Source organism: Amphichorda felina (assembly GCF_050947745.1).
Source record: "Amphichorda felina strain 45539 chromosome Unknown scaffold_6, whole genome shotgun sequence".
Lineage (NCBI taxonomy): Eukaryota > Fungi > Ascomycota > Sordariomycetes > Hypocreales > Bionectriaceae > Amphichorda > Amphichorda felina.
The window spans coordinates 643,741-1,712,012 of record NW_028145044.1 but is presented as its reverse complement, the minus strand read 5'-3'; the positions used below and the strand labels follow the sequence as shown (position 1 = coordinate 1,712,012).

Below are 1,068,272 nucleotides of genomic sequence, written 5' to 3'. Positions count from 1 at the left end.
GTGTCCTCGTCAGGCCTCTCGGAGACAGTCTCGCCGTGTAGGCTGATGATCTCTCATGAACCACTTTTGGAGCGAGCATCCTCAAGCAGATGCAGGACTAATTCTGAGTACTCTCTTATCGCCTCACCATCTTCTCCTTCAGCTTTTCTTGCTCTGCGGAGGGCCGCTTTGCCCCGCGCAATACCTTTGTCGCGGTTCCAACCATTATTCTGAGGCGGGAGATCCTTCATCAGAGACTTGGGAATCCTGGATGTCGCGTCGGGCGGTGCCTGAGTGGCCGCGTGAATCTCGAGGAGCTGATCGGGGAGCCGGGGATATTTCCTGAACAGCCACTGTAATTGTTCCGAATGCTCCAGGGTGCGGAAAGGGTGCTTAAGCCGCCGCCCTCTGGGATTCTGGGGTTCCTCGGTGGGAGGATTGACAGGAGGTGGGGGCTCGACCGTCGATTTGGGCGCTGGCTCAGGGTCGGGGGGATGGTTTTCGCGATGGACCTTGTTGCAAGCAACTGAGCAGCTATGATGATGTTAATGAATGATACCCATGGGCGCAGAAGATATCGAGACGGTGGACGTACTAGGGCAGATAGCAACGGGGGCACTTGTATTTTGATTCAGTATTTTCGCAGATGCCACACAATGTGACCTTCTTGACAGGCTTCACACCCTGCTCGGAATCATTCCCAACCGCCGCGTTGACCTCGTTCTGCGGTCCCTGTTGACCAGTATCATTATGACCTAGGGCATCATCTATCTCGAGCTTCGACGAAGTCTCAGACCTAGCCATGGTGCTGACCACCGATGGAATATCTGAGCGAGTAGTAGACGAGGGAAAATGAGACTAGAGGTTGAACTGCATCGAGGGCTATGTGCGGTGACACAAAGCGGATGGTTGGAGGATAGAAGGGGGGAGAGATCGTTATCTCGCGTCGCGTGGTCAGGTTTGACGAAGCCGCGGAAATAAAATTTCTGGGCTGGCGGGACTGGTAACCGCGCGTTGCATCATAGCTCCCCAATTACTAATACACTACGTAGATACATTAAAAAGTCTCGGCACAACGCGGCGAAGAAAAGTCGCCAGAAACAACGACTGTTTGCCGGACAAAACGTTTTCCCTCAATCCTAACATCATCCTATCATCGCCTACGGCCCCTAATACCCATTGACACAGCCCAATATGGCCTCCGCAAAGACGCCGAGAGCAGCAGCCCGTCTGCTGGCGACCGCATCGCGGCCGGCCCTCGAGTGCCACCTCCGAGCCGCACCGAGGTGGTCTCGCACGCTCAGCACGCAGACCAGGCTCCCATTCATGGCCTCTGGATCGCGGCCGCTCGCCCGACGAGTGCCACGGACGATCCCCGGGGTAGGCGGCACGGCCGCGGGGGCAGTCCGCACTATCTTCATCCAGACCGAGTCGACACCGAACCCGGACGCCCTCAAGTTCCTGCCCGGCCATCGGGTCGTACCCGAGGACGTCAACACGCCCTTCATCGAGTACCTGAACCCGCGGTCGACCATCTCGCCTCCGTACCCGTCGCCGCTGGCCTCGAAGCTGATGAACATTGATGGCATTAAGTCCGTCTTCTACGGCGCCGACTTTATTACGGTGACCAAGGCCGCCGACGCAAACTGGGCTCACGTCCGGCCCGAGATCTTTGCACTCATCACAGAGGCCGTCACGTCCGGCGAGACGATTGTCAATGTGGCGGAGCGTAAGGAGGGCGAGACCACGGCACCCGAGGAGGAGGACAGCCTAGCGTACAACGAGGATGACAGCGAGGTGGTCGGCATGATTAAGGAGCTGCTTGAGACACGTATCAGGCCGGCCATCCAGGAGGATGGAGGCGATATCGAATTCCGGGGTTTCGAGGACGGCATCGTGTCGCTGAAGCTACGTGGTGCCTGCCGCACATGCGACTCCAGCACTGTGACGCTCAAGAATGGCATTGAGAGCATGCTGATGCACTATGTAAGTTTTTACCCCCACAGATGTGGCCGGGAGGACACAATGCTGACTACTGTTGCGCAGATCGAAGAGGTTCAGGGAGTCCACCAGGTACTGGACGAGGAGGAGGAGGTCTCGTTAAAGGAGTTTGAGAAGTTCGAGGAGAAGCTCAAGCAGCAGAAGGGGGCTGCCCCGGCCAGCTAGGAGCTAGGCTCTGTAGAATATAGAATCAATGATACCCATGCATCTAGGAACGTATGCGCCCAGGTAGGCTGATCTCGACCCGCCATATGTCCCGTGACCTTGACTCTAAAGAGAGTTAACTGCATTTCTGAGACGAGAGTCGAAACTGGGGGTCAAACACCAACACGTCGGCTGTACCTGATCCGGGCAATGCCAAAGCTAAGCGGCGTACGATGGCCCCTTTCCCAGGAGGTTTGCATTTGGTTCGGCATCGCGCTAACGAAGCCATGGACGCGATGCTTTGGTGCCAGTGGGCGGCCCCGGCCAGCGTTGGCAGTGGCACGGCCACTGACACCGAAGTTGCTCAGATTTAACAACAGTGAGCGGCATATTGGGAGACACAAGTACAACTCCAATGCCCTTGATGCAGTCTGGGCAGGGTCCTGGTACGACGGGGCAAAGCTCTGCAGCCTTCCACGCAGTCTTACGGAGCTAGATTCCGTGAACCGCAACAGTACACTAGGTACCGGGACAACTTACATATGGAGACAGTTCTGAAGGAAATCCAACAAGTGCCCGTCGCCGTATTTGTGCTGTGGCTTATTACCAGAACAGATGGGGAGCATCTGATAGGTGGAGATGAGGGCGTCAATTGAGGAGGGGTTGATGCCCGTTTCGATGCGTGCCATTGCCAAGTCACGGCCCATGGACGCCGGCGTGGCCTCTCCGAGCGCTCCCTGCATGAGGAGAAAATCCGGGGTAGAGCGGCAGATGCAATTGGAACATGCGAGGTGTGCGCGAGGTAAGCGGTGAGGATGCGACGCACTAGCCTATCACCGGCTTGTGAGCAGGTCGAACTGTTGCGCAATGAGGTACATACATGTACAGTACTACGTGTAAGCATGCCATGCACCAAGCTGCCATCAAATGGCTTGGGCACTGACTGTGCCACTCAGCGGTCACCCCAGGGAAGAAGTGCTATCGTTGTCGCGTGATGACGTGCAGCGCCCGCCCCCCCGTTTTGGGGTTGCAGTTCAGATTGGACTCCACTTGCTGTCGAGATTCCCCCTCCTCCACGGGCACGAGGATGTGGCGTCTTGCCTCGAAGCGATGGGGGCGCTAGGAGAAATGACACCAGTGGATGGTGAGGGGCCCGTTGGAGGCACGTCGGGGATGTGGCTTGGGGCCTCGATGGCACGACGGTGTACGTGGTAAAGCGTGGCAGATTGAGACACAGGAAGACATGTGAGCTCAAGTGAGATGACATCCATTGGCTGATTTGGTTCCAGTCTTCCAGGACGCACGCGATTGCGGGGTGACGATCCCCCAGAAAAAGGCGCCCTGCAGCAATCAGGGAGCCAAGGTATCCGTACCTCGGGGAACCTTAAAAGGATGGATGGAATGCACTGGGAGGCATTGGGGGCTGGTAGCCCTCGGGATTTTCAAGTGCAGACCGAATCACTGCCTCGCGTAATACGCGCTGGCAGGCAAGCGCGCAGGCGCATCGGAGCCTGGTCACCGGTCGAGACGCAGTCGAGACTTTCCACTCAGGGCGTTGAGTCGCACCGGAGCGGTTCGTCTTTCTCGCGTCGCAGGAGGGTGCAGCTCCACCGGTTCGAGATCGGCGATTCTCTTCGCTCTTTTGGGTAACCCCATCGAACCGTCTCTGCGACCTCTCTGAGGGGCGTTGAAAGATGCCAGAAACGGGGAAGGAAGATACGAGCAGATGATTTGGGCTAGGAGGAACCTTGAGCGGAGCCTATCTCAATTGTCGCTGTGGCAGGATCCGCCACCTCGCCCATGACGTGACTTCTGTCTCTGTGGCCAAGCCCGGAAGACTCCAATCTTGCTGCCCCTGTGCCCTCCTGCTGCAGCCCGGCGAGGCGCATTGGCCTTCGCACATAGTTTGTAACACGAGGCGTGCTCAGGATGGTACCAGGTGGGCATCCAAGCAATCTCTCTAACATTGGAAGTCCCGGAGCCATTGTATTGAACGGCGTGCAAAGGAAAACAAAGGGAAAGCGGGAAAGGTACCAAGCATGCTCCGCGGTAAGCAGGCACTTAAACGCTTGCAGTCTGACGCTTTGGACACGGTCGAAGATGGAGACAAATGAATACAATAATACTCCAAGTCTTCTTACTTTCGGAAACCCTCTTCCTGACCACCGTACCTATCAGACGCCGTAGAGAGCCGTATCTTGGGATGACTGGCGCCAAAAGTAGGTTGGTGGCGACAGATGCCTCCTGGCTTGGATGCCTCGGGATTCGGGTGCACTACTGCTGGCCTGGAGATTACCGGCGGAACGATTCCATGAAACCACCGGTAAGACGTGTCCCAAGTTTTAACCAATTTTTCTTGGGCCTTTTCTTTCCGGGTTGCTGGTAGGTGCCTACCAGGACTGTACATACAGAGGACATGCGTCGGAGATGGCCATTCCACGGACCACCTTAGATTACGCTATCCGTGGAGCTGGCAGGGGTCTCCAGTGCTTCCAAGAGTCCAAAGCCAAGCAAAATGGACCAATCGCCCCAGACTCGAAGATGAACTTGACGGGAACCAGTCTAGCGGCGGTACTTCGCAGAATGGTTCCTCCCCGCGCGTCCCGCCGGCGTCCCCGCTGCAGGGCTGTGGAGGCCTGGAACAGGGCTGGTTGGGTTTGGAGGCCAGAAACACAAGGACTCAGGAGCCCTCTGACAGCAGTTGACTTGAGATGGCTTGTCTGATTTAAATTTGTCCTGGTTTGCGCAGGTTGTGCTGGCGTCAACGGGCCAATCAAGTGGCCTATGAGTGTCTTTCTGGCGTGTGAGATTGGCCCAAGGGGAACGGACTCGAGTTTACCTTTGGCCTCCGCTCGCCTCTTTCGCCTCTTTCGCCCCTGTAGCAGCCATTCTGTCATTTCTTTTCAAGTGTCTCCCAATTCCATCGTCACACTGAGCAGAGCTTGCGGCTGTTGCCATCCACTACTATCCACCATTTGTCGTTTCTGACAGTGAAGCTCACCTCAACACCATCTCGTCCGCCGTCATTGTGCCGTGTCGCCCGCCTCACTGCACGACACCACCCTAAACTCATTGCCTGTGGTGGTGGTTCTGGTCGTGTTCCTCTTCTCCTGCTCCCCACCCTAGCCGGGACAAGAGGACGCACAGCAAAAGCATATCAGAACCCCGTCGCCCACCGGGCACACGACACCCAAACAGCCACCGCTTGCTCCCACAGCTTCCCAGCACACCACCTCCCAACGACCCCGGCCACCTCACCCGGATCGTCAAGCACTACCGATAGGCACCCCAGAGCAAACAGCACCTCCTCACCATCGATTTTCTCGATTTTCTCGAGGACAAGACCGTTCCAGGACAAACACCCCAAGATTCGTAACGAGTATATACAGCGAGAAACTGACCGTACGCCCTTTTTAGAGGCTGTCCTCACCTGAAATCTGGGTGCGCAAAGTACCCTGAAAGAAATAAGAGACAAGACAGAACTAGGAGGAACCAGCGGCAACGCATCCATCTCATCTTGCAACGCTTGGCCCCCAACCCCGGTACCCCATACTTTTCCATTTTTCCTCATCGGCTGCTGCAGTGCAACTGTGCTGCACGCACAGCTTCAGCAGGAAGATCTGCTTGCACCCAACAACCAGGCTGTCCGCCGCATTTGACAGCCCACTGCTGGTAGTACCTGCCACCTGACGGCCAGACAGCCAGGCAGCCAGCCCGTGGAAGCAGCCAGACACCTCCAGCAGCTGCAGTCGCTGGGGTGCATATTGCAGTTGCAGTCGACTTGCAGCTTGCCTCGCCAACTCGCGTCGCAACACGGCGTCCAGAATCCAGGCGACCTGTTGCTCACAGGTGACAGGCTCACAGGCTCATAGGCCCAGCTCCACGAGTCCACCCACGGTAGCCTTTCTCCCCCGCTTTCCCGCCCGGCCACCTCATCCAGTCTTCCCCTTTTTTTTCCCAGGTTCCCACCAAAAACCCTCCCCATTGATCCTCCTCGCTCGCATTCCACTCTCGCCCCGCCACTGGCTGCGCTGTTGGTACTTGGTAGCATTGACAGGCGCCGCACGCGGAACCTCGACTGCACCGGTCTTCTTCGCCCTCTCTTCCATCCTCGCGTCTTCACTTCCGTCCAACTTCCTCTGTGGCTGCCTTTGTGCGCCAGTCTGCCAGCGCCGGTTTCTTTTTGACAATGGGCCTCGAGGGCGACAAATAGCATCCTCTTCCTCCCCATTGAGAGAGCGCCGCCTTCGCCACCCGCCGCCCACTACTACGGTAGCCTCGATCTTCGACTCCTCCCCCAGACTCGTCCTCTCAGCACCCTCACCACCCTCAGCGCCTCACCGCAAGGGACCACGGGTGCTTCACCTCACCTCACCGCGTCTCACCTCCTCTCCCGCAATACCGCTCTCGACAGCCTGCACATGCGTGTGCGCCTACGCTCTTCCTCCCTCTCCTTCGAATCTTTTCCTTTGGGCTCTGGGTTAGACGCGCTGGTTTAGACATCTTTATACGGTTCACCACTTTGCAAATCTTGTCGTCCCTTTTAATCGGGCAAATCGCCACGCAATCGGCCCATCAGTCCGCCGCCACACTCAGCCTCTTCAGCTTCTTCAGCCCCCGTCAACTCTCACGAGTTGCTCGACGATCAAGACTCACGTTCGCAATCTGGATTCTTCCTTATTTCGCCTAGCAGCTGTCCTCATTTCCGATCCCAAGTTTTCGCGTTACGACTTAGAGCCTCATACCCGCTGCTTTGACCTCATAGAAACTCGGATCTTCTTGGCTTGGTGAGTCTCGACTCCAGCCCTCCCCCCCAGGCTCTCTCATTCAATGCGCAAGTGGAGCTGCTCCGGCGACGTTCCATCAAACGATGCTCACGGGGTCTCCTGCACCGTCCCAGCAAACTAGCCGCCCTGACCACGGCCTGTTTCGGGTCTCGTCCATACACGCATCACTGTCGCTGGAGCTTGTCACGCATTCAAGAGCAACCACCCCTGCGTTTCCTGAGGCTCGCAGCGCTAACCATTCACAAGCGTTTCCAAGGTTTGCATTGACTTTTTACTCACACCTCATCATTGCCTTCGCTCATTCGCCCTCTCATTCATTGGCAAAACCGTCATCACGTGCCACCAATCTCACCTGATCTGGAAGCCTTACTGCCATCACTACCTCGCGAAACTCTCAGCGACGGTTCACTTCGCCTCGTCATTGATTCAACCCTTAATCTCCGTCACGCGGTCACGATATTGAGACTCACACGGAGACGCGTTGTTAATAAGTCGGTCAAGTTCCAGGAACGTCATCCGAATCCACAATGAGTTCTAGCTCTCTAAAAGCTGGGCCCGCCTCCAAGACGGGCCAGAACTCTCACAACGGCGCGGCACCGGGCGGCACGAACCATCTCTTGGAGAAGGTCAACGCTCGCACGTCAACACCGGATTCAGAGGCACTGGCCAGCTCCGACGACGAAGGTGAGCAGCGTCACGAATCATCCCAGCCACCCGCACAGCCCCAGAAACCCGTCCGACGGTCGTCGTGGCTCAACGACACATCTTCCTCTACCTTCGCACGCCCCCGCAAAGGCTCCATCGCAAGTGGCTCCATGTCTCCTACTGCGTCGCATCCAAGCACCCCTTCGGGCGAGACAGGTCCAGGTTCCTGGGGATCACACCCAGCACCATCAGCCATGGGACGAGCCCCTGGCCAACCATCTGCCTTTCCTTGGGGACCTGCGATCTGGAACACTGAGCGCAAGAATCCACCTTCGCATCTCAACGAGGTCACGCCGTCGTCGCCCACTTCGACCGTTCCGCCAGGCGCGATGAGCAACTCCATGTTCGGCCCAGACAGTTCATTGACCCAAACTTCCCCGAACACTCGTGATGGCTCCAACTCGCAGATACCTTTTGCCATCCCGCTACACCCCACTCCAAAGACGTACCGGTCCCAGTCCTACTCGGTGGGTCAGATGGAACCTGAAGCAGTTCCTACTAGCGGAATGAGCTCCTCCGCTGTCCTAGGCCGTTCTCGCCACCCCGCGCTCCAGCACCGACCATCACGCCCCAGCATGCTGAGTGAAATGGCCAACGATGGGTCTATGCTCGGAAAGGTGAAGGAGGTGGAGGATGACGAGGAGGAGGAGAGTGCCTCGGAATCGATGCAGGGATCCTTTCATCAGAGCGCCGAGTCCAAGACCATTGAGATGCTTACGCGGGAGAATGCCATGCTCCGCCAACAGCAACAATACAATCGGATCCGACCCCGCGCCGCAACTGGAGCCTCATACTTTAACAACGGCTACTCACTTCAAGAGTCGGTCCCTGAAGAGTCCGACTTCGCCATTGATGAGCTTGATGAGGTCAATGATGGCGGCGAGTCTTTTGCAAGGCGGGCAGCGAATCGACGAATGAGCGAGTACGGCGGAGGGGCGGCATTTCGCGCTCCCTTCAGCTCGGATGGTCGTAACAAGGTGGACGCCAACCTCAAGAGGGCATTGTGGTCTACCTCAGGATTCCCTGGACCTGACGCTTCCCAGAGCCGGCGACACTCCTTCGCCAACATGCCCACACGCCAAGGTTCTATCAGCTCGATCGCCGATTCAGTGTCGACTCTGGATGCGACAACTCCAGACGGTCAGCAACTCCAGGACTTTGTATCGGGATACCAGGACAACGCTGGCTTTGGTACTGGCCCTAACAACAGTAAGCTCTTCCTCCTATCATATCTGACCCTGGGTCTCCAGTTAACGCGAAGTTAGCAACCTACGTCCCAACAGGCACTCACATGGGTGCCAACCTGCCGTCTGCGTTTAGCAACCCCTATCAATCGCAATTTGGTGTCCAACCTCCATTTCCCAACCGAGCTCCGTCCCCTCACCGCAGCCTTTACAGCATGGCTCAACCGCGCCATAATCAGCTTCTCCATATTGTGCTCTTCAAATGCGCCAGGGCGGACGTGTTCTATATCCAGGAAGGTACTGGGCTCACAGTCAAGCCAGGCGATCTGGTAATAGTGGAAGCGGACCGTGGAACCGATCTGGGCACTGTGGCGAAGGACAATGTAGACTGGCAAATTGCCAAGGAGCTCAAGGAGCATTACGCCGAGGAGCACTACAAATGGCTCATGATGTACTCTCAAGGTGCCGCTGCAGCCCAGGAGGGATCAGGCTCAGGGCTCTTGGCCTCATCCAATGGTCTCCAGGGCAGCGCTGTGGGCGGCATGGGGCCACCAACTCAACACCACATCCAGGAGCCAAACGCTGGCGAACTCCGGCCCAAGCTTATCAAGCGCCTCGCGCAAAGCCACGAGGTTCATTCCTTGCGGGATAAAGAAGGCCAGGAGGCCAAGGCGAAGAGAGTTTGCATGCAGAAGGTCAAGGAGCATGGCCTCAACATGGAAATTCTCGACGCTGAATTCCAAATGTAAGCGAGTCCCATATGCTTGTCCAATCCGCCAACTAACATGGTGAATAGGGATTGGAAAAAACTAACTTTCTACTACTTTGCGGATGCGTACATCAACTTCAACTCCCTCGTCACCGACCTGTTCAAAATCTACAAGACTCGGATCTGGATGTCTGCCATCAACCCGGCGTCGTTCGCCAGCCCTACCCTTGGCATCCAACCCCCTAGCGGTGTTGGCCCAGGAGCTGTGGGAGTAGGCCGCTCCTCCGGAAACAACGACAGGCGCCAGAATCAGCAACACCAAGAGCAACAGCCTCCAGGCTTTGCTCATAGTGCTCAGGCTGGACGAGGTTTCCGACCTGGACCAAACCAGCCCTTCACAGGAGACAGGAATGCCGGCCCAGGCCAAAACTACAACGGAGTCAACTATAGTTTCGGCCAGGGAGGCGCCTTTGGAAACGCTCGTGCAAACGCTCCATATGGTCAAGCTTTATCACCGAACGCAGAAGGATTCTCTGGAGCCGGGTTCCAACAGATGGGTGATTTCCAGTCTATGCGGCACCGGTTCCCCCCGCCCCAATCTGTCCCCAGCCCGACTTCCCATACACAGGGAATGTCCCCAATCGCTCAGCAGAATGATTGGAGCGCTGCATTTCAAGGCCTCTCGCTTAATTCGCATTAGCCACGGCATGCTTTGCACTCTCATTTCGATCACCGTCTCATTTGCCGACCTAATCAGGTTCTGGCTATCTGATGGAGTATTTTGGAGTATGGGACATGAGACGGCCGCGGCAAAGAAAAAAAAAATTCATATTCTAGAACAACCTCGGATGGTTTTTCAACATCCTGCTACCCCGATCGGTACGTATTTGGGCGTCTTGGCACCTCTGCCGCCCATCTCTCGTTTCAAGCCAACATCTTGGCTGGCTTCGCTTTCTGTGGGCACCCACATGACCTCGGGCCTTGTCGTCGCTTGGTTCAGTTTATATCCAGTCTTACAACACGGTTTTTCTTTGTGTGTCATGTTTACTTGGTTTTCACATCTTTCACTCTTAACGACTAAAGAGAAGAATGGGGCGGCGGCTGGGGCACGAACTTTGCTTTCGCTTTATTGGCAGAAATCATAGACAGAGAGACCTGACTTTACGCATTTACGGATGTATCTAATGTGCAAACCAAAAGGGGCTTGCTTGGTTAGGGAACCGAGGTTGTGTTTGGCAAGACCTACTTGTGTTTGTTTTCTTTTCGACCTTGCATTACTACGGTACGGACTTAGGGTGATTTTAGGCAGTTAAAGAGGGATATTGCTGGAAAATTGACGAAGAGCTTATGATACTTCACAAATTACATATGCCCGTTGGCCATGCTGCCCATCCTAAGAGACTCATCGGAGCTCAAGAGGGTTACGAGCTCGGGCGTAAGGACCTACCGGTGAGGAAAGTGCGCAGAAATCCCGTTCCTGTCACTCCTGCCAAGTGGCCCGTCTCATTCCTTCCATCCCAATATGTTCCTTCCGCCTTTAGTTTCAGGACGGTCAGAGCGTAGATTTTCATCCATGAGCAAACCCCCCCCCCCCTCTCTTCCACATCACAGTACCGTCCTCCGTTTCCACGTCCAGGCCCCATCGTGTAGAAAGACATATGAGCATTTGTGGGTTATAAACTTGCTGCCATCTTATCAATCACGGAAAACGGGATGGCACCGACAACAAGGAAACGGAAAGCTTCTGGCGGTACAGTTTCTCTTTAAAACATATTATGAAGCTAACATGCTAATCGGACACATGTAGAGACGAGCGATGCCGAGAAACCGGCGGCGGCTAAGACTGCCAAACCACCCGCGAAAAGACCAACAAGGGGGAAGGCAAAGAAAGATGACGAGGACGCGAGAGACGAAGGGCGCGCTAGCAGCAGGTTGGTATCTGCAGTGCATGTGGGAAGCCTGGAGTGGCCTTGTTAAGCTAACGGAAGCTGTCCCAGGGGCTTCTTTCAAGCGGCCAAGAGCTCAAAGAAGCGCAGAATCAACGTCAACGGCGCCAAGGGGGAGATCCAAGACGGCGTAGACGAGATTATGGGATTCATGGATGACGAACAGAAGAAGAAACAGTAAGCCGTCTCGCCACTTCGCCGTCACTCCATGGGGCACGAAGCTTACAGGCACCAGCCCCGTTGTCGACCTTGGAGATGCTCTACGTCAGCATGTTCCTCCAGAATGCGCCCCCGTCATGGCACCCGGGTACGCTGGCACCCCGAATAGCAGCGGTAGAGCCTTTCTCAACGAGAACTTCAAGAAGGCATCTCAAATCTTGGGACAACTAAAGGAAACGATAGAGCTCTACAAGGCACTCGCTTCATGTCGCGATAACGCTATCGCAAAACCAGACTGGATGCACTGGGAGCAGGACCAGAGAGACCTTAAAGACCTGAATCAATATGCCATGACGACTGCCGCCCGCACCATCAACCACCTCATCATCCCTAACCCAAAGTCTCCCGTGTCGGTGCTACCCAAGAGAGCAAGTACTGTGGAGAAGGTCGCCTGGGAGATTTTCGATAACGTCCGGCCGAAGAGAATGGACACTACTTGGGGCAGGATAGCGCAGGAACAGGTCAGGGCGTTCACTGGGATTCTGAGATCAATGCAGGAGGGCTGAATTCCTCATGTGATGAAAGCAGCGATCAGTGTCTCTGGGCGGTCGATATGCTACATCCGCGGCGTGCTATCCTGGGGGAAAATACTGGGAGTAATTAATCGATATGTTTGTTGCTGGCGAATGACACTCGAGGTCTTTCTTAAGCTTTACCATTGGCTTTTTGTGGAACTGATTCAAAGGGATTCGTTGAGGACGGTCGTTGGGCCAGCTACTCGGTCAACCAGCTTACTCATCATGGTCCCACCGCAGCATCGGGGAGGAGGGCTTGCTGGGAGGGGCAAGTCCTAGCGCGCTAGCCCTATTCAGCGTTAGTGCCACTGTCTTCCCACAAACTGCCATTTCGCCCGAGCAGTTTTGCAAATCCACCAAATTTTCGACCCTCGTACCTGTCCTTCGTCTTCAACCACCCACTCTCCCTACTAACCCAACACAAGGCAGGAATACCGTTCCCCAACCGGTTCGTCGCCCTCATTCCACCACTTCCTTTCCTCGCCAACGAAAGACTCAATTGATCTAACACGTCGTTGCCGATACAGCCAAGATGGGTGCCCTCAAGTACGTCGAGGAGCTTCAGAAGAAGAAGCAGTCAGATGTTATGCAGTTTTTGCTCCGTGTCCGCTGCTGGGAAGTACGTTGAACCGAACCAATACCTACGAATCCAATTGCAAACGTGTGGACGGGGCTGGGATCTCTCTCAGGGTTACTCCATGGGCTCTCTCAAGTATTCGCGGTGCCTCGACGATCCTTCGTCGTCGTCGGGCGTCTTTCGACACTTGGCACAGGCCCGAGGAGTGGACTAGGAGAAGACATCCCATCACGCCTTCGTTCTTGCTATACACTCGTTGAACATATGCTGAGAGTGCATGAATATAGCTCCGTCAACTGAACGTCATCCACCGCGCCTCGCGCCCTTCTCGCCCTGACAAGGCCCGCCGCCTCGGTTACAAGGCCAAGCAGGGCTATGTCGTCTACCGTGTGCGCGTCCGCCGCGGTGGCCGCAAGAAGCCCGTCCCCAAGGGTGCCACCTACGGTTCGTGCCTCCCTAAATAACCGCTCGCCAGAGGGGATTGCGAGAAGCGGAAGAATCGAGAGCAAAAACTGACAAAATTCTCTATCCACAGGCAAGCCCACCAACCAGGGTGTGAACCAGCTCAAGTACCAGCGCTCTCTCAAGGCCACCGCCGAGGAGCGTGTCGGCCGCCGCTGCGCCAACCTGCGCGTCCTCAACTCTTACTGGATCAACCAGGACTCGACCTACAAGTACTACGAGGTCATCCTCGTCGACCCCCAGCACAAGGCCATCCGCATCGACCCCCGCATCAACTGGATCGTCAACCCCGTCCACAAGCACCGCGAGGCTCGTGGCCTCACCGCCACCGGCAAGAAGTCCCGTGGTCTCAACAAGGGCCACCGTTACAACAACACCCGCGCTGGCCGCAGAAAGACCTGGAAGCGCCACAACACCACCTCCCTGTGGCGTTACCGATAAGCGGGTCGCTGGCGTGGCCGGCGAGCAAGCTGTCCCCCGTCACTCCGTCCTGGTGGGCGTGGGCATCGCTGGTTACGCTGCGTCTCTTGTGGTTCTTTTGCAAAAGGGAATGGCGGTCATGGCATTTGCGTGGCTTGGGCTCTGGGGAGCTGGACACTGCGTTACATAGCAGGGAAAATGGGAATGAAAAAATTTCAGTTCCGATATGAACAAGTTAATGACTCAATTTCTCTGGCCATGGAAATAATGATATGTGCTGTGATGCTCAATGTATGTCTTGGTGGTTCGTCTCCCTCCAACTTCAAAGTCACGTTGGTCCCGGGACATGTTGGTAAGCACCCAGTGCTGGGTACCCGTCGTTGTGATACGCCAAAGTCGTACTACTACTACTACTACTACTACTATTACCTTGTTGTTAGTAGTAGAAGACGATAGATAGTCATTTCACAACCTAGTTCTGCCAATTTTGCAATAGAAGAAAACCCCAGGACCATGTCGAGTGCCAGAGAACCCTTCAGTCAAAACAAATGCTGTACCAATCAGTCTCATTGGGTACCCACATTGAGCTCATTGGAACAGCTCATCTTTAATCTTCCAGCTGGGCCAGGTTTGAATCACGGCAGGGCATCACATATGCACAGGACACACAAGAATAACTCATCAAATCCCTAATTTGAAGAGGCATCTAACTACCTATCTAAATACAGGAAAATTGGCCGCTTCCACAAGATCCAGCATCATTGGGGACCAGACGAGGATCTGGAGTCGACCCTTCTCCAAGCCGAAGCCAATTAGCCAAGCCAAAGCCAATTAGCTAAGCCAAAGTTCTGAAATTCCGTCGAAAGTGAAGTGTAGATGGACCAAAGCACCAGAAACATCATACAACAGCAGCATGCATCGAAAAAGAGAAAGAAAATCTCGCGGTGAGCATACATCGCCTTCGGAATCAAGGTCTTGCTCCGACCGCCTGATAGTTCTGCATCCGTAATTCGTGACTGAAGAAACTCGAGGCATGATCGTCTTGTCGAAAGCGAGGCAAGTTCCTAGGAACTCGTGAATTAGGCCTTCCTATCGCCGCCCATGGAGGAGATACCCAGAAGGAATCTAGCGGCTCCTAAGCTGGCAAAAGAGAGAGCCGACCATGGAGAAGATCTACCACCTTCGCGCGTCGAAAACATTGTGACTGTCATGAGTCATGAGGGGTGAATTCGTGTAGCATCGAGGTTCCAAGATGACTGAGAAGTAGAAAAGGCCGCGGTCCGAAAAGTTCAATGAAGACAAAAAGAAGAGGCAAGGAAACGTCTAGAAAAGGTGCTGATCGTGAAGATCGAAGTACAGGTACACGTCGAAGTTGCCGTCGCTGATGCTCCTCTGCGGCTACCATTCCACTCCAATGGAAAGCCACCAGATGAGATCTTGTGCGGGGAACCCGGCTGTAGCAATTTGCTTTTTGAACTCCCTTCCTTGATAGTATACACCCCAGAGATGTCGAGCATCCTGTACGAGGGGATAGAGGAAACGGGGTCGAGCGAAAGGCCAGGAGCTTGGTTGAGGCTTCCCGGTTGCGTAGACGGTCTTGATTCAGACATACAGCAAAGAAAATTCGTCAGGGTCGTTGCGGTGTCGTTACCGTGGTACGTAAAATGGCGCCACCTAATGACAGATCGAAAGGAATCGAGGAGATAAAGTACAAGCAAGTCGTTTTGTAAAGTGAGAGAATGCTTGAGCTAGGTTACATCCACGGGGCTCCGTTACCCTGGGATGATGGGTTGCCGGATGGATGGGAACCGTTGAAGCCGTTGTTGTGGAGCCCCGGATTGAATGGCGGTGGCGGCTGTTGAATATTGCTACCGGGAACAGTTGCTCCAGGAGGGGGCATGCCTCCATTAGGCTGGAAGGGTGCCATATTCTGATCCATGTTCTGGTTGCCAGGGTTGCCACCGTTAGCCATGGGGTTACCATGCAACATAGGGCCACTTCCAGACATGCCGCGGGCATGACTGGCAGAGCGAAGAGGGATCTGGCCCTGGGTGTTGTCTGCAGGCGTTGCCTGGCCAGAGGACGACACGTTGCCACGTGTATCATAGGTAGAGACCTTGGCATGGATGCGTCGTCCGTAGGGGGTGTTTCGGATCGTCGGGAGTATAGGGCGGATAGCCTCGACGAGACGGTGCTTCTGATGCGGAGTGGCATACTCCAGGGCGGTCTGGACAACATAGTTGGCATAGGAGTCCCGGATGAGCCGCTCAATCTCCTGAGGAGCAAGCATCTCGCCGACAATCATATCCTTGGACGGAGCCTGCGAGCAGCGGAGACACTTCTCGATGACATTGGAGCTGAACTTGTGGCGGGAGAGCTGGCTGATGCAACCCTGGAACATGGCCACAATGGGCTCCGTGAAGGTCGGCTCGTTGAGATCAATAATATACTGGACAACATAGTTGCCAAAGGGGTCCTGGACGAGGATGCGAGATTGCTCCGTGATGCGCTGGATGAGCCAGAGCTTTTGGTCACCAGACGCATGGTCAATGCAGCGTTGGAGAACGCAGCAACCATGACGGTGCGTACCCACATCGACGCAGTTGCCGCCGACGGCATCAAAGATGAACTGCGCGTCGGCAGCTGTGAGCTTGTTAAGGCACTTCTGGATGACGTGGTTGCCATTAAGGTCCTGGATGAGCTCGACCACGCGGCCACGAAGAGCCTCAGTAATGAGGTGGACCTGCTGCGGAGTCCCGACGTATTCGATCATCTTCTGCAGGGCACGGGTGCCGTGGGTGTTTAATGCAATACGAACCATATCTTTGGACGCGTTCTGGATGAGAATGGTCCTGTCGTCGTCATTGCAGAACTCGAGAAGCTTCTGGCACAAATAATTACCAAAAGGGTCGGTCATGAGTTCGACGACGTGCTGGTTCGTCTCGAGCCAAATCATATGGACCTGATCCTCGTTGCGCTCCTCAAGCTTCTTCTGGAGGTAGCGGCAACCATGCTGATCTTTGCAAAGTTCATAAACTTGGCCGCGGAAAGACTCGAGCGGCATATTCTGGTAGCGTGACATGGCTAGGAGAGAATGTGTTAGCGAGTTGGCCCTTTTTGAAGTAGTTTGTGACATCTTACCCTCATTATCCATCTGTCGACGGTGCTGGATGACACGAGCTTGGCTATCGCGAGGCTGGGCGGCCTGGTTGTAAGGCACCTGGCCATAGCCAGCAAAGTTCTGTCCAGGGTACATGTTGTTGCCATTGACGCCCCCATTGACGTTCATCTGCTGCATACCGGTCGTAAGCATGTTCATGCCATAGTTGCCAGGGGCCCCATTGGCTCCATTGGGAACAAAGGGGGCAGCGGCACCGTAGTAGCTGCCATAAGGGTTCAGTGCAGTCGAACCGGGGGCCGCGGAGCCTGGAGCAGTGGCTATGGGCGCAGTAGCCTGGGTGCTTGGCCCGAAAGGAGCGGCACTTGGCTGCAGGGCGGACTGGATGGACTGGAAAGTGCTCGCCTGGTCCCGACCGGAAGTGGTGCTATTGTCATTGGAGAGCTCCCGGCTGTGGCCACGGTTGGGCATGACACCAGCAGGGATCCGACCCATGCTGGCGTTGTGATTGTGGAAGTGCTGCTGGGCATGGTTGTTAGCGTTCCCACTGCTGTTGGCCGCGTTGCTTCCCGACGCGTTGTTAACGGTGGGCACATCATTGGAGGAGAAAGAGCTTTGGAGCGTGGGAGGCGCTGCCATCATGTGGTTCCCTTGGCCGATGACGCCGTTGCCTGGAGCCTCAGGCGTGTTCTCCGAGATGTACTGGAGATCGAGGGACTGGCGAAGGGCCGCGGGCCGATGGCCAAGAGTGCCGACGTCGGTGTGAACGCTCGAAGAGGGGCCGTTGATAGCGGATAGGCTCTGCTGAGGTCGATGACGGTTAACGCGACTGCTCCAGTTGCTGCTGATAGAGGTTGCCTCGGGGATAGGTGACGAGGACAGGGCAAGATCGAGGGCAGCCGAGGATGCAGACAGCTGAAACACGGCGCACGATGTCAGAAAACAAAGGCCGACAACTGAACGATGAACAGGAGGTTTAACAAGGTGTGTGGAGGCTGGTTAGGGTCGTTGGGCAAGCTTGCAAGCCAAAAAGGGGGGGTTGCACAGTTTGCGGTCAAGATTTGCCTCCTCGTAACAAAAATAAGCAGAAAGGCAGGGAGAAGCAAACACAAAATGATAGGGTCAGGTAACCGAGCCCTAGAGGAGACGCATCACAGGTGAGGCAGGCACACCCGCACACCTGCCTGGCAGGTGCGAGGCGGACAAACCGTCAACAGCTGCCAGGTGGAGCTCGCTGCACAAGGCTCAACAGCGCACGCCACCTATTGCATCACAGACAAAACCAAAGGGGAAAACCAATGAGAATGCTCACTCACCATCTGGTCATCTCGCCGCACGAGAGTTGGGAACCTTTCGTCGCTAGTGTTGGGGTTGGAGTTGCCGTGAGATGCACCGCCCGAGTCCTCGTCATCAAAGAGGAATCGCGTGATGTTTGCTCCGTCAAGGCTTGTTTCGTACTGCCCGTTTCTCGGCCGAGCCGTAGGCATGGAATAGCGGTGTCTATTGTACAAGTCCATGATTAGTACGGATGATGAAATATTGCCGGCAAGATGGCAGTCGGCAGATGGTATGGCGAGTAGATCCTGAAGCGACCCAAGACGTGAAACGCAAGTCACCCGAGCAAGCACTGGCTTTGAAACCCCAAATATGTAACAATGAGTCCCAAAGATGAAAGACACCCGTGGAGTTGAAACTGGAAAAGGGTGGGAGGTTTGCGGAGGGTAGGTGGTGGTGGCGATGGGGAGGTTGGAAAGTTGAAAGGCGTGACGGTGTAGTGGGAAAAGTAGGGCATTTATAGGGAGCAGTGTAAGCGTAGAGGAATAAACAGGTCTCGCCGCCCCTTGCTATTGTTGCCAGGGATGCACAATACTCGGCTGTTATAAACCTTGTTGAGTGAGAGGCATAGAGTGCGTGTATCTCCGAATGGTGCCCTAGGCAACACAATAGGACTAATCCAGCCACCAACCTTGTGGAGCTTAACCCTCAGAGCACTTGACTCTTATGAGAGAGGATACGGATGCGAGGTATGGACATACGAGGAAGGCGTCTGAGGAGGATCTTCGAAGGCGAGTGGTCAGGCGGCATCAGATAGACGCCCAACCCCCAGGTACCAGGGTGATCAAGTTCCTCTCAACTCGAGAGGCCACTCAACAGCGATTTGGCCGTCAGGCCCCAAGAGAAGTTCCAGCCTCTCAAGTACTGGTCTCGAAACTTTGACCATATGCAGAGTATCTCACCCAAGGCGATACACTCGTTGCGGCCCCACCTGCAGCCTCAGCTGCATGCCCCCCTCGACGTATGGGGCAAACACACGAAGAAAAACACAGAAGCAAGGACTCTGAATCAACGAGTTGTCGACAACTTACCCGTGTGCAGACCGGTGGCTAGCGAGACTCTGACGGAAAGCGTCATCCTTCTCCTCATCATCGCTGTTGCGGCGAGTAGCAGGCGTAGAGCGGGAGGGCAGCGCATCGTCCCAGGCGTGACGACCCTGGCCTTGAATCATCCCCGACGGAGGAGAGATGAGCTGCGAGCCCGACCGCGCAGGTCGGTTGTGGAACCCGGGAGGGGAGGTAAGGTTCGACATAGAGTACCGGCTAGGCCGGGAAAAGATGGATGGGAAGCCCGAGTGATGCTCGGGAGGCGTCGTGGGCTCGGACTGGTGGCCGCCGAGGCGGACTTCCTCCTCCATCTGGGCCAGCTCGCGGGCCTCACGGCGGTATTCCTGATCGAGCCTCTGCATCTCGAGCTCGAAACGGCGCCTCTGCTCACGGATCCTCTCGTATTCCAATTTCTTCTTCTCAATCTGATTCGGATAATCAGTCACAGTTCTCCAATACCATGAAGCCTCTCCTGTGCTGGGTTCAAGGCTAAGTCCGAGGCTTTGGCCGCTGCTTTGGCCGTCGGTGTCGGGGGCCGGAATCGTTCGTGTGGGGGAATCTGTCGGGAAACGTACCAATTGTACCTTGTGATACGCCTGCTCCATCCGAATGTCAGCTAAGGTTACACAGAGGGTACGCCCCTAAGGGTTTTTCAAGGGACGAACGACGCGGCACAGAGATGGAGGCCTGCGCCATGCCGTCCCGAACGGGGAAATAGCAAGAGGCCAGCGAAACCCAGGGGAGGACTCACGTTGCCATAGTCCTGGGGAGGCTCGGGGCCACGCTGCGGAGGAGACGTCATGCCGACGGTGGACAAAGTCGGGATACGGCCGGAGTCGGTGGTGAAGCGCCGCGGCAGGTTGGATCGCGAGTCGGCGGCTGAGCCCTGGCTCTGGGGCATGCGAGAGCCATTGCGGGGAGGAGTGACCAGAGACATGGTCCCCGGGGCGTCGTCACGAGGCGAGCGCTGCGATCGGAAGCGCAGGTCGTCCATGACGACGAGACGACGGTCGGGTGGGTGAGTGGTTGTTGGATACAGAAGGTTCGAACACAGTATTGTGGCAGTCCAATCGAGACACGAACAACTCGTACAGGGCAAAATCGACAAAAAGAAGGCTGGGGTCGGCTCAGTCTGTTCCCAAGCGCATGGAGCAACTGCTAGGCCTCACAGGGCAGGGGTCAGCTGGCGCCCGGAGACAGGGGACGTCTGGACGTCTGAACGTCTGGACGTCTAGAGTCTGGCGGCGGGCAGTGAACGACGGCGGCGAGCGGCGGCGAGGAAAACTGGGCTCAAACAGCGACGGGACGCAGCAAAGGAGGAGAGAGGAGGTCAAGGAGGAGAGGGACCACGGCGTCGACGACAGCCACGACGACGATGAGGGTTCAAGGAGGCGGGGTGGGCTGGTCGTCTGCGTTGCGGCGGTCTGCTCCAAAGGAGTCGCGCTGGCAGGGCGCTGGTTCGCTGGTTCGCTGGGTCGCTGGGTCGCTGGGTCTCAGGCATCCAGACGCCCAATGTCGATTGGATGGTTTAGGGGGTTGCGGTGTGGTTGCCAGCTTGTGGTTGAGGGCCCTGAGGCCCCCGACCCCCTCAGCACAACCTAGAAGCTGTCAGCGCTGGCCTTCAGTGGCCTTCAGTGGCCCCTATGGGCGCCACCTCACCACTGGCGTCTCGCTGGATGGGGGGCCCTGGAAGCTGCCAATGGCCCCATCCCTGTTCGCACATCACCACCAACACCAGCAACCAGCAGAATTGCCGCAGCTATGCCATCATTCCGCGTAGGGCAGGGTTCAATGTACGTGTACGGATATGTATGTAAGTCTAGATGTGTGCATACATGTGTGGCCACTACCTAGGGCACAGCATGCAAGATGGTATCCATAGGAGGTACACATGGAAGGACCAGCAGTTGGCAGTAGTGTTCTGATAATTATTGAGACTGCTAGCATGTGGATGGATGTGGGCAGAACGAGATCCGATATGGAAATGGAAAATATTATGTGCCTCGCGATTGGGCCCAACTCCCATCACTTCAGAGAGCTGCGGCCAAGACCTTTCTGTGTGCCAAACCATTGACGGCAGATGGGATTGGATAATCCGACCGAACATGGGAGAGGAAGTGAGAGTACTAACAACGATGGGGAGTTGCGGCCGACCCAGCCACCCAGCACGGCGAATATAACACCATGCTGAAGCAATGACAGCCACGGATACTACCGTACCAATGTCCATCCTAGGCTCCAAGATATGGGCCACGTGCTTCGGAGTCGATGAGAAACTTGGAAAGTATATCCCCTCTGGCTGGTCAAGCTGGCCAAACAACCTAACTGATATCCGAGCCCGCTGGTTTACCAGATCCTCAATAACGCATCCGTATATTATTAATATTACTACATGCATGTCCATGACGATTGACCAGAGCCTCGCGGGTAGTACACAGTTGGCGACGCTGCAGGGATGCCCACCCACCCACCAGACGGGACGATTCTCCGACAATGGTCCCCGACAATGGTCTCCGCCGCCCTCCGAGCGTCGGCGGCGGGGAGTAATGAGCGAAGTGAAACTGTGAGACTGTGAAACACTGAAACACGAGTAATTCGGCCTAAACGGGAAATAAATTTTCAGGGCTAGGCTAGTCCCCAGATTGTCGCTCGCTTACGGCAGCGAAAGCCGCCTCAACAAATTGAACCTTTCGTGGTTCAGTGGTTCAAAAGGAGCGGTGAGACTCGCCCGCTCTGGCTGCCCACTCTGCCCCTCCAGCGAAAAGAGGGAAGGCGAGTCGGAGACGGCGCCAGAACTTCCCAGAAGCTCGCTGCTTGCCAGCAATCCGCCAAGCCTGCGATATGTCCCAGAAGGGCCCCACAACTTATGATGTGCATCACCCCTCCGCTTGGCAGATGCCTTCGTTTGGGGTCTTCATCGACAACGCGGGACGAAGAAGTCCCGCGGGGCACTGACGATCCGGAGGGGTTTCGAGCTTCCCTCGTTGGGCAACAGCTCCAGAATCGCCACTGAGGGAAATACCCGGTCAGTTGGTGCTGCTAGGTCGGTAATACTGGATGTGCCGTGCTGGCGCCGTGCTGGGACTGTGCTGTCTCACGGGTCACTGCTACCACGATATCGCCTAATCCACGAGGCCAAGACCCTCCTCCTCGGGTTCAGACCATTGCTTCTCTCAGCCCCTCATTACCCGTGGCGAGCACGTGCCAGTTTCCCCTCTCCTCGCCTTACTTCCACCGTCGTTCTCCCCAGTCAATTGATCGAAAATCAACATCGCAAATAGTGTAGTATGCATGTCAAGAAGAGGAGTCGCCGTTCTGGGACAACGTGATCACTGGAGAGCAAGATGAGACGAGTGGTGACACATCGTCGTCAAGTTCGGATTCTGGGACAAAGACGGGGCTGGATGTCTTGAGCAGGGCCCATTGTCAGCACTTGGGTCCATCATTCTTTATCCGCCTTAGATCGCCCCCCTCGTCGCCCTCGCCATTCATGGAGGGACAGGCGAGAAGAGCAAGGCATGAACAGGGGGGGAACCCAGAAGTTCGTGGGCAGAGAGGGGTTAGGTATCATGACGAGATCGCCCAGCCCTCTACAGGTTTCTAAGTTTGCTCCCACGAGGGATATTCTGCGCAACGTGTCACTCTTGGGTGCCAGTCATGACTTGCTCCATGTAAGTGATGCAGAGAACGCGAAGATACACACATTGCGATTGGATGGATGTAAACATTGGCGGTTGGGTCTCTCTTTACTACAGGTAGATATGCATAGAGTGATGGGGGACATGAGTCACTTCATCTGATCATAGTCACCAAGCTTATGGCTAGTGGTGGAATTTGCCTCTCCCCACCTTTCCCTGTATTATATTGCGTGGGTTGGAAAAGCTGCGGTTCCGCAGCAATGTTCAACACAAGATGATAACGAGATGATGGCCATATGGATTGTTAATCGCGTGGTGAAGTGCTACAGGGTAGCTAGCACCCGTGGCTTGGAACGAAAAGTGTGGCTCGTCCCCCACCTCGGAGCCTGACAGTCCTGGAGTGCAGCTGGCCCCACCAGCCGTCGCGGGGCATCAACTTTTTCCAACCATCGCTAATCGCAACTACACGCAAGGCTGTGTGTCCCGCGACTCCCGCCCTTGTGATCATCGAATCGACATATTCCATCCTCTGGTGCTCTACTCCATGAATCCTGCGCGGTGACATTCAACATGCCGTTGGTGGACGACGGCTTTGAGGCCCTTCTGGAGCCTTTCTATAACGGCAAGAAGCTTACCGATCCTATATCTACAAAGGAAGACAAGTTCCAACTGCTGCCGGCATTCCTTAAAGTCAAGGGTATGCGCGCTCTCTCCTTTCTCCCATTTCTCCCTGGCTCCCGCTGACTGAGCTCTTTGTAGGTCTAGTCAAACAGTACGTCAAACTCTCGGACGCCCGCGCATCTTCGTCGCCCTGGCATGCTGACCGTGAACTAGGCACATTGACTCTTACAACTTCTTCGTCGAGCGTGAGATCAAGGATATTGTGCGCGCCAACCGCACAATTAGGAGCGATGTCGACAGCAATTTCTGGCTAGAGTAAGAGCAATCCTTCTACATCCCACCTTGAAGCATCCGTGGTCCTGACGGTGGCTCGCCTTCTAGGTTTACCGACATCCGGGTCGGCCCTCCGCGGCGACAGGACTACAACGATGCGAAGACCCGGAGTGAGGTCAGTCCCATGGAGTGCCGCCTGAGAGATATGACGTACGCGGCCCCTATCCTTGTCGACATAGTCTATATCCGCGACAAACAAAAGATTATGAGGAGGAACGTGCCGCTCGGTCGCATGCCCGTCATGCTTCGAAGTTCCAAATGTCGCCTCAGCGGCGCTACAAACTACGAGATGGAGAAGATGAACGAATGCCCGCTGGACCCTGGTGGCTACTTCATCATCAATGGCACCGAAAAGGTCATCCTGATTCAGGAGCAGCTCAGCAAGAACCGTGTCATTGTCGAGGCGGACGAGAAGAACAATGTCATCTCTGCATCGGTGACTAGTTCTACTCACGAGCGAAAATCAAAGACCTACGTCACCCTTAAGAAGGACAAGATCCTCCTCACCCACAACGTCCTCGTCGAAGGAATCCCTATTGTCATTGTGCTCAAGGCATTGGGCGGCCTTTCCGACTACGAGATCATGCAGCTCGTCGCAGGCTCGGACGGTCGGTATCAGGATGAGTTTGTCATCAACTTTGATGAAGCGACGAAGCAGCAGGTGTTCACACAGCACCAAGCGCTCGAGTACATTGGCTCCAGGGTCAAGATGGGCTCGAAGAGGGGCCAATTTGGACCTCAGGTGCGCAGAAACAATGTGGAAGAAGGTCTCGATGCTCTTGCAAATCTTGTCATCGCCCACGTTCCAATCGAGGGTCTTGACTTTTATCCCAAGGCCATCTACGTTGCCATGATGACGAGGCGAGTCCTCATCGCTGCTCACGATCCCAAGTTGGTGGATGACAGGGACTTCGTGGGAAACAAGCGGCTTGAATTGGCCGGGCAGCTTCTCTCGCTACTCTTTGAGGATTTGTTCAAGCGCTTCACTGGAGAAGTTAAGATGTCCATCGACAAATTCCTCAAGAAGAACAATCGCGCAGTGCCCCTGGACGCTGTTCACATGATTAGCAATCATGCTAACAACATTGGCATGGGCATCAACCGCGCTATTCAGACGGGGAACTGGAACGTCAAGCGATTCAACATGAACCGAGCGGGCGTGACACATGTTCTGAGCCGTCTCAGTTACATCAGTGCCCTGGGCATGATGACCCGTATCAGCAGTCAGTTCGAGAAGACGAGAAAGGTCAGCGGACCCAGAGCCCTCCAACCATCCCAATGGGGCATGCTGTGTCCTTCAGATACACCTGAAGGCGAGGCTTGTGGTCTGGTCAAGAATTTGGCTTTAATGACACATATCACGACCAATGTGGATGAAGGTCCCGTCAAGAGGTGGATCTTCACCCTCGACCCTGGGGTTGAGCCCATCAGAAACTTCTCCGGTGCAGAGATGCATCGTGAGGGGAGTTTCATCATTCACGTCAACGGTACTCCTTTTGCCCTGACTCGATACCCCAAGAGATTTGCCAACAGGTTCCGGACGATGCGCCGCAGGGGCTGGATATCCCCCTTTGTGGGCATTAACATCAACACACACTTCAACGCCATCCACATTGCCACGGATGAAGGACGAATCTGCCGCCCGTACATTATTGTCAAGAACGGCCAGCAGAAGCTGAAGCCGGAGCACCTGCGCCTCCTGCAGATGGGGAAGGTGTCGTTTGATGATTTCTTGACGCACGGTATTGTCGAGTATCTCGACGTCAACGAGGAGAACGATGCCCTCATCACAATCTACGAAGATCAGGTGACACTCAGCACAACCCATCTTGAAATCGAGCCCTTCACTATTCTCGGAGCTGTTGCCGGCCTGATTCCCTTCCCCCACCACAACCAGTCTCCCCGAAACACGTACCAATGTGCTATGGGTAAGCAAGCCATTGGAGCAATTGCATACAATCAGTTCAATCGAATCGATACCTTACTCTACACGTTGGTTTACCCGCAGCGGCCAATGGTTATCAGCAAGACTATCCAGCTTATACACTATGACAAACTCCCCGCCGGGCAGAATGCCACGGTGGTTGTCATGTCATACTCGGGTTATGATATTGAGGATGCCCTCGTGCTCAACAAGGCATCTATTGACCGAGGATTTGGGCGATGCCAGGTCTTCCGAAAATACACCACCGAGATGCAGAAGTACCCTAATGGACGTAAGGAGCGTCTTGGCGCTCCGGGAGAGATGATAAACGGAGAGTTTGTGCGGCAGCCGAAGCATGAGGGTTTGGGGGATGATGGCTTGATTACGGTGGGATACCGAGTCAAGGCCGGCGATGCCATGGTCATGAAACAGACCCCAGTGGACCAGTCCACTACTGGTATTGGGATGGACCGCGGATCGAGCGAGTTCCGCGACACGAGCATATCCTACAAGATCCCCGACCCTGCCTACATTGACAAGGTCATGATCTCACACACAGAAAGGGATACGCAGGTGGTCAAGGTGCAGACCAGGCAGACTCGGCGACCGGAGCTGGGTGACAAGTTCTCATCTCGCCACGGCCAGAAGGGTGTGGTGGGAATCATCGTGGACCAAGAAGATATGCCGTTTGCTGACAATGGCCTCACACCCGACATCATCATGAACCCCCACGGTTTCCCGTCCCGAATGACGGTCGGCAAGCTGCTCGAGTGCCTGACGGGCAAAGCGTCGGTCCTGGACGGGCGCAAGGACTATGGCTTTGGTGACGCCTTCCGATCCCACCCGGTCGAGGAGGTCAGCAAGGTCCTGCTCAAACACGGCTTCTCCTGGGAGGGCAAGGACTACTTCACGTCGGGCCTGACGGGAGAGCCCCTGGAGGCGTACATCTTCAACGGCCCTATTTACTACCAGCGCCTCAAGCATATGGTTCAGGATAAGATGCATTCGCGAGCTCGGGGCCCTACGGCGACTCTCACACGCCAGCCGACCGAAGGTCGTTCCCGCCAGGGTGGTCTGCGGTTGGGAGAAATGGAGCGCGATTGTCTGATCGCGTACGGAGCCTCGCAGCTGCTGCTGGAGCGCCTGATGATCAGCTCCGACGGCACGCAGATCGACATCTGCCAGCAGTGCGGGCTGTTCGGGTACAGGGGCTACTGCCACACGTGCAAGAGCACGAGGGGCGTGGCCAAGATGGAGATGCCGTACGCGGCTAAGCTACTCGTGCAGGAGCTCATCAGTATGAACGTCGGCGTGCGTCTCCAGCTCGAGGACGAGTTCCCTCATCCGAGATAGAAGAGGGGGTTAACAGGACATAACGACATGATTGTACATGATGGCACTGTAAATTTTAACTATTTGCATTTTTTTCTCTCAATTTGTGATGTGTAGCGTTCATCCGTTGTCGCCTCGTGATACTTGCTTGTGGTCCTTTGGCTTCACAGCTTCCAGTCCACCCAGTGTTATCTCAAACTCGACGGCACCGTCCGTTCCCTGGCCTGAAGCCGGGGCATGCGGTGCAAACACAACCTTCATCCACCGCCGCCACGTCCTCAGCGTCGGGCCCGTCACATCCCCCTCGCCGTCGTAGTCGGCGTTGGCGTCGTTAGCCATGACGGGCGGCGCGGTGCGTCTCGGCTGTCCGTACACGGGCCGCTTGAAGAGGGCGATGCGGCAGGCGATCTGGCTGGACCACACGAGGCCCAGGCTGGGCGTCTTGAGGGAGTAGGACGAGTGCGGGTCGTCGCCCCAGCCGGTGAACCAGCGCTGCTGGTGGTCGAAGCCCAGGACGGGGGGCGCGGGGGGCTCGTCGGGCAGGGAGAAGGGGAGGGGCGATGGCGGCGTGCTGGGGAGCGAGGCCTGGTGCAGGGGCCTGCTGCGTGAGGCGAGGGGCGTCTCCTGCGTGGCTGGGAGGGGAGCTCCGGAGCTTGGTCGCGGGGGTTGTGAGCGCATTATGGAGGGCGACCAAGAGGAGGAAGATGAGGAGAAGCGGTCGGCGACCTGGTTGGCGACGACGACGGCGAGGTCATGGCGGCGGGCAAAGTCGCGAAGCAGGGCGCCGAGACGGACCAGGTCGTTGCTGCGGGCGGCCATGTTAGAGCCGCGGGAGGCGGGGCCCTGGCGCTCAAACTCGGCGCGGTAGTTGGCGGCGACGGAGTCGACGACGATGAGCCCTATGCGGTGGCGCTCGAGCAGGACGGGGACCTGGTACTGTAGGATGTGGTCCTGGGACTCGAGGTCGGGAAGGGCGGCGCTGAGTATGTTGTCGAGTGAAGGGCGATCGGCAACGTCGACGTCGTGGGTCAGGGTTGGGTTGGCGCGGAGCATCTGGGCGAGGCGCGAGGTGGACAGACCGGACTCGGTGGAGATATAAAGGGCCTGGCGGGCGAGGCCATGAGGTGGAGGAAGCTGGACGGCGAGGCAGAGCGAGAGGAGGAATTGCGTCTTGCCAGCGCCAGACTCGCCGGCGAATTCGGTGATGCGACCGGTGGGGATGCCTCCGCCGAGGGCGGCATCGAGATCAGGGTCGAGGGTGCTGATGAAGGAGGGCCATGGTGATGATGGCGATGAGCCAGACTCTGATGTCGATGGCGCTGGGTTGACGAGTGGGATGGTGTGCGGGGTGAGGCTGTCGGAGAGAGAAACCTGGATGGCGGCAATGAGACGCTTGAGGTCGAGCAGGGGCAGGTGAGTTTGCTTGGCAATGTCGGCGGGATGGAGGGTGAGGAGGTCTGTGGTGGTGAGGGATTGGTTCTCGATGGTGGGGAGGAGAGCGGCGAAGTTGGTGGCGGGGAAGGATGGCAGGATGCGGCGGAGGTCCGACATGGGTGTCAAGCTGGGGGTAGGACAAGGTGGACAGGGCGGAAGAGTGAAGCTATCGCCACCTCATGGCTCTCACGAGTCTGGGGGCGACCTGGAGGTTGATGTGATTTCCGCGATGGAAGAATAATTTCTCATATGGACCGAGAAGGAGATGGAAGCCCAGTTGGTATCAGACAAGTGACATGAGTACAATGGCCGGATTCCCTAGTCGGGTTAAGTTGTGAGAGACGCGTCGGTGAGATGCTCACTGAACACTCAGGTCGCAGGTGCCTTTCTGACGTGAAGTTGCTTGACCCCACAGTGCTCACGATTGGTCTGATCCCAGACACGCAACACTACTGGGGGTGTTGCAGCTGTTGCAGATAGAGCCACGTGCATTTTCGGATGGAAACACCTAATGCTTGGTATCAGCTTATGCAGCTGTACACATCTCTTAGATCTACCTGGCATTAGTAGCTGGGACTTGTCAGATGCGGTTTGAACTTGGTGATGATCAATGTTGGCACAGTGCGCAAGAAGCGGGAGTCTCCGCGGGAAGGAATTGATTCCGCAGTGTGGTTGTTGAGCGGGAAAGCACCTTCCGCGCTACATAGTACAACGCGGCATGGAAGGAGCAACTTCTGCAGATATGATTATTATTATCACGCAACTCCTTTCGATCGAACCAACCGAATCTCTATCATCTTCCTTGCTAGGACGCTCTGACCTGCTCTCGCATTTCGCCCGATGCTCAGAGCCACGGCCTGCCCTACGGGGCTGAAACTGATCCTTGTGGAAGTTGTGACCATTGGTGATCGCTGACTCCTTCGTATTATTCCGCCGAACACGGACCCAAGCCATCGATTTCTTGGCTTTGGCGCTTGGACAGCTGTAAAACCTGCAGGACCCTGGCATAGCAACATCACAGCACATCACAACCACCTGCAGCGAGTGCGCCATCTTCAGCTTCTCCCATGTCTGACATCGTCGGATATGCCGCTTGCGAGTGCTCCAAAGCCCTCTTCACATGGACCCAAATTTTGCAAGACAAATTGCGCAACGTCTTGTTTCATCACTTCGCGCTGTTCCACAGCTGTCTCGTGGAGAACCACGAGTACTCGTAGTATTATACTCCGAGGTGGCCTAATAATTCCCCGATCTTACATGGTTGCTACGCACCGTTCCAGGGCCCCGGACTGCTGTTGGAAGGGGGCAATCGACAGCCTGTTTAGGTACTAGAGCCTCATGTCCTCTCCTCACAGTCTGATTTGGTCCGGGTTTTTTTTGGTCTCTTAGGCCAGACCGCTAGACCGTGCAACATCTGACCTGCTAGGTAGAGGAAGTTCTTAGTCGCCCCGAATCCGCCTTATTCGCATCCGTGCTGCACAGTATCCCCGAAGCTGGTTGGGCTTGATCCTTCTCCCCAGGTTTAAGGAGCAATGGTCGCTCTCTTTCTCCTCTGATCGCAATTGTCATGAGGGATACTAGTATGCAATAGGCCTGCCGCTGGAGAATCGCGCTATTGCCAATATGCTGGGGTTGCTACCTCACGGCCCACGCTCATGGTGCAGATGTCCATTTCAGCTCCTGCACGCTGTCCAGCCACAAGCGATGGAGGGCCCATCTCAATGGCTCATCGCAACATGGGCTCCCCTCCGTCTCCGTGTAGCCAATCTCAGATGTTGAAACATGGATGGCGCCTACATGTTATGTAGCACTGGCGGAGCTTAAGGCTGACTGGGGCAACGTGCCTGAGCCGCCCGGGAGATGCTAGTGTTGACGATGGAGCTCCAGCTGTCCGCCTGATACCCGACTCCCGACTCATGGGCCAAGGCCCGACCGTTTCGTTGCCGTTCCGATCGAGGTGTGCTGGCGGTGCTTGGGTCACACAAATCCTGCCTCCCATCCATGTTCTTCCTGTCCCTCCCCTTTTCCTTTCGTGAGTCCCTTCTGCTGTGATTCCATTCCACCGGCTCGGCACAGCGAGATACCCTCGAGGATGAAGGGCTCCGGACTCACCGTTGCCTTTGTGGCGGCTCTTTTTGCACCCATCGAGGCTTCTCCGAGGCCGCAACAACCCAGGGCCACCCTCTCGGTTGACCTCGCCGCCGACGGATGGACCCCGAAGCCCACTCCTCCGCCCCGTGGTCTGATCAAGCTCCCCAAGCGCCAGGCCGACGACGACTGGGGAGAAAAGGATGGGGATACTAGTGAGGGTAACACTGAGGGTACGACTGTCCTTATCGCCCCCGACAACACATGTGGCTATATATCTGGCCGCCCTGGTGCTCACTTCACGTGCCCAACCGACTACTACTGTGCTCTCTTTCCGCCGGTATCAGTCAACACTGGCTATGTTGGCTGCTGCGACGATGTAGACTGCGGTGTCGCTCTTGATTGTATTGACTTTGAGGGCTACTACTCATCGAGCCTCTGCGATAATGGGTGCCTTGTCGACGCTTTTACGCAGAAATGGTATGCCTTATGCCCCTCACTGCCGAACATTGTTCTTGCAAATTCTCCGTCTACTAACATGCAAGCGCAGCATCGACACGGCGAGGCCTTACTGCAACACAGTCTCGTTTTCTGAGGATATCTACGACTATTGGTGCAACAGCCTCAACATTAGCACCATCCAGGCGGCGGCCACAGCTTATGCCGGCCAAGACCGGTCCTTCTCCCCCCTGGAACTCACAGACGAGGCTTCATCTTTCACCCTCACGGGAGGGATCACTGACGGACCCGGTGCCACCTCCAACCCTGAGCCCACAGCCACCGAGACAGACGGGGATGGCGGCAATGACGACAATGGTAATGACAGCGACGGTGACAAAGATGGAGACAAAGATGGGGGTGACGATGGTGGTACACCCATCGGTCCCATCGTCGGCGGTGTCGTCGGCGGCGTCGGTGCGATCGGTATCGGAGGTCTCGCTCTCTGGCTCTTCTTCCGCAACAAGAAGAAGAAGCAGGCTGCCGCCGCCTCAGCCCAGCCTTCTCCCCCCGTCGCCTACGCTCCCGTTCAGCAGCAGCCCTCTCCCCCGCCTCCTGGCCAGTCATACCAGCAACAACAGGGCTTTTACGACCCCAAATTCGTCGCCGCTGGCCAGCAGTACCACCAGCAACAACCCCAGCAGCAACAGCACCTGCAGCCAGGCGGCTTCTACACCATGGGTAACACTCCTCCGCCGCAGTCGAATACCTCGCCCGTCGTGTCCTACGTGGACCCTACCGGGGCTTCCAGTCCTAGCACGGGCTACCCGTCCGGCTTCACGACGCATTCCCCCACCTCACAGGGCGGTCCTCAGCAGCAGGGCGGTTTTATTGTTGAGGCGCCCTCGCGGCCCGAGGAGACTCACCGCGGAGGCGTACATGAGATGAGTTGAGATAGGATTGGGGCTTACAGGAAGAGATTAAGACGTGGGGCTGAATGAGCGTTGATTTGCATGGCTGCGGGAGTTTAGTGGGTTTAATGGTTCAATGATTCAATTCTCTGGGAATTAAAGTTCATCTTGGTTCCAAAACCCTGAGCTCTATTATGTGTAGGACAGGGCTTCCACTGCGGTTTAGATGGTATATGTGGTTTGTGTCTATACGCGACCAAAGACAATCCTCGATGTATCATGAAAAGTTCGTTAAATAATATCCAACATGGTTTGTTTCTCTATGTACAGTGATGTTACCTGGAGTGGCAAGACTCGACCTCAATATTCCAACGCTGAACATTCGTCTAAGCTAGCAAAACTTGACCAAAACTCCATCCCGGTATCAACACTCAACTAATACTCGCTCAGCCGCAGCTTCTTGCCCACATCCCGCCGTCTAGCTTGTACTGCAGCACGTTCTGATGCCTTAGTCTCCGAGGTGTCGTACTTATCACTCCGGGCCTTGAGAGCCTGAAGCAGCATTCCAGCGTCGAAAAAGCCATCTGCTCTGCCGTCAGTATTCGAAACAAGTGCAAATTTCTGGATCAATCAAAAAACTTACATCCTCCTATTTCGTCATCTTCCTCGCTCATCGTCATACTCTCCTCAGTTGGCGAGGTTGTCCCGGTGTACGCGCTCCTTGGTGGTCTGATTGAATCGGCCGTAATAAGCCTGCCTCTGGACTTGAGCCTACTGATTCCCATGCGTGACGATGTTGGGGGCTTCTTCTTGACGACATCCTCAGCCTCGCGGGCGCGCGTGGATCCCTTGGCCTGTCCGGCGGCCGAAGCCTTCCGGTTAGTGATGCGTAGGATCCGGCGCATTTCAAGAAGATATGATTCGAGGGTGTGAACGAAGCGGCGGGTCTGGCGGTGCTTGCTAGAGACACAAATAGAGATGGACTCGTCCTTGATGATGTATCCTATGCCGAAACCATCCCCAGAGGTAGGGCCAAAACCGAAGTGTCGTAGGGATGGATTGCCGCAGTTGGACGTTGACAGAACGGTAGTATTAAGCCGGTCCCAACCAGAGTCCGCAAAGAGGAGGGGAAGGGGGTGTATATTATCACGCAATCGCGAGTTGGTGCTGTCGCCGCGCTCGCGAGTGGGCTTGACCTCGACTCCGTCCACGGAGCCAACCGGCGATTCCTTTCCAGGGCTACCCACAGGGGAGTTGAAATCACGGTCTGAGAACCCATCCGAGGGGCTAGAGTAGCCTGTACTGCTTCGACTCCTCTCCATCTCCTCGTTGACGTATTTTTGCCAGACACAGAAGAGCGCATAGAGGTGCCTGTCACAGCCTTGTGCTTTGGCACACTCTCTTGTCGAATTAACATGTTTTTCGCAAGCCTTCTTCAGTGCCTCAACTTTGTCTTCGGCCGGATTGTCGGTCCAGAAGGTCTGTACAAAGTTGACCGACTCTTCCGTGACTGGGCGAACGGCCTCGGTGCGTCCATGAAGGTACACCTTTGTCATCGCTGGTTCGTACGTGCACTCAACTTTGCCATAGAGACCGTAGTACGCTGCCTGGAAGGCCATCTGAACAAATGCGTCTGGAGAAAATCCCATGGACGTGATGAAATTCTTGCCGAAAGAGCTGAAGTCCAGACACTCAAACTCGTTCTGCTCAATGAGATCGGCCAGTCTCGTCTCCGCAAAGCGGACGGCGATACTCAACTCTGGGACCATGTCCCACTCGAGTTTTCGCGGGGTAGTATTGACATCTCCGAAGCTGTCTGGATGACGTTTGGATGGGTCTGGGCTGGTGGAAGTCCACAGCGTCGGAGCTAGGCCATTGATGGACCGGGCGAATCTGAGAATCGTGTCCGTGTACACATCGCTGGCAAATCGGAGGACGGTGTGACCATCGACACCGGTGTGTTCAAAGTTGATGCCTGCACTTCCATTCTTGCAAACGATTATTTGCAACTTGTCGTACCAGCGGTTCGTGCATGTGCCAATCTGGACGCCCTTCTCAACGAGACTAGTGCCGCAGAGCATGTTCTGGCATAATGCCGCGGCGTTGGGTGGCTCTGTATAGTCGAGACACAGGATAAAAAGCGCCGAGTCGACAATGTTCAACGAGTCTGCATTGTTTGAGGCAGGTTCTCGTGTTAACACGTCCCGCAGCCCAGACCACACTTTCCGGTTCTCAGTGCTAAGAACACCAAGAGCACCTTTGGCGGCATCTTGAATAGGGGTCTGTTCGGCATCGTCGATGATAGTCTGGAGGTTCAGGGAAATATCCCTCTCCGTCATGATCACATCGGAGTTGTCGTCAAGAACATCGAACCAGTAAAACTGCCCATGGCACATCACAACCATGTGCTTGGAGTCGGGGTCTTGTTCGATCTGGCATCCAGCCTCAGTAGGCACTCGAGCTGTACCGAATAACCTCGAGAATTGGTACATGCACAGAGGCGTCCCCTTCACGGTGTCTGGGGGAAGCTCCTCTTTCCTCACCGCTCGGACGAACTCCAGAGAGGACGCAACTAGTGAAGCCGCTCTTGTAACTTGGTTGTTGCGGGCTGGGGTGGGATCATCTTCCAAGAGGAAGAAGGGGTTGAGGTTGAGTACGACAGGGTTGTCGAAGTTGAGGTATGAGTCGTACCCTGGGCCTATTAGACAGGGGTTTATCGTGGAGTTGAATAGTCACTTACAGAACTGTTCAATATAGCTGGTCTTGCTCTGGGCATAGCTTTTTAGCTTCTCCTGAAGCTCGGGCCCGTCGGCCTTGAGGAAATCATCGACGGCATGCTGCGTCTCGCCATGTTCCCTCGGTGTCTGAAGTGGCCTTAAGGCCTCGAGGTACTTTCTGGCGGTGCTGGAGAGGTCTGGAATGGGAAGCTTTGGTAGTTTGTCCTGGGCTGCAAAGGTAATGCCGCCAGGTTGCTTTTGGCCGTTGTAGGTCGCCATGGGAACCCTGTGATAGCTCGACTCCCGCTTCAAACACTCAGGTGCTCTGGACAGTTGGAGTTGCTGGGGTTCCTCGGGGATTGTTCGGGGAGTGTCTGCGCGAGTAGGCGACTCGGCCAGTCTCTGGCCTAACGGCTGCGGGAGAGCAAATGTTCGGACTTGAACGGTCATGGTGTCAGCTTTCCCTATTACGGGTTTTGTGGTATTCTAAGCGTAGAGGGGCGAAACGCTGGTGCTGATATTGAGGCCGCGGAGGGCGGTTCGGTAGAAGTAGTGGCAGTCTTGGAGATAGTAGGCCGGCATTACACTCGCGCTGCTACGGCTTCATTGGGGAGGGAGAGAGGGACATTAGTCCTTGATAGAACTGGAAGCGAAGATATAGAGGGACGGAGGATGGGGTAAAATATGTAGGAGAGGGTGTTGGGAGAGGGCAAGTGATATAATAGCAGCATGTGGCCGCGGTAGTAGTAAAGACGCGGGGGGTGTAAGTGGAATACCGCAACCCCTTGGGGGTTGAGGTTACCACACAGGCGGGAGGCCCCCACACTCGTAGGCACCCGTAACACGACCGTGTGGTAGACAACCGGTCTCCAACCGAGATGGTGCCCGTTGATCCGGGAGGCGCATCATGAGACTGTCGCACCGATAAGGTGGCCGAGTTGCGGACCAGTCCCGGGTCTGAGCCTGATCATAGGAGCCGAGAATGGGATGTGTGGGTATGTGGATTGATTAGTGACGACAAGAAACGAGGTAACGAAGTTGGAGGTGATGCGGCGGGAGTGTGTGTATCAAAACGGTGATGTGAGGATAATAGCCCACTCTCCGCATGCCCGAGTGACGCCCGTCCGAGATTATGTCCGTACCAGGAGCATTCATCTTGGCGGCAGAGGCATGTCGCAGTTCCCATGGCTTCGGGAGGGCCGGCGAGGCTCCGGCAATGGAGGGGGCCGCCATGGCGCATAATGATAGGCAAGGGCAGTGGGAGGCCGATGGAGTGGTTCGCGACAGCAGCTATCGTGGAGGGCCGGAAATGGAGTACGACTGTAAAATGCTCACTTACCAGCACTGGAATCCGGGCCACGTTGTTGGCTCGGCTAGGAATAGGTTGTCCGGGGAAATAGCCTCTAGGCTCTGGTTGCGCTTAGCTGGCCAGGTGCCTAGGCGTCCTTTGTGGTGGGTGTTGTCGCTCCGCGGAGGTATTCTGGCTCGTTCCCAGGCAGCCGAAGGGCTCTCACATGTGAGGCGCTGGAGACCTGGTTGGGCTTCTGGTTAAGTCCGTCAGCGGCAGCGCGTCCCTTGACTCGACCCTCGCTCCCTCGTTCCCTTGTCCCGCGCCTTCTGGGGCGCGTGTCGGGTTGAGGACGAAACGTGAAATGTTCTCGTACGTCACCGGAGCCCCGCCACCAAAGAGGCAGGCTGGGTGGAACCGTGGAACCGTCGACCGTGGGACCGCTGGCTTCGGACGACGGGAAGATGCCAATTACAAACCAACGTCCGCAAAGGGTGGCAGGCCGACGGGGCGCGATTAATCGCTAGTGGTACGTAGAGCAACGCAAGCCAGGAGAGGAAATCGAACCAAACGCCACGAGCATGCAAGCTAGATGGTAATAGTAGTAGAGCGCAGACACCGGGAGAGTCGCTCGACGAAGGGAGAAGAGAGATGGTGGTCGATGGCGATGGCTGTGTGTGCGTCACGATCATCAGTCAGGTGCGATGCGACAACTGGAACAACTGCGACAGCAGCCATGGAAGACATGCCCACGGCGCCTACCTTACCTTGTCAAACAACCGCTGCGCGCTTTCCCTTTTATCCCATCTCGGCTCATTTAATCGCGGAACAAGGCAATTGCACCAAGACTACTAACCTGGAAGGCAAGAGGCACCTGTAGTTTGCCTCTGCCTTATTTCCTATCAGGGTACATTCAGCCGTGCGATATTGAAGTTCATCTTGTCACCATTATCGAAAAAGGCAGCCTTCGGCCGAACGGACGGCTGGGCAAAATGCGACATGGCCAATGCCTAGCACCAGCATGTGCTATGACTGTCATGTGCATGTCATGGTCTCCAGCTTCCCCACACCACTGAAGCAAAGGCCTCGATTCCCCAGGCGAGCAGTGAGCCAGGGTCAAAACGCGGACCAAACCCTGGGGATCATCCTTTTACTCGTACGGCAGTTGCACCAGCATTCTTTACTCGCACCGTATTCCGCCCATCGTTGTTCCGGCACCGGGATGGCACCCCTAGTGCTCCGTGCCACCGCCGGCACCGCCGCGCCCGGCCATCTCCACTCTTTCCTCCTTTACGGAATCACAGCTTCGCCTCGGATTCATCAGGCTGGTTGCCGGTTGCCGCCCTTCGGTGACGTTCTGCCTTTCAAACCGCTGATGGCATTCGCATTTGTGCCCTCACCTTCCACTGCCAGACAAGACCCGGCATCGGTACTGCCAACATACTCGTAGCATCTCCTTATCTACTACTACTAGATGGAAAGGAAGTAACCTCTGTCCGTCCAAATGACCCCCATTTTCACAACAGGGGGAGCATATTGTTACCTCATTTTTGACAACGTCGATGTTCTTCCACTTTGGGTCCTCGATTCAAGAGGGATCGCAGTTGTCGTGGCTGAGCTTCGACAACTTGGCGCTATACCACTTTCGGAAATCCATTCGAGCTCCACTCCTTGTGGCACTGCTAATTACAGTCCATGCTCAAAGCCTCGAAACACTCACTTTTTCAGGACCCCAAGTTTTGAATATGATGCAGAGTAGATGTATCTCGGAATTTCCCCTCGTCTTTTGGAAGTACATTCGAGCCCCGCCAGATCTACTATGTATAGGCTGATTGAGCGCCACATCATGACTCCCAAGCTGAGCTTCGAATGGCTTACCTTGTCTTTTGGTTCAGGCATTAGAGCTCAAAGTCCTGACAGGACACGTCTATGAAATTCAAATATAGATAGCCCCCCCGAGATTCAAGATGGAAAACAAGGGCCCGAAGTTCATTATTTCTTTCTTGCGACTGCTGTGTAGATTGGCCGTCTAAACGACATCAGGGTGAACTGAAGAACGCCAACACAGCTGGGGACGACACCTTACACACACCATTTCTTCACTATCATGCTGATCTCCAAGATCCGATCGACCTTGGAGCCTAAGTCCAATGCCGTATCCAGGCCTTCCGTAGTGCCTTGTGGACACCGGGAGCCTTCTCTCGAGCCATGCTTGGACTGCAAGGCCGAGAAGGCCAGGATTCGGAAATACAGGTGGAAAATCATCCTCGGCCTGGTCTTCCCGTACGCATTGCAGGCACTGGATACCACAATGTACAACTACCACCATGCCCATTTTTTGCTAGCATTTATATGAAAAGGAAGCTGACATTTATCATAGTATCGCAAGTGCCCTCCCGTGGATCGCCGGTGATTTTGGCCAATTCTCGCAGCTCAACTGGATCGCCTCGGCCTTCAACCTCACCTCGGCCGCCTTCATCCCCTTCTGGGCCCAGATGGCCGACGTCTTTGGGCGATATTCCACCATCAACACCGCAATTATCCTCATGCTTGTCGGCAGTGCCCTCTGTACCGGGGCTCCCACCACAGCGTTCCCCGTCCTCCTCCTCGGTCGCGGCTTCCAGGGCGTCTCAGCTGCTGGACTGAACGTCCTTGTTCGGACAATCCTTGCCGACCGTGTATCTCTGGAGGAGAATGCCAAAAATTGGTCCATCTTTGCCTTTGTAGGCGGTGTCTCGTATGGCCTAGGGCCTGTCCTTGGTGGTGGGTTGATAAGTCTCCTTCCTGACATTTGTATAGAACTAACATTTAATGTCAAAGGCTACTTGACGAGTGCCGACTGGAGATGGTGCTTTGCCATCAACCTCCCCATCGGAGTCGTTGCTCTGGGCATCACCTACTTTGTCCTTCAGAAGGAACTCCTCGGACCGCAGCCGATCCCTGAACTCGACGAGACGACAGAAACTGGGCGGCGCACCAAGTTTGCCGCGCGACTCAAGACGGTTGATGTTGGCGGTCAGTTATTATTTATGATTGGTTTTGGCCTCATCATCTTGGCTGTCACTTGGGGCGGCGCCACCTACCCCTGGAACTCAGCTGCCGTTATCGTCTCGTTGGTTCTTGGTGTCGTTTTCACAGGGTGTTTCTTCTGCTGGGAGAATATGCTTGCTCCTGGTGGCGTCCTATTCCGGAAGCTACCTTGGCAGAGGGCGATGATCCCCTGGGACATCATTTCGAATCTGGACATCCTGATACTCTTCTATACTGAGTTGGCCTCGGGTATGGGTGCGTATGCTGTACGTGCTCCTCTTTGGCGCATACGTTCTGGTCCATCAAACTGAGTTGTCTAGGTCCTCTATTTTTGTAATATATATTTCATCTCAGTCAAAGACTATGAGCCAGATGAGGCTGGTGTTCAACTCCTCTATTATATTCCTGGAATTGCAGGTGAGAGATTCTTCCACTTACAAGAGATACGCTTTCGCTGACCATGGCTACTGGCTAGTCGGTGTCTACTTGTGCTCATTCTTCTGCAACCGCTGGCCTCGGATGACCTGGCCACCCATCTTCTTCGGCACCCTTGTCGAAGCCGTCGGGATCGGCATGCTGGCCTGGGCCATGTATAAGCAACACACTGCTACTATATTTGGCATGATGGCTCTGGTGGGCGTGGGTACCGGGCTGCGGTACATGGCTGCTCCGCTACATGGCGTGGGTCACTTCAGAAAGCACCGGGCCGCCGTCATTGGGCTGCTGGCTGTCGCTATCCCGCTGGGAGGGACCATTGGTCTGACCATCATGTCAACCGTCTTCAACAACACCTCAGGCCTAGACTATGACGACGACTTTTCACATATTCGGGACCAGGCGCCCGAGACGATGAAGGAATCGAAGCGAATGGCAAAGGTGAGAGCCATATTTCATAAGGAGATGACAAGAAGCTAACGATGAGGAAATAGATGGGTGTCGTCTGGGCATTTGTAGCTATCACTCCAATCCTGGCACTGGTGAGCGCATCAACCATCATACAACAATGATCCAGATTCGGAGACACTAACATGTGCCAGGCTTGGGTTGCCGCATTCTTCCTCGGGAACGTCAAGCTTGGAAGGGGAAGCGGCCCGGACGAAGAGGGATCCCAAAATATCGTCATCGAGGAACCCTATCTCCTGACCGTGATGAGAGGAGAGCGTGGGTCCGACGATGAGGTAAAGGACATCCGCCTAGAGAGTCCTGATGGGGAGACTAGCCTTGTGAATGGGTCGCCACATCTGGAAGATGGCCAACGTATTAACCGCGCATAAGTATGCTCTTTTATTATCTTCTATAGAAATATAGAGATTTCATATGTTGCTAGACAGTTCTTTGCTTCCTTGGAGAGCGACCCAAGAGATAGGCAGTGTTTTATTCGAATTTCACTGCCGTCGTGCCGAGGTAGCAGTGAAACGTCAATTCAGGTCTTCGATGCCCAATTCGTCGTATTTTCCTTTTTTTAGGCACGTATATTGATATGCTGGCGTCTAAGTACGTATCTAGGTCGGGATTCGGCCCCGATGTCACCAACTTACCAGTGGTCACAGGGGAACCTACATGTGAGTACTTACTAGGTACCGGCACGTACGTGGGTGAGATCTACACCCATTCACTTTACTACAACACGGATCAACAACTCCCTCATCTTCAACCCGACCACTGCGGCTAGGCCAAACCCTCCAAATGAATATTGCATAGAAGAAGGTCTCAAAGGAAGGGACTAGTGTCGCCTGCCGCAATGGCTGACGGGATTGAGCAAGATGAAAGTCCCAACCCCAAGTTCTGGCTCGAGTTCCGAACATCGGACGACGGCATGAAATCCCTCCCCCGCGACTCGACACTTAGACCTCCCTTCACCCTGTTCCCACACTTCTCCCAGCTGCCACCGGAGCTGCGTCTCAAGGTCTGGTCCTACCTCGTCCAGCCGCGCATCGTCGTGGCGTGCTGCATGTGCCGCGCCGACGACGATGACGATGACCTCGATGACCTCGATGATCACCAGGTCAAGCTCGCCTACCGTCGCCAGGAGCTCGACCGCCTCACCACGCGAGGAGCCGCTGTGCCCACCCTGCTGCACATAAACCGCGAGTCACGCGCCCTCGGCCTGCGGTACTACGAGCTGACCTTTGGGTGGCGCATCTCCAAGATGCTGTCCGACACGCCGACGTCGCGCCCGCCCCGCGTCTACTTCAACTTTGCGCAGGACGCGCTGCTGCTGACGGGCGAGCTCGAGGCCTTTGACAGCTACGGCTTCAACTCACCCATGGTCTACTTCCTGCGTCGCGAGGACACCTTCCGCGTCCGCCACGTCGCCTGCGCCTTCCGCGAGCTGGGCTACCCGGAGCAGGAGAGCGACCAGATCTTCGGCTGCCTGTGGCACGTCGTGGACCGGTTCCCCGCGGCCGAGAGGCTGCTGCTGACGGTGGGCGAGGGCGACGAGGAGAGGGCCGGGGGCGCGGCGGCCGCCGGGGGGATGCTGAGTCCGGACAACGTGGTGCAGAAGCTCTGGAATGGGTGGATGTGCGGGACGACAGCGACCAACCCCCGGGTGGCTAACAAGCAGATGCTGCTGGTGAGGGAGGAAGGCCTGATGGAGTTTGTGGCAAGCCAGTCGTAGAGGCTCTGGTGGGCGAGTTGACGAGTTGACGAGTCTCTTATGTTCATGAGTAATGCTTTATACAATACTAGTAGCCAAGTGTGTCGAGACTCGGTGTCTCTCTTATAATATTCCGTAGTTTATTGCTTATATTTCTAATGTAGAAATACTCGTGTATTGCGTAGGCTACTCCTTATGTATTTGATAGATTTTTTCTATGCATTGATAATAGCAGCATTTCCTAAGGCTGACGTCCCCTCCAATGATTTGGTTATCAAGGAGAGTCCGACTATTAGCGCCGATAATACATGTTTCCAAATCGTCTGCCGGACTCTCGTTTTTTCAGAGAAGCAGACAGGTCGCATAAGTACACGTTATACGCCTAGGCTTGACAGGCTGCTGGGAAGCTGGATTATGCGAGTTGTTCGTCCCATATATCATCACGGTCGATCTCACGATCTAGTAGTCCGGACGGAGGTTCCGGATATCGGCAGAGTGACACAGTTCGTTACACACCTCGGCTGGCCCGGGTTCACAGACCAGTTGGCATCAATTTAGAATGGCAGCTGCTATTATCAGACAAAACATCCGGACTTGCCTGCCTAAGCGAAACAAGCGTGCAATCCTGTAAGAGGTAAGACGCGGAATGTGATTCGATATCAGGCGATGAGCCAGACTGTAGGAAATGTCCGGCCCTAGAGATGACTTTCGGCCTCGGAGCACGTCAAGCTACCACGTATCGATCACGGGGATGAGCCAGCTCGAGGTGGATAGAGTGACGAAAAAGAGCTTCAGCATTTGCAAATGAGTTTTCGGGAAACACGGCCCAAACTCAATCCGACGCCGGGCCGGAGATCCTGACTCATGAAGCTCCATGGTGAAGCTCGAAGCTTCTGAAGCTCTTGCCCCGCCAGGCGCTTGATGCGAGCGATGACCCTAGCCTGATTGCTTGGAGCTGCAAGCGGATGCATCAGACCCTGCTAGACCCCGCTGGGGGCAGGGGGACTGCGGGAAACTATCACTGCTGGTGCAAAGAGGTCACCGTTGCCTGCTCAACCAACTTGCTGCCCAGTTTGCCTGTAGATTGCCTTGCCATGTCCCGCCTTGCCGGTTTGCCTGACCGTAACAATGAAAACCCACGGGTTCATTCTTCAGCAGCGCCTCCGAAGAATTGGGAGTCTGACGGTACAGGGTTTTGAAGAGCTTGACGACCGAGCTTAGCTCCAAGGCGGAAAGGCTAGATGGGGATCTCGGAGGAGGCTCCCCAGGGACTTGGACAACTTCGCCCCAGTAGCATCACCATGACGATGACGACCCAGGGAAAAAAAAATCTCAATGGAGGGGCACGGACAACTGTGGCTGTCCATGCGGTTGCTCAGGTTTCGCCGGGCCAAAACTCTTTTCTGCCAACGACGCCCAAAAAGAGGGGCGACTTGCAGGGGCCAGCTCTTGTGGTGGGGCATGTACTGGTACAGTTGTCTAGGTGACCGACTGGCGGTGACCCGAGGTACCACAACCCAGAGCTGCCCCGCGGTGGCCCTGGAAACTTCGGATCTGGCATGACATCAGGCAGCTCTGGAGCTAAGGTCTCGTAGAAGCTGTTGGGGCTGATGAGATCCAACAGGCAGGAACAGAGCACAAAATGAAGAGGGAAAAAAAAAGACGAAAAAGAGGTAATCAGGTAATTTCCAGGACCAGCTGCAGATGCCATCGAATTTTCAGGCAGCTTCTAGGTGATTGCGGCCGTGGCAACGTGCGTCGCGGATCTGCCAGACTCTTCTCGAACCCCCCTGCAAAATTCCGGTGTGGGCTCCAGCTTGGAACTGCACAGAAACACATCGAACCTCAGCTCCCACCTCTAGGTATTTAGGTCCTGTTCCATCTGCCCACCTCTCACCACCACTCTTTTTCTCTCTAAACTCTCATACCCTCCCCTCTGATACCCCTCATCCTCTCTCATTTTCCTTTTTCTCGAGTTTTCTCTTGCACACACGTTAAATCCAATCCAAGAACGAAGCAAGACCTCTCATAATCATCCACAATGGCTCCCGCCGTCGGTATCGATCTGGGTACGACGTACTCTTGCGTCGGTGTTTTCCGTGAGGACCGGTAAGCTCCCCTCTACAGCTCCAGCCAGTCACACCGAGCAATTGCTAACTTTTTACAAGATGCGATATTATCGCCAACGACCAGGGTAACCGCACCACCCCCTCGTTCGTTGCCTTCACCGACACCGAGCGTCTGATCGGTGATGCCGCCAAGAACCAGGTGGCCATGAACCCCACCAACACCGTCTTCGATGCCAAGCGTCTCATCGGCCGCAAGTTCAGCGATGCTGAGGTCCAGGCCGACATGAAGCACTTCCCCTTCACGGTTATCGACAAGGCCGGCAAGCCCGCCATCCAGATCGAGTTCAAGGGCGAGACCAAGGTCTTCACCCCTGAGGAGATCTCCTCCATGGTCCTGACCAAGATGAGGGAGACTGCCGAGGCCTATCTTGGTGACACCGTCAAGGATGCTGTCGTCACTGTCCCCGCCTACTTCAACGACTCTCAGCGTCAGGCTACCAAGGACGCCGGTCTCATTGCCGGCCTCAACGTCATGCGCATCATCAACGAGCCCACTGCCGCCGCCATTGCCTACGGCCTCGACAAGAGGACTGAGGGCGAGCGCAATGTCCTCATCTTTGATCTGGGTGGTGGTACCTTTGATGTGTCTCTCCTTACCATTGAGGAGGGTATCTTCGAGGTCAAGTCCACCGCTGGTGACACCCATCTTGGTGGTGAGGATTTCGACAACCGTCTCGTTAACCACTTCGTCAACGAGTTCAAGCGTAAGCACAAGAAGGTATGGAATCCAATTCCCTGCATAATCACTCTGTATTTCCTGTGTATTGGCTACGTATTGCCTGCGTATTGGCTACGTATTGCTGGTGTATTTTGTTGAGACACATTGCTAACTTACACGTGCAGGATCTGTCCACCAACGCCCGTGCTCTGCGTCGCCTCCGCACTGCTTGCGAGCGTGCCAAGCGTACCCTCTCTTCCTCTGCTCAGACCTCCATTGAGATCGACTCTCTCTTCGAGGGCATTGACTTCTACACCTCCATCACCCGGGCCCGTTTCGAGGAGCTCTGCCAGGACCTCTTCCGCTCTACTGTCCAGCCCGTCGACCGCGTCCTCACTGACGCCAAGATCGATAAGAGCCAGGTCCATGAGATCGTCCTCGTCGGTGGCTCTACCCGTATCCCCCGTATCCAGAAGCTTATCAGCGACTACTTCAACGGCAAGGAGCCCAACAAGTCCATCAACCCCGATGAGGCTGTTGCCTACGGTGCTGCCGTCCAGGCTGCCATCCTGTCTGGTGACACCAGCTCCAAGTCGACCAACGAGATCCTGCTGCTCGATGTCGCCGCCCTGTCCCTCGGTATCGAGACCGCTGGTGGCATGATGACCAAGCTCATCCCCCGCAACACCACTATCCCCACCAAGAAGTCCGAGGTCTTCTCCACTTTCTCCGACAACCAGCCTGGTGTCCTCATCCAGGTCTACGAGGGTGAGCGCCAGCGCACCAAGGACAACAACCTGCTCGGCAAGTTCGAGCTGACCGGTATCCCCCCTGCTCCTCGTGGTGTTCCTCAGATTGAGGTCACTTTCGATGTCGATGCCAACGGTATCATCAACATCTCCGCCGTTGAGAAGGGCACTGGCAAGTCCAACAAGATTGTCATCACCAACGACAAGGGTCGCCTGTCCAAGGAGGAGATCGAGCGCATGCTTGCTGATGCTGAGAAGTACAAGGAGGAGGATGAGAAGGAGGGTGCCCGTGTCGGTGCCAAGAACGGTCTTGAGTCCTACGCCTACTCTCTTCGCAACACCCTGGGTGACCCCAAGGTCGATGAGAAGATTGAGGCCGGTGACAAGGAGACCCTCAAGACCGAGATCGACAAGGTTGTCGAGTGGCTCGACGAGAACCAGCAGGCTGCCCGCGAGGAGTACGAGGACAAGCAGAAGGAGCTTGAGGGTATCGCCAACCCCATCATGATGAAGTTCTACGGAGCTGGTGGTGAGGGTGGTATGCCTGGCGGCATGCCCGGCGCTGCCCCTGGTGGCGCTCCTGATGAGCAGAGGAAGCAGGACCCCGATATCGAGGAGGTTGACTAAATTGCTTGATACCCTCATGGCTCATTAGGTCTTGAATTCGCGTTCGAAGCGTGTCTGCGACTGCGCAGAGACTTCGCGATTCAACGGATGAGGAATGACTAGACTTGTTTTTTGCGATGCATTTACGGTTTTATGAACAGGGAAAAAGCACGGGGGGTTTCTTGTACTTTAATGACTAAACAACAAATCAAGACTTGAACCATTTCAAAACACGGAAAACTCATTTTGTTGTGAAAGTGTTGTAGACCACTGCTCTACTCCCGACGTAGTCTTTGCAGCTCGACAGACCGAACATAGGAACGAGCCTTGTACAATGGTGTGTTTATGTCTACTTGATGTCACCTGGCGCAATTCCCAGCGTCGAGATCTCCATAGCTGGGAAGTACTGGGCTATTTATCCAGTTTTACGGTTTGGATGCGTAGACGTCTCTAGTACACGTGGAACTACTATGTACTAAACACGCGAGAAACAACTGATCAAATATAATTATTAATTAATCTTACGCTACCATGCTAAGAAGGCCTAGTCCATAACTGATCAAATATAGTATAAGAATTGTAATATTGGAGAATAGATTGTAAATGCGCTTCTTTATAAATCAGGTTTACTACATTGCTCATGTCGACGGAGCGTCGTCAAGACCTAGCCGCTCCCTAGCCTCCCTCCGCCGCTCATTCTCCTGCCGTCGCCATTCCTCATCGTTGACAGTCGGTAAATCAATGCTCTTGCTAAATGCTGCACCAGGCGGCAGCTTTTCCTCGCGTGGGCGCCAGACGTCCTCGGAGCTTGGCCGTCCTGGAGCGTAGTATTTGGTATACTCGCGGTTGCGGTAATGCTCACGAACCGCTTCGGCTTTCGTGGGACCGCTGTGGGACTTTGTGCGCATGCAGAACCAGAAGTCGTCCCACTGGTCAGAGCAGGAGCGCATTTCACCTTGGCGGTAGACGGCGTTCCACTGGCCGCCGAGAGAATTGCAGGACCAGGCAAGGTCGAATGCCTGGCGACAGGACATTTCTGTAGGAAGAAGGGACTCGGACAGTTTGTCGCGGGGCGGCGCGTTGAGGTCTATTTCGTCGGTGCGGGAGCGGGAGGCTTTGAGAGAAAGCCAGGATGATGATGATGAGGACGATTCCGAGTCTGGCTTTGAGATGGGAGAAGGGGCTGCAGGCGAAGCAGTAGTCTTGGACGGAGACTCTTTCTTAGAGCCAGCGTCGGAGGAGAAGAGGTCGATAAACTTCTGAATCTCGGGGTCGATGTTGGGTTCGTTGGGTGCCGTCTTGGTGGATGAGTTGGCGCCAGACTTATCCTCAGCCGGCGATGCCGGCTTGGGAGGCGACGAAGACGCCCAGAGCCAGCCCATTGTGACTATCAAATGTTCTTTCTTGTGCCTATAGGTGTGGCTCGTGTTGAAGCCGGAGTGATGTATCGGTTTAAGAGTGTTTGACCAGAGAAGAGTATGTCGAAGACGACTAAATGGGACGAGGACCAGACGCGGGGAAGCCTGCAACAGTCGCCTGATCTCGTGACTGGCGCAATGTTCGGATATGTAGGTGATAGAGGCCGAGACGGTTGTACGTATGCAGGAGGATGCAGGGTTGCCCAATGGGAGTAGGAGTGGTATTCACTTGGAGAGAATCGTGATGCCGTGAAAGGTGATTGGCTTCGGGGAAGCCTTCTTTCCACGATTGATCCATTTCTTGAAAGATTCCGCACCGGAACTATCGGATGAACTATTTTCCCGAATCGCCGACACGATCCCATCGTGCAGGAAGGTGGAACCTGGTCGGCGATGACCTCATTGGTTCCAGCACCCGAGCTCTCTTCAGCTCCCAACCCGGATTGGAATCGATGCAGTGAGCTCAACACCCTTCCTCGGCTTGTTTCTTCCACCGCGTCATGTGTACTCCAAGGTGAGCGCGTTGGAAGCGAGAAACATGTTTCGCCCACGAGGAGTTAGATCTCTGGCCGTCAGGCCAGGGCTATGGCCCACAGTACATACTGCTCGAGCCTGGGCTCCTGGCAGTGCGTTGCATCACCGCCTTAACCAGCGAGCTCAGGCCAGCCATCCCCGAAGTCGAGCGTGGGAGACCACAGCTGCATCTTCTGCGACCAACCAAGGAGATGTGGAGAAAGGGAAGGAGGATGGGCATATCGGTGTCAAGTCCAACGAGTCCGTCCTCTTTTTTGACAGTAAGCACATCAGAGCCCAACTCCATGAACCTACTAACGCGGGTGCCTCAGATCTCTTCCCCATCAGTCTCAGCAGTTTCTTGAACCGAGTATGGAATACGGATCGAGACATGGCTCAGCTTCTGGAACGCTTTGAATCCTCATCTTTAGGCCTCATGGACCCTATTCGCCTCGTTAAGGCGGCTTTTCCTGGCGATGTCTCAATGAAGGTTACAGAAATCCTCCCACGCCTCAAGGATGGTGGTGCTTTTGTGAAGTTTCGCCATGACGCTGCTTTGGATCCAGTGCAGGCTGAAGGTGAAGCTGCCCGCTCTATTATGAAATATCAATTTCCTGACATGCTTCCTAGAAACCCTCGTCGCAAAGCTGCAGGAAAACCCCTTGAAGCCATGGTTCAACCCATTTCGAGGGATCAAGGCCCGCCTTGTCCGTGGAACACCTTGGCTTGAGGATCTTCACCGGTATCCTACCAACCTCGTCAAGGTCGAGTTCGTCCCAACCGAGCCTGGAGCCACTCCCGAGGAGCTCTCAGAGGAGGTTCTCTACACTTTGTTCCGCAAGTATGGCAAGATTGCCGACATCACTCCTCAGTCGCAGGACGACAAGACATCGCCCCGGTACGCCTATCTTAGATTTCCATTGATAAGAGACGCCATCATGGCCCGCAACTGCATGCATGGATTTGTCGTCAGCAAAGCGCTGGGCGGCGGCAAGAACGGCACCCAACTCCGCATGTCTTACGAGAAGCTAGTGAAGCCGCACAGTATCTGGAATTGGCTCACAAGCCACCCACGCATTGTCGTTCCTGTCATTGCTGCTCTCATTGCAGGAATCTCGGTCATCATCTTTGACCCCATCAGGCAGTTCTTCATCAAGATGCACATCCAGCACTCCCTGCGATTCACCGAGTCACGAATATACAAATGGTTCAAGACGCAGACTGACAGCTTCCATATTACGGGCAGACGCGACCAGCACGACGATCTGAGTACCGTATGGAACCACCGGCGCGACCTCATTGAGCAGCTGCGTGGTTGGCTTGATGGCAATTCCGATACCTTCATTGTTGTGACGGGACCCAGAGGCTCGGGTAAGAATGAAATGGTAATGGAACAGGCGCTGGAAGGACGCAAAAACGTTCTCACCATTGATTGCCGCCCAATTGTGGAGGCCAGGGGCGAGTCTGGAACTATCAGCAGGTTGGCCACCGCCGTGGGATATCGACCCGTCTTTTCATGGGCCAATAGCATGAGCAGTATGATTGATCTTGCTGTTCAAAGCACCACTGGTGTCAAGCCCGGCTTCTCCGAAACGCTCGAGTCTCAGCTAAACAAGATTCTCTACACAACCACCTCGGCGCTTAAGGAAGTTTCCCTGGCCGGGCGTTCTAAGAAGGACAAAGATGCCAATTTGTCAGATGATTCCTACCTTGAGTCACATCCTGAACGCCGTCCGGTTGTGGTCATTGACAATTTCCTGCACAAAGCCGAAGATAAGGCCATCGTATATGAGAAGGTTGCCGAGTGGGCTGCTTCGATTGTGCAGAACAATATTGCTCACATCGTCTTCCTCACCAACGATTTGTCATATACTAAGCCCCTCACCAAAGCCCTTCCCGATAGAGTTTTTAAAACGATTTCTCTCGGTGACTTGGATCCGGATGTAGCCAAGAAGTTTGTCATCGGCCGTTTGGAAGAGGACCCCCGATCAGATGATAAGGAGGGCGAGAAGGCCCCTGAGACGTCTCGAAAGCCAGATCTTACTGGACTTGACGAAAGCATCAAGACTTTGGGGGGCAGGCTGACTGATCTGGAGTTTCTGAGCCGCCGAATCATGGCTGGCCAAACACCAAAGCAAGCGGTTGATGAGATTGTCCATGAGAATGCCACCGACATTGTCAAGATGTTCCTCCTCGGCAGGATAAACGACAACGAACGGAAATGGTCTACGCAGCAAGTCTGGCTCCTCGTCAAATCACTCGCCGAAAACCCCACGTTGCGGTACAACTCAGTTCTCCTCTCATCCACCTTCTCCTCATCCCTTACCCCAGCAGCTAAGGACGGCGAGCTCGCCCTTGAAAGCCTTGCAGATAGTGAGCTTATATCCGTCCAATTCCACCAAGGCCGCCCGCAGATTATCAAGGCTGGCAAGCCCCTGAACCAAGCTGCCTTTGCGGTCCTGCTTCAAGACAGCGTGTTGAAAGCCAAGATGGACCTCTCAGTGCTCAGGGAGCTAGTCAAAATCGAGACCAAGAACATAGAGACTGTCGAGAACGAGCTGGCCCTGCTTGGCGGCCTGCCCAAACAGACCAACGAGACAGCCAGCAGAGTGAGGTACCTGCTCAGCAAGATGGACAGCAGCCAAAGGAAGATATCGCAATTCGACGGGGAGATGGATGGACTAAAAAAGATTTTGGAAAAGGAGTACTGATACTGCCAGCTGCCAAGATCAAGAAAATCTGACCACGAAACTGAGCGTCTATGGATTCTTCTCCTGTATATGGGCTTGTCGGCCCACCGCTTCTGCCTCGCTATGCTTTCCCTGGCGCTGCAATACTGATATAAGTCGTCTAATGGCAGCAAGCGTATGTCGATGACCTTGGCCAAGAACTCTCTGCCTCCCCTCTAGAGCCCGTCGGCTCATGGCCTCGGCCTCGTCGTACTTTTCTTGGTCTTCGAGTACTGCTGCAAGATTTCCTACGCTGGTGAGCGTGTATGGATGCTCTTCGCCGAGGACCTTCTGTCTTGCCTCTAAAACTCGCCGGGTCATGACCTCTGCCTCTTCGTACTTTTTCCCATGTCGCAATCCTGAAGCAATATTGCTAAGCATAAGAAGCGTCCGCGGGTGCTCTGGGCCAAGTCTTCTCTCACTCGCGAGTAGGCCTCGTCGGTTCAAGGCCTCTGCTTCTTCATACTTTCCTTGGTGTCGAAGTGCTGCTGCAAGATTACCCATGGCCTCGATGGTGTCGTCGTGCTCATCTCCAAGAGTGCCCTCTCTCACCAACAGAACTCGCCGGTGCAATTCCTCTGCCTCGGCGTACCTTCCCCGGGCATGAAAACCTGCTGCCAGAGTGCTAAAGGCCGCCGCAGTAGATATATGTCCAGGGCCAAAGACCTTCACCATCCTCTCCAGGGCCCACTGGCACGTTGTTTCCGCTTCTTCTTTTCCCTGACGATACTGCGACACGGCGATGCTTCTGAGGCAATTGAGTGTGTCTGGGTGATCCGGGCCAAACATCCTCTCCCTCTCCTTCAGGACTTGGCGATGTATGACTTCGGCTTCTTCATATCTTCCCTGGTGGTGCAATATCGACGCAAGGAGGGAGAGACTTTTCAGCGTGTGCGGATGATCTAGACCGAGCCGCTCCTCTCTTGCCTGTAGAGCCCGTCGGATCACCACCCCCGACTCTTTATACATTCCGCTATGAAGACAGTACACGCCGACATTGTGGAGCAACTTGGCCAATCTAAGAAGGTCTGGTCCGTCAGCTGGCACGTCGTCCATAAGTTCACGAATGTGGGGTTCCAGTCTTCGACACATTTCCCAGGTATCATAACTCCATGTAGGATATTCGTTCGACATGATCCGCAAAAATTTTCGCTTCCACGACTCAAAAGTGCCGAACGACTGAAGCCATATACGCGAGCAGAACTGCACCAGGGCGTGCATTTCAAACGAGTCACCATCAGCCATCACATCCACTAAAGAGTATCCGAGGAGCGTCTCAAGGTCTTCAGCGAGGACATCGATATTGTCTCCCTTTGTGTCTTTCTGATTATTCACATAGGCTTGCAGTATGGGCTTGGGAATATCCTGAGGGCTGAAAAAGCTCATAAAGGATAGAAGGTTGGCGGCGGATGGGTGATCGCGAAGGACCTGTTCAAATGTGATCTGCCACGTTCTGAGAACAGAGTTGGTGGCACTCTCATCCCTACGGAGATCGCCAGTATCCCGACCAAGGAGGCCTGCCTTCTTCCCATCGTTTCCTCGAAGCTCGTCCAGGTAACTTGACAGGGATATGGGTGGCCTTTGTTTCTTGATGTAAGCTGCAGCCTGGGTGAGCGCAAGTGGCAAATAGCCGAGAGCCTCGATTAGCCCGGTCGTCGCTTCGTGGTCCTTGGTATATTTCTCTCCGAGCCTCTTCCGAAGAAGCTGCTCGGCCTCGCTCTCGAGCATGACGGGTAAATTCCATACGTTATCCGTGTCAACAACAAGCTTCTCTATGGCTTCGAGTCTCCGGGAAGTGATGATAATCGATCCGCGCCCAGTCTTTGGAAGAAAGGACGCGAGCGGCCGATCTCCCTCTGCGCTTTGGGAGCCAGGTTTGGGAAAGAACAAGTCCTCATCATCGGCATTATCGATAATCATCAGCCAAGGGCCATTGTCTTCATCACACATCCAGTCGTACACAAGCTGGAGGACGTTACGATCCGGGTCGTCTCGCCCGGGTAGCTGTAACCTGTCGGCAATAACCTGGTATGCCCCCTTGAATCGCTCCCGAGAGCTAGCATATACCCAGAAAACATAGGTTTCGCGTGAGTCCTTCCGGACTTGGTGTGCATGGTGGATTGCAATCTGCGATTTCCTAGAGCAGAGAACTCAGTCCCAGAAGGTCATCTACGCGGGGAATGGGAAGGATATATCGTACCCGACGCCACCGAGGCCAACTAGAGCAGCCCGACTGCCTTCTTCCGCTGTCCGGTCCTGTAACCACTCTGAAACCTCGGTCCTGTCGACGAAATTAGAGTCCTTGTTGAAGGGTACAGTCGAGAATGGCTTGGGGGCTCGGGGCGGGCCGTATCCAGGGGCGCCAGGAGGAGGGGCGTTGTGGTAGACGTTGAAGTAGGCTGCTGCACCCGGCTGGAGGTTCCAGCCGGGCATCGAGAATTCACTCGAGACTGGAGCCGAGAAGTTGTTTTGCACGCTCATAATGGCCCTGTGACGACATGTCTTGTCCTGGTGAATTTGGGTGGCAGGGAGGAGCAACCAGAGCGCTGGCTGGAGCCTGGCTACAATGGACTCATAAATGCAAGGTAACTGAACACACAGCAGCAACATCATCCGGACTGTCCGTACGATGGGCTGCAATCGAGGCAGGTCAGGCAGGCCGCATGTAGTCAGACCCGGTACGGCGCGTACAGCAGCAGGGCCGCTCCTCATTGGGCTGTTGGTCGGCTCTACGAACAGTTCCGCCCAACATGCATACAATGCTGCATGAAAATCCTAGCAGACTCAGCTGTTGAAGAAGACGAGGACTGACTTGAGGGGGTGGCGGGGAACCCGGGGAATGGCCTTGAAGAAATGGCCCGATTCTTCTTAACCCAAACCGTCTCAGACACCTGGTGAGAGATGCCCATCCAGCGACCTTCGAGCCGTGGCGAGTTCGCCGTCGCCATCATTTGCGCCCTGAGTCGAGAGTACGATGCTGTCCAGTACACCTTTGACGAGATCTGGGATGATCAAGGTGACCAATATGGCCGCGCCCCCGGTGACACCAACCAGTACACAACAGGCCGCATAGGCGGACACAATGCCGTCCTGACACTTCTGCCACGCATGGGCAAGACCAACGCCGCAAGCGCCGCTGCCCAGCTGCGCACGAGCTACAATGGGATCCTCGTGGCCCTCATTGTCGGTGTCTGTGGTGCCGTACCCTCCACTAAGGATGGCAAGCCCATCTTCCTGGGCGATGTCATTGTCAGCAACCGGGTTGTGCAGTACGACTTTGGCAGGCAGTATTCCGACGGGTTTGTTCCCAAGAAGGCGGCCGAAGATGTCCTTGGACGGCCAAACAAGGAGGTGACGGGATTGCTCAACATGCTAAAGACACACCGGGGCTATGACCGTGTGGAGGCGCGCACAGCCGCCGTTATAAAACAGATCCAAGGCGCAGTCTCGGACCATCCCGACCGCCGGGGGATGTATGACTACCCTGGGGTCGCGCACGACAGGCTGTACCTGACAGTGTATCGGCACAAACACCAAGAGCACCAAGAGCCCGGCTGCGTCTGCCGCGACTGCAGAAGCGCCTCGGACTCGCCATGCGAGCTGGCCCTCGTTAAATCGTGCCACGATGTTGGCTGCGAGGACTCGAAGCTGGTCAGGAGGGAGCATCTCCGGGTCCGGGACGGAGGCCGGCCCCACATTTATATCGGGGCCGTCGCATCGGGAGACGCCGTCAACAAGTCGCCTGTCCACCGGGACAAGCTGGCCGAGGAGGAGGACGTCCTGATGATGGAGATGGAGGGCGCCGGCGCCTGGGACGAGCTGCCCTGCATCGTGATCAAGGGCGTGTGCGACTACGCTGACAGCCACAAGAACAAGGACTGGCAGGACTTTGCTGCCGCGTCGGCGGCCGCGGTGGCCAAGGCCATGCTGCAGGGCTACACGAGGACCGACAGACCTCCAGCTGAGCGGGTGACAGTTCCTCAGACCCAGGGCCAGGGCCAGAGCCAGAACCAGAGCCAGAGCCAGAGCTTGAATAACATGACCAATAACTTCAACGGGCCCATATCTACGCCCTTCTTCATGCCGGGATGGAACCAGCAGGGACAGGTACATATTCATAACCATGGTTCAGGATAGGATGAAACAGTACCGTGTACGCAGTTTTTGCGATGGCAACGAGCATCATTCTCAGGACACAGTAATACATCGACGGTTCAACCATTGCCGGCCTCCCATCCCTGTCGTGACTGGAGCATTCCCTCCCCCCTCCACCGCTGCCTATCTCATACAAGTAAAAAATGCCTCCGTCTCCCAATTGCGCCGACATAGCAAGTCATGGTATCTAAATTCAACAACAGCCACGGGGCTCCCCAGCTCATGATTCAGGCGCTAGCAGCATCGAGTCGCCCCCGGCGCCTCCGCCCTCGAACGACTGGTGGGCCACCTCGCACGCCTGGGCAAAGAAGATACGAGCCGGTTTCTGGTAGTCGTTGCTTATGCTGTAGTAGTTGCCTGGTAGGTCATATAATGTTAGACGTCTGATGGCATATTGTAACGAGAACGGGCAGACTCACCTCTCGGCACAAACCACTGTCCTCCTGCCGATATACGAAAGTGGCCCTCGTTGACCGTGACAGCCACCTTGCCGTAGTGCACAAAGAAGACCATGTGCATCTTTCGCGAGTTCTTGGGCCGCTTCTCCGCCCCCGGGGGCAGGTCGACCACGCCGGCGCCCATGAAGGGCATCGTCAGCGTCTTGGCGAAGCGGAACGTGGCGTCGCGGATCTCCTTGGTCTCCACTGCATCCCCCGACACGGCGATCTGCTCCTCGCTGATGTGTACCTGGTCGTCGTCCCCCGGCGGGTGCGTCTCGTACTCGGGCTCCCACGCGATCACCTCGCTGACCACGGTGCCCTCGCCCGTCTCCCACTCCTCGGGCTCCTCGATCTCGTCTATGTCCTCCTCTTCGCGGGCGGCCGCACGGCGGTTGCCCTTGACAGGCCGCCCTCTGGGACGACCTCTTCCGCGCGCAGCGCGACGGGCGCGGACCTCCTCCTCGGGGATGCGTACAATCTCCTTCATCGAGCCCAGAACAAAGTCGCGGTCGTTGGTGAACATGTCGTTGCGCTCCTCGTCCTCGGTGATGACCTGCTCTCCGGCCCACCAGCTCAGCGGCTTGTACGAGTGGCGACCCGACCTCGTCTGCAGAATCTCATCTGGGTCGCGGCGCACAGAGACGAGCCCGCGGCGTTTCGGCATGGGTGGGCCCTTCTGCAGGGCCGCAAACGACGTCTCGCCCACGTCGTCGCCGCCGTCTTGTGTTGCGGCCTGCTGGGCCTTGGGTTTGCGTCCTGGCCTTCCCCTTGGCCGCGGCTTCGAGTCCGCCTTTGCCGCCGTCTGCCTCTTGGCGGGTTCCTTGGTCATCTTTGTCCGCTTGGGTTTCGGGGGCTGCTCGTCCTGGTCTTCGTGTTGCGTTTCGTCATCACTGGCGCCGGTCGAACTCCTGAGTGACCGCCGCTTTTTTGAATTTTGAGCTTCCTGGGGGGCCGAGGTCGAGGCCGCGGCTTGAGCTTGCTTGTCCTTCTTCGGAGGTCGACCTGGCCTCTTCTTCTGGGATGCTGATGGTGGCGGTGGCGGCGGTGATGCAATGTCCATTTCGTCTTCTTCTTCCTGTGAATCCCCCTCCCCCTCCTCCTCCCCCTCCCCCTCCTCCTCCTCCTCCTCCTCGTCGTCGTCGTTGTCGTCGTCCACCGGCGCGTCCGCCATCCCGGGGCTGTCCACCAAGTCCGCACCGTCGTCATGGTCAGTGTCGACACCCGCGTCCGAACCAGAATCTTCGTCCGCATCCACCGTCCCATTCATACGACTGGGTTGCTGTAGCCTCGCAGAGTTTGCCTGTCCTGAAAAGTCGAGCGTGCGTGTGACGTTGCGGATGGGCGACGACCCGACGGCCGGATTCCTACGCGGCGACGACATCAAGCTCGTCTTGATCGGCGATCTGCTCCTGGGCAGACGCGACTCGCGGTCACGCTGCTTCAGCACGGTCACGGGCCCAGGGCCGGAACCTGGCAAGGCGGAAACGCGTGTTAGCTGTGGCCCAGGGACGACCATCAGAAGCTAGCATTGGGGGATAGGACGCACTGGAGGGAATATCCATCGCCTGGCTTCCCGAGTCAGAATCCGAGGCATCGTCATCGTGGCGGTCGTCGCTGTCGTCACCCTCGGCGCCATTTGCAGACGCAGGGCCCTTTTGCGGCGAGGAAAAGATGCTGTCGAGGGGCTGGAAGCCGTGCTCGTCGACCTTGCCCGTGTTTGACAGCGTCACACCGGTTTTCCTGGATGGCGAGGGGTCAGCGGACAATGTCCTCTACCAAGCAAGCTCTACCGGGAGAGCGCGCGCGCGCGCGTGTGTGTGTGCGCGACTTACCGACCGACCTGGCCCAGCTTGGGGAGAGGCTGGGGATCGGAAGCATCTTTACGGCGACCGCGCGGAGCCATGGCTTCTCGTGTCGGTCCCGCGAGAGCTCGCGAATAGTGAGCACAGTGCGTTGGCTGCGGTGTAAAATAATCTGCGGAGCCTGGACGGCAGGAATTGGTCGTCGGCGTCGGCGAATCGTAAAAGGGAGGAGTTGGGCGATGTTGCGATGGGCGGGATCACAATGACAGAAGAGGCTCGCTTCAAAGTAAATAATACGTGGGTGGTAAGGTAATGATGCGACGGAGGTTCAAAGTTGGAGACGCGCCTCGACCACGCTGGGGAATCGACAAGCCCCAGTTAAGTCCAGTTAAGCAACCTGGAAGCCAGGCCCAGTGCAACGGTGTGGACGGTTCGACTGTTGACGTGTTGGCCGCCGGATATAGCGGGTTTGCAGGGGGCTGGCCTGTACTGGCCCACTGAAGCGGCCCCTCTGCGCCCCTGGCCGCCCACCACTCACAGCGCCGGCACAGCACCTACACGGCACCTACACAGCGATCTCAGCGGCCACAGCGCCAGTCACAGAGCTCCAGCGCCTGCGGGTGGACTCGAACTAGTTACATAGTATGTACCTTTCAGTCCTCGACCCTCCAATTCACCCCCGTGCCAGCGCGTCTCCCAGACGCGTCGAGGGGTTTCCAAGCTAGACGTCCATCACTACCAGCCTCAGACACACTGCCATGCTTCCCTGGCCATCATAACATCACAACCGCCGCCATGGACGACTCACAGCCCACAGCCGACTCGCAAGTCGCCATCAAAACACCATCATCATCCTCCTCCTCCTCCTCCTCCACCACCTTCATCCCCCCCTCAGTTGACAGGACCCCCCTCCTGACCGGCGCCTCCTCCACCTACTTCTCTCCGATCCCCTCCTCCCTCCAGCCCTCCGATCCCTCCGATCCATCCTCCGCGCCGCCATGCGCCCTAGGCGTTGACGAGGCCGGCCGCGGCCCCGTCCTGGGCCCCATGGTCTACGGCGTCTTCTTCCTGCCCCTCCCGCTCTCCGACCCCCTCCTCCGCGACACGCACCACTTCGACGACTCCAAGGTCCTCAAGCCCGACGTGCGCTCCTCCCTCATGCGCACCCTCTGCACGCCCGCCACCGACCTGCACGCCTCCTGCGGCTGGGCCACGGCCTCGCTGTCCGCGCGCTCCATCGGCGCCAACATGCTCCGGCCCGGCGCCGCCTACAACCTCAACGCCCAGGCCATGGACGCGACCGTCGAGCTGATCCGCGGCGTGTACGCCCGCGGGGTCAACGTCCAGGAGATCTACGTCGACACCATCGGCCAGCCGGCCGCGTACCAGGCCAAGCTGCAGCGCGTGTTCCCCACGGCGCGCATCACCGTCGCCAAGAAGGCCGACAGCCTGTACCCGTGCGTCAGCGCCGCGTCCGTGTGCGCCAAGGTGACGAGGGACGCGGCCCTCGAGGTGCTGTACGAGACCCGCCGGGCCGGTGGTGGCGGTGATGGTGATGGTGATGGTGATGGTGACGGTGGTGCCGCGGAGGACGAGGAGGGTATGGCCTGGGGGTCTGGGTACCCCTCCGATGCGCGCTGCGTGGGGTGGCTGCGAGGCAACATGCACCCCGTGTTTGGCTGGGGGCCAGAGTGCCGCTTCAGCTGGGGGACGGTGAAGGACATGCTCGAGGCCAAGGGGAAGGGCGTCAAGGTGGACTGGCCGGAGGAGGATGACGCGGAGACGAGCAGGATGACCGACTACTTCTCGGCCGGAGGGGCGGACAAGGAATCCAACGAGCTGGGCGGCTGGTTTGGGACATCGACAGGGTTGGAAGCATTCTAGGCGCACGGGTAGTTACGATGGGATTCATTCATGTGTGATGGCGTTAAGGCGTGGTCAGGCCCAAAGGTGCATAAGGGTCTTTGAACAACTCTGGAAAATAGAATGTTCGGGTTAAGGAATGCATTATATCCTGTTTCGCTTTACCGGGCCATCTAGATCAACAAGTCGTCGCGTCAAATCTCGTCCTCTTCCGTAGAGTTGCTCTTCTTCTTCCCCTGGCTGTCCAATGTGTCCATGCTAATGCTCTCGCCGTTCTTGGCCGATACCCCCATAGCTTGCCTCGCCGAGTCCGAGTTCATAATGTACTCCCTCAGCCTCTCCTTGCCAATGTCGATGCCCTGCGTTACGGCCGCATTCCCCATGTGCATCATCGGACCCAGCAGGTTCAGGGTGTAGGCAACGTACAAGCCACCCGCCGAGATGAGTATCAGCAGGAAGAGGAAGGGGTTCCTCAGTACTGCCACGTATGTTAGCATCGATACCAGGCCGGTGGCATCAGAGAGGAACTTACCAGCAACCAGTTCATTCCAGCCAAAGAACAGTAGCACAACATAAAAGTACCACGGGACTTGGGCAACCCCTCCGATAGCACTCCTCTTCGCCTCTACAAAGACACCGTCGGCAGTCTTCTTGAACCGTACAACGAGGTCTTGCCTCTTGCTCTCACTGAGCACTGTCGTCTCCTCTTCGAGGCTCTTCCCCTCATCTTCGTCGACACCTCCAATGGGGGACAGGTCCTCCTCGTCCCCGGGCTCTACTCCACTGGGCTGCGGCCCGATGAAGCTGATGAGGTCCGGAGGGGCATAGGTGGAAGCCAGCCTGAATCTCGACAGCAGTGGGATCAGCTTCAGGGTCGATTCCCTAGCCTTGGTGTAAATGCCCTCGATGTCGTCGGTAGGGCGCCATATCCGGGGGACACCGGCCTCGTCGTAGCGGAACTTGTCCTCAAAGTTCTCCCGGAGCTTCATCAGGATGTTGCCCTCCATGACCTCCTCGTCAATCTTTTCCCGCAGGGCAACCCAGCTCTTGCGTCGCAGCCGCCACGTTCCCACTTCGACTTCGTCATCGCTGGCGTCGAAGCTCTTTGCTCGGTCCACAAACCGACCCTCGGCCTCCTTGACGATGCCGGTGAAGACGGTCCAGATCCTGTCCCACAGATCCTTCTCTGTGATGGGCTTCTCGCCATCTTCCGGGGCGCCGGATCCTCCCCTACCAGATCCGAGCTTGTTGAACTCGATGCCAATGGCGTCGCCGAGTCGCGACTTGACCCACCGCTCCACGCGGGTGGCCAGCCGGCGCATCTCTTCTTTCCGCAGCTTGCTGCTGACCTCGTCAAGCTCCTGTTCAAAGAGCAGGTACTGCGACTTGAAGTTGGTCCACGGGACCCCTTGGATCGCCAGGCTCTTGGCCTCCACCTTGAAGATGTCGAGCGTCTTCTTCTTTTCGTTGGCAACAATTTCGGCAAACTCGTATCCGCCGCCAGCCTTCTGGCCAGCCTTGACCTTGTGGGAGACAGCCTCGCTGAACGCGATGACGCCGGCCTTGTGCGCGGCCGAAAGCTGGCCGTGGTACAGGGCCTTGAGGCGCGTGTCAATTTTGCTCTCCAGCTCGGTCTTCTTGCGCCCGTAAACCCCCTTGTGGTAGCGACTAGCTTGGGTCTCGAAGGCCTTGACACACTCCTGCCGCGCCTTGCTTCCAAGTCCACCCAGATCCGGCAGCACCATGGGTTTACCAAGCCGGGCCGCCTCGGCCTGCCTCTCCTCGAGTGGCAGGATGACAGAGTCAAAGGCAATAAGCACCTCCCTCGAGATCTCATCGCAACGGAACTGAGCCAGGAGCTCCTGCTGCGTTGGCAGATCCAAGTCCTTGTTGTTCACGATCTGGTCCCAGATACCCTCTGCGTAGATGGAGAAGCCATCGGCGGGAATTCGCCTGTGGTATTCGGGCAAGAACACTCCGCCCTCGAGCTCGTGCTCGTCGCGGCTCCCAGACTTGCTTCGGTGCCCGGTTGTGAATCTTGACCCGAGGACCTGGACTTCGCTCGAGAACTTGTCGGCCTGGAGGATCTTGTGGGGCAGAGCGGCGAAGCCAAAATCGAAGTAGTCCTCAATCTTGGAGTTCTCGAGCCCCTGGGGCTTGGATATCGAGGTCCAGATCTTGGTCAGGTCCTGGATCAGGGTGTCTCGGAGGTTGGCAAGGGGCGTGGTGCCGAGGTGATCGCGGATGACGAAGAAGAGGAGCGATCGAGGGGTGGACTTCTTGTCCTTGAGGAACAGCTGCAGGTTGACCTCGAAGACAGTCTTGAGCAGGCCCATGTTGGCGCCCTGGTACAGGCCGACCTGGTGTTCCCAGATGTTGACGAGCAGGACCTCGCTGGTGGCGAGGGCGAAAAGGGCGCTCTTGCGCTCAAAGTCCTGGTCCTCGCCGCGCTCGCGGCCGTCTGTGCCCTCAACGTCCATAACGAGGATGTTGTCGGCCATGCGGGTGCCATTGCTCTCGAGGCGCTTGTTCTTGGACATCCAGATGCCCTTGGTGGTCTGCTGGCGGGCCGTCTCGGACATGACGGAGAACTCGGTGCCGAAGAGGTGGTTGAGGAGGGTCGACTTGCCGGTGGACTGGGAGCCGAAGACGGAGATGAGGTGGTAGTTGAAGCCAGCCTCGGCGACATGTTCGAGCTGGAGGTATTCGTTGAGGTCGGAGCTGTGCCCATCATTATGTTAGCGCGACGAAGGGGATAAGGGGCGCAGGGGCAGGGGCGGAGGGACGAAGGGACGAAGGGATGGACAGAGAGGAAGAGGAACAGATTGGAAAGACGCACTTGAACTCCTTGTCGCCGTCAATGACTTGGACGCCATGCTCAAAGTTGCCTGGAGCCGGCTTGTCGCCGACACCAGCCATGTGGCCGTTCATGATTGCGAAGCTCGTTGTGGAAACAGGGGGCGCGAATGATGGTGTGTGTCCTAGGTATCTGTCCTGTCCTGTATGCGCAGTTCGAGCACCTGGGTTGGACAAGAGCCGCTGGTTGTTATGGTTGTCGCATGGGATTGTTGAAATGGGGGCAGTCTCCCGTGGGTATGTGGTTCGATTTGGCAGCAACCAGGTCTTCGGGATCAGCTGGAAATCAATGTGTCCATATATGGTGTGGGTGTCTCGTGGCAGGTGGTAGGTGGTAGGTGGCAGGTGGCAGGTGGCAGGTGGCAGGTGGCACTGGGTGGTGGCGGGTGACGGCAGGAGCAGGAGCAGTGTGGCGGGGGAGCTCCAGCTGTTGGTGGCTACTGCCTTCAATAGCTGTTCGTGCCTCGGAGCTTGCACTTTTTCCGCGACCCGGGTCTCGAGTCCAATTGAGTTGTGCACAACCACGTATCGATAGAGTTGTGCAGTGTCACTTGTGCACAAGCCAAGTCAAGTCTCACGGTTCACCCACCATGAGCATCCCCACCATGAGGGGTCACTCAAGCTTCAAGTGTTCACAGTTGACATCTGCGAATAATACGACATCTTCGCAGCGCCCCTTCCACCACCGTCATTCAATTTTCATTCTTCTGTGAATACAACAAGCACAATGTTGATCCAGGAGACCCACGCCGATGTGCAGGTCACTGCCAATGGCAAGGAGAGCACCATGCGTATGTACTTGTCGATACTCTGCCCCTCATGAAGCTCCACGAAGCTATGGCAACGACTGACTCCAAGACCCATCGCAGGCATATATCTCTTCCACCCAACAATTCCAGGATACCCCAAGGCGTATGTCATCTCGTTTCATCTCTAGTTACTTCTACCTGACATGAGGGTTCAGGAAATTCCCGGGAGTGGCTCTCTTTAGTGAGATCTACCAAGGTACGCATCACCACCACCATGGCGTATACAGGTCCTAGTCTCACCACAACTCAAAGTCACCGGACCTGTCGCCCGCTTCGCCCGTCAGATTGCTGGACACGGCTACATTGTCGCCGCCCCCTCCTCCTACCACGAGTTCACGGGCCCCGAGCCCCTGAAGTACGACGTCGCCGACACCGACCGGGGCAACCAGTACAAGTTCGAAAAGGTCTTCCTCCCTGCCATAGTTATCGCCCAGTCTTATAACTAACCTCGCAACCATACTCCCACCAACAGACCCTCGAGTCATATGATGCCGACTCCTACGCCACAGTCGACTACCTCCTCTCCCTGCCCACCTGCACCGGCCTGATCGGCGCCACGGGCATGTGCCTCGGCGGCCACCTCGCCCTCCGCGCCACGGTAATACCATGACCACCCCATCCCATCCCACATCGCCCTCGCACAGACAGAACCCCCCCCCCCCTGACAAGGCCCGCCACAGCTCGACCCCCGAATCACCGCCTGCGTCTCCTACTTCGCCACAGACGTCCACTCCCGCACCCTGGGCCCCCACCCCTCCGGGCCCAACACCTCCGCCGAGAGCCCCTCGCCCGACAGCAACCACACGCTGGACCTTCTCCCCCGCCTGCGCCAGGGCGGCGGCGGCTCCGAGGTCGCCATGATCTTCGGCATCAAGGACACGCACGTCCCCGACGCCGGCCGCGACCTCATCCGCGCCAAGCTGCGCGCCGCGGGCGCCACCTTCAGCTTCCACGAGTTCGCCCACGCCCAGCACGCCTTCATCCGCGACGAGCTCAGCAAGGGCCGCTACGACCCGGCCGTCACAAAGGTCTGCTTCGAGGTCCTCCTCGAGCTGTTCAACCGCGCCCTCAAGACCGACCTGGGGCCGCGCGACGGTGCCGTTGCGGAGCCCGAGCACATCTGCTAACGGCATGAACTAATGGTAGTGAATGGTAGTGAATGGTAATAAAATGGTATATTTCATAACGTCCAGCTACGGGACGTGGCCCATGTTCCAGTCCAAGGAGTGTTCAATATTCTATCATCATGAAGAGTCAAAGTGCAAAAGTTCATCCGCCTCCCGAGTCTCGACGTGCCGTGACACGGAGTATCCAAATCTATCAGCTTATATCGTGGAAGCCACCTCGACCGATTTCTCCATCCAACCGTACACCAAATGCCAAAATGCAAGAATCCGTAGAGTCGTGTGTACGTGCGCGTCCCCTTGATTTCTGCGCCACGCCAAACAAATAACACTTCAGGCTGTGCGCAACTCTTAATTGCTCACAAGACAGCAGACCGCTTAGCGCGGACCGGCGGGGGGAGGGCCCCGAATATTAGGTGGCTGCGGTCCAGTCACATTGGCCGTGCTCCCAGAAGATTGCTGCTGCTGAGTGCGGTCAATGGGCGAGAGGTTGCTGCCGGTCTGGGCTTCCTCGTCCCAGAGCTCCCGTCGGCTGTTGGTGGCTGTGATGGGCGACATCTGCGCCCCCTGCCCATTGTCGACATAGGAACCCAAGCCCTCGCCAGCCTTGCGTCGACCACCCGTGCTCGCGTGCTTCACAAGACCGCTGCGGCCGCTGCGGACGGTGTCGAAGCTGCTCCTCCCGCGCTGGGAGGCTTCCCGCGCCAGGTTGCCGCCCAGCATCTTGTCGTCCCATTGGCCGGCCGCGGCCATCTCGGGCACTGGCGGCCGAGACGTGATGCCAGAGATGGCAGCTTCCTCCTGGTCCTTGGCCGCATCATCGTCTTCCGTGTGCGGAACAAGGCGAGCCTCCTCCTTGCCCTTGGCAGAGTCGTCACGAGCCTTGCTCGCCCACTCGTCAGTCACAGCAACAGAGTACGATGGATTTGCCGGGCCACCAAGCGCATCACCGCCGCCACCGGGGCCGTAGATGGGAACCTTCTTCAGGGCAAGCGCCAGGGCACACATAAACTTGGACCGTCGGCTGGCGCGGACCATGCCATTGTGCCAGTTGGACTTGTGCAGGATGGAAATATCCAGGGTGAGCTTGTCCAGGCTGCCGACTCCCTTAATGCCAATCGAAAAGTCGGGCTTGAAGTCTCGCGAGTTGTCCGGGTCACGGACAAAGCGCTCCATCTCCAGGCGCAGGAGCTCAATATCCTCAAAAGTGGTATCAAAGGAGATGTCAATCTCAAAGCTCTCGTACATGGCCTTGCTGCGGGTAACGTTGTCGACCCAGTAGCTGTTAAGCACAATGTTAGGGATCTGTATTTCTCCGTTAGTTCACTCTGCGTGGCACAAGTCGGGGAAGAAATGTCCGTATCGTACCTGTGAAACCTGCTGCGTGTCGGTGCGGGTAAAGACACTGTACAGCAGGGAAATGCGTTCGACAAGCAGCTGAACATCGTTGATGACAACCCGATCGCCGACATCATAGGGATGCTTGACGAAGAGGAAGATGCAGGAACCAAGGAACTCCTGGCAAGTAACGGCAAAGACAAAGGACAGGGAGAGCAGTGCAGTTCCGGCGGAGGCGATAACGGTGACGAAGCTGCTCTGGAAAAAGGCCAGGAAAATGAAGATGACAATGAGCAGCACCACAAAAAGCAGGACCTTGTCAAATGCGCCCAGGGCCTGGCCAATGTCCTTCATACCCTCGCCGATTGCCTTTCTCTCCTTGCCCATCTCGATGACCTTACGGACCATCTCGTCAAGACTGATGTCGCCATTCTCGTCGTCATCGATGACGCCAAATGCTTCCTCGGCCTCCTTCTTATAAGCCGGACCAAGAACCTCGGCGAAGTCTTCGGGGTACAGAGAGTCCCTGCCCTCGACGACAAATGACATCCAGATTCTCCGAGCCAGGGCCTCTGAAGTCCGGAGCTTCTCGAGGGCCTCGAGAACGATGGAGTGCGCCGAGTTCGGGTTGAAGACATTCTTGCCGGTAATCTCCGAGGCAATGTTACCGAAGGCGGACGTGACCTTGCCGCCGATGCGGCCAACGTCGCCAATGATCCTCATCGGCGTGACCGTGCCAGACTTGGAGCGGGCGTGCTTTCCACCAAGCATCATTTCAATGCTATCGTTGATGATATAGTCCTCCTCGGCGAACTCGGGGCAGTACATAGGGAAAAGCGTCCTAGAAGCATCGTACAGCAGGCCAAGCAGATGAATCTGGCGCTTCGAGTCCTTGATGCGGTTCGCAAAGGAGCGCTGATGGTACGAGACGCCGATAAGTTGAACGATAGCTTTCTCAACGAGAAAGACGGCTGAAGAGACAAAGAGAGCGCCCAGAATAGTCTCTAGGGTCTTGGGCCACTGGAAGCCGTTCTTTCTGGCCTCCCCAAACACGTTCTTAAACGTGATCCAAACCGCCAGGGCCCAGAAGAAGAGGGAGAGCGGAATAGACAGGTTTACCAGAACCCTGGCATATTTTTTCGTACCCTGGCTCACGATGCCGCTGAAGAACATGAAAGCCTTGGGGATGAACCATGCCACGAGTTTGGCGGCCCACGCGGTGAGCCATGTGATCTCGATCCAGAGGAAGAGTTTAAAGAGTGAAGGACCTCCTATTCTCTTATTTTTGTCCTCTGGGTGCTCTGGGTTCGGCAAACTGCCAAGGTATATATCATCCTTCCGGCCAGTCGCAGAGAGGACAACAAGGGGAATGGCGAGCATGATGGCGATGGGGATGATGTAGACGAGATATCTGGAGACGATGGAGAAGCTGATAATTTTGTAGTAGAGGCGGCCCATGAAATTGAGGTGAGCCCGCTCATCCTCGCTACCGCCAGTGCCCTTGCGGCCAAGGGTCTCATCCTTCTTCTGGCGGCGGCCGCGGTGGCGGTGGAAAGGGTGGTGGTGGTGCTTCTCATTCTCATTCTGCTGAGTGTCCACGCTCGAGGACTGAGCCATGTCGCCGGGCCTGCGAGCGCCGGTCGAGGCGTGGCTCCGGACGGCGGTGAGCTGGATGCCTTCTTCGGCAGGCATGGTGTTCTGTCCGCCGGAAAGTTGGACAAAGCCCGAGTTGCGCGAGAGGGAAGGGTGTCTAGCGGGCATGGCCAGAAAATGCGCTGCCACCACTTCTTATTTCACCCAGCCCCGGAAATTGGAAGTTCGTGCCGGCGCTGGTGGAGCGTCCGGGGCGAATTCCGGTGGCCAACGACGCAGAGCGACCGGCGTCGTGCTTTAGCTGGACGCGGCCGGGATCCAACAAGGGTGAAGGGGAGTGTCGATCGATCAGAAGCTGGTGAGAAGGGGGCGGCAAGGAGATCCAGAACAAGCACTGGGCCGAGGGCGAATATCCCAGGTACGAGCACAAACACTACGACTTTGTACGGATACCAGTATCGTGTACTAAGTCGCGACTCTCGCGAGACTTGCACCAGGCAAGATTCTGGGGTCGGTCAATAGACGCGAATGCCCTGAACAGGGCTTGGGAATCTGATCGAAAAAGAGTGGAGGGGGGGGGGGGCGGTCCGTAAAAGGAACGAGGGTGGTATTCGTAGCCGAGGGAAAGAGAGTGAATGACCCAGATCAATTAGAGAAACAGAACAGGCGGAGCGACAGACTAAATGGACTTGGATCGAAGCAGTCGGCATAAGAAGGTCTGGGATTTCCTCGTATCACAAGTCTGGTTTTTTTTTTTTCCTGTTCCTTCCCTGCCAACACCAGAGCGTGTTCGGTGATGGCGAGAACTGTCGAGGCAGGTGCGAAACGGTGGGGTTCTGTGACATGGGTGTGGGTTTGAGTGGCTGCGCAATCTGAGGCCGTCGAGTCGTCGACCCGCTGTTGGTCGACCCTGTGAAGGCACTGAAGACCAGTTTTGGCCGGTTTTGGCCAGCTGAAGCACTGGAGCACTGGAAGGGGGGCCCCCAGTAGCCCAAGGGGCCAGTGGGGCGCTGGCGAGAGGGGCCCAGGGGCCCCATAGCCCTTTCAGGAGTCCCAGGCCCTGTGCGTTTGCCAATTGGACCGCTATGGCGGCCGCGATTGAAAGCCTGGCGCTGTGTTGTTTCATAATGACGCCCAGGGCATCGACCTTGGTCTCTTCTGGCAAAGACATGGCATGGGACTACGTACTACTACTATGTATGACGGGGGGGGAAAAGGAGGTTAAGGGAAGAAAGGGGGATGGCGGCGCCTCTTGATCGTTTCGTTTCATACTTCATCCTACCGGCAGAATCGGCGGTGATGGAAGAATGCCCAGTGGCGAGGGGTTAACATGGCGTAGTACTCCGTATAGTATTACTGAACAGGTACGAATACATTGTACTACGAGTACGAGTAATTTGGCCAGACAAGCTTGATTTAGCTCCGATCTGTTGCACCGTAAAATACTGGGGAGCGTTCTTCCCAAGATCGAGCCCTACGAGGACGCATACCACATGTCTCATCTTGTTTGTCGAAAGATTCGAAATCCTTTTGTACCAGCAGCAGGATTCATGGGTCTTATGTACCCATATACTACTATGTATTGGCACTCATTATTCCAGACTACCACCCAACTACCTACCCCGTATCCGTAATCTGGGCAGTCTTTGGATTACTGCATCCAAGGGTTTGGTCGTTGGCCAAAAGTGGATCAACCCATATTGCCACCAGCCTCGTAAAAGAAATTTCCAGCTGCAACCACTGCAACCACTACAAGCATCGTCCCGCTGAGTTCCACGTTGGTGTATGCATATACGTCGTATGCAACTCATCAGCAAGAACAGTGAGATCTGCAATGTCGAAGACTTCCCCTTCCCTTCCTGGCCCACTCACTAGTTAGAGATACTGTGTAGTACGGATACAGTGCCACCGAAGACAATTCTCATCAATTACCATATCCCCACATTTCCCTTTAACATTATCCAACTCCGAGTTCCCAGCTCTCATTTCAAGGCCTTATAAGAAGCTACAGCCCAATTACCTCGGTGTTTATAGTTATCTTCCGAGCAAAAAAGGTTCAGCGCTACCTAGCATGGCAGAAGGCCGTCCCAAGCCACCCAGCCAACCCCTGACAACCGCTGCCTATTTTGGAACATGTCTAATAGACTTTATTTGTAATAGATTCTTTCTCTATATGCATTACCGCCCTTACTGTATACAAAAGACTGGGTATCATGGCCGTATCTCTAGCCGCTCATATATCCGTGGTATCATGAAAAAGCTCCACAACATAAGTAATATCAACCGCTTCGCCATAAAAAAAAAAAGAGAATCAAAGAAGGAAAAGGAGAGGGAAGGAAAAAAGATCTCCCCATCAGTGTGCCCTGGCAGGTTCTGGCCTCGCCGTGCAGAACCCTGCCATCTCCTTCATCTCCACCCGCGACTTCTCGTTGTCGTGTGCGTCGTCGTTGTTCTCCGCTTCAATGGGCATTCCGCTGTCAAGCTGGTAGAGAGGCTCCAGGGTGGCATCCCTCCTCATAAGGACCCATCGCTTGTACCAGAAGGGCAGGGTCTTGGTGATCTGGTACTTCATGAAGACCCGGGTGGGGACGGCAAAGATATAATCGAGCTCTTCCAGGGTGCGCTGCTTGGTCTCGGGAAGGAAAAGGAAGATGATGACGAGGCCGACAATGTTGAACCCGGCGTAGAAGAACATGACCCCTCGGATGCCCAGTTTAGCGAGCATGAGGGGGAAGGTGATGGAGACGACCGCCGCCCAGCCAAGACACGTTGCCACAGACCAGGCCATGCCAACCTCACGATGCGATAGCGGGAACACCTCGGCTGAGTAGGTAAAGGGCACAGGCCCCTCGCCAGGCGAATAAAAGGCTGCAAACAGATAGACGAAGAAGGAAACGAGTGCAAGATGCAGTCCGCCCTCTCCTGGGATCAGGGTGCAGAAGCCCGCTGCAGCCAGACACCAGGCCATCTGAGGAAAGGTGAAGAGCAACAGGGACCGCCGTCCAAATGTGTCGATGGTCCAGATGGCAGGGAAGGCGAAGATGAAGTTGACGAGCCCAAACCCCCACGTGGCCAGCAGAGCTTCAAATTTAGAGGCGCCGGCGTTCTCGAACAGTGTCGTCGAGTAAAAGGCCATGACGTTGATGCCGCACATCTGCTGCGCAATCATGACAGTGAACGACGCCAGGGTGGCGCGACGGACGCGAGGGATTGTGAACAGCTCTATAAACTTGGCGATGTAGTTCCCCTTCTTGATGTACTGGCGCTCCAGGTCTAGTTGAACGTGAATATAGTATAGGTCGCGCCCAGCCTGAATGGGATTGTTCCGCAGGCGTAGGAGAGACTTCATGGCGTCGTGATAGCGGTTTTTCTTCATATACCAACGGGGTGACTCGGGGCAGAAGTAGATGAGGGTTGCCAAAGGAATGGCGGGGATGATGGCGGACCCAAGCTGGTATCTCCAGGGGTCAACGGGGATCTTGGATACAGCGAGGTTGGCGCAAGTCCCGAGGAATATGCCAAACGCCGTCCACAGCTGCCAACCCATGACGAGCGCACCGCGAATCGGCGCGGGCGAGTTCTCGGCTGCATAGATGGGGACTAGCATCCAGTCAGCAACTCCATGTGATCGGGGATACTAAGAAGGAGGTCCTTGTCTGGCGACTTACCTGTGGAGGCCTTGGTGCCCATGCCCATACCCAACAACAACCTGCATGCCAGGAGCTGCTGCCACGTGTTGCAAAAGGCGCTCCCAACGACGGGCCACAAGCAGAGGTTGGCAGAGAAGAAGATGGTGCCGCGGCGGCCGACCAGGTCGTTTATAGGATCCGACATCCAACAGCCAAAGAATGCTGTGCCGAGATACGGCGCAGCATTGACCAGTCCGACGAGCATCTTGTCGTGATAATTATCGCCGTCGATGCCAAAGACCTCGGGGAACTTGACGGTGGCACCGTTGGAGCCTGTCTGATCCCAGCCCTGGACACAGGCACCTATAGAACATGTGACGACTGTCAGGAGCAGAACGCCGGTGATGCGCCACTTGTGCAGAATCTCATTTCGCAGGACGTCAATTTCGGTCTGGTCCAGAGCCTCATCGCCGGTGATGTCTTCGTAGCCGGTGGGATCCCGAGCGACAAGGGCTCCTTTGCGAACAATGTGGCGGTGCTCTTCCAACCCCTTGTCGCGGCAGAATTCGTCGACGGCCAGCAGCAATACCCGCCGTGGGATTCCGGCAAGCGGATTCTCGATCCTGAAGCACAGGTCAGGGGATGGGAGCGGGTAGCATCGACTCGTGGGCCAACGTACCTAGCCTCGAAGTTGTCATTGAGGTTGACAGGTCTGTCTGTGCGGCGGTAGCCATTCTCAGACGAGGTCGATACGGGATCACGGGTCCTTCTATGGGAGAGAAGCAGATGGTTAGTTGCAATTTAGGCATGATTATTAGAACAACCTGTTAATAGGGGTGGATAGGTGAAAGGTGCAGGTATGCATGATCTGGGACACGAGGATCGAACAAGGTGAGGAGGGGCCGTAGCTGAGGAAGCCATACAGTTCATGGTCGGTCTCGATCTCATAAAGATCATCAATGGAGGATGAAGACATGGCTACCCATTGCCTTGCGACTGAAACAGACGGCCAAGGCCTGTGGTAAGCCGATTCCGGCCGTCGGGCGGGAGCGGCAGTAAGTGAAGCTATCCAGGATGGCACGCGGTTGGTGGAGCCGGCGCGGGATGGCGATTGTCCTTTGGGGATTCGGTATCTGGCGACGAAGTCACGCCAATGGTAGTGGTGAGAACCAAGGTATTGCGGAGTTGCGACGGTTCGGCGCAGCGGTAGATGAGATGGATGGCTTCAAAGCCAGAGCCGAAGAAGCGAAGAAGCGCGATCACCAACAGAATAGACGCGCGGGTAAATTAGCTATGAAACGTTGGCGGGTATAAACGTGGTCGAGAACGGGTGGAGCGAAGTCGGGCAAACGGACGACGAGTAGTAACTAGTAGTATCCGCAGTAGTATTACGTCGTACTTGTACTCCGTATATGAAGGCCCTATTGGGAGGGGCTGTGGGGGTGAATTCCGCGGGGAGCAGCATGCGGCAGTGATAGACGTTTGAATCAAGAAGAATGGTGCAGCTGCTACGAAGCATGTATGGCGAGAACGGGGGAATGAGAGAATGTGGTGAGAACGAGAAGGGGCAGATAAGTACCCAGATATCGGGTAGGTGTCGTCGCGAATACCAATGGGTCAGTCAGTGAGAGTGAGAGTGAGACCCAACGTTCAGCTTGCGCAGCCAAGACTCCAGCATATTATGGGGGCGATCCATGGCTGCAGGGGCAGGCAGGAGGAATCTGGAGGAGTTGGCGATCCATGCTCACTGCGCTGCCAGTGGTCAGCGGTGGGTGGCCAGTGCTGGTCACTGTGCTGGGTACAGTGGTCGGGTGGCCGCAGTTGGTGGTCAGCATTCAGCAGCTGGGCTGTACTGGCACAGTACGAGTACTGCAGTGCGTGGGCCATCCAGCACCTGGTGACCTGAGGCTCTGAGCACACTTCTCCACCTGACAGCACGAGTCCACGACCCCGGATGTTGGATCTAGCAAGACCAACTTGAGACTTGCATCAACCATCATCAACGTCACCAACAGCCCAACAGTCCAAGCTGCAACGCAGCGACAACCGTACACTCGCCCTCCGTCCCGCCCCCGGCTTGTCTTGGCCCCAATCTGGCAATCTCCAGACTCATAGCAGCTCTCGCCGGGGAGACCGGTTCGCCTGCGCTACAGCCACTGTGCAGCATGACGCCCCTGGCTACAGACTAATACATCTCGGGCTCGGGCTCTGCATCGATGCCGCCATACACGCATTCACGGACCATCTCGGCCGTATTCTGGTCCCGCCGTCGCGTTGACACGGCCCAAGAGCCTCGCCGCCAGCCTTCCTCGGGGGCCGTCACGCATGCCCCAACAAACCAGTCTGGGGGTGTCGCGGATTGTCGACCAACACGTTCAAACCCGCAGCAGCAGCAGCAGCAGCAGCAGCAGCAGCAGTAGTAGTAGTAGTAGCATTCGTACGCATTGCGAATAATGGTCCTCTGAAATCATCCGCTGCGGCATATGGCTCCAGAATTACCTGCGGAATCAGCAGCAAACAATCCAAAGATAGTAAATGGTATTACCCGCCGCCACCATAATGCCATCCCATCTCACCACACCATGGCTTGCATGGCCTGCCCTGCAGCCCTATCAATGCCTGGCTATGAGGAATATCGAATCCTGCCGCAGATCACTGTCGATTTCCGATTGACATCGGCTCGGTCATCATCCGTCAGCACAACCAACAACACTCGACCAACTAGGTATATCCCAGGGTGTGTCTCGAAGCAGTCGGAGCAACATCCGCGGGCCAACATAGATGAAAGATCCGAAGCTATTGCATATCTCCCTTTTTCAGAATGCTTCATTTGCGCTGCCCCAGACAGCTCTCAGCACATGTATCATGGTTAACAACAAGCTGAGAGCTGCCAACCATGTCCCAAGCCTGCGCTCCGGAGGCTCTATCGGAGGTCTATCTCGAGTCTACCCGTTTGCCTACCTTGTTTTCCCTGCCCTACTTGCCTCCATCATGGCGCTTATACGTTTGTGTCTCAACGCGACCAACAAGCCGACTCACAGTTGCCGCTAACAATCCGAGCCTCTCATGCGCTCGTAGTAGTTTTTATCGGGTCAACGGCCGAACAACAAGGACGCTCTTTGCCGGCCAACAAGCGTCTACCCACCTAGTTCATGTCAGCCATCACGCCCCCAGATCGATCATGCCGCGCCGTGACCCGTCCCAAGCAACCAGTTTGGGGCCACGGCATGCTCGCTCACAAGATCTCATGGCAGATGAACCGTAGGCAGTCTTATGTATCCGTACAATGTAACTACTACTACTCCACACTTCACACGTGGGGTCTAAGGGCGTGGCCTACTCCTACGAGCTAGGTGCCACTTTAGAGAGCCAACCGAGATGATTGAAGTTGAACTGGGCTTCGCAGCACCCGTCTTTATTGGTATCACTTTCAAAAATTCCACCCAAAAAATCCAAAATCCAAAACTACTACATACAAACCCCTGCACCGCTTAGCACACAGGTAGAACTTGGTATCATAATCATCCCCGGTCCTCTCTGAGTGTTGACATGACCTTCTCTCGCAAGTCTGACAGCTCCCGCCCCCTCTTCTCCATCTCTCCGAGCAGAGCCTGATACTTTTTCTTCCACTCCTCAGCAGACAGCGCCTCGCCCCCATCACCCACACACTCCACTCCATCCTCTGTCGCTGCAGGTCTCTTCCACATGCTCCACGGCACGCTCTGCGCCATGTGGGAATCGGCCCTGAGATGCCCGAAACGATACTCCCACACAAATCTATAGTTGTGGAAGCCGTCCCCGTCCGACAGGCGGTAGTATTTGGGACGCGAACCCATGAGCGCCTGGGCCCCCGCTAGCGCCCCGAGCTTGTTGAGGAAGTCCTGGGTGGACGTTGCCGTCCTGAGCATGTCCTGCAGGAGTGAGTTGACCACGGCGGCGGTCTCGTCCATGGAGGGCGGCTTGTCCGGGTTGCCATCGCAGTCGAACCACTCCCCGTCCTGGGCGGCGCGCATCAAGAAGCCCAAGACGGCGTCCACGTTGGTGCGGTCTTCTATCCTCTCAAAGCAGTAGCCTGGAACCTTGCTGTCCCCACAGCACCCATCACGGACAAGTTGGTGACTGGTCCCGAATGGGGCGGCCGCTTCCATCATGAACCCATACCACGCGTTTGCCGGGTCCCCTTCCGGCTGATTGCCCCCCTGCTGAGGCTCCTGTTGGCCGTTTATCATCAATGCCGGAGGTGGCGTGGCCAGTCGCACCGGTCCTCCTGTACGCTGGGGTACTTGGAGAGATATGCTTGGCCGCGCTGGTCGTTGGGCCTCTGATGCCCCCCGGCTCTGTTGCCCAGGTCCTAACACAGGAGCTGGGACTGCCTGGCCAGGATCGTCCGGAGGCTCCGCAACTTTGGTAGGTTGCGGGATGAAGATTTCCGCCATGTTTGATGAGTTGTCACCCTGGGGAGGTTGGCTCTGTGCCGGGTTCCAATGCTGGAATGAAAAGCTTGCCCCGTCCACCGGGGTGTGATTGATGCGAGGACGGCCTCTCTTCTTGGCGCTACTGTCAGAACCTCCAAGATTCCATGCAGAGGAGACGTTCTTGGGTCCACGACGGTGACGGCCCATCTTAGGCTGGGATGGCGTGATAGCAGATTGTGGCTCCCTGGCATCATCCCAGAAAGCCGTCTTGTTTGTGGGAGTGATGGCGGAGTTGGGATATCTGCCAAAGGGAGTCTGGGGACCGTCCCCGGCGGCGCCTGGGCCCGACCCCGGATACGCTGACCTAGGAACATCCAAGTGAGAAGAGAGGTGTGACTCGCCAAGGGAAGGCCAGGGAGCCAGTGGGATGTGGCTCTGATCTTCCATGGCCGAAGAAGGCGATCGACGAAGTCGCTGGGCGGAGAGGGGGGTTTCATCACCACATTCTGCTCTCTTACGGCCTCGTTTAGGACGAATATGAGGAAGGAGAGCTCTTAAAGCCATATCGTCTTCCACCAAGACACCGTCACGGGCGAGCTGGCCAATGGGCTCGGTGCCATCTGGGATCTTGGTCCAGTACTCGTTAGGTACGCGCATCAAATACTCAAAGAAAGATTTGATGTGTAGCGAGTTCAGCCATTTCTACAACCAGTCAGCAACCCCTCGTACATGTCGTTCAGATGGGCTACGCGGGTCAGTAATAGCAACGCCAAGCTCACCTTTAACCGGACACCATACTGGGCAACCTTCTGGCGGCTCTCATTGCTTCCGGGGTCCGGGGGCTCAACGCCAAGCTTCTTGGTCAATTCGGTCCAGGTCTTGATCTCATTGGCGTAGAGCTTCCTGACAAGGTCGTAGATAGCAAAGGTATCGAAGCTCTTGCTGGCGCTCTTGGGCGGGTTCCGGAAGGCCTCCCGGAGAGCCTGGGTGTCGCACTCGGGGGGCAGGGCCGGGTTGCAGTAAAAGATGAAGTTGACGTAGGCATCCTCTATGGTGGCAGCTGTGACGTTCCTGTCCGGCAGGGCGCCTCTGGTGCTTGCGCTGCTTGGCCGCGAGGGCATGGCTTAGATGGCTGCGAGTCCCAGGCCTCAGGTAGGCCTCGGGTAGGCCTCAGGTGAGACTGAGGCCTTGGGGTGGCCGCGGTAGCAGTAGAGACGCTGGTCGGCGCGTCGACACCATCACAGGCAGAGGCTAATGGTGAGGGATTGATGTCTGGTGTCTGAGGAGCCTGGAAGACAAGAGAAGTCCTCCGAGGACTACTCCAACGCGTCAGGGCAGGTGCGCCTTGTGAGGTAGGTACATGCTACGAAGGTAGGAGGTATAGACTGCGGTGAGGATTGGATAGGGCCACAACCACGGGCACTGTACATATACTTGTATGTAATTAGCCCGTTTCACAGTAGGCTAAATTTAGGTGTGCTTACTCGCACTGTCACCAACGGTCGAACACGCAGGAATGTGTGGGGTGTGTACAGTGTTTTAAGTGCGTACACCGTGTGAGTTGACCATATTCGCACTATTTACTACTTACCTATCTTGAGGCACTAAGCTGGGAGGAGCGCTTTGAGTCCCTCCGTCCCTCCAACCAGACCAAACAGTCCATAATACCTATTCGGACTCTCCGACCTACACCCACTCGGCCGATGCAGGTATTCATACTAATAAGTTTACTCATGTCCATTCACGTCGTTTGCTGACGAATCGCCCTCCACCCATTCATGATTAGTCAAAGTGAAGCCAATGACGGCAGTGTTGCGAGTGACATAATCCTCCGGCTGTTCTCCCCCGCAGTTATACGTACCCGCCCCGTCAACGCCGTTCCCCGCCACCGACGTCCTGGCTCCTCCGGGGCTCCGTCGCCAACTCCCGATGCCTTACTAATGAGCAATGACCGCACTGCTCTCCACACGATGGCGTGCTCGCCAACTGTGTGTGTCCTCCCACCGAGGTCCCAGATTGTGCCATTATCGGTAGTCGCTTCAGCTACACATAGACGAGGCTCTGATTTCAAAGCTGCGCCCTTCGACTTCCTTTGACTTGACGCCATCACCAATTCTCTGTCCTGGATATATAAGGAGAAACCCGCGCTCTCAGAACTACCGCCAACAGACCACAACTACGAATATCTTTCAATCAACTCAAGACGGCCCAGCCAACTCCAGGCTTCAATCACCACTGCCTCTCCTCACTCAAACCATGACCGTCACATCTACGATCCCCCGGGGCGACGTCACCGCCACCCTCAACTTCTTCCAACCCCCGGCTGACCCCAGTGCCACTCCCTACAACAACGTCGAGCCCGTCGCTGGCGAGCCCGACCGCAACTTCTCCGACGACACCCAGCAGGTCCTCATCCACGACGCCCGCGGCCGTGAATCCGACTTTACCCTCGACCGCGACGCCTTCCAGGTCCTGCGCGGCGTCCCCGCCTCGGCCGAGCGCGACTTCACCGACGACGCCTCCATCCAGAAGAAGTACTACCCAGAGGTCGAGCGCCTCCTCCTCGACGCCATCCCCGGCTCCAACCGCGTTCTCCTCTTCGACCACACCATCCGCCGCGCCGACCCCAGCGCGCCCCGCAACCCCGTCCTGCGCGTCCACATAGACCAGACCGCCCGCTCCGTCGAGAAGCGCGTGCGCCGGTACTACGAGCCCGCCGAGGCCGAGCGCCTGCTGCAGGGCCGGTACCGCATCGTCAACGTCTGGCGCCCGCTCGGCTCCGGGCCCGTCGAGTCGCTGCCCCTGGCCTTCGCGTCGTCGGCGTCGGTCGAGGACGCCGACGTGGTCCCCATCGAGCACCGCTACCCGGACGGGTACCGCGGCGAGACGGGCGCCATCCGCTTCAGCCCCCTGCAGGAGTGGCACTACCTCAGCGGCATGACCGGCGACGAGCGCATCCTGCTCGAGTGCTTCGACAGCGAGTCACTCAAGCCCGGGTCTGCCGTCCGCGGGAGGGTGCCGCACTCGGCCTTTGAGGACCCGCGTACGAGGCCGGATGCGCAACCCCGCGAGAGCATCGAAGTCCGCGCGCTGGTGTTTGGCCCGTGATGAGCTCGAGTAGGGGCTCGGGAGGGTGGGGTTTAATGAAGTGATGATGATGTATAGGATATATTTTACACTTTTGCATGAGCATCTAGATGGCATTCCTTCATCTGTCACGTTTCACCAGTTTTTGGGTACTTCAAGTTAATAAGATTGCAATATCAAAGAACATTCAAGGCTACTGAGGTAGTGAGATCGTGGGTCCATACTCATATGTTCCGACCCCAGTACGATATACAATGCTGTGCAGTCTATTACCCTCATGTCCTCGGTATGGGGTCTTCTCATCGCGAATCTCTGACCACCTATGCCGTGACTCCACCTTGTTTTGAACGAATGCCATAATAAATCAAACCCTTCTTGGATGCCCCAGTCGAAAGCGGTATCTAGCCTGCGGTTTGCACACCAGGTGGTATAAGCCCAGCCAGAATCCAGTACCCCCGACCGTGCAAAAGACTTGGTGGCTGTTTTGTCCCTCGGGACGGCCAAAATGCAACCGGAAATCACCTATGCGCCGCGCTCGTATATTGCCAAAGTGGGAAGCGTAACAAAAGGAACACGATGCAACCCGGCCGCTCAGGCCCTGCGGCCCCTGCCTCTAACACTGCCGCCTGTCCCCTGGCGGCTCATAGCCACGCCTCCAAGGCTGCTCTGGCGGCTCATCGGTGCGGCTCCGTGGGACCCTGTCGAGCCTTGCATGGGGCTGCCGCGCAAATCAGACAGCGGCAGGCCGAGGGTCTCGGCGATGGACTCGGTGTCCTCTCGCGGCGCGCTTGTCAAGGCAACGTAGCGGCTCTTCTGGTACGGAACAGACACCTGCTCAAGGATCCTGCGGAAGCCAACGGAGGAGTCAAGGTGGGCCCCTGGCTTGTGGGTGCTGTCGTAGTGCTTCAGGGTCGAAATGATGGCCAGGTCCGTCTGGATGTCGTCCTGCGGAAGAGGGGTGGGGTAGTTCTGATCCGCGCTCCTAGGGTACGGCTTAAGGTACTGCTGAGGGACAGGAGGCGGCATCTTGGGGGGCTCCTGGGCGTGCATCAAATCCAGATTGGCTGAGGCTTCAAAGTTGGCAATGCCCTCAATGCCCAGGATCCTATCATCGACGAAGTTCTGATTCGCATTTCCCCTTGTGCTTCGAGTGGCGTGTGACACCTGGCGCTCCATCATGGGAGCTGAGGGCATAGACTCATTGTCCTCGTCATCCCCCATGTCGCTATCATCGGGGGACGAGTGGCCGTTGAGGCGGTTACGGAGGATGTACTGGTGGGCAGAGACAGCGGCACTATTGTAGTGCAGCGACAACTCCTTGTCCGTAAAGAGCTTATCAATGGTGTAGAGGGGTCCATTCTGCTTGGCCGCGGCACGAGCCTTCTCAGACTGCCAGAGGGGAGTTGTGTTGCTTGGGTCTAGCGCCCGTCGCATAGGTCCAGGAGACCCGTCGTCGTCGCCAGCGTTGCGCTTTCGCTTCTTGTCCGAGTACATCTGGAGATCCTCGGCGTCCTTACGCAACCGGGTCGCTCGTTTGCCGTGGGCGCCGCCTGGGCTCGAAGGATTGGTGATGCTGAACTGATTGGGGTTCAAAAGGAGAGCATTGGAATCGTTAATTTCCAGCACCTCCTTCTCCCTGTTCAGTCGGTTCTTCTTCTGGGTAAGTGTGTTGATGAGGCGGTCTCGGAGGGTGCTAGTCAGGGCTCGGTGCTCCCGCTTCGCCGTCTCGACCTTGTAAGAATGAACGTTGTTATACTCTCGAACTTTGCGGTCGAATTCGTTCTGTTGTTGAACAGGCATGTCAGTTATCGCTGTCAAGAGAATGCGGAGGGGGTGCTGGCGCCATTGGTGAGCATACCTTGGATCGGGTGAGCTGGGTGTCCCGAATTTCAATTAGGTCCTCAATTTCTTCCAAGAAGGTGTGAAACTTGAGGCCAGCCATATCCAGGAGGCTGCGAGCGCCCTCGGCGTGGACAGGAGCACCGTGGATCTGGTCATGCTCCCTCTCCAAATCGGCGATGAGGTCGAGTGCCTTGGGGTTGTAAGGGTCGAAGCGCTGGACCAGGTTGATGTCCAGCTGGATCTTCTGGAGCTGGTCGCGGTACGTCATGTCCTTCTCGCGCTGGAATCGCTCGTTCATGGTGGCCAGACGATCCACCAGGAGCTGGCGTTTCCGATCCCTCTTGGATTGGGACGCGGGAGGAGGGGAGCGTCTGTCGCTTTTGCCGCCCATTGTCGGGGGGACGGCGGCGTCGGATGCAGCCATTGCGAGACGGGGGGGTGCAGCGCAGGACGATCCGGCGATGTGAAGAGTGCACGGAGGCAGTGGGAGAAAGTAAACAATAAATAGAGGAAAGCCCCGAGGCCCCAGCAGAAAGCCCAAGTTGTGGGAGACGGGGAGAAACCTTGCTGGGCTGCAGACGATGTGTGGTGCAGAGTGTGTAGGAGAGTCGGTCCTCGGGCAAGCAACAAGGCTTCTCGTGCTGGCCCTACTGGGCGGGATTCAGCGTGTGCTGCTGTATTGGGGAATAGCGGGAGTAGCAGTAGCCACTTATTCGTGCTAGCGGGCTTCTCGTCTGTCAGTCCCTTGCGCTCAATGACGGAGGGGGCTAGGGCGGCTCTCCAGGCACCGGAACAGCAGAAGAAGAAACGAAATTGTGGAAGAGGGCAGAGATGAGATTCAGGCTGCGACAAGAATGGTTGTCAATAGGCAGGTCTGGCAGATATTAGCCTTGCAGCCACGGATACACAAACAGAGCTGAGGGTTGGCTGTCTGATTGTCTGCCCGCCCGAATTGCCGGATGACCGCACACCCTCCTCACCGCCTGCCAAACAAGGCAAGCACGGGGACAAGGACAGTGGTCACCATCCGCAGCCGCCTGCTGCCATTGGCCCGTTCCCCGGCCTCGGGAAAGCCACCACCTTCTGTTGGAGAGTGGGCGTCTGATTCAAGAGAATTAGTATGGACTAGGACTCTTTCTAGGTTCGCCTTTTCAGGGTCTTGAGAGTTTGAGTTCTTTTTTTTTTTTTGGTAAGCTCATGTAAATCCTTTGCTAGATACTACTTTTTGGGGGGGGACATCTAAGACCATCATATCTAGTAGCCAATCCCGCCCCGGTACGGATACGTACTACTACTAGTAGGTAAGTACTTACTACTATCTGAGGTAGCAAGTAGTACGAGCATGTACATCATATCACCCCCATTAGAAGAGCGAGACGGCGTTGGGTATTTTTTAAGTTGCTTGAATTGTAATTCGCATTCGTATTTCATAATCCACTTCGTAGCCTCTGTAGTTGGGTCAGTAACCCAAACCCTCCCGGAAGAGCTCTCGTGTCCTCTGCAGCAGCCGCAGCGTCCCTCTCCCTCGACGACACACTGCTCTTCCGCGGCCTGGTCGCCCCTTCAGTCTTGCCCTCCCTCTTGGCCGACTGTTCCATTTCCTTCATAAGTTCCTTGTGCCTGTCCTCCACCATCTTGGCTAGGCTCTCGATGAACTTGTTCCGGCCCTTCTCCTCCGCGGTGCCCTTCCACACCGAAGTCAGCTCCTTAAGTTCCTCCACCCGCTGCGCCGCCGCAGCGATGCCGTCCACGGGGTCCGGCGACGACGTGAGGATCGTTGATATCTCCTCCCGCAGCTTCCTAAGCACCTCTTGCCCCTTGTCCTCCGAGCTCTGCTGCTGCGATCCCGGCTCCGGTGCTGAGACGGAGAGGAAGGACGAGCTCACCGAGAGCTCCGACGGCGGGAAGACAAACTCCATGGCATCGCCAAACGTCTTGATGACTGACTCGAGCCGTGCACGCACAAGGGTCAGCGTCTGCAGCTGCTTGACGTATGACGGCTCCAGGCCCTCATCGGCGGGTGATGCCGAGGCCTCAAGGCCCTCGGTGCCACCAGGTGCTGGCGTCTCCTTCCGCACCGCGCCCGGCTCAGCCTGCACGCCCTCTGGGACAAAAATCTTGATGTCGTCCTGCAGAGTCTCGTTTATCGTCTCCGTCAGACTCAGCGTCTCGCCCCGCAGCAGCTCCACCTCATACGCGAGCCTACTCCCGCTGCGCAGAATGTCATCTGTCAGCTGCGTCAACGTGTTGGAAAGCCTCGTCGTGTGGGCATTCAGCTGCGAGATGAGAGTCTGAGCCTGCGCCGACAGCTCGGCGGTGCCTGATGACGACGATGACGAGGTCGAGGCCGCGGTTCCATCCTGGGCGGTGGTGCCACGTTGCAGCGGCGGGAGGTTGGAGTTGAGGAAGGCTGCGGGATCAAATGATTGCGATAGGAAAGGCTTAAGGAAGTCGTCGGATGTGTGGCTGGACTTGGCCTGGACAATCTGTCTGGAGTAGCCGCGCGAGTGCCCGTTGCGGATGGACAGGGCGACGCTGTTTGTCCGCCTGCGAGTGTGCTTGTATTCTGAAGTCATGCCTGCCAATCACTCCCTGAGCGAATCAGCGGGCATCCATGTGAGCTTTTGTATTAATTTTGGCGGCGAGTTTGTGCAGTTGTCTCTGTGATACGTTGCGTCGCTGAATCGATGGATGAGTGAGGTTACCAACTTGCCTCCTTAGAAGGTGCCATGGACATTCCCGCCCGCCCAAGCCGATGATGAACCGGCCATCTTCTTCACTCATCCATCATCACCACTCACCTCACCAACCTCATAGGAAGCCAGTGCAAAACACTTACACAAACATCCCATTCATCCGATATGAGCGAGACACAGGAAGAAATGAAGATTGATCCGTCCCGGGCCCAGGCCCTCATCTCCCAGCTGGGCTCCGTGAAGGAGCGCATCGCCAGTGTTGCCAATGGCCGCAACGTCCGTGTAAACCGCTTTCCTCAAAAACCACACCCAGAAACTAACAAACCGATCTCTCAAAAGATCCGTCTCGTTGCCGTGTCTAAGCTGAAGCCGGCAAACGACATCCTCGCCCTCCACCAGGCGCCGGCCGCCCACAGCCACTTTGGCGAGAACTACGCCCAGGAACTGAGTCAGAAGGCCGAGCTGCTCCCGCGGACCATCCAGTGGCACTTTATCGGCGGCCTGCAATCCGGTAACACGGTCCCTCCGGCGGCATGAAGCTGTTACAATGTTTGCTCACATTACCATCCCTAAACAAAGGCCACTGCAAGACCCTCGCCAAGATCCCCAACCTCTTCTGCGTCTCCAGCGTCGATACGGCCAAGAAGGCCCACCTCCTCGACAGCACGCGTACCGCGCTCCTTGCCGCCGACCCCTCGCTGCCCAAGCTGTCCGTCCACGTGCAGGTCAACACGTCGGGCGAGGAAGCCAAGTCCGGCTGCAGCCCCGGCGCCGAGACGGTCGCCCTGTGCCGTGACATTGTCGAGTCGTGCCCCGGCCTGCACCTGCTGGGCCTCATGACCATTGGCGCCATCGCCCGCAGCAAGGCCACCACGCCCGAGACCGAGAACGAGGACTTCATGGCGCTGCGTGACCAGCGCGACCTGGTCACCAAGGAGCTGGGTCTCCCCGAGGACCGTCTGGAGCTGAGCATGGGCATGAGCGAGGACTTTGAGGGGGCTATCCGCCTGGGCAGCGGTGAGGTGAGGGTGGGGAGCACTATTTTTGGTGAGAGGCCGCTGAGGGCGGATGCAAAGATAAAAGAGTAGCTAGCTATTGGCATATAAACGTATATACAGACCCCCACCCCAAAGTGGTTTTCTACTACTATCACGGGGAGTTATTTCATCAAGGCCAGAAGTGAATGAGGAAAAAGGTTATCAGCCTGATTCGAGTCAACAGTATGCATCCAATTCTCTCATGCTTCAACCCTGAAAACGCCACTGTGCTTCCATGCGCATCGTAGGAAGCGCCAGCCATATACGGCCCAAATAAATATATGATATTCAGAAAGAGAGCACGCCGCAGTGGTTTACGTAACCATGACGTTGCCAAAAGCACCAGATATATCCGATTCCGAAGGGCTCCCAACATACCCCCGTGCCGCCGAGATCCCGGTGGACAGACGGTCTTGCATGAGCTTCAAGAGAATGGGAGAAACCGTATCTTCAGTTGCGCGGATGGTCAGCCGAATCATCTGTTGCACTGTTAGCAAAATTGATCATAAGCCCCAGGTCCGCGATAGCTCTTACCTGGCTAGCATAGTTGGGCTCCAATCTCAAGAGACAGCCAAACTTGCCTCCCTCCGACGTATGCAACACACTAGCACCAACAATATTCTTCGGGTTAGGGTCGACCATGTTCAAGACGCGCCACCTAAACCCTTCGACCGTCCTGGCAACAAATTCGGGCGTTATCTCTCTGTCCTTACCAACGGACAGCCCGAAGATGGCCTGGGCTTCACGGGGGGCGCCACCAATCTGCTTCCACCTCCTGAAGAAGTCTTCCGCAGACAGGTCCGCTGGATCCATGAATTTGTGGATCGTGACAGGGAGCTTCAGGGTCAGTGCCTGCAGGGCACCCGCCAGGTAGCTGACGCGCACTGTCGGGCTCTTGTCAAACACGTTCTTCGCCTCGAACATGATGACCTGCTGGGACTGTGAACCTTGGGCAATATGGCTGTCGGGCAACGTCTTGGTGTCCCAGGTCAACTTGCCCTTTTCACTCTCCTCCAGATCCAGCGTTGTCGTGAAGGAACCCAGTGCCGAGGGGCTCTTGTTCTTGAAGTACAGGATGAGGCATGCCATCTGGCCTCGGTACTCGGACCGTACACCTATCTGGATCTGCCCATCCTCATACAGGACACCTTCTCCCTTCAAGAGCAGCCGGTTATAGCCCCTCTCCCATCCTGGCGACAGATGGGCGGCGCTCGCGAGGTTTGGCACGTTGAGCATCTTCGGCTCCGACGGTCCAGGCGCGTTCATATCCAATCCCGCAAGATCCGAAGCTCCATTGGCGTGTCCGGCCGCTCCGCCGTTTGCGCCGCCATTGGCACCTACACCAGAGCTAAAAGTCCTCTTGAGAGCTGCAGGCGTCGTTCCCATGCTAAGCTCCGTCTTGTCGGTATTGGCATCTTTGCCGCCAACCACCCAGGTCGGCCGGTCGCTCGTAGCTCCCTGCTTTTGGTGTAGCCGGGACAGCAGCGCAGACTGTCGTTCAGGGAAGGGGGGCATCTCGTCGCAGACGGTGCGAAGGAGGTCGTCTGTGGGCATGGAAGCGAGTGCCAAGTACTCGCAGGCTCGCTGCTGCATCTCCGAGTCCAGCGTGTGGCTGTATGCTTCAAAGACACCCAGAAGCTGGGGCTTGATCTCCGGGAACAGATTGACAAACTTGATGAAGCAGGAGAGAATCATTGATCTTGTGCTGGGTGAACAGCCAGAGAACTTGCTCTGGAGCGCCAGGAACTGTTCGATGGGACTGCACTTGGGTTGGTCTGCAACGAGATGACCAAATTCGCCGAGGATATAGGCGCCAATCTTGACCAGTGTCTCGTGGCAATGATCGGTTTTGAGGTACTGGAGGGCATTTTGGGCGGCGTAAACCTGAAGCTCCTCATTGTTGGTCACAATCTGGATTACACGCTGCCAGACTTCATCGCTAACGTGATCGCCTGCCATGGCAATGAGCCGCAGAGAAATGTCGACATACCACTGCACGTCAGTGGCGTACTTCTCCGTCAAGATGGCGATCTTGAGGACCATTTCTTCCCGCATGGCAAAGTCGGCGTTCTGCAGGTAATGCAACAGTTCAGCCACGACGATCTGTGCATTGTCCGTATCGCACATGCTGTAAAGGAGGTCGAGGCCTTTTCTCCGCACACTGATGTCCCGGTCCTTGAGGGAGCCTAGGATAATCTCCTGGTGCTGCTTAATGGGTTCCAGAGTCTCGGCGCGCGCTGCAAGATGCGTCATGGCCTCTAGACCCAGATATCTCACGTTGGTTTCCCGGCTTTGGATGAAGCGGCCAAGGCGGGAAGAAATCTGCTTCATAAGCGTGTGTTCTGTATCCAGGTGAATGATCAGGTTAATGGCCTCAAATAGGACAGCATTCTGCGCATTGTTCTGCTGGACGTTCTTGCTCGACTCCATGGCCACATTAAGGATTTTCTGGAGAACCTCGCGGATCATGTCACGCACGTGAGTGTCCTCTGGTGAAATTAGTTAACATCCTGTCTGTCTGTCCATAGGGGAGTTAATATTGCAGCGTACCTGACGGGGGGAAGTATTGCAGAAGTCGGAGCAGCTTAACTTGCAGCCAGGGACACGGCACCTTGTAGTAAAGGTAGTCGGTAGTGTACTCGCCATCGATGATGATGCGCTTCAACCGTGCCGCTGCCTTTGCATACGCGCCCTTATATTGCTCCAAGTTATCCTGCGCCAGCGCCATGACGAGCGATGTCACGGACAGGCTAACGCCGAGGTCGACATCGTCCATGAGGTGAATAATGCGCTCAGCCCATTGAGGAGACACGATGCCCGGGTGCTTCCGGAAAAGGCGCAGAAGCGTCAGGGCAGACTTCTTCTTGACAAAGGATTTCGAGGTTCTAGAAAGTCAGTCAGCTATCCACCCAGGGCCAGCAGCGCAGGGATCGGGAGAACATACGGTGAGATGAGCAGTCGATGTACCTCGCCGCTCAGAGCCTCGCCCATTTCTCGGCCTCCCACATTGGCAATCGCGTGCAGAGCAAGGCAATTGTTAAGCTCATTGTGATCCAACAGGTCCTTTCGTATACTGTTGACAACCAGGTGCAGGAGCTCGTGTTTCTCGTGGAGGAACAGGGTCATGGCTAGGTACCCAATCTGCTTCTCGGAGTACTTTGTAGCCGAGATGAGGTTGACGGCCTCGAGGTGGCCGAAATCGACATTCCAGCCCAGAATGTAGATGTATAGGAGTTTGCAGACATATTTCTTCTTGTGGTAGCCGCTGAGGTTGCCATCCTTGAACTTCTGGCGGATGTTGGCCAGCTCCTTGTTGATCCTCTTCTCCTCTAGCTCGCGGGCGCGGGCGTTTCTGAGGTCGGCAATGAACTGAACCAGGCCGCGCATGTTGGCATTGCTGCTACTCGAGCGGCCGAGGAAGCCGCCGCCGGAGGCCGACATGTTGATGCGTCTTCTTCAGCGCCTCGGGCGACCGCTGCGTGGATAGCGGATTGGCGGATTGGCGGACGGTCCGAACAGGTGGCCTATGACGAGGAATATCGCATAGTCGGTCAGCAGCTCCGGTCTGGCTCACGAAGCCAGCATCGACGTCGTGCTCGGCGCCAGTGTCGGATGGGGTCAATCGAGGGGTTCGCTCAGCCGTTGGTCCCGTTGAAGATCGATGTAGGCAGAGCGGCGTTATCAAGGCGTCGCGGTCGTGGTGAATGCCACACTGTAGTAACCAAAAATTATGTGCAGCCTCGTGTGAGCCGGATGGCGCCGGTTCCAAGTGTGATTGTCGAAGCCTCAAAGGGAGCTGCTGAAGATGCTGTTGAATATGCTCCTGAAGATGGCGCTGGGGTGCTGGGGTGTCTGGTCTAGTAACATTGGACAAGCGGGCCCTCCCACTGGAACTTCTGGAAGTCCAGTCAGTCAGTCCAGTCAGTCAGTCCCTTGGTCTGTGCACCAATACCTACAATGGGACGCCAACTCCACTGCATTTTCGACGCCACGAGGACTTGGATGTCGTCAACTGCCTTCATCCCATTCCACCAAATCTCCTCGAGCGCATGATCAGTGAGGTCGCCTCAAGATCGACACATTAGCATGTAATGTCAGCATGCGCGCGACCCCTGTCCGCTGCGAGCAGAAGCCTGCCCAGCCTGCCCAGCCTGCCCAGCCTGCCCAGCCTGCCCAGCTTTCCCAGCCTGTCCATTAGCAGTCGTAGGACCTATGCCGTCCAAGCGAGCGGTGCGCCGCGATTCCAGGTCTTCAACCGCCGTTCGAAATGGCTCCAGAAAGAGCGCGCCGCCGCCAATCCCGAGCTGGGCCGTCAGGCCGACTACCTGAAGGATGAGGTCGCCGTACGAGTCACGGAACGGCTGCTGGTACGTTGACGAGATATCTACCTACTACCCACGCCAATTGCTCACCGTCCTCCAGGATATCAAACGGCACTTCCCTAAAGTCCTAGATCTAGGCGCAAATTCTTGCAACATTGCGCGAGCTCTGGTCCGGGAGAACCCAGACCCCGATCCTTCCAGCCCCCAGTCGCCGCCCTTGGCCACCCGAATATCCGAACTAGTCGCTGCCGACTCCTCCGAATCCCTTCTATACCGCGATGCGGATCTCGACTTCAACAAGCAGATCAATATCACCCGCCAGGTTCTCGAGGATGAGGAGACCCTCCCCTACGAGCCCGGGTCCTTCGACATGGTCCTGAGCTCTCTGAGCATGCACTGGATCAACGACCTCCCCGGCACCCTCACCCAGATCAATAACATCCTGAAGCCTGACTGCCCCTTCATTGGCGCCATGCTGGGTGGCGACACTCTGTTCGAGCTGCGGACATCTCTGCAGCTCGCTGAGCAGGAGAGGCGGGGTGGCCTGTCCCCTCGCGTCTCGCCCCTGGCAGACGTGAAAGATGTTGGGGGGCTGCTCCAGAAGGCCGGGTTCAAGATGCTCACCGTCGATGTCGACGACATCATCGTTGACTACCCCGACACTTTTGCCCTGATGCAGGATCTCCAGGCCATGGGCGAGTCCAATGCTATCTTGGGCAGGGAGATGGGCCCTATCCCGCGAGATCTACTACTCGCCAACGAGGCCATTTACCGGGAGCTTCATGGAAACCCGGATGGTTCGATCCCAGCCACGTTCAGGATTATCTACATGATTGGATGGCATGAGAGCGAGGGCCAGGCAAAGCCTCTCCCCAGAGGAAGCGGGCAGCTCAACCTCAAGGACGTTCTAGAGAAGAAGTAGGCTCCAGACCAGACCCAGTACTTGTACCATAGTCGTGGCCGCGCACACAGAATATAAGGCATGACCGCGGAGCTCTTCATGCTGTATTTCTAAAATGTCGTATCTTCATGCTGTCAACCTGACAGCCCCTTCATTGCTCCCCCCTCCGCCCCCCCTTGGCGGTGTATCCCCTCATGCCATTTTCTAAACCCTGCGCCAGTCCGTCATTGTCCGTCCGATGCATCCCAGTCCGGCAACCTCAACCACCTTCTCGTGCCAGCTCAGGAGCACACTCATGGCGGCGGCCGTCGGCTCAGTCGATCCGGGACGTCCGCCGACCTGGCTGAAGCCAGTCGACTGGGGCGTGACGTTGCTAGGCGATCGCGAGGCGGGTGAGCCAGCGCCCATTCCCTTGTAGCTGTCCCCCATCTATGTCAGCATGTGATCACACGGTACATCGTTCCCAGCCCCCCGCGCAGGTGACGTACATGTACTTCATGAGCACGTCGAGGGCTTCACTGCCACCCTCGGAGGCGTAGATGTTCTTGAGCAGCGGGCTCATCTCGCTCGCCTTGATCGACTGCAGGACCTCGACGATGGTCTGCAACTGCGCCTCCTGTCCCCGCCCGTCAGTCAAAAGCCACATCCGCGCACAGATCCTACCCTCGCATCTTCCAATTGGGGGGGGGGGGCTTTCCGTACCTTTGCAGTGTCCGCCCCGTTGTACACGGGCATGTCGAGACACCCCCTCAGCGCGCCCTCGGCGTCGCCGCCGCGGAGCAGCTGCCTCACCTGACCGGACAGCTGGCGGACCTCGGGCTCGGTGATCTCGGGCTGGGGGGGGTGGAGGGTGGAGGTGTCGAAGTTGACGCTTGAGTCCTCGGTGAGGGCATCGATGTTGATGGTGCGCCAGGCGTCGCTCAATGAGGCGCTGGTGTGTTGCTGGATGATGGACATGGCTGCGGTCGGATGCGTGCTAAGCCCCCCGCCTTTTTGTTCGGTGAGCGGTGGTGTCTTCGGGTGGTATCGTGGGCGTTCTGCGGGTGTCGGTTTGTCGGTGGGCGTGGGCGCCTTGCTGGAGCTCCGTGGTAAGGCGAGGTGCTGCTGCGTCAGACATCATCGAATGGCGGGGACGAGGCTGCGTTCGGGGGTGGGGAAGCTGTGGGAAATGGGGCTACCCTGGACCTACATTGTAGTCCTCGTACAGTAGTGCTCCCTTGGTCAGGTCTGATTCTTTTGTGTCTCACCATCCAGAATTAATTACTCGTACGAGTATCCGTACATTGCACACATTTGGAATTGCACAAGAGGCAATATACGTACTAGTTTGAAAATGGTGATATATACATGAGTGCATACTAAGACATACCGTACAAGTACAAGTATAAGGTACCTTATCCAAAAGGAAAAAGTGTACCTCCGTATCCGTATACCTCGTAGAGCACAGTTATCTCACACACAACCAATGTTGACAACATGGCTAAATGACTAGCAAACAGCTCTCTCAGGAAGAGTCCCTCCAGAAGGATCAGGGTCAGGGCCAATAGCTAAATTATCCGCAGGGGTTTGATTTTAACCGCTGTATATTCTGTACAGATTACGGATAGGCCATGTGCAGAATTGCCGACTGCGCCCATCACCAAATTGGCAAATTGGCCAACGGTTGCGGTCCGTCCCGTCAACCTGGGAGTACCAAGTAATAACCGAACCAGCCACATACAGCAAATACGGGGCCGTGTGCTATTACTGTGTACGTACGGGGATGTACATCTGCCCACCCCAACAGAGGGAGGGGCTGATGATAAATGTTCTTATCTCAAGAGGCAATATCACGGCAGGGTGCGGCTGCGGGCGTGAGAGATTTGGGACCAAGGCAGCTGGGACCAGCCTGGGAAATGATATCATCATCCAGCGAGACTCTAGAGGTTAGAAGTAGGAGGGTTAGAGCTGCCCAGTCCATCATCGGTGCCTGCGGCCGAATAATATGAGTTCGCCGACAGCCTGTCTCTGCCAGAGTGTGGTAGTGATCAGGTGTATGTTCTGGTTTTCTTTTACCACGTCCAAAGCTGGTGATCGTGCTGGTCACACGTCCAGATGGTGTCTGTCTGGGGAATGACGGGATGACCTTGAGGACCATTGCGACTGGAACATGAAGGGTTAGAAGGATAGCGGAGATCCTTAACGCCGTGCAACGGTGCAGCCGGCTTGTTGGGCTGCCGTGATTACAGTTTGTCCCAGATGCGAGGCCACTCCCTCGGTTCCTCACACGCTAAGGTAGCTCGCAGATCATCTTGCAGAAACCACTTACCCCATTGGGAACCCTTGCCACACGCACGGGGGCAAAGAAAGGGCATTGAAAAAAAGAGTAACACTCCTATGGACACGTTCTCTGAGTATTACGGCTTTCAAACGGGGGGTGTCGGAGAAAAACAGTCACGACAAATTTTTTTACTTTTTTATCAACAGCCTTTCATTGAATGGCGGCAGGCCCCCTAGTCTAGACTGCGCCAGGCCGTCGGAGCAACGAGCACGGAAGCATTCCCCGGCCCTGGTTGTCACCAACGAAACACTCAGGGCGCGTTTTGATTGCGGATGACGGCGGCTCGCATCCCCGGGGTCCCGGCCCTGCAAGATGGATTACCACTCCCTTGGATCCGGGGTTGGGCCCGTTGGTTTGTTGCCCGCTCAACAAGGGAACTAGAGTAATAGTAATGCTACATAAAGTAGGGGCACTACGAGTATTAGAGTCAAGTGTTTGCATCGTCACATTGTGTTCCTGTGCTGGCTCGCTTAGTAGTATTCCGAAAGCGAGCGGATCTCATTGCTTATCCGCCATGGTGTCGACAAATGTGGCTTCTGAGTTCTGACAGTGGATTCGTGCCAATGCGCTGCTAAATTTTGCCGATAACAAGGCTAGAGATCGGGTGCACATTATCACAAAGACTGGCTGACCTCCGGGGGCCTACTCGTACTCGTACTGCTATGTAGGAAGACAAGTTGCTTTAGGGCAGCGAGTCAGGACCTAGGAGTCCAGCCATGTCCGACAGAGCGTTGCGACGTTACCTGGGCAGAAATCTGGGGAGCCTTGCCAACCACGTTTTTGGACCCTGCAGCCGTATCCGACTGTCAACCTGAAAGTCGACAAGATGCTAATACAGTCTATAGGGAGTCGATGAAACTTAATACCCGAGGTACTAGTACCTACTAAGTATAGTGGTGCTCGTACTTGGGCTAGCTACTAAGGTAATGCCTGTACGAAGTAGAGGCGGTGCCCAAGTGTTTTTCGTCGCCCATCTCCATGGAAGGCACCGAAAGCGGCAAGGAACACGAATCACGAGGCCGAGAAAATCGCAAAGAGCCAAAGACAGGTAGAAAGAGTCCAGCTTGAAAGAGGTACAGGACATGGAACCTTCTGTTACGAGTAGAATTCGTTAATTGGGTATTAATACTAGCTGCCGCGAACGATTGCGCTGCAAATGGCTGAAACTAATGCAGGAACACCCCGATGAAGGTATCCAAGGCAAGTATCTTAAAAGTACACAAGCCCTGACAAGGCTTGTCTTGCCATATTGTTTCTGCGGGAGCGTGCTGCTTGCTACTTGATGGTACGCCTCAATTAAAGCAGGCAAGAGACCTCCTTGTTTTAAGGTTCAAGACTGCGACACCAAACTATTCGTACCGAGGAAGGTCCCTCCCTACCTGCCACAAAGAAGCGCCACTAGCTTGGGCCATTTGGAAAGAGCGGGCCGCAAGGCTACGATCGGTATTACGAGTTAGTAGTAGGTACGAGTACACTTTGTCCCCTGTACTTATAGAGTCCAAGCACTTCGTCACCGACTTAAAAAGTCTGGAAATATTATTCTCGGCTTTCTTTCTTTTTATTCGGTGTTAGTACAACTGCGATACCTACTTACTGTGTAAGATGAGACCAAGGGTAGGCTGGCTGCCTGTTGGGGACCACCCCCCAAGACCCTCAGGTAAGACGTCAAACGGCGCACACCCTCTTGACCCCTGGAGCTCGCACTGTTTCCAGGAACCCCCGGTCTCCTCTTTGATTGATGGACCTGGCGGCTTCCAGAAGGCTTCCAAGCCAGTACTTGGGCTAGCACTGTCCATAGCCTCGCACGTGGTACTTCATCTCACCGAACACCTTGGACCCTGGTCACCGGCCAGACAGGCCAGAGAAATTGGGGTTCGGCCCAAATTCTGCGGCCGAGCCCTTTGTTATTACTTACGGATTTGGCAACTCATCGAAGGCCCGAGACGGAAAATGTTGAGTCCAACGTGGCGACATCCTTGTTGCGAGACATATCAACTCTCAACTCTCAAACACCGTTTGCTCTGGCGACGACCGCGGGCCATAGCGACGACAGTGTTGATTGTCGGACACGAGCAATATGAAGCCAGGAAATCAACCATCGCAGATGCACATTTTGGTATGAATGGTACCTACCATGGATTATCCCACAGGTTTTCACCGACCCACCCCCAGTTCCCAGCCACCTGCCGAGGATGTTATGGAACTCCCCACGTGTTGAACATGTGCCAGCCTCGCTGCCCGACGCTGCATGATGATCGGAGAAATGGGAACGCGGTTGGCCCATTTAATGTGTTGCAAACTCCGTAGTCTTGCAAAAATGATGGCACTCATGCCGCATGCGAGCATTGGGCCATATCGAGGGCACCCGAGGCTATTCCTTCCCAGGCCGTACCACAGTTGCTAACTTTGGTGCATAGAGGTCCCACTGGATGCGACATAGTAGCTGTTTCCCGAGGTCCATATACTACATATCTATCAGCCGATACTGTTCTATCCGCAGAGAACCTGAAGGTGCTGCATCAGTTGCGTGCCTCTAGGCATATATTGTACTCGTACGAGACGCGGTCCTGCGGCTCGGCCGGATGTGAAACAGAACACCCGAGACAATCTCGGCTCAGGGCGACTTGAATAGCAATTCCGATTAGTATTCTTGCAACCACGAGCTGCTGGCTTGCGCAAGACGGAGGCGGATATTATCGTGTTAGAGGCGCAAGTTTTCACTGCCTCAAACGTACCCCGTGGCGCACCTTGGTGATCATGATTAGCGATTTTAACGTAGCCTCACCTCACCAATCCCAGGGGATTGGGTCAACGGTTTGAGCGCTGGGGTCTCTGATTACTATTATTACTGAAGCCCACGGGCCAAGCGGCCTACGGCGCGATCCAAAACAACTACTACTATTAGCAGCGCCTCCACCAAAGAGAAACAAAGGTCGATGCGCTACTCGGAGGGATGGGTTGACTCATGAACCCCCCGGAGCAGCCGTATGCTCGTCTCGCATTGTGGCGTTCTGCTGATAATGTTACTATGTGAATTCTTAACTTGTCATCCACCCACTATGATGGGTATAAGGCGCGAGGTGCAGTGCAACGCTGACGACCAGTCATCGGGGGACAAAACGACCGGGTGTGAGGCATTCTTCAGCAGGGCAGGTCCAGTAGCAGTTCCGAAAGCATGCGCACTGGATGGTCAATGAATCATACATGGTGTTGCGTGTTCGTAGCCACACTTCTTCACATGTTCGCATCACGAATTTGTGATGCCATGCGGCGCAGTAACACGGCTGGATTGGTCGCACCCGTCGAAGTTGCAGACAAATGATAGCCGTTGACCATGAGTTTGGTTGACTATTCGTCCATGTCTAGGTATGGCGATTCTATTTTGAGAAAGCGACACAGGCGGAATATCGGCGCTCGTATACGTACGCAGCATACGGGGATTTGACAATACTGCCTACGAAAGTCTGGAGAGGGCTATTTTGCGATGTTGTGAGCCTCAGCAGATGCTGGAAGCATGATTAATCCCTATTACTAGCTCGATAGAACTAAAGGAGGACATTTTGCCGGCCTCTACGGATAATACCAATAAATGGTAATCCTGAAACATGGGCCGTCGTGAAAAGAAAGAAGCCTTCCCGGCCGTCACACGAAATCGTTGGTGCTGCCGAGACGGGGAATAATATTGTGTTCTCCGTACTCCGTACCCCAGACATTGTACGACTACAGCTGTGAAACGAAAGAAAAAAAACGGCGGCGGCACCGCATTCTTCTCCCCGTGCGTCCGCAGCCAACACCATCATCGGCACAAAACAGCTCAGGCCAGCACCATCACCAACAAGAGTGTCCTGGGGTTCCAGGCCAACCTCTGGCCGCGCACAAGAGGTGGTGAGTAATGGGGTAGCATTCATGTTTGGGCAGGCGTCAGCTGGCCAGATTTGGCGAGCAGTCATGGCATTATGACGCGACCAGATGTGTCTAATGGCACGCCACGGGGCCTGGTGCCAAGTGCCTGCATGATCCCACGTTTTTTCTCTGCCAAAGAGGCTGGCGACCGACGGAGCCAACCGATCTGTCATTTACCTACGGACACTTCGTACCTCACGGCGCGCACCCGATGACATTCTTGTCTGGGAGCAGGAAGCCTCCGGGTTGCACGGAAAGAGTTTTTCATACGAGCTTTCGGGCAGGCAAGCAGGCAGACGGGGCTGTATGCGGTAATCATCCGTTGACGACGCATGGATGAGGACTGAAGAGAGACAAAAGAGAGGCCCAACGGGCCCCTGTTCCATCTTCCCACTGCCTGGACCTCGCCATCTCTCTCACGGCCCTGCCGTCACCAACAACTGGCTGTTTGCCAGCGGGCACGGTGTCGCTGTCTTCCGGTGGACTACTGACCCCTGACGCAAGTGATGAAGGTGTTCCAGGGGAGGGCGGATACAAGGCTCCATGCAGGGCACCGCGCCCAAGGCCAGGTACCCGCTGCCTTCCAGGCTCTCAGGTACAGTGCCACAGCACGGTATTCGTAGTACATCAACTACATCTGCACACGCCCCTGGACGCCCAGCGTTTGGGGCTGGGGCCGCTGGGCGGATCAGCGCTCATGAACCCCAGACCCTGGCCCTTTGCATCCGTCCGTACGGGCGTGGCATGGATGAGATGGGGCGGTTTTTTTAGTCTGCGGACGTGCCCTCCCTTGCCTGGACTCCTTTCATTCCCAGCGCGATGCTGCGAAGGCCATTTCCCAGCCCGGTTTAATTTGTTACTATTAGTCCTTTTTTTTGTCGCCTTCATTTTTCCCCCTTGATTATTCGTTGGGGCGTTCTTGCTTTTCCCTTCCGGAAGCTGTCAGCGCTCAGGCACGCCGGGGTCCCTGAGATCTGGTACGAGCAAGGTACCACCGTCACCGTGTCCTCCTTGCCCATCCCAAGGGGTACCCTCGTGGTAAATTACCGTAGAAGGTACCTTGCCGGAGCTGCTGAGAGTAACGGAGCCCCCCTTCCACTTTCCTTTTGGATCCTGTCGGCCTGCCTTATACAAAAGCTCCTGCCCTCGCTCCATCCCTTCCCGCCATTCTGCTTGAGTTGATTTTCCTGTCTTCAGTTGTTTACCATCTTCCATTTCCCACTTGGTCTCTATCCTTCCTCTAGACATCTATACATTCACACTAATCATAGCCTCGCGGCTTCACACATCTTTCACGACTACAGACTTTTCTGCACTGTCGCAACTTACAGTAATTGGAAGTCTCGCCGTCTCCTGAACATCGCCTCCATATCCCACAAGCATACAGAATTCGTACGCGACCTGTTGCGCAATTCGTGAGACAGCTTTAGCGACCAACATTTCCCACCGAGCTAGCAACTTTGTGCGCGCCTCACAGCCTTCATCTGCGACAGATCTTAATCGTGTCGCCCTCCACGCGCCGGTGCCGATACATCTCGCCTCGCTCTCTCGATCTGTTCTGCCTCAGCTGCCTCGAAGACTCCTCCCAATATTATTGGTGACGCTCGAAACAAGACCGGCCTACGGCTGTCTCCTCGAATTCACACACCTACCATCCCAAACGCACCTGTTTGATCCCGTTTTGCGAGCTCTTGAACCCCGTCGTACCACGACGATCAGCTGGTGAGTCAATCCTCGCTTCCCTACTCCCTTCTATCCGAGAGATTTTGGCCCCTGTGGTTTGATTTGGCTCGGTCTTCTCTATTGCTGGCTGTGACTGCTTGAACTAGCACCACCTGGGATATTTTTTGTAGTTTGAAGCGTATAAAGCTAACAGCTCCGTCTTTCAGAGCTACTTGTCTCGTTCTCTAATAATACAACCAACACCACCACAATGGTTGACCGGACATCATCAGATCTCTACAACATGGGCCGTGGAGCCTACGATACGACTGGAGTCCCCAAGCCCCCGCCGCGCCCGACACCTCGGTAACACGCTCAACTCTCCCTGGATATTGACGCTCCCGGATCACATGCCGCTGTGGCTACGCATCGGACCTTCGCTTCTACCCGCTCGAAATGCGCTGTTCTTGATTATCGAATTCTTCTAATACCGTGGGGTTGGCGTTGTCGAGTTACACGGTGTTTTGGATAACCGCCCTGGCTCGGTCTAATATTCGCCACTTTCTCGGCTGTCTCAACATCCGGAAACCATCCCTTGCTTCCCAGCAGCATCACAATGAGGGAGGCGCTGGCAACCACATCCAGTCGCCAGGGCTTGACGCACAAATTTGGTTTCCCCTCCTTTTCCCAGGCTGCTCTGTTTGCCAGAGCATTGATTCCTGATTTTCTTTTAATCTTGCTTTTTGGACAAAGAGCTCGTGCACGGCGTTCAACCATAGACAGAGGGTTTCGCAACATTTCCTTTTTTTGCTTTTTCTCTCAACGGGCAGAACCTCCCCCTTGGTCACATATCATTCCCAATTGGAGACATGACACCACTGGGGGACAGCGCCTACCTCGGAATGCAGATCGAGTCATCTGCGACACGTTTCGATATCTGCGGCAGGCAGACCAACAAGAGAGAAAGCAGTCCTCGCGGACACTGGTAATTTCATACATTCAGGGTTGTCAGAGGGTTCGAACACTTTTGGATTTTTGGGGAATGGGAAAAAGTTTGGTTTGCATATAGACTTGGGTTTCTTTTTTTGGTCGGATTTCGAGCCTTTGTTACTTTTAGTTTCTTTATCTTTTTTCCTTGGCTGTGACTTCCTCGCGGGAGTTGGCCATCTGGGGTATATCAGGAACAGATTCCTGGGATTTCTTTCTTGTCGGCATGGATGTACAATTATCTGGGAGAGCGGGAGGCGGCAGAGCTTGGCTCGGTCTCGATGCGGCACTGGGCTGGACTCAGAGGACGGATGGAAAGATACCCCATTTATCAGATGTTTAGACCGTTCCTACATAGTATTTTACCAAGAAGAACATCGGCTACAGAGCCCTGAATTATTACGTTTGAGCAATGGAATAAGAACTTTGTGAATTTGTCACGAGTGGCGTTGCCAAGTGGGCTTGTGCGGAGTGGCTGTCTCTTGTCTCGCTTGCCTCTGCGTCGCGGGTTTGTGCTTGTGCCATTGTGGGCGATGAAGATTGTCACGAGACGAGATGGGCGATCAGGACGCCCCCGTGCCTCTGCCAATCCTGTGCCAATTCTGGTTGACGGTTAGCTGGCGGAGACGAGCACGAATCGGTCGTTGGCGTCCAAGGACCAAGGCTCAAAGGTTTGGGGGAACAGCGCTAGATCTCCGCGTGGGGTTTAGGTATTATCTTAGAATTTGGAAATTTGAGACCGACAGTTGGGCTATAAATAATACATGATTATCAGTTGCGATGTATCCGAATTGACTCAACTGAGTCCTGACGGGTGGAACCGTGGGGAGACTCAAGCATAGGCCAGGGACCGACCGATACGCATGACGAAGTAATACTGTAAGCGAAGCAATGGGGGCCTCCATTTTTCATTTTTGTTTTATCTTATCCCCCCCCGCCCCCCATTCTTTGTTTTATTATCAAATGTCTTCCGGGGGCGCACCCGGGAGAAGAAGGGATTACTATTATCAAATGGAGTGCTTGCTTTTTGAGGAGGGAAAGAAGCACTTTTGGCCCTTTGGGCTAGCTGAGGCGCGACGTGGTCGTCTCTTCTCTCCCCCGCCATGGATGTATGTACTATGATGAGATGGGCCAAAGTCAAAACCTGCAAAGTGCCGGATGGATCACGGCGGCCGCATGATGGCCGCGGCAGGACGGGTAGAACCGTGCGCGACGTCGTCCTTGCAAGGCTTGCAGGCTTGCAGGCTTGCAGCAGGAGGGCGGCACGGGACCACGGGTTGGGGATGCAGCATGTAGTATGTATGTATGTGCTAGTCGTAGTGTGTATGTACGATGTATGTACGGTCGGTGCCTGCATGATGCATGAGCCTGTGAGGTACAGCGATGAGAAAGGGGGGGGGGGGGGGGATCCAGCCAGCATGTTATGGGTCGAGCTGCATGAAGGTCTATGCGGAGGCGGCGCGAGCGCTGCAAAAGGGCGAGAACAAACTAACCAGACCCAGGGCGCTGCATGTAGCCTATCGTACAGAACCTGTTTGCTCGCTGAATCAATAGCTGGGTTGGTGCCTTTTTTTGGTGGCGGGTTGTCAGTTGTCAACTTGTCACAGTGGGACTCCGGGAGTTGGAGTTTGCTATCCGCAAGATCATGCACAATGCAACCCGGGAGCCTGGGACCAGACTCCACTGATTGATTGAGTCCCCTGCGATGGTTTGTATTACCGTGTACCTTTTTCTTTCTTTCTTTCTGCCCTGTCGCAGAAGGGGGGTGCAGAGCAATATTGGTACGTACATGCCCTAGTATTTGAATTTCGTCATTATCTGAGACAGATGTGCCACTACGAGCATAATGTTATGGTACATCAGGAGTACGCTTGGAGGCCTGCTCGTACGAGTGTCACAACCGGACCTTGAGGGGGTGGTGTTTGCTTTGCTTCTTGAATGAGTCGTGCGAATTGCCTCAGCAGAGTAATATGAGTCTCGTCCCGGCAGGCAGGCAGGCAGGCAGCCTCAAAATAGTACATTTGCGGACATGGTAGCATCTGTACTTCATACTGTTAGCAGTACATACTATCTAGTACTGGCGAGAGGCAACTTGTCCTGAGAATGGAGTTGAGTGTTGATCATGCAATGCAGGTGGAGGTCGCCGACCGACTTCCTGCGTACTACTGGCACCAATGGGGCACAAGAACGATACTAAGAAATAAAAATACTACTATCCTTCTACGGCCATTATATAAATGTCATCAATATCACCGCAATTAATACTCCTACCCACGGATATAATGGAGCCCTCTGGAGGTCTGGTGACTTGTGGTCCGTCTCGGGGGAGCTGCCGGTGACATCCCCGGTGGGCACGCAATTTAGTACGGTATTAAAAAATGCGGTGGTGGACGCGTCACGCGTCCGTCCGGGACCCTGCACGGCCGGTTCTCAACAGTCACGATACCGGCCCGCCCGGTGCTCAGTGCAGTGGTGCACTGATCACCACAGTGTGAGCCTGTGAGGGCCCAAGTGGGAGAAGTGGGAGAAGTGGTCCACTGGGAGCAATTTGAGCCTTTGAGGGCGCGTGGCAGCATCCCTGCGAGCCGCCGGCTTGGTAGCCAGACGCAACGCTTGCCGATTCTGGGGGTTAGCGGCGTCGTGGCTGGGCGACCGGGAGTCCCGATGGAAGATGGAGACAGCAAGTCGGCGACCGACGGCCATCAGCCTGTCTTCCCGGGAGGTTGGTTGGATGGCAATGGGTTGCCTAGAACGTAGCCGACGATCCCGTACGGAATACGGATATTATTATTGTTGTTGTTAGGTTTGTTGGTGGAGAGACATAGAGAGAGCAGGTTCTTGTGGCGAGCATGTGGTCTGAGCATGGGCAGCTGTCGTACGATGCTTATTACCAGGCGCGGGTACTGAAAGCTCACCGAGGTGTCTGCCGGTGCGGCATCATGGTCACGATGCTCGAAAGAGTGCCTCTCGCATACCGCTGATACATGGGACATTGTAGCAGATTGGTGCCATTCAAAGCTCGGGATACACGTCCCTATCGTCAACAAGTCAGTTTCACGCACGTCGACACCAACGATCACAAAGGGGTGGGGTAAAACCCACGTCCTCCTCTGCAGAGGCATCTCTGTCCTCACCCTCGCCACCTCGTCCAAGTCGACCTCAACGAACCCAATCTCGCCCTCAGCGCCGTCCTCGGCCGTGCCCTCGGCGTCCCTCACGCCCTTCAAGCGCAGCACTACCCTCCCCCACGGGTCCACCACCATGCTCCGCCCGTAGCTCGCCCGCCGCGCGTTGTGCCGCCCGACCTGCGCCGCCGCCACCACCCAGCTCTGCGTTTCGACCGCCCGGGCCCGCAGCAGCGTCTCCCAGTGCGCCTCGCCCGTCCGCAGCGTGAAGGCGCTCGGGAACGTGATGACCTGTGCCGCACCGCCGCCGCCGGCCCGCCATGGGCTCCGGGGACCGGGCTGCGCCAGGGTCAGGCTCGCCTCCGGGAACCTCAAGTCGAAGCAGATGAGGCTGCCTATGCGGCCGACGGGCGAGTCAAAGGGGGGCGTGAGGCGCGTGCCGGGCTGCACCGTGGCGCTCTCGCGGAGCGAGCCGTAGTCGAAGACGTGCAGCTTGTCGTACGTGGCAGCGTCGTTGACGGTGCCGTCCGGGGTGATGTACAGGGCGCGGTTGAGCAGCTTCCTGGGGTTGCTGCCGTCGGCGATGTCGTGGATGCCAACATGGACGGCGACGGAGTGGGACTTGGCGGCCTCGCGGAGGCCTAGGACGAAGGGTGATGTGGCCTGCGGCACGGCGAGGTCCAGGGACTCCTGGGCGCTGGAAGCGATGTAGTCGGACGCTTCGGGGAGGAACAAGATCTACAGAGTACAGACTAGTGAGCCGAATTGAGTCGGTTGATGGGTGACGATGGCACGATAGTATATGCGCCGCACGCGCTTACCTTTGCCCCGCCGCTGGCGGCTCTCCCCACGAGTCTCACACACTGTTCCAAGTTGGCCTGTATTGAGGCCGTTGAGCAGATCTGCCCAATCGCCTGTGACACGGTCAGCTCCTATGTCTGCACATGTGCCCAATGGTCTGAGTCTGGGAATGAGACAAGGGCGTCCGTCTCCCTTGCATACCGCAATCGCCATGGCTTCGGATGGATGGTCTTTCGGTCCTGGCCCCCTGGGGTCTTGGGGTCTGGGGTTGGTGGCGATGTCTCAGGAGCGGGGAATGCCAGAGGGGCACAATGGATGAATGACGCCTCTTTATCGGCGAGCCCGGGTGGTTGTGGGATCGCGATGGCGTGCTGAGGGGTATATGCTCCTGTTAAGTAGGACGACGACTATGCAGAGTTGAGAATCTGATGTGGTAAGATATGCATTGTTCAACGCACAACTCATGATTGGCGACTGCCACCCAACGCCTCTCGTACTCGCTCATAGGTAGCAGTGAAGGCAGCCATGTCCTATTAAGCTCGTAAAGAACCAACCTCTACCTGGGGGGTTAATAATACTACCATCACCATCTTGCTGGTCTTCAGATCAAGAGCCCTGCCACGTGATCCACTGACCTGCTCATTTGAGCCGACTTCTAAACCCTCACCCTCACCGCCCAGCCCGAATTCGGCACACAGCACACAGCACATAGCACACAGCACATAGCTAGCACACAGCACGCAGAACTGATGGCTGGCATCTCAATCTTCCTCCACCCACTCACTGCTACTTGCCTATGCCGCTGTCCCCATAACTCGTTAACCCTTGCTTATTGTTTGCTTGTTCGATACACCGCGGCCACCCTAAAGCATGCCCTCGAAATCAGACCGACGCCAGGCTATTAACTCAATGACAAACAAAGCTCGGAACCTCGGAACCCTCAACCAATCAATACATGGCCACGACCCGGCGATTCTACCTGGGAGTCGATGCGTCCAAACGGATGTATGCTCGTTGCAGAGCGCGGCCTTCACGCCCGTCCCTCTCGAGCACTGTGATCCAATCTCGGAGCTGGATATTCTTACCCTTCTCCTTGTCTTCTCGCCACGTTCCCAGTCGGTTGCGTCCCTCCGTGGTCAGCGCCATCGTGCTAGGACCGCCACCTCCACCGGGACCCCCAGCTCCCCCCTTACCGAGACCTGGTGTGGCTCTCGACGGCGTGCTCGCGCCGCTTCCCCCGCGTCCCACGTTCATCCAGTCGTACGTTTTACCCGTCTTCTTCTTCCCAAAGAGGCCTCCCTTGCCTCCCAGACCGGCGAACATGCTGCTTGTCAGGTTCTGATTGGCATGGTTGTTGGCCTCGGCTGTCTTTGCAGCCTGGGCCTTCTTGCTTTCCTTCTTTGTCGGAGCCTTTTCTGTGTCCGGGGCCACGGAGCCCGGCGTGCCCGGCCCGATACTACCGGATCGGGACGGTGCCGCTCCCGTGTCCGCAATGCCGTCCTTGCGCTTCTGGCGCTTGCGCAGCCTTGCCTCTTCCCACTCGCGCTCCTGTTTCGCCAGGTCCCTCATCGTCGTTGTCATATACGAAGAAATCTTGGCGTGCTTCTTGGGCGGCGTCTCCTTGCCCGAGTTGACTGCGTCCGCAGGACCTGATCAGAGTTTAACAACAGAAAGCCCAAGATCGTCAAGCGACGATGACACTTACGTTTCAGCGGATTGGGGCCGGCGGCCGGGGTGCCATCAGGGGCTAGTCCATCGATGTCCATGGACTCGGGCGTCTCCATGTTCAACGGAGCAGCCGCTTGGCTCCACTCTTCCGGCACTTCGCCATGTGACGTCTTTTGCCTGTGACGGGCAACCGCGCCAGCGTCCTCGACAAGTTCCCGAAGCCTGGTCTTGGTCGCAATCGACATGAGCGCTAGCTGATCAACTAGATAGGCATCATGGGGGATGAAAGATCCCGTCGTCTGGACCATAGACTGGTCCGCCCCCATGGGTTTCATGTTGACTGTTACAGTTGGCTCGCTAAACTGGTGGGGGTTCTTCATCCTTCCCATGCTCTGTGTGCTGTTCTTCAGCTCCAGATTCAGGCCCAGGTGATGCTCGCGTGCAATCTTATCGGCACGTCGATGCAGCAGCGCGACCAGCAGGAAGGGATCGTTGACCTCCTGGGTCCTTTGCGCCGCCAAGCGCATGGATGACTCCGCCCAGGCCTTTTCTGCCGCTTGAGCAGCGTACCGCTCCTGGTCCTGCTCAGATATTGTCTGCGCCGACTGATTGGCTGGCCCTGCGCCATACATTGACGATTTGGTCCCAGGTGGGTGCTGTGGAAATCCTGTCCGCGCTTCCGAGTCGAAGGATGTAGAGTACATGTCGGCCATGTACTGTTCCTCCGCTCGCAAATCAATGCCAGTGCCTGCCAGTGAGTCCGTGACATCGTATTCGTAGTCCTTGGTAGGCCGCTCAGGGGGCCTCTGAGGTGGGCCCATCGTCCCGTGAGCCTGCGCCGGCGCCATGGGTATAATGGGAGCCATCGTCGCGTTTGTGTACTGAGCCAGCGGCATGGCGGGGCTCTGGGGAGTCTGGACGGGCGGCGTGGAGCTCGGTCGCGCCTCTGGGAGATTCAGCACCGGGGTTGCGACACCGTTGGTGTATGGTGTTTGCTGCCCTGGGAGCGCCGGGCTCTGCGCGTTGGCCGGCGACCCAGCGCTTCCCGGAGGCGTCGCACCTGGGACGGGGCTCATCGAATACGGCGAGTTTGCGTAGGGCGAATCGGGCTGTGACTGGGGGCCATCGGTTCGAACTCGTTTGTTAGGGGGAGGAGCGAACGCTGATTGAGATGCCGCGGGCGAAGGGCTGTGCTGCGGAGGAGGCGAGTACGCCGGCTGGGGAAACTGAGGCTGAGGCTGCGCCATGATTAAAGATGTTGCTGGTAGGACGTCTAGGTAGGAGCGAGGGCGAGGAAGCGCAAGGCCAGCTGTCGAGAAGCTGCACTCAACAGGCCGTGAAGCCCGTCACGGTTGCTAATGTTCCGCCCATCCGACGCGCACACAACCTTGGCGGTCGTCCCGATCGGCTTATTCGGTCGCTTGGGGCTAAATATTAACCTGCCGCGGGACAATATTCGGTGGCAGGGCGCCGGAGTGATTGTTTTTTCGGCCTTGAGGAGCTGCTTGCGTGAGTTGCTGGCCAGGTAATGAAGAAGGTTCCAGGTCGGGGGGAGGCGTCGCGTCTATTTTAAAGTCACGTGATGGAAGGACTCCTCATCTGTCTTAACCAATCGCTGTATCACCGAGCCTTAGCCGAGTGCCATAGCAGCTGTGGGGCGTCCTAACTGACGGCTGATCTTGACCGCCCGTGTTTCGTTGCTAGGCCTGGCATTGTTCTCCCTTGCATCGTTCGTTGAGGTCATCCAATTTGCGCCGAATAGCTAGTCTGTTTGCGCGTCGGATCACTCAGGGTCTTTGGCCTCGAGAATCCTCTTGGCAAACATCTATTTTGCTACTAATGTGAGCAGTTCGCGACGCGACGCGCCAGCGCAAACCATGGCGTCCAAACGCAAGGCTTCGGCCATGAACACGTCCGCAAACGAGGAGCCCGTGGATCCCTCAGACGAGCTTATGTTCCTTTGCCTAGGAGGCGGGAACGAGGTAGGACGATCATGCCACATTATTCAATACAAGGGCAAGACGGTCATGGTAAGCATGCAACGAGGTGCCCACGCTTTTGGTGTACAGCTCTAGCTTACAAACATCTTTGAAGCTCGATGCTGGTCAGCATCCTGCCTACTACGGTCTTGCCGCGCTCCCTTTCTACGACGACTTCGATCTCAGCACCGTGGATGTGCTTCTCATCAGCCAGTAAGCGCCACCTTCGCCCCCAACCCTATTGCTTCAGGCCTGGATATTGTAGAGGGACATGGCGTGCTATGGTGTTCTTACGATGGGACGGGATATATCGTCCCACGCTGCTTCTGTGATATCGCCTGTCTTCTCCCTACACTCTTTGTATGCAAGATCAATACAAATTCTTTCCGCTAGCCCTTCTCCGCTCCCTGACCCTCTATCTGTGACGCCGGCAGCTCCTGTCCCTCGAACATCACCAGCAAGCAAGACCCTTTGTACCCAGCCATTGGTTTATCATCAGGAGATCGCAGCACTGACAGGTGACAGTTTCCATGTTGATCATGCAGCGTCATTACCATACGTCCTCGCAAAGACCAATTTCAGGGGTCGCGTGTTCATGACACACCCTACCAAGGCCATCTACAAGTGGCTCATCCAGGACAGCGTCCGCGTGGGCAACACGTCCTCAAATCCCACCACACAGCCCGTATATACGGAGCAGGATCACCTGAACACATTTCCTCAGATTGAGGCTATCGACTACCACACTACACATACTATCTCATCCATCCGAATCACCCCCTATCCGGCTGGCCATGTTCTCGGAGCGGCCATGTTCCTCATCGAGATTGCCGGCCTCAAAATCTTCTTCACCGGCGACTACTCGCGCGAGCAGGATCGCCATCTCGTCTCGGCCGAGGTCCCCAAGGGCGTCAAGATTGACGTTCTCATTACCGAGTCCACCTACGGCATCGCCTCGCACGTGCCCCGTCTCGAGCGCGAACAGGCCCTCATGAAGACCATCACCGGCATTCTCAACCGTGGCGGCCGCGCTCTTCTGCCTGTCTTCGCACTCGGTCGTGCTCAGGAGCTGCTCCTGATCCTGGACGAGTACTGGGCCAAGCACCCCGAGTTCCAGCGGTTCCCAATCTACTACGCCAGCAACCTCGCGCGCAAATGTATGCTCGTCTACCAGACCTACGTTGGCGCCATGAACGACAACATTAAGCGCCTTTTCCGCGAGCGCATGGCTGAGGCAGAAGCTACGGGTGACGGCGCTGGGAAGGGTGGACCGTGGGATTTCAAGTTCATCCGCTCCCTCAAGAACCTCGACCGTTTTGACGATGTCGGCGGCTGCGTCATGCTTGCTAGCCCTGGTATGCTGCAAAATGGTGTCAGCCGGGAACTCCTCGAACGATGGGCCCCGAGCGAGAAGAACGGTGTCATCATAACAGGTTACAGCGTTGAAGGTACCATGGCGCGCCAGATCATGCAGGAACCAGACCAGATCCAAGCCGTCATGTCACGTAGCATGGCTGGCGCCCGTCGAGGTGTTGGAGGCGACGAGAAGGTCCTCATCCCGAGACGCTGCAGTGTCGCAGAGTACTCTTTTGCTGCCCACGTTGACGGCGTGGAGAATCGTGAATTCATCGAGGAGGTGGCTGCCCCAGTTGTGGTATGTTACGGCTTTCTGCTCTTGTCTAGTCCGTTATTTCTTTCATTAAACCGCTAACAAAAACACAGATCCTCGTCCACGGTGAGCAGCACAATATGATGCGCCTCAAGTCCAAGCTTCTTTCCCTCAACGCATCCAAGACGACCAAGGTCAAGATCTACTCACCACGTAACTGTGAGGAGTTACGCATTCCCTTCAAGGCAGACAAGACGGCCAAGGTTGTTGGCAAGCTCGCCTCCATCCCGCCCCCTATTCCAGAGCCTGTCGAGGATGGGGAGGATAACGCGGTCGCCAAGACGGAGGTCGAGCCCCCTCTCGTTTCTGGTGTCCTGGTCCAGAACGACTTCAAGCTCTCACTCATGGCGCCCGAGGACCTCCGGGAGTACGCTGGTCTGAGCACCACAACCATCACCTGCAAGCAGCGCCTCAGGCTCAGCGCCGCGGGCGTCGACCTCATCAAGTGGGCCCTGGAAGGTACCTTTGGCACCATCGACGAGCTCCCCGAGATGCGCCACGCCCCGGCGACCAACGGCAAGAGCGACGACCAAGACCCCAAAACGGAGGACTCAGACGATAGCCTCAAAGAAGAGGCTGCCGACGAGGAGGTCGAACGCGTCGTGGCCGCCTACCTCGTCATGGGCTGTGTGGCCGTGCGGTACCGCACCACCGGCGACGTCGAGCTTGAGTGGGAGGCTAACCTGCTCAACGACGGCATCGCCGACTCGGTCATGGCCGTGCTCTTCTCCGTCGAGAGCTCCCCCGCTGCCGTCAAGCAGTCCTCGTCCAAGCATACCCATACTCACGCTCACGACGACAAGGCCGTCAACCCTCACGCCAAACCCTCCCCGGCGGACCGTCTCGAGCGCCTACTCTGGTTCCTGGAGGCGCAGTTTGGCGCGGACAATGTCGCACCCATGGAGACACCCAAGCTGCCGCCTGCACCGGCTGCCACCAGCAAGAATGAAGGCGGGGAGGAGGGCCAGGATGGCGAGGCGATGGATACGAGCGAGGATGACGTGGGCCAGAAGGAGAAGGAAAGGCAGGCCAAGGAGATTGAGCGTCTGCACAAGATTGGCATTCCAGTTCCGGGAGTTTCCATCTCGGCGGACAAGATGAAGGCGACGGTATGGCTGGAGGATCTTGCGGTGGAGTCCAACAACAAAGTGTTCGCGGACAGAGTAAGGGCTGTGGTGGAGCGAGCGGTAGAGGTCACGGCGCCATTATGGGGTTGAATAAATATTGTACACACAGAGAAAATGCAAGTTTCGGATTTTACGATATGTGACATATGTAGATTTCTAGGACAAATACGGCACAAGAGATGTTGGCTCTAGGACGTGTGGTACTATCATACAAAGGGGCTAGGTTTACAGAAGTAACATGTCCCATTGTCCTCGACGAATGCAAGTTATGACAGGAGGAAATGATCAACACAGGTACTCCTTCAGCTCTTCCGACTCTTCTAGCAGGACCTGGAACGAGAACGGTTGGAAAGGCCAGCCGCCAAACTCTGCGAACTTGGAGAAGGACTCGACCCAGGCCAGACGCAGCGAGTGCAACATGGCACTAGTTCCCTCCATACACACCAGAATGGCAATGGCTAAACGGGTAATTAGCTACCGAGTCCTCACAGCCATTTTGGGAAAACTTACTCAGGAAGAACCAAGCAGTGAAGCAAACCACAATCATAATGACACCGAGCGGGCCGGTAGTGGTGAGTGCGGGCTCCATGGTCATGCTCCAAAGGACAATGCTGAGCTGCTGGTGGGCAAGCGACAGAGCCCAAAGGCGGAGGTAGGACGCAGTGTGGGAAACGCAGTTCAAACAGTACTCTACACAACTAGTCAGCAACGCTCTTTGGTAAATAATGAAAGTGTTTGAAACATACCAATGGTGTGGATAACCTGGTGGATCATCACTTCGCTAAACTCAAACTCCTCGTGTTCTTCGTCGATGTTCTGGGAGATCATAGCAACGCCCTCGCCATCGTCAAAGCTGTCACCGTGGCCATTGGCCCGGCCGTCCTCGTCTTCATCCAGGGCGCTAACCCGGGAGACTTCGCCGATTCCGCGGTAGCCCTTAGCACGAGCACGATTGTGCTCCCAGCGGAGGTAGTATGGCTTGAGGAAGAGCAGGATCGGGACCTGGGCAAAGGCAACCAGCAAGAGAATAACCTGCACAGTTTCCTGGCCAGCATACAGTCGCTCGCCCTCGGGCAGAGTGCCAGGTTGCAGGAACATATAGATGAGCATCTGAAAATGTTAGTGATAACTGATAGCCATGTGAAAGCATAGATGGGGAAATCTACGTTGAGCAACCCAGGCGGCGGAACACCCGCCTCTTCCCAGTTCACGCTCCACTTATACACGATGCAGACAACCAGGTAGCCGAAGATGGACTGGAAGAAAAGCATTCCCGGTACTAGAAAAGGGTTAGAATATCTGGTCTGACGGGACTGGGCGTAAAGGATGTCTTACCAAAGTTGCCCCAGATGTCAATGGGCCTCTTGAAGTGCTTGGCGTTGATGTAGGAGAAGCAGAGCGAGTAGGTCATATGGCACCATCTACGTGCACGTTAGCTAACGCCTATTAAAGCAACTCGGGAAACCTACCCAAGGATGATGGATAGCTTCATCTTATACGAGTTGGAGACTTTTATCATCGTTAGCAGTGGGTTCGGCTTGCTCATCACGTTTCACTTACACAAAAGAGCATTCTGGGTGCCCTCCCACGCATAGTCGAGGCCAAATGGGTAGCGGTAGCCCTCATCGTTGAGGGTGGCGACGACACCCATTCCCTGATGCCAGTTTTCAGGCTTCTTGAACTCCCAGGCACTGGAGAAGAGAGTCATTGGCTTGGAGAAGGCGTCGTTGTAGATGAGACCGGTGAACAGGGAGAACACGCCCATGGTGAGGGCAATGTACCTTCCATAGAACATCATGGCGAAAAGCTCAAACGTGACCTTCTTGAGAGGCTTCTCCCAGTAAATCATCGCCAGCGCAGCCGAGACCATGATGACGGCATGTCCAAAATCGCCGAACATGACAGCAAAGAGAAAGGCTAGAAGACAATGCATTAGCCATATATTCTAGAGGTCGGGGAGTTCGGGAGGAAGTTTGAAGCCTTACGGAATGTTATCACAACGGGCATGAGGGGGTTGACCTCCTGGTAGGTGGCAGTGCCGTAGGCGTTAACAATGGTCTGGAAACCTTCGGTGAACTTGTTGGTCTTGAGGTAGGTGGGGGGCGTCTTGTTGGTGCGAATCTCGTTGATGATGGACGGCACTGACAGACCAGCACGGTTGGTAACATCCTGTAGCGTGGAACGGATGAGAGCCAGATCGTTCGTGGGGCACCATCCCTCGGCAATGAGAGTGCGACGGGCACGGTCATAGGAGAAGTTATTGAGCGTGTGGTATACTGCCTTCTCCTTGGAGACGAGGACCATCCAGGCAGACAGCGACTGGGAGATCTGATTCAGCTCCGCCTCGAGGGTGGCCTGGGTGTTGCGGAGGACGTTCTGGACATCCTCGAGCCTGCTGTTGACCTCGTGGATCTGGTCGCGTCGCAGATCACTGTTCTCGTCGACGCTGTAGACATCGGCCCCCATAGACTCGGAGATCTTGCGGATCTTGGCAAGAATCTCCTTGCCGTGGGCAAAGATGACGAAGACGTTCTTGTTGATGGCCTCGTTGTTGGTGGGATCAATCAGGGGCTCGGGAATCTCCGACTGGTTCATGTACAGATTGCCGCGAAGGGTTCGCCAGAGGATACGCTCAAACGCGCCGATACGGTCCCTGTTTATGACACCAGCAACGAAGCCAATGTTCATGCCCGAGAAGGACCTGTCGACGTCCGTAGCAGAAGCATGCTGCTCAATGTCGGACAGCAGAGGGGCGTCGTCATTGTCGGTAGAGGCGCGGATCTCCTCGACATTGCCGTGAGCACGGTCAAAGAAGCTGCCAGCCTCACGGAGGACCCAGCGCCACTCGGTGAGATCGCCCTCGCGCTTCTTGAGGGTCTCATAGCTGTCGTTGAGGGCTGAGACACGCTGCTCGAGCTTCTGGCTTCGTTCGGCGAGCTCGTCGATTTCCGTCGTTGAGGGGGAGGCTAGTCTCTCGACATCAAGATCCAGCTTACGGTGCGGGATACCGGCCTTCTCCATCTGGGAATAGAAGTATCCTGCGTCAGGTTAGCAGGCAGGGCCCCTGGCGCTGTGGGGCTGGGGTCGGGAAAACGCACGCAGCTGCCTCTCAACATTGTCAAGGCGACGGATCTCCTGGGTGAAGGTACGTTGGAAGGCGCTGACGTTTTCGTTAAGCTGCGCGAGAGAATATGGATCAGCACGGGCGCGGCGCGGGCAGAGCCAAGGCGGACGTAGACAGCACTTACGTCTCGGAACTGGCAGAGACCAAGCTCGCCGAGGGCAGTGACGACTTCCCGACCGATCTCGTTGGAGACATAGAGCTGGACCATGCTCATTTCCGCCGAGCGAAACGGGGTGTCTTGTTTCGGAGCCATGGTGATGTGGCCGCGGGCACCAAGACTCGTGATTGAGGAGGTTGAGTGGCTTGAGTTGGAGCTTCGCCAAGGAGTGAGTGATGGCGACCTGGAAGGCGTTACGTCGCACACCTGGCATGACGCTCGGCTGCATGTTTTTCCGATCGGACCTGGCAGAAGGTCACGTGGAACCCGTCTCAATCCCCTGGCCCATATCCCGAATCATCACCGCCTCTGGTATGCATTCGAATTCACTGTACGGCAGTTTATTCTTCTAATGTGATTGTGGTATTCCTTTATTGACGAGAATTTGAGGGCAGATCATCGAATTTACGATGACAAGCCACAATACTCGTCCAATCAATCTCCTCTCTACAACAAGGGGCAACAGGTATCACGATGGGCACATTAAGAGTCTTACGGATAGTTTCATTGTGATTATCATTCATTGCCGTGGTATCTTGTCTTTGATAACTAACTTTCAAGACCGCGACCTGAACTCCCAACCTGGCAATAACCGCGATAACTAGCCTTGACAGTAAACGTAAAGGACTCGCCATGCTTTTTGGTATTTTCCATTTTTCAACCCAATAACGCCATGCTGTGAAATGAGTTGAGGGCTTATTCGTAACATGTGCAGACTGAAGCCTGCTCGCAAGCGCTGAGAAATCAAAGGCGTCGTCCAAACATGAAGGAGCCGTACATGCCGCCGACCTCTGCAACGGCGACGGGAACCTTGCGCATACCCCAGCTCTCGGCTCCCATCTTCCACCATCGACCTCCATTGTCATATGTCGTCCCATCCGCATTAAGCCGAACTAGCCAGTAGCGGCTGCCGAACTCCTTAGCCGTCCAACCAACTGACGCTAGGCTCTTCTTCATCTTGGCCACGCGCTCGTAGCTGCGTTCGCCAACCTCGATGACGTGCAGTGGGGCCGAGTTGGGTGCAAGCAGGTCGCTTGCGCTACCAAGTCTCGTCTCGATATCGGAGATATCTAGGTATCGAAGGTTGTGTGTCTTCCATTCCCTGTTGCTGTAAAATAGCTCCTGAATTTCGCCCAGATCAAGCCCGTCTCCTAGAGCCAGCTCCTCCAGAGTCTGCGTCAAAGGCTGAAGCAGCGAAATCTGAGAAGGGTTCATTCGGCTGCCCTTCAGGCTGAGAGAGCGCAGAGTTCGCGGCAGACGCGGCAGGATGACCTCAATATCGTCATTGCCAAGGAGTCGATGAGTACTAGCGTCGGTTGCGAGGCTGAGAAAAACAAGAGTGTCCTTCACCGCTGGGTGGGTGGTGACAAACTTGACGACCGCCTCAGACGACAGCTCCTGGCACTTGGCCAGATTCAGGTGCGTAATCCTCGCGGTAGTCGGGATAGACTCCAATGCCTTGTCGGTGACCCTGGTTCCGGCGACATCTAGATGGGTTACTTCGCCGAGGCGAGGAAGAATGGTCTCGAAGACGGCAGGTGGCAGGCTTAGGCACTTGTGGAAGGAGACGCGCGTAAGCTTGAGCGTTTCAGGCCATTGGTCCTCCAAGATAGTCTTAAAGGCGTTCCTGAACGCCGCTGAGGAGCAGCCGCAGAAGTCAATGGCTCGCAAACGAGCAAGGCCAAAGAACAGCTTGCGCAGAACTTCTGGGCCAAGATCATCGTCGATGTACTCCTGAGCAAGGAACTCTCGGAGGTAAGGGGTAAGCTCGAGGCAGCGGGCGAGGGTCTCGGTGGTCAGGTTGCGGGTCTGCGCTCTCTCGCTGGCGGTCGAGAAGATGGTGGACGGGTTGAAGTGGCTGAAGTCCAGACGGCGTACCATGGAGGCCAGCGTGGGGTACTCGGTAATGGTGTTGAGAAACTTTCGGAAGATTCGCGAGTGGGGGATGGTGATGTGGCGGTAGAGCGTGTTCAGGGTCGTCGCATGGAGGCTCCGTGAGACCAAGAGAAGAGACATGAGGTCGGCATTGCGAATGGTTAGGCCATTGGGCGGTAGCTCGACCACGAGCAGGTCAATGATCGAACCGAGGATCTCGGGAGGAAGAGTCTCAAAGGGCGACTGGCCCGTGGCATAGGTTGTCGCCTTCTTAGGTTTCACAGTCTTAGGAGTCGGCGGGGGAGGACTCCATGTCATGTGAAGGTGACGCAGGTTCTCAAAGCTGCGGCTCGCCTTCTTGCCGTTAAGAGTGATCTCCCTCCACCCCCGAAAGGTAGGCGCAGGAGCCCAGAAGCCATGAAGCCTGCTGTTAGGCTGGGTCAAGGGCGGCTGAAAGGTAGGCTGGGCAATCTCGTTGGAAGGGGACTCGTCGAAAACTTCGTCGGCGTCGTTAGTGTAGGACGAGATTTTAGAACGGGTAAACGTCTGGGCAAGGCCATCGTCGTTCTCTCGCACAGAGGAGAAGGACGACCGAGCTGTCTTGTCCGAGGGAGAGATGGCTCCGGTCAGGTTCGTCTTGGCAAGCATGATTGCGTGGTCGAAGTCGAGCACCGTGTGCCCGGCATCCTGACGACCGGCCATATAAGTAATAGAGGGCGGGTCTGGGCCTCTGGGGGGTGTGTGTGTTGGCGTCCGCGTTGGCGTCCCCGTTGAGACGGTGGCTGTCCGGGGATCGCAGGCGGTGACAGGTGGCCTAGAAGGAATTTTGAGGTGCCGGAAGGACGGATGAGCCCAGGAGTCGACAGGGCCGGCAAGCAAGGAGCACAAGGCCTTTCTATTTGTCAAACGATGCCAGATTTAGGTAATAGGTAGATGAGGCGATGCGGGGGAGGAGTTAGACAATTAAGGCACCCTCGTGTGCAGGAGTAGTGTGACTCGGCAGGGGACCGAGTGGATAAGCGGACGGCAGGTGGTGAACCGGTATAGAGGAATGTCTCGGTAGGATGCTGAGATGGGTAGGTAGTTTGAGAATGGAGGAACCAAAGAAGAGTGTGGCGGCTGGAATGGGGCATATGAAGGAGACCAGATGGTAGGCGCGAGAGCGAAACCCGTGCCTGCGACTCCGGAGGGCAATGGCGTTGAGGCCAAACCACAATGACAACAGCGCCACGCCACCGTGGGAGAAAAAAAAAAGCCCATAAAAAATGACGAGCCCAGAGCCCTGCCCAGCTACGAGTAGGTTAGTAGGTACAAGGTTGGCGGGCGAATAAAGTTGGCATCCATCAGGGCCCATGCCGGGGAAGAACGGACCCTGGCAAAGGCGCTATGATTAGCCCATGGAAGGGTGAGATTGGGTAATGGAAACAGAGGACTGGATGGTGTGGCTGTCAACCGGTCAGGTGAGCAAGCAAATGTTTTTCCCAGTCCTGGCCCAGCCGCGTCTTGTTGACTGCCGCATCAGCCTGGATCTGCTGGGCACTTAGTAAGGCAACTGGCAGGAGCCATTGGACACCATGCAACAACCATTGAGTAATGAGAACTGCGCCGCGTCGGACGGTGCGACCAGCGGCGCCTGTGACCCGTTCTTGCCGTTGGTTTCAGTTGATATAGTACTCGCAGATTGACGCAAATAAATTGACCCCAGGTGCCGGTCCGCTGCTGCGTGATTGCGTGTGCAATTGATCTACTTCCAATCCTCGATGCTCGTAGTTTATCCGTACCAAGCATTCATGCTGCGTTGCGCCGCTCAGGCACGGATGACGTTTTGTAGCGGAACCATGCCCAGTTCGGCCGCAGTTGGGAGCCGCACGCTGTTCTGAGTCGGCGAGGCCCTTGTCGGCTGGGAACTTCGGGATCAGACACTGCCTGGCGGTCTGCTGATGCTGCAGGCACCTGAGGGAGTGACCCTTTTATTCTCCGAAGTCGCAGGGCCGGATTTAGGAGTCGAAGAGCCGACCGGTTTTAGACAACGTACCTTAGTGCTCACGTGGTTGCGAAGAGATGCAATTTTAATTTTTTTTGCTAACGGCGGCTGGCTTCGGGCCACGGATGGCGAGCTCAGAGCTGGTTCTAGAATCCAGGGCCCCCTGGGCTGCGCTCCCAGCCTGGAAGTGCCAGAGAGTTCCAGGTGGGTGCAGTCACTGTAGTGCTCCAGTGCTGCCAGCCTGTGGGGAAGGCCGATGACGGCGGCTCCGGGAGCCCGGGGCGACCGCAAGCAGAGCCACAGGTGGTCCTGGTTCAAGGATCAGCGCAAGGGGCCACCTTATTAGTTCGTGGTGTCTCATCAATGCTTCCTCAACTCGTTGCAACCTGCCAGGTTGAAGTCCTGCTTGCCAGTTTTGCCGGCTGCTCATGTGCGTGCTGCAGGCAGAGCATGGCGTGTTGCCCAGCTTGCCATGGCCTGACACCGTGGCGTCATTCTCCGCGGACTATTATGGTACACGTTGCACGAATGACGTCCGGATGTTGCCAGACGGTCAGACCACAGTTTCATCGCATATTCGCCTCCGATGGATGGGCGAAGCCTGCGAGTGAGAGCTTGGATGCAGGTCACGAGGCGTTGGGCGGAGAGCGCTGGGGCGGTGATGAGGGGCGGAGCGCTGTACGAGTAGCGCCGATTTGCCGCCAAAAAAGTGCCCAAGGCCCAAAAAGTCCAGCGGGCTTTCTGGCAACTTCTCCGAATCCCCATCCCATTACGTTTCGTAACCCTCTGTAACACATTCGGATCATGCTGAGAGTAGAGTCCAACCTTGATCAGAACGGATAGTCGGCTATTCGACTCCGTATTAGGTTCTACAAGGACCTTGTCACTCTCAAGAGTCCCCGAAAAGGTGGGTAGCCTTCTTCAACTTAGTAGGCACCTACCTCAAAGGTACTAGGTAACCAGTTCGCTGTTGAACATTTGCTTGTCGGCATGTACCCGTACAATTGTCTTCCAGTGTACACGAAATGCTGGGCCAGCCATGCAAGTAGATATACATAGTAGTATAGGTAGTGGGCATATACGAAGAGGCTGTTGCCTCAAGGCGCAAGGAGCGCCTTGGGGAGGACAACTACTTATACAATAGTAGTAGTTCGTAGCACATAGTACTACTATTTAAGTAATACTATGCTGGTTTCCAAGTTAAAGCCTGTTACGTCGTACATAGCACGGATATTACTTGATAGCGACCGAACACTGTAGTATACGAGGTACGTACGAGTACCAACCAACACCACCTACGACTACTCCTCGACAGGGTCAAAGATCAACCCATGCCCCTGTAGTTTGCGGGGGACGCGCCGCTAGTATTAGTACATGCATATGCGTCTCGGCGGAGAGGCTTGCATATTTCCAAGAGCAACCTCCAGAGTCCAGAGTCGCTCTGTTTGCTACGGCCATGGAAATTTTCGATCCGACACGAGGCAAACCATGTACCGTGTGAAGAGATTTCTTTCCACTAGGCTCGTCTCCATCCCTGCCCTGTTAAACTCCCGACGAGATTCAAACTCCCCAACTAGTAGCAAATGCAACGTAGCTACTCGTACTAGGTACGGATTTCATCATCACGAACACGGCATCGCCGGCCATTAGGTGTACGGAGAGGTGTGCATTGTGCTATGTGCCTCTATCGTCCTACATGTCTTGTGTCTGTCTGTGTGCAGTGGCCTTATATCCTTCGGCTCCATTGCTCTTATCAAGTCGCACCAAATAGATGTCTCTCGAAGCCGTCATTCCCATACTCAGGATGCACATTCATCGAGACGACGCTCCCAATACCCGCCATCCACTTGTCCATGCCTCCGGGACCCCTTCTCCTAAAAACGCCATGGTGTGCGCACTCATGCTTAGTGCCATGCAAGAAAGGCAAGTGAGAAAGGAAAAAGAAGAAGAAAGAACCAAAATAAGAACGAAGAAAAAAGACCCAGCCTGTCAGGACGCCTGCGGGGGAAACAGACCCGGGGAAATGGTCGCCATACTCGGCCATAGTGATATACCATACAGGCATTCATCCAGCAATGTCTCTACCGGCCATTGCCTTTGTGATTTCCAATTTTGAGACGCCTTTTGCAGTCCTCGCAGTACCACGTGCCTAGTGGGGCGGTCAGTTAACGAGTCGACGACACAATTATGGTAGATCGGGACCAACAACTCACTATTCTCTGCGGGTGCCACTTTCAAGCCTACACAGGCCAAGTGGAACCATTCACGCTCACATTCGTCCGAGTCACAGGCAACCATCTCGCCATAGCTGACCCCATTGCAGTAGCAGTACGTCGGCTCGTCGGCGTCAATATCTCCCTCGCCGCTGGTCATATCGTCGTCAACCACGGGCGGAGCCAACGCCTGTGCGGCACCACCGGCCTTCTTCTGGCTCTTCTTGTTGTTATTGCCGTTGCCGTTGCCGTTGCCGTTGCCGTTGCTGTTGCCGTTGCCGTTATTGTTGTCTGCGTTGCGTGTTGACCGGGATCGCGCCGCCTCCTGAAAGGTAGCCAGGGCCGGCGTCGATGGCTTACTTGCCCGCCCACTCTTGGTGGTGACGGTGGGAGGGAGTGGGCCACCAGGAGGTATGGACTCGCTCTTGCGACGCTCATGACCCTCCACCTTGTTGGCCTCCTTTTTGGTAGTGCTATGCGTGGCCGCTGCTCCACTGTCGGCTTTTTCTGCTTCCTTCTTGGGCTCGCCCTTGATACTAGCAGGGACGCTGGATTCCTTGATCGACCGAGTATCGCTCCCCGTCTGCGGCGCAGATGTGACCAGCCCCGCCATCTCTCCAAGGCCCAACGGTGTCCCGTTCGTCTTGCCAGACGCCGCGGAAGACGGCCGGTTCTTCCCATTGTCGCCAATAGACTGTATGGAATTTCCTCGCGCCCGTGTGGTAGTCGGCCGAGATGTAACGTTCGGGGCTGGGGACGCGCGACCCAGTCCCTTGGGTTCCGGCAGAGGTGGTATGACTGGAGACGAGGTGACCGATCCGTTCCTGTGCAGAGACCTCGTCAGGGTTGTAAACACACAGCATGATAGGGGATAGAACATACTTCTTTTTAGATTGGCCACTGCCCAATGGTAGAGCTTTTCTCTTCTTGGTTGCTTCTGGTCCAGACGCATCGCTCGCGCCACCGGCCTTTGCCTTTGACGCGTTGGGACCAGAGACTGTACTTGTAGCGCGCTCCCCCTGTCCTCCACCACTAGCGGTGTTGTCGACCTTGCGCTTCTTCTGAGGCGGGTTGCCGTTGGCTGTTGTAGAGATGCCTAGGCCGACGCCGCTACCCTCAGTGGTCTTACGGACCTTTCCATGGGCGGATCTCTTACTTCCCCCATCCTTGTGAGCTCCATGGTCGTCAAACCCCGCTTCCTGGTTGTGGTTCTTGAGGTTCTTCTTAGCCTGGACGGCTTGCTTCCTAGCGTCGCTCCGGGCCGCTGCCTCCTCAGCCAGAGCCTGAGCTGCAGCAGAGATGGCCGCGGCGCCATCTCGACGAGCGCGCTCAGGGTGTGTGGGCTTCCCGGTGCGGTTCTCCGGGTACGCCCAGTGTGTTGTGCTCCCCCACTTGGCCTCTTCACTAAATTCGCCCTCCAGGTATGGCCAGACATCCTCAATTCGCGACATCTGGCGTTGGAGGGATTCATTGGCGGTCCCAATGACGTGGTTCTTCTCCTCCAATGCGACGAGCATCTCCTGTATCTTGACAGATATCTGTCGGAAGAGCTGGCGTCGGCGGAAAATCAGCTGATCGTTGGCTAAGCTAGCAGGGGAAGGCTCAACGGCCGTTGTGGCTGGCGGGTTGCCGGTGTTGAGCGGTGTCCCGATGGAGCTATTCTGCGCACTCATCGGCGCCGATGCCGGCGCGATGGTTCTCGTGGTGTTGTCGCCCGCTCGCGCCCCGGGCTTGAGAGTGTCGAGAGCGGCAGCGACGAGCTCGAAGAGCTGCTCCTCGGGGGCGCAGATTTTGGCATCGACCTCCCTGAGCAGTGTAAAGTGTCGGACAAGCTCCTTGGGGAGCGCGGTGACGGTGTCGGCGAAGAAGGTGATGGCCGGGAAGATGTCGATGGGCTGGTCGCCAGCGGGCTCCTCCCTCCCGCCCGTGGCGCGAGAGGCATTGGCGGAGCTGCGCGGAGGATTCGTGCGAGCCTGACGAACAGGCTGCGACCGCCGATGCGATGAGGGCTCCACGGACGGCGCCTTGGCCGACTTCATGACGACCGACTCGGGGGGCACGGGCGGTTGGTGCGATGAGGAGAAGTTGTGTTGGTCGGTTGCCGACGACGGCGACGTGGATAAACACAACCGAGGACGTTGGCGACGCGGGCGACAGGACAAACGGGTCAGGGGCCTCGCGGGTGAAGATGGGTGTGCGTCTTGGGTGGCAACAAGGCTAAATCATTTTATAACGGGAGAGAGCTCGACAAGCACGCGTGCTAAAGGGATTGAGGAGAAGCGAGGTGGTGGCCAGCCGGGCTGGGGAGACGGCAAAGATCGCCCACTCCGTTAAAGTGCCGCCCAGGCCTTATCGGTTATCGCCCATCTGACTTTTGGGCCGGGGGCGACCGCGCAATTGTGGAGCTCCGCCACAGAGCCCGGAGGTGGTCAGCGCTCGCGAGGTCACGACACTACCAGAAAAGGAGCAGAGGACGCAAAAATATTTTGTGATTAGCTCTGAAAAGATCCTCATCTATTTCCTATTCACTATTTCTCTTCGCTGCTTACTGATGTTGGTGGCCGCGATAAGCTGCCATAGAACGGCGGTTACTGAGGTTGCTATGTTGGGAGACGTCTTCCTACAGGTGTACTCTTGTAGCCGCCACATTTCTCATAGTAAGGCGCCGCAAACCAAGGCTTAAATGAAACCAAAGAAATGACGTAGCTTTTTCAAAACCGCTTATTCCGAAGTAAAAATAAAATAAGTACTAAATATGTAGTCTTGGAAGAATCCGATGCCCTCGCTCTCAACAAGCTGATCAAAGCGACTACAGGGGTATCAGTTATACAGTGCGTCTACCTTCCCACTATCCCACCTGATTACTCTACTCCCCCCTACTCTACCATACTCCTGGGTTTCCCGTGGCGTCTCCGTTCCGGAGCTTTCTCGCGCTCGCTCTGCTTCAGCCGCCATTGCCACTCGAGCAGCACCCAGACGAAGTGGTGCAGATCAAAGTCGGGCCAGAGGCAGTTGAGGAAGAAGATCTGCGTGTCCTGATGGCACTGCCAGAGCATAAAGTCACTGAGACGCTCGACGCCGCTGGTCCGCACAAAGAGATCCAGCGGCGGGTCGTCGGCCGTGTACATGTGCTTGTTGAGCGTGTCAACCGTGATGTTCTCCGGGTTGGGAAGCTGCGAGGACGCGTCCGAGCCGCCCCGGAAGTGGGAGGGAGGGGAGTCGGGCGGCAAGGTTGTGGACGAGGAGGCACCCTCGTCGACGTCGCCTTGGCTCTCGGAGTCGACTCCAGGTTCGGTGTTGGGTCGCTTCTCGGGGGAGCTGTCACGGATGGTAGGGAGGCGTTCGTGGCCGCTGAGTTGCCTGGAGAGAATGTTCTGCCGTATACGTGTCTGCGAAAAGGGGGTGTTCTTGGGAGGAGGCGGTGCAAGGTATTCGGCGACTGTAGACTTGATGGCGGTGGTCATCTCCGCCCTCGACGTGTAAGGGAAGCAAATGTTCAGAAAGGCCCTAGGTAGTGTAAGTATTGACCCAATCTGGCGCTTCCAGAAAAGAAATGAGGCCAACTGACTTCTGGTTGTTTCGCGTCCTCGCAACAGCCCTATCGACGACTTCCAGGACGTCGTCGCGTATCAACTCGCGCTGGCCGAGGACCCGAACAGCCGCCCCGTACCGGTCTAGCACGTCTCCGTAGGTGGTGAGCTGCTCGAGCTTCACTTTTGCCAGTTGCATGAGCCCCTCCACCTCGTACTTGGGGCGGTTGAAGTTCTCGATGCTGAACGCGTACACAGTCACAGTCTTGACGCCTGCCTTGTAGCAAATCTCCATTATCTGTTGGGCCCAGCATGTTAGGGGTCACGGAATTACCGAGCAGGAGGAGCAAGACTGACCCTTGCGAGAGCTTCAAAGCCGCGGTGATGGCCCTCTACCGTCTCCATGCGGTGGCTTCGCGCATACCGCCTGTTGCCGTCCATCTCAAAAGCCACATGTTGGGGTACGGGCCCCTGCTTCAGGGCACCGATGAGGAGCTCCCGGAGCTGCTTGATGGCCCATTCTCCCGGAGGAGATTCGAAGACGAACCGCCGGATTATAGAAACAACGTCGCTCATGTCGCAAGGTGGGTGGTGGTCGTCAATGCCAGATATATCAGATTACGCGGATGCGGTGGGAGGAATATGCGGCTGGGGGAGCTGAAAGGACGGATTAGGTACTAGGACGAGTAGTATAATATTATGGTGACGAAATGAGCGCAATGCTGGGCGAAAAGACAGCCTGAAAATATAATGGATAGAGTTCCTCGATACAGAGGCGATGCAGACGGGAAGGGCCACGAATTTGTAGTGGCGGAGTTGGAGAGAGAGAGAGAGGTAGTGATGACGACGAGCTCGTTGCTGAATTTGGCGGCCACCCTTTGGGCCACATGCCCACAAGTCGTATTAACGAGTCGATCAAGCTCAGCAGTGCGACTGTGAACAGGGGTCCTGCCAGGCGCCCAATCACCAGCCACGGGTTGGTCGTGTGGCAGCAGCGCCACGGGGCTGACAACGCTAGAAAGGCTACCGGAAAAGTCGAGATGAGGCGGCTTGTGTGGCTTGACATGGACTTTGACATCAGCGTGTAATCATCTGCAAACATCGTATGGATGGGGCGCCCTTTCTTAACGTGGGTTCCATCGTGCCTAAAAGGTCGTAGGCTAGTTTCAAGTCACCCACAATGAGTTTACTCAGACATGTTGGTTGCACTCAAGTTTGACTCGACCTAGAGATGTTTGTAGCAGCAGCTTGTCATTGACTCACGTTTCCGGGGCTTTGTTCGCTGGTGTGCCAAGGGGTGCTTACTTCTATACGACATAGCCAGAGTAAGGTATGACTTCGTAGTAGAAAAAAGAGCGCTCCCGTCCATTGCGGCTTGGCTTACAGCATTGACTAATGTATGGGGAGCAGTAGTTAAGGCTTAGGATATATAGGCGCAAGAAGGGCTAGAAGGATCCGTGGTGCCAGATCTCATGGTCACATCCTGGGTGATTGCGGCCCATCAACCACTCAACCTGCTGGGCTGAGATCGGCATGGCTACCTACCTGGACCCTGATGATCTAAACATACTGGAAGCAATGAGCAGCGCTACTTGATCATACCCTACTTACCAGTCCTCACACGCGAACATTTGAGAAAGGACTATTTCTGCTAACGAGGTGTCATTCTCGCTGATAAACTTTGCTTTTCCTTCGTTGAGCCTAGAGTCGAATCCATATGGCAGAAGTCAAGTCACTAGCTTGGACAGGATACGGATACTTGACGGCAGGTAGGCATTTGTTGCAGTGACGAGTCATTGCTTGATGGTTGCATCTATTATGTATGACGTCCGCTAATCCCATGCAGTATTTAATACCGGTGTGCTCGTAATCAAAGTCGCATTTACTTGTGACAACTGCTCCGAAAAGCCTCCCAGGAACACTGGGCTGTGGATTGGCCAAGACCTGTATCTCGACCGGGAACGACGTCATATGGCTGCACCTGGTGAGGATGAACCGCTCCGGGCTCTGCCCAGCGTGTGCGCGTTAGCTATTAGCTGTTTGACCCCTCGGCGCTCGGTGCAACCAACAAAATCCTGTCTTTCCGGACCCAAGGTGCAGCACCAGACTTGAACATTCTACGTCTTTTAGAATTTCCTGTTTTTCTGGCCTGTGCAATCCATGATCGATGCTTTGCTGTGACTTGTGTCAGTGCGATGAGACGGAGGCGGGAGACGGGTGATGGCGCGTTCAACATGGTGGGCAGGGTGGGGTACCTCAGTGCTGAGGCGGCCGTTGATCCCCCACCTTCATCGATTCCAGCATCAGACAGCTCAATCGTCGATGGCCGGCAGCTCGAAAAATCAAACCTTGTCGCCCTCATGGGATTTTTTGGCGCCAATAGCTCCAACCGCGGGATTTCGGACAGTAAATATCATAAGATCAATACATGGCCCTCTCCATGATACCGTCTCTTTATTCCCCCCTGACTTCCGTACATAAGTACATAGTTAGCAGCTTGGAACCTCTTGCCCCTCCATCCCGTCCCGTCTGGTGCCGCCAGCCTCGATAAGGCACCTCCTGCCTCGTCGTCATCTGAGCTCTTTTCCGACCTCCAACCTCCACCTTCCATCCCTGGAGCTTATTCTCTGTCTTACTTGCTGGAGGTAAACCATGGTTGTCTTTGACGGCCACGAATACCTCACCGTGGAGGAGAAGCGCCTCAAGGAGGATCGCAACCGCGAAAAGTACTGGAAGAAATGGGGCCCTTATGTCTCTGAGCGCCAGTGGGCTACTGGTACGACAAGCATGCAGACACGTGAAGAAGCTATACAACTGCTGACAATATCCCAGTGCGAGAAGACTACAGCCCCGACGGAGATGCTTGGAGCCGTATGTAAACACTCCTCTCGACCGCCTTGAGCGATCCTGATCATATCATAGACTTCACTCACGACCACGCCCGATCTCGAGCTTTCAGATGGGGAGAGGATGGCATTGCAGGCGTCTCAGATACACATGGCTACCAGAATATTGCCTTCAGTTTCTGGAACGAGGAAGAGTGCGTTTTGCAAAATCAAGCGCAGCCCCCACATAAACCCGTTGGACCGTGTATCTGACCTGGCGTAGTGACTTCCTTAAGGAGCGGCTCTTTGGTCTCTCCAATCCCCAAGGCAATCATGGCGAGAGCGTCAAGGAAGCACATTTCCACGTCGACAACACTCCTGTAAGTAATTCCGGTCCCTGCCAACGGCGTTGCAATGTAAGCTAACTGACAGTGCCAGACGGTGAGACCCCGAGAAGCCGAGATACGCATCCGATGGTGTGCTGACAGACCGTAGCACTCGTACATGAAGTTTCTATACAAGTACCCGCAGAAGAAATTTCCATATGAAGACCTCGTCAAAGAGAATGCTCGACGATCGCGAGAAGAAAAGGAGTACCAGATCAACGACACAGGGATATTCGACGAGGACCGGTACTGGGATATCTTCATCGAGACGGCGAAGGACGACGATGACCCCGACGAGCTTCTTTTTCGAGTCACGGCATGGAACAGGGGCCCGGACCCTGCTCCTCTGCACATCATTCCCCATGTGTGGTTCCGAAATACGTGGAGTTGGGGCCGGGAGCCGGAAGATAAGAAGCCTTCGATCGGTATTCACGACGAATCTATCGCCAAGTCCAAGCACTGGTATCTAGGTGACAGATATTTCGTCCTTTCCCCTTCTCCGGGTGTCGGTTCGAGCGGCGAGGATGTCTTACCTCGCATGATGTTCACCGAAAACGATACAAACTTCAAAGCGCTTTACGGCCAAAAGAATACCCAGCCCTACGTGAAGGACGCTTTCCACAGGTACGTCGTCGACGACGAAAAGGATGCCATCAACCCGGCCCAGGTTGGCACCAAGTGTGCTGCTTGGTTCAACTTCAATGAAGATGGGGGAGTCAACCCCGGCGAGTGTGCAGGTACGTATGAAAAGAATTTGTAGTATAGGGGAGAAGCAAGCTAATTTCTCTAGTCGTCCGATTCCGTTTATCAAAAAAGGAAGTAGGCTACCTTGATGAAGAGTTGTTTGATGAAACCATCGACCGCCGTAGGGATGAGGCCGATGAGTTTTACTACAGGATCAGCCCCTTACCAATGACGGATGATCTTCGCAACATTCAGAGACAAGCATTCTCCGGCATGATGTGGACAAAGCAACATTACCTGTTCATCTGGGATCAGTGGGCGAACGGGGACCCTTCGATGCCCCCACCACCAGACAGTCGCAAAAATGTCCGCAACTCGCAGTGGAAGCACATGCACTGCGATGATATTCTCTCCATGCCGGACTCATGGGAATACCCCTTCTTCGCGGCGTGGGATAGCGCATTCCACTGCATTCCTCTGGCTATGATAGATCCAGACTTTGCCAAGAAACAACTTGACCTATTCACCAGAGAGTGGTATTGCCATCCGAATGGCCAGCTCCCAGCGTAAGTTCATAACCGCATGCCCAGCCACAAAGTATGATTACTTACAGAGTTTGCAGATATGAGTGGAATTTCGGCGATGTGAATCCTCCCGTTCACGCCTGGGCTACCTTCCGTACCTTCAAGATTGAGCGCAAGTTGTATGGACGCCAGGACTTAGATTTCCTTGAGCGTGTGTTCCAGAAACTGCTTCTTAACTTTACCTGGTGGGTTAATCGCAAGGATGCGGACGGCAAGAACGTTTTCGAGGGCGGATTCCTTGGGCTCGACAACATTGGGCTTTTCAACCGATCGGAACCGCTGCCCACTGGAGGTGTGCTAGAGCAGGCCGACAGCACAGGATGGATGGCATTCTATTGTCTGTCTATGCTCAACATTGCCCTGGAGTTAGCGAAGCACCGCCGAATCTACGAGGACATTGCGTCCAAGTTCTTCGAGCATTTTATCTTCATCAGCGACGCCATGACTTTCCGAATGGGATCCAAGGATGAGCAGTCGCTATGGAATGAAGAGGATGGATTCTACTATGATGCCATATCATGGGGTGGCCCTTGGATACAGCAATTGCCTGTGCGATCTCTTGTGGGCCTAATTCCCCTCTATGCGACCACCACACTCGAGCCGGAGCTCATGAACAAGTTACCCTCTTTTAAGAAGAGAGTGGACTGGTTTGTGCACAACAGGTGCGATTTGGCCGAGAGAAATATGGCAAGCATCCGGAAAAGGGGCAAAGGTGACCGCATCCTGTTGTCGATCGTCAGCAAGGAGAGGCTGGAGAAAATCCTCAAGAGAATGCTTGACGAGGACGAATTCTTAAGCGAGCACGGCATTCGATCGCTGTCCAAGTATCACAAGGAAAACCCCTTTTCTATGGACGTCAATGGCCAGACATTCGCTGTCGGATACGTGCCGGGAGATTCCGACAGCGGGCTCTTTGGCGGTAACAGCAACTGGAGAGGCCCTGTCTGGCTCTGCGTCAACTTTCTCTTGGTGGAGTCTCTGCAGCGGTTCTTCTTGTTCTATGGGCACGAGTTCCAAGTTGAGTGTCCCACTGGCAGTGGCGACTATATGCATCTGGGCAAGGTCTCTGAAGAGATCCAGCATCGTCTACAGCATCTGTTTGTCCGGACGGATGATGGAAGGCGCAGCATCAATGCTGGTGATGATCGTCTCGACTTTGACGAACATTGGAAAGACTATCTTTGGTTCCACGAGTTCTTTGATGGCGACACTGGGCGCGGCCTCGGTGCCACCCATCAGTGTGGGTGGACTGGTTTGATCGCTCGGATGATCCACGACACTGGGTATGTCCTTCTCTACCACTTCTCTTCTCTGACTACTAGTACTAACAATGGTGCAGTGTTAATCTCAGGCTTCCCCATACCCCCCGGACGCCGAGTGTTGCCATGGCTCACTATTTTGACGACATGTTCCAGCGTAGCATCGAGACAGGCACTCCCCACTCTCCCAAAATGCGCCGCGTTCGACGTTCCTCGACAGCTCGATCTATCGGTGCTCGAAGTGACTTTGAAAGCTCTACCAACGGCGTTGACGATGACGTCCGCTCCCCGACAGATTCAGTCTTCTATCGTCAGGACCGAGACAAGTCACCAGAAGAGGAAGAAGCCGACTCTCATATGCACCGGTATATATCTGAGCAGCTCAGCCGGTACAAGAACGAGAACGGAGAAAACAGGCTCGAGAACGGAGATGAGTATGAAGCGAAGGCTTAAGCAGCTTCAGCCGGGCCGGGCATAGTCTTATTGGCAAGACGTGTATATGGCTTGGCGTTTCGAGATGGTAACAGCACATGGATCATGACATTGGGAGTGCTGGAGACGACGAATAAATGATATATTATATATAGATGGCTAGTTATTGTTATTGTTGTTGTTGGATTGAATCAGATTGATTGATTATGTTTATAACACCCTTGCGATCCGTCGGAACGGGGCTTGCAAAGTCACAATGGGTCGAGATGTGAAAGAGTATAATGAGTCTATTCTGACAAACAACCCCTATGAACAGGCTCTACACACCACATCGTCTCAAAAAGACAATGATGAGATCCCGTCTGCGGGACCCATGCGAGGTCGATAGCGACCGAGGTTAGAGATGACAAAGGGAAGGATTCAATTGGCTTTCCGTGGTGATTATGATAATAGTTTACAGGCTGTCCGTCAGAAGCTTGTTCATCTTGGCGATGCGAGCAGAGACGGAGAGATCGATGGTGCGGTCGCCAACCTCGACGATGAGTCCACCAACAATGTCAGGGTTAACCTAGGTCTAGAGTTAGCAACTTGTGCTACTGCAGATAGAAAAAAATCGTTGGAAGGGCCCGTACCTCGTTGGTGACCTTGAGCTTCTTGCCGGGGCCGACGTAGGCGGACTTGGCCACAGCAGACTCCAGCCTCGAGAGGGTCTTGTTGTCCAGGCTCTACAGTTCCCAATGTATTAGCTCACGCCATCCCATTCCCTTTGTCCCATTCTCCCCGTGACGTAGTAGGGGAAACCCACCTGAGCGCTGGTGACCTTCATCTCGACCTCGCCACGGGCGGCGGAGATGATGGTGCTGAACTTCTCGCAGACGCCGCCGAGGAGGCCGAGGCGGTTGTTCTCGGCGAGGGTGTCGAGGAAGTTCTTGACGGTGGCGTCCTGGGCGCCGGACTGCTTGGTGAGCTCGGCGACGATGGCGGCCTTGTCGGCGCTGCTGAGGGTCGGGGCGGAGAGGATCTCGTTCAGCTTGACGTCCTTCTGGAGGAGCGCGCCCAGTGCGGAGATGGCCTTGGCCGTGGGGTCGAGGGTCGACGACTTGGCGGCGGCAGTGTACTGTGGTAATTGACGCAAAAATGTTAGCCGGCGGCTCAATCCCTCAATTGCCTTCCCACGATCACGTCCTCCTCTCCCAATTGGACATGTCTCCCCCGCAGCACTAAGCTCGCCCAATTCGCCATGCAATGTCGTAAATATAAGGGGACGCGTATCTTAATTCGTGGACGGGGGGGGGAGTTGAGTCGTACCAGAGCAGTGGCGTAGGTGCCGTCAACGCCAAAGACAGCGACGGGGGGCTGCACCTCGGCGGCGGCGGCGAAGGACCGGACGGACGTGGTGCGCAGGGCCAGAACCCGCTGGGGGGCGGCGGCGCGGACGGAGCGGAGGGCCTGGCGCGAGAACATGGCGGTCGTGGCGAGGGGGGGTTGGAGGAATTGGTTTGGGGAGGTGTTTTCGAGGTGGTGATGTTCGGCTGGGTGGACGATGAGGTTGTTCCTCGTCGGCAATTTTGGATGTTCTTGCCTTACGGGCAGACCCGAAGTCAGGCACCCACTACTGATTACCTAAGTTTCTTCTGCTGATACAAAAAGTGGGGTCACCTAAACCGCGACTCTTGAAGCCTTAACAGACCAGCTCAACTAGTTAGTACGCAGACACAGAGCATCCTTGTGATACTATTTTATTCGTATGTCATCTCACTGCCGAACCGAAGAAGAAAAAAACACCAACTTGTCGCATGCAAACCTTCTATGAGTAAAGTCTCCCAAGCCAATACGTGGTCGCCGTCGCCTGCCTTTCGTCATGAAAACACATCATGCTCATTACCCGTCCGGATATCCTGAACGCCCAGTCCGAAATGACTTATACCATGCCTGCTCCCAATGACGTCTTGAACCCCTGTATCGTGCACAGAAGCGCTTCAGTCGCTCTTTAACATGCTGTCGACGAGATCACCTAGGGGACCCCAGTAGTCGCGTCCGCTGGCCAGGCCGTGCTCATCGATGAAGAGCACATACTGCTTGAAGCTGGTGTTAAGATGCGGCTCTAGACCCAGCTCCCGGATGACAGGGTAGTGGTGGCAGTAAATGTGCGCGTAGACTCGGTACATGCGCTTGAAAATCTGGCGGACCAGAGCCGGGAAGGACTTGGGGAAGGGAACACCTGGAGCCGGTCAGACGCTTGCGCCCTGGAAAGTCTAACATGCAGGACATACCAATCTTGCTAGGCAGGACCTGCTCGTTGTCAATGTTGGACTGAACCCAGGCCATCAGCTGCTCGATATAAGCCGGGGCGGGCATCTTTGTGGGCCTCTTGTAATTCTCGCTGTCCTGCCAGAGGTATTCGAACCTGTTTCGGTCAGCCACCTTTCCCGACGTTAATCATGCTAGTAATTGGCCATGTCATACTCGTCCGTTGCCTTCATCTCGGGGCACGACTGTGGGGAGCAAAACTCGGTAATAGCGCCATAGAGCAGGTTTATCTGGTTGTAGAAGTCGACCACTGCACACAGAGTCAGAGACTGGCTCGGTTCTCGCCTAGTTGGCTGGAGAAACTTACTATTGACGGCCAGCCATTCATTCTCATCTTCACCCTCTGGGAGCTTGACCACCTTCCTCAAGCTTCCTCCGCCTAGTGTGACTTCGGCATACTGTCGGAGCTGGTAGCTTGTCGCGCCGCCCTTGCCCAGGCGCGGACGGAACTGGTTCTTGGTCCGCTGGTTACTGTCCGGGGTAATCCTCAGGTTAGCAACAGAGATCAGGCCACCCGGGAGAGAGAATGTGGAAGGAGGTTCTGGGACGGATGGCGGCGGGGAGGGAGGGTCTGTGTAGACGGGGACAGTGGTAGTATTGTCGACAAGCACCATGGTCCCGAGAGACTTGGGGCTCAGATAACGGAACAGAAAGCTCATGGGAAGAGCAAGCGGGAGACAAGGAGGACGAACACGGTTGTGAGAAACTGGTGGGCCATGGCAGCGGTGTTGGAGGCGGCGGGATATATCGAGTCGGATGGTCGACGGGTTGGTCGACAGGCTGGTCGACGAGCTGCATTCCAGCGGTTAGCGGGGTGATGTGGGGGAAGATTGCTTGGGATCAAATGCGCACCGTCGACGGCGTCGGCAACAAATAATGGCGAGTGGGAGCTGGGAAGGCGATATTGTTCCTGAAGCTGGGGGGGTTCGTGTTCTATGGGCGATGCAGAGGTGGACGTTGGACGATGCGTTGATGCTGCTGGGGGACAAGAGTTGGGCTGTCGCAGAAGGTCCAGAGGGTGGTTGCGTGGTGTTTACTTAATTTCCCCTTTGGGCTGGTTGCTAGGCGCCTCTTTCAGCTGAAATGGAGTGCCTTACCCTGAACTAGTCCGACCTTAACATCTCACGACTGGATTGCATTACTCGTACAATCTGTAGCATCTAGCGAAATATATTAGCTTAAGTCCAAAGCGGCAGTTGGTTCTTATAGTGGTGGTGGGAAAGCTGTTGTGAAGTCAGGTGCTGGTGACTATAGCAGCAGCTAGACCTCGTCCTCAGCATCAAATACATGAGTAGGGACAACTCTCACTTCCAACCCATCCTAGTACTAGTTATGTCCCATAAACCACCGTTTTCCCAACATGGCCCAGTTAAACGATACATGACATATAAGCGAGGCCCTCCATATCACCATTGCCCTCGTCTGCCACCACCACGTCCTCCTCCTCGCCCACGGCCCCGGCCTCTGCCTCCACCGCCGCCTCTCCCGCCTCTATTCCGATTTCCACCACCGCGGAATCCTCCTCCCGTAGGCGGTGCCGGTCCTCTGGCTCTCCTCTCGGCCCTCTCCTCTGCGCTGGCATCCCAGAAATTCTCGATACCCATAAGCTCACAGAACGCGACTGTCTGCGGGTTGGTGTACTCCTCGGGCTGCTCCTCGACAATCTCGGGCGTCCCGGCAACATATGGTGGCGCTGTGATGGTAAAGTTGTCCGGAATATCCAATCCTCCCTTCTTGACGACATTCTCCTCCACCCACTGCCTCTCCGCTTCGATGAGCGGCACGTAGTGCTCCTCCCCCAAATCTGGGGACGTTTGTGCTGTGGCATCGCCGAATTGGAGCGATCCGTGGAAGACGCGAGTGATTGCTAGCCACTCCGGATCGTACTGCAGCCGGAATCGAGGGCCCTCTTCGCTGGGGGGATGCTGGGCAAGACTCTCGGGGTCGTGAGGCTTGATGTCGCAGAGCTGAAGAAAGTGACGCCCTGGAAGGCACTTGTCGAGTGCGAGAAACCTTACCTCCTTGTTAGGGATCGTCTTTGGTACGGGCTGTCCTGGTGTCTTCTTGGTTTTTGATTGCGGTCGTGCAAAGGACGCTGGTAGCTGTGCTCTCAAATCATCCGGCACCTCATTCGTCTCTTCATTTGTTTCTCCCCCATCACCCCCACGCTTTGCTGCTTCCCCCTCTCCCTCCTGATGCTTGCCGCTTTCGTCTGCCTTCGTGTCATCGTCGTCGTCCATGTCTAAATCAATCTCGTCAGGGTTAGCCTCCGTAGCCGTGGCCGTGACTGGGGCTGGCCCCTGAGGTTGTTTCTCGGCTTCCACGGCCTCTTCCGCGCCCTCATGCTTCTCATACTTCCTGAGGGCAGGGAATTTGACGTGCATGTGGGCGGAGAACCAGTACGGTGGCCGCAGCCTGTCCATAACATACTTGGCCGCCACGCTGCCTAGGGTGCCGTCAATAGACTCCTGGCGAAAGAAGTTCTTCTTCCTGAACAGCCCCTCAGCGTCCCCGTGGTACTCAATCGCGCGGGGCCAGTCATGGCTCAGGCCAACGTCAACCTGCGACCGGATGAGGAGCAGCTTGCGGACGTCCACCTCGCGCACGTGGTAAAACGAGCGCACCTCGTCCTGGCTGAAGGGGAGGCGCTCGTGGTGCGGCTTGCCGTAGTCGAAGCCCTTCCAAATGCCGGACAGACCCGCGATGCGGATGGGGCCCAGGCGGAGGACGTTAGCGGCGCCCATGTAGTAGATGTTGGGGGCCACCCAGCCGCCGTAGTACAGCTCCCAGAGGTGCGAGCTGGCCTCGTGGTTCCCGGCAATGAAGATGGTCAGGTAGGGCGCCTTGGCCTCCCCTGCGTAGTACTTGGGGAAGTCCCCCAGCTGGCGGTACTTGACGGGGCAGGACATGACGGTGAGGTCTGCAGCATTGCGGACGGACTGTGGCATACCCGTCAGCAAGCGAGCACCTAGCATCAAGGGCTTAAGGGAATTGGCGTACCTGGAAGTCGCCGCCTATGATGAGGAGGTCGACGCTATCCCATCCGCGGACCTCACACGACTTGGAGACGGACGCATAGATGGCGTCGAGGGTGCCGTGGCCCTGCAAACCGAGTGAGCAAACCGCAGCCCACTGAGAATTAATCAAGCGGTGGAAGTCGACATACACAGCCTTCAATGGCGACCCGGACGCCCTGGGCCTCGAAAGTGTTGGCGGCCATGTGTTTGCAAAGTCATGGGTTGATGTCGTTGGGAGGGCCTGGAGGTGCAGGATTCAGCTTTCATCACCAGTGCTACGAAATGTACGAAGTATGGATGTATCCTTCATACCGCCACCACGTTGACTTTCCGGGAAAAAGGCCATTGTCACGTCACGTCAAGGGCTTCGGTGCAGCGATTTCACTGGGAAATTATTTATTCGTTCATGTAACATTTTGCTATTCAATTCGCGCTATCACGTCCTGGGAAAAACATCACTGGCATGTGCCCCTGCAGAAAAAGCGAAAACTCAATGCGTCAAATGAGCCACGCAGAGTGAGAGGGTGCTGCAAAAAATGCATCAATCTTCCATCTCTAATAGACGTTCAACCCACGGAAGAGATATAGAGAAGAACGTATATGCTGAAATGGGGACCAGGTGCCGCGGAGCGGTGGTGTGTTCCGGGGCTTGACTTCGCACATCGCCTCATCGACGCACACCAACGTTGTATCAGAGAACATAGCTCAGCTAGAGCCGGGAGGGGGTTCATTATTCATGCCTGCCTGCCCTTGGTTGCCCAATGCCTCTTTGGAGAAACAAAGATGCCCGAAAATTGTCGACGCCAGACGCCCATGCGTAACCTATTTTATGTGGTTCATTATCATTATTTCGTGTTGATGTTTGCCCTGGACAATTTGTTAGAGTCGAACCTCAGTATGCCGGTAACATGTTACCGGAATCACATACTGGTCTAGTCCCAGATAGTCTGCAGCTGCAAGTAGCTCGAGGCAGATTTCTACCGGAATATCCATGTCAGGCACGTCATCGCTGTGGCGGTACCGATACCAATAATGAAAATACTCGACAACCTTGTCGAGAACCACGGCACTAACCGGCGGGCATTAGCATCGATTGCTTCCATGTCTCCATATAACCAGCAATGATCGCAAGGAATGAGCATGGTCAGGTCAAGTGTAGTGGGTAATCAATCGAAACGCGCAAATGTGTGTAAGGGTTTCGTCAAGAAGAACATGGCAAAATAATTTCTTCATCTTTCCATGCGTGAATGGATGGTGATGAGAACAAGAGGTAATGGACATAGATAAGCGGAGAGGACTCACCTAATCTCCTGAAAGACGCAACGAGCCGTCTTGGACTCGGCGAAGCTGCTCCTGGGGTCAAGCATACCCTTTATTATAGGGCTGACCATGGCGGCCTCACGCAGTACCACAAACTCGAAGCCGTCGCCCGAGACGAGGGTGATATACTTGCTCGGAGCTTTTGATTCCATCATGCAGGACGTATCTGCGAGGGTCTGCTTCCTTAGAGTCCGTGGAACACGCGCAGCGTGATATGGCGAGGACCGTGAAGAGCGACTAGGTCTGCGTCTGCACCAAGCGCTTGCTTGAGATGCTCGCAAACCCAGGTGGCAGTGTATCCGGCAGTTGGGAACCCGTCTAGGCCGAATGCATTGAAGATCCCGGTTTGGTGCGCCGGCTTCGAGTTGTGGTTCAGCTGATCAGGGTAGTGGAAGTGCAAAAAGTGTGAAGTTTCTTGGAAGTTGCATGATGAGTGGCTGTGGGTGGAAAATTTGGTGCGACCGATAACTCTAGGCTGCGCACGGGCCACCAGTGACCGCACTGCGGCTCAGGACGGGCAGCTCCTTCCTAGTAGGTGGTTGCCCCTCCAACGACCCCCTTTGTTGACTCAAGCCCAGTTCATGCGCTCCCGTCATCAGGTGCCCATGCCACTATGATTCGTGTGCTCTTGCCGCCCTTTGCTCTGGCCCTTCCCAACCCTCCGTCATCCACCATCTTTCCTTCCATTCCAAAGGTAAACTACCTGCCACCATTTACATCTCCCATTTCGCCTCTACACCAGCTCGCCTTTCATCAACGACACTTCCATTGTATCCTAGCTTGGACATCACACTGCGTCGTCGTCAAATTGCATCAGCACAATATACTACAGCCGATTAAGCGTCGACATAGCGCAACGGCTAGCAGATCCGCCCGCCGAAGCTACGGATACGGACCGAGGGTCACCCACATTCTTGAGCGAGATACGCTCCCGAGACACCCTCAAAGCCTTGCCACCCGACAATGTCGTCGTATCAGTATCGCAACTCCCATTACGCCCAGGCCAGCAGTAGCAGCCACGAGCAGTCTCGCCAACATCAGCGCGCACGATCCAGCGGAGGCACCTTTACCACCACCCCTCAGAGCTCATTAAGCGGTCGCGAGTCAGCGGCCACACAAGCCACGGAGCCCCCAACATACTCGAAGAAGATTGTTGTCGTCGGCGATGGCGGCTGTGGCAAGACCTGTCTGCTGATTAGCTACAGCCAGGGTTATTTCCCAGAGGTGAGAATTGCTGAGCACCGGCGCCCAAACCTTCCGCCCCGACGCCATCGCTAACAGGGGCATAGAAATACGTCCCGACCGTCTTTGAAAACTACATTACCTACCCAGTGCATCCACCCTCCGGTAAGACAGTGGAGCTGGCTCTATGGGACACTGCAGGTCAAGAAGAGTATGACCGTCTGCGACCACTCTCTTACCCCGAGACGGACCTTATCTTTGTTTGCTTCGCCATCGACTGCCCGAACTCGCTCGACAATGTACTGGACAAGGTACGTTCCTCCCTCCACCCGTCCCCTATAACCAGATAGATTAATTAATGCCTTCCTAGTGGTACCCCGAAGTGCTGCATTTCTGCCCATACACGCCCCTTATCCTCGTCGGCCTCAAGTCGGACCTCCGCCACAAGAAGACCTGCATCGAAATGCTCAGGACTCAGGGGCTCACCCCGGTGACCTCAGAGCAGGGTCTTGCCGTCGCTAAGAAGATGAACGCCCAGTACATGGAGTGCAGCAGCAAGGAGATGCGCGGTGTCGATGAAATCTTCGAGCGTGCTATCCTGACTGTTGTGGCTAATGACCGCAAGAACCTGGAGTCGTCAGCTGGTCCACCATCCAGGGCTAGCCAGGCACGGCCGTCAGTGTCGATGCCCGGCGTAGGGGTGCCTAAGAGGAAGAAGAGAAAGTGTCAATTTCTTTGAGAGGGCCCCTGGGGCAATCCCGAGCCCCACTGGGAATGGCGGCTGTGGCTCGCAGGATACACTTTGTAATGACCAACGCATGAATCTTTCGACTTTTCGTCACGACACATTTTGAAGACGCACACCGCAACGAGGCAATGTGCGAGATGCCGGCGCAGCAGACGTTGGAGAGGAGGGCTGAGGACCCTCAAACTGCAGATGCATCTCGACTGAACATGGCCAGAATGACAGGTATATACGGAGGGGAAGGCGCCATCTTTGAAAGGCTCTCGGCCGGGCCTTTGAATGATCCAAGCGGGTTGCAGGTGAAGCCTGAGCAAGAGGTTCAAGCTTGCCTTCACCGGCAGATGTTTTCAACATTTCTTTTGTAGCAGCATGATGACACTGTTTGGTTTGGGATGGGATAGCAAGTTAAAGATTATTTTCCGATATATTCGTCCGTGTAACTTGTGAATCGTGACTTCGTGATATAATGACTGGCCTTGATGTGATCGTCCTCTCCTCTACTCCTCGACGGGATATTCTCGCCGACTGCTTCTCCTAATCCACCGCCTTGGTATGGCCCTGAACTACCCATAATGGAGATATCTCAAGGAACTCGCTATTCTCACGACGCCTCATCCTTCTTCCCCCCCTCTTGTTGCTGGTCTCCCCCCTTGCCCTCCTCGTCCTTGGCCATGACGTTCTCGAACTGTGACCAGAGCGCCTCAACCGAGGAGAATTCGTTGCCCACGGCGATGACGGACTCGAGCGACCGGTTAAGCTTATTAATGTTGGCGAGGACGTGCTCGAAGCTCTGCGGTGTGTCGCACGGGGGCGGGTTAGCTTCGCTGGGGGAAGGCCCCTAGGGGAAAGGGGGAATGGGAGCCGTACCATGGCGATTTCGCCTATGAGGGCTTCGCGCTGCTCCTCGAAGTAGGTCTTTTCGCGCTCCATGCTGGCGGGTTGACGTGATTGTAGGTTCTTAAATGGGATGCTGGAGGCGCGTTTGGACGACGCGACGATGGGGTGGGTGGGTGGTGGGGTCGCTTATGTGTTTCGGTCTATACATGGTTGGCGGGGCATGATTAATGGACATTACTGGCGAACGCGATTTTGAGGAAACACGATATTGAGGACACGGCGTTTTAGAGGGATTGTAATAGGTGGATGGATGATTTTAAAAAGAGGAACAAATACAAATGTTTTTGCCTATATGATAGAGCTTCCTTGCCCAACTGGTTACCTTGCCATTGACGCCTCCCACGACCCTGCAAACTACTAGTACTCGTGCCATGTATATATACAAAAACAGAAATCGAAAACGAGTCATGCCTTATCGGCCAATCCAACCTGGAACATCCAGACTATCTCTGCTTAGCGTTGAAATCACCTCATCGTCCATAGTGATCCGGGTGCCGATCATACTGATGCTGCGGAGGCCGAAGACCACCGCCTACCATGTCTCGCGGATCTCTGGGGTCCCTGGGATCCCGGAGTTGCATGTCCCTGGGGTCAGCACCCGGATACCCAGGCCCGGGTGGCTGGGGAGGCCCACGCTGATCGTATCCAGCTGGGGTGTAGCTGCGACCTGGCATGTCTCTAGGATCCCGTGGCGGTGGATGCCCTGGCCCAGGCCCTGGCGTGGAGGCATATCGTGGGTAGGCCTGAGCTGGAGGAGGGACGGGTTCAGGGCCACGCGATACCGGCGGCGCATAGCGCCCTTGCATCTGATGAGGAGGCGGTGGTTGCTGCTGCTGTTGCTGCTGTTGCTGCTGCTGAGACCCGTACATTGGCGGGCCCCTGTCGTCTCGAAGGCTGGGGTGAGGCTGGTGCGGAGGCGGCGCTGTTGCCCATGCGCCTGTCGGAGTACTAGCCTTTTGTGGCCCGGAGCTATGCTGGCCTGCCCATGATTGGGATGGAGGAGGGGCCTGCGACGTCTTAGGAGGCTGAGGACCCCAGCTCCCTGGCTGCTGCATGCTAGACGGAGGCTGATGGTGGCCTTGAGGCGCCCAAGAGTCACGGCTGCTAAGAGAGGACTCTCTGGGCCTTGAGGCAGAGCCATGGAGCGAAAACTGAGGCGGCGGTGACGACGAGGCGGGGGGCGGTTGAGATACTGAGCCATAGGGAGTCGGGTATCCCGCCTGGGACTGATATTGCGCTTGACCGGGCTGCGCAGGGTACCGATGGGTTGTCTGGGGGGAGTCTGTAACACTGCTCTGGTGGGCCGGCGGCTGGTATGAATGCGGTCGGTAGTAGTCCCTTTCTGAGGATGGCGACTCAACAGGCATCCCCAGCGAGGATCGCGGGCCTGGCCCAGGTGACGCGTTGTACGTCGGTTTTAGTGAGGGCATAGCGGATGCGGCTGCAGAGTGCGGTCGTCCGTACGGCGAATACGGTTCTGACTCTCGACGTAGCTGCGAGGGTGGCTGTTGTACAGATTGAGGGCGTCCCGTTCCTGGCGGTGGGGGAGGCGGCGACGGTCCAGCAGGATTCGCCGACACGTCGCTGACGCGCTTTGGCTGTGGCGGAGGGTCGTCATTCAGCAACGACATGATGTTGGACTTCCTCGGTTCCGGTGCTGGTCTAGCGGGGGGTGCAGGTGTTGATGGCTGGGGGGTCGAAGTGCGGTAGACATCTGACGGAGGGCCAGACGGCCGGACTTGAGGGACGGCTGACATGGATCGAGACGTAGGTGGTGCCAGAGGCGGCGGTGATGATGCCGGAGGCATATCGCTCAGGAGACCTCTCAGGGGCTGCTGGGACGAGGTGTGTGGCTGGTACGGCTGAGGCGGTCCATGGCGAGGCGGTTCCTGTGGGTGTCGAGAAAGGGATAGCGGGTCGCTTCTTGACGGATCGCCTCGTGGAGCATAAGCCGGCTGGCGATGGCCTCCCAAAGGCTCGTAATGTCGCTGGGGAGCCAGCTCCGGCTCCGGTCTGGCCCTCATCGACTGTCGCTCCGCTTGGCGGGCGAGTTCCCGATCCCTCTCCATTCGTTCAAGCTCCCTCTCCCTGTCCCTCTCGCCATCACGTCGCTGCTGCTGCTGCTGCAAGATCTCTATTTTCTGACGCTCCATCGTGTTCTCTGGATGCGAAGGATGCAGGGGCTGAGCTGACGTTAGGTGGCGAGGAACATCGGCTTGCGAAGGGGTCGCCTTCTGTGGCAACGGAACGCGCTGGGCCGCCTGCTGTACCTGGTGCACCTGGTGCGCCTGATGTGCCTGGTGCGCCTGATGTGTCTGGTGAACCTGCTCTCGTTCGCGTTCAGGGAATCCAAAGGACTGCATAGGGGCACGCAGAGAGGGCGCCGCGGCTGGTGACATAGCCTGAGACACCGGCTGGACCGGGTGCTGGCCAGGTTGCATCGACAGCGGCTTCTGGCCGTTTCCTGGTGCTGGTGGCTGCTGAGGCGCCTGGGCGATGGGAACGGCGTAGCTGGGATATCCCTGAGCTCGTGCCTGCTGGCCAGGTGCCTCTACCTTAGGCTGGACTGGCTCTGGCGGCAGTTCCATGGTGCCGAGAGCTGCGGCCAGTGGCCTCGAGACACTGGCTGTCGAGGTATCGAATTTCTTGCCCCTACCACCAATAGACGGTTGCGGCGGGTCTGGCCTCTTCTCACCTCGGTCGCGTTTGGAGTCGGCTTCCCGGACGAAATCCTCCCACTCGGTCTTGCCTTGGTCTTTCTGTCGGACGTAATAGTTCTTGACCTGGAACGGCAATATCAGTATCACGAGAGAGCAGGAACGGAGGCGGAACATACCATGACGGCCGTCTTGGATCCCATGTGAGCCGCAATGGCAGTCCAGTCTGACCCAAAGGCCTTCAACAGGAGGGGGAAGTCGTTCGACTCAGAAACACTCCAGTAGCTCGATGCCTGTGTCGGGGCCTTGCGCTCGGGTTGCGGCTGCGTTTGGCCCAAGTTGAACGTGGTCATGGCTGGCTGAGGAGGTGGCGGGGGCGGCGGCTCTGGTCGGAGAGATGGAGGAGCCATCACATCTGCAATCGACGACGAGACCAGGGGCGGAGGACGGTCCATAGCCTGCACTGGTAGCTGGTGAGGCTGGTTGACCGAGAAGGGAGGCTGGATGCCGGCCGGCTGGTGCTGCTGCTGCTGCACTTGTTGTTGCTGCTGTTGCACTTGTTGCTGCTGCTGTTGTTGCTGCTGCTGTAGCTGCTGCAGCTGCAGTTGCTCGAAATGTGTCGGGAGACGATGAGCATCCCCAGACATGCCTGCATGGACCTCGAGATTCTGTGGCCCCTTATTCTCCGATCGGGAGCGCGACCTCCCAGCTGGGGCTGGAGCAGCAGCGAGCGTCTGGTTGGGTTTGGGAGTCTTGTCCTTGTCTTTGGCGGCACCTTTCTTTCGCCCTCGCCTGCCATCCACCTTCTCAGGCTGATCGCCCTTCGATGCGCCAGCAGCGCCACGACGACCAGGGGTGCCAACTGGAGTTCCACTCTCGCTCTCCGTAGCCTGCTCGAAGTTCCATGTAGGAGCGGCGGCGCGACGAGGGCGACGTCGGTTCTCGCCGTTCTCGCCATTGTCGTTGTTGCTGTTATTGTTATTGTCGTCGCCCTCGGTCTCTGCGTTTCCAAGCTCAGACACCAGTGCACTGGATCTCTGTTTTCCTCGCCCACCCCTCTTGCGTTTCTTAGGCTGCCGCTTGAGCTTCTCCTTGAGATTGAGCGTCTTCTTCATCAAATAGTAGTACTGGATGCAAGTGCCAAAGTCTCGGTTCGGTATAGCCTCTGCCACCTTGCCCCACTGCTTCGGCAGCTCCAGATACCGCTTCTCAAAGAGCTCGTGTTCCTCCTGCGTGAAATTATTGACCGGTGGAAGCACCTTCCAAGCAGACACCAGTTTGTTAACTGGCACATAGCCAGAAGTGTCGAGGAATTGCACTGCCGCCTTTTCCTCCTTGTTCCAGTACATGTTGGGAATCACAGCTTCCTTATCGCCGCGATACTTCTCCTTCTGCATCCGGAGCTCTCGTTCACGACGTTCATCCTCTTCTCGCATGGAGGCTTGCAGAACTCGCTCAAGATCCCGCTCAGATGCAAACCGTCGGGCGCTGCGCCCTCCTTCGGGCTTTGCTTCCGGTGTTGCCGGGCTGCCAGCGTCCGCCGCATGGCCCCGTGATTTATCCCTGCTCTTAGTAGCCACGGGGTCGTTCGACCGGGTGAATTCCAGATATCTGATGTAGCTCTCGGCGTAAATCTCCTGGTCGTGCTTCTGCTCCGTCGTCTTCTCTAGATGAACTTTCTGGAGGTGACTAAGGATATAATCATCCACCGAAGGGTCACTACCCAGAGACGACAGAAAATCTCTGTCCCTATCCCAAGGTTGCACATCCAATGTCGGGAGACTATCGATGGGTGGCGTGGCCATGTACTGGCGGACAGTCGAGGCGTCGATGAATGTTTCCTCCTCTGATTCGGTCTCGTCCTCGTCGCCCTCGTCCTCCACTTGAGAGGGCGGGCTAAGCGGTTTCGACCCATGTTCCGTCGTCTCCATGGGTGCGGCAAGATGGGTCGCGGGAAGTATTTGCTCGGCAGAAGGGAGTTGGCCAACCCGCTCGTCGGTCGATGTAAAGTGCGGTACTGCTGTCGTTGGCTCGTCTACTGTTGCCGAGTCATCGGTAGCCTCCAGCTCGATTTTCGGCGCCGCAGGAACTTCAGCGCTCGGTCCGTCGACCTCCATCTCCTCAGGTTTAAGCTCGAGTTTCGCGAGTCTTGATTCAGCCTCAGCTTCATCCTGGGCCTCCTTGGAAGTGGCTTCGTCAGCCCCACCCATGGCTATCTCAGGTATATCCACCGCTTCCGAAGCCGCATCGCGGACCGCTTCACCTTCAGCTCGGACGGGAGATTGTGATTTCTCCTTCCCACCCGGAATAGTAACGCCTTCTGGAATCTCGCCGAGCATCTCTTCGAGGCCCTCTTTCTCACTGAGAATCTTGACCATTGCTCCGTGAGACATGGATGCAAAGCGCGCTACAACTTCCAAGGGGAGTTTCGGTCTTTGCAACTTGTTCAACTCCGCCTCCGTCTTTTCGATTTGCATCTTGAAGTAGTCGGCCAAGTCCTCGTCGTCGTCAGACTCCGAGTCCCGGTCTGCTGCAACGAGTTGGGGTTTTGGCGGCACTGCAAATCTTACTGCCTTCACAATGGGGTGCTTTCGTTTACATCTTGAGGGTTCTTTCAGGGCTCGACGGGGTTCGGTCTCCAGGCGAGGAGCCACGGGGGCCACGGGGACCGCGATGGGTCTTCGGGGGCCATCTCTGGCTTCGCGGTCGCGGTCTAGCAGCTTCGTTCGTCTGTCGTTTGGTTCCATCTTTCCAGGGGTTTCATCCTCTGACCTGGACGTGATCTCACCGGGCTCTGCACTGTGGTGACTTCGTCGCCTGTTCCCTGTATCCATCGAGTCGAAGCCTGCCTTACCATCACTACTCCGAGGTCGCCTCTCGTCCATAAAGTGGTCCACCTGCGCGTTGTCGCGACGAGGAGCCCCTGGGCGTGGCTGTTGGAAGCTCTGACCTCTCATCATCTTGGGCGAGTCTGGAGCTTTCTTAAGATTCGGATTGATCCACTGCTTGCTGGACGGACGCTGGCCTTTTTGCTGCTGCGCGCGAGGCCCCACGGGTATCGAGGGCCCATCCGAGATAGTGGACTTCGAAAGTCCCATGGGCGCGTTCGGGAGCTCCTGGGCTTGAGCCTGGCGTTCGCCGAACGCTCTCGGAGCGGTAGGCGGTGCTTTCCCCGTCCCGCCCGCACCGGGAGGCCCGTCAGCACGATTTGGTACTGCCCCAAACGCAGGGGCGGATGGAGCGACAGGAGGAGGTGAGACCTCTTTAGTCTGTGATGCCGGTTCTTGTTGGACACTGGCTGTTCGAGCCTCCATCTTCGCCCGGAAGAGATCCCGGTCTCCGGCGCGGTCCCGATCATCCCGGGGATCACGCCTCAAGTCGGCCTCAGGGTACCGGTCCCCTCGATCTCGGTCATCCCGCTCACGTCCCCAGCGCCCTTCCTGAGAGCGACTCCGGGGGTAGCGGTCTCCTCTGTCGTCGTACGGCATCCTGCCACGGGTCCTGTCGGGGCCCCAGTCTCCCCTTCCTCCACGGCCTCGGCCTCGACCAAACCCGCCGCCGCGCAAAGGTGGACCGTTGAAAGGCGAGTCCGAAGACGGAGATCCTACCGAGGGAGGACCGCCATCTCTAGAATTGCGGCGCGACCTGTCCGCCTCCGGTCCTGGGGGTCCGTCTCGTTCTCGTTCTCGTTCTCGGTCGCGAAAATCACGTGGCGGTGATCTAACCCGTCCAGGGGGAGGCGATCGTCTCGACCTGTACGAATCGCGCCAGTCGCGATCCCTGTCTCGGTCACGCTCGCGTTCTCTACTCCGGTCATCGCGATAGCGGTCGCGAAAGTCGATGTCTCTGTCCCGGCCGCGGTCTCTGCTGTCGTCCCGAGCAGACCAACCTCGACCCCTTCCACGGCCGCGGCCTCTAAAGTCGCCGCCGAAACCACCTCGCGGCCCGCTGGGTGGATCGATAAGAGCCCTCGGCCCCCTAGGCGGCTCTCTTCGCGGACCATCACCGAAAACATCGCGGTTCGACTGGAAAGCCGACGAGTTAGGCCTCATGTCGGCTACCGGAGGCCGCCGCCTGTCGCCGTCAAAACGATCAGGGGAGCGGTCCCTTGGCGATCTGGACCGTCGGTCGGGGTCGTAGCGGTATCTCGAAGCCCTAGAGTGAAGTCGCGTCGTCAGCAACGGCAGAGCTGGAGGAAGTGCGATCTACATGGGCTCGCGGTGCACCCTGTGTGGCTGACAACGTGATGACATGGCATCCAACAGCTGGGTAATTGATCAAGTTGGGACGTACATTGTGAAATGGCAGCCTACGGCCACGGAACACCCGTCTTAGCGAGCACTATTCTCATCCAGAGATGAACTAGTGGTAGACGTTTGCTAGAATCCACACGGGCATCGATCAGGCGGGATCTCGCTGGCGGTCGTCTGGCCTGTCGACAGTGGTTCTCACTGGGTGGTGGAACCCAGCCGGGTGGCCAAGCCCCAAGGAAGTCTGTTTGCAGGCGGAATTGTACGTATCCTTTGGTCGCGGCTACGTTGGTGGCCGGTGCAGCGCGCAGTGCAAGGGAGGAGGACCGGCCCGCCAAAACGGGGGATGGATCACCAAGTCGTCGCGGCGGCCGCTGGGGAAATGCCAGAGAGATTGAGAGGTGATGAGAGGGCTTGTTTTGCAGAGTTGGACACCAGGTAGGATGGAGAGGGAAGGATTCAAGATCGAAGAACGGCCCCCGGCGCGGGTCAGCCCCATACCCAATCCACAATGCGTGAATGCCATTCGTGGACCATGAATCCTGAATCGTGGCGGCTGATTCAAGGTGTGGCTGATGCCCAACACTGTCAACGCCCGAGCGGGAATGTGCGCCAACGTGCTGTGCGCTAGGCCCAGGGTAGACAAGCGTGCCAAAGTGGTCGACGGTGGGGTCGACAGGAAAAAGGTACGTACTTCGGTGCTGCGAACTTCAAACGCCACCAAAAACGACTACACCCACTCACCAACGGTCCACGATCTCTTTGGTTCAGAGACATTTCGAATTTCGATTATATCTCATTGAGAAAGGATATTGCGTAAAAGTCCAGGAAGAAAATCACCGCTGGAACCATGGCCGACCAAAATGAGAACCTGCCTCCCTCAGAGGCCAAGAATGCCGTTCTCGTCAAGTCCGAGGAAATGCCTGAGGGCGCCCAGCAGGTCGAGGACTTTGACTTTAACAAGTTGAAAGGGCCCATCACAGCCGAAGACCTGCTGTCGGGTATGAGTCACATGGGCTTCCAGGCCTCATCAATAGGCGAGGCTGTCAGGATCATCAACGGCATGGTAAGTTGCGATGCCCTGCACCATTTTTAAGTGTGACTGTGCTCATATTTCACCGCAGCGAGAATGGCGCGATCCGGAGACAGGGGATAAGACAACAATTTTCCTGGGATATACATCCAACTTGATCTCATCCGGCCTTAGGGGAATCTTCAGATGGCTGGTAGAGCACAAGCACGTATCCGCCATTGTCACCACCGCAGGAGGCATCGAGGAGGACTTCATCAAGTGCCTCGGGGACACGTACCTCTCCTCTTTTAGTGCCGTGGGCTCCGACCTGCGCAAGAAGGGCCTCAACCGGATAGGCAACCTCGTCGTCCCCAACGCCAACTACTGCGCCTTCGAAGACTGGGTGGTGCCCATTCTCGACAAGATGCTTGAGGAGCAGGAGGCCAGCAAGGGCACCGACAGCGAGATCAACTGGACCCCATCCAAGGTCATCCACCGCCTGGGCAAGGAGATCAACGACGAGCGCTCCGTCTACTACTGGGCCTACAAGAACGACATCCCCGTCTTCTGCCCCGCCCTGACCGATGGCAGCCTCGGCGACATGCTCTACTTCCACACGTTCAAGTCGTCGCCGCAGCAGCTCAAGATTGACCTTGTCGAGGACATCCGCCGCATCAACACCATGTCCGTGCGCGCAAAGAGAGCCGGCATGATCATCCTCGGCGGCGGCGTCGTCAAGCACCACATTGCCAACGCATGCCTCATGCGCAATGGCGCCGAGTCGGCAGTCTACATCAACACGGGCCAGGAGTTTGACGGCAGCGATGCCGGCGCACGTCCAGATGAGGCCGTCTCGTGGGGCAAGATTAAGATGGATGCAGACAGTGTCAAGGTGAGTAGAGTTCTTGTTATTAAAAAAAAACGCGTGAGCTGAAGTGAGTCTGACATCTCTTTTAGGTATACGTTGAGGCTACAACTTGCTTCCCGCTGATAGTAGCCAACACGTTTGCAAGAAGCAACACGGATCCCAAATAGAAGAAACGCCTAAAAATCCAAAAGAATTCTACTCACTAGTTACGCAATGTATACCCTCCTCCAATTGTTCTTGTTGACAACGAAAAGCAACACCCCGTTTAAGCCCCTTTTCATCGAAAATCGATCATCTGGGCTAGTGACCCATGTGTCCTATTCAAACCCCCAACTAGCCTGACCCTTGGATGAAATTATTTTCAAGGATGCGAGCTGCCAGTATAAACAGTTGCTTGGCAATGCACATTGTTGTCGTCTGGTAATCTGCGAACCAGCAAAGCTGGGGGTTGCCCAGTATACCCCCAGCTTCCCACCCAGTTGAGGGCCCTGTGGTTTCCCGTCCCTTCCAATAGAAACCTCAGGAGGTACCTTGAGCATCATATGGTCTCCGCGTATTCGGCATAGTCAGCTGTGCTGTTGACTCCCAGAATCGACATAACGAGCCTTTGACGCACAACGAGCAGTATGCCGTGTGCATATATATAGGTGACTGCAGAGGACGTGCGCCACCATCTACTTGTCGGACTCTTTCGGTGTTATTTCGAAACTAGATTCCTTTGTTTCAGTATCGGGTTCCTTTTGCCTTTTCTGTTCAATTTCCTTTTCTGTAATCTCTTTGGCAAGGGCAAATGAAAATAGTCCGCTCTGACTCAACTGTTGCATGAACTTCATGGTGTTTTCCTGGAATTCACGGGATTCCAGATCTCCGGACCCAGTGGACTTGTCCTCAATAATAGTAGATAACTTGGGTGTCCTGGGAGATTTCTTCTTCTTCTTACTCACGCCGGCCCCCTCAATTTTGTGCTGGGAGGGGTCAGGGTCGTAGCGCTGAGGCTTCTCGGAGTTCCTGCGACTCATGGTGTATATGGTGAAAGAAGAGGGAGACTTAGTGTATGTGGTTTTTGGCAGAATTAATGGTCAGTATCGACGAGCAATATGAGCTACTGCAGTGAAACTATGTGAACGAACGTCCACGGTTGGGGGCGTGGATACGATTGAGCGCCCTTCTGACTTTGGAAATTGCAGTGCTTTTATACTGCGAAATTCAACGGTATTTTAAGCTTCAGCCCTCTTTTATCTCTAGCTTTAGGATTTGGTAGAAGGTGGCTTGAATCACATCATAAAGATCATTAAAACAGTACCTTGTTGAGCTGGACACTCTACATAAGGGCCCAAATTGTTAGACAAAGGGACAGCGAGGAATCTCCAAATTATTACATTTTAAACGAAGAAATGCACAAGACTATCAATTACACATTTAATCACGTCCTTTCCTATTCTAAAAAGTTTCGCTGGGCATTTCTGTGTCTGCCCATTCTGAATCGCAATGGAGTATGCCGAGCGTGCCCTCTCCCCCATGTGCCACAAGGAGTCGGGACTCTTGCAGGCTACCCAGGAGACGGGTCATTACCGAATTAAATACATTCTTAGTCTGCTAAATATTTCAATAGCACTATCAACCAAAAAAAAAATGACCAAAAAATGACCAAGTTTATAATTCACCAATTAATTCTTTGAAAGCGCTGAGCGCCATAGCCCACGAAGTCCCCTCTGTGTCGGCCCAGGCGCCCACTTTCTCGATGCCCTCGAGGTCGTCCCTCATATGCACCTCATTTGTAGTCCCATCCAGTACCGTAATGCCTTCTAGCCCCAGAACTAGTGAGTAGTAGGCGGCTGGGCCGGGAACTCCGGCCTCCTGGGCCACCCTGGAGACAGGAGGGCTCCTCAGCAGTGCCGGGTTAGCTGAGAGAGTCCAGAAGGACTGGAAAACAATGTCGTTCTCTCTGCAAAAGGCCCTCATATCAACCTCAAATTCCGTTTGATCATGGAACCGGTTCTGCACCACGGCAGGTTTTACGCTTGCTCGCTGCGTGATAACCTGCAGGACGGGAAGGGTCACGTTGGAGATGCCCAGGTTATGGATTGTGTGCGGTGTGTAGGTCTCTAGCGTTTTCCAGACCGTGAGTGTGTCCTGTAGGGTGTCAAGTGGCGAGTGCATGACTAGGCTATCGAGGTATGGCTCCTGGCCCTCGATCGTGAAGTTGCGTAGTGACGACTGCACTGACTGGTGGACCTTGTCTACGAGGGATGCATCAAGGTCGTAAGGGGTAATGTTGCTTTGCCCTCTTGGGGCCGTGAATTTTGTTTGGATCTATCCATATTAACTGTCAGAGCTTCCCCAAGGTAGGCGGTCAACGAGGAATGGCTCACAAAGAGGTCTTCTCTCTTGATGATGCCGTCGGTGATGGCTCGCCTGACACCTATGCCAACGCCTGCCTCATCATAGTGCTTGGGTTGGGCGGCCGTGTCGATCCCCCTGAAACCTGTTTTGAGCGCATTGTACACAAGATCGGCCGTCTGGTCCTTCTTCCAAGCGGTTCCATAGATGAGTTTGGGAATCGTACTTTTGGTTGCTGACGGCGAGCTGAGGGTGAGGTCCCTTGCCAGACGTGACGCTTGGGCTCCGATGTTCGGCGAAGCCATAGCGGCGTATAAAGTACCCGAATTCCGCTGCTGTTCTAGTGCTTCCACTAGTAGAAGAACCGCTGGTGATCGCTTTCGAGAAACAGTTTGATGTGTGTCGCGATACTCTGATGGTGCCGGGTGTTCAAAGGCGGGGTGTGGTTTCCCTCTCTCCCTTCGTCGGTGAGGTGGATTCAACAGTGGGAAGGATGAGTGCGTTGAATGTGATTCCAATACGGCGCATTCCACTGTCCCAACTTGATGGTTCAGCGACTCAACTTCCAGGATTGCTTCTTCGAGATTCTGAATAAGGTACCTGAAGCGGAGCGAATGACGTTGTAAGGTCGCACCTTCCTGGAGCTATCGCGCAAGTCAATTCCCCCACCTTTCACTAGAAGGCGGGGAAGAGCCGCCGTAGCAACGTGGGTTACTTCACCTTGGCTACGTTACTTCAAAACAGTCCCTAGGAAGGCACGATCCGCAGAAATACTGCAGTAGCTCCTCTTTTAGTGAGCTGAGGTCATCCAAGGACCAACTATTAGGCACAGCGTTCTATTTACCCGGCGTGGAGCTTTAAAAAAGACCCGAGACCCCTCCCTCCATTGCCCGGACACAGCTACAGAGCTTTCCCTCAGCTAGATCTTGACTATCTGACCTTCTCAAACAACCTGTACTCAAGATGGCGTCCAGCACTCCCTACACCCTAAAATGGGGTATCTTGGCTACTGGAGGCATCGCGAAGAGTGAGAACCCGCCAGCACTAGATCCATCATTCGAGCCTTCAATGGGATGCCTACTGACAAGCTCTGCTAAACAGCTTTCGCCAAGGACCTTCTCACTGACCCCGCCATCCGCGGAGTCAGCGACATCCGCCACGAGATTGTCGCCGTCGCCTCTTCTACTTCGGCGGAATCCGCGGCCAAGTTCATCCAGGCCATCGACGGTCCTAGCTCCGCCAAGACGTACGGGTCATACAGCGAGCTCGTCGCCGACCCCAACGTTGACATCATCTATGTGGCCACTCCTCACAGTCACCACTTCCAGAACGCGATGCTCTGTCTAGAGGCCGGCAAGAATGTTCTCTGCGAAAAGGCACTCACAGTCACGGCCGCGCAGGCCAAGAAGCTGGTCGCCACAGCCAAGGCTAAGAACTTGTTCCTCATGGAGGCTGTCTGGACGAGATATTTCCCTCTCAGCATCAAGGTCCGGGAGCTCATCACATCGGGTGCCATTGGCAAGGTCTACCGCACATTCGGTAGGTGCTCAGGGCTTATTACTCTCTGGTGAAGCCGGTACTGATTATATGACTACAGCCGACTTGAGTTTCGGTAACAGCAATCCTGACGGCACGCTCAGCTTTGACGACTCGAACAGGATGGTGAACATAGACCTGGCCGGAGGTGCGCTTCTGGACTTGGGTATCTACTCTCTCACTTGGATCTTCCAAACGCTCTACCACACGCAGCCAGAGAAGGACAAGGAAGCCCCCAAGGTTGTGTCGGCCATAAACAAGTACAGGACGGGTGCCGACGAGCAGACGAGCATCATCTGCCAATTCCCGGAGCATGGTCTGATGGGTGTGGCTACGACGAGTCTGCGCGTGGCGTCGGATCCAGATGGTACCGAGAGTGCGGGGCCGTCGATTCGCATCCAGGGCTCCGAGGGTGAGATCCAGGTCATGCCGCAAGCCTTCCGACCCCCGCAGTACAGAGTCATCAAGAAGGACAGCGCCGGCAAGGTCGAGGTGGTGGACTGCCCGATCCCCACGGACCCGAAACGCGGTGGCTGGGGCCATGGCATGTTCTGGGAGGCGGACGAGTGCGCGCGGTGCCTTCGTGACGGCAAGGTCGAAAGCGAGACGATGCCGTGGTCGGAGAGCATTGTCATCATGGAGACGATGGAGACGGTGCTCAAGCAGGGCGACGTGCAGTACCCAGAGCGCATCACGACGGATGTGTATGATCCCAAGAGCCCGCTAAACACCGGCGGGAGGTGAAGTTACCAGAACAGGCAATAATACCCCTGGTCGGCAAGGGTCTGTCGGGGTTAGGGTCACATAACAGGTCAATCTAGATTCGAACCACGTAGTATGAAGTACTTGGTACACCCATGAATCTAGCCCGGTCCATAACTCGCCAGACGCTCCAGAATCGAGGCCCGTGCCATCGCATGTTCCCGAACGAGATGATCCGTGTGAGGATGCATGTGAGCCGTGATCCGCGTTTGGGTTCTGAATAGCGTCGGGCAGCCCGAGCGGCTGGGTCCAGGGCAGTCCGGGGGAGATTCCGGAGCTGTAGCCTGTCCAGGGTTGCTCCGGCTACGGGAGCATGCCGTAACCCACGCGTCCCGGGCCGTCTCTTTGATGTCCCCCCTCGATGTGCCACGTTGTTCATACTGTACCCGCCCTGCCCGTCAGCGACTTCCCGAGTCATGGCTTTTGCGCAGACTCATCGAGTTGGTTTCACCAGTGTTGTTTCTGGTTCCAGAAACCCTCCAGGGACTAGTAGAAGGGTATTTTGGATATCACCCATGTTGAGCATGGTGAGTGTAGTGAGCGTGGTGAGCATTGACCTGACCATGACCTCAGACAGTGAGGACAGTAAGTGAGACATGCTAAATTCCTCGCCCCACCCATCTCGACCTTCACAACCTTCCAGTTCCAACCTTCTTTGAACGCCCGCTCTCGACTCAGCTCAACGCCCAATGCTCATCCCCTGACCCACGACGCTGAGAGCTCACAAGCCACGAGTCACGAGCACCAGGGCCTGAAACCATCCCGGGGGGATCGTCATCGCGCACAGTCCCCGCATCTGACGTCCTTCTCCAGACGGCGAACCTATCGACACACCCCTCTGCATCACCACCAGCTCACAAACCTTCACCATAACCATGTCGTCACAAGCAGACGAGCCCAGCTCGCCCTCGGAATCGCCAGACGCCTACGAGTCCACCCACGTCCACTCCGTCTACGAGGCCATCGCGCCTCACTTCTCCGCCACGCGTCACAAGCCCTGGCCCCTCGTCACCTCGTTCCTCCTGGCCCAGCCTCCTGGCGCTGTCGGTCTCGACGTCGGCTGTGGTAACGGCAAGTACCTCGACGTCAACCCGCGTGTCCACCTCCTGGGATCAGACCGCAGCGAGTCGCTCGTCCGCCTCGCCCGCTCCCGCCACTACGCCCCCAACTCCTCCAGCCCGGCCGAGGCCCTCGTAGCCGACGGCCTTCACCTTCCCTACCGCCCCTCCAGCGCCGACTTTGTCATCAGCATCGCCGTCGTCCACCACCTCTCCACGCGCCCGCGCCGCCGCGCCGCCGTCGCCGCCCTGCTTGCCTGCGCCCAGCCTCAGGCCCCCGTCCTCGTCTTCGCCTGGGCCCTCGAACAGTCCTCCAGTCGCCGCGGCTTCCACGACGGCTGCGACCAGGACACCCTCGTCCCCTGGGTCATGCGCGCCCCCAAGGGCAGCGACCGCCCCGACGCCACCTACCAGCGCTACTACCACCTGTTCCGCGAGGGCGAGCTCGAGGAGGACGTGGTCGCCGCGGGCGGGGTCGTCCTCGACAGCGGCTACGAGAGGGACAACTGGTGGGTCATTTGCAGTAGAGAGCGTCCAGAGCAGCAAAAGAACTATCGTTGACCCGAAAATGTGTGCGCCCCCTCCCCCTCCCCCTCCCACGTGGCTCGTAGGTAATACTAGTAGTTGGCATGCGATTTCACTCTTTAGCGGCCTGTGGAGGGAGGACAAGTGAACGCCACTCCCCAGAATGCTGCCCACCTCATGCATGTCCCACGTGCCACAGAATCGATCGGCCTACTTGTACTATGTATTGTATGCTTGCCTGCGTAGCGGCGGCAGATGCGCCACCGAGAGTTAGTACACTAGACCACGAAGAGACGTACGACACAATCAGGTAGTAGTACCAAGTTCACTACAGACGACACACCTTTCTAGAACCGGCCCCACCCCCTCCAGACAAAATGGTATAGGCACGTTTGGATATTGAAGACCCTCACACGACACACAAGTATGCTGCGTCAAACAAATGCTTCCTGTCGACGTCACCCCCTAGCGGTGGTATCTTGCGTTGTGATGATGCTGCTGTCTCTTCTAAAATGTAAGCTGCTGTGGTTATTGGATGCCCCTCTCGCTTTGTCTTTTCCCTTCTACCCCCCAAGTCCCTTGCGCCTCTAGCCATACAGATACAAAGGGAAAAGAAGAAAGAAAAAAAGGAAGAAGATGAAGGAGCTAAACACATATCAGTGAAGAGAATCATGCCATCCGAGCCCTTCCATGCCATACCCCTTGCCGATGCCATTATCAAATCCAGTCAATAAAGATGCACTCCACAGTTCGCCAAACAATATGCCTCCCTCCGCTCTTTTTTTGCACAATGTCGATCGCTCAGTCCTCGCTCGTCATGAAGGGGAAAAAACACAAATCCCAAATTTGCGAAATCGGGCATCCATAGTCCTAATGCAGCCGCAGTAACAGCGGCCTTCCATGTGAATAGCCTTGCCTAGTGTGGCAATGCCCCCGGTTTATATGCGGAAAAGGGGCCGTGAGAAAAGGAGAAGATCTTGGAAGAATATTCTGGCGGGTAGCCACGTCCAGACGCGGTTCAATGAGGCTCAGCCCATGCGCCGTCTATGGCTAGGTTCACCGTATACCTCCTCTGGACTCGCCGGCCGCTTTGTTGACGGACTGCCCATCGTCCGGTATCCCACACTGACTGGTACATATCCACCGTGGTATGGTCCCGAGCCAGCGCCATTCCCCGGCCCCGGTGTCTGCCCGCCGTACGGCGTTACGCCAGTCGTCAGCTCCGCGATGCTGGGCAAATAGTTTCCACCGGCAGGTTGCCCCGGTGTCTGTATAGGGGCCAGTGTCGGCATCGAAATGTAGGTCACCTCCCCTGGTTCCGGCATCCCTGGGTGTGAGGGGGGAGGCATCGTCGTCTCTCGTCGTGGGCCAGCCGTCTGAGACCCTGGTCTTCCTGATGATGGTTGTAGGTTTCGTCCATACAGGGCGCGGTGAGGCGGTGCGCTCATCTCTCGGGGCTCACGAGGCATACTTCCGTGTCGCTGGGGTTGCAGGTGCGAGTGCGAGTGTGACAGCTGGCTGCGAGATGGAGAGTTACGACGACTAGCTGCACTTGCTTCCGCATTGACAGCTGCGAGAGAAAACGGAACCACTCCTGCTCTTCTTGCCATGTCTTGTTCCCCAAGCTGCCAGTGCATCGCTTCGGCGGCTCGCCAGGGGACCGCAAGCTCTTCGGCGACTTTTGCCCACATATCAGCCTTGAACCTGTCGTGGAATTAGTCTTTGTTGACGGTCCTGCAAATCAACGTATTTGCCTACAGTCCCCAAGAGCATGACGATGAGACCTGCTTACCTTTCGTAGAGTTGTGCGAGCTTGTCTTTGCGCTCCTCGCTCCACTCGCTCCGTCTCTCCAAGTAGTTTTGGTAATGAAGGCGACAGCTGATAGCACTTCGGCCAGGAAGATGCTTGGAGATGTCCTCCCACTTCATCCCACTGCCCCGAAGCTCAATGATCAGTGCGTCCTCCTCCGGAGACCATTTGCTCTGTTTCTTGGCCGGCTGATCTGGCCCTGGGGGAGGCATGCTGCGCCTTCCACTGGGCCTAGACGCTGGTGCTATTGGGCGTGAACCATGTGCGGCCGTCGGTGGCTGCTGCTGCCGGCCTGGAGGCGGAGCCGGCGATGCGGTGCTCTGTTGGGGCACAGGCGTTGGTCTGAACGGGGTCGGAGGAGAGACGGGAGCCTCATTTGAGTCGGGGCCGCGAAGAATGTACGAGAGATCCACGTTGATACTGTTGCCCTTCAAATTGCCTGTGGAGGCCTGTCGGGCATGGGACCGAGGAACTCGCTGCAAGTCCAGATGGTTTCCACCAAGACCGCCCGACGACACTGACGACTCTGCCCGCAAGAGGCAGAGCGAGGACTGGCTCTTTAGTTGAGCCAGATCCGCAGCTGGGCGTTCAACCCGTTTATTCTTTTCTGGCTGCCTCTCGTGGGGGGGGGGGGGTTGGTGAGTCGGGTTAGATGGGCTGTTGGGTTCCCCAGACACTAATACCGCGTAGCGGACCACAGGCACGGGTGTGTTGCACGGCTGTGATGTCAGAACGGCCGATGGAAGCAGCAGAATCAAATGGTCCCGCTGGCCTTCCTGTGTAGGAAGAGCCCCAGAGGATTGGTTGTAATGATGCTAGGCGTTTGTGCTGACAAGACGGTCGAGGATGGCCCCGGACATCAACAATCGCGGCGTCCGGTGCCCTGAAAAGGAGAGGAGGGAGGTCGCAGAGATCACCAGTCCCCCAATTGTTCCTTGGTAGTATTAAAAGGCGTAGGTAGTCTTGTTTCCGAAGGATAATACCCTTGTGATTGGGCACGGCTGGTGTGGTGGTCAACCAATAAGGGATGTGAGAAAGGAGTCGAGGAAACAGCAGCACGCGGCGGCGGCAATAATAAAGAGTGTACGTCAAATGGCGGAGCAAACTTGACGCGATGAGATCGGGAGATCGAAGAAAGAGGTCTCAAGAGGAGTCAGAAAGAGAACCCAAGGTGTATATCCGAGGGTGGGCGACTCGTCAAGAAATGTCGGTAGGGGTCTGTGGCTTTGGGATCCGCGGCTAGGGAGACGACGTCGGCAAGCTGCGGCGCGGTGCAGTGCAGATGTGAGAAACTCCAGGGGTAGCAACAAAGACAATGGAGAAGAGAGCCGGAGGGGAGGGCCCAGGGCAGTGGTTCAAGGGCTTTGTTCAAGTGTTGATCAAGTCTGAGGGTACGATGGGGGTCCAGAACTCAGGTCAGATTGGGGTATGATTAACAACTTGGCCATGTCAACGGTGACGGGATGAGCACGCAGTACGGAGTACGGAGTACGGCGCATCATATATTTGGGCTGTCAGTCTTGAAAAATTTCAGCCAAAACCAGACGGGCGTACGTGCGTGGTCTCTTGCTTTACCTCGACCATAACAACGGCCAAACGCCTTGGGTGGAAATAGGAGGGGTGTACGGATACACAAGGGAGTGTACCAATGTACCATGTACAAGTCGCCAGGCTCGCAGCGGCGGTGTTGATTGATGCACAACCTGGACCTGGTTGAGAATCCCAACACCTGGCCGCCGATGTGGATACTACATAGTACCGCCTCGGCGGATGTTTTAGCTACAACGAGGCCAAGCCCCGTCATATTGCTCGTATGTACAACTGGTAGGTCGAGGATTCCCCAGGGTTGTGGCTGAGGGTGTTCGTAGTTTAGCGACTGCCAGAGTGGGTGCCATCGACAGCGATGCAAACGCTTGGATCGTGTTTGATTTCAGCCCAGTTCGGGGTCTCGTCAGCGTTGTTACTCAGAGAGCAAGGCGGAGACGAAGGGGCTAAGGACGCCGGTACAGGCTTCATTAGGTGCTGCCTAGGCAATCAGCCGCTGCCCCAAAGCACTGCTACGTACGTATACTAGACCATACCTATGATTGTCGAAATGCTGCCGTTTGTCTCCGGGGTTCCGACTTCTGCCACACACACAAAGGGTGTGTGTGTGTGTGTGTGTGTGTGTGTGTGTGTGTGCGCGGCAACCCGCGATGATGCTGGCCAGCGCATGGCCACGAAGCCATGCATAAAAGGATGGACGCAGTTCCAGGCGGTGTCGGGTCATGACGGTGCCCTGCCGTGGCTTGCCTCGCCGTCGCCCTGCCCTGGCCATCGAGTCCCAAACTCTTGCGTCGCAGGGCCATACTAACTAGTACGTAGTACTATTACCTAGCAGTCTGGCACCAGCCACGTATGGCGCGGCAGGGTCCAGGTGGGAATCTTTCTCTTGCCGGTTGCCATACTTGGTGTCGGATTCGCCGCAAGTCGTGGGCGCAACACGTCAGAAGGCAGTGCGGGTGCCTGGAAAATGGGCACCTGGCACGCAGTAGTCGTACGAATACGTACATATTATCCGTATCCGTACCAGTATTATGATGAGCAAGCATTGGTGACCGCGGGATCGAGTCGGGCGGGCAAGCCGGGGCGCAGTCGGCAATGTTCGCTCAAGCCTCATGGTGCATCAAGTGCTTGAATCGTGCCGAGTTTTGGATTCCAGGTTGGCAGGGGGCCCCAATCTGGAGAATGCTGGTACGGAGTACGTATGAGTACTGGTGCATCACATGATGGAAGAAGGAAAGACCGCTTGCCGCCCTACTAGTGCCATACATACATAGTACTTACAGTAGTAGTAGGCATTGATGGGAAAGAACGACGCCAGAACCAGCAAAAGCAGATTTCCATCCTGGGAGTCTCGACCTCGGGACTTGAAATTGGCAGGCACTAATACGCATTCGTCGCTCCTACTATTTTAGTACACTGTTGACATGAACCACAGCAGCTGTCGACTGTCAGCCGTCGCTTTTCTTCCCTGTTCACCTGGCACGTCGGTAATCAAACTTCGTCGCCAAGGTGCTTTCTTTTCCCCCATTTCTTTTCATAAAGGCATCTTCGTTTCCTGGCTCCCCCCGCTCGCGCTTTTTTCTTCTTCGACCTGCTTCAAAAACACACCAACCCCAGTGTTCTTGTTGCCACAGCAGATCAAAGCAGCTGTGAGCCTGTGGCGAAGCGCAAACGCCTTGGGTATCCAGGATAGCCCCGGCAAACCGTTTTCATGCGATGATACGACGGCAGGCATAGACGTGAGCCAAACGGGACAGCGCGACCACATCCCCGATGCGGCAAGCTTCCTTCCCCGAGGCTGTTGACATAGCCATGATAGGCAACGGCGGCTCGGGGAGGTCAGCATCCACCACCAGCGCGACGAATGATGCGCTGTGACTCGAGATTGTCAAATCCCAATCGGCTGGCTCTAGACGCACGATTGTGTGACGTGCTCCAAATCAACACAGTCGCTCACTGTAGGTGTTATATGATGGGTCGAGATGTGTGCCACGGCGTTTGAGGAACACCACAGGCGCGCCTCCTGAGAGTGACTGCTGGCACCTACTTTGGACTAGGCTACCGATGCCCCGTACAACCATGCTTGAACGCTCATGTCCGCATTCGTGTCTCAAGTTGCACATGGACATGGGCATCTCCAGCGATATACATAGTACGTACCAGGCGCCACCTTGGCGTCTGTGCCCTGCCGGGGTAATGCGAGACGGCGGCTGTCTACTATCCTGACGACCAACATCGAAATTGGCGCCAACGCCGGATTACCACCAGAGCGAGAGATGATCAAACGCTCGCAACACCAACACCGCCTCGAGACCCAGAAATCAAGCGAGGGCCGATCCGCATCGACACGTATGTTTTGACGACGTCAGCTCGTTCGGCCTCAGTCTGGGAACCCATTAGTGGCGGCCGATGAACTGGCGGTCAATGAGTCGTGTTCGACTCGGCCAAGTCCAGCAATGCATCACCACTCTATCCACTCCAGCCAGATCCGAGAAAATGGTGGTGTGAGATGTGCTGTCAGGCTGTCAGGGATCAGGGACACATCGTTCGTCCGCAGCCCACGAACCATGATCGCCCACCATCCACCTGTCTGCCCACCCACCATCTTGTCGTGTGCCTTGCCCACGTTGCTCGCTAAATAAGCCACCTTCCCAACTTACCCAAATATCACAACCGCGCAACTTGACAGCTCGTCAGGCTTGTCGCACTATAGAACATGACCCCTCATGTTTGTCTCTATAGTCCCGGATCGCCAACACTGGGCATCATGTTCCCGTTATGTGCTCGTGCTGTCCCGCGATTCGATGGTTAGCATGTATACTTGCTTCTTCGAGCAAGTACACCCCAGAACTCTTCTGATCGGTCTACAGCCCTGTTTTTAACACCCGTTAATCCTACCTCGTTATACTTTATCCTATGAATGGCGTTGACCGCACGAGTGAGGCGGCGGTCAACGACGGAGGAACCCCACGAAACGCTTGTTTGAAGATGAGAGCTGCAATTAGCCACGCCACTAGTCTCTTAGTAGTGAGGCTGGCCGGGGTGTGAGCAACGTGGGGTGGTGATCGACCCAACGACAACTTTGGCTGTTGCTGCCCGAGCAAAGCAACCCGGTGCATTCTTGTGATGCCCAACACATCGTGCTTTTCCGAACCCCCAGCTTCTTTCATATCGCAACGTAGCTGCTGCAATGGGATGCTGCCCCCACAAGGGGATCTCTGCTGTAGGGCTTGGGCTCTGGACGAACCAGTCGACTCTCGGGATTTCCCACACTAGATCAGGTCTCGTGAGCTGGATCATATGTAGGTATACCTCCCAGCCCACACGGATGTGGCCTATCTCTGACCAAAGCATGACCGTTTGTGAGGGTCTCAACTGTGGTTGGGGGGCAGAAGGACAGGGTGTGGCGCCCACATCGACCACTTACACGTCGACTAGCTCGGGATATCTCGAGGCTCCAGTCGGGTTGGTGAATGGATGCGCTTGCGCGCCTCGTGAACGGTGCTGTGCTGGTCCACCCCCAAATGTACGAATAGCCGACACTTGTCCCCGGGGCTATGCCTCGTCGAGTCGTGGACGCCGACTACGTATTCTCGAACACCAGATCAGACGGTCAGACGTCATAAAGCGGGAGGCATCGACACGTTCGCCGAGACGAAATGTGTGTGGAGAGGAGGAACCGGTGAGGAAGGGTCTTGCGCAATATTATTACAATCACCCCTCATATGAGTTCGCCAACCTTCCCGCAGGAGACTTGGGCCCTGTTCTCTCAAGGGTTTATGATCGCCTTTTTGCGGAATCAGATGTTCGCCTGCTCCTGCAAAAAGAGTCATCCATGTCACCGACATCGTCCCTATGAGTGGTATGTGGCGGTGAAGGGTCTGGATTAGGTACACCGACATGCAGAAGGAAGAATCCTGGGAACACAATCGGGCACCAACGTCCCATAACTGCTTTCGAGCATGGACTAGTCTTCTCCAGCGCCTTTTTTTTCGGTGTGACCGAAGAGCTGAAGTACATTTGACCTAAGTTGTTGCTACGCCAGGCTAGGGATTATCCCGCCAGGCTAGGTATTATCCCGCGCAGCATCGATCCCCGTCCAGGAATTCTACCCGGAGATCAATCAGAGCATAATAAGATGACGAAAGATTCTGATTTGGGTAAAGGAAAAAGGAGGAGAGAAGAGGACAGGGAGGGGGAAAAAGAAAGCGCCAGCGGCAGGAAATTGCGGATTTATCCTCTCCGTCGCAATGCAAATGAGGCATGTCATCGTGGACCTTTGCATGACCGGGAAGAAGGAAACATGGTGAGCCTCACCTCGGCGGTGGTTTGTGACGTGTCAGTCCCGAGAGCACGGGCATGGCGTTCTCCCTTGGCGAGGCGCAAACCTCAAACCGCTCGTTCAAGTTCCACTGAAGCAACCTCCATTCTCCAAGCCAAGGGACAGACTAGGAAGCTGCGTAACGTTGAAATCAGCCACTCCGAAGGTTGCTGAGAGCACATATTACATAGGCACTACCTATCACGGAGCTGAGACTGAGACAGCTCGATGAATTACGTACGCTGGAACGTCATTGTCGAGGCCGGCTCGGCTGTTGGATTGTGGCCACCATCAACGTACATACATGATAGTACGAGTAATACATATACTGTACATAGTAGGGCGGACATCCCGGGGTTGTGACCGGGCCTCATATGCACGCAATCTTGCTGGCGTCAAGCTGCATCGATTCGAGCCCCTCCCAGTTGGCTGGATCAGTTCCGACCAAGCATAATGGGCAAACAGGCCAATCATCCGCCGATGCGATAAAGCGTCGTTTGCTTCTTGCCGCTGACTAGACTGGCGCCTTGGGCCGCGAGAAAAACGGCCACGGGCACCGGTAACGGTAACGGGAGACGGGGAGAGTGAGACCTGATCAACAAGCGTGTCTCATCCTCGCTGGAGAAACGTGGACACGGGAGATGCAGATCTCCGTTCTGCACCAATGCCGGGTTTTTTGCATTGGTGCACCATCTTGTTTGTGGCTGGTAGGTCGGATTGTGGCACTGTGGCTTGGTAGGTCCCCAGGTACCATGTAGTGTATGTATCATGTACACAACAAAACGGCCACAACGGGGGCAGGGGCGGGCGGCGAGGGACCGACCTGTAGTTGCGGTGGCCAGGCACGTCAAAATGGGAACACCCCCACTATTGGTCGCGAAGCTTCCATATGTGAAGCGCCTCGACTCCTGAGTTGATGCCTCACGATAGACGACTCAACTTTCCCTAACAGCCTTCTCTCTTACACATCCCGCATCACTTCGCTATAGTTGACTGTGATATCAAGGCCCTTCCAATCACCACCATTCGCCTAGCGGACGCATCCTGCAGCTACTGAAACAGTCCCGTTTGTGAACAGCGAACAGCAGCCCAAGACACCCACAAGTGGCGGCACTCTCGAATCCTTCCAAGCTAATACTCCCACTCCCACTCCAAGGCCCGGCACTCAGGTCAGGCACCATGGCCGACGTTCCTCTGCAAGTCATTTCCGACAACGCCGCCGCAGAGCGTCGCATCACGCCCTCATGGACCATCGGACAGCTCAAGGCCAAGCTCGAGCCGATAACCGGTATTCCTCCTCTGTCACAGAAACTCAGCCTCAAGGCGTCAGGCGCGGGCAGTATCCCCATCGAGGCGGCAGATGAAGAGAACACCCGGTTGTCGAGCTTTCCGCTCTCTCCGTACGCGGAGCTTCATGTAAGTTCATCGGCGCCCATCCCTGTCAGCGTCAATCAGCGGGGAAAAGCCAAGCCCTCATCCCCCGGGTTTCACATGAGTTGTCTCACGAGACTTTGAATGTGTCTGTCACCCTTGGGTTGCGAAGCTGGGCATACGCCCATCGGGCTCTGGCTTTGTCGCCCTCGTCGTGAGTCACATCAATACCCCAAGCGCTGACGCCATGCCCAGGTTGTAGACACTCGCCCGCCAGGAGTGCGAGAGAACTACACGGACACGTCGGGCGTCGACAAGTACATCATGCCCGAGGAGGAGTATGAGAAGAAGAGCGACTCGGTCCTAGCGTGGAAGAAGGCCCAGAAACTTGGCCGCTTCGATCCCAGCGCGCCCGATCACGAGAAGGCAAAGATTGCTAGCCTAGAGCAGGAGCTGAGCCAGCGTGGCATCGAGGTTGGCAAGCGCTGCCGCGTTGGCGGCGACGATCTGAGGAGAGGCGTGGTCAAGTACGTGGGTGAGATCAAGGAGATCCCCAACGGCATCGGAGCCTGGGTGGGAGTGCATCTCGATGAGCCTGTGGGCAAGAACGACGGGAGCATCGCCGGGACAAGGTACTGGGGCCAAGAATCAGCGCTCAAGCACGGAGTCTTTGTACGCCCGGACCGCGTCGAGGTCGGCGACTATCCAGCCCTGGACGACCTTGAGGATATGGAGGAAATTTAGTTGTCCCCGGCAGGAACCGAGATGGCCAGAACCCGTGTTCGATACGGGAGCGTATAATGCAACTACGTGTCTATGAAACAGGGGCGCCTGTTCCTGCAGTGCAAGCTGTCAGGCACAATTGCCGCGTGAATCTTTGCCCCTATAAGTTGCACATTCCGTAGGTATTCGTACGAGTACTAATCGTTCCTCTTAATGTCCAAGTATAATGCGTCTCTATGGTACGGAGCCATGTCTTGCTAGGTACTCGTGTATACCCCATTCACGACTGGGACATGTATAGGGTAGGTACACCTAACAGCTTGCATCAGGCATTGAAACCCCCCCCCCCACCCTCTGTTTGTTCAAACTTTAACGTAAAAAAAAAATCAATCGATGCTATCGTGCACCTCCACATCGACCCGCTGTCTCGCAGTCTGGTGGTGGCCCAAAAAAATGCAAAAATAAGAACAACTGCCCAGACGCGGAATCGAACCGCGGATCTTATCATTACTAGTGATACGCTTTACCACTGAGCCACCCGGGCTTTTTGCTGTTTCTGTATGTCTGGTGACAGACCAAAGTTGCTCATAGGCTACCTACTCTGGAGTGAAGTTCCAATGGGATTCGAGATTGCTCTCAAGTACAGGTACATGGTGAGACACTAACACGCCAGGGCTCAAGAAGCTTTAAACTATTTACATCGCTCCCTTCTTAAGGGTATGTCTTGCGACCCTCAAGACAGCGGATTTGGAAGCTCAAGCTCAGCTGGTTCAGCCATAGAGCATCCCGCAGACATTTCGTGACTCCGACGACCGGGCGTCGGGGGGCGCACATCTCTCTCCCTGAGATAGAGCGGGGAGCGGTCGTCCCGTCGCCAAGAGGTCTCCTCACCGATGCGATGCCGAGCCATCAGCCAACAATGCCCAGACGACGCCGAGACTTTGCCCAGCCCACTTATGCGGCGGAGTTGTCAGCTTTTGACATTCGATTGTCGACTCATGCTGCTGAGAAAAGGGGCTCGTGGTCCGCATTCCAGTGGGTTGGAGTGCCTCCGTCCTTGACCCAAGCTCTGGGACCAAATGGGAATCATATGCACTTGAAGTTTTGGACTCCCGTTCCTCCGAAGTGCACTCGATAGGTATGCCAGACCAGATGCAAATCGGGCCCTTGTGATGCAGCGACTGTACTTGCCTAGGTAGGTAGGCAAGAGGGGGCTGCAGTGGCCGTCTTGCTTCTTTCAGTGGCTGACGGCGGGCTTGGAGGGGCCCACCCAACTGAATTCCGAGGGAAGGACCACCTGTTGCGTGTTACCCATGTTCCCCACGCCGAACCACCATCGTCTTGGCCTCAGAAACTCGGCATGCGACCTTTAATCTTTCCTCTCTCAACATCTCCTCTATGCATCATCGCCCTCTAACCGCCTCGCCCCGACCCCTCCGCCGTGAAGGTCGCCCCTCCCGCTCTTTATCGTCGTCCACCTTCGATTACGGCGCGCACTCTCGGCGCTCCCTATGCCGATGTCTCCTTTTGCGAACTGAGATCCGAGACTCTGGGCGCCCGCCCAGATCCCTTTGATCTACGACAATCCCGCCTACTGAGCCCTCTCGCTCCTCGACCTAGGCTCCTATCGGTCCCTCGAATTCCTGAGAATACCCGAGTACTCATTCTCCTCACCATCCTGGGGGATTGGGCACATCACCGAGATGCACGCCTCTTATAGTCTGCTAGGGTTGGGAGTTGTCCTTTCACTGGCTTCTCCTGTCGTTGCTGGCGGCGATGGGAAAATCTGGACAAAGGCCGAGAAGGAATTGCCAGATTGGGCCTTGAAAAATACCCTGCAGCTCAACTTGTCTGCGGATTCCACCAACTACGCCGTTTTCCCACTTACGGAGGAGCTGGTGCATGGAAACACCAACGAAGAGGAAGTAAGTCGAGAAACTGCCTGGAAAAACATAGACTTTGGTGTAATTGACATGTTAGCAAGTCTCTTGGAATTAAAGGGAATTTGAAAAATGTCCAAGACACCAACTACAACGACTTTCGCGGCGACGGGGATGTTGCGTACATGAGCTGCGACGAGCCCGAAGACGACACATACATTGACCCGAATATGATGCTCAACGAGCTGATAAAACAAACCCCCAAAGCAATCATTCTTTTCTCGACCAGCTGCCTCTGCTGCTCTATCCACTACGATGGGGAACTTCCTTACACCAACTTCCTCTCCATGACCGATCCTGCTGAGGCGATGACCATTCTCAACCATCTCACCGACATGGAAAAGGGCGAAGTTGTCAACGTTTATATCCATGGGAATACAACTAATCTTAGCCCCGGGAAAGGCTCGAAAGATGGTTCGGGGAAGAAGTCAGGGGTTGCTATGAGTGTCCTATATAGTATTACGGGGCTTATCACCCTCCTATTCCTTATCATCATCACCACTGGCGCGGTGAGGGCACACCGGTATCCTGAGCGATACGGCCCTCGCCGTGGGGCCGACGGCGGACCACGACAGAGCAGAGCCAAAGGCCTTGCCCGAGCGGTCTTGGAGACGCTGCCGATCGTCAAGTTTGGACATCGACAGCAACCAAAACCGGATCCTGATCTTGAGATGGAGACTGCCACCACAGAAGGCCAGTACCCCGCTGCCCAACGAGCTGTGCCACACGTGGAGGATACACGGTCGGCTCTCAGCTCGAGATTATCCATGTCCGGTTCAGAAGCCACCGGAACTTCCGTCGTGGGATCTGATCCACGAGACGAAGATTTGGGCTGCTCTATTTGTACCGAGGATTTCAAGGTCGGGGAGGATGTGAGAGTCCTCCCTTGTAACCACCAATACCACCCGAATTGCGTCGACCCCTGGCTGATCAATATCTCTGGGACTTGTCCTCTGTGGTAAGTCAGGGCTGTGTACAAGAGCAGAGCTGTATAATGCTGACCGTTTCTAGTCGACTCGATCTTCGCCCAGGACGTGGTGATTCCCAGGACAGCGTCGACGGCGAGACATCACTGCCGCCCCCACTAGGGTGGGAAATGGACGACAACGAGACGGTGCAGAACTCGTACCGAAACCGCCTATCCCGCTTGTTTGATATCAACAGGCTACGACAAGCGTCGGTGGAGGAGCAGATGCAGGCTTTGCGGCAGCTGCGGGAAGATGGGATTGGCCAGGAAACTCGGGAATCCGAGACGTCCATCCCTAGAGAGGACGAGGATCGTCACCAAGGGGCTCGTTTTGCAGACAAGCTAAAGGAGAGGTTCCGTATTCTGACGAAACCGCAATCAGCACAGCGGCAGACGAGCTAGGTGCAATGGTGGACTTTGACGTGACCTGGCACCGTCGGGAAAGACCTGTCTGATGGAGATATTATGCTATACTACGCAGTCCTCGACTGTTTGCAGAGCATGGGATGAAATTTTGGCGCTGGGCTTCACATTTTTCTGCTTGGCACATGGGAAAGCATTGCGCGGCGTTTTGGGTACTGGGACGAGAGCACATGTTTTTGCGGAGTGCACAGGCGAGCGTGGTTGTTTATAGCCGTGTGATTTCTGGGACGCATGGACATTGGACGAGAGACCTAGAATATACCTGGTCTTGTTATATCAGATATCGTTGGACGTTTCCCTAGAGATGGGCATCACGGCGGGCCCAAGTAGGAATACTACAATGGATTTGAAACTAATGTACACCAACAGGACCGTAGTAGTAGGGAGCTTCCTCGTCGATGTGAAGCCCCTCCTCCCCCATTTCTTCCACCGAGACCCAGTGGCCAAGCACTTGGCGCATTAACAACGGAAACAAGTATTTCCTCGTGATCAGGAGGCGGGGGCATCTACTGCCTTGGCATTGCGTGGCAACGGACTTCGTGCTGAGGGTCTCACGCGGGCCCTGTGGCTTGCTGCCATGGACCTCTTAGATTGTTGACACGTCGACGAGTCGGTGCTATCTTGCGGCTGGAGTAAGAAACAAGGATTGTTTGGTCTCATACTGGGTACGCGTAATGGGGCGATGTGCGAGTGGGCGCCGTGAAATACACCTTGCTTCAAATGATAGACGACCCCAAATGGTTAAGGTAACCTACCTATCAAGAGCTAACCCAAGTCGGGGTTCATGAAAAGGCAGGCCAATCGAGATTAGATCGATTTAGCACCTAAGCACCGTCGCATGGTTTGTCGTAGAGTATGTTAGGTTTATGCCTTCAAGGTCTTTCGCTCGCTGTAAATCGTGCTCTACAAAGGTGAGTTGAAGATTGCTGGTCCGGGCCTGGGGTTCGTGGGTTTCTTGCTGGATAAGGAAATCTGAAAGAGTTTGTAAAAGATCTTTAGTTGGATGTCTAGGATTCGAGATCATGGGAGTAGGATGCCCCACGAAATGGTAGAATATATACAGTAGAAAGTCCAAATATGCGGCGCCGTTTCCTTTCCTTTCCCCAAATTTTGACCAGTTTAACAATAATCAAAACCCGAAAGTGCTGTGGATATTCCCTAGCGAGTGTACAAGAAGTGAAATTGTTGACCGGGCTTCGAAGTCCCTTAGACGCTGGCATAGAGCTGACCATAGCCGCTGAGGGTCGATTCCGAGGACATGAGAGTGCCAGTAGCCACCATGAAGTATGAGTAAGCATGAAGGTACTCGAGGCTTTCTAGCTTAGGGATAACGGTCTTCATGAAGCCGGCAATCTCATCTTCAGTTCCATAGGGAGCAAACTCGGTGAGCCAGATAGGCTTGCCACCGCAAACCTTATGGGCCTCCTCAAGGTGGTCAAAGAGAGTATCGACATACTGGATTGGCGAGTACCAGTGGACGTTGCAGAAATCAACGGCGCAACCACCCTCCTGGGCGTCGCATGCATCCATAAACTGCTTCAGCCACTGAAGACCTTCATTAGGGCCACCGCCGTTTGTGACAGAGGGAGAACCGATATGGGCACGGCCCTGGTACTTGTTCAGGTACTTGGCATGGGCAACCGCAGCGGCGCCGGGCTGCAGGTTGGCCTGTCCACCATTGTCGGGTTCGTTGAAGCTGAAGATGGCCTTGGATCCTGACGAAAGGGCATCCTCACAGTTGGTGTCCCAGTAGCCAGTGAACTCAGCCTTGTCGCCCCAGAGCATGGGAACATACTCGAACTTCTCGTCTAGGCCCTGACGAGCGGAGCCCCAGTTGTAACCCCAGCCACACCCCTCGCAAGAGTTGCCAAAGACGTTGGCCAGGTTGCCATCGTTATAGGCAAGACCACGCTTGCCCGAGAAGGGTGAGCCGTCAGAGGGCGTTTCGACTGTGGTAGGCTTCGGAGCAGGTGCCTGCTTAGAGGTGGTGGGCTGGACTGGGTTCACAACAGGAGGGTCCTCCACCACAGGCTCAGGCTGAGCAGAAGGCTTGGGAGCAGGCTTGGCAGAGGTGGTGAGAGTCGTGTACACAGGTGCAGGTGCAGGTGCAGCTGCAGGAGGAGGCTGAGAGGTCTGGACAGCGACGGGGGCCTGGGTGGTCGGAGGGACGACAATGCTGGTGGTGGAGGTGGTCGTGGGCTCGGGAGCTGGACGGTTGTGCTTGACATGTCCCTTGTCACCATTGTCACCACCCTCGACGCTGAGGCCCTCGGTGGGAGCAGGGTCCTGGCCTGCAGTGACATAGACGGTCTCCCAGACTGTGACCCATTCAACATCGACGGCGCGCTTCTGGACCTCCTGATGGAGGTGACGGTGGACGTTGGCGGCGGCGGTCTGCTCGGCAAGAGCAGCCAGGACCGTGGCGGCAATGGCCTTGTTCACTAACATGATGGCGATGTTTGCTGAATCGTTTGCTCGGTTGGAGTATATGTGAACTTGGCTCAAATGAAGAGATATAAGACCAGTTCTTGTTATCCTTTGGCGACCAGTCGCTCAGATAAGCAAAAGTGAAGAAGGAGAGTGATTCAAGTTAGGACCTTTTAGACCTGTTGATGAGTGGGAGCTGAGAGCAAGGCTCATGCAAGCTCAGGGAAAGATGATGAATGGCACAGCCAAAAAGAGAGGAGCAGTCTATCAAAGACGCGTTGACAAGGAGTGCAAGCAGCGTAGCTGCGCGTGAAGGGAATGAATGACGGGGATTGTGAGATCTTGAAGGAATAAAAAGAGGGATGAAAGAAGCGGGAGGGACGCACAAGAGAAGTAATAGTAATAAGGTAAGGTAGGTGCGGTAAGCCCATAGTAAGGCAGGTACTCCCTCCCGTGCTCCCGCCTCGAGTGAAACCTGGAACAAAACGAAACAGGTGAAGCCGCATCTGCATCTGCATCCACCTCAGCAGTCTCACGTTGGGGTCCACCAACAGCGCCCAAGGGCCGAAAAGGCCAAAGCGCCCACAAAGCGTCTCCAAAGCGCCGACGGACCACCGCCCACTTCCCAGAGTCCAGACTCTCGGGCAGGGGTCTTGCCCTCGTAGGCGACGACATTTCTCGTCGAGGCGCTGCTGTCAGGGACCTCCACTCCAGCACTGTTGTAATACCTACTCGTAGTATGACCACGTCGGCCCATGGCATGCCTCTCCATACAACACCTGGCATGCCACGTTCAACGTGCTTCGTTGTCCGACCTTCATTCCCCTGCATTTCGCTCCAATCTTGCTGTTGGCTGGGCATCAATGCTCTTCTCAGCACCTCACACGCTCACGGCCGAACTGCCCCTCCGGCATCCGCACAGCCAACGGTAAAAGGGTAAAAGCTGTTCAAGCCTCGCATTGGCGCGGCCGCCGTCATCACGTAGTTCTCACCCGCGTGTCCTATTAGGCCAAAACTCTGGCGCCCTGGCGCTGAAGCGCCGCAGTGCACGATGCGCTACTTGGGAGCAGATGTTGGTCTACGGCGAGGCGCTCGACTGAAACCGCCAATCCCTCACCACCCGTTGGAACGTTTAGCACCCTAAGCCTGCCACCCCCCCTCCAGCCCCTCCACCGCCTCAGAGCCTTAGACCCCTTGCAGGCAAACCCCTGCAGGAACAGTGGCCCAGCCGCCCGGGCTCGCCTTCCCGAACACCTGGCCAACCAGAGCCAAGCTCTTGTGGTGCCTCAGGATCAAAATCAACCCTGTGTCTGGCGGGCGATACCTGAAACGCACAAAGAAATCCTAACTCCTAGCCTTGTACGGATACGGAGTACGGAGTACCCAAGCAACAAGACTCCATCCAGTCTTCATGAGCACCACTGCTCTGCAACCTTATTTGTAAAGAAGCATTCTCCAGTCTCCACGTTCTCGACTTTGTCCAGTCTCCGGGGATGGGTCCCTCTTCAGGTAAAAGCGCCCTCTGCTGGGGCTACTAATAGTATGTACGTTACGTAGAATCTGCTTTTTGATCAACGCTGACCTGCTAGCTTTGCATAGGTAGGTTCCTCGCTTGATTGCCCAGGTTTGCCTGGGTGCTCTGTACAGTTCCATTGGCAACATATGCACGCTCCCGCTGATCCTGGAATCAACTGCAAACAAGTCAAAAATCACCGCGTTGCACAGGCCCGGGGAGCGCGGGATCCCGCCGTGTGAATCTTGCAGCCCATCTCGTATCTTACCTACTCCAGCCATCAGCCAGCAACACACACGAGTCCACGACGCACGAATGAGAACTGTTGGTCAAGGGCTAGCTAAAGCAGGATCCATCCGCGTCGAGCTGCTCCCGAGTCAGTCTAGGTGAAAGTCGCTCACAGACCCCATCCATGGCGTCGTTCCCAGGCAATTGGGCGCGTGTCTGCAGTGCTGCACGCACTGGCGCAGTACTAGGTGGCTCCGGGTCCCAGCGGGCTGCCACGTTTGCTGTTGCCCTCTTTGTCACTTCATGCGCTAGCAGCTGACACTGTCACTGCGGCACCACGGCACATCAAGATGAAACAGCTGTCGGAATCCCAACCTAGCCAACCACGTTGTCCAAAGCCCTTCCTTCGCCCTCACTCCCCTGCGCCTGTCATCCCGCCGGGGGCCCGGGAGTGCAGCAAGAAGGAAAAGTTTACCGCTCGGCGCTCGCCCGCTCCTAGCGCACAATCGCCCGCCTGCAGGGCGCCACTGCACCAACTTAATCCGGGCTCCGGGCTCCGATCTTCAATGCTTGCTTCAATGATTAACCCCTGCCAAGCGGGCCCAATGCTGATCTCTTCTGTACGTCGTAGCTCCGACTGACCACTGTGGTGTGGTTTTCGAGGGAGCAAACACTTTCACCGATCAAGCCATCATGTCCAGCCACCGCCAAAGTGACGGCGACTGGCCGATTACGAATCAGGAAAACTACGGAGTAGTCGGCGTGTTGATGGTCTCCAGGATCCGAACGACAACAACACAGAACGCTCATGAGCTTCGGGTCCCCGAGCGCGTGACATGTTCGTGCCACCTCGCTATTGTTCAACCTTGATACTAGTAGTCTCACAAAGCCGCTTACGAACACAACGTCGCTCCAAGTCAGGGGGGAAGTCCCTATCAAACTGAGAAAAAAAGGGTATAAGTTGAAGAACAGGGAAATCAATTTTCTTGTATCACCGGTACTGCTACACTAGGACCCGCACAATCTCCCGACGAAGCTATTTGTTAGGTCGAATATTCAGCTATCACTTGCTTATCGCCAGCAGCTTTTGAAAGCAGTCCCCAACCCTTGCCGTAGGCAGACTAATATCTAATATGGAATCGACAGCTATTATTACTGGTAAGAGCTTACAGTCTCGCAGTTGGTTGAAGTTCTCCCCCCCCCTAATCATTGCAGCACCCTCCGTTTATGTTCACGCGAACTCGTGCAACGCTATATCTCTGGCCCAGTCGTCTAGGAAAATCCGTCTCCCGTGTTAGGCGAAAGTCCATTTAAGACGAACAACCGAACTCTTTTGCTTCCCGCGTCTAATAATCTGGGACACGTTGGTTGATGAACAAGTCGCATTCGGCGGTATTTCCGATGAGGTGGGTTGCATCACAATAAGACAAACTCGACATTGGACCACGAGTTTAGGGGGAGAGATTCCTCGGATACCCATCGGGGATGAACAGATGATCATAAACAGGTCATGAGAGATGTATTGCGCTAGGTGCAACGAGTTTTGGGGACAACAAACGGCCGCCATGAGCTCACCTCCTCCCAGGCACTCATAGGCGTCTTACCGCACAACTTAAGAAGCGTCTGTCATCCTTATCTCTTGCTTGGGCTAGAAGTCGGACGCCTGCGAGGCCCGCCAAGTGGTGCTACAGCTACTAGGTGTACAATATCCAGGAAGACCCGTAGCTCATTTCAACGCAGTGGGATGGAGACCAAGTTCGTCACGTCATCACTGTTGAACCACCGAAAGAAAGGACGTCCCATTCGACCAGTTGGTCCAATGGCGCATGTTGCTTACACGTTCAACCTGTTACCCTATAGTATACCTCTATGGCGTCGGGGTTGGAAGGTTCCACACAGCTCCAGCACGTTTGTCACTCTGTTTAATGGGGGGGGGGGGTTTAACTTGACCCTCCTTTCTTCATGACCTGAGCAAGTTTCGATGAACATACATTCACCCTGGACTTATCGAAACGGGGGAATTCTGTACTTGTCAACCGTGGGGCCAATCATTTAATATCTGATAGCCTCGGTTTTTTCTGTCTCTGAACACCTAGTCACTTGCCCGTGGATCACCTCACGCATATGATCCACCTCGCATATGTTGGTTATTGCGTCGCCTAGAGATAGTGCACTCGTCTGCTTTCGTCTCGGGGTTCAGTGATGGTCGGCTTTTGGGGCGGCTGGGCACGGCGTTGGCGTGCGTCGCCGGAGCCTCCGGCTGGGGGTCACGTGATACCCCTGATCCCCGGCTTTGGGGGTCGGAGCGGGGACGGTCGAGGCGGTGGAATGGAGCGGGAGCCCACAAGTTTGTTGGGTACGGGCGGCCGAAGGCAACGTAGCGCCCGGGTCGACGGCCGTTGGAGGTGGCTTAATTCATCGCCCACTCATGGCTCTCGTACATACTATGTAGTACATGCCTCGGCAGAGCGGGGTCCGAACTTCGGACAGACATCATGAAGGGCTCTCCTACCATGCCCATGCCCGGAGTAATACACAGTGATGCCAGAGTGACGACGGTCTTGGCTCGTGTTCGAGGCCCCTCATGTCGCTTGGAAGCCTGCCAAGTTGGCAGTCAGCCCAGGCTGCTGGGTCGCTGGTGGGTGAACATGGGGGATTTGCCGCCAGGCAGATGGATAATGGAGGGGAAGAGGCCAATCATGCAACGGTAGGCCCCATTCCTTTTAGAGGGAAAGGGCGTCCTTAGGGTGTCTTACAGGCGGGGTTCCTCCGACTTCATTTCCAGGTTCACTGTACATCACTGTACATGAATACTAATATTAATAATGCTTGAGCCCTGTCTGGGCAACGCGCAGAGAAATTGAGAATTAGATTTGGCGGGTGCAGTATCCGGCGCCGTTTGGGTCACACCTGATGATCGGATTGATAGCTGGCCAAGCCAGACCCCCACTGCCTCGAGGCCCTCGGCGAGTCACAGACTCACAGCCCAGGTCAAGGACAGGAATCATGTCGCGAGAGCCGGCCTATTAATGTCCCGGCTCACTGCCACGATTACTCCCAGTCAAGTTCCGGCTGGTCGGTGCCGCCGCGTGCTGCTCGCACAGGCTGCCAAAAGCTACACGTCTGTGGAGGAGAAGGACATGGGCCGTGACAGAGGGCTCGGTTACAAACTCGACGATCGGTACATCACTGCATCACTGCATTGCTACATCGCTGCATCACTAATACACCACTGCATCTGCATCCACTCAGAGCGAGCATCATTTCGCGTGGCAATTGACGACACCTGGAGCTGAGCCTCCATCGCCTGCGCATACCGAGCACTCGCACATGTACACGTGACGGGGGTCCTCTCACATCCTAATTTCGCGTCATTAGCTGGCCGCTGTTAGCTCCTCAACTCTTGATGACTCTCTCTCCAGACTCTCAGTGAGCCCATCACAATCCGTGTTTTCGTGCTTCTGGTTTCCTCAGGGTCTCTACTATTCCGTCTCACATACGCATGTGCGCCAAGCACAAACGGAACCCCAACTCGCCGCCGTCACCATGGACATCCAGCAGTTCAACTCATCGCTGTTGACGTACCCTGAGCCTGGCGACTTTGACTATAATGCGTTTCTCCAGCCTGGCGAGGAAGTCCCCTACCACCACCAACAGCAGCAGCATCCCCAGCAGCATCCCCAGCACCAGCACCAGCACCAGCACCAGCACCAACACCAGCAGCACCTCACACCCCAGCCCCATCCTCACCACCTCCCGTCCCATGGCTCACCCACCCAGCCGTCACCGGTTCACATCGGGGCTCCAGCCTTCTCAGACTCGTCCGTGGGACGGGCCACCCCGCCCGGCTCCGACAGCAGGGCAGAGAGCACTGAGCTGGTGCGCAAGGGCGCTGCGGGGAGGCAGAGGCTTGAGCGGAGGGGCCATACCAAGAGCCGTCGCGGATGCTACAACTGCAAGAGGAGGCGCATCAAGGTTAGTAACTGATCTGACGCGGCGAGTTGTGGTGGGCAGCAAGAGCTGACCCCAACAGTGTCAAGAGACGCACCCCGCATGTGGTCACTGTGTCAAGACGGGGCTCAAGTGCGAGTATCCGTCGCTTCCCCAGATCACCCATCAGGTTCGTTGCATAGCCGTCTTTCATCGCACCGCAATACGATGGATGGCAGGTTCCACGAGTCAGGGAATTTGCTGGGGACTAACATGGTCGGCAGCCTCATCACCAGATCCCACTCTTCAGTCTCCAGGACATGCGCTTCTTCCAGCACTTCCTGACCCACTGCTACCCTCACCATCCTCTTAAGCAGGAGCATGTCTGGACGCACGAGGTTCCCTGCATTGCACACAACGTACGTCTACCCCATAGTCCCATGGGCTGACGTACTGACGTGCTGATGTGCTGACGCATTGTGTAGCACGAGTTCCTCATGCACGCCATCCTCGGCTTCGCCGCCTCGGAGCTCATCTCCACCGACAGCAGCCTCGTCACGGCCGCCATGAACCACCGCGTCAAGGCCATCAAGTCCATCAAGAAGCGGCTCGCCGAGGCCGCCAAGTCGAGCACTACCCACGAGGAGGCCAACGCCCTGGTCGCCACCTGCTACGCCCTGACCTTCCAGTCCGTCAGCCTCGACGACGGCATGGCCGAGTACATGACCTTTATCCGCGGAATCGTCATTGTCGGCATGCAGATGATGTTCCGCGGAATCGAGCCCATCTTTGCCACCATGTTTGAGGAGCAGCAGGACGAGCTGCTGGCCCCGCTCATGGAGTCGCTGCCCCTAATCCAGCGCGGCTGGGCCGACTCAGCCCTCGACGCCATCACCAATCTACGCCAGCTGTGTGTCGAGCCCGTCGAGATTGAGTACCAGGAGAAGCTCATGGACATTGTCCAGAAGCTGTACACCAACTCGTGGGCGGGTATGTCTTCTTCACCCTTGTCCGGTGATTCTCCTGGGAATGGAATGATGCTAACACGTTCGCAGCCTACAAGGCGCACACACAGCAGTACGCCTGGTGGATGATGCTCCCGCACAATGTCTTCCAGGAGCTCATCAGCCCGGGCAATCAGGTCGTCATGCTGCTGCACGCGCACTGGATCTCCCTAGCCCAGATCATGGTCTTTGTCACGGCCCAGGAGTACGAGGTGAGCGAGAGGAGCACGCCCGACCCCGGCAAGCCCATCGACCCTGGCTTTGTCCGCTGGCTCAAGTACCTCAACGCGCGCGTCGACTACGAGCACCAGATATACAACCAGTGGCCCATGTGGGTGGAGCAGCAGCTCGAGAGGGACATAACCTTCTTTGGGAAGCAGCGGTAATAGCACGGAACGCGCGAGCTGGTCGACTGGATTCTTAGCGTGGCGTTTGTTTTAAGGGGGAGGAGGCAGGTGACGGGTGGATGTGCTGCTGGAGATGGGCAAGATGGATGGATATAATCAGAATACCTACCTGAGCAAGGTACTTACTTACCTTTGATATGACGGCGGCGAGGGGCTCGGTGTTCCACAACACGCATCGCTACTCTATTTAAATTATACCAATGAATATATTGTACTTTTGAAATACTAGTGTGGCGAACAACTTGGGGAGTACATATGCCTGGCTGGAGTACGTAGTACTATATAAGCTTTGTGCCAAAGATCCGATGGATACGTGAGCCCTGCGCCACGCTGGGCAGAAACGTGGCTCCCGGTCCAACGGCACATGGCGTTGGAGACCCTGACTTGAGAGAAGCCCAAAGGAAGAATGCGATGAATGCGTCTGCAAGATGTCAGATGAGTGGTGTTACATCCCGCGCACGAGGTGACGGGTACGTACCTTTTCACGGCTCGGGTTGAGCCTCCGCCTCTCGCATCCATCGTATCCTCTGCCGTGGAACCGCGAACTGGCAGACCGGCCCAATGGGCGAGGCCGTATGAAGACCCCTGTGGATCCGTTCGCCTGGCATATCTGGAGGCTGAAAGGGCGTAGTCCGAAGTGGGCAATGCGTTTGCCTTGTTTGGGGGCGGTGATCGACCGTATTTCGCATTCGATGATATCGACCATGTCTTGGCTCGACTTCATCTCTAGAGTCTAGAGTATATAGGAGTAATGGCATGTCCCAATGTCTCAAATGTCGGACTTGGAAATCGCTGACCACTCTCTCAAATACAACTATAACAGCTCTCTCATATCAAGACTTGGAACACATGATGAGTATCCAACTCGACAACATGGCGCTAGGCAAGGAGGCCCTGACCTCCAGACCACACTGCCTCCACCATACCAAGACGGCGATGACAATAACGGCCTCGACGCTCTCTCCAATGCCTCTTCCACCTCCTCCCTGCCCCAGTACGAAACTGTCGCCCCCGACCACTCCTCCGCCGCAGGCTTCCACCCGACACTCACCTACCAGGTCGAGAACAACGGCCAGCCTATTATCGCTCTACCCATGCCCCCGCGGCCCTGCCCCATCCCCATCCACGCCGTGACCCCCACCGGCGAGATAGCCGACAAGGTCTACGAGTCCGTCCGGCCAGCCCGCAACTCGGGCAACAGCATCCTCTACCACATCTCCGCCTCCACCGAGGCCCCCGTCTGTGCAACCACCTACCGCTTCGGCCCGGGCAGGCCGCCTCGGATCCGCCTGCTCGGCCCGGACGCAGACGTCGGCTGCAGCGACGAGGAGTTCGAGGTCGTCGGCCGCGGGCGCACGACGCGCGCCGTGTCCGTCCGCACGCACCTGGGCACCTTCCAGTGGCGGTACGCCAACAAGGCGGAGCGCAAGGCGGCCGGGGCCGACAGCCTGCTGGTACTGGAGCGGGTCACAACGGTGGCGCGGGCGGGCACCAGCAGCAGCATCAGCAGCAGCAAGACGGAGGAGCAGCGGAGGCGCGTGGCGCAGCTGGTGCGCAGCGACGAGTTCCGCACGGCGGGGACGGGGCGGTCGACGGCGGGCAACGGCGGGCGGCTGATGATGGACCTGCGGGAGTGGGCGGAGGGAGACTGCAAGGGCGAGGCGCGGCAGATGGAGGTGTTTGTGGTGGCGAGCTGCATCGTGATGCTCAAGAAAGAGGTGGACCGGCGGAGGCTGCACCAGGCCATTGTCATCGCTGGGGCTGTTAGCTAGCTAAGGGTCCGGATGTGTATGCGGTGGTTTTCTTGGGGAGTTAGAATGATGCCCTTTGTCTTTCATAAATAGCAAACATAGATAGTGTGATTTCTTTGACCCTGCTGTGTTTCATCCTGCAATTTTTTCACTCGCGACTCGGACTGCGCTGCGGGTGCCTTCAAGTGTGAATGTAATCTCAGATTGGATACCCGTCGCTTGACGGTAACTCGAGGAAGTCAACTGCCATTGAATTTCCAAGACAGGGCCTGGATGTCACTGAACACCCCCGATAGTATTCCTTGGTAGTATTGGAGACACAGATTTCAGAATCGAGTGTGGGTGGTTGAGTGATGCACAGTGGTGATGAGAGAGAGAGACGTGAGAGGTAAGATAGGTACATACTAGTAAGAAGTGAGTGGTGAGTGTCGGACATGACCGGGTCAATTGAGGGGCACGTGACTTTCGGCAATCTTGGTCGTTGTGGATGCCTGAGGCGGCAGCTTCTCGGCTGGACGCTCCATCCTGCAAAAGATTCAATTGGTTTCCCGACACAAGCATCACTCCCTACCAACCAACCTCAACACCGCCAACATGCCTGCTGCGTGGAAATCCGCCGGTCTTACGTACGTCAATTGACCCGCCAGCCCGTCGCTGCACTCACGAGATGGGAAACCCCGCTGGACGACTGGAACGTGGGCAAGCATGAGAAGCTAACGTGGACGTCTTGTCGATAGCTACAACCGCTACCTGGCCATCGCGGCCCGTACGATCCGCCGCAGTCTGAAGGAGGACAAGCGCATCATCGCTGAGCGCCGCGGCGAGACCGAGCTCCGCTTCGCCAAGTGGGAGGTGAGAAGTGCCCGCGAGAGAGAGAGAGAGACAGAGAGACGAGGGGGTTAGAGAAGCACGGGAGCTGACGATTAATACCTCAACAGAACGGCAAGGCCTCCGAGTCTAAGAACCTGAACGAGGCCAACATTGCTGGCATGGCTGAGCAGGCCTCCTAAGCGACGAATCCGTGGACGATGACCGAGAGGCGGGAGATGTCTTGATGGGGGGGGACGCGTTGAGCGGAAGCGATGGGGGAAGCATGGTGCTTATGGCGGCGTCGATTGGACGTTTGTCCGGCGCCATTGTAACATAGACGGTTGCGACTATATAATCAAGATACCGCTTTACTTTGTCGAATATCCGTTGCTGCCGTTGTAAAGGTTTGCGTCTTGGGCGGTGCGCTGGGTCGTCGTCTGGTGTCTCCAGGTTGCACCAAGTGATGGCCGCTTGCGGTCGTGTGGCCGCTGGGCTACTCAGTAATTGAATGGCTATAACTACATTCCCAGGCTTAAAGACTAGAGTCCAAGGCTGCCAGCCTTTTTTTAAGTTTTATGCGTGTTCTGTAGGTGATGGTTGTCGACGTAGGTGACTCAACGGTAAAGCAGCAAACGCAGACAAGTCACTCACTCAAACAAGACACACACACATCAGACCAGTAAGCCCATCATCATCCACGGTCCACCTCCAACCAACGACGTCGAGCCCACCAAACTGCAATTTTCTTTCTTATACGAAAAGAAATAGCAGCCACACACATGCCGACGCCAGGGCGAATACGTTTAACAAGTCATAATGGCCGCCAACGCTGGAGTTGGGGTTCCCGACGGTGGGTCTTCCGTCCCATGGAGTCATAACTTCGTGGCCCTCATGGAGCCATGATGGAGCCATGGAGCCTCCTCTGCAGAATTCCCCAACCTGACGCAAAGGACATGGCAGAGATCGCGAGGCTATCGCTGGGCGACGATTCTGAACCCCGGGCAGCCGGCGCCTCCGAGCTCAACAGCCAAGGCATCGTCACGGTCGACATTACCCAGCGCTTCTCGCAGGCCACCAAAGGTGAGTTTGACTGCTGCTCACGCCCATCACTTGGACAACTCATGCTGACACGAGGACAGCGCTGGCTCCCGGAGACATTGTCAAGGATGGCCTCTTCACACTTTTTGAATCCGTTGGGGCCCTGGAGGTACGTTGGCAGCAGCCTGCAGAAAACCGTCGCGTAGCGCACATAGCTAACTGGAGGGCGGATGGCCGGGGCAGATAATGGACCCTAAGATGGACAGCGGTTGCGTCAAGCCGGGCGATGAATTCGAGGAGCTGTACCATGTCTCAAGGCCTCTTCTGCCAGAGGAAGTACTTGGCATCATCGACCAGCTGCTCTGCCATGAGGTGAGGCAATTCCTCCACCAGCCTGCAGCTTGCTTCTTTACTCACAGCCATCGCCCCAGATGTCCTGGCACCTAGGGTACCCGCTCTCGCAGACAATATTTACCAGTGTCTACGTCGAGTCACTCTTGATGCCCAACCCGCACGGCATAGATCAGGCAAAGTTTGTCCGGCGCGATGATGATGAGGCCAACGAGCAGCCCATGTTGCAGGTGTTACGGGCATACTGCCTGGGCATGTTGAAGGCTTGCGGATATGTCAATGAGCGGGTGAGGTCGGAACATTCGTACGAGGTAGGTTCCATGGTGTAAAAATTCTGTTGAAAATGAAGCTTACCTGCATGCATTTCTAGGAGGAGGACTTTGTCACCAACACTTACAACCGCACTTTGCTTGGCAATGTGTCGACAGACAGCATACGATACGTCATCGCAGATGCTCTTGACCTCCTCAAGAGCAGCCAGGTATCCATGAGCGAGGAGCTGGTGGATGCTCTGTCCAGCCGCCTAAAGCTCAGGGACATCTTCCTATCAGCGGCGGAGTGCCCTCAGTATGTCGACAACCCAGATCTGGCCCGGAGGCCGTGGGATCAAGGTCTCGCACTTCTATCTACCATCCAATCAACACATGCACTAGGCAAGCCTGTAGAGGAAGCCTTCAGCGCCAAGCTTCAGAGGAAGCTGGCTAGTACCGTTCCTCCTCGGCCCATTGTACAGCTCAGCTTTGACGATGCCTTCGGCCACTTGACCCGGCTGTTCCAGGACGGCCAAGAGGTCATCAATGTTCTCCGCTTCACAAACTCTCAGTGCCTTCTAGTATGTAGCAACAACATGACCCCGTCGTTGATCCAGCCGCTGACGCAGACACAGAGTTTTGTCTTCTTCTTTCAGGCAAAGAAGCCCCAGCCGCTCGTCTACGTGCGGACATTGCTGCAGACGTTCCTCTTCGATGCCATGGAGATGCTGGGGACCATGAGTATCCGTCAGATCCTCGACGATGACCTCTCCATTGTCGCATTACCGGCGAGTCTCCCCCTGGACCGTGCCAACGACGAAATCGAGGCTCCCCAGGACCCCCGCTTCATCATTGCCCAGCAGATGGAGCTGTTCAGACAGAGAGCTGCGCAGCCGTACCTTGACATTCTCCGCACCTTTTGCCAGAACCGTTGTCGTGTGAGGAGGACGCTCTGTCACACCATAGGCGCCTGGGATAACCTCCAGGCTGACGCCGAGGAGATTGACCAAATCCTCTATCAAAAGAGGCAAGAACTGCTTGGCAGGGGCCAGCAAGATTTGTCCCCTTCCACGACCTCGGCGGATCTGAATATGTGGCCACTCTCGGCATGGACGTACTTTTACAAGCTGCGCCAGATGGAGTGGATCGTACAGCTCGGCTTCGAGCTCGAGGTCTACCAGCCCGACGAGTTTGCCGGCATGTACTGGTACCTCAACTACCTCTCCAAGCTGCGTCTCGAGTGCGCGCCGCGGATCAAGTCCTACATCGCCACCAGGGCCGACGAGCTCCGGGCCCAGCCGCGGGACAGCGCAGACCCGGCCGCCGAGAAGCAGCTCCAGCGCGCCCTGTCGTTTGTCCGCCTGTCTCTGCTCGACGCCGCCGTGACGTGGGAGCTCTCGGACGCGCTGTCGTGCGTCTACACGGTGCTCGGGCGCCTGGGGCTCGTGCGGCCTCCGCAGCGGCCGTACGGCAACGACGAGCTGCGCTACGAGCTGCGCATGAAGCCCTTTGCGCAGATCGGCATCCCCGAGCTGCCATCGCCCCGGACGTTGGCGGCGCAGGTCGCGCAGCCCGAGTCGAGCTCCGAGGACATACTGGCCGCGGCGTCGAGGGCGCTGGCGGGGACCAAGAGGGGCTTCGAGTCGCTGAGCAGGCTGTCGGCCGAGGAGTCCTTCACCGTCGAGTCGCACGGGTGGTGGCTGGCCTCGGTCAAGAGAGGGCTCAAGTCGTGCATCGCCATGGGCCTGGTTGTCACCACCCTGCAGCAGGCGGTCCGGAGGGTCAAGGACGGCGGCGAGGTCAAGCTCAAGGCCGAGGTGCCGACACCCGACGAGGCGTATCACGAGTGGTGGATTGTGCCAAAGCTGGTGCCCGTTGCGTGATTACAGAGAACCCACGTAGATTCATCTATGTAGCTACTCTATTCTGGAAGTCGTGTCGGAAAGGGGGTATTGAGTCGTGCCAAATTTCACACGAGGATTCCCCATCCTCGATAGACGATATTTCTAACATGACAACCACCGTTAAATATACATCATGTCCACCATTTTTCTCGTCTGCTAGTTTCACATGGTAGAAAAGCCAGGCCCGACTTTTTACCGATTGTTGTTTTTTAGAAGTTGTCTCTAGGAGAGACAGCCCATCGGGCAGGTTGTTGCGCGTGTCATGGATAAGTTTCCTTATACAGCCAGCCGTGGCTCAAATTGGCCGGCTTACTTGCGGGCGGGAGAGCGGAGCTTGACAGTCTGCGCATAGAGGACGTCCTTGAAGGCGAAGAGGAACGCCGCGGTCAGGACGCTCTGGGTCACCTTGGGGGCGATGCCTGTAGCGGGATGTTAGCTGGGTCAAAACTTGGCGCATGGGGGGGGAGAGGTGGGACTTGCCCTTGTAGAGACCGGCATAGCCCTCCTGGCGGACGACGCGGCGGAGAGCCTCGGTCATGCCCTCCTTCTTGTCGGCGTGGGAAGCGACATGCATCTGGCTCTTGACAGTGATGTAGGGGTAGGTGACGGAGGTGGCAAAGAGCTTGCCAAGGGCGCCGAGGAGGAAGGCAATGGTCGGGGTGACCTTGCGCCTCTTCTCGACGGCATTCTTCATCTGCTCAAACAGGGTGTACTGAAGAATGGGGTTGATGACGAGGACCAGCGCGGGGATGACGCCGGCGAACAGGGCCTGGGGGCCCTCGTTCTGGAGCAGGGACATGAGGGTCCCGATGGTGCTGGGGGCCTTGGAGGGCTTGGTGCCGGACTCGACGTCGCCCTCGTGGCTCTGCTTGCGCGTGGTGACGCGGGTGTTGATGACCCAGATGGGGTTGGTGATGATGACGGTGGCCGAGCCGGCGATGGCGCCAGCAATCATGGACTCGACCGTGGTGAGCTTCTTGCTGGCGCGGCCAGCCTTGTTGGCGGCGTTCTCGAAGAAGGTGCGAGTCCACTCGTACCAGTAGTAGTAGACGAAGTTGGTGACGCTGATGCCGAAGAGGGCAGAGTTGATGCCCGAGTACAGGCCAGAGACGCCCTCACGCGCAATGATCTTCTGGACGGCGTCGCTGAACTTGCTCTCGGCCTTCTTGGACTCGACCTGGGCGCGGGTCGAGAGGGTGATGAGAGGGTAGCTGGGCAGGTCTCGTCAGCGCCTCGAGGGTTCTTTCTGGTGGCACTCAGGCAAGTACGTACGTCAGGGCCATGGACAGGAGGCCACCGCCGGCGCCGGCGAGGGCGTGGGCGACATTGTCGTTCTGGGGGATGGGAGCCTTGGAGGCCATTGCAACAGTGGGATGTGGGGATGGTGGGATGGTGGTGGGATGGTGGTGGGATGGCGATGGGAGGGCGATGGGAGGGCGGTTTGGTTTGATGGTTACAACTGGCGAGGAGAGCACAAAAGGAGGGACATTCGAGGACAATTGCCGCGGGTTGGAGTGTGAGAGCGCCTTTGATCGGGGGATTTAAATCATCGCCGTCGAGGAAAAGGAGCGCTTCTTATTTGGGGGTTGAGTTGGGGACTTGGGGAGCATCGAGCCGAGGTCAATCTGGTGGGTTGATGCCGACAACTACGTCCAAGGGTTGCTTGTGTCCCACCTTGAGCCGGGCGCCGACACCAGAACTGGCAAGGACTTGACAGAGACTGGCAGAGACTGGCAGACGTCACTGCTTGCCAGGTTCCGTCCACACCCGTGACCCGCCCTCCCCCATTTCCCCCCAGTCCAGCCCATTGCCGTGCGCGTGTCTGTCTGCATGTGATGTCCCACAAGGCGAGGGGGCGGAATAAATTATCCCCGACAACAGGAATGTACGGAGTACATTGTACATACCCTCGGCTCGGCAAAACAGTACTCCCGGGGGACCCTGATCCACGCTAGGCCTGGATAGGCCGCCAGTAAACAAACGAGTGGCCTGCAGCCGCTGCGCTTGCGCCCCCAGACACTCAGACATTCCACCGCCACCCACGTCCCTGTCGCTACGCGCTCTCGCCGAGCTCCAGTATTGTTTGCTACAGTCTGTCCACGCCACCACGCGCCTTTGCTATGTGGCTGTCCAACGGCACATTCCATCTCCATGTCTAGAGCTTCACGTCACCCCGCCAATGTCAAAACGCCGAAAATCCGCCCCCGTCCCGTCCGCCGACGCAGGTTTCAACGTGCGCTGGCACGCCATCGCGAACCCGGCCACGCCCAGCGCGGACATCATGTCCTCCCCGGACCCCCTCAACGATGAGACCATCACTTTCGCGCCCCCGTCCGCCCAGCGCGCCCCCCTGAGCCACCGCTCCAACAGATATTCGTCGCGCGCGGGCTCCCCGAGGAAGCAGATGTTTGAGCTCGAGGTCGGCGACAACACATCACCACAGAGGCTGCTGGTCACGGTCGAGACGGAAGATGGAGCGCCTGGAGCCGGCGCGCGAAGGAGGCTGTTCCCGTCCTCGAGCCCCCACCCGGCCGGCAGACCGCGAATGAGTGCGACCACGACAACGGTGCCCTTGAAGGAATCCATCGAAGATGAGTATGGAGATGGCAGTCTATCAACCCCAAAGAAGAGGGGCAGGCCGCGCAAGACCAACGGAACTCCCATCCCGAGCGCAGCCAAGAAGAGAAGAGCAGCGACGCCAATCCGGCGCACACCGAAACGTCCGAACACTGCCCAGGACCCAGACCCATTGTCCGACCCGGTCTCTCGAGGATCGCCGACCCCGAGGAGGGGAAGACCTCGGGTGAGCGCGTCCGTGGAACCTCCGAGCGACATTCGGTTCGAGCCACACCTTGCGTCCGATCAGGCGTCGCAAACACTACCAACACCAACACCAAGAAGAAGAGGTCGGCCCCCGAAGACACAGTCCGTAGAGCCTCCGAGTGATGCTAGGTTAGAGCAGGATCTTGGGTCCGATCAACCTCCGCAAGCACTGCCAACACCAACGCCGAAGAGGAGAGGTCGACCACCAAAGGCGCGGTCCGTGGAGCCCTCCAGTGATATCTGGGCTGGCTCGACCATGAAACCAGGATCAATAACGAGAGGGCGGAGGAGGCGCCAAGCGCTTGCTCCAGTGGACCTGGAAGAAATGGTGGAAGAGCAGCCGGAGGCCATAATTGCACAAACAACGACGTCTGCTAGCGATGACGAGATGGAGCTGATTGGGGCGCCCGGTGCAGCGGAGCGAGAAGAAGCAGCCTTTACTACGCTGTCCCCTCCACCCGAAGATGCAGGCTCAGATATCTGGATGGCCAGCCTCTCGAATGAGGCGACCCCACGAGCCACCCACCCGACAAGATCGGCATCAGTGGCTTCACCGGCGCGAGACGTACAGCGCTCGCCTTCTGCCGCACTGGAGAGTGTAGCATCGGAGGCAGAAGGGTTTGGGGAAGCAGCGCCATCAGTTAGCGATGCTTCGTCCGTGGCTGACGCGCCCACCATGAACGTGACGCGGAGGAACGACACTGTGGCCCAGGAAGACTTCAGCATGATTTTTATGGACTCCATACAGTCCTTCCAAGACTTCAAGAGTTCCATCCCGGCCCCCGAACCTACACACAATGATTTTGGAGAGGAGACTAGCCAGATCATCAACCAGACTTTGGAATCTTTGAGGCAAAGCCGTAGAGAGTTCCTCGAAGATGTGCCTGAAGAGGAGCCGGAAGAGGTGCCGGAAGAGGTGCCGGAAGAGGTGCCGGAAGAGGTGCCGGAAGAGGTACCTGAAGAGGTACCTGAGGAGATGCCTGAGGAGATGCCTGAGGAGATGCCTGAGGAGATGCCCGAAGAGCAAACTCACACCGCAAACCAACAGCAAGAATACGAAGAAACACACGAAGCAGAATCAGAACTTGACCTGGTGCAGCACGATGCACCACAACTAGACCTAGACGAGGAATGGGACATTGAGCCTGAGGAGCACAATAACGAAGGGGTTGATGAACTTGGCGATATGGAGTTCGGAGAGCCCGAGAGAGGGCATGACAGGCAACAAACCTCAGGTCTAGGTCCGAGCGAGGACGATGTCTACATTGCAGAGGTAGTCGAGGCACAGGCCATGGAAAGACGACAGAAGCGAATACCTCAGCAGGTCCAACCGGTATCATCACCGGCTCAGGATGAGCCAGATGAATTGGCTTCGGAGAAGTCGAGTGCAGTCAAATCCTTTCCGACTTTTTCGCCTGGCCAGATGTTCTCTCCTCTAATGCTACGGTCACCCCGAAAGGCCAACATTTCACCCTTGAGGCGACGTGTTCTCGAATCGGCAACCAAACAAGCCGACGCTACTCCTCGAGGCCTGGAGAAGGACACGCCCAAAACAGCGGTTTCCGGCCGCTTCAACGAGGACGAATCGAACATGTATGAAGACTCGTTCTCCGAGATCCCACAAAACATTCTCGAAGCGGCTACTCCACGACGACCTGGAGCAGTCCCGGCCATTGAGTTGGGGGATGATGAGCTAGAACAGGCGGAATACACGGAGGAACCACAGCAACAAGAGGAACATCTCGTACAGGAGGTGTCCAGTCAGCCTCGCCAGTCTCCATACCGCACCACGTCAAGCCCAGCACAACAACCCGTTGCCTCCAATGCCAGCTCTACCGCTCAAACTGACAATGGCCGACTCCCCACTCCAGACGATACGCCGCCCAATATTGGAGCAGAGGGCGATGAGAGCCCTGAAAAATCGGTCCATTCGATACAGTCCTTACACCCATCATCGCCTGTTGAGCCCCATGATCAGCTCACAAGCGAGTACGACGCACGGTCGCCCTCGCCACAACGATTGGAACCGCCAAATCCAGCGAGGGTTTCCATGGAGAGGGGCTCCTCCGCTGTGGATGTCACTCCCTTGAACCAAATGTCGTCACCCGCTCAGGAGCCTCTCTCGGCAGCGGGAGACCTCGCGCAAGACAAGGCGCCACGACCAGCTCTCTCGGCTATCGTCCGTGCTGGAAGGGTGCTTCAAAGCGTTACGTCTGACCCGCCCTCGCCCGGGGACCGCCAGAACCAGCTCAGGAGTCCCTTCAGAAGCTCCGTGAGCAGGGAATCTTGGTCAGGGTCTCGAGACCCCCAGCCTGGACCTCAAGAAAGTACAAGCCCCAGTCAGCCGTCTGTGGGACACCAACGTCGATCCCCATCCATCGACCAACCCGACAATGATGACCCCTTTGGTTTGACGCCGAGAGCTACTCGCCAAAGTAGTTCCATGCAAGAGGTCGAAAAGACCTTTCAGGATTCGCCAAGCATGCTTCAGGAATCAAATGCGGGCTCAACGGCAAGCTCTATGCGCATCACTCCCCAAGATGATGAGATGAGCTGGGTTGCAAATGAAGGGCCTATCAGTCCTAACCTGAGGGGGGACAACTCTCTCGGCGAAGTAGCTAGATCGTCAACTGTGGGTGCAGCGAAAGGGTCCGTCTCCCAAGACCACGTTGATATATCCGTCGATGAGAGCGACGTCGATGAGGCCGAAGCTGTTCAAGCACCATCCCGGCGTGGAGATGACGAAACTGACATATGGGAAGTGGAGGCTCAGCGCTCGGAGCCTGGCTCTACACCCATGCATCAGTCGTTTCTCAGCGGGGCGTCTGCGCCACTCTTTCGACGTTCTGCACTCCCCAGCCCCTGGACGAAGAAGAACTCGGTGGGCCCCGGGGCAAGCAGCTTGCGAACTGGTCTTGGATCGTCAAACATGGCCAGCGGATTCAACAAGGGGCCGACCAGAACTGAGGCGGAGGCAGAAGAATATTCCATGTTGGAGCAGAGGCAAGAAGCACAAGAGGCCGAGGCAGCAAAGAAAGCAGGCTCTGCGGCCAAGGAGAACCGATTCGATCTCTCTTCCTTCTTCTCCTCGCCTGCCGCCATTCCGGGCAAATTGGTCGAGCGATTCTTTCCCTCCAAGCCTTCAACATCGGGGGTCGAGGGATCTTCAGTGTTGCCCATAGTGCCAACTACCTCCATGTTCCCGCAAGTCCCGCAGAAATCGTTTGAGCCTCGCGAAGACTCCCGCACCGATCTATTCTCGGGGTCCCCGGTACGGGCGCAAGAGCCTCGGAGGGAAGAGAGAGTCGATCACGCATCTGCGTCGCCCGAGACGCCTGGGAGACTCCGGGTGCCACTGTCTGCGCAGAAGAAGAACTTCACGCCTCGGCCAAGACAGACGAACCAGTCCTTCTTCCAGGGCGGTACGTCTGCTGCCTCGGGTGCTCCCACACCGCCGCGGATGCAGCTCTCACACGCGGATATTCAGCGATGGCAACAGGAAACTTCCAACGCCAGTGAGGGATCTAAGGAATCTCCACGGCGCTTCCTCCGGCCCCTGCCGCCGAGAAATGCTTCTCCAAGCAAGTCTAGCCTGCGATCTCCATTGAAGCCTCATACGCCTGGACGGGTAGTCGAGTTTACGAGCAGCGTGCTCTCTCCAGTCGAGCAGGCCAGGCAGCGTCAGCAGCGCCGCCTCTCCCATGCTGCGATGACAGCTGAAGCAGAACCCATTCCCCAACCTGAACCAGCCGAACCCTCGGGGGCTGTGGATGATAAAGAGAACCGCGATTCTGACGTATCCATGTCGGACGCATCGCCGCTCAAAGCAAAACCTGCGCGACCGGAGAGGCTCTCGCAGACTGTGTGGACTCGCCAGCACTGGCTATTCATGGACAAGCTTATCCAGCACCGGCGCAAGTCACCGTTTGGTATCCAAGTCGAGCCTCGATCAGCCAAGTACCTCGGTAAGCGGGTCAAGAGCCACGGCGAGTCCATGGTCCTGGAGCAGTGGCATCTGGAATGCGTTGATGCCTTCAATGCGGTTGTCGGCGGCTGGGACGAGGGCGTCCTGGCCAAGAGACTGTTTGCCCTTGTCATGGCGGAAGAGAAGAGACAGACGAGGAGCACTGAGAGGACCACGGCGGTCATGTTTCACTAGAATTATTGGATTTTACGGGCGACGGGGTGTGTATGTGTTGTTATCCGGTGTTTTTTTTTTTGGACTATCATGGCATTGCATGAACGGCGTTAGAGGACATTGGTTGTGCTTGAGATACCACCTCAGTTGGCATGTTTGTATAAGTTATTCTGAGCATGGATTTCTTGTACTATCGGCAAGGCAAGGGCATGGAAAGATCATTAGCCGGCGAAAGGGACGGGCACGAAGTCACGAAAATGAAAGCGAAATTTTGGATCCATGAACCAAGCCCATCATCCCCTTGACGAGCCCCCCTTCTTGAACGCCCCATCTACTGTGACATGCTTAGATACATTACAAGCAAACACACCGTGCGCTGTGCTTTCTCCTCCTTTCCAGCATTCCCCCCCCCCTTCCCCTGCCCCCGTCCATCATTTTTTTCCTACTCCAGCTGCGATGCCTGGTTGATGTACAGGGCGTCCACGACGCTGCTCAGCTTATCAATGGTCTGCAGGGCGGCATCGTAGGACTCGTCGCGGTGGGTCTCGTCAAAGATGATGAGGCAGCCGGCGCCCTGGTCGAGGACGCCGATGATGACCTTGTCGAGGATCATCTGGGAGAGCTTGCGCTCGACCTGCTGGGTATCGAGGCCGACCATCTTGGCAATATGGTCGATCTCGACGCGGGAGAAGGGCTCGATGACCTTGATGAGGTTCTGCTCGAGCATGGCGTCGTAGAGGCGGCGGAGGTGGTTGCGGATGAAGGCGTCGCTGCCGAGCTCGTAGCGGTAGGCGCCGAGGGCGCGCTCGTACTCCTCGAGGGAGCGGTTGCTGTGGGCGCGGGCAATGGCCTTCATGGCCTCGAGGTTCTGACCGGCGTACTTGAGGGCCTGCTTGGAGGTCATGAGCTGGTTGACGTCGTCGACGAGGTTGAGCATAATCTTGCAGAGCAGCATGTACTGCAGGGCGGCCTGGGCCTTGTGGCTCTCGTCGAGGGAGTGGTAGCCATCGAGGGCCTCGATGAAGTACGAGTAGGCCGTCTGGAAGTCCTTGTCCTCGGCATGGAGCATGCCACTCTGCATGTCGAGGTTGGCCTGCAGCATGGGCGGGGTGTAGACGCTGGCGGCAGAGGTGCGGGCGCTGGTGAGGGCAGCGCGCGACTTGGCGATGTTGCCGAGGGCATGGTAGACGCGGGACTCGAGGAGCTGGACCTCGACGAGGCGCAGCTTGTCGTCGAGGCGCTTGAGCTCGCGGAGGAGGCCGTTGATGAGGGTCAGGGCCTCGTACCAGGCCGACTTGGTCATGAGGAGGGTGACGAGGCGGACTTCGAGGTCCTGGCGCTGGAAGGCGCGGCGCTCAGCCGTGGCCCATTCTATGCAGTCCTTTGTGACGGAGATTTCGATGTCGGTGCTATTCGGGATCTCCCTGAACAGGTCGAGCAGTTGGCGGACTAGGGGGAGGGTGTTAGCTGGCCGTGCTTCCGCCGTGCTTTGTTCGTATACGTACCCAGCTTGGATGACTTGGCCTTTGCAAACGACGAAAACACCGCGCGACTCTCCTTTATCAGATTAACAAGCTCCTGCGTCTTCCTGTGTTGCCAGTCAGCCATGTCCATGCGGCATCGATGCGTGCCAGCCCAGGCCAGGGCGAGTTGCGGGTTGCGGGTGGTGGTGCCACTGACCTCTCGTCCCGGTACAGCTGCCCCAGGCTTATCAGAGCCGCCTCGTACTCGCGGGTGGCGGCGTCGGAGCCTGCACTGGGCACCTTGGCGGTGATCTCCTTGAAGGCAGCCTCAGCTTTCCTGGGGTCGGTCTTGACGAGCTTCTGCGCCGCCTGGACCCTCTCCGAGTCGCCGACCGCCATTGTGGTGTTTATGTGTGTGGAGCTCGACTCGGGAGACGCTGTCGGCGGGGGGGGGGGAGTGATGTCGGGGCGAGTAGGACGTTGGGCAGCGAGCCGGGCGGGCCGTAGATGGTGGTTTGGCGGTCGTGGTGGATGTGGTGGGATGTTGATGGCGGTTTGATGATGAACAATCTGAGCTCCCAGCTCCCGCAAGCCTCCCACCAAGTGCCACCACCACCACCAGCAGCGCCAGCACCAGCCTTGCCTCGCCTGCCTCCAGGTTGCCGCACAACGACGTACACGTCCAAGGAAGGGGACTGTGATTGGCTAGGACCATCATCCAGCCCCACCCTAAAGCTGGTACTGATGTGCCATGTACGGAGTACTCGTACCCGCGAATCACGGGCCGTTGTTGATCCGCACCGGCTCCGCTACCGGCTGCAGGACGGGCTGCGCGGGCTGCGCGGGCTGCGTCGGCAAGACATTGAGCTGCTGGGGGCGATCCCTAAAATTTCAGAACCTTCGAGTCAAAGCAGCTTGATTTGCACGCGACATTCTCCCGCATCAGCCTCATACAGCCTCTCTAATTCCTCACCACCCCTTCCACAAGATACATCCCCTCCCCGCCCTTGTCACAATGTTCCGAAACGCCATCTCTACCTCTTCCCGCGCTCTGCGCTCTGCCGCGCCCAAGATCTCGGCCAACCAGCCCCTGCTGCGGCCCCAATTCCGGACAGCAGCTCCCGCCTACACATCAAGAGCTGCCCAGCCTGCCGTCGCGCGATGGTACAGCGACGCCAAGGAGGCGGCCAAGGAGGAGGCCAAGGAGGAGTCCAAGGAGGGCAACGGCGAGGCTGACCCCGTCGCCGAGCTCAAGAAGTCTCTCGAGGCCAAGGAGGCCGAGGCCCGAGAGTGGAAGGTCAGTACAAGCCCCGATCTCACAACAACGCTATCCCGCAGGACGCTCACACTGTGCCTCTACAGGACAAGTGCATGCGCACCGTCGCGGACTTCCGCAACCTGCAGGACCGCACGCAGCGCGAGGTCAAGAGCGCGCGCGACTTCGCGATCCAGAAGTTCGCCAAGGACCTCATCGACAGCGTCGACAACCTCGACCGCGCCCTGTCCATGGTGCCCAGCGAGAAGCTCACAGACGGCACCAACAAGGAGCTGGCCACCCTCCACGAGGGCATCAAGATGACCGAGAACATCCTCATGCAGACCCTGCTCAAGCACGGCCTCGAGCGTCTCGACCCGGAGGGCGTCGCCTTCAACCCCAACGAGCACGAGGCCACCTTCATGGCGCCCCAGCCCGACAAGCAGGACGGCTCCGTCTTCCACGTCCAGCAGAAGGGCTTCAAGCTCAACGGCCGTGTTCTGCGCGCCGCCAAGGTCGGCGTCGTCAAGAACAAATAAAAACTCCAGCCGCTGGTCTGTTGGCTCCATCTTGCATTCAAAAAGTGGTGTGTCGGCTTCCAGCAAACAGGCAGCTCGGGGAAGCTGCCGGGCCGCACGTGTAAGACTAGAAAGGGGATGATATACTTGGGTGTTTGTTTTTTCTGGCGTTGGGTTTAGCTGTGTATAATGCTCCTCTCTCATGACGGTTGGTGTCTTGTACGTCCTTTTGTTGTTGCATGGCGGGTGGGCATCCTTGGACAAAGACGACGGCTGCTTACACAAAAAAAAAGTTGTTGACATGGTCTAAATGTCGGTTTTGGACGTGGGGACGGCTTTGTACATATACTAATAATGTACGGTGCGATGTAGTGTGGCATCTAGAATGGGAGCACGCTGTGGAGGCGAGTGGATGCTGCTCATGGACAATCCTGTACGATTTGCTGGTAGATGGCACATGTATTGATGAGGTGGTCCTGGCAGCTGTATAATAATACCATCCAGCTCGGTGTCTCCTACATGTCCTTCGCCCTGCATCCAACCAAGGCTTATGTATCAACCTCGCCTCGTTAGCAGACACTCTAGGAGAGAGCAACGCTAACTGAGCACAATACGTATATCGATTTGTGTCACCATCTCATTGCTAAACTGCCTAGGAATATCGTAGGTACTAGGTAGGTAATGATAGCTATGTATCATATAGTAGGGATACAGTCCTCCAACGCCTCTGGTGGTACAAAATCTCCTCGTCAAGATAGGATGCTCCAGGTTTCAATCATTTCTTCCCTCTACCCTTGGCACCCGTAGCCTTGGCCTTCGTGCGTCCCTTTTTCGAATTCTCATCATCCTCATCATCCTGGGCAGCTGTAGCTTTCTTCGTCTTCCTGGCAGGCTTCTTTTTGGGCTGCTTGATGTACTTATCCTTTTTGAAATCAATCTCATCGTTGTCATCGTCCACCTCAGGAATCTCGAGAACATCGGCATCGTCCTCTTCCTCGATAGCTTCCTCCAGATCCGGGGCTTCCTTGGCCTGCACCTTGGGAGCTATCACGTTACTCGCCTTCATGAACGGTACAGGGTGGTTCATGGAGTTGTATCTGGCAGTGGTTGTTAGTACGGTCAACCAAAGGATGGGTGGATGTAACCTACGTCCTCGTAAACGCAGCCTTCGTCTTGGTCTCGATCGACACCTTATCTTCACTCATGTAGCCAACACCAAGCTCCTGGATAGCGTCAAAATCATCGCGTGTGAGATAGTAGCTGTCCATGAGTTCAATAACATCGCTGACTGCTTCGTTGCCTTCTGTCTGAAGACGGTTGACAAGTTGGTTCCACAAAACAGGCATGTATTCCTGCCTAATCTCGTTGTGGTCGCCAGATGACTTGAGACGCATATGGGAATGAATCTCGCGAGAAAACCGCCCGAGCTTCCCGGTCTTGCTGTTATTCCCGAGCCAGCTAGTGAAGTTGGAGCCCATCAGCTGGCCTGAGATGAAGCTTGCCGGCCGAACAGTGCTGAAGATGGCATGGGTGGGCATAAGAGACCAGTGCTGTTGGGGCCCGTGGATCATCCTATCCACCAGGTCCCCATCGCTGATACTCTGCGCAGCCTCGTCAAACAGCTCCAGGGCCTTCAACTTCTCTTCCCGCCCCGTGTAGCCCTTGTTGTTCAGAAGCATGGGCTTTGTCCGGAGGTAGTTCTCCTGGATCATGAGGAAGCTGAATTCGTGGTCGTTGAAATACAGCTCAATCTTGTCGTTGAGGGTCGATTTGCTGGATGGAGCAAACAAGGCCCCACCCAGCATCTTCTGGCAGATATCCCACGGCTTGAGTACAACATGTTTCTCCCATGCCTTGGACATGGCCTTGGACTGGTCAAAGTCCATGCTCTTCTGGTCGAGCTTGGCCGTCGAGATCATGTTGATGATTTGGCGAATGTCCTTGTTGCTGCCTTCAATGAGCGCGTCAATGACAGGCACCGGGAGCTTCAGGCCCTCCCTCACACAGATGGTCATGATCCGAGACCTGACTTGGTCGACCGTCGGGCGGTTGAATCGAATGTCAAATGCAACATGGTCGAAAGGCTTCATCTTTGGCAGCTTGCGCTCGTTGCAAATCAGAATCAGGGGAACCTCAGTCTTCTTGCAAAACTTGGCCAAGGCTCCAACACCACCTCGGTCTCCCGCAGACATCCCGTCGACTTCATCCATGATAAGCACAATCTTCTTCTTCCCAGCGTCAACACTCTTGCCGTCACCAGCAAAGAAACCGAGGAGCGAGGTATTGTTCATGACATCGCTGACCCCTGCCTCGACAAGCTTCTTGCTCCTCGTGTCACTCGCGTTGCTCTCTAGAACGTCGTAACCCTCCAGCTTTGCTGCCAGATGAGCTGCCGTCGTCTTGCCAATACCCGGAGGACCAGACAGGATGATAGCACGCTCGCCACCCATGCCGTCCGCGCCCCGTTTCTGAAAGTTGTACTTCTTGGATTTTGTCCAATTTCGGAGCCAGTTCTGTATCTTCTCGACCTGGGCCTTGTTACCACAGATATGGCTGAGCTGGGTAGGGGCGTATTTTGATGTCAACAGCTGGGCATTTGCAGGTGTACTAGGCGGCCCAGGCCTGCCTGGCCCGCCACGAGCGGCAGCGGCCTTGGCTGCTTTTGCCTCCTCGGCCCTCTTAGCCTTCTCCTCAGCCTCCATCTCAGCTGCTTGCTTCAGAATCTTCTCCTGATCAGCCTTCTTCTTCTCTTGTGCTTTCTGAGCACCCTTTCCCGATCCGCCAAATGCAGGCAGCTTCCGGATAAGGTCGAAGAGGCCATGCTCGTCGATAGTCTTGATACCCAGGGACTTAATCTTGGCCAGCTTGCTGGGCCCGGCATCGTCGCCGAGGACCACGAAGCTGGTCTTGCTGCTTGGCTGGCCAGTGACTTTGCCGCCATACCTCTTGACCAAAGCCTGACCTTCCTCACGGCCAATTGTCTGGAGGACGCCAGTGAAGACAAATGTTAGGCCACTCAAGCACTCCTCCTCGCCCTCGGGGAGCTCGCCCGTTGATTGCGATGGTGGTGCAGCAGCATTGCCCCCGCCTGCAGCCTGCTTTCGCCAGTCAAACTTGGCATTTGAGTCTTTGGGTGGAGGCGTGGGGGCCCGGACCGTAGCAACGCTGTCGAGAATGTTTTGAATATCGGCGTCTTCGGTTTCAGCGGCTTTTTTGGCCCTCGGTGCGCGAGGTTTGCTGGCTGTCGTCTTCTTTCTAGGAGTCTCTTCTTCTTCTGATTCATCCGAGTCTGGTTCAGGGGACTTTCGCTTCTTGGCTGCCGGTGTCGCCTTTAATTTCACATCGTCCTGTGGTGCTTTTCTCCCCACCGAAGGTCGGCCTCGCGATGCAACCCGCTTCGGCTGAGGCAGCACTTCCTCGTCCGACTCGTCCTCCACGTATTGGTCGGTTTTGCGCTTGCTGCGACCCTTTATGTCCGCGGCAAATATGTCATCACCATCCTCATCGTCGTCATCCACGTAAGCCTCGTCGTCGTCGCCATCGTCGTGCTTCTGGTAGCTTGTCGTCGATCTCTTTTTGGTGGGGGTGCCGTTCTTGATAGGAGTGGCTGTCTTAGAGGGGGCTCGTTTTCGCGGGCTCGAGCGCACCGGAACTTCGGCCTTGACCTGCGCCTTGGCATCGTCGTTTTTGGCTGACTCGGGTTTTGTCCCTTTGGCTTTCTTGGACGAGGCGAAGTAGTCATCGGGGGTTATTTCCACCCCTTTCGGCTGGGTGTCACTAGGGTAGGTCCGGAGTCAGCTATATAAGCCAAGCAGATGGAGTCAGGTACAAGCATACACGGCCTTCTTTTTGGGAGCTGGCTTTGGTGCTGGCTTCTTCCTACATCGATAAGTTAGCACCTCCACCAGGTACTTCAAGCGCAACGCTCACATACTCGACTGGCTCATCATCGTCGCTGTCCTCAATAACCTTCCGGGCTTTTGCAAGAGAGTCAGCTCCAGCTTTCGAGTTCAAGATTTGTGAGCTAATAAGGCATACTTTTGCGCTTGGGCTTTGAGGACTCATCGGCCTGCTTGGGCGCAGGCTTGGGCGCCGGGGCACCACCCTTTGGCGTGAAGAAGGATCGAATATCAGGCATTGTGCTGTTGAGACTTATTGATTCGGGAGGGGACGAAATCAACAACCACGGCCTGGCATGCCCTCTTTAAAGCATGGGCGAAAGTTGCCTGGTGGGGTTGTTGTTGTCGAGAGTGTAGCCAGGCAGTCGAGGTTGGCAGCCTAGAAAAGTGAGGTGAGCTTCCTTGGGTGACGTGCATTGGGGATTCTGGACGCGCGAACATGACGCGACCTGCTTAATTGCTTACTGCTGGCAAGTGCCTACCTACCCTGTACCAGGCCTGTATCCGGGTACTTAGGTACTCGTACCCGTTTCCACTGTGGCGGCCTGACTCCTCAGGCTGCGCCCTGGGCTCCACCCGCGACCTCTACCTACAGAATTTCCAATGCTGGGCAACCAGCTCGTGTCGATAGGACGCCAACCATCATCAACAGCCGCAGCCGATGCAATGAAGCCCACCAATGCGTCGGCGCTGGTCAATGCCTTCCAAGGCTTGACCCTGGGGGGCGCCCCCTCGCTACGATACCTGCGAGCACCGCTCCAGCGCCAAACAAGGACGACCCTCGACGCCGCGCGCCGACTCCAGAATGCCCGGGCCTTCTCGACCACCACGCCCGCCTTCGGCTCATGGCTCGAGCCGAACCTCAATCGAAGGAAGAAGATGGCCAAGGGTCGCCCGCGTGTGGCTACCGGTGGCTCTGTGAAGGGCACCACCGTCATCTGGGGCGACTACGGCCTGCGCATGGTCGACCACCACCGCAGGATCAGCGCCAAGTCGCTCAAGATGGCTGAGGACACAATCAAGAACCGCCTGCGAGGAGAAAAGTACCGCTTGTACAAGCGCAAGAACTGCAACGTTGGTGTCTTTGTCAGCGGTAACGATGTGAGTAGTCGCGGCCGAGGCCCCCAGAGGGGAGGGAGAAGTCAGAGGGAGACGGGACGACAAGACAGGGGGCTGACAACTTTTTCCAGATGCGTATGGGTAAGGGAAAGGGTTCCTTCGATCACTGGGCGACGCGAATGGCTGTGAGCCAGATCCTTTTCGAGATTCGGGGCAAGATCCACGAGGCCATTGTGCGAGACGCTTTCCGGCTGGCCGGCAACAAGCTGCCCGGCCAGTGGGAGTTTGCCAAGAAGGGAGACCCCCCCGTCGTCGGTATAACCAAGCTGGATGGCGTGACGCTGGAGGAGCTGAAGCGCCCGAGGGTGCAGGTTGCGCCCCTCGAGATGCTCGAGACGTCGTCTCCGACCCCTGGCACGGAGGCTGGGAGCACCTCGGAGGCATCGCGTTCCCCGTGAATGGCGATGGGATCTATTAGCCAGGTTGGCAAGCCCAATATCTGGATATGTACATTATCAGGCCTGACCCTGTGTAATATGAACAAATGACACAATGTTGTGCAACATAAGTGTCGCGTGACACCTGGGTGCGTACCCATCACCACCGGCCAGTCATGACTACTTCCATAAGCTAGAGAGGGCGAATGCAGACATAATTGGACGTATTTTTCAACTACATTTCGCACATGACTAGGTGAGGGATGGATCTGCCTCGATACCCACAAACGGCTCTCCGGGCATTGCTACATAGTAGTTTTGAGCTGGGAAGCCGACTGTCAGCCTCGGCCCACCAGTAATCGTTTTTTGTGCGGCCAACTCCCGTATCTACAAGCCTTTGGAAACATGTACGAGGGAAAACCGTTTACTCACACTACTACCAAAGAAAATCCCGGGTAAAAGGCCCATCTGGTGCGAGATAAGACAGTTTCAGCCGGATGGGAAGAGTTCGCGGGCGTAGTATCCAAGTCGGCATCATCATCCAAGGAAGCTTCCTTCCCCTAGATCATCGCTAAGCGACTATTATCACACAATCACAGCAGGACTTGTGGGAAGTGAGGGTCCCTTAACGGAAGCATCGGGATACCAGCGCGTGTTCATCACTGCCTGTGCGGTTCGGAAGCTTTTAATAACCCAAAAAGGTCGCCTCGGCCTTGACCTGGCTGCCACATCAAAAGGCGACCTTGTGTGTGGTATACTTCTTGGCTCGCCGGTGCTAACGGTTCTTTCACCACGTACCACCTGCTCTGCCCACAACTCTGAACCCTCGACCAGCAGCTACGACGGCGTGTGTCCTCAGCCCTCATGGCGTTTCCTCGGAGACGCATACGTGCATCGCATGATGATTTATGACGGCCTGGAGTTCAGGGATGACGTGCTACGGGGTAACATTGCGCTGCGGGACTTCTGCCTCTGCAGTTGACGTTCATATAATCATGGATCTGACGGCCAGTTCAGCACCACCTTATCTACTTCTTGGTTAGGGTGCGTGAGTTCAGCGCACGGAGTACGTGGGTCTAGCCGGCGCCCCGTCGCTGTAGGCGAAGCCGTCCAGTCGCCCTTGATGAGTTAGTAGTAGTTAAAGACATCACTAGTTCCAATCATGGAACTCTGATTGCCATCTTTAGATCTTAACAATCTTCCACAAGTAGTACGTTTCCATTTAATCTAGTCTAGACATTTTTCCGCAGCCCTCTGCAACACCTCGACCGTTTCGGACTAGAACGCCTGCTGCAGCTTTACTATCTCGTCAGACCTTGAAGTCTTACCACTACGGACCAAATTCAACTTGTTGAAGAAGTGAGCATTTAGCCGCAATCACTGTGAGCAATTACCGTGAGCAAATCTATGATAAAATTTATTTGCCTATGAAGACGCGTCGTTCGGAGATACATGTATTATTTAGAGAAGTCAAGTAACCACTCCGTCTAGCATGGAGTTGCTTTAGGGTAGCTGAGTGTGAGACATCAGATCGATTAGATGGCCCGTGCGTCGTAGTGGGCCCACAGCAGCTTGCAGCGTGGAAGGTGCAGACCATGCACACGTTCGCAGGTACCACTTTACGCGACAGACGCGTCTCCAAGAAACTTGAGCTTTTGCAGACACGACGAATTCACGACACCCCAAGCCACAACCACGCCCAGCATGGCTCTGATAGTAGACAAGCACCGCCCGCGCTCCCTTGACGCATTGACATATCATCCCGAGCTTTCGGAGCGTCTTAGAGCCCTGGTACGACTTCAATACCATCTTCCCCCAGCTGATACCGTGATGCTGATACCCACCCTCAATTTAGGCCCAAAGCGGCGACTTCCCTCACCTCCTCGTCTACGGACCCTCTGGCGCGGGCAAGAAGACGAGAATAGTGGCGACTCTCAAAGAGCTCTACGGTCCTGGCGTGGAAAAGATCAAGATCGACGCCCGCGTCTTCCAGACCTCGAGTAACCGCAAGCTCGAGTTCAACATTGTCGCCTCCATCTACCACCTCGAGATCACTCCGTCCGACGTTGGAAACTATGACAGGGTAGTTGTACAGGACCTCCTGAAGGAGGTCGCCCAGACCCAGCAGGTCGACCAGTCGGCTAGGCAGCGATTCAAGGTGGTGGTCATCAACGAAGCCGACCATCTGACCAGGGACGCTCAGGCGGCGCTGCGCCGGACCATGGAGAAGTACTCCCCCAACCTGCGTCTGATTCTCCTGGCCAACTCGACTGCCAACATCATCGCGCCGATCCGCTCACGAACGCTGCTCGTCAGAGTCCCTGCACCTACGCACAATGAGATCTGCGACGTCCTAGCCCAATCTGCCAAGAAGCAGAACTGGCCCGTGGTCAAAGGCCTCCATCAGCGCATCGCAAAGGACAGTGGGAGGAACCTCCGAAGGGCGCTGCTCATGTACGAGGCCGTCCACGCACAAAAGTATGGGCCCCACCCTTCTCTCTTCCCCCAGAGGAAGATAAAAATCAAGTTGCTGATAATCGCGTCCAGTGAGAAAGTCACAGACAGCACACCCATCCCGCCAGCCGATTGGGAGGCCCTCATCGCACAGGTGGCCAAGGAGATCATGGAGGAGCATTCGCCCGCAAGGATATTACAGGTGCGGTCCAAGCTTTACGACCTGCTGACGCACTGTATCCCCCCGACAACGATTCTCCGGACGCTCACGTTCAAGTTGCTGCCCATGATTGACGATCCGCTCAAGGGCGAGGTGATCCAGTGGTCGGCCTTTTACGAGCACCGGATCAAGACGGGAACCAAGGTCATTTTCCACCTGGAGGCGTTTGTCGCCAAGTTTATGAGGGTCTACGAGATGTATTTGATGAGCATGGACATGTAAGGGTCTGCATGGGCAGGCAATCCGGCGTTTGGGTTGGCGTATAAATTGAAATCTGTTTTCAAATCATGGTTGTGAGGGGATCCTCCATGTATCTTGGGGGTTCGCTGTTGGTGTCGCTCTTATGGTACATTGTCCTTCGGCTCATACTCGTGCAGCAGAATCCAGGGATGAGCAATTCGTACGTGGACAAGGGCCTGTTGGGCGCGAAGCGCGGAGATAGTTCGGACTATGCTGTATACACGCCATGGCTGCTCGGTATAGCTACTACTTAAGGAACTCCCTCCCCACTGACAGACGAGCAGCCAGCGAACTCGGATCAATGGCCTACAAATTCCAACTCAGACACCAATTGGGGAAACTCAAACATGAGCGGTACTCTGTCCCCACGCACACAACCTGCGGGCTGGCATGGGGTATGACGGCTGTGCGCGCTGCGACCAGACGAAGCCCGTCTCCGGGTAATTCGGCACGGTCCATGCGCCAGGCAGGGAAGGCAATGGGATGGGGAGAACAAAAGAACGGGAAATAAGAGCGGTCTGAGTGGTTCCGAGACGGGAAAAGAAGGGTGGTAAGACGATGGAGAAGATGGATGGTAGGACAAAAAAAGAAGAAGGGTGGGAAGACATCTGTGGGATGATGCCCCGTGCTACTGTTGTGAAGAATAGCTGGTATTAACCCTTTCGTCGCATTTGAAATCCAGATGATCCTGGGCAGGCCGTCAAGAGAAACAAGATAGACATGGGCAAACGATAAGGTGCAACATACGGACAAATGGAGAGACCCGCAATCGCGATAGACTTGGAACGAATGTCGGTTGGTGACCTACGTCTGCCCGAGGTGATCAAGGCCTCTCTTGTACTTGTTTGCTCCGCAGCCGGGCACACCCTAGGCACCCAACCTCGGACATATAGGGTCAAGGTAGTAGTTCACTCCATGTACGTAAGAGGTCGGTTAAGCTCACATACAGGAGGCTTCTTTGGGAACACGCCCCCCGGTTGGTGCGGCGATCATAGTGGGACCAGAGAAACCGAGATGGCGAGAGGCTCCCCAAAGGACAGCCGAGTATCGAGTCGAGACTGGAGCAATGGGGATAGGTGCGCCGTGGGCTCCGTAACCGGGCAGTATTAGTTTTGAAACTACGTGGGCAGCCCACCTGCTGCCGTCAGAGTGGTGCCCCGGCCCCGGCAGATGAAGGAAGTCAAGGGATAAGCCAGCGGTTTGTTCAGTGGGGATTTGGGCTGGGCGTGGAAAGATGTCACTGGCACACCGATAACGTGCTTGTGTGGGATGGTGCCGATCCCGGAAGGAGGGCCTGACCCAAAGGCTTCTTGCCAGTATTAATAGGGGGGCCACCACCGCACCATGACTAGGTAGAGAGGGTGAGGACCTACAGGTGAGGAGCGACCTTCTGGGGAGAAAATGCGGGGAGAAGGGGAGGGGCGGGCTGGCAGGTGCGTCCGCTTGGTCCGGATGTTGCATCACAGCGCAGGTGCGGCAGTGCGGCACCGCATCTTGCCGCCGATCGTGATGTGATCATGTCGGAATGTCGGGCGTCTCACATCTGGGGATGGGGAGAAATCACACAGGTTGTCACTGTACATGTCACAGCGGCGGGGGTGCGCTGTGGAGTTGTATCATGTGGTGAAGTTCCCGATTGTCTGCACGCACGCAAGTTCGGGCGAGTTCAAAGTTGGGACGTGGTCTATGGGTTCATGCGGCCACTGGCGGAGAATGCCCTTGTCTGGGCTGCTGATTCCGGCTCCCGGGGTGCCTGCCTCGTGGTGGTTTTCCCGTTTCGGCAATTGGCGAACGCAAATTGGTCGTACTTACACACAACGGCTAGAGCACGAGGAGATGCCACAAGTTCATGTTCACACCATTGAGCAAGCAACACTTGATGCGGAGCACTGAGGGAGTTTCCTCGTTCTCGGTGGGCGAGCTTGAGGGATTAAACATAGATTTTTGTTGTTTTTTTCGGTTGGGAGATTTTGTTGATTCGTGACCGGGCACAGTGGGACTGGCCGGTACACGCGGGTGAGTATGTACCTTGCCTACCACCTAAAGTGAGGTAGGTACTTACCTACTAGTGGTACTGTGTAAGTGCGCCGTGCGGTAGTCGACCTCGACTAGCCTTCCACACGCCCGGACCTGGGGGCGCAGCCACGCAAGAGAGGCTTGACCGGGGAAATCAGGGGGTGGCAGACTTGAACCAAGCATGTATCCGTACATGCTAGTACTATACCGTTGGGCCGGGGCGCCAGTTCTGGGCAAGTTCTGCGCCGGCTCTCGTGGGCTCGGTTGGCAGGATCCAAGATTGGCGCAGCGGCGCCAGCGAGTCGTGTGCGGGAGGAGTGCGTGGGGAGGAGTCGTGTCGTGAGGGCGTGGCCGCGTGGGACTCGGGAGTGGGTGGCCCGGATCATGGATGGCAAAAACCCCGGCTATGTGCGCCAACATTAAAGGCGCGTTCTCGGGGGAAAGGATCCATCCAGTCTGGGAAGGAAAGCCAGCGCTCAAGCACCCAGCAACCCACCGGCCAGCAACCCACCAGCGAAGCCCGGCCAAGAACCGGCGCCCCGACATGGTGCGGCCCCGCGGTACAGGTACATTGGTGGCCGCATCGGAGCCTGGAGGGTCCTGGGCCACATCTGGTGTGTCCTGGTGCCATGGAGTCATGGCCTTTGTTGGTAACCACTAACCGCTCAGCAACCACTGCCAACCAGTGAACCACGGCCACTACTGGCACTAAAACACCAACTGACACTGCGGACCTGCGCGGACTGGATCTGCTTCATCCGGGCCGCCTTGACGCAATTAAAACCATAAAGCACCGAGGGGCCCCCCGTCCCGGCCTCCCATCCCCCCCTCCCTCGCCCCTCCGTCTCCTCTTCTACCGTCCCAATCAGCCATAATTCCTCCTCCTCCTCCTCCATCGACTCTTTAATTGTTGCGTGTCGTCTCTCTGGCAGCCATCGCATCTAGACAATCGTGGGAACAATAGGACAATCGCCCTGTAACAGCCCCTGTGCTACCCCGCATCGACCCCTCCAGCGCCGCCATCACCACCAAACCATCGCAAATTCCTGCCCCGCGACCCAGTTACAGAGCCTCAGCGACCACAATGGCGGACGCAGTGCAGGACAGGCCGACGCCCGTCGTCCACGAGGCGCACCTCGTTGACACATTCCGTGAGCTGATACCCACCCGAGACATGGTGATAAGTCACTGGAAGGCTAACAAGTTTTTTTTCTCTTTTCTCGCAGACCCTCCCGAGAAGATGCTCGCAAGTACGAACGAACCACCCGTCACCTTGTTTCCGCGGCTATTATCCCGCGCGACATTGCTGAGCCCTGCTGACTGAGTGTTCCTTTTTGCCGACAGAGCATCCCAGCAAGCCCCACCTTGCCAGTGAGTTCTTTCTCTCTTTCCCAGACACCAATGCGACGTGACAGCGCGGCTGACCAGTTTGCCCCCACCAAATAAAGGCCTCGACGAGTACCAGAAGCTCTACAAGGAGTCTATCACAGAGCCCGAAAAGTTCTGGGCCCGCCAAGCCCGCGAACTCCTGTCATGGACCCGCGACTTTCAGACCGTCAAGAGCGGCAGCCTCGAGACGGGCGACAATGCGTGGTTCCTCGAGGGCCAGCTTAACGCCTGCTACAACTGCGTCGATCGCCACGCCTTCAAGGACCCCAACCGCGTCGCCATCATTTACGAGGCCGACGAGCCTGCTGATGGGCGCAATGTCACCTACGGCGAGCTGCTCCGCCAGGTCTCCAAGACCGCCTGGGTCCTCAAGCAGATGGGCGTCCGCAAGGGCGATACCGTTGCCATCTACCTGCCCATGATTCCCGAGGCCCTCGTCGCCATCCTCGCCTGTATCCGTATTGGCGCCGTCCACTCCGTCGTCTTTGCCGGCTTCTCGGCTGACTCCCTGCGCGATCGCGTCATCGACGCCCAGTCCAAGGTCGTCATCACCACCGACGAGGGCAAGCGCGGCGGCAAGTTGATCGGCACCAAGAAGATCGTTGATGACGCTCTCAAGCAGTGCCCCGATGTCACCCACTGCCTCGTCTATAAGCGCACCGGCGCCGAGATCCCCTGGACCGAGGGCCGTGACTGGTGGTGGCACGAGGAGGTCGACAAGTGGCCCGCCTACTACCCCCCCGAGACCGTCAACTCCGAGGACCCCCTCTTCCTCCTCTACACCTCCGGGTCCACCGGTAAGCCCAAGGGCGTCATGCACACCACCGCCGGCTACCTCCTCGGCGCAGCCATGACGGGCAAGTACGTCTTCGACATCCACGATGGCGACCGCTACTTCTGCGGTGGTGATGTTGGCTGGATCACTGGCCACTCCTACGTTGTCTACGCCCCGCTGCTTCTCGGTGTCACCACCGTCGTCTTCGAGGGCACCCCCGCCTATCCCAACTTCTCCCGGTACTGGGACATCATTGAGAAGCACAAGGTCACACAATTCTACGTCGCCCCCACCGCCCTGCGTCTGCTGAAGCGCGCCGGCGACGAGCACGTCAAGGCCGACATGAAGCACCTGCGTGTTCTCGGCTCAGTCGGTGAGCCCATCGCCGCCGAGGTCTGGAAGTGGTACTTCGAGGTCGTCGGAAAGGAGGAGGCACAGATCGTTGATGTGAGTTCCGACATTAGCATGAAGTAGAAAGTGCTTGCTGCGAGGACATGCCAGCTGACAAAATTTGTAGACTTACTGGCAAACGGAGACGGGCTCCAACGTCATCTGCCCCCTGGCTGGTGTCACCCCGACCAAGCCCGGTAGCGCGTCGCTTCCCTTCTTCGGTATCGAGCCCGCCATCATCGACCCCATTAGCGGCGAGGAGATTCACGGCAATGACGTCGAGGGTGTCCTTGCCTTCAAGCAGTCCTGGCCTAGCATGGCGCGCACCGTCTACGGCGCGCACAAGCGGTACATGGACACGTACCTGAACGTGTACAAGGGCTACTACGTAAGAACCCCCTCCACCATTTTGAAGCGAGACGACACGTATATATTGACTTGAGGCTTTTAGTTCACCGGTGATGGCGCTGGACGTGACCACGAGGGCTTTTACTGGATCCGTGGACGTGTCGACGATGTCGTCAACGTCAGCGGCCACCGCCTCTCGACGGCCGAGATCGAGGCCGCTCTCATCGAGCACCACGCCGTTGCCGAGGCTGCTGTTGTCGGCGTCGCCGACGAGCTCACCGGCCAGGCCGTCAACGCCTTTGTGGCGCTCAAGAATGGCAACGAGCACAGTGATGCGCTCCGCAAGGAGTTCATCATGCAGGTGCGCAAGAGCATTGGCCCCTTCGCCGCGCCCAAGGCGGTGCACATCGTGCCCGACTTGCCCAAGACGCGAAGCGGCAAGATTATGCGCCGCATCCTGAGGAAGATCCTGGCTGGCGAGGAGGACCAGCTGGGCGATATCACAACGGTATGTTTTCCCTTGATCCCATTCGCGTGCTGTGCACGAGACGAGTATGACTAACGGGTTATGAATGCGCAGCTGTCCGATCCCTCGATTGTGGAGAAGATCATCGCGACCGTACACGCCGAGAAGAAGTCATCATAAAGCGGGAGTTATTATATATCCGGACGAGGTAGAACGTGTTTTTGAGAGCCGCTGTATATGTCTGCGCGACGGGAAAAGCGCTCGTCGATCAAAGATTGTGCTGCAAAGACGGATGGGTTTTGTTGGTAAGGGTCAGCGGGAGGTAGCGAGCTCTGGGACAAGATATGCGACATTTGTGGCCATGTCAGTATTGAAGCAATATTCCATACGAATACTACTACATCATTCATCCACATGAAAAGTTGACAACCCATCCGAGCCGAAGTCAATCATCAGCCACAATGTGCAACTTGGAAGCTTATCTTGCTAGCATGATCGAAAACGATAAGCTTGAATACCGGGGCGTTCTGCCAACAGCATTTTCACTGGTCTATGCTGGAGTTAGAACTTAGCACTGACAAACGTTCCTGGATGGACGGATCTTTTTTTCGGAGTTTGATCCACTCGGCCGAAATGCCGTCTCCCGTGATGTCTAATATGTCTCTGATCTCGCCTGTCAGACTGTCTCTCATCAATGTTGGGTTTTATTATGCGGAGAAAACTCCTGGACGGATGGATCCCTTGTCGTCAATTTTTTCTTCTTTTCTACCGGACGGTATACCGGACAGGGAGTTTGTTCGGTGAGCGTCGTCATCACAAGTGGAGGGCGCGCGGATGGCCAGCATGCCGTGCTTGGCTCTAATACCAGTACATGGGTACTACGTGCCAGTGCGGGGCGATTCTCACAGTCTTGTTGGTGATGGCGTCGGGTCGCTCGGAAGTTTGCCTCATGGGCCTGTTGTACCGTTTGTTCAGAGCAGGTGATATTGTTATTGCCTACCGTAGCGTTTATGTTGTTGGCTGCCTCAGAAGGTCAGAGCGCTAGCGATTGCCTGACGGGCATGCCCATTCTCCGAGAAAAACACATTTTGATTGGAGGTCCCGTCGTGAAATGGGTGCCATCCTCTGAGGGGAGTGCTGGCCCAGCGCCTCGAGGCTCGACCGGTTGGGTCAAACCAGATGCGTTTGAGGCGTAGCGGCTGAGACTCGGCCTTTGATTCCATTATGCCGGGTCTACCACGGTGATGTGGTGGGAGCTGCAGGTCAGATCCCGTGAAGCACTATGTATCCGACGAGCACCTAGCTATATAGACCTTTGATTCGGCGGGCTGGCATCGTGCAAGCGTAGTGGTAGGCACTATTAGTAGGCAGAAGTGATGCTGAGCCACGCATAGCACGGGACATGGAAGGCGGTGCAGAGGATCTGGGTATTTCCAGGTGCCCCGTAGTGCTGACGAGTCCCTGAAGCTCCAGGGCCAAGCCTCCCCACCACGGCGCCTCCCAGTGGCCAAGGGAAGGCCCAGCAGCCTGCAGTGAGCCACCAGAGTGGGGCCCCGTCGCTGGTACCCTTATAGAAATCAGCAACCAACGCAGCCAAGCCAGCCAAGCCAGCCCACCCCACGGTATTCGTAATCCCCATTCATCCATTCTTGGGTTCCTTCAACACGTTCCTTCCTCCAGCTTTGCAACTCTGCATCCTCACCTCTCGTTGCCTTAGCCACCGAATAATCTCCCTTCGTTGCTCCGTCCTGACTTGCTACCTTGTTGCGGTGCCTCGAGTTGACTTAACTAATAGCACCATATCGCATTATCCGAACAACCGCATGGCCTGGCTACGATAGGCGTCAGCATCTATCCTCCCAGCCCCTCCTGGGGACCGTCCCCCTTCCTCCCACTTCTCATTGCTCTCGGCGATGGTTGCGCTACGCTCGATAGCAACGGCCCTTGCCGGCACAGCGCTTTTTTTCCACTCCACAATAGGTACGTTGGCCAGAAGAAATCCCCATGTCCGAGCAACCCGAGCGGCCCCGGGCCGCAGAGGAGACGAATCATGCGACGGCTGCTGACGCCTCTCGCCACCTTCCAGCGCACTCGTTAAAGCGGAATCCCGTGAATTATGTCTCGCTCGTCGACGATCCCCTCATCAAGACTCCCTCCCATCGCGTCCACTCCCTCTCTAGCTTTGACCTTACATTCACCCTCGACGAGGGCCAGACGCCCGTCCGCCTCGTCCTCGAACCGAACCACGACATTCTCCATGACGAATTTGCCGTGACGTATCTAGGTCCCGGTGGCGAGGTTAAGGAGGTCGAGAAGGTGTCTAGAACTGCGAACCGGGTATTCAAGGGTCGCGCCTATGTCAAGAGGGCCGGGCGGACGGATTGGTCTCAGGCCGGATGGGCTAGGATCACTGTGTACCGGGATGGCGAGCGACCGCTCTTCGAGGGCGCCTTCAGGATCTTTGGCGATGCCCATCACATTCAGACTGGTGCGCATTACCGAAGAATAAAGCACGACGAGGATCCCTTGGTTGGCGAGCCCGACGACGGTGAGGAGATCATGGTGGTCTATCGCGACTCGGATATCCAGACTTCGTCTCCGTTCAACGCCGAGCTCAGGCGCCGATCTCTGGAAGACGCCAACTGCGACTCGGACTCTTTGGACTTCAACACTCGGTACGATATGGAGATGCGGAGCCTCAGTGAGCGATCCCTGGGAGTGGTCAGGGCATCGTCCCTCTTTGGCCGCCAGGCTACTGACGACGTGGGCGCTGATGCGGGTGCCAACTACATACCGACCATCGGCTCTGTCGATGGATGTCCTACTACTCGAAAGGTGGCCCTAGTCGGCATCGCGACAGACTGCAACTACTGGGACGAGTTTGACGGTGATCGCGAGGAGCTTCGCAGTAATGTCATTGACGTTGTAAACCGGGCGTCCGCCCTGTACGAGGATACCTTCAGCATTTCACTCGGCATTAGGAACCTTACTGTCATTGACAAGTCTTGCAACGCAGCAGAGTCTGACTCGGCACCTTGGAACCTGCCCTGCAGCGACAGCGTCACCCTCAACGACCGTCTGAACCTCTTCTCCTCCTGGCGAGGGAACAACCCAGACACCAACGCCTACTGGTCACTGTTGACGACCTGCAACACCAGGTCGGCCGTTGGCCTTGCGTGGAGAGGCCAACTGTGCCGCGAGGGCGCCTCCGATGCCCGGGATAAGAATGGCAAGAACGAGACTGTTGCGGCAACCAATGTCGTTGTTCGGACGGCTGCCGAGTGGCAGATCTTCGCCCACGAGACGGGGCACACGTTCGGGGCCGTCCACGACTGTACCGCTGATTTATGTCCCGTCAAGTCCGAGTCGCAGCCGTGCTGCCCCCTGAGCTCCAACAGCTGCGATGCCAATGGCAAGTTCATCATGAACCCATCCACAGGAGACGGCATAACAGATTTTTCCCCTTGCAGCATCGGCAACATATGCTCGGGGCTCTCGCGCAACGTCGACAACGAGTGTTTGACAAACAACAAGGACATTGGGACCATTGCTAATAGCCAGTGCGGCAACGGCATCGTCGAGGAGGGCGAGGACTGCGACTGCGGCGGCGCCGAGGACTGCCAGGAGAACACCTGCTGCGACGCCAAAACGTGCAAGTTCCGGGACGGCGCCCAGTGCGACCCAACAAACGAGGATTGCTGCACGGATAAGTGCCAGTTCAAGTCCTCAGGTACCGTCTGCCGTGAGAGCTCCAGCGAATGCGACCCTGAAGAGAAGTGCTCCGGTGACAGCGGTAGCTGCCCCAAGGACGAACATGAGAAGGACGGCCAGTCGTGCAGCGGTGGACTGTCTTGCGCCTCTGGCCAGTGTACCTCGCGAGACAACCAGTGCCAGGCCATGATCGGCAACGGGAGAGAGGACGTCAGCAGCATCATGTCCTGCGGTGGCGACGACACGTGCATGTTGACGTGCTCATATTCCAAGGGAGCCAATTGCACCGTGTACAACCAGAACTTCCTCGATGGTACGAGCTGTGGCGGGGGCGGCCGATGCAACAACGGAGACTGCGAAGGAGACTCGACCTGGGGCAGGATTCAGAAGTGGTTCCGCGATAACAAGAACATTGCCATCCCCGTCGGGTGCGCCATCGGCGCGCTCATCCTGCTCGCCATCAGCAGCTGCATCTTCAACAGCTGCCGCCGCCGGAGTCGCGCACGCGCCAACAAGCGCGCGCGTAAGCCTAGAGAGATGACGGGCGCCAACGGTGTCGCCGGGGCAAACGGATACTGGCAGGCCAGCGACGGGAACGGGAACGGGAATGGGAACGGCAATGTCGGGCAGACGCAGATGTGGGACCAGCCACCGCCCGACTACGACTACGACTACCGGCCCGTGCTTCACGAGCAAGACCAGGAACAGTGGCAGCGGGGTCGGCCTATGAGATATGCTTGAGTATTTGTGACTTTTTCGCGCGCTGCTGTGCATCATGTTTCTGGTGCTGCTTTATCATTTTGACCGGTCCATGGGTTGCATGCTACGGCGTTTTGTGGGATATAATTTGATATATGATCATATATCTACCTCTATATATATACACACCAACGTTGACAGACATCTTGCGCTGTGTAGTTGGGGTTCCCATTTGAATCGGGCCCATCTTCAACAAGGCTGTGCAACACATCCACCCATGTTATTGAATTTGTACATAGGCTGCTGATCAGCGGGCGAAAGGGAGGGGATGTCCCAGCCAGAAATGCCAAAGAACAGCCGATTCGTATACAATGATTCATGCTTGGGTCTCGTTAACTCGTAAGCTTGCTCTGGGCGCCGTTTCCCCAGACCGTGAGAACGCCAATATCAAATCCATGCCCGAGAAACACCGATCCCCCATACAACCAACCGTCCCATGACCATGACAACAGCAGGGCTGGCTGTCTCGGATCCACGAGGCTCCCTCCGGCGCTTCAATCCCTATTCTGCCGGCCCCCTCAACCCCTGCGGCCTAATAACCGCCCCTGCTGCTGCGCTGCGTACCCGTTGCCACACCGGCCATCTTATTGCCTGCCTCGGACTTCTCGTGCTCGACGGGGCACATCATACGTAGGAAGCGCAGTCTCTGCCCTGCAACGGACTGCAACGGGTAATAATCCAGTCAGAACACCGCCATATCCAATAGTAAACGCTTTGGGGGGAGGGGGATATGCGTACATCTCCTCGGGCCTGGGCGTGCATAAGCAACATATCGGGATTGTCCAGCACGGCCATGGCGAACTCCTTCTTCTCGCGCTCCTCGAACGTCTCGCTCGGCAGCCTATACACAACCACCCCCCCGGATGGGGGCACGTCAGCAGACGTTCCATTCTTGCCCCTGGCAGCACATGGAGACATACCCCTGGCCGACTCCTAGATGGGCCTGCATGACGTCGTCGTGGCCGGCGCGCGAGTGCGAATAGGGATCCTTGCCACGGGCCTGGCGATCGCGCATGGCGGGGGTGAAGGGCTCGCTGGGCGCTGCAGCTGATGGCCCGTAGTGCGGATGGTGCTGCTGGGTGCGGGTTGCCATGCTGGGCGGTCAAGATTTGACCACTTGATCGGGAGGGAAGGAAGAGCCGCCGTAGTTGACTTGGCTGGTGGTAGACGGGGAGGGGAGGGAAGGAACCGGTGGTCTTGTCAACGTGAGGAAATATTCGAGATATCGTAGACCTCTGCGTGGATGCCTCTATACTATATAACAGATTGATTGTTGGGTGATGAATGGATCGAACCGGTCCAAGTGTTGGACTCGAGGTTCAGGTTCGAGTCCACCGATGGCGGTTTGTGAGATGTGACTTGAGGTGACACAATGAAACCGGTGAGTGAGTGAGCGGGTGATGGGATGACTAAGATGACGACGAACTGCTGCGTTGGTAGCCCGACTTCTCAATGCTCGACTCCTCCATATCATGCAAGGTGGCGAGAAACAGTTGATAATACCTAGTATTGTACAGGCAGGTAGGCGAATTTATTTCTAGCAGCAGGCCTATCCATCCATCCCTGCACGTGCGTGCAATATATACTGTACAACACCGTGGGGACCCGCTGCCTATGTACGATGATTCCCTATCGCACATCCCAACCATCTCCCAGTCCATGCGTCCGATTGCTCCCGCTCGCCGGCATGATATCAGAAACAGAAATTCCAGCGCAAAGATTTCCTACTCCGTTTTCCCCTTCTATCCGTTGCGTTTCGTCAAGACAGGTAAAGTGGAGGAACACATAAGGCCACCACAAATGTCTCGTGTCGTTGGACAATATCCGTGTACCCAAAACATGACCGTTCCCCAGCACAGGTACCTTGATGAATGTATACAAAAGGAAAGTTTTGGCATAGGCTCTCAGGTGGCTAGCCACCTCTAGAGTCACTAACTAGAGCACGAGCGAACGTCATCTGCTCCAATTAATCACGGCCAGCTGAGGATCAAGTTAGCTCCCAGACTCCAGTATCTAGCCATATTCAAGGTAGACTTACTCGGCTATTCGCCCCATAGGCCAGCTTCTGGCCATTTGAATCCCAGCACAAACAGTGTTCTGCATAACCTTCTTCTTCCTCGTCCGAGTGAGGCTTCGGGCTAAGCCAGCCCGGGTGCTCGGTTCGCTTCCAAACAGCCCGAGGAGCTATGGGGTTGTCAACCTTCCATATCAGCACCTGGGTTGCTGTTGCTCCGGCTATAAAGGCACCATCCGGGGTGAAAGCTAGGCGCATTATGGGCGAGTCCATGGTCAAGAAACACCTTGCCTTAGCCTCGGGCACCCGTGCATTCCATATGAGAATGGCACAGTCTTCGCCGCCCGTCGCAATGAGTCGCTCATCGTCAACGTTGGGGTGCATGGGTGGTAAAGGTTGCCATTCCATAGTGGTAATCGCGCCTTGATGGGCAGATATCGACCTGCGCTGGCCGGTTTCATCCCATAACTAAATCAGGTTAGCTCAGATTGGCCAACAACACAAGGGACATTCGGATCCTTACATCTAGAGTTCCCTTTTCGCTCGATGTCGCAGCCAATTTTGATCGCCAGTCAAATAGTACGTTGCGGAAGCTGTCATCCGCCTTGGTCTCAAATTTGCGGACCTGCGCGATCGAAGTATCGGAGCAGTGCAAGCTCATTAATATGTCACCACCGCATACGAGAAACTCGGCATCGCTTGTCCAGCTCGCATCCAGCGGCGCGGCGTTGAGATCGTGTCCCGGAAACGAGTACGACAGCGATGTCCCTGAAGTGGCATTGTGGATGGCGACAACGGCGCTAGAATCATCGGTCGAGGGCGAGATGGTGAGCAGTGCCGTGTTGCTAGGGTTCCAGGAGAGTTTGATGACCTGCTCGACCGGCGACTCGAATGACTGTAGGAGCACGCCATCTGAAGCAAAGACATTGACGGTGGCGGCCTGTCCCTCGGTTTCGGCAACGACGGCAATCGTAGAACCGTCTGAAGCCCAAGCCAGTTGGGAAATGATGGTGTTCTGCGAGGTCTCGGCTGGAACTAGGGGGATAGCTTTGGATGCCACGTGATCCTGCGCGGGTTCCGTGTCGGAGGCGGGGACACGTGAGACTGACCAAACACGGGCTAGCGCGCCAGTCCCAGAAGCAGCCAGTGCGGAAGGGTCCTTGGGGCTCCACTGGCAATGCAATAGGGTTGGGGCGTTTGGCGCATCTGCGCTCGCATCAGGTCCGGGCGATGCGGGCGGCGGTACGTCGGTGGTGGTGGTGCGTTCATCGTCGGTGAGGCGGATGAAGGTGGTATGGGGAGTCAGCTCCTCCGTCTTTTCGGGTTGAGTGCCGCGCTCGGGCCCCTCAGTCTGGACAACAGGTGTCGCGGTCTCTTCGCCTTCAAGAGGCGAGGGATACGCATGGTTGTCCTGGTGCTGGTCCTGGGGATCAATGTCCATGGGGGTGGTGGTGGCGGTGGCTGGTGCATCGTGGCCGCTGTCGCAGCTATTGCTGAGTCGCGGGCGCTTAACTGGGGATCCATTGGGCAATTGCTGCTGAGACCGCTTTCGCGAATTGTCGGCATCGTCTGCCGGGGTCACCAGGGCTGGCAGCGATGTCGATGCTGCTGAGGCTGGGGCTGACGTTGTCGCTGTGGCCGTTTCGGTCACTGCAGCCCCATGATCCTCCACCTTGGCGGGTGGCTGCGCGGCGTTGAGAGGCCCAAAAATGCCGACCTGTAGCGCTTCAGTCTCTGCGGCCACATCCTCAGGCAGCTGACACGATCAAAAAGTTAGTGGCTGAGCCAAATGTCGCGCAGGTAGTGGGTGACGGAGTGAATGCATGCATTCATGCATGGGGGAATGTGAAATTTACCTGACTGCTCGCCCGTTGGCGCTCGAGTGCATGGTAGAGCAGGCCTCTGTTGATGATGGACACCAAGGCGTGGCTCTTGATGTGGGGCGCAAAGTCAAAGTGCTGATGAGGTGCCCTGACGTTCCACTCCTTTTGGAATTTGGCGGCGGTTTCACGGTAATCTGTGAGCGCAACGGCAATGCAGCGGTTAGAACTGGTCTCGACAGGTCCAGAGGGGGAGGACCCTGTCCCAAGGACGGCGGCTGTGGTGGTAACATACTGCCTTCGAGGAGATATCTAAAGTTTCAGTCAGCATACCGGGGTCGAATGTTGGCGCGGGACACAAGCCGCAATCTCGAGGAGACAAGTGCGTCGGAGCGACGGCCACACAACAGAGTACGTGGCAGGAGTCTCGCAGGGCAGAGGAGACGGGGGAGACGAACCTCCAGACGAGAAAATTGACTCTGTCGGAGTCGAGGAACTCCTTGACGAGCATGGTTGCAGCAGAAGGCACACAGCCAAGCCGCCTCAGGCTGAAAGATTCAAGATCAGGAAACCGGGCGCGCCGCTCGCGGCGCACTGTCGACGGCGGGCGATGCAAGGGGGGGGGAAGCAGCCGGGGCGAGTCGAGAGGCAAGCAGCTAGATGAGGTGGTCGATGAAGTCCTGGGTGCTGGCGCTGATGAGGGTCGTCGTCGTCGGGGTTGAGGCGTGGCGTTGAACCGAGTTTGGGGATGAAGATGGAAGAGAGGACGAAATCGAAACATGAGCCGAACGGATCTGAAGGTCCCAGTTTGGCGTCGGGGCGGCGGTAGGGAAGCACCAAGCCAGGAAAGGAACCTGGAACTCGAACGCAGTGGCCAGTGGGCCTGCAGCGAGCCAATGCGCGGGTGTGAGGGTTGGATGGGGGACCTAGCGTGGTGCGTGGGTGGGCTCCAACATGGCCGTGTCACCGTGTCACCGTGTCACTTTGGCTGCGACTCAAAACTCACTTCAGTTGCTGCAGTTGCCGCACCTCAGTCCTCTCCAGGGCTGTCTGCCCGTCTCCTGGCAGCCACTGGGCCAGCACCTCCACTGGCACCAGCCGCACCGCTGGGCCACCAGCCCACCACCCACTGGGCTACTGGCCGGGCCCACCCCATTGGCGGTAAGGCGCCGGTACATTCTACACAGGTACGTACTCGAACCCCTGCGTGGTGCGCCTCAGCCTTCACGTCCAAAGTTGGAGACGGGCGCCGTTTTGGGGGTGCCTTGCACTCATGCACCCACCGGGCCACCAGCGTCTGGTCCTGCGCGCGCGGGCTTCGGTGGTTCACTGGTTCGCTGGTTCTGCAATTCGTGACATCTTGTCGTTCAGGGCCCGCCCCGGGGCATATCGGGGCACATTGATGGGCTGGCGCTAGCGCACGCGAAGGGATATCATGGATTCATGGCCCCGGTCCCAGACTCCCAGTGGACGGTTTGGAGACCCCGGCTTGCAGGTTGCCATGAGCCCATGAGTCCAATGACTTGTTGACTGATTGAGAGACCTCCAGGCGGTTGAACAACTGGCAATTCACCCGGCCGGCACTGCAAAAGTGCTGACATGATGACATCTTAGTAGAGTTCCTACATACATAGTAGTAGTAGTACTAGGACCCTGGCATCGCGAGATCATCTGAGTCCCGTCGCCTAGTACTTTGTGTACCCTACTGTGTATTCGCCCCCAGGCTCGTCATTGGGCGAGGCCATCCCCCAAGACACGCTACTTACCTGTTGGGGCGTGACTTGCCCTGGAGAGCGGCACGAGGAGGAGAAGAACAAGAAGAAGGCCCAAAACATTGACCGCATTCCAGGCACATGCCACGGGTAAACAGACTTCCCCTCGAAGGCGACCAAGGCGATGAAGGGGACCAAGGCAACCAAGGCGACACCATCGTTTTGCAGGGCAACAGAGTCATTTGTGCTGCAGGACGGGCTGGGGCCCCCCATCACCCTAGCTGCCCGGGCCCCGCGGTAACCCCAAGCAGGCATCCCCTGTCTCCCTGTCTCCCAGCCTTGGCTCTTGGGGGCTTGGACAGGTACGTACTGCACCAAATCTGAGACTGGTGCAGATCTCACTTCCATTCCGAGGTTGGACGACCAAGTGTCGAGGACACCATGTGCCACAGACTAATTCATTGTACTACGTACTACGGATACGTACTTCGTACAGTGCCGCTCTGACGCCGCCCATTGCCCGCCCATCGCCCGCCCGGCACACATTCCGCCCATTCCCATTTCCCACACAATCATTGGCATCATTGGCACCGTCATAGCCCAGAGCTCCTCCTCACCAACGGGACTTGAATCTGCGAAAAAGGCTAAAATCTCCTCGGCCTGCCCCAAGGGCCCCAACAACGGGCTTTGCACGGGTATTACGCCTCCCAGTCGGCTCTTCGGGCGAGCGAGTCACGTTGGCTCGCGTGGGTTGCGACCCTCAGCGGAAGGGCGGCAGAGCCCCACTCGTCAAAATCATCCGCCAACCTCGAGTCCCTAATAAAAGTCCTTGACAACTGCGCCGCCGCTACGAAGGGTTCAACGCCAGACCGTTGCGCTTGTCTCTGTCGACCCCAACCCCCAACGAGGTGCACAGTGCACAGCGCACACTCGACCCTCTCGGCTCAAACTGCGTGAAGCCCATAATACGGACCTTGTTGCTCAGAAATTTGGTTTCCAGTGCTCTTGTGCCTTATGACGGTCTCTTCAACAGCTCCAAGCACCCTGCCTGCTTGTCTGCCCCATGATGAGGTGGGCCAGGCAAGAGAGATTCAAGTGGGTCTCGAACTCGGTGGTGATGTTGGTCGTTCATGCATGAACCCTCAACTGAATCCCCCCATTTACATGACTCACCGTCCTGTTTCCCATAGAAATCATGCCATTCCCATCCGTGAAGCAATGGTTCAAGTCTGCCACCAAGATCGCTTCCGAGTCTGATAATGAGAAGCCCCCTACCAGACCCCCGAGTCCCTTCGGCGACAGTCTGCCTCGCCGACAGGATCTGTCCAACGAATTGGCTTGGGCAGACAAGAAGCCCCGGCGGGCAGGCCCATTTTGTTATTCTTCACAGCTTGGGCCGGACGAGATTCGCCTAGTGATACTATACCCAGGAGACTATGCCGAGGACATAGCCCTGAGCACCGAGGTCCGCATGACAGACGATGTTGAAGATGACTACGCAGCTCTCTCCTACGTTTGGGGCAGTCCCGGCGATACACTCCCCATATATGTTGACGGTCACGAGTTTCCAGCCACCAAGAACCTCGTGTCGGCGCTTCGACACATTCGCGGCTTGTTAGAGCCCGATCGAACCCTTCCGCTCTGGATTGATGCCATATCCATCAATCAGAAGGACACGGTCGAGCGCAACGCCCAGGTCGCCGCGATGAGACGCATCTACGAAGAAGCTGCCCTGTTCGTTACATGGCTTGGGGTAGACTACTCCTCCGGGCTCGACTATCTGAAGGAGCTGGGAGAGTGGGCATTCGCGAGAGATGAAGATCCCGCGAGTGTGGAACCAAAGCGAGACCGTATTGAAGGGGTCCAGCACGTCAAAGGGCGCTTCAGAGAGATCAAGGCGGCAATGGGAATCGTCCTCAACGAGTATTGGGGCCGAGTCTGGACTGTCCAGGAATATTCTTCCCCGGCACTCGGCATCCTCGTCTGCGGGGACTCTTGGATGGACAGATCCCTTCTCTCCCCTGCCCTGAGACTTTATATACATTCGTTGGCGCTACAGGGAACTGTCCTGGAGAAACAAGGCATGAAAGTCGGCTTCGTTGAATCATCCATCACCAGTGTCGAGAACCTGCTCCAGAGGCAGAAGCTCAGCTACGCGAGGGCTGCCAGGCAGATGCCCAACAATCAGGTAGCTGACGAAGGGAGGGTAGACAGATTTCCCTTCCTTAGTATGCTGCTAAAATTCCGCGACCACAAGTCGACCGACCCGAGAGACAAGGTTTATGCCCCGTTGATGTTGTCATCGGCCAGCCGGGAACTCTCCGACGTGATCCCAGTCGATTACAACCTTTCGACGAGAGATCTGTTCATACGCGTTGCCCTGAATTGCCTGCACGACCCAGGCTGGCCGTTGAGCATTCTCGAGCTGTGCAGACTCGGCGCATCAAAAGACCTACCCTCTTGGGTGCCGGACTGGAGGACACTCCCGCGCAGGGTTCTCACCCGGGACACATCGACAGGAGAGCAAGTTCTCGATGCTGGCAAAAGCGTATTCGCTCCCTCTCCAGAACCGCGGTTCCGGCTTCTCGCAGGAGATCTCCTCCAGCTCGAGGGTATCCGCCTAGGTGTACTCACACAAGTCTGGCCACCGTACTTTGCTGAGGAGATGAGAGAGAAGTCAGAGCTATCGGTAACCGTGAACGATGCAGACAGCGCGTATATCGTGACGGGCGAGAAGATGCGCGACGTTTATCGCAACTGTGTAAATCCCTACGAGTCAAATGATGAGTCATCCGAGGTCACGGATGGAACCGTTGTGCTGGCAAAGCACGAGCAGTGGCGGCGGAATAGAAAGATAATGTCTAGGATAAACCGGCGCAGACTCGGGCGGACATCGAACGGCTTTGTCGGTCTCATCCCGGCAGAGTCCGAAATAGGCGACGATGTATGGCTCCTTCGCGGTGGAAATGTGTTCCATATACTGCGGCGGACGACGGACAACCAGGAGAAACGTGTCCTCGTCGGTGAGGCCTTGTTGCATGGGCTGCTCCATGGTGGACTTGAGAGTCTGACAGGGCTGTTCCCCCGAGGGCTTCCAGGTCCGCAAAATATCATACTTGAATAGGCTATGAGAGGGTTTCCGAGTGTTCTAATCGTCACACAAGAACCTGATCGTGAGTGAATATGTATACTCAACTGCCGGTTGGTGTTGGTATCCTTCTGCCTGAGGCAGTACTAAGCAAGGTAGGTCCCTGAAGTGGGGCGCTACAAGATGAGGCTGGCTGCGCTGTTGGCGGTGGCCGCAATCATCAGCATTCACAGCGCAAAAAAATCCCAGGGAGCCAGCCTCCTGAGCTTCCAACAGCATCCCCACGACCGAAACGACCTCGATCTCGTCCTCCTGCAGCTCCTCTCCCGTTGGCACCCCCCAGATCGAATGCCATGCCGACCCGAATAAACATCCCTCCCGTAACGCGGGCGGCCCTTATCGCCCTCCTCTTCCAGTCCCTCCTCAGCGCCGCCATCCGCTATCGCCAATGGAGCGAGCACTCCAAGATCGTCATTCCCTACCTCACACTCGTTCCCCAGTTGTCTGTCATCTACCCATGGACTTTCGTCACTACGACTCTTGTTGAGGGCAATGTCTTCACCTTGAGTATCGCTGGCGCGACTCTGTACTATGGCGGGCGGTACCTGGAGAGAGCTTGGTCATCTCGCGAGCTCGCCAAGTTTCTGGCCCTCGTGGCCCTGGTCCCGAATCTCTTGACCTTCCTGGTTTTGATAATATTCTTTACGCTTACGCGCAACGAGAGCTGGACGTACGTTTTGCCTGTGCTCCCCATCCTCTTTACCTTTCTAGGTCAGCTGACCACCTATCCGCAGACTCACCGTCATCTCTGGCACCATCGCCGTCCAGATTTCCTTCCTCGTCGCATTCAGCCAGCTCGTCCCCGCGCATACCGTGACCATCTTCCGCGGCATCTTCTCCCTTCGTGTCCCCCGCTTTCCGCTCCTCTACCTCGGTGTCGTCAGCGTACTGTCCCTCACGCCCCTCCTCTCGGGCGCATCCTTCTGGCTCGCCCTGTTCGGCTTCCTCACGAGCTGGACATACCTCCGGTTCTACAAGACCGTCTTCCCAGACCTTGACACCAGCCAGGCCTCCCCCCTGCGCGGCGACGCCAGCGAGACCTTTGCCTTTGCCGAGTTCTTCCCCGCGCCCGTCAAGCCCTTCGTCGCCGTCCTCGCCGACCAGGTCTTCGAGGCCATGGTGGCCATGCGCCTGTGCACGCCCTTCTCGCAGGCCGACGTCTCCGTCGCCCGCGGCGAGAACTTCCTCCAGCGGGGAGCCCCCGGCAGCGCTCGCGCCGAGGCCGAGAGGAGGAGGGCCATTGCTCTCCGCGCCCTCGACCAGCGGCTGAACGCCGCGGGCGCCAGCTCTGCGGGCCGCTCCCCGTCACAGCCGTCCGCGGGGCAGTCCCCCGACACACAGCAGCACCAGGCCAACACACAGACGGCCACGACGTCTCAGCCGGGTCAGATGCTCGGCGAGACCAAGTTTGAGCCGGACCACGACGAACACGGTGGCAAGAGCTGAGACATATGAGACGTGGATGAGCGGATAGTGGCCCAGCATTTTTGGGAGCATACCAGACTGGCACTGGCCAGTTACACGGAGTCTCGGGGGGTGGGGGGAGGGTTGCCGATCCCTCGGAGTTGGCGCGAGTACCAAAGCCTTCCGGCTACCTGCAAAGCCGGTGGGATGTATGAATGTAATACCAGCGATGATTTGATCAGGATTTCAATAGGCATATAAGCGGCTACGTTCCAGTTTATCTGGGCGGTTTCTGATAGTATTTCTTTTTGACCATCAGTCGCCATCATGGATTACACCGCCATCCTCCTCCCCTCCTTCACATGGGTGATGTGTCAACGCACGAGTCTCGTCATCATCGTTACAGCGCGGGATACGAGAACGTGCCCTCGAAGGTAACCAAGTGGCTTTTCATGAGTCACGGGACCCTGTGGAAGGCTTCCACATTTGGCTTGGGGCAACATGGCGTGCTAGATCTTGTAGTTTCTAGAGATCGTTCGATCGTATTAGCTTCAGGGAATAGTACTCCTTGACTTAGCGATTGACTGCGTAAAACATGGGTTTATATTAATATATGTTTAACCCGAACCCGAGAACGCTACGCTCACCCTTGGTGTAGCCCGGCACTTGAACACAATGTAACGTGGAATGTGTTCGCTATCGCCCACGAGACGATAGAGTTCCACCAAACGTCTAACAAAACGATTGGGGATAGCTTAACAGTATGTAGCACGTAGGGCAGAAGGGATGTGGCGTTGGGTATCCGTACCTCTATGTACGATCTGGGTGCGTACGAGGAGGTAATAAGTGGGTGTCTATATATAGTCCTGTTCACATGGGCGCAGAGCTTGGGACCACGCTGCGAGTATGTACAGGCAGCATCTGAGAATGCAGAGATGGGAAATGCATATGCACATGTTGCGGCACATGCTACGAAGAGCCGGCCTATGGCCCGAGGGTGGGATACTGGCGCCGACGAGGCTTCCGCGAGAGGGGGGAACAGACACAGATCAAGCTAATGTACGGGATGGATGCGTCGTCATATTGGTCCTGCAGCAATAATACTCCTGCAGAAGCCACGCCCAGAATCGGAGCGGAAGAGACCAGACATAGATTTGAGACACGGCGGGCGCTGAGTCTCAGCGCCGACCAGCCACACTGAGACAAATTCCCGTGGCACACCACCCAGAACACCCCCTAGGGCGCTTGGGGGGCGGCGGAGGGGGGTGTGCGGTCCATGTGTGCCTGTGTGGCGGGAGACCCGATCTAGGGTTGCTGCCTTGCATACGGTTCCCAGTGGGCGATGTCATTCGGGCGATGTGGTTCCAAGGGCCTGGCGCCAAACCGAAAGGGCATTTTTGTCTGATTTGTGGGACTGGATCGCCTGTCAGGGGATTGAGACCCGAAACCATTTCCGGAAGGGCAACGGATCCATTACCAGAGCTTGGGATTACGTAGTGACATGTGGTGTGTTTGAAGATGGCTTGGGGCCGATACGCTGAGATGTGATGGCTGGCGTTATTCGTACGTGGCTGATGACAACTCGCATGAATATGATGATTGATGACCGGGGGGCGGGGAGAGGCCAAGGCCAAGGGGAAGGAGCGACATGGACAATTCGGAGGGTGGGACTGGGAACCGTGGAGGGCAGTTGAACCAGCGTCGGGCATAGCAGGTGCAATCGATTTGTGGCACCCGTGGGGTACGTACCCAGCCGCCCTTCTCGGAGAGTGGCATGCAGCTGCGGCAGCTCACACGCAGTCACGCTGCCGCAGGTGCCCACACCCCCCTTTTCGTTCCTTCGTTCTTTGTTGGCATCTTGGCATCATGGCCTCCGCAGCGAGGCGTCTCACGCTCTCAGCTCCTGATGCTGACGATATTTCCAGCCAAGCTCAGCCCAGCCCAGGGCCAGATTTGCCATGTATCCGTACTACGAGTACGGAGTACGAGTATTATTATGGAGTACGTACCTATTCGGTGCTTCCAAGTGCCGCCAACGCCACAATGTGGGGCTGCAAGTGCCAAGTGGTTGTCTTCGTCCGACAATTGTGGTTGTTTTTCTGTTTCGTTTGTGATGCCTCATTGTTTACTTGCTTTGTTACTGCCGCTGCGAGTGCATCATACGTGCTTGCGGCTGCATTGCTTTTATCAACAGGCAGCCCAACGTTTACGCCATGGGTGAATGCTTAATCCGTCGAATCCTCAGGCTTCAGCCTTGAACAGTGACGTATTTCGTTGATCTTTGGGGAGTTTATTTTCGCAACAGATCTCAACGTAAAAACGAGGTTGCCTAACGGCCGCCAGTGGCTGTTTGCGGCGCGACGCAAAGCTTAAATAAACTCTAGGCGCATCATCCAGCTCCTCTCCTCATACGTCAAGGAACATTCTTCGCTGATACGTAGAAGACGAGCACGAGGACAATATGTCAAAATTGAGACAGACTCTTCTAGTTTATGATAGTCAGGGACTTACCAAGCATGTTGGGCGTGCGGCTCTGTTTACATATGTAAGAGCACCAGGCACTCCAGCGACTACAAGAAAAGAAGAAGAAAACTCGTTACAATTTTCCGGCTCCAGTCGAGGGTGGCTCGAGGAGAAAACTCAGGACTGACACGGAATGGTTTGGTAGAGCATGGGATTAGTGGTACGAAGTACGAAGTGCAGTGGGTGCTGATGAGGGGTTTGTGACACACGGTCGACCTTCATAGACGTTGACAAGGCCATGGCCCAAATGGGTCACAGAACCCATCACCAATTTCGACTACCAAGGGGCCGACAATAAAATCGCCGAAGCCAACGCCTCGCACCTTTACCTCTTTTTTTCTTCTTTTTTTCTTTTCTTTTCGGGGGTTTAAGTGCGTTGGGGTGAGGCGGTGGAGCTTCTGCGACCAAGAGTCAGCGTTCTAGTCAGCAATCACGGGGAAGTTCGTCACTCGTTAAAGGGCTGGCCTTCGATGTGGCTTGGCGGCGTTGCGGCGACACGCACCCTTGGGCCTTGGCACCCTTGAGCTTCGGCTGTCTGTTGGCGGCGGCGCAACCCAAACAGCCATGCAACCATGCAACCTTACCTGGGGCTGGTTGACCGGGGCTAATGTGGATGTGGAGACCCGGTGGGGCCGCCTGAGGACAGCCTCTTCACAGGTACGTACCTTTGTTCGTGGGTTAGGTGAGTTTCGAGACGGAGGCAACTGCCACGGGCCCTTCCTTCTGTCGCCCCTTCCCCCAAACCTGCAACTCTGGATCTCCTCTTCTCACGAGTCACAGTCCATCCCCGACGACGCCAATCCAGCCGAGCTGCCCTGGATCGCGCCCTTGCTTGCGATTCCGCGGCCCCGTATCTGCCTCCTCATCTATTTGCATCTTTTCGCTTCCAAGTTCGCTTTTCGACCTTTTAGTACTGTAGTCCTCCGGCAGTGCGGCTCAAATCGCGCCGTGCTAGGGGAAACCCCAACAGCCCAGTTGTAGCGGTATTCTACGCACGCGACCACATCAGCCATCGTCCCTGGCCCCTCAACAACACTCCGCTCCCTATTACCCGGCGATTGATCCCTCCTGAGGGGCTCCCGACCTTGGCCACCATGGCTTCCAACCACAACCCGTCGCCCATGATGCAACAGGGCATGCAGCATCCCCAGCAGGCACCTCCCCCCCCTGGACCCCCGGGCCATCAGCAAGCTGGCCACTACCCCTCTTCTCACCCTATAGCTCAAGTCAACGAGGCTGTATGGCTCCAAATCGGTACGTTATTTCACGTATGCTAAGATCTTGTCTGTCTTCTAACCCCCTCGTAGGAAGCTTCTCTGAGCTCTTGCGCGTACCCGAGGAGGCGATGCATGCCTACGAGCGCGCTCTACAGGCGAACCCCAACTCCACCGCGGCCATGAACGCCATAGGGATGCTACTTAAAGGACGGGAGGCATACGACAAGGCGTTAGAGTTCTTTCGCGCGATTGTGCAAATCGAGCCTGGGAACGGCGAAGCATGGGGAAATCTTGGTACGGAGCGCCGCGCCATGTTTAATTTAATGCCATGGTTGAAACTGACCTGCGATGTAGGACATTGCTATCTCATGTCGGAGATGTTGCAAAAGGCCTACGATGCGTACCAACAGGCGCTAGTGAATCTAAGGGATGCTAAGGTTTGTCTCCAGAGCGCCTCAGCTTACGGCGGCGACGATTCTAACGTACGGTAGGACCCTATGCTCTGGTACGGCATCGGTATCCTCTACGATCGTTATGGAAGTTATGAGTACGCAGAGGAGGCATTCTCCCAAGTCATGCAAATCCAGCCCGACTTCGACAAGGCTAATGAGATATACTTCCGCCTGGGTATTATATACAAGCAGCAGTCCAAGTATGCTAATAGTCTTGAGGTGAGCATACCATCGACATTGCAGAGATGACCCCGCGCTGACATCTGTATTAGTGCTTCAAGTACATTGTCAACTCACCGCCCGCGCCTTTGTCGCAAGATGATATCTGGTTCCAGATCGGCCACGTTCACGAGCAGCAGAAGGATGTGAGTTTTGACAGACTCCCCCATATCTCGCAGTTGCTAATACCGAAGTAGTTCGAGGCTGCTAAGAACGCGTACAACCGTGTCTTAGACAACACACCCAATCACGCCAAAGTTTTGCAGCAACTAGGATGGCTCCATCACCAACAGAGTAATGCTTATGAGGTACAGGAGCGTGCCATCCAGTATCTGGAGAAATCTGTTGGAGCAGGTATGGTGTTACTGAACCCCAAACGGTATTTAGGCGGCAGCTTACACCTTATTTGTACAGACCAAACGGATGCTCAGAGTTGGTATCTCCTGGGCCGATGTTACATGTCCCAGCAAAAATATCCTAAGGCCTACGAGGCATACCAACAAGCAGTGTATCGTGAGGGACGGAACCCCACGTTCTGGTGCTCGATCGGAGTGCTCTACTATCAGATCAACCAGTACAGAGATGCCTTGGATGCGTATTCACGCGCCATCAGATTAAACCCGTTCATTTCCGAGGTCTGGTACGACCTTGGAACTTTGGTATGTTGGATCTTGTTTCAACCCAGCCTACATACTAACCTACTCTCAGTATGAATCCTGCAATAACCAGATCACCGATGCATTGGACGCGTACCAGCGTGCCGCGGAGCTTGACCCCGGTAACCCTCATATCAAGGCCCGCCTTCAACTCCTGCGATCCGGTGCCAGCAATGGCGGACCGCCTCCAGCTGCTCCCCAGCCCGCCGATGTCCATCCCCAGGCCTATCAGGCTTCGGGTCCCGTCGGGCCGTCTGGCTGGGGAGGATCAGCCCAGCAGGCACCGGCCAACGGCCCTCCACACACCCCGCAAGGCTCTGCGGCAGCCGGCGACACCTGGGCCGGGAGACTGTCCAATGTCAACCCCCCACCGCAGCCCCCTAACCCTTTCAACGAACGTGGCGCCGAGTCTTACCGTTCCCAAGCTGGGCCGGGTCCTCAGCGTCAACCAACCCCCCAGCAGGATCAGCAGATGCGACAAGGTTACCCCGAGCCCGCGAGAGGTCCCCCGCCACCGCCGCCGCCACCACGCCGTGGGCAGTCACCGCCGCCTGCTAGCCATCAGTATGGGCAGCACCCGCCGCCTCCCCCATCTCAGGTTCCAGCCCATGCGCCACCGGCACCTGAGGGAAGAGTCGTCAACCCGAACTGGGCAGGCGCCACTCCTTCCGCTGCGGCACCACCGCCCTCAAGCCACGCCAATGGCGTTGGCCACCCAAATGGCGCCACTCCTTTCCGAGCGAACAATAGCCCTCGCACTGACGGACGACCGCCTCATGACAACCGGATGCCTTCACCAAAGTCGGCTTATCCTCAGCATCAGCCTATGTATTCTCACCACCCTGAGATCCCCCCGCAGGCTGCACCTGAAAGCGGGCCTCCGCCACCACCGTCAACGGCGACGGTGGAGAGCTCGGTGCAGCGAGCTGAAGAACGTCCTGGTTCTGCGGGCCCTAAGCGTATGCGTGAATGGGAGGAGGAGAGCTCGGCCAAGAAGCAGGCGAACGAGGAGAACCGAGCCCGTTTAGAGGACGTACGTCATCGGCGACCCTCAACGCCACCCCGTGACGCGTACCGTCGTAACTCGTCCGAGGTTAAGCGCGCCGAAGACCAACGGCGCTCTGATGATCAGAGGAGGCAGGAGGAGCCTCGAGTCGCCAATGATGGATACCACCCTTCAGAGGCTGCTCATCACCAGCAGAACCACGCCCCGGCGTCGCAAAGTCATGTGCCTCAAGGACCTGGGTCTGCAACTGGAACTCCCCATGAGAAGCCACATGCCGTGGTCACGCCTAAGGAGGAGCGAGCGGTTCCAGCCGAACAAGCTACTGCAACCCGACAGGCTGGCCCTCCCAGTGAGCCTGAGCGGGCAGCGAGGAAAATGGACGTTGACGAAGATTACGATGACAGCGGCGAGGATGAGAAGAAGGCGGTGCTGGCTAATGGATCAGCTCCGGAGTCAGCACCAGGGGACTCAAAAACTTCGCCTACCAGCACCGGGCCTAACGGCAGCGCTGCTGCTGCGGCAAAGGTTGAATAACTGGCGCACCATGATCAATGATGTTTTTCTTACTTGTATTTCCTTGCGTACGCCTGTATATCATCCGGAGGCTACTAGCTTTTCATTTCTATGTGATGGGATGGTTGATTCACGCGAGTGGGAGAGACTTGGGAGGTTTAACTTGGCTACGACGGGGCGCCACTACTGCGCATGGAGCCGTGCACATACTTTGTGTCTTAGTAACACGTTTTTACCAATACCTCAATGAATCGATGCATCCTTGGGTACGTACGAGTACTACTATCTCTTGTACTTTTGATCTTCGTGGGCCAATGTTGACGGGTCTAGCTGGACGATTTGACCCAAAGCTGGTACTAGTAATGCACGTGACCTAGAAGCCCTCATTGTGATGGGGAGCACCGAAGGCTGCAAAGGAACCGGAAGTGTGGGTGGGCCCTGGGCTTAGATGCACGGACCAACCACGAATTTTGGCAGTGCTGGCAAAATTTCGCCCACAAAAAATCAAAACCCTCTCTGTCTTTTTCCCACTGCGCGCAGCCTCTGTCAATCCCACTCCCATACTAACCCCCATCACCACACAGGCCGCCCAAGATGAGTGTAAGTTTCAGCCAAGGGCATCTCAATTGAGGCCTCTTAAAGCTAACAATGACCAGCACCGCAAGTACGAGGCTCCCCGCCACGGCTCCCTGGCCTACCTGCCGCGGAAGCGCGCTGCCCGCCATCGCGGAAAGGTCAAGTCGTAAGTGTTTGAAGCCACCAAGGTCCATATGCTGGACATGAGGCTGACTAGAGGTACTCGACTGCAGCTTCCCCAAGGATGACCCCAAGAAGCCCGTCCACCTGACGGCCACCATGGGCTACAAGGCCGGTATGACCACGATCGTCCGTGACCTCGACCGACCCGGTGCGAAGGCGAACAAGAAGGAGGTTGTGGAGGCCGTCACTGTCATCGATACGCCACCAGTACGAACAATGCAGCCCGCTTGGCTATGTGCCTATGGCTAACATCTTTTAGATGATCGTTGTTGGTCTTGTCGGCTACATCGAGACTCCCCGTGGTCTCCGCTCGCTCAGCACCGTCTGGGCCGAGCATCTGAGCGACGAGGTCAAGCGCCGCTTCTACAAGAACTGGTACAAGAGCAAGAAGAAGGCCTTCACCAAGTACGCCAAGAAGCACTCCGAGAACAGCGGTGCCTCCGTCACCCGCGAGCTCGAGCGCATCAAGAAGTACTGCACCGTCGTCCGTGTCCTCGCCCACACCCAGATCCGCAAGACCCCCCTCAAGCAGAAGAAGGCCCACCTTATGGAGGTCCAGATCAACGGTGGCTCCGTTGCCGACAAGGTCGACTTCGGCCGCGAGCTCTTCGAGAAGCCCGTCAGCGTCGACTCCATCTTCGAGCAGGACGAGATGATCGATGTCATCGCCGTCACCAAGGGTCACGGTTTCAACGGTGTCACTGCCCGTTGGGGTACCAAGAAGCTGCCGCGCAAGACGCACAAGGGTCTGCGTAAGGTCGCCTGTATCGGTGCCTGGCATCCTTCCCACGTCCAGTGGACTGTTGCCCGTGCCGGTCAGATGGGTTACCATCATCGTACCTCGGTCAACCACAAGGTTTACCGTATTGGCAAGGGTGACGCTGACGACAACGCGTCTACCGCCATTGACATCACCAAGAAGACCATCACTCCGTATGTGACACCATGACTTTTTTTTTTGTGAGAAAATTTTTACTGACTGGGGGAATAGTCTCGGTGGTTTCGTCCGCTACGGTGAGATCAAGAACGACTTCGTCATGGTCAAGGGCTCCGTTCCTGGTACCAAGAAGCGTGTCATGACTCTGCGCAAGACCATGTTCACTCAGACCTCGCGCAAGGCTCTGGAGAAGATCAACCTCAAGTGGATCGACACCTCGTCCGAGTTCGGACACGGTGCCTTCCAGACCCCCGCGGAGAAGAAGCAGTACCAGGGTACCCTCAAGAAGGATCTGGCCTCCGCCTAAATGCGGGTGCTCCCCTTCCTTTTGTATCTTGGTCATTGCATCGGTGTCGAGGGCTTTTGCTACTTTTGGGCTGGGTTGGGTTTCCATAAATGGGAATGAAAAATGAAAAAACTCCAGCTACAACGGGACTCATGAATCTCCAACGAAATTCCCCCCCGACTCGGTCGGTGTTCCCCAACCAACGCCCGCGGATGATGAAAAGTTAGATACCTCAGTGATCAATGCGAGCTCGCATGGAATGTGTAATTTACCTGCTTCCATTACCTAATTGCGTATCTTCTCGTTTGTTGGGGCAAGACTTGCATCCGTAGTAGATTTCCATTCCAAACCAAAACCTGTAGTATGAGGCTTGACGTCACCCCTCATTGGCCGCAGACATAACTACCCAAGCATCAGCTCCCGATGCAGAAGCTTCTCTCCTTCGTTCTACCATGACACACCTCTATCACCAATTTCGTCGAGCCAGAGACATCAAAATCAACATAAACCCTCTCGTAAGGCACTTGTCCGGGCATCACCAGCCAAGAGCTTCCGTCGCAACCCTCCACCCCCTCCCCAACGGGCTTCGAGCTCCTCCCCCGCGCCGCGATCTGCACACTTCGCAACACCTCACCATGGCGAGTGACGAGGACTACATGGCCTTCCTGAACAAGGCCAATGCGGACGTATCCGCTGGAGGCGGACGGGCGACGACACAGGCGGGCTCCGGGCCGTTCAAGGCGGTAGACGCCGGCAGCGAGGTCCCCAAGGAAATCCGGGAGGCGTGTAGGGATACGTTCTACGTGAGCGAGGCGGACGAGCCGTTTGAGGGCGTCTCGCTGCGCTGGACGGCCGAGAGTGGACTCCCAGACGAAGGTAGGTTGTCTCTTTCCCATTTCCGTTTCAAGGGTTGTTAAGAGCAGGTGGCTAACGTGGTCAACTCTGGTGCAGTCGAGTTCGCCAGGCTCATCAACCACCCGGAGCCGGCCAAGGCCAAGGTTGACATCATGGATCCGCTGGACTGGGACTCGAAGGGCCAGTATGTTAAGCTCCTCGAGGCCGTGAGGCAGGCGAGCCGGGGCAACGATGTTAGGGTGTATCGGGTGACCCGGGACGGGACCAGGGTCGAATACTGGATTGTGACCAATGCCGAGGGCCGGATCGTGGGAGCCAAGGCTTTATCCGTGGAAAGCTAGGTGTGGACATGCACAGACAGCAGTAATAATCAGACAGGATGGAAGAGCAGCATAGTGTTTCACGGTGGAGTGACAGGGTTGACCATCGGGGCGGTTGTGTAACGGCTTCTCCCTCCTCTTCCGAGTGTGACTTTGTGAGACGGTCGTATTCCCCTTGGCAGGATGTGAGTGGGTGGTCAGGTCTGCATAATCACGTCCTAGCTGGAGCAGCTACAGGCGGGTCCTCGACAGCTAGGGTGGGTTTGTCAGAGGGATGGGAGGATGGATAAGATATATTAGCGACCTTTTCAGCATGGCAACATTATAGGACGACCTGCTAGATACCTATGTGAGAGAACCAGAAGTTGACGCATCGTGCTGATAAGGAGACCCTTGCGCCGATAACGGCGGGGCAATTGGCGGGTGTAACTTTTGTAACACCAGTCACCACCACCAGCCAGTAACCAGGTACTAATTAACCACCAGTCCACCACCGCCGAATCGCTCTCCGGAGTCCAATCCTCCGCATCCTCCTCGCACCATCGACCAATTTGCCCCTCTACTCGCCATTGTGCGCCGTGGAACGAGGGCGCAAGACGCATCACCGCAGCCATGGCCACCAGCGTAAGTCCCAGCTTCCTCCCGGCGCTCCCAGCTCTGCCCCTCCTGCTGTCACCGACTGACTGACTCAACCGCAACAGCGTGACATTGTCCCGTCGCTGGACACGGTCAGGCAGATTGTCGACAAGGCCCACACCAGCAGCACCGGGAGGCAGCCTACCCTCGTCCCCGTCTACCGCCAGATCTCCTCCGACCTCATCACTCCCTCGGCCGCCTACCTCAAGGTCTCGAAACGAGCATCCTCTTCCGACCACGAGTACTCGTTCCTCTTCGAATCCGCCGCTTCCGAGAAGATTGGCCGCTACAGCTTCGTCGGCTCAGGGCCTCGCAAGATCCTCGCCACGGGACCCGGGTTTGGCCCTGCCATCGACCCGCTGGGCGCTCTCGAGAAGGAACTGGACCAGCATGTCGTCGCCCATGTCCCTGGGCTGGCGTTGCCCCCCCTGGCTGGCGGTGCTATCGGTTACGTGGGCTATGACTGCGTCCGCTACTTCGAGCCCAAGACGGCACGCCCCCTCAAGGACCACATCCAAATCCCCGAGTCGCTCTTCATGATGTACGACACCATTGTCGCCTTTGACCGCTTCTACGGCGTCATCAAGGTCATCTCCTACGTCGAGATACCCCAGGACGGCAGCAACGCCGCCAGCCTCGACGCCGCCTACTCCAAGGCCAGCGCCTCCATTGACGAGCTGGTCGACCTCCTCGAGACCCCAGAAGTGCCCCTCCCCGAGCAGGCCCCCATCGAGCTTGGCCAGGAGTACACGTCCAACATCGGCCGCGATGGCTACGAGGCCCACGTCACCCGCCTCAAGGAGCACATTGTCAAGGGCGACATCATCCAGGCCGTCCCCTCGCAGCGCTTCGCCCGCCCCACGAGCCTGCACCCCTTCAATATCTACCGACATCTGCGCACCGTTAACCCCTCTCCCTACCTCTTCTACGTCGACTGCAAGGACTTCCAGATTGTCGGCGCCTCCCCCGAGCTTCTCGTCAAGAGCGAGGAAGGCCGCATCATCACCCACCCCATTGCCGGTACCGTCCGCCGCGGCAAGACCCCGGAGGACGACCAGCGCCTCGCCGACGAGCTGCGCGCCTCGCTCAAGGACCGCGCCGAGCACGTCATGCTCGTCGATCTCGCCCGCAACGACGTCAACCGCGTCGCCGACCCCCTGACCGTCCGCGTCGACCGCCTCATGGTCGTCGAGAAGTTCAGCCACGTCCAGCACCTCGTCTCCCAGGTCTCGGGCGTCCTGCGCCCGGGCCAGACCCGCTTCGACGCCTTCCGCTCCATCTTCCCCGCCGGCACCGTCTCGGGCGCCCCCAAGGTCAAGGCCATGGAGCTCATCGCCGAGCTCGAGGGCGAGCGCCGCGGCGTCTACGCCGGTGCTGTGGGCTACTTTGGCTACGGCGGTGTCGACGACGAGGGCAACCCCGTGGAGGGCGCCATGGATACGTGTATCGCCCTGCGGACCATGACAGTCAAGGACGGAGTGGCCTATCTCCAAGCAGGTGAGTCACATCTGTGATATATATATATCCATCGTGTGGATAAACCTCCCCCAGAATGCTAACCATTTTGTACAGGCGGAGGCATCGTCTTCGACTCGGACGAGTACGACGAGTGGATGGAGACCATCAACAAGCTCGGCGCCAACATGCACTGCATTACATCGGCCGAGCAGTTGCACTACCAGGCTCAGCAGCAGGCGGCGGCCCGTAAGTCATGATGAAACAGGGCCTGATGGCGTTTCGAGAGACAAGACCAGCGGGGCAGATATCGGATTTACATAAAAGGCGTTGCTGTTTTCCTCTCCTTCGAAAGATGTGGGATGGTTGGTGTATTTGCAAGACGCTACGCTACCTAGATGCACCTGAATGCGTTCCCAGATGCTCCGATCACGTTTTCGCTATACTACCATGAAACGACCGAGAAAGAGAAAAATTAAAAAAAGTGAAATCAAATCATGTCTCATAAGTTCCAAGTCTTCGTGATCAAGAGAGATAAATACAGAGGTGACGACACAGCCAACGGCAGGATATCCGTCTCACTCGTCGCCAAGTGAGTATCCACCGTTGCTTTCAAGTCGTGCAGAAACCAGATGCTAGAAGTAATGCCTTCTGCTCCACTAATTCTCGCCTCCTCCTGCTGCTGCTGCTGCTGCTGCACGCCTCGCATAGCAGCTCCCATGCTTCTATAGGTATTCAGGTGGGACAGGTGTGTCCCGATTTTGTTGTGCCCGTTGCTCCGGGGGAACGGGTGTGTCTTCCCTAGTCTCTGCCGGCAGTTCCAGGACGCGGATGTCCTTCTTCTGGGATCCTGCCCGCTTGGGGGAGGTAGGTGTCTTGAGATCGACATCTGGCTCGCTAGGCGGCAGGCTCAAGCGATCCTCCGATGCGACGCTGCTCAAATCCGTCATCTCGACGTCCCTTGTCTCGCTCCACGCTGAGTCCGAGCTATCAAGACTGGGCGTCTGGGGCTCCATGTACGAGATCTCGGGAATCAGCGCCGCAGATGCTGGGGGGTTCTTCTTCTCCCCATGCTCGGCCTCCTTGGCCCTTTCGGCCTCCGCTCGTAGGGCGGCAACAGCACCGCCGACTTCCTCTTCCTCGTCGTCCCCATCTTCCTTCCCAATGGTCCAGACCCAGCGGCGCTTCTTCTCTCTCTTCTTGCGCTTGCGAACCCCGGCTGGGGAAGGAGGTGATCCTAACCCAACACCTGCCATCCTCCGCCGCGTCTCCTCAAATGGACCCGGGGTCTGACCGCCGTCCTGGATCTCATTGGGAGTGAATGACAACGCCTGATCCAGAACCTCCTCTGAGGTCGTTGGTACGGAAAAGGGTGAGCTAGGGGAAGCATCCTCGGTGAGTAGATCAATGTGAGACTTGGTGTATTTGTTGGTAACAATCTCCTGTTCGAGGGGACTGTCGTACCCAACCCGCCTGGCAGCCTTCTCCTGCAAGCGTACAGACTGCCTCCGTGGCGATGGTGGGGGTATGGCAGTTCTAGGGGGCAGAGGAGAATTCCGGAGGATGCTATGGAGGATCCGGGGCTGAGTGTACGGCAGTTGCATGGAGGTGTTATTTTTGGCAATGCGGTAAGCACCCATCTGGTGGCTGGGCCTTCGGGGGTCGGAAGGATTTGAGTGGAACCCCACCTGCTCCGGGGCGTCTCCAGGGGCGAAGGTGAAGACCTTGGATTCTGTCGAGTCTCTGGCTCCTGAGAGAGGTGGCGTCGCCGTCATTGTGCTCGGGTAGACAATTTCCATAGGGCGTGGCGACGATGGGTGAGCCGACAGAGGTGTCTCCGGGTAGTTAGCGACGTAAGGAGTGGTCACCCTGTGCTTCGAGTCCCGGTAGTCGGAGGGGGAGGCGAGACTAAAAGCTTGCAGCGTATTGATGGCCGTGACCGGCGTTGACCTCTCAATGGCGGATACATAGGCATTGGAGAGCGTGTTGAAGGCGGTAGGGTCCTTGGGGTCCACGGAGTGTGTCCTTTGTGGCCTTGTTGCTGGCTCACAGGATGTCTTGATCTGAAGAGACAGCCGGGGCTTCTTGGGGCCACTCTGTCGCGACGCCATGGCGAGGCTCTTTGACAACCAGCCGACCAAGTTGCTTGAGAAGGTGTCGAACTGAGGTAGGACGGGGAGTACTGTCTCCTGTCCCACGTTTCCAACCGCAGCCGTCTGTGGACCAGCAGACAACCAAGACAGTTTGATGCTTGGCAACGCAGGTTTCCCAAGAGCAAGGCACCACCAGGGTACCACGAGAGGCGAGCAACAGAAAGACTAACTTGCAGCGGCGGAAATAGAAGAGAGGAGACACCAGAACCAACAGCACACGACAGCTCCTCGGCGGCTATGGATATATTTAAAACCACGACTGTGGTGCGGGGTGCGGCTGGGATCTTCTAGCCGTTTCCAGGCCACGGTAAGCGCCATTGCAACAAGCCAATGCAGGCATCGACGAGCCGTCACAGGCTCAAAGCGCCAGTGATAGGCGACGACCCAGTCTAGACGCGGCAGGATTCGCAGGACTCGCAGGAGGAGATGTTGGATGTGCGGTTGTTGGACGAGCGGTGGAGGGTCCACTGCGGCTGTGGTTGGTGGAGAGCGGGCAGCGTAAGCGCCCAACGGAGCCCACCTACAGAACCTTGGCCTATGCCCTGTAGCTCGGGTTTAGGTAGGGGTTGGGGATTGGGCCGGCGCCTGGGGACAGGGGGTCAGGGGCAGGTGCTTAGCGGCTTACCCGAGGGCTGACATACAGTGCGTAGTCGGTGTTAGCAACTGTGTAATGTCGCCTAATAAGCGGCCGCTTAAAACGCCTCCAAGCATTGATAACCAACGCGACCGTGAGTTTACACTATGCTATATGCTTTAACAACTTCATACAATCTTCGCCATAGCTCAGCATCTACGGAGCAGTAGACACGCTAATAGGTAAATGATAAAGGCGGATTAGTCGGTAAGGGTGGTAACAAAGTGGAGGAGTCGATAAACCGACCCGACAAGAGCAACGATGAAACAGGTACTGCAGTGACTGCACCAATAACTAAGGTACCTAACTAAAAATCACAACCCTACCTGAGTAAGCAGTGCCTGACACCGACAAAACGATGCACCACGGGTAACCCAGACTTTTCTCTCTCTCTCGTAGGAGCTATAGCTTATGAATTTCAAAGTTATTATTTATGCATAGAAAAATAAAGCTCGGGAGCTTTGTATTTGTGGGTCTATCAGTGATTCCCCTATCATCCAGATCTGGCTATAAAGCCCCGTCGACCCGATTTTCCATTCACAAGCATTTAACGTTACGGATACTAGTAGCTTATTCAGAGACTCGCTACCTCAGGACATAGCGGATACTGATACGAACTTAACTGCGTAAAAGAGCTCGAAAAGGAAAGGATTTCCTACGCACTTGGCGGCCAGGGAAGCTATGAAACAAGTTCAACAACATAATGGCTATCAAATCGTCACGATGTCAGGGAACCTGTGCTCGGGGAACCCCATATTTCATAAATATCGTTGCTTACGATATAACAATCTCACTTCAGGTGTAAAAATAGACGACCCCTGCTTTTGGCCCATCCGGGTCGACTCAAGATCCAGTGCTGGAAATGCAGACACTACCACGAGAAGGACGAGCACGTGCAGACCTGCGAGCACTGGCGTTGCTTCCGATGCGGCTATTACTATCTGGCGTCAACGAAAACGAGCACAAGATCGAATGTGCCGAAGAACCACGGGGGCCACCAAGGCCAACAAGGCCAACAAGACTAACAATCCCAACGCGGACGACAACCCCAGCTTTAAATTAAAAAAAAAAAAAAAAAAAAAAAAAAAAAGAGAGAGAGAGAGAGAGACCACAACGGTCACAATACGGCGAGTCCATAGAGGAGTGGTTTTCATAGACACCAATTCCATCATACCATGCTTAGCTTAACTGTGCGCGACGTCAATAGTCTACACCCATAGGAGAAATAATATCGCAAGAGGAGAAAGAATAGGAAGTGTCTAGAGTTTGGCCAACATTGCTGTAGATAGAGAGGTTCCCTTGGACAAATCCCCACCGATTTCGCCTGTGTCTGCCATTGGCATTCATCACGCAATAGAAATTACTGTCTAAAGAATTTTCTTACGATTGACAAGTGTACTAGGGACGAAGCTGCAAAGAGGGAGCCGCGAAAGGGATAAAGCAGAGAGCCAGCTGGGCTCTACCTTTTTATATCCCCCTGCGATGCCTGTTGCGATGCCTGCTGCGATTCTATTCCTGTTGGCAGCAAGTTGGCGTGTTGACTGCCGATTCTCAAGAACGTAACTATTCATACGAAGATGCCTTCAAGACTAAACGTTTATTGATCGACGACTCCTCCTCGAGTTTCTTTAACGATATTGTGTCATTTTTACGACTTTTTAGTTCATTCAAGAGCGTTGCTCTTGAATTGTATGTTTTCCCATAGAATGAAGCGTGCCATTCGTCATGTCCGTCCTAGATTCCCTTGCTTCGGTCGCATCCTGCGCTAGGTTATCAAACCCCTAATCCAACATAGCCCTGACGACCTGGATCTGCTCCAGGACGCTTGATCGACTGGTGCCGCCTTTAGCCGTTTTCGCCTCGACACTCGTTTCATATTCGAATGCCTCCGCAATGTCTGCTGTGAACCGAGAATCAATGGCTTGCAGTTGCTCAAGGGTCAGCTGGTCCATCGGAACTTCCAGCTTCTCAGACAGTGCAACAACACGTCCAGAGATGTGGTGAGCCTCTCTGAACGGACATCCCTTCCTCACCAACCACTCTGCGACATCAGTGGCTAGCATCGTTTTGTCCAGAGCAGCCTCCATCCGCTCTGGCCGCACCTTCAAGGTGGAAATGACCCCATTGGCTATGCCTAGACTATCCGACACAGTCTGAACCGAATCCAGCATAGGCTCCCACCCTTCCTGGAGATCTTTATTATAGCAAGATGGCAAGCCTTTCAGAGTCTTCCAAACGAAGTTAGTAGCTACTCTCGATACACTCCTCAAAGCCAAGGCAACTGGCTGAGATGTTAATATGAGGACTCACCATCATTACACCAGCCATTTGACCGAAAGCACGCCCTGACTTGCCGCGCAGGAGCTCTAACGAGTCCCCGTTGAACTTGTTTGGCATCAAGCTGCTGCCTGTGCAATAGGCATCGGCCAGCCGCACGAAACTGAACTCAGATGTCGAATATATGATGAGATCCTCAGCCCACCTGCTAACGTGGTTGGTGAAAATCGAGTTCCAGACCAGGAAGTCAATTAGGAAATCGCGGTCGGCCGAAGTATTCATGGAGTTTAAGGTTATTCCGCTAAAACCAAGCTCCTCAGCTATTATGTCTCGATCGATTCGAAATGGATTGCCGGCCAAAGCGCCACAACCAAGGGGACTTAGATTGACCCTTTCGAAAACTTGGCGCAACCGCTCGAGATCCTGCTTGAACGCAGCGGCATATGACATCAGCCATTGAGAAAATCGAACTGGCTGAGCACGCTGGAGATGAGTGTATCCAGGCATGATGTAGTCGCTGGGGTTGTCAGTCAGCAGGGGCTCGCTTTTGGCCAGAGATGGGGCTAGGCTGACATTTCAGATTCGGCACGTGCGACAATGACCTTGAGGAATGCAACGAGTTGGCTGTCGATTTCGCGGATCCGATCGCGTAACCACATGCGCATATCACAGACAACTTGCTCGTTGCGGCTGCGGCCGGTGTGCAGCTTACCCGCGATATCCTTGCCGATGATCTCTCCTAGGCGACGTTCGTTTGCCGTATGGATCTGGTCCATTGTATTAGCCTCGAGAGGTTGAGTAGAATTGAGCGGCCTCTCACATCTTCGTCGTTCGGCATGATAGCGAAGGTTCCCTGCTTCCATTCTTCCATCACTTGGAGCAGACCACGCTCAATCGCCTGGAATTCGTCTTCGCTGATGATGCCAGCCTTTGAGTTGGCTCTGGCAAAAGCAATCGATCCAAGGAGATCTTCTTTGTAAAGAGCCTTGTCGTACCGGATGGAGGCATTGTACTTGTGCATGAGAGGATCAATCGCACCTTCGCACCGTGAGGTCAGTATACTACATCCGAAGCTTGTTTCCCGAGACATTCGAACCTGTGAACCTGCCCCCCCAGAGCATGCCGGCTGCCGGGGCGTCCGCCTTTTTCTCGGCCATGTTCGTGAGTGGCGTTCGTTGCGTTCGCTGCGTTTTCAACGCCGATGAAATCAATGGGATGGAGGAGACCAATGGGGCATATGGCGCGCAATTGTATCAACTGGCGTTCGAGATCAAGGGCGGGAGTTATCAAGGTCGAAAAGTTTGTTGAGGAATTTAAGTGGCCGATCAGTCGAGGGTACGGATACTACCAGTCATAGGAAAAGTTTGTGGGGCCGACACCGGCATCATGTGTTACCTACGTGAGGACCCCGCCTACTGTTTCTTAGGTACGTAGTAAGGTGGAACACCTTTACATTTCAGAAGAAGAATACAATACACACACGCAGTTTGCTTTATTTAAAGCTATATTAATAGTATATTTATTTACTTTACTTATAATGCTATAAGGGTGCCTGGAGCACCCATAGCATGACAATAAGACCGTCAGAACGACCCTCCCCACCAATGCAGAAAAAACATTATGATCATTCCTGGTTCAAGTACATACAGAGCTGTCTGACGAGTTTTCTCTTCCTTTAAGGTTTGTTGCGTTTCTTGAGTTTCGTGCAATAATGCACTTAGAGACAGCTTTGTGACCGCCTGCTCTCGGGGAAATTCTTGTTAAACTCCGCAGTTATCTTTGACCATCGAAGGTATTTCTGGACCTTTAAATCGATGAGAAATTAATTTTCATACAACGTGAAGCCACTAGAATGTGTAACCTTGTTTGCGTTGACGACTGTCACCTGGAACAGGGGCGTGGACCATGGGGGTGGCAGAGGTTAGAGCTGGGGACTCGGGAGAAACTGTGAAACAGGTTCAAATTCGCATTTTCTCCCATAATCGCCGATCATCGTGAATTGTGATGTGAGAGAAACATGGCTAAGGGGCGACGGTGCTCCTGGGACGGGCGTGATATGGTGAAGGAAGACGGTGTGAATAGGTACCTAGTACCAACAATCGCTGCTGGCAAGAGTGAATAACGTGAAGATGGCCACCAGTTAGTAGTCATGCACCTTCAGCTACCCTAGATCCCACACCACTACACCTGGGCATTCACAGGCATCATCAAGGCATCACTTGGCCAGATAAGTATTGCCCAGTACCATACCTCCCAAATAGTTATGGCCTGACTTGGGCCTCTGTCGCTTTGGAGTGGCTTACTGCGACCACCTCTAAATGTACCCCCTAATGAGCCAAGAAACTTATCGGCCAATCCCCGCCTTGTTATGACCTAGTCGTCGTGAGCCCGTACGGCTATTTGGGAGAAATACCGCCCAGATACCATGGATCCCCCGCCGCGAAAGGCACCAAGACGCAAAGATGACCGAGTCATTCTCCAATTTGTATGTACTCTCTCAGCCTGTAACCAACTAGCCTCCCAACGCTCACATGACACCTAGGACTACGACTGCTTCTACGCCCAAGTCGTCGAGAACAAAAACCCAGCACTCAAGTCTAAGCCCCTGGGCATCAAACAAAAGAACATTATCGCAACATGTAACTACAACGCTCGCGCGCGGGGCGTGGGTAAGCTCATGCTCATTACCGAGGCCAAGACGCTGTGCCCGGACCTCGTCCTGGTCGAGGGCGAGGACCTCAGCCCGTTCCGCGATGTCAGCAAGACGCTGTTCGGATTCTTCAAGTCGTACTCTTGGAACGGCAAAGTCGAGCGCTTGGGTCTCGACGAAGTCTTCATGGGTAGGTCAAGATTGGGCCTGGCTATGGTCTGGTAGTCGCTAATGTGCAACGATAGACGTCACCGACATTGTCGACTACAACCTGTTTTGCTTGAACCGTAGCTCCGTAGCCAACTCGTTCTTCCACTTGTCCCGAAAGGACCCCGAGAGTGGCTTCACGTGCAACCTCACAGCAATAGCAGGGTGTGTGGAAGGTGTGAATCGAGATTATGACTTGGACAGCCCCGGCTATGTTCGTCTCCTGCTTGGGTCCCACCTTGCTATGCATCTACGCACAAAGCTAGAGGAAGACTTTGGGTACACATCGACGTGCGGTATAGCCACAAGCAAACTCTTGAGCAAGCTTGTTGGCAGCAGAAACAAGCCTCGAAACCAGACGACCTTGCTTACTCTGGATGAACTGGATGCAACGACTTTCATGGACGGCCACAAGCTTCGGAGCATCCCAGGAATTGGGTTCAAGATGGCATCGCTGCTGGAATCTCACATGACCGGTGCTGAGATAGCGGGAGACCCCCATTCATTCGACTCTACGGTGACTGTCGGCCAGCTTCGGTCTTCACCTACCATATCCTCCGCGTCTTTGGAGACTCTTCTCGGGGGGCCTGGGGCCGAGAAGGGAGTTGGTGCAAGAGTATGGGCACATCTCCATGGAGTTGATCCCACAGAGGTGAAAGAGAAACGAGATGTCCCCATGCAGATTAGCATCGAAGACACATATGGGGGCCTCGGGGCAATGTCCCAGATCACAGAGGAGCTCCTCAAGCTCTCGTGCTCGCTGCTTCGCAGAATGAGATTGGATCTTGTTGCCAGTGACGAAAATGCAACATTGTCTGGCGAGAAAAAATGGCTTGCTCGGCCTAGGACGCTCCGACTTTCCATTAGGTCCTGGCACCAGATGCATAGTCAGAACTATAACCGCTTCTCTCGGTCAGGGACTCTACCGCCCTTTGTATTTGACCTCAATATGGATATCGAGCACATTGCAGAGAGGCTAGTGGTCGAAGCGCTCCTGCCTCTTCTGCAGCGTCTGCAGAGCGAAAAGGGCCCGAGGTGGAATCTGCAGCTCATAAATATTTGCGTCGCAAATATGGTTGCGGGCGCAGGGGAGGAGAAGTCTGCAGTCGGCAGAGATATTGCGAGTATGTTCAAGAACCAGGATGAAGCTCTGAGGCCCTGGAAGATCGTGGATTCCCCGGGAGAGCTTGAAAACACTCGAGAGGATCCAGACTCTGAAGGCGAAGACTCTGATCCCGATTGGGAGGCGGCAGGCTCATGTCCGCGATGCGACCGTTCAATTCCTTCCTTCGCCCTTTCGGCCCACTTGAGATATCATGACATGGGGGAATGAGCCCCTGTTTTATCGGGAACCTGCAGCTGGGGTGGACTTCCGATGTGCGTTTATATAGATCGCAACGTGGCAAACATGAGCGGGGACGTAGAACAAAGCTGAAACTGTCCCTTGGCATGGGAACGGGAGGACCTCCCCCACATAGATTAGTCGGAACATTGGGAGCATGTGCGAGTAGTGTCGGAAACGAATCAATAACGGGTTCCATGGATGAGAACATGGGAGCTTGTTGTGCATCTTCGTGATCTTTGGGTGCTGAGGGTTTCTTAAAAATGATACGCACAAGGCTAAGGGTCCATCTGCACCACGACGGATAGCACGTGGATAATTGACGAGGAGGGCTAAGGGCTCTGATGTTACACAACTACACAACGTGTGACACTCAAGAATCTTGGAACCCGAGTGGCTGGATGCCCCCGGGTGTGAAACACGGCACCCAAGTCTTAACCAATGCTGGCTCCTTCGGTAGGAAAGTGGATGGCTGGAAAAATTATCAGATGGTCGCCTCGTCGTGGAGAGACTATGTATAGAGTATAGAGACCTGGATGGACTTGACTGCCTTGATTTAAAGGACGAGCTTGAAGGTGTCCAAATAGAGCCTACCTGGTTGAATATGATGAAGGGTAAAGCCAGGATGAATGGCTTTATCATACCTACCTGGCAAGGAAATAAGTCTTCTGCGTTTGTCCCTCGGGAGGGTCGTGACGATGCCTCTGATTCACATCTACATACGCGTCGGCATCGAACGTTGAGTGACGGGTATTTTCGAGACCGGTCAGCTACAAGGAGGAGCACAAGGAAACCAGTGACAACTACCCACCCATGCTATCTAATGCGGTGAAACTCGAGTTGGATGTCACAGACGTGTGGGCGGTGAGAGACCACCTATCCTTGGCCCTTCGAGTGCTACAGCCCCAGCATGCCCGCCGTGTGGTGATGTGCCACGTCTTCGCATCCTTGGTGTGTGTGAATAGCGTGAGGTTGGATGCGCTTTGTGCGATAGACTCATCCAGGCAAACAGGGCAAACGGCATCGTTGTGGCACTCCACCTTAGGCTGCCCTCTGACCCCCTTTTTGCCTTCAAAGCTCCTTGGCGCCTTACGTTTTCCCAATGAGTAAGTAGGTAATCCCCTGGCCTGCGTCTCCTTCCTTTGGTCTAATAGAGCGAGGTAGGGATTTTCCTGGTCATAAAGTGGGAAGGATGGTGATTTATAGTGTGCCTTCCGCAAGCTGCTAGACTTACCTATAGGCAGGTAGTGGTATGGGCAACTGTTAACCCCTTTCCTGCCTAACCCCAAACTGTGCTCCGTACTCTCTCACCCCCAATGAAGAATAACCAAGCACGCAGCCTGGAGCTTGGAGTTGAAGACATGGGAGCCTCAATTTTGCAAGGTAGGGAACTTGAAGTGTGTGAGGTTACTAGGTGGTATGGTTGGACAACGGCTCTCGCTCTGCTCTGTCCCCCATCCAGTGTCTCTACACTGCGGCCCAGCGTTGGGCCTAAAAATGGGCTTGCTTCCACTTCAATTTTGATCTTCTCGAGATGCCTTGCATAGCTTTGGATCACGCCTAGCCTGCTCTTGCCACTTATACCTATGTGTCACGGGAAGGCGGTGGGCGACGGGTTCTGGCATGCCGCAACCGACAGCAAGCAAGGGATTTGAGGCAATCGCGTCCTTAGGATGCCTTGCTACCTTCCTTACTACCAAACTCTCTCAAAGTATCGTCGTTGAACAGGGAAAGAAGCTTGGAACCCCCTCCCCAAAACAGCCATTCACCTTTTCCCCTCAAGAACCCTTCACCACGACTTCACCTGGCGCTGTCAGTCCACTTTCCCCCTTTACTTAAATGCTGGTAGGCCCAACCAGTTTGAGGCAAGTTGCCTATTGCATCACTCACTAGGGCGTAACTTCCACTTCTACCTGCGCCTTCAAGATTCAGAATCCGCCTCAGTCAACTTCACCTTCGACCTCCCGTCATCGCTCCGATCCTGCTTCTGAGTCCTATCCCATCTTCTACCCTCGCCTCTACTCCTATTTGATTTCTGTCCCATCTCTCTTTAGGCTCCGCGGCTTTTAAACGAGCACAACCATCGCTCGATTTACAAGGTCAAAACCGCCCTGGCCTTCGGTGACGAGCCGCTGTCGCTGTTTGGAAGCCCAATATTGTCAAAACCACAGTAGACGGCATGGCTCGCGGAAGCCGAGGGGGTCACTCCCACCAAACTCGCCGACCCGTTGATCTTACTGGGTGTATCTCACAGGCCGAGAAGAATGATCTGACGACCCTCGTCAATGCCATCACCGAGAAGATGCATAACGATATCAGCATAATATTCGACTCACCACCAGTGTCCCCTGTGCCGACAGAGCAGGGACACCATCATTGGCTGTGGTTGCCGCTTCTTCATCGTGACGAAAATAAAGAGAATATACCAACATCCTCTCGCATGTTCCAGCGCGGCACTGGGAACCCCGTTCCGTACAAGAGGGCCCACAACATCATCAAAAAGGAGGAAAAGGAGGCCATGGCCCCCCAACTTGGGGAACTGAAAAAGGAGGCTCTCACCTTCTTTCGAAAGTGGCAGGCTGCCATTTTGCAGCGAATCCGTGACATCAATGTCAGTGATCCACAAGCTGCCCAGGGAAATTCCCGAGGTCGTGGACGTGGTCTGGTTCGAGGAGGGACCCGGGGACGGGGCGGGCGCGGCGGTAAGACCGGCCGTGGAGGGTTGACTTTGGCAACTGGTAAGGATATCTCAACACCTTTGTTCGTTGAAATACTAGTCTTCTGACTCGTTTCAAGGTCCTCCTCGAGTCCCCTCAAAACACACTGACTTGATTCTGGCTGATAGATATCCCCCAATACCCAACACTCTGTGGACGGTCCCGCAGGATAAGCGAAAGTTGTTCCTACATATGGTCTTCCTAGTCACGCTGTCACTGTCGGAGTATACGGCAAATTCACATGTACTCCTCGTGAACTTGACATCCTGCTTGAACCTACCCATTAAGCACTATTATTCCGAGGAAGCGAGACTCGCCAAGGCCTGGGCAAAGGCAGCTCTGGACGTGTCAGATGAAGACCTGCTGAATCAAAAGGCAGAAGAGGCAAAGGGGCCTCGCAAGTGGAAGGGGCAAAGCTTGGGTGGGAGTACTAATCTCGCCCCAGCTCTGGCTTCCGCAGGGATTGGAACACCACAGGGCAGCTTCGGGCTGACCAGTTGGGCGGCTGCTGGTCTCTTGGGACCTATGGCAGAGGGGGGTCGCGTGATATGCAACCTATTCGGGATGAACCCGATGAAGCCAACCAACAAGATGATGGAGATATTTTCCCGCGAAATTCAAGAATTCGGACTTCTGCCAATACATGGTCAGTCTCAAGACGAATACATAGACGCTCGCCAACGACCGGCGGGAGATCGCAGATTTCGTCTGGTGATTGCAATGGGTGGCTGGATGACCGAGGACGAGGATATAAGGAAGCCGTGGCTATGCTTGGGACGGCAGACAGAGGGATATGTCGTACGATGGGACCCGGTTGCTCTGTTGAATCTTGGGAACTCGCTCGAGACGGTCATCAAGAGTAGCGCTTGGAGCAGTGCCAAAAAGGAAATCAACGCAACAACCAGTAGGTCCTAACTACTCGGGAACGGCTTAGAAACTTTGCTGACAAATTACTAGTTTTTTCTAGTCTTATCGAATCCGTCTGGCCGGTGTCGCTCTTGAAGATCAGTAAAATCATGGACAACCCTTGGAGCGTCGGTATGGTGCGTGCGGAGAAGGCTGGTGCGGTCATGGCTGATGCCATTATGCGGCATAAGTTCCAAGGAGAGCGACCGGTATCACTGGTAGGATACGGCCTTGCTTCTCGAGCAATCTATGCCTGCCTCATGGTTCTCGCAGAGAGGCGCCACTTTGGACTTGTGGAATCGGTCGTCATGATGGGTGCCCCTGTCCCGTCAGAGAGTCGAGTGTGGTTGACCCTCAAGAGTGTTGTATCTGGTCGCCTCGTCAACGTGTATTCCGAGCATGACTATCTTCTTGGCTTTCTATACCGATTCTCTAATACGCAATTCGGCGTTGCCGGTTTGCAGGAGATTCAGGGCGCAGATGGTGTCGAGAGCTACCATGCGGGGGAGTTGCCAAGGGGCCATCTTGGTTACGCATCTGCGACGGCACGAATTCTCCAAGATATTGGCTGGGAGGATCTCGAGATGAATACTGTGAGGAGAGAGAGGCCGGTGAAGCAGCGGGATTCGGGCGTGAAATGGTAAGGTGGCTTGTTTTAATCCCGGTGTAGTTGGGACGATGTATTTGCTATGGCTGATTCAGTTGGTGAGGTGTTGCAAGACCGAGAATACACATGCAGCTACTCGTCATGTTATACGTACCGTTGGCAATGTAATAAACATGCTCTCTTAAGCTATCATGCACAGTTGCACATGCTTACTATGCAAACGGCTCGGTGCGTGGTCGCCTTTTGTTTGTTGATCTCTATCGTGGTGAACAACCGAGTCGCTACGAGGGAAAGTGCTTCATTACCGAAAGGATACCTGCATGGGCCTTATGCCTGGGCTTCACGAAACAACAAGCGACTAACCAAAGAGTGCTTCTAACTGCGCCTGCTCAAGACTTTCATTTCAAATCATTGCTGTCTGTATCAAAGATAGAAGAACCCACCCATTGTCATCATCATCATGCATGGGGTTGGGCAAACACATAGTCCAACAATGCCCTCCCAAGGTCTGCTCTAACACATGGTCTCCCTACCTTCGTGGCCAATGCCACTGCCATTGCACTCAGAAGACCTCTCTATCTTCCGTTTTATCTCGCTCGTCGTTCCATCTCTGTGTGGATTGGTGTTTTGGTGGATAGATTACACGATGATCGTACACCATTTACATGAGCTGTAAAGTTCGACATCCCTCTAGGTAGACGGGGTTCGCTATCACGTGGGAGGAGTTGTTCCCAGCATGCTGGGAACCTGCTTCCGTGCGAAACCCTTCCGGCCGCGCTGCTCGCGAGGAATGCCTTGGATTGCCCGGGGCTCACGCATGAGAGATCTGTCGAGGCGGGCAGGCGTCCTCGTAATTATGGTGCGATAGTTGTCAGGGAGTTGACTCCCCTTCGGCAGGGGTACGGAAGCCGTCCGCCAGATGTGTTCTGACGTGTCTCCAAGGTAATTGGGCATCTTGGACGCACGGGAGGGCGGCACAAAACTAGAAGCGTTGGCAGAAGCACCGTGAGACTGCCGGATCGTCGAGAGTCGAGACAAGCCAGCTGCCAGTCCCGGGCGTCCTCGCGCCTTCTTAGCCATAATGATCTCATCAAACAACCTAATCGAGGGTTCTGTAGCTGGTTTCATCTCACGATCGTGGATAAACTCGTTGAATCCTGGATAAGTGGTTAGCATGTACTTGCTGATGTAGCGTGAGGTCAGAGCGAACCTTGAGTTTCCCGCAGCATGGTTGCATATTCCTGCTGATCATACGGAAGACTTTTGATGAAACCATCCATGTCAAAGGCAAACAGCTGGTTCTTACCCTTTTGCTGCTTGGACGGGCGGCCCATGTGCTTGCGGTATGTGTACAGTAGGCTTGCCTGGCATCGTGCAAAGGCGGCCCGGACACGATCCCCATGGAAAGCTTCAGGGCAGACAATCGAGACAAAGCCCAGGCATCTGCTATGAGAAGTGACCTTGCACCCAGAACAGACATAGATTCCGTCCTCTTCGGACTTGTCCGCACAAATTGTGCATGAGGATGCATCTCTGGGGCACCAATTGAAGCAGTGTCCCTCGACCCAAACTGTACTTTCAGTGTTCTCAACCGGCTGGACTTGCATGTTGGGCATGATTGTCGAGGCAGCAATGGTTGACTGCGCATATGCAGACGGCGCGTAACCTCCTCCCACGAAAGACGACATCGACTCAGCCGATATGGATGAGATGGACATGTTAGACTGATGACCGTTCAGGAAAGGAAGACTGGGTTTGTGAGTCGGCGGAGGCGGCATTGGTGGATGGTCAAAGCCAAACGATGAACTACGCCGGCCCTTTTCATCCCTGAAATGACCGGATCTCTTCTCGCGTAACGTGGCTGCAAGAGCAAATCCGGAGTCGCTTCGCGAAAGAGGGGTGACCGGCATAGGCGGAAAGTGGGCGGAGACAGGTGACACGGATGACTTGGGACTGGTCCTGCTCGATTTGCTAGTCCCAGGTCGATCCAGTTTGCCACTATCTGTCGGGGCAATGGCGAAGGCGTTGAATACGGGCGGCTGGACCTCGCTCGGAGGATCGGGGACTCCAAACGTGGTTGAACTTTGCGAAGCCCATTTGCCTAAGGTGCTAGGGGCAGTCTTGGGGCTGAAGAGAGACCCATTCTCGGACGAGAATGCATCGTAGGGGAATGATTCCATAGCATACGGTGGAGGCCCAGTAGCAACGCCATACCGGAGTTTGTGGGGGGCAGCAACTTGCAACAGGGATTGGAGCTTTCTTCGAATTTGGCGTGGCAGGCGCACAGGCTGCGACGTGGCATCAATGGTATCCTTGTCTAGATCCACGAGGACATAGTCATCCTCTGGTAGCTCGATCTTCTCATAACGCCGCTCAATGCCGACGATGTAGGGACAAGGCGCTTCGAGCGCTGAGATGAGCCTGGCAGGGAGAACGGGGATGAATATGCTCGCCCATTTGAAGGGGTACAGCAAACTGGCCAGTGCATGGCAGGCAAGATGGAGCATGCTGGTATGCGAGGAGAGGAATATGATACGAGACTCAGCCATGGCATATTCAAACAGGGCCATAACGTTCTCGAGAGACAAGCATCTGAAAAGGGCATATAAATCGATCGTCCTTGTACCAGGGACCTCGTTATGCGCCTCCTTCCGTGCGTAGAGCCGCAACTCACGCACACTCAGCTCCACTTGAGTCTTAGACCCTAGCGGGCTAAAAGCCTCCGAGCAAAGGTTGACCACGTATCGTTCTAAGGGTTGCCACCGGCCGACCTTGGGAGACGTGGGTGGAATTCTCAAGACGCCGCCGTCAGTCATTGGAACGACGATGGCCTTGAGCCACTCTTTCCAGAAGCCCATGGTCGCAGGGTCTCTCCCCAGAATACCATATGCTCTCGGTGTCCATAGACCGCTCTCACCGGCGGTCAAGCCTTCAATCTTGGAAGCTGCTCCGTGTCGTAACGGTCGCAGCATGTCGGTCATGAGAGAGATCTTCTCTTCCACAGCACCGATTTCATCCTCCAGTCGGTCGCGGGCTGACGTACCAGAAGGAATAGTTGGCAGCTTGGCGAGCAGCTGGGACAAGTGTGTTCTTTCCCCAGCCAGCCTCTCTCCAAGGCTCGCAGCCAGCTCCCGCTCCTCGTTCGACATATGATTTTGACGCCATCGTTCGCACTTGTTCTCAATCTCCTCGGCGATCTGGGCGTTCACGGCGGTCCAAATAATAATAGTGATTCCGTAAAGCTTTGAGTTGTCATCCGAGGTCATCGTGAATCCGTGCCATGTCGTCCGTGGTCTGTCGTCGGAGGATACGATTTGGATGTCGTTGGGAAAGGCAAACATTGGAACGTAGTCGGGGAACCTTCCTCTCCGAGCGAGCTCATCTGTTGCATCCTTGGGGGGGTATCGGTCAAGCAGCACCGGTTCGAAGCGCCTCTTCAATGGGTGCATATCGGGGTCGGTGTTTAGCGGCTCTGGAGGGGGGATGACGGAGTTGTAGTTACTAAGTCGCCTCGTCATGCGGATCGAAGCTGAGATTGGTTAGCTGAGTTTCCCACAAGTTACTCGACAATAAGGACATACAAGCTCTGTTGGCTCCTCCTGGACGGGCAGGGGTTGGCCCCTTGCGTATGCTGTTCATTTCCCTGAAGCTGATCCTCCGTCTTATACTTCCCCTGAGACTCCTCAGAGGGCTCCTCCGGCCACTGGGCTCACCGTCATCGGCCTTGATGCGCTCGGCTCGTGGGTTGATCATGGGTGGCCTAGACTGGACCTTCGCTCCGGCAGAGAAGGTCAGATCCTCAAGAAAATCCTCCCTCTCGGCGGCGAACTTGAGCAGAGCTTTGTCAAAGTCAAAGCCCTCCAGGAAGCTGGCCCCGCTACCTCGGCTCGGGGTACCAAACTCCGGGACGGTAAGCCCGTTGGAACCGTTCCCAGCATTGTTCCCTGGGCGTATGGTGGCGCTACTCCTATTACTTGCAGTGTTGCCGCTATCGAGGTCCTCGATGGTGTTAATTGAGGTGCGCTTATCGCTTAGGGTGATCTTGGAAAAGCGGTTGCCCGAACTGTTGCGTGAATGCCGAGCGGTCACTTTGCTGGCCGAGCGGTTAGGCCCGGGGGCGGCGGTGTCGTCCTCCTCGGGTTCGCCATCTTCGGCGATGGTAGACTCGACTTGATGTTCCTTGGAATTGGTCTGGCCTAGTTGCGGGGTATCGTCATACGCGATGGACTCTACTCCGGCGATCCAGAAGTAGTCGGCCAGAGGGGTCGACGTGCCCTCCATGGCATGTCAATTGCCCGGCCGCAACCGAAGTTCGGCTCTGGGGGTGGTAACTCAAGAGAGATTCTTGGCGCTCGGTCGATGGGCCCGGTTGCTACCTTGGCCAGAGACTCGGGGGACTCTGGGGGGAGACGACAAGATATATTTTTTCGGGGTCTATCCGTAGAGGGGTCGGCTTCGCTCTGCGGCAACTGGTGGTGTTGGGTGGTGGCACTGGTGGGCGGCGCTTGGCAGGTCGAGACAGGGTTCTAGGATGCTGCTGGTCAGGAGCCAAGCACATTTGGAATTCAGGCACAGGACACAACAACGTGTCAGCAGCACGATGGCGCCAGGCACAGCGCAATTGCTGGTGGGATTGGATGTCGGTCGGGGTTGCCACCTGGACAATGGCCTCCAAACGCAAAGGGTAACACCAGGTACATTGGATAATGGGATGGAGGCGAGATGGGGAAGGAGGTGGAGGGAGACGGGAGAGAATGGGGCGTGGCTTACCGGCTCACCAGCTCGAATGTCTCCGGTCACGGTGAAGGCAATTACTACTAGTGCTAGTGGTACTAGGCAGTACTGTGGTAGTGGTAGGCGGGTGGTTCGTATTTTCGCGCTTGTTTGGCTCGCTCAGGATGTGGTTGCGACAATGATGGGGAGTGGGACAGCAGTCGGTCAGCGCCTGACTGGTAGGTAGGTGAGTTTTCCAAAGGCACCTGCGCCTGGAAACGACCGGGCTGGGAAAAGAAAACTGACGAGCAACGTGCAGGGACGAAGAGGGAGGAGGAGAGGGATAAGAGATGGAGGACCTGGCTCTCCTTTCACATGGGTGCTAGTGGGGTTGATGGTAACCTGGAAAGCACGAGGCAAGCAACAGTGGCCAACGATAAGGTAGCGACGACAAGAGGAACCTGGAACGTAGAATGGCAAGGCAAGAAGCACGGGAAGACAAAGAGGCGGCTCCAGAAGGAGCGAAAAAAAGGTAAGGAGGTCGGCAAAAATGGAAGAGAGAGCCCCTCTCTGTGATTGGAGTCAAGCTCGTCTCACTCTTGCTGCTTAACCACCGCCTCTTCTCCGTCAGATGTGTTCCTGGCAGCCTGTACGAAGTACGGAGGAACTATGCGGAGGGGGATCTGCCCTTCCTTTACCGTTCTTGGGTTGCGACTGAGGAGAAAGATGCACTAGGCAAGGCACAAGCACGACACCACCGGTTGGTTTAATACTAATTACCACGTATACTACGTACTTGGTTGGCCTCGCCCATCCATGGCCAGTCAGTCAGCCCTTGCAGCAACACCAGCAACATGTCGAGGGACGAGGCCCGACACGCCCAGGGGCACAATCCGATTGATCCCACGTACGCTTCAGCGGGCGACATGAGGCGAGGCTAGACCACAAGCGAGCACCGGCGATCGATCAGGCACGACCTCGGCCGAGGAATGAACGCCCAAAGTTCGAGTACCTACGTACGAAGTAGCCCCGATGGATTCGTACAACCACGAAACAGATGAACAGAACAGCGCAATCCAACGGTGCCACATCCGTGCATCTTGCCCACCCTCTGCCCGCCCCCCTGGATTCCTAGGCGGCTGGGCCTTCCCCCAGCACGAATAATACCTCCACTGCCTCCATTCATCTTCGTACGGACCCCCAGATCAGGGAATCTAGGGCCCTCTACGCTGGTGCTGTGTGCCGTCTGGACACCATCCCATGCCGTAGTGACCGCACTGTATGGCACCGCATGCACACCGCACGTCTAGGACACCTTTGCCCGGGGCATGGCGACCCTGCTGCAGGCTGCAAGCTGCAGGAGGGTTGGGAAAGTGTTGACTGTTGACTGTTGACTCCTTCTCTTTGCCCAAAGCTCGCCCCAAAGCTCGCCGCCTTGAGTGTCCTTCCACTGATGGTGTCGATCGGCGGACCCTTGCCAGGACCACGGATGGTGCTCTCTGCCTCCGGCGTCTCAGACTCTGGTGGGCCGCCGTCCCTCAGGGTCGTACAAAGGACGCTACTCTCGCCCACGCGGCCTAGAATCCTAGAATCCTATCTCGCCTTCGCATCTTCCCCATAACTCCTCGCCTTTTGGCCGACGTGGAACCACCTGGTATGCGGCGCGGCGGGGATGCTATGGAGATGGGTTCTGCCCTGTGCCAGTAGCCTCCATCTAAGCATTGCCATGACATCAATTAGTGCGTTGCGAGTTGCGCTTGACGATTATTAGGGTCTCTGTCTGCGACTGGGGCGCACATTTGGGGGGATGTCTTAGGCTAATATTCAAAGTCCCGAAATGCAATCATCAAAAGTGAAGAAGCTCCTGGAGCTGCTGGGTACCAGGATTACGACTAATATGATCCTCCGCCCATCACCTACTGTGTATGTACCTGTCTGCAGCTTCGAACATGGGCATGGATGTCCACTCGCCTCTCCAGGAAAGGGTCGGAGGTTGCGAAGCCAGCAGAAGCCAAGAAGCACGGGCTGGGCTCGAGCCGAATGCCCCAGTGCCCGCTCGCCGTATGTGGATACCTCGTACAATGGGGTTCTGGCTAACGTACGGCGGTTCCTAGCTCGTTTGAGGCTCCAGCCCCCCCGGCTTTGTTGCGAGGCCTGTCAAAGATGCAAAAAGACACATGCGGAATCTGACCACGCTGCAGGTCGATGCTGTCGGGCCATGCCAGGGCCCCGGGATCAAACTTATGAACTGTAAACCATCTCGACGGAACAGCGGCTCCTCAGCTCCGTGGCATATCTCGTACCCTTTCCCAGCGAAGAGCACTTTGCGTCCGTTCCTCGCATCAGCCACGTTGTCGTCAGTATTCCCGTCTCTTCGCTTTCCCAACCTTCATCTGGCAGCCTGCAGATGTGCGCGTATTTACTCAAGACCTGAAACACCAGATCTTGCATACATACATGTGCATATTTGCACAGCCACGATCATCTCGGCGTCCTCTTAGCGAACTGAAATGTCTCCCGTCGGGTTCTTGCTTGTAATAGGTATGAGACTCGCACGGTAACCGATCTCAACATTTATTGAACCGAGTTGGGGACTGTGCCGCGTCTGAGGACCCTGTAACCCCAAAAATGCTTTTTGATGCCCAATTATTCGGCAAGGTGGTTTGAGACCATCCCAGGCTCTGTGGGCTGGCTGGCGTCTCGACTTTTGAAGATGGCTCATGCGAACAATAAGTTGTTCGGGAGCAACTTGGGTGTAATAGTGTGCGTTCATTAGACTGCAACAACATAACAGCTTAGAACGCTCATGGTCAAATTGACTCTTGCCTACTTACAACGTACTGGTAGGACTTGTAATAAATGTTCCGGTCCGGTATGCGGCCGTGTCTGCTATCATAAATCATCAGTTTCTCAATGCCATCCCTCCCCCGTGTACCTGGCGAGTCCACAGCCAGCAGTAATATACATGGTATAGCATATAATAGATGGAGCTTCACAAACCTGCTCCCAGCTCTGGCATGCCTCCAACCCATCATCACGACCGCACCTTGGTCCCCAGCTTCCCAGTGGACAGGAAGCCCCTATTGCCCATCTCGCCCCTCCAGCCTATGCCCATCACGCCAAAGACGAGCCTCCCGTCCGGCATGGCCTTCATGGCGCCGCCCTCGTCCAGCGTCTCGACCACGAAGCACACCTGCTCCACCTCACCCGGGTGCAGCACGGGCTTCGCGCCCAGGCCCGCCTCCCAGTTGCACCCCCGGTACCGCAGGCCCTCCTCCACGTCCATGACGACCTTCTCCAGCTGCATCACGTCCTCGCTGCAGTTCTCCAGCTGCGCCTCCAGCACCCACCGCCGGCGGCCCGACGCACCCCGCGCCAGCGGGCTCATCTTGGTGCGCACCACCAGCGACGACTTGCAGATGAACTGGTACAGCTTGCGGAAGGTGCGCGTGCGGCCGCTCGTCTCCGACACCTCGTAGTAGCTCACCGTCACGGCCAGCACGTGGTTGCCCTCCTCCTTGAGGTCGAACGCTACGACGCCCTGCAGCGTCTGACCGGGGGCTAGGTCGGTGCCCTGGGGCCCCAGGGCGGCGCTGCCGCTGCGCAGCTCGAGCGCCTGCGAGCGCCCGGCGCCGGGGGTCTTCATCTCGGCCTCGATGCGCACATCGCGGATGATGCGGCCAGAGTCGGCGGGGAGGTCGTTGTTGGCGCAGAGGGTGCAGCTGAAGGCCTCGCCGACGTAGGCGGAGCCGAAGGACACGGGGAGGTTGACGACGGGGGAGAGGAGGAAGGGCGCGGGGTTGGTGTCGGTGTCGCCAGCTGGGGTATAGGCGAGAGAGGCGGGGAGAGGGGCGGGATTCGTGATCGATGGAGGTGATAGTGGAGGTTCAAGAGGGTGCTGGGTGACGAGGGATGGGCGAGATAAGCTGTCGTGTGCGGCATCTACGTTAGCCTGCGCTCTTGGAGGGCCCAATACGTTGGGAGATGGAGGAGATGGGGTAGCTTACCGGAGAACTTTGAGGGAGATAGAGTGTGGTTCCTTCACGGCATCGTGAGACGGGTACCGTTGGTGGCTCATCTTGGCTACCGCATCTCTGTGCTGCCTAGTGGTCAACAAGCCGTAGACTGGAGCGTTGGGGTTGATGTTGGATTCATGTCGTGCTTCAAGGTCAAGTGGGAGGTGAAGTGATGCCGTCTTATCGATAAGAGCTCGACCTACGGTACCTGTTCAGAACTTCCTCTTGGCTAGGGGATATGGATACGGGATGTAAATCAAGAAGCAAACTAGAGGTCTCTAGAGTAGTACATCTGGATTCTTCCTTCCAATCTCATAAAAAGGGAGGCCGACGCTCTGTTCTCGTACTACTGTCAGCACGATCCCACGTCTCCCGCGGTCAGCACATCATGCCACTGGGAGCCCAAGGTTATGCAGGACCAAATTCAAATTCGGATCCATGATTACGGCTACCTAAATGGATGGCAGGCCAATGGATTCCGCCGGCGCCTCGTTTCGTCCAACCATGCCTCTACGAGTCTTTTACTTCTTCCCAGTCCCTGCAATACCCAACACCCAGAGCTTTGAACAGAAAAGGAAAAAGTTAGTACGCTTTTACACCTTGGCCATGTTTAAAGGCCGGGAGGTGGAGGGACCTGTGAGATGTTAGCGGGCCCGTTTCAAGAGGCAATGCAAGATTCTACGCACAGCGCTGTAACCGCCCGTGCCCGGAGGAGATGCGGAAGGTGGAGGAGGAGGGGGAGCAGCGCTTGGCGGAGGCGGCGGAGGAGCTGCCTCGCTGGGAGGAGGGGGAGGAGAGGCCGACTGGCCGGGAGCTCCAGACGGGGCTTGCCCGGGAGCCTGTCCGGGAGCCTGCTGTGCCTGCGCACCATAGTACTGCTGGTAGAGGGCAACATAGCTGAAAAGAGTTAGCTAGGGTCCCAGATAGTTTGTGACCGCAGCAGCTTACTTGGCATAACCTCCATAGGCAGCATAAGGATCCTGCCCGCCATAGTACTGGGCATACTGAGCGGCATAGTCAGCGGTGGCAGGGGAATTGGTGACGCCAGGAGCCGGGCTATTCGAGGCACCTTCGGAGCCATATCGCCCAGAGTTGTAGGAGCCCCCATGGGAGGAACCGCGGTAGTGATCGCCGCCGCCATAGCCACCGCCATGGCTTCCGTAACCGCTGTGACCTCCATGTCCACCATGTCCACCGTGCCCACCGTGCCCACCGTGGTGACGGGGCGGGCGGGACTTGAACTCTTCGTACTGCTCCTTGACATTGGCAATCAGATCCTCACACAGCACCTTGGCACTGTCAATCATTTTGTCATCGGGGCCACTATGAACTTGGTCAGCAAGCATCCACAATAGAGATACGAGTACTAGTACGCACGTTACGTGAAGATACATGTCCTCATCACTTTCCTTGTTGGTTGCGGTTTCAAGGAACCCGGACCCGCGGCCCTTGATCTGCACGCGGCAGCCCGTCTCCTGCTGGATGTGCTTCACGTAGGCGCCGCCATGGCCAACAACCTGGGCACGCAGGTTGAAGCCTGGGACAGGCTCTAGGTCAATGGGCACCTTCTCTACTCGCCACTTGCGCTAGGAGGGGGTCAGCATATTGCGTCAACGAGAACAGAGTTGTCATACCCGTCCAAACTCATCACGTTCAACCTGGTCGTTCTGGTCGCGACGGCGCAGGCGACGGTCGTCAACAAGCTGTGGTAGGTCCTGTTTGATGAGTTCCTGGATCTTGGCAACGGCCTGCTCCAAGCCGACCTTGCTGGTGCTGGTGATGTGGAGGTAAAGGGGAGGGTTCTGCGACAATCAGTATCGTGTACGGCTATCAGGGATGACAATACTCACAACAGCAGTCGCCAGGCTCTTGTTGGGATAGTAGCTGCCCCGGGTGGTGACATCTTGCAAAGTCAACAGGATATCCTAAACGACAGGTGAGTTGGGAGCGAATGCGTACCAGCGCCGGTCTCTTCTTTGATCTATTTCAAGCGGGAGTCAGCAGGAGCAGACAAGGGGGTTTGCATGCGAGCTATCGTGCATGTAAGCATGATATCCTCGCCACAATGATGCTGCATATGGATGGACCCCCAGCCGGGGGGGGGCGGAGCTGGGAAGATCAGTGGGATGTCAAAAAGTATTTACCATTTTCTGGGTCGAGCCTTTGGTCAAGAGGTAGCGGTTGCGCAGATCGTTGACCTCGATGTCCTGGATGTAGTCGCCATCGGCCACATACATCTCGCCGTCGAGCGCGGGCGCGGGCGTCGAGCCGCTGTGGTTGGTGCCGGACGGGGTCGAAGGCTTCGCGGTAGGGGGACTCGCTGACGACTGGATCGGGGGCACGTCTACATGCTGAATGCCTTTGCGGGCCTGGAGCTGCGCATTGATTCGGGCGGCGGCCGCAGCTGCGAAGAAGAGGTTAGAGGAGGACCGAAGAAGAAACAAAGGGGAACGGTGTCTGTACCAGCTGCGGCGGCAGCATCCTCAACGGGCTTCTTGGCCTCGCCGCCGTCCTCCCTAGAGAGGGGGCTGCGGTCCCTGGTTTCTGAGCGGCGTGCGCGGGGAGAACGCGACCGTCGGTCGAAGCGCGACTTCTTAGGTTCAGGCTCTGTCTGATCGAAGCGCGAACGCTTGGTGGTGCGTCGCTCGGAGTCGTCCATACTGTGCTGTGTACGCCGTGTACGCGTAGAAGGCCAATGTTTCTTCGACTAGACGTGCAAAATGCGGCCGATGGTGTGGAGAAAGCTCGGGTCGGACCAACTTCCCTGGGGGGGTTATCGATTGGGAAGCGCACGACTCTGCGTGTGAAGCGAGGGTGAATCTGATGGCGTTGGTGGAAAAGTTGGAGATGCATGGATGGGCAGCCAGGGTCGCCCAAGTGGAGCCTTATTAGGCGGGCGTTAGTGCGTGGGACACCTGCTGGCTGAACCTGTGTCACTAACAGTTGGGGTGCGCCGGCAACTGAAGCTCTGAACAGGCCTAGCAGCCAGGAGGCTAAGGCTTGACAGGCCTGGACCACTCACCGACCCCAATTCCACGCCTGTATCGCTCCGATCTGTCGCCGACCTTGGCCCTTTTTTCCTTTCCCACCCGAGGACCCAGTCAGTCTCCCACTGCTCTATAAACAACAAAGCCCTCTCTGATCCAACTCTTCTGGGTCAATTCACTCTGAGTCTCATCTTGCCTGCTTCGGCTTCGAGCACAGTTGCCTCGTCCCCGTCGCTTTTCATCTGCAAGATGGCCTCTCTCCGGCCTGCCGCTGCCGCGCCCCTGCGCTGGGCTGCTGGCGCCAGGACCGCCCTTACCTCCAACTCTATGGGCGCCATGAGATACAACTCGTCTAGCAGCTCTTCCAGCAGCTCGACGTCGGCCCTCGCCTACAAGGCTCTCCGCCGCCGCTCTGCCCCTCTCCCCAAGACCAACAATCCTCCATCCTGGTCCGCCCAGTCCGCCGTCTCCAACATCCTCTACGAGACCCCGACACCGGAGGTCGCGCCCCCGAAGCGTCACATCCTCAACTGCCTCGTGCAGAACGAGCCCGGTGTCCTGTCCCGCCTGTCTGGCATCATTGCCGCCCGCGGCTTCAACATTGAGTCCCTCGTCGTGTGCAACACCGAGGTTGAGGACCTGTCCCGCATGACCATTGTCCTGACGGGCCACGACGGCGTCGTCGAGCAGGCCCGCCGCCAGCTCGAGGACCTCGTCCCCGTCTGGGCCGTCCTCGACTACACAAACGCCGCCCTTGTCCAGCGCGAGCTCCTCCTGGCCAAGATCAACATCCTCGGCCCCGAGTATTTTGAGGAGCTGCTCCACCACCACCGCGAGATCACCGCCGGCGGGTCCTCGGCTGAGGAGTACCAGCCCCATGAGGGCCAGGAGTATCAGACCCTCTCCGACACGGCCAACGACTTCCACCCCAGCAAGCTGGCCGCCAGCGAGGCTCTGCGCCACAAGCACGAGCACCTCAAGTCCATCACCTATTTTGCCCACCAGTTCGGCGGCAAGGTTCTCGATATTAGCAACACGAGCTGCATCGTCGAAATGTGAGTCACCTAACTACAAGGTTCCGACGTGACTACGGTTATGACTAACACGCTTGTAGTTCTGCAAAGCAATCTAGGATCGACTCCTTCCTCAAGCTTGTCGCGCCGTTCGGTATCCTCGAGTCGGCCCGCACCGGTCTTATGGCCCTCCCGAGATCGCCCCTCCAGGGCATGAATGAGGAGGTCATGGCCAAGGAGGCCGACGAGGCCGTCGATGTCAGCCAGCTGCCTCCTGGTTAAACGGAAGTTTGTTGGCGTACGGCGAGAGGCTGGATCTGGTTGACCTGTTTTATATCTTTCCATTGACAAAAATTAATGTCTACGTTCAAGTGCCAAAGAATTCCTGCATTATAGTGACACCTTCCCCCTTCGAATACGCCATGGTCTCTTCTTTTCAAATCTGACAAAATCTAAATATTACCCTTGTTCACCACAAATCCCTCTAGGGCAGCTACATCCGTGTCAGTCATACGTTCACCGCAAGTGGAAGGGCGGTCTGGGAACTTACAAACAGCAGCCCACAGCCGGTTCTCGGCCTCGGGGAAGACCAGCGACCTGGGGCTGTAGAAAACCTCATCGGCGACCTCCTCGGGGTGTCGGGGCAGGCAGTGCATGAACTTCCAACCCTCCTTGGCGCCGCCCCGCTTGGCCAGCTCGTCCGTGATCTGGAAGCCAGCGAAGGCCTCCATCTTCTTCTGCTTCTCGCTCTCCTGGCCCATCGAGACCCAGGTGTCGGTGACGAGAATGTCGGCGTCCTTGATGGCCTCCTCGGGGACGGTGGTCTCGAAGAGCTTGCCCGGCGACTCGACGCCCTCGGCCGACGAGTTGATGAGCTGGCGCATGTTCTCGGGGATGCCGTAGCCCGCGGGGGAGGCGACGGCGATGTCGACGCCCATCTTGACGCAGCCAATGGCGAGGTCGTAGAGGACGTTGTTGGAGTCGCCGACCCAGGCGACCTTGAGGCCATTGAGGCCGAGTCCATCGGCGGAGGTGGAGGATGAGGGGAAGGCCTCGTGGATGGTGAGGAAGTCGGCGATGATCTGGAGGGGGTGGAAGTCATCTGAGAGGGCGTTGATGACGGGGACGCTGGAGTGCTTGGCCAGGTCGGCGACGTCAGAGTGAGGCCCAACACGGGCGACCATGCACGAGGTCATGGAGGAAATGACAACGGAAGTGTCGTAAAGCGACTCATTGACCTGGACGGAGGTTAGCTCATGAGAGTGATGGAGGTGAACCCTAGCTGGTTTGAGAGCTGAGAGCTGAGAGCTGAGAGAACTAACGCCGAGCTGGATATCATCCTTTCCGAGGAACATGGGATGGCCACCCAGAAGAGTCACAGCCGCCTCGGTCGACACACGGGTTCGGGTACTGCGCTTGCTGAACATCATGGCAACGGTCTGGCTGGCGAGCGCCGTGGACAGAGAGCTGGAGATCCGGCCGGCCTTGACGGCCTTCTTGTGGGCGGCAGCATTGCGGACGAGAGAGGCGAACTCGGTGGGTGTAAGGTCGCTGATGGAGAGGAAATGCCTGGGGGCGGAGGAGGATTGCGAGTAGGCACGGGTCTGAAGGCCGTTGCAGGCGCCTCGAGCTGTGCGGATGGCTGCTTGCCTCATGATGGCGGTGAGTTGGCAGGGAGGGTTCAATTAGGGAGTACTATGACACCAACGGCGGAAAGTCGGGATAGAATGACGGGGGCTCAACCACAAAAATGTATTCGAAAATGGTCCAATTGCAAAGAATGGGAGAGGATCGAGAAAACGCTGTTATTTAGAGGAGTAAAAAAGTTGGCTTGGTTGCAGTCGTGCGCTGAGTGTGAAATGTTGAGTCCGCCCTGGGCTTGAGTCAAAATTTGGTGGAGCTCGAAGCCTTACGAATAACGGCACTGCGAATGGCGATTCCGGGGGCCGTGGGGCTGCATGCCTAGCAGTGAGCACAGGTACAAATAGTACTAGCAGCACTAATACTAGTAGCCCTGGGGCCTGTAGGGCCCTAGGTTGTCAAGCCCCGTGAGTCAGTGGCTCAGCGAACCTCCGTACCCGGTAAGGCTTCAAGGGCTTCGAGGGCTCCAAGTCAGGATGGAAAGGCGATGCAGGAACACGTCAAACTATACCCGGTACACGGTAAGCAACATCCCAACACACCTGTGTGCTCCATTGCAGAAACACCCCCTGGAAACTCATGCTATTACCACTCTACATGTGTACAACCAGTCCTTGGAGCGATGTGCTGTACAGTGTACCTGCTGACATAAAAATGCCGTAGGTTCCGTCCACGTCCCGCCCGCCCCACGTTGAGCTCTTTTTGTCGCCCACTCCAAGTTCACCACGATGACATAAAAATCACACTTGCCTCTTGCCGGACTAGCGCCAGCTCTGTGCCTGGCTCACGCTGGCTGCGGGAGGAGCCAGCCAATCACAGCCTCCTCTCCCACCCTGCCACAGTGCCACGCTGCCACGCTGCCACCTGCATGACCCTTGGATTTGGATTTCGTCCCCAACTTGGTGGCAGCCCGATCACTTAAGTCATCGACGACGCGCGCCTCCGTGACGAAACCTACTCGATAACATCATCCATCATCAACGATCCCCCCCCCAAACCCTTCTATTGCCACAGACCGAACCCGACATCGCTATCACCCCAGTCCTAACATTGCGTGCGATCAAACTCGCTGCTCTCGTCACTCCCGCTTCAACGCCCGATAGTACCCCTCTATAGACGCCTCCATGCCAGCTGCTGCGACTCTGCGATAGATCCAGTCGCCCAACTGCACGCCCTCCCCCGCCATGCCGGCCTCCGAGAGGTCGCCCCTTCTCTCCGGCGAGACCAATTATCAGGATTGCCCGGAATTCCCGGAGACTGCGTCACTGCTCGCCGGCGAGCAGGACCACAACAGCGAAGCCGATGATCATGATGGCCACCCACGGCAATCGTCACGGGCCTCGAGTCAGCGGGGGAAGCAGTCGGAACCCGGGTCCTACCGCGGCTGGCGCTGGCCAAGTATAGCTGCAGGGATATTCATGGTCATCCTTGTTGTTGCCGTGCTTCTCTGTGGCTTCCTCATGCCTGGCGCAATCAAGCAGTATGCCGAGAACGCCGCCGTTCTCGAACCGACAAGCCTCTCTGTTGAGTCCATCACAAGTGACGGTGTCAAGGCCCGTATCCAAGCCAACTTTCGACTAGATGGCTCGCGAGTCGACAATGTCAACGCCCGGCGCATTGGCAGATTCGCTACCTCCCTCATGAGGAAGCTCCAGACGGAGGAGACGCGCGTCAACGTCTACCTGCCTCATTATGATAACTCCCTCCTCGGCTCTGCTGTTGTGCCGCCCCTCACGATCGACATTGTCGATGGCCACAGCACCGACATGGATTTTGTGACTGATCTCAACCCTGGGGATGCCGAAATCATCCGTAAAATCGCCAACAACTGGCTAGAGGGAAAGCTCAACCAGCTCAAGGTGACGGGATCAACTTCTATTAGTCTCAAGTCTGGGATCATTCCTTTGGGATCTCATGATGTGGTGGAATCCATGGTTTTTGAAGGTCAATCTCTCTACCGCTCCTTTGCTACTCTGTACTTTGGGGAGAAGTTGATCCTACAGTGATAGAGGAGGTCTACATACTAGAACTCTGCTGATACCTTCGCAGCAAACAAGATACCCTCCGTTCCCGATTACAAGATCGAGCGCCTTGTTTTCATCGATGTTCCCCTGGGTCGCCATGGGCAGAAGGCCGTGGGTGCCAACGTGTCCTTGTCACTCCATAATGACTACCCAGTTTCCCTCGACGTACCGCCACTAGGCTTCGAGATTTTGATGGCCAACTGTGACTCTTCGGATCCCTACATCTCAGTCGCGGAGGCTGTCACCGAGTTTATCAAGGTACGGGCCGGTCAAGACGTCCACGCAGACGCCTTGGGTATCATGCGCAAGATCCCGAAATCCTTGACCCGGACTTGCCCGCAGAGCAATCTATCCCCACTCGATCACTTCATGGAGAGCTATCTTCATGGAAAGGATGCCGAGGTCTTTGTTCGCGGAAGCAAGATTGAGGATTCGGACACTCCAGAGTGGATTTCGTCCATTCTGCAGAGTATCACCATGCCTGTCGCATTCCCTGGCCGCTCATTTGGTGATGTGATTCGCAACTTCACAGCCAAGGACGTCGACTTCAAGCTGCCGAGCCCATTTTCTGACCCCACCGATCCTGATGGGGTCCCTCGAGTCTCTGGTACTATCGAGGTTCTGGCAGCGCTTCCCGAGGAGCTGAACCTTGACCTGGGAGTCCACAGCATCCGGTCCGATGCTGATCTCTTTTACAAGGGCGACAAACTGGGCGAGCTCAACATGCGGAATTGGGGGGATGCGAGCTCGACCAAGCTCACGGTTGATGACGAGACTCTGCTCAATATAACGTCCCACGTAGTCGACGTGCCCCTCGACGTCACCAATAACACAGTTTTTGCCGACGTCCTTCAAAAGATGCTATTCGGCGATGAAGATATCCTTCTCGACGTCAAGGCTGCCGTTGACGTCCGAGTGGGCACGGTGCTTGGGATCCTAGACCTCAAGGGGATCCCTGCCGATGGCACAATCCCAGTAAACCGTTCGTCCTCCTTTTGGTAGCTCGCGATAGCACTTGTAAGGACGATGTTGTGTTCATACTATTATGTATTTCTTATCATCGTCTCACAAGTCTGCGAGAGAATTTGGCTGATCAGCTCCCAGCGATGCCGGGGAATACCTTCGAGGCCTTGGAGCCACTTGTCGACCAATTACGCATCTTGAACACGTCCGAAACCGGCATACACATGCAGGCGAGGGTCAACTTTACCAACCCCCTACCTTACACGGGATTCATACCACACCTAAATGTTCACATTCTTGACCGCGGCGAAATGATTGGGGAGGCTGTCGTGACCGACGTCAACCTCCAGCTTGGGAACAACACGGATAACATTGTCGAGGCGACGTGGGATCCAGTCAAGTTCGGGGGCGAGAAGGCTCACAGGAACGCTAGACGTCTCTTGTCCGATTATATGTCAGGGAAGAACACGACCTTGGAACTAAGAACCCACCCTGGGAGTATACCGACCATGCCAGAGCTTGGCGAGGCCCTGTCAGTGCTCAACCTGACAATCCCTACACCACGGCTCAATCTTCCAGGAGAAGATGATGATGATCGTGGAGACAACGGCTTTATCCGAGACGCTACCTTCCATCTGTTCTCATCGACAGCAACCTTCATTCTGGCCTCCCCTCTTCAGCATAATACGGTGTACCTGGACTACGTCAACGCCACGGCATACTACAACCATACTGAGCCCGTCGGTCAGATCCTGACTGACCAATCTTTCCCTGCACCGCCGGGTCTTTCAAGAACGCCCAAACTTCCTGTGGTATGGTCCCCGGGATCCATCGGCTACGATAAATTGAAGGAGGCCCTTGGTGGGAGGCTGAAGCTGGATGCGGTCGCGGAAGTGACAGTTCGGATGGGCAATTGGATCGAGCAGGTGCACTACGTAGGCAGTGGTATCGGCGCCAAGGTTTCATTATAGATATATGACAGTACACGACTAGGGGGCAAGGCATGGCGTTATTGGGTTATCGGGCTTATTAGTTTGGCGTACACGGAACTTGACCTAAGCAAGCGACCTGGATATACATGGAATTTCTGTTATGACACACTGAGGCTACTTTTGAAGTGGTGATGGTTGTTCAAATTTATGTGATATCATTGGACGCAAAGGCAAACAAACTGCATGCTTTGTATTGCTCAACATGGTTTCCATATGCGAAACGGGTTTCATTGTGCTAGGGCAATCACTCTAATAGTGTTTGGGACGAACAAAAGGGGACCTGACGACTACAAATCACGAGTACCATCTCCTATTCCTCCCCCAGCTCAATAACTATTCCAGCTCCTGTCTCCGCGAGCTCGGAACAAGTTGCATTCACAACACAACCATGGCTCACCAAACCGCCTCGTCTCTTTCTACTAAGCGGCGCCCCGGGGGAGACTACTCGGCTGCATGGCGCGACCTGGCCTATCCCAAGGAGGAACCTGGGGAGGAGCCCGCTGCACCCTGGACGGCGGATAAGGAGACAGTGGAGGAGATGCTCGCAGACATGTACAGCCAGATTAACAAGTGTCAAGAGGATTTGTCGGAGGGCTGGAAGGATATGAGAGAGGGGAGCGAAGGTCGTGGGGGTAAGAGATAGGGTAAGGCTAAAAAAGAAGTTACTTCCTCCCGGTCAAGAGAGCCGATATCTTCCTTTCGTCTGTTTAATAGAAACAGCCAGGTCAAACAGTGATCTCATGGCTAGCTTTTGAACCAAGTTTCATCAAATGTTTCTTACTGGGTAAGCCATAGCTCGTTCATTGTGAGTGTCACATGGTCATCATGGGGTCGGGGGCCGTCTCCTGAGGGGTGTCTACGTGGGATGGCGGGAACATAACCTGATGCTTCCCAGCAAGGAAAACGAGCAAACAGTACGCGTATCCAACTCAAACGGGGGAGTTGATAGAGAAAGAAGACGAACCTTGTGGTCTGGAAAACTCATTATTCGTGTCAGCAGAATATAAAGTAATGTAGTATACGTGAAGGGTATTAGGTGGTGCACCTTTTGGTTGCCCTTTCTGATCCGTCCCTTGTCCTTCTCTTTTATCCGAGTCGCACACCTGCTTCCCTCCGTTTCTTAAGCTGCTGTGCTGTTGCGTTGCTCATACCGCCGTTCTGGGTAGCATCGAACATGCTCTGTGCCTCGCGTCGTTTCTCGTCTTCGATCTGCTTGAGGCGTTTCTCCGTCTTGCCCTTGCCGCTGCCCTTTCCGTGGAACTGATGGCTAAGGTGCTTAAAGGCTTCCTTCTGGTTTAACGATCGCCCATGATCATCGACATATTTCAGCTGGACGTTGGGCTTATAACCGCCTACGAAGAGCTCGGCCATCCTCCTCGATTGCTGCTGGTCGCGCCAAGTGTTCTGTTGCCGGGCGTACTCTTCCCGCTCGCGTGTAGACATCTTGTCCAACCTGCCGCTCCTCCTGTCACGTTCACGCTGCTGCCGAGTCTGCTCGTCAAGCTCTTCCTCCAGCAGCCGCTTCCTGGTCAAGAACTCCTCGCGGTTGCGAAGATTCTCGTATTCCTGGTCTCCACGGGACGCCTCCACAAGCCCGCGCTCACGGAGCAATGAGAGCGCAGCACCCATGCCCTCTCCGACCGTTTTTTCCTCCTCAATAACTTCCTCCTCGTTGGCTTCAGGCATGGGACTTTCATGTTTCACCCGGGCGTCCTCGCCATCGTGCGCATCCTCCATGTCTTGATCTTCTTGGGCCTCAGGTGGCTCAGGGCTCTTAGTGGTCAGCTTCCTCCGTCTCCGTGTGCGCTCCTCATCTTCATCTGGTTTGCTAAGACCAGAAACAAATTCCGAAATTTCGCCAATCACGAGCCCCCCTTCTTGGCCATTGCCATCTTCTTGCGCAGCCTCGTCGTCTTGTTCCTTCAGCAGTTTGGCGATATCTTCGGGGCGCGTCTTCTTCCGCTTCTTCAGCGCGTTTTTCCTCTGGATAGCCAGAGACGCCTGGAGATCTTCGTCGTCGACAAAGTCATCCTCGACGGCCTTCCTCTTTTTGCTAGGTGCGGGCTCCTTGGTGTCGACATCCATAGCCTGGTTGTCTGTGACTGCCGTGTCTGCGGGGAAGATGTCGTCCTCGTCAACCTGTTTCTTCCTCATACCCTTGTTCTTCTTCTTCTTGGGTTTCTTGATTTTGATTTCTGACGGCGCCAGGTAATCTGAGGATATGGGGGCATCACCTAGAGGTTGAATGGTTAGTTTATTGAGCTTGATTTGTCCGTCCATGATACACTTACCAACAATATCATCCAGGCTTACGTTCTGAGCCTTCGGGCCCTTACCCGCTGGTTGATCAAGAATATCCGCTAGCTCGGCGAATGAGCCTCCAGCATCTAGGGTAAACTTCTTGCTCTTCTTTCCGTGGATCTCATCGTCGTATTGGGCCAAGATACCCCCATCGGCGTCATCGTCGTTTGGATCATACCCCGGGCGCTTCTTCTTGAGATCTAAGCGGTCCACGAGCTTCTCTTGGTCTCGTAGGTTGATGTTCTCTAGCACGTCGCCCTCCTCCTCATTCTCGTCAATTGTGGTGTCTTTGAGCGTAAGGACCTGGTCGTCTCCATCTAGAAAAGCCGAGGTGTCGTGCGCGACGTTGATGCCAGCCAGATCCTTGGATGTATACTGAACGGCGGCAGCAGCAGCAGCCTCAGCGGCGGCAAGCTCTTCCTCAAGCTTCCGCGCCTTATCGATATTCTTTTGGCGCTTCTTCTGACCCATGAGCCACGCCTTCGCGTCAAGATCGCCGCTGTCTTTGGATTCGCCCAAGCCTTCGCCTTCAAGCTTCGCGAGGCGCTGCGCCTGGTCTCGAGCTTTTCGGATCGCGGCAACCTTTTCTTCACGTCTCTTGTTGGCGGCCCCAGCCTCCATGGCTTTTTGGTAGTTGGCGTAGGACTGGGCTTGGCGGGTCTCGACAGTGCTGGCAGGTTCCTCCTCACTATCGGATCCATTGGTCTCTGCGGGTTTGGGAGCCTCGCCGGGGACTGGCAGAGGCTTCATGCCCAGCGAGACCCGGATGCGGTTGGTCTCCTCAATCGTGGCGGCGTCCATGGTTGCTGGGTGCTGTTCGGGAACGCGCTGGATGCCGGAAAAGTTGATGAGTGCGATGCAGGCAACTCGCGACGTGACGTGAGGCAGTCTTGGAGTGGAAACCTTGGAACCCCTGCCAGTGTCAGAGGTGCTGAGGCGCACCTGAGGCAGGCATACCTATGCAGGTGAGCTAGTAAGTCACGTGGTTGCCCCACTCCCCAGTACTTTATCATCGCGGCGTCGAAATTTCTTTCCTTTCGTTTTTTCTTCTTCACCACGGATCTGTGCCAGCGGTCCTCTGCTTGAAAGAGTCAGGGTCGACTGCTGAGCAGCTCGATAACATATGGAGCCATCAACTTGCTATGGTGTCAATCTTCCTGTCGACAGGTCCAAGACAAATGGTTCATCCTGCCTGGCTAGTTCGCCGTCGCAAGACGGTTTGAGCCTGCCTAGGGGATGTTCCAAGGCGCTATATTCCACCCCTTTTTTCCGAGACCGTTGGTCTTTGAGGTTGAGGTAAACCATAGTGATGCCTACATTTCCTTTGGGTTGTTTACCCAATGTTTGTGGAGGTCAACTGGCTTGTGTTGTGTGTCCTCGTCATCCGCGCAGGCGCTCTTGGTCCCGATGTGGCCTCGGAATCAACAACGACCGGGTCGGGGCCGAGAGAGGTTGACCCCAAGTAAACATTTTGCTGTGCAAGCTTTATGTATCCTTCAAGACGTCAAAAAGTGCGTAGTCCATGAGCCCTAGTCCGCTGTGCTGCCACGTCGCCTAAGACGGAACGCTTGCCAGATGGCCAGTCAAATTCGGTCAGCGACGGAGTATCTCTGGTGTCTGTTAGAGCTTTCCTTCCCTAATACTACTGGTATCGCATGCCCATAATTTTTGATCGGGCTGGCGTCAGAACTTTGATTTTCCCCAGTATGGACCTGCATACATGTTGTTACTCTGTTGGCGGGACGGGCTCGAGTGAAGCTGCTTGTATTGCGTCACTTGCGTCTGTCCTGTCCAGTCGCAGCTTCCGCATGAGCTCAACGGCATCTTTGTCGATGGCACCTGGGCTGCATCCATCACAAGAAGCCCGTCTTCCCCTCACAACCGCGGTGCTATTGATGCTGGCACATCAGCTAGTATAACAAAATGGAATCACCGATCACTCCCCCGTTTGCCGTATCCAACGCCTCGTATGTAGCCGAGCCTGCCATGCACTTCTTCTCTTCCGCCCTGCTCCTAGGCTCGTATGCACTCCAGTCCGTCCTAGGCCGCCCAAAGGTTGAAAGCCACAGGGCTACGCTCCAGCGCTCGGTGGATGGCTTTATCGAGATCCAGACTCCTATTGCCTTGGAACGACTGCTGTGTAACATTGGAGCCGACGGATGTACCGCCTCTGGTGCTGCTCCAGGGGTCGCCATTGCCTCCCCGGACAGGGTCGAACCGTCCTGTATGTCTTTTTTGACAAGCGGGCATCCCGAAGCTGACGCCGCTTAGATTTCTATACTTGGACCAGAGATAGCGCTCTGGTATTCAAGAACGTCGTCGACAGACTAACGCACTCGTATGATGAGAGCCTGCAGCGTCACATCCAAGAGTACATTGGGGCACAGGCGGTGATCCAAGGCGTCTCCAATCCCTCGGGATCGCTCGCCGACGGCTCTAGTCTCGGGGAGCCTAAGTTTGAGGTCGACTTGAACGCTTTCACGGGCAATTAGGGTACTCTCACTGCATTCGTCTCTGTTTGACGTGCACTTACAGTTGACAAGGGCGTCCCCAACGAGATGGACCTCCGCTCCGGGCAATAGCCTTGATCAACTATGCCAAGTGGCTCATTGAAAACGACTATGAGTCAACAGCGTTGGATATTGTGTGGCCAATTGCCCGCAATGATCTTGAATATGTCGCTCAATACTGGTAGCCCCATTTCCAATGGTGTGCCATGATCCAGGCTAACGATGTCGGTCTAGGAACAGTACTGGCTTCGACCTGTGGGAGGAAGTCAGTGGAAGCTCATTCTTTACCATTGCGAGCCAACATCGAGGTGAGGGGGGGCAAGAAATCGCGGAGATATCGTAGTTTATGAAACTGACCATCAACTTCGCCAGCCTTGGTAGAAGGCGCCTCGTTGGCGGCAGAGCTGGGTCAACCAGGAGACAAGTACTCGGCAGTAGCTCCCCATATTCTCTGCTTCTTACAAGATTTCTGGGTCCCATCCGGAGCCTACATTGATTCCAATAGTGAGGACCCCTTTGGTGGAAATGAGGAAGCCTACACTAACTCCTTAAGTCAACACTGACCATGGACGGACGGGGAAAGATGCCAACTCGGTCCTAGCTTCGATACATACATTCGACTCTAGTCTAGGGTGCAATGCCGCCACTTTTCAACCATGCAGCGACAAAGCGCTTGCAAACCTCAAAGCCGTTGTGGACTCCTTCCGTTGGTATGAAGTCAATCGTGGGATACCACAAGGGACAGCCATCGCGGTCGGCAGGTATTCCGAAGACGTGTATTATGGGGGCAATCCATGGTATTTAAACACCCTGGCCGTGGCAGAGCAGCTCTATGACGCGCTATACACGTGGAAACAGGAAAACTCCATGAACATAACCGAGACCTCTCTGGCCTTTTTCCAAGACCTTGCCCCTGATGTCGGTATGGGGATTTATGACGCTGGCTCGCCCACGTACACGACGTTGTTCAACGCTATATCATCTTATGCCGATGGTTTTGTCAACTTAACTGCAAAATATATCGCCCAAGATGGTTCCATGTCGGAGCAATACTCCAAAGATACTGGGAGTCCCCTTGGAGCATCTGACTTGACCTGGTCATATGCCTCCTTTCTCACCATCGCGGCTCGCCGCGAAGGAATTGTACCACGTTCGTGGGCAAATGACACCACCATATCCATACCAAGAACATGCCAGAGGACTTCCGCGGTCGGATCCTACTCGAGTGTTACAAAAACATCTTTTCCTGACAACCAGACTCCCATAGACAAAGTACCAGCCCCGACAACGAGCTTACCCCCATGTGCCACTCCGACATCCGTGGATGTAACGTTCCAAGTTCGTGCCCGAACAAAGTTTGGGCAGACCATGAAGATTGTGGGCAACACCGGGGAACTCGGCAGTTGGGATAAGGACAAGGCCGTGGCCCTGAGTGCGTCACAGTACACGGATGCGGACCCCGTCTGGAAAGGTACTGTCAAGCTACCTGCGGGCCAGGCCATGGAGTACAAGTACATCGTGGTCAATACGGATGGCTCACTCACATGGGAGAGGGACCCAAATCGCGTCTATGTGGTCCCTCGAGCGTGTCGAACAGCAGTGTCCAGGTCGGACACGTGGAGGTCGTAAGTACTGATACTTATGCACGGGGGGAGTAATCTTGGGACCTTCGTCAATTCTGAGCCCCGACACCATCATATGCTCAGGTCTAATACTCAAACATGAGATGGTGATTCCATCACGGGCCCGTGTGCTCATTTGCTATACCTAAAAATGGTCTTTATGAACTCCGATAAAAAATGGTAATCATGGTTCGACGGAGCCGATATGTCTCCGATCCGTAAACAAGGCCGAAATGCATCTACTTGCTCATCCATCCAACTACCCGTGCAAGCTATACGCCACCACCCCCTGAACCCCTTTACGCAAACTCATCATCCGCTTCCTCGATCGAGTTCTTGACCCGCACCAGCATGGTCGTCTTCCACTTGTCCAGCTTGCTGATCTGGTCGTACTGGTAGAGCTTGTCGGTGAACTGCTCCTGGCTCTTGCCCTCGACGGCCTCGACCAGGTCCGTCAGGAGCATGTGCTCGCGCTGCGAGATGAAGCTTGGGTCGATTTCGCGGTAGCGCTCGAGGGCGCGCTGTGCGGCCACCAGGTCGCCGGTGGCGAGGTGGCAGATGCCCGCCTTGAGGAGGTAGTCCTTGACGCTGTACTTCATCAGGTTGTTGTTGATGGACTGCTGAGCCACCTTTTCGAAGATCTCGATGGACTTGTAATAGTTCTCCTCGAGGGCCGACATGTCGGCTACCTTGAGCCACAGCTTATTGGCCAGCCTGCATTATCCACGCGTCAGTCTCTTTTTTCTCTTCTCTTGTTCACATGAGAGCGGGGGCCTTACGCGGTCGCGTTGTCGCCCTCGTACCACTGAGCAGCCGCCTCGTACGCCTCGAGCGCGCCCTTGGAATCGCCCAGCTCCTGCTCGTACATCTCTCCCAGGTTCTCCTTGTGGCTGGCCGCGCGGCGGAAGTTGCCCTTCTGGCAGTAGCGGTCGATGGCGAAGTTGAGGCAGCGGACGGCGGCCTGTGGGTCGGGCTTGCGGTAGGCCTTGAAGGCGTCGACCATGGTGTTGGCAGCGTCGTCGGGCTCGCTGAGGTTCTTGTTCTGTATTTGTGCGGCCTGCTCAAAGGCCTGGCCGGCTTCGGCGCCTGAAAGAGAGTGGGAAACGGGTCAGTCTTGAGGGGGGAGAAGGCGACGATATCATGACTGGTCAGGTGGCGTACTCTGCTGCTGCATCTTGAAGGCGTTGGCCGCTTCGATGAACATGTCGGCGGCATTCTGGTACTTCTCCTCGCGGCCGCCGAAGAAGCTGAAGCCGCTGCCGGCGCCTTGAAGCGCCTTCTGGGCCTGCGACAGTGGAGTGTCAGTCGATGGGTTCGGCATGGATGGATGGCGGGGGAGGGGCAGACGGTACGCACCTTTTGCAGCAGGGCGCGGGGATCTTGTGCCATGTTGACTTTCTGTAGGTTCAAATGGGTGGGTTACGATGGGGATGGATCTCGAACGCGACAAGGCGTGGTCGGGATGGGTATCTAGACGTGAAGTTGAGGATGTCGGTTCGATGTTGAACAGCGCCGAAGCTGACCTGGGGCAGTGGAGGTTGCAGTGACAAATGACGCCAGCAAGGTGGGTTGCAGGCTTCCTGTTTGCGCCACGCTGTGGCGACAGGAAATGCAGAGCCACAACTTGACAACTGCCGGCCAGAATGCACGCCTAGCAACCATACTACCTATAGTCGTACTTCTTTAATATGACATGTCACTATTATATTCTTAAAATAAAAACCACTAACTTGGATTGATTATATCCAATTAGTGATAAGGTCTCGAACCATATATCACCAAGTCTATAATCGTTGCCAATCACTTCCCATCTCACTAGCCTGAAGCTTCCAATTCCACTCACCAACACATCATCTTTCCCAGCTCCAAGAGGATTACAATGCTCCTAGGGACAGCCGTCAGTATATTGTGATCACCATGACCAGATATTTGATAATCCTCCTGACTGTCAAAAGCACCATCAAGAGGTCCATTGCTCTCCTGAAGGGATAAACCCCCTCGCGTAAGCCTGAGGACCTGCGGACGTTATGTGTCTAGGGTAGGGGAATGAGGTTTCAGGGCCCAGTGGGGACCTACCTGGCCAGGATTGAAGGTGTTCAGCTGTGGGGGACCCTGGAATGGAAGGAAGGCAATGGGACGCCTTTTTTATACCATATATCCGTACTTCGAACGTGCGCACCTACCCAGACGTTGACAACCACAACCACTCTCGACACAGCCATCAAGACCACAATGCCGCTCTGCAACAATTGCCGCCTCGCTCTGCGCCAGGCTGTCCGTCACTCGCGGCCCCTGTCCACCAAAACCACCACCACCAGCCCTCAGGACATCCTCGCCAAGCCAACCTGGTCTGTCCGGTCCCTGCTATCCTCCTCCTCCACGACCGACGAGACAATCACACCCACCCAGCTCCATCACCTCCTCCGTCTCTCCGCGCTGCCCCTCCCGAAATCAAAGTCCGACGAGGACGCCATGATCGCCACGCTGAAGAGCCAGCTGCGCTTCGTGCGCGCCGTCCAGCGCGTCGACACCTCGGGCGTCGAACCCCTGCGCGCCATCCGCGACGAGACCGAGCAGGCCCTCCGGGAGGGCACCATCACGCTGGACAAGCTCAGACCACTCCTGGACGAGGAGACGCGCGTGGGGCACTACCAGCGGCCGAGGCGGGTCAAGACCAAGGTCAAGTCGGAGGCGGAGAACTGGGATCCGCTGGCGACGGCGTCGAGGAGGGCGGGGAGGTTCTTTGTCGTGCAGAGCAAGAAGAAGGGCCAGGACGAGGCATCAGGGTGATGGAATCATACCCCCGAGTTTCCATTTCTCTCTGTTGGTCGTTTATATGATACCCCAAAGGCGCAAAGATACACAAGATGTAGGATAGATTGAACAGGAAAAAGTCATTACCATTCCTCACATGAGGTGTCTCGTAAAAGTATACAACGCCGACAAGAAGAGGTCTATCTATCCTCTCGGTATTTACCATCCATGCTTTGGTTCTATCCCCACCCCATGAGCCCATCTCTACGACTTTGCTTCGCCACTCGGTTCTTTTGGCTTCGGCTTCGGCACCTTCTCGTAGGCGTTTGGACTCGGCGGCCGCTTCTGCTTCTTGCCATCCCGATTCTTCCTCCTGCTGCGCCCGCTCCCGTGGTCGTGCCCGCACGCATGCCCCTTGCCCTTCTTATCTGCGTCGTTGGGGTCGTCGGAGCCGGAATCGTTATCCGATGACGACGAGGAATCTGACGAGGACTCGTCGCTCGACTCGTCTACCGCCTTTGGCTTGTGGTATATGCAGCACACTGGAATTGACCTTGTCAGCCGGCTCTCCCACGGCAAGCATGCCCCAGAAGAGGGACGCGAGCGCGGGGGAGGTGGAGGGGGGAGGTTCTGTCCATACCTTTGGAGCTCTTGCGGCCGAGGCCCTCATTGTCGACAACGTCGTCGGCCCACTGGACCGAACGCTCAGTCGCGTTCCTCGTGCCGCGCAGGCGCAGGACCCGCGGCGCCTCCTCCCGTCCTTGTTGAGAGCGCTGCTGCGTCGTTGTCTGTGATGGCGTCCCCGCCGATGCGGGGCGCTGCTGTTGCTGTGCCATGGCTGGCGGGGGGAAGAACCTTGACTCAGTGCCTGTGTTGTGGATGTCGAGGAAGATGCAAGAGAAATTGAGCGAGCGTGAGGGAGGTTGATGTGTCCTGTAGGTTATGAAAGAGGAATGTAGAGTTGGGATTTAATGTCGATGTTGACGTTGATGAGAGGTTGGTCCAGTCTGCATCGAGTCAGATACGTAAGGTATTATTATCTAAGGTAAAACTACATTGGCGAAGACGTCGTATTTCCTTGTGAACAAACGCACCCAAGTACTTGATTGCTTATTCTAATACTGCAGACACTGGTAGTGCACATGCCAAAGATGGACTTGGTTCTCTTTATGGTGGTGTGATATTTTTTTTTTTTAAAACGCCCTCGGCTTGCACGATGCTGCCAAGTGCCGCCACCGATATATTACAGGAGATGCCCAACCATTCTACCGCGTTCCATGTCTAGAAAACGCCGTGAGATGCTATGATGCTGATGATGATACAAATAGTTTTACAGAAATGCTCACGCATTTTCATGACTCGCTGGCCGCCCTTTTCTCCCGCTTTTCTTTCTTCTTTTGGCCCTTCATGCTCTTTCTCGGGCGGCTCCTCTTGTGCTCTGGGCGAATCTTGGGCTTGTTGTTCATCCAGCCCTCGATGGGCCTGCGGGAATCGACAAAGCGTCCCTCGGGAGTAAAGACATCAATTTCCGGCCAGACTACTTCCATGCTCGGCTCTCGCTCTGGTGCCGGCTTCACCCTTCTGGGCGGAGTAGGAGTAGGGGTGGGAGTAGGAGCAGGGGCCTTGGTCTCCTTTGTGCCCCGTCTCTGAGTCATCATAACGGCAAACGGATCTTGAGAAACGGGCTCGGGCTCTGGTTCGGGGCCCTTCTCTTCGGGAGGGGGGATAGTGCGATCGGGGTATCCTGGCACACCCACCCGCTCTAGGTCCTTGGTCCTCATCTGTGCCACGACCTCGACGTAGCCTACGCCCTCGATGAGGATGTCGATCGACAAGACACGGAAGGGCAGACTCTCCACACTCAGCCCGACAGCGCTCTTCCTCGTCAGGGGCCCGGCTCTTCGCCTGGTGACGTCGTAGCGGAGTTTGAATGTGCCAGCATGTTGCATCTTCTCACCGAGCCCAGGCAGTGCGATGTTCTCAAGGCCAGAGGACGCGCGGGTTTGGTTCTGGAACTCGATCGCCTTCTGGGTGTTGGTCAGATGTTCGTCCAGCGGTGTGAAGTTGTACATGAGGAATGTCAGGTTTGGGGTTCGAGGGGTGATGCGAATCAACCCGCCGCCGAGGAGTAGAGAATCAGACGTCTTGAGCGAGACCTGCTCGGGGGTGACACGACTCTTCATAATCAGAGACTTCCTGTGCTCCGGCTTAACAAACAGCTCCAAGTCACTTCGAGCAAGTCCGGGCAGGTCAATGAGTTCCCCCTTCTTGTTCCCGAAGGGAATTCGGATCGGGGATGCCGTGGTGCCCGGCAGAGCCGACACCATGGGCATGTCGGGATATTGCCTCGCGGGCTGGAGGGGCGGCAGTAGCTCTCCAATATCAAAATCTTCCTCGGCGCCGTCTTCCCACTCCTCTTCTGGTTCCTCCGTTGCCGGCGACTCTTGTTCCTCTCTCGGGTACACGGAGACCACATGGTCACCCTTGGACGTCGGAGGTAGCATCCTCCCCTTGGGATACACGGCCTCGAACAGCTGGCTCTTGCCGACATTGACCTTGCCAACCATCCATCCCGCGCCGCCGCGTCTCCAGATTTCCTCTCTGACTTTCTGTGTCCACCACCCTCGCTTGGCGCTCACGCAGCGGATGTTGCCGAGGCGGATGCGGCCACCCACCCTACCGAGGGCATCGCGCAGTACCTGCTGCAGGTACGGCATCATGCGATCAACCACATCCTTGGTGGGCCCGAGAAGATCTCCCCGGGTGATGATGAAGCTCATCTCGATCTTGCGATCTCTGTGGAACTTGTGGGCGCGGGATCGGCGGTTGCGGGTGCGCATAGGGATGTCGCCTAGGAGAACGTGGAGGCGCGGTATCAGCGACATGGGGAAGTCGGCAGCGTCAATGACGTGGTAGATGTGGTTGTACTTGTGAGGCGACTCCTCGATGGTCTCGCGCAGCGTATCTACCGTGGGATGGAACATGGGGATGTCGGAGATCGTGCCGTGGTGGGCTAGGCTGTGGCATCGCTCACAGACGGGGGGCTTCTCGTGGTCTTGTTTGGCGGAAGGCGGTTTGTTCTGCGCATCCTCCTGCCCGGGGAGTTCACCGGAGAAGAGCATCGCAGGGTCCAGCCCCAGGGCCTCCAGCTGGCTGCTGTCGAGAGCCTTGAGAGCCTCATTGACAATTTGATCATCGGGTTTCGTTGAGGTGTCCACCTCATAGCTTTCGGCACTCATCCAGTTGCGCACACGCTTGCTCTCGACATTGTAGAAACCAAACTGTTTGGGGTCGTGGGTCTGGCTGAAGGCACCGCACCCTGTGCAGTTGACCGGCAATTTCCGAGCCGGCTCCGAGGGTAGTTCGGGGGAAAGAATCACCGCAGTGCTGGCATTGCTAACATCGGCTGTGTCAATTGCGTCGCTTGTATGGCTTGTGTTGTTTGCAGCAGATTCAGCGTGGAGACTGCGGCGTTGGGAGAAGGACGAGGTCGGTCGTCCCGCAAGCCGTCTCGATGCGAATGGCTGGGTGCCAACATGAGAAACTGCTGGGCACAAGTAAATCGGTACCGCCGCTGCAGACGGGGATTCGCCTATCCGCAGTGCCCTCGAGAGCCATCGTGCAGTGGGTGCGCGATGCATTGCTCTCGTTGTGTTGCGGTTCGGTCGAGTTGGTGTCGATGTCAATTCGCTGTCGCAAATGGGCGGGCAGCCAGGAAAAAAAAGTTCCTACGCGCCTGTCGCGTAAAAGGGTCCAGCAAAGGCCCCCACTATTATTGCATCGTCTGCTAGGTCTGCCTCAGGCGTCGGATGAACCTCGGCCCGGCGCCAGACGTACCGCTGTGCCAGGCCAGGCCAGGGTCACTCGTGGATTTTCGTAGAGACGCTTTTCGCGATTTCGAGGACGAGAACATCACCATCCTCCCAGGAATTGTAGCCAGTCGCTCAATTCGACACAATGAGGACGTTAGGTATCCGGTGGAATAAGCTCCGCAGAGTGAGTTCTCCAAATTTTCGATACCTATTTTCAATGACATCTTAAACTAACCAACTCTTCGCAGGCTGTACGTGCTCCTCCCACACCATCCCAGCAACCTCTTTGCCCGTATGGCCCTGCTCACGAGACCTTCCACAGCTTATCAACCTGAAATGCGGTCCCGGCGCCGCAGTCCTCCCCGCTGAGGTCACCCGCATACACATGGACTTTGCCATGTCCCTCCGAAACGGACACATGGGCCCTAGGTTAGTCTCCTGCCTCCGTCGTTCTGTTCCCCTGCGATCCATTCAGTGCTGATTCCTCCTCAGGAAATTCTGGAAAGAATGCCTTCCCCGGCTCAAGTACCACAACCCCGCCATCCCCATGATCGTCAACCGCCACCGCCAGAACGAGACTCCTCCCAAGATGACCATCTACCTCCGCAAAGACGACGGCCCATCCTCCTCCTCCGCACCCTCCGAGCCCGTCGCCCAGCCCCCCTCCTCCAACGTCGGACTCTCCAAGGCCCAGCCCCCGGCTCCCTTCGAGCGCGTCGTTGAGATCGATATGCAGAATAAGCACTCGTCACAGATCCTCGAGTACTTTATGGCCGAGACCCGCGCCGTGCCCCTCAAGCCCACAGAAGCCGAGATCGCCGAGATCCAGGACCTCGAGGCGCTGGGCAAGCAGTCCGAATACGACCGCAAGTACCTGCAGGGCGTCAGGGCCGAGAAGAAGAGGGAGGAGGATATGCTGAAGCGTGCCCGCGCTGCTGGTGGCATGCTGGAAGAGTAAAATACCACCAGAGCGAGGTTAAGAGACTAGGGAGAGCCATGTATCATAAGAAAAATGTATTAGTAGGCCGAAAAGACAGAAAAGTCCGGCCGTGTATTGAAGCATCAGAAGCTCTCACGATTCCCCTCGCTGGGTCATATGCAGATGGGTTGTTATGAAGCATATTCAAGCTTTCTGTATTATTCTCTACCAACCATGGCGCAACAACTCCAATCCAAATGCCCAACATTGCAAATCTCGGTATACATCCTGACCGGTATATTTCCGCCTTCAGAATATCCTGAAACATTTTCGTCCCGCATCTCAGATGGTACATGTTGTTGCCTTGGCATATGTTATGTGAATTAGTGGAGACCAAATCCCTTGCTCTCATGTACTGCTCTCCAAAGCATGGAGCGCAGCTTCTTTTTTGATCCGTACTTGTAAAGAGAGATCGTGTTAAAACATGTCCTGGCGACCGGGAACCTCGCGCAATCATCTCCCACGCAAGATATTTGGATCACCATCGAGGACGCTCCAAATGCTGGTAGTCGGTCGCTGCCGGTAATGAATGCGAGCAGCTTCCGCTGATCCTCCGAGGACCCCTCCTCAAAGACCTCCCAAAACCAGCCAACCTCAGGATCCTTCCCGTCAGGATGCCGGCTGCTCCAGTTGTTGTACCGGGCCACGCCCCTGAGCGTGGCAACATCGAGTCGTTCTCCCGACCCCCTAATCAGAAGCTCAACCTCCTCGGGTCGGAACAGACTGAAGGCGTTTCCTGAGCAGATGCTGTAAAACCCTCTCTTGAACGGATCGAATTGGCGAGATACAGCAGTGTCCAGAAGGTAACGTATATAAAGGTCGACATACTCTCGCCGGTTATCGTTGGTTACCGGCCTTGCCTCACCTCCTTCGCAAAGTGGGACCCGGACAGTAGTATCGTACTTTTGAACATCAACCACAAAATCCAGGCAGAATGTAGCTTCGACATCGCCTTCGTATTCCAGGAGTTGCTTCAGCCCCTTGGCTAGTTGGGGTCGGTACTGAGCCAAATCATCCAACCCGTACCTCATAGGCTGGCAGACTTGGCTCAAAGAACCTGGCTGAGCTCTTCCGGGCGCCGCTGAGAGAAGCTTGCGGAACACGAATGGAGGCAATGGGACATCAAGAATGGCCGTGTTGTATATCGCCAATCCCAGGACGGCGCCGATAAGAAAGAATTGATCGGTGCTCTCAAACGAGAAAGGGTTGAAGTAGCAATACTTGGAGTTCTCATCATATGTAAAGAGCCCTGCACATTAGTTAGTCATATTCCTATAGGTCGGGAAATTCCATTATTAAGGAACAAGCAACAAGCAACTCACCGATATCATGACTGAATACCTCTCTCACTAATAGAAGGAACCATTCCTTTCGCAGACCCCCCGAGTCAATTCCTTCCTCTCCTTCGAAACGAATCCTCAGTGCCTTCTTGGCATCGTTGGTTGTGCTGCCTATGCTCTCGCCGACAGCCTTCAGACTGTCCTCGACAAGACACTCGCGCCGAACATTGAGCAGTAGTTGTTGACTGGCATTCCTTTGATGAAGGATGTTATTTATGAAAGCTTCCCTTGCATAATCGTCCATTTGGCGTTTCACGTCGTGTTCGAGTATCTGCATCTTAGCCCAGATGCTCAACAGAAAGGGGTACTGGCAAAAGGAGAACCGTTTGAACTTTTGTTCCCACCCAGTGAAATCACCAATAAGGTCAACTTTATCAACGAGTGAATTGTAAAAGTCGCTCATGTTCAAAAACAGGCCATCGGTAACGGATGACCTCCAACTGGCCGCTCGAGCTGACCACTCCACTGGTTCATTCATACGGTTAGGAGAGTGGGGGTTGTTTGCGTCAAAGAGCAAAGACAGCACCCGTGACGCTGCCCTTATCTGCCAGTCATCGGGGTAGGAGTTTGGCTTTTGGATTTGTTTTTGTTTCTGAAGTTTTCGGGGTCGAATCTGGTCGCGCAGATCGGCGCCGGACCAACCGAGGGGCAGTTGCGGAACAAGACCACCCATAACATCCGGGGTATTTCCATTTGTCTTCTCCTCCTGACGCAACATGCGATAGTTGAGAAATCCTGATATCAGATCTTTGGTCTTGACAAATCTTTCGAGTTGGTGCCTTGACCACCAAGCGGTAAGTTGGTTCTGGAGCTCTGCAGGAAGGGTTGACACGAGTCCAATGATACGTTTGAGAATCCTGGAATGGCGTCCGGCCAAAGGCGCCGTAGCCGTTGTATCTTTTGGACTACCGGTGATATCCCCGTAGAGGTGGAGATCTTTGGCATCGTCCGAATCTTGTGGTTTGGGGTTTAGAAGTGGGTTCTCAAGAAGAATCAGAAAAAATCGAAGCTCTTCCGGCTCTGTGATCTTTCCACCGGGCCGCTTCAGGATATTCTCCGTGACTTTCATCAACGTCCTCTGCAGGCGAGCCTGCGCCTGGAGAACATCTTGGTCAACCATCCAGAGAGATCTCTCACTGGGATTTGCATAGTCCGGACGCTGCGAAATTTCGGCATAGACGAGGTGCCTGATTTCCGCAGGGTTTATGATCAGAGAGTACCACTCAGAGAGGTCATTCCAGTTTATCTGTGGTGAATTTTGATGTGGCCGCGGCGGGAGGGAGCCTTCAGCGTGGGTTTTCGGGAACGCAGCGCTGACATTTTCGAAAGATCGGAAACAAGCTACCAGGTAATCATGGACCGGTCTAAAAATGCTAGAGCGGTCGTCTTCTCGGCTAGCGGCCCCAACTCTAGGTGCCACGGTTTTCTGAATGGACGGGCTGTTGGTCGGTGATGTTGAGACCGCTTCTGAGGTCAAAGATGGGGTAAGAGGTTTCCGTCGAAGACTATGTTCCTCGCTGAAGACGTATCCGGGTTTATACTCCGAAGAACCCTTAGCTTCCCCCTCGGCTTTGGTGTAGGGCAAGTTGGAAGATGTGCCGCATTCCCGCAGGGGACGTTGATGAGAGACCTGGGCCTGGGGAATCTGGTTTCTTTCGCCTTTCTCCTCAGGTTTCTTGCAGAGTCTTTTGATCAGATAGTCGCGAAGACAGTCCTGGACAAGTTTCCTTGTATGACCCAGCGACAGAGGACGTGCTGTAATACAGGTTTAGAAGCCGACATCGACTTTGGTTTGAAATTTAAAAACATACCTGTATCTGTCTGGGGAGCCGTGTGGTCTCGAGTTCGCAGCGGAACCAAATCATTGATTGTCTCACAGATGGTGCATCTGAACTCTCCCACAGTTTTGGGCCATTTCATGAGTGACCCACAAGTCATGCAGTTCCCCGCGAGATAGTCCTGGCTCTGCGTGGATGACGCTCGCTGGTGATTTCGGTTTCCCATTTTGCCTTCATTGTTTGGTGATTGATGTCTTGATTCTGTCTGTGAAGAGCCCAGCATCCGGGGGAATCGGCTGCGAACGTTACGCCTCGGGCATCCACCGGCCGGGTCCAGGTCCGAGTCGGAAGCTGAGTCGAGCTCAGTAAAAATCAAGTCCTCCAGGAGTGTCGTAGGCGTCTCATTGTTAGCAAGATTTGTCTGGCAAAGCCTGCGGGCGAGGTCGGTGTTGGAGAGGTGTGGAGAGGTGTGAGTGTTGCAGGCCCCACGACGAATCGGGGAAGGTCCTTGTCCCGCCATGGTCGTTCTTGCTGTCCACGGGTATGACAACTTCGACCTTGGTTGTCTCTCGCCTTTCCGACCGCACCTGCTCGAATTTCTTCGCTAACACGAAATCGAAAGCTTCTGCGAGATTCGTTGTTTTAATCCGAAGTAGATCGCAAGCGAGTACTTATGGGTAACCCAAGTGCAGTTCGCGTATTCGTAAGTTGTCAGCTTAGATCAGTTTTCTCGTTGACATCAAAATCGTGCCATGGATAGGGGAGAAGTGATAGTGACGAAGACTGGCTCTGGGATTTTAGGAATCATACTTGAATACTACGAAAGAATCAACAAAATGGGGGAATCCATAACAAAACAATTACTACAAAGCCACAAAAACATGGCGCTGGAAAGCTTTCAAGCCACCGACCGCCGTGGATGCCATCCCACTCAACTTTTTGTGTCCGAGTATCTAGTAACATTCTATACAATGGCTTCTAAGTATTAATTTTATGTATCCGTACAAAAATCACTGTTGGGCCACAGTGTCTGGGCCGCTCCCAACATCCTTGACCGGGTGACCAAGGGGCGATATTTCAGCAACTAATCTCATGCCCCAAGCCTGATGGACTTGTTCTGCTGGTCAAGGGGTACAACTTAGCCTATCATAATCGGAAGGGGGTAGGGGCTGAATTTGAAATAGTACGTGTTAAAAAATTATTATGACAGTAAAGAAGTAATGCTCAACTCCCATAGTACTAAAACACCTTGTCGCCCCATGATCACAATGCTTATCGAGGTCCTCCAAACTGTAGTCTATCCCCCCCAGCCAGCAGCTGCTCCCTGTAATTAGGTTTTAGATGTACGGCCGTGTTGATGAGCTGGATGGCCTCGTTCCACCAGCAAATGTTGTCAAGCCCTCGGCCCTCCAGCCTCGCCTTCTGGCTCAGTACGGCACCATCCCTGAGTAACCCAGTCAAGATTGCCTCTGATCTCCGGCGCTGAATTGCGAGGTCACCTAACAAGTCCGCAATGACCTCGTCTTTGTCGTTTCGAAGCCCGTAAAAAGCCATTCCGTAAAGTATCTCCGCCGGTCCTGGATTGTGGACGTCGAACGTCAGCGTGACCCGTCTGGGGTCTGCGCGAGGGTCTGTATCCAGGGCCTGCTCGACCTTCCTTAGAACTAACTTGGGTCCAATCACACTCCGAATGCAAATGTCTAGTCGATAGTTGCAACGTCTCGCAAGGCCTAAGAAATTGACGTCACACCTCCCGTTCTCCAGCTGAAAGGAGGTCTCGAGATTGACAAGCAAACTGCGAATGAAACCGTAAAATGTGGCCACATCGGTGATGCTGACCTGGTGTGTACGGATGTTGACCCTGGTTCCATTCTTGCGCGTTCGGATTTCAGGAAACATGAGTTTAGCGAATGGACAGCCACCAAAAGCGATATCAACTTCCATAGGGCTTATGGTCCAGTTGATGGGGCCGGTTCCAGTGACGCGGGCCTCGAAGCTGAAAACACAGGAACTTTGCAGTCGTTAGCTAGTGCCCTTGCTGGACATGTTAACACCACATACTTATCTGAGTCTCTCTCGATTCGCAGGAGCGATACCTCCCACTTGGCACGATTTAGTAGGCGTTGAAAAATTGAGGCCATAGTGCTACGCCGTTTCGACATTCTTTCCGTCCTAGAGTTGGATTATTGTTTTGGAAATGTTGCTGCTCTGCTGCTAAGTCGGACAAGGGAGCAAATCTTTCAAATACCAGGTAAGAGGTAGGTACGTGTCTGATTTTGATACGAGCATTGTGGCGCTTGTTGCTCACCAACAAGTAAGTACTTAGCACTGTCTGATTAGTACTTTGCCCGATGAACTCTCCTTTTCCAGACAGGTACGTATATTAACAGGTTAGTTGTTGTATTTAACCAAGGCACTACCCATAAGTCAGTGGCTACTACTTGGTGGGTACGAAAAGGGGCCCAAGAGTAAGCCCAGTACTAAGGGGAGAAAGTGCAGCTGGGATAGTGCTTTGGGAAGGATATTTACCCAGAGGGAACAATCCTCATTCTTGAACCCCGGGATCGAAGTGGAAGAATTGGGGTGAGACGTAGTCCCAGGTTGTGAACACGGGGGACGCTGGGGCGCCTGTCAGCGGATGACCAGCAGAAATTACTATAATCCAGCCCCCTGGCCACCTGCGCACCTACCAAAGGACATGTATTACCATAGGTAAATATTTCGAAGCCAAACTGCTCCCATTCATCAGGCGCGAATGAGCAAGCTCAATACTCGAAAATGCTAATCATTCGGATGACCGCACAAAATCACGGCAGAGACGAGAATAGTGATGGAGCGTGCGGGTTTAGAATCATGGGGTTCGAATTGAGCCGTCAAGTCGTCACCATTATCACGCAGGCCTGGTCTGAGATGTATGTGGTCGAGAGCAAAAATTGACCCTGATGCAAATCATTTCCGAGGATCTAACCTCCAAACTCCCAACGGTGAACCCCACGTAGCCGATCATTCACACGAGCCGACCCGTTGTGACATTTTCCCTCCGTTTTTAAGAGTACATGCCGGTGCCTGTCGCTTTCGCCATGCATCTCAAGAGTGATGACCTATGGATATTCGGTTCCTTTAAGAAGGGGGGGCAGCGCCACGGCCTTCGCCACGGCCACGGCCGAAACCACGGCTGTACCAAAAATGTCAGCGATTTAACGTCCGCAATAATTTTGAAGATGAGGTGAGGCTCACAACTGAGGAGCGTACTCGCCCGGAGCACCACCCTCCTTGCCCTCGCCGGCATCCCGACGACGGTATCCACCCTCACGGTCACCACGGTCGCCACCACGTCCGCGGCCAAAGGGCCGCCTCTCGCGCTCGCCCTCGCCGAGCATGCCACGGGGAGGAGCGTGCGACCGCTGCTGCTTGATGTGGGTGGCCGGAACGATCTCAGCGGGGAGGTGAAGCCATTCGCGGAGGTAGTCGAGACCCTCGGGGGTCAGGGTGTAGTAGTACCATTGCCAAGAGAACTGGGTCTTGACATAGCCGCGGGAGGTGAGCGACTGGCACGCCTTGATGACGAACAGGTTCTTGGTGTCGATGTCGGGGTGCTTAGGAAGGTTGAAGTCCTTCGGGGCCACGAGGACACCCTCACGGAAGAGGTACTGGACCGGTCAATTAGCAAACCCGTCAAACGTCGCTGGCAGAGCATCGCGGATCTACCTCGTGGATCTTCTTGCGGTCGGCCTTGGGAATCAACATCGTGGCGGCTTGGTCGTTAAGTCGATGTTGCGAGAGGTGGATTTTCGGGACAACGAGAGATGCCTGCGCTCAAATTGGAATTTCTTGTGGGCGGAAACCCTACGTGAAATTCGAGCTAGCAGTGGGGTGGCTGTTGTGTGGGGCCGTGGCTGGAGATCACGTGCTGATAAGATCTCCCCTCCAGCGCGCATTATTGTGGCGCAGATCTTCCCATCTCAGCTATCCGCCACCCTCGCGGTGAATAGATCTCTCAACTATTAGCCATTATCCCTATTCCTAGCGTTACGACTGTTGCCACAGAGAGTTGTACATGATGGCGTCGCAAAATCTCAACGTGCTCATTACCAGTTTTGGAGGCCTCGGTCTCCCGCCAACTCTCTCACTCCCAGTTCCATCATCAACAACAGTATCAGACTTGCGACAGCAAATCGATCAGCGAGTACCCACAGCAAGCTCCAGGCTCATCCTGACGACGCTCTCAAACAAACAACTCCCGGAAACATCAGATGCTCCTCTTTCCGACTATCTCTCCACAACCGGGGATGACTTTCTGTCGCTACGCCTGGTGGTACCGCTTTGCGGTGGAAAGGGAGGCTTTGGCTCCCAGCTCCGTGCGGCGGGAGGTCGCATGTCATCAAAGAAGAAGAAGAACCAGGACGACCATGGGTCTAGCCGTAATCTTGACGGGCGAAGACTCCGGACTGTAAACGAAGCCAAAGCACTCGCTGAATACCTGTCGATCAAACCAGAGATGGACAAGAAGGAGAAGGAGAAACGTCGGCAAAGATGGGAGCAGGTGGTTGAAGCAGCCGACAGACGAGAAGCCGAAATCAAGTCCGGCAGCAAGGGCCGTCTGGACGGGAAGTGGGTTGAGGACAGGGAGGAGGCCAGCGAGAAGACGCGAGACGCCGTGCTTGCCGCCATGAAGGCTGGAAACTACACTGACAATCTCCTTGGAACTTCCGCGGAGTCTAGTTCATCAGCCCAGAGCCACAGGCTCTCAGGGTCTGAGGGAGAAGAGGAAGTCAGCTCCAAGGATTCCACGCCACCGGCAGAGCCCGCCAAGCAGGACAAGGGAAAAGGAAAGGCACCGGCGTTCTTCGGCTTCGATGAGGACGATGAATTTATGAGCTCGGATGAGGACGACGAAGATGGGAAGTAGGCTTGGAAGGCAACTCAAAATACCATCACAACCCAACGGATATGGCATCCGACACATCACCGACATTCTTTGTTGCATACCTATCAACACACTCGAGCCGGAAATTGTGAAAACGATTCTTCTGGAGTTATAGGCCGGTTAGCATTATGAGAACGGTGGTCGCTTTTTGCAGACCAAATCGATACCTATAGGCGGTCAGGGAAGCACGCAAGGAACCAAAAACCTTTTTCCAATACCCCCTACTGCATTGCTGGGTAACGAGGAACGACTGAGCAAGGATAAAGCACGGGGTCAATTCTTCTGATACTCCGTTCCAACCTTGACAAGCTCCACCGAGGCCAAGCACGGGATAAACTTAGGACTAGCTACCCACAGTTGGAAAATTGGGGGGCCAGAGCGCCTACACTAACCCATGCCTCTCTATCCATACCAGTTGCCAGAAGGAGGAAGCAAGATGAGGTCATGATGAAATAGATGGAAAGCACTAGTGCGGTCGCATATAGTCTAGGACAAATTGAAACCGTGTTTACGTCAGCAGAGTATGTAACTTCACAAAGCTATTTGAAAAGTTGCATTTCGTAGCCAGCCAGCTGTCTGACCGAGTTGACTGTCGAATTGCGCAGTGATACAGAGATCCCCCTCCACCTTCATCCCATCGTCTAGTAGTATGGCACAAGTTTAGGCATCCAGCTTCACGGGGAAGGTTCCGGCCTCTGTGTAACATGTTAGCAACCATTGGACCCGCTTCTGTAGTGTCGGAAAGACATACCTCGTTGCTCATCCCAGCGCTGGTACCATCCAGAGGGGCACAGCGAGCGGTAGGCGTACCAGAACTGCACCTGGATTAGTCGCGTGTCCACGTTTATGAGCTCTTGAATCAATGTTGTCGTACCTGGCGGCAAGGCTCAAAGTCCTCTCCCTTGGCAAGGATGCACTTGTGGTAGTCGACGTAGTTTTGCCAGCAGTGCTTGGTCTGGTTGACGTTGGGGAAGCGGGCGTCGGTGCCTGCGAAGCTACTCGTCAGCAATCCTCCACTTCTTCTGATGCCAATTGAGCTCGCCGTGATGCGCTCGCAGTCGTCGTTGAAGGGGTCGAGTTCGGCTCACCGGCTGCGCGACAATGTTAGCCTCGGAACATCACGTTGAAATTTCGGGAGCGGGATTATCCTCATACCAGTCACAAACTTGAAGGGCTTGGTCACAAGCTCCTGTCCATCTTCTTCGGCCATTGTGAATATCTCGAGGAATTGGTACGTCGCGGAATGCGTTTTGGGGGGTCGGTGACGGCGGGATCGAGTTGGAGAGGGTTCGAGTTGAGGTTGAATGCAACCGGGTGGTCTGACGGTACCAGCAGCTCTGTGTGTGCCTGAGGTATTACAGGCCAATGGAGTAAGGCATCCACCACCCTCCTCCCGACATGTGGGTCAAGGTCTCTCGAGAACGTCCGAACCGACTTGCTCCAATTACTACCCTCGACATCAGGCGACAAATTCCCACCGAGCCATCACCACGAAACGCTCTTCGATACTCTCCACTCCTTCACGATGCGTTCCACTGCTGCTCTCAGGATGTTCCGCGCGACGCCGCGCATGATGCGCCCGGTGCCGGTAAGTGTGCCCCCACGGCACAGCGGAAGTTGATCCAACTAATGTTTTGCGTCATACAGAAGGAGGATCAGGCTGGTACGTGACCACCTACGATCAATTGCCCCTGCAGAGCGCCTATAGCCCAGGACATGTTCTGCTGCAATGTTGAAGGACTCAAATTGACTGGATTAAGGCCACACCATCTCCCAGCGTCTCCGAAAGCTCAAGCAGATCCCTCTCGAGCTGGTCCCCCTCGGTAATTCCGCTGCACCCGTATCGAGACTCTAGATGATTCTAACTTCTGCTCTAGCCGTCGTCGTTGGCTTCGCCGTCGCTGCCGCCGGCTACTCCAGCGCCCGTAAATTCATGGTCGACAAGAACCTCCGGCTGAGCCGCCAGGGTGCTGCTGCCCGAGCTGAGGACCACTAGATTCGGAAGAACTGTTACATGGAAACCCCGGGAAAGTTCTTTTGTTATTGGAGTGGAACGTTGTATATGTCACAATAGGGGAGGCAGGGACGAGAACAAACTGCAATACTTATCCCACCGTTGATCAAATTTCATGAGTGATATGTCACAGCTGCGGAAGCAGCTGCTGTTCCTATACGCCGACGCTATGCATCACCAGAAGTCTCCTACCCAAATGAATCTCAACCTTTACGCTGGCTTGGGGCCAGCCACGTCCAACTCCTCAAGTCCTTGCATAGGGTCGGGTGCTGTCCCGTTCATGGAATGAGTCTGATCGCCAAACCCATTCTCCTCCTCAGCGGCATGCTTTGCCAGCCAGCCCTCCTTGGATTATGTTAGAACACTTTCGATAATTAGTGAGAGAGCAACAAACCTGTTCCCAGACGGCCGTCTTGCTACCCAGACCCTCCTCGGCGCTCTTGGGTGCCTTTGCTTGTGACACCTTGAGAATCTTTCCAAAGAATTCGGCCTGGTTCATATTGTCGATGGCCTCCTTTGCATCGGTGCTATCCTCAAACTCGACATAGGCAAATCCTCTGTGCGGGTCTGTAGCGTTGGGCGCGTCGTTCTTTGGTATTTGCACCTCGACGATTTCCCCGAACGGGATGAATGCATCGAGAACGTGGCTGGTAGTCGCCATAGGAGACAGACCACCAACATAGACGGTGGCTTTCCACCGAGCCGAGTCTGACATGTTTTTAAGTCTGCTACAATTCTCTGTCGTTGAAACGAGGTTCTGAGAATTCATTCACTGATGGGAGGGAAGCCCAAGCCTTGCGCCTGTTCAGAAGCTCGGTGAGACATCACGTGATGTCTTTTTTCTTACCTTCCATGTTGTGGCGTCAGTCATCTGGTGGGGCAGGAGCCGAGCTGGAACTGGAAGGGCCCCCCAGGTGCTTGTCGATTGGCCTTCTCCTGCTGCTGCCAGGTGGGCTGCAATCTGGCATCATACCTCGCCGTCCCTATCCCCTGGTTGACGCCTGCACGCCCAAGGCCAGCTTGATGTCCTTCAGCTGGCTGGAGAAAGGACACATTGATTACTTTTGATCCTTGTTCTTAACAAATCTGAACATCACGGTGCCCATTGAGCTCGAGTAACGCCCATTCCCTCGACCGCCCTCCCCCTCTCCCTGGTCCTGTGGTCGGAACGCCATGGTGCGCCTCAGAGAGCTTCCACGGACGGCGACCTTCGCCTGGTCGCCCGGCTCCGGGAAACCATTGCTGGTGACTGGCACCCGCGCTGGTGCCGTCGATGCCGACTTCTCCGACGAGAGCAAGCTGGAGCTTTGGGACCTAGGCCTTGACGACCAACAGCAGGGCCTTGAGCTCCAACCTATCGCCAGCATCCCCACCGACTCCAGGTATGTAAATATTTCCACGCGCACGACAAGATCTCTCTGACATATGATATAGGTTTTACGACATTGCTTGGGGCCCACCCGACTCGGACCACCCACGGGGCATCATCGCCGGCGCCCTCGAGAGCGGCTCCCTTGACATTTGGGACGCTGAGAAGCTCCTCTCTGGAGCCTCAGATGCTTTGATTTCTCAGACGGCCAAGCATACTGGCCCGATCAAGACTCTCCAGTTCAACCCTCTGAAGCCACAAATCCTTGCCACTGGCGGTGCGAAGGGAGAGCTGTTCATCTACGATGTGAATGACATCGCCAATCCCTTCCGACTAGGAAATGCAGCGGCTCGAGCCGACGATATCGAATGTCTCGCATGGAACCGCAAAGTATCCCACATTCTTGCTACCGGTGGCACCGGCGGGTTCGTGACTGTGTGGGATTTGAAGACAAAGAAGGCTTCACTCACCCTCAACAACAGCCGCAAGCCGGTTAGTGCCATTGCCTGGGACCCTAACAACTCCACGAAGCTCATCACAGGTACCCCGGACGACAACACCCCCGTCATTTTGCTGTGGGATTTGCGCAACTCAAACGCGCCCGAGCGAACACTTCAGGGGCATGAGCAAGGTGTTCTATCTCTATCTTGGTGCTCTCAAGACAATGACCTCCTCCTCTCTTCAGGAAAGGACAACCGAACAATTGTTTGGAACCCTCAAACTGGGGAGCGCCTTGGCGAGTTCCCCGAAGTCACTAATTGGACCTTCCAAACACGCTTCAACCCCCACAACCCCAATCTGTCAGCCACTGCCAGTTTCGATGGGAAAATCACGGTCCAGACACTGCAGAACACAAACCCAGATACATCTCAGACGGCCGCAGAGAAGAACTTGGACGACGAAGAGTTCTTCCGTGCTGCCCAAACACAGCCCCAAGGGGCTTCGTGGTCCCTGAACAAGGCGCCCAAGTGGTTCGAGCGACCAACCGGGGCTTCCTTCGGGTTCGGTGGGAAAGTTGTCATTTTCAAACTCAACCCTTCTCAACCTGGGCAGAAGCGTTCTTCCAAAATAATCATCTCCCCCTTTTCCGTGGACTCAGACATATCTTCTGCCACTGCGAAGTTCCAAACAGCTATCACTTCAGGTGATTTGACCGCCATCTGCGAGGACAAAATGGAACAAGCCAAGACAGACGAGGAAAAGGCCGACTGGAAGGTTATGGGAACTCTGGTTGGCGAAAACTCACGGGACAAGATTGTGGAGTACTTGGGCTTCAAGGAGGAGGATACGACTAATGGCGAAACCGTGTCCGGACACGAGACCAAGGAGGACACCGCAGCATCTAAAGATGATACTGAGACTGAGGAAAAGAAGAAGAAACGGCTGTCCAACTTCTTCGATGGGACTGACGGCGAAGGAGAAGAAGAGTTCCTTTCCAACTTGGCTGCTACCAAGGGAGGCAAGACGGACAACCCATTCCACCTCTTCAGCGATGCCGACACATCGGTCGAGAAGGATATCACTAAGGCGATTATGCTAGGCAACTTTGCCAAGGCAACAGACCTCTGCCTGAAAGAGGACCGCATGGCTGATGCATTCCTGATCGCCAACTACGGCGGCCAGGAGCTAGTGAACAAGGTCCGATCGGCATACCTATCTAGGAAGAGCGGCGTGCCTAGTTACATGCGCCTCCTTGGTTCTGTCACTACCAAGAACCTTTGGGATGTTGTGTACAATGCCGACCTCGCCGATTGGAAGGAAACTATGGCGATCATTTGTACCTTTTCTGACGCTGCCGAGTTCTCCGATCTGTGCGAGGCTCTTGGCGATCGGATCAATGATAATGGGTCCAGAAAAGATGCCTCCTTCTGTTACTTGGTTGGGTCCAAGCTCGAGAAGGTTGTCTCCATCTGGGCTACGGAACTTGAAGAAGCAGAGCAGGCCGGAATTACCCAAGCCTCAGAAGGCTCATCTTTCTCAGTCCACGCCAGATCTCTGCAGAACTTTATCGAAAAGGTGACTGTCTTCCGGGAAGTCAGCAAATTTACAGACCAGGAGAAGAGCCTTAGCTCTGGGTGGAAGCTGGCGGCACTGTACGACAAGTACACAGAGTACGCTGATATCCTGGCTGGCCATGGGCAGCTCGAGGTTGCTCAGAAGTACCTGGATCTTCTGCCTTCGACATACCCTGCTGCTGAGATCGCCAGAAACCGTGTACGGTTAGCAACTCAAAAGACTGCTCCCAAATCTGCTGCGCAGCGGCCGGCTTCGACGACGCGGACATCCTCGCGCGTGCAACCCACCATGGGATACCAGCCTCCTCAGCCTCCCGCCCCCGTCCCTTCGGCCAACCCCTATGGAGGCATTGCTCAGGCCCCGGCGCCATTGCCACAACCTCAAGCATATGCTCCTAAGAACCCATATGCACCACAGGGTGGCTACCAAGCTCCGGTACAGCCCGGGTACCATAACCCTATGGCGCCTCCTCCCATGACCGGACCACCAAGAAGCTCGACTCCCTCCGCACCGCCGCCATCCAAGGCAAAGAACATGGACAACTGGAACGATGTGCCCATGGTCGCCAGAGCGCCACCACCAAGGAGAGCTACGCCGACCATGGCGCCCATAACATCACCGTTCCCGGGAGCTCAGCAAAGTCCGACGGGGCCTCCTCCACCAGGCTCGTATGGCCAACGCACCGTTGCGAGCCCGCCTCCTCCCCCGCCCAAGGGGCCAGCTCCTCCTCGTATGCAATCGCCTCTAACTGGGCCTCCCCAGGCTACTCAAGGCCCTCCTCGGCCACCGTCCACTGCTGCAAGCCAGTATGCGCCGCCGCCCCCGCAGGCCGGCTCGGCCGCAATGCAGTCGCCCCCTGCAGTGCCGCCTAGCACATCCCCTTACAACGCCCCTCCTCCGGGGCCTCCTCCGTCCAACCGGTACGCGCCGTCTCCCAGTGTTCAACAGACAACACCACAACCACCAGCGGCATCTATGCCCCCTCCACCTGGCCCCGCGAGCCGACCGCCCCCACCAAACCCGTACGGGGCCCCCCCGCAGCAGTCGACTCCGAGTAACCAGTATGCGCCATCGCCGTACGCGGCCCCAGCCCCTCAACAGCCAGGACCCCCAGCCCCCCAAGGACCACCAACTGGCCCCCCCCCAGGAGGTCGGCCAGGGCCCCCGTCCGCTGCGGCCCCTCAGGCAACTCCTCCTCCCCCTCAGGCAGCTGCCCCCGCCAAAGATAGACATCCCGCTGGTGACAGATCCCACATCCCAGCCAATGCTCAGCAGCTGGTCGATATCCTGAGCAGCGACATGCAACGAATTGCTGCAAAGGCTCCGGAGACATTCGCTCCTCAAGTAAAGGATACTCAGAAACGACTGGGGCTCCTATTCGATCATCTAAACAATGAGGAACTAGTTCAGCCCCCGACGATCGATCAGCTAACGCAGCTTGCCCTAGCCATCCAAGGCAAGGACTACGCCACAGCGCAGAGGCTGCAGGTAGAAATCCAGAGAGACAAGACCGATGAATGTGGCAACTGGATGGTAAGAAAAGCCCCACGAGAAAGGTATCAGTACCACGTTTTGCTAATACATGTATTTCCCAGGTCGGAGTGAAGAGACTTATCAGCATGAGCCGGGCGACGCCATAGGGCCTGCGTAGCCCACGACGCGGACCACGCCGACCTTGATTGTCTGGTAACCCGATACTTGGAGCGTTATGAAGTATGATATAGTACAAAAGTGCATAACAAAACGTCGCATGCGTTGTCTTACTTGAGCCAATGGCCTTTGTGACCCAATATACTCATTTTAGTTGCAAATCGCGAGGTGTCTGAAAGACGCCATACAATATTGTCAAATTCAACCCAATTTTGCCAGCTTTCCCCTGACACTGCAAAGCTGTCAGGGCGTAAGGCTCTGGGCTCGGTTCGTAAAGTCGTGTTGTAGAGGGAGAGAGGCCTGGAGCACCATCACCCACCCTCCTTGACAGGTGGCTTCTCAACAAACGAGAACAAAACGTCATGATCATTCCGTCAGTCCCACAGCCCTAATGAATGGCATGCCACACTGTTCCGACTGTGATAGTTTAAGAAGGGGAAATCAGTCTTGTAGCCGTCATTATAGAGTTCATAGAGTCTAAACTCTGACGTCATGCTTTTCAGAGTCTATGCGGATATGGCTTCGACGGAGAAGGACTATTCTACAAAAGATGGTGTACAGTCGGTCTCAGCGGCCATAATGCCTCTTTCCTCCATGCCCAGTCTCGTGTTTCTCCCCTGGAGCTCCATTTGTTAGTCTTCCAATACCACTCTGAAAGGTGCAATTCCTACTCGTCATGAAGCAGCCCAACGTTCTCCTTTACGCCTCTCTCCTGGGCATCACGGCTGGGGCCTTGGTTCCCAGGGCCTTCAGAATACCCTCTGACAATGGATTCCCCCACCCCAATGATCAGCAAAAGCTGGCCATTGCTCGCCAGGCCGGTGGTAAACTTCCCAACTCGCCATCTCCAACCTCTCTTGGTGCCGGAACAACGACTGCCTTCCAGCTCATTACCTTCGGTGAGCTCCTTGAGACAGCATTCTTCGGCTCTCTAGTCAACAACATCACCAAGGGCGAGCCAGGTTACGAGGCTCCAGTCGGTGCTCTGAGTGCTCTTCAAGCCATCGTGGCTGTAAGTGCTCACTCATGCGTATTTATTACTGTCCTATCAGGTCACTTAGGCTAACCTTAGCATCGTATTTAGCAAGAGGAGCAGCACGCCTTGGGAGCCATGTCTATCCTGCAAGGCGCCGGTGCCTTTGTGCCCTTGCCGTGCGAGTACACGTTTCCCACGACCAACTTCCAAGAAGCCATCGGCATAGCCGAGACCTTCACGGCCGTGGTTCTCGGAGCTCTGCAGGATGCCAACGTGCTATTCACCAAGGACGGCGCCCAGGATTTCGTCCGCCTCCTGTCCTCAGTGATCGGACAAGAGGGAGAGCAGAACGGGTACTACCGGGCGGTGCTGGAGCGCATCCCGTCCGAGTCACCCTTCCTCACGACGGTGCCTGCGCCCTTTGCGTACTCGGCGCTTCAGGGGTTCGTGGTGCCCGGGTCGTGCCCGTTCCCACTAAGCAATATCAACCTACCCATCTTCCCACCCATCATGACCAACGGCGGGGCCGTGGCGCTCATCCAGCCTCGGGACCAGACGCTGTCCTTCGAGGCGGACCTCTCCAAGTCCGACACGGCGAGGCGGTACGTCGGCAACGGCGGCGGGGGGCTGTTCCTCACGTACACGACGGGCCAGCTGCTGCCCATCTCGGTGCCGCTGTCGGACGTCAAGTGGCGTGGCAGCGTCATCAGCTTCAAGGCCAACTTTCCCTATGAGGAGAACATCATGGCGGGGTTCAGCCACGCGGCGCTGACCACGAGCGAGGGCTTCGCGAGTGCGGGTGCTGTCGTGGAGAGTGCCCTGGCTGGGCCGGCCATCATCCAGGTGGACAATCGACTCTAAGTTGGGTTTTTTTCTCTTTCTCTCTCTCTACATGTTTAGTAAAGGGTTGTCTGAGATAAAGGGTCAATAGCTTCATGGTGGGGTGGTACTTCGTATTACTACTTGTAATCGGTAGCTATTGAATGTCTAATAGTGGTAAGAGAATCTAGACCTTTAGTGGCGCTATGGGATTAATTCCAATGTGGTGTATAAAGCACCTTGGCGAGCATACGAAAGCCTATCTACCTGGTTCTCGACTCATTATCTCACCAGGTGCTCATGCCAGGTTAGTGATGTCGAGCTATGATGAGAGGGAATGGTGGTGATAGTCCAGGGTGGTCCAGGGTATCGTGTAAGGTATTTAGCAAAATTCCCCGAATGGGATGCACAGGTAAGTGACGTGGGGGGGTTGAAAGGTCGAGGCAACTGCGGCCAATCCACACTGCTCCTGGCAACTTTGGCCCCCACCATCTCAAGCTGCCAGCACAACATCTCTCTGGCCGACTTGTCTACCTCTTCTTCTGCATCCACAGCCTGGATTGAAATCGGAAATGGCGGAGAACGCAGCAGTCTCCAACGATGCCGATGCCGCCTCCCGGCGAGCGGCCGAGCAAGCTCGTCTGCGAAAGGAGCGACGCGAAGCAAAGCTCAAGGCCGGGGGATCAGCCAGGCTGAACAAGATCACAGGCCTGAGTGGCCGCCCGCAAGCAGGCGAGTTAGCCCCAGCCCAGCACCAACCACGGACTCAAACAACTAACCAGAACCCCAGACTTCGAGCCTCCCGTTGCCACCGCCACAGATGCCCCCACGACGGCCTCAGCCGCACCCGCACCCGTGGCCTCCCAGGCCCCATCCGCCGACGCCGATCCCGAGGAGGTGGACATCTCACAGCACTTCTACGCTCCGAAGACGACGCACCGGGTGCCGGAAATGCCATCTGCAGGCGCAGAACCCGGCATATCAGACGACGCCCTCCGCCAGATGATGCTCGGCATGGATCCCGCCGCGGCCGGGTCCCAGGGCCAGCAGAACCCCTTCGCGGGGATGCCAGGTGCCGAGGATGACCCCATCATGAAGATGATGAGCCAGATGATGGGCGGCGGCGCAGGAGGACCCGGCGGTTCGCCCTTCCCCGGCATGGGGGGGATGCCTGGGATGCCCGGCATGCCCGGCATGATGCAGCAGCAGACCAAGGCGCTCGACCCCTACACGGCGCTCTGGCGCCTCCTCCACGCCATCGTCGCGCTGGGCCTGGGCCTGTACATTGTCATGCTGACGCCCTTCACGGGCACCAAGGTGGAGCGCGACCGCGCCGCCATCTCCGAGATCCACGAGAACGAGGAGCGCAAGCGCCTCTTCTTCTGGGTCTTTGCCACCGCCGAGGCCTGCCTCCTTACCACGCGCTTCTTCCTCGATAAGGGCCGCGAGCCACCCACGGGTATCGTCTGGCAGGTCACGGGGTTCCTGCCGGAGCCTCTCAAGGGATACGTGCAGAACGTGATGCGGTACGGGCAGATCTTTAGCACGGTGCGGGCGGATATTCTGGCGTGCATGTTTGTGCTTGGCGTATGCTCATGGTGGAGGGCTTAGATGGGAGTAATGCCGTTGATCAATAAAGCTACTAACTCTAGTGGTGCTTGGATGATGCAGTATAAGCTGTCCCTCCTTATTCACCCAATGTCTCCGTGTTAGGTGGACGTTCTAAGTGTGCTCTATTGACACAATGTTACATGTATAGACTTGCCCAAGATCTTTGGATAACCTCATGCTTAACCAACACGCTTGATTGCTAGATCAGCTTGTTACATTATAGGATACAGTCATGGGTGCCGGACGTTCATGTGGTCATGACCATGCTCAGCAGCCCTCCCAGCACGCCACGCACCCTCCGGGGATTCTCCAGAACGCACGTCATGACCACGGCTGAGCTCGCAGCAAACACCAGCGACTCCCGCCACTGGTTCTCGATGGGGTACTTTCGCGGAACGACGGTGCCCAGCGCTCGCGGTGCCACGAAGAGCGCCATGTCCTTGCGCCGGCTGGCCGACTCGATGAGCACGCTCCAGCCGCAGAGGAAGCAGCCCGTGCCGACACAGATACCGCCGTCGATGCGCTGCCGGCACGCCGTGTCCTTGCCCACGACGTGCGGGCCGATGCGGGTCCTGCCCAGGCAGACGCCGTAGTAGAAGAGCGTGATGAAGGTGGCTAAGAAGGCTGACGACCGCGAGGCCGAGAGGAAAGCCAGGACGAGATTCTTGCGGCTGGGTTTGCGCAGCTTGAAGGCCAGGGCGAGCGGAAGATATGTGTACATGGACCACTTCCAGGACCGGACGAAGCGGCTCAGAGCGTGGTACTCGCAGGAGGACCCGCAGCCCATGTGGACAATGTCGCAGGGAAAGGGGATGGTGTTCTCGGGATCGCCCCACTGCCGGGGCAGCTTCAGATCGGAGCACATGGAGCCCAGCAGTGGTGCCTGTCCCGTGTCCTCCCCGTAGCGCAACTCATTGAACTTGCAGCGCCGTAGGGCCTCGATGAGGCGGAGGTCGACGGAGGCGGCTGAGGTGATCCACTTGTTGTAGTTAGGCGGGAGTTTGGTCGGGTAGTAGAACCACGACCACATGATGAAGGCGCAGGAAATGACAAAGACGACTGGGTCAACCATGTCGGTAGCGAATTGCTCAACCTGATCAAGTCAGCTGGTTGAACTCCTGGGCTCACGATGTTAAGCTTTACCTTGGTCCATTTCTTGGCCCCTTTCCGGCGGGAGCTGTGCCGAGACCACAGCTCGCCGACAATGACATCCAGCGCCCGCGTAGCGGTGAAGAGAGTGAGGTCCAGCGTCCTACCTCCGACTTGGACGACACGCTGTTTCTCGCCTCCAGAGTTATTGTGCCCGTTGACTACTGTCTCTGTGAAAGCCGGAGTGTGCTTGGAGTGGAGGAGTTGTATACCCAACCAGGCTGATACAAAGGTTGCAAGCCATCTCGCCAACCTGTGTAAGTGAGGTCAGTTACAGATACGGCCCATATACAGCTTATCAGGGTCACTCACCTTAGCCTCGTGGACCGGTTGAGGCCTTTGGCTATGTAATTCAGGATGATCCTCAGAGGTCCCTAAGATGCGATCACAGTTGTGAGCCCACATGTCCACTGTGGTGGGGAGAGTTAACGATGATCTTACCAACAAGAGAGTGCTCCCTCCAACAAGCACAGCGCAAAACGTGGGGAAGCGTTGCACATCAAAACCCGTCCGAATAATATGAAGTGCCGAGGAGCGAAAGGACGCGCGGTCGGCGTCTCTGCCCTGGGATAGGCGCCTCCTCTTGCGCCTGGTTAGGCGCTGCAGGATGAGAGTCAGGAGGCGAGGGGCAACAGCCGACGCATATCCCAAGGCGTACGCCCGGGCTACGGGGCGCAGAATAGGAGGAATTGACGACAGCCGCAGAATTCCGCCGCCGGTTGTGCTCCTCCGACCAGCTTCAACTGCCATCTTGGTGATGTCGCTGGGCGACGGCCCCTGTATGGGCCGTACCGCTGTGGACATGACGGCAGTTGGGCAGCTGCAGTCGCATCCAACACCCACACTGTCCACACACCCTGTTCTTTAGCATGCAATCATGGGCGTTCCGGGGCAGGGGTTGAGGACCCTTTCGAAGCAACAGCAGCAGCCGGGTTCGTGAGGTTCTGGCGATTGATGGACTACAAGTTTCTGGCGAGAGAAGGCATCCGAGACCACGGTAACTACTACAACAGATAGGCGATGGGCTAAGGAGTCGTGCTTGCCGGGGAGGTCGGCTGAGTCATCAGCATGTGCCCCTAGTGACCTCGGCATGACGCGCATTGGGCTTGTGAAATTGGCGGCGGGAGATTGTACAAAAGACGTTGCATCCTAGCAGCCACTTGGGACTCGACGATGTGAATTGCGAATGAGCGAGACTGAGAGCGGACACGGGAGGTAGGACCCTGTTGGCTTGGTGTCTGAGCTAGTACGGAGTACTTGGTACTTCTCTGCACTACGAAGTAATGCTCCGCCGGCTCTCGTGCATCGATCTTTAAGTGGTCAATGGTCTGACCGTGCTGGCTTGTCCTGTGTGCCTGTCCGTCCGTCAGATGTGATGCGAATGTGTCAAAGCCGTCAACAAGTGCCTGTGAGCGACCATGTGAGCCAACGTCTCTGAGACATGCGTCACGGCGAGCTCCCACAGCTCTCTGCTTGCTGTCGCGAGCGAGTCACACCGAGCCGCATGATGTTCTGACTTCTGGGTGGGTGTCAAGGTTTGGACGGATCAGTCACACCGGAGGCAAGTCATCAGTGAGGGTTCCTGCCCTCTGTGCCCGCCCACGGCGCTCAACGGAGCTCCCTGGTTGGCTGGGGAGCCCTCTGGCGCCGGAGCTTGGGAGCATTGGAGCTGCCCCCTTGAGGCAATGCCAAAAAAGACGAGTCTTCGGTCAGAATGCGCGCTGAGCACTGAAAAAGCCGTGGCGGCTCTGGCGGGGTCGTCCGATAGCTGCCCCACCTGCTTCTCTGGTCCATCCTGGCAATCCTGGCAGTCCTGCAGCAGTGCGGGCATTGAATTTGCCTCGACATCGTCGACGACTTTTTTTCTCCCTCTGCACCGTGCGCAGATTTACAGTGGGTTCTAGGCGGTCTCCCTTGCAACTGGTTGGGTGGCTGATTTTTGGGTGCTGGCTGGCTCCTGGCTGTTTGGGCGCACAGTTCTCCCAATAGCCCACCATCGTAACACCGCCAGCCCACCACTGCTGGTCAATTTTGCCTTCCACCGTGCCCGTATATAGGTACCTATCCAATTCGTGAAAATTGCCCCAAACCTACACATGTCATCCGTAAAAGACGTCTTTGAAATAAAATAAGCGACCGTATCCAGTTTCTGTCTTGTGCCTTGCCCAACTGGTTTTTCGCTGAACTCGCGCCGACCAACCTGCGTTCACCGAGCTGTTCGCCGCCCTTTTGAGACCTGGAACGTCAACGCGGGGCCATAAAACTATAACCCCGCTTTCCTCTCTCGCATCCCACCTCACCACCAATTTTTTCCTCACACACCTACAGGCACTTGAGCCAGGTAACCAGACAATACCGCCAAGATGGTCAAGTAAGTCGCCTCTTCCTGCTCCGGAATCACCTTGCTTGACGGAGTGAGCTCTTGCGCTTCTCCTCATGCCCTTGAATCCCATCCGCGCTGCCTCTGGCCGTCGCGTGGCCTCTTCTTCCTCCCCATCCTCCTCTTCGTTTTGCCGCCCGGAGATAAGCACCTTCCCGCTGGGTCCATCTGGCTGACATACCGCTTCACCATGGCAGCTTCACGGTCGACGAGGTCCGTCAGTTGATGGACAAGCCCACCAATGTCCGAAACATGTCCGTCATTGCCCACGTCGACCACGGCAAGTCGACGCTGACCGACTCCCTCCTGTCCAAGGCCGGTATCATCTCCACCGCTAAGGCTGGTGATGCCCGTGCCACCGACACTCGTGCCGACGAGCAGGAGCGTGGTATCACCATCAAGTCCACCGCCATCACCCTGTACTCCCAGCTCGAGGATGAGAACGACATCAAGGACATTGTTGGCCAGAAGACCAATGGCACCGAGTTCTTGATCAACCTCATTGACTCGCCTGGTCACGTTGATTTCTCCTCCGAGGTCACTGCTGCCCTCCGTGTCACTGATGGTGCCCTCGTTGTCGTCGACACCGTCGAGGGTGTCTGCGTCCAGACCGAGACTGTGCTCCGTCAGGCTCTCGGTGAGCGTATCAAGCCCGTCGTCATCATCAACAAGGTCGATCGTGCCCTTCTCGAGCTCCAGGTCTCCAAGGAGGACCTGTACCAGTCCTTCTCTCGTACCATTGAGTCCGTTAACGTCATCATCTCCACCTACTTCGACAAGAGCCTGGGTGATGTCCAGGTCTACCCCGACAAGGGTACCGTCGCCTTCGGTTCCGGTCTGCACGGCTGGGCCTTCACTATCCGCCAGTTCGCCGTCAGGTACTCCAAGAAGTTTGGCGTTGACAAGGGCAAGATGATGGAGCGTCTCTGGGTAAGCTAAAAGACTTCATTCTCAAAGCCGTGTCCTACTGCCGCTAACCCCCGGTGCAGGGCGACAACTACTTCAACCCCAAGACCAAGAAGTGGACCAAGAACGGCACCTACGAGGGCAAGCCGCTCGAGCGTGCCTTCAACCAGTTCATCCTGGACCCCATCTTCAAGATCTTCTCTGCCGTCATGAACTCCAAGAAGGAGGAGATTAACACTCTCCTTGAGAAGCTTGACCTCAAGCTCTCCGCCGAGGACAAGCAGAAGGAGGGCAAGCAGCTGCTCAAGACTGTCATGCGCACCTTCATCCCTGCCGCCGATGCCCTGCTGGAGATGATGATCCTCCACCTGCCTTCCCCCGTCACCGCCCAGCGGTACCGTGTCGAGACTCTGTACGAGGGTCCCCTCGACGACCCGGCTGCCATTGGTATCCGCGACTGCGACCCCAACGGTCCCCTCATGCTCTACGTCTCCAAGATGGTTCCCACCTCTGACAAGGGCCGCTTCTACGCTTTCGGCCGTGTTTTCTCTGGTACCGTCAAGTCTGGTATCAAGGTCCGCATCCAGGGTCCCAACTACGTCCCCGGCAAGAAGGACGATCTCTTCATCAAGGCTATCCAGCGTACCGTCCTCATGATGGGTGGCAAGGTCGACCCCATTGACGACCTCCCCGCCGGTAACATTGTTGGTCTTGTCGGTATTGATCAGTTCCTGCTCAAGTCTGGTACTCTTACCACCCTGGACACTGCCCATAACCTGAAGGTCATGAAGTTCTCCGTCTCCCCCGTTGTCCAGCGCTCCGTCCAGGTCAAGAACGCCCAGGACCTGCCCAAGCTGGTTGAGGGTCTCAAGCGTCTGTCCAAGTCCGACCCTTGCGTCCTGACCTACACCTCCGACAGCGGTGAGCACGTTGTTGCTGGCGCTGGTGAGCTCCATCTCGAGATTTGCCTCAACGATCTCATGAACGACCACGCTGGTGTTCCCCTCATCATCTCCGACCCCGTCGTCCAGTACCGCGAGACTGTCAACGGAAAGTCCAGCATGACTGCTCTGTCCAAGTCCCCCAACAAGCACAACCGTCTGTACATGGTTGCCGAGCCCATGGAGGAGGACCTGTCCCTTGCCATTGAGGGCGGCAAGATCAGCGCCCGTGACGATTTCAAGCTCCGTGCCCGTGTCCTTGCCGACGACTTCGGCTGGGATGTCACCGACGCCCGCAAGATCTGGACCTTCGGTCCCGATGGTACCGGTGCCAACCTGCTGGTTGACCAGACCAAGGCCGTCCAGTACCTCAACGAAATCAAGGACTCTGTCGTCTCTGGTTTCCAGTGGGCCACCCGTGAGGGTCCCGTCGCCGAGGAGCCCATGCGCTCCATCCGCTTCAACATCCTCGATGTTACCCTGCACGCCGATGCCATCCACCGTGGTGGTGGCCAGATCATCCCCACTGCCCGCCGTGTCCTGTACGCCTCGACCCTGCTGGCCGAGCCCGCTCTGCTCGAGCCCGTCTACCTCGTCGAGATCCAGGTTCCCGAGCAGGCCATGGGTGGCGTGTACAGCGTCCTGACCCGCCGTCGTGGTCACGTCTTCAGCGAGGAGCAGCGCCCTGGTACTCCTCTGTTCAACATCAAGGCCTACCTGCCCGTCCTGGAGTCCTTCGGCTTCAACGGTGACCTGCGCCAGGCCACCTCTGGCCAGGCCTTCCCCCAGTCCGTCTTCGACCACTGGCAGGTGCTGCCCGGTGGCTCTCCCCTGGACCCCACCACCAAGACCGGCCAGATCGTGTGCGAGATGCGCAAGCGCAAGGGTATCAAGGTTGAGGTGCCCGGCTACGAGAACGTAAGTGCCGCCGTCGCACGCCCCAAACTCACAGATGACAGCATGCTAACATGGCTTCACAGTACTACGATAAGCTGTAAACGACTTCCTCATGTGCCGATAGAATCAGCGACTGTGTCAAGATGGACACACTACCTCAACAGGCTCCTTGCGAAGATGTGGAACACTTGCCTGGGCCCAATAGAGAAGCTCCCCATGATAACCAAAAGGGGGGTTTGTCGTCAAACGACAAGCCGACGAGACAAGAAAGGACGGAAAAAAGATTTGAGGGCTGAATTGAGGCCATAATCAACGGGAAGCTCCGCTTGGCTCTTTTTTCATGTAGTGACGTCGATAGTGGAATACGATCAGAATGATGATTACTGTAATATGTTCTATGATTTAAGTGGTTATCCTTTCGTAGAATCTATGTATCTGGTAGTGGTAGTGTTACGTGCAAGTTCGCTGGGGTTTCCAGCTCTCCATATCTACCTACCCGTGGGTAGATGAATACCACATCAGGTGCTGCCCAACGGTCTCTTCCCCCCCTTTGCTGTAATTCTCCTCTCCTTTTAATACGAAGGCTGTGCAGACCAAATGAAGAGCGATTGAAATGAATTTACAGGTTCAAGATGAATTAATCCCTACAATGCTGCGAGTATAGCGGTGCTTGGAGATTAATAGTGGCGCGTTACTAAGCTTTACGAGTTACTCGTACAATTTGGGGCGGACCTTAGGTGACCTTGAACCCAAAAAAAGTTCCCGAACAAGCTTTCCTATTGTATTTGGAGGCCACCCAACAACCACTACAGGCATTCAGCATTACGCGTGTGTAACGACTTTACAATTCAACACGGAGAACAACATACGTTTCTCGCGAATCCCCGAACCCCGACCGCCATACGAGTCCGTCCCCGTCGACAGCCGGTCAAAGCGAGAAGGCACTGGCCCATCCTCGATGGTCCCAGACACACGGCCGCCATGCTGTTCCCCGAAGAGGACGCGCCACTGCTGAAGGCGTGGATCGTGAGGCGCATAGAGGACACCTCCGACGCCGACGCCGAGGTACTGGCCGAATACATCATCGCGCTGCTGAAGCACGACGGCACTAAGGAGGACGTCCGCAAGCTGTGCGAGGCCGAGATCCCCGACTTCCTCACCGAGGACCCCAAGGCGTTCCTCGACGACGTGTTCCAGGCGATCGCGTACAAGTCGTACGTCCCGGGGGCTCCCCCGCCACCAAAGATCCCACCGCCTGGACTACCGGCGCAAGCCGCCCCTGCGTTTGCCCAGGATGTGGGTGGTGTGGGCGCCCCGGTGGCGGCGCAGGGCCCGAGGAAGAGAGGATATCACGATTTTGATGCGCCAGGAGGCCAGGAGGGATACATGAATGGCCAGCGTCCCATGAAGAATCCAAGGCGATACGGCCGAGGCCGGGAGAGGGGAGAGGAAGGGCTGCCCATGGGCATGCCGCCGTACGACCTCGAGAACCCTATGGCTGCCCTCATGAGCATGGGAATACCTTACCCCGGCATGCCTCAGTTCCCCAGCGTAGGCGGTCGTGGCGGCCGACAGCGCAAGCGAGGACGGTGCCGGGACTTCGACACCAAGGGATTCTGTGCTCGGGGGAGCAGCTGCAATTACGACCACGGCAATGGGAATGACGGCGGCGCCGGTTACATGCCCCATATAAGGCGGCCGGATGAAGGTACGATTCCTCCCTCTTATTGGGCTACCCCAAGCGATGTTCCGTGATGGGAACATTCGAATACGCGGAATCACTGTACGAGTCCTGCGGCCGTGATTCAAGCAAGTGATAGCTTCTGATGGCAACCGTCTCACCTGTCCGCTTGGGGTTTCTTTTGGAGGATCTTGCTGATTGATATATGCCTTTCTAGAATACGATCCGGACGATGCAATCATCACGTTAACCGCCCCGCAGAACCAAGCTGCCCTCTTTGGCTACGGGCATCGTGACGCGAACCGTGGCCGAGGGAACCGCAAAGGAGGCCGAGGGAGCAAGAAGCGCGGGGCTCGAGCATCATTTTCTGCCGAGGGCCCCGTCCACGATCGTTCGAAGAGCACCGTCGTGGTGGAGAATATCCCAGAGGAGCACTTCAGCGAGGAGGAAGTGCGAGGCTTCTTCTCTCAGTTTGGCAATATTGTAGAGATATCGATGCAGCCTTACAAGCACCTGGCCATTGTCAAGTACGACAAGTGGGGGTCAGCCAACGCGGCGTACCGGTCGCCAAAGGTCATATTCGACAACCGCTTCGTCAAGGTGTTCTGGTATCAGGACAGTAACGATTCCCTGCCCCCTTCCGTCGCAAACGGCCACAACTTCCACGGCCAAGAAAGCTCGGAACATATGGATGCCGAGCTGGATATGGATCCGGAAGAGTTCCAGCGGAGACAGGAGGAGGCGCAAAGACAGCACCTGGAGAGGGAGAACAAGCGTACGGAGCTAGAACGGCAACGCCAGGAGCTGGAGAAGAAGCAGCAGGAGCTGATGGAGAAGCACCGTGAGGAGACGCAGCGGCTGCAGAGAAAGCTGCAGGAAAAGAAAGGCGGCGACACCGAGGCCCACGCCGGGGGGACGGGGACGGATATGTTGCGGGCCAAGCTCGCTGCCCTGGAGCAAGAGGCTAAGATCCTGGGCATCGATCCCGATGCAGCCTCCGATGCAGGCTCGTACTCGTCTAGAGGCGGATGGCGGGGGCGAGGGGGCGGCGGGTTCCGGGGCGGGTTCCGTGGCAGGGCTCGTGGTGGTTGGAGGGGAGGACGAGGCAGCTTCGGGGGTGTCGAAGGGAGACATGCCGCTTATGCACAGTACTCTCTCGACAACCGTCCAAAGAGGCTATCTATTACGGGCGCAGACTTCAGCGTTCCCGAGAAGGACGAGAGTCTGCGCCACTTCCTGCTGATGGTAAGTCGGGCATACTACTTGCACTATGGCCCCCAGAGAACAGGAGGAGACTGACATGAGTTTGCAGAATCTTGGCGAGTTTGAGTCCATAGACCGTTCCGGCTCGACGGCATACGTCTCCTTCCGCGACCGCAAGACGGCAGAGAAGCTGTACTACTCCCTGCATGGCAAGGAGCTCCCCGGCGTGGAGGGCAAGCTTGACCTGGAGTGGGTGAGCAACCCGCCGGCTTCTGCCACCACCGCCTCGTCGTCCGCTGCTCCAACCCAGGGCGAGGGTGACGCCATGTTTGCGGACGCCGACGATGCGGAGCGGCTGCAGGATGCGCCGTTGGAGACGGAGTATGATGAGCAGCGGGTGGAGAACGAGGATGCCTACTAGGATGCCTGCTAGTACTAAGAACTCTACTATAACGGGTAATAGTAGCTACTGAGGGTACCGTCGTGGGCCTACATATTTAGGCTATCTGCGAGTATGCCAAGCTGAGCATGCACTGGCAAAAGCAGACCAGGACATTCAAAAGGGGGGAATAGCGAGAATTGTGCAATGGGTTTTTTAGAGTAACATGGGTAAATAATGACTTCTACATGCGAACGAGAATTGTTCTCGTCCATGTCACACGCGAAAGCGCCCTCGGAAACTTCGTGGCCATGGTAGATAGTGTCCATATGGCGCTCTATCAATTGTATTTCAGGACTACATCCGCCTCGTATCGAACTCCTCCCAAGTCCCCCAGCCAAACAAAGGGAGGGGGAACTTGCTGTCAAAAACGCTCCTCCACGAATTCAAATTCAGAAAATATCAATCAGAAGGCTTTTTTCCTTTTCCTTCTCCTCCTTAATTTCCACTGGTCCGCTCCGTTGGGCTTTGGGGGGTATCGTTGAGATGTTGTGTATGGTAAATGCAGAAGAAGAGAAGAATATTTGCCCGCGAGTCGTAGTCGGCTGCCGTCATGTTAAATAGTTATAAGACGAATGTTGGATGGCTTGTCGTAATGCCTTTGCGTTTGGCACATAAAGTTTTTTTGTCGTTTGTTTTTCGTTGGCGACATGTTGTCGTTAGATGGTATGGAAAAGAAACCCGGTTGTCGCGCTTTGGATGATGGTGGAAAGAAAAAACTCCCTGCCGTTAAACCCCTTTCATGAGAGAAATGCGCTCCAGATTGTGTCTTTTTGTTGAAAAAGACACATGTTGTCCGTGGTCGTAACGCCCGCCCAATGCCAGGATACAATACTAGGAAAGAAAGACATGATAAGAAAAGTAATAGATGGACTCTGAGCCCTAGCTGGCGGCAGCAGCAGCTTGAGCCGGCTCCTGGGGAGCACCATTCGTGGCGGGCTCAGAGGTATGGTTGCCGTTTACCTGAGGTTCGGCGAGGGTCTGCTTCTCCAGGACATCCCAGTCAACCTCGAGATCCTTGAAAACGTCAAAGATGGTGGTCTTATCGTGGAAGTCGTTGTTCACTGCCATCCAGTCAGTCAAAAGGCCCTCATTTGATCAGCACGAAGACAAGAACTTACCGATGTTGATCAAGCACCATTCCGTCATGATGTTCTCAATCACTTTCCGGCTGGAAGAGGAGGAGTCGAAGCAATGGGCCCAGTCCATGCCCAGCTGGAACGCCTCGTCCCTCCACGCAAGGAAGCTGACGCTCTCCACAATGGTGGGCTGAACGATCTCCTTGCCGGGGAACACACCCCATGTCACGGCGTTGGGTCCTTCGTGGCGGACGTTGGACTGGAGGTTGCCGGCCTTGGTGACGGCGTAGTAGGTAAGCTCCGGACGCTTATTCACCCGCTCGACTACCTTGGAGTAGAGATCCGGGTGCACGAGGACCTCAAGATACGATTTCTGGTAGACGTATCCGTTGGAGGGGCCCCAGCCGTACACGGGGTGCGAGGACTTGACACCGTCAACAGCAGGCTGCGAGTTGATGGTCAAAAGGCCACGCTTGTTCAGGTCAAAGAGCTCATCCTTGATAATCTCGGACTCGCTGGTCAGGGGGGATTCACTCCAGGGCAGCGAATCGAGCTCCTTGTTCAGGTAGCGGCAGAAGAGGTCAGCCACGTCACGAACAGACTTGGGCTCTCCCCACTTCTTCCGATTTGCCTCGTTTGATCCAGGTAGGCCAATACCGTATGCGTCAAGCTCTCCAAAGGCAGGAGACCGCGAATCACCCCAGCGACCATTGGGAAACTCGTCCCAGTCTTGGGTCCGCCTGACGTAGGCCTTGGCCCGGTTCCGCCAGAAAATGGGCCGCACATCCTCGTCGCGGCGACCGAGTCCCTTGGACGGCTTCCAAGGAAGGGCGGGCTTGAATGGCCGCTCGGCCGAGGGAGCCCAGTTGAGCTCCTCGAGGACCATGCGCGTAGCCTGGGCCAGGTTCATGGTGTAAAAGTGCAGGTGGAAGATGCCGTTGGCGAGCAGCTTGCGGCACATGTCGGCGACCAGAGTCTTGCCAATCTCCCTGACCGCGACGTCGTCGTTCTTGACGGGCTCGAGCTTGTCCAGCCACTCCTGGGGGATCTTGCACTGCATGTGGTTCGCTCTCCGCAGGAAGCTGGCGTATGTGGCAATGGGCATGATGCCGGGGAGGATGGGGACGTTGATGCCGCGCTCACGGACCTTTTTGACCCAGCGCACAAAGTTATCGGCGTCGTAGAACATCTGGGTGACGATGAAGGTGCCACCGCAGTCAACCTTCTCCTTCAGGTGATCGAGGAGCTGCTCCTCGTCCTTGTTGTCATCGCAGCCTTCGGGGTAGCCAGCGACGCCAATGTCAAAGTGATCGCCATACGTCTTCCGGATATGCTTGACAAGATCGCGGGCGTACGAGAAGCCGTCCTCGGTGGCAGTCCACTTCTCATTATCACGGGGAGGGTCACCACGGAGGGCTAGGATGTTGGTGCAGCCGGCCTTGTAGGCCTTCTCGAGGGCATCATTGACCTTATCGCGGCCCATATCGGTACACGTCAGGTGCATACACGTCTCAAGGCCGTAGACGGTCTGGGCCTGGAGGACCATCTCGCAGGTGAGCTCGGCAATGCGGCCGCCGGCGCCCCAGGTGATGTCGATGAACTTGGGGCCGAAGTTGTACATGCGGTCCATGCGCTCGTAGAGGTTCTGGACACCCTGGGCCGTCTTGGGGGGAAAGTACTCGAAGGAGAAGGAGGGCTGGCCGGTGGCCTCGGCCTCGTCGAGCATGGCCTTGATATGCATCTTGGCGGAGTCGGTGCAGCTGTCGGAGGAAGAGAGAAAGTGTTACCGAGATGGGAGAGGATTCGAGGTCGTGAAGCTGAGCATATACAGCAGGGGAAGGGGAGGCGGGTTCGTGTATGAGTAGAGAACCCCAAGAGACAAATAAAGGACTAGGAGAGAAAGTCAGTATGGCAATTGATAGATGTTGGTCTTTACTTTAGGACAGGCAGGCTTTCTCGGACGGAGGAAGGGCATAAAGCGATAATAATACACTGATGTATCGCCAGAGCCATGGCTGATCCACCTCTCGTCGTCGCTCCTATTCCATGGTGGGGGGGGGGGGGTCCCATGGGGATGGCGGGGAGGTTCTGAGGACTTTTTGACTCACGAGAACAGAAACAGAGTCCACGGGGAGAACTCGAAATACGTTTCCAAGGAAGCAGCCTCCGGACACTATTCCAAAGCAGAGACAGAAGCTCCCCGGGCAGCAGTAGAGAATTGCAGGGTGTTTGGGAATGGAAATGGCGGAAGAAGAGGAAAGAGTCTTGGGGACGAGGATGCTCCGAAGATGGGAGGGATGAGGTCGAGTTAGCGGGGCCTGGCGGGTGCGCGGAAGTGCTTGGATTTAGCGAGGTACTTTGGGGCCACGTCGAAAATTCTCCCCTCGCAGGCGCTGCCAGGCGCTGCCACTGCCGCACGGCTCCCCCTTGGGGGCTTGGGGTGGGCAGGCTGATTGGCTGGGGGTGACACCTCCATGTACATCATTAGCAGCCGTGGCGTAGCAGTTGGCAGCCCAGGGGCCGTTGCCGGCGATTGCTGGCCGGTGGCTGCTGGTGCCATGGTGCCATTGTGGGGATTTCACAATGACGCCCTCCATGAGATGAGTCCAACCTCCAACCGCGTCTCTCTCGACCATCTTGGGCTCTTGGCTGTCTTTGATCTCTTCACCTGACTCAGGCCTCGCGCTGCCGCCCCGCAACAATATCAACCTCAACCTCAACCTCAACCTCAATGCATCCCCAGATGCTCCCTCTGACTTTTATACCGCAGCACCGGCTGAGCCCCGTATTCCACCTGTATTTCACAATGGCCAGCCCAGCGAGTCCGAGGTGCCTTGCATCTGGTTGCATCTGGTTGCGCCTGGTTGCGCCTGGTTGCACCTGGTTGCACCTGGTAGTGCAGGTACTTCCCAACCCCCACAAGAACGCTGCACGCTGCACACCACCTTCCCACCACCTTCCCGCCTTCTGGGCCCCTCCATCTGGTCATGACGCACGCTGCCCCAGACACAGCAGAGTCCATCTGCATATTAGTCTTTCCTTGATTGCTTGGGTAAATGGCTCACCTCACACAGTCCTTCTGCACTTTGTCCATCCCTTTTTCTTACCCTCGCATCTTATTCCGCGTCGGGAATTCTTTGTGCTGTCATCATTCGTCCCGAGACAGTGTGTGCCTGCCGTGGAGGGTTGCATACACTCGACTCGAGTACGTGTGTAGTATTGATCAAGTTGGAGACACTAATGGCATCATGCGATCATGGGACTACATCTCACCTATTCAGCTCGGGAGCAGCTACATGAACCCTGAGAGAGACTCGTACTGACTACTACTACTACTGACTGTGGTTCGGCACGGCATCGTGCATCGCAGGCTGTGCCGTTCCTGCAAGTACCGCTGCCCGACGCTCATGTCATCTCCGTGTGCGTCACATGAGTTTGCGAGTCTCTTTCCCAACGTCCCACCGCATGACCTTGCGTCTTTGACCGGGAACAAGATGGCCTATTGCCGATTCCGTCGCATTGTCAACTACCAGTCGATGCTGCAGCGCGGCGTATCCCGAGCTACTACTATGTACTCTCCCAGCCAGCTGTAAGCCACACCCTCACCAACAGTGTCACTCCGCCTTCAACAACAGCGGCGCCGCCCCCCGGAGCTCCCGCCACCGGTTGCTCGTCTCGATGATGCTCCTGTCGAATAGGAACCACCACCGCTCGAACAGCACCTGCCCGACCTCCCAGCCCCCCGGGTCGCATGGGTCCGCGCCGTAGATGCGCACGCCCTCGGCGTTGTCCTCGAGGTCGTACACAAAGTTGACCAGCGCCAGGGGCCCCTGAGCGATGGGCGGCCGCGCCTCGTCTGGCAGCTCCAGGAACATGAGGATGCGGTCGCGCGTCGACGGCCATGGGAGGAAGTCGATGACCGGGTGGTGCGGCACTGACACCTGCGAGGGCGTCGGCCGCCACGCCTCCGGGAGCTGGTCCGCCGGCGTGCCTAGGCCCTGGTTGAACGGCGAGAGGCAGTCGAGCTTCCAGAGCGACTGCGCGTCGCACCCGATGCGCTGGGATATCCGTAGCATCGCCTTGAGGATCGTGAGCTCGTGCACGGGAAGGAGGTAGCTGTCCGGGAATTCTATGTCGGTCGACGACGGGGCCGATGAAGTGCCAAGGGACGGCGGCGAGCTGAACTGCGGCGAAAACGTCTCTGTAGTGCTGGGTACCGAGAGTGCCGGCAAGCAGAAGGTATCATCCGCGGTAGTCTGCCCGTCCAGGAAGTCAGGCAGGGGTACACTGGGCCCAGACAGAAGCGTTGATAGATCGTTGCCGTCGGTCACATCCCAGTTGGTGAGTTCGAGGTCCATGAGGGCGACTGCACCATCCATTGAGGGGTGGGGATGGGATGGTGACGGCCACGGGATGTCGCCTACGATTTCCATCTCTTCCACCGGCTCGGGACATGGCGGTGGCGCTGTCTCTGAATCCCGCGACGATTCCCGCCGGGACTCACTCTGTTTCTTCTTGTCTTTCGACTGTAAGCGATCTTGGCGCTTTCGCTCCCCTGTAGGCGTGTTAGTCCTTCCCCGGCTCACCATTGTCCAAAACCCCATCTTCCAGGGCAGCGAAACTCACGGTAGCGGCGCTGGGCTAAGACGTTGAGGACTCGTTTCCTCTCGGCTGCGTCCTGGTCAATGTCGGGAACCTCGAGGGGCGGCGGCGCCTTGTACACTCGCTGCCGAGTTCGTGGCTTCCCGCCTGTATCAGCTGCTGATGAGCAGATGGATCCTGGTGAATCTGACCCTCCGCTGGCCATGATGGTAATGCGCTCGAAACTAGGATACCACCGGTCCAGGTCCTAGATTCTGATGTGAGGCCCCGGGTGAGAATATTTCAGCAAAGTAAATTGGGAGGGGTTGCGTTGGAGAAAGTTTAGAGTCGTAAAGATAGCTGAGGAGAACAGGAAATCGTATCTCGGCTCGTCTAAGCTCGTCTAAGCGAGCATAACTCTTTGTGGACATGTTGCCAGCGAGCAGAGTGAATTCGCACTGTAGGAGCATAACGGATACTAGGCACCTTGCCGATGCGGGGGCACTGGCTGTGTTGGAAAGTATTTCCCATCGCGCTATGCTCCCCGGGGGTTCAGCTACACAGTGTGTAGATACTGTACAGCGTCAGGTCATGAGGTGTGGCAAAAGGCTCACGACGACGACAAGAACGCCACGCCGTCCCTAAGATACCCTGGAAGCTGGCGGAGCATAAATTTTGTGTAAGTCAGTTCTTCTAGAGGTATGAAAAAAAGTTGCCAAAAGAGGGACGGACCGAACTTCGCTCTTGCGGGTAGGGTTGCGGCGATCCTGAGGGCAATGCAAAGGGCACCGGTTTCTCTGGGCCGCATGTTGGTCCATTGGTAAATAAATATATGGGAGCATTTGGCCGAAGGGAAAGACTTTAATTGATGTGGAATGAGTATGAGCCTTAGGGGGGCAGTAGATGGCTTATATCCCATGTGGCTACACACTACGGAGTAGAGCAGTGGGAGAAACCATCACGACTAAGCATAACGCTGCGAAAGAAACGCGAAACTTGGCAACGGCTCTGTGTATACCCCATCTAATTGGGTAAATCAATTTCAGACCAAGATGTGTGGGTATCACTTGTCTTTCGTTGTTAGCAATGACAATGTCGAGTAATCAATCTTCACCAGCTTACATCCTACACAGACAGTACACATCCAAGCACCATCGACGCTCCCAGCAGCACTAGGCTTAATGAGAGACTGCCTGCCCCTGAGTCCCCAGTCTCGGTTACCGTAGGCGTTTCAGTATTGGTCGCGGAGTGTGTTCTCGATCCAAACAATTCCTCGCGCGCATTGCTCTTGGTCGACCACCCCCACATGTCCTCCCCCATGTCTGTTCCCATCGTCGTCCCCGTCGGCTCTGGATCCGACGACGTCTCCTTGCAATCAAGCGAGGCCAGATTCGCACTCCGCCCCGAGATTAACTTCTCCGGATCCGCCGAGGGCAGCGGGCCGTCGCCACCATCGTACAACTTGGTCACGCCCGCGGTGATGGACACGGGGACGGAGCGCGACTCGAGGAAGCAAGTGTTGATGCCTGATGACACGGCGGTCCTGAGGTCAACTTGCTCGTCTGCCGCGACCGTCGTGGCCTGGCAGTAGCCGGCATGGTCATCAGCGACCTTCTCTGGGCCCCCTATACCTAGGTCGCACGCCCAGACGGTGCGGCTGCCACCAGCAACGCGCTCGCCGGCCCAGGATGACCCTGAGGCATGGGTGATGGTCTGCGCGGGGAAGTTGTCGGAGCTGCAGGGGGCATCGCAGGTGACGAGGTAGGTCCTGTGGTCGTCGCCGGCAGAGATGACAGAGGCGACGAGCGTCGCGGGATGGTCGATGTCGTGGAGGAAGAAGTTGCGGACGGCCGTAGTAGGCCAGCTGGATGTATCCCTGGTCGACATGGGTGCGTCCATTGTGCCCACGGCTGTGTCTGCCTATGCCTATCCTGACCTGAGGCTAGACTTCGGCGACGATGCGGGACTGTGGGGAGCGATGGCGCGGGGAAACGGGGAAAGCCAGCTCTGCATTACGGGGATTATATTGTGTTGGCCGCTATCCATGGCTCACAGGATGGCACATGGGTCTCGCGGGCCTCGCGTGCCGGGAAGCGGTTACTAGCTATATTGCCAGATCTTGGGGGGAGCCCAGATTCTGGGCAGATGCAACCTCATGCAGGTTCCATGAATAAGTTGCATACAAGTAGTATTGCCATCTGACAGCCTGACTAGTGACTATCATTCGTTGACAAGCGCCGAGGAGGCATGGATTTCGGACCCTAGTTGCTTCACTCCATTTTTAGTTATCCGTAAAATGTCCGAAGAACTAAGGTCTGGGTATCCGTACATGGCTTAGCTATCGTCGTGTCAGCATTTGTGCAAGTCATGGTGGATGAGAGCAGCCCGAGGTAGTCTTAATCCTGCTTGGTCCTGGGACACACAGATATAGTCATCTGTTGGTAGCGTATATCCATCTCGAAAACATTTGGCAGCGAAGGCTGAGTATGTGAGCACGTAAAGAGGCTGACGCGTCGCGACTATCTTAACCTCACAAGCCACTCCTGGGTAGCCTGCGTCAACTACTAGGTAGGTACGGTCCCTGGCAGGCGCTACCTACTACCCCCACCGGTAGTAGAAAACATAAACCTCTTCTGGTATCTGAATGGGCAGCAGCAATCTTCACCATGAAGCAGGGCACTTTCCCTTTGCGCCATGCCACGTTGCCAATGTCTAGATGCCTCTTGAAGGGGGCTGGTGGCGTAAACAGACTCTCGACTCTTGCCCACAATTCAACAAGAAAATCGCTACCCTTCCTCCATCGTCTCGCCAGCCAGGAAGACCATAACTAGTACTCAGCATAGGATATTCTTCAGCCTTTCAAGTTCCCACTTTCCACCATAGAGCCTGGTCGAATCATGGATCTTTCTCTTAGGCCAACGCGGGGGCCATCTCCGTCTTCGACATTCTCTCGGGGAGCCCCTCAGCCCAGCCGGTCCCTATCTTCTTCCGCGGGAGAATCCGCAGGAACCACCAGTCCTCCGTGGCAGATGCGTCCCAGACCATTCTCCATGCAGTTGCCCAGCCTCAGAGAGCGCAGCCATGAGACCAGCGACGACGCTAACCACCAACATGACCCCACCGACGCCGTCAACTTGACTTCGAAGGGGCTGGATTACCTCCCCCATCTCTCTCGAGGAAATCCAACAATAAAGCCTGCAGTGGCGGACGAGGATGGAGCAGACGGCCTGTATAAGGGGCAGTGCCACAGCCCGGGCGTCGGCAACCTCACGCTTGACATGATCCCCGGTCCGGAGAACTCGACACACGAGCAGGCTGGGCCAGTGAGCAGCTGCTCCTCAAACTACAGCGCCACTCCCTCGCTCGAGGACGACAAGTCGGAAGCCCCTACCGTTGAGCCTTCGCCCTCGCCTTACGATATCAACAGCCTCCACTTGTCCGACTTGGAAAAGTACAGCCGTGCCAACAACTGCTTGTCCAACCTGCGATCAATCTCAGATTCAAGCGGCGGGGAAAGCGTACGTGACGCTGCTGAGGAGGCTTCTATGGAGGCTGAAGGGCGGCAGAGCGTTTTAAGATCGTCGAGGGGACGGCAAAGCGTCAGCGCGGCTCGATATCAGGAGTTCCGCCTGAACAGTGGCTTTAAAGATGATACTTCCACCTGTAACACGCAGTATGGAAAGTATGACAAGCCAAACTCTCCAGGGACTTTTCAAAGGCCCCAGTTGGCCAGACGCTGGTCCATGTCTCGAGTCTCGCCGCATCCAAATTCCAATACTCATGACCATCATCTTCCCGTAGTCTCTCAGTGCGACGGAACGTACGATTCCAACCAGCAAAATGACTCTGGAGTGACAAATACAACAGCGAAACGCAGGAATGCCTCGCTCGGAGACACCGAGCAGCACATCCCCAACGCAGCCACTAAGCGTAGGGCCTCTCACTTCTCGTTGCGAAGCCTGTCGAACTCCTTTGCAACCAAACGACGGAGGCTGAGCGTACGCAAGTTTGCAACCGCGATCCACCGGCAGTTCGTGGATATGAGTCGGAGGCTACGGCGGCGCACCACGGCCGACCGCCGTTGCTTCGAGGCCTAGAGGACCAAACACCACGGCGAGCGGCCTAAGGACACCGTTAGCCACAAGCCGGAGAACGGGTACGGTACCTTCAATTTTGAGCGCACCAGCCGCGAACATGAGGACTGGTGGGGCGTAGGGGTAAGCAAGTATGAGGCACCACCCTGGATGGATTTTGGCAATAGGTCGAACAAGGAGACCGCTTCATCGAGGGTGACGGCTCCATCGAAAGTGGCGAAGATCCGACAGTTTTGAGAAAAGGTCGAACATGGAACTCATAGGGGGGTTAGAGGTTCAAAACGGTGTTTGGCGGCGTTTCGTTACTTATTAATACAGCGTCTCTGGCTTGAACGGTTATACTAAGCAAGAAACGAAAAAAAAAGCCGTCATCGTACTACCAGGATGGGGTTATTCAGGGGTAGTGTGGAAGATAATAATAAATTGGGTATTAATCGGCCGTGTAAAGATCTGTATCCTCTATACCTTACCTTATAAATCGAAATATGGTGTACAAAATTGCGGTATCAGCGCCTTCTCGCTCGCTTACATATCAGTCACAGCATATACCGGAATGACTCGGCTGGTGTCTTCTTCCTCCCCGGTCCGACGAGGCCCTCCTCTTCGACGGCGGGGCCCTCGGCGGCCATGTCATGGTCCTCCCGGTCGAGCCTCCGGTTCCAGTACCGCAGGTAGACGCGAAGCACGGCGGCCAGCAGGGCCACGGCGAGCATGGCGAGCGCGCAGGCCCGCATGCCGGGGGTGTAGAAGGGCCCGTCGCGGTCTGGGTAGAGGCGGGTGCCGACGAGGGGCCCGCACTGGCCGACGAGCTGGAGGAGGGCGAAGCCGCCGCCCTGGCGGGAGGGGCCGGCCTGGTTGTTGATGGCCCAGGCGATGAGGAGGGTGACGACGTTGAAGAAGCCGGCGGCGGCCGGGTAGACGGCCAGGTAGCGGGCCCAGTGTGGGAGATGTAGGGACTCGGCGAGGGCGAAGACGGCGTACCCGGCAGCGGAGGCGAGGGCGTGGAGGATGAGGGGTAGGGTGCGGGCGCGGAGGCGGTCGGAGAGGCGGGCGGTGAGCAGGACGGTGATGAAGGCGATGAGGTAAGGGGGCGCGCTGAGGGCCTGGGCGGTGAGGTTGTCGTGGCCCATGTCGGCGAGGATCTTGGGGAGGAAGACGGGGAGGGAGGAGTAGGCCATGTTGGTGAGGAAGAACATGGAGGCGGGGATCCAGGCGGCGGGGTCGCGGAGGACGAGGAGGACGTCGCGGATGCTGAGGCCCGAGGAGGGCTTGGAGGCAGCGGTAGATGGCTGCTCGCTGCGGAGGCGCAGACGGGCGACCTTCTTCTCGCGCTTGGTGAGGTACGAGGCCGTCTGTGGGGAGTCGGGGATGACGTTCCAGGCGATGACGGAGACGACAACTGAGGGGAAGCCCTCGACAAGGAAGAGCAGCCGCCAGGGGGCGATGGGGCTGAAATCGGCACACTTGACAATGACCCAGGCAAGAGTGCTTGCGAAGCTGGTAGCAAGGGGGGCGGCTATTCATCCATGAAACGTTAGTCTTCCCTGTTGATTTGATTTCAAGGCAAGTCCACACGGCTCATACCTGATATGAAGATGGCCGTGCGGAACGCCAGCTCGTGCCGCTTGAAGAAGAAGCTCAGGTAAAAGGGGATCCCCGTGAAGCCCGCCTCGCCAATGCCCAGGATGAGCCGCAGCACAATGAGCACGGGGTACGACGTGGCGACGGACTGCAGCGACGCCGTAACCCCCCAGGTGAGGACCAGCATGGAGATGTAGATGTGCGCTGGGACGAGCTTCCACAGTAGGGACATCCACTCGAAGGCGATGTAGGAGATGTAGAAGGCCGTGAGTGCCCACTCGTACCAGTCGTTGCGGGGCGGGTCGGACTGCAGGTCCTCGTCCATGCCTGCTATACGGGCGTTGCCAATGTCTGTTTTAGGGTATCACCAAGGTCAGCTTCCATCATTGTACTCATAACCAGCGCTTTGAGATTGCAAAAGGGGTGGTGGTGGGGGGAACGAACTGGAGCGGTCGAGGAAGCTCAGCATGTACAGCAGCGCCACAAAGACGACGAGCTTGCGATCAAACTTGCTCCGCACGGCATCCTCCTCGTCGGGCGTGTACAGCTGGAAGCTGGCGGCGCTGCTTGAGCTGCCACTGCGACTGAAGCCCGGGTCGCCCACAGCGTCCCAGCGTCCGCGCGAAGGGCTGTGATCCCTCAACGCATCCATCTCGCGCATCTCGTAGGCGTCGGATGCGTCGCCGGCCCTGACCTCGGCATGCAGGTCCAGGTCGTCAATGTCGCTGTCGTCGAGGCTGAGCTCGGCGCCGGTCTGGGCGAAGGATGGCGACAGCTCTCCTGGCCCAGCAGGAGGTGTCAGATGGAGGCGGTCCCGACTCGGCGACGTCATTTTCGGAGAGCGAATTCGTCGTCAACTGGGGGAAAAAAGAGAGGCTGGCTACGAGGACCAGCGCCCTGAGTTGGTGGCCGAGCGGCTCATGCTCGATGTGTTGGGTAACTGGGTTGGCGAGGGGGGAAGATTAGGAGATGTGCAGGCCAACCCAGCTCCAAAATCCGGGGTCCATCCGCCGAGACCCTCACTCAAGTATTGCACCCTAGAGATCCACTTCATGGTCCTAAGCAGATGAAATGAAATTAGTATTGTATATGAATCCCCGCCGCACATTTCCTCTCAAGCAAGTTCTAGTAGATCGTAATCAATTGGGGATGCTGTCCACATGGTAGGAAAATAGCGTCTGTCGGTGGGATGCGCTTACAAGTACGGAGTGCGTATACACGACCAACATCTCTGACAGCCTCGCGTTGAAAAGGGTTAAAAGGTAGAAACTTGAGAGTCTAGAATGGCAACCATTGGCTGCTGCTAGTGTGAACTATCTTTGTATCGGTAACTCGATTCATCGTACTCGTCTCGTTCAATCATTAACTGATACCTGCATACCAGTACTCCGTACAGAGCTCTGCTGCAAACCGTCGCAGCGTCTATGCCTCAATTATCATGAGACTCGCCATTTGTGGGCAGAGGGGGTTCCTCAGCGCCTTTTCGGTGGAAGAGGCGCCGCAACCCCTCACCCTTTGATTTCTTGCGCGCCACAGATTTGCGCGGGGAGGACTGTGTCTTGCCCGTATCCTCCTCGAGCTCACCACTGCCATCGCCATCACCATCGCCATCGCCTATGCTGGCCATGTCTCCTTGGGACCTATTCTCCTCCCCGCAGACCACCACGTACCAGGTAATGGGCTCGTCCTTCTGTAGCTCATCCCTCAGCATCCCAAACCAGTTCGTGTCTTTCTGCATGAATATTGTCCTATACTTCGCCATCGCCTCGGCGAGATCGAGGTGCAGATCGACCCTGGCCACTGTGTGGGCCACAAAAACGTATGGTCGCGAAGGCTCCCGCATCTCCTCCGGGTCATACTCTTCTAAGAGCTTGACTGCAGACCAGTTATGCATCAGAACCTTGTCATTTGCGGGATGGACCCGCGGCGGAGGGAGAGTGATGGCATCTTTCCCGTTGGCGTGGCTTGGAGGGGTTAGAGGTGCTGGTGCTCCAAGTACGTCGTCGTCTGCTGGACCGGGCGGGATAAAGTCATACAGCCTGTAGAGCTGCTTGAGGATGACAGTAGATGTGGCCCGTCCAATGACCCAGTCCGGGGCGGCATCGTCGAGGTTGTTGAGGATGACGAAGGGACGGATGTTCTTGCGATGCCAGCGGAAGCCGTGGCAGAGGTATGTAGGCATGGCGGAATGGCGAATGCTGGTAATTCCGTGAATAGTCTTATTGCTGGGGCCCTCAAAGTCTGCCGAGTCAGTGTACTCTAGCCTAACGTGGTTTTCTCGCAGAAGTGATAATCATGGCCAGTTACGAACAACGGTGTTGGTGTTGTCAGAGTAGTTGTTGTTGTTGATGATTGGGATGCGTGATGTTGTTGGTGGGCAGTGGCGCGAAGTCACAACGGCCGATTTGACTTGTACAGGGCGCCAACGAGCTGAAGGGAAAGACCGAAGGGGTTCTTGCCCATCAGCGGCAATCATCCTGTGATGGAAATAGTTCTGGACACCTATGCAGTGAAAGGCCAAACTGCTTCCTTCCTGACTAAGGTGCAAAGGTAGGCGAGCAATACCCATTATGATTTACTGTATCATTAACATGGGCAGAAAAAATAAGGCAAGAACGGACTCAAGTTCTGGGGATCAATTTGGGAGGGTCGTCACAGCCTCCCGGGACAGGCGTGTAGCCGTGTACGAGTACAGACAGTACCTGAGTGCTACGCTGAGTAGGTACAGTACCCCTGGCGACAGGAGCCGAAATAGGGTGGGTCTTTCCCGTCTTTTAAGTTCCCGTCCAAGGGCCAAAGCGCCAGGTCCAACGTCGACCGCAACTTCCCACTCGTACGATACGGAGTACTACGTACAAGATACTTATTCCCACTTCCTGGGGATTTTTCATTCTTCATGATCTGCATCACTCCTGAAGGGCCACGCGGGTGACCTGATATTTGCCCCGCCACCGCTGGCCTTAACACCTGGTGATAAACCCACCATATGTACGGAGTACGGTGGTGTACTACAAAGTACGACCAGTAGTGATATGACGTAGTATTCTCAGAGGCAGATTGCGACAATGCCAAGAGTGCAAGTTTATATCCAAGTATACGGAAACATAGTGTTCCGTGGTTGTAATTAAACAAATCATAAACTCCGATCCGATCCCTGAACCTTTGTCTCGTTGCCGTGTATACAGAGAGGGTGTACGTACGTACTTCGTACTATCCATCCTTTTCATCGTTGATGCTTCCGCCCTTACACCACCTTCACCTCCCACTTTCCAGTCATAGGACCAAACACTAGGCCAGCTCATCCTCTTCCCCTCTTCAACCCCGGCTGACCCTCATCATCACCACGATTCCCGAATCGTATACAAGTCCTAGTCCTTGAACTCCGCCAAGCTCACCTCGCCATCATACTCTCCCATGGCCAGATCGAAGTCCATATCCTGCAGCATGTTTCCCAGCTCCTCGTCCGACAGCTGCACATCCAGGAACGACGGCCCCGCCGCTACATTCTCCTGCTGCTGCTTTTCGTTCTCCCCCGGCTTCTTGGTGTTGGCCATCTTCTCCATCATCCACCGCTGGAACTTGTCCATCAGCTCTGGGTCGTCCGCCGGCGTGGGTAACGCCGCACTGCTTCCCAGGATCTCCCTCGCGCGCGCACGCAGCGCCGTCGCCGATGGAAGGTACCCCGTCTCAGCGACGCTCTGCTCCGACATGCGCACCAGGCCATCCTCGAGCTCGCGAGAGCAAAAGATAGTCGCCGGGCGTGCATACCGTGAGCGCATATTCTCGACAAAGCTGCTGACCGCCAGGGGTCCTGTCGAGGGAAAGGATCTGCCGCTGGCACCGTTGGACGTATCGTGGAAGCCTGCCATGGCGTTACCGTGAGGGTTGGGCCAAGCGTAAGGCGGCTCAAATCCCATGCCGCCTTGATCGATAGACCAGCTGTTGCTGTTGGTGAGGCCAGGCCCTCCGTCGTTGAGCAAGCTGTTGGAGCGCTTGAATCGCTGCAGCCACTCGGCATTGTCCGCGGCGGTCTGGTTCCAGGGGTCGTCACTAAACAGAGAGAATGTTTAGCGTGGGTGCCGTGGTGCCGTGGCGCGGACTAGAGAGGGGAGAACTTACTCGTCGTAGAGAATCCAGCGTGCCTGGTGCTGCAGCTCCCCGTCGGTGGGAATGTGCTGGTTGGGGTTGTTAGGAGACATGGTCGCGGCTACCCACCGCCCGAGCTCCTTGGCCAAACGACGGTAGCAGTTGGCGTCGTTGATGAAGAAGGGCATCGCCACCTTGATTGTGTTTCCATTGGCATCGACATTCACAGAATTATTGCCTACTGGATAGTTTGGCGATTGGTTGCTCGTCGCCGCGGTGGTGAAGGGCGTGTCGGCTGTCACGGTTGATGGATTCGTCTTCTGCAGCGAGAAGGCCGGAGAGCTATCGGTAGGGGGTGACGCTCCATGCGCCGGGTGGCGGTTCTTGAAAGCGTCCAGCCACGTCATGTTGTCTGCTGCAGTCTGGTTCCATCCGTCATCGAACTCGTAGATAATGATACGAGCCTGCCGCTGAAGGTCGTCGTCAGTGGGCTCCTTGCCCGCCTGCCGCTGCAACTTCAAAAAGTCGGCCAGCTCACGCTCTAGCCTTGTATAGCTGTGAATCGTGGAGTCGATGCTCCTCGGGTCCTTTGACCGGAAGATCTCGTCCTGAACATCCTCAGACCGGGGAAGATGTGCCCTGCGGCGAAACGCTGCCATCCAGGGTGTCGATGAAGTAACCCTACGAAGCAGCCAGTTGGCCACAATATCAGACGGATGCGTCGAGACCTCCTCGACGCGGCCCACGATACGGCAGGCCTCCTCCTGGAGTTCATCGTCCATGGCCGTTAGGCCGAGCAGCCGCTTGGCTCTGACGAATTCATGCAGCTGGAACTCCATTGGGCACTGCTCGAATAGATTGTCCTTGCCGTTAATTTTCAGAGAGGCCAGCCTATTTTCTGTAGCGCCACGGAGGGGACCGAATCGAGCCTTGCGCATGAGGTCCTCGGAACCCATGATCAGATCACGAAGCCAGGACGGCTGCGTAGCAATTCCCTGTAGGGACAGGGTTTCGCTGGCGAAAATAATACGGCAACCTTCAACCATCATCTCCTCGTCGGTCGGGGGGCGGCGATGCTGCTCGCGGTAGTTGGCGTCGAAGTAGGCCAACTCCAGCTTGATGAGCTCGTAGGCATTCCTCGGGGACTCGGGCGATGGGTGGCTCGCTACGTATGGCAGAGGAGATGTTCGTTCATGGTGAATCATATCTGTATTCCTCAAAAGTCAGATGCTTTCAGCTTGTCTACGGGAAATTTCAGAGGTCTCATACACGGCGGGATCGAGTTCTCAACCATGTCGAGCACAGGCACCTCGAAACCCCAGTCTCCCTTCCAGTCAGCCATGGAGTAACCAGTCTTGAAATGCTCCGCCAGGTGGTCCACACGTATGGTCCAAGTGTCCATCACGATACCGCAAAATCCGCACCGGGACCTGATCTCGGGCGTCGCGACCTTCCACGACTTCATCGACCAGTCCATGAACTTGACATTGTGCACCAACCGTAGGTGCTGGTTGAGGTGATCTTTTCGGTAGAAGGTCCGCTCCTCCAGAGCTCTCTCCTGGCAGGTCGAGTGGTTGTGGGCTTCCATGTGCATATCGTCGGGGTCCTCAATCCCGCAGAAGACGCAGCTCAGCTGGCCCGTCTCCGGGTTCACAGCCCGTGACCCGTGCGGTGCGCAGACCCAACGCTCGAGCGACAAGTGCAGCGATTTCTCGTGCCGCTGCCAGTCATGTTTCGTCCGGAATGTCTCCGTGCAGAACGTACACTGGAATGTCTTGAGGGGTGCTTGCAGGTCGGTCTGACCGTCCTTCGTCTTCTGGGCACCGGCCCTCCGCCGCCGCCGCCGGTGGCTCCGGTTGCTGAACGCTGCTGAACCAAACGAACCCCAGGAGTTTCGAGAGCCATAGGAGTAGGCTGAGGAGCCATTGCTAGAATGCGATGTCCCCCAGCTGCTGGCGGAGATGGAACGGCTCGAGCCGTCGTCTGTGTAGTGGTGGCTAAATGGGCTGTTCAGCCCCGAGGAGGCACCCGACGAGGACGCCGTGACGGCCCGGGCAATGGCCGTCACCGAGGCCGGTTCGTGCTCGGGAGGGGAGTGCTCCCAACGCTGAAGAGGGTTCATGGTTTCGAGAGCAGGGGTTCCCCGCCGCTGCGGAATGTCGACAGATCCAACACGGCTAGAGAAGTTTCCTGGGTGAGGAGACGTCGATCGGGGGGGCTGGACCTTGCCCCGTCTCCGGGCATTGGCCAGCCAGTTGGTGATCTGGGTCTTGTTGAGGCCCGTCTTGCGCTGTAGCAGCTCCTTCTCCTCGTCACTGGGATAGGGGTGCCTGTTATGGGTGGTCAACCACGTCTTAAGCACCCGCACTGATTCCCGAGAGAAACGGGCCCCAATCTTGGGCGGAGGAGCCTCCGGTTTGGGGGCAAAAATGGTCACGTCCTCGCCACTGGCGAAGCCAGGCAGGTCGATGGACGATGACCTGTTTCTGGGAGGCTGGTTGGCCAGGTCCTCGTTGCTGGTCGCATTGGGGCGATCCCCTCCCACAGTTGCCGGCCAGGGGTTGAAGGGAGAGATGGTCGACTCGAAAGGGTTGAGGTTGTCGGGGATGATGCCACCGAGGCTGCACTCGACCTTGAAGGCCACGCAGCTGGTGCAGTAACCTTTATAGCGACCCTCTCGAATCTTTTTGCACGAGTAGCCACCCAGGGAGCAGTTGGAGCAGGGCACCTCGGGAGTCTCCCAGAAATCAGCGTGGTGTGTTATGCCTGTGGGCATCTCTGGCACGACAGCACTGGCCACATTGCCCGCATTAGCCCCCGAGAAGGCATTGTCGTCTGTAAAGTGCTGAAGGGCGCAGAAGCTAAAGTCATCCTCGTAAGCATTCTCAAAGGCCAGGTCGATGTTCTCAGGGGCGGGATCCATGGTCATTCCAGCAAAGGGAGGGTTCATGTCGAACGAAGGGGAGAAGAGGTCGTCGCGGCGGTTGTTGGAGCCGGAACCAGAGTCGGCCGTGGAGTCATCGGCGCCGAGGTTCCCCCAGTCGACAAACTCGTCGAGCTCGTCAATGGTGGTCATGTCGCCGGCAGCTGCTCACAAACTGCAGGAACCTGCTGTTCTGGGACACTCGGGGCGCCAAGGGGCGTGGATGCTGGGAATCAACACAAGGGCGCAGTGCTACTGCTGATGGAGGGCTCTCGGCCTAGAGGGTGACGATGGTGCTCAGCGCCGTCGCGGTGCCTTGTCCCACTTTTTATGTCGTCTCAACCGGCGAGCGCCCTGTGAGCCGCCGGAGTGACGGGAAGAAGAAGTTGGCGATACTTAAAGCAGCAGAGTCATTCAAGCATTCACCAAAGGGAAGGAGCACTCGACACTCTTTCCACAACACTTGACCAGGACCAATCCAGACAAGGAATCAGAATGAATAAGAATGGAAGAAGATGGAAGTGGGGAGAGAGAGAGAAAGAGCCAGATATGTTGGATACCACCGTGCACAGCGTTGCGATTGACTTGGCTAGCTACTACTATTAACTGGGGACTCGAGAGACTCATCAACACTGGTCATGGTTGATGGTTCTGCCCCTCTGCGCCTGTATCGGGTGCATCCATCTCACCTCCATCTGGGCCCATCCCAGGCTGACCAGTGACCGGTGACCTGTTCAAGCTGAATCTTGGGGTGCAGGGATTGCGTGCCCGCATGTACGCCCTTCGGTTGACAGCCCGCGTAGAACGACGGTGCGTGGGGCACTATGCGGGGGCTCCGTCAGCACACCAAGTTTTGCCCGCTGGTGATCTGTTAACACAGTGTAAAATGGCGCCAACGGTCCAACTCGGACTGTCGGTCTTGGTCGGCTCCACAAGTCGTTGTCCGGAAGGCGCAACAGACGATCCACACCGTTCCCACCGGGATCGCTTCTGCACCACCTCGTAAGTTCGTACTCGTATGGACATAGGGATGCTATTACGGAGTACCTACTGCCTACTTGGGAATGCTGAATAATAAAGTAAGGCGATGAATGACGCTGCCCTCAGTGTTCTCGACAAACTGCCCGACCATCGGCATAATAAATTCCCCACACGGCCCCGATGTCTTCAAGATACCTCACCCTATTCTCCCTCGTATGATCCGGGGGCTCTGATCTCGCCTCACAGCCACCCGGTCTGATTGAACCCTTATAGCACCTCGGAGGCTCAGACCCGAGTCCCCATCAACGTACGTTTTATAGTGACGCTTCTGGAAACTTCCGACCAAAAGATCCAGAAAGGACCGACCTTGCGCCGGTCTGACCAGCTGGTCTCCCTTAGTCTATTCCCCATTCTCGTTCATGACTAGCCTCACAAGCCTCACCAGCGAGATCCCCGATTTCGCTCCGGTCGTTTGGGTCAGTCATCCTGCTCGAGAAGAGCCGACTTTGATCCCCCGATGCGACTGATACTACCTGAAACTACTTCATATTAATAGTAGTATAAACTAAGGCAGTATATCCGCGTAGACTGCCCAATTATTATTGACACCTAACACGTGCATACGACTCAAGGAGTGCGGCCCGCAATCAATGCCCCGACTGTGCCAAGCTTATCCAGATATGTAGCATAGCGGAGAATCAGGACATCGAGAGCATCGGTGGAGATGAAGTTCGAGATCGCTCCTATTAATATTGCTATTATCATGCACATAGATCAAAAAGGACTATCCTATGAAGCAACTAGTTTAAGCTACCGTTGTAGAAGCATCCGATCAGGTCAACCCCACGAGCACAACTGAAATAAATTCGTCTCTTTTTGTATATCTGTGCTACGTATGTATGTAGTGGCCATATTCGGGGAATTCCATAAAACATGAATGACCCTTTCACACTGATTATAGTGGCCGTTGGCCGCCCAACCCAACCGTGATCTCCTAGAGCAACTTAACCCCAACAGCCAAAAGACGGCGAGTCCATGAGATTATGCCAAACTGTCACCATGAACTTTTTTTCAGCACCGATTGCGCCGGCATTTCGTAATCACCGTTAATCCCCATAAAGCAAAATCAATAACCCGGGACTCCTTGCTGGACCAGACCGAGGAAATTCGTAAGTCTCGTAGCGGACGTTGTCATCTTGTCCCGATATGTACCTCCATCCTAGTCATTCCCTAGCGCCAGAAGCTCCCGCTCCTTGGCTGCTAGCATTTCACGCATCCTTTCTGCCTCCCTCTGCAGAGCAGCCCGGCGATCCGCCTTCGCCATATCACTCTCGCCGTACGTATCGGAGAGGGCAGGTGTGGGGTCCCTCGTCGAGTACATTCCAGGGCTAGGGGCGGAAGCAATAGTTGTGCCTGGAGACCGAAGAGGGGGCAATGAGTAATCGTGTCGGTCGTCGCGCCTTAAGCCGTTCTGGGAGCTAGGGTTCAGGATCGACTTGATAGATGACAGCCGCTTCGGATTATCGCTCCCTCCGTCGTCGGAATAACGTGCCTCGTTCTCAGCGGACGAGAAGGATCGCTTTCGAGCTGGCGACAAGAAGGATGCCGGAGAAATTGACGATTGTCGGTCCACGCCGGCCCCAGATGCGGCCATCGAAGTGATGGGCGGAAGGCGATTGTCGTCGTTTAGAGAGTGCGGTACGTTGCGGGGGCGTAGCGATTGCTGATGGTATGCCGCCAAATCGGAAGAGGCTGAGAGAGGCGATGGTTGTCCGTGCGAATGTCCAGAGTGTCCGGAATGTGCGGGAGGTTGAGGCTCGATGGCCATCGGTTGGGGAGCGTTCCTTCGGAAGCCAAGATTGACAGACCCGTCAGCGTTGACGCTCCCCTTTTCGGGCGCCCTCCCATGTGCTTGCCCATCGCCAGCCTGGGACGAGGCATCCCCCTCCTCTTCCTCGCCCGCTGGGATCACTCGTTTGCGTCTCTTGATCGTGGCCTTCTTCATCGTCGTTGGCCTGTGGACGCCGTGAAGTTTGTAGTAAAGACCTAATCAGAGTTAACCCATGCAATGCGAAAGCGCATGACGACAAGAACGTACCACAGGCATTGCAGATTGTGTGACCGCTCTCGTCTCTCCTCCACAAAGGGGTGACTGTGGTGCCGCAATTTTGGCATGCAATAACTACAGTAGTGTCCGCATCCTGCGCGCGTGGCCGTGGATCGGTGTGGTCCGTTGCATGGTCTTCCATGCTCGCGGCCTTGGCGGCAGCACCTGAATGCGCAGTACCCGCCTGGCCATTGCACCTTTGACCCTTGACATTTAGATTGGCACTTTTAGACATGCGGTTGTTGAAGGCAGGGCATCCGTGACAGCCCTCAGCACCTCCTGTACCATTACACCGGCCGCCGCCGGGACAAGATCCCGTGGGAGTCTGTTCGGCGGAGACGTATGTTGCACCAGGCACGTTCGCCATTGGTTTCGGTGCGATCGACACGTGGTGTCCAGGGGGCCTCTCTTGAACGACGTTTGGCGCCTTTCCGAGACCAATGGGTCGAGCCGTATTCCTAGCCTTGAAGTACAAGCCGCAGGCGTTGCAGATAGTAGCGCCCTGTGGCGATCTTCTCCATAGTGGGGTACGTGTCGTTCCGCAGTTACTGTGACATGGTAAGAATATGTATGATCAAAGGCAATTCTCAGTGAACGGACCTGCAGACTTGGCCACCGGGCGTCTGACTACCCCCTGGGGGAGGGCTGAATTTCGAGGTCGATCGGGCGGCAGAAGATGCAGGGCTCGCGGCCTGCGGCGAGGGAGAGGCATCGGGCATGGGGCTATCAGCGGAGTTTGGCGAGATGCTCCTCGATTTACGCTGAGTGGCACCGGCATCTGGCCGCAGAGATGCCTCGATGGGTAACGGGGATCCGTCGTCACGAGGTCTTGACATTGGTCTCGAAGGAAGAGCGGTGCGGATCGTCGTAGAGTCTCGCGGCTGCCCCGCCAGCCCTCCCTGCGCAGCGTCCTCGTCCATTGCCATACATAAACAGAGGGGCAGCGAAGGAGTGTCGACAACGTTGGTGAAAGGGTTGCGGTGGGAGGAGAAGTGTGTGTATCTAGAAGCGACACTGTTTGGTCATGAAAACGCAGCGCCAGGTACTGAGTCAGGGTGCGTCGGCTCGGTGGATTTGTCGCAGGAGTCGATTGAAGAGCAGAAGAGCCTCAGGCCTAGATGAGGAAGAGTCGGTGCTTGGCCGGTGCGTCCTGGGAGGGGAGGCAAAAAGCAGGTCGGGTGTGTCGATGTTGATCTCGGCCGGCTGGGAAAGTTGTCAGCTGACACCGGAAAGTCGAAAGAGCAAGGCTCGAAACTGAACAGGATCCACGGCAAGCCTCGGTGGCCACAACAAAAGCCAGAACAAGACTTGGAGGCGGCTGTCCGAGACAGGAGATGGCGGTGCAAACTGCAATCCGTATCCGTACAGCGTGGGGGGAGGGACCTGGTGCAAGCGACACCCAACAAACGCACCTTTGGCAAGCGACTTCCAGACAGGGGTCTGAATATCAGGGACCACTGTTGGGTCAAATAGGGGGGGATCGACGGGCCGTAGATACCTCGTAGTGAGCCTTGATCGAGTTGACACCAGGTGCCTATGCTCCAATAGCGGCAAAAGACGGCGGCAATTCTCCTCGGGCTGGACTGTCAACTCGTCAACTCGCAACGGATTCAAGCATCTAGATTGATCATGAGCACGATGGAACCATTTAGTCAAGGGGCAATCGTCACTTCCAGAGACTTTGATGTTGAGGACCAATGGGCGGTCAGTATCAGGCCCCTCACCTGCTAATGATTACTTTCCCTTCACTCCGATTGGCCAGACACGCAGTCTCGACGCAGGGGTGCAAGGACTGGTGTCCCCGGGAGCCGCTAGTCCTTTTACAGCCAGACTGAAAATCGATAGTACGTACCTACGTATCAACTTTTCGACCCTCTTGCACAGGCGCGTCACACGCGCTTACCTTAAGCCAAGCTCCCACCGGCTCCCACCGAGCTCCCACCAAGACCCGTACCCGACGCCAACCGGTGGGCTTCAAGATGGCGACAGAGGCCGAATCCCCAAAGCGCGAACCAACTCCGACGGCGCCGCTCTCCTCAATACCCCAGAAACGCGCCCTCGACGAAGGTCACAGCCCTGCCGTCTCATCCCCACTCAATCCCGAGGGGAAGGCCCTCGACTCCCAAGGACTGGAGGAAGGACCACAGGCAAACCGCTCCAAGTCTGCGCGTGCCAAGAAGGAAACGTTTAAGAAGCGTGAGGCCAAGGGCGTGGACAGCGGACGGGCAACACCGGAGCCCAGGACACAGAAGGACCCCCAGCAATCAGAGTCTGGCCCGCTCCGTTACAAGCTTGCGCCGCCCAAGCTGTCCGACTTTGAACCAGCACGCGGGCCCGTCTTAACCTCGCATCACACGGCGACATCCCAGGATGGCGAGGAGACTGAGTTTTTTGAGGCGTCTGACCAGTAAGGCCGACTTGGGCCTGTTCCCAGCAAACCCTACCACGCATCTACTGACCAATGCCCAACAGCGTCTCCAACAAGAAGAACTTCCGCTACACACACTGCATAGCCGACCCTCTTTTCCCCTCAACGATTTACTACCGTCAGACAGAGTCAGAGCCGTTCGGACCGCGCATGAGCTACGAAGATGCAGCCGCCCACGTTTTCTTCAACTCGACAGCTCGACAAGTGACGACCAACAAGGGCTTCCGCATGGCGCGAGCGAATGTCGCGGTTCGAGAGGGCAGATGGTACTGGGAGTGCAAGATCACGCAGGGAATACGCAAGGCCAAGGACGGGGACTCGAAGGCCGAGGGCGGCAAGCATGTGCGCGTGGGCTGGGCTCGGCGCGAGGCTTCGCTAGACGCTCCCGTCGGTTTTGACGCATATAGCTATGGCATCCGCGATGTCACGGGCGAGAAGGTCTTCATGTCTCGACCCAAAGACTTCTTCCCGCCGGGGGAGCCAATACTGGAGGGAGATGTGATAGGTCTGGAGATCCAGCTACCATCGGAGAGGCTTCACCGAAATGTCATGACGGGGAATTACAACCCTGCCGTGGATCCCCACGAGGAGTGGCAGCCCCGCCAGACTCCCGAGGCGCCCAATATTGTCCGTGATCGAGTGCCCATCCGCTTCAAGGCTCACACCTACTTTGAGAAGATCGAATATCACCCCACAAAGGAGCTCGAAGATCTGATGAATCCGTCGCCGATGGGCTCTGGGTCTTCATCCGACACACCAAACCCTTTCCACCCAACCCCCGCTCTTCGCACCCTACCCAATTCCTACATCAAAATCTACAAGAATGGCAAGCTCATGGGCACGGCGTTTGAGGACCTACTAGGCTTCCTACCTCCCGCGTCCAAGCCCATGCCCCAGGTGGGTGCCAGAGAAGGCTTCGATGACGGTATGTTAGGCTACTACCCAGCCGTAAGCATTTTCCGCGGCGGTGCAGCAGAGGTGAACTTTGGGCCGGACTTTTGGTATCCTCCCCCGGGATACACACCGCCCAGCGAGGACGTTGACATGGAGTCGTCGGACGGGTCAAGGATACGCGCGATCTCTGAACGGTATCAGGATCAGATTGCGGAGGATGTGGTGTACGATATTGTTGACGAGGTCGACTTCTGGATGCAGGACGGGGGCGGCGCGACGGACCGGGCGGGCGTGGTGGAGAAGAGTGATGAGGTTGCGATGGCGCCTGGGCGAGAGGAGATTAAGGAGCTGGTCCAGGAGGACTAAGGCATGCGGCATAATGAAAGACAGAGCGGTTCGGTTCACAAGGACTTGCGCTCGCAATGATGAACAGATATGCCCAAAGATGCTATAGCATTCTCGTCGGGGCCTCTACACAGGTATACTCCAAGCATCTAATGACTCAACGCCCAACTATCCCAGTTCAAGCTCGTTAATGATCGTAAAAGACGGTAACAGCAAGGCTCTACTCGTGGTATCATCGTCGGCGAGATGAGCTCGACGGCCCATGACGGTCTGCAGGAAGCGCCGAAGTCTCTGCCGGAGCTGGGCGCGCATTTGTCCTCACAATGCTCGTCGTCTCTGGCCGAGGCTCCGGCAGAAGAGGGTCATCAGGAAGCTCCTCCACCCGGCTGCTCCCGTCGACCTCGCCTTCCGCGTCAGTCTTCTCCTTGTCGAGGCGGACCTCGCGGCCACGCTTATGGCAATACCAGAGAACAAACATCAGTACTAAAGGGGTCTGGTCAACGAAACGATCTCAAAAATGCATCATGGCACAAGGGACTTACAGAAGAGAGCAACGCTCCAGATGACGTTCAGGCCAATAAAGGCCGGCCAGCGCGTCTGCAAGGTCGACACAATCGCTCTGAGCATACCCACCAGGGCGCCCGGTTTGGTCAGCAGCTCGAGGAGGTTGTGCGGGAGGAATATCTTTTGCGCCGTCTCCTTGAGCCCACCCTCAGCGCTAGCGCTGATGCCCTGGCTCTTGGCGGCGGCCGCGAGGATCTCGGGCGCGAGGCTGGCCGTCAACTTGTCGGGCAGCTGGGTGACGAGCTTCTGCAGCGACGAGGGCAGCTTTTCAAAGCCACGGTTGATGGCGCCGTCGCGGTCGGTGATGAGGCGCACGAGGTCATCGTAGGCTGTGGGCACGCCGTTGGCCAGGTCCTTGAAGACCTGCGTGAACTTGCGGAGGAGCTCGGTCGACTCGTCGGACAGCGAGATGACCTTGTTGTTCTTGGCAGACAGGTTCAGGCGGTCGAGCACGCGGTTGATGTCGTTCTTCTCCCGCTCTATCTCATCCTCGGGGACGGTGGCATCTTCGGGCTTCAGGCTGTCTCCATGCTTCTTATGCTTGGAGAAGAGTTGCGACAGCCGGCTGCCCTTATGGTCATCCTTATGCTGCTTCTCCTTCCCTTTGCCCTTCTTGTCTTCCTTCTTAGCATCCTTCGATCCATCTTCATTCTCCCTACCATAAGATGAGGAGGCGTCGTCGGACGGCCATTCTAGCTCCGGCACCGTAACTCTATCAGGCAGGGGAGGCGCAGGGCCGTCGTCCGAGAGGATGCTCTCGAGAAATGATTCATCGGATCGGTCTAGGATGGGGCGCCCCGGGAGAGGTGGGGTCTCAGACCCGTCGGTTTTGGGAGCTTTGGCCACATCGTTCTTCTTCTTCTTCTCCTCCTCCTCCTTGGCCTGCTTGGCCGCTTTATGCTTCTTGATCTTCTTGTAGGTAAAATACTCGAGCATCTCCGCGTCTGTGTGAAAGGAAATGTAGGATGCGAAAAGGACGAGGAGGCGGAAGCACTTCGAGGTGACGACGCTTTAAAGGTGATGTTGGCGGCTACTTTGTCGTCAACGACGCGCCACAGCGAATCAACAAGCCATGGTGTGCCCCAGCTTCCCGCTTTGTGGTCAAGAGATCTGCACCGCCACAGGACCCTTGTTGATGATGTCATTAGCCACAGTCTCGAATCTCACCAATCTCAATCCAGGTGACTGGTTGAATAGCAGCTGAATTGTAATGGGTATCTCTTGGGTCACGCTCAAAATTCTAAGTGTCCTGGTATTTCAATCCTCCTCCTCCACATCCCCTTCCTCGTCCCCCTCCTGTTCTGCATGCTGTTGGAGTACCTCGTCGGCCAACGTGGTCCGCCGCTTAACGCCCCCTGTTGTGCGCCTCCGACCCCGTTGGAACGCCTCTGTCTGTGTGACTGCTCTCTCACCCACATAGTGATCCGCGTTCCATTCCCGTGAGCACTTGGGACATCTCTTATCGCCCCGGACTCGCCAGAATGCATCCTCGCACACGTCGTGCAGGCGGAAATTGCAGGCTGGGTCCGCGCACCGCAGACCATACGTAATCAGGTCCTTGCAGGCGGCGCATAGCTTGATGCGCTGCCACTCATCCGCCCCGGCGTCGGGGTCGTTGTACGTCTCCATAAGCCACGGCCGTAGCTCCAGCAGCCCTCGCGGGGTCAAGCTGTAGAACTGCTCGCGGCTCCGCTCGAGCCACCCGCCGTTGACAAGCTTGGCGAGAACGTCCTCCACCTCGCTGTGCTTTAGCCCTCTGTCTATAGCCGTCTGTGTCCCCTCGTCGACGTCGATCTGGCTTTGCCGTCGGTTCGGCCGGGCGAGCTTCATGGCCTGCATCTGCGTGACGGCCATGACCTCCATGCGCGGAGAATTAAATGTCTCGAACATGGCATCAAAAAGTCGCTTGATGAAGGAAAGTTCGTCGGGGCTATACGTGGTGGCCAGCTGCGTCTGCGGGTCCGACGTGGTGTTGACCAGGGCGTATATCCGTTGCTTGGTACTCTGGTGAACGGCACTGCGTATGTCGTAGTCGAAGAGCGAGGCGGCCTGGCGCGCAATGTCTATGTACTCGGCAAAATCTCGCTCAGTGACCTCATCGGGTTGATGCTCGGTCCCGTCCTGTTCCCCTGCGCTCCAGATAGCCGCAAGGACTGGGCGAGCCTCTTGGTAAGTCATGGCTCCTCGAGCCATTAGGGCCTGGAGGAATGCTCGATGGCTATGGCCATAGCTTGGGTCAAGTATCTCTTCCATAGCCGCCAGAATTAGAGGGCCATAAGATTGTAGGATCGTGGATCCAAGGTCGAAGTACTGTTCGGGTATGCGGATGGTGCGAGGGTCGTCTTGACGGTCTAATGGTGGTGATGGTGGAGGGGCGAAACGGAAACGCGTTTTTAACGCGTCGTAGCACCCAAAGTTCTTTGAGCCCCGCCATCAAATTGGATAATCTGATGACGTCCTTGGAGGCATCAGCAAGAGAAAATGAACCATATAGTATTCTCATTTATAGGCTCTCAAAAAATTCGATCGCGGGCCCCAATATTCAAAATAGGGTTCCATTCACTCGATTGGCAACCCAGATTTTCCTTCGTCTATCCCGTACCTACTACGACAGCTATCTGTCCAAGTACTCTTTACCACTTCTTCGAGACAAGGCGTGCAATTCTTTTAAAAGAGATTCGTTTTCACCTGATTGTCAAAATTACCACTTAGCTTTTGATAATATACTCTAAATTTCTAGGTACTAATAGGTAATAAGATCCATCAAGAGATTTACTTTTCGAAACAGCCGAGCCGTCGCGAATGTGAAGGGCGTTGGCTTATTGGTGGCTTGGTGCCTTCAAACATGGATTGGTGCTGACTCATCACTCCAAAGCTGCTTCACTTCATGCTTGGGCCACCTTGACGCCTTCCCTTCTCCCCAGTCACATTGTCTTCCTCTTTCACGTCAATCCGACCCAAGATACCCTTTTTCTTTCAAACCATTGAACCGTTGGGGACAACATATAGATCTCTTTTTATCGCTGGATCCTGTTCCTCGGCGTTTGTTGATTTCTTCACGTTTTTGATGACCGTGTCCGTCTGCGTTTTACGCACCCGCAAAAGAATACTCAGCAACTGTCGAGGACAGCCCTACTCAACAGAGATCCCGAGATCTTAGTTCCGTAGTACTCCAGCGCCCCCGGCTCCATTACCTGCGAGTGACGGCTGCCCGAGAACTTGTACCATTCATCGTGGGCCCAATTAGTACCTAGCAGCCTGCGCAAACCCGGCACGCCACAGTCGTCGTCGCCAAGGCCAGACTCGAAACACTATCAACATCAACACTACGCCTTATCTCCTGCCGAAAGCCTCCGTCCAACTCATCAGCTGTGGTCTGAGGGGGTGCCGTGGCCGAAATGGCCGACACCAAGGATTTCGATGTGGTTCGCATTTGTCGCAGCGACGGCGCAGACACGGGCCCCGGCTACTGGCCGGTGACCCCAGCTACCACCACGACCAAGAAGAATGCCACCGATAAGACACCTAGGGCAAAGCCTCAAATGACCAGGTTGTCCGAGGATGACCCCAGGTTCGTGGAATGGAGGGTCAAGTTGGGCATTCTGCTGAAACAGGAGCTGTCGCCCAACCCAGATGGTAAGAATAGAAATATTTTCACACTCTAGTGCCAGACTGACCATGTTCTAAGAGGGAAACCCTTGGTACGTTCAGTTTCCGAGAGGCTACTGGCTTTACGAAAGGTCCAAGCATCTCTGGGTCTCGGGATATCCCATCAAGGCAAAGCTGTTTAAGACCCCACAGGAGTTCGCCCTCCACCTGATATGGCTCCTTTCAGCCTCCAAGGACTACAAGGACTGCTGCTGCGTCCACTGCAATCTTCCTGTTCTGCCGAAGCAGTCTTCAGCTGGCGATGAAACGCCCACTCTAGCTACAATCGAGTCGCCCGTTAAGTCGGAAAAGGCCCCACCAAAGATCACTCCAGTCCCTCTGCCCCAGATCCCGGGCAAGTCTCAGTCAAAATCCCCCGCTCCAACACAGAGAGTTCCGGCGACACAGCGACCCATAGCATCCTCTGCCTCACCCGTACCTGTCCCGCCGTCAACAGCTACGAAGCAGACCCAACCCCTGGCCCCGTCACCAGCTCCCCAGGCCCAGGCCCAAGTGCAACGTCAACCCCAGCCTCAACCTCAGCCTCAATCTCAAGCACAGGCCCAACTCCAACCCCAGCAGACTGTCGCATGGTCTCTCAAGTCATCACTCCTCTTCCGCGTCGGAGAGCTAGTCTGGTACAAGAATGGTGCTACGTGGCGCCTCGGCGTGATCGCAGCATCCAACAACCAGAGTGGCCACGAACTCCTCCCCATCGGCCACGGCATGGTCCAGCAGCGCAACACCATGAAGATTACAGAAGACATGCGGCCTTTCCATGCCTTCAGCGTTCCGGCCGTGACCATACCCGACCTCAAAGACAAGATCTTTGATGAAGTCCCCTGGGAGGCCATGTTTCGCGGCACCGGCAGCGACCCAGGCAAGCGCGATCTTCTAGCCCTCGACGCCTCCAAGATGGCAGCCTGGAAAATTGACTCGTCCTACTCCCTCTGGTACCCAACGTCGGAAGATCCTTCAGGCAAGGTTGCCTACTACGGCTGCTTCTTCGGTGCAGAACGGATCGAGATTGGCGACTGTCTGCGTCCGCGGGCCCTGCCTAGGGAGCTGGGCCTATCCACCGACACATCCGTGCTCGGTCTGCGCAACATCTTTACCTCCAAGGATTATCCCGGCGCGGTCCTCTTCTGCGGCCACATCTACATGCTCGTCAACGGCGACGCCCCCAACGCCGTGCCCCCCGAAAATCTGCCCGTCGCCCTGCGCGACGAGACAAACTGGCGCAACTCGATCAGCGGCACGTCCCGCTGGCAGTGGGTCCTCGTCAAGGAGCACATCGTCCTGCAGGAGCAGTCCATCCGCGGGCGCTTCTACCCCACGCACCGCCTCATGCCCATCCTGGACCCCGTGCGGTTCCAACACGCGGCCCAGCAGGGCCAGGTGGACGACCAGTTTGCGCAGCTGAACAACCGCATGGACGGCATGGGGCGCTATATTGGCCGCAGGAGGAACAGGATGGACACGCTGGGCGTGTCCGTGGTGCATGGCGCGCGGCTCGCGCTGGAGCCGCATGTCAGGGAGGAAGGGAACGGGGGGCTTCCTCAGCAGTAAGGGGCCATGTCGAGTACGACGCGTTGTGGCACAGGAGTTTTGGCGGTATCATTTGATTCGATTTACATTGTAGGATAGTACCAACAAGGCAGAGCGGTGGCTTGAGTGCTGATGTTACAAACGGCATTTCAGAATGGAGAGGAGTCGATTTAGAGCTACACTACGGAGAAAGATCCGGCTAGTCAATAATCGAGGGACGTGTATATAGGCAGGTTCGTAATCTTCATCTCTTCGCTCGGAAACACCAAATAAAGACTAAGAAAATGCAAGAAGAAAAGGATAAAAAACATGGTCTGCGCCAATGGAAAATGACCCAAATTTCTCCATCTCTCCCTCCTATGGTCGTTCGTCATCCAGTCGCTATATGCCAGGGCGTAAGAATGGGTAAATAGGCCGTCCAGCGTTCTTCTCGTCGATGGTTTTGAGATGAATGTGTGGTGAGATTGATGGGTAAGTTGGGTTGCCGGGAGCAATAAAAGGCTCGCTTGCTTCATGTGAGCACATGTACCCGATGATGAGAAGCAGACCTCAGATGCGCCCAAGAACAAAAACGTCGCACGCTTTCCACGCCAAATGGTCTTCTCGTCCTGCCGTCCATGGTGTTTCCTTCTTCCTGGCTCACTTTGCCACGTTCAACGCCGCCATTTTTTCTTGCAAACTCTTCATTACCTCCGGGTCGGGTTCTGGTTCGACTTTGCGTGGCTGGGCGCGAGGCGAGTCGTCCGACTTGTCGATGCCACACTTCTTGCACTTGGTTCCGTTCTCTGCGCCTGTTGGGTAGAGGGTCCGGCACTTCTGGCACTCGAAGTGAGGCACGCTGCTGGGACCAAACGCATCGCCCGGATAGCCCAGGGGATACTTTCCCTTCTTGGGTCTGATCATTGGTGTCAGTACAAAAAGTCATAAACCGTGGGGGATGCGAGGGTGACTCACGGATCTCTGGGGCAGTCGGTGCAGCGCGTGTGGTTGCACTTCTCACACGTCTTGGAGCCAGACGCAAACATGGTCTGGCACTCGTGGCAGGTTCTCCTGACACGCTGGCGAGGTTTCTTATAAATCAGGTCTTGGCCACCCTTCCTGCTGGGTCGAGTGAGGACAATCTCCTTATTCTCAAAGCCGTAGTCGGGGATAATGGGCTCATTCTCCTTGTTGGCCTTGATGAGAGCGGCCCTCTTCTCGCGGCTGGCGATGAGCTCGGCCTCGGTGCGCTTCGGGGGGTAACGGGCGCACTTGGTGCAGCGGACGTGCTGGCAGTTGACGCACTCCTTGGAGGTGCCGAAGTTGGCATTGCACTTGTGGCAGGTTCGGCGGACGCGCATGCGGATGGGCTTGTCTATGCGCAGGACCGTGTCGTCGGGGGTCGCCGTCTGCCATTCGCCGGGCTTGATCTCCAGACCGAATCGCTCCCCGAGTTTCTTGGCTCTCTCCTCAAACAGCTCCGACTTGGAAAGCCTCGAGACGCCCTGCATAGCCTCATAGCGAGCTCTGGCCTCCTGGGCCTTGGTCGGGACCTGGGCTTGACTAGAGATGAGGTTCAGCATATCAGTGCATCAATCACGACGCAATTGAAAAAATAAGCTCACGGGGGGAAGAGAGAAAAGTATGGGGGCTCGGAGAGCGAGCGGTAGCGGTTGGGAGCAGTAACGAGTAAGGAATTGCTACTTACGAAGGCTTAGAAGTGTCGGAGGCAGTGACAGTCGAGCTACTTTCCTTACGTTTGGAGCCCTCACCCCTCTTGAGAACAGTTTTGGCGCGAGACAGGAATTGGGTGAAGCTCTTGCGCTGTTGCTTCTTGTCCTTGGGCGCTGAGGAGGCAGCCTGGTCGGATGGGGAGCTCATGGTGGTGGCTGAATAGGGTCGTCACCGAGGCGCTGGATACGGTGGTGAGACGTGGGGTAACGACGGGAGCGAGCCGTTGGGTGAGACGGTTCCAAGGCGGCGGGTGACAGGCCGTTGGTGACAAGAGGTCGGTAAGTATGAGGCGACCAACCGGCAAGGCGCAAGACGGCGGGCGAACGATGTGAATGTGACTCTGTTTAAAGAAATTGGCCGAGTGTCGAAGTCGGCGACTTGAGGAGATGTCGAGTCGGGCAGACTATTGTACTGGGATTGGCGGATTTGATGTCAAAGGACCGATGGATTTCGGCTCAGCGTGGAGACAGTTTATACGAGTAATAAAGGAGCACGGATGACAGATGTGGCGAGGTGATTTCGTGGTGATGCGTGGGTGCCGAGAGCGAGTTGCTAGCAGATCAAGAGCTGCTCATCTGCTCATGGCAAGACGTACAGGCGCGGAGGAATGACACAGGATTCCGAGCAATTGAGGTTTTGATGTCGGAGTGCGTGAGCGAGAGGAGAGCAAGGCGGGAGAGGAACACCAGGCCACTTCAGACAAATCTGGGCAGCTCGTCTGTCTGGGTCGGTTGCAAGGCGGTCGAGCCACTCTGGACTGGGTTGACTGGGTTGGTGGACTGGGACCAGGACGACGGCAAGCCGGAGGCCCTTCTACATTCTACGTAGTACATAGTACCTGCAAGGAGGAAGTACCTACCCAGGGCACCTACCCACGGAGGAGGTACGGCAACGGCCTAGTGGCAAACTGGCGAGGGAACGATGTGGATGACATGATGGAACCCACAGGGCCGCAGACACTGGAACAGACTAACAGTGGAACCGTGGAAGAGTGGAATACCGCTGGAAGGGCAAGACTGCAGCTCTGCATCAGTGCAGTCTGCAGTGCTGTAGTGCTGCACAACAACTGCAACACTGACTGCGAGAAGACGCCGGGGGCGCGAAGGGCAAATGGGCTGGGGTGGCTGGAGGCGGGTGCAAAGTAGGGGGACGCCAAGGGCATCCACTGGTGGAGCGCCCCTGGGGCCTGGTAACGGTGGACCGGATAGAGGGGTGATGCCTGAAGGGGGTGTGGAGTGGCGGTCCACGGCGCCGGTATAGAGTGCTGCGATTGGCCTGTTAACTGTCCAGGGCGCTGCTGGTGGAGGGATGGCCCGTCTGTCCGTTGACTTCATTCCTACCCTGTCCCTGTAGGTTCATGGGTCTAGGGGGGAAGGGGCGGGGGGGCCCAAGGCGCTGGGAGGGATGGAGGCAAGGAGGGGGACCTGCCGTCCGTCCAGACCAGATGCCTGGGAAGGTGCACTTCTGGTGCACTTCTGGTGCAGCTCCAGTGCAGCTCAGAGCATGCGGTGCGGCGCTGGGCCGCACACGGTGAGAACCACCACGCCGTCACCTTCGTCATCGCAACCATCGTAGCCACCCGGCGGGCGTCCACTCAACCCACCATCGCCGGATCCCATTGATGGTGTGCGGCGCGAAATATACTAGATACCCTCACGTAGTATTATATAGTATGCAGCAGACCACGAGGACGACCTTCCGGCGCCTCCACATGAACAGAGTGCAGAATGCAGGTGTGCCTCCCACAACGAGGGGTTGATGCTACATTTACCCAACAGTTACCAAGTACTACATGCTACTCGTAGTACTATGTAGTAATAGGAGCTACCCAGGTATCAGGTACTCAATTGCACTGGAATTAGTAAGCCCACCAGCATGGCAGCAACCTCCCGACCTGCGAGTTCGTGGAGGAAGTCGCTGGGTTACTGCTCGGTGAAACCCGGAGGGTCGCACTGGCCGGTGCAACGACACCAGCCAAGAAGGGGGATGCTATCCGGGCCAAGGCCCTCATCCCAGCTGCCTGGTCTGGCCTGTTGTGCACAAGCAGCACGACACAGGTGGTCACCTTATTCAGGTTCCACAGCAGGGTCTCGGATTCTTACTCGGTACTCCGTACGATGTGGTCAGTAACAGCCATTGGCCAGCGGGCGAGGGAAACGCCTGCCAGACTTGTTATCAATGATTAGTCGCTCCAAATAAATCGGGAGTCGATCACATCAATCAATCTACATTTCAAATACTGACACTTCAGGGCGGTCGCGGTTTGCGAGCTGCGACTGTTTCCCTCGCATTGGGCAATTGTTCCAACTGTCCCTGCTGGGCAAGACCAATATTAATATAATTATCGCACTGCCGAGCTGTCGACGACCGTGGGCCGAAAGGCCAAGCCTGATCCCCGGCCAAACATTCCGTCTTTTTTCGATGTGTCAACTCTGGTGGCCTGGTCGGTGGCTTTATCATTACGAGAGGACGAGAGGACTGGGAAGTTGGGATGCTGCGAAGACTGCGAGTCTGCAAGAATGAACCGGTGAACCCACTAGAAATTATCCCCCGCTACTCTCACCTGCCTCCACGCCCCTGTGCCTCCATCACCCATACTCCCCAGACACCCCGATATCGAAGACGAGTATTACTGCCTGGCAGCAACCAGTTCGTGTCGCCGACCATCTCCAACTCGCCACCATCCTTGACGAGACAAGAGGCCATCTCGAGTGCCAGGCCCTTCCAAACAGACTCCTTCGTGCATATTAGCCCATGTGCTGTCTATGCCGTCGCCATGTCCGTCGCCAAAGCCCTGTAGGCATGTCGGCCCAATATTATCAGTATTCAATCAGTCCATCTGAATCAATCAATCAATCAATTAATCAACCGCAGGTTTTGGAGAACTCCATGTGACACGGAGGATCCCGGTCTTCGCTCTCAAACGTAACCAGCCCCCCCCCCCCCCCCCGTCCCGAGGCTCTGGTTATTATCACTAGCACGGTTTCTTGCTCAGGCCTCCATACTGATGGATACAAACGCCGTGCATCGAGTCTCAGACATGCATGGCCACAGACTGACAGCAACAAATACGAAAGGAGAAGGGCCGAGAACTTTTCTTCCCAATTTTCCCTGCCACCATGCGCCACGGCCACCAAGTATTGCTACGTGGTACTCCGGAATTAGCATGATAACGAGAACAGTGTTTGCAGGACGCCGTCCGTGCGAGACACATTTCCGACAAGCTTTGCAGATGGCGCACCCAAGAAGAAGAAAAACACAGATCTCAAGAACGGTGGAGTGGTCATGGAGGGGCGTGGTACCGGCGGGTTGGCACCGCCCATCCTGCCGCCCGCTGTCGAAAATGACAAATTTCTTCTTCATTTCCAAGCTGATGTTGATGCACCTTTAAGTACGAGCCCCGTTCGGTGCTGCGCACAGCACGAGAAATTCTGCTATATTATTACCATGCGCATCCGTAACAATAAGTATGGACAGTTACCGACTTGTACGGCGAGAGCCCGGGTGCGAATGGCACCACTTCCCGAAGACTACCTACCTACTAATAAGGACCTCATCGCTCACCGACAAGGCTTCCCGGAGTCCCGATCTGTCGTCCTTCCGTCACTGACTGATATTCGTCTGGACTTCAGAACCCGCTTGGCCAATGGCCACCTCTGGAGACGGGTAGGCAGTATCGAAGCCACTTGAGCGGCTAATTTCCCGGGTAGCGTTAACTAATACTATAGTATGGAGTAGATAATCGGAGTCTAGCCTTGGATCCCCAGAAATTGATGAATAGGCAAGACGTGGATTTGGGCGGCAGCAAAAGGCTGTGGCGCCGCGACGGAACAGTGGCCTGAAGTGGAGGCCTAGAATGGAGACGGCGCCTAGATGCTTCATACGCAAGAACCCATCGTCGTCGTATGGCCTCCAGCCGTCCCGCCCGCACAAACAACACACACCACACATATTGGCGGTGAGTCGATCCTCGGCCAGCCAGCCAGTGGGCGCTACAACCTAGACGAATCCGTGTTGTTGGGACCATCTGGAGTGCTAGGTATCAATCTGCTTGTCGCATCCCATCTATTATGATTGAGTTCGCATCTCAGCCTTTGGGGTGACATCGCCCAGAAGATCTTGTCCTCTTCCGCGGGCGCAAAGCCTGCAGTAGAGACATGCACCTCGCGTCGCAGATGCAATGGATGAATGCCAGCTGCCTGCCACGTCGCCGTGTTGCTGCAGCCCGCATGCGCGGTTCCCATCCTCCCATCCTCTCATCCTCTCATCTTCTCGACAGTCGCACCCCCGCATCCGTCGGCGATGTCGCGGCTTCGCCCCGGTTACCGACGACCCAATTGACCGGTCGCCGTTGACGCACACCTACTGCACTCTACGCAAGCTGGTGTTTAAAATGCCGAGCCACCACTGTCACTAGTGTGCTGAAAATGAAACCCGTCGCCTCCATCGGTTCAGATCACAAGCGAGGGGTGATCGCCCTCACGTCGTGCCCACACGGGTAATAGATTATTATGGGACGCGCAAGCGCTGTCTAGCCAGTTTATCGGGATATTCTTGAGACTTTGGGGCCTACATACTCGTACTCGTACTGGCGTTTCTATCTGCAAGAATGAAGTCTGTGCAGCATCTGACCGCTACGAGTATTAGTACGAGTACTCGTAAATGGTACTCTGCAGTATTAAAAAATTCTCCTAGGGAACTAATAACCAATACTACCCTGGGCATGGAACCGCCGATGAACAGCGGGCGTACTACTACTACTATTGCCATGGTTGTGTGCCAAAATCATAATCGGCTTTCTGATAATCCAGTTTTTCGGCCCCTCCCATGAGTTCATCGTCTATGCATTAGTACCTGCCTACTCGCTCGTACAAGCACTTATATACCTCTAGGTATAGTACTAGTATGTATTGCACCTGCACGTAAAGTATTCGTAAAAGCAACCCCAGGCAGTGTGAGACAGCAGGCGGCGGCTCTGCATGGCCACGTAATGAGTCCCGGCAATTTGACGTGTATTCGTCCATACGTGCGTATATTACCAGTTTGTTGCAGGTTTCAACTGCAGGTTGCTACTTCCCCGGCCTGTCGGGGATAGAGAGACGTCCACCCCAGCTGCATATGTACCCCTCTCCCAACATGACATCCTTACGTTACTACATACAGATTACCTAGGTGTCATAGTGTCACGCATAATAGTCTAGCATCCTTTGTAGGAGACATAGTACTACTCGTACGAGGTAGTGGGCAGGTTGCTCTGGGCAGCTGGTTGACTAATTGTTAATCTCGACAATGATCCGTGCGTTTTGGTCATCCTCGAGGGGGGTTCCAAGCTTCCTCCAAGGATTTTGTGAGTGGTCTTATTATCCGTGCCTACCCATAATGCAGATTGCAAGTCTGAGTGATTTCCGAATCGGCCGACGGGTGATCCGAAACCTCCATCCTGGTCGTCCGATCCGCGCGCGAAGTTTGTTTCCCGACAATTAGAATTCGTATTGCTATATGACGTGGATATCTGGCTGGGGAATTCATCAATTTCTATTGTGCGGTGCTGTTCTAGACATTTCATGCCACAGCAAGAGCAAAATTCTCTCACACGTTCAACCTCGTGGCAGGACAACTTTGGAGTGAACAGGCAACCTTGACGGTACTTACGAGGGCGATCCCCGTTTTTGAAGGTGCTAGACAAGCTCTCGACAGAGCATAGATTCCTTTCCGAGTAGCCGAAATCTTTCAGGCGGTTGGAAAAGATCTCAATACCCTTTAGAGACCATGTCTATCCTTTTTAATCGTCTTCAAGACGGGATCGCCCGCGTAAGTAAAGTAGGCACCTACCTTGTACATCAAATGTAATTGGTAGGCCGACGTTGAGTTCATGGCATTGACGTAGGGTAGGAGCTTTTGGTGAGGAAGGACCAGTGGCGTAACTCGGCGTTTCATCGGCAAAGCCGCGATTTCGGGATGGCAGGACGCGCCTCGCAATTTCTCTCCGTGTCATCCACTGTCTCGTGTCTCGTGAATCATCCTCCACCACCTCTGTGCATGCCAACAGCTTCCACTGCCGCAACCTCCCGCTTCTGCAATCCGTGTCACTCTAACAAATCCTCAAGCCCGACTCGATACCGCCTTGGCTGTGCAAAGACCGCCTGCACAGTCGCCCTACTTCTGCCTAGTCACCCCCTTCGACTATATGCAACACGCGCCAACTGAGAGTTCAGAACAGCATCTTCAGCCCGGTAACCCTTCCGTCCTCTCCCAAACCTTCCAATATGGCTCCCATCAACACGACCCGAGCGGCCTCTCCCGCCCTCATCGCGCAGGCTCCTCCGGCAGTGCCTCGCCGTTCTTTGCCCCCGAGCCCCGTTGCGATTCGCTCGATGGCATCAATGCCCATCACCTCGACGAGAAGCTTCGCGGCCTGAACCTCGGACCCTGCACCGGAGGCCTTCCTCCTGCTCCCGGTCAGCGCATCTCCGAGTACGAGAATGCCTTGACTCCGCCTACTCCAAAGCAGGCGTTGGGTTTCAGGGTCATCAAGCGACCCGACTCGCAATATGATGGTCCGCAGATTCAAGACTTTCCCAATGGTCAGTACTCTATTTCCCGATACGAGTGGAATGGGTTCATCTGACACTTCATTATAGAGATATTGACCCATATCCTCTCCCATTTGCATCCCGACTCCCATGCTGCGGTGGCGCTTGTGTCCAAGCGCTTCTATGGGCTCATGACGACTCCTCACGCATGGCGAATGGCCTTTCTTCGCTACTTCCCAGCGCACACCGCCCTTGAGACCAAACGTGGTAAAGGCGCCGAGGGTATCTGGCTAGAATCGACGTCGGATGTCATTCGCTCCGAGACCCGCTACTTTGCGCGGCTGACGCCCCTTGCTACCTGGAGGAGCGAATACCTGTTCCGCACGCGCCTCATAAGGAGCCTTGAGCGAGGCAAGCCAAGCACGAGCTCTGGTGGCATCGGGTCGTCTGTCCGCGCTCGACAATCGAGCAAGAAGGCCAGCGCCGTTTTGACCTACAACTCCAAGCTCCCTTGGGTGGTTACCAATATCCATGCCGTCTTCTCCAATGGGAAGAAGCCACCACGGGCCATCCAGGGAGCCTCTGACCTGGGTGTTGCGACCATCAGTGACCCCACTAGCGGCAAGATTGAGAAATGGGGCCTGGAAGACCCCTTCTCCTTTGCCCAATTGGATGAAGTCATGCCCAACCTCGTGCCTTATGGGCTGGGAGAGGGACCGGCTGCTTTGCCCAACGTGATGGATGTCAGCCAGCCTTTCGGCATTCTCGGTGGCGAAGGCTTCCCTGGCGGTCGTGCCTTCTTCCGCGCCGTGAATGAGATACGTGGCCGCTATCTTGGCGCCGACACGGGTGTCGTGGACACTTATCCCGACATTCCGAAGATCCCAGAAATGTCAGAAGCCATCTCTAGTGTTTGGCTGGCCAAGTCGTCGGCTGTTCCTGCTACGACGCAGTCCATGGTGGGGATGCTCACTGGGTCTACTCTCGGTGTCGTCACTGCGTACTCCCTTGGCTCGGACCCGAGCGGACCCAATTACTCGAATGGGAGCATGACCGCTCGATGGGTTCTCAGCCCCGGCGTCCCAATCGTGTCGCTGAAGGTAGACGATAACTACAACGTGAAGCGCAAGGCGACTGGTCGCGTATGGGCTGTAGCCTTGAATGCATTGGGGGAAGTTTTCTATGCGACTGAGACGCTCACCAATGTCTCCAACAATGCAAAAGGTGATGATATCCTCAAGAACGCATGGCACGCTGGTCGCAAAATCTACTGGCACCTTATAGAAGAGACTCGCCGTGTGGCTCGCCTGGATGACTTGGACATGAATGCCATTCGTGGCACCTACTCGCCTCGTTCGCCCTCGGACTCTATGAACTTGTCCAAGGATCAAATGGCCGCTGAGGCGCGAGAGATTGAAAAGTTTCTGCGTTACAAGCCTGCACACTTCATCAAGATTTGCGAGGGATGGGACATGCAGCGGAAGTTAGAAGTGGATTTTGCCAGCGATGATGGCAAGGCCGCTGGAGAAAGCATATTTGTGATCGACTGTGGGCTGGCTGAGAACCACCCGACCTGCATCCAACGATACTCAAGATCGAAGATGCCTCACCAACAGCAGGCGCCGATGCAGGACGAGCCACTCGCCGCGCCTTCGCTGTTCGGGCCTGTCAACGGCGAGCCGGTTGTCTCCGACAAGACCCCTGAGTCGCAATCCCCGAAATCGCCTCCTCCAACGCCCTTGACGCCAGGTGTCGCCACTCCTACTTCTCAGCACGAATGGTCCTGCCATGTACTTCAGCTCAAGGGCCATGCCGGTGCTACCATTACTGCCAGTGCCCTGGACTGCTCTACCCACTCAGCGCTCACTTTGTGGGAGGATCCATTGCATGTGGCGGGTGAGTTGGTGAACGGGACAGTAGGCCAAGGTGGGGGGGAGATACCTGGCCGCAGGGCGCGATTCCTGGTCGTCGGAACGAAGAGTGGCGCTGTTCTTGTGTGGAATGCACGTGAGGATGCCAAGTCGTCAGGTATCCAGCCGGTCCGCATCATCCAGACAGATTCGCCCGAGATATCTTGTGTTGCTACGACAGCTCTATATCTGGTACACGGCGGAAGCGATGGTCTGGTTCAGGCTTGGGACCCCCTGGTCTCCACGACAGATGCCATCAGGACGCTCAATGCCCGGTCTAACGGCCGAGTACCTCGACACATGATGACGATGAACCCTGCCCTCCCCGCAGGTAACTACTCTGCGGTTGGTGCTATTTACCTTGACCCGGACCCTACCGTCCTTCGTGGCGTGGTGTCCTTTGGAGCTTTCATGCGATATTGGGCATACAGCTCGACTTCGAACTTGACGGGTCGCAAGCGTCGGCATAGGCACTCCGACATTCACGGCCGCATTGCCAGCCGCCGCCAGGGCGGCACGAGCTCCCGGTATATTGCTGCCGAAGAAGCTGAACTGCGTCGTGAGAACGAGCAGCGGGCCCGCGAGCAGTCACGCCTCCGTAAACGCTTCGGTGTGGGAGCCTTGGGCGATCTGACAGAGGAAGAGGCTCTTGAATATGCTCAGATGGTGTCTGAAGAGGCCTTCCTCCTGGAGGAACAGCGGCGGGCTAGCGACTCGGCTGCGGAGGCCAGCCTGGACACTGCGTCTTCTTTTAGCGAGACAACCACCGACACTGTGACTCCAGAGCCCAGCGTCACCGGACCGAGCCAGACCGCGCCGCCCATGACTGACGAAGAGTCTGATTACGAGCAGCAGATCCAGGCAGCTATCCGGTTGTCGCTGATGGAGGGCGTCAACGACAGTGGCCAGTCGCCACGGGGTAACAGCTCCGGGGAGTATGAGTTCTCTGTCAAATTCAAGCCCAAGGGTGGCAAGAGGGCCAAGAGCCCGGGTTCCGGATCACACTCGGGGTCACCTTCTACCAGGCATACGCCTATCCCACCCATGGCTGGTATGTCGAGCCAGCCGGGGACGACCGAGGATGAGGACCTAGCCCTGGCCCTCAGCCTGAGCATGCAGGATCAGGAGGACCAGAGTGGCTGGGTCAACGGACAAGGTGGTGTTGAGTACGAGGAATTCCCCACTCTGGAGACGGAGGGTGTTGGCAAGGGCAAGGGGGTACGTCGTTGGTAGAGAATTTCGTGTCTCGTGTGTTTTTCATTCTTCTGGTGGCTCAAGTCGGCTGTCCTCCCGTTAGATTTCTCTTCGAAGCGCATGGTTTCCTCAACCGGGTCGGGCCTGTAGAGAACTCAGCGTTCAACAGGCTAGCTCTTTTAACAATATGGATCACTTCTTTTGCAGTCTTATCCTGGAACACTTTCTTCCTCTGAAGGGGGGTTTGCCACATAATGTCATGTGATGCGAACTGTCTGGTTCATACAAGTAGTTGTAGTGTCTGGACATGCGAGGAGGACGCTTCTAAATGCTGGCCAGATTCCCATCCAGAACCCCAAGACTCTTGCTTTCGTATTCTCCTGCGCTGCCACCAGGTGTCTTGTGACTCGCAGGGGTTTGCGAGGTGACTCTGAGTGTGTTAGGTCTTTGTTTAAGATCTCTATGGGGTATGATTATGCTATTGTATATGCTCCAAGAAACACCAATCGTGCTAGTCCCACCGCCGAAACCATAAATACATACCAAGCCGGCTTGAGCCTTTTGCAAAGTTCAAACAGATAATTCCCTGCCCCCACTGTAAATCATAATTCATAAGTGGCAAGATCCAGCATTTAGATAAAGGCCCAGATGCCAAAGGCGACAGATAGGCCCGCGAAGAGCACACTGGGCCTCACTGAACCCGCCGCATCATCCTCGTCATCCTCGTTGCTATCCTCGTCGTCACTGCTGTTGCTGCTGCTGCCGCTGCTGCCGCTGCTGCCTGTCTCGACGGGGAGATCGCTGGTCCGCGTCCCTTCCGCTTCAAAAGTGGCAACGACGGAATCGTCGTCTAGGCCGTAGGTCATTTTGTTGAAGACGACACCCTGGGGCCCAATTGTGACCAGCCCGGCGGCGAAGGAGGTGGTGAAGGGGTCCGTGTCACTGCCAACGGTGTAGGTGTGGCCGTCGATGGCAATGATGGAGGAGCCGAGGCGGGTGATGGTGACGCCGCCAACCACTGCGTGGGTGATGTCAGAAGCGTCGGCAGACGGGTTGCCAAGGGTGGAACCGTGGACTATGATACCGCTAGGGGCAATGGTAATGATGTCGTCGTCAACGGTTGTGATGGATTTGTCGATGCCTGGCCCGTAGGTGATTGTGGTAGAGTGAAGGACGAGGATGGTAGGGCCAGTGGCAGTGAGGGTTTCGCCCCCAACGACGCGGACGCTGGTGGGGAGGACGGGGGCATCAGCCCAGGTGAAGGTTTTCGAGCCTGCGACTACGGCAGTCCCCCGACCCAGGGACACGTTCTCCCCATTGATGAGTGTGGTGGTACCCTTGGGTGGGATGGTGAGAGTGCGGCCGTCAATCTCTATAACGGATCCCGAGACGGAGATGGGAAGCCCTGCGAGATTGGTGCTCGTGGGGGAGGGTGCAAGGTCGGTGGTGGCCGGGGCGGCGGGCCTGGCGACTGTGACACCCTCGCCAATGACAGCCGTAGGGAAGATGGTGAAGGTGCCTCCTCCAGCGACGACCGTGCTGGTCTGGGTGGGTTTGATGCCGGAGAAGGTGGTGTCTCCGATGACGACATAGTCGGGACCTGCGGTGACGGTGAATGTTGGCTTGGGCGAACGATCAGGGGCGTCTGTGACAGGTTGATTGTCGTCTCCGTCTTTGGGTATGGCTGTGGTGTGGTGCCCCGGCCTATGGAGCCCAGGGTCGCCGGGGTCGGTGTACGCTGGGGGAGGTCCTCGGGAGAAGACAACGGAAGGGTTCTTGTCCGTGGTGACAAATGTGCTCGTGGGGAGAGGTCTTTGGTGGGACGGCCAGCCGGATTCCGCGGGGACTGAGGGATGGGGGAGTGAGGGCTTGGGCCAGGGGCAGTACGGCGTGGTGACGATGGGTGGATAAGGAGGCGTGTAGTCGGCTGGATCGCCGTAGAAGGTGGTGGTTGAGGTGTAGATGATCTCTATGGTGGACGACATCTGGCCGTTCGGGATCGAAATGCATGTCACCTCTGGGATGGGAATAATACTAATAGTTGGCATCCCACAAGTGGTGGCAGCAGCATCGCAAGAGGTCGGGGTTTGGGTGGTGGTATTAACACTTTCGCCGCTCGACGCCTCGGAGCTTGGGATGGCACGGCCATGATGGAGGATGCCTGGGAGAAGGTTAGTAGGGGATTCTTGACGGTGACCTTGTCTGTGTTGCTCAAGTGCTCATACCGCGAGGTGCCGCTGCCGAGGCTGGTCTTGCGCACAGCGCTGTTGCAAACAGCACCAAGGGGGCTCGGGGCCTCATGGTCGATATGATTTGGACTTGAAGAGAATGACTGTTTGCATCTGGGGGAGAAGGAAGAATGCGGTCAGAGGGACGGGGAACCCTGATATTGGCCGTGGAGCAGCGCAATCACGGACAACGGTGGGACTAGTTTTGGGACTTTTGGGCCCGTTGGGACTATCGACATGGGGAGTCGAGGATCGTGAGATTCATGACGTCCCGGTCGAATGACCGCAGAGACCTTGGAGACTCTAGACAACGAGCCCGAGATGTGAGAATGAGGGAGAGAGTGAAGCTGGAGGAGGGTTGAAGTCGTGGTATTACATACCAGTAATACATAGTACTAGTCCGGGTACGAGGACTCACTCCATGTGCCGGTCTCACTCACTGGGATGTGGCGGATGTCCAAGTCCCAGTCCCGTGTCCCCGGTCTGCTGCAACAGAGCGGCAAAGCTGGTGCAACTCACAAGCGCCAAGCCAACCTCAACGAGGGAACGAGGGGCAGCCCTGGGCCAGTCCTTGACAAGTTGACTCCTAGGGCCCTAATAGGCAGGGCCGATTCCAATTTCCAAGCCTGGTGTTGGGCCAGTCTACCGAGTATCCACCAGGACGTGGTAGTACGAGTATTACCCGTAGTTACATAGCACAAGGCTGACTACCTAGGTGCCTTAGGTAGGTATCCGTACTTGGTATTGCTTAGGGCTGTGGTTCGGTGGCACATCCACCATTACGTGCAGTGTTCAAGGTGGAGAGTAGGTTGAGGTGAACAGCCGGGGACTAGGCTATTGGAGTGGGAGGCACTGTTGGTGGCCAGGCAGTTAGGGGAGTACTCGGGCGACTTTGGTTCCAGGTTTGCAGCGTTCGGGGATTTACAGTGGGTGGCACTCGAAGTGGTATAATCGTATCCGTACCTGCCTGTGGCTGGCTGCTGTGCCTGCCTTCCAGGTTGTGCCTGCTGCGCCCAGCAGATTGCGGTGCAGATTGCGCCAGTCTCAAGTTTTGCTCAGCCCCTTGAGATCGCCCACGCCGCCAAGAACTCAGGGACGATGGTGCGAGTATCAAAAGGGCTGCGTGCATGGACCTGCCCGACTGGGGTAGGGGGGAAGTCGGTTTCGCAGGCCGTTTTGTCGACGCCACAAAGCGTCCACCGACAGCTAACAGCCAACAGAGCTGCTTAAACGCCAACGCGAAGTTCGCGAGAGCCGTCAATGGGAACTGCCGTATTATGCCAAGGCGGCATGGTCTACCGGTGCAAGGGACTGCGATGGGCCGACGGCTGTCAAGGTGATGGCCGAGGGCCGGTAGGAAGTCTTGCTCGTTTGCCAGGCTTCATGGGCATGAGTTGACGGCATGTAGTACAGTTGCAAAGTAGGTACCTACTACTATTTAGGTGATGGGACATCGGTAATAGTAGGCACAGAAACTCTATCTCGACACCTTGAAGATGGGCTGGAGACCGGTCAGGATCTCTTCCGACCTAATGCGATATATTGCCCGAATAAATTGGAGACGCTAATACGGGGTAATCCATCGTTCTTCAGACATCCCACATGAAGGATTTAAGACACGGGACCCGAGGCTGAGCAGGATTCAGGGTTTCAGGGACAGACGGCTTCCACGACGGCCTGCCGTGGGGTACCGTTCACATATCTGAGGACGCTGAGACCAGGCACGCTGACGTGGGACGCGCGCCCGTTACAGATTCGTCAGTCTCACCTCCAACGGTGTGTTGTGGGTTTGCTACGTACGTATAATACTGATGGCACTCCTCCTGCCCGCAGTCAGCCATGACCTCAGAGCTGACGGGCCACTGCGGCACAGCCCGGCAGTCGAGTCGATTCAACGGTAATAGAAGTTAGCTCCCGAGAAATGCCCTACGACCCGTGCGGCGAACTCGTGGCGAATTGGGAATCTGCACCTGCGCCCGTCGAGGTAATATCTGTGCCATTGCATAATGGAGCCAGATTGGCGGGATCGTTGGTCGATTACGATACCTGGTTGTATCTGCGTTAGTACTAGCGATAACTGGAGTTGTGAGTGCCGGTACGTACGTAGTACGGCGTGCGAACAGCTACGTCCTGATTCACGGTAACTGATACGAGGGCGCGTCAGCACATCAGCAGCAGATGCTCTTCCACATACGAGTCCTCGTAATTCGTGGCCCCCGTCCTCTTCTGAACGACCAAACAGCAAATGCAGATGGCAAGAGACGGAAAGATGGGGAGCATCAGGTCTGTGGCCTCGGAGAACTTTTGGGCCCAGCCGGGCCACGCGGCAACCAATCTTCACCGGCAGGGTCCTCGACTCCTTTCTTGCTCTGGCCTGTTTGGCGGAACAATTGACCCTGGACCCGGGACTACTCGAGCGACTTGCTAGATGGCACTGATCACTGGACGATTCCGATATGAGCACTGTAATTTATGCCCCGAAGCAGCATCCCGCAGGTGGAGGAGTACTACGGTAGGTACTCCGTACTGGTACGAGTAGAGTTTGTTGGCCGCGTCCTGCTGCCTTCTGACTTGATGCGGACGCATCCTGCGGCGTTTCGTTGGCGGCATGGATGGCACGCCGATCGCTCCTGATTCACCGGTGTCCATGTGGCATCCAAGATCTGCGTGGCGTGGAGGATGGGACGCCCAGCGACGTGGAACGGAGAGGAATTCCTTGCCTCCTTGCCTCCTTGTCTCCTTGCCTCCTTGTCCCCTTTAACTCCTTGGCTCCTTGCTCCCTTGCCTTGGATCACCGGCTGGCTGGTTTCTGATTTTCTGTCGAGGACGATTGAAATGTGCTTGTCGGCATCTTGGGCCGGACATTTGATTTGCTTGGGTCGAGGTGGGTTGCGACTGTGTTGTCCAAGCTCACCTGGTAACAGCTGAGAGTATTAATGCGGGGCAGTAATTTGCGGTCATCTCCAGTGCAGCAGCACCTCGGGCTAATACCTACTATGGACCATAACTATGTACGGAGTACGGACGATTGCGAGTATGTAGGCCAGTCGAGCATTTCCAGCCCTGGAGGTTGCAATGCCCACTGTCCACCTCGGTGTCCAGCGGTCGGCATTCCAGCGTTCCAGGGCTGCCCTCCATTGTACTAAATCCCTGCCTGCATCTCGCAAGCTGCCCGCCGCCTGCGGGAAAAGGGAAAAGCCAGGACTTGCGCCCAGGGCAGCGACTGACTGGGAAAGGCTCACCAGGGGCTACGAGTACCTACTACTAGCTAGCACTACTATGTAGTATTGCGTATTAGCCATCCGTACATAGTAGCAGTGATATGCACTCGTACGAGTACGGATACTCGTGGAGTCGTGGACTCGTGGTATCCGTACTGCTGCTGCGGATGGCTGCACCACCTCAGCCATGACCCAGCCACTGGCCAGTGGCCACCGACCACCGACCACCGCACCCATGGATTCCACCTTGACTGCGACACTGTCTTGGCTCCCCCCTGTCTGATCATGGATCCTATCCTGGGATCCCACGGCCCACCGGCCAAAGCAGGACTCGACACGGGCTGCCATGCTGCCATGCTGCCATGCTTTCTCTGCCATGCTCTGCTCTGCCATGCTGCCTGCCAGCTGCCCTGCCAGCTGCCGACTACACCCTGCTGTTGTCCTCGGTCGAAACTTGCTCACTTCAAACTCCAGGATCCTCCACCAGACGACGGCTTTTCCCTGAGCCCAGGGCCGACAGAGACGACAGTGGTCAAGTGATATTGAATTCGACGGCGTGAGACGCCTGCCGGCGCCCACATGCACCCGTCGACGGTGCTGTTTCCCTCCAACAAGCGGTCCCGCGTCTCGATTGTCCGTGCTCGCCTCACCCTCTCGCCAGCTGCTCCATCGTTCACCACATGGAGTCCACGATCCCTCGGTCGAGACATCCCGACTTGAGGTGACCTTTTGTTGCCTGCGCCATTGACCCGAGCTTCAACGCCTGGCTCATGGCTCCGACTGGGCGATCCCGACCAACTCGACCAACTCGACCAACACGACGACGACCCTCCGGCCCTAGTATCGACGTTGCCATGTCACCGTCCACGTCCCTTGTCACCGTCGCCCTCGCCCTCGCGGGATTCGCCGGTGTAGCCCAAGCCATGACGCCCTCCCCTTTTGCGTTGCCCGCCAACGGCTGGTAAGTCTAAAAGCCCCTCCAACGTCACTCGTGCCAAGCATGTTCGGTTGAATCCACTCTAATCGCGTATAGGGCTGGCATTGACGGGAACTGGTCTACCATTGAGTTCTCCTTGGGATCTGACTCGGACCCTGTCCATGTGCTCATTGGCACCGCCCTCTCCGAGTTCTGGACGGTTGGCACAGGCGGATGCTATCCAAGTATGCCCTGCCCCCCCTCCTTGTTCAATCGTCCCATACTGACCGTCATCTAGAGGAACCTCACTGCTCCGATGCCCGTGGCGGCCTCCACAGCCCCCAAGAATCGGATGACTGGCAATCTATGGGTACCTGGGAGCTCGGTCTCCAGCATCTAGGATACGGTGGAGCCGGAGACTATGGACTTGACCGCATCACATCTACCAGCACCATCCAGACTGGCGCCGAGTTTGCCATGGATGGTGTGCTGATGTCGGTTGTCAACACCACTGACTACTTCCTTGGCCAGTTCGGCGTCGGCATCACACAGGGTAACTTTGGCGACACTGTCGCCAAATCCCCCTTGACCAGCGCGGTCGAGACCTCTGGCCTCATCCCCAGCTACAGTTATGGCTATACTGCTGGGGCCCACTATCGTTTGTTTTATCCTCCGTCCTGTCCTGGCTCTCACCTGGCTAACCATGCACAGGAAATATGCCGGCGTCCGCTACGCTGGGGGGGTTCGACGCATCTAGATTCAAGACCCATGATACCGAGTTCACGGTTTCCAAGAAAGACTCTCTCCTTCGGACCCTTGTTCGCGGAATCCAAGTCAAGGCCGATGGGACCCAGGCGGCCCCCGAAGACTGGGGGACAGATGTCAACGTTCTTTCCGGCTGGAACGACTCCTTTACCGCTCTCATCGATACGTCAACCCCGTTTCTCTGGCTCCCGGATACCATCTGCGACAAGTTTGCCCAATCGCTGGGCCTGAGCTACGACCAAGAAATTGAACTCTACAAAATCTCCAACGACCAGTACAGAGATTACAGGCACCCCGAGTCGTACACATTCACATTCACCCTGTCAAGCACGGACAACAATGACGATTTGGGCGATCCCCTGAACACGCCGGGGGTGCTCAACATCACCCTTCCCATCCGGGCACTTGTCAGCACTGTCGAGTACCCCTTTCATAACGAGGCCATCGAATACGGAGCATCCGCAGTCCCTTACTTCTCCCTCAGAAAGTCTGGCGACAACTCGACATTTGTTATTGGGCGCTCTTTTCTCCAGGAGACATACCTCGTCGCCCAATATGACAAGGCGGTCTTCTCCATCCACCAGGCCCTGTTTCCCGACGACCCAGTGAGCAACGCGGATATTGTTGCCATCGACCAGCCTCCGAACAGCCCCTATCCTCCCCCGTCCTCCTCCAAGAAAGGAGGGCTCGGTAAACCCGAGATTGCCGGCATCGCTATTGGGGCGTCGGCGGCCGCGGTGCTACTCATTATGGGGTGCTGGTACTATCGTAGACGGAAGACTGCGCCGGTTAGGCGGTCCTCTAGGTTTTGGGCCGAGGGGGTGGATTTCGAAACGGCATCGGCCGCTGGTTCTCTCAAATCCGGAACTTCTGGGAGAACCTCTCCTTTTGGCCGTATTCTCACGAAAATGGTCCGATCGAAACGACCCGCAGCGCGCTCCCAGAGCCGCACAGAGCAACAGGGCGGCCAACCATTCGAGGCGCCTAACCACGAGATTTACGAACTGCCCGCGCCTCCCCAGTTGGTGGAGCTTAGCGGGGACAATGGCGATAATGGCGACAATGACGAGGATTCGGCAGACGAGAGGGCTATTATTGGGTTTGACAGGCAACAGATGAGCCCCTACGACCAGGCGCGGTTGAAGATCGACAGGCAGCTGGCTGGACCCCTCCCAGCGTACTCGCCACCTGCTGACGGGGTCGCTCCGCCGCCAGAGAAGGATGGGTATGTTTATGAACAGCCAAGGCCGGTGCCACCCGTCCGCGCTGAGTCTGTACCGCCATTGTCTCCCAGCTCGAATGATTACTCGGGCAACTCGGACTCGCTGCAGGGCTCGATGGGATCGGTGGTGTCCCCGATATCTCATACAACGAATGGAACTATGAGTTGGGGGGATGAACCATCACCGGTAGCTATGAATGCCCCTCAGCTTCCGATGCCGATGGGCCTGGGGGCTCGTTCCCTCTCCGATCCCCACCGACGTGCACCCGATCAGTCAGAGTCTGATCGGGCCCCCTCGCCGCCTGGTGACTCTCCACCCTCATCTTCGCTGGCCCAGAGAACGCCCATCGATCCATCAAGAGTGGTCTGCCTTGGCCCCCTCCCAGACAACTTTCAGCTTCTACACCAGGTGTCTCTCCCGGAGATCCGAGGATTCGTTCGTCAAGAGGCCAGACCGCCCATCGACCCATCAAGAGTGGTCTGCCTGGGGCCTCTCCCAGACAGCGTTCAGCTTCCACACCAGACATCTCTGCCTGAGATCCGCGGATTTGCTCGTCAAGAGACCAGTCCGCCCAGCAACCACTCGAACCCCACAACCTATGAGGACACGCTAGGAAGCAACTACACGGAAGAGGAGGACCGTTTGGCGGAATTGGTGACTATGGCCAGCCAGTACGGGCAGCAGCAGCAGCAAGGGACGACGAGGTGGCCCCTGGAGACACAGGGCTTGCAGCGAACCCAGTATTCACCATCCAACCCATCGCCCTACGCGGACACGCCGCAGAGCCATGGAAGGATCGACGGGATGGAATTCATCCATGTCCCGCAGCCGGCGGAGAGGAGATACAGCTGGGAAGAGGAACGTTAATGCCTCCCACTGCTGGCGGAACCGGTGCCTCGCCCGCTCGAGGCTTCCAGATTTTTTATTTTTATTTTATCGGCGGATATAATTCACATGTGGGATTCACGGGTTCACACAAGGAAGGTTGGTGCGACTTGTTACGGCGTCGGATTATGGGGCTTGGGTAAAATACGCAGGGAAGCGTGTTGGGATGGCCCTGGAGTACTGGATCTGAGCGCTATGTATATGGGAAGCGTTGTGCTTATAACATGGTCGAACACATCTACGTTCACTTCTTTTTCTTTTCATATCGCGTCCTTGAAGATAGAAATCAAGACCAAATTCAATATGCCTTGCGGTACCCAACAGCCTATGGATATGTGTACCCTTGTAGCGTTAGCTCTCCCCGATGCTGGTCTAATCTATCCCAAATGCTATTGAAGAATGTCAACATGGACGTGTGCCCTGTATATATACACTCCGAGCCATCACCAAATCTCCTGCCACCACGTCAGCGCTGCCAGCTCCTTCTCCCTCGCCTCCCTGTCCCCGTGCCCCTCCTTGTACGGCTCGAAGACGGCCTCCTTGCACGCATCGGCCATGCGGGTCGACCCGCCGCACACGGCAAAGATGGCATTCTGCGGGATGAGCTCCGCCACCAAGGCGGCCTCGCGCTTCACGAGGTGCTGCACATAGACCTTCTGGTCCTGGTCGCGCGAGAAGGCGGTAAAGACCCTGAGCCTGCCGTCGCGCGCGAGGGCCTCCCACTCGTCCTCGAAGAAGTAGTCGGCGTGGCGGTTGCGGTTGCCGAAGAAGAGGTACATGGGCGCCGGGTCCGGGTGGGAGAGGCGCTCGCGGACGAGGCAGCGCACGGGGGCGACGCCGGTGCCCGTGGCCATGGCGACGAGGGGCCGCCGGGCGTTGGACGGGCCGTGGATGGGGGACAGGGCGGGCTTGCGCGAGACGCGCAGAGTAGAGGGCGCGGGGAGGGCGGCAAGGTAGCGGGAGCAGAGGCCCTGGCGGGGTTTGCGGAGGATGGTGCGGTAGCGGACGAGGGCGACGAGGAGGTCGACCCTGGTGTGGGAGGAGGAGGAGGAGGAGGGGGAGGAAGGTGGTGGTGAGGAGCTGCTGGATGCGGGGCCACCGCCAGCCATGCTAAAGTCGCGGCCGCGAATCAGGGGGAAGACGTCGAGGAGGCGGTGGGCAGGCAGGCGGACCGAGTGGAATTCCTCGAGGACCTCGAGGATGCTGCGGCGACTGCGGGTGGCGTAGTCGAAGTACTCGTCAATGAATTCGAGCTGCGTGAACTCGAGGAGGCGCTCGCGCTGCTCCTTGTCCTCGGCGAAGTAGGAGAGACTGCGGAGGAACGACCGGCGAGGAATGGCAGTGATGTCGATATTCTCAAGGAGGATGTTACGGATGGTGCAGGGTTGTGGTGCAAAGAGCCCGCGTGGGAGGGATGGGCAGGCGGAGAGGTCTAGAGGTAGGTCGGCGACTGCTTGCCAGCCGAGGAGAGTGATGAGCTTGTCGACGTCCTCGGGGAAATTCTTGGGGTAGATGGTGAGGCAGTCGCCTGGATTACACTGAAGCTGGTCGCCTGATTCGCGGCTGGGGATGTCGAATGATACTAGGCGGACATCTTGCCAGTGGGTAGTTGGTGTCAGGCGCTTGTTCTCTACCAATGTGGCTGTCCAGCCATCTGGTACCGGGAGGAGCCTTGAGGGTGGAGGGCCGGTCTTCAAAGGCTCTGGATCGGGCTTCCCCTTGACGCCGTTGGTGACGTTTTGGATCCTGTCAAGTGCTGGGCTCAGTGACCATCGTGGCGGTAATATGGCATCGTCTGGTATAGGCTCGAGGCCATCCGGGTCGGGGTATTTCTCCAGAACGTGCTCAAACAGGCGGTTTGCCCAGCTGGAAAAGGCACCCTCGATGCTAGGTTGGTGTCAGTACGTGACGGCGGCGAGATTTGCGGGATACACTCACCCATCTGGGAACTGCTCATCTGCCTCGGAGTTCTCGAAGAAGGAACTGGCACCAAGCTGTTCCAACCGGCGGACGAGTTTCCGGGCCGCCCAGTTGAATCTACGCAGTGCATCTGGTGTCAGCAGGCTCACAGCACGAGGGAGCGAGTTCTACCCACTTGACATATGTGCTGTCCCCTAGGCCAAAGCAGGTGTAGTTCATCTCGCTCAGACACCCAGGGGGCAGCCTCTTGCGCAAGAGCTTTCTCCAGAAGAGCAGCGAGTTGTGCGGCATGTCGCCCTGGCCAGTGGTGGAGATGACAAACATAACGAGCTCATGCTGCAAGAGGGCGTTCTAGATAGGTCACTGGGGTCAGTCAAGATGCATATATTAAGTGATTTAGGACTTGTAAACCTCACCATGTCTACAGCGTCAAGCTCGTCAACCTGGACCTTGAAACGCAACCTCGTGCACAGCCGGCCCAGCTCCTCGGCCATGTCCTGGGCGTTGCCAGTCTCGGAGCCATATAGAACGAGGACGCTTCTGTCCATGGCGGCCATTTTGCCAGCCTTTGCGTCCGTCCTGATTTGCTAAGGTTGATTCTGATTCATCGGACGGCGAGGCGACCGGGTACAAGGGACTAGAGGATATCCAAGATTGCCCGCAGCGGTTTTTACGTCTTTTTAGTGTGTCTGGGGCAAGGTGTATGGATCCGCCGATGACGGGGGGCGGCTTTTACTAGCGTCACGATTGCGTGCAGATTTTGGTCTGGTAGATCTTATCAATCTCTTGCTCATATAAGTACAACGCCTCGACCTCCGATTATCGAGTCGATTCCGAACCCACAATTGGAGCTATACTTTGAACCGGCTGTCAAGTGGATTGGCGACCGAATACTCCTTAGACAGATTAACTTTTTGTTTACCCAGAATGCACATGGATTCGACACGTTGCAGGAGAGGGAGACATATCTCTAACTCCTACGGAGTAGTCGCTTTAAAATGACTTGGGAGTCTCGTTCAAATTCATGGATGCTCTAGTCCCTCAGTTGCGTTAACATTGTTCTGGTCCAAACCGTGCGAGGCACCCGAACGTCATGTCATGGACTTGGGCGGCTGGCCGCATCTTCATGTGTATCCTGCTGGGCGTACAGAATGCTTGTGAATCCCATCCATGAAAGAATACGAGCGCGATTGCACGTATCGCTCAAATGCGCACAAATGCGCCATGTTGTTGAGGGCCAACAAGCATTACCAGCACCTGGATTTTGCTGCCTGAGGCGGCATAATGAATGCGCATATTGGGGCACGGGCTGGCGAGTTGCGCCTGCGCGTGGTCCGGCGAGTGGTGCAGAAGGGGCCAACCTGGAAAACTGGCGTGACACTGGCACATGGTCCCCTCTTCCTTCCCTCAGTAGCTCAAAGTATTTACAGGTGGAAGCAGCGTTGTATTGGAGTCACATTGTTCCTGCTAGGATAAAAGAAGCTTCAATGGGCCCTCTCACCGCTCACCCAAACGCAAATTTCCACCGAGTTTGACACCTAACCTGGCATGACTTCACAGCGTAACACTATAAATTCATCTCCAGGATCGGAGCTTATCTCTTGCATCACCTCCGGCAACCTGTCTAGCGAAAGCAACAATTTTCATTACCCTCAGACAAAACAATCAGCCCGGTGAGTTCTATAAATGTGGCCGGTAGTAGGGGCAATTCTTTCCTGTTGTTATCGCAATCATCAAGCCTCTCATGCCCCAGTCGCGAATCGTGAATCACAGGGAAGGTTCGAGCGGATCGAGGTGGAAGCTTGGAGAAGTTGGAGCTGTCGAGACCCTCCCCAGAGCCCAGAAACAGTGGGACCCCCGTGCTGAGGGCACCCGGAGGCAGCTACGACCCCTGTTCGTCATTCGGCCACGCAACCACTCAAACAGTTGGACGGCACCTGCACTGCTGGCTGCACACCGCGCCAAAGCAGGTGCACACCTGCAAGCCTCTGGCTGCCCAGGGTCGAAAAAATATTTCAGATTTCGCGACTCCCAGCTCCCAATCTCCCCTTTTCTCCCCCAACACAACTCTTCAGTCAATTTGTGTCCCCGCGCAACGCTCGCCGTCTGTCTAATCTCATCCTGTGTCTAGGGCACCAAGCTACCCTGATCAACTTCCTCCCTCGATTGCTCACGAGTTCGATACCTCCCGAACTTCCCCCCACTCACCTTTCGAACCACCTAGGTGCCTCCACCTCCCGAGTTCGAACGTCATAACCTCAAGACAAGACCTTGGTCAAGTCCTCATCTCCCATCCACACTTTCAATCCCGTCATCATGTCTGCTGCCGCCCCTGTGGAGAAGGTCTCCGAGACCACCGTTAATGACGTTGCCAACACTCTGAGCAATACCACCCTCAATGACAAGGCCGCCGCCAACGAGGCCGCCTCGGCCAGCGCTGCCGAGGGTCGCCGCCTTTACATCGGCAACCTGGCCTATGCGACAACCGAGGGAGAGTTGAAGGACTTCTTCAAGAGCTATCTTGTGTGAGTTCATCCCAGTTCCCATCGCCATCCTCTCAAAACAACACTGTGTTCCCTTGTTGCATATCATCACACACCCTGCTGTCAAAGCTCGAATGCCCGCCGTACCAAGGGTGTCACATCACTGCTACGGTTGGATGGATAGTTCTGGCGCCACGTGAGCTTTATCTGATGCCACAAACTTTTCACCGATCTGGTATCCTGTCCTGGGATAGTCAGCCGTTGTTCTGCCCTCCTGGCGATGAGCTATGACGCACATCCGATACCTTCCCGACACATCCAGCTTTTACTCACAAATGCGTAAAATATGTGCTAACGATGCTATGAATTAGCGAGTCCGTCTCAATTCCTAAGAATCCCCGCACCGACCGACCTGTCGGCTACGCTTTTGTCGACCTCTCGACTCCCACTGAGGCCGAACGTGCTATCGAGGAGCTCTCCGGCAAGGAGATTCTGGAGCGCAAGGTCTCCGTTCAGCTTGCCCGCAAGCCCGAGCCTGCTGGAGAGAAGGCTGAGGGTGAGGGTGCCGGTGCTGAGGGTACCCGTCGCCGTGCTTCGGGCCGTGGCCGTGGCCGTGGCCGTGGCCGCAACGGCCGCGGCGCCCGTGCCGCCCGTGGTGTACGTCGAATCATCACCACCGAAACGCAGCAGCTACTAACATGTTTCTCTTGCAGGATGGTGCTGAGGAGAAGAAGGAGGGCGATACTGCCGAGGGTGCCAATGCTGGCACCGTCGACGCCGCTGCCACTGACGCGGCTGACGAGGTTCAACCTTTGACCGACATCACGAACAAGAAGGACACGACTAACGAATACTTCAAGACTGCCCATGCCCAGCAGCGCCAGCGCCGTGAGCGTGGCCCCCCTGCTGATGGCATCCCCTCCAAGACTAAGGTCATGGTTGCCAACCTGCCCTACGACCTGACCGAGGAGAAGGTTAGAACTCGGTGATTGCTTTTTCAACAATGTACCCCCGCTAACGCAAAGACAGCTTGTTGAGCTTTTCAAGGAGTACCAGCCTTCCTCCGCCAAGATCGCCCTTCGCCCTATTCCTCGCTTCATGATTAAGAAGCTGCAGGCTCGAGGTGAGGCTCGTAAGGGACGTGGCTTTGGTTTTGTTACCCTTGCCTCCGAGGAGCTGCAGAAGAAGGCTGTCGAGGAGATGAACGGCAAGGAAATCGAGGGACGTGAGATCGCAGTCAAGGTGGCTATCGACTCCCCCGACAAAACCGACGAGGAGGCCAATGCTCCTGCCGAGGAGGCCCCCCAGGGCCAGGAGAACGTTCCTGAGCCGGCCGCCCCCACCCCCGCCACTACTACTGCCACTACCACTGCCACTACCACTGCCACTGCCTAAGGTAACGGCACGCAGTTTCAAGAGGTCAATGACTCTCGACCTCGCAGCTGAGTACGCTTATGATATGGCATGCGATTTGGACGAATTTCTTTTACGGCAGATGGTCGCTGCACACGATTCGATGAGGGCTTTTCTTGGCCATAAATGAGATCAAAGAGACTTGCACAATAGTTTGAACTCTTAGATCTCGTGATTGGCGTTTCCTTGCCCTTTACCCTTTTTTGACAATTTTTAATCTGTCCACGGATTGGAACCAAGATTCAAAGAACGAAAAAAAAGTGCTCAAGCCCTCAAAAAGTTGTATCTGTATTTTCGTTTCTCCGATGCCCTTCAGCCTGGTTGTTCATTAGCTTGGGTTGGAGGTCGGCTGGGGAGAGGAATTTGGCGCAATCGTTAATCAAGGGCCATATTGACTGAAGAATTGCTCTCCTTTGCCATGTGACATATTCCGTCTAAGAAAACTACTACTAGTAGGTATTAGACCGTGGCCTCATAGGCGTTGGCTATGGGTGTGTGCTCATGAACTGATTTTTGATGTGCGCAACTTACTCTTTAGCAAGGCGCGAATTGATGTTTCGCCAGTGCATTTCACACTGGGGCCAACTTAATGTAGAAAGGGTTATAATACCGACTGCCGTACGAATATAAAACCGCCTGTTCGAACTTTGTCAATATCATCATACTACGAACAGACGTTGATCCAATTCACCACGAAGATTACTAGTGGGGCAAGGGAGGAGGATTCGACAAAGGCAGGCGACCATGCCAGGCTGGCAGGTGGCTTGATTTTTGCCCGTCGGCGTCCGGGGGGTTCCAGATTGGCCCCCTGGAGCCCGCTTCTCGAAACTCCAGCAGAACACACCTCAGTACCAACCAACGCCTATTGTCTACCCCTTCGCGGCCGCCCTTGATGCCCCCCAACCTTACCCCTTCTACCTGAGCCAGGCATATTTAGTCTTCTTCGCCTCCGAAAAGACCGCCCGCGATGGCTTCCAAGGCCATGTGGGAGGTTGACCCCGAGACGCGGTCCAAGGTGAGCCATGTGCCAGGCTGATGACGGGCTGATGGCTTGCTGCTGACACGGGACCTCTTCGCAGCTGTCGGCTCTCCAGAAGGAGTCGAGCAATAATGTCTGCTGCGATTGCAGCGCGCCGTCACCGCAGTGGGCGTCGCCCAAGTTCGGCATCTTCATCTGCCTGACGTGCGCCGGCAAGCACCGCGGCCTGGGTGTGCACATTTCGTTTGTGCGCAGCGTCTCCATGGATGCCTTCAAGGCGATTGAGATTGAGCGCATGCGACTCGGCGGTAACGACGGCTGGAGAAGATTTTACGAGCAGCATCCGAGCATCGACGCGACGGGGATCACATGGGACAACGGGACCGACCCCGACCGCTACACGGGCGAAGTTGGGGAGGAGTGGAAGGAAAGGCTGACTTGCAAGGTCGAGGGGAAGGAGTACGTCCCCAGCGAGAAGAAGTCTACGCCCGCGCCGGTCAAGAAGCCCGCGCCTACGAGGTCTACACCGCGCTCGGGGACGCCCCTAAGTGGCACGGCGAGCCGCAGCGAGAGCCCTGGTCAGGGAAGCGGCGGAGCTGGGGGCAAGGTCAAGGTTGATGACACCTACTTTGCCCGTCTCGGTGCGGATAACGCCACGCGCCCCGACAATGTCCCCCCCAGCCAGGGCGGCAAGTATGGTGGCTTCGGCAACACGCCGGGGCCCGCCTCGCAGTCCCAGGGCTCGATACCGACCTTTGACGACGTGCAGAAGGACCCCATGGCGGCTATAACCAAGGGCTTCGGGTGGTTCACCTCGACGGTAAGCAAGACGGCCAAGAATGTCAACGATGGATATCTGCAGCCCGCCTCAAAGCAGGTATGGCCAGGCCTATGTTGTTGGGTCTATACCTCGTCACATAAGGCTGACACTATTGACAGTTTGCCGAGAGCGACTTTGCCAGGCAGGCCCAGACTACGGCCGCGCAGTTGGCCAAGCAGGCACAGCAGGCGGGCAAGAATGCGCAGGAGGGGTTCAGCCGGTTTGTCGAGAGCGGCAATGAGGGCGGCGGGCCTGCGCGGCCGCGGGAGACGATGGATGAGAACCGCCGGAGCTTCTGGGACGACTTCTCGGGGCTGGCGGAGCAGAGACAACAGGGCAACAACGCCATCGGGACGAGCGCGATGGGGATGGGGAAGAGCAGGAGCGGGCCGGCTGCGCCGAAGCCTAAGAAGCAGAACGATGAGTGGGATGATTGGTGAGGGCGGACGCGCGGGATGTGTACGTAGAGGCTTGCATACGAGTTGCTTGGAGTATATGGGGCGTCATGATTGGGAGCTTGGGCGTTGGGATACAATTGATTCCGATTACATAGGTAGTCCAGGTTGTCCTTGTCTGCCCCTGTCTGTCTTTTGGTGCCTGTACGATGCAGGTATGCGTACTATGCGTACTAAGCGATAGCATTGCTATTTCTCGGCGTCTTGTCCGCTGGCGACGGGCCAGACCGTGGGACGTACAGCTTGAATCGGCTACCTGGGTTGGGGCGCCCCACCGAACTATCGTCTTCCGTGCCGGAGAACGGCGTTGGGCATGTTCGGTTGGGTGGTCGAGGACGTCACGTGGGGCTTGGCCCGAGGTAGGAGCCGGGCCTAGCCGGAATCGCCCATCGCCAACTCCCCCACGAACGATTCCCCATACCAACGACGCAGACTCCCTCCGCAATTCTTCTTCCTGGTGACGGATTGCTGCCGCTGAGCAACACATAATCGCCATGTCTGCGCTACGGATCCTCGTCCCCGTGAAGCGGGTTATTGACTATGCGGTAAAATCCACCCACTGCCAGGTCCGGGCCCCAGAGAACACACCCTGACGCAATGCACAGGTCAAGCCCCGTGTCAACAAGGCCATGACCGGCGTCGAGACCGCCGGGGTCAAGCACTCGATGAATCCATTCGACGAGCTCTCGATCGAGGAGTCGGTCCGCATCCGCGAGAAGAAGCGCGCCCCCGGCGGCGTCGAGGACATCTGCGCCATCTCGGCCGGCCCCGCCAAGGCCCAGGACATCCTGCGCACGGCCATGGCCATGGGCGCCGACCGCGGCATCCACGTGGAGCTCAAGGAGGGCGAGGAGATGGAGCCCCTGACGGTGGCCAAGATGCTCAAGGCGACGGTCGAGAAGCAGAACAGCAACCTGGTCATCCTGGGCAAGCAGAGCATCGACGACGACTCGGCGCAGACGGGCCAGATGCTGGCGGGCCTGCTGGGCTGGGCCCAGGCGACGCAGGCGAGCAAGGTCGAGTTCGGTGAGGGCGACACCGTCATGGTGACCAAGGAGGTGGACGGCGGCGTCGAGACGGTGCGGGCCAAGCTGCCCATGGTGGTGACGACGGACCTGCGCCTCAACGAGCCGCGGTACGCCAGCCTGCCCAACATCATGAAGGCCAAGAAGAAGAAGCTGGACAAGATGTCGCTGGGCGACTTTGGCCTGCAGAACGACAAGCGCCTCAAGGTGCTCAAGGTTACCGGTGAGTGGACTGGAGTTTTCTCCGGCCCTACATACTATAATACGACCATGATGGCTGACAAGTGCCGCAGAGCCCCCGACCAGGCAGGGCGGAGGCAAGGTGGAGGACGTGGATGGCCTGGTGGCCAAGCTCAAGGAGCTCGGTGCCCTGTAGAGGTTTCTTTCTCCAATGTAAAGAGCTGGGAGCAGCGATGCTGCACGTATATAGACATGGATACAAAACTATTGCTCTAAGCCGAGCGTCGTTTCTGCAGATGCAGCCATGATGCACAGGACAAGCTGGAACTGACAAACTGGCCGTATCACATTCCAGACGTTGGCAACTACAGACAGACAAAGCTAAGCCACCAACTACTGCTAGTACTAGTATAATAGTACCGGCATGTGTTACTGTACGCGTATAAGCAAGCATTGATGGTAATATGTAGGCACTAAGTGCTTATTACTACTACTACGTTCTTAACGATACCAGGATGTATCTACGAGTAGTAGAACTGTATATTTGTCGATTACAGAGTACGGGGGCCCCTCCACTTCCTTGGAACTTCCCCATGCAACTAGCTGGTATTAATGCCCAGTACTATATAAGCACTAGCCCCCATTTACACCCATTTACAGTACATGAAGATACATACTTGGCAGTACTGAGCACTGCGCGCGTCTTTGTAGCCGTCAGTCTAGATACTCGTACTATATCCGTAGTACCTATCCGTACAACTAGTACCATTGACAGGCCCACTAGGGTGCTATTGACAACCTTTGACCAGGAGGTTCAACGGCTTGTACGGAGTAAATTGGCGCCCTTCGCTAGCACCAGGTACCGATGGCAGTTGACCGCCAATTGGGCAATCCCATGACGAAGAGTCAGGGCCAAGATAGCACCGACGATATCGGCGGGTCGCGTTGCACCGTGCGCAGGACGGGCAGAGACAGACCTCCAGCGCGTGACACGGGGTGTCCCCAAGCGCCCCAACGCCTGGAAGCCACTGACCAGAGGAAGCGGTAGCGGACTTGCAGGCCCTCAACACGCCCTGCCAGCTGCACGGCGAAAAAAAAATTTGTGCACCCAGCCAATGAGTAAGAAGGTTTTGTCACCGCCACAGTGTGTCAATTGTGCGCCGAGCCGGTTCCGTTATCTCTCCGGCCCCAAGAAAATATCTTGGTCTTTCTCTTCCTCTCCTCCACCATCGTCAAAAGACACAACCCACGCCGACATCTCCGACAGCACCGCAGACTGCTACACTGATCCCACTGGATCTCGAGCCTATAAACTCCTCATATCGCCCAGTTCCTGCTGAATCCGCCCTTATGAACGGGCGCCCGTCAGTCTTCACTTCTCAGGTACGTTGGTGCACCTCCGACTCGCCCAAACTGAAAAGAAATGCCCGGCCCCCGACCCCCGACCCCACCACCGCCATCATGACCAGTGGTCATCACCACGACCTCAAGTCATACATGCCCTCTGGTTCTGGTTGGCAATGGAAGAACTGGTGCTTGAGTCGCGATGGCCCACTCCGCTTGTCCATTTTTCAATTGTCAATTGGCGTCGTGCTAATGCGCTACTCGCAGGATTATCTCTCAGGTTCGCAGAACCCTGGCCAAACTGACTCACCGCCACCAGGCCACCTGCCTCCGTGGCGGTCAAACACTAACTTTGCCGTGCTGACTATGGGAACCAAAACAGACCATCTGTGGAGGTCTCTATCTTCATAGGGGGACTTTACACGAAGCCGAATCTTTACCTTTACCTTAACCACTCTTCCAACACCAAACATTATGGCTGGTGCCGTGGCAACCATGGCCAAGCAGGGCCTCAGAAAGGCTGCTCCCACCTCGGGTCTCGCTGCCCTGTCCCTGGCTCGGTCCACGAGTGGCGCTGCCATCGCCCCAGGTGCTCTTCGCACCGCGGCGAGGCTATCTACTCTCCGAGTTCCCGCCCAGGCGCGATTTGCCTCCAGCCAGGCTGCGGCTGCCGGTAGCAAGGGCAGGGAGATGCCCTTCACGGCTCATGCGACTGCCCCTGTCGACTCCCTGCCTGCTACCCTCACCATTCGTGTAAGTTGTCAGACTCCAATCGACCACCCGGTCCCTGGAACGGGAGTGGAAATTTGAACGTATATGCTTACTCGTCTCAAGGACGGCCCCATCTTCCAAGGCAAAGCATTTGGTGCCAATGCAAACATCTCCGGCGAGGCCGTCTTCACCACGTCTCTCGTTGGATACCCCGAGTCCATGACCGATCCCTCGTACCGAGGCCAGATTCTCGTCTTCACCCAGCCCCTGATTGGCAACTACGGCGTGCCATCGAACGAGCGGGACCAGTGGAATCTCCTCAAGTACTTCGAGTCCCCGCACATCCAGTGCGCCGGTGTTGTGGTCTCCGACGTGGCCACCAACTACAGCCACTGGACCGCTGTGGAGAGCCTGGGAGAGTGGTGCGCCCGAGAGGGCGTCCCTGCCATCTCCGGCGTCGACACCCGTGCCATCGTCACCCATCTCCGAGAGCAGGGTTCTTCCCTTGCTAGGATCTCTATTGGCGACGAGTACGATGCGGATGAGGATGAGGGCTTCGTCGACCCTGGCCAGATCAACCTGGTCAAGCGTGTCAGCACCAAGGCTCCCTTCGTTGTCGAGTCACCCGGTGCTGCTTTCCACGTCGCTCTCCTCGACTGCGGTGTCAAGGAGAACATCCTTCGCAGCCTGGTCAGCCGTGGCGCCTCGGTGACCGTCTTCCCCTACGACTACCCCATCCACAAGGTGTCCCAGCATTTCGACGGTGTCTTCATCTCCAACGGCCCCGGCGACCCCACTCACTGCCAGTCGACCGTGTACAACCTCGCCCGCCTCATGGAGACCTCGTCGATCCCCATCATGGGCATCTGCCTTGGCCACCAGCTTCTCGCCCTGGCTGTCGGCGCCCGTACCATCAAGCTCAAGTACGGTAACCGGGCTCACAACATCCCCGCCCTCGACTTGACCACCGGACAGTGCCACATCACCAGCCAAAACCACGGTTACGCCGTCGACGCCAGCACTCTTCCCGATGATTTCAAGGAGTACTTTGTCAACCTCAACGATGGCAGCAACGAGGGCATGATGCACAAGACCCGCCCCATCTTCTCAACCCAGTTCCACCCCGAGGCCAAGGGCGGTCCCATGGACAGCTCCTACCTCTTCGAGAAGTACCTCCAGAATGTCCAGCTGGCCAAGGAGAGCCAGTCCGTCTACAAGGACAACCGCCCCAGCCAGCTCATGCTGGACATTCTCAACAGGGAGCGCGTTGGCGTTGAGCCCTCGCCGCTCGCCGCTAGCGGTTAAGAGAGAGTGACTGAGTCACAGGCGTCAAACTGGAGTGAAATGGGATTAATTTGACAGGTTCTAGGTTTCTGTGTGATTTGTTTATGACCCTTTATAGTTCTAACCAGACCAATGCGTAAATGGGATACAATTTTTTCTTTCTATTGATAAATTATCCTGGTGAATATTGTGGCCCGGAATGTATAATGCTGTAATAGTATACGTACTTCGTAGGAGTTCGTTTTAGTCAACCACGACATGAGCGACAATTGTACACGCCATGTTCAATTAGACTTGGGTATCAGGTACATTGCATAGTGGTACATACATGTTGGCAGGCAGTGCGGCCGCCTACGAAACAGTAGTCTCGGTTTTGATCTATTACCTCCTAGAACCCGATGCCCTCGGTCCTCCCAAATCTTGGACCTACTAAACGCAATGCAACGATTTGCCCCTGCCAAAGCCTATCCTCCCATTCCCCCTAACCCCCAACGCCGTGGAACAGAACATCGTGGAACCAGTAATGCCGCCCTCAAGAAAGCAGCGACGTTGGTCCCTAGTAGCGGTACTGGTCGCTCTCGTAGAACGGAAGCAATATACTTGACTCGCGTCAAAACAGCCCAACCTTGGGGGGAAAAGAACAAACACCCTCTCACAAGCGGTCGTCACGGCGAGGACCAGACGGAGGGGGCGAAGCCCTGTCCCTCCCGCCGGGCAGGTACCTATCGCTGCGCGGTCTGGGCCTCCGCGGCGGACGCCCGCCAAACGCACCGCGCCCGTCGCCTCCCCTGCCGTCGCCTCTCCTGCCGCCGCCCCTCATGCCGCCGCCCCTCATGCCACCGCCCCTCATGCCGCGTTCGCGGTGCGGCGGGCGGATGCCCTCAAAGATCTCCTTACCGCGGTCGACAAAGGAGTCGCCGTTCTCGAAGGAGTAGCGGTTGATCTCGCGGCCGTAGGGCCCGCGGCGGTCGGTGTAGAAGGAGTGCATGTTGGCGATGCGGCGGCGGGCGAGGTCCTCGGGGACGGTGCTATAATAGACCGGGGGGTAAGCCTGGGTGCGTTTGCCCGAGTCGCGAGGGGGAAATGGTCCCGGGCCGGAACGCTTGGCCCGGGGGCCTGTGGGTGGGGCCGGGCCATTGTTGGAGGAGGGACCGCCGCGGGGGCCAAGGGGGATGTTGTTGATGCTGTCAGCCGTGAGGCGTGGGCCCGTCGGGGCGGATGCTGGTGGCGGGCCCGCCGCCCTAGAGAGGGATCCCGTGGCAGACTCGAGGTGCGCTTCGACAGAGCCGTCAGGGGCGTCTGAGTAGATAACCTCCCAGCGTGTGCCGGATCTGCCGCCACCACCGGACTCGATGTCAATCCAGTCCTGGACCTTGTCCGGGGGGATGAAGTCCACGAAGAGCGGCTTGCGGTTGCTCTCGTTGGGCCAGACGCGATCGTGGAGGAGGGTGCGGACGCGTGAGGCGGCGGATGTGGAGGTGAAAACGACGAAGGCGTGGGTGCGGATCTGGTCGAGGTGGAACAGTTCGATGATGTCGTTGCTGAGAGGCAGACGGGGAGGGGTAGCGAGGTCGATGAGATGTGTCTGCATATCGACGGGGCGCAGAGGTCGCATCAGGTTGGCGATGTAGAGGGCTGCAGTCGCCGGGTGAATAGCCGGGGCGACGGCTGGCTGGGCGTCCATATCGTCGTCTGCCTCATCCCTGGGGGCGCCATTGTCCGCGGCAGTGTCCATTTTATCAGCCGCCCCCTCGACAGGATCCGTCTCAGGCTGGTCAACTATCCGCACTGCAGGTGCAATACCACCCCCCACCAGCGCTTCGGATGTGCGCGCGCGCTTTGCGACAGCCTCCTCATCGGGTGGCGGGGTGGCAGATCGCTTGCGCTTCTGGGCTTCACCAACGGCATCAATGGCCATGGCATCACTGCCATTGCTCTCCTCAGGTCTGAGCGACGGTGCCTTGTCCGCGTCATCATCCTCGCTCTTGGGTTTGGGTTCTGCCTCAGCAGGTGCTTCAACCTTGGGATCCTCTGGTTCTGATGTGTCGGGAGCCGCTGGTCCTCCACTGGTTGGGTTCTCGGGCTCTGATCCTGGCGCATCTTGAGCAGGTCCCTGGTCCATCTTCTCGTCCTCAGATTCGCCTGCAGGCGCTGGCTCATCACCGTTTGCAATAGCCTCGTCAGCGGGAGGCCCGTCCGCGGCGGGATTCTCGTCCTCATCGTCGCCAGCCTGATCCTCAGCGTCCTGGGCCTTCTCCTCGCCAGTCTCTGGCTCCTCGCCCGCCTGTGCCGACGCGCCCTCCTCGTCGGCTTCTGTGAGTCGTGTGACAAGCTCCGCCTTCAGGCCATGCTGGGGGAGGTCGCGCCTCTTGAGCTCAGCCTTGAGGTCGACGACCTTGAGCTTGGACCAGTCGGTCATCGTGGGGAGGCGATTGGCCTGTAGAGGGCCGCCAGATATCAGGTTTCGATCAGCAGCAGCGCGGGATGATTCTGGAAGTTGAATTCGTAGGGACGCTGTGGGTGAGGGTTCGTCGCAGGGTCAAAGGTGGGCGTGATCTGGGGCGCGTCGCGGGAGACGGACAGAACGGCATAGGTGAGGCGGAAAAATTCCCAGAGCAGTGGCTGCAGTGCTTGCAGTGCACAGGATGTAGCTCCGGGTTGGGAAGTGACGCGCTGTGACGCCACTGAAAGGAGCCTGTGGAGTGCATGAGGGTGAAGGAAAAACCAGACGTGAGGCAGGCTCCTCTGTGCTGCCAAACTGCCCATTATTTCTGTCCATATTGGTTGCGGTATGCCGGTACGGGCCTGATGGTGGCTCGAGCTCCCTGGTCCCTTTCTCGGCACTTGGCAGTGCTTCCAGTCATTGTACCCGAACTCGTACGAGCACTTCGTACTGATTCCAGCGAGTATGCAAAGCACTGCAAAGATCCAATGTGGCATCAATGAACCACCGGAGCTCTGAAAAGCAGCGAGATCGAGTTACTATTAGTAGCTGTCCCAGATCACAGCATGCTCCTCAGGGCCGGAAAATCATGGAAAGTGGGATTGGCATTACTCATTTTACGGATACATTCGTTGCTATAAAGAAACACATATCGGATCTACGTGGGAAATATTACCCCAGCACGTAGCCGTACACTGGCCCTCGGCCGGGCTTAGACGTCGAGACCATCCACGACGATGCCCTTGTTCCAGGTCCACTGCATGATCCTGGCCACCTCCAACGCGCACCCATCATCCACAAAGGCGCTGACGAGATACAAGGCTGCATCCACGCCAGCGCTGTTGCCCCCCGCCGTGATGACCCGAAGCCCCCCAAGACGCATCGCGGCGCGGCGGGCAATGGACTCGCGGCGGCTGTTGGAGCCCTTCCACGACATGCTTCCCTTTCTGTAAATTATCCATTAGCCATCGTTCTAATACGGAGTATCCCGGGGCGAGTTGACAGGTGACATACCGGGCGTTGGAGGGGCGTCGTCCAGAATCGGACTTGCGGCGGATATAGGGATTCTCGTCCTCGTCTCCGAGGTCGAAGCGGAGATTATTGACAACATAGCGAGCGTCCTCGACGACATCGGTACGCTCCTGGAGGTTTCGAGTGGCAGCCTCGCTGCACAGAATCTCAAACTTGGTCAGGTAGTCGGGGTGGGTGGTGGCGGAGAGACCGGACAGGATGCCCTCCTTTGCGAGGAAGAGGGATCCGGTGCAGACGGAGAGGATGGTGCGCTCCCTGCCGGGATCCTTCTTCTGGAGCTCTGAGAAATCGACAATGAGGCCGGCAGGCTCCTCCTCCGTCTCAAGAATCTTGGCAGAGTTGCCGCCAATGATGACGAGGACGTCGAAATCCTCGAGGCGGTCGTGGGCCTCCTTGAAGGAGATCTGGGAGCCGACTATGACGCCCTGCTCGGACAGCACCTTGGGCTCGGCACCGGCGAGGGTGATCTCAAAGGCTCTAGAAGCTGCAGAGAGGAGAGGGGGACACGGGTCAGTGGGGTTCACGAAGCGGGACGTGCTAAGGGCAGGCGAGGCTTGAGGGGAGGAGCACAGGGGCCAATGCAACAGCGAAGTGACTCACAGTCATCCTTGAAGTCGTGGAGGGCCGTGGTAAACACCTCGGCAGGGCCAGCGAAGTCGAGCAAGTCGAACTTTGGATGGAGCGCAAAGAGGACATCGATGGGCTCGTCGGCCACTGCCGAGGTCTTGCTTGCAGCCATCTTGACGACTATGTAGATATGTGGAAGAGATCAATGGGAGATGGAATTGGGTTTGAGGGATGGAATGATGATGATGGAAGAGGAAGAAGGAGGAGAGGGGAAGGAGGGGGGAGCAGGAGGGGGGAAGTAATTAGGAGGGGTAGGTAGACGAGGTAAGGTAGGAAAGGGCATCAATGGGAGGAGAGAGGAGAGGGGATCACGCGATGACGAGAGAACGGTGCCCATTGCTCGCTCGCCTGCAAGCAATTCACGGAGCGAAACACACTGAACGCCTAGAACCCCTCAATTGTACATGCCTACCTAGTACCGTAGTACGATGTACGGCCTGAGGAGGAACGAGACATGAGGCCACACCCAAACTCTGCGCCAGGCAAAGTCACGTCACCCTCGCCACGGCCTCGCGTGATGTACGGGATACGTCGTCAGGTAATACTCTTCGTACACGGGCAACGGATCCACGCTCCGCTGCAAAGGCTGGCTGCAGCGCTGCAGGGGTACCCGGAGATACCTTCAGCAAAGCTGTGCACTTTTCTGCCAAGAACTGTACGAACTGTGCTGTGGTGCGAATTTGGAGACTCGCACCAAGCTCTTAGCATTTTTCACTTGTACCTTTTCACCAACTATAGCAGAGGTAACGCTTGTAATTAGAGGCAACGCATATAATTCAAGGCTGCGCCTATAGAAGTAGCGCTTGTGATTAGAGGCAGCGCTCGGAGGTAGAATCAAAGCTATTTCATAATAATCAGATAGAGGTTATGTTAATGCTTACGTAAGAATTTCAACCAAGGTGATTGAGATTAACGCCAGCCTCCTCCCGTATTGGATTAGACACAGTCCATACAGTATCTGGTTGAAAAGATGCACAGTTACTGAAGGTACTATCTTGCAGACCCTAGTCACTAGAAGCTCCACTGAAAGCCGCTGATTTCGCGGGGTCATGCGGCCTGGATTGCGGGGTCCCGGGGGGACCTGGCCCTCTGGAACCCTTCTGCCACCCTCTGTGCAGCTTCCTAGCCCTTCGTTGGGGCTTCGCCGGCGGCGCCCGGTGGGCCGATCGATGGCCCTCGACCTGGGTGCGCAGACGATACCCGTGCCCGGTCCCCGTTTTTTGCAGCATGATGACGAGCACCAGGAAGGTTGGGTAGGGTAAGGGGCGACAGATTGAATGGAGCCATCTCGGGTTGCTTTGCAGCTTGTCATCCCTCGCCCACTGTGGTCGGGACGACGCAATACCCGGGCCACATTCACTCCCCCATTGGCTGTCCAAGCAAACCAACGTCTCCCGGATCATGGCCTGATGGTCTCCGGGGGCTCCGAGTCGGATTGACTATTTTATGGGCTGAGTTCACGATGAATTGAGGGAATTGAGCGCGGGAGGGAGCTCAACCACGTGAGGTTGGCTCAGGCTACCTCCAGTCAAGCCAGTGTGGCGCTATTTCTGGCAGCCCTGGGCCCCTCTGGACCCGCTGCGTCCTGAAGCTTGATCTGCACCTCGACTCTCGGTCATCGCCACCGCCTGCCGTTCCGCACCATGCATCGATAGACCCCAGGAGCTACTCGCGAGTTTTCGAGGCCGGCAGAGTGCTTCAACAGCTTCTTCCGATAATGCCGCCGATCCCAAAATGGCATCTCAGACGTAAGTTCCACCCAGGCTGAAAACTCTTCCCGCAGCCCTCCCCTTCTGCTCTCCCTTATCTGCCACGTTCTCGCTGACGGTCTACCCCCATTAGATCCTTGAAAGAGCTCTCCAAGGCTCTCACGGCCTTCATCCCCGAACCCACACTACCTCTACCCGACGACCTAGTCGAAACCATCGCCGCGTACCTTCGACGACACCCCAAATATGACGAGGCTGCTGCCGGTCGCCTTCAGGAGGACCTGGTGTCCATCTTCGAGAAGCATGTCAGAGGCAACATAGCCGCCTCGGGGGCCTGGATCGCCATTCTGAGGCACCTCCAGCCCATGATCCAGACCCCCGAGCGTGTAATCATGTGGCTTGACAACCTCCGGGGCGTCCTCACCCAGCGGACATCCAACGATAGAGCCATTGTCAATGAGACGGTTCGAGGCCTGATGGAACTTGTGACGATGGCCGACGAGTATCAGGATGTCCGCGAGGAAGAAGTCACTTTGAATCCTGTCATGCACCGCCTATTTGTTGCATGGATGGACAGGTTCTACCCGACTTTTGTTGAGGGCGTCCCAGACACAGAGTGCAACGAGCGTATGTTCCGCGACGCTCTGGTGCAGTTTGGGAAGAGACGACCATTGGTATAGTTTTTCTTGGATGATAATATTGTCTACGCCGGTCTTGACACTAACTGCTACCAGCAATTCTTTGCGTCTCTCGACTACTTTTTCGTCCAGGCCAAGTACCGGAAATCGGCGCTGCGCTTCCTCTGCGACTTCATCCAGAACCGACCGCCACACCTCCACCAGATCATGGAAAGCCCCCTATTTGGCCACTTGCTCACATGCTTGCAAGAAGATACCTCGACGGCGGTCATTTCGTCTGCCCTCACGGCCCTAGTAATGCTCCTGCCGCATATGCCAAGCTCACTGGTCCCGCACCTCCCCATCCTGTTCAACATCTACGCGAGAATTCTGTTCTGGAATGGGGAGCAGCTGTCAGGTTCTACAGAGCTATCCTCTTATGATTCTGACAAGGTCAACACGTGGGAAATATGCGCGAGCGTGCCGGGTGTGGATGACGGCGCCATCACCCACCTCGCAAACTACTACACGATTCTGTACGGCCTCTACCCTCTCAACTTCATGGATTATATCCGCAAGCCGCAGAGGTACCTGCGTCATGCCAATGTGCAAAACGCCGAGGAGCTCGAAGTCCAAGCAACCGAGTTGAGAGACCAGTCGGAGAGGTTCAGGAGATGCCACTTGCTTCACCCCAACTTTTACACACTGACGGTCGAATCCGAGAAGACAGATTTCGGGCGCTGGATCAAGAGCGAGGCCGCCGAGGTCGTGACAGAGTGCATGGCGCTCTGCCTGCCGTCGGATTTCGTTGGGGGCCCGCCTCTGGAAGTGGCCACCATGCCTGGAGCAAATATTCCGCCCGTGACGGTTGAGCCTGAAAATGAGGGTCCTGACGCAGCGCTGTTGAGCAGCTCCGTACCCGTAGAGTCTCAACTTGACGCCAGGTCCGCTAGGATCAACTCGATGTCGAGCCTCCATACAATGACGAGAGTGGAGTCGCACTCAAGTGCCACGTCCAACAAAGATCTCACAGAAGTCAGGAGCCGCGACTCAACGGCGGATAGCCCCGGTCTTGTGCAGTCGGCCTCGCATTCCCAACTTCAAGATCTGATTCAGTCAAACAAGGCCATCAAATCAGGTCTCCATCAACCTACGGCAAACGAGAGCGACACGTCTGCCGCGGCTAGCCATCGCAACTCGGCACATGAGCGCCCTGCAGAGGCCAGCGCACCCCAGACGGGCTTCTTTAACTCCCCCATGTCTCTAACAGATGTGAACTCCCAAGTGGCCCACCTACAGCGGCAGAACCTGATGCTCCAGAACGACTTGAGTTTTGAGAGATACCAGAAGCAGCAGCATATGGCGCATATTGCAGAGCTACGGAGGAAGCAGGTGGCAGAGGCAGCGACGGAAGCAGAGACACAGAACATCATCATCATGAACCGGAACCTCAAGAATCGCTACGAGGAGGCCAAGAAGGCAGAGATGCAGGTCCGCAAGGAGTCGGAGAAGAGCAGGGCACTGGCCAAGAAGTGGGAGGCTGACCTATCGGCCAAACTCAAAAACCTGCGCGACCAGTCCAAGGAGACTAACAGCGAGCTCCAGAGGGTGCGCAGGGAGCTGGAGGACGCCAAGGGCGAGTGCGACAAACTCCGCAAGCTCGTATGTGTCGGAGAGGTCAAGGAGCTCAGCTGGAAGCAGAACCTGCAGTCGGTAGAACTTCACGGCGTCGAGGTCGACCGCCTCAAGGCAGAGATCGAGAGGTTGACTGTGTCGGAGCTTGACAACCAGGCCAAGGAGCGGGAGCGCATGGCCGCCATGGAGGCTGCGGCAGCGGCGGAGAGCAGAGTAGAAGCCCTGCATGCCAAGCTCGCAGCGCACGAGGCCGAGCTCCAACGGGCGAAGAAGCTCTTTGAGTTCCAGGTGGGACAGCTACACGCGAAGCTGGCGGAGGCAATGGAGAAGGGAAAACACCCTGGAGCTGGCCACAGGTCGGAGCTGGAGAGCATCATGGCTGGCAGCCGGGCCAAGCAGGCTGAGATGCAGAAGCAGTACGATCTGCTGATGCGCAAGTATACGGCTCTCCAGTCGTCGCTGCTGGACATGCAGTCTGGGGCGACGCCCGAGCAGATCAAGATAGAGGCGTCGAGTCTACCGGTGCCCGGCGGGGAACACTTCCCCAAGAACACAGCAGCAGGCCATGCAAAGGCCAGACCGCGCCTGCGTGGGCTATCCAACCCGGAGGCGGCTGAAGCCACATCTTACAATGTAACGCCGCCGCTACGGGAGCAGGGGACTTCGTCAACGGGGCAGCGACCGACGACGCCTCCCGGGGTGGAAGTCACGCCGTCGTCGATAAGTCCCGACCAGAGATACTTTGGCAGAGGTGAGTGGTGATATCTCTCGTTCATTTGCCAAACATCATTTGTCCGTTCTATTAACTAACATACGTCGCAGGGGGCGTCCAGAACCGCTTCCGGAAAGAGGGCAAGGGCAAGCACAAGGACGAGGAGGGTACTACTGGTAATACCGGCGGTGGCAAAAAGGACAAGAAGTCGACGGGGCTGCGTGGCATCCGGTCAGGCGTTGGTGAGTTTGTGAGAGGCAAGACGGAGTAAGATGGTGGCATGGTGAGATGCCATGATTTGGACATACGCCCAAGTGTCGACACGCCTAACGACGCAAGAGATAGCAAAAATTATACCCAGGTCTTGTATACTATACCCACGCAAGCTTCTATGCGTGGCAGTTGCCTGTAAAGATATCCACCATTCACGGTTACCCAAGCCCATCACGATATATTTAGACCATGTCCGTACGTAGTATGGGTTCGAAAATCCGTACGAGACCTCAAAAGTGTGCGACGATACGCGGTATCAGCATGTTGACTATTAAAAATTGTATTCATCTTTGTCTTGGCGTCATCGTCCGCTTCTAAGTGACATACCCGTACATGGCTTTACTGCTAGATACTAGAAACAGTAAAGACCCAAATAGCAGCTCATTTTGCTTCACCCACGGTTAAATGACGTGGCAAATCGTCATCAGCTTTATCCTCTCGCTTCTATATCCCTCCATTCATCCTAACCGCCCCCCGGCCCGACTCGAGTCCCAAAATGTTTAGGCGCTGAACTCTTGGGCGTTGCTCTCCTCCCACTTGCCGGGGACGAGGGCCAGAGGCACAATGCCCGAGACGTGCATGTCAGGGCCAAAGACCTTGGCGCTGAGACCCATCTCCTGAGTGGCAGCCTTGATGTTCTTGAGACCCTCCTGGTAGTTGGGGCCAGCACGGCGAACCCAGATCTGCACGTTGTGCTCGATGAGCTGGGTGGAGAAGTCGCGCAGCGCGCGGATAACGCCCTTGAAGGTGCTGGCAACATTGGTGAAGTTGGCAATACCGCCACCAATGAAGAGGACCTTGCCCTTGTCGGACATGGGAGCGCGGAGCATGAGGTCCAGGACCGTGCGGGCGTAGTGGTAGGTCTGCGACTCGGTGGGCGCACCAGAGTACTCACCATAGTTGGCGAGCTCGTCGGCGAAGCCAGCAGAGGCAATGGCATCGGCGTAGACGACAGACGCACCACCACCAGCGACTAGCGTCCAGACGCGGCCGTTGGGGTTGAGCACGGTCAGCTTGAGTGACGCACCTGTCTTGGCATCGAGGTCGGCGATGTAGGCTTCCTCCTTGGTCAGCTCACGGCCGAAGGGGGCCGGGAACTCAATCGGGGGACCAGCATCAATGTTGACCTTGTCGCCGTTGGAGACGTTGGTCAGACCAAGAGCAGCGGGAGAGCGGGCGATAGCCCACTTGACACCGCACTCAAAGTCGGCCGTCTGGTCCAGCTTGGCAGCGAGATCCAGGAAGTGAACCTCAGCCGAGGACTTGTCCTCGTTGGGGATCACGACGAGAGGGTTGATCTCGAGGTAGGTGAACTGGCAGTCGACATACACAGCGTACAGACGCGTGATGAAGTCGACCAGGACATTGTGCAGGCTCTTGGGAATCTTCTTGAGGAGAGTAGCAGCAATCTCCTCGTTTGAAGGATATTCAGCGAGATCGACGGGGATCAGAATCTTCTCAGCCTTGGCGTCGACATCGCCAACATCAACACCACCCTCGTGGGTGAACAGAATCCAGTCGCCCTAAAAGAGTCTTGTTAGCTAACAACTATCTCACATGGGAAAGTGGTAGGGCTGGCTTGTATCGGGATGGCGCTGTGGCTGGAAATCTGCACGACTGCAGGGGTTGGCGTGGGCCCTCCCATCGTGACATCCGTTCGTCCGGAGGTGCACGGTTCTACACTACCGGTGCCACCCACACTTCAAAACGTTGCCTTTCCCACATATAAATGGGAACAAAAGCCCTCAGACTTGCTGCGTTGCTTTCTTACTCCTATTTGGACGGCTTCCCATGTTTTGAAAGGTCGTCCCCGGAGGCGGACAGCAGCAGATGACCAGCACGCAAGACCCACGACACAGGCCAGGCTCACCAACTCTCAACGGCGACGGGGGGTTTTTCAACTTACATCACGGACGGAGTTGATGTTGATGTAGTACTCGGTGTCTTGGGGATGAGGCACGAAAGGCTCGACGAGGAACTGGGTCAGGAGACCAGAGACGTGCTCGACCTGCTGCTCCTTGCGAGCGCGCTCCGCAATCCAAGCCTTGGCCTCGGGCCAGGTCTTGTTCAGAGCCAGCAGGCCGCTCTTGCCTCGACGCTTGATGAGCTGATCAGGCTTCGCGACGAACTTGGAGCCGCTCTGGAGCAGCCAGGGGTAGGTGACCTCGGCCTGGTTGAGAACGTCCTCGACGTTGGCGTCCTCGGGGAAGTGCAGAGAGGCCAACCGCGGGGGAGGGTTGTGCTTGGTCGGCTTGGGGAGAGGGCTCGGCTTGATGACGGGAGCACGAGTGAGGTGGTAGTTGAGGATGGCCTTGCCATCGGCCTCGAGGATCGACTTGGCGGACATTGTGGGCTAGAGGATGTGGGATGAGAAGCGCCGTCTGGTGAGTCGACTTTTGTCTCTTTTATTCTTTTCACTGATGGCGGAAAAGGTCAGCAGCTAGTCCGAGATCAAGTGATTTCAATTGCGCCAGTGCGCTGGAGAGAGAGGACGCCCAGAAGCTCCCAAGCGTCAGCTAAGGGCAAGCTGAGGGGGATTCGCAGGCGTGGCCTGAGGGGCAGAGAAGTGAAGATCTGTCACTCACCACTGCACGAGCTCAAGCGGGCAGGCTGCGACAATCAAAAAAAGATTAAAAGCTGCACGGGGAGAATTGCACAGAGTCCAAAGGGGAGGAGCAGGAATGGAGGAGAGGTCGAGCGATGATGATGCGGTTGGGGGTTGGATTGAGGGTCTGAGCAGGACGAGGAGCGCGAGTCGGCGGCAGAAAACAGCCTCCCAAAATTTTGGGTTGCTGAGGCAGCTCCAGCCGGGGGGGGGAAGCCCACTGGGGCGGTCTACCAGACAGCCAGAATAGTGGGGCTGACCCTCCTAAGCTTGCGTTTCGGGGCCCGTCGCAATGTTCCGGCGGGCGGACCTGGGCCGGGCGGTGAGCAGCTCAACCAGGGGCTCCAGTGTCAGGGGGTCGCAGTCGAAAAAAAAACCATTGGGGTAAGCTGGCCCTCGTGTCGTCACAGGTACTGGTACATCCCACACCTGTTGAGAAGGTCCAAGTGGACACGCCCCATCCACCCAAAGGTCACTCTCCTGCCAGTGGTATTACGGTCTGGCTGCGAAGCAACCTGAAAGGGAAAAAAACAAAACTCCGAAGACCCTCTGAACCTCGGCCGGACAAATTAGTGGGGTGACAGTCAAGTGCTCTCAGCCCGCCAGAGTCCAGTCTCGGCCCCACCTTGGAGGGGTGAGATCAATCCACCGAAGTCGGTCGAAAAGATGCAGCATCTGGGCGCATGGTGGTGGTGGTGTTGCTTACCTGGCTGACCTCATGTCGGATTACGATGGGATTATTCCCCCCGAACTTGTGGTTGAGTGACTCGAGTCCAATTGCCTGCTTAGCAGGGTAATCAAACACGGGCCCCTGCTGATCCATCATCGCGAATGCCGTTCAACGAGTGATCGGCATTGAGATTGGGCGACCAGAGCCAGTGGTTGGCGGTGCAGAATGGTACGATTTCTTCGCTGGCTCATTTCCACCGGGTACGGCCACCTTGGATCGACGCGTACCGATACATGAGGGAATGGTGGCCCCTAAACGATCCGAGTATCAGCACCGGGGCTCGTGTCGCCACCCCGAACAGGTTTGGTGTCATCGCCGCCCTAAATCGCCCAAGATGCTCACGAGCTCACGATCAAGAATCTGATTCAGGCCACTTCTCAATGACTTGCCAGCGAAGACTAGATATCAAAATCATATGGAACGACTATGTAGGTGAATATCCACGGGTACGGGAACATGGTGCGCCCGGAAACTCGTCCACCGACTCGGTTAAGCCTCGACAAGCCACCACCAACCAGTGGCCCACGACGAAGCAGGAAGTGGAAACAACAGCAAACGGAACAGCACATTTAATGAGCTAAGTCGGTGTAGATCCGCTGCAGATTTGGAGACTGGGAGAAAGACCTGGCTCGAGATTAAATTTGTTGCCGATGGAGAGGAGTTGTGGACCGTTGCCGCTGTCAAAGACGCGGAATGATGCAAATAAAGAACCCTTCAAGTTGAGCACGATTTGCATTATACGCCGAAACCCCAAGCGGCTCAGCGTCAAACACTCTCCTGTGGGTGATACGCCCTGTTCTCTTGCCATGCCTTTCTTGGGACCGCCAGAAAACCCATTGTTGGCCCAGACTTGATATCGGTCTCAGCCCCAGTAACGCCAGAAGTCAGGAGCTCTAGAGACGCGACCCCGATGCTCCGACTGATAATCTAATTTTGAGCACGCGGGGCCAATCATGAACAAGAGACAATGCCTAAATTTGGAAATGGAAGCGACAATGACGGCTCATTACCCCAGATTCCGAGTCGAGTACAGAGATCTCGGGACTACCCACATGGATTCTTATGGGTCGTCGATGTAAGTTTCTAGTGTCTACTTTGCAATGGCGTCCAACGGTCAAACTCGGGCCGTGGTAAGCTTGGATCACATCACGTTGGGACCTGAAGAAAACTAATTGTTGCTTTGGTCCGAGGCGGGCCGGGCGTGTGTTCTCGGTCCGGAGCCGCGGGAGATCTTGAGATCTCGAAATCGGCGCACACGGAGCAGCTCTGCCTTGCCCCCGGGAAGGTTCGGGCAACAATTAATTTGCACAGACCGACTGAATGATACCCCCCGTGCTCTCCGGTGCCAGAGGAACACCTCCGTAGCACATCCCCCTCACGGTCCTCACTGTCCTCACAGCTCACAACCACGGGTAGACGTTTGTACGAGCACTCCGTAGATCTGATGCTCAGCCCGGCAGTGCCTTGGCCCAAAAGCAGCGTCGCGTGGCACCCCACCGGCGATTTGCAGCGGGTGGAGCGCCGGGTGTGTGAGCGTGTGACGGCACTGACGGGTGCGCAACCGGGGGGTAACGCCATTCAACAACAGGTCAACGAAAAATCCGCCGACAAAATCCAGTCCCCAAAAAAGTTTCCCCCAACTGACGTGCTGTTCGCTGACCGACTACGGGCAACCTCCGACACGGATAATCAATCGATTACTCGCCTCCGACCGACACCACCTGACCAGAATTCGGCATTTTCATCTCCCTCCCGCATCTGTTGTTTGCAGCATTTCCTTTGATTTCCCTCCCCAAGTTCATCTCGCCCTCTGATAGCGTCTCGGAGGCTCGGATCTAATCAATGTGAGTGACCTGGTGGGATCCCACCCCCCCTCTCTTTTTTTGTCCATAACCTTCAGGGGTCGGTGGGTACTTGGTACTCCGTAGCGGGTGCGTAATCCTGCAGGGCAGCTAGACCGACCCGCTAAAATTTTGGCTTGGTGGGTGTGGTGGGCTGCTACTGGTGCTGCTTTCCCCCCCGGCAGCGGACGCAGCAGGGCAGGGACAGCGACAGACAGCCTCGTTCCATTTTGGCGGGCACCTCACCACGGTCCAGCAAGCTGGTCCAACTCTCCCATCCATCTCCTGAACCTTCTCCCACTCCTCCCCCCCCCTCTTCTTCCATTCTCCATTCTCCATTCCCCTCGGCCATCCCACTTCTCACCCCGAATCCTTAATCCTGCTCACACGAGCCTCCTCATTCACTCCCCGCCTGGGCTCAGCTTCATTTCTTCTCCCGGCGACTTCTCGTGCCCAGCTGCTCGCTGACACGCTTTGCGAATACACAGCTACTCAGACGAAACGAGCTCCAAATAATTCACAATGGCTTCCAACGCCGTCAATGGCACAAAGGGCCTGTCGGCCAACGACAATATCCAGCGCTTCGCTGCTCCCAGCCGCCCGCTGAGCCCCCTCCCCTCCCACGCCCTCTTCAACGACAAGACGCGATGCCTTGTCTACGGTCTGCAGCCCCGTGCTGTCCAGGGCATGCTCGACTTCGACTTCATCTGCAAGCGTAAGACCCCGTCTGTCGCCGGCATCATCTACACCTTTGGTGGCCAGTTCGTCAGCAAGATGTACTGGGGCACCAGCGAGACTCTCCTGCCCGTCTACCAGCAGGTCGAGAAGGCCGTGAGCAAGCACCCCGACGTTGACGTCGTTGTCAACTTTGCCTCCTCCCGCAGTGTCTACAGCTCCACCATGGAGCTGATGGAGTACCCCCAGATCAAGACCATCGCCATCATTGCTGAGGGTGTCCCCGAGCGCGTAAGTTCCCAAATGGCCCCACACAAGATCCAGACCCTCTTTGGTATAGGAGCCCTGGCTGAACCATCTACAGCGAGCTCGCGAGATCGCCCACGTTGCCCAGAAGAAGGGTGTCACCATCATTGGCCCCGCCACTGTCGGTGGCATCAAGCCCGGTAGCTTCAAGATCGGTAACACTGGTGGCATGATGGACAACATCGTCTCCTCCAAGCTCTACCGCAAGGGTTCCGTCGGCTATGTCTCCAAGTCTGGTGGCATGTCCAACGAGCTGAACAACATCATCTCTCAGAACACAGATGGTGTCTACGAGGGTATTGCTATTGGTGGCGATCGTTACCCTGGCACCACCTTCATCGACCACATGCTGAGGTACCAGGCCGACCCCGGATGCAAGATCCTCCTGCTCCTCGGTGAGGTCGGTGGTGTCGAGGAGTACAAGGTCATCGAGGCTGTCAAGCAGGGTATCATCACCAAGCCCATTGTGGCTTGGGCCATTGGTACCTGCGCCAGCATGTTCAAGACCGAGGTTCAGTTCGGTCACGCTGGCTCTTTCGCCAACTCGCAGCTCGAGACGGCCGCCACCAAGAACAAGACGATGCGCGAGGCCGGTTTCTACGTCCCCAACACCTTTGAGGACCTCCCCCAGGTCCTCGCCGAGGTCTACCAGAAGCTCGTCAAGGACGGCACCATTGTTCCCCAGCCCGAGCCTGCTGTTCCCAAGATCCCCATGGACTACTCTTGGGCTCAGGAGCTTGGTCTCATCCGCAAGCCTGCCGCCTTCATCTCCACCATTTCTGATGACCGTGGCCAGGAGCTTCTCTACGCTGGCATGCCCATCTCCGATGTCTTCAAGGAGGATATTGGCATCGGCGGTGTCATGTCCCTTCTGTGGTTCCGCCGCCGCCTGCCCAAGTACGCCTCCAAGTTCTTGGAGATGGTCCTCATGCTCACCGCTGACCACGGCCCTGCCGTGTCCGGTGCCATGAACACCATCATCACTACCCGTGCCGGCAAGGACCTCATCAGCGCCCTCGTTTCTGGTCTGCTGACCATTGGTTCCCGTTTCGGTGGCGCCCTGGACGGTGCTGCCGAGGAGTTCACCAAGGCCTTCGACAAGGGCCTGAGCCCCCGTGAGTTCGTCGACGGCATGCGCAAGGCCAACAAGCTCATCCCTGGTATTGGCCACCGCATCAAGTCGCGCAACAACCCTGATCTGCGTGTCGAGCTCGTCAAGGAGTACGTCATTGCCAACTTCCCCACCCACAAGCTGCTCGACTACGCCCTGGCGGTCGAGACCGTCACCACCTCCAAGAAGGACAACCTGATCCTCAACGTCGACGGCTGCATCGCCGTGTGCTTCGTCGACCTGCTCCGCAACTGCGGTGCCTTCTCCGCCGAGGAGGCCGAGGACTACCTCAAGATGGGTGTCCTCAACGGTCTGTTCGTCCTGGGTCGCAGCATCGGTCTCATTGCCCACTTCCTCGACCAGAAGCGCCTGCGCACTGGTCTCTACCGTCATCCTTGGGATGACATCACCTACCTGCTCCCCAGCCTGTCCCAGGGCCAGCCCGGCGCTGAGGGACGTGTGGAGGTCTCGGTGTAAGGGAAATGGTTTCACGAATGCTTTTTGCACGTTTAGCAGTGGCGGGTCTGGAAAAGGTAGAAGCGGAGGCATGTATTGAACCCTCAAATGAATGTAGTGCTAGGAAGCTGCAGACTAGCTATCCATATTACTCTTGGTCACTAGAATATAATGATATCTTTACACTATTGTCTTTTCGTGCCCGTGAATTCATTCTTGCACCATCATTCATCCTAGCGGTTACCATACGACCTCAAACGTTGGTCGAATAAGGAGCATATGGCGGTGTGCGGTGCTCGCCATCTACGAGATGGATTAATTCTCACCGCTGTCTCCTGTCCAGTCAATAAGTAGAAACCAAACCAGACTCATGCCCAACAACCTGACCGCTCTTTCTATCGTTTCGCCACTTCTTCCGTCGCATTGCAAGGTTTCCAGCGGGCGGTTTTCCAGGGTACCTAGGAATGGAGGAGCTCGACCAAAACCAGTCACGTGATCCCGCGACGGATCTGCGGCCTTGTCGCATCCAATGCTTGGCAACCTCGAATATTTCCCAACGACGACGACGACGACGGGACAAGCAAGCTTCGCGACAAGGAAGGACGACGCTGGTATCGTGCCTCACCACCGACGAACTACCAAATGAGGGCCTAATTGTATGCTCCCGGCCCTTTTGCCATCTCCATGCCACCCCATGGATGGATCTTTAACCAATCTACAGAAATCTATCCATCCATATCCCCACGAAACAAACCAATACAGCCCTTCGAACCGCGCCTTGTCCACTGGATCCAAAAACACAAACAAAGAACCATGTCTTTCTTCCGAATCACCCTCCACCGCTCCGCCATCGGCCTTCCCGAGCGCACGCGTGGCGTCCTCTCGGCGCTAGGCCTGCACCGCCGCACGCAGACCGTCTTCCACCCCGTCAGCCCGCAGGCGGCGGGTATGATCCTCAAGGTCAAGGAGCTGGTCCGGGTTGAGGAGGTGGCGGAGTCGATGACCAAGGCGCAGGTCAAGGCGTCGAGGACGCCGGACCCGGGTTTCTATGTCGAGAGCAAGGTGCAGAGGATGGAGCGGCCGTGAGGCCCTCTCTGCTGAGATGGGGTAGGAATGGGAGGGAATGGAAAAGAGGATGGCGCGCGCCCAGGTTAGAGGAAGATGAATGAGAGGGGAGGCGCTTTGTACCAATACTGTAACGACGCATGTATAGCATCATATTCACTCCAAAGGTGGGCAATGGGCACCGATGAGGTTCGGCATAGCATGAGACAATACACCTGACTACCTAATGATACACTATCCATTTCGTGACTGACTATTTTGCTGATTGCTGAACATCGGTCAGAATATGAATAGCCTCCCTACCCCCTCTCCTTGGTTTATCCTAACGTTCCCATCCCCTGATACCCACCGCGAACAACCTGATTGATTGCCAGATACAACCCATGGATCCGACCTCGCTGATATTGAGGGATAGGACCAGTCAACTCTTGACCACAAATGGATCGATTTACCCCTGCACGGCTGTGTCGACTTTTCTGGTAGCTTGGGCGGTACCCTCCAATGCCGTCAATGGCAACAAGACAACAAGGACACACTTGATCCTGGCTCGTGAAGAGCTATCAGAAGCTTCGGGCCTTGTCAATGTACTCCTGGGACGGCGTCTCGTACTCGCTGACAAAGTACGTCTCGCAGTTCTTGCCCAGCCACATAGTGAACTTTCCTATCTCTTCTCTAAGGCGAGACACTGACTGCTGGTCCATGTTGGTCTGAGCTAGAAGTTCGGGGAAGGAGACTGAGCAATGTGTTAGCTTATGAGTGCTAGTTAGGGCAGGGGTTGAACTGACCAATAAGGCGGGCCAGGTGCTCAGCACCATACACGTCGCATACGTTCTTGTACTGTGACTTTTCGTCGTTGTTGTCCCACAGCTTACGCATCTCCATGTACTGGTGGCGTTCAAAACTAAATTTATCGTTAGAGTATGTCTAAGCCAGCACGATTAGCTCAACTTACCGGTACAACAAAATCCTGCTAAGTGCTTTCTCGAAATACTCTCGGAAGCCTGCAATGACCTCTTCGAGAATATCTAGGCTGGCAGAGCCCTCTTGGCGGTTCGGGCGCTCATAGTTGAGATAGTCGTCTAGGATTTTCGTGACAGGTTTCTCGTGGGGGAGCGGGACAAGTTGGTTGTTTTTGGTGATATTCTCCCAGTCGTCAACCAGCATTGCCTGTATATGATCAGGGACGGGGAGGTTGATCATGGGCTTGTTGTGGAAAGAATCCTCCTGAATGACTTGTTAGCACCATGAAGCTATAGTGACAAAGAGTTGCGCCGATCATATATTGTTGCACTTGCTTCCCGCTTGGGACGTGGATGCGGGAGGGCCTCTCGCTTTTGATCTGGGGGTATATTACAGGTACGTGGACTGGTCCAAGATTGCGCGATAGGGAGCGAGTGGTCTTCAAGGAAGATTTGTTGTCGTTAAATCGGACTCGAGTGGCCCTCTTCTTGGGGCTGGGAGGGGAGGGCCGCCTGTAGGGGATTGAAGCCCCTTTTGCGGAAACATAGCGGTGACCCAGTTTGGGGAATTTGGTCAAGGGGTCATCTGGCTCCTTGAGCTGGGAGATGTTGACTCTTCGAATCCCGGTCGGCGGGGGAGGGGGGGTGAAGTAAGGGGTTTCAGTGCAGCCGCGAACATTGGACTCAGGAAATGTTCGTTCTCGGAAAGCCATGATGATTCTTGTTGGATCTAAGCAGTCCTATAATGAAGGGAGGCGCGAAAGGGATCGGATTCAAGCAAAATGTTGCGGTGGAAGTGTACTTTGGGGGAAGGAGGTAACAGCTGGAAGAAGGTAAGGTTGGAAGGGAAGAACGATGGTGAACTCTCGTAGTTGCAGCGAACGGCTAATAGCCCTGGATGCGAGTACAGGCACTGACTTGGTGCTCACGCAGTGGCATCGCTGAACGACAGGCGAGCGACAGCCAGGCGACGCACCAGGTTGCAGCTGGCAGCCTCCTAAAGCATCGGGTGGATGATTGTCATCTCATGTTGGCTGCACCGCCACATGGTCATTCTCATTCTCACCCTGCTAAGGACACATGGCCCGTGACGTGAAGGAAGTACATAACCAATATCAAGCAAGATTGGTCGAGGAGAATAAAGAAGAAGGAGAGGAGGAAGAATAAGAAGAAGAAAAGACCTCACCTGCTCAAGTTCCCAGTCTTTGCCTCTGCGGCCACCCCGTCCTCCCTGAACAGTCGACGATGCCCTCTCCTCGCTCCCACGTGCCGACTCGCTCGCACCGGGTCTCAGGTTCTTCTTAGGCTGCTTGACGTTCTTCTGCATGTTATGCCTTAGTTGCGCGTGAAGCTGAGCCGCGAGCTCTTTGTGTTCATCGTCCAGCGGCCGGATGCGGTCGACCAGGACCCAGTCGTCCCATGTGTTCTTCCAGCCCTTGTAGTGGACCTTGTAGCGGAACCCGTCACTGGGCTTGTCGCCGGCTGGCTGGACGTCCATGATCTTAGCCTCGTAAAGCATGTCCATGTGGAAGCAGAGGACTTTTTCATCCTTGCTGAATTGAGGCTGCTGCTGACGCGTTGGCGGCATGGCGGCGACGCGTCTTTAAGTGCGCTGATGGAGGAGTGAATAGTCTCAACTCGGTGCCTTGATGCTCGCTTGCTTAAGGCGCGATCCTAGTCTCCGACGTAGTATCTTTACAAGGCGCGGTTGATGATGTGTTTACTGGTCAGGATTAGGGTCGGTATGGTTTGTGACTGATTGCTGAATGATCCAACCCGCGACTTTCTGGAATTCCGACTTGATGGAAAGAAGAGATTTGTTGACTTTAAGGTTGGTGAGGAGGAATGACGGTGATGCTGTGCCTGAGAATGGGGGCGTGTGGTGCCGGATGGCTCTTGACGAAGGAAAGGAAGGGTCTGCTGGTGGCCGTGGTCCCTTCCCGACAATCATGATGTTGAGACCCTGCCAATCACGCGTCGCGATTCAATGGCCGGACGGCATCATGGGAGGTACCACCCGTACAGGGACGAGGTACTTGGGATGGCCTCATGTCGGGCACTCCCCTTCTTTACTTCTCTGGAGATGCTGATTGAGAACTCGCATGGCACTTTCTCCAGATGCTCTTGTGCCGGAAGACCTCACACCACCGAAATCACATGAGTTCTGTTGCCGCTGGGCCAGGGTGAGTGGGTTCCCTCACCGTTGCTGTCACCCCACGTACTAGATATCTGGTCGTGACGGGGGCCAGAACTTCTCATACAACGTTGTTAGCTCAAATCTCCAATCTCAAAAATACAATGAATATAATGCTCCTAAACCGTCTCACCATATCTTTCACAATGCGGTTGTGTTTATTGCATTTAGCTGCAAAGGCAGTATCAATAGAGAGGATGCACATTTGTACACAGTTGCCGCACTGTAAAGAGTCCGTAAAAAACGCAGGGATCGGAAGCTCTGCACCGTGTGAATTGGTCATGTGAAACCGCGACGGCGTGTCTGTCCCATGGACACCACTCAACGCGTCCACCACACCTCATCACCAACGTTTCTGTCCAACTTGACAATCCGACAGAGACTCCTGCGCAGGACACACAACATATATCGAGGGACCAAGAAGGAAAAAAGATAGATAGGGAAAATGGCACCCACCGAAGCCGAGGTCCTGACAAACTACCTCATCCGCCCGGCATCGCTCGACGCCATCCTCACCTTCGAGTCCTTTGCTGAGCGCTTCCCCGCCTCGCAGCGCGACGGCGCGCAGATACGCCTGCTGTGGCAGGACCTGGTCGCCCAGCGCGAGCGCGTCCTCGACGAGGTGCGCGCCAACATCGACATCGAGGCCAAGCGCGGGCAGGCGATGCGCCGCGAGGTGCTGCGGGCCAGGAGGGAGGCTGAGAGGGAGGAACCGGATGGGGAGGTGGAGATGGAGAGGGCGGTGCGTTCGACATCCTCATATTACCCCTCCCCTTTCGCCCCTCTTTTGGAATGGTCACGCTGACTGTTTGGGTGGGAATAGCTGTTTGGCGACCTGTCGGGTGCCAAGGCGGCAAAGCACAGTCTCCATAACATCATCCCCGAGCTTGATGGCGCGGCCGGTGTCCTCGAAGCTGAGATTGAGAAGCTCAGAGAGGAGGAGGAATCGCTCCTGGAATCGATAAGGCAGACGATTGGCGGACTGAGTGACCTCCGGTACGGCAAGTTCGCCAACGCGCAGATCAAGAACGAGGTCCTCGACGGCCTGACGACCCTCCAAGACACCTGCGACAGCAAGTGATGACGAACACGATGATACGATTACAACTTTGCATTACACCACGGATGTTTACATCAAGCATGAAGCGTGAAACTTAAGCCAACAAACATGCCAGCTTCCCAATGATCTCGCAGACGAGAAATTTCCAACGACCAAAGACCTCGCAATACTCAGGATCCCAGTACGTATACTATGTATATATGCCATGAAGGGCAAACAATGCCTATTATCCAGCCGGTTAGAGGAGCTACCGGGGCTTGATTACCGCTGGCCGTGGCCCTCCATGCGACGAGACCTAGGCGGGAACGGTTAGCTGCGTCAAGGGGTAAACGGGGTCTGCGTTTTGGGATCGTCACTCACATCATGGAGCGGCTGAAGAAAGAGACGACCAGCATGAAGGCCCAGCTGGGGAGCAGGTTGAAGCCCCAGAGCACGTAGGCGAGGGGCACAGAGATGCCAAGCTCGGCGGCCTTGCCGTTGAAGGGGTGAAAGAAGGAGTCGAGGAGGGCGAACTCCTCCTTGTGGCCCTTGAGGGCGACCATGTCGTCGCTGGTGACGGTGGTGAGGTTCAGGCGCTTCTTGTAGATGTTGATGGGGGCGGGCTCGGGGAGCATCTCAAAGTTCCAGATGGAGCCGACGCCGGCAGACCAGACGTTGCAGAGGATGGGCTGGTCGTCGCAGTTGAGCATGCCCATATGGGGCGCGTCAGGCAGGAGGGCGAACTTGGCGGCTGTCTGGTTAAAGGCCTCCTCAACCCTGTCACAGTGACCTAGATAGAAGACAGGAACGTATCAGCAAATCGGATCCTCTCCCCAAGTCCATCATTCCCAGCCGTGCGCGGGGTCAGCAGCAGGTGTGGTCCTTACCGAAGCAGGTCTTGTTGCGGCCGGTGGTCAAGATCCACCACTCCTCGGGGGTAGTGGCATCCGGGGCGACGGGCTCGTAGAGGGTGTCCTTCCAGTTCTGGAGAGTGAGGGTGTGCATCTTCATGTCGCCCGTCTTGGCCTCGAGGGCAGCGACGGGGTCGTGGCGGCCTGGGTTGGGGATGTAGGAGGCCATGTTGCCGAGGAAGTTCTGGAACTGAGCCTGGTACTGGCCAAAAGGGTTCTCCTGGGCGGCAGCGAGCGCGGGCAGAGCCGCGACGGCGGTGGAGAGGGTGAAGCGCATCTTGGTAGCGGAGAGTTCGATGAGTCGCGCGGGCGGAGGCGGGGGGGAGGAGAGGCTAAGGACACGTTCGTGTATTGTACAAGACGCGAAGGGCGAGGGGGTACAGATTAAGAGGCTGGACTGTAGCGGGCCTAGAGGAGAGACCGGGGGGAAGATGACGTGAGTGATGGGAGGATGGAAGACGGGAGAGGGAGAGAGAAGGATGGAAGGAGAGTGCTTGCTACTGGCAATATTATTACTACGATGGAAATTTGGCTGCGGCTGATCCCTGGATGTGCCGCTGGCTATTCTCCCGGGGCTCTTCGAGTCGTTCGAGAACCCATCAACAACCCAATTGCAGCCTTTGCAGGTCGTCCAGGGTCCCAGGCAGCCGTTGCAGTTGTTGGCGCAACGGCCCCCTAAAACTGCCTCAACAACAGCGAGTCAGCGTCGCAGCGACTCAGCGACCCCGGGTAAAACATCGCTCGGGGATCCAGCGGGGTGCAGCCCGACAGCGGATTTGTGGGGGCACTGGCTGGGAGCCTGGGACTGAGCTCCCAGCTGCCAGTCATTCATCACTAGGCTAGGAAAGGAAAAACATCAACAAAGCGTCCGGGGCCAGTTACTCACTCTGTCACCACCTGGATTTCTGAAGACTGCGGACGGCAAAAGCCAGAGAAGCCTCTCACCCTGTAGACTGCAGGTGAACGGCGCTGATTGGCGGCCGATGGAAGACTGATAAGCTGAAGCTGAGCCCCACGTTGACCACTGGTTCACTGGTGGTGGCCACCATCACTTGCAGACTTGCAGTCGCTGAAAGACGGGGGGACCTGGCGGAGGCTTGCCCGGTCATCCGCGTCGCGCAATTGGCGGGCCGCTCATCAACCCATCGCGACCGCGAATCCGCACAACTCCGGGTGCCCATTCCAACCCGGCATCGGCGACAATGGCAAGTGAAAATGATCAATCCAAAGATGGCACTCAGTTCTAGTTGCTGACCGACCAAGGCCCGCAAATCATCCTCCCCGAGGCGCATACGCGCCATCCAGGCCACCGCGTCCGACGCGTCGCAGCAGCAGCAGCAGCCCACCGAGGAGAACTCACCCAGGAAACGCGGGCGTCCGCGGAGGAGCCTCGATTCGAACGCCGACGCGCCGCCGGGAGATCCAAAGCCGAAAAGAAAACGCGGGCGACCATCACTAGGGCCGAGGAGGAGTCCTAATGCGACGCAGGGACAGGTCAAGAGGAAGCGCGGACGCCCCTCTCTGGGCACGACGGGGAGCCCCGTAGCAACAACGGAAGTGGCCAAGAAGAAGCGCGGGAGGCCGTCACTCGGCCAGAAGGAGGCTCAGGATGGAGCAATTCAGACACAGGAGGAAGAGACAGGAACACAACCTTCGAAACGCGGTCAGAAGAAGAAACCCCAAGAGTCTGTCCAGGAGGAACCTCAGGAGACCGAGGAGCAGCAACCGCCACCCAAACGAAAGCGAGGCCGCCCGTCATTAAAAGGACCCCATTATCCCGAACCAAACAACGAAGACGCCGAGGCAGAAGCTAGCCCAGCGCGGAGGCCCCGGGGCCGTCCACCGGGTAGTCGCAAATCCCCCGACGACGAAGAGACATCATCAACTCCGAGACGACACCAGGGCGCCGCAGACCACCAAGGAGAAGAAGGCGACGAGCATCCGCCCAGATCGCCGTCCACCCGCCGCCGCACCGGCCAAACCGCCCAGCTCGAGGCCGACGCGCCCCCCAAAGCGTACCCGCACGTCGCGCCTCGCGTCCGGGCCATCAAGCAGGCCACCATTGACGCCAAATGGCGCCCGCTCTCGGCGCCCTCCATCGCCGCCGCCACCGAGACCCTGGCCCTGGCGCACCGCCCCATCATGCAGCGCATCGCCAGCACCCAGCAGCGCCGCCAGCACGCGTCGGCCGCGCTGTCCGTGCTGCACCGGCGCATCGCCCGGAAGCTGCACCGCGGGATGCCCTTCCCGCCGCCCGCGATGCCCGCCGCGGGGGGCGTTCCCCGGAAGAGGGGTCGGCGCTCCAAAACCGACGGTGGCGGCAGTGGTGGTGGAGGTCACGAGGCGGAGCTGGACTTTGAGAGCGTGCTGGACGGGGCGCGGGCGCTGGAGAGGCGGCTAGATCCTGCGCTACACGCCGTGGAGCTGCTGCGCAAGGAGAAGGAGTGGATGGAGAGGGAGCTGGAGCAGGACTACAAGACGCTGAGGAACCTCGAGGCCGGGGCGCGGGGCCAGGCGAGGCAGCAAAGGGAGCAGCTGAAGAAGGCGCACGTGCTGGCGCCGGAGGCGGCGGCGGCGCCGCGGGACAAGACTGAGGAGGATGTGGAGATGGTGTTCGACCACAAGGGGTCTGTCCCGCCAGGGGCTGTGTTCAAGGTATGCTGGTGAGACTGAGATGATTCTGGTTCCACTTGCTAACAACTGCGGCAGGATCTCGAGGACGAAGAGCTCAAGGAACTGGCGCTACAACTTGGAGGGCACGTGGACAGCATCAAAATCAACCTTCAGCAGACAGAGGGGCTGGTACCCCAGATGGCGAGCAGCGGTGCTGCGCTGAGGAGTGTCCTGCTACGACACCTGAGTCAGGATCAGTACGACAAGGTGGTACTTGGGTAGGCAAATATTGGAATGATTTAAGGTTAATAGCATTGCTTGGCGTTGCGGATCGATTCTTGAAGTTTGGGCAATGACAGGCACACACACGAGGACGGATGATATTACATGGCGCTCTAATATGAATACATTGAAACCATCGTCCTCAACTTTTCTTTTGGGCCATGGAAAACTAACACCCAGTTACTAGACTAAATACATCCAAGAAAGGAAAATGAAGGGACACATGCTCCGCAGCGTGAGGAAAAGTATCTAGGACAAGAAGAAGCCCGCTCCCCCCCAATCACCTATCCAATGCCTCTTTGTAAACGCAAACCAAACTCATCAAACGAGGTAGGTCTTCAAGCATGGCCCGTCTATGGCAGCGAAGCAGGGATCCGACCTTTAACCCCCATGCTCCAGAAGGTTCTCCGTCAATGACGCGTTGGAAATTCTATATGCGTCGTTTCAGGAGAGAAGGCTATCAGCAACCGCTTAGTAGTAGCGACGCAGGCGGGTGAAGCCAGTCGGGGCAGGAGCACCAGTGGGGAAGGTGCCGTTGCCGATGGGGTAGGGAGGAGTGGTCGGCTTGGGCTCGGTAGGCTCGGGCTTGGTGGGAGCACCGGTGGGCTCGTCGTCACACTCCTCGTCATCGTCCTCATCATCGTCATCATCGACGGGGACCTCGACACAGTCCTCATCGTCGTCGTCGCACTCCTCCTCCTCATCATCGTCACAATCCTCATCGTCGCCGGTGGCGGGGGTGGTGGGAATGGAAGCCTCCTCGGTGGTGCTGGTAGGAACATCACCGCCGATGGTAACGTAGACGGTGGAGGCCGGGATGGTGACGGTGACAGCAGTAGGGCACTCGCAGGAGTCGCCGCCGGTGGGGGTGGGGTGGTCGCCGCCGTTGCCCAGAGCAGTGTCGGTGGTCTTGGGGATGACAGTGAGGGTGGTGGTGTCGGTGGACGTAGCCGTGGTGGTGGTGGTGGGCTCCTCGGTCTCGGGGGTGCCAGTGACGACGATGGTGGAGTGGATGGTCTTGTGGAGGGTGGTCGTCTTGATGACAGCGTCGGTGCCGGTTCCCTGAGTGTAGGTGAGGGTGGTATCGGAGACGATGTCGGTGGTGGTGGTGCTCAGGCTCACACCGTCAGAGGGCTGCTCGGGGGACTCGGAGGAGACCGCGACCGGGGAGGTGATGTTGGTGCCATAAGGAGCAGTGGGCTTGGGCATGGGGGGAGCAGTGATGCCGCTGGGGACGATGGCGCTGGGGGCGACTGTGCTGGCCTCAGAGAGGATGGAGGACGAGATGCTGGAGGCGTCGGCGACGGGGCACACGGTGGTGGTCAGGGCGACGGTGTTGGTGACGGTCATGGTGGTCTTCTCGGACTCGGGAAGAGTGGCAATATCGCTCTCATCGGCAGGGCAGTTGGTGACGATGGGGGCACAGCTGGTAATGGTGGACACCTCGGTGGTGATGACGGTCAGGGTTGTCTGCTGGGGCTCACCGGGGACGGTGATGTTGTCGCGCCTGAAGTGGAAGTGGTGAGGGTGGAAGGCGTCGGCGTTGGCCACGGCGGCCATGAAGCCGAGGGCAACAAGAGTGGCCTTCATCTTTGCAAAAGGAAAGTGGATGATCTTTCTTGTAGATGTGATTTTGTGGTCGGTTGACCTTAGTCTTGGACTTCTTTAGAAGAGTGTCGTGAGGACAGGTCTTCGTATCTCCGCTTCCCAACTCTCCAGGAATTGGTATTGCAAAAGAGCGAAAGTCGATTCCGCGCAAGGATAACAGACACAATTGGTAAATGAATGGACTGAGAAGCACAGGGTCAAAAGAGCGAACTGATGCTTCAAGGAGGAAGAGAGAAAGGACGTGTCTTGTTGCTTGTTGGCACAGCCAGGCGAGAAAAGAACAAGAGGAAAAAGAATGGCAGCAACGTCGAGCAAGGCTTTTGTTGAAGAATGAAAAAAAAACTGGAGAGACAAGAATCGGACGATGGTTTTGAAGGTGAGGAGAGAAGAAGGAAAAAAGAGGAGGAGGCTCGAACTTCCAAGTGGACATGTAAGTGGACTTCCAACCAGGTTGGGCCATTCGGGCCAAGGACGTGGGCCATCTGTCAAGCAACCCAGACCCCGGGTGCTTCAGATGGATGGGTAGATACCAGGCAGGCCGGGAAGGGAGGCGGCAGGCCTGGGAGGGCACAGCAGGAGACTAGGAGTGTGCTGATAGCAGGAGACCATATGGCGATGCTGGAGCTGCTCCCGCGCGCTCCGGGAAACACGGCGGTGAGGGGCCGGGCTCCACGGCGATTGGGTTGAGATTCGAGTCGAGGTTGAAACGCCGTGTTGACACCCATACTAATCGTACATGCTAGTGTACATGCGGCACGGAGTTTAGATAGACGCCTTCCAGGATGCCGCTTGGCAAGTTGGCCATGCCACGGGCATACCATGGCAGCCGTGGGCCGGAATGGATCCCGGCTGGGCCTGTAATCATCAGCACCAAGCAACAGCAGGGCAGCATTCCCACAGCCATGGAGGCATGATGGAGCCACTGTGGGCGAGCCCGAGTCGAGACCAGACTGGGGACCAGATTGCGGCGCCGCATTGTGAGCCGCTGCGGTGGTAACTGGGTTGCTGGAGAATTGTTCCATGAGGTGTGAACAAGGGCGGCCAGGGTCAGGGGAGCGACTTGAGGCGAGCTTATGCAGGAACAGTACCGACCTGAGACACCCCCCCCTGCCCAATCGCAGCCCGCTGCCCTGTGCCTTCCCTGCCTGCACCCTGCACCTTTCCTGCACGTACTTTGTAGGCTTCAATTGTCCGTAGCTCTTGCCCTTCCTCCTCAACTACCCCATCCCAGCGGCGATCTAATAGGCAAGTAGCGATCCAGTTGCAATCCCTTTGCTTCGCACGCATTCCATCACAACCTACTCCGTACCTAGGCATGCTCTGGCCCCAGTCTGATGCACTCCGGTAAGCGCCATCGCCTGCGAGGTTGTGACGACCAAGACGGTGCCAGCGTCGACTGAAACGAGCCGCTGACGGTGGTCCAACTTGCGTCTTCGTCGTGCAGGCTCCACGACCAACAACAGGACGGATTCTCAAATTTCAGGGAGCAATAGCAGCCTGCGAAACTACCCGTGGCTCCATGTCGTCTCCCGACGTCATTTGCCTCGCAGGCTAAAACGTTCCAAAACGCTCTCATCGTCCCGTCCGATTCTACTACGGAATCGAACCCGATCTTCCACTAGGTTTTTCGCATGACTCCAATTAGAGTCACCCCTACGGAGTACCTGGTCATACATATTAGTAGATCCCGCGTGCCAATAGTCGCCTGTCGTGGACCGTTGCATCACGTCGGTATCGGTGGACACGAGGCGCCCTCGCCGGGATCCTTCACCTCCCCAGGCTCACCTCCTTAATAATGTCTCTAATACGTACGGATACTGCTCTCGAGATGGTTCTCTGTCAGACTCCCAGGCCGTCATATTTTGAATCCACAGACTTATCAGCGACCCCTTACAACGTCATTTGATTCATTTCCGGCTCCAAGTCTCCGAGAGTGGCGGCCGTTTCAGACGCCAGAGCCCTGTGGCCATTGTGGTTGGTGGTTGGTGTTACAGACTCGATCCTCTTCTTGAGCCTCAACCGGGTCTACCACCAACCAACATTCGAGGAATCGAGCCCCTCTGGAATCTAACAAGGTTCCAAGGGCTCTCTTCTTTTTATACAAAATCTCTCACCCCCAGTCCCCAGGCTCCGGCCGCTGTCCAGGGACCCTGGTGTCAGTTGGTGACTATGCAATCGTAGGCAAGGACCACCTCCTCCTCTGCCCTGAATCTTGGGCCCCCCCGTTTCAGCCACATTTCAATGCAAACTCTCATTCCACCTCCTCAATCCTTGGTCGAGGCCGCCCAGAAACGTCCACCAGAATGCCATCTGGGTTGACCCTCAGTCCAGCCAGGCTTCCAAGCCCTGCTGGTGCGTCGGCATCTTCCGCTGGGAGAAGCTTCGACATCTGCCAACTCTCCAGGGCCTCAATCACATCACGTGCATGCTGCTGCACCAGTCCGTCATTGTCAGTCCTGGCAACGTATTGCAGCGTCCGCATGATATCCTCGCGGCTCGAGTCGGTGAGGCCGAACCCTAGGGATCGGCGGGACTCTCTCGCCTTGTCCAGTGCCCTGACGAAGCTGAGCACAGCCATGATGGCCGCTCTCCGTAGAATGCCCTTCTCCAACTCGGGCTCCAGCGTCAAGATATTGATGCAGAGGTCGACGCCCCCCGATGCAAGTGTCGGCCCGGTGCCCCCGATATTGGTCTCCAGGGCAGTCCCGAAGATGGACAGGGCTGATGCACGCATCCGAATGTCCTCTGCGCCTCTCTTACTGTCCCATCCCTGAACGATTTGAGCCAGGATATCGTTGGTAGCCTTTTCTTCCGCCGTCATATCCTCATCCTCGTCCACGTCCATGTCTTGGTCTTTATCTCCGCCCTCCTCTTTCTGCCTCTTGAGTTCACGTAGTTTCTCTTCCCGTGCCTGCTTCGCTTGCGTTTTGGGCCGGTATCCCCGCCGGCCAGCAATGGATAGCAGGGTCTCGCTCACCTTTTTTGCCGGCTCGCCGGTAAAGGCCTCGCCAAGGCGCTCGATGACCTGCATGAGGGCCTCGCCGAACCTGAGTCGTGTATCCGTAGACGCCTTCTCCTGTGGGTCCAGATAGTGGTCAAGCAGCTCGTTGATGGTGGAGCGTGGGTGTTTGTTAGCAAGCTGCGTAAACATCTTGACGACTCTCAAGTTGATGTAGTCCTCATTGTTGGTGAGTAGGTGGCACAAGAGGACATTGACAGCCGTGACATCCAAGACAGAACTCTCGGCCAGTATCAGCCCAGAGAGCAGGCTGAGTCCCTCAGATACCACGGGTGGCGGATTGTCTGTTCCTGTGATATAATTCATGGCGAGGTTGTAAGTTCGGCGATCTTCAATCTGGCGACTGCTAAGCGCCGGGGTTGCTTCCTCGTCCTGGTCCAAATCGCTGCGGTACCTCAGCAGTAATGCTAAATTTGAAGCCGTTTGCGACACTTCCGATCGGTCTTCCTTGCCGAGCCTATCCAGCGACGTCTCGATGACCTGCAATTCTTCCTTATTGATGCTTGATTTGTTAAAAGTCGGCGCTGTGATTACTAAATTTAGCAAGCTCAACACGACGCCGACTAGGTCATCAGCCAGTGCAGCCTGGCCATCAGCCTTCAGAACCTGGGCTATCAGCTCCAGGAGCTGATCAAAGCGACTGACAAGTTTCTCGGGTGCCTTTTCGAGCAGCTTCTGCAATAGCGTCACCTCAAATAGATCTTGAACCGGAGACCCTGGCTCTTCCTTCAGGGAGCTCGTCGGGAGGCTGATGTCAGATGAATCACCAACTGTCCTGATCCATCGACGGAGAAGGTCGAGAAATACTGATGATATGTCCTTCTCCGAGCATGCAGTGACTATCGTGTCTGACAAGATCACGGCCTTCTCTTCAATTTCACCCCAGTTGATGTCGACGTCTTGGACGGCTGATCCGGAGCGCTTGGCCACGATATCCACGGCTCCATTCGCCGCAAGGTGGTACTCCCATGCAGACTCAGCATCGGACAGTGAGCCTCTGCAAAGAACATGTTTGATCAGTACATCCACAGTTTCGCTATTTCCAAAGAGCTTTAAGTAAGTCTCGAGCAAAGCCCGCGCAGCGCTCCTGGGGAGATCTTTGCCTGTGGGGAGGCTTGATGATGATGCCAGAGCCCAGATCTGTGGAAGGATGGGCTTGAGGACTCTCCTACATAGCCCGGGAGATGGGTTGGACAGGATCAGAACCTTGAGGCGGCGTAATGAGCCCTGGAGCAACTCAGGCGTGACAAGAACCTGATCTCGGCTCAGGTCAATGACCTCTTCCTCGTTCTGTATCGAGCCAAAATTTGAACGCAGGGATGGGTTGACGTTCCCCAGAAGTGGTTGAACAAAGACTTCCCATCCAGGCGCTCCTGTGGTCATTCATCTTAGCATTAGCCTTGTGTCCGCGAGGTTTCCAACTCCCACGGGCACATACCAGGAGCCCCTAACTGTCGTTTTCCCAGGATTCCAAATCCTACAATCTGGGCGGCAGTGCGAGCTAGATCTGGGCCATCTTGGCCGTCCATCAGGTGGAACAATTGACCCGATATACCCTCAAACCAGGCTTGAGGTGTCATGGAGGCGGGGACTGAGGATAGTAGCCTTGTAGCCATAGCCACGGCTTCGTGGGTGATGCTTGCGCCTTGCTTCTGACGGGTTGTCGGGTCGGCAGCCTCGGAGGAGTTACTCGGGTGGACGGAGAAGACAAACTCCATGGTTCCGCGAACACCGCCGGGCCTCAGCGGCACCAGGGTAAGGGTGCGCATAAGAGGTTGCGACAGCCATGGTGGGAGCACGTTTGGCTTAACCAGAGCATTTAATGCTGGAAGCAGGACCCAGGTCTCGGTTCTGAACGGGCGTCAGACTTCCGAGGGCGCATCAGGCCGGGCCACCTACCTCTCGACGAGCTCATTGTACGCAGTGAGCCCAGCCTCACGAGAAGCCTCATCATGTGAGGGGTCAAAAGCCTTTTTCGCGGCTTCTACAAGTTCCTGGACAACCTTAGGCTGAGAATGCTGCGGGCCTGGATTCTCGGCCATTGTGGCTGGCTCAAGATGGAGTGATGGTATTTCAGCCAGGCTGTTGACATCTGACGAGGTGAAGTTGGAGCAATGGCATTAATGGCTTATGCTTGACATAAGGGTTGGTGGGGCGTGCACAAGGTTGACGCTAACCTTGAGGGTAGAAGTCTCTACTTGGTCACGTGTTCACGCGACGCGATGGCCCATGCGTCCTGCCAAGCTTAAAGTGGGACCCGCGTCCGTGTTGTTGACACTCTCATCAGTTGGTCTTCACAACACACTTCATGTCCATCCAACTCTTCTCACTCGCTGCTCGAGCCGACTGCCCTTCCTGTCAATCCAGACCCTTTCCAAGCTGCTCGAGTCAGGTTACCACCAAACTCCTTCGTTGCTCCTTGCGGGCAACGACCACAATGCGCGTCGCCTCCCCCACAGTCCTCCGACTCTCATTTTCCGCAAGGAATGTCTATCGCAGACCCCTCTTCCTGGCCGGTTGCCCACGGTGTGCCGCTCTCCAGCCTGTAACAGGACCTGTTAGCCGCAATTGGATTCACCTGGTCTTTTGCTGTCGGTTACTAGACGGCCCAGCCCAGTGGGGGGAAAGAGTTTCGGAACTTAACCCTAAGCATACACCTGGTTCTCAGTTTTGCGCTCCTTGTCGTCTAAACCGCCTTCTAAGTTGGTTAGGTGGTCTCAGGAAGCCGACCCCCGCTGAACAAGTGGGAAGGCTGAACGAGATCCCTCTACCGACGGACTGCCGGGGAGGACAGCCCAGTCACCTCACGGTGCGCAAGAGGGGAGATGCCATGAGCCGTAGCGGTAAGAGCCTCTGGCCTGAGGACGCTCGTCGGCTCTACCCGCTGGAACTAGCACAAAGGCCAAGAGTAGGCCGTCCAGGAGGTGCTGTCGGACTGAACATGCAGGAGCTGCTGGTATACCATGAGTTTGTCCTTCGGGCCCGAATCTTGTCGGCAAACGCGTTGGGAATCAAGCAGAAAGAGTTTGAGCACAGGGCCTGGCCACACACAATCAGCCGTGGCATTTCACCAACCTTTCCTAAGATACTGCCTTGCCGGAAAGCACAGTTGCACCCCAATTTGTGCTGTGAGGATCTAAGGATACACACAGAAATGCCCCGGCTGATCATTACTCTTGCCGCTCTGCAAAAGCTCTCGGTACTCTCAAGCTTGTTTGCAACCTAACGCTGCTGTCCATGGCAACCGTTGCATCCAACCCGCTCGTTCTCTCCCTGGCTCCCTGGACCGCACCACAGCAACCACTAACGGTGTGTGATGCCTATGCATCTGGCCTGGCCAAGCGCATTAACTTTCGGCCTTGGGCTCCGTCCCACAGCTGTGAAGGACGCCAGTCACCCGTCGCGATTCTATCGGATCAAGACAAATTCCTCGCGTTCGCACCCCTCGTCGACCCCGAGACGACAGCACGGTTTTTATGGGTGTCTTTTGGCCGTGCGACAATGCCCTCCTTGCCAACTCTGCAAAGAGTATGATGGAGAGGAATCAAAAACCAACCCTTGTTGGCAGCGCAATACAAACAGAAGGAGTTCCGGTCCCTATTCTCGGCTCTCGGTGGAGAACGGCGCGACACTACGGAGGTAGTGGTGGCGAAGACAGCTTCGAGATGTGATGAGACCTGGTCAGGGTGTATGCCTTGGTACGCGGGCGTGGGCCCCTCTAGCTTCTGGTTCCTTGTCACTCTTGGCTGCAGCACCAGGACCCATCCCGAGTTGGAGTCAAAGTTTCGTGCTTGTCTGGGGCTGCTAGTCTCATGATCCTGCGACCTGAAGCGGAGAGTCTGCAACTCGTCCAGGCTTTTTATATTGGAATCAAGGGGCAAGCCAGGGGAGCAGGCAGCCCCGGTTGCCCTCGTGCCAGAAATGGTGGGAGGGCAACCCCCCTGCGGTGAGGGGATAAGTCAACCCCTTTCTCAGCTTTACCGATATCGATACTAACTCGTCAATAGTACTAGTGAACTAGAGTTAGCTCGATACCCCCCCCCCCCCCCCCCCCCCCGGCCTTCCCTCTATCACATAAGAAATTCATGTTGAGACATTAGTCGACTAGAACCGTAAACTCCGCCAATGGAGTACGTCCAGGTTCTGATGCGAGTATTGCCGCCACGAGTTTCCGGATTGCGCTGTTTAAGCATGCTAGACGTTGAGAGTCGCGTAGATACGTAACATCCAGGATTAGCATAGAAGCCTCAAGACAGCTTAAACCAGGCTCCGAAATGGTGGTCTTGCTGTACGTACGGCAATAAAATTGGAGAATGAACGAAGCCATCTCTTGTCAACTGTGGTTTGCCAGGTGCCATTCCTTCCATTTGGCCCTTTAGTCCAAGGCCTCAGCGGTCTCATCCTGTGTGCTTCCTGACAAACCCCCATTTCAGAAAGAAGTAGCTCATAAATGATATGGAGCTACTCGGTCCACTTGAGGGAATCTTGTGGGTGTCTCCTTACCTAACTATGCTCGGAGGCAGGCCACAACACCGGAACTGCCGAAGTAGCTGGGTGTTATCTTTGGACGCGGTGGAACGCTTCCCGAGGCTCGTCTCCCACAACTTCTACATTTGCCGCCGTACAATGCAAATACCGCTAGCAACACAGGTTTTCTTGTGAATACCAATATGCGTCCATACTTATTGAACCTCTTTGTCGGCATAACCTATGCAGCTACGACACCTCAACTTGCAGCAGAACCGGCTAGGGTTGCACTAGCTGCCTTATCAGCAACACACTCTTCGCATAACTCAGATGCATCGAGCGAGGGTGCGCTTATGTCTGATGAAGCGAAGACACGGGACAGGGCAAATATCATCGAGCCAATGATCGGCCCGGGCATCCTCAACTACCGCGATGGCATTCCCGACGGGGAGACCCTGTTTGACCTCATACCGGCTCTTGGGAAGCTGCCGTCGAACCCGTCTAATCAGTGCATTCTCTTTCCGTAAGTGATCTCGGCATCAGACCCTGCCACACATTTGCTGAAGAATTGGGCCGTTAGGACGTATGCAAACTGGACAGGCCGGGGTTGGAATACCAGAATGCATGGGCATTACTACCGGGAGCTATATAGCCATGTTTCCCCAAAGTCGATCCGTTACCTTGCTAGTCTATTCAGCTACCCAGTCCCATTTGACGAACTCCCTGTCACGGAGCAGCATCACGCGATCAAGGCTATGGGACCCCTGCTCTCGGCTCGGCAAATCAACCCCTACGTGCGCATTGAGGCTGCCAAAGAAGTCACCTACTTTTCCCCTGGCTATACCCTAACCGGAGACCCTCCCAGGAATGGTGTTCAGACTATTGTAGGGGGCTGGAAGGGTAAGCGATGGGGAGATTTTGATTTCTTCTCCAGGGTGAGCAATATCACCCATAAAGTCCGGTACAATCTCGCAGGAAATGCCACTTCGAAGGTACAGACCCTCCACCTGCGTCCCTTCACACTGGGAACACATGGAGACAAATACCCCGGCCGGGGAAGCAGCAAAAGCAAGGGAAGCACTGTGGCCTACTTGATCCCCCCTCATGGCATGACAATTCTGTCGGATATTGACGATGTTTTGAGGGAGACAAGGATCTACGTCCCCCAACAAGCCATACTCAACACATTTGTGAGACCCTTCAAGGTCTGGATGAACATGCATCAGATCTTCTCACACTGGTCCTCTTCAATCCCAGACCTGCACTTTCATTACATGACGACGACGCCCGAACAGCTAGCCCAGTACTACTTATACTTCCTCTACCGGTATTACCCTCTGGGCTCCTTTGACACGCACCCGATGAGTCTGGCATCCTTCACTCGTATCCAGTCCAGCCGTCAATACTACTTGGAGAAGATTTTCGAGACCTTTCCCCAGCGGCAATTCGTCTTAATCGGGGACACGACCAACCCGGACATCATGAAGCAGTACCCAGTCATGTACAAGAAATTCCCTGAGCAGGTTCAGTGCATCTTCATTCGGAATACGACCGTCACAGATAAGGAGAACCCGTTTGGGTACGACACTTCTGGGTTCAAGGACGTCCCCGAGAGCGCGTACATGTTCTTCAACGTGCCTGATGACTTGTCAAAGCTCGACATTGCCAATGGAGAGTGCCGGAATTCGACACTGAAGTCGAATAATGTTGAGTATCGTATTCAGGGGGGCAACATTGCGTATCCGACGGACGAGGATGGGACCAATGCTGCTCACAGAGCACCAACTACAGGGGCTACTACTTCTATAATTACCATGCTTGTGCTGTTTCTGCACGGAGTTTATTCTTTAGGGTTGTAAAGGGGGGGCCGAAGCTATCCCATCAGTCTACTCAACACGGGTTGACGTTCTCGGGCACATTTGATAATAGTGTCTCCTAGGGTAGGTCAGTAATATATGATAAGATACCTTGCTCATGGCGATAGTAAGAGTATGGCAAAGCAAGTAGCCCAGTCCCCGGTCGATGAGGGGTCAATATTATGCATTGTAAGCGAATTTTAATACGAGTACGGAGTACGGGAGCAAACATGCACCATGGACATCTGAGACCCTGGCCCTGGCTGGGGCTGCACCATCTGCATAACCCGGCAGCAATCGAGAGTCAGCTGTTCAATGAAACATGACGACAGATGTGGATAGTGGGCAAAACAAGTGGGCGGTGGATTAGAGGAATGACCTAGGCGGTGATGAGCATTTGCTGGATCCAGCCAGAAGGCAGGAACCAAGAATCTTTTAAGTTCTATGCAGGGAAAGCACGCTCACGTCATCGACAGCAGGAACCATAGAGAGTGCTGCACTTTTGACTTCTTCCATCTTTCATACAAACAAACACCACTCAGTCCAACTAACTCAACCCCCTTTCTCCCCACACGTGAACAGAGAGCCTCGTCCCGGCCCAAATGCTACCAGAGACTCTATATTGTACTTCTTATCAGATCTGTCACGGAATACATGGCCACTAAAATAGCCTTCGGAGCGCGACTCCAACACGATTCGTCGCTCGGCCAAGGGTTGCGAATGCTCGAGACGAGTTCATAATTGGGGCACGCAAGGCGTCGCCGCCCGCAGCCACAATAACCACGTTTCATGAAACCCTGCAGGCCTGCTGCACCATCCGCGCCGCCAGACTGTCACTGTTCTGAGGCATTGTGGCATAATCCTTGACCCCTGGCGCTTCACATGAGGGCTGGTCACGGGTCGACGAGACGACCCGACAACGGCTGGACGTTTGACTCTGGGGCTCTGACGATACTTATTACTGGTAGTTTCCGACGTGTCATACGAGTACCAAGGTACGTAGTGAGCGCTAAAGGGTACACACGCACGTGTTACGCCGTCCCTCCCACCATGTGTGCCCGGTAGGGCCGATACCATCCTACCCTACCTGTCAAGCTACCAGCCCGGCACCACGGCGCCACCCGTTCGTCTGCCCCAGCTATTTGAATCCTTCAGAAATACAATGGAGGCATCTCGAATATTTCCGGCAAATGAGGTATATGCCAGACTTCGAGACTACCCTATTGAGACTTCCACTGATGGCGTTGACACACAGAATCATGATCCTTATTCTAATATACACCTCCTTATTCCAATATAGACTGACTACCCAAAGGCAATACATGGACGCCCCGACCTGAAGCTTGGTAACCCTTCAGAATTTCCATTTCCCCGTACCCTCTAGCCCGACCAAGGAATACGCCAACTTTGCCAAAAACCATGTACTTAGAAATTACTATGTACCTCGAGGCCCATTAGGCCCCAGCCCCGAACAGCACCAGACTTTGGTTCTGCTTTCGAATCACGCCATTTCCCACATCATTAGAGGCCCACCCAGCTTCAACTGCGTTCGCGAGACAGGTCGACCCATCCGCAGAGCCGCTGGCCGCCTAGAAAGGCTCTCCAGTAGTCCTAGGTATGTCGAAATTTCCGGCCGTAGTGCTAGTTGCTCTCGGCATGGCGCTGGTTACTGGCGGGCCTGGAGGAGGCTGCTGGACAACTTTATCTCGGAGCGTCCAGAGTTTTTCTCCTGGCACAGTCGGGGCAACAAGTTCCATCATGGTGTATTGGAGGATCCCATCCTTAACCCGAGGTACGACGATATCACGGGACATGGGCCAATGGTGCATGAGTGGCTGCTCATCGTCTCTTCCCTCCGCCTTTGATCTTATCAGCATCATTGTTTTTCCCCCTCAAGCTGCACGACTTACGAGGCATGTGGCGCAAGGAGCGTTGTTTATCCAAACCCAGTTCGGACAGTTGTAGGTGTAGAAGTACTTGCACCGGTACTTGTAAAAGCCGCCGCTTCCGCTCATCTTGAAAATAGCTTGAGAGTTGAGTGCTTTACTCTGGCGACAGAAATCGATATTGAAGAAGGTGAGGTAGACGCGTCGCTGATAGGAAGAACAGGTTGTGTGTGGAAGGTTGCCCTAAACGAAGTCTTCGAGGACAGGACAAGATTCTTATAATCGAAGGCCTGTTAGAAGCTCACCGAGGCAAGATACGCCAAAAGAAAAAAAAAAGAACAATGAACGGGCCTGGTTGATGTCTGGCTTGGAAATGCTAGTACGTATGCATGCAACTTTGGGCTGCAGGTTGGTACTGGCAAATCGGTAATCATGGTACTTGTTACTCGTACCTATCGACATGTTTGCCCAGGGTAGGAATGAGCTGATGCAACCGCATGGAACAGGCTAATGACCAGTGGCCACCAGAACCAGGAACCTGGAACTACTCGCAACCTGGAACCTGGAACCGTGGGGGCTCGACAGGGATAGATCCATGGCTACCAGCTTGCGAGTCTGCCCCCGAGTCCCACTAGACCGCCCCCCTAATGTTTTGATCTGAATACATAACATTCATAGGAATAGGTAAATGATGAGGGGCTCAAACTGTCAACTGGATAGTTTCCTCTTGCCACTGTGTCGGATCACTAAACGTTGTGCACCGCAGGTAAGATTTTGTCAGCATGGTAATACACCAACTAACCTATATCCAGACGAGTCTCTCTGTGGAGAAGCCTCCGGAACTGCTAGAAGCCGGACGACTTCACCGATTGACGGTGCGAGGTCTCAGGTTTGAGTCGTTTATTGTTTTCCCAGCTCACCGGCGGGAGAGTTTGGGGTTTAAAGGCCGATTGCAGAACAGGGTGATGCCCGGCCCCATCGTAGCCGAGACAGTGGGCGGCCAGATCGAGACACTCACCCCGGATCTCATCATTTTGCTAGGTCCTGGCAATCCGCGTTCTCGGGAATCCAGGGTCTGGAGTGTTTCCAAGATAAGCCGAAACAAGCACCGGGCAATGAGACAAAATTCAAGCCTTGAACCCCCAGACTGGGATCATATTGTGTATCAGCATCGGCTCCGACAGCTCTCGAAATCGGCTGCAGCCCGATTTCAGTACCGGCCAGACACAAGACGACACCCTTACACAGTAGTTCCCGAGCCACAGGATGACAGCGGTAATGTTTCCCACCGGCTGGGTACGTGGTCGGGATGTTCAACATCGTGGCGTTGCTATGATGTAGAACCGCGATGGGGGCCTCGATCTAGCAGGCGACAACCTGGAGGGCGATCCAGGCTGGGAGGTGGCCCGATTGACATCGGAGACGAACAGGGACTCAAGCTGCTGAGCGTCATAGCCAGCTCAACGGATCACTCGGACACATACCCCTGACAAATTGCTGTAGGGCTTTTAGCTCGATAACGCCTGATCTGTTTGTGGAAGTAACGCAGCTGGACCCCTCCTCACGATGAAGGGCGAGTTACGTCTAGGTTGGGCCAGAATCTGGCTCGCCAAGATGGTTGCTCTAGTCACCAATGATGGGAACTTGGGGGGGGGGGAAGGGCTCCGTCCGTTTGGGCAGAGGCTGCAGGGCTTGGCAACGTGGTGTTGAGATCTGAGGGCGCCTCGAAATCCCCGAAATATTACGGGGACCGGCCCAAGATCTCCGTACCCGCGGGTCTATACAGAGGCCGTTTCACAATAGTGCACATTTGCATGAGGCTTGCGTTATGAGAGGCCTTCGACTCTTGGTTCCTGAACTCCCCGGATCCTTGTTGGTCCCCAGCGTCGGCTCCTTCAGTCCGTGCACGGCGCCGCTTCACTTTCTTTGACCGCTGTGAAGTTGTGAACCAGTCTTCCCGAAACATCATACCACCAGATCGGTAACTGTTTATTCATCATCTCTGAGCATCTCGCAAACGGATTTGTCCTCAGACAATGTTCGGGGTGGACCGCAAGACCGGCCTTATATGCTATATTGGTAGGTTGCAGCCTTGTTCAACCATTGGACTGCTATGTACAAAATATGCGAGTACGTACTGCGTATTATTACCCTGCAGGCTTACCTAGTACTTACCTAGCTAAGCTTCGTCTATGGTAGGAAGATCGTCACAGCTGCGCGTCTTGCATGTACGAAGGTGCATTTAGCACCAGTCTTCTTCATGAACTGTATCCGTACATGCGCGTGCAATGCCGGCGCCCCGGGGAAGCCAGGCGATCTACAGGACGACAATGGGGATGGAGATGGGGACCTTGGCATCGCCCAGAACATTTTGGGTAATATTAATAGAGTCTAGATCTGTTCTGCTGCTGTACGGAGTACATGGGTGTAGAATGTCGATAGATCATGTCGCGGGTAGCACCGAGCCACCAGCTGCCTTCTCCTGTTTCTTCCTTTTTTGATAACCCTTCCAGCGAACTCCGCCATGCTACTCTGCGCTCTGGCAATCCGACAGCTAGGCTCAGGTGAGACAGCAAAGAGCGCCCTTGCGGGGTTTGTGGCTTGTGCTAAGGATCTTGGAGGTTGCATCCTCAACACCACCATAGCTGCGGGTAACTATCACCAAGGAATTTCTCATAAGAGGGTCGCCCTGCGGCTGGCTCGGTTTGGAAACGAAGACCCCTCGTCTTCAGCTGACAATTTCGCCGTTTTTTTTTATACCCCCTGCCTTCTATGGGTAACACGACTAAGTCATATGAACTGAGACCTCGGTGTACCGTCCTCTAAAGTCCTAAGCCTTGTTCACTCTTTTCCCCTCTGCAGAAAAAATAGATCGTGCCCTCTTGGAAAATCCATGATTAATCATAAAAAAAAAAGACAAAACAAAAAAACCAAACGCCATCAGTGAGGCTCTTGATGCGAGAATCGTGAGATTTTCGCCATGCTAGAACAGTCCAACCACAAATAGCGCCAGGACGGCATGATGAGACCCTGTTTTCTACATTTGGTTGGGAGGGCTAACGGCCCGTGAACATCATCGTGCCTCCTTACAACACTAGCCCCCTAACGGTAAAATTCTCGCCCCTCTGCTCAGCGAGCGGCCTTCATTGCTGCCTTGCGGCGCTTTTTCTCCGCTGCCCTCGTGAGGGACCGCTTCACTTCACCGTCGTCAAAGGTGTCGAGATCATAGTACACCGGAGCGATTTCCTGTTTGAGGAGAGAGAAACCGTTAGCGTGCCCGCCAAGAACGAGACGTCACAATTATACTCGCAAGGAGAGGGACAGGGCTTGTTTTGGGGAGGGGGGAGGGGGGAAGGAAACTTACCATGAGCCATTCGGGGCGGATGCCCGTGCAGGTGCGGATGTACTGCTTGGAGGTGAGAACGAACTCGTTGTAGAGGACCCAGTCGAACTCGGTGCGGAGGACAGTGGAAGGGTGGATGAGGACAGCCTGGTCGTCCTTGACGGTGCGGTAGACCTTCCCGGAGGACTCCTTCATGGCGACCTGCATGAAGAAGCCCGAGAGCAGGGCACGGCGGATGTTGGTGTAGTAGTTCTTGTCCTCGAAGGGGGTGGACATGAGCTCGAGGCCGTGTGTCTCCATGATGCGCTTCAGCTGGGCACGGACGTTGTCGGCGCTCGACAGGTGCCGGAAGGAGAGGAAGTGCTCGTGGCACCACTGCTTGAGGCTGGCCGGGTCTGAGGTCGACTGTCCCTTGAAGGCGTGGTAGGCGTTGAGGAGGGTGAGGTGGTCGCCGTCCGGGTGGGCAAAGTGCGCCTTCATCTCGTCGGCGCGCTTGCGGTTGGTAGCCGGGCGGACAAAGATCTGGGGCACCGAAAGGAGCGAAGTGATGGACAAGATCTCGTTGGAGCAGTAGAACTCGGGCGACGAGATGAGCATGACGGCCAGGGCGGGATCCAGCGGGAACTCGGACGCCATACCTCCGAGAGTCGTCAGCTCGCCGTCATCATCGAGGCAGGCCAGGTAGTTGAGCTCCTCCAGGGCGCGCATCATGGTCTCCGGGGCGGGCGGGTCCATGAGGTCGAAATGGACGAGATCCTGGACGCCGAGCTTCTTCAGCTCGAGGACCGTGTTGGCGAGGTTGGAGCGGAGAATCTCAGGGTAGGTCTGCTCGATAAGCTCCTTCTTGAAGGCCTTCTCCGTGTACAGCCTGAAGCACTTTCCGGGCTTTGTACGACCGGCACGACCAGCACGCTGCTGGGCCGACGCCTTGGAGATGGGTGACACGAGCAGCGACTCGACTCTGATGCGTGGGTTGTAGATCTTTTGCTTGCTGAAACCGGGGTCCACGACGTAGACGATGCCGTCGATGGTCAAACTGGTCTCGGCAATGTTTGTGGACACAATGCACTTGCGGCCGGGGCGCCCTCCCTTGCAGAGGGGTCCTGGGGCCTTGTCGAAGATGCGCTGCTGCTGTTGGGGTGGCAGCGTGCCGTAGAGGGGGTAGACGACCAGGGGCCCGGCGTCGATCTCGCGCTGCAGCTCCTCCGCCTCGAGGTTAATCTTTCGGCATGCGTCCTCAATCTCGTCCTCTCCCGTTAGGAATAGCAGTACGTCACCCTCGGGCTCGGAGGCGTGGATCTGCAGGACCGTGCGGATGGCGGCCTCGACGTAGTCCCGCTCGGGCTCGGGGGTGTAGAAGATCTCGACAGGGTGCGTGCGACCGGGGACGGCCAGCAGGGGCGCGTCGTTGAAGTAGCGCTGAAACTTCTGGGCATCGAGGGTGGCGGACATGATGATGATCTTGAGGTCGGAGCGGCGGCTGGCAATCTGCTTGAGTAGGGCCATGAGGATATCGGTGGCGAGGGTCCTCTCGTGGGCCTCATCAAGGATGATGCAGCTGTAGCGGGACATTTCGTGGTCGTGCATGGCCTCGCGCAGCAGCATACCGTCGGTCATGTACTTGAGCATGGTGCGGGGGCCGGTCATGTCCTCGAAACGGATGCTGTAACCGACCTCCTCGCCAAGCTTGACATCCATCTCGTCGGCGACACGCTGGGCGACAGACATAGCGGCGACTCGGCGGGGCTGGGTGCAAGCAACGAGCTTGCCCATCAGGTTGGGCAGCTCATCGTAGACGACGTACTGGGGGATCTGGGTGGTCTTGCCGGAACCCGTCTCACCGACGAAGACGAGGATCTGGGTGGAGTGGTACTTGTCGAGGAACTCCTGGCGCTGCTTGTGGACGGGGAGGTCGCGGCGGGTCTGGAGGATCTGGAAGTACTTCTGGGTGTGCTCCTTGCCGGTGAAGGCGTTGGTGGACAGGTCCTCGACCTTGGAAGCCTGGACGGCGGTAGTGCGACGACGCTTGAAGCTCGCAAAGGGCGAGTCTGGCGAGAGCTCGCCGTTGCCCGCGGTGGCATCCGCGTCCTGGTACATGTGTGCGAGGTAGGGGTTGTACTTTTCGCCGTCGCCGTCCTGGCCGTCCTCCTTCTTGGCCTTCTTGCGCGAGGGCTCCTCCGAATCGGCGCTGTTGCGTTTCCCTCCTCTCGCGAGGCTCGGGTCGGTCATGTTTCTGGGAGAGCGAGCGTGGCGCGTGGGAGCGAGTGACGGTGTGCGAGTGACGGTGTGAGAGTGACGGTGTGCGAATGACGGGGCGACAAGACGGGCAGCTGCAGTCGACTAAACAGAGTCTCCCTACAGAGTGCTGGCTGCCAGTATGGACTATGGAGTATGCCTGCTGCAAATCCGTTGGTTGGTGTTGGATACGTAAAATAAAAATTTGGCGGGACGAGATGCGACGCGTATCGATAAGGACCCTGATGTCTAACACAGTGCAGATAACTGCGGGTTTCGGCTGAATGTGTGGAGTATGCACTGTACCTCGACGCAGAGCAATAGAACCTTCCAAGGAGCAGCAAGTTCCAACAAACACAGGGCATCGCAATCTTACAATCTCAGCTGCTCGAAGTGTCTTTGGGGCCTCCTACTTTAAGCTCCCAGGCTTGGCTTGATGCGATTCTGGAGACATGACGTTCTTAGACACCTAGTTCAACACGCACTGTGCGCTACGATCTCACCGAGAAAGAAAGTCCAAAATACAATGCAGAATGGGACCCCAACGCTTCTCACCTGCACTTCTGACTTGCACTGCTCGCTTCCACCTTTTACTTCAAAAATTTGAAACATATATGGCTGAGGCTCTCGGCTATTTGTTATAGGTTGAATTTTGGCCATCGTTATCCACTGTTCACTGTCCACTGCTGCCCAGCAGCTCTCACGGCCCGTTGACCACATTTCGAGCCTGAAGACTTGGCCATGGCTGGCGATTCTGCTACCTTCTCGCCTCAGGGCTTTGCGCCGCAGAGGCCTAGTTTTCAGCTTGGCCAGCATGATTCAGAGAGGACGGCTCCTCTCACAGATCTGCAGTATGGCCACTTGCTCAACTATGGTGTAAGCCCAACAGCCCTGCTCCTCTCATCTTCCGCCCACACTGACCCATTCTAGTTCAATTTTGTGACTACTCCCATCACAAATGACCACTTCAGGTCGAGGGTGTTTGACCTCGTCAGGGAGCATCTGGCAGCCTTGAAGAATTCCTCCAGTGACAAGGCCAGCACCACAACCCCCTCTGTGGCAGACCCCATTCTCCCACCCTTGACGCCCGAGGACACCAGTCTCTTCCCGAGCCCAGCGGTCAACACCTATACCGGCTTCATCAGCCCTTGGATCGACCTCTGCTCCCCGGACCGCATCATTGCCAGCATATCCCGCCAGGTTCTCAATCTTGAAATCAACTACGCCAACTTTTGCGGCATCAAGAGCCTCGTCATTCCCGCCCCGGCAAGGGATGCGTCCAAGAATGGAGGCAACCAGGGACTAGCGCAGTATTCCCGTGCCGTCCAGGAGGCTCTCACTGTAGGAAGCCGCTTGAACTTCCTGATTCACATGCCCATGTATCGGGAGCCCGGCGCTGGCAAGCAGACCGAACTCCTGTCGTCCCTCGACCCGGAGGCTGCTGTCGACGAAGAGCCCAAGGAAGTTGACCTCTTCAGCGCCTGGGATTCTTGGAATCAGATTCGCTCCGTGTGCGAGTACGACATGAGACTACTGGTTGGTGAGTTTTATCGAACCCGATCCCAGCAAGGCTACCATCTAACTTGGCAGCCCTGCAACTACCCAAGGTCATGCCGGAAATGACGCTACAGAAGAGGTGGTTTGCCGAGCCTATGCATTACCTCACCCTGAGCCCTGGAATTTTCCAGTCGAACAAGGGTGGATATCCCACCCTGTCGAAACACCATCAACAACTGATCTTTAATTATATGGAGCTCAAGATGGCCCCATGGCTTCTCCTGTGCGACATGGGCCCTGATGTCTCGGGAGTTAGGAGGCCAAGCCAGTCACTTCCACAAGCTGGGGTCGACCCAAGCTCTCGCGACCAGTTCCCGAGCTTGTCGGAGTCTCAGTCCGTTGAATCAAAGAGCAGCAACTCAACGACTACTACCAACGCGTACCTGTCCTATATCCGCTGGCTAGAATCACAGCAGCCGCCCATCTCGGAGCTGGAGGCAAATACGCTGGCTAGTTTCCAGGACTGGCTGCAGTCGCCTCTGCAACCCTTGGCAGACAACCTCGAGTCAGCCACTTATGAGGTCTTTGAGGGGGATCCGGTCAAGTATGAACAATATGAGATGGCCTGCACGGAGGCGTTGAGGGAATGGAAGCAGCTAGGTAAGCCGACCTCCAAGGAGGGCGTTGTGGTCATTGCCGTCGCGGGTTCTGGCCGGGGCCCTCTGGTCACCCGTGCCCTACAGGCGGCAGAGACTGCTGGGGTTGCCGTTGAGGTTTGGGCTCTGGAGAAGAACCCCAACGCCTATGTCTACCTACTGCAGCGGAATGAGACCGTCTGGGGTGGCTGCGTCACGGTAGTCAAGACGGACATGCGAGCCTGGAAGGGGCCTCTCATCTCGGATTCGCCCGAGACGGGGCCGGTGTATGGAAAGGTCGACATCTTGATCTCGGAGCTCCTCGGGTCCTTTGGCGACAACGAGCTCTCCCCGGAGTGCCTTGATGGCATCCAGCATGTCATCGCCAAACCTCACGGAATATCCATTCCGAGCTCCTACACGGCCCACTTCAGCCCCATATCGACCCCCAAGCTGTACGCCGACATTCTCTCCAGAGTTCCGGTCGAGCCCACGGCGTTTGACACCCCCTGGGTCGTCAGGCTCTTTGCCCTGGACTTTGTGTCGCAGAAGGTGCCCGGCCACCCGCAGATTCAGCAGGCGTGGGAGTTTGTGCACCCCATCCCCGAAGATACGCTGAAGTCCATCGAGGCTAGGCGCTCGGGCGGTGTTGTCGGCGGCGGCGGAGGTAGCATGGCCGGCGCGGCCGGCGCCAATGACCACAACTCGCGGTTCTGCCGCGCGACGTTTGTGTGCCCCAACCGGGGTGTCATTCACGGCCTGGCTGGGTACTTCGAGTCGACGCTGTACGAGTCGCAGCTCGAGGAGCACGCGGGGGAGAAGGTCGAGATCAGCACGCACCCGGAACGCATCGACCAGAAGAGTAAGGACATGATATCGTGGTTCCCCATCTTCTTCCCGCTTAAGGTACGTGATTTTCGGCTTTTGTTTTACACTTCTTTCCATGGCGCATTGACAGTGCTGACATGTCACTCAGCAACCTCTCTACTTCCCCGGCGACACAGAGCTGGAGGTGAGCATGTGGCGGCAGACGGACGACACCAAGGTCTGGTACGAGTGGGTTGTCGAGGCATGGACGTGGGTTGGACCGTCGTCCCGGATCAAGGTGGGCAGCTCGGAGCTGTGCACCAGCCGCAAGGTCGGTTGCCTGATGTGATGTGATGGGGATTGGGTGGCAGTTGAGTTCCTGAGATGAGGTCTAGCAGAGGTCTGGCATTATAATAATCATTGACTTCTTGTCGTCTCGGCGCCAATTGTGAAGGCCGCAAGTCATTGTTCGGCGCGGGCGAACGGAGGACGGCGGGTGGCGGAGGTGTGGCACGTACCTACCTGCGACTGTGGCGCGTAATATTACTACTACTGCTAGTAGTACTCCGTACTCGTACCTAGACTGTGGGACGCCGATATCGTCGTCGTCGGGGGAAATGCCGATCCATAAAAAGCCCTGTCATCTGGAATGCTGGGGCGCTGGGTGGTCTCGGATAGCACCCGCCCCCTCGCATGAATTTGCACCTCTCACAAGACGCAAAGAGGCATCAGAACGGGCCAGCCGACGAGTATCCGAGGTACGCAACCGCAATATCGTCATATCGTTGCACGCCGCAGACACCCTCCTGTTAGCGCGTATGCGGCTCCCAATCCGAAGCGCGAAGAGAGCCATCTTCAGATCGGCACAGATGCCCCGCAAACTCTCCCTGGACAACCCCTCCATCTCCCCCATATCTTCCGTCTCCTCCACCTCCTCCATCTCCTCCATCTCGCCTTGCAATCGCATCTCCCTCGTGTCCCAGCACCTGAGCCCAGCGACGACCTCGAACTCTCCTACTGCCATCTCTCAGCTCCGATCCCTCGCAACCATGTCTTCGCAGCCCGAGCACCCCACCCTGCTCATCCCGGGCCCCATCGAATTCGACGATGCCGTTCTCCAGTCCATGAGCCATTATAGGTGTGTTTCCCCTATCATATGCAGGGCGATCGAGTGCTGAACCCTGTCCTCCTTAGTGAGAGCCATGTCGGTCCCGCCTTTGTCGCGACCTTTGGCGAGACCCTGTCCATGCTGCGCCAGCTGTTCCAGACGACCGACCCCGCCTCGCAACCTTTTATCATCTCGGGTTCCGGCACCCTCGGCTGGGATCTCGTCGCTGCCAACCTGATTGAGGCCGGTGAGAGCGCCCTCGTCCTCAGCACCGGATACTTCGGCGACAACTTCGCCGAATGCCTCACCACCTATGGCGCCGACGTCACCAAGCTCGACGGACCCATTGGCGGACGCCCCCAGCTCGCCGAGGTCGAGAAGGCCCTCTCTCAGAAGAAGTACAAGATACTCACCGTCACCCACGTCGACACGTCAACCGGCGTCCTCAGCGAGCTTAAGAACCTGGCCGCGACGGTCAAGAAGGTCTCCCCCGAGACCCTCGTCATTGTCGACGGTGTCTGCAGCGTCGCCTGCGAGGAGATTGACTTTGACGCCTGGGGTCTCGATGGTGTCGTTACCGCTAGCCAGAAGGCCATTGGATGCCCTGCCGGTCTGTCCATCTCCATGTTCAGTGGCAAGGCCATGGAGGCGTTCAAGAACAGGAAGACACCGCCCGCGTCCTACTTTGCCTCAATGAAGAACTGGACACCGAGTAAGTTTAACGATGGCAATCCCTTATTCTGCGGAACATGTCAACTGACGCAATCCCCAGTCATGCAAAACTACGAGGCCAAGAAGCCTTCCTACTTCGCCACCCCCTCCCCCCAGCTCGTCCACGCCCTCAACACGGCGCTGAAGCAGATCCTGGCCAAGCCCCTGGCCGAGCGCTTCCAGAGGCACACCGAGGTTTCCGACTACATCAAGAAGACGATCAAGGAGATCGGCCTAGAGATTGTGGCCACCAAGCCCGAGGACCAGGCTCACGCCATGACGGCCATCTACCTGCCCGAGAACGTCAAGATCCCCGATATCCTGCCCAAGCTTTTCAGCAAGGGCGTCATCTTTGCCGGTGGAATTCACAAGGAGATCGGCACCAAGTACATCCGCTTCGGACACATGGGTGTGAGCGTGACGGACCAGAACCGCAAGGACGTTGACAAGGCGCTGGATGCCCTGCGGACGGGCCTGGCTGAGTGCGGATACCAGAAGGCATAGACGGGGGAAGAGAAAATCGGTCCCAGGACCAACGCTATATATTATTAGATGCACAAAACTTGTCTATCCTGCCAACATAGATGTTTATACTACACATGGTGCAGATACACTGGAGCATCAGCAGCACCCTGTGGATCACTCAAATTTCGGTCGATAGGTTCTTGGTAACTGTGGTGACATGGGCCAAGTTCACAGTGATGTCAGTCCTTGGGAACACGGACTATCGGCATAGCTCGCGGTAGCTGGCAGATGCATTTTCCCCCTCTTGAGGGCGGGCTTGTTGACGATGATTCGCCCTATAGACGAAAAAAAAAAAGGTGTAGTTTCTGCAGCTCCTGTCAGTTTAAAATAGGCAACTGGTACAAAGTGAAGCAGGCTGAAAAGTGAAGTGCAATCACCGGTGACCAAGGTGAGGTGAATGCCAAAGGTGGGGTCGGCAGCCAAAAGCAGAGGCTGGCTCAGGCCACTGCCTGGCGGGGAAGTACCAGTACTAGAATGGCGGCGTCATGACAGCACCGTTGTCACCAGAGCGACCTGGAGTGACCGGGCTTGCAGCACTTTCCAGCGCCCCGATCTAGGTTCCTCTCGGCAGCCTCGCGACCCGCCAAATTCCTAAATCAGCCCCCCAAAGTACCGTTACCCACGAGCTGACAAAATCAGCTCCCCTCTGCCCCCGCCATTTGGGTCTGCAGTGCTGTGCTGGGCCCAGTTGTTGGTGCTGGTTGCTCGGCTGGTGCTATCTTTTGCTTCACGCACCTCACCTCACCTCAACCTCTCCTCCCCCTCCGAACCATTTCATCAGCCTTCTTTTGGAGTCCCGCTTCCCCCTCCTCTTCCCACCGCTGACGCAAACACAACAAGCTCCCAAAAGAGGCATCTGCCTTTCGACGTGCCGCATAGCTTCTCGTTGCGTGCGTTGCGTCGTCCCCCACCGGCCGAAGGAAACCCTCCAGTTTCCTCTCTCTTAACCCTTGCTCTTCCATCTCGTCCTTTCCCCCACCTCTCTGGCCATACGCGCCGCCCTGGTCCAGCAACCATGCCACCCACCATCGAGGAGCTCGACGCCACGGTGCGCAGCTTTTACGAAGGCCGCGGCGAACAGGTGCGCTTCCCTTCCCCTCTGCTATCTTAACTTCCTCGGTGGAAATGGTTGCTAACTCGACATGTTTCCGTGCAGCAAAAAGCCGCCCAAAATGCGCTGAACCAGGTTCGCTCCACCCCACTCCCCAGACCGAGCCGCCCGTCGACAACAAAAAAAATAGTACGACAACTCTCGAGCTTCGACTGACTTTTTCCGCAGTTCAAAGAGGATCCCGATGCCTGGTTGATGGTGGACAAGATTTTGTCGGATGCGCAGTACCCCCAGACAAAATGTGCGTCGATCCCGATCGAGATCCCCAGACTGGCTTTGACAGCGGGGCTAATGTGATGGCAGACTTGGGTCTTCAGGTTCTTGACAGTGTTATTATGACAAGATGGAAGGTCCTTCCACGGGAACAATGTCAAGGTTGGTATATTGATGCTCTTTCCATGTCTCCACTGACCATTCTATAGGCATCCGGAACTTCATCGTCCAGTTCATCATCCAGTGCTCGAGCACCGAAGAGTCGTTGCGAACACAAAAGACCCTCCTCAACAAGCTGAACCTGGTCCTCATTTCCGTTCTCAAGCAGGAGTGGCCTCACAACTGGCCGACGTTCATCAACGAGATCATCTCCTCCTGCCACTCGAACCTCTCCATTTGCGAGAACAACATGATAATCCTGCGCCTCCTGTCCGAAGAGGTCTTCGACTACTCAGCCGAGCAGATGACATCCACCAAGACCCGGAACCTCAAGCAGACCATGTGCGCCGAGTTCTCGCAAATCTTCCAGCTCTGCCAGGAGGTCCTTAATACGGCCACCCAGCCTAGCCTCATCAAGGCGACTCTCGAGACCCTGCTTCGATTCTGCAACTGGATCCCGCTGGGCTACATCTTCGAGACGCCCCTCATTGAGACTCTCCGCACACGCTTCCTGCCCACGCCCGAGTTTCGCAACGTTACGCTCCAGTGCCTGACAGAGATTGGTGGTCTGCAGACGGGTGGCCCCGGGCAGCCAAATTCCTACGACGAACAGCTGGTTAGGATGTTTACTGAAGTTCTTAGTACGATTGCGGATATTATCCCCGTGTCTCTTGATCTGAAGTCGACGTACCCCACCAGCAACTCCAAGGACCAGGAGTTTGTGCAGAACTTGGCCTTGTTTCTGTGCAATTTCTTTGGGATGCACCTAAATGTGAGCTTAACTTGGGTCCTTCGTAGGAGGCAATGCTAACTCTCTCAATAGCTCATCGAGAAACTCCCCAACAGAGACTACCTGCTCCACGGCCACTACTACCTGATCCGCATATCGCAAATCGAGGACCGCGAGATTTTCAAGATCTGCCTGGATTACTGGCTGAAGATGGTACAGGAGTTGTATGAGGAGATGCAGTCGCTCCCCATCACCGACTCCAACCCACTTCTTGCTGTCGGCAGTGGTCTCAGCGGCAGCGGAGCCCCGAACCCGAGTGTCCTGATGAACTATCCCCTGCGCAAGCACAAATACAACGAGATTCTGTCTAACCTTCGAGTTGTTATGATCGAGAAGATGGTTAGGCCAGAAGAAGTCCTCATTGTCGAGAACGACGAGGGCGAGATCGTCCGCGAGTTTGTCAAGGAGAGCGACACGGTTCAGCTTTATAAGACGATCCGGGAGTGTCTCGTCTACCTTACCCACCTGGACGTGGTCGACACGGAGCAGATCATGACCGAGAAGCTGGCTCGGCAAGTGGATGGCTCTGAGTGGTCGTGGCACAACTGCAACGTTCTTTGCTGGGCAATTGGTTCCATTTCTCTGGCAATGAACGAGGAGACAGAGAAACGTTTCCTTGTCACGGTCATCAAGGATCTGCTGGGTCTTACGGAGATGAAGCGTGGAAAAGACAATAAGGCTGTTGTTGCAAGCAACATCATGTACATTGTTGGGCAGTACCCGCGATTCCTCAAGGCGCACTGGAAGTTCCTTAAGACGGTAGTCAACAAGCTTTTCGAGTTCATGCACGAGTCTCATGAAGGTAAGTCGAGTTGAATTTGTACTAGCCGGCCTCTTGCTGACAATGGAACAGGTGTGCAGGACATGGCATGCGACACTTTCATCAAGATTGCCCGCCAATGCCGTCGACATTTCGTGGCGCTTCAGCCTAGTGAGCAGGAGCCGTTCATTGAGGAGATCGTGAGGAACATGGGCAAGATCACCTGCGACCTCACCCCTCAACAAGTCCATACCTTCTACGAGGCCTGTGGCTATATGGTTGCTGCACAGGGGAACCAGCATCAACAGGAGCGACTGCTGGCTGACCTTATGAACATCCCTAACACGGCTTGGGATGAAATCATCAAGCAGGCGACCTCCAACCCGTCGATTCTCCAGGACGCCGAGACGATCAAGGTTATTGGCAACATCATGAAGACCAACGTGTCCGCATGCTCCTCCATCGGCTCTTATTTCTACCCCCAGATTGGCCGGATATACCACGACATGCTCGAGATGTACCGTGCGACCAGCGGCCTGATCTCCGAGGCGGTGGCGAGGGACGGCGACCTGGCCCCGAAGATGCCTAAAGTCAGGGGACTGCGGACAATCAAGAAGGAGATTCTCAAGTTGATTGAGACATATGTGGACAAGGCCGAGGACCACCAGGCGGTCGCCAACCAGATGGTGCCGCCGCTGCTGGAATCTGTCCTGGTGGACTACAACCGCAACGTGCCCGGGGCCCGAGATGCTGAGGTGCTGAAGGCTATGTCGACTATCATCACGAAGCTTGGCGTAGGTAGCCGGCCACCCTTGTACATCTGCAGATTTGCTAACACTCATGCAGCCCTTGATGGAGGAGCAGGTCCCTATCATCATGCAGAACGTTTTCGAGTGCACGCTCGACATGATCAACAAGGACTTCTCCGAGTTCCCGGAGCACCGAGTCGAGTTCTTCAACCTCCTCCGCGCCATCAATCTGCACTGCTTCCCTGGTGAGTGGAAGTGTTTGTTTGGTTCCTTTGAACACTACTAACAATGAACCACAGCCCTGTTGAAGCTTGACAACCACCAGTTCAAATTTGTTATTGACTCGTGCTCGTGGGCCTTCAAGCACGATAACCGAGACGTCGAGGCGGCCGGACTGAACATGTGCCTGGAGCTGATTAACAACATTGCCGAGAAGACCGACATGGCCACGGCCAACACCTTCTTCCAGCGATTCTATGTCAATATCCTGCAGGATGTCTTCTTTGTGGTGACGGACCCCGACCACAAGGCTGGCTTCAAGACGCAGTCGATGGTTCTCATGAAGCTCTTCTACTTCGTGCACCCGGCGGACGGCACGGCCCCCAAGATCCAGGGCCCAATCTACACCCCCGATCAGGCGCCGAGCGGAACTAACAACAAGGAATTCTTGGCCAACTTTGTTGCGAGCCTGCTCCAGAACGCCTTCCCCAACCTGCAACCGTAAGCAGTAGTCCCAACGCTCCCCTATGTAGCCCAAGCTGACGAGAATAATTTTACAGTGCACAAGTTGCGAGCTTCGTGGAGGGACTGTTCACGCTGAACACGCAGTATGACAAGTTCCGCCTGAACCTACGCGACTTCCTCATCTCGCTCAAGGAGTTTGCCGGCGACAATGCGGAGCTATTCGTAGTGGAGAAGGAGCAGCAGGAGCGCGATACCAAGGCGGCCGACATGGAGAGGCGGCAGAAGGTTGGCGGTCTGCTGAAGCCGTCGGAGCTGGACGATGAGGAGCTTTGACTTGGCGAAGAGCTGCGAACAGAGTACGTACCGCACCACGGGCGGCGCCGGGAGGGGGCACAAGACGACGACGGCACAACCCAGGGAGGTGCTGGTGACGGATGGGAATTCTACGGACTATAGGGCGGGGTCTTCACCTATAGGTGAAGTGAGGACGGGACCTCCCAACATTTGCATAACTGTAGTGATACCAAGCCAGCGAACAGTCACATTGAGCAGTGCTCTACGGACTTTGTACTGGCTACCAGTTGGAGAGCAGGGATTCGCCGCACTTGGCCTCGGCCCTCCAATGTTTGTTTGTCTGCACCGAAGAAGATCCTGCCCGTTTCCAGACCCACGCAGCCAATACAGTGGGCAAACAGTCAAGGTCCGAAAATGATGGGTATGGATAAGATTTGTTATGCAGAAAAAAAAAGGGGCGATGAAAACTACCATGGCGGATCGGAGAGGCCTCACCGGGTCGGATGGTGGGGGGAGTCTTCCGGATGTCGGGTACTCGAGATAGACGACTACGGGCCAAAACAGGACATACGTGTGTGTCTGTGTGTACCACCTAGAGAATTGAACTAGTAGTGGCATTATACTACCCGTACGTACAAGGTACTATTGCGTAAAAGATGAAACTGGGTCCACCTGGAATGGTTCATGGCGGATGAGGAGCGACAGGTGAACTATGTATGGTGTTGGCAGCTGGTAGCAGGTACTCCTACTAATGTACGTAGTGGCGTCATGGGCTGGCACATGCACGAGATGGGATGGCCCGAGCGATAAAGGCGGTGACAGCCTACGAGTACAGGGTGATCTGGGATGCATGATCGTGGTAATAAGGGTTTAGCGGATGTCGTCGCCAGTGCCGTTGCAAATACCCGTGGCAGCGCAAAAGGCTGTCGTACGCGCGGTGGCTGAGGCTCGGGGGGAGGGCAGAGGTGCTCTATATACATAGTAGTATATAGTACTATCAGGCATGAGTCCGTAATCGTATCGGGGGAGCTGGGTCGTATTGCCGTATCAAGGCCCAAGCCTGGCGGGGTGAGCTGACGAGTCCTTTGAGGTCGAGAATAGCCAAGGGGACGCGGCAAAGTGGGCGAGGAACGGGCGTATGGGCTGTACGGGCGTGCTGACGAATACACGAGGAGCAAGTTGAACGAGATCCGCGGAGGCCGGCGAGAGTCTGGCCACGTTGGGTTTGGCCAGGAGAGGAAGTACAGGTGCCGGAGGTGCTTTGGTTACACGGTCCTAGCGACTCCCTAGGGCTCCTAGGCCTCCTAGCTCGCTCTCGACGCGGGAAGCATTGAGGCTGTGTAGAGCCCACGTACCCACATGCCTCCCACGTCGGCGAGTCGGGCGGCAGGCGGACCCTGACAGCTGGGCCGGTGGTCCCTGCCTTGCCTTGCACCTCGCAACTTGCTCAAAAGCCAAGTTAACCTTGGGCAGTTGCCATCCACCATTTTGTTTTTCATTACCACATCGCCTGCCTTCCTTCCCATTCACCACATTCACCATCCATGGAGCAAATTTGCCCTGTTCCTCTCGCGGCGTTGTTCGATTCCCCCCGAGCTGCTCTCACAGCTATGAATGAGCGCCCACTACATTACATGCAGCACGGCACGGCGCATCCACGTCTGGCACCACCATCACTACCACCACGCGTATCGTAACTAGACGCTGAAGAGCCGGCCACCGGAACTTCACAGCATGGCGCGTCACGCCGATTCCCGAGCCCAGGCAGCCGGCGGTGCTGGCGTCGCGAAGACGAGACGCTCGCATCGGAAGTCGCGGAATGGGTGTATCGAGTGCAAGCGGCGGCATATTCGCTGCGATGAGGGCCGCCCGACCTGCACAAACTGCACCATCGCCGAGCGTTTGTGCTCTTTCCCGACCCCCCCCTCGGCTGCCAGCCTGGGCGTTCCGTCGCCTCATCCGCAGTCCCATGCCCGCCACAGCCCGGCCAGGAGCAACAGCAGCGCCGGGTCCAGGTCTCTGGGGCCTGACGAGCACCCGAGGGCCACGCCTCCGTCGCTCCCGTCCTTCAACGAGTGCTTCGCCGCCGCCGCGGGGACAGCTCCCTCGGCCTCGGTTGCCTCGATTGGGGCCTCGTTCACGCCGCAGCATCTGATGCTGCTGCACCACGTCGAGACGGGCATGACGGACGACATCCTGGGCGTCGGCCAGACCCCCACCCTTGTCGACATGGCTGTCCGCCACGCCGCTGAGTTCCCCTACCTTATAGATCAGCTGCTCGCCTTCTCCGCCATGCATCTTGCCCACAAGATCCCGGAGCGCGCCGCTGTATACCGTCACCAGGCTACCGAGCTGCAGACTCGGGGCCTGGCTTACTTCACCAAGGAGACCGAGCTTCTCGGCACCGACGACGTCAACTCGGCCGGCCCCCGTTTCCTCTTTGCGACACTCCTGAGCTTGCACACTCTGGCCGAGACCATGACGTATCACCGCGCCGAGTTCGACTTCTTCCTTGACCGTTTCATTGAGTGTATGAAGCTACATCGTGGCATACTCTACATTGTTCGGCCGCAGCTCCAGATGCTCATGCAGTCGGAACTGGAGCCTATCCTCGCCCTCAGTCAGATCCAGCTGCCGCGCGACCCCCACCGCGGTACCGAGTGCGAACCGCTAATGGTACTCGTCGACTCCGCGCGCGATCTCCCCGCCGCGGCGGCCAGTGGCTGTCGTGAGGCTGCGCGTTTACTACAATGGGCATTTGACCTGAGCGGGAGGCTGCCCACCCCGGACCTCCCGCACGCCGTGTCTGGGTTCAGCGTCATGGTTCCGCCAGAGTACCTCGATGCCCTGCGCGGTCGGTGGCCCGAGGCGCTCGTCGTCCTAGCTTACTACGCTGTTCTGCTGCATAGAACAAGGCGGTACTGGATATGTGGCCGGAACGGAGCGTTCATGATTGCGGCGATTGCGCAGCATCTAGGGCCACAATGGCATGAGCAGATGCGGTGGCCGCTAGAGGTACTCGAGAGAGAGCACGACTGAGTTTGTGAGACATGAGCCCATAAGTGTCTTACGATCACGCATGCGAACCGTCGCTATTTTTGGGCGCACATACTAGTTGCCGAAAAAGTGGTGGCCGGGGACTGAAGCTTCTGCCAAACCTGTGCAGCCGGGGGGTCTCTTGCGGCATTACGCCTAGCCTTCAATGCATGAGTCGACCCCCTCCGGTGTCGGCAGTCACCTCAACGATGTCCCAGACCTCAGTTGCTCAGAGCACCGGTTACGACATGCCCCGTCTCATAGTGCAATTGCCGGGGAACTAATGGAGCCTGCCAACAATTACATCTCTGCCCAAGGTACCCTCTTTGCGGTTCATTTACTTCGCCCGAGAGATGGTCAAGGCTATCAGTTAGCGCCATCACAGGGGTCCCTGCACGCTTCCACCCGATATAAAAACCTCGACACCTTGGCATTGCGAATGGCTCGCACAGAAGGCGCTCAGCGGAGATACAGCATTATTTAAGCCTCGAGCTGGTTCTTTGACGTCTCCTATGGCCCTCATTCTGGTGCTAGGATGGTCCGCCAAGACTTGCGAGAAAGTTTGGCGGGATTGCGAATACGCGGAGATGAACGTCTGGCTGGACTATGCAGAGAAACCCTTCAGGAACTACAGATCGCTACCGCTGCTGCACACGATACTGCTACCAGCAGTGCGATTTCCAGCTGAGTTCCGCGTATAAATCCCTCTTGAAACGTGGCACGGGCCGCAGCAACCTAAAACGGGGAGCCAAATTCCAATAATAGAATAGCGGTCGGGAAAGAATAGTGAAAAGAGTGAAAAGAGAATATTTTGACATCTAAGCATTGAAACCTATTGCCTAGGTCTCTTTGATCTTCAGGCACTAGCCAAGACGATCTTTACCAATTAGTATGATGAACCAGTCACCCCACATTACATTATTCAAATAGCTCCTATCCTATAAATAAATAAAAATTAGAGAGATTTGCCTACCGCCATCATCACACTGGTAGTCTTCTTGGTGAGAATACCTGTCTCGTGGTCGCTCTGGTTTGCCTCCATGGACATGTCCGTGCTCGACGGGATGAGCATCGCCGACAACACAAATAACGTCGGGATTCTGCTCCATTTTTGTTCATTTCACATTCATAGGATGTTAACGTTTCGGGCCAGCGTTGGTACGGTCTTGCAATAAATATTATCTAGCTAGCTGGCCATCAAACTCTTGGGTACCATACAGAGCAACGTGCTTCCAAGCTCCGCCCACAACGTTCGCCCAAGCCTCACAGAACCTAGAGTAAGGCGTTTATCCAAAATTCAGGTGTTTAAACTTTGGCGTAGGTGTACTCCCAAGGTATACATTGATAAAAACAAAAGTGGAATGGCTGTGGACAGAGTCGGAGGCTCCTGGCCAGAACGGACCAGCTCCCGTAGACGGGGTGTTCCTCGCATTGCTTCACTGGGTGGCTTACGTGGTTGGCTCATTGTTAGTGTCTTTTTTTTTTTAAACCTATTCTCAAACCAAAACATATTTGAGGGTGTTGAGGACGCAATAATTGCAGGGTGGCAAAAAGGGGTAAACGCTTGATGGGTTTCGTAGGATTGGGTGGCCAGTCAAACGGTTTTTTTTTCTAAATACTGGCATCACCAAAGTTGTTTTCTTATATCTACAACCACTCCTTTGTACCTGTACTATCAAAGCTATAGGGAGTTGTTCCTGCCGTCCAGCAGAGTAGTTGTTCCCGTCACTTAGTTCAGGCAGGTGCTTCGGGCTAGCAAGTACTTACCTACCTAATAGTACATGCTCACATAAAGATGCTTCACACGGAAGGACTCAATAAATAGCTTGATTCCCTACCTACCTTAAATCAATAAAGTAATAACACCGCTTCCAACCATTCCAACCTCTTCCTGATGCTACCTCTATCACATATCATGACCCCAACCCCGTTTCGACCATATTTGGTCCCTTCCAACCGTGGTGCAATTATGGTTGTTGTGATTTGGCGTATACCACCGACAGCGACGATCTCCCATGATGGGCGTGGCACCACGAAGGGGCCCAATGAACCTGTCGCACGGCTGGTCCTCCTCCGGCCTCGGGGCCCCCTCGGTGGTTTCGTGAGCCCAGTCCGCGCTGTGCCACAGCGCCTTGACCACTCCGGGAGGATACCTGCGGCAGCGCGGCTCGTTGAAGAAGCTCCTCTCAGACATGGCGCGCCACTTCCACTCAAAGGGCGACTCGCACGGGCCCAGCTGGTGGTAGGCGCGAGTGTCCACGACCCATCCGCACATGGCGCCTCTCTTCGCCCACGTTATGCTCACCGTGTAGTCGGTCAGGCACCAGGGGCACGAGGCCGACACGCCCTTGCACGGCTGGTACTCGATGCCTGGGTTGCGGGTCAGTTCGTGCACCTCATTGAGGAACGGCGAGTCTTGCCTGCTGCGGGGCTTCATCGAGATGTGGTTGCACAGCTTGTTGCTCTCGAGGTGGTGCTGCACGCCGTAGGTGTCCCCCCGCGGGTGCCAGAACTCGCCCTCGGTGAGCAGGAACAGCTCATCATTGATGATGCGCGCGGTGCGCTTGAACTCGATCCTCACGCCCGACTCGGTCCGCTTCCTCACGGAGAGGTCCTGTTCCAGCTGGGTCGGCGGGAGGCCGTACTCGGGCCCTAGGTGGTGGCGCCGCATCACTAGCCGCGCATCCGAGTATCCAACGGGCTCGCAGCTTGCGATGCCGAGCATGGGGTTAGGGACCACAAAGTCGGCGCAGACTTCGGGCCACCGCTGGGCAAAGGAGGGCCGCTCGTGGTCCCAGGGGTGCAGCTGGACGCACCCGAAGCAGAAGTACCAGCCCGGCTTGTCGCGCTCCAGAAGCTGGAGGAATTCCTCGCGCAGCCCATTAGTCTGGGGGTGAGGAAATCTCGGACCGAGGAGCTCGTAGAAGGGCCGGCAGGTGATGGCAACGCAGACGTGGGATCCCGGGGGGAGGAAGTCGAGAATGTGGAGGATGAGTTCTGGGGGCAGCTTATGGAGCGACCCCCGGGGATCACAATCGCGGAGTTTTCGGTCACGCTGATGGGTGTGGTACCGGCTCCTGAGCAGGTTGCGGACCTTTATGATGGCTTGCATGGTCCCTTCTTTTCCTCTTTTTGGCTCTAGATCTTTTCGTTCTGTCTTGAGGCTCAGAAGGCCTTAGGAGCTATACCTGTCCGTGGTTCAAAAGAGGAGAGAGGTCATCTAGGTATGTAGATGGAGATGGGGTGGCGGTGGCCCCTTTTGTTGAGCCGATGACGCTCTGACTGGGCTCGAAGCATAAAAGACCGTTCGATCACGGGGTGGCTTGTATTCAAACTACACCACCTGAATCACCTCAGTCCGTCACTCAGCTCTGTCTGGCAATGAGTTGACGGATGGCCCCATCCCATCGCTCCTCCATGACCTCCTCGGCATCATACCCATACGCCCATGCCTGGGTCATGGGATCTGACCACTGGTTAGGGCTGCTGACGAAATGGCGGCCCTCGGTCTCTGGACACATTGCCTTGTCCCGGGCGCGCTGCTCAGGCCCGTCGGGGAAGTGCCACAGCATAGCGTTGACCATGCTCGCCTCCTGCATCATGCCCGTCCTCTGACTCCGCGCCTCCTCGAAGATACCAAGGACGAAGCCGAGCTCTGAGGTGGAAGCAATCTTGCTGACGGCCACAGCCAGGGCGGCGCCATCCTCAACCGCCATGGCTGCACCCTGGGACATGTAGGGCACCATGGCGTGGGCTGCGTCGCCCAGGACGACGAGACGCGACGAGGGAGAGACCCAGCGCTCGAGTGAGTTGTTGCCCATGAGCGGCCATTTGAGAGAATTGGTTATGAGGCTCATAATTTTGCAGAGTCTGTAATTCTGTCAGGTAAACAGTGTCCTATCAAGATGCGTGGCGTTCAAGGGGGACGGAGGGGACGGAGGGGACGGCTTACTGGGGATCCCAGCCTCCAAACTCGGCCCTCATGGCTTCTAGAGTCTCTTCCTGACTCGCGTTCTGCCACTGGGCCGGATCTGAGTTGTCAACGTGCGAAAGCACCATGTTGAAGGACTGCCCTGACGCAATGGTGTAAGTCATGACATGGCGGTCCTCCCCAATCCTGCGGCCAAGTTAGACATCTGGAACTGGGGCCAAAACTGACAACTGTTGGGGATGTCTGCTCACCAGAGATTTATGGCCGGTTTCTCGAGGATCCAATCCAGCTCCGGAATCTCACGCATCTTTCTTACGTCCACCGTGGCGCGATAGACGGCGAAGCCCGTGGGTTTGGGGACAGCTCTTGGACCAGCGGGGATATACTCTCGAGCGGCAGACTTGACGCCATCAGCTCCAACCACCAGATCTGCCCGGAATACAGTCCCATCAGCCAGCGAGACAGATGGAGCTGAGGGGTCGTAAGCGACCACCCTGCTGTCCAGGACAACCGACACTCCCAGTGCTTCCGCACGCCTGAACAGGGCCGTGTGCAGATGGGCGCGGTGCACGACATGGTACGGCGCCCCGTACGTAGAGGCGAACCCTGGGGACAGATCTGTGTACCCAATGCGCTCGCCGCTGCTCCAGCGCCGAAACGAAATGCCGTCTGGCTGCACAGCCTGGCCCGCCAGCTCGTCCATGACGCCCCAGCGGGCGAGCAGCTTGCCTGCGTTGGGCGGGATCTGGATCCCGGCGCCGACCTGTCACTGTTAGCAAGGGAATACAAATATTACAGCGCTTGTATGAGGTATCACCTCTGCAAGTTGTGTGGCCTGCTCCAGCACGGTGACCTTGTGCCCAGCCCGTGCGAGAGCGACGGCAGCGGCCAGGCCGCCCAGCCCGGCTCCAACGATCAGCACGTGGAGCTGCAGCCTTGGCTTTGTCAAAGCCGCATCTGGGGCTGGGATAGTCTCCCGCCTCAACTCCTTCAGGAATTGGAGGCATTTGGACGGGTATGTGGTTGTCGTGAAGTGCGGCCTAGCTCGCCCACCACGGCTGCTGCCATTGTTACTGGTCGATGCTGCTCCTGCGTTTGTCATTGTTTCGCACCTAATGGGCTGATGAGGTCGAGTCTCCAGGGCGGCGAACTATTAATCTTGCCATTCCATTCATCCGACCCCATATCTGCAAGCCATATATCCTGCTCCCTCGGAATGATTCCTGCAGGCGGCATGGTTCGGGGGTTGTTCGTGGCCCCGGAATGGATCCGTCTCCCGTCGCCGTCTCCAGGCTCCACTTCCCCGGATTGCCATGCCGGTCCTCGGGTGTCGGCATCCCGATTGGCTGCCCCAGATCACGTTGGATCAGACAAGTCACAAGTGCACATTGGTTCATTGACATGGACCATGTGTGTTATTACTCGTAGACTGTGTTAGACAGTGGCAGTGTGTCTGACTGTCCGCGGCCAAGGTAGCATCAAGGCCATACGTCATTGGACCATAAACAACCATCGAAATGCAGATAGTAACTATTAGTAGTAGTACTCCGTATACCGTATAATCTCATCGCGGAACAAGGAAATTACTGTGCAAGGCAACTGCTAGGTACTGTTTACACCAAGGTCCTCTTATTATCCGTACAATCAAGATTGTATTTGTTGTCTCATTTCTATTCAAATTGCATCTATATGTCTACCGTGTACTAGTAGTTCTCAGGCAAACTTAACCCCGTTCCGCAGCGTCCCAATACCGCTGATCTGGACCTCCATCTTTGTCCCTGGCACCAACCACTTTGGCGGCTTCATCCCAGCACCAACTCCTGCAGAAATACGCCCAGCAGTTAGCAAATGATACACCACCACGGAGGAAGGGCAGAGGTCAATCGATTGGCCGAGTACTCACCTCCTGGTGTGCCCGTCATGATGACCGACCCGCGCTGCAGAGTCGTCCCCGACGAGAGGTACGAGACGAGGTACGCGCAGTCAAAGATCAGGTCGCTCACGTACTCCTCCTGCCTCGTCTCCAAGTCCACGACCGTCTTCATGAGAAGCTTCTTGGGGTCGCCACCCACCACATCGGGACGGACAAGGCAAGGGCCCAGCGGCGCGAACGTGTCGAACCCCTTGGAGAACCCCCACTGCGGCACGTTGCCCGCCAGCGCCGGGTCGCGCTGGAGCTTCCTTGACGAGATGTCGTTGCCGCACGTGTAGGCCGCGACATAGTCCATGGCGTCCTCAACCGCCACGTCCTTGGCGTCCTTGCCGATGACGATGCAGAACTCGCCCTCGTAGTCGGCTTGCTCGTCCTGGCAGATCTTCGGGATCACGACATCGGCCCCGTGATCGTGCACCGTCGTGTTGGGTTTGAAGAAGATGGAGGGGAAGGGAGGCGGCTTGCGCCCTGCTTCCTTGACTGCATCACGGGAGGACCTCCTGTCAGTGAGGGCCGTCGGCACAATTCGGATCGGGTTATGCTGTGCTCACTATGCTTTGCGTAATTCAACCCGACACATCGGAGTATCGGCACATCGTCCTGGGCCAAGGGTCCTAGTAGCTTCTTGACCGTCACGACCTCGTCCGAGACCTTCGTGGCACCGGTCGTGTCGTAGATACCACCGCCCTTGATGACTTTGGCTTGCAGCCTCGTGTCTTCGCAAGTGTCGCCCAAGTCAAAGTCGGGCCTAGGAAGGATCGGTTCGCCGCGCAGGACCCTCCCGTCCTCCGCCACGAAGCGAATGAGTCTGGTCCACGCAACTCGCATATTGTTATTTCTGGAAGCCTCCGATACTCTTTTCAGGTTCAATGAGGGGTTAAGATGCTGTGTTTGGACTTTTGGACGATTTGAACTTAAGAACCTGTGCCGTCATGCCAGCTCCGGCTGTGTATGTTTGTGCTCCGGAACGGTTCCGGCCCCTTGTGGTGACCGGAGCAAGTGGGGCCTCCGCATAGTATGCAGCATGCTGGATTCTCGACATTACCTGGTCATTTTCAACTCATTCTTCTCCCGCTTATCAAGGGAAAAGAGGGTCCCGGTCGCGTGTCAAACCAAAGAACCCAAATTGTGTACACAAAGGACAAGCAACGAAATCGTCGCCCGACATCGGGAAAGGGCTGAGGCAATGCGGTCCACTTCCCCGGTTTACCCCACCCTCTCCCGGCAACCACACGCCGGAATCATCCCGACCCAAGTCATACTGCTCTATCGATCTCGGCTCCTCCAGCTCTTCCCGAGTCCTCCCATGTAAGCGAACAAGGGGGAGGGGGGGGTTGCTGGAATGATATATTACCCACGATTCAGTCCTGGTGGCTGAAATCGGGAATCATGAAGAGTCACTTGCCAGTCTAAGTTGACTTGTTATCAAAATGGCGGCAACTGCACGGCTTAGTGACGAGACGGCGCAGCTTCTCCAGAATGCGGAGCAGAATTATACAAAGCCCCTCTGGCTTCAGATGGCACGCCTAAACCCGCCTCTGCCAAACCCCAGGTGCACCCCTCACGTCTGGGAGTACGAGGCCATCCGCCCCAGTCTGATCCAGGCAGGAGAGGTCGTTACAGAGCATCAAGCTGAGAGACGTGTACTCATGCTTGTGAATCCATCACGAGGTAAGACTACTCAAATATCCGTAGCCGGCGCAGAAGGCTTTTTGGACATGCGCTGACACAAGTCTTGTGCTAAAGATGCCCCTTTCACCACCGACACCATCTATGCCGGGCTCCAGCTCGTCATGCCCAATGAGACGGCCAAAGCTCATCGCCACACGGCCTTTGCAATGAGATTCATTATTGAGGGCCAAGGGGGATTCACTGCGGTCCATGGCAAGCGCATCAAGATGCAGCGAGGAGATGTCATCCTCACGCCGACGTGGAACTGGCACGATCACGGCAAAGATGGTTCCGGCCCCATGATCTGGCTCGACGGTCTTGATCTGCCAAATTTTACACACTTTCCAGTTCACTTTGTCGAGCACTATGATGCTCCTCGGTATCCTGCTGTCGATGTCGACATTTCTGCGTCGCCCATTGTCTTCCCGTGGTCAAGGATGAAGAAGGCGCTCGACGAGGCCGAGGGCGAGTACGTGACCCGTCCCTATCTCCACGAGGATGGTTCTGAGGGTAAGTCCCACGTCCCAGCTGCGGCCCCCCTTTGGCAATCTAAGCTTCATCCAGCTGATAATACAACGACAGTGAGCAAGATTCTTGGGGGCTCTGCCGCACGCCTAGCATCAGGAGCCAAGTCAGGGCCTGTGCAGGAGACGGCGTCATCCGTGTACCACGTCATTGAGGGCTCGGGGCGAAGCCAAATCGGAGAGTCGACCTTCTCGTGGAAGAAGGGTGATACGTTTTGCATCCCGTCTTGGTATGCCTACGAGCACTTTGCTGACGAGGGGGAGGCTCCGGTGTATCTGTACCGCTTCGATGACAAGCCCATGTTGAGATCGCTGGGCTTTTATCGCACATCCACCATGGATGTCGAGAGTCTTGTGTCCACCTAGTGATCGAGGCCGGACGAGTAACATTGGATGGATGTCAAATAGGCGAGGGCTCTGAAATGAAGTAACCGACTTTCGCCCTTATCAATCAGCCGTTGGTTAGTATCACATTATCAATCAATTGCCGTCTTTGAGAAGGCAGAATTTTGGGGCAGCCTCTTGTAGATAATGCCTGTGAATGATGGATGATGGGACGCAGTGGGCCATAGGTGGGGGGGATCGAGATGGCCCACGCGCTTGATCAACTCATCCGAGGATTGAAGCTGATAGCTTTGACCCCGCAGAGCCGATGTCCACGTCATGAGGGAGGTGGTGTAGGAGATGCATGGGCGGCCGATACGATTGCTTCAGGATGGCAGAACAGGGAAGGGGGCCAAGATGGATGGTGGATAAGAAGGATAAGGGGTTGAGAACTTGAGGGGGCCAATGGCCCTGTGCACGCGAAGCGGAGACGACGACCCTGGCATGGGTTGCTCCTTCCCCGGTTTCCAAGCCACGGACCTGCCTCACGTTTCACTTCTTTTCCCCAACCTTCCTCGCCCTTTCTCCTTGTAGGAAAGGGTTCAGACCCTTCAAACCCTTTGTTGGTCAGGCCAGGCACCACCGCACCAGCCACTGCGAGGTTCGAGGCTAGCAGATTGCCAGATCCGCAGCGGAGGAAGACGAATTGACGACACCGTCAGAGATCCGAGGCTGTAAGCGATGCCTGTCCGCGTTAAGGCGAAGCCCCCCCAGCGGCGTGATTTCTCGCCCGTCGGAGGCAACGGCGGTGGCTTGGCCCCAGCCCAATTCTTTGAGTGGGAGCTCCCTCAGATCGGCCCTGAGGACGACTTTAAAGATCTTGTCGAGAAGCTCTCCATGTAAGTCTGGGGAAGCCCGTGCAACCGACTCGCTCTGTCTCGGACTGACATCTGCCCCGCAGCTTCTTTGGCGACGTAATCGACCTCCCCAGCTCCTTTGAGCAGCTTCGCACCACCGCTGCCGGCGACTGCTTGCGTATCCTCGTCGACCATCTGTGCAAGACCTGCACCAATCCCGCCATTGTTAATGCTCTCTTGTGCGTTTCCAACTACCCTCGTCCAATCAGCCGCTGACTCGGCATACAGAGCCCTCCGATGGCACTACTCGGCCGAGAACGAGCATCCCGACCTCAGCCAGGCCCGCGCCAATGGCTGTGAGATCGTCGCCTGGCGCTTCCTAGCCCGCCAGTCGGAGCGCGATGCCGTCGACTACTGCCTACATGAGATCTCTGGCAATGATGCCATTGACGTTAATCCCATGGTGCCCAGCCTGTTCGGCAACATTGACGAAGAGTGCCACGAGCGCTCACCACTCCTGCCAAACCCCATTGGGGTAGGCCTCGGCCTCCGGAGCGCCGCGAGGCGTGCCGAGATGAGGCATGTCATCCCCAAGCTCAAGTTGAGTTCTGCTGCCATCGGCGAGGACCCTCGGAAGGGGACCCACGGTCGCACCGGTGCTCTCAAGGACCTCAACGCCCTTGAGATTGCCGTCATCGCCAATGCCAAGCGCTTCCTCAGCCAGCACATTGTTCAGAAAATCATCACGAGCCTGTGGCATGGCGAGATTGTATTCTGGGATTCCGTCTCAGCCAACGCGACCAGGAAGCCCCGTTATTACAGCGTCCACACCACCGACCCCTTTTCGCGGCTCCGTGTTCCCAAGTACCTCAAGGCCTGGGAGGTGGCCTTCTTCATCATATTCCTGGCCCTCTACTACTCTGTCGTGCTTGAGAGGAGCCATGCGCATATACCGGTCATCGAGGTCGTCTTTTATGTCTGGCTGGTGGCGTTTCTCTGGGACGAAATCCAGGAATGGGGCGACGCTGGGATATTCTACATGGCCGATTTCTGGAATCTGTTTGACCTATCGATGCTTGGAATCGGCATCGTATTTGCCGCTCTGCGTAAGAACCATGCATGCTTCTACACGCCCGCCAGCCAGTTGTACTAACCTTCGAGATAGGAATCATTGGCATCTCAACTGACAATGCGGACATTACCGACACAGCGTTCGATATCCTGTCCCTCGAGGCTCTTGTCGTTATCCCGCGCATCTGCTCGTTCCTGAGCCTGAGCCCCTATTGGGGTACGCTAATCCCCTGCTTGAAGGAGATGTGCAAGGACTTCTTCAAGTTTATGATTCTCGTTGTCATCATCTACTGCGGCTTCCTGACGACATTCTCCCTGGTTGCGCGCGACAAGTTCAGCATCGGTGTCATCACCTGGGATATCACCAAGATCTTTTACGGCAACACCGGCATCGGCTTTGACATTATGAACAATATTGACCAGAATCTTGGCCCACCTCTCATGATTCTCTTTATCACGCTGAGCAATATCCTCCTGATGGGTTCCCTGACAGGTATGCTTTCCAACAGCTTCGGGCGCGTCATGGCACAGGCTCGAGAGGAGTATCTCTACTTCTACAGTGTCTATGTCCTCGAAGCATCAACTAGCTCACGGCTCACGCACTTTTACCCGCCTTTCAACCTCATCGCCCTCGTCTTCTTCCGGCCCTGGCAGGTCATCTTCTCCCGGGACGATCGCTTCCGCTACGGTCGCGTCATTGCCCTCAAGGTCACCCACCTCCCCATTGTCGGCGTCATATGCGCATATGAGTGGCTCGGACGCAAAGTCAACAACATCAAGGAGAAGTCGGAGTGGGAGGGTTTCTCTGGCGGCCGCGGGCGTAGCGCCTCCGAGGCCCCGAGGAGGGTTCTCAGCCGGGCGAGGGGAGGACGAGGCTCGGTGTCACATCGACGGCGACTATCAGACCAGCTCAGCCCCGATGCGCGGAATGGTGTAAGGCCACCATCGGCGACGGGGGCTTCTTGGAGTGTGGAAGAGGAGGGTCAAGAAGACAGTGGGCCAAGCAACACTGAGCTTCTGAGGAAGATTGACAGGCTCACGGAGCTTGTCATGACGATGGAAGCAGAGAGGCGGAGAACGTAATCTAGGCCATACCACCTTGGATGAGTATACGAGTATGAAGGGAATCGCGGTAGCATGGGGATCTCACCTCTCTCTTTTAATGGTCAGGACCGCCTTCATCACCTTGGACACGACTTATTGGAGTAAATTTTCACTAAGCTTGTTCTTTCTGATCAATTTCCAGCTGGCCTTCCAACAGACCCATTTTCAAAGTGGCTTACCATTATCTTACATGTTTCGCCAACCCCCCATCCAAAGCCGCCATTTAGAAACGATGGATCCGGTCCTTCTTATACCCTAGCTGCTCCAAAATCCCCGGGCTCCCCCGCTTTCCCACCAGCGCAGCCTCCATCGCCGGCGGCCCGCACACAAACACCCTGCCCCGGCCGGCCTCGGGCACCACCTCGTCGAGTAGCTCCCTCGTGACGCGGCCCTTGCGGTGGGGGCTGCCCTCGCCGGGGCTGGTGACCGCGTAGACGGCCCTGAAGCGGCCGGGGAAGCGCCTCTCGTAGTCGCGGAACTGGTCGCGCAGGAGCACGTCCGCGTCGGTGTTGACGCCGAAGACGAGCGTCATGGACGTGGTGGTGTCGGAGGGGTCGCGCAGGATCCCCTGCGCCAGCTGGTAGACGGGGGTGATGCCCGCGCCGCCCGCGATGAGCGTGATGTGCTCGGGGTTCGCGCTGGCCGCTGGGGGTTTCCACTGGGGCCCCTTGAGCGGCAAGGCAAAGAGGAGCGTCTCGCCCGGAGTGAGGGAGTGGAGGTGCGTGGACTGCTTGCCCGAGGGGTAGTGCTTGACCAGGAAGTCGATGTGCCCGGGCTCGTCTGTCTCCCCGTCAATGCAAGAACCGGATGACAGGTTAACAAATGGCTTTACGTACCTGATGGCGTGACGGGCGTGTAAGGGCGTGCGACGGGGGTCCAACTACCCTTGGGCCATGAGACGGTCAAGAGGGCGGCTACCGCAGTTAGATTGAGGCCATTTGCACACGACGGGGGGAAGGCTCACATGTCAGAGGCAGCCCGCTAACAGCATCCGGACTCGGAAGCTTGAAGCGCAGGCGCTTGGTGTTGTGGTTGACCCTCTCAGAGCTCTCGAGCGGCAGCGATACAAAGGCGGGCCCGCCGCTAAACACCTTGGTTGGAGCACCCGAGTCGGCGCGCATCGTGCTGTCTCCCATGACAAAACGTGAGACGGTGTAGATGCCCACGGCCAGACCCCCAGCCGCGAGGGCGGTTGAGGGTCGTAGACGGGGGAGGATGGCGCTCATGGTGTGTACCTAGGTATCAATTGGTATCACGGATATAGCCGAAATGCAAGATGCAAGGGGCGCAAGGCTTTTGGCCCTGTATTACGTATGGCAATATATATATATATAATATATATATAAACACACTTCGATGTTGGGATGGAATGTCCGTTCGGGACCGAGACAAACTCAATCCCAGATGGCGTCAGGCTGAATGTCAGCGCACCTTCGGACAAATGCCATATTTCCGGGTCCGAACCGGTCCACTGTAAAGCCGCATCGTATGTTCGAAATTCGGCGAATTGGGAATGCAGTCCGCGAAAGCCCGTACAGTCGAAAATGGAACGCGACGCTGAATAGATGCTCCAGTATTTATCAACATTTATGCAATGGCCCCCGGCTTTGACTGAATCAGGTACACCGTTGCCCATCCAGGGTATATCGATCAGCCCGCCTAGTCAAAGCCCTCAAACTCCTCCTCCTCAGCCGCCGCCTTGGCCTTGTTCTGCATGCGCACCTGCTGGATCAGATCGCTGAGGCGCGCCTGGTCCAGCTTCTCCTCGTCCGTCATCTTGGACACCTTCTCCGCGTCTCTGCGCTTGCGCCGCTTCTCCCGCCGCTCCACGCGCACCTCCTCCTTCTCGTGCTTGTCGCTCCACGCCTCGTTGTTGTTCTTCCTCTTTCGCTTGCTGTCGTCCACCTTGTCCCGGCCCTCACCTGACTTCTCCGCCTCCAGCGCCTCCAGCCTGGTCTGCTCGCGGGCCTTGTCCTTGTAGCTGTACGTGTCCCAGTCCACCTCGTTGCCCAGCGTTCTGTCGCCCTGCCACAGTTTGATCTCGGGCATCTTAGGCATCCGCAGCAGGCCCCATCCGTGGCCCAGGTCCGCCCAGTCGAGCGAGTTTGTCCGGAAGATAGCCGTGGCCTGGTGGCCTGAGTAGCTGCGCACCCAGCTGACAAACGCCTTCTGCGCCTTGTCGTGCAAGGCGCGATCCTCCCGGACCAGCCTCCGGATCTTGCTCGAGGCCATCTCCGCGTCCTCCTGCGCTGTGTTGGTCGCGGGCTTCACCAGCGGTGAGATGGGCGTCTTCCGTATCTCCAGGAATCGAACGTAGTCTTCCTCCGGCCCCGGGTGGAGCATCACCACGGCTAACCCCTTGCGTCCGGCGCGCCCCGCTCGGCCGCTCCGGTGGATAAACACCTTGGGGTCCGACGGGGCGTCCACCTGAACCACCAGGTCGACCTGGGGAATGTCCAGCCCGCGGGCCGCCAGGTCTGTCGTCAACAATACCGTGGGCGAGACGGAGGTGATGAACCGGTTGAAGTTCTTCTCCCGCACTTTGGCCGGGTGCTTCCCATGTAGGGGAACAAGCGTGAAGCCTGACGGGAGCAGTTCCGGGAGGATGTGCTGAAAGTAATCAACCGCGGCACATGTAGACAGGAACACGATGCTCCGCTGCGGTCGCACAGGCAGCCGGTCGAGAAGCTGCGCCAACGCAGGGAGCTTCTGGCTCGCCGGCTTCACCAGATAAGTCATCTGCAGACTGGCGGGCGTCCTCCTGTCCTCGAGAATGGCACCGTCCTTCATCTTGACCTTGACCTCGATCTTGACCGGGTTGCGCAGACCCACCCTGATAATCTCCCCGACGGCCTCGCTGACGCTCGCGCTGAAGAGTCCCGTGCGCCTCTGCTTTGGTAGGTGTCCGAGAATTTTCTGCAGGTCCTGCTTGAAGCCCAGGTCCAGCAGGCGATCAGCCTCGTCCAGGACAAGAGCCTCAAAGGAGGACTGCGGGCAGTGGACGTGCGGGGACGAGAGCAGTTCGACCAGACGGCCAGGGGAGCCGACGAGGATATTCGGGCTATGTCGCAGGAAGAAGCTGAGGTCCTGCGCGACCGTCGTGGTCCCTCCCACCAGGAGCTGGGGCACCACCACAGGCGTTGTCGCTGTGGGTCGCTTCTCCTCGTCTTTCAGGTGTGGCAGTAATTCGGCCGACGGCGGGTGGAACTCGAGGAGCGAGAGCAGCACCGAGTGAATCTGCACGGCGAGCTCTCGGGTCGGGGCGACGACGATGGCGCCGACGTGGTGACGCTTGGTGGGCTCTTCGATGCGCAGGAGTTTCTGGATGACGGGCAGGAGGAAGGCTAGGGTTTTGCCACTACCTGTGACAGCCTGGAAGTAATTGAGTCAATAGAAATGTTTAATGGTGGGCGCAGAGTACACCTACCTCGACGACAACATCCTTGTTCCCCATGAAGTGAGGCATGGTAGCGGCCTGCACCGGGGTCATCTGGCTGAAACCCATGGCAGAGACGGCCTCCAGAATCCATTCGGCCAGCGGAGGAGTCAGGGCGTCCCAGGCTCTGGGATTGCGCCTCACGGGCGCAACTTTTCCGGAAGCCATGAGTCGAAATATGCTGGTGGATGGCCCAGCTTAATTGTTGATGGAGGGGCTGGCGTTTCAATCCCCAATGCTCATGGTTCATTTCAAGATAATTTTTTGGTTCTTATCGATAGGGGTGGCTGATTGGCTTATCGATACGTATCCAGGTGTGCACGCGGGAAACCCCCAAACTGACAAAGCCCCCACTGGACGGATATGGCAAGGGTCCTGATCCATGGACACAAATTGGGTGGCACGCGAGTCGCGACATCCGAAGATGCCGGGTCACCGCTACAGTTCACGGTACAGTGATGGCTGGAGGAGAGGATAGAAAGAGAAAGGACGAGGAAGAAGAGAGTATAATAACAATAAGACAAAACGTATCAAGTGCAATGTTCTGTGCTCACCAAGAGACGGCTTAATATGCAGGACCGGCACCCAGCAGACAAGAAGCACCACGCACGCCAATGAAGTCACTGCTTACCACTGCTCGCTGGGGCAGTCACATGCCATCAGCTGCCGCCAACCCACGCATAGCGCCATTCAGCCCAACCCCGGACAGCCAACAGCGCTTTGAGCGGGTGGGAAAAATCTCGTGCTCGCAGCATGTCGGCCACCAGAACACAAGCACAATCAGCAGGCCCATCCCCCGACGCACCTCGCACCGCTCAATCTCCGTTGCCTCCGGTCTCCTTATCAAAACCTGACGAGCACGCATGTGCCTGCCCTCCCTCCCTGCCCGCCAACCTCAGCGTCCATCATGCGGCGGGGGACACAACCTCTGCTGCATCACCGAGCATCAACCTGGATCCGTTAGATTCTGCAGATCCTTCATCGCTACACCCCACGACAGCGCATAGCCTGCGCCTCCTCTCGCTCCTAGACTGCCCCGGAAATCCTCAGGCGCGCCCTTCGCGCCGCGACACTCATCTCCACTCTACGAATAACTACACCTTCTGGCCCTCGGGCTTCGATTCTCTCCGCCGAATCGTCGTCGGCGCCGTCACCTGTCCCGCCCTTCCACCCTTTCCCTTCGCCATGTCAACCCGTCGACGCAAGGCGGGCGTGCCCGCGAGCCCTAGAGTTATATCCCCGTCCCCCGATCCTTCAGAGAGCAGCCATGAAGCCTCGTACGAAAGGCGTATGACACGCTCGGCGGCTCGGAATCGCAAGTCTCAGTCTCAGCAGGCTCTAGAGGATGATGAGGTGGACGACGAGGCCCCGGGCCTCCGAAGGTCACGGACCCGAAGTCGCTCCCCCATTGATACCCACACCGTGCCGCGCATGACCGCGAAGAGAGCTAGCAAGCCGCCCAAAATCCCCGAGGAGGAACCGTCACCGCCACCCAACGGCAAGACCGCTACCTCCAACGGCCACCTGGCCCCCCCACAGCCCACGATAGGAGGTTGGTCCTGGCGCGACTTCAGCCGCAGCCCGAGCCCGCTGGGCCTCATCCCTATCCACCGCCACTGGCGGACCTTTGTCCACAAGCACGAGGTCCCGCGAAAGGCCCTCCACGTGTCGATCGGCTTCTTCGTCGTCTGGCTCTACGTCGGTGGGACCCAGACCAGCGCCGTGCCGCCGTACCTCATGGCCGGCCTCATACCCATCACCACGACGGACTGGCTGCGGCACCGGTACGCCTCGTTCAACCGCTTCTACGTCAGGATGCTCGGTGCGCTGATGCGCGAGAGTGAGTACTCCGGGTGGAACGGCGTCATCTTTTACCTTCTGGGCGCGTGGCTTGTCCTCTACTTCCTGCCCAAGGACGTCGGCGTCATGAGCGTCCTGTTGCTGAGCTGGTGCGACACGGCCGCCAGCACCTTTGGCCGCCTCTGGGGGATGTACACCCCTAGGCTGCGCAGCGGAAAGTCGCTCGCCGGCTCCCTGGCTGCATTCGTCGTCGGCGTGGCCACGTCGTACTTCTTCTGGGGGTGGCTGGCCCCAGCCATCGGCCCCATGCCCGGCGACGAGAACTTCATGTTCAAGGGCGTCCTCTCGCTTCCCAGCGCGGTGTCCAACGCCCTCAGCCTGTCGGAGAGCCAGGCGACCATCTCGGGTTCGCTGGCCCTGGGCGTGGTGAGCCTGTGGTCCGGCTTCGTGGCCTCGGCCAGCGAGGTCGTTGATCTGTTTGGGTGGGATGATAATCTAACGATACCGGTGCTCAGCGGCATCGGGATATGGGGATTCCTCAAGATCTTCGCCTAGGCGGAGGACGGGCCTGAGGGAATAGGAAGGTCTGGATAATTTATACCGCTCCGAATGGGGCGCGTCTGGGTGGGGTATTCAGTGGTAGACTGGAGCTCTTCCCGACTACATGTACGATAGACCCCACAGGAGGGCACGACCATCATCATAGTCTCGATAGAGAGCATTTTTCTTGGGAAATATTATAGTATTCATACGACTCTTGACAGCTGTGGCCGTGAGGCGGATCAGTCCTGTACTCCCAAAGCTGCCCGACGCCCAGCCCAATGCAGCTCACTGTAGGCCCGTTTATGTGGCCGCAGCATGATGATGTCGTGCAGCTACCGGAGTCCCGGACATCCAGAGGCAGCATCGACATGCACATGTTCGCACGTTCGCGCGCACACTCGCCAGAGAATGTGAGTGAGCCTGTTCACTTGACAGTTGACACTGACCATCATCAATCATTCCCCCTAAATCCCATGCAAAGCCACGCTCGCCCATGCACAGACGGTACCAGAAGGAGTAGAGGCCATGCCGACGGCGCCGCCCCCATGCGAACCGGCCAGCTGCATGACTTCCCTGGAGGGGTGGACAGCGCTCACGCGGCGTGCCCACACCTCCGCTGGCAACCTATGAGATTGTGCCCCATCATCAGTGCTTCCCACGCAAGGGCCTCCCCCGAACGCTGCACACGCCTGCTGGATCCATTCGAGGCCCTGTCAGCCTTGACCCTCCTCTGCCTCTCACTGAGATGTTTTTCTTCCCTTTCCCTTTCCCTTCTTGCTTGTTTTCATATTTTCCCCGTGTTTGAGGAGACAGTCCTGCTGAGTTGTCCCTGCTTCATGGAGGAGGCGTGTACATGCTGTCGATCCAAGTCTTGTCCCTGTTTGGCCTCGGAGGGGAAGGCGGGATATGGGAAATGTCATGGTGGGTCAGTTGTTCTTGGAGCTTCTGGAGCGTGTTTCTGGATCACATATCATTTAGTTCGGCGATCTAACACGATGGGAACAATGCGGGCCGAGAGCTTGACAGGAAGGATTCGGGCTGGGCTCAGACAGTTGCAGTACCGGCTTACTTCCCATCGCTGTCTGTTCCGGCTCGCTGTCCTTGCCATCCCAAGGGCCCGGCCCGGCTGAGGCTACCGGCCTCGGGTTTGTAAGGGAGGCGTTGATTGCTGCTGCTCTGTATTATTTGCAGCTGGCGCGTATCATGTGGCCATCTGTCATGGTACATGGAACTACTAGTAATTATAGGCGGCCCCATCGACCGGCCGTGGGCCGCGGCCCAGGGTCGTTCATCCTCGCCGTTCCGACACGATGCTGTTCGCCGGAAGGCGGACGGAACGAGGCCTTTGTCCATTTCTCAGCTGCGCTCTTCCGTATCCACTCTTTGTCAGCTATGTGGACTCGAGCAGTGGCGGGAACTCGCAGGTCATGTCCAGACAATGTCTCCCCAGCATGTCTCACAAGCAGGTATCAATTGGGCGCGGAACACCGAGGGACAAGATTAATCGCGAAGGGCATCGCGTACACCGCTCACCGCTCGTCGGCATGTTTCCCCGTGTCACCAAGGTGTTATGTCATTGCCCCGGATGAGAACCTGTCATCTGGCCCTCCCCCCGAGTTCCGTGACATTGATGGGTCACCACCACTACCACCACCGCGGCGCCACTCCGCACGCGAAAGGTTTTGCTGGCCGCTGGCGCCACGAATGCAAGGAGAGCTAAGGCGGAGCGACGGCATAGCGAACGGATACATGGAAGCGGACGGTTGGGCAGATGGGGGGAAATCTGGGGAGGAGGGGTGGCTTTGCTGGCTCCGTCGGTCGATCTATTGCGCTGTGCGGCGATTCTTGCGTGTTCTCATGCCTCCAAGACAATGGAAATGTGGTGACCCTACTGGGCGATGGGAAATTTGAGCAATACTCGTAGACAAAAGTCATACGTATATACAAGTACTAGTAGACAGCCTTGAGGTACATATCCTCGATGTCCCTCGAAGATAGAGTCCTAGGGAGGGGTGTTGAAGTGGGGGAGGGGCAAATCAACTCGGTCACAGAAAGGATCGCTCCACGTCAAGGTATTTGGGTATTTTCACCCAATAGATAACTCAAGAAGTCGTCCAGCCATGCTCTCCGAGTCTTCACACCCTATTTATGACCAATAAAGACAGTGAAAATTCCCAAGTGGAGGATGAGATGTTGCAACAGGGCCAAGGTCCCGTCGCAGTAGTGGAAAGTACATCCTATGCTTCACACGGCAGCGCAGATACCCGCTTTGAACCTGCCAAGGCGAAACTGGGTGTTAGCACCGCCTGGTACCGCCGATGGGGGAGCTCTGAAGACTCGGATGGAACATTGATCGAAGGCCATCCCACCCAAGCACCCAAGGCCGCGACAAGGCAAAGACCCGGATCCCTGTCAGGATTTTTCCCTTTCGGACGATTGTCTGGCGGATATCTTGACAACGCATCAGCACAACTCACAACGCAGGAGGAGGAGGAGCACCAGCAGCAGTAGCAGCAGCACCAGCATCCATAATATTTGCAGCCGGCTCTACCTGCCTCTGGGGCTGACTGCAGTCCTGCCCGATCAACCAACCCCCCCTGCCTGCCTTACCCGAATCTCCCTTCCCAATCCTCTTCCCTCGCAGGCTCGCAGGCTCACATTCTCGTCAACCTCCGAGCGACCCCACGCCCACATACAGCCCAAGGGCCATCGCCCTGCGTGTGCAGTGCTTTCTGTGGAACGACACCCCGGGCAGTGGGCACTTGGGAATCCAGCGCTGCTTTTTCCGTCAATCTGGGAACTCGATCGCTAGCGTCACCATCGCGCTTGTTCCAACCGACAACGACACTGATCGGCTGGCGCCCATCCACCCCATACGACGGTGGCGTGTCCTCATCCGGCTCCGTCCTGCCTGGACCTCCGTTCTCCGGGTTTCCTACGACGCCGTTTCTCGCTTTCCCCTTTGCCCCGGTCCATTCCCTATCCCCTGGAGCACTCGTCGTCACCCTCCGCGGCCGACCTGTCTTCTTGTTGGGCTCAGTTGCTAGTGCAGCCACCCTTTATCCACATCTTCTGCCTGGATGATGCCCAGATATGCTGGCCATGTCACTAGCCGATGATTTCAGTCTGTCACTCCTGCCTTGACCCAAGTCCTTTGAGTGTAACAGACCCCCTTGTGGCTTGGACCCGCCTCCGGGTCTTGCTTGACAGGCCTCCTGTTCATTGCCAATGCCTTCTCATGCCGTCCAGTGCTGCTCCACGTCTCCACCAATCCTAATTCATGATCCTTTTTTTTTTATTTGCCTCTCGGCGTCTGCGGAGGTTGTATCGCGGCTTTGGGACCCTCGTTGCTCAAGCCACACCCCCCGGGGCGGACTCGAGCCATGACACTCTGGGTTTCCTCTTTCACTAATGGCTCGTTGGCTAGCCCTACCTTTCATTTTGACTCCATCTCCAATTCTCTCTTACTGTTGGCTCCCGGCTAGTTGGTGCAGCCGAGATGGGTCCCTGCCATGCGCTCGGCGTATATTCGCCCACACCACACCGCGCATGTACACACACCGTCGGCCGTGACTATCCTCGTACAGCTTCTCGGCCATCGTGTCATCGTCCATCACAGCCCTTGTCTCTAGAGCGGGGTCTTTGGCCGTTGTGTCAACGAATAGAGTCATGATATCTTATCCTCTGGCTCAAGTAGTGTCAGCTTGGGTGGTTTCAGGGTGTCCCGAAAAACTATAAAAAGGGCCAACTTGATCGAGCTTGATCCAATGTCTCCTTCCTCCTTCCTTACCACTTCTTCACCAGCTCATTCATCGCCCTCTCTACTCTTCCCAGACTTGGTTGCTTTTCAAGCATCCTACCTTAGCCTCCTCACACACCCGAGTGTCTCATCACCTCACTGTCTTACAACAGCCTCTGTTGTGCTATCAAGCAAGCCTCAGCATACCCACACTTGAATTTCTGTGTCAGAGCATACCAGCAATTCATCATGTCGGCTCCTTACCAGACGTCCTACTCCATGCCAATGGGGGCCCCATCCCAGCACAACCAGTATCCTGCCTACAGCCAGTACTCCGCCTCCCCCATGGACTGTGACGAGACCATGAGCCAGGCCTCCGCGGTCCCCTCTGGGTACTCGGCCACCTCCGCTGGATACATGCGCAGCTCCACTGGCGACTATGAAAGCACTCACTCGGCCAGCGGAGTTGACTTTCAGGAGTACATGCAGGATCGCTTCTCCAACTCCTTCAATCCCATTCCTCTCGACCGCAGCATGGCCGTCCAAGCCCAGACGTGAGTTTTACCCTCTCTCAAATGTTTACAATACCGCGAGTGGCAACCAAGAAAAAAAGTTGCTATTCGCGGCCTGCGTTGCGTTACGTGAATCTCCAGGGGGCTAACACGGATGTCGTACAGATCTGGGAAGCTGAACGCCAAGCACCGCGAGCTCATGGAGCTGCAGCAGCAGGCGCAGGCGCGCCTCGCTAGAACCCGCGAGCGCTTCCAGGAGGGCATGCGCGATGCCCGCGAGGTGCGTAGTGATCTCGAGTGGACGCAGAAGAAAGTCACGTAAGTACTATTACGACTCCCAGGCACAAACCGCTAGTGGCCGTTCTTGGCCAGTTTCAGGGAATCGCAAGGCTGACATGGAACGGATAGGTCGCTCCAGAACAAGGCTTCCCGCAAGCATCCCAAGGAGTACGCCAAGGCTCGCGCCCGATTCCCTTCTCCTGAGTGCTAAGGGGCATCGATCGTTTTGAACCGCATCGCCATCTCCATTTTGCAAGCTTCAAAATTGTCATTTTATATGCGACGCACAAAAAGCACATCTGCTATTTTCATGCAGGAACGGTTTGTCAATTACGATACCACGGGGCCCTTGATGAGGCTCTGCTTGTTTTTCCATTTATGGCTAGGTGTTCCTCACACGCCTCCTCCACTACGGCACGATCCGGCGGGAGCGAGGAGGTCCCACAGACACGTGGGAGCCACGACGAGCGGCAATCTCGCAGCTGCGGGCCGCGGCGAGCGATCAGATCTCTTGCTGCTTTTACGAATCGCGGGTGTGGGGGGAACCAGGGGCGGCTGTTTGACGACTTTATGGCTCATGATTGGATGTTTCGGGACGATCTAAGGTTGGTTTCTAAGCGTACGCCTCCCTCCACGGCGGCTGCAGGATCAGGGACCCGCGGGGGACGACGCTGGCTGGGCGACTGCCCAAGCGCCAGGGGTCCAGGCGGGTCTTCCTGTGGCCGGAGGTGATGGACTTGCAGCTGTCACTTAGTTCGGCGGCATCTCTTAGGACGGTACCGAAAATGGCCATGGGCCGAGGGATGGGGAAGATGGGGCGGGTGTAATATAGCGCTTTTCTTGTTTGGGAGGAACATCTGCTCCTTTGGGTATCATGGTGTACAGGTCCGGAGGATAGCTCCTTCCTCTCTGTTCATAGGCGTACTAGGAGGTTTTCCCGATATCAGAGCATATGATCTCTTTGCTGACAAAATGTCACTCGTGCCCAGTCCGTAAGCGGGGCGAGAGGCCATCTTCGCACCGTGGAGTGTGATGACCGCCCACACCATGCATCCAGACCAGGGATAACATTCTCCGGACCGACCCAAGGCGTCTCTCATCATCCCCCGTCATGTGACTAGCTTCCAACGTTCGATGTGGACAAGCAGGAACCGTCGACGAGTTGGTGCAGGGGGGGAGGGTGGTCACGTGACGACCATCCCCCCTTTGGAATTCAGAGGTGCTGGCGAACTCCAAGCGTCAACTCAACCATGACGTAGATCGTAAGTGATCCAGAGAAACCAATAGCTGCATAGATTTCATACACAACTCGGAGTCTGTGCCCCCAAAAGACGCTTGTCCTATGCATGAGCTAGCCGGAGGCTTCCCTGAAACCTGCTCAGGTGAGGCCGGTCGTCTGGCCATCGTGGGAGATCCACGTCCCTCTTGGCTGCAGCCCCATAGCCTTCTCGAGCTTCTCCCATGGATTACGGTTGGATAGTGTGTCGTAGTATCCCTCGTACCACGGCTGCCCCTGGGCACGGTCGCTACCATGGTGTTGGGCCCGCGGTCCTCGCCTGTAGTCTTCTCCTCCACCGGGAAGCCCCGTGAACCCTACTCCTGCAGCCGGGCGCTGTGGAAGCCCGTGGGGTAGTGCTTGCGCGGGCTCACTTGTATTCCCTGAGGGAACGTGGTCCGGGTTCGTCCCGTGCTCGATAGGTGCACCTTGAGCCCCGGCATTGTCGTCATCGCCGTCGTCAAGATCGATCTCATCGGTGTTGGCTGCCCTCGTGGCTTCTTTAGGCGCCCTAGTTCCCATAGGGGTAGAGTTAGACCCCGTCGGGGTGGGCTGCACCGCCTGCTGGGTGGTGTGGACGGCGGCATCGGCCTCAGGGTTGTACTTGCGCTTCTTCTGGGGCCGGTCCTGTGCGCCGAAGGACGAGAAGCCCATCATCTGCGCCATGGCCTGCTCGTCTGCTTCCGGGTCCATCGTTGCGGTGTCTTTTTTTTTAACTCTAGTAGGTGAGGCGATGAGAGAGCGAAATGAGATGCCGTGTGACGTGATGAGAAAAAGTCGCGGAACAAGCTCGGTGAGGGTTTCGTCCCAGCGATAATGCCGCGATTAGCCGGATGCGCAAACGGCGGTTCGATGCCGCCTCTTTTATTCTCAACTTCCCTAGATATTGTCGCCTGAGTGGTATCGAGTCTGTAGGTAGAACCTGCCAACAATTGGGAGGTACTATTGAGGCAGTCGCTTAGTGAGTCTATGAGATGAGGTTGAAAGAAGGAACGACGAGGATGGCCCACACGGGGAGTAGTCATTGGTGGATCCGTGGAGCTTGGCCCTCGCCGCTGTTCATTCGCCGAACGGTCGCCCTTCTACTCGTAGTTCATCACATCCCCTTTTGAAGACTGATTATTCAAATTAGCCGCCTCGGGCGAGGTTCTTCCTCCTGGTTGGTCATCTTAATTGAACACTTATTTCATAACATTTCCGGTATGGTATCACTTCTAAAACTCGAGTTATGAAACCTGGGTGAGCCAAGGACCACCGGAAGCTCAAGGTTCCGAAGCTTTACGAGTACGAGTACAAGGGTGACAACATAATTGCTTCTCGCAGTACGGATACCTTGATATCTTTTCACCAAAATTATTATTGCATGGACATTTTTTTCATTTCCTCTCATAATACTACGAGTTCCCTGCTACCTTACGCGACTGCTTGAGCCCTTAGTCCATACACGAATACACCTTGAACCCCAAAGCTCCATTTGAGCTCTGGGCAATGGCGGAGCTCACGCCCATCACCATCAACCTCCCCTCCAAATATTCGTCCAACAAGTCCAGCCCTAGCGGCTCATCGCTCGCACCGTCCCTTGACCAGCTCGTGCGGACATGGACTGTTACACACTCCACGCTCGCCATGTGGCGCTCGGCCCGCAACGTACGCATCACCTACGCCAAGCTGGCGCCCAAAGACGGCGCTGATGGCCCCGTGCGCGTGGACGACCTCGTCGAGTACGAGCCCAGCAACAAGACTGGCGTGCTCAAGAAAGTCGAGGGCGTGGACACGGCCACTGCCAGCGGCGGGTGGGACTGGCGCGGCAAGGGCTGGCTGTTCTTTGTCGGTAGCCATTGGGAGGTGCTGGCGTGGGGGGAGGCAACGACCGACAATGGCAGCACTGAGCGCTGGGTGGTGACTTGGTTTGCACCGACCGTCTTCACCAAAGAGGGCGTCGATGTGTACTGCGACCGCAGGGAGGGCCTGAGCGACAAGACGTACTCGGCTGTCCTGGAGGCGTTGAAGAATGTCCAGGCTAAAGAACTAGCGAGTATGGTTGAGAGGGATATGCAGCCTGTCGAGATTAAGCTGCCGTGGACAGAGAAGAAATGATACCCTCATATGGGTGGAAACTCATATGGATGCGACTTGGAATATATAATATGTTGGATCTTGTTATTGGGTATCATATCATGTCTCATGCCTATAGCGATGCCGCCGATGCTCTGGTGAGCGTGACCTCCCCCGGTGCCGCCGGTCTTCATCCCCCGGCTCTCTGTGCTTCCTTCTCCTCTCCCTGTCATACTTCTCGTCATCATCGTGTCTCTCCCGGGGCCTGTGCCGCCGTCTCGCCGAGTCTCGCGGTGAGCGATCCCTTCGCGCACTCTTGTCGCGCCTGCTATGCCTCTCCTTGCGATCTTGCTCTTTCCGTAACCGTCTCAGCTCCTCATCCTTCTCTTCCTGGAAGTTCTTCCTTTCTTGTTTTAGCTCCCGCACCTTGGATGCGCCCTTCTTCATCATAGCCAACGGATCGTTGGATACCATGCGTTGCGTGTCCCGTTCCTTACGCTTGGGGTCTTCATTACCCCAAACGTCTTTCATCGTGCGATCCACCCCTGCTACACTAGAGTTCGAGTACCACGGCTTATCCAGACCACCCTTCCCAGTAGCATTGGAAAACCGCATGGTGTATTGGTCCTCGAACTCTCGCTGCTTCTTCTTCTTTTCTTTCTCTGCCTCCTCATTCTTTTCCGTATGCGCCCTAGCTTTTTCGTCCCCGAATAGATCAAAATGTCCCGCCCGGTCGGTTATCGGCGCTGAGCTTGTTGGCTTGCGTACCTCATCTGTGTGCGATGTCGCTGGCTCCAGCCTCTCGTTTGCCAGGCGGAGCTCAAACTCGGTGTCATCCTCGCCGGCCCTTTTACGCTTCTTGTGAGTGCCACCACCGGGGTACAAGATTCGCGCCTCTATAGAATCTCGCTTGTCTGCCGATGTTTTCGCGTCTTCTGCTGGCTCGAGGAGTGGCGGGGGCACTTCACCGCGCAGGATGGCCATCCGCCGTTGGGCGTCGATCTCTTGCATGCGCTGCTCCTCCGCCTCCTCTGCAGCTTTGGCGGCCGCCTCGTCGCGGCGGACGCGAGCAATGTTGTCCGCATTGTAAACGTTCCATGACTTCTTTCCGAGGAGATGGCTGCGGCAGAGTTAGCATCCATTTCGAAGCTACCTAGCATGAGATGGGGGCAGCAAACGTACAGAGGCATGGTGGCCGCAGTCGATACCGGGCTCAAGGGCCCCGAAAACTAACCACAGCCGGGGTTCAAAGATAGCAACGCTGCACCTTCAGGAATATCAGCCCATAGGCATCGTCCACTGGCATAAGGACAGGTAAGCATCCGTCTCGAAGTTTCGCTGCCTAATGAGTGTTCAACGGACTTGTTAAATTTAGCTTGGGGTTGACAAGCTCTCCAGAGTCCATTGGCCGGAAGGCGGGGCTGGGTGCCACCATGACATCGCAGCTAATCCTAAACAGGTAGCGTTCCAGGCGTCAGGGATGGAAGCTGCCACCGTGGGGTTCCTGCCAATGCCATGACGACTCAGCCATTGCCACTCCGTACGGCGTACCTATTTGTGGCCTCGTCCAACGTCGACGGCTTGTCTCCTACAACTACACGGCCATCAGATCCACCACGAAAAAGGGCATATGTTGTCATATCACATCTCATTGCAATAAGACAGCTCCTTGTACTTTCCCAGTCTCACCATGTCGAGAGCCCCCCCAGGTGGCTCGGGTATGTCGCCTTTCGGCATGCGAAGGGGCCCGCCTCCTCAAGGCCAACCGCCCCAAGGCTACGGCGCTCCCCAAGGATATGGTGCTTCCCAACCTCAAGGATATGGAAACCCCGGAATGGGCCAGCGTGCCCCGCCTCGATCCCCACGAATGGGCGAGAAGCCCCCTGCCCGTGGTGGAAGACAGGTACCTCTGCGCGTTGAGAAGGTCAGCGACAAGACCCTCCAGTCACGCTTAATTTACAGCAACTTGTACGTCTTATGATTCCTTTCGAAATAGAAACCCCGCAGTAACTGACTATCTGTTTTCCAGGTGCGCCGTCGCTCCCGAAGACTTCCCTCCTACCCCCGATGGCTCCGACCTGTATATCCTTCTCAGAACCGGCCAGTCCGGGGGCGAATACGTTGTCACTGCGAGGCCAATCCCCGGGTTCCCTCCCGGCCATATCAGCCTGTCCGACCCTCAGCGTACGTGGTGTGGTATCGCCATGACAGATACCTTTACCGGCGAGCTGTACGACCCGTTCGCGCAGGGTGGTAGAGCATACTTGGGATCCGCAGATCTAGAAATTGGATTTGCTTCGCGAAACAAGAGGACGGACACACCTTATGATGAAGAAGAGCTATCCAAGATCTTTACTCAAAACTTTCAAAACCAGGTCCTGGCTCCCGGCCAGCGCATCTTGATGGATGTCCGGAATATCCCCCTCTTGATCATCGTCAAGACGGTTGCCGTTGTTGACCTAGCTATGGTTTCGGATGGACAAGGCCCTGGTGGGTCAAAGGGGCAAGTCGCCAGAGAGCCGGATGCGAGGGGCATTTTGATCAACCAGACCCAAGTGGTCTTCCACCGAGACGGCAAGGGAGACTTCAACCTGAAGGCGTCGGTGAACAAGCCCAACTCAAACGCCCTTCTAGCACCCGACTTCAAATTCGAGGATATGGGAATCGGTGGACTCCGAAACGAATTCTCGACCATCTTTCGCCGAGCTTTTGCTTCACGTATCCTCTCACCTGGGTTTGTCGAGAAGCTGGGCATTCCCCACGTAAAGGGTATCCTTCTTTACGGACCTCCCGGAACAGGCAAAACCCTGATTGCGAGGCGGATTGGTCAAATGCTCAATGCTCGTCCACCCAAGGTCATCAATGGACCTGAAGTCCTTAACAAGTATGTCGGTCAGTCGGAGGAGAACATTCGGAAGCTCTTTGCAGATGCCGAGAAGGAATACAAGGAGAAGGGCGACGAGAGCAATCTCCACATCATCATCTTTGATGAGCTGGATGCCGTCTGCAAACAGCGTGGCTCGGGTTCTGGTGGCGGCACAGGCGTAGGAGACAGTGTGGTGAACCAGTTGCTATCCAAGCTCGATGGTGTTGACCAACTGAACAATATCCTTCTCATTGGAATGACCAACAGAAAGGATATGATCGATGATGCTCTTCTACGACCGGGGCGCTTGGAGGTTCACCTTGAAATCTCACTACCAGATGAGCCCGGCCGTCTAGAGATTTTCAACATCCACACCAGCAAGCAGAGGAAGAACGGGCTTCTGGCCCCGGATGTCAACTTGGAAGAACTTGCCCGCCTCACTAAGAACTTCTCGGGTGCAGAAATCAGCGGTCTCGTTGCTGCTGCTGCGTCGTTTGCCATATCCCGATATGTCAAGATTGGCCAGGAGGGCGTCGTCAAAGAAGAAGTAGGCAACATGCGTGTTACCCGTGACGACTTCATGAGTGCCTTGACTGAGGTTCGCCCTGCATATGGTGTGTCTGAGGCAGACCTTGAGGAAGCTGTCCGACACGGCATCACCCGATACAGCCCTCACATCGACGCCACCATCCAGGAGGTTATGCGTGTCGTCCGCATGGTCCGGGAAGGCCCCAACAAGTTCTCCACGTCGGTACTCTTCCACGGCCCCAAAGCAGCGGGCAAGACTGCAATGGCTGCCCACATTGCTATGCAATCTGATTTCCCCTTCGTCAAGATGGTCACACCGGCCGACCTTGTGGGTTACCGAGACGAGTTTGCCAAGAAAGACTATATCCACAAGGCATTCGCGGATGCGTACAAGTCGCCGGCTAGTATCGTCATCCTCGACGATTTTGAACGGTTGATTGGGTGGAATCCCATCGGCCCGCGCTTCTCCACCACTATTCTCGACGCCCTAACGACTCTAATCGTATCGAAACCACCCAAGGTATGATCCCCGACTTGCAAGGCTCGTTCATTTCTTTTTTACTGACATTTTTCTCCAGGGTCATCGTCTCCTTGTCTTCGTCACCACCTCTAAGGCTTCCGTCTTCAAGATGCTCGAGATTGACATGGACTTTGCCAAGAAGATCGCTGTGCCCGCCGTCACGAGCCTCCAGGAGCTTGGTGTTGTGCTCCAGGCATCTGGATTCGACCCTTCAGAGGTTAACACTGCCCTCGGGCATATTCAGCAGCGCACAGGGTCCGACAGGGTCGATGTCGGCATTAAGGCGGTGCTAGATTGTGTGTTCGAGGCTCGCGACGGCGGTGAGGAGGTCGTAGAGACCTTCTCGGAACTACTGGTAGATTTGATTCAAGACAGGCAATAGAGCGCTCATTGTTTTCAGTAGATAGAAGGTCAATTGGAAAAGAATTGATGCATCTTTTAAAATATTGCTAGCAGCCTCAGATGATGGCCGAGGGACGGAGTTATTGGGTACCATGGCTTGACCACCTCGTCTTCTCCATCCCAGTTTCACCGCGCCGGATGCTTCTATTGCACCCCTTAAATATTCAGTAACCTAGTTCTTCCGCAGTGATACCACTAATAATGGCAGCGGATGGCCAGGTGTCATCTCATTTCTGGCCGAGGTGGCTACCTACCCTAGATACGCATACCGATGTAAGTAAGTACCTAGGTCACACCAAAAAGAATCATGACGCCAGTCTACTTAGGTGTGCCAGCGCACCTAATAACCTGACATGGATGTCCCAGCGATCATCTGTGTAGTGCAGCACGCGGATGCTATATTATGTGGCGGAGATCTTACAGAGAGGTAGATGCGACGTCTGATGCGGTGTTGAGTGCGTACTCACTCAGGAAGCTGCGGTGCAACCGCCCTAGAGCCCTACGAAAATTAACTACCGGTGTGAAGGACAAGCTAATTAACACACGGCCTATCGTTGACTGCTCGGTCTTTGCAACTTGAAAAAGAGCGGTGACCTCTGTCTGCATCGGGTAGAAATTTAGCGAGTGGCTGTCTACTACGAGTGTGTAACGACGGCGGCTGAGGCACATCGACAAGAGCGGCCTGCCGTACCGCGGACCTGGGACTTGGAGATTGTGATTGCTTTTCTGTGGGTTGTGACGGCGACCGAGGTCGATCCCGTCTGGGTTGCATCCGCAATTCCCAGCTAGTACTCCGTAGTAGTAATAGTACTTACCTACGTACCTGCTCAGGGCTTAGCTCTAATAGTGTTGGCGATCCCACGTGCGGGAAAAACCCAGAGCCAAGTAGCGGGGGCCGAGCCAAGATGATCCCACGGACGGGCAATCCACTCAGGTACGGTTCCTGAATCACAATGCGCATCGATGGGACAGTCATAGGGCTCGCGTGCTAGTGCTACTTGGTTACTGGAAGTCTAACTGAGCTGTCCGTACCTAGCTGAGTGAGGCGCAAAGGCGGTCGATGTCATGCCGCAGCGCCGCAGTAGCGGTTTCGTCTGATACGTATTAGTATACTAGTAGTATGTGGTGGGAGAAGTCGAAACGTCCGTCCCATCAACGGCCACCATCCACAGAGTGCAGGGCTAGCGAGCTGCAATGCGACGCAACGACGCACCTGGCGGGCGCCGGACCCAATTGGGGATTCGGGGTCGGGTCCGGGAGGGGCCACCTGCAGCTGGGAATACGTATGCGTACAGCTCCGAGGAGTAGGGTAGTACTATGTAGTTGCTCTGTCGGCTGTCGCAAAGCTGGGCCCAGTCCGTAGCAGCGCGGCCTGTGTGTCAGTGTCTGACATGCCAGCATTCTTGGGGGGTACTATTCGTGACGACAATACGGCTCCTCAAGGAGGCGAGCGGGGAAAGCAGGCCTCCAAGCCTCCAACTCCTGGACCGGGAACTCGGACTCGTGGGAATTTGGGTCCTGGTGAGAGCGACGGGTGACAAGGATTCGCCAACCACTCGGGTGGGCGCCAATTGCACAGTGCGCACGCCTCCCAGAGTCCAGTGGTTGCGCCCGTCCCGTCCGGCCTTGGAGGCTGTGAGCTTGCGCAGAGCCCTGCAAATGACGAGATGGACGAGCCCTGGCCATGGTTGGGGCCCAGGCAACAGCCTGTTGGATCTTTGAATCATTCCTGGAATCCTGGAGTTCTGCCATGGATTCCAGGGCCACTGGAACCATGATCCTGCCCCCAAGTTTCAAAGCTCCTTGACGATATTATCATCCTTTGGCTTCCAACTTCTGACCTGTGTGGTCAGCAAGGGCTTCTCCCCTGCCCCGGGGAACAGCAGCCTAGGCCGCCTGGGAGCCAACCCGCACCCTCGGAACGCGAATCTCTGTTCTCGGACGAGGACGGAGGTGACTGAGAGAACAGCTCAGGTGTCCGGACGTTTGTGCGAATGTGATCCGCGCAGGGCCGATGAGGTAGGTGATGGGGTACGGATACCCGATGTCACCATCAACGGGAAACAAGCACAGCAACAGCAGTAATATCAACAGATGGCAAACAAAATTGCAGTAACCATCGCCGCGGGTCAGGCAACAGACTGCTTCACAGTAGTAAGCCCTACAGCTGCGATGCGCTCGCTGCGGGTGCATCACAGAAGCATCAGTGCAGGCGGGCCCATCCTGGCAGCTAGCACAGTGCGTCAGACTGTACAGCCTTGCAGTTGCCAGGCCTGGAAGGCTTGCACTTGCTCCTCCCCCAGTCCCGACTCCCCACTGTTGGCCACTGCTGGCCCTGCTCGGCCGACGGTCGAGATTCTCCGCTGCTTGTTCTTTGTTCTTGACGCGATAATGTGACCTGGAGAGCCTCGTTGCCTTCGTCCCATGCCCGCTAGAAAGTTTCTGCTCATGGACGACCTGTAGCGACAGCTACCGCCCCTATACGGCGCCTCGATGTATGTCCTCCCCACCACTCTAGGCCCCCCCCCCCACGACCGCACCTCACTCGCACAGACCCGACGTCGTCACTGGCTTGACTGGCTTGGGCGCTCTTCGCCCGGGCTCCTTGCCCCAGCCTTGACATGGAATTTGGATATTTGGGTTGATCTGCCATTGGACCCCTCGTACTGATGCAATGTCTTTCGCAGTCGCGATTCTCACCATCAACACGAGGACTGCCTAACATTTGGGCCGTTGGGGGCGGCCATGGAGGTCGCCGACACTCCGCCTTCGGCTCCGTCGCCAGCCAAGAGCTCAAAGTCGCCGCCTACCTCCCGAATAAGCCCTCGAAAGACCCCGATGTCTCCCAAGAGAAACCCCAGGGACCCCAAGCCCAGGCGAGTGTCTCCCAAATCGCCCACTGCTGCGGGGAAGGATGCCTCCTCCACCAGAACCGCGTCCAAGTCGTCGCGTAGCGCCAACCTTTCCACTCGGCCACTTGTTCCGGTGACGGAGCGCAGATCGCATGAGGCCAAGGGTAGCTCCAGGGGCAAGCGGGATGCCGAGGGAGAGAAGTGGGATGTTGCCCCAGATGGCGGATCTGCAGGCCGGGAGGGACGCCAATTCACAGTCGCAAACGTGGGGAATAATGGGAGGATATACTTGAGGTATGGTAATTTCCTTTCTAGGCTGACTATTAGGGGATGCCATCGCTTTGGGCGCTGGAGCTACGCATGGCCGTGGCAAGATGGGCTTGAGCAAAACGCTGACACATGCTCTAGGCCTACTGTGCGGCCGGCGCACCAGAGATATCCTCAACCTAAATTCTCTTTCCCTGCCAGTCCACAGGGTACTGGGAGCATTGATGCTCTCTCCCAGAAGACACCTGCCATGGAAGGTGACAGCGACCTTCACCAGAGCCAATGGACGCCAAGTCCTCGTCCCTCGCCCCTCGTTGGCCAGAAGACACCAGACCCAGCTGTGCTTCATTCTCTGAACACACCCTCACGACATCGTCGTGCCTTGTCCGACAGTACCGTCCCGGATGGCAGCATCGCCAACGACTCCGAGGCAGGCGCCTTTAGAATTGTCATATCTAAGCCAAACGAGGACCAAAGACAGCGCCCCAAGACCACGGAGGATTTAAATCCAACTGCCTTGCCCCATCTAGACATCAATATCCCATCCTGGCGAATCGGTGTTCCTCGATTCACGCAAACCGGGACCCCACTCATCCGAGGCTCCTCTTATGCGCCATCCTTTGCTCAGAGTGATGATATCCAGAGCGTCAACGGGTCCATGTTTGATCGGTCACAGAAAGATCTCAACGTCACGTTGCCACCCCTCGGGCCTCGGAGGCCGAGCGCTCTCAACGTCCCTCAGTTCCGCCTGTCACGCTCAGCTCAACGGCGCTCACCCGGCCTCATCTCACCAAAGGGGCCGCACCCTTTGCGATCAGCATTCATGCCGACGCGTACAGTCATCGACCCGCCGATGTACGACGACCTAACATTCAAGCCCGCCTGCGACGATCGGTCCATTGTTCGATATGCCCCTGCGACAGGAGCTGTGACCGCCGCAACACCCGCGCGCCTAGTGGCCGAGATCACCTCCCCGAGCTTTCTCGATTATGAGCTCATCTCGGACTTCTTCCTCACATTCAGAGCCTTCCTTGAGCCGCCCAACTTGCTCCACATGCTCATTGCCCGGCTCCGTTGGGCTGCGGCGCGAAATGATGAAGTCGGCATGATTGTCCATGTGAGGGCCTTCGTCGCGATGCGCCATTGGATATTGAACTACTTCATGGATGACTTTGTTGTTGATTACGATCTTCGTGTCGACTTCTGTGGGCTACTTAATGACCTCGTGGATGATTTTTCACGGGAGGGCCAGGCTCGAAAGGTGCAGCTGAAGATCCTCAACGAGCTGAAAAAATGTTGGCGGAGGGTTTGCGCTCAGTACTGGGACGGCCCTGACTTCGAAGATGTAGCGAATCCAGAGGCGTTGATCGCTCCCGGCGGAATTGCCGGCAACAGGGACCCAGATTTGAACCCGAGTTTCTGGGAAAGGGAAGATGCTGGAGCTATACAGCTAAACGGCCTGTTCTCCGTCCCCGAGACGTTGGCGGCTACGGGTCTCTATGCCGATGTGTCCCAAGACGGGCACGCCGGGAAATCGGCTGTTGTCGAACAGCGACCGAGGACCCCAGAGGATCAAGAGACGACCACCGATGATAGGGACCTCGGGCTCTGGTCACCGGGGAGCCTTGGTAGCATAGACATTGTATCTTGCTCGTTTCCGAGCAAGGAGATACGCAATATGCGACCTCACACCGGCCGCCCCTTGGGTGCCCATCCTGTTTCTTCCAGCTCCCTCTACAACCAAGCTGGGCCCATTGCAACCACGCCCAAGGCTCTTGTTGGGAAGCGTGTGCGGGCAAACCAACACCACCAGCGCAACAACAGCCTCCCCGAGCTACCGGAAGATAAGGAGCTGGACAAGGTGACATTCAAGGACCACGATTTTCTCATGGTTTCCCCACATGCGGGCAGTCTCGTTCGAGGAGATGTCCTACCCCCAGGGAAGCCTTTTGTTGAAGTTGCACCTTCTGGTGGTATACGGCAAACTACTATATTTGAAACCGAAGACGACGATATTCACAACCAGGAAGGTGGCGCGGATGCCATGTCCGGCCGCGGCATGAGGAGACTCATTGGCAGCGTTCGACGAGCTCTGAGCACTCGTGGACAAGGCACGATGCCGACCCACGGCCTCCTTATTAACAGTGTGGAGGTTGGAACTGCGAGGGCGACCACGACTCGACTGCCGGGGACCGCTGTCGTCCCTCAGCAACCCTTGAGCCGAGATGGTGCCCGCCCGCCAGTCAGGATAGACCTTCTGGGAGCCGAAGTCGCGGAAGATTTTAGGCGAGCTGTACGGGAGGATGCTGCAGCCGAATCTGCAAAGCATGGGATACCCAGCCAGGCACCACAGCAGCCACCAATTCACGAGACAGATGAGGAGTACTCGGCGGCCCACGTGGCTGCGACCACCTTCGATACTCTGCCTCGGCGCCAGGAGCCAGGTCCTCTGAGCGAGACGGGGCTCACTGGCGGCAGCCAGTCCATTGTCATTGTGGACGACACGGTGCCGGTGGAGGGATCAGTGCCACATACCCGCCTCCCTACTGCTACTCCATCCGTCGAGGCATTTGCGGACACATTTATGCCCAATGCAGTTAACCCTACACCTCCAAGAACGCCGCCAGCAAACCATGTGGAAATGGCGAGGCGCTCATCTCATCTTCTGAATGAGAACATACGAAACGCTATATCACCAGAGCCATCGCTACCGTTTGTCCACGACTTCGCAACTCTTGGAAGACGCTCCTCGGCCGCTCCATCGGAAGTCGATTACCGTTTCTCCCATTCAGGGACTTCCCGTAGCAATCGTCGTCCCCCGCCGAGTGGGGGCTTGGACAAGATGCACAGACGGAACAAGTCCAGTAGGACACGGCGATCTCTAAATTCCGTATTGCACGGTCGTAACGGCTCTTTCAGCAGCGCAATGGCGCCCCCGTCCATTATCCAGCGCCTTGATGCAACCACCTATACCCGGTACTCAGCAGACGAAGATGAAGATGAGGACGACGCCGACGGTCCCGTGCCCAAACCTCCCCGGGTCTTGCGCAGAAGGCCTGGTGGTGACCTGCGAGCTGCTACGAATGTGGAAGAGCTCGACCACCCTGTGTTGAGAAGGTCACATTCGCTGGGATCTCTGGCAGCTTATACGGAATCTCTACGGAGTTCTGGGATCTATAGTCATCGGCCAAATTCGGAAGAGCATTTGGACTCGCTTGTCAGTGGCCATTATCCTAGCCACTCTGGTGTATTCTCGGTGGGGCAGCTTGCCGACAACCCTCCCAAGCGAGAGTTGTCGTTGTGCAGTACACGATCTTCCAAGCCCGTTATGCGGCCATCGTTTGAGGCCGAGGCCAAGAAGCTCGCCCAGATACCAGATGATGAGGATGATGGCGGTGTGGAGTCCGCCCTGCTGAAACTCGAGGGGAAGTTTGACAAGCTAAAGCCCAAGCTGTCCATGGAGTTGAGGGACCGAGAATATCAAGACCTGAGCGAGGGATGCGATTCAGATATGACTAGCGTAGCTACCAGTGTTGTTGGTGGCGATCGTGCTAGTCGATGGAATACAGAGCAGCAACATTGGGGGATGACTGTCGACAATAATCATGACGATGATACCTATTCGACCGAGGCAGATTTTGACCAGGACCCCGCCGTCTCTGTGCCGATGAATCACCTAGACATACCGAGGACGTCAACCGCTGGGGAACAATCATTCCTGTCCGATGCGTCAAGAGAGTCCTATTCATCCATTCCTCTCCTAGATAGAGGCCTCACGGACGACGGCCAGAGCAAAGGGGGGGAAAGGAACTGGGCTGACCGATCTGTGCTTCAAGATGAAGACGATGTGTCCCCTGCGTTGGAAACGGGGGCCCCCAACGAACAACACATGTCTTTCGACTTCATTCACAAGACTGAGTCTATGGACAATATCAAAGCTGGCGAGACGGTGCGATCAAGCGTCGATGAGGAGCAGTCGTTCCTTGACAGCGATATATCTTCCGAGTTATCTGTCGATGATGCGCAGACAGATATGGATGGGCGGGAGCGCACATCGGTCCCCCGGGACGGGCTTCCTGCACACCCTCTTGGAGGAGCTGATGCATCTCCCTCGTCTGGCTTTCCCTCACCACCAAATTCCCACGGGCCACACTTGGATGCAACAGCCGGTGGGGGCAAACGCCAAAGACTCTCGGAAAAGGACAGGCTGACCTTGAAACCTCTCCCCCCAACACCAGAAGCTACCCCGGGGGCGAGCTTCGGCCCAAGGTCACCGTTCGACCTCATCGGGACGGCGCGGCCTCCCTTCGAGCCAGAGGATGAGGAGACGGATGCCTTCAGGATATACTCGGTGCATTTGCCCTTCATTTTGGCCTTCGACTCGGAGACTCTTGCTCAGCAATTCACACTCATTGAGAAGGATGCGCTCAATGAGATTGACTGGAAAGAACTCGTCGACATGGACTGGAAAAGTGCCACCAACAGCCACTCTCGCTCCTGGGTTGACTTTCTGCGCAATACTGATGCCCAAGGTGTGGAGGTGGTTATCGCCCGCTTCAACCTTGTTGTCAAGTGGGCAATTTCCGAGATTGTCCTTACCCAGCACATCGAGGAGCGAGCTCGTTGTCTTATCAAGTTCATTCACGTTGCAGCCCACTGCCGGTATTATCGCAACTTTGCCACTCTGGCTCAACTCACTATTGCTCTGTCCAGTAACGAGGTGTCTCGCCTGGCTAGGACGTGGGAGCTCGTACCACCCAAGGACATGAGGACGTTGAGGGAGCTGGAGACCCTTGTCACTCCAATGCGCAATTTCTTCAACCTTCGCGCCGAAATGGAGTCCGGTCCGGATACTGGCTGTATTCCCTTTGTTGGAATCTACACCCACGACCTTCTCTACAACGCCCAGCGGCCATCCGAGATCGCTAGCTCGCCTACAACAGCGCCCCTTGTCAACTTTGAGCGATGCCGCATTGGCGCTGGGGTTGTTAAGACACTTCTGCGTCTTTTAGAGGCGAGCTCACGGTACAACTTCCAGCCCAGGGAAGGCATCACGGAGCGTTGTCTCTGGATTGGTGCTCTTACCGATGACGAGATTCGACGACATTCCGGCAATTTGGAGTGAAGCCGTGCATCGATCACCGCGCATTCGCTTCTCTGTACACTACCATATTTGGCTGCCATTATTCTGGCCTCTTTCGTTATTTGACGTCTTCTTTGTCTTCCGATTCGATTCGATTTACACCAAAGCATTGGAGACTGGTATACATATTTACAACAGGGATGGCGACATCCCGACGGATTCACGACAGCTCCGACTTACGACTTGGCACGGCGTGCCATTCGACCTTCGCTACAGGTCCTTACCCGGGAAGCCACGGCGGCACCAATGTGCTCATTCTTGTAATATGGCACCTGTTGTTGTATATCCTCAGACAAGGATCTGCTAGTCGACCCAGAGAAACTTTCCGAAAGAGGGGGAAAGATCACTCGTTATTTCTCACACAAAACTTGTAGAGATTTTCGATCGTTTCGTCTTTTCCTTTTTGCCCTCGATGCGAGGAGATCATGGAGTTTTTGGAGGTTACATGGAACGGGAGGGGTTATACACTTGTCTACCATTGTGTTGTATGGTTTAAGCCCAGATGGGATGTGGGAGATGAAGGAGTGTTAGGTGTTATAGAGAAGACTACTGGCGCGCTTCGAATTAGATACCCCAATAGCCAGCATACGGGACCAGGGTGTCACTGATATTGCCAAATACGAAGACATTCTGAACATTCCCGTCACTGTAGCTTATGTGCACACATATTCACTTTTACGTAGAGCTTCACGACCGACGACGACGGACTAGAATCATGGTAAAATCATCAATCTTGTTCGTCCTTGGCCAGGTTACTGTAGCTGCTCGCATCAACGAATCCAAGAGACATGGTGGGATAACGGTCAAGTACATCCCATTGGGCCGCACAGGGCTTTCCCTCTCCTTCTCTAGTAAATCCTAATACAGGAAACGAGAAAAGGACGAGTATCTTTCCCTCATTAGTGCCGCCAACCGAAGACGTCCGGCCCATGTCCCCCAAAAAGGTTACAGGAAATCCGCAAAGCCTTGTAATCGAACGCCACACACTCTTCCCGGGTGACCAAATCGTCAAATGTGGTTTTCTGTTTTTCCATGATGCTTTTTGTATTTTTGAGCGCGGCCTTACCGCCGTGCGGCGAGAACGCCGGTTTTAACAATGTCGGCGGCAGCGCCCGCGCCTCCTTCCACAACCCTCTACCACTGAGACTCCTTGGCGGGCTCGTTGGCCCACTCGGTGGGAGCGGGGGCAGCAGCCTGGGCGGAAGCGGCCCAGTCCTCGCCAGCGCCGTCCCAGCTACCGCCGGCGGCGGGAGCACCAGCGAAGCCAGGGGCGGGGGCGTCCCAGTCACCAGCGGGCTGGGGGAGGCCGGTCTCGATGGCAGCGGCGCCCTCCTCCTCAACGCCAGGGAGCTTCTCCTCCTCGACCTTCTCCTCAGCCTCGGCCTCGGGGTCGCGGTCTGAAAGGTTGATTGTCAGCACTGCTGTTAGCTGCAAAGGGGGGTTGGGGGTTAGTCAGGACGTACAGAAGTACAGATCGGGCATGACGTCCCAGGGGGTCTCGCGGTTGTAGATGGTGCCACGGAGGCGGAGGACCTCGCGGGCGAGGAGCCACCAGATGGTACCGATGGCGTTGCGACCCTTGTTGTTGGTGGGAATGGCAACGTCGACGTACTCGGTGGGGGAGTCGGTGTCGCAGAGGGCGATGACGGGGATGTTGACGTAGCTGGCCTCCTTGATGGCCTGGGCGTCGGTGCGGGGGTCCGTCACGACAATGAGGCGGGGCTCCTTGAACGAGCGGGTGATGTAGTTGGTGAAGCTACCGGGGGTGAAGCGACCGGCAATGGGGGAGGCACCGGTGTGGGCGGCGAACTTGAGAGCGGCACGCTGACCGTAGGGACGGGCAGAGATGACGCAGACGTCGGCAGGGTTCTCGATGGCGACAATGATGCGGGCGGCGAGGACAATCTTCTCCCTGGGAGTCGGAGTCAGCACTGGGGAGCTCGCGAGATCGCTTCTGGAGCTGCTCGAGTCTTACCAGGTCTTGCCAACGTTGATCACATTGACACCGTCGGCACGGGTCTTCCAGAGGTAAGGCTCCATGTGAACCTGGAGGTTCTTGCTGCCCAGGTGGGCCTGGGAAGCCAGGAGCATCTCAATGTCATGGCTGGTGGCGTTGAGGACGGAGGGCAGGTTGGAGGGAGCCATCTTGACGAATTTACCTCGTGGGTTTTGAGGGAGTTGGCGTGATGGGAGGAAGGAGGTCGGTGGTGATCGTGCAAGTCGCAAAAAGTTCGCGAAAGGCAGCGCCCTTGAGGAATTTACCCAAAATGTGTGTGGGTGCTGAGCCCTGAGCGTACTAGTACAGAATGGGCCTAGTGGAGTTTGGCTCCGGAACGGACGGTCTAGGCACGTGATTAGAGCGCTAGCCCGTATTTGGCGACGCGTCCCGACTCCAGGTGCATGGACGGGATCGACTTTGCCCGTGGCTCTTGGTGGGAAATTTTAAGGTACCTGCTACGGAGGACATCAGCTCATCATCAACCGGTTGATGCATCCACCATGCCGCCTAGATTAGAGACGCTGCAGCGGCTAGGCACCGTGAGCCGTGAGTCACTTCCATGATGTCCTTTTCCAATTATCTGTAACGGCATCACTGACTTTCAATGCCCAGTATGCCTCCGGCCAGCTACACGACCTGCGACGCCGAACTTCCTCCCCATTGTCCAGACGGCCAACCTCTCGCAGCGCGAGAAGAGGCGCAAGGCCAAGCAGGACCCGTACGCCTGGGCCCAGGCGCAGCAGCGCAAGAATGCCAACATCAAGCGCAAGGAGGAGATTGCACAGGAGAAACGGGGCGAGGGATGGAATGACCCAGTCAATGGCCGCGTGACGCCCTTTATCGAGTCCCTTGACTCTGCCGGACAGGCGCGCTACAGCAAGGTCCGTGTTGGACCGGACGGGAACCCGCTCAGCGAGCCGCGCGAGCTGCCCCAGACCAAGGGCATGCGCAACTTCTTCCTGACGGAGGAGGAGTTCGATGACGTGACCAAGCAGGCCTACGAGCTGACCAGGCCCATTGTCGGCGTGGTGCAGTCGCAGGTGGAATCCATCTCTGAGGAGGACCAGCTCGAGATCCACGAAAAGAACCACGCCCGGGCGGTGGAGGCCATGAAGCGCATCACGGCCCTGGAAAACGGCAGCTCCAAGCATCGTTACCACGCCAACGTCCAGCGTATCATCGAGGAGTTTGGAAGGCATAAGACAGACAAGATTCTCAAGCCGAAGGCCCAATCCGTCTACGCCAGCACAGAGGCCCAGCCTACGCGCGGCGGCCCGGACACGGGAAGCTCCGAGGTGCAGATTGCCATCTTGACGGCCAAGATTCGGTCGCTGTCTCAAGCCCTTAAGATCAACCGAGGTTATAAGGACAAGCATAACACGAGGAACCTGGAACTTCTGGTCCATCGTCGACAGAAGCTCCTGAGGTACATGGAGAGAAGGGAAAGGGGAAGTGAACGTTGGACGCACATGCTGGAGAAGCTTGGCATTACCGAGGCGGCGTGGAAGGGACAGGTCACATCCCTCTCAAAGTGATCCCTGTAGAATACTTGTTCTTTTATGTACAATACAAAGCCATCCGGAAGGCGACTGGACTCTCTTCATTCAAAGTCTAGTGTCTCCGCCATTGCGCCAAAGTCTGGAACCCTCTCCCCGTGCGATTACGAGCTGACGATGCTATACTACTACAAAGGCATGCTAAAAAAAAGATAGAGATGGGGTATGGTTGTAACATCAGAACACGCTGATGAAGTTGCCGATGCGGTCCTTCTGGTTCTGGGCTATACACTCGGCAATCCAGGTGATATTGCGGATTTCCTGTCCGTGGTTAGTTGTGGTTGGGCCCGCCTAGGGTTACTCGCTTGACATACCTGTTCCCTCAGCTTCACCCAGGCATAGACAATCGCGTAGGTGAACTGCCTCGTAAAAGTATTCTTCGAAATTTCCATCTCTTTCTGGTAAAACAGGTCCTCCAGGGACTTGCCTTCGGTGGAACCACCTCCCATGTTGCTGGGACCCGAAGCACCGCCGCCTATGGATACGGCATCGAAAAAGGTCTTGTAGTCGTGAACGCCATCCACAGCCAGACGGACTCCCTCAGCATCATCCGCCCGCGAGAGCATGAGAGTACCCTCAGGGTAGAGCTTGCCGAAGTTGGGGTAGAGCTTCTTACGGTCTGCCTTGGAGAGCTCAGTGCCGAAGGAGTTGAGGGTGATATTGATGGCTCGACGGTCCGCCTCGAACTCGAGCATCTCACTCATGGCCTCGGAGGTTGGGGTTCCAGCCATTTCAGGGTGCGTGTTGACAAAGTGGTAAAAGTCCTCGAGGTAGTTCTTGTAAAGCGTGTTGCGCACAATCTCGATGTTGAGCTCGTCGAGGTCCTGATGGCTCAGACTACCTTTAAAATACTGGGCGAGAGGGGTCTCAATCAGCACACTGTTGTAGAGCTCCTCAATGTTGGTGGCAACGCAGAGCACGGGCATTGTCTCGAACCAGCCGAGGGGGTGGCATCGCTCAAGGAGCTCGCGGGTGTCGCGCTCGTGGAGGGTGCCAGTGATGAGAAGGGCGACATTGTCAATCATGTACCCGTACGTAACGTAGTCCATGAATTTAGCCAGTGATCCCACAGCATTGGCGCGAACATAGCGGAACTCGGAGACAAGCTTGTCGGTCGTCTTGGAGGCTAGGCTTGACGTCGATGGGTTGGGAGGAAGGGAAGCGAGGAAGTCGCCGTAAGCAGGTCCAAGCTGGAGCTTGAGGTCTAGGGATAGTCAGAGCGCTGCACTCGAATCTGGATCGCCAAAAGAACAAACCATCAATCGTCTCGCATTGCGTCAGGTTGTGATAGGCGGGGCTGGTGAGAAGGCCGTTGCGGTAACCTCGAACGATACCCTCAATGTAGCTGCCTTAGATTAGCACCGCTGGTGAAGGGGTTTGGGGGCGACAATGATGATGTACCCATTGTTGACGTTGAAAAAGAGACCCTCCATCTCGAACAGCGGATAGATTTGATGGCGCAACGAGCCAGGTGTCTAGGAATATGAGGGCCGGAGGGTTGGGGAGGATGGTTGATCAGGCGACGGGAGGTTGTCCAATGCCACTATCGAGACGTAACGCATCCACTCCGAGTCCCAGGCACTGACGACGGTGGTCGCAGGCAAGGCGGTGGTGGTGCCAAGTTCCACGTGAGTGGTTGGAGGCGTCTCGGGATATTAGTAGCGCCGGACGCCGGGTGCCATCCCACTTTATGTTGGGCCACTGGTGAGCGATGGCCTGGGGTGGAGACCCTGCAGGCAGAGCTCAAGCCATTGTCGAAAAAAAAAGTGAAAAATTTCCTACAATCGTCAATTGCTGCTGCACACCACGCACCCTTCGTCTGGCATTGTCTTTGCGATTCCCTAACACGGCAGTTGCGCCTCACGAAGAAGGTCCTCGCCTATCCAAAAATTGGAGTAGGAACGTTGCAGAGGAATTTATTGACTGCCCTCGATTCGAAAGTCGTCGGTCGCCATGTCTCTCTTCGTTCTTGCTGAGACGCCGGCAGGGTACGCATTTTCCACCCACACATCACAATCCATTGAAGCCGCGTTTGCTAACTGTCAATTCACAGCTATGGTCTGTTCAAGGCTGCCGACAAGAAGCTTCTCAAGAATGACGACCTCGCCGCCGAGCTGGGCCGCCCAGAGAAGCTGGTTGAGATGTGAGCATCGCCCACCGACGTATTTGTTGGCCAACATCCCGTCTAATCTCCTGTGTTCAGGCTCAAGCTCAAGAAGTTCGTCAAGTTCGACAGCGCCGCCACGGCCCTCGAGGAAGCCGCCTCGCTGAAGGAAGGCAAGGTTCCCGAGCTGCTCGCCTCGCTTCTCAACGACCTCAAGGCCGAGAAGAAGGCCTCTCTCGCCGTTGCCGACACCAAGCTCGGCACTTCCATCTCGAACCTTCCCGACACCAAGATCACCCCTGTTGCGGGCTCTAACACCATGGATCTCTTCCGTGGTATTCGTGAGCATCTTTCATCCCTCATCCCCGGCCTCGTCCCCGAGAACGTCGACCGTATGGCGCTTGGTCTCTCGCACTCCATGTCCCGCCACAAGCTCAAGTTCTCGTCCGACAAGGTCGACTCCATGATTATCCAGGCCATCAAGATGCTTGATGACATGGACAAGGATCTCAATGTCTACGCCATGCGCACCAAGGAGTGGTACGGATGGCACTTCCCCGAGCTCGCCAAGACTCTCAACGACAATGTTGCCTATGCCCGCATCGTCCTTGCTGCTGGTATGCGATCCAACATTGCCGACACTGACCTGTCTGAGATTCTCCCTGAGGAGCTGGAGTCTGCTGTCAAGGCTGCTGCTGAGGTCAGCATGGGAACCGACATCACCGACGCGGACCTGGCCAACATCAAGTCGCTTGCTGAGCAGGTCGTTCTCTACACTGGCTACCGCTCGGAGCTCTCATCCTACCTCGAGAGCCGCATGCGCGCCATTGCCCCTAACCTGACCGCCCTTGTCGGTACCCTCGTTGGCGCCAGGCTGATTGCCCACGCTGGCTCCCTCCTTAGCCTGGCCAAGTCTCCTGGTTCTACCATTCAGATTCTCGGTGCTGAGAAGGCCCTGTTCCGTGCTCTCAAGACTAAGCATGATACTCCCAAGTATGGTCTTATCTACCACTCTTCGCTTATTGGTCAGGCAACCGGCCGCAACAAGGGCAAGATTGCCCGTATGCTTGCTGCCAAGGCTGCACTTGGACTTCGTGTCGATGCCCTCGACGAGGACCAGGATGAGAAGGACGAGGAGGAGCGTGCAGCTCTCGGTCTTACGAGCCGCATCAAGTTGGAGAACCAGCTTCGCAAGCTGGAGGGCAAGGCCCCTCTGCCCCGTGGTACCAACGTGACCCCCTTGGGCGAGATTGTGAGCTCCGGCCAGTTCACTCTCAACGAGACGCGCCGGTACAACGTAGACGCCGATGGTGTGACCGAAGAGACCAACGGCGACAGCAAGAAGAGCAAGAAGGACAAGAAGGCCAAGATTGAGGTTGTTGAGGAGTCCGACGCCGAGATGCAGGATGCCGACGGTGCCGAAGATAGTGACGACGAGCCCGTTTCCACCCCTGCCAAGAAGGCGAAGAAGCTATCCGAGGCTGACTACGAGCGTCTGGCCGAGGCTGCTGGCCTGTCGGTCAAGAAGTTCAAGCGCAAGTACGAGCGTGGCGACGTGGCGGTTAACGACGACGGCACCCCCCGCGTCTACAGCAAGAAGGAGCTGAAGAAGCTGCGCAAGTCCGAGGACACACCGTCCAAGGCTGACAAGCCCGAGCCCACGCCGGAGGCCAAGAAGAAGCGCAAGCACGACGACGCTGATGACGATGCCGAGAAGAAGGAAAAGAAGCAGAAGAAGAAGAAGCGCCAATCTATCGATGCATAGAATGCTCGACGAAGGAATGTGCGACTTGTGCGAATAATGGCCTGAGCGTTGGCCCCGCACATGTCCGCTTCTTTGCATTGTAATCTAACTACGTGATGTTTGAAGGGATCATAAAAGGGATCTTCAAGTGCTTCTGGCTATCTGTTTCCGCCGTTTTTCTCGGCTGGCGTTTCAGGCTCAAGGGTTTTTGGGGAGGTATTTGGTACCGGCGCGGATGGGTTTTGATGCTTCCGTGTTTGATATGCATATTCGAAGTCGCAGTACTTGGAATCAATCAGTCAATTATCAGTGTGTCCGTCTCTGCAGCCAGTGAAGACGATGTGGGCTATATTTCGTGAAGTTCACCTTGGGTTGCAATCCACTCTCGAGCGCCCCCGACTAGCTCAGTAGGAGATGACGTCGAGTCATAGATGCTCTAAGGTCCTATTGATGATAACTCCATATTCTTGGCACAAATGGCAATACTATTGTTACAATTGTTAAAATTATCAATTCAAGCTATAAATACAGATTCACCTCATGACGCGATCATCTACGTATAGCCTCCACCTCTTTCCTCGCGGATTCGAAACGACGCCAGTTGATTAGGGGTATCATGCCACACAGTCGGTCAGAGCGAGGAAGGATCTCATTCTTTCCTCATCTCTTACAATCTCATTGCCTGGGTATCATCTCTTGCCGTTAAAAAAAAAAAAAGAAGTGTAACAAACCCCTTGTTCCGTTATCGATCCTTCAGGAAATATCCCACGATTACTACTCCCAGATTCCATCTTGCAACGAGATAGTTGCTTTTTTTTTGGTGTGTTTTTGTTTTCTTGCCGCCATTCATGTATCCCTGTACGGGGACGACGGGGTATACGTTTCGTAACCGATGCAAAATTGCAGAAAAGCAGGGTGTGTTGGTGAGTGCTGTGCTGTCGCTGAACATGGTGAGAATCGAAGGCCAGGTTCTCGAGGCTCCCGCGCAGAGGAGTAGACGAAGCGCTATTTGAAGACAATCAAGGGCAATTTGCAGGGCATGAAACTGCGCCATCGAAATCAAGTAGACCAAGCTAAACCCCCACACGAGAAGCCCCGAGAGTCAGCATGCCAGGACATCACAGCCGAGTTTCAGACAATAACTCGAACTTAAATGTTCTCCACAACGCGAGCGTTCATGGCGGACTGGAAACTAGGATCCTGCTGACCTCCAAAGTCCCCAAACTGGGGGTTCTGGGCACTGCTCTCGCCCGTCTCGTTGGCGGCCGCGCCGGCGATGGCGCTGCTCATGTTCATGGTCTGGTTGGCGGCGGGCAAGAAGATGACCTTGCTGTTGGCCGACTTGGCCATGGCCTGCATGGCCTCGAGGTAGCGGATCTGCATGGCGGGCGCGGAGCTCAGGATGTCGGCGGCCTGGCGCATCAACTTGGCGGATTCGACCTAGAAGGGAGCACATCATATTAGTATGGGGTGAATGGACAATTTGCTGAGAATGGATGTATCTTACCTCTGCCTTGGCGGCAATGACCTTGCTCTCACCGATACGCTTGCTCTGGGCAGCCATGGAGAGGGATTCCTGGAGCTCCTGGCTGAAGATGATGTCCTTGATGAGCATGCTCTCAACCTGGACACCCCACCCGGCGGCCACGTCCTCAATGATCTCGCCAATGGACTGGGCAACCTCCTCGCGGCGCTCGATAACGTCCTGGAGGATGCGCGCGCCAATGACGTGGCGCAGGGTGGTCTGGGTGCGCTCGACGAGGGCCTGGCGGACGTTGGTGATGCCGAAGGCGGCCTTGTGGGGGGAGACAATGTGGTAGTAGATGACCGAGGTGAGGCGTAGGGTGACGTTGTCCTTGGTCATGCAGACCTGCTCGGGAACCTCTGCAATCTGGATCTTGACATCAACCTTGGTGAGACGCTCGGAAAGGGGGTTGATCTTGATGAGACCAGGGTCAACGGCCTTGTAGAAGCGGCCAAATTTGGTGACGAGACCGACGTGGCCCTGGTCGACATGCTTGTACGGGTTGGGGCAGAGGATGCAGCAGGGGATGGCACCTATTGTGCCGATGCAAGCGCCAAAGGTATTGATCATGGAGCCATACCAGCCCTTGGGGTTTGCCTCGTTGCTAACAACAGTAGCATAGCTGCGCTGGAGATCCTCAGGCTTGGGGGGCTGGACGGTCATCTTATTGTGAGGCTGGAAGCCAATGGGGGTGTCTGCGTCGGGTGCCTTGGAGGACGAGCCCTCGGCTCCGTTGATTGCGGACATGATGGGCGGTGATTAATTAGCGGTGTGTGGTGCTGGTGATCTTGAATATTTGATAGAGAGGTCGGTTCAGTAATTAGGGGTCGACCGTTGGGTGGTTCTGGCGAAGTTTGGGACGAAGGGGTATCTCAAGAAGGGAGGAGGAGATGGGCGATGGGAGATGAGGGTGTGGTGCCCTTGTTATATAATGAGTACCTGATGGATGATGGGCTGACCTGAGTGAGAGATCCAGAAGGACTGGGAGCTGACGTCGCCTCGTCGGCAGTTTCCCAGTTGTATGACAGCACATAACTGGTACTTCAGATGTTAGGACCATCAGAACCAAGAGCCGGGTACCCAACTGGGGAAGCTCCCCTGGGATCCAGACCCCGGATCCTGCAGAGCGCGAGAGGACAGTAGTGGCCAATCAGGGGAACTCGCTGAAGGAAGGGTGGGTCCTCGCAGCGCCATGGCCAATGCGTCGTCTTGGCTGGGGCGGGGCAAAATCCCAAAGAAGGCTGTGTCGCTGCGAACCCAACCTCCCTCGCTGAAAGCCGTCTCTGTCACCACTGACCTCCCAAGATCACCCCTCTCACCGAGCGAACAACGCTACGGAGTACATGCGATCTATCCGAGACGGACAATACGGAAGCCTGCTCTAATCACCGTCCTATCGCCGCCAACCAAAGTTAAATGCACACACCCGTATTGGTACATAACTGTGCTTGTGCAGCGAGTGTCCAATGATGTCGATGCCAGTCCGTAACCACAATCACGGGGGCAATCAACGTGACCGGCACAGCCTCCGCATTCCGCGCCGCCCGGGCTTGGCTGACATGATGTCAAAGGTACCAACTTGCGCAATATCGCCCGATGGAGGTTGTTGGATGCCATTATCATTTAATCCGGGCGTTGGTGATGATGGATGAAGCGTTGATGAAAGGGTTGATCTGTCATCTTGCATACTACTATTGGCCCGATGCCGTCCCTCCTGGAGCCTTAATAGCAGCCACGCGGTCTACTGTTGACAGCTGGGCAGTCACCCACGACTTCTTGTTTTCAGTACCGTAGTGTACGAATAGCTTAGCGGTGGTGGTTTGCCGCTGCCTGTGATGAACGCCCTGCACTGCCTCAACACCGCAACGGAGGCGAACCTTTGCAGTTTCCCGGGGGTACGGTCACTTCGTAGATCCGTAGATCCGTCGATCCGTTCAAGGTTATGACCGAACTGCGTCTCCTAACTACGCCGTGCAGGGCTGATTGCTAGGCTGCATTAGCACCACGATGGATGGTATCATCAAGTGTTCCTTTGCATATCCTTAGTATGGTCTTATCAAGCTGCGTGGCCAATGTCAACACCAACTTTGGATTCCAATCGTTTCTCATTCATGTCGTGAAGCTCTATCCGACCCAGACCCTTCTAAACTCGCAATAGCCTTGTCAACGCCAGAACTACTATGCCATGTGTCGTCTCGGTCCGCAGATCCGCAGTGATCCATTGATGTAATCTTGCATCCAACTTCCAACCATAGTAGAAATCCCAACCTTTTCCAGCGCGGCTGCGCGAATCCGCCATAGCCTGTCGGAAACGCCACCATCCAAACAACTGGAAGAAAATGCAACAATGTCCAGTAGGTAGGGAACACTCTTCACCGGATTTCTGGATCCCGCATAAAGTCGGGAATCGTCAAGCCTGCGTCGCCCGTCTCTACCCTGGTCTCGGCCAGTCTCCTCGCCAGGCCGCTCAGCCTCACATCCCCCTCGCCCCTATCCTCGACCGGCGCGGCCGCGTTGGTATCCATCAGCTCGACCACGTCCTCGACGGGGTTGTTCTCCCTGCCCGGTGCCTGGCCAGACTCGACGTCGAAAGCGTAAATTTTAATGCCGCGGAGGTGTGTGTCCTTGCCGTTCTGGTGATTCTCGAGGATCTGCATCTGGAGCACGTACGACACGAGCGTGTTCCCGTCAGGACCGCCGCCCGTTCCGGCGAGCGACACCTGCTGCCAGCCCACGGGGGAGTCGAGCGTCAGGTGGGCGAACTCGATGAGGTTGTTCTCGCTGGTGCCAGACTTGAAGATGATGTTTGTCGGGGTGTATGACTCATCCTCGGTGTAGTTAACGTAGAAGCGCAGGTCTCTGATACCCACTCGTTTGACAAAGTATACTGTGAGTTTGTGTGGTTGAGGGCCATCCGACCTAAAACCCAACATGTCAGATCGCCAGGTTCCATCAGCACATGGGACAAGTTCAGGTTCACTCACTGCCAGTAGAGGTTGAGGTCATCGCTCCGTAGCTCCTCCACGCCATTGCCTTGTTTGTGGCTGCTTACGGTAAACCTTCCGAGGTTGGATATCTCCTTGAGTCCCAGCGCAGCGGGGTCCGCGAGCGTCTCCTGATACCCCTCGACAGCCTCCTCGTCCTCCTCGTCCCCCATTTCCTCGGCGACTTCGTCATCAACAAGGTCATCATCAATGCTGGTGTCCTCTGCCTCCAAGTGATCCTGCTCCTGCTCATGGACCTCGTACTGGGGACTCTCGATCCGTTGGGGCAGGTGGTCTTGCCTCCCCCTAGTCATCCCCAGCAGACTCAGATCCGGTTCGGAGCTTGAGTCGTCCGAGATCTCGGGCATGCTGAGGCGCGCGTGTGGCATGGCTGCGAGCCGGTTAGTCATCTGTCGTCGAAAGCGCGCTCTGGAGCGCCTCAGATCCCGCTCCGCTTGGGTGAGGTCGCGGCGGGCGCGAGTGATGTTTCTGGCGACGGCCTGGAGGTGAGAAATCAAGTGCCCCTGCCTGCTCTGCTGGGCAAAGTAGACGGCGTGCACATTCTCCTTGTCTAGGGAGGGAAGAGGGCGGAAGGTAGAAGGTCGACGACCGACGACAGTCCCAGAAGGTGAGATGGGCAGCTCCTGCAGAGGCACTCGCTCAGAGAGGGATGTTTGTGATTGAAGAGTTCGAGAAGAGTTAGACCGGTTATTGGCGGGTCGGGAGCCCAGAATTAAGGGAAATGGAAACATTTTCAAGAGAAAAAGGATTGATTCGTACGTATTCAAAAAAAAAAAAAAAAAAAAAAAAAAAGTGAGGTACGAATAGATAAGAGTGACTATGTGACATGCCAGGGAGGGAAAGCCAAAGAAAGGTAGGTTGTGGGAGGAAAGAATGGAAAGATTGAAAATTCTGGCTAGAAGGTCCAGATATATAGACTGAACTGCGCCAAAATGGCGATAGAATAAAGCAAAATGAACGTGAGCGAGGGCAAAGATGGCAGAGTGTGTGCAGAGGGAGATGTCACAGACGCGGGCCAGCAATGTGCAAGATTGAGGCGTCTCATTAGACCATGTCGGGGGAAAGTAAGTAAAGTAAACGGCAGAAAAATCTACTCACCTCGGTGCAGTCGAAATGGATTTGGAGGAGGCGCTGCGCCAGAGGAAGACGAGGCGTCGTTGACGTCGTTGGGCTGGTCTGGCGTGAGGTGCATCACCTGTCGACGGCGCTGGGGAGGGTGGTTGTGGTGGTGATGGCGATGGTGCTGGTGTTGGTCCTCGTCGCCCTCGCTGGCACCCTCCAGACCTGCATGGGCTGCGCTTGGGGGAGTCTCATTGTTGCGGTGGGCAGCTGCATGGCGAGCTCTTCTAGGTCCACGCGAAATGTTGTCCATGTTTCCCTTCCATGTTCAGGTGGTGAGTGCTGTGAGGTCGCGTCGAGGCTGTCCTCTCAATGTGGGTACCCGCGCGTGTATTGAAGTCTTGGCTTTAATTTTCAGACCCATAATAATATTACCCATTAGAGCACCCTCTGTGCCACCCGAGGTTATACCGGCATAACTAACTAGTAGTACTACATGTAAGTACTCACTTACATACCTAGGTACCTATATATAGACTCAACATGTTGTAATAGTCAGCAGGTAGATTTGCTTCTATTTTAGTCTATATATATATATTTCTTTAAGCAAAAAGAAACTAATTGATGTGTCATTTATTGGTTTAAAGCATCATTGAACTCGGTCCGCCACGTTATTCTAATTACCTAAATTTAAGTCTATATAGTAGACAATTCTTATTAGAATAATATAGCGGATCTATTTCACTACATGTCGAGTCAATAAATCACCAATCAATTAAGCTCTACCTCAAAGTGCAGTCAAACTAGACTGAATCTATACTTGGTGAGTTATTCTAATTATTAAGCCCATACCAGGCACGAGTATGTATCTGTGCAATACGGATATCAAACTGGCAAGACTCTGCTGGCAGTAAAGACTGGATCAATTTATATCAAACTAACAACTAAATAACACGTTCTGGTGACAAAAGAAAATAGACACATAACATCCACACGGCCGAGTAGCCAAAAAAAAATAAAAAAATAAAGGTACCCCTAATCCTTCTTGTAATTGAGAGCGCTGGAAAGACCTGCCAACTGCTCCTCATTCAGTCCGGTGTACTCGAGGCAGGACGATCCACAAGGACTAGGGCGCGCACCGTCGCCGTTGCAAGAGCCGACAAGGGCCGAAGCTAGGTTCATGCAAGCCGGCGGAACATTGTCAAACTGGGCCACTGGTAACAATTAGTTTAGGATTTCTATAATAGGAAACACCCCTTCCTTGGAGATTGGCGAGACTTACCGCCGTCTTCAGGGGTCGAGCTTGTGACTTGAACCGTCTGCGCATTGACTTGCTGGTGGCACTGGTCGAAGTTGTACATCGGTACGTTGCAAGGACCAACGTCGTCGCGTTCAATAATAGTTTCGGTGGTATCGAGAACGTCGCGCTTGGAGACACAGCCGTGTCCTGGGTTGTGGGAGCACCATCCGGCAATTGAGCCACCGATTGCACCTCCACCAAGCCCAACTAAGGTGAGGGTATCTGCAATCTCAGCGACTGGGATGGCGGCAAGGGCAATAGGCATATTGATGATTTGTGATGTGGATGTGTGAGCTGAGTCAAGTTGTGTTTCTTAGGGTTGGTTTGTGACTTGAGTGTAGATGTCTGGATGGCACGGCGTGTCAAGACGACGGGAACAGTGACCTCTTTATACTCTTTCCTACGCTTCCCCTCTGACCTCTTGTGACACCTTATTACAAGCGTCCGAGGAACAGCTAGAGTCTCTTCCCCTAGGAGAGAGAGGGGCATCAAACTTGAGGCATGAAAGAATCAGCCTTGTTGGTTGGATGCGGCTGGCGAAGCCACCCGTGATCAGCCAGTCATCAACCGATTCCTCATTTCCCCGTGCTGGATAAGTTTAGAAGACGCGGTATGATGTCAGGATCGTCCTGTAGAGGATTCATGTTTTTGGTAGGAGGGCGAATATCGGCATCTCAGTTCCGTTGTTTGGGGGCTTTGGAGGCTTTGGGGGGAGGGGCATTGGCACGAGGTTCCATACGACACACAACAGGAAGACATACATGCCATTTATGCTAAATGTTTAGAAAAAGAGTTAAGGTATTTAGCACTCCCCGAAACTCCCACTTGTGTTCTATCATGTCTCCGGTCGCTTTTTACCCGTTTATAGAGACACAGCGTTCCAAGGGCATGCCATCATTGCTTGTCCTTCGATATTGTCTCTGACCAGAATCGATTCAAACTTCACCAAGCATACATAATATAGCCCTGGAAAATCCTTCCGTGTCTCTGTAAGCTCACAGCCCCCAAGTGGAAGCGGCAGAACTGTCAGGCTGTCCGGCGGTCAGGGGGCACAGCAGTCGGATGTAATTGCCGGTCACAACCAACACGCTAAAAACGGAACCCGAAGGGTGTGAGCAACTCTAAAGAGCTAAGGTGTTTTTTAGGCATTGCCTCAGTAGGAGAGTCCCGATAGTTGACATAAATGTACTCTAGCCTGGAGGTTGAAAAAAAGGGGCCGAGCAACATTGGAGTAACACATAGAATGCAAGTTAAAAGCGCTGTCTATCTTGGATCCTTGGATTCTCATCCGCAGCAATTACAACACTTATACGAAATGAACACCATTGTTGCCCGCCATCCACTGTCCGGCTTTGCTGTGGCAACAGTATTTTTCCATCTTGCTGTCCAGAGGTGCCCAGGATATCAGCGACACATCTTGGGCGGGCTTCACATTTTCAGCGTTGCTCTTCCGGTCTACCTCCATGTCGTTGATGAAGGGGAGCGAATTTCTCATCAATGTATATGGATACCCTTTGTGCTCTACGGCACCCTGCATACAGCATCCCTTCTGTTTTTGGAGAGCAAGCAGGTTGAAACGAGCCGGATGTCTGCTCCTCAAGGACTGAGGGCTGTATATCGTTGTTGGAGCAATATACGGAGACTCAGTCTTTCTGAAACCGACCTGGCAAAATACAAGTCACGCAACCACCCTTCTTTTGCTGCGCAGAGAGCTATCCGTATCGTTATTCTATGGATAGCGAACAGTCTAGTCACCACACTCACCTCGAAGATATTCCAAATCCACGGCGTTTCCATGGCACAATTTGCGCCTCCGAAAAGGGGATTCCTACCTCCTATGACGCAGGCTGACCTGTGCCTGAGGGGAATCATGTCTGTCCAGTGGATCTGGTGCACGTACGCAATTCTTACGGGGGCGCACGACCTGCTGGCCCTCCTCTTTGTATCCCTCCTCGGATGGGACCAGCCGGAGGAATGGTCGGCACTGTACGGGCCCCTGACGGAGGCATACTCACTCCGGCGCTTTTGGGGCGTGTTCTGGCACCGGCTCCATGTGGCCCCATTTGAAGCTTACATGCCGCTGTTTCCCGCCCACGGGCGGCGCTCTGTATATCGACCGCCGTTGCATAAAGCCGCGCGGGCGTTGTGGATGTTCCTGGTATCTGCTACCTGCCATGCCACGATCAACTGGATCGTCTTGGGCAAGTCCAACGCGGGCGAGGAATTTCGGTTCTTTCTTTACAACTATGCTGTCTGCACAGTGGAGTCGATACTGGGAGTTGAAGTTGGCCGCAGGCTCCAGCTGAAAGACAGCCCAATAACCCGGTTGTTGGGTTATTTTTGGGTGTTGAGCGTCTTGTTCTGCCTCGTGCCGTCCTGGCAATACTCTCTGGTGTACATTGCACGGGATTACTGATGAGTCTGAGGTCACTGACGCCACACATCTGACTTTTGGTGGCAATGGGTACATGTATCTAGGTATTAATAAGGTACTACTAGTAGTATAGTGAAATCAAAAATAAGTAAATGCATTTATTTCCTGGGGTGAGTGACTGGTGGTGTCCAAATATATCCAGGATGCGCATCAACTCACGAGACCGTATTGAAGCAGATGCCACCCGCGGATCAAACTCCCAGTACAATTAGTTAGTAGTATATCTATTTGTAGAACACTCATACATGATACTATGGAGGTCATGGTGTGGAACCTTCGGAACAAACGGCACGACGTGTTGTCATCCTGTCTACACTCTACAGCCCGGTTCAACGGCACAACGTTGGGGGATCGTCACGGCCCGTAATCGATGATCATTAATTTGCACTTCAGCATTTTTGTATTTGGAAGGTGGCACAGAAGGCGAATTCACGACCAACCACCAGCTGTAGGAATATAATATGGCGCGGCCAACAACCAACAGCAACCCGGGGGAGGTCAGCAAATGAGCAGATATCTGCAAAGAATAAACAGATGAGTTGGAACGCCGCCGGAACAAACGGCACCGTCATGACGCAATGAGGCACCTGAATAAAGCGATCAACCAACATGTTGGGTGCATGTACTTATATTATATGTATTGAAGGCAGCACGAAGTACAGTGCACGGGTGATAACCCCACGCTTACAACAACCACTTGTAAGGATTCGGAATTTCGAACGACCTTTGATCCTTCCAAAAGAACCCACATGCAAAAACATTCATTATACCTGGGTTTATAACATCATAACGCTCCTTCCTCCAACTCCCTAGCCACCATCATTGGGCACAATCTCACCGCCCGCCCTCCTTCCTGCCTTCGATACTCTTCTACGCGCTTCTATACTTATACCGCTTCTACTACCACAACATCTCACCGATCCCTCAGAATGAGTGACAAGGAGAGCCAGAGTGTCCAAGAAGACATCAAGGATGACGATGCGCCACCACCATATGCTGAGCAAGCGGATGTCCAACCACCACCGGGGCATCAGATTCAGAGGATAGAGACGGCAACCTATCTCGCCCCGTCTTGCACCCCCCATCGTCCATTCCCGCCATCTCTCGTCGCAATATATTCCTGGGACCACTGGAAGGGCTTCTATCTCTGCGACCAAGCCAGCTCAAACGAAAAGCTATTCTACGCCCAGGTTCACACAGGCTACAGCGGCAAGCCGCCCCTGGGCCCCCGACCAGGCGTGCAGCTCCACGACGGGACGAGGCCCACGGACCCCGTCCTCGCCGCCTCGGGGGACGAGTCGCAGGCGTCCTCCAGGGTCTACGCCTTCAACAACCGGAGCGTTGTGCTGCTTCCCGCCCTCGAGCAGGGCCCAAACTCGGCCCGCATGGACACGGAGCGGATGCTCGGGCTCGCTTCTGACGAGCATGGGGCTGCGTGGCGCTTCTCCGTCGAGGTTGGCAAGAGGGAGCACCGCGAGAAGTTTGAGTGGAGGAAGATCAAGAAGGGGAGCGATGAGAATTTCCATCACTCTGCCTTTAAGCTCGTGCGGCTTTCTTCAAGGGTGACGCAGTATGGAACAAACAGTGGCGATGACGGAGTGGCCGGTCAGAGCTCTCCTGGTATTAGCAGCCAGGAGGGCGAGACGGTTGCCATGTTGGCAATGTGCGGGCCCTCGTTTACCAAGATGTTTACCGTGAATCTGCTGGGGAGTGCCAGGTCTGGAGAAGTTGGGCAGCGCGCCACACTCATGATTGTCGTTACGGCGCTGAGGCTGTGGGCAATGGGCGTGAAGGGCAAGACAACCAAAACATTCAACAGCACCGCGCAGAAGATCCGCAGCCAGTAGGGCAGTCATAGAGGCATTTATATTTAAGTTAGACCCTGTTTTCCGAACCACGTGGCCTCTGGCTGATCCGCGCCTAGATACTATGGAGAGTATGTACTGGAAAGTATGTACATGTATATACTTATTCGCTCACTCAGAGCCAAGGCTCAGCAAGTGGACGAGCACTTGCCATCCCAGACTTCTAGCGGGCAGCAACACCGGTGACCTTAGAGGCACTGCGAATAATACTCGCTGGCCTTGGTGCACTTGTAGGGCGCGACGCAGGCAGTCGGGCCGGTCCAGTTAACGCCGCCGCATCTACAGAGACACTCCCAGTTAGCAAAAAGCGCGGAGACAAGAGGACTATTTCATATGCTTACTGCTCCCACTGCTTGGCAAGGCCGGAGCCGTTGGTAGGCTGAGGCTCGGTGGGCTTGGTGGACGTGGGCTCAGGGTCGGTGGGATCGGTGGGCGTGCCAGAGCCTCCGGTCGAGCCAACGGGGCCAAACTTGAAGTTGCTGTAGGTGACCTTGGCGTCGCGGAACTTCTCGCGGACCTGGTCGGGCGACGAGCCGTCGATGGCGCACTCTCCGCGGGGAACGCCGGGCTCGGACGCGTCGCGGTCCAGGGGGTACTTGACACCGTCGAGCCACAGCATGTTGGAGTAGCCGTCGTCCCAAATGGACATGACGAGCACCATGGGGTCGGCCGTGGACTCGCTCAGCTGCGCCCAGCCGCCGACATCAAAGAACTTATCGCTGTCGTTAAAGGCCGCCTTGGAGGCGTCTGCCTCTGGGTCAGCAAATATACGTTGGTACACATGGTACAAGATGGCTTACCGCAGTATTCGGCGTCAATCTCGCTGCCGCCGTCAACATACTGTGACCCGGGCACGTCGAACCTCACACCATCCTGGACAAAGTACTGGCTGATGCTGTTCAGGGTGCTGCCGCCGTTGAACTGCGTCACGACAGTGAACTTGCGCTTGGTGTCGATGGTCTTGCCAGGCCCGTAGAAGTCGGTGTTGCCGTGACGGAAGGGGTTGAGATCGCAGCCATCGGGGTCGCAGTCACCAGCATAGCGGTCCTCCGAGTATGTGCCACCACAGTCGGTCGTCTCGCACACAAAGTACTCGTTGGTACGGCACGGGTGAGGCGTCAGCGCAAACGACATGCTGTTGGCCTCCCAGAGGTCCATCTCCGGGCAGCACGCGCCTCGGGCGCCGATTCCGCTGTTCTCGTCCGTCTCCGAGGGGTTCCAGCCCTCGACGTTGGCCTGGGGGTTCATACCATGTCAGCGAGGGGTCATCCAGGTCTGGTCATTGAACACACCTTGCCGCCAACCCACTTGAGGTCGCGGGCGCACTGCGAGTCGCAGTATCCAGTACCGTACTTGGCACCGGCCTTGTTGCTCGGGTACCGCTCCTTGCCGCCGTCAGCGTCCATGGTGACAAAGTACACAGCTCCGTTGAGGCCGCAGCCAATCTCGGCGTTCTCGACGTCAAACGAGATCTCGTTGCCGTTGGGCGTGAAGGTCTGGTACGTCTCGTCGTCGGCCATCAGGTACAGGCGGGAGCCGATGTTGGTTCCGTAGGCGTGGTCGTTGCGGAACTTCATGGTCACGGCGTTGCCAGAGGTGGTCACGCCGTAGGTCCCAGAGTAGTCGGCTCCCTCGACAGCGCACTTCTCAGTGCAGGTGTCGTCGTCCGGGCAGTGCTCGTCAATCCACGCGTTGCCGTCGTAGCAGTTCTCAGAGCCGCCCACGACGTGGGTCCATCGCCAGTTGGCGTCGACGACGACCTTGCCGCTGACATTCTGGCACTGGCCTGGTGCTGTGCACCGCTGCCAGGTAACGGGCGGGTGCGTCTCGGACTGCAGGGTGCCGATCTGCTGGGCGGCGCTTAGAGACCCGAGGGTCAAGGTCGCAAGCGAAGCGGTGAGTTTGGAGTAGGAATGCATCTTGGAAGAATTGCTTCGTGGCTGACTGGTTGCTGAGTTTCCTAATCCACGAAGACGAGGATCCCGTAGCCTTCTTATACTTGGCCGTCGTCGTCCCTCGACCCTCTTGGCTCACCACTTCGTCGTCAACGGCAACTGGGGGAACAACTCCGTCGGCTTGCCCATGTTCGTAAACAGCTTGGCACATGACAGAGTGGAAACCGCAGTCAACGACTCCAGGAACGTCGGCACCGGGCACCGCGCCGGTGGGTTCAGCACAGTCCCACTGCAGGTCCAGGCGAAGCCGGCCGCCAAGCATCACGAGAAGCGACATGCAAGCCCTCTCCCCTCTGCCAAGGCGCCCAATACGGAGGAATAGGTGCCTGACAGAGGGCAGGACCCCGCAACTTCCCCAAGCCCAAAAATTTCAATAGCCCATCCCAACCGCATAGATGCAGGTTCTTCGGGCCGCCTTGACGAGGAGCCTGTCGAATGGCCGTGGGAGGCCTGACTTGAGAGCTCTAAGGACTTTGGGCAGTATCTTCTATGAATATTTTGGCCCGGACTCTACTATGCACTCAGCCTGGGCAATGATACTTGAGAGTCTGTTTGCAGATCCTCATGTGGGACTACGTAGCACGGCAGCGTCCCGCTGCGCCGGGACGCCGCTTAGATCCGATCAGCTTAAGCGACGATCATCAGCGCAATGAATATATCTCTGATAGTATGCTGCGTATCGACGATGCGGCTCTCCTGGGTCTGCTGAGTTGAGAAAGGATTGTCGGTGGTGTAGTAGGGAATGGTGGTGCCCCCCATCCATTACCCCAGCATCCCCAGATCCTAGACCCCCAAACTGCCCCCGATACCCCGCACTGCTACCTATTAGGGTAAGTCTCCCCTACATCTCCTACACCTCCTAGTACATCCCATACATGCTACTTCAGGTAAGGGCCCCAATAAAAATCCTAGATCGGCCCTCGGACCCTGAATCTCCGCATCGGCGCAGAACGGATAAACGCCGACACGATCTAGAATACCTACTAGTATTCGTAGTGTTGCATCACACCCTTCATATCAACTCTAAGTCCACTTCGGCCTGCTCCACAGACTGATTCATCTGGATGCCGGTCCTGCCGTTCCGCCAACCAGACCGAGACAGTCCACCTGAGCACACTTGGGATAGATTCGACTGTCCTTTGCATCTCCCTGTGTCCTGGTGATGAGGACCCAGCGCAGGCCTAGGCCGGTCCAGGCTGGCCTATTCCAGAGTGGCCAACGCGCCGGGGGGGGGGAGGGTGGCCTCCCCCATCTATGGCAGCTACCGATCAACCCTGGCTTCTATTGGACGGGTGACATCCCGGCCCGAGTAAACTTTTAGCTACTTAACTCCTCGAGGCAACGGAGAACTCCCAGATCTCCGGGACTAAACTAGTAGGCCATGCCGCTGCTATTGCCGCATCCCATCTTTCGGCATCTCGTGTTGCCATCGGCTCGCCGGTGTAGCAGGGCCTCTACATGGTATTAACAGCCGCCGTCCGTGACCCCAACGTTCGGACCCGCCAGCTTGCCAAGCTATGTACTAACCCAGCGAGTCTTGAAACGTGGGATCGATAGCCCGGTCCAGCCGGCCCGTCGGTCTCCGTCATCCGCCAAAATCGGGAGTATCGTGAAGAGGATTACTAGAGTATTGACAAACGGAGGCATATTATCCAACTGCGGGCGTTCCTAGTCGCTCCTAGTCGCTCCTAGTCCGGCTCTACTAGGGAGGAGGAGCTATTGATTTGTCAGCTATATAAGCGTATAAAGCGGTCAGCTGGGCCCCATTTACAATTAGTACTGGGGATACGATGGGATGTATTCCGGATACAAGGTTCGTAATCTCCCCCGATGATCAATCCAGCTGTCAGAAGCGTGGCCCAGGTAGCGTCGAGGGTGCACTCGTGACTACCTACACATCGACTGGAAACAACGATGCCTTACTGCAGCCAGAGTTTGGAGCCCTATATATCAACAGGGTCACCCTAGGTACTTCTATTGCCCAGTGACCACGCTTCTATTAAAAATATAGTTGGGATTAGGGCGCCATTTATTTACTCTCTTCAATATCCTCCCCGGCTCCTGACACTAGCCTATCTATGTATTTCTAATCTAGTCATAATTAGTGGAGCAGGAAAGGCGCTTGTTCAATGTTTATAATCAATGCCATTGATATTCTACTAGTATATTTATTCACACACTGGGAACTGTAAAGATGTACTTTGCTCAGAAATAAAAACATTAAACTGTACTAGGAAATATAGAAATAGGTCGGAACTGACAGGTCTATGGTAGGGCTGCATGATAAGCAGACGCCCGAGAGAAATCACCGTCTATCCGTAGAAGAGACGCTAATAATTAAATGTCCTGTAGGGATTTCTCAGCTGACGCAGATCAGTAATGAGGGGCCCCCCAAGTACGGATAAGCCGGTTTCCTATTTGAGGTATCACACTAGTAGCACTCCGTACTATGTAGCCAACACTGCCAAAGCTGACAAAAGCGGATATTGCCATGCAGTTCTTTTGGATCTTGTCATCTACCCTAGTGCTCTGCGTAGTTTAGTACTTGCACGCTCTTCTGTCTATCCTTGTAGTTGGCCCGTTAGTCGAGGATTGAATATTCCTACTAGGGAGTTTTGCTCAATCCTATAATAAACGTGGGAACGGTGCTTCTTTAATAAATGTACCTAGGTTACACAGCATACCTACTTACGCGGCCAGCCTCCGTTTTTGGAGACGGCAGAAGGTGCTAGATGGGTTCTTGACAGTGTCTGATGCATATTGTAGTAAGCTAGGTACTTGCATATAATATTCCCCAGTTCCCACTATCAACTTTGATCCGACCCCCAGCTTAGCTAAGGCTTCTTGCCAATGCAAGTCTCGAGCGTGACGCCCTCCCTGCCCGAGGGGATGTAGCCGACGCCGCGGTCCTTGGCATATAGACCTTGGTGAAGAGTACATACCCCACATGTGCATCTTAAAGATGAAGAGATGCATCATGCAGCACCTTGGATGACGCTGGGTCGTTGGCTCACGGATGAAGCTGTCAAACCTGTCAAGCGGCCCATTGCATGTACGTACTAAAAGGATCAGGTCATCTGACAAGTCGTCTGTCCACCATGTCCAATACTATCCAACCGCCAGACTCCACAAGACGGCCAGACCACTGCCGGGTACGTATCACCTTTATCCCGGGAGTTCATTGCCGAATCACCAGCGTCATCATCGACCAGGGTTTCCCCTTGGGCCCAGCCTGACATATCCACTCCCCAGGCTAATGTACATAATGTACATATAAACTGACTGACCCTTGCTAATGTTGCAATATGGGTCGAAATAGCAAGCTCTAGCTGTCGGTTAGTGGTGTCCCTATAAGGCAGTATCAATGCCACATAGTTTAACTGCACAATTCCCATTCTAGTTTGTACAGAGCACATGGCACACTGGCAGATACCAGCCTACCACCTGTCATTACCCGGGCCTTTTCTCACCGCTCATCCCACCTACTTATATTTGTATACATTTATTTTATACCCACGCCATCCTATCCGTTCTTATTAAGTGGGTGAGGGGGGCAGATATGCCAAACATACTTCGTACTCACCTAGTTGATTTGCCATTATTCAGAGCCACGGACTTCTACATTGACTGCCCTGATGACCAACTGAATTGGCATACGGATTATAGTTTAATTATAACCATATACCGTTGATTCATATAGTATAGTATTCATACAGGTGACTCCTAGGTAGGTATGGTTTTGCGGCCATCACGTGAGCTCTCATATATATGTATCTACCCCAGGCCTCCTCTACTTCTCCATATTGACTATAGCTACTTCTGTATATTCCAGCACTTGCTCTTTTGCATTCATAATTCAAGGCTTCCAATGTATGGTGCTTTTGAAAACATTGAATCACTCCTCCCCAGCTGTTTCGATCGACTCTCGCGGGGGCTCCTGTAGTGCTCGGGACGAACCCCGTCTACCTCGCTCACCAGGCAACTTGTGTATCTCTGTCTCCTTGTCTCCGTCCCCCAATTTGACGTCCATGGGGAAACATCAAACAGCTTAGCAAAGTGTACAGAATGACAAACATCACAAAGCCCATCAGCCCCCCCAACAACACGCCCAGGAAGGCCAACCGCAGCGTGGTGGGTTTCTCATCGCCATCTTCTCCGCGCTGCTGTGCGTCGGCTATGCGGCGTAGGCCGCTTATGCCCGCGCTGAGAGGCTGCCCTTCTGCCATGATGCTGTGTAGCGGAGTGAGCTCCCTTTGCAAAAGAATCCGATGTTGGCACCAGTTTGTTCTTCGGCCAAGGATGCTTGTGCCTACAAGCTTCGGGCCAGTTGGAAGTCCTTGCGATCATCAGAACGGGAAATATGTATTCTATACAAGATGAGTGAATGGATGCCGCAGCTGATCAAAGGCATGCGCCAGTACCACCACATTCCGAGTCAACAGTGAATCCTGTGAAAGCGATACATGCTACTAGTCAACTGCAACTACATCACCTTTGGTCCATGCGTAAGTGAATAGATGCCCCATATCGAACCATACATTCTTAATTTATGAGTATCTACAGGGCCCATCTCTCGTTTCATTTCTCCGTACTATCTCAGGAGAACCCGTCGTTACGACATCATCAGTATCGTCTTCAGTCGGAGAAAATGCCATCTCTTAAATCCGCGGTCGCTTGAGGGCCGTCGTTGTGTCTGCGTCATCTTCAGTCCCACAAACCCCAAGGACCGCGATGCCTTCCACATCACCATCGAGGAGTACCTCCTCTCCCTCACCGACCTGATGCAGGACCTGTCATGCTTGGCCACCAACGCCATCACCCTCAGCATCAGCATTTTCGCTGCCCGGTAACGGTCTCGGGCTCACCTCTAGTAGTTGATGATGGGCATTGCAATACACCACCAAGTTCAAAAGCCGACCCAAATACTTGGACGCCCTTGCTCAAAGAGCCTCTATTCCCGCCGCGGCATAGTCAGGTCTAGAACTGCTATAATCCACTTGCGTCATGTCACCATCAAGCCCCAAGAGGGTGACAAGTCCGGGAGTCTTTCGTTTACCTAGAGCGCCACTTGGGCGGCGTAGATTCATGTCGCCCTGTCTGAACTTTAATACTTCGGCTTCTCGGGCCATCATCCAGCCACGCAAGCCCAGGACCACGTCCTTTAGGCAAGGAGGGTTTTTGGTTGAGACAATCCCATGCATGAGGCATAGAATACCCCAAGCTCGCAAGTCTCCTTCTTTTCACACGTTGAGGGCGACGCCGACCGCTGAAAACCACTATCATGGATGGCGCACAATCGGCATTCGTCCATATGCTCTCGGGCTCGGGCGCTTGTCTACGGCGGCCTATCGTGCTTCTCCTCGTCAGTACGGCCATATTTGGGATCATCCTCATTCCCTTGAGCCGATTGGGTCCTCTGTGCCCTGATGGGGGTTCCTGCCTCCAGCAATGGTCCAAACCGGAGTACTACTACTCTTTTGGCAGCAGACACCAGATGACCAACCTGCAGGTTCCCGGGCCCAACAGTCCGGAGTGCGCCTGGTTTCCCGATACGTCCCGCATCCTCCTAGTCATGAAGACGGGGGCGTCCGAGGCGTATGCCAAGATACCGACGCAGCTACTAACGAACCTGAGATGCCTCTCCGACTTTCTCATCTTCAGCGATATGGAGCAGACCGTTGCAGGCCACCAGATCCACGACAGCCTCAACACTGTCCTGCCGGAAGTGAGGTCCGAAAACCAGGACTTTGACCTCTACGAGCGCCAGAAGAAGTGCCGTGTCGATCAGGAGACCTGTAACTGGGGAAGCCGTGTCACCCCCAAGGGGTGGCCACTGGATAAGTATAAGAATATACACATAGCAGAGAAGGCATACGCCCTGCGGCCCTCCCATGACTGGTACCTATTTGTCGACGCCGACACGTATGTCGTGTGGCCAACGCTGGTGGAGTGGCTTGCTCGGCTCAATCCGCGCAACAAGCACTACTTGGGCAGCGTTGCGCAGCTCGCAGGCCATCTTTTTGCCCACGGCGGGAGCGGCTATCTAATGTCGCAGGGGATGATGCGGGCATTCCTTGGTGGCAAGTCGGGTATTGCCAACAAGTACGATATCGCAGCCAAGTCGACATGCTGCGGGGACGCCCTGCTCTCCAAGGCGCTCAAGGCGGAGACGGATGTTTCTGTGAAGAATGCGGTAAGTGGGAGAGGCCCCCTTTGACGAAAGGATAAGCTGGCTGAAACGGCTGACCACGCCGACAGTGGCCGACGGTCAATGGGGAGCAGCCTCACACCCTAGCATACGGGGAGAAGCAGTGGTGCCAACCAATCGTGACCATGCATCACATTGGTAGCCAGGGAGTGTCCGAGTTTGCCGCGTTCGAGAGGGAGCAGAACTTTTCGAGTCCCATGCGGATCAAGGACATATACCATCAATTCCTCGAGGACGAGCTGCCGAGGATACGAGACGACTGGGACAACATGAGTGACGACATTTATTACCTAAATTTAACTACCTCTATTCCCAAGGGATGGGACAGCCGAAAGATCAAGACGGAAGGGCTCTCAGAGCTTGAGCAAAAGGCACACTGGAGTTTCGACGACTGCCACAAAGCCTGCCGGAGTCTGTTGAACTGCCTCCAGTATCGCTATTACCGGGGTGTTTGTTCGACGAGTTCCAAGATCAAACACGGGCAGCCTAAACACACGGAGGGTGAGTCTGGTGCTGAGGAACACTGGATGAGCGGCTGGAATTTGGAGAAGATTGAAGCCTGGGTCCGAGATCACGATAAGTGTGGAAGAGTGGCCTGGCCGAAGCTGTGAAGTGTGCATCGGTTTCCAGAGCAGCGGTGACTTTGGGGACAGCAAAATATAATCATACATAGTAGTATATAAGCGACGGGAACTGGCATATCGACTAGGAGCATGTCATTGAGACAAACTAGGATGCTGGAAGGCTAGATGGCGGGGATTTCCAGGGTATCAATCTGGATGCCGTTGTGATGAGGCTCAGAGACAGAAGATGTGCTTGGAGGGGGTTGTCTGGGCCCCCCTCCTGTTGGGCACTGGAGTCCTGGTCTTCCGGACTACGAGTACTCCGTAGGCGAAGATCAGTTGGCCCACCACTCTGCAAATGAGCTGGTCAGCGGCCCACAGTAGAGAGCAGGCGCAATTTGCAAATCTCATGAGAATCGCGGCAGCGTTGCCACTGCACCAGTGACGGATCGTCGCTTCGGTGGTAAGGCGGGGGTCGTTGAAGTGTGAAATGAGAAATCGAGAAGGCGAGAGACGGCGAGATGAAAGCTGACATCATGGCAATCAACCAGGCACTGCCGAGGCCGGTGGGCAAATGAGATGCGGTCCCATGGTAATTTGCCTGGCGCCAGGTTCGTTATTATTTGCAGGCTTGCTCGCGACTGGCCAGGTCCGGCTTGGCGTGTCGTTTTGGGCCCTCCCCATCCTGATGGGGACCATGCAATGGTTAGCCATCTCCCGAATCAGATGATCGCCTGCATGAGACGAGTCTCTTATGGATGCTCGTCGCGTCTCCTGGCCACGCTCGCGGATGACTTTGGTCTCGAGGTCGAAAGAAGGTTTGCGTGGCCACGCCCTGCAGTGTCTGCACCCGCCTGGCGTATTCACACCTCGTGCGCTACTGTCCTTCTCTCCTTCTCTAGCCCCCAAAGAGCGAGCGGTCCAGGGAATTTTTGCGCAAATGGCCAAACCTTGAGGCTCGTAGCAACCAATGGATAAAATAGTAATACCCCCAATCTCTCGGGCTCCAAAACGCCCAATGGCGCTACGGTAGGCTAACCCCGGGCGGGTGGTCCCTGGACTGGTGCTCCAGTTGTTGGCCTGTCGCGCCGCGTCGTCAACACCGGTGGATTGTGGACTGTGGAATCGTGGATGCCCGATGATGATGATGATGATGATGATGGCGGCGTCACGGGCGATGCTTCATCTATGCCCACGGCCTCTCACATGGCTCCCTGCGCGAGGTCCGATGCCCAGGCAATATGAAGCATGAGGGTGCTGAGACGCCGCCGGCGCATGATCGAGACAGTGTTTCAGATGGTTTCGTCTCCGGCCCTCCTTTGCTCGTTCATGCTTTCGGCTCGCACCGCGTGCTGGACCTCGCAATGCAGGTGGACCGTGGGTGGATGAAGGAAGATGCGCGGGGAGGTTGCCCTCAATGCCCACAATGCCTATCCGTACCTAGGAGTGATGTGCCCGCCTGCCTGTGCCTTCCAATGATCCAATGAGCCCTTGCAGATGTTCCTTCCATGGTGATTCCCACCGCCCCAGCCCTGGCAGGCACGCCCCAGGTTGCCGGTTGCCCAACTTGCCTGCTGGTTCAGTGGTTCCCCCCTTCAACCCCTTCGACCCCTGTCTGGCAATTGCTTTGCCCGAACTCCGCTAAAGGGAGTGCCCTGGCCTCTCCTCCACTCGAGGCCAACTCCCGCATTCCATTGCCCATCCATCCATCTATCCTCCTCCTACCATCTTCAACCACTTCACAACGCCAGCTGTCCGCCGCGCTCAAGACGTGATCCTATTTGCAACTACCACTCCTCCCAATTACAACCACAATGTCTGACGAGGAGCTCGATCGTGACTGGAAGCCCAATGGCCGCCGACCGCAGTCGTAGGTCGCCCCTACCCCCTGTGTTTCGAGCAAACCCAATCTCGAGCTATGGCGGTGGTTGACATTGGCTAACACGTTCGCTCTCTGCTAGCACCATGGCCCGGTCCTTCTCCCAAGAGCTCATGGACATTTTTCGCATCGAAAACTCCATCTCCGACCTCGACCAGCAGGTCGACCAAAGGTCCGTTGACACTCGAAGCTTCCTATCACTGCCACTCCCGTCCCGCGTCCGGCCAGAACCAACACTGCTAGCACCAACCCCGCTACTATGACACCTTCCTCTTAACAGCTGACTACAGCTACTCCAAACTCACATCACACAATTCCATCTCACACAGGCTAATATTGAGTTACCCACAGGAAACAGAATGTCGGCAAGAGCAGCACCGAGCTTGCGTCCCTAGAAGCCCGTCTTAAGGAAATGGAAACGCGACTCAAGAGGAGCCAAGCAGCCCAGGCACGCATGTCCATCTCCCACCCCCCAGGCAGCTTCGCCCAGGCCAACAGAGCTCCCACCGGCCAGCAACAAGACGCTCCTCCCGCACCTCCCCCCAAGGACGATGCCGACGCCTCCAAGGCCCGTTCACGCCCCGGCACCGCGAGCGCCCCCCAGCAGGCTCCCAGCTCGGGCAACATGCCCCCTACCCCCGGGGCTAGTGAAGGTGAATATTATCTCGTCACCAAGGCTGATTTGGACGACGCCCCGCGCTGACCTCTCTCTGCCGGCTGAAGATGGTGACCGCGAATAAACAGTGGCCCCCTGATAAGTTTCGAAAGCATCGATTGTTTCATGCGAGAAGTGGAGAGAGCCCCTCTTCTTGGTATGGGTACACTCCCCCGAAGAAGCGTGGCGTAACATACGGTGTAACATACGGTCCGACTGGCCGTTCTTTTTGACATTGGAGTACACCGAAACACCTGGCAAGCCAGCGCAAGTTCCAACTGGCCAGGATAGGAGTTTTTTACATTTTGCATGGGACCAGCAGAGCGCCATGTCCCCGTCATTCGCTAGACCACGTTTACCCCGGCGTTCAGGCATCACGATACCTCCTTACCCTTCCCCCACCGACCTCTTTCTTGATCTGAACTTTTTTTTCGACATACCCCTTTTTTTCTTTTTTTTTTCTCCAACCCTCCGACGCGGCTGCCGAATTCATGAACCGACAAGGCCGCTAGCAAGGAAACGTCTATTTTCTCCTTTTTCGGGAAGCACGCATATGAATTTTGTAATAGGGTGGTCGCGCCGGGATGGGAAACGGATGAAATACTGGCACCGCTGCCACGGTTAGAGGAGGGAGGAGGACGGAAATGGGAATTGTAGTTGAGGGAGTATTGGGGCACTAAACTGAGTGAGTTGTATATACCGTCTTGTCTTTGTTTCCAGGACGATGGCATAATACACCGACACTTCCATGAAGATATCCGGAGATCGATCGTCCCACGTGGAAAAGCAATTAGGCCACATCGTCAAGCTCCTTGTTAGCGAACCCGACCTTGCCCTCCTCGAGGTCAAAAGCAACAAAGAGGGCCTTGAGCATGATGTCCCCAAAAATGGTAACCTCGAGGCCTTCGGCGCTCTGCATCCCGGCCCAGCAGTACCCCGGGTCGCTCTCCACCGGCCCATAGTTGAGGTACGGACCCGGTATGGTGAGGACGTGCTCGGTGCCAGGGAGCTTGAAGTACAGGTTGGGGAGGTTCTTGGCCAAGTCGCAGGGGAAGGTGTAGGCGTCGGAGAGGCGGGGGTCGACGCGGATGCCGGGGATGTTGAACCAGTACAGGTTGGCGAGCTCGTGGGGGAGGAACATGAGAGTGGTTCCCGTGTCGATGGTGGTCCGGAACTTGTGGTAGTACCAGGTCATATCGCGTCCGCCGTCCCAGGTGGTGAGGTCGAAGGTGACGTCCCAGTGGGGGCTGTCTAGGTCCGTAGCGAGCCAGGTGATGTTATCGGAGGCGAGGTCGTCGTCGACGTAACCAAAGTCGAAGCGTCCAGTGGCGTTGCGACGGAGGTCAGCGGTGAAGACGGGGCGGTCGAGCTGTGGGCGGAGGAGGTCGAGGAAGGAGTCGGTGGGGGGTTTGATGCTGTTGGGCAGACTTTTGGCGAGGCCCATGATGCCGCTAAGTCCAGCCTCCTGCTCAAAGCGCGTGGCGACGACCTGAGCAGATTGGATGGTGGCATTGTGGACTTGGAAATCGCCTAGACGGACTGTGTCGGTATATGCGATGCCGCTGGCGGCGGTGCCATCCACTACCAAAGTCAGAAGCGGCCATCTTTGGATAAAGGGGTAGTAGTATACATACTATACTCGACACCCCACGCCGCTTCCTCGATGACGTGAGAGGTCCTCGACTTGTTAGGATAGTATTGCGGTGCCCAGGGTCCCTCTTGGTTGACCCGGTACACGGTGTCGGTCGATTTCATCCACCTAGACATTCTAGTTAGGCTACTGGCCCCGGGTAACAAGGAAGCCATGGCTCAGTTCAGCACTTACATATCAGAAGAAGCAGTATCCAAGGCCATTTTCAGGACCTGAGGCGGATTCCCAATTTGGACATCAGCAATGTAAATATCGTCGCTGCCCAGGGGTTGAACATCAACACGGCCTTCTAGTAACATATCAGCATCTCAATCAAGTAGGTCCAATTGTAGAAAAGCTTACCGGTGTCAGCAAGTGATAACATGGGGTAAATTTCCTTAGAGATGCCTTTCCCCCATTTCTGGCGAGCGGCTGCCCAGTCGCGGACAAAGTCTCTTGTGTGTCCAGGCTTCTCGGCGACAGAGAGGGAGAAGGTCTTGCCACGCTCCAACGCTGCCACGCCTCGGACCGCGAGGCCAACAAGGATGGCGGTAAAAGAAAGGAGGCAGTGCATTGGTCGAGGCCTGGCCGGCGACTTTGATACCACCTCTTTGGAATTGTTCCGAAAGGTGATAGCCTGTGTGAGAAAGGCTGTTTGAAGGAAGGTGCAACTCTATCAAAATAGAAAGCAGCCAAAATTCTCACTCAAATTATGGTCATTTATAAAGGAAGAGATGGACACCGGTATCGGAAGGAAGATTCACTAAGATAGTACCTTGTGACGAATTTCTCCCGACTTGAAAACGGCCGCCGATAGTTGACTGAAGTCCTGCCAGCTGCGAACAGATGACAGGCGGATCCGAAGAAGGGATGGTACAAATCAGACCATTCCCTGTACTTCAAGGCAAAAAGAAAAAGACGCTACACAGATGGTAGGCACCCGGAGGCAAACGGGACGTCGCAGACACCTAGACAAGTCTCTTTGGTACCCACCTGCGCTCGCTGTTTAACCCATCTCAGCCTGCTTACGGTATAGGTACTGTGTTTCCCCTTATCCCAAGTACGGCAGATAGGTACATTTCTAACCAACACCTTTATTCAAGCCTTCGTCGACAACGTTGGTGCCGCGGGGTTCGGCGGTACGCTCCCGTCTGGCCTTGTTTGTCTTCGGCACCGTGCTCTACACACCTGGCATCCATCCAGCAGATAGATTTTCTTCAACGTCCAAAACGCTTGATCAGGAGACCCGGTCACCCCATCCCAGGTTGTAGCAATTTCGTTCGTTGTACATACCAAAGGCAAAATCTCACGACGAAACATGCAGTTGACTGGGGAAACAGATCACAAGCCCCGAGATGCGACAACCGCGATGGACTCGATCGAGTGCCTATTGAGTCGAGAGAAGTGGCTCGCCAGCTTCCCACATACACGTGCGGTAAGGCAGCATCATGACAGTCCGAATCTAATCCCATTGGTTAAAACCCCCGTATTCGGCTGTCTACGACGGGGAAGAAGGCATCTTAGGGCACATCGTCCTAGGGCACACGGCATCCGCTCCCCCCGTTTTCGAGGGCCGAGGCTCTGTACTACGTTGTCTATGTGAAACAATCGGCATGGAATCCTGGAAGGAAAACGAATTGTTCGGGACCAAAGGCCCATTGCAGAGTTGAGGCTTAGTAGTTTGGTAACTACTTAGTAGGTAGGGCTGTATCCCTATGTATGTGAACAATGCTACAAAATTTCTTGACGTCTGCATGCTTCTAAACCCGAGTCCGCAATTCCACAATCATAGCTCATCATGCGCAGGCTCTTGCTCCTGCTGACCCTTTTCCTTTTCCTTCTCCGCCTTCTCCCTGGTGATCTGCTCCTCCACTTGCTTCCAGTCTTCCTCTGTCATCTTGTTGATCATCTCCTCAATCTCGTCGGGGCTATAGTTCTTGTTCCCGAACTTGATCGTTTGCTGGGCGGGGTCCGCGCTCGCCGTCTTGCTGCCGCTGCTCTTCTTGTTGTCCTTGTCTGTCTTCTTCTTCTTCTTACCGTCAAAGTTCTTAACGCCCTTCAGCGCGAGGTCCTTGCCGACCATCTCAATCTTCTGCGCCTTCGCGTTGAGATCCTTAGCCAGAAGAACTGGGTCCGCAGTAGCAGACAGCGCTTCTTGCTTGGGCACAATACCCTCCAGCCATTCCTGTGTTGACTTGGCAATCTCCTCAAGCTCCTTCAAATCCTCGCGCTTGTACAGAGGTGGCACTGGCCCACGCTCTTCAAGAACATCCTCCATCGTCTTCTCAGCCGGTGTGTCATCCTCCAGGCCGTCATTTTCTGAGGCCGAAGCTTCGGGCGCCTGCTCAGAAGTACTAGAAGTGGCCTCTGAGGCAGAAGCAGAGGTATGCCACGCCTCATATTCGTCGATCTGCTTCTTTATACCCTCGACGAACGCAGATGTGGATTCCAGTGTCTTCTGGAGCTTAGACAGCAGCTCCGGCCGCTTTTCCGCCTCTTCCTTACGCTTCTGAATGGGAGAGACCATTTCTTGGAGCTCCTTAAGCTTGGCCTTAAGCTCATCCTTCGGAGCGTCCGCGCCATCGTCATAGAGCCACTCGCTAGCTTCACTGGCCTTCTCTGCCAGCTTCTGCCGCTCAGACTCAGTAGAGACGGACACAAAGCCTTCGTCCTCAACAAGGTCTCGGATTTTATAGGTGTAGGCCTCAAGTTGGTTGAGTGCCTCTTCTCTCTGAACTCGCGCCTTGTCAGAAGCAGCAAAGGCCTTGAGCCTGTCCTTGGACTTGGTCAGCTGCGCTTTAGAAAGCTGAGGAGTTCCCAGCTTGGACGTGGAGTAGTCAACGGGAATTGAAATGTGTTCCACCTTCTTAACATCCGCCTTCATTTCTTCCGTAGATCCTGTCTCGCCTTCCGCGGCATCAGCTGCGGCAGACTCAGAGGAGTCGGGGTTGGCAGATGTGGAAGAGGGATCAGCCTTCTCGCTCGAGGTCCCCTCGGGAGAGACAGTTTCTGTCTCAGCCGTTTCGCCCTCTCCCTGTAGAGGCTCCTGGTCCTTCTTCCCAAACCCAAACAGGTTCTTAACACCATCCATCAAACCCTCCTTAGCCTCGGCCTCGCACTCGACGGCGGCCTTGACAATTTGGACCCCTCCATTTTCGCCGTTAAGCTTCGCCGCAACGCGGAAGAAGATGCCGGATTCAACACAAGAGGGGTACTTCTCCTTGACAAACTCCACAGTTGAAGTGAGGTTCTTAGTAGTGAACGACTTGACGTCCTTGTACTCGTCGCCAATCTGCTGGTAGAATGTAGCGGTGAAGTCGCTTTCCTCGGTGAAGGTGTACTCCTTGGTAGGGCCTCCGAGAGGGGAAGTAGGCGTCCAGAGTCGCTGGGTCTGATCCTTGCCATTGCTCCCAGTCCACTTCATGCCAACCGGGTAGGCAGAGCCCTCCGAGATGCGGATCTCCTTGACGCGGAAACTTGGGCTCAGCTCAGCGGCGCGGAAGCCAGCGCCAAAAACCGCAGCTTCATCCGAGTTGACATTCGATCGGAGTTTGTCCGCAGAGCCAACAATCTTCTCCAATGACTTCTGCACAAAGGGTGTACGAGAAGCACCGCCGTGGAGGATGATGGAGTCGAGATCCTGTATCTCGAGCCCCGACATCTTCAGTGCATCCTTGATAGCAGCTCCGACGCGATCACCATGTGCCTCAGCCATAGTCTCGAACTCGGCCCGCGTAATCTTGTACTTGAAGTCGACGTCCTCGTAAAGGCCCTCAAAGCTAGTCTGCGTGTTCTGATTCGCGCTCAAGACGTGGCGAAGTCGCTCGGCCTCCTTCGTGAGCTTAGCCATGGCTCGTCCATGGGCCTTGACGCCCTCGGTGGTAGCAGAGACCTTCTTGGCACCCTTGGACTCGACGAACTGGGCGACCATATCATCGACAATGAGGTTGTTGAGGGTGTCGCCACCAAACGTCCTGTCCCACCCGCTGCCCAACAGCTGGACCTCCTGGATCGTCTTGTTGAACTTGCTGGTGTCCTTGACATTCCGGCTCTGGAATCTAATAACGGAGGCCTTGGTCGAGCCTGCTCCCATATCAAACACCATGTGGTACTCCGGCTTGGATCCCTCGTTGATGTTGGGGAACTGGCGACTGGTGGCGTAGTTCAGGCCAACGGCGAGACCGTCACTGATCATGCTAAGGACCTTGAGGCCGGCCAGCTCCGCGGCGGACTGAACAGCCCGCTTCTCCTCTGTAGTGTAGAAGGGCGGGACAGTCAGGACAATGTTCCGGACAGTCGAGCCGTCGCCAGCTGCCGCCTCAGCATTCTTTTGAACACTCTGGAGCTCCATCGCCAGAAGCTCCTCAACCATCCATGCATCCTCCTCAGCCGAGATTGTATTGCTCTTGAACGCCGCGGTGCCACGAGTGGAGTGGGCCTGGAGCTGCAGGGCAGGATGCCGGGCAGCGTACTCTTGCACCACATAGTCATCGACCGGGAGGCCCAAAAGAGGCTTGAGGTTCGGGTAGACTTCGCCGGGGAATCTTGCGGAGAGTGCAATGGCGTCGGATCCGTAGAGGCGCTCGGGGTACTGTCCATCCTGGACGCCGGCCCTCGAGGGCTTGAAGGCGACCGCTGATGTCTCTTTTCGTCGCGAGTCCTTGGTCAGGACAATATCGAGAGGGATGCCGGGCTTGACGAGCGCGGCTTTGATATATTCGGTTCCCAAGTCAACGCCAAGCACAGCGGATGCGGCGAAGACCTGTGAAGAAAGAAAGAAAATGGCAGCAAGGAGCATCACCAGCGGTGACGCCCTCGTGGAGCTCGACACCATGGGTGGTGGTGGGGTGCGCTCCGTAAAGCGCGGTCAACGACACAGACAGGCTATTAAGTGGTGGAAGAAGTTAGGCAAAGAAATTCAAGTTCAGGTATAACAGAACGTAGAGAGAGGGGGGGAGGGACGGGGAACTGTCATCAGAAAAGGTCCCTGACACCACGCAGAGGTTGATGTGGCCTCAATGGCATTGTGAAGTGTCGAGGGAGCACCAGGTGGGTAGCACCCATGAGCAGTGCTGCTTTTAGACGGGGCCCTGACTCAGACAGCCAACCGAACAGCCATGCAGGCAGGCACCTTACGTACTGATTACCTTAATAATAAGGTATAGATTGCCTCAAAGAATAGAACCCACTCCAAAAAGGCACCTTGTATAATTGTCTCTTCCATACAATAATTAATTACCTAGGTAGGTACCAGAAGACAGTGAACCACAGCATACGGTGGGCGCAGTAGGTATTGTATGTTGTTTCCTTCCCAATGCACCGCTGTTAGCTGCATGTTGAACCAAGCGCCAGTACAAATATATATACTAATATTGAGTAGATGGGAGAGACGCAAAGGAGGAGTCAGGGCTTGTCACAGTGGGTGAAGGTTTGGACAGCAATTCCCCTAGCTAGACACTGGGGCTAGTAGACAAAAGGGGCCCGAAGATGACTTGTATTAATCCTTTAAGGTTCAAAGCTGCCATTGCAAAGATGATGGCTTCATCCAGGTTGGCACCGAGCAAGAAAAGCGGCATGAACGCTATACCTTGTATGGCGGCGCCACACTTGGCGATCAGCTCCGATGGAAGAGGACAACTTGTAAAAATGAAGGGTAGGTCAGCGGGTGACAGAAATACTCGTGAGATATCACACACCCAAGTGGGCAGACTTCGAACTTCCAGATCACATTGAGGATAGGATGACACGTATGACATTCTCCATCAAGCTATGGATTCCTAGCTACTTGTCAAATTCCAAAACAATTTTCATCCCCGCCTCTGAACAACTAATTGGATGCATATTCGGCACTTGACTAACAAGATCGTCTTTTCTGTCACCACCCAGGGCCCCTTACATAAAATGCAAGGCTGAGGGCGATCAAGACACTGTGGCTGGTTGCTGCCACAGCCGCCACCGTACCTGAGTGAGGTAAGTATAAACTTAGTACGGTACCCTGTGCCCACTGGTCAAGCTGAAGTGAAGGAAATTTCACGAGCCCTGACCTATTAGCAATATTCGATATATGAAACGCTGAGTAGAATTTACAGAAGTGTTCCAGAATATATCCATCAGTTTTTGTTTCAAGCACTCGAGTCCTAGGTGTATAAAAACCCCAAGGTAGTGACCAACACTCTCAGTATGTGACACGCAGAGTACTACCTGTTTTCGTTGGGCTTAACTCACTTCTTCACAATTGCAACACGCAGTCAAATCAAGACAGCGGGCGGTTTCCAAGGACGATATTCACATTCTGCCTCGTGTTTACCAGTTGCCCTAGAGGCTGTATCCTTCTAGGACCGTTAGAAACAAGGAAAGAGTATCAAGAAGAATCCGTATCCCTAGACGATCCCTAGCCCTTGACAGAGTGATAAAATGCCCAATCCCAAAATCAGCAATGTGCCCCGCCATGCTATGCCACAGAGTCACCTTAACTCATTTCGCCGAGCCGATTTGTAGCTTGAAACGCCGTAATGACATGGTGTACAGTTCGCCTCAAGGCGATGCGTGAACAGACATACAGAGGGTATAGCCTGCTTGCGATTCGTCGTCAAGTACTCTACGACTCGTCGCTTCGCCGGGGTCCACGGCCAGAGCCTCCCGTGTTACGGTTTCCCCGGCCCCGACCGCGGCCGTCCCCCCTATGGCCACCACGGCCGCGCCAGTCGCCTCGACCACGACCCCGGTGGTTGGTACCCTCACGCTCGTTGCGGCCCCGGTTCCGCTGAACTTGATGGAAGCCATCGTTCGGGTCCGCAGGCGCAGCAGGGGCGGCAGTCTGACACATAGCAGAGTTAGCTACAGCAGGTTGCGAGGGGTGTAACGGGATATCTTTACCTCGGTGGCTTGTTCGGGGTGATCATCAGCCCACGACTGGGTGTTGGCAGCCACCGCCGGCGTGGCGTTCAGCCCGGTCTCGGTCTCCTTAGGATCTCTGGGGACCTGAACCCACTCCTGGGAGAGCGACGTGTCGTTTTGGGGACTGTCCCAGTGGCTCTGAGCCACAGCGTTGGCGGCGTTGTCTGCAACCTGGACATTTTCAATGCTGTCAGTGATAGACTCGACGGTGTGTCCGTTGATCGCGACGGCATCGCCAGTTTCAATCTCAGTCTTCGTAGCGTGGGCAACGGTCGGGTCGGTGGCAACCTCCTTGGGGGCTTCGGGCTCAGCAGCTGCCTCGGCATCATAGGGCGTCTTATATTCCTGGGCAATGGCCTTGACGTGCGAGTCTGTGGCACCTGTTAGTGGGCCTGTCTGAGAGTCTGGGATAGCCGAACATACAAGTCGTCTGTAGCTGCTCACCAGGCACGCTCAGGATCTGGTCAGAGGATCCCTCCACCAGCTTTAGCATGGCGTTGACGGCATTCTCGTCTCCAGTGTAGATGGCCAGCAGGACACCCTCGACCGCCTGACTCTCATCAGACTCGGGATCAGCAGCCTCTTCGCGGCGGTAGGCAGCCAGTCGCAGGAATTGAGAGAGGAGGAGCAGGTTTGCACGCTGGGACTTCTCAAAGCTTGCCTGGGCCTCGGAAACGGCATCTGCCTTGGCCTTCTCTAGGAACCTTTCCCATTCCGCCTTGTCTGCGGCCGCACGTGTTCGGTATTGCTCGTCGACCTTGAGGTACTGGGCGAGTTGCTCTTCAGTTTGAGCGAGCTGGGACTTGAGGGCGGGCTTCTTGAGGATTTGTGCCTTTTGGTCGTTGTTGAGAACCTTGTCGGCGACCAATTGGTCGAGGGACTTGTCGGGGTTTTGGGCAAGGAGGGGATCGGTTTTCGATGCATTGGCCTGGCAAATGTCAGTGCCTTGTGACGCATTGTGCAGCTCGTGTGCAAACGGTGGACTCACAATCTTCTTGTTCAGGTTTCGGATGTTCCTGGAGAAAAAGAAACGTCAGATTTAGTTAAAAAGCATATTCCGACCACCCGTGGCCCTACTTTTGAAGCTCCTTGATGTAGGGGCTCTCGAAGCCATGGTCCTCTCCATTCTTCTCCGGGCCACCAGAGACTGAGCTTGGGGAAGGAGATTCAGTTCGCTCAATGGCCTTGGCGGCCTTCTTCTTGGCGGACTTGGACTGGGGCTGGGTGGTTGAGGCCATGTCGAACGTCAAGAGGAGTGCGGGATGGGAGCTGGCGCTGAGGTCGATCGGTGGCGGTGCCTGAAGTGGCGATACGAGATTGGATGGCGAAGGCGGCGAAATAGGGACTAAAAAAAAATGGCCCAAGCGAGCGGATGAGACGGCGGGTTGAGATAGAATTACAAACGGCGGTGTGATTTGTAAATCTAGGATTGTGAGGATTTGTTTGTTTGCTACAAGGTCCGAATGTGGAGGAGGCGAGGTGAGTAGTGAGTGAGGTCAGGCGGCTCAGGCCGTAATTTTTCTACCAGGGTACGTGCAGGCGCTACAGCCGTCTGCCAGCCCGTCAGTGCCCGTCACACGGCCTTTGCGCTAATCGCTGCCTGAGGGGAAGCGTTGGGAGATTCTAGAATCGGAAAGAAGAAGTTGGATCGATCAGGGGATCAATTGGGTGCCTACGTAGCTACTATTATCATTTTATGCCCAGCTCCCAACTTGGTCTTTTTGCATTGGTTCTACTGTATGCACCTATGTATATATTTCCTGATTCACCGAGAGAGATGAATGCTTGATCAACAGCTTCAAAGGCTTAACTGCGCCACAACAGCGCAAGATGATACGCCAAGCTGGCGTCAGAGTTTCAGGCTCTTATCACCCGAACACGTTGTGACTAGACTCTGTCCAGCCCTATGTCTCAAATTGGTGCTGTTTTGCCAGATCTGGGGGGGCCACTATTCCCCTATAGTACCCGATTCCAACCGTCTCCTTGTGCTGGTTCCCACATCAGAGCGAGGTCTTGAAGTTTGGGACCCAGTGCACCCTGCGTCCAGCCTTGCCACTTGTGCTCAGTAGCCATTGTGGCATTAGCCTATCCGTACTCGCAGTTGAATTTCGGAGGACAAGCCTCACATTGCCGGGTGTCGTTTAGCAATTGGATAATTATGATTGTTGTGCATGCCATCAAGCCCGTCTTCATTCAGCCTTTGAACTTCGCCAAGGTATCCTGCACGCATAGGTCAGGGCCATGTTACTTACTATGTGGGAGTTCGAGACACTCCCAGTTGGTGCACTTACCCGGGTGACTTTCTTGACACTCCTCGCGGCCAGCCCCCTCTCACCGGACTGCTTGGAGTGAATGGCGGCTTCTTTTACTAGCCTGAGATGGCATAAGTATTAGTGAACGTGACATGGGTTCTAGGCAAAAAAAAAAAAACAATGAAAAAAAAACAACGTGATTGTGACGAACGTTTCCATGAAAAGAACATAGTTCAGATAAACCTGGGTATCTGTGAGCACTCGTCTGTTGTTTCTGGTAAGACGCGTCTCGACATACTGCGACGTCGGCATTCTTCTTGATGCTGAGATCAGAATGCGCCTTGATAATCTTCTTGACAGTTGCCTTGGGATAAGGTTTCTTGCCGACGAGCGCCATCTTGAAGTTGGAGGCGATGCTGGATTCTAGGTATTGATTCAGTGACGATGCTAGATGATGATGCCAGCGCGCGTCTTGCACTGTTGACTGAGAGATGGAAAGTGTGGGGGCCAATCGGCAGTCGCCAAGCATCACACCCTCACCAAAACACAGTGTGGTGGACTTCAGGACTGTATAAATACACGGTACCCCACCATACATAGATACCGTCCGTCCAAGCTTGCGAACGACGCATTCTAGCTTTGGTCCAGCTCTCGAACCAGGACGTTGCCACCGCTATTGCTCAACATGGCGGGACTCGTAGGCCGCCGTATGGTATGTAAATTCTGAACACTGGGAGACCCCCCACGCTGACTGACGGTGCGGTGTAGCTCTCGAAAGCGGAAGAGGAAGGCAGCGACGAGGTCGAGGTTCGCCGCGAGGACCAGGACAAGATCAACAAGTTTAGCCGCCTACACCAGCGCGAGCTTGCACTGCAGGAGCAGCTAGAAGTCAAGAGCGTGCGTTGGCCCGTGCCTTTTGTTCTCAAATGGAAATTGTTGCTGACGAGTGCGCGCAAACAGAAGGAAAAAGAGGAACTCGATGACCTGACGACCGAGCTCGAACTTGCCGACGAGGACGAGAAAATCCAGTATGATTTAAATGCTCTTTGCTTTTGAATACCTCCTCGGAATGACGCATATGATTGCTGACGAGATTTTTTTTTCTCTCTTTTCTTTTTCAGATACCGGGTTGGTGATTCGTTTTTCCATTTGCCCCTAGAGCAAGCGCAGCAGATGCTGGAGACCGCCACGACGAGGAGCGAGGAGGAATCTAGCGAGCTGGAGGAGAAGCTGGGGTCGGTTCGAGATGAGATGAAGCAGCTCAAGGTCGAGCTATATGCGAGATTCGGCAAGCAAATCAACCTAGAGACATGAATCTCTATCTATTTTGGCAAACCATAGCCTGCGCTCCTCGATGTGCAACGATGACCACTTTCGACCCAATTTTCAACTCTGGAACAGTCTACTGGCACGCACTGACCATGCTGGAGAAATCCTCACTCGATATCTTGGTGGAATGGTATTCGGAAGGTGGGTACTCCGTAAAGGGCAAGTTTCCTCTTGTCCTCGTCATAAACGGCAAACGCAAACCAGCATCGCAAAAATATCACATCACGTGTTTCAGAGCACCAGCCACCACGACAAAAGAAAGGCTTCCATTTTTGAACACACGAATGATTCGTTGGGAGGAGTCTGGATTCATCTGCCTGATTCATTAAGCCGCTTCACACATGGGGGCCACGGTGCCGGATTCGACATAAGCCAATGGGTTTGCCCAAATACCCGTCGTCTTCAACGGGTGGCCCCTGGAATCCCATCAACGCCACTCCCGAATTACTCATCACAACGTTGTATCCCGGCTGGCAGAGTATCTCGGCTGGCAAGCCATCTTGTGACTTGTACTCGTACTAACAAACGGAGGTATTTTTCACGGCTACGCGGAAATAGGACTCCATGGCGGCATACTCGTATCCAACAACAGGACGGCCCCGGCGGGCCACGGTCACTGTTTGCCTATATAGTGTACTTAGGAAGGACGTGTGGCCGCAATTATTTTCTGCCGCTTCACTCACTAGGTTTCTCTGCTCCAAGTCAAATTTATAGGCCAAAGTATTAGAAGACTTTGTTCAACTCTGTTACCCAACTCGGCCCTCCTCGGGCTCTCTTCGGCCACTGGCCTGGTGATTAGAACACAATGGCGTGGAGCGACACGACGAGTGATACTACGGTCGATGCAGTGGCTTATGACAAACGTACGTCCCAGTTTCGAGGATCAGGATACAGCATTGAGAAATGGCTAACAGTGTCCAAGGCGGTAGGAGCAGGAGCAAGTCGCTCCAAGAGAGTATATGTCCACCAGAGGACATTGATGTCCAATTGCCGGACGAGGAAGAGACGGAAGAGACGGCGGGTCGGGGCATAGGCGCCCTTCACCATATTCGCTCAAGGACCCGGAGCAGGACAGACGAAACTGTCATACGATGGGCTTACAATGACCCCGAGAATCCCTTCAACTGGTCCAATGTAAGTTCCTCTTGACGTTGGTCCTTCCTCTTGGCGGAGCTTCTGATCTGACAGCTTTCGCAGCCCAAGAAGGCCATGGTTGTCTTCACCTGTGGGATGCTCGTCCTTAATTCCACTATGGGGACATCTCTTCCCAGCATGATCGTTCCCCAGCTCACCAAGGACTGGGGTGTCACCTCTCAGGAGCAAAAGGTGCTCCCCATCTCTGTTTTTATGATCGGCTACGTAATCGGGCCCCTGATCTGGGGGCCCCTCAGTGAGCATGTTGGGCGGCGGATGATGCTCATAGTCACATTCGCCATCTTTACTCTCTTCACGATGGCTTGTGCCCTCGCCCCAAACTGGCCCTCCTTGTTGGTGTTTCGGCTGGTCTGTGGAGTTACTGGAAGTGCACCCGTTGCGGTGGTAGCTGGTATCTTGGCGGATGTATACGGCAACCCCAGAGAGAGAGGGAGGGCCTATGCCGTCTTTCAGGCAGTGAGTATATCTGAGCCCTGTTCCTCTGAAGGTGCGGGATACCTGACTGACTCTCCTCCCGCAGACCACGCTTTTTGGCCCCCTTTTTGCCCCCATCGTGTCTGGCTACTGCTCTGACACCCTTGGCTGGCGTTGGTCCTTCTGGATCGCCGTCATCTCGGCCGCCGCCGCCCTTTGGATGGTTCTCTTTATCCCCGAGACATACGGCCCCATCTTGCTCTACCGCCGAGCCAAGAAGATGCGCAAGCAGGATCCACCTTTGCGTGTTATCTCTCCCCGCGATCTCGAGACAACGGACCTCAACCAGCTCCTCACCGTTGTCCTCACCAGGCCCCTCCGCATGCTCTTCTCCGAGCTCATCGTCTCTACCACATGTGCCTACCTCGCCCTCTGCTACGCCATCTTCTACATGTTCTTCCAGGCCTACCCTATTATCTTCCAGCAGCTCTACTCCCTCCCCCCGGGCCTCACCGGCCTGTGTTATCTCCCTATCGGAGGGGGCACCCTTCTCTCCCTCCCTCTCTTCTGGTGCTGGGACGTGGTTCTGGCCCGTGCTACTGCTAGGGGCAGCCCTTGGACCAAGCGCGAGGAGTTCCGCCGCCTGCCCCTCGCCCTCCTCGGCGGCCCCTCCTTCGTCATCGCCCTCTTCTGGCTTGGATGGTCCGCCAAGAGCAGCGTCCCCTTTGTGGCCCCCATGCTCGCCGGTATCCCCTTCGGGTTTGGCTTCATGCTCATCTTCGTACCCCTCCTCAATTACCTCACTGATGCGTATGACATCTATGCCGCCTCTGCCGCCTCTGTCGCATCTATGGCCCGCTCCCTCCTCGCTGTCCTGCTGCCCCTGGCCACTAGCCACATGTTCCAGGACCTTGGCATATCGGGTGCTTGCTCTCTCCTTGGCGGCCTCACCGCCGGCATGTGTCTCATTCCATTCATCTTCATATGGAAGGGACCTAGCATAAGAGAGAGGTCTAAGCTTTGTATTACGCTGCGTGAAAGGAGAGAGGAACTGGCGCGGAGAACTGAGGAGGAGAGGCTTCGTATAGAGAGCCCAGGTCAAAATGAAAAGGAATCGGTCTAAGGGGAAAGCAAAAGCGGCTCTAAAATAGGTGGTCTGTTAATAACGTAATGTATGATGTCTTATTTTAGCAAATTGTCAACTTGGAGATGTAGTCATCCTATTGTGCTTCAGATGTCCCTAGCCTGGTTGGTTGCGTCTAACCACCATCCTAAGTCCTTCTTTATTTACTTTCAGCAACTTTCAACAACTCCTACGACAAACTCGTTTGGCATCGTTGAAAGTAGTGGACATCTTCCGAGCATACCCCAGCTCCTCTGCTAAAATATACTTACGCAAAGAGTCCCTATAGCAACTAAAGCTGTACGTCTTCAAGCCCTCAGCTCATTTTCGTGTAAAGGATGCTAGAGAAAGATACGACATCAGTGGTAAATCCAGGTTTGGCTAGAATTTGACCATCAGCGTTTGTCTCATGATTTGCAATTCTTCTGGCTCTAATAGCTCGAGATGCCAGGGAAGAACCAGTTCAGGTTAAGGACCTTGGCCGGTCTTTACCTTGGCCTATTCCAGGGCCACTTTGGTGAGGAGAAAGCACTTGTTCACTTGCAGCTGACAAGCGAAACTTCTGGGGTTTCCTCTCGTCCTTGTACTTAGAGTTGGGGTTGGTGTTGAGTGGAACTAGAGCTTCGGTAGTTGGCGTCAGATGGCTTTTCAGTCTTGGCATATGGCTTTGAGCCCTAGATCCCCATGAAGATTCTATTACAGCAGCTGTATAGTTGCGGTACTGTTTAGCTCTGGAACGGGGGTCGTGGGCAACCGAGTTGGAAGATGATTGATGCTTTTGGGCTATCTTCAATGAGGCCACAAAGCTCTGACGAGAAGAAAGTGCCTCAGATCTTCTATTTGAAATTTCTGCAATTTGTTCAGGCTCAAGAAGATGACCTATCCCAGGTGGGAGGACTCCTAACTCAGTATATTCGACGTCGCCCGCCAGTACCAAGTTTGGATGTTGTCGGCCGAAAATCTTTTCCTTGGCGTCATCAAAATTCCCCTTCACGGTAAATAGCTTGACCATTCCGACCTTGAAGGCTCGCCCTAGCCTTCCGGGTAATGAGGCTGATCGTGGACTAAGCCAGTGTGTGCCCATTGAGGCAGGCTTGTTGGTTACCCACTGGAACTGGCCGTCCGAGGACACAGATCGAATAGCAAAATCTTTCGAGATTACATTGTCATTAGCCGATGCTTGGGCGTTTCTTGATTCTCGAGTGTGAGCAGGATATCGGGCCCAAGATTTGGGGGGCATTGCGAGCTTTCTAGGTTGTTTTGGCAACCTCTGACTAAAACCTGTATCTTTACAGCAAGTTGGTGCGGCTAACGGTAAATAAGACAATCGGGGACCCTCTTGTGAGTAAGAGGATGTATCGTGGGACCTATGCGTTGATCCATTTGGGTTCAAGTGGATTTGTGTGTGCGAGGGAGTTGCTTGGCCGCTCGGCCGGGGCGAAAGCCTCGATCGATCTGAGCTCCGTGCCCCAGAGTGTAGAGAACTTCCTTTTCGTTGCTCAGCCTCGAGTCTTATTGCCCTTTGCCACAGTTCTGCGGCACTCTCCTGCTGTGCAGGTTGTTGGTAGACCCTTCCATGCGATGGGCGTAAGTTAGATCCGAGTTGGGCATCTGACGCCCATGTCGGAGTCTGGTCAGTGTCTCGACTTTTTTCCTCAGCTCGGAAGGAAGAAGACAAATCACCAACTCCGTCTTGAGATTCAGAGTGAATTTCTGAAGTGGCATTTGTTCTTCCAGGTAGTGTAACCAGAATCTTGGGTACCAATGGCTTCATCCTTTTCTCAACCTCACGTGAGTCACCAAATTCTTCCTTGAACCGGCTTTCTAATGGGGATGGTAGCTTTTGGCGAGACAGTATGTCCCGGAATCGGTTTTCTATGGTTGCCAGCTCTACCTCCCTCCGTCGGAAACTTGTGGTTTCGGATGGAGAATGAGAGAGGTCATCTTGACTGGGCTGAATATGCTCAGCATCTCCGACTGACCCGTCATCATGGGCAGTGGCATATGAGCTTTGACTCTCTGATCCATCTATTCCGCACAATATTGAGGAATTCGAAAGCCCTGAAGTTGTTAGTGCATCTTCAAAACATTTTGACCCTGAACCTACATGGAAAGGTGGACAATCGAAGACTATCAATGTCTTGATCTTCTAGTTGATGAATGTTTGACTGAGGGTGAGCCGGGCTTGGCAAAGCATGATTAAACGATTCACTGTCGACAGAATCAATAAACGCCATAGCAGCTGCGTAATTTCGCGCCAGCTGCTTTGAAGATGACTCCGAGACGACGCTTTCCTTATCCCACCCAGAACCAGGGTAATCTTGGGGCTGTTCCCATCGAATGGAGCTTGCTGATACCCGCGAAGAGAGATGTACCACGCTTTTTTGATGATTCCCAGAATATGGGTTTCGTTGAGTCGGCCCTACCGAACCACTAACCACGCCCAGCCGATTTGATTTGGATGTGTGTTCCGAAACGGCTGCGTTTTCCATGGTAGTTTTCCCTGGCCGAAGCTCCTCCCATGTTTGTACTCGCTGGGCCTCGAGCCAAATACCGAGTGTCGACTGGTTATCATCACATTGAGTTGCGAAGGAGGCTTGGCCTTGCGAAGCTGGTAGTTGCGGCGAGGTTGATAGGGGTAACGCCGATGCTTTAACATCCTTAAAGTGACGAGAAGTGTCTTCATTTTCAACGTTCTCTGACTGGGGTACAATAAATTCCACATGGTCACGGGGTCTGCCTCTAAGAAGGGACAGCTTTGTAGGAGCAGAGACTTGCCGGACAACTCCTAAGGGCTTACGAATAGCGTTGTCGGTACCGCAGTTGGCCCTCAACTCGTTCAATATCATCTTATGTCGAAGTCTCCTCATCTTGGCCCTCGGGTGAATGCTTTCTTGGCTGATCCCAATGGTGACGGAGGGTTGGTGCTTCGAGGCGCTCTGGCTAGATAAGTTTCGGGCCAATCCTATTCTTACCGCTGAGAGGGCTGTACTTGCTTGCCCCCCCAGGCGAGATTCGATGCCTGGGCCATTGGAATCGTTGACCACTAGCTCATTGGTCTCAAGAGGGTTGCCGCAAGGGATCTCCGGTGGTCTTGACCGGATATCGTCACACTCGCTGGTGAGCTGATTGGGAAAAGACGCCGACTTCCGATCACGATGAGAATTGCAGCAGCAGAAAACAGACATGGTTGTTTGGGGTTTGAAGGTTGAGAAATGAATCATTTCATGAGAAGAGGATCGGCTTCGGTATGAAACCCAAAGCCGCATCGTCTGGGTCGATGGCAGAGTTCAGACAAGAGGTGGGCGAAGAAGAAAGGGCATCTAAGCTTCCATGTTTTAAAAAAAAAGAGACGGCAATTCGGAGAGAAGAGGCCTTGGCCAGGAGATTCCTTCCTGCTCTCTGACATGGAAGCTGTCAACTTCCATGCTTCTTGTTCGCCCCATAGAACTGTGGAAGGCACGGGATTTAATAGCTACCTAAGTACTTTACCAATGCTTACCTCTGCTACTAGGACCTTCCATACATTGCCTGCCCGTGGAGGGAGAAGCGACGCTTTCAGGTACTAAAGAAGTAACTCGTAGTTGTCTGCATTGATAGTATTGTACGTACCTCAATGCACGCAGCTATGCAGGCGAAGGAAGACCGATCCCACCCCGCATTCAGGTCCGAATACGCATTTTCATCGGGAACAAAATACAAACTGAGGACGGTCTCCGCGATTAATCGCAAAAGGAAGACGGCTCGGGTACGGAGTACCTATCGTAGCATCATAAGGTAAAGACCCACCGCGCGGATAGCAATTCGCCGTTCAGCGCTGTGGTCGCCGAGCTGGTTGTAGGAAGGGGATTCGAACCCAAAGGAGCCCTCTTGGAAAGGAGCAAAAGACCATCGATGTCTTAGTTTCGCGATGCTGTTCGGGGGACCTGTGGACTCGAGAGCGGCTCGATTATTAATGAATTGGGCGATCTTGGTTGAGAACAGGTGTGATGCAAGTGTCTTGTTCCTGGCCACAGAACCCCCACAGGTGGCGGACCAACGACGCCGAGATAGGTACCTAGCTCCTTCTCGTACTCGTAATACACAGTAGCACCCCACTGCTCTAGCCTTGATTGTATCATCTGTATCTATGAGGATTGACAGTGTGGCACAGGGTCCGGGTCCACAGGAGAAGAGATGGCGCAATGCCGGCGATGATGGGCTGTTTCCCAACGTTAGCCGACGCCGACGCATCTCAAGACGCTAAAGCCACAGCAACGGACAGTGTTGATGTTACTAGTGTCGATACCATGCCGCGTGTTGCTAACCGCAAACTACCAAGGTACTAGCCATTGACCGAAGTCGGAGAAGCCCGGGGCAGCTACCAGACAGCCAGACAACAGTCAACCAGTCAACCAGCCGTCAGTGCTGAACCTGGTGTGACAACCAAGCCATTCCAAAACATTACAACTCGCAGCTGGTTCGCGGCTTGAGGCGCAAGAAACAGGATCTCCGCCGCATCGTACGCCAGTTAACTCTTTCGTACATAGACTGTAGCTACTAGTAGTGCACGTAGAGAAAGGGATGGACATCAATGGTTGAGCTCTTGCATTCAAGGTGGAGCGAGAGGCGAGAGTGTGGGCTGGTGGCACTGGTGCAAGTGAGTAAGTGAGGTGCTACCGTGCTTGTGAAAATTACCCCTCCCCCGCTTCCAGGGGCCCAGTGCGCCTTTTCTTGCACGGTTGCATGATTGTCATGGTTGCATGGTTGGGCGGCTGGGCGGCTGGGCGGCTGGCGGCCTGAACCAATGTTGCGCCGAGACCGTCCCTCACCTGCCCAGAGTATTTCACCCCGCTGCCATCACCACCCATCTCGTTCCTTTCCCTTCTCTCTTCTTTCTGTCAAAACTCTGCTACCCTTTGTCAATTGGGTACATTTTCTTCTTCTTCATCTTCTCCCAGGTTCCTGTGTGAAAACCATCAGGACCGTTTCTCCCAGTTCTCATGTGAGTCTACCCAGCTACCTACCTACCCTGATAGCTACCGACCTATCACCTGACTTCCCCGCATCACCCTAAAGTTTCAACGCCTCCTCAAGTCAAATCTCATGGCCACAAAATTCTAACCTCACTCAGCTTCCTCCACTGCTTTCCCCCCCAGAGCATCTGGAATACCCGGCAAGATGGTTCAGTCCGCCATTCTCGGTTTCCCTCGCATGGGAGTCAACCGTGACCTGAAGAAGGCTACGGAGGCTTGTGAGCAGCCCCCTCCGCATGACCCCCTGTCTGAGTCAGTCCACAAGCTAACACCAATGTCACAGACTGGGGCGGCAAGATCTCCCAGGCCGATCTCCTCGCCGAGGCCAAGCGTCTCCGCCTTGCCCATTGGAAGATCCAGAAGGATGCTGGTGTCGACAGCATCCCCAGCGGTGACTTCGCCCTGTACGACCACATCCTGAACCACATCCAGGACTTCGGCGTACGCTCTCCCGTACCCCCATGTTATCTTAAGATCTTGACTGACGTGGCAACTTTGACAGGCTGTTCCGGAGCGGTACACCAAGGATGGCCTTGACACCATCGACCAGTACTTCGCCATGGGCCGTGGCCACCAGAAGGACGGCATCGACGTCCCTAGTCTGGAGATGGTCAAGTGGTTTGACTCCAACTACCACTACGTCAAGCCTACCCTCCAGAACAACCAGACCTTCAAGCTGGCTGAGACCCCCAAGGTCGTCGCCGACTTCAACGAGGCCAAGGAGGCCGGCATCAAGACCCGCCCCGTCATTGTTGGCCCCGTGAGCTTCCTCCACCTCGGCAAGGCCGACCGTGACCAGACTGTCGACCCCATCGACCTTCTCGACAGCCTCCTGCCCATCTATGAGCAGCTGCTTGTCAAGCTCAAGGAGGCTGGCGCCGACACCGTCCAGATTGACGAGCCTATCCTGGTCTTTGACCTGCCCGCCAAGAGCAAGGCTGCCTTCAAGCCTGCTTACGAGAAGTTTGCCAGCCTTGGTGACAAGATTCCCAAGCTGGTCTTCAGCACCTACTTCGGTGACATCGTCCACAACCTCGAGGCCCTCCCTAAGAGTGTCCACGGTGTCCACATTGACCTCGTCCGCAACCCCGAGCAGCTGGACGCTGTTGCTGGTGCCCTTGGCCCCAACACCGTCCTCTCCGCCGGTGTCGTCGACGGCCGCAACATCTGGAAGACCAACTTCAAGCGTGCCATCGAGACCGTCGAGACCGCCGTCCAGAAGCTCGGCAAGGACCGTGTCATTGTTGCCACTTCCAGCTCCCTCCTCCACACCCCCCACACTCTGGCCAGCGAGAAGAAGCTGGACCCTGAGATCGCTGACTGGTTCTCTTTCGCCTCCGAGAAGGCCGTCGAGGTTGCCATCATCGCGAAGGCTGTGACCGAGGGCCCCGCCGCTGTCCGCGAGCAGCTCGAGGCCAATGCCAAGTCTATGCACGCCCGTGCCACCTCTAGCCGTACCAACGACCCCAAGGTTAAGGACCGCCAGTCCAAGGTCACCGAGCAGGATTACAAGCGCAAGTCCGAGTTCCCCACCCGCATTGCCCAGCAGCAGGCCAAGCTTAAGCTGCCTCTCTTCCCCACCACCACCATTGGTTCCTTCCCCCAGACCAAGGAGATCCGTCTCCAGCGCAACAAGCTCACCAAGGGCGAGATCACCACCGCCGACTACGACAGCTTCATTGAGAAGGAGATTGCTGAGAACGTCAAGATCCAGGAGGAGCTTGACCTGGATGTCTTCGTCCACGGCGAGCCCGAGCGTAACGACATGGTCCAGTTCTTCGGCGAGCGCCTGGATGGCTATGCCTTCACCACCCACGCCTGGGTCCAGAGCTACGGCTCCCGCTGCGTCCGGCCCCCTATCATTGTCGGTGACATCTCTCGTCCCGCTCCCATGACTGTCAAGGAGTCCAAGTACGCCGTGTCCGTCTCCAGCAGGCCCATGAAGGGTATGCTGACTGGCCCCGTCACCTGCCTGCGGTGGTCTTTCCCCCGTGACGATGTTCACCAGTCCGTCCAGGCTGAGCAGCTTGGTCTTGCTCTCCGTGACGAGGTCGTCGACCTTGAGGCTGCTGGCGTCAGTGTCATCCAGGTCGATGAGCCTGCTCTGCGTGAGGGTCTGCCCCTCCGCGCTGGCGAGGAGCGCACCAAGTACCTCGACTGGGCCGTCAAGGCTTTCCGTCTTAGCACGACTGGCGTCGAGGACTCCACCCAGATCCACTCTCACTTCTGCTACTCCGAGTTCCAGGACTTCTTCCACGCCATCGCTGCCCTCGATGCTGACGTCCTGTCCATTGAGAACAGCAAGTCTGATGCCAAGCTGCTGAAGGTCTTCGTCGATGAGGCCTACCCCCGCCAAATCGGCCCTGGTGTCTACGATATCCACTCCCCTCGTGTCCCCAGCGAGCAGGAGATGAAGGACCGCATTGCTGAGGAGCTCCAGTACCTCAAGCCTGACCAGCTTTGGATCGACCCTGACTGCGGTCTCAAGACCCGCGGCTGGAAGGAGACCAAGGAGGCTCTCACCAACATGGTCAACGCCGCCAAGTACTACCGTGCCCAGTACGCCAAATAAATGCACACAATCATGACAGGGGACGAATCAGAGAGCGAAGATTGTGACAATTAGTGTGCTATTTGACAAAGCTGCCATATAAGGCGGCTACGATTTCAACATCGGCGTTTTGGGCCAGGTAGGGGATCAAATATTTACTGCATGCCAAAAGTTTAGCCTGAAGGTCGGGGAATTGGGATACGGTGACGAATTGGGCTAGCATTCAACATAGATGAATAATGAACGAACACTTTGAAAGTTGAACATAATACAGTCGGTGACTAGTTCTGGTCTTCTAGTTGAGATTGCGTGACATGTACGGATAGACATGGAGTGTTGGTGGTGGTGTTTTCATTGCTCCAGTGAACTTCCAAGTTTTGGAAGATACGTACCAGGCTCCTGCCTACTGGTAGGTAGGTACTACGTACGTGGAGAAATAAAGAGGTCACGTGCTGCCGCGTTAGACATCCCTGCCCCACGTAGGACACCGCGTTTCAACTTGACCGGATCCCAATCAACCTCCCGGCATAGATTCACTGATGCGCCCTCAGGCGAGTCGGCGTTTTCATCATGGCGCGGGCCGTCATCGCCGACTCAGATGACGAGGAAGATCTCCGGTATTCACCGCCGTCTCAGAGCCCCACGAAGCCCAACGCCCTCGTTACGCGGTCCTCAGACCTTGCAAATCACTCCACGTCCACGGATCCCGCCTTCTTCCAATGTGTTTTTGATGAGCAGAGTGAGGCAGTGCGCCAGCAACAGACCGGAGAACTTCACCCGGAGTCTCAGTACCAGGATCGTGAATCTAGAGCTGGCTCGGCGCCGCCGCCAGCAGAGGCAGATGGATATGGGCCCTCCTCGCTTATGTCTACGGATCCCCTTCATGGAAGGGAAGTTGATGTAAATGGCCAAGTTCCAGCAACCAAAAGCAGGACTACACCCCCCAAACAAGCTCTGGCGACAGCAGATGATCCTTGGGAGATCCCTAGCAGTCTGGAAGAGGCGCGGGATACAGCTACATTGCAACGGAAATCACAAGAGAGAAAATGCGATGGTAAATCGAGATCGAAGCAGAGGAAATCTCGCTCGTCGCCGCATCGGGTTTTAGAAAGCCCGAGTGGCAATGACGGGCACGATCGTGGGAGTAGGAAGAGGAGGAGAATCAGCGCTGGGCAGTCTCCGACGCAAGAGGCTGAGGAGGATATTGACCTGATTAGGTTACCATCAACTCAGAGGATGGACAAGGACTTTCAAGCACCTACGCCTTCAACAATGCCCCCTCCCACACTACCAATCACCAGATCATCATTCGCTGTTGCCACAACAAAGGCCCCAGGCGGCAGCAAAAGACAAGAACACCAGGGTTTAATGATGGGATCGGATGAAGAGCCAAGCCAAGACCAGGGGCCCTCCCGACCGGCACCCGGTGCTGCTGCAATCACACGGTCAAGCGGATCCGCGACCAACATCAACACTCCGCGAAGCGATCTACCATCCTCCCGGAATCTAGATATGGATCTCGGGCAGCACTACCAGGATACTGCGGAAGGGCTAGAAAGCAAAAACCCCCCTAGACATTGGAATTCGTCCCCTGACGAAATAGCAGCAGTTGGACCAACAAAGTCCGATTTGGGAGCAGCGAAGCGGATGTCAAAGGACAGCCGTACGACTGTCCAGGTCACAGCCGAAGCGGCAAGCGAGCCAAAGACGAGACGCACTCCTGCAGATACACATAAAAGGGATGACGAAGGAGAGGACTCGGATTTTGTGGAGCGGCCCGTCAAACCCAAGAAGCAAAGGGGACGGCCGAGGAAGAGCGCCCGAGCCGCAGAAGCCTCGCGGGTCACAAGTCCAGCGCCTTCATCACAAGCTGCAGGTGGACGATCGACGGTAAAGCCCAAAAAGAAACGTGGGCGGCCGAGAAAGGAGGTTCAACAACCGGCGGCGGTTCGACAGAGTTCCGCCGGCCCGGACGGTGATACGCGCGATGCAGCAATCAGCGATCAAGCCATCAAGAAAGAAGGTGGTGCTGTTCAAGAGGAGAAGCATGCCACCCACAACCAGGATGAGCCGACAGATGCGGATGAGACACGTTTCGCGACAACACTGGGCGCCGACGAACATCCCATAGCCGACACACTGGCCAAGAACAGGAAGCAGGAAAAGGCTGGCCCGCCTGCCAAGCCCACATCTGATGAGATGGAGGTTTCGAAAAGTATATCGAAGACGGACACGTCTGAGGAGGGAAGAGAGGGGAAGGCCGCGGCAGCCAAGCTGGTTGGATCCCTGCCGGGGCTATCGACGGCCAGCAGACCTCTGTATCGGGTCGGGTTGAGCAAAAGATCGAGAATTGCCCCGCTGCTGAAGTCGGTGCGCAAATGAATGAAAGGGGATGCGATGGACTGCAGCAGTCGGTGAAGAGAACCCCTGTTGGTCCTCGCTACAGAGAATAAAGAATCTTTGGATATGACGCCAGAACGAATCCACCAGCAAGCGCTTCCACACGCCGCAAGGGAAAACAGCGACAGTCTGGCCTTGCCTGGTTTTTGCCTTGCATGACTCCTATGGCACTGCATCAACAAAGACATCAAGGCATCATGATACGTAGTATGTATGATCAGCTCTGCTCCTTCAGTAGATTTTTTTGGGAGGGGGCGAGTTTTGCTTGGACCGCTCTGGCATTGGCAACGGCACGACTACGATGTTGCCGCGCTCCCACAGGATGTCCCAAGAGGGCGAGGATGGGCTCGGAGCTTACTTGCCAAGCCCGGTGTGGTCTTGTCCTACATAAGGCTCATGCCGGGGCAAGGAAGGCAAAGAGGCATGGGCGGTTACAACGGGTGGCTCACGAGGGCATAGAAGGCGACAACAAGAGTGACAGCGGTGGTTGATCTCCCAGCTGGTGGACCCGAGATGGGAACTGGCCTTGCGGGATGGAACGATGGGTGGCCTTCTATTTGATAACAGACCATGGCGTCAACACATTCGCCCCGCCCCGTGACCTTAGCGAGGTCGTTAGTCGGCGGGCCGTGGTGGTCGCACAGAAGGCTGAGTCGCTGAGTCGCTGAGTCGCCGAGTCGCCGAGTCGCTGACAGGCAGGCAGTCGGTCGGGTGTTCGGGTAGTACTAATAGGGAGAGGTAATACGGAGTAGTCGGTGCGCGAACAACGAAGCCTGGCTGGCACGCCAAGATATCTCGAGATGTCCGGCCCCATGGGCCGTGGGATACTAGTATACTTACATGATGAATGACACGACATACAGAGCCCGTACATATGTCAGATGGCGCGGGTGTTGGATGCTGGGTGGCGCTGCGCGTATCGCCCTGGGGGCCTACTGGTATACAACCTAGTTACTACCACCACAGTGCCTGGCCCTGACGCGGGCCCTGACGCATGGACCTGGGAGGCCCTGACGACATGGCGTACCCGCCAGAGTGGCTGCTTGGCTGCTTGGCTGGCCGGGCAGACAGCGCCATGCAGCGGTGGTTGCTGCACGAAGCGAGGTGGTGGTGCACCTGGTATTATGGGTATTGACACATGGTACCTACAGTGGGTGGTGGTGCGGTTGCAGCAGTGCAGTTCCCGGGCCTCCTCCATTCAGTCGCAGTCGCAGCAGTCACCGTCCTGGTGGGCTGCAGGCAAAATGAAGAAACCCCGCACTAGGCGATTTCGGGAAGAGGGGCAGCGATGTTGACCGATGGTCGGCCATGACCGTGACGCCAAACCCACGAGGCCCATGACTCCATGACTCTCTCCACCACCCAGTGAAGCGACCAGCTCCCCCCGAAAAATCGCTCCCGCTGGCTGAGTGGCTGTTGACTGGCCCGTAGGCTCCATTGCCTCCCGAGCCCCATCGCCTCTCACTGCCTCTCATTGCCTGTCGTTGCCTCTCATCGCCTCTCATTGCCTTCCACTGCCTCCCATTGGTGTCTCGCGTCGACCTCCCTCTGTCGTAACTTGTCAACGTTGTCCCTCCCCGACTCTGACTTTGGCCACTGTGGCGGACACCGGACGACGCTCCTCGCATCGTGGTGGATTCCAGATTTATTTTTTCAAGGTTTCTTCCTCCGCTGCGGCTGGTGTACATGCTTTGCTAGTCCCCTCCGTGCCTACCTGCGTCCATAGGAGTAGTAGGACCTACTAGTAGTAGTCCACAGACGCCCGAGGTGCCAATTTTGGCGATCGAGTTGTTGCCCACCACCTCAGGTCAGTTGCCCCATCCCCATCGGCGCTCGCCTCTTTTCTCTACCTACCCACAGAGCCGCACGCTCTTCGCTGCCGCTCCTCAACTCCTCTTCTCTTGTCTCGTCCTGACTTGGTCTAGCAGACCGGCCAGTTTGGCGCTGATTCTCCCTTGTCTCCCTTGTTACGCTCGTTTCCATCCCGCCTACCTCGCTTGCACCTCCGTGTCTCCGAGACCGCACCCAGCGAACTAGACTTGAATTCACCATGGCGGCAAACGGCACAAACAGCAACGGGCCCTCGGGCACTCACACCCCGTCGCAGCGCTACCTAAGCACGCGCGGCGAAGACGAGGGCGTAAGTGATATCCTCTGATATCTTTCCCGCCCCCCTCCCTCCCTCTCTCTCTCTCTCTCTCTCTCTCTCTCTCTCTCGTCTCTCCCCTCCCCTGCTCGTCTCCCTCAGCCTGCTGACTGGACCGGACTACCAGTTCTCATTCGAGGAGGTCGTGCTCAAGGGCCTTGCCTCTGACGGCGGTCTCTACATCCCCGAGTCTATCCCCCAGCCAAAGTCGTGGGAATCCTGGAAGGACCTCAGCTTCCCCCAATTGGCCTACGAAATCCTGTCCCTCTTCATCTCTCCCTCTGAGATCCCCGCCGACGACCTCAAGGACATCATCAACCGCAGCTACTCGACCTTCCGATCCCCTGAGACCACGCCCCTCGTCCACCTCCACGACAACCTATACCTGCTCGAGCTGTTCCACGGGCCCACCTTTGCCTTCAAGGATGTCGCACTGCAGTTCCTGGGCAACCTGTTTGAGTACTTCCTGGTGCGCAAGAACAAGGGCAAGACTGGCAGAGGTATGCGACGCTTCCCCCGACACCTAGCGGCATCCGGCTGTAGAGCGTCACACTAGGCAATTAATGATATATGCTGACGCACTTCTCCAACAGACCGTCATCACCTCACCGTCGTTGGGGCGACCAGCGGCGACACGGGCTCTGCTGCCATTTACGGGCTGCGAGGCAAGAAGGATGTGTCCGTCTTCATCCTGCACCCCAAGGGCCGCGTGAGCCCCATCCAGGAGGCTCAGATGACGACGGTTCTGGACAAGAATGTCCACAACCTCGCCGTCTCGGGCACTTTCGATGATTGCCAGGTAATAACCCCTCGTAGAAGTTTAGTGACGGGCCGAGCGAGGGCTAACCAATCTTGTGCAGGACATTGTGAAGGCGCTCTTTGCCGACAAGGATGCCAACCAGTCATTGAACCTCGGAGCCGTCAACTCGATCAACTGGGCTAGAATCCTGGCGCAGATCGTCTACTACTTCTACTCTTACTTTTCGATGGCCAGGCAGTCGTCGACGTTCAAGATTGGCGACAAGGTCCGTTTTTCCGTCCCCACCGGCAACTTTGGCGACGTCCTTGCCGGTTACTTTGCTCTCCGTATGGGCCTGCCCATTGAGAAGCTAGTCATTGCCACCAACGAGAACGATATTCTGGACCGCTTCTGGAAGTCGGGCAAGTACGAGAAGAAGACCACCCACGGCACGGACGCGGTGGGAGGCCTGGCCGTCGATGGCGCCATGGCGCACCCCGAGGGCGTCAAGGAGACCCTGAGCCCGGCCATGGACATTCTCGTTTCCAGCAACTTCGAGCGCCTCCTCTGGTTCCTGGCGTACGAGTTCGCCGAGACCGCCGGCATGGATGACTACTGGAACAAGAAGCAGGCCGGTCAGGAGGTTACCAAGTGGCTCAAGGAGCTGAAGAATACCGGTGCGTTCGGGCCTGTCTACCAGGACGTCCTGAAGTCCGCGAAGCGCGATTTCGATAGCGAGCGTGTCACGGACGCCGAGACCATCGAGACTATCCAGGACTTGTACCACAAGATCGGTTACATCCTGGACCCCCACTCCTCGGTCGGTGTCACGGCTGCCACCCGATCCATGGCGGAGAAGCCGTCGAGTGTTCCCCACATCGCCCTTTCGACGGCTCACCCCGCCAAATTCTCCGGCGCCGTGGATATGGCTCTTCGGGGAGAGGAGGGCTTCGATTTCGAGAAGAATGTGCGGCCAACCGAGTTTCTGGGACTGGAGCAGCGTGAAAAGAGGGTGTCGGATGTGGAGAACGACTGGACCAAGGTGCGCGAACTGGTCAAGGCTCAGGTAGAGGAGGAACTCAAGGCGGAAAGCGGCTGAGTGATTGTTTGCCCAAGAACAGCAGTAAAGTGGTTTTTAGACGAAATACGGCGAGTCTGTATGGGATCGCTGCATCTTTTTCCCTGTACGTATTCGGTTTTACACTTGGGTGCCGGCCGCCACCTTGGTGGGTTGGCAGCTCTAGAGAGGAGGACATATAAATTGTAGAGAATGATCAAGTGGTAAGCCATAGGGGGAGGGGAAACCAGTGAAGAGAAAACAAAAGGGCGGGATGTTCTAGGAGGAGAGGCAACGCGGTTGGCATCATTATTTTGTTGGGACACATGTCTGGGGTAATGGCCTGGTCGGCCTTGGGACTTCCAATCTGGTTCATTCAGAGCTTGCTTCGCCGTTTATTTGTAGACGAGATCATGGCAATAATTTGAATCTGAGCATGTCATGCATGTCATTTCCAGATATAGGTTGCTTGTTGCAAAGCCAGGGCCTAAGGGGTCAGTGAAGCTACTATGCCCTTTTGCCTCGACTCGGAGGCCGTCTATTATGTGTCTACCAGCCGGCTTGTATTCAAACTAAATAATTCAGATTGAATATACTCTGCATGCCTATAATTACAGTTTACCTCTTCCCATAGGCCCGCCGGTACTTAATATCATTGGTATTGCCATCCCGCCTCGTCTAGATTGAGCGAGTGCTATCTGGTGACTGGTTCCATCTGATATTGAGGGACGTACGAGACCACTACGTGGAAAGGGGGAGTCCACTTATCACTATCAAAAGATTTATTGCCTCTATTTGCCTAGAATTCGCCGTTGTATCGATAAATCTATCCTCATGTATCGATGGCTGACGCTGGACCTGTAGTGTCGTCGGCCTGGCCGAGCCTTGGTGATGGTATTATGGGTGTGACATGGGGCGAGAGCACGCACTTAGTCAAATATTCTTTCCCTTGCCAAAACAAGGATACAATTGTACATGTAAAGTGTTGTGAAAAAGTATGCTCGGAGACAAGCGAGAAGTATAAAAAAGCCCCCTTAGCCAGCCCATACATAGAGTCCCGTCATCCCAACAGGAAATCTGACCCGTACAACCCAGCCTTACATTTACAAATTCCAAAATCTCTTCCAATCTTCCCAATGTATTTCGGCAGGATCCCCGAGGACAAGGGCAATGATCCCATGGAGGACGGTGTAGAGGGCAGTCAGTCCCAGCTCACCAAGGTAAGACGATACTCGCACCCGGTACAGCCCGCACTTTGTATCTCTTTCTCTCTGTCTTGTTTTTCACTAACACCGGGTGCTCTTCTTCCCTTGGGATAGGCAAAAAGAGGATCTGATATGACCCCTGAAGACTTCATGGCTAGACTCATGGACGCGTTGGATAAAGCGCATGCTGCTCAGCAGGATGGGCAACAGGCAAAGCGGCAGGAGGAGAAGCAGCAGCAGGAGAAGCAGCAGCAGGAGAAGCAGCAGCAGCGGGAGGGAGACAGTGTTAGCAAAACCTAGGGATTTTCCTAGGGAAACCGCCCCGGGGACATCTAAATACTAGTATTTGCTACTAATTTAGTAGTAAAAACTGGTGGGCTTCACTGGTACCTTGGGCATGGGCGCGACGTTCGTAGGTGTCGTGGCGGTAGTCTCCTTTCAGCCACCACCATCAGCATAGCACCTCGCCCTCTCTCAACATTGTGACTCGAAGAAATTTCAAATCTGGGCTGCTAACGCGGAAAAAATTGACTTGTTCATTTGAGTGTGCAGCCAAAGACTGCCGACGACAGAGAGTGAGCTACTGCCGGGTCTGAGATCTACTCCGATTCCACCGCGTGTCTTTGCCAGTCCTTCTGTGTTCGCCCGTTCCAAGGGGGGGGGGGAAAGGTATTCCGTCATGTAGCCTAGCTTTTGCTTCCGAGCAACCAGGTCAAAGAGAAGATAAAAAAAAAGATATCGAACCAAGTTAACGCCAACACGGTATGCATGCCGAGCCCCCGTTGCGATCCGTCCACGGAACCCATGCCATATTTCGACGGATGTAGTAAGTAAAAGAAAAAAAAAGTTAGAATCAAAAAGAAGGGGGTTGGGGGAAGAGCAGTCAGCTGGTATTACATTAGACCTTGAGCGCATTATCGTCCATCGTCTTAATGTGTTTCTTAATGAACTCGAATGAGGAGAAGAAGATGGCATTGACAACACAAGACCGGCTCATGGAAACTCCCAGACCGCGGTACATGTGGCCTTTGAAGAATTCAATCTTGGGAGCGGGTACCTTCTCCCCCTTAGAGTGTAGGAGTGCGTTCCTCTGGTAGATGCTCTTGGCAGAGTCAATGGGGTCTGTTTGGGAGTCAGCAAGAGTCTTTGAATGGACAAACGTCGGATAATGTCTCACAAATCATAGCCCATGATACCAGCCCGCACAGTCCACCTGCTGCCACAACAGCCAGCTTGTTATTTCCCGGTTTATCGCCTCCGAAGGTTGTGATGAGTTGTTTGCTGCTTTCGTACACCATGAAGTAGATAGACGTCCCCAATGTATCGCGCACTGCGAATCTGGTCAGAAAACAGGTGTCCCTCACCGGAACGACAAAATCACTACGAAACTTACAGAGATGTAGTCGCAAGCCAGTATAGAGCCCCCAAACGCCCCGGTGTTTGATAATGTTGCCCATCGTCCTCAATGTCCCCTTGTTCTGATAACTCGCCGCTACGGCGCGGCTCCGCTGGCAACTGCCCGCCCGCTCGGCGAGGAGCACAGAAACCTGGGCGCTGAGCTTGGTGAGCTCAAATGGGCAGGCCAGGAACGTGATAGCAGATCCTGCGGTAGCGCCAGCGGCGCCGAAGCAGCCTATCGAGTATATATTTGGGTACGTGCCGGGCTTGTTGACGTGGCGAAGGATATCGAAGTCAAGGTTCCTCTTGACCCAGGCCGAGTAGACGTGTTTGGCGCGCTGGTAGATGGAGAAGGATATGGTTCGAACGAGTGTGACACTGGCCATCGGAGCCGTCACGCCTGGTGCAGATTGTCAGCTCAAATCCACCTCCAACCCCCTCTCCTACCCGAATTTGCCATGAAACATACCTCGAAAGAAACCGGCCAGCTTCTCGGTGCGGTACGTATGCCGGACACAGTCCAGGAACCCGCCGTACTGGTAGGTCTGCATGCGGGTCTTGACACTGTCGAGGGGAAAGGCGGCGAGGGTGGAGAAGACGCTGGATGTACTGGCGGCGACTTCGGTGCGGTAGCGCTTGACGAGGGATGTGTTGGAGCTGCCGCTGGCGGGACTCCTCTGCTGGCGGCCATCGTTGGATCCGTGGCCCCCTCCGGCTCCGGAGTCGAGAGGTGGGCGCATGACGGCTGGGGCGACGAGGCCAGGAGGGACATGTTGGTGACCAGCGACCTTGCCCTCAGCGGTCATGCTGCAATTGGCGCCTGGCCGGCCGAGGAAGACGGTGATCCTCGTGTGGCGGACGAGCGCCTTAGACTGAGGCCTCCAGCGAGACCCGAGTCGCGGGCGCGGTCGCAGCACGGCCAGTCGCCAGGAGCCGAAGGTCCATCAAGAACCCTGGCCAAGCAAGGTCTTGATTTTCGGAGGGAGGAAATGAAGGAGGTCGGCAAGGGAGGGACAGGACGCCAGACGGTGACCACCCACGGTGACTGGCGATGAGGTCGGAGAAGAGGGAGAGATCGAGCCGACGGGGCGGGATGGAGGAGGAGCGTTTTATGACGTGAGTCGGGTCTGCAGTATGCTACTATTGCGGATGGTCTAGTCGGGCCTGGGGCTGGATAGATGGTGTGCCAATATGTGCGAGATCGAGAGTGTGCATGAGGGTAACATAGACCAGCTAACCAGCAGCTCAGACCATGAGGAGGGGTCCGTTGACTGTTCCTCCCGGCTTGGTGGATACTGGCCGAAGGCTATTGCAGAAGAGCCGATGGCAATGGGGATGGTTGGGCCCGTCTGTTGGAGTCGTCTCCATTCCTGGCGACGATCGAATGACCTGTGGTCCAGCGCCCAAGAGCTCCAGAGCTCCAGCAACCACTAACCAGCAGTTCCAGCACTGTCCAGAGGCCCAATTTCGATCCCTCTCACTGACCTCATTGGATGGCCCCGTTGGACTACCTACCCTGAGCCAATCATATGCTACCGTGGCACCCTCTTCCAACCGCCACCCGCTGATACCTCCAATCGCGGGGCCTCCCTCAGCACTCTGCAGCAGCAACAGCTCTCCTGTTAACTCCAACCACCACCACCACCACAGCACGGCACAACCGCAGCACGTAGTAACGCTGAGCTCCAACCGCCATCCATCACCACCCTCCGCATGGACGCAGCCCAGACACAGTATGTGGTTGTCTAAACATGACGAAAAATACGCACACTACTGTACATCCGGCGCCTTGCATGCTTTCCAAGACACGAATGGCCACGCAGACCATGACGGCACTGTAATCAACTTGAAGCACGAGTACCCCGCAACACGAGGCACTCAACATCCATCCCACAGGCCACTGTACAGTTTGCGTGATGGTTGAACTTGGACTTTCCAATCCGGTCAACGACAGCTATGAAGAGAATCTTTGGAGAGTCTTCAGTCCTAGCGTAGCAAAGTCACCAGATATCTTGCAGCCCAAGAGACTGCCATCAACTCTCGCGGGATCAACTCTCGCGGGATCAACTCTCGCGGGATCAACTCTCGTGGGATATCTTCTGGATGGTAACTTCTGGGTGGTGACAATCTGATAGTATAGTAGGGCCCATGTTCCGACCAAAGGCTCCAGCCTCATGATTTGAGAGGGATATAGACTTGTTCTATCTAGAGGAAAGTCGTTGCTCCTTCTTGTCATCAAGGTAAATGGGATCCGCAAAGGTAGGAACTAACCAGAGCCGCACATCTCGTGCTAATCTCTGGTAGTGCTCGGAATTGCCTCTGTGTTGCCTCGCCAGCTTCCACGGAAGCTGGCGCCGCTTTGTGTTTTGTAACTGGGAATATGTTTGCACTCATGCCGCCGATGCTTCTGCCGCAGCAGCCTCCTCGCCGTTCATCTTCACCAGCCGGTCCTCCTCCTTCTTTTGGCGCATAGCCTCCGTCTCCTTGCGCATCTTTTCGAGATTCCAGATGTCGTCGTCCTCATCCTCCGACTCGTCCTCGTCTTGCCACTTGCCACTCTCAAAGAGATCACGGCCAGTCGTCTCCTTAGCCTTGCGAGCCTGCTCCTCGGCCGCCTTCTTGTCCATACGCTCCTTCTTCCACTTGGCAAAGGTCTCCGGCGTAACGGGCGTCAGGGTTCCAGTCAGCTTGTGCCGCTCAGACTCGAGGAAGTCTTCCAGAGTAAGCGTCTTCATGGGCGACTTGTCCATCAGAGCTTTCTCCGCCGCGCGCTGCTCCTTAGTCTTCAGAACGAATCTGCAATTCCTGGTCAGAAACAAAGGTAAGTCAGAGGCTTGACAGTCAGGAACTTACCCAGGTGGCAGAGCATGTTTGTACATGCACTTATCTCCTCCATTCGGGCAGACCCAGAACCACCCGTACTTTCCATCTTCAATGGCCTGAATGAAGTACTTGCAGACCTTCTCCGTTGATGTCCTCTGGTTACCCTTCTTAGAGAGGACGACCTTGCGGAGCTGCTCCTCGTCCCAGTCGGCCGAGGTTTCCTGCTTCTTCTGTTCCTTCTCTGCTTCTTCCTCAGCACGGGTGTCGGTGTACAAGCTCTTCTTCTCGGTCTTGCGCTCGAGTGCCAGATCATGCGAGAACTTGCACTTCTTGCCCTTCTCGCAATTTCCCTTCTTAAAAAATATGCAGACGACAGTCTTTGGGTCGACGCCAAACGGCACCTTCTGGACCTGCTGTGGACGGTTCAGCAGGGCTTCGGTCTCCCTCTTGGCTTCTTCAGCGGCCTTCTTCTCCTTTTCCCTCTGAGCCCTCTCGGCAGCCTTGCGCTTCTCCTCAGGATTTCCGCCAGCGGCAAGATTCTTGGTCATCTGCTGGATCTGCTTCTGAGCTGCCGAACCCTTCTTGTTCTTCATACCAAACGTGCGGTCCTCGACCTGCTTGGTGGCGCTGGCCTTCTTGCCGCCGGCGGCTTTTTCGATCTTCTTGGGCGCCATGGTGGGCTGTGGCGGGGTGCTACGCTGAAGGCCCAATCGAGACGAGACAAAAGAAAGAAGGGGATGAAGCGACTATTTACGCTGTCTAGTCGTTGTGAACGAGTTCGGGGGCCTGTCGTCGGCGTGGTGTTCGTTAGAGGGGCTCGTGGGTCAAAGACAAAAGCCGTCACCGAATCTCTCGATGGTGGGCTGTCGGGCTTGAAGTCCATGGTGGGATGAGGTCACAGGATGTCACGTGCGCAGACTTTTCCACCTGGGATGTGGGTCTGGATCCCCGTTGTGTGTTGCGCGCTTGGCCCGTTTATGGCGTCCGGGGATGGTCCGCGAGCCTAGGAAGCACAGCTGTCCTGTTCCAGCATCATCAGCCTTGGAAGAGTCTCACCACAACTCAAGGCAAGCCATTCCTTCACCTGAGCGCAGCATACGGTACGGGTAACAACAAGGCATTCAAGTACAGGCTTGCATTGGCTAATAATTATTCTCCCAGTGGCTTTCGCACCCTCTACAATCAAACCCGGCAATCCTCGCGAACGATAGTCAACATGATATCCGACGGCGATTTGTACACCCTGGCTGTGTTCCTGGGCTCGGTGTCCATGGTTCTCATTGTCCTTTACCACTACTTTGAGGTGAACGCTTCCGACAAGGTCCAAGAGGCGCCGCAACAAGGAGCATCGGAAAAGAAGGCCACTGGTGGGAGTTGAGGCGGCCCTCAAACAGGGTATCTGCCCAGTGTAAAAATTACAGTCTTTCTTTCACAGAAGCGATTCCGAGACGTCTTCAGCAAGCGGCAATTATATGGGTGATTCAGATCGCGTGCACGACCCCGAGTGGAGCAAAGCTATCATGTCCCTGTGTAGGCAGGAGGGAGAAGATGCCGCCGACTGATGAATTGGGAAGATATACCGGCAACATCAACTGGATCTTCGGAGACAAAGCACGCGCAAAATTTGATTGCTCTCGAATGAAGCAGTGTTATTAAAAACGGGCTAGCAACGGCGCATCGGAAGAGTTCTTTGGTGTCTTCTGTGGTTCGCCTGCACCTCCGTGGCGATGGTTTAATCACCTCGACTATGGGTGAATAGCAGGAATGAGAGTTTTTTAGTTGCGTTTGAAAGTTGGGATGCTAATGTATGCTATTGAGAACCTTATTTGAATGCGCGGCCCTGATGAATCTTTCCCTTACCCGATAAGGATGCCTACCGTAGCAGATATTACCTTACCTCCAACGCGTCACGGAGCTGGGCTTCTTAAAGACAAAGGAGGATTTACGAGGCGTTTCATTCCCACCCCAGTACAGTACTACCTACAGTACGAGTGCTACTAGGCAAAATAGCATAACCAAATATAAAATATGCAATACGAGTACCAGTATATCCATCCCAACTATCTCATGACCGATACGTATTCGTAAAGGTCTTCCCAATAACGGGTATTACTATTAGTACTAGTCCTAAGGAGTAGTACCAGGTAGTCTAGAATTAATCGCCTTCGCAAATATGACCATACAACAAGAACAACCCTTCAGATTAGATTAACGAAAGTATTAGGGTGCATTTCCAAATACTATACTCCTTACCTAGCGTCCCTTTGTTGACGATTGAGCCTGGCGTGTTCCTTCCACGTGAGAGCCACGAAGTGAGGCTTGCGTGCCGGTGGCAGGTGCTATGATTGGCTGGCCCCCTCACCAGCCATGGTGGCGTGTCGTACTGACTCCCGCCTGAGGCACCACTACGCGCTATTGGAGCCTAAGTTTGGCAGCAAACACTGGCACCACCTGCACCGCCCCTCTCCCTTTTCTCCCCTGATCACTCTCACTCTGGCCTGTCTCTCGTCCCCCTCTGGCAATCAATCCATCTCCAACTCCACAAAGACCAACCTTCGAATCCTACCACGCGCTTTCAGACCACGCGCACCGTTATTTACTCCTCGAGACCGCGCCATCATCTACGCGACCTTGGCCCTTCCCTTCCTACTTGACCATACTTCAAACTTTGGGTGCAACCCTCTGCGATATCCTTGACCGCGATCGCCTCTTCTTCGCCATCCATCTCTGATCCAGCACCGCTTTCAAGGCTGATCAGCACTTGTCGTTCATCTACGACAGTTCTTAAAGACCACGCGTTCTCAACCGAACAACTCTCTCATCATGTCTGGCAAGCTCAACCAGTCTCTCGACGAGATCACCGCCTCCCAGCGCCGTGCTACTGCCGGTCGCCGCCGCTCTCAGCGACGCCCTGCCGCCCGCGCAACGGCTCCCGTCGCCCCCGCTGGTGGCATCAAGAAGGCAGTCAAGCCTGCCCGGAATGCCGCTGCCAAGGCTGGCCCATCCCACGCCGCTCCTGCTAGAGGTGACAGCAAGGTCATTGTGAGCAACCTGGTAAGAATCACCCCCGTTGCCCATCAACATCAAGACGTTTGGACTAACCAGAGCCCCAGCCCAAGGACGTATCGGAGCAGCAGATCAAGGTATGTTTCCGCTGAGGCTCTCTTTCGCCTGCGGACTTTATTCGACCTATCTTTGTTCGCGTGATCTTTCCGTATTCCCCGACGCCGCGCTCTTCAAGCGAGCCAATCACGCTACGCCTTCCGGCTCGAGTCTTTCAAGAAGCCACCAATCTCCTTCCCTGAAAAAAAAAAGCGCCTCCTGAAATATGGACGGTTGCTTGGGAAGTTGAGAACATCCTTGTCGCGCTTAGTGCCTGAGTTGAATGCCTGGTCAGTATTCTTTCGCTAGAGGCCAGCGACTGAAATACTCAAGGATGAGGCTGGCTGAGCGAGCTCGATCGTCCCCCGACGAGTAGCTATTCTCGCGTTACCGGATCATCTTTGCAATGCAATGATTACGAGCGAGCGAAACAGTGAGCACATGAAGAGGGTGTTGCTATTTACAAGCCCGAGGTTCATGGTTTGCCGTATCATATACAGACACAGTTGGAGATGGAACTTGCGTAATGAGGCTTGGAACAACCTCAAAGTCGCCACCTGGGGGCATGCCAGCTGCAGAGGGATTGGTCCCTCTCACAGAGCCGGAGTTGGTTGGCCTCCGGCTGACTCGGGAACATGAGCCTTATCCCTGGCTTTGAACGGCATATTACCAGCATCATCAGCCTTCTTCATGACTTACTGTTTTGCTCGCTCTCTACCTTTCCGTCGGGGGCTCGTGCTTCCCCAAGAACCCTGGCTCCTGGACCGGATCGATCGAGACACAAAGTCGGATTCGCCGTGGGCGTACAGCTCCATACTTTCGTTTCACTAACCCTTGTTCCTCGCAGGAATACTTTGTCCAATCCGTCGGCCCCATCAAGAGGGTTGAGCTTTCCTACGGCCCGAACTCTCAGAGCCGTGGCATCGCCAATGTCTCATTTCGTGAGGCAGATGGCGCCAGCAAGGCGTTCCAGAAGCTGAATGGTCTGCTAGTTGACGGCCGCCCTATCAAGGTATGGTTTTATATGCACAGCATGCTTGTGGACTGCATCTAACCAGAATCAGATTGAAATTGTCGTGGGTGCCGCACAAGCTGACAAGATCATTCCGGCTGCCAAGACGCTGGCCGAGCGTACCACGTAAGTTGAGTTTCCTGTTCGTTCACGGAGTATATTCTAATAAGCGTAACAGTCAGCCCAAGGCTCAGCCCAAGTCCCAGCCCAAGTCGGCTGCAGCGGACAAGAAGGGTGCGGCTGCCAAGGCCACTGGCAAGACCGGCAAGAAGGGACGCGGTCGTAGCGCCCGCCCTGCCCAGAAGACCGCCGCCGAACTCGACTCGGAGATGGCCGACTACTTTGAGTCTGCTCCCAACAACGAGAACGCCAATGCCAACGCCAACACCAATGCCAATGCTAGTGCCGGCGAGGCCATGGAGGAGATCATGGTACGTGAACAGCCCGCGATAGCAACACTAGACGAGTACCTAACATCTTTGTAGTAAACGTTTAGCGCATTGGGGATGGGTGACTTGATTCAAGAAGCTCGGCTTTAATACTTCACTTTCAGGCAATTGAGGGAATGATTCGGCGTTGCGGTCAACAAGGGGAATGAGAAACACCATACATAAATACTACCGTTTATTGAGAAGGACAAGAGTTCTTTTAGAAGTTGGAAGCGCCCGAAGAGCTGCGAGACTGTGGTTTGACTTCACTCCGTAATATCGGCCCCCAGATTGCACCCGGGCTTTACGGATGGCTTTTATACAACAAATTAAAGAATCCTTCGAAACCTCTATGATCATCTTAGGCAACTCGTGTGTCTCAAGCTCCCAATGCGTCATCATTTGTATGATATGACGGACGAGACTCGGATATGTTCAAGAGAAACTTTGGACAATAGTGCCGTGCGTTATCACACACATCTCTTACCAAGCGAGTCTGGCGAAGCTCAGTGCCCACCATGAGAACTGGTACCAAGGGCCACAGAGAATCCAAAGGTCACTCATTCCAGTGAGTTATATCATCCCTCTTCTATAGCTGTGATATGTATGTACTATAAACATCTAATAGACATAGTGAGGGCAGAGAGGCGCCGGTTTACCATAGACAAGACATACCTCCTCCCTTGAGATGTCAGCTAGGAGGAACGCAGTTCGCGAAGACACACAATCAGATGGCCCGCTTCTGTTTGCTTTCATTGTAGGACCAAACATCCAACAACAAACACCCAACGATGTATTGTCGCGGAGGATATGTTCCCAAAAATCAGATTACCAAGATTAATAGTTCCAATTAGGACAATCGATGTCTTTCCAGGGTGGCATTACACGTTCATCTTCTGAGCGTCTTCTCTCACATATCTTATCCACAACTACACCATGAGTACACAAGTACTAGTAATCAAAGAGCTTCCTTGTTTATTTTTGTTTTCTCTTCATAACCTGGGACCATATGCTACTCCGCCTGCGTAGTACCTTGAAAAGCAGACCTGTGACGGGGGAGAGTTATTGAGAGTAATTTCCCCTATCCGCGCTAGATCCTAGCATCCGCGGAAGCGTAGTGTCCGGCGCCGCCGTCAAGCCCATTACGCCTTCTTTTCCGCCGCGCCCTTATCCTCCTCCAGAGCGGGCATATCGTCGTCGTCATCATCGTCGCCCTCACCCATGGCCTCGGGGTTCATGCCACCGAGGGCGCTAAGGTCAGGCATGCCACCGGCGCCGCCGCCGAGTTTGGAGAAATCGATGCCGCCAAAGTCACCACCATCACCTCCCATGCCACCAGGCATGCCTCCTAGAAAATCCGTTAGCTCAGCTTCGCCTCACCTGGAGTAGGGCCGCGGGAATCCACGGTGACCACCAAAGCAGGGGAATCTACTCACCCATGCCACCAAACTGGGAGAAGTCCTCCTCGGGAGCCTCATCCTGCTCGTCCTCGTCGACCCACTTGTCGAAGTCGGTCTTGACGAAGTGGAACTTCTTGGCTCCCTTAAGCAGGCGCGGCCAGTACTCCTCCTTGAGCTCCTTCTTCTGCAGCTTCATCTCAATGTTCTTGGCGGTGTGGTTGATCTTGCTGTGCTCGGGGTCGATCTCGGCGTAGAACTCGAGCTCGACGTGGTACTTGCGGTGGAGGGTGCCCGAGGTTCCAGTGAAGGTCAGGCTCTGGGGCTTGAGGTCCAGCACGAGGCCGTCCTTGGGGACATCAGGGACGGAGATGGTGAGGTAGATGAAGTTCTTCTCGGGGTCCGAGTCGGAGGAGCGCTGGGCCCAGAGAACTAGACGCGGGGAAAACACAGAGGTCAGCGGGCGATGATTCAGACGCAATGGCGCCTGTGTATAGTTGCCGACGCGGATGGAGCAGCGCGTTGCAGCCTGCAGCGAAGAGCTGTGCGCGCAGAGGGGTTGCAAGTCGCCTTACCTTCGGGAGTCGAGGTCTCAGCCATGTTGATGGATTGCTAACGCTGCGGAGTGAGGATGTAAAGACGGTGTGAGGTAGAGAGAGCTATTGCCGAGCAGTAGCAAAGGGGAGGCGAATCGTTGGTAGGTAAGCGTAGAGGGTTGTGTCGTTGATGCAAGAGGAGAAAAAACAACGTTGTTTGTGAGCTCGAATGATTTAACGAGGCTAGCTCAGGGTACCAGGACGTGTTCGGCTGGAGGAGGGCATGGAAGATTTCAGAAACCAAAAGACGCCCGATCGGCATTAGTGAAGTACCCTAGAATATGCCAGAAATGGCGGCTGCAGTAGGTAACTTACTACTGTGAGTGGGGGACTAGAACGCCTGACGTAGAAGTACCCCACAGAGCTGTGCAGCTTGCCTTCGACAGCTGGCGGGGAGAGAGCAACAACAGCGGAGCCGCCGGGCTCTGGTCTCTACCCCCAGGACTGCTGGGTAGCTTCTAGTGACATCTACAGGCTTTCTCGGTACAATTAAGGAGTTTGTCTTCTCAGCCACGAGCCTTACCCACTCCAGGTGTGAATTGCTCCACGGGTGGGATCCCCAGGCAACCGATCACTATCCGTAACAGCTACCAAGGGACTGAGGCCCCTGTAAGTCGCTGCACCTCACTGGCCCAGTCTCAGTGGAGGCGCTCGGTCATCCGCAACGTCACAGCCTTCCAGGCCACAGCCTCACCACTACCAGCACTCCACAACATCGCCAGCTGTGCTCTCGCCATATCATCGCCATCCAACGCAGTGCACTCTTGGAGTGTTATAATCTTAGGAGCACATTAAAAGTCCCTCATTGATTGGCCAAGGACCCTGGGAGACGTCCCCAGGGCCTCGATCTTGCTCCCTCCAGCGATGGAGACGTTCAAATCCCTCTTTTCCAAGCCAGATCCCCAGCAACAGGTATGGCAACCACCAGGCCTTGGCCAACGTAATCATGGCTCTCGCTGACCTTTCCCCGACCAGTTTCGAAAATGTAACACACTCATACGTCAGAACATCCGCAAGCTCGACCGCGACATCCTCCAGGTGCGGCAAGTCGAGGCCAAGACCAAGAGCCTAATCCAGCAGGCGGACAAGCGTGCGCAGCGGGATCCGTCACGGGCGGCGCAGGCGCAGAAGGAGGCGCGCGACTTTGCGCGGGAGCTGATCCGGGCGCGGCGGACGAGTGCGCGACTCGTCACGTCCAAGGCGCAGCTGAGCAGCGTGCAAATGCAGGTTAACGAGGCGTTCGCAGTACGCAAGATTGAGGGGTCGATCCGCGCGAGCGTGGGCATCATGAAGGACGTCAATTCGCTGATCCGCCTGCCGGAGCTTTCGGGGACGATGCGCGAGCTGAGCACCGAGCTGATGAAGGCGGGCATCATCGAGGAGATGGTCGAGGACACGCTGCCCGAGGACGCGGACATGCTCATGGAGGGTGACGAGGCCGAGGGCGAGATCGACAAGGTGCTCGGCGAGATCCTCAAGGACAGGAGGGAGACGACCAAGCTGCCCGCGGCCCCCGTGCCGGAGCCACAGAAGCCGGTGCCGGCTCAGCAGCAGCAACAGCTCGAAGAGGAGGACGAGGAGGATGCAGATGCCCTGATGGACCAGATGCGCGACCGTCTGGAGGCACTACGAAGCTAGGCTGGTGGCCAGAGCAGAGCAAAACATCTCACACGAACGATGAGCGATATTGGAGTTGCGGCGTTCAGGGGCGGTTCCTCATGATTATCTGCAGCGAGTCGAACATGTGTGGCCTTCTGTCGGCATCAGAAGCACATGGATATACATCATATAAACGATTACAATACTTGGCGACCAGGGGTGTCCATGCGTGCAACTGAAGCGGGATATTCAGAGATGTCCCGAGATTATATTATTCCCAGTCTTTACCCTGGCGTATTGGTCACTAAAGAGCCCGTGGATATATGAATACGCTTCAAACAGGGTCCCAGGGAGGCTCCCTCTTACATTTCTGGGTTTGGCAAAGCGCCAGTAATCCCGCCTACTTGGACATGGCGTTCGTCTGATGACCCAGTGCTTAGAGTAGTGTTCGGGTTCGTCCCGAATCGATTATATGCTCATTGTTCAGGGGCCCTTTTGAATTGGCTCGAGGGCTCGCCCTATTACACCATGATTCATCCGTTGACACCAATGGATGTTACGATAGCTGTTGCAACAAACATACCTATTCCCATGCCGCGATCTTAATCACAGTATTTCGGCGCCGGAGAAGATAACCATAACTCAAATGACGCAAACGAGACACGATTATGCTGATATGGCGCATCACATGGCATTTTGCGGAAGAGACAACCCAAGATACCGGGCAAGTTCGGGCCTAGCCTAGGGTAGTCCTGTTGACCGGTCGGTCCCGGGAGGGTGGACACGGCAACTGACAACATACGGTAGTATTACTATCTACTTACGGATCTGATAAGCAAATGATTTAATATTGACCACTAACCGAATGTAGAAACTGATCTCCCGGGCTCTGATCGACCTCCTGTGAGGCGCAAACTGATATCGGAATGTGACGGGATGTGATTGTGTGATGAGCGGATGTGGGAGGATCGGGTCGCGCGAGGGGTTGGTCGGCGAGTTCGGGTTGCAAGGCGTGATGAGAAGCGCCCTCCCCTTACAGAAGGTCACCATGGACGGCACGCGGGGTGATATCGATATCGGCAGGAGAGATGGGGGAAGGCTATTGGGCGTCTGTGATGCGACCAGCCTCGGGCTGCGTTTCACGGGGGACAAGTGGTCAGTCACCTCCGACTTTTGAGGCTGATGTAGATGTGCTGGCAGTTGGATCACAGACCGAGAGGGCCTGATTTCGTGATATTGGGCATCACCTTAAGAGTGTGCGTCAAGAGAATCGGGGACTGGCTCTGCCAAGTCCCCCACGTCTCACTCCGACCACGAAGACACCCCCTCCCCCACGTTTCAACTTGTCAACAACCCCAGGTGCGAATCCCTCGACTAGGACGCTTGGGCATCCCTCGCCAGCAAGACATGATGCCTTCGAATAGCACAGGTGATTCCCGAAGGAGTAGGAATGATCCCATGCGAGGGTAGGACTCGAGGTCACCTGTTGGTAGAGGCGACCCTTCCAATAATGGTATTACGACGCAGCATCCTGTTTCAACTCCTGGTGCCATGGCAAATTGACGATGACGCACATGCACGCCCCTAGTTCCGTTCCGTCTGCCTGGGTGACTTACATGATTGATACATCTGGGACCAACTGACGCAGGGCAGGTGAAGACTTCCCGTTCTTCGTACGATGCGCTGATGCAGCTGCCAGATCGGCGCCGAACTCGGCACCTACCAACCCCTACCTAATGAAGAATCTGCAATTCACCATCAAAACCCACTCCCACGCCCACCCATTGCGAGATAGCCAGACTCTAGGTAAGTTAAGGTAGGTAGGGTGCGTAGGTTGCGCCAGCGATAGCCTGACGTGGGAGCATGACCCCCCTTGCCCCCTTCAACTGTCCCCCAAACTGCCCCCAAATCCAAGTTGTAAATCTCGACCAGCTCTGATCGCAATCACGTCCCACGGGGACGCAGATCGGAAAACCTAAGATTTCTCCCGCGCACGCCATCGGGTCTGCTGGGCCTGCCGGAGTTGACGACGCCACCCAGTCAGTAGCCTGGTACGAGTACTTCGTATACGACTCGTGGATTGGAGGTGGGCAAGTCATGAGCTGTCATAGGCTTAATTAAGACTTCCCCGGGATAACATGTCCGGGGTATAAGGTAAGCTCTGGCTATTACTACATAGTAATTAAACGCAGGCCAAAACTGGCTTCCGTTGTCTAAGACTAGCCGTGGCAGGCTGCCCGCCACCCGGGAGGCGACCACCAACTGGCATCCCTGGAGATGTGTAAGTTGATCCGATTTCATCTATTATTATTTTTTTTTCCTCGGGAGGGGACTCCTCCTCTTTCCAGAGGCTAAATAAATAATATTAACAACGTGCCGGGAAGCCTGCAAGGCTAATGCGCAACGGCGAAACTTGAAGCGGCGGTGACAGATCCTTAGGTGCCAGTTGCTGCCTGCCGAAACCGGGCAAAGCAAGCATGCAGGGTGCCTGGTGCTCTCTCTCTTTTTTTTTTTGTGTGTGTCCCTCTCTCATGTTTCTTTACCGGATGATATCGACTTACATACCTCGTACATATATCAGAAGGCGGTGATGGTTCCATGTCTGCATCTACATGCTCGACGTGGCAGATGGATGGCGACCTGGGTCGGTGAGGCGGTGACACGACAACACAACTTGACACGCGTCAAAGGATCCCAAGTTTCCCAAGTTTCCCCCGCCGGGCCATCAGTCCGGGGGACACACCTCGGGTACGTATGGGGGAGCGAATCTTATTGTTGCCAGCTACGTAGCTGGCGGGAAGAACGTTCACGTCGACGAGAAGCGGTTGCAAGAGTTTGCGTTGGGCTCCGTGCTAGGTGCTTTAGCGGGGGGAGAACAACGTGGTGCGGGAGCGGGAGCGGTGGGTGCGCTGCAGTGAATCCTGAAAGCGAGACACCCAACTGAAATGAAAATGGTGGTGCTGGTGGTGCTGGTGGTGCTGCTGGCGATGCCGACTTCTGACTCATGGGCCACGGCCATCTTGTTGGGCTGCCGCGAGACACGGCCCCGGGGGCCAGCCTGAACTGCCTGACAATATCATTTGCTCCCGAGACAGCTTGTAAAGCAGCAATCACAGTGATCGGACGGTTGGATGCACCGCAAACGCTTCAACAACCCGGTGCAAGTGCTGCGAGTGTTGCGAGTCCTGCAAGCACAGCAAACAGACGCAGCAAATGAGTCGCGCATGGTGACAACCCGAACAGACACACGCCCCCCCAACTCGGAGAAGCACCAGCCTGGCTGGCCTTCCGGCTCTAGTATTTGTTGGATGAGGAAATACCTAATGGGCTGTGTCCCATATTATTATGTCGCGGGGCAAAGCCAGCCTCAGCCGGTGATTTATCAGCCACGAGCCACCGGTCGCGTGTGCGTGTTTGCGTACGAGGCAGGCAATACGCTGCGTACGAAGTACGTCCGACGTTTGCCTGCCATAATCCGGCCACCAGCTGAACTGCGACTAGGCACACAGATGACAATGACGCCCCGAGCTGATGATGACTCGACTCGACAACGTCGTATTTGCGACGAGTATTACTGTAATACTGCCACAAAACCTGCTTATTAGGAAGGGGCGCGGGCAAACACAACATGTCATGTCAGATAATAATAATAACGAACAGATGACGGGACATCAATCCTGTCAGCTACCTAGTCCCTACAACGTTGTAACCTATTACTGAACAAGTGACGCGATTGTTCCTCCCGTGTTTGGGCTTGCAGGCTGATTGCCCAAGACAGCAAATCCAGACGAACACGGCGGCCTCGACGCGGGAGCAGGCATAAAAAAAACTTGGAAAAAGATGCCAAAAAGTAATTCAACGGATGCTCGCAGGCGGCAACAGCGAGGAAAGAGACGAGACAGGAAAGAAAGGGTGTCAGAATTCGCATGTTGGCATTGTTGCTTTGTCCCCGTTTGTTGCTTTTTGGGCGGTGAAGGGAGAGCGCCCGTGCAAGGCGCAAGGGGCGGTCAGAAGCAAATACTGTGTAATACGGGGGAGTGTGTGAGGCGTCCAGGCCTGTGATTGAGGCCAGCCCACCACCCACAGGGGCCACAGGCCCCCGGAGGGCTCCCTACCCGTCAGTACCAGCAGGCACCCGGGGCCAATCAACCCCGCCGGGGCCCCATCGTCCCGAGAGCACAGGCGGTCAGGGCACCTCCCAAGTTAGGTGCCCCAGCTGCCCCAGCTGCCCCAGGCTGCCCCAACACCGCTGTTTCGGCGTTCAGACCTGGAACTTCCGCCACTGTGCTGGCTTCGAACGGTTACGGGCTCCCTCCGCCGCTCGGCTGTTGGGCTGCCTGCTGCCCCCCACGGGAGCCCATTCGTGGTCCCGCGACTGCCCCAGATGATTCGCACACCTGCCCTGCCCGCCACCCCCATTCATCCCCCAATCCGCCATCCGCCATCCACCATCCGCCATCCTCCCTCTGGCATGTGTCCTCGATAGAATCCTATACTACAAAGATATCGCCTTGTCATGTTTTCCCTGTTTCCTCACCCCTTGCTTTTGTTATTTTCAGCCATCATCTTTTTTTTCTGCTCTGTTTTCTGCGCTCAGGCGCTTGCAGTCCTGCGCACTCAGAGTATTTAGGAAGCAGTCGTCCCAAGCATTCTCGACAATCACCTCAGTTTCAGTTGCTCAGCCAGATACAACGTCACCGCCGAGCCTGCTACAAATTGCCCACCACAGACTCACAGTTGCATTACTACAGTATTACTCGCGCCTCTCGGGAGCTCAGAGTCAGTCACCGCCTCACTCACTAATACGCACCGCCTACCCGAAGCGTACCCGATCCGACCACCCACGGGCCACGGACCACGACCCAACACCCGAGGAAATCCATCTATCCCCACGCCACACACCCCTCCCCCCCCATCCTTCCATCCCACCGAATCCACCCTGCCGACTCACTCTGCCTAATCCAAGATCCAGGGTGTAAGTCGCCCTGGAACCCAATCCGACCTCCGCTGTGGACATCTGCCTCGTCGGTTTATAAACATATACCTGCCCTCTGATCCACACGGACCCTGAAGATCTCTCCCTCAACTACTCATAAACACCTACCTACCCAGTGGCCCTTATTTGGACTCGACCACACTCAACAATCACAACACACACAGCCTACACCATCACCATGTACGGCTCATTTGGCTCATACGGGTCTTACAGCTCTTTGAGCTCGACCCTCTCTGCCCCCATGAACATTGCCTCTGGCACCCATCCCGAGCACGACGCGACCTGCGCCTTCCCCTCATGGCCGCGCCGCAGCTCTCTCGACAACGACGACTCTGAGCGCCCGACCGCGTTCCTCTCGGACGACGACCTCCTTGGCGACCCTTTCGAGGATGACGCCCACAGCGTCTCCAGCAGCGCCACCAGCAGCACCTCCTCATCGCCTCGCCAGCCTCCCATGGTCCAGCAGCCCACCGACGAGGAGCTCTTTGCTATGCAGCGTGAGCGCGTCGTCATAGAACGCGAGCTCGTCCGCCACATCATCACCGAGAAGGAGCGCCGCCGACAGGCCAAGAAGGCCGCTGCCGCCGCCGCGGGTCTCAACCAGCGCCGGAGTAGCCCCAAGAAGAGCAGTCCCAGGAACAAGCTCGCTAGTATGACGCCCATTGCTGAAGCTGGTGAGTGAGCTGGCTGCTCCTCAGCTATTACGACTTTTCCACAGATTTGAAAGAGTGAGTCCTACTCATCTGCCTCGGTGCGCGCACACACCGCTGACACGATGGGCAGGCGATTCTTTCACCTCAATAACGACACCCTCACATGATACCCCGGAACACCTTCCCCCTTCGATCTGGGTCCCCTTGAAGGCAAACCACAGTCTGGGAGCGCGACGGAGTGCACCACCACACTCCACAAAGCCAACAGCTACTTGCACCCAAGCGTCCAATCACGACCTCAGGATCACTATCCGAGACCAAAGCTTAATACCGGACGGAACACTCTTCTGGAAGGGCTGATCGAAGAAGCTTGTCGCCCTCCCCCGGGGAATCTTGACCGGCGACGACACTCAGACTCCAGGCTGAGGCCTGAGTCAGAACTCAGAACCCCTCCAAGCTCCCCCATCTGGCAACCAAAGTTCTGTGGAGAGCTGTGGGGCGGTAGTGGTCGGCGAAAGCTTTGCCTGGAGACGGACGGACGAACGGGCTGAATTTCCTGGTCGCCGGTCGTGGACACTCCACAGTCCACATGCTGGGCCACTCTCCCGAGGAGCCGGCGGGATTACCTCCCGGTTATTCTGCCGGGGGCTGCTCCTTTGCGCTGCGGGCCTGCGGCGCATCCACCACCGAGGGCTTGTTCCGAGGTATAATAATACCGAAAGAGGCGGCCTTGGCGACTTGCCACCACCACCTCAACCAGACCTCGGGACATGCTTGCCTCCGTCTCCGTCTTCTTCTTTCAATGTTCTTTTTTTCTTCCATCTTCCTTGATTTTCGGGATACCATTTGCATTACGTCATGGGCGGCGCTGGGATGGTAACAACCAAGCATCATTCATCATAGCAGGCTATGGGCGATGGTGTTGGATGGACATGGACATCATGGCATGGAATACATGGATACGCAAGACAGCTCACGGCTGCATCATCGACTTATGAGATCACGTCTTACTTAGATAGATACCCCCTTTAGTTACTGAGATACCCCCTGATTAATCACTATTCTCATTCATCACGATTGCATCTCATCACTATTGATTGACCATTGATTGATTGATTGATTCCCTTGTTTGCCCCAACACCTCATCTTGCATTCCTGTCTCACACAATCTCAGAATCTCATCATTGCTGATTGACGTAGTGGCCCCCAGGCAACCAGGCTTTACAAGCACCCCCTCTACACCATTACCACGGTCGCATTCTCGTCATCGCTATCCGTGAATCCCATCATTATTGGTTGCCCAGCCTATTGGCCTCAAGGGCACACCTCAAATTCTCATCGTTACGAGTACTCATATCCAATTTCACCATCATTGATCGACCTCGGCGTTTGATAAACAACACCCGCCCCCCGGGCTCTAGCCCTTCCGGGGAAGCAGGGTCCCTGTCGCCGCCTTGGCCGCTAGCCATCGCACCCGACTCCCAAACCTTGTGATCCTCCTCGTCACATATCCGGATCACAGTTTGTTGTTGGTTCGTGGCTGTCTACATTTGTCCCTCCCATCACTCGCATTTGATAATTTCCCCCGAAGGAGCAACCGTTGGCGTTGACGAGGCTGAAACCAACACACGAATTTTTCCATGTTCCTTCTAATTCTTTTCTTTGCCGGGCTCTTACTATGGTGAGTGATTGGATGATTGGTCCTATGTATAGTACTACTAATACTACTAATACTACATAAAAAGGCCGTCAGACTCGCAGGAGTGATGCGCACGGGCCGGGGAGAACAGCGGCCGACGTAACGGGGTTACTACGAGTACGTACGTACATATGCGAGACCTTGAGGTAGTATCGAATTATAGGTCTCTGCAATAAGTCGCGAGGCGGGATGTTGCCTTTTCTTAGATACGGAGGCCCGCACTACTTTACAAAGGGATGTATGTACGTACGTGCAACTGGGCATTTGTTGACGGCGAGGCGCAGAGGACATCCATGAATAGTCTGGCAAGGCCTCGAGCTCTTGGCAGGGGGCTCGTATCTGTTCTTGATCTGATACTATATCGAATCGAGCGTTGCCATCACTCAAGGGTGGCGAGGCCGACAGTGACATGTCATGATTCTCATCACCCCGACACCCTGGCCGGGACCGCATTCAACGGTCCAGCCTGCCCCGGACCAACAATGTGGAGGGTCAGACCATGTTCTTAGGATGCATGGAGTGTCTTTTGATCCTTTCCCGTGCCTGGATCATCATCCCGGGGTTGTTCGTCATGGTGTCTCTAAATCTGCTATGGCCTCGAGCTTGGCGCATCGGCCAACCACCCAACATGCGTTGCGCCAAACGCCATGGTTCTGCGGCGCGGTCCGTATTATCTACCTCTGCGTCGCATACATATGAATCCTAGTTATCAACTAGTGATGCGCAACGGGACGCTAATACATGGAGGGGGCGGATAAGCGGTATTAGAGAGGAGAGCCTCACCGCTAACAGCTTGGCTACCTCACCCACCGACAACGATTGACCCAAGGAGTATTAGGCGGTCAGCCAAGGATACAAACACATGGTCGGAAAAGCACATGGAAGTATCGTACAAGTTGAGTACGAGTCTGCCCACTGCAGTCCGTCAACTCGTGAGATGCACGTGGCGATGTTCTGTTCAGGTGTAACCAAGCACAAGGCCCGGTGGCACCATGAGGACGGCTAATTTACACCTCATCGTATGGCATCAGTCGTATATCCGCACTCGTAGGGCCCATCAAGACACGGGAAGTCCGATATGTAGTCTTAGAGCAAAAAGCTGCATATATGGGATCATGGCGGCCTTGCCCGTCTATTCCCACCCTACTTACGTCTTGTGAGCGGGGAAACGGGACGAGATGGCTAGTGCCATTGCTCCGCACGTATAAAGTATCTATGCTATTAGTAGATATCCTGATCCTTGAAGTTCCTCTCAAAAACGCTGGGACGATCCATGGTGGTTGGATGTCACCGAAGTGCCAAATGCAGGGCCTGTGGTCCATGTGTATGCGGCCAGAGCGCCACCGGGCAGGAGGTTGCAAGGCTGCATTGATCAGCACCACATCCGCGAAGCCTAACCGAGAATATGTACACATGGAAAAGCAGTCGCTATCACGGGACCTCGTGTGATGGCCAATGTGCTAAGTGCCGGATTCGGCAACCACTAGCTCGCTTGGACTTGGACCTGCAACGGTTAAGTCCACGAGGACGCGGCATAATTTCCGGAATGAGGTGAGGATTATTAGTGGCTTGTCCAAAGGGGGTAGATGGCAAAAGAAGCGGCACCGGCTGGAAACCCGAGTTGTTTGTTTCTTGGTTGGACGCCGTGTTGGCTGGCTGAGCCTCAATGTCCCTGCAGGTTTAGTTATTACTCGATTGTCCGGGTCGATATCCGGAACCCCCGGCTCAGAGGCGAGGATATCTTGTATGATACTCCTGGTAATAGGTTGTTAATAATAATAGTTGAAGGGATGTATCTTGGGAGTTGAATCATGATGTGCACCCAATGCCGTTGTAACACTAGGTAGATATTTCTGTCTACAACAAAAGCAAACCTGCATCTCATGGAGCTATTGTTAGATGGCTCTTGCATCAATGCACAAAGTCCACATGGTGATGGCGGTTGTTGGGTTGAGTGTTGGTCCGCACTGACGCACAGCCCAGATCCTCCAGGAGTACAGGAGTTCAGAGACGGGAAGACAGGGTTGGCTCGGCTGCCGCGAGGGCGTAGATATGCAGTCCCTCCTCGAAGCTCTAATAGCTGACGGGCGGCGCCGTGGAGGAGCGGATCCTCCACGGGTGACGGATGAGGAGAAGTGGAGACGGCGACTTGGGCCCCGGAGTCGGACGCTCGATCTTCAAGTTAGGATGAATGAGAGCGTGCAAGTTGTGGACTGCGAGTCGTGAGTTGCCAGGCCCTTGGGCCTTTGTCTGCCTTGCTCCGAAAATGGATACGCATGGATGAGCATGGATGTCGGCATGTTAGGCATGGGGCCTCAGCCCTCAGGTTGGTTGTTCCTGCCCGAGGACAGGGCTGTCATCACTGATGGCAGGCATTACCCAGAAAGAAGAGATAATAATCAGGGCTCTATGAGGGCCTAGAGGATACCTGAGGATGGGTCGTTGCGCACAATTCAGTGAAGACCAAGAGTTGTCGACCCGCCCTGGTTTACGTATTATGTTGTTGGCTGTCGGGCGGCGAGCCTGGTGGTCATTCTATTGTAGGAGCAATGGCGGTCGGTTATTACGATCAGTGGCCGTTAGCGGTGGCCGGTGGTCAGTGGTGGAGGAGGAGCGGCCGGGAGGAAAATAGGGGCCCGGGGCGGGGCGAGCGATGAGATCCACGGATCCCTGCCTAGCCAGCATCTGTAGGCGTGATGGGCGCTGTGATTGGTGTGTTCCTTCCATGCACTTGCAGGACCCACAGCCAATGAGCAGGCGCGACACACGTCGGCGCTTCGACAGCCGCTTCGATTGAACGTCGCCTCGTCTGTTGCCCCGCCTCCACTGTCCTCCAGAGCCCAACCACATGCCTCGATTCCCAGTTGGGAGTCCTCGACTCACTCGACAGGTCGACAAGCCGTCGCCTTGGACGCCGACTCCGGGCTTTCTCGGCGCTGCTTAGTTGCTGGTAGACACTAGGCACTAGAGCCTGGTGCTGCGACTTGGCCGCTGTCAGCGTCTCCCAGCGTCTGGCAACGTCTGGCGGCGTCTGCCAGGCACCACGTTGGCCTCGTTGGCCTCCGGGTGCCCCCTCGCATCCGCGCCCTGCCGTGCAACCGCATCCCCACAGGGTCATCCATCAATCGTACGTACAGCTGCGTCTATATGCGGTCGTCGCAGACTCATGGCATGCCGTGCTTGCGTGCATTCGAGAGCCGGGGCACCTCCTTGCGAGTCGAGAAAAAGAAAGAGATAACTTGAGAGCGACGACCGGACGTTCGCAAGTCACTCTGGCACACAATGGCATATTGGCGTTGGGGCTAATGAGATATTACATAGTACGAATACAGCGGTCTGTGATGAGCATTGCCAGTCCAGTTTCCAAGACTTCCTAGCCATCAGGTACGAATGTCAATCAGAAACAACATCCAACTCCAAAGACAAGAGATCCACCTGGCGCAGCGACGATCCAACCATCCTCCACCATGGAAGACCTGCGATAGATTGGATACCGGTCGAGTCCTTTTACGGAGGTGCGGAGAATGTACATACGACGGGTGATTCGTGAGGGGGGACCCTGGGTTATGCATCGCAGTGGCTTGGCCTCGTCAAGTCGTCGAGTCGCTGTCCGCAGACAGGGCTCTAATTTTATGCCCAGCAGCCCCGTCCACTGACAGGCCAGCCTCTGGCCGCCCAGGCGCTTCTCTGGCAATAACTGCGGTCCCTCTTCCATCCATGGATACAATGCCATCACACGCACACTCCGCCCACGCTGCCACCCACCCACGCCACTTGTTGGATGGCCTGGGCAGATATCCATTCGATGTCCCCAACCTTCCCATTATTCTCCTGTCTGCTGTCTCATTTTCATCCCAGCACATCACATTTTGCCTCAACGCTTGACGCCTTGACGCCTTGACGCCTCGACGCCTCGTCGCCCACGTTGTGGTTGCGCCGGTATCCCACACACACACACACACCAGATCGCCAGCCATCGCCCACACACAACGGCACAACGGCACCACGACAACAACCACACAACCACAACCGCACAGCTTGGTGCTAGATCCTTGCCGCGAGGAACTTACAAGCGCCCGACCCACCCCACTCCTTTCCCCATCGGGCAATCGCAGGCCCTTGTGTCGTCGACCCATCCGCAAAACCGCCACACATCCCGCATCTGGGCCACCTACACCTCCTCCCGCTACCTCCTTCTGCTCTCCTACTTCCTCTACCTACCCCTTCATTCCCTCGGTGTTGTCACTCCGATCGCCTCTCCGGGAAATTCCCTGTACATAGTCGGCCCTACGATTCCATCACGGCCAGCTTTCGCTCCTTCTCCAACGGCTTCGACGGCTTCAACAGCTCACACCGCCAGTGGGGATTCTCGACAACCGCCCGACCCGCGGGCGCTGCGGTATCACAAGTCCCGGTGGTCTGGTCGGTTGAAACGTGTGCTAGTGCGCGAGTGGAAGGGCGCTCGGGGCCGGGCAACATTGCGTTTCCATGTTGTGATGGTCGACGGTTGAACGGTTGAAGGAAGCGCAGGCTCCCGACAAGAGGAACAGAGTATCCCCGGGTCGGTAGACGCTCTCGTCCTCGTACCTACAGAGCGCTGTGCAACGCCTCGTGCACCGTCACACACCAACAACCCTGCCGCCGCCCTCGAGCACCGGTCAGTGGATGACGGCACCTACGAGCCACTTCCCGAGATCGTCATCTATTTGATCCTGTCCGACCAGTTATCAATTCCAGTAGACGAGCCGACGGCCCACGCGTCCACGACGATATCAAGGCCACAATGTCCGCCCCATCGAGGAGCCGTGCCGCCTCAATGAGCACAGGGAAGTCGCCCGGGGCGCGAAGGCTACCAGCGCAAGATTTCAGCGCCATGCCGTCTACCCAGGACCTCCGACTCTTCGATCCGTGCGCCGCTACGGGCTCCATGTTCCTATACGCCCAGGGCACGTCCATTGTCTGCTGTCACCACGATACCCTGACTATTGAGCGGAGGTTTTCGAATCATTCCGAAGAGGTCCAGCTCTTAGCCGTCGACAACCAGAGCGAGCACGGCGGCGGTCGATTCGTCGTTAGTTATGATGCGGGCCAGACGGCAATCGTGTGGGACCTGATGACGGGGGACGAAGTCACACGATTTGCTTCATACGATCATCTCACAGCCGTTGCGTTCATGCGCAACGGAAATGTCGCGTTCGGTATGACCACCGCTCCTTTCGCCTGAACTTGCAGGAACCGCGTCTTACTAACCGTCACAGGTAATGCTCAGGGGGCCATCGTGCTCTTTGAGCCCACGACATCCGAACACATCTCATCAAGGACCTTAGACCAGATACCCGTCACATCAATCGCACCTTCGGCCGACTGCAGAACTTTTGCCATCGGGTGAGTGTCCGCGAAACTAGCTTGCCCCGAACCATGAAATTGACCCAAACCAGCTATCAAAATGGGTCGCTACTCATCGCGACACTTCAACCTCGCTTCACGATCCTTCACAACCTTGGAACCTCGCGGACGCCTTCCCCTATCGTCACCCTATCCTGGCATGCGTCCTCGAGCCGTCAAAAGTCCGACATGCTAGCGACACAGACCCACAGTGGTGATCTTCGAGTCTGGAGCGTGGCAAAGTCCATTAATGCAGACGACCCGGCCAAGGTCGTCCGCATACTCAAGCGGGCTGAGAATATGTCGGAGGGTCCGAATTGGATGGGCTGGTCCAAGAACGGTCGCATAATTCAATTCTCCGAATCGTAAGTTAATAATCGCCACCCTCTCCTACGCGCGCGCTTAGCAGAGGGGGAAGGGGGGGAGGGGATTCCCAATCACTGGCTGACACTTCCATAGACAAACACTATCATGGGATGTGAGGACAAAGCATGTCACTTCGGATAGCATTCCGACACTGGAACACGTCAAGGGTATCGCCGTCTGGGGTCCCGGTGCCAGCCTGTTTACGCTGGGTCCCAACAACACGGTACAACAGTTTGACCTCAACTCGCCGTCCATTATGGTGGCCAATGTGCAGCACCCTGCCAATCTGCTGCCGCCATCCCCCCCTAACTCACTAGAGGAGAGCGGTAGCAAGTCGGCGCGCTCAGCAACGACTATCCAAACATCAGAGTCTTCTGATAACAGCTCTGTCCCGCTGGATATGAATATATCAGAAAGCGATGAAGATCACCTACCAGCAGTGGCACGCTTCCAGCGCCTCCCTCACCCGGACTCCGGAAACGAGGCGTCATACGAGTCGGCCAGTCCTCTTTCTAGCCGCAGCGGCTTGTCGTCGCAGTCAGTATCTTCTGCGGGGTCTCGGACTCCTGGACGGTACCCCGGCTCCATGAGGTCTCGTGGGATGAGTGACGGTACTTATATTTCTGCGGGATCTCTTACCCAGTCATCGACCATTGGGCGCAGGAGGGATGCAGACAACTACTCCATGGGGTACACCATGAGTTCAGCTAGTGTGCCTTCGTTGCCTTCAGCGTCTTCGGCGTCTCGCTCGAGGCGCAAGCCTTCCCGCCTCCGGCATGAGGTGCCCCGTAGCCCAGACGACACAAAAGTGCATGATCTCTTCAAGTTCACGCGCACTCGGCTCAGCGACCTGCCCTACAAACATCCTCCGCAGGCCGACAGCTCTCGCCTGACAAACGATGACCTCCGGAAGCAGATGCTGAGCACCATTTTTGGGTGGCACAATGATATCGAGGACTTGATTCAGGACGAGATGAGCAGGCACCCTTCAGGATCTCCCGGTCGAATCCTCTTGGCCAAGTGGTTGGGTGACATGGAGACAGAAATCTTGTCCGTCAGTGCCGAGAACATGACCTCATCCGACTGGATGCTGTTGGCACTGAATGGGATTGGCGGTCACGCTTCCCAGCACAAGCTCGGTCGCACCTACGTCCAGCGTCTGCTGGAATCGGGCGATGTCCATGTCGCCGTCACCATCATGCTCGGTATGGGCGACCACAACGATGCCATCGAAGTATACTCTTCCCATAAGCGATACATGGAGGCTTTAATCCTCGCCTGCCTAGCCTACCCCAGCGTATGGGAGCGCCAGGCAGCCATCATCCGGAAATGGGGAGAGTGGGCCGTCCAGCACGGACAGCAGCAACTTGCTATCCGGTGCTTCGCCTGCACAGACCAGGAGCCTACCGAGGTGTGGACGTCACCCTCAGCGGCGCAACTCAACTTCCAGAGTATCACCCCTAGCATCCCCGAGGTGCTGAGCCCGCCTCTCTCGCCCCCTGGTGTCCAGCGCGGTCCGCAGCGCAGCATCGCCAAGACCTCTGCCTTGAAGCTCATCACCTCCTTCGGCGACCACTCTCAGAAGTCCAAGTTCTACGCTGAGAGCGGAGACACGCAGACCCCCATTGCTGCTGGCGTCACCCCGATTGCCGAATCTGCCATATCCCCCGGCGGGTCTTATGAAGCTGCCACAGCCTTCCTGCGCCCCTCGAACAACAGCAGGTTCAACACGCCAGTGTCTGCTCGGGGGAGAGGGCGTCTCCCTTCCATTGGCGAGATCCCATCCGACCTGAACCGAGAAAAACTTAGGGACCTGGTGCCTCCCGCGCCTCCCCCTGCTCCTGCGCACCCTGGGGAACACGCCGTTTATGGACACGCACGTAGGGCCTCTTCTGGACAGGATAACTTTGCCGTAGGCAGCGCTCTGCAGCGTGCCGCTACGGCCAGTCCGATGATGGTGCGCGATCGCTCTCAGGGCGCTCAGCGTCCTCCCTCTCCCAACCAGAACTTCATGATGAAAGTTGAGGACATTCGCAGGAACCGGCGTAACGGATCCCGGGACCGGATTCCCCAGGGCATCAACCTGTCACTGCGGCCCGACCCAAAGCAGCAAATAGATATCGCCTCCCCTGAGCAGTCTGCGACCTCTTCGAACCGCTATCATTGGCCAACGCGCCGTCGTGGCACTGGCTCTGTTGCCAGTTCTGTGACATCAAATTCCAGCGCTGGACGCAGCATGCGGCACAACCTCAAGAATGACTACATCCATAGTCTGGACACGGCCCAGCACTACGCCAAGAAGAAGGGCAGCCGCCACAATAGCAGGGATAGGGAGAAGTCCCGGGGGCGCAACACGAGCCATAGCCGTGAGCGGAGGCCCAAGTCCCGTGAGCAATCCGAGGAACGTGGCCGGGCTTCCGCGCGCACTTGGAACAAGCCAAAGAGGTCCCCGACTTCACCCATCCCCATGTCACCCGAGGACCTAGCAAACCTCAGCACTCCGCGGTTCTCCGAATACGGTGATCCTGTCACAGTACGCAAGGCAAGCACGAGTTATAAGACTAGGGCCGGGAGTCGTGGTTCCAGTCGTGGTAGCCGCAGCCGCCGTCACAGCCCCGACAAGAGGCCCCGTCCTCCTGCCCTCGACACTCGCGGCCGAAGCAAGGGCCGGGAGGGCTCGAGCCAGCGGTCCCCGTCATCACCGGTGCCCCTATCTGCTAGTGCCGCAGCATTCTATGGAGGGTCTGAGGACGAGGAGGACTTCAAGTTGGCCGTCATGGCTCAGGAGGAATTCAGAGCTCGTCATCAGGCGAGTCGTGGCGCCAACTCGCCTACCGTGAGTCGCCGCGAGCAGTCGGACACCTTCTTCGGGGGTTCAGGGGAAGCTCGGGACGTGGCAGCTCCCGTGGCCAGCCATTCGCGGGGGCCCTCTACGGAGCATGCGGGTGACCTGCGCCGCATGAAGGAGGAGAGGCAGCGGAAGAGGGAGCAAGCCGCCAGGGAGCTCGAGGAGCGCCGGAAGTCTCTGGCTCAGCGCTCCCAGACCCCCTCGATCCCTCAACCTAGCCAGCTGCGGATCGGTGTCGAGACATCGGATCTAAACTCATCATTTGAGGACCTGCCACCCCGCAGCGCGACGGAGCCTCCGAGGAGCATGTATGCCAGGGACGGACCTCACATTGGCTTGCCTGCCACTCCGAAGGCGATGCGGCTCATCCTCGAACCCGAAAACAATGCCCAGGGTGGCGAGAATGGGTCTGAGCTGCCAGAAGTCCCACCCATCCCAGCTACCTTTGCGCAAAGGCATAGCCCTAAGAACTCACCCGTCACGTCTCCCGATAAGGACGAGAAGGAGAGTGAGGAGGCTCCTCTAACCCTTCTGCCATCAACGGTGTACCAGCCGCCACCCAGGCCGACAATTCCTCGGAGTATGTCGGCGCCTATCCCTGACGAGCCCAGCCCGGGCTTATACAGGCGAAAGGGTAGCATGGGAGAGCTCCGTGGCATTGAAGAGGTTGTCGGAACCTCGCGGGGATACTCTCGAGACGACATCCCTCCGATCCCTCCGCCTCCACCTCCCATGTTGAAGGAGCTTCAACATCTGGCCACTCCACCTCCACCGCCGCCAGCTCCGTTGCCTCATGTGAAGCGCACACAAGGATCGTCTGCCATGGCCTCAGGCATGATTGAAATCGTCATGGATGAGGACGAGTCTTCAGCCCCGGCTGCGGCACCGAACGACGGCATGGTCCCCGTGCTCGCTCCGCCTGCACCGCCTGGTTCCAAGGGCCACAGCAGGGGTCGAAGCGCGGGAGATAGCAACGCCAGCAAATCGGGTCGGTTTTCCAAGGCCACCGATCGCCTCCGTTCCGCCAGCCGTGGACGCAAGGACCACGCAGCGCGGGCGGCCAGATCTCCCCCAGTGGAAGCGCCCTACGAGAGCGTCCCGATGGCTCAGCACATGAAGGCTCCCTCTCTGCAGGCGGTCCACTACGATCCCGAGACTCTCTGCTCGCCCATCGAAGGCCCGAAGACGACAGGGCTACACAAGAGCGAACTGATCTAAGGCTTACTTTTGCGATGGATGTTTCGGATTCTCGCCTGTCTTTATGCCCTACGTGCCCCATCTCCGCATCTCCGCTCCTCATGATGTTTCTTGCGCATGATACCACGTTCTTGTCTCTTGACTTCTAAACCCCCTTGGAGCATCCAACATTCAACCAAGTTCTGAATTTTTGCAACTTTTTGTTTGAACCTATATACATTCGACGGAGGACGGTTTTAAGGCGAGGATGCATGATTGTTTACGATTCCTCGCCATTTAGGAGATGATGATGTGGGTTTTGATGATGGAGAATGACAGGGAAGGGTTCGCATTTCGCATTTCGCATTTCGCAATTCGCATTTCGCATTTCGCATACATATGCCACAATCACTCTGGCATTTTATTATCTGCTTCTAGTTTGATGAATGTCTTTTCTTCTTCTTCTTATATTATACTTCATGACTGATGATTAGGGGAAAAAAGAAGATGTTTGGATTCCAAGGCGGGTTGGGGAAAACAGGAGGATTCGGCAGGGGAGAGGAGCGTCACTGCAAGGGATGGATCGGATGGAAGGATTTTGATTCAACTTACAATGCTGCCTCACGGCAACTTGTTGAGCTTATTCTAGTAGGAGTCTTCCTTTTTTTTTTTCTGCAGACGGAGGATAGCGGTATTTGGGTAGCTAGTATAATGATCTCAACAGAGTTATTGCCGTGCCTGCGCGAACTGCTGTGACTTTCTTGGGTGGGTGGGTGTTGGTTGGTGGTGATGGCTTCACCAAACGGCGTAGGGCACATCGTGACTCGGGGGCGTTGGGGTTCAACCGTAGCTCCAGAGCTCCACATGCAATTTTCTATACTCCAAATAATTGATCCAGAGATGATCCTGCTCATGACGAGCATTGCGATCAATTTTTCAATAATGATAATAGATGTGAAGTGCAAAAAAAAAGAAGCAAAAAAGTGTTGACTTCTCCATCTCGACTCACCACCCCAAGCCCCTCGTGTTCGTAATCCAGCCCGCCACGCGACGGGGGTGATGCCTCTGCAGAGTGAGTCCTCTCTGAAGTATCATCACCAATTCTTAAGACCAAGCAACCACAATCGCTGGTTACCCAAGCGAGTGGGCGGTCACCGCGGCGTTCGGGCTGGGCGCCACGAAGGGGATCCTACGGGTTTGGGGTGGGCAAATTGAAATAATTGAGAGCCTTCACCATTAGACCATGACAGCCGATAATTTCCGGTATTCTTTTGAGCTATATACCTTTGACCACCGCCATCACTGCGCACCAACACCACAGTGGGGCCAGGGAGCTCCATCTTCAGCCAGCACCAGCTCCCTCCCCAAAGCCCCCCACGAGAACATGCATTCGTTCCCCAACTTCAACACCTCTGATGAACAGAAGGGTACGTTCTGTATCCCCAGCTGGCACAACGAGGAAGAATCAATTGGGCGCATAAGAAAATCCTTTGTTTTTCCCACCGCAGCTTGACGAGATCCGTGGCCATGGCAGACCGCCAGTAAAGGCACCCAACGCCGACCTCCAACATCCCACCCATCACGACACGACAACAGCACGACACGACACATAACCGACACCCACAATGCTCACCACGGCCCCCCGTCTGCGCATCCGGCGGCCGTCGCCCACCACAGCCGAGTTCACCGTCACCACGCTACCTCCCCCAACCCTCACCATGCGCATGCTCCGCGCCCTCCTCCTCGTCCTCCGCGCCGCCCTCACCCTCACCACCGCCCTCGCCCTCCACTCCCGCTGGGTCCAGTGCCCTCTCGCCACGCCCCTCACCGCATACGCCTCCCCGCCCGCCTCGTACCTCTCCCGGGACGCTGCCTGGTACGCCCTAGCGCGGCTGCACCTCTCCCAGCCGGGCCTCGCCCTCGCGCGCCTCGCCGCCCGCGTGCCCCTGGCCCTGCTGGTCCCCGCGTCCGTCCTCTTCGCCTACGCCCTCACCCTGCGCGTCCACTCGTCCGAGTCGCTGCTCGTCATGCGGGGGCTGGGCGTCCAGACCAGCGAGAGCCCCCGCATGTACCTCGCCGCCGCGGCCACGCGCTTCATCCCGACCGAGAAGATCCGGGACATCTTCGTCAACGAGGCGTTCCGCGGCTTCGAGGTCCGCTACTACCTCGTCGTCGTCGTCGACGGCGAGGAGGACGTCGTAGTCGTGTTCCCGGGCCTGCTCCCCAGGAGGCACATTGTCGAGACGGTGTGGAGGGGCGCGAGGGAGTGCCTGTACGAGGCTGGCAAGGGGGTGTCGGTGGGATTGGAGGACAGGGACAAGGCATAATAAGAGTTGGGATTGGGGGTTCTTTGGGCCGGCTTGATACCTATTTGTTACTACTACCAGCATACCAGCATGGCGTTTTTGGGCAACTTAGATTCGGCTGCTCTAACGATAGGAGTGGGCAGAAGACTACATGATATATTTTTATGGTTCTCCCTCTCTATACAAAGAATTAGATTGGCCTCTACTCATCGCCCGCCCCCTGAGCCATTTTCTCCTCGTATAGCGCCGCTCTGTGCTGCAGCATCTCCGCATGGTTGGCGAACCCCTTGCGCTGCGCGTACTTGTCGTTCTGCTCCTGGGGCGTGCCCATCTGCAGCATCTCCATGACGGGCTTGTAGGCGCCGATAGCACGGGGCCCGTTGCCGCCCTCGAACCGCTTCGTCGAGTACTCGCCCTTCTTCCTCGTCCTGCCGGCGGCAGCCCCCGTCGCCTCGGCCGCCGGCTTCCCCGCGGTGCCGCTGCCGCCGTCCCCCGCCGTGATGCGCAGCAGCCCGTTGGCGAGAATCTCGTCCATCTTGATCTCGCGCCACAGCCGCCACATGCCGTCGACGGCGCCAAACGTCGCGCTGGCCTTGCCCGAGTCGATGTCCGCGTCGGCGTGCAGCCACTCCATCTCCGGGAACGTGCAGTCCCACAGCACGAGGGGCACCTCGTCGGCCATGGTGTACGTCGGGCGCCGTGGGTTGGTCTCTGTGTCGAGCAGCTTGTCGACCAGGTCCGGCGACTCGAGGCCCTGCCCCACGTGGAACAGCACTGAGACCATGTGCCGGATCTGGTGCCACAGGAAGGCCGTGCCGCGGACGCGGAAGTAGTACACCTTGGGGTACTGGCCCGGCGGGAGGCCCACGGCGGCGGCGGCGGGTGCCAGGTGCGGCAGGCCCGAAGCCATGTCGTCGGCCTCGTATATGGCCGACTCCATGATGTGGCGCCTGTAGGTGCCGACGTTCTTTGCCGGGTCGACCTTGCAGAAGTTCTGGAAGTCCTGGTCGCCCTCGAAGCGGCGGGCGGCGTCGCGCATGGCGTCAATGTCGAGCCACCCGGCATGCGGCTGGCCGTCGGCGCCCGCGGGAGGGTTGAAGGCCGGCTGCGTAAAGAAGTAGCGGTACTCGCGCCCGCGGCAGGAGAAGCGCGCCGAGAAGTTGGGGGGCGGCGAGGGGCACCACGCCAGGATGCGGATGTCCCTGGGGAGGAGGCGGTTGAGGATCTTGCAGTAGGCGAGCTCGTCTTTGATGGGGTCGAACGGCCGCGGCTCTGGAGGGTCGGCGGCCGCGGCGGCGCCTTCTTCTTGCTCCGCCCCTGTCTGCCCGTCTCCCCCCTCTGTCTTCTTATCCTTCTTCTTCTTCTTCCTTTCCCTCCCTGGAACGGGCCTCGCGCTCTTGACCCGAAGGGCAATGACCTGGCCAAAGGCGCTCACGCCACGATCCGTCCGGCCACACTTGGAGTAGTCGAGCCCGGTAAAGTCGACGACGCGGTCATCCTTGGGAAAGATGAGGCAGGCCCTAGTCAGGGCCTTGAACAGCTCCTCCTCGACGGTGGGAAGGACGCCAGCGGAAGCATACTCGAAGCCACCATAGTTGCGCCCCAGGTAGGCCAGCTTGAAGGCGACGTAGCGGGTGTTGTAGTCACCAGGGTCCAGCCGGGGCTTCTCCTTGCGCTTCTTGGCCTCTGGCTGGGCGGGGTGGGGGACGGGGGACGGGCTCCTGGCGGGCCGCTTCTTGAGCTCAGACTCGACCTTGCGCAGACGCGCGATGAGGCTGTCCTTTGTCCATTTGTTGTAGTCGTCGGCAGGCTTGTCGCCCATCTTGGCCAGGTGTCTGATGGTGCGCAAGTGCGATGGTCCAGATGGGCAGCGGGCTCCAGATACTCCAATCCTGGTAAGGGGCTCGATGGAGGCACAGCGCTTCAGGCCTGCGCAGAGTGGCCGCATATATGGTCCGGGGGAAGATATGTGCGTCGGTGGGGATTTTCTTAGACTCATGCTCGGTACTCACTGAGACGAGACTCTCACACCGTCCAAGACGAAGAAATCAATCTTGAAATGTGGCTGAACTGTGGCGATGGTGTGGCGCCACACTTATTCCAGCCTACCCTAAATCTCTAATGACAACGAGTACTCATTCGAGGTTGCAGGGTACCATCGCTGTGGAGTTCCATGATTATTTATTTCCAGTAGTTACTGAGAGTTCATGTTTTCTAGTATTCTGCCCGTCATCCATGCAACATGCGTCGATCTGCCCACGTTTGTCGGAGGTAGTGAGACTCAGCTTCTTCTCCGTCATCACTCGAGATAGGCCTGACAGCATGATATTACACCAGAATTGTGGGGCATTTCCATCGCCGCTAGTTCTCAATCGCCTCTGGATTTCTTAAGAATACATACGACCGGCCTCTTCCCGCTGGCATCCCTTCTGCGAAGGGCACAACACACCACTATGGACTCCGAGGTCATCAAGATCCTCCTCGTGGGGGACGAAAAATGTGGCAAGACGACGTTTCTCTCGTTCGTAGCTACATGCTTCTCCGAACCACCCTGTAATATATAGGCGGTGCTAACATGATCGGAACAGGAGGCTTAGCGCCGGTGAACAAGTGAACCCAATCCCGCTCCTCCGTGACATGGATCAGCCCTTCATCTTCGAGATCAAGCTCTCGGACAAGGAGTACCGTTTCGAATTTTACGACACGTCGTCCCCCGAGAACTGGCGCCTGCTCGAGCCAGATGTCATCACCATATGCTACGACACCAGCCAGCGCCTGAGCCTCATCAACATGAAGCGATATGTAAGTAGTTCTTGCCACCCTCCTTCTGTCCACTCATCGGTACTCGGTGCTGACATGGAGGCGATAGTGGATCGACGAGGTCAAGAAGACCTTTCAGCGCGCCGACTCGGTGCCCATTGTTGTTATGGGCCTGAAGAGGGACCTGCGCTCCGAGGATGACCCCAATGGCGTCATCTATCCGCAGGAGGCGTACCAGATGGCGCAGACGCTGCGCGCGGACCGGTATGTCGAGTGCTCGGCGGTGACGGGGGAGCTCCTCAAGCCGGCGTTCGAGGACATATGCAGAACGGGCATCAAGACGGCCACTGAGAAGGGGGGACAGGGTGAGGGCGGTTGCGCGGTCCTGTAAGATCGGCGCCGGACTCTCGAGGGTTGGGGAGTGAGTTGGAGACCGCCCAACAAGCTCAGGATGCAGCAGTCTCGGGGGCGGCGGCAGCGGCGTCGTCGTCATTCATAGTAACGTCGGCCCCATCAGCATCGCCATTCTGCTGGTCGGCCTCGGCGGGCGGCTCAAAGTAGCCGAGGACTTCGGCGATGATGTTGACAACTCCCTCCAGCTGCTCCTCGGTGAAGCGCTCGGACATGTCCTCGATGATGGTGTTCAGGGCAGGCACAGTGTCTGGCCGGAGGTTGAGGATCATGATGACCTCGCCCTTGGATAGGTCAAAGGGGCGGAGGCGCTCGAGCAGGGTTGGGATAGACTCGGGCCTGTAAGTGATGGGTTTCTGGCTGAGGGGGCTAGGAGGAGCCTCGAGCCATGTTTTCAGCTGTAGCCGGCAGAGCAAATATTAGTTTTCAGTTCTCCCGAGTGACACGACTTGGGACATGGTGCCCCGACGCACCTCTCTGAGGACCGTCTCGTAGTTTCCGGGCCCACGATGGCGCGTCTTCTTATTGCGCTTCTTGAGGTCCACGACGTGTTGGTAGACCTCATAGTTGGAGAGCACGGCGCTCTGGGACTCGAGGATCTTCATTGTAGCATAGGCCGAAGGTGTGAATATATTTCTAGAGGAATGAGTAGTGCTCGCCTAGGGTGTCGACCAATAGTGTGTGTAGCGAGTTGTTCGTCTGGTGGGTGAGCACCTCATGACATTTTTTTTTTCTTCCTGAGCGAGGCTCCTGACCATGGCGACTCACCCCGCCAGACGCCATGTCCAATTAGGAGCTAGGGCGGTGTCGCGCTTATGTATGGCTGCCATGGCATCATGAAGCATATTTGGGAGGGCATGCTGCAGGCACAGTCCCCACTGAGCCTCTGAGAGCATGGCACCGAAGCCACTGTAGCACAGGCGGTGCGGTGCCTATAGGGGCCCTAGACATTGTGAGGCTCCAGAGCCTCTAGCGGCCTCTAGGTGCCTTAGTTAGGTCACCGCTGAGAATTGGGTTGCACATGCGTGGCATTTTAGTGGCTGCCCTACCTCTGGCCACTCACATTCGAGATGATTTTTTTTTCTTGCCGGTGCCGGTAGCCGCCTCCCAATGGCAGGAGCGCAATAGAAGCCACCAACTTTTTTCCCCATCGTGCCCGCCATCGCCCGCGTGGGAGGAATTGACTCAAGTCCTCAACATCCGTTGAACCTTCCTCGCCTTGAGGCTCGCCCCAAGCCGTCCTTGCTTGACCTCTTGACCTTGTTCAATCACTATGCACCTGCTGTAGCCCATTCTCTTCTGCTCCACCGCATCTGGTCGTCGTCGTTGCATCTGCATTTGCATTCTAGCCGTCCTACCCTACCCAGTGAGGCTCTTCCAGCGCTCTACGCCGGCATCGGTTTCGTCCCAAAAAAAAACCACCGCCAAATTCGTACATACGACTGCCTGACGTCGGCGGAAGATCATCTATCGCCCCCCCACCAACTCGGCCGAGCTCTTCTGCCTCTGCGCCCACAACCCATTGCCTGCGGCCTCGTCTCTAGACGAAGCAATCGACTTCGCTGCGCTACGGCTCGCTCCAGAGTTCCAGGTGGCCCCCCACTGTGAGAATCTGCCCTCGACACCGAAACCCACTTGAACAACGGATCCGGGGTGGGGTGTCCAGCAAAGAAAAAGAACCGGCGTTCCAGACCAGAACACTCCAGGTATCCGCCCACGAGATCGAACTCTTCTCTGCACTTTGCACTTCCTCCCCCACGGCACCGCCTGCTGTCCTCGACATCCTCTGCGCCTCTCTTCGGAGCACCGACTTCGCGGCCACCGCTCGGCTTGTCGTCCTCTCGTCAACCAGCGCCTTGTCCTCCTCGCCCCCCACCATCCTACTGCCCAACTTCCGCCACCAACGAGCCCGGCGCACACATCCTCCTTCACAATGGTCCGCAATATTGTCATACTGGGCGGCAACTCCCACCCGCAGCTCACTGAGAATGTCTGCAACATTCTCGGCATCCCGTCCTGCAATCGCATCCTGACCAAGTTCTCTGGTGGTGAGAGCCGCTGCGAGATCCAGGACTCGGTTCGCGGCAAGGATGTCTACATCATCCAGTCCGGCTCCGGCTCCGTCAACGACAACCTCATGGAGCTCTGCATCATGATCTCGGCCTGCAAGACCGGCTCGGCCAAGCGCGTCACCGCCGTCGTCCCCCTCTTCCCGTATTCCCGCCAACCAGACTTCCCCTACAACAAGTCCGGCGCCCCGCTGTCCAAGTCAGCCGAGGCTGCCCAGAAGAAGGACTACACCTTCGAGAGCGTGCCCGCCACCCCGAGGCCCGGCGGACCCCGCAGCAGCGGGCTTCCCAACGGCGTCAACGGCCTGGCTGAGAAGCTCTCCAAGACCGTCATCCCGGAGAAGCAGCAGTGCAATGGCGATTATTTCCCGCCTAAGAGGTCCGACACCGTGTCCAGCTTCAGCTCCAGCAACAGCCGCCATCCCCACGAGAACCACTCCTCCCAGCCGAGCTTCACCACCCACGACTACGAGAAGCCCGCCCACGGCGTCGCCTTCCAGGCCAAGCCCGGTTACAAGCAGTGGGTTGCCCTGGCCGGCACGCTTGTCGCCGATCTCCTGACCTGCGCCGGCGCCGACCACATCATCACCATGGACCTCCACGACCCCCAGTACCAGGGCTTCTTCGACATCCCCGTCGATAACCTCTACGGCAAGCCGCTGATTCAAAACTACATTCAGCAATATATCCCCGACTACCGCGACGCCGTTGTCGTCTCCCCCGATGCCGGCGGTGCCAAGCGCGCCTCGTTGATCCGCGACAGCCTCGATATTGACTTTGCCCTCATTCACAAGGTAGTTTAAGTATGCTCACAGTTCGCGGTCCATACTCACCATTCACTACAGGAACGCCGTCCTATCAAGTTCACCGAGCAGCGCAACGCCAGCATGATGCTCGTCGGCGACGTGGCCAACCGCGTCTGCATTCTCGTAGACGACCTGATCGACACGGCCAACACCATCACGCGCGCCGCCAAGCTGCTCAAGCGCGAGGGAGCCACAAAAGTCTACGCCCTTGTCACCCACGGTGTCTTCAGCGGCGACTCTATTCCTCGCATCAACGCCTCTGCCATTGACAAGATCATCGTCACCAACTCGGTCCCTCAGGAGGAGCACCGCCGCAAGTGCCCCAAGCTCGAGATTCTCGACATCTCCCCCGTCTTTGCCGAGGCCATCCGCCGTGTGCACCACGGAGAGTCCATCAGCGTACTTTTCCAGTACAACTGATTGCGCCATAGCTCGGCAGGTAAAAGAAAGATGAAGAAAAAAAAGACACTGATCAGCCAGGGTCGTTCTCTGGCTGATCATTTATGCTACACCTTTGTTCCACTGCATTCAACCCGACCCCAACGGGAGAACGACTCAGACGGCCGATTACTTTCCACAGGATCGAGGACCACGCACTATTCGGAGTTTCAGGATGTCTTGTTTGGTTTCGGGGTTTCATCGTTTTGTTTCTGCCAACAAGCCTTTAACCATACATGTTCCCGCGGCAGACTCCTGCTGTCGTGGAAGACAAATAAATTCCCTACATCCCCTTAACCCCCCTCCCCCGGGGCTTTAAAAAGAATACGTCGCGGCGATATATAGGATAACGGACAGTGGGAAACCCGGGGGATTTACTGTTTTCTTTCATGTTGATTTCTTTTTTTTTAACCCATCAGGGCTGTTTACCTCCTGTCCTATGTTTACTAAGGCCGGTTGGCCTGGGATGGGATGGGATAATAGCTCCTCCATGCTCGCTACGCAATTCTTGCTCTCTATGCCCCTTCAATGTGTGGCGCGGGTTTGGGAGCAAGCAAGCATCTCTGTGTTGTGCTGTGCTGTGCTGTGCCGCACAAGCAGATAACGGATATAGAAAGACGACATCAATTATCGTAGATTTTTATGTGGACGAATAGACCTGGGCTATGCGGTGCTGCTTTTTGCATTTGCATGTTTTGCATAAACTCATACAAGGGTTGCCGGGTGGTTACTCATGTAAGCATTTGGGGATTGGACCTTGTTCGTAGGAGGGAATTTAGAACACTAGGTAGCTACTTAGTTACCAGTAGAAAAATAAGAGTAGAATGATAAAGGAATCCTCGTGTTTTCATTAATTCGTGCCTTGGTCATGATCTAATTATACTCCCGATGATCACTTCATCATATCGCGTATCACCCCATCGAAATCCCCAGGTATTGACCAGCCATGAGCAGCTGCCGCCCGCTTGTACGCCTCCGCGGCCTCCAACACACCGTAGTCGGAGCTGGAAGAGGAGGAGACCAGGTCAAGCCTTGCCGGGCGCTCCGTGTCGCAGAGCCCCAGGCGCACTTGCAACAGGACCTTTTCGAGGCTGAGCGCGGGAGACCAGCCTGTGTTGGTAAGGAGCTCAGAGCAAATGGCACCGCCAGCCGTCACATGCCCACCACCGCCATGGGCAAATGAGAGGAAACGGGGACGAATGACGCGGGCAAAAGGCGGCGACATGGGGTAGCCCTGGCCGAAACGCAGCTCCAAGACGACGCTCTGGCAGCTCTTCTTCTTCATATCTTGCACCAGCGGGAGCTCCTGGTCAAAACTATGCAGCTCCACGATCCAGTGAAGGAGATTAGTCAGTTTGTCAAAGTCGATATACCAGCCCAACGATGTGAGGTCGCCGCTGTTTTGTATCTTGGTCATCTCCTTCGCCTCACGAGCGAGGGCGCGGAGAGCGGTGGACGAGGCTGAGGTAGGATCGGGCAGTCTGGGAAGCGTGTCCCAGTCAAGCGTCCCTGGTCGAAACCCCGAGGGACTATCACTAAGTCGCTGGCGCTTCAGATCATATTGAGGATCTTCACTCAATATCTTATCGATGTCGATCCCCTCGAATTCGCTCTCTTCCGACTCCTGTCCCATGAGTGTACTCGGTCGTCTTCTGTTACCATCGGTACCCTTTGTGAAATTACCCGTCGCCACCTGGGACCAACCCCCGGCAACTGCGGACCAAGGTATCTCGAGACGACGGCCCCGGGACCCAAAGAGGGCTCGTTGAGGATCCTGGGGAACATATCCTCCCCGTGGTCGCGGCGGTGGCTGGGGGAATGGCTCATCCAACGCGTCCATGGTCGGTGCGACGCGGATGAACAAGAGGCGACATTGTATCCAGTCAAGGTTGTCAACCACATAATGCGGGCTTGATGAAACAAATTTGTCCGGTTGGTTGACGATTTCACACATGCTGATGGCATTTGCGACTCGCAATTCGGAATGTGGCCAGATGATGGACTATCAGAGTCAATAAATTTTACCACCGCCAACGAGCGTTGACTCAAGCAAAGAAATGTAGAAAGGGGCCAGGGGAATTGGGGGAACTTACATTGTGCGCCATAGCGGCGTATCCGAGACTTGTCGATGCGTAGTTGCTGAAATACACGCCATTTCCACTGGCTCGCCCATTATCGACTCGGTCGAAGTTGAGCCCTGTGCTAACTATTCCATGCCAATTACCCAGCGAGCTGCCGTGCCAGGCAAAAATGGTAGGGAAAGCCTTTTGAGAGTCTCTTTCAGGGACAAGCTTGACGGCTTCGCTAAAACGACGTTCCTTCTCCGGAGATCCTTGCACAAAGCGGAACTGCATCCAGTCGTCCTCCATCCCAAGGACGTGATCTTGAACCGGGCTAGTTGCTTGGCCGTCTGCGGCACCAACCCCGTGGGAGCTCCGCTTGACAGGCCCATCCTGGACGATGAATGACCTGTTTGAAGCTACAATCCAAAAGAGAAGCCTGTAAGTATATTGGTCCAGGATTTGGCTTGACCGAGACAATCGAGATCCGACATTGTCCAACAGGTGCTTCCTCATTCGTAAAACGGAGGGTATACCGGACACTATGATCCGTAAAGCCTTGTTCCGATTGGCGGGCTCCAAGTCATCTAGGTCGCCGCTGTACCTGATCACCCGCATGTTCATCCAACCCTGGTTTATGTCAGTGGCGGTTGTGGAATTACCAGTAGGCTGTGGTCCGTTGGCATTTTGGAATATTTCTGGGGTTGTCAGAATTTCAAAGGTGAAGCCGTCGACGGTGGAAGAAACGACATAGCAAAGGAATTTATCAACAGAATCCCCTTGGGAACAGACATGTCAGCTCTTACTCACAGATCTTGCGGCAGATTTTGTGTCGGCTTACAGTGACTCCATAGAGACTCGCTCAGTATAGCATCCGAAAGGGCCCCCTTAACGAGAAGCAGTCGCTCGCCAACGCGCACAGGCCCTTCGGGTAGGAACATTGGTACATTTTGGCCCCAGACGGCTTTGCATTGGTAGAAGGAGATCTCGGCGTTCAAAGGTCTTGAAATGTCGAATTTGGGTGCCTTCAGACGCAGGCCTCTGGGGAAGTCACGCAGCTTGTGGCTAGAGACTGCTACGTAAAAGAAGCTGACTAGCAAGTCAACAACATACGGGTTATTTATCACCTCGTGCTCAATGCCAGGGCCTAAGTCTAGCGAGAAATAGTGCTCAAGGCATAAATCTCTAGAGCACACGTATGGTCGGATTGTTTGGAAACCCTCTTCCATTTGGTGATGACAATTGACACAATACGTGCCGCTCCGAACGAGGAGTTGGAGACTGCACTGCATAGCCACCAAGGGAATGCTCATGTCTTCGTCCGGGTCCAAGCCACCATCTTGGCGGAGAATCCAGGGTACGTTATGTACAGTCTTAGTTTTCGCTTTGTTGTGTCCATTGCCTTGACTCTGGTGATTTCCCGACGACCCTGACGGTGCACAAAGGTAATCTGCATTAGCCAGGTCGTAGAGTTTCTCCTGGGCGTCTATCCAAGAACCTCTTGTCTTTCTTCGAATTTTCAAGAGTTGAGGAAGGTCTTTTTCCAGTAGTTTAGGGATGAAGTTGAATAGATACAAGGGCAGGAATTGGCGAGACTGATCCTCTTTTTCTCCTTGACGGGTTTGGTCTTGAACGTCGCTGGACATGAATGCCTCACGACACGACTTGGCCGAAGGCTTTGGCTCTGCGCACTTCCCAAGCTGAAACTGGATCAGGGGCTGCTGGCCACTCCATGTGAAGTAATGATCGTGCGTAGGGTAACCTTCCGGGACCCGCATTAGGAGCACCAGATGGTCGGTGGGTTTGATATCCCAGGCTTCCAAGATGAAATCGGTTATCCCCAACCGCTTGACGGGGACCGACAGAGAGGAAATGGGTCCAAGCTGGGAGATGCTGGAATCAAATACCCCCACCGAAAACCCAGCTTTTTTTGCTGCAAGTAATTCTTTCCTCTGTCTCTCAACAGCTCCTGAGAAAATCATCTCGGGCAGACCAAACTGTCGAGGACCCTGCTGCCCAAGGCGTGTTTCGAAAAAAGGTTCCTCGTCGTCCGCGCCGGACCAATTAAAGTCTCCGCATACCGAGAAATCGTCAACCTCCGATCCGTCATCTGAAGGGGTATCTTGTTCATCTGGGGACATGGCTTCCTCTGCTGCCGCCATTGGGTCCAACCTCGCCGTTAGCCTTTTCGAGATGAAGGAAACAACATCTGCGACGGACTGGGTTGATCTGGCGTTGATGTACTGGGGTAGGCTCGATAGAAAATTGCAAATATCTCTGTCAACGCCATCTGAGGAGACGTAGAGAAAGTAGTCAGGCCTCTTGGGGTATGAGACCACGTCTAGCACTTGATTAGACTGGCCCTATTCATTTTGCGGTGGCGAAATAGATACTTACTCTGTACCAAGACCTGTATCTGTATGGGATTGGATGAATTGTCAGGCACATATGAAAAGGTGAGCTCCCCTTCGGCATCGCCCTTGTGAAGGCTCAAAACCTTGTCAAATGTTGCCGACTCGGCCTTGGCCAGATCGGTTTTGAATTCTTTGAGGCCCATATTCATAGCCAGCAAGACCTATACGGAAGCGAAGATGCTCCAAGTCAAAATAGTCTAAGAGGAGAAGACCGTCAGTAACCAAGAGTATCTAAAAGTGGTTGTAAAGAGCGTGAAAAGACGTACTCGGCTTACGAGACCGCAAAAAGTGTTGGGGTAGACCAAGGGCCAACTAGTTGACAGTCCCCAGACGAACTGGCAGATGGCAGAAACAGGAGCCGGTGGAAAAGCACAATGCAGTACAGAGTTCAGGGTCAAGAGTGAGGCTTTCGAACAAGTCGAGGTCGGGCAAGTATCGGCGGGCCCGTAGTGACGATTTACTGACCTGGTGCTTAGGCCTACTCTGCCACATGTAGCTGCTGGTCCGTCGAGGTTGATCGTAAAAAGGAAAAGAATAAAACTGAGTGAATGCTTTTGATTTTTGAACTTATTCAGCTAGAAGAGAAAAAGAGGTGAGAAGCGGGGAGAAGAGAAGAGGCCAGAATAGAGTGTTGTTTGGTTTGACTTCTGAAGCAGAACTGTAGCGTCTCAAAGTCGGGCTATTTAAGCGGCAAGGTTGACCACACAGGCGGGGACTTTGTCGAGCAAACCAATGCCACCAGACTAAATAGTAAGTGGTAGAATGACAGTGTGTTAGGGCTGTGGACAGGTCAGGCTCCTGACGGGCGGTGATGGTGGCTTTGAGGCGCTGGGAGCTGGCAACCGGTGATGTGTTGATACGTCCTGATGGACAAAGACGGGCAGCGAGACAGTCCACTGTTCTTCCTCAACGGAGGGAATTAGTGGACGGCAGATGATAAGTCTCGAGGTAATCTGGAAGATGAAGTCACAGGCTGCCCCAGGTGATTCTTGTGATGCTGCCCAAACCCGCACATTTAGGACCCAGGCTCACAGGTCTCACAAGCTCCGAGATTTACAAAATAAGCCTCTCAGCCACCGAAATACTGTACTTGGAGGGGTTCAGGTCCCGACTTATCGAAGTTGGAGTATCAATCGTGCTTGCCCATGGCGGAGGGCCCAATTTTGCATGGCGAGGTAGCGGCGACTGCCTTGTTTGTTCGCACTGCCTGCCTGCTGTGCCCCAGGAGGTACCTAGGACTATGGTAGGTATGACCCGGCAGGTATTCGTAAGGTAGGTAGGCAACAAGGCTCCCCACTTGTCGCAGCCTGGAAGCTTCCCGTCAGCGCCTGCCCCATGCACGAGGCAAGAGGTAACCCCATCCATGATTCCATGCTGCACATGTATGAAGATCGTAGATAGGTACTAATGGGCCATGGTTTGTGGTGGAGAGGCCATGCTCGTCCGGGAACAGTCGACGTCCATTGTGGAGTTATCCGAAGCCGATGGAGTGGATGGGACCTTGGCGGCAACCTTGGGGGAAATGAGCAAATTAACACCGGGCCACCAGCTCCTGCGATCCCTATATGGCTAGGTTTTGGTGAAAACTTACCCACCTGGCTAGGTTTTCACCTGGGACCTACTTCATAGACCACCTCACCTCACGCTCGGAGTCCTCCCAACAACCCCAAGGACCACTGCAACTGCGACGTTTCCTACGATTCCAGGGCACGATCGCCGCCGCTCGCTAGACTCCGTCAATTTCCCCACGCTCGCTCTTTCGGATTCAACACCTCCTTTCGCCGCCTCCGCCACGGCCATGACTTGAGAGATTCTACCTAGTCTGGGGAGCTCGACGTCGCAAGCGCTGTCCGCCGCTCCCGCGCCCCTCCTTAAAACCAACCAACCCCCCCGAGCCGATCCGTCCCGTCAACGGCGACGGCCAAGACCGGCGACGACGAGTCGACGACGCGGTCCTTCCAATATGCTCAAGTGCCGTTTGGCAGGGCCAATTCCGCGAATCAACACGCGCCGCCTAACGCTCTTTCTCGTCTTCCTCTCCTTCTCCGCCGTCGCCTTCATCATCTTCCTCTCCTCCGTCATCCCCCTGTCCCCAAGACTGTCCGACTACGACCAAAAGACAAAGACAACCCCCGCGCCCACGACTACGACCACATTGCGCATCACTGATGCTACTCTCACTGAAACCCTCAGCAACAGCCCGCTCAACCCCTTCACACACCAACCCTCCCGCGCTCCCGCGCGCCAGAAGCACGATGCATACGGGGGTTCCTCGTGGTGGGCGGACTGGGCATGGCGCTCCGTGCCCTACTCCAGCCCGCTCACCACTGATGATCGAGTTCTCCTACCCCCCCTCAAAGAGCGCACGCCCATATACTGCTATTACGATGCCACCATCGGCGAGACACAGGAAGAGAGGGATGCGGAGAGCGAGTTGCTTCTAACATGGAAGCGCGCCTGGTGGGCGCAAGGGTTCCGGCCTATGATTCTTAGCACGACCGAGGCCATGGAGAATCCGATCTATGACCAGGTGCAGAGGATGGAGGTGGACGGTGCTCTCCAGACAGATCTCATGCGGTGGCTGGCGTGGGACACAATGGGCGGCGGGCTGCTCTCTGAGTATACCGTGCTCCCTATGGGCCCTAAAGACGACCCGCTGCTTTTACATCTGCGCCGCGGACGGTACCCCGAGCTGACGAGCTGGAAAGGCTTAAGGAGCGGGCTCCTGGCCGGGTCAGGAGTTGCCATCACCTCGGCAGTCCGAGCCATTGTCGAGTCGCCGAAGGCGGCAGAAGCAAAAGGTGTACTGGCAGCTTTAAAAGCCGAAGGTGTCGTCCACACCGATGGCTATCCATTGTCGCTGGCGTACTACAGCCGCAAAGTCATCGGGAAGAAGTACGGCGCTGTCGCTGAGGCGGCAACCAGGAGCGCTGCTAGTGGCCTCCAAGCCCTCAACGAGCTTATGAACGCCCATCTCCATACTACCTGGCAGAACAGATTCTCGCAGGGCATTGAGGTGCTCAAACCACACCCCAACCACACGACCAAAATGGTCAGTGACGCTATAGGGCTTGCTGAGTCACTTCTGACTTGCCCCGAAACACCAATACCATCCAGCTGCCCGCCTAATACGCCAAAATGTATACCCTGTGGCTCGGGGTCTAAGGAAATGAAAGTGGTGACCATTCCACACTACCGGAACTCATCTAATGTGTTTGTCATCGGAGTCGTTCCTCACCCGTGGACGCTAGCGACACTGGATCTTCTCCGGGATACACTCGACGTTTCATGGATTCGGCGTGAAATGTTTCCCGACCCTTGGGTGACGGAGATTATGGAGGAGCTAGTGGATAGTAGTGCGACTGATACTGTTAGAGTGTGGTGGCTAAAGGAGGCCATCGCCAGCGATGATGGCGAGGTCCATACGCTCTGGGTTACTGCCGAGGATCTCCTACCCATAGACTTGGATTGGCATTTTGGCTTCACCATACCCAAACACCCCTGGCATGCGGCAGAGAAGGCGCTGGACCGAGACGACCCGTCCGAGGACCCTGCCTTGGAATGGATCCTCCTTGAGCGTGCCAAGCAGTTCGTCGAAACCAGGTTGACCGAAGACGGCGATATCCGTAGGTTCCTCGAGGGGACCAACCCCGCGGATACGGAGGCATGGAAATTCGCTCGAGCTTTCCAGGCCAGACGTGCCATGGAGCGTGCCGAATGGGAGCAGACCGAGACCAAGTACGGCCAAGGATCCGAGGGCGGCGGTGAGGGCGGCAGCCGCAACTCATGGAGCCGGTGGCAAGATGGCAAGGGTGAACAATAGTTCAACCCTGGTGCATGAATATAATACGGGTAACTAATTGTCTATATAAGAAGGGATCATATTGGTTGGATTTGATGGGGTTCATGGGCATCTCGCACGGAGTTACAGCGCTTGGGAACAGCGTACGGATATACCATAGGTGTTCGGTCGTGGAAACAAGACACGACTTGATCTTTCGTGTGTATATTTATTTTTTTACTATATGAGAAGTTTGAAGCATAAAAAGTTGAGGTTGTTGAATCCTCGTCCGTGGGAATGAAAATCAGTTCACATAATCATCACCTCTCCAGCCGTCTAAGCCAAGCTGTTGGAGCTCCATGCATAGAGTAGCCGGCCCCCATCCTCTTCCCCCCATCAAGCAGTGATGGTATCACCACCCATCTCCCCGCTCAACTCCCTTGACGTCGGTCCTCGCCTGCCGACCCCGTTACCCATCTTGGTAGCGCCATTGGTCGCCACAGGCAAGGATGCAGGGCCATGCACCCCGTCAAGGTACGTCCGGAGGGCCGAGCGGGCCGCATCGACGGCGAGCTCGGCGCGGCCCAGGACGCTCCGCAGGGCCTGGGCGGTGGGATCCGCGACGCTGGGGCCGTTCTCGGGAGCAGAAGCAGCGGCCTTCTGCTGCTGGTGGTGCTCCTCGAGGAGGTGGCGGATGTGGGCGTTGAGCCAGTAGCCCTCGAGCTGGGAGGGGCTCATGTGCTTGGCGCCGCTGATGGTGCCGCGGCAGGAGGAGGTGTTGCAGAGGCACTGGAAGGCTTGGGCCATTTCCCACTCGGTGGAGGGGTAGAAGAACTGCAATAGGAGTGGTTCTCGATGAGTATATACAAGACTACTGGGTAGGAGGATGGGTAGGACGGACTGAGAGTTCATCGCCGGGTTCGAGGCCCTTGGGGCCGACGAGGACATTGAGGCTGCCCGTGTCGAAGATCTAAGCATCCACTGGGTATCAGCCAAAGGGGGGGAACACATTAATTGGGAGACTCTGTTCGTTCACTGACGAGAGACGGGTCACACGAGTGATTTATGTACAGCAGGTCACTGTTGAGGTTGAGGTGGCTGTCGCGGCCCATCTGGACGGTGGCGTAGGTGGGCTCGGTAGCGACGGTGCAGGGAGGGAAGGCCATCTTTGCAAAGACGGAGAAGGGCGGCAGGGAGACCTTGGAGAGGCTCTTGGAGGTGTATTCGGCCTCGTTGACGATGACCTCCTGGACATCGGGGTGGGAGGGCTGGGCCCAGTGAGGCTTGATGGGAGCCATTTTTGGTGTAGGTGGGGAAGAGGGTGGAAGTTGAGGTTGGAACTGGTGGAATATGGTCCGGGTATCTGGGCAGCAAGGCTGAGGATGATTGACGTATGATCAAGACGAATTTGAGTTGGCTGGGCGGAGTGGAATAAAGTGCCTCTTGTCTGGGGGAGGTTATTATGTAGTGATACGGTACTGCCTACCTTGTCCCTACGTAGACTGCCCTTGTCTGGCCGAGGGTAACGGCATTGCGATGTCCCACTTCCCACTTCCCACTTCCCTTTTCCATCTCCCACTGGCCAATGCCGTCGTGTCCATTGCCGATTCTGGGCTGGGTGAGGTTCCAATGGCAACCGGCTGTCCGGACCTAGCCCCTCATTAATCTGTCCAGTTCTCCAGGCACATGTAACCCCCACTGCGTCCGAGGTCTGAGGTGCATAGTGCGCTGGTCACAGGTCACAGCCAGACAGCCTCTCACAGGTGGGCGTGGTGGGGTTCCTGACGGCGGGGAAGTCAATTCTCCCCTGGCCCAGCTCGCCCATTCCAAGAGACGCCGAATGTCCTTGATGACCCAGCGGCTAAGTTGTTAGTCGTCGCATTGGCACATGTTGTCGTCTTGGCGGCCTATTCTGGAGCGACCCCGTATGGGGCGTGTTTAGAGCCGAGCCACTGACGAGATGCCGGATGAGCGGATCATGGGAGGAGGCACCACGAGCGAGGGATAGAGGCATTCATTCCTATTGACCCTGGGTATTATACCCAATATCTGATCCAGGCTGCCTCCGCGTATCCCACTCAGTCTCGGTCCGTCAGCACCGCCATCAAGCCGGGTGCCCCACTCGACATCCGTGCCGCACGGTGTCTTGGCATGACTATAACCTCCGACTTCCCACAAGCGGATTCGCCGAGTCGGGCGACACCCCAACTTCGGTCCAGCTTGTATCATACGGGGCAGTTCGCCCCTTCATGCCGCTGGTTCCGTCTGGAGGCGTCAGACATCTCGTTTGCGGCTGCTCCCAACCTTGGCCCTCTTGTTACAAGTACTATGCCACTCCAGGAGTTCCTATGCCTTCCGGTGACATCTCAATCAGGGAAGGCGAGGTAAGTTTTGTTGCGTTCTCGCCATGCAGTCCGAGTGGGCGTAGCGAAGGCCTCAGTACCGCCAGTGGGAATCGCATATAAGCCCGCAATAACAAATCGACAGCGAGACTTTGACCATCCTGACAGGGACAGAGGTTGTACGACTCCGTAAGTGAAGTGTAGATGTGAGTGTGAGCTTGCTAGGAAAAGGGTGATCTGGTGCTGAAAAAGCGCTAAAAGTAAAAGGGGCATTTATCTTGCTGTCTTCTTTAAACGGTGCGCTATGTACCCTGTACCTTATGCACTGCCTGACTGCCTAGGATGGGACGAACTATGGGTTTATGGGATGTGGTGTAATCTGTATCCGTATAATAACACTAGTAGTAGCGCGCGCATGTGTCGCAGAATTTGGAGGGAATGCCATAGCATCATCCTCGATTTTGGATTTCACTCGACAAATGTCTCGACCAATACACGATGAGACAAACTCTCATGGACTGCCAACACACAACGCGCCACCAGTAAGTGCTGTATTACGGCCAAACGTCCCATGTGCCCCTCGCCGAATTTCAAGAGTGTTTGACAACTTGGGCGTGGATTTCCAAAAAGTTGTCCAAAATGGGTTCGGAGAAAGCTAGATCGGATGAGTCTGAGTCCATGAAATCGAACGAGGTACCTGCCTCGGTGTTAGTGCCAGCATTGGGAGGAGACGGGTTGGGTTGCTCACTCCCATGTTTGTCATTTGTGTGACAATTAACCTAGTGCCCGAGAGTGTCTCAATTAAAGAGACTCGATTAGAAGGCAAACCTGCTCTTATATTCCTCATAGGCTAATGGACTGCGCGAGTGCGATGCCCACAATGCTGCTGTTGATGGCCAAGGCGGAAGCTCCACGGTGGGTGAGGTCGGCATCAGGTGGACTATGGCGTGAGGATTGGATAGTCTCGGGATGCGGTCTTCCAAGATATTATAAATACGTATCTATGGCGATGCACATCCTCTGTTGGTGTTGTGCTCTTTTCTCTATGAGTGTGAGCTGCATGGGACGACCGACGGCAAGATCAGCCACTTAAGGATAAAGGGGCAGGCCTAGAATATGAACAGGCGGTGTTCTTGGCCTTTTGGCGAGGAATTAGCTCCGGGGCTCCAAGTTGAGGGCCATATTTTTCTGTGCGGGTCAGTCACCTGGTAACAAACTGTGTTCCTTTTTGGAAGGGGCTCACGATACCTACACGACACGCCTCCCCTCGTCACGTCTTCACCCTAACATCCATCATTAGTACCCACGCCATCGCTGCTGCCTCGCGTTCATCAAGCAGTGTCTCTGCTATTACATTAATTAGGTTGTTTACTTTCCCTCTTGGCCAATTTTATTGGCTCTACGGCTCTTGCTGGCCCTGCCGCGCACTTCTGGTGCGCTGTCGCCATCGTCCCCTCCTTCCACCCCATTTGTTGTTATCCATCTCTCTTACCATCTTCAACAATTCCAATCAGAGTACAAGTACCATCAACAGCATTCCTAAACTGAAAGATACATCTTCATCTGACGTTATCCATTACCAGGCAAGTCATTCCTGCCCGTTGGGGATCTTCTACAGTGAAAGGGGCATTGAGGCATTCACTGCCTGCGACTTCCCTTTCGTTGCTACACTCATTCACCTTCCTTGCTTCCAGGTTTCCGCGTTAGTCCTAGCTTCCATCTAACTCAGGTTTCAGGAATTGGACTTCTTCCTTCAGCTTTCAACAAACTGTTCATTGTGGGCTTCTCTCCTCGTCCCGACTCAATTTCCCATCTCTCACAGATCCATTTTCATCGACCTCCTTCACAGCCTCCTCTTCACGAATCAAATCGAGCTACCGAACCGTCGTCCCGCTCGTAAGCCCTCCCATTGTGTCTCTACTCAACGACAGATCGCTTGGAAGGCCGGCCTTGGCTATATATACCAGTTGCTGGTTGCTATTGTTGACTACTACTTGGGTAAGTCTACGAGCACAATAGCTGTATGTGGCTCAACCCCTTTTGCCGATCTCTCTGGACACATTTTCACCTTGAAGCGACCCATCGGCATTTAACATAGCAAATTGCTCCCTCCCATGGGCCTACTTTATCCCTTTCTCGGAGAGATCTCCAGCTTCTTGGCTACTACCTTGTCACTACGCTAGTTCCCGAGGGCTACTGCCTACTTTCTTCCCATGGATGTCATCCATTTCATTGACACAGAAGATGCGGGCTCCCCAGGTCGTCGGACACCTTTTCTCTCACAGCAGAAAGAAGGACAAGTCCTTGGCTTGTTCTGTCACATAGATTGCTCGATACAACCTGCTCCACTACGCTTCTATTACTCGCATGAATTTCAGATACTGATGATCTGCAACTTCATTGATTCCCATAACACTCCTTGCTTTTTTAAGTCATAATCAGAGGCGCAAAATATAACTGACGGGAGCAGTCTTTAGTTACAGATCCAGCCGGGTCTGACCTTCATCTCTCGAAACCTAACACGAATTTGCACGTCGCCCGCGTTTTCAACGCTTTCCGTTTTCCACTAGAGTGAGGGTCACCACTCATACATATCCTTCGGCCCTGACGAGGTAGTGGAGATGGGCCCCAGGTCTTATTCCTCTGGAGAACTTCTCCGCGTCCGGCAAGCCTCCTCTGTCGACGGGCTCACTCACCATATTCGTTCGCTCTTGAGAGAAAGTGGCGAGCTCAGTGGGTCTTTTCCATGCCCTAATCTTCTTCATCCCGGCTAACAGTATCTCAGACGATATCGCTCCAAAGCCGTTCGACAAGCAGACTGGGAGGAAGCTGGCACGGATCCCAGAGGAGACTCGGGAAAGATCTGCCCATTCAGATGTCCGCGTCCCGGTGAAGCGCGGCCCTGCGCGTCAGCTTGATGGCGCAGAGTCAGAATGGAAGTATCGCGGAAGAGCTGAGTCTGAGGATGCCGAGCCTCAGCCCCTTTCCGCTCCCACTGGCCTTGACGCTCAGAAGGATGAAGGATTCCAGCGCTTCTACAAAGCAGTTGTCTCCCCTACGCATGTTCGTGTCACTGCAGGGGGCCATATTGTGCGGAACAATCGTGCTCCTCCATCTCCTACGCCCAAGTGGTCGACAAACAAGACAGGGTTTGAAGGACCGTTTGCTCATCAACGAAGTCCGCCTGAGCAGAATCCATTCTCAGTGCCTCCAGGACCTTTCGGTGCATATGCCGCCATGTACCCTGGGTTCATTCCTGGCGTCAACCCTCCTATTCCGGCTGGTGCTCATCCGTACCCCATGATCCCGTGGCATTTGGGAATGAATCCTGGTGGAAACTTCGCCATCCCCATGGCCTCTGGAAGTCAAATACCGCCAAGCAACCCAGCTTTAAGCAAGGTAAAGGATAGTTCACGAAGCGAGAGGCAGAGCGAATCTGGTGTGCCCGATAAACCTAACCTTCAATATGGTGCAGCCTCAGAGCAATTCGACCATGGCCGACCTGCTTTCTACAATGGCCAGTGGATGATGCCCACAGCTGCACACCTTTACCCTTTCGCTTTTCCGCCACCTCACGGTTTCCCTGGCGCACCATTCCCCATGCCAATGATAGCTCCTCGCGGGATGGCAACAGACCCTCCCCCCCGAGGAGCGACGGCAATGCACAATCAGTCCGCCGAGAACGACAATCCGCATTCAGCGGGAAGGGTCAACTCGGAATATGCCCCGCCTTCTAACCCCCATGTCTCCTCAATTAGGCCAAGCGACATCACCAAGAGACAACTGGAAATACTACGAGTTCGTCTTAAGTACTTGGAAGATCAGCTCAGCTACAACAAGCACCAAATTGACGAGAGAACCGTCGAGAACGATGCTCAAATTACCCGTCAGCACATTGGACAGTTTGAGAAAAATCTCGAGATTCAGTTGTCGATAGAGGAGAGCCAGTATCCCAAGTCCGATCAGCAGAGTGACTTGGGTGAAGCCGCTCCCTCAAACGATGGCATGATTTTAAAACCATCGGCGTCAGGCGAAGTCAAGGCCAATTCCAGCAGCAATGACTCTTCTAACGGCGGTCAGCCACGCAGTCGCTCTAGAGCCCAAAATACTGGCAAGGACAAGACGAGTTCGCGCCTCAACGTCGGCATCAACTCAACAAAGTCGGCCTCGGCTTTTGCTGGCTGGAAGGCCCCTAGGAATTCACCGGCGGTCTCTGATCAGTTGAATGTAAAATCTGCGTTGCCAGTGGGCGCAGCCATGGCAGCTCCATTCCAACCTCGAACTGACGCTTCGGCTTTGGTGACTGGCCTCCATAGTGGCACCGTGGTTGACTCTATACCCACCACGAAAGAACACCTTGGGGGAGAAAAAGTTGACTGGCACGTTTCTGCAGCCTATGGAAATCAGGATACTCCGTATCTGGTAGGGTACATTCCCTTCGGCATCAGACCTCACCTTGCGAAAGACACGGACTACACTTACTCTCGCCCACTGACAGAGGATGAACTTCGTGCCCGTCACATGTATTGGGGCAAAACCCCTCGACATCTTCAGAAAGGTCTCCCCAAGTTCAATGGTAAGGATTTCTTTCCTCCGTCCCCTGACAAACACCGCTCGTCGGACGAAACATCGAGCGCCGCATTTTCCGTAGGCGAGATGCCGCTTGTCGGGGCTGGCACCGAATGCGGTGCGTCAGCGATGAACTCAGGCATCGACCCGTTTCAGGGCTTAGGACAGTCCGGGCAGATCCTGACTAGGGACGGGCCTGGTCACTCTACGCAGTCGGAGTCTCTCCCCAGACGAGGGCAGGACTCAACCGAGAATCTCACGGCAACAACTAGTCGCACAGCGCCTTACGGAATGCGCGTTGGCCGAAGTCTGGACGATCAAAATAGAGATTCCCAGGAGACAGCCCCCACCTCTTCAGCTAGTCTTAAGGACAAGTCATCTTCGGATGAAGCTGAAGACGACCGCGAGCTAATTTTCACGGGTCGCCGAACCATGGCAAAACCAGTGTATGTTCAGACACCCCTGACAATTAGATGTTGGTGTTCTGACTTCATTCAGGAAGGTTCGCAATGAGATTTGGTCAACAATGCTGAAGAAGGGCCCGACGAGTGCAAATGCTGTCCCAGGTGCGATTTCGTCCACCACAGCACAGGGTGTTCTCCCTCACTATGCAGGCCATGCTACGGCTTCTCTTGCCCCAACTATTGCCAACCAGGCAGTCTCGCCTCGCAGCCTCGTCTCCAAATCAAGCGATCAGGGCGAGAGAAAAGTTTCCGGGCCAGCTGCTGAAAAGAGTGATGAAAACAGCCCCCCTTGCGAGACAGCTATTGACGAGACTCTCTAAGGTCCTACTGGTTAACGACCAAGTACCACAAGACTCGGTCCCGTTTGAATCCGGAAATACTCCTACTGACAGTCTTCCCTGACGAAGCAGTTGATGAATTCACTGTTGCATTGTAGCTATCATGATTATGACTTACATCTGCCTCGACCATGCATCTTCTAACTTATTGGCACTCATTACCGCGGACAAGAGCCCACAGCTGTTCCAAAATCTGACAACACTGTTTGCCAAGGTGGGAATTGACTATGAAGTCTATGGCAACTTATCAGCATGGGTTCCTGTACTAGGAGGTATTGATATCATTTGTATGGCTTGGGGGACTCTGCCACGTCTCAGATAAAAAGCACGAAACGCAGTCCGTCTTTTGTGGCTATGTGAGCAGGAGCTCGAACGACTTGCGGAAATATATTCATATGGTTATTGGTACTACTAGGGCTTATCGTAATGTCTCATAATAACCACTTCCTTACCACGATATTAGACGAAGTAAAACAGGTCATGGTAGCCCAAGGGGTCGTGTGGGCAGCTAATTCTAGTTTACTTCGGATTACTATACATGTGCCTCGACATCAAACTTCTAACTTCATACGTTATTCCATAGAAGTCTTCGGACGAGAGTGGTTGAGTTGATAACAGTTACTCCCACTGGGGTTGCTCTTCGCCATTCGTTTACCGCGAAAACCATGGGATTGGTGGTTGACGCGGAGATAGTTAGGCGGTCGGATGTACGACTTACCTTGTCGAGCTGCATTAGCATACTCAACGAGCGATCATATCTTTTGGTTCCATTGTGAGTGGAGTTGCTCGTTGTCTACGCGAGTGGTGCTGGGTAGCAGCACGGAAACATTCACGCGAGTATAGTAAGATGGGCAAAGGTATGACTTCGGGAAACGCCTCCCATGGAGCATTTCACAAGGGGATCATTGTGAAATGGCCATTGAGAACGGTGAGATTCTCAATTCATCTACCCTGCCGCCGTCGGCAAAATGACTTGTAAACGCCGGAGTATCATGCCCATTTCCCGTTCCGCCCTTGAAAAGATTTTTGTGCTCGTCGAATTGATCATTTATTGGAAGTCGTCGCTCGCTTAGGCGGTGACCTTGTTCTGGGCCTTGAGGTCGCGGCCGATCTTGGAGCGGGCCAGGATGTCCTCACGGTCCTTGTCGAGCTTGAGCTTGGTGATGACGACGTTGGAGGGGTGGATGCCGAGGGGGACGGACTGGCCGGAGGCCTTGTCGCGGGTGACGCGCTCGACGTGGATGACGTATTTCAGGCGGTAGACGGAGGTGACCTTGCCCTCACGGCCCTTGTTGGAGCCGCGGACGATGGTGACCTCGTCCTCCTTGCGGATGGGGATGCTGCGGACCTGTTGGGCAAAACCCATGTCAGCGATGGGAGGGGGGACGGGCGTTCAGAAGAGGGGTGAACAAACGTTGTACTTCTCGCGCAGCTCCTTGCTGAGAGGGGCGCTCATGATAACACGGCGCTGGCTGGAGGGAGCCTTGAAGTGAGCGGCACGGCTCTTGCGGCGGGAGGAGGCGACCACTGCAGAACGCACATGTCAGCAATTCTGAATTTCCCACAGAAAAGGCCCAATTGAATAGCTCAAGAAGAGATTGCTCTGGAATACTCACTCTTGAAGTACTGGGGGGGTTGGGCGGTTAGTACGTGGTGGGTAGATGTTTGTTGGGCGGATGAGGGAGAGGGAAAATGGCGATGGGAATTTTTGGTGTTCGAGATGGTTGTGGGCGAAATTTGGTCAGGTCCCTTGCACGTGACTCGGGTACCCTACGATTCAGCAGGGATTGGCTGCTGAGTCATCATCATCCAAGCTGCTCATGTGGGGCTCGCTGGTGGGAGAGATGCTCCATCAAGAAGTCGGCCTGTGATTGCTGGGCAGGTGTTGGGGAATATGCACTCGGGAAGGCTAAAAATGTCTAGGGACTATTATTTCCAGAGTCGCTGTTCTGGAGTTTTGACTTGTTTTTATTGTGCCATATGCTTGTGTATGTACATGAGCTCCGCTTGTAGCTTGAGATGATTTCCGGGAGCAAAATTTCCAAAAACGTACGAGAATGGCTCTGAGATCGAACATGAACGCCGTTCCATCAGTCGTTCAATTATAATAATCTTGACAACATATTAATACAGGAGTAAGGTTACAGTAAAAGTGTTGTCCAGTAGCTCAATTACCCAGAAGCAGGGGCCTGGAATCTGCCGTTGTTGTCATATCTCGCTTCTACAGGTTGAACCATTAGATTATATCTCAAAGAAGCAAATGCAAGCGGAGGTGACTCACTAAAGAATGTGTAGTTGAGCGTCACAGTCTCGACTCCCTTCATGTTCAGGTCATTGAGCAGATCCGGGTCCAAGTAGAAGAAGACGGGCATGTCGACCGTCTCGCCGGCGTTAAGGCGCTGCTCCTCGAAGCAAAAGCACTGGATCTTGCTGAAGTAGGGTGCACACTGGGCAGGTGTAACGCTGTAGGTGGCGACGCCAATGATGTCCTTGTCGCCCATGTTGGTGGCCTTGTAAAAGGCCAGTGCCGTCTCGCCGGGCAGGACGCGCACCTCGCGCTGCTGGGGCACAAACTTCCAGGGCAGCGTGTCCGAAATGGAGGCGTTGAAGGTGACCTTGATGCGGTTGGCTGTGGTGACTGGGATGACACGGCTCGAGATGTCGGTGTTCTCGTCGGTACCGTTGCCGTGGGCGCGGATGGGCTGACCGCCCCAGCCCGTGGTCTGACAGATCTGGGTCGCCGTCAGCGGGAGCTCCCCTTCTCCTTAAGACAATTGCTGGGTATTGAGCTTACCATTTTGTACATAGGCACCGATCCGTAGGAGAAGGCCACGGTTCCCAGAATTAGGCTCAGCGTGTAGTATCTGTGCAAACAGCATGAGCTCGGTCCAAACTCCAAAGCGTGCCTAGCGGAGTTCCCTACAGAATAGTCTGATTCTTCATAGCGTAGTGCTGTCGCACCCGCTCCATCGAAGGGGAATAATCCTGTTGCCGCAGTCGCTGCGCCTGCGCCTGCTGTTGCTGCTGCGGCCGGGCTGTCGAGCTCGAGACGTTTCTGCGCAGCGTCGGGAAGCGCATCGTCCACTTGGGCTGCTGGGGCCGCGCGTGCTGGCAGAAGAAGCACGTCCATTGGGAAGGCCGCGTGGCGGTGGCCACGGTCCTTGGGAATCGCGGTGCTCCGCTCATGGTGGGCTGGGGGGTTCGGCGTGGTCGGGTTGTTGTAGGATTAGAGCTGGGAAGTCGAAGGTCGGGATCGGCGGCCTGGAGAATTGAATTCTGGGGTGATATTCGGAGGTCGGGCCGGCGACGTCCGACAACCCGAGTCCAGCTGCCCAGAAACACCCGCAGAGGACTAGCTAATTTCTATCTCCTTGCATTGTGAATGGAACTATAGATATTCCAGTTTGTTTGTAAAATATGAATTTCTGTTCTTAATGCTGTTGCCGCTGCATTGTGTCATATAATAGGACTAGTCATCAGAATACCCAACCCAAGACCTTGAACCATCCCCCCAACACCTAGATAAAAACATCCAAATAAACAATTAATGAAGCGCTCCTATGTATCCTTTCATAGAACTTTGCCATTCAATTTCTTCGTCGCTCCATTTAGTTTCCTCGTCGCGCCATTCAGACTCTTTGCCGCGCCGTTCATATGTAGCCTCCCCCTTGGCTCCCTCGCGCCGACCAACTTCTCCAGCGGGTGCACCACAAAGACCTGAATGACGAGAATGATGAGTCGCAGGAGGTGATCCGCCAGCCCAAGTCTCGGCTTCTTTCCTCTGCTGTATGTCGAGTCCTTGAACTCAAAGGGCAGCTTCGCACCCAAGTGCTCCTGAGCAACCTGCAGCCCGCTGCTGAACCCGTCCTCGTGGAATCCATAGTTGGTCCATGCTCCGGCGTAGCTGACGCCGCGCTTATTCTGGATGTTCCGCAAAAGCTTCTGCGCACGCACCGCCGAAGGTGTATATAGCGGATGTGTGTAGTAGTACCAGCCGTGTGTGAGCTCCTTGCGCGGTTTGTGGAGAGGATTCAAGGTGACGAGAACGTCCCCGAATGGATTTCGGGGTATATGTTGCAGGATGTTCATGTTGTATGTCAAAGACACCTTGTCGATGTTCGCCTTGCCGGAGGATGACGCAGTCAGATAGTTCCAACTTGACCATGCTTTCCGTCTCGTTGGCATGAGTGAAAGGTCTGAGTGGAGGGCAACCTCGTTGTGTGAGGTCTCGAAACAAGAGAGTATCGAGCGCTCCTGGTCCGTAACCGACGGCTGAATGATGGATAGCGCCTCATCACCATGCGTCGCGAGAACGACGTGGTCGTAGATTTCGGTCTTGCCGTTCTCCAGATGTAATCGTACCCGGCCGTCGTTTTCGTTGGATAGATGCCTCACTGGTGTGTTCAGGAAGACATGGTTCGGAGGGAAACCTTTCATGACAGCATCAATATACGACTTGGATCCTTCTGTCAAAGTCAACCACTGTGGTCTAGCCGAGACGGTCGACAACAGGTGATGGTTCCACCTGTGACATATTAGCGGCAAAACTAAGGGCTATGAGAGTGTGTGACCAGGCTTACAGGAAGCGGACAAGCGTAACGGCAGGGAATTCGAGAGAGCATTTGTCGGGGCTTGTGCTCCAGACTGCCGCCGTCATTGGGAGGAGATAATTGTCCTTGAAGGCGTCAGAGTAGCCTTCTCGTTGAAGGTACTCCCCGATGGTCTCGTCATTGTCCTCGATGTCATCGTCAGCCTGGATAAGTAGATCCAGAGCAAACTGGTTGAAGCGGATAATATCGAATAGCATCCTCCACATCCTCGGCGACAGAACGTTTCTCTTCTGGCAGAAGACTGCGCGTAAGCTCGTCCCTGCCCATTCGAACGCGCCCTGGTCTCGCGAGACGCCAAAGGCCATCTCCGTAGGCTCATACTTGACGCCTAACTTGTTCAGGAAGTTGATAAAGTTTGCTAAGGAATCAAATGGTGAGCAATCAACGAGCGAGGAGTGGGGATATGTCGACTCAACTCACGGTACGTCGCTGTGTTCATGACGATGAACCCGGTGTCTACCGCAGTCGAGAACTTGCCCCTGTTCCATTGAACAGTGTTGGTGTGCCCTCCCAGACGGTCCTCTGCCTCATAGAGATAGACATCATGGTATGTCCTATTAAGCGCCCAAAGGGCCGCAATACCAGCAGTGCCACTCCCAACAACGGCCACTTTCTTCCTGTAGACCCCGTCAGCCGGTAGACTCATGGTAAGCACTGATTTTGAGTTCACGCATGCCAAAACAAAATAAAAATCCAAGTGAGATGGACGTCTGCGAACAAGACTATAAGGGGAGTGATGAGGCGAAACATCGTGGCATCGTGGCATCGCCAGCGCATCCAGCTCAGCTTTGGGCACGGACAGCGTCTAATCCGCATTTGACAACGAAAACGAAACATGCAGGGGACAAGAGACTCACACATGATTTGGTGTCATGCTTGTGCGACGTCGGGCACAAAGTTGCTGTCAAAACAGGATCCTATCGTCTTGACAACAATGTCCAAGGGGCCGGCAGCGATGCATCACGAGACCAGCAATATATCCGGCGGCACCGAGGCGCGAGAATGGTTGAGATCCCATATTGAATGTTGGGGACGCTTGTCAAATGTCCATGTGGTCATGCACGATGACGGTGGAGACTCAAAGCCCGAGGTTGGGCCCACAAGCAATCCGTACGACTCACGGGTACGAGTAGGGCGACAGGGTCGCAGCAATAATATGCAGCGAATCGTGCCAGAAGTGGCTAGGGGCATGAGGCAGAGTGTGAGCCACAACTCCAAATCGCAGGGTGTGGTCCATCGCTGCCTCCCCGTTGGCAGATCCTCAGGGACAGAGTTCCAACTGGCAAAGGCTGACAGAAGCAGAGGGCACGCGACTGGCTACAGTGGCCATTTTAGATGGGCACGCAACATCTCAACGCATCATTCACGCGCAACTTCCATGGAGGACAGCGGCAACCAGCATAGTACTCAATGATCCCTCGATACCCAAGGGTAGAGAGATGATGGGCATGTCGGACACTCAACGGGATCGACAAACGTTTGAACGAGTCGCCAATTCTTAGAAGCGCCGCACAGGAGACCTGTGGTTATTATGCCCGGGCAATACAACTCTACGCCACCTAAGGCTGACAAAGTCAGGACGTAGAGCCTTTTTTCTTCGATTCCGGGGGATTCAACTTTCTATGAAGAAGAAAAGAAGAAAATTCCAAACCTTCGCTGGCTGACGAGCTTTTACTAAGGGTGGCCGGTGGGGGTTCGGTCACGTGCTCCAGGACACCTCAGCTCCGGACGGGACGGAGGTTCCTCGGGTTTAGCCGCCTGGAGTTGTAGCGCATGACATCTTACCAGCGCCGCCAGCCAGTGACGAACATCCATCAATCTAGGCACCCACGACTCTTGTCTTTCAGCGTATTCACTTCAAATCCTTAGAGAACCAAACACACGCCCGTAACAGGCGACTGTGAACAGCGTTTCCCCGTCCCTCTGCGCTCGACCCTGCGTAGCCAGCTCCTCCCGCTGTGAATCCATCATATCGTCATTCTCCCGCCAACCTCCCCAACCCATTCCAAGATGGCGAACCCCCTCGACACCGATGCCGGCTCCGAGCTCTTCGGCTCATATGAGGCCGAGCTCAAGATCGTCCAGGCCGACCTCGCGCAGAAGCTAGACCAGATCCTAGAGCTGTCTGGTGAGCCCCGGAAGTCCGCCATCAGCCAAGCGGAGCGGGCGCTCGAGGATGCCGATGAGATCGTAGGTCCCCGGACATCATCGGCTGCATCTACTTCCGCTAACCCAATCTACCTTCTAGATCGGCCAGATGCGCCTCGAGAAGCAAAATATTCCCACGTCGGCGCGCGCAAAGGTGAACCAGCGGTTCCGTAACTTCGAATCCGACATCGACGCCTCCAAGCGCAAACTCACAAACCTGTCGACCGACCGGTCCGCCCTGTTTGGCTCGCGCTATACGGATGACCCCGCCGGTTCCTCGGATGTCCACCTAGAGCAGCGCCAACAGCTACTGTCAGGGACAGACCGCCTGGAGCGGAGCAGTCAGCGACTCAAGTCGAGCATGGCCCTTGCCAACGAAACGGAGCAGATCGGCGCCGGTGTTCTTGGGGACCTGGGACGGCAACGCGAGGTCATCAACAACACGCACGACAGGTTACTAACCAGTGAGGGCTACGTGGATCGGAGTATTAAGACGCTGAGGGGGATGGCACGTAGGTACTGTGAACCCTCTGTCGACCGCAGGACCTACCCGACATGATCATGCTGACTAGGCTCTTAGAATGGCTACAAATCGGGTGATTACCATTGCCATTATCACGGTGCTTGTCCTTCTCATAATCGCCGTCATTTACAGCAAGTTCAGTTGAATGGGTTAATTGTTTGGCGTTTTGGTTTGATTGCCGATAATCATGCTCGGCCTGTCCGGGATTTGCGATGCACTCGTTTGAATGAGCCATGGGATAGTATTAGTACGCACATAAGCATCTTCTGTTAAGAGTAGATACAGGCAGCATTCGCTCCTGTATAATAGAATGCCATTTCACGAGGCCGAGATGTCTTGAGGTGTCGCCTCGACTTTGCTTGCCCGGTATAATACCGACTTGACGCTGTGCTGGATAGACCTTGGAAATCTCAAAGCCCGGAGTTTGGTTGAGATAGATTGACGGTACTCCGTGCTACGTACTGTACGAATACAGATGCAGCTAAGATATATGATGCAAGGTGTCACTGGCGATTGGGGAGCCATGCATATCCATACAGTACCACTAATATAGGTCGTCTGTTGAGAAATGGTTTCACTATGACCACGTTGATATCCAGTATGATTGGCCTCGCCCAAGATATTCGCATTGATACAGCCAAGCCTAGTTAAAATTTTGATCCAATCCGATAAATTTCGCAGTCCTCATATTCGTACGCTTACATATGCTTAGGTAGGTAGTAGGTTGCCGGTGAGGCTAACGAGATGGAAGCGCGAAATAGCCGATGATACTCCGTAGTAGCGCCGGACCTGAGCAAACACCCCATTTTCAGCCTCTTCTCGCCAGAACTCAAATCTTGGCTCACACAAATCCTGCCAACCTCCTTCAACCTGGCACCAAACAACGTCTTGGTGCCACCCCCAACAACTAACTGCACTCTCTGTCCTTTTTTTTCCCTTTTGCTCTTATTTACGACGGTGAATTCATTAATACCCGCGAGGCTTTCTTGCAGCTTGCTACGTGCTTAACGTAGCTTACTAGTGCCGAGATGTCTGAATTTCTAGGGTACGTACGCACAAGGGGGCCCACTGGGCCACGCTCAGCGCACCACAACATGGTACTGACAGCTATTTAGCTCTCGCATTTCGCTCATCTCCAAGAGCGATATTCGGTATGTGCCACCGGCAGCGCGGCATCAGCTCTCGCTGACTCTCTGACCAGCTACGTTGGCGTCCTGCACGAGATCAATTCCGACGAGTCGACCGTGTCGCTCGAAAATGTTCGTTCATTCGGAACAGAGGGGCGAAAAGGTCGCCCTGAAGAGGAGGTCGGCCCCTCTGATCAGGTCTACGAGTACATTGTCTTCCGAGGCAGCGACGTGAAGGATCTTCGCATTGAGGAACACCCTGGCATCAAGGAGAACAAGCCTCCCGTCATGCCCGATGACCCTGCCATTGTCGGCGTAAGTTCTCCCTCGAACCCACTGCACCACTACCTCCAAATGATGAAATATTTCGGATGTAAACTTTTGTCACTGCTGAATAGCGCAAAACCATGTTGATATTTCCGTTGCCTTCCTTCTGATTGGAGATTTTTTTCACACGCTTATTCCTCATGTAAATGTTGGACCAATTGCTAATTTGTGTGTTCAAAGGCGGCGCGAACTCGACCTGGCCCTCAAGGACCAAACCAGAACGCCCCTCCACCTGGGCCCTACGGACAACCTCCGTATGCTCCTAACAACTTTTATGGACCTCCCGGTGCTTGGGGTCGCGGAGGACCTCCGCCCCCTGGCCCGCAAGGCTTCGGCAACATGCCATATCCTCCTCCACCAGGATGGTTCCCACCTGGCCAAGCATTCCCTCCTGGCCCAGGCGGCCCTGCCCCGTGGGGCAACCAACCTTTCCCTCCTGGACCCGGTGTCCCCCCTGGCCCAGAGGGTGCCCAGAACCAGCGTGGACCGCCGGGTCCTGGTCCTCATGATGGGAGACCGCCACCTATCGGCCTTGGAGCGGAGGGACAGAAAGCTCCTACCCCGTCGTCACAAGCACCCCTTGCGGAACCCAAGCCCCTACCTCAGCAGGCGCGCCCACCGACCAACGCTCCGACACCTCCTGTCGAATCGAAGCCTTCCCCGCAAGAGGTTCAGACTGCTGCTGCAAACCTAGCCGCTGAAAAGACTCCTAGAGCTCCTGACACCCCGAAGGCGGCAGCTCCCACTGGCCCGCGAAACAACCGCGTCAACCCTGTTGTACCCCTCGGGTCTTTGACGAAACCCTTCCAACCTCCAATCGCCCAGGAGCAGGCAGGAAAGGCAAGTGTTCAAACTACAGTGACGGCAGCGCCGGGTAGCGTACAAGATGCGACCAGCGCTGCCCGGGCAGCCGTGGCTGTTGCCATGGCTCAGCTCGGAAACAGTGGCGGAAACGCTATGGACAACTTGACCAACAAGGTCAATGAGATGCGTGTCAATGCTGGCAGAGGTGGACCGTCGGCTCCACGTGGACGTGGACGAGGCGGCCGCCCACCAACCGCAAAGGTTGAGGTGCCTGATTCAGATTTTGATTTTGCCCAGTCTAACGCAAAGTTCAACAAAGAGGACATCGTCAAGGAAGCTATCGCGGGCTCCCCGCTGACAGAGACGCCCCATGGCCCTGTCGACGCCCCAGTAGAGCCTGCTGCACCTGAGGAGTTAGCTACAGCCTACAATAAGTCCCGATCCTTCTTTGACAACATCTCTAGCGAAGCAAAGGACCGCGCCGTGACCAACGGACCGAAGCCCGGAGGTCGCGAGTGGCGTGATGAAGAGCAGCGAAGAAACATGGAGACGTTTGGCCAGGGTAGTGTTGACGGAGGACACCGCAACTACCGTGGCCGTGGCCGTGGTCGGGGCCGTGGCAGAGGCCGCGGATTCAGCCGAGGCGGTCGTGGTGGCAGCAGGCCCCAGTACCAGGCTACTGTGGCTGACCAATAGTTGGGCAGCGTGATGCTTTCGCGTGATTTTGCTCTGCATGTCTGCTTTGCTTAATCATGGAATTTGCCAGTTGGTGAAGCTCCTACAGGACCGGAGCCAGAAATCTAACACACTTGATGTGGTGTACAGCGGGAGCGAGGGATACGAATTGCTTTTTTTTTTTTTGCTTTATGTTTGAATTGTACGACTATCAGATACCGAGGCTTTTCCATGACAGATGGTTGGGTTGCTTCGATGAGACGGGGAAATCATGACCACGGTCTTGGCTGGAGTTTCCCCAGACAGGGACTGGGTGATGTGATTTTTTTCGGCCGGTGGTTACCTAGCTCGGAGCATTTGGAGTCCTGATTATCATAACGGAGAAGGAGAAATTGATAGTTGTAGCAAAAGGGACGCGGTTTGGATTTGAGAGGCCTATTGGGGATGCCTTTTTGTATGGAGGGACGAAGCGATGACATTAACCTACGAGACGAGGGAGCACAAAAAGCATGCTTCGGAAAAGAGGAAAGGGGGGGCTTGATGCCAGACACAGATAGCTGCCAGTTGCTTAGGCCTGGATATCAGACTGCAGACAATACACTCATCAAGCCGTCCCGACGTCTGTGTCCTTTATGCAACTTGGCCACTCTTTTCACTGGAGAACGATAGTAGTCTTTGTTCAAGGAAGGCTGAACCTGCGTGTAAAGTGTGGAATAATTATCAAGAGCAGCTGTTCATCCACACACCATAACCTCAAGTTTTGCCGGAAGGAACCCCACTGTGCCTTGGTTAAGTATTAATGAGCCGTAGCCGATTATTGCAACCTTGGCAGAGGGTGAGAGAATACCAATTACTCGTAGGGGAGTAAGTGAAGTAATTTACTAGGTACCTAGGGAGCAGCTGGTGCTGTACTATGTAGCTTTGGGTGGTGGGTGAGGTGGGATCCTCTCTGGTGCTGGTGCCCCACCACACGTCACCACTGCTCGGCGTGACACAACAACAGAAGCAGGTGCAGGCCACTCCAAGTTTGGGAAAAACTTGAAGATCGAGACAGGTTTGGACCCTGGCGCTGGACCTTTTGCCTCTTTACCAACTCGGGGTTTTCCTTTGTACACATACCGACGAAGGCTTTTGACAGCACTCGCCATTTCCATCCCTCGTGAGCTTGTTTCCCATATCGAGAGGACCCCGCAGCGGCGCAAGGTCGCCACGAAAACCTGGGCGTGAGCATCCCCGGCATGTCGAGCAGACAGTTGCGCAAGCTGCAGAAGCAGCGGGAGCTTGAACTAGAAAAAGTTGCACCGGCTCAAGAGTCTGAGGACAGCGGCGAAGACGATGGCCCTGTGCCGGTGTCGAAGCCACGGGTGAGCCTATTTGCCGCTCTGGGGGGAGATGGAGGTGGCGATGAGGGCGAGGATGAGGGTGATGACCTGGACCAAGGGAACCCTCAAGAAGAAGTAGAGGAAGCCCCCCAACCACAACAACCTGCAAAGAAGAGCAAGAAGAAGAAGAAGAAGAAGAACAAGGCCAAGGCGGCAGCCGCAGCACCTGGCCCCATCGCTGAGCACGATGACCAAGGTGTCGAGGATGAGATTGATAGGGCTATCAAGGAGCTCAAGATCAGCCAGCAGCAGCGTGGTGGGCCAGATGCCTCGGAGGAATCAACCGGCACAGCTCGACGGATCAATCAGCTTCTCAGCATAAACACCTACCACCTCAAAGCCATCCATGAGATGAGGAACCTGTTTGGCCGGGATGTCATTGAGTCGGCAAATGCGGAGGAAGGGCAGGAGAACAGCCGGCCGAGACGAAGGCCCATGCAGCAGCAGGTCGATCTCGAGACCTTTCTACGCGGACCTCCGGGCGCAAAGAGGCTACCTGAGGTGTCGCTGCGGCGCAACGTCTTCATCCAGGGAAGAGAGCACTGGCCGCGCCAGACGGCCGGTGGACTCACGATGAAGCAGCTCCGCAAGGCCGAAGACGGGTCCTTCACTGAGTACGCCTACATCCATGACAAGGAGTACGACGCTGTTCAGACATTCTTCTTCTCCTGCGTGCAAATGGGTGATCCCATGAGGATAGTGTATCTGCTGCAGCAAGTCCGTAAGTCACCACCTCGAAGCTGTTTCTATCGGAGAACCCCCCCTGCTGATATTACCCCCTACAGCATATCACGTATCGACGCTGCTCCAAGTCAGTAATGTGGCCAAGCAAGACCAGAACATGGCATTGGCGGCCGAGCTCTGCGAAAGGGCCCTCTTCACCTTTGGCCGCGTGGCAACCTCGTCATTCCGCCAGGACCTTGAACAGGGAAGAGCGCGGCTTGACTTTCGACGGCCAGAGAATCGACAGTTCTGGCTGGCGGGGTATCACTATTTGAGGAGTCTCATCCGCAAAGGAACGTATCGGACTGCGCTGGAGTGGGCGAAATTGCTCTTCGCCCTCGACCACAAGGACCCGTACGCGATGAGGCATATGATACACTTTCTGGCTATCAGAACTCACGAAGCGCGCTGGCTGGTGGATTTCGTGGATGAGCTAGAAGCGCTGGGCGACAACAGGGACACTGTTTATCTTCGGCAGACCCTGGTCCTGGCAAAACTCCAGATGAACGATGTTGACGGTGCACGCGACGAGCTGCGGGCCGGTATGCAGCGTGTCCCTTGGCTGTACTGCGCTCTCTACCAGGAACTGGGCCTCGATGCGCCGCCTTCGATCTGGGGTATCAACGTTCAATCAGATTCCCGGTCATTCTGGGTCAAGCTGTACGTCTACCAGACAAAGGATCTCTGGAACAACACGGCAGCCACATCGCTACTCCAGGAGGTCGCAAAGGGGCTTGAGCGAGTCGACACATCGAACTTGCCTGCCGACGACGCTCCGCCTGATCTGGGTGCGACGAGATTGGTGTACCTGGAGGGCCAGACTTCGATCATGGGCGTAGCGCCGCGCGACCTCCTGGACAGCCAGCCAAACTACGAGTTCGATCCCCTTCCGCCACCCGAGGAGGAGAACATTTTCACAGGGGAAGGGTGCCGGATGCCATGGAAGGATCGGAATGCAGGATCGCGGGCGATGGAGCAGCAGATGGAGGCGCAGCTTCGGAATCTCATGGAGAGACGACAGGCTCAAGCGCAAGCACAAGGTGGCGGAGGGGCCGGGGCAGGATTTGGCGGGTTTGGGGTCGACGATGATGAGAATGCGGAGCTGGATGCGATCGACATGGATGACCCAGAGCTGCAACGGGATCTAGAGGAGCACGCGCGGAGAGCCAACCAGCCGGGGGTGTGGCAGGCGCTTCTGCGGGTGCTGCGGGGAGAGGAGGAGCCCGAAGCAGAAGCTGGGAGAGAGGAGGGCGTTGATGCGGAGGACCTGGTGGGATATGACAGCCCCGATGAAGGGGGTTTACCAGGAGCTTGGCCAGATGACAACGGGGCCCGCTGAGCGGAGCTCCGGGGGCTGCAATCAAAAGCACATTAAATTTTAAAGAAAGTATTGCCTAGAAGCGTAGAAGAAGGGCGCGTAGATATTCTACGGTGGACGTATTTGGTAATACCTGAATGGCCGTTGAATGCGGCTACAGGGTAGGTAGCACTAGAGGTAGGCACTAGGTAGGCACTAGGTACGGATAGGCACTACTACCTACTAATAGTACTAGTAGCACATTGCGAGGCCGGTGTTCGGAGGATTTGTGCTTTGCAGCATGGTCATGGCCCCCAACTGTCAACTGTCAACTGTCAATTGTCAACTGTCCATTCCCCCCCCCTCCTTCTTCCCAATCGAGCCAACGCATCAGAACTAGGCAACCATCTGGACTCCCCCAGGCTCCAAGTCCCAACAATCAACATGCCATGTTCCCACCGACCCCCACTCAAAACCCTGAGGACAGCGATGCCTTGGTAGCTTGGCAGCGTCGCCCAGGATCTTTGATTTCTTCCGCCTCTCTTGCTTCTTCTGCTCATACTACTACTACTACTCGTATGTATTTAGGGCAGTTTGTGGGACTGACTCGCAGCCCCTAGCGTTCCCACGTGCCGAATAGGGCCAGCCAGGGCCAGCCAGGGCCAGCCAGGGACACCTAGGGACCCCTAGGGTTGCTAGAGCCACCAGACGGCTGATGGTTCATGAATCACCATCGGCATTCTAATTTCGGGGTCCTAGCTTCTGGGGTGGCCTCGGCGGGTCTAGAACAGTGGAATTCTGGATTGGCCCATACGAGTACTATTACTACCGAGTACGAGTACTATTGCCACCTAATACTATTTGGCATCCGCAGCCTCGACTCTCCCGAGCCTCCCCGGACTAGGAGCTAAGACACGGATAGCTCTTGGATGTGACGCCAGCTTCCGTTGTACTTGGCACCCGGAGCAGGAACTCCAGGAACGGCACGAAGGGACTCGGGTCAACCCATAACTCATCACCCAGGTAGCATTGGGCTACGAGGCTGGCGACCAAAATAGTAGTATCTGGTAATAGTGTCGAGTACTAGGTGCGGAAGAGGTTGTCTTGGTACGTACATAGTACGTGCATAGTATCCGTACTCGTACTAGGCACTTTTTCGACCAGCAAGCTGCTTGCTCTGGCCCCGACACGACAACGACAAGGCTCTTGATACTACTCGCTCGTAGTATCTCCACGACTGCCAACCACTCTCGACAAACCTGCGTGGCTCGATTCTGCTCCACCATTCTACCCCAGTCGCCGTCATGCCTCGGGCGCCATCTACATAGTACTTGCCCGCCGATAAACTGAGAAGCCTAGGTCCTCGAGCTCCGAGGTGCTGCGTTTCAGCGACTGCTCCACGGTGGCCCCTTTTAACGACCACACCGAATCCACTGGGTGACTGGCTGTCATACGTCCAGTCACCACGGACCTGGACATCACCCCGGCCGCCTCCATGTCCTTCCCAACGCCATATGACGCAACCCACGCCCAGCAAGCCCGGAGCCAGCAGACACCGCCATCTCAAAGCCACACACCCCGTCTCTATCCGCCACCGCCTCCTCCTCCTCTGCCACCGCTGCACCAACGGCCACGTACTAATCCATACCACCAGCAGCAGCAGAGGCAGCAGCAGCAGCAGCAGCAGCACCCGTCCCACCAGTCCCGCAGTGTCAAGCGCCCCCGCCCCGTCAAGTCGTGCACTGAGTGCCGCAAGCGCAAGCTACGCTGCGACCGCCTGTGCCCCTGCTCGCAGTGCCAGCGGTCGGGCCGGCCGTGTAAGTATGCCGCCGACAGCGACCCGGGCAACCTGTCCGACGTCTCGGACGGCGAGGCTACCGACGCGGCGGGGCGTCCGGTCAAGCGGAGCTGTGCCTCCTCTGCTGTGGCTGCGGCGGGTGGGAGCGGCGGTGCTGATGCCGGCTGGGGTGGTGATGGGGACTCGGCGGTCCTCCCGCTGCTCGAGGAGTTGTCGGGAAGGATGGGGCGGCTGGAAAAGCATCTGATGGGAACGAGCAGCCCTGCTGAGACGGCGGATCCCGGGCACGGTGGCAGCGGCAGCGGCGGCTGGAGGAAAGGCATCGGTGTGTCGCCGAGGACGCTCAGGGACTTGTCTATTAAACAGGGCGGCATGCGGACGCGGCTATGGGGGCCGTCTAGTTCTCGTGTGCTGTTGAATCTTGTACGTGGCACGCTTCTTTCTGGTCTGTCGAGGGAGGTGGGCGGGACGTAATAGACACATGCTGACCCCTGATGCCAGTTCGACGAGGCTAAGGACTTCCTGCGCCATCAAAACAAGGATCCCGATACGAGAGAGATGTTTGTGAGCTTTAGGAAACTGCATATGCTTCTGAAAACTAAGTTGGAAAAGTCACTGACGCCTATCGCCGTCTTTGTCGACTCCATGATGCCCATCAACAAGTGCATGGCCGATGTTCTACCCAAGAGGCACGTGTGCGACCGGCTGCTCAGGGGCTATCTCGACAAGAATGAGGCATTGTACAGAGTCATCCACGTGCCTACTTTTACAAGGGAGTACGAAAGTTACTGGGATGGCACGCTGCTGTCGGAGGCTTTCCTGGCCAAGATTCTGGGCATCCTCTCGATAGCCTCCCGGTTCGAGACCAAGTCCAGAGGCCTCGGCCACGAGGGCTCCGAGGGCGTGCACTTGCCGACGGCGTCGGCTCTGATGAGGCTGTGGCTCAACAATCTGCGCGGGAGGCAGCTCGGTGAACTGGAGACACTACAAGTCGAGCTTCTGTGGCTGTTGTCGAAGCGGATGATCAGGGAGGACGACCGAGAGGGCTGGGCCCAGCTGGGCTCGATCGTGCGCATGGCCATGGGCATGGGCCTTCACAGGGATCCCTCCGAGTTTGGGCCACGCATCGCCCCGTTCAACGCCGAGATGAGGAGACGGCTGTGGGCGACGGTTGCCGACCTGGACTATTACGTGTCCAACGACTGCGACCTGCCGTCCCTGCTCCGCGAGGAGGACGCCACGACGGAACCGCCGCGGAACCTGGACGACGCCGAGCTCCACCCCGATATGAAGGAGCTGCCTCCGGGGCATCCCTTTGATCGGGTCACGGATAATCATGTCCAGGCCTATGCGGCCATGACATTCGGTCTGCGCAAGAAGGCGGCCGTGCTGGTGGCCCGCGTGGATACTATCCGGGGCTGGTCTGAGATACTCGAGGTTGGTACTAAACTGGAGAGACACCTCGATGAGATAGATTTCATCTTCCCGCGCCGCCAGCACGCAGGGGATGACTCCCGGGGGGCCCGCCTCCGGAGATGCCGCGGCCTGTTGGAATGCTATATCCGCCAGACCCTACTGCACCTGTATCGACCGTTCGTCCTAGGGGTGGCCAGCGTACCGCAACAGCTTGTGCGGGCGTACCTGAGGCACTCGGCCAGCATCGTCCAGTCCATTGAGGAGCTCGACCCTCCCATGCCCCACTCCGATGCTGTCGCGGACTTGTGCCGCGTTGGCCTCAGGGGTGATGCGGTGCAGGCCGCCCTGAGCATGTGCTACTACATCCGCGCGGCGACGCGGCCCAGCAAGGACCCGTCGCTCATGCGCGCCGACCAGGCCCTGAGTGCGGCCCCGGAGACGGATACTACCACGGCCACGACATGTCCGGCCGACGGTGTCCTGTGGTCGACGGCGCGGCTGATCCGCGCGGTCGAGACGGTCCGCGGGTTTCTCATCCAGAACATCAAGCGCGGCGATACCAGGGACGTCATCTGCCTGTCGGCGGTGCTGGAGAGCGTGCGGACCCCGGAGCCGCGCACGGAGGACATGGCGCGCGGGCTGCGCGCCGTCCTCGCCCAGTGTCTGCGTGCGGCCAACTGTAGCCCCGAGAGGCTGGCGGCGTTGTCGGCACAGTCGGAGACGGCTCAGGGGCAGGCCGAGGCGTACGGGTTCGCGGGACAGAATGGTGCCTACCAGCCTCACGGGGCACCCCTGAGCTCGCTCGCGGACGAGGACGGCTGGGTATTCTGGGACGGCTGGGACTGAGAGATGATACGGCTATGCTGTATTCCTTTTGTTTCTTTTTTTTTTATGATTTGGGTCGGATCAGATTAACGATGTGGCGCCTCTCCTTTTTTTTTTTCTTCTTTTTTTTTTTTTTTTTTTCCCCCTCTGTTCGGTTTCTCTTTGGCGAGGCGCACATATCATAGATAATCTTGGGCAGCACACGAAGGGCCATGTGGTGGGGTTTGAGAAGTCACGTCTGTACTAATATACATAGTAGGGATTGGTGTCAGCGATGGGCCTAGGTCGGCCGTACGAGTATATGACTACAGTTATGAGATCCTATTTTTAGATAGTGAGATATGACGATGAGCACAAATAGATCAATCGAATGATAGCTTGGCCGTTTGTTTCTGACAAATAGTACTGCTTGATGTATCTGGTGAAGCTCGTCTCGATGTGCTCTGGGTGGAGTGTTGGTGTTGAAGCGGGCCGAGCGCCGACCGGCGTGCGTGGTGAACTGGTGGAGGGAGGCATGTGAGAGGAGGGGGGAGCGTATCCGTACTGTCGTGCGTATTATCCACAGCCGGGGAGCAGTTGTCAGGTCCGATCGAGATGGATGATCGTACATTTATGCGTATCCGAGATGATTCAATGCAAGTGGCGAGTCTTATTATGTTATAGGCGACGGTCTGACCGATGACCCGCGTATCGTCGGGGTGTCGTCAGTGCCGTCGTCAGTGCCGTCGTCAGTGCCGTCGTCACAGCGCAGGAGGTGCGGGAAGGAGCTACGGATGAATCGGTCCTGCCCGAGGTCTCCCGCGCATCGTGCCCTGAACCCCGAAATTTGCTACGGGTGGTAATAGATGTCGACCCTCAGGTTGCGACCAAGTTGGACCAGCCCTAGCAGCCCCTCGATTCGTTACCTCGGAGCAAGACTTGTTGGAGACTTTGTCATATATTCTCGGGCTTGGAGGCTAGCGGACGATGGGAAGTTGGGGAGGGCGACGGCCTGTCATTTGGACATGCAGATTCTAGGTATGCTGGCACCTAGAGAAACAACCGCGGCAATCCGTCGCAGGCGCTATTCGTATTACTACATAGTACTCCGTAGTATTACCCAGCAACCAGAGGGACCAGGCCCCTGAGGCCTCGGCATTTCCCCAAACCCACCACCACCATCCCCGCACTCTTACGGTCACTCTCGCTGTGCCCCCCATCCATTCCCACCAAAAGCTGGGGATGATGCTGGCCCGGCTGGCCTCGACACGCCGTGATTGGCCCTGTCTGCCCTTTCGGTGGTGCTGCCGAAGTGGTTTCCTCTTCTTGTCGACCCTGAGCCGCAGCCGGGGGTAAACGCGCCCTTGGCCCTGACTTTTATTTATAATAGTATACCAGTTCCATCGGCCTGCTGCGTCTGTCTGTGTCTCCAGCATCCGGCACCTCGCGCCTCTGTTTCCTTGATACCCCGCGGACCACCATCCAACCACCCTCGCCTCACCTTGCCTCACCGTATCTCACCACACCACACCACACCACACCTCACCTCACCTCACCTCATCTTACTTCACCAAGCCAGACCAGGCCATCACACAGACCGCCACTATGCCTCCCAAGCAAAAGTCGCCCGCCTACATCCTGGGCGTGGGCATGACCAAGTTCATCAAGCCCCGTGGCAAGGTCGACTACACCGAGCTGGGCTTCGAGGCCGGTGTCAAGGCCATGCTCGATGCCCAGATCAGCTACGACGACGTCGAGCAGGGCGTTGCCTGCTACTGCTACGGTGACAGCACCTGCGGCCAGCGCGTCTTCTACCAGTTCGGCATGACCCAGATCCCCATCTACAACGTCAACAACAACTGCTCCACCGGGAGTACCGGTCTGGCCATGGCCCGCACCCTCGTCTCCAGCGGCGCTGCCGACTGCGTCATGGTCGTCGGCTTCGAGAAGATGATGCCCGGCAGCTTGCAGAGCTTCTTCAACGACCGCGAGAACCCCATGGGAACCACCCACCGCATGATGGCCGAGACTCGCGGCTTCACCAACGCCCCCGGTGCCGCCCAGATGTTTGGCAACGCCGGTGTCGAGTACATGGAGAAGTATGGAGTTCTCTTCCCCTTCCCCTTCCTCTTCCCCTCCCCGCCATACACACAAGGGCCATCTACTGACCAGCGCAGGTACGGCGCCAAGGCCGAGGACTTTGCCGAGATCGCCCGCGTCAACCACGCCCACTCGCCCAAGAACCCCTACTCGCAGTTCACCGACGTCTACACCCTCGAGCAGATCATGAAGGCCCCCATGATCTTCGAGCCCCTGACCAAGCTGCAGTGCTGCCCGACCTCGGACGGCGGCGCCGCTGCCATCATCGTCTCCCAGGCCTTCCTCGACGCCCGCCCCCATCTCAAGGAGCAGGCCATCGAGATTGCCGGCCAGTGCCTCGCCACCGACGCCCCCAGCCTCTTCTCCCGCAGCTCCATCGACCTCATGGGCTACGAGATGACCCAGCGCGCCATGCAGGTCGCCACAAAGGAGGCCGGCATCTCGCCCCGCGACTGCCAGGTCGTCGAGCTGCACGACTGCTTCAGCGCCAACGAGATGGTCGTCATCGACGCCCTCGGCCTCTGCGACAAGGGCAAGGCCCACGAGCTCGTCCGCAGGGGCGACATCACCTACGGCGGCAAGTACGTCATCAACCCGTCCGGCGGCCTCATCTCCAAGGGCCACCCCCTGGGCGCCACCGGCATCGCCCAGTGCGCCGAGCTGGTCTGGCACCTGCGCGGCTGGGCCAACAACCGCGCCGTCCCCGGCACCAAACACTGCCTGCAGCACAACCTGGGGCTCGGCGGCGCCGCCGTCGTCACCGTCTACCGCCGCGCAGACGGCAGGCCCGCGCCCTCGGTCGACTCGGCCACCGTCGGCCGCAGGAACAAGCTCGGCTACAACCCGGCCGTCGAGGCCCGCGGCTTCACCCAGGCGCAGGCGACGGCGGTGCGGAGCAAGGCCCAGTCGAGCGACTGGGCGCTGCAGGACACGGAGCAGAAGGTTGAGTCGCGCTTCTAAGCAGGGGGTGGGGGGGAAGAAGAAAAGGGAGGAGTAAGTTGGATCTGGATGTGGGAGTAGACTTTGTGTGATTGAAGCTCACGGCGTGTAAACAATTAGCCAGCACATGATGTGAAATGACGAGAAATGTTGATCTAATTATTTTTGGAACTATCCGTACTATCGCAAAACCACATTATAATTGGAAATTGTATCTAGTGGACTAGGATAGTGGTGGGCCTAGCAGTCAGCTCCTGTCACTGTTGGCGTTTGTGTGGATAATGGCGAGGCAAACACGCCTCGAAAGGGATATGAACACGTCCAATACTCGTGATAATCGTTGCCTTTTCCAATCTTTATATCATCAACACCCCGCCCCCCCCCCCCCCCCCCCCCCCCATCCCCTCCACCCATCAGCTCAAATCTTTTCTCTCATTCACATCAAAAGTTCACTTCTACACTTGTCAAGGGTCAGCATTTCACAAAGTCATTGGCAAACATGGCGACCAATTTCCCCCAGTTCCCGCGTCTCCCACACGAGATCCGGCGCATGATCTGGCTCGAGACCATGGAGCCGGAGGCCAGCATGCCCTTCCCCTACCATACCTTCCTGGGATCGGACTTGAACGCACCCAAGAAGTTCATACAGCTGGAGGTGCCGGGGACGGAGGAGCCCATCGAGCTGGAGGTGCCGCGGGCCGAGCAGCTCCTGCGGGTGCGGCTGCCGGCGCCCAAGGCGCTGCGCGTGACGCGCGAGTCGCGGGCGGCGGCGCACGAGTGGATGCGCCAGCGCGGCGCGGTGCTGCGGGCGAACCCCAGCGGGACGGAGACCCCGGGCCGGTACGCGGTGACGCGCCTCGTGGACTGGGCGTCAGGCGATGTGCTGTACGTGCCGCGCGAGGACAAGGACGAGGTGGAGGACCTGGCGCTGCAGATCCAGGACGGCGAGGTGAGGCCCGAGCGGGTGGCGCGCGGGCTGGGTGCCGTGCGGTTCCTGGCGCTGCCGGCCTTCACGGCCTACTACAGCCTGGAGTGGCTGGTGTTCGTGGTCGAGGCCATGCCCAAGCTGGAGAAGGTGTTTGTGGTGTGGGGGGACCTCCCGCTGGCGCCCGAGTCGGGGGAGCAGATGCCGTACTGCTGGCGGCTGGAGGAGATTCCGGAGGATGAGGAGGGTGAGGAGAAGAAGAGGGGGGAGGAGAGGGAGAAGGAGGAGGAGGGGGGTGATGATGATGAGGACGAGGACGAGGAGGACGAGGAAACGGGCCCCGTGGTCAGCATGTGCCACGTAGACGAGAGGAACGGGCGGGTCGATATGGAGCAGGGCCGGCTGGGGGGTTGGATGGACGACATCTATAACCAACTGGCGTTCACCGAGATGGGCGATAGCTTCTCCTCGAGGTTTGTGAGTGATGCAGGCGAGGTGACGCTGGACTTTGTGCCGGTGCAGATGGCCAAGTGGGATGGCGACGAGTGGCGCCTGGGACGTCGCTGATTGTTCTGGTGGTTGCTCTGGTGGTGTTCCGTATTTCTGTGTATCATCATTGTGTAGATATCGTGTGCTACCTGCTGCTACCTAGCGTGGAGGATATATCATGATAGGATCTTAGTCCTGCCAGTACTGCCTTTGGGAAGTTACGTTACTCAAGGCATATGTAAGCGTGTCTCCATGCCCAAAGCGGAAGACGGTGCAAGACAGCCGTGACGCAAGGACGGTGAGCATGTTTGAGCCGGTGGTCCCTGATCGCAAAAGGAAGTGAGCAAGTTTCATGACAGACAAATTCGACAACTTGACACCTTTGACAGGAAGCTTGGTGGGGCCGAGCGCGGTCCCTCGGAGCGGCTTTTGTGCGCCTCTAGAGGAGCAGCGCAGGTACTTAAATAGGTGGCGCAATCCGCACCAGGAGCACAGCACACCTCTCGGTCATCCCCAAGCTGCATCCACGATACCACGCGATATTACCGCAGCTCCGCATTATTAATCCCCTCTTTCGACCTCTACAAAAGCCATCGCATCGCACTTCGTTCATCATCGCCAAACTACCATCGGCTTGCTTTCTTCTGTCGACCACGAGCGACCCCCCCTCATTACCCCGCCAAACCAAACCCATCATCACCAGCCAGCAATCGCCATGTCGCACACGTACGAGTTCAACGTCAGCATGAGCTGCGGCGGCTGCTCTGGCGCCATCGACCGCGTCCTCAAGAAGCTCGAGGGTAACCTTACCTCTCCCCCCTCCCTCTCCCCCGCCCCTCTGCTGGGCAAGGGCTGACCAGACTCCAGGCGTCGACAGCTACGAGGTGTCCCTCGAGAACCAGACCGCCAGGGTCGTCACCAGCTTGCCCTACGACACGGTCCTTGCGAAGATTGCCAAGACGGGCAAGAAGGTCAACTCGGCCAAGGCCGACGGCGTCGACCAGTCGGTCGAGGTGCCCGCTGCGGCCTAAGGAGGGGGGAGGGACTCCTATATGTATTTAGGGGTTTGCGCGAGAAGGCGTTTTTGGTTTCGGGAGCGCAAACGGCATTATGGAATGATATCAAGCACAGAGCCTGCAATGAGATACTTTGACGACTACTTAAACAAGGACCCCCCACGCCGATGGTATATACTTCCCCCAGCATTGCCCCGAGTCGGCTCCGACAGAGCGCTGTGGGGTATGGGGTAGAATCGAGGCTGACTCCTGCATAATATCAAATTCAAGCGGGCCGAGAACGTTGACCAGGACGCGTGAGGGTGTCGGTTCGGCCCAGCGGGTCGGATGATGGAAGCTAAAGGGGTCACACGATGCCTGGAAGATGGGTCAGGACATGGTTATTACTCCATATAGTACACGGACAATCTGAAGATGAGACGATGTGCGGTCATCAGCCCCCCTCTCCTCCAGGGGAGCTCCGGGAACAAGCGGCATTGTTTCGCCGCGAGGCGCCCAAGTCGCATGCGGAATTTAAAGTTTGGGCGTACAGATAGGCGGCCGCTTTCGGCTACGCGCCAAACGACACCCAACAATTCACCAGAATCCCAGCAGACCAAAAAGGCCGTGCAGGGCGGGGGGATCAAGATTCCCTTCGAGCGAGGAAGGGACACGGACCCGACGGCGATGTGGGCTGATCGACCAGCGAGTGCGGGGCAGACAGACGGACGTCCGGAGGGGGAGACTGCGGCTGCCCGCCCGGCGCCACAGGCAGGCTGGCCGAACTAATACCTAGTACTACGCGAAACGATGGGGCAAAGGCTGGGCGCCATCATGGTTCGATGTCCAAACTAGGTCATTCGTACGTGTAATAGGGCAGCGCCTGCCATTCCCGAGTGTAGTCGAAACCAGAGTGGAAACCACGGTGGAAACGAGGAGAGTGCGACCGGCTGGGACGACATCGAGATCACGCCAGGTGTTGATGGAAAGTGCCACTGTGCCAGGCAGTAATCGGAGCAAACGCGGAAAGAAAGAGCACCCGTATTCGAAGATCACTCCGTGCCCCACCTCGCCATCAACTGCAGATCCAGCCTGACCTCGTCCAACTTCCCAGCCTTTGCAAGTTGACATATCACTCCACATCCGAGCAGCACCTATTCTATTCGCACATCTACACCCGTCTCGCTTTGTCGCTTCCGATGCCCCCGTCGCCCGAGGAAAGCCACTATCTGGAAATATGTACGCGGCCCATAGCGATTGCCTCTAAGCCACATTTTTGCTCCATCTGACCGTTGTCAATTTGGTCTTGAAGCAGGGTCTGGTCTGGCCCGGCTCTCCCGATGCAGGGCCAACATACGTACATACTTCGTACGCCAACACCTGCTGCAGCTCGTACAGCAAACCTGGACAACCAAAAGCTTCTCCTCCGGCGTCGCTGACTCGCTGGCATGGAGCTTCGCACAGCTCCATCGGGGTGGCGCCGCACAACTTGCCGGTGTGCTCCCCTCCCACGCCCATGCATACGCATCTTGCTCCCTCCATCCGTAGCCTCTCCAAACTTTGATGCTCTAGACTCTGGAAACGAGCCTATTGCATTGATCAATTGCAAATTTGCAACGCCGCTCGCCGTTCTCCATACCAGATGGCTCCCCCCTCCCCCATTGACTCTCGTGGCCACCTCAACTGATCCTAGTGTCCACGTATATAAGCTCCAACTAGCCCGTCCCAATGTTTGATCGGTGACCTCTTCTCTGCGTCACACAATCCCCAACCACTCCCTCCCCTCTTCCTTCCCGTTGATAATTGAATCTGCATCCTTCTCTTCTTCAAACCATATCACTTCACATCATATCCAAAAATAATACTCATAATCATGGCCGACTCTATCCCCACGGAGCAATGGGCTCAGGTCGTCGAGAAGACTGGCGGACGTAAGTACTAGCAAAGCCTATGTCCATTTGGTCGACATGTGTCTGACATATCCTAGCCGTCCACTACAAGAAGATCCCCGTCCAGAAGCCCGGCCCTGATGAGGTCCTCGTCAACGTCAAGTACTCTGGCGTCTGCCACACCGATCTGCACGCCATGAAGGGTGACTGGCCTCTGGCCACCAAGATGCCCCTCGTCGGCGGCCACGAGGGTGCCGGTATCGTTGTCGCCCGCGGCGATCTCGTCGATGACGACCTCCAGCTCGGCGACAAGGTCGGTATCAAGTGGATCAACGGCACCTGCCTTTCCTGCCCCTACTGCGAGCGCGCCGACGAGCCCCTCTGCCAAAAGGCCATCCTCTCCGGCTACACCGTAGACGGCTCCTTCCAGCAGTACGCCATCGCCAAGGCCGCCCATGTCGCCCGCATCCCCAAGGAATGTGACCTTGAGTCCATCGCCCCGGTCCTCTGCGCCGGTATCACCGTCTACAAGGGTCTCAAGGAGTCGGGCGCCCGTCCCGGCGAGACCATCGCCATCGTCGGCGCCGGCGGCGGCCTCGGCAGCTTGGCCGTCCAGTACGCGGCCGCCATGGGTCTCCACACCATCGCCATCGACGGCGGCCCCGAGAAGGGCGAGCTGGTCAAGAAGCTCGGCGCGCAGACGTACGTCGACTTCATGACGTCCAAGAACCTCGTGGCCGACGTCAAGGCCGCCTCGACGGACGGCCTGGGCCCCAGCGCCGCCCTGCTGCTCGCCGTCCAGGAGAAGCCCTTCCAGCAGGCCACGCAGTACGTGCGCTCGCGCGGCGTCGTCGTCTGCATCGGCCTGCCCGCACACGCCAAGATCTCCGCGCCCGTCTTCGACACCGTCGTCCGCATGATCAGCATCCGCGGCAGCTACGTCGGCAACCGTGCCGACACGGCCGAGGCCATCGACTTCTACCGCCGCGGGCTCATCAAGGTGCCCTTCAAGACGGTCGGCCTGAGCAAGCTGCAGGACGTGTACACGCTAATGGAGGAGGGCAAGATTGCTGGTCGCTATGTCGTCGACACCAGCAAATAAGTGGTAGTAGTGTAGTTGTAGGTGTCGGGTCATACTGGGGTTGTTTTGGAGTAGAACAGCGGCGTGTGTTGTGGGCGGCGGTTGCGACCACTGGTCTCCGGTGGCGGCTTTATTAGGTAGGCATTATGCCCAGGAAAGAGAGAGGGAAGAAGGGGAAAAAATAATGTCAAAAAGAATGTCGATAATGAGGCAATATCTTATCAGAGTTAAACTTGTCAATACCAAATGTGCTGTGGGCAGGATACTTGGAACCGAGACTTGATTCTGCTTCATGTAAAATTTATTGAACATCACGTCTAGCTTCCACTTTCAAGCGCTCAGCAACCCCCCATTCAGACATGTACTCCACTCACAAAGTAAATCGCGGCCAACTTTTAGTGTGTGACGCAGCCTCGCATGATGACGCTAGGTCTAAGGTTACAGACGTGCCGCTTCAAGAGCCACCCGGACCACCCAGGAGAGCAAACCTCCGCACAATGCTGGGGCCGTATTCTTGGTACTGCCGAGTTGATCAGTATATGCTTGCCTGCCTGGGGTGATCATGACCGTCGACATACCTCTGCCTTGGTGTGGCAGTAAGATCGGAACTCGGGCGTCTGGCCGAGAAGACTGCCGCCGAACCAGGGACCGTGACGCTGCCTCTTGTGGGTAATGACCTGTACATCCAGGCCGCCACTGCGCGCACCACCGCTGCGCACCTCACTCGCCCTGATCCGGTTATCCACCAGGTGCTTGATGTCTCGTTGTAACCGTCGGCCAAAGTCCTTGTAGAGCGTGCTGCCACCGGAGAGGACAATGTTCTTGTACAGTCCGCGACGAACATCAATTGGGGATTGCTGGATGACGCCGTCAACAACGGTGGGGAGAGGGGTGAGGAAGTCGGAGCTGTAGATCTCGGGGTTGAAGAAGATTTCGGGGGCGAGGAATCGCTCGTACCCGACGTCGACCGTCACCTCGCGGCCACCGGCCTGCTTGACGACGTGCTTGGCAAAACGGCTCCTGTCGCGGTCGTACTTGCCAAACTCCTTGACAATATCGGGGCAGACATAGCAGTAGTTTTCCTTGATTTCCTGGGCCGTCTTGAGCGAGGAGTCGGGCTCGTTGCGGTCACGGAGCAGCGACTGCACAAAGTAGGTAATGTCTCGGCCGGCAATGGGGATGGATTTGATGGAAGATCCAATGACGTAGCCCTCGGCGACAGGAATAACGTGGGTGACACCATCACCAGAGTCGATGACCGTTCCCGTCAGCGACCGATCGGTGACTTTTGACGATGTCCACGACGCCGCCAGGGCAAGGACTGCCTGGACGGCAATGTACATGCCGGCGCAGTTGAATGACTCGAAGAAGATCTCGGCCGTGTTCTCTCGGTTCTCGGGGGGGTTCAAGGGCTGTAGCAGGTCAGGCACAGCATATCAAACCTCGGATGGCGGGATTGCTCACGGGCTCGGTCAGGAGGAAGTAGTGGTCCTCGGGCTCAACACGGAGGTACTTAAAGATGGAGTTGGACCAGAACCGCTCCATGTGGTCCTGAAAACAGGTCAGTCAAAGTCACGCCAATCTCTCTCAGGGAACGCACCCAGTCCTCTATTTGACCATGGCGGATGGGATAATGAAGGCCATAACCTGTTCTCATCAGCGCAATTCCACCGCTTCCACCCGGGGCGCATTACCAGGTCCGCCTGCAGCACTAATCGCCTCGTCGCCGATAAAGAAGTCCAGATCTTCGGTTCCTCGCTTCGCGCTCAAGTGGCTCGAGGGTCCGGCGCCTCCGGTAAGAAAAGACGGCTTGTTTGCAACTCCAGGCCGTCCAGATCCGGAGCCGGCGTGGCTGCCAGCTCCGCCTTTCGTAGCGATAGCGGTCGGGAAGACGAACGAGGGCGAATCATTTCCGGCGAAACCTGGGGACCTGCATCAGCACACGAGGACCTCCACAGAGCCCTGCATCTTGAGGAGAGCCATACCGAGCTTGGAGAAGCCGGTGCCGCTGAGTTTCACGAGGTCAGCCACTACACTGCAAGTGCGGGGAGGAGGGAGCTCACTTGTCCATGACAACGGCAGGAGTCTGGTTCGCCATGGCGGGCAAAATACGCCTCGGGCGCAGTCACGACGTTGACGACGAGGTGGAGAGGACGCGAGTGCGAACCGGATCGCGTCGGATTGAGGGTGGCGCGGAGGACGGAGGAGGGGATGTCGTCGTGGTCGAGCGTCAAGCAGCCAAGTTGGCAGGTCTTACGTTGACGTGCCTCAGTGCCTGGCGAAGCTCCGGGTGGTGGGGACACTGACGGTGCAAAGCCCCGCCGTGGGCAGCCACCAGCACAGGCCAATGGCTCTCGGGGGAACAATTTTCCCCACCAACGTCATTAAAAGCGTCCGCCCAACGCTGTTGACAGTACGGATACCCGTACGGATACACACATGGACCTTGACCACTGTACCACTGTCACACACGATATCCACACGAGTTGGCAAACACCTGAAAGAATTCGAAAGCGACCCTGCTCTCTAAAAAATCCCAACTTTATCATGAAACTTTACAATTAGGCTAGCTCAATTTCGGATGTGGCTACAGAGAAGCTTCAGTTTTATAATGTACCCCTGATTCGTGCCTACTCGTACTCGTGGAAGTGGCACATCACTGAAGGAGCGACGATTTCACCAAACGGCAAGAAGCGACCGTCCAGAGGTCTTTCTAAATTGTTTTACCGCGACCAAAATTTCCTTCACACGGATATTGCTGGAAGCAACCCCAATGCGCTACCAGTTGTAGATTGACCACATACAGCCAGCTCGGCACCTGCATCCCTCGCTGAGCCGGCGTTCATAATTCGGACCGCTACTCACTCTGTTGCCTTTTTAACCACCATCCCTCCGTCTTTCTTCTGCAATCATACCCCATCCCACCATCGCTCAACCACCCCCGCGTGTCCCTACACTCTCATCTTTCCCTTCGTCTAAGAATTGTTAGACTGTATTTTTTTATGGTCTCGAGATCTTGTCTGCTGTATATAGCAGAGCATGAGCAACAGTCATCATGCTGAAGCCGCCTCGGTAATGGCAAAGAGTCCTCTAGGCACCGATGGTGCTCTCGACCGAATGTTGCGTCGAGACCATAAGCCAAAGCTTCTCCCGGCCATTTTCATCCATGCTGGTGCTGGTTTTCACAGTCGTAAGAACGAAAGGGTCCACCTTGAGGCTTGCGTTGCGTACGAATCTAGACTCCATCCCATCGTCCCGTCATCATGAACTAACCTGAGACACGTAGAGCGGCTGAGATGGGCATGAGATTTCTCAGAGCCGGTGCCAGCGCGACAGAGGCTGTCGAGGCATCTCTTCGGATTCTCGAAGACAAGGAGATCACCAATGCCGGTTACGGCTCCAACCTGTCCATCGATGGGACCGTCGAGTGCGATGCCACCATTGTTGATCATCTGGGCCGAAGCGGTGCTTGTGGTGCCGTTCCTGGTACACTCCTACTCTGCGGATTCATACTCTGACTGTTATTGACCTAAACTCACCATAGGTATTCGGAACCCGATCTCGCTAGCCAAGCTCATTCTGGACATGACCAGCAGGCCCCTAAGCCTACGTCGCGTCCCACCTAACACTCTAGTCGGGGAAGGGGCAAGGGTTTTTGCGGAGGAAAACGGTATGGTGACCTATCCCAACGAGCACCTGGTATCTAAGAATGCCCGTGACCGCTTTCTGCGTTGGCACTATGACCTCTTTCATACCGACGATAAAGTCAAAGATCCCAGGGCCCGATCTACTACGAGTCAAAACCTTGTTGAGGCTGGACCCTGTCAGAACCGTACGTGTTCGTCTGCCCAGATGGCCAACCATCGCTTTCCTCAAGATCAGACGGCGGCCATTATGGTCGGTACGTGGAACGAGGGCCAGCCTGACCCCCCTGACAGTCCACGTGTTGACAAAACTGGAACGCCGGGCCCCCAGACAGGTACACCATCTTTATCTAGACCTAACTCCCGCAAAGAAAAGATCTCCCTAGCAGCTCAGGCCGCATCGAGGAACAGCGCAGCATCTCGAGATGGCGGGAGCCAGACACGAAGAGACGAGTTAGCCTTAGAAGCACCCCAAAATTCAAGTCAAGGGGATGGTGTTCAAAAAGACCTTTATTCTTCCTCATGGAGCTCTCAGGACACTCGCGGTGTTAAACGACCGCGCAGCGAAGCGGACGAGGATGGAAACGCAGCCAAACCCTCGATGAAGTACGGTCACCCCTTTCAATCCCGTGTTGATGGCGAGGACATCATCACCGACACAATCGGCGCGATTGCGGTCGACGAGAAAGGTCACATTGCCGCGGGATCGTCCTCGGGCGGAATTGGTATGAAACATAGGGGACGGCTCGGGCCCGCGGCCCTAGTGGGCATCGGAACAGCCGTTGTCCCTTGTACCGAAGATGATGAGGAGGGAATTACGGTGGCTGCCGTCTCCAGTGGGACAGGCGAACACATGGCGACAACCATGGCCTCGCAGCGATGCGCTGATCGGATCTACCGCGGCACTCGTAAAGGGCCAAGGGGTGTGGATATTCAAGATGATAACGATGATGCCATCATAAACTCCTTCATCGCCCACGATTTCATCAACCACCCAGGGGTCAAGAACAGCCACTCTGCTGGGGCCATTGGTGTCATGGTCGTCAAGAGAGCGCCTTCAGGGTATTACTTGCATTTTGCCCACAATACCGACTCGTTCGCCCTGGCTTCTATGGGGGGGACTGACGAAGTTCCCGTCTGCACAATGTCGCGTCTTCCTAAGAAAACCAATATTATAGGCGGTGGGCGCAGGGTTCCTATAAACTGATGGACGCTTGAGGAGGGGGCCGGATTCTTCACCTGTGGCTGTTGCAAAAGCACCAGGCTACTTTTTGGTTTTGTATTCGGCTTGGATGATATTGTGTACCTATATGTAAATGCCACCGCCATCCCTATAAACGACTCTTGAAAAAACTAATAGACTCATGCAACGTCATTGGGCTTGATTTGTTCAATCGATATTCAGCCTAACGTAAGTGAGGACACATGGATTCATGGACTTCCGTCTGAACCTCTTTGATCCCGAATACATGTCACCGATGTCTTCCGTTCGTACGGTGACCACCAGTTTCTGGAGGCCTGTTCCCAAGGCGTGACTCTCTCTAGCGTCCGTATCCAACCTGAGCGCACTAAGCAACTACGCCCAGTTCGCTCCCCTCAGTTCATGAGTGCGGCTTTCCGGCCACTTGATCATGACTGGACACATGTGTCGTCGGGTCGCCCATTCTCCATAGAGCCCGGTAAAGAGTCGGGAGGAATCATGGCGTTACCCGCCTTGCTCCCCGCGCAATACCGCTCCACAAAACGTATGCGAACATAGCTGTTGATATAGGCCCTACCTAGATGCCATAGCTTCAAGGACGGGGTGTCCCTGTGGCGCTGCCCGTGTCCTCTCGCACGGAGCCGTTGACAATCTTCTTCTTTTTCTTCTTTCTCCTAGGCACAACAGCAGGTTTTGCGCCGTAGTTGCCAAGTGCCAGTTTGGTACCGCATGTCAGACAGGTGGCATCATCAGGGAGCTCGCAGAAGATGCTGAGGCAGATGGAACAGATAAAACCCGTGTCAACGACCCGGCCGTGGCAGAAGCACGCTGCCCTGAAGTCGACAGTATCGTGAGTGGGTGCTACCAGTGATTGACGCGCTTCGGTGTCCGCGACAAGGCCAAACATGAGGTATGTTAGGATACCTTGGGGATTTGGGGCGGCGAGGAATGTGCCGTTCGTATTGAAGCAGGCTTGCTGGAGGAAAGTCGGGTCGCCTGAGAGTGCGAGAGTGTCAATGGCCACCTGGGCGTGGGCGGCTGCAAAGACGGCGTTCATGGTCGGGATGTATTGGGCAGGCTCGGAGTCCGAAACGGAAATGACGACGATACGGCCCTTGAGGGTGGAAGGGGTGGTGGCATTTGGTTTGGTGGTATCGGTGACATTGCTAATCGAGGCGTTGAGGGACTGGGAGGCCTTGTTAATGTGGCAGAGAGCGAGTGTCAGCGCGCCTGAGAGCTGCGTTGTTGTCGCCTCGAGGTCGTCCTTTGTCGTTCCATCGACGAGCCTCCGCACCGAAGCGAGGACAGCTGCCTCAATCTGTGCGAATTGCGGATACTTGTTTGCGGATCCGGGCGTGGTCGGAGGCGCGGCAGCGTCCTCCATGTTCACATCGCCCGAGGCATCCTTGGTGGCGCCGGAGTTTTGTGGCGACGGGTACAGCCAAACAGCGCGGTTCACATGGGCGGCAATGAGGGCGACCTGGTTGGTATTGCTGAAGGCGAGGTGGGCGTTGACAAAGACGAGGATATTGGCAATGGCTCGGGACAGAGGTAGGACCTTGTTGAGGGCAGCCCACGCTCGGGGGTTGGTATCGAGCACGATCGCGAGGAGGGAGGGCGTGTCCTCGGCGGTGGTCACTTGATAGTGCTCCGAGGAGTCGACGGCGTCCATGGCGCGGAGCGTTGGGGTTCGTGAAGGAGGTAGATCATTTGTCGGAAACCCTGATGATGGAGGAAGGGGGGGTCAAAGGACAGGAGGCTGAGCCCATTTGGCCAGGGAGGCTCGTGCCACCTCTCACTGAAGCATCACAGATTCAGTGGAGCTTCCGCCGGCGTGGAACTCGGCGTAGATCCGGCGGTGGGTTCTGATGTTGAAGGTGAGGTCTCGGATTACACAAAAAAAAGATCAGCGATGATGCAGCGCCATGACGGGTCGCTAGCAAGCTCTGATGCCTGCAGACGCCACGGCCCAAACGCCAAAGCACGTGATGAGCTGACTTCTAGGTATTCGTAGGTGGTCTAGGCCCTGAACCACACCCAAAATGCGCCATTGAGGCAAAGTGAGAGGCAAGTGGGCAGGCAAGTGGGCAAGTGGGCAAGTGGGGGAGCGCGCCACTGCTCTGTGACGCAAGGTAGGCACGAGCGGGAGAGAGCTCCTTCCACCACCTTGGGCAGTCAGTTTCGGGGAAACAGAAGCTAACGTTGGGAAGAAATGAGGTATTCAGTTTATACCTCCTTCTTTCTTACACACACCTTCACTTCCATCCCAACATACCACCTATATTCAAAAGTGTGGACCGACTAGCCTACCCTCACGTTCTTTTCGACGTGTTGTAGAGGAGCTAGATACTAAAGATCTCACCATCCCATTTCTTCTCTCATGGCCCCATTACATCTTGCCTTAGAGTCGCAGAAGGGTCGCCTTTCCGACTCAGGTGCGAGCACCCCCCACCAACAGAACACAATGGCGTCGGCGGCGGCAGAGACACTTCAGCAAACGGGACCAGCGGCGTCTCTCGAGGATCAGACTCTCATCCTCTTTGCTCGCCTAATGGAAGGTGGCCGCGAGGATGATGAGACCTGCAGAGACTTGGACCAGCTCACCAGGTTGCTCAATGAGGACGCCGAAGCACAAGAGAAGGACAAGGCTCGCAAGAGCATTTGCAGTGTCATCGACAGCGACTGTGTTGATACGGTTCTTTGCTATCTTGACGTGAGGCAAGATGAGGTTGTTCGAGCCCACGCCATTCTCACCACCTCAGCTTATCTCAAAGCCGCTGGCGAGGATGGCTCCAAGAATATCAAAGCCTTCTTCTTCGACCGTGTCCAGAGGGGCACGTACGACGACTATATTGTCGCATTCTGCGTCGCTGCTCAAACATTCCCCATTGTCCCGGACCTTACGACCGAGCTCTTCCTCAGCGAAGGCTTCATCTCATCCCTTGGCCCTCTTATGAGGAGGAAATGGAAAAGCCGCAAAGTTGAGACTGCCTGCCTGGAGATGCTCAACGCGGCTTGTATGAACCAGCGCTGTCGGGAGGCAATTCAGAAGTACTGTGTGGAATGGCTTGAGGAGATAGTCGACCAGGAACCAACAGAAGTGGTCCGAAGCATGAACAACGACCCCAACCTTCAGAGTGAAGGCGGTTCTATATCTATGCGGAGGCACTCGGAGCAAGTACAAAACTTGGCGGCCGTCATTTTGGCCAAGTTGAGGGTAAGTCGAGCTTCTCATTTGAGAGACCGGCAGCCACATACATGACGTCGGCAGGTAACTGATCTGGTTTCAAGGTAATCCCTGTGAAACCGCCAACGGCTGGCGATGAATCGGGTAGAGTCGAGACTGCCGTTTCGACCATGGAAGATTTGTCCGGGCTATTCACCAAGATGATTTTAAATAACGAAGACCACTCTCGTCAGCACTCTATTGAAGGCCTTGCCTATGCTTCACTTCAGCCTCAGATCAAGGAGACCATTGTTGATAACCAAGACCTACTCAAACGACTCGTCAAAGTCCTCTCCGAGTCGAAACCTAGATCTTCAACGACGTACGGGGCACTCAGTATCTTTTCCAATCTTACAAGGTACCAACCTAGACTTTCCGAGGAACAAAAAAAGATGAACCAGCTCAAGGCGTACGCGAATGCCGCCGGCCAACTCTCCGGGCCAGACCCTCGAAACGACGATGAGCACGTTGCCCGTCGGTGCAAAATCGTCTTCGATGCCGACATCACACCCGTGCTTGTCACGCACAGCAAACATAGCTCTCCAGGGTCCCTGGGCCTTATTGTGTCTATTATTTACGCCCTCTCAGTCACGAAGGAATTCCGAGGCCAACTAGCACAGCAAGGCGTTGTAAACCTTCTCCTCTCAGCTTGGATGAGCCTGCCCGAAGCAGACGACGCCTCTAGGCGGATGGCGGCGCAGGCGCTGGCACGCATACTCATCAGCACGAACCCAGCTCTTGTTTTTGGTGGCAATAGGTCAAATGCCCTTCAAGCAGCTATTCGACCGCTCGTATCCATCCTCCCACCCGACCCAGCTGCTGAAGTTCGGGATCTCCTTCCAACATTTGAGAGCCTGATGGCATTGACGAATCTGGCTTCGCTCCCAGATTCCGACGCGGCCATTATCGGTGCGGCTTGGCCGCAGATAGAGGAGCAGCTCCTTTCACCAAACGCCCTCGTCTCCAAGGCTGCGGTCGAACTCGTCTGCAACCTTATGCAAAGCCCGGAAGGGATTGCTCTCTACCATGGTGACGGACCCCAGGCCAAAAACCGTTTGCACATCCTCCTTGCCCTCGCAGACGCCGAGGACGAGGGCACACGGAGCGCGGCCGGCGGCGCCCTTGCAAGCCTGACGCAGTTCGACTCGGTAGTCCGTTCCATCCTGCAGCGCGATCGGGGAATCAAAGTCATCCTCGGTATGTGCATTGACAAGAACGAGGACCTGCGTCATCGCGGTGTGTATAGTATCCTCAACATCGCGTCGGGAATGGGAGAGCTGAAAAAGGAAGCTCGTGAGAAAATCAAGGAAGAAGGTGGCGTCGATACTCTGAAGGAGTGCTTGAAACTGTGCCGACGGCCAGAGGTAGTGCAGATGACTGTTCAAGCGCTCAAGGCGGTATTGGGCGAAGAGTAAACAACGTTTTGGGAGTTTGCACAGTCAGGTGGGATTTTCCGTCTGTGTATAGACCATCATGGGCAAATATACATCGGGTCGGTATATTACATCTAGCACACTACGCAGCCTCGACACGATTGAGGATTGCAACGCCCTCAACGTGCCCTGTCTGGGGGAAGAAATCAAACCCTCGCAAACTCTCGATCTCATACCTCTTCCCTTGGCCCTCTCCCCTAACGAGAATTCCAACGTCCCTCGCCTGTGTGTGCACGTTGCAGCTAACGTACACGACACGCTTGGGCCCAAAATTGCGGAGCTGGGCAAGGAAATCAGCGTCGCAGCCCTTGCGAGGCGGGTCGAGCACAACCACGGTCTCGTCGGGGTTGTATGTGACGTTGCCAAAGAGCTGACCCGCATCCGCGGCGATGAAGCTGCAACGGTCGTTGCCAAGGCCGTTCAGCTCGGCGTTGCGGCGGGCGTAGGAGATGGAGTCGGCGGCGATGTCGATGCCGGTCGAGTGCTTGAAGACGCTTGACAGGGTGATGGTGAAGAGACCCGAGCCGGAGTAGGCGTCGATGAGGAACTTGATCGTGTCCGGGCTGGAGGGGGGCAGGATGTGCTCGCGGATGTAGGAGGTGAACTTGGGGAGGATAGAGTTGTTGTTTTGGAAGAAGGAGCCGGCGGGGTTGGTAAAGGTGTAGGAGTCGATGTACTCAGTGGTGGTGGCCTTGGAGTCGGTAATGCAGGACTTGATATCGATGAAGTCGTCCGTCTCCGTCTTGGCAGTGGATGGGGGCAGTTGGTCGTCCTTGGGGGCGTCAGGGCTATCTTTGCGATGGCGCTCCGTGTTCTCGCGCAGGAGGAGGGTTGCACCGCGCTTGTATGTGGAGAACTCCTTCTTCATCCTCTCCCTCTCGCGCGCCATGCCAAGGTTCACAGCCTCGGTGCCTATGGGGCACTCCTCGATATCCATGACGCGCCGCTTGCCCTTGAGCATGAAGCCAATGTCGGGGCACGACTCAAAGACAACACCCTTCTTGTTCTTCCCTGCGCCGGTGGGCCCATCAAAGTGCGGCGTCAGCTTGGTGCGATAGCCGTACTGCAGAGGGCTGCCAATGGTATCCTGTATGGCGGGGATGAGCTCGGCGGGGAGGTTAGAGAAGTTCTGGTAGGCCTTGTCTAGGACACGCTTCTTGAGCTTAAGCTGCTCGGGATAGTCGAGCATCTGGAACTGGCAGCCACCGCAGGAGGCAAAGTACTTGCAGCGGATGCGCGAGTCGTCGCGCAGGGGTGAGGGTTTGGTGATGGATACGTAGTCGGCGATGGTGTGCTTGTCCTGGAGGAGGTGGCGATAGACCTTGACGCGGGCTGTGTCGCCGGGGACGACGAAGGGGATCACGTAGACCTGGTCAGATCCAGGTCGCATGGCCAGACCCTCGCCTGTGGACGAGAGCTCGAGGACCTCGACGTCGACCTCGCTGCCCTGCGCGGGCAGATCGGGCTGGGCTGGTTCAGCTCCTTCATTCTCATTCTCACCCCCAGCCGACGTCTGTGCTGCATGGGACTTTAACAGGGCTTGAATGTCGAGTCGTAGGATATCTTCGGAGGAGCCCTGGGTGATGTTCTTCTCCCGCTTGGTCTTCTTGGGCTTCCATCTGCCGCCTCCTTGGGCGGGCCTCTTGGGCGGGCGGCTGGTGGCCTCTGGTTGTGTTGATGCCATGGTCGCGAGTGGTCGTGCAAAGATGGAAAGACGGGGCTTCAGTGAGAGGACAGAGAGGGCTCTCAGGGCCTTCATGGAAGAGTCTCAAACTCGCACAGAAGAAAAGAATATTTCCCTGCAAGAAAACCGAATCCAAACGCTGGTCGTGAGTCGAGTGTCAATCATGAGTTCCACTGGGACTTTAACAAATTCAGACAAAAATGATGGTCCAGTCTTGGAATTGTCTGAGCGCTTATTGGCCGTCGGCAGGGCATCCCATCCCCACCACGAACCATGCATAACTCGAGGTAGATGCATGTACCGAGGGTCCCTATCGGGCTATCGGCGTCTGACCTGGGGCGCCAAGCCACGGGACACCTTCACAGATGTCTCTGATAGCGCACGAGTACTACGTAATGTACTCCGTACGAAGTACAGAACGCCTCTTCTGACTCAGTTGCCGTTCGTTGTTTTGGCTTTGATTTATTACACTCTGGCAACCTGTTCTTTTTGCATCTGTCCTGCGTGTCGTCTGTCCTTGTTCGCTGGCTTTTCTTAACGTTATTCTGTCCACGCGGCGTAAAGCATAGAAGCCCTCCGACTTACCTCCGACGTCCTGCCCCTCTAGGGACCAGGAGAATGAGTGAGCCTAGATCCCCGAGACTTTCTCACCGTCGTTGAGCCGTTCTTACTAAAAACGATTCCCAGTGGTGCCTCGTACCGCCAGTCTTGCCCTAAATGTTCTGCTGGCAACGACAGTTCATTATGGCCTCACCGCAGCGCTTGCCCTCCCCGAAGTCATCTTCCAACCGGGGCCTAAGCAGGGCACCAAGGGAGGAGTGGCCAGCGAGAGCATCGAGTGCAGCCAAATAGGGCGGGACCTCCTTGCTCGCGGTGTAGGTCTCACTTAATCGAAGAACACGTGTGCAACAGTATCTTACCTCATCTCATCCAGGGAAACGCCGTCGACGCCGTTGTTGGCACCACCTTTTGCGTAGGCGTCATTGGCATGTATCACTCCGGCATTGGTGGCGGCGGTTTCATGGTGGTTCGTGATGCCAAGGGCAATTATGAGGCTATAGACTTTAGGGAGTCAGCCCCTGCCGCCGCATTCGAGGATATGTACCGTGATAATGTCGACGGGAGCAAGTTCGGAGGCCTGTCGGCTGGTGTTCCAAGCGAGGTTGCAGGGCTGGAATATGCCCATCGCAAATACGGTGTACGTCGCACATTCCCGTTGCATCTAAAGTCTCCCTCGGTGTAACTCATCTGTCTCTTAGGCTCTTCCCTGGAAAACTACCATGGCGGGCGCCATACATGTGGCCAGACACGGGTTCAAAGGTTTGTAATGCAACCTATTGGCACAAGACATGCAACTTCTGACACGAAGTGCAGTCTCGGAAGACCTTGTCAAATACGCAAGCATTGCCACGAAAGACCAGGATAATTTCTTGGTTAACGACCCAGTTTGGGCCGAGGATTTTGCACCTAACGGTCAGTTCTGTCGAACCCCTTGGGAGAAACGCTCCGTGTGCTGACTTGGGGTCCAGGAACATTGTTGGAAGTTGGCGATATCATAACTCGGCGACGCTATGCAGAGTGAGTTTGGACGATGCTCATCGCCTCTCACCCCATTCTGACTTTAGAAAAGCACACTTGAGAAGATTGCAGAGCGTGGTTCCGATGCTTTCTACACTGGAGAAATAGGTACCTCGCCCAACATCTCGCGGGCCCGTTTCACCAGAGCTGACACCGACCACAGCTGAGTCCATAATCAAAGTCATTCAGGAGACCAACGGCACCATGACCCTGGAAGACCTACAGAACTATAAAGTCATATCTCGTGAAGTCGCCAGTATCTCATACCGAGGTGCCGAGCTCCATGGCATCGGAGCGCCCGGCAGCGGCGCCGTGGCCCTCAACATCCTCAAGATTATGGAGCAGTACGATTTAGCTGACCGCAAGGACGTCAACCTCACCATGCACCGCTTCGACGAAGCTATGCGCTTTGCCTTCAGCGCCCGTATGGAGCTCGGCGATCCTGACTTTGTGGGACATATGGACGAGTTCGAAGATGAGTTGCTGAGCGACGAGAAAGCAAAGGAAGTCTTTGGGCGTATCTTAGATGACCGAACGATGCCTGTCGAGGAATACGATCCCAAGCACCTCTACACGACGGAAAGCCACGGGACCTCGCATATCTCTACCGCTGATGTGTCGGGCATGGCCGCCTCGCTCACCACCACAGTCAACCTCCTTTTCGGTGCGCAAATCATGGATCCCGTTTCGGGGGTCATCATGTAGGCAATTTTCCTTTACATCCGCCAAGATGCTTATTTGCTGACACCCCTCCAGAAACAATGAAATGAATGACTTCTCTATCCCCGGCGTGCCCAACGAATTCGGCTTCGCCCCCTCCGAGGCCAACTTCATCCGCCCCCACAAGCGCCCCCTCTCATCCATGACCCCCATCATCGCATCGCGCCCCGATGGCACCATCCTCGCCTCTGTCGGCGCCGCGGGTGGCTCTCGCATCGTCTCTTCGACTGCCCAGGTCCTCTGGCACGCCATCGAGCACGACATGACCATCACCGAAGCCCTCCGCCAGCCGCGTATACACGACCAGCTCATGCCCAACCACATCCTTGTCGAGAATGAATTTGACAAGTCGACGGTTGCGGGGCTAGTCGAGAGGGGTCACGACATCAAATGGACACCGCCGAGGGTGAGTGCCGCGCAGGGCGTGTGGAGGCATGAGAATGGGGTATTCGAGGCGGCTGGCGATCCCCGACAGAAGAATAGCGGTGGTTTGACCTTGTAAAGACATTTGTGAGAAGAATAAGCGAGCAAGTTATGCGGAATCAAATTCCTGTCTGAATTGCCTTCAACGAATGATATCATATTACAAAAAGGGGGTATCCGTTGGTCTATGGTATTGCAATGGCATGTGTCGACCACCTCGTTCCTATTCTATCTCGTGAGGGCCACGAGGCGGTCCATCTGGATCAGCCAGTCTCGGGCAAACTCCTCTTCTGTAAACCTCTCGGCTGATTTGCGAGCGCGCTTGCGCATGGATAGGGGGTCCTGGACTGAGAGGGCCTTTTCGTAACCCTCGGCGAACTCCTCGACCGTCGTAGCATGGAAGCCTATCTAATGTCAGTCCCACAATCGCTAGAAAGAAAGGTTTTCCTAAAACTTACCCGTTGGCTTGCCATCAATCTCAATGACAATATCCAGCTTGGGACCGCCACTATCGTGCACGACGGAAATCAGCCCGGCGGCCTGGTACTCGACCACGCCAATGCCAAAGTGCTCATTCCACATGCCGTTGACGCCGACGGACGCCTTGCGCAGCCACTCGAGGACCTCGGGCCACGGGGCGTCGAGGTGGAACTCGACCCGGTCCTTGATGTGCAGCTCGTTGACCAGGAGCCGCAGCTCGTACACCCTCTTAGAGTCCTGGTCGTCACGCACGCTGCCGATCAGGACCAGCTTGGCGCCCCTGGCTGCCTTGGTCTCCGACTTGATGAACTTGGCAAAGGACTCGACGATGAGCTTGTGGTTCTTCTCGGGCCGGAACTGGGCAATGTAGATCAGGGCTTTCTCGCGCTTCTTCTCGCTCGCCTCCGACACCTCCACCTCCTGCTCTAGCTCCTTGACGGCGCAGGGAGGATACACGGCAGCAATGGGGTGGTCCTTGTCCTTTTCGGCGCGCAGGGGCCCCCACAGCTTGCGAATGTGTGCCCGAGTCCACGTCGAGTTGGCCATGACCACATCCACCGTCGAGCCGACCCACGAGTACAGCCGCGCAAACGTCTGCCAGTATGCCTTCTTGACCAGGCCACGGGCCCCGGTCCCCTGTCCTGCGTTCACACCGAGAGAGCCCAGCTCGGAATCCGGATCGAGGGATTCGAGCATATCGGTGGAGATGGTGGGGTAGTGGACGTAGGCACCCGTGGGGACCTCTGGGAACAGGAGCTTGCAGAGGCCCAGGGAGAAGGCGTACCCCATGGTGTCGATGAAGATGTCAGGGACTAGGAGGGAGAAGGCATCCCAGGCCAGAATCATGGATCCGATGGACTGGCCGAGGAGCGTAAAATGAGGCCATGTGGAGCTTAGAACCCAGTGCCGCTTGGAAAGGTAAAGAAAGGTAACGGTTGGAGGGTGAAGGTTGATGTTGAATCGGCTCTGTGTAACTTGTCAGCAGATATTCTCCCACGCGGGGCATCCCAAGCTTCCTCGCCTTTACGCGAGCCAGGATCTGCTCCTTATTCACGTCATGGTCTCCGGTGTACACGACGCACTTGGCGTCTGGCCAGCGGTTCTGGGTGGCGCGGATAGCGGCCCAGAGAACTCGCTCACCGCCACCGCCTGCGTTGCTGCACGGCATTAGCCACAAGCTCGTGTTACTAAAGCACCCAGGAGGGGGGGTTTAACAAACCAGAAGGGATGAAAGAAGCCGACAATGCCGGCCCAGTCTTTGTTAGCCCTTTCCGCGCCTTCCAGGTCGAACTCCTGGACGTTTTGCCACTCTCCACTAGAGGTGCTCTTGGTCTCCAGATTGCTCTTTTCCGAGAACTTCTTGTTCTCGCCATCCATCAGGGACACGAGCAGCGCCCGCCTCCCATCTGTCTTCTGCTTCAGAGTCCAGCCTAGCCAGCGTCCCGCAGCCCGGACAATGCTAGGGCCGACAAAGACAAGCAGGAGAGGAGCAAAGGCCAGCACCAGGGTCGCTGTCAGCTTGAGGACCCAGGAGATGGTGCTCGGGGCCTGGTCCTCGGGCCCCGCGGCATGGGAGTCTGCCATGGCGGCGAGACTTTGTCAGGTGCTGCAATGTGTAGAAAAGGAGCAGCGTAGGATGTCGTGTCGTGTCGGGGTGATGGGAGAAGTTGCCCAAATTCAGGCCGGATACATTAGAGGAAAAGGAAACTCGCTTGCTGCGTGCCGAGTAGATCTGTGGCAGAGAGCATTTCCAGTTCGAGGTGAAGCGAGTGAGAGCGAGTGAGTGAGTGAGTGGCTAAGTGAGAGTGAAGAAGGTAATGAGATATCTGGCAGCTCCAGTGCTCCAGTGGAGGCTGACGCCTGCAGAGGTCCAGATGACCCCACCCCACCCCACCGTCATAGACGGGAGGCAAATCCGCCTGGGCGGTCAGTGACTCAGTGGTCGGAGACACGCCTAAGGTCACTGGGGGCGCCCCGGACCGTCCGCTCAGGCGGCAGAATCGCCCTGTAGCTCACTGTAGCTCTCTGTGGCTCACTGGCTCCATCAAGGTGCGAGAGAACGACACCTCACCACCTGCATCCAGTGGATGGATTTTGGCGGATGTCGACCCGTGACAAATTCCCCATAGTCCGGCAGACACCATCATCTGCACAACCTCGCCTGGCGCATCCAACCCCATCCGTCTCATCCGCTCCGCCTGGGCTCCCCCTCCCCCAGCTGCCACGGCCGCATCAGAGCCGAAGCCCACACCATGGCTCTCTTGCAGAAGTCAGCCCTTCGGCGCCTCCAAGCACGCCCAGGGGCGCCATCGTTGGCCCGCGCCAGCAGCCTTCCCTCGACGCGACGGCATTTTTCTCTGGGGGAGAACTTCGCTGCGCTCTCAACGTACACGGCCGAGGGCATTGCCCAGGTCCACCAGGCCGGCATGCCGTGGTACGTGACCATCCCTCTGATCGCCGCAGGCGTCAACTTCTCCTGTCGTCTGCCTCTGCAATGGTACCACCGGATACTGCAGATCAGGCGCCGCAAAGTCGCGCCCTTTGTCGATGCCTGGGCATCTAGACACAACCAGGAGGTGCTCCGCGACCCTGCCTTTACCGGCGAAACACTGAGCACCCGTGAGCAGCTCACCCGGCTCCGCAAATCCCGCGGGCGCATCTACAAGACCTTCCATTGCCAGTATTGGAAGAGCTTGGTTCCCTTTCTGGGCTCGATCCCCTTCATCACCGTCTCGGATGCCCTCAGGCGTCTCTCCGGGGTCACTCCGCCACATACCCTCCTCGATCCGTCCATCGCTGAGGGAGGCCTGGCCTGGTTCACTGACCTGACCCTCCGTGATCCCTACCTCCTGCTGCCGGCTGCCTGCTCCATCGCCTTGGGTGCCAGCATCTACCGGGGACTGGACCCGAAGACAATCTTCGGCTCTGTTACCAACACGAGCCGGCCAGCACGTTTAGAGAACAGGGTCTTCGACATGATACGCCGGGTCTCGTTATTCTTGCCTGCCTTTCCTCTTCTGATATTCTATAACCCAGCGGCAATGTTCTTGTACTGGCTCACCACATTCAGCCTCACCCACGTCAACTACTTCATCCTCGACCAATTCCTCCCTTTTCCCCAAAGGACGTTACAGCCGCCCGCCAAGGACCAAGTCAAGCTGGTGAAGCCTTGGCTGCATTCATCCGCCGGCGAAACACCCAAACCCGGCGGCACTGCATCCAAATCAGAGAGCGCATAATTATGGCTAAAGCTCGATTGTCATGTACAATATCTTCTGTATTATATCCCTAAAGAGCACGCTAAACGCCATGTAACGTAGTCGATGAACCTGCCACAGAGGCAAATAGACAAGAGTAGTAAAGAAAAACACCGACGGCTGGTCCTCCATATTAGCCTACCACAACCGCCAGTATCACAATCGTCAAGATAACCGCCATGATGAGAAGCAGGCAGCAGCCCTTGTTACGGGCCGCCTTCTGGTACCGCGCCGCCTGGCGGTTCTCGATATCCGCTTGCCGGGTGTCGTCGTGGACATTCTCGATGTTATCCGCAATCGACGTCAACTGCTCGCCTTGCTCGTCGACAATCTGCGCAACCTGGCGGAAAAGAACGTTGAGGTCGCCCACACCCTGCTCAATGTTGCGGATCTCCTCCTCGCGCTCAATGATGAGAGTCTCCTGGAAATCGACCTCGTCTTGCGACGCCATGGCCGGCATATGCTCCTGCCTCTGCAGCTGCTCCAGCGGCGCCCCCGAGGGGGACGATGCAGCCCCTGGCTCCGCATCATGGGCGGCGCGGGCAGCGCTGATGGATGCCTTCTCCTTCTCTAGGGCCCGCCGTTGGAGGCCCTGGAACTCTTGTAGGGCGGCTTGGAAGTCGCTCGAGACCTTGGTCTGCTCGTACTTTTGTTGTTTCTGACCAAATATTAGTTCCTTACCCTTCTTTCTCCTCGGGATGTAGCGCGCTTACCGAGAGGTCGTCCCACGTCTGTAGCTTCTTCACACCTTCGCCTATCGCCCTGCAGATGTCCCTCGTCTTCTCCATGGTGTTGTGCACCCGCTCCCGCAGGCGCGGGGTGTCCTTCTTGGACCCCAGCACGTTGACATCGTTGGCGAGTTTGCGGTTGCTGCTGAGGAGCGTCTGGAGCTGGCTCTTGAGGTCGTACTGCAAGTCGCGAAACGCAGGGTCGTCGGTGTAGCCGCCGCGGCGGCCGGACTCGAGGTTCGACAGCTGATCGTATGACATAGTGGCTGGCTAGCTAGCACGGCGCTGCGGTATGAGCGAGTGGACGGATAGATGCGCTGAGCGAAAGACGACAGGGAATGTCACGGCGGACTTGGGGTGTTGATGAAGGAAGGATGACCTTGACAGCCTTGAACCTCGGTGGCTGAGGCGCTGGGGAGGGCGGTCTCAAGAGTGACGGAACGACGTAACCACACCTTGGTTGGGGCCAATCATGGCAGCGGGGTTCAATGGGACCCTCTGCTGCCTCCAGCCATGCAACGCAATCCATTCTGCACGTGACCGATAGCCAGGTACCCTGCAGCCAGGCGCGTCGAGCTGCGTTGCTATCCGCAGCTGATTTTATTTACGTGCTTGCGAAATCCGGACTGCCCGTTGCTGCCCATCTTCGTCTCCCCGCGTCTCCCCCCAGACGATGCCCTGTGACAATGGCAGGCCTACCTGTGCGGAGGGCTCCTTATAAGGACTTTTTGCAGCCGGCGCTGCAAAGGCGATTTGCCTCGACCGCCACTGTTCTGTTGACCGTTTCCTACGTCGAAGCTGTGCTGCTGGGCACCTGGGACTCCTGTAAGCAGACCTTTCCGTCACACACCATGACTGCCTTCTTTGCTAACAATTTCCCCTCCAGTCCTCTGGTCATGGTTCCCCCTCGGCCCCGCGGGCTTTCGAACAGCGATTATCTTTACATGCGGCCTCGCCATCCTCGTCCTGCGCATTGCGCACTACCACGTCGGCCTACGAACGACCGGATCTGGCATCCAGACACTCGGTGCTAACCTGGCGAGCCTGTCAACATACGAGACGGTTTTCTGGTATTGCTTCTCGAGCTTCCTGTTTTGCCCGGTCTTCCTCTGGTCGGCGCCCGAGTCGGCGAACCTGAGATGGGTCACATACCTGAGCGGGAACCGTGCTATGGTCAACGAGCGTCCCATCTTCCTAGCCTGCTACCTTGTGTGCTGTGCACTCAAGCAGAGCATTGATCACTTTGTCGGCGACGCGGATCGCCTAGACCTAGGAATCACATCCAAGAAGGATGATAAGGACTCATCCGAATCGTCCGTATCCCTTAAAAAGGTCCTTCTTCGCCTGCCAGCCGTCTTTGCGCAGACGATCAATGAGTCTTTCTTTACGCTAGTCGCGGCTTCCGCAATCTACTTCCTCTTCATCAGGCCCTTTGCCTACGGTTGGACTTTGATGTTCCTACGACCCTTCTACAACCTACCCAGGACGAATCTCCTGCAGAAGTCATGGCCAGTGGACTTGTTCCTGGCCTGGCGGTGCCTCTTCGCTGGAACCTTTCTCTTCTTCATCTGGGCAGCGGGGAACACGGCATTCTCCATTTTCATGGTCAAGAAGCCCATCAAAAACGGGCAGCCCCTGACCTCCGAGTCCAAGGACCCGAACGGGAGCCTACTGAATGGTCTGAAGAGCAAAAAGCCGTCCATCCAGGTAAATATGGTGTTCCAGGTTCCATGTACGATTGCTGACTTGACTAGTGCTTCGCCATGTGGGAACTGTCCAACATTTCTCAGGCGTTCCCGGATCGCCGGAAAGCCATATATGCCGATATTGACCGTAAGGACGGACCCATGTGGGCACAGGTATATGGGGTATGCATGGAGCTGATCAAGAGCGTCGAGACGCGTGTGGATAACTATGGGAAGCCCGCCACTCCGCCGGCCCCACCACCGGAGGACGAGCCCAAGCTGCGAAGCGTGGCTCCGATCCGGCATGACAACATCCTCACGCCTGAGAAGCACCAGTCGGGCGCTGGCTCGAAGGCGAGGGAGGTTGTGAAGATAATCACCAGCGGCTCACACTCGTCTACCTCCCCGCTATCGGAGCTAAGCCCCCTTGCGAAGAAGACATGGAACCAAACCAAGGACCACGTCCTCACCAAGGAGCAGCAGGAGGCACTTTCCCCCGGCAATGTTCTGAGTCGGGTCGAGCAACTGGCTTTGGGACTCATGAACGTAAGTTGGATCCGAGCACTTGTCCAGCAGGCGTTCCGCACCGAGCTAGCCGGAGTTGTGTTGGGAACGCCCTATGCGGAGCCGGCCCTGTACATCAACGCCGCGAATACGCTCTGCCGGCTGGCAGTCCACAGCTTGGGCGAGGACCAGTTTGGGAACGTCCACCGGGACGTGCCGAGCATCATCCGGACGCTGACGTCTGTCATCCGGAAGGTGGAGGCCCTGAAGCAGCACTTCCCGGTCCATTGGACGGACGCCAGCAGCACCAGGGAGTGCCCCGAAGTTGACCAGCTGCTTGACGCGATGCGGGAAGGGCTGGGACAGGTGGTGGCCAGCTTCGAGCCGTTCCGTCACGACCTGAGACTGACGCGTGGCGATCTGCGCCTTGCACAAGAGGCTGCAGCTAAGCCAGAGGTAGAGAAGAAGGTAGGGGAGCCAAAGAAGAGCGAGCTGGATACGAAAGCACTTGCCAGGAGGCAGGCCAGCAGACCCGAGATGGAACAGGTCAAGAGCAGGAACGGCTACCGCAAGTAAGGCGGCCATTTAGACGGGTGAAAATGGGGCGTTGGACATGATACCACGAAAAGTGTTAGGCTGCGACAGCCTTTGTAAATCAGGGTGTAGACTACTAGTACTAAGTACCTATCCGTAGAAAAGCAATGGAAGAATTATGATCAAACCAAGGTCGCACAGGTCTAGTATTTTTATTTTTGAAGGGGTTGGGGGGATCCGAGTCGCTCTTCGTTCGACGCAAGAGAATGCTACTTGATATGTATAGTAGTTAGTAAGAAGGCTACTACTACCCTAGACTATAGTTGACATGCGTTCAAAAGTTTCGCAGGGTCTAAACCCAAATTTGTTTTACTTATCATACGTAGAGTATGTGTTTAGGGGGAGCAGCCTACCAGGGTTCAATCCTAGTTTGCGGGTAATTTGTACATGATCAGGTATATCTTGGCTTGTTCATCCTAAAGTTAGATGCCGCCATACGTGAATCAGCTGGGTAACAAAGTTCGAGGCCTACAAGGCAAATCAAACGCACCAACCAGCAGTTACAGATACTCCATTATACTGAGTTAAACTACTACCGAAGGGGAATTATATAGTCGATATTGGAAATGCATATTTCCCTCAACCTTTGGAGCAGAAGAGTTGGGGTCACTTACAGTGGAGGAGCACCGTCGAGCAAACTTAAACTGCTCCATATGAGTCAGAATACAACGTCTGCATACAACCAAATGTCTTGGTGGCTCAGTTGGTTAGAGCGTTGGTCTCATATTTCATATGATTCAACTACAAAGTTGGGCCATCCAAAGGTCGTGAGTTCGAGTCTCACTCAGGACAGGTTTCTTTTTTTGCTTTTTTGTCACTTTCCCCCCCTAGTCTCTTTTAGCGTCATTCATTATTACTGTCTGGCGAGCTTGTCCCTTTTTGTCTATTTGCACGCCGATCACCCATTGTCGTCGATCTTTTCAACGGCCCCTCAATTTAAATCGGATCAGTCACTCGCTTCTAGGCGATCTCACACTAGTTAATCCCTGGCAATAGATAATCACTTTCTATTAATATACACTGATTATTTGGACTACTAGTATACTCGCATCGTCTAGGTTATTACCCGAGCTTGAAGTATCCCTTCTGCAGCTTCTGCCACACCTGGGCGGGATCGTACTTGGCGCTGATCTTCTTGAGCTTGGCCAGGTTCTCCTCTCCGTAGCTGGCGAAGACGTCCTGCTGCAGGGCAGCATAGTTCTGGTACAGGAAGGGATGGTCCAGGCCGCGGGCCTTGGCGGCGGCGGTGGAACGGTCGACCATGCTCTGAGCACCTGCGAGGATCCTCTCGTCGTCGGCGGCGTCGGACCAAGAGATGGCGATGTTGAGGACTATTCAGCGTGGTGAGTAAATGGGGAGGCGCACTCGGGATTTGGAGATGGGGGAAAGTCATACTGTTCAGAGGAGCCTTGCCGTCGAGGCCAAGCGGGTTGCCGCCGTTCTTGGCAAAGTGCGAGGCCATCTCGGTGGTGATGATCTGGAAAACGGCCGAGGGGACGATACCAGGCGCATCCTTGATCTTCTCAACCTCATCCTTGTAGATTGCGACCATCTCGCCCATCAGGTCGGCATCATTGCCAACAGTCAGGGTCCAGTACGATTGACTACCACATGTCAGCTGGGTTGTTTCTCATCGTCTTGGAGGGGAACATCCTACCGGAAGCCGCCGGGGTTGGTGTTGTTGAACTCAATGGTCAGGTTGGGGAGGTCAACAATGCGCATGGTATCGGCAATGGCGCCGGGGATGGAGGTGAAGTTCTTCAGGATGGCAGGGTTGGGCTCCGGCTTCGAGTACTGGAGGTCGGAGGCGATGACGTAGAGATCCTGAGCCTGGGCGTAGGCGTAGGCAATGATGACCTGGGCGTAGGGATCTTCCGCAGAGTTGACGCCGAGGTGGTAGAAGGCGTCGTTGATGGCAGCTGAGGTCTCGTCCGAGTAGATGAAGGTCTGGGCACCGGCCCAGAGGTCCTCCAGGGGGTACGTGGCGAGGTCGAAGCGCGTCACGATGCCAAAGTTGTTACCGCCGCCGCGGAGCGCCCAGTACAGGTCCGAGTAGGACGAGGGAGTCACCTTGCGAACGGAGCCATCGGCAAACACGACCTACGTTGGAGTCAATAATTGACCCTGATAAGAGGGGGATATGGATATGGATATGGACTCACCTGGTAAGCATTGACATTGTCGCACGCCCAGCCATAGCGGTTGGAGAAGAAGGAGATACCTCCACCCAGGGTCAGGCCTCCGACACCAATGGCAGAGACACGGCCGCCAATTACGGTCAGGCCTTGAGGCTCGAGCTGGGTATAGACATCGTACCAGAGGTTTCCGGCGCCGAGGGACGTCTGGGTTTGGTCGCCCGAGACGGTGAGCTCGTTCAGGTTCTTGAGGTCAATGGTCAAGCCGCCGTCGGCGTTGGAGGCTCCGGCAAAGGCGGCATGGCCTCCACTCTTGACGGCAAACTCACACTTGGTGACCCGCGAAGTTAGGACGGCTAGCGACACATGGTCGGGAGACGCGGGGGCGAAACGGCACGCGGGCTCGGCTGAGGCTTGCTGCTGCGACCAGTATTGCGACTCCTGAAACTGGTACTCAGCGCTGTCGGGGTAGGACAGGTACTTTCTCAGAGTGAAGGAGAGGAAGCCACACTGAGACAGAAGGTTAGCAAAGGATTTCGCGTCGCGGTGGCAATGTGAGACCGAGAGAGTGGGAGAGTTCTTACAGCGAGCGCACAGCCCGAGGGGAGAGTGCGCGCAGCGATTCCAGCATCATCCTGACTCTGGGTCTGGTCGAGGTACGCGTCAATCTGAGATTCGACCTCGCTCAAGGTATAGATGGCAGCGGATGAGACATCGGCCGTGGTGTCAGCCGCTACGGCGAGGTGCAAAGGCAGCAGCGCGGTGAGCCCAAGGAGACGCATCGCGGGTGTTGGGGGTGATGGGGGTGATGGGGGTGATGGGGGTAATCGGGGTGTTTCGGGGTGTTTGAGGCGTACTGAGGTGCATGAGGATGCGTGCCTTCAGGATCGCGGTGGGCGGATTGGGCTGCAGGTCGATCAGCTTTGATATCCGTGGTGCCCGTTCATCGCCCGGCCTGGAGGCCCCTGGACCTTCTGGAAGTGATTATCCCAGGCACGCAGGGGGGCAACGACCTGGTTACGAATGGCAAGATTGGGACGCCAAACCGTCGGGTCACACCCCGAGTGGTGCATTGGTGTTTCAGCGCATGCATGGCGTGCAGCTATTGCAGAGTTGCCTGACTAGGTAGGTACTAGGTTGTCTAGGCTCTGCTTGGCAGACCCGAGGACGAGGTGACGGAGATGAATTATCGACAGTTAATATCAGAATTGGGGAGATAGCCAAGTGTTATGGAGTATTAGTGACTATTATGGGGCTTGCAATGGGGGGAGCTCGGGCGGTTCGGCGCTGGGCGGAGCGTGTTCCACCCTGTGGGAGTCAGTGGGAGCCAGTGAGAGCTCGCTGTAGGAGCCGGTGGCAGCTAGGTATCTACTACTGGACACTAGTGGGTTGGGGAGGGGGAAAACGGGGTGTGGCCCGCGCCGATGGGCCCTGGAAGCCCCCGCCTGGACGATAATACGAAATGCGAGGTTGTATTGCCTAGGGATAATGCACCAGAAGAGGGCTTGAATTCCTGAAATGATCTCCTTGTCTCACGGTCCCCTGATCCTGGATGGATGCTGCAGACTTGCCGTGACGTGCTCCGCAGGGCTCAACTATTATGTATGCCAAGGATCCCCAGCGCAGCCATCAGCACCTAGGTATCCGTAGTTAGGCACTTGAATCCAAGATAGACCAGATAGCACTAGCGACAACGGCAGTTCCCATGTGCTGGCCACCCCCACGGCCGCCGTGCCCGAATCATACATCTACCAAGCCTCCGAACCTAACCATCACTCCAGCCATGGCGCGCGATCCATTCTCTGTCATCTATCCGTCCCAAACCCTCGGGTTGCCGCCCGGACGATGGTCTCCCAAGAGATTTCCCCGACCGGCGACAGAGTACGAACAGCATCGAGCAGTTTCAACTAGGAGTGCCAATGCTAACCAAAATACGCGCAGGTTGCCCTCATAACATGCCTCTGTGTCGCCGTCGTCGCCGTCGCTATGCGCGCGGGCGCTCGCTGGTACAAGCGCCGCAAAGTGCCCCTCGACTCTGAGGATCTCTTCATATACCTCGCCCTCGCCTCCTTCGCCATCATGACCGCCCTCTACCTCGCCACCATCACGACCTTCTTCAACGTCAGCGCCGTCACGGCCGGCCTGATGGCCCCCTACCCGAGCCTTCAGGAGGACGTCGCCGTCATGCTCAAGGAGTTCTTCGTCGTCCAGTTCTTCTTCTGGCTGACCCTCTGGGCCGTCAAGTGGAGCCTGCTCTTCATGTTCCGCAGGCTCACCGAGGGCATCCAGCTCTACCGCTGGATCTGGTGGGGGATCCTCGTCTACTCCGTCCTGACCTTCATCGGCTGCTGCATCAGCAACTTCACCAGCTGCTCCTCCATGGACGCCTGGTTCAGCGGCAACTGCCTGACGGACCGGGACAACCACGCCAAGGCCATCAGTCTGTGGTTCAGTCTCGCCGCTGACTTGTCAACTGACCTTTTGAGTGAGTGTGATGTCGAGATTTTGGTTGGGTTTGGGGTGCCCTGGCTGACCGACTATTTTATGTAGTCATGGCGACTCCCCTACGCGTGCTCTGGAACCTCAAAATGTCACTCGTTGAAAAGATTAGCGTCGGCTTGGTCTTTGTCGTCGGTATCGTAACCATGATCACCGCCATCATACGAAGCGTCTCCCTGGATTCAAGCGCAAGTTCGGGCCAAGTCAGCACGACCTGGCTCATGTTGGTACGTACGGCCTGAAATAGGGGGCTGGACTTGAGTAGGGCTGACATCAAAATTTAGTGGGCTGGCGTAGAGGGCGCAGTTGGTACGTATATGGCACTCGAAAAAGAGAGCCCAGGAACAATCGTTGACGTGCTAACCACTCCCAGCCATCATCGTGGGATGCCTCCCCTCCTTTGCAATCTTCATCCGCGGCCGCGTCACGGCCTCCCGAGCCCGCTACGAGGGCAGCTCCAACATAATCAGCTCTGGCTGCTACAGTGGCAAGTCTCGCGGACCGGCCGGCAGCGTGCGCATCCCCGACGAGGCCCAGCCGTGGAAGACGGGCGACTCGGCAAGCGACACGGGGCTGGTCGAAGGAGGCGGCATCACCGTCACGCGGAGCTGGAGCCAGAACTGGCATGGCACGGCCGGCCAGAGGGCTTCCAGGCTGCGCGGAGAGGACCCGGGCCACGAGCTAGACACGATGAGGCGCATATAATAAATTTTGATAATAAAGGGCGCTTGCGCGCAAACGATACCATATGGATCTTTGGTTTCCCCAAGGGACATCCCCCCTCTATCCGCCAGTAACCGTGTCAGCGAGGCGTGCCGTAGGAGAGCTTGCTACCCGATGCGCTCAGCTTATTGGTAAGACATTACACCAGGGAAGGTTTGCTTTATCGACTTGGTGAACATGGTGCTGTTGGGTGCTGTTCTTTCAGGGGCTTCCGGCCCCGGGTTTTCTGCGATACTAAGCCCAGGATGCACATATAGGAGAACTTATACATCGGGATAAACGAGTGTCAGGATTGAGTGGGATGTCCCTATCTTCAAAGCTACCAAGCAGCAATGCCCTCAGGATACCCATCACCCTCAGCAATTTCCCCTTCTTGCCCAGCCTCGACTCTCGCCCCAACAGCCTCCGGGGCTTTATGCACACACATGGACCCCTAAAAGGGGCCACCCTCATGGTCGGCCTCCCTCCTGGAGAAGCCTTTGCCCGTGGTGGATGCCGCTCAAGCAGCGTTGATCTTCTCGGCGAGGAAGCGCGGGGCCGGGCCAGCGGCGTCGTCCATGTAGAGGAAGTGGGCGGGCAGGATGAAGAGGGAGCCGCTGCAGACGGCGTCGGTGGCGCCGCAGTAGATGGCGGTGCGGTCCTCCGGGTAGTCGGGGATGCGGCGCCTGTTCTGGAGGTTCTTGGTGTAGCCGAAGAGGGCGGCGCCGACGACCTGCTGCTTGATGGCGTCGTCGCTCTCAGTGAGGGCGTTGCCGACGACGGCGGTGCCTTGGCTGTGGTTGGGAAAGGGGGGCATCGGTCAGAAACACAACGTTTCTCGGGCTATTCTCGGGTGGGAATAGAGAGGCTCACCTGTATCCGGAGGCAACAACGGGGGTGTTGGGGCACTTGGTGTGAGCCATCTGGTAGAGACGCTTCGTCTCGTCGATGGACGCCTGGTTAGTGCCCTTGGGGAGGAAGTTGGGGGACAGCTCGGCCTTGTAAGGGCCACCAACACCCTGGACCCAGACGCTATCAAACTTGCGCTCGAGGGCACTGGCAAGGACGGGGCCAGCAGTCATGCCCTGGGATGGTGTCAGTCACGCCTCCTTGGTGTTCTGTCGGTCATTTAGGTCAAGAGTCTCACCATGTTGCCGGGCTCGGTGGAGCCACGGGCGAAGATCAGGATAGCCTGGGGGCAGTTGGACGAGGAGCCATTCTCGAGGTCGTTGCGGGTTGTCGAGCCCTGGCGGGCTTCAAGCTCCGCCGCCTGGTCAACAGGGAGGGCACTGCCCAGGGCGGCCACAAGGGCGAGAACAAGGCTGAAGGACTTCATGATGAATAGCAAGTTGCGCTGAGGAGGCGAAGAAGCAAAGAGTGGCGAAGGCTGAAGGGTTCCGAAAAGGCGAGACTGCTCCTGGCAGGATGAGGTATGCTGATCTGAGGGCTGTTGGTTCTCTCAAGACTACATTCTCACGGGGATCACCATTGGCTTTTATAGACATGTTGACCGTCCCGCCAACTTCTGGTGTTGTGTCTGTTCAAGGTTCCCCGGAGCTCACGAGAACACAATTTCTCGGCAGAGCGCGCATCTGGGGATCCAAAGCTACGGTAAAGTTGAGCCCAAGCCAATTCTGGACATGGACGCGAATGTCTTGGGGCCAAGAAAGGGCCTTGATATCTCCAATCGCATCTTGCCTGCTCTCTCCACTCAGCTTGGGGTGCAGACGGAGTCCCTGGGGCTAGAATTTCCCGGCACTCTCTGGCGCTCTTGCGGGGGTTTCATGTTCCTGCGCGGCTCCAAAGCTTTCCCCAAGAAGGCCAGCGTTCTCGCAAGGTTTTGCGAAATAGGACACGGTCCGAGGCAGGTTTGGTAAGGTGAACAGGGGTGGCAATGCAGATGCAGATACGCAGTGCGGAGTGCATATGCGGGGGATGACTATGCGGGGTGCAGACGGCTGAGTGCACGGCCTCGGCTCTTGCAAAAGGTAGAAGCCAAGAAGAAATATCGACATCTCATCTCTTGTGTGTAACGCCTGTAGGCGAGAAGGCGGACTTGCTCATCGATTGTTGGGCGTTGATCGTTGATCGCTCAGGGTGTCAAAACCTGGCCCATGCCTCGGCACCCAAGACTGCCCGGACTTGGGATAGATTGGATGGACACCATGATTATAAAATTGATGCATGGTGAGTTTAGCCTTGCTTGAAATCGATGGGCACGGCACTGCGGCTGATGCCGATGGCCCCCTGCTGGGGAGGGGACAGATCAGCCCACGTGTTCCCATGTGTTTCAGGCCGGCAACAGATAGTGGCCCCCAAAATGATGGAGTCCCGAAGGAATCTGACTAGGTGCTCGTTATTCCTCGAACACAATCCCGGCCACTACGGAAACTGCCGAGTCTGAAACCAGTGTTGGTCGCGAATCGGCATGACTAGACTCGGAACAGTCTGCCAGATGTGACAGCGGCCCGCCCTCTCAAGAGTTACCACTTTAGGCGGCAACGATATAATAGAGTGTAGTATTCGCTTCGGTAGTTCTTCACGTATAGTATCGTGGATCCAAGGTGTTGAAGTTTCACCAAAGCCGAGGCATTATGTATCTCTTGAACAACTTGAGTCCACAAACAGAAAAAAATTGCGGATGCTTGATCAGCAGGAGCAGGAGTTATTCGCATCTCTGAGCAGAAAAGAGAATCGATCGTCCGTGTGAGGAACATTAGAGTGGTTAGAGTCTGGCCTAAGTATATATATCTGCAGAAGGAAGGTCAACGATAATAGTTAACACAGCATCAACAAAATACAAAATTATCAGACTATCAAGAACAAACCCGAAAGTATGCGTCTTTTCATCGCCGCTGTTCCCTTCATCATCGGCCTTGCCAGGGCGCAGACATGTCCCGAACTCCCTGATACGGGCGTCGAGATGGGAGAGCCCGTGCCGATGCGCCCTGAAGACATCCCCGATGGTTGCTCAGCGTTTGAGATCCTCGTTGGTGAGCTTCCATGCCATCACATCTGAAATCCTCTTGGAAAGATCCCATTCTCACCTTGAAGGCAGCCCGTGGAACCAGCGAGCCTAACTACGAGGAGGGAGATGGCAAGTTTGGAGTGGTTGTAGGCGACCCCGTGGTCAGTAACGTGACTGCAATCCTGCCAGACGCCCGCGGCTACCCAGTCCAGGTATGTCCCTAAGCATAGCTCTCGAAGCACACGCCTCTCTGATGCAGGTGGATAGTATCCTGCCAGCAGCAACATCTTTGGTGCCATCCGCGGGGCTCGTGATGTCGTCTCGCGCCTCAAGAGCCAGTCTAAGCTCTGCCCCAACCAGACCTTTGCCCTCGTGGGCTACTCACAGGGTGCGAGCGTGATGCACCGCGCCGCCGACGACATCCCCAAGACGCTCCACAGTAAGATCAAGGCACTCGTCATGTTTGGCGATCCCTCGCAGCGGTTCGGCAATGGGAAATTCCCCGCGGGGCTTCAGGAAAAGGTCCTGCAGAACTGCGCTGATGGAGACCCGGTGAGTCCCATGCGCTCCCCCTTTTCTAGCGATGGCGAGAATCTGGCTGCTAACCGGAGATGCAAGGTGTGCGATTCGGGACTCTGCACATACTACCACCTGGTGTACATCCGGCCAGAATGGATCAATAAGACTGTTGAATTCATTGTGAATGCCTTCACGGGTGGGCGATATTACTAGCGGTCCTATCCACAAGTGTCTCAATGGGAACTCCGCCTCTGATACTGCGTATAGTATCGGGTCTTTATTGATTGGTGAAATGGGTTGGGGACGAGAGGCATCGGGGACGAGAGGCATCGGGGACGAGAGGCATCGGGGACGAGAGGCATCGAAGGGTGAGAAGTGCGGCCATGGCAACAGAATGACAAGTACGAACTACGAGGATTGCAAATAGCCGTGCACAAAAAAAAAATCAATGTCCAACTTGATGGTTAGTGAATTGTGAAGTAGTGTGGATGTCGCAGGTTGATGAAGTTGATGACGGGCAGGTTGCAGGGTGCAACAGGTACGTACCACCCCTGCCCAAGATCTACCAGTACTAGCTAGTACCTTACGTATAACTCCTGTCGAATCTCCCCCAGCTCCATCCTCCTTCATCTCTCCATCCCACGATTCCCGACATCGACATCACCAGCAACGCGCCATCCCATGAATCCGAAAACGCCTTAGCCATGCGACGCCTAGCTCCTCGAGAAGCCGACCCTATTCTATCGCCGCCGCCGCCTTCTTGACCCGATCCCCTCACCCGCAGGCACCATGGCGCGACCCAGGCGCATCTTCCGCGTTCTCTACACCTCCATCTACTTCTTCCTCTACGCCATCCTGCTCGGTCTGCTTCTCATTACCCCAGGTGATGCCATCAAGCGCTCCATCCGAAACCGCCAGACTTACAATATCTGGCTGCTCATCATTTGTTATGTCGCCACCATTGTCCTCTTATGCTTCATCTACGTTGTCCGACTCTACATCAACAAGAGAGTCCTCGCTGCTATCCCCAAGTCATGGCTCCCTATAGAAATTGGCGATGTCTCTAAGCCAGTCCACAAGATGATTGCCGCCGGCCTTGACCGGAGTGCCGCCGTTGCGTACGAGGCGAGGCCGAGGGTTGAGGAACCCGGCCAACAAAGAGTCACTCCTGCCGCTGCCGAAGGGCTAGGTATATCGGAGTCACTGCAGCACGCAATATGGGACGGCATTGAGCACAAGGGCTGGGCGTCGCCGAGTTCGCCCGACATGCCCAACCTGCAATACACGACCGTCCTGTCCGAGCTGCCAAACCTTATTGAGGCCAAGGCTATGACCCTTGCGCCTCCAGATCCGACCGCCCAGACAGAGCCTCCCAGCCTTGATACAGAGGCAGTGGCTCTGCTCCAGCGCCCTGCGAACCTCAGCCTGCGAGGCTACATGGAGCACCTGACCAGTCTGGGGGTGCTGGCTGGGGACGAGGTTACGACCGATTTCCTTCAACAATACGAGTACGCGCGGTTCTCGACGCGCCCCATCTCAAACGCGCAGTTCCGAGAACTGATGCATCTCTTCGCTGGGGTCCTCCGATCCATGGAGCCTCTGGACCTAGAAGCTCTGGATGAGGAGATGCTTCCTTCGGAGAGTGGTTTTGGCCATCATAGCGACGACGGAGATGATATCAATCCCTCAACGCCCCGAAGCCACCTCTCCCGCACCGCGACCACGAGCACACAAAACTCTGTCCGGCGACCGCAACCTCGAAGCTCCTCCTGGGGCAACTACCGCACCGCCCCCAGCACACCGCACAGCTGGCGCGCCCTCACGCCCAAGTCTAGCAGCAGCAACAGCTTCGCGCAGTCACGACACCCCTACCAGCCGGCATCGGGTTCGAGCTCGGCGTCAAGCCTGCGGTCTGGCGGATCGTCCTCTGTTATTCGCTTGGCGACGCATGAGGATGATGTAGAATTGCCGTATGTGCTTAACCTTAGAGGGACGGCCGATACCACTATTCTTGGGGGTTGAGACTTGCTGGTGCGTGGGAGGGCGTGTTTTTGGTAGATTTACGACTTAATGATGCATAGGATTGGAGCATGGGACTTTACTGTATTGTTTAATACTTAATTATGATACAACTGGATGCACTATATGTCAGAGGCTGTGGGTAACTCTATCCGTCTTAAAAAAAAGAGAACAGCAGCATGTAGCTGGAATGAACAGGAGTATCAACTTTCACATGCCAACACCCAGTTCGAGAAGCGTGGGGCCCAGAGGCACGGAGTTCTGTAACGGAGATTCACCGGCTAAACATGCTATCCCAGTCCCATGCCGTATGACGGGCTCCACCAAAAAGTTCAAGATCCAACTCCGATCTCCAAAGCGCCCGCCATCACCACCTACCCTCGCCGAACCAGTGACACAATTACCACAGCCCACGATGATACCCTGAACCTAAAAGACGACCGGCAGGGCTTATATAAAAAAACCCATTGTTTTCGCACTTTTAAAAAGCAGACTTCCACCACCGCCTCCTCACAATGGCACCCGAACCACTCCCCACGGCGTCCAACCGCGCCGCCCTCACCAACCGCCTCGCCCTCCTCGCCGCCAGCCAGTCGTCCCTGCTGGGTGGTATGAAGCTCACACCGTCGTCGGCCTCGCCCTCTGCCAGACGTACGCGTCGCCGGCCCGACCCGGAGGAAGAGGAGGACGATGACGGCAGCGGCGCCGGCGGGGGATACGATTCTGCAGGCGTGGGGTTCGTCCGGCAGGGCGCCAAGGACAAGGATGCCGGCGGGCGGGAGGACGACGCGCTGCGGGGGCGGATGCTGGGGAAGAGGGCGAAAGGGATGATGGAGAATGGTGCTGCTGGGCGGTGGGGGATGAAGAAGAAGAAGGAGGAGAGTAGTGAGGACGAGGAGGAAGGGAGGGGGTCGCTGGGCAAGAGGAAGAGACCCAGGAAGGCGAGGGACGAGGACGAAGTGGAGGCCGATGTGAAAGATGCAGAGGAAGCACAGCAAAAGGACAATGAGGTGGGGGGTTCAACGACAGGGAGCATGGGAAACACGACCGAGGATGCGACGGCCAGTCAAGCTCCGCATACTACTGCTGGCGAACCTACACGGAAAAAGAAGAAGAAGAAGAAGAATAAAAAGAAGAACACCGAGGTGGCTTGACCTCTGCTCCCACGCGGCCCCAAAGTTACACCCACACCTTTGAATCTATGCGACGCCGTAAATCGAGAACACTTGTCAAATTATGTACAGGCCTGGTGACAGTTTGATCCGTCTCAGCACCTGTCCCAGGCAATGCGATCCCCGGAGCAAGGTGGGGATACGTGTCAGAACGGAATAATATATACACACTGATCCTGCCTCCTGAACCCCTTCTCCCCCCCAGAAAACATGGCATTCAAATGCAATACCAAAACCGTACCGACGGAGATGATAAAAGATCCTAGTGATGGTGCCCTTTGGCGATAGCGGTGTAAATAAGCCCTAGGCAAAATAACTCCGCCCTGACTCCTGCCAGCTATGAACTGGTGACCTCCATAGACTGTCTGGCTTTGAGTGTAAAGCCATTGATAATAGGAACAGTATTCGCAGTGGCGAGCCCCTATTCAAGGCTGGTATATAGTGGTACAGTGGTATCAATATGAGATAGAATATTCCCGAATTTCCCAAATCGCCAGGTGCAGATAGCGTCCGACAGGCTGGTAGAAGCCGCCTGTCGTTGATTGCGTCGAGTCAACTAGCAACGCCCCATAGCCGCAGCGGGTCGTCCTCGAGGAAGGGAAGTCCCTCTGGATGCGCATTAACCAATAATGTCCAAGAGCCAGCCCATGACCTTCCCGTGACGTTTCATCGTACAGGGTCGAAAGCCGTAAAGTGCATAATTCATCATATCCGCCTCCGCTTCCTATCATCGTCGCCACGGGCAGCTTCGTCTTCATCTGGACGCTCGGCAGTGTCGCTTGGATTCAGGATGTGCGCCATGCTTCCCCTTCTAGTTGGCGGCGCGGATGAGTCCTTCAACCCACGGCTGACTGCCGAGTTCCAAGACCAGCCTCCAAACGTCTCTCCGCCATTGCTTCCACTATTGGCGAAGGGCGGAGGCGTCGTGGGTCGGGAGCTGGGTTGCTGCTGTGTTGAGGATTGTAATGAATATGTGGACAAAGACTCCCGGATACGCTGGTCTTCCTGGGGCACCCGGCTCGGCGAGGAGGGGTAGGCGGCTGGGGTGTTGCCAGAGAAGGGAGACATGCCCGGCTGCCAGCCGTGGGCACGGATGTCGGCTGAAGTATGCCTCCGCCCAAGATTACTCGGATGCGGTTCGACATTCGAGAGCGGATGAGGGCCAGGGGGTGCTGCGACCGGGTTCGCATTACGGGACGGTGAGGACTGTGTCGTACTCCCACCGCCAATCGAGCCGTAGGCCCGTCTCGAACCGACAGAGAGGTTGGAAGGAACGGGTGGGCGGTAAAAGTTCTGACGCTGAGGAACTGTGAGATTTCCCCGCCGGGAATCTTCCTGCGGCATCTGTCTCGGCGAAACGGGGGCATTTTCAAGGGCCCCAAAGTATTGCTGCCGACTTGAGAACGGAGGCTCCGGGCCGTCATCCATGTTCCGAAGAGCATCGACTTGCCTCTGCATCTCACCTTGAAGAGCGATCACTATTCCACTTAGTAAACCAGGTAACAGAGCTAACGATCCTAGCCACTTACCATCTCGATGAGCAAGGCTATCCGGGGGCGCGAGGGACAGCATGGCCCTTGCCAACTCTTGATTGAAGTGAAGCAGGCGGCTCATGGTGTCCATGACAGCCTGGTTCTTCGCGTGCATATACTGAGCGCTCTCCTCGCTTCTCTGAAGCCGCCCGCTCAAGTCATACAGCGCGTGTTCCAGGCCGGTCAGACGATCCGTGCCTTCGGCGTTCAGAGGGGCTGACTCTGCCGGCGTTCCTGGCTGTGAGGAAGCAGGTTTTGAGTAGTTGTTCTCTCGGTGGACCAGGGCGTGTCGACTAGCACGCCTCTTGATCTCACGTAGGCCTACGAGGTCGCCGCGTTTGAAATTGCCACCTCCGTGCTTGAATTCCCACAGCGTGCTTTCGGGATTGCCGGTGTGAAATACGTCACGCTCTGTATTCCGTTAAACTTAGACCTAAAAAGTTGGATACCCAGGGGTGTATACGGGAGCCCTACCTTTGTGAAAGCCGTACATGTTCAACTGGCGCACAAATGAAGAGATGTTGGTGTGCTTGAAGTATTGCCTGGCATGTTGTAAGCTACCAAGGTTCGCTGATGACATGTAGGCACTGAAAATACGTACGACAATACTTTTGAAAAGTCTGGTGTAGGCGCCATAACAAAGCTGTCGGCACTTGATGACCACGAGATCAAGTGCTGGATGTTCTGGTCCTCCAGCATGCTGATCTTCGGGTTAGCAATATGATTTCTAATGAGGTGTACCGGAGAGTAGCCTCACTTGTATAGCTTGTGAATGAAGGCGGTCTGGACAATTTTGGGTTGGTGCAAGGCTGCCGCAGCTGGAGGTGGCGCTGACACGTTTACGGAGATGGTGTTTGATGTAGAATTCCCTGGGTCTGGGGGCGACGCATTCTTGGATCGGTCGGCCGCCTTGCCGTCGACATCGTGATCGGGGCCTTGGCCAAGGGTATCGGTGGAGGAAGGAGAAGTCTTGTTGACATTGGTGGTGTCCGAATTCGGGGCGGCGATGTCCATGGGGTCGCCGGAAGCTGTTGGCGGAGCCATCTCGGGGTGTGACGGAGGGGCGATGGGAAAGAGAGAAGTGGAAATCGAGGATGGGACGACGAGGCGGGCTCCCATAGACCTGTCTTGGCCGTCGGATATCAGGATCGATGGCTGAGGGATCTCAGTTGCCGTTGCCATTTGCCCTGAAGCCACCGCGGTCAGCAGCGATCAACAACGGTCGTTTAAACAGCAGCCAGGCCAAGACGCGGGCGAGGATTAGAGAGGCTCGTCGCGACGGCGCGCGAAAGCGCAAGAGGGTTGGCGCCGCAAGCTTGGAGCCGCGAAACTCTATCCCCCCTCGCCCGGTCGACCGGCGTGCCTGTGACAGCGCGAGCAGCACCCAACGTACCTCATTTCCAGCTCGACGACAAGGACAATTGCCAATTCAGCTCAGCGGGACTCGTTATCGAGGACGTGGTGGTGGCGTCCGCAGCTCGATCGCGCCCGTGCCTGGTCAGTGCACACTGTACATGCGGCCCACAGACGAATGTTGGAGAGGTATTCGTACGAGTACTAGTAGTAGGTACTCTCGTGAGCTTGGGGGTGAGGCAAGGCGAGCTTCACGTGCGCGTCGCAGACAGGAGAAGCGAGCAAGATCAAATGCAAATGCGCCGGGTAGGAGGTGGTAGGTTAGGACTATCGGAGTATCCGTACTCGACGAGCTAAGTCTCGCCCACGCCGAGGTGGGTGAGGTGGGCGATGAGCTTAGTGTGGCATGGGAACTTGGGAAGTAGTTTCTAGAACGCTGGGGGAGCTCGTCGCGAACCTTGGCCAGCACCCCTCACGAAATCGCCTGGATTGCTCGGATTGGAGTGGGCGAGATCAGGGCCGACGGGATTGGCCAGTGGCTACACCCAGAATGGCCAGAATGGCGCTTGGCACGGCGCCACCTTGGGACAACGGTTGGAATGGGGCTGGCAATTGGGAGCCGCAGGGGATGCAGACGTAAGGCGTAAGGCGGCCGCTGGTGAGGCCGGAGGGCTTAGGAGGAGTCTTAGGAGGAGTCTAGGAGAAGCGGAGAGAGAGGAAATGATGGGGACGATGGCTCGAGCTGAAGGTTCCAGATGGCCAGTGGGAGAAATGCCATCGGCCATGCAGATGTCGCAGCCTGCAGGTGAAGAAGAAGCACTGGCCAACTGCCAGTTCTGCCACTCCAGTGGAGCGGGAGCTCCTAGCCTCCTGGTCTCCTGCTGCAGTGCTGCACTGTTGCACTGCAGTCTGCTCCTCCGGGGAGCCTTGGGCCCTTGGGCCTTGGCTGCTAGCCTGCTTGGAGTCGAGTCGAGGGACCCAAGACCTTGATCCATGGATGACAGTGCGGGATCCACTCGCAATGGACCACAGGCTCACTGTTCTACATCCAAGCACCACACAGTCAAGGCCCAAAAGATGGATTGGATGTCCACGTACACAGTGCGCCGGGTTCAGCACTTGGGTGATACGTAAGGGTCCCCCATCCGCTCTTGGGGGCTTGAGAATTGGGGCCTAGGTGGATATCCGTACGAGTACTTCGTACCTTCCTACCTTACTTAGTACTAGGCTAGGTAGGTACCTAAAGAGTCGTCCTCAAAACCGAGGCACCATCGCCGCGCTCTCGAATCTTCTCGTCCACCAATTCTCCTCGGCACGACCAAACTCTGTCGGAGGCTCCTTGCAAACACCCGGCACGCGACTTGGGAGCCCAAACCACCATCTCGGGAAGTCAACGTTGGAGCTCTGGATGTCACTCGTCGCTGAGTGGGGGCAGCCACCCGCCATCTCCTCGATGATACGATACGTCGTAATATGCCAGTGTGCCACAAGTCCCTCCGGACTACGTCGTAGATGGGCAGATCCATCCCAGCCCCAGCACGTCACCCGTCACCCGTCACCCGCCACCCGTCCCCGAACCTTAGCAGCTGCCCCCGAGTCCGTCCCCCGATCGCCTCCGTGGCTGCTGAGAATAACAATAGGTCCTTCGCAGTTGCTTTTACACGGATGGCTTTGGCCCACAGGATTTGTCGCCAGGGCCAAGAATTCTCGATGTGCCTGCATGTACGTATACGAATAGCCCAGCTGAAGCAGTCGGCCGGTCAGCCGGGAGTTGTTTGCACTGTCCGACCTGCATTTGCAAGGATTCGCAAGACAACTGACATTGGCATGTCTCACATCCCCTCCGTTCGGAATCCCAAATTTCTTCAACTTGGCATCCTCCGGGACCTTTTCCGAAGGCCGTTTTACGTCCCGGAAATCACCCGTACCCAAGCAAGTACGTACAAGTACGAGTACTAATAATCAAGTGTTTGCGCCACCGTACGGACATGTATTAGGGGCATGCAAGGAGTCAATCTCTCGAGAAGCTTTTCATCATAGGCACAGCATCGAACATTCAAGATGACTTCAGATATCATTGGTGACCAGCGTCGGCCTTCTAGGATTCTAGGCCAACTTCCATCGCCACAGAGCTCCCGCTGTCAAGGACTTCCAAGCACGTGCCTCTCAAAGCTGTGCAAGCTGTGTCGTCGCCTCTAGTTCAAGACAAATCCGCGAGTCGCGTGTAGCAATCATGTCACTAACCCAGGCGCCACTCCGTTAGTATTGACCGGCAACGGCCGTGGTCTCGTCTCGAACCTGCTCGATAACAAACCTGCCTCCCCTAATCTAGTCTCAACCTTGGGTTAAGGTCTTCTACCCCCTTCCCATGATATTACAATGAAAAAAGGGATGAAATACCAAAGTACACTTGATAGCTAATATTCACTTACTATCGCCGACCAAACTAAACCAGACCCTCGAGACTTATTGCTATCGGGATTGAGGTGTCGAACTCCGGAGGTAGTACGAGTATAATAAGTATGCATCTAGGATTGGCAGCATGACCCGTTCATCGAGGCCTTCCAGTGGTTGGGAGACCCTCCTACTTCTGCCGCCAGAGGTATGAGCAGCCACCAGCTTTGGAAGGAGATTGAGATAACTGTTGACCACTACTAGGTGTTCATTGATGGCTAGTGGTAGTCTACGGAGAGAGCAAGTTCAAGAAGTCTGAGATTACTAAATTGAACCTCCTTAGGAGGTGTGACTATGCATCATCGATCAGCACCAGCAGTCTGTCTAAAGCCTCACTCGCATCCGTCTTGGGGAAGACGGCTGCTGGCGACAAGCGGAAAGCAGCGGCGGGACAGTTCGACCTCGTCTTTGGTGCCTAAATGGTACTCATAGCTCATTTTTTGTCATGTACTTCTGGTCTCATAAATTAGCCTCGTTTTGATAGACTAGGTTCAATTTCGTAGGGCTACCTATATCCAGAACCCGCACTAATACACATGTTTACCGAATGTAACATGGCCAGGCTGGCTGTAGGTAGCCAAGTAACTGGAGATGGAAGACTCTACCTAGGCATATGCAGGTAAGAAAGCGAGTTCTATGTTGTATGCGTTTATATACGGGCTTCTATAATACACCATGGACTTGTTGTGAGCCTCTCGCAGGCCAGGCTGATGCGGATCTCGGAGCGCCTTGAGGATCAACACTGTCTCAATTTATAGACGCTGAACTTCTTTTCTTTTCCAAGGTATCCAGCATTTCCAAGAGATACGGGACAAACTCCTCAGTCTCAACCTCAAATCCTTGGTGATGCCCCGGTACCACGGCAAGGGGGCAGTCCAGTATCTTTGCCTGCTCCACCGGCGTCCTGGCAAAGATCGCGTCCTTGCAGCGTACGCCCCTCATGACGCCAATGCTGGTCTTGTTCTCCTTCAAACGCCACAGGTTGGGAGTATACCCCATTAGCATAACGAACTCATTATCCCAGAAGTTCCGAGGGTTCTCCGGCTCAGGCGACACCGTCTTGGGTATCCCCTCGTCATCGTGCCCTATCAGCATGACTCTAAACTCCTTGGCCGCCTGCTCCAGCCCCTGAGTCTGGTAGACCCCCATGAGATGGTAGAACCACTCATACACCTCCGTGGCGTCTGGGAGGAGGGAGAAGGAGGGTGCCTCGTGGGCGATCAAGCGGTCGACCATGTCGGGGAAGTCGTGGGCGAATTGGAACGAAAAGAGACCTCCGCTGCTGCTGCCAAAGATGATGGACTTGTCAAAGCCCAGGGCCGTGATGACGGCGCGGATGTCACGGGCCTGTTGGGGAGGGCTAAGTTTCTTGTTGACCTTGACCTGGCTGGCCGACATCTGGCGCCGGTCAAAGGTGGCGCAGGTAAAGTTGGCAGACAGAGCCGCCATGATGTTGTTGAACTGCCGCCCATGGCCGTTCCCGCCAGGGACGAAGGTGATGAGAGGTCCTGTGCCCTGGTACCAGTAATGCAAGTCGCAGCCTTCGTTGTGGACAATGGCTCTGGTGGGGTTAAACTCCATGGTGGGTGGTTGGGTGGTTCTTTGATAAGTTGGTAGGTAAATTGTGGTAGGTGTAAGTGTCTCGCAAAGGTGGTGATTGATGCGGGCCGCTATAGTAGGCCTATCTTGACATCCAGTTGACTATTTATGCCTTTCAAAGAGCGAACTGCATCAGCTATGAACATTTGGTAAGCGGAACTTTCGGAACCGAGAGAGACGATGCCTAATTATCCGGCTGGTAAGACGAGACTATTGATGCAGGGGTTCTTGCTGACGGAGTAGGGGACTCAAGACTGCCGCTGCTAGAGCACCGCTTGGCGAGTTGGAAATAATTGCCCGCAACTGGTGCTGATTAGTGTTGCTTGGGGGAGTTGACACGAGTATTCTGGAGAGTTGACTTTAGTAGACACACCTTAGGAATCAACTTGAATACAGGGGATTATACCAGTACTCTATATGCCCATGTCGTTATATGCAGGCAGTTGTAAGCTGACAGCGATTTTAGCCTAATCTATCCGTAGGCTCAATGGAATATAGTTAATTATACAAAGACTACATAGATAAGTGTAAAGAGATTATAACGCTGAATATAAGACATTACGAGGCTGAATATAACGATATTATAGGGCTGAATATAATAGATTAACAAATTACTCTATGATAGGTTACGTATAAGAACTTGCTAAAAAGTAACTAGTGTCTCACAACCTTAATTTACAATGTTAATATTGCCGTTGCGATAATTAGGGGCTATGTGTGATGCCACGGCAGCTCAGTAAAGAAACAGAAACTCAGCTTACAATAAAATCTCCTGGCATCGCCGCTTTTGTGTGGGCAGTGCCCTGGTAAGTACTGTTTCTGGCTACCTACTAGTACCTAGTTGCGGGTGCTGAGTTATCGCAATCTACACTTACTAGACCGTGTTGTTGGCGATGATGCGCCACCAAAGGGATAGGCAAAGCTGCGTGATTATATAGCCCAAATCATTAAACGTCACAGGCGTAAATAAATATAGTATAATGAAGCTATATCCGTAAGAGGCTTGCCTCTGATGCCTCTGGCTGCGAGGGTTGACTCTGACCGAGAGGTCTACCTCTGACTACGAGGGCTGCCTCTGATGCCGCTGACTGCTAGGACCTCTGACTGCGAGAGTTGAGATAGCTGTCTTTATTTACGAGCGCCAACTTTATTTATGGGGGCCCTCCGGGGGCACCTTGCCGGAGAGGCTACCCTCGCTCCGCTCGTCGTTCCACCACGGTAGCATCAATCCTTCCTATTTAAAAGCTCCCATATTAATTAACTCTCGCTAATCGTCGATCAGAATGCATCGAATGGACCAATCGCCGATCAGGTCAGGAAAAGTTGTTCTCTTTTAAATACCTACCTAGGCAAAGCTGGAAGCTATGCCTCGGCACTTTTCAAGTTGCCTCAACATGCTTTTTAGGAAGCAGCTTTGCCCAACAATTTCATGACAGTAATTCACAGCAGCAACATATGATAAAATGGGTTCACTCATGGCAAAAAGAAACATCAATTGTCTATCTCACAAATCCATCATCCTTGTATACACTATCAACCCCTGACAAAACCAAACTCCATGTTCGAATCCTGCTGCTGTAGCTGTTCCTCTTCCGTCACACCCTCCCACTCTACTTGTATCTCTGTCTGTGCGCCTTCGGTGCGAACACTCAGCTTCTCTTGGACACTCTTAAGGGAAGACAGCTTCCCTTAGACACTCTTACGGGGAGAAGTGTTCTCTTAGTTCCCCTTAGGAGGGTGGAAAGCTCCCCTCAAGCTTGGGCGCCTAGTGAGACCCCGCCCAATATCGCGTCCGAGAGACCGCATATCCTTGGTTGAAGGCATTCTATCCAAGAACCGACTCATTTTGCCCTTCACTCTTTTTGTTGCCAGCGAAGCAGACGAGTCACTCCGTCTCAGTATCTGTGCGGGGTCGGTCTGACGGGAACTGGCCAGTCCCAGGAACCCGAGCCTGGAGGTCAGGGAGGAGATTTCGGAGGGGGAATTCCTAATCTTCTGCGCTTCGTCTCTCTCCAGCATCGTCCAAATTACCCAGAGCACGCAATGCCGCAGGGTCCGGCAGGAAAGGGAACGGCGACTTTCTCTGGAGCTCATCCGGAGCTCCTGCGGCACCCGATATGGCCGCCATCTGTATAGCTAGCCACTGGGCTTCAATGAGTGTTTTGACCTCTTCTAGGTCTTCTGTTCTCACCCTAAATGTGAGGAGGCGCCCAGTTTCCACTAGGTGCCCGCAATTGTCCATCACAGTGACTTGGCTGGTGGGTGGGATGTTGTCCTCGTCCAAGGATTCCGCCAAAGCCTCCTTGAATGACTCAGTTGCTCCGGGCGAGTCAATGTCCACCAGACTTCTGGGAAGGTAATTTTCACCCTCTGGCTGGATAAGACGGTTGCGCTTGCCGACCGCCTCAGCGACAATCTGTGGGAGTACCCTCCATTCTACACGATAGCTCATGTATTCCGGCTGGTTTCTGGCTGCTCTCCGAGTCTCCATCATCCCTTCGGAGACGACGCCGGTCCATTTCAGCCCTATGAAGGCTTTTGTCCAAAGCGTGTGTATGTGGGCTGAGAAACAAAGGAGATTGAACTCCTTATCCGACGCGGCAAGCTCACCAGACTCGGGAGCAAAGATGTCCAGAAGTTCCAGCCTCTTATCGTCCGGAATCCAGTGGGAAAATTGGATGACATGCCTGATATTATTCCTATCCGCAACCTTGGCATTAATGGCAAACGGGAATATATGGCAGACATGCGGGAGTATACTCTTCGTAATAAGGCAGCGCCTACCGTCTCGCTCAAGAGCCTGTATCATGGATGATTAGTTATTTGCCGAAACCAGATATGTGGCCAGATATTCGATGAAATTTGAGTCCAAATACGAGTGCAAATTGCGTCCAACTATGCGTCCAAATGGATGCTCAAAGAGGACTGGATAACTTACACTCTCCCTCTCCCGACTAGATCGACTCCGTTGGTTAGGATTGAGACCTGGCCTGGATTCGTCGCCATCGTCGTCTTCGCCAACGTGGTCATCATCGTCCTCGCCAACGTGGTCATCATCGTCGCCCCTGTCCGGCTCCTTTCCTTTCTTGGACCTGATGCGCGGGGTGTAGTGGGCGACGGTGGGGGGCTTTGTATTGTCCTGCAGGTAGGCCGCGAGCCACGGCTCTAACCTACTGAGGCTGTTGAGCAAGCTGATAGATCCATTTAATCTCACAAACCTGCGTACTTCCGCCAGCTCTGCCACCAGGAACCATGAAAACTGTATGAGGTTCAAATTGAATGTTTTGAATGATGGGAGATCTTCCTTTTTGGCCAGTTCTGCTCTTCGGATTCTGGTCTGAACCATCCTAGCGAGATTCATTCTTTCTTCGAGCTGGTCAATGGGTAAAATTGTGGTTGTCTGGCTCATTGCTGGGCGAGCTCCAAGAAAGGCGCTGATGTGCGCCTTGGACTTGGCTGATCCATCCTTGAAAAAGCTGAGTAGATTGTCCAGGTCGTTGTGAAGGGCCTCGTTGGCATGGAGATCCTGAGAGCGAGACATGGTGCAAAAACTTTGGTCTCCGGTGAAAATGGGGATTGTTAATGGAAAAGAAGCAAAGATCAAAGGTGAGAGGCGAAAGACAAGAGATGGGAGATGAGAGATGGGTATATGATTGGTGATGCGTGGTAGACGGTAGGAGGTGGGGGATGGTAGATGGAGGGTCAAAGGCCGAAGCTCAAAGAAATGAGATTGGGATGTCTTCTGACGAAAGGCTGAAAGTGACGGGAGTAAACACTGGGGACCCTGGGATACCGGGGGCCTGGAAAGTATGAATACCTGTGGGCAGAAATTTATTCAGGGGCTTGTGTGTCAAGGGCTTGTGTGTGTAGGTTTTAAACTTCAAGTGTATGATGAAAACCCATGGACGGATCACTCGACTATCACTTTTGTTGATTTTCGATGCTGTTGGGCGCCGCTTCGCTTCTGTTGGATGTCGGTTGTATGTCTTTCGCTGTTATATGCCGCTTCTGTTGTATGCCGCTGCTGTTTACTGTCGCTGACCCTCCCCTCGCCTTTTATCTACTGTCTGTTACTTAGCATCTGTTGTTTGCCGTCTTCTTTGTTCTCTCGATTCACTTCTTCCCCCTACCCCCGATGTAAACATTTTGCTGCTGTATGCCGACGCTGCCGCTTGCCATCGCTATTATTTGTCTGCTGCTGTTGTTGACCCATGGCTGCTATTGGCCCTTGCATTGACTTGGGGCGGTACGAATATGATGGGCATGATGTTGACTGGCGCTGCTAAGGTGCTACTAGGTACCTAAGGTACCTTACCTACTACTACTGCCTAGTAAGTACTTAGTATCCAGTAGTACCTACTAGTACTTATTTATTTACCAGGTACCCCTATACTTGATTGTCACCACTGTCAACGTTGTCACCACTAGCATCACTACTCCGTAGCATCGCTACCACCATTGTCACCCATCGCTGCTAACACTGTTTACACTGCAACACTGTTACCAATCACTGCTGTTAAGTAGAAATAGGCGAAACCGTGGAGTGACGGCTAGCTGCCCGTGTATCCACCTTCCAAGCCACAACAACAGCAAGCCACAACAACAGCAAGCCTCCATATAAATTCCACCGCACCACACCCTCACCAAGGAGCAGTGACTGCCTTGAAGTGTTAAAACATCTCATGTAAATTATGATCTGGAGAAACAGCCGAACATCTGAGCTTTGAGCTCCTTTGATCACCTCTAATCCACCTCCAAGGCCTCCGTTCATCAATCATGGCGAGTACTAAGTTACAAAAGCTGTTCCCAGCGTCAAATACGACTGGATCAACGAATTAAGTTGAAAGTCACAACCGCCAGGCCGTAACTCAACAAGTACTGTCTAGTAAATAAAACGATATTAGTATATAAACATGCAGACCTAGCAGCAACATCTTTCTCTCTCTAGACCATCATCAATATCAGGCGTATCGATCAAACACAGACCTATATCCCAAGTCCTGCCTTTCTGTTCTCCTTAATAACAGACTCTACTCTTTGGGTTGAACAACTCAGTTTGATCAGCTTAATCAACATCATCCAACTAACCACGCCCCAAGTCTACGTCGTTATCGGAACTAGCTGATGAAAGGGTGGACTAGCCATGGCTCCAAAAAGATCCAGACAATCCAACAAGCCCACAAGCCCACAAGCTGGCGCTATGTGATGCGCACACAAGAGTCTAACCTGGTTTGTTGCCATCGACTAAACCCTCTGAAGCTTCCTGAAGTGCGTTATGCTTGACGACTAGAGGCTTCAAGACGTGAACATCGTGCGTAGTGATGTTGAAGAGGACGCACCGGTAGACACCGACCCTCGATTTCGCCAAAGTCTCCAAAGAAACACAAACTTGGGAACGGCCGTGGTATGTTTGAATCTGATCGTATCGGCTGAAAAAGTCAGCTAACACTAATCTTTAACCAGGGATAATATCTTATCCACGAACTAAGCCACTGTAGGGGACGAGCACGGCATAGAGTCTGGTCGTATACCAATGTTTGAGATCAAGGCTGGAGACATGGGAAAGGCCAAGACCTTGATTGAATTGTAGTGGCTCTGTATCTAGATGGCGGCTACATATCTCAGGTGCGGCCGAAGCGCCTGGCAAATTGAATAGGAAACCCCCGTTTCCCTTTATCCCCGACGTTGCGGCCGTCCATCGTCTGGGTGTTTTGAAAGACCGTACTGGATAGAGAGTTGAGAGGATTTAAATAGAAGGTACATGTATCCGTACTACGGAGTACTATGTTGTAGCTGGGATTACCTTGCATTCCAGGCTTCGCAGCCAACCAATCGTCGGCCATTTTTATTCCAAGACATGCCATTCTGGGACATGCCCATGAGCAAGCACATCAATCCATCACCAACTCCTCAAAATTTCATGACTGCCCAGTCCTCCCAGAGTGCCAGGGGACCAGATGGGGGCAGACCAGTCACCAGAGGTCGCCTCGATAGATGAAGGTGTCAAGCAACGATCCACCCTGCACTGCAGTGCATGCAGGGCCAAGAAACAGGGCCCTTGCCACAGAACCCTGCCACAGGACCCAGCCATGAAATGATGGAACCCTCCCTACCATCTTTTCGGATAGGAGCATAACAACCGCACCGAGGATGTGGGAAACAGTCGAGATGATTGAGGGGAAAGACTCCAAGGGTCTTCCCAGTAGGCAGTCGAAGGCCACAGTACCAACAGTATCAACGGTATCATCGGTATCACCATGGCTGAGCTCAGCGCCCAACATGTCGTCGCCGTCGCTGGCATCTGCTGGGTTGCCTTCAAGATCCTGCAGGCTCTGTACAACATCTCGCCTCTCCATCCGCTGAGCAAGGTGCCTGGACCCCGACTCGCAGCCGCCACATACTGGCCTGAGTTCTACCACGATGTCATCCTCACCGGCCGCTACACGCATGCCATCAAGAAGATGCATGACGAGTATGGTGAGTAGAATCTAGGTCCATCATCATCATGCTTCCAAGGCTTTTCTTTGGCTGATGCGCGAGTCGCAACAAGGCCCGATTGTCCGAATCAGCCCCAATGAAACCCACTGTGCCGACATGGCCTTTTCCGACGACATCTACGCTCTGGGGAATCGCAAGCGAGACAAGCCCGTCCACCAGATCAACGGCTCTGCCATTGGGGATGGCAATAGCTTTGGCACCGAGGACCATGACCTCCACCGCTCGCGCCGCGCACCCGTCGCCAAGTTCTTCTCGCGCGCCATGATCGCTCGCCTGGAGGGTGATATCCACGGCCTCGTCCAGACGCTCTGCGACAAGCTGCTTGCGGAGGGATCTGGGAGCAAGGACAGGAAGTCCTTTGACATCGCCCACGCCTACAGCTGCTTTACCGCCGACGCCATCTTCAGCTACAGCTTTGGCGAGTCCCTCGGCCTTCTGGAACGGGACAGTTGGAGGCCCAACTTTCGCGAGGCGACCCTGGCCGTCCTCAAGCCCGTCTTCTTCATGCGCTTCTTCCCCTTCCTCATCGCCACCGCAAAGATGGGCAAGCACCTGGTGCCCTACCTGCCCCCCGATGTCGCCCTCCTTATCCGCACACTGCAGATCGACATTCCCGCCAGCGTCAACAAGACCAAGGCCGATCTGGACGCCGGCATTGTCTACGACCAGCCAACCATCTTTGGCGACCTCCTGCAGTCGGACCTCCTCCACGAGAGCGAAAAGAAGCCCCAGCGCCTGGCAGAGGAGGCTATCGCCGTTGTCGGCGCTGGCACCGAGACGACGAGCTGGGCACTGGCCGTCATCACCTTCCATCTGCTCTCGCAGCCCGAGGCCCTCGCCAAGCTGCGCGCCGAGCTGTCCGAGGTCGTGGATGACCCTCGTCACCTCCCATCGTGGACCGTCCTGGAGAAGCTCCCGTATACTGGAGCCGTCATCAATGAGGGCCTGCGCCTCTCGTACGGCGTGTCGAGCCGCACTGCCCGCGTGCCGACGCAGGAGGATCTGGTCTACCGGGGCGAGTTCAACAAGAAACCCGTGACGCTTGTGCTGCCCAGGGGCTATGCCATTGGCATGTCCGCTGCCATCTCCCACCACGATGAGAGCATCTTCCCGGATTCGCATACCTTTATCCCCGAGCGCTGGCTGGACGAGGACAATGAGCCGAGAAAGGAAGTGCACAACGGCCTGATATCCTTTTCCAAGGGCAGCCGCGCGTGCCTTGGCAAGAAGTAAGCCGTCACACCCCCGGGTGTCCTCTGTTTGTGGAGCTGTCCATGTTTGCTGACGTTTATTACAGCCTCGCACTCTGTGAGCTACATTTGGGTCTTGCGGCCTTGGCCCTTCGAGTCATACCCTATATGCGACTCTGTGGTACGACTGCCGAAGACATCGAATACGATCACGACATGTTTGTGCCCATGGTTAAAGAAGGCAGCCGTGGTGTCAACGTCGTTATCGAGCAAGGTCATCTATAGGCTTAGTCTATGAATTCAACTGAATGGGACCTCTTATCGCCCACCCACCAGCGGTGTAGGGGGCACTCCGACATGGTCGACATGCTTTTTTAATATTGGGACAAGGATCAATAACATATATGCAGGCGACATCCTTCTACCCGATAGGTGATACTAAGAATGGCGAACCTGACTCTGAATAAACCCCGTTTGCACCTAGCCTTGAACGTCTGCGCGAGCGGAGAAACACAGACAGGCCCACTGTCCTTCGGGCGTTTGCCCTCTTTGAAGGTGACAATTCGTCTTTCACTCAGTGGGGACCTGGTCGCCAAGCATAAACTACCGGCTAGGGTCAAAATATTCAAGGATTTGAGTGGAGAGCATACAACGCTGGATACGGCCCTATTGGATCGGGGCCATTACCAACGGCACCCGTGGCGATATGCATATGTGACAGGGGCTTGTTAACTGGGGTCTAGATGCGGCCAAGATATTTTATGCGGCAGTAAGACTGAAGGAACCACTATCTTACATAGCAGTGAGCACTGGCATACGCATTTGCTGAAACGAACATGTGTCTCCCCTGAGGGGAGGGACACGTCCCATGCCTGGACAGATCTAAACACTAGAGTATATATACAGGGCGGTAGGTGGATCTGCGAGCGCAGATTCTCGACATGTCGCAAATGATGGAGCGATAGACAGAGATGAGCACCAGCAGGTGGAACGACGACATCGATCCCGGCGCCCGGCTCATCCCGCCTGCGGGACTGCCGTTGGGGATCATCGCCGTCTCGAGCATCCTGCTCTTCTTCTCGACTCTCTTCGCCGCGGTCCGAACATATGTGCGATATCAAGATCGAGTGCTGGGATGGGACGATGGCCTCATGGTGGGCGGAGCGGTAGGCCTCGCAATCATATTCATGGCCAAACAAGTGGCTTGTCTAACATTGTTCCTCCAGATCTCCCACATCGTCTCTGTGTCGATCGCCATCGCAGCACAGCTGACGGGAATCGGCACCCGCGACATCCACCTCAACCAGTGGCGGTTCGAGCAGTCGATGAAGTTCCACATCATCTGGCTGCTCGCCTACGCGCTCGCCATGACCCTCATCAAGGCCTCCATCTGCGTGACGCTGCGCCGCGTCGCCGCCGCCAAGCGCGTCTTCCGCATCGTCGTCTGGGTGCTCCTGGCAATCACCCTCGTCTCCTTCATCGCCGCCTTTGTCGGCACTGCCGTGCAGTGCATCCCCTTTGAGGCGCACTGGAGGCCGTACCTCGTCGAGCAGGGCGCCGCGTGGTGCGCCCCGACCGTCATCTTCATCGCCCTGGGGTACATCGCCACCGTGTGCACCATCGTCACGGACGCCGTCCTCGTCGTGGTCCCCGCGCTGCTGCTGTGGAGGACGCAGATGACGATGCAGGCCAAGCTGCAGGTCCTGGGCCTCATGTCGTTTGCCTCGCTGGCCTCCATCATTACGGTCGTGCGGATCCCATATGTGCAAAAGTACGGAGGCATCGAGGATAGGCACTGTGAGTATTGCTATTACCCAACCCCCCTTTTCTGCTCGGGTGAAATAACTGACAAGTGACACCTCCTAGACTGGTCCGCCATGATCGTCTTCTGCTCCCTGATCGAAAGCAGCATCGGCATCATGGCCTCGTCCCTCCCCTCCCTTCGACGCGTCGTCCGACGGATCAAGCACGCCGATGCCAGCGGCGATTCGGCCGAGTACAGGGCCAACACGGATGATATAATCACGTTTGGTGCTGGGGGCTCATCCAAGGAGGGCCGCGGCGCACGGGGCGGTTTCCGCAACCCGACCGACGCGGGCATCAGCCTGACCACGGTGCAGGGCCGCTCGTGCAGGGATAACTGGACGAGGCTGCATGATAGTGACTCGGATAGAAGCCAGGGGATAAAGGCCCAGTACACATATGCTGTGGAGGTTGAGGAGGATAGTGATGGTCGCACGAACACAGAGAGGAGGAGGCAGAGCAGGCATTAAAATAAAGAGTCAAGATACCCGTTCTGCGATAGATCCCTATCCGCGATATATTATTCTGATATTTTATGGATTTCGTGATAGTAAGCAGAGTGATATATCCCCATACTCAGCGAACCAATATAAGGGTGATACTATCATACCGAGTAGAGGAATCCACCTCATGATAATATAGTAGTAGAGAAATATTCCGACAATGAGTGTGTCATTTCGAGTTCCACCGCCGGAATGGAGATTGGTTACAGCGTATTTAGTTCCCGAGAAAAGCAATATGCCCTCGAACGATATACAAGATACCTGGGTTTGTGCACACAACCACGCCCAGTAGAAGACTAGTATCGCAGATGACTTTGACTATTGGGAGAGCGTCGGCTTGGTTTAGCTACTCCTTCTCACATAAGGTGTCAGACGCTCAACCCCTTAGGCTTTGTAGGGGCAGAATAACCAACAGAAATCTTTTCAAAAGGGCCTTCTGGCACTTGTTTCCCGTCTGCAAAACAACTTCCTCCATTCTGTTCACCTCTGCCGGAAGCCCACAGACTTACACACAGCGCGATGCTCTCTCTACGGCGCTATGTCGTTTACTGCATCATCGTATCCACTGTGGAAGGGGGCTACAATGAACTCATCTCAAACATCATCTTCCTCCTACTGGCTAACATTGACATCGCCATCGATTTCGGCTTGTGCCTGCTCAGTACAGTTTTCCATTGATGCAGGTCATATGAGTGAAAGGCAACAGGGCGTCCATGGCTGTTTATGAATTTTATGAAAACATGTACCCCAAACCACCTCCTTCTATGTGGATATAAGTAGCAGCTTTATATACATGCCGAATCAAAGGCTCGAGCAACAACCGACCCACCCAAGCCACTCTAGTTGCCACGGCGCCAGTCACGGACGCGCTTGTAGGGCAGGCTCCTGGCAACCTTGGCGCCGACGACGGTCTGGGTCTCCGGGTTGTAGCAGGCCTCGGTCTTGTCCTCGGTGCAGAACTCGTAGAGGGTCTTGGTGGCCATGTCGCAGAAGAGGCCCTCCTCGGTGTGGACAAAGTCGGGACCCATGGAGGACTCGGACTCGCACAGGCGCTGGGCAGAGTGAGACTCGGAGTCGCTGACCACGAGCTCCTCGGCGACCCAGGCGTTGCGCCGGCGGAGGGCAGAGGCGGCGGCGGCGGCAGCGCGCCTCTTGTGCTTCTCAGAGGTGGCCTCCTTGGTGGCGTAGGTGATGGTGTTAGGGTCGGGCTCATCACGCAGGCCAAAGTCGATGCCGTTGCAGAAGGCCTGGGGGTCGGTGTTGCTGTCGTCCCAGTCCTGGCCGGAGTAGGCAGGCCAGCGCACCTGGAAGCCCGTCTTGGGCTGGTCGCCGTTGCCGTCGATCCAGAAGCAGTCAGGCTGGTGGTCAGACTGGTCTGACGGATACATGCCGCTGGCGTACCAGGTGCCTCCGCACTCGCGCCCAAAGTCACCGCTCACGGCGTACTTGTTGCCGCCGCGCTCCTCGCTCCACGAGTTGGTGACCCAGGCGATGCAGATGGCGTCCGTGTTGGCCGAGAAGAGCGAGTACACGCCCTGGTTCTCGTGCTCGATGTGCACCTCGCCCAGGTTGCCGTCGGATACGGTACCTGGGTCGGTTGTCATGCCCACGTAGTCGACGTACTCGTTCCACACGCGGCTGATCTTGGTCAGGGATGCCCTGGAAATACGGGATGCTTCCATGTTTTCGTGGATGCTGAACACTCACATGTCTGGCAGATCGCCTCCGCCATTGTCCGTCCCCCCGTTGGCACCGTCGAGGGCCACGGCAACCTTGACAGTAGACCCGGGCAGAGGTTCATCCTTGAAGTTGGTCAGCCCAAACTGGATGATACCCAGCACACCGGCAATGACACCAATTGCTTCGGCCATGATGACTGGTAGAGACTTGGAAGAAGGGGGAGTGGTGGAGTAGTGGATAAGAGATCAGCTTGGGCTTTCTGGTCCTGAATGATGATCACTCCAAAACAGCAGAAACCCGCCGTTCTTATAGCCACAGCGTCATGACTCTTCAGGGTGAACGTCCAGACGCCAAGGCATGACTTTCCAGCTCTAGTTTCACAAACAACCAGTGTTGAAGAGATCTACAGATCCTACCCCGAGGCCATGCGTCTCTCTATTGGCAACAACGTGGATGCCTAGTTCTGCGAGCCGTAGTGATCAGCTTTGCATCTCAAGTTAAACCGCATCAAGAAGTTATTGCTTGTACCGCCAGCGTCGTCGGGCGGCCGAGCTATCAATGATCGTCATACCGCCATGGGGGGGGGTTGGGGGGGGGAGAATCCTACGGCCCCTTGATCCCACAACGCCCAGATAGAATCCTCCCATACTCCCGCTGCGTCCGCGTACAAAAGGCTCCACCCGACTATGATTTAGGATCCGGGTAGACGATCAGATCCCAATGTGCTCAGGCAGCCTTGGAATTGAGACGCGAAGGAATATCTGCGTCCACTTATAAAACCGCCTTGTTACCCCTTTTGGACATTTACCCCACAGATCGGCAGTTGAGGTAGCGCCACAGGAGTGCCGATTCCCGACTTCAATGCTACAATTTGCATAACCACCGCCCCTTTGTTATTCTACCTATTACTATTACTACATTACATACGGAGTACTCTGTAGTACATACTATCAGAGCAATGACTATTTAGGGAAGCATCTAGAAAATCCGCGCGCCATGCTGACTCCTAGGCGGTGGATACATGTAGCACTGCCTGAATCCTGCCAGCTGGCAAGCGATATTCATGGTGCTGGGCGCGAAGATATTAACCAACTTTTGCAGGCTTTTGAGCTCGCGGGTCTTGCGAAAATGTCGCTTTGGTAACCCAGCCTGACATCGCGAATCAATACCAATGACGAAGGACGGAACATCAACGTGTTAGTGCAATGCACGGCCGATGAAACCTAGCCTCAAAGGGGGAGAAACATAATGTCTTGATCCAGTTATAAGTAAAATCTTAAAATCCTACTCGTAGACGACGAATCCCAACCTAAACTACCCTACAGTTCAGGCTAGAGCGTCACCTACTTACGATGCATAGTATATATGTATATAGAAATATATATATCACAAAATACGCCCGAATATGGCCGGGCAAGAAAATTTGTATACGAATACGTGTATTATCACGATAGTGTCTTGTTCTTTTTTTTATTTTCTTTTCTTGACCACTTACCAAGTCAGCCTTCATCTTCTCACCCTGTATTTTATCTCAAGCGGGAGCCCCAACCATGCTGCCATAGCGCAGTGAATCAAGGGTAGCGCCGTACCGCTCCCTAGCAGGAGACAGCGTAACAATTACAGCCGAGATGCCCTTCTTATGGCCTGCAAAATACTCGCGCAGGACCATGGTGAGAGGCGACGAACGGAAGGGGATCCGCGGCATACCCTTAGACCACGCCCTCATCACCTCCTTCAGTGCCATGACATCCGAGTTGATCTGGAAACCCTCTTGGCGCTCGTGAATGGACGTGTCGCTGTTGTCTGCCTTGAAGTTGTGGTACTCGGCGCCAGCAAGGTCCACGAACACCAGCTTGGTGCCCAGGCACGGGGCACGGGCTCCTTTGGAGAGAGAGGCGATGGATTTCTCTGCGGCAGTGACTTTTGCCTGGAGCTTGGTTCTTAGCTTCCGGGCTCTAGCCAGGTCGTTCTCGACAGCTTCCTTCTTCAGATCAATGGCTCTCGGATCGACCTGATTAGTCCCAGACTCCCCGTCCCTGTCCCTCCTCTTGATTTCGCTCAGAAGGTAAAAAAGATCATCTACTTCCTTGCAAATGGGGACCGCCTTGGCCTTCTCCTCGACGACGGCAGCTCGTGCGTCAATCAACCGCTGGTTGATGATCTCAAACTCCAGGATGGCGTGAGATCGCGAGCTCTGATCGTGTACCGCAGATGATCCAACGGAACGCAAAGCCATCGCTCTGTTCAGATTCTTCTTGAGGTCCTCGAACGTCCAGCAGGCTTGCTTGACAATGAAGTTGACGCGCACCTCCCCGCTCTCGAGCATCTCCGGCTGGCCGCGAATATGGACTTTTCCATCGGGGCCCTCCCTGATATCACATTTGGTGCCATTGTTGAGGAGGTCGATTGCGTTCTTGCTGCGTAGCTCGAAGACGCTCAGGCCGATACCGAGAGGGTGGGATGGGTCGCTCTCATTCGCCGCATCAAGCAACTGGAACAGGTCGCGCGCAGCAGCGAGAGACAGACCTACAGTCTCCTCGCCCTCTTGGTCATACCCGACCATGGTGTGCGTCTTGCCGCTGCCAGAGTGTCCATACGCAAAGAAGCTGCAGTTTGCGCCAAGCATGAGCCTGGGAAGAGCGGGAGCGACAACAGTTTGGTAGACGGTGGTATTGTCGGTCTCAGGGTTGAAAACAGCACGGAAGGCCGGCGAGCTCTTCCAGGGGGGGATGGGGAAGGTTCCCCAGGGCCGGACCTTGACGGCGTTTGCTTCGGGGGAAGCGGTGATGGTCGTGAGTTTGGAGGGCGTTTCCAGTGTAGTGCGGGCAATCTCGCCAGTGGCTGCTTCAGACTCGGTCAAAGGTCGCCACCGTGCGAACACGTTCATGTCCTTGCTTGCTGCGGTAGACATGCTGAGTTGGCCGTCAAAATGATTGAGCTTTAGTTGCAAGGCCCGGAGATGTTGAGGAGGTTTTATTTTGATAATCGGGATGAGCACAGGACGAAACCTGACGAGAGGGGAACCAAAACCCCAGGTAACTTATAAATAAACGGTCGCCTGCCGAGTGTCAACGAAGTGTACTCTGTAACAAAGCCGAAAAAGCAAGTTTCTAAAGGGATCTAGATTTTGACATGTTTCTGCCTGGAATCCAGGCAGATGTTTCGGTGATGCATATACACACTCGAACCCCTGTTTGATTCAACTGCTGTCGCGGCCTAATCAAGTAACACGCTTAGCCTGGTCAGCTCCTGTTAGTACGCTGACAGCATTTTCCGTTGTTGGGTCAGCTACGTGGTACGAAGTGCTCTATGTTTGCTTTTCAACCTTGGCTTCTTCACTAAAATATCCCTAATCATAAAGTTATAAATCGTAGCGCTGAAATCTAATCTCGAGCCCTCATTCGCTCATCTCTGCTAGGAAGTCACAATAGTTGGATCAAACGGGGGTTCGAGTGTATCAGCCTTGGCTTCATGTTGTTTACTTACTAGGCAACAGAATTTCGTGATGGGTGCCACTTCTAAGCAGATCGAGCTCTAAACCAACATTGAAGGCACCACACTGTCACACAAACCCGAAATTCGGTGGCGGGGTCACAGCTCAGTTTTGGGATCACCATCAGCTGCACTGGCATATGATGACTATGTCTATTATTGTACTTCAGAACGTTAGGCGTTTCGTTAGTGTTCTGTTCACGGGGCGGGCAGCATCTTGGAATATAGTCTGAAGCTGTCCACAAACAAGCACATACGACCATACCCAGTGGAAAATACGGGATCCCGTCCGCTCTCCCAGAGTCAAGCCGCTGAGGGGCTGATTAGTAGTTGGGTCGGTGACGACCAGCGAATACCGGCTGTTGTATGTTTTTTTGGTGTTCTTTTTAATATGGGGCAGAGGGCATCTTAGGATATAAGGTGTTACCGGCCTGATATCCAGCACATACGACCATACCTAGTGGAAAATACGGGATCCCGTCCGCTCTCCCAGAGTCAAGCCGCTGAGGGGCTGATTAGTAGTTGGGTCGGTGACGACCAGCGAATACCGGCTGTTGTATGTTCTTTTTTTGGTGTTTACTTCGAAAACACCAATCTTGCTTTTTGGCGATACACATACGTACTTACGAGTAAATACAATACTTACCTATATACATAAGTATAATGTGCCATACCTACCTAAATAAAGGACGTATATCAAAGACTCACTGATGGAAAAACATGTGCTGGTCGAGACATTTGGCTGTGGCAGGGTTAGGGATACACTAACATCCTTCTTACCGCTTTTGTAGTACCAGCTTCTATTAATCCACACTGTTCTTACTGCCCACCATGCGAGCAATACAATCGGCCGTCCCGCGGGTTCTCAGGGCAACCATACGCCCGCTCATTTTCCTCAACCCTCATCTAGGCCATCAAGCATGCATGGCAAGGACACCGTCCGTACTCCGTACAGGTTCGAACCTTTCCCAATTAACCACGACGAACCCGCCTCGGTCGGCTTTGGTGTCACTCCTCGACCATGGTGGAAGTTTCAAGGTAGATAAACATTGTTGGCGGTCAAGGCAACTGGTATCGCTACGACGCCAATTCCCAACCAGTCCATCCAGGCGCGTGAGAGGCGTCTAGAGGGCAAGGACAAGGAGCTTCCCTTTGCATTCTCACGCAGGATTCTGCGCTGGTTCCCCGAGGAGAGGCCATCTGTGCAAGAACTTTTTGGAGATGGTTTTCTACCCCAGTATTGACTCGGACAAGAAGTAGCTGATGCGCAGGTTCTCAAGTTGTCCGTACGGCACACGCATGTTACCAATGACCCTCTATCAATCAGCGACTACCCAATATCAGGGTTCAGATATTCCCCACGGCTCTTAATAGTAATAACAATAATAATAACCATCATCACGTCTTGATCATTTAATACCCAACTCCATCACACAAAAGTTCCCAACCAAGTTATATGCCCGCCCGTAGGTCCCATCGTATTCCCCTAAATTCCAAGTCGGGGCCACAACAGGTTAATAGTCATCCTCGTCCATGCCGCCAACCCTCTTCTCCCCAACCTCGCGGATCTTGTCCCCCAGCAATGTCCGCCCGTACCGCTCGGCCACCTTGCCTGCGGCGTCGAACATACGGCCCGTGCGGTCGCGCATCAGCTGCACCATCTCCAGGGCGCGCATGCCGCGCTCCTCACCCTCACGGCATTCGACGGCCAGCAGCTGTAGCAGTGTCTTGTCTATCTCGAGCTCCAGGCGCGACAACAGCGAGCGCTGCGCGTGGCCGCCGGCTGTGGAGTCGACGAGGTCGCGCATCTGTGCGGCCTGCACGCCCTTGAGCAGGAAGGCTTGCTCAAGCTTCTTGGTCTCAGAGTCGCCGCTCTGCTCATCCTCTTCCTCATCATCGAGATCCTCCATGTCGTCATCTTCGCCGTCCTCGGTTTGTTTCTTTCTCTTCTTCTTCTTCTCCTCCTTCTCCTTGGGAGGCGAAGAGATGGGAATAGAGAAGTCAAACTCGGAGAGGAGCGGGCGGGGGAAGTAAGGGTATTGGTCGCCGCCCTTAAGGATGATGCAATGGAACTTGTTGTCGGCCACAGCGACAGGGTAGTACGTCTCGCTCTTGCGCCCCGAGGCGAGACGGGGCAGCAGCTTGGTGTCGAGGAGGGGCACCCAGCAGGCACGCGAGGGTTGACGCCAGTGGAGAAGTGTAAGCAGGGTGCCCGTTGAGTCGTATATACAGGGATCCTGTGGAACATGGTGAGCTTCCAAAAGCATAAGTAAGGGGTTTTGCGGGTACAGCACTTACGCCATTGTCTGAGAAGAATACGCTCTTGACTATGGCCCCCTCCGGCAGAGCCACAGTATCTTCGTTCTGGCAAATCTCGTCACGCTTGACATTCTCAATCGTGTACAAAAGCCGCGTGTTGCCATCGGGCCCGACGGGACCGTTGCCCATGGTAATCACATAGTCCCTGTAACTCGCACAGGTCACCATAGGGGTGCTCTTGGGGCGGTAGACACGGTACGGCATTCCAAAGAGTGTGAATACACGGACGTAGTTGGCGCTAGTGGTCACGGTGATGAAGGAGTCGCTGAGAGACATGGCTGTCACAGCCTCGCCTCTAGGCAGTTCGGTACGCCAGTCGGAGCGCTGCGTCCAGGTCTCGTGCGGGCGGTAGAAAATGGTAGCCGGCGCGTCGTCCTTCGGGGGGCAGGAGAATAGGGTCCCGTGCTCATTGAGGCAGGCCTTGTCGTAGAGGAAGGTGTCGGTAAAGTGAAAGTCACGCTGGAATTCATGGTCGTAGAACTCGACCGTCACCGTGTGATGCGAGTCCTGGTCAATGGTCCAGACGAAGCCTATGAGGTTGAGGCACAGGTATTTGCGGTTTCCCCTCCATGGCGTGGATCCAGACTGGAAGGCTTCATGGTATTGGGGTTCGAGATGCCTACGCTTTCTCGCATGCTCGTCCCCATCATCTCCTTCACGGTATCTCTTCTGGCCACCGACTGCGTATCCTGCACCGTCGTCGTCGACCACAAAGTCGTCACCATCCGGATCATCGCCACCCAAGAACGAGTCTAGGCTTCCTAGAGATTCCCTGCGGGGCCGCGAAGGGATATCGTTCTTCTTATGACCATTGACCGGCGCCGGTCTCCTGTTGGCAGAGATCTCTGAGAGCGGGTCGTGGATGAAAGGGGCGGGCTGGGTCGGCAGCTTCAGCAGAGGGGCGAACTGGTCGGAGAGAAAGTCGGGGTAGATGTAGACCTCGCCATCGGTGGTAGTGAAGGACATGATGTTCTTGGAAGGATGCCAGGCCAGGTCAATGACATTGTGATAGTCGTACCGCGCGACGACGCTCTGTGTCTTTGTCTCCCAGACGAGCACTTTGCCGTCCTTGCTCGCCGACGCCAGCATGGAGCCATTGGGCGACCACGCAATGGCCGTAATCTCTGACAGGTGGCCGTTGGCAAAGGATCGCTGCTTCTCCCAGTCATTCTTGGAGATGACCTGGATATCCTTTGTCGGCGTCGGCACGGCAAAGGCCCTGCCGTCCGGATGCCAGACGGCCTTAGTCGATGCATCTGAATCCCCATCGATGGCGCCAATCACTCCGTCGACCTTGCGGATCAGTTCCGGGTCGTCGGCCATGAGCGAGTAAACGTAGACGATGCCATCCGTACCCGAAAGGGTCACCAGGCGGCCCTGGGGGTCGAAGCTGACATGGCGCGTGGCTCGAGCGTGTTCGCGGAGGTACTTGACCTGGGAAATGTCGTTGGTGTTGACGACCTTGACGCTCAGCTCGTCACCGGCAACAGCGCACCACTTGTGATCGTGGGTCAGGGCGACATCGCGGAGAGGGAGGGTGGAACGCGCAAGGAAGCGCTCAAAGGCGGCGGAGGCGATGGAGTAGAGGCTGACAGTGCCATCCTCGGCGGCGACGACAAAGATATCCTGGCCAGCAGCTAGGGCGATGTTCTGCTCCTGGCAGTCGTCAATGTTGTCGGGCTCACCGTCAGAGCCCGTCTTGTACATCCGGATGAGGTTATTGGAGCCGACCGTGACGAGACGGGAGCCGTCGGCAGTGTAGACGCATCGCGTGGTGCCCTGGGTGTGGGCTGGGCGCGGTTGGGGTCGAGATCGGGGAGCTGTGGTCGAATCCATCGTTGCTGAGAGACGGAGGAGAAGCTGGGAGTCTCTCCGAGGTGGTGCTCAGCTTCGTTGGTGGCGGCGATGGTGAACAATGGCAGCTTTCGAGACCAAGGTGGAGGAGTCGCGAAACGACGCGTCCGAGTTTAGGGAGACGCGTTACTATTAATTACTGCCAGTACGATTACGAATAGCAGGGGTCCATCCACCATCCGTCTTGCCCCGCAGCCCCTCGTTTGTACCAAGCACCTATCTACCCTACACCCCAGTCTCATGTTCTTATTTCAAGACCAGCTAAAGTTAACTAGATATTTTAATCATGTCCGGCTGTGTACTAAAGAAAGACTAGCTACTGGTATATAACAGGAAGTTTGATACCAGAGGTTTCTCAGGGCGCATCGTCACAGCCCAAGTTCTTAGATGGTCCACGGCTTTCCACTGCCAGCCAGGGTGGGGGACACCGCCTCTGTTTCTTATGGTAAATCTCAGATGAATTGCTCATCGCCATCCCTTCATCTCACCATAATTTACACAACTAAGCTTCTACACGAGTAAACGCCGAAAGAAACATCCAGAAACGACTGATCTTTGAAAATATTACCTAGAGACACCCGGATAGACAGAGAGAGCCACAGACACACCACCGCAATGCAGTCGGCAAACCCCGACAACTTTTTCCAGAGCGAGTGAGCGAGCACCACCGGGCCACGCACCATCGCCAGCTGTCGCCGACTGACAAATAACACAGAGCCGCCCAGGCGCAGCAGGCCAGAAAGGCTGCCAAGTCCGGCAACAAGCATGGCGACCCCGTGTCCATGAAGTCCAAGATCCTCGCCGCCATTGCCGACCCCGCCTCGCCCTCCACGTCCCTCTATATCGCAGAGTCTGCTGGCTATGTGCGTCGCGTCAACTTCGAAGTGAGTAGCTGAATCATATTGGAACTTCTACGGCGAGGCACATATCTAACAGCCTCGTGCGCCAGACTTCAGAGACCACGGCAACGTACCGTGGGCCCAGAGCCCCGGTGACATGCCTTGCGATAGGCGGCCTAGGGGCGAAGACTCTCTTCGCTGGTTCCTGGGACAAGGACATTTGGACGTGGGACGTCGACTCGGCCGCCCAGGGGCGGAAGCTCAGCGGGCACACCGACTTTGTCAAGGCCGTCATCTGCACCAAGCTGTCAGGAAAGGACATACTCATCAGCGGCGGCGCCGATAAGAAGATCATGGTCTGGGACATCGGGACGGGACGCCGCCTCCACGTCCTACAGGATCCAGCGACGACCATGCTCGCCATCCAGCACCTGGCTGTCGACCCGGTCCTGAGCACGCCCGATACCGTCGTATTCGCCAGCGCCAGCAGTGACCGCCACATCCGCCGCTGGAGCATCACGCTGACCTCGGCGGAGCAGCTGCCCGAGTCCTTCCCCGACCGCCCGGGGGCCGAGCGCCTCACAATTGAGGAGCACGAGACGAGCGTGTACCGGCTGGTGTACGAAGGCGATGACGAGGACGTCAACCTGTGGACGGCGAGCGCGGACGGCACGGCTAAGTGCCTCTCACGGTCGCGTGGCTTCGTGGCCGACGACTCGTTCCAGCACGGCGACTACGTGCGTGCTGTGGCTGTGACGGATGACTGGGTCGTCACCGCGGGGCGCAACGAGGACGTGAAGGTGTGGGACCGCACGTCGGGGAAGCTGTACTGCACTCTGGAGGGCCACTTTGAGGAGGTGACGGACCTGGTGCTGGTGCCGGACCTGGCGACGGGGCGAGTGGCCAAGGTTGTCAGCGTGAGCATCGACGGGACGATCCGGACGTGGCCGCTGGCGAGGAAGGAGCTTGATGAGGTCGTCGAGAAGATCAAGGCGGCTGCAAAGCCGAAGGAAGATGATCAGGAAAAGGAGGGCGATGGACTGTTGACGGCAGAAGAGGAGGCTGAGTTGGCAGAGCTCATGGACGATTAACTACTAGCAGTCGGTAGGCAAGGTCTTGGTCTAAGTGTCTCTGGACCCGAGTACTTGATTTCCCCCTTGGTACATTGTTTGCAGCTCCCAGCTATGACGAAAGGCCCTGATCTATTCCGATCCCAGTGCACTTAGTAGTAGTATAATATTGGCCACGAAATACTATATATATATATATATTTATGTATGTATGCTCATGACGGGTAAACAATGAGACCGACATATGTGTCTCAGCCTCCCCCGTGGCTTCTCGATTCTTCACCACGCGTGGCCGTGCTCCCATGGCTCGGAAGATGCATGGAAAGATGCTGAGTGCTCCACCTCGCTCGTCTACCCGTACTAATCTTCCATACCGTACCGACGCCCTGGGAACTACTCGTCCTATCTCACACCCTTTATTGACTTTATCTCGAATGCATGGACATGACATCGGTCAGAAAGCCTAGGTGGTATCGCCGTACTCGGAGAGGTCCCCCAACCTCGCTGACCCATCTGGAGCAACATTGGCCACTTCTTTCTTTCCCTTACCTCTGGTTGAGAATAGTACTTGTACTTTTTAGTCATTGCGCGCCCCAACGAGGTATCCGTACTTGTACCTCAAATAACTGGGAGTCTGCTTTCCCCTTGCAGTGAATCATTGACTGGCCACATGCAGCATCTAAGGATCGATACCAGTGCAAAATCAACTCGTGGGATGTCATGGTCTACTTGCGCCCACATCTCAAATTCTGGGCATTTCCGACAAGTAGGTACTAATAATTGAGAGGGCTTTTTAGAAAGCTTAACGAGTATAACCGGGTCACCGTGACTGACAGGGGTTGCTTGGGGATTGCAGTTGAGCAACGGCTTTGTTACGCGAAGCAAGGGTTTAATTTTTGCTTTTTCCTCGGCCTAATTGTATTCGGGCGGTTATTAGTACGGACCCTAGCTAAGGTCTGGTCGAGCATCGAGGCATGGTTCTTTTTTCAGCGACATGCCCAAGACCAGGGAGTAAGCCCAGGGCATCCGGTCTAGGTTCCAAGGCGCGAGATGAAGGTCAAGTCTCGTTTACTTCTGTGGCCTTATTTTTGCCCCATGCCTCGTGAATGTTCTCGAACTTGTAGGAGGTTGTGGTATTTTATGTAGCTTGCCTTACTGCATGCCCAAGGTTCCACTGCAGAGATCAAACACCAGGCGGAAGGATGCATGTGCTCTGTGAATAATCGTACGAATATTGTACTTCGTATGTATACTGGCCTGAATGATCTTCGAAGGTCGAACTATTCCGGTCAGACTGAAGCTGGAACCCAGGGATTTGAGATGAGCGATCGGGGCCCCGCACCGGTCCAGAAACCCCGATCAATCATTTTGATCGTTTGATTCCTTTGTTGATCCCCGTCGCAACACAAAGCCTGAGTTTGAAGGTCTTTCTGTTTGCTCATTACTTTTGGCAACCCACTTGTAATGGATTCACGCCGGTGAACGAATTTGGAACCCACATGTCCAAGGCGCTGCCTACCCGTACATTGATTGTACTACGTGCTACTATCGCCAACTGTTGCTTGAATCGGGGAAAAATCGTGGTGACCCTCCTGTCAGACCAGCGCACGGCAGAGCCCAAAAGCCCGGGACACCCCTTACCCAAAAGGATCCTTGCACCGGTAGGCTGCCCCTGTCGTTCTCGCCTCAACGTCGCTGCTAACGAACCAATTTCGAGGCCAAACGGCGCGTAGCAGATGTCGGGGAGACTGTTGGGCGAGAGAGTGTGACCAACAGGTAATGTGCTGTCGGTGCCTGGACCCTGTCGCTGTGGCATTGGGCTCTTGGGGTAAGGAGCCCGAGAACATTGGTATTCTGAAGTCTTGAATGCGATGACCTCCCACGCTTAGTAACAGAGTGACACTGTAGGCTGCTGGCATCACGGAATCATTATTTCGTTTAATTATCTGTCAGTGACTTTTTCCTTCCCTTTATTGCCGGTAGCACGAGAGAAGAAGCGTTGACGTTTACCGTCCGAAGAATTTCGCGTCATCGCCTTCTAGGGTTTTTATTCGTCGTACGTATGTGCGCACGGATAACTGTGTACTGCTACAAGTAGTATGGGGAACCTGTTCTTTTTCTATCTTAGAGATTCACACACGGTATCCGCGTGGTCCTGAGACAATATGTTTCACAAGAGAGCGGCGGTACAGTGATTGGTCGTCGCCACGCGATAGGCAATGGCTGCGCCGCTGCAGTCATCCGTAAGATCCCAAACAATTGTGAGTGTGGCAACGGCTAATAATTTTGCCTGCTCTGCCTTCTGGTGATACGAATGACGTACGAACTCCCCCATGGACTGTCGTCCACTGATTGGTGTTCTTTCTTGACATGGAGCCACTGAACACTGACCGCACTGATGTTTCAGGAGTGTTGCACTCCGATGGTATGGCGGGTTGATTTGGGAATAAGAGTAGCAAGATAGGTAAGTACGAGTACGGACTACGGATACTAACTAGTACTCGTATGATCCCGAACACCGCTATAAGTACATATTAGAGACCACCCAAGATCAGCTCTGGGAATGTCGGATTGTGGATCTCTTCTAAGAACCCAAGCCTGTTCGTTAGACAAACTCTCTCTCTAAGAGGCTGTTGACATCGTTGTCATGTGGAATAATTAGTTGCGCTTCGGTGATGAATTATTCGCCAAGTTCATGGCTTGGGGGGAGGAGAAGAGGTCGAGCCTATAAAAAGTCGTCGTGGTATTGACACGCTTCCCTTTTCGCACAGTGGCTTGTGATGTGGTGTGTTAACTGAGCTTTGAGGTGACTCGATTGCATTCGTACATATCACACGCCGAATGCCCTAATCGATCCCCCCGGCTTTTTTTTTGCTGGTGTGATAAACATTTCATGCTGCAGGGAGGGGATACACCCGGGGATAAAAACGCCGTGTCCAGAGTTGCCGAGTTTTGTGCTTGCAACCAACGGAATGCGAGCCGCCTGGATGCATACTGGCCCTTGCACAAGCGCCAAACATGGGGGTGACGTTGTGAACAACAAGCGGACCAGGCACCCCTCGTAGAATCCGTGCAACGTGGACCAAATTATGGGCAACCAAATGATTCAAATCTACGGAGCACTAGGCCACCGGCGCCGTCGGCGTCGAGGTCCCCGCAGCCCATGTTTTTGGGCCCCCTGTTGCTCGATCTTGTTAGGTTTAACGACCGTCCATCCGGCTATTGCTGTGTTCCCAGCCTCAGTGGCTGAGCGGCGAGCCCTGGCTGGTTAGCCTGAGCCCTGGTCGGAACTAAGCGGTGTTGAGCTGTAAACAATGGCTCAAGGAAACTCTGCTGGCGGCAAATGGGACTTAAGAGGATGTGAAGCCAGGGCGCGGGAAGTGTTCATCCTCGCTCACCTTGCATCCTAATGGTGCTCGTGTGTCATGGCGACTGTGAGGGCGATTCGATGTCTGCGACGTGGCAGCGACTTGGAAAGAATCCAGATGATGTGCTGCAAGGGGCCAAGGGAGGGCGACAACTCACACATCGACAACCCCGGTCCTTGTCCGAGCCACGGCCCACAGCGTGGAATCGTGGGTGGTGGAGCGCGGGCCTTGTTTGCCATCGGAGTGACCAAGCTGACAAGGCTGGGTTGGAATTGAGAAATTGGGTTATCTCACCAACAGCAGCACCTGGGTCGGGGGTACCACACCTTGGTTTGCGTACCTCATGGCAACTACAATGCACATACGGATTAGTATAGACTGAGAGATGGAGACGAGAAGAGGAGACTGGCGGTCGGTACAAAGAGCCGCCGGGGGCATCCCCGCTGTTTCAATAGCTCTGGAGATGTTCAGCGAGTGAGGAAGAAGAGCAGGACCAGACGCGGAAGGAAGCCTGGAGATCGGACGGTTGGCGTACCTGCAGGGGTGCAGTTTAGTAAGTACCTGGTACCGTGCAGAGTGGCAGAGTGACGGGGACCAACACAAGCGCCTCTCCCGTCGGAGGCCATGGCGCGTTGGTGCTTCCCTGGTGTCTTTCTGGTCACTTCCTGACGTCTTCCTGGACTCTGATGATCCTTGAAGGGAAGGGCACATCCACCTCCGTCCTCCATCACCTGCTTCGGGTTTCTCTCCACTGCCCAGTATTCTTCTCTCCGGAACCTCACTCTGCTTTGTCTCATTTCTCTCCTCTTCCATTGCTTCAGCCCGTTTCCATTCTCCTCTCATGACGTCCACTTCACCCTATTTCTCTCGCATCGATTCAGGACTGCTCAGCGAAGCATTGTATTGTCACGTCGCACGCTTTCGCATTGCCTTGAATTCCCCGAGGCAGCCATTTCCTGTCGACATGGTCTGAGGACAAAACCACGACTAGTGAAGCTGTGGATGAAATTTGGTATCGCCCACTACGTTTATCTTCGCCCACTACGATCCCTACGAGAATACCCGAACCCGACTCGAATGGTATCAGGCCACGGCCCCTCCTTAGCGCAATGCCTGGTCTCATTTCACGCTTCTCTACCATGAGGAGCAATCCAACTTCTCCTCCAGCAGATACTCTCACACCAGTCAACACAAGTTCTCAGAAAGACTCCGAGGCGTCAGGCAGCATTGTCGCTTTCGAGGGTCACCCTGAGACCATTTCGACTCAGCTGCGTCTTCTCCCTACATCCCCTCAGATCCTCATTCTCCCTGGAGTCCATTGCTACCTACCGACCGACGATGGCCACCTGAATTACGAGGTGCATGACTATATTCGGAAGGCCCATGATGCTCTTATGACTCGCAATGAGACAGCACGCGCCTTCCTTCAGACTTCTACCCCATCTGACAAGCGGCTGGTCTTTATGAATGGCGGAACGCCCAGCGCTCAGGCGCTGTGCATTAAGCATATCATGAGGCACGAGACTCAGGGAGATGAGGTCGAAGCCGAGGTTATGTTTAACTTCTTGGTTAAGGAAGGCTTGGGAGGCCTGGAGTTGCAGGCCAAGAAATGGACCGGGAAAGATTCAGCTTTTGAGAACAAGGGTGACGGCACGGAGGCGGACTCGGGCTCCAGTCTATCACCCAGAGCCTCACCACAGGATCAAGAACGGGGGAGGAAGCAGAGATTACAACAACAGCAACAACTGCCAGGCGCATTGGACGAGGATCCCATAACGAGGGCCATGCGAGCCGCCGAGGCCCTTGACCGCCAGACCGCCAACCTTCAACCATGCAACGACCTCGACCTAACCCTAACTCCTCGTCCGCGTAGTGCGAGTTTGCCTATGTATGGCTATTCTGACAGCTTCGGGGATGCCGCGCCGTTTTTCGTTTTCGGATCTCGTCGTCAGGCGAACAGCGAAGCCACCACCGAACAAACCGTGGATGATGCGCTCAGTCCCCTCATTCCTCCAAGGTTTTCAATCACACACTATGACGAGCAGACTCTAGACCAATCTGTCTTGACTGTGTCTACGGACCCTGAACCATCTCCAAGCTGTGTCGGTGAAATCTACGGCCCAACGTTTTTGCACTCGCCAATCGTTGACTCATTGCCCACTTCAAAATCCGATGTGTTTGACGCCCGCTCTCCGGCGGACGTGGTTTTTGGCGAGGCATCGCTCATTGACATGAGATTACCAGCTAACAGGGGCCCTATCACGAGGGTTCGATCATTGGATAGAATCTGTTCCTCAGTTCCAAAGTATCGGGAACTATGTATTCCTCCTAGGGTTGTGGAAACCGATAGGGAGGGTCTTCGACGCCGGCACTCGTGCATCATTGTCCCCGACGAAACAGACCCGACTTCAAGTCGGTTGAATCTTATTGATGGACCTCGCACTGTTGTAGTGAGGCCAAAGCTATCGCGCGTTGTCAGTCTTTCTGCTGCACCGACGCAGAGGGATCGAAAACCCAATCGGTCGTCCTATGTCGACCGGGGAACTGATGCTGAGGTGGCTATCAAGAAGCCGGAGGCTTTTGTGTCCGTTCTTCCTGTTACCGAGGATCTTGTGATCTACTTCAAGGACGAGGTCTCGGACGCCATACTCGACACAATCATGAAGAGCTTCAGAGATGGCGGTTACCCAATTCTGGCCAACTCGCCAGATGGCTCAGAGGCGGACACTGTCAATGACCAGCTGCCAAGCACACCCACGTCGCAGTCAATCTACGAAGATAAGGAGGCACATAAGGAGACCTTTGTGGAAGCTGACGAGTATGATCCGTTTGCCTACGTTCAGAACACCTGGCCACCACTAAAGTCCGTTAAAAGCGTTCCTAGACCGATGAAGGTAGAGCGCCCACCAACGCCGGAAAAGAGTCCCGTCCCCTACGTCTCAAACAGGAAGGAAGAGAAGTTCTACGAGTTCAAATTTAGCAGCAACCAGACTGCCGTCGCTATTCAAAACTCGCTCCGATCAGTCCTCAGCATCTACTTCCCGCCCGGGACGTCAGGCTATCGCCAGTTCAATTTCTCCCTCTTACCAGAACTCGAGGGGCTCTGGAAACCAATTTTCCGTGAGGCTGAGCCGGGAAGCCCCAGAGCAAACAACCGGAGGATGGACCAGATTCTGGCTGTCGGCTCTCAGAAGGACGTCAGGAAGACATATTCTTCAGCTATTGTTGGTCTGCTCGATAAGCTTGGAACCAAGAAGAGTGGCATGCGTCGCAGTGGCAGGCTGGATTTTAGGTACGGAAATCCCGATGAAACACCAGACGGGCAAGACTAACATGAATCCAGGTACCTCTTGGCCAACGCCATGCAGACTTTTACAGCCCAACCCTTGACCAACCAAACCTCCGACAACCCGTTCAATAACCCCTATTTGCTTGCTACGCTCATCATCCCCCACCTGGAAACATATCTGGCCCTCCACCCAGAGGTTAGGTACCTCGTGTTGGAGTATCCGCCGGACCACCTCTCGACGATTCTTGCGCTGCAGAGACTTGTGGGGGTCGACCTGATGAAGGTTGCCCAGATCGTCGATTCTGAGAGTTCCGACATGGGCCACTTCACTCACATTCGCGGAGCGTCTATAAATGATGAGAAATCACAAAACCCTCTGGGAAAGCCCATTGGCCTGTCAGCTGGAAGTACGGAAGATTTCACCGTAACCAAGGGCAACTTCCTTCTCACGTTGAGTGCAAGCGACACAGAGATTGCTACGTTCATTGCCACTGTCAGGAAGATTCTGATGGACATATCTTCATTTTACACACCAGAAGACACCCATCAGGCCACAACTCTATCCGGGGAGGCCTCTGGCAAGGCCAAATCGCCTCTCCAACCTGGAAACGTATCCCATTTCCCCAAGTCTGATGCCACTCCGAACCCGACCAACACGACCGACTTCCATATTCTGGCGTCTCCGGCAATACCCACGAAAGCTGCGTCCATTGCCGAGACAATCCGGACGTACAGGACGACACGTATGGGCCGGGGCACCAAGAAGTCATCCAAGAAGCCCTCGCCCATGGCTGATGGCGAGTCCATCATGACTTTTGACCCAGCCGAAGATAGCGACTACGATATGGAGGAACGCAGACTTATGCCCATCTTTATGCAACAACCTCCAAAACTACAAAAACCTAACAGCCGAAAAGCTCTGAAGTTCCTGGGTCTTGCCTAAACCTTTCATTTACACCACTGGTCTTTACGGGCCCTGTGGCACGAGATATGACGCGCCGATCAACAGCACCTACCTTTCCGAATAACTTCGCTTAACATATATCGTTCCTTAGCTATCTAATAATGTCAATATTATACTTTTCTTAATTTCTGTTGGGCCTATCATTTGAAGGCTATTCTCGGGAAAGGATGTCTTTGTCGTTGGAAACGACCAAAAGTGCTAGCGAGTGCAGATGGGGTGGATGGGTGGATGGGAGGTTCAAAACTCTTAAAAGTGCTGCTGTCACTATTGTTTTGGCAGGTACTGGTTGTTGGCTTTATCTTCCGCACTATTTGGGCCCAGCCTTTTGAATAATAATCTGCCTATTCTAGAAACGTCCGAGACGTCTTGCGAATCTCTTAACCTTATATGAAGCTGAGTTGACGGCCTGGGTTATATTGTAGGTAGCGCTTCACACAAGCATCGATACTTCTAACTAGGGACTTTGGAGCTAGGCATGACTCAAGTCGAGAGCGCTGATAAAATGAGGGTGGGAATTTACAGATTAGGACAATCTAGAAGCGGACTTTGTTCATATTCTCAGGCACGCACGTATATGGCGAACGAGTCATGGATGGAATTCTAGTACGTATGCCGAAGTTACCCACTCCCTTCTCCGAATTAACCACCACCTATCCACCTGTGTGGCACCCTGAACATACCAGAGGCGCTCCCTATAGAGGCAGCGTCGAACCAGCGCGAGACCTTGGTTCAAGGGACTAGAGCATGGCGGACGACTGCGGAGAAAAGGACGACAAGAATCAGAAGAAACAAGATTGGAAAAGACACCATTAGCAAAGGAGCGCGCGCGAACAACTTCCCACCGTTTGCCCAAGAAAAGCTCGAATTTAGCGTGCGTGGAGCAGACAGAGAGGAAAGAAGAAAGAAATTACACGTAAGTTTGCGCGTACGCAAAGTCAAAGGAATCTTTGGCCCCCCCTTTGGGTTCAGTCTGCTCCCCTTTTCCTCCCCCCGGTCTCGTATATATCTCGAGTTCCCTCCGTGATCGTCTTGCTCTTCCCCAGCCAACCCGGAAATGCTCCAATGCGCAGGGGACAAAAGTCTGTCATGTCGTAGTAGCCGGAGAGCGGGAGAGATCCAAATGAACATGATTGGTTCTATGCGCGGCAAAAAAATAAAAATATAAGAGAGAGGGAAACCGAGAAAAGGGTGTCATAACAAGGCCTGGGCCGCTCGTCTCCGTGGCATCGTTGCTTGTCCCCTGCTCCGACCACACCGTCAACCTGCTCTGCCGTGAGATACCATTGCTTAGCAGCAGCTGTTGTTATTGGATGAGCCGACGCCCTGGCCTTGGCCGACCTGGACACTCGGCTTCGTGTTGTTTGCCGTCGTGGTGCCCATGCGCTCCTTGATCTGGCGGGCCATGGTCAGGAAAGCCTGCTCGACGTTGCTGGCATTCTTGGCAGAGGTCTCGAGGAAGGGGATACCCAGGCTGTCAGCGAACTCCTATTGCTAGCTGTCAGCCATTTGTGGTGTACACAATGCGGTAGCCTGGGGATATCGGGCACATGACGCAGACCCCGCGGCCATCTCAGGCTACCACGCAGCGGATGCTCTCACCTTGGCGACCGTGTACTCGACCACCTTCTTGTCCGACATATCGCTCTTGTTGCCAACAAGCAGCTTGTTGACGCCCTCGGTGGCGTAGCGGTCAATCTCTTGCAGCCACTGCTTGACGTTGTTGAACGAGTCCATGTCGGTCACATCGTAGACGACGCAGATGCCGTGAGCGCCACGGTAGTACGACGAGGTGATGGTTCGGAAACGCTCCTGGCCGGCAGTGTCCCACTGAATTCATAGCGTCATTAGTATTTTCGTAGTCGATAGGTGGCATGGCAAATTCTACGTACAATCTGCAGCTTCACCGTCTTGCCATCGAGCTCGATCGTTCGGATTTTCTATCAATAGTTCAGCGGGCGTGCGGGAGAAGCTAGACGTTTTGAGGTTTGGCATACGAAGTCGACACCGATCGTGGAGATGTAAGACTCTGTGTAGGTGTCGTCGGCGAAACGCAGCAGCAAGCAAGACTTTCCAACACCGGAGTCACCGATGAGGAGGAGCTTGAAGAGGTAGTCGTATCTGGCCAGCAGCAATTAGGACTCCGGGTAGGTAAGACACGAGGGCACGGGGACGGCGATCGGTCCACGAGGACAGTCTGCAGGGGCGACGCGAAGTGGAAACTCTGCAGACGTTGTGGTCAGCGCCAAGATGGCCTATCAGGGGTTTCGGGATCGCAAAAGGAGGCGGGAGGGCATACCACTCGGGATTCATGATGGCGGCGGTCGAAAGCTTCGGAAGTCAAGTCGTCAGAGGGAGAGAAAAGAGGTGGAGGACAGCGCTGCGCAGACGTGGCGGAGAAGACGATGGAGATGGAGGAGCGTAGTCGTCGTGATGATGGAAGAGGTCAAGTGAATGTTGGCGGCCGAGTGCCAGCTGTAGCACGAGTACGTCAGGCAGGACACACCTGCTGATCGATGGGCGGTGGGCGGGCACCTGACGGGTCACGTGAAACACAGCCTCCTGCCTGATCTCCCAACTCATTTGCTCACCAAAGGAGGCACCTCGGCCAGTGATTGTTCAGGACAAAGCTAAAAAGCAGCAACGGCAAGCAATCGAGTTATGAAGTTGAGAATCAGACCAGCGGCTATTCCTAGACCAAATAGTGATATTTACTACTTATTTACCATTGACTTCCTCCCTTACTCATAGGCACCCTGTCCTGGACACTGAATGGTTCAATCCTGCAGCTGCCACAGTGCCTGCCACTCAGGATTCAGGGTCGCGCTTGCCTCGCCCCCTTCGCATGCAGGCTTTGCTGGAGCTAAACTTCCATTGGATAGGCCACTCAGCTGTCAAATTGCTCCCAGTCTTGCTGACAGCTGGATAAATAGCTGGTTAGCATCCCATTTGACTACAGGCACCAGTTGATCAAAGGTCTGTGCCTTCGAGAGCTTATAACAAGAATCGCAAGAATTGAGCTACGTATTCTTATCAGTATCAGCTCCAAATCATGGCGCCATTCTTTACTGGGCTCGACGACATCACCAGCGTCACCGGTCTGGCTCAGGAACCAGAGCAGGAATTCTGAGTCTGGGCTCAGCTCTGCAGAAATGGACTTAATGCGCGGCATTGAAGCAATGGGCTGAGCACTCCGCTTTGATCCACTGAACGGGCTCAAATCCAGTCATCCTCCGGGGTAGACCTGTGTCATGAAGCTGTTCTCGGAATGGGGGTTAGTGGTTGAGGGGTCATCGCCCAGCCATTGACGCGATGCTCAGTCTAACAACGCTGGCGATCCCTAGGAAAGGAATGATTTCGGAGGAAGTGCTCAAGAAGCTACCCAAGTCGATTATAAATGAGCATTAGGGCCATGATGCTACCAAAGGATACCGTCCCGACGTGAGCAGTCTATCCGACGACTACTGGCTCGCCCTTGGAACCACCTCGGGATCATCAGCGAGATGCCGGACCCGTGGACTTCCTCACCATCGGCCTCGACGACAACTTTGTACCATCGACTAGTCAAAAGGATGATCTTGTGTATGAATGCGAAACTTGCCATAAGTGGTTCACCAGCATGCGTGAAGCATACAGCAAGCCTAGGTTCTGTATCAGAACAATTGAATATGAAGATCACCTGCGCTTCTACAGAGGAAGTAACATGGACTGACCCGACGATCTACCTCAGGATAGCCAGACTGTCTACAATGACAAGGAATCATGGGAAAAGGATGATAAAGGCAATGTCCTCTCCTCTCTCGGCCCCGGCAACTCACTGGGTGCGCAAGACAACAGAGACCCGGTTGGCGGGGTTGAAAACCTCAAAAGGCGATGGCGAGGAGTCATGGGAAATAGAAGAGGGGGGCAGTGGCCACTCTTAATCTCCCGCAAAAACGTCAAGCTCCTCCGGAGCCTGCAAGTATAGTCAGGCCATGGTTATATGCCTGGGACGCGATGAGGATTTGGAAATCTGCACTGCCAACAACAGGGTTCATGTGCGGATCCATGGCCTCACGTACAGTGATACTTTCCGCGTCCGGCCTTACTCTCCTGGTACAAAGCGGCCGTGAATCTTCTAATCTGGAGCCATGGAGGGCTGACGCTTAGACACGAGTATATAGAGGACCCAAGCGCAGCAAGTTTGAAGCCAGACGTTGATGGTGTCATTGCAGATTCATCGTGCGAAGAGAACTGGGACCGAGCTCGCGCGTGGCTCTCGGCATGCCAGCACGAACATGAGCCTTGCAGATACCGAGATACCCTTCATGGTGCGAGATAAGCTGGCGACGATCTAAGACGCCATCCATATGGCGCGGAAGCTTGGCTTTCGCCTCAGGATCGACAGCCTCTGTATCATCCAGAATGGTACCACCGACAAGAAATTAGAGATCGCCAAAATGGTCCAGATATACCAACACGCCACGTTACTTATCTTAGGTGTTACTTATCTCAGGTACGCGGGCCAACACGGCGTCCAAAGGCTTCTTCCGGATGGTCGACGCTGAGACACTTGAGCGGTACGAGTTAGACTACTCGTCCCCGTTGCAATATCGCAAGGACGGAGCTCAAGGCCATCTGATGCTGGAGAAGTTTATCTCGCGGCTGTACTAGACTGGGGGTTACATAGAGCTGATACATGAGCGAGCCGGGATCATGCAGGAACACCTGATTTCCAAGAGGAACTTGGCTTCGCAACTACGGGGACGAGATTAGATACAGTGATTGGCGTTGCGAATTGTCGGGGAGTCTTCTGGATGTTGGTGAATGGCAGCCAATCTGCTAGCACAACGTGACAACGTGTGATGAGTTCTTGATTCGATGCGAATGGACCAACAAAATCGTGTAAGGGACAGAGTGTTGGTAAACTTAAAAAGGGCCCTGAATCCATGAATATAAATTCTTAATATAGCCCACTGCTTAGTTCCTAGAACTCAGCGTCTTTCATACTGATGGGATCTGGACCCTGATCTTATTACTAGCAAAGACTAGCCCCACCTAGTGACGCAGTTGTGGCTCGACCACGACGCTTCGAGAAAAGATCCAACCGCATAGCTCCGACTCTGCTCTTCCGTTCCCGACTAACCCGCGCCTCGACTCTCCAATTCATGAGGCTTTCCTCTTGCAGCCCCCAACACTCATGGCTGCGCCGATGCGCAGTGCTCTGAAAGGCACTGGCCGCTCCTCCCCGCTCCATGCACTTTGTCGCCCAACCCTCTCGCGCCCGTCAGAAGCTCGAATCCAGCCAGCGACACAGGCCTTGGCAGTCGACAGCCTCCCTCCTGCAGACCTTCAGCTATTCCGTCCGGGGAAGCTGGCGAACCCGATACATCATGAACCTACGAACGCATCCAAGACCCTCTTCGACCCAACAGGCGCCCGCTGGTCTGGTGGCGGTGGCGACAATAGCCCGGATCCCAACAAGGCCAAGCTAGGGAAGAGTGAGTACCATTCAGCAATTGCGACTTCCCATGTATAGTTTGCCTGACCTCCTGTAGCTCTGAGGATATTACAAGAACGACTACCGACGCTCCTGCAATCGCCACTACCTCAAGAGATTCTAGCCCCTAATATTTCGCTCCACCTCTTCCCTTCGACACACCCCCATCTGCCCACCGTGTCCGGCCGGGTCGCATACAACGCCGCCCTGTGGACGTCACCGATAGCCTGGAACAGGGTGCCCATAATTGGCAACGTCAAGCTCGAGATCCTCGCAGAGCGCGTGACGACCGAGCCCATAACCTTCCTGCCCCGACGGACCGGCGCCCTGCCCGAGCAGCTCGTCGTGCGGTGGTGCGAGAAGCGCAAGCCGAACAAGGACGAGGCCGAGACCAAAAGCATACTCAAGTCGCTACGCCTGGACAGGGACAGTGTCGACGCTAACAAAGCCTTCACGGGCCTCTTCATCTTCGACTTTGACAGCGAGGGCCGCATCCTGAGCCACACCATCGAGACCGCCCAGAAGGGCGGAAACTGGGAGAATGGTATGGGGGCCAAGTTTGTGGGACTGACAGACTGGCTCCTGGGAGGCATCCGCGACCCCGGCGGCGCGCCCGCGCCCATGTTTGAGGGACTGGAGAAATGATCCTACGAATACTATTTGCGCAGACCTGGGTGGACCTTTCCTACTGTTACTAATCTCTTCTCACGGCGCAGGAAAAAGAAAGGCTGGGGCGTTCTGATTGCCTGTATGATTATATGGCCTCTGGGGTTGGCCTATGTATAACTGTGAGCCGCGCAAAGACTCCCCATTAATTGCTTGATACCAGAGTTTACCTCTTATGTAGTTTTATACAAAACATCTAATAGTGCCAATGTGTGCTGCATTCGACGCCTTGGGGTATAATCGCTCTACCTTAGAGGCCAGAGGCGCGACTTTAAGCTATTTACAACGAGGATACGGTGATCCTTTCGACACGAGAGCTTCATCAGCCTTTACCCACCAGGTAGGTAAGTTACTAGTTGTCAGCTGCGAGGCAGGTGCTGAACTAGCAGCAGGCAACCGAGCAGTACATATTCTTCTTCTTCCTCTCACTCCTTGGACAACCAAAACTTTTTTTTTCACATCACCCTCACAATACCACTATCCTCCAAAGGCTACCTCATACTCTTTGTCCTTGTCTCTGACGTCGAGCCGAATCCCCACCATGGAGCCGTGGATCAAACCTCCGCGCCTTGAACCTGTCGGCCTTGAGCCACTCAAGCTCTCATACGTCCACCGTTTCATCATCAAGGCCTCGGCCTACCCTTGGCCATCCAATTTGGATGAAGATATGCTGAGCTTGGATAGCTACGACAAGAACAAGGCGCCTTCGACTCTCTCGAAGCCTTTCCACTATCATTCGGGAGCTAAGCTTACCGTCCTGCATTAACTTCAACCAAGTCAACAGATATGCACGCCAAGTAGTCTGCAGTGTACCCGAATTCCGCACCGTCGCCACCCATGCGTCGAATTCTCTCTACTCTTGAGACGAATGGGACAGGGGGGTCGACTCTCAATTGCTGAAATAGACTGTCTGCTCAAACAACAAGGGTGCCGCGAGTGCGGCAAATTTACATCGTTCATCTACGCCCCCGGCACAGCATGGTGCTGTCTGAGGTTCATAGGTAATATTAGCAAATGGCCCTCCAACGACGTTGCCTCTCTCAGCCAGTTGGCGCGTGCCCTCCAAATCCCCCCTACGAGACTACGACACCTAGTCCTCGTCGTGCGCACCGATCGAGAGCCATACATACATCGTCGCACCAGACCAGTGAATTTGGTTTCTATACAGCGCGCAATCGACGTGCTCAGCTCGGATCCAGGGGACCTAGATCCCCATATCGTCAGTTGTGCTCGAAACGCCGCTTTAAAGGACCCATGGTAGCCTGGCATGTCAACGACCGCACTTCCGTGTCTTGATAAAAAGACCGGGAATATCCTGCCCGTGCTTTCTTGCGGAGGATTTCAAGAAGCCCGCAATATGGGAAACTTCAGTTCCGACATATACGACATTAGCCAGATGTTCTATCACAGCCCCCAAACCTTCCTCCAGCATTTTGCATCCTGCAGCCGCGCTAAAACACTTTTCGTTTACTACGGACCAGGAAGCAGTGTCATAAACTCTCGCATCTTGCAGAACATGAGCTTAGCAGACCAAAAAGACTTTATGGTAACCTAGAGGAGTTCAATTCCCAGGCGCCCAGTGTGATTGCGAACAGTCTAGAAGTGAAGGTGAGACAGAACATCAGGATACCATAAGTCAATCGGTGCGATATCTCATATTCACAATGCATACCAAGTTCTCACTGCGGAAAATACCTTCTTTGGGTCCCTAAAGCTGTGATGATCGCTGTAAACGCCCATCATGTATAACCCATATGCCGGCCTCCTCCAAAAAGAGGCCTACGCCTTGACAGCTGCCTATATTCCCAGAATCAGCCAGATGTTACTCCAAACCTAACTCTTACGCACGGTGCAGTTGTTTACCCAAGTATATTTCCCCACGCATACCACGACAGATCTAGGTATCAAAATTACCCATGGGCGACAGAATTGAAATCGTGGGCACTTGCGATTGCTATAGTCAGTAACAAAGCTAACTATCACGACGCAAGATCTCGAGGGACAGACTATGATTATAGATACCCAAGTTTGCTTGTCAAACCCGTCTAATCCTCCCGTGAAAGGGTAATTTGAAGTCTTCCCAAAGCACCTACGTAGGTATAATATTCTCCACTTCGGGTTAAATCAGCCCCTCGAGCAGTAAGTGAACTGAAAGACGGACATTCGGGAGCAAGAAAGCGCAAGAAGCTTGAATTCGTTCCATCTCCACCTCTCATATCTTCCTTGAGGGTCCAGCAAGCACCGCTGATAACGCTGCTCGCATCTAGAAACCGTGTCCAGTTTCCCGGCCACGAAGGCATTTCACAATATTCTGCCTCCTTGACCAACCCTCGCCGTAGCCTGTCGATTCATGCCTCCAAACTGGGAAGTTTCAAACCATCACGCTTAACCTTTGATACTGCTTCTCATGGGCCCCTCAAAGGACCATGTCCCCCAGATTCTCCCCCTCGAACCCTATCCTCGCCAGCTTCTTAAGCCGCGTCTTCTCCTTGGCCTTGTCGACCGTCTTCCTCTCCTCCGCCAGCCTCTTGACCATCTCCAGCTCGCCCCGCTCGTACCCGGGGGGCGGGTCGTCGTCCCGGTCGAGGTCAATCTCGCCCAGCAGCAGCACGTTCTCGCCGCGCACGAGGAAGATGCCGTGGGGCACGTCGGCGTAGTAACCCCGCGGCAGGGCGCCGTCGTTCTCGGCGTTGGGTCGCGGCGCGAAGATGCGCTCGACGGTGGACTGCAGGACTAGGTTTGCTGTTTGCCCCCTCTGGTTAGCTTTCCCCCCCGGTTCCGTGTTCTCTGGCATCTCCTGGGCTTCACCCACCGAACTGGTCCCAGCTTCGCAGGACGCCGATCAATTTCCGCCCGTCGCGAAGAGCAATCATGAGCTTTTCTGCAGAAGCCCTCCGTGTCAGCCATGTCTGCAGTTTCCAACAGCAACAAGTTCTCCTCCTCTCCCCGCCCACCCCACGGTGCGCGCGGCGAAAAGAAGGGCTCTAGCGGGTCGGCATACTGTCGGTGAGGTCCAGGAGCTGCGCAGCCGTCGTGAACATCTGGGGTGGCAGCTGGGTCGGCGGACCCGGGGGCGCTGGCTGCGCTGCTGCCCCCTGCGCAGGGGCGTCTGATATCGAGAGGTTCTCCATTATAGCATGGGCGCTGGACGAAGGCGGGGGGGGCTTCGTTGTGTTTTCAATAGAATGAGGAAGAAGGGGAAAAAATGTGCAGACTTCAAGTATCGGTGTAAAGGTCCATCAATGAGCTCGATGCTCTCGTCATTGGGTCATGGCTGTTGCGCGATGGGGAAGTTGCGAGGCAAAGTTGTCGTCCGTCTGCCGGAGCTTGATTCGCCCTTCGCAAACGTCGTCCGACGCCCCCAGGTTCTCGGTGTTGCAGCGAGCCATATCGATAAGAAACAGCACGTGACTTCCGACTTCACTCCAAGCAGGATCTATCTTACGTCAGAGGGGACCGTTCGAAAAAAGTACAAGTTAGCGTGGGGCAGGGGGGATAAGAGTTAAGGGCAAAAAAAGAAAGGCGCATGGAGGGGCATTTGATTTCCAGCGTTCCGCTACGATGAGGGGCAGAGGAGGCAGGAATTACCTGGGTTAAGCTACCTAGGTACCTTACGTAGATGGAGGCGCCTCGTCAGAATTGTTGAGGGCTGACAGCAAAGGCCAATGCCCCGTTCCGAAGACACAGTCTCACTCGTTGAGCAAATTTGGGGGATTCCGAGGAGGCCCTCATTCTACGCAGCGAAGTCGCATTTTGGTCTAAATACGCAACGTGGGCTCTGATACATTGGAGACTCTGTCTCGTGCATTGGCCCTCGGGGCAGCGTGTATTGCACCGCCGGCTCAGCAGAAGCGTATAACATCTGCATCTCTATCAAAGTCCCATCATGTCATGCCAGCGTCGGGAACAGGCAGAGTATCTCCCGTGCTCCATCGCCCGGTTCCACTGCTGCTGGCCAAATGTTGCCCATTGCCTCACAAGTTTACCAAGGCCTCTCTATCGTAGTTTGCCGCCCAGAAAACGCCCGACATGGAATCAAACAGATGTATATCCCCAGTAGTGTTAGCAAGCGGATGGGTGAAGCATCTAGAGGTGCATCTCTTGACCATCCTCGGATTCTGCTGCTTGATTCGCACTTTCCCATGTGACCACATGATCGATCTAGGAAACCGGTCCTCTCTAACCAAAGCCTTTTTGTTCTGTATCGCCAAGAGTATAAGGAAAGGGGTATAATGTTCAAGGTGCCCTGGGGTGTGGCATCAGGGCCCAGACCGCTACGAGCGGTTGATGGTCGACTTCTCCAGAGCCTCCTGTAGCTCTGGCCGCATCTCGAGGACTTTCAGGGCGTCCGTGTAGGTGAACCACTGACGCTCCCTCTTGTGCCGCTCGGGCCATTCCTCAAACTCCTCGAGCACGGTAGTCTGGTAAAAATAGTATACGGAGCGCTCCTTAGACGACTTAGGGGCTCGCTTCTCCTCAATGCTGGGGAGCGCGAAGTCGATCTGGACGCTGATGCCACCCTCCTCCCAAGCCTCGCGGGTGGCGGCCTCCTCACAAGTCTCGTCCGACTCCCAGCCGCCCTTGGGCAGGACCCAGCCCTTGCGACGGGTTGACTGAATCAGGAGTACGTAGTTCCGGTCCGGCGTGAGCGGAACGACACCAGCGACGAGTCGTTCACCGGCTGAGTTGTAGCCTGTAGAGCGGACAAGGAGACCATGTTAGTTCTTCACTCTCGTGAGCACGAGGCTGCAGCGTTGGCGTGGGTATATGCATAACGTGTGTGTGCAGCCAAAAGGCACCAATGGGGAGCGGAAGAGAAACAGGAAAAAAAAAAGAACCAAGCAAGTCAAGCGATGCACAACCAAAGCAGGCAAACTCGAGGACGGGAGCTCTCATAGCGCAAATAACTCACGTTGATTGCTTCTTCCGGTCCGGGAGTGCATCGAACGACTACTCGAGTCATTGTTGCCGTTGGAAGGCATATTAACGGGATCGAGCGGGATATGCGCCTTGGGTCCTGGGTCTCGTCCGTGATGGTACGCCGCGATACGCGACCTCGCCTGTCGGTCGGGATCTTCGGCGGTCCTTTGGGACAGTACAGAAGGCCTATTGCCGGCTGACTGCGTGCTAGCCGTGTTAGAGGACGCTGGAAAGAAAGCACGAAGTTTCGCGGAGTCGACCAAGATACGGCAGAAGTCGTGGTGACGAGCGAGAGAGTCTCCCCAAGTCGGAGGGCTGCGACACGGGGCGGTGGGCTGATCAAAGCGCCATCACGAGAGTTTGTTCAGTGAAAAGAGACTGGAGGGGAAGAAAGAAGGGAAAACGGGTAGGAGAAGACCAAAAAGATCTAAAGCCTCGAGCGGTCTTGATTTGTTCGCAACTTTCTTTCGCTGGGCGTTGCAGAAGCCCAGGCGCGCAGGGGCAGCCTGGGGAGAAAGGGAAAAGAGGAGGATGTTCTGCGAGCGGTTTGTACGCGGGAGCCGTGTGGTTTTGCCGGGCTGGTGGCGGGCCGCTGAGCTCCAGGGAGTTGCAGGGGGCCTAAAGACCGATAGCCAGGGAGTTTCGGGGTGGCACCAGCACAGTGGATGCGCTCCAGAGGGTGTACGAGTGCTGGATCAGCCTGGATGCTGGATCTGGCCGGATCTAGCTGGATCTTGGATGCTGGCTGGAAGCTGTCAAGCTGACGGTGGTGTCAGAGAGTACGAGCCAACTTTTGAGCCGGGGCAGGGCAGACTGAGATCGGGCAGGGAAGCGTCTGTCTGTGAGCCCACAGTGGGTGGGGACTAACGAGGAAATGCTCGCCTGCAGTTTAAAACTAAGAGGGACTCTTAATATTCGGGTATCGACTGCTAGTATCAAGTTGCGCGGTGCCGGGTCCAGCCCGTGGAGCTTTTGGGTTAAAGGCAAAACTCTGTTGGCGGGCCTGGAAACACCGCGTTCCTGAGTGGGAACTTGGGAAGCAGCGTGGCGCCTTTTTGGACTTGCCCGCTTGCGGTGCAACCCGCCCTCGATTCAAGGCTGTGGGAGCGCCTCAGGCCTGGAACGGCGAGCACCGAAAGACAAAGCGCAAGAAGGCGGTGACCGATGCACAGTCGCGAGGGCAGCTCAGGTTCCGGATGACTGATCGAGGTGATGAAGGCGGTGATGATGTCGCTGAGTCGCCGACAGGGCCTGAGGTAGTGACAGGGTCCCCCGCCAAGGGACGATACAAGACAATGACGAACAGTAACCAGTATATCTCAGGACAGAGTGACGGGAAAGCTACTTCGTGCCTACCTAGGTAAGTAGTACATCGGCACAGCAATTGGGGCAGAAGCAGACTGCTCTGCTGGCTACGAGGCCGTGGCATGTCTCGTGCCATATTCACAGAATGGCAGGAGCCGACACGGGACGAGCAAAAATAGTGGGTTTTTATACGCCGCGTCCGGTACAAGCGACTCCATCAGTTCATGGATCGTGACTCCATGCCGTGGACCCTGATATGGGTATCGTATAGGGCCACGGTGATCCTGTTATCGATGCGTACACAGTAGTAATATGTGAGCGACGCGGAGTTGTCAAGTCTCTTAGTAGGTACTTTGCTCTACCTACTCTGGGTACCTAGTACGTATACGAGTACGGATATGGAGGAGAGCCCCGAGTCGCCACTACCAATCTCGCAGGAGGTGCGTCACTAGGGCGGGAGAGGGGTGCTGCCAAAATAAAGAAAAACAAGCCAGCGAGCATAAAGGTGAGATTATATCGATAAAAAATAACGAAAAAGGATCTGAGTCCCCCCAAGTACTAGTAATATGCATGCACCTGCGTTCCTGCAAGTGGTCTCGGCCACGGGCGGTTCGTGGGCGTGTCCCAGATGGGGGGTCGCTGCACTCCAGAATGTCTTGGATGCTATGTTATAGCTTATGGCATCCGAAGTCTGGAACCCCTACCGCTGGACCTAGGTGGCCGCTGTTTCGGACGCCCTCGGGCGATGCCAACTGTACGAATAGAAATCACTATTTAGACGGTAGGCAGTGTATCCTCGTGCATATTCTTATGTCGTGGGAGAGTCAACCTAGCATCCGCACGTACCGCAGGTATACCTAATAGGTACGGATTAGAAAGGCAGCTCTGCCATCCATGCCAAGACCCAGCACTTCCAAACACACGGAACCACACCAACACATCTTACCCCACGTATTGATACACAATGTCCGGCTAGGCAGACTCTGGTAGGTAGGTAGCTGTTAATAGTTGTCCGGCTTGCCAGGGTCCGCTTCAAGGACCATGACACGTGTTGGACGATATACGCGCAGATCCATGCCCTCCAACAGGTGACCCAAGACGGGGGCCGAACTTGGACTTCTGAAGATGATCATGCCGCGTAATAGCTGCTCTTTTGGGGCTCTGCCAGTCGCAAGGCCAGGAAAGCCACAGAGACAGAGGTCTAGTGATGGCCCAGTTCTTTGAAGAGAAGACCGGGCATGGCAGCTCTCCATCTTCCATATTATGAGGGTTAAAATCAGAAAACTGAAGACATGGTAGGAAAAACAGTCGGCAATACATGGCACACGGAAAATTTGCCAACTCGGGTCGAGCATTTCACCTGTTCTAGCGGCCAGGGTACTTGTCATGCAAGAGATATTGTTTCGCGAAGGTTTTCCATGGTGCTTGCCTTGCGAGTATTACCTGGAACTGAAGCTGCCTGACCTCAAACACAACCCCACTTACCCCACCACCACCACCTTCACCTCAGTCAAAGGTCACTCAAGTCACCCTCCAGCCTCTGGCCAGTTTCGACCACGATATTGACCGCATCGCACTTCAAGCTCTTGCCCATCTGCCCAATTTCTCCGCTCGCCCACCCGGTCTTCAGTATCTCCCTCTCTCCGGCTCCAGCAGTGTGGCGTGGTCTATACGCTGTGCTCTGCCGTCTGTACGCCGTGGGCCTGGGGCTCTGAACTGTGAGCTGAGCCGTCAACTCCCATCTTCCAGAGACCACAGAGCACTGTCACGCTGTGTTTCGGCCCAACCATCGTCGGCTACATGCGCGGGGGGCTTTATTCTCATTCATCGGCCTCGTCAGGAGACAACCCCACCTCCTACTCCTCGCCACAGCCCACGCTGTACGGCTCCTCTGCCCCCTCATCAGTCCTTGTTCTATTCGACCCACCTCTCCCGTTGCTTCCAAGCCCCATGTCTTACAACCACACATAAGAACGCTCTTCAGTTCCATAAGTCCCCCAGCTCCTTTTTATGCGGCGGTCCTTACTTTCTCGTCATGGAATCGGATGGCACACGCCAAACCGACGTCGCCTTTGCCGACTATGAGTACATTTCCCCGATCGGTAAGTTGGCCATCCCCCCCACAGAATTGGATCCTTGGATGGCTCCCCCGTCTCCCCCATTATCTCCTACCCTCTTGATCACACACGTGGGCACAGGGCCAGATGTTGTTGGCCCCCCGCAGCTACCTATGGGTCATGGGGCGAAGTCTCCCCCGACTGCGTGCCTCACTATCTCACCCGTACTACCCGGCCTAGAAGTCCCGGGTTCCCCGGCCATCACCGACGGCATACACCACCATCCATCACTGTACGCCAACAGCTTCCATTCTTGCTGTAGAGTGAAACCCCCAAACGGCCCTGCCAACTGTCAAGTCCTTCATAGCCGAGCCCCCTCCTGGACCCCCTCCGGCTCGATGCCATTGCTTGCCTATCGCCCAGCAGCGTCTCTTCGCACCTCCCAGCGGCTTATTTCTGACTGTCACAACTACTACACCACAAATCTCACCAAACCCCCACGGCCTTCATCTCGTGAAGCAGCTGTAAGCAAATGACTCATCGGCGGAAGTAGCCTGGTTGCCGTCAGAGCCACTCGCCCACATGCACCAACCGTGGAATGGGGGCCCCCTTCTGGATTGACGTTGCACATGTTTCTCCTCATACTACCACTTCCACTCAAAGCTACTCGGATAAAAACGCTAACGCTAGTCCAAGGATACTCGAACTCGTCTAGATGTGGCTATTGTGGCACTGGAGGGAACAGTCAGTCCAAACGTACAACATCTTCACAACAACATGGGCACTGCCCGAATTCCTTCCCCAACCACATCCCTGACCCTGAGCCCAAGCACATCATAGAGTGCTCTCATGTAGTCTCGTTAGCTTGAGACCATGTGCCAGATACAAAACTCACAACGGCCATCTCTTCACATGGGCCTGGCAACTAGCACCCCGCACAACATGATGGAAGACTAACGACTCCATTACGGGGCTCAGGCTTTTCGTACTACGCAAGTGCTACATCGCTGAGCCCCAAGTTCTACCAGACAATCCTCGACCGATGCTGGAGACGTTCGGGAAAACTCCTTTATCGCCCAGACCAGCGGCATTCTTGTTGTCCACACTACACCATCCGACTTGACTCCTACGAGTTCAAACCTTCGAGGGCTCAGAGGCATACAGCTAATCGCTTCAATCATTTTGTCCTTGGCGACGACTACATCAAGGAGGCAGCACGTCTATACCCGAAGACTAAAGAGGAGGCCAAGCAACGAAACAATGAGTTCATCTTGACGGAACGCATTCACGAGGCCGAGTATGATCGAATCAAGACAACCCCTGAACCTGCCCATAAACTCGTCATCACGCTCGAGGAGGACAATTTTACCGAGGAGAAGTACCAGGTTTATGACAACTACCAGAAGAACGTCCACCATGACCCTCCCGAGGACAGGACGCGTCGGTCCTTCACCCGCTTCCTCTGCAGCTCTCCCCTGAGACGCCAGACAATGACGGGTCCTGATGGCAAGAAGCGACGGCTGGGCTCGTATCACATGTGCTACCGGCTTGATGGCAGGTTGGTTGCGATCGGGGTGCTCGATCTCCTTCCTGACGCCGTCAGCTCCGTCTATTTCCTCTACGATGAGAGCATTCACTTGTTTACACCTGGCAAGCTTGGCGCGCTTCACGAGATTGCCCTGGCCTACGAGGAAGGCTACCGCTGGTGGTATCCCGGATTCTACATCCACAGCTGCCCCAAGATGAGGTACAAGATCGATTATGCCCCGCAGTACATCCTGGACCCCCAGTCTCTTCAATGGAACTTGCTGGATAAGTCTGTCCTTAGTCTTCTGGATAAGAGGCCGTTTGTCAGCCTCTATCTAGAGAGGCAGAAGGGTGCTGAGAAATCCGATACTGAGGAGCCGCCCCCTAGCAAGGCACCCAAGCTCAACGGATCAAGTGAACAGGATAGTGCGGCTAAGACGAACGGCAAAGAGAAGGCTGAAGAAAAGAGTGAAGATGATGACGACGGCGACCACTCGCTTTTCCATTCCAAAATGCCAGGCATACTTTCCCTCTCCGACATGGAGAAGATGGATCTGGACCATATCGCACTTAAGGGTATGCGGACCGGTCCGCTTTACAAGACCTCCGACCTAATCGGCTGGGACTCAAGCACCATCTCGAAATGGCCAGGCGTTAGAGCTGGCGTCGCGGAGCTGGTGTCGGCATTGGGTGCTGATTCTGTGGACGTCCTTTGCATTGATCTCACTCGCTGAGGAATGGGATCTTATCTGCATCTATTCTGGGTTTAGATAACTAGTTCCTTCCTGTAAAGGGAGAGGGGATATGGGCTCAGAGGGAATCCGTTCGGATACACGGGGTTGCGTCGATACCAAATTGCATTCTGATTTCCATCTCTTGTTGGTGACTGAGTAATACCTACTAGTAGTCTTGCCGTGCAGTTGGGGTTTCAATGAGGTTGCATACTAACTTGTAGTGTGGTGAGTGAAAGTTGATGTTGTCGTGGCCTCACATTGGCATCTTAAAAATGAATCCTTAATGCATCTTACTTTAGCGGCCCTACTTACTTCTCATTTCTAACATGACTGCTCTCATAGATATCATTCATCACCACTCCGCTATTATGATTGGGTATGAGTTTGAAGTCATCATTGATCTATTCACAGTGTCTTGGTCGGTGAGAGCTCCCCACACTGAGCGCTAGACCCCACCATGCAGCCCTCACCGCGGTGAGCGCCTGAACTTCTTCAAGCAACATCAAAATTTCTTGACCACCTCAGTTCAGAACCACATTGTCCCAGCCACACACTCCTCCGACGATCAACAGCCCCTGAAAACCGGTCGCCTTCAGATCAGTGGCCATGGCGACACAGCAGGTCCTCCTCTCGCCGGCAGAGCTGGCTTACCTGCACAGCTCTCTCTCCCTCCGCCCACCCATCCGCTCCGACGGCCGCGCGCCGACCCAGTTCCGCCCGCTGACGGCCGAGACGGGGATTCTTCCGGGGACGAACGGCAGTGCGCGTGTATGCTTCTCCGACGGGACGGAGGCGATTGTGGGCGTCAAGGCCGAGATTGAGCGCACCAGGGCGGACAATGAGGACGAGGACGAGCGGGACCGCGACCCCAAGGCGCGCAGGCAGGCCCGCGGGGACTGGGTCGAGATGACGGTGGAGATACCCGGCCAGAGGGACGACGATGCGGGGACCGTGTTCCTGGCAGAGATGCTGAGGGAGGCCTTGCTTGGCGATGGCGAGTTTGCCCAGAAACTGTGGATTAACAGACGGTTCCACTGGCGGTTATACCTCGACGTGAGTCCACCTACATCTTTTCTGATTCCACAAACACTCGACCCTGTATGCTGATACAAGACCTACAGATTCTGCTCATCTCCCCCCCACACTCATACCCCCTCCCCCTCCTCTCCCTCACGACACATCTAGCCCTGCTAGCCACGAGGCTACCGCGCCTCAAGTCCGAAGGCGACGAGGACCCCATGTTTGACGACGACTGGGAGGCGTCGCAGTTCCTGTACCCGCGCGGGGAGCCTGGCGCGCGCCCGCCAATCACGCTGCTCGTCGTGGCCGTGGGCGACAACGTCATCTTCGACCCGTCCGGGGAGGAGCTCGCCGTGGCCGAGTCGGCGCTGGCCGTGTCGGTGGCCGAGGCGGCGGCGCGCGGGCAGAAGGCCGGTGGCGACATGGACGTCGACGGAGCGGGCAGGAAGCTACGGCTGCTGTCGGTGCGCATGGTTGACCCGCCCTCGAGGTTGACGCCGCCGGGTATGCCTGACGGGACGAACTCGGGGACGGGGAGCGCGCCGGCGTCGAAGGAGCAGCAAAAGCAGCAGCAGCAGCAGATCGCGGGGCAGCAGAACGTCGAAGGCGTATGGAAGGCCCCGCTGGGAGGGACCAAGTTCGCCGTCATTGATGGGATAATACAGGCGGTTCTGGAGAAGGGCGGTGTTGTAGATGAGGTACTGGATGGACTAGAAGGGGTGGAACTGGCATAACATTGACCATCTGCCCTACTTGTAGAAAATATAATGATGAGATTCATGAATTGGCTACGTCTCTCCTACATATGGTACACCAAATATTGTACATTTTGTATGATACATGGGGGCTCAGAAGATGCCAAACAGCTTCTTGCGCTCCTGGGGCTTCTCCTCCTCCTGGGGAGGCGGCGGGTCGCGGCCCATGGCCTCGGCCTCAATCTCCTCGACAGACTTGCCATCACTCTTGCCAAAGACGATAGTGATGGGGTCCTTGGCCTCGATGCCGTGCATCTTCATGTAGTACCTCCGCTTGGCGACATCGTTCTGATGAGCGATGCGGTGCTCGTAGGCCTTGATGGCCTTGTCCTTCTCGTGCATGGCAATGACGTTCTTCCAAGCCACTGCAAAGTCGATAGGGTGGCGCCACAGGTCCGAAATGGGCGGGACCTGGTCCTTAAAGGGCGAGTTCATGGCGTAGTTCATGAAGAAGGTGAAGATGCCAAGAGTGAAAAGGGTGCCCTGGGAAGAGAAGGTTAGTGGGTGGAAGACGTCGATGGGCCCGTGTATGAACGTACCATGGTGATGCAGACGTGCAGCATACGGCTGTGCCAGAAGAAGTGCGTCCAGGTGCCTTCCGGGGCCATCATGCCGGGGTAGCTCTTCTGCCTCTGGGCAGCGATCTCGTCGGCGGTCAGGGACGGGCCATAGTGCTTCGGCAGGGTGTTCTTCTTCCGGAGCCGAGAGCCATGGGACGGCGGGTTGAATTTGAGCGGCTTCTCGAGCACAATGGGTTTGCTGCTCCCGTCCTTGCCGGCTGCGTTCGACTTGTTGCTGCTGGTCGAGAAGCGGAGGAGGAGGTTCTGCGAGGGCTGGATGCGGGCTCCGCGCCAAAGGGGGCTCTGCAGCGGGAGCAAGAAGCGAGGGATGACGGTTCTCGACGCCATTGCTCCGTTGTTCGGCTTCTGCCCGTCCGACGTCGTTGGGTATTGAAGGCGTATCCGGGCCGCGAAAAAGATCTCGATGCCCTCTCGCGATGCACAACTTCTGCACACTCGAAGTGGGGAGGGTTACATAAGCAGCTGATCAAAGCTAAGGCATTCGCAGGCTCACGAGCTTTCCCTGAAGCGGAATTTCCGGAGCACCGACAACCCACAACGGCCCACCAGCCCACCAGTCCACGACACCCGAATTCACCCGGCAAGGCCGAAGATGAGGCATGGTTGTGTAATTCTGTACGCGTGATTGGCCAGCTGAGCTCCAGCCACTGTGGCGCCAGCGCGAAAGCAACCCACACGTACCCCGGTCACTGGGCAATCTCAATGCTGTCATGATAAACTTTTCTCGATTTTCTCTCCTGCCCTGATCTTCTTCCCTCCTTTTCCTCACATCCACGCTTCCACACCACTAGACGATCGATTTAGAATCCAAGACCCCGAGTTTTGGATCATTCAAGGATTCCCTTTACTTAGGATCTTTATTACATATTAATAACCTTCAAAATGGCTGGTGGTGAGTTTAACCCGTCGATGGCCGAGGTTAGGTCGGTCGATGTTTCGGATGCCATTGAAGCTGCACGACGCCCTGGACGATGAACACGAAGGCCGCGTTGGATCCGAGAGACGCTGCTGAGCTCAAGACTTGCGTATCGAGCACCCAAAATCGCGAGCGCGCCCCCGAGATATCACTCGGACCTGCGCCATTTTCGCTAGAGCTTACGCGCAGCCTCGGCTCTGCCCTCTCAGCTTCGCAATGCGCATGGCCTTCGTCACACCGTCCTTCGGCATTCCACTTCTCGCAATGGCCATCCAAGCATCTCCGACCGCACTCTGGCGCACCCAGCAGCAGCAGATGACTGATACGCAACCCAGGTGATATTAAGAAGGGTGCCAACCTCTTCAAGACGCGCTGCGCTCAGTGCCACACCGTCGAGGCCGGCGGCGGCAACAAGATCGGCCCTGCCCTGCACGGCCTCTTCGGCCGCAAGACCGGCTCCGTCGAGGGCTACGCCTACACCGATGCCAACAAGCAGAAGGGCATCACCTGGGACGACAAGACGCTCTTCGAGTACCTCGAGAACCCCAAGAAGTACATCCCTGGCACCAAGATGGCCTTCGGTGGCCTGAAGAAGGCTAAGGACAGAGATGACCTGATTGCGTACGTTTTCGCCCTCCAACCCCCTGCCCCCGGAACTTGTTGCTAATTGGGTTTTTGCAGCTTCCTCAAGGACTCCACCGCTTAAGCGGCTCGCACAACGCGTGTAATGATATCACATTGATAGACGGGGGGGACATGGCGATTGTATTATAGAAGCTCCACGCAATAGTCACGGCTCCCAGCGCTGGGCTTGTACTCATTTATTACACTCCTCTTTTCTCAGCGTTTCTCCTGCTTAGCCCATACATCATCAATTGTGACAGAGATTAGACTGGTCTCGCAAAATTTGTCGCGCGATTTCGTGCCTGGTGACATCTTATGACGAGTCAATGTCCGAGCTGCCTCGGTATTTGACTTGGTGCGAATTGGGCACGTCACCGGGGTGGATACGAATACTGGTTGGTTACTCAACGGGAATAATGAACCAAGAATTCTTCTTTTCCGGAGCAAACGCTCCGCAACTTCATGGTCTGCACGGAGGGGTATATTCTATGCTAGCCGTCTAGTATAGCTATCTACTTCTCCTTGCCCAGCTTGACGTCCAGCCTCCTGTACGACTCCGGGTTCAATACGCTTTTCACCGTCGTCGCCAGCGCCTGCTCCCAGTCCTCCTCGTCAATGTCCTTGACCGTCTTCTCCTTCCGGAGCCACCTCGCGAGGCCGCACTCGGCCGCCTTGATGTGCAGGCCGCCCAGATCCGCGCCGCTAAAATCTTCGCATCGGGGGTCGCGCGCCACGGGCTCGAGCCGGGCGAGCTCGGCGTCCGACGCCTGGGGATGAAGATTCCGGAAGATGGTACGGAGGATGTCGACGCGCTCGTCCTTGGTGGGGAGGTCGACGAATATGCGGACACTGAGGCGTCCGGGTCGGAGCATGGCGGCGTCGATCATGTCGGGGCGATTGGTGGTGCCGATTACGTAGATTCCCGATCGATCCTGGACACCGTCAAGCTCCGTAAGCAAGGCGTTGACAACCCGGACACCGGCGTCAGAGGATGCCCCGTCACGACGAGGCACAAGGGAATCCATCTCGTCAAAGAAGAGGATACAGGGTGTCGATGACCTCGCACGCTGAAATAGCTCTCGCACCGCACGCTCCGATTCTCCCACGTACTTGTTCAGCAGCTCCGGGCCGTTGATCAAGATGAAACTTGCCTGAGCCTCGTTGGCGACGGCCTGCGCAACCAGCGTCTTTCCGCACCCGGGGGGTCCCCAAAGGATGACACCCGCTGGTCGGCTCAGACCCCAGCTTTCGTATAAATCGGGAGTTTTGATGGGGCCAATAATGGACATGTGAAGCTGCTGTCGGACCCTGTCCAGGGCACCGACCTGGTCCCAACTCACATTGGGGATGACGGTGAAACCCTCCTTTCGTAGAGATGGTACAAAGTCCTTGATAGCGCGCCGAAGGTCTTCTGATGTCACGGTGTCATCGGCTCGGGGCTCCGCTAGGGGCACTGGTTGATCCCCATCCACCATGACTGTGTCCACCCGAGTTGCGACGGCTCTCCTCCTGCGTGTCATAGCTGATCGTTGGGCCATACTGACAATATTTCGAATATCCACGCCGACGAACCCGTGTGTGATCTTGGCAAGCTCGGCATAGTCGACGGCGTCAGATATCCCAGTGCCCTTCACAAGAACCTTGAATATGTCCTCGCGGGCGTCCACATCGGGGATTCGCATTTGAATAGTCTCCTCAAAAGAGCCACTGTGGATGACGTCTGGGTGGACGTCAGTGATACTGGAGGTGGTGCCGATGACGAGAACGTGTGTATCAGGTGAAAGCTCTTGCAGCATCCGGTGTCTCTGCCGCTCAAAAAAGTCGACCGTCCTCTCATGGTGTTCGCTGTGTGATGTACTCCCGGGTTTCGCCATGTACCTGTCGACCTTGTCGATAAATATGATGCTGGGCGCAAGCCGCATGGCCTCGTCAATAGCCTCTGTCACCGACTTCTCCATGCGCTCGGGATCGGCCAGGCAGGGGCTGATAGAGATCATCGGCAGTTCAAGCTTAGCGGCTAGAGATCGTACCAGAGACCTTTTGCCGACGCCCACGGGGCCGGACAGCAGAATTCCCGGAACGCGCCGCCAGCTCTCGCGTTGCCAACCCTCGCGCTCCTTCAGCACGGCATCCATCAGGTCGTGCAGCTCCGTCTCAATCTCCTTGACGCCTCCCAGACAGGCGGTCGCGGGCGGGTTCTCCACGTGGAATCGGTTCGGCCGGAGAGTTTTCTTTGGCACGGCAGCCTTGTCCGCCTTTTCTTTGCCGTTCTCCTTGGAGACGCCGTTGGTCTTGGGCGTTGTCGACGCGTCCTCGCCTCCGCTCTGGCGGGGTTTGTCGTCCGAATCGTCCTGTATACGTCGCTTCTTCCCCTGTGGGACGTCTGATCCCGGCGACTGGCCGGTGCTGGTGCCGGAGTGCCAGTGTTTCGTCATTTGGCGATTGAGGAGGAAGCGCTCGTCCTCGGTCTTCTTAGGTAGCTGCTGCGCCTCAGCCTCCTCAATTGCGGCGTCGGAGTCCTCCGAGTCCTGCAGCTCCTCCTTACGAAACTGGAGGACACGGTCGATAGCATCCTCGAGGGGCTTCTTCTTCTGACGGCTCAGGTGCGAGTTGGATCGTTTGATGGCGTCGTAAGCCTGGCCTACTGATTTGAAGCGTCCCTCGCCTTCGGCCTCCTCGAACTTCTTAATTACGGCGTAGACATCGCGGTCTAGCCCAAGTCTCAGGTTGGCGCGCGGCATTGTGGCGAATGCGCCGCGAAGGGTGAAGGCGACTGACGGGTTACGATATTCGGTGGGAAAGTTATTAGTGGTTTGGAAATTTTTGGATGGCGACTTGGGACAGGAGGGTGATAATAATAAGCACCCACCCTCACTCACTAATGTGCCTTGTTAGTGTGCGCCGCTTTGTGTCCACTGTAAGGTGGTTGATGCGGGTAAGGATGTTGTAGAATTTTACAGTGCGTAGGTGCCATTTTATCCCTGCCACCACAGTGTACCGCTCCCCCCAGCACTTCCCAATATTATACCCACGCGTCATCGAGAAGGAGCTTCCCAAGGCACGGACAGAATAAGAGAGGTGGCCTTGGGTGTGCGTGTTGTAGAACGTTAGATCGATACTCTCTTCTTCCTTTGCCTTTCTTCCATATATCCTTTGGAATTATTATTTCTGCTCGCAAGTTTAGTACTACTGATATGATAGTACGTACTCATACTCGTACACTACCTATCAGGTGGACCTCGACTGAGACGGGTCTCACGGTCCCTCTTTTTTGTCCCCCACCTGCCGCCCTGGTGCGCCCACCTCTGGTGACCCTGCACCGATGACGATTAGGGATCGATATCGGAGCATCTGCCACCACTGCACTCACCACCGCCCTCAACAACACATCGACACATCCGCCTGCCCTCGACGAGACCACGACATAGGCGCGAAACCGAAGAACGGCGGGAGGCACCCCCGCGCACGTCAGTCACCATGGGTGCCAACTCAAGCAAAGTCACCGCCCAGGACAAGTAAGCTGCCACCTCTTTCCTCCCCCCTTCTCGCGCGCTGCCCTACACTACGCGCGCACACAACGAACACTCTTTCTGACGAGACCCCCAACCCTCCCCCAACAGGGCGATCCTCGACATGAAGAACCAGCGCGACCGGCTGCACCAGTACCAGCGGCGCATCACGGTGCTGACGGACAAGGAGACGGAGATTGCGCGGCAGATGCTGGCCAAGGGCGACAAGCGACGCGCGCTGCTGGCCCTACGCCGCAAGAAGTTCCAGGAGACCCTGCTGGCCAAGACAGATGCGCAGCTCGAGCAGCTCGAGAAACTGACGTCCAACGTCGAGTTCGCCCTGATCCAGAAGGACGTCGTCTTCGGCCTGCAGCAGGGCACCAAGGTGCTCAAGGAGATCCACGCCGAGATGGGCGGCATCGAGCACGTGGAGAAGCTGATGGGCGAGACGGCCGACGCAGTGGCGTATCAGCAGGTAGGGAGCACTCCTTGTGTTTTCTATACTTTTATCTTTCTCGCCCCCTCGGCTAGGAATCCAAGCTGACAGTTACTACAGGAGGTTAGCGAGATGCTCGGCGGGCGCATATCAGCGCAGGACGAGGACGAGGTCGAAGACGAGCTCGAGGCGCTCGAAGCCGAGATATCGGGGCGTAACCAGGAGCTACCAGCGGTGCCGGACGCGAACCTCCCGGTGCCCGAGAGAGATCCCAGAGCCGAGCGGAGGAAGAAAGAGGAGCGGGAGGAGCAAGCCATGCTGGCAGCGTGACACGGGCTATATATATAATCATATTGGAACACGCTCCATAAGCTGTATATAGACGGGATGATGATATACTGTGATTGTGGGAAAGGCGTTGGGGCCCATTATTGGCTTAATTTATTGCTTTAATGACACTTCATAGCATACCAGAAGTCTTGTTTCTAGCGCCCATATTTCGAAATGAGCTTCTTCATAATGAACATGGCTCCACTGCGATAACCACGGCCAAAGATGGCAAGATGGTTGAGGTGATGATACCTGCTCCTGTTAGCTATAGGGCCACATGGATGAGTTGCTGTTAGGCCAGGCACTCACAGCTCATACAGCTGGATGCGGTCTTCCCACTCGTCCTCCGGCTCCGCCTTGGGCACCAGATCCTTGTAGTCGGTCCAGAATCTCTCACTGAACCCGCCAAACATTTTCATGATGCCCAGCTCGTACTCGGAGTGGCCGTACACGGACGACGGGTCGAAGACGAGTTCCTCGGCGCCGCCCCTACCCCCAATCTGGCCACGTGAGTGGTTCCCGCTCCAGAGGTCACCATGGACGACGACGGGCGTGATCCCCCTGACCCGGTCGTCTCCAATCAGGTGCGGGACGACCTTGCTGGCAGTCTCCTCCACGGCGTCAGCCACCTCCGCGTCGGGGCCGTGGTTGCGCACGGCGGCGCGCAGAACGGCGCGCAGGCGGTTGTTGGCGTAGAAGTCGGCCCACGACTCGCGCCACGAGTTGTCCTGGGGTGTGTCGCCGCAGCAAGTGGTTACGGGGAATCCAAACATGGGCCGGTCGAAGCCGTCCGGGATGGGCGCGGGAGTGGTGTGCAGCTTGGCGAGCTTAGTGGCGAAGCGCACGCCGGAGCCCGGGGGGAGGCGGGATGTGAGATCGAGGAAGTCAGTAGCGAGGAAGTACTTCCCAGGGGAGGACATGGGCCCATGGGCGTATGATTTGGGGCACAGGTTGGGGACGATGCTGTGAATGGCGTTGAGGGAGGCATGCTCGCCTGGGGAGCTAGTGAGCGATGGGGAGAGGAGAGATGGGAGAGGGGAGAGAGTCACCTCGGAACATGACTTCGTATTTTTCGCCGTTGCCCGTCTTTATAAAGTAATTCATAGGCTCGCCTGCCATGGTGGTGGATATCTTGAAGGATGAGGCGAAGCTGGAGCCGCCTAGGGCGGCGATGGTAGTGTCGTCGGCATCGAGGCCGAGCGCCTCGAGGATCGCAGGGTCGACAACGGGGGCCATCTGGATGAGGATATGTCTCGTGGATAATCGTGGGTGTTCTTATGGCTGTTTTGAATAAAATTGAAATTCTAGCCCTTTACTGTGGTCATCGCCTCTAGGAAGGTGCGACAGGTGAGCAGTTGCAAACCGTGCAATGGTGGAATGAAGGTGACGTCAACCGCCTGTCGCTCGATTATGGGCTCATCTACCCCACGTCACGGCGAGAGTACAAACGAAAAGGCACGTAGATAGTTAAAAGAAATCAATATAAGTGCACTCGCTGTTATTTTGTAGTGCCCGGCGTAAACAGTTCATGATTCGAAATCGCAACTCTACCCCCAAGCGCCCGACGTCCCAACTCCCGCGTCTGCCGGACCGAAAAGACCCACAACACCGGGAGGAGTCCGGCCCAGACCCTCCGGCCATTCGGGCCTCACCCGGCTGAGACAAGAAAAGAAACAATGTACCCAAAAGAGAGTAAAGAAGAACGCTCAACACGCCACGAAAACAATCACCCTGCGTAAAACATGGGGAAAATAAACCCCTCACTCTGATCCCTCTGCAAACCCCGCATGATCCCAAATTGCCCTGCATCCGGGGGCCCCTCACCCCCCATTCGTTAAGCTTAACCAATAACTCTGTCACGGGTGGTGTCGCGGCTGTCGCCCAGAGAAGACTGGGCGCATTCCGCGCACTCTTCCGCTCCGTCTAGGAGTTAGAAGTGGGCGCCAGGAGGAAGAGAAGGGGTGGGCGTGTGCAGCTGCGTCGGGCGCGCCCAGCCAATAACTCCACGGGGTAAAGAGCGTAACCATGCCTCCTCCATGTATGTAACCATGCGGGAGGGACCCTGAGGGCAAGCAACGTCTGATGATCTGATCCCTGGTTCCCTCCCCCCTGGCCGGGAACCCCAATTTTCCTTGGCTGAAATGGCGGCATGGAATTATTGTCGCCTAGACTCTGCCCCCCCGCGTGGCTCCCGCGGCCCCCCTCCTTTCTGCTGGACCTGACATGGCCTGATCCGGGGCCCCGGCTTTGATCACTGCGCGTGTTCGACGTGCGTGGTAGCGGTGTAGCTCCGCAGGGACGAGGCGTCCGTGTCCTGACGCAACAGTGAGGTCGTCGAGTCGGCGCCGTCACCAAGGTTGGGCTTCCTGATGGGTTGCTGTTGTTGCCTCTCCTGGTGGTGGCTGGAGGAGCTCTGGCTGCTGGGAGCGGCGGAGAAGCAGGACGCGCAGGGACAAGTTGATGCTCCCGTCTGGGGAGGCGGAGGAGCGCAGTGGCGGGCGAACCAGCTTGGGCGGTCTGAAGACATGATGATGGTGGTGGTGGTGGTGGTGGCTGTCGTGATGGTGATGCCTGAGCTGATATGGTATGGAACGACCCGGGTGTAACTGAGCGTTCTGAATATCTGTGGCCAATCTTGGAGCACGGGAGAATGGGGTGCCAGTCGAGGTCTGGTGGACGAGCCCCGAGTACTTATACTCGGCGCGTCTCGGGTAGAGTCGATATTACGAGTATTAACCTCATGGCTAACAGCAGACGGTTAATCAGCTAGTAACAATATTCTCAAAGAGGACGAGTGGATACCACGGGACCTACCTAATTCTCCTAGCTCCAGTCCAGGCGTGGCAATAAGTGACAGACTGGCACGCAGCTTCTTGGTGGTGTGTCTTCCCGAACGCTACCGAGGTAGTAACGTTGGTAAAAAAGGCAAACCCAAATCTTTACGTAGCATTGCTTTTACGCATATTTCCTCCTTCTGCTGTTTTATCTTCTGCTCGTCTTGCTAAAAAGGCATCAATTCTGCCCATGCCATGCTTCACGGCCAAGCATGTTTCCGGTGGTGCGCGGAAATTTTTCTGCTTGTATGGGATGGGATACCATCAGCCGGGGCGTGCCTTAGACGAGGCCGTCTTGGCAAATGGACCCTGGTTGTCGACAACCGAAACGAAGAGACCTGTCGGAGAGGCGCATTGCAGATCGCTCGGCCGCCACACTCGGAGCTCCATCGGCATTCGCAACGAGCCTGAAGGGAGTCATCCAGGATGCGACGCACTGTAGTCGACTTGCGAGCTTTCTCCGAGTACATATCCGGTTGCCCGGCATCATCAGATCATTGAATCATCCAACAGAAAATGAGCGGCGGCTCCGACCGACAACCTGTGGGCCATACAAGGAGCAGATGCGGCTCTGTTGTGGGTACGCAGGTCTCGACTCCAGTCTGCCGGCAGTTCATCGCCATCATCACATCGGCATGGCCCGGGTCAACGGCAATATTATCGCATCATGTGGACCTGTGGATACGGCTCCTCGTGAGTATGTAAAGCACGCGGTGCAAGCCAACTTTATCTAAAACTGAAGACGACTCTGTCGCGCGCTTCGGATGCTATGAGAACAGTTACGGAACCCATCCAATCGTGGACCCATGCCACACATTCATGCCAGCCCCCCGGAAATATTACACGGAACGCACCCAGCCAGTCTATAAACGTTTAAATACCCAGAGTGAACTCGACGCCGACGTCAATGTCGCGGGCTGCCAACAGGTTAGTCACGGAAGGACGGAAAGGGGGGAAATGATCATCCAAGGTTCATGACTTACCCAGCTTGACCATCTTCGACAGCTGGACGGCCTTCTCGGACGCGCTCTGCAGGTCGTCAATGGAGAAGATCTTCATGCCCGACTCGTTGATGATCTTGTGGGCCGCCTCGACGTTGGTGCCCTGCAGACGCGCAATGATGGGGATCTTGAGGTTGAGCGCCTCGACCGTCTTGATCAGGCCGGTGGCGATGTGGTCGCAGCGGACGATGCCGCCAAAGATGTTGACAAAGATGGCCGTCACCTTGGGGTCGCTGGTGATGAGCTCAAAGGCCTCCTTGATGGCGGCGGGGGTGGCACCACCACCAACGTCGAGGAAGTTGGCGGGCTGACCACCGTTGAGCTTGATGATGTCCATGGTGGCCATGGCCAGACCGGCACCGTTGACGAGGCAGCCAATGTCGCCGTCGAGCTTGATGAAGTTGAGGCCAGACTGGGCGGCGCGCACCTCGTCGGGGTCCTCCTGGGTGGTGTCGCGCCACTCAAAGACCTCCTTCTGGCGGAAGTCGGCATTGTCGTCGAAGCCGAACTTGGCGTCCATGCAGAGGACCTGGTGGTCCGAGGTCTCGGACAGGGGGTTGATCTCGATCTGGGTGGCATCCTTCTCGCGGAAGATCTTGTAGAGGCGCTGGATGGTGTCCTTGGCGTCCTCGATGCACTGCTCGCTAAAGCCCAGCTTGGTGGCGATGCCGCGGGCCATCTCGTCGGTGACACCCGTGTTGATATCGATGTAGGTGGTGATGATGGCATCGGGGCTCTCCTTGGCGACCGTCTCAATGTCAACGCCGCCCTGGGACGACGAGACGATGACGGGGGTCTGGGTGGCGCGGTCCATGAGGATGGCCAGGTAGAACTCGCGGCGGGCAAACTTGCGCTCGCAGATGTAGACGCTGCTGCACAGACGGCCGGCGGCGCCAGTCTGCTTGGTGACGAGCTTGTGGCCAATCATCTGCTGGGCAAACACCTCGGCCTCGTAGGGAGAGTAGATGACACGGACACCGCCCTTAAGGCCGTTATCAAAGGTACCCTTTCCACGACCACCGGCCAGGACCTGGGCCTTGATGACCATATCATCGGTGCCAATGCTCTCGGCGACCTTCTTGGCCTCGGTGGCATTCTTGGCCACGGAGCCCTTGGGGACACCGACGCCATACTGTTTCCATATCATCAGCCATCTGGAGCCCGTCGCCGATATCGCGGGTGCTGGTTACCTGTCTCAGGAGGTCGGCAGAGAGGTACTCGTGGATGCTGAGCGCACGCTTCTGCTGGGCGGCGCCAGGGAGCCGCACGGCGGGGGCGATCTGTTCCGGTTCATGTCAGTATGGTTTCCCGAGAGAGCTAGCAGCCTGCGATCCGATGTGATGCTGATCGAGGCGTCGCAAAAATCAAAAACTCGGAAGCCATAGGGGGGGGTCGCCGCATCATACCTTGGAGGCGTTGAACGCCGTCGCCAGGGAGCGGCTGCTGCCAAGCTTGAACATTGTGACTGGCGGCTGGCTCCTTCGGAGGTGCTGGGTAGGAGTGGAGAGGGGGGAAGAGAGAGAGCGTGTGAAGGAAAAGACGCGCAGGATGACGATGGTTAGAGACACGAAGCTATCAGCAGCTCACGAGGTCGTCGAATCAGGATGCAGCCCCCTTGTCGCACGCAAAAAGCTGCATCGGCCTCCGGGATTCGCCGGTCTGGGGTTGGAAAAATGGGGCGGAAAAAGTATTCGCCGCCCCTGAGTTGCCGACCAGCCGCTGGTTCCTGGGCGGCAGGTCTTAGCGGTACTCGGGTAAGACTTGCCTGGGCTGCACTGGAACTGCCCTGAACTTCACCGAACCTGCATCTTGACCGAGAACGCGAACCCTCAGCCTCTTCGAGGGCTACAGTCCTCGAGTGCCAACTTCTTGACAGCTATCACCTCCACCGCCAAGTGAGAGATCTCAGATGCCAATATCTGGGGTACGCATTAAAAACCTCATCCGGCCCGTCCCGCTTCTCCAACGCCACACAGGCCCTGGAAGTCCGGATTGCTGGGGATGTGAACGCGGACGCCAAACTTCCTAATATGTTGCGGCGCCTCCTCGGTGGAACGCCCATAGGGCCGGGCACTGAGATGTCGTACGAGTGCTGATTTTGTTTGAAAAACCCTTGACGCCACCTCTTGTATGACATGAACTACCAATACGGTTGCTGAGCTCGACTCTCACATACCCGAGGTCCATGTAAGTAGTATAAGAGACAAAGCTCAGCATACGTTAGCATTTCCACGACGAAAGACTGGACTTGCGCATCAGACAAGAGTATTCAAGGCACTATTAAATATTGACAAAGACATTAATACATTTTAAACGCCCTGAGCACCTCCATGAGGCCTTAGTACCAAACCTGTTCCCTCAGACCCAGCACTCGTACATCCTTCCTTTTCCCCGGCATCACGACCCAAACGCCCACGGCGTCCCCACCACCTTCCCCCCATCGTCGAATCTCACCCCTTCCCCCCTCAGTAGGCTTCTCTTCTCGTCCAGCGTGATGCCCTCCCCGTCCTTGGGCCAGGCGCCCTTGAACCCGCCCAGGCCGCGGCCCGTGGCGACGACGCGATGGCACGGCACGCCCGGGGCGAAGGGGTTGCGGCGCAGGGCGTTGCCCACGGCGCGCGGGGACGTGCCCAGGTGCCGCGAGAGGAGCGCGTAGGTGGTGAACCGCCCGCGGGGGATGGCGCAGAGGGCGGTCCAGACGCGCTTCTCGAAGGGCGTGCGCTGGGAGGCGGCGATGAGGGCGAGCTGGGGCTGCATGTCCTCGGGGGTGCTGAATTGTAGCTTGGGGTTGCGCATGGAGGCCTGGGGTGGCTTGTAGGAGCGGCTGGTGGTGGTAGCTTCTGGCCTGCGTCTCTTGGTGGTGGTGGTGGTGGTGGTCATCGTGATGGGGTGTGATGCTTGGCGTGATACTTGATGTGATGTTGGCTGTAAGTGAGGGTGGCTCGAGTTGTCAGTATATCCGGGGTGGTTATTAGAGTGCTGTGTTGAAGAGACGCAAAACTTTAATCGAGAAGATGGACAGCGTTCCAACGTGTTTATAGCTGAGGATGAAAAAGAATCGTGTTGCTTGGGATGTTGCGAATTCACGGTCTGGGTCTCTACCTAGTCATGCCCAGGGCGTGGCGCGATTCGCGATATCGAGAGCAACACGGAATACGTTCATACCGCGTGGTCATGTGATGCGCCAACGGATTGGCGATTTTCTCACGGCCAATTAAAGAGCAACATAGCTGCTTTCAAGAGCAACACAAACGATTCTTTTCTTCTCCTCAGTACCGGGTAACGAGGAGCCGGTATCTAAATGGTGTGGCAAAATGCATCATCATCACGGCCATATAATCAATCTGCACCAAGATGGGCCCAAAGATAGAGACACATTTTGTTTGGCATAAATTCATATTACAGAGAAGTGGCATGCTGATATGCCGCGGTCCTGCTTGGCCGCTCCGACCCAAAACGCCCAGTCATGTTGTACATGTTGTTCCTCCTGTCCTGGAAGCAATTCTGCCTGGCAGGATTCGAACCTGATATGAGGGCATCGTGGTATCCATTGCTCCTCCGGCTCCCAGATGTTCGTCTAGAGCGTGTCTATATGCATCGCTGTTTCTAGCTCCGAACCTGATAAAACTCGTGTGGTCCGTGTTCACCGCCACGGCCAATTTTTTTTCTTTTTCTGTCTGTAGATCATTCCTAGGTCTACACCATGAACGACTCGCCACATCCGCATTCCTCCTCTACAATGCCGTCAGCAATAGCCCTATTAGATAGAATACAGAAAAAAACTCACTGATATTCGGGTTTCGGAACACGAAGCGCTGGTTCAGCTTATCCTCGGCCCAGTCCATCTCGCTGCCGATGATGCTGAACAGGGCCTTGCTGTCGATGAGCACCTTGACGCCGTCCTGCTCGACGGCCTCGTCGAACGCGCCCGGCTTCTCGACGTACTCGAGGTTGTACGACAGGCCGCTGCACCCGCGGTTGCGCACGCCGATCTTGATGAGCTTGGGCTCGGGCTGGTCCAGCAGGGCGCGCAGGTGCTCGACGGCCGCGGGAGTGAGCGTCATGGCGGCCTTGCGCGGGCGCAACTTGGGCCGAGGGCGCTGCTGCCGGGGCTTGGGCTTCTGGGCCTCTGTCTCGGTCTCGGACGCGGGCGCCGCGGGGACCTTCTGTGATGGTTGCTGTTGTTGTGGTGGTGGTGTTGGTGATGGCGAGGGCGGTGACGGCGGTGTCTGTGTGCTGGGCGGGGGCCGCGTCTCGTGGACCTGGGGCAGCGGTTGGGTGGGCTGGGCGATGGAGGTCTCGGGGACGTCATCGTTGCGAGGGGGCGTCGAGGTCTGCGAGGGGAGGGAGTAGGAGTGGTAGGCGGAGCGGCAGACGGGAAGGAGGGTCTGAGGCGTGGCGAAGAGTCGGCAGGGGAGGCGCGCGGCGTGTCGCAGAGCCGCCCTGGCCACGAAGCGAGGGGCGATCATTGTGATATCATGCGAGGGACAAGGACGAGAGTGACGGGCTGCAGCTTGCGTTCATCTGAAGCTGGCAGCGAGGCGGTGGTGGATGTGATTGTTGGTGTTTTGGATGGAACGTTGGGGACGGAACGTAGCCGGGACGATTTCAAAGCCATTTTCTGAGCCGAAGCGCATCCGCAGGTGGTAATAGCGTCATCGGGTTGGGGCTTTCAGTGGGCTCTCAGTGGGTGGCCAGCGGGAAGCCAGTGGACGCACGGCCAGCGGAGGCCCGTTTTTTCCGACAGATGACAGCTGGAAATCCTCGTATGACCACATGGGCTAAGCCGAGCCAATCGGAGGGCTGGGATTACTCAGTGTGCCGTGACCGTTTGGGGTGCCTGTTTGTCGTGCGGCAACTTCGGGCAAGCTGTGCCTGGATGGTGCTCCGTTGCTCTGTCCCCCACCGTCATCCCCAACCTCCAACCTCCGTGCCTCCTCCGTCCAAGGTCCGGGTCTCCAATCAATTCAATTAGGGTTGCAAATGAGACACGTCCCTGGCGCTACCTTATACTAGGCCCAACGTGCACAGCGATGGGTAGATCAACCCGGGGCATGGCGTGATGGCCAGGAATAGCACATGCGGCCCTTCCAACTCTTCCAAGGTGTAAGGCGGATGTGGGTAAGTGGCATAGCAAGAGGCTGAGAATAGGGTCATTCAGGTCACTTGACGGGGAAGAAACGTACGATTGTGTCGTCGTTGTTGGGCTCTGGGGATGCTGGTGCTTGTCACTGCTTGACTGGATCCAGGGCGTCCCTGGGCCTCCCGAGCCAATAGGAGCGAGGTTCACCGTCAGCTTCCAACCCGGCCCCGCCCGGCCCCGTCGCCTCCCGGCCTGCGAGGAGTCATTCAATGGCTCGAGCCTCGATGCTCGTTCCAAGCGCTGGAAACTTCTACCACGTCGGTGATGGTCCTGGAATGTTGAATTCTGTGCAAATTAAGCTGGAATTCTGTAGTTGAGAGGAATCAATTCTAGTAGTCCTAGGTAATGGAATTCTGGATCCGCTGGGCTTCTTGATTGATATTTGAAGGGGCACAGCATTGGATTGGCGACATTGTATCAATTCACTTGAATCGTCGCACAGCATGATCTCATAGACAGAAAGAATAGCTTCTCAAAGTTTTGAGCCAAAAAAAAAATAGCCTGCATTCCATAGCTTCAATAGCCCTCGGCGCCTGCCGACGTGGCTACATAGTCAGGCGATGCGGCGGTGTCCGTATAAGTCGCAACCCCGAAATTCTGGGCCCTGGCGGATGCTGACTGCGCCAGTTCCCCCCTGGGGCATGGCTAGCTGTCAACATGAACCGAGACCAGGTCACCAGATCACGCCACGCCCGGAACAGACCTCAGGAGTAGGAAAACTACGGAATTAGACCATGGCCAGGGCAGGATAGGATGACTTTGGGGAAGAATATAAATTATGGCTGTGCGACTGAAGAGAGCTGGAGTGTTCAGATAGTATCACTGCATCTGGCAAGCAAGCAAGCAAGCAAGCAACAATCCCATCCGGGGTATCACTCGCCATTTATACCACTTACACCACTTACACCATCACACAACCTCACACCACTTACACCACACCACCCTACAACCTCACACCACCTTCATCATGGTCACTGCTACTGCCGCTCATCCAGTCAAGGCCCCTGCGGCCGCCTCCAAGATCCTCCCCGTCGCCGTTACCGTCGGCGCAGGTACGCTCTCCCCAGCTCCCAACCACTGAAATACAAAACATACTGACTCTCTCCCTCCCCCAGTGTCCCTCATCGCTGGATACGTCGCCTCGCAGCTGAAAAACTCGCGCAACATCATGGACAACCGGTTCGCCCAGTACAACAGCTCGCAGAGCGAGGAGAACCGCGCCAAGACGTTCGAGGGCAACAACAAGAGGCTGGACCCGCGGACGAGCATGTTCAACGTCCTGGGCCACTGATCTTGTTCTGTGGTGACGTGATGTGGCGAGCATATAGGGGCGTTTTCTCAAATTTTGGAGTTTTTTTACGGGGGAAAATCCTCCTCGGGGTTGATTTGTATACCATGGACGGCCGTCCCTTTTTTTTCCGTAATGATTTTTGTGTTGAGCGAGGATTCCTACGGGATGTTCTAGACTAGAATCCAATAGAGTCGTGAGGAGACATCTATACACACTTTGCACCGTCACCATCGTCGCGAGATGTGCACAATATGGCCTCGACCAAGGCTCCGTCAATACGTATGCGGACTCTTACCGAGCCGATTAAACGGTGCCTGATTATTCCCCTGGCCTGCATCTTATGGTTCGCCCAGCGGTCAGCTTGGTCAGCCTGGTGGTTCGCTCCACCTGCCGTCTGCATGGCAGTCACTCTGCGGTCTGCTGCTGGACATGCTGCTCTACAATAGGTAGAGTAGTAGTACTTACTCCTCACGAATTTTCACGTATGATGCCGCCCCGCTCTCCTTCTCCTATTGTATCGCCCGCAAAACAACATTGCGTAAGAGGAGACATAATTCCTGCGACCGCTGGGGCTTGTTAGGGCCATCCATGGGCGGTATCTGCTCCACAGCACAGGAGCTGATCTGCTGCATGCGTGCGGCTGCTCTCCGGTGATGTATTTCTGTATGCTTCTGTTTGCTTCTGTATGCTGCTGCAGGAAGCTGTAAGTTGCTGTGACGACAGGTAGGCGACGTCGCATCGGCCACTAAACTCTCAAGGAGATACGGTAGGTCCAGAGAGCGTATAGGGAGCGTGCTGAAGTCAGAGCCTGCCTACTATATATGCACAAATACGAATGGGTATTGCCCAATGTGCGAATGGTACTACCAGTTACCACTCCTCCAATAACAGCATCATCGGGGGCGCCGTGATGCATACCGGTGTGCGGCTGATATTCACGATGAGGCTGAAAATTATAGAAAGGCTTATTCTCTCAGAGGAATTATAATTTTATAAATATCATGTTCAAGCCCCTCATCCATATAGTCAGCAACTAAGTGTGTGTCCCCCCCCCCCAAAAAAAATCATGGCCGAGGTGGTAGGTCTGGCAGCCAGCATCATAACGCTTGCGCTCGTGTCGGAGACCATCATCAAGGTCTCAAAGAAGATCCGCAAGGCGTCCAAGGATGCATCGCTCGTCAAGGGAGACATGTCACAGAGGGCGGTGTTGTTTGAGGCGTCGGGCAGGGCCATCGAGGCCAGCTACTCGGTGCTATCCCGGCTGAGAATACACCATGGTGAGTCGGATCTTATTGGAGACTTGGAGCACAGGGGAGTCTTTTCGTCGTTAGAAAAGGGCATCAACATGGTTCTGGGCCGACTCAAAGACTTCTGGAGAGAGATACGGTCGGTGGAGAGCCGGTTTTCCCTGATCACAGCCTTCAAATGGCAGAGTTGCAAGGAGGGCGTGACGGGGCTGAGCGTTCAGATTGAGTGCGTCAAGACGACGATTCTTATGGTCATGGTGCTTGTCAATCTTGAGTGCAACATGCGCGACGCGGCGAGGACGAGGGATCGGGTGTATAGGGCGAGGCTGAAGCAGGAAAAGTGAGTACATGTACTTCACACAGAAACGACATCATTACTGATTGATGGCTGACTTTTGGGGCATAGTGGAGCACTCAGGGAGACACTGGAACAGCAGCAAAAAATGGCAACGGCGTTGGGGAAGGAGTGCCGTCGGATCCAAGACGCGGGTGGTCATGGGGTCGTTGCTGGATCAGTGATGGATCCCATGCCGATACTAGGGGTGATGGAGTCGTTTGCGTCTCGGTCCAAGAGAGAACTGCGTCGCGGCAACAGATGGACTGTCCTCCCAGGTCCAGGTCCAGGTCCAGGTCCAGGTCCAGCTCCAGCTCCAGCTCCAGCTCCAGCTCCAGCTCCAGCTCCAACGCCAACAGCACCAACCTCGGCTGCACCCGTGGACTTACCAGTGAACTCGCCAGTGGACCTACCCCGAGGACGAGATACCAAACCTAGCAGGAGACATAGAGAGTCTCTAGGACCGGAAATCTATCTTAGCAGTCATACTCGGCCAAGGGACAGCGCCAATATCGTCATGGCAGACCCCGGTGGAAACAGGAAACTCGTGACCGGGTACGTGGGATCACAGCCCCGAAGGTACGTCACGGCCGTCTCTGACCCATCCGCCACGGCCAATATAATGTCGAGGCGCAAGGCATTGGAGCTCAGCCTGATGCTGGTACCGATGCTGGACACGGATCCGAAGGGACTGAAGTTTGGGTTGGATGGGCCACTGCAGTTCTTCACGGGCAAGGTGACATGCCAGTGGGGACAGACCAGAAACGCGAGGCGGATTCCCTTGGATTTCTTCCTGGTGGAGGATATGGAGCTCGAGATCATACTGGGCACTGCATTTCCATACATATAGAAGACGGGGTGATGGAGGAGGTGGAAGTAGGAGTAGATGGTGGTAGCCCTCAAACCTACTTCTCGATGGAAGCCCAGGCATCCATCCTCTGGATGCAGCACCCAAATAGCTGGCTGGTCTTTTTGGATTGGATCTTTCAAGTTATAGAATGTTACCAAAATCACCGTCAAGGAAAATTCCCCATGGCTTCTTATACAAACATGATTCCGGTGGAGGCCATGGGTTACGTACTTGGCTAAACTGTGACACCCAGTTATCGGCGCTTCAATTTTACAAACTAAACTTGGTCATCAATGAGTCGCAGAAATTCCATAACAAGAGGCTCAACAATTTCCCTCAGTTTGTTTCTGGTCGACAGTGGAAGCTTGTTTTGGTTTCTCCATCAAATTGTTCCAGAAACCAATAGTCTGGTCAAGACGCTTAAGCGTGTGAGCTTCTCGAGATACAGGCACACTCTACGTACCGCAACGAACATCTTTGGAAGACTAGAACTAAGCTTGACAGCCCTCCAGATAGGCTACAATTCGAGCACAAAGCTCCCTCTCGCTCGCCTTTGCCGCTTCGTCATCGCTGCTATCAATCATGAGACAGCTGAGCACAACGTCCGCATAAATATCTCCACATGACCATCTTAAGCGATCAAGATACTCTCGACAAATCCATCGTCTTCGCTCATAATGATCCTCTTCGCCATTCTCATCCTCCGAGTCTGAGTCCTCGTAGTTCTTCAGTTTCTCCCATAGCCCAACTTCAAGCAGGAGAATACCGAGAGAGTATACATCATACGCATGACGGTACAGGCGCTTTGGATCTGCGTGCTTCGCAGGGTGCTGATAATAGTCAAGCGTGAAGCCACTGATGTTTGTCTCTTTCGTCTGCTCGGACACGGCTACCTCCCCTAGCATGCTGCGACCGTATATTCTGTCGACTCTAGGTGTTCCCGCTCTACGCTTCGACTTTGCTCTCACGTCCATCGGGTTATCCCATACCATGGTTCGGAAGGATCTCATATCCCTGCGGTGGTCTTCTGTTTGCGGTGCAGATGGCGGTGAAGATGGCGGTGAAGATGGCGGATTCATTCGGATGACGACATCATCTGGCCGTGAGAAGATGTAGCCCATCAGAATAGGCTTTGAGACATCGATCTTGATTTTGATCTCGTATCGGTCCTCCTGGAGTGCACTCACATGTTCGGGAAAGAACATGACCGACTCTGCGCGTATGTTCTTGTGCAGCCAGCCACTGGAGTGAAGTATGCAGACGGCACGCACAAGCTTTCTAGCCAGCTCGAAACGCGCACCGAGTGTAGATCGGATGTCTTGTTTCTGCTTGACTCCAAGGAGTGACTGTAGAGTCACAGGTGCGCGAAGCATCAGGTTCTCCGCTGGCCGCTCGCGACTCTGAGCGCCAATCGTGCCGGGGAGCTTGTAGAGAATGCTGCAACGACCCTTGTGCTCGCCCGCCGTGTGGTCAATCATACCGGCGATGTCCAAACCATAGACGCTTCCTCCCATGTTCACGCCTTGAAATGTGTTGAAGAAGTTCCTGATGAGAGCGCGGAGTTTGGGGTCGGCTGGCCTGACCATCTCGAATGCTTCGACATCCTCTTCGGACTCGTCGCTGCTCCTGTATTCGTACATCTCATCCAGGCGAGCTTTGCTGTAACGGCCCGACATCGAGGCATCCGTTGACAATGATTTCAAGAAGCGCACCCGGCTTCGAAGGCGCTTCATTTTCTGTTTCTCCTCTAGAGTAGGTTCTAGCGGCGGTCCGCGGTAGTCTCGCATTTCCACGTAAACGACTTGCTCTTCGAATAGGGCAAGACCCTTTCCTAAATACCTCATCTCGCGTTGATCTTCGTCGACGCTGGTGAGACTCCCGTCGTCTGCTTGCTCCTCGGCTCTGTTTTCATTGACCGATGCTTTCAAAGTGGCCGCCGAAGCCAGCAATTCGTAGCCTGCCTGCACCGACGACTTTCCATCGACTTCTACTTGCTGAGTTGCGAGTCTTGAGGTCCACTTGAGACCTTCTGGCGACTCCTGCTTGGCCAAGCATTCCAGAGTTAGATAGATGTTCATTGACTCGAATGCATTTTCGGGACAAAGACGATAGAGAGATTCGCTGTGAGTTCGCAAGTCGGCGATAAGTTTCTTGAAGTTGACCCTGTCCTTCAACGCCCATTTAAACTTATTGAGCACAGAGAGACGGTTCTTGACTTCACTGATCACCGGTTTGATATCCTCAATTGTAGTGTTCGGGATGGTCAACTGGACGTTGTTGGTCGACTGCGATTCATCTTGGATGGCCTGGGTTGGTTGGAGCTGGATGCCGTAGCGCTTCATGAGTCTCTCCTGGTCGGAAAGTGTATCGGCAAGAGCAGAAAGAGTGTTGAAGACGCCTTCGGCCTTGAATCGGTTGCTCAAGAGGTACTGGTGAAGTTTGGTCCGCTTTCGTCCAGTGTGATCGGGATGTTCCAGCTCCCTGCCGTCTTCATTTTGGATCTGCCAATGGAAGCCCCAGGCTTTGAGAATTGACTGCTGAATCTCCAGTTCGCGCAGGTGAGCTGAAGATTCCGCCTCCGCTGTTTTCACAGTGGTGAAAAAAGTGTAACAGTCCCGACATGTAGTGTAGAGGGCCGCGATACCGATTGTAAGACTAACAGCATCCATGATAGTGATGGAATAGGGACAGAATATGGACTGATATGCCGCGTGGTAAGACCAAATTGGATGAGGTCGAGGTCTTCGGCTGCAAATTTTGGCAGCAATAGTGCACCTTCATATAGCATATAAGAATCTACCTAAGAACACGCCGGCCATGAAAAAAACAGTCTGAGATGCATGAGTTTGTCTGATGGGCGCTGAGCCTGTGCTAGGAATAGCCAATGAATTGTAGAAACTTTACCGAGCCTACCTACAATGCATGAGTTGTCTGGATGGTGGCGAACCTGTGCCAGGAATGGCCAATGAAGAGTGTAGAACCCTTACCGAGCCTACCTACAATGCATGCGCTCCGCCTCACATCATCGTAAACTGCAAAGTAGGCAGACATACATGCGTGAGTTCTTGGCTTGAGGAGCGACGTCCAAGCCAGTGAGTGCGCCATGCTGCGCGCAGCCTTGCGGAAACGCTGAGAGGGCCTGTGGGGGTTTGGCCAAAATATGTTGCACGACGTGGATGTTATGGTATGGGCACTTTGGCATGAGAAGAATGAGAGAATAGAAGGTAAAGAAAGGCTTGGAGCGACCCATAGGTACTAATGTATAGACCACAATGTGTTGTCGGTGTGGGAGGGTACATGAACGTACTAGCAGTGGTGCTGGAGCGGCAGGTGGTGGCACACTCGGTTGAGGCAGGAAGGCGTGCGATGGAGTCAAATAGCAGGTCAGGGCTTCTGTTGACTTGGAAAGAACAGCATCCTTACATCAATTGAGATCAAATGATACCTTTTCCAGGTGTTGGTTGAGTCGTTGACGTGGCTGCTTCTGGCTGCCCGTGTTGGGGATATCCCACAGAATGACATATACAACGAGCTCAATTGACTTGGTCTATGATTGTGCATTATTATTATATCTTCCAAGTCCCGGCCAGGTAACCTATCGCCATTTTAAGTTAGCTAGTTATACGGGTGGGACTTTCCTCGACTCTATCTAGCACCCTATTCCTTCCCTTTTAGGCTCAATCGAGCCTTCTATTCTGAAAACTACGTTGGCTGACTAGGTACTTCCCTAAGCGGCCCCCCAAAGTACGTATACCGCGTGCTACTAATACCTAGTAGTAGGCACGGATAGATAAGGTATCAAGTACCTACTTAGTTAATAGTAGACGGCCAAATTGATGGGGCCGTGGCCGGTCCGGAGTCCGGAGTCCGGAGTCCGGGGCGCCAAGCCAAACCCGGCGCAGCCACATTCATTCCATTCCTCGTCATCCAACTTGCAGCCTGCAGCTTGCATATCACACACACACACACAACCCCCCCCCCCCCCCTTTTCGACTCAACTCAACCCAAATCAAATCGCCTCAACTCACTCGACCTGGTTCGACTTTCAGACACCATGGCATTCACCGGCAAGGCCTGGCAGTTCTCGGCCCTCCACGGCCACCTCGAGGACTCCCTCACGGCCACCGACGCAGCCCCCCTCCCCTCGGAGGCCTCGCCCCCGCGCCCAGGCCACGTCGTCGTCGAGGTCCTCTACGCCGCCCTCAATCCCGTCGACTACAAGCTGGTCGAGACGCCCCTGGTCGGCCGCCTGGCGATCCCCCGCCCGGCCACCCCGGGCCTGGACCTGTGCGGCCGCGTCGTCGCCTCCGGCTCGCCGGAATTTGCCGAGGGCCAGCTCGTCTTTGGGAGGGTCCCCTCGGCCGCGTCGTCCCGCGGCATGGGCACCCTGCGCCGGTACGCCGTTCTCCCCGCCAGCGGCCTCGCCCCTCTGCCCGGGGGCGTCGACCCGGAGCAGGCCGCCGCCGTGGGCACCGCCGGCACGTCCGCGTACCTCTCGCTCATGCCCGAGAAGCTGAGGCAGCAGTCCGGCGCCAAGGTGTTCATCAACGGCGGCAGCGGCGGCGTGGGCACCTGGGCGGTGCAGCTGGCCAAGGCGCTGGGCGCGTACGTCGTGACGACGTGCTCGACGCGCAACGTGGAGCTGTGCCGCGGCCTCGGGGCCGACGAGGTGGTCGACTACCGCGTCGTGGACGTGGTCGACGGGTACCTGAAGAAGCAGCCCGAGGGTGGGTTCGACCTCGTGATCGACAATGTGGGCAGCGAGACGGACAGGCTGTACGCGGCGAGCAGGCACGTGCTCAAGCCGGGGGCGACGTTTGTGCAGGTGGGCGTCGGGGCGGGTATGTCGCTGGGGACCATGGCGAGCATGACCAAGAGGATGGTGTGGCCGCCGTCGTTTCTGGGGGGCGGTGCGCCCAAGTTCTACTTTGTGAACATGGACAACAGCGCCAAGCTGCTGAAGCCCATTGGCGATCTGATGGCCGAGGGCAAGGTCAGGGCTGTCATTGACAAGACGTATGCCTGGGACGATGTGCCTGCGGCGTACAGGCACCTGCGCGAGGGGCACGCCCGGGGTAAGATTGTCGTCAAGGTGGGGGAGGAATGAATGAGTGAGTATTGTTGGGGGCTTGCGTCAACATGGTTGTCGTATTGTTCCAGAGCCGCTGGTGGGGAGGTTGGTGTTTACGTCAAGCTGTCATGTGTTGCCACATGTCTCACTGCGCCGAGGTAATGCAACTATCTTGAACTAATAACTTTCTTGATCAATATGAGCCTAGGCCCTGGTCCAGTACGTGCGGCATCGGCCGGGGCCGCAGCCTGCATCATCCATCCGCATCCGGCACGGGGGTGGGTCCTCTCCCGGCCCCCCGGCCCCACTCATTCTCCGGCCTCCGATAACACCAGTAGTACATACGAGCACATAATACCTAGTTGACCAGCCTGGGAATGGCATGGCGAAAAACGTTCCCCCCGTCGTACTTCTCCTTCAGCGCCATCAGCCTCCCGTACTGCGCCCCATACACCTTCTTCAAATCCGTATCCTCATCCGACCCCAGAGACACATACGACGTCTCCAGGACATTGTCCGGGTCCTCGGCCAGCAGCTCCTCCTTGACCCGGCCCGCCCACGCGATCCGCTCCTCGCGCAGGGCTTCGTCCTTGACCAGACCGATGATCTCGACCACGTGATGGGGCATCCGCGCCCCAAACACCGACGAGGCCTCCTCGTTCTTCTTCTGCGCCGACCGCATCGTGTGCACCGACAGGGCCAGTCCTCCCCCCGGGGCCGTGAGGCTGTTCCGCGCCAGCACCGCCGCCGTGGCCGCCGTCCAGCGCCTGATGCTGACGGTCGACAGCCTCCCGTGGAAGGGCCACGTGAGCATCCTGTCGCCCGCGGCCAGCAGCTCGCCCAGGGACGTCACCTCGGTCTTCTCCACGACGCACGGTGCTGCTCCCGCGATCCTGCTGATCCACCGCCGTCCCTCCTCCTCCTCATCCGGATCCGCCCAGTCCACCATGACGGCAAACACCATGCCCAGCCCGGGGAGCTCCAGCGTCAGGGGCTTGATCTGCAGCGCCGTGGGCAGCTCGCCGGCCTCGGCCAGCCCCTCGTAGAAGTCGGCGTAGGATTCCATGGCGGCGCCCAGGTCGCCCGACTCGTAGACGACCATGGAGTGCAGGATGCCTCCGCGCAGGGGGTAGACCCTGATGGTGAGCTCGACGATGACGCCCAGCGTGCCTCCTCCCCCGCGGATCCCCTCCAGCATGTCGTCGTCGGCGTCGACAACCTCCCCTGCGGCGTTGACCACCCGCGCGCCCACAATCTGGTCCACGCCCAGCCCGAACCGGTTGGTCAGAGCCCCGTAGCCGCCCAGCGTGCTCCAGCCCACGTAGCCCACCGACGAGAGAGAGCCGCTGTGGTCGTGAAACACATTCGACAATGTCAGCAAACAACATGAACTCCATCAATCCCGCATCGAGGCGTCCTCCACTCACCATGGCGTCGCCAGCCCCCTCTCCCCCAGCGCCCTCACCACCTCCCCACTCAACACCCCCCCTCCCACCCTCGCCGTGCCCTCCTCCCCATCCACCTCCACGCCCCCAACGTCCCTCATGTCCACCACCAGCGCGCCCTCAGCCCTCGTCCTCCCCGCGCAGTCGTGGCCCCCCGACCGCACCGAGAAGCCCACCCCTCGCTGCGAGCAGAACCTCACCACTTCCGCCGCGTCGGCCGCCGTCCTCGGCCGCGCCACGATGCCCAGCGTCCGCACCGGGTGCACCACGAAGCACCGCTCCAGGTCGGCGTAGCCCGGCGTGGAGGCCGTGTAGAGCTTGGTCTGCGTGTGCGCGAGGTGCTCCCTCAGCGCGGCGAGGGTTGCTGCGGCGTCGGTGGCGGCCATGATGATGATAGCAGTAATGGTTCTGGGTGTGCGAGGGAGAGAGGGTTGGGGTTTGTATCCGTTCGGGTTGCGTATTTCGAAGGAGCGATGTGTTTGCGGTTCGTAGAGCTGCCTCATCAGTCCCCGTAGGAAAGGACTAATGCCGAGTATGATATATAGCCAGCCATGGGCAGTGAGTTTCACTTTAGTAGCTCATGGCATGCAGTCGCTGCTGGGCCCTCCCTCTCGGGAATTGTGTCATGGCGGAACTGCCCATGTAAGAAACCAGCACCACTAGTACTGCTGCTATGGTGTACACGGCATAGCGGTAGCTCAGCTCCCTGCTTGGCGCTCGCCGCTCGGCACTCAAAACACAGCGAAGGACGAATGAATCCGAAATACACACTACTTCTCCGCTGTGCACGTCTCACCGGCCAACACTACCCTAGCAGGGCGTGTCAGCATCGTATATATCCGTACATGATTATAGGAAAATCGCCACTGCTGGCAGACGGCATGTGGCACGTAGCAGCGGCTCGGCACTGGCCGTGCTGCGCAGGGGCCAACAACTGCTGCAAACCGCCCTGCTGCTTGCTGTGCGCCTTGTCAGCCAATAATAATACTAGTACTCCACAGGGGCAGTGCGTATTCCATCGTACCTACAAACGTACCGAGTACACATGTACACATGTCGTATTACTCCGTACAGTGCAAGCCACTCATCACTCATCCCGCCTGTCCACTTGATGATTGATCATCCTCGTCCCAAGGCGCCACCATCATGGCACATGCTTCTTCGTCTCAGACAATCCTGAAAGTGGCGCGCGCAATTGGACAAGAGCTAGTCAAATTGAAAGCTGTACGTACATAGTAGATAGTAGTAGCAGTACTCGTAGTAGCAGCAGAGTAGGAAAGTAATGTTGCAGCATATTGCGCATTAAAAAGATATGCCCGTCCTAGGTATTGCTGGTATCATTCCCACGCAAGACAAGTTTAGTACATCGCCCGTCCACACCAACGGGCATCTCTCCCCCCCCCCCTCTCCCCCCCCCCCCTTTCACCTTTCTCTAGGTATTCTGCGCTCAGCAGTCACCCCCTTTGTCGAAGAAGAAAGAAAGCATCGCACTCAAGCCCGGTGCTCACCCTTGGCATCGCCTGCGCCAACCACGACATCCTCCACGGTCTTGTCGCTAAACTTGAGATCATCCTCCATCAAGACCGTGTCCGTGATGCGCAGGAAGACGACGGGGGCCCCAATCAGGAGGCTCACGCCCAGCAGAGACCAGGTAATCGTAAACATGGTGTCGTAGGACATGTGATCGGCATCCAGACCCCACCAGATGCAGGCTCCGGCACTCTGGAGCTGCACAGAGAGTTAATCTCGACAGAGCCATCATCGTCTGGATCAGACGCAGAAAAAGAAGAGACAGAAAACTTACACCCTTGTAGAAGCCAGCCATGTTGGCGGCCTTGCGACCATTGTTGGACAGAGAGCCCATGTACCAGTAGATGGTCGTCTGCCACACGGCATCGAAGAATCCGTAGAAGAAGTACAGGAACATGGGGCCGAGGAACAGCTTGTTTCCATCAGTCCAGTCGATCAGGTTCTCCTCCTGCCACTTGGGGTCCGAGGCAATCTCGCGGCTGACCTGCTGGCGCTGCCAGGCGTAGCCGCCACCCCAGATGCCCATGGTCAGAGCCGTCAGGACGCACCACGAGGCCTTGGCGCGGACGCTGCGGCGAGCGCCGGCAAAATCGAGGCCGTATCCGACGCAAAGGGCGCCGACAATCTGGGCGAGCCAGTACAGCAGGCCGTTGAGCGAGCGGGTGCGGATGTTGAAGAAGGTGCCGTTGAGGCCGTTGTTCTGGTACGTGTAGAAGATGTTGGAGACAAAGAACATGGGGAACAGGAGGATGATCCAGGGATCCTGGAAGAGCGTCTCCCAGAGACCAATCAACTCGGTCTTCCACGAGGGGTTCTTCATCAGGATGACCTTGGTGCCGTCCTCGCGAATCACCTTGTCGGCGTCGCACATGAAGAAGCCGAGGACCAGGCCGATGCACATGAGGACGATGAATCCGACGTAGGTGCCATCGCCGACGGAGCCAACCGTCTTGTGGATGTTCTGGCCGAGAGGGATCTGCAGGTAGCGTGTTAGAGAGACGGCTGGAAACGCCTGAGACGCCTGTTGGGTTGGGGTAGCATCGGGTAACCTACCAGAGAGCCAAGAACACCGCCGCAGTTGAAGATGATCCAGAACCACGAGATGTAGCGGCCCTTGCGGTTCTCCGGGGGGTAGGCCATCATGACAGCGCCCTGGGCGGTCCAGAGCAGACCGGCGCAGAGACCGAGAAAGGCACCGGCAAAGACGACAAAGCCCAGGTTCTTGGTGTGGTTGTAGCACAGGAACGAGGCGGCGTAGACGCAGTAGCCGAGGCCGCCGACGGCAAAGGTCAGGCGCAGACCGAGACGGTTGGCGACGGTACCGGCAAAGAAACCGACAACGGCGAAGACGCCGTAGAGGGTCAGGTTAGAGTAGCGCTGGGCCGTCAGGTCGAGCTGGCCACCACCTCCGAGACCGCCGAGGGCATTGAACATGCCCGGGCACATGAAGCAGACAAAGGAGACCATGAGCAGCTGGACCGTGGGCGAGGCGTACCAGATCTCCTTGCCGCCGAACTGGAAGCCCTTGTAGATCCATCCTGCGGGGCGGTCGACAAAGTCGGGCAGCGAGCGGGCATCGCTGTCGCGCTGGCCCTCGATGGCCGTCGAAACCTGGGTTTCCTTGAATTCGTCGGCCATTGTGGCAGTTATTGCTGGGAGCTGGTATAAGTGAGACAGGTCACCAGTCAGGGTGGGAGGCGCGTAGAGGACTGAGGACTTGGAGTGGAAGGAAGGACTAGTGACAGGACTGGCATACAAGAGCGAGGAGGTCGATATTTGAATCTAACTATCGATCGCATGGTATGACACAGACTTCCCAGACTCCTCCTAGACAAGGGGGGGTGTGGCAGCGAAACGAACGTGGGTGGTGGATGCGGAGATGGGGTAGCACTTGGCGGCAGCTAATGGGCTGGCTGGGCGATTCGTGCTCCGTACTTGGTGGTCCGTACCAGTAACCAGACTGTAAAACACGAGAGCCGATGGTCAATGGTAGCAACGGGCGTCTCCTCCCATCCGAAAGGTCAGGTAGTAGTGGCTTGTCCTTGGTGCCGTGCCGCAGAGGAGCTAAGCTACGTGACAGTCAAAACGCGAGGTACCGCTGATGGATGCTAGGATGCATAACAACCTGCACAGGGCCCAGGGCCTGTTAGTGCCAACGCGACCAGATTGGCTTAAGCCGACGGCTGAGAGGAGACGAGAAAACACCCAGAAGGCTCGTCGCCAAGACGCGACCCTGCGACCCTCGGGATCCCATGGTAGGGGTGTACCGGGTGCCAAAAATAAGAGGGACTCACCCATCCTCGCAGTGCGATTGATTATGTGAGCTATCAGCCTCTCACAGGCCATGACCACAAGATTGAGTGGCTGTTGGCCAACTTGGCCCCCTCTCGTGTATGCGTGCTCACTGCTCACTTCTCATTCAGTGGCGGAGTGATAATAACACGGGGAGCAGGGCAGAAAAGGGGAGGGAGGATTCTAGCGACAAGGTTTGAACCATTCCCCCTTCCTCATCACGAAACGGAGGGTGCGACCGATGGGAGACAATTGGACGATTCAGCAGTTAGACCCTGAGCATGGGCTTAAAGGACGAGGAGGATTCGTGCGAGGATTCACTGGGGAATCCACGGTGTCATTGGACATTTCCACCAGGCTGAGGAGTGAGCGTGAACAGAAAAGAGAGGTGCAGCTGTGAAACGGCAGATTGCCGGTGGCGCCTCCCAACATGGGGGTGCCAATTTGTTACCCCAGATCGATAAGTGCCAGGAAGGACCGACTATCTACCTGCCTATTGGCTACCCCCTCCTACCGATCTGCTAACCGCCTCACGACGCTTGCCTTTTTAGTCCAGGTCTGGTGATTCGATATTATTTTGTCACCCTCTGGTTCTCAGGGCCTCTAGGCCTCTGCCGGCCAAGCACCCTCAACTCTGCAAATCCCCCCAAAATCTCCCGGAATAGAAAACCAACACGAATCCCATCTGGTTTGTGCATTCCCATCGCTCCTCCCAGCATCGCCTCTCGCAATTGCTGTCTAGAAATAGCATCTAGGTCTCTACCAGGTGGCGCAGCTCACCACCGTTTCTCTCTCTCTCTCTCTCACTCTCTTTTTCTTTCTGTCTGTCTGGCTGGCTGCCTTCTCTACGAGAACGCCTTTGGCCCGTCCTTTGTGTAACTGCCAAGCGCTGTGTACATAAGAGTACGTACCTACCTGACACTTAGCACGAATAACGGCCCCGGGTTGTCCCCCGTCCAGTGGCATGCCGGCGTTCGACCGTCGACACACCTCGCTTGCAATGTAACGTTTCGCCTCCACTTCCACCTTGGCCATGCTGGCTTGGAACGCTTGGAACGCTTGGAACGCCTGGAACGCCTGGAATGATTGGAATGCTTCAGTGCGTCACCAGTCACCACCCTCGGCTTTCGCACAGTCCCAACTCCCAAAACGCTAGTATCGTGGGCTAATACGGATCTCTTGGCCTAGTAGTATCTTGGTATTATCATGGGGGCCCAACACTTCCAGCTGGTGCATGTTCTTATTATTACTACATCAAAGACGTCCCCCCTTTCCCCCGGAGCCTCACACGAGCTCGTCTGTGCTCTGTACGACGAGACCAATAATACCTCTACGTAATCTGTCTCGCCTTTCCCCATACCCTCTCACAAGGTTACATCGAGCCACCACCACACACGAGACCCTTTGACACGAATCTTGCCGTCGCCGCCACGAGTCCAGACCAGCACCATGGCTATCGAGAACCGGTTTGGCAGCTGTTAACGCACATGTATGTAAGTAGGCATGGCGTCTGCGGATAGGGGGATGTCGCCCGGGTGTACCAGAACCACGTGGAGATAGCCATGGGTCATGGATGTGATCAGCAACCGACCATCCGCCCGACGGCTTGAAACTTTTGGCAACGGATGATAATGTTGATGTAACCCCAAAAGATAGTACTATCTACTAGCTACCCCTCCAACTTCCACATCCCGCCGGCGCCAGCCCCCATCATCTCTCCTAGCATCAGCCTAACCAAGATACTTCAACAAGTCTTGTTGGTTCCATCTCGCAAGCGATTGGGGGCCAGCAGGTCGGAGCTCCATACAATATCCCGCCTTTCCCCTCCATATACGGAGTGCGCGCACACACGGAGAGAAACCCCAGACGTCAAAAAGAAGGCCGAGCTCGCCCCATCGCCATATGACACGTTAAACTCCGCTCCAGCCCCCCGGAGGCGCGCAGATCCCCACCGTTGGGCCCCTTCCTGCCCCCCGGTCGCCCGTTGGAACGTCGCCCTTCCCTTTGTCCTGCCCACGCGATGCGGGTGGCCCGAGCTGGGCCTGCGCCGTCTCCCCGGAGCGGATCCCAGCCCCGTTTTCAGTTCGTCGATCAGCCTTGCTACATGCTCGATCCAGCACCTCTGGATGCGCCCGATATGTAATCCATTAACCGATGTATAATCGCAGAGAGCCAGATTTGAGAGCCTGTGGCCAAAGGAGCCCCTCTCGTCCGTGGTATTAGTATGTCATATTACCCGTTATCTCCAAGGCAACCAGCCACGCCTGCATTTGTTCGACCAAGCATGTGCGGTTCATGAGCAGGTAGGTACTCATCTTCCCCTAGGTACCCAACAGATTCGCCATTCGCATCGGGGCGGACTCCCATTTCCAACAACGTGCCTTGGCTACTACCAGGTCCAACGCAGAGCAATACAACTCTTCAGTGTCGAGCTACACATCTCCCCAATGTTACACAGCAAGCTCTTCGCGAATCTATCTCGTGCCCATCTCGACACCCTTTTTCAATCACCGGCAGGCAGGCGCACTTCTCATTGACTTTTCTTGGTTCGTTCATCCTCGTCCAGTCTTCCCCCGAGCATCCATTATAGTTCACGATGCGGAATAGCATAGCGCATTGGTCCATGGCATTGATATCCACTGGTCATCTAGCCGCATCCCATCAGTCAGTCATCTTATGCGAATTATGTACAATCAGGCTCGCCACGACTCTCATCTCACCCTTCCAGGGTCCCTCCTTCTCCCATCCGAGAATCAAGCCGCCCGCCGTCCAATCCCTTTTCAAAGAATGCAGTGCTAGCCACCCAGTCCCCGTCGACTGGTGACATCCCACGACGCCGAGCGAGAAACAAAACAAAAAATATCAGCGATTTCGTACCCAGAAAAAAAACCCTCCCCCAAAAAATGCGTTGACGCCATACAAGTCAATCCCATCGATCCGATGATCCGCTTTTGTGTGAACCTCCCATCCCAAAAATATCCGTGCCTATGTAGTAGCTAGCAAGTCCCTCGCGGGCTCGTTGCGCGATTGGTATGACAATGTACTAGATGCTTGCGCATCCCATCAATTCTTCAGCTGTGTACGAAACTCAAGGCATAAACAAACAAGAAGAGAAAACATGGTGGTGTAGGTGTCTTGGTCCGATGAAAAGAAACCGTTGGTAAAGGTGAAAATTGGGTATCAAGGAAGAATGTCGTAACCAATGGGGAATATGTTGCAATAAAATGTGGCCGGCGCTTGTTATGTGTTTGCTCACAGCTGCGCCGCCGGTGTGCTCGTGTTGGACCGATCTCGCGACATCCACCCGAACAAGTCGCCACGCGACGGCACCATGGTGCTCGTGGGCGTTGGTTCAATAGGGGTCCGCGCCGCCGTCTGGCGCGGCTCGAGAAGCAAGCTCTTGCGATAGTATGTGACCTGCGCGTTGCTTTGGTCGCTCTCGCGGACTCTGCCGATCTGCACCGACAGCCATTCCTGGAGATCCCGCACCTCGGCCAGGCGGTAGGGGATCTGAAAACGCTGCAGCTCTCCAATAATCTTGGCCGTCCGTGCGTGCTTGTCAAAGTTGACAACAGTTAGGCCGCTCGCCCGTTGATCCTCGGTTTCGTTGCCGTGTGACATTTGCTTCGTCGCCGGATTACCAATGTCGACAAATGTCAGGTCGGTCAGGTACATGCCCAAGAATGGCAGGCACGGTGGAATGTGGTCGCTGAGGCGCGTCCGGAGTACCTTGTTGTTCTGTGAAGGCTCGACAATCTCCTGCAGGGTTCGGAGCGTCTCCTTGCGCTTGGGGGACACACTGTCCCAGGTCTTCCGAAGGCGACTAATGGTGCTGCTGTTGAGGCTGCAAATGATTGCCATAAGGCCGTCATAGTTGTGGAGTCCCAAGCACTGGTTGGCCACCTTGATCCATTGCTTGATGACGGCGGCACGCTTCTTTATCTCGGGGTACTGCAGGATAGTGTCGGCCACGAGGTTGGAGAGGTCGGTCGACAGCGACGACATGGCCTTGACATTAGGGGCATCTACGCCACCATTCTTCATCCACTGCGATGAGAGGAGCTCCTCAGGGAGGATGGAGCAAAAGATGTTCATCTGCTTCAGCGTGATCTGGCGGGCCAGTTCGACCGGTTCAAAGTCGAGGATTGTGGGCGAGCTGTTCCCACTCTTGAAAGAGTTGAGCATGTTTTGCTGGCCCTTGGAGATGATGGGCATCGGGATGGGTGTGTCTGCTGATACATGGTGCGCGACGGCAGTGTTGGTCTTGCCCATGGATGCCACCAGCCGAGGCACGAGTGATCCGTTTCCGGAAACCCGTCGAGCAAGCTCAAGGAGTCGACGCCCGGCGGCAGGCAAGACTTGGGTCAGCCTACCCTCGGCGAAGGTCATGATGAGCCTGAGCGCCTCGCGGTCGGTTTGGTCCCTCCAGTGCGTCTCAAGCCAGCCCTTGAAGGCATTGTACACGCGGAGACGCACCGGTCCAGCCATGCGAGGGCTCTCGCCAACGTACTCAAAGCGGTCAATCAAAGACTCGGCTAGTTTAGACGGCGGACAGAACAAACGGAAGGTCAGGTAGAAGGTCGAGACAAACATAGCATCAGGAGCAGCCTCGTGGGTCGTGAGCCGCTCAACCAGCGCAGGCAGGGACCCACCTGTCACTTGGCCTTCCCTGTTGAACATGAGCTCGTGGGCAAACGTCTTCTCCATGAGTCTGCTCTCGACATCATCCACCTCTTCTGTGTGTGTGGAGCTAGCAGCAGCGCTGAGCTCCGACATAGAAGGCTGCGCCCGTGGGCCCATGGTGTGGTCGGGAGTCGTGGCACGTGTCGAGCTCTGGGACACCATGCTTGTCTCCGAGTCGCGACTCAGGAAGGTGGCACTGCTTTCAGCGCTTGAGGCCACCATATTCTCAAAGCGCGAGGAGTTGTGGTAATCGTGGTCATGGCTCGAGCTGTCGGCGGGAGGCAGCAGCGTGGAGAGCTTGGGCAAGGCGAGTTCTGGGCGAGAGGGGGCCTTCGTGGCAACGTCCTCGCCTTGCTGAGACTCGGGGCGTGAAGGTGGTGGCGAAGGGTTCGACGGGAGGGTGTCCTTGGAAATGTCCATGGGTGGGATCTCTGGCAACGGCTTGTCAGTTGACGGAGCATTGACGAGTCCAGGCCCTGGGGTTGCAGGCCCTGAATCAGCAGTTTGGGTAGAGTCGGCGACACTAGCGGTATCTGACTGAGAGACCACAGATTGCTTCCTCTCTCGCTCACGGGTAGCCGCGTCGAGGATACCAAGGTCAATGCCCAGGCCATCGCCACCCACTTCAACCTCAAAGTCGCCGACTCGCTCAATCGCCGCCCTAGCTTTTGCGATGCATTCGCCCGCAGCTCGGACACAGCCAGTGGCCGAGTTCAGGAGAATGTTGCTTTCCTGGGGCATAATAAGATCCTCCTCCGCAGCGGCGTGGACGAGGGTGTCCCGTGCGGCAAACACAAGGTCGTGGATGCGCTCAAACATGGCGGCCCTCGCCTGGCTCAGTACGACTGAACTCGAGCTGCCGTGTGCGCAGACGGCATCGATCACGGCCAGCAGCTCACCACCTGTGGTCGCGCACTGCTTGATCGCCGAGGCCAGCTCAGGACATGATTGAGATTGGAAGTGTAGTCTTCCGATAAAAGAGCCAATCTGGGACAGGAATGCATCATGACTGCGATTAAGACGTTCAGAAACAAGAAAGTACGGCCTTGAGCAGGATGATGGTCCAGCCAGAGACACTCGATGTGACATGGTGGAGGACAGACGGTTGCCATGGCCCAAGCTACCATGGGAGAGACGCGAGGATAAGTGAGGAGAGGCGGTGCGAGTAGGGGGCGGAGCGAGGGACGAGACACGTTGGTTGTATGGTAGAGGGAAATCGTGCACTTGTTCAGAGACAGAGGGCGGCCGTGCTTCCTCGACGACAGGCAAGGCCACTGTATGGCCGATTTCTTGTTCCTGGCTCTGGGGTGGTGTGTGACCACCTGCAGGCAGCGGTGACAAAGGGGCATACGACTCTTCGGCAACAGTATCCATAACTGTAACTGATGGCGGGGCCCTAAGCCTTCTGTCGTCTTCCAGTGCATCGACGAAGCGCACCGCCTTAATGACGATGCGAAAAGCCTTGAGGACCATCTCGTCAACAATGTCGTTCACGTCCTCGGGGGAGTTCAGGGTCCCACGTTGACTCTCCTGCATCCGCTTGGCCGTCTTGACTAGAGATGAAAGTTCGGACATGAGAGACTTCCGACACCTCCGAATCAAGTCACTGCGCTGGACGGTGCTGGAATCCCTGTCCAAGCAGTTGGTTCGTTGTAGGAGGAACCGGACACCAGCAATGACGCCCTTCATAAATTCTTGGTTCCCGAAAAGTTCATTGTCGTTTACCGATGAACTCCGCAAAAGATCCCAAAAGTTCAATAGAGCCTTAAGCAGGCTCCGCATCTCCTCCGGCTCATAAGCCTCGCAGTAGTTGGTCGGCAGCCACCCTCTCGCACCAGTGACGAGCAACGTCCCGTCCGCCCATCCATTGGTGTGAATCGAGTGCACAAGAACAACATCTCCTTCGTTCAGAGGAAGCGTTACGCTGCAGTCGGCCATAGCGTGGGTGGGGTTGAAGGGATAAAAGGCGCGCAGGAAGTTGTGGAAGACTGGCGGCGCCTGGTGGTCGGCGCCCAGATCCTCCTGGGAGCCATTGGGCGTCGCAGGAGGAGTCATATCGGATTGCAGATAGGGGTGGTTATGGGCGTAGCTATCGTTTGGGCGGTGCTGGTGATGTTCGTGATAATGCGGCATGCGGTCGAGCGAGTCGTAAGGAGCCTCGCCAAGGGCCAATGGAGCCACATGAAATCGGGCTCCCGTTGACTGGCTACTCAGCATCGCGACAGGCGCAGGCCGAGGCGGTTCAAATCATTGGACGAGCGTCGAGTTAAATCTGAGACCTGCGGTAGGTCAATTGACAAAAGACCCGCCCCGTCTTGGTGCGTGGCAAGCCCGGTCGATGGTGCTCGATACAAAGTATTCGAGGAATGGCGTCGGTCTGCAAGGTAAGGTCGAGGTTCTGCGACTCATGTCAGAATGCGCAACATTGAAGCTTTTCGAGGCAGAAACGCGCTCGTAGACTCGCGTGTTGTGGGAGCTGATGTCGAGGGGGGCGGGGGCTGGAATGAAAGGAGGCGAGGGGCGAGGTGGGATGGACGAGGAATGACGTTCAAATCCAAGACAACTACGGCTGCTCCTTCTTCCCCAGTGCCAAACCAGCACACTAAAGGCAGGAGGCCAAAAGTAAATCCAAATACCTAATTGGTAGGAAAGAGCGACGTGCAGAGGGCCTCAATGGACTCGGGTCAGCTTACCTCGACCAGGCGAAGTTGAACACAGTTCAGATGAAGACACGTCCAATGTCGAAAAGCTCCAGGCAGGGAAAAAGAGGCTGCGTCAAGCAGGCAGGCAGGCAAGTGAGCACTGCTGGTTGCAGTCGCTTGGACTTGAACGTTGAAGCTACGACTCCAGACGTCTTACGCTCTATCCGAGATCAATCGGGTCGAGACGAAAGAGAGGCAAGCGGTCATGGGGGAGGAGTGAGAGTCGCCAGGTCGCAAGACAAGAACAAGATGATCATTGTGCAAGATCCGGGGATGTTGTGGTATTATTCTCCGCCTTGCCCCCAGGAAGACGACAGAGGGAGCTCCTTGTCGGGTGTGGACATGTGGACTGTGGTCTCTCGCTTTTCTCCCCCACCCACCATCACCACCGCCAGTCCACGACTGGCAACAACTGCGGACACGCCCCGGCCAACGACGTTGTGACGCCGTTGCGGATATCGTCCTCACTCCTCAGCACCCTGCTTGCTTGCTTGCTTGCTCGCCTGCACAGCGTGGCCTCCGCGCGGCACTGGCACGACTGGGTCGACGCCACAGGAAGAGGTTGGCTGAACCCCCGGCAGACCTGTTGGGCCCACCTGCGGCCTTTCCACTTATTGCAGGGGATGAGGTGCCTTAGCGGGTGCGCTACCGAAGCGTGGTTAGCCCCAGGGAAAAGCCGCTCTGGCCCCGGCTTAGCGGCAGGGCATGGGTGCGTTGGACCCTGGCCCATTGGCCGCATCAAAGTCTCACCCTGTCCATCCCCTTGGTCATGACGGATCCCGTCCAGTCTTCCGCGGCCTCCTTGGTCCTCGGAAAGCCTTAGGCAAACTTTCACAAATGATTGATCATGAATCCTACCGGGCTCCAATTGTCGGCGATCAGCGGGCAGCACCACGCAGGACCACTGACCACGCAGGACCACGCCGCGGGGACAGGCTGAGCTCATTGATGATTGACCATTGATCTCTCAACGGGTCCACAATCCCCGGCGACCACCGAGAAGTTGAGAACGGATGAGGGGTCTGGGACACGATCCGAGTCCCTTGTTGCTCAGAGACTGACTCGGCATCCTGAGACTTCAGACATGGTCCGGACGTTTTTGTTGATTGATTAGCCGGCCCGTCCCAAGTCCGGTTTGTCAAGGCAATCAAGAATTTGTACGTATATCTACTATCTTTCCAGTTTGGTCTTTCCCGGAGCGACATCTTCCCGACAACGGATGGGCCGTCTGGTGGCGTTGGCGTCACACCCGACACCACATCCACACAACGTCCACTCCACACTCCACAGCATGACAGCCGTCGAGGGGAGGAGAAGCAGGTTTGGAATCCGATAATCGCGCGACTATTTCGCGACGAGTCGATGCTCACACAGCCCAAAGCTGGTGCTTTCTTTTTTACGATGTCCTCTTGCATACCTATGCATCTGGAGCACTGCCCGTATGCCCAATACTACACACGAGGAGTAGTGCTCGGTAATACTCCGTCCACAGCAAAAAGAAAGGAAAGAAAATTGTGCGGTGAGGAATCAATGACTGATCGCCATGCGCGTACAAAGTACTGTACGAGCTTCGGATCTCTATTAATCCTCCATGGTTATTCCAGTACGTAGTACGAATACGGATGCAACTACTATTATTTCATGTGGCGATGTCAAAGGCTACACAATGTCGTGGAAATACATATAGGTAGTAGTAGTAGTATTGGTCTATTACTCTGTACGGCCGGGCAGATCCCGTCAACAATTACAACCCGAATCTCGTCTCCTTACATGTACGGTAACAAATATCAGTGCGCTGCTTCATAATATGTTACGGGCAGAGACCTATTCGCTAATCTGGGGCAGCCCTTTGGAACAACCCCATCTGCTTTCCTTTCCGAGACAACAATGGCGATGAATGGATGGATGAAAGTTGATGACCCAGTCTCCCATTTCTTGAGCCATCGAGAGCCCCACGAGACGAGCATCGGGCACGCGGGTACGGTTACTACTGGCTTGATGCGTTGATGCAGTGTGACGGGACGGACGCTACATCGCATCATGTGCTTTGGAATCGCGCTACTCGTACACAAAGATAACGGATGAGATCCGCATCATAGTCAGCTCGTAAAATCGGGTTTCTTGAAGGCGATCAATGGAATTGGGGGGAACATGACGAGACCTGCTCTCATTGGCGAATGAGGAGTCGGCGACCCTCGTTCCTGCATGCCCGCGCGCCTGCCATCACGTTTACCAGTGCTCTTGCCGCCGACAGGTGTGCCTGACTGCCCTACATGCAGTTGACGAGCGACTTCCCCAGCCACTCACGGTCAGTCGGGAAGGTGAGGCTTTGCAGCTCCCAGGGCCTCCACCGACGGAGTGCTCTCGTACATGATAGACCCCGAGAGGACTCCCAGCACACCCATCACGATTTACTCTCATCACTTCACATCGTCACATGCTGTGTGCCCTGCACCTCGCAAAGCCCCAACATTTGCAGACGCCACAGCGGGATAGTCTTCCTTCGCGCCATCTATCTAGCCCCACCATGCCTCGTCTCGTCCTCGAGGGGCCTTTCGAAGCCTTCCCCGAGAGTCCTTTGCTGGGATTGGACGAAGTACGACCCTCTACGAAGTAACACTACAGGCATCTCGATTGATTTCAAGGTCGACACATGGACCATCGAATTGCACTCGCACATCACATCCGTATTATCAATCTTCTCCCCGAACGAGGATGTCAACTCGGGGACATTATTACCAGATGCGGACACACAAGCAGGCGGCAAGGCCATTCCCAAGACACGGCATTCGGTGGATGCAGTACATATTAGTGCTCATGCAGGCACACCAACTGCCAGATTTGCCAAGCAAGCATCGGTGCCCAAGAAAACCTACTGGAGTTGATGCATCGCCAAAGGGTCTCAGTGAGTCAGAATCTTCAACACAACCAGGTGGCCAAGATGGTCTTGGACCCCGAATATTTGAGACCACCTCTCGAGTTCCCGGCTTTGCTCGAGTTTACCGGCATCTCACGCACGCATCACCCCTGTCCCACAATATTCCCACCCGTCCTCTCAATCAGTGACTCAATGGTTTCCTCTCCCAGAGAGATCACATACAACTCGTATCATCTCAACAGGGAATGTGCATCTCAGATACGAGCGCCCTAACGCCCAGAGTCTCCCGATGCATAACGGCCCAACTTCAGTAGAAGATTAACCAAGGAAAGACATCCGAGGAGGGATACTACTACGAATACGAGTACTCGTCTTCAACGCTGAGCCGTGGCGGCTCTGGGTGTAGTCTCGAGCCTCTCGGCAGGCTACATAGTAATGATGGCGCCACGACAAGTCTCTTTGACAAGCCCTTGCCACCCTTACCTGCGTTTAGTAGTCGGAACACTGACCAGCATTATCCGTATTCGTATGAATAACACCCTCATCCCAAAGGAGTTCGGTGAAACCTTGTCATGTGACGCGCTCTCAATGCGCCTCGGGGTCTCTTCGAGCCTCCAAGATAGATGACAAGCGGCAGATTCGACCTCCAACCAAACAAGCAATGGTCAACGTCTAGCAGCAAATGCGATCGTTCAGGGAGGACGGGCAGGCACGGTGCAGTGTTCTCTACAGCCCCACTATCCACTGTTTTCATAAGCCTTCAATCGCCAGACGGCTGGTTCTGTTAGTACTCGTAGGGTTTCTAGCAGTCCACCACAACTACCCATTCGCGGGTTACTCCGCGTCAGCATCCACGATACCAGGAGCCAGCAACCAACGTCCTTCGCGGCAAACAAACGACAATGCAACACTATAGGCGCCACCGTCAGTTTGATTATTCTACGAGTGCGTAGCACATAAGCGGACTAGCGATACGGAGCACACGCCGGCGTCTTCTCGGGCCACCTACCAGACTCTGTGTAAGTAGTACTCGGCGGTTGCCTATTTGCTACCCCTTGAATCAGCGCCGGGGAAGCGGGTAATAACATACGCTTTGACATAAACTTGCAGTTGTATTTGGTTGTGTCGAGGAAAGCCGCAGGGAGGTCTCATCACGTTACTCGCTTCTTTACACATACGCATTCATGCTGTCACCAACACCCAAACACACATGCAGCCATTGTACACTATACAACTGTCAGGTGCGCCACCCCCAAGGTCTTGGAAGTTCCAGGGCAGCCTGTTTGTGCCCCCCAGCTCACCGAGATGGTAGCATCGCGCAGTGCCTCGTTGGTTAATGGCCAAACTGCCCTCGTGTGGGCTGGCAACCCACATACTGTCGACGCTATCAGCCACACCGAATGAACAATGCATGCCTAGATCATAATTGACGACGCTCGCAGCCTCTTCCCATAGGTGTGTACTCGTACACGGCAATCTAGAGTTCCTGTTGATATTATCGCAAACCAACAGGATCGCGTTTTGCGGGGCCCCTGGTCAGAGTCGCTGAAGTGACTTCTAAGGGCCACTTGGTTTCACAAGCTCACTTTCCCCCCTCAGTGCCGCCCCGGCCCGCTGCTGGTGGGGGCATCCCTTGGCGCGATGCATGAAAAGACCTTTGACAGGAGGCAGCAGTGCTCGCGCTGATAATACTACTAACTCGAAGAACTGGGAGAGTGGGCCAAGAAACAAACAAACAAACTAACAAGCCAGCAGCAAGCTCTCCAAGCACTGTTGAGTCAAGCGAGATCCGCAGGGCTTCGTAACATCGTGCCGAGTCCTCTCGGCACACACTGACTTGGTCTTTTCTCGCTCCATAATATCACGAAATGACTGTTTCATGATAACGAGCTAAATGAGAGACAGCTACTCCGTAGTTCGTATCAAGCCCCACGATATTACGAGTACTCACTCGTACGTTCGACGAATTCTCAGAGACCATTAATCTGCGAATGAGTATTAAGAATCTGAGCCCGATGAGGTCGACCTAGGGTTTATTATTACATGCCGTGGTCATATCCGTTGCCTCTAACTAATGTCACAACGTGGCTATGAAACGATAGTTTACGATTGACAGGTCGCGCCGAGGCATTTTCCTGGCGTTGAGGCGTGCTCTGCTCGTGGCAAACAAGGGTTCTGCATCCACCCAGTGACCCAGTATCCAGAATAAGAAGGGCTTGCGTCACTCAGAACGACGGATCAGAAAACCAGGGATACGAAATCAGGAGTCGGAGATTGATCACGATGAGCGTCTGCAGCTTTCTTGACAAATCTGCTGCCCCTTCTCCCACCGCCGATAGGACGCAGGCTAAGAGGAATGGAGCTTAGATGATTGTCCTCTTGCAGACGGTGGAGGTGACCATCAACCAGGCGACCCCCGTGCCCAGCCTGGTTTCTGGAGGCCGCAGTCTGTCTACAAGTAAATAGGAGAGGCCCTAGCCCATCCGGTTCCGGTAGCGTGGTGCTCCCTGTCGAAGCTAATGCAGACGGAAGAAGAGCCTATTGGCCTTCCCAGCTGGCGGTACCTGGAAAACCGGAGATTCTTGGTCTTCGACTCGAAGTTGAGGGCTTGGTGCCAGAGAGAGTCCAGGCACCAAACACCCTGCTCGACTTGCCATTACTATCATGGATAGCCAAACGTTTGGAAATTGGAACTTCAGAAGACAGGGCATTCAACTACTATATGGTAGTGGGGCGGACTGGGTTGTTGATTACGAAATGACCGGACCGTCCCCTTGGGCCGGCGCCGTCGACGGGCTTTCCACCAAGTACGCACTAATACGGATACTAGCTATGTACTTCGTACGAGTATGTATCCGTACATATGTACTCGTACGAAGGATAACACACCCTTTGATGCGTGCTCTCAGGGTGTGGGGAACGGGAAACTGGAGGCGGCCCATGACTCGGAGCGATTCCGGCAGTTCGTGAGACGTTTGGCGGCCTGTGCCGGCTCTAACAAGCCTCCAACATTCCGTACTACGACCACTGAACGGCGAAGTCAGCGGTGATCACCACCCAGCTCCGCCGTGGTGCAGAAAATCTGACATTCTGTCGGAGGAAAAATATACTGCCGCAGTGCGGCATGTAGTATTGGCCAGGGTCAGCAGATGATGGACTAGGTCCGGTCATCCCGGTGAATGTCTTGGGATGTCTCAAGGCCCCAGATCCACAATAGCATTCTCACCGTCCTAATAGTTGACGATGTGGGTTACGTTGTGAGCAATCTCATCTCTGAGCCCTTACAAGTACATTTCTTTTGTCCAACCGGCGGTCGAGGCTCGACGGATGATTCCGAGTTCCCATGATGAGTGACGAGTGACGAGCTCGGTTGAGTCCATGGGTGCGGCCCGCCCAGGGGTCCACAGGGTCATGGTGGTCAGGTACGTATCCTACGAGTGCATATCCAGAGTGAATGGCTCGAAGAATCCTCCCGAGCAAGTCTCAGCAGCGCATGGCTGGTAAGGCTGCAAGGTGAAACATCTGCAGACTCAACAAGCACCACGAAGTAATGATCAATGCTTCTCCTGGGACAGTTTTCATGACACAGGGGCGGCTGACAGGTTGCAACTGCGAGATGGCCAAACTCCAGTTAGTACCAGGATCGTCGGCGCATTACGGATACACACAGTAGGTATCCGTAGTACTCGTACATAGTAGGGTATGATCCATCGCCAGTTCCCGAGGCCCCGGGTAATCTGTACGATACAGATCCTAAGATCTACGGTCCGCGAATCACTGGATACTCTTACTAGCGCTACATCTCCTACGAGTACGAAGTAGCAGTAGTACGAATATCAGATACTACCCATAATACCTACTCGTGCCCATCACGCATGAGTCATGGCCCTCACCGCTTGCCGACGAGACAGACGGTACGGTGTATTAATACTACGAATAGGCACTAATGCTACGAGTACTACTATGTAATATACGAGTATGGAGCACCTGCATCAAACGCAGTCCTGGGGCCCCGCATTGCATTGGTTTGCCTTGGCCATCTTTTGCCGAGCTCTTCCAGCCTTGCAGACGAAATCTGACCGCCATCCGCATCCCCATTTCGGCTGGCAATGGTTCTTGGGCAACGGCGTCTCGGGACGGCAGCATGTCTGAACCACCGGGCCGGCGGACGGAGTCCCCGCTTGCAAATAGCGGCAAAGAAACAATGTCTACAAGTAGGAGACTCGCAAAATCTCGGGCTCTCCTGCACCGAATTCGTAGTTTTATCCCCATGTTCGGGATAATAAAGCAGGTTTCATTCTCAGGGTTCACACGTTGTGTGAGCCCCTCGAGCAATGGAATTGACTCTCCTGCAAGACAAGTCCGCGAAGAAGCAGAAGTCGAGTGATGATATTTCTTTTGCCGCGCCCGTTCTTCTCGGCCCGACACTCGCCAACGTTGTCAGTTCTGTTTCAACGCCGAGCACTCCAAGCCTACGGATAGTCTTCCTGACCGAACCCAGAACGGCCAACTAGACGCACGCCTTGGTCGGAGCTTTCGCCAACCTTGAGTTCCTCTGATAGCCCTAAGATCCTCCGAGGGAGCAAGAATGCTGAACCGAATGTTATCCCGCCCAGGTAGTGCTGAGGCTTCACAGCAACAGCAAATCCGTCGTCGCCAGGCCATTCGAAGACCGGCCCTTTGCTCCACCAAGCCAGTGCAGCACTCGCCCGTGGGCCTAGCCTACCATGCCTCAGCAGTCAGCGGGCGGTTTGACAACACCAATGCTGGGTGCATCAGAGCGTCGCCCATCGATTCAGAGTCTGGGTTGAGAGACCATGCGAGAAGGTCGTTAGAAACACCCGGTACACTCGGCCGGTTAGGTGGGCGATGATGCAGCCATGGTGATTGTCATGATATTGGATGTGATTATTATTGACATAGAGGTATAGTCGGATATTGGCATCGCTAATTAGCGTCTGCATGGGTTAGAACCTCAGATTCTCTCTGCCTGAGCACCATGGGACAGCAACCAAGAGCCTCTACCTGTTGTGCCGCACTGTTGCGGCCGTTCCCTGGTCATAGACTCGAAGTCGCATGCAGACAGAATGCGTTTGATGCATCCGCTTGCCAGGTCCAGGTTTGCCGAATCGCCGGGCTGTCCCTTGCCCCTTGTCCCTTGTCCTAGTCTGGTCCTTGGTGCCCGCCAGGTCAACTGAAATTATCCAAGATTAGACACCCTCATGATCCATCCATCAAGGAGAATCCTCCAAGCGGCAATTCCCATTGAGATAGCACTATGTAAGTCAACCAATAGACTGGTGAAGGGAGCAATATATAGTACATGCTGATGCAATCATGCAGGGCCAAGTCAACGTTTGCCGAGCCCCAACGGCACCGCAGGATGACTAGTCGCTAGATGTGCGCAGGAGCGAGGATTGTCCCCTAGTAGGTATCAGTTTCGTACCAGCCTGGCGGTATAGCTGTGACAGCCTGACAGGCATCCAACCTCGTCATGGGGGGGGCGCAATGGTCGCGCCAACACTCCAACAGCGAGGCGCTGACCAGGTCCAGCCAGACCGACCTCAAATTTGGCATGGGCTTTGAGGTAGGCGTGGGTCGACTAGGACATCCCGGCCTCGGTGAGGACGGAGCTCGATTCCCACGTTTCGGATAGACTGGTGCGGCGGACATGTGGTGGTCTTCAAGCGAAGTCTTCGTCATTCGGCCAGCCCTGAATTAACTGATTTGTAGAGGATGGGGGTGCGAATAGAAGCGACTGGGATACGTAGCTACTACTGCAATAATAGTAATATCTTAGCCCTTGGTCTTCCTAGCCCTCCCGAGAGCCGCCGGGGAATGGGATGATCGATCCGGGTTGCTCTTTGTCGGCCTCGAAATGATGACATTGCTAGGTATGGAACCACAGGCTATATTAATGAGGCTCCCAGACCAACCTATATCGCTGCTTTGTAATTTTTTTGCCTAGATAATCTCGTCGGTGGGAATCTTAGGGGCCGACATGTTTAATATGGTCACTGTGCGTGTGCTTCCTGTGAGGCCATCACTCCAATGCGAACGGGTTAACTTCTGAGCCAGACATTGGCTAATATAAAATACTTGGTCTGCCAACTGTCTGTCACTGTCCAAAGAAAAGGAAGTCCTCCACGTAGTCACGAGTACTCTTTGGTCTATGCGGTCCATGTGCTAATATGTAATCTTGCATTGAGACAATCAAGTAACACCGTGCGACCTATCTTCAAGTTCCAAGGCTTCCAGCTTTATTTAATAGATTTATTCTTCTCACTTCAAAAGTCAAGAATACTTGAATATTTGAAATATAAATACAGGAAGAATCCTGGATTCCGAGGGCTCTGAAGCGGCTGTGGCCATGGGTGGTCGTCTACAAGCGGAGGTGTAGGGTAGGGGGAATGGCAGGTGGCCTAACCGCCATGGCACAAGCACTAAATGGTTGTCAACGAGGTGTCAATCTTGTGCCTGGCACGCCTCTTCGCCCCCATAACTCTCCTCTCCATGGAGGCGTCACCTCTCACCCGCCAGCCTCAGCCCGAGGTCTTCACCCCCAAGATCGTCCATCTCTACGACTCCCTCTTCAAGGTTTGCCTGCCCTCTCCGACCTGCTGCCCCTCCAGGCCTGCGATGCCCGACTTCTCCCCAACCAACCCGCTGACCGAGGACACCCCCCCGAGCAGGATGACGACGATGGCGAGAAACCCGAGGGTTTCTGGAAGGAGTTCTTCCTCCTGCGGCCCGAACGATCCGCTCTGCGCGCTACCCTGAACGAGATCCCCCCGACTGAAGTCCTGCAGCTCGAGCCCAGGACCAGAGAGCTCTTTGCGCGCGCCGTGGCGACCCTCAAGAGCGGCCATGCCAACGCCCCGCTCAACGCCCTGGATGTACGTGGCTTTTGTGCTTTCGCGAGCTAGCCCCAGTCCAGGCCGTTTTAAGAGGATTCGCGCTGACCTTTATTATGCGCAGACCCTGAGCGTTTTCCTGTCCTGCGTCCTGTCCAAGAAGTATCCGCACCCGAGTTCAGACGTCATCGCCGTCCTCGCGGGACTCGACTACATCGACACGATATTTACAGAGTTTGTCGGGACACTGGACGGAATCATTCGGAATGGGAAGACCTGTAAGGGGCTCAACGGAAAGCGTCCCAAGGAGGCGGCGAGGCTGACGCTGACGGACACAGTGGATATACAGCACAAGGCCATCGAGGTTCTCCTGGCCACTACGGCGGGCGCATACCAAACGACGCTCCTCACATACATGATACAGCGCGACCTGTTCCCCTCCATTATGAAGGTATGCTACCCCCCCCAGGGTTCCTCGACGAAGAACACAAGCTCACCCCTCCTAGTTTGTCCGCGATACCGAGAAGCCTGGCCCGATCCTCGAACCTTTTACCCTCATCGGCCTTCTCGCCAACTACAACAAGTTTGAATTTCAGAACCCATACCAGCTGCGGCTCAACGACTTCGTCAACGAGGCCACCATCCAGAAGATTATCCGCTGTGTTGGCTATACGTGTCAAGCGGTCCGAGCAGACTACATTGATGTCCAGGAGGACCTGCCAGAGGGCTGGACGCTCAGCAAGACCCTGAATCTGATTGGGCTGGGGTTCATGACTCCGGGCCCCAAGCTGGAGAAGAAGCCTGTCTACGACGCCGAGACGGCGAGGCAAATGTTTGCCAAGCTGTGAGATACATGAGACGCCCCTGCTCATACTATATTGCTAACTAACAGACCATAGGCCTGGCGAAAATGCCGCCCTTCTCCTGGCTACATACGACTTTGCGCACGCAAACAAGCTCTTCTGCATCAATCTTGTGAGCCTGTCGGGCGACAAGGGCGAGGAGCAGCCGATATCAAGCTACCTCTCCCTTACCTCCTACTTCCTACAACACGCCCACCTGTCTGCCAGAGCCACATCCTACGCCCACCTGAATCTCATGGTGTTCCGTTTACTGATTGAGGACCCCATCATCTGTAAGAGGATATGCAGCGATGAATCTAAGACGCCGGTCCGTCTCTGTCGCCATCGCCAGCCATTTCTACCCCTGGTCAAGGGGGACCGTATCCTCGCCACCTGCGTGCTTGATGCTATGGTGGACGGCATCAACCACAACCTGCGGAAGCGCCTGGACGTGGGTCTTTACACGCTGTGCGTGGGAATCATGCTGCGCATCATCTCATACCTCTCCCGCTCTCGCACGCGGCTAAAGTACCACTGGTCCGAGTTCTTCCGATCGCTCCTCTCCCTCATTCGCTTCCTCACACAGTACACGTCGGACCTAAAAGACCTGACGCACATCGAAACGCTGCTGGACCACGTCGTCAACCTGGTCGCGCTGTCCCTGTCCGCGGGCGAGGCCTTCCTGCCCACGCCGGCGGCATACGACGACCTCTTCTACAAGGTGGTCGAGTCGGGCGACGTGCTCACCAAGTTCAAGGAGAACTACCGCCTGGGGAACCGCCACAGCAACTCGATTGACACGCTCATCAACGTGAGCGCGCACTACAATCAGATGCTGGCCGAGGACGGCGGCAAGAGGAGGCCCAGCAACCTGACGACGGTCCAGGTCGCCGACGTCATCAAGCAGGGCTACGAGACGTTGAGCATCCAGGCCAGGGAGGGGCTGGACACGTGGGAGCGGTACCGCGAGGCGGACGAGAGGACGGTGCTGAAGAAGATGGCCAGGGCGGCGGTCGGCGATGCTCGGGCCATGGTAGAGCGGTAGACGACGAGCATCTCAATCGACTAGAGGTCCCATGTATATACGTCTCCTGCAGACTAGGATACCTACAAGCGAACGATGACAAGCTTCCCCCCACCACCCAACGCCACATCTCCAAGACTCCAACATCACATCCCCCCAACTTGGCCTCCATCGGCCACCCACCTGGCCAAACCATGCCCTCCCACATGCAGCCACTCATCCGCCACCCGCACAGATGGCCTTCTCCGCATCCGAGGCTGCCCACTTCTGCGCAGCCCCCATAATGCGTATACAGCATGCCAAAAATAAAGGCAGCAAGCGGTCTATCACCTTTGCATCGCCAAGCTTTCCTGTCCCGAGACTACATAAGAAGGGGTTTACCTCTGTTATGGAGATAATAATTACATCTTATAATTCCGTATCCGTACACTACGCATTCCAAAACCTCCGGCAATACCTGCGGAATAGTAACAAGGTTGATCGTTGACCTAGCGGACAACTTAAGCTCGCCATCATTTCAGGGGTCGGGGTTTGGGTCCACCGTCTTTCTCCCCCGTGGGGAACGGGGGACTGACGGGTAGTGCTACTACGGATACATGGCAAGGAACACCAATACCCAGGTAGCTATTGGGATTAGGTACCGCAAACATGCGTAAGCTACACCCAGTACGGAGTACTGGAGTACTGAAGTAGTACCTAGGTAGGCAACTGAGCTCTGTCGCATGTCCTTTCCGTGCATGAAAGGCGCAGATATGCAGGCTGTGCCATGCATCCGATACATCCGCGTGGAACCCTCCCCTTCGTGTCATCCAGCTTCAACCCCAAACCCTTGCCCCCCCACAAGCAAGCCTAAAACTACGTGATATCTTGTCTCCCGATTTCCTCGTGAAAAAAAGACAGTACTGCCATTATTTCCCCCCATTAGCGTAGAGGTGGCATGTTTGAAGGCTCTGAAGAACTGGTCGGAATGCCAAGGGCGCTATTTTCGACATGCATGACATGGAAGGGCGCGAGGCGGTTATTACAAATAGTGTCAGGGCCAGGGCGCTGTTGACAAGAGGGCCATTATATGAAACTGGACGCCTTCCAGCTGGCAGATTTGTAAACCTATCAAGGTACATTATCATAGTATTATGCCCTTGTAGGGTTCCAAGTTAAGCCTGAGCATACTAGGCACACATCTTTTTCTAAGACGCTCGTGGGTAAGAACCATGCAAGATGACATAAATGATCGAGTGGTATCTAGTACTGAAATGGTGTACAGGGAAAATACTACATCATCGCCACCCACGCGCACTTTATGTGCAGGGTATTTCACAACACATGTGTACATGAGTATGAGCCCATCACCAAAAATTCCACCCCATTGAGAAGTCCCGAGCGGTCTTGCAGCAGGGGATTTAGAAAATCTTGTGGAGGGCCCGCCTCCAAGTAGGCCACGAGGCAACCTCGGCACGGTAGGCGTTGATGGCGTCCCAGTCGAGCTCACGTCGGCCAGTGTCGACATCCATCTGGTGGGTGCGGAGCCAGCCAGTGCGCTTCCAGGCAAAGCCGATGATCCAGAAGACGATGACGACAGGGAGGGCAAGGCACTGAGCGAAGAAACCCTCGGCATCGTTGAAACCGGACTGGCCAGGAGGAGCAACGATGGCCGTGTAGATCTGGAGCGGGAGGGTTAGCGATACGTTCCCAACCTTTCATTCTAATTGCTTGAGAATGGAACTTACCTGAGCAGCGAGGACGATGACGTTGAGAGTGAGACCGCACCAGGAACCATAAACACCTCCGACGGCCTGGAACGGGATCTCATCGACAGAGTGGCCATGGTAAGCCCAGGCCTTGCGGAAGCGAATGTGAGCCAGGCAGATGGAGCCCCAGGTGAAGAGAGCGGCGAGGCCAGACAGGGCAATCAGCCAGTTGAAGACGGTGACACCGTTGGCATCGATGTTGATATAACCCAGAGCACCGCAGATGCAGATGGCAAGGACGGAAGGCAGGGGTCGGCCAGACTTGTCAATGTAAGTGAACCACTTGGGGGCGTAACCCTGCTGAGCCAGGGCAGTGAGGGTACGGGAGCCACCAAAGACACCGGAGACGCCGATGGATACGACCGAAACCAGGATGACGACGTTCATGAAGTGGTCGAAACCCTTCAGACCAGCATACTTGGCGACGAGGACAAAAGGAGAGGCCTTGGCATCGGAGTAGTCCGACTCAGAAATCAGGCCGGGGTCGGTGCTGTCGATGAGCAGACCGACGAAGAAGAGCCCAAGAATGTAGAAGAGGGTGATACGCCAGAAGACTTGCTTGATGGCACCGGGGAGCGACTTGACAGGATTTCTAGTCTCGGCCGCGGCAAGACCGACAAGCTCAGTACCGGAGAAAGAGAAGGCGGCCGTGACGAAGACGGAGCAGAAGCCCTTGAAGCCGTTCTTGAACGTGTTCTCGTCGTGCCAGTACCTGTCGCCCCAGTACTCGCTGTATATGCCATTCTTGGGACCACCACCGCAGACAAGGACGAGTGCAATGATCATGAAGATGATGGTGGCCGACATCTTGAACAAGGAGGACCAGAACTCCTCTTCGGCATAACCAATAGCTCCGAAAATGTTGACGATAACGATCACAAGGAGGAAGACAGTGATCCACACAACGACGGAGATGCTATCATCCCAGTATTGGACGGTAATACCGCACACAGTCAGTTCCAGAGGCAGCACAATGGCCCATTGAAAGACATAGTTCCATCCCATGGCGAAACCCCACGAAGGGTCGATGAATCGAGTCGAGTACGTATAGAAGCCACCGGAGACGGGATACATGATAGACAGTTCACCAAGGGCATAGACTAGAGGGTCGAGTCAGCGAGTCAGATTATTGGGACTTTGGTGGAGAGAGAAGTCGGCCAGGTGTGCGGTCTGTGGGGAGGCTGAGCTAACATACCCGTGTTGAACATCATGACGCCAATAATGAGGAAGTCGATGAGGACCCAGCCGGGACCCTGTCAGAAAGTATTGTTAGCTGACTGTGTCTCTTAGGAAAACACTACATGCGACGATTGATTGGACCATCCAAATATGCCACCAGATCAAATCGAGGGTACCGGAATGCAAGACTTACACCCTTGACGAAAGCGCCACCAGAACCGACGAAGAAACCAGCACCGATGGAGCCACCGATGGCAATCATGTGCAGATGGCGCGTCTTCATGGCGCGGTCAAGCTCGACGAAACCGTGGCCATAGTGCTTGCACTTGAAGGAGTTGAGGTTGAGACCATTACGGGTTAGGTAGGTCTCGTCGTCATACGAGTTGTAGATGTCCTGGTGTTGGGTGGTGCCAGCTTCGACGGGGGCCGTGGTGGCAACCCCCTTCTCGTTGCCATCAGCGGGGATGGAGTCCTTGGAGGACATGATGGGCGAAGTTGGTGGGATGCCTTTGTGATGGTTCCCGTGGTCCAAGGTTCTGCTTGACCTGTCCGTGTCCCGTTACCCTCGAGGAACGGAGAAGCGGAGGCGAGAGGCGGCTTGGGGAGAGAAGGGAAAGGAAAGGAGGGAAACGAAAGAGAGGGGAGGGGAGATGGGTCGATGGGGTGGGAAGGATCGACCCTTATTATAAAAGCAAGATATGGATGCTGCACCCTGAGAGGGAACAGGCTACGGGTAGGGAGGTAGGGAGGTAGGGAGGTACTGACTACGGCGTACAGACTGCATAGGACAGAGTCCCTCTGATCGGCCTGGGCTTCCTGGCTTGCTCTGCTGCCGGGGGGGGGGGGGGGAACTGGGGCTACGACCTGCAGCTATTCGAGCTGGGTGATCAGTGATGGTGGTGTTTGGTGACTGGTCGGTGGTGGGCAGAGTCCTTGGCCCGATCAAAAGGCCAAGAGCAGACAATATTGTCCATCCTCATCCATGCACATGCACTCTCCGAATCAGACCAGGATGCCGGGCGCACACGCGACAAATGGACTGGACTCCTTGGGAAGCTACCTTCTTTTGCTGCCTCTTAGGTGCTACTATGTACGATGTAGCAGACATGGCAGGGCCCCAGTCCTTGTTGGCTATTGGACGGGTGGCACTTCGGTTGGCTGCTTGGCTTTCTTTGGGGGTTACGCTTCGATGGGAAGGAGCGGAGAAGGGCCCTGCCTGCCTGGCCGAGGCGTCCTTGCCTCCCATTGCTTGTTTGTTCCCCCCTATCCACTATCAACTGCTCTTCCAGCTTCTTGCTCACTGCTGAGCGCACCTCGACATTGCGCGGGAAAGCAAATGGCATGACTGCCCTACCCTACCCATCAGTGTTGTGACTCTTTTTCACGCACGTTCAATTTGGCGGAAAGGACCACCGTTACACAGAAGTCAGAGATAAGACACCACACACAACCGTTCGGGTGTGTCACGGGTGGGTGATGGGGCCCTGGGGGGTATGACCGGGGAGGAGACGTTTGGATGGGAGTTTTGATAGGGGCTGGAAGTACCTCATAGTACTTTGAGGTACATGGCGAAGAGCCAAGACACCGTATCCTGTCCGCAAGCCGCTCCGCGGGCCACAACAGTTGGGCCCGACGGCAGTGGCTCCTGCCCACCAGGGGCAATGCCGGCCAGCCCGAGTACCCTTGGGTACCTGATAGTTCCTACCCTGTTCCCTGCGACGTTGCCGCGATTGGCTTGTCACGCGTGCTACCCTCCTGGAAAGCTTCGAGAACTTTTGGGATCCACACATTTTGACGCTTAGTGCAGCACCACTGGCGGGGATACCTTGGGAAGTTTATCTGTGTGGTGACAGAGGGGAACCAAAAAAAAACCGCCACATGGGATGAGCCCCAAGACCCGCGACCTGCGAGTCTGACGGGACGGCTCCAAAGTCGTGGGAAGGGCACCGACTGGCTTTCTGGGGCAACTGAGACTCATACCCGAGACAACATACTACTACTAGCGAAAAGGTTCGCGTCGGGCCGTTGGACTGCAGAAACTCCTTCCCAGACGGTTGGATACTGACCATCGTTAAAGCTTAGTCGCTGCAGGCCCGCCGCGCGCGCACCAGCTGTGTTGGGGGCGTTTACATGGTGCTACACCAACTAATGCAGATCTTGGCGCCACGGTGGATAGTCGTCGGTGTACGATAGATAGTACGGATACATTAGTACTCATCATAATATGGCGGCTTTCTCGACTTCCTCGCCCCCGGCTCCTGACGGAACCCCAATTGTCACCTTTCCTCACCCGCCTCCAACGAACAAATGCCCCCGCCTTGGGGGGGGGGGGGGGGGGGCTCGTGCACCATAATACGTTGCGGACGACGGAGCTGCCCGCGTCGAACGCTCAGCCTCTCTGGGGCATCAGGCCAGCTCTAGGCATTAGGCCCCATTTGAGCTTGCCTGATACTCGTACACGTAATAGTATGTACAGAAGTCGGCCGCCGCCAACACGAGGTCGCGTTGCGTTAGAGCCCGCGTCTGATCTCTGGTCATGGCACTGTGGCGGGTAATTGGCTGCCGCCGGCTCTCAGCTTATCTCACTGCTCCCGTGGGAGGGTTGCAGGTCGCGTGAGGGTGCAAGGTCTCGACGACCAGCAATTCGGGGTCTCAATCAGCAGACAGGCAGTCACAACCTTGTTTGGTCGTGGTCCAGGCAAAGCCAAGCCTGCGAGATTGGGGGGTTCTTTGCTGGTTTGGTGGTGGTGAGCGAACGAACCTGGGCGCCCTCATCAATATACCAGGTGCAACTCAAATGTTCCAACGGGCCTCCATCTTGCCACCTTCCCCTCTCGGTTGCCAGCTCCCCTCCTTGGTCTAAGTTTGTGGTGCGGCTTCATCTTGTGGCGCTCCTCCCGCCATCATGATTGATGCTTGGCAGCCGTCGTGCATTGACCAGAATGGTCGCCCAGCTGTCTGTGCGTCCTACACCGTACGTCTTGTCGGTTAGGGAAGCATCTTGTCCTTGTAATATTCAGCACCTATTCACTGATGGGAGACGGCACCACGACCGCTTCGCCCGTGACAAAGCCTAACCTTTAAGACATTCCAAGCCGGAATCTGTCGTGCTACCATTACACCATGGATTTTACGAATTGTTGGAAACTGGTCGAGGAATAAATAAGCTTCAGACGCCGATCAAAAAGTAGGCCAGCAAAACAAAAATGTGACCCCTAAGCGAGTCGAACGCTTGACCTTCAGGATATTCCGAACTGGAATCTGACGCGCTACCATTGCGCCAAGGAGTCCAACGACCTGACAAAATTGTCACGTCGTTTTACAAATCATGCTTGCTTTTTTTTCCGAGGCTGCAGCTCGTCGCCATCAAGATCACCATTCGACCAGAGCGGCATCCGATATCTCAAGCTCTCAAACACTTACGAGTACAGTGAACTCCTCTAGTATATAATATCCCTCCACACGCTGAGCCAGAACAGCATCAACAACGTCAACCGCGTCATTGAGGCTGTCAACAACGATACTGCCACCCTCTACAGAAACGGACTGGACCACCTTGTCGGGGTTATCTATCCTGGTTGGGATAGACAGGCACATCTGTCAATAGTTCTGACAAGGGCCTTAACAAGGGCCTTAAAAAATGGGCGATTCCAGACCATTGGTTCTATGGTGAATCTGGTCCGTGGGATAGGTGCGAATAATAAGGTTGTTTCGGAACTGTGATGCAACCAACCCGCAGCCAGGCGGTCGTCTCGGTCTGATCAGCATCACTGCTAACAAGACAAGGCAGCCTCAACAGAAATCTGAGTCGCTATCACGCTGGTAGGATGTTTATCTCGTCGCGCATGATGCTCACGTTAGGAATCATGACGATTGATGACCACTACGGTAGCATCTAACCTCTGGAGGCTTGAGCATCGTTGTGCATGTTCTTCGGGCCGTTGCTGAAGTTTGTTCTCTGTATAGTCGCTACAAGCTATCCGTAGGTATGAAGACAATATTCCGCCCCATCGTGATTTGGCGTGCCTCCCAGATCATTGTTATTGAAAATCGTTGGATCATGTGCGGATATTTACTTTTTATGAGACCATCTTAGGATGAGAAAGAACAACATGGGGTACCCTCCCGGTTTTCCTCAGCTGGCGAACGCCACAGTGAGAAAGCAAGGAGTCCTTCTGGAAGCCTAGTTGTGGATGTAAGCGAGGGATTGCCCTGGTCCGGAAGATGCATCCTCCATAGCCGGGGGAAAGCACCGGCTCGGCGCATTTGCTGGGCAAATAATCGGAGCTCGAAGCTTATTCATATACGGATAGAGCACGCCGGGACTCGGGGAGGGTTACGTGCAATACTAGTAGTACTAATACAACACTCGATGTTGACCAGGTCGATTGGGTACAAATATCTATCAAGGTACGCGATGCACTCACTGTTCGTGCGTAGTACCTGTGGTGAAGAATCACAGCAAGGTAACGAAACCATGCCGCGACTTGTAACAGGATACGATATGAACCGAGCGACGAGACCGGCCATCCAGGCAGCACGCGTTGCCTATCTACCGGGGCCTAAAGTCTTCAATCCTCATGGAGAGTGCCGGGTGCCTTGAGAAGCCGGATTATCCGTACCTAGTCGCGGATCGCCACATCCACAGCTAGTGGCTACGGATACTCCGTTGTCGTTTAAATATTGGAATGGTGCGAAAGGGATAGCTGGTGGTCCTTTTTTGTCACCCTTGGAGTCGCCTCCCCCAGGTTTTAGCGACATTGGTCAAACTTGGTTCCCCAGACCGTTGTACGTAATGGCTTCTGGAAAGAGCGGAATGAAGCTTTCTGTCACACGCGGCCATCCCCGCAACAGTTCTACCCTGCCCGCAACACTATCTCGAACATGGGAAGTCGAGGATGCCAGGAAAACAATCGAGACATACTACCGCGAGCATGGCTCAATGGGGCACATGGTTGCCATGCCGGAGACACTGCTGCAAACAGGGCGCCATCAACCCGTCTCGGTGGCGCCGAGTATGTACGAGTACTGGGCAGAAAGTCTAGCAAGAGTTCAGAAGCGCGCTCGAGATAGCATCGATGCTCTGACTGGCTGCGTGCTATCAGCCGCAGTACCCACTCGTCTCAGGGGCCAATCAGCGTCGCATCAATACACGAGATGTGATTACGCGGAGCAACAGGGGCAACCAGAAGAGCAGGAGCACCTGTCAGCAGGAGCTGATGGGAGTGCAGGGTTTCGGCTCCGAACCAACATCTTGAACTTGCCAAGGGCCCAAGATGCTTCCTTGGATGGTTTGGCGACAAGGAACAAGATTTGGGCTCGCGGTGCTGGTCGAGAATAAACGAAGTTGCCCAAGCGCCTTTGTCCCAAACGACTCGTTCTGGCTAGATCGCCGAGGCATTTTCGGGGCGCAGAAGCCACAGATCTGCCGGGGAGCTAGCTCTCGCCAGTGACGTGGGCAAAGCGGGAAATGAGCCCACGCATGGCTAGCGAGGCCACACAGACCACACAGACCACACTGGCACTGGTGCGCTCTTGCACCTTGGGGCCCGGGCTGTGGAGGGCCGTGGAGGGTCCAAGAAGTCCAAGACCTTGTCTCTAACTTAGTTCAGTCCCGCCGAGCTGGTGGCGTGCAGCAGAGCCATCGCTGTCCAATAATGGCCCTGGCAAATCGCGGTGTGGTGAACGTCTTTGGGTTAGAACTCCTGGCAACCTAGGGGTGAGTTGGGGGCTTCGGTGCATATTCCATGGAAGCTGGCCTGCTAGTACGAATACTACTACATACCATATCACTCTTCGTGTTCGCCGACGTCAAGGCCAAAGCCAATAACTGCACCTCGGCCCGTTTGCACGAGTCAACATCCATACTCGATACCGTGAGTACGAATATGTACGAGTAACATTCTCGTAGTATGTAATGATAAACGATCACCGCCATCTCACATGAGAATGGGTACTATCTGGCGGTGCTCGAACCACTATTGCCTTGGCACGCTGGCACGTCAACCGCGCACGGCCAGGGGAGAAGCCGCACCACAATGAGGTGACAATTGCCTTCACCACTCCCCATGACTCGGGTCTCCCGAGACACCGTTTGCCATTGCCAACCCACGACCGGTTCCCCGATTCACTGCAGGCTTGTGATGCCGAACTGGCCTGAGCGAGCTGCTAATATGTGCTGTACATAGTACTACCTACGTACGTAATGCCATCCTGTGGTGCTCCGAGGCCGAGGCGGACTTTCACCTTGGAGACTGTTTACATCGGCGACTAGCCAAGTGGTGCCGGGCATCATCTTCAAACAACGGCCTCCCAATATGCCCGGTTTGTGCGGGTCTGGAGGACCCCGGAAGCAGACAGACTATTACAACCATGTTTTGGTGTTATCCGCCGGCCATCTCGGGTTAGTGGAGATGAACGAGTGTATTATCCCTGATTGTGAACCTGCTGTGCTTATATGCGCCATCGTCGGCGGAGTTCATATGGGCGGAGTTAATGAAGAGCGGCGGAATTTGGTTGGACGGGAAGCTAACGACGGGTGGTGAGATGGTGAGATATCACGTTCATTCCACCGCGATTGTGATAACATCCTTGCCTCAGACCGGGACAACGAAGAGGAGCAGTGGCTGGAGAGGGTGATGGCATTGACTTCGCGGGCACATCGTGGTAGATTGAGCACATTGTGGTATTATATCACCATTATCGTTCTATATCGAGTACATTGATATCGAATACGTATGCCGTACGTGGGTATGTTAACGTAGGTATGTCAAGGGTATCTTAGTATGTTAGAACACCCTAATATACCAAGCACGCACCTCCTGATACATGAAAAACGTCCCAACCTTCGCTCGCATTCCTCATAAAGTTATGGAGCACGTACTAGACTCAGCAGATCAATGGTCACATACTGGCAATCATTCTCCATGCATTGTCCCGTGTCTCTTGGGAGGTAAACCGCTACTGCCACTGTCCCAACGGGTGCTATGACTTTGATATCTTTTCACCACCCGGTATCTCTCCCTACGACACGGCTTTGTACTAAGCTAGAGTTTCCCTATCGTACCTCTGGCGAACGAATATGATTATTGGCTAGGATTAAGTACTATATGTAACGAAACAGAGCTCCATGAATGAAAAGTTGGGAACACGAGGTTGTGACAAGCCGATGGGAGCCTCGAGTCTGATGCTTGCCACCGGGGGGATTTATACCTATCTGTGACAAAGATGCTGGAGTGAATAAAAAAAATTCTGATATTTTGCATAGAAGAGCCGCGGATGCTTTCCTAGGCAGGCTGTGAGTCTCCTCATCGTAGCTAGGAGGGAAGAGCTCAACATCATCTGATTCAAAGTCGACGATATTCTCGCGTCGAGGAGTATGTGATCTATGCTTTAATTTAGTAATGCTGATTAACAGGTCGTTTTGAAGTATCACTTTATCAAAACGAAAGCTAGGGTCAGTATCCGGTCAGGGTGGCCCTGACGGAGGTCGGTGACACTGGAACCTCCCATGATATCCCCTTCGCCCGCAATGTTTGACCTTATTTTGTTGCGTTGTGAAACTCAACCCAGGGTCTTCTTAGTCCTTGGAAGGTTGAGAAATAGCTATAAAATAGAGACTACATGCGGCTCCGACCTCCTCCCATATCCTAACCGATCTTGCAAAATGAGGATATTATTCATACGTCTCGCACGGTGTCTTAGAGTGGTACCAGAAGGAACAAGACTCTCTTATTCGTGAAACGAGACAGTCATCATATTCACTCAATCGTAACAGGCTGCTGCTGTTCACCCACCTGGCGCTAAATGAGTGGCTGGCTTCAGAGACGTACAAACAAGTAGACTTGAAGTTATTCATTTTTTCCGTGTTTGATGGTATATACACTACTAACCAGCTATAAAAATATACTGGCGGCCCCGACCGCAGGATGTCTCCGATTTGGTTGGGGCAACATAGGAAATGGCACTGAAAGCCAAACGTTGAATGAGTAGGGCGTGGAACCGTGCCCGTGCGGAGGATGGTGACCTCGATTCACCGTGGTCCTCCTCCTCCTCCAGAGCCCGAACCTCTCACACTGGAGAGGCGAGCCGCGCCCGTCGCGGGAAGCAGTCAACAATACTAGCCAGGCAGCCATACGTGGACAGTATCCCATGTCCACGGCCAAAGACACGCCAACTCCATAACGCAACCAAGGAAGTTGTTTGTCAGCCTACCCTGTGAAATAGGGCGAGAGAAGTGTCACGCTTTTTTGAGCCTCAAGTCGCCCGCGCCAGTCGTACATGCCACCAGGGCTGCTACGCCAGGTTTTTCAATCCTCGTTTGTAGTCGTAACAATTCATCGTTTTGTCCTCTTTTCTTCTTTACTCCCCGAGGGTGCTGTGTCTGGCACCCCCGGGCAGTAACCGTCACCCTGGCGTCAGGCCCCCCACTCTATCCGAAAAGGGCGGCGCCGCCGGACTCGACAGCCTCGATCTCAGCAATGTCGAGGGGTGCGCGGTGGAAGCGGGCGGGAAGCTCAGAGGTGTCAAAGTAGACGCCCTGGGGGGCGGCGACGGAGCCGAGCTCAGCACCGGCAGTGCCACCGATGCCTGCCGCGGGGCGGATGGACTTCTGGAGGGGGCCGTGCTGCTGGGCGTGGTCGCGGTAGGAGCTGAAGGAGGTGTGGCGGGAGGCGGCAGCAGCGCTGCTGGTGAAACCCTCGGGGAGCTTGCCAGAGGGGGAGGCGGGGTGAGGCTTAGGGCTGTGGTCGATGGAGGCTTCGCAAGGACGTTAGCAGTGTTGGGCTGACGGGTGCTGCGAACAGCGTGGCTCCATGGCGAAGGCAATTGGAGAGTGTTGAGGGGATAATATCGAGGGTGAGTGAGGCCTTACAGGGAATGGTCCGAGGGCCCAGGAACCTGATCATGGGGGTGCGCTCGGCGTGAGCCGCAGCCTGGCGGAGAGCGCGGGTAGCAAACATGGTGCTTGGTGGTGCAATTGAGTGTTTCGAAGCGTGGTGGTTGGAAGAAAATGATGGTGATGTCGTCAAGGTTGTCGTCGACGTTGGAAGGCTTTGGGTGACGCGCCGCCGGAGAGCACGGACACTTTATTTTTTCGTTGGTGGCGGGCGATTGCGGGAAACTGTGAGGTGAATGGGCGCTTGGCCAGATCCGGTGAGGTGGGGTTTGTGGTGGTGACGGGGGAGAGACAGACGACGGTGAGAGTGAGACAGGCGAGACGGGAAGGAAAAGAAGAAAACGGAGAGCTGGGGCAGGGTGAGGGAAGGTTATTATTGATATGGGGAAGTGTGGGAGGAGTGGTCACTGTGGTGGTCAGGATGGGTTCAAGGTTGTTTGTTGGTGGGTGGATGGTGGGCAGGTGCAGGACGGGCAGAATGCGCTGCGGAATTTGTGGTGAACCTAATGCAGCCTCCAGAGACAGACTGCAGGCGAGCGTGAGGAGTTGAGAGCAGTTGAGGCCGGCGTCGGATCTCCCCACGCCAACAAAGCATGTGCACTGACAGCACAAGTGACAAATGCGGTGCGCCCAGCGCATGGAGTGGGGGAGAGCCATTGAGCCAAACACACAAGGTTTGGCGCCCATTGGTGTCCATCACGCCATTTGGCACGCCATTCGGGTCTTTGGATGCTTCCTGTGGCATGGACTGATTCCCAATCCCTCCCCTCCCGATGCCACAGGTGAATTGACGCGTGTGTGTGACTGCGACCTCTGCTCCGGCTTCTCCCATATTAAACCCCAATCCTGTCTCATATGACGACGTCTGCCTACCTAGGTACCCTGGGTGCCGACGCCACCGAGGCATCTCTGCCACTTGCTTGTGCAGCACTGCAGCAGTGCAGATTATCAATCGTGGAGCATCCCACCATCTCCGCGCCTTTTACACTCAATCCATGCACGGCTCGCACGGCGCCTCCTCCTGGCAGGTGCATACTGCATAATGCATTTGGACCTCCGTGGTCGGCTTAAGCATCGCCAGGGTGTTGTGGCCCGTGGCCCGTTGGCCCCGTGTGTGCATGGGAGCGGCTGCACCGGCTGCACTGGTGCAGTCCAGCTCTCCCCTCGACCGCCCCCTCAACAACCTGGAACAGACAAGTCTCAGACTTCTCAACATGCACCTTTGTCCACCGATGTCATGCGATCTGGGGCGGCTGCGTCGTCCCGTCATCGTTTCCCCCGCCCTAGCCGCAGGACCCCCCCAGCCATGTGCCGACTTGAGTGACTGCACACTGAAGCACGACGTATTCGTACTCGTAGCATCCACGTACCTACTCCTTGCCTGTCGCCATTCACCTCCATTCATCTTCACGCACCTCTCAACACCGAGTGCATGGATTTTTGAAGAATGACAGCTAGCTCGTGTATGATCAGCCAGAGATTCGTCGGGCGAGGGTAATATCTCGGCATCAACTTTATGAGCCGAGGATGATTAATTTGGTTGTGAAGTTCGGTTGAAGCCTCTCATAAGTACCTTGCGTAGACTTACCCAGTACTACGAGTACTACTTGTACGTACCAAACCTTGTTCACCCTGGACCCCCACGCCTATTACTACCTAGTATCCGTACGTACGTAGGTGTATATCCCGAAGGAAATATTAGGCCAAGCAATGCCGGCGATGCTGTGACTTGGGGGGATCCTACTGGGGAATATTATCTTCTTGCCTTTACGCTCAAGCTACTATGTACACCAATTTTGAACCTTGCCCGCCCACGACGCACTGCTCATGATCTGATATGTTGGCGATTTTAGTCCTCGGGATGATGGAGATGGAGTGCGCAGGGCTTTGATCTAGCGCGGGAGCCACTGTACTCCCACTGGACGGACAACCAAAAAAAACACACTCCCCTTTCAATTTTCATACATGATCAATAATTCAACGAGGCCGGTGGTGATAATTGCGTTACGGCACTGTCAAGCCGACATAACTTTATCCTTATCCGTATACTCTATGTTATTACCCGTACACCGTACAGTGCCTGCAGGTCGACAACAGCCCACCAATGATATGCATGTTGGGAGCCAGAAGTTCATAACCTTGACCGCGTCCCACAGATGGTACTTTCCCCGTTGATCAGGTCTAGTGTGAGACGCATCTTGCTATCTTTTATCGAGCGTAACCAAAGGGTCTAGACATTTTGCATTCTTCATCACTGCTCCGGCTCTGGATTCCAAGCTGCCTGTTACGACCACTCCGTCTCTGCATCTGACCTTAGTTGCAGCTTCTGGACTTCCCATGTTGTCCCACCTCTCCCACCCTGCTACCGGATCTGAATCATCATGACCTCCAAACCGGAGAGCAGCATGGAGCAGCATGCTCTGGGTAAGCCGCTTCACGGGTAAGTCGATGCGTGGCAGGCCTCAATTGACACCGTGGAACACTACTAATAGGCTTCAAAAGGCGGCCTTGACTCCCTCATGGCCAAGTGTCTACTTCGACAGATCTTTCTTCAAGCAGGATATTCTCGGCAGCAAGTCCGGCGTCCCCAAACACTGCCAACAAGCGATGGGAGATGATGTTCAAGGAGTTGGGCTTTGAGGGTCTCCTGTAGAACTCGATGGTTGGTGTCTCTGACCGAGACTTTGTCGCCGAGACGCTGCAGTGGGGCAGCATGCTTGTGCAGCACATCTCCCGCTGGGCGGAGGATCTTATTATCTCCTCGATGGCTGAGTTTGGCTTCAACCGGCAGCTCGCTGATGCCCCAGTCTCGAGCTGCTCTGCAGCAAGAGTGGCCGTGCGTTCGACCATATTGTGGGCTTCATGATGACACAGAAGGGCTTGCCTAGCACCTACAACAAGAACCCCTAGGAGAGCATCGAGCCTGTGCTTGACCACGTCAAGACGATCTCGGACAGCATCGAGATTTCCAACGGTATCCTTTCGGCGCTTAAGATTGACCCGGCCAAGATTAAGGCTGCACTGGACCCCTTCATGCTGGCGACCGACCTGGTCAACTACCTGGTCCGCAAGGGGGTTCCGTCTCGCGAGACCCGCCACATCTCGGGCCGCTGCGTGGCCAAGTCTGAGGAGACCGGCATCCCAATTAACGAGCTCACGTTTGAGTAGATGAAGGCAACTGGCGAACGGGTTGAGGAGGACATTGCTGACGCCTTCGACTACGAGACAACTATGGAGAGGTGGTCGGCCAAGGGCAGCGCCAGCAAGTCGAGCGTCCTGGAGCAGATTGCGGTTCTTAAGGCCATGTTATGTTGAAGCAGGATTCAATGAGTGCGGGCAGGAGGTTCTTGAGGGTGGCATTTGGGAAGGCAAAACACAAAAAAAAGGGGGAGGAAACGACTACGTACCTGGGTAGCCTCTTCTGTAAGTGGATTGTCGTTCTCTTGAGGGATCAGATACTAGACTAGACGCCACGACAGGCAATGCTGAATTCGACGGGATACCTTGCACGTGCATTACCTACTTTGCCCTGCTGCTGTTTGTTTTCTTCCCGATTTTAACTTTGGTGTTGCTACTTACTTATGTTGACGCTTATGGTTTGTTTACTTGGGTATAACTTCCCCCCTATTCGCCTTCATCTCCTCGCACTTTCTCTCCTTCTCCCACCCACATCCATCACATCCATCACATCCACCACATCCACCTACTCGCTTCTCGTCAGAGACTCTGGACACCAGAATCACCGATCAGAACACATACATTCCCAACATCACTTCCTACAGGGACGCTAACCATGGCTCCCATCCCTTTCCCACACCCTGCTCTTGACCCGACTCAGCCGGTTCCTACCCAGCTCACATCCGTAAGGGTGTACGGGATCATCGCATGGGCCGCAATCATTGCAATCCTCCTGTTACTAGCTGTTGGCATCATCGGCATCAAACTCCCCAGCCGCATTGTCTACAGGGCTTGCACAAGGCTCTACTCTCGATGCGCAAACAACTGGAACGAATGGCAGAATAAAACCAACGTCAGGGACTCGAACATTCCTACCCAGCCTTATGTCCCACATGGCTACTCCGAGTATAGATATGAGGCCCACTTCGCTGGTAGCTACGAGCTTCCTTGGCCTTATATTTCCCTTCCTCCTGCCTACGCCGAGGAAGAGGACGTTGCAATCAATATGCAAGATGCCTGCCAGTTGAACGCTGGAGACAACACACAGAACTACCCGGGAATCCCTGAGTACTCCATAGGCTCGTCGAGTTCTCGAAAACGGGGTGGCAGGACCGACTTGGTCGTGCCTCACGAGCCTCTGGGACAAACCAGTGGAGCCATGCTTCTTCCACCACCAACCATGGGGCACGAACAGTCCCCAGCCCCTGGATACATCCAACACTCGGCTCCATACTTGGACAAACTAGGGTTCGACGGTACTTTGAACCCCTCGATGATGCTGAATGGTAGAATGCGTCGGCAGTCGATTGCTCCAAGGCCACGCTAGGTTCTTCTAGCATCTTGAAGTGAGAGAGAGAGGCTCTTCAACGGTTCCAACTCGCCTCGAACGATGACACGCACATACCGTCCGCCAATCTCTCTCTCACAACCACACACTCTTTGAGTCTTACTCTGAGATTCTCACCCCCTTCCCCCTCTATTTCCACACTCACACACTCTTTCAATCTCTCTGTCTAATGGCGGTGTCATACTGGGCTGAGAGCTTGTTGAAAAGATAATTGGGAGGACATGTTACATGATTCTGAAGCGCACTACCCACCGAACAGTATTTGTTTTCAGTCACTGATTGTCGGTCATTATGAGGTTCGGCCATTCTTCGCTGCTAGTCACAATGGTTTCTCAGTCATGACTTGTTGGTCATTTGGGGTTCAGTCATGGTTGGTCAGCGGTACTATGGGTGTTTCTTGTCACAAGCAGGCATGGCTATCCATCGCCACCTGTTGCTCCGGTCCGCGAAGACCACTTGGCCTCAGATGACACTCATGGCTGCGGGTCAAGAAGACTCCCCAAGTAGCGCTCAGGTGTGCCAGAATTCTTGTTTGTTTCAGTAGATAGACAAGATCCTAGAACTAGCGGTGGTGCTAACCTATATCCTCTCAGGGGACGCGGTTGGCATAATGATAAACGTTCTTGGACTCAACATATGCCTATGCCCATCTCTCTTGACTACAATGGGGTATCCTGTCAGAGGAGCATCGACATTCCCTGGTCTGTCACCGGTAACTCCACCTCCTCCATCGGCGGCCACCACTGAGACCACGCCCCCTGCTCGTCCACATTACTGCTCACCTCGGCCATCAGCTGGCTCAGAAGCGTGTTCGTGTCCAGCATCTGCCCATCGAACCCAACGGTATTATGGACCGACCCATCGGCCACCGGCTCTGCGGGGCCTGCCGGTGGCCGGTCCGCCCCAGCAATCTCCTGGCTCTGCTGCTCCGACCGGTCCACCACACGGAACTCGTAGACGGATTGGTGGAGATTGTCAAAGTCGGCGCAGGTCCTCCCGCGGTAGCGGCCCTCTGTGGCCGCCCTACCGTACAGGAGCGAGGCGTGCTGCAGCGTCTTGATCTAATAGTCCTCCTGGTCAGTCAAACGACTCATCTCGCCATGGCTGAAGAAGAAAAAAAGGGGGGGTTGGGGCTTACCCATCCGTCGGCAATCTTCCAGATGTGCCGGAACTCCTCCAGGTAGTCCAGGCACATGTTCATGCACTCTTTGGCGCGCGGACTCCGGCCGAGGTTCATGTTAGGGAAGCGGTAGATGTAGACGAGCAGGTATCCGGCCGAGAAGGCGCAGAAGCCCACAAACGGCGTCATGAGCGGCACGCCGCACTCGGACGCCTCGTGCAGGAGCCACGCGACGTTCTCGGCCGACTTGAAGAGCTCTGCCGCGCTGTCCTCCCACCAGCCGACCGGGGCGGGCGCCTCCAGGAGCGGCTTCTCTACGGGGCCCTGGGGGACCGACTCATGGGTTGGTAGGAAGGGCATGTACTCGCGGTGAAGCATGAGCGTGCTGGGCCAGGCGTCAGTACATGCATACATACATATGCACTGTGGTATTATATGCGGCTCGTTGCTGGTGCAGTGGGTAGGTAGGAAGACTTTACCTGACGTAGTACAGCAAGTTGAGATACGTAAACGTCTCTCCATAGCCGAGTGTCATGTGGACAGCCACTGATGTGCTCGGATAGTGCAGGTTGCGGTGCTGCCCTGCTCGCCAGGACTTGAGCTGACTCCACGACATGGACCACGGCGAGCTGGGCACCCAGGGGCAATTTTGCGGGGCGCACATGCCGGGGGCTCTCCTCCCGTCGTTGAAGATGAACTCCATGACCCTGGCCCAGATGTCGAACCCGCCGACCAGGATCTCGAAGCCCTGCGTGATGTCCAGCACGGGGCCGGTGGGGGATGATGACGGCGGCAGGGAAGAGGAGGAGGACACAAGGCTAGAGGGAGGAGGTTCGGGGCCAAAGGCAAACTCGACGGCGCTCAGGGGTCGAGCGATTCGGAGCTTGTGCATCTCGGACATGGGCAGCATGGGCGGATTGTAGGTGCCCGAGTTGACCATGCAGTCCATGATGAAGCAGGCCCAATACGTGCGGGCCTCGATGGCTACGGTGACGGCGTCACGGTGGTCGCGCTCGCAGGCCGGGTCCAGGGGGTAGGGGGAGACACGCTGGCTGTGGAGGGCCTGCATGATGCGGATGGCGATTCCTATATGAAAGCCTGTGAGTCTGGGGTACTGGGGGGCCCAAGGAAGAAGCAAGACGCACCGCAGTAGACCCATGCTTTGTGAAAGTCTCTAGTGCCCCATTCATGGAGCGTGATGATGAGCAGGGCCTGGACGACCTGGATCTTGGGTGGCTGCAGGATAAATTCGGCCAATCTCTGCCTGGCATAGGCTGCATACTCACTGCTCGAGAGTAGTGAGGCTGCCCATGAGAGCCCCAGGGCCGCCATCTGCGCCCTCGTTACGGCCAGCACGGCGCCTAACAGGGTCATGGTCTCGGGCGACAGCGAGGGGGACTCGAACTCGGCCATAAAGGTCGGCAGGTGGAGCATGCCTAGCTCGGGGAACTTGTTGGAGAAGACATTGAGCGTCTTGAGAATGACGCCGTTGGGCAGCGTAGCAATATGCCGGTCAACGGCCACTAGGTCCATTGGCCCTCCTCCTCCTCCTCCTCCTCCTCCTCCTCCTCTTCCTTCTCCCGCTCCATGCTGATGAGGCACCTGAGAGACGGGTCCAGATCCCGACCTGCTCCGTGTGTGCCGCTGCTCACGATCCTTATCCCCCCCAGCCGCCCGCCTATCTTCCTTACGCTGGGCCCTGACGCGCCTGGCCTTTGTGAGGTCAACCTGAGGCCTTGTCAGGATGCAGTCTTGAGCATTGGATCTCTGGCATCGCGAGCATGGAGGGGTCCCCGTGTGAAGGCACTTGACCTTAGCCTTGCTGCACACCGTCAGCCCGAGTCACATCCATTGAATGTAAGCTACTCACCGGCAGGCATCGCAGGACAAGCTGGAGCGCATCGTTCTCAGTAATACGGCGTGGGGTCTCACATTGGAGAAGCCTGTCGGGTTTCGGGTTTCATGTCGTCATCATTAGGGGGCCACGATTCTACCAATGTTCGGGAATGCTGAGCACAATTATAAAGCCGATGTCGGCTTCCACCGGCCCTCCTCTGACCGACTTCACTACAATCACAATCTTTCAACTTTCAAGAGTTAAGAAAAAAAAAGGCAAATGGAGCATAAATCGTCTATCTACCAGCTACAAGGGGTATAGGTCTATGAGGAGAAATGAATCAACAATGTTCCGCCGCACCCAAAATTCGCTGCATCCAGTCATATCAAATAATCGTCCACGCTATACCATGAAGTCGTTACAAGAGTTACTCAAGGATCGCTGGAGACGGTGTGCTCAATGATCCGCGCACACTCGTACGGATTTGAGAAGACGTGCCAGACGTGCCTGGGCACGCCCTGGAAAGCGTTCTCGAACCGGTCGGGATGGTTCTTGTCGTCGATACCGATGGCAGCCACGTCATCGACTCTGCGGATGAGGGCCAGTCTGATCCAGCCGGGAAATGTGCGACAACTGTAAAACTTGTCAGCCAAATAGCTCTAGATGCGCCTAAATGCTCATCTTCAACTTACATCTCCCCATACGCCTCCGGGTCAGACTGCGTCGAGTCGCCAATCACAATCATCTTGCGCTTCGGCAGCCACGAGTTAATCTTCTTCATGCGATCCGCCTTGTACTCCTCCGTCCCCATAGTCAGAGCTGAGAGCAGGCCGGCCACCGTCTTCCAGCTAAAATCGCGCAGGATGAGTGTCCCCGGCGGGAAATACTTCTCGCGGAACTCCCTGAGGAATGGGTACAGGTTGTACGGCGAGGCTGAGAGATAGAACCAGGGCGTGTCCTCGGGTAGGAAGCACTTTATTTGATGGTACAGCTCAGGCATGCCAGGGACGGGCCGCGGCTCATTGACAAATGTCTCCTGGAGAATGCCGACAGGGTCTCCAGTCATGGTGATCTTGATGGTGTCATCCACGTCTGAAGCCCGATGGTTAGTATGCTATTCCCACTGTCGGTGCTGGCTTTGGCCTTCTTATCCAAAACTTACCCGTAATGATACCCCAACCTTCCACCCCGGCGTAAAACGTCCGCGCCTCGAGGATCCCATTCGTGCCTGGGGGCACCTTGGCCAAGGACCTGACCAGCGCCCCCTTTTTAGCGCCAGGGATCTTGACAACCTCGGTCGAGATGCCATTAATATTGGTTGGGGTCATCCTGATCTCCTTGCCCTGCGTGGCCACCCTGACTATGCGCACCATGCGGATGTCCCAGAGAAATGGGAGGATCCTCTCCTCGATGATATCCCGCTCCCGGGCATCGTCCGCCAATCCCACGCTCTGCGCGATGGCCGAAACAATGTCGGCCACCTTGCAGCAGGGGTCGCGCTCAAAGACGGCGGCCACATACTCGACCTGCCACGAGCGCATGCGCGAGTTGCGGAAGGCCGTGTTGTCGAGAATCCAGACAGTGTCTTCGTGCGAGACATTCTTACCCAGCGGGTTGAGGTCGCCGATCTTCTTGACGAGGCTGCCGAAGCTGAAGCTGGGCGGGAGGAGGGGCGGCATCTTGAACGGCTCGGACTTGGGGTCGGGTAATGAGGCTTCGTACTCGTCAAACTTCATCTGCTTGCGGGCGCGTTGTTGCAACTCATCAGCAAGCGTGGCAGGGTTGTATTTGTTGGCCATCGTGAGAGTCTTTCCGCGCGAGGGGGCCGTCGGGCTCCTCTATTATGTCTAGGCGTAGAGAACGGGAGCAGTGCTCCAGAGACTGGACGAATCGGCAGGTGATAAAGTCAGGCACAATGTCGACGCTGGACGTCAAGGTCAAGCGACCTGGTTACAACGAGTTCTCGAGACAAGGGCCACGGTCAACAGAGAAGAGCAGAGCCAGAGGATAAAGGCGATACGGTCAGGCGGCGCCTTCCAAGCGCAGATAGGCGCAGAGGGCAGGCGAGGCTGGCATCTTTGTACCCTGGGCGGCGCTTGTGACCGGCATTCGAGGCAGGAGCCTGGCAGCAGGTACCAGGCAAGCAGGGCCTGCAAGAGGGGTACCAAGAGAGCTATTACCAAGAGGACCACCAAGAGGACTACCAAGAGGACCACCACCAAGAGGACCACCAAGAGGTCCAACAAGAGGCCCGGTAGAGGGTCAGCCAAGAGGGTCAGCAAGGGAAAGCCGACGAGGGTGCGGCGTGACGTGACCCCGACGCATCTACATTATGGATCATCCGCCCGAGATGGTGGGAATGGTGGGCGATGGTGGTTGGGGGCGGGCGCCTGCGGGGTGTTGCCTGCACCAACGCAAGCACCTAGTAGGGCTGGCACATGAACTGCACATGAACTAACTGCACCTGAACAGCTGCAGTCCCAAGCACTGACGTTGCTACTGAGCCTTTCACCCCAAGCACGTGGACTTAACTGAGTCAAACGCTGTGGATTCGTCCCATCTAAGACAACTCCCACCACGTGTGTAACGGCCTCTTAATCGTCTCTTCTCCTACTCGTAATACGAGTACGACATATACCAACTTATTGTACTACCGTATCCGCACTATTCTACACGTATGCACTATGCAAGTTACCAGGAACAAGTCGCTCGCAAGACCTCTGGTCGCAATGACGCCTTGGCTAAGACCCGATTGCCCTTTAGGCATAAGGTAAGTAATAGTACTCTGCTTACTATCCGAGCCACCAGCCACTAACATTATCGCACCCTCACCGCATGTACATGTATCTCGCACATGACACTGCATCGAGGCAGTGAAAGGGCGATCCCGCGCTCGCTTTAAAGCACACCGCGCAGCTGAGCAGGGGACAAACCCTGCCAGAGGAGGCGTCACACAGTTCTATTTACGTTTGAGTGGCGAGCTGGCCCAGAGGCGGCTGGACCTATAAGCTGACCTTTTGTCTTGGCCATGTCCCCCACCCCCTCCTGGACATAAGAATAAGCTTTGTGGGGACACGACGAGCCGGATCGAGATTCCCGCCGCGGTCCCCCTCAGGAAGTGCCTAGTAGGTATGAAGCACATAGTAAAGTACCATACTTATGGCATCGGTATTTCGCCACTTATCGGCAGTAAGTGATGCCCCCCGTCTCGTCTCTCCAGATGCGTGTGTACATGGACTCCATTCTTATGGCCAACAGTCATGTTTCAGCATTATAAGACTCTCAGTAGAAAGAAACGATGCCAGGAGATATCAAGGTAGTAATGGTGTCATTTTCTGGCCGACACGTCTTTCCCTACTTGCTTCATTTCGAGTTCGTTTGGAAACTCATCCATTGCCAGCAAATCAGATGAAGATTAACAAGAAAAGACAATAATATGTCATGTATATAGTACTCAAATAACGACCTAAACGCCTGCCACAAAGCACGCGTGCTGCTCGCAACGTTCTGATATCTAACCGTAGTCTGACCATGCCAAGTATAACCTCCTTGTATCCCTATATGCCGTCATAGATGCCCGAAATTCTATATCCCGATTGACCAATGCCAATATTGCAATCTACCCTAAAAGCCTCCCTCACAGAGGCATCTTTTGTAGCCCCGGGAGCAAGTGCTCCTGCACCCCTTGGGCTGTTTGTTTCGCGAGCTCGCTGATTGCTCGCTGTCCCAGCGTGAAGGCGTCATGAAAGAGATGGTTGTCAGGAGAATCACACTTGATGGTCTGTTCCGTTCCATCCTCAGCTTCCTCAGTCGAAACTGACACACAGGGCGTCCACACGTCCCGGAAGCGCATCGGCTCGCCGAGGGGAAGTGTACCTCGTCCCTTGCTATCTTTGGCGTTCGCTCTTTGCATCTCCTCCTCTGTCATTGCGTCCAGAATCTTTGATGCCGGGTCTGAACTGAACCCAAGCCTGCGGGGTAACGGGGCGTAGATTGTGCCCTCAGTCTCCGCGTTTGGCACTTCGATGGGCTTTGTTTTCACTTCCTCAGGCTCCACGCCCTCAGCACCCTCCGGTTTTGTGCTTCCCCTGTCGGACCAAGAGTCCATCTGTGAGCGAAGCTGCGTGTTCCACCGCTGGGTCAGCATGGCGCTGTTCCGTATTTGTTCCGCACCCGAGTGCGGGGACGGAGGGGCTGGCCTGGCCTGCCATCCAGGGGTTAGGGAAATATCAAATAGATCAGGAATGATGATGCGAAAGCTCTCCAGCTTGCGCTGGTCCACCTTGGCGGGGGCTTCCGGGTCGGCCAATTCATCCACGTCTGTCTGACTGGCATTCTTCCAGAAATCAGAGAAGGCAATAGACTTCTCGTTCAGTGACTCGGCGTACAAGATTTCAATCTGGCTGAAAACGTGTGCAGCGAGGGCGTCCACAACGCGCTCGCCCGATGCGATGGGCATGGCGGACAGTTTCCAAATATCCCATGTCCCAAATGTGAATATCCATAGAGTCTCGTGCGGCGGCACGTCGCTGGGCGCTAGGGACAGAAATTGCTGGACTTGCTGCTCGAGATCGGGGGTGTGTGCCGGGACAGCGTACTCCTCGGTCATGAAGAAATAGTCGGCAGCGGGATTCTCGGCGATGTTAGTCTGCTGCGCCCGCAGCTGTAAGGCTTGAAGCTCGTCTTCGTATATACCGTTCGAAGTCAATCCAGATTGAAAGTCGCTAGTGGGGACGAATGAGAGCAACGAGGAGCAGGCGAGCTACCATGTAATTAGTATATGTGGAGCAAGGTTGTTCAGGTCATTGCTTACCTCTTTGCAAAGCCTCTCAGGCCAAGTAACTCTGTTTGAGCTCGTGTCGATAGAACTGCCCACCAGATCCTGGGAGCCAAAAACGACAATTCTCAAATCGATAGCTTTGGCAGGCTCCTTGCTGGACCATCTCAGAACGTTGCGATAGTCGGCGAGATGTGTAGGTGCTAAGTGGATTAAAAGAACAAGGCCAAAGACGAGCCCCGACACTCGCAGCAGTAAGCCCAACCCGCCGCGGCGGATGCGATGAGAGAAGACATGGCCAAAGGCCCTTAGGCGCTCAAGAAACGATGCAGAACGGTCATTCAGCGACTGGTACTCGTGGGAGTCGAAAGCTTTGGAGAGGAGCCCGTCCATTATGCCGCAGAAAGGGACAGTCTCGGGACAATCGCACCCTCAGATAGTCTAGGCTCGCAACATCGGACGCGATCGTCGGGCGGTGGGGGTAAAGGAGACTAAAGGGAGCGCCGCGTGCTTCGTGCAGATCATGTGTCAACGGAGTGTCAACTGTCAACAGAAATGCCAGCCGGAGAAGATTCCAGACCAGATCAGGGATCGGACTCCACAGAGTATAGAACACCAAGATCAAATCCAAAGGAGTGACAAGAGGGGAACTTGGGAAGACGATGAGATGGGAGGGACAAGGAGGGCCGAAGGATGAATACGAGTAGACAAGGAGGAAAAATGTCTCCCATGGGGGCTGACAGGTGATTCCTGCGCCATGAAATGAGGCGACTAAGGGACAGACAGCGTGGACGGCACAGTGCAGGTCGTCGTCAGCCTATGTACAAGGGTGCCTCTAATTATTATTACTTCGTATCCATTCACCAGTTAGGACTAACCATTTATCAGGTGAAGAAATGCCATTGTTTGCGGCTCCTGGCGAGGGCGGGCGCCAAGAGGGGTCAGTCAGGGGGCTCAGTCGCCAGTCGGAGCGTCTTGGCCCCTTGGCCCTCTTGGGGTCTGTAGGGCGTAGGCCACCAAGTGGAGCCATCCATGGATGTCCCGTAACAGTCCCGCTCGCCGCGACGCCGATCTGGTCGAAAGTCTAAGCAATCTGGGGTCGATCAACGGTTGGAGTAGTAGTAGTATTGAGGGAGTCAACTGGCCTTGCAATGGATCTATGCCGCTCTGCTTCCTGGACGGCCTGTTGCAAACTGAAGAGGATGAATTGCCTGGAGTCTTGGAGACGGGACATGTCGAATCTGTCGAATCTGTCCTCCGGGCTGGCGAACTAAGTGGGCTCCAGGGGTTTCGCTCCTGGTGTCTAACGCTGAAAATAGAAGCCTAATGCCGCCATGTCGCGCCTCCCATCTCCAATTCTCCATGGAAATCAATTGCAGGACTCTCGGAGTGGGTGGTCGGCTTATGCGAGCTTTGGTCTAGATTGATTGTATCTGTGCCGCCGTCTTCAGATACTACTACGTTCTTGACACCGTTAAGGCCAACGTGAAAACGGCGAGCGGCTTCCTTCCTGGACGTGGAAAGTGACAGATGGCCCACGCGACCAGGGCCCACTTGCCTGTTGGGGTGAAGGGGGGGGGGCTCATCTTTGAACTTTCACCTCTGGACTCTTTCACTGCCTCTGTCCGCCGCCCCTGGCAACTGGAACCTCACGGAAGACGCCTGCCTAAGAATTACCTATTACCTACCTACCCCAAAGGGCATGTGTATTCCAGAGAAGCCATCTGTTGCAGGATAAACCTACCTAGAGTCGACTTATTGGGCTTCCAGGGACTGCAGATATTACGTCTGAGAAGGAAAAAACTTGTTCACGAGTTCGGATTTCGTGGTGGCTGGATAACGTTTTCGTGGAGGCCATATTAATATTGCTGTGCGTAATAGGGAGGACTACGATACCCAATATTGACAGTGATGTTTCATAAGGTACGTACGAAGTATTTAGCACAGGTAATATATTACACCAAGCTCAGCATCTCACCCTTTAATTATGTTTACCTTTTATTAAATGTGGTTGGCCAACTGAGCGTAAGCACTCAAGCATTATAGCTCTTCCTCCCCCTCTGCCTGAGGAGAAGTCCAAAGCCTCTCATAGTATATATACAGGCACCTTATATATCCGGGCTGAACATCCAAACTTGGAGAGCTTCAAGAATAGACACTTGCGATGGCTGGGGATGTTAATTTACCAACATGCGAAAGGCAAGACATTATTTCCAAATGCAGATGGGTACGAGATAATTGGTGCCCAAAATGTGTCAAACGTGGTTGCATGGGGTGAATGAATGTCTGAGGTCGGCTCGAGCTAGTGAGTGATTCTTCAGTGCAATCGTTGGCGTTCTCGCCGTCGCATTTGCAGAGGCTGTCGTACATGTGGTTCTTAGGTAAGTAAGTACTTAAGGAGTAATAATGAGCATATGCGTCCGATGGCCCGGCGATTGAGAGAGTCGATGCATGCCATTTTACAATCCATATCCGTATATACCAAAGTTGAAGTATTAATACTACCACCATTTTGAACGATTATGTTTGCAATACCATAACTCATCGCGAGTGTACGTGGATGGATGCATGCGGGAGTCTGTTCCAAAGTGGCCTGCTACCTTGTGTAGGGATCATCGTCGTCATCTGTTCTTTGGTCTCTGATCGTTCTGTATTCTTCTCCCACTCCACGCACAGACAAAAAGGCTTTCCCAGCAGCACCACCATCACCTACGACGGACCGAGATCCTAATAGCGGAGGCACACACTTGAACTGCGACGCTCACTGATGCGATGGATCCAACTTGAGCCGTGAACCTCGCAGTCGATCACGTCAACGGCCTGGAGCCAATTGCGCCTGGCTATCTTCACCCGGCTCTGGCCACCCAACCATGTCCTCGACGCTGTCCTCTCAGCTCGTATTACCCGCGATGGGGAGTATATGATCGCGTCTGAATCAACTCTACCGACAGCAACTAGTAACCCAGTCAGTGCAGCCACTTACCGACACTATCCTCCACTGGGCTGCCCCCTTCCGTATCATCGCTGGAGACGTTCTCGCGTCAAGCGAGAACCATCGGCGGCGCTTTAGCCCTGGCTGGTGTCCCAATCACCTTGGGATTTCCCAGGCACAACCACGCGCGGCGGGATGCTGTCGCATTTACGGTTTCACCGGCGGGGCGCTGGGTCGTCAACTCCTAGCTCCCCAGCTGAGGCTGGTGCGGGAGTTGCGTCTGACAACCACCAAATCCACGACCACCAGATCCATGACCAAGCCGACCATCAGCCCACCTCGCCCCTCAGCGCCACCACCCATCAGCCTCAACCTTCTCCATCCCAATTCGCCTTTCCTTCGCCGGGCGATGGACAGACTCCGTCTTCGGCCTTTTCCTCGCTTCCACCAACGCTACCACCGATAGCTCGAGTAGCTTCGCCCGAACCCCCCGACGACGTCCCCAGGCCCGAACCCGTACCAGAACTAGCTTCTTGCGATCCACCGCAGCAGCAGCAGCGCTATGCCGACGATATGTCGCCCCCCACCGACAGTCGATCCGCCCACCAAGCACAGCGTTCTCCCTATAACAATATGGACTCGGGTTTCATCGGCGGCGTAGCCCTACGGAATTATAAGCGCGATCTGCAAGCCCAAGTCTCCAGCAGGCGCGATAATGCCGACGCTTCTACGACGTTGGGCACGCAGAACCATAGTTCTGCCCGCCAACGACCAGTACCGGCACCCATCAACACAAGCACACCACCAGCAAGGCCTCCCCCCCAGGTCCTGCCACAGCCCTATAGCTACAAGTCCGGAAGCTCCTCCTTTGTTGCCCCGACCGAGTTGCAAAATGCCAGCTCGAACCCCACTGGCCGTCGCCCTGCTGGCACAAGGCTGACTACGGACCCCTCGACGCTCCCCTCGTCCTCGAACCACCTCGAGCCCCAGAAGGCTAAGAAGGGCCTACCGTTTCTTAAGAATCCCATGTCAACTTTGTTGATGCGAAGGAGGAACGGCCAGACTGCCCCGGACCTCCTGCCCCCTCCTATAGCGATCGAAACCGACGAACCCACGTATGATCCTCGTATCAGAGGCACCCGTGTCCACGACTTCAGCGCCCCGAGGCGCCAGGGCCACCCAACAGGGAGCGAGCCACCGCTGCGAAGCTCCGGGCAAGATCACGCCTCGCAAGAAGAACGGCGGCCGGGCGGCCCTCCCCAACCTCGGGGCGGTTCCGCACCAGTACACGGCAAGGAGCTGGGAGTTGGGCCCTCGGAAGTTACTCTCATCGAATCCTATGGCGCGTTTGCTCCCTCAACTGGTACAAATGCCGGTTCTGCATTGTCCCATAATGCATACCAGTCCACAAGTCCCGGGCGAGCCTTCTCCCAGGGGGGCCACTCGGCGCTGCAGAAAGACGGTTCCCGCTCTTCTGTGAAGTCACAACAGACGTCCTCATCACGCTACAGCGATGCCTCGACGGCGGCGCCTTCCCGTGAAGGTACCTCGAAGAGAATGGCTAGCTCGCGGAAAATTTCGCTGTCGTCCGATATGTCGACGATGTCGAGGCCTTCTCGGCTGCCGAAGCATATGAAGAGCACGTCTTCCCGGTTCAGCTTTGACATGATCGGGGTAGCTGAAGAGGAAAGGATTTTGGAAGAGCGACATCGGCAACGCGAGGCGGAGAAGAAGGTCACAGAGGAGTTCATCCCTCGCGACTCGCGATTTGATGACTTTGATGAGGATGCATTCGACTATGACGCTATGATGGATGATGATGGGTTGGAGGAGAGAATTCCCGGAGTTAATGCTGACTATGACGAGGAAGACGATTATTATCTCGAAGAGAATCTCGATGACCCCGATAATGACCAGGATAATTTTGCGGGCTTTGCGTTTCAGCGATCCAACGGAAACTCGCCCTTGCCAACCTCCCACTCCGGAGCGACAGGGACACCGCAGGATGCCGACGATAGGTTCCTTGCATTACCACCGCAAGCCTCACCACACCTCCAGGATTCGCCCATCCCTCCTGGCCCTGAACAAGTTCAAAGTCAGCAAGCTCCCGGCGCATTGCCCGCCGGCCTGGGAATTCAAGGTGCCGGGATCCAGGGATCAGGAGAACCCGCTGTGGACGCTAGAAAGAAACCCATGTATGACGAGGACTTGTATTTTGACGATGGCATGGCGGCAGAGTTTGCCGAGGACCTCGAAAGATCCCCTTCGATAGACGGCACACCGTTTGACGAGTCAATCTTTGATAACAACGACACTGACCAGTATGGAAGGCCAATTGCGGGAGCGTTTGCCCACGCACAGTCTGAACGGCAAGCCGCTCAAGGAGGATCTATCAAGAGAGAGTCCGACATGACATCGCGGTTTTCTGCCCAGTCAGAAGTCACACGCTCGACAGCACACACTTCAGTCAGCGTTGCTGCCCTCCCTCAGCAGAGGAATGAAGCAACAGCGGACAGCCAGAAAGGCCTGGATCCAGCTCCCAGCTCATTTGTAGCCGAGCAAGGCTCCATGGCAGCTTACCAGGCGGCCCTCGCTGCGGCGGCTCACAAAGCAGCGGCGTCGGGAAAGTTTCAGTGGAGCTCGTCAGGGGCCCCCGATGAGGATGTCGACGAGCCAACGGCTGATGGGCAGCTTTTTGGGAAGCTTAATTATGACGAAGGAGACGACCAGTATGACTTTAAATATGAGAATATGGACGACTTTGAGCTCGATGACGACGCCATCATAGCCGAGGCAAACGCCAGCGCCCTGGCTAACGATTTGGATGGATGGTATGGCCAAGAATTTGGGTTCTACTCCGCTCCCGTGAACCACTCCCATGGGTCGCGGGATTCTGGCTCGTCGGCTGGTGATGGATATCAGTTTGCGAATGGAGGATTTTTCGGCCCCAAGGGAGCTGATGGCGTCAACCGCACCAAGAGTGGCCGCGTGGTCTCACGAGAGCCCAATTTGACCCCAATCACGGAGCGATCCGAGTACTCGAATCGCAACTCAGTGATGAGCATGGCTATGCCTCCCCACGGATTTGGCACCCCGGTGCAAAGCCCTGGCCTGGCACAGTTGGCCATGATGGTCGATCAAAGCGATGAGATGTCGCTTTCTGCCCTACTACGGCTACGATCAAAGGCGTGGGGTGGCTCGCAGGCTAGCCAGGCTTCGAGCAAGGAAGGGTCCCCCAAGTCTGATAGGGGGGACAATCCTCAGTTGCCGTGGACTGCCAGCTGGGGCGGACACGCCAATGGGAACAGCATTCATGGGCGGAAGGGCTCGCTCGTATCCGGGGCCAGTTATGAATCGGACGCTGGAAGCGCAGCGGGTAGCCCAACAATCACGATGTCAATGTCGACCTCAGCGCCTGTTGGATCGGATCATGGTATAGCGATGGTTGGTGCCAATTTAGCACGGCTATCTGCCTCCTCGCAGCCGGAGAAGCTTCAAACTGGCAATCTGCCTAACACAGATTATGGTGGTGACTATGGCAGCAACCCGACCTCTGCCAACCCCATGACAAGCCAAGCAGAGAGACGACGAAGCCAAGAGGGAATAAGCCCCGCTGTGTCGCACCGGCGGTCAGGGTCGGCCCATCAGCATCGCAATTCGGCAGACAGCATCTCTTACACGCGAGAGGAAGAGAGCGGGGAGATGCGCTGGGTGATCGAGAGGCGGCGTATCGACGATTCGGGCCAGGTGGAGATGGAACGAGAGGTGGTCGAGGGGGGACGGATCTAGAACCTGGGGAACTGCTGCTGCAATATCTCAAGGCGGCTCTTCGGCGTGTACCTTGAATTCTCGAACCAATTCTGGGTTGCGTACGGGCGTACCTGCTAGTTGTACGATTCGGCAAATCAAACACGCCAGTTACGATTTATGTATTACTACTTAGGAAGCCTGTCAAGGCTGGTCTGGATGGAAACTACTAGTACGAAGCAAACCTCGAAAGCTAAAGGGTTCTTGGTTCTTGGTTTGAGGCATTGGCGTTTGGACACGTGGGCAAGGAGACACATGGGCGGAAGTGACACAAAAGCGACTTGGATATTAATATCGCCCAGCTGGCTTGCCCGGGGATAGAGAGCTATGACTTTAGCATGCACGACTTGATAGTTTGGGGGCCCTTGGGAGGCTTCTCTGGATACGGATAGAGCCTGTGAACTGGATACGTATAATACAACAAGACCTCATGAGCTATGAGAGGCTCCCATTCTGTCTCCAATGGCGCCACTCGGGTGTCATGTGCTACTGCCCAAGAATTCGACTCGTTGGGATCCAACATGCACACATAATAGTAGTAGTAATAATACTAGTACGGAGTAGTATCCGTCTGTATCAGCGCCTACTGAGATGAGCACCGACGTCGGCCATAAAACCCCCACAAACCCCAGTCCCCCACTGCCTCCACCGGCTCCCCGGTGAGCCACCGACGTCGTTGCGCATTGTGTTCTCGAATTTCCAAGGCTGTCTAGGTTCTGGCTGCGCCCTCTCTTTCCCAGCTGATCAGGCATTGTTTGGGCTGGACCTACGTACGCGGACTCGCCGTACTCGGCCAGCGCATTAATGCACTATCGGGACGGAACGAGACCCTGGAGTTCAACTTACATAGCAAATACTACTACGAATTCACTCACCTAACAAGGCAAGTTGCTGGAGGACGCTCAGGGCAGCAGGTCAGCTGTGCATCTCTAGCTCTCCACACGGAAGTGCCGCTTTGCCATTGAGCCTATCACTGTGCGCCGATTGCAGTACGAGGGAGGGGGATCGGGTCTTGGAGAACAGGTAGATGGGGTTCTCCACGGAATACTTCCTACGGATACGAAGTGTTATTACCTACTGCTCAATTCACTTACTGTGGCCCCAGTGTGCGTCGCATCGAATATTGGTCACGGGGTATTATTCTTGTCTTCTCTAAACGCGGATATGGCGTGTCTCACCAGGGCCCAAGAAGTTAAGAACAGACTCCAAGCGCCCAAGTAGAGCTAAGGTGAGCTTGCCAGGCTCCTTGGCCGCATTTGGTCTCATCCTCGTCCAATCCATTGCTCGGATGGCCTCCATGATCGCCAACAAAGGATCGGTCCGCGCGCGGTGTTTAAATGGGCCCTGTCGCCCAGTTTTGGCCTCTCGCCTCTGTGCTCTTGGGTTTCTTCTCTGGACTCGACATTTTCTTCAGTCGCCTCGCTCAATGCCAGCGTGAGACTCTGTGTTGGTTCTACCTGTGCTCGATTCAACCAGCCGGACACGTCTGTGTTGAACACCGCCTGCTGTTTGATGCCTTAGCGCTCTGTTTGCGGCCAATTCCCCCTAACGACTTGTCTCGATAAAGTACGGATTGGAACTGCCCCGCGCAGGTGCTCGGCCGTGCTCCGTCTAGTACCATGGCTGCTGCCTCGCCCGACACGTCCCCAGGGGACCCTGATAAGGAAGAGAAGAGGATTGGCGACCATGAGGTTGACGGCGGTGTCACTGGTGTGCTTGAGCCACAAGACTTGAGGAATGCCGACGGCTCATCTATCAATTCGGCCTCGGATGTCTTGGCCCTGCAGGACATGGACCCCGCCATGAACATGAAGATGCACTTGGTGAACAACGTGAGTAGCGGCTTCGGCGGGTCCTGGAGGTGTTTTCGCATCTTCTCCGTCTCCTGCCTGATGTCTCGAGTGCTAACCCGTGGCCGGTTGGGTATTAAAAGGCTATTGACGAGATTGGCTGGACACCCTACCATCTGAAGCTCTTCTTCCTCAACGGGTTCGGGTAAGGCTTTGCACATCTTTGAACCATTGGGTAACCCCATCCGTCACTGACACTCTGTGTGTCGTAGCTATGCTGTGGATTCTCTGATCCTCCTCTTTCAGTCCATCATTGCGGATCAGTCGTTCAAGGAATTCGGAGCTAAGAGCTATGTGAACGGCCTCACCATTGCCGCCTACGTGGGCATGCTGGCCGGTGCCATCTTCTGGGGCTTTAGTGCCGACATCATCGGCCGAAAGTACGCCTTCAACATCTCCCTCTTGATCTGCTCGGCGAGCTGCATCATCGCTGGCGCCATGCCCAACTGGCCTTCGCTTGGTCTCTTCATCGCCCTGCTCGGTTTTGGCGGCGGCGGCAATCTCGTCATGGACACCACCGTCTTTCTCGAGTTCCTCCCCAGTCAGAAGCAGTGGCTCTTGACCCTGCTTGCTGGCTGGTGGGGAGTTGGACAGGCCATCGCCGGCTTCATCGCCTGGGGCTTCATGGCCCCCGAGAAGTGGAACTGCCCCGACGCCGAGTCCTGCACCCGCGATAACAACTGGGGTTGGCGGTATGTCCTGTTCACCGGCGGTGCTCTTGTCTTCGTCCTGTCCATCCTGCGCGTCACCGTCGTCCGTCTGCGCGAGACGCCCAAGTATCTTCTTGGCCTGGGCAAGGATGCCGAGGTCATCGAGACGTTCGAGTTCCTGGCTAAAAAGTACAACCGGCCCTGCTCGCTGACCCTCGAGAAGCTCGAGGCCTGTGGGAGCATCCAGTCGGCGCACCGGGGAAATCGCGCTTCGGTGGGCGAGATGATGATTCATCTCCGCGGCCTCTTCGTCACCAAGAAGATGGCCATCTCGACGGCTATGATCTGGTTCTCCTGGACCTTAATTGGTCTGGCCTACCCGCTTTTCCAGGTGTTCCTCCCGTAAGTCTGCTGCTCCTCCCTCGATCTGGCTTCCAATACCTACTGGTGGTTGTAACTTTGTTGACCTGCCTACAGTCAGTACCTCGAGGCACGTGGCGCCGTCTTCAACCGATCCAAGCATGAGACGTGGCGCAACTACGCCCTCACCAACACGAGCAGCATCTTCGGCCCCATCGCCGCAGGTTTTCTGTGCAACTTGCGCGTCCTCGGCCGCAAGTACACCATGGTGGTCGGGGCGCTCATCACCTGCGCCTTCTTTTTCGGCTACACGGCCGTCAAGAAGGACTACGAGGACCTCGTCTTCACCTGCATGATAGCCTTCTGCCTCAACATCTACTACGGGTGTCTGTACGCGTACACGCCCGAGGTGATGCCCAGCGCGCACCGCGCCTCGGGCAACGGCATCTCGGTCGCGTGCAACCGCGTCATGGGCATCATCTCGGCGGTTGTCGCGTCCGAGGGCGACACGAGCACGAGCGTTCCCATCTATGTGTGCGCTGCGCTCTTCATCCTCGCGGCCATCACGGCGGCCTTGTTCCCCTTTGAGCCGTACGGGCGGAGGAGCTCATGAGCAGGGTGTGGGGTGAGTTGTGGGCCGACGATGAGGTATATGATGAATCATGGCGAGATGAACTTAAAGAGGAATAGAGATATCCAATAGAAGAATTACTAGGGATTTATTTCGAACTCGCCGTCTTGTAGCACCCCAATCGACGACCGAGTGATGGTTGATGTGATGGTAGGTAATGGAGAGTTATCGGACAAATTCTAGAAGGCACTCGCTGACTAAAAAAGTGTCCGAGGATCGCCACTCACCTCACTCCTCTCGAACTTTCTCATCTCGCATCATCAACGCCGACCGTCTTATCGGTACTCATCGTCATGTTTTTATCTCCTTTTTAATTTGTTCAAGAGTTTAGACAAGTCTCAATTTCCCCAGTTCATAATTTCCCTTATGGCCGCGCCTGCGACCATACCTCGGATCTGCAAATCATGTTTTCGGTCGATTCGACAACCGAAGGCACCAAGATGCGCATACTACAGCTCCAAGGCCGGTGAATCAAAATCGCCCAGCGAAGCCAACCCGTATCAAAATGCAGAACTGGAACCTAAACAACAGAAGCCGGCGGCCAAGACACCCCGGGAACCTGGGGCAATGAGCCGGCGACTGGAGCAGGCTACCGAGGATGCCCTTCTCACCGGTGGCAGTGCCGGCCGACGTGCCATCGAGGACGCTGGCTTCTCGGAGGAGCTGAAGGAGAAGCTTCTTGACAAGGTCAAAGACGCCAAGTTCAGGAGCCAGTTTGCGGGCGCCCTCGCTCAGGCTGACATGTCACCGGCCGCAGGGGCGGGCACGCGGGGCATTGCCAGCGCGCAGCCCTGGGCGGGAGAGGAGGCCACGGGGGACACTGTCCTGCGAATGCTCGACGACGCTCATAAGCCCCTCAAACCCGGGTCTAGGGGCAGGTTTGAGCCACCTCCCGTGGACATGCGCCTTAAGCGTGAGCCAGCCCCGAACTCCCGTCAGAGGATGGCGAGCGCGCGGGACAGAGCGCAGATGTACGCGGGCATGGGGATCAAGGAAAGCAAGGGGCTAAATGAAAGGGAAAAGGAGGATCTTAGGAAAGAGTTCCGTGAGAGGTTCTCGCCCGGCGCTAGATCCATGCCCAACTCCCTCGCGGGCCTCGCGGCGTTGGCCAATGAGAGAATTGAGGACGCAATTGCTAGAGGACAGTTCAAGAATATTCCCCGCGGAAAGGGTATCGAGAGGGACACACGAGCCGACAATCCCTTCATCGACACGACCGAGTACATCATGAACAAGATGATTCAGCGCCAGGAGATTGTTCCACCCTGGATAGAGAAGCAGCAAGACATCACCAAACAACTGCAGACCTTCCGCGCGCGGCTTCGGAATGACTGGAAGCGCCACGCTGCGAGGATGATTTCTTCCAAGGGAGGTTCTTTGCTGGAGCAGATGCACAAGGCTGAGCAGTACGCCAAGGCCGAGAAGGTGCACAATCCCAGGGTCAGGAACGTGGACCAGATTCCGGTGCCGGCGTATTCATCAGACGAACCGGTCATGTTCAAGGTGCGACAACAAATGCAGGAAACTGCCGAAGCCGCTGCCAAGGCGCCCGAAGCCGGACCGGGGGAGGCTCTACCACCCCCCTTCCGGGATCTAGAGTGGGAGACGGCCGAGAATGCATATATGACGCTGGCCATAGACAACCTCAACTCGATGACCCGAGCCTACAACCTGATGGCGCCCGACCTGGCCAAGAAACCATACTTTTCCCTGCAGCGCGAGCTGGCTTCGTGTTTCGCCGACGTCGCGCCGCAACTGGCCAAGGAGATCAAAGAGAGGGCTACACGGCCGAAGCAGACTGCGGGCTTTGGCGCGATGGAGAAGCCGGCTACCAGTATAATGGATCATTTCAGGGGAGGCGACAACCCGAAGGTCCACGTCGAAGCCGAGGAAAAAGCATATGGGTTCCGAGAGTGGTGGAGAGACGTGTGGGGGAGCAGATGATGAGACTGGGGTAGCCATCGATCACCCCACCTCTCGCTTTGCATTGACGATGCATCAGTTGGCATTGCCGGTGTCGTGTAATATTACATAGTATGTAACATATACTATCTATCGTGTTGGCAGATCATTTTGTAATATTATTAGCGAGGTTCTTTGTTTGAAATCTGGGAGTCCTCTGTGCATGTCTCGCTCTTGGAGTCTTTAAGAGTCAAGGGTGAGACCTGGGGTCGGGGAGCTCGGCCGGTTACCTTCCTCATACGGCATAGAGTTCTCATTTCTCATCCCTGAACACTTCTCCGTACGAGTACTTTGTAAGGAAATGGATTCGGGGCCGTGCTCATATCAATAAGGCGTTGGGCTGGGAGTGTCTGGGCTTGTCCGTGACCGAGAGAGTTCTGGTTTGGAGTTTAGATGCTGCTCTGGATGCCACATAGCATGTCGTTGGTTAAGGTTCACGTGGCGAAATGTTCTGGAATGTCGGTCCTCCCGCACTGCCGGGGGTCGCATCAAACTCTCATGCAAGCTTAATTGTAGAGGTCTCAGACCTTCCAATGCAGAAATAGAACGCATTGCGCAAGACGGCGAGGAAATACTATGTACCTAGCGAGTAGTAAGCAGCATATTGGCATTTGCAAAGAGTCCCGGGGAGAAGACCGCAACTGCCTCCAAGGCTCCAATCCACATGGAATGATGGCACCTGCCCAGTGCCAAGTGCCAAGTTCCATGCCAGCATCCCCGGGTCGTCCCTGCCCGACATTGGGCGGCGCCACCATCGAAAGCGGCAAGGCGCGGCTGCAGAAAGACCTCTCGGGCGCGACTCAGGCCCCTCCTTGAGCAATCCTCAGTCGTCCTCCACACAGTCCGCCGAATCCAGTGAATCCACTGGTGAGTCCACTCCCACGGGTCACGGGCAAGTCGGTGCGCCCGACGGGTCACAACCGTCAGATGGCCCAATGGGCAACCTTCACGAGCCTCCAATTGTGACTGCAAAAGGCAGGGTTTTCACCACTTGACCTCTCACCTCAGTAACCTCACCCTGGCCGATTTTGCGGGCAGCAAGGCGACTGGCTCAAACAAGCCACAGCAGCTCCGCGCCCAGACCAGGTCACCAGGAACCCCCTACTCCCTGGGTCCCTATTACCAGGCTAGCAGCAGATGAGACGATTGCGAGAATCGTTGACAGACCCCATATTAATTTCTGTCTGCCTTACACTACCACTAGTATCCGTACCACCAACTTGGACCCCTTCCATCTAACGTCTCCTCCGCAGCATTCTTCTCGTCCCTTGGGCACGCGACACTCATTGCTGCGTCGCCTTTTGCATCTCAGGTAATATCGCCAGTCGCAAGACTCACCTCGACAGCGCAATGGACGACAAGGTCGATGGGGCCAGCGTCAAGGCTGCCGACGCTCCCGAGGGACCCAGCCTGCACACCGATCCTGCCCCCGAGAAGACGCTGCAGAATGTCGTCGACTACGCCCGCGCCGCCACTGCCAAGGAGCAGAACATGTCGCTGCTCGAGGGCATCAGGCTGTACCCCAAGGCCATCATGTTCAGCGTCATCATCTCCACCTGCATTGTCATGGAGGGCTACGACATTTGTCTCATCAACAACTTCTATGCCTTTTCCCAGTTCAAACGCAAGTACGGTGTCCCGACCGCTGATGGTGGCTACGAGGTCACCGCGCCCTGGCAGGCTGGTCTGAGCAATGTGAGATCCCCTCACCCGACCCCGGGGGTTTAATTTTGCTTCTGCCCAGAGGGATTGTCTGACTCTGAATCTAGGGCGCCTACTGTGGTGAGATGATCGGTCTCTTCATCAATGGTTATGTTTCAGAGCGCTTCGGCTACCGCTGGACTCTTCTGGGTAGTCTCGTCTGGCTCACCGGCTTCATCGCCCTCTTCTTCACGGCCGATAACGTTCAGACTCTGCTCGCTGCCGAGATTCTCTGCGGCATCCCTTGGGGTATCTTCCAGGTATGGAACCTTTTATGAAACAAGCCCCCAAGCTGTCTTTTTACTCATGGTGTTACCCAGACCATCACCATCAGCTACGCATCGGAGGTCTGCCCTGTCGGTCTGCGTGGCTATCTCACCACCTACGTCAACGCCTGCTGGGGCATCGGGCAGCTCATCGGCATCGGCGTCATCTACTCGGTGCTGGACCGCACAGATCAGTGGGCCTACCGCCTGCCCTACGGCCTGCAGTGGATGTGGCCTCTGCCCCTGTTCATCGGCATCTACTTGGCACCGGAGTCGCCCTGGTGGCTAGTGCGAAAGGGCCGCATCGAGGATGCCAAGAAAGCCCTCCTGCGCCTCACCACTATCAGAGCCGACAGCGACTTTGATGCCGATGAGACCATTGGTATGATGGTCCACACCACCGCTCTCGAGGAGAAGATCACCGCTGGCGCCTCGTACTGGGATTGCTTCAAGGGTATCGACCTGCGTCGCACCGAGATTGTCTGCATGGTTTGGGCCATCCAGAACCTGAGCGGCAATTCCTTCTCCAATTACTCGACGTACTTCCTGAGCCAGGCGGGGCTCGATGAGCGCGACTCGTATAGGTTCGCTATGGGGCAGTACTCTATCAACATTGCTGGTGTCCTGGGAGCCTGGGGACTCATGACGCTGGGCGTCGGACGTCGCTCGCTGTATCTTTATGGGCTGTGCGGCCTCTGCGCCATGCTCTTCATCCTCGGGTTTCTGGGGTTGGTTCCCGATGAGAAGAAGAGCCAGCGTGGCATAGCCACGGGTAGCGTCATGATTCTCTGGGCTCTGGTCTACCAGCTGACTGTGGGTACCGTGGCGTACTCACTGGTGGGTGAGATCTCGTCGCGTCGTCTGCAGATGAAGACGATTGTGCTCGGCCGAAACCTCTAGTGAGTTCATGCTACCATTTGTGTGGCTTAAGGGATGAATGCTAATGCATGGGGTAGCCTCGTTGTCGCCATTATCACCGGTGTTGTCACGCCTTACATGCTAAATCCTACCGCCTGGAACTGGCAGAATTATGCAGGCTTCTTCTGGGTACGTTTGACTTATCTGTGAAATATACAGGCACGTGTATGGGAGCTGACAAGAACCTACAGGGAGGCATCTGCTTCTTCTGCATCATCTACACGTGGTTCCGCCTGCCGGAGCCCCGAGGACGCACCTATGCCGAGCTGGACGTCTTGTTCGAGAAGAAGATACCGGCGCGCAAGTTTGAGAAAACGGAGGTAAATGTGTTTGAAGAGAATGTCGAGGACCAGGTCATCGACCAGTTCAACCAGGTCTTCCACACGCACAGCGCGCAAGACGCGGGTGCTAACAAGGTCTAATTGAAGAGAGGCTGAGCGGGTTGCTGCAGTCTTGGGCTCTACTGATGGTGCAGTTCCGGAATTTGGCATGGCTCTATGCCATCAAGCATATATGTACTTCGTATACCCGTAATCATAATCCACATATTCAGCCAGCGTTAGCGGGCTTCCGTTCTCTGCGACAGCACCGAATTCATAATATGTCGGAGCGTCATGCGGGGATGGGATAGTTAGTATATATAATATCCTGGAGCATCACCTCGACTAGGTATACAATACAAATCCTTTCGGCATTCAAGGTCACAATAGCGAGTTTGGGCCGAATACGACGCTGACTACTCGTAGAAGCCCCTTATGTTCCATTATTCAGCTAGAGGAGAGCGGTCAAGAAGAATGCCGAAAGGCGAATCCCGTTTGTGCAGCCCGTATCCGTAGCTAGCGACCCAATGATGGGCGTTGATTGCCCATCACGCCACTACCTAACAGAAAATGCAGATGAAATGGCGTGTGTGTTGCTAGGTGTGTCACATGCAGCTATGGATCGGATTCCAAAGCTGTCCGGGACTGGCCACAAGTGGGAAGGGACAGACAGGGGTTGCCATTGCGCAAACTGTAATATTCGTTTTTTTTTCTCTCAATAGCGATGGGATCGGGTTGAGGACCAAGTCTTTGAAACAGGCTGCAGTGCAATTCCCTGTCCACCGCCATTTAGCCTCTTTGCATAAGGTAGCTCAGTACGGAGTAGTATTACTTTCGATTTCCCGAAAGGGCCCTGGACCTCTGAAGCGCACCACTCATGTGGTGAATTTACCTTATGTACCTCAGCAGCACCTAGGTACTACTACTACTACTGAGGACACTCAAGTACTCCGTAGATGCCACGAGGACAATGTATCCGTGCAAAGGTCTCATCTCCATCTTTTCGGTCTGACGTTACTCACAGGGGACGCCGGTGCACGGACTTCCACGCTGTCTGTCTGGCTCTCTGGGTGTCTGTCACCTGCTGCAAGTGCGCCGGAGTGTCTCGCCTCGGCGTTCCCCAGCAAGTCTCCAGCCTCCAGGTGGCCCGGTCTGTACCGTACCTTCCTGCATCTAGGCTAATACTCGTAGCGCCCTTTCCATCCCGTCCCCTTCCTCCAAAACATTCTTCCCACCACCCTTCTGTTGTGTTTCCTTCTCTCCTCCATCTCCCCCCTCCATCATAATAATCTGCCAGCCCATCATGCTGTCAACGACCTTCAAGACTGTTGGCGTTCGGCAGGCTGCCCTGCGCACCCGGTTCGCCCCCGTGGTTGCCTCGCGCGCCATTTCCATCTGGAGCAACGTGCCCCAGGGCCCTCCTGTGAGTAACGCTCCGATCATGCGCCGACCTGCGCCAACTTTGGCCAGCCCACCCATTGCACTGCTAACAAGGCCAATTGCAGGATGTGAGTTAGAAATATTGTTCTGCACCGTCTCCAGGTCATCTGGACCCTCTCCGGAACCTGTTGTAAATCATCTAGACACGTGGTTTTGCTGACTTAGCTTGCCTTGCCTTGATATAGGCCATTCTGGGTATGTCATACGATTAATGCTCCAGCCCATCAGTTGTCACGTTTTCGCTAATGCATCCCCTCAGGTATCAGCGAAGCCTTCAAGGCCGACTCGAACCCCAAGAAGATCAACCTCGGTGCGCCGCCCTTCTTCCCGTATACTGTCGCGCCCACCACCAATCCAGGAACGTCTGCTGACAGTGGGTCTGTTTAGGTGTTGGCGCGTACCGTGATGATGCTGGAAAGCCCTATGTCCTGCCCTCGGTCCGTGAGGCTGAGCAGCGTGTCATCGACGAGAAGATGAACAAGGAGTACGCTGGCATCACCGGTGTTCCCGAGTTCCCCAAGGCTGCTGCCAAGCTCGCCTATGGCGTCGACTCGCCCGTCCTCGACCGCATCGCCGTGACCCAGACCATCTCTGGTACTGGTGCCCTCCGTATTGGTGCCGAGTTCCTCAAGCGCTGGCACAATGGCGAGAAGAAGATCCGCATCCCCACGCCCTCGTGGGCCAACCACAAGGCCGTCTTCCAGGATGCCGGCCTCAAGGTTGAGCAGTACCGTTACTACAACAAGGATACCATTGGTCTCGACTTCGAGGGCTTGATCGAGGACCTCAAGGAGGCTCCCCGCGGCAGCATCTTCCTCTTCCATGCCTGCGCCCACAATCCTACTGGTGTCGACCCTACCCCTGCGCAGTGGGAGGAGATCTCCGCCGTCTGCTCGCAGCAGGGCCACCTGCCCTTCTTCGACATGGCCTATCAGGGATTCGCCAGCGGCGACTCTGACCGCGACGCCTTTGCCGTTCGCCGGTTCATCGAGGACGGCCACAATATCCTTCTTTGCCAGTCTTTCGCCAAGAACATGGTTAGTCAATGCTGCACGAATGGGGTGCCCATGTTTCCCAGTTTGCTGACATTGTGCTTCCTAGGGTCTCTACGGTGAGCGTGCTGGTGTCTTCTCTATTGTCGGCGAGAACGCCGAGGAGGTCAAGCGCCTCGACTCGCAGGTCAAGATCATCATCCGCCCCATGTACTCCAACCCCCCCATCCACGGCGCCCGTATTGCTGCCACTATCCTGAACGACCCCAAGCTGTACCAGCAGTGGCAGGGCGAAGTCAAGGGCATGGCCGACCGCATCATCACCATGCGCAAGCTGCTCCGTGGGAAGCTCGAGTCTCTCGGTTCCAAGCACGACTGGTCTCACATCACCGACCAGATCGGCATGTTCGCTTACACCGGCCTCAAGCCCGAGGAGGTAGAGAAGATCACCAAGAACCACTCCGTTTACCTGACCAAGGATGGACGTATCTCCGTCTCTGGTATCACTAGCGAGAACGTCACTCACCTCGCCGAGGCCATCTTCAAGGTCAAGGGTTAAAGGGGCATAATTAATGGGAGATAGCCACGGTGTGGGCTGCAAAATGAGCATTTCGGAGCGCACCTTTTCAGCACTAATTTTCGGCGTCGGCAATCTACCAAATAGGAAAAGTCACAATGATTCAGTCCATGCCTCTGGCCGGCATAGGTTGGTTCTGGTTGATATTCCATTTGTATTAGTAGTACTTTCGATAGATACTTGCCCCAATCTGCCATTCTCGTGGCTTCTACGAATGACCAATGTCAAAGCCTTCGTAACATCGTGCTATCATAAAATCGTTACCCCTTTTGCAGCCTCTCTAGATCCCCCCTAGCATCATCAATCTGACGCCCCATCTCGCGGTATACCCTCGCCATTTCTCGCATCGTCCTCTCCTTGCTCGCCCCTCCCTTCACACCAACACCATACTCGGCAAGATCGGCCTTCATGCCTTTGATACGCTCCCCGGTTCGTCCCCTGGCGTCTTGCAGATGCAACGAGTAGCTCTTGAGCACAGCGATCGCCTCGGGTGTGTAGATCTCGGCGCGAGTCGCATGCAGCGCCGTCTCGACATGTGCCTGGGCGTGCTGCGACTGCAGCGCCACCTCGGCCGCCCGGAGGTCGACGCTCCGGGCGGCAACGCCGTGCTTGGCCTCGAGGGCGCGGATAAGGCGCGCCAGGCTCGCGGCGTAGGTGTCGAGGAGGCCCGTCAGCGCGGCGAGGGTGCGCAGGCGGGCGGCGGCGAGGGCGTGGTGGGCGTCGGACTCGGCCTGGGCGAGGGCGGAGGCGGCCTGGGCGAGGGAGGGGATGTGGCGGTGGAGGTAGGAGGGGTTGGTGGTGGGGTTGGTGATGCGGGCGAGGTTGAGGGCCGAGGAGCGCAGGTGCGAGGACAGGAGGGCGGCGAGGTCCGGGAGGAGGGTGTCGAGGTCGGTGAGGGGCGGGCTGGAGAGGAGGAGGGCGGTTGAGTCTGGCGGTAGGGGAGGGGCGGAGGGGTCGAGGAGCAAAGGGAGGAGGAGCAGGAGATCTAGGAGAGGCTCGGGGAGGTTCGGTTGCTGCTTCTGTTGGACTCGAGGAGGGTGCTGGCCTATGCGACCGCTCGTTGTGGTCCGGGAGGGCTGATCTGGCGGTGAGACTGTGGCGATGGCGCGGGTCAGGAGGTGTTCCTTTGCTGCCTTTAGTCGGTGCTTGTCAAGTTCCTGGAAATATAAGTTAGTACTCGCTGGAGTCATTTGTACGAGAGGGCAATAACTGACCTCCTTCACCCTCTTCCGCTCCTTGGCCGCGGGGTCGTCCTTGGTTGACCCATCGGGGTTGAGTATGACGTTGGTGAGCTTGTTGTAGAGATTGGCAAAGTCGGGGTTATTTCGCAAGACAGAGTCGTCTACTGGAGGGAACATGGTATCAGATCACTGGGAGACCCCAGGGATCTAGACAATTCATGGGGGGAATTTAGTAATACTAGAGAGTAGTAATGGGTAGCTTCAAGTAGGTCGAAGCTTAGGAGGTCGCGAAAGCTACACGCAGTCACATGATTGGCACAGAAGTCGGCGCGGAACATGTCGCCGCCGACCAGATTTGGTACCAACCGCCAAAAATCTAGCGAACGTCCGTCACCAGCAGCTTCACCCCCCAGCGCCAGACGACCACTTCCCTGCGGTCAATTCAGGTGCCTGCGGATCGCCGCCTCGCCAATGCCTCGATTATAACCGAAATTCGACGATAAAACTCTGACGGCGACCAAAAGGCAGACCCACCATGCCGTCCTTCAACCCTCTAAGATCCGTCTCCCTGACGGCGACATCCAAATCGTCATGCTCGACGCCTAGAACCCTCTGCCAGCGCCTGACGCAGCAGCCACAACATCAGCCCTCTGCTCGAAGCTTCACCACGACCTCCCGCCTCCAGACCAAGACCATCCAGCCGTCACGCCTCCCCAAGAACATCATCCCGCCCTATCCCTACGGCGAGCGCCGCGTCTACAAGCAGTCCAACAAGGGCCTCTACGGCAACGCCCGCATCCGCTTCGGCAACAATGTCTCCGAGGCTCACAATGTTAAGACGCAGCGCTTCTGGCGGCCCAACGTCCACGTCAAGGTGTACTACTCCGAGGCGCTCGGCGCCAAGGTCAAGACCCGCCTGACGATGCGCGTCCTCAAGTCCATCAAGCGCGAGGGCGGGCTCGAGAACTACATCCTCAAGGACAAGCCGGCGCGCGTCAAGGAGCTGGGGCCCGGTGGGTGGAACCTGCGGTGGCTGCTGATGCAGTCGCGCGCCGTGCAGGAGCGGCTCAACGAGGAGCGCGTGAGGCTGGGGCTGGAGCCCAGGGAGGTTGAGGACAGGGATGACATTGTGCAGTATGCCCTCGACCACGCGACGCCCGGCAAGCTGAGCTTGAAGAGCCGCGAGACGCTAGCGGAGCTGCACCTGGCTGAGGCGTTCACGCTGGGCGACGAGGGGCTCGAAGATGTCGAGGGAGTGGAGGAGCTGACGCCTGAGATGGAGGCGGAGCTCCTCAAGCACTTTGAGGAGAACGAGGCCGAGTTCATCGAGAACCTAGAGGACACCAAGGAGGCCAAGGCCAAGACGGAAAAGGAGGGCGTTCAGGCATAGAGGGAAGCCCCGTGTATCATATCAATGTTGTATAACAGCAAAAGTGTACCCATGTGTCTATAATGAACATTTGTCTTTCCATTTATCGCTTTGGATTTTTTTTAACAAAATTGAGGCCATTTTACCTTGTGTACCATCACGCCATTTCTATATGCCCGAAAATCATCTAAAATCTCAAGTCCCATCCGATCTGCGGCCCAAGCTTGGGCAGCTCGTCGGCCACGCTCTGCACATCCTTGTCGCCTCTGCCGCTGACGCAGATGACAATATCCTCGCCCTTCTTCATCGTCTTGGCCAGCTCAATGGCGCCGTAGATACCGTGCGCAGTCTCCAGCGCGGGGATGATGCCCTCCAGCTGGCTCATCAGGCGAAATCCAAGGAAGGCCTGGGCGTCGGTAGCAGCGACAAACTTAGCACGCTCCTTGTCCTTCCAGCAGCTCAGCTCCGGGCCAACACCAGGGTAGTCAAGACCAGCGGAGACGGAATGAGTGTTCTGGATCTGGCCGTGCTCATCCTGAAGCACGTACGTCCGCACGCCGTGCAGGACACCCTTGGAACCACTGGACAGGGTTGCGCTGTGACGCTCCGTCTCGACACCGTCGCCTCCGGCCTCAACACCGAGGAGCTTGACGCTAGGGTCGTTGGAAAAGGGGTAGAACATGCCAACAGCATTGCTGCCGCCACCTACGCAAGCGACGACGGCATCGGGCAGCTTGCCACGCTTCTCCATGAGCTGCTTCTTCGTCTCCTCGCCAATAACGGACTGGAACGTCCGCACGATGGTGGGGAAGGGGTGAGGGCCAATGGCCGACCCAATGATGTAGTGAGTCGTATCGAGCTCGGTCACCCAGGCCCGGAGCGCTTCGTTGACGGCGTCCCGAAGAGTCTTGCTGCCAGCCTCGACGGCAACAACCTTGGCTCCGAGAAGTCGGATACGGAAGACATTGAGAGCTTGGCGGCGAACGTCCTCCTGATAAAGGGGTCAGCGAATGGGGTACTAGGATAGAGAGATGGCAGAGAACTTACAGCTCCCATGTAGATGGTGCACTCCATGCCAAACTTGGCGCAAACAGTGGCGGTGGCGACACCATGCTGACCAGCTCCTGTCTCGGCAATGATCTTGGTCTTGCCCAGTCTCCGGGCCAGCAGCAACTGTCCGAGGGCATTGTTGATCTTGTGACTACCGGTGTGGTTGAGGTCCTCACGCTTGAGCCAGATGTTGGCACCGCCGGCGTGCTCGGTCAGGCGCTCAGCGAGATGGAGTTTTCCAGGGCGTCCCATGTAGTCGTAGTACGACCGGTACTCCTCCCAGAAGGCCTGGTCGTCCTTGATCTTGTTGAATCCATCCTCTAGCTGAGACAGGCAGTCCATCAAGCTCTCGGGCACATACTGGCCACCATACTCGCCAAAGCGGTCGGGGATCTTGCCGTGGAGCGCAGCCAGCTGGGCAACAAGATCGCTGTCCTCCTCAGCACTAATTCGGTCCGCATCAGTGATGATCTTGTTGACAGTCACATTCTGCCCACTCGGCTCCCTGGCCGCGGCCAAGGTCTCAACAACGCCGACCTCGTGAGTGTTCGCGTTCACGGTCGCAGCGTCGCGGCCGCAGAGGTACGAGCAGAACTTCTCCACATCGTTGTATGCCTGACCCTCCTGGGCCTTCTGAACTGTCGACACAATCTGGCTACCGACGACGACACCGTCCGCAATCGATGCAACGCTCAGGAAGTGGTCGCGGGTGCTGACACCGAAACCAACGGCGGCGGGCTTGTTTCCGCTATACTTCTTAACTCGTTCGAGGAGCTCGGGCAGGTTGGCGTTGAGGGTTCCTAGGGCACCGGTGACACCCTGTCTCGAGACAACGTAGATGAAAGAATCGGCAAGCTGGCAGAGAATCTTCATGCGGGTATCGGATGTTGCGGGGGCGATCAAGGGGACATATGACAGCCTGTCATGGAGTGTTAGCTTTTACGTCATCTGTCACGCGATTACGGGAGACAGCTTACCCTCCCTTGGTGCACAGCTTGCGGAAAGAGATAGCCTCCTCAGGGGGGAGATCGACGACAATAAAGCCGTTGACGCCGGAGCTCTGGCAGTCCCGGAGCAGGCGCTCCTCGCCGTAGCTCAGGAGGGGGTTGTAGTAGCCCATGAGCATGACGGGGGCCTTGAGGCCGCGGCTCCTGGCCTCCTTGATCATGCCAAGGGTCGATTCAATGGTGACACCATTCTCTAGGGCGATGGTATTGGCCGTCTGAATGGTCGGCCCATCGGCAATGGGGTCGGTGAAGGGGGCGCCGAGCTCGATGATATCTGAGAGTTCTCGTCAACAAGGACGTCCGGCCACAACAAAAGGGTGCAGGTCCAAAACATACCAGCTCCTCCCCTCTCCATAGCCAGGAGGATCTCGGGGGTATCCTGGGGGCGAGGGAAGCCGGCCGTGACGTACGTCACCAGCGCACTCTGAAGGCCTGGTTGTCAGTCTCGGGCATGGCGGGGCATCGAGCCGGGTCGTGGTCGGCCAACTCACCCTGTTCTGCGCCTTGCAGCGCTGAAATGTTTGCTTGATGGCCTCCATGATGTCTCTGAAAGGTCAACCGTGTGTAGATGCTGTAGGATTGGACCAAGACGGGGTAGAGCGGCAGCTCAATTCTTTATAGAGATGGGACAGAGTTGGGGAGAATCGAGTCAGTCGGTGGAAATTTCGCCGCCTGTGTCCCGACTCCCGTCACAGCGCACCGCCACTAATAGGTGCTCAATCGTCCAGTGTCAGTCACTCAGTCACCACAGGCTCACGGTGGGCAGAGAACCCCGCGCCCCACCCGACGTCCAGCCTCTGAGGTGCTTACTCCGTAGGTGACAGCCAGTGTTAGACTATTATTGTTAGGTACGTAATAGTAGTAGTCCTTGTAAACCCGGTAAATCTCCGCAACCTCCGCGACCGGTGGGCGGCGGCGCTCAATGGGGCTTATGCACGACACCTGCAGCCCACAAACGGAATTGCCCAATGCGGATACCGGCCTCGAGCTACCACCAAAACGAGTCCATCCGCAGCACGGAGTCCACGGTACGCGTAAACTATTGAGTAACGTGCATACTATGTATTGCATCATGTAGGTGAGACGGAGAGAAGCTGCTCATACATCATACTGCTACTAGTACTGGAAAGATTTTCGAATGAAACAAAGACTCACAGTTTCAGTACAGAGTAACAACCCGAATAGAGTTGCCATTCTCTGACTCCTAAAGTATTATAAAGCAGCTCACTCAAGTCGTTTCGGAAGTCACCTAAATATCCTCGAGGGGATCATCACGACGACATCGAGGGGCGCCAGCTATAGCCAATTGCTTTATTCAGAGTATTCCAATATGGAGCTAGCGGGTAGACAACCTAGCCGCTCAAGACTACTAAACTCTTGCCAATTTGTGCAGTTTGTGACTCGGTCAGACTCGACTAAACTCTCATCGAGAATCCAAAACTAAAACCATATGGTATCTTGTCCCTACCCGGACCCCCTGAAACAACGCTCAAGTTTGACCAGAACAAATCAAAAAGAAAAAACGAAACCCCCCCCCCCGGGGGGGGGCCAGCTATCAAATAATCCCAACTCCTTCTATATTTCCGTAAGGCCATATCACATTTCATCCCTTAGCTCCGCAGCAAGAAAAGCTCTCGGCCCAGGTCCAGCCAGGCCGAACGATGTTGCGCAGAAAAAGAGGCGTTGTTTTTGGTGTTTTCCCTTTCCCCCCCTTTCACCGACCAAAAAGAAAAGGCCATTTCCTCGAACTAGCTGTATTCCGGGGGGTTCCTCTGGTGTGCACCTATCCCGCCCGACATCTTCTCGCCACTTGCGTAGGAGCCATTCTCAACATGCGCCTCACCGCCGTAGTTTGATAGTTTGCTATCTCCACCCCAGGCCTGAGGAGGTGAGCGAGCCTCACCTGTGAACCCCATGGGTCCGCCCTCCGCACGGGTCTTATCCGGGATGGCCATGGCGGCGAGGGTGCGTGTGACGCCCATAAGAACGACAATGACATACACGAGGAGAATCCCTGTGGATATGAGGGCCTCGAGGATGATATTGTTATGGAGCCAGTTGACGACCTTCTCGACGGCTCCGGACACTTCGTCAGTGGTTCCGGAAGACGGAGAGGCCAGGAATGTGTTAAGGCTCGAGTCGTCATCCAGGGAGTCCTTGGCCCCTAGACTAAACGTGTCGTTGGCAAAGAGTGGTAGGGTAACCTTGGCATGGTCATGGACCCACGTGAGACCCTTTTGCACGCTCTCGATCTTGATCCCAATGACACACCGGACCACCGCTTTGATGGGATCAATAAGGATTGTGTCTTTAAAGACAGTCTCGAGGCCATCATCCATGGTATCCATGAAAGTGGTGAGTGTATCATTGACCGAGTCTGTCGCGTTCCGGACGTAGGATAGAACATCCCCATTGATATCATCATTCAGGTTGGTAATGACCCCATTGGCGTCTAGTGCCCACTGTTCCGACACAGAATTGAGGCTGCCGACGACATCGTCGGCAAATTCTCCGACTTGCTCGGCCAGCGCGGGAACTTCATTCTGGACAGCTCGAAGGAGGATGACCTGGCAAAGGCAGGAGAAGAAACCCGCCAGAGCGAGAGACAGGACAAAGAGGGCGGCCGGTGACGTGGCGTAGGCGATGCACCAGCGGGTAAGGATCTGCCGCTTGCCAGCGAAACGGGAACTGAGCTTGATTCCCACGCTTGATGTCATGGGTCGTGAGGCGATGTAGACAACGTCCATCGAGTCGTAGTAGTTCCGCTCAATGAGGCGCGCGTGCTTTTGGTACCGCCGCCATCTCTTGATCTCAAACCAGGCCATAGGCGCCATGACTCCGACAGCTAAGAGCGAGAGGACAACGATGAAGATAATTCGAGCCTTTTCGATGAGTTCATAGAGACCCTCAAAGAAGTTGTTCAGCGTGTCATTCTCGGAGCAAAAGGTCATTGACTCCTTCTGGGCCAGGGGGAAGACATCGCGATCAAACTTGTAGTTGCCATAGCTTTCGTTGAGAGCCTTGCGGACAAAGTCGAAAGGAATCGAAATAGCCTCCTTGGTCAGGTCCTTTACCTCATCAAAATCGGGGATCTTGTCATTAAGTGCCCGAATGTCCTTGGCAAAGTCACCGGCGTCGATGTCAAAATCCTTGAGCTTGTCAATGGGGCCGGAGAAGTCGACATCCGGCCCGTCAGATCCGGGGCTGAAGAGGTCCTGAACCCCATCAATGGCGTCGTTGATTCCCTTCTGAAGATCACCAGAGATATCTGAGATCTCTTTGGTGGCTTCACCGATGAGTTTGTTGATGACCTTGCCGACATCCTCGGTGACGGAGGCGACGGCTTCCAAGCTACCCTTGACGAGAGCAGTGAGAAGACACACGTACGTCCCGATGAGGAAGTTGATGAAGAAGAAGATCATGCCCTCGACACCCTGGAGGATGAGGTCGATAGTGAAAACCATGGCACTGACAGCCTTCTCAATGCCTGTGGCCGCCATGTCATTGACACCAAGGGACAGGTAGTGAGGCATGGACGCCATGGCGCTTCCCACGTCCTCGACCTTGGTGCAAGCCGACAGTGCTTTGGACTTTGCGTCACCGACATTGTCGTTGAGCTGAGCTATGAGCAAGACTACTCGGACGAGAACGAGCAAGAGGAGGATGGTCCAGCGGTTGATCCATATCTGGGAGAGGCGGGATCGAAGGCCAAGATAGGGCGTGAGATACGGCGCTGCGTTTGCCCGCGCCTGTTGTATTTTGCGGATGTCCGACATCTCGATGGAGTCGGACCTGAGAGAGTCGGGGACATCGGGGTAGGTTGTGGCGCCGTCACGATTCCGTGAGGAAAACTTCTTGAATCTATCCATGTTGGTATCTCCTGCCTCGTAAAGTACGTAAAAAAAAAAAAAAAAATAGAGACGAGAAACGGGAAAAGAAAAGGTCTCGGCCGGCGGGACAAGGTCGATGGGGGAGGAACGGTATTAGTGAGGGGATCGAGGGTCATGCGAGAGAAGCTGAACAGACAGATGTGGGCAACAATAACAGCAAGGAAAAAAAAGAAAAAGAAACGACAAAGGAAAGCGTCTCTCTATCTGAAAACGGGGGCCGTATTATGGGTCCGTGGTGCTTTGAATAGGTGATCTTTTGTTGAAGGTGAACAATCAGAAGGGGGGTATGAATGGGGGTCGGCGGACAATGAGAGTCTATAAGGAAACACTGAAAGAGGCACGCAAAAGGCTCACCTGAGTCACTCTGCAGTGAATGAAACAGCTCTCCAACCACGGGACCCCTCTCCACTCTAGAGACGCCTGTCAAACGCTTTCCCTTGGTCGGCGCTTTTCGGTGGCTGGGGAGTGTTGCTAAGCGCTGAGCTCTGGCCGAGCGGCGACGCGACAGCCAGTCAACGACTCTGCACAAAGACAGCCCAGGGCCTCCTCGCGGCCGGCGTTAACAAAGCCAAGAGAGTGTTTTTGTTTCTATCAGTCGCCTGACCAGAGAGAGGGAGGTTGAGGCCCGTTTTGAAACGGGTATCGCGAGGTGGTTGTATTGTTGGGTGGAGAGCTGTCACTTGAAAAGAATCGCTCCTATTCTTGTTGACTTGCACAATAGTCAAAGCTAGTAGTCATCGACAATAGCTAACCGCCAAACGAATAGGGCAAATACTGGAGATAATCAGGCAATACCTGTCCACGAGAGATTTTTGCACCAGACTAGTATTGAGCCTGACTTCTAATTGTGCAAGGGGTACACCCTGGAGCAAGACTGTAGAAGGTGCCCATCTTTCCAGCTCTTCAGCGTCCGGAGGGCGACGACCAAGCTCGCCGTTTTATGGTGCTGAACAGTAGGGATGGTGACGTCCAATTTGGGCAATGTAGTCTGACGACATAGGCTTGCCGTGTACATAAGGACATGGACTGTGGCATGGTGATCGAGTTCCCTTTGGTGGTGAAGCCTGAACTGAGAAAGAAGCGCGCCAGTCCCAGAGGCTCTCTTTCGGCACCCGCCCCACCGGCACTAGTACTCTCTTAGCCGTAGCGCCGTTAAGAGCCACTGTAAACGACTTCGACTGGCTGCGAGGTACTCCGTACGAGTACTTATATTCGTACCTTATGCTCGCGAGTAAGGTATTAGTATATAATGTATTAATTTGCTTTATTTCATGGGGAAACTCTAGCGTTGAGATGCCGGGGTTGAGGGCCAAGGTAATTCCAGTATGTATAATCGATCAATGGCCAAAGCTTTGTCTTTGCTACGTGCCTTGTCGTAAGTATGGCGTTGAGACTAAGGTGGAGGCTCCGAACCGCGGCTTCTCTTTTTAATGGTACAAGTCACTTAAAGTTTCTATGACGGCGTTACTGCCGAGACAGTATTAGTCAGGGTGTTGATGGAGGACGATTCGGGTGCTCAAAAGATACTCGTACACCTGTCCCAGAGATCGTCGCCTAGACTGGCGGTGGGGTGCCCTGGGCGTTCGAATCAGAGGCCAATCAGAGGCCAAGGTAGTCAAAGCCAGTCAGGACCCTTTCGGCCTTGCCCCAAGCTCGTCCCCGCCAATAGCCGCCGACGGCACCTCATCAAACATTGAAGCAACTGGAAATCAGGGCAACAAACAGGTTTTCGTGCCTCTTTTATGACCAGAGATTTTCTCTACGAGCAGGCATTACCTTGGGTGTTTGCCAAGGCATTATCTTGTGGCTTTACTCGAGCCATCATTCATGTTCTCAGTCAAGCCAGGTGCCCGTCAACTTCGCTTTGGCGCGGCAGCTCTTACCGCCTTTGCTACACTCTGACGTCAGTTACTCCCGTCCAAACCCCACTACAGAGTGTACGATACACACATTAGAACCCGACAGCATCCCGACCGTACCTTACGTACTCGTAGTAGTAGTATCGCTTCTAATACTAACTTAAGAAAGAGACACGCAGGACGCGACAATAGAGTGCTACTAAACGGGAGACTAGGGTGCAAAGTTGTGGGCTTGCATCCTTAGTAGACGGGCTTGAGCATGGCTGTGTTTGAAAATGGTCTGTGAGACACGGATTCATTGGCTGTCAATCACTGCTGCCACAGCCGGCGCTCACAGAAACACGTTTTAGGAACCGTGAGCAAACAAAGCCTCATCAGGCGCTTAAGTAGACCCGTCTCTGTATACGAATACTCATCCTGGAATTGCTCATTCTGATCTCTGAACCAACTGGGAGCAAGTATTAGCTTGCTGAAATATTACTGAGACTCGGACGGACCAGCCAAGATGGATTCACAGATCACAGCCACCAGCTCCTACCACCAACCCCTCTAGTGTCATCATAAGAATACCTCAGGAATTATAGAGGCCTGTATGGCATGACTTAGCGTTCCATTTTTATCGAAGAAACTTCCTCAACAAATGCTCCCAATTTAGATGTGTATAGGGTATGGTTTGTCGGGGACACGCAACTGTCTCTCGTAAGTGATGGCAGAACAACCTTAAGAAACCCATGCAGACACATAAACACTTACCGGTTCACGATGGGAGCATGTCGCGATCCTAGATTTGAGATAAACGAATGTTCATACGGGTTCCAAGCAAGCACACCCGCCCAAGCCCAGCACATCTGCGACACAACTGGGGAACGGCATGGCAATACCCAGATCTACGTACTATTCTCAAATACTCGTAGCACTAGGAGCTACAGGGCTTAGGCACAACCTCTATGATTTACATTATTGGCATGGAAAAATGGTCATACCGTGTACCTCTGCTATCGACTCAAACGACCAAACCCTTCCCAATTCGTAAAGCATGAGTCGATAACAAACAGAGACTCGAGGACGACGTAGGCACCAGAGACACTAACGAGCATCATGATTACATGCCATTAACAACATGCACCACATCTCTCGCGAATGATCCAATCTCTTCAGGCTCACACACTTCGGTAGGAGAAGGAGCCGTCCTGCTCACATTAACTCGCCACTATATCACCATAGGCGGATCTGCAAGAAGGGGGCGAGGTATATTCCTTCCGAGTTGTTTCCCTAAATCCGCATCATAGTATCGCAAAGTCCAAGACCCTTCTGCAAGAAAAAAAAGAGTCACCCAAGCACGAACCAAACGCCGTCATCAATCTTGTCGGGTAGTCGCGAGGCGTAACATGCTCGCTTCGTCACTTAGGCGCTGCCGAAGGTATTCTCGCCGGAATAAGTGATGTAGAGGAATCTGGAGGGGGAGAAGTGTTAGTATCTAAAGGAACATGACACGAAATTGAGGTTCGCAACCCACCCATCCTCGTCCTTGTGCTCTTCATAAATGCTACTCATGAGAGCCGCTGTAGGAGGAAGGACCTCATCGACAAAGATGAAGATGGCCTTCTCGGGAGAGAGCTTGATCCTCTTGCGAATGACGTAGACAAACTGGCCGACGGTCAGGTCCGACGGCACAAGATACTTCTTCTTATCGATGGTCGCGATGTCGCTCTTCTCAACCTTCTCGCAGATGACCTACGTGTCCAAATTGTCAGCGACAAATCAACAGCGGGCGAAAACCGTGAGAGGGGTAGCGGGTAGCGTCCCGTCAGCTCCATCCGACAGAATGAAATAAATCACAGATGCAGAGGGCCGCCATCGATCTAGGTAAGGGTCAGGTGCAGGCATGCCATCGTCACTTACGGGAATGCGATCAGAGTACTTCTGGCGGATACGCTCGGCTTCAGCCTTGCGCTTCTCGAAGGGGTGCTCGTCCTTGAACTTGCTGCGCATGATGACGGATAGATGAGCGATCGATGGGTAGGATTCGATTCTGCGCGAAATGTGCGCCGAGACGGTTGTAGTGTGTTTGCTGATAAAACGGGTGCTGAGGTTGAAGGAGGAGAGTTGGGTGTTCGAGGCCTGTGGCGGAAGAGGTGCTGAGGTGTGTGACTGCGCGCCCTCGGGCAAATCGGCGGTGGGGAGAGGTAGGTTACCTAGGCACCTTGATGATGGGGGATGCACACGGTGACGGCAGGCAGCTGAGCTGGCTTGGGGCTCTCAGTCACTCGGGCAGGAGCACCTCCAGCAGGCAGTCACAGACTCACGGCCCATCATGTGTTGCGGCATGACGAGGCGGGGTTCTACCGCTAATCCGCTTTCGGATACCCACACTGTGCCAGAGGTGAATAAGTGTGGCGGGGTAAGTCCGAAGCCCATCGTCACACTGTCCCCTATCAGCAGGCAGACTGACGCCCAGATTGTCATCACGGGGTCGTTCATGTGGCGGAAGCAATCAACTCATCCATGATCCCTCCAGATTTTATCGCATTTGAAATGATAATGGTGACCTAGGTCCCTGCGTTTGCCGGGCCATCCGAAAAGAATGACTAGTTCTTAACGACCTAGCACCTTACATTAGCTCCCAACGACATGTCGGTGAAGCGCACCTCACAAATCAATTCGGTGCCCGACTTCTCAGACTCTTATTAACCTGGGGAAAGCGCCAAATTGATCCTAGGGTGAGGAAACCCCTTCAAAAATTATCCTCTGGTCAGAATGCGGCCGAACAACCGAGACTCGGCCGATCACCTGATGTTGTCCGTAACGGTGCTCAGGTTGCCCCAATACTGGTACGATGTTAAGTCCCCACCTCCGGCCGGCCTTTCGCCGACGCAGGCCATTCGTGACTCGAGCTCCAACACCGGGGCCTACCTCTGTAGCTAGATTCTCCGGTTCCCTCCGCTCATCGTAAGACTTGGCTACGTGTTATGGTCCAGATCAACCGTCTTCCCTTTTATAGGCAAGCAACCGCACGTCGATGATTGAGCCACTCTAGCAAACGCCATCATCTACTCAATCTTTGTCCTTGCCCCCTAGTTCTTCACAGCGTCTGCAATGGTTGCAAGACGACAAACCCAGCGCCTCGCGGCGCGACTCCGTCAGCTCTCGACTCAGTCGCCAGCCCGCCAATTGAATGCGGCCAGGTCCTTTGGGACAAGATCCGGTGTCGCCCAATCTTCCAATCGCTCATGGCAGCTCTCGCTGCTCAGCGCGGCGGTGGCCGTGGGCATTGCCGCCCCGTTCGCCTACTACACGGTATTGCTGTCTGTCATGGATCTGCCCAGGACCGAATGCTCACACCCTATCTAGGCCGTCGAAAACCCTGCGAAACTTGATGCCGCGACACTCGCCGAGAAAGACGCCCAGACGAAGCGCGAAGTAGCAATCAGCGACGACTCGCCCATGCGCCTTCGGATGGAAAAGTTCATCAAGGAGCAGCAGCAGATCATTGTCAAGGAGCTGGAGAGAATCGACGGCAAGAAGTTCCGCAAGGACGAGTGGGAGCGCAAGGATGGCGGCGGCGGTATCACCTGCGTTCTCCAGGAAGGAAACGTCTTCGAGAAGGCCGGCGTGGGCGTCAGCGTCGTCTACGGCTCGCTCCCGAAGCCAGCCATTGCCAAGATGCGTGCCAACCACAAGGGCCTGGACCCCGAAGTCGAATCCCTCGATTTCTTCGCCGCTGGTCTGAGCATGGTCCTGCACCCTTATAACCCCATGGCGCCCACCGTGCACTTAAATTACCGCTATTTCGAAACGGCCAACCCTGATGGCACGTCTCAGACTTGGTGGTTCGGCGGTGGTAGCGACCTGACGCCCTCGTACTTGTTTGACGAGGATGCCATCCACTTCCACAAGACGCTCAAGGAGTCTTGCGATGCCCACGACAAGGACTACTACCCGCGCTTCAAGAAGTGGTGTGACGAGTACTTCTACAACAAACACCGCGGTGAGTGCCGCGGAGTCGGCGGCATCTTCTTCGATGACCTCGACGAGTCCAGCCACGACCAGGAGAACACTTTTGCCTTCATCCAAGACTGCCTCAAGTCTTTCCTCCCCTCATACGTGCCCATCATTGAGCGCCGGAAGGACATGCCATTCAATGAGAAGGAGAAAATGTGGCAGCAGATTCGCCGTGGCAAGTACGTTGAGTTCAACCTTGTGCACGACCGCGGCACAGCCTTTGGCCTGAACACACCCGGGTCTCGTGTCGAGAGCATTCTCATGAGCCTCCCTCTGACTGCTTCGTGGAAATATATGTACGAGCCCGAGCCTAAGAGCAGGGAACAGCGTCTTGTGGATGTGCTCAAGGAGCCCAAGGAGTGGGTTTAGAGAGGGATGCGCTCGGTTGCGAGATTGTAAGAATAGTTGCTGTAAGATCAGGTATATCAGTATTTGAACTAAAATTTATGTGTGTTTTTGATGGCGTATATGTAACATCAATTCTACGGGACATGGTCTCTTATGCCTACGGCGGAGCTAGAGCTGCGAATTTCATTAGGCGGCGGCACCTAAGGTAGCCATCAACGAGGGGTATAGGATCCCTCGCCTTTCATCATTCGACAACATCAGTAAACTCCAGACATGGAGCCCGAATCAATATGCAGAGTCTCCCATCTCATCGCCAATTCCTCACATCTCTCATAGAAAGCCTCTCATCTGGACGACGATCGCCCGCAGAGGAAGAAGCCCACCTCATCCCTTTAGACCGGCGACAGCTCCTACTCACCCTTCACGTCCTCTTCCCAAGCCTACTTCTCCCAGCGCTCGACCTGCTGGACCGCCGACTCGTCACCGGCATCAAATCCTCTGATCCTAGACCCGTCGAGGAGACGGCACTACAACTCTACATCGTCAAGTCCTTGGGCACCACGTTTAGGCGCCGTAACCAGGACGTAGCGTCCAAATCGCGAAGCTATGTTGTACGTCCGAAAGCGTGGAACTGCTCTTGCTCAAGCTTCGCGCTTGACTCTTTTCCGGCGAAAAGATCGCCGGCGGAAGAGAAGAATGGGGTGAAAAAGGAGACAAACTCGTGGTTCGGCGGTATGAGTCTGGATGGTCTCGTGAGTGCAGGAGAAGACGTCCCATGCTGCAAGCATTTACTCGCATGTCTGTTAGTAGAACGGTGGCATAGTTTGATTGGGGGCTACGTTGAGAGTAAAGAACTATCGAAGGACGAGCTGGCAGGAATAGTGGCAGGGTTGTGACATGGGGCAGTTCGTTTACCTATCATTGGTATAATTCGCGCCTTATCCATGGCCAGTACCCTTCCTGTGGGCATGCATTATCGTCACCTCCAGTCTACCGTTATGTTGTCAGTGTACAAGAAGGGCCCATGGCCCAGAATGCCAACCACAATGTAGGACTCCCAAGGACGCCCAGAGCCACTTCGTGCTGTGCCTTGCCAGTCTAATTGTGCAGTCCGCGGTCTCCCCTCATTTCTTCTTCTCCTTGTTCTCTTTTTCCTTTTCCTTTTCCTTCTCACCGCGCTCCTTGCCCTCGCCGTTGACTCCGTTCGCACTGCCTTCCTTCTTGTCATCCTTGTTCGCTTCCTCCTTCTTAGCCTCTTTCTCCTCTTGTTGTTGCCTGTTCTGGATCTTGTTTTCGATGAGATCATGGAACGCCGTAATGGCACGTATCAGACTGCTCAGGTAGATGGCCATGAGCTGGTCGTTGGTCTTGACGCTGAGTGCGTTTGAGAGCTCGCCGCTGCCAGTCTTGCCCCCGGTCTCGGGAGTGAACAGGTTCGGCAGCAGGTTGAAAACATCCTGCAAGTTTCCGAGAATCGCGTGGTTGACAGGAAGGTCGCCGTTGAGGACTTTCTGAAGGTAGGCCCCGATGTCGCGTAGGCGCAGGTGCAGGCCCTGGAGCGACTGGAGCTGGTTGGTGACACGGGTAGACAGAGTACCGACGGCCACATCCCTGATGTCCCTTAATAGGTGCTCAACACCAATCTCCTCTGCTTCCTCGGCCTCGATAATCGAAGGTGTATGGACAAACGTCCTTGAGGTTGTGGTACCATCCTAGATAGGTCAGCCTTGAGGGAATCCAAACGAGTAAGAGCAGGGGTGGTGACAACGCACATCCTTGATCTCCTCAACAGCAAAGTAAGCATCTGTCGGGACGCCAGATTCCTTCGGCTGCACATCAATAATGACTAGGAGAGGATTCGGCGTGTAGCGCTTGAAGAGCTCGTTGATTTCCAAATCGGATGCTCGCAGCTTGGGACCAGTGTGGTACCATCCTATTAATTTCTCGCGGGCGTTGATCTTCTTGAACATATCGTTCATCGATTCGACGTAGTTGTGGTCTAGGAACCACACCGATGGGTCCTTCTCATCTTCCTCGAATGGCACTGGGGACAGTCAGCGCCCAACTATCAAACAGGACGTTAAACAGCAACAGTAGAGAGGTTTACGTACCAGCAAAGCTGTTAGATACCCTCACATTCTTTCCATCGTTCTGACCAAGCAGCACACCCACAACTCGCCGCGACTTTGCTTGGTTCTGGACGGTTCTGTTGTAGTGATCGACGGCACTCAGAAGGACGAGGGGTGCGACGGTGACGTTTCGGGTGACGAGGGAGAGAGTTTCTGCCGTGGTGGTAGGCATCGTGGTGTTTTTGAGGCCTTGGCCACAGCAAATTACAGGCAGTTGCGGGAAAAGTAGGAAGATGGATGGATTCTCGTGGGGTTGCGGATGTTAGAGGTCGCAGGCTGGCGCTCAGTCAAGTCGCCGTACGTACACTGGAGGCTGCCTTCACTGAATGGAGCTCAGCTCATGTGGCGGCGAGCCTCCTCCAAAAAGCTCAAGCCTCATTTATAATCACGTGACAGTAGCTTCAGCCGCACTAAGTCAGGAATCTCGTCCAGTGGCTTGGTCAGAGCGCACTGACATCATGCCTTTCGAGCCGCCAAGAATGAACTTCGTGAACAGTGAAACGTCCAAGTTGGGTCTCGTTTTGCCGTGGATGACGTGGGCGAGTTGCTAGTATATAGAAGAAAGGGGACGATCGTTAGTGCCGCTCGTACCAAGGTACGTCAATGATCCGGAGACCTTTTCGCAATCTGGACGAAGTATGCGCTACGAGGTTCGTCATTCAGCATTGTATTGAATGTAACCAAAAGCACGTAGGAAGCACACGGGATTTTGGTTCTCATGATGACTGGTGAGACGTTGGAATTCCCCTGGCAAAATGGGTCCCGAGAGCGCCATCTGCCTCGGCGCGTCGTGGGCGGAGTCGCGGACAGGCGGAAATGCATGCACCGGTGCCAGTTCGAGACCACTTCCTTCACATGAACAGTCCGAGCATTTCCTCGCAATTGGGCTTAATCCACGCCGTAGATAGGCATATGCCGTGACAGCGAAACGCGTTCTTTTTAACAAGCAATACTACACTACAGTAGATGCTAGGCCTATACTTAATACATCGAATCTCTGAATGACAAGGGTAAAGAATCGTCGTTGCCTTCATCTTTTTCTGCGTCAGAATTCCGTCTGTTTAAGAAACGCACCAGAAGCTCAACCAATTACGTCGCCCCATCCGGCAAGCTCCCACACACCCAGCCGTGGTCGGCGCCAGCGCACCAACATTTCCACGCCTTGCCTGTGCAGCCCTGTGGCTTCATTCTCGATCAAGCATCGCTTCCCACTAACCTTCCATTCTTCTTTGTCCTCTCTCCTCCTCTAGCTTCCCTCCTCCCCCTTCCTCTTCTGTCAGCGTCAAGAGAATCTATCCCCTCCCAATTGACCCCGTCAATACCGCCAATATGGGTATCGTTGAGGATGAGCTTAACCAGCTGAAGGGGGTCGTTGCCAATATCGAGTCGCGCATCAAGAGGCTCGAGGAGCGCGGCACCGGCTCGTCTCCGACCACCGAGGATCTTCGCATGATTCTCATCGGTCCTCCTGGAGCTGGTACGTCTCCGCTAGACCCCGTGTCAATTTTCCAGGCCGCTGACCTGTTTCTAGGCAAGGGAACTCAAGCACCCAAGTTGAAGGAGCGATTTTCCTGCTGCCACCTGGTGCGTCCACCACGAACCCGGTCAACCCCCCGACAATCTAACTCTCTGCTTTACAGGCTACGGGCGACATGCTGCGCAGCCAGGTCGCCAAGAAGACTCCCCTCGGTCGTGAAGCCAAGAAGATCATGGACCAGGGTGGCCTTGTCAGCGACGACATCATGATTGGCATGATCCGGGAGGAGCTCGACAACAACAAGGAGTGCCAGGGCGGGTATGGAGTCTACCCTTTGGTATCCCTTCGTTTTACACCACGCGCTGACGTAGCCTTTCTAGCTTCATCCTCGACGGCTTCCCTCGCACCGTTCCTCAGGCCGAGAGCCTCGACGCCATGCTTGCTGAGCGCAAGAAGAACCTCCAGCACGCCGTTGAGCTCCAGATTGACGACTCCCTCCTAGTCGAGCGGATTACTGGCCGCCTCGTCCACCCTGCCTCCGGCCGCAGCTACCACCGCACCTTCAACCCTCCTAAGGAGCACATGAAGGACGACGTCACTGGCGAGCCACTCATTCAGCGAAGCGACGACAACGCCGAGGCCCTCACGAAGCGTCTCGGTACCTACCACGCCCAGACCGCCCCAGTTGTCGGATACTACCAGAAGACCGGCATCTGGAAGGCCATTGACGCTAGCCAACAGCCCGGCCAAGTATGGAAGAACATGCTGGAGATTGTGGAGACTGGGTCTAACAACGGCCACGGCTCAAGCATTCTGAGCCGCATTGTTGGCAAGAACTAAATTAATCGTCCCTACCTAGTTGGATATACTGGGAACCCGGAGGAGCACAGTGAAGTTCTCAGAAGGCTGAAACAACCTAAGGAGCCTGTTCTCCTCTATCACTCAACGAATGCCATGTCTAAAACATCAAAAGTTTTTGCCTGGCATATGTATGTAACACTGTTCAAAATACAGACCACTGCACCACCTATGATTCCATCTAGATCACTCGTGTCGATTTAACGGACTGCGCATATTGGCTGTTATATCCTACCTCTTTCATGGGCCCTCTAGCTATATTCACCATCAGGAACGGGCAGGCCTTCTATAAAGAGCGTTATTAATTTTTAGGTACGAAATGGCCACACGATGTAAACTCTGACGTACTCGGATAGCCCTGATTTGAGTCAAAGATGCATTAGGTTACTACTGCATATTCCAAAAACTCAACGAAGATCTAACCTCCCTGATTATCCATTCCTAACTAGCCAAAGGTACACTACAATAGCCATGGGCCTAACCCATTAGCACTAAATCACACGCCATTAGGGGTATTTAGGGTAAAAGAAAGGAGTGTTCGGTCACCGCCTGTCTCGCGAACCCCCTCTGTTCTATATCATCGACCGGTGGAGGTGTAATAGACAAAGGAGACTAGAAAACGAATCGAAACACCTTGAGCTCCCTTACAATGCTATATATGAATGAAATTGACGCGTAAAAGCTGGCCAACGGCTGTCACGGGCCCGAAGCCCTGGGTATACGGGTGAAATGATATATACAGGTGATCTTAGGAGTTGTTGCAAGTGGTGTGAAGGTTTTAGGACCTCATCTCGTCGCCCAATGGGCAAGAGACTTGGAGCCATGGCCTCGGCCCGTGAGTCCTTATCTCCTCGGGGTAGCTGACAAAGTCAGTTTAGTAGAGGTAGAGCGAGTCGCGGCGGCGCAACTGACCATTGACCATCTGCCTCTGCCTGTTTACCCAACTCTTTGGGGCGTCATGCCGCCGCTGAAGCACAACGTGGTTGCTTTGCAGCCGGCCGGTAAGGTCGTACCAAGCCGTGGCCATTAAGTCGTTCTCCCTCCGGAGATTCTTGATCTTATGTTCCAATACCGCCTTAAACCGCACTTCGTTAGCTCATAACACACAGTGACATGGGGAAAAGAGACTAGATTGAGGACCAAAAAAGAGAAGAAAAAAAGACAAATTGTTACATAAGATCGATTGATGTCGCTGGCAGAACTATAATCATGAGACCACGGAGCACGTACCTTCTGCGCTGCCGCTGCTTCCCCACCAAGTGCAGCTTTGAGTTGGCGTTGTAGGTCGACCCGCTGCTGTTCCGACTTCTCGAGTTGCTGCAAGAACCAATATGTCAATACGAGAACCGTTACGAGAGGGTAAAAAGTTATGAAGAATGACTCAAGGACCACTTGGTTTCTCATCTGAAGGTTTTTGTCAACCTCTTCCAGGCTTTGCCCACGGTAGATTTCGGCCTTGCCGATTGATCTGATTCGGCCGACCGCCTGAATCCCAGTGTTGTCTTGGGACGCCTCGTAGACGAGGGCATCGCCTGATCGACGAACCGGGAATAAGCTGCAGGTGGTGGAATAGGTCCAAGTTCGATCGATTCAAACCCGCCTATAGTTTCCTGGTCGGGAAGAACAGAGGAAAGGGGGGAATAATTGGAAGGATGGGAAAGAGGGATTGGGATCGGGGGCGTCAAAGAGGGAGAAAGTAAAGGCCAAGGGACTCTTGGCCATAACTCTGGTGGCATCTCTTCATCCTCAGGAACAGACTGGGGTTCACTCACATCGTTCCTCTCTAAGAGACGAGCACGAAGCTTCTCGATTTTCTCGCCCTCCTTCTTAGCAGCCTCAGAAACGTCGGGATCCTTGGAAATTGCGTCTTGAAGGTCCTTGCCATCCTTGGCATATTTGCGGAGCTTGTCCTTGGCCAAAAGGGCTTCGATTAGCTGGGATTTTTGAGCATCTCGTTCCCTAATGAGGATATTATGCTTGTCTCGTAGACGGCCAAGCTCAGCTTGTAGGGACTCGGCGATCAGCCCGTCAGTCCTCTTCAGTTGGTCAAGTGCCTCGACGCTATCCTTCTCAACGGCGGACAGCTCAGTATTGAGAGCCAATAGTTCACGGGCCTGGTCGCTGTTTTGATTTTCAAGCTCCACAATACGCTTGCGGGCCTTCTCGAGCTCGTCCGTTTTCTGAATGTTCTCCGTCCGAAGGTTGGCAAAAGCTTGCGTCCTGAAATAATCAGCACTGAGCGGATGAACTGGGCCCAAATTCATTATTTGATCCAAGGCATTTACTAACCCTTCGCCAGTCATATTATCCATCAGCGCTTCTATCTGGCTTTGGGCCACGGCATTCTTCTCGAACATGTCATTGAAGTTGTCTTGGAGCCGCTCTCGGTGAGACTTTTCTTCCTCCAGCTCACGGCGCAGCAAGGCAGCGTCACCGGTTGAGCCCATCGTTCTCCGCAGCAAATCATTCTCAGCTTTTAGGCGTGAGAACTCTAAGGGCATATTGGTCTGGCTATCCTCGCTAGCATTGTTGAGCTCGTCCTCTAGATTAAGACCAGATCCAGGGACTGGTTCTCCGCCTTGAGGAGCGGTGCCAACTCCCTGCTGCAGCTGCTCCTGGAGATCCTGAATAAAGCTCTCGTCGTGGCTGCGTTGGTTTTCGAGACGCAAGAGCTCGTCTTGGAGTGCAGCCACGTCCCTGATGAGTTGGGACTTCTGGTTACGCTCGTCCCATAGGTGCTGTTCAGACTGCGTAATCATCTTAGTCAGTTCATCCTCAGCCTTCCTCGTCCGCGCATATCGCTCTTTGTCGTCCATGAGAGACCGCAGCTGCTCCTGGAGCTCTGCGCGCTCGTACTGAAGGTTCTGAACCTCCTTTACAAGATGCTGCTGCGACTCGAGCTTTTGTTTGTACCTTTCCGCAATGTTGGACTTCTTCTCGAGCTCTTCGGCCTTGTGCTTCCATTCCGTCGCTTGATCTCGAAGTTCATCCGCTTGGATACTCTTCAGGGTCAACCGCTGAACTTCCGCCTCGAGCTGAGACTTGACTTTGTCGTGGTTCCGAATGATTTCTTCATATCTAGCGATGATCTCCATCTGTTCATGAACCTGATTCTCCAGCATTTTGATGGCTTCGGCATTGCTGGCACCATCCTGCGTTGCTTTGCGCAGGACCTCGAGCTCCCGGTCATTCTTCTCCTTTTCGTACCGCAGCTCTTCGTGGCTAAGCTGCAGGTGCTCAAGGCGGGTGATATAGTCCGACAGATTCCTTTTGGTGACTTCTAGTTGCTGTCGTAAAGCCGCGTTCTGCTCCTCTACCAAAAGATCAACATCGCGGGCTTCCATGACAGCATCCATAGCCTCTTCCAAGTCATCGTCATCCTTGGACGCTGCGATGTCCTGTTGTACAATACGGAGGACCTGCATGATTTCGGCTTGGGTCTCGTGATCGAGACTGTTTTGTATTCTTGGTATATACTTTTGGTTGTCGGGTCCTAACGCGGCAGCGGACACCATAACGGCGAGCAACTGAAAGCAACTGTCAATCAAAGTCGACTGCAACTTGAATTCGTTGCTAGCTCGCCATAAACGAGGCCTTACCTGGCTCATGCCCTGGGGGTCAGGGCTATCGGCGATGGCATGGTAGTCATACTTCTTCGCTTGGCAGATCAGCTCCGGAATCTGCCTCCGAATAAACCGAAAAAGGCCCTTATAGACGGTCTGGAGATTGCGCTTGTTGGTGAGATACTTGGAGGTCGTGTTGCTGGTCTCCAGGTGCGAAGGGTCGAACTCGGAATCGAGCTCATGGAGAATATTGGCGAGTACCACACCGCTTGTGAGCCCATCGAGGGATTCGGCCGTGCGTCCCAGATCAAAGACGCGGTTAGCCTTTGCGCAGTAGGCAGTCAGCTCAGGATGTTGACAGGGTGATGCATCATTCAACGCAGGGGCTTCTGGAAAGAAGAGACGGACTGCTTTTAAGAGCGCGACCTGCGCGCTCTGGCTGAAGGATGGCGTGGGTTTTGTCGGCGGTGGAGCCATCTTGAGTGGTGTGTTCTTGTAGGTAAACGATTAAAGCTTGCTGTGTCGAAGCCGAGTGAGGCTCTATCATAGATTTGGGTACCGCGTCGCGATTTGTGATGTCGGCAGCAGCGTGGAGGTTGAGAGAGGAAACATGTCTGAATAGAGAAGGGTAAAAAAGAATTCAGAGACCTTTATATATTACAGAGCGAGTGAGGGCAGCTAAAGTGTTGGGTGCATTGCTCCTGGAACAGCAGATGTTGTTCGTTGAGGTTGGATGTTGCCTCGAGGAGTTCGGCGTTGTTCCCCTCCCCAAAGCTTCGTTGATCCACAGGGGTCTGGGACATGTTCCTGGGCGGGTCTCACCTGGAAATCTGCATGAATAGGCAAGGACATTAACTACACAGCCCATCAATAGATAGTGAACAGATTGACATAATGTACGAATATACTTTCCACATGGGGGAGGACGTTTTTCCTAGTTCGTTTCTTGTTTTCCTTTACTAGCACAAGGAGTGGCTCGATAGGGTTGCTGGTCGCGCCTCGTAATGCCCGAGAACAGTCACATGCATCATCATCTTCAGTGACGAGTCATCAGAGTTGCAATGAGACCGCACACCACGGCGTCAGTAATCAACCGTAATCGCAAGTTAAATTGCTACATAAACACATTGCTCATCATTCTGATACAAGACCATCTTCTAGGTGGCAGAATCTAAAGCCAGGCTCGCATCATTCCAAACGTAACGCCTGTCCTTAAATCATTGCACCGAAAGGAGCGTAGTCCCCGACAAACCGCCGGGTATCACCAGTTAAACTGCAACCTGCACTGTCCAACTGTGTCCGTTGCCCATATTTCTCACCCCATATGTATATCATCTACGCCTTGGGGTTCCCATATCGTCATCAATCATGCCACCGATGAAAGTCGTTTAGTTGTTGTCGAAAGAGACGACCTTGTCATCCTCAACCCGCATAGAATGCTCATTTCCCCAGGCTTGCACCGTTTGGAGAGCATCCTCAGGCGCATCGACGGCGAAACCCCTGCGTAGCGTTAGCTATGGACCTTCAAGAGTCTTTCGTGGTGGGGGGGCGGACTTGATGATGGTGTACACGTGGGTGATCTTTCCGCCCTTCGCGATGATGTCGTTCTTCGCTTTCTCGATAACAGAGTCGGGGGTGTTCTTGTCCTCAAAATAGACAATGGCCGACTTGGCCAGAACGCCAGGGACGACGGCGAGAGCGGTAACAAGGAATCCGAGAGGGCGCATTGTGGCGATAAGTCAGTCGATGTCAACAGCTACAGGTGACTCGTTCGTGCAGTCTCGATGTGATCGAGCGCCGGGCGTGACAAAAGCGGGTGATTTCTGAGTGTTGATTTTGTTCCTTTGTCGTGATGATGGGGACTGGACAGGGAGTCGCAAGTTGACGGCGCAGGGACCTGATATTTATGCACTTGCTCGTTGAGGTTGAGGAGGGTGGCCAGGGAGCCTTGGGTGTGCCACTGGTCTAGACTTGACGCATTAACAGATGACCTCAAGGTTGCGGGGGTGGTCTCCTACTTTCAGGCGGGTGCACGGTAGCTATGCTTACCCCAGGGTTTAGCCGATCGACCATGATACTGGCCGTAGCTTCCGCATTGGGCAGGAGACAAGGTCCCTCTTCGTGACACAATCGGCAGTCCAGCCATGATTCACAGGCTCGTCGATTCGATCGCGCCCCTCTGCACGTACGTACTGCCGAAGTCGACATGCCCTTTTGGGTTTTGAAGTTTGTCAGGTGTCATACCTTGCCAGGCTCCCATATCCCACGCAAAGAAACAAACACCTCTCCTCCCGTCCTAAATTTCGATGCCTGGGAGGCATCCAAGCACACAAAAGTCCCTCCATGCGACAAATGTTGGATGTGCCGCGCGGACAAGTCGCATCTCCAACAAAGCTCCATTAGATATCGTACGCATTGTGATCTGCTCAACTGTCGCTCCGCAACACGAAAATACCAATGCAATGACTTCGGTTCCTCCCCTCCCATTTGAGGCGAGCCCGATGCACCTCCCACGCACGCATCGAATAAAGCATTTTCGGGGTCCAAGTTCGCCCTTCTATGTGGGAACTATCAGTTGAGCCTATAGCATATGAAGATCTTGCTCCTCTCAGAGGTGCTAAATTCGTAGTTGGAAAATAATCATGTTTTCATCGTCAAAACTACAAAGTAACAACTGGAATATATACTGTGGAAGCGGCCCTAACCTAGGTGCTGGTAACTTGATGGGCACGACACCAATACTAATAATACATTTATTCGTAAAATTAGAGCTTTACATGCTATTATACCTACCTACTAGTTGGTAGGTAGTACTCAAGCCGTTCCTTAAGGATTCGGGTGAGATATTATTGCTAGGACCAGCAAAGAAACAAATCCACCGTTGGATTCTGAAATCGGCAGCAATTTGTGCTCCTAAATTCCGATATCAAAAAAAAATTGCAGCATACATGTACGAGTACGGAGTACTAATGATGCAGTTCGAGACACCTACGCTGCTCCAAAGGATAGTGTACCACCACACCAGCACTGTCCTGCCAGGGCAGTGTACTACTTCGTACGTAGGTGGTATGCAATCATGAGAGTGTTTCAAATGTTGTTCAACCCTGTTCAACAATGCGATCTTCTGCCCCGCCCGCAGTCCGAGACTCGCGCTGTACGAGTAATACCACCTACTGTGTACGTCCACCTCGGCCTGTACGAGTATAAGCGACCAGCATATAAGAGGATCCAGGCATCTTCAACATACTACTACTATGTATCCGTAGCCGTACACGCAGTTAGTGGCATTAGCCATCAGGCACCAGCATACGACTTAGCAAATAATAGGAATAACAAAATATGAATATGTTCAATGTGTAGAACCTTGTCAATCGAGAATCTCCAGAACCCTGTCTGACTGGAGTCGATTTCCAGGTACTTGCTGCCCACCAAACGCCTTGAAATGTCCGCCGACGCCAATAATGCTTATAATGGAGGAACATGCATCACATTATGACTGCAATCTCAAGCCTTTGCGCTTCCAGAGAGAGTCTCATTCTCGTTCCAAACATCCTTGCTTTCCAGCTCAACTGCCCGCATAGCCTTAGCAACCTCGTCGAGTTTAGCCACCACATCGATGACACCATTGTTGACGCGTTGGAAGTACTCGTCATTGGCCTCGCGGCGCCTCCTAGCCAGCAGAATGTCTGCTTCGGTCTCTTCCTCCAATTTGGCACCCAAGCGCTCAACTCCCGCAGCGTTGCTCTCCAGTTTAGCGCTGGAGGCTGCTGTAGTCTTCGCTGTGTCTGTAGCCTCCCCAGCACCGGGCTTTGCCGCATCGCTCGTGACACCTGTCATATTGCGCATCTCATCCCCAGCAGCCGAGGCAACACCTTCTCTATAGGCTGTCTCAATAGCATCATCGGCCTCGCTTCTTGCCCAAGCCTGAGCGAGAGCAATCTGGGCCGAACGTAGATCTCCCAGTTTACGATCATGATCCGGTCCAAAGACGTGGGTTCCACCAGAAGCTGAAAGCTCGACTTCTTCCAGGGTTGCTTGCATCTCAGCCCATAGAGCGTCCGTCCTATCGACACTACGTGTGCTTTCTGCCGACTTCAAAGCTCGCTGAGGGCGATGTGCGCTACCAACGGGTACGGCAGCGGCACTGGGGTCAAGGTTGGACCGTTCACGAGTCAGTGAACTGGGACCTGGAACTGAGGCACCCGGTGCCAGAATTCCGGGTAGAGAGACATGGGAGGCTGCCGGAGACGGGTGCAAGAATAGGGACGGAGGCGGATCGCGCTGCGACTTGCTTGGGATCCTTGATGGCAAAGCCATGGAGTCCTCGGTTGTATTATTCCTCAATTTGAAGCGAGGACGAGGAGGCCAGAGCAGGCCGCTCGCACGTCCACCGATTGGCGACATTATGATCGGGTCAACACTGACATGGATAATGCAGTGCAGGGGTCCATTTCTTGGCGATAGAGAGTCATGGTTTGATTGGGTAAGGTGGCCGACGGATAATAGCTTGTCCGCTGACATAAGTCGCGCGCCAGAGTTGGAGGACCAGCATATCACGTGCTGTGTTCGTGGAGCCCACAACAGACCATTTCCCCTCTAGGGTGCAAAAACCCTACCAAGGAATTCCGAAGGCTGAAGCCCAACTTTTCGCAGCACTCCGCCAATCGACCTCTTACCAACCATCGCCGCGATACCCTGTATAAAATCGGTGAGTCTTTGAGCGCCCGCCACAGCTCATACACTTTCTGAGCCCCTACGACTTGTCTCAATTGCTAACTCGACGAAGCAATCATGGCTGGAGGCAAACCCCGTGGTCTCAACGCTGCCCGCAAGCTGCGGACGAACCGCAAGGATCAGAAATGGGCTGATCTTCACTGGAAGCGCCGCGCGCTCGGCACTGCCTACAAGTCCTCTCCCTTCGGTGGCTCTTCCCACGCCAAGGGCATCGTCCTCGAGAAGGTCGGTGTCGAGGCCAAGCAGCCCAACTCCGCTATCCGAAAGTGTGTCCGTGTCCAGTTGATCAAGAACGGCAAGAAGGTTACGGCTTTCGGTATGTTCCAGGGTGGATTCTCGTGGGTTGGGTGATCGTATGCTGACTGCTCCGCTCTTTAGTCCCCAACGACGGTTGCCTGAACTTCGTGGACGAGAACGACGAGGTCCTGCTTGCTGGTTTCGGTCGCAAGGGCAAGGCCAAGGGTGATATTCCCGGTGTGCGCTTCAAGGTCGTCAAGGTTTCTGGTGTCGGTCTGCTTGCTCTGTGGAAGGAGAAGAAGGAGAAGCCCCGTACTTAAGAAGTTGTGTTTGTGGAATGGGGCGACGTCACTTTTGGGCATGAGGAGTCACAACGGCTTGCTTGCATCGGCATTACAGGTTAGGGTTTTCGACCAGGGGACACGGATCTGAAAGAATAGATCAAAAAAAAGTCTCTTCAAAAGCCACCACAAAGCTCCGCGCTCCCGAGATGAGTAGGCTATGTTCCCAGATGTTCTACACGATAATGTACAAGTTTTTAACGACGCCAACAATTATTCCTCCGGATCGTTAGAAGTAGCCTCAGGCTCTTTCTGGCGTTCCGAGTACCGAAGGGCATAGTCCGCTGCCAGGCCAAGGCTAATCGCACCGCCTGTAATCCAGCATCCGTTCACGAACCACCACCAGCAATCCTTGACGCTCTTCAAGTTGACACGCTTGATCATGAACCCCAAAGTCGCCAGTGCTCCTCCACAACTTCCTACGAAGAACAGAGGCCCAGCTCCCACAACATATCCGGCCCCGGCCAGTAGACCAACTTGAGCAACGGCCAGGCCGGAGAGAACTTTCTTGGTATCCGCGTCGTGCTTCAAAGCGATACTCTTAATTCCAGCTTTGGCGTCGTCTTTGATGTCCATGTGAGCATAGATCATGTCGTACAACACTGTCCAGGAAATGCATGATGCATAGAGCAGTGCAGCTGATGTCAGCGCTGGTATGTTTGACAGCAAGTCAAGGCCGAGGGCAGGGTACCCCATAATTGCCCCCCAGGAGAACGTCAACCCGAGGACGAACTGTGGATAATATGTCACCCTCTTGGCAAGTGGATAACTGGCAACGAAGAGCAAGCTGGGTATGCCGTAGAAGAGACACTGGAAAGGAAACTGAAGCAGTACCACCAGGCCTGCCAGAAGTTGAGATCCGGTAAACACGAGACCCTTGAACGGCGTGATAGCACCACGAGCAATAGGTCGTAATCTGGTACGAGTGACATGGGGATCGAGGTTCCTGTCCCAGAGATCGTTGATCGCGCATCCAGCACCACGCATGATTAGGGCACCTGTGAAGAACAGGAGCGAGTAGCCAGCGGCAACTGCCGGTGTTGTGATAGGGTCGGTCAAAGGAGCCGCCATGAGTGTCGAAAACAGGCATGGGAAAAAGAGATAGTACGTGCCCGTCGGTTTGTCGATTCGAAGTAGCTCGCCATATGGTACCCATGACGATGGCAAAACAGACAGAATACCGGTTTTTGGAGGCGTGTATTCTGGCGGCTGCAGTTGCGTTTGGTCTCCATGCTCTTGTGCAAGAGGGTACAGTTGCCTTTTGGCCTCATGGAAGGCTGTGATCTGATGACCTCCAAGTCGTACATGAACAGGCGTCCTAGATGGGCCTAGACCAGATATCCGGGATACTTTCAAGTTGGAAAGCCTCATGCAAGGCCCGAAGCCACCCCGAAGGGTGCTCCATACCGGAACCTTCGACAGCCCACTGAGCCTCATCGGTCACTTATTTTAGCAGTTAGTAGGTTACTATCGAGGCATGAATACCACACTTACCTCGCATACAATAGCCAACAAGCCTCTACCTTTGCATTTTAAGAATTCTTTTTATAAGGGGCTTTCTTGTGACTCTAATTTGTCGTACAACCACCTTTTTGTTTTTAAGAGGCGAGTGGAAGAGGCGGGCTTTCATCCCAAAAAGTAATTCGGGTGTTTTCGTCGGTTTCTGCTTATATAAGCATATGTGGAGCCAGACTTTCGCGACACGAATTTGGAGAACTCCCAGTCTCCTCCCACTCCGTCGCGTCGCTTCGGGAAAGCATCTGGCGCCGGAGCGCACCCCAATTTCACCTGGAACTCAAACTCAACCACCTTGCATCACTGCATCCTCCATCATGCTTTAATTACGCCCAACTGGAATCCCTGAAAAGGATTTCTTGCAGCAAGTCCGAGCTTTTGGCCAAACTCCATCGCGATAGGCGCAAGCCGCCGATCTGCATCCACGCCGTAGAAACCTCCAGCCCACTGTTGCAGATGCATTCGCGCATCTGTTGAAACCACCGCCGAAATGCCTACCGCGCTTCATCCGCAAGCAAAGTTCGATCCTATACCCCCTGACCTGGATCTTAACGCCTTGGTCGACCGTACACCGAACTTCAAATGGGTTCAACGAGTCTCCAGAAATCAGATACGGAATCTCGGGCAACAAGAGTTCGAGAAGGTCGTTTTGATGCATGTCATACTGGGCGGAAAGCCGTTAGTCATTGATGGATGGGAATCAGTTCTTCCCAAGTGGCTTTTCAGTGCAGAGTGGCTTGAGAAGATATATGACAAGAAACGTGGGATCATACGCTCCATCCCCCAACAGGCCGCCTCGTGCTAACGGGCTTATAGAGGAAAATGTTCGAGATGTCGGTTCCGCAAGCGATATGCCCATGACCACCGGGCACTACCTTCGATCTATGAAGACACTGACGAATCAATGGACCCCGAACAACTTCCGGGACGAACGACGACAACGCCTCTACCTAAAAGACATTGACTGTCCTATCGAGTGGCACGATGCCTTACAGAAGGTCATACATCCGAGTTTGTTTTACCTCAACGGAAATGTGAGCGGCGAAAGTCAGTCACATGATAATGACATCTTTCGAAGCGAGTCTTCGGCGGCGCCAGCTGGAGATCTCATGTCTAGCCTGCCTGAGGAGATGCGAGCGCAAAACTTGATGTGCTACATCGGCCATGAAGGCACCTACACACCTGCGCATCGGGAAATGTGCGCATCACTGGGGCAGAACATCATGGTCGAAGCGTCAGATGTAACGACACCAGACGAGAAGCGTGGAAGTTCCATCTGGTTCATGACCGAAAGCAAAGATCGAGAGGTTGTTCGCGAATACTTTTTGTCAATGCTCGGTCACGATATCGAGATTGAGAAACACTTTGCGCAAGTCAATGCCTGGAAAAAGGCGCCGTTCGACGTCTACGTCATCGAACAACGACCTGGTGACTTTATCCTCATTCCACCATTGGCAGCACATCAAGTATGGAATCGGGGAACACGAACCATGAAGGTGGCCTGGAACCGTACGACTCCCGAGACCCTTGACCTGGCGCTCCATGAGGCGCTTCCAAAAGCGCGACTGGTGTGCCGTGACGAACAATACAAAAACAAAGCCATCATCTACTTCACTCTTTCTAAGTACCACCGTCAGCTCCAAGACTTGGAGGAAAATGCCGAGTTGACGCAGATGAGTTTCATGGGATTCGGCCAAGACATTGTCAAAAACTCGCCACGCGCCAGGCAGCTGGCTGAGGACTTTAAAAAATTACTTGGACTTTTTACGGAAATTTTGGTCGACGAGATGTTCGCGTACAAAGAAAAAGGCGTTGAATTTCTCGCGTTTGACTCCTGTGTCACGTGCTCTTACTGCCGGTCGAACATTTTCAACCGCTTCCTCACATGCAAGCATTGCGTTCGGACTCTAATGAATGGGGACGAGGATGCATATGACATCTGCATGGAATGTTATGCAATGGGGCGCTCATGTGTCTGTCTCTCGGGGCTTCAGTGGTGCGAACAGTGGTCCTGGTCCGAACTCGTAGACAACTATGAGACCTGGCGGGCAATGGTTATCAAAAACGACGGCTTTGTGGATTTTGAAAATTCACCACAGCCGCTGGAAGTGGCTAGACAACGAACAGGGAAGAAATCTGTCGCTCAGATCTGCCAAGAAGCTCTTCGAAGACGTCCGTGGAAGGACATTACCAAACCAAATCGCGAGAAAACGCCAAGTGACTCTGAACCAGACGCCGGCGAGGAGAGGCCTAGAAAGAAGCGCAAGCGGAGAAAGAAGAAGGGCGAGGTACGCCGGTGCCATGTCTGCTGTCACAAGGACCATAGCTACCGGGTACACGAGTGCACGAATCCCGACTGTACCGAAGCCTACTGCTATGGAGTTCTTTACAGGGCCTTCGACATGATGCCTCAAAAAGTACTTGAGGATGAACACTGGCAGTGTCCGAAATGTCAAGGCATATGTAACTGCGGCGCCTGTCGCCGGTCCGGGCACACGAACCCCTACACACCGAAGAACACGTCCCTAGGTCACGACACGCGCCCGATCGCGGATGACCGCAGCGTTGAGGCTTTGGTCGACTTTCGGATTCACAATCTGTCTTGGTTGAAAGCCGCCGGGGAGGATAGTCGAAGCAGGGACAGCAAACGGATGCAGCGTCTGCGAGAGCAAGCTGATAACGCCAAGGCCCAGAGCGCCACAGAGCAAGAGGAAGCCGAAAAGTCCATGCACACTAATGGTGATGCTGGGGACTCCTACGACACTTCAACAAACGGCGCTACCATGGACGGCGCTGATATCAATGGCTATGGTGATCAAAGTTCTGTTCTCAATACCCAGGGACCTTCCATGCCAGCCTATCCGCGCCACGAGATGGAGCAGTCTCGCCCACCTGTCGTGAATGAGGGCGGGAATGATTTATCTCTTGTCGATGCTCCAGCTGAGGAGGACCACGACGCTTCGCTGTATCCTGATCCGTCGGCCCTTGCACGGCAGCGGATTGGCATGGGCTACTACGAACAAGATGACACGCCAGACAAAATTTTATTCGACCCCTACCAAGCCCCGTCTGAGGAGGCCATGCGGATGGAGATGACGGAATCTCCTGAATTCGTCAAGAAATCCATACGCGCGGCCAAGAGAAAAGCCCGGCGGGACAACGACGATCCAGATTTTGTGGTTGGTAAAACCCATCACAAGAAGCAACGCACGGCCAAAGAACCAGGATCACAGCCTGATCCTTTAGATAGCATGGATCCCGCATTATTCAACCAGGACTCTTCCGCGCCGGAAGTTGTCATGACTCAGCCAGCAGCCGAGCACGCGTCCGTTCAGACTGAAGAAGAACTATTGCGTGAGGCAGAAAATGAGAAATTGCAGCGTCTCGGCGCCACCAAGGGTCTCCCCGCTCCCAGATACTCTGCGAATGAACCAGAGCTTCGTCATGCAAAACCCCGCGTCTCGTACGCAGAAATTGACGACGCAGAAATTGAGGAGTATGACGAGGACGAAATCTTGGCGACGGCTCCTGAGGTACAAAAAGACACAGGGATATCGAACCCTCTCGACCTTGCTGCCGACGCTGTTCGCGCCATCTTCAGAAAAGCTACAGGATCCCAAATTAAAACTCCAGATGCTACTGGTGGCGAGAAAACTCCCAAGCGACGGGGCCGTCCTCCCAAACGGCTATCCATAGCCACACAAGGTGAAGGGACAGAAACTCCTACGAAGACAGCCAACTCCGCAGTCAAAGAGTCTACAGTCAAACAACCTGACCAAGGTAGCTTTGGTCGGACCAGGAGTGGCCGGTCTGTTAGATCCAGTCTAGCCAACTTTGTCGGCACCGATGGTAGAAGCGATGACGACGGTACCGACGACAAGTGGGCTCCAGGTACTCGAAACATAGCGAAGGATTCGAGCGAGCACGGTAACATTGGAGCCCGGAGACGTGGTCGCCCCCGCCGTTCTGGTGTGACTACTATTGCAGCTGCGACCAGGGATAGAGACGGCGAAGAAATCGACGAGATATCGAAATCTGGCGCCCATGAGTCTCAGCCAGAGCCAGTCCGTCGGCCCAGGGGTCGCCCCAGAGGTCGTCCTCGAAAATCAGAGACGGTTGAGAGGACCCCGGCTCCCCAGGAGGGTCCAGAGCCAGATTCTCAGTTTATGTCCATGGCTGAGCGCATGGCATTGAAGGGCAAAAAATTCAAGATCGGCAAGCGCAAGCCTAAGGGGCTTGAGTCGACTGAGGATGCTATCGTGTCCAGTCCCAAGGCACCCGAGGAAAGCTCTCTAGGCAAGGGGCGGCAGATGAAGCTTGGATCCCAGGCACGCCGATCATTGACCCCATCGGACAATGAGCAGAGCGATGAGTTTGTTCCCGCGTCGCTAAAGCACGAAAGCCGCTCATCTTCCCCAAAGTCGACTGTTAACTCAGCATCGCCGCCACTCACTGCTCCGTCCGGGCGCACAGTAGTTAGGCTCGCTGACCCCGAGGAGGAAGAGTTTGCCTCGACTGGGCCGTCAGGCTCTGATGATGCATCCAGTGATGACGAGGATATACCAACAAGGGGCCAAACCACTGTTCCGAGAGGTGGTAGAGGGCGAGGCGGTCGCGGGCGAGGCAGAGGACGGGGGAGGGGACGGGGGAGGGGACGGGGGAGAGGAAGACGCTGAGCAGCAATGATACCCAGATACCCTATGTGCCTAAGTGCACATGTAACCGTCTATGCCTTGAAATAACTGGAATCTGGTACACGAGTGAACGACGTGAGGCTTGCTACATAGTAGTAAGTTACGCCTACTCGGAGCTAGTTTTAGTCGTTACTTCCGGTGCAGATATATAATTTTGAGAAAGTACTCCATACACCCTGTTTGTGAATGTATGGGTATCGTGCTGCCAGCTGCAAAGTCGGGTCTCCCCGCGCCTAGTCCACCGGGACATGCATATATCCCCCACCTAGAAGTTAACCAGAATATACCTATTAAGCAAGCTCGCGCGCCCACGTGGGTGTTGTAGGATATATTTTGAGTTTGGGGCGCGGTGACGTTGCCCAGCGACGACAAGGCTACAACTAGTAGTAGCTAAAGATCGCCAGAAACCCGAGCCCCTCAGCCATAATCATCATCATTGAAGCCATCAGAATCCCAACACATCACCTATTGGGCTCCACAGTCAGCGACAGTCCAGGCAACCCCATTATAACTGACTGGATGGCCGCATTTAAACTCTGCGGTCAGAGTGCAACAATAAACAAACCTTCCCCCTCATCGCCTCTCCTCCTCGCCCTCACGATCTCCATCGTCGGCACAATGGCCCCGTGGCTATACTCGGCCGCCGCTGTAGGACTGGCATTGACGCGCCCTGTCATGAGCACCAAGGGCGACAACGGTGCTAAGTGGCACGCGCCTGCGCGGGAAGATGTGAATAATCTCACCAAGGCGCTACACAGCAACGGCGTATATAACTTCATCTTCGACTCGAGCCACACGCCGGATGACAAGTATGGCACGTATAATTACTGCAATATGCCCCACGTGAGGCAGCAAGAGTACATCAAACCGGACGACGAGTACGAGCTTCAGTATGTCGAACTAGTGAGTCTTGGCCCGCTCAAGTCTAAGCAAGAATATGATATTCACAGTTGTAAGATTCATCGACACCACAAGCGCACCCCTTACTCGGGGAACGGCTTCCCCGTGGAATCCTATCAATGGAATTGTGATGACCAGGGCCTGTACTACTACGGTCGGCCGTTTGAGGGCCATGACGCAGCCAAGGGCTACAGGAAGGGATTCATCTCCGAGGTGAATCCCTTCGTCCCATCTGGCTGGATCGGCAGCTGCCAGTTCCCACAGCTCACACCGGGCGGTTTGGATGACTCGTGGCAGCACGGCGCGGACCTGTACGGCGTCTACCATGGCCTCCTAGGTTTCCTGCCTGACCGTGACGACGACCACTACACGGATAAAGTCGAATACCGCGTCACTAACAATGTCATCACGAGCCAGGTTGCAGGCATGGTCATAAACGGCATGTGGGGTACCATCGGCGATTTCCCACTCCTCGTCCAAGTATGAACGCAGCTCTCTGACAGGGTACCTCAAGCATGAATTGCTAACCTCTCAATAGGCTGAAAACGTGGACAGCCTGGAGCCTCAGTACAGCTGCCCCGCTAGCGAGGAGCTCTTTGACTCGATCAAGTCCAGCGATAATCAAGAGTGGCAACGCCACCTCGATGAGGCAGAGCATCTCTTCCGCGAGCTGGATAACATCTCGGGCGTCGCTACAGATGACAGCGGATTCCATGCCTCCTTCGATCACTACTTTGACAACCTTTCGTCTCGCCAGTGTCATGCCAAGCCGCTCCCTTGCAAGCTTGTGGATGGTAGAAACAGTACCACCTGCATCACCCAGGAGATGGCAGATGCTGTATACCGGCTCGGTCATTGGGAATACAGCCAAATCTACCGTGACAACAAATCCTCCCTCTCCGCCAGTTCTTCCGGATACGGTGTTTGGGTCGCTGAACTAGCCGTTCATCTCCGCGAGGTCATTAACGGCAAGCGCCACACAATCTACTTTCATAACGTGGCACATGACGGTTCAGTGTCGCGTCTTCTATCTGTGTTGCAGCTAGACAAGATGGTCTGGCCGGGTATGGGCGCCGAGGTCGTGTTCGAGCTGTACAAGAAGCGACATGGAGGTTCTCGGGGAGAATCGTCCAACAAGAATAGGTACTATGTACGTGTGCTCTTCGGGGGGCAGGTCTTCAAGTCCTCCAGCCCGAAGCTAGGGACAATGGATATGATCCCTGCGGATACTTTGTTGGAGTACCTGGATGCTTTGGTCGGCAACAAAGCGAGTCTTGTCAAAGGCAAGTGCAGGAACGCTGCATCAGGGCGGAATTAGGAATACCCAGTATTAGAAGACAAGGTAGCAAACGCGTTTACATACCCCAAATACTGCTGTATTAACAAAGTTCGCAGCAGACTTTCCAAACTTCCGTAGCCTTGCAACTTTAAACCATGTTGAGATGGCTTTCTAAGTCGGTCCAGCGACCGCTCCGCTGGGGGTCTAGCTCTCTCAACTTGTGTAGCCAGGCAGTGAGATTGTTCGAAATTGCCGACTTCTCAACTGGTTCTCCGAGCCGAGACAGGGCGAGGGTATACTGGAATAGTGCCTCGTAAATCCATTTAATATTTTTATAGTCCTCCAATAGGTCATTGACTTCGTCAATTTCCTGCTGGACATAGAACTTGCGCTCATCATCGGTGAGGGCGGGGGCTATGGTCTGAGGCCCAGGTGTGTCCACAATGTTGTAGATGAGAAACTGGTGGTAGAACCAGAGTGACTGGTCCTCGGGGCCCACGTTCAACCCTTCGCGGATGAGCCCAAGTTCTGCGATTCTGGAATCAGCAACACGTGAGGAGCAGGTGTGAAGGTATGCCTACCGCTCTCTAGAAACTGCTTTCGGGAATCATCCGACGCCTCTCGCTCGCGCAGCATACGGGGAATCAGTCGGCTACGGTAGTGCCACGCCGAAAAGTTGGACAGATCCACGTGTATCATTTTAGTCGTGTACTCGAACTCCGGTTCGACAAGGCTCCTGCCTGAAAGCTCAGAGCTCTCAAGCCTGTCCACGACATAGCGCCGGTATCCCCAGGCGTGAAAGTTCCGGCGGTCTTTGTTTAGCATTTTGCCAACAAGGCCGAGTTCCTGTTCCCAGACCTTGCACGCAACCGGCACAACCAAGCGTTCAATAGCCAGGTTCAATGCCCAAAGACGGTAGTTCCATATCCAGTAGCATTTTGGAAAATCCATCAGGAGAGGCACCGTGAAGAGTAGCTCGGATTTGAGTACTTCGAGGTCGGCCTCCCAGGTAGACCTGGAAGTCTGCTTGCCCCGCCCTTCACCAGCGACATCAGCTGTCGTACCACTCTTCCCAGCTGTCGGGGAGTCTCGGGACTGCGGGGTCACGGCCGAGGACGACGGCAACGGCGCGTCGGAGGATGCTAGTGGAGTGGCGGTCGGTAACGAACTCGAGGACGCCTTCGAGGGCGGCGACCCATCCCATGGTCCGGACGAAAAGCCAGACGTTACGCATCGCCGGCGAATGTTCCATACCGTGTAGTATTCGGGGTTGAGGCGGAGAAGTTTCGATGTGAGCTGGAAGGTGCTCGGCCCGTAGTCCTTCTGCTTCGCCTGCGGGAGGGAAGGTCAGCCAAGCCCAAGCAATGGCACCATGGCTGGATGTTGCGTCGTGAGCGCGGGATGAGGGGTTGGGTTGGAGAGTTACGTTGAGAGAGGGGTAGAAGGGACCTTTTCGCGGACCTCGTCCTCGAGAGTTCGATAGTGGGCGATCTTGTCGAGGTCGATCTGGCGTTGCTCCTGCGTGCGCGGTCGCGTGGCTCGGGCTACGCCATGGCCGTGCTGGTGTGCACAGTGTCAGTCAGCATGTTACTCTGGCTGTGCCTTGGATGCTTTGAGGTCCAGAATGCATGCACAAAGCAACAGGTACTGACAACGGAGGGGCCAAGCTGAGGGGTGAAGGACGCACACTGGTCATGTTCAGAATGTTTCTCAGAGCGAGTGCTACAGCCTTCCATGCAAGAAGCTAGACGCTCCGGGTAAATGGGTGGACGACCAAGTATTGATCTGGTTTGATGTTTGCTGAGATCGAGGTTTCCTGACCTAGATGACGTGACGTTACTGCTAATACGGCAGTGGTGTCGTCGAGGTCCTTTTTTGCTCAGTTGTAGCCTACCCTATATTGGCATGCCCACCTTACCTCATGCACATTGTTGTTTCACCCCGTCTTGGGTGTATCCCTGCTGGTTATCCCTTTAATGGGTTGCTTTACTGGTTACTCGCATTTCCATCGGCGCATCCCTTTTTATGTGTGGGTACTTAGTGTTGTCATGTTGGAGATCGACTACTACTAGTACTTGGTTATAATGACGCCCCGATCAACCGCACCGGAGGATGAGGGAGAAAACCAGGCACACTTCGTTCGCAAAATAAGCACTACCTAGCATATAATTCACTATTAGCACTTGACATCAATTATTATCAGGTAGTAGCTATTAGGAGTACTACTAGCAGCACTAGTGGTACCTACTGTATTCCCTGATTCTCCCGAAGGCTAGGTACGGCACAAGGGCGCCACTTATCAATCAAGTGTTACGAGTACGTAGTTCCCTCCCTGTTAGGTTGGCCAGATGGCTATTGCAGGGGGTATTTTTGCTTCACGTACGGATACTGATAAGAGTGCTAACTAGTTAGTACGTATGTACAAAGTACTACACATAGTTAGTTGACAAGGGTCTGGACTGCCAATAGACAGCGAGTATCCGTAGATGCTTTGACCAAGACACGGTAGTTGCGAGTACTCGTATGCATAAGGTAGGTACTAACTCATTATAACACTCAGGCATCCTCCACGCCCAGCATGCTAAGCCTTGACTATACATGCAGCTTGCAACAGCTGCAAGGCATGGAGCATTGGCCATGTTCATATCTTGCACTCAAGGCCGGGCTGCCCGACACTACTTCTTCTGCCTGGCTACCTCAGGGACTAAGCTAACCTTGATGGAGGCACAGGGGTCAAGCTCCAATTCCCTCGCCCCGCACACCGGGCTCTAGCCAGATCGAAGATTCAAAACCCGATATTGAAAATCTCAAGTCACCCCAACTGCTGAACCTCGAACCTCTGATATATTGGGTTCACACCTTACACCTCGCCATATTGCACCTTCACAAATTCATAGAGTCGCATTGCCCTCGCAGGCATACTCCGCCTGTCCTCGGCTCGAACGCGCCTCTGCACCCCAGGCACAGCGCGTAAATTGACAGAATCCTTCTGCGCAACGTTGCAGGGTCTCACTACTTGCGTCACTAAACAATGGCGGCAAGAGGTTTGATGCGACGATCCCCAAAGTGGTAGTTACAGCGTGAAGCCCCCCCTTCGCCTCGAACTCCCGTGCCTGGCCTTCCGACGTCCAGCCCTCGCAGCACCATCACCAGTGCCCGAGGAGGAGGCACGAGGCATCGGCGTGGCACTGACATAGCTCGTGGACATGGCAGATTTGCAGATCTTCTCGAAGGTCTCGATGACTCGCTCCAAGCCACCACGATAGTGCGCACATGCCAAGTCTGTCCCTGTTTCCAGTGTCAGGGGACTTGAGCCCTCTGTCGCCCAAACGACACATGTCTCGTTGTCTCGCATCGGGCCCCATACCACACGATTCACATGCTGACGTTCTGTTCGCTGCTACGTATCGACTCGTTTTCCTGATTCGTTATTCAATCATTGTCCGTGGACCCTGAGACATCCGCCGGCCCCAGCTCCCATCCCATGGGATTCAAAGTTGCTATTTGAATAGGCAGGACACGTTGTGCCTGACACCACCTTCTCCGTACCTGTGTTTGGTCTTGGAACACTGCAAGAACCCGCGAAATGGGTATCCTTGGCACCCCACATTCAAGGTCTGTTATCCCACTACATTATCCGTACATATGTAATTATCAATGTGAGAGGGCGTTAGAACGGCCGCATCGAACAGACTATCGGAGCACAGAGCCGTGATTTTGGTCTAACGGCCACCTTGGCAACATGAAGATGGCCGGCTTTGATTGCATATATGGCGCGTGCCAAGCATGGACATTTCGTGGATTCTCACGGCAGTCTCTAACGGCCGTTGGGCGTCCAACTTGTTGACACCTGCATACTATCGGCAAATGAACAAGCCAAGTCGTGTTTTGATAGGGTTGTTGGTGCGCCGCCCATCCAACCCCTGCGGCGGCCAAGTCTATTTGGTTCCAAGTTTCGTCCCAGGGCCTCTTTTTGCTAAGGATCGACGTCACGCCCGTCGGTCGTGGGGTGGGATTCTTTTGCATCCAGGTAAACTCGTTTGGGAATCGCCGCCTTGCATCCTGATCCTGTCTTCTGCTGGCCCAAGGCGTCAACTGAAACGGTGGCTCCTGAACGTGTTCTATAGCCGCATGGAATTTGTCTAGCTCTCCGATACTACTATTGACAACTACTTCCCCACGGCCTGGGTATTCGCTCAGGCCGTGGCCTGCTGACATCCGGAACGCATCTCACATGAATCTGTCCAGACCAGCACTGTCTAATGCTGTTAATACTGGGTTGATTCATACTGTAGGTAGATGTCGCTCCGGCTTCAAGTCATACCACTCCCCGACCCTCCTTCCTTTCTGGGCGATATCACTTGGCCCGGCTAGATCCCACGAGATCATAGTACTATGTACAGGACATCCGGTCCCCCAGGGGCCAGAGCCCCTGTAAAGCTACTATGTAAAGAGATGACCGGATCGCAGGAACTGCTTTGACTGGCCAATGTGCACACGGGGCTCGCTGATGAGACTCGGCCCACAGCTATGGGCCCAACGAGTATGCATCGTGATGTGCTACGTTGCCCGCCCGTTGGATGGTCTTCGCTTTGCCTTCACTCCACCACGAAGCCCGTATAGTGAAGTTCGATACGGTAGTGCAACTATGTTTGTATTAGCATCAACTATCATCCCGGCCTACAGCGGCAGATCTATGACGGGGCCAGCCTGGCCAGACCAGACTGGGATAGCTTTCCCTAGCTCCGCTTCCTCATCTTGTTGGCTGACACCAGGCTCGTGGCTCTCTAGGAGGCCCTCGAGGAGTAACATGGCCCTCTGGAATGTACCGGCACGTTGCCACGAGGCAAAACGGTGGGATCGGCGTAGGAATTGGATGGGGTCGGCTAGAATCCGCCGCAGCGTGGCATGGGATTGCCCACTTGACTGGTCTTGGGAAGTAAGTGTGCGCGGTCGAGGAGCCTGTATAAGTATTGTCGCCGCCCCGTCCCTCTTGTCCACGTTCCCCTAAGACATCACCAACAAGAGAGTTCACTCCTTTCCTCTCCTTTCATTCCTTACTTTGCTGCGAACAGCCTGGTGCTGCAACTAACACTTGTTGATCCCTTATACAACAACAAAAACAACAACAACAACAACAATAAGGAAATAGCAGCCTGACCAAGATGTTGTCTCTGCTGTCCAAGTCACTGGCGTTTCTCGCCGCTGTCCAGTCCGCCGCCGGGTTGGCCGTCCCCCGCGCCGAACACAAGGCTGTCCAAGTCTCCAAGCGCGGTAATGGCCCCGTCAATGCCGTCTACTTCGTCAACTGGTTGGTCAGCACTAGCCTCTGTTTTCTTGCATGTTCCTAACATGGCTTCAGGGGTGTCTACGACCGCAACTACCATCCCGCTGACCTCCCGGCTTCCGAGATCACTCATCTTCTCTACTCGTTCATGAACGTTCGCCCTGATGGCGAGGTGTAAGTCCGGTTGCCCCATTTCCCAATTGTTCTCAATCTCACAATTTCTAGCTATTCCGGAGACACCTATGCCGATCTTGAGCGCCTCTACCCCGATGATAGTAAGTTTGCACCCAGGAGATGTGACGCTAAAGTATTGTTGCTGACCAAGCGTGAAATAGCCACGGAGGAGGGAACCAATGCCTATGGTTGCGTCAAGCAGTTATACAAGCTCAAGAAGGATAACCGCGCCCTCAAGGTTATCCTTTCTATTGGTGGCTGGACCTGGTCCGAGAACTTCCCTGCTGCCGCCTCTACGGAGGAGACGCGCGCCAAGTTCGCCCAGAGTGCGGTTACCATCATGAAGGACTGGGGTTTCGACGGCGTTGACATTGACTGGGAGTACCCTGAGAACGATGAGGAGGCTGCCAACATGGTTCTTCTGCTCGAGCGCGTCCGCGAGGAGCTCGACTCCTATTCTGAGGAGTACGCCTCCGGTCACCACTTTGAGCTCTCTATCGCTGCGCCTGCCGGTCCCTCGAACTTCAACAAGCTCAAGCTTGCTGAGCTTGGGAATGTACTTGACTATGTCAACCTGATGGCCTACGACTATGCCGGTTCCTTCAGCAACGTCACCGGACATCAGGCCAACCTCTACCCAAGCAAGGACGTACCCCAGTCTACTCCCTTCAGCACCAAGGTCGCCATCGATGGGTATATTGAGGGCGGTGTCCCCGCTGAGAAGCTTATTCTGGGTATGCCTATCTACGGTCGCGCTTTTGAGGGCACTGACGGCCCCGGAAAGGCGTTCACCGGTGTTGGAGAGGGAAGCTGGGAGAAGGGCATCTATGACTACAAGGATCTGCCTCTGAACGGCGCCACGGTTGAGTACAGCGAGGAGATTGGCGCTACCTGGTCCTACGATGCTGCCACCAAATCTCTGGTCTCCTTTGACACCCCTGACATGATCCGCCAGAAGGTCGCCTACGGCAAGGATATGGGGCTCGGTGGCAGCATGTTTTGGGAGGCGTCTGCCGATAAGACGGGCGAGGAGTCGCTCATCAGCACTGCCGTCGACGCCATGGGTGGCCTTGACTCGACCGAGAACTGCCTCGATTACCCTAACTCCATCTATAACAACATTAAGAACGGTCTGAGTGCCTAAGCTTTCCGGTTACCACTGGAGCGGAAGCCTGATTTCAGGAAAATTGACAGAGTTTCGCGCACAACTTTTGGCCGAGCCAATACCCCTCGCTTATGACAAGAATGGGTAAGTTCTCGGAAGTGGTGTAGCGGAGCAAGAGGAGGAATGTGGAGGGATATTCTAGGGCACGGCCGAGTGGGAGTGCCCGTGTATATAAGATCTCAGGATCGTGGAGGCACAGCATACTTCGATTGCTTGGAGTTCTTCGCACATAAGTTCTTGTATATATTGGACTAGTACATGATCAAGGTATTTAAGACCACAGAAGAGTGCCTGGTGATTTGCAATTACCTCTTACCTGTGGTAGTAGCAGCTCAACCACCTCCTGCTTGCTTCTTGGAAGATGACTGTGCCTTTGCGTCTTATTTTTAAGGCTTGAGGTACTAGTAGCACCTACCTGTAGTGCCTGGTACTTACCTTACGTACGTACCTGTACGTATTACTGGAAGCTGCTAGACGACTTCTAACTTCTTCGGCAAGAGATGATTTTTGCTCTGGCAGTGAAAAGTACTACCTTCCTCCCCGTCGGGCGTTGACGATTGGCTGACCACTTCCAGAACTGGTACAAAGCTACTACTATTAGCAGTAATGCAATCCCCCCAACAGTGCCATCTGCGCCGACTGCAATGAGCATCTCATTCTTTCAATTTGCTCGTCGGTTATTCTGGACACAAAACATCGTTGCCAAATATATCTTTCCGTGTCCTTCATTTGCCTAGGCCTCCTGATAGAGACTCCGAGGCTAGGCTATGCTTGACAGTTTCACCGATGTCTATTCTGCTAGACTGGATTCGGCACTCACAACTTTGAAGATATACAATGCACGACATCCTAGCGTTTTTTGGACGGCTCTACGATCATCGAGGTTGCCGCCGAAGTCGACAGGTCTCCATGAAGAATGACATCCCAGATAGTCCGGTTGACTTGGGATACGGTTCTCTGGACGAGTCTCCCGAGACCTCCCCTGCTCGAACCCCACCAGCTTTATACTTCGTCAATGCCTCGGTACCAATAGATGGCTCCGAGGCGGATTCCGAACAGACGAGAACGAGTCTTGACAGCGACGAGATCCCTATATTTCGCAAAAAGATTAGAGCTGCCACCAATCCGCACCCCCGAGCCTTGGGTTCAAAGGAAAATAGGCTGTCACGTTCCCTCTCCTATGGGAAACACGAAATCGGTATTTTCCGGCCGAAGCGCCCAATTATCCTTCGCCCTCATGCGCTCGACCGATTTGTGCCTCTCCGTGACCAGGCGTCCACTACAACTGAGAAGTACCGAACTACTAGACAAGTCCACACTCTATCTATATCGGAGAGGCTCCTTAGACACAACGTCGCCTCCCCAGACCCCTTCATGAGGTATAGACGTTTGCTAGAGTAGAATGAAAGCGAAACAACAACGGGGGATGCTCTCCAAACTGACGGGCCACGGCCTCAAGGTCGGTTGGACACCCAAGCGTTCGAGATTTATCACTAATACGCGTGAACAGGTACGGTTATTGGTAGTCGGGCACATGGGCACGTCAATGACAGGCAAGCAAGTCGTGGTACCGTATGGACAGTTGGTGGCCTCGCCTCTATGGGGAATCTTGTGGATAATGGCCGCGGTCACTTTGTCCGTAGTGGCACGCATGCACAGGTCTTCACAACACCCTATTCCGGGACTGAGACGGATATTCGAAACGATTTGGAAAAATACCAGGGCTGCATTGCTTTGGCACTTTCTATTGACCCCGTGCGAAGAGTTCTTGACTTTGACCGACGTGCAACACTACATAGTGGTGCTCAGCGTCGTAGAGGGTGCCGCCAAGATGCACTACTGAAGACCTCGTGGAATGGATCGGAGTGGGTAAATGACAAAGAGGAAAATGGTCTGGTCCAATACACTTCCGCAATTAAGTTCTGAAACTAACAACTCGCAGAATCTAGTCATGCTAAGCCTTCCGGCCAAAGGTCGTTACCAGTATCTCCTTTCAAGTATATCGCTATCCGTCAACATTGGCTGATAGGGGGTTAATTTGTGATTAGGATCCTCGACGCACCGAATATAAAAAACGACTTTTATTGCTCTGTCCTTGCATACTCTGACACTTGTCAAACCCTTGCTATGGGCCTGGGCAATGATGTATTCATGTGGACGGAGACGTTCGGGGCTCACCGTGCGCACAGAGCTCCAGACGACGGTGGATGGATCACTTCAATGTCGTTCTCCTCTGAAAAAGGCCGGCGAAGTATTCTAGCTGTAGGCAGAGTAGATGGGTCTCTTGTTCTGCAGTCGACGTACGATGCACTGCCTCGATTTGAGTTGCAGCAGCCATACGGGGTCTCGTGCGTCAGTTGGCGTCCAGCATGCACGCCACGGTCTTCGAAGAACCCGTTGAATCCCGGTGTAAGGGTTCAGACGGAAGAACTCATCGTTGGTGACGAAAGGGGAACCATGTATTACTATGTGGTTGAGTGGCCTCTTGGATAGGAAGTGACAAGAGATACCTGGCCAGGAACCATGGCCCTCGTCGCAAAGATCTCGATACATACTCAACAAATTTGCGGGCTGGCCTGGTCGCCAGGTGGAGACTTCTTCGCCTCTGGAGGGAACGATGACTTGTGCTTCCTCTTTGCTGTAGACGATGTCCTCGTCAATAAGATGGCGGGTGAGCCTCCTATTAGATGGCCCCGTAGAAATAGCCTTGACTAGTTGTCTCCGAGACGCCCAACGGAAAGGGTTGAGAATAACGGCGACCTCAATACCTGGGCTTGGGCAAACGCGGATGGCCACAACCTTGGACTCGCCCGCGAGGGCACCTCGACAACGGATGGTACCGAAATCCGGGCGGTCCGCACGACTGCTGGAAGTCTGCGCACCCTCGGCCGCGGAGATGAGAGGCATCGTTAGGTTCACGGAGCCGCTGTCAAAGCCATAGCGTTTTGTCCATGGAGTTCAGGTTTGGTCGCCACAGGAGGTGGTTTAAGGGACAAATGCATCCACTTCTTCCATACAGGGTCTGGCGCGGCACTGGCGACCATCGCTGTTTCGGCTCAAGTGACGTCTTTGACTTGGTCGACAACTCGGCGCGAAATAGCAGCCACATTCGGCTATGCAATACCAGAGCATCCATTTCGGATAGCCATCTTCAGCTGGCCGGATTGCACGCAGATCGCCGCCATCCCATGGAATCAAGGGGTGCGGGCACTCTACGCCATACCGGTTCCAGTGTGTCCTGTCGACGGGAGAGTCGCAGGGACGAACTGCATAATGCAGGAAGGATGTCTTGTGGTAGCCGCAAGTGACAATTCCGTCAAATTCCACGAAGTTTGGTCACCGGAGAGGAAGTCAATGGTCGGCGGCCCCGGGACGCTTGCTAGGAGCGATATTCTAGAGTGTTTGGAAGGCATTGATAAAGAGGGAGACATCATCCGCTGAGGGACAACCAAACGTTCGTCTATGCATGTATCGGGTGTAGTGGTCTAGTAAAACAGCGTCAATAGAGCAAGCCAAAATTGCAGCCAAATCAGATCCCCCTACATAGTAGCTCATCGGGGAGATGATTTCCAAAGACTAGATTAGGATGGTTATTGGGGGAAATGAATTGGAGTGGTAACTCGATCCAGCGTAGATCCCTCCAGGCGCAACTCTAAACGATGATTCGATATATCGTCTTCCCTCGCTAGCCAAGCGAAAAATAACAAGACGAGACCACGGTTTTATATACAATAAAGTGTTCCCGGCCAGCTGATGATTAATAAGTAAACGCCAGTCCCATGCTCAGAGCGCCTTGCACCCAACCCCAAGAACACACGATGTCAAACAGTAGAGACACAACCGCTATTTAGACAAGGACGAGTCTATTTGAGGATTGCAATGAGGAGAACAAGAATGATAATAAGGACCACAATGGACGTGATCTGCTTGTTCTCGCCGGCGCTCCTCGCCACCTTGTTGAGAGCCTTGCTGGCTCGGTCGAGCCGTGACTGATGTCGGTCGGTAGCGCTTTCCACCTCGTCGAGCATGGCGACGTGGGAATCGAGCTCGTCACCAATCTGCATGCTGAGCTCACGCTGGCGACCAATCGACTCGCCCAGACGGTCGAGCTGCTCGTCCTGCTGCTCGAGGATCTCCGAATGATACTGGTGCAGCTGCTGGTTGTCCATCTGGCCGGCCTGGTCGCGGTACCCCATGCTGTCATCTGGGTTGTCGCGGTATTGACCGAAGAGCTCCTCCGACGGCGAGGCGGGGGTGTCGCTGAACCGGACCGTCTTGCTAGGCTTGCGGCCGGAGGTGCCGGGGCTAAGCGCCTTGGTGGAGGCGGCGTGGGAGAATTCATCGGCGAGGGAGGAGTCGTTGGGGCTGGTGAGGGTCGCGTTGGTGGCGGGGTTGGAGAAGCCGTGGAATTGCGAGGTTAGATCGTCAAGCTGCTTCTGGAGTGAGGGGAGCGAGTCGGCGATGGATGAGGCGGCACTGAAGATAGGTCATGTCAGCATCTGCACCTCTCGAGGTAGAGCTCCCCAATCCCCAGCACCGTGGAACGAGAGAGAATATGCAAGGTGGCATACGTAGAGTCTCCTTCCTGCTCGAGACGTGTCTTCTCCTGCTCTAGGGAAGCGACCCCATCACGGAACTGGTCGAGCGAGCGAGAAATGTGGCCGTCGTGCGAGTTGTTACCGTCATCGTCGAGGTGCAAGGTCTGGGCCCGCTGACGCTCCAGCAGCGACAGCTTGATGTGGTCAGCGAGGAGAAACAGCTGGTTTGGATTCGACATGGCGGGCAGATGGTTCTGTTGTCTCTGCCCAGTTGTGCTGTCCTGGGGTGGCTGGTGCGGGATGATGGGGATGACGATTATTAGGGGTGGGAGGGTCGAAGTCAAGTTGCGACTGCGTGTGCTGTGCCTCGCTTTTGAAGGCGCGCGTTACACTCGCCCGCCTTAGGACAGACTCGACGGAGGTTGCCTTCAGCGGACCTGCTGAAGCTCAGCACCTTGTGGCCCCCCATAACACGGCGGTTTTCTTCTTGTGCTTATCTTTGTACCCCGTAAGTAGTTAGCAAATCATTCGGATACATCTTCTACGCAAGGTCGTAAGTATCCGTAGTAGCAGTACCTAGGTGCTCCGTACCTATATGTTTCAATCTCTAAGTTGCATTTCATAGCCAATGGGAGCTCCAGCCTGTTGTCGCATTCCCATCGAATTTCTCCCCACCCTAACCCCCAGTCTGCGTACTCGTTACTGTTTAGAATCTCGCTTCAATTACATGGACGCGTAAGCGTTTTCTGGACGGTGGTCTTCTCCTACAATATAATACTCTGTAGTGTCAATCCCTTCATGTGCACGATAATCTGTAATCGATTGCGCTTGGGTAATATCGGGACAGTCAAAGTCTTGCGCTTGAATGGAAAGTCACTGCTGGTCGTGCATAAATCAATTTCTTCTTAATTGGTATTATACATGGCGATTCAAGATTATATCCTTCTTGTCGCCGCCCAAGTCAAACTCCGATGTCCCAAAGCCGACCCATTCCCATCTCACCAGCCAGACCATCGGCACAGCAAGTATAACGCCACCAAATAGCACCCATATGAGCGAATCTTTCGCAGCTCTTCTCGCAAAATGAGAAAGGAACCAGATGTCTAATCCATATTCATCTCGGCGTCGACGGCATGCATCTTGGGTTGCGAGGCCACAGGCGAGGGAGAGTCGGATGCCGAGAGGGTGTCAGCGCCGTCGAAAGTAGGCGGCGATGTCTGAAGATTGCGAAGCACACCCTCCACACTGGTGCTGACTAGTCGTCCTTGGCGGAGGTTCTCTGCGAACAGAAAGAAACCTTCGGACGCTTCGACTAGGTACGATTGGAGACTTTTGCTCTCAAGGCGAATGTGGACATTGGTAACCGGGTAATGATTCTCAATGTACCGCGCCCATCCTCGGGCGGCGGCTTGAATGCCCTCATCGCCGCTGAGTTTCCTCCACCCGATGCCAAGGTAAAGGGTGAAGTCGTCAATGACGGGGACGCTGTTGATGGGGGACAGCTTGCTCGTAGTTGCGCCGGACGATGCTGATTTCATCGTCATGGAGGTTGCAGTATCGATGCTAACACCGCTATCCAATCGTTGTGACTTATGGCTCCGAAGGGGTAGAAAATCTCTCTCTTGCTTTGCGTGACTCTCCTCATCCGTAGCCTTCTTTTCTTCGAGCCAAGTGCCAGATTGGCTGCTCGCATCGGCGACATAACCATTGTTGGATTTGACGAGGACCATTCCAGGGCCATAAATCCAGTCCTTTTCAGATTCTCGAGGCCTGAGGGGAGAAAGTTCCGGGTCTAGATTGATAGCTGCTTCATCGCGAGAGCGCTTCCTTCCCGAGCGAGCCGGAGCTTGAAACGGCGGCTTTGCTGAAGATGCCGGTGGTGCCGCGGAACCGAAGGATGACTTTGGTGGGAATTGCTGGGGCGCAAAGCCTGCTGCGCCGAACGGCGCTTGGTGGGGGGGTTGAGGTGACATTGCGAGCACCGGTGAGGTGATTGAGAAGTGGCGGCCGAATGACGACATGGTCGATGAAGTGAGATAGCGAAGAGCGTCGTTATGATAATATATATGGGGGAAACTGTAGGCGTTCAGAGGTTAGTTGTCACTACTGGCACAAACCACAAGTAGATCCGGTTGCTTGTTGAGTGTCGTAGGCGTGCGGTTGGAAGAAAGACTATGAGGGTTTGCTGTGGCGTAAAGGTTGGCCCAGGATGGGCAGGGTTTGGTCGTAACGTGAGTGGGCAATTGATGGATTGGCGGGGGTTGAGGTGAGTCGCGTAGCCGTAAAGAAGTGAGGCTGGAGACGAGGCGCTTGATGAAGTGAGAAGAGGATCCAGTTGAGGGCCGTGGGAAGTAAGGTCACTAGATAGCGGTAGAGGATATGTGTAATAAAGAGAATGGTGGGATATAAAGATGGTTGTGTGGATGAAGAGTCCCTGGTGTGGTAGACTTGCTAATAAGGAAGAAGAAGAGGAAGAAGGAGAGAGGAATGAGAAGGGAACAGAGACAAGAAGAAGCCAGAAGAGGGCAAACGCTGGTCTGCAACTGGCTGATCATCTGAAGGTCGGATAGGTTGTGTCGTGCACTGTCAACCCGGGGTAAAGAACCTTTCGCACTGTAAGCTGATCTACAAAGGATGCTCGAAATCAGGAGGCTAGGGACTTTACAACTGTTAAAACTATCCATAGAATTTCAGGTTTCTTCTAACAGAAGAACAGTCCCGCGTGACCAACAGGGCTACGGGTGGGTACAGTGTGACATCCCACGCCTCATTCGCTGCAAGTCACCGTGGTGTCTTATCCTATCAGCCGCAGGCTTCCGCGTAGGAGCAGGGATCAGCGCTGCTTGCCTCACGCCCTCTTCGGACATTCCGCACATGCCGTGCGCCGTAGTAGTACAAGGCCCGAAGTTTAGCCCTGTCCCCACCACGCACTTCAGGGAGATTCCAGTCAAGATCTCCCATCTAATTGGTCCTCGTACGAGTACTCTTCTGAAGCGGCATTTCACGAAGCACGAATGAGGAGGCCATCGATGGGGCCCGGGTAACCATGGAATTCTTACAAAATAATCGGCCTGTGTGTCATGAATATGCTCTGTTGCGCACAATGAGCTACTAAAAATGATGACAACTCTCTGGCACGTCATTGCGAGCACACTCGTCCGGGATCGGCCACCTAACTAGGTAGTGGAGAGACTCGTCATCCGTGTTTTCAATGCCTCCAAGCAACCCTTCAAACCATTCCACGCATCCCCTGCGGACTCTGTGATCGGCGACTTCTCCGAATAAACAAAGGATTGGTGGGATCTGATCTCCTTCGGGGCTCGGGCGCTGTCTGGGTTCCCTCCAGCCTGCTGCGATGCCGGGATTCGGGAAGCTCTCCGGACGTTTGAGGTTGCATCGAAAGCTGCATTAAACCATCATATATGGACACGAGTGTTGCACGCGGCGAGGCCGGCCGTTGAGATAATTCGCCTGTCCATAACCCACTGGTCTCATTCGGTAATGGTGTCGGGTGTAGGTGGGGTTCACGGGCCGGGACCGACTGTAGGGAATATGCGGATTAGTTCTGTCCAAACCCCGTCTGCCGGCTTCCTTCTGTCCTTTGGCCTGAATGCAGGAATAAGCAGAACATAGGACCGCCATGTCCCATTTCTCCCACAGACCGCACTACCGGAGTAGTTCGACGGTGTCGGCCCGGTGATTTGGGCAATTCCGTCTAGCACATGTAGGCCAGGATGAAATCGTATACTCACATTTATTGCTTGCAAAGAAGTTGGGAATAGCGGAGCCAACACAGGCGGTATAAAAGCCGCCATAGGTAATCTTTGCCGGAGCCCATGGTCGAGACGTGGTTGCCAGCTACTAGTGTTGTTTCCCGCATTCATCTCTGCAACGGCAGCTGAAGCTTCGCGAATTGCTCGATGGTAGTCAGTTTTATCGTTGTACTAGGTAGCAATCGTTGGGGCGCGAGCTCAATACCTGAACGACTTGCAGACTCTAGCAGAGATGCGTCCATGTAGGATATATCAATAGGATCGTGTGGTCGAGATACTTCCCCCGTAGCTGGAGAGGGAACTCCTTGGCTGCCACCCGTTATGGTGTTGCGTGACTCGTGTTTAAGCCCATTTTGACTGTGATCTGTTCCATCACTTTCCGGATCATCTTCACAAATGTTTATGTTTTCATACTCTCTTCCCAGAAAGTATCTGAAGCGGCGCCTATCCTTGGCATCGATGAGCTCGGCAGGTACCAAGGTAAGAGTTGTCGGTGGAAGCCTAAACATGTTGGCAGATGACCTGACGCCCTCTTTGGGTTATTTCGAAGCTGGAGACGGGAAACAGATGAAGGGTACAATATAGCAGAAAGACCATGGAGTACCTAGCTGGGGTGAGTCGGGTCAAATACTAATAGAGGCGACGGGGGCTAGATTCTCAAGAAGGCGGCAGGTGCCCTAGAGCTCCTCCTCTGTCCGAATACAGTATACAGGGTGGTAGTTCTTGTCAACGTAAACTGGGCCAAAACACCCCACGGGTGGCCGTGGCTCTTTGCGTGGTAAGTTGGTATCATTTGCCCACTACTAGTATTCCGCATTACCCGAGGAGTCCTCACTGGCTAAACCTCCACGATGGTGCTGCTTGGCAAAGCCAAACTAGATCTCTGTGGCAGTGTCAGGGCTGTCCTAGGCAAGTAGTACGAGTACATAGTAAATACGTGTGGGAGTCTTGGCTTGCAGATGCTTCCTGGTCGAGAACGATGCAAAGTGGACTTATCTGGGCAAAATGCCCCTCGTATGACAATGATAGGAAGTCATCTGCAGGGAAACTACAGCTATTATTAGGACGCGCGCGGGCTGTGAATGCGGAGTGAGTGGGCAGAGTTCGTATGATCGTGGCACGGAACCTGGAAGTTGCGCATTACGTGCTTGTTCTGCCCTGGTGGTACGGTGGAATTGTTCCGCAAGTAACACTCCGTATCAAGGCCTGACTTGGCCTAATCTAACTAACTGGAACGCGGATCTAGGCCCTTGTCCTAAATTCACAATGTTCGTAATAAACTCGCTCACAGATAGAGTCTTTGCGGATACTTGAAGTAATATATGGGTACTACTACTACTAGTAGCACTCGTAGTTACCTTGGGCATGGAAATGTGAGGTCCATGTGAGGTGCTTATCTGGGCATGTTGGCTTATTCCCAGCGCGGGGCTGCCAACTTCATTACCTATATCCGTACCTAGGTACCTTACTGAACCCCCAGCTAAAAGGCGCCGCCATTTCCTGGATGGACCCGACTCTGGCCCTCCCATTTAGCTGTCGATCGCCCAATTTCACGACCATCATACATCATCATTGGGTTAATTACTACCGCAAATTTGCCAACCGCGCAACCGCTCCGACACTTGGTTGATGGATGGATGATGTTTCGTCTGAGCGTGGATCTCTCAGAACCAATGCACCTCATGTGACCGACTCTTTATCCTCCTCCGCATCTCCCCGTCGTCGTCGGACTCGGCTGTCAGCCCATCGCCCGACAGGAGTTCCCCCGAGCTCCGCTTCACCAGCAACATTATGAATGGGGACCTAAGCCTCTCGCAGGCTCTGGGTGGTCTGCGAATAGCTAATCTTGACGATGCCGCCCAACCGTCGTCGACTGCTTCCAACCCCGATACCACGAACCCGGCCACGGCCACATCGACCGCACCAGTTGCATCAGCAAGCGACAGCGAGGTTTTCTCGAAACCACACCCTGACGAGCAACAGTCTTCTGGTCCCCAACATCAGCCCATGAATCGTTCTCAGCCTGAATTATCGAGATTCCCTCATGACCCGCCCAGCAGGACTGAATCCTCTGCCTCGCCCTATCCTTCACGCCACCCCAGCCAAAAAGACTCTCCCCATGCATATGCCTCATCCCGACAAGCTCCTGTAGCAACGGGCGGTGCCGCTCTTCCATCTCGAGGAAGCTCTAGGGGTATGGGTGGAGGGTATAACTCTAAATCAGCCGGATCTCACGTCCCATATGCCGGCGATGCCCCTGTCCCCACCACCAGTGCAGAGTGGCAAGATCGCGGTGCTGCGGTTGGTGTCCGGCGAGAGGTTGATGCGAGTGGCCGTACTGTGGTCCGACAAGTCAAGAAAGGTGTTCGCGACTTCTCGTTCGGCCGTGTGTTAGGCGAGGGTTCCTATAGCTCTGTCTATCTGGCCACTGATCGCCAGACCCTGAAGGAATATGCCATCAAGGTCCTCGAAAAGCGACACATCATCAAGGAGAAGAAGATCAAATACGTCAACATCGAGAAGAACACCCTGAACCGATTGACGGAACATCCCGGCGTCGTTCGACTTTACTACACCTTCCAGGACGAGACATCTCTATACTACGTTTTGGATCTTTGCAACGGAGGCGAGCTTCTTGGCGTTTTAAAAAAGACTGGGACGTTTGATGTCGAGTGCACACGATTTTATGGTGCCCAGATCCTAGACGCGATAGACTACATGCACTCGCGCGGTGTCATACATCGAGACCTCAAGCCCGAGAACGTTCTTCTCGACGACCAAATGCACGTCAAGATTACAGACTTTGGCACCGCGAAGCTTCTGAAAGATCCACGAGATATCAAGTCCCAGGACTCTACTGATAGGGGTGTGCCCGATCCTGGGAGACACGAGGTAGAGGATGATGGTCGTGCTGCGTCGTTTGTGGGGACCGCCGAGTACGTGAGCCCGGAGCTCCTTACAAACAAAAGCGCGTGCAAAGCTAGTGACTTGTGGGCTTTTGGATGCATAATCTATCAACTGCTGGCGGGGCGACCGCCCTTTAAGGCAGGAAGCGAATACCTGACGTTCCAGAAGATTGTGAATCTGGAATATGAATATCCTCCTGGATTCCCTGCAGCAGCTCGGGATCTTGTGGAGCGACTGCTAGTTCTCGACCCTGCGCGACGGCTTACGATTGAGCATATCAAAAATCACGAATTCTTTGACGGCCAGGCCTTTGGAAAGGGACTATGGCGGACCAAGGCGCCTCGGCTTCGCCCCTACGTCCCGCCCGCCCAGGAGCCTACGGTGATACAACTGAATGGCTATTCTAGTGTCCCTCAACCCATTTCCCACTCACGACATACCGGATCGTCACAACCGTCAAATGGCGGCAGCCGTCCAGCGCGAATCATCACTGAGTTACCTCCTCCAACACAACTTGATATTGAGTGGTCACCTGTTCTGAGAAGGAACAATGAGCGAATACTACGACTCGGAGATCTGATGGTGGTTTCAACACCGTTGCCGAATGGCCCACACGGAAAGGGTTCTGAAGACGGGCACAAAAAGCTGGCAAGGTTTTTTGGTGGCAGCACAACCAAGAAGCGGCAGAGGCTTGTTCTGGTCACCTCCAGTGGCCGTATTGTGCTGGCCCCTGCTGGTGGGGAGGACAAACGCAGCAAGCAAGAGCTGTCTCTGATGGCTCCTGACTGTACTTGGAGAACGCAGCAAGACGCGAAAGGCCAACTCGTTTGGTGCGTTGACACGGTAAGCTTGCCCCCCCCTGTTCTACAATTCTATTGAGAATGTACCCTAATGGTCTGGCAGGGTGGTTATCATTACACATTCGAGGACACGAAGAACTCAACCAGCTCGGACGATAAGCGTGCTTCTGCCGAGGAATGGATTGAGTGTGTTGAGAGAGCGCGAGATTATGCCATGTCTCAGAATATGACCGCTTCATATAATAGCGATAATGGGTTTGGGGAAATGTCCTCAGCCATGTCGAGCCCTTCCAGCACCCTTGGTGGGCGAGGCAACGGCAATCACGACGGTTTCGGCGCGAGCGATCGGTCTGGCCGAAGCCACCTGAGTAAAAGTCAGGCGAGTCTCGAAGATTCAAGTCCAGCGCCTAGACGAAACCGTTTCAGCAAAAGGCAATCCCGAAACGGGTTGGACTCGAATTTCTGAAGTCGACGACTGGGTTATTGTTAAGAGCAACTTATGAGCAACTTTTTTTTTTCAAGGTGTGGCCGCAAGTCTGGTTCCCCTGACTGCTGATCGTTTCCGGGCGACCTCGGTCTCTTCGACTAGACGTCGAGACCGAGATGTTAAGGTCGTGCCCAGTGCGATGATGGGCATTAGTAGCGAGGCGCACATTTGGGACTTTCGATTCTTGCATCACGGGGCGGGCTTTTTTTTCTTGTTGCATCTTGATTTCCTCTCAGCATGGGACGATGGCGTTGTGCACTAGCGATGGCCGAGGGTTGGACCTCGATTGCCACTCACTTCTTAAGGATGACTGCAGCAACCAGATCATCGACTCCTATGCTTTCCCACGCCGTTCCATCTTATTTCATGTCTGTGCTGGGCTTTAATTGCCTAGAGATGCAGAGCTTTCTGCAACCTGAACAGAGTCCGGGTCGGATAGTTTGTTCGAAGATTCATTTTTTGTAGAGTAGTTGGGTCATTCGAGCATTACAGCCTTCGAACATCAAGAAAAAGAACAGAGAAGTTCAAGACAGAGAATTCAGGCAGACTATCACTGTTTAAGATATATATCGGTGCTCTGTAAGCTAGATGGAGCCAATGGTTCTGTTGATATACCGGCTAAGACAGGCCAAGGTGTTTGCTCATCGCGACCAAAGCGAGGCAAGCAAATTGAAGGATTTGCCTACCTAGTTATTCAAACACATTTGACATTTTTTTTTCCCACTACACGGTATGGATAGTTGCGAGTAATTGAGCATGAACAATGGGCTTCAATCCAATCACAAATAGTAGCAACCCAATGCTAAAATCATTTTTGGAGTTGTCAATATCTCCTCTGTTCAGGAATGCCATGTTGGTGTTGCCGATGTTAGGTGGAGAATCACGTGATCGAATCCCTTTGGTTCCAGGATCTCAACTTGCGACGCGACACGCCCAAGTTCTTTATCGTACAATCGTATGTGCCCACGCCAGCGCCTCGCCATTATCACCACAAGACTGCTTGTCTCTCACAAAAGCTTGGAGTAAGATGCAGCCTCAGTACCGCGCGTACGCGCAGCAGCAAATGCCGCAGCGGTCACCGCATGCGCCAAACCAGCGACGGGGTGGTATCGGTGAGTAATCCTCCATACCATCCGCATCTTCCCGAATATATAACAAGTGGTTGTCTAACTTTGAATCGAATTCTAGGGCCGATGATGTCGTCAGGGCCGCACCCTCAAGTACCGCTCACGCAAGCACAGATTGCGCAGCAGCAGCAGGCGCAAGCCCAGGCCAGTGAACTGGCAAAACGACGGAGCCGGAAGCCCACCGATAAAACCCTTCCTGATGGCGTCGAAGACTGCATTGTCGACCCTGAAGCCGTTCAGCGATACAAGGATCTCCGGGATGCCGAGCGACGAATCGACGCAACCATGACGCGGAAACGCCTGGACATCATGGAGAGCGTGAATCGCAACGCCAAGACGTACAAGACACTCCGGATCTGGATCAACAATACAGTCGAGGACCAGGTTTGGCAAGGGAATGGCCTTAATGTGGACGCGTTTGACTTCGCCCCAAACCTGGAGGCCTCTTACCGCGTCAAAATCCAAGGTCGCCTTCTCGACGGTGACGATGATAGCGATGCGGAAGACGGAGACGACGCGATTGCACAGAAGCAGAATGTGTCCCATGAAGAGGATCGGAAGAAGATTGACGAGGATGTATCTAGTGCCCAGAAAGACAGAGGCGCTACGGGAAAGCCGCTGAAGCTGCGGTTCTCCAGCTTCTTCAAGTCGATGACGGTTGACTTTGACGCCTCGAAATTCCGCAACGGCACCGAACAAACCGTAGAGTGGAAAAAGCCCGATACCAGCTCGCGAACCCAGGGCACAACAGCTTTGCCTGCTGCAGCCGACTTCGACGAGCTCACATTCAAGAGAAACGGGGACGAGAACATGAATATCACAATCAATCTGCATCGTCACGAAACGCCGGAACGCTACAAGCTTAGTCCTGACTTGGCAGAAGTTGTGGACATGATGGAGGCGACTCAGCAGGAGGCAGTAATGGGGCTTTGGGAGTATATCAGGTTGGCAGGGCTGCAGGAGGACGAGGAGAAGCGCAACTTCCGTTGCGATGAACTCCTGAAGAAGGTTGGGACACCCTGATTTACGATCTATCTGGACGACAACGAAGCTGACTGAAGTAGGTTGTGAGACGCGGCGACATTGGTCATATCCCCTTGTTGAGCGAGTATGTGTCGCAGCATTTAAGCCCTCTTCCCCCTGTGAGTTTGTCATACACGATCCGGGTTGATGAGGAGTTCCACAAAGACCCTCAGCCCACCGTTTATGACGTTCAAGTCGCAGTGGAAGATCCCTTACGGGCAACACTTCAACCTCTGTTGAGCAATCCCCAGTACGCCACGATGCTGAAGGAGGTGACGTCCCTAGACGATCAGCTAGCCAGGATTGTGCAGGCTATTGCTGTTTCAAACGCTAAGCACTCCTTCTTCACATCCCTACACCAAGACCCGGCCAATTTTGTCCGAAACTGGCTGAGCTCGCAAAAGCGTGATCTTGACATCATCATGGGAGAGTCTACCAGGGGGGGTAATGATAGTATCAGCGGGGATGAGTGGCGACGAGGTGGTAGCAACAGCGTCTGGGCCACCCAGAATGCCCGGGAGAGTGTCAACGTCTTATTGTCGAAGCAGCCACGGTAAACCCTAGAATCAGGATAGCGATTGCCATGGACAGATATTTATGACAGCAGAGTTGCTGCAGGCGTAAAATTTAGATAAGCTCTGGGAAGGGACGGAACGGATAGGCGTTGGGGGTTTAGGCTTACATACACGATACCACTGCTTGGTGTGGCTGCACAGCTACATTCTCGCATGTACTAACTTGAGAGAGGGTATGCTATTTGATCAAATCGACTACCATCTCCAAGGGCACCGTAAGTCGACTTTGCTGTACCATACCCGCTCCTGGTTCCCATTGACGCCTCGTCTGAAAAAGCAACGCCTGCCAAGATGATGCAGTAAAAGCAGAGTAAAATAATTCTAGCACGAGGCAGCTAAATCTGCAAAAGGCTCTCCTGCTCCAACCCACACTACCGCTGTGGTGGAACAGGAGTAGGCGGCAAGCTACGTATTTGTTTGATGAGAAACTCGCGCTCGTCGATAAATTGCTCATCATCCGTGCGGTCTTCAAGGAAGTGCGCAAGAAAATTGAGGAGCTTCTCGCGGTTCATGATGAGGATCTTCTGTACGGCTAGGGACTTGTGGGGATTGGCAACAAAGACCTTGAAGACGTGAAAGCCCTCGTACTGAACCATTTTTCTGTCGTCGCGGAGAAGATTCATGCAAATCTTCAGGTGTTCGCCGCGGTCGACGTAGGCTATCATGACGCTATAATTGGAGCGATCCAGGAGAATCTCTCCGAGCAACTTTATGGACTGGCGCTTCGTAACATAGCTGTTTGACTGAACCAGAATATTGTTGTACTTTTCGAAGAAAAGATCAAAGTTGACAGAGAGGTACCTCGGTACGAGCTCCTTGTGACGGGTGAGGAGTTCCTATTTGAGACGAAGGTTGTTAGCACAGTTACCGGTCATTGCGCCCTGGCCCACACCGTGATTACCTACTCGGAACGTCGTGAATGCATCAGCTGCTACTTCAAAAGAGCTCTTGTCGACCCAATCGAAGAATCTCCAGAATACACCTCTGCCACTTTGCGGTCTGTCGCGGTCGATAGCGTTCAAGCCCTTGGAACTAGAGCCTGGCGCGTCGCCATCGTCGTACAAGATAATAGCCGCTGCGGCCTCGTTTTTCAATAACTCCCGCAGTACAGATCCCGCCGGTGTGGCGCTCTCCTTGTGATCATACGCTCGGCATAGTTCAACGAGGACTTGGGGTTTGTTGCAGACGACGTATGACAACGCGATAGGGTCGCTTTTAGGGGCCGCAGCCGCCGGTCGGAAGCGGAATACGTAGGAGAATATCACCTGGGTGTCTTTGCGTGCTTCGAAAGGGAGACGATAGAGGTTGATTGCCAGAAGGTGGAGAAGATCTTCGTCGATGAGCCCGGTCACGAGTTGGTAGATTTGCTCGGGAGAAACATCAGCTTCTGGGCAGACTTGTCAGCCAAGAAAGCACTAGATCTGCGTGATCGACAAACCTTGTGTGCCTTGTAGGAGGACCTTCATCTGGCTGAGTACTCGCGCGAGCTCTTCTGCCTATGGTAACCATTACGGCGTCAGCCACGTGGGGAGGGCACCGCATGTTATCTTGACCGCACCTTTGACGCGCCATTGGGCCCATCGAGCCTAGAAATATGATCGCGAGCTTGCTTGGGAAGGTCGGCGGTTGTACGAGACTTTGCTCTGCCAAATAAGAAGGACATTTCTGAACCCGGCGACGCGGAGATTGGTGGTGGCTTGCAATCGGGGGAAGGGTTGCTGATGCCCAAGCGCTCAAGTACGCTGGATAGGCGAAAGTCCTGAGGAGCAACACCTCATGCAACGGCAGACGAGCTAAATTATAGTAGCTCAGGGTAGCCAAGAGTGTAGTCTCCCAGGTACGAAGAAATGGCCGCAAGTGATACTCGACGTGGTGATTAGTGATGCGATGATAGCACCCCCTGGCTCACTTCTTCGATGTTTTGGTGCCCGTTCTGGGCAACTGGGTTGCCGGGGTGTTGGAGGGGCCAAAAGCAGCCCCCAGTCCTCGAAATGCGGGTGGGGATCGCAAGAGAAGTAAGTATATATTCATATTTTTAATATATCGAGTGACTTCCCCCCCCCGGGGGGGAGAAGGGGGGTTTCAAGGTACCTTACCTAGTACTTAGGTACCTACCTACCAGGTACTTCCGAAACCCCCTCTTGTACAAGAGGACCGTGTAGAGATATCAACTAAACAATCCAGTACCTCGGTAGTGGGCTAATGATTTAGCGAAAGATTCCAAACCACGGGTTTAACATTAGGGTAGGTAATTGTCTGGAGCATGGTTCCTTTGTTGCTGCGACCCAATTGGGTTTGAAGCGTTGTATTCTGCCGCGAAGAGCACGCATCGGGGGACAGCTCGGCCCCAAGCACGGGTTGACATTGACTCACCCCACCTTGACTCAGGCTTCAAAAAAAAGGACCCCTCCAAGACCTTCCCATCCCACTTCTAAAGGCGCGCGGTAATCCGAAAACGAACGTCAGAGCTGGATACCTTGCGGTTTTAGAGTGGCTAACTGCTCTTCGATCTTCCCAAACAGTCACTCGTGAACTGGGGAGTTAAACAAGGCTCGAGGTCTTAACGCACCTCTCTCCCTGTGCTCATTTCCCCTTCGATTTATCCGAGTTCGGTCGCCAAACAGTCACAACTATGTCGATCGATTTTCCCAAGGAAGAGGAGGCCATCATCCAGAAATGGCGCGAGATTGACGCCTTCCGCCGCCAGGTTTGTTCTTCTACAAGTTTGGATACTATGTCCCAAAGATACTAATGGGGACGGCTTCAACAGGTGGAATTGTCAAACGGCCGACCGCGCTACACATTCTACGATGGTCCTCCGTTCGCAACCGGCCTTCCCCACTATGGCCATCTTTTGGCCTCGACTATCAAGGACATCATCCCTCGATACTGGTCTATGAAGGGTTTCCATGTCGAGCGCCGCTTTGGCTGGGATACCCATGGCTTGCCCATCGAACACGAGATCGACAAGAAACTGGGCATCTCGGGAAAAGAGGCTGTCATGAAACTTGGAATCGACAAGTACAACGCCGAGTGCCGCGCTATTGTAATGCGCTATGCCAGTGAGTGGCGACACACTATTGAGCGTCTTGGCCGTTGGATCGACTTCGACAATGACTACAAGGTGAGTGAGGGGTGAGCATCGCCTGTCTCTGCGGCAGCGTAATATTGACATACAGATATAGACAATGGATCCTACATTTATGGAGTCCGAGTGGTGGGTATTCAAGCAACTCTTTGATAAGGGCCAGGTTTACCAGGGCTATCGTGTGATGCCCTATTCCACCGTGCTAACCACGGCACTGAGCAACTTCGAGGCCAATCAGAACTATCAGGACGTCACCGACCCTGCGGTTGTGGTGTCTTTTCCCCTACTGGATGACCCGGAGACACACCTCCTGGCCTGGACTACCACACCCTGGACCTTGCCTTCCCATCTTGGGCTGGCTGTCCATCCTGATTTCGAGTACCTCAAGATCAAGGATGAGAAATCCGGAAAGACTTATATCATTCTTGAAAACCTCCTGAGTACTCTGTATAAGGATCCGAAAAAGGCCAAGTACTCAGTTCTTAGCAAGATTCGCGGGAAAGAGATGTTGGGCTGGAGGTATCAACCGCTGTTTGACTACTTCTATGAAGACTTCAAGGACGTGGCTTTCAAGGTGCTCAACGCTACATATGTAACGGCCGACAGCGGTACCGGCATCGTTCACCAGGCGCCTGCTTTTGGTGAGGACGATTACAACGTTGCGTTGGCAGCAGGTATCATCACCGAGAATCGCCCTCCTCCTGACCCTGTGACCGATAATGGCCACTTCACCGCGCGCGTTAGCGACTTTGAAGGGATGCACGTCAAGGAGGCCGACAAGCACATCATCAAGTACCTTAAGGGTACAGGCCGCCTGGTTGTGGACTCACAACTTAAGCACTCGTACCCTATGTGTCCACGATCTGACACCCCTCTGATTTACAGGGCGGTGCCATCTTGGTTCATCCGCATCCCTGATACCATTCCCGACATGCTTAAAAACATTGAGGGAACACACTGGGTCCCTAACTTTGTGAAGGAGCGACGTTTCGCCAGTTGGATCGCCAACGCTCGCGACTGGAACGTGGGCAGAAATCGATACTGGGGTACACCTATCCCTCTGTGGTGCAGCGATGATATGGAAGAGCGCGTCTGCGTTGGTAGCGTGGAAGAGCTTCGCCAGCTTAGCGGATACGAGGGCGAACTCACTGATCTTCACCGGGACAAGGTTGACCACATCACCATTCCCAGCAAGCAAGGAAAGGGAGTCCTGCGACGAGTGGAAGAAGTCTTTGACTGCTGGTTTGAATCCGGAAGTATGCCCTATGCGAGCCAGCACTACCCTTTCGAGAATGTCGATAAGTTCAACGAAAGCTTTCCTGGAGACTTCATTGCCGAGGGTCTTGACCAAACTCGCGGCTGGTTTTACACGCTCCTTGTTCTCGGCACGCATCTTTTTGGCAAGTCTCCATTCAAGAACTGCGTTGTCAACGGAATTGTGCTGGCGGAGGATGGCAAGAAAATGTCCAAGCGACTCAAGAACTACCCTGACCCGAGTCTGGTGATGCAGAAGTATGGCTCTGATGCCTTGCGTTTGTACTTGATCAACTCACCGGTCGTTCGAGCTGAGCCTCTAAGATTCAAGGAAACCGGAGTGAAGGAGGTTGTTCAGAAGGTCCTCTTGCCGCTCTGGAACAGCTACAAATTTTTTGACGGCCAGGTTGCGTTGCTGAAGAAGATGGAAGGCGTTGACTACATGTGGGATCCTGATATGGAGTCCAGCAACACCAACGTTATGGATCGTTGGGTTTTAGCAAGCTGCCAGAGTCTGCTTGAATTTGTCAACAATGAAATGAAGTGTAAGTCCTCCCCATATCATGACGAGTGAGTGTGCATTGCTAATACTGCAGCTCTAGTCTATCGGCTTTACACCGTGGTTCCAAGGTTGTTGGAGCTTATTGACAACACGACCAATTGGTACATTCGATTCAACCGACGACGACTGAAGGGAGAGAATGGGCTCCAGGATACACTGCACGCCCTCAACGCCCTCTTCGAAGTCATCTTCACCCTTTGCCGTGGTCTAGCTCCCTTCACACCTTTCCTCACGGACAACATCTACCAAAGACTGTTGCCTCATATCCCAGAGAAGCTCCGCGGTGAGGACTCACGGAGCGTGCACTTCCTGCCATTCCCCGAAGTTCGTAAGGAGCTCTTCGATGCTGCTATTGAGCGCCGAGTGGGAAGGATGCAGAAGGTCATTGAACTTGCTCGAGTCTCCCGTGAGCGCCGGACCGTTGGGCTCAAGACGCCTCTCAAGACGCTGGTGGTCATTCACCCCGACCCTCAATATTTGGAGGATGTCGCGTCGCTGGAGAACTACATCGTGGAGGAACTAAATGTACGGGACCTGGTGCTTTCGTCTGACGAAGCCAAGTACAATGTTTTGTACAGTGTCACGGCGGACTGGCCGGTGTTAGGCAAGAAGCTGAGGAAAGACATGGCGCGTGTCAAGAAGGCACTGCCTGGATTGACAAGCGAACAGGTGCAAGGATATGTCCAGAACAAGCATATTCTTGTCGATGGTATCCGGTTGGAGGAGGGAGATTTGGTTGTTCGCCGAGTAGTCAAGGAAGATGAGTCTTCTAAGAACCTCGAGACCAACACGGACAGCGATGTCTTGACCATCTTGGACACTGAGATTCATCCCGAGCTAGCCCAGGAGGGCCTGGCTAGGGAGATCATCAACCGCGTGCAGCGGCTCCGGAAGAAGGCTGGCCTGCAACCGACTGACGACATCAAGATGGAGTATCGGGTGCTGTCGGACCCGGAAAAGGTGGGCTTAGAGGAAATTTTTTCCACACAGACTCCTGCATTCGAGAAGGCACTGCGGCGGCCTATTGACAAGCAAGAAGGGGAGGCCACTGGAGAAGAGAGCCTCATTGCGGAGGAGAACCAGGAGGTGCAGCAGGCGAAATTCTTGCTGCGACTGCTCAAGCTTTGACACGAGTCAAAAAAGTAAGAAGAGCATATGCAATTGAAGTGCCAAAAACAAAGTGCTCCATAGACTAGAGAGAAACCAACTCAAATCGCAGAGACGTTTTTTTCTATTACTTCTTTGAAGCTGCCTAGAGCATAGAGTTAGTAGCTAGGCTGGTGCTTGAATTCCCAAGTGTGACGACCTACTATATAACAATTCTTAAGCCTCATAAACTCCCTGACGCACTTGTCCTTGTAGACGGCATTGTAATCAGCTACAATACATTGGCCGTACGCCGCCGCCTTGGTAGGAATGAGTTCACGTCGTGTGATCAAAGTTATGGCGGATGGAAACTCACCTCGGTTGAGCACTTGGACGTGGCCACGGCAAACTTCTGGATCGGACGGGTGGCAGCGGTGCGCGTCATGACGGCATATGTTTATTTGAGTAGCTTAGCATTTGACTCGAGATGCAAATAGTCAATTGAAGGGAGGCCGTGGACAAAAGATATCTGGCCTTGTTCAAGTTGGACATGAAGTTGGTGACCCACGAAATTCGCGGCGCCCAATAGGCCCACGCCTAGGGCGCGCCCCTAATCTACACGCGTAGGCGTGTGGATTATGTAAGCCTGACCCTCATCTATACCGAATAACATTTTTAACAGATATTAGCTACTGCTGCCTTTGCCGATGAAATATAGCTATTATGGCTCAACGAGTATTTCTAGATGATATGCTCCCGCCAGAGGGTATATATAGCTCAAGAGCTGCTATAACCACAGCGATCAATGCATGGGCGGCAACTAGGGGGCATGCCTTCGTCATAGGGAGATCTTCACGTTCAACGAGCGGAAGGCAGGTTATTACATATGCCTGCGATAGATAGACCTAGCCCCCTAGCGCCTCGAGAGATCGGCAACGTAAGACGACTACACGAGGCACTGGTTACCCATTTTCAATCATTGCCAAGGAATCCCTTGACTAGGCATCTTGGTCCTTACGGCATCGGCCAGATCGACGATTCGCCATACTTAACCACGAGCCGAGCTACCACTAATCTACCTATCCAGTACATCGGAAACTCTCTGCTATAGATAAATCGACAATCAGTAACCTTACGAAGGCCGGGGTAGCACCAAAGGATATTCAAACCTATCTTCGCCAGAACTCAACGATAATAGTAACCCAGCAAGATATCTATAATCAGATTATAGAGAGTAAGCGGGATCTCCTTGAAGGTCAGAGCATAATCCACGCCTTTGCCAACCAGCTAGACGAAGAGGGGTTCTGGAACCGGATACAATTTGATCTGAAGGGCCGAGTCACGGCTATCTTATTTGCTCATCCTGACTCGTTGGTATACCTTTAAGCTTACCCCGATCTACTCTTCTTAGATTGTACGTATAAGACGAACAAATACGGTATGCCACTCCTTGATTAGTTGTAAGGCATTGAACCATTCAATAGCTCGATCGAGAAGGCGGTGGGTGGCGGCAGAACCTGCTTATATAATCCCAGAACCTGCTTATATAATCCACACGCCTACGCGTGTGGATTAGGGGCGCGCCCTAGGCGTGGGCCTATTGGGCCCCGAAATTCGCCGAGTACTTACATAAGCAGTAGTATGCACCTAAAAGAATGGACCCTCCCGATTACTCCCCTAGTATCCGTATCCGTACCTAGCCACCCACTTTACGCGCTTCGTCGCGACCAACTTCGCAGCTCAGTTGTGGGTCAGTTTTAGTCTCAACGCGCGACACCCCCAACTTGATCGACTGAAATCTTGTTGTCGCTGTCACTTTTCGATATTCACGAACCTTCCAACCGAACTGCGCGATCCGAGTAATTTCACAATACACCAATCTATACATACCTCTACATCAATCTGAGGGAGCTACTGCCCAGCTAGTCTAACTAGAGCTCTGGGTCGGGGCCACCCAGGCCTTTCGCACCTTGTCGCAACCCGCAAGCTCCGCCCTGTGTTGACTATGGATCAATAATAGAGTCCAATTGCCGCCTCGAGTAGGGCTACCGAGGGCCAAATGACTGTTTAGCCATGTATTGACACTCCATTAGTGGCATATCCGTATAACCTTGCCCGAACTGGCACCCCTGTTCCTTCCGACGATGCCCGCTCGAGCGTGGTGAGCTGGGCTCGCTTAAACCAGGATCCATATTACTCCAACGAAGGTGATATATCCCACTTCGCTGTTGTATAGCGCATGCTGATATCTTATTCTCAGAAATCGCGATTCTTCATGCTGTGGTAACGGCCGCCCAGGACCAAATCGATAGTGCCAGGGAACCGAAACCACTGCCTGTCGCGGCGTTGTTCAAGGCCTACGATGAAGTTCTCCCCCAGCATGGCGTCGATCCAGACTCAGACCAGCATCTTTCGGCCTTCGTTTTTCGAGTAGGGGGTGAGCGCGGGGATGGCACCCTCCTTGAGAAATTCCAAGCCATTCTAGGTCGCATGGGGATCGTATTGGAATTCGGCGAAAATACCACTCTCTCTGCCAGAACCTCATCATCCCCAGCGCCAACCGATTCTCCCTCAACCCGTCCGGTAACGTCCGCTCCGGGGCTTCAGGACCATGGGCTTCCCCGCCAGTCCCTTTGGGCACGACCTTTCCCCCCCGCGAGACCAGTTATCCACGAGAAGAGGGAAGACAGAGGTCTTTCATCTGAAGGCAACGATGTGGAACTTCACCCAGACTTCGAATCGGGACATGTCCTACAATCTGCACAACGAGCAGCGCTGTCGTCTGCCTTGAACCGTTGGCGCAGTGCCGCCACTCAAGGAAATCGAGAACTTCACCCCAGTAACGATCTGAAGCCGAACCCTACCCTCTTTAGGGAGAGATCAAACATCACCTATCATCATGCTGATCACGATAATCATGATATCGGGGCCAAACAGCGTGGTGACAGTGATGTCAGCGCGGATGGGCCTGTTTACCGTCCTTCTTTATTGTCGGCTGTGGACCGCTGGCGCACCACTGTTGCGCAGCGTCATGCTCTAGAGGCGCACCGTAACTCTCAACTACCTTCCACCCAGAGCGCACCACAAGCCGTCGACCATCGATCTTCTATCACTCGAGGCGGGGGAAAGGCGGTTTCTATGGAAGGCAAGGATCAGAGTGCTCAAGCAGCACAAGCCTCAGTTGCCCGTCTCCGAATTGAGGCAGTGACCATGAGTGATCAGAAGCCAACCACACAAGAATTTGCGCCTCTGGGAAATGTCACGCCGCCAAGCCGAAAACAAAGAAGTCTCTTGGGGTCTTCTCAACCTGGTGAGGAGCAGACTGCTATTCAGGCTTCGGAACAACGTCTCATGGTCCGAGCTGCGCGGGCCCGGGAGATCTATCTCGCAAGTAAGGTTTTCAATCATTGGGCTGATCGAACTGCTCGTCGGTTAGAGCGAGAGGCTGTCGCTAGACGACACATGATTCGATTTCGCTGTTTCCGAGGCTGGAGTCAAGTTCCAACCTCCAGAGCTCCCGCTGCGGATCACCTCAGGGCAGCAACTGCTGCACAGAAGTTGCAGCGCGCAGTCGCAGACCATGAAGAACAACTCCGGTTGACAGCTGCTGCAGCTTCCCAGGCCTACCGTTTGAGCAATGTTGAGCGCGCGCTTAACAGCTGGCTATGCCATGTCTCGGAACATGCAGCTCGACAGAGGGCTGCAGCTCGAGAGCGAATGAAGTCTCTGGCCAAGTGGATCTTTCACGCCGGCGATAACGCGGCCCTTGGTGAGGCGGTTGTAGCCCATAGAATTCAAGCGAACGAGGTCAATGCTTTGATTCGATGGAACGGGCAGGCTGAGAGAGGTGCCACGAGGCAAACAGCCGCCTCGCGAATCGGAGGGTTCCATCTGTCCTTTGGATACCTCAGGAGCTGGTGGGACCAATCTGAGGTACATCGGAGAGCACAGACATGTCAGCAATATCGGTTACTGACAAGGGCGACACATATTTTTGACTTATGGAACCTTCAGGCAAGAGCTCAAGCCTTCGTATGGAGAAACGAATACATTTCGGTCACACACACATTTGATTTGTGGGCCCGGCGATCACAAGCCCATGCGCAAAGGGAGAATGAAGCGATGCTGTTCTATGAAAGAACTGCCAGGGCTCGATCATGGGGCCAGCTGAGGCATAGACATCGGAAATGCTTAGATCTAGAGCGCCTAGAGAACCGCACGCGCTTCTATATCGGGGCTGTCCGCATTCTTGACATCTTTGGTGCAGCCGTAGCACAGCATAGGGTTCGAGAAAAGGAAGCAGTCAAGCGTCACCTCATGATGAGATACCAGCAAGTTTCAAGGGAGAGAAAGAGGCGCAACTTCTTCGCGGCCTTGGATCGGTGGAGGTCGCTTACAGCTCGAGACCTACACCAGGCTTCAACGGCAAAGATGTTCACGACAAGACAAGGCTCCCGGCAGCAACTTGGGGTAATGGAAAGGTGGAGCCGTGAAGCGCTTGAGGATCAGCAGCGATGGTATCGGGCGCAGCTTCGACATGGACAACCATGGCTACGTTTATGGGCCGACGCATCTATGGGTCACAAACACCAACATCTACAAGCTCAGTCCCTATGGGCAGCCGGCAAGCAGTGGCAGTACCAGAAAGTATGGTCCATGTCCACCTTGCAGCAGCGTGGCCAAGCGCATACTGCGACAGTTCTCGAACAAAGACACGATCGTGAGAGATGTAGCCGGGCTTTCCGGCTGTGGAAGCAGAGATTCAACAAGGGAAAGAGCGTAGCTTTTGGGGAGGAACCTAATGCGTCGCAAAACTTCGGATCTTCCGGCATTTTCCGAAACAGATTGATGACCTTTTCCGCAAAGAGGTCACAGCTCAGTCGCGAAGGGGACAATATACATTATCCAGGACTCCCCGACACCCCTACCCGACGAACGGGGCGGTTCTTTCCTATGGGAAATCTTCCATCGACAACTCCAATGCCGGCAGTGAGGGAATTGAACGAGAGCGCAAGTTCCTCGAGCATCGGGGATGAGGCCGTAGCATTATCCTTAGATCGAGCCCCTAGCATCAGGGTTCCAACAGGTCTGCCTTCGACAACCCCCAGAGCCCCCGTCCCAGCTTATTTAGAGCGAGAATTTCGATTTCGATCTTCACAGCCTCAACAGCTCAGCAAGGATCAATTAGCCTCGAGTCACAACCAGCCACCAGCTCGGCCAGGGACCTCTCAGCCAAGCCAGGGCAGACCTATGTTCAGATTACCCACCGTTGAGCAAGGTCCCGTAGGTCGGAGCACACCCAGAACCCTCAGCCGACCTATAGCGGCTAGATCTGTCACGGCAGATGGTCGTGGGCTGAACCAAATACGCTCCGATGCATCACTCCCATCCGCTCTGAGGGCCCGATCACTCGGGGCACGCCCTCAGCAGCAGTATGTGATATCACATCGGCCAGTTCCCGGGAGCATTGAAGATGGGGGTGCGAGTGCGAGTAGGCACACGTCGACTCGGCAGACTTCTGCTGAGATGGGTGTTCCCTTCAAGCAATTCGGGGGCGCTTCACTAATGCGCCCAAGAAAGCCAAGTATGTGAGGCCGTTCGGTTCAGAATTCATTTATTTGGCGATTCGCACGGCTAGAGATTGTTGCGCAGATCGGAAGAGAGTTGGGGGTTGAAACCTCTTGAATAGCATCAGTGCGTGAGCAGTAGCATGTGGGCACGGATAGTTTTGTTTGGATACCCTTTGCTACTTGGACAGGAGTAGATGGCGTTGGTCAAAATTTTGCTTGAAATATATGAATGAAAGCCGATGTGAATTCGTGCCTAATAGTACATTATTTATCCATTTATTTTATATCCGCAGGCGCCGGCTTTGGTTATTGATGGGTTATGATGAAGCAGAATATGACGGAGCGATACCAAGTACGGAGTATAGAGGGGAGTACGAATACGAAGTACCTTCCAGAGGAGAGCAATAATACGAGTATTACTAAGTACCTAAGTACCTTGACACTCGTCGACCTACGCGTAGTATACAGAGTATCCGTACTACCTAGTTAGTACCTACTTTGACCAAGTCGCCGAACAAACGCCGCTGCCCCAGTTTACGAGCACTCCAAGTTCAGGACACCCATGTGCGTCACGTCGCATCACATCGCATCACGCCTCCCTGCACCAGATGCATATGCACCCTCCTCCAAGGCGACCCGCCCGCATAGCCATTCGCGAAGCTCCAAAACTGCACTGATCCCGCGCTGCTACACCCCGTAACCTGTTGGGACCAATGCTGGCAATGCGATCACTATCACCCCTCAGAGTCCGGTAGTATGAGCGCCGTCCTGCCGGGCAAGCCACAATCGAGGCTCCAGGGTCTGGCGACAGGCTCCTGGGACTCCAGGCATATCAATGTGAGCGTCCCGACCCGGCCAGGTGCCTAGGCCCTGCTAACCAAGTGCATCCAGGTATACATAACCGGAAATGCATTCACAATCCTAAGTGACCCCCGAACTATTGTCCAGACCATCTACGACGGCGACGAACAACCTCTCGAAGCCATCGCCTTCAACGAAAGTTCCGGGAAGATCGCATGCTGCACCTCCTCGCAAGTTCGCGTCTACAAGCCATTAGGCTTACGAGAAAATGCGCTCAAGGTTCGAACTGCAACATCTATAATGCGCAGACCACGTACGACCAGCGCTAACAATCCGACAACAGTGGGCGCTCGAATTGGCCTTTGACATCCCACACCCAAGGCCGGATACACCATGTACATTATCTTGGGGAGCCTCAGACGAGATTCTTCTCGGTACGAGTTGGCTATCCCTCTACACAACTAGGGGCGAGTTAGCATGCTTATGGGAGCGAGAGCTCCCGAGCCCTGTCAAGTCGGCCTCGTTATCCTACGATTCGGCATACATTGTCTCCCTCGGCTACTATGACCGACTTCCCAAAGTTTGGCGGCGCCTTACATATGGCGCAGACGAGGTTCGCTTTGACATGAGCTATCTATCGCACCCTAGCATCGTCAGCTCTGCCCGATGGCGTAAACCATTCCATGTTGAGCAGACAGCCGAGAACGTATTGTATACGTTTTGTACAGACGCTGTCGTTCGTGTCTGGACCCCTACTGATACGTTTGATGGGAAACACTGGCAGCTTTGGGGCCGAGTTGATGTGGGAGCCTCGATACACGACGGACCGCTTGCCGCTCACGATGTCCAGCTAGCATTTATCATCGACTCACGCGACTTCACCCCATCCGTCGAGAGAGCTGTTCAGGATCGCATGACAAACGACTCAGTCGTCGACGATATTGCACTTGAGCATCTCGTGGCTGTTGCTAGAAAGAGCCCTGAGATTTGTATTGCCATCGATAGTTACGGGCTCCTCTCAGCTTGGGCATTTGAGAATGTCAATAGCAATACTGCCGATTCTCCAGGCATATTCAACATTGCCCAGATCCGCTCGCGCCAGCTGGAGTTTCTCAGTGGCTTCCTTTCTCTCAGGAATCTGCCTCATGTTGAAGTTCAGACGTATTGCGACAGGTCCACTGGCAAACTCCAAATTCTCCTGCATTCATTCGATGGCAGGATAGGGGTTTTCACAACCAATATTGCAGATCTACTGGACCCAACCACAAATGACCGTCGTCTCGCTCTAGAGACCATCTGGTCCGGTCACTCAGGCTCTATCCAGAAAATGGTACGCAACTACAGTGGGAAAGCCGTTGTTTCGCGGACCCGCGATGGCGAGAGCATCGTCTGGAATCATACCCAGTCAAGGTCGTCAAACAACCCTAGTCCGAGCTTGTCTCGCAGGTGCGTGATTCCTGAGAGAGGCCACATTCATCGCATCTCTGTTCTGCGAAAGGGTCGCTTTGTGGTATTTTTGCAGGAAAGGACCCTAACTCTGTGGGATTGCCGATCTGAAAAGGCTGTACCATTGGGACAGTGTTCATATGAGATCTCCGGCAAGCCTCTCTGTCTTATAATCCTACCCCGTCCACAAGTTCGGGACTACAGTACCGCCCATATCGCTACCGTCACGTCAGAGGGCCGTGGCATTGTATGGGAGATAAGTTTACCTCGCTATTTCGACGACCCAATGTCGATCGCCGGGGCAAATGTCCAGGAGTTCTGCCGGCTGGAACTCGAAGATGTCGAGGGGCTAGCATATGTTCTTCCTGTCGATCCTGCGGGTTCGTCCCCGGTTGCCCACGGATTTCTCGATATCTTTGCCCGAGACGTGGCTATTTCATATACACGGACTGGCCGGGTTGACTTTTGGACAGCCCGTGTTGATCTTGAGCGACGCCAAGTGGATTGGCTATCGACATCTTCTACTGAGACTCGCATATCCGACCCGTCATTGATCAGTGGAAGTATGCTGAAGAAAGCTGCGCTAGTTAATTCTTCGAGGTCAATGGTTACGATTTGGGATATCGGAGGCGCTCGTCTTGAGTTTGACGAAGATTACGAGACACACAATGCAATCCAAGACCTTGATTGGACATCGACACCGGACTCCCAGTCCATATTGGCAGTTGGGTTTCAGTACAAGGTCATACTACTCTCTCAGATGCGCTTTGACTATCTGAACAAGGGCCCTGCGTGGGCGCGCGTACGAGAGATTGTCATTCGTGAGCTTACACCGCACCCGATCGGGGACTCTACATGGCTCAGCGACGGTCATCTGGTCATTGGAGCCGGAAACCAAATGTTTGTTCACGGTCGCAATGTCAGTAGCTCCGACCAGTTGATTGCCGGGTCGAGGTTGCCTCATCGCAAAAATGGGACATGGGATCTATTCGACGCTATCCAGAGATTTAACGGCCCACTTCCGGTTTTCCATCCTCAGTTCCTCAGCCAATGTATCTTGTCGGGGAAAAGTGACCTTGTCCGTCGAATCTTGTTCGCGCTACACAAGAGTTTGAAGTTTTATATCCCGGGCGAGAGCCTGGATGACTACCTTGGGCTGGACATCAGAGAATTCTACGCCGAAACGGTGAGATGCTTGTTACGATGGCGGGCATGGGGGTCAAACAACTAACATTCTTCCCCGTAGGCTCATCCAGGGCGCTTTTCTGACAGAGTCAACGGGACTTACCTTAACGGTAACCACGGGGATGAGGAGGACGAAACATTTACGGAGAACACAGCAGCTGCAATAAACGAGAAGCTTACCAAGGTTCACATCCCGCAACTTACAGGCCACGAACAGATTCAGCTTGCCGACATCATCGAATGCGCAGCGTTCGTGGAGCGTCACAGGCGGTCTATGGACGAGAACGGAGCGCGGTTCATGCTCTTCTTTCGCCAACATGCGCTCCGGAAGGGACGCGCCACCCAAATGCACCTTTCATGGAGGGAGATCAACTGGGCATTTCACTCCAACAGTCAGGATATTCTTGTGGATTCTGTGTCTCGCCAGAACCACGGGAGGGTGCTGTGGGAACATGCGCGCGAGAGTGGTATCTTCATGTGGCTATCCGATATCAACGCAGTGGTAAGTGTGTGACCAACGTGGCCAAAGATTCAGAGTCTGACGGGCAACAGAAAGCACAATTTGAAATCGTGGCTCGAAACGAGTACACAAAGGGAGAGGAAAAGAACCCGGTCGATTGCAGCCTGTTCTATCTAGCTCTGCGGAAGAAGACTGTCCTCCAGGGCTTGTGGCGCATGGCTGCCTGGAACAAGGAACAAGCAGCGACGCAGAAACTGTTGGCTAACAATTTCTCCGACCCCAAGTGGAAGAAGACGGCACTGAAAAACGCTTACGCGTTGCTCAGCAGGCGACGTTTTTGTGAGACAACCCTGAGATCCATACATCATGGGAAGATAACATCGAGTAATGGCTAATCTGAAACAGCATACGCGGCGGCATTCTTCCTTCTAGGCGATAACCTTGAGGGAGCAATTGAAATCTGCTTGCACCAATTAAAAGACCTGCAGCTCGCCATTGCCATTGCACGAGTATACGAGGGTGACGATGGTCCCGTATTGCGGAGGATTCTCCAAGAAGAGGTACTCTCGCTGGCAGCTCAGGAAGGCAACCGATGGCTCTCATCATGGGCTTTTTGGATGCTAGGCCGCAGGGACATGGCAGTGAGGGCATTGGTCGTAAGGGCTCCCCTCCCCCTTCCAGTATGCCCGATGATCGATAAGGCTGACAAGAAGGCCCAGACTCCAGTCTATGCCCTCATCGAGACCCCACATTCTCCAGACATCAAGTCGCGCCTGTTTCTCACGGACGATCCAGCTCTAGTCGTTCTTTATTCGCAGTTGCGGCAACAGACACTGTCGACCTTGCGCGGTGCGTCTAAGGTCACGCCCAAGGCTGAATGGGACTTTGTTCTCCATAGCGCGAAGCTCTACGATCGGATGGGCTGCGACCTCTTGGGTCTCGACTTAGGTATGTTGTAATTAGATGTACGCACTCGGGAAAGGCTATCTCTGACTATCGTCCTAGTTCGAAACTGGGAGTTCCAGCAGTCAGCAAGGCCAGGCCTGGGTGGAGAGGTCAATCCGCTCAAGCTACTGAGGCGGCGGAGCTCTCTCGTCGTGGACGACCGGCCACTGATCAGCTTGCAGAAGGGCATGCGTTTAGATGGGGTGCCGAAAAAGCCTACAGCCCCAGCGACGACGTTCGAAGAGCCAGATGCATCATCATTATTGGATAGTTTTGGTTTTTAACGTCACTGTGCCGGTAACGCCTGGTTCCAGGCCTGTTGTACTCGCTATTGTGATGCGTAGAGGCGTTTGGTGAGATGGTAAATGAGGCTATATAGTGGTAATAAATACGAGGGTGTCGGGGACGACGTCTTTCACCCCCTAAGCGCGCTTGCACGACGGATACACTGTGCTCGGTCGTCCTAGACTGTATAGGCAACATGCCTTGTGGTAGCACATAACATTCGAGGCTTAGGGTAGGGGTAATGAGGGTTGATGAAAGTGCCCCTTAGCAATAGACAAAACCACCGAGACGCTGTAAAATGCCACGCTTAACACACGGGAAAATAACTAATCAACTATATAAGGACTGAGTAGCAACTATAATTAACTTGCGGAGGATCATAACAGTACACGAAGCATATCGAGTCCTCCTTTGATTTTTTTGCCACCCTTTGTTTGTCCACCAGATGCCGCCGTCATCGTCTCCCGCCGAAACACGGAGCTTAGTCACTGGTGGTCCACCGATACGGCGACGCCAACGCCCATAGTCTTACCAATCACCCCGACCTGGCACACACATAGATCGCTGCACTCTACGGAGTAGTAGCAGGTGTCAATACTTAGATGCTCTAACATCGGTGGCGACAACAAGATCGAAGCATCGTCGCCGACCACCCCGACGCCATGGCTCCTCCGACACCCCCCGGGCGCAGCTTCACGATCCGAGGCGTGGCGGCTGGGTTGGCTGTGGGCACCGTCATCTGTGCCGCCAATGTCTACTTTGGCCTGCAGACGGGATGGGTGTCCATCATGTCCATGCCTGCTAGTCTGATGGGCTATGGCATCTTCAAGCTCCTGTCCCCTCACCTGAGCTTCCCCTTCACCCCGGTGGAGAATGTGCTAGTCCAGAGCGTCGCCTGCGGCATGGCCATCATGCCTCTGGGCTGCGGTCTAGTTGGAGTTGTGAGTCTTCCATTTCGCACGAGGCTCATCTTGTCACCACCGCTAATTCCAGGGCGCTTCTTTAGATACCGGCCATGACTGACCTCCTCACACCTGAGGAGAGGGGCCCCATTAACCTGAACATCTGGCAGCTCATCATCTGGTCCGTGGGGCTCTGCTACTTTGGGGTTGTCTTTGCTGTCCCTCTGTAAGCTCTGCAAGGAACACTTTGTCGATACAAATATCTGCATATACTAACAACCACGGAAAAGACGCCGTCAGGTCATCATAAGGGAGCGTCTGCGCTTTCCGAGTGGCTTCAGCACTGCCGTCCTCATATCTGTTTTACACAGTCAGGGCCACCAGTCTCAGAAGGCGCTAGATGCTGCCGCAGAGGGCAGCTTTGCAAGCCTGGTCCCTCGGGATGAGCCGCTGCTCCCGGCAGAGGTTGCTACCGTTGATCCTCCGGACGAGAACCCGGAGGAGGATGCCCAGGGTAAGAGTACCGACTGGGCATCCAACATGCGGCTTTTGCTCCTGTGTTTCCTTGCCTCCGGATTCTACACTGTGTGTACCTACTTCTTCCCTATTCTGCGCAACCTCCCCATATTTGGCCCGGTCGCTGCCAATACGTGGCTATGGACGCTCAACCCCAGCTTCGCCTACATTGGCCAAGGTATCATAATGGGTGCCGAGACGACTCTTCACATGACTCTAGGAGCCGTGTTGGGCTGGGCCATACTCAGTCCCCTGGCGAAGTCTAAGGGCTGGGCTCCTGGACCCGTCGATGACTGGGAGCTTGGCAGCAAAGGCTGGATCGTCTGGGTATCTCTAGCAATCATGCTTGTCGATGCCGTAGTGAGCCTGGCTTACATTGCCCTGCACCCCATCATTGGGAAGCAGACCACGGCCTTGGTTACTCGAATTGGCCAGGGTGTCAGGAGCTCGAGGCTGGGGAGCTTGTTTCGGCTCGACCCTCACAATTACGCACCCATCCCCAACGACGATGGTGACCTCGCCTCGCCTCGAAACTCGTCAGACGAAATGACATATGAATCTCGTCCAAAGGGCGACGACCCGGAGGGCGATGCTCCGCCAGAGCAGAGAGTGACGAAAAAGGTGGTCTCAGTTGGTCTAGTGCTGTCCATACTTATTTGTGTCCTGACGATTCACATTGTTTTTGGAAATCTCGTCCCACTATACGCCACTGTCATTGCCGTCCTGATGGCTTTGGTTCTGAGCATCATGGGGGTTCGGGCACTCGGAGAAACCGATTTGAATCCTGTCTCGGGTATCAGCAAGCTTGCACAGCTCTTCTTTGCGCTGATTATACCGCAATCTCACAAATCCAGCGTTCTCATCAACCTCATTGCAGGTGCTGTAGTAAGTGTCTAATGATATACTTACTCTCCTCCCTACAGATGACTGCAGCTAACAATTTCTACGTAGTCCGAAGCTGTAAGTTAAGTTGAAAGCGATCTAAGTAGGCTGTGAAAACTAACTAACCACCCCTAGGGTGCTCTCCAAGCGGGTGATTTGATGCAGGATCTCAAGACTGGTCATCTCCTGGGTGCGGCGCCCAAAGCTCAGTTTTGGGGCCAGGTTATTGGGGCCACTGTTGGTGCCGTCCTAAGTGCCCTCATTTATCGTCTGTACACGATGTAAGTGCCGATGGACACTATACCCTGCGATTCATCAGGCTAATACTTCGAAAAAGGGTATATGAGATTCCTGGAGAGCTTTTCCAGGTACCAACTGCCTATGTATGGATATTCACCGCAAGGCTAGTCACAGGCAAGGGACTCCCTGACATGGCGAAGGAGTGGGCAATGGGGGCGGGTGGCCTCTTCGCGATGACTACATTGGTTCGGACCTTCTCCGTGGGGAAGCCATGGCGATCTTGGATCCCTGGCGGGATTGCAGTGGCTGTCGGTACGTTGACTTGTGCTGGGAACCTTGTGCTTAGACTAACGAAGCCCAGGCATGTACAACGTTCCGTCGTTCACGTTGGCGCGTGCTATCGGGGGCATCTTTGGCTGGCACTGGGTGCATGTCATGAAGCGATCCAATACCCCCTTGATTATTCTTGCATCAGTAGGTGATGATACATGGCCGTGTTTGGGCACTCGCTTACGGGCTTCTAGGGCTTTATCTTGGGAGAGGGGTTCTTGAGCATCGTAAATCTCATCCTCCAGGGGTTCAAGGTTCCGCATTTCTAGACGTTGGATCAAGTAACAACAGGATGGACAACAATAGCATAAGCGCAATAGATTAAATTCTTGGCTATGGAAACGCCTGTAGCCCTACTTCATTTTCCAAGACCGGCTCTTCGGCTCCTTCCCATCCACGGACCACTTTGTGCTTACTGACAATGCGCGGGCGTTTTCCTCAAGAACCGAATAGGTCACCTCGCCAGATAATTTTGTGGAACTTGGGAGATCCTTGTGAGAATCTTCTGGGGGCAAGAGAAGAAATCCCTGCTTCCAGTGTGTAGGGGTTGTGAATGGGCCGGTGGAAAGGGCCACATTTCCCTGCTTCTTCTCAGTCCACTCCTCGACTGTGGTCTCTGGCTCTGGCACAGGCTCATCCGCTTCTGTGGCAAAGTGGTTGTCAAACCAGATAAGGAAACCATCAAGCATGTCGATTGAGTGCTCGAGGGGCGACTCCCATTTTGCTGTGAATGATAGCTCTTCCTTCTTGACAGTACGCAGATCGAGGACTTTGAAGGGGTAGGGCTTTCCGCAGACAGAGGTCTTGGGCATCACATCAATGCGCGCCTCGTCGTAGATACCCTCTTGCATGGCCTTCATGTCGAACCCGTACACATCTCGCCAGTACGAGATGTGGTCGGAGACGAACTCTGGGTCTGCAACCGGGGCAATCCACATGGTTGCTGAGCTAGGAGCCATGATGCCATCCGGTTTGAGATACTTGTCCCGTGCGTACAGGACACTGGGAAGCATGGCTTCGTAGAGGAGGAAATATCCCATCCACTCGCTGACAATGACGTCGACCTTGTCGACAGGAAGAACTACGTCCTCAATTGCGCCCTTGACGCAGGTGATTGTGTTGGAGAGGCCGTTGTTGAAGATATTCTCCATGGCCTTGGTCATTATGTCGGACTTGTCGACAGCAATAACCTGCTTCGCTCCAGCTTTGGCACAGAACATACTTAGAATTCCTGGTGCGAGTAGCATTAGAAATGAAAAATTGCCTTCAAGGTATTCCCGAGCGAAAAGTAAAAATACTCAAATACTCACCAGTGCCACATCCAATATCCAGGACGATCTTGTCTTTGAACAGGTGCTTGTTGCCATAGATGAAGTCACGGTACGCATCTGTCCGGACCGCATCTTTGAGCATGGTTTCATGGATCTCTTAGGGACCAGTCAGCTGTGTCTCATAATAGTGTGTTGAGAGAATTTAGAGCGGCAATACCGTGAGCTGCGTATGATTCAAAGTAATAGTCCGAAGTGTCCTTCTTGGGAGCATTCGTCGAAGTTCTGGGCTCTGTATCGTCGCCCCAACGACGATCTAAGGTCTGTTCCACAGCCAGGCGGTAGTTGGAATACTGGTCTCGAAGTGCTTCAAGTTCCGCCTCCAGGGCCTTGTTGCGAGCCAGCAGCTCCTTGGCTGAGCCATCAACTGAGCTGGGGTCAGATTGGCTCTCTTCTTGGTCACCCTCGAGGACTTCGTCAAGGGTGAATAGGAGGGCGTCGTTCTCGAGCGTGGGCTTCAGGTACTGTTCATTCTCGATGTGTTCGGGAGAGATCTGATCTGGGAGCGGTTGCCCTTGCTGGGCGCGGTCCCTCACAAAATTGACCAACTTGATAGCGCCGTAGAAGTCAAGATGTAACCGCCGTACGGTTGCCAGGAAGTCGAATTGGTGCTTCTCTTTGCAGTGAGCAAGCATTTCCGATGGGTTAGAGAAGGTCTGGGCGTCAAAGAATGACACTATTGTCGACGGCTCCTCATCGGGCTCGACATCAAGCCAGTCACTCTCACCGGAGCTATCCGAGGCATTGCTGCCAGACAAAACCTCTGGCTGTTCATGCATTTTTTTTGGCTGTTTTGCTGTTGACAGTTGACAGTTGCCAGTGACACTACTACTGTGTCCGCTGGGTGAGTGGACATTGATCCACATCAAGTCAACTTTGTGCGTCGCTGAGCTAGAATGCAATTGGGCGAGGGTTGTTTCACCCAAATATCGCTGTACAGGGTGGGTGGCACCCATTAAAATACTAGTAGGCAGCTAGCTCAAATCAACGAACATCATGTAGAAATGTTCGAGAACACACCTTATATGCCTTGATACGTTACGACCAGGGGTGAATGACAGGTGCCTTGGAATGCCCTCGCCATGTGCCGGCAGTGTAATTTTGGCGTATCAACCTCTCTCTAAAGTTTTACTCTCAATCAACGTCGTCCTCATCCCCGCTGCTTTCGCCGTCGTCGCCGTCATCGTCATCATCGTCTCCGTCCGAGACTTGTTCTCCTAGCTCACGAAGCCGAGTCTGGTAATCTAAGCGTTAATACGTGCTTAGGGAGCCAGCAGTGAGCCCGAGAGTTGACGTACCTTATACTTGGCGACCTTCTCCTCCAAGTCACTAAATACCATAAGAAGGTCGTCAAGCTCCGATTGGGCGGTTTCTCTGGCCTCGTTGGCTTCGGCCTTCTCTGCTTCTGCCTACAGTTTGGTTAGACAAGTCCTGGTTTCCAGGTCATAGTTATTGTGCGAACCTTTTTGGCCTTCACGCCCATCTCGTCCGTAGCTTTGTGGGCGTCTTCAAGTTCTGTCTCGAGCTCGTGATTCCTATCTTCGGCTTCCTTTGCGCGCTTGGTCTGCTCTGCCGTAGACTTCTCATGCTGTTCACGAAGGGACTGTCTATCCTGCGTCTTGCTCTTGTTTGCCTGGATAGTAGATCATTAGCGGGGACTCGGGAATACTACGAGATGGACTCTTAAACGAGAGGGGGAACCCAAAAAGAACTCACCTTTAACAAGTCGACCTCCAACCGACTGATTGTAGCTTTGAAATCTGCTACCTCCGCCTCCGTCCGTCGTTGAAGGCGCTCGGCTTCCGTCTCGGCAGTTTTACGAACTTGGGCCAGCTTCTGCTCATGCTCGGTTTCTTTGGCGTCTAATTGTTTTCGCAGCTGGGCAGCTTGCTTCTCAAGCTCGGCATCTTTCGCAGCCATCTGTTTCTGGAGATCGGCATCCTTGGTCTTGAGTTCGCCCCGTAGCTGCTCAGCTTGCTTCTCAAATGCAGAGTTCTTGGTAGCCAGCTGCTTCTGGAGCTCAGTTTCCTTCGCAGTGATTTGTCTCCGTAGTTGTTCTGTTTGTTTCTCAAAAGCAGCGTCCTTTGCGGCCTGTTGCGTCTGGAGCTTGCTGTAGGATAGTTAGCCAAAACTTGTCTGGTCTTTTGGGGAGTCACTGACCGGATTTCGGCTTGATGCGCTTTTTCTCGAGCTTCGAGCGCTTCTCTTGCCTTCGCTAATTCCAATGCAGTACCGTCTTTCGAGCGATGATGGTCAGCTTTTTCTTGAGAAAGCTGCCTCTCAAGGGAAGCCATGTCAACCTTGGTCTCCTCTAGGGCATGATCCTTCTCTTCCAACTGGGTGCGTAGCGAATCTACGAGCTCTCGTGAGATTCCTTTCTGGACCCCATTGGCAATCACGGATATCTCCAATCCCGGCTCCCTGTCAATGGCGCGTGCTATGCGGCTATAGTTGTCTTTCAAGAAATCGACAAAAACGGCGTCAAAGAAGACTTCAGGAAGCATTCCCTTTGCCGAAGAATCGGCTTTCTGGGGCGTGACCTCGAAATCTCGCACAAGGGGATGACTGCGAAGCTTCCCTAGCCGGTCAAGGTACCTATCGCGGTCTAGCCGTGATAACAAGATCGAATGCAGTGTAGCACGGGGTATGGGGGAGTCCTTGGTGGAGAACTCATACGCGACGCCGAGAAGCATGGTGCATAGGCCTTGGACGAGCTCGCCGCCAGGGACCACAGGCTGTAGTACGGCCTGGACAAGACTTTGTACGTTGCTACCCTCGCTAAGAAAGTCATTGACGGCGTCAATATCCTCAAAAAGCCAACCAAGGAGCACCATTAGGTATCCCACGATGATTCTCGGGTCGTCATCTCTCCGAAGGCCCGCAATGAGGTGTGCCGTCACAGTTTGGATGCAGGTCACAACTTCTTCACCATTATCCGAGTCACCTTCTGTTAATCCAGAAGCCTTTGACTTGGCTGCAGGATTCTCGAAAAGTAGGTGGAAAGCAATGACAGAAGCAAACCATGATCGGTATGGGTCACTGGCAGAGACAACGGCGCTAGGGTTTAGTAGAACAGTGAGGACGTTGGTGTTCTCATCCCTCCCCGACTGGTAGCCATCAATGGCCCTTGCTAGGAAATGAGCTCTAACTTCCGTATGGTTCGAGAAATAAGCCTTGAGACATTCGCATGCGGCAAAGCGGACATCGAACGCTCCCAGATCCTGAACACTCAGCGTCAAATCGAGTAAGCCGTCAATCACGTAGACTTTCGCATGCCCATTGGGTTTTGGGGTCCCCGCAGTGTTTTCCAGCGGCGATGGCACCATTAGCTGGGCAAAGCTTTCCTGGAGACTAGCATTATTTCGTATCAAGTCGCCGCTTGTGGAGAGAGCCTAGTCTGTTTAGTGTCATGATACACTTGAGGGAAGAACAGCAGAACCATCGCACCTCGGCTTTAATTTGCGTGTGAGTTCCGTGACTAAATGCCAGCTGAAGGACGCTGTAGGCTACACCGTGTTTCCAAAAGGCTGACTGGTTCTGTGCGGTTCCAACAGATCCCGTCGCAAGAAAGAGACGTATCACAGCAAGAAACGCGTAGACGTTGCGATTTCGCTGTGCGAGAGCCCAGTCTGCAACCTCGGCCTCCTGGCTCTGGGTTCGTAACAAACGTCCCAGAAGATCTGCTAGTCGGTTGATACACCCGGACTCGCGGAATAAGGATTGATTGGTCCCATTTCGGCGCAAAAGATTGGCGAGCAGTATAAAACAATCTTCAACGGATCGCCCTCCCTCGGCAAGAGATCCGTCAGCATCCACTATATTGAATATTCTGTCAAAGGCACTCTCGAATCCGACGAGCTTCTGAATATCGATCGAGGTCGCAGTTAGATAAGTTAGTAAAGTTACCGCCTCATTGCGAACCGCCTCTCTTTGGTCCTCCAGAACAGCAACGATGCGAGAAATTCCTAGCGGGGCGGTGAAGATGCATTCTTCAGTACGGTCCGCACGTGAAGAGAGGATTGCCGTAAGCAATTGAAGCGAGTAGAGCCGCCCGTAGAAGTCGCTAGAGTTAAGGAAGCCAAGAAGCAAGGTAATGTTCTCCTGCCGCTGGGTAAACTCGTCTGCTAGCCACAAAGCGATCTCGTCCGAGGCCTCAGGGCTGTCCTCGTTGGGACTGAAGAGCATCAAGAGAGTCTCAAGGACGACTTTGACCGTGTCGACATCCTCTCCATCTTTGTCCAAGCTCCCAATTAGACTCCGTAACGCCCCAGACGAAACAGAAGCAGGGTAATCCTTTGCGAAGCTTCGAAGGCCAAGTATAGCGGCTCGACGATCTTCAAGCAGAGTCGCAGAGCTGAGTCGGCCGCTCAAAGTCGTGATGGTATCGCTTACAGACTGCTTCGCTGGCGCAGTCGATATGGACGAAAACATGTTGGCTTTGGTTCGGTGCCATTGGGCGACGGCTCAGCCCCGTTTTATGCGGTCCTCGATTTCGAAGTAGCCGGTCGTTTTGGTGGGAACGACTGTTAAATGCGCACGTTGACGCGCAGAACGAGTCGTTCTTGATCGTCTAGCTCAACTACCATACAGCTGGGTTATCTGCAAGCGTAAGGTTGATTAGTATCCTGGGACAACACGAGTTTTGGCTACCTGAGACAGAATTTACACGGAACATTTTGTCTTCCGCCCCAAAGAAACATGAAACGAGTTAGGCATGACTTACAATTGCGTAATGTGCGTAGAACGGCAATCCTTACGGATAGCTTATGGACAGCTTGCTCAACTGGACCGGAGGACCATGGGCTACTGGAGGCCCCGTTTCATGCCTTTTCTAATTGGATGCTTTTTGGTAGCAATTTCAGCCACACCTCATTCGCCCCATGAGCCACAGACGGTTCGAATACGCGACAGCCTAAGTAAGGTAAGCAAGGCTGGCATTTCTTTGTCCGATCGACGTAAAATATCATCCTCTGTCTATCTTCCCAGGAACTCCGACGTCCCTTTCTCTGAAACAGCCACATCGCGAAAATTTTTTGGACGGCAATCTCCTGCAACTGTTTATCGGGCGGTTGCGAAGCGTTTGGCTTGCTCCCAACTATTAACACGGTTGTGCCTCCGAATCCAGCGCGCGACGTTCGTCCGGAGCGACAGTTCAAGAAACACCCTCCTATCGCTATCGGTTTGCCCCATGCAAAGGGTCGATCCTTTTGATAGGAATTTCGTAGGGCCTCGTCGCCTCCGCCCTTATCCGCGGCTTCTGTCGACTTTGAAATTATAGGTTCCCTGCATCCCAACAACATAGCCCATCATGGGTATCCCCGCTGCCTTCCGATGGCTCTCGAGCAGATACCCCAAGATCATTTCCCCGGTGATTGAGGACCAACCGGTTACTATGCCAGATGGAACCATTATACCCGTCGATACTACTAGGCCGAATCCCAATGGCGAAGAGTTTGACAATCTCTACCTCGACATGAACGGCATTGTACATCCTTGCTCTCATCCGGAAGACAAGCCGGCTCCCAAGGACGAAGAAGAGATGATGCTTGAGGTTTTCAAGTATACAGATCGCGTGGTCAACATGGTCCGGCCGCGGAAGATCCTCATGATCGCAGTCGGTAAGAGAAACCCCTCACCTTCCCACCTCTTTTATTTGCTGAAACGCTGCACAGACGGCGTTGCTCCTCGAGCCAAGATGAATCAGCAGAGATCAAGACGATTCCGTTCAGCCCAGGAAGCGCAAGAAAAAGAAGTTGAAAAGCAAGAGTTTTTGCAGCTCCTCAAGCAGCAAAATGGTGGCAGTTTACCGGCGGAGAACGAGGAGACCCTGGCTAAGAAAGCCTTCGACTCGAATTCCATCACCCCCGGAACACCATTCATGGACATTCTTGCCACGAGCCTTCGGTATTGGTGCCAGTACAAGCTCAACACAGACCCCGGCTGGGCCAAACTCAAAGTCATTATTTCAGACGCCACTGTGCCAGGTGAAGGTGAGCACAAGATCATGTCATTTGTTCGGTCACAGCGGGCCTCTCCAGACCACGATCCCAACACTCGGCATGTCATTTACGGTCTCGATGCCGATCTCATCATGTTGGGACTTGCCACACACGAACCTCATTTTCGTGTTCTGCGCGAAGACGTATTTTTCCAGGATAGCAAGACGAGGACATGCAAACTATGTGGCCAAAAGGGCCACGAAGCTCGAAACTGTAAGGGTGAGGCCAAGGAGAAGGAAGGCGACTTTGATGAGAAAGACAATGCTGTCGCACTGAAGCCCTTTATTTGGCTTCATGTGTCCATCCTCAGAGAATATCTTGCGATCGAGCTAAGTGTCCCCGGGCTTCCCTTCCGGTTCGATCTAGAGCGCGCAGTCGATGACTGGATATTCATGTGCTGTTTTGTCGGCAACGACTTTCTGCCCCATTTGCCGGCACTGGAAATTCGCGAAGACGGCATTGACACCTTGACGGCCATTTGGAGAGACAATTTGCCATCGATGGGAGGATATGTCACCAAGGATGGCCACATCGACATGGCGAGAGCCCAGTGTATTTTGGACGGCCTTGCAAAGCAAGAAGATGCCATTTTCAAGAGGAGAAAAGAGCAAGAGGATCGTCGCGAAGCGAATGCAAAGCGGAGGAAGCTGCAGAATGACAGTACCGCCAGGAATGGCGCTCCGGGAGGCAAGAGAAATACTCATCAAGACCACACCGCCGGACAAAAACTCTTTCCCATCGGTTCATTCCCCCAGAAACCACCTCAAGCCATCACGCACGATATGGTGGTCAATCGCAATGCGATACAGGACGCCAATGTTGCCAACAAGAGTGCAGCAAGCGTGCTCAAAAACCAACTTCGAGGTGGCAAGATAGCATCCGATGCCAGCACCGAGGCTGGCCCTGAGACACCCCCGTCGACGCTGGGCAAACGCAAAGCATCGGATCTCGGGGGAGCAGAAACAGCCGATACACCAGGCAGCTCCACTCCGACGGCGGCTGCAGACGAGAAACCCGCTGATGATGTTCGGCTATGGGAGGACGGGTACCAGGATCGGTACTACCAGCAGAAGTTCCACAGAGATCCCCGGGACATTGATTTTCGCCGGCAAGTGGCACACGCCTACGCCGAAGGCTTGGCTTGGGTTCTACTATACTATTTTCAAGGATGCCCGTCATGGGAGTGGTACTACCCCTATCACTATGCCCCGTTTGCGGCTGATTTCAAAGACCTCGACAAGATGGAAATATCTTTTGAAAAAGGTCGCATCTCCCGCCCATTTGAACAGCTAATGAGTGTGCTGCCCGCCGCCTCACGGCATGCACTCCCCAATGTCTTCCATACCCTGATGACCGACAAGGATAGCGAGATCATCGACTTTTATCCGGAGGACTTCGAAGTGGATTTAAACGGTAAGAAATTCGCGTGGCAAGGGGTGGCCTTGTTGCCGTTCATTGAAATGCCACGGCTCCTTTCCGCCGTACAGGCAAAATACCCCCTCCTGAGCGAGGCAGATGCGGCTCGGAATGGCGTCGGCAAGGATGTTCTCTTGCTTTCTGATGCCCATGAGGGCATATACGACGAAATTCTCACCAACTTCTATTCTAAGAAACAAGGAGCTCCGCACTTTAAGCTCAACCCCAAGACCAGCGCCGGTTTGTCGGGCAAGGTAGCAAAGCAGGACGAGTACGTCCCTCACGGCATGCTACAATATCCGCTGGAGCGAAAGACTATGCCCGACCTTGAGTACGATCGTTCTGTGAGGTGAGCTTACTGGACGAATCACCAGTCTTCTTAGCTGGCGAAATTTCTTTCCGAGGTGTTGTTGCTGACTGTCGACATTTAGCGTAAACTACGAAATGCCCCCATCATCACATACTCATAAGTCGATGCTCCTAAGAGGCGCCAAACTCCCGCCAGTGGCTCTTACACGAAGCGACATTGAAATCATGAAGGGAAAAGCCAGGCGAGGGGGTCGGAGTTACGGTGGAGCCCCTCTTGGAAGATTTGATCCATCCAGCGGGCGGCAAGCGCCCATCCACTATGGGCCAAATGGTCAGACCCAACGTGGAGGGCACCGAGGAGGCCATCGGGGTGGAGGCTACGGTCGCGGTGGCCACGGCCAAACGTTTCCGCCTTACCCTAGCTCCCAGCCACCATCATGGCAACCACCTCCCCCTGGCGCTCCAGGTTTTGGGATGGGTGTTCCCCCTCCACCCCCACCAACGCATCATGGCAGCGGGAGAGGCGGTGGTTACAGCCAAGGGGGATGGGCCGGTCCTCCTCCTGGGCCACCTGGAACTCATCCGGGCTACCCTGGTCCCCCGCCACCGCAGCAGTACCACAGGCCTAACGATCAATATCGAGACTCCCGGCGGTACAGATGATCCAGGGTTTGAATAGCTATGATGAGAGGGTCAGCGTATTTTCTACTGCGACTTGTATAGATATGAGAATTGCAAACCTAGTGGTCAAGGCTTTGGGTATGTAGGGGAAAATAGGCGTCAAGGTGTTTAGGGCACTGTGGACATGGGGCATCTATCGAACAAAAATCAATGTTCAACTACGTATAGCTGAAGGATTTCGATGTCGTTCCTAACCATGGCATTGCCCTTGCTCACACATATTAGTAGTATCATAGTGACACCGTGAACTTAAAGGTGCCAAATATAGTTGTAGATGGTCGAGCGACTTGATACCTGACACTGCCCTCCAAGACTGGCCAGGCTGCTCAGCCAATAACTCAACATATGGCAATTACCGGCCGTAGCAAACGTGGGGTTCAGTGTCGTCGACTGGTGTGGAGGAGCTTCAGGGATCAGGAAACCAGGGGGTTCGAGATTGCGTTGTTGCACTGCCAATACATCGCACTCGAAGCCGCCAACCACAACCCTCACTGGACAAAAAGATTTAGTCCAGATAACCATCGAAGGAGGGACCAGACCAGTTTGTCGCGACGTCCACAAGCTCCAGGCGCTCTCAATTGCTGGATTACGTGGTTGGAACTCTCTCCTCCAGGTAGCCTGGCCCTGCGCTCCCCCCACCTCTCCGACAGCTCCGCACCCGACTGCGACGGCGGCGTCGACCGAATTCCAGTGCCCAACGCACCACCTTCCCTAGTCCGTCGCGGCCGTTCTCGATGCTGTAGACATGGACGCAGACGCTAGCCTCGTCGGCTCACTCGTCGACAGGCTGGCCACCAGGGTAAGAAACCACCAACGGCTAGCAGAAACGAGCAATGCTACAGCGTAGCTAGCTCCGCCAACCCAACAGCTTGCCCGGACCCCCTACTCTCACAAGATACTGCCACCCATCTAGTAGCAACAGCGCCGCTGACCACCGCAGCTGCCACATCGCACAGGTACCAATGGCCATGCCCTGCCCGAGGATGACATTCTCCACATCACCAGAGCCACGCTCGTCGATCTCAGCAAGTCCGCCATCGGGACAGTCCTCAGAGCCCTCCTCAGCCTCCTCGAGAATCTCGCGCGCCCTTACGAGAACGTGGCTTCCCATCCGAACCATGTTCTATTGTCAGAGCTCCACGTCTTAGCCTTGGCTGCCGACTGCTGCTCGGCCAATTGGTCCTCCCTGGCGACTCGCCGTCCCGAGAGCGAGGGCGATAACGGCGACGGAACCAATAACGGGGAGAGGAATGACAGCCATGACGACGTCCCCTCCCCGCCGCCACTCAACGATGCTCTAGTGCGCCGTATATTAGACGTGCTCAAGACCCTACTAGAGCCAATCCCCGAGGACTATGTGCTGCCCGCGCATACCCTCCTCGACCAAGTATCCAAGCGCAATGTCACGATCCCCCGACTTCGCCGTTCTAGCTCCCAGCCCGCGGCCTCCGGACTACTTGACGCCCATCTAGCTGAATTGGATACACATGTCAAGGTGGTCGTAGAATATGTCACCGCCTCCAGCTGGTCTTCGTCCTTCGACTATTTCAGAGACGCCGTATACAGCATTCGAAGCACAATGGCCACAGGCAGCGTCATCGAGAATCCCAAACCTTCGCCTGATGCCGAAACAACTGCCTTGGTTGTGGTTCGCCTCCTTTCGTTCTTCTGGGCTGATGCCTCCAAATTGCGTCTGGTCATACAGGAAATCTGCTCAAGCTATCTCCATTTCCGGCGGCCCTATCAAGATGCCGTTGCGGTTGTCATCCCCTTACTCATCACTCGGTGGATAGATCGCTTTCCGCGAGAGTTCGTGGAGCTTCACGGCCGTCGTAAGAGACTCGATGTCTCCGCGGACACTCTGTTTGACATGGCCCAAAGAGTTTCCGATAACACAAAACGCAGAGGGCTCCTGTTCCCACTACAGACCACATTGCTCTTCCTGTTACCGGATGTGTTCGAGGTTGCTAGCAATCTAAAGGAGGCGAAAAGCGCCGGAATAGTTAAAAAGGTGTCGTTCTTAGATGGTCTGAGAAAATCTCTGCGAAACGGCCACGAACCAGCCGCATATTGTTTGGTTTCTCTGCTCCGAGCTGCACGTCATTTCGACGCAGAAAGCGACTCTGCTCTGGTAAGCTATGCCATGGATGTTCAGGACGAAGTGCGCGATGCTGTTTTCCACCGCTCTTCGGCCTCTTCAGCATCCCCATCCCCAACACCGACCGTCGAGCCCCCCGTCTTCGATCAGGATACCATGACAGCTGCCTTTGTGAGCCTAGCTCACTTGAATCTAGATGGGCCCGTTAATACTTTGGTGGGAAGCTGTATATCACGGTCCGCCCCGGATAGTTTCAAGATTGCCGCTATTCAGGGCTGCTGCTACTTTGCGAAACAGCCCTATGCTTTGGAGTACCATGAGCTCTTCGATCAGCTCCTCCCGTTCATGCAGTCTCAGTTGGAGGTGGGTTCTCAAGTTCTTGAAATATGAAATGCTGTCTTTCCGAGTTCAAACTAATACATTTTAGGTTGAGATGGGGCAGACTCTTGATCTGCGCAAACGTTCCATCTCCAGCAAAGATGGTACAGACATGATATGCAGTATTCTAGAGTTCCTCGACGCTTCCCCAGGGCGTCTTTTAGACGACCTATCGAGCTCAAACCCAGTGAACTGCTTTTTCAAACCCTTCCTATTCTGCGTTCTTTCGCCAGACCAGCCTGTTCGCCAGCTCGCCACGAGTGTCGCCGAACGGCTGTTCACGGGCCACGGGGAAGCTTTCCGGTCTTTTGCTAAGGACCGTCAGCTGGGTACTCACGAGCTACGGAAAGAATTATGGAGCCGAAGGTGAGAGGTATTCTGAAACAACCAGCTGCTGCCCGCTAAAAACCACCCAGCTCCAAGGTTTTCCTAGGTCTTTGTGAGCGAATTGCCTCTCAAACTAGCGATACCGCTCTGGCAACTCTTCATGGGTGCTTAGAAGCCCGTCTACTGCTGCTGAAGAACATACCGGTTTGTAGACAACAGCTTTCTACTACCCTTGTGACAAACTAACCAGATATAGGAACTATCGGAAATTCCAAACGATGTACCGGATGTAGTCACGGCATCTTCAAAGCTTGAAACGATTCTTCTCGTTTCACTTTGCTCTGCTGATGCAGAAACTTGTCAATTGGTGACCTCCTGTATTGGAATCTTTCTTCAGGAATGCTCCATTGTTGATGAAACCGCCGAGTCAGCCAAAGCCTCGGCTTCGGTTCTTCGCAATGGCGATGTCTTTCGGGAGATTGCATCCCGAGAGTTTCGCTTCACTGGGCTAGTTGCCTTTCAAAAGCGAATCCGGGGTCTTTTGCGACGCATGCAGTTTCCCACCACTGCCATTCTCAATGCCTGGGAAACCGCTTTCGACCGGTGGCTTCATCTAGCAAAGGACGTGTCCATGTCAACCTTTGAAGCAGTTGACGACAAAGCGCTTTCAGAATGGCGGAACTTCTCGGGTTTCTTGGCATCGCTGGGCGGCATCTGCATCGCCGACCAGGCCATCATACTGGAAGAGCCGGCGCTGGGAGGGCTGAGATGGATTGATAGACTTTCTTCGGAATATTACGAAGAGACTCTGCTCACGAGGTATCTCCGCCTAAGCATCCAGCTCCTGGCGTGTGCCAACATTCGAGTGCGGGAGGCAATGAGAGAGGTCTTGTCGAGTGAAGTATCTCCCGCCCTCTACCAGCCATTATTCCGCGCGTTGGAGTCGGGGCTCGAGGTCCTCTTCACGGGAGCTCTTGCGACATCTGACAAAGCTCAAGACAGCGAAATCATCTTTGCAGAGCAGGGTGCGTCGCTGCTACGTGCACTAGTAGAGAGGCTTGAGAGCCCTTCAGATCTGGGGGCGGCGTCATCAATCCATCTCGGAGCTTTGACGCTAAACTTTGCCAAGTTCTTGGATGGCGTCTCCGACACGTCAGACACCCTTAGAGTCAAGATCCGGGTCTGTCACTTATGCGAAGCCGTGACCAAAAGAAAGGAGCACCTGAACCTTCGTGATGATGTTCGAATCAGGAACCAACTTCTAGAATACATCTTTGGCTGGATTGCCCGGCCGCGGTCTCCACACACAGAACAGAACAGCAATGCCGCGCGACAAGACGGTGTTTCCCGCCTTCAAAGAGATCTTGACAAGGCTTGTTTGAGATCTCTGGCCGACCTCACCTTCAGACTACCCCTACAGCCGTCCGACAGTCAAAATGATGCGGGTATGAGCGAGATGAAGTCTCAGATGTTCCATACATACTTTAACCGCTTTCTGTCTCTGCTGAATCATGAAACTCCAGAATCGGCCCGGACTGATGTGGTGTCTGGAGTAGCGAACCGAGAAGAGACCATTCCCAACTCAGATCTGGCCATCACGATCTTGTCCAATCTTCTCAGCGCAAACATTGACGTTGGTCTAAAGCACTCTTTAAGCATCGGCTACCACGACAACGTTGAGATTCGCACTGCCTTCGTCCGTGTGCTCTACAATATCCTCATCCAGGGCACGGAGTTTAGTAATTTGACAGACTCTGCTGTCAGTGAGAAATACGAGGAGCTTTTAGAGGTCAGTTCTTGAGGAGGCCTGCAATCTAGCTTCCGCTAACAACTACACAGCTGCTGACGAAGGATCTCTCACTCTCCGTATCCATGAGCGCAATTTGTCCCAGCACCGAAGTGGATGAGGTCGCAATTTGCTTGCTCACCGTTTTTGAACAGCGGGGTCTCGTTTTTGAGCTCTTTGAGGCACTCATCAAACAGGAGGTGGAAGAGACTGGTAAGACTACCCCTATTCCAGCCAGCGTCGCAAGACTGATCTTCTCCAGAGAATGAGTCAGAGCTGCTTCGTCGTACCTCCGTACCAACCAAAATGCTCTCTGTATATGCCAAATGGAAAGGAGCCCAGTATTTGAAGGATACGCTACAAAAGGTTCTCGAGAGGCTCATGCTTACATCTCAAGACCTGGATCTTGAACTTGACCCCGCCCGTGTTGGCTCGCAGGAAGAATCCCAGAAGAACGCACTTCAACTTCGGATAGTGGCTAAGGTGTTCATCGACGATATATGCGCTTCGGCGTCAAATATCCCAATATCTTTCCGGAAGCTTTGCAATATAGTGAGTCGATGCCACCCTATAATACTCTCCGACAGCGGCGCTGACAGATTCGCAGATCGTGAATGCAGTAGAGCCTAGATTCCCCGAGGCCAAGTACACAGCTGTTGGCGCCTTCATATTTCTGCGCTTCTTCTGCCCAGCCATCGTGGCTCCTGATGTGGAAGGCTTGGTATCCACCGCGCCAACAAAGGAGATGCGCCGGGGACTGCTACTCATTGCCAAGGTGATACAGAATCTCGCCAACAATGTGCTCTTCGGTGTCAAGGAACCCTACATGTTTCAACTGAACGATTTTCTTGTGCACGAGGTGTGGGAGATCACAGGATTTCTACGTGAGATATCTGTAAGGACGTCCGGATTTTTGCATCCTTGCACTCTCCAGCTGACCAACTTGAAGGCCCCATCCCGCGAGCAAGTGGAGAGTCCTCCAAGTACCGAGTTGTTCGACTTTGGCTCATGCGTCGCTTTACATCGGTTTCTGTACGATCACTGGGACCATGTACGCCAAACCCTCGTGTCCAGAGAAAGGAGGGAGTATGTTCGTTCTCCGGGCGAGCTGTCACGCGGTCGGTCCCCGACTCTTGAGCCCCTGCGCAATCTCATCGCAAATCTAGGTCCTCCACCTCTAGCCGTGTCGTGGAACCGCCCGCAGGTCTCAATCAACAGCCCGCCGGTGTACTCCCGCTTCCAGAATTTCATGCTCCGCAACGCCTTTAAGAGCACTGAATCTTTCCTGACTGCTCGAGCCGTGTACGATGGCGGCGAAAGCAAAGTGAGTTGTCTAAATCCTTGGACACGGGTCGAATATTGCTAACAAATGAGTAGGATGGCCTTTCGATTATATGCGTAGTTCTGAGGCATATTGAGACGGAGGGTATCGACCACGACACCCTGATATATTGCTACCTCAAGGTACTGAAGCCCCCTTAAATTCGTTCGTCAGGCTGACTTGTGTGTTAGATAGCAAGTCGGCTCTGGCATGAACCCTTTGGTCTTCTTATTGACGCCACTTGCTACAATGGGCGGAATGAACCCCAAGACGAGTTGTTCCGTATGCTCGAGCTCCTCACTCCAACCGAGCTGGCTCGTAGCCTGTCGCGCATCTATGTCTACAACATGAACAATGCTTTCAAGTAAGTCACGTTGGCCAACCCCTTCTCCTCTAGATATTTGAGAGATCAACAGCAGCTCACTCACGTCGAAGGCGATGGTTTAGGCGGCTTCTTCGCGTGTGCATGAGGAACGAAGCCAGCGTCTTCCACCCAAAAAATGTCGACTATCATCTCATTGGGAACTTTGAAGATCTTCAGGCGCATTTCCATCTCACCCAACTCCATCTCCCGAAAGAGACTATAAGTGTAGTCACAGATACCAGATACATGTTCAAGCCAGTGACCCGACTCTCCAAGTCCAAGGGGAAGATTGATGTTGTCATCAAAGTCGGCAGCCAGTTTGTTCAGGTAACAACTGCCAAGAAGCAGGAGATATTTGCAGGCTTCAGGATGAGTACTACTGTCAACGACATCTTTCGACTCGGGGATATCGATGAAGCCGCCACATCAATACAAACCGAGGACGATTCCGCTTTTGGGCTGAGAGCTGACAGTGGGAAGATTGTCATGTACTTCACAAGTCCCAACAAAGTCGACATCCTGCAAAGTATCAGAGGGACCAGGGCGAAGCACGGGAAGGACAACCGGGGACACAAACCACTCGAAAGACTAATCCGCCCTCAAGATGTACCCGGGACACTCCTCAATCTTGCCCTCACGAACCTTTCAAGTACAGATCATGTTCTCCGGTTATCCTCGTATAACCTTCTGGGAGCTCTCTGCAAAGCCTTCAAATTCGGCTCTGCTACAAGGCTCGTCTGCACCAAAGGTCTGTCTCCGCTTTTCTTATCACCCCCTCCTGCCCCCAACCAAATCAACCAACCGACCAACCTCTCCTCGCCCCTCGCAAGTCTCGCCTTGCCCAGATACCTAACATCTCTCAGACGTTTCCGTCCCACTGGATGCCAGCCAGTTCATTGTCAATATCAGCAAAGAGCTCGCCCGGACGGAGCCTCACTTAACATCTGACTTTCTTACCGAGTTCTTCATGGGATGGGAGAGTTTTTCTGAAGAACAGAAGCCACTCAGCTTGGCCTACATGGCTCCTTGGCTCTCTGGACTTCGGACGAATATCCTGACAAGCGAGGCCGATGCTGAAAAGGGCAGAGAGAAGGTGGCAGTTCTATCCCGCAAGCTCATCGACCTTGCTATAGTTGACCACTCACTCGCGTACACGCTTGAACAGGTAGTGTGGCCAGTCATTGCCCAGGACGAAATTCTCCTCGAAATGTTCCTTGACGAGCTATCAAAAACAGCCATGAGCTATGGGACCCACGAGGAAGCCCTTGACATTATTTCGTCAATTGTTGTCGGCATAGGCAGTGTCACGATCCGGGGGAAGATACTATCGCGGCTCCGCAAAGCCCTGAATCGCTCGTCCCTGCGACCCACGAAGTATCTGCCCGATAACGCTGTATGGGCGGAGATATGCATACTGCTTCACTTCTGCCTAGCCCTGTCTTTCGACAGCGGCGTTCAGGCACAACTCTTCCTGCCTGAAGTGTTCCACATTGTGACGATGTTGTCAAATACTGGCAGTCAGTCCGTTCGAATGCTGGTATACAAGCTTCTCATCAACTCAGTACATGCTGCGTGCACGTCGTTCACCCTAGACGACGTCAAATCCAGCAAGCTAAGAGCCAGCCTAGACACCCTCTGCGAGCCAAAGGGGGACATATTTCCTGTGCATCCAACCTTTGTCCGTGAGGGGGCATCTATCTCCACCACTCAGGACTCGGGTGTGACGCTGGCGGCTACAGAGCAACTTGCAGCAGTCCTCTTCGACATCTGCTCGACCGCTGCCCCTTCAGTCGATCTGTCTAACGCTTGGCGTTCACGCTGGATGAGCCTCGTGGCTAGTACCGCTTTTCAGAACAACCCCGCCATCCAACCTCGAGCATTCACTGTCATGGGCTATCTTGCACGAGAGGAGGTGGATGACGACCTACTCTACCAGGTCCTGGTAGCTCTCCGGAACAGCGTGGGTCGTTTTGAAGAAGAAAGCAGCACGGAAATGCTAGTCTCAATCACTACGTCCCTGTCGAAGATGATGGCAAAGCTGCCTTCGGCGTCAAGATATGGTCTGCAGCTGTTCTGGCTGGCCATCTCACTTGTGAGGCTTGTTCCCTCGACCTTGTTTAATTGCGCAGCCCAGTTCCTCGAAGCCGTCCTGACAAACATTGGCACCGTGGGGGATGTGCGTGGCGAAAACATGGTCGCCCTGCTGTTGCAAGGACGAGCGCAGCTAGATGAAGCTGCACTGCCTCTTGATGAGGCGTACGAAATTCACTTCAACAACGACAGCTTCCATTTCGCTGTGTGTGCATGCCTAGCCCGGGGACTTACAGATACTACCACCAGGCCCACTGCCATGCGTGTCCTGTCTTCATTTCTAGAGATGACAACCTGGACACCGGATTCAGAGACGACTGACAGCGCTCGTGCCATCCCCCCCTCTCCCTACCTTGCATTGATTCGCGCCCGTGCCGTTGGGCAGGATGAGCTGAAAGACAGTCTGTGGCTGGCTGGTATCGATCCAGAAGAACCGAGCAATATGTTCAGCCGCAGGGGCAGGCGCGACGTCGATACTTTCGAGGACGACGAGCTTCTCCTAATCACAGCCATGGAAATGGTGGATTTCCAATACCTGGAGGATACTGTACAGGCACGCAGCCTCAACTGGCTGACAGAGCTTGCCGAGGCCCGCCCATCGGTCATGTTACACCTGTGAGTATAGCCAATCTATTGAAGGCTGGCCGATAGATTATTGACGAACAACAGGTGCAGTGCCATGCGGACGATCCTAGACGATGTGCTGCTGCACGGTCAAAACTCAGTGACTCTGGAGGCAGCACACACACTACTACGCACCCTATCGGCAGATCGAAGTTACGCCAGAGCTATGGACTCTGGTAACTCTATGAACGACATACTGGAGGATAAAGGGTTCGGTGGTCTCTGGCGCGCTTGCTCCTCAATGGGTCCGATGGAAGATATCCAACGAGACTGCTTTACCTTAACAGAAAAGCTTATCGAGGTAAGTTATCTTATATGCTGACCCCAATATTAAAAAAATAAGATAATATATATACTTATATTAACCTACGATTTTAGCTTATTATTATTTAATAATATATTTATAAGCTAGTTCTTAGATAAGTTAATATAATATATATTACTAACTATAAGGATAAATAAAGCTAAGTATAATTTTTTTTCTATAATAAGATTATATAACGTAGTGACCCGGAAGGCTACGCGGACCCTATTTCTACGCAGGTTTCCTACTAAAATCAATATATTTCAAACCCTTATAAAGGAGCCTATATAAAAGCTATATACCTACTTTTCTATTTTTAGGTATTTTAAGTAACGAATAATATATAAAACTTAAAGCTCTAAATAATCCAATACTTAATTAAAATAATATATAAAGATAATATATCTAAATAGTTAGTATTTCTTAGCGATTCTCTAAATACTAATATTAAAAAAACGTTAATAACTTTTATTATATAAGACTTATATTAATAAGATATCTATATTATAATATTATATAATTATATAAATATTATATTTTAATTTTATTAGCTTATTATTAGATAGTCTTATAATTTTCTTAGAATAATATTATATTTTATTATTTAAAGTAAATATAATTTAAAATTAATAGTTTTTACTATATAATATATATTATATATTATATAGCTTATATTAAGATAAAGAAAATCTATATAATCTTTATATTTATTATATAATAATAGATTTTTTAATATTAGTATTTCTTAAAGGAATCGCTAATAAATATTAATTATTTTTAGTACTTAACTTTAAACCTTATTCTTTTAAGTAAATAATAGGAGATTTAAGATAATTTATATAATTATATATATAATAAGATAGTATAAAATAGAAAAGTAGGTCTATAGCTTTTATATAGGTTATTTTATAAAGATTTAAGATATATTAAGTTTAATAAGAAGCCTATATAGAAATAAGGTATATAGCCTTTTAGGTTATTATATTATATCTTATATTAAACGCTTATAAATCCTTTCTATATAGATATCTAAGTTAAGATTATAGTCTAATATAATAATAATATTATTATTATTATAAAAAAAGACTTATAGTATTTAATATATAAATTTAAATTTTATATAAAAGATTTAATATTTAAATAAAATATTAATATTAAACTTTTAATAATTTAATAATTAAATAATTATAATTTATATATATTTAGAATAACTTTTTTAATATTTTAATTATATCTAATAATATAAATAAATATATAGATTAAAAAAATATTATAATTTTTATATTATATAATTTAAAAAATTAAATTCTTATAAAAATAAGTAAAAGATTTATATAATTTATATATAATAATATTAAAATATAATTCTTATTTATTTATTAAAAACGTATATATAAATTATAAAACTTATTAATAAATAAAAGGATAATAAAAAATATCTAAAGATTAAAATAAAATATATAAGGAGTATTAATTTAATTAAATATTTAATTAATTAAAAATACTTTATAAATATAAATAATTAAGAATTAAAAGATATTAATAAAAATCTAATATTATAAATATTATTTAATAAAAAGATTATTTATAGCTAAATAAACTTCTTAATATATATTACCTTTAATATTAATTTCTATTTAATTATTTAGCTTATACTTATATATATTATATATAAAATAAACCTATATATATATTATTCTAAAAAAAAGCTTTAATCTTATAATATAATAAATTTATTATTCTTATTATATCTTATTAATCTATATAAATTTTTTTTATAATTTATTATAAATACTAGGTAATATTATAATAAAGAATTATTTAAAGGAATATATATAAATAATATAATAATATAAAATATTTAAAATAATAGAAAGATATATTTTTTAAAAATTTATATAATAAGTATATATTATACCTTTTTTATTCTAAAAGGTATAAAATATTTTAATAATTAAAAAATAAAATATATACCTTATAAATAATATTATTATAAGCTTTTTATAAGATAATAAATAGAAAGAAAATATTAACCTTAAATTAAATAATATATTTTATAATAATAAATTATATTAATTAACTTTAAGATATAATAATTAATATTTTTATATAATATTTATTAAAATACTAATTTTCTTATATAAAATTAAAAATAAATTATAAATATTATTTTATTTATAAAATAAAAAATTATTATATAAATTATTTTAATTAGTATCTTATATATATTATCTATTATAGAAGAATTTAAATCTTAAATATTTAATTAAAAGATAAAAAAATAAATTATAAGTAAGAATTTTAAAAATTATATTATTATTATATTATAAAATTATATTATTATTATATTATAAAATTATATTATTATTATATTATAAAATTATATTATTATTATATTATAAAATTATATTATTATTATATTATAAAATTATATTATTATTATATTATAAAATTATATTATTATTATATTATAAAATTATATTATTATTATATTATAAAATTATATTATTATTATATTATAAAATTATATTATTATTAATAATATTATAAAAAGAAAATCTTAATTTATTTTATAAAAAAGCTATAATATAATTTATTTATTTACTTAGTTAAAAAATATATTAAATCTTTAAATAATAATAAATTATTTTATTTTTATAAAATAAATTAGGATTTTCTTTTAATAATATTATTAGAAATTAAAATTAATATAACTTTAAAGATATATATAGGTTAAATAAATATTAATTTTAAATAATTAAAAATATAGTTATTTTATTAAATATTAATATATAATTTTTATTAAATATTATAATATTAAATATAATAAATATATATAAAAGCTTATATTATAATTTTTTATTATTAAATTCTTTATATAAAATTTAATATATATTTAAGTATTTAAAATTAATATTTATTTAATAAATATAGATTTTAATTTATATATAATTATAAATATAATATTATTTATTTAATTAATTAAATTATAAGTTTATAAATCTTTAATCTATTAATAAAAAAAGTTTTTTTATTATATTAATATTATTTTAAATCTTATTAATAATACTTATAATAATTTAAAGTATAATAAGATATATTTTAATTAAAGAAATTATTATATATTAGTATCTAAATATAATATATAAAAGGTATATAATAAATTATATAAGTTATAGATCTTATATATCTTAGTTTAAGTATATATTATATTAGATACTATAGGTAATATCTATAATATAATTAAAATATAATAAACTAAGATATAATATTTAAGAATATTTAAGAATAAAATAATCTAAATATAAGTATACTAAGATAATATTATATAGAATTAATATATTATTATATATTATATATTAGTAGGTCTAATATTAATAGGGTTCTTATTTAAATATATATAATATTATTAATATTCTATATAAGCTAGAGTTTATTTATATTATATAATTTAATATTTTTATATTTTATTAGTAGTCTTATAATTTAGTAATTTATATATTATATCTTATAAGGGCTATATATTAGATTTTAAATAAATTATAAGAATCTTATAGTTAGATATATAACTAATAATCTTTTAAATTCTTATAGAGTATATATATATATATATTATTATTATTAATATTTAGTATTATATTTAGAACTTTCTATCAAATATTAGTAGTATTAAATTAATAACGCTTAATATATTATTTTATATATTTATAACTATAACTAGTATATATATATATATATATTAGTTATTATATAGGTTAAGTTATAATAGTAAGTATATCTTAGTATTACTATTAGTTTTATAAGTATACTTAAATATTATGACTTTTTAGTACTATATAGAATAAAGTATAATATATAATAAATATATAAACTATACTATAATAAAAATATATCTAGATTAATAGATTATATATATTTAGCTAAGCTATTATATAGTTATATATTAATAAAAATAGAAGTAAACTCTTTATACCGATATAATATAATTAATAATATTTAAATATTTTTATATTATATAATTTAATTTTTAAAAGATATATTATATTAATATAGTTATTATATAAGATTTATTATTATATCAGTATTAATTATAGTTTTATATTAAGATATTATTATTAAATTTTAATTAAATATTAGATAAATAAGATTAATTTAATATAAGATTATAAAAGTATTTATAATATTATTAAATAAAAATATTAGATTATAGGCTATTATTAACTATTACTTAGAATTAAATATATATAATATAATAAATAAACTAAATTAATATTATTTAATAATTTAAGATATAAATAATATAAAATTTATAGTAAAAAGCTTAATATATATATAAAAGTAATTTTAATAAATATCAGATATTAGGAAGATGAATACGTATTATATAATATCTATAAGTACTTTAACGATTCTAACACTCCCTTCTTAATACTATTATATTAAGGTTATATATATTTTTATAGTTTAAGTAGCTAATAAGGTATAATTATATCATATATAATAACCTCATATATCTACCCGATATAACTATAATAAATAACGTCTTATAATATAATGCTAAAGCGTATTATATATATATAAACCTTGAAGGCTATATACTCTTAAGTATTAGGCATAATAAATATAGCTTAATTATATGCATATATATATGTAGGCCCTTATTAAACTTATATAAATCTACTTTAATAAAGTTCTTCTTATAATAAAGCTCTCCTAATTTTTATTTAAGGTATATTTAAGTATTAACTTAATTACCTAATTTATAAGATAGGTTTAACCCTTTAATATCTATATTTTATTAATCATATTTAAGTATATTAATTATTTAATACCTATATGGATTATTTCTTATGTTTCATTTATCTAATATTATATTATTATAAGGTTATATTTATATATAATACTAGTTTATTATTATCAATAATATTGTATATAACCTTATATAGTATATTACTACTTATATCTTCTATACTAATTAACATAATAAAGCACTATTATATTCTATGTACAAAAAACTTATATATTATATTAATACCTTATCATATTATATCTTTTAATCTTTATAATTATTATTAAATATTTTTTACCCTTGATAATAATAAAATAAAACTAAAATATAAAATCAATAACTATTTTAGAAATTTATTATAATAAAATAGTATTAATATTTTATAACTTTATTTATAGAAAGATACCCTTTAAATAATAATAGTAAAATACCCTTTATATTGCTATCGTTACTATTCTAAGTATTTAAATAAAGCTTATGATACTATCTTACTTCTATCTATAATTATAAGCATATAAAGCGGGTTTATTAGTATACTTATAACCCTTTCTTATAAAGGCCTTAGTATCTCTTATCTCTTTAACTTTATAATAATATATAACTAAATCATTATATTTACAATAGTTATAATAATATACTAATAGAGACAAAATATTAAATATAAATGATTTAATTAAATAATATATAATAAAAATAATAATACCTTAATTATTAAATATGTTAATTAATCAATTTAGCCTTTATATTACTAAGATACGTTTAATAAAAGATAAAAAGGATATATAAAGTATAGATATAAGAAGATAAGATAAATAATAATATTAATAGGAAATATATATATTAAGGGGAGTTAATAAGAGAATTAGAATTATAGGTAATATCTTACTAATAAGAATATAATATAATAAGAAATATCTTATAGTCATCTAATAAGACCTTACTACCTAAATATAGCTATATATAAAAGGGGGATGCTTATTATAAACAAGTATTAGAGGCTATATATAGCTTTAGTTAACTTATTTATAATATAACTAAAATACTTTTAAAATCTTAAAAAGGTATTAAGTAGCTTTAATAATATAACTTAATACCTAAAATATAAATATTTAATAAATATTATATTATATTATATTTTTAATATTAATATAATATATTAATAATATAAGACTTTAATTTTAAATTAGGCTTTTATTATTTAAAATAAAATATATATAAAGAGAAAAGCTATCGTATATTATTAATTAATAATATCTACCTTTATATAATTATTAAAATTTATTTTTATATTAAAATACTATAATCTCTAAATTGATCTTTAAATATAAAGTTATAAAATATATTTATTAATATTAAGGTATTTATTTTAATTACTTAAAGTATCTAAGTAGGTTTTAGATATATATATATATATATAAATTAATTTAAATTCTAATTATTTATACCTTTTAAATTTTTTATATTATATAAATATATAATAAGATAGGCTAAATTATATATAGTTTTAATATAAATATATTTTATTCCTATAAATTAATTCTAATAATAAAATTAAAAGATAATATATTTTAAATTATATAAAATTTTTAAATAATATAGAAAATATTTTTAAGTTACTAAATAAAGTTAATTATTTAAATATTTAAAATAAATATTATATTAATAGAATTTATATAAACTATTCTAAGCTATATAATATATAGTATTTATTTTATAAAAGATTTTTTTAAAAAACCCTTTAATTTAAAAAAGGCTTTCTAATATTTAAATTTAATTAATTTTTCTAAAGATAATAGATAATTTATATAATAAAAGCATTTACTTTAAATAATTTAATATTATTTTATATATATAAATTATAATATATTTAAATAAATCTATAAATATAAAATAAAGTTTAAATATTAATATTAGTAAATATAGATTATTTTATATATTTATTATAAGATAACTACTTATTTAATTATTTAAATTAAATATAATAAGATTTATATAAGGGTCTATTCTAGGTTTATTATATAGCTTTATTATAAGATAAAGTAAAATAAATAATATATTTAAATATAAATCTATCTAATATTATTCTACTTTACCTTTTATATATATTCTAACCCTAAATAAAATTAAATTTATTCTAGGCTTTAATAAAATAATATTAAAATATATATATATATCTTTAATTAAACTCTAAATAATTATTTCTAATATATTTTAACCTTAAGCTTTCTATTATAAATACTATATAGCTTATTTTATTATAATATAATAATATTTATATCTATATAAGCTTATTTTACTAATTTATATTTTTTATATAATAATACTATAAATCTATAATATTTTTACTTAAAAATATCTTAAAATATATTAAATATGATTTTATTTTAAATTTCTTAAATAATAATTATACCTTTATATAAAATATAATATAATAAATACTTAAAGACCTTATAATAATTATTTAAATCTACTAAACTTTAAAATCTATATAATTAATTTAGATAATATTATATTAAGATATAAATATTATACTAGAAGTTAGGTAATTCATAAAGCTAACCCTTTTAAGATTAATATATATTTTAATATAATATTATATAAAAACCTTATAAACTTATAAAATAAGTATTTTAGGTAATATACTTTAATACTTAAACTAGTAAAATTATATAATTCTTATAAGATAATAAACCGATAAACTTTATTTTAATTATTTAATTTAAATATAATAAAAGTTTTTATTTTTTTATTTTAGTAATTAAATCTATATAAATATAAGAAAATTTAAAGCTATTTATTTTTATATATTATTAAAACCTTTATTAAATATCTTATTTTATACTTAGATTCCTAAACTCTTAATTATTCTAACTATAATATAATAAATAATATTTATTTAAACTTTAAATAAAAATAAAATAAGAATTAGAAATAATATATAACTTTTTATTTATATTATTTATAATTACTTATAATATTTAAATAAAGGGATAGGTTTATAATAATATAGTTTATAAATAAAAATATCCTAAGGTTAATTAAAATAAAATCTTTAGTTTTAAAGATATTATTTATTAGCTTTATTATTTTATATTTATTTAATTATAAGCTAATTTATCATATAATCTATTATTAATATTTATATTAAAACTATATAAAGTAATAATAACTTAAGGTTATTATATTAATAATATTTATTAGTTTTAGAATAAAACTTTCTATATAATAAAATAGTTAATATATTAATCTATATAGTTTTAAGAAAACTTATAATAAATAAGATCTAATATTTCTTAATACTATAATATATTATTTTTAAATAATTATTAGTAGACTTTATATTATATCTTATAAGAGAAGGTTAAGAATAAATTATTTAATAAGAATTTATTATTATACTTTAATCTAATAATATTTATATTTATTATAATTTAAATTATATAAAAGATTAAACTTAAGATAATTTAATAAAAAATCATTTTATATAATAATATTTCTCTTATAATTATATAAGAAAATACCTATATATTATATAATATATAGTAATATATAAAGTTAGGTTAGATAACTAAATAAGATACTAATAAGAATTAATCTATTATAATTATATTAAATAATTAGAGGTTATTTAATAAGCCGTATAAGCCTATATATATGCTTATAAATATAATATATAGGTATTAAATATATAATTAATTTAATATAATTTTATCTCTAATATTAGGTATCTTTCTAAATTATATTATTTAGTATAAATTTGTATTACTAATCTATAATAAGTATATTATATAAATGGGGTTATTATAGTTATAATATTAATAATATATAGGGAATAATATACGTTATAATATACTAAAAATAAAGTATATATAACTCTATGATCTTCTATTAAGTAATAAGAGTATTAATTCTATAATTATTATATTGTAATTACTTTATGTTTTATATATTTATGTAAAATAATTTTAATAATATATAAATAATATATTTAAGGTTAAATTATAAGGAAGTTACCTTATAAATTAATTTAATATCTTAGAATATATTTAAAATTATATATTAGTATATTAATAAATAATTTATATTAGATACTATTATATAAATCTAAAGTATAAATATTTTACCTTTTAAAATGTAATTAGAAAAGTTCATATTAATGTTTATAATTGTAAAATATATAGCGATTTATTAATATTAATATATAATATATTTAAGATTAAATTTAAGTTAAAAATATTATATAATATTATATATATTAAATATTAATAGTTTATATTATATATTTTAATAAAATCTTCCTACTTAAGATAGACTAATGATATATCTTATCAGCTATATTAGATAATAGCTTACGTATGATATGTATATATATATATTATTATATTGTATTAAATATACTTAGAAATAAGTAATATATATATATATATATATATATATTGTTAATATAACTATTATAAGATAATTTCTTAATAACTTATAAGCTTATTTATTTAATAAAAAAATTATTATTAAATCTAATAAAAATATAAGTATTTAAGTCTTTTTATTATATACTACTAAAAAACTCTTTATAAATCGATAATAGTTATATTAGTAAATAGTAAGAATGTAATAATATACTATTATATAGAAAAATTCGGTTTATTCCTAATATTAGGTCTTATATCTCTATTTATTATAATAATATCCTATAAATATAATATAATTATTTTATTTAGATTTAATTATAAAGGGATTTAAATATTAAGATGATTTGTTATATTATATTTTATTAAGTTAATAGAAAATATACTAGTATTATATAGGCTTTAATCACTGTATAAATATATATAAATAATATTAAATTTATAAAATATATTATATTATATTATAGGTATTTAAATCCTAATAAAGCCTTAAATATTTAAGTTTAATTATTATATATATATTTATTTTTTTAAATATAAAGATTAATATATAATATAACTTTTATAATAAAACTAGTTTATTAAACAAATAAGATATATTATTATTAAACTATTTTTTAAAAATTAGATATATAAGTTATATAGTATAATCACTAACGGGTATTTCTAAATAATTATAGTATATTTTATTAAGCTATTGATAATACTTAAATAAATATAGATATATATTTAAAGCTATATTAGATATTATATTAATAATTAATTATAAAAGAAATATTATATTAGTTAATTAATAATATACTATTATAATCCTATTCATAAGAGATTATCATTTATAGTATTATTAATATTTAATATTAAAATATAAAATAAAGCTAAAAGAACTAGCTTATTTATTACTTAGGTTGCGCTATATTCCCCATCGATATTGTCTGAAATGGACAAGTTCCTGTCTCCTGGTTTATACCAGTTGACGGCGATTCTTTGCCGATCTCAGCTCCGTCGATCTTATCCTCCTCGCCCAATATACTCCTACCATGCAGAAAGCCCTCGTTCTCGATCATCACTTCCTTATCGGGATCTTTAAACTCATCTCCGTCATGAATATGCCATTTGGCCATCAGATCATTTTGTATCCATATGACTTTGCTGATGGCCTTTACGAGTGCCAGTTTCCGGGGCATGGGAAGCCGTGGGTGAGAGAGGATGGCTTCCATCAAAATATCTTGTATGAAGGCTAGACAGGCCCCGAGATGTATGTACTCGACATGGAGCGGGTGTGCCCGGCCAAGGCCAACGTGCATCATCCTATTGGTAGGCTCAAGTTAGATGCGAAAAATCCCCCGACCGCGTAGTTTATACGACCCCACTTACCCGACTTTATCTAGGTATTCCCAGAACTCCATCTTGCTAGGGTCTGAGCACAGCTTGGCTAGGTATGCGCGGAGGAACATCTTGCGGTGCAGGATCTGGGGACTATCCTCTTTGGGACTTTCATCCATGGGACCCTCGAAGCTTGTTGAACGAGTGGTGAAGGCGCGAGCTGTTATGTCATACTGCAACAGCTTTTTGTAGACGATGTTCACAACGGCGGGGATGAGAGCTTTAATATATTTGGCACCAGTGACGAGGGCTTCTATATCTCCTATCTGTATTGTGAGCCGTCCATTTGGTGTCTAGGTAGTTTAAAAGGGGGAGAAAAAAAAGGGGGGGGGAGGGTACGAACTGCTGCTGAAGTCTAGAAAGCTGTGGAGGTAGCGAATGCGAGCCTCGAGATCCGTATAGAGGTCCTTGCGGTCCACCCGGATGAAGAGCCGTGAGTCTGCCATGTCGCAACGCGGCTAGGTATGTTCGGTGGATGGACTCAAGTTTGGCTGTGGTTGGTTCGAGACGGTTTTAATAAAGATATTGTGGTGAAGGCCCAAATGGGGGACATCACTGGTATTTAAGAATCTGGGGAGGTGGGAATCAGTCCATCGCAGAGAGCAGGAACGGCCATGCTGAGCGTGCATATTGGCAATGCCATCATGTCGCCTGATGGGTGGTCTGATGTTTGGTCATTTCCAGGATCCCTTGCGGATCGGGCCGGAGGGCCCATTATAACAACGGCGTGTTGCGGCTCTGGCCTCCGGGCGCTCCCGGGACTCCTCGCATCCACTCGGAGTCAGCTGCCAGGTAGCCTGGTGGTCTGGGCAAGGGCGGGTCCCCAAGGTGGAGAGAACAGTGGTAACTCTAGCATGGCTAGGTTGCTGGTCTGGGGTAGGCTGGGCAAGTTTCATGAACCAACTCGGAGTTCCTAGCATGCAGAAAACACGATCCGACTCGTGAATACCGTCATCTAACGCGAGTGGCCGTCTCTGTGTGGCCTGCTTCACATTAGAAGGGATTAGAACGGGCCGCGATGGTCTGTCTACTACAAGAGGCCCGAATGTTCCCCTGGTTTGCCTCCCCACACCAGCCGATGCCGGCGTAGCAACCAATGACCACAGTCCCTTAATAATCTCAACTATACGACTATAGCTCATCAAGTGTAGCTCCACGGAATCACCTAGCCCATTGTTTTCGAGCTCCCTCACACAACGTACAGACCTGCGATATACGGTGTTCCTGAAAAGTGACGCAACTGTCGCTCTGAAACATTAGATCAGGAACGGACAGGACAATAAGATGGCACCTCGAGTCGTGCTCATCAGGCACGCCCAAGCGCTCCACAATGTCAACAATAAGTACCCATCACAGTACGGTCCCAGACAAATGCTGACCATTTCCCCACAAGACTATACAATCCAAGACCCGTTCTTGTCGGACCTTGGTGTCGAGCAGTGCAAGGCTCTTGAGCAGAGCTTGCGGGATCGTTTCGATGACTTATCACTGAAACCGACTGAAATCGCAATCATTGCCAGTCCCATGCGCCGCACACTACAGACAGCCCAGCTTGCCACCAGCTGGCTGACAAAAAAGGGGGTCAAGGTTGTCGCAGATGCCAACTGGCAAGGTTCGTCACTCCGCCTTGCCTCCAGATCTCCCCGGTGTGCTCGGCCCCACTGAAACGAGTTCCGATAGAGAACTCTGACAAGCCATGTGACACGGGCAGCCCTGTTGCTGGCCTGAAGCTTGAGTTTCCAAGGATTGACTTAGACGCTGTCGACCCAGTGTGGCCGGACAAGACGACATCGGCAGGGAAGCACTACGCTTACACACGCCCAGCCATTCTTGCTAGGGGTAAGCGTTGCATTGAGGAGCTGAGTCGCCGGCCTGAGAAGCTCGTGCTGGTTGTCTCTCACGCGGGATTTCTGCGACTTGGTGTTGCGGGATATTGGTGGACTAACGCTGACTACCGTATCTTCGACTTTAAAGAAACGGCAGGGGATGGGTCTAGTTTAGAACAGGACGAAAGCACGCTGCCGGGTGGCCTGGGACTATCCTGGACCGATTCTGTTGAGTTGGGATCTGATCTGCCTGAGGAGGAACCAGATGCTATCCGTCCTGGGCAACCATAGAGGGTCGATACCTAGAAGATAGATATATGGTAATATGGAGATCTATACACCACTTCTCTAAATGTTCCTGGTCCGCTCTGGCATGGCGACGTGGCCTTGCTCATAATGTTACATTGGTTCCATAGACCTTTATGCCGCCCCTGACGCCTAGCAAAACCAATCGAATAAAAGCATGCTACTTGGTCAAAAACTTCTGGAAGGCAGCCTGGTCGATTACGACGTTGCCAACAGATCTCAGCCTCTTCCTGCCCTCCTTCTGCTTCTCCAATAGCTTGCGGCGTCTCGTTATATCAGCTGCGTGTAGTTTGGCAAGCACGTCTTTCCGGAACGCCTTGATGGTTTCTCGGGCGACAATGCGATTTCCCGTGGCAGCCTGGATGATAATCTCTGACTGCACGTGAGTGTTTGCCTTGGACGGGCCATGTTGGCGCGGTGTGACCGCGTAATGCGGTCAGCGGGGAGAACTTACCAAACATCTGCCGCTCAACATGTTCCTTGAACTTGCTCACCCATTGGCGTCCCAGTCGGTCGACCTGAGATGCGTGCACCACACGGCAGATAGCGTCTACAGGTTGCTTGTTCACCAGGAGTTGAAGCTTGACAAGCTTGCTTTGGCGCCATCCTCCCTCCTCGTAATCAAGAGTTGCATAACCTTTGCTATTGGGCGCCTTGTTAGCTTCGTCCCGCTCTGTAGGGTCTGCCAACATTCGCTAAGCGGTCATTGGGTAAACCTACGTAGCGCCTTTGAGTTTCCCGAAGAAGTCATCGACCAACTGCGCCGCTGGTAGGTCATAAACTAGGATTACCTGCGTAGTGTGGAAGAAGTCTAGACTTATTTGCTCTCCCCGGTTGGCTTCACACAACTCCATGACCCGGCCGAGGTATTCACCGGGCATTGTTATAGTTGCCCTGACGAACCTATTTAGAAACATTAGAGAGATGGGTTGATAATGACAGGAAAGGCAGCCTACGGTTCGAATATCTGAGCGGAACGAATACGCTGATCAGTTGCGTCTGGAAATTGTGCTGGGTTCTGCACAATTTCCTCGGAGCCATCCGCCCAGATAATCTTGGTAGGGACGGTAGGCTCGGTGATGATAACGTCGCCGCCGTGCTCCTGCTTGAGGCGGTCCTGAAAGACGGAGCAGTGGAGGCTTCCCAAGAATCCTAGCCTCCAACCGGAACCAAGAGCCTCGGAGAAGGCTTGCTGAAGGGTCACGCTGCGATCGTTGAGGACGAGTTGGCCGATGCTGTCTGCAACCTTGGTGTAGTCGCTCTGATCCGTGGGGAAGGCGGCCACAAAGACCATGGGTTTTGGCTCTTCAAAGCCAGGGTAGGGCTCGACCGCGCCCTCATTTTGAATAGTGGTAAAGGTATCGCCCAGCTTGGCATCTTGAATCTTCTTCATGCCTGGGTTGAAGAAGACGTAGCCGACTTGGCCAGCGCGCAAGACGCTCTGTGGAGTTGCGTCGGGATACTGGATACCGACCTGGCCAACCGTGTACTTCATTCCCGTTCCCAGCGAGATGACATTGTCTCCCGCCCTAATGGTGCCATCGAACACTCTCACAAGCAAGACCACCCCACGGAAATTGTCATACCATGAGTCCACCAGAAGCATTTTGAGAGGCTTCTTCTCATTTCCTACGGGATGCGGTATGTGCTCGATAACAGCCGGCAGGATGTTGTCAACGCCCTTGCCCGTCTTGGCGCTGACGAGGACGGCATCGTCGGGGTGGAGCTCGAAGGTTGTCTGCATCTGCTCCAAAACGCGAGGGACATCCGCTGAGGCCATATCAATTTTGTTAATGACGGGGACGAGGGCAAGGTCCTGGGCAAATGCTAGGTGGAAGTTCGAGACTGTCTGGGCCTGTATTCCCTGGCTGGCGTCCACCAGGAGCAACGCACCGCCGCAGCTGGCGTAGGAGCGAGTTACTTCTGCGCGAAAATCGACATGGCCCGGAGTGTCGACAAGGTGGATGAGATAGTCGTCGCCATGATAGTTGTATAGCATTGTACACGTCTGAGCCTTGACGGTAATGCCACGCTCGCGCTCGACGTCGAGCTTGTCCTGCTGCGGCCTCAGCCCTGTCCCCCGTAATGCCTGGAGACGTCCACGCGACCTACAAGAATCTGCTTGTTGGCATCGCTGGCCGAGATGGTCCCCGTGCGCTCTAGGAGCCTGTCACTTAGTGTGCTCTTGCCGTGGTCGATGTGGGCTACGATGCAGAAGTTGCGGTATCGCTCGATTGGGATCGCGGCGATGCGGGACTCGAGCTCAGCGGGCGTCGGTTTCGAAGCGAAGGCACATCGAAATGGAGGAGAGGAGAAGACTAGGAAGGGGACCAAGGGCAACCAGCGTTCGCGGGTAATGGTTCTCGGTGGCGCGGCCCATCTTGATCGAGTCCACGCTCGTCCGACGCTCTGGGCCAGGCTCATCGAGGTGTCGGAGAGTTGGGCATTGGCGACTCAAACGCGAACGATGAACATGAGCAATGAATGAAGCCCTGGGCGCAAGCAGCGGAGGATCGTGGTATACCGGCTTCGGTTTGTTGTTGGATGGCTTTATCGATTGTTCCAGATCATTTTTTTCCTCCGGAGGATCATTTGATGCCGGGGACGCGACTCCTTGTTCGGTCCGGCCCGAGACCCACCTAGAACCCGAACTGCGAAATACCGACAAAATCCCCGGCGCGCTGGTTTCCCTGTACTCGTACTCTACGTATGCATATCGTACAATTGGCACATCGTCCGGCCAACATTACATGCCTGCGCATCAACGTTAGTGGGGCCGTTAATAACCAACATCTTTTCTCAGGGGCTCCATAGCTACTTACCTTGGCCACCTTCGAATGGCTACCTAGGTATCATTGCAATTCGTCCTTGACTCCATATGACTACTAGTAGTATGAATATAACATCTTTATAGCGCAAGGGTATCTATTGAAACAATATGCGCGGAGTTGCCACGCGCCGTCAACGCTCTAGTTTCCTTTCCCGGGTCTTCCCCCGTCCCTAAGCGGGGGACTATGATTCTGCCCGTCCCGTTCCTGTTTCCCGTGCTCTTACCACAAGCCATATTCCATCCATATTGAGTGCCCCGAGCTGCATTTGCCGGCGACACATCACACTTCTCTTCCGACCCTCGTCCTCAAACCAAAGCCCACTCGCTCCCTCGCTTGATAAATTTGTCCATGAGCATACCTAGATCCGTGAGAACGAAGCGGCATATGTAGAACCCAAAAAATTCGGCCGCGTGCCGCGTGCATAGTTCAAGCCCCACCTGGGTTTTATCTGCGTGCCGCAATCCAGGATCTTCGACTTGTCGAGCAATTTGGTCTGTCGCTCCTCATTAGCTCATGGTCGTCCCAATGTGCTGCCAACTCCGAGTTAAACTGCTTACCGATTACCTGGGCCGCATCGAACAATCGAGCAAGGGAGCCCATATAGTTCGCATTAGGCCCCGTGAATTGAACTTGGCTAATGTCGCGCTTAGCAGGCTTGCTTGTTGGCTGGGTCGTCATGGGAAGCGTTGTGAGGCCCTGTGTGTCTTTCGTTGGATCAGTGGCGCCCCCGCGGCCTTGAGGGGCCAAAGTAGCGGCCGAGTTCTTGGACCGCAGGCGTCGCCAGGAGAAGCTAGCCTTGTTCGATACACTGGCTGTCCGGGGCAACGAAGAGGATGTGTCCCCGTCGGTCCCAGCGGAGGCATCCTTAAAGAGGTTGCTGGTACTCTGGACCCCGACTTCGTTCCCAAGCTTCCGACTGAGGGATATCTGTGTCTGTTCTAGGACGCCTTCCATTGACTGCATCTCCTCGAGCATTGCGTCGGCGTCGCATGTATCTACTCGAGACAATTTGAGCAGCGCCGCTGTGAGAAAGTCGCAATTTGCAATCTTGTCTTCCACGTTCTTCAGCTTAACTCCCTTGACCCGCCAGGCATCCCGTGGCACAAATAACTTTGGACTAAGATAGCCACCGCGGGGATGGACGAGGGTCTGATACAGACAACGCATGAACCAAAAGGGCCGCAGCATGAAGTCCGTTGGGCATGGCTCTAGTGGGACGGGGGCGTTAGGGAAGGACTGGTCCGGTTCACCAGGGGTGCTTGCTGAGTGAAAGGCATCGTCTAACAAGTGCATACCCCCTATGGATGTCTCCACTTTGTCTCGTAGGTTAGCGGCGACCGCCGTGGGCATCGCAGGAACCGCAGGTGCCCGTGAACTGCCCCATTGCGAACTTGACGGTGTCCCAGGCGACATGTCCTCACCCTCTTCAAGATGCGAGATCGACATGTTTCGGCTTTTGAGACTTCTCAAGCTCGAAGAAGAGAAATTCTTCTTTAGTTTGCTCATCGAAGGCGAGGCGGAGCGCCCCCCAGTATTATCCTCACCTTCAGGTGGTGGTCGATGCCCGAATGGTGAACTGAGAGGTCTTGTATCAACTGGGCTGGCATCGGGTGCGGGAGAACTTGGTGGAGGATGGGCCACGGAATCCTTGATCTGGTCTTGGACTGGCGCCATGTCATCTTCTTCGACTAATGGTCTCGACTCAGGCCGGGGAAGGTCACCTCCCTCTGCTGGCAGTGGAGGGCTAAGCTTTGTGGTCTCTATCTTCAGCTGCTTGTGTTTTTGCCCCGATAGGCGTCGACTGCGTACGGTTTTTGCTGAAGAAGGTGGGGGTGGTGGTGGTATGTCTGGAAGTGCTTGGGACGGGGGGGGCGCTGCTGGAGGGGGCACTAGAGGCATACTGGGAACAGTGGCGGACTCCGTGACAGTAGAGAGAGATGTTGTACCAGTCCCCGGGGGATTCGAGCCGATCGAACTTTGCCAAGTGCGCGATGTGAACCCGCTCGAATCAGATTCTCGTGGTACGGAGGACTGATTCTGCTGTTCCCTCCGACCTTGAAAGTCGTGCACAGCGTAGTCGCGGGTCATTTGCTCCAGCATTCGTTCTTCTTCCTCAGAGGAGTTGTCGTCAAAGAAATCCTCCGTGTTGAGCGACATGTTCTGCTGCTTTGCATAATTACGCTGTGGCTGCAGTTGGAAGCGTTCTCTTTCCTGTTCAGTTGCCATCTCATATGCCTCTCTCTCAGCCTGTCTTACCCGCTGCCGAGCCAGCTCGACTTTGCGCAACGCGTTCGCCACAATTTCCTCACCGGAATCTACTTGTCTGAGATCTTCCGCCTCCACAGGCTCGTATCCATCATCATAAGCGGCTTCAATAGCAGCATCCAGGGCAGTGTCAAATTCTGCCTCAGTGTCGCCACTCCGTGATCGAATATGACGTCTTCGGTAACCCATAGATGATGTTCTTGAATGTACTGAGGAGGCGGTCGAACCACCAGACTCATCTATGGGATCTAACCAAGAATTCTGGCTCTCCTCCCTCAGGTGAAGGACCTCCGGGGAATCATCATGATAATCAGCTGAGGCGTAAAAGTCGGCTGGAGTGGGACCGTCTGGATTGTCTCCATGATAGGTCGTAGATGGTGGGTGCTGTGCGGTCAAGGAGACATGGGCAAGGGTACGATCTGAGTCCTCAGGAGTCTGCAGTGGGCTCTCGGGAAATCGCGAGCGAACAGGTGACCGGGAAAATGATGACTGCAAGAAACCAGGTTCGGGGGGTTGTAAGGGTAGAGAAGGCTGTGAATGATCCTGGAGGTTTCCCCTCTGGACTCGATGGTCATGGCGCCATGACTGTGGGCTGGTATCGGTGGCTGAGGGTTGGGGGCGGTGGTTATTTTCACCGATTACCGTGTGCGCCGTCGTGGTCTCTATATTTGAGGAATAATCTTCCTTCTCGTACTCATGGCGGTAGACAGTTTCTCGACGGTAGTCCTCTTCGTCAGGAAAGGCCGGCAGAGCCTTGGATTCCCCAACCCGCCATGACAACATCTGGTCTAGTTCTTCAATGCGGCTGGTATATGTGCGTTGCTGATGCTGTTAGCTCTGGGCTCGGCTCACTGGTTTCCGGCGCTCCCAATCCCCATATAGCGGGGATGAAGCTGGGAGGTAGAATGCTTACAATAGCCTCAAGTTTCCGCTTATCCTCCTGGTCGGAAGTCCTTTGGAGAACCTGCTGGAGGAGGTCGCATGCCTCTCCATAAGCCTGTCGAGCTCCGGCAATGTCTTGATGGTTATCGAGTTGAACAGCCGTGTTGGCTTTCTGTAGTGCTCTAGAAAGCGTTGCCTTTTGGGATGGCTTGTGGGGCCGACTCTTGGCTGAATCGGAACTGCCCTTGCCTGGCCGGTTTCTAGCATGTCCCGGGGAACCGTAGGTCTCCTGTCCTTGCTCATCGTAGGGCATCATATCCGAAATGGCAGTTCCCAAAGGACACTGCGGTGATTCAGTCGTATCTGTGTCGGCGAGGCTTTGAGACAAAGAATGGGACGACTTCTGGGCGGCCTGCTGATGGTCGAGTGCTATAGAATAGTCTTGCGCTAGAGACGAAAGGGTGCCGAAGGTAGGAAGTGCAAGGACCGGTCGAGGATCTACTCTGGGTGCTAACGGCGAGCTATTGGTTGTAGTATATGATGCTAGGTCAGAATAATCGCTCGGCCGACGGCTCTTTTGAAGTTTCCGTGACCGTCTCTTCGAGGAGGGAGGCGAGGTGGTTAAGAGAAAAGTTGTGTCGATGCTGCTGGTTCGGCGATTTAAGCGCGGAGCAGCTGTCCGCGGTATCGAGTTGCTACGGCTTGACCCAGTAGACGTAGACCAACGATTCACCACCGAAGTATTGGTCGTCACTGGGGTTGGGGGTGATTCAGCGGGGTCAATCGTTGAACCGATGTTGTCGATTTGATTGGGAAGTGCGCTGGCAGAGGGGCCACTTTGAAGCGATGGCGCCAACGTCTGATTCGGAGGAGACACGAAACGCGGCGGTGGCAGTAACGACGAGGTTCGCGGTAAACGAGACCGAGTGGCTTTGGGCTCAGGTGCCGGGAATTGCGATGGCGAGGGCGTCGGACCCGGCCTGGGCGAGTTGCCAATGGCTTTGTGTGTGAAGTATGAACGGTCGACAGGGTCGTTGAAGGGCGTCCCGGACGCCTGCATTATAAGGATGATGTTATGTGTGCCGTCATTGATGGCTGCGTTCTGGCGTCGTCAAATCAATTTCGGGAAGCTTAAACTCTTGGACAGTATCAACTTCTGGATACCGCAGGTACCGCCCCTATTTTCCCCGCGAGAGCGCGAGGTTTGTGGTGAGCGAGATGCGGGTGCAAGGGATGTCCATGGATCCGTATGCCACTAGGGGTATTATCGCGGACGACCACGGCGAAGAGAGAAATATGGAGGAAATGTAGGTGCGTTGGGCAGATAACTAGCCGTGTCGAAGACCTTGAGAGTGTATCTAAGTCTAGAAGCGAACTGAAGCGCGTAGACGGTCAAACCGCCCTCGAGCAGCTGGAAGCGCAATTCGCATGGTCATTGGTATCAAGACTCTCAGGAGGCGGGAGGAGGAGGAGCGGGTCGTTGTAGCCAACTGGGTTGTCTTTCCATTGGTGGATGCCCAGGGGTTGGTGCCTGGCGGACAGGGCAGCGTCGACGAGTGCCGGGATACCTGATGGGCTCATCTAGTCCGTGCCTATTTCGCAATTGTACCTGTAGAAGCTGTAGAGATACGGAGCTGACAAAAATGATTCCAACCGTCTCAGCTTGACCCTTACTTGCAATCACTGGTGCCTTTTATCTGAATGTCTGGAATGTTTTGATACCCCAAGACCCAGAAGCTTTCATTGTACCTTATCCGCTGGGGCTCACATGGTCTGTGCACACTGGTGGGTGGTGCACGACGTCAACCTGGAAGTTAAGTACCTAATACCTAGGTAGAGAGCTTCCATTGGATGTGGGCGTGACGGACATTGCCAACTCTGCGAGTCTCTGGCCTGGGGCTTTCGTGCAATCTTCTGCCTTGTCGACCAGATCACTTTGTTCATTTGCCGCAGTACATTTAATTCACCAATTGTTATTCTTGTCCAAAAACTATGGCAAGTGTCGACGAAATCTTCAAGGTAAGTTATTATTATACTTCAACACATGGGTTATTTATCTGCTGATCTTCAATGAAGAAATCTGGTATCCCAAGCAAACGGAAGCTCAACGCAGTCAAAGATCCAAGTTCGTGATAAATGCTACAATTGTTTTTTTTTGGGGGGGGGGGGGGGGCATTCGACTGACCGTTCGTATCTCTCTAGACGAGATCTACAAGTCGGCGAAACTGACTGGGAAAGGCGCAACTCGTCATGCGCGTGTTGACGACGACGATAATATCGAGGCTGGGCCGGCACCCCCACCAGAAGATGGCGACGACCAAGACTTTGGGCCCGAGATGCCACCCGACGATGGGGATGACGAAGAGGGGCGTTTTTTTGGAGGCGGAATAAGTAAGCAGGAGTCAGAGATTCTTGACTTCGTGGAAGGAGCCGATGGCAGCAAGGTTGAGGACAAGCTGGACGTCACCTGGTTGCGCAAAACCGCGCTCAACTTCGAGAAGCGCATCACGAAGAACGCCGAATTACGTGCCAAGTTTGAGTCTGAACCACAAAAGTTCATTGGAAGCGAAGCCGACCTCGACTCAGATATCAAAGCATTGTCTGTCTTGTCCGAACACCCCGAGCTGTACGAAGAATTTGTACGACTGGGGTGTGCAGTCAGCTTGGTAGGGCTGCTGGCGCACGAGAATACGGACATCGCAATCGATGCCATAGAGATCATTGGCGAGCTGACGGACGAGGATGTAGATGCCGAGGATGCCCAGTGGAACGCGCTTGTCGACGCGCTTATTGATGCGGATCTACTCGGCCTCCTCATCTCTAATTTCTCGCGTCTCGACGAACGCGATGAGTCGGACAGAAACGGGGTATACTATGCACTTGGTGTTGTAGAGAACCTCTGCTCTCGCACCACTGCGGCCGCACGTATCAATCAAAGTCCAGGCCTACTCCGGTGGCTGCTTGATCGCATACAACAGAGCGAGCCTACCGTCACGCAGAATAAACAGTATGCTGCGGAAATTCTTGCCATCCTAGCGCAATCTTCCCCAGAGGCCCGCCGAGGTGTCATTGATATGGGCGGCATTGATACGATGCTGCAGCTCGTCTCACCATATCGGAGGCGGGATCCTGACAAAAGTGGTGAGGAAGAGGAGTACATGCAAAACCTCTTTGAAGCCTTGACCTGTCTGGTTGATGAAATGGAAGGCAAGGCCAAATTCGTCGAAGCGGAAGGTGTAGAGCTATGCTTGCTCATGCTTAAAGAGGGCAAAATGAGCAAGGGACCTGCCCTCCGCCTCCTGGATCATGCCACGGCTGGCCAAACAGCTGGGGATGTGTGTCAAAAGGTTGTCGAGGCGGGTGGTCTCAAAACAACTTTCACATTATTTGCCAAGACGCAAGACCACCGTTTATTGAGCCATCTAATAGCCATATTTGCCTCGATGCTGCGAGTCTTACCCGCCAACTCGGCAGAAAGAATCCGCACACTCGCCAAGTTTGTCGAGAAGGACTACAGCAAGGTCACGAAGCTGATGAAGCTCCGCCGCGACTACGGTGCTCAGGTAAAGCGGGCTGAGCAAGAGAACGAAGGAGAGCGACGAGAAGCTTCCCAAGACGACGCAGAGGTATTAGAGATGAGATGGCTATCAAGACGGCTCGACGCAGGACTCTTCACGCTCCAAACCATTGACGTCATCTTAGCATGGCTCGTAGCGGAGGATGGAGGCTCAAGGCGCAAGATAAAGCAACTTCTTGCAGAGCGCGACGAGACCCTTTCGGTTATCAAGGCGACACTGTTGGACCAGATGGAGGGGATTGATACCAGTGAGGAGGACGGTCGGGATACAAAGGATATGTTAGGTACTCTGGTAGAGTTTCTGCAATAAAGAAAAGTGTTGGCCTGCAAGCCCGAAGGAGGGGGCCCTTGCAACAGTATTATCATCTGATGTTTTGGCCATCGAGCATCATCACCAACTCGAACAAGCAAACTCCCGCAAATACTGGTAATCTAGCTTCTCCTCTTTAGAAGTTCTCTGGCTTGGGCGTGGGCTCAAGAACGGCCGTCAGAAGGTTCTTCACAATACCAGCCTGACTCTTCTTGCCTGCCTCCTTAATGACCTGAGTTTGCTTCTCGGCCTCCTTGCTGGCCTCATCCTCCGCCTGCTGGTTTCCCTTGCTGTGCTGCGACCCAGCCAGATTAGCGCTAGCGAAATTTAGGTTGACAATGTCGACTATACCTCAGCCTCGAACTTCTTGTACTCCTCCTCCTTCTTGGCCCTGTAGTCGGCTATTTCCTTCTTTGCTTCATCGCGAGCTTCCTTCACGCGCTTGGTCCGAACTGCACATACGTTGGCAAGGAAAATTCTAGAGACGGCCGGAATCGGGAAAATCGGGACGTGTGCTCACATTCTCGGGCTACAGATTGTCAAATGTTAGCCGTGGCAAGCGCAAGGGCCGTAGAGTAATAATAATACCTTTCTGAACAATCTTGGACGCTTCCCGCTCGGCCTGGCGTGAAGGTATTAGCAACGAGATAAAGAATCGAGGCGTGAATAATACAAACGTCGAGAAGGGTCTGGATGCCCGCTGAGTTCTGAGCAGACTAATATCCTCTTGTCAGTATTGGCTCCCATTCGGGGGGAGGCGGCGCTGCTAGGTACCATCGCGGAACTGGGGCTGTGCGACCGGCGAAAAAGCCTCCAATCCTCAGATAAGGTGTAGAAAAGTGGTGGTGGTTGGGGTAGTCGTGAGTGGGCGGAGGGATCGAGGAAGTGAAGAAAGATGTTATTCGGTACTAATGAGTGAGGTTGGTTGGAGGTTGCCGTGCATCGTCAGCTTGCTGGCTAGGCGCAAGTCCGTGTGGAACCTCTCCAACTGGGGTCAGCCAAGCAAGCTGTTAACAAAGGTACGTCGTTGGCTGTCGCCTGACGTCGAGGGATGGACACCGTCAGGTACCTCCCCACTTCGGCCACTGCCCCAGTTTTCCATGCACAACTTGCCTACCTACCTATGCACAAGGTTAGAGTGCCTTAACATCAACCTCTCGACGAAACGGAGAAATTGGGTGCTCAGAGCTTCGCAAACTGAGCCCACAAACCGTGTTTAATGTTGGCATAGCCCATTGCCTCCCATTCCCTCGAACCCTTTTGGCCCGCAGTCTGCCACTATCCTAGCACCATGTCCCGCGCCTCGAAGCTCACGTTGGGAACGACTTCGCTCTTCGCCGTTACCACGATCGTTTTTGTCCACTTTCAGCAGAAGGCAGAGCAAGCAGTACGTTGAGACTATGGCTTGACAAATAAATCCCATATTCTCGGCGCAGTATTTCTAACCGCATTGCCGTCTTTCAGGCCATGCATCAAGGTGTTGTACGAGATGTGGAACAGCAACGCATCAAGCGCGAACGGCAACTCGACTTCGACATGCAACGAGCTCTGGAGGAGGAGTATAAGCGCGAGCAAAGTGTACACAGCTCGATCGACACACCCGAAAAATCACATCCACAAGCACCGAGATAACCAGGTCGTGCATTGCAAACCCCCAGCTCAACTCATCTATTCCAATTAAAACTACGGGATTGAATCTCTCTGTATCGACAAGTGCGGCAAACCCATAATAGACGGCGATACACTGTTTTGTTTGAATCATATTGTTTTCATTTCAAGATGCCAGGCGTTTCGCAATGCCGCGTTTCCTGGATATCTAAATTATCTTCGAGAGCCTGCCTCCTTACGCCTGTATGCCCAAACAACCATTACAATATGTCCCACGAAGACTCCCCAATGCCAAAGCTTGTCTCCCCCAGCTCCAAGTTTTGTGCTTGTTCTATTATCGAATTGAAACACCGGATCGACTTGTGAACATTCTTGCGGCAATATTCATGGCCTGAAGTTCCTGGAAGAGAAGCTTGGCCGCATACGGTATGTGTATTTGTGCAATCTTTGTCTTGTTTTTGCACGGGCGGCACTCAAAGGATTGCTTGGAGAGGTTCCTACCATGTACATTAGCACTTGGATGATAAGGGATGGAAGGCCAGACTAAAATAGACGGCTGGACGCAATAGAAACTTACGCGATGGGAGTCATGAGACCACATATCTCGCAGACGTGAACTCGGAACGCGTCAGATACCTCGAACAGGCGCTCTTTGAGGAAAGCCGCCGCGCCATGGGCAATCATGCAATCACGCTCCATTTCTCCAAAACGGAGACCGCCATCCCTGGCACGACCCTCCACTGGCTGGCGCGTCATGATCTGCACAGGTCCTCGGGCTCGGGCATGAATCTTGTCATCCACCATGTGGCGAAGTCGCTGGTAGTACGTAGGGCCGAAGAAGACTTGTGATCGCAGCTTGCGTCCCGTGTGCCCGTTGTACATGACCTCAAAGCCGCGCGACTGATACCCGTGCTTCCGTAAGAGGTCGGAGACCTGATCGACAGTGACGTCTGTAAAGGGAGTTGCATCTCCTTCCATACCCTCGAGAGTTGATACTTTGCTGAGTAAGCATTCAATCAAATGGGCAATGGTCATTCGTGACGGGATAGCGTGCGGGTTGATGATAATATCCGGAGTGATACCCTCTCTTGTAAAAGGCATATCTTCCTGACGGTACGTCACACCAACAGTTCCCTTCTGACCATGACGAGACGCAAATTTGTCGCCAATCTGGGGGACCTTGGTCGTACGCACACGGACCTTGACGTATTTGACGTTGTCCGCGTTGACTGTCAAGACAACGGAATCAACAATGCCACTCTCAGTGCTGCGAAGCGGTGTTGAGATGTCTCGCTTCTGATGAGCGGCAGTCCTAGTACCGAGGTCCTGGTTCTCTGGATCAATAGGTGCTGTCTTGCCAATGATGATGTCCTCTCCGGACACCCGGACACCCGGCGCCACGATTCCGTCCTCGTCAAGTTTGTCGTACGTCCCGTGCTTCATGCGCAGTGTGCTTGGCTGGAACGGTTTCTCAAAGGTTTCTGTGTAGTTCAAACCCACCTTCTTCTCCTGGTCCGAGTACGATCTAAAGAACAGACTGCGGAACAGGCCTCGATCGACGCTGCTCTGGTTCATAATGACAGAATCCTCCTGGTTGTAGCCAGAGTAGCAGGCAATCGCCACAATGGCATTCTGCCCCGCCGGAAGCTCACGGAACTTGAGGAATTCCATCGACCGCGTGGTCGCCAGAGGTTTCTGGGGATAGTAGAGAATGTTGGACATGGTGTCCATCCGGCGAGAATAGTTGGTAAGGAAGAACCCCATAGCCTGCTTGCCCATTGCAGACTGGTATGTGTTACGAGGAGACTGAGGTCTGTGTCAGTTGACTACATCGATCCCGATTTGGATGGGAAGGTCATACCTGGTTGTGATCAGGGAAGGGAATGATGCTGGCGCAGATGCCGAGAATCATGCTGGGGTGAATCTCGCAGTGGGTATACATATGCGTAGTTGGGTTAGCTTTCGTCTTGAGTCGCTTGTTGGGCTCCAGCTCCTCGCCTGCGTCGGGCGCCTGGTAGCCCAATTTCTGGACTCGATAGGATTCGAGATCTTCCGGAGTCATACATATCATTGCCGTCTCCTCCTCCTCGGCGTCTAAGTACTCGACGGCGCCTTCTCCAACAAGGAAATCCCATGCCGTCTTAGTAGCGCCGGACGCAGGGTCAATGTGAGGCTCATAAGTGGCAGCCGTGTTGACCATTTCCTTAGATAGAACAAGAGAGCCTTTAGGCGGGTCTCCGATCTCGCCGTCTTCTTGTCGAACAGTAAAGACGGGTCTCAAGACGCGACCTGCGTCAGAGACAATTTTGAATTCTCGATCTCGAATATCGCGAACGAGGGACACCTCAGAAGGTAAATGCTTACTCCGCCGTAGCGTAAGCACGCTGCTGGCAAGATGCTTCGGGTCTTGGTGAATGCCCACCCAGCTTCCGTTGAGGAAGACCTTGGTAGCGTGGGGTGACCTGATTGGATCGTACTCCTCGACAACTTCCATGCCTCTGTTGATCAAGAATTCGATGAGAGGTTCGGCAGGAGATCCAACAGAGACGAAGCACATCAGAGACAAATTCTTGACCAGACCGCAAGCCTGGCCCTCAGGAGTTTCAGCAGGGCAGACCAGACCCCAGTGCGTGTTGTGGAGTTGTCGCGGCTTGGCCAACTTGCCATCCCTACCAATAGGTGTATTGGTACGCCTCAGATGGGACAGGGTGGAGGCAAAGGTGTATCGGTTCAGCACCTGAGAGACACCAGCGGTTGAACTCATTGCTTTCTTTTGATCGCCCCAATTACCGGTTGCCAAGGAGTATTTCAACCCATTGGACAACGTCCCAGGCTTGATACCGACTGCCAAATTGAAGTGCCTGTTGCCTTCAACGCAACGTCTCAGGTAGGTTGACAGTTCAGTGTTGATTCTCCGCATGATTCCACGAAACAGCTTTGCCAGCAAAGGGCCTGCGAGATCCAGTCGCTTTTTGCCAAAGTGATCGCGATCATCAGGCTCACGTCTACCAAGCGCGCATTGCAGTAGCTTATGCACCATGTAGCCCAAAAAGAAAGCCTTCTTCGTCTCGTCACCCTCCTTCTGAGAAATGTGTGGAAGAGTTTCCTTCTGCAAAATATCCCGCGCCACACGCACACGTTTGTCGCGCCCAAGCCCCGCCTGGTCTCTGTTGCCTCGCTTTCCGATAAAATCAAGCGCCACCTCTCTGTCCTGGACGCAGAAGGCCTCCTCGATACAAGGACGAAGCATCTCAAGCATCTGGGTGTCGTTCCGGTCGTAGCAAATATGGTTCAGAATATCTTCGTCCGAAACGATACCGAGAGCTCGAAAGACGATGGCGACTGGAAGATCAGACTTGACAAAAGGAAGAGTGGTGTGGATCGTCTGCCCAAACCCTCCTCGGGCTGAATCGCCTTTTCCATAGAGTTTTATCATAAGGCTGGAAATGAGGCGTGAACCTTTTTCGAGAGCACTCCTGATTTCAGCCGTGTACGTGTAGGGGCTGGGCTGTGCCTTCTTGAAAACCTGCACAATGTTTGCCGCCGACCGCTCTTGTGCAATGAGCACCTTCTCACTTCCGTTGATGATGAAGTACCCGCCTTGGTCGTAGGGGCATTCATTTACCAAGAAAAGACTCTCGTCGGGCTCGTTGTGAAGGTGGCAGATCTTTGATTTGACCATGATGGGAAGTTTGCCGACAAAGACAGAATCCTTGAAGTCATCCGTTTTGTTGACGTCAGCCTCGGATCCTGCTTCTTCCACCTCCCATACCAGCCTGGTCGGATGCTGGCCCGTCTCCGCAAGTTCTTGCTGTTGGCTGTCATCCAGCTCGTGTAGTGGAATCTCCTTCTCGACCGCAACCGACACCTTCTTGGAAATCTTGATGTACATGGGGCTTGCATAGGTCAGGTTGCGGTCACGGCATTCGTATGGCAGTAGTGACGTTGCGGTTCCATCGGTCTCGCTGATTGTCGGACGGGAAACCATGACTGAGCCGAACTTGATTTCATATCGGCGGATAGCTATTTGCCTGTCACCTGTCGAGGGTGGATTCGGTTGGTCAAGGGTAATCGAGCTGTACTCATTGACTAGGTCTTGGATAGTCCTTTCTGTAAACTCGTCGAAAGAGGTGATCTGTTGGGAGACAAGGCCCTTCGACTCGAAGAACGTAGAGATGACAGTCCAACAGTCCTCGGGCGTGATGCCGGCATCGTCATCGCCATAGTTTTCGTATTCGAAGTCCTCCTCGTAGTCCGCCATGTTGTTTGGCTAGGAAAAACACAAGCTCGAGATCCCTAGATACACAAGTGGTTACGAGATTGTATGCGGCCGAAATTCGTCGAGTGGCGCAGGTGGCGATGAGATCTCAGCCCGGGTCAGAGATAGACCTAACGGCTCGAGCACCGCATGCGCATCGGGTAGTAGTTCTCCTAAGATAATAACAATCACTGCCTACGGCAGACGATATTTAGAGCTGCGTGTCGAGGGTCGTCGGCAACAGAAGAGGATCTTGTTTGGACGTAGTAGATGCCGACGATGATGAAGCTGCATAGGAGAAACGCGGTGCGCCGAAAGAACTGGGACGGACTGATCTTTGACCGTGCAGTTTCCAATCACTGCAAGGGAGATGTAGGACTATTCCTCTTTAGGGTTGGCGGGCATTGTATTTGTACATTGCTGAATAAGCCTTCATGGGCGTGGTCCCCCAACCTCAACTGTGTCGACTCGACAATTTATTAGGTCCACCTACTACGTTGAGTCGTCCCGCCCCCTTCCTCTCTCTCCCGCTCTCTACCATAGATTTCCTTCCGGTAAAGTTACTCCCCTCAATGCAACCACAACTAATATAGATGATCCGTTGGACGCTTAATACGTCGAGAGAATATGCAGCTTACTGCGTTTCCTATAAAATGGCTGTTTTTTTGGGAGGGGTTCCAATGCAATTGCCATTAATACCTGATTTATCAGTATAGGTACTACCTAGGGATATAAATCTACCTGTGTGTGACCATGCTTGGTACCAGTCAACCCCATTCCTTGACTGTCACGTTTGAGGTGACCCCGTCGATGATCAATACATCAAGCCAACATGCAGTTAGGTCGTATCTAAAAGCCTGCTCCGCGTCACACACGTCGCTACCACTAAAATTCAATAACAGACCTCAACTCTTCGACACACAACAGAAGGAACTCAAAGAAGGCCACATACCGTGGCAGTAATCAACCCAAAAGACTCTCTAATATTGGCAAATGCCTCCGACTTCATCGCCCATAGTCCAAGAGCCTGCCAGTCCCTTAACCTCGACATTCTCGGTTTCCACCGGCGCGCCGTCGTCGTGCTTGCCTTTGAAGAAATCACCCTCACCCTCTGTCCTGACCTGCCTCTTCATGAACCGCCTTGTCCAGTCTTCGATCGCCGGTTCACCCGTCTCGTCTCTTGCCTGCTTCAAGAAGGGAATGAGCGCGGTGCCACCAGTCCCCTTTTGGCCCTGAGCTTGATTCTTCCGTGAAGCAACGGCGATATTGTTGCGCTGCCTCGTTATTACAGGGCTGCGGGAGCGGCTGCGAGCTCGTACCTCGCGGGAAGGGGTGATGATGTAGCGTGCGACAATGGCAATGTGCTTATCCCGAAAGGCGCTCAACATGGCCAGGCAAGCATCGTAGGCGAGAGACAGCTGTTGGTCCCGTCTTTCCTCGACAAAGGCTCGAATGTTCGCCACCCGAGATACATCATCAAGGAACCTCGCGTGAGGTCCAGGCATGTATTGCCTCATTTCCTGGATGAAGTTGTGTCGCTGGGATGGCTCAGGGGGCGAGGCAGTGCCGTCACGGCGCTTCTCCCCAGTCGCGCGATGCTCAATTCCCAAGACGATATCGAAAAACTGAATTAAGCTGCTCTGCGCATTGCTACCTCCACTGTACTGGTGGAACTTCTCAACCCCGCTGCCATCCTCGTAGAGAACGCCATGAGGTAGGCCAGCCTCAGCCATGTTCTTGCTGCCTGCAAGGAAGGGACGGATACGATGGTAGAAGACGGTCGGATCACAGCTCTCGTGCATCCTTTGCAAAAGAGTTATCAAATCTGCCAGGCGCTCTGCAAAAACGCAGAGACATTTTGTGACTGTTGTTGAGTCGCCTTGTCGGGCGGCATCCATTGCGGTGAGCATGAGAGGAATGATGGGAGCCCCGCGAGCCTCGATGGCAACGGATACAAGATAAAACCACGACTCATCCATGGACCCAGTAAAGGTATTGAGCGTGGCTAGGTTCTCAAGGTTGTCGATGTCTTCATCCAGGAACAGAGGCTTGAAGTTCCACAGGCACAGAGCCGCGTAAGTGGCGACAGGGGGGAGTTCAAGGCGGCGGGACACCTCAAGCAAAGGTACGGCTAGAGGCTCCGGAATCCTTTCGGCAGGAGAATCACCACCCCAAATATAGGCGTGGAGCATGAAGCATAGAAGCGAGTAGGCACGGCGCCATTCGGACTCATGCTCAAGACCCACAGTTGACAGGACTGGCAGTTTCTCAATGATTCCGCGAAGACGTCGGCTCAGGACTAGAGCCTGGAGATTGGCAACAATAGCTTCCCATTTGTTGTAGTATGGGTCGGGTAGGCGGGTTAGCGGCAGTATCTCTGGCAGGAAGCCATGGTCGACCGAAACACCATAGTCTCGAAGATCGGGGATCGGGGGAAGCATAACTTTGTCTTCAGGGGAAGTCGAATCCCAGCAATAGTGAGAAGTAATGAATTCCTAGCAAGGTTGTTGCTTCAGAAAATGGGGTATGAATAAAGTTAGACGGGAAAATAGCGCTGCGAGAAGTGATCTGGATAGAAGATGGGGCAATTTAGGGAAGGTGGCGAAGTAGTGAGGGTGAATAGCGTTTGAGAATTCAAGGCGCTAAAGTACTATACTTAAAATTCAAATCTTCTTAGGTGAGTGACTAATGAATAATTTGCCATGAGATCGGATGATTCGGGAAACCTAGGAACCAAGCGGGAAATAGAAGGCGACAGAGGGCCCTTGAAGAATTGGCTCGAGGCTTATAGGTGGCATACCATGTGCCACTGCCTTCGGGTACTAGAACGGACGGGAACCCGAGACTACTTAACTTAGGTGCTAAAGTACCAGATAACGCCATGGCTCTTGGTTTTGCCCTCGATGGTAGTGAGCCAGGTGTTCGCAGTTATCAACTGGGAACAACTTTTATTTCAGCCCTTCTGCAGGTCCGACGGAACGTGGACGGTTGAGATATATCTGACGCCTTGGCCAGTTTATCCCCTCGGTTCTCAGCAAAGTTTAGGGGAGGGGTTGCGAGTGACTCTTTGGAACAAACATCATCCCGGGCGCGCTAGACGGAGCATTGGCAACTGTTATGACTCTGGCGGGATTCTACCGACAATAGCCTTTGCTAATAGCCGCAACACTCGAGTAACTGAGAAGCAACCAAGCCATGCCGCATGCCTTGCATCTGGAAATGTGACTGTCCACGATTCAATCTAGTATACCCGTACCTAGGTTCTAGAAAAAGAGTCTTAGTTGGTCAAGGGCACGGATAGGTAGGTATTCATTATTAGTCCAGGCTCCCGATGAATAGCCTAGTCCACGTGATACCTTTTTTAATGCCCGTGAACCGTACCTTACGTGAATGGTGGCACGAGCCTTCAGGTCCCGTACGAATCCATAGAATTCGCGCTGCGCCCCGCATCATTGTGTTCAAGGTCAGGTACTACCTCTAGGTACTACTAGTACGTGGCCAAGACAAGCGATCCATTTTATACCTGCCCCACTAACAGCGACATACTAAGGTACTAAGGTACATACCTATGATATATATCGGAAGCACGATTTTCGCCAGATGGATGGATGTGCTGTAAAAGGTACTTAAGTGTTTCGTACTAGGTAGGTTGGGTATCTTTCCTGGTACAAATGCTTGTTGTCCTATTATAACTACTAGGTAGGTCGGTAGGTACGTACGTACTTACGCGGGCGACCCCATTTTTGGAGACGATTAAAAAGAATAGATATGGTCTCTAAAGGGTATTGAGATCTTTCTAACCGCCTGAAAGATTTCGGCTATTCAGGAAAGAATCTATGCCCTATCGAGAGCCTGTCTGGCACCTTCCGTTATCTCCAAAACGGGGGTCGCCCTCGTAAGTACGTACGGATACCTAGAAGTACTTCGTACCTTACTGTGTGGGCCGAGTGCAACCAGGACCCAACCTCGAGCCAAGTGAAGGCAGGTCATACATAGCAGGCCTCATCCAGACCGCGTCCGAATACGACTCAGCGCTCGACATAACGCAAGAAGCTGCAGCAACGAAAGGAAGAGTGGCTCGCATAAGATTCGTGGTCCCCGCCAGTGGGCCATCGCAGGTTCAACCTATATCAAAGCTCGCCATCGCCACCATCCGCCGTGGAGGACCATGCCTGTCCAACAACATGTGCTTAATTGGCTATACAGCGTCCTGACCAGTGTTTGTCTGCCCACTTCAACGCCCCCTTGGGCTCCCTTGCTCTATATACTACGTTGCTAAGACAAAAATGGCTACCACAGGAATACCATGATGTGAATCGCACCTACAACGACGTCGCGCACGCCCTAAACCGGTATCCCTCTCTTGCTCCACGAACAGATGTTCACAGTACGACGTCATAGCCCTCAATACACGGGACTCTCGAGAACAAAACGTTGACCACCTCTTCAGCATTTCCCAATGGAACCAGTGCGCTGCTGCTACATCTATCGGGCACGATTCCCGTCAGCTTCCGCGGCAACAACTACAGATTTCCCTTATCGATATGGGTACCCCATGCCTACCCACGAGAGCCTCCTTTAATCTATGTCACGCCGACAGAGAGCATGATGATACGCCCGGGGCAACATGTTGATCCCCAAGGCCAGATCTATCATCCTTACCTAGTCGGGTGGGCCGAGTTTTGGGATGTTGGTTCACTTTTGTCTCTCCTCCCCCACAGTATTTTTCTGACTCTGCTTTCTTATAGAAATCAACACTCCACGACTTTCTCACCATACTCTCCGATGTGTTTGCTAAGGAACCCCCTGTTATCTCTCGCCAGCAGTTGAAGCAGGCCCATGCCCCCCGACCAGTATTGGTCCCGCCACCAGTCCCCCCCCTACCTCCGGAAGTGGCCAGTCATGAGCAACGCCGACCTCCCCCTCCACCACCAAAGATGGCTCCTCAAGAAGCCCAAAAGGCCTCAAATCTGCCATTTGACCGAGATAACAAACCTCCGCCCCCTTCCAAATCGCCACCAAGGGCACAAACTTCACGATACGACTCAGCACCGCCGCTTCCACCAGAGGCTCAAATACGAAGCCCTGGTGAATCATCTACCCATGGACTTAGTCACGGACAGTATCAGTCAAGCCCACCGCAATACCCGCCATACACGCATGCAACACCTATACTGCCGGCAGGCACGCTATCTCAAACTCATGCGTCACCTCCACATGCACCTCCTTTCCATACATGCCCGTCGCCTCCGAACAATCCCCTTAGACAATGGCATGCTACCGAGCATCAACACCCACCACCCATTCTCTCGCCACAACCATGGAGCGAACCAGCCCGCCCCGCTCCAGTTCAACCTGCACTTCCTCCCCCTGACCTTCTGGATGAGCCCCTGACCTTGGAGCTCCCTGAACAGTCAACCATGGCACCACCACCTATACCCCCTAACCCTGAGAAGGATGCATTGCTCAGACAGCTGGCCCAAACACTTGCGTCGCTCAGGCAACGAAGTCGCCAGCAGAACGAGTCTAGCATGGCGGGCCTGCAGGCTCAGAGGAGCGCAATTTTCTCAGTTATGCCCGCCTTACAGTCGGAGATGGCCCAATTGACCCAGCTATCTAATGTTCTAACTAGCAACACTTCCATACTTCACGATGCGCTTCGCAAGGCGGACGGGGTGATTGAGGGGTCGAGAAGTCATCCGCCTCCAGACATTGATGACCTGCTGGTAGCCCCAACAGTCGTGGCGAATCAACTGTATATGCTGGTGGCAGAGGAGAGGGCACTTGGCGATGCTATCTTCATGCTGGGTCGTGCGGTAGAGCGGGGCCGCATCTCGCCGGCCGTTTTCGCGAAGATGACGCGGTCCCTTGCTCGTGAGTGGTATTTGAAGAAGGCTCTGGTGCGTAAAATTGGGTTGGGGATGGGTCTGGTCTCATAGCACAGCATCCAAGGCATCGAGAGCTACCTGGAGGGACTGTATATCAAGGAGGGAAAGATATGACGCCAAGTTAAGCATGGAACATATTGTGACCTCTCACAGGTGGGTGGCAGGACCATTGATGTTGCCCCCGAGTGGTACTAAGTGCCAACCCAATCGAGACGCAGCGGCTGCAGCTCGAAATCCGGGCCACGCAGCGGGAAGACCAACAAATCGAGACGCCGGGCACGACACAATTGCGGAGACTCTCAGTGATGTCTGAAGATGCTACGAGCCATCCGACAACGAACAAAGGCCAGTCCTAGACGAGATTTATGAGAGGCCGAGCAAGGGGTATTAGGTCAAAACGCAATCGTCGGATCGCCACTTAGAATCAAGAGACCGTTTTTGATTGTTCGCATAGGCCGCCATTGTGTCCAAGCACACAGCCAATTACACATAGTTACGCAGAGCCCCCCGATTGCACAACAATACTAAGCCCAACCGCCGCCGTCCTCACGAACAATACCAACCCGCAACCCTAAACTTCAACCATGTCCGCAATCGCTAGCATTCTTCTTCCCCGATGGGGGATTTGTTTTCTTTTTATCTGAATTGGTATGCTGGTAGGCGGCCCCATCTCACCTGAAGTTTACCATTTTGTATCAGGCATGGTATACGTCGCTAAATAGGCTATCTTAAATATAAAATGCCATCTGCACTGGGAAACAATGTACCGCCATCATCCCGCCTGTCCCAACTTTACGAACGCACGGACATATATATCACTTACATGCCATGCGAGGATCCGGGATTAGGCAAGGTGAGGGGAGCTCGTTTCGTTTCATTGCCCGTGCCACCTCGATCTCAACGACAGTTCCTCTTCCATCATACTCTATCCTCTACCGCGACATACGGATCTTGCGCAATCCTCGCCGTTGGGGCTCTCTCCTCGTCTTCTTGTCCCCGTGGCTCCATTAGGCTTGAACAGGGAGTGCTGGCCACCCCCATCACCTGCCACGTTCCCTTCGGGCACCCCTACTCCTACAACGAACAGTATCTCTTCGGCAGGACCCGAGCTATCTCCAAAATACTCGTAACGGAAAACATGGCGGGCTTTGATCCCTACTTGCAACCAGTGCGATTTCTGGCCTCAGATGGCAAGACTCCCATCGCGATCCCGATCTCCGATATCGATAGATTTAACGAGGAGTCAGTAAGCATCTGCCTCAACTATGGTGCTCAATTTGGGGCCTGCATTGTCATGCTTCTGGTTTTTCTCGTCTCGACTCCCTCGAGCAAATTCCGGGGGCCCTCGACGATCCTCTATATCATCGCCTTGGTCATATGTGTCATCCGCATGGCTCTGTTGGGCGCCTTCTTTCCGTCACCACTCAATGAATTTTACAATTACTGGGCCGTGGACTACTCAGCTGTCCCGATTCACCACTTCCGGGTCAGCGTTGCCGGCAACGTTTCCTCTCTCTTACTTGTCGTGGCCATCGAAGCCGCTCTCGTCAACCAAGCCTGGGTAATGCTCAGTCTGTGGCCCAGTGTTGCCAAATATATATTCTCTTCCATATCCTTTTCTGTCACCCTTCTGACCATTGGCTGGCGCATGGTTTATACCATTCTTCTCAGCAAAGCGGTCTTCTCCGCGGAGTCTGCTAGGCCAATACGCTGGGTCAGCAAGTGGGCAATCATCACCAACACTGTTTCCATATGCTGGTTCTGTGCTCTCTTTAACGTCAAGTTGGTGGTTCATCTCATCGCACACCGCGGCGTGCTTCCACCCTGCCGAACCCTTACGCCCATAGAGGTCCTTATCATGACCAATGGCATTTTAATGGTTGTCCCAGGTTGGTTCCCCCGTTTGGATCTCTTTCGCCCCCACTCTCTCTCTCTCTCCGGGGTCCAGATTCAGGGGCGCTGACGATACATGTCTAGTCATATTTACTGGGCTTGAGTGGGGTCACTGGGCCAACTTCGAGGCGGCCTCGCTAACGCTGACATCGGTTGCGCTCATGCTCCCCTTGGGCACTCTTGCTGCCCAGCGTCTTTCTCAGTCTTACGGCCTTGAATACCACAACTCGGGCTATCGAAGCGATAGTAATTTCCCGGGCAGTACAAACGATTCTAAACGGCCGCTCAAGGTGGTGTCGAGCACCACCACTAGTCGCACAGGGACAACTCCGCAAGTCTCCGTTTTGACTGGGTGCGAGGCTGGCACACTTCAGTACGTCCTTGATCGTGAGGGCTTGGAGCTTTCATGTCTCGACGATTGCAGCATCTATAATGGAAAGGCCCGAGTCAACCAAGCGTTCGAACCGCGCGATGATCGCCTTTGATACACATTGCTGGATTGCCTTGATTAGCAGTCACGCATCAAGGTCACTTCCTTCTTTAGCTCTGGCTTGTGTCTATAATTTGAACGTGAAAGGCTCAGGCGAAGTTGGTTAAGGAGCGTGGCGCAACCTAGTAACCCTATGACTTGGGGTCTTGCTTTCTGCTCCTCCTGCAACCCTATTTCTGGGCCTTGTCGTATAGTTTTTTTCTTTCTGCATGGGAGGGTAAAAATTAGTTGCTCATCGTTTTTCTCGACAATGTTCTCCGTTGGTGGCCATTTGGACTGTCACTGTATATTTGTGACACCCGAGGGAGGCACCCTGGTCTGGCGCAAGCTGCCCACGCAGTTTGGGCAGTAAGAACGACTCTGATCACCGCTGCCCCAGATATAAAATGCATAATATATAAGCAATGCGTCAGAGATATCGTATATCTTTTGTGACATGGGTAATAGGTCCATTGTGGGGTTTTTCGACTATCCGCTACCCTGGACCATCGGGCCGCCGTGGAATATTCCTAACATTCTGATAGACTAGCCTAGAGTGCTCCCACCTGTGGTCAACCCCGGGGACTACATGTATAGGCTCGTCTCTGTGGACTATCTGGAACACTCTCCTGCTTATTTTATAATGCCTGGTATATACCCCCAGACGGAATGTGAGAGGCACAGGGAATGGGATTTTGTTACGCACAACCCGACTCCTAAACCGCAAACCAACGTGCCCAAATGAATAACCCATACATCTGCATACCTTGTATAGTTTATATTTTTGGGTTGTTTCGCGGACATATATGTTCACTATGTGGGTTATGTTGCCCTGGAGATGGAGATATAGACTGCAGAATTTGCTTCACAGATATGAAACTATATCTCTGACGACAATCTTCATCAGGTAACCGAGGGGAACGTGGTATTGTTTTATTTACTCTGAGAACTGCTCCTACTTATTAGGTTGACTCTCTTTGTCAATCAAACAAGCAGATTGTGCCTTCAGAAGCTATTAGGATGATGACCGGTGTCTCAAGTACAACTTGCTGAAATAAATTCAATTGCCAGTTTCAAACAACCTTTATCTTTTCGCAACGAATGTCCCGCCTATACGAGCTGCCGAGGACTCGACGAGATATATGCCCCTTTCATAGTCAGGCCCCTCCTGGCCGCCACAGGGTGCTCTCGGGTTTCTGAGGTGGGGTGGGGGATTATGGGGGGTTGCAACGGCCATACTTGATGAAATTGTGTTCGTGGGACGCGAATCATTCCCATATCGGGGTGGTTGACCAACGGTGAAAGGACTAGAATTGTCTTCCTGCGGGGGGTTTGTTTCCTGGTGCAATGGTAGAGGTCTTGGATTGCATTTTCGAGGCGATCGTGGATTGAGCGCCAAGCTCTTCAGAGATCAATTCATCGAGCTGCGTTGCCTGGGGCGGAGATAGGATGGCGGGGGACGCTGGTTCAGATACGTCTCGCGAATCAGCAATTTGGGACTCATTGTGTACTTTCCGAGACTTAGCCTGGGATGGACAGAGGGTTGCGAAATCCATGACGAGGAACACGAGACACCCTATAGTAAGGTAATATAGACGGTGGACTGTCGCAAAAGATACTAGCATTGTAAGGGGGTCCAGTTGAAGTTTAGAGAAATATCTGTTGTGGGTTGACCATAGATGGCCATAGGAAAGTGCTCCTTTCTTTGTTAGGGAAATCCTAGGAGAAAGGGTTAGAAGACAGCAATTGGGAGCATGTGAGTACTGTACCTTTGTCAACGATCTGGTCGCATCGCAACTGCTGATACCACTAAAATTTATGAGTAGCTCCGGTAGCCTTAGGAATGCTATTATCTCTACTCACTATTAATGGTGCAGGATCCGGGGCAAGGTGGTGGGAGAAGAACTGCTCTGCTACTACTACAGCACTTGGTGGAGCAAGGCTTCGTGACAGCACATGGGGCTGATTTGGGACATTTCGTCAGGTAACGAGACTCCTTATTCTTATTCCCGCTAGCCAGCTGGGTCTGAGATCATAGAATGGTAAATTCTTGCCTCTCGGCTGTATATCTGTGTTCATATTATGCACCTAAGTATTCGTACACTACTGCGCCGACATATAGTACAAGTAATAACCGATCGATTCGTAAGGCTAATGTGTCTTCACCATGTTTATAGTTCCATTTCTTAATCATCATCATCTATTGCCTGCATTGTCTCGATTAGCATGTGTTGGTCGAAGCCTTAAGGGATGGGAAGGATGCATACGGCGGAAGCAGAAGTTCTCCCCACGAGCTAGAGAGGAAAGTCACAGCGGCCTGTCGGACAGTCAGAATCAAAACGTTGGAGAGAACCAATTGCTTCGCGGAACTCACGCCAAAGAGACCGATGCTGCGGACAACCGCCGCGTTCTCGGACGAGGTCAACATGTGGTAGGTGGAGCCGAAGAAGCCTTTCGGGGAGCCGCGGGGACCGGAGCGCTCGACAACGATTCGCTTGGAAGGCATCTTGAAAAGTCGAGTATATTTGTGGAGGACGGCGGAGTTGTGGTAGCGGTAGAGTTGGTTGCGTGGCTGTCAAATGTGTCCAACGGATAAAAATTTGGGATCAACGGTTGGATGATGCGGCTCCTGGGAAGCTTTGGCAGCCACCCCCAGGAAGCGCTGGTGGGGTCACATGATTCTCGGCGCTTAGACGGGTTAGGTGGGTAAAAAGTATCCGCACCTAACAATGATAGGCAAGTACTTTCGTAGACGAACAACTACCCGCGCGTAGGATGACCAGCTACCTCCTCTTGTCCATTTGACGAAAGCGACGCGCGCGCTTCGAGCTCTACTCTCGATATGCCTTGCTAGGAATAGATGACCCCACCAGAATGGTAGATTCGCGTCAAGAGCCAGGCGGCTTTATCCCGCAAGGCGGGCTTCCGTCACCGGCGCCCTCAACGACTAGTAGACCATCGTCCAGCCTGCCGCATCCCCGCGCAAACTCTCTGCAGCCAGGGTCAAACAAAGAGGACTTGGTGAGGAGATATGTGGAGGAGAGGCTTCTTTACGTATCTCGTCGCTACGTCAAGAAGTTCGGAGATCCCGAGGTTGGTACTGATGTGGTTGGCTACAAGAGCTTTAGCGAGGTATGCCGAGATCTTGACGTGATTGTCAACGTGCTCTGGCTCTCAGGAACCCGTAAGTAAAATGGTTTTGAATATTGCTGAGCTATGGCCAAGAGGCTGACTAGTCATTTCTGTCTTTCTCTTTTTTTTGGTTAGCTGGCCTACAAATCCCCTTTCTGCTTAAGCTGGCCAGCGATTTCACGCAGTATGTGAGATCCTTCCCGCCTGCTCCGAAAGCAACATTTGAAATCTTGGGCAAACTCGACCACTGCTTTTCTAGCCTTTTGGCTGGACGTGATGTAAGCTCGGACGAGTCTCTTCCTGGATTCGAGAACGGGTTACGGGCGGGCATGACCGTCACAGACATGGTCCGGTGCCGGAGCTTGGTGGAGCAAACGAGAGTTCTGATGGTCGAAGTTCTCAGTGGAGTTCCAGAGGACGAGGAAGACGATGAGGAGTCAGAAGAATTGGTCGACACAGAATCCGAAGACCCCGAACCGTCCGGTAATGCAGTATCGGGGACGTGGGATATTGATGATGACCGACTGCATCTCGATGCTGCTAGAATCTACGAAAATACTATCGTACAGCTGGGCGAGCGACTGGGCGACTCTCTTGGGGCTGTGAACATCACGGCGGATTGAATGGACTGCTGGAGAGATACCACATGAGGTGGGCAAGAAAGCCGTTCGTGGTGGGAGATGTCGGCTAAGCGCAGCATGTCCTAGTTCAAAATCCAGCTATTAGTCTGGATTATTGGTTGGGTTGGATAAGCGGGAAGATTGTTTGATGCACGTGGCCACCGGGTTGTATTTTGTTCTCCCGTGTTAGGACCATCATGGAGACCAGATTCATGTGCGCCGACCCGAGCGGCAATAAGTTCGCCAGTGGGAACATACGACTACGAGTACGTACTACAATGGTCAACGCCATGCCGGCTTCGCATTGGATGGCGGTGTGCCTACTGCAACAAACGGTTACCGGAAGTCAATTCCTCTCCTGGCCCCAAAAGAAGTTGAGCTGCCCCATCCTGCCTATTTGCCACTGTGTAATGGCATACTAGTACTACTGATTGCCATCAAAGATGGCCTGGCACTGCTTCGTTCAGGGGAGGGAAACGTTAAGCTCGTTTTGCCGTCTTTTGGGGCTTGCCGTCCCCTGTGGCATGGAAGCCGGCCCACTATATTCTGTCTGCCTCGTCTGCAGAGAACCTGGAAGGGCATGATGATCGCAAGACTGACCTGCTCCGGAATCCGATCAACCGAACTGCGACAGTGCGACCCCCATCAGTTTTGTATTACTATAGCAAGAAGGTGGGCTCGGTGGATCGACAACGGCTAGCGTTTCTCAGTCCAAGTGCCGAAGGTTGGGCGTTTTGGCCCTCTTGGGCCGGCGGCCTCACAGCGAACTCGAATCTGCCACCGACGGCCGTGGAGCCATCCCTGGATACTTGTGCGTTTCATCGAGCGGGAAAATGCGACTATTCATTCTCAAGCCTCGCCAAAATTACCATGGACTTGCATGCAGCAACAGCATGATACCGACCCTGTTCATTTCAACTGATGGCCAGTGCCCGCTGGGGTAGCCAAAGCGCCAGCCCGCCATCGTTGCCCACCATTGCCCACCGTGGCCCGTTTGACCTCATGATTCAAAACGTCGGCTCTTGAAAGAGGAGCCGTACTCGAACTCGGTGGATTTCAGACCTTAGAACAATGAGGGAGACGGCATGACCAGGGCCTTGCTGTTGTCCATAGCATTCGTACGTAAGCGTAGTATGAATGCATCTGGTTTCCCCCTACTGACATGAAACGATGCATTACTATGTAGATATCAGAACACGATCTTTTTACGGGATCGGGCCACTCCTGGCTCCTGCTGTTCTCCGTTCCTGAACCGCCCAAGTCCCGATCAGGGCGCCTTGTGGCTGACTGGCTGTTGGGCCGTTCTCATGGACCCCTTGCAGGACCTGAAAGCCAATCGATCTCCCACACGATGACAAGCCAGTGAAACCAAGTCATATCAGCGACCCCTGGGGCGTTTCAACCGAGACCCTCCATCCTTTTTGGCCTCGATTGGCCCAATCGTTGCCCACCACGCCCGACAGTGACGGGCTGGGAAGCTTGAGCAGTTAACTACCGCCGCCTTTGGTAGGACTCGCCGAGCGCAGCTAGTACATCGCTACCTACCTACCTAGTAATGCCCTTGGTCCTGGGAGTCCCGGCAAGTCTGGGAAGCCTGGTTTGGCTCTTGGCGGGCCTCCCCCCCAACCCACTTCGGGGATCTTTCTAGTCTCCCAACATGTGGCAGCCATATTAAGACCACAATGCGGCTCCCTCCCGCCTTCATTCACATTCCGCATTCCCCTTGATATCTTGCCTCTCTTTTCTCTTTTCGGGTCTTCTCGATCTTCCCTTCTCTTCTCCCATTTTACAGTCTTTTCTTCATTGCTGCCCTGGTGGCCTGGCTGTTTTCCTTTCACTTCAAAACCTCTTTCTTGAACTCAAGCAGACCGGCTCATCCCTGATTCCTTGCTTGGACATTGCTATCTTTTCTAACGCTTTGTGGGCGTGCATTCACTCAATATGAAAACCTCTCTCTTTTGCAGCGCCCTTGTTGGCGCCCCCTTGGCCCTTTGCGTCAAGCCCCCTTCTATTCAGGGCATGAAGCTCACCTGGCACGATCCCTTCGAGGGGTGCGCTGGATGTGATCCCAATCTTGACGAGTGGGAATACCGTCTCAACAGTACCACAAACAATGAGCGTCAAATGTACACCGACTCGAACAAGAACGCCCAACTCTCTGGCGGGGACACACTGCAGCTTGTTCCCTGGAAGGACGAGAACGGTGATTGGACTTCCGGCCGGGTAGAGACTCTTGACTCCTGGGCCCCTGAGCCTGGAAAGCGCCTTCGCTGGCAGGCCGGCATTCGCATGGGCGAAGAGGCCAACCGGCAAGGGATGTGGCCCGCTTTTTGGATGCTGGGAGACGCTGTTCGACATGGCACCGAGTGGCCGATGTGTGGCGAGTTGGACATTTTCGAGCAGGTCAACGGTGTTATGACAGGTTATGGCACGGTTCACTGTGCCCAGGAGCAGGGTGGTCCCTGCAACGAGCCTCAGGGCCGCGGATTGTCCATTCCTATTCCTAGCAATGACTTCCATCAATGGTCGCTGGAGGTTGACCGCACTTCTATGCACTGGGAGACGGAGACTATCCGCTGGTCCATGGATGGGATTCCGTTCCACATATTATCTGGTGCCGAAATCGGCGACGAGGGAGTTTGGTCTACCCTTGCCCACTCTCCATTCTTCATGATCCTCAATGTTGCCGTTGGGGGCTTTTGGCCGGTAAGTGATTTGAACTCTAAGCTGCTTAGTCGTCTTTGAAGGGAATGGTGCTAACTCTGTACAGGGCGACCCTGACGAGGCCACCGAGGATGGCTATGGTAACATGATGGAGGTCCAGTATGTCGCTGTCTATGAATCCCTGTGAGGAGGTCAGGAGGTTAGGGCCTACCTTAGGTCCTTGCTTTCTGCATACGGGGGGATGTCGATCGACTTGAAGTGTGTTGTGTTGTCGAACAAGAGTCAACAGGGGGACGTATATGAGAAAGCAGAGATACCCGAGAATAGACTTGTTTTTATGTTGTTGGTACATACGGATACGCATGATGAACTGGTGCAGACTTCTCGCCCGCGTTGGAATCCCAGCTCCTGCGTCTCTTTGTTGTACTACCTATAACTATGCCTCCTGCCTTCTATTATGAATTGTAGGTTATATGGACTCACGGGTCTCGGCGTATTGGGATTTGGCTCCCTTTGCGCTCTGGACCCTGGGGGTCAGCCGCCGTTCAATCAGAACTGAAATACGTCGTAGGTAACATTTGGAGCCACTAGAGCGTCACTATGTACGAAGTTTTCCCTCAAGTGCACAAATGTAATACTCGTGCCCTAATGAGGAATTGGAGCAGACCGAGAGTTACCGAGGCGCAAGGGGTTCCTTGCATGGTGGTGATAGCACCCATTGGTGAATTTCCCTTAACGATCAAGTGAGGATATGTAAGTTTGAACCTCGCACAAGAATAGACCACCGCTCAGTGTGTAGGGATGGGTTTTCGCTATATCGAAAGGTATCTTGTCCATCTCCAGCCACCTCAAAAGCATTGTGAAGGAAAACACAGGAGAAAAGAAGAATGCAAGGGGCATTTGATAAAACATCAACTCTTTTTCTGCCACCAGTCGAAAGGTGTGAATGACAACACTTATCATCTCTCGCCCTCAAACAGCCCGATCGCCTCATGACCGTGATATAGATCCACATTTAACGCCGTGATCAATGATGCCAAATTAAGGGGGGTCCCAATGGGACGCGGAAAACAAAATAGCGAATAGAAACCACAAAGACCAAGGCTATCTTTCCCAATTCAACTCCTAGTCGGCGCCAATCTCATTCCCCTCCATGGTGAAAGCGCCGTTGAAATCGAAGGGCTGATTTTCGCCATCATCGTCATGGAGGAATGAATCGAAATCAAAGACGTTCAGGACGTCACCGGTCTGAAGAGGGTTGTCAATATCGACAAAATCCTATCAGAATACGTATCAGTAAGACTGCCAAGAGCTAGAGCATTATGGAACTCACAATGCCCAAATTGTCAATATTCATGTTCTGGTTGGGGTCAACCTGTCCTTGAGGCGGCCCCGCAGGTGCGGCTTGCGGCGCGGGAACGGGAGCAGGCGGAGCGGCCGCGGTGGTGGCAGCTGTCGGTTGGGCACCAGGAGCGTTATTCTGGCCGTTTTTATTGAACCCTTGGTTGGCCGAGGTGATGGGGGTCGCTGGAGCTGGAGCTTCCGACTCCGCGTTGTTCTCAGCTGCAGGAGTAGCGCTTGCGTTGTTGGCGTTCTGGTTCGCCTTCTTCTGGTTGGCGGCACGCTGGGATAGTGTAAGCGAGTGAACTTCTTAACGAATGATGAGTGTCCGTATCTCACCTTTTCTTTCGCTGCCTTAGTTTCCTTCTTTTTCTGAGCGGGCTTGTTCGGCGGATTCGGCGTCGGCGGGGCGGCAGCAACCTGCTGAGGCGATGCTGTAGTGCGATTGGCGCTGCCAGCAGCTGCCGGCACAGAAGGAGGGGGCATGGGGCGTTGCTGAGGAGTGCCCTGAAGTTGCTGGCCCTGTTGCATGCCTTGCGGAACCATCTGGCCGTTTGGTCCTTGCTGCCACTGTTGTGGGTTGTTTTGTCCGCCCTGCTGTTGCCGAGCAGCCACCATTTGTGGCGTCATTTGACCATTAAAATGCCCAGGATGGGAGCTTGGTGGCCGCATGCCATTCATTTGAGCCTGGGCAGCAGTCATGTTGCCATCGGGGCCCTTGAAGAAGTGCTGGGTCATGCTGGGATCCGCGTTGCCCATGAAGTTCATGGCAGGGTTAGGAGAGCCGCGAGACTGTTGGCCGCCCTCGGGAACAGGCGACGGGATGCCCGAGTTGTTCATCTGAGGAGTACCACGCTTCATCTGCTCCGCAGGATTGGGGGAGGTCCCACTTCGCATCCCTTGGGGAGACGCTTCAGGGAACGGCTGGCCGTTGGGGCCGGTAGGAACACCTGGGCCTCCAGGGCCAGGCGGCTGGCCTTCTCGGGGCATCCCGCCGATGTTGTCCTGTTCCTGACGAGCCATCATTAGTCTCTTCTTGTTCTGTTGTTCGAGTAGCATCAATTGCATCTGATAATCCTGCAACGCGTGGTTGCCTGAGCCAGCGGCTTGTGCCCCTGGACCAGCTCGGAGCCCATTGGGACCGCCCATTTCACCACTTGGAGGGTTGTAATAGTTGTTGAGGGTGGCGCTATCTGGGCCTTGCATCAGGGGTGAGCCTTGGCCCTGGGGACCGCCGGCATTTGGCATCTGCTTGTTGCTTATCTGGTTGGCGGGGTGGTGCTGGACACACTGAGAGTGAGTTGCAACGAACATCTGATCAGTGAACATGGGGGTATTTACATAGTTTTGGAACTGTTGCAGCTGCCCGGGGGTGATCCCATTAGCGAGCATCTGCTGAGCAGTGGCAGCGTTGGGCCCACCGGGCATTTGTTGCGGCGCCATGCCTGGGCCTGGACGACCATTGGGCATCATTGCCCCCGGTTGGTTCGGGTTGAACTGGGGATTATCGATGCGCTGTCGCTTCGAAGGAGAGGGCGCGTTTTCGCCGGACGCGGGGGACGTTTGCCGATCACGGTTACCTTCCATAGATGAAGGGTCGCGTTGCATCTGATTTTGCTTTGCTTGCTGCAACATCATTTGTGGGCTAGAGTGGGTGGAGGCAATCCATCAGTGTTATGTTCGATAGTGAAAGCAGCGATGGGGATATGTGATTGGGGACGTGGCGTACTTTTGGTTATTGGCCATGGCTGCACGGGCGAGGTTGCCTTGCTTTATTCCCATACCCATAGCGCCGTTCTGCATCCGCATCATATTGTGGTACTGTTGGTGAGCCATCTCGGGTCGCATTTGACGAAGAAACTCCTGCTGCTGACTTTGCTTTAGGCGTGTTTGCTGCTATTGATAGGGAGAGTGTTTTAGTCAACCTGAACCATGGGGTTTGAGACAGGTGACAATTACTTACCTGCGTGTGCGAAACATATTGATTAACATGAGGGTTACTGCTCTTTGCGCGCTGGGCATTGTATATATCCCAGAAGAGGCAGAACCATTCGTAGAGAAAGGATGTGTCCGAGGTGGGTATTGGTAGCTTAGGAGGTGGCAAGTCGTCGGGTAGTTTCGAATCTAGGTCATCCTTAGAGTCCGTGTCCATAGGGTCATCACCGATGCCGTTGACTCCATTCCCTCCCTTTGTGCCGTCTTTATGAACGCTGACTGGTTGACCGCTGGAGAGCAGAGACCGCGCGCAGTCGTACATGTTGTAACGAAGAAAATACTCATAGATGTACGTGTTGAGAACGCCGCGCTGGATGTCATTGACCTGCTGCTGCTGCTGCTGCTGCCTAGGAGCGCTAGCACCGGCGGCACCTTGGGGGTTAATCGCGCCGTTATTCATCATCGGGACGGGGGCGCCAGCGACAGGACCACCCATGGGGTTCATGTTGGCCATGTTGGGATTCATGGCTAAGGTTTGAAGCGGGGCCAGTCGAGTAAAAGATATTTGATATGACACACGACGTGGTGATATGACGAGGTCAAAAGGATTGCCTCACTGTCCACCAGGTCGATTTGTGCCACCGCGAGCAAGACGTATAAGAGCTTCTCGGAAGGTTGGTGGAGCAGCAAAGACGCAACGCTGGCCGATAGGCGCAGCTGGGTATTGTTAGCAGCGTGCTGTGAAGGCTCTGCTGCGACTCGATGTGTGGGTAGTGTATGGAAAACGGGCACCGCGTAGACAATGCCTTGGAGGATTCGGTTGCGACCACGAGCGGCGTGGTGTCGCCCAGCCTTGTCGATGATGCACCGCAGTTGCTGAATGATGGGAGTAGAGGTAAAAAATGTGGCGCAGAAAACAACGGATAGCAAAGACCCTTGGAGGTGGTTGAGTTAAAGTTAGGTGTCGACTCGCGATTAGGTACGCACTCGTTGATACCCGTTGTAGTCGCAGTGGGAAGGTGCCTGTTTGGACTGAACAGGTGAACGGGCACGGGTCGGCAAGCGCTCAGACGAGTCGAACAGTCCGAGATGTAGAGTGTAATTTCGTGTGCCGATATGATCGCTGTGGTCGCGTAGCAACCCTCGTGAACTCCACGGTTGAGCAGCGGTCCCGTCAAGTAGCGGTCGTCCCGTAACACGTCCTGCGTCGGTCGTCCCTCGCGGCCACTTGTCGTCTAGACTGGCAGTCGCAGAACCGTGTTAGCATTGGCCTGACAATCTGTGTGTCGCCGTGAGGATGGGACGCAGCTCAGATCGTCGCGATAGATGGGAGATGGCGGACCAGCTGGAGGGAGGTTGACGAAGTGCGGCGAGATGGAAGGGGATTGCAAATCGAAGAACGGGGTGGGAATCCCGATGAACTGATGGGCGTGGCAGGGAACCTGACAGCCGGTCCCTACTGGGGGACCTTGAGTGCCAGTGGAATCTGATGCAGCACCTGTGGACAGTGCAGCCTTCGCCATGAGCCAAATATGCACTGTTTTGAACCTACTTGTATGGCTAGTAATACAGTGTGAGAACAGGCTAATTTGGCGACTGTGGCGAAAAAAAAAGTGGCCGGCCCCGATTGTACGTACGAGTAGTATTAGAACATCATTCTTAGACCTCACCAACCGATACTTCTCCAGCACCCGGCCCAATGATTTCCCACTAATATCTGCCTCTTTTAGTCTTGATTCATATTTGAAGGTCGTGATCTTTCTCTTTTTTCTACCCTTAAAGAATGCCCGCCAGGGTGTGTTGAGGCATCGCTTTATCGATGCTGCAACCGGTTGCGATACGGTGACTGTAGAGAATCGCGTATTCTCCAGAACAGCTACGTATTTCTGGGCCCGCACCACTATAGAATTCATGCCTAAGGCAGAAATGACAGCATCCTTTGCACAATTTGACCAATCTCCCGACTAACCACATCATCCAATGGACTGAGCGCTTTGGCATGGTACGCTCGGTTAATAATCCGCAAGTCCACAATGGCAGGTATTAAGTACTAAAGTAACTACATAGTACTTATTAGTTGCTTGAGTACGTAGTAGTACTCGCTCCCATGTAGGATGCCACTCACCGTATGGTGACGTGTTGAGGCTTGACATATCGATGACTTCAAAGTATGAATAACCTAGGTTGAGAGCTTGGCTTGAATTATAGTGCTAGAAAAGAGTTTCAAGATCCGTGAAATGTGGGTATCTGGATGCTTCGCGCATCTTGTCGCTACTGGTACTAGTATGTACTGCTGGCCGTCGAGCTGTTGGAGATGCAGTTTCTGGTTACTTGATACTCATAGGGAGGAGAGAACATCGGCCGCATTAAACATCGCCCGAACTTCTATGCAAGCTTGACAACCATAGCCCTTCATGGCATAAAGCTTTGACCTGGTGATACCGCTTTAGCTAATGTATGCTGACCCCACAATAGTTGTAGGGCCATCCAAACGAGAGCTATTGAGGGGATTTGCCCTTGCGCGAATAGCGTCTGGCCATGGGCTAGATCATTTTCTAGCAGCAGGAGAAATGATCACCTCCATCTTGGTGATCCGATGGTCTGGATGGGGCCCCTCTTAATCATCCTCGGGGGGCAACTCGTCATCGATGTACCTTATGAGAGATACCCTCATCTCTGTAGTATCGTTTCCTCGCAAGATGTCGCTGATGAAGTGCGCCTCGACCTGCATCTGAACCATCTCTAGCGCGCCTCTCAGCACGCCGCACAGTATATTGGAGTACCAAAGCTCGTCTTGCGCTCGGCCGTCGTCTGGAAGCTCCACGAAATCTGCGAAGGGGTTTTCATCAAATACCAGGGAGAACTGGTTGTTTTCGCTTGTCCAATTCGTGACTTGTGGTGTGATGTTTAGGAATATCCTGAACCCGACCTAATGCTGCAGATCAGCTTTCATGGCCACGAAGCAACAACTTGGGTTTCTTACTCTTGCGATCATGTCAGCCGTCTCTCGAAAGCTCGTGCATCGTTTCATCGTATTCGATTTGGCCAGGTAGTCTTCAATTAGGCGCAGACCGATATTATAGCCCATCTTATCCAGCTGCTTGTTGACTTCGGCGTAGTCATTATCGTAATCTTTGCATAGTTGTACCACGATCGTTCCATACGTCAGCGTCACGAGCTCCGTGTTGACTTTATCGATGCGAGTTCTGGGCCTCCTGATCAGTGGTGATACAGCGCATTCCACGGAGTGGAGGCTTACTTCCATATCCTGAGGACAGTTTAGCGAACGACTGGTGCCCGAGGGCAGGCGAGTAACTTACTCCTCTCCTATTCGAGAGGCCTTGCTGGCCGCCATGATGTTATGATAGGGTGGAGCCTTTGGAAGTTGATCCCACGTGTGCACAAGCGCTGATATTGTTATCTCTAGCAGAAAAGTTCCTTGGTGGAAACGGGGTTGAGAAGAATGCCGCCCGTTGGGAATCGAAGAAGTCGTCGTATTGGCACAGATATTACCAGGCAAGTGCTCCTTGCCTCTAGAACCACATGCGACCAACAAATAATCCTAGGTTGAAGGTTGGCCCCCAGTGGAAGCATGCGGGTGGGTCCCCCGCCGATTCAGGAACAATCAAGGCCCGAGGACCAATGAACAAGCCGCATTTCTGCTCTTCTCTCCCCCAGGCTGGCTGGGTAGAATCTGAGGGCCGACTGAGCTTGGATCGCCCAAGTTTCTAAAACCTGGCGCCAGGTCTGTAGCCGAGCCGCTGACACAACAAACCACCCATCGCCAATTCTTAGGATAAAGAACATCACGGCGAAGCCCACGAACTATTACGGACAATCTGCGTCGCTACAATGTCGGCCGAAAAGCGCCCCGCAGACGACGATCCCGGCGCGTCCCAGTCGCTCGTGAAGAGGCAAAATGTCAGGTCGTCAGAGGGTGCGTTGGCACGGCTCAACGCGTCCAGTAACGCTCTTGTTCAAAGTGTAAGGCACACATTCTTTTGCAATTGCTGAGTGAATGCCTATGCGCTGACACTTGCTTCTCAGACGCCTAGGACCAGTGGACTCCAAGCGCCGGTTATGGAGTTGTCCGGACACTCTGGGGAGATTTTCACGGCCAAGTTTGATGTTACGGGTAACCTGATAGCTTCTGGGTCAATGGATAGGAGTATTAGTAAGATGAGTACCTTCACACGATGGAGGGATGTCACTAACGTTTAGTAGTGCTGTGGAGGACCTATGGGGACTGTGAAAACTACGGGATCTTGAACGGACACAAGGGTGCGATACTTGACCTCCAATGGTCTCGAGACTCGGAGATATTGTTCTCTGCATCGGCCGATATGCACCTTGCGAGCTGGGACCTCACATCGGGCACCCGCATTCGGCGATATGTCGGACACGAAGAAATCATCAACGCTATGGATATTAGTAGGAGGGGCGAGGAGCTCTTGATCAGCGGCAGCGACGACTCTACAATCGGAATTTGGGATCCGCGAACGAAAAATGCTGTTGGCTATCTGCAGACCGACTTCCCTATCACAGCCGTGGCGATTTCGCAAGCTGGGAATGAGATATACTCTGGTGGCATAGATAATGATATCCGGGTTTGGGATTTGAGGAAGAAGTCGACTGTCTACTCAATGTTGGGACACTCGGATACCGTAACATCGTTGCGGGTATCCCCTGACTCCCAATCTCTCTTGTCATATTCCATGGACTCCACAGTCAGAACTTGGGACATTCGACCATTTGCCCCAACTGAAAGACACATTAGAACATTCGACGGCGCATCAGTGGGCTTGGAGAAGAACCTGATGGGTGCTAGCTGGGACTCGGAGGGTAAGAAAATAGCCGCGGCCTCTGGGGATGGCACTGTCATGGTTTGGTCAAGCGAGACGGGCAAGCTCATGTACAAGCTCCCTGGACACAAGGGGACGGTGAACTGTGCAGAGTTCTCTCCCGGAAAGGAACCTATTCGTGAGTTCAACGCTTGTTCTTTCCTTCTCACAGGTCACATCTGACATTCACTCTCAGTACTCTCGGCATCATCTGATAGGACTATGCTGCTTGGTGAGCTTCGGTGAACCGTGAACCCAGGAAAATCAAATGCGAAAGAAACGTTTGCGGCTCTGTGGATCATGCGTATCTATAAACCACGGCCACATGAGAACAACCTCTACCACGCATGAGTCCCTCCCCGAGGCTATCCAGGAAATGTCTGAACCTAGCTCTCTATCTGCTGGGGGAACTAGCGAGACAGTATCCATAGGCAGAGGCAATGTGCAATGGCCCGCTCTTCTCTCCGCGGGAATAGATGGGTTGGTCAGTGCTGGCCACAGGAAGATAGATCGGCGCTGGATGATATTAGGGACTGGTGTCTGTCAACTCCTGTCATCAAGGTACCTCCATGGCGCAATCTAGTTCTGCGTCAAACCTCGCGACCTTGAGGCATCTCGCTTACCTACCGACTTTAATAAAGCGCAAATGGGATGCCACTATTCATCTGAGGACTGCCCTCCGCGACAGATGTATCAAATTAGGGATCTATTACTCGTATGCTACTTCTTGCCTGATACATGCGCAGAGTTGTTTTGCAGTGATCCTGGGTCAATTTTGAAGAGCTCTGCCTGCATTACTGGTGTCATCGACAGCCGTGGGCCACTGATACGTTCCCACACCCACCAACATGAAACCCCAGATCCCAGCTCCCAAGCTTCACTTTCGTACATGAGACGCACCGAAAGCACCTTCAACTCCCTCGTTGGACCTCCAGTAGCGATAGTGAAGAGTGACCCTGAACTACGATAACCCCTGCAGGCCTGCGACTCCGGCCACTGTCACGATACGCGCAACGACGACCAAAAGATGGTGCGCCCCCCCCGGAACTACAATCATCTCTTCCTACATTATCCGACTTGACTGGCTGGCTAGGTCTGCGGATTTGCCGATGATAAATATTTGCATCAAGGATCACGACGCGGCACAACGTGTTGGTATAGCACTAGGCGAGCTACAGTATCCCTTTGTTGACGGTTGCGGCAGGATGGTGTCCTTTGCCTAGAAGTTTGGAGATCATTTATCATCACTTCATTGTCCTCGTCAGTTGCATCCTATGCAAGGTTTCGTTCTTTTGAATTTTGTGCGCACACTATTTATATACCCCCCCTCCCTTCTGTCCGCAGCATTGTCTGTCGGTGTGATCTCAATTTGCAACTCTGAACATCATCCTCCGAGACACCGAGATTCTTACAACCTGGGGACCTCATTGGGCGCCACAGTTCCTATGGGGAGGACTATCCTAGAGAACTAAATATCTGCAACAGACATTTCTTTACAAAGCAATAGCGGTCGCGTCGCCTGACTTCTTCTGATTGTCGACCTGGGCCTAGCAGCTACGCTACGTTAGCATTGCCGGTCATGATGCCGAACGCCAACGCGATGGAGAGATTGCGCGCGGACCTCATTCGACGGGCTCGACTAGAGAGACACGGGGATTTAGAACAGGGCTTACCTCATGGCCAGCCCGAGGTGGAGGGGCATGAACGCAGCCAAAACCGTTCGGGCGGCTTAGCGGGACCAAGTCGTCCTCCTATTCCAAGATTCTTTGGGCGCAGAGATGAAAACACATCGAGCCGAGGAGTTGTTCGACAACCCGAAGAGGTGTTGGAAAGCCCCAAGTCGGCAGAATTTAGCGTGCGGGCTGGACACTCGTCGCAGAACCGGTTCACTCTACCAAACATGTCCCAAATATGGTCTGGGCGATTCCTGAGGAGAAATTCTCAGACAGAGCCGGATCCGGTAGATGCAACTCGTCCCGTCTCGCCAAATACGGGAAATTCGGAGATGCCGCTGCCACCAGCACCTGTAACACATGCGAGGTCGACGGTACGAGCCGCATCCAGCTACTACTCGACGACCGCAGAGAGAACTGGCTCTTCCGGAATAGACGCATCTTCGCAACGGAAAGAAGATCGACGACAAAGGCGACGAAGGCAACGACATCGACATGAAACCAAGAGGCATGGGCGAAGAAAGCGACGCGCAAAACGGCCAACCCGGTTCCTCTTCTGCTTCCCTTGGGCCAAGTCCCGGCGGATGCGAACTTATATCCTTTGGTGTTTTGTCTCCGGCCTGTTCCTCGTCGCACTTCTTACAATTTGTGAGTTTCTTGACCTTTCTGTACTCTTTCTGGATTTAGGACAAGGAAGCTGACCACTGTACAAGACCTGGGGCTATCCATGAGCAACAATATCAACATGGGAGAGTTTATCATTGTCCTCATTCTCATCGTCGTCCTGGTCGCGGTCTTCTTCTGCTATGGTCTCATCAAGATGTGCCTGCTGGTTTATGAGAAGGATCGCGCTAAAAGACATCAGGCGCAGGATGTGGAAAATGCGCCTGGTGACGACTACGCCATTCCTAACGAGCCGATTCGAGTTGTTCTTGCGCGGGATGAGGAGGCAGCGGGCATCGCCAGCGAAACATCCAAGGTGACACCGCCAGCCTATGGTCTCTGGAGGGAGAGTGTGGTGAGTTGAGACATCCCAATGAGACACGATGGTGTTTACCCTCTAACCAACGCTGGCTACCTTAGCGAGTCGACCCCGACCGCCTGTTCTGGCAGCGCAACGACAGTTCTGTCGAAGAGGAAGGCGAGCGACCACAGACAAGTACAAGCCGCCGGCCCCCGTCCTACCTGTCTGATGATGGGGTATCGTACGTGGTTGATGCCGTGCCTCGGTCCGTGGCTCCGTCTTCACCCTCGCTAGCGCCGCACCCGTCAGACGTTGGGGGAGTGACCGGGGCTCGTCCACCTTGGTAGATGGGGTCTCGGGAGCGATTTGCGACTGAGAGTTTCATGCCAACTGGTATTAGTCGGCGAGTTAGCCTTGGCCTTGCAGCCTACTATTATACTGACACCATCTCTGGCGGGATGAGAGGGGCTAGGCGCCCTGGAGAGGGCTTGGCGGCAGCCATTGTAGCAGCATCCTGGGAAGACGCCGGACGGTCGACGACCTATGGCTAGGTCCCTGTGACAGATCGTCTGGGAGGAGGGGGGTCAAGGGGCCCAGAATCAAGAAGTCATTCCGCGAATAACTCATCTTTCGACGGTTCGGTGGTCAACACGAAGCCTGGAGAACAAGGGGTGAGGGGTTAGAAGTTCAGCTGGGCTGGCTTAAAGCGCCCAACCGGTAGCGCGGAACTTGACAGAGGGGAGGATGGTGCATTGAGGTACGCGGATATTAATAAGACGCGCAGGAGTTGGATGCTTATTGTACCTGCAGCTCGAGATTGGACTCTACACGCTGGGCGCAGAGCCACTCGAGTTGTCTTGGGGATTTGGGATACTCTGTACTGAGTACTAAGGATATAACTACCTGATGTACATGTATTTATAGGTACTACTGGTACTTGTGGTAGGGGGGCAATCAATGTTATCGGCGGGGAGTACTGTGAAGCGGCGCATTGAAGGATATGTATTTATACATGTTGACCTTGGACCACCGTGAGCCACTGCGCGATTCGAGCACGGGTGTGGCCCAGAGAGAATCAAGACGGGAGTGATGGTGCGCACATTAAGGTACGGGGCGGAGGGACTCATCGACTCGCCAGGGAGAGGAAGGCCTGGGCCGAGTTGGGGAGTTGCTGAATGATGAATGTGGCCTCCCCTCCCTGGGCGAGCGGGCAACAAGCGGGCAGGTGGACACCCACCACCCTCCAGCGTTGCACCGATCTGTCCCCCTCCGCTCCTCTCCACTCCACCCAGGAGCGTCACCTGTGTGGTGGCCGTCCCGGCTCCCTCGAAATATTCCTCACGAAAATTTTTCCCCTTCCCATCCTTCTCCTCATCACCTCACGAACCGGATTGCCTTGTTGGTGGACGCTCGACGTTGTCGGTATCAAAGTCGCTGGAAGCTGTTGGAGGACCGTTGAACCTCTCTGCGCAACAAACTCAAATATCAGGTGCGTCTCAAACCGTTCGAGGCTGCGTCTCGTGGCCTCCCGGTTCCTCAATTCCACCCGTTGCGCCTTGCACAACCCCCCCCTCTGGCCCTGCGCGCATTGTCAACACCGGTCTCTGCCTACCGCAAATCTCGATGTGCTTGCGATTCCGCGCGATTATTTTTCTTCGACTATGACCCGACATTCTTTTGGACGCCGTTATCGCTCTTCACGCGCCGAGACTCTCATCCTCGGCTTCAGGTGGTCCTCAACCGCGTGCGACCCGATGAAGTTTTGTGCGACACCGATCCAACAATGCACTACTTGGTGCATATGCGCTAGCCACTCCCGCCACGATGCCACCTTCGAATCTATACCCTGCGCCTGGCTAGTTCGCGACCAAAGCCACGAGTGACACGAGAACATGCGATTCCAGGATCCCATCCACACCGAACTACTGCAATTCGCGCAATTGACGCCCCCGCTATACTTGGCTCGCCTCTCTACCTGACATACCAAGGGTAACTTATGGGATATGTGGCCGTACGAGACAGTATTTGGACCGCTTCCGCAACACCACGACCATGCGCCAAAGTTCTAAATACCCCATTGGGATGCGCTTGTGCTCTTCGCGCATCGTGCTTTGGAGTAGTGCTTGATCCATGGGTTCTCGCGTAACAGCGCATGCATCCTTTTTACCTCCGGCTGGTTAGGATCTTTACCAACATGGTCTTTACCAGTTACGCCATCGACATCGCTAGGGGAACTGTTCAATCGTTATCGCAGGGCATCGAGGCTGGACATGCTACTTTGACCGGATTACATGGTGTCGTGACCACTTCGATTTAACATGGCTAACTTCTGAACTGCTTATAGACATACAACCGTCTTTTATCACACAACCTTCACCATGTCTTCTCTCTCTCGCCGAGCTTGCTACAAGTGTGGCAACGTCGGCCACTATGCTGAAGTTTGCTCCTCTGCTGAACGTCTTTGCTACAACTGTATGTCCCCAGCATTCGGTCTTAACGAGTATCATGCTAATTAATGTATAGGCAAGCAGCCTGGTATGCTAAATTCTCCGATGCCTAGTTACAATGACGCTCCAGTACTAATCACACTGATACAGGCCACGAGTCAAATGGCTGCCCTCTCCCTCGCACCACTGAGGCTAAGCAGTGCTACCACTGTCAGGGCCTCGGCCATGTTCAGGCCGACTGCCCCACGCTGCGCTTGAGTGGAACTGGCACTAGCGGACGCTGCTACAACTGCGGTCAGCCCGGTCACTTGGCTGTACGTTGCGATTTACCCCCTGATGTGCTTTTCGTTATCTGACCAGACTCATGCAGCGCTCTTGCCCTAACCCTGTCGGTCCTATGGGCCGTGGAGCTCCTATGGGCCGTGGTGGCTATCCCGGTGGCTATGGACGCGGCGGCTTTGGTGGCCCCCGTCCGGCTACCTGCTACAAGTGCGGTGGCCCCAACCATTTTGCCCGAGACTGCCAGGCCCAGGCCATGAAGTGCTACGCTTGTGGCAAGCTGGGCCACATCTCGCGCGACTGCACTGCTCCTAACGGTGGCCCCCTGAACACGGCCGGCAAGACTTGCTACCAGTGTGGTGAAGCTGGCCACATCTCTCGGGACTGCCCCCAGAAGAACGCCAACGGAGAGATTAAGACCGATGTCGATATCAACAGCGTCCCCGCCCCCCCTGTCGCTCCTATTGCACCCGTCGCATAAACAACAACCGGGGACTGAGCGTTTGCCCTCACGGCTCACCACAGGCATGACCACGAGGGTGAACACAAGGCGTGATGAGACGCATCGCCAATGGCGAGGTCCTCGTCGCGGGTTACAATGCCTGTTCTTCTATTATGTTTCAACCTTCACCCTTTGATTTTACGTTATCGAACGAATCCCCGACGCATACACCTCTACGACATGATTTTCTTTATCTGGTTTTATTCTACAAAACCCCTCTTACTCTACTCCCGTCATTACGGCCCGGCAAGTTACTCCTGATGGTTCTGGATTCTTCCACCGGCGTATTCGGTCTGTCCAAAAACACATCTTACACCTCTTTTTTTTTCACTTCCACCATTCCCACCTCTTGGAGAACTAGGGGTGACGGCAAGGGAAACTTCTTACCAGCGGCTTGATCTCCTCCGCATGGCACGTTTATATCGAAATGGCTTTGGATCACGCCTGGCACGGCCTTTTATGGGAACGGACGACAGTTACATGTCACATGTCTCTTCTTGACGACCTGAAGACTTTTTAAGGCACTGGCGATGGATATACCCCGCGAGACTTTTTTTTTCTTGGTTGTGTTGTTGTGTGGTGAGATTTGAAAAGATGCTGCTCAATGCAGTCTCACATGGATATTGCCATCCACCTGGAGACGGGATGGGACGCAGTTCCCATTATGGCCTAGGCATCTCTCGGGTTGGACAGGCGGCGACGATAGGCACAAGGACATTCTGCAAGACATGGAAAAGGGCCCGTGGATGTTGAGAATGGGAGTCGCAAGGTTCGATGTTCACGAGGCGCGGAGAAGACTCCCACCACAACGGAACGAAAGGGAGATGGCCAAAGAAGGTTGCAAGGGACATGGTGCGTAGGTCCCTTGGTACGAGAGGGTGTGACTACCTTAGCTAGGGAAGCTACTCGATCGGAGGAGGAAGTGTGGTGCGCAAGGCGAGGCGGATGCGGATGGTGCATTTGGCACGCTGTAAATGATGAGTGCAAGCGGCCCAGAATCAGTCATGAGTTTGTTTACCTTGGCAACTGCCATCCCTTCACCTTGTGAGGTCATTAGTATTCGTACTTGCTGCCAGGTCACGTAGGGCAATTCTGGCAACTCTTGCTTGCAAAGAGAAGCGTATCCGTATTTCTCTGTACCATCGACGTGAAATCATAGTCTAGTATTAATATGGGATCTCAAGGCTGGGGACTCATTGAACGGGAGGCAGGCGGTTAGAATAGCAAAGGGCCATCATCATCGTAATTCGTATATCTGTGTATGTATTCGCGCGTATGTTATGATATACTTGAATATATTCCTATACACCTCGAGGTATATATATGTATAATATATGACTATTAAATTATGTGTGCATTCTCTCTATACACGTACTAAGCATTATACTATGCCTGTGCGAGTACGTAGTTGTTGTTAGGTATATCGATAGTACTTGTAACTGCTTGGGAGGAAACTTGAAAAGTGATTTAGCCAAGAGAGAGATTGGATACTAGTATTAGTAGTGTGTCTCACTGGATGTACTAGTTAGTACCAGTACCTAGAGGCGGGAAGGGTGAGACTGTGGGGGATATAGAATGGGGAAAAGGGGGTCATCCTTCTAGTACTTTCTCATCAAAAGACCTAAAGCTGGAAACTCACAGCTGTGCATGAAGTATTAGGGCAGAAACTTCCATCTCTCTTACCTTAGGTCTAGCTAAGCTATAAAAAACAATGTCTGTCGTGACCTCGAATTTGTTAGAGTAGGGAGGAAAGCGGTCATGATGTATATGAGGAGTAGACAATCATACTTTGGCCACGTTCGGTGATTTCTTGCCGGGCTTTTTACCCAAGTTGTGCCCATTGCACTGCTAATAGGTACTGGTACGTACGTACGTACGATAATACCAAGTGACAGTGAACGTTCAGATCCGTGAGGCCTGCAGGCTTCCCATATGCTTAGCATCCTAGCCACAACACAACGCATTGCTTCTTTTGATTCCGTAGTCCGTTTCCCGAGTTTGCCATCCAATAGCCATTGTTTCCATTCATTGCGGCCCAGAAAAATTATAACCCAAGTAGGCAGTTATGTACGTATGCCGCTCACGCAAATACTCCTCTCATCCTTTGTTTCCCAAATATCCCAACACCGTGCTGAAAACAATTAATCCGCGGAGATCAACTACTGGGTTGATTATATCCAAGTCTTTCCCGAGCTTAGTCTTTGATAGCTTGACCTCTTTACCGGATCATGCTGTCTTGCCGTGCTGACAGCCTCGTCCGTATACCTTCCCTTCCATGGCGCCCCTCTGGCTTCCTCAAAGAAATAGTGGTTGGCGCTCGGTGCATACGCCACACGCCACGGAACAACGAGATCGCGCTTGACGGGGCCAGCACCACAGCTCCCCTTGAGCTGAACGCTAGGCGGGCTGTTGATCGCAAGCGCAAACAAATTTTGCGGCTCAGTGAAGTCGGTAACGAGACCAGATCGCAAGATCAAGTAGATCAGACAGAAAAGATTAATGGCAAAGACCAGCACGAGGATGATGTAGAAGATGCTTTGCCAGTCGTTGACATGCCCGGACGTGTACTGCTGAGTGCGGATTGATGCGTTGAAGGCTTGCAGGGGCCCAGGGGCATCTATCATTGTCTCGTTCCATTCCCAATAGTGGCGAAAGGGGGAGTTGATGGAGCCGAGGACGATTGTGGAACTTGCGTAGACGGCGAGAGCTTCTGCCATGGAGGGTAGGGACGTGGGTAATTCGGGACTATTGAGGGCGAGTTGGCTAAGGAGACGGGCGTTGGAGGCGTTGTTATTGTACACGCCACCGTTGATATCCATTGAGAGGCGCCATGCATCGGCGAGCCACTGCTCATGGTTAGGGGTTGAATCATACTGTGAAGGGGAATGTGGCTAGCTCACCTTCCAGTCCATGACTGGAGTTCCCCAATCCTGGCCTTTAGAAAACGAGCGAAGATAGCTATCCTTGTCTTCTGTATCCTCGCAGATCACTGCCATTTTGGCGCCTGTCTTTCCGGATACATCAAAATGCGTTGAGCAGTTAGGGGATAACCATGACTTGAGCTCGCAGAGTGTATAGTTGCCAGTGCCGAGAATTTTACCCATAATGTATATGGAGTCAGACTCCTGCACGGTCGAATTTGTAATTAAGTTGTAGTCAGCGGGATACTAGGAAGATTTAGCAATGCTGGGCTGTAAAGATAATAATAGGTGGCCTACTAGTTGGAAGACTGGGGGCCGGCGGCCATGTTTTGGCCCCCATTTGAAGATGTCATCTACCGCCGTGCGGTTCAGGAAATTCTCGCCCCCATCATCGTTTTCAGGTTTTGGCACTTCGTCGTCCCATCCCTGTTGCCCGATAGTCTGGGCCCCCACACCCGTGTCGTCCGTCTTGGCGTATGGCCACTCTGTATACACTAGGGGCTCAAGCTCGCCTTTATCCATGTTGACACACATGGCATTGATGGTAGGAGAAACGACTCCGGCTCTAATGGAATATTCGCCCACTCCCGCCAAGTCATCGGGCTGCAGGATGCCATTGGTCATGTCCGTGGCTGCGCCGTAGACGCCTGGGTGAGGCATGGCTAGAGTAACGTTGTTGATGATGCGGCTGTATTCCTTAAAGCTGGCGGCGACGTTGCTGGATTGTGTCTCAATCCATGTGCCCGTCATTGTCGTGTTATCAAAGAGAAGCGTCGAACCGGGCGGACGACGCTCCAAGGTATCCATGGAACTGGAGCCGTTGTTGTTGATAGTTGTCCATACCTCCATAAAGCTCTGCAGGTTGCGGTACGACTGGCCAGAGAATTGAATGTTCAAGCAAGATTCTGCGGCGTACTGCTCATCCTCATCCTGGAGAAGCGAGGGACACACCGCCTTGACCCATTGGGCATTGGCGTATGAAGCGCGGATATGCCCAGACAGTTCCTTCTGTTCCCAATTTCCATATTTGAGTTTGGGAGCCACCATGGCATCAGATGCTGTGGTATAGAAGGTCGCAGCCACAGTGGCAGTTAGAGCAAGGGCACCGAGGATGGTCATGCCGGCATGGGGTATGGTCTCGGCGTGAGTAATGAGAGACCCGGGCTGGATGACCCAGTTTCTCATTGTCATCTCGCCGAGAGTCATGCCACTGGTATTTCTGACGATCGCGCGGCGAGTGAGCATCTGGCCGAGGCAGGCGACGAAAACGGTCACAAATGCCATTTCAATGGTCTTGGAGATGAGAGCAGAGACGGTGGTGGCTGTGGGCGGGTTGAGGCCGTATCGGGAAGAGATGCCACGGCCCCAGCGGGGTTGGAGTATGGCCACGACGAGCCAGATGCCGCTCATAATGGTGGCGTATATAGACAGGATAAAGATGGTGATGGAGAGCCAGCTTGTCCTTTTGGCGTGGATGTCGCCCTTGGAGACGCAGTAACTAGGCGGCTGACCTGGGGACAGTTAGCTCCCTTCCTCCTCCTCAGTTTCCACACTGAGGGTCTCTAGGCATCAACTCACCAAAGCCTTTGTAGAAGACTTCGTCGTCAAACTCATCCTCCAAGAATTCACCCCGAGGATCTAGTTGCCCCGGCGTACCCTGGGTCGATGCTGTTGTGGCTGGCGTACCAACGTATGACCTGAGGGTATTCGACTCCTGAGCGCCAGCAAAGCTCGATTGCGGATCCCACGAGCCCCGGTTCCTTGAGTGCGGAGAGCTCAACAAGGAAGGCCCCCTTAAGAAGCCACTGAGAACTGGTGTCGAAGCGGCAGTGCTGGCGGCTAGACTCAGAAGGCCGTGGTGTGAAAGAGAAGCGCCTGGCGGACTGGCCCCGGATCCGACAGGTTTTCGACGGAGAGAATTGCGATTGTTGCTAGGGCTGCCATTGATGCTAAGTCCTGCAGGCAAATCCTTTGTAGGAAGCCCTGAGATTCCCAAGCCCCCTGCGCCTATTTCAGAGGACGTCTCGTCTTGGGGAAGGTGTTGTGTAGGGGGTGACGATGAGGATGAAGGCCCAGCTGTGAAGTGGTGGTCGCTGGTGCCAAAGTGAACCATTTCCTGGCCGTCGTCGGGCATCATCTGGTAGCCACTCCGTCCGAAGAAAGCTGAGGGTGAGAAGTCCTTGATGGGGGAGACTGGGATGCGTCGTGATGAACTGGGTGAGACAGCTGAGACGTGATCCTCGCTCACATCCTCAGGCACGGGGTGCAGCGCCCGTAGAGGCTCTGCCATGCCGAGGGCGGGCGACCTTTGGCAGCGCTGTCTAGCTATAGACAGATGTGCAGCGCCTTGGGGGGTAGCATATGCTAGTCGGCCTAGATTGGGAGCATAGATGGGATCTCCGTCTGGTTTGGAGAATGGTTGTCTGGATGTGGGCTGAGACGTTGGAAAAGGGGCGGGCGAACTCAGATGCCCAATCGACGCATGGAAGAACGCACAGGGAGAAGAAAAGGGAGGGAAGGAAGAGCAGGATTGAGAAGCAGAAAGAGGATGAAAATGAGAGTTGCAATGATGCCAAACTTGAAGCCCCGGCCGAGGTGGGAACAGCAGGGCAGAGCAGCAAACGGGGAAAAAGTATTATGCTGCAGGGCAGGACCAACAACCCGACAACCTATGCGAGCGAGTCTGGGACAACGCACAGTACAAACCAGCTTCTAGATGCAGCCCGAACACCACAGCCTGCTTCTCGTACGGGGCACACAATCTGGAGACGATGTGTGGAGGCAACGCGGACCGGCTGTGGTCGGGTTGGGATTCCCACATACTACGGATACCTACTGTGTTGTGTATATACGTATTAGGACGTGAGATTCATGTAATTTACGGATACATGGGGGCGCCAGGTATCATACCCTGGTCCCAGGGGACAAAAACAGAAATAGACGGGCCCGACGCTGGGACCAGACCAGGCTCAGAAGAACAAGAGAGCCTCCGTGCGTCTCCAATCGCCAGAGAACAAGAAATCCAACGGCCAGACAGCCATGGTGCCACGGGCCGGATGCTGGCCAGTTACACCGATGCTTCTCCGTCCCCTCCTCTCTTTGTCTTGTCATGCACCTCGCTTACCCTTGCGTCAAGCTCGACAAGGCTGAGGCGGGGCTCGGTCTACCGACCCCAGTAGAAAAACAGCCAAAAACACATGCTGGTGAACAGTGCTAATGCTGACTGAGAAAAGACGACGACCTGGGTTCAGTCGGCCAGTCCGGAAGGTCGACATCGGGCCAACTGGAGAGGGGAACGTGGGGAGACGCAGGCTGACGAATGTCCCGTCCCAATCTTCAATTGGGCATAGTACGGATATTACAAGGGTTTGTGTGTGATGTTGGTTGATGTCTTGATGAGAACATCGATCAAGCTGACTGGTCCTATTTATAGGTACTATCTCAGGACGGGGTAGCTGTCCGTTTCTAACCATTGCATTTCAACGTCTTGCGCTGGCATTTGCACGTTCCATTTTCGCCCTCCCCCTCTTTACAATGCTTTCCTTGGACAGAGAATGTGCCCGATCTCTTTTTCCAAAAACACCATTATCCCCTTGCACCAGAACCTTGTGTCGCGCAGGTGGTGGCTGACATCTCTCTCAGAGCCTCAAGTTCCCAACTACGGACAAGGAGGCTCAACCCCGACGTCACAGTCAAACTTCCTAGTACTTTGCAATAGTCATCGTCTATTTCTGCATCATCAATACCCTATCCCAACCCTATCCTGTCCCGTACCGTACGTGAAATACATGAAAATCATTCCTATGGTATCTGTTTCGAAAAGATTCTGCAGTCTACGCCATCACTGCCGCTGGCCTCCTCTGGTTGTTGCCGCTCCCCTTGTTCTGCCCTGGACGTGCTAGCGTGTACTTGGCAAATGCCCTTGCTAGGGCCTTCTTGCAGCTCACCTTTTGGCTACCCACAAAGCTGTCCACCGTCACTGCAATCGCCCGGTCAATGTCCTGCGCTGAGCAGTACTCTGACAGCCGCATCCGGCAGAAGGCCTCGCTGATACGGATGATGGCTTCCAAGTGACGCACCTAGTACCAGCCATGTTAGTCGACCCGAGCATCGTTCGCAAACTTGTGTAGAACACTTACCGTAATGGGGTACGCTCCCGTAGCAAGAGACTCCCTCCTCATGTCGGCAAATAGTCGCGCAATCTTGTCCTCGTCTAGGTGGTATAGCTTGGGGCTGCACCGTTCGCGCGCGTACAGGATGTACTTTCGAAGCAGCGCCTGGGGGACTTCTCCATTCTTCTGACCCGACGGGGTTGCCGTCCCCTGAGTCTCTGCCTGCTCCGAATCTTGCTCGACCTCCATGGAGTCCTGGTTGGCCTGCGATTGCGGGTGGCTGCGGCTGTGCGATCCGACAATGAAACGTGCCAGACGCTCGTCCTCTGCGGGTTCGACCGTATCGCGGACGACGCAAAGCACATCAAAACGAGACAAGATGGGCTCCGTCAGCTCAACGTTTGCCGAGAAGGGGATTGTCGAGTTGTATCGCCCGCCTATCGGGTTGGCAGCGGCAATGATTCCGCAGCGTGCCTGGAGCGTCGTTACGATACCCGCCTTGGAGATGGAGATTGTCTGCTGCTCCATGGCCTCATGGATCGACGTCCGGTCTTGGTCGTTCATCTTGTCAAACTCGTCGATCAAGCACGTTCCGCGGTCTGCCAGTACGAGAGCACCGCCCTCGAGCGTCCACTCGCTCGTTAAGGGATCTCGGCGAACACTGGCCGTGAGACCGACAGCGCTGGCTCCCTGGCCCGTCGCAAAGACAGCTCTGTGGGCTGTCTTCTCTACGTACTTGAGAACCTGCGACTTGGCCGTACCGGGGTCACCGAGAAGCAGGACATTGATGTCACCGCGGACATGGTGGGATCCCCTGGTTGTCTTGGCGACGCCGCCGAATAGGGACAAGGCGACAGCAGTCTTGATGTCCGTATGCCCGTAGATGCTCGGGGCCATCGAGTTGATAATCTTGTCCACAACGTTGGGGTCCCGTGAGAGTTTACGGATCTCCTGCTCGTCCTCCTCGGTTAGGCGGAAACCAGCCAGCTGGTCGTGGGACTTGACCACATTATTCGCCTCTAGGATGGTCGCAAAGACGGGGAAGCCGTTGCGGTTGTTGAGCTGAGCGTCATAGTTGTTTCGGTAGATGCCGGTGACTTCAATCTCCTCTCCGGGTTTGGCCTTGTCAATGAGATCCCACAGGAGGATCACCTCCCGCTGGCGCGGAAGACGACCAGCGGGGACCGTTCCGGGGGACTCTTGCAGGGTCAGCTTCTGGTAGTTGCGGTAGACAGTCTTCTCCGAGTTGAGGGTGAACGGTCCACGAGACTGGCAGCTCTGGCAGAAAGTGACCTTGACCTCGACATTCGACTCTTGTTGGAAGGGGCCCAGAGTCGACCCGCACTTGGTACAGTCAAACTTGACATATTTGAGCTGCGGGAAGACGCCTGTCCGGCGAGTGACGACACCGCTCACCCGCACCAAGCAGTTGAGATGCGACTGACGGAGCTGTCGTAGGGTGTAGTGTACAGGGAGGTCGAAGATGCGAACGTGAATCTCTGAATGGATTCGCTCATAGTCTGGATAATGAAGCAAAACAACATCCATGGCTACCTCGTCAAAGAGTTTGAGAATCTCGGCCGGGGCGTTGGCTAAGAAATACGCGAGGATAGCCTTACTCTCTGACAGGTGCTCGTACGAGACTTCGAGCGACTCGGCATTGACCTCACCAAGAGTTCGAATGCGGTTTCCGTAGACAGAGGACACCGAAGCATCAGTGTATGAGGTAAGGAAGGCTCTGAACTCGCGCTTGATGGTTCGCTGGACGGCGGCCTGAGATATCCACTCGGTCAGGTTGGATGCCTTCACATCGCCAAGAGCTTCTAGAGACAGTTCCTCTTCCATGATGTCGGCATCCATGTCATCTTCGGGATCCTCATCGTAATGATGCCGGCGGCGTCGTGGTTGAGCAGTCAAGTCAATGTCTCCATCCTCATCGTCTCCTGGCAGGAAGGCAGCTGGGATCCTCTGGCGACGCGCGACTTCTCTGTCGCGCCGGTTTAGCTGTGCTTCAAGTTGTCGCCTGGCGGCGAGGTCCATGTCACCGTATTCCTCATCGTCAATGTCTACGCCCTCGTAGCCATCGCCCTCCTTGTCCCTGTAGTCGGCCTCAAAACCTTCACGGAACAGATCCACATCGTCGTCGGCCATCTCGTCGATATCATCAAGATCATCTTGAATCTCGGGCTCATCTTCGATATCGTCGTCGTCATCCCCTCCATGAGCAATGTTGAAACCTGTGGGAGGTGATGAGGGCATGGGACTGGAGCCTAGGCCGACTGATGAGCCGCCATCGCCGTCGGCAGTGCGTGAGCGCTTGCGGTTTGACCGAGGGGGTACTCCTCGGTTCGCCGACGAGGGGTTATCTCGAAGGGGGGAGCTGCGAATTTGTTAGAGACAGTTGGGTGGAAGTCCAAGGCGAGGGTGGAGCCGAGGACGACGGTTTCTTCAAGATGCATACCTCATGGTGGTGGCTCTCGGTAGTTGTGGTTGAGTCAAGAGTGAATGGTCGTATGTGTCTTTGGACTCGGTGAGCGTGGTGCTGTTAGAAGGGACAATGATGGTGAAGACGATTGACGAAGGAAGAGTGGGATGGTAATGCGGCGGCAGGAGTTCGAGTGGAGGAGGGATGAATGGATCCATCTTGTTGGCGCGTGCCGACGCGTTTAGACGCGTTAAGTAGTCGACGCTAAACCGATTCTGCAGAGGACGCGTAAAGTGGTTTTTTTTAACGCTGGGGGGCTAAAGAACAAAATTAGTCGCGCACCATAACAGCCAGAACATGGTTAGTTATTTTGTCTAGACTCCACGCGATTGGGGTGTGACGTGAGTCGAGCCCTCCGCCTGGAGCTCGCACGCTTCATTGTGACGAACTGTCTTGTGGCTTCCATCTCATCGCATCGTCGTCGATCCCTCATTTATCGTTGTTTGACGCAGATTTCTCTATATAGGTCGCTTTTTTCTTAAATTGTCGGCAATGTCAACTGATCCCCCTTCCGCACCGGCTGGTGACGTTGTCGGCGCTGGGGCGCAAATCGAGCCTACCACTACCGCGCGCAGAAACAGCTTCTCGGCACAGTCGCAAAAGTCCGGCGACTCTCAGACCGCTGCCGAGTTAGTCATTTTCATACAGAGCTCCTTTAAATAAGGCTCACTGACACATGCTGTTTAGGTTTATTCGCGATCAAGAAGCTCTCGAAGCCGATGCCCGCGAGGCCCTGCCATACGTTTGTCTAACTAATAGTCCCCGAGATCAACCTCACTTTTAACTGACCCGGCGCTATCTTAGAGCATCGATACCTGCACTAAGATTCTTGGTCCTCTACGTCAAAATGTCTTCGCGTGCTTGACATGCAATCCGCCTCCCGCATCTCCAGCACAGCAGTGGACGCCAGCTGGCGTCTGCTACGCCTGCTCCGTCCAGTGCCACGGCGAACACACCCTCGTCGAGATCTTCCAGAAGCGAAATTTTACATGCGACTGTGGCACCACACGTATTCCGTCGACGAGCCCGTGCAATCTGCGCACCAACAGCGAGACGAACACACGCGGCGGCGTTCACTCAGAGGAACCCGATCCGAACAACAAGTACAACCACAATTTCCGCAACCGCTTCTGTGGATGTGAGTGCGACTACGATCCTTTTGAGCAGAAGGGAACCATGTTCCAATGCATTGGCTTGGGGACGACAGAGACAGGAGGTTGTGGCGAGGACTGGTACCACCCAGGGTGCCTAGTGGGGATGGGTCCTCGGTGGTTCGAGAAGATGAAAGTCGAGAACCCCAAGCCTTTGAAAACCGCTGGTGACGGCGCACTGGCGGCAATCTCGGAGGCCAACGACACGGTGCAGGGCGGGGAGCCCAATGCTGCGGTCCAACAAACTGCGACTGACGACGACGATGAGCCACCCATGCCCCCTGGTTTCCCGGAGGAGGACGATTTTGAGGGCTTTGTCTGCTACAAGTGCGTCGAATCAAACTATTGGATTAAGCGTTATGCTGGCACCTCGGGCTTCCTACCAGCTGTAAAGCTCAATCATAATGAGGAGTTAGAGCCACAGCAGGAAGAATCCAACTCAGGGAAACGCAAGGCAGAAGACGATGCAGAGAACCAGGGAGAAGCTAAACGAATCAAGCACGAGGAAGAACCAAATAAGGAGACCAAGGAAATGGATGAAGACGGTAAAGAACTAGTGGACCGCCCCCAGGATGTCGCCTCGGACTGTAAGCTACCCAACCTCCCGCCGCCGCCTAAGGAGCGGGTTTCCCTCTTTTTCAAGGAGGATTTCAGAGAAAAGTTCTGCCGTTGCAGCTCCTGCTACAAGCACCTCAACGCCCACCCGCAGCTGCTTGAGGAGGAAGAGACCTACGAGCCACCGTTATCCGATGATGGGGCCTCCCAACATGGGGGCTCAACACATGGTAGTGGTAGCCTGTTAGAGCGCGGCGAGAGCGCGCTCCGCAACGTTGACCGTGTGCGTGCCATCGAGGGTGTGATGGCGTACAACCACCTGAAAGAGCAGCTCAAGCCTTTCTTCCAGCAGTTTGCGGAGAGTGGACAGGCGATTGGGGCTGAAGACATCAAGGCATATTTCGCCAAGCTGAGGGGTGACGAAGACGACATCAAGCAGGCTGGCGAAGCGGCGGCTTCGTCCAAGGACGGCGGCAGTGGTGATAGCGGTAACCGCCAGGAGCGGAGTGGGTACTAATAATGTTTGATTCAAGTTAGCAGGCGCAGGAAATGTACGAGTAGGATATCTGTCACGGTTATTTTTTACTGCGAGAATTTGAAGAGTACAAGAGTAGCCAAAACGGAGTGCACTCAAATTCCTACTGTTCCATGTCCCTAACACCGTCCCATATACCACAAGCTAAAAAAATGCCAATCATACATCTGGGTATCCTCTATCGCTTTTCTCTCGATCCAACATAATTTCATGATGGACCTGTTGATCCCGTACTGGACGCAGCGCTGAGTGGCCGTGGAGGGGGTGTCGGGATCCCCTGGTGACTCGTGTCCTCTCTTTGCATTGCAACACCACCCATGACACCCATGTGGTGGAAGGGAGACGGCTGTGGCTGGCCACCGCCGTCGCTGTCCTCGGCTTGGCTGTCGGTCATCATCTGCTCCTGCGCGGCCCGTTGCTCCAGCTCCCGCAGCCTCTCCTTCTCGGCCGGATCGATGATGTCGTCGTCGCCGCTCCAGTACGTGTCATCGTCCTCGAGCTCCGGCATGGCGACGCGCTTCCAGAAGCGCAGCTCCTGGCGTGCGGCAACGGCCTCGACACGGCGGTCCCAGCGGCGTTCGTCCTCATCGTAGCGGCGGCGGAAGGCGCGAAGGCTCTCGTTGGCGCGCGAGGCGTGGGCCTGCATCTCCCACATCTGCTCGCGCAGGCGGCAGTTCTCGCGGCGGGCCTCGTCGAGCTGCGACCGGTAGGACCGATGCCACGCGGCCACGTCAGCCACGTGCTTGGCCTTGTACTCGTGGAACTGCTTGAGCAGCATGGCGAAGACGTTGGCGTACTGGGACAGGAGGCTGGCGTTGGCGTCGCGGCTGGTCTTGGCCTTTTCGAGGGATTCGGAGAGAAGGGATATGAGGGCGTCGAGGTTCTCTTCCTGGGCTAGGGGGTGTTCTGTCAGTACCTGGTCCGAGTTTTTGAAGGAGGCAGAAACGAGCCAGGCGTCTAGACGTACCGTTGATTTCTTCGGCGGCAGAATCTATGACCTCGCCGTTGCTCATTCCATGCGTGCGCGCCCGCGACCTCACCCTACCCAGCCCATTGACTATATCCTCTGTGACTCTCCGATTGTCTGCCAGCTGTCTGCTTAGCTCCTCCACCATGCCGTAGATATAGTTAAGCTCGGCTTGATGACCAGCAGGCGTGGGCATGGGCATGCCACCTGCAACGGGCATGTTGGCGCCGTTCATACCGTTCATGGCGAACTGGCCCTGCTGCTGCTGCTGCTGTTGCTGCTGTTGCTGCTGTTGCTGCTGTTGCTGCTGTTGCTGCTGTTGCTGCTGTTGCTGGTGGAGTTGGGCAAGGTGCTGGGGCAGATGGAAGGGTAGCTGGGCGCCGGGAGCGGTGGGAGGCTGGCGGACCTGTGGCTGGCGGTTTTGCTGGTGGTTGAGATCGTGAGCCTGAGGCGCGTTCAAGCTCATAATAGAGTCTGGTACTGTGGGGTCTGCCGTATCGCGGGCTATCGTGGAAATGGTGTGGCCACGAGGGTCTGGGTCTGGTGCAGGGGCAGATGCGTTCCAGGCACGACCTGATGTCTGGGGACGGGGTTGCGATAAGGATCAATTGTGGGTCACTTCAACTTCGAGTTCCTCACCAACTACACCAGGTTCACCAACCCACTTTATTGCACATGCAGTTTTGATACTACGAAGCAGTGAATATTGGTGATTAAGTTGTTTTGTGGATAGAAGTATTTTGTATATTGATAGGTGAGCGTGAAACATGATTGCAGATATATCAAGGTAATGCACCTTCTTTGGCCTCTCCACTTGCGTCGATCCAAACGAGAATCAACATTCGCTCGTCATGCCCTTACAAGTTTCCACTGGAGATCCCTGGCTCCCATCAAAACATCTCCTGCAGCTGCTTGAACCGCCTATCTTGTTTCCGGCCCCGATCCCTGGCCTTCTGGGCTCCGTTGTGGTCAATTTTCTGGACCCGGCATTGGCCGAGTTTTGTAGCGTCATAATCATCCGTGTGGTGTTTCTTGGGCTTCTCGCGCTCACCAGTCGCGGGACCCCGTGTCGCCCGAACATCTTTACGTTGGCGGCCGCTTGTAGGGTGGACACGGTTGCCTGTCTCTGTGGTCTCGGCTTCAAGCCTGGTGTTAGTGATGACGGTTCTTTTTGACGAAGTGGTATTTGCCAAATGAGTTTTGGTACCTGTACGAGTAGGGCGGGGAGGCCTGGGTGGCCCTTGAAGGCGGACCCTTTTACCGCCTTCTGTATCTGCGGTGGAATCCTCGGGCTTGGGGACTTTGGCTGTTGAAGTGAGGTTCTCGGAGATCTTGGTACCTGGAGCAAGGGTGGGAGTCCGGGTAGATTTATGTTTTCTGGAGACCATTTTGGCCTTTTTGCCGTTCTTGAGGGTCTTCATGATTCGTTTGAGGAGGTTTGGCGTGTTTGAGTTGGTGGTTGTGCTTTGAACTTGAGTGAATAGGTTATGTGGGCGGGTTGTGTATGCTGTTGGAGGGAAGTGATAAAGAAGGGAATCCGGAATACTCAGGGCATTATATACCTGCCATCATTATTGTTGACAGAAATTAAAGCATGGTTTGGCCACCGTGTCCAGGTAGTTGCTATGATAATTTAAGGAGGCGTCGTTGTACATCTATTTTATGGTTTGCCATGAAACTTTCGAATAGTTCTGAGGTGTAATTTGAGATGGGTATAGTTCCCTAGTAAGTAGAGGCATGCGCATCATAGCTTTAGGCTGTAGTAAACAAACAAAGAACTAGTCAATAAAACACTTGTGATTCAACCCAAGGTTTGTGTGTGTCTCAACAGGCTACCCAAGAATTGTTGAGAATATTGAATATTCAATCATCGGATGACTACGATCTCTGGACTAGCTTGACAAGCCTTTCGGCCATAGGCCCAACATCCCCGGGGAACCGAGCGCTGATATAGTTGAAGCTATCATCCTCAACTACGAAACTAAACCACACATAGTTAGCCGTCGGATTTTGCCAGTTCAGAGTATCTGCCCAAAAACTTACGGGGTCGGCAACAAGCTGCATTTGAAATGGGAAGGATCTGCGAGCTGTTTGCGCACCTAGGAAACAAGACATGTAAATAAAGGGGAGTCTGAACATATAGGCCGTATGGGTGGGACAGATAAACATACGGAAACTTCAACGTCCTCGCTCCCCGCACCATAGGTCTTGTAGTAATCGCCTAAGAAAGCTCTCGTTCCCCAGTAGGCGAGCTGCTCGAACCTCGCGGGTAGCGCCGTCGTCACGCACCCGTGGAGCACACTCTTGCCATTGTCGGTCTTGGCATTAGAGAGCACCATGACTCCATGGCACACGGCGCCAATGGCCTTGTGGCTTGGCTTCCTGGTCTTGGGGTAGAAGTCGACCAGAAGCTTGTGCACGGCGCCGGAATCGATGATCTGGCTGACGGCCTTGTCGTGCCCTCCGGGAAGGAATACTAGATCAAAGCTATCGAGGGTGAGGTCGGGCGCAGTCCAGGCCATCGGATGCTTCCACTCGTCGGATGCCGTCATGGCGTCATACTGCTGCACAACTTTGCTATTGGCGCCCTGTCTGGGTGTTAGACGCGGTCCAATGGGCAGTGTGTTATGCTAGTATGAATCATGAGGTACCAGGAGAGTCTGAGTGACGCCTCGGAGCATCTTTACATCGCATTCTGGGGACTTTCCTGCCTCGGTCGCAAAATTGACGTCAAGACCAGCCTTCTTGAAAGTTGTGTAGGGAACGGCCGTCTCTGGTAAGCGGCGTCAGCTCGATACTGACAGTGGCATTGGTGAGTGTATGTGTGGCCGCACGCACCGGTGGGATCATGGCCATAGTCGGCCATCATTATAAGAACCTTGACCATTCTGGCGAGGTGCTTGACTGTAGATAAGCTCTTGTGGGTGACTAGGTTTGGATATTTGCTGGTAGCGAGAAGGTGAGAAGGATGAAGTACTGAAGCTATAAATTCAAGTTGTGGCGATACATCAGATGCGCCCGAGGTCCTGCCCCCGTCACATCCATCGAGGGATCGGGATTCGGCTATACCACACGTGACATCCGATCGCGAATGCTGGTCCAGAATCAGCACTTCATTATTCCGCCCGGATTGAGTTGGTAATATTAAGAATTTCGAGTTGAAGCTATGTGTATATCTCAGACGATGATTGTTTCTGTCCTTCCTCCTGCGAATACTTGGTATACTTGGTATAGGCGGTGGTGGCATTCGTAATTTAACGCCTGCCTCGACTTCCACATACACAATTCCCAATTATGTGTATTTACCTATTCACCATGCGGACATGCTTAATGCCGGCTGGAGCCGTTGAATGAGCGACTTGCTCAGAATTACGCTCCTATGGTACATGTATTTAGTTCACGCTGTAAAAACAGCTAATGCTACTCTGATGGAACCAGATGAACCTTGCACACATGGAATTATGTGAGCCCGAATTATTGGTGTACCCTTTTTGTATGCATGTTTATGCTACCTCTCCTTGGCTATTGATGTGATTTGCGCGCCTGTTCGGGATGACACGCTGCGACGTCCCAAGATGGCAAATACCTTCGCAAGACGGAACCCGCTTCCCCGGGTCATCTTGACTCTGATCGAAGGTATGTATGGATCTCCCCGCTTTCTTTGAGCCGAGGAGGCCTGGATTATTTAAAGGGGAGTACTTTCGTTGTTTAGACTTTGTTCCCACAGGTCCACGGTCTGCACGCCCCGAGAACCTGTGCACATCAAGTCGTACCTTCACAAGATGGTCCTAGTTACTCAAGGCAAAATTATGACCCTACTCGCAGCAGTAGGGTGTCAAGCTTCATTGCAGGTCATGTCGGGAGCAACATGGACGGCGGTATGAATGTCCCGACAGACTGACATGCCCACGCTAATAATGTCCACATGCAGATCAACACCGGACACCACATCCAAGCCCATGGGGCAGGGATTATCGAAGAGTCCGGAACTTTCTACATGATTGGCGAAGACAAGACCGAGGGTTCGGCCTTCCAGAACATCAACTGTTACTCGTCCACCAATCTTGTCGAGTGGACGTTCGAGAAGGCCCTCCTGACCCGGCAGGCCGACGGAGACTTGGGTCCCGGAAGGGTGGTCGAGAGACCCAAAGTCATCTACAATGAAGATACCTCCACCTATGTCATGTATTTGCACATTGATGACAGCAGCTATGGCGAGGCAGCAGTTGGTGTAGCGACGTCGAACACTGTCTGCGGCGAGTACACTTACCTCGGCAGCGCCCGGCCTTTGGGATTCGAATCACGAGATATTGGCCTGTTCAAAGACGACGATGGGTCTGCGTACCTGCTTACAGAGGATGTAAGTATAATGACCTAGGATGAAAGAAACCCACCACTGACCACTCTTACCAGCGACCCAATGGTCTTCGCATCGATGCACTAAGCGACGACTATCTGAACGTCACCGAGAGCGTGTATCTCTGGGACGAAAACATCGAGTCGCCCGCTATCTGGAAGACAAACGGGTATTACTTCATGTTCGGGTCCCGGCTAACAGGCTGGGATCCTAACGACAACGTGCATAACCCCTTCATCCTGTAATTGACTATGTAGATTGACTGACGCGGATGGGAGAGCAGATCTACAGCTACGCCTCGTCTTTGAAAGGACCCTGGTCTGCATGGACAGAATTCGCCGACGACGGGTCCAACACGTACCACTCGCAGACGAACTTCATCCTGCCGTGGGGCGACAACTCGGCGATATACATGGGAGACCGCTGGCAGCCGTCTAACTTGATGCGGAGCACGTACGTGTGGCTACCCCTGGAGGTTTCCGACGAGACGGGTATCTGGTTGACGAACCGGGCTGGATGGGTACCGGACGCGGTGTCGCGGACATGGAGCGCGGGGCCGGCTGAGGGCGCGTACGAGGGTGAGGAGGCAACGCTCAGCAACGGGTCAAGGGCGGTCAACTGCTCTGGGTGCAGCGGAGGCCAGGCGGCTGGGTACGTGGGCGGAGAGGATGGCGGGAGCATCGAGTTGGCTGGAGTGGCCAGTGATGAGGCGACAAGAACGACGTTGCGTCTGCGGTACGCCAATGGCAATAGTGGTGAGCGGTACGGGGTGGTGACGGTCAACGGCGTTTCCCACACAGTTGCCTTTCTCCCAACAGAGGACGGGCAGACGCCGGGCAGCAGCACGGTGCACTGTGATCTCGAGATGGGGGATGCCAACTCAATTATCATCGAAGGCTTGGAAGGGGGGTATGCGGCCGATATTGATCAGGTAATTGTCCCCGTCAGTTAAGGTTATAAGATCAAGGTGTTTAGTTACCTAGCTGTCTAGCTGCAAACATCGAATGGTATCTTATAGGGGGCTAGTCTATCCAACTTGCTTGCCCATTGTCAACTTTCATCTCTACAACCTCCTTGCATCCCAAAATTGCTGGCGGAATCATTGTTTGAAACAAGTGTTGTGGGACCCGATCTTCACACTCTGTGGTAAAGTCATCGAGACTGCCAGCATACCACCACAGGCCCCGCTGCTTTAACTGCAGGCCATATATACCGTCCGGTAAGTTAGATTGTAGATTGCTCACCTCAATAATCCTCACTAGCGGTTCTCCAGGCTTGAATGTCACGAGATTCTCCAGCCTCGGACGTGGGTCGTGCTTCATGGTGTCATATAATCGAAGACGGGAGACCTAGTCTTCTTACGCACGATGGTATCTTTGGCGATGTCCCGAACCTGAATGTTGGATGCCGGCGATGGTGTCTTAGCATCAATTATGCGAGGACGGGAATCTTCAATATCTCCTTCTGATCCCAGTGGCTCAGGTCCAAAGGGGCCTCTTGGAATAAGAAAATGTTGGCGGCCGCTTATTTGAACAGTGACAGCCTCGGTGCCGGTGTTCACAGTTGTGAGTTTAAGGTGTGTTGCGCCGTTCTCCCCCTCACTGTTGTGATGTTGCATTCGAGTTTCAATCTTGGGTGGCCAGGGCAGAGACGGTACCACCGTGAACGATGCACGTCCGTCTGCTTTGCTGCTAAGCAGCTTGAGAGGTCGACATAATGGGGAATCGTTTCCTAATTCTTTTAGGTGTTCTCCTTCATCTGCGTATTCGTGGCCGTGCCCACCCAGATTACCGCCAGCTCTGCCGCGGATGGCATATCTCCCTCCTGGTTCGAAAATCAATCCAAGGTCACTGTTCGGGTCGATATTGTAGTGATAGACTGTTAAATCCTTCTTCCAGTTCTGAGTTCTGCCAACTGGCGAAGAAAGAATCACGTAGGGCCTCTGAGACCCCTTCTTTATGTCACTTTGACTTAGTTGCCCTAGGTCAATATCCGTTCCTCTTCCGCTTTCGACATCTTGAGCAGAGATTGTGAGAAGACCCTGAGAAAGCGCGTAGGGAACGTCCAGTATCGACTCTGCTGCATTGAAGAATAGGGCACGGGGATCCGTATCTTCTGGCGAGCGGCGAACAAGACCAAAGACAATGCTGAAAGGTAATTTGCCCGACTGGTCAAAGACCTGATGTGTGCTATTGATGATTGTGCGAATTTTCAGCTCTTGCATGGCTGCGGGGGAAGATGGTGTGGCGGTTGAACTTGAAGGAAGACACAAGTCTGCTGTAAATGATGTGTTCTTATCGACCTTTAGTATTGCATCCGTGGTACTTGATGCCTATTAACATATCTGAAATAACACGTACATGTAGGCAGCTAGGTAGGCTTCAATACGACTAGATATGACGAGTTTACAGATGACTCTATCAGGCTTGAATGACCCAACTCACTTATGACGTAACATTGATGCATTGACTCAGCTATTGGAGGATGATCCTGCTGCAAAGAACAGAATGAGTCAAACCTAGGACGGGGTTGGCCCATTCAAGACACCTAACCAAGTGACCAAGCCGCATTATGCGGAAGCAAATGACGCGAGAACCGTCCCAGAAGCCTCCTAAAAGCTATCAAATCTTATAGCTAGACGACTTTTACAAGACAACCAAATAGCTGAGATGGGTTCCATCACCACCACTGTCTCCTCTGTTCCAATGGGCGACAATAGCTATCCTAGACGCCCCAAGTTTAAAGAAGGCGGCACGTTTGACTGGACAACATGTGTAGAGTGTTTTGAAAATATCATTCGAAGGGACGATCTCAGCAAGAGTGTTGATGGAGGGCCGTTCCCGCTGTCACGGACCCCAGGATATTGAATCGGTTGGTGGCTAACACCAAAGCAGAAGGCATGTCGACCAAGATCCGAAACCTTATATCTGCCTGTCTGAGAACCACTCGAAGACTGGGACACCATTTGGCACATTCAGCGCTTATAGTAGCCATATCAAAGAGAAATATTCACTAGTTGGATCCCAGACGTCCATCCGTAGGTCCAATGGAAGTACGACATGAAAACACAACATTCAATGTCTTGGTTCTCTTACCGCGCATGGGCAAGGGCAAACGTGAGCAGCCAGCCAATAGAGTTTATCTAAGCTAAAGCAACTTGAAACTGGCCCTATTAGTGAGAATATGTAGCGCAATACCTCAATATGGAGACCAGAAAATCTTCCTAGGCGACGTTGTCATCGGCCAGACAATCGTCCAATACGACTTTGGGAAGGGATACCACGACGGATTTTACCACAGAAATATGATGCAGGCCAGCCTCTTTCAGGAAAACAAGGAAATCCCCAGCCCCATTGCCAAATAACAAACTCCTCGCACCCAAGGCCTCCTCATAGAACGAACTTGCAAGATACTGCGGCAGATAAAGGCTAAGGTTGTGAAGACAGAAATAGCCCAATGGTACACATTTGTACCGTTGAGCCTGAGGATACGGCGATGAAGTAGAGAACTGAGAGGGGTAGGATTACCAAGGAGTTCAATGTCATAGAATTTGAGATGGAGGGCGCTGGGGCTTGGGAAGAGCTCCCATGTCTCTTGATGAAAGGCGTGTGCGACTATGCGGAACACAAGGACAAGGATTAGCAAAGGTTCGCAGCAGCAGCCAGTGAACCAGCTTCCAAGCCCATTATGGAGCGATATATTCAAACTGAGGGGCTGTCAAAGCTTCTTCGAGAGCCTGGATTGAACTGAGCTGGGCTTAGGTAACGATGATGCTTGTGCCGAGGAGGTTCTGCGTTACTTGTGGAAAACACATTGACTATAGAATGCAAGGTCTCAATGAATAGTTAAATTAGAAGACACCTAAGATGAACACCTAGAAAACGTGTACGAAAAAAGTAAGTTTTATATTAGTCTTATTAAAAAAAAGTCCTATCTAGTTTCGACGCCCCATTCTCCAGCATGAGCCGTGAAGATGGTGCAATACTTGTTGCATATAGACTTGTGCGTTCGCTGACATAAAGGAATTTCAGCTTCAGGGTTTTACGCCCAATTATATCAGCCGTAATGTTTGGATATAGAATTGTACCTCACCTAATTCCAAGACTACTCAAGTAGGCGCTCCATGCTTCCCTCGCCAAGACATGTGGAGCAACAAAAACTTGGTTTGATAAAAAAATGCGAGACTGGCTATGGATGGATCCGAAATGATGGTGAGCTGTATTTCACAAACAGGCCCGTCTTCTTCCCAACCTAGATGCCTAGTGCCTATCGTCTCGTCGCGGCCCGACCTGCGGGATGACCTCGTGCTTGATGCCAGAGAGAAGGGTCTAGTTCGTAGAGACATGCGCTTCGTCCTGATTCCGGAAGTTTACATGCTCCAGCCGGCCTTCCAGCTGGCATTCTCAAAAGGCCAACCGTCAAGGTGAACGTTAAGAAACCCACTGAATGCAATTTCCTTGGCTCGTGCTTTGAGTTCGTCCACATCCCAGTTTGCCCACAGATATTTCCCCTTGAGGAAACTCGCTTCAGGGCTCGAAAGCCAGAGAATGAAGCTTGCTGGCAGAGACACTGATGGCCAAGTCAGCGTTATGTACATATATATCACACATCAAACCCCAGAGCGACCTACCGTGATCTTCAAAGCCGACGGCCTTGACACCCCCCGCTTCCCTGTTCATATCAGTGTCAACCACGCCAGGTTGAACGTGGAAGACGCTTAGATTCGGGTTCGCAAAGGCCACAGAATCCCAAAGTCGGAACACAGCCATCTTGGCGACGCTGTAGGAGGCAAATCCGGGACCAAAGTTCAGGTGTGCAGCGGAGGAAGAAATCTCGACGGCAACTGCATTCTCAGCTGCGTGGCGAAGGAAAGCCTTTGCGACGAATAGCGCCCCCTTGAGGTTCGTATCTACACCGTACATGAACTTGTCACCATCGACATCCAGGACGGAATCGGTGGGTCCAGTTATGGCGGCGGCGCTGACCAAGACGTGAAGCTTCCCGTCTCCTAGGAACTTTGAGAAGGCATCGTCTACCTGGCTCTTGTTGGTGACGTCGGTGGGGGCCACAAACACCTCAACGCCGGGGAACTTGCTCTCGATGGAGGCCTTGGTGTCGAGAAGGGGCTGTTCTCTGCGACCTAGCAGGGCGATTCGAGAGGCACCTGCCTCGGCAAAGTGGCGGGCAGTCTCTGCCCCGATACCGGTGCCACCTCCAGTAACCACGACAGTCTTACCCTTGGCGGAAAGCTCGGGGCGGGTGGGGGACAGGGAATCGTATGTGTTATCGTGCCACTTTGCAGTTGGGGATGGGAACGGGGCCGCCATAGTTACTGTAATATGGGTGAGGTGATTGGAATGGATGAGTTGACTTTGACTGCTGGATGGGAATTTCATAGCCTGATGTGCTCTTTGGGTGAGCAATGTCCATCTATAAGTACCTTGCGGAAGTACCTTGCGGTCCGGTTTATGGTCTCAGTTTGTGAGTGACCGAAACTCAGAGTTGTGTACATGTATTCTGTGGAGCATGGCGTGATGAACATGTTTGCACAATGCGAAGTGGCCGGCTCTGTTGTTGCAAAAGCAAGAGAGTCTCGGGCTCTCGGAAGATGCCTTGGCATTGGCAGGAGGGCTCGGCCATCGGCCCACGGTGAAGTGGGTGACGGGGTGGGTTCCTCTGTTTTCAAAATGTTCCGGCCGGCGGTAAGGACAGGGGTGGGGGTGCACCGGAGTGACCAGACTCCGGAGGTGGCCCCACAGCAATACGGACGGGGACGATTAATTGCATGTTGCAGGGATGCATGTCGGGGCTTCGCTAACAGGGTGGGCGGATGCATTTGTGCACATCCGGTGCGGATGATTTGCGCTGACAAATGCTTGGCCCCGTGTGTGGTATTGATTACACGTCTTGTGGCCAACTGTAATACTCCGTATATCCGTAGACATTCACTTCAACAAATTATTGACACCAGCTGTGGGTTGATTTGACATGCACGAGGGCGAAATCCACTCCGTTCAATCCGTGATGCGGTGCGGCCTGTGCAACAAGCCGTTCGACAAGCGTGAGTTCGGCCCCTAGATCATGTTGCCACTTCTGACTCGCGTCTCAGAGTCCACGCTCAAGAGACATGGATACTACTGTCGGTCTCGGGCACATGGCACCCCTTCACGGGCTCGGTCTTGTCGTTCTTGTGCGAGACAGAAGGCCCGCTGCGATAACAGGCGGCCTGCATGCTCGAGGTGCATAGCCAGGTCCACCGAATGCGATTACCGGGCAAACACACCCAACGGTGCAGGCTCCGGACCGAGGAATCCAAGAATCCAGCATGGCGGAGATTCGCCGCCTAGTCGGCGGACTGCCACCCCTTTATTGGTCGTGGATTCTCCTAGTGTTGAGCATGGCCTAGCAGAGAGCAACCATAGTTCGCTGCTCGACACTGCGGTTGCCATCGCGGATCCAGAGTTGGTGGATCTTGGAGACGCATATCTTGGATGGGGTGATCTGGCCACCGGCTTCACCGACTTCATGAGCCCCCTGGCAAACGAAAAGACCATCCGGTACCCCCTAGCGGCGTCGTCTACTTTAGTTGGCCTCTCAGCACCTTCGATCGAACAAGAAATCAAGGCGCAGCAAGCAAACTCCTCTCTCCTAGTATCGACACCGACACAGCCGACTTTTACCATTCGGTCACTGATCCAGCGACCGAAAATGACGATAGGGATGCAGAGAACGGCCAATCTCATACACCATATCCTAAGGTCTTATCCCCAGATGATGATGCGCCAAAATACACTCCCCCCTTTTATTCACTCCCGTGTGATATTTTCCAATGTCGACAAGGACAACATGGAGCCGCTAAACAACTGCGTCAGTTTGCTGCACATGCTCATCAACCAGATCCAGGGAAGTCGAAAGTTGTTTTGGAGAAATGTACGGATGGAGTGTGAACGCTTCTGTGCAGAGGTACGTTGATCCAGAGACGGACTGGCGAGAAGCTAATGGCGTTTCTTTCTCAGTACCGTCAGTTGAATAGATGGGAACTGCTTGCGGCTATGCAGGCCCTCTCCATTTACATCATCGTAAGGTTGGATGAAGGCGAGACAGACCACAATAACTTCGATCCTCTGTTGATCGGAACAGTCAAGGTCGGTCTAGCCCCACCGCCTTCACATCCTCTTGACACTGACGACGAGAAAAATACAGACAATAGCCAAGCAACTCGCCTCCGTGGACGCCACGGGTAGCTCAGATCTCGAAATGAGCTGGAAGGATTGGATATTTGAGGAGTCAAGACGAAGGTTGGAACTGATTGCCCTGCCCACAGTGGTCAACGAAGGATTGAATATAAATCGTGCTGACCGTATCAAGATTATGCGTGGTGTATCGAGTCGTGGACATGCTGGTCTACTTCGAGCCAGCGGCAATGTGCCACTTGAACCACACGGGCCTTCTCATAGCGCCACTGCCGGCCAGGAAACAGCTATGGGAAGCCGGTAATGCGTCCACGTGGAAGGCGGAAAACGACATGGAATTCGAGACCCCAACTACCTTTGCGTTGGCCGCAAACGGTGAGCTGCTCAGACTAAACCAAGACCAACCGCATGAATGCGGCGCCGTGCAGGTCCTGGAGTCCCCAGATGACAGGGGTATTTCAAGGAGCACTGCAAATTGGGACGAGTGGTGCTCGGGAATGGATGAGTTTGGTGGTCTTGTTATGCTCGCTGCTTCCCTGACAGAGTAGGTCGATGCATTGTTTCTTATTTTAACGCTGCGAAATCATCTGTGGTAGATAAATAAGCCATTGGAGTCTGTTTTGCCTTGGCTATTTCAACGACTGCGGTGTGCCACGAGGCGAGACCTCGCGCAGTGATCCTTGACATGCCTGCTATGTTCGTGGCTCCGGATCTTGGTGGTGTCAAGGCTGTTGCGGCCAACGAGACATGCAACGCGGGTGGGAAAGTCAAAAACATACGATAATCAAGACCAAATTGACGTTGTTGTTAGATTGAGGTTATCTACGGGCCGACACTCGGCTTGTGCTATCTTTGCCTCTTGGGAGTATAGTACGTGTCTTCCTCCATCCTCTGCTCGCTTATCGAAAATGTATAGGTTGTGCCCAATCCAGCGTATGGCCTACCGCTCAATTATGCTTTCACATCGCCCACCTGTATTCATGTTAATACGAACTGAGAAATATCATGATTTCCGAGGAATTAGATTACCAGGAATATTTCCAGGGAAACCGCTGCACCGTCATCTCCAGTCGACACTTTGGCACGGGTGATTGGGACTACCGTGTTGAGCCAGGCGTACTTCTCGGATCCCGTCTCAAAGCTACCTGAGCCGTATACGTAGTCGCCCAGCTGATGACCCTTATCCCGGAACAATATGTTGGCGCCGTCGCTCGTCTGGAATAGCGATATGCCGTCCGGGCCAAATGCGCCGTTTGTCGCCACCAGGCTGAAGTCGGCCCCGACGTCGGCTAACGTGCCGTTGAGCAACGGGCCCTCGAATGTTCCGCCGACAATAGGGTACACGATGCGAGTTCCTCCCGCCACGCTGCCCACGTTGATGGGTTCTGTAGCAGTGACATTGGCCGTCAATAGGAAGGTCAGGGGAGGGGGCGCGGGATCGGCATTTGCTCTGGCAAAGCCTGTCGATGCTAGAGCGAGGAATGGTGCCACGTAGATCTTCATTTTTGTTCTTAAAGGCGCTTCGTGTAAACAATTTGGTGTTTGAAGCAGTCCGGATGACGATCCCCTGGGCCGCTTATATAAAGGTACCTTATGTACCTATCCACGTGGGCATCCGGGGTTTTGTTCGTCGACTTATGATGTAATAAATCATGTATTGGGTGCTGGAGCCAATTGAAAGGGCCCCACCCGGCGCCAGCTGTTCGGCGCCGGGAAGTAGCTGTGTGTGTTGATATATGTCCGGACCGCCGACGAGCTGAGACACCGACTCTCGAGAAGGATTACGGATAGAGCAAAATCAAATATCTCCCCGCGCCCCATCTCTCATTTTTCTTTTCTTCTTCCGTAGGGCTTTTTCTACACCGCAATCCCAGATTCAACTGCTGAATACATAATATCAGCATCATCGCCTGGGTTTCGAGGCTTGGCCATAGATAATAGGGGGACAACCGCATAAGTGGGCAACCGCATAAGTGGATAACCGCATAAGTGGACAGCCGTATAAGTGGCCGAGACCGGTATCCTCGGCGTTCCTCGCCGTTGTGAGGTCTGTCACCGTCTTCAATGGATATTTTTTTTTGACACTGGCGTCTGCTGCTGGCAATATCATTTTGTTCTCACGCGTATTGAGTGAACAGATTTGGCGCAGCTCATTAACTTACGTACATCACCACGTGGCGGATACCAAACGCCCTCGCCAAGTCTTTACAAATTCCCTCTACTTTTATCTCAATGGCAAGCAGAAAGTTTTAGTTGCCTCCAGTGCCATAGTCGATGTGGGTGAGCGAATGAGTACGGCCTGAATGTGGCAATACCGTAAACCCGACGTGGACAAGTTGACAGTGGGTATTGGCATCCAAATGTATTCTGTTCTGCAGTGTAACTAGTACGTTGTGCCTTTTCTTTCCGTCCCTTTAAATATTTCAGGAATCATGGATCGCAATGGAACGCGTCCGACTTCAGAAAGTGCGGTGGTCTTCCAACTTGTTCGTAAAGGCGATGAAGCAAATCAGTTCGTCTCGTGGCACCGAGTCAACAGCCGCCAGCCACCCTCCCTCACGAGAACGAACTTGTTGGCCTCGGCCCCAGGCCGCTCTTCTCGTAGGCCATATCGACCATCCTCATCTGGTTAACAGAGTCCTCCCCACTGATCCAGTACTGCGTCTCGCGGCCCTTTACCCGATTCACAAACTCCTCGAGCTGGTAGCGGTACGACATCCACCAGTCCTCACCTGGCAGGTCTGCAAACTTTCCACCGGCATCAGCATAGGTGTAGGCCTTGTGCGAGCTCGACTCAACCCACTCCCTAACCGGCCGGTTATCCGCCTTGTTGCGGATGACGTACGAGTCCCTGACGTCGATGCGATGCCAGAGGATGGCGTGCATGTAGCCGTGTAGCGTCACCTGCCGCGTGCGAACTTTCTCCTGAAAGTCTGGCAGAGACTCGTCGGGCACCACAACTGCCTTGTGTGTCACCCTTGCTTCAGACGGCTTCCACAGGATGGGGCCCCTTATCGTAGCCGTAGCCTCGGCGAGACCACCGTTGGGAAAGCGGAAATGAGCCCTGAAGTCATAGTCGCACAGGTCGCGAATCCCATCCTTCCAGACACTGGCGTCGCAGCTCAGGCACTCCTCGGGCTCGTCCTCGAAGATCATGCGAAGGATGGCAAAGTTGTATGTACCCAGGGCCATGATGCTGCCGCCGCCAAGATTGTAGTTGAACTCGATTCTGTCCTTGCCGATGAACAACCACGGGACCATGACGTCGGTGTAGACATGCTCCACGTCGGCGGGGCTGACGAAACTCAGGAACTTGTGGACAGCAGGGTGGAAGCGGCTGTGGCAGGCCTCCAGGATGACGGGTGGGTTAGGCTGGGACAGCTCCGGTGCGTTGAAAAGCTTCCTGGCCTCGGCCTCGTTGTCGACGCACGGTTTCTCAACCAGGACATGTTTGCCGGCGCGGATGGAGCGAAGTGCCCATTCGTAATGTAGGGCATTGGGCAGGGGAATGAAGATGGCGTCGATGTCCGGGTCGTCGAGGATCTCTACCGCCCACGCAGTCAGTCTCAATTGAATAGATCATGAAATTGAGTAGCAAACGACCAGACTTACCCTGATAGGTGTCCCTGACGTCGGGTATGCCGTGCTTCTTGGCGAATTCCTCCGCTCGAGCACGGTCCCTGGCAGAGACGGCCTGGACAACGACCTCAGGGTGTGACTTGGCTGGAGTGATCAGCGCCATGGGCCTACTTAGCGTCAGCTAGGGAACATGAATACATGGCGCCCTTGATGACAGAACAGGGCCCTATTCTTTCGTGACTAAGCTCCAGTCATTCCGGAGGGCACGTATACTCACGCAATGGTGGCAGCTCCCAAAACACCAAACTTGAGAACATGGCTCTTCTTCTCGGCCACGGGCGGGCCGAAAGACGTGTAGACTCTGTTCAGCAGCGACAACATCTTGCAACTGGTTCCACGTCACCTAGCAGATGGGTGATTGTGGTGGGGAGCCCCTCGCGATTAGTATCTAGATTATAATTGTCGTAGCTCCTACCGTTAACGCCGTTGACCATGTCATTGGGGGGACATCACACATGGCGTGCCCGCGGGGCCGACCTGATCCTTGCCCCCAGGGCCTCTCGAAGCCCCTGCGGCGAGCCGAGATGGACTCGATGGGTGGTGGTCCAATTGGCGCGCAGCGAAACCGCCGAACTGCAATCCATTCCTCCGCACAGATATGGTGTCGCCGCGTCACGCGTGCCGGATCCCGGACAGTAAGGGACGGAGGCCACGGAGGCGTGGACACTGGACAGGACTCCTAGCTGCTTACTTGGCCCGTGGCATGTAAAGGGCCTGCTATCATGCTATAGCCTATGTATGTAGCTACTGGGGTCTCCACACAGACATCGATGGCGTCACGCGTGCCGGATCCCGAAGAGCAGGGGACGGAGGCATGACAACCCTAGCTGCATACTAAGTCTTCAGCAGCCATGTACGGATAAAGAGCCTAGCTAGTGGGGTCTCTATATCAACCACCATTTCACGACGCGCCATGCAACCTGCATCGCCACTGAGATGACCTGGCACCTTCCCTTTCTTCCGTCCAGACGCAAGGCTGACCCTACACACGTGCAGACAGGATTCTTCGTACCTACACTACTACCTGTAAGTAGGTAGGGACCAGGAGCGCTGTGCACACATGCACCTTTGGGCGTTGCGGGCTTGCAGGCCGTATAGTTCGTGTGCGGACTTCCCCACGACGCCCGGGATATGCAATGCGCGAGGAAGGATTCATAGTACTTCCAGGGCCGTTATAAATACTCCAGCAGAACTCATTGCTCAACCCCATAGTGATGAGTACATATTTTGTAGGGTTCCCGCGATGGTACGCTATTACGCTATCCTGCAACCTCAGACAGGCATTCCGTCCACGTTGCTGGAACGAACTGGCCATCCATCATCGGCGCTGCCTGTACCTGTACCGCGCACGACCAACCGAGCAACCCCACAGGAGCGTTGCAACTACCTATTCTGCCGCTCTGCAATCTTCTGCCCCAGTGGCACTGCATGATCGGACGGGATGGGACCAACACCGAATGAGACCACTCCACCACCCAGACGACAATCATGCGACAGCTGTCACAGCCAGAAGGTACGGTGTACTCGGCCAGACAACCGCAAGACGGGCGCATGCGACAGATGCCTCCGCAAGGGCGCTCAATGTACCTATAGCTCATGTCTGCCCAAGGGCCGCCCGGCCCTGTACCGTCTCAATGACGCGTCCAAGGGATCGCGAGGGGCTCCCAAGTCCCTCAGCACGTCGTCGACATCTCCCGGCTCCAGGAGCACCGCGCCGCTCACCCCAGTGCTGCCGGATCAGCAACAGCTGGGAGACATGGCGCCAGGCTCTCCCGCCGAGGTCGACGCCGACCAGCATAACAGCGTCGATGACATGGACATGAATGACGATGCATTTGCCTTGCCCGCTTCCCTGGACAGCCTGCCAAATTTCTGCGCCTCGTGGTGGCCGGCAGAGCACATGGAGCATGGGAACAGTATGCCATCCACCATTCCGTGGTCGACCTTTGATCTGGATCCCGCACTGGAGGCGCATTCTCTTAGTCGCTTGGAATTCTCCGGGCACTTTGCAAATAGTTGCGAAGGATTTTCCAAGATGAATAGAAATGGTGCCCGGCACGGGCAAGTCCATACTCGCCACAGCAGTCTCGGGCTTGACACCGACCTGGATGAGAGTGGCAGCATGAACAGCAGCGGTCGTGGTGCCCGCGACAGCTGTGATAGCCGTGGCGCCTTCGGCGCTCTCAGTACCAGCAAAGACGGCTTCGAGCCCAGCATAGCACATCTATCACAGCTCAGCACCCATCTCTCACAACTTCTCGGCTCCTCGAGGGGCTTCTTGGCCGAGATCACCAGCCCATCGGGTCCATCAAAGAACCATGACCCTGAACTGCGGGTCCAGATTGGCATCAGGGCTGCCTTCAAGTCACTAAACGCCTGGCTGGTGCATGAGCCCGCCGACGCCAGTACGACGTCGAGTCTCAATCTGGGGTCGGCAAACTCTTTTGACCTGCTGCATTACGTTTTCTCTGCATCAAACCACCTCCTAGAAATGCTACACCACCCATACGGCAACACGGGTGCCCGCACACGGACATCGTCTACTTCGAACTCGACCTGCCCCTCTCTCACAGCCTCCAGCCTCAGCAGCGGCTCACACCTGGAGAGAACACCCCCGAGACCCGGAAGTGATGGGGCTTACCAGCCCAACTCAGTCACGCACCACCTGGTGCTCGTCTGCATGACGCTCCTCCTGAACATGTACATAACCATCCTCATCGCGCTGCAGCGCAGTGCCGATGTGCTGAATTCATCTGCTCGCCGGCGTCGCGGCAATTCCCTAGAGCCATATGATGACATGGAAGCAGCCTCACGGGTCCACCTCCAGCTTGTCTCTCTGGTGCAATTGTGTTCCTGCTTCATCAAGCGCCTGAACCAGGCCTGGGACGCCACCATGTCGGGAGGCCAGGGTATCTTGCACCCAAATTTGCCACGAGGACATGACCATCGACAGTCGAGCTCTTCTGACTGCTTGGTTGAATTGGGTGCTGAGGTGGAGCAGCGACTGAGGCGGCTCCAAGAGAGCCTGTGCATAATCCCTTAACTTACGACATTACGAAGAAAAATAGACACAGAATCAGCTCAATGAAAATAAACGAGACGTCCATGATTGCTTTACATTGGCATACATGTAGTGACCTACAGTGTGACAAGCTAAGCGTTTTTGCTGGTCCTACGAGTATACCATGATTCAACGCGATAGCTGCCACGGACTGGTTATTAATAGAAATGTAAGCAAAGCCGATGGGGCAAATCACAAATGCGTGACCCACGATCATCTTCAGGTACTAGTAAGACGGCAATGATCGATGTCAGCTTTGCAGCTATTAGTGTGTTTTACATGCCGGACTGGCAGTTGGGGCCTGGCAGTTCCCTGGCCGATATCGTCTATCGATCCAGCGGCTTTCCCCATCAATTGATGATCCCAAGGGGCCAAGCCATGCGGCTGTCCGGCACAATCCGCATGCCAACGACAACGGCCGCTGATATTAGCTCACCATCGCCGATGTGCATCGGGGAGCACGGAACAGTTACCACTTTTTCCCTGAGTCCCCGAGTCCCGAGTCCCTGCCATGGGCCCATGGCGGAATTCCACGGCTCTCTTACTTGCATAAGTTCGAATCCATACAGTGTACTACTAGTCTCCTGCCAAGGCCGAGCTTTCTCGGAAACGTGGCTTCCATGTCTGCAGGAGTAATATTTTCAGTCTTCACACCCCCCTCCCCCTGGCCTCTTCCCTTCCCTCCTTCTCCACAGTCCACATCAGTGTGCGAGACTACGGGTCTGTGGGGGATCTCCGTTCTCGATACTATCACAATATGCTGTGTGGCTGTGGGCGTTCCGGATACAGCAACCGGCCACCCATGCGACGGCCACAGCGGCCGCAATGGCGAACATGCGCAATATACAACATGATTACAACCCCGATTCGCTTAGCGCGAGTCTCAGACCCTCGATCGCGCCATGTCCGAAATGGCCCCCCCTAACGTTCATCCTAGTCAATCTTTCCGTATCGGGATAATGATACATGTTTTGCCAAGCATCTCCAACGGCTGACATCTTGAGGTTTAGTGCGGGGGTTTCTCTGCAACGGATGATCCTGTCGATTGCTGTCGGGGGTTAAGCAGCTCGCATGAAAATAACCGACTCCGAAGCCGACACAATGTTCCTCAATGGGAACGGCTTTAAGAGCGCCTCTGAGCTCGGGTAAACCACTGCCCCGACCGATCAAGGTTGAGAGAGGACGTGATAATCCCAGCAACTGAGGGTATCAAATATACACTGCAGTTCACAGGAATGTCCTGCACCTTTTTCTTGACTTTCAGCCCTAGCCCGGTCGAGACCATCTTCGCAGGAAATTACCGTACTAGGATTGCAGCGCCATGGCATCACTATCCCCTAGTACAGCCGCCATTGCCGAGGCAGAACAGCTGGTTCTGGATCTAAAGAGCCATACAGGCTCGCAGGCCGACCAGGTAAAGGCGGTGCGGCAGCTGGACAAACTACGATGCCTTCTTCACAAGGGCCCGGACGCCCTGATGTTCCAGGCCTACCCGGTATGCCGTGCGCGCCACGTAACAGAGGGCGCTTGACCAAGAGGCTCGGTCTTATCTGATGCTGGACAGTTCCAAATTCTCCCCGCCCTGAACACGCTGTCCAACTTTGGTGTGTTCGACGCCGTGCCCCTCGGGGAAAGCCTCTCCACCGAGGAGATCGCCACAGCTGTCAAGCTCGATGCTGCTATTCTGGGTGAGAGCAGGCCCCAGGTTGCCAAAGCTCGAGGCCATGTCGGATCGCTTATACGTGTACCCCAGGTCGCTTCCTCCGCATCGCGCTCACGCAAGGAATCTTCCACGAGAGATCCCCCGGAATCTACGAGCATACGGCTGCATCTGAGATCTTCCGCACAGACCAAGCCGCTAGCTTCTATCGCCTAGGGTGAGCCAAGCCCCAAATGCCAAGGAACGAACACGGGCCCCCGGATACGGGATGTGGGGGGATACTGACATCAAATTCCCAGCACGATGCAGTTCCCGCAGTGGTGGAAGGTCTCCGACTACCTCAAGACCCACTCGGCCGAGGACGCGAAAGAGGCTACCAAGGTGCCGTTTGTCTGGGCCATGGGCAAGGAGGGTATGACCTATTACGAAGCCATCGAGGAGGATCCGGTGGTGTCCGACACGTGGCACAAGGGCATGATTATGATCGAGACGACGCAGCCCATTTCCGGCATGTTCCCGTTTACCTCAATGAAGGATGCCGTGGAGGCTGAGCCGCAGCGCGCCTTTGTTGTGGATGTCGGGGGTGGCAGGGGCAATGCGCTGGTATCCATTATGAAGGACTGTGGTGGCAGCTACGGCGCCAAGATGGTACTGCAAGACATGGCCGAGGTCCTTGAGGGACAGGACCCCGTGAAGGTGGACGGGGTCGAGAACATGCCACACAACTTTTACAACGTCCAACCTGTGGAGAGTAAGTTACCCGGCAGCCCGTTGCCCTTCGTTTCTGCCTATGCCGATGAGTCATTTGGCTAACGTTACATTTAGATGCACACATATACTACCTGCGCAATGTCCTGCATAATCACTACGACGAGCGAGGCCGGGTCATCCTGAGGCGGATTGTGGATGCCATGGGGCCGACGTCACGCGTTCTGATCGGCGAGATGATTCTTCCCGCCACTGCCACCGCGGGATCCGACCCGTTCCCGTATTTCATGGATCTGAACATGTTCATGGAGGGGGGAATCGAACGGAGCGAGGAGCACTGGGAGAGGCTGCTCGGGGAGGTCGGCCTCAAGATTGAGAAGATTTGGAGACTGCCCGATAACCCCGTCCAGAGCACAATCGAGGCCAGGTTGAAGAATTGATGACCTAACTTGTTCCTATTAGAGGTCAGCCAATAGTACAGCCGAATGTTGGCGTGAATATATGTTACGCTTGTCAACTCATGGTCGTCGATGCTGCCACCGGCAACGAATCATATAAACTAAGAATGGCGAATACATTCATGTTAATAGGAGCAGAGGGGCTAAAGCCGTGAGCCTACATCGTGGGCAAGCGGGCCCCGTTATAGGCTTGCCGTTACAGTATGATCCTAACTCTGATTTATGTGGGTGATGTTCGCACGTTACACGCAGTGTCCAACATTGATGGTTCCTGGGCCCCAAGCCGGCTGGCATATATTAATGCCGTATTATCCATTGTCAGAATCTTATTATTACCAGGGACTCGGGCCTCGAAACTGCCGACGATCCCTGCTGGACATGAAACACCCGCACCACCATTAGCACTTAAACGCGAGCGCACTGGTGGCACAAAGTTGCATCGATGGTGCGGGGTTGGAAATAGTTACATGTAACCTGACTTATATGAACGTCACCATCAACAAAGCCAGTGCCCTTTGATTGTTCTATTACAACTCTCAACACACAATTGCAGCAGTAAATATCTAAGTTACTTGTAGCTGGTCCCTCTACATTAGTCCTATCAAATAGTAAACCCCTGAAGCTATAACGGCGTGGTGACGCTGAGCCATGCGCTTGAACTAAGCAAGAACAGCCGGCGCATCTGCGTCATTCTCTGTGTCCTTTGCGGCCGGTACATGAGTCGGCAACCTACTCCAAGGAATGATCAGGGTGGTCAAGAACGCAAGGCCGCAGAAGCCAATGGAGACGGCAAAGGCGGCCTTGAGGCCGTGCATATACGCCACGATGATTCCGGGGAGCTCCTCCGGCGAGAACACTTTGCGTAGCTCCGAGGCACCGGTCGCGATCAGCTTCCCTGCGTCAACGCCCGGAGCGGACTCGGGTAGCTTCGCGAGCATCTGGTTGACAAAGGCGGCCTGGGCCGAGGAGACGGTGAAGGCCCCGCCAACCGTCTGGAAGACTGCATGCACACGCTATTAGCTTCCCCACTCAAATCAAATTCACAGATAATGGGAGAGGGATGCATACAGTAGAGATTGGCCGTGACGGCTGGAAGATCTTCGGCGGCTACGCTGGCCTGGGCAATGTTTAGACCGTTCTGGACCGCAAAGGCGATGGCGGACCCGGTGAGGATCTGGTAGCCGATCCACTTCCCAGATGGGGTGTCTATATCGAGAGTATAAAGCAAGCCACATCCAATCGTGCCGATAGCCGCTCCGGCGAACATGGTTGGCGTTGGGTGACCCGTCTTGGAGACAAAGACACCGCCGACAACGGCGAATACGGCCACTGCGGCAACAATGGGCAGGTTATCAACGCCAGACCCGATGGCGCTCGCGCCCTTGATGGACTGGAAGTAGATGGGGAGGTAGTAGAGAAGGAGGATGAGGTTGCCGAGGAAGAAGAACTGATAAGGGCACACGCTCCAGAGCGCCCGCTTCTTGAACAGCCGGGGGATCAGCATGGCATACTCGTCAAGCCAGATGGACCATGCGACCAGGGCAATGCAGAGGGCGAAAAAGCCAACCAGCAGACCGACTACCTGACTGCTGTTCCAAGGGTGGGTGGTTCCTGCGTACTGGAGGCCGAGGATGAAGCAGATGATGGCTGCCATGGTCAGGCATACGCCGACGGGGTCCAGGTGCAGCAGCTTCGTCTTGAGAGTCGTCGGGGGCGGCTTCGCGGCCGCGGGGAGGGAGAAGAAGAAGAGCACAATGCCGGCGGCGATCCCCCCAACGGGCAGGTTGATATAGAAGCACCAGCGCCAGGTCACGCGGTCGGTGAAGGCGCCGCCGATGAGGGGGCCCAGGACAGAAGCCAGGCCATACGTCAGGCCTATGAAGCCCATCAAGACCGGGCGTGTCTTTGGGGGTGTGCTGAAGGCGACGATGCTCGTGCCGCCTACCGAGATGCCAGCAGCGCCTATTCCGGCAATGGCCCGGCCGACGATAAGAGACTTGGAGTCCGGCGCGACGCCACAGACCAGACTGCCGATTTCGAAGATGGCCAGTGAGAGGAGAAAGGTCCACTTGATGTCAAAATACTTGAAGGCCTTGCCCCAGGTGGCCTCGAGGCCGCCAAAGGTCATAAAGTACGCCGCGCTATACCAGGAGACATCCTTCAGGCCGCCAAACTCGGAGGTGATCTTGGGGATGGCTGTGCCGACAATGGTCTACCCCAATGTTAGTGGTAATGGGCTCGCAGAGACTGCAATCTGCTGGCCATAGTTGGGCGGCCTTACCTGATCCAGAGAAATCAAAAAGACGCCCATGATGGAGGCTCCAGCAAGGAGGACCAGGCGCACGCCGGTCGGATACTCATTACTGCTGGAGCCTTCGCTGAGGCCCTTTGTTGAATTACTAGGCTTCTCGCTGTCGGAAGGGGTGGTGTCGTTCATTCTGTCGCTGTTGCTGGATGACTGGAACGCGGTGGTGTCAGACGTATCCGTCGCATTTTTCCCGTCGTCGTGTGCCACGCCCATCTTGCGCGGGGCCTAGGGGCTGTACAGGGTCACGGGTGAGAGCGCTGAGTGTGGTTGACAATATGTCGGTGGTTTGAGAGCCAGGGGTTGAGAATGGGCTACTAAGTTGGGCTGTATCTTGATGCCAGCCAAGTTGAGGCGGCTACATACATGTATGTGCCCGTAGCATGAAGCTAGAGGTGGTGCTAGGTGGTTAGTGGTTAGTGGTTTCAACATGGTAAATGCCGATGCTTAGAAATTACGTCCCTGAACTCCCGTTGCCATTAGTAGTCCAGAGAGGGCAGGGCGGTACCTTGTGCGGGACTGCAGACTCTAGAGTGGGCAGAGCCTACCTGGTCGGTATATGCCCCACAATGGCCGGAGGGTACACCCGTCAGCCGTCACCGGTGAGGGCCGTGAGGGCCGTGATCCACCCCGATAGAAGAATAGCACAGATCAATATGCAGGCATAAGGCGGACGCTTCCCCGGGGTGGTAGCTCATGCAAATTGTCATCCAGCGAATCTGCACCATGTGATTCGTAATTGATCCTTCATGTCAAGAACGAGTATTGCTAAGCGACCTTGGCTCAATTGAGCGATGGAAAATCATGCCGGGTGAAGAGGCAGGCCCGCCCCCTGACTCCTGGTCCCCAACTCCTGAGTAATATCGGGAATCGACAATCTGCTCTGTTCACGGAGTCCCGTGAAATGTGGACACAAGTGCCGCGCAGCAGCACGCATGACAGTGCATGAAGCCGGACGGTGCAGGACGGTGCAGGCCATGATTGGCCAGGCTGCAGTACTCTGCAGTACTTTGGGATACTAGCGCATTGCATCCCATCTAAAGTATCCTTCGTGTACTACCATCCCACCCAACCCCGGCTTTTCAGCCCCTTCAGCCCCGTTGCCAAGATCGGGGCTTAGATCGGCCGATCAGGACATGGCCAACCGCGGTCCGTGGTCCATCTACGTGAGGCACTGGAAGGATCTGTTTGCGCGGGATAATATGCCATATGAGCAGCACTTTTCAAGGCCTTGGTACGGAACCCCGAGGTCCCCGACTGTCGGTCGTTTTCTCTACCTTGTCAAGGGTCGTGGACTCGTGGTTGTCGGCGATATATCTCTTGGCCTCAGCTCAGTTTGGCCTCGATGCGGACACCCTGGATTTGAGTCGACCAAGACCCTTGGTAGCCTCGCAAGCACACCCGCCCGGTGTAGATCACGCCGTAAGCACCGAATGCACGTAGATCTCAAGGGTCCTCCATCGGTGCTGTCCCCGGCTCCCCCCTACCCGGGGGGTGTTCGTTGCCGCCGCAGAGACATCTTACGGTGCCCGTGGAGAACTAGTGGCTGCATTCCGCATGGCCATTATCCGTCTATATGAGCTTGCCGTGAACAGTCCGTAGTCCTCCAATGCACGTCAACAGATTAGGAAAAATTCAACTCATCGTCATCCAACGTCCAACATCTCTCCTTGGTTAGGATGATGGGCCCATCCATGTTACCATATCTGGTAGCTCTCTTCGCTGCTACGGCTTCCGCTGCTGCTGTAGGCGGTGGGGCCGCGCAGAAATGCCGATACATCCCTGGGGACGTAGGATGGCCTAGTAGGAGGGAATGGGAGCATCTTAACACCACTGTTGGCGGACGACTGATTGCAACGGTCCCCGTAGCGAGCGTCTGTCACGAGGCTGGGCCGTTTGCCGCCTACAATGAGACTGCATGCGAGGATCTGGGGAGGGCGTTCCAGAATGACGGCGCCGCAACCCTGTTGGTGTTACCTTGAATTGCCTTATTGGTAGATTGATGTTAGCCGTGTACTGACGTTACCAATCTAGGTGCCCGGAACCCCATGAGATCTTCAACCCATATTGGCAAAACGAGACTTGCTCACCGTTCACGCCTCCTTCGGTGCCTTGCGAGCTTGGTAACCGCGCCGTGTATTCCATCGATGTGTCCGGGCCCGAGGATGTGCAGGCCGGTCTCAAATTTGCCACCAAAAAGAACATACGTCTGGTCGTCAGGAACACCGGCATTGAGTGAGTCTAGCCCCTGGCCACCCCCTGTTACTCTATAACCCGATAAGCAAGAGCCTGCCATAGCTGACCCCTGAAAAAGCTATCTCGGCCAGTCTTCCGGACAAGGCTCCCTTGCCCTGTGGACGTACAACCTCAAGACTACGGAGGTTTTTGATAACTACAGGAGCCCGACCTATTCCGGACCTGCCGTGAAGCTTGGAGCTGGTGTAATTGCGGGCGAGGCCTACGAAGCTGTGCGTAGGGCAGGGTACCGCATTGTGGCCCCTGAGTGCGGGCTTGTGGGCGTTGCGGGTGGTTATGTCCAAGGAGGTGGTCAATCGCAACTCGTCACTGCCTATGGGCTGGCTGCTGACCAAGTCCTTGAATGGGAGGTTGTCACGCCCCAGGGTCACTACTTGACCGCCACACCCGAGACCAATGCCGACCTGTACTGGGCTTTGGCTGGTGGTGGTGGAGGCACATACGGCGTGGTGCTCAGTGTAACCCTCAGGGCCTATGCCGAAGGGCCTGTGGCTGGTGGGCAGATGGTTGTCCAGAGCACCAACAAGTCAGCGCTGTGGGAAGCCATTGGAATCTGGTACCATCAGGCGCCATCCTTTGTGAACAGCTCCCGCAACAACATCCAGTTCTTCGTTACGAACGAGACGCTGACAATACTTTGCTTTGTCATGCCGGACCAGAACTCCTCCTCCATTCACACCCTCCTATCCACCTTTGTCCCCGAGCTGGACCGTCTCAACCTCGACTACAACCTCACCACCACAGATCACCCGACGTACATAGACAGCTACATTGCCTCGTACGGCGATCTGCCCTACGGCGACCTCTGCCCCAACTTCCCCATCATCTCCAGCCGTCTCATCCCGCGATCCACTGTGCTCAACCCGGAGACCAACCAGAATCTTATGAATGTGTTCCGCAACATCACCGACGACGGCTCTTGGTGGGTCGGCTGCTCCCTTCTCAATGTCGACGACTCCCCCGGATCGGCCCGCCCACCCCACCCACCCAACTCGGTCCAGCCCGCTTGGCGTGACGCCATCGCCTACTGCAACCCCCAGACGCACGAGCCGTACGACTGGGAGGACCCCCAGGCCAACGCGAGGCTCAGGCGGAAGCTCGTCGACGACATATTCCCCGCCATAGAGGCGGCCACGCCGGGCTCGGGTGTGCTCAACGAAATCGATCCGACGTACAAGGGGGACTGGAAGGAGACCATGTATGGGGCCAATTACGATCGCTTGCTTGGGATTAAACACGCCCATGATCCTAATCACATCATGTACGGCCTGTTTGCGGTGGGCTCGGACGAGTTTACTCTGGATGCCCAAGGGAGGCTATGTAGAGCCTGATGGAATGTATTTAAGTAGGTAGTTACTTGTATCCAGGAACAGATACAAGCTACATGAACGTGGTCTAGGATAGGGATCTTGTAGCTTGTGTAGCTCATAAGTACGCCATTGTACTTGAAGAGTGTATGATTAGGGGAAAGGGCGGGCCTCTCGGCTTGTCTTGCCTTGCCCTGCTAAGAAAAGGCCCATAGTCTACATGTATCCTGTGATGAGGTACGGGATGATAAGTGTGGAGCGAATGGGTGTGGATAGATAGATGTTTGTGCAGGCGTGTGAGGCAGGACCTGCATCCTACCCACATAGGCTTCATGTATCTAGTGTGTGTGATGGTAACACAGGGCTGCAGGCTGCAGGCTGCAGATGCCTGCCTTGTAAGTTACAGCGCCTCCTTGCAGCATATCCTATCTCCTGAATACATGTAGTGGTCTTCATCGAATCAGTCAACCCAACGATCCCTCCCTCTTAACCAAGCGTAACGAAGCATGCGCTTTAGGCGTCCAGCTAGACTTGTCGACGTTATAGTTGTCGCCACCCTGGTGTCCATCAATGATATCGACTTCATATTGCTCAAACAGGTGGACCACCAGGGATTTGACAATATGGCCTGCAACATACTGGCCCATACACTTCCGGCTTCCAATGCCGAACGAGTGGAGGTTGTATCGAAGCTGGCAGACACGTTAGAATTCAGAGCAAGAATAGGTACAGCAGCCGCCGAAGGCTTGGCGGAAGTGAGTGGATGTTAGGACAGCGTGCACATACATCTGATGGCTTGATGTTCTTGAGTCTCGATGGATCAAAAGATTCGCTGTTGGCGCCCCAGAATGGGTTGCGCACGTTGATGGCAAGGACATCGACAAGAATTTGAGTCTAAAGGTGTTGTGTTGTCATCAGCAAGTCGTTGGTCAATACTCTGAGATGAAGTTGCTGCCACTCACGTTAGGCTTCACCAGAACCCCTTGGAAGTTTTTGACGGCAGACGAGGATTCCCCAATCGTGAACACTGAGTATAGTCAGCCTCTGTATCCACGCCATCTCCCGACTCTGGCCGAATCTGATGGACGGGCTAGACGTGAAACAGAACAGCTTACCTGCGAAGGGGCGAATGCGCATAGATTCAACGAAGCACCGATGTAGGTGTGTGTCGGTCTTGGAGAGATATTCATGTAGGTTGTTTTTGTTAGTGGCCACCTCGTCACGCAGCTCTCGTTTGACATGTTCATGGTCCGCGACGAGTGTGATGAACCATGTGATGACATGGGTGATCACGTCGAGGTTAAGCATGAGCAGCTCGTCCAGAGTATGCAAGAGCTAAAGAGGCCCAATCCGGCATCAGCGCTGCTCTCGTATCCAGAGTAGCTGTAAGCGAATGAAGAGACTCACCTCAGTCATGGACATGTTCCCATTTTCACATTCCTCCCAGTACGTGATGATAGGCGCCTTCTCCCCTCGCCCACGTCTAACCTGGACCATGCGCTCATTGTAATCGCGCCACTCCTTGTTAAACTCCCTGAGGCGTTTAACGGCACCGCCATCAAATAATTTGGCACCTATCTCAAACCGGTAGGGACCTCCGCCAATCCAATACTGATTTAGTGAAATCCGCTTTTCCGTCACATCCCACAGGTCGCGTTCTTCTGCCTCTGTCATGGGGCCATATATAGCGCTGGCGGTGAGGAAATACGGGAACTTGGTAAAGGTCCCCAACACGGGGAGAGTGAATGACTTGGTCTCTTTTTCGCCGGGGCTTGCTATACCCGTGCCAGCCAAGCGAGACAGTCCCTCCACGTACTTGCTGGCGGCTTGGTCGACCACGTCGATACGTGCGACGGCAGCGCTATGCGTGAATGCCGGGTCGAAGATTTTTCGAAGACGCCTCCAGTCTTGGCCATAGAGAAGACCCATGGCCTGGCCGAGCAGCTCGCCGACAAACCACCCCAGATTCACGTTGGGGGTCTTGGGGTGGTTGTTGGCGTCGGAGCTGAAGTGCCTGAGATCTTCTGGGGTGGTTATGACACTGTAGGGGCCTTTTGTCAGAGAGGAATAGATACATCGGACGAGGAGAGAACAATTTACATTTCAGGGTGCGGGCCAGACCACACACGGTACACCGGACCATACTCTCGCCATTTTTCCGAATTAGCTCGCCCATTGACGAACCGCTCGATAACTGTGCCGTTGGGCGACTGCCATTTTGGACCCGATATCTGCTTGCCGTTGCGCAAGACCCCGGGATTGAAGGTCTCAAGGACTAGGGAAGTAATGGTCTAGTATGTATCCAATGCTATCAGTCATTTATCCTGGACAGCAGTCTCACGTTGCCAGGGATCAGGATATTGATAAATTTCTGCTGCACAAACCTCGAAGGCCCATAAACCGCGAATGCGAATCGCCAACAACAAGGCGGCGACGAAAAGCGCGACGAGGGCCCAGTCGAATTGGCCCATGTTGACTTGGTTCTCTCACCGATGTCAATGCGTAAGAAATGAAACCACAAAACTCTTTGTAGTTCCTTTAATATACGACAACGTACGAGTGGAATGATTTTGATGGAATCCACTCGTAGCTAGCAAACAATAGTGAAATCGTTTGGGTGTAGACACGTCATACTTTCATGATATTGATGACGAACCACGGTGCTCGAGAAACCTGCACCAAGTCGGTGATTTACCATTGCTGGCGCCTTATTAATGCGCCGTTTATTAGCCCATAGTCAGTGTCAAGTTCTCCTATGGTCCCTGGCAATCGGTGCTTATTCAGTCATCGCCGACAACATTGAGCGATCCGAGTCCGGCCACGCGGAAATGGGAATGGTGGGGTCATCGATCCCTGATGCTGCAGGCCGGCCAGACAAGGGCGAGGACGAGCGTTTATCTAAGACTACGGACATGAAGGCATCGGGATCACTTCGTTCACCAGGTTTGCCTGTGTGCCCCTAACCCAAGCTCTGATCATGAGGTTCTTAGGACTTGCGAGTGTCCTATCCCTGGCGGTAGCCACGGCAGCGACCAAGGGCAAGATCTGCAAATGCGCTCCCGACGATCCGTGCTGGCCATCGGAAAAAGCATGGGGCAAATTTAACACCACCGTGGGCGGCCATCTGATTAAAACGGTACCGCTGGCATCGCCGTGCCACGACCCCTACTACGATGAGGCCCGGTGCGAGGAGCTCACATCTCAGTGGCACCTCTCACCACTGCAGTGAGTGAAGACTAGAAAGAATGTACCTGGGGGTTGGAGAAGCACAGATTCGCTGACGGTTGTTTCGCAGCGTCAATTCGTCCTCGTCCGTCCAAGCCCCCATATTTGCCAACGCCAGCTGTGACCCCTTCACGCCCCGGAGCTCGGCCTGTGAGCTAGGCAATTACGTCCGGTATGCCGTGAACGTGACGGGGCCCGAGGACATTGCAGCTACTATCCGATTTGCCGATGAACATAACATCCGGCTTGTGATTCGCAACACTGGCCACGACTACATGGGGAGATCCACTGCCGCAGACGCGCTTTCCATCTGGACGCACTACCTGAAAGGTGTAGAGGTCAAGGATTGGTCTGATTCAGAGTACACCGGCAAGGCACTCAAGATTGCTGCTGGGACAGAGGGCCATGAGGCTTTGGAAGCTGCCGCCGCTGCCGGCCTGGTCGTCGTGACTGGAGAGTGCCCCACGGTTGGGGTGGCTGGTGGTTACACCCAGAATGGAGGCCACTCGCCTCTCGCTACGGCGTTTGGCCTCGGTGCCGACCAGACGCTCGAGTTCGAGGTAGTGACGCCAGACGGCAAGCTTGTCACCGCCAGCCCGTCCTCAGCCGAGCATTCCGACCTCTTCTGGGCGCTGAGCGGCTCCGGAGCCGGCAACTATGGCGTCGTGGTGTCTGTAACTGTCAAGGGACACCCCGACACCATCACAAGTGGTGCTGGGTTCACTATTGACAACCCCAGCCTTGACTACTCGGCCATCTTGAACGCCTGGCACGATGCGCTACCTGGTATTCTGGACTCCGGTACCATGGTGACATACCTAGTCTTGAAGGACAGCATGACCGTCTTCTCCGTCACCGGCTACAACCGCACAAAGTCTGACGTCCAAGGTGCGCTGGCGCCCTTTATTAGCTCCCTGGCTGATATGGACATCACTCTACAGCCAAATTACACCCAGTTTGACTCGTACCATAACCACTACTCCCACTACTACGGTCCGTTGCCTGCCGGCCTATTTGGTGTCGTTGGCGATAAGCTCATTGGCGGTCGGTTACTCCTGCGTGATGCTCTCCCAAATGTCGGTCCCACCCTCAACGAGACGCTTCAGATGGGAGCAGGGTTTATTGGCCAGTCGCTCAATGTATCGCGGTTCGAGAGCCCGACCCGGGCTGTCTTGCCGCAATGGAGAGACGCGGCTGTCATGTCCGCGTACTTCTTGCCCTACGACTTCACAGTGCCGTTCTCGGAAATGGAGGCGCAGCAGAATATCATTACCGAGTCCATCATGCCACGGATCGAGGCGGTGACCCCAGACGCCGGGGCGTATATCAATGAGGCGGATTTCCAACAGCCAGATTGGCAGAACGTCTTCTTTGGGACTAATTATGAGAGGCTTTTGGAGGTCAAGAAGAAGTATGATGCCAAGGGTTTGTTTTACAATTCAATTGCAGTGGGCAGTGAGAGGTGGGAGGTTCTCAAGGACGGGAGGATGTGTGAGAAATGAGAATAATGAGCATGTGACAACCTACAAGGAGTAAAGCAGTCAAGTAGCGTACTCGATATATCTCAATACACGGCTAGAATACACATGAAGGTAACAGTAAATAAGCGTCCAAGTTCATGACCTTGTCGTATTCGTTTAGACATCGCTTGAGATTAGCTACTGTCTCAAAGAAAGGTAATAAGAACGTATAAGACATAAGGATAGGTTATGTCGGGATCATGATCACTAATATGATTCCTGTCTTGTTAGAAAGAAGCTGTGGCAAGACGCCCGGTATCTCATTTTTATTCGAATAGAAGGTCATGATATGAATTGATGGTATGGAGGAACTTGTTTAGTTGTCCATGGAATCACGCATCAACGTAGAAAGTGGTTCACTAGCTGATAAAACACGTTACATGTACGAAGTATATACATGTAGCTTTGCCGGCCCTGAATCCCTCTATCATCAGGCTGCACCAACTCCGGCGAGGAATTCCTTAGTAAAAGAGTACTGGTTGCGAAAACGCTTCGCCAGCAGCTGGCCGACTGTCTCCTTGTTGGGGTCATCTGGCCTCAGAGGATTCGTAGCATATACGTCCCCATGCCAAAAGGTAGCGCACGACATCCGCTCGCCTTTGGCCTTGTTGATAACCCTGTGCCTTGCACTCTTGTACTCGCCGCCCGACCACCTCTGAACCATGTCACCGCAATTGATCACGTAAAGATCCTCCAGAGCCGGGACCTCTATCCACTCCTCTTGGCCCTCATGCCACACCTCCAAACCGTCCTTGCCAGGTTGCTGGAACAAGATGGTGATGCCACCAAAGTCGGTATGAGCCCCGATACCGAACTGGCCAGCCTGAGCTTGGCTCTGAGGGGGGTAACGGATCATCTTCATTGGGACGAATGGCCGCTTGGCGAACTGGTCAACCATGGTCGGTGGCTGGCCGAGACCTTCGAGTAGGATGGACCAGATGGTCTTTCCCAACTCATTAGTTCTTTGATAATATGACCAGACGGGTCCGCGGAAGTCCTCTTCTGGGAGGTCAGGCCAGATGTTCGGACCGTAGACACCGGAAAGCTCCACGACGGGATCCTCGCGGCCCACGAAGAAGCACTTGAAGAAGTGAGCATGCAGTGGCTAGCAAAGGGAGATGGCGTCTATGGGAGGATTATGCCAACTTGTACACACCTCTTTCGCATCGGGCAGAGCGTCTCCCTCCCGATGAGACATGCCCGCCGCTTCGTATCCTCGGCGGCAAGGGTTATCAAGGAATGACATCTTGAGCTTCTCCTCTCTGGGCAAGTTGAAAACATTACCCATGCAGCGGACCAAGTCTTCCTGGAGGCTTAGGGGCACACCGTGGCCTTTGGCCTGGAAGAAGCCATATTGATGGGCCGCATCACGCACCTGCGCGATAACTCGCTCCCTATCCCCCGGGGACTTGGGATTGATGTAACCACTCAGGTCAATGATTGGCAGCGCCACATCGCTCGACGACATGTTTGTTCGAGGGTTTTGTTGTTCGGCGAAGAAGTTTGATAGTCTCTACAGACAGGATGCCAGGACGTTTCGACGCGATAATGGGACTAAAGGGCACTGTTTTGAACATCACGGAGGCATCCGGGTATTAGAATCCATGGATATATTATTGGAAATCCCCACCGGGCCTTGATGACACTCTTTGTCGTAGTACATGACCCGGCCGTGGAACCACTTGCCATCGGATTAGCCCGAATCATCCCAACATGTGCAACCATCTGTTAGCGCGATGCCAGTGTGTGGCTCAAGCTGTCATGATTCATGGCGGATGAGATCCTGAAACCAGCCCATTCTAGATACATGCGTGCAGACATCGGTGTACAGGCTCGGAACTTAAACGTCGGGACGTCGGCGACTTTCGCGCATGTTTACCATCATCAGTGTCCGTCTTCAGCCGCAACATCCGGCACCTTTTGACGTAGCCACTCACGGGAAAAAAAAGCTTTACTTCTTTGCAAGTAGCCATCATTCAAACTGAGGGCCTTCATCGGTGCTGCATTGTTCGGCGCTGACGTTTACCGGCGCTATCCATTGTCTTCGCCGGGGCCGCCATGATTCTGGCCCGCCTCGCTGCTGGCGGGATACTAGGGCGAATCCAACTGTACATAGCATTTCATTATCGTCATTGTTTGCCCAGGTAGGTGCATCAAGTTTGTGGCTTTGCAATCGTCAAGCTATCCTCTCCTTCTGACTTGTCCATTCAACCAACGCAATCGCAAATCTAGGCATCGTTACTATGCACGTATTGATTGCTGGAGCTGGTGTAGGCGGCCTTAGCCTGGCCCAGGCCTTGCGAAAGCAGAATATTTCATTCGAAATATTCGAACGCGATGCTGATGCCGACTCCCGCTTTCAGGGATGGGCAATTGCCATGCACTCGTACGAGTCTCCATATACCTCTCGGGCCTAGGATAGGCCGCGGGCTGTTCTGACATGGGAGAAACACTTAGCATTGTTGGCGATCTCGTGGAGGCATTCCCGTCCGACATGCCTGATCTGAGAGACTCGACGAACCACTTAGCACCCCTGGGGCTCCCTGCCCAACTTAGCATGTATATACCCAACAGAGATGACCGTTGGGGTTTTCAGGTGAGAGAAGCTTCAACAATTGCTGCATTTTATCATGTTACCGGGGAAGGCCTTCTTGTCCTCTCCCGTACCTTAGTCGTTGCTAAGTTGTGTTATTCTTGTGGTCTAGGATTCAGCCGACTTCCCGTTTATTCGCTCAGAGCGCCGGCGTCTTCGGAACTGGCTTACGACCAACATCCCCGTCCAATGGGGCAGGCGTGTGAAGAACATCCAGCATGGCGATGAGGGTGTCACAGTCTACTTTGAGGACGGTGGAAGTGCCAAGGGAGATATCCTTGTCGGCGCGGATGGTATCAACAGCGTGGGTAAGTTGCTCTTTCACAGCCATGAGTTGTTATGTCAGGGCTAAACTGCACCAGTTCGCCAGCACCTGCTCAACCGCCCTGCTTCCGAACTCCTCAACGTGGTCCCCCTCGCTACCATTGTTGGCCAGTTGGAGTTGTCGGGGGAAGCCTTGAAGCGCCAGCTGGCTCTTGGCCACAGCGGTTACATGATGATCCGTCCGGACCTGGGCTTCATCGGCTTTGCGGGCTTGCATTACATGCACCCCGACGGCCTCTCGGCCCGCTACTACTGGAACTTCATGCAAACCGACCACGATGTTGCCAACCCCGACCACTGGCTCCAGAAGACGAGCCAAAAGGAAAAGCTTGATCACGTCCTCAAGTCCATTGAGAGGCTGGCGCCCAAATTCCGCGAGATCTTTGAAACCACCCGCCCTGAGCACATCAAGCAGGAGACGCACGTCTGGCGCGATCTCGAGCTCGAGAATTTGGGCCTGCCGGCCGGCCGGGTCATCCTGATGGGAGATGCAGCGCACGCCATGACACCGTTCAGGGGCGAGGGCGGGTACCATACGCTCGTCGACACCCTCGTCCTGAGCAAGATGCTAGGTGAGCTGGCCACCGGCGACAAGTTCAAGGATATTTCTGCAGTCAAGCAGACAGTCAACAGGTACAATACTGCAATGCTTAAGAGGAGCGGGCAGGCAGTGCGGGATTCGAGAAATCTGCATGCAGATGCGCAGCGGTTCGGGCCTGACGGAAAGCCACTGGTTCTTAAGATAGTACCGTTGCCCGATGTGGAGATTGTGCTTGGGGCGGGGAATGAGACTTCATGAAACCCTGGGCTTCAGGACCTCAGAAGATATGATAATCGGCGAGCCTAGCCTCAGATGCTGCCATTGCCCAAATTATTTACTGTTGTTGCACGCCAGGTGCTTATTTATGATGCTCCTCTATTCTCAAGCTGTAACATTCGTGGCTCTAGCAAATGAAGCTCATACATATAATTTGTGAGCGTGGGAAAAGTCTTAAATATGAAAATCAAAAGTAGTGATACATAAAACTCGAATTGAATTCCAGAGGACGATAATCTAGAACTTTATAAATTGCGAATATATGAATATCCTGAGTATATGACCGAAAACTACATACTGATACTAAACATCCTTTTCCCATGAAATAGACCGCTGCCATGTCCAGCCTTGGGCGAATAAATGAACTCAAACAATTCTACATAACACTTCAGATGTATGAAATGGCTCCTATCTTCGCGACTTGAGCTCGGCATCTCCCTGGCCGCTCCTGACCGTGGCATCCTGCGATGCTAGGATATAGGCGAAACCAAGTGCCTTGATCCGACCCATCCATTTGAGGATGGGTAGCCGCTCGAAGCGACTCTTTCCTCTTCGCTCTTCGGCAAACCTCTTGAGCTCATCAACCTCAACAGTGACGGGGCTCCTGTAATGAGAGAATAAGGTGGTGGCTGCGCCGGTGTCAGAGATCGGTGATACGGATTGGATGATAGACTCGAACAGCCACGTCGCCAGCTTCTCAGCAGGAATCAGGTGCATGCGGCCTTCCCAGCCCGTGGTGTCAGGTATAGCACCTGCAAGGTCGATGCAACGCAAAAATTCATCTAGAACCTGCTGCATTTGATGCTCTGGCTGCGACTGCGTTTGGGTCGACGAAGGGAGGAGGCGGTAGATGTACGACGGTACTGCAGGTGGGCTCGACGCAGACCTCTCTAGAAGCCGCTCACTGGCCCATTTAGATGCTACATAACCATCGGAGCCATCAACTGGTGGTTCAGTGGTGGTGGCTGAAGAAGCGGACCCTTCAGACCGGAGCTGACCCTCAGAGAGAACGCCCGAGGTTGAGATGAAGTGTATAGGGACTTGGCGCGCGGCTGCCAGCTTGACCAGCTCTCTCGTCGAGTGGACATTGGTGGAGCGGAGCATGTGGTAGTTGTCCCAGAACGAACGAACAGCACCCAGGTGCAAGACCACATCCGTTTGGTCAGCCAGGTCACGGAACTCGTCAACGCCCAGGCCCACCAGTGGAAGCGAAAGGTCACCAGAATGGTAGACCACCTTGGGATCATCGAAGAGGCCACCCTGGCGGGGCTTGTCTCTCACGATGCAGTGTATCTTGCCCACACGTGGATCTGCCGTCAGCAGCGGGAATAGGTGTTTTGAAATGTTGCCAGTTGCACCAGTGACCAAAATAGTCTTGGCCTCCGTCTCTTCCTTAGCACCAAGACTCTTGAGGTAACTGAGAATCGCCGGTGGAGAAGTCTCTAGTTCCCAATCAACAGCATTGACGCTGGGGCTTTCTTCGATCTTGCGCGCCATCTGTCCGAGTGTGTTGGCACTGAGGAGGTCAACAAGCCGAACAGCGACGTTGAAGACATCTCGGATGCGTGACTGAAGTCGAACAACTAACAGGGAGTTGCCACCCACAAGGAAGAAATTAGTCGAACGGGTTATGGCAAGCCCAAGTTTCTCCGCGTTGGGAAGAACCTGGCGCCACAATCGTCTTAGCTGGACCATGGTCTCAGTAACTTCCGCTTTGTCATCCTGGGCATCATCGGCCACTATGGAACCCTTCGGAAGGGGCAGCGCCTTGATAACCTTCCGATCCACCTTGGAGTGATTGTTCAGGGGTACCTGATCGAGTGGGACCGCTAGCACGGGTACCATATATTGGGGAATCGGAAGACGCCCAAGGAGCTGCTCTAGGAATGCACTTCTGTCGCTGACATTGTGCTCCGGAGAAAATACGACATGCGCGACGAGATATTCGGGATCACCCTGGCGCAGTGTAACAATGGCTTCTTGCAGAACGCCTCCTGCAGTCGAAATGATGTTGTTCTCAACGTCTTGTAGGTCGATACGAAGGCCTCGCAGCTTAACTTGGGTGTCCCCTGCAACACGGTTCCGGAAAATTAGGGATCCATCCTCTTGAAGATGTCCTATATCCCCCGTGCGATGCATCATGGTCCATCCGTTGGTGATATACTTGGGGGTTGCGTAGGGATTCGGCACAAAGACACGATCAGTGAGTGTGTTATTGGCTAGGTAGCCGAACGACACGCCGGCGCCGCCAATGACCACTTCTCCTGGCATTCCAACAGGGAGTGGCTTCAGATTTTCGTCCAGAATATAGGTTGCATAGTTGGGTAGAGAAAACCCACATGGCACAGGTCCTTCTTCCTCGGGCGGTCCATCTTTGCTCTGCTGGGTGTAGTCGATCAACCCTTTGTGGGACGCAATGGAAATCTCGGCTGGTCCGTAGGAGTTATGCAAATGTAGCTGCCCAAGACCAAGATCGGCAAACTGGCGCAAGAGAGTCTTGGTTAACGGCTCGCCACCTCCAAAGGCGAAACGCCAACTAGATGCTTGGCGAAGGTTGTCGCCTCCATACTGAATCCACATCGAGTATTCTGAAGGCGTCACCTTGGTGTATGTAATTGACTGGTCTCTCATGATTTCGGTGATGGAGAGCGGGTCACCTCGTTTGCTCCATGGAACCACGTACAGCATGCCACCATTGACAAGGCCTGTAAAGATTTGGTCCACAGAGAAGTCAAAGGTGAAAGCGCTTTGCTGCAGGACACGTTCGGCACCAAGCTTATATGTCTTTGTGTATCCCTCCATCTCATTCCGAATGCCCGAGTGTCTGATCATGATGCCTTTGGGGGTGCCCGTAGAGCCGCTGGTGTATAGTATGGCGGCAGGGGAATCTGGAGACGCAGAATTGGTGATAGCATTCGAGGCTGAGGGTGAGGACGCAACGTGAGCCACATCAACCACGATGGGGACGTTGAGCTTTGGTGCGTCACTAACGGTGGTGCTATCAACCACTACCGCACCTGGCTGACAGTGTTCTGCCTGGGCCACCAGGCGTGATATGGGGTTGCGGAGGTCCAGCGGCACGTAGACACCGCCGATGCGCATAATTGCAAGCATGGAACACACCCAGTCGGCCGAGGCTTGCTGGAAAACAAGCACATGGGAGCCAGAACAAACCCCGCCGCTTAGCAATGCCTCAGCAATAGCCTCAACTCTCTTGATCATAGCCGTATATGTAAGGCTGCTCCCAAGGCCGTCTACTAGAGCAGTCTTGTCTGGATTCTCTAGGGCAACCTGGTCAATTCGATGGGGAAGCGTGGCCGGCCAGTCCGAAACCAGGTCCGGGCCTCGCCCAACTTGTACAGCGCGGGCAAGTTGCTCCTCGCTAAACAGAGGCATTTGATCAAGAGAAACCGACAGATCTTGCGAGAGTGAATGAACGAAGTGTGCGTACGTCTCCAATAAGAGATTAGCCGCCGTTAAGTCGTATATGCCTTTCTGTACTCGAAGCGTGATATGGACATCTGATCCGAGATCAGCGACATCTAGCGAGATGTCGTACCCAGTTCTCCCTGGATGCATTTGGTCGACCTCAAACTGGCAATTCAACCAAGTCTCCCTTTCACTAGCCTGCTGCCGGTAGTCGAAGAATGCCTGGAAGAGGGGGCTGTATGAAGACGAACGCGATACGTTGAGTTCTTTCAGGAGCACGTCAAACGGCAGACGGGAGTTACCAAGTGCAGCGTAGGCCGTGTTTCGGGCCTCCACAATAGCATCCGAAAATGTTTGTGACGGTTGACGACGGAATCGCAAAGTCAGCAGGTTCAGGAAGAAGCCAATGCTACCCATCACATCACTATCGTGCCGGTTCGCATCAGCAATGCCAATGGTCAGATCCTGGTCGTCGATGAACGAAAACAACATCGTCTTGAATGCAGCCAAGTAGAAGTGGAATGGAGTCGACCTCTGTGCCCTAGACACCGATTTGATCCGGACGGCTAAGGCTGGCTCGAGTCGGATACCAACCTGGTGAACCGCGTAATTGGTCATGGCCAGTCTGGAGCTTGATCGAGCCATAGGCAGTAGGGGCAAGATTGGCGGTTGTTGGCCGGCCGGGAACACACCTTGCCAGTACTTCAGCTCATCGTCCAATTCCCCCATGTTAAGAGCCTGCCGTTGAGCCACAGAGAAATCCGGATACTGTTTGGGCGACGGCCCAAGAGGCTGGCCGTTGTAGACTTTCTCCAATTCCGAGGTGAGGATCTGGAAGCTGGCCATATCCATAATGATGTGGTCGTAGTTGACCAGGAGGTAATGAGAGGTTGGCGACAGTGTCAAGAGAATCAGTCGCAGTAACTGACCGCTCGATAGGTCGAATTCATGCGCTCGCAGCTTCTTGTACTCGGCCTCAACCTCATCTATCGAGCTGACCATCTTGCGTTCCAGCTTGACCGGGGAGGTGGCCATGATCTTTTGATATGCCTGGTCCGCCTCGTGCTCATGCCCAATGAAGGCTGTCCGAAGCGCCTCGTGCCTAGCGGTCACAGCACGAAGAGCTCGCTCCAGCTCACCGACACGAACGCTTCCCGTCATGCGGAAGCTCAAGGTCACATTGAACGTTGTCGGGTCTTCAACCAGCAGCCTAAGAAACCAGAACCGAGATTGGCCCACCGAAATGGGTTCGCTCCTAGTGAATGCCGTAGATGGAGCATGCGACTTGGTTACAACCCTCGACTCGGCTAGGTCTGTTGTGGAATCCTTGTGCGGAAATCGCAATGCAAAGGACGATCGAGTTATGGTAGAGGCTGGTGTATCCACAGATGGCGGGGTTGGTAAGCCTGGGGTAGAATTCTCGGACGGAGAACTTGACCTCGCCGTATGTGTGGATGGAGGCTTTGAGTTCTCCGTGGGCTGCGGCGGTTGTTTCTGGGGCGGTGATGGGACGGGTTTCTGGGACGCTTCGGCGGTATTATTGGTTCCAACCTGCGCAACAAGATCCTCGGGTAGTTTCTTCATTGCAAGTTCGCATATGTCATCGAGAGAAGAACCACCAAGTAACTTCAGCACCGGAATGTCAACCTTGAGTGCCTTGATGAACCAAGATCGCACTTCAACAGCGACGAGCGAGTCGATACCAAGCTCCACCAACGGGGCATCGGAGGGGATTTCTTGGTCGGCGCTTTGTAGAACGATACGCAATTTTGAGGAGAAGCATTCTAGATAGTTTAAGTTAGTGCACCGAGTTTAAAGGGACTCCTTGGATTTTACCTTTGAGCACTTGTAGGGCTTCCTCCTTTGTTACTGCCCTTGCAATCTGTTCTTTGACGGGAAGAGCGGCGGCTTTGCTTTTGGACTGGTCCCCTCCATCATCTGCGCCCTTGGTGTCGATGACCAGATGCGAGAAGATGGGGTTGTTGTACCATACCATATCTGTCTCCTCAGTAGTGATACTACGGAGGCCACTCGTCATCACCGCAGTGGGGACGGCCCTGGGGTCACTCTCCTCCGCTGGGTTCGCATAGCCGGCTTGAATACTTTCGGCAAAGGCCTGCCATAGGTCAGGCTCAGAGAGGGGCGTGATGCCGTACTTCTGCAACGAGTCAACGACATGTTGACCCGCATTCACAGCTAAGCCAATGCCAAGGATAAGACCGATGTCGAAGGCAGATGCGGCCAAGCCGCGCCTCCGCCTTTGCTTAGCAAGGCCATTCATATACCCATTTGCTGCCACATAGTTGGATTGACCCGAGGTTCCAATGACGCAGGAGATAGACGAGAAAAGGACAAAGAAATCAAGGTCTTCGTTGTAGAAGGCTTGGTCCAGGTTGTACGACCCGTCGATCTTGGGCCTAAATGTACGGATCATCGAATCAGTAGACATGCTACTGAACGGCGCGTCACTGAGGACGTTCGCTCCGTTGACGATACCTGCGATTGGCGGACAAGATGCCCTGATAGTCTTGAGAACGCCTTCAAGACTTCCCATATCGGTAATATCGGCTGCCAGGACCTTGACGAGTGCTTTCGTGCCTTGGAAAGACTCGAGCCACCTTTTGTCGACGTTGGGGCGACGACTCGTCAAGCACACACAACCTGCTCCATTCGATACCATCCATTCGCAAAGAGACTGTCCTACTTGACCGCTGAGACCAAAGAGAACATATGTTTTGTTTTGAGAAAAGAGGCTCCGGCCATCTATGGGCCGCACTTCTACATCAATCTGTCCATCCGCTGGCCAGTGGATGACAGAAGTGGCGTGGTATGGCACAGATCCGGAATGAACCTGGTCAAGCCGAAGGACGGTATCTCGGACACGCTCTTCTTGGGTGCTAGACTCCACTAACACGGACTGTTTGACCGCAGCAATGGCATCTTCTAGCCGGCACACAATATCTTCTCGATCAAAAGATCCAGGGAGAGAGGCCTGGAATTGGCAGAGCATAGACGGGTCTATCCGCCTGCAGCCTGATGGGAGAGCCTCCGTAATGCTCAGTGCAAAGTCTCCGGTATCATTTATCCCCGAGTTGGCATAAGCTGTCAAATCGAGGAAGTGCGTGGGCTTCACAGGCAGCAGCCTTCTCCGAACAACATGCCTGGGTGTGCGAGCACTTAGCTTGATCCACGATGAATCCTGATCTTGGGCATCGTTACCGCCGGCTTCACCGGCTGCGCACGAGAAGGTGACGCGGACATCTTTGACAGCAGCTCGTCGGGAAATAGCTGCAGCAAAGGAACGATCCTTGTTTGAACAATTGACCAGTATACTGCTTCCCGGAGCCAAGCTTTCGATCAAAGATGCTGCCAAAAGCTCGCTTGAGATGGCGATAAGCAGGCGGTCAACGTCGATTGTGTGAAGATCTGCCGCTGGCAATGATGCAACTGGAACAGTCTTGTGGGAATTCGTCGTCGACAGAGCCACAACAGGGTCAGCTGCCACACCCATAGTGCCGATGGAGAGAAATAGAAAGGCTTCGCCAGCGATGCAAAGCGCCATCAGGCTTGAAGCGGCAACCTTCGTAAGTGATGCCTGACTGTCTCTTATGGTCCTTGGTGACCTCACGTCCTCCACCAGGCGAGGTGGCGAAGCCGTGCTCTCTGAAACTACAGAGAAATTTGACGTCGAGACTGGAACTGACTTGGAGATGGTCCGCCTGGAAGCATTCAACCTGGCGTTTTGGTGGCGATTGGGTATAATCCGCGGGAGGAGTAGCTTCCCCTGATGGAGGAATGTCTCAGGCTCCTTGGACCACAAGAGCAGCTTTTGGTCCCACTCATCAAGAGCACATTGTCGTAGAAGTTGCTCTGCAATGACCTTGGGGACGTTGTCGTCCATGCTAGAAATGTCAAGAGTGTTGACGCTGATATGTGTCGCCTCGTTGCTAAGCGAGCGGCAGAATGCGAGACTTGCGGCGTGGTACGGCTCTTCGCCCTGCTGAGCCCCTCGGGTAAGCCACAGGATACCCTTTGCCAGTTCAAAAATTCGCTTAAGGCCTTCCATCTTTTCGTTTGTCATGGCTTTGAAAATGGGAGAATCAAGATCGACAAGGTTGACGAAGGTACTCATAGGATCCAAAGTCGTCGCCTCGACGTCGGTAGGCAGGCCGTTAAAAACGTTAATGCTTCCACAGAAGCGTCTGAGACTATCCGCAACCTCTTCGGCGATACGAGAACTCTCAATCGTTCCGGTGCCAAGGATCACCAGGCTATCGATGAAGACAGGGGCCGAAGATGACGAAAGCGGCCGTCGCAAGAAAAGCACTTGCTCATCTATAGCCTGAGCAGCCATAACGGAGAATGGCCAAGCAAAGTCGGGGCCGCCAGCCCTATGTGTAATGGTATCGATGCCCCCGAATCCAGCCTTGCGCAACGCCGAATGCCACTGCACGGGGGTCAGAGTTGGTGCATACCTGCGGGTGTCATGCACACCAATCCACCAGCTGGGAAGTCCCCCCATAACGGTGGCGAAACGAATTGGATCGTTGTCCGTGACCTCTAGGAGAATGAGATATCCTCCAGGCTTCAGAAGCTGCCGGGTGTTCTCTAATGCCTTCTGGACAGACGCCGTAGCATGCAGAGCATTGGAGGCAACAACAACGTCATATGAATGCGGCTCATACCCTTGACCTGCAAGTTCCTGCTCGATATCCAAGACCTTGAAATTTATCTTGTCGCCATACGTATTGAAGACTTGCGCGGCCTTCTTGATAGCATCTGATGATGCATTACTGTAGGTGTAAGAGGCCTTGGCACCGCCAAAACTTTCAATGGCTTCTAGGATAGGCTTCGTAGCCCCGTCTAGTCCAGCTCCTGAAAAAGGTTAGTTCTGTTTGAACGTTGTAACTGACAGCCCTGAAAATCGCTACTAGACGACATGTCTTACCTATTTCGAGCATTTTGGCATGCGGGTATCGTCGCGTTATCTGCATCGCTATCCTTGCTAAGATCGAGCGAGATCTATCAGCCCCATGACGTCTGCTGTAGTAGTCTTCGAGATGGCCATTGGACTCCAAGTGTTCCAAAATGTTACACTGGCCTCGAATCACAGCTGGCATCTTCTCCCCGACGTCCAAGATGATTCTGGTGGTGATGTCGCCCAATTGCTTAGAGATCAGCACCTCAATATCTTCGACACTGTCATTTGCCCATTCCTTTCTCAGGGTGGGATGCTGTCCGCTAGACGCGCGGGACAGAGTGTAGTTGACAAAATCCAAAAGATGCTGATGGTGCGGTAGGCTAGAGTTTGCCCATTCGTCGTCGGTGATTTCCGACTTCCATTTGCGCATGTAGTAGTACGAGATTCTCTCGCAAGCTGTTGCGACTTCAACCTCATCCACAGGTGTATGGCTTGACGTTGAGTTCACAAAAGAAGATACATCTGGGAATGCAACATCCAAAGTAGTTGATGAATACATCCAGCGATCCTCTGCCTCTGTGGCGGGTGCAAAAGGATTCAGTACCAGGTCCTCCACTTGGATCATCCCTTGCTGGCCATCTTCGCCGAACATGTCGATACTGGCAGAGAACAAATCTGAGTTGTCATCAAGTGTAGTGGAGATTGGAACCCTGGACCCGGAAGTTGGGAGTGAATTGCAAACCTCTGGGTTGACTCGAATTGTACGGATGTTTGTCGGAACATGGAGAGACCAGAGGCGTTCGTCTCCCGGAGATGAGTACGCGAGCATCGATGACTGAATGGCAACATCGAGCATGCTCGGGTGAACCAGATAAAATGTAGACTCATCGTCCGAGTAAGCATACGTGTCAACCAGAGCAGTAGCCAGGTTGAGCCTCCGTTTGATCGACGACAGTCCTCTGAATGAGCCAGTATAACCGTATCCCAGCTCGGAGAACATGGCGTAGACGCGGTCAGGATCAACTTCGGACATGTTGTAGTCCTCTACTGTAGAGATGCAAGGTAGTGTTGCCAGGTCCGGCTTGCCGAGCAAAATCTTGACTGTTGCGCTCGCCACAAGCTCCAGATCGTGGTCCGATCCTGTGCTGACGTTGGGCGCGGAGTAGATTGAGAAATCAGCTGTGATGGTCTGGTCCGCATGGCGCTCGATTGCCGTCAAGGTGGTAAGGGTCTCAACACCTGATGCATCTCCCTCTTCGAATGTAACAGCCCTTGGGATGGATAGGTCATGTACTTCAAAGAGCTCCACCGTCTTATTTCCAGCAAGGCTCCGGCACGCTTCAATGGCCATGGAGATGTACCCTGCTGCAGGGAAGACGACTAGACCCTGCAGCTGATGGCCCTCCATCCACGAAATTTCGGAAACCTTGAGCACATTCAGCCAGCGCATATCGTGGCTGTTGGATTCTGGAGATAGAACACCGAGCAGCTCGTGAGGGGCCTCTTTTCGGCCACGGATCTTCTTTGATCTGCGCGACTCACTCCAGTGAACTCTTCCATGATCCCACTGGTAAGATGGTAGATCTACCACCAACTTCTGGGGGCGTGGTTGTCTGGTCACAGCCTTATCAAACGACTGCAAGTCAACCGCCTTGGAACCCAGATGCGTCCACAAGAAGCCCAGAGCATCGGAGAAGGCCTCAACGTCATCGTTTCCACGACTCAGGACGCCGGAATACGGAATTGGATTTGCCCGTACGTTAGAAATGCTCTGCATGGCCGGGCCCTTCAGTGCGGGATGAGGCCCAATCTCAAGAACGAGGTTGATCTGCTCATCACTCGAGATGGCATTATTAACAGCATCGGCAAACAACACCGTGTTGGCCATGTTTTCCTTCCAATAGATATCTTGCAGCTCTTGTAGGGGTTCCATACCCTTAGCGCTGGGAGCTACACTCGAAAACCAAGTGCATGTGTTGTTCCGGTCCCCATTCACTTGAATTCCACAAGTGCGCAGCGCATCAACATAAATGTCGCAGCATGGGAGCATATGGTGAGAGTGATACGCAGTATCGACCTTTAGAAGCCTGGCGAACTTCTTTTGCTCATCGAGTAATTTCTTCACGTGAACAATAGCGTCGGCGTCTCCTGACAAGGTCACGCTGGAAGAGGAGTTGTGCGCCGCGACGGCTACCCGGCCCTTGAAAGCCTGCAAATTGACAAGCTCTTGCGCTTCTTCCAAGGATGTTCCAATGGCAAGCATGGCGCCTTTCTGCCCGTTATTTGTGTTGCCAGCCAGCCGGGCATACAGCCCTCGGTAGTAAGCGATGCGAACAGCGTCGTGAGCCGAGACGAAACCTGCCGCGTATGCCGCACCAATTTCGCCAGAAGAATGGCCCACGACGGAGGCAAAAGATATCCCAGCCGTCTGTAGGAGATCCACGAGCACAACCTGTATGGCAGTGCATAGAGGCTGCGAGAGCGCTGCGTCGGCAATGCGTGAGGTGTCGGCACCAGCAAGCATCTCCTCCCGGAGGCTCCATGCCGGGCGGTCAGCAGGCGGAAGGGTAGCTAGAGACTCTTCGAGATCTTGAATCCTCTGACGTACGAAGTCCGAGGATTGGATCAACCGCGCGCCCATCGCTGGCCACTGTGCTCCCTGCCCTGTGAAGACACCCAGGATACGAGGCGTCGCATTCTTGCCACTGGTTCGAGTGCCGATAGTGGTACCAGCATTCTTCTTAGCTGCTGCAAGCTTGTTGTCGATTTTGGCGCTGAGCTGTTGAATGGTCCCTGCAGAAAATGAGACTCTTGTTGGAAGTTGGCTCTTTCGTGTGTGTAGTGTCCAAGCCAAGTCAGAGGCATTGATTCCATGAGGACGAGTCTTGAGGATTTCAGAATATTTTTCCAGAAGAACAACCAGAGATGTTTCAGTGAGAGCTGAGAACACGAAGGGACTGAAAGAGGTAGATGACTTTTCATCTTCCGGGGAACTGGAACTCGTAGGCAGTCCGTACTCTTCCAATATGGCATGAGCATTGGCGCCTCCAAAACCTACATCAGAGAACAAACAAGTGGTTAGTATAGTTTGACAGGAGCCATCATGGAGACATTATACGAAAGACTCACCGAAACTGTTGACGCTCGCGCGTCGAGGAACCCCGGCTGGGAGTGACGGCCATGCGGTCAAACTCGTTGGCACATGCAACCCCTTATAAAACGGCTCAATCTTGGGATTCAGACGGCTGAAGGAAAGATTCGGAGGGACCATCCCCGCTTGGAGACTTCTGGAAGCTTTGAGCAAGCCTGCCAGACCGGCAGCGCCCTCAAGATGGCCTATGACGGTCTTAATGGACCCTACATAGAGAGGAGTGCTGTTGGTAGCGTGGAAGGAGCGACCAAAGGATTCATAGATGGCAGCGGCCTCTCTTGGGTCCCCAGCTTGGGTGCCAGTCCCATGAGCCTCAAAATATTGTGGTCGGTCGTGGGGGTTGTTTTCAGGGTCCAGGCCGGCTTTGAGGTATGTCTGACGGATAAGGGAGACCTGTGCCTCCGTGCTGGGAACCGTAAGGCCGTTCGAGAAACCATCCTGGTTGGCGCCAGTCTCGCGAATGATACATTCGATATGATCGCCATCGGCAATGGCGTCGCTTAATCGTTTCATCACAACGGCAGCCACTCCCTCTCCGCGGGCGTAGCCGTCGGCATCGGCGTCCCACATCCGCGACCGTCCGTTGGGAGAGAGCATTTTCAGATTGCTCTCCCCAATATACATGTCGTATCCTAGTAGCACCTGAGTGCCGCATGCCACAGACACCTGTGATTCGCCATTGCGTAAGGATTGTACGCCCTGGTGGACGGCGATCAGGCTCGATGAACACGCCGTGTCAATAGTCATACTCGGTCCATGCCAGTCAAAAAAGTACGAGACTCGATTTGAGATAATCGCCCTGTTTATTCCAGTTGCAAAGTACTTTGGGATGGTGTTGTGGTCTCGCAGGAGGGTGTCATGGTAATCAACAGCTAAGGAGGAGTTAGCTTTGACAAGGTCATGGTCAAATCCCTGCCAGTCTCATCCCCACCCTTTGCGCTTACAAAAGGGTTGTGGCTATGAACATAACAGGGCTTTAGATGTTTTGTATGTGTTTACTTACTCATTGTGCCCACGTAAACTGAAGTGTCAGATCCTCGGAGCCGCTCAAGGGGATGACCGCCAGCCTCAAGGGCTTCATACACCGTCTCCAAGAGTAGGCGCTGCTGCGGATCTATTGCTTCGGCTTCATTGGGGCTAATGTTGAAAAATGGAGCGTCAAAAACGCGGATATCCTCATCCAGCAAGTATGAGTGACGGACGTTGGTCGTTCCGTGTCTGGCGCCGTCATGGTGATAGAGACCCGTTGTGCTAAACCGGTCAGGTGTGATTTCTTGACGCAAATCTCGAGGATTCTGAAGTAACTTCCACAAGGAAGAAGGTGAACTGGCGCCCCCTGGAAATCGGCAGCCGCTACCAACGATAGCGATGGGCTCTGATCGCGACGAAGCCGATTGGGTCATCTTGTTGAATGGGTAATCCCCCCGGTTCACTAGGAAGGATAGGGAATATACAGTGTATAGTGTTGAACAAAAGCGTATGGACCTCAGTTCGTCTCGTGCCTCACAGTTTTGGGGTACTCAGGGGTAAAGAGATATCAGGTTCATGCCGAGCTTAAGGAGTGTACAAGGGGTTACAACACACTCAAAAGTTACCAATAACTCTAGGAGTCTTGTTTTCCTGTTATCGGCCTCCATTGACACAGCTCAACTACCTCTTGCCTTTCTTGTGACGGCGCCGAGTTACTATGAACGGCGAGTTCCGAATCTCTATCCCAGAGCCGATATGCTGCTACTGCATGATACGTGGTACAGGTAGTTTCAGCCTCGCTCTTGGTACCTACCATGTAGGCGACAAATAATCTCCGTCCCCTATGTATAGTGCAGAGCCGAGGTGCGCCGACACGACACACACGCAACGATCTAGAAGGGTGACTTTACAGCTCCGAACCGAGAATTATATGGCTTACCGCCGAAGGAAACGGCCGACTGAGTAACTGTGGGTCTACACGGCAGTGGTGATGAATCTATTTGAGATCCGGACACTGCCGGGCCTTGTATGTTGTCGGGCCTTTATGACGTATAAAGCCCCGTGCCAGTAAGAAGTCCGGCCCACGGTCAGCAATTGCTCCAATACTTGCTTAGTCGACTTTTCTGAAGATTTGAGCAATTAATAAAATTACTAGAAGACAATCCGCATAAAAATATCATGTGACTTGTCGGCTTACTGCCTTCGGAGTGATATGTGTGCACGGCGGATAGTACTCTCACCCAAGTGGCACCGCGACTCCACGAGTTCCTCCAAACCGCCGCAGGTTCCTGCGATAGAATTCGGGCCTGTAGTAGATGATTTCAGTCCAGGGGAAGGCCCCACTTCGACTCGAGCCCAAAAAGCGGCCGGAAAAGGAACTTCATAAACAATGCTAACTACACATAAGTGGGTATGTAAAGAACACAATAATTTTACTAAGCGGCATATGTAGAGAAACAATTAAACTCATGCTAGCTACCTGCTCACCTCTTTTGTTCTTCTCTTCAAGCTGGCGAACCCTATGGTTCTTACAGTCCATCAGTCATTATTTCGGGCATATACTGACTACCTGTACTTTCTTTCTTGATTAGCAAATACGAGATTAGAGAGTAAATTTCCGATTCCTCGCTACCTTCAAAATACTCCGCGATATACGCTGAGAATGTATAGCCGTAGATACGTTCGATCATACGTTGCGATAGCTTTAACTGCATGTGCCAGCAGAAGCACGCTAACCACATGTCCAAAGTACACTGGTCTCGAGATTTACTATAACGCAATTATTACAATATCCACATCTAGTTTATAGTCAAACTACATGTACCCTTCTGTCTAGCCGCCCACGGTAATTTCAGAGCGCCATCCAGCCTCTCTCCAGTTACGCGACATAAGCGCAACCTTTTTACCCTATGAGTTAAAGAGATAATAGCTTTAGATATAAGCACAAAAACATGACATAATTTGGCAATACAGTTATATATATTTACGCTGAGCCTCAATATACGCGTGCTAGTAGACACTGTCATCCAATCAAACAGTTTACTGAGATAATTTTCCCGATTTCGTTATTACAAAGTCAGTTAACAAGTTTAAGACACTTCATCTAAAGCTTCATCTCAAAGCATAGTGTCAGAGATTTCCAATTCATAGTAGTATATCAAAATCTCTAAGCAATTGTCCAGCACCCCTCGCCTTCCCCCCCCCCCCCCCCAACAAGCCGACTGTCAGACCCGTCAAGCGCGACACAACGGGCCATCAGGTCTGTCAATAAAGGCCTCCGATCCGACACAAGTAGGGCAGTAGAACAAAGCATGTGGATCATACTTGTTCTTGGCAGCCAGGTGGCTCTTGTAGTTTGCTCCGTAGAATGTGTCAATGAAATCGGGATCGTTCCGATCACCCTCGTTCATATAGCCGCCCGTCCCAGGCGCAAGCTTCTTTCCCGCCCCGCCCTTTACGAAAGTAATATCGTCGTTGATTTCCTGACGCTCGGAATTGGTAATATTCTTGCCAGGGTTTCTCCAAGTCACAATGACGAATGGTGACTCTCGCCACGCAGGGTGGAGGCCAGAGGTAGTGTCCTTTGCGTCCTCAAACACCTGCCCACCCGACACGATTAAGACTGCGTTAGACGCGTACTCTTCTGGCCTCCCACTGATGATCTCGACCGTGTCTCGGACATTTTTATAATCTTTGACGGATTCGGGGTTGAACATTCGCGATGTCATTGCCCAAGTGTCGCCAGCGGGATCATACTGTCCAGACTCATTGTAGTAGAAGGGCCAGTAGTCGTTGTAAGTAACGTAAGTCTCATTGATGAACAGTCGGTCTTCGAACTTGGAGAGAGCCTTGCGGACGGGAGCAAACGCAGCCTCGGCCTCCTCCTTTGACTTGCCAATGGCCCATATAGCATGCGAGTATCCGGACGTGGCGTTGTTGACAAAGACGGTGCGAAAGTTGCGGTGCCAGTAGGCGTACCCAGCATATCCAGCATGGTTGAGGCTAGGGTAGGCCTGGACCAAGACAGCAATGGCGTCTAGAAGGTCTTTGTTCTCTTCTGTCTTGTGATATGGTGCTATCTCAAGTTTGTGGGTAGTGATGATGTCGACATTTGGATGCGCCTTGATTGTCGTTCCGAGAACAACACCGTATCCAGGCCCACCGCCACGCAGAGCTCGGAACAGATCAGCGTGTTGGCAGTGATTGGCAGTCACAACACGGCCATCAGCAAGCATCACCTCGGCCTCGAGAATCTGATCGGCGCCGAGTCCGTAGTTACGAGAAGCCGGGCCATGTCCACCTCCAGAAGGCCAGCCTCCAGTGGCTCCAGGAGAGATGGAGCCACCTGAGACGACGATGACATTGTTCTTTATGGCTACCTCGTGGACGTCACGCCACTGCCACGCGCCATCGACACGAATTGCACTTCCATCCCAGTGAGACTCGGAGGTGCAACCCGTGACTGAACTGTACTTGTCCTGGAAGTCGATGCTGTTTCTGAAGTATCGAAGCCATATCTCAAGACTCCCGTAACCGTCCGAGCGGCCGAGCATATCGTGGCCGGTGCTGGCCACAGAGACGCGGATATTGTTGTGTTTCGCAAACTTCAGCGCCTCCGCAATATGTTGGCGCGAAGTCACATTGACAGCATATGCCGGACTAGGGCCCAGGACACAGGTCGTGGGAAGGTCGCCTGCAGCATAGTCGACTGGCGCGCAAGTTATATTGTATGGCAGCGGTCTGCCGATAGGGTTCTCCGTCTGAAAGTCCTGATCGGACCACATCTTTGCCACGTAGTCACATTTCTTCAGATCTTGGTCTGGGCCATCGTAGCATGCTTCTGCGATGGGCTCAGTCTTGATTAGCCGACCACCAAGAAGGTCATCGAAGTCCTTCCACTTTTGACTCGAGGGCCAACACTCCTCCCCGGGTGCCTGTACAACCGCAAGTCAGCTCTGAGACACCAACGCTCTGAATTTATTAAGGAACTTACACATCTGCACCTTGAAGAATTGAAGGCGTCCCCATTCTCCAACTCGTGGCCTTGGACGCCAGCCACCAAGACGACCAAGGTCGATAGCAACGTCTTTGTGAGCAACATTATAAAGACTGTGATAGAAAGAGCTTAAAACTCAAAACTCCTGCCTTTATCTTCCTTGAAATGATACAGTAGACGGTTTGGCGTATACGACTCTTTTATATGCGTAGCATGCTCGGGATACCCGGGATACTCGGCATACTCAGCATAATTAGCATAATCAGCTGAATATAAGCCCTGGTCTTGTCGGGTAAGCCTTGCCCATATTCTCCCGTGCTGCTTAGGTCCGAGGCGCTGTGTTGATTACAATACGCCGAGCATAAAGCGCCGACCCTGTCATCAACGGCACCTGGCAGCCGTGTCGCATATTTTGCGGTGTTGGGGCAGCCTTTACCATCACTCTGTTTGCAATCATTGCAGAGATTCCAAAGAACAGGACCTAGTACTAAATCACCAGCTCTACATGGCCCCGCGCATCTAGCAGACTCGCCAATGGACAGATCTTACCGGAAGTAGTATATGCTTTAAGGAGGTGCCGTAGGTACCTGCAGCCTGCAGATCCACTACCACACACACCAAATCCCTAAAAACAAACGCCGATCCATCCAAGAGATCATGACTTTGGTTCCAGTGGGGCATGCCGCCAAAAACTGCAGCCATTAAATCTTTGAGAGGAGCTTAACGGGATCCCGAATTTTCCACTAGGCATAGTCGTATGGTAGATTAGATCAGGTAGGCTAATATTGGTTCGCTCTACTAAAGCTCGAAAAAAAAAAGATAGACACAAAACATTAAATGCAGCGCTCTTCTACAACAAGGAGACCAATGTCAATATGTTGAGCACGTGATTGGCAGATGCGCGAAGAGTGACAACTGTGTGGTCGCGCATGAGAAAAGACTAGATTTTGTTGATTTTGGGGCTTCTTCTCCTGCACTATACGCCGCCTATTTCTGCTTTGGTCAGCGAAACAAAACCCCTCCTCGGCGCCATATAAAGCATTCAATCTTCGGGTTTTACTTCAAGACGTCAAAGGAATGGCTAGGTGACGGCTGGATATCCTCGTCTGGATTCACGCCTGAGCCAGGCAATCGTCTCCACCAACAGGTCCAAGCCGTGATGACCACGACCAACTTCCAGAAGCTGGAGCAAGAGGCGCTCGCAGCCCGCAGGAGGCGTGAGAGCCCCCTAGATTTGGGGGTCTTATGCGTCATTGACACCTCGCGGTTCACCTTTGGATTCAACAATGCTGTACTGAAGGTCTCATTCTCAGACAACGTCGACTGGATCCTAAGAATTCAAAACTCCGTTGAGATGCCGTCCGATACCGATAGCAGCACTATTGACTTGCTAAGCGAGATTGCAACTATGGAGATAATCAGCTCCAAAACCACCATTCCAGTACCTAAAGTATTTGCTTACGACGTCTCGTCCTCTAATGGAATTGGGTACCCGTATATCCTCATGGAGCATATCGACGGACGCATCTTGGATGGATCAATTGCTTGTGAAGTCCCCTCGGAGTATATCCTGAAGGTTGCAAACCAGATGGCACGGGTGTTGTTCGAGTTAGGCAGCTTGACCTTTGACCGCCCCGGTCGTATCTGGAAAGGAAGAGACGGGAAGCGCCCTCTGGAGATGGTTCCATCTGATGTGTGCAAGACGACGTCCCAAGAACCTGATATCTACACGTCTCGTGAGTGGTTGTATCGGCACCGGCAAGAGAATAACCGGCAGGCTTTGGATTCACACGGCCATGATCCACAGTGGAGGACCGCGTGCTAGGTTCTGAAGGAAGCTGTGTCACATATCTTGATTGAAGATCGAGTGTATGGCCCGTTTCCACTCTGTCATGTTGATCTACACCGGGGAAACATCCTGTTTGACGATGAGTATAACATAAAAGCAATCATTGACTGGAGCCAGGCACAGGCAGTCCCTGTAGAGCGCCTGGTCATCAGTCCAGAGTTCGTTACCTTCCCAGCCGGCGCAAAGGAGAGGAATGAAAAGATTCTCAAATTCAAACATCTCGTGCAGAAGGAGCTAGCGTACCTAGAGGATAACGATCAATCTCATGGAATGTGGAAGAACCACACCTTGTCGAAGGCCTTTGGGACGAAGAGAGCTGAGATTACCTACCGATGCACCTATAGCCTGCCGCATCGGGCAATATATGACGGGCGAATGGTGGCAGGGCTGATTTACGGCAGCGATGTCACCTGGGAACAGCTGGTTAGTGAGTATGGAGGTACGCCTATCTCCTCTCTCGTAAACTACAACCAACCTAGCTAGTGTCGGAAGGCAATATCTGCACATGATGAGCTCCCTCAGGCCGTCTAAATGCGTCGCTATCGAATATATTCATATCAACAGAAGGAGACTCATGAAAGACTTCTCTTTCCGCGTCCCGGTGCAAATAGTCATTAAGACTTCGCTCTCTTCTCCTTACAGGTTGAATACGATGATTTCAAGTGATGGCGCCTCGTGATATATCACTTGTCTCATGTGTGGGCTCTTGAGACTGGAATAAACTTCACTGCCCGACTGTATATTTGTTATATCTATTATTTTTGCTCGGAAAGAAAAAAGGAGACAAGAAAAAACGAAAACTCGCTCTAGACTAATTTCCCTCTTTGAAAAAAAAAACGTTGCGATTAAACACTACCAAGACCCTGAGCTGCCGCAATGGTCATTTCCCAGATCCTCAAGTAGGTTATCGCCGTGGCAATCTCAAAAGTCTCGCTAAGGGACTGGATGAAGAAGAGATCGCCGCCCTCGTTGTACTTTTTCAAATTTGCCTGGTAGGTGCCGATGGCCAGGATCTCAGCGCCGTCGCTCGCGTACCAGAGGGGCCGCTCCTTGCGCTTGCCACCATACGCAGCGTCCTTGGTTGCCATGCGGACGAGCTTGTGGCCGCCGGTGTGGTTTGAGCCGGTCAACTCCTTGATCTCGTTGCCGTGGGTCGTGCGCCATTCAAACTGCTCCTTGCGATGGCCAATCGTGAGCTCAAAGGGCTGTGCGCTCTCCAGGGATTTCTCCAGGTAAAACTGGAAGGTATCCTTAATCTCGCCGCCAGGGTGGGCGTAGATCCTGATGGCCGACTCCTTGTTTGTGCGCTTCTCGCTCGATGCCAGATCAGGGCTGTCCTTGTCGGGACCGTCCTTGAGGACATTAGGACCCTTCCACTTGGCCGGCACCATGGCGAAGAGCAGGTCCTCCTTTGAAGTGCCCAGCCAGTATGTGCTGGTCCACATCTTGAAAAATATGGAGCACCTCTTGGGGAACTTGACCGTCTCGGTGCTGCCGACGCCGAGGGGGAGGCCGGCACTGGACTCTGACGGTCCGGCGTTGTCGGAGGCCAGAGGCAGTGGAGCGTACACATGCATGGGCTCGTAGGCAGGGGGCGGCCCATCGTCTGTTGGTGGTGGCGCTACCCAGGTGCCGTTGCCATACTCGTAGGCCTCCCCCTCTTTCTCAGGGCTGCCCATTTTGAGATGGTGGTGTATTTCGGTCAGCGTTTCTTCCAGGCCAATTGATGTTTATATTCAGAGCGAAGAAGAGTGAGGAGAGTAAGCAATGCGGGAGAATTCAGGATTCCAGGTATTAAGCAATTGATGTTCGTTGGGCAGGTACTTACTTATACTAATAGCTGCAGTCATACGACTGGAGTCTGGAGTTACGTATCCCGTTGGCCAGCCCGCCCTTTTTTTACACCCCGGGTTCTCAATCGTCACCCACCTACTCCGTACCCTGCGCCCTTCAGCTCACAGACTAGGCCGATCACGGTCGCTTCGATATGGGTGAGGTTGGGCGTGTCGTAGATGGCGTGTTAAAATTAAGCAGGCTTTGTAGTTTGGCAACATGAACGAGGACTATTGTGCAAACTCATCCAAAGGATGGAGGCCCTTGAATGTGAGATTAAACACGCTCACTGATTGGGGTGTGGAACTCACGCGGATGGACCGCCGGTATATTGATAGGGCACGGTGACATGTGGCGATAGGCGAGATCCGTGTTGGGTTACAGGTGGCATCGATATCGTATGACTGCAGCGCACCATTTCTCCAGTCTCCTCGAGGCAACGCGCAGCGCCATTCCAACTTCCAAGATCATAAGCACATGCACATATGTAATATTGATGTGAAGAGGATGGGAAGGACACCGCCCCAGCCCCAGCAAGTGTGGCGTCCCCACAGTTGCCGGATTAGTGCGGGCAGCGCTCTATAGTTCCCAATTAGGCAATATGCAGCGCTCTGCCAAGACCACATACTCGGGACATGGCGAGATCCTACTGCCGGCGAACCAGGCATACCTTGCCTAGTCCAGGCATTTATGCATCACTGAGACTAATATTTAACGTTTAGCCCAATCATTAATCCAATCTCCACGTTTCTGAGCTGACCTGCAGCTACATTGTAAGCGAGTCTCCTCGCAGGTATTGCCACAATGCTCTTGTAGACTCGGTTAGTGACTAACTGACCATGCCTAAGTAGCCACTGATATAGGTATTGTAGATTTATATTTTCCACTCTCTTATTTGCATATCCTTCCATCTCACGTCAGACTCTAATCTATTTCTACTACACCCCATCTGGCCGCAACATTCATGATCCAAGTTTGCGGCCTGTACTTGGGTGGATCCATGAAGCTGAAGCTGATTGAACCTTCAGTCTTCAAATATGAACAGGAAGTATATAAATGGTGCAAATTCCCTGAAATCCCTTTTCCGGCCTTGCTCTTCCCTGCCCCCTCCTTCTCTCTTGGTTAGATTTATGTAGTTCATTCTTCTACATTTATTTATATATTGTTATTTGTTTCTGTTCATCCGAGACGCCACCCCTCCAACCGTCATGTTGAGCCTTCATAGCATTGCCACGGCCGGGCTCCTCGCCGCTGCCCTAGCGTCCGCCCAGAACAGCACCGAGTGCGTCAAAGGCCTCAAGGTGTTTGTTGCCCGCGGAACCAACGAGACACTGAATGATGCCCAGAGTGCGTTCCCCAACCTCGGTGACCTAATTGGCCTTGGCGAGACCATGGGCCTCGGCATGACGGGAACAATGCTCAAGCCTATCTTCGACCAGATTGACGACTCAGGCTATTCTTCCATCCTGTATCCTGCGACCGATAACGACCCAGTCTACTTCCAATCCGTTGCCAATGGTACCCTTCTTGTCAGGGAGGCCATGACCCAATATGCCAAGGCTTGCCCAGACTCCAAGATGGCATGGTTGGGATACTCACAGGTAAGGCTTCTTTCTCTCCTCTCTTCTTCTTTGTCATGTTTTTCATCTTCTTTTTACTACCTATTCAGAGCCCGATGCTGACTGTGTTATAGGGCGCTCAAATTATCAGCAATAATCTCTGTGGGATGGGGGCAATCTGGGCGTATTATGCCGGGGACGAAGCGACCATAACGGAGCTTTTGACGCCCGTGCCCACAGAAGTCTCCAAGAACAGTCAGTAATCACCACTCCATTCAATCCATCTCGCCCTCTGTCTTGTTGACTCCTTTATAGTTGTGGCCGTCGTTCTTATGGGTGACCCCTCGTACTCGAATGGCACCGACTACAACCACGGCACCTTCAACCAAACTGGCAGCGGCGTATTCTACCGCCACGATTTCAGCGCATGCAACGCACTTGGCAAGCGAATCCGGTCCTACTGCGACGCCGGGGACCCGTTCTGCGACGTGGGCGACTTTTTCCAGACGGGCATCCACACGCAGTATGTCCAGAACCATGGCGAGGAGATTATCTCGTTTGTCGTGGAGCAGTTCAATAATGGCGGAGACTCTGGGGGTGCGGATCCAGCTCCGTCTGATGGCGAGAGGCCCGTCTCCGGAGCTTCTGCAGTCGGAGCGGCGTCCAGCTTTGCTATCCTTGCCTCTGCCCTGTTCTTTTCTCTCTCATAATTTGCGTCAGGGAATGGGTCCCTGAGCTGTGAGAGTGGCCCGTCAGGTTAGGCATCATTGATTCATGGGACGTGGGTTTCACGCTGGGGTTGGTTGTAGGGGACAGAGGATGGAATCGTTTTGAGGAGGATAGAAGGGAATCCGGGAATTGTACAATAGACTTTGATTCCACAACATCCTTATCGGTGATATATTCTATCTCTTTGCCATGTCCAAATAGTATATTGAATGGTACTGCCAATGTGAACTAAACAACTAGAAAACTAAAAGCAGGGCCATGAACTTGCCTTATTTACAACAACCATACTAGTAATATAAGTCGGCCCTAGACTATAATTCGTAGCATTTTGAAGTTTTTTTTTTTTTTTGGAGACGAAGGAAGGTAACGGAGAGGCTAGTAGATTTGGGGTGAAAGCTTTTGTATGAAAGGTAGAAGTATACGAGAACAAGTCGTGGGGACGGCAGGGATAACCGGGGCTTATAGGGCCGGTCGCCGGGGAAGCCTAATGACAATATCAGGACACAGCTTCTTGGTAATAGACTACTCATGTCTACCTACCTAGGGGTGCTTTCGGCAGAGTGGTATGTCGATCGGTAGAGTGCTATTTCTCTACGCAGATCTATCGAGATAGTCTCGATTACTCCTGACTTGGACGCCGACAGATGACAACGTGGCTATACGCACGGATTCTTGGTTGGACATGGTATCAGCTGTGGCGCTGGGAGAGCAAATTACGGAAGAGTAAATCCGCAAGGAGAGGCTGTCTGCTATGTTCCCACAGGATGAAACATGTACGTGCGTGCTTAGACGTGTTCTATAGCGCCAAGACCTAGGCCGATGGCTACGAGTTGCGTCTCAACTTCATTATGTGTGCCATATAAGCACTATTTTGATGGAGGATCCTCCAAGGCTTGTATAATTTTGCTGCTACCCAGAGAATACAGGACAAGTTGTGTGCAGGAACTGTGGACAATCTCACCGAGGTAATTTCCGATGAACTCCGAGGACAGAAGGTGCAGATAATTACTCTGATGTGTATATTGCTTCGCATGGTGATACTTTAGACAAGACAACATAGGTCACGCGTATATTAGTATTTTCCGCAGCTGTGGCTGAATGGCTGAAACAGGGCAACGACTCCTCGACAGCGTGATGATGATAGAAGGTTTACTATGGTATGTTTGTTGTAAGCGCACGGGACCAATCAGGAGTGGCACCAGAGCACAGGGTTGGGTGGTCACTTGGTGTCTGTCACGTTGGTCACATTAATTACTGCTTCCTACAACTCACCCAACGCTTGTTGTGGCTTTTCCTCTCTGTACATAACCACTACTCAAAATGCCAATTCCACATCCTGGTTTCAGGCCCATAGTGTTTGTCCCAGCAAGGGAAGAAGCAGATATCCGTGGTATGCCAGTGCAGCACATCTCGGCTATAGCTCACCACCTCATTGATGACGGGCAAGGAGGAAACCACTAGTGCTTCTATCTATCGACCAAACCGGGCCATTCCGTGCGCATAGACCCTGCGCCTAGCGGTATTCAAGGGCCAAGCATTCCCAGGGGCTCCAAGGCCAACTTCGTCGTCTCAGCCCTTCCGTGCGACACGCCACCGGAGGCCCAATATGTCGATGCCCTCTCGGCTGCCCCTGGCCTTACCGTGGGGCGCTTCCTTGATGCAATCACGGATGCTGGGCGGGACAAGTTCGAATCCGAGACTAGTGGAAGAAGATGTAGGTCATGGGCCACGGATCAGATTGGGTTGTTTCTTTCCCTCGGCCTCATCATAAACGCCAAGGAAGCTGAGGAAACGAAGAAACACTTGGTCACCGAGTTCGTCGACGGAAGACGCACCGGCAGGGAGGTCCCACTGAATAAGGGGGCGTATTATGCATGATGCAGTGTGTTGTACATACATTGATGCGAGAAAGGTGTTTCGCAGGGTCCATCCGAAGCTAGGATACAGACTTGTTGACTACAGTCGAGCGCGAGCTTCGCTCTTCGCTCTTCGATTGTCCCTCCGCACTCTGGCGGTTGCCCCATCGTAGATCTGAGATGGCGGGGTTCTAGTGGGACAGGACACTGGGACAGGCCACTGGGCAGTAGGGAACAACATGTGGGTAGCAGTATTAATAATGTGTGACGGGCAACCCTGCCTTCCCCGCATCGCGTTGCTTCCCGAATTTTGTCAGGGTCCAACAACTTCCAAGTCTCCCAACACTCAAATTACAGTCCATGTCACCAGCCCAGTCGGTCTGTGATCAGCTCGGGCCAAGACAGGCTGGCAGTCCGCTCACCAGGGTCCCGTCACCGTCGGCCCGATGAGACACGTCGTTACTACGCTGCCCCTCTCTATGCATGGGTTGCGGATGCGAATCATGCGATTCCGCACCGCATTCGTGTGCATTCTGAGTGGTGACTGAACTGACTTGGAGTCTGGACTGACAGGACTCTGTGAGACAGATGCAGTAGCCTCCTCGATTGAGTCGTTCTCCCCCGCGCACCCCAGATTCCCTAGTCAATAATGCCGGCTGTTGGCGTGCATGGGCATGGGTAATTGGTGTTAGGTACGGATACTCCGTACTGGAGACGCGCAGCTCCGCCGTTATTTCTCGGTTAATTCTGCGCGATTCGTCGATGCTGTCAATGGGATTCCTCACGGGCGTTGAAAGTTGAATATTCATTGATTCATGCGCACATGAGCAGGTGAGCACCGTATCTGAGAGTTTTATCCAGCGCTATCGAGTGCCGCATTGTCGGGCTCGTGATCGACATGTCTTAACGTTTTGGCGAGCCGGCATCATGGAGTCGCACACAGGAACAGGGGGCGCAGGCATGCTTGGCGCCACGAACTCGGGGGTCCAGGGTCTGTCTCTACTATGTAGGTAAGGAGGAACTATTACTCAGAGGACGGTTCAACATCATCCGCAGAGCAGGAACCATCCTTGTGGGAAAGACAGGATGGACCCGAGCTTAAGCAGCTGCCAGGCAGGATTCAGCTGCGCGATCTGCACATGGGCCGCTCGTTGCAACACAACATGGCCAACATCCCAACCACCCCCTGCCATACGTCCAAGTACAAATACGGTTGGCCATCCGGCGTCTTCCTACCTTTCTCTCCCCAACAGCATTTACCTGACCCCAAAATCATCATGAGATATTGGAAAGGTCTCGCCTTTTTCTCGGCATTGGCCTCGGCCACTGCTGTCACGCACAAAGTCGATCCCGAGCTCAAATACCCAGACTACCATCTGCTGCGCCACTGCCCTGGATATAGAGTCCATCATGTTAGAGAGACTCAGAATGGGGTACAGGCTTTGCTCCGACTCGATGGCAAGCCCTGCAATGCCTATGGAAAAGACGTGAAAGAGCTGACCCTCGAGGTCACCTATGAGACCGGTGAGTTTATATGTGCCTACGCGCCCAATTGAGTTGAGAGTACCCCGAGACTAATTCATATCAGAGGAGCGTATCCACGTCAAGATACAGGACAAAGCCAACTCTATGTTCCAGGTCCCCGAGTCTGTCTTCCCTCGCCCAGAGTCCAAGCAGAGACACCACAAGAAACATGCCCTCAAGTTCGACTACACTGAGGAACCCTTCTCCTTCAAGATCACCCGCCGCTCCAACAAAGAGGTACTCTTCGACACCTCAGCTGCCTCTCTCATCTTCGAGTCCCAGTACCTACGTCTGCGCACCAGCCTCCCCGAGGACCCCTACCTGTATGGTCTGGGTGAGCACTCGGACCCCTTCCGCCTCAAGTACAAGGACTACATCCGCACTCTGTGGACTCAGGACAGCTATGCCATCCCCGAGAATTCTAACCTCTACGGCGCCCAACCCTTTTACCTCGAGCAGCGTGATTCGGGATCTCACGGCGTCTTCCTGCTCAACGCCAATGGCATGGATGTCATGATCCGCAGCGATAAGAATGGCCAGTACCTCGAGTACAACACTCTCGGCGGTGTCTTCGACTTTTACTTCTTTTCTGGGCCAAGCCCCATCGAGGTCACTAAGCAGTACGCCGAAGTTGCGGGCCTGCCCGCCTTCCAGCCCTACTGGAGTCTTGGCTTCCACCAATGCCGATACGGCTACCAGGACGCATTCGATGTTGCCGAGGTTGTCTACAACTACAGCCAGGCCGGTATCCCTCTCGAGACCATGTGGACCGACATTGACTACATGGACCGCCGCCTCATCTTCACCACGGACCCGGAGCGCTACCCCATTGAGAAGGTCCGCTCCCTCGTCTCTCACCTCCATGAGAACAACCAGCACTATATTGTCATGGTAGACCCCGCCGCCGGCTACCAGGACAACTATCCGCCCTTGGAGCGTGGAATCGAGGATGATATTTGGCTCGTCCGCCAGAATGGTTCCGTGTTCCTTGGCGTCGTGTGGCCCGGCGTGTCCGTCTTCCCCGACTGGTTCGCCGATAACATTGCCGACTACTGGAACAACGAGTTCGAAATGTTCTTCAATGCCGAGACAGGTGTCGACATTGATGGGCTCTGGATCGACATGAATGAGCCATCCTCCTTTGGTTGCACATTCCCCTGTGTGAGTGCCTTACCTAAACACTAACCCGTTCCAGGGTCTCTGCCACTAATATATCTCGTTCTAGGACGACCCATATAAACAGGCCGTGGGCATGCCTCCCGCGCCCCCACCAGTTAGGGAGAACCCTCGCTCACTGCCCGGCTGGCCTTGCGAGTTTCAACTGCCAGAGGACGGCGGGTGCGACAAGCCTTGTGACAAGCGTGACCTCTCTTCGCTCCCTGGGCCGGTTCGTCATGAAGTCACCCCCTACAGTCTATCCCATCATAAGCCCAAGGGTGGCGACCAGAAGGGGCCCCCCGGCCGCGATCTGCTCTACCCCGAGTATTCGATCCACAACCGCGCCGCCTACAGGGCTGACTGGAACGCCGACAAGGGTGGCATCTCCAACAAGACCGTCCTTACCAATATTATCCATCAGAATGGCGTTTCTCATTACGACGCCCATAATTTGTATGGAGCCATGATGAGCACTGCCTCGTACGATGCCATGCTCAACCGTCGACCCGACAAGCGCCCCCTGATCATCACGCGAAGCACCTTTGCTGGCACCGGACGCAAGGTAGGACACTGGCTCGGCGACAACGTGTCCGACTGGGACAACTACCGCAAATCCATACGGACAGCCCTGGCCTACACCGCGCTCTTCCAGTTCCCCATGACGGGCTCCGACGTCTGTGGCTTTGTCGGCGACACCACCGAGGAGCTCTGCGCTCGCTGGGCAGCCCTGGGCGCGTTCAATCCCTTCTATCGCAACCACAACGAGCTATCCGGCGCCCCACAAGAGTTCTACCGTTGGGAGACTGTCTCCAAGAGCGCCCGCAAGGCCATCGACATCCGCTACCGCCTCCTAGACTACATGTATACGGCCTTCGCCAAGGCTTCTGAAAACGGCGAGCCCTGCAATTACCCCCTATTCTACCTGTACCCCGAGGACAAGGCCACATGGGATCTTGAACTGCAATTCTTCTACGGACCTGGTCTGCTCGTCGCCCCAGTCACCGACGAGGGCGCCACAAGCGTCGACGTCTACCTCCCCAAGGACATCTTCTACGACTGGTACACCCACGAGCCCATCTGCGGCAAGGGTAAGATCCACACCTTCGACGATGTTGATGTCACCCACATCCCGCTCCTCATCCGCTCCGGCGTCATTCTGCCCCTGCGCGAGTCCTCGGCCAACACGACCACCGAGCTCCGCCAGAAGAACTTTGAGATCCTGGTCCCACTGGACAGCAAGGGCGAGGCCAAGGGTGAGCTCTACTTTGACGATGGCGAATCTGTCGACCCGGAACTCAACGGCGGCGTCACCAAGATTTCCCTCTCGTATAAGAAGGGCAAGCTCTTCCTCGATGGAGAATTCGGCTACAGCCAGACGGTTGGCATCTCCAAGATCACGGTCCTCCATAGTCATGGGTGCAAGCGCACAAGGAATGATGAGGGCAAGTTCAGCATCGCCAAGAAGGTTGATATATCGCTCAACAAGCCCAGCAGGATCCATATCGAGGGATAGGACAGTAGCTACTAGGTTGAGGGCGAGTAACAACCGAAGGGCGCAGCACATGCGCACGTGTATCAATAATTAGCACCATTCAAGTGACAAACCACATTCAGATGGATATTCGAGTCTTTTGATTTGTAGGTACGGCGCGGCTATAACGAGCGTTGGCTTGTCGTATTTTCAGTCAGTCAGTTTAGATCCCAGTCAATTTGGATCCCAGTCAGGTTCGCCCATCCATGTATAATAATAGATGCCACACAATATACTCCAGTAAAGGACTCCTCCTCCCCCAGCCTCATGGGACGCGTGGCAGGCTCGACATTTGAACTCACCGACTCTTCCCTGGAAAAGTCTGCACGCTGGACGCTCAGAACACCTTGTCTGAAAACAGTAAACAACCACACCGCGCAGTGAAACACACAATAGAATGCAGAACAAAAACCGTACTGCAAAAATTGGCTCCGGTTTTGCCCGCCGGGCCGGTTGCAAACAGCCGCGAGGCATGGATGGGAAAATAAACATAATGTCTGTCGTTCTCATATACGTCGTATAATCGTTGAATGGGCATGAGGTGAAACCGCCGTAAAAGTATAGGAACAGGGGAGAGGGAGAGAGAGAGAGATAATGATGGCGATGCAAATATTCCCATGTAGACTAGACCTGGAGGTTGTTGGGAGAATATGCCATGTGGGCTGCAGTGGCTAGGCTTAAGCTTGAGTCACAAGGTCGCATGCCTCGCATACCCGTCGCGGCGGACCACGGGCGAAGTATGCTGGCGGAGTAGTTGGCGGATGCTTGGTATCCCTCGGGTACCCCTCCGTTATGATGGCTTGCAGCTGGCGTAGATGCTACTCCGTAGGCCGCTTGTCAACATCCATTGCAACATCTAGGGGTGCAGCCTTCGTAGGGGACGGGTCAGGTTGAGATGACACCACCTGGGACCGGGGGATGGGTTCCTTAACCACAATAGATCCCCCATCGACCCCACTGCTTCCGTTACCTGTATTATTATAGCACAGGTGATACCCCCCACCGGGCTTGCGGTCGATGATGCTCTCCTTCAGGGCCCAGTCGATGAGGCACTGGTCCACTCCCAAGTTTTCAGCCTCGCCCTTTTCCATATGCCGCCCAACATGCTCAGTCCATTCGTCCCAAGCTGCTGGTCCCTCAAAAACATTTTGACAACCTGGGTTGGGGCAAGCAGACTTCTGTGGAGGGTGTCGCCGGTTGACGAGGCAAGACTCTTGCAGGGATTTGACTTGCTGCTCCCACTCTGCCTGTATCTCGCTGTCTCCTTTGGAGACAGGTCTCTTGATCTGGAACGGAGCGTGCATTCGACGCAGGTGCTGCGTGAACAGGTCTTTTCGATTGAACTCGTTCGCCTTCCCCTCAACTGGGCTCTGGGGGCATTCCGAGCACCGGTAATACTGCAAGCATAAATGTTGCGACGTGATGTGCCTCTTCCATTCATTCTTGGATCCAAAAGTACTATTGCAGCCTGCAAAGGAGAAAGCGCACGGGAATGGCCGAGTGTGGGCGGCCGCAATGTGCTTACGTAGTGAAGATGAGTCGCGGAAAGGAGCGTGGCTGCAGTGGTTGCAACGGGTCTCGTGCTTGGGAAGTGCATGTCGAGGGACCTTGACACGGTTCGTAGGTGACCTTGGCTTTCCGGGAGACAAGGCGTCCTCTAACCCCTGTTCGTGAGCACCGGCGGGAACACTGTCGCTGTGAAGAATGCCGTTTGGGAGGCTCGTTCGTGGCCGCCCCACAGCATGTGGTCCTTCGTCGCTTCGATGGCGCATGTGACTCAGCGCCTTGAGTTGCTCTGCCGCCTCACGCATCTCTGCTGTCCCCTCGTGTTCATCCTTAGGTTTGACTGGCGCTGCGCTGGGATTGATTGGGACGTAGGAGCTTCGCGTTGAACTTTTGGGTGGTTGATGGCTGTGTCGGCTACTTGCCGGTGGCCCCTCTCGTGACGTTGGGGTCAGGTGAGAGGTTTCTCGTGGATCTCGCTCGCGGCCTAAGTGTGCAGGGGGGACTGCAGCCATCTCCCTCGCTTCGAGAAGAATCTTTCCATCCTCAACCTCCCTTGCTGATGGCTTTGGGCCGGCAGGCCCGACTAGTCGTTGGTAAAGATGGAGCATATTGTGAGAGGTGATGTATCCGAGAAAACAGCACACTTTATCGTGCTGGACCACGTTCCAGATAGAGTGGGGCATCGATATCAACAGCATTGTCGGTGGACCGAGAAACATCCCCTCGACGGCAATTTTAGCTCCCATTGATGGGGTGTTCTGCAGCCACTGATGGAAGAAGGACATGTCGGGGCTCGCATCGCCAACAAAGGTTGTGCATACCAGGATACGAGCCTCATCAAGCTTGATATCGGCCACAGCTTCAGGATCTATGGGCTGCTCCTCGCGCCCAGTTTCACTTTGGCGGTCCGGGGAGCCGCCGTTATTTGGAGCAGCGGTTACGGAAGGCCTCCTCCTGGATATCGGTACCAGGGACAACTCATGACCTTTGCCAGGGGTAACTGTGAAGAAAACTGGGGCTTGAGGGCCGACATGTACCCCATTGGTAATTGGTTGAGGCTGGATTTGCCTGAGCTGTTGTTGGTATAAAGAGAGGACTTCATCATAAAGCCTATGCGCACTGAGCGACCGAACATTGCTGAGTTTGTGAAGCGCCTCGACAAGATTCGCGGTGAATGAACGGGCAACACCTCCGCGCACTTCATGCCCCGGTGTAAAGGCTGCAATGGCTTGCTTAGTCCCGTGGCTGCCAGACGGGGCCGGATCAGGAGCAGCGCAGGAATCAAGAAGGAGGAGCATATCCGACTGGGCATCCTCGAACAGACATCGGACGCCATCCCATTTGACTTTGACCGAATCCTCGTGACCATTTCTACGAAGATGGGCAGTCAGACAACTGAACAGCAGAAGAAGCAAAGGCAGAGGACGGGAGCTGGACACCCTTGGTCCTCCTCATCAACACAACAACTCACCTAGCCCAATACAGCTGTCCATCAGAGCCAACATATCCGTGGCCAGTATAGTATATAATCAGGAGGTGGTCAGGTCTGGGGTTTTCGAGAAACGAGGCTATTTGGACGCCAAGCTTGATGCTAGGGTTGGGGCAAGAAGGGATCTGCCACCGTTGTGTGCGAAAATGATATGTCGTTTGAAAGATCTTCTCGAGGGCGTTGAGGTCTTCTTCCGGAGATTCGTCGCCTTCCCACCTCAGCATGAGAACGGACACATCGGTATATTGAGGCCGTTCGGTCTGGCGCTGGATAAGCATAGCCGCATCCTGGAGATGGCGGGCGAAGGACTCGAAATCATGGCGTTCGGGGGGAGGCTCAGGCACCGGATAATGTGGCTATATTTGAGCCATTGGTGTCAGCAGATGTGTCAATCGACAGAATACGTGCGTGCTTGAGCCATCTAAGGGTTCCAAAATGCGCAGGGGCTAGGACAGGAAGGCTCACCGTGTCGTGGGGGTGCTGGGCGGGTTGAGGTTTGGCCTCGGTGGAAGAGTTGACCTTGGGGGCCAGTTTTCGTCTCTTAGTGGCCGGTTCCATCGACAGGTGGGTTGCGGTACTCGAAGCAAAAGTAAAGGACGAGGGCAAGAGAAAACAGAGTACGAACGAAGCTGGCTCGAGATGCAAAAGCAGGGGACTGAGAGGCTGGCTGATTGGGAGGCAGAGACTGGGCGAAGAGAAGTTGCAGAGAGAGGGATAAAACCAAGGAGAGTTGGCAAGAGACGGTCAGGTTGGGCTAGACGAGGTAAGGCTGGAGATGCCGTTGGGGGTGCTGGGCGGTATCCAGGTACCCGCCAGGTTGGGCGGGCAGGCGCCACCAGACCACCAGCGAGGCTGTCTCCCACTATCGGGCTCTAAGGCAGGCAGCTGTGGTAGGCCCGGGCCGCTGATTGGCTGCAGGCAGAGGGGAAGTTAGCAGGTGCCTCGCTGGCGGTAGCCCCGTTCGAGCCCCTCCAAGCCCCGTCCTCTCCCAGCGGGCGGGGCCTCGTTACCAACCACTCACAACCGCCCACAACCTTGAATCACGGTGCACCAGCGCAGCACAAGTCAACAAACCCGGCAGAGGTGGTGAGGTGACCGAGCCCACCACTGGCATCCCATCCTCCCGCCGGCCCGTCCTCGTTTGTCGCTTGGATCTTGACTTGTCATTAGGCAGCTCGGGCAAACCGGACAGACAACAGAGCCTGGCAACTGGCCTACTTGGCTGCACCAGTCACCGGAGGGGGAATTCCTGGCACGTCGTGCATTCCGGGCCGTACTTCGTACGTACAACAATCTCACCCGAGGCTGAGGCTGCATGACTTCCACACCGGCTCCATCCAGGACATTTGGACAGTTGGAACAGTTGGCAAAGGCCCCGCCAGCCACGCTCTTCCATGCGGATGAATGCAGTTCCCGTCAACAGCGGCAGGCTGTCTGTCCCCCGAATGGCTGGACAGCCTTGAGCCCCGGTCGACAGGCTAAAAGCCTGGCCTAACCAGCTTTCCGAGGATTCGGTTTCTCACGAGCCCATCTTGCCCCTAGACGCGCAATCCGTTCGAGGTCAACCCATGGGGCATGCCCAACCCCCGAACAAGAGGCCGAGAAACCCTTATCGTGAGGGAAGCCCAACAAGTTTCATGCTGGGAAGACCTGCAGGCTGGAGTGACCGGATTGACTGGATCATCACACCACCACGACTTACACAACCTCAACTGCAGCATCACCCCGCACGCTATAATACTGACCGCTGCTCCATATGTGCACACAACTGGTGCCACATCATCCTTCGTCAACACCATTCCTCACTTGGCCCAGGTAATTATTAGTGTGAAAACACCATCTGCCTGTTCTGTCAACTGCACGAGAAGGCTACCGAGGCCCACTGTCCGCCGGAAGCCAATCAATTCATGTGCCACGACGAACCCTAAAAGCTTGCGCACGGCAACTGGTGGCCGTGGGCTCGCACGAAGAGTTCATACCAACTAGTAAGGTGGTAGTACTTGTATTCGTACTTGTACTTGTACTCATGTTTGCACCGAGTGCACAGGTGGCGGGGGCATTTTCGCAGTCTCGTCTGCTGCATCTTTTGAGCAAGGAGCCTCTCGCTGTGGGCTTTATGTAAGCTGTTGACTTCTGAATGACGAGATGGAGTTCCGGGTTAAGATCTACGAGTAGCCTCGTCGCCTTTTCAGCCTTGAAGATATCCACCGTGACCATATCGAGGGGCCAACAGAGCGGCGGAGTCGGCGCGGAGTGCATCGATGAGGAGACGGGTTCCGCCCAATCTCCCCATGGTCCGCCAACACCCTAACGTAACCTGAGCCGTCCGCTCCGAGAAAGCATGTTTCAGCCGTGCTTTCCGTCCCGTGCGTCTTCAGGGCGCTCACTCGCATTGCATTTCTGCGTGATGCTACCTTCGCCACCCCAATCGGCAGGACATGAATGAAGCTGATCCCGGGAGGAAATGGCCCTCTCTGAAGGACCCCCAATGTCTACGTACCATGTAGGTGCTGAGCATCGTCGAAAGATGTGGCAAAAATAGCAAATCAGAGAGGAACTCTGTGATCCTATGTTTGTTTCTATCCCTCCGACTGTCGATGGTGACGATAGCCGGCTTCCACCGTACCTGCAGGGGTTGTATGTGGCGGTGCACGCCACACCGTTCCAAGTTGACAGGGTGCCATATGATTTCCGGTGCCCAACGAAACTTCGATACCGATTCTTAGAATTTCTTTTGGAAGCGGGACGACTGCCCCCTGTCCCTGCACTAAAACAGTATCCGGCAATTGATCATTCACAATCACAACTGCTAAAAAGTAATAAAAAAATCCACTCTCCCGCTAGATTGCGTCACGGCCGGAGACGGCTCCGGCTCTCATAGACCGAACCTTACGATTGGAATTCGGGACGCCGTTAGGGACATTCATGATTGGTCGCGATGAACAATGTCGCTACTACTAAGTGCTATCCTAACGCTTGTCTTTGACGGTCCCAATCATATTCCACCATGAGACCAGTATGAAGGACAATAAACCGAACATTCGCTGATCGCTCCTCTTCCATGGCTTAGATGACCTTCTCTCTCATATTGTACTGATCTCCATGAGTTTCTCCGGTTATAATGGTGCACAGCTTTACCTAACAAAGGTCGCGTTTAATAGAGTGTGGAATTTATATATTACAAATCCCGCAGGACACAATAAAGGGTTGCCTTATAATTCGGGGCATTGTTTAGAGGACCGCAGCAGGACCGCAGCGGCAACGGCAAGTCCTGGTGCCCAACTTGAATCCAATACACGCACACGAGTAGATTCCAGGAATCATGTACGAATCTCCAATGAAGCTCCTCCTAGGCCTCGAGGTGGGCCTGTTGTACAGGAAGTCCGACCCTCTCTGCTTGTTTCCTTCAGCTGACCTACATGGTGCCTGATATAGCAATCTCATACAACTGTACGCGTGCGTAATCTGGGCACCATGGAATTAATGGGTGCCATAAAGTCCTCCTCTTCCAGATTAAAGAACTTTTCCAGGTGTTGGAATCTTGCTTCACTCAAACCCTTTCTTCTCTTTCCCCCAAGGTTCTCGATATCTCATGGCCGACATTACCCAAGAAAAAGGTCACATCTGAAGAGATAATAAATAGGGCATTGACGGTAAGATCTCTGAAATTCTGTAGAAAGAGCCCAAGTCGGTGCAGGGAACAGGCAATCGCCCATCAAACTTACCATGGAACCGGCTCAAATACCCAGACTAGGCCGACGCTTGCCTATTTTTTGTATGAAATGCAGTGGTTCCACACATGCCTAGATCATCCTACCATACCGGGATTCGTCCATCGCTTCTAATAGAGCTCGCTACTCGGCAACTAAGATCTAGGTCATAGTGCAAACGAAATATTCGGATGGGCATTTACCGGCCGAATAGGGCAGATGTTACATACACCCCATATTACTGGTCGTCCGCCGGAGGCCACGTCTTCGGGAGGCGGAAGGTCAGGGTGGCGCGAATCACAAATCAATATGGACAATGTGCCCCCAAAGGCTTCGATGGGAGTTCTACGAAGTATACTTACCTTTATTCTAAGGAGTATCTTTCAAATAAGGGGCCATCGGTGGTGGCTACGCTGTCGACTAGGACCGCTCTTACCGTGAAGCGATAGAGTGCGTGGTCGTGGATCAGGCAAGCCTAGTGACAGTACCGTCCTCTTCCCAGTCTTGGTCCAGACACTTAGTCTCAACCTTCAAAACATCTAAGGATGTTTATGCCGTCACTCGTCAACCAGGGTCTTTATCATGATGGGCACTTTCAGGTATGTTGACACATCGGTGTTCATTTCTCATTGTGTTGTATTACCCTGTGCCTATTAGTAAAACAAACTGGGCGCAGTATTGCCCATTATTGAGACATGATATGTACACACGGCGAAGGACCAAAAAAAAACCTCTAGGCGCTGAGGAACATAAAAGGAAAGATATCTTACCCGCCCCGTAACAAGAGCCCAGACTGTCGTGAGAAGGGTGATGCTGATACTAGTAGTACCTGAGGTGCAGACTGCTGCCCCTCACTTGCTGTTTAAATTAGCTCACCGTGCCTGGAATTGGTAGCCCTAGCAGTCTAGCCTCACGCATGGTACCCTGACTAACCCACACCACAGGTAGTCCGTCTCACATGGCCAGGTGTATTCAGAGCAGACTTCCAATAGATGGGTACCAACTAGGTAGTATGTTGTCGATAATGCTGGGCTTTTTCTTCCCCCTCCCGACGGGTCAGCAATAATAACGCCTAGAGCAGACAAAGCGCCGCGATTGGGTCCAAGTGCGAGGACATCACGAGTACGAGAAGCCAAGCAAAGACCCAGTTGCACAGCCACATTTCCCACAGCTGACCGGCGACAAAGACTGGAGGAGGAGCTCCGTGAGCACGTCCCAGGTTACGTATGGACCAGTGGCGGTCCTGCGCCGTTCGGGACCCCCGGTCACGGTCGCAGCCGCAGCTGATCGTTGCGTCACTTATCACTGAACTGCGCTGACAAGGTACTTGTAGGTGGGGTGGACCCTTTGTTCCTAGCCCAAGGCAAAAGGCAGGCACTCTCGATCTCGCGACTGCGACAAAGGATTCGTAACCCTCCCGACCTAACATCACTGACCTCTCCGCCAAACTTTATTTCGACAACCCTGGGTAGTCTCATCGTCACTGCTTGTCCTACGAAGCTTGAGCAGTCTGACTCGCATCCGCGTGAATTCCCCTGACCCTGATTGCAACCAACTTGGACTCGAGTTTGCTCCCTTTCGCCGCTCACGCCGTCGCCACCATGGCGGACTCGTCCGGCGTCAAAAGGAGGGACACCACCAAGGGACCGCCTCTGCGCGTTCTCTCTCTCGGTAGGAGATTTTACCCCACTAGTGCCTTTCGAAACCCAGACTTTCGCTAACTACTGAGACGTCGCAGACGGAGGAGGTGTCCGCGGCTACTCCATGCTCATCATTGTCCAGGAACTGATGCACCGAACCTTTGTCGAGACCGAGGGACGCGCGCCCCGACGCCATGAAATTCCCAAGCCTTGCGACCACTTCGACCTCATCGTCGGCACTGGAACTGGTGGCCTCATTGCCCTGATGCTCGGCCGCCTCCGACTAGACCTGGAAACATGCAAAGAGCTCTACGTCCGGATGACCCGCATGGTCTTCGAGACCGATAAGACCATTGCCGGAATCCCATACCGTTCGACCTTGTTCAAGGCTAGCAAGCTCGAAGATGCGATCCGATCGTGCGTCCGTGAACACACCGTCTACGAGAAGGAGGGCAATGACGGAGCCGAGCCCGAGCTTGTCAACCCTTTGAACGCGGCGGCCTATTCGAGCGCAGCGGGAGGCCCGAGGCGGCATATAAGCAACGCCAGCACTGTGAGTTTCAGCGCCCGCAGCCCGGCAGCGCAAATGGCCCCTCCAGTATGGCGGAATTCGAGGTATGGGGATCCTAATGCTAGGCTATACGACTCTCGCGACAACAGGACAAAGACGTGAGTACCACCCGTGCCTAGAAGTTAACCTTAGACCGTTTACTAACTTGATTGGTAGGGTCGTGACGGCAGTATATAAGGGCTCCCCGCGCGGCGCGCCTCCCGTTATGCTCCGGTCGTATGATTCGCGCAAGGAGCCACCCCCCGAGTTTGACTGCAAGATCTGGCAGGCTGGACGGGCCACATGCGCTATAGGGCTCGCATTTAAGCCTATTAGGATTGGTCAGTCAGTATTCCACGATGACGGCGTCGGTACTTTCAACCCAGCCCCCGAGGCCCTGGACGAGGCTGTGGTGAATGAGTGGCCCGGGCGCGAAATTGGATGCTTTGTTTCTGTGGGGACTGGCAGGAGACCCAAGGGCAGCGGTGCGAACCAAGAGCAGTGGTATGAGGGTTTCTTGGGCGAGTTCGCCGAGGCACGGCGGCGACTGATTTCCAAAATCGAGGGCTGTGAGAAGATTCACGAATACATGCTCAGGGAGCATCTGGCCAAGCGGAACGTCAACATCGAAAACTATTATCGATTGAATGTTGAGATTGGTGTTGGAGAGTTTGGAATGAACGAGTGGCACCGCTTGGGAGAGATCAGCACCGGAACCCGGCGATACATGGCAAGGACAGAGGAGCAGAGGATGGTCCAGGGCATCAGCACCAAGCTTGCCAAAATTCTCAAGGCCAAGATCCGGTGGGAGCGTGCTCTTCGAGATGTCCCCGACATTGTTCACCCGCCAACTACATCCTTCGAGTCACCCCTAGCAGTAGAGCTGCCGGGGGACACTCCGACTTACCCACCGCTACCTCCACGCAGCCCCGTGAGCCGCCAATCCTTTGATTCCGGGTCGGATAGCATCCATATGGCTTCTCCCCATTTGCGCTCTCCTCGTGTCTCTCACGATTTTGCCGACTCCCACAGCTCCCACAAGTCTGGGCAGTCACCTCCGCCGACCGCTCACCGCCCCCCGTTTCCTCCCACGAATGACCGGACCTCCGGTTCCCGTCCCGATGACTCCGACAAACTTGTCGTGACAGCACCTACGCCATCACAGTACCTCACCGCATCCGGCTCAGACAAGATTGCCATTATGAGCCCTGACGAGCACCCCAAGCCCCCGCCTCAGTTTCAAAGCGCCCCTCCTCCTCAGCGGCTAGAGCCCCCGCCTCTACCGCCCAAGACTCCGCTTCCTGATCACCAGCAAGGTGGGAGGCGCCCGCCATCGAACCCGGCCCCGCCATATCCTCTAGACGACGAAGCACCGCCGCCTGTCAACATGGCGCGGAAACCTGAGTACCGGCGATGAGCCATTCGTTGATACCCTCACTGATCTCATATCTCCGCCTAGATTTCCAGTTTTCTAGCTGGATAGTGTAATGGCCCTGAGATGATGTTGGAAAAATTGTCTTGGCGTTGTGGTTTTTGGCTAGCGATCTACGAATGTTTTTCGTCCATTGATACCACGGGAATTTTGTTATATTTCGGTGTCTTGCGTTGATGATTTTATGTGTAGAGAAGCAAGTGTGATCAAGAAGGTGGCTGGGTAGGCATGGCGCCTCTGTAGTCACTAATAGTACGTACTGCTATGTAGTAATCTGATGGCATGAGTTCACGGTTATTTCTATTGTTGCTTTTCGGGGGTTTCTCAACCACCTTGACCGAAGCGACCTCATATATGTCCTTTGGTGAACCATGTGATGATCTAAGTAAGTATTGATAAAAACAAGGTAATCCGGCGCACTATTCAAGCTCGGTTCGCATCAGGACACAGCAAGCACAAATTCGACCGGGGGCAGCAAAGCACACATGGAAACGATATCAACTCTCCACTTCTGGCGGATTACGAATATCAAGTAGAACAAGAACGGCTACTTGGGCGTGACGGGTATGTCGGCCACCGATATGGACCTCAAGGAAGGAGTTTTAGTGAATCATTGACGTGCTCAGTCATTTAGCCTAAGCGATTACTCGCCTACTGTCCTGACTAGCCCTGGTAGGGCAGTTCGAGGATAACATCTACTCCTCCTCATGGAGACTACATGTACGGTCTGGGCCAATCCCCTTCTCGCCCGCAAAATCTCACGAACGGCCGGGGGATCCAAAATCGATGTCCAACTCTGACTCTCTCTATTTAGGTCATCCCCCTCATACTGGGGATACGCGGCCCAATAGTCTCCGTGGGGATATTCAGGCTAAAAGAGAGACCCCAGGAAATCCCCAGATAATTCCACGAACCTTGGGGCAATTTCGTCGCCGGTGACGGAGGAGGGGACACATTGTGGGCCTTGGTCGTTACTGTATGTTTGCCTCCACCATGCCATGACGAGATGTTTATGAGGGGCATCTGCCGAACATTGATCACAATATATGTAAATGTTGTATATAAAGCCCAGATATTCCCAGCTGCCGTAGCTGAGATGATCATCAACTCAACTCAAAATGGGTTCTCTCAGGCAATTGGGGACCTACGGGCTCCTGTCACTAAGTTCGCTGCTGTCCCACACAGCGAACGCGCTCACCATTGACAGCCAATCGGGGGCTTCCGCCGGCCGAGAGCGGATCAGCATCAACTCGGACTGGACATTCTGGAGGTCGGAGAAGAACCCCGACGGGATCATATACGACCAGCGCAAGGACTTGGAGAACCTCACCGACGTTGAGACGCTGAAGCCATGGATCCTCCCGTCCGCAAACGACTTCATCAATGACCCGGCGGGCCACCACAAGACTCCTGGACAACAGCCTAGCACGGATGTTGCCTATGTCCATGAGAGCTTTGACGATAGCGAGTGGGAAGCAGTCACGCTCCCTCACGATTGGGCTATTGATGGTCCTTTCTACACAGAAGAGGACCCCATCATTGGTGGCGGCATGGGTCGGCTGCCGGTCCACGGCGTGGGCTGGTACCGGCGCACACTCGAGGTTACTGCCAAGGACGAAGGAAAGCAGATTTACCTCGACGTGGACGGCGCCATGTCCTATGCCATGGTCTGGCTCAACGGGGAGCTCGTCGGCGGTTGGCCGTATCCTTACAACTCCTTCCGACTGGACCTAACCCCCTATATCAAGTTTGGCGAGGCTAACCAGTTGGCAATCCGGCTTGACAACCCGCCTGACTCGGCGAGGTGGTATCCTGGTGGAGGTCTATATAGGAGTGTCTGGCTGACCAAGGTCCCTACCACTCATGTAGGTCAATGGGGCACATTTGTCACATCCAAGGACGTCACTCACAAGTCGGCCACACTGGACCTGGTCGTCGAAGTGCAAAACAAGGGTGACAAAGACATCAAGGTCAAGGTGGCTACGATAGTGCACCCGGTTGATGCAAAGACCGGTCAATTTGGCAAGGCGGTGGCCAGATTCCCAACGAAGACCGTCAAGATTGGCGCGGGAGGGAAGAACGCGATCAAGGAATCCACCAAGGTGAAGAGGCCTAACCTCTGGGGTCCGCCTCCAACGCAGACCCCCAATCTCTATGTCGCTGTCACAAAGCTGTACAGCAGCAGCGGCAAGGAGATCGATAGCTACGAGACACAGTTTGGGATCAGGAGTATTGAGTTCACGCCCTCGGATGGCATCCGCGTCAACGGCGAACGGGTCCAGATTCAGGGTGTCAACCAGCACCATGATCTGGGAGCCATTGGCGCGGCATTCAATGTCAGAGCTGCCGAGCGCCAGCTCGAAATCCTCCGGGAGCTGGGCACCAACGCCATTCGCATGTCGCACAACCCTCCCGCCGCGGAGCTGCTGGACCTGACAGACCGCATGGGGTTCCTGGTCATGGACGAGATCTTTGATAGCTGGGAACGCAGTAAGACAGACTGCGACTTCCACCTCATCTTCACCGACTGGCACGAGGCCGACCTCCGGGCGTTTATCCGCCGCGATCGTAACCACGCTTCCGTCATTGCCTGGAGCTTCGGAAACGAGGTCGGCGAGCAGCAGCACGGCGACGAGGGCGCCATGATCGGGCATAGGCTGCACAGAATGATCCGCGAGGAGGATGCCACGCGCCCGACAACGGCATCGATGAACTACGCCCAGCCGGACAATGACGGTGCGCCGTTCCCGGACACCATGGATATCCTCAGCCTGAACTACCAGGGGGCGGGCATCCGCGACACGCCCAATTACTCGAACCTCACAGGTATCCGCACTGATCCCGCGTACCCCGAATTCCACAAGGCGTACCCGCAAAAGCTGATTCTGTCGAGCGAGTCGGCCTCGACGGTCAGCACGCGGGGCACGTACATATTCCCTGTAGCGGTGGACACGGGCGCGCCTGTCAACGAGACGTCCGGGGGCAGCGAGGCGCTCGCGCAGGTCAGCGCCTACGAGCTGTACACCGCCAACTTTGGGTCGTCGCCGGACAAGGTGTTTGCATCGCAGGACCGCAACCCGTACGTGGCGGGCGAATTTGTGTGGACCGGGTGGGACTACATCGGCGAGCCCACGCCGTACTACCAGGCGCGGAGCTCGTACTCGGGCATCATCGACCTGGCGGGCTTCAAGAAGAGCCGCTTCTGGCTGTACCAGGCGCGCTGGCGGCCAGATCTCCCCATGGCGCACATTCTGCCGCACTGGAACTGGCCGGACAGGGAGGGCGAGGTGACTCCGGTGCACGTCTTCACATCTGGAGACGAGGCGGAGCTGTTCCTGAACGGGGAGTCGCTCGGGAGGAAGAAGATGGAGGAGTTCTCCTACCGCCTCAGATGGGATGACGTCGAGTACACGCCGGGGGAGCTGCACGTCGTGACCTACAAGGACGGCAAGGAGTGGGCTGAGGATACCGTCCGGACGACGGGTAAGCCCGCGGCGCTGCGTCTCACAGCGGATCGCACTGAAATCAATGCTGACGGATATGACCTGTCCTTCATCACGGCCGAGGTGGTCGACAGCAACGGCGATGTGGTGCCCGAGGCGTCAAATGCCATCAGCTTCTCGCTTGACAGCGGTGCAGGGAGGATTGTGGCGACGGATAATGGCGATCCGTATGATCTCGTGGCGTTCCCTTCGACGGAGCGCAAAGCATACAGCGGGCTGGCATTGGCGATTGTGAGGTCCCAGGAGGGGAAGGTGGGAGAGATGAGGGTCGTGTGTGAAGCAGAGGGGTTGAAGGGTGCCGAGGTAATATTGAAGGCGCAATAACTTTGCTCTGTAGTCAAACGAACACGTGGGGCGATACTCATGAACCAGATGGTGGAATGTTGCCAAGTTTGACTGTTGTGTCGAAGCTGAAATGGAAGATGAGGAAGAGTTCGCCGTGTTTGCTCCCCCTTGGTTTCCATACATACTGTGCTAGGCCCTGTACTCGTAGATGTGGGTGGGAAACCGCTACTTCCCTGTGGTTGAGGAATTTGGGCACAGCGCATGCTCTCAGATGCTTGCCACTACCTAAATTTAAAATAATAATCATAATAATGAGATAGTACTTAAAGTTAAAATGAGAGAAAGAAATTTGTCCTTCCATCAACGTTGAATAGACAAGTAAGTATCCAAGGAATTAAAGAGTAGAAGCTGAGGCGCCACACGGCAGGTGCACCGTGCGAAATGTGTCTCGCACGTAGCTTGGCATAGCAAGCCCAGGGCATGGAAGAGCTCAGAATCTCGATCTAACGCAACTTGAACTTCAAGCCACCAAGAAACCATCACACGATCGGTCTTGGCAATTGCCGCGTATACCGATCAATTCAAAGCATATACTGTCTATTATCCATCTATCTATCTGGAGCTGCCATGCTTCCATTCTTTTAGTCTCACAAGATTTCGGCTTCACTCCTCTGCACCCTGCACGTCACAGAGAAATTGAACGATCGCACCAATGGCGGCGGATGCAAGAAACCAGATAACAGAACCGGGCAAGCCGGGGCTCGAACCTGCATTGCCCGCACTGCTTCGGCTCAGCAATTGGCAACCTTGACCTGGTTGGCCGGTGGCCCTTCTTGCTATGTTTCCTAGCCCTATCTCACTCAATTGGAGCTCACCGTCCATCTGAAAGTGCGTTCTCCTCTGTTCGTATCGTCGTCTCGACATCGCCGACCCACACGCATTGCATAGCAGACGAAAATACGCGTGTTTCGTGGTCAGGAATACTGGAACGGACACGGAGGGGATCCGTGATTCCAGATGCTGCAGGAGAGAATACCACCCCAGTCGCAGAGAGGGTCACAGGCACGTGAGCCAAGTCGCTGAGTGGAACGCCGGGAGAGGAGGGGAAAGGAGGAGAGAAGAGAAGGAGGAAAACCGAGGCCGAGCTCTTCAATTGGGAACAATCAAAACAACTCCAAGGGCTCGTTCACGGAGCTCCGTGACCATCCACCTCGGCATCCAAAACGGCCTCGGGGACCCATCATCGGCCAGCTGAGTCCCGATCTCAGCCCGTCTTACGGCCGTCTCGTCCTGTTTGCCTCCACGTCACGAGACCATGTCCGACAGCTTGCAGCACTTGCAGGGGTTACCATCACGCCCACAACACCAGCGGCGCCCAGACAGACAAGCGTCTTCGTGCACCGAGTGTCGGAGACGCAAACAAAAGGTGTGTTTTGGTACCATTACTTCTTGTGCCAGAAAGATTGGTCCCCGTTAGAGCCGCACCGCAGGATAGCTTTGGCTGACAGGGCTGGTTGCAGTGTTCCCAAGGCCAACCTTGCACCAACTGTGCCCGCCGGTTCCCTCAGCCCATATGCGAGTACGGCACTCGGAAAAAGAGGTTAGACATGAACACCTGTTGGCCAATGTATTATGGCACTAATTCCGCGCCAGCAAGCCAATAGGGTCGCGAATTTCTGACGGACCTGCCGCCCAGGCCGTCTCAAAAGAAGGGCCTTATCCTCACCTCAATCTCGCTGGTATCCAAGATGCCATTCTCCAGCTGGAGTCTGCAACTAATTCTCCGGGGCCTGGGTTGTTAAAAGAGAAGGATGAGTTCGCTCCTATCGTAGCCGACCCCTCTGGTGCTGTGGCCGACAATTTCACTGGTCACCTTCGAAACTGGCTGCCCTTCCGGCTGACAGTCCAGAACAAGTACGGAAATGCCAACCGCCAATCCATCTTAGCCGCCCTGAGAGCCATACTAGAGCGTCAACACGATCACGGGGCGAAGCTGACTGTCGAGGATGAGTGGATGATTGATGCGGCCCAGCTAATCTGGGCTGCGCAAGGGTCTCAGCAGCCAACATCGTCGCTGCAAGCAATGGACCAAGAGCTCAGCCATCTGCCCATGGTGCCAACCAAACTCAACAAGGAGCTCGTACGCACACGTAGGATCCACCCACCCTAGTCTGGAACCGCAAGCCATAAAACTAACATCTTGGCCTGCAGACCTGAGACTATTATCACGATTCAAAGCATCGATAGGCGGTATCCCCAACCCTGACAACCCTTTTATGAAACACTGGGTTCCTTCCATGATCCAAGATCCCCTTCTTATCAACACTATTCTCTTCACTTCTGCCTGCTTCCTCAACGAAACAGGCCATCTACCCAAGTCAGTGGTGGTTGCGCTGAGAGGAATTGTCTACCAATCACTCAATGATCATCTCCGCTCCCCAGCTTCGCAGACGAGCGACGCTGCCATCTTAGCCGTTACCGAGATGCTACAGGACGAGTGGTACTGGGGAAGGACACAGGACCTCCATGCTCACATGAGTGGACTAAGGACCATGATCAAGTTGAGAGGGGGACTTCAGGATTTGGGGTTGCACGGTTACATGAGCAAACTGATTCTTATGTGAGTCATTCGCCATCGATATGTGACTGCCCAGTGTCAACATCGCTGACTTTCATATCCACTAGCCACGACCTTTGCATGGGTCTTGCACATGAGACACAGCCAGAAATGTATGGTCACCCGGGTTTCGAGTTTGAAGACCCCGTCATGGTTCCGTTCCAGCTACCGCTAAACTCGCCCCTAACAACGGGCTGGCCCAGCTTTGGGAGCTGTGCTACTTCATTGCACCTTCACCCGTGCACAGCTATAATTCTGGATCACGTGCGGACAATGATGGAAACAGTTCTTGCGCTCCCCCCTGACCCGACACCGGAACAGCTACAGCACGTTTCGGCGGTCGCGTCGTGGGTTCACGGTGAAATCGGAGAGCTTCCCGATAATGTACCTCTGTACCAGCCGCATCAAACGAGGGCTCCTAATGCATACACATCTTCAGATACGCCATCACCGCCTAGCACCAGCGAGAGCACCAAGTCGTCTAAAGGGAGGTCGCCAAAAACCACGAGCTCAGCAAGCACCGCCGCTTCGGTGAGAAGCTCTGGTGCAAGTAAGGGTGGCGAATCAAGCCCTTCAAAGACAGAATCGATTGACCGGGCTTCACCACCTGTGGATATCCCAGACACGTTTTACCGCATGGTGCGAATGACTGCAATCATCTACACTCGTGCCGTTGTGAGTCGGGTACCTACTAGTTTGGTCTGCAGTGATGGTGAGTTGCTCCAGATCTGGGGCCTGCTGTGGCGCATCCCACTGGCTTCGAGAACGACCATACTTGGAATATTTCTCTGGACGCTACTCGCCATCGCGCCAAGTTGCCACGCCTTGCCTCCTGGACGCTTCATCAGGAGCTTTTTCGTCTGTGGATTCCTGACCGCCGCTGTCGAGAACTGGCACGTAGCAATAGCTATGGCCGACGCGGCGCTCAAACTCCAAAGATGGCTCAAGGGGTCGGCCTCGGCAAAGGGGCTCGTCTTTGGTGGAGAAACTCTGATCGAGAAACACGGATTCGCTATGAAGGAGGCGTTGCAGAACATTTCCACCGTCCACAAGGGCGATAATGACCGGGAGGGCGAGGACGACGACGATGGGGATTATGATGTGGGCATGTGAACCTTTGGACGGAATGGGCCGAATACAACCCTCTATTGACGAATCACATGGTTGAGCTAGGACGACGTGTATGAAACTCGTGTCGGCTGACGCCGGCGAAGCTAATCTAACCATATACAATGCATGGTGTACAGAAGTGTTGTATCATCGTCTTCATAGATCAACTGCGTGTCATGGCAGACGAAAAGCGATGGTTGCCATTGGCCCCCACGATGGACACGGTAGGATTTCCTGTGTTGCCACCAGGGCTGAGGTAGCAACCTACGCAAAGTAGAGGAAAGCTCCCCTCTTCGGCCCGCACCAGCAGCAACACGTAAGATCTCTACGCGCCTGACCATGTCATGCATAAGGACCCCGTCAATCGTGCTCACCAAGCGGGCCTCCCCGCCTCCTCAAACATACATTCCTTCCTACCATAGAGACAACTACCGTTGGCCATCTTCAGTCTATATGCCAAAGACCCTGCAGGGCCGACCCTAGCAAACTCGCGAATATGGGAGAATTCACTCAGCTCCGAGCGGCGATCGCACAAGGCGGTATCCTCGTTCCTGGTGACGATGGGTATGAGGACAGCATCAAGCGATGGAGCTCGGCAGCCGAAAAGAGAGCTGTATGTTTTGCAAATTTCCGATCGTCGGGCCACGCGCTTTTTTTTCCAGAGCTCATAGCCGACAGGCAGTCATAGTCAAGCCTACAAACGCAGAAGAGGTTTCAGCGGCCATCAAGTTTGCCGTCACCAACAAGATCCCCCTGACCGCCAGCGGCGGACGCCATTCGTCCAGTGGAGCATCCTCCAGCGAGGGCATGGTAATTGATCTTTCGAAGATGCGCTCCGTATCCGTGGACCAGGACGCCATGACTGTGTCGTTTGATGGCGGCTGCTTGTGGGAGGATATCGAGAAGATTCTCGATCCCTTGGGGCTGGCGACGGTGGGAGGTGTTGTCAACCACACGGGTGTTGGCGGGCTGGTTCTCGGAGGCGGTCATGGATATCTCAGTCCAAAGCATGGCCTTAGCATTGATAATCTCATCTCTGCGCAGGTTGTGACCGCCGACGGCTCGGTGCTCGAGGCATCCGAAGGGGAGAATCAGGACCTGTTCTGGGCCATTCGTGGTGCCGGTGCGCAGTTCGGCATCGTGACGCGGTTCACTATGAGTGTTCACAAGCAAGGGCAGGTGTGGAGCGGTTTGTTCGCCTACACGGCTGACAAGTTACCCGACCTCGTGGCCGCTGCCAATGACTTCCACGACAGGGACAACCGTGATGGACACTGCATGACCATTGCCATCGGCTACGGCCCAGACGGCTCCAGTCACTTGCTTATGGTAAACCCCTTCTACGATGGACCTGAGGAGGACGGTCGGAAGTTCTTCTCCAAACTCCTGGAAGCCGGACCCGTGGTCGAGAAGACGAAAATGATGAGCGTGGGAGAAGTCACTCAGCTGTTGAATCCCTTGCTGTACCACGGGATCCGGCGCCTGATGGGCTCGGCCAACATTGTCATGCCGATAGACGCGGCCGCCCTGCAACAGACGGCCGACAAGTTTTGGGCATTCTGCGATGCCAACCCCGACGCAGCTGGCCGCTCTGCCTTAGCCATCGAGCTCTTCCCGATGCACAAGGTCTGCGAGGTTGGCCAGGACGCCACGGCATACAGCAACCGCGGCAACTACTACGATGTCATCACCCTGTTTGGCTGGACGGATCCGGCGCTGGACGGCGAGATGCGGTCCTTTAACCGAGCCATGCTGGCGCACACCCGCGACAATATGGGCTACAAGTACGATCAGAGCAAGGGTGGAGGGGGGGCGGCGCCGGTTGGACGGTACATCAACCTGGAGGCGGATCCCGTCAAGCCGGAGGATGCGTACGGGGCCAATCTGGATAGACTGCGGGAGCTCAAGAACAGGTATGATCCGGGCAATGTGTTCCACAAGTGGCACGGGGTGAACCTGGAGGTCGAGTAAGCTGCGCCTTCTCGCCATGCTTGGCCAGCGGTACATATGTTCTGAGATGGATCTCGATTGTAGAAGTCTCTGATCCGGACAGCTGGTTCATACGCGTTTGATATTATCACCACGTCACCAATGGCATTGCGTCTGTGTTCCACACACTTTGTGCCAGTCGGCGACCTCGCGAGCTGGCGATCCAATGGCCTCTTGCCAGCTCGCGCGGCCATCCATCTTCGCATCGTCCCGTCGATCAATCAATCGAGGAGCCGTCGGGGACTCCAGAACCCCCCAGACCATTGAGTTCGCAGGCTGCATTTGTGCTCTACAGCAGTTGCAAGAATGGCAGTCGGGGGCGGGAGGAGGGGGAGGCTAGCATGCATTGCCACGTCGTCAGGCGTTAGGTTGGCCCAATGGCGTGCAGTGCGGACACGCAGTAGCGGCGGAGGAGGAGCGGATTAATTTGTATGTATTATATAATGAGGATGGTCGTTCCCGTTTCGGATATCTCGAGGTTTGTTAGCGATTGACTAGAAGAGTCTATTTGGCGATATTGGCCATTTGGCAGACTTGCTCTAGAGTCGAGATACCCGGGCACCCCCTCTGTTTTAACACAGGGCACTCATCAAACTGCCATCTGAACTCCCCATAAGGAACCCGATACTTGTCACAACCATGGCTTTGGATAGTCCTTCAAGAACTCTCAGGGCCCATCCTGGACACTGTCCTCACATGACGGCCAGACTCATTGACATTGGTGACGACGCCGCCTTCCGGGTGGCTTCCAAAGTCCGTCGACACCGCAAGGCTCGCCTCTTCCGTCTTTCAGTCGTCGTTGATGAGAACGAACAAGTACGTCCTGGCCGACGGCGGGACTGGCGGCTGAGACGTACTTGTGTCGAGCAGCTGTATCGGTACGAAGAGGTGTGAGCGTCTGGAGTTCATCTTCTTCGGGATGGTACCAGATAGGAATGCATTGAATATTGGGAAACGAAAGGCACATACGTAAGTCGACACTCGGCTTCGCGCGCTCGGCTCGCTGGAGTCTTCAGAGTTCGTCCGGCTAACCCATCTGCAATGTTCCAGATGCCTTCGGCCTTGCCAGCCAGTGGACACAGCCGAGGCCACCGCCCATGCCGTGCCGTTCCTTGCTCAATTGTCACCTGATATTATTCAGGTTGTCGGTATCCCCGGACGCCACCTACGTTCCCCAGGATGACTGGCGACTTGCTCGGGCCTCCGTGCTCGCCGACCCTCCGGAGATGCTATGACGGGGGTTAGTGGCCTGCGGGAGCATTTGGGCGAGAGCCGATCATCGTCCGGGAAGGTGGATGTCTGATATGTGACAAGGCATCAATCCAGCCTTGCCCCTCTCGGCTAGCAATTCAATGATGTCTCGGATGATGTCTCGGCAATTTTGGAAGACGAGGTGAGGCGCGCACGCTTCCGCGGGGCGGGGACCTCATTTAAAGGCGACGAGTGTTACTCCGTACTACTAGTCCAATTCGGTGACATTCTCGGTGTGGAAGATGGGGGTCACCAAAATGGGCCGGGCGGGAAGCGGGCGTGGAAGATTTGGAAGAAGATTTGGGGGCAACAGGGGGGAAGCATGGGGGTTCCGATCCGTCTAGGGGTTCCAGCCCGTCTGTGGGAGGTTTCCTTCAAAGCATTGTGCAGCACGGGTGCCCCTTGGTTTGAAGACCGTGGTCACTGGTGGGTTAGTGTTCGGAGACGAAGTATAGATACATGGTCAATCTCGCCGATTGTTGGTCTGTCTGGGCATTTGGCTAGTCAAGATGCAGTTGAGAAGTTTGATAACCAACAAGCACGAGTAGTCTGTGGGGGGGAGATGCCTTGAAGAATGTCTCGGTGCACGGACAATCGACACTCTGGTGTTGGTCTGTTCAACCGTTGGTGCTTTGTGCGTCGTACATATATTGCGATCAGTACCTGGTCTAGTACGCAGGATCGCGGCTATTGCCCCGGGGGCTGTTATTGACATCCAAGCCCGCCTTCCTGTGACCTCTCAGAGACTTGGTCGCCGCTGGGGGCTATTTTCTGCATCAGACATGGTTGATGGCGTTGATGGTGGCTGCTGCCTGGGACAGACGCCAGCCAAGCCTCAAGTGCGCATATTGAGGACGTAACGTTATCTTATGTACAAAGAAACACTACTATCCGTAGAAGTTCCATTATAGATGCTGTGATGATTCCTACGTAGTCAAAATACCAGTGGAGATGGACTCCTGCCGTTGGAGAATGGGTCTCCCAGCATGATCTCACCTATCCTCCAGCCAGTGTGAGACGTCCAACGTTATACAGCCAAGGTGCGGATAATAATGATGAGAAATCGGTGCCCATGACGGCGTCCGGCCGGTGTTGCGGGGCATAAACGGGGTCGGGGACAGACTCTCCGCTCCGTCACACCGACCCCACTTTGACCAATCTCTCAACTCTCTCACTCAAGAGACTCGAGCTCATCTAAACCCTCACCGATCAAACCCACCAGACGACAAGAACTCGTATCTGGCGTATTTGGAGCCCTCCTAAACGCATAATTTGCGTCCACATTTCCCAGCTCGTTGGCTACTAGTTCCTACCAGGCGACTTCACGCCCCTCCAACTTGAACCAACTTCAACTTTCGGGTCCTCAAAATCCCGCCTAGCCCCAACAAATCGCCAACCCATAGACCAGCCGTCTCAAGTCATCTCAGACATCTCGGCCATATTGACTATCTCGGACTCGTCACAATGGCTCCCATCGGTATCGCCATCATTGGAAGCGGCATATTTGTCAAGGACCAACACCTGGTCAGTCCCGCTAACCCCCTCTGTCCCAACGCCACGATGCCTCCTCAATTTCTCTGACACCCCCTCAGCCTGCCGTTGCCAAGTGTGGCCTCCTTTCCATCAAGGCCATTTTCTCCCGCTCCCTCAAGTCTGCCCAGGATACGGCCAAGCTGGTCGCTGGGGACGCCCCCGACCTGTACTCGGCAGACGCTGGCGTTGGCCGTACCTATCATGACCTGCTCCTCCGTGACGATGTGCAAGCCGTCATCATCGCCCTCCCCATCGTCAGCCAGCCCGAGTACATTGAAGCTGCCCTCGCCGCTGGCAAGCATGTCCTGGCTGAGAAGCCCATCGCTGCTGACGTGGCTGCTGCCAAGAAGCTGATCGACTACTACCGCAATGTCTCGTCCAGGAATAAGTCCACCCTGGCCATTGCAGAGAACCACCGCTTCTTCGACAGCTTCAACTACGCCAAGGACCAGGCTGCCAATCTGGGAAAGCTCACACACTTTAGCGTCCGAGTCTTCGGCAACATGAGCCCCGACAACAAGTACTTCCACACGGCCTGGCGGAACAAGCCCGAGTACCAGGGCGGCTTCCTGCTGGATGGTGGCGTCCACCACGCTGCCACCACTCGCCTCTTCCTCAGCGGCCAGGACAACGCCGCCGACACGGTCCAGGCCTTTACGGCTCTCACGAAGGCCTACCTGCCCCCTATCGACACCGTCAACGCCATCATCAGGACCAAGTCTGGCGCCACCGGCTCGTACCAGCACTCGGCTGGCTCCAACCTGTCCGCCTTTGACTGGGATCTTGGCTATGAGAAGGGCACCATCAAGATCGAGGGCCAGACAGTCACGGTGACCCCTGTCGGTGGCGAGAAGACGGTCAAGCAGTTCGAGCGGACCTCGGGCGTGGCCGACGAGGTTGCTGCGTGGGCCCAGAGCCTCGTCGACGGCAAGCCAAACCCACTTCAGTCTCCCGAGGAGGCCCTCGCCGACCTCGAGTTCGTGGAGAAGATGTTCACGAGCGGAGACCAGAACGGTGCGCAGCAGAAGTATGAGTTTCAGTAAATGGAGCAGCAGCCAGGAGTCACCTGGTCAAGTAGGCAGAGGCAGCATAGTGCAAGACACGCGCTAAGAATAAATAATAATAAAGAAAAAAAACTTATGACTAGGCTTGAGTCACAGCTTGCTAGGCGTCGTCCCAGGCGCAACGTATATCCTCTCAAGCCCCCTCCGCAGCCTATCACTCATGCCCGTGGCGGCCGGCTTGCCGGTCGAACGCTGGACCCAGACGTGGACGAACTCGCCCACAGCCTTGACCTTGTCGACGCCCTGCTCAAACAGCCCAATCTCGTACGTGACGCTCGATTTGCCGAGCTTGTTGACGCGCAGGCCCAGCTCCGCCACCGCCGGGTACCCGATGGACGCGAAGAAGTCCGTGTGCAGGTGCGCGGCGAGGGGGTGCTCCTCCGACGTGGGCGGGTGGAGGCCGCAGTTCTCCATTAGATAGGCGTTGACTACAGAATCAAAGCTGGCGATGAAGGTAGATGTGTAAGCGATGACGACGACCCAAACAGGGAGAGGAGCCCCCCCCTTTCTCTGAACAGAGGCTGTGGAGGACCCCTGGGGGCGCGGTGGGCGTGTGTGTGTTCTTGGCTCACAGGAAATTGTAGACGGCGTTGTTCATGTGGTCGTACATGTCATTGTCGTTCCTGGGACGGGGCGTTAGTGGACGTCATCACCGATTGTGCATGCCTGAGACTGGCGGGAATAACCCGACGCAAGGCACCGGCAGATACACCCGGTACATTCAATGGCACCTGGGATTGAAGCCGTGCGGGAAAAAGGCACCGAGTGATGGCCGAGCTTTTTGCAAGTAGCCTCAAGTCGAGGTACTCACCATCGTGTACGGTAGTCGAGGGTGTAGGGGTAATCGGCGCGCCGGCGCGCCTTGAGCTCACTTAGCGATCCCATTGCTGCGGAGAGACCGATAGACCCTCAGAAAACGGTCATTAGAGAGTCGGATATTGGAAAGTCAGACAAGGCTTTCCCTGTTGCGAGTTGCGCAGCTGAAATACCAAGGACCTCATGGCCAATGCCTCATTGGTATTCCGAGGTCCAGAAGGTGACGGGGTTGGTTCGGGGGACCGAACCGAGGTAGGGAGCTCAGCCACGGTTCTCCACCCTTCTAAGCCACAGCTTCTTGTGGCTGGTGCGTCCTGGGGGTGGATCCAGCTCGAACATGAAATGGAAGGCGAAGAACAATCATTCTGCCGACTCTGACCGCCCATTTTTTCCTGCGGACGCCACTTAGCCCCTCCTACATACGGCCTCAACTACGGAGTAAAGCGATAGACGTTCGACAGTGCATACGGGAGGACGACAGCCGCCCCATTCGTTCGACGCGGAGATATACCCCCGCTCTGCGCGATCACACAGCCGAGACCTTCCGACTGGCACGTCTAAGTGCCCCGCCCATGGTCCAAAGCGCGATCCGCCGCGCAATCGGTCGTTTCATCCCCAAGGTTGTCATCATGGCCTCGCCCAAGCCCACGATGAAGGAGTCGGTGGCCGCAACCGCCGAGGCGCTCAAGAAGATGGACGTCAGGGACGATGCCGGCATCCCCAACCCCAACGACCCCGTCTTCACGCCCTCCGGCGACATGTGGCCGCGCCCGTACGTCTTCGACGACGATCTCCGGCGCGTCGAGCCGTACTTCTACACATACAATACGTTCTGCAAGGAGCGGTGGCGCGGGCGGAAACTGATAGACATCTTTGAATCCGAGTTCCGAGACCGGCCGCTCGAGTATTACAGAAACGCCATGGTGACGGGTCACATCTACGTCAACGGGAAGCGGGTTGGCCCCGATCACATTCTACGCAACGGCGAGAAGATCTCGCATACGCTACACCGGCACGAACCGCCTGTCACATCGGAGCCGATCGGCGTTATCCACGAGGATGACGATATGCTAGTCATAAACAAGCCGGCAGGCGTGCCGGTGCATCCCGCCGGGCGGTACAACTTTAACTCCGTCACCGAGATCTTGATAGCTGAGAGGGGACCCAATTTCCGGCCGCTCCCCTGTAACCGCCTGGACCGGCTCACTAGTGGCATCATGTTCATCGGGAAGACTGTGTCGGCGGCCGAGGCTCTTGGTGTGCAGATCAAGGGCCGCTCGGTGAGGAAAGAGTATATTGCTCGTGTAGTGGGCGAGTTTCCCGACGGTGAGGTCGTCTGCGACCAGCCGATACTGGCAATCTCCCCCAAACTAGGCCTGAACCGGGTCCGTGCCAACGGCAAGTCAGCCCGGACCGTCTTCAAGCGACTAGCTTATTATCCACCCCCGGGAGGCGAGCCTTCGCCGGGTGAGGAGCAGCCCAAGACGGATGTGGAGGCGGAGGAACAGAGGGGGAGGCCCTGGCTGAAGAAGACGGGGTACTCCATTGTCAGATGCTTGCCTGTCACCGGGCGGACGCACCAGATCCGCGTGCATCTTCAACACCTGGGGCACCCCATCCAGAACGACCCAATCTACGCCAACCAGCGGGTCTGGGGCCACAACCTAGGAGAGGGTGATGCTGATGGTACGCAGACGACGGACGAGGATGTCATCACCCGTCTGTCACGCATGGGCAAGGAAGAAGTGGCGCAGGCCGTGGTTTACTACGATGAAATGGTCGAGAATTACGAGAAGAAGCGGGCAGAGAAGATGACGGGAGAGCTGTGCAGCATCTGCGAGACTCCTCTCTACTCAGATCCGGGTCCCCACGAACTTTCGCTCTGGCTTCACAGCCTACGGTACGAGGACGCCAACGGCGCCTGGGCCTACGTGAGCCCACTGCCCAAGTGGGCTCTCCCTCCCGAGGGAATGAGCGGGCCGACAACAGTAGGGGGAATGGAGGAGCTGGTGGAGGCGGTTAAGGCTGAGAACCCCGAGCTATCGTGACATGACAATGTGGAACACTGGAAACCAGCTTCGCAACCGACTCGGGCCCGCATCCCCATATCTGTGACATTATACTATTCGCAGGTTCTTTACACCGAACAATACCGGCGTGATGCGGAGAACACGGGTCAACAGTCGTACCGTCCGCGCCAAGTTGCCCGGCCCAGCCTTAGGCTGCCCGCTAAGATTGCCAGTTCTGATTCGCGAGAGTGCACCACAAATTCAGGTGCCTGCGAGGCTGAGACACCCCGGGTCCATCGGTGCCTAAGACGTTGCGACAGCACGCGCACCTCGCTGGCCTGAGAGCAGGCTGGGCTGGGCTTCACATTCGGCCCGGAACACCGTATCAGTTATCAACAGAAGCCAAAGTATACTGCAAATGCAATGATCTGCACCCCTGGGACTTGGGGTTGTGTGTTTAGGCGTTGGTGATCAGCTAAGGGCCATCGCGGCAATATTTCGTTTGCTTCTTCGCGGCAACTCCGTCAGTACCAGGCACTCCCGAGGACTCGGGAAGGCAAATCAGATAGGCCCTTAAATCGCGATCGTATTCGCCCGACTCTGACCCAACTGGCGCAACTACCAATAAGAAGCGGGGGATATGTACATATTTACGGATACATGGAGTCGAGGCAAGCTCATTCGTCGACTAGGAAGGAAATCGCTCTTGTTCCTGGAGGAGGGCTGACGCCACAAAGAAGCAAAAAGGCCTCTTCATCAGGGCTTGTCTAATATCTCTCAGACGCGGAATATGCCGAGACATTCAACAAATGGAGTTTATGGACACTGGGATTCTGGGACCGAGGCGCTGGATCGTACGTCAACTTGTCTCTCCCCGGTCAAACCCGTGCCACACACACACACTGCTCTAAATCTCTTTTCTGGTATCAGTACGAGTGCGGAGTACCTACGAATACGGAGTACACTGCCCCAAATTCTTCCTGGTGCTTATTACACTGGCGCAACAAATCATCTACTAGCTTCAGAAGTGCTGCGGCGCCAAAATCGGGCCTAACTGTCTGTCTGTACTGGTACATCGTGCGAAACTCGGCCGCAGTTCACCAGCTTTGTCCAATCCAAGCTGTGGCTTCTGCTTTCTAACTTTCTTCTAGCGGATTCTGGCACGTTGTGCAAAAGTGTTTCCATCGGAATCCCACGTGTTCTCGAGGGCGGGAAGAGTTTTTGACTTTCCGTTGAACCACAGCCACAATTACCCACCGTTGTTTGTGGCTAAGATGGAGTGGTTTGCACTGGCATGGAAGTGTCCCACTGGACCGAGTACGTATCACAGCAGTTCGGCGACCTACGGTGGACCACGCGGCTTGGTGAGCAGTGACGGCCGCCACAACCAACCTCGTTCGAGCAAACCACGCGACAACCCCAACGGTTCGCCGAGCTAATAAATAACGGCCGATGACATGTCTTTCCTTCGATTTCCAGCCTAGTAGAATCTAACAACCAGCGGCCATCATTCCGGCCAGGCCGCTAGATGTTCTAATCGGGAATATGTAGCGTCGTCCATATATGTCCACGGACTACCGGCAGTTGGACCGATCTGGAGATTCGGTTACCGGGAATAGGCCGCGCCTACGGGTGCCCTGAAGTTCCGAACATCTTTTTGAAGTCTTTGACTGCCGGGCTGGAGACGACACCATAACAAATTTGTCTCCCGCTTGGCTACAGTGGATGGTGCGTAATCCTATTTGCCACGCGCGAGAATTTTAGCCTCATGGAGGGCAAGCAGGCAAACTCTCTGGGATACCTCCTTCGAGTGAGTTCCATTCTTCCGAAGGGAGACAACAATCACCTCCATTGGAGGCGTGGATGGGCTGTTTTCCATATGGGTCAATGGGCGGCAATGTACCATCAGCAAACATCTCCATTATCTGTTCGCCTGGCCTGTTCCTACATCTTGCAAGCCCTTGTTGCCTATGGGTCAACCACTAGTGGTCTTGGAAGATTCTGTCTTTGTGGGTGGCTAGACTGAGTGAAGCCAGACGAGGCTGAAGTACGGTAACATACTCTCCTTAGCCTTGTCACTTGCCAAGAGAAGTTGTCTAGACAATCACTGGCAGGCCATCCTGGGCCTTCGCCGATGGTTCTGTTTGTGCCCTTTCGCCTCGGCTGTCGGGCTGCTGACCCACATCATGAGAATCCCTTGGGTCAAAGTCTATTCTGCGGCTCATCACGCTACTGAGGCTACCACTTCTAGCGTATAGACAACCAATGGACGATGAACAGGGACGCGCCGTCGAAACTTTACCGCCATGAGGCATTCTAAGACGTCTGATATCTGGCGAATCTGGTGATCGGGATCCACCATCTCAACCGCCTATCCAGCTGCGACTTCGATGGAGGTACTGAGTGTATGATGTAGCAGATGCATACAGCACGGCAATCCGCAGAGTACGAAGATATCCAGTTTTGGAAGGACCCCGGAATGGCGCCAGGCAGTGCTACCTAATTGGGGACGACTGAAACCAATGCGTGCCGTGGCTGAGACCATACGTACTTCGTACAGGGCGCACGGGACTCTATCAATAAGCGAGAAGCAACGAAATGGCGGACAACGGCTATCGCGACGGGAGTTCTGCCTGGGGAGTCCAAAGGGACGCCTTTTATGGGTCGACCCTTCGCGGGTCTTCTAGCTCTTCTACTCTGAGGTAGCCAAACTGATCAGGGACGGGTCCGGGGGCTGGTACGGCCAATGGGAATGGCCGGGATGCTCCCCCCTCCCACCAACAGACACGTCTGGTCGATGCTGCTTGGCGGATCGCGCTCCTCATCCACCGATGAGGCGACTTGAGGTCTTCACTTCCGAGGCCACGAGGTACGGCCTGTCTTCAGAGACTGCCGTGTGGACCTACGAGTACTGCGCCCATCTCAGTATCCGTACGAGCGGCACAAAGAAGAGACTCTCAGCTAGCCCCAGGACTCGGGATCCGATCCGACGACGTCCATTGGGCAGAGGGGATTTACTCGGTTGGCCAAAACCCTCAGCCCACCCAAGACCGGAGTGAACCGGGGGAGGCGTGTGTATGCCGCCATCTCCAATGGACCAACACGGCTCCATCGTGGACGCTAAACCCACCCCACCCCTCCATACCCATGCTTCCCCTGCGCCCTGTCGTACCAGTACCTACGAGTATGCACAGGTCCTGGAGTACGTACATGGACATAAGTTGTGGGTCCTTCGGAGCCGACCTGGTCCCCAGTGTCGTATATAAGAGTTATAACCCTTGGCATCCCAGCCTCCAGGGCCAAGGAAAAGATGGACTAAGAGATCGAAACTTATTCACGACAACATTTGATCTTGGATCTACAAACCAACCAACCATCTACGACCTCAACCAAGAAGAATTGCATACATCAGATCTGTCTGGGACAGAACTATCATCACCCACCTCTCGACGCCACCACCTCGCACGCAACACTACACCACATTTTCCGAACGCTCACGTTATGACTTCATCTCCTCCAAGCCGGTACTCGCGACCGACCTCTGCGCCTGCTGTCGACGAAACACCTTCCTCCATCTCCTCCATCCATCTCCAGCGATCGTCGTCGTCAACAGACCAGAGCCGAGTGTCGAAGCGTAAAGGTAGGACTCCTTATTTGCCTCCTCCCCACTAGACCACCAGTCTGACTGAGATCCACAGGTACGCGTAGTGTGTCAACTCTGACGCCTGCTCAGCTGGCCCGCAAGAGGGCCAACGACAGAGAGGCCCAGAGGGCCATCCGGGCAAGGACCAAGGAGCACATTGAGCGTCTCGAGGCTGAGCTGGAGGAGCTCCGAAGCCACCAGCAGCGCGACCAGACCGTCCAAGAGCTCCTCCGGCGGAACAAGATGCTCGAAGACGAGCTCAGGGCTCTCCGCGAGAGCATGGGCCTCTCCTTCAACAACAACGCATCGTCTTACTCCACCCCGGCGACCCTCAACAGCCCTCGCACATCTCCCTACCCCACTGGCGACTTTACACCCAACACCAGCGCGCCCCTCGCCACCGATCCTTCAAGCTACTTCTCTTTCGCCAACCCCAACAACTGCGAGAACTGGGCCGCCACCGTCTCTGCCTCGGTTCCCTCGAACGTCTCCAGCCCCGGCTCCTCTGCCGCCGATGACTTTGGAGCTACGGCCGCCTACCTGCCGACCAGCGCCCCAAACCCCATGGTCCAGTCGTCACCCGTGCCCGTCACCAGCGGCATGACAGGCCGCGAGGACGTCAAGATCGAGTACGAGGATGGCAACGGTATGTCAAGTCTACTTTTCCCCTCTCCCTTTGCTGGTTTCATCCGAGACTGGACAACTGAGCATCGACTGATCTGTTAGTCTACAGACCATGGTTTCCCTCTTGAGAATCGCAGTCCCAGCAACAACGGCGCCACCATGGCCAGCAATGCCGGGACACCGCCCATGTCCTCCATGCCCCAGGGCTTCATGATGCCCCAGCAGCCGTCACAGCCGCAGCAGCACCCGGGTGCATGGGGTGCCAACAACGGCATGTACTACACGTCGATGCCGCACCCCGTCTACTAGACCAACGCACCCAGAAACCACTCGGCATGGCATGAAACCAGGGGTGGCCGCGCTCGAGCCCGCCTCCCCCCCCCTTTCTTTTACCCTTTGGGCACTGCCAATTCTACTAGACCGCGTCGTGCCCAGCTTCGTGGCTGGCCCAATCGAACCTGTGGGCGGCGGACACACACAACACACACAAAGACACCTCGTCCTCCTTGGTCTGCCCTTTCTCTTCTCATGTCGTTCACTCTTACTCACCCCCAACTTGGAGAAGGGTCTATGGCCCCTGATATTTGATACTTTCTTTTCTCTCTTTCTTTATTTTTTCACATCTACTACACTTTATTCCCGGCATGTCAAATTTACCGGCCATTGGAGGTTCGAGTTCTTGAACGATGGTTGATGAGCTATGCTTTAATGATCCTGTACTACTACTATATTGACGACGATCTTATACACACACAACCTTCAGGGGACAAAAAGAATGGTGTTACACAGGTGCAAAGGCGGGGCTGGGAATTTGATTTGATCTGCTTCGGACGACTTTTGTCAATGAAAGAACTGTACTCTTTTTCTTCTTTTTTTTTCTTGCGGCGAATGGAGACTTCTTGTTGATTTTTCAAGGCAAAACGGAAAAAGGCGTCCTGGCTGGGAGGATTCCAGCGAGGCATGGCAATGGCGTAAAACAAGACTACTAGCAACGGCGGGGAGGCATCATCGTCATTCATCATGCAGATAGACGCAGAAATTCAAAATTCAGCACATCGTCAGGACATCGTGATCTCAGTGCAAAGCAAGATTGGTTTGGGATGAAACCTTGGGCCTCCCAACACCGGGCCCTAGTGTGGCTCCTGATGGGCAACGGCTCTTAATTCGGTGCCGGCACGAAAATTGACTTTCCACCAGCCCTGCCAGATTGGAGAAGGGGGGACTCGCGGGGTCGCCAATCTACGAGAATACGTAGCCACATTGACGTAGTTGGCAACCGGTCGCTGCCAACCTTCCCAGCAGAGAGAAAGATGGTGTGAGCATTTTGTTTGGGTGCGTTTTCTGGGGTGAAGATAAGGGATTGGGGAGAGTCGTAGCGTCACACAAAACGGCAAGTCGTCAGGGCGGCGGACTTGGGGGAAAGGTCAAGCGGTCATTGCGCGGTGTAAGAGAATCAGGCCTCATGACGCCCGGGTAGATAGCGCAAAATCAATTGGGCTGCGACGGAGGGCCCTGGGCAAGATTCAATATTGTTCCATCGCCACCAGGGCCAAGACTAGGGCCAAGACTCCCTCCCTCCCCCTCATCGGCACAGGGTGGGTTTTGTTGGTGAGCAGCTCAGCAGAACACGAATAGACAGCGTTGTACTCCGTAATTGCTGCAATCTCGGTGTTGCAACCCGGCCCTGCGCTGCGCGCGCATCGTCCAAACACGTACTGACGGCCGGCGCCCAGCAATGACGATATTACTATGTGGAAAAGGCGGCAAAAGATCAAGGGGCCTGCAGCGGGGGATTGGCCATAGGGCGACCCAAGCGCTGCGACGGTAACAAGAGTGCAACCCTCAAGGGGCGGCCCCCATCGGCCACGGGCGGCGAGCATCCAATGGGCTGATCCTGCATGGCTTCGAGGTGTAGAGTCATAGTAGTATCTGTCTGTGCTACCCCGTAGAGTGTGTGACTGCTGCACGGGTGCAGATTTCGCTGCAGCCATGCTCCCAGGTCTCCAATAACATGTACCGACATGGGCCTGCAGGCTGAGATGCGTCCATGCCATCGGCTCGAGCTTGGTACCCCGGACAGCGATCCATGTGGGCCGTGGGGTCCCTCCCCCCTGGGCTGCCTGGCCTGCAGATGAAGGTTGATCATTCAGGCGTCCTCGAAACCTCGAACAGTCTCCTCGAAGCTCGTCATCGCTGGCGGCACGGGCGCAACGGTATGGCTTCGGATTCTCCAGCACCAGTGTTTCGACCCGCGAAATCCTCGCAGAGTTTGGTCGGCGGGCGAACTCAGCATGTGCCGTTGGAAGCTTGCAGCGCCGCCGTTAGACACCCATGGTCTATACAGATGACGAAGCCCCCAGCAGCAACGAGCTCCCTCCGCCAGAGTCTCTCTCGAGCCGGTGGTTTCTTCTAAACTCAGTGAATGATCAATAGTGCATCATCCGCGTGTGCCCACCAGCACCAACAACGGTACCCATACAAGTATCCGCAGTACCTAGTCAACTCAGCCCAGTCGAAAGTAGCTGGACGTCGCGGCGTGCAGACGCAGACCTGCGCCCGGAGAGATTTGTTACAGGCGCCACAGCCCACATGGGGCAGTTCCGGCGCTAGAAGGATGGGAGAAGAATGTCGTCCAGTTGGAACTTGGCGCCCGGGGGGGGATTTCAGTTGGACTCTTGAAGTGGGAGGGCAGTCCAGGGTCCCCCCCAATCTCCGGCCCATAATTTCTGTAATATCACACTCTCCAGGTCTCGATGCTCTGAGTCTCCCGGCCCTGCCCATCCACGATGCAACACCGTCGTCGTTTAGTGTCTTTGGTGACGACAAGGCAATCCCTGGGGCCCTCCATGCGGAAGCAAGGGCATGCTAGTTTTGGTGCTGGCGCTAGAACGTTCTGGAGAATTCCGCGCTCCAGGCTGGTGTCTCGAGGTGTACATACGTATATGTACGTACGAGTAGATACTTGCGTCCGCATGATGCCAGGTACGGAGGAGATTTTCCCTCTCTTTCCAGAACCCCAATCATTTGAGCGCCCCTTCTTCCTGGGAACTTGCGCGATGCTCGCCGTCTAGTCTTCTCGCCAAGATCTTGTCTCGACGGTTTGCCAGAAGCACCATGTTCGGCGACGTCACACCCTGACGCCAATACACCTCCATTGTTGGCCGCCGTCTTTGACAAGTTCGCTCATCGGGGAAATATCCAGGGACCTTCTGTTAGGTTTTTCGGGCTCCCCGGTTCTCAAACAATAGACCAATTCCGTTGTTGCAATCGTGAGATGAAATCGTCGATTTCCCCAGAACCCTGTGGCGTCTTGTTGGTCAGGGCCTCCCAGTGGACCCTTGATCCCAAGGAGTAATAGACAGTCACAGCGACAATTACAGCTCCAGTCTGAAGCTAATTCATCATCCTTCGCAACAGTGCTACCTTGGAACCTAGTCCAGGGGGTCATCGACGTCACAGCCCAAAAGCCAGATTAGATATTGATGACCTCTGACAAAGAGATATTGACCTTGAACAGTCGCACCTACTGCCAGCCACTGACTGACAATACCGACCCGCGAGCTGCCCGTTGCGCATCCTCTACAGGCTTCAAATAGCGAATGCTCCTTCTTCTTTCTTCCGTCGCCTTCGCAATGTCGCGTTTCGATAACGGGAGTCTGTCTCATGCCAGAGCATCTGCAAGCAAGCGTCCGTGGGTCGTACCGTCTGCATCCCCGTGCCCCCGCATCAACGCCCAGGATCGCAACAGCGCCTGTCCAAGTCAGGCTCGGGAAGTCCTCTTTTGGGAGCTGGCTGCTGCGGGTGAAACAGGGTTTCGAAACTGGCATACCTACTAGGGATCGTTCTGATAATAGTAGTAGTCTGAGATAGTCCGTCGTCTGACAGGGTGACGGGCCACACGTGGCTACCCAGGTCAACTGCCCCTCACTTCGAATGCTGTTGTAGTATCAATGTAGTATCTGCAGTATGCGCCGTTGCAGAGATCAGCGCACGTCCATGGCCTCTTCTCCCTTTTTTTTGGTCTCTTGCAGGCCCCCGTAGTCACGGATAGACGCTCCCGGGCCAGCACCCTGCCCTTGTCCCATCACCCTCTTTGCTCGTCGGGAAGAATGGTCGGTAGTTCGTAGTCTTACGTACATACGACATGCTGGAGATACAAGCGTAGGTACCTGAATGCCGTCGCCGGGTCGTCGCCAGGGCCAGTCCACCGCATGTCATCGTTCTCTTGTCTCGCGAATTCTTTCCTTTGCGTGGCGCAGTTCTATCTTCTGACGCCGCCTTACTTTGTAAGCTGTCTTCGCGAGTTTGCTGGTCCGGCACATTGGTAGGGGGGATGGGGGGCGCCCACGTTGGTGGCCTTGAACTCCAACGCCATCAGCCACGGGGCGTGCGCGTATCTCTCAGTACTGGTACATCCGTCCCGCGCCCCTCCCAGGCCATTATTGGGGACACTGGTACGGAGTACGTACACGCGATTCACCATGCCCCTGTTCCATCACACGCAGGCCATCACACTGGTTACCAGAATTCGGACTAGCCTGTTTTATGTGGCCTTCTTCAATGCTTCTAGAAGCCGAGCTGGTCCCGAGCTAACAACGCCCACAGATTGTACGTGCGGTGTACGAAGTACGTAGCAGGGGCTCTGAGAGCACGCCATGTCATCATTGGTAATCGCGACCATGTTGAAGCACTCGCACCGCTGGGCGGTTTCTGAGAGACGCCGCGAAGGCAGTGTTGAGGCAGTGCAGGGTGTCGCCCGTGCGAATTCTCTTCTTGGTGATACGGACCAAGTGGTGGATGATCGTTAAGAGCCAGGTATTCGTACGTGATGCTCGACTCCTCTCAGAATAATGACTTGAGTCACATGGAGTCATCTTGCCGCGAGGCCCTAGAGATGGTACTAACAATCCAATGAACACATTCAAAGGTCATAGCCGTGTGGCGATGTGGCGGGACCTTGGCAACTTGGACTCGGGTGATCTCCTTGATCTGTCGGGCCGTCACATCGTCGTCTCAAGTCTGGGTCCTTTGGAGCGAGCCATGTCAAAGGGTCCCGATAAGATGGCACTCTGCACTGCTCCAGACCTCCAGTCTGCACCAGTGATCTGCTCTGTGCCCCCGCAACGATCCACACCCCACCTCGTGTCGAAGCCCACGCCGTTCCATTATTGACAACATCTCATGTACGAAACGTTGCCCGAGGTCCCGAGCTGATAATTGAGGTAGCCTCATGACGTGGTAACATCCGTCTCGCTGAAACACGATAAAGAGAGACGCCAATCTCTGGCATCTTCCTCCCACCCCCTCGTCGTGGGGGGCTGGGATGATGGGGGTTCGATAGTCTATCACCCCTAATCTGATTCATTGATGATTTGCTAATGGCCGCGTGAAATATTGGTCGCATTGAATGGGTGTCATTAGTACGGAGTAATGTTAGCTAATACCGAGAATACGACGAAGTCTAAAAGTTCCATCGAATGCCTCTAGATGGGTGCCCGATCTTGGCAAACACCGGCTGGATGATTTCCGATACGCTTGACGAGACGCCGATGACGCTAACGAGATCCCCTGAGTACACCTGATCCTGTAGCAGGGTGAGATGGAGCTGAGATGGCCTCATTGCCTAGCACAGGAACGTCGTGCTGGTGAGACAACGGCCGGTAATGCCATCGTGGGCTGGGTAGCTTGAGCCTTGACACGAAGATCCTGGAGCTAATCCGTGTATCAGGCGGGCCGCACCGGCACTTGCTAGTTGACGGTACATCGGTCCCGACAATGACCCCATGGGCCATCCGACGGCACCTGAGAGACTGAGGTTTCCAGGACGCCATCAGGGGTATTGGTGCGGCCAATCCAGACCCGCTCTCTCGTGGTCATTGGAGCCTTCTTAGGTCCCCCGATCTAAATTCTCCGTGCCGTCGATGGCCCATGGGTGGCAGAGCACGATGATGGACCATGTCTATATGTTGTCTTGTCGAGCGGATCCTGATTCGATCCTCCCGACATCGGGACTTACGGCAGAGGTTGGTCGTCCATGGGCAGTTTGCTATAGTTCCTGCTGAGTTGCGAGCGCATGTAGAAACCGATAGACCTCCAATATACCTACGTAGGTAGTAACCAACGGGGGACGGGCGGGTTCTTGTTGTGGTACAGATACATGGTAGTACTACTTGTTGAGCACTTGTCGGACTGAGGCACAGAGGCTACCCTGGACTCCTCGCTGAGAACCAATCTGGTACATCCGTGAGGTATCATATAAAATCTATCATCGCGTTTAGCGAGCAGCTCGACCAACAGTAGTGTGTGAGACAAACTGCATCCTGGGTCTTCGCCCTTAATAGTTTCTGAGATCTCAGGACCACCTTGCCGTGTTGCCTATCTTGGTCGTTGGTACAGAGCAGATCAAATGGCCCCGTGGAAACGTCGGGACATTCAGGCCAGACCCCGCGATTAATGGGGCGTAATAGGTTGAGGTCCAATCGTGGGCATCAATTGCTACAATGGCAGCATCGTTGAAACATGTCGTCGGGGGTTCATAACCCCGCTTTAAGCCGTCCAAGAGATGCAAATGGGCCGCGTTCACGGAGTGTCGAGCCGATATCACGATGCTAGTGGGGAGATGATTCGTCTTCATTGGTTATGGAATATCCACTGTGGACGGTAGAATATCGGAAATTGAGGATAATCCTCGGTTAACGTGCATAAGCTCGTGACCCGCAGCCGACAATTCCCCAGAGGCCCGAAAGAGCTCGACGCTCGTTGGCTCGGGCTGGTCCATACTCCATCCTGTGCCTGGGACGATGGATCACAGCGAATTGAGGCTAAAGAGCTGGAGTACGGCGAAACTGAGCAGATGCTGCGATAGGCCTCAGCAGGCCATGCGATGCGCGGGGACAGACTGTATTACTGGCTGTGGCTGTGGCTGCCAGTAATACTTAACATGATGTTTCCCGCCAGCGGTCCTGCTCCCTTAATTCCCTGAACTTTGATTCACCATTTCAAGTTCACACAGTCCTCTTTGTCCATCATGGCGGATATCAATGTAGAAGAGGTGCTGAAGAAGCTCACCCTGGGCGATCAGGTTGACCTTTTGGCCGGTTAGATGCCCTGATCATCCCACGACGTGTTCACCAGCTCACACTGCAAACCAGGCGTTGACTTCTGGCACACCAAGGCGCTGCCCGAGCATGGAATCCCCTCGCTGCGTCTCACTGACGGCCCCAATGGCGTGAGGGGCACCAAGTTCTTCAATGGCGTGCCAGCTGCCTGTTTCCCCTGCGGGACAGCCATGGGAGCCACGTTCAACGTGGCGCTGCTCGAGGAGGCTGGCAAGACTATGGGAGAGGAGGCCCGGGCTAAGAGCGCCCATGCCATCCTCGGCCCTACCATCAACATGCAGCGCTCGCCTCTCGGCGGCCGAGGGTTTGAGTCCATCGGCGAGGATCCCTTCCTGGCCGGCCTCGGTGCCGCTGCCATTATCCGAGGTATCCAGAGCACAGGCGTCCAGGCGACCATCAAACACTTCCTGTGCAATGACCAGGAGGATAAGAGGCTGGGTGTCCAGTCGATCGTCACCGAGCGAGCGCTTCGCGAAATCTACGCTCTGCCCTTCCAGCTGACGGTCCGCGACTCCCAGCCTGGCGCCTTCATGACGGCGTACAACGGCATCAATGGCACCTTTTGCAGCGAGAACCCCAAGTATCTCGACGAGATGCTGCGCAAGGAGTGGGGCTGGGATGGTCTCATTATGAGTGACTGGTTTGGCGTCTATAGCACCAACGAGGCCGTCAAGGCAGGCCTGGATCTCGATATGCCAGGACCCACCAAGTTTCGCGGCGAGGCGCTCATGTTCAACGTATCGACTGGCAAGCCGTTCCGTCACGTCATCGAGGCGCGCGCTCGCGAGGTCCTCAAGTTTGTCAAGAAATGCGCCGCTGCCAACGTCCCGGAGAACGGGCCAGAGTCCACGAGGAACACCCCTGAGACAGCTGCTCTCCTGCGCAAGATTGGCAACGAGAGCATTGTCCTGCTCAAGAATGAGAACAATTTGCTCCCTCTGAAGAAGGATAAGAAGACACTCGTCATTGGTCCCAACGCAAAGGTTGCCACCTACCACGGTGGGGGCTCTGCGGCGCTGCCTGCATACTACGCTGTCACGCCGTATGATGGTATTACTGAGAAGCTGGGCTCACCAGCGTCCTATACCGTCGGAGCCTACAGTCACCGTTTCTTGCCGATTCTGGGGACCCAGACCACCCGGCTCGACGGCAAGCAGGGAATGACTTGGAAGGTTTACAATGAACCTCCGGGCTCGGCCAACCGCGAGGTCATTGATGAGATAGAGTTCACCAAGACGGAGATGCATCTGGTGGACTACTACAACAGCAAGCTTGCCAATGTGTGGTACGCTGATCTGGAGGGCATTTTCACTTCGGAAGAGGACCAGACCTACGAGTTTGGAGTCGTTGTTTGTGGAACCGCCAAGCTGTTTGTCGAGGACAAGCTGGTGGTCGACAATGCTACGAAGCAGTATCCTGGAGACGCCTTCTTTGGTGCCGCCACCCGCGAGGAGCGCAACACTGTTCAGTTCAAAAAGGGCCAATCTTACAAAATCAAGCTCGAGTTCGCCTCTGCGCCGACATTCACCCTCAAGCTGGACACGGTTGTGGCTGGCCACGGGTCCCTCCGCGTCGGCGGTGCCAAGGTCATTGACCCCCAGGAGGAAGTCAAGAAAGCCGTGCAGCTTGCAAAGGAACATGACCAGGTCATTATCTGTGCTGGGCTGAATGGGGACTGGGAGACTGAGGGCAACGACCGTGCCACCATGAAGCTGCCTGGTGTCCTCGACCAGCTTATCAGCGAGGTCGCGAGCGCCAACCCCAACACGGCTGTTGTCATGCAGACGGGTACGCCCGAGGAGATGCCCTGGCTGGAAAAGACCCCTGCCGTCATCCAAGCCTGGTACGGCGGTAACGAGACTGGCAACTGCATCGCCGACGTGCTCTTCGGCGACTACAACCCCTCGGGCAAGCTTTCCCTCAGCTTCCCCAAGCGCCTCCAGGACGTGCCCTCCTTCCTCAACTTCCGCACTGAAGCAGGACGCACTCTGTATGGTGAGGATATCTATGTGGGCTACCGTTACTACGAGTTTGCCGACCGCGAGGTCAACTTCCCCTTTGGCCACGGCCTCTCGTACACAACCTTCTCCTTGTCCGACCTCTCGGTGGCCGTCAAGGAAGGAAAGCTGAGCACGTCGCTCAAGATCAAGAACACAGGCTCGATCAAGGGCGCCGAGGTCGCCCAGCTGTACGTCAAGCCCAAGCAGCCCGCTAAGGTCAACCGCCCCGTTAAGGAGCTGCGTGGCTTTGCCAAGGTGGAGCTCGAGGCGGGGGAGACCAAGACGGTGGCGATTGAGGAGCTGGAGAAGTATGCTGCGGCCTACTTTGACGAGGAGCGCAACCAGTGGTGCGTTGAGGCGGGTGAGTACGAGGTCATTGTCAGCAACACCAGCGCTGTCACGGACGAGGCGCTGCGCGGGTCGTTCAAGGTTGATGAGACGTACTGGTGGTCGGGTGTCTAGACTGGGAGAAGACGTTGATACTACATTCTTCTCATCATGACCTAAAATAAAGACCAATATTGCTTCATGTCGTGCTTGTTACTTATCCATTGTTGGTCATGTGAGCTGTTAGCTTGTTGAAGGACTGGGTGTTTGTAAGAGGAATGTAGAAGGAGGATTGTGACATCAAGACAAATGCGGCCTAACATATGGCTATTTGGATGTATTTGCGATTTTCCGATTGAGCACGATTGCGGTAACAAATGTCGAGGTATAAGTTGAACCTGGGTTGACTTTGGATATCAGCTAACTGATAAATCAAACTACATAGTAGTTGGGCCATTCTGGGATCAGTGACCCCGCGGCGCGCTACCACGCGCCTGCCATCGGGACGCGTCCACTGAAACTTCGAAATCCAACCCACGACCTTCTCATCTCTATCTGCTTCACATCTGCCATCTAGTGATTCTCTGCGAGGCTGCGACCATGGCGACCGGACCGCCCACAATTACGCAGCTCAAAGAGAGCTTCATCAGCGCCCAGGCGTTACACCTCGCCTCGAGCCCCGCCCCGTCCACCGCATTCCGAGCCGCCAACGAGAAATCCGACCAGGGCCTCAACCCGCGCCAGCTCGAGACTGTCGCGACAGTCCTCGAAGGTCTTGTGCAGGATCACTGCCGCAGGGTCTACGCGCCGCAGGCGAACCGAGCGCTCGCCGAGCAGATCAGCGACAGCTACTCCAAGGAGGCCGATCGGAAGCTCCAGCGCGACGACGTTGATGGCGATGGCATTGGCAAGGAGGTGGACCTCAGTGCGTTGGCTATTTGATACAATCTGCCCTCACAATGTAAATACTGACATATATGTATTCTCAGCCGACGAGCAAGCAATCTACTCTCTCCCCACGACCTGGGTCTCGGACAAGGACACGACCGACCACCCCATGGAGGCCAAGCGCTACGCCGACGCAGTAGACCACCTGACATCGCTAAACGACCAGCGCAAAGAGCTCGGACAGCGCGTCGACCGCCTCCGGCGGCTTCAGGCCACGGTCGACCCCCTCAAGACGGCGGATCGCGGGGCCGGCATCCAGGAGAACCTGGCGGCGCGCGGCGGCGACGTCGAGAAGGAGCTCGAGAGGATGCGCATGCTGCTGATCCGCGTGGCCGGCCGCGTAGGGAGCCTGCCCGAGGCGAGACGCGCGAAGAAGGAGGAAGAGGAGGACGTGGAGCCTCTTAGCGCGCTGAGGAAGAGGAGAATTGACGACTTTCTGGCGGACTCGAAAGTCTTTCCTGCTAAGTGAGCTGTCCGACTCGAGTATTTCACGATGACGAACCGATGCCCCGACTACTCGGACGAACGACCTCTTCAAGTAGTGACTCGATTTACGCACTGGACCTCTCCTTCAGCCACTTTTATATCCCTGGGTCGAGGTTCTAGGCGTCACATTCTCATGATTTGCTCAACTGGAAGATGTTGCATCAAGATATTGTTGTATTCATGAGTTACGCTCGAAGGACGCGATTCTTCTACAAGAAGATGGCATTCGGATACTCTTCTCTCATCTACACACCACCGGCAACGACACGTCCAACTTGGATTCGACTGCCTACTCGTTTTTGACCCCTCCTCAGCGCTTGACGGGCTTCAGCCTACACATCAAACCCGGCTTGTTCCAGGTGTTGAACGCCATGACATTGTGCAAGTCACCGCTCGGATCCCATACGTCCTTGGCATTGGGGCTGTCGAGGTCCGACCGCTCGATGTCGTAATGCCAGAGCAGGTTGCCCAGGATGAGGCGCATCTCGAGGTAGCTCAGGTGGCGGCCGATGCAACCACGGGGCCCCAGGGAGAAGGGCTGGCTGGCCTCCTGCTTGTCGCCGTCGTAGGCGCCGCTCTCATCGAGCCAGCGCTCAGGGATGAAGTCGTCGGGCTGGGTGAAGTTGAGGGGCGAGTGCGAGCACGACCAGCTGTGGCACGATACGGTCACGCCGCCGGGGAGGAACTCGCCGGCCACGGTGTCGCCATCCTTGGGCACGGTGCGCGTCAGGCCCGTCGGCACGGGCGGGAAGACGCGCAGGGCCTCGTCGATGCACGCGTTCATGTAGGGTAGCTCCTGCAGCTGGAGGAACTGCATGTCGGCGGCCGCGGCGAAGTTGGAGCGGATCTCGTCGGTCAGCTTGCGGTAGGCGTGGGGGGTGCGGAGGAGCCACATGAGTAGGCCGGAGAGGAGCGACGCGGTCGTCTCGGACCCGGCAACGATGAACAGGGCCGAGTTGAGGATGATTTCATCCTGGGAGACCCCGCCCTTATCGTTCTGGCGGAGGATGTAGTAGAGGAAGTCACGGTGCTCGCGGCGGAGACCCTCCTCGATGCGCCTTTGTTGGTTTTGTCAGCGTCATAGATCAGACTAGATGGTAGATCAACCGCCCAATGGGGATAGACTTACTTGAGACACTTTTCTCTGCTCAGCTCGAGGTGCTCGTATCGTTTTCTACTTAGGTCTTTGGGAATGAGTTTGCAGAGCAGGCGTTGCATGAAGCTGCCGGACATGAACATGCGGCGGGTGGCCTGCTCGTAGGCGCCGGCCTTGATGGTCTGGGTGATGAGGGAGACCCAGGCATGGAAGATGCCGTCCTTGAGACAGCCAAATGGCTCGCCAAAGGCCATGTCGCCGATAATGTCAAACGTGGTGAAGTCTGTGTGCCTGGTTGGCCCTTCATTACGTCGTGCGAAGAAAGATGGGAGAAAAAAGGGGGAGAGGGGAGGGGAGGGGGAAGAGGACCAACTTACTGAGCCAGTCGCACATATTGGCCGGCTTGCCGCTGGCGGCAAAGGGCTTGAGCTTCTCAACAAAGAGGTCGACGTAGCCGCGGATGATGCTCTCCTGCTCGAGAAGGGCCTTTTGGCTGAAGGCATGGGCGAGGGTGCGACGCTGGCGGGAGTGGTTGGCATCGTCTGCCATGGTCAGGGTGGTTGAGCCTGGGATATCCTGGACGGATCCGACGCTGCAGGGAGATGTTAGGTCTGGTTGAGACATTGCTTCAAAGGAGGGATCCTAATGGGCGAGGGCCCTTACTGAATGGCTGTGAATCATGTCAGTCTAAGAAGAGGGGGGATCTTAATACTAGACTGACTCACGATCCTTGTGGAACTGGGGATGACCTTGGCGGTGGCCGTAGATGTCCTTCCATGCTTGGGGGTCGGTGAAGGTGAGCTCATTGGGCATGGTGCGCAGGATAGGGCCATATTTGAGGTGAAGCTGATGGACATCAAAGGGCCATCTTCCACGGAAGAGGCCCCAGATGCTGTAGATCTACATTCCAGATCAGCATCTTGGAGTCCGTTGGGTGGTGTCATCTGATGGCACCGTTGAACATACAGGAGACACCTTGGCCCAAAACGGACCGGGGTATTTGGCCAACGGATGGAAATAGTAGTCGTATATACCAACTCCAAACAGGTATACGGTGATCTATACGCAGAAACTTAGCTTGACTGGCGGGTAACGGTGTTAGAGCGAAGAAGGCATACGGCGGCCAGGGCCACGAGGCCGACGGAGCGCAGGTTGGACAAGACGGTTTCAACAGCACCCATGATGCAGATCTGTGCCCGGGGCGTCTATGGGGAGATACAAGAGGAGGAACGAAGGACAGAAGACATGGTTGCTTCCGCTCGGGCTGAAATACCTAGTTCTAGGTGTGCTGACCATGGGCGGTTGCAACCCTACCTCCCCGTCTCTCTCCCATCTTCGTCTCTCACGCATTATTATCTCATCAGGCTGTTCATCCACCCGTATTGTAGTCACTGACTCCAAGAGATACTCTTCCTGCACATGGAAAACCCCATTTCCCCGCAAATAGGTCGTCCCTGTGACATGTAAAACGTGCTGTTGGGGTGATCGGGCCGTGGGGGCGGGTATCCATTTCCGTAGGGACGGAGCGGCTAGTTAGGAGCGGGCTCACCAGGGTTGGGACTAGCCAGGATTGGGAGAATAAGGGATTGCGGGTATTTTGTGTAATTGGCCTGCCAACTTACAACCCCCCCAATCTTGGCGGCGGTGATTGATTGATACATGGGAGTCGTGTAAGTCGAGCTCCCTGACGTAGTGGGGGAAACGCCCCGGGTCGTCCCGACAAGGGAGCTGGTTGTCAACGGACAAGTATTTCCTTCGGAAATTGGGCAAGATAGGTGAGATCCTTATTCGTCCTATGACTTTTGACTGATATTGAAGAAATAATTATGGCGACATTGATCTACTTATGGGTAGAAAGAATAGAGGTGGGATTTGCAGGCTGATGAGAGATACTTTACTATCTAAATAGATCTACTCTTCCCTTTGCTTGTTGCTATCCGCTTTGGCCCTCTAGTTATGGGTGATTGGGACCAGAAGTAGCTAGGACTCCCCGGCAATTGGGACAATTGGTCACGCTCGAAAGAAACGTGGCATACGTCCGTCCCTCTTCATTTTAAGCGTGCTTCATGGTCCATTTGCCACTCTCACACAAACGATGGATCCAAATAGCCAACGTCGCACTGTCTGTTGGCTCGGGGTAATCTGTATAATCACTTCAGTGGCATAAATGAGTAGGGTATGTACAAAACGGAAGAACAATTCTGCATTAATCGATTCTGTAATTCTTGCTCCTCCAACGTCTTCTACATAGGCAGTGTAGTTCATTCCATCACTTCCAAGCCATCCTTCCTTCTGGAACCTGACTTGGATCCTCTTGAGATACTACCAAAATACTTACAATGAATTGACCATCTTTTTTGCCTACTGTATATATTCACGCCCTTGGTGGACGTAGAACTAGGTGAACAGTCCTTATTCGCCATGTGAGTGACCCTCTCACGACTTTGAATTATATACAGTGGCTGATAGATCTATCAAAGAGCCTCATTGGCAATATAATGACACGTACGATCTCACTTTTCTGAGTGAACAATGTAGCTAAGTTGTCTCGTTAAGTGGTAGAGACATCATGCTACTACTAGAGGAAGTTAATCACTATCAATATACGTGGAGAAACCAAGGAAGTAAGATCGGGAGCCGTTAGATTCAAATGTACTCTGCATGTTGGTAACCGCCTCGCCGTTTAGATCTTATCTTAGTAGCCTCTAATGTGACCCAAACCACATAACAAGCCCCTAATGGCCCCCTGATAGACTCTCAATTCGCGAGCCAACTTGTAGATGAAGCATACTTATCCTACTTCCATGAGCAGGTGTAGTTGAATGAAGGTACTTCTGGACACGAAGGAATTCTACCTTGGTCTCCTCCGTCACTTGATCACTTCTCTTCCCCTCGTGAAACCTCGGCAAAGCCATCTTCCCCTTGCTAAGCAAGTGGCGGATGAGTGGAATCTCTAGAAATGGTCCGGAACCGTCGCCTTGTGTATTTCATAGTCGCAGCCCAATTCTGTATAAAGTGAAAGCAAAAGACAAAGATGATGACCGCAACAGTGGCAATGGGACCCAGAATCGAGAAGACGGCAAAGCCATACGACGCAGACTGGAAGGCACTGTTGCCAGAAAGAGCCTCTGTGTCCAATCCCACCTGCATCGCGGTTAGTATGACGACGATATACACTGTTGCAGAAGCCAACCAACCAAGGTTGTCTTGGACAAACTCGGACAGAGAGATCGTGACGCTTGCTGCCAAAGCTAGTCGGCCGAATTTGTATATCTGATCCAGCCGACTCGAGCGAAGCTCTCCGTAGTAGAATCGCCTGTCAATCCCCGCGTAGACATGGTCTACTCTTAGCTCGTGGACGAGAGCCTTCCACGCTGGCCACTCCACCTCGGCTGGCAGAAGACCCTCCTCCAGGGCAATCCGGTGGTCAATCTCGTGCCGAATCAAGGCGGCATAGGAGAAGAGGAAGCCGAGAGCACATTGCCGCAGTTCTAACCCCGAGCAAAAAACACCGGGACAGTCGTGTTCAGCATGTTGTATCTGGCAGGACAAGAACTCGTCCCAGAACTGCACTTCGAGCAGGAACCGTGGGATAGGCTTGAGGAAGATACGTCCCGTTGTCCACACGAGGTGCATGCCCATTCGCTCAGTGATGAATATCTCCCGATCGAGCGTCAGTTGTTCATGTAGAGGGCGTGGCGGTAGCGGCCGGCCGGCCAGCCACAGCCAGGGGACAGCGCTGGAAAGCCGGCCCAGGTCGAGCTCTTTTCTAACATATTCCGCGACATTGCTAGCTGTGGCAGCTAGATCGCCGTCTAGAGAGAGAAAAGAAGCAGGTAGGAGTTCAACCCAGTATGTGTTGTCCCATGGACTGATGCTCCCATTTCGTAGAACCCGTGTAGAAAAGGGAGCTGGCAGCTACAGTATGTGCGAGACTGTCAGCTTCAACGCACAGGCGCACAGGGGGCCCCTGATGGACAAGCACTCACACGTCTCCGTACCCTTACGTGAGGCTGAGAATCGCCAGTCATTTCCATTTAGAGATTAAAGGGTAAAAGATCCTAGCTGCAATACGAAAGGACCCTGCCAATCATCCCGTAATCGTTATTCATCAAAGTTGTGGATGATGTCCAACAACCCCGCGTCCAGGTATAATAAAGACAAACTATTTATATGCGATTAGGCCCAACCCAGTTGCATAATAGACTCATTAAGCGCATCGACAACTCCTCCGGCTCAGCCAGTCTGAAGCTGGGAATTGGTGAGCCCTAGATCAAAGCTGACAAGGACTAGGTTAGACCCAGGAGAAGGGAGAGAAAGAAACAGGATAGACCGTGTTCGAACTTGATGGTCTTACGAGGTGGTTATCGCGCACAAATTGCATTAGTTTGTACTACCCACACTCCCCATGCGGCTTATGATCAAAGCGCCAGTAATAAATCTATTCAACCTTGGTGATCTTGAAGCCTCCAGGCATCCGAGTCTGGAAGACACCATTCGGGTCGTATTTGGCTGCCACTTGGCGAATGAATTCCACATTCTCCTCGCCATAGGTCTTGAGCGGATCCTGCGTAAAGTCGGCATAGTTGAGATACTCCCAATCGACACCGCCCCCGTTGTCGACGCTATACTGCTTGATGGTCTTGCGGTACTGGACCATCCGCTCCCGCGCCACCTTCTCCTGCTCGGGGCTGTTGACCATGAGCTGCACCTGGAACATGACGGCGTTATCCGTCTCACGGTCTAGGCCTAGCACGTTGCCGCCCTTCTCCACCGAGTGCTTGGAGAAGATGGTTGGGATCGACTGGAAGATGCCGTGGCAGATAAAGTCGCCATCCGGAGACTGTGCCTTCCAGTCACTCACAAATTTCTGATGCATCTCCAGGGCTTTCTCGTATAGTGCCAAGTCGTTCTTGAAGGTGATTGCGAACCAGACGTTCCTAGTCTCTGATTAGTCTCTTCACGGCGAGGATAGTAGGGGATAGGATGGGGGCATGGAACTAGGCTGGGCCTACCGGTAACCCTCTGTCAGGTTGAGTTCGATTGTCATATTGCGGTGTGTGTCCTTGCGCAAGGACGACGATTGTTGATCAGGAATGGCCATATACTTGTCAAATGCAGGAGGGGCTTCAGCGCCGGTGGTATCTTCGATAGAAACCATGATTATGATCTCACCAGCCTCTGGAGTGTAGGTCCAGAACGGAATCACAGAACCGTCGGGATAATTCTCAATGTTGTCGGTCCAGTCATGGTAGGCTTCGAGGTGCTGCTGCGAAACTGAAGTCGGGTAGGTGACGATGCCGCCCCAGAGCTCCGGAGCATCAAAGGCCTGGAGGTCAAAGCGGGTGACAATTCCAAAATTAGCCGAGCCTCCCTTCAAAGCTTTGAAGAGATCATTGTTCTCGTCGGCGTTGGCATTGATTATGTCGCTTGAAACAAGGGTTAGCAAAGTCTGCTCGCTCAAAGACCAATGGCCGTGACCGGGCCATAAAACGGCGTAAATACTAACCCGCAAGCGAGGACGACTTCAAAGTTGACGACATTATCACACCCAAGTCCGCGGCGGGCCGTGTAGAAAGTGTTTCCGCCCCCGGTGAGAAAGCCGGCGACGCCAACAGTTGATGTACGACCGCCAGCGACAGTCACTCCAAGTGGCTCAAGCTCGCCATAGACGTCGCGCCATATGGAACCGGCCCCAACCTTGGCGACCTTGGTGTCGGGTTCATAGGAGACCTCTGTCATCAACCCTGCGTGCAATTGTCAGGGCGCAAGTTAGTGATGAGTCGGGGGGTAGTGGTTACCCATGTCAATAGTTACACCTTCTTCGACTACAAGAGGGTTCGGTCAGCTGTTGGAACACTCGAGGAGTAATCTATCTATCAAGGATTAGACGTACTATTGTTCGCACCGGGCCAGACAGTATGTCCGCCGCTGCGGATAGCCCACTGGCATTTCTTGGTATTGCCCAAGGTGGTGACGATGAGGCTGACATCCTCGGCGCTCGTGGGCTGAACGATGCAGTACGGTTCCAGCTGAGCGGAAACGGAGAAATATGACTCGGTCCGGGTTGTGTAAAGGTCACTGCCGGGGTAGAGGATATGCTCCAGGCCGGCATCTTCGAGATACGAACACTGCCAGAAAAGGAATGATATGTTCAGCTGCTGGGTGTCTACTGAAGTATGCGAGAGCTGTGGTGGAAAGAGCTTACGCAAGAGCCAACGGGATGACCCCGTTTGACACCAACTGGCCGAGAGGAGGCGGCCGCCATGGAGACGGCCGTGGCCGCCATGCATAACGTGGACTTGATCATGTTTCGGATCGGTACTGGTAGATGTAACGCAACTCCCGTGCTAGTAATACGAATCAGCTGGGCATGGAGGGTGTGGTGTGGGAGAGAAGAGATATTAATGGGGGAGCATGGCTTCTTGAAGGGAGGGAGCCCCCTTCACTATCTCTCTTTAATTCGACAGGGCGCACGACACGCACCCACGCATCCACAGCTTGGCGACGGGAACCCGGAAACCCGGGGTAATTACGACCACACGGAGCAGTCCCGGGCCCTCCGTTTCCCTTGTCGCGGGTCACGGAGTGGTGGGGCCGGCATGGACTAGTATGTCTGGGAACCTGGGATTCAGATCCATCCCATCCCCCACCCTTGTGTGAAGGGTTTACGATTCACCAGCTTGGTCAAAACAAGCCAGCCACCTACTGTCAGGTTCCCGATTTGATCATTGTGAAACTTTTGAAAGGAGGAGATGCAGGAATAAAATATCAATCAATGGGTTTGGCTCTTGAACCACAACCACAAGGCCATTTACATACTCTGTACCCGTAGGGGCGCTAAGTACTATATAGGTAGGCAAAAGCAACCACAACAATGCTGCAGCCAACACCTCAGCACTTATGCAGCATTGTCGAGTGATCAGCCATGGTCCAGGGGGCCCCAGCCGGCCCGTAACCACAGAAGAATTCTCAACTTCACCTTCTCCGCCCATTAGTATGAGGCTACGGGTCCCAAGTAGGCAGTGAGTAGCTCAATGGAAGGTAGACTTTCTCCTGCAAGACACATTTGAATAGTGATTTCCTCCCCACGATATTGCCTCCCTGAGATCGACAAGTGCGCAAATCCCGCCATGATCTCTCCACCTCGAACTATCGCGTCCAGTTGACCCAACCCCCCGCAGCATCCGGCCGTGTGGAGTAAGGTAGTATACTCTATACCTGCTAGTAGGTACGTCGTATGTACGACGTAGTTAGCACCCGTATGTACCAAGTACTATGTACACATTTCCACGAGGAGGCATCGCCGACCTTGTCCCTGTCCCTGCAGAGCCGAACCTTGATGCAGCGAGGCAATGTCCGAGCTCATGACCAATGCCGGCACCGTTCTCCTTCTTGGGTAAGGCAGCTGTTGCTACCGCTATCTCCACCCATAGGACTCTCACTTCACGTCTCCCCTGTCGGAACTTTTTTTAATATATTACGGTACGGGTATATGCGCCTCTGCCCTGTGGGCATACCCTGTCTAGTGCCCGTCCCCGAAGGAGCTGGTTTTCAGACAACAAATTGATAATGCTTGGGCTTCGCTCAACACCAACCGGTCGAGCATTTCCTCCGGAAGGCGTACTTTGTCTCAACTCTATTCGGGTCTCTCTGGCGCGTGCGCCAATACCCGCAAAATGTCATTCCCGGTAATCAATGGCGTCGAGGTCTTGATGGAGCCACCGCCTGGCTATGAGGTCGACTTTGACAATGCAACAAAAGCGCATGGGACCATTCGAAACGCGTACTGGATGTTTGGCGTTGAGTCCGTCCTCGCCGTACTCTTTTTGGGGCAACGGCTCTATGTCAACTCTGTTCTCTTGCGAAAAACTCTGCCTGACGATTGTAAGTCGGTTGGCCGCGCGCAAAATGATAGCGCTACGACAGATGGCTAACCCGGTCTAGATATCATCTTCTTCGCCTGGGTACGGCTTTGTCGGAGGAGGCGATGATCAATTTTTTTCTTTTTTTTAGCTGACGAAATAAATTCCAGCTCTTTTCAATTGCGGCACAGTCAAGTCTACTATACGCCTATAGCCATGGACTTCTCGGAGTCCACGCCTGGGAGATGCCCTTGGATGATTACAACAAATCCTCACTGGTATGTCTCGTCACGCATTATTCCACGTACTTCTCTCTAAACAAGGTCGAATCCGCAGCTCGTTCTTACCACCACACTCAGCTACATCCCCACTACGGTCCTATCCAAAGTGGCACTGTGCTTCTTTTACTACCGACTCTCTCCATCGAGACTGTATCAGTACTCAGTCTACTTCACTGGCTTTACCTGCTCTGCAAGCCTGATCGCCATCTGGTGCAGCATTCTCTTTGCCTGCAAACCTATCGCCGCCGCCTGGGACGCGCGGCTTACCAGCAGCGCAACCTGCATCCACAAACCACCCATCTACATCACCCAGGCTGCGTTTGGATGTGTCACCGACTTGATGCTACTGGTACTGCCTATGCCTACCTTTATAGGGCTTCAGATGTCGACTCGTAAGAAGGTGGGCTTGGTCTGCCTGTTTGGCATCGGGTCTGTCACCCTTGTGACGTCGATTGTCAGGCTGGTGCTTTTGTTGCCTAGTCTGGAGACACAAGATCAGAGTTGGTCGTTGGCCGAGGGTTGCCTGTGGGTGTAAGTGGCCCGCTTATATTTCCTACTCTCCCCTTTCCCTCCCACTTGTCCTGGGATATTCCGCTGACAGTTGGGGACCCAAGCATCGTCGAGGCCAACCTCCTCATCATGTGCGGCTCGCTGCCTACATTGCGTGTCTTTGTGAGCAAAGTCGCCCCACGAATCCTCGGTGACCGGAGCACCAACGCCTCAGACGGCCGGAAGGACAAGAGCGACAGCACGAGCTTCGGGCTCCGGACATTTGGAGGGTCCAACGGCCCTAAACGGAAGTTTGATACGCTAGTGGAGCTCGAGCACGACGTCCACTTTAGCCGCTCAACCTTGCGCCCGGACGGTTTGGGCGAAACCGATGTTAACGTGCATGGGGGAAGACGCCGCCACAAGGACTCGGAGACCGACAGTGTCGTTCCAGAAACGGACAGCGAGGAGGGAATCCTTCAGACGCGTACTACTACCGTTACATATGCACAACGACAGAGTAGAGGATAATGTAACGGGGAATTACCGATGGACTTGTGCTTCAGATATACGGCCAACGTCTATACACATGTCCGGAGATTTGTCCAAGCACGATGCGCTTATGACGGCAACCCTTGAATGGAAACTTACAATTAATAATCAGAAGAAATCTCGCCATCTCAACCACAGGCAAGACTAAGCTTTTATTATAGCTGTTTTGTCAAATAGTAGCACCAAGTTGTTCCCGGCAACTGGGAAACGGGGGCCCAGATCCGAGACTCTAGACCGGGCAGTGCTGACCTACCCCGTTCATCTCAGCAAACGATCTCATTCATGACGCTTAATCAGGTTTTAGTCGAGGATGTCTCCCCATCGCTTCTAACACTGGCTACCGAGTTTTAATTTAGTTAAAGCTATTGAAGCTATTCAGAACCAAGCCCTATTGTTCATTGTTCAGTATGAGGGATATACCATCGAGGTTCACATCTGTTTGTTTACTGGCTGTGTCGCCAAGCCCCTCAGGTGAGGCTCACTCACTCCCAGCAACTTGGCAGCTTTCTGCATGTAATCACTGCACTTTCCATCATACGACGCATGTTTGCAACAAAAGTGCCACCAGGTTACTTGGTTCATCAGAGCAAATAATCAATAATCTGACAAGCTGGGACCTCACTCTCGTCATCACACTGTCACATGGCATTCACTGTTCCAAGGATACAACAATGCTCCTAAATCAATATTTCCAGCAATCATGCTTAGAACTGATTTCTATACCTGGTGGTATTCAGCCGAAGCAAAAACCTTACCTATTGAAAAAGCCATTTGATTTCCCTCAATAAGATCAACCTAGCAAACTATGACAGTCAATACCAGCGGCACATTCAGACGGGCTGGAGAGACCGAGAGGGGGGATACTGAGCAATTGATGGACAATGTCAAGGCTGAGTCTTGGAAATCATGGCCTAACGAGGCCGGCGTAAGATGCCACTCCAAACTTCCGCCATATTGATGCTACCACAGAACTAACACTGGACCCTAGTTCGTCGGTCTCGAGGAGCATCGCGGGCCCATCGCGCTCCATGTCGAGGGGCATATTCCCTCCTGGGCGGCAGGCAGCTTGTATAGGACGGGACCAGGCCAGAGCACCGTCGAGAATACCTCCAGAGGCACACATTACGTTTCACACTGGTTCGACGGCTTGGCTCATACCCACAAGTTCAGCATCATTCCCTCTAGCGACCCTGATGGGAGCGCCACAGTCACCTACTCGTCATGCCGGCAGTCCAAGGAGCTGGTTGAGGACATCATGAAAAAAGGGTGGCTCGCTTCCCTTTCTTTTGCGCAGAAAGAAGATCCCTGCGTAGGCACCTTTGCCAAGATGATGGTCGCCTTCAAGCCCATCCAGCCCAATATCAACGTCGCTATCGAGACCAACGTGCCTGGATTCCCGTCCCGCCTTCCCCAGGACAACCCCGCCGGCCATGCCACGGGGACCAACAACGTGTTTGTCTTTACTGACTATAGCATTGTCAAAGAGATGCACCCAGATACGCTGGAGCCTATCGCCACCGAGAAGTCTCAGAGCCTTCACCCGCTATTGAAGGGGCCCCTGACAGCCGCCCACCCCCAGCGGGATCCCAAGACGGGCGACTTGTTCAACTACAACCTCGCCTTTGGACGCACCCCAACCTACCGTGTCTTCCGCGTCAATGCCTCGACGGGTACGACCGACATTCTTGCCACCCTGCCGGTACCCGAACTGCGCCCGGCCTACATACACAGCATGTTCCTAACCGAGAACTACGCTGTCCTATGCGTGCCGTCCTCCCATCTCGGCGGGAACGGCGCCAAGGTCCTATGGCACGGCAACGTCGCCGAGGCCATGGAGCCCTTTGACGCCTCAAAGCTTACACAGTGGGTCGTCATTGACCGGCGACACGACGAGGGCGTCGTCGCTCGCTTCACCACCCCCGCCGGATTCTTCTTCCACTCTGTCAACGCCTTTGAGGAGGAAATCAAGGACGAGGACGGTCTCCCACGGACCCTTTTAAACCTAGACTACATCTGGTACGAGAACACAGACATCATCAAGGCCTTCTACTACGACGTCTTCCTCGACCGCCAAGACGCCGCCCGCAAGCTCTGGGTACACGACCACGGCTACAGGACGTGCCGCCAGCACCTCAACCGCTGCCGCTTCCGCCTCCCGCGCAAGATACAGCACCAGCCGTACAGCAAGAAGGCGACGCTGCCCTCCGCGGAGATTGCCTTCTCCATCCCCGCACCACACGCCGGCGACCTCCCCACCATCAACCCGGCGCGCGCAACGCGGCCCTACCGCTACGTCTACGCGACCGCCAACCGGGGCCTGAGCACCCTCGTCGACGGCCTCGTCAAGACGGACCTGGCGACGCGCGAGGCGACGCTATGGGCTGCGCCGACGGGTCACACGCCGGGGGAGGCCATCTTTGTTGGCAGGCCGGGAGGGGAGGATGAGGACGACGGGGTGCTGCTGAGCGTGGTGCTGGATGGCACGGCGCAGCGGTCATACCTGGTTGTGCTCGATGCGCGGACTATGGAGGAGGTGGGGAGGGCGGACATGGAATTTGCGGTTGGGTTTGGGTTTCATGGTCTTCATGCACCAAAGGTGAAGTAACCCGGGCGTAGGGGGTTATTGTGCCATCCATGTATTGTGTGATCTTTTAATTAAGATTCCCATGAAGGGAATAATAATAATACCTACTTGGAATGAGATACTTTTATCCTCATGGTGTAGGGTACTTCTACTGCGGGATTGGAAACTGTCCTGTCGAGCCCACGCTAGATGTTGTACGGCGAGCGTGCACCATGAATCAAAGTGAGGCATTAGATTCACTGGGACTCGGATTGAACAGTAGAACTTCTCTTTGATTTTCTGTCCAAAAGTTCCAAAAAAAAGGCAAGGCACTGCAAACCGCAGGCCCTCATCGTGTGAGGATGGTATACTATAGGTACAGGATAATCTTCAGTGGGCACCTCCCCCACGGCCTCCACCCCACACCCACTGTACGCCCAAATCGCCATTTACCAGAGACGAGGAGACCGCCAGTCCAGTCTTCCATCGTCCCAAGAGAAGACATAGGAAAAAAGCCACAGCAACATACTGCTCATGTCGTTTGCGTCTTTGCGCATATCAACCACACAATCGCCACCCTATTCCGCAACAAAATGCCTATTTTTCATATCCGGCTTTTTTGTTTTCTATTTGACTTTGTTTTTTTTTTAGAGAAAAAGTAAAGATGAAGCGAGATTAGGCGGCGGCAGCCTGAGGGGCCGAGTCACCGACGGGCATCTTGGCCTCAGTGCCAGCAAGGTTGGTCCGCTTGGCATTGGGGTTCTTGGTGTAGTAGTCGGAGATGGCAGACTTGATGGCGTCCTCGGCAAGCATGGAGCAGTGCACTGGAAAAAAAAAGTCAGCATTTGCAGGGAGGAAAAAAGAGGCTTAGTGCGATGATAAGGGAGACATACGCTTGACAGGGGGGAGGCAGAGCTCCTTGGCAATCTCGGTGTTCTTAACGCGGCCGGCATCGTCGAGGCTCATGCCGCGGACGAGCTCGGTCAGGTAGCTGCTGGACGCGATGGCGGAGCCGCAGCCAAACGTCTTGAACTTGACGTCGGAGATTTTGTTGGTCTCAGGGTCGACGCGGATCTGGAGCTTCATGACGTCGCCGCAGGCAGGGGCGCCGACGAGGCCGGTGCCGACGTCAACGTCCTTCTTGTCCATGGAGCCGACGTTGCGCGGGCGCGAGTAGTGGTCCAGCACCTTCTCGTGGTACGAGCGGCGGGCGTTGATGGAGGCGATGGGAGCCATCGGCCGGGCGGCCTGGATGGACGGGCGAGCGGCAGTGAGCGCTCTGCTCGACATGACGCGGAGTCCCCGGGAGAACATTTTGAACGCGGTCTGGGGTTGTGTGGTAGGTGAGAACGTGAATAAGCGAAGGCCTCGGCTGGCCAGTTGGATTTGGACGTGTCGAGTTGCAACAAGTCAAAGGGTCCTAGATTCGTTTCTGATGATGGTCGCGATGGGTGATCGGAAATGGGGGTATCTCGTAGGCGGTTGTTGATGGAAGGAAGATGGTTTGAAGAATGAGGATTGGAATGGACAGGATTGGTAAGATGGATGGACGGGCTGCCCAGAAAAGATGCGGGACTTGACGATGGGAGGCGACGGGGGTATACAGCTAGCTCCGATTTTGTCAGACCTGGCCAATCAAAAGGCCCTGCACCTATCACCATTACGTTAACGATCATTCACGGGGCTCGGCTTTTCGGAGGAGAAGCTGAGTCAGCATGTATTCTTATGCCGACGATTGGATCTGATAACGACGAGCCGAAAATTTCATGCCGACGCCGGACCTTTATCAGATGCAGCTTAATTGAAAACGCGGGTTCACAGTATTTCAGCATGTGGAGATGC

The 1,068,272-nt window shown here is 54.8% G+C and overlaps 347 protein-coding genes and 3 non-coding genes across 350 annotated transcripts; 181 read left to right on the top strand and 169 right to left on the bottom strand.

Annotated features, from left to right (window-relative positions):
* Window positions 1-53: 53 nt before the first annotated feature.
* On the bottom strand, window positions 54-783 carry ACO1O0_006391 (uncharacterized protein; the record flags this gene model as incomplete). The annotated part of the gene is made up of 2 exons (XM_083195784.1): window positions 54-513; window positions 635-783. 2 exons carry the CDS (start codon window positions 781-783, stop codon window positions 54-56), a joined length of 609 nt encoding a protein of 202 aa, XP_083048800.1.
* A 390-nt stretch (window positions 784-1,173) lies between these two features.
* On the top strand, window positions 1,174-2,145 carry ACO1O0_006390 (scaffold protein Nfu/NifU N terminal-domain-containing protein; the record flags this gene model as incomplete). The annotated part of the gene is made up of 2 exons (XM_083195783.1): window positions 1,174-1,965; window positions 2,026-2,145. The coding sequence occupies 2 exons, from the start codon at window positions 1,174-1,176 to the stop codon at window positions 2,143-2,145; spliced, it is 912 nt and encodes a 303-aa protein (XP_083048799.1).
* Window positions 2,146-7,438: 5,293 nt separating this feature from the next.
* ACO1O0_006389 (PSP1 family protein) lies at window positions 7,439-10,209 on the top strand (the record flags this gene model as incomplete). The annotated part of the gene is made up of 3 exons (XM_083195782.1): window positions 7,439-8,825; window positions 8,882-9,545; window positions 9,597-10,209. 3 exons carry the CDS (start codon window positions 7,439-7,441, stop codon window positions 10,207-10,209), a joined length of 2,664 nt encoding a protein of 887 aa, XP_083048798.1.
* Window positions 10,210-10,890: 681 nt separating this feature from the next.
* ACO1O0_006388 (uncharacterized protein) lies at window positions 10,891-12,180 on the top strand (the record flags this gene model as incomplete). Its single annotated transcript, XM_083195781.1, has 4 exons — window positions 10,891-10,944; window positions 11,319-11,440; window positions 11,507-11,632; window positions 11,691-12,180. 4 exons carry the CDS (start codon window positions 10,891-10,893, stop codon window positions 12,178-12,180), a joined length of 792 nt encoding a protein of 263 aa, XP_083048797.1.
* Window positions 12,181-12,721: 541 nt separating this feature from the next.
* Window positions 12,722-13,669, top strand: rpl15 (60S ribosomal protein eL15; the record flags this gene model as incomplete). Its single annotated transcript, XM_083195780.1, has 3 exons — window positions 12,722-12,808; window positions 13,054-13,210; window positions 13,302-13,669. The coding sequence occupies 3 exons, from the start codon at window positions 12,722-12,724 to the stop codon at window positions 13,667-13,669; spliced, it is 612 nt and encodes a 203-aa protein (XP_083048796.1).
* A 1,732-nt stretch (window positions 13,670-15,401) lies between these two features.
* On the bottom strand, window positions 15,402-18,253 carry ACO1O0_006386 (Pumilio-family RNA binding repeat-containing protein; the record flags this gene model as incomplete). The annotated part of the gene is made up of 3 exons (XM_083195779.1): window positions 15,402-16,732; window positions 16,790-17,681; window positions 18,083-18,253. The coding sequence occupies 3 exons, from the start codon at window positions 18,251-18,253 to the stop codon at window positions 15,402-15,404; spliced, it is 2,394 nt and encodes a 797-aa protein (XP_083048795.1).
* Window positions 18,254-19,128: 875 nt separating this feature from the next.
* Window positions 19,129-20,141, bottom strand: ACO1O0_006385 (armadillo-type protein; the record flags this gene model as incomplete). Its single annotated transcript, XM_083195778.1, has 2 exons — window positions 19,129-19,572; window positions 19,899-20,141. The coding sequence occupies 2 exons, from the start codon at window positions 20,139-20,141 to the stop codon at window positions 19,129-19,131; spliced, it is 687 nt and encodes a 228-aa protein (XP_083048794.1).
* Window positions 20,142-23,355: 3,214 nt separating this feature from the next.
* Window positions 23,356-27,016, top strand: rpc2 (DNA-directed RNA polymerase III core subunit RET1; the record flags this gene model as incomplete). Its single annotated transcript, XM_083195777.1, has 4 exons — window positions 23,356-23,482; window positions 23,545-23,557; window positions 23,620-23,721; window positions 23,788-27,016. The coding sequence occupies 4 exons, from the start codon at window positions 23,356-23,358 to the stop codon at window positions 27,014-27,016; spliced, it is 3,471 nt and encodes a 1,156-aa protein (XP_083048793.1).
* Window positions 27,017-27,115: 99 nt separating this feature from the next.
* rhp57 (protein RAD57) lies at window positions 27,116-28,546 on the bottom strand (the record flags this gene model as incomplete). Its single annotated transcript, XM_083195776.1, has 1 exon — window positions 27,116-28,546. One exon carries the CDS (start codon window positions 28,544-28,546, stop codon window positions 27,116-27,118), a length of 1,431 nt encoding a protein of 476 aa, XP_083048792.1.
* A 1,975-nt stretch (window positions 28,547-30,521) lies between these two features.
* Window positions 30,522-31,908, top strand: ACO1O0_006382 (uncharacterized protein; the record flags this gene model as incomplete). Its single annotated transcript, XM_083195775.1, has 2 exons — window positions 30,522-30,997; window positions 31,068-31,908. The coding sequence occupies 2 exons, from the start codon at window positions 30,522-30,524 to the stop codon at window positions 31,906-31,908; spliced, it is 1,317 nt and encodes a 438-aa protein (XP_083048791.1).
* Window positions 31,909-32,301: 393 nt separating this feature from the next.
* YAT1 (Choline/Carnitine o-acyltransferase-domain-containing protein) lies at window positions 32,302-35,033 on the bottom strand (the record flags this gene model as incomplete). Its single annotated transcript, XM_083195774.1, has 3 exons — window positions 32,302-32,450; window positions 32,510-34,558; window positions 34,607-35,033. 3 exons carry the CDS (start codon window positions 35,031-35,033, stop codon window positions 32,302-32,304), a joined length of 2,625 nt encoding a protein of 874 aa, XP_083048790.1.
* Window positions 35,034-37,978: 2,945 nt separating this feature from the next.
* On the top strand, window positions 37,979-40,175 carry ACO1O0_006380 (major facilitator superfamily domain-containing protein; the record flags this gene model as incomplete). Its single annotated transcript, XM_083195773.1, has 5 exons — window positions 37,979-38,154; window positions 38,252-38,634; window positions 38,692-39,167; window positions 39,256-39,777; window positions 39,939-40,175. The coding sequence occupies 5 exons, from the start codon at window positions 37,979-37,981 to the stop codon at window positions 40,173-40,175; spliced, it is 1,794 nt and encodes a 597-aa protein (XP_083048789.1).
* Window positions 40,176-40,642: 467 nt separating this feature from the next.
* On the top strand, window positions 40,643-41,521 carry ACO1O0_006379 (2EXR domain-containing protein; the record flags this gene model as incomplete). The annotated part of the gene is made up of 1 exon (XM_083195772.1): window positions 40,643-41,521. One exon carries the CDS (start codon window positions 40,643-40,645, stop codon window positions 41,519-41,521), a length of 879 nt encoding a protein of 292 aa, XP_083048788.1.
* Window positions 41,522-43,541: 2,020 nt separating this feature from the next.
* On the top strand, window positions 43,542-45,663 carry SSA2 (heat shock protein 70 family; the record flags this gene model as incomplete). The annotated part of the gene is made up of 3 exons (XM_083195771.1): window positions 43,542-43,609; window positions 43,669-44,347; window positions 44,473-45,663. The coding sequence occupies 3 exons, from the start codon at window positions 43,542-43,544 to the stop codon at window positions 45,661-45,663; spliced, it is 1,938 nt and encodes a 645-aa protein (XP_083048787.1).
* Window positions 45,664-46,280: 617 nt separating this feature from the next.
* On the bottom strand, window positions 46,281-47,024 carry ACO1O0_006377 (EMI1 family protein; the record flags this gene model as incomplete). The annotated part of the gene is made up of 1 exon (XM_083195770.1): window positions 46,281-47,024. The coding sequence occupies one exon, from the start codon at window positions 47,022-47,024 to the stop codon at window positions 46,281-46,283; it is 744 nt and encodes a 247-aa protein (XP_083048786.1).
* Window positions 47,025-47,964: 940 nt separating this feature from the next.
* YME2 (RNA12 protein-domain-containing protein) lies at window positions 47,965-50,284 on the top strand (the record flags this gene model as incomplete). Its single annotated transcript, XM_083195769.1, has 2 exons — window positions 47,965-48,151; window positions 48,204-50,284. 2 exons carry the CDS (start codon window positions 47,965-47,967, stop codon window positions 50,282-50,284), a joined length of 2,268 nt encoding a protein of 755 aa, XP_083048785.1.
* Window positions 50,285-50,332: 48 nt separating this feature from the next.
* On the bottom strand, window positions 50,333-52,783 carry ACO1O0_006375 (uncharacterized protein; the record flags this gene model as incomplete). Its single annotated transcript, XM_083195768.1, has 2 exons — window positions 50,333-52,439; window positions 52,503-52,783. 2 exons carry the CDS (start codon window positions 52,781-52,783, stop codon window positions 50,333-50,335), a joined length of 2,388 nt encoding a protein of 795 aa, XP_083048784.1.
* A 420-nt stretch (window positions 52,784-53,203) lies between these two features.
* On the top strand, window positions 53,204-54,439 carry ACO1O0_006374 (5'-methylthioadenosine/S-adenosylhomocysteine nucleosidase family protein; the record flags this gene model as incomplete). The annotated part of the gene is made up of 1 exon (XM_083195767.1): window positions 53,204-54,439. One exon carries the CDS (start codon window positions 53,204-53,206, stop codon window positions 54,437-54,439), a length of 1,236 nt encoding a protein of 411 aa, XP_083048783.1.
* Window positions 54,440-54,677: 238 nt separating this feature from the next.
* Window positions 54,678-56,800, bottom strand: MIF2 (kinetochore CENP-C fungal-like protein; the record flags this gene model as incomplete). Its single annotated transcript, XM_083195766.1, has 4 exons — window positions 54,678-54,814; window positions 54,877-56,367; window positions 56,444-56,637; window positions 56,730-56,800. The coding sequence occupies 4 exons, from the start codon at window positions 56,798-56,800 to the stop codon at window positions 54,678-54,680; spliced, it is 1,893 nt and encodes a 630-aa protein (XP_083048782.1).
* Window positions 56,801-57,494: 694 nt separating this feature from the next.
* On the top strand, window positions 57,495-58,583 carry ACO1O0_006372 (ribonuclease H2 catalytic subunit RNH201; the record flags this gene model as incomplete). The annotated part of the gene is made up of 1 exon (XM_083195765.1): window positions 57,495-58,583. One exon carries the CDS (start codon window positions 57,495-57,497, stop codon window positions 58,581-58,583), a length of 1,089 nt encoding a protein of 362 aa, XP_083048781.1.
* Window positions 58,584-58,756: 173 nt separating this feature from the next.
* Window positions 58,757-61,493, bottom strand: SEY1 (dynamin-like GTPase SEY1; the record flags this gene model as incomplete). The annotated part of the gene is made up of 3 exons (XM_083195764.1): window positions 58,757-59,040; window positions 59,095-61,283; window positions 61,402-61,493. 3 exons carry the CDS (start codon window positions 61,491-61,493, stop codon window positions 58,757-58,759), a joined length of 2,565 nt encoding a protein of 854 aa, XP_083048780.1.
* A 652-nt stretch (window positions 61,494-62,145) lies between these two features.
* ACO1O0_006370 (carboxymethylenebutenolidase) lies at window positions 62,146-63,354 on the top strand (the record flags this gene model as incomplete). The annotated part of the gene is made up of 4 exons (XM_083195763.1): window positions 62,146-62,209; window positions 62,480-62,649; window positions 62,700-62,825; window positions 62,908-63,354. The coding sequence occupies 4 exons, from the start codon at window positions 62,146-62,148 to the stop codon at window positions 63,352-63,354; spliced, it is 807 nt and encodes a 268-aa protein (XP_083048779.1).
* Window positions 63,355-63,729: 375 nt separating this feature from the next.
* Window positions 63,730-66,450, bottom strand: ACO1O0_006369 (Mechanosensitive ion channel-domain-containing protein; the record flags this gene model as incomplete). Its single annotated transcript, XM_083195762.1, has 2 exons — window positions 63,730-64,656; window positions 64,720-66,450. The coding sequence occupies 2 exons, from the start codon at window positions 66,448-66,450 to the stop codon at window positions 63,730-63,732; spliced, it is 2,658 nt and encodes an 885-aa protein (XP_083048778.1).
* A 2,185-nt stretch (window positions 66,451-68,635) lies between these two features.
* Window positions 68,636-70,887, bottom strand: ACO1O0_006368 (uncharacterized protein; the record flags this gene model as incomplete). The annotated part of the gene is made up of 4 exons (XM_083195761.1): window positions 68,636-69,882; window positions 69,951-70,534; window positions 70,591-70,680; window positions 70,736-70,887. 4 exons carry the CDS (start codon window positions 70,885-70,887, stop codon window positions 68,636-68,638), a joined length of 2,073 nt encoding a protein of 690 aa, XP_083048777.1.
* A 2,545-nt stretch (window positions 70,888-73,432) lies between these two features.
* Window positions 73,433-75,447, bottom strand: ACO1O0_006367 (ARS binding protein 2-domain-containing protein; the record flags this gene model as incomplete). The annotated part of the gene is made up of 2 exons (XM_083195760.1): window positions 73,433-75,028; window positions 75,106-75,447. 2 exons carry the CDS (start codon window positions 75,445-75,447, stop codon window positions 73,433-73,435), a joined length of 1,938 nt encoding a protein of 645 aa, XP_083048776.1.
* A 1,135-nt stretch (window positions 75,448-76,582) lies between these two features.
* Window positions 76,583-77,434, top strand: ACO1O0_006366 (uncharacterized protein; the record flags this gene model as incomplete). The annotated part of the gene is made up of 1 exon (XM_083195759.1): window positions 76,583-77,434. One exon carries the CDS (start codon window positions 76,583-76,585, stop codon window positions 77,432-77,434), a length of 852 nt encoding a protein of 283 aa, XP_083048775.1.
* A 570-nt stretch (window positions 77,435-78,004) lies between these two features.
* ACO1O0_006365 (Sds3-like-domain-containing protein) lies at window positions 78,005-79,679 on the bottom strand (the record flags this gene model as incomplete). The annotated part of the gene is made up of 2 exons (XM_083195758.1): window positions 78,005-79,195; window positions 79,272-79,679. The coding sequence occupies 2 exons, from the start codon at window positions 79,677-79,679 to the stop codon at window positions 78,005-78,007; spliced, it is 1,599 nt and encodes a 532-aa protein (XP_083048774.1).
* Window positions 79,680-80,682: 1,003 nt separating this feature from the next.
* ACO1O0_006364 (uncharacterized protein) lies at window positions 80,683-81,831 on the bottom strand (the record flags this gene model as incomplete). Its single annotated transcript, XM_083195757.1, has 1 exon — window positions 80,683-81,831. One exon carries the CDS (start codon window positions 81,829-81,831, stop codon window positions 80,683-80,685), a length of 1,149 nt encoding a protein of 382 aa, XP_083048773.1.
* A 285-nt stretch (window positions 81,832-82,116) lies between these two features.
* ACO1O0_006363 (pyridoxal phosphate homeostasis protein) lies at window positions 82,117-83,039 on the top strand (the record flags this gene model as incomplete). The annotated part of the gene is made up of 2 exons (XM_083195756.1): window positions 82,117-82,462; window positions 82,531-83,039. 2 exons carry the CDS (start codon window positions 82,117-82,119, stop codon window positions 83,037-83,039), a joined length of 855 nt encoding a protein of 284 aa, XP_083048772.1.
* A 263-nt stretch (window positions 83,040-83,302) lies between these two features.
* ACO1O0_006362 (adaptin N terminal region-domain-containing protein) lies at window positions 83,303-86,429 on the bottom strand (the record flags this gene model as incomplete). Its single annotated transcript, XM_083195755.1, has 4 exons — window positions 83,303-83,467; window positions 83,523-85,477; window positions 85,539-85,873; window positions 85,933-86,429. 4 exons carry the CDS (start codon window positions 86,427-86,429, stop codon window positions 83,303-83,305), a joined length of 2,952 nt encoding a protein of 983 aa, XP_083048771.1.
* Window positions 86,430-87,079: 650 nt separating this feature from the next.
* ACO1O0_006361 (S-adenosyl-L-methionine-dependent methyltransferase) lies at window positions 87,080-88,232 on the top strand (the record flags this gene model as incomplete). The annotated part of the gene is made up of 2 exons (XM_083195754.1): window positions 87,080-87,355; window positions 87,411-88,232. 2 exons carry the CDS (start codon window positions 87,080-87,082, stop codon window positions 88,230-88,232), a joined length of 1,098 nt encoding a protein of 365 aa, XP_083048770.1.
* A 183-nt stretch (window positions 88,233-88,415) lies between these two features.
* On the bottom strand, window positions 88,416-89,168 carry ACO1O0_006360 (actin-related protein 2/3 complex subunit 5; the record flags this gene model as incomplete). Its single annotated transcript, XM_083195753.1, has 3 exons — window positions 88,416-88,629; window positions 88,700-88,827; window positions 88,914-89,168. The coding sequence occupies 3 exons, from the start codon at window positions 89,166-89,168 to the stop codon at window positions 88,416-88,418; spliced, it is 597 nt and encodes a 198-aa protein (XP_083048769.1).
* Window positions 89,169-100,095: 10,927 nt separating this feature from the next.
* On the bottom strand, window positions 100,096-101,222 carry NIT2 (carbon-nitrogen hydrolase; the record flags this gene model as incomplete). Its single annotated transcript, XM_083195752.1, has 3 exons — window positions 100,096-100,117; window positions 100,186-100,946; window positions 101,211-101,222. 3 exons carry the CDS (start codon window positions 101,220-101,222, stop codon window positions 100,096-100,098), a joined length of 795 nt encoding a protein of 264 aa, XP_083048768.1.
* Window positions 101,223-101,984: 762 nt separating this feature from the next.
* ACO1O0_006358 (uncharacterized protein) lies at window positions 101,985-103,924 on the bottom strand (the record flags this gene model as incomplete). Its single annotated transcript, XM_083195751.1, has 2 exons — window positions 101,985-102,658; window positions 102,715-103,924. The coding sequence occupies 2 exons, from the start codon at window positions 103,922-103,924 to the stop codon at window positions 101,985-101,987; spliced, it is 1,884 nt and encodes a 627-aa protein (XP_083048767.1).
* A 630-nt stretch (window positions 103,925-104,554) lies between these two features.
* On the top strand, window positions 104,555-107,542 carry YSH1 (cleavage polyadenylation factor subunit YSH1; the record flags this gene model as incomplete). Its single annotated transcript, XM_083195750.1, has 4 exons — window positions 104,555-104,707; window positions 104,772-104,869; window positions 105,182-106,310; window positions 106,379-107,542. 4 exons carry the CDS (start codon window positions 104,555-104,557, stop codon window positions 107,540-107,542), a joined length of 2,544 nt encoding a protein of 847 aa, XP_083048766.1.
* Window positions 107,543-107,737: 195 nt separating this feature from the next.
* On the bottom strand, window positions 107,738-110,829 carry VPH1 (H(+)-transporting V0 sector ATPase subunit a; the record flags this gene model as incomplete). Its single annotated transcript, XM_083195749.1, has 10 exons — window positions 107,738-107,910; window positions 107,963-108,142; window positions 108,199-108,562; window positions 108,619-108,731; window positions 108,788-108,873; window positions 108,922-108,961; window positions 109,013-109,369; window positions 109,438-110,490; window positions 110,551-110,629; window positions 110,701-110,829. 10 exons carry the CDS (start codon window positions 110,827-110,829, stop codon window positions 107,738-107,740), a joined length of 2,574 nt encoding a protein of 857 aa, XP_083048765.1.
* Window positions 110,830-111,477: 648 nt separating this feature from the next.
* On the bottom strand, window positions 111,478-113,310 carry ACO1O0_006355 (uncharacterized protein; the record flags this gene model as incomplete). The annotated part of the gene is made up of 1 exon (XM_083195748.1): window positions 111,478-113,310. The coding sequence occupies one exon, from the start codon at window positions 113,308-113,310 to the stop codon at window positions 111,478-111,480; it is 1,833 nt and encodes a 610-aa protein (XP_083048764.1).
* A 6,371-nt stretch (window positions 113,311-119,681) lies between these two features.
* RER2 (Decaprenyl diphosphate synthase-like protein) lies at window positions 119,682-120,911 on the bottom strand (the record flags this gene model as incomplete). The annotated part of the gene is made up of 3 exons (XM_083195747.1): window positions 119,682-120,312; window positions 120,374-120,633; window positions 120,693-120,911. The coding sequence occupies 3 exons, from the start codon at window positions 120,909-120,911 to the stop codon at window positions 119,682-119,684; spliced, it is 1,110 nt and encodes a 369-aa protein (XP_083048763.1).
* A 2,076-nt stretch (window positions 120,912-122,987) lies between these two features.
* Window positions 122,988-126,526, top strand: ACO1O0_006353 (Six-hairpin glycosidase-like protein; the record flags this gene model as incomplete). The annotated part of the gene is made up of 7 exons (XM_083195746.1): window positions 122,988-123,111; window positions 123,258-123,375; window positions 123,444-123,540; window positions 123,656-124,283; window positions 124,337-124,796; window positions 124,853-126,097; window positions 126,154-126,526. 7 exons carry the CDS (start codon window positions 122,988-122,990, stop codon window positions 126,524-126,526), a joined length of 3,045 nt encoding a protein of 1,014 aa, XP_083048762.1.
* Window positions 126,527-126,959: 433 nt separating this feature from the next.
* Window positions 126,960-127,969, bottom strand: ATP5 (ATP synthase delta subunit family protein; the record flags this gene model as incomplete). The annotated part of the gene is made up of 4 exons (XM_083195745.1): window positions 126,960-127,073; window positions 127,138-127,230; window positions 127,311-127,622; window positions 127,814-127,969. The coding sequence occupies 4 exons, from the start codon at window positions 127,967-127,969 to the stop codon at window positions 126,960-126,962; spliced, it is 675 nt and encodes a 224-aa protein (XP_083048761.1).
* Window positions 127,970-128,484: 515 nt separating this feature from the next.
* Window positions 128,485-129,474, bottom strand: MOB1 (Mob1/phocein; the record flags this gene model as incomplete). Its single annotated transcript, XM_083195744.1, has 4 exons — window positions 128,485-128,726; window positions 128,779-128,912; window positions 128,972-129,065; window positions 129,123-129,474. 4 exons carry the CDS (start codon window positions 129,472-129,474, stop codon window positions 128,485-128,487), a joined length of 822 nt encoding a protein of 273 aa, XP_083048760.1.
* Window positions 129,475-130,221: 747 nt separating this feature from the next.
* Window positions 130,222-132,035, bottom strand: DBR1 (RNA lariat debranching enzyme; the record flags this gene model as incomplete). The annotated part of the gene is made up of 3 exons (XM_083195743.1): window positions 130,222-131,754; window positions 131,816-131,917; window positions 131,982-132,035. The coding sequence occupies 3 exons, from the start codon at window positions 132,033-132,035 to the stop codon at window positions 130,222-130,224; spliced, it is 1,689 nt and encodes a 562-aa protein (XP_083048759.1).
* Window positions 132,036-132,677: 642 nt separating this feature from the next.
* ELC1 (elongin C) lies at window positions 132,678-133,304 on the bottom strand (the record flags this gene model as incomplete). The annotated part of the gene is made up of 3 exons (XM_083195742.1): window positions 132,678-132,699; window positions 132,761-132,901; window positions 133,135-133,304. The coding sequence occupies 3 exons, from the start codon at window positions 133,302-133,304 to the stop codon at window positions 132,678-132,680; spliced, it is 333 nt and encodes a 110-aa protein (XP_083048758.1).
* An 811-nt stretch (window positions 133,305-134,115) lies between these two features.
* rho4 (P-loop containing nucleoside triphosphate hydrolase protein) lies at window positions 134,116-135,073 on the top strand (the record flags this gene model as incomplete). The annotated part of the gene is made up of 3 exons (XM_083195741.1): window positions 134,116-134,376; window positions 134,442-134,645; window positions 134,705-135,073. The coding sequence occupies 3 exons, from the start codon at window positions 134,116-134,118 to the stop codon at window positions 135,071-135,073; spliced, it is 834 nt and encodes a 277-aa protein (XP_083048757.1).
* Window positions 135,074-135,680: 607 nt separating this feature from the next.
* On the bottom strand, window positions 135,681-136,009 carry DAD1 (DASH complex subunit Dad1-domain-containing protein; the record flags this gene model as incomplete). Its single annotated transcript, XM_083195740.1, has 2 exons — window positions 135,681-135,869; window positions 135,947-136,009. 2 exons carry the CDS (start codon window positions 136,007-136,009, stop codon window positions 135,681-135,683), a joined length of 252 nt encoding a protein of 83 aa, XP_083048756.1.
* A 499-nt stretch (window positions 136,010-136,508) lies between these two features.
* On the bottom strand, window positions 136,509-142,121 carry ACO1O0_006346 (SANT/Myb-like DNA-binding domain-containing protein; the record flags this gene model as incomplete). The annotated part of the gene is given in 4 exon segments (XM_083195739.1): window positions 136,509-136,830; window positions 136,844-138,759; window positions 138,813-142,104; window positions 142,117-142,121. The coding sequence occupies 4 exon segments, from the start codon at window positions 142,119-142,121 to the stop codon at window positions 136,509-136,511; spliced, it is 5,535 nt and encodes a 1,844-aa protein (XP_083048755.1).
* Window positions 142,122-143,733: 1,612 nt separating this feature from the next.
* DYS1 (Deoxyhypusine synthase) lies at window positions 143,734-144,930 on the top strand (the record flags this gene model as incomplete). The annotated part of the gene is made up of 3 exons (XM_083195738.1): window positions 143,734-143,949; window positions 144,008-144,787; window positions 144,853-144,930. The coding sequence occupies 3 exons, from the start codon at window positions 143,734-143,736 to the stop codon at window positions 144,928-144,930; spliced, it is 1,074 nt and encodes a 357-aa protein (XP_083048754.1).
* Window positions 144,931-145,437: 507 nt separating this feature from the next.
* Window positions 145,438-145,782, bottom strand: ACO1O0_006344 (uncharacterized protein; the record flags this gene model as incomplete). The annotated part of the gene is made up of 2 exons (XM_083195737.1): window positions 145,438-145,668; window positions 145,708-145,782. 2 exons carry the CDS (start codon window positions 145,780-145,782, stop codon window positions 145,438-145,440), a joined length of 306 nt encoding a protein of 101 aa, XP_083048753.1.
* Window positions 145,783-146,416: 634 nt separating this feature from the next.
* On the bottom strand, window positions 146,417-147,408 carry ACO1O0_006343 (NADP-dependent oxidoreductase domain-containing protein; the record flags this gene model as incomplete). Its single annotated transcript, XM_083195736.1, has 2 exons — window positions 146,417-147,076; window positions 147,136-147,408. 2 exons carry the CDS (start codon window positions 147,406-147,408, stop codon window positions 146,417-146,419), a joined length of 933 nt encoding a protein of 310 aa, XP_083048752.1.
* A 658-nt stretch (window positions 147,409-148,066) lies between these two features.
* On the top strand, window positions 148,067-149,383 carry XYD1 (Gfo/Idh/MocA family protein; the record flags this gene model as incomplete). Its single annotated transcript, XM_083195735.1, has 3 exons — window positions 148,067-148,130; window positions 148,205-148,642; window positions 148,701-149,383. The coding sequence occupies 3 exons, from the start codon at window positions 148,067-148,069 to the stop codon at window positions 149,381-149,383; spliced, it is 1,185 nt and encodes a 394-aa protein (XP_083048751.1).
* A 581-nt stretch (window positions 149,384-149,964) lies between these two features.
* On the top strand, window positions 149,965-151,020 carry TRM9 (tRNA (carboxymethyluridine(34)-5-O)-methyltransferase; the record flags this gene model as incomplete). Its single annotated transcript, XM_083195734.1, has 2 exons — window positions 149,965-149,986; window positions 150,215-151,020. The coding sequence occupies 2 exons, from the start codon at window positions 149,965-149,967 to the stop codon at window positions 151,018-151,020; spliced, it is 828 nt and encodes a 275-aa protein (XP_083048750.1).
* A 1,679-nt stretch (window positions 151,021-152,699) lies between these two features.
* On the bottom strand, window positions 152,700-153,006 carry ACO1O0_006340 (SANT/Myb-like DNA-binding domain-containing protein; the record flags this gene model as incomplete). Its single annotated transcript, XM_083195733.1, has 2 exons — window positions 152,700-152,718; window positions 152,777-153,006. The coding sequence occupies 2 exons, from the start codon at window positions 153,004-153,006 to the stop codon at window positions 152,700-152,702; spliced, it is 249 nt and encodes an 82-aa protein (XP_083048749.1).
* Window positions 153,007-159,839: 6,833 nt separating this feature from the next.
* On the top strand, window positions 159,840-160,775 carry ACO1O0_006339 (CAP Gly-rich domain-containing protein; the record flags this gene model as incomplete). Its single annotated transcript, XM_083195732.1, has 2 exons — window positions 159,840-160,076; window positions 160,287-160,775. The coding sequence occupies 2 exons, from the start codon at window positions 159,840-159,842 to the stop codon at window positions 160,773-160,775; spliced, it is 726 nt and encodes a 241-aa protein (XP_083048748.1).
* A 451-nt stretch (window positions 160,776-161,226) lies between these two features.
* On the bottom strand, window positions 161,227-161,298 carry ACO1O0_006338. The gene has a single exon. It is a non-coding gene; the product is annotated as a tRNA-Thr (tRNA).
* Window positions 161,299-162,457: 1,159 nt separating this feature from the next.
* Window positions 162,458-164,063, top strand: ACO1O0_006337 (RING-H2 finger protein; the record flags this gene model as incomplete). The annotated part of the gene is made up of 3 exons (XM_083195731.1): window positions 162,458-162,679; window positions 162,739-163,652; window positions 163,706-164,063. The coding sequence occupies 3 exons, from the start codon at window positions 162,458-162,460 to the stop codon at window positions 164,061-164,063; spliced, it is 1,494 nt and encodes a 497-aa protein (XP_083048747.1).
* A 1,227-nt stretch (window positions 164,064-165,290) lies between these two features.
* Window positions 165,291-166,532, bottom strand: ACO1O0_006336 (glycosyl hydrolase catalytic core-domain-containing protein; the record flags this gene model as incomplete). The annotated part of the gene is made up of 1 exon (XM_083195730.1): window positions 165,291-166,532. The coding sequence occupies one exon, from the start codon at window positions 166,530-166,532 to the stop codon at window positions 165,291-165,293; it is 1,242 nt and encodes a 413-aa protein (XP_083048746.1).
* Window positions 166,533-171,798: 5,266 nt separating this feature from the next.
* Window positions 171,799-173,572, top strand: ACO1O0_006335 (Zn(II)2Cys6 transcription factor domain-containing protein; the record flags this gene model as incomplete). The annotated part of the gene is made up of 5 exons (XM_083195729.1): window positions 171,799-172,227; window positions 172,286-172,372; window positions 172,467-172,601; window positions 172,668-173,172; window positions 173,238-173,572. The coding sequence occupies 5 exons, from the start codon at window positions 171,799-171,801 to the stop codon at window positions 173,570-173,572; spliced, it is 1,491 nt and encodes a 496-aa protein (XP_083048745.1).
* A 785-nt stretch (window positions 173,573-174,357) lies between these two features.
* On the top strand, window positions 174,358-175,365 carry ACO1O0_006334 (uncharacterized protein; the record flags this gene model as incomplete). The annotated part of the gene is made up of 1 exon (XM_083195728.1): window positions 174,358-175,365. One exon carries the CDS (start codon window positions 174,358-174,360, stop codon window positions 175,363-175,365), a length of 1,008 nt encoding a protein of 335 aa, XP_083048744.1.
* A 573-nt stretch (window positions 175,366-175,938) lies between these two features.
* ACO1O0_006333 (F1F0 ATP synthase subunit epsilon) lies at window positions 175,939-176,354 on the top strand (the record flags this gene model as incomplete). The annotated part of the gene is made up of 3 exons (XM_083195727.1): window positions 175,939-175,970; window positions 176,082-176,196; window positions 176,283-176,354. The coding sequence occupies 3 exons, from the start codon at window positions 175,939-175,941 to the stop codon at window positions 176,352-176,354; spliced, it is 219 nt and encodes a 72-aa protein (XP_083048743.1).
* Window positions 176,355-177,056: 702 nt separating this feature from the next.
* On the top strand, window positions 177,057-179,677 carry MAK10 (Mak10 subunit, NatC N-terminal acetyltransferase-domain-containing protein; the record flags this gene model as incomplete). The annotated part of the gene is made up of 6 exons (XM_083195726.1): window positions 177,057-177,234; window positions 177,294-177,361; window positions 177,418-177,564; window positions 177,612-177,854; window positions 177,914-178,375; window positions 178,430-179,677. The coding sequence occupies 6 exons, from the start codon at window positions 177,057-177,059 to the stop codon at window positions 179,675-179,677; spliced, it is 2,346 nt and encodes a 781-aa protein (XP_083048742.1).
* Window positions 179,678-180,007: 330 nt separating this feature from the next.
* On the bottom strand, window positions 180,008-181,059 carry ACO1O0_006331 (mitochondrial carrier domain-containing protein; the record flags this gene model as incomplete). The annotated part of the gene is made up of 3 exons (XM_083195725.1): window positions 180,008-180,117; window positions 180,191-180,909; window positions 180,971-181,059. The coding sequence occupies 3 exons, from the start codon at window positions 181,057-181,059 to the stop codon at window positions 180,008-180,010; spliced, it is 918 nt and encodes a 305-aa protein (XP_083048741.1).
* An 818-nt stretch (window positions 181,060-181,877) lies between these two features.
* Window positions 181,878-186,680, top strand: ACO1O0_006330 (uncharacterized protein; the record flags this gene model as incomplete). The annotated part of the gene is made up of 1 exon (XM_083195724.1): window positions 181,878-186,680. The coding sequence occupies one exon, from the start codon at window positions 181,878-181,880 to the stop codon at window positions 186,678-186,680; it is 4,803 nt and encodes a 1,600-aa protein (XP_083048740.1).
* A 421-nt stretch (window positions 186,681-187,101) lies between these two features.
* RPN6 (proteasome regulatory particle lid subunit RPN6) lies at window positions 187,102-188,521 on the bottom strand (the record flags this gene model as incomplete). The annotated part of the gene is made up of 3 exons (XM_083195723.1): window positions 187,102-188,108; window positions 188,165-188,247; window positions 188,340-188,521. The coding sequence occupies 3 exons, from the start codon at window positions 188,519-188,521 to the stop codon at window positions 187,102-187,104; spliced, it is 1,272 nt and encodes a 423-aa protein (XP_083048739.1).
* A 616-nt stretch (window positions 188,522-189,137) lies between these two features.
* Window positions 189,138-189,916, top strand: mge1 (mitochondrial nucleotide exchange factor MGE1; the record flags this gene model as incomplete). Its single annotated transcript, XM_083195722.1, has 2 exons — window positions 189,138-189,419; window positions 189,485-189,916. 2 exons carry the CDS (start codon window positions 189,138-189,140, stop codon window positions 189,914-189,916), a joined length of 714 nt encoding a protein of 237 aa, XP_083048738.1.
* Window positions 189,917-190,670: 754 nt separating this feature from the next.
* rfc1 (replication factor RFC1 C terminal domain-containing protein) lies at window positions 190,671-194,033 on the bottom strand (the record flags this gene model as incomplete). The annotated part of the gene is made up of 5 exons (XM_083195721.1): window positions 190,671-190,992; window positions 191,045-193,672; window positions 193,733-193,774; window positions 193,830-193,872; window positions 193,934-194,033. 5 exons carry the CDS (start codon window positions 194,031-194,033, stop codon window positions 190,671-190,673), a joined length of 3,135 nt encoding a protein of 1,044 aa, XP_083048737.1.
* Window positions 194,034-194,460: 427 nt separating this feature from the next.
* mrpl16 (mitochondrial 54S ribosomal protein uL16m) lies at window positions 194,461-195,311 on the top strand (the record flags this gene model as incomplete). The annotated part of the gene is made up of 2 exons (XM_083195720.1): window positions 194,461-194,895; window positions 194,985-195,311. 2 exons carry the CDS (start codon window positions 194,461-194,463, stop codon window positions 195,309-195,311), a joined length of 762 nt encoding a protein of 253 aa, XP_083048736.1.
* Window positions 195,312-196,994: 1,683 nt separating this feature from the next.
* RFC5 (replication factor C subunit 5) lies at window positions 196,995-198,186 on the top strand (the record flags this gene model as incomplete). Its single annotated transcript, XM_083195719.1, has 3 exons — window positions 196,995-197,081; window positions 197,146-197,768; window positions 197,838-198,186. 3 exons carry the CDS (start codon window positions 196,995-196,997, stop codon window positions 198,184-198,186), a joined length of 1,059 nt encoding a protein of 352 aa, XP_083048735.1.
* A 3,118-nt stretch (window positions 198,187-201,304) lies between these two features.
* On the top strand, window positions 201,305-203,768 carry ACS2 (uncharacterized protein; the record flags this gene model as incomplete). Its single annotated transcript, XM_083195718.1, has 7 exons — window positions 201,305-201,371; window positions 201,447-201,470; window positions 201,565-201,591; window positions 201,669-202,831; window positions 202,902-203,162; window positions 203,226-203,630; window positions 203,703-203,768. 7 exons carry the CDS (start codon window positions 201,305-201,307, stop codon window positions 203,766-203,768), a joined length of 2,013 nt encoding a protein of 670 aa, XP_083048734.1.
* Window positions 203,769-205,592: 1,824 nt separating this feature from the next.
* On the top strand, window positions 205,593-208,040 carry ACO1O0_006323 (Metallo-peptidase family M12-domain-containing protein; the record flags this gene model as incomplete). The annotated part of the gene is made up of 1 exon (XM_083195717.1): window positions 205,593-208,040. One exon carries the CDS (start codon window positions 205,593-205,595, stop codon window positions 208,038-208,040), a length of 2,448 nt encoding a protein of 815 aa, XP_083048733.1.
* A 550-nt stretch (window positions 208,041-208,590) lies between these two features.
* ACO1O0_006322 (uncharacterized protein) lies at window positions 208,591-209,151 on the bottom strand (the record flags this gene model as incomplete). Its single annotated transcript, XM_083195716.1, has 3 exons — window positions 208,591-208,719; window positions 208,797-208,899; window positions 208,979-209,151. The coding sequence occupies 3 exons, from the start codon at window positions 209,149-209,151 to the stop codon at window positions 208,591-208,593; spliced, it is 405 nt and encodes a 134-aa protein (XP_083048732.1).
* Window positions 209,152-210,050: 899 nt separating this feature from the next.
* Window positions 210,051-212,403, bottom strand: ACO1O0_006321 (WD40-repeat-containing domain protein; the record flags this gene model as incomplete). Its single annotated transcript, XM_083195715.1, has 6 exons — window positions 210,051-210,071; window positions 210,097-210,540; window positions 210,596-211,828; window positions 211,929-212,089; window positions 212,188-212,204; window positions 212,351-212,403. The coding sequence occupies 6 exons, from the start codon at window positions 212,401-212,403 to the stop codon at window positions 210,051-210,053; spliced, it is 1,929 nt and encodes a 642-aa protein (XP_083048731.1).
* Window positions 212,404-214,799: 2,396 nt separating this feature from the next.
* ACO1O0_006320 (HET domain-containing protein) lies at window positions 214,800-216,728 on the top strand (the record flags this gene model as incomplete). The annotated part of the gene is made up of 1 exon (XM_083195714.1): window positions 214,800-216,728. One exon carries the CDS (start codon window positions 214,800-214,802, stop codon window positions 216,726-216,728), a length of 1,929 nt encoding a protein of 642 aa, XP_083048730.1.
* A 317-nt stretch (window positions 216,729-217,045) lies between these two features.
* On the top strand, window positions 217,046-218,198 carry ACO1O0_006319 (eukaryotic integral membrane protein-domain-containing protein; the record flags this gene model as incomplete). The annotated part of the gene is made up of 2 exons (XM_083195713.1): window positions 217,046-217,422; window positions 217,487-218,198. The coding sequence occupies 2 exons, from the start codon at window positions 217,046-217,048 to the stop codon at window positions 218,196-218,198; spliced, it is 1,089 nt and encodes a 362-aa protein (XP_083048729.1).
* A 3,575-nt stretch (window positions 218,199-221,773) lies between these two features.
* SSN6 (tetratricopeptide repeat protein) lies at window positions 221,774-224,763 on the top strand (the record flags this gene model as incomplete). The annotated part of the gene is made up of 8 exons (XM_083195712.1): window positions 221,774-221,933; window positions 221,987-222,190; window positions 222,251-222,333; window positions 222,388-222,567; window positions 222,621-222,713; window positions 222,765-222,921; window positions 222,982-223,226; window positions 223,276-224,763. 8 exons carry the CDS (start codon window positions 221,774-221,776, stop codon window positions 224,761-224,763), a joined length of 2,610 nt encoding a protein of 869 aa, XP_083048728.1.
* A 573-nt stretch (window positions 224,764-225,336) lies between these two features.
* RPL3 (60S ribosomal protein uL3) lies at window positions 225,337-226,745 on the top strand (the record flags this gene model as incomplete). The annotated part of the gene is made up of 5 exons (XM_083195711.1): window positions 225,337-225,342; window positions 225,399-225,484; window positions 225,552-225,708; window positions 225,761-226,434; window positions 226,493-226,745. The coding sequence occupies 5 exons, from the start codon at window positions 225,337-225,339 to the stop codon at window positions 226,743-226,745; spliced, it is 1,176 nt and encodes a 391-aa protein (XP_083048727.1).
* A 614-nt stretch (window positions 226,746-227,359) lies between these two features.
* Window positions 227,360-227,920, top strand: ACO1O0_006316 (uncharacterized protein; the record flags this gene model as incomplete). Its single annotated transcript, XM_083195710.1, has 2 exons — window positions 227,360-227,600; window positions 227,676-227,920. 2 exons carry the CDS (start codon window positions 227,360-227,362, stop codon window positions 227,918-227,920), a joined length of 486 nt encoding a protein of 161 aa, XP_083048726.1.
* A 591-nt stretch (window positions 227,921-228,511) lies between these two features.
* Window positions 228,512-230,250, top strand: TRP2 (anthranilate synthase TRP2; the record flags this gene model as incomplete). The annotated part of the gene is made up of 3 exons (XM_083195709.1): window positions 228,512-228,523; window positions 228,601-230,032; window positions 230,108-230,250. The coding sequence occupies 3 exons, from the start codon at window positions 228,512-228,514 to the stop codon at window positions 230,248-230,250; spliced, it is 1,587 nt and encodes a 528-aa protein (XP_083048725.1).
* A 465-nt stretch (window positions 230,251-230,715) lies between these two features.
* ACO1O0_006314 (uncharacterized protein) lies at window positions 230,716-232,101 on the bottom strand (the record flags this gene model as incomplete). Its single annotated transcript, XM_083195708.1, has 1 exon — window positions 230,716-232,101. The coding sequence occupies one exon, from the start codon at window positions 232,099-232,101 to the stop codon at window positions 230,716-230,718; it is 1,386 nt and encodes a 461-aa protein (XP_083048724.1).
* Window positions 232,102-234,558: 2,457 nt separating this feature from the next.
* ACO1O0_006313 (argininosuccinate lyase ARG4) lies at window positions 234,559-236,211 on the bottom strand (the record flags this gene model as incomplete). Its single annotated transcript, XM_083195707.1, has 5 exons — window positions 234,559-234,963; window positions 235,088-235,571; window positions 235,628-235,821; window positions 235,875-236,092; window positions 236,151-236,211. The coding sequence occupies 5 exons, from the start codon at window positions 236,209-236,211 to the stop codon at window positions 234,559-234,561; spliced, it is 1,362 nt and encodes a 453-aa protein (XP_083048723.1).
* A 1,268-nt stretch (window positions 236,212-237,479) lies between these two features.
* Window positions 237,480-239,244, top strand: ACO1O0_006312 (uncharacterized protein; the record flags this gene model as incomplete). The annotated part of the gene is made up of 3 exons (XM_083195706.1): window positions 237,480-237,539; window positions 237,597-237,894; window positions 237,950-239,244. The coding sequence occupies 3 exons, from the start codon at window positions 237,480-237,482 to the stop codon at window positions 239,242-239,244; spliced, it is 1,653 nt and encodes a 550-aa protein (XP_083048722.1).
* Window positions 239,245-244,194: 4,950 nt separating this feature from the next.
* Window positions 244,195-247,764, bottom strand: ACO1O0_006311 (AEX-3 domain-containing protein; the record flags this gene model as incomplete). Its single annotated transcript, XM_083195705.1, has 3 exons — window positions 244,195-244,640; window positions 244,694-247,012; window positions 247,065-247,764. 3 exons carry the CDS (start codon window positions 247,762-247,764, stop codon window positions 244,195-244,197), a joined length of 3,465 nt encoding a protein of 1,154 aa, XP_083048721.1.
* Window positions 247,765-251,230: 3,466 nt separating this feature from the next.
* ACO1O0_006310 (trafficking protein particle complex subunit 13) lies at window positions 251,231-252,246 on the bottom strand (the record flags this gene model as incomplete). Its single annotated transcript, XM_083195704.1, has 2 exons — window positions 251,231-252,122; window positions 252,242-252,246. 2 exons carry the CDS (start codon window positions 252,244-252,246, stop codon window positions 251,231-251,233), a joined length of 897 nt encoding a protein of 298 aa, XP_083048720.1.
* A 576-nt stretch (window positions 252,247-252,822) lies between these two features.
* Window positions 252,823-254,871, bottom strand: ACO1O0_006309 (uncharacterized protein; the record flags this gene model as incomplete). Its single annotated transcript, XM_083195703.1, has 8 exons — window positions 252,823-252,846; window positions 252,899-253,109; window positions 253,161-253,535; window positions 253,590-253,798; window positions 253,847-254,014; window positions 254,063-254,137; window positions 254,357-254,616; window positions 254,676-254,871. The coding sequence occupies 8 exons, from the start codon at window positions 254,869-254,871 to the stop codon at window positions 252,823-252,825; spliced, it is 1,518 nt and encodes a 505-aa protein (XP_083048719.1).
* A 577-nt stretch (window positions 254,872-255,448) lies between these two features.
* On the top strand, window positions 255,449-256,494 carry ILV6 (acetolactate synthase regulatory subunit; the record flags this gene model as incomplete). Its single annotated transcript, XM_083195702.1, has 2 exons — window positions 255,449-256,254; window positions 256,314-256,494. 2 exons carry the CDS (start codon window positions 255,449-255,451, stop codon window positions 256,492-256,494), a joined length of 987 nt encoding a protein of 328 aa, XP_083048718.1.
* A 170-nt stretch (window positions 256,495-256,664) lies between these two features.
* On the bottom strand, window positions 256,665-257,867 carry ARG3 (ornithine carbamoyltransferase; the record flags this gene model as incomplete). Its single annotated transcript, XM_083195701.1, has 3 exons — window positions 256,665-256,705; window positions 256,763-257,450; window positions 257,535-257,867. 3 exons carry the CDS (start codon window positions 257,865-257,867, stop codon window positions 256,665-256,667), a joined length of 1,062 nt encoding a protein of 353 aa, XP_083048717.1.
* Window positions 257,868-259,037: 1,170 nt separating this feature from the next.
* Window positions 259,038-261,811, top strand: ACO1O0_006306 (uncharacterized protein; the record flags this gene model as incomplete). The annotated part of the gene is made up of 3 exons (XM_083195700.1): window positions 259,038-259,797; window positions 259,903-260,859; window positions 260,982-261,811. The coding sequence occupies 3 exons, from the start codon at window positions 259,038-259,040 to the stop codon at window positions 261,809-261,811; spliced, it is 2,547 nt and encodes an 848-aa protein (XP_083048716.1).
* A 1,107-nt stretch (window positions 261,812-262,918) lies between these two features.
* On the bottom strand, window positions 262,919-264,934 carry ACO1O0_006305 (U4/U6-U5 snRNP complex subunit SNU66; the record flags this gene model as incomplete). The annotated part of the gene is made up of 2 exons (XM_083195699.1): window positions 262,919-264,066; window positions 264,124-264,934. 2 exons carry the CDS (start codon window positions 264,932-264,934, stop codon window positions 262,919-262,921), a joined length of 1,959 nt encoding a protein of 652 aa, XP_083048715.1.
* Window positions 264,935-266,119: 1,185 nt separating this feature from the next.
* ACO1O0_006304 (glucoamylase) lies at window positions 266,120-266,625 on the top strand (the record flags this gene model as incomplete). The annotated part of the gene is made up of 2 exons (XM_083195698.1): window positions 266,120-266,357; window positions 266,405-266,625. The coding sequence occupies 2 exons, from the start codon at window positions 266,120-266,122 to the stop codon at window positions 266,623-266,625; spliced, it is 459 nt and encodes a 152-aa protein (XP_083048714.1).
* Window positions 266,626-268,564: 1,939 nt separating this feature from the next.
* On the bottom strand, window positions 268,565-269,654 carry SEC17 (alpha-soluble NSF attachment protein SEC17; the record flags this gene model as incomplete). Its single annotated transcript, XM_083195697.1, has 4 exons — window positions 268,565-268,979; window positions 269,045-269,351; window positions 269,427-269,550; window positions 269,622-269,654. 4 exons carry the CDS (start codon window positions 269,652-269,654, stop codon window positions 268,565-268,567), a joined length of 879 nt encoding a protein of 292 aa, XP_083048713.1.
* An 843-nt stretch (window positions 269,655-270,497) lies between these two features.
* ACO1O0_006302 (Asp-tRNA(Asn)/Glu-tRNA(Gln) amidotransferase subunit GatC) lies at window positions 270,498-271,055 on the top strand (the record flags this gene model as incomplete). The annotated part of the gene is made up of 1 exon (XM_083195696.1): window positions 270,498-271,055. The coding sequence occupies one exon, from the start codon at window positions 270,498-270,500 to the stop codon at window positions 271,053-271,055; it is 558 nt and encodes a 185-aa protein (XP_083048712.1).
* Window positions 271,056-271,283: 228 nt separating this feature from the next.
* YPI1 (type 1 protein phosphatase-activating protein YPI1) lies at window positions 271,284-271,855 on the bottom strand (the record flags this gene model as incomplete). Its single annotated transcript, XM_083195695.1, has 2 exons — window positions 271,284-271,561; window positions 271,660-271,855. The coding sequence occupies 2 exons, from the start codon at window positions 271,853-271,855 to the stop codon at window positions 271,284-271,286; spliced, it is 474 nt and encodes a 157-aa protein (XP_083048711.1).
* A 516-nt stretch (window positions 271,856-272,371) lies between these two features.
* On the bottom strand, window positions 272,372-274,637 carry ACO1O0_006300 (uncharacterized protein; the record flags this gene model as incomplete). Its single annotated transcript, XM_083195694.1, has 2 exons — window positions 272,372-274,425; window positions 274,589-274,637. 2 exons carry the CDS (start codon window positions 274,635-274,637, stop codon window positions 272,372-272,374), a joined length of 2,103 nt encoding a protein of 700 aa, XP_083048710.1.
* A 339-nt stretch (window positions 274,638-274,976) lies between these two features.
* ACO1O0_006299 (mitochondrial 54S ribosomal protein mL61) lies at window positions 274,977-275,789 on the top strand (the record flags this gene model as incomplete). Its single annotated transcript, XM_083195693.1, has 3 exons — window positions 274,977-275,015; window positions 275,154-275,260; window positions 275,324-275,789. 3 exons carry the CDS (start codon window positions 274,977-274,979, stop codon window positions 275,787-275,789), a joined length of 612 nt encoding a protein of 203 aa, XP_083048709.1.
* Window positions 275,790-276,133: 344 nt separating this feature from the next.
* Window positions 276,134-279,088, bottom strand: HUL4 (HECT-type E3 ubiquitin-protein ligase; the record flags this gene model as incomplete). Its single annotated transcript, XM_083195692.1, has 4 exons — window positions 276,134-277,059; window positions 277,133-278,396; window positions 278,496-278,905; window positions 279,082-279,088. 4 exons carry the CDS (start codon window positions 279,086-279,088, stop codon window positions 276,134-276,136), a joined length of 2,607 nt encoding a protein of 868 aa, XP_083048708.1.
* A 3,073-nt stretch (window positions 279,089-282,161) lies between these two features.
* ACO1O0_006297 (40S ribosomal protein eS10) lies at window positions 282,162-282,675 on the bottom strand (the record flags this gene model as incomplete). Its single annotated transcript, XM_083195691.1, has 2 exons — window positions 282,162-282,578; window positions 282,637-282,675. 2 exons carry the CDS (start codon window positions 282,673-282,675, stop codon window positions 282,162-282,164), a joined length of 456 nt encoding a protein of 151 aa, XP_083048707.1.
* A 313-nt stretch (window positions 282,676-282,988) lies between these two features.
* On the top strand, window positions 282,989-283,837 carry ACO1O0_006296 (splicing regulator SDE2; the record flags this gene model as incomplete). The annotated part of the gene is made up of 1 exon (XM_083195690.1): window positions 282,989-283,837. The coding sequence occupies one exon, from the start codon at window positions 282,989-282,991 to the stop codon at window positions 283,835-283,837; it is 849 nt and encodes a 282-aa protein (XP_083048706.1).
* Window positions 283,838-284,515: 678 nt separating this feature from the next.
* Window positions 284,516-285,065, bottom strand: COX12 (cytochrome c oxidase subunit VIb; the record flags this gene model as incomplete). Its single annotated transcript, XM_083195689.1, has 4 exons — window positions 284,516-284,550; window positions 284,607-284,670; window positions 284,730-284,842; window positions 285,011-285,065. The coding sequence occupies 4 exons, from the start codon at window positions 285,063-285,065 to the stop codon at window positions 284,516-284,518; spliced, it is 267 nt and encodes an 88-aa protein (XP_083048705.1).
* Window positions 285,066-285,380: 315 nt separating this feature from the next.
* Window positions 285,381-285,851, top strand: ACO1O0_006294 (uncharacterized protein; the record flags this gene model as incomplete). Its single annotated transcript, XM_083195688.1, has 4 exons — window positions 285,381-285,443; window positions 285,503-285,518; window positions 285,616-285,678; window positions 285,733-285,851. The coding sequence occupies 4 exons, from the start codon at window positions 285,381-285,383 to the stop codon at window positions 285,849-285,851; spliced, it is 261 nt and encodes an 86-aa protein (XP_083048704.1).
* A 228-nt stretch (window positions 285,852-286,079) lies between these two features.
* On the bottom strand, window positions 286,080-286,584 carry ACO1O0_006293 (RNA-binding protein; the record flags this gene model as incomplete). Its single annotated transcript, XM_083195687.1, has 2 exons — window positions 286,080-286,214; window positions 286,264-286,584. The coding sequence occupies 2 exons, from the start codon at window positions 286,582-286,584 to the stop codon at window positions 286,080-286,082; spliced, it is 456 nt and encodes a 151-aa protein (XP_083048703.1).
* Window positions 286,585-287,042: 458 nt separating this feature from the next.
* SEC31 (uncharacterized protein) lies at window positions 287,043-290,894 on the top strand (the record flags this gene model as incomplete). Its single annotated transcript, XM_083195686.1, has 4 exons — window positions 287,043-287,251; window positions 287,304-290,174; window positions 290,502-290,787; window positions 290,850-290,894. The coding sequence occupies 4 exons, from the start codon at window positions 287,043-287,045 to the stop codon at window positions 290,892-290,894; spliced, it is 3,411 nt and encodes a 1,136-aa protein (XP_083048702.1).
* A 686-nt stretch (window positions 290,895-291,580) lies between these two features.
* Window positions 291,581-292,741, top strand: ACO1O0_006291 (uncharacterized protein; the record flags this gene model as incomplete). Its single annotated transcript, XM_083195685.1, has 2 exons — window positions 291,581-291,916; window positions 291,989-292,741. The coding sequence occupies 2 exons, from the start codon at window positions 291,581-291,583 to the stop codon at window positions 292,739-292,741; spliced, it is 1,089 nt and encodes a 362-aa protein (XP_083048701.1).
* A 530-nt stretch (window positions 292,742-293,271) lies between these two features.
* On the top strand, window positions 293,272-294,310 carry ACO1O0_006290 (GET complex subunit GET2; the record flags this gene model as incomplete). Its single annotated transcript, XM_083195684.1, has 2 exons — window positions 293,272-293,413; window positions 293,490-294,310. 2 exons carry the CDS (start codon window positions 293,272-293,274, stop codon window positions 294,308-294,310), a joined length of 963 nt encoding a protein of 320 aa, XP_083048700.1.
* A 247-nt stretch (window positions 294,311-294,557) lies between these two features.
* On the bottom strand, window positions 294,558-296,263 carry ACO1O0_006289 (uncharacterized protein; the record flags this gene model as incomplete). The annotated part of the gene is made up of 4 exons (XM_083195683.1): window positions 294,558-295,403; window positions 295,454-295,712; window positions 295,772-295,833; window positions 295,901-296,263. 4 exons carry the CDS (start codon window positions 296,261-296,263, stop codon window positions 294,558-294,560), a joined length of 1,530 nt encoding a protein of 509 aa, XP_083048699.1.
* Window positions 296,264-297,822: 1,559 nt separating this feature from the next.
* EFT2 (P-loop containing nucleoside triphosphate hydrolase protein) lies at window positions 297,823-300,684 on the top strand (the record flags this gene model as incomplete). Its single annotated transcript, XM_083195682.1, has 4 exons — window positions 297,823-297,830; window positions 298,037-298,769; window positions 298,829-300,604; window positions 300,667-300,684. The coding sequence occupies 4 exons, from the start codon at window positions 297,823-297,825 to the stop codon at window positions 300,682-300,684; spliced, it is 2,535 nt and encodes an 844-aa protein (XP_083048698.1).
* Window positions 300,685-301,564: 880 nt separating this feature from the next.
* ACO1O0_006287 (uncharacterized protein) lies at window positions 301,565-303,888 on the top strand (the record flags this gene model as incomplete). The annotated part of the gene is made up of 3 exons (XM_083195681.1): window positions 301,565-302,291; window positions 302,482-303,509; window positions 303,577-303,888. The coding sequence occupies 3 exons, from the start codon at window positions 301,565-301,567 to the stop codon at window positions 303,886-303,888; spliced, it is 2,067 nt and encodes a 688-aa protein (XP_083048697.1).
* Window positions 303,889-304,788: 900 nt separating this feature from the next.
* MET13 (methylenetetrahydrofolate reductase (NAD(P)H) MET13) lies at window positions 304,789-306,726 on the bottom strand (the record flags this gene model as incomplete). The annotated part of the gene is made up of 2 exons (XM_083195680.1): window positions 304,789-304,970; window positions 305,028-306,726. The coding sequence occupies 2 exons, from the start codon at window positions 306,724-306,726 to the stop codon at window positions 304,789-304,791; spliced, it is 1,881 nt and encodes a 626-aa protein (XP_083048696.1).
* A 1,873-nt stretch (window positions 306,727-308,599) lies between these two features.
* ACO1O0_006285 (bZIP transcription factor) lies at window positions 308,600-311,465 on the bottom strand (the record flags this gene model as incomplete). The annotated part of the gene is made up of 3 exons (XM_083195679.1): window positions 308,600-309,540; window positions 309,612-309,834; window positions 310,788-311,465. The coding sequence occupies 3 exons, from the start codon at window positions 311,463-311,465 to the stop codon at window positions 308,600-308,602; spliced, it is 1,842 nt and encodes a 613-aa protein (XP_083048695.1).
* A 1,151-nt stretch (window positions 311,466-312,616) lies between these two features.
* On the top strand, window positions 312,617-313,663 carry ACO1O0_006284 (uncharacterized protein; the record flags this gene model as incomplete). The annotated part of the gene is made up of 3 exons (XM_083195678.1): window positions 312,617-313,084; window positions 313,376-313,386; window positions 313,444-313,663. 3 exons carry the CDS (start codon window positions 312,617-312,619, stop codon window positions 313,661-313,663), a joined length of 699 nt encoding a protein of 232 aa, XP_083048694.1.
* A 533-nt stretch (window positions 313,664-314,196) lies between these two features.
* Window positions 314,197-316,073, bottom strand: ACO1O0_006283 (major facilitator superfamily domain-containing protein; the record flags this gene model as incomplete). The annotated part of the gene is made up of 3 exons (XM_083195677.1): window positions 314,197-315,176; window positions 315,245-315,592; window positions 315,686-316,073. The coding sequence occupies 3 exons, from the start codon at window positions 316,071-316,073 to the stop codon at window positions 314,197-314,199; spliced, it is 1,716 nt and encodes a 571-aa protein (XP_083048693.1).
* A 597-nt stretch (window positions 316,074-316,670) lies between these two features.
* Window positions 316,671-317,423, bottom strand: ACO1O0_006282 (uncharacterized protein; the record flags this gene model as incomplete). The annotated part of the gene is made up of 1 exon (XM_083195676.1): window positions 316,671-317,423. One exon carries the CDS (start codon window positions 317,421-317,423, stop codon window positions 316,671-316,673), a length of 753 nt encoding a protein of 250 aa, XP_083048692.1.
* A 1,186-nt stretch (window positions 317,424-318,609) lies between these two features.
* ACO1O0_006281 (uncharacterized protein) lies at window positions 318,610-322,403 on the bottom strand (the record flags this gene model as incomplete). Its single annotated transcript, XM_083195675.1, has 3 exons — window positions 318,610-319,291; window positions 319,361-320,534; window positions 320,597-322,403. 3 exons carry the CDS (start codon window positions 322,401-322,403, stop codon window positions 318,610-318,612), a joined length of 3,663 nt encoding a protein of 1,220 aa, XP_083048691.1.
* A 2,047-nt stretch (window positions 322,404-324,450) lies between these two features.
* Window positions 324,451-325,338, bottom strand: SFU1 (GATA type transcriptional activator of nitrogen-regulated proteins; the record flags this gene model as incomplete). Its single annotated transcript, XM_083195674.1, has 2 exons — window positions 324,451-325,230; window positions 325,330-325,338. The coding sequence occupies 2 exons, from the start codon at window positions 325,336-325,338 to the stop codon at window positions 324,451-324,453; spliced, it is 789 nt and encodes a 262-aa protein (XP_083048690.1).
* A 1,979-nt stretch (window positions 325,339-327,317) lies between these two features.
* ASH2 (SPRY domain-containing protein) lies at window positions 327,318-329,026 on the top strand (the record flags this gene model as incomplete). The annotated part of the gene is made up of 2 exons (XM_083195673.1): window positions 327,318-327,745; window positions 327,811-329,026. 2 exons carry the CDS (start codon window positions 327,318-327,320, stop codon window positions 329,024-329,026), a joined length of 1,644 nt encoding a protein of 547 aa, XP_083048689.1.
* Window positions 329,027-329,237: 211 nt separating this feature from the next.
* On the bottom strand, window positions 329,238-330,643 carry ACO1O0_006278 (uncharacterized protein; the record flags this gene model as incomplete). Its single annotated transcript, XM_083195672.1, has 3 exons — window positions 329,238-329,488; window positions 329,548-330,513; window positions 330,637-330,643. 3 exons carry the CDS (start codon window positions 330,641-330,643, stop codon window positions 329,238-329,240), a joined length of 1,224 nt encoding a protein of 407 aa, XP_083048688.1.
* A 183-nt stretch (window positions 330,644-330,826) lies between these two features.
* Window positions 330,827-331,822, bottom strand: ACO1O0_006277 (Smc5-Smc6 complex subunit NSE1; the record flags this gene model as incomplete). Its single annotated transcript, XM_083195671.1, has 1 exon — window positions 330,827-331,822. One exon carries the CDS (start codon window positions 331,820-331,822, stop codon window positions 330,827-330,829), a length of 996 nt encoding a protein of 331 aa, XP_083048687.1.
* A 1,145-nt stretch (window positions 331,823-332,967) lies between these two features.
* On the top strand, window positions 332,968-334,786 carry ACO1O0_006276 (uncharacterized protein; the record flags this gene model as incomplete). The annotated part of the gene is made up of 2 exons (XM_083195670.1): window positions 332,968-333,205; window positions 333,258-334,786. The coding sequence occupies 2 exons, from the start codon at window positions 332,968-332,970 to the stop codon at window positions 334,784-334,786; spliced, it is 1,767 nt and encodes a 588-aa protein (XP_083048686.1).
* A 618-nt stretch (window positions 334,787-335,404) lies between these two features.
* ACO1O0_006275 (uncharacterized protein) lies at window positions 335,405-336,625 on the bottom strand (the record flags this gene model as incomplete). Its single annotated transcript, XM_083195669.1, has 3 exons — window positions 335,405-335,660; window positions 335,720-336,307; window positions 336,453-336,625. 3 exons carry the CDS (start codon window positions 336,623-336,625, stop codon window positions 335,405-335,407), a joined length of 1,017 nt encoding a protein of 338 aa, XP_083048685.1.
* A 6,040-nt stretch (window positions 336,626-342,665) lies between these two features.
* ACO1O0_006274 (uncharacterized protein) lies at window positions 342,666-346,154 on the top strand (the record flags this gene model as incomplete). The annotated part of the gene is made up of 2 exons (XM_083195668.1): window positions 342,666-343,062; window positions 343,120-346,154. 2 exons carry the CDS (start codon window positions 342,666-342,668, stop codon window positions 346,152-346,154), a joined length of 3,432 nt encoding a protein of 1,143 aa, XP_083048684.1.
* Window positions 346,155-346,747: 593 nt separating this feature from the next.
* Window positions 346,748-348,100, bottom strand: ACO1O0_006273 (uncharacterized protein; the record flags this gene model as incomplete). Its single annotated transcript, XM_083195667.1, has 1 exon — window positions 346,748-348,100. The coding sequence occupies one exon, from the start codon at window positions 348,098-348,100 to the stop codon at window positions 346,748-346,750; it is 1,353 nt and encodes a 450-aa protein (XP_083048683.1).
* A 4,318-nt stretch (window positions 348,101-352,418) lies between these two features.
* Window positions 352,419-355,335, top strand: ACO1O0_006272 (aspartic peptidase domain-containing protein; the record flags this gene model as incomplete). Its single annotated transcript, XM_083195666.1, has 4 exons — window positions 352,419-352,525; window positions 352,598-352,725; window positions 352,779-353,138; window positions 353,192-355,335. The coding sequence occupies 4 exons, from the start codon at window positions 352,419-352,421 to the stop codon at window positions 355,333-355,335; spliced, it is 2,739 nt and encodes a 912-aa protein (XP_083048682.1).
* Window positions 355,336-355,796: 461 nt separating this feature from the next.
* TAH18 (NAPDH-dependent diflavin reductase) lies at window positions 355,797-357,830 on the bottom strand (the record flags this gene model as incomplete). The annotated part of the gene is made up of 4 exons (XM_083195665.1): window positions 355,797-357,240; window positions 357,292-357,390; window positions 357,449-357,624; window positions 357,690-357,830. The coding sequence occupies 4 exons, from the start codon at window positions 357,828-357,830 to the stop codon at window positions 355,797-355,799; spliced, it is 1,860 nt and encodes a 619-aa protein (XP_083048681.1).
* A 1,759-nt stretch (window positions 357,831-359,589) lies between these two features.
* Window positions 359,590-361,151, top strand: ACO1O0_006270 (RNA recognition motif domain-containing protein; the record flags this gene model as incomplete). The annotated part of the gene is made up of 4 exons (XM_083195664.1): window positions 359,590-359,798; window positions 360,128-360,413; window positions 360,470-360,730; window positions 360,786-361,151. 4 exons carry the CDS (start codon window positions 359,590-359,592, stop codon window positions 361,149-361,151), a joined length of 1,122 nt encoding a protein of 373 aa, XP_083048680.1.
* A 985-nt stretch (window positions 361,152-362,136) lies between these two features.
* Window positions 362,137-363,408, top strand: GCS1 (ADP-ribosylation factor GTPase-activating protein; the record flags this gene model as incomplete). The annotated part of the gene is made up of 3 exons (XM_083195663.1): window positions 362,137-362,184; window positions 362,249-363,025; window positions 363,088-363,408. 3 exons carry the CDS (start codon window positions 362,137-362,139, stop codon window positions 363,406-363,408), a joined length of 1,146 nt encoding a protein of 381 aa, XP_083048679.1.
* Window positions 363,409-363,917: 509 nt separating this feature from the next.
* Window positions 363,918-364,824, top strand: CIR1 (electron transfer flavoprotein subunit beta/FixA family protein; the record flags this gene model as incomplete). The annotated part of the gene is made up of 3 exons (XM_083195662.1): window positions 363,918-363,968; window positions 364,029-364,671; window positions 364,742-364,824. The coding sequence occupies 3 exons, from the start codon at window positions 363,918-363,920 to the stop codon at window positions 364,822-364,824; spliced, it is 777 nt and encodes a 258-aa protein (XP_083048678.1).
* Window positions 364,825-366,446: 1,622 nt separating this feature from the next.
* CPA1 (carbamoyl-phosphate synthase (glutamine-hydrolyzing) CPA1) lies at window positions 366,447-367,988 on the top strand (the record flags this gene model as incomplete). Its single annotated transcript, XM_083195661.1, has 2 exons — window positions 366,447-366,725; window positions 366,807-367,988. 2 exons carry the CDS (start codon window positions 366,447-366,449, stop codon window positions 367,986-367,988), a joined length of 1,461 nt encoding a protein of 486 aa, XP_083048677.1.
* Window positions 367,989-368,619: 631 nt separating this feature from the next.
* On the bottom strand, window positions 368,620-370,386 carry ACO1O0_006266 (uncharacterized protein; the record flags this gene model as incomplete). The annotated part of the gene is made up of 1 exon (XM_083195660.1): window positions 368,620-370,386. The coding sequence occupies one exon, from the start codon at window positions 370,384-370,386 to the stop codon at window positions 368,620-368,622; it is 1,767 nt and encodes a 588-aa protein (XP_083048676.1).
* Window positions 370,387-371,122: 736 nt separating this feature from the next.
* Window positions 371,123-372,181, bottom strand: ACO1O0_006265 (class I glutamine amidotransferase-like protein; the record flags this gene model as incomplete). Its single annotated transcript, XM_083195659.1, has 3 exons — window positions 371,123-371,357; window positions 371,425-371,926; window positions 372,043-372,181. 3 exons carry the CDS (start codon window positions 372,179-372,181, stop codon window positions 371,123-371,125), a joined length of 876 nt encoding a protein of 291 aa, XP_083048675.1.
* A 1,622-nt stretch (window positions 372,182-373,803) lies between these two features.
* ACO1O0_006264 (Hamartin protein-domain-containing protein) lies at window positions 373,804-377,013 on the top strand (the record flags this gene model as incomplete). Its single annotated transcript, XM_083195658.1, has 4 exons — window positions 373,804-373,817; window positions 373,912-374,452; window positions 374,513-376,781; window positions 376,853-377,013. 4 exons carry the CDS (start codon window positions 373,804-373,806, stop codon window positions 377,011-377,013), a joined length of 2,985 nt encoding a protein of 994 aa, XP_083048674.1.
* A 502-nt stretch (window positions 377,014-377,515) lies between these two features.
* Window positions 377,516-379,362, bottom strand: acl2 (uncharacterized protein; the record flags this gene model as incomplete). Its single annotated transcript, XM_083195657.1, has 2 exons — window positions 377,516-378,538; window positions 378,922-379,362. 2 exons carry the CDS (start codon window positions 379,360-379,362, stop codon window positions 377,516-377,518), a joined length of 1,464 nt encoding a protein of 487 aa, XP_083048673.1.
* Window positions 379,363-382,713: 3,351 nt separating this feature from the next.
* On the top strand, window positions 382,714-384,760 carry acl1 (citrate synthase-like protein; the record flags this gene model as incomplete). Its single annotated transcript, XM_083195656.1, has 2 exons — window positions 382,714-383,157; window positions 383,231-384,760. The coding sequence occupies 2 exons, from the start codon at window positions 382,714-382,716 to the stop codon at window positions 384,758-384,760; spliced, it is 1,974 nt and encodes a 657-aa protein (XP_083048672.1).
* Window positions 384,761-385,552: 792 nt separating this feature from the next.
* On the top strand, window positions 385,553-385,825 carry MRPL33 (mitochondrial 54S ribosomal protein uL30m; the record flags this gene model as incomplete). Its single annotated transcript, XM_083195655.1, has 1 exon — window positions 385,553-385,825. One exon carries the CDS (start codon window positions 385,553-385,555, stop codon window positions 385,823-385,825), a length of 273 nt encoding a protein of 90 aa, XP_083048671.1.
* A 539-nt stretch (window positions 385,826-386,364) lies between these two features.
* Window positions 386,365-388,351, bottom strand: EAF3 (MRG-domain-containing protein; the record flags this gene model as incomplete). Its single annotated transcript, XM_083195654.1, has 5 exons — window positions 386,365-386,537; window positions 386,590-386,705; window positions 386,757-387,028; window positions 387,165-387,503; window positions 387,950-388,351. 5 exons carry the CDS (start codon window positions 388,349-388,351, stop codon window positions 386,365-386,367), a joined length of 1,302 nt encoding a protein of 433 aa, XP_083048670.1.
* Window positions 388,352-389,402: 1,051 nt separating this feature from the next.
* On the top strand, window positions 389,403-390,038 carry ACO1O0_006259 (Cnl2/NKP2 family protein-domain-containing protein; the record flags this gene model as incomplete). Its single annotated transcript, XM_083195653.1, has 2 exons — window positions 389,403-389,699; window positions 389,781-390,038. The coding sequence occupies 2 exons, from the start codon at window positions 389,403-389,405 to the stop codon at window positions 390,036-390,038; spliced, it is 555 nt and encodes a 184-aa protein (XP_083048669.1).
* Window positions 390,039-390,278: 240 nt separating this feature from the next.
* On the bottom strand, window positions 390,279-391,184 carry ACO1O0_006258 (uncharacterized protein; the record flags this gene model as incomplete). The annotated part of the gene is made up of 3 exons (XM_083195652.1): window positions 390,279-390,312; window positions 390,378-390,786; window positions 390,884-391,184. The coding sequence occupies 3 exons, from the start codon at window positions 391,182-391,184 to the stop codon at window positions 390,279-390,281; spliced, it is 744 nt and encodes a 247-aa protein (XP_083048668.1).
* A 925-nt stretch (window positions 391,185-392,109) lies between these two features.
* On the top strand, window positions 392,110-393,802 carry ACO1O0_006257 (CENP-Q, a CENPA-CAD centromere complex subunit-domain-containing protein; the record flags this gene model as incomplete). The annotated part of the gene is made up of 3 exons (XM_083195651.1): window positions 392,110-392,147; window positions 392,194-393,562; window positions 393,617-393,802. 3 exons carry the CDS (start codon window positions 392,110-392,112, stop codon window positions 393,800-393,802), a joined length of 1,593 nt encoding a protein of 530 aa, XP_083048667.1.
* A 471-nt stretch (window positions 393,803-394,273) lies between these two features.
* ACO1O0_006256 (uncharacterized protein) lies at window positions 394,274-395,392 on the bottom strand (the record flags this gene model as incomplete). Its single annotated transcript, XM_083195650.1, has 1 exon — window positions 394,274-395,392. The coding sequence occupies one exon, from the start codon at window positions 395,390-395,392 to the stop codon at window positions 394,274-394,276; it is 1,119 nt and encodes a 372-aa protein (XP_083048666.1).
* Window positions 395,393-397,661: 2,269 nt separating this feature from the next.
* ACO1O0_006255 (RTP1/Tango6 family protein) lies at window positions 397,662-400,471 on the bottom strand (the record flags this gene model as incomplete). The annotated part of the gene is made up of 3 exons (XM_083195649.1): window positions 397,662-399,802; window positions 399,868-400,280; window positions 400,329-400,471. The coding sequence occupies 3 exons, from the start codon at window positions 400,469-400,471 to the stop codon at window positions 397,662-397,664; spliced, it is 2,697 nt and encodes an 898-aa protein (XP_083048665.1).
* A 2,826-nt stretch (window positions 400,472-403,297) lies between these two features.
* On the top strand, window positions 403,298-404,755 carry ACO1O0_006254 (phosphatidate phosphatase App1 family protein; the record flags this gene model as incomplete). Its single annotated transcript, XM_083195648.1, has 2 exons — window positions 403,298-403,419; window positions 403,549-404,755. 2 exons carry the CDS (start codon window positions 403,298-403,300, stop codon window positions 404,753-404,755), a joined length of 1,329 nt encoding a protein of 442 aa, XP_083048664.1.
* Window positions 404,756-409,767: 5,012 nt separating this feature from the next.
* On the bottom strand, window positions 409,768-412,210 carry PRP43 (DEAH-box ATP-dependent RNA helicase PRP43; the record flags this gene model as incomplete). Its single annotated transcript, XM_083195647.1, has 2 exons — window positions 409,768-409,884; window positions 410,003-412,210. The coding sequence occupies 2 exons, from the start codon at window positions 412,208-412,210 to the stop codon at window positions 409,768-409,770; spliced, it is 2,325 nt and encodes a 774-aa protein (XP_083048663.1).
* A 747-nt stretch (window positions 412,211-412,957) lies between these two features.
* Window positions 412,958-415,504, top strand: ACO1O0_006252 (protein arginine N-methyltransferase; the record flags this gene model as incomplete). The annotated part of the gene is made up of 4 exons (XM_083195646.1): window positions 412,958-413,092; window positions 413,147-413,756; window positions 413,807-415,254; window positions 415,325-415,504. The coding sequence occupies 4 exons, from the start codon at window positions 412,958-412,960 to the stop codon at window positions 415,502-415,504; spliced, it is 2,373 nt and encodes a 790-aa protein (XP_083048662.1).
* Window positions 415,505-416,204: 700 nt separating this feature from the next.
* On the top strand, window positions 416,205-417,478 carry ACO1O0_006251 (alanine--glyoxylate transaminase; the record flags this gene model as incomplete). The annotated part of the gene is made up of 3 exons (XM_083195645.1): window positions 416,205-416,293; window positions 416,350-416,975; window positions 417,036-417,478. 3 exons carry the CDS (start codon window positions 416,205-416,207, stop codon window positions 417,476-417,478), a joined length of 1,158 nt encoding a protein of 385 aa, XP_083048661.1.
* A 1,036-nt stretch (window positions 417,479-418,514) lies between these two features.
* On the top strand, window positions 418,515-422,298 carry CRM1 (exportin CRM1; the record flags this gene model as incomplete). Its single annotated transcript, XM_083195644.1, has 8 exons — window positions 418,515-418,580; window positions 418,779-418,851; window positions 419,033-419,754; window positions 419,806-420,574; window positions 420,626-421,326; window positions 421,379-421,526; window positions 421,581-422,001; window positions 422,061-422,298. 8 exons carry the CDS (start codon window positions 418,515-418,517, stop codon window positions 422,296-422,298), a joined length of 3,138 nt encoding a protein of 1,045 aa, XP_083048660.1.
* A 1,695-nt stretch (window positions 422,299-423,993) lies between these two features.
* On the top strand, window positions 423,994-425,298 carry ACO1O0_006249 (Zn(II)2Cys6 transcription factor domain-containing protein; the record flags this gene model as incomplete). Its single annotated transcript, XM_083195643.1, has 1 exon — window positions 423,994-425,298. The coding sequence occupies one exon, from the start codon at window positions 423,994-423,996 to the stop codon at window positions 425,296-425,298; it is 1,305 nt and encodes a 434-aa protein (XP_083048659.1).
* A 1,903-nt stretch (window positions 425,299-427,201) lies between these two features.
* Window positions 427,202-428,407, bottom strand: ACO1O0_006248 (F-box protein; the record flags this gene model as incomplete). The annotated part of the gene is made up of 1 exon (XM_083195642.1): window positions 427,202-428,407. One exon carries the CDS (start codon window positions 428,405-428,407, stop codon window positions 427,202-427,204), a length of 1,206 nt encoding a protein of 401 aa, XP_083048658.1.
* Window positions 428,408-428,660: 253 nt separating this feature from the next.
* ACO1O0_006247 (uncharacterized protein) lies at window positions 428,661-430,328 on the bottom strand (the record flags this gene model as incomplete). Its single annotated transcript, XM_083195641.1, has 4 exons — window positions 428,661-429,165; window positions 429,248-429,412; window positions 429,478-429,989; window positions 430,044-430,328. The coding sequence occupies 4 exons, from the start codon at window positions 430,326-430,328 to the stop codon at window positions 428,661-428,663; spliced, it is 1,467 nt and encodes a 488-aa protein (XP_083048657.1).
* A 611-nt stretch (window positions 430,329-430,939) lies between these two features.
* On the bottom strand, window positions 430,940-431,987 carry ACO1O0_006246 (fumarylacetoacetate hydrolase family protein; the record flags this gene model as incomplete). The annotated part of the gene is made up of 3 exons (XM_083195640.1): window positions 430,940-431,046; window positions 431,130-431,639; window positions 431,711-431,987. 3 exons carry the CDS (start codon window positions 431,985-431,987, stop codon window positions 430,940-430,942), a joined length of 894 nt encoding a protein of 297 aa, XP_083048656.1.
* Window positions 431,988-432,589: 602 nt separating this feature from the next.
* ACO1O0_006245 (cupin domain-containing protein) lies at window positions 432,590-433,720 on the top strand (the record flags this gene model as incomplete). Its single annotated transcript, XM_083195639.1, has 3 exons — window positions 432,590-432,830; window positions 432,906-433,340; window positions 433,413-433,720. The coding sequence occupies 3 exons, from the start codon at window positions 432,590-432,592 to the stop codon at window positions 433,718-433,720; spliced, it is 984 nt and encodes a 327-aa protein (XP_083048655.1).
* A 699-nt stretch (window positions 433,721-434,419) lies between these two features.
* ACO1O0_006244 (ion transporter) lies at window positions 434,420-436,689 on the top strand (the record flags this gene model as incomplete). Its single annotated transcript, XM_083195638.1, has 4 exons — window positions 434,420-434,577; window positions 434,640-434,774; window positions 434,824-435,641; window positions 435,701-436,689. The coding sequence occupies 4 exons, from the start codon at window positions 434,420-434,422 to the stop codon at window positions 436,687-436,689; spliced, it is 2,100 nt and encodes a 699-aa protein (XP_083048654.1).
* Window positions 436,690-436,933: 244 nt separating this feature from the next.
* ACO1O0_006243 (cytochrome b5 reductase family protein) lies at window positions 436,934-437,936 on the bottom strand (the record flags this gene model as incomplete). The annotated part of the gene is made up of 3 exons (XM_083195637.1): window positions 436,934-437,490; window positions 437,547-437,624; window positions 437,675-437,936. The coding sequence occupies 3 exons, from the start codon at window positions 437,934-437,936 to the stop codon at window positions 436,934-436,936; spliced, it is 897 nt and encodes a 298-aa protein (XP_083048653.1).
* Window positions 437,937-438,369: 433 nt separating this feature from the next.
* Window positions 438,370-440,314, bottom strand: SPB4 (ATP-dependent RNA helicase SPB4; the record flags this gene model as incomplete). The annotated part of the gene is made up of 2 exons (XM_083195636.1): window positions 438,370-440,082; window positions 440,138-440,314. The coding sequence occupies 2 exons, from the start codon at window positions 440,312-440,314 to the stop codon at window positions 438,370-438,372; spliced, it is 1,890 nt and encodes a 629-aa protein (XP_083048652.1).
* Window positions 440,315-441,331: 1,017 nt separating this feature from the next.
* DGK1 (diacylglycerol kinase) lies at window positions 441,332-442,501 on the top strand (the record flags this gene model as incomplete). Its single annotated transcript, XM_083195635.1, has 1 exon — window positions 441,332-442,501. The coding sequence occupies one exon, from the start codon at window positions 441,332-441,334 to the stop codon at window positions 442,499-442,501; it is 1,170 nt and encodes a 389-aa protein (XP_083048651.1).
* Window positions 442,502-446,477: 3,976 nt separating this feature from the next.
* ACO1O0_006240 (KxDL motif-containing protein) lies at window positions 446,478-447,230 on the top strand (the record flags this gene model as incomplete). The annotated part of the gene is made up of 3 exons (XM_083195634.1): window positions 446,478-446,782; window positions 446,906-447,058; window positions 447,149-447,230. 3 exons carry the CDS (start codon window positions 446,478-446,480, stop codon window positions 447,228-447,230), a joined length of 540 nt encoding a protein of 179 aa, XP_083048650.1.
* A 1,167-nt stretch (window positions 447,231-448,397) lies between these two features.
* ACO1O0_006239 (uncharacterized protein) lies at window positions 448,398-448,988 on the bottom strand (the record flags this gene model as incomplete). The annotated part of the gene is made up of 1 exon (XM_083195633.1): window positions 448,398-448,988. The coding sequence occupies one exon, from the start codon at window positions 448,986-448,988 to the stop codon at window positions 448,398-448,400; it is 591 nt and encodes a 196-aa protein (XP_083048649.1).
* Window positions 448,989-449,783: 795 nt separating this feature from the next.
* Window positions 449,784-450,392, top strand: ACO1O0_006238 (uncharacterized protein; the record flags this gene model as incomplete). The annotated part of the gene is made up of 1 exon (XM_083195632.1): window positions 449,784-450,392. The coding sequence occupies one exon, from the start codon at window positions 449,784-449,786 to the stop codon at window positions 450,390-450,392; it is 609 nt and encodes a 202-aa protein (XP_083048648.1).
* A 78-nt stretch (window positions 450,393-450,470) lies between these two features.
* On the bottom strand, window positions 450,471-451,540 carry ACO1O0_006237 (uncharacterized protein; the record flags this gene model as incomplete). The annotated part of the gene is made up of 2 exons (XM_083195631.1): window positions 450,471-451,470; window positions 451,533-451,540. The coding sequence occupies 2 exons, from the start codon at window positions 451,538-451,540 to the stop codon at window positions 450,471-450,473; spliced, it is 1,008 nt and encodes a 335-aa protein (XP_083048647.1).
* A 500-nt stretch (window positions 451,541-452,040) lies between these two features.
* On the top strand, window positions 452,041-454,646 carry SEC18 (AAA family ATPase SEC18; the record flags this gene model as incomplete). The annotated part of the gene is made up of 3 exons (XM_083195630.1): window positions 452,041-452,318; window positions 452,380-454,264; window positions 454,323-454,646. 3 exons carry the CDS (start codon window positions 452,041-452,043, stop codon window positions 454,644-454,646), a joined length of 2,487 nt encoding a protein of 828 aa, XP_083048646.1.
* Window positions 454,647-457,504: 2,858 nt separating this feature from the next.
* Window positions 457,505-462,910, top strand: LTE1 (mitotic regulator LTE1; the record flags this gene model as incomplete). The annotated part of the gene is made up of 2 exons (XM_083195629.1): window positions 457,505-457,812; window positions 457,927-462,910. 2 exons carry the CDS (start codon window positions 457,505-457,507, stop codon window positions 462,908-462,910), a joined length of 5,292 nt encoding a protein of 1,763 aa, XP_083048645.1.
* A 1,152-nt stretch (window positions 462,911-464,062) lies between these two features.
* On the bottom strand, window positions 464,063-465,073 carry RPS0 (40S ribosomal protein uS2; the record flags this gene model as incomplete). The annotated part of the gene is made up of 3 exons (XM_083195628.1): window positions 464,063-464,325; window positions 464,392-464,840; window positions 464,904-465,073. 3 exons carry the CDS (start codon window positions 465,071-465,073, stop codon window positions 464,063-464,065), a joined length of 882 nt encoding a protein of 293 aa, XP_083048644.1.
* Window positions 465,074-465,427: 354 nt separating this feature from the next.
* On the top strand, window positions 465,428-466,462 carry ACO1O0_006233 (mitochondrial 37S ribosomal protein uS15m; the record flags this gene model as incomplete). Its single annotated transcript, XM_083195627.1, has 2 exons — window positions 465,428-465,473; window positions 465,540-466,462. 2 exons carry the CDS (start codon window positions 465,428-465,430, stop codon window positions 466,460-466,462), a joined length of 969 nt encoding a protein of 322 aa, XP_083048643.1.
* Window positions 466,463-466,660: 198 nt separating this feature from the next.
* VMA6 (H(+)-transporting V0 sector ATPase subunit d) lies at window positions 466,661-467,916 on the bottom strand (the record flags this gene model as incomplete). Its single annotated transcript, XM_083195626.1, has 4 exons — window positions 466,661-466,744; window positions 466,798-467,687; window positions 467,740-467,828; window positions 467,885-467,916. The coding sequence occupies 4 exons, from the start codon at window positions 467,914-467,916 to the stop codon at window positions 466,661-466,663; spliced, it is 1,095 nt and encodes a 364-aa protein (XP_083048642.1).
* Window positions 467,917-468,436: 520 nt separating this feature from the next.
* NOP58 (RNA-processing protein NOP58) lies at window positions 468,437-470,352 on the top strand (the record flags this gene model as incomplete). Its single annotated transcript, XM_083195625.1, has 3 exons — window positions 468,437-468,471; window positions 468,537-468,626; window positions 468,687-470,352. 3 exons carry the CDS (start codon window positions 468,437-468,439, stop codon window positions 470,350-470,352), a joined length of 1,791 nt encoding a protein of 596 aa, XP_083048641.1.
* Window positions 470,353-471,480: 1,128 nt separating this feature from the next.
* Window positions 471,481-472,603, bottom strand: ACO1O0_006230 (slipin family protein; the record flags this gene model as incomplete). The annotated part of the gene is made up of 2 exons (XM_083195624.1): window positions 471,481-471,771; window positions 471,839-472,603. 2 exons carry the CDS (start codon window positions 472,601-472,603, stop codon window positions 471,481-471,483), a joined length of 1,056 nt encoding a protein of 351 aa, XP_083048640.1.
* A 1,625-nt stretch (window positions 472,604-474,228) lies between these two features.
* Window positions 474,229-476,053, bottom strand: ACO1O0_006229 (anaphase promoting complex subunit DOC1 domain-containing protein; the record flags this gene model as incomplete). Its single annotated transcript, XM_083195623.1, has 3 exons — window positions 474,229-474,775; window positions 474,841-475,411; window positions 475,960-476,053. 3 exons carry the CDS (start codon window positions 476,051-476,053, stop codon window positions 474,229-474,231), a joined length of 1,212 nt encoding a protein of 403 aa, XP_083048639.1.
* Window positions 476,054-476,955: 902 nt separating this feature from the next.
* ACO1O0_006228 (uncharacterized protein) lies at window positions 476,956-477,485 on the bottom strand (the record flags this gene model as incomplete). Its single annotated transcript, XM_083195622.1, has 2 exons — window positions 476,956-477,134; window positions 477,203-477,485. 2 exons carry the CDS (start codon window positions 477,483-477,485, stop codon window positions 476,956-476,958), a joined length of 462 nt encoding a protein of 153 aa, XP_083048638.1.
* Window positions 477,486-480,583: 3,098 nt separating this feature from the next.
* On the top strand, window positions 480,584-481,501 carry ACO1O0_006227 (uncharacterized protein; the record flags this gene model as incomplete). The annotated part of the gene is made up of 1 exon (XM_083195621.1): window positions 480,584-481,501. The coding sequence occupies one exon, from the start codon at window positions 480,584-480,586 to the stop codon at window positions 481,499-481,501; it is 918 nt and encodes a 305-aa protein (XP_083048637.1).
* Window positions 481,502-481,856: 355 nt separating this feature from the next.
* On the bottom strand, window positions 481,857-483,438 carry ACO1O0_006226 (glycoside hydrolase family 7 protein; the record flags this gene model as incomplete). The annotated part of the gene is made up of 3 exons (XM_083195620.1): window positions 481,857-482,266; window positions 482,320-482,755; window positions 482,812-483,438. 3 exons carry the CDS (start codon window positions 483,436-483,438, stop codon window positions 481,857-481,859), a joined length of 1,473 nt encoding a protein of 490 aa, XP_083048636.1.
* A 4,537-nt stretch (window positions 483,439-487,975) lies between these two features.
* tsn1_2 (Translin-1) lies at window positions 487,976-488,324 on the top strand (the record flags this gene model as incomplete). The annotated part of the gene is made up of 2 exons (XM_083195619.1): window positions 487,976-487,979; window positions 488,038-488,324. The coding sequence occupies 2 exons, from the start codon at window positions 487,976-487,978 to the stop codon at window positions 488,322-488,324; spliced, it is 291 nt and encodes a 96-aa protein (XP_083048635.1).
* Window positions 488,325-488,785: 461 nt separating this feature from the next.
* Window positions 488,786-490,293, top strand: ACO1O0_006224 (uncharacterized protein; the record flags this gene model as incomplete). Its single annotated transcript, XM_083195618.1, has 2 exons — window positions 488,786-489,667; window positions 489,733-490,293. 2 exons carry the CDS (start codon window positions 488,786-488,788, stop codon window positions 490,291-490,293), a joined length of 1,443 nt encoding a protein of 480 aa, XP_083048634.1.
* Window positions 490,294-492,059: 1,766 nt separating this feature from the next.
* Window positions 492,060-492,827, top strand: ACO1O0_006223 (uncharacterized protein; the record flags this gene model as incomplete). Its single annotated transcript, XM_083195617.1, has 3 exons — window positions 492,060-492,115; window positions 492,207-492,296; window positions 492,476-492,827. The coding sequence occupies 3 exons, from the start codon at window positions 492,060-492,062 to the stop codon at window positions 492,825-492,827; spliced, it is 498 nt and encodes a 165-aa protein (XP_083048633.1).
* Window positions 492,828-493,569: 742 nt separating this feature from the next.
* On the bottom strand, window positions 493,570-494,983 carry ACO1O0_006222 (aspartic peptidase domain-containing protein; the record flags this gene model as incomplete). The annotated part of the gene is made up of 4 exons (XM_083195616.1): window positions 493,570-494,360; window positions 494,414-494,538; window positions 494,605-494,719; window positions 494,773-494,983. 4 exons carry the CDS (start codon window positions 494,981-494,983, stop codon window positions 493,570-493,572), a joined length of 1,242 nt encoding a protein of 413 aa, XP_083048632.1.
* A 1,212-nt stretch (window positions 494,984-496,195) lies between these two features.
* LHS1 (Hsp70 family chaperone LHS1) lies at window positions 496,196-499,243 on the bottom strand (the record flags this gene model as incomplete). Its single annotated transcript, XM_083195615.1, has 1 exon — window positions 496,196-499,243. The coding sequence occupies one exon, from the start codon at window positions 499,241-499,243 to the stop codon at window positions 496,196-496,198; it is 3,048 nt and encodes a 1,015-aa protein (XP_083048631.1).
* Window positions 499,244-501,007: 1,764 nt separating this feature from the next.
* ACO1O0_006220 (uncharacterized protein) lies at window positions 501,008-502,544 on the bottom strand (the record flags this gene model as incomplete). The annotated part of the gene is made up of 4 exons (XM_083195614.1): window positions 501,008-501,226; window positions 501,286-501,677; window positions 501,730-502,322; window positions 502,384-502,544. The coding sequence occupies 4 exons, from the start codon at window positions 502,542-502,544 to the stop codon at window positions 501,008-501,010; spliced, it is 1,365 nt and encodes a 454-aa protein (XP_083048630.1).
* Window positions 502,545-503,499: 955 nt separating this feature from the next.
* ACO1O0_006219 (uncharacterized protein) lies at window positions 503,500-503,955 on the bottom strand (the record flags this gene model as incomplete). Its single annotated transcript, XM_083195613.1, has 4 exons — window positions 503,500-503,526; window positions 503,598-503,679; window positions 503,770-503,801; window positions 503,857-503,955. The coding sequence occupies 4 exons, from the start codon at window positions 503,953-503,955 to the stop codon at window positions 503,500-503,502; spliced, it is 240 nt and encodes a 79-aa protein (XP_083048629.1).
* A 288-nt stretch (window positions 503,956-504,243) lies between these two features.
* ACO1O0_006218 (tubulin-binding prefolding complex subunit GIM3) lies at window positions 504,244-504,872 on the top strand (the record flags this gene model as incomplete). Its single annotated transcript, XM_083195612.1, has 3 exons — window positions 504,244-504,270; window positions 504,327-504,586; window positions 504,680-504,872. The coding sequence occupies 3 exons, from the start codon at window positions 504,244-504,246 to the stop codon at window positions 504,870-504,872; spliced, it is 480 nt and encodes a 159-aa protein (XP_083048628.1).
* Window positions 504,873-505,692: 820 nt separating this feature from the next.
* ACO1O0_006217 (major facilitator superfamily domain-containing protein) lies at window positions 505,693-507,579 on the top strand (the record flags this gene model as incomplete). Its single annotated transcript, XM_083195611.1, has 4 exons — window positions 505,693-505,750; window positions 505,810-506,021; window positions 506,085-506,498; window positions 506,563-507,579. 4 exons carry the CDS (start codon window positions 505,693-505,695, stop codon window positions 507,577-507,579), a joined length of 1,701 nt encoding a protein of 566 aa, XP_083048627.1.
* Window positions 507,580-512,739: 5,160 nt separating this feature from the next.
* Window positions 512,740-515,166, top strand: MET6 (5-methyltetrahydropteroyltriglutamate-homocysteine S-methyltransferase; the record flags this gene model as incomplete). The annotated part of the gene is made up of 3 exons (XM_083195610.1): window positions 512,740-512,812; window positions 512,878-513,035; window positions 513,097-515,166. The coding sequence occupies 3 exons, from the start codon at window positions 512,740-512,742 to the stop codon at window positions 515,164-515,166; spliced, it is 2,301 nt and encodes a 766-aa protein (XP_083048626.1).
* Window positions 515,167-515,715: 549 nt separating this feature from the next.
* Window positions 515,716-517,527, top strand: ACO1O0_006215 (uncharacterized protein; the record flags this gene model as incomplete). Its single annotated transcript, XM_083195609.1, has 2 exons — window positions 515,716-515,944; window positions 516,254-517,527. The coding sequence occupies 2 exons, from the start codon at window positions 515,716-515,718 to the stop codon at window positions 517,525-517,527; spliced, it is 1,503 nt and encodes a 500-aa protein (XP_083048625.1).
* A 2,068-nt stretch (window positions 517,528-519,595) lies between these two features.
* On the top strand, window positions 519,596-521,529 carry THR4 (tryptophan synthase beta subunit-like PLP-dependent enzyme; the record flags this gene model as incomplete). Its single annotated transcript, XM_083195608.1, has 4 exons — window positions 519,596-519,685; window positions 519,819-520,191; window positions 520,285-520,490; window positions 520,552-521,529. The coding sequence occupies 4 exons, from the start codon at window positions 519,596-519,598 to the stop codon at window positions 521,527-521,529; spliced, it is 1,647 nt and encodes a 548-aa protein (XP_083048624.1).
* Window positions 521,530-522,623: 1,094 nt separating this feature from the next.
* Window positions 522,624-522,992, top strand: ACO1O0_006213 (uncharacterized protein; the record flags this gene model as incomplete). The annotated part of the gene is made up of 2 exons (XM_083195607.1): window positions 522,624-522,707; window positions 522,807-522,992. The coding sequence occupies 2 exons, from the start codon at window positions 522,624-522,626 to the stop codon at window positions 522,990-522,992; spliced, it is 270 nt and encodes an 89-aa protein (XP_083048623.1).
* A 598-nt stretch (window positions 522,993-523,590) lies between these two features.
* Window positions 523,591-524,896, bottom strand: ACO1O0_006212 (mitochondrial carrier domain-containing protein; the record flags this gene model as incomplete). The annotated part of the gene is made up of 3 exons (XM_083195606.1): window positions 523,591-523,814; window positions 524,086-524,490; window positions 524,560-524,896. 3 exons carry the CDS (start codon window positions 524,894-524,896, stop codon window positions 523,591-523,593), a joined length of 966 nt encoding a protein of 321 aa, XP_083048622.1.
* Window positions 524,897-526,480: 1,584 nt separating this feature from the next.
* TMA46 (translation machinery-associated protein TMA46) lies at window positions 526,481-527,587 on the bottom strand (the record flags this gene model as incomplete). The annotated part of the gene is made up of 2 exons (XM_083195605.1): window positions 526,481-526,886; window positions 526,944-527,587. 2 exons carry the CDS (start codon window positions 527,585-527,587, stop codon window positions 526,481-526,483), a joined length of 1,050 nt encoding a protein of 349 aa, XP_083048621.1.
* A 542-nt stretch (window positions 527,588-528,129) lies between these two features.
* Window positions 528,130-528,475, top strand: ACO1O0_006210 (dolichyl-diphosphooligosaccharide--protein glycosyltransferase subunit 4; the record flags this gene model as incomplete). Its single annotated transcript, XM_083195604.1, has 2 exons — window positions 528,130-528,280; window positions 528,399-528,475. 2 exons carry the CDS (start codon window positions 528,130-528,132, stop codon window positions 528,473-528,475), a joined length of 228 nt encoding a protein of 75 aa, XP_083048620.1.
* A 1,261-nt stretch (window positions 528,476-529,736) lies between these two features.
* Window positions 529,737-531,512, top strand: YRA1 (uncharacterized protein; the record flags this gene model as incomplete). The annotated part of the gene is made up of 5 exons (XM_083195603.1): window positions 529,737-529,967; window positions 530,027-530,056; window positions 530,863-531,027; window positions 531,074-531,153; window positions 531,206-531,512. The coding sequence occupies 5 exons, from the start codon at window positions 529,737-529,739 to the stop codon at window positions 531,510-531,512; spliced, it is 813 nt and encodes a 270-aa protein (XP_083048619.1).
* A 1,085-nt stretch (window positions 531,513-532,597) lies between these two features.
* Window positions 532,598-533,452, bottom strand: wos2 (Hsp90 cochaperone SBA1; the record flags this gene model as incomplete). The annotated part of the gene is made up of 3 exons (XM_083195602.1): window positions 532,598-532,803; window positions 532,892-533,284; window positions 533,428-533,452. The coding sequence occupies 3 exons, from the start codon at window positions 533,450-533,452 to the stop codon at window positions 532,598-532,600; spliced, it is 624 nt and encodes a 207-aa protein (XP_083048618.1).
* An 860-nt stretch (window positions 533,453-534,312) lies between these two features.
* VPS24 (ESCRT-III subunit protein VPS24) lies at window positions 534,313-535,086 on the top strand (the record flags this gene model as incomplete). Its single annotated transcript, XM_083195601.1, has 2 exons — window positions 534,313-534,360; window positions 534,424-535,086. 2 exons carry the CDS (start codon window positions 534,313-534,315, stop codon window positions 535,084-535,086), a joined length of 711 nt encoding a protein of 236 aa, XP_083048617.1.
* Window positions 535,087-540,221: 5,135 nt separating this feature from the next.
* ACO1O0_006206 (uncharacterized protein) lies at window positions 540,222-540,725 on the top strand (the record flags this gene model as incomplete). Its single annotated transcript, XM_083195600.1, has 1 exon — window positions 540,222-540,725. One exon carries the CDS (start codon window positions 540,222-540,224, stop codon window positions 540,723-540,725), a length of 504 nt encoding a protein of 167 aa, XP_083048616.1.
* Window positions 540,726-547,178: 6,453 nt separating this feature from the next.
* On the top strand, window positions 547,179-552,212 carry ACO1O0_006205 (WD40 repeat domain-containing protein; the record flags this gene model as incomplete). The annotated part of the gene is made up of 4 exons (XM_083195599.1): window positions 547,179-547,593; window positions 547,654-547,780; window positions 547,834-548,145; window positions 548,240-552,212. 4 exons carry the CDS (start codon window positions 547,179-547,181, stop codon window positions 552,210-552,212), a joined length of 4,827 nt encoding a protein of 1,608 aa, XP_083048615.1.
* Window positions 552,213-553,795: 1,583 nt separating this feature from the next.
* On the top strand, window positions 553,796-554,497 carry ACO1O0_006204 (GPI-GlcNAc transferase complex, PIG-H component-domain-containing protein; the record flags this gene model as incomplete). Its single annotated transcript, XM_083195598.1, has 1 exon — window positions 553,796-554,497. One exon carries the CDS (start codon window positions 553,796-553,798, stop codon window positions 554,495-554,497), a length of 702 nt encoding a protein of 233 aa, XP_083048614.1.
* Window positions 554,498-554,678: 181 nt separating this feature from the next.
* Window positions 554,679-556,298, bottom strand: DEG1 (pseudouridine synthase DEG1; the record flags this gene model as incomplete). Its single annotated transcript, XM_083195597.1, has 1 exon — window positions 554,679-556,298. One exon carries the CDS (start codon window positions 556,296-556,298, stop codon window positions 554,679-554,681), a length of 1,620 nt encoding a protein of 539 aa, XP_083048613.1.
* A 631-nt stretch (window positions 556,299-556,929) lies between these two features.
* On the top strand, window positions 556,930-557,627 carry ACO1O0_006202 (P-loop containing nucleoside triphosphate hydrolase protein; the record flags this gene model as incomplete). Its single annotated transcript, XM_083195596.1, has 3 exons — window positions 556,930-556,997; window positions 557,065-557,278; window positions 557,346-557,627. 3 exons carry the CDS (start codon window positions 556,930-556,932, stop codon window positions 557,625-557,627), a joined length of 564 nt encoding a protein of 187 aa, XP_083048612.1.
* Window positions 557,628-557,682: 55 nt separating this feature from the next.
* ACO1O0_006201 (DNA-directed RNA polymerase III subunit RPC17) lies at window positions 557,683-558,252 on the bottom strand (the record flags this gene model as incomplete). The annotated part of the gene is made up of 2 exons (XM_083195595.1): window positions 557,683-558,045; window positions 558,121-558,252. The coding sequence occupies 2 exons, from the start codon at window positions 558,250-558,252 to the stop codon at window positions 557,683-557,685; spliced, it is 495 nt and encodes a 164-aa protein (XP_083048611.1).
* A 1,328-nt stretch (window positions 558,253-559,580) lies between these two features.
* PRS5 (ribose phosphate diphosphokinase subunit PRS5) lies at window positions 559,581-560,942 on the top strand (the record flags this gene model as incomplete). Its single annotated transcript, XM_083195594.1, has 2 exons — window positions 559,581-560,510; window positions 560,562-560,942. The coding sequence occupies 2 exons, from the start codon at window positions 559,581-559,583 to the stop codon at window positions 560,940-560,942; spliced, it is 1,311 nt and encodes a 436-aa protein (XP_083048610.1).
* A 910-nt stretch (window positions 560,943-561,852) lies between these two features.
* Window positions 561,853-565,577, bottom strand: ACO1O0_006199 (uncharacterized protein; the record flags this gene model as incomplete). Its single annotated transcript, XM_083195593.1, has 5 exons — window positions 561,853-562,962; window positions 563,054-563,439; window positions 563,862-564,085; window positions 564,596-565,310; window positions 565,418-565,577. The coding sequence occupies 5 exons, from the start codon at window positions 565,575-565,577 to the stop codon at window positions 561,853-561,855; spliced, it is 2,595 nt and encodes an 864-aa protein (XP_083048609.1).
* A 1,820-nt stretch (window positions 565,578-567,397) lies between these two features.
* Window positions 567,398-569,257, top strand: ACO1O0_006198 (uncharacterized protein; the record flags this gene model as incomplete). Its single annotated transcript, XM_083195592.1, has 1 exon — window positions 567,398-569,257. The coding sequence occupies one exon, from the start codon at window positions 567,398-567,400 to the stop codon at window positions 569,255-569,257; it is 1,860 nt and encodes a 619-aa protein (XP_083048608.1).
* Window positions 569,258-569,611: 354 nt separating this feature from the next.
* On the bottom strand, window positions 569,612-570,513 carry ACO1O0_006197 (uncharacterized protein; the record flags this gene model as incomplete). The annotated part of the gene is made up of 3 exons (XM_083195591.1): window positions 569,612-570,049; window positions 570,117-570,168; window positions 570,272-570,513. The coding sequence occupies 3 exons, from the start codon at window positions 570,511-570,513 to the stop codon at window positions 569,612-569,614; spliced, it is 732 nt and encodes a 243-aa protein (XP_083048607.1).
* Window positions 570,514-575,217: 4,704 nt separating this feature from the next.
* ACO1O0_006196 (uncharacterized protein) lies at window positions 575,218-576,910 on the top strand (the record flags this gene model as incomplete). Its single annotated transcript, XM_083195590.1, has 3 exons — window positions 575,218-575,784; window positions 576,112-576,572; window positions 576,625-576,910. The coding sequence occupies 3 exons, from the start codon at window positions 575,218-575,220 to the stop codon at window positions 576,908-576,910; spliced, it is 1,314 nt and encodes a 437-aa protein (XP_083048606.1).
* Window positions 576,911-577,997: 1,087 nt separating this feature from the next.
* On the bottom strand, window positions 577,998-580,114 carry COX11 (Cytochrome c oxidase assembly protein cox11, mitochondrial; the record flags this gene model as incomplete). Its single annotated transcript, XM_083195589.1, has 5 exons — window positions 577,998-578,276; window positions 578,343-578,455; window positions 579,210-579,660; window positions 579,723-579,792; window positions 579,852-580,114. The coding sequence occupies 5 exons, from the start codon at window positions 580,112-580,114 to the stop codon at window positions 577,998-578,000; spliced, it is 1,176 nt and encodes a 391-aa protein (XP_083048605.1).
* Window positions 580,115-580,498: 384 nt separating this feature from the next.
* Window positions 580,499-582,184, bottom strand: ACO1O0_006194 (NAD(P)/FAD-dependent oxidoreductase; the record flags this gene model as incomplete). Its single annotated transcript, XM_083195588.1, has 3 exons — window positions 580,499-581,453; window positions 581,509-581,896; window positions 581,959-582,184. The coding sequence occupies 3 exons, from the start codon at window positions 582,182-582,184 to the stop codon at window positions 580,499-580,501; spliced, it is 1,569 nt and encodes a 522-aa protein (XP_083048604.1).
* A 1,364-nt stretch (window positions 582,185-583,548) lies between these two features.
* ACO1O0_006193 (Scd6-like Sm domain-containing protein) lies at window positions 583,549-587,163 on the top strand (the record flags this gene model as incomplete). Its single annotated transcript, XM_083195587.1, has 7 exons — window positions 583,549-583,728; window positions 583,787-584,202; window positions 584,267-584,306; window positions 585,223-585,254; window positions 585,325-585,360; window positions 585,411-585,651; window positions 585,844-587,163. 7 exons carry the CDS (start codon window positions 583,549-583,551, stop codon window positions 587,161-587,163), a joined length of 2,265 nt encoding a protein of 754 aa, XP_083048603.1.
* A 1,217-nt stretch (window positions 587,164-588,380) lies between these two features.
* ACO1O0_006192 (transcriptional repressor TCF25-domain-containing protein) lies at window positions 588,381-590,586 on the top strand (the record flags this gene model as incomplete). The annotated part of the gene is made up of 2 exons (XM_083195586.1): window positions 588,381-589,245; window positions 589,310-590,586. The coding sequence occupies 2 exons, from the start codon at window positions 588,381-588,383 to the stop codon at window positions 590,584-590,586; spliced, it is 2,142 nt and encodes a 713-aa protein (XP_083048602.1).
* Window positions 590,587-592,058: 1,472 nt separating this feature from the next.
* ACO1O0_006191 (transcription factor domain-containing protein) lies at window positions 592,059-594,604 on the top strand (the record flags this gene model as incomplete). The annotated part of the gene is made up of 3 exons (XM_083195585.1): window positions 592,059-592,178; window positions 592,199-592,765; window positions 592,844-594,604. 3 exons carry the CDS (start codon window positions 592,059-592,061, stop codon window positions 594,602-594,604), a joined length of 2,448 nt encoding a protein of 815 aa, XP_083048601.1.
* Window positions 594,605-596,167: 1,563 nt separating this feature from the next.
* Window positions 596,168-597,622, top strand: ACO1O0_006190 (thiolase-like protein; the record flags this gene model as incomplete). Its single annotated transcript, XM_083195584.1, has 1 exon — window positions 596,168-597,622. One exon carries the CDS (start codon window positions 596,168-596,170, stop codon window positions 597,620-597,622), a length of 1,455 nt encoding a protein of 484 aa, XP_083048600.1.
* A 478-nt stretch (window positions 597,623-598,100) lies between these two features.
* ACO1O0_006189 (2EXR domain-containing protein) lies at window positions 598,101-599,093 on the top strand (the record flags this gene model as incomplete). The annotated part of the gene is made up of 1 exon (XM_083195583.1): window positions 598,101-599,093. The coding sequence occupies one exon, from the start codon at window positions 598,101-598,103 to the stop codon at window positions 599,091-599,093; it is 993 nt and encodes a 330-aa protein (XP_083048599.1).
* A 637-nt stretch (window positions 599,094-599,730) lies between these two features.
* ATX1 (copper metallochaperone ATX1) lies at window positions 599,731-600,046 on the top strand (the record flags this gene model as incomplete). Its single annotated transcript, XM_083195582.1, has 2 exons — window positions 599,731-599,815; window positions 599,883-600,046. 2 exons carry the CDS (start codon window positions 599,731-599,733, stop codon window positions 600,044-600,046), a joined length of 249 nt encoding a protein of 82 aa, XP_083048598.1.
* Window positions 600,047-601,883: 1,837 nt separating this feature from the next.
* Window positions 601,884-603,001, top strand: ADH1 (chaperonin 10-like protein; the record flags this gene model as incomplete). The annotated part of the gene is made up of 2 exons (XM_083195581.1): window positions 601,884-601,941; window positions 601,998-603,001. 2 exons carry the CDS (start codon window positions 601,884-601,886, stop codon window positions 602,999-603,001), a joined length of 1,062 nt encoding a protein of 353 aa, XP_083048597.1.
* A 433-nt stretch (window positions 603,002-603,434) lies between these two features.
* ARP3 (actin-related protein 3) lies at window positions 603,435-605,078 on the bottom strand (the record flags this gene model as incomplete). Its single annotated transcript, XM_083195580.1, has 7 exons — window positions 603,435-603,500; window positions 603,559-604,392; window positions 604,445-604,531; window positions 604,581-604,627; window positions 604,675-604,902; window positions 604,966-604,988; window positions 605,044-605,078. 7 exons carry the CDS (start codon window positions 605,076-605,078, stop codon window positions 603,435-603,437), a joined length of 1,320 nt encoding a protein of 439 aa, XP_083048596.1.
* A 1,198-nt stretch (window positions 605,079-606,276) lies between these two features.
* On the top strand, window positions 606,277-607,831 carry ACO1O0_006185 (nucleophile aminohydrolase; the record flags this gene model as incomplete). The annotated part of the gene is made up of 4 exons (XM_083195579.1): window positions 606,277-606,466; window positions 606,525-606,812; window positions 606,858-606,881; window positions 607,014-607,831. 4 exons carry the CDS (start codon window positions 606,277-606,279, stop codon window positions 607,829-607,831), a joined length of 1,320 nt encoding a protein of 439 aa, XP_083048595.1.
* A 586-nt stretch (window positions 607,832-608,417) lies between these two features.
* On the bottom strand, window positions 608,418-609,497 carry TFB4 (TFIIH/NER complex subunit TFB4; the record flags this gene model as incomplete). The annotated part of the gene is made up of 1 exon (XM_083195578.1): window positions 608,418-609,497. The coding sequence occupies one exon, from the start codon at window positions 609,495-609,497 to the stop codon at window positions 608,418-608,420; it is 1,080 nt and encodes a 359-aa protein (XP_083048594.1).
* Window positions 609,498-610,289: 792 nt separating this feature from the next.
* Window positions 610,290-612,466, top strand: SHE4 (myosin-binding striated muscle assembly central-domain-containing protein; the record flags this gene model as incomplete). The annotated part of the gene is made up of 2 exons (XM_083195577.1): window positions 610,290-611,042; window positions 611,117-612,466. The coding sequence occupies 2 exons, from the start codon at window positions 610,290-610,292 to the stop codon at window positions 612,464-612,466; spliced, it is 2,103 nt and encodes a 700-aa protein (XP_083048593.1).
* Window positions 612,467-612,566: 100 nt separating this feature from the next.
* On the bottom strand, window positions 612,567-614,168 carry TRM2 (tRNA (uracil(54)-C(5))-methyltransferase; the record flags this gene model as incomplete). Its single annotated transcript, XM_083195576.1, has 1 exon — window positions 612,567-614,168. The coding sequence occupies one exon, from the start codon at window positions 614,166-614,168 to the stop codon at window positions 612,567-612,569; it is 1,602 nt and encodes a 533-aa protein (XP_083048592.1).
* A 618-nt stretch (window positions 614,169-614,786) lies between these two features.
* ACO1O0_006181 (uncharacterized protein) lies at window positions 614,787-615,411 on the top strand (the record flags this gene model as incomplete). Its single annotated transcript, XM_083195575.1, has 3 exons — window positions 614,787-614,790; window positions 614,856-615,043; window positions 615,103-615,411. The coding sequence occupies 3 exons, from the start codon at window positions 614,787-614,789 to the stop codon at window positions 615,409-615,411; spliced, it is 501 nt and encodes a 166-aa protein (XP_083048591.1).
* A 328-nt stretch (window positions 615,412-615,739) lies between these two features.
* On the top strand, window positions 615,740-616,968 carry ACO1O0_006180 (gamma-glutamyltranspeptidase; the record flags this gene model as incomplete). The annotated part of the gene is made up of 3 exons (XM_083195574.1): window positions 615,740-615,746; window positions 615,910-616,447; window positions 616,503-616,968. The coding sequence occupies 3 exons, from the start codon at window positions 615,740-615,742 to the stop codon at window positions 616,966-616,968; spliced, it is 1,011 nt and encodes a 336-aa protein (XP_083048590.1).
* Window positions 616,969-617,117: 149 nt separating this feature from the next.
* On the bottom strand, window positions 617,118-618,953 carry ALG11 (alpha-1,2-mannosyltransferase ALG11; the record flags this gene model as incomplete). Its single annotated transcript, XM_083195573.1, has 4 exons — window positions 617,118-617,293; window positions 617,348-618,335; window positions 618,367-618,526; window positions 618,589-618,953. 4 exons carry the CDS (start codon window positions 618,951-618,953, stop codon window positions 617,118-617,120), a joined length of 1,689 nt encoding a protein of 562 aa, XP_083048589.1.
* A 668-nt stretch (window positions 618,954-619,621) lies between these two features.
* On the top strand, window positions 619,622-620,608 carry ACO1O0_006178 (uncharacterized protein; the record flags this gene model as incomplete). The annotated part of the gene is made up of 1 exon (XM_083195572.1): window positions 619,622-620,608. The coding sequence occupies one exon, from the start codon at window positions 619,622-619,624 to the stop codon at window positions 620,606-620,608; it is 987 nt and encodes a 328-aa protein (XP_083048588.1).
* A 151-nt stretch (window positions 620,609-620,759) lies between these two features.
* On the bottom strand, window positions 620,760-621,615 carry PEP12 (SNAP receptor PEP12; the record flags this gene model as incomplete). The annotated part of the gene is made up of 2 exons (XM_083195571.1): window positions 620,760-621,284; window positions 621,340-621,615. The coding sequence occupies 2 exons, from the start codon at window positions 621,613-621,615 to the stop codon at window positions 620,760-620,762; spliced, it is 801 nt and encodes a 266-aa protein (XP_083048587.1).
* A 425-nt stretch (window positions 621,616-622,040) lies between these two features.
* On the top strand, window positions 622,041-624,119 carry ACO1O0_006176 (nucleoporin protein Ndc1-Nup; the record flags this gene model as incomplete). The annotated part of the gene is made up of 3 exons (XM_083195570.1): window positions 622,041-622,179; window positions 622,241-623,061; window positions 623,109-624,119. The coding sequence occupies 3 exons, from the start codon at window positions 622,041-622,043 to the stop codon at window positions 624,117-624,119; spliced, it is 1,971 nt and encodes a 656-aa protein (XP_083048586.1).
* Window positions 624,120-624,825: 706 nt separating this feature from the next.
* On the top strand, window positions 624,826-624,929 carry ACO1O0_006175. The gene has a single exon. It is a non-coding gene; the product is annotated as a tRNA-Met (tRNA).
* A 270-nt stretch (window positions 624,930-625,199) lies between these two features.
* ACO1O0_006174 (FAD-binding oxidoreductase) lies at window positions 625,200-627,054 on the bottom strand (the record flags this gene model as incomplete). Its single annotated transcript, XM_083195569.1, has 5 exons — window positions 625,200-625,468; window positions 625,533-625,741; window positions 625,795-626,237; window positions 626,300-626,782; window positions 626,857-627,054. 5 exons carry the CDS (start codon window positions 627,052-627,054, stop codon window positions 625,200-625,202), a joined length of 1,602 nt encoding a protein of 533 aa, XP_083048585.1.
* A 1,063-nt stretch (window positions 627,055-628,117) lies between these two features.
* Window positions 628,118-629,476, top strand: ACO1O0_006173 (uncharacterized protein; the record flags this gene model as incomplete). The annotated part of the gene is made up of 5 exons (XM_083195568.1): window positions 628,118-628,153; window positions 628,214-628,757; window positions 628,823-628,998; window positions 629,056-629,080; window positions 629,145-629,476. The coding sequence occupies 5 exons, from the start codon at window positions 628,118-628,120 to the stop codon at window positions 629,474-629,476; spliced, it is 1,113 nt and encodes a 370-aa protein (XP_083048584.1).
* Window positions 629,477-629,993: 517 nt separating this feature from the next.
* On the bottom strand, window positions 629,994-630,809 carry ACO1O0_006172 (cutinase-domain-containing protein; the record flags this gene model as incomplete). The annotated part of the gene is made up of 3 exons (XM_083195567.1): window positions 629,994-630,267; window positions 630,347-630,558; window positions 630,621-630,809. 3 exons carry the CDS (start codon window positions 630,807-630,809, stop codon window positions 629,994-629,996), a joined length of 675 nt encoding a protein of 224 aa, XP_083048583.1.
* A 1,500-nt stretch (window positions 630,810-632,309) lies between these two features.
* On the top strand, window positions 632,310-633,173 carry ACO1O0_006171 (uncharacterized protein; the record flags this gene model as incomplete). The annotated part of the gene is made up of 3 exons (XM_083195566.1): window positions 632,310-632,466; window positions 632,532-632,653; window positions 632,709-633,173. 3 exons carry the CDS (start codon window positions 632,310-632,312, stop codon window positions 633,171-633,173), a joined length of 744 nt encoding a protein of 247 aa, XP_083048582.1.
* Window positions 633,174-633,749: 576 nt separating this feature from the next.
* Window positions 633,750-634,982, top strand: ACO1O0_006170 (uncharacterized protein; the record flags this gene model as incomplete). Its single annotated transcript, XM_083195565.1, has 1 exon — window positions 633,750-634,982. One exon carries the CDS (start codon window positions 633,750-633,752, stop codon window positions 634,980-634,982), a length of 1,233 nt encoding a protein of 410 aa, XP_083048581.1.
* A 512-nt stretch (window positions 634,983-635,494) lies between these two features.
* On the top strand, window positions 635,495-636,133 carry ACO1O0_006169 (uncharacterized protein; the record flags this gene model as incomplete). Its single annotated transcript, XM_083195564.1, has 1 exon — window positions 635,495-636,133. The coding sequence occupies one exon, from the start codon at window positions 635,495-635,497 to the stop codon at window positions 636,131-636,133; it is 639 nt and encodes a 212-aa protein (XP_083048580.1).
* Window positions 636,134-636,856: 723 nt separating this feature from the next.
* On the bottom strand, window positions 636,857-638,727 carry SFL1 (HSF-type DNA-binding-domain-containing protein; the record flags this gene model as incomplete). The annotated part of the gene is made up of 5 exons (XM_083195563.1): window positions 636,857-637,614; window positions 637,681-638,094; window positions 638,158-638,225; window positions 638,285-638,383; window positions 638,441-638,727. 5 exons carry the CDS (start codon window positions 638,725-638,727, stop codon window positions 636,857-636,859), a joined length of 1,626 nt encoding a protein of 541 aa, XP_083048579.1.
* A 3,510-nt stretch (window positions 638,728-642,237) lies between these two features.
* ACO1O0_006167 (Alpha/Beta hydrolase protein) lies at window positions 642,238-643,071 on the bottom strand (the record flags this gene model as incomplete). The annotated part of the gene is made up of 1 exon (XM_083195562.1): window positions 642,238-643,071. One exon carries the CDS (start codon window positions 643,069-643,071, stop codon window positions 642,238-642,240), a length of 834 nt encoding a protein of 277 aa, XP_083048578.1.
* Window positions 643,072-645,076: 2,005 nt separating this feature from the next.
* Window positions 645,077-646,630, bottom strand: ACO1O0_006166 (HNH endonuclease signature motif containing protein; the record flags this gene model as incomplete). The annotated part of the gene is made up of 3 exons (XM_083195561.1): window positions 645,077-645,889; window positions 646,028-646,259; window positions 646,308-646,630. The coding sequence occupies 3 exons, from the start codon at window positions 646,628-646,630 to the stop codon at window positions 645,077-645,079; spliced, it is 1,368 nt and encodes a 455-aa protein (XP_083048577.1).
* A 2,716-nt stretch (window positions 646,631-649,346) lies between these two features.
* On the top strand, window positions 649,347-650,820 carry ACO1O0_006165 (cytochrome P450; the record flags this gene model as incomplete). Its single annotated transcript, XM_083195560.1, has 2 exons — window positions 649,347-649,566; window positions 649,640-650,820. 2 exons carry the CDS (start codon window positions 649,347-649,349, stop codon window positions 650,818-650,820), a joined length of 1,401 nt encoding a protein of 466 aa, XP_083048576.1.
* A 928-nt stretch (window positions 650,821-651,748) lies between these two features.
* ACO1O0_006164 (uncharacterized protein) lies at window positions 651,749-653,050 on the top strand (the record flags this gene model as incomplete). Its single annotated transcript, XM_083195559.1, has 3 exons — window positions 651,749-651,943; window positions 652,004-652,574; window positions 652,644-653,050. The coding sequence occupies 3 exons, from the start codon at window positions 651,749-651,751 to the stop codon at window positions 653,048-653,050; spliced, it is 1,173 nt and encodes a 390-aa protein (XP_083048575.1).
* An 872-nt stretch (window positions 653,051-653,922) lies between these two features.
* On the bottom strand, window positions 653,923-654,954 carry ACO1O0_006163 (uncharacterized protein; the record flags this gene model as incomplete). Its single annotated transcript, XM_083195558.1, has 2 exons — window positions 653,923-654,742; window positions 654,791-654,954. The coding sequence occupies 2 exons, from the start codon at window positions 654,952-654,954 to the stop codon at window positions 653,923-653,925; spliced, it is 984 nt and encodes a 327-aa protein (XP_083048574.1).
* Window positions 654,955-656,294: 1,340 nt separating this feature from the next.
* ACO1O0_006162 (uncharacterized protein) lies at window positions 656,295-657,674 on the bottom strand (the record flags this gene model as incomplete). Its single annotated transcript, XM_083195557.1, has 1 exon — window positions 656,295-657,674. The coding sequence occupies one exon, from the start codon at window positions 657,672-657,674 to the stop codon at window positions 656,295-656,297; it is 1,380 nt and encodes a 459-aa protein (XP_083048573.1).
* A 2,095-nt stretch (window positions 657,675-659,769) lies between these two features.
* Window positions 659,770-662,410, bottom strand: mcl1 (chromatin-binding protein CTF4; the record flags this gene model as incomplete). The annotated part of the gene is made up of 2 exons (XM_083195556.1): window positions 659,770-660,492; window positions 660,554-662,410. The coding sequence occupies 2 exons, from the start codon at window positions 662,408-662,410 to the stop codon at window positions 659,770-659,772; spliced, it is 2,580 nt and encodes an 859-aa protein (XP_083048572.1).
* A 633-nt stretch (window positions 662,411-663,043) lies between these two features.
* ACO1O0_006160 (WD40-repeat-containing domain protein) lies at window positions 663,044-664,358 on the top strand (the record flags this gene model as incomplete). Its single annotated transcript, XM_083195555.1, has 3 exons — window positions 663,044-663,081; window positions 663,144-663,312; window positions 663,378-664,358. The coding sequence occupies 3 exons, from the start codon at window positions 663,044-663,046 to the stop codon at window positions 664,356-664,358; spliced, it is 1,188 nt and encodes a 395-aa protein (XP_083048571.1).
* A 4,456-nt stretch (window positions 664,359-668,814) lies between these two features.
* ACO1O0_006159 (uncharacterized protein) lies at window positions 668,815-671,937 on the top strand (the record flags this gene model as incomplete). The annotated part of the gene is made up of 3 exons (XM_083195554.1): window positions 668,815-669,379; window positions 670,157-670,997; window positions 671,049-671,937. 3 exons carry the CDS (start codon window positions 668,815-668,817, stop codon window positions 671,935-671,937), a joined length of 2,295 nt encoding a protein of 764 aa, XP_083048570.1.
* Window positions 671,938-673,245: 1,308 nt separating this feature from the next.
* On the bottom strand, window positions 673,246-674,268 carry ypt1 (Rab family GTPase YPT1; the record flags this gene model as incomplete). The annotated part of the gene is made up of 5 exons (XM_083195553.1): window positions 673,246-673,443; window positions 673,558-673,785; window positions 673,848-673,895; window positions 673,953-674,076; window positions 674,258-674,268. The coding sequence occupies 5 exons, from the start codon at window positions 674,266-674,268 to the stop codon at window positions 673,246-673,248; spliced, it is 609 nt and encodes a 202-aa protein (XP_083048569.1).
* A 2,921-nt stretch (window positions 674,269-677,189) lies between these two features.
* On the top strand, window positions 677,190-678,079 carry ACO1O0_006157 (uncharacterized protein; the record flags this gene model as incomplete). Its single annotated transcript, XM_083195552.1, has 3 exons — window positions 677,190-677,220; window positions 677,283-677,435; window positions 677,493-678,079. 3 exons carry the CDS (start codon window positions 677,190-677,192, stop codon window positions 678,077-678,079), a joined length of 771 nt encoding a protein of 256 aa, XP_083048568.1.
* A 2,437-nt stretch (window positions 678,080-680,516) lies between these two features.
* ACO1O0_006156 (U6 snRNA-associated Sm-like protein LSm1) lies at window positions 680,517-681,231 on the bottom strand (the record flags this gene model as incomplete). The annotated part of the gene is made up of 3 exons (XM_083195551.1): window positions 680,517-680,833; window positions 680,913-680,981; window positions 681,102-681,231. 3 exons carry the CDS (start codon window positions 681,229-681,231, stop codon window positions 680,517-680,519), a joined length of 516 nt encoding a protein of 171 aa, XP_083048567.1.
* Window positions 681,232-682,374: 1,143 nt separating this feature from the next.
* ACO1O0_006155 (polyphosphatase DDP1) lies at window positions 682,375-683,082 on the bottom strand (the record flags this gene model as incomplete). The annotated part of the gene is made up of 2 exons (XM_083195550.1): window positions 682,375-682,793; window positions 683,013-683,082. The coding sequence occupies 2 exons, from the start codon at window positions 683,080-683,082 to the stop codon at window positions 682,375-682,377; spliced, it is 489 nt and encodes a 162-aa protein (XP_083048566.1).
* Window positions 683,083-686,360: 3,278 nt separating this feature from the next.
* On the top strand, window positions 686,361-688,643 carry ATE1 (arginyltransferase; the record flags this gene model as incomplete). Its single annotated transcript, XM_083195549.1, has 2 exons — window positions 686,361-686,427; window positions 687,361-688,643. 2 exons carry the CDS (start codon window positions 686,361-686,363, stop codon window positions 688,641-688,643), a joined length of 1,350 nt encoding a protein of 449 aa, XP_083048565.1.
* A 368-nt stretch (window positions 688,644-689,011) lies between these two features.
* Window positions 689,012-690,397, top strand: RRP42 (exosome non-catalytic core subunit RRP42; the record flags this gene model as incomplete). The annotated part of the gene is made up of 3 exons (XM_083195548.1): window positions 689,012-689,019; window positions 689,240-689,696; window positions 689,765-690,397. The coding sequence occupies 3 exons, from the start codon at window positions 689,012-689,014 to the stop codon at window positions 690,395-690,397; spliced, it is 1,098 nt and encodes a 365-aa protein (XP_083048564.1).
* A 114-nt stretch (window positions 690,398-690,511) lies between these two features.
* Window positions 690,512-691,326, bottom strand: ACO1O0_006152 (uncharacterized protein; the record flags this gene model as incomplete). Its single annotated transcript, XM_083195547.1, has 2 exons — window positions 690,512-690,901; window positions 690,958-691,326. 2 exons carry the CDS (start codon window positions 691,324-691,326, stop codon window positions 690,512-690,514), a joined length of 759 nt encoding a protein of 252 aa, XP_083048563.1.
* A 555-nt stretch (window positions 691,327-691,881) lies between these two features.
* Window positions 691,882-692,621, top strand: CYC1 (cytochrome c549; the record flags this gene model as incomplete). The annotated part of the gene is made up of 3 exons (XM_083195546.1): window positions 691,882-691,891; window positions 692,251-692,536; window positions 692,597-692,621. 3 exons carry the CDS (start codon window positions 691,882-691,884, stop codon window positions 692,619-692,621), a joined length of 321 nt encoding a protein of 106 aa, XP_083048562.1.
* Window positions 692,622-693,051: 430 nt separating this feature from the next.
* RIX7 lies at window positions 693,052-695,280 on the bottom strand (the record flags this gene model as incomplete). Its single annotated transcript, XM_083195545.1, has 1 exon — window positions 693,052-695,280. One exon carries the CDS (start codon window positions 695,278-695,280, stop codon window positions 693,052-693,054), a length of 2,229 nt encoding a protein of 742 aa, XP_083048561.1.
* A 736-nt stretch (window positions 695,281-696,016) lies between these two features.
* VPS20 (ESCRT-III subunit protein VPS20) lies at window positions 696,017-696,814 on the top strand (the record flags this gene model as incomplete). Its single annotated transcript, XM_083195544.1, has 3 exons — window positions 696,017-696,054; window positions 696,160-696,523; window positions 696,605-696,814. The coding sequence occupies 3 exons, from the start codon at window positions 696,017-696,019 to the stop codon at window positions 696,812-696,814; spliced, it is 612 nt and encodes a 203-aa protein (XP_083048560.1).
* A 155-nt stretch (window positions 696,815-696,969) lies between these two features.
* Window positions 696,970-698,050, bottom strand: ACO1O0_006148 (Fructosamine/Ketosamine-3-kinase; the record flags this gene model as incomplete). Its single annotated transcript, XM_083195543.1, has 3 exons — window positions 696,970-697,066; window positions 697,124-697,808; window positions 697,864-698,050. 3 exons carry the CDS (start codon window positions 698,048-698,050, stop codon window positions 696,970-696,972), a joined length of 969 nt encoding a protein of 322 aa, XP_083048559.1.
* Window positions 698,051-700,521: 2,471 nt separating this feature from the next.
* Window positions 700,522-702,109, bottom strand: LSC2 (succinate--CoA ligase (GDP-forming) subunit beta; the record flags this gene model as incomplete). Its single annotated transcript, XM_083195542.1, has 4 exons — window positions 700,522-700,565; window positions 700,632-701,781; window positions 701,840-701,929; window positions 702,056-702,109. 4 exons carry the CDS (start codon window positions 702,107-702,109, stop codon window positions 700,522-700,524), a joined length of 1,338 nt encoding a protein of 445 aa, XP_083048558.1.
* A 937-nt stretch (window positions 702,110-703,046) lies between these two features.
* On the bottom strand, window positions 703,047-703,529 carry ACO1O0_006146 (methylated-DNA--protein-cysteine methyltransferase; the record flags this gene model as incomplete). The annotated part of the gene is made up of 1 exon (XM_083195541.1): window positions 703,047-703,529. One exon carries the CDS (start codon window positions 703,527-703,529, stop codon window positions 703,047-703,049), a length of 483 nt encoding a protein of 160 aa, XP_083048557.1.
* An 816-nt stretch (window positions 703,530-704,345) lies between these two features.
* On the bottom strand, window positions 704,346-705,118 carry ISA1 (Fe-binding Fe/S cluster assembly protein ISA1; the record flags this gene model as incomplete). The annotated part of the gene is made up of 2 exons (XM_083195540.1): window positions 704,346-704,383; window positions 704,437-705,118. 2 exons carry the CDS (start codon window positions 705,116-705,118, stop codon window positions 704,346-704,348), a joined length of 720 nt encoding a protein of 239 aa, XP_083048556.1.
* Window positions 705,119-706,759: 1,641 nt separating this feature from the next.
* On the top strand, window positions 706,760-707,083 carry ACO1O0_006144 (uncharacterized protein; the record flags this gene model as incomplete). Its single annotated transcript, XM_083195539.1, has 2 exons — window positions 706,760-706,844; window positions 706,908-707,083. 2 exons carry the CDS (start codon window positions 706,760-706,762, stop codon window positions 707,081-707,083), a joined length of 261 nt encoding a protein of 86 aa, XP_083048555.1.
* A 1,066-nt stretch (window positions 707,084-708,149) lies between these two features.
* ACO1O0_006143 (uncharacterized protein) lies at window positions 708,150-708,674 on the top strand (the record flags this gene model as incomplete). Its single annotated transcript, XM_083195538.1, has 1 exon — window positions 708,150-708,674. One exon carries the CDS (start codon window positions 708,150-708,152, stop codon window positions 708,672-708,674), a length of 525 nt encoding a protein of 174 aa, XP_083048554.1.
* A 507-nt stretch (window positions 708,675-709,181) lies between these two features.
* ACO1O0_006142 (uncharacterized protein) lies at window positions 709,182-709,514 on the top strand (the record flags this gene model as incomplete). Its single annotated transcript, XM_083195537.1, has 2 exons — window positions 709,182-709,219; window positions 709,244-709,514. The coding sequence occupies 2 exons, from the start codon at window positions 709,182-709,184 to the stop codon at window positions 709,512-709,514; spliced, it is 309 nt and encodes a 102-aa protein (XP_083048553.1).
* A 491-nt stretch (window positions 709,515-710,005) lies between these two features.
* On the bottom strand, window positions 710,006-712,183 carry ACO1O0_006141 (uncharacterized protein; the record flags this gene model as incomplete). The annotated part of the gene is made up of 1 exon (XM_083195536.1): window positions 710,006-712,183. One exon carries the CDS (start codon window positions 712,181-712,183, stop codon window positions 710,006-710,008), a length of 2,178 nt encoding a protein of 725 aa, XP_083048552.1.
* Window positions 712,184-713,568: 1,385 nt separating this feature from the next.
* On the top strand, window positions 713,569-714,621 carry ACO1O0_006140 (NAD(P)-dependent alcohol dehydrogenase; the record flags this gene model as incomplete). Its single annotated transcript, XM_083195535.1, has 1 exon — window positions 713,569-714,621. The coding sequence occupies one exon, from the start codon at window positions 713,569-713,571 to the stop codon at window positions 714,619-714,621; it is 1,053 nt and encodes a 350-aa protein (XP_083048551.1).
* Window positions 714,622-714,943: 322 nt separating this feature from the next.
* Window positions 714,944-716,416, bottom strand: ACO1O0_006139 (FAD-dependent oxidoreductase; the record flags this gene model as incomplete). Its single annotated transcript, XM_083195534.1, has 2 exons — window positions 714,944-715,931; window positions 716,013-716,416. 2 exons carry the CDS (start codon window positions 716,414-716,416, stop codon window positions 714,944-714,946), a joined length of 1,392 nt encoding a protein of 463 aa, XP_083048550.1.
* Window positions 716,417-717,521: 1,105 nt separating this feature from the next.
* Window positions 717,522-719,198, bottom strand: ACO1O0_006138 (major facilitator superfamily domain-containing protein; the record flags this gene model as incomplete). The annotated part of the gene is made up of 3 exons (XM_083195533.1): window positions 717,522-717,758; window positions 717,835-718,536; window positions 718,614-719,198. The coding sequence occupies 3 exons, from the start codon at window positions 719,196-719,198 to the stop codon at window positions 717,522-717,524; spliced, it is 1,524 nt and encodes a 507-aa protein (XP_083048549.1).
* A 3,906-nt stretch (window positions 719,199-723,104) lies between these two features.
* BUD5 (ras guanine nucleotide exchange factor domain-containing protein) lies at window positions 723,105-726,752 on the bottom strand (the record flags this gene model as incomplete). The annotated part of the gene is made up of 1 exon (XM_083195532.1): window positions 723,105-726,752. The coding sequence occupies one exon, from the start codon at window positions 726,750-726,752 to the stop codon at window positions 723,105-723,107; it is 3,648 nt and encodes a 1,215-aa protein (XP_083048548.1).
* Window positions 726,753-736,628: 9,876 nt separating this feature from the next.
* Window positions 736,629-738,856, top strand: ACO1O0_006136 (ARMH3 family protein; the record flags this gene model as incomplete). Its single annotated transcript, XM_083195531.1, has 5 exons — window positions 736,629-736,712; window positions 736,748-737,011; window positions 737,094-737,420; window positions 737,476-737,813; window positions 737,869-738,856. The coding sequence occupies 5 exons, from the start codon at window positions 736,629-736,631 to the stop codon at window positions 738,854-738,856; spliced, it is 2,001 nt and encodes a 666-aa protein (XP_083048547.1).
* A 1,379-nt stretch (window positions 738,857-740,235) lies between these two features.
* INDA1 (amino acid permease/ SLC12A domain-containing protein) lies at window positions 740,236-742,246 on the bottom strand (the record flags this gene model as incomplete). The annotated part of the gene is made up of 4 exons (XM_083195530.1): window positions 740,236-740,496; window positions 740,563-741,683; window positions 741,779-741,836; window positions 741,956-742,246. The coding sequence occupies 4 exons, from the start codon at window positions 742,244-742,246 to the stop codon at window positions 740,236-740,238; spliced, it is 1,731 nt and encodes a 576-aa protein (XP_083048546.1).
* A 2,725-nt stretch (window positions 742,247-744,971) lies between these two features.
* ACO1O0_006134 lies at window positions 744,972-745,052 on the bottom strand. The gene has a single exon. It is a non-coding gene; the product is annotated as a tRNA-Trp (tRNA).
* A 5,141-nt stretch (window positions 745,053-750,193) lies between these two features.
* ACO1O0_006133 (ribosomal protein S36 family protein) lies at window positions 750,194-750,722 on the bottom strand (the record flags this gene model as incomplete). The annotated part of the gene is made up of 2 exons (XM_083195529.1): window positions 750,194-750,519; window positions 750,635-750,722. 2 exons carry the CDS (start codon window positions 750,720-750,722, stop codon window positions 750,194-750,196), a joined length of 414 nt encoding a protein of 137 aa, XP_083048545.1.
* Window positions 750,723-753,039: 2,317 nt separating this feature from the next.
* Window positions 753,040-753,826, top strand: ACO1O0_006132 (uncharacterized protein; the record flags this gene model as incomplete). Its single annotated transcript, XM_083195528.1, has 4 exons — window positions 753,040-753,098; window positions 753,151-753,286; window positions 753,312-753,494; window positions 753,569-753,826. 4 exons carry the CDS (start codon window positions 753,040-753,042, stop codon window positions 753,824-753,826), a joined length of 636 nt encoding a protein of 211 aa, XP_083048544.1.
* A 2,034-nt stretch (window positions 753,827-755,860) lies between these two features.
* On the bottom strand, window positions 755,861-759,939 carry ACO1O0_006131 (uncharacterized protein; the record flags this gene model as incomplete). Its single annotated transcript, XM_083195527.1, has 8 exons — window positions 755,861-756,244; window positions 756,322-756,688; window positions 756,783-757,389; window positions 757,449-758,125; window positions 758,174-758,194; window positions 758,621-758,773; window positions 758,833-759,232; window positions 759,303-759,939. The coding sequence occupies 8 exons, from the start codon at window positions 759,937-759,939 to the stop codon at window positions 755,861-755,863; spliced, it is 3,246 nt and encodes a 1,081-aa protein (XP_083048543.1).
* Window positions 759,940-761,777: 1,838 nt separating this feature from the next.
* On the bottom strand, window positions 761,778-763,310 carry ACO1O0_006130 (uncharacterized protein; the record flags this gene model as incomplete). Its single annotated transcript, XM_083195526.1, has 2 exons — window positions 761,778-762,902; window positions 762,954-763,310. The coding sequence occupies 2 exons, from the start codon at window positions 763,308-763,310 to the stop codon at window positions 761,778-761,780; spliced, it is 1,482 nt and encodes a 493-aa protein (XP_083048542.1).
* A 3,112-nt stretch (window positions 763,311-766,422) lies between these two features.
* ACO1O0_006129 (uncharacterized protein) lies at window positions 766,423-769,638 on the top strand (the record flags this gene model as incomplete). Its single annotated transcript, XM_083195525.1, has 1 exon — window positions 766,423-769,638. The coding sequence occupies one exon, from the start codon at window positions 766,423-766,425 to the stop codon at window positions 769,636-769,638; it is 3,216 nt and encodes a 1,071-aa protein (XP_083048541.1).
* A 1,637-nt stretch (window positions 769,639-771,275) lies between these two features.
* Window positions 771,276-773,129, top strand: FGR2 (MFS transporter; the record flags this gene model as incomplete). Its single annotated transcript, XM_083195524.1, has 4 exons — window positions 771,276-771,488; window positions 771,590-771,651; window positions 771,719-772,558; window positions 772,634-773,129. The coding sequence occupies 4 exons, from the start codon at window positions 771,276-771,278 to the stop codon at window positions 773,127-773,129; spliced, it is 1,611 nt and encodes a 536-aa protein (XP_083048540.1).
* Window positions 773,130-773,551: 422 nt separating this feature from the next.
* On the top strand, window positions 773,552-775,091 carry ACO1O0_006127 (ASST-domain-containing protein; the record flags this gene model as incomplete). The annotated part of the gene is given in 2 exon segments (XM_083195523.1): window positions 773,552-773,613; window positions 773,633-775,091. The coding sequence occupies 2 exon segments, from the start codon at window positions 773,552-773,554 to the stop codon at window positions 775,089-775,091; spliced, it is 1,521 nt and encodes a 506-aa protein (XP_083048539.1).
* A 1,368-nt stretch (window positions 775,092-776,459) lies between these two features.
* Window positions 776,460-778,416, top strand: ACO1O0_006126 (uncharacterized protein; the record flags this gene model as incomplete). Its single annotated transcript, XM_083195522.1, has 5 exons — window positions 776,460-776,804; window positions 776,879-777,070; window positions 777,131-777,975; window positions 778,033-778,123; window positions 778,186-778,416. 5 exons carry the CDS (start codon window positions 776,460-776,462, stop codon window positions 778,414-778,416), a joined length of 1,704 nt encoding a protein of 567 aa, XP_083048538.1.
* Window positions 778,417-779,617: 1,201 nt separating this feature from the next.
* AAT1 (pyridoxal phosphate-dependent transferase) lies at window positions 779,618-781,305 on the top strand (the record flags this gene model as incomplete). Its single annotated transcript, XM_083195521.1, has 5 exons — window positions 779,618-779,737; window positions 779,940-779,949; window positions 780,014-780,064; window positions 780,142-780,791; window positions 780,856-781,305. The coding sequence occupies 5 exons, from the start codon at window positions 779,618-779,620 to the stop codon at window positions 781,303-781,305; spliced, it is 1,281 nt and encodes a 426-aa protein (XP_083048537.1).
* Window positions 781,306-781,583: 278 nt separating this feature from the next.
* On the bottom strand, window positions 781,584-782,681 carry ACO1O0_006124 (uncharacterized protein; the record flags this gene model as incomplete). The annotated part of the gene is made up of 2 exons (XM_083195520.1): window positions 781,584-782,480; window positions 782,538-782,681. The coding sequence occupies 2 exons, from the start codon at window positions 782,679-782,681 to the stop codon at window positions 781,584-781,586; spliced, it is 1,041 nt and encodes a 346-aa protein (XP_083048536.1).
* Window positions 782,682-783,039: 358 nt separating this feature from the next.
* Window positions 783,040-783,894, top strand: ACO1O0_006123 (mitochondrial 54S ribosomal protein bL28m; the record flags this gene model as incomplete). Its single annotated transcript, XM_083195519.1, has 1 exon — window positions 783,040-783,894. One exon carries the CDS (start codon window positions 783,040-783,042, stop codon window positions 783,892-783,894), a length of 855 nt encoding a protein of 284 aa, XP_083048535.1.
* A 166-nt stretch (window positions 783,895-784,060) lies between these two features.
* On the bottom strand, window positions 784,061-786,469 carry TRP3_1 (tryptophan synthase TRP5; the record flags this gene model as incomplete). The annotated part of the gene is made up of 5 exons (XM_083195518.1): window positions 784,061-784,864; window positions 784,921-785,842; window positions 785,901-786,204; window positions 786,267-786,354; window positions 786,422-786,469. The coding sequence occupies 5 exons, from the start codon at window positions 786,467-786,469 to the stop codon at window positions 784,061-784,063; spliced, it is 2,166 nt and encodes a 721-aa protein (XP_083048534.1).
* A 1,209-nt stretch (window positions 786,470-787,678) lies between these two features.
* PRM1 (pheromone-regulated protein PRM1) lies at window positions 787,679-789,799 on the bottom strand (the record flags this gene model as incomplete). Its single annotated transcript, XM_083195517.1, has 1 exon — window positions 787,679-789,799. One exon carries the CDS (start codon window positions 789,797-789,799, stop codon window positions 787,679-787,681), a length of 2,121 nt encoding a protein of 706 aa, XP_083048533.1.
* A 3,284-nt stretch (window positions 789,800-793,083) lies between these two features.
* Window positions 793,084-793,671, bottom strand: ATG8 (ubiquitin-like protein ATG8; the record flags this gene model as incomplete). The annotated part of the gene is made up of 3 exons (XM_083195516.1): window positions 793,084-793,132; window positions 793,196-793,413; window positions 793,582-793,671. The coding sequence occupies 3 exons, from the start codon at window positions 793,669-793,671 to the stop codon at window positions 793,084-793,086; spliced, it is 357 nt and encodes a 118-aa protein (XP_083048532.1).
* Window positions 793,672-794,775: 1,104 nt separating this feature from the next.
* Window positions 794,776-796,050, top strand: HEM13 (coproporphyrinogen oxidase; the record flags this gene model as incomplete). The annotated part of the gene is made up of 2 exons (XM_083195515.1): window positions 794,776-794,976; window positions 795,031-796,050. The coding sequence occupies 2 exons, from the start codon at window positions 794,776-794,778 to the stop codon at window positions 796,048-796,050; spliced, it is 1,221 nt and encodes a 406-aa protein (XP_083048531.1).
* Window positions 796,051-797,153: 1,103 nt separating this feature from the next.
* On the bottom strand, window positions 797,154-798,330 carry RPN8 (proteasome regulatory particle lid subunit RPN8; the record flags this gene model as incomplete). The annotated part of the gene is made up of 3 exons (XM_083195514.1): window positions 797,154-797,741; window positions 797,802-798,073; window positions 798,141-798,330. The coding sequence occupies 3 exons, from the start codon at window positions 798,328-798,330 to the stop codon at window positions 797,154-797,156; spliced, it is 1,050 nt and encodes a 349-aa protein (XP_083048530.1).
* A 1,157-nt stretch (window positions 798,331-799,487) lies between these two features.
* ADK1 (adenylate kinase ADK1) lies at window positions 799,488-800,475 on the top strand (the record flags this gene model as incomplete). Its single annotated transcript, XM_083195513.1, has 4 exons — window positions 799,488-799,635; window positions 799,690-799,742; window positions 799,799-799,953; window positions 800,016-800,475. 4 exons carry the CDS (start codon window positions 799,488-799,490, stop codon window positions 800,473-800,475), a joined length of 816 nt encoding a protein of 271 aa, XP_083048529.1.
* Window positions 800,476-801,367: 892 nt separating this feature from the next.
* On the bottom strand, window positions 801,368-804,533 carry ACO1O0_006116 (uncharacterized protein; the record flags this gene model as incomplete). The annotated part of the gene is made up of 5 exons (XM_083195512.1): window positions 801,368-801,568; window positions 801,724-801,810; window positions 802,266-802,713; window positions 802,783-804,020; window positions 804,093-804,533. 5 exons carry the CDS (start codon window positions 804,531-804,533, stop codon window positions 801,368-801,370), a joined length of 2,415 nt encoding a protein of 804 aa, XP_083048528.1.
* Window positions 804,534-805,444: 911 nt separating this feature from the next.
* ACO1O0_006115 (uncharacterized protein) lies at window positions 805,445-805,783 on the bottom strand (the record flags this gene model as incomplete). The annotated part of the gene is made up of 2 exons (XM_083195511.1): window positions 805,445-805,556; window positions 805,611-805,783. The coding sequence occupies 2 exons, from the start codon at window positions 805,781-805,783 to the stop codon at window positions 805,445-805,447; spliced, it is 285 nt and encodes a 94-aa protein (XP_083048527.1).
* Window positions 805,784-807,560: 1,777 nt separating this feature from the next.
* ACO1O0_006114 (DUF5315 domain-containing protein) lies at window positions 807,561-808,097 on the bottom strand (the record flags this gene model as incomplete). Its single annotated transcript, XM_083195510.1, has 1 exon — window positions 807,561-808,097. One exon carries the CDS (start codon window positions 808,095-808,097, stop codon window positions 807,561-807,563), a length of 537 nt encoding a protein of 178 aa, XP_083048526.1.
* Window positions 808,098-808,847: 750 nt separating this feature from the next.
* On the top strand, window positions 808,848-809,347 carry rps23 (40S ribosomal protein uS12; the record flags this gene model as incomplete). The annotated part of the gene is made up of 2 exons (XM_083195509.1): window positions 808,848-809,106; window positions 809,169-809,347. 2 exons carry the CDS (start codon window positions 808,848-808,850, stop codon window positions 809,345-809,347), a joined length of 438 nt encoding a protein of 145 aa, XP_083048525.1.
* Window positions 809,348-811,373: 2,026 nt separating this feature from the next.
* Window positions 811,374-815,559, top strand: ACO1O0_006112 (uncharacterized protein; the record flags this gene model as incomplete). The annotated part of the gene is made up of 2 exons (XM_083195508.1): window positions 811,374-811,644; window positions 811,700-815,559. The coding sequence occupies 2 exons, from the start codon at window positions 811,374-811,376 to the stop codon at window positions 815,557-815,559; spliced, it is 4,131 nt and encodes a 1,376-aa protein (XP_083048524.1).
* A 636-nt stretch (window positions 815,560-816,195) lies between these two features.
* Window positions 816,196-817,795, top strand: ACO1O0_006111 (histidine phosphatase superfamily; the record flags this gene model as incomplete). The annotated part of the gene is made up of 2 exons (XM_083195507.1): window positions 816,196-816,957; window positions 817,016-817,795. 2 exons carry the CDS (start codon window positions 816,196-816,198, stop codon window positions 817,793-817,795), a joined length of 1,542 nt encoding a protein of 513 aa, XP_083048523.1.
* A 109-nt stretch (window positions 817,796-817,904) lies between these two features.
* On the bottom strand, window positions 817,905-819,452 carry BET4_2 (Rab geranylgeranyltransferase BET4; the record flags this gene model as incomplete). Its single annotated transcript, XM_083195506.1, has 4 exons — window positions 817,905-818,284; window positions 818,338-819,088; window positions 819,206-819,316; window positions 819,444-819,452. The coding sequence occupies 4 exons, from the start codon at window positions 819,450-819,452 to the stop codon at window positions 817,905-817,907; spliced, it is 1,251 nt and encodes a 416-aa protein (XP_083048522.1).
* A 3,469-nt stretch (window positions 819,453-822,921) lies between these two features.
* Window positions 822,922-824,361, top strand: CHT4_3 (glycoside hydrolase; the record flags this gene model as incomplete). The annotated part of the gene is made up of 4 exons (XM_083195505.1): window positions 822,922-823,067; window positions 823,119-823,217; window positions 823,269-823,318; window positions 823,379-824,361. The coding sequence occupies 4 exons, from the start codon at window positions 822,922-822,924 to the stop codon at window positions 824,359-824,361; spliced, it is 1,278 nt and encodes a 425-aa protein (XP_083048521.1).
* A 3,884-nt stretch (window positions 824,362-828,245) lies between these two features.
* Window positions 828,246-829,159, bottom strand: ACO1O0_006108 (syntaxin; the record flags this gene model as incomplete). The annotated part of the gene is made up of 2 exons (XM_083195504.1): window positions 828,246-828,858; window positions 828,954-829,159. 2 exons carry the CDS (start codon window positions 829,157-829,159, stop codon window positions 828,246-828,248), a joined length of 819 nt encoding a protein of 272 aa, XP_083048520.1.
* An 864-nt stretch (window positions 829,160-830,023) lies between these two features.
* ACO1O0_006107 (uncharacterized protein) lies at window positions 830,024-830,941 on the bottom strand (the record flags this gene model as incomplete). The annotated part of the gene is made up of 1 exon (XM_083195503.1): window positions 830,024-830,941. One exon carries the CDS (start codon window positions 830,939-830,941, stop codon window positions 830,024-830,026), a length of 918 nt encoding a protein of 305 aa, XP_083048519.1.
* A 3,948-nt stretch (window positions 830,942-834,889) lies between these two features.
* PKH1 (kinase-like domain-containing protein) lies at window positions 834,890-836,094 on the top strand (the record flags this gene model as incomplete). Its single annotated transcript, XM_083195502.1, has 2 exons — window positions 834,890-835,981; window positions 836,071-836,094. The coding sequence occupies 2 exons, from the start codon at window positions 834,890-834,892 to the stop codon at window positions 836,092-836,094; spliced, it is 1,116 nt and encodes a 371-aa protein (XP_083048518.1).
* A 1,820-nt stretch (window positions 836,095-837,914) lies between these two features.
* Window positions 837,915-839,594, top strand: ssr3 (SWIB/MDM2 domain-containing protein; the record flags this gene model as incomplete). The annotated part of the gene is made up of 3 exons (XM_083195501.1): window positions 837,915-837,999; window positions 838,076-839,022; window positions 839,079-839,594. The coding sequence occupies 3 exons, from the start codon at window positions 837,915-837,917 to the stop codon at window positions 839,592-839,594; spliced, it is 1,548 nt and encodes a 515-aa protein (XP_083048517.1).
* A 389-nt stretch (window positions 839,595-839,983) lies between these two features.
* On the bottom strand, window positions 839,984-841,275 carry HYM1 (Mo25-like protein; the record flags this gene model as incomplete). The annotated part of the gene is made up of 4 exons (XM_083195500.1): window positions 839,984-840,448; window positions 840,518-840,999; window positions 841,051-841,108; window positions 841,171-841,275. The coding sequence occupies 4 exons, from the start codon at window positions 841,273-841,275 to the stop codon at window positions 839,984-839,986; spliced, it is 1,110 nt and encodes a 369-aa protein (XP_083048516.1).
* A 969-nt stretch (window positions 841,276-842,244) lies between these two features.
* On the top strand, window positions 842,245-845,644 carry ILS1 (isoleucine--tRNA ligase ILS1; the record flags this gene model as incomplete). Its single annotated transcript, XM_083195499.1, has 4 exons — window positions 842,245-842,319; window positions 842,383-842,736; window positions 842,798-844,499; window positions 844,557-845,644. 4 exons carry the CDS (start codon window positions 842,245-842,247, stop codon window positions 845,642-845,644), a joined length of 3,219 nt encoding a protein of 1,072 aa, XP_083048515.1.
* Window positions 845,645-851,928: 6,284 nt separating this feature from the next.
* Window positions 851,929-856,293, top strand: RAV1 (RAVE protein 1 C terminal-domain-containing protein; the record flags this gene model as incomplete). The annotated part of the gene is made up of 7 exons (XM_083195498.1): window positions 851,929-852,009; window positions 852,064-852,252; window positions 852,446-854,605; window positions 854,666-855,106; window positions 855,157-855,403; window positions 855,470-856,012; window positions 856,070-856,293. The coding sequence occupies 7 exons, from the start codon at window positions 851,929-851,931 to the stop codon at window positions 856,291-856,293; spliced, it is 3,885 nt and encodes a 1,294-aa protein (XP_083048514.1).
* Window positions 856,294-856,956: 663 nt separating this feature from the next.
* Window positions 856,957-858,879, top strand: OPT8 (OPT oligopeptide transporter protein-domain-containing protein; the record flags this gene model as incomplete). Its single annotated transcript, XM_083195497.1, has 5 exons — window positions 856,957-857,235; window positions 857,301-857,422; window positions 857,487-858,597; window positions 858,664-858,672; window positions 858,730-858,879. The coding sequence occupies 5 exons, from the start codon at window positions 856,957-856,959 to the stop codon at window positions 858,877-858,879; spliced, it is 1,671 nt and encodes a 556-aa protein (XP_083048513.1).
* A 638-nt stretch (window positions 858,880-859,517) lies between these two features.
* On the bottom strand, window positions 859,518-861,271 carry rmt3 (S-adenosyl-L-methionine-dependent methyltransferase; the record flags this gene model as incomplete). Its single annotated transcript, XM_083195496.1, has 3 exons — window positions 859,518-860,395; window positions 860,475-860,591; window positions 860,653-861,271. The coding sequence occupies 3 exons, from the start codon at window positions 861,269-861,271 to the stop codon at window positions 859,518-859,520; spliced, it is 1,614 nt and encodes a 537-aa protein (XP_083048512.1).
* Window positions 861,272-861,626: 355 nt separating this feature from the next.
* Window positions 861,627-864,923, bottom strand: USO1 (p115 like vesicle tethering protein; the record flags this gene model as incomplete). The annotated part of the gene is made up of 6 exons (XM_083195495.1): window positions 861,627-861,728; window positions 861,791-861,901; window positions 861,955-862,125; window positions 862,209-862,602; window positions 862,653-863,884; window positions 863,940-864,923. The coding sequence occupies 6 exons, from the start codon at window positions 864,921-864,923 to the stop codon at window positions 861,627-861,629; spliced, it is 2,994 nt and encodes a 997-aa protein (XP_083048511.1).
* Window positions 864,924-865,800: 877 nt separating this feature from the next.
* RAT1 (5'-3' exoribonuclease 2) lies at window positions 865,801-868,260 on the top strand (the record flags this gene model as incomplete). Its single annotated transcript, XM_083195494.1, has 2 exons — window positions 865,801-866,110; window positions 866,165-868,260. 2 exons carry the CDS (start codon window positions 865,801-865,803, stop codon window positions 868,258-868,260), a joined length of 2,406 nt encoding a protein of 801 aa, XP_083048510.1.
* A 1,382-nt stretch (window positions 868,261-869,642) lies between these two features.
* On the top strand, window positions 869,643-877,881 carry IRA2 (uncharacterized protein; the record flags this gene model as incomplete). Its single annotated transcript, XM_083195493.1, has 12 exons — window positions 869,643-869,696; window positions 869,838-871,358; window positions 871,423-871,739; window positions 871,790-871,904; window positions 871,957-873,489; window positions 873,540-873,699; window positions 873,749-874,038; window positions 874,094-874,810; window positions 874,864-874,950; window positions 874,999-875,171; window positions 875,255-875,919; window positions 876,035-877,881. The coding sequence occupies 12 exons, from the start codon at window positions 869,643-869,645 to the stop codon at window positions 877,879-877,881; spliced, it is 7,479 nt and encodes a 2,492-aa protein (XP_083048509.1).
* A 10,874-nt stretch (window positions 877,882-888,755) lies between these two features.
* On the bottom strand, window positions 888,756-889,214 carry ACO1O0_006096 (Protoglobin-domain-containing protein; the record flags this gene model as incomplete). The annotated part of the gene is made up of 2 exons (XM_083195492.1): window positions 888,756-889,021; window positions 889,112-889,214. 2 exons carry the CDS (start codon window positions 889,212-889,214, stop codon window positions 888,756-888,758), a joined length of 369 nt encoding a protein of 122 aa, XP_083048508.1.
* Window positions 889,215-891,060: 1,846 nt separating this feature from the next.
* GUF1 (elongation factor 4) lies at window positions 891,061-893,324 on the bottom strand (the record flags this gene model as incomplete). Its single annotated transcript, XM_083195491.1, has 5 exons — window positions 891,061-891,272; window positions 891,355-891,542; window positions 891,621-891,803; window positions 891,857-892,956; window positions 893,013-893,324. 5 exons carry the CDS (start codon window positions 893,322-893,324, stop codon window positions 891,061-891,063), a joined length of 1,995 nt encoding a protein of 664 aa, XP_083048507.1.
* Window positions 893,325-894,036: 712 nt separating this feature from the next.
* On the bottom strand, window positions 894,037-896,185 carry ACO1O0_006094 (uncharacterized protein; the record flags this gene model as incomplete). Its single annotated transcript, XM_083195490.1, has 3 exons — window positions 894,037-894,224; window positions 894,289-894,939; window positions 895,786-896,185. The coding sequence occupies 3 exons, from the start codon at window positions 896,183-896,185 to the stop codon at window positions 894,037-894,039; spliced, it is 1,239 nt and encodes a 412-aa protein (XP_083048506.1).
* A 2,685-nt stretch (window positions 896,186-898,870) lies between these two features.
* On the top strand, window positions 898,871-900,765 carry ACO1O0_006093 (Catenin-beta-like protein; the record flags this gene model as incomplete). Its single annotated transcript, XM_083195489.1, has 3 exons — window positions 898,871-898,897; window positions 898,955-899,003; window positions 899,081-900,765. 3 exons carry the CDS (start codon window positions 898,871-898,873, stop codon window positions 900,763-900,765), a joined length of 1,761 nt encoding a protein of 586 aa, XP_083048505.1.
* Window positions 900,766-900,901: 136 nt separating this feature from the next.
* VMA10 (H(+)-transporting V1 sector ATPase subunit G) lies at window positions 900,902-901,542 on the bottom strand (the record flags this gene model as incomplete). The annotated part of the gene is made up of 6 exons (XM_083195488.1): window positions 900,902-901,060; window positions 901,117-901,217; window positions 901,286-901,294; window positions 901,354-901,387; window positions 901,443-901,481; window positions 901,540-901,542. 6 exons carry the CDS (start codon window positions 901,540-901,542, stop codon window positions 900,902-900,904), a joined length of 345 nt encoding a protein of 114 aa, XP_083048504.1.
* A 1,165-nt stretch (window positions 901,543-902,707) lies between these two features.
* Window positions 902,708-906,634, bottom strand: RPB2 (DNA-directed RNA polymerase II subunit RPB2; the record flags this gene model as incomplete). The annotated part of the gene is made up of 3 exons (XM_083195487.1): window positions 902,708-902,870; window positions 902,951-904,179; window positions 904,235-906,634. 3 exons carry the CDS (start codon window positions 906,632-906,634, stop codon window positions 902,708-902,710), a joined length of 3,792 nt encoding a protein of 1,263 aa, XP_083048503.1.
* Window positions 906,635-907,611: 977 nt separating this feature from the next.
* On the bottom strand, window positions 907,612-909,072 carry BNA2 (indoleamine 2,3-dioxygenase; the record flags this gene model as incomplete). The annotated part of the gene is made up of 1 exon (XM_083195486.1): window positions 907,612-909,072. One exon carries the CDS (start codon window positions 909,070-909,072, stop codon window positions 907,612-907,614), a length of 1,461 nt encoding a protein of 486 aa, XP_083048502.1.
* A 2,979-nt stretch (window positions 909,073-912,051) lies between these two features.
* On the top strand, window positions 912,052-912,570 carry STP22 (UEV domain-containing protein; the record flags this gene model as incomplete). Its single annotated transcript, XM_083195485.1, has 1 exon — window positions 912,052-912,570. The coding sequence occupies one exon, from the start codon at window positions 912,052-912,054 to the stop codon at window positions 912,568-912,570; it is 519 nt and encodes a 172-aa protein (XP_083048501.1).
* Window positions 912,571-917,102: 4,532 nt separating this feature from the next.
* On the bottom strand, window positions 917,103-917,387 carry ACO1O0_006088 (uncharacterized protein; the record flags this gene model as incomplete). Its single annotated transcript, XM_083195484.1, has 2 exons — window positions 917,103-917,198; window positions 917,256-917,387. 2 exons carry the CDS (start codon window positions 917,385-917,387, stop codon window positions 917,103-917,105), a joined length of 228 nt encoding a protein of 75 aa, XP_083048500.1.
* A 597-nt stretch (window positions 917,388-917,984) lies between these two features.
* Window positions 917,985-918,636, top strand: ACO1O0_006087 (general transcription factor IIH subunit TFB6 family; the record flags this gene model as incomplete). The annotated part of the gene is made up of 2 exons (XM_083195483.1): window positions 917,985-917,989; window positions 918,273-918,636. 2 exons carry the CDS (start codon window positions 917,985-917,987, stop codon window positions 918,634-918,636), a joined length of 369 nt encoding a protein of 122 aa, XP_083048499.1.
* A 2,016-nt stretch (window positions 918,637-920,652) lies between these two features.
* On the top strand, window positions 920,653-921,484 carry ACO1O0_006086 (concanavalin A-like lectin/glucanase domain-containing protein; the record flags this gene model as incomplete). The annotated part of the gene is made up of 2 exons (XM_083195482.1): window positions 920,653-921,339; window positions 921,404-921,484. 2 exons carry the CDS (start codon window positions 920,653-920,655, stop codon window positions 921,482-921,484), a joined length of 768 nt encoding a protein of 255 aa, XP_083048498.1.
* Window positions 921,485-922,422: 938 nt separating this feature from the next.
* On the bottom strand, window positions 922,423-925,099 carry ACO1O0_006085 (uncharacterized protein; the record flags this gene model as incomplete). The annotated part of the gene is made up of 5 exons (XM_083195481.1): window positions 922,423-922,575; window positions 922,631-922,921; window positions 922,978-924,283; window positions 924,368-924,534; window positions 924,602-925,099. The coding sequence occupies 5 exons, from the start codon at window positions 925,097-925,099 to the stop codon at window positions 922,423-922,425; spliced, it is 2,415 nt and encodes an 804-aa protein (XP_083048497.1).
* A 2,091-nt stretch (window positions 925,100-927,190) lies between these two features.
* ACO1O0_006084 (TRAPP complex core subunit BET3) lies at window positions 927,191-927,928 on the bottom strand (the record flags this gene model as incomplete). Its single annotated transcript, XM_083195480.1, has 3 exons — window positions 927,191-927,502; window positions 927,557-927,779; window positions 927,894-927,928. 3 exons carry the CDS (start codon window positions 927,926-927,928, stop codon window positions 927,191-927,193), a joined length of 570 nt encoding a protein of 189 aa, XP_083048496.1.
* Window positions 927,929-928,425: 497 nt separating this feature from the next.
* On the top strand, window positions 928,426-929,660 carry ACO1O0_006083 (WD40-repeat-containing domain protein; the record flags this gene model as incomplete). The annotated part of the gene is made up of 4 exons (XM_083195479.1): window positions 928,426-928,557; window positions 928,621-928,708; window positions 928,798-929,553; window positions 929,611-929,660. The coding sequence occupies 4 exons, from the start codon at window positions 928,426-928,428 to the stop codon at window positions 929,658-929,660; spliced, it is 1,026 nt and encodes a 341-aa protein (XP_083048495.1).
* Window positions 929,661-931,832: 2,172 nt separating this feature from the next.
* ACO1O0_006082 (uncharacterized protein) lies at window positions 931,833-932,398 on the top strand (the record flags this gene model as incomplete). Its single annotated transcript, XM_083195478.1, has 2 exons — window positions 931,833-932,105; window positions 932,171-932,398. 2 exons carry the CDS (start codon window positions 931,833-931,835, stop codon window positions 932,396-932,398), a joined length of 501 nt encoding a protein of 166 aa, XP_083048494.1.
* A 2,031-nt stretch (window positions 932,399-934,429) lies between these two features.
* GIS2 (gig suppressor) lies at window positions 934,430-935,258 on the top strand (the record flags this gene model as incomplete). Its single annotated transcript, XM_083195477.1, has 4 exons — window positions 934,430-934,523; window positions 934,575-934,586; window positions 934,649-934,812; window positions 934,869-935,258. The coding sequence occupies 4 exons, from the start codon at window positions 934,430-934,432 to the stop codon at window positions 935,256-935,258; spliced, it is 660 nt and encodes a 219-aa protein (XP_083048493.1).
* Window positions 935,259-937,450: 2,192 nt separating this feature from the next.
* ACO1O0_006080 (uncharacterized protein) lies at window positions 937,451-940,490 on the bottom strand (the record flags this gene model as incomplete). Its single annotated transcript, XM_083195476.1, has 5 exons — window positions 937,451-938,152; window positions 938,180-938,404; window positions 938,498-939,711; window positions 939,779-939,914; window positions 940,449-940,490. The coding sequence occupies 5 exons, from the start codon at window positions 940,488-940,490 to the stop codon at window positions 937,451-937,453; spliced, it is 2,319 nt and encodes a 772-aa protein (XP_083048492.1).
* Window positions 940,491-942,033: 1,543 nt separating this feature from the next.
* On the bottom strand, window positions 942,034-944,778 carry MCM2 (MCM DNA helicase complex subunit MCM2; the record flags this gene model as incomplete). The annotated part of the gene is made up of 3 exons (XM_083195475.1): window positions 942,034-942,279; window positions 942,340-944,692; window positions 944,774-944,778. 3 exons carry the CDS (start codon window positions 944,776-944,778, stop codon window positions 942,034-942,036), a joined length of 2,604 nt encoding a protein of 867 aa, XP_083048491.1.
* A 511-nt stretch (window positions 944,779-945,289) lies between these two features.
* ACO1O0_006078 (putative zinc finger in N-recognin-domain-containing protein) lies at window positions 945,290-947,020 on the top strand (the record flags this gene model as incomplete). Its single annotated transcript, XM_083195474.1, has 3 exons — window positions 945,290-945,426; window positions 945,485-945,539; window positions 945,602-947,020. The coding sequence occupies 3 exons, from the start codon at window positions 945,290-945,292 to the stop codon at window positions 947,018-947,020; spliced, it is 1,611 nt and encodes a 536-aa protein (XP_083048490.1).
* A 226-nt stretch (window positions 947,021-947,246) lies between these two features.
* On the bottom strand, window positions 947,247-948,471 carry ACO1O0_006077 (uncharacterized protein; the record flags this gene model as incomplete). The annotated part of the gene is made up of 2 exons (XM_083195473.1): window positions 947,247-947,932; window positions 948,006-948,471. 2 exons carry the CDS (start codon window positions 948,469-948,471, stop codon window positions 947,247-947,249), a joined length of 1,152 nt encoding a protein of 383 aa, XP_083048489.1.
* Window positions 948,472-948,895: 424 nt separating this feature from the next.
* On the bottom strand, window positions 948,896-949,426 carry ACO1O0_006076 (uncharacterized protein; the record flags this gene model as incomplete). The annotated part of the gene is made up of 2 exons (XM_083195472.1): window positions 948,896-949,143; window positions 949,267-949,426. The coding sequence occupies 2 exons, from the start codon at window positions 949,424-949,426 to the stop codon at window positions 948,896-948,898; spliced, it is 408 nt and encodes a 135-aa protein (XP_083048488.1).
* A 457-nt stretch (window positions 949,427-949,883) lies between these two features.
* Window positions 949,884-950,892, bottom strand: ACO1O0_006075 (uncharacterized protein; the record flags this gene model as incomplete). Its single annotated transcript, XM_083195471.1, has 5 exons — window positions 949,884-949,986; window positions 950,049-950,104; window positions 950,177-950,593; window positions 950,657-950,778; window positions 950,844-950,892. The coding sequence occupies 5 exons, from the start codon at window positions 950,890-950,892 to the stop codon at window positions 949,884-949,886; spliced, it is 747 nt and encodes a 248-aa protein (XP_083048487.1).
* Window positions 950,893-951,787: 895 nt separating this feature from the next.
* On the top strand, window positions 951,788-953,314 carry ACO1O0_006074 (glycosyl hydrolase; the record flags this gene model as incomplete). Its single annotated transcript, XM_083195470.1, has 4 exons — window positions 951,788-951,796; window positions 951,937-952,365; window positions 952,419-952,583; window positions 952,646-953,314. The coding sequence occupies 4 exons, from the start codon at window positions 951,788-951,790 to the stop codon at window positions 953,312-953,314; spliced, it is 1,272 nt and encodes a 423-aa protein (XP_083048486.1).
* A 3,417-nt stretch (window positions 953,315-956,731) lies between these two features.
* Window positions 956,732-957,689, bottom strand: ACO1O0_006073 (SDR family NAD(P)-dependent oxidoreductase; the record flags this gene model as incomplete). The annotated part of the gene is made up of 2 exons (XM_083195469.1): window positions 956,732-956,931; window positions 956,993-957,689. 2 exons carry the CDS (start codon window positions 957,687-957,689, stop codon window positions 956,732-956,734), a joined length of 897 nt encoding a protein of 298 aa, XP_083048485.1.
* Window positions 957,690-960,575: 2,886 nt separating this feature from the next.
* On the bottom strand, window positions 960,576-961,058 carry ACO1O0_006072 (DUF3237 domain-containing protein; the record flags this gene model as incomplete). The annotated part of the gene is made up of 1 exon (XM_083195468.1): window positions 960,576-961,058. One exon carries the CDS (start codon window positions 961,056-961,058, stop codon window positions 960,576-960,578), a length of 483 nt encoding a protein of 160 aa, XP_083048484.1.
* A 1,053-nt stretch (window positions 961,059-962,111) lies between these two features.
* On the bottom strand, window positions 962,112-963,515 carry ACO1O0_006071 (Gfo/Idh/MocA family protein; the record flags this gene model as incomplete). The annotated part of the gene is made up of 3 exons (XM_083195467.1): window positions 962,112-963,100; window positions 963,168-963,301; window positions 963,412-963,515. The coding sequence occupies 3 exons, from the start codon at window positions 963,513-963,515 to the stop codon at window positions 962,112-962,114; spliced, it is 1,227 nt and encodes a 408-aa protein (XP_083048483.1).
* Window positions 963,516-964,682: 1,167 nt separating this feature from the next.
* On the top strand, window positions 964,683-966,237 carry ACO1O0_006070 (uncharacterized protein; the record flags this gene model as incomplete). The annotated part of the gene is given in 2 exon segments (XM_083195466.1): window positions 964,683-964,707; window positions 964,727-966,237. 2 exon segments carry the CDS (start codon window positions 964,683-964,685, stop codon window positions 966,235-966,237), a joined length of 1,536 nt encoding a protein of 511 aa, XP_083048482.1.
* Window positions 966,238-967,576: 1,339 nt separating this feature from the next.
* On the top strand, window positions 967,577-969,063 carry ACO1O0_006069 (uncharacterized protein; the record flags this gene model as incomplete). Its single annotated transcript, XM_083195465.1, has 5 exons — window positions 967,577-967,750; window positions 967,820-967,943; window positions 968,009-968,132; window positions 968,215-968,666; window positions 968,741-969,063. The coding sequence occupies 5 exons, from the start codon at window positions 967,577-967,579 to the stop codon at window positions 969,061-969,063; spliced, it is 1,197 nt and encodes a 398-aa protein (XP_083048481.1).
* Window positions 969,064-969,740: 677 nt separating this feature from the next.
* On the bottom strand, window positions 969,741-971,518 carry ACO1O0_006068 (MDR family MFS transporter; the record flags this gene model as incomplete). The annotated part of the gene is made up of 3 exons (XM_083195464.1): window positions 969,741-970,081; window positions 970,150-971,293; window positions 971,363-971,518. The coding sequence occupies 3 exons, from the start codon at window positions 971,516-971,518 to the stop codon at window positions 969,741-969,743; spliced, it is 1,641 nt and encodes a 546-aa protein (XP_083048480.1).
* Window positions 971,519-972,943: 1,425 nt separating this feature from the next.
* On the top strand, window positions 972,944-974,973 carry ACO1O0_006067 (FAD-dependent oxidoreductase; the record flags this gene model as incomplete). The annotated part of the gene is made up of 4 exons (XM_083195463.1): window positions 972,944-972,987; window positions 973,191-973,352; window positions 973,421-973,621; window positions 973,701-974,973. The coding sequence occupies 4 exons, from the start codon at window positions 972,944-972,946 to the stop codon at window positions 974,971-974,973; spliced, it is 1,680 nt and encodes a 559-aa protein (XP_083048479.1).
* Window positions 974,974-975,413: 440 nt separating this feature from the next.
* ACO1O0_006066 (cytochrome P450 monooxygenase GliC2) lies at window positions 975,414-977,125 on the bottom strand (the record flags this gene model as incomplete). The annotated part of the gene is made up of 6 exons (XM_083195462.1): window positions 975,414-975,641; window positions 975,736-975,843; window positions 975,912-975,976; window positions 976,065-976,284; window positions 976,357-977,000; window positions 977,095-977,125. 6 exons carry the CDS (start codon window positions 977,123-977,125, stop codon window positions 975,414-975,416), a joined length of 1,296 nt encoding a protein of 431 aa, XP_083048478.1.
* An 801-nt stretch (window positions 977,126-977,926) lies between these two features.
* ACO1O0_006065 (FAD-dependent oxidoreductase) lies at window positions 977,927-979,676 on the top strand (the record flags this gene model as incomplete). Its single annotated transcript, XM_083195461.1, has 2 exons — window positions 977,927-978,174; window positions 978,245-979,676. 2 exons carry the CDS (start codon window positions 977,927-977,929, stop codon window positions 979,674-979,676), a joined length of 1,680 nt encoding a protein of 559 aa, XP_083048477.1.
* A 448-nt stretch (window positions 979,677-980,124) lies between these two features.
* On the bottom strand, window positions 980,125-981,162 carry ACO1O0_006064 (isopenicillin N synthase family dioxygenase; the record flags this gene model as incomplete). Its single annotated transcript, XM_083195460.1, has 2 exons — window positions 980,125-980,775; window positions 980,851-981,162. 2 exons carry the CDS (start codon window positions 981,160-981,162, stop codon window positions 980,125-980,127), a joined length of 963 nt encoding a protein of 320 aa, XP_083048476.1.
* Window positions 981,163-982,270: 1,108 nt separating this feature from the next.
* Window positions 982,271-983,410, top strand: ACO1O0_006063 (uncharacterized protein; the record flags this gene model as incomplete). Its single annotated transcript, XM_083195459.1, has 3 exons — window positions 982,271-982,276; window positions 982,400-982,595; window positions 982,650-983,410. 3 exons carry the CDS (start codon window positions 982,271-982,273, stop codon window positions 983,408-983,410), a joined length of 963 nt encoding a protein of 320 aa, XP_083048475.1.
* Window positions 983,411-983,836: 426 nt separating this feature from the next.
* Window positions 983,837-995,936, bottom strand: ACO1O0_006062 (putative Hybrid PKS-NRPS biosynthetic cluster; the record flags this gene model as incomplete). Its single annotated transcript, XM_083195458.1, has 5 exons — window positions 983,837-988,641; window positions 988,694-991,732; window positions 991,806-994,571; window positions 994,908-995,801; window positions 995,933-995,936. 5 exons carry the CDS (start codon window positions 995,934-995,936, stop codon window positions 983,837-983,839), a joined length of 11,508 nt encoding a protein of 3,835 aa, XP_083048474.1.
* Window positions 995,937-998,132: 2,196 nt separating this feature from the next.
* On the bottom strand, window positions 998,133-1,000,000 carry HPM9 (uncharacterized protein; the record flags this gene model as incomplete). The annotated part of the gene is made up of 2 exons (XM_083195457.1): window positions 998,133-999,833; window positions 999,893-1,000,000. The coding sequence occupies 2 exons, from the start codon at window positions 999,998-1,000,000 to the stop codon at window positions 998,133-998,135; spliced, it is 1,809 nt and encodes a 602-aa protein (XP_083048473.1).
* A 1,054-nt stretch (window positions 1,000,001-1,001,054) lies between these two features.
* On the top strand, window positions 1,001,055-1,002,227 carry ACO1O0_006060 (phosphotransferase family protein; the record flags this gene model as incomplete). Its single annotated transcript, XM_083195456.1, has 2 exons — window positions 1,001,055-1,001,631; window positions 1,001,842-1,002,227. 2 exons carry the CDS (start codon window positions 1,001,055-1,001,057, stop codon window positions 1,002,225-1,002,227), a joined length of 963 nt encoding a protein of 320 aa, XP_083048472.1.
* Window positions 1,002,228-1,002,589: 362 nt separating this feature from the next.
* ACO1O0_006059 (uncharacterized protein) lies at window positions 1,002,590-1,003,423 on the bottom strand (the record flags this gene model as incomplete). The annotated part of the gene is made up of 1 exon (XM_083195455.1): window positions 1,002,590-1,003,423. One exon carries the CDS (start codon window positions 1,003,421-1,003,423, stop codon window positions 1,002,590-1,002,592), a length of 834 nt encoding a protein of 277 aa, XP_083048471.1.
* A 1,362-nt stretch (window positions 1,003,424-1,004,785) lies between these two features.
* ACO1O0_006058 (uncharacterized protein) lies at window positions 1,004,786-1,005,846 on the top strand (the record flags this gene model as incomplete). Its single annotated transcript, XM_083195454.1, has 3 exons — window positions 1,004,786-1,005,178; window positions 1,005,271-1,005,391; window positions 1,005,452-1,005,846. 3 exons carry the CDS (start codon window positions 1,004,786-1,004,788, stop codon window positions 1,005,844-1,005,846), a joined length of 909 nt encoding a protein of 302 aa, XP_083048470.1.
* A 3,152-nt stretch (window positions 1,005,847-1,008,998) lies between these two features.
* On the top strand, window positions 1,008,999-1,011,916 carry ACO1O0_006057 (glycosyl hydrolases family 31-domain-containing protein; the record flags this gene model as incomplete). Its single annotated transcript, XM_083195453.1, has 3 exons — window positions 1,008,999-1,009,245; window positions 1,009,310-1,010,406; window positions 1,010,471-1,011,916. 3 exons carry the CDS (start codon window positions 1,008,999-1,009,001, stop codon window positions 1,011,914-1,011,916), a joined length of 2,790 nt encoding a protein of 929 aa, XP_083048469.1.
* An 8,324-nt stretch (window positions 1,011,917-1,020,240) lies between these two features.
* On the top strand, window positions 1,020,241-1,022,246 carry ACO1O0_006056 (acyl transferase/acyl hydrolase/lysophospholipase; the record flags this gene model as incomplete). Its single annotated transcript, XM_083195452.1, has 3 exons — window positions 1,020,241-1,020,310; window positions 1,020,378-1,020,948; window positions 1,021,007-1,022,246. The coding sequence occupies 3 exons, from the start codon at window positions 1,020,241-1,020,243 to the stop codon at window positions 1,022,244-1,022,246; spliced, it is 1,881 nt and encodes a 626-aa protein (XP_083048468.1).
* A 1,133-nt stretch (window positions 1,022,247-1,023,379) lies between these two features.
* On the top strand, window positions 1,023,380-1,026,088 carry ACO1O0_006055 (beta-galactosidase; the record flags this gene model as incomplete). Its single annotated transcript, XM_083195451.1, has 1 exon — window positions 1,023,380-1,026,088. One exon carries the CDS (start codon window positions 1,023,380-1,023,382, stop codon window positions 1,026,086-1,026,088), a length of 2,709 nt encoding a protein of 902 aa, XP_083048467.1.
* Window positions 1,026,089-1,027,622: 1,534 nt separating this feature from the next.
* Window positions 1,027,623-1,029,779, top strand: ACO1O0_006054 (uncharacterized protein; the record flags this gene model as incomplete). The annotated part of the gene is made up of 5 exons (XM_083195450.1): window positions 1,027,623-1,027,628; window positions 1,027,746-1,028,199; window positions 1,028,261-1,028,669; window positions 1,028,735-1,029,341; window positions 1,029,393-1,029,779. 5 exons carry the CDS (start codon window positions 1,027,623-1,027,625, stop codon window positions 1,029,777-1,029,779), a joined length of 1,863 nt encoding a protein of 620 aa, XP_083048466.1.
* A 212-nt stretch (window positions 1,029,780-1,029,991) lies between these two features.
* On the top strand, window positions 1,029,992-1,031,747 carry ACO1O0_006053 (FAD-binding oxidoreductase; the record flags this gene model as incomplete). Its single annotated transcript, XM_083195449.1, has 3 exons — window positions 1,029,992-1,030,000; window positions 1,030,291-1,030,389; window positions 1,030,455-1,031,747. 3 exons carry the CDS (start codon window positions 1,029,992-1,029,994, stop codon window positions 1,031,745-1,031,747), a joined length of 1,401 nt encoding a protein of 466 aa, XP_083048465.1.
* Window positions 1,031,748-1,034,480: 2,733 nt separating this feature from the next.
* On the top strand, window positions 1,034,481-1,035,592 carry ACO1O0_006052 (Gfo/Idh/MocA family protein; the record flags this gene model as incomplete). Its single annotated transcript, XM_083195448.1, has 2 exons — window positions 1,034,481-1,034,540; window positions 1,034,609-1,035,592. 2 exons carry the CDS (start codon window positions 1,034,481-1,034,483, stop codon window positions 1,035,590-1,035,592), a joined length of 1,044 nt encoding a protein of 347 aa, XP_083048464.1.
* A 111-nt stretch (window positions 1,035,593-1,035,703) lies between these two features.
* Window positions 1,035,704-1,036,498, bottom strand: ACO1O0_006051 (HotDog domain-containing protein; the record flags this gene model as incomplete). The annotated part of the gene is made up of 2 exons (XM_083195447.1): window positions 1,035,704-1,036,041; window positions 1,036,435-1,036,498. 2 exons carry the CDS (start codon window positions 1,036,496-1,036,498, stop codon window positions 1,035,704-1,035,706), a joined length of 402 nt encoding a protein of 133 aa, XP_083048463.1.
* Window positions 1,036,499-1,037,001: 503 nt separating this feature from the next.
* On the top strand, window positions 1,037,002-1,038,477 carry RIB2 (pseudouridine synthase; the record flags this gene model as incomplete). The annotated part of the gene is made up of 1 exon (XM_083195446.1): window positions 1,037,002-1,038,477. One exon carries the CDS (start codon window positions 1,037,002-1,037,004, stop codon window positions 1,038,475-1,038,477), a length of 1,476 nt encoding a protein of 491 aa, XP_083048462.1.
* Window positions 1,038,478-1,041,939: 3,462 nt separating this feature from the next.
* On the top strand, window positions 1,041,940-1,043,014 carry ACO1O0_006049 (bZIP transcription factor; the record flags this gene model as incomplete). Its single annotated transcript, XM_083195445.1, has 3 exons — window positions 1,041,940-1,042,078; window positions 1,042,137-1,042,727; window positions 1,042,815-1,043,014. 3 exons carry the CDS (start codon window positions 1,041,940-1,041,942, stop codon window positions 1,043,012-1,043,014), a joined length of 930 nt encoding a protein of 309 aa, XP_083048461.1.
* A 6,718-nt stretch (window positions 1,043,015-1,049,732) lies between these two features.
* BGL1 (beta-glucosidase) lies at window positions 1,049,733-1,052,285 on the top strand (the record flags this gene model as incomplete). Its single annotated transcript, XM_083195444.1, has 2 exons — window positions 1,049,733-1,049,802; window positions 1,049,857-1,052,285. The coding sequence occupies 2 exons, from the start codon at window positions 1,049,733-1,049,735 to the stop codon at window positions 1,052,283-1,052,285; spliced, it is 2,499 nt and encodes an 832-aa protein (XP_083048460.1).
* A 465-nt stretch (window positions 1,052,286-1,052,750) lies between these two features.
* Window positions 1,052,751-1,053,567, top strand: ACO1O0_006047 (kinetochore Sim4 complex subunit Fta4; the record flags this gene model as incomplete). Its single annotated transcript, XM_083195443.1, has 2 exons — window positions 1,052,751-1,053,075; window positions 1,053,140-1,053,567. 2 exons carry the CDS (start codon window positions 1,052,751-1,052,753, stop codon window positions 1,053,565-1,053,567), a joined length of 753 nt encoding a protein of 250 aa, XP_083048459.1.
* A 327-nt stretch (window positions 1,053,568-1,053,894) lies between these two features.
* On the bottom strand, window positions 1,053,895-1,055,861 carry ACO1O0_006046 (cytochrome P450; the record flags this gene model as incomplete). The annotated part of the gene is made up of 7 exons (XM_083195442.1): window positions 1,053,895-1,054,642; window positions 1,054,714-1,054,963; window positions 1,055,058-1,055,272; window positions 1,055,344-1,055,350; window positions 1,055,406-1,055,580; window positions 1,055,647-1,055,739; window positions 1,055,799-1,055,861. 7 exons carry the CDS (start codon window positions 1,055,859-1,055,861, stop codon window positions 1,053,895-1,053,897), a joined length of 1,551 nt encoding a protein of 516 aa, XP_083048458.1.
* Window positions 1,055,862-1,059,121: 3,260 nt separating this feature from the next.
* On the bottom strand, window positions 1,059,122-1,060,990 carry ACO1O0_006045 (FAD-binding oxidoreductase; the record flags this gene model as incomplete). The annotated part of the gene is made up of 5 exons (XM_083195441.1): window positions 1,059,122-1,059,620; window positions 1,059,696-1,060,109; window positions 1,060,190-1,060,427; window positions 1,060,577-1,060,811; window positions 1,060,889-1,060,990. 5 exons carry the CDS (start codon window positions 1,060,988-1,060,990, stop codon window positions 1,059,122-1,059,124), a joined length of 1,488 nt encoding a protein of 495 aa, XP_083048457.1.
* A 1,369-nt stretch (window positions 1,060,991-1,062,359) lies between these two features.
* ACO1O0_006044 (uncharacterized protein) lies at window positions 1,062,360-1,063,846 on the top strand (the record flags this gene model as incomplete). Its single annotated transcript, XM_083195440.1, has 5 exons — window positions 1,062,360-1,062,567; window positions 1,062,628-1,062,647; window positions 1,062,716-1,062,823; window positions 1,062,882-1,063,326; window positions 1,063,428-1,063,846. The coding sequence occupies 5 exons, from the start codon at window positions 1,062,360-1,062,362 to the stop codon at window positions 1,063,844-1,063,846; spliced, it is 1,200 nt and encodes a 399-aa protein (XP_083048456.1).
* Window positions 1,063,847-1,064,672: 826 nt separating this feature from the next.
* ACO1O0_006043 (carotenoid oxygenase) lies at window positions 1,064,673-1,066,472 on the top strand (the record flags this gene model as incomplete). Its single annotated transcript, XM_083195439.1, has 2 exons — window positions 1,064,673-1,064,792; window positions 1,064,856-1,066,472. 2 exons carry the CDS (start codon window positions 1,064,673-1,064,675, stop codon window positions 1,066,470-1,066,472), a joined length of 1,737 nt encoding a protein of 578 aa, XP_083048455.1.
* A 633-nt stretch (window positions 1,066,473-1,067,105) lies between these two features.
* ISU1 (NifU-like N terminal domain-containing protein) lies at window positions 1,067,106-1,067,744 on the bottom strand (the record flags this gene model as incomplete). The annotated part of the gene is made up of 2 exons (XM_083195438.1): window positions 1,067,106-1,067,254; window positions 1,067,324-1,067,744. The coding sequence occupies 2 exons, from the start codon at window positions 1,067,742-1,067,744 to the stop codon at window positions 1,067,106-1,067,108; spliced, it is 570 nt and encodes a 189-aa protein (XP_083048454.1).
* Between the last annotated feature and the right edge of the window lie 528 nt (window positions 1,067,745-1,068,272).